This window comes from Copidosoma floridanum, unplaced genomic scaffold (genome assembly GCF_036245765.1).
Source record: "Copidosoma floridanum isolate Cflo_tuat_1 unplaced genomic scaffold, Cflo_Japanese_pri ptg000019l, whole genome shotgun sequence".
Lineage (NCBI taxonomy): Eukaryota > Metazoa > Arthropoda > Insecta > Hymenoptera > Encyrtidae > Copidosoma > Copidosoma floridanum.
Genome location: NW_028321896.1, coordinates 9263714 through 10417146, shown reverse-complemented (window position 1 = coordinate 10417146; position 1153433 = coordinate 9263714). Strand labels below are relative to the sequence as shown.

The 1153433-nt window shown below is 42.0% G+C and overlaps 35 protein-coding genes, 1 long non-coding RNA gene, 1 other non-coding gene and 1 pseudogene across 72 annotated transcripts; 19 read left to right on the top strand and 19 right to left on the bottom strand.

Moving 5' to 3' along the window:
* The first annotated feature begins 220160 nt into the window (after positions 1–220160).
* Positions 220161–247561, top strand: LOC106644650 (uncharacterized). The gene is made up of 14 exons (XM_089592597.1): positions 220161–222199; positions 228533–228605; positions 229258–229298; positions 230837–230995; positions 231880–232944; positions 233039–233160; positions 233230–233390; positions 233505–233764; positions 235314–235557; positions 240496–240690; positions 242137–242199; positions 242736–243008; positions 245186–245402; positions 246309–247561. The coding sequence occupies exons 1-14, from the start codon at positions 220273–220275 to the stop codon at positions 246615–246617; spliced, it is 5109 nt and encodes a 1702-aa protein (XP_089448723.1). The 5' UTR covers positions 220161–220272; the 3' UTR covers positions 246618–247561.
* Positions 247562–250626: 3065 nt separating this feature from the next.
* On the bottom strand, positions 250627–277195 carry LOC106644651 (uncharacterized). Of its 4 annotated transcripts, none has more exons than XM_089592792.1 (4): positions 277128–277195; positions 255311–255561; positions 252762–253054; positions 250627–251923 (listed from the first exon to the last, which is right to left on the bottom strand). In XM_089592792.1, exons 1-4 carry the CDS (start codon positions 277162–277164, stop codon positions 251884–251886), a joined length of 621 nt encoding a protein of 206 aa, XP_089448918.1. In that variant the 5' UTR covers positions 277165–277195; the 3' UTR covers positions 250627–251883. The 4 variants fall into 4 exon arrangements, with proteins under 4 accessions (XP_089448918.1, XP_014215759.2, XP_089448917.1 ...); XM_014360273.3 differs by lacking the exon at positions 277128–277195 and adding an exon at positions 272848–272932; XM_089592791.1 differs by lacking the exon at positions 277128–277195 and adding an exon at positions 261222–261504.
* Positions 277196–280105: 2910 nt separating this feature from the next.
* Vps20 (vacuolar protein sorting 20) lies at positions 280106–281548 on the bottom strand. 2 transcript variants are annotated; one of them, XM_089593027.1, is made up of 4 exons: positions 281388–281548; positions 281189–281298; positions 280669–281096; positions 280106–280623 (listed from the first exon to the last, which is right to left on the bottom strand). In XM_089593027.1, the coding sequence occupies exons 1-4, from the start codon at positions 281451–281453 to the stop codon at positions 280580–280582; spliced, it is 648 nt and encodes a 215-aa protein (XP_089449153.1). In that variant the 5' UTR covers positions 281454–281548; the 3' UTR covers positions 280106–280579. The 2 variants fall into 2 exon arrangements, with proteins under 2 accessions (XP_089449153.1, XP_014215760.2); XM_014360274.2 differs by having other exon boundaries at positions 280684–281096.
* A 12070-nt stretch (positions 281549–293618) lies between these two features.
* Positions 293619–884616, bottom strand: Rbp6 (RNA-binding protein 6). 2 transcript variants are annotated; one of them, XM_089593560.1, is made up of 15 exons: positions 884054–884616; positions 879376–879416; positions 620412–620493; positions 526207–526291; positions 504851–504892; positions 451572–451664; positions 393981–394029; positions 330306–330388; positions 329292–329376; positions 321300–321332; positions 320634–320714; positions 299169–299234; positions 296649–296947; positions 295077–295141; positions 293619–294605 (listed from the first exon to the last, which is right to left on the bottom strand). In XM_089593560.1, exons 1-14 carry the CDS (start codon positions 884119–884121, stop codon positions 295100–295102), a joined length of 1149 nt encoding a protein of 382 aa, XP_089449686.1. In that variant the 5' UTR covers positions 884122–884616; the 3' UTR covers positions 293619–294605; positions 295077–295099. The 2 variants fall into 2 exon arrangements, with proteins under 2 accessions (XP_089449686.1, XP_089449687.1); XM_089593561.1 differs by having other exon boundaries at positions 296649–296923.
* Positions 378840–380172, top strand: LOC106644653 (protein yellow-like). The gene has a single exon (XM_089593513.1). The coding sequence runs from the start codon at positions 378997–378999 to the stop codon at positions 380170–380172; it is 1176 nt and encodes a 391-aa protein (XP_089449639.1). The 5' UTR covers positions 378840–378996.
* On the bottom strand, positions 520553–521914 carry LOC149374536 (major royal jelly protein 9-like). Its single transcript, XM_089593224.1, has one exon. It carries the CDS (start codon positions 521697–521699, stop codon positions 520617–520619), a length of 1083 nt encoding a protein of 360 aa, XP_089449350.1. The 5' UTR covers positions 521700–521914; the 3' UTR covers positions 520553–520616.
* On the bottom strand, positions 604852–606110 carry LOC149374535 (dopaminechrome tautomerase-like). The gene has a single exon (XM_089593512.1). The coding sequence runs from the start codon at positions 606028–606030 to the stop codon at positions 604852–604854; it is 1179 nt and encodes a 392-aa protein (XP_089449638.1). The 5' UTR covers positions 606031–606110.
* Positions 632239–635440, top strand: LOC106644649 (uncharacterized; annotated as a pseudogene).
* Positions 719122–721130, top strand: LOC106644060 (venom acid phosphatase Acph-1-like). Its single transcript, XM_089593511.1, is given in 5 exon segments — positions 719122–719155; positions 720338–720575; positions 720577–720620; positions 720702–720907; positions 720981–721130. Coding segments are annotated over 5 exon segments (672 nt in total).
* LOC106644061 (protein yellow-like) lies at positions 794290–796056 on the top strand. Its single transcript, XM_014359408.2, has one exon. It carries the CDS (start codon positions 794522–794524, stop codon positions 795851–795853), a length of 1332 nt encoding a protein of 443 aa, XP_014214894.2. The 5' UTR covers positions 794290–794521; the 3' UTR covers positions 795854–796056.
* Positions 884617–911238: 26622 nt separating the features above from the next.
* Positions 911239–913867, bottom strand: LOC106644062 (dopaminechrome tautomerase). 2 transcript variants are annotated; one of them, XM_089593113.1, is made up of 2 exons: positions 913692–913867; positions 911239–912626 (listed from the first exon to the last, which is right to left on the bottom strand). In XM_089593113.1, the coding sequence occupies exon 2, from the start codon at positions 912587–912589 to the stop codon at positions 911405–911407; it is 1185 nt and encodes a 394-aa protein (XP_089449239.1). In that variant the 5' UTR covers positions 912590–912626; positions 913692–913867; the 3' UTR covers positions 911239–911404. The 2 variants fall into 2 exon arrangements, with proteins under 2 accessions (XP_089449239.1, XP_014214895.2); XM_014359409.2 differs by having other exon boundaries at positions 911239–912593.
* Positions 913868–914355: 488 nt separating this feature from the next.
* On the bottom strand, positions 914356–915308 carry Rpb11 (DNA-directed RNA polymerase II subunit RPB11). The gene is made up of 4 exons (XM_014359462.2): positions 915136–915308; positions 914793–914882; positions 914545–914719; positions 914356–914467 (listed from the first exon to the last, which is right to left on the bottom strand). The coding sequence occupies exons 1-4, from the start codon at positions 915186–915188 to the stop codon at positions 914432–914434; spliced, it is 354 nt and encodes a 117-aa protein (XP_014214948.1). The 5' UTR covers positions 915189–915308; the 3' UTR covers positions 914356–914431.
* Positions 915309–915498: 190 nt separating this feature from the next.
* On the top strand, positions 915499–916729 carry LOC149374534 (uncharacterized). 2 transcript variants are annotated; one of them, XR_016293086.1, is made up of 3 exons: positions 915499–915741; positions 916059–916294; positions 916397–916729. It is a non-coding gene; the product is annotated as an uncharacterized LOC149374534 (long non-coding RNA). The 2 variants fall into 2 exon arrangements; XR_016293087.1 differs by lacking the exon at positions 915499–915741 and adding an exon at positions 915748–915951.
* Positions 916730–917256: 527 nt separating this feature from the next.
* rl (Mitogen-activated protein kinase rl) lies at positions 917257–921694 on the top strand. Its single transcript, XM_014359503.2, has 8 exons — positions 917257–918034; positions 918155–918409; positions 918984–919110; positions 919191–919301; positions 919378–919629; positions 919700–919867; positions 919944–920132; positions 920214–921694. Exons 2-8 carry the CDS (start codon positions 918240–918242, stop codon positions 920337–920339), a joined length of 1143 nt encoding a protein of 380 aa, XP_014214989.1. The 5' UTR covers positions 917257–918034; positions 918155–918239; the 3' UTR covers positions 920340–921694.
* Positions 921695–924954: 3260 nt separating this feature from the next.
* On the bottom strand, positions 924955–928784 carry LOC106644115 (uncharacterized). The gene is made up of 8 exons (XM_014359501.2): positions 928133–928784; positions 927898–928052; positions 927657–927808; positions 927275–927586; positions 926701–927128; positions 926279–926602; positions 925723–926204; positions 924955–925640 (listed from the first exon to the last, which is right to left on the bottom strand). The coding sequence occupies exons 1-8, from the start codon at positions 928256–928258 to the stop codon at positions 925502–925504; spliced, it is 2118 nt and encodes a 705-aa protein (XP_014214987.2). The 5' UTR covers positions 928259–928784; the 3' UTR covers positions 924955–925501.
* Positions 928785–929856: 1072 nt separating this feature from the next.
* On the top strand, positions 929857–941643 carry Cdk12 (Cyclin-dependent kinase 12). 7 transcript variants are annotated; one of them, XM_023389985.2, is made up of 12 exons: positions 929857–930802; positions 932507–934638; positions 934802–935291; positions 935374–936171; positions 936253–936680; positions 936749–936945; positions 937017–937221; positions 937303–937571; positions 937953–938120; positions 940175–940475; positions 940850–940970; positions 941039–941643. In XM_023389985.2, the coding sequence occupies exons 2-12, from the start codon at positions 932512–932514 to the stop codon at positions 941335–941337; spliced, it is 5403 nt and encodes a 1800-aa protein (XP_023245753.2). In that variant the 5' UTR covers positions 929857–930802; positions 932507–932511; the 3' UTR covers positions 941338–941643. The 7 variants fall into 7 exon arrangements, 5 of the variants coding, with proteins under 5 accessions (XP_023245753.2, XP_014214963.2, XP_089449521.1 ...); XM_014359477.2 differs by having other exon boundaries at positions 932504–934638; XM_089593395.1 differs by lacking the exon at positions 929857–930802 and adding an exon at positions 931283–932002.
* Positions 941644–946392: 4749 nt separating this feature from the next.
* On the top strand, positions 946393–949287 carry LOC106644064 (uncharacterized). Its single transcript, XM_014359410.2, has 6 exons — positions 946393–946798; positions 947141–947219; positions 947380–948681; positions 948759–948870; positions 948955–949051; positions 949117–949287. The coding sequence occupies exons 1-6, from the start codon at positions 946612–946614 to the stop codon at positions 949167–949169; spliced, it is 1830 nt and encodes a 609-aa protein (XP_014214896.2). The 5' UTR covers positions 946393–946611; the 3' UTR covers positions 949170–949287.
* A 1996-nt stretch (positions 949288–951283) lies between these two features.
* IA-2 (tyrosine phosphatase IA-2) lies at positions 951284–970251 on the bottom strand. Its single transcript, XM_089593185.1, has 17 exons — positions 969966–970251; positions 965946–966058; positions 957045–957098; positions 956897–956957; positions 956452–956583; positions 956237–956348; positions 955817–956030; positions 955305–955742; positions 954695–954838; positions 954576–954622; positions 954335–954490; positions 954130–954256; positions 953984–954051; positions 953440–953823; positions 953152–953367; positions 952051–952469; positions 951284–951940 (listed from the first exon to the last, which is right to left on the bottom strand). The coding sequence occupies exons 2-17, from the start codon at positions 966043–966045 to the stop codon at positions 951658–951660; spliced, it is 2955 nt and encodes a 984-aa protein (XP_089449311.1). The 5' UTR covers positions 966046–966058; positions 969966–970251; the 3' UTR covers positions 951284–951657.
* A 3229-nt stretch (positions 970252–973480) lies between these two features.
* Gint3 (GDI interacting protein 3) lies at positions 973481–976664 on the top strand. 2 transcript variants are annotated; one of them, XM_089592796.1, is made up of 7 exons: positions 973481–973790; positions 973880–974400; positions 974483–974685; positions 974761–974910; positions 974987–975386; positions 975456–975751; positions 975834–976664. In XM_089592796.1, the coding sequence occupies exons 3-7, from the start codon at positions 974609–974611 to the stop codon at positions 976219–976221; spliced, it is 1311 nt and encodes a 436-aa protein (XP_089448922.1). In that variant the 5' UTR covers positions 973481–973790; positions 973880–974400; positions 974483–974608; the 3' UTR covers positions 976222–976664. The 2 variants fall into 2 exon arrangements, with proteins under 2 accessions (XP_089448922.1, XP_089448921.1); XM_089592795.1 differs by having other exon boundaries at positions 973481–973796.
* Positions 976665–978844: 2180 nt separating this feature from the next.
* On the top strand, positions 978845–989456 carry hppy (MAP4K3-like protein hppy). Of its 7 annotated transcripts, XM_089593095.1 has the most exons (21): positions 978845–979537; positions 980082–980139; positions 980260–980415; positions 980492–980724; positions 980803–981066; positions 981152–981347; positions 981417–981520; positions 981624–981691; positions 982023–982091; positions 982560–982598; positions 983330–983374; positions 983630–983700; positions 984342–984551; positions 985313–985485; positions 985581–985785; positions 985854–986037; positions 986113–986390; positions 986467–986550; positions 986627–986719; positions 986801–986927; positions 987011–989456. In XM_089593095.1, exons 1-21 carry the CDS (start codon positions 979409–979411, stop codon positions 987108–987110), a joined length of 2886 nt encoding a protein of 961 aa, XP_089449221.1. In that variant the 5' UTR covers positions 978845–979408; the 3' UTR covers positions 987111–989456. The 7 variants fall into 7 exon arrangements, with proteins under 7 accessions (XP_089449221.1, XP_089449222.1, XP_089449224.1 ...); XM_089593096.1 differs by lacking the exon at positions 982023–982091; XM_089593098.1 differs by lacking the exons at positions 982023–982091; positions 982560–982598.
* Positions 989457–991014: 1558 nt separating this feature from the next.
* Positions 991015–1052296, bottom strand: GEFmeso (Guanine nucleotide exchange factor in mesoderm). Its single transcript, XM_014359468.2, has 14 exons — positions 1051758–1052296; positions 1000122–1000515; positions 998122–998327; positions 995876–996138; positions 995227–995327; positions 995028–995144; positions 994795–994945; positions 994362–994703; positions 994060–994285; positions 993836–993960; positions 993651–993758; positions 992767–993583; positions 992164–992688; positions 991015–992085 (listed from the first exon to the last, which is right to left on the bottom strand). The coding sequence occupies exons 1-14, from the start codon at positions 1051948–1051950 to the stop codon at positions 991175–991177; spliced, it is 4479 nt and encodes a 1492-aa protein (XP_014214954.2). The 5' UTR covers positions 1051951–1052296; the 3' UTR covers positions 991015–991174.
* A 4001-nt stretch (positions 1052297–1056297) lies between these two features.
* Positions 1056298–1060345, bottom strand: LOC106644066 (serine/threonine-protein kinase VRK1). Its single transcript, XM_014359412.2, has 10 exons — positions 1060152–1060345; positions 1059063–1059257; positions 1058875–1059000; positions 1058604–1058800; positions 1058277–1058523; positions 1058002–1058199; positions 1057708–1057925; positions 1057312–1057568; positions 1057026–1057162; positions 1056298–1056954 (listed from the first exon to the last, which is right to left on the bottom strand). The coding sequence occupies exons 2-10, from the start codon at positions 1059226–1059228 to the stop codon at positions 1056878–1056880; spliced, it is 1623 nt and encodes a 540-aa protein (XP_014214898.2). The 5' UTR covers positions 1059229–1059257; positions 1060152–1060345; the 3' UTR covers positions 1056298–1056877.
* A 4587-nt stretch (positions 1060346–1064932) lies between these two features.
* Positions 1064933–1073487, top strand: LOC106644076 (RNA-binding protein 25). 3 transcript variants are annotated; one of them, XM_014359426.2, is made up of 12 exons: positions 1064933–1065513; positions 1066128–1066301; positions 1066588–1066608; positions 1066726–1067122; positions 1067242–1067436; positions 1067514–1067632; positions 1070255–1070460; positions 1070542–1071238; positions 1071327–1072026; positions 1072103–1072275; positions 1072355–1072501; positions 1072576–1073487. In XM_014359426.2, the coding sequence occupies exons 2-12, from the start codon at positions 1066173–1066175 to the stop codon at positions 1072666–1072668; spliced, it is 2877 nt and encodes a 958-aa protein (XP_014214912.2). In that variant the 5' UTR covers positions 1064933–1065513; positions 1066128–1066172; the 3' UTR covers positions 1072669–1073487. The 3 variants fall into 3 exon arrangements, with proteins under 3 accessions (XP_014214912.2, XP_014214915.2, XP_089449723.1); XM_014359429.2 differs by having other exon boundaries at positions 1064933–1065812; XM_089593597.1 differs by lacking the exon at positions 1066588–1066608 and having other exon boundaries at positions 1064933–1065812.
* Positions 1073488–1073790: 303 nt separating this feature from the next.
* Positions 1073791–1076622, top strand: Dcps (Decapping enzyme, scavenger). Its single transcript, XM_014359423.2, has 4 exons — positions 1073791–1074371; positions 1074918–1075063; positions 1075138–1075474; positions 1075559–1076622. Exons 1-4 carry the CDS (start codon positions 1073975–1073977, stop codon positions 1075738–1075740), a joined length of 1062 nt encoding a protein of 353 aa, XP_014214909.2. The 5' UTR covers positions 1073791–1073974; the 3' UTR covers positions 1075741–1076622.
* Positions 1075573–1081029, bottom strand: LOC106644073 (dyslexia-associated protein KIAA0319-like protein). The gene is made up of 13 exons (XM_089592702.1): positions 1080683–1081029; positions 1079867–1080289; positions 1079217–1079782; positions 1078921–1079146; positions 1078472–1078845; positions 1078137–1078397; positions 1077883–1078073; positions 1077725–1077824; positions 1077312–1077629; positions 1077136–1077237; positions 1076875–1077060; positions 1076652–1076801; positions 1075573–1076582 (listed from the first exon to the last, which is right to left on the bottom strand). The coding sequence occupies exons 2-12, from the start codon at positions 1080283–1080285 to the stop codon at positions 1076653–1076655; spliced, it is 2892 nt and encodes a 963-aa protein (XP_089448828.1). The 5' UTR covers positions 1080286–1080289; positions 1080683–1081029; the 3' UTR covers positions 1075573–1076582; position 1076652.
* Positions 1081030–1083364: 2335 nt separating this feature from the next.
* On the top strand, positions 1083365–1089687 carry LOC106644067 (contactin-3). Of its 4 annotated transcripts, none has more exons than XR_016293077.1 (7): positions 1083365–1083518; positions 1085688–1085978; positions 1086080–1086270; positions 1086357–1086486; positions 1086602–1086742; positions 1088482–1088953; positions 1089055–1089687. XR_016293077.1 is itself a non-coding variant. In XM_089592805.1 (7 exons), exons 1-7 carry the CDS (start codon positions 1083470–1083472, stop codon positions 1088507–1088509), a joined length of 864 nt encoding a protein of 287 aa, XP_089448931.1. In that variant the 5' UTR covers positions 1083365–1083469; the 3' UTR covers positions 1088510–1088603. The 4 variants fall into 4 exon arrangements, 3 of the variants coding, with proteins under 3 accessions (XP_089448931.1, XP_089448930.1, XP_089448932.1); XM_089592805.1 differs by lacking the exon at positions 1089055–1089687 and adding an exon at positions 1087538–1087571 and having other exon boundaries at positions 1088482–1088603; XM_089592804.1 differs by lacking the exon at positions 1089055–1089687 and having other exon boundaries at positions 1088482–1089013.
* Positions 1089688–1095450: 5763 nt separating this feature from the next.
* On the bottom strand, positions 1095451–1096551 carry Rrp40 (exosome complex component Rrp40). Its single transcript, XM_089592803.1, has 2 exons — positions 1096104–1096551; positions 1095451–1096027 (listed from the first exon to the last, which is right to left on the bottom strand). The coding sequence occupies exons 1-2, from the start codon at positions 1096289–1096291 to the stop codon at positions 1095505–1095507; spliced, it is 711 nt and encodes a 236-aa protein (XP_089448929.1). The 5' UTR covers positions 1096292–1096551; the 3' UTR covers positions 1095451–1095504.
* Positions 1096552–1101576: 5025 nt separating this feature from the next.
* On the bottom strand, positions 1101577–1102600 carry LOC106644099 (coenzyme Q-binding protein COQ10 homolog B, mitochondrial). The gene is made up of 3 exons (XM_014359463.2): positions 1102444–1102600; positions 1102260–1102379; positions 1101577–1102181 (listed from the first exon to the last, which is right to left on the bottom strand). Exons 1-3 carry the CDS (start codon positions 1102449–1102451, stop codon positions 1101737–1101739), a joined length of 573 nt encoding a protein of 190 aa, XP_014214949.1. The 5' UTR covers positions 1102452–1102600; the 3' UTR covers positions 1101577–1101736.
* Positions 1102601–1103895: 1295 nt separating this feature from the next.
* Positions 1103896–1114612, bottom strand: LOC106644078 (choline-phosphate cytidylyltransferase A). Of its 9 annotated transcripts, XM_089593037.1 has the most exons (10): positions 1110479–1110588; positions 1110319–1110373; positions 1109441–1109615; positions 1108459–1108567; positions 1108271–1108387; positions 1108037–1108188; positions 1107742–1107963; positions 1107455–1107622; positions 1106883–1107010; positions 1103896–1106215 (listed from the first exon to the last, which is right to left on the bottom strand). In XM_089593037.1, exons 3-10 carry the CDS (start codon positions 1109579–1109581, stop codon positions 1106113–1106115), a joined length of 1140 nt encoding a protein of 379 aa, XP_089449163.1. In that variant the 5' UTR covers positions 1109582–1109615; positions 1110319–1110373; positions 1110479–1110588; the 3' UTR covers positions 1103896–1106112. The 9 variants fall into 9 exon arrangements, with proteins under 9 accessions (XP_089449163.1, XP_014214917.1, XP_089449160.1 ...); XM_014359431.3 differs by lacking the exons at positions 1110319–1110373; positions 1110479–1110588 and adding an exon at positions 1114016–1114612; XM_089593034.1 differs by lacking the exons at positions 1110319–1110373; positions 1110479–1110588 and adding an exon at positions 1110696–1111129.
* A 2817-nt stretch (positions 1114613–1117429) lies between these two features.
* Positions 1117430–1126890, bottom strand: Karybeta3 (karyopherin beta 3). The gene is made up of 12 exons (XM_014359442.3): positions 1126404–1126890; positions 1124175–1124324; positions 1123868–1124094; positions 1123454–1123550; positions 1122653–1123218; positions 1122468–1122576; positions 1121870–1122169; positions 1121473–1121776; positions 1121033–1121398; positions 1120480–1120733; positions 1119660–1120400; positions 1117430–1119575 (listed from the first exon to the last, which is right to left on the bottom strand). Exons 1-12 carry the CDS (start codon positions 1126485–1126487, stop codon positions 1119480–1119482), a joined length of 3294 nt encoding a protein of 1097 aa, XP_014214928.2. The 5' UTR covers positions 1126488–1126890; the 3' UTR covers positions 1117430–1119479.
* LOC111643018 (small Cajal body-specific RNA 8) lies at positions 1123285–1123412 on the bottom strand. Its single transcript, XR_002759632.1, has one exon.
* Positions 1126891–1129773: 2883 nt separating the features above from the next.
* On the top strand, positions 1129774–1133197 carry LOC149374533 (uncharacterized). The gene is made up of 4 exons (XM_089592558.1): positions 1129774–1129920; positions 1132332–1132626; positions 1132751–1133089; positions 1133166–1133197. The coding sequence occupies exons 1-4, from the start codon at positions 1129774–1129776 to the stop codon at positions 1133195–1133197; spliced, it is 813 nt and encodes a 270-aa protein (XP_089448684.1).
* Positions 1133198–1133563: 366 nt separating this feature from the next.
* On the top strand, positions 1133564–1136209 carry LOC106644068 (V-type proton ATPase catalytic subunit A-like). The gene is made up of 7 exons (XM_089592557.1): positions 1133564–1133775; positions 1133859–1134185; positions 1134279–1134479; positions 1134563–1134741; positions 1134859–1135337; positions 1135441–1135897; positions 1136053–1136209. Exons 1-7 carry the CDS (start codon positions 1133575–1133577, stop codon positions 1136207–1136209), a joined length of 2001 nt encoding a protein of 666 aa, XP_089448683.1. The 5' UTR covers positions 1133564–1133574.
* A 638-nt stretch (positions 1136210–1136847) lies between these two features.
* On the top strand, positions 1136848–1139810 carry LysRS (Lysyl-tRNA synthetase). 2 transcript variants are annotated; one of them, XM_089593083.1, is made up of 8 exons: positions 1136848–1137027; positions 1137160–1137403; positions 1137644–1137785; positions 1137856–1138305; positions 1138380–1138625; positions 1138705–1139127; positions 1139192–1139548; positions 1139620–1139810. In XM_089593083.1, the coding sequence occupies exons 2-8, from the start codon at positions 1137267–1137269 to the stop codon at positions 1139719–1139721; spliced, it is 1857 nt and encodes a 618-aa protein (XP_089449209.1). In that variant the 5' UTR covers positions 1136848–1137027; positions 1137160–1137266; the 3' UTR covers positions 1139722–1139810. The 2 variants fall into 2 exon arrangements, with proteins under 2 accessions (XP_089449209.1, XP_014214932.2); XM_014359446.3 differs by lacking the exon at positions 1137160–1137403 and having other exon boundaries at positions 1139620–1139808.
* A 105-nt stretch (positions 1139811–1139915) lies between these two features.
* On the bottom strand, positions 1139916–1141503 carry LOC106644083 (deubiquitinase OTUD6B). Its single transcript, XM_014359447.2, has 4 exons — positions 1141119–1141503; positions 1140626–1141046; positions 1140334–1140556; positions 1139916–1140263 (listed from the first exon to the last, which is right to left on the bottom strand). The coding sequence occupies exons 1-4, from the start codon at positions 1141195–1141197 to the stop codon at positions 1140075–1140077; spliced, it is 912 nt and encodes a 303-aa protein (XP_014214933.2). The 5' UTR covers positions 1141198–1141503; the 3' UTR covers positions 1139916–1140074.
* A 2164-nt stretch (positions 1141504–1143667) lies between these two features.
* On the top strand, positions 1143668–1145720 carry U4-U6-60K (U4-U6 small nuclear riboprotein factor 60K). Its single transcript, XM_014359459.2, has one exon. It carries the CDS (start codon positions 1144046–1144048, stop codon positions 1145588–1145590), a length of 1545 nt encoding a protein of 514 aa, XP_014214945.2. The 5' UTR covers positions 1143668–1144045; the 3' UTR covers positions 1145591–1145720.
* A 293-nt stretch (positions 1145721–1146013) lies between these two features.
* Positions 1146014–1150583, top strand: LOC106644085 (protein-L-histidine N-pros-methyltransferase CARNMT1). Of its 2 annotated transcripts, XM_014359449.2 has the most exons (8): positions 1146014–1146158; positions 1146237–1146357; positions 1147270–1147495; positions 1147812–1147969; positions 1148107–1148247; positions 1148543–1148705; positions 1148843–1149076; positions 1149185–1150583. In XM_014359449.2, exons 2-8 carry the CDS (start codon positions 1146245–1146247, stop codon positions 1149359–1149361), a joined length of 1212 nt encoding a protein of 403 aa, XP_014214935.2. In that variant the 5' UTR covers positions 1146014–1146158; positions 1146237–1146244; the 3' UTR covers positions 1149362–1150583. The 2 variants fall into 2 exon arrangements, with proteins under 2 accessions (XP_014214935.2, XP_014214936.2); XM_014359450.2 differs by having other exon boundaries at positions 1146014–1146357; positions 1147270–1147477; positions 1149185–1150581.
* Positions 1150584–1150695: 112 nt separating this feature from the next.
* Positions 1150696–1151918, bottom strand: LOC106644086 (protein KTI12 homolog). Its single transcript, XM_014359451.2, has 5 exons — positions 1151652–1151918; positions 1151304–1151565; positions 1151092–1151230; positions 1150956–1151018; positions 1150696–1150893 (listed from the first exon to the last, which is right to left on the bottom strand). Exons 1-5 carry the CDS (start codon positions 1151812–1151814, stop codon positions 1150696–1150698), a joined length of 825 nt encoding a protein of 274 aa, XP_014214937.2. The 5' UTR covers positions 1151815–1151918.
* Positions 1151919–1153433: the final 1515 nt, after the last annotated feature.

Here is a 1153433-nt window from a genome sequence, read left to right as displayed (position 1 = left end):
AACACTGTAAGGACGTACTCGGCTTTTGTCCACGTTTGTTTACCACGATGAAACAGCGTGATCAGCCACCAAAACAAACAGGCTCATAAATAGTACTACCTTCCAGCGTAACTTACACGAGACCGACAACGAAAGGCATCGGCACAGAGATAGCGGTAGGGGTTTTTTTCATCAGCTTTCAGATGCATGATTTAAGCTCGTGCGAGAGTCCCACCCTCACAGCGCCTTTTCATCGAAAAGCCAACCCTTCTACTTTCCCCGTGCGCCTGTACGGGGTATCGAAAGGGTCTAGGAAAAGGCAGGCAAACAGTGCTGCGACTCTGATGACGAAGGCAGTGGAGACGGCGACGCCATGAATCATAAAATGACTGTAAAAGCGAAAGTTTCCCGTGGAACGAGCCGCTCTTGCCCGTACCCTCTGTACTCGCAGCTTCCACTCGTTCGTGGTAGTTTTCCGCGAGCTCTGCCTCTTTCTCTCGTGCAAGACTTCTAGTTGGGTTCGGTCGACTAGGCTGGCTTGCAATAGCGAAATAGCGGAGGGTTGAACGAGTCCCCTTCTCCAACTCACGTTGGCTTACGCGAAAGCGTTGGAGCCGTAGCAAATGTTTTGGTAATGAGTGGCTGTAACAGTCCAACCAACCTGTCATGAGCTAATGTTGAATTTGCTTGAATCCGTTCGTGCTTTACTTTAATGTTTAATTCATGTCACCAAATCTTGTGTGTGTATGGTAATGAATAGTCGTATATTTTTGCTTGCATATTAGGATAGGAATATAAATATTGAGAAGTACATATTTAATGTATAGACAACATCTTAAAAATTAATCGTTGCTCATGATGCGTTTCATTCAGATTTTCTGAATTTTTTTAGGTAGAATGAATTACGTTCACAAATACACAAGTGATTTGGAATTTCACACTGTCGGTGCACTCTTGTCAGTAATTTGCACGCAAATAATCATTTGGAATATTTATTGACGAAACTTTGTAGTTGACGGTTTTTTTTTTTTTTCTAATATACATATATTTTCTTGAAGTTGATAACCAATTGTATCTTAAATTAATTACTATTTACTATATATTTGACTTAACCCAGTTGACAAGCTCTAAAAGAAATAATGCATTAGTGCAATAATTTGTATTGCGTTGATCAGGAACAATCGTACTGTTAACCGTAAAAAAATCTCCTTACAATGAAATAATATTTTTTCATAGTGCTTTCAAGGTGATTTCCATAATTTTCTTCTTTCAGGATGAAAGATTTGCAAAAAAACCGTACATAGTAACAGATGAGGTAAGACTATGACGATACCAGTCCATTTGATAAATATTGACACAACTCCGTAGACGACTGAAATCCCTTGGGGATACCTTTCCTGTGCTCTATACAAGCATCCTGTCTCCGTAAGCAGCAAAGCAGGTGCTATACAGTAACACCTTTGGCGTCGATCAACAGATATAAGAAAAAAGGACAAACACGTCGAGATCTTTGCTGTGGTGTGAGGCAGGTCTGTAAAATATATACGGGTGGATGTATAAATATATGTAAATTCAAAATGGTCAGTAACCCATCGGACGACACCAATCTGTCCGAGTGGACCCCACACCTTTGCATACCCTCGTCACACTGTACGCGTTGGTCACTCCATCTGGAAAATGCTCGGGTCCAGTCCCTCGGGACAGCTGCCGCCGTGACATGGCCGATGCGCGTACAGAATGGTCGCAAATAAGACACCGGACAATGAAAGAGAGCAGGGACCCCCTGCGTCCTCACGATGTGTCGCGGTGATCAAAAGTTCGATAGCTGAGAGAGGGCTCTTCTTGAAGTGCTGTATAAATATGAGGATGCACGAACAACGCAATATTGCAATATTATTTTGACGTTTGCTTTCTTTTTATATTCTGAAGAATATTTTTCCTCCATTATAATCTACATCGATGTAACAAATACAATATGCTTTAGTTAAAACTGTAGGATAAATCCTTGATCTGTTAAAAAAAAAATCAACATTCAGACATTGGAACAACAGTCACATAGTAATCCCATCAATCCGCAAGAATGGAAAATTTGCTCGAGCTTGAAGCACTTTGTCCCAAGTAGAGCGAAAAAAGGGGAAGAAAAATACACGCGCGAATCTATAGGTACGCGTCCCTAATAAATTCCAAGAGTCGCTTAACGGCAGATATTCAGGTAACGGAAAGCTATTACAAGGCGATATCTATTGGAGTCGTCAGACGAGAGGAGCGCCTAGAGAGAAATAAAGAGCGATTGCTTCGGTAAATCAGAGCCTGCTCCCCCCCCCATCCCCGTCTCCCTCCAACCCCTGCTATTCAATGTTTTTCCTCGCAACCTTGCCCCTTTCTTATCCCCCGAATCCGCCCCTTCACGCCTCTAAATACCTAAGGCGTCGCGAGGAAAAAAAAAACCTTGTGCTGCTCGGTACCTTACACCTACTGCTACCAGCGAAAACATGAGAGTCTTCTTCTATACTTCTTCTCCCTCGTGAACGCTCGCACGCCCTGCACATACGTATTGCAGCATTAGCGGACCTTTGTCATTCGGAACGACCCACTCCGTGTTCTTATACTACACGGGGGGATTTATTATCTATTTTCGCGCTTAGGGTTTTATGGACAAAAGCATTTGTCTTTACGTGCGATTCCCTTCCTCTCTTGTATTCTTTCATTTTTTTCTGTTTTGGAAAAAAAATAACTGCCTCTTGTTTTTGAAATACAAGGTATGAAAACAGAATGTTAATGGATGCTAAAACAGTCGAATGAATTTTTACTAGGCCTGCATGGGGATTAATCAATTTGACGATGGCTCTCACGAGGATGAGCGTCATAACATAGAAATGGGTAGGTGGACTCGACCCATCCCAACAAGCGCTAATGATTTACTTTTATTGCTTATGACCTTTTTATAGCTATACAATTTTCTCTCTTTATTTGTCGATGATTTAATCGTATCACGTGTTATGAATTTCTTGTCCGTTAGCGATTTCATTAACGCCGTTAACTGGTAGTTTTCGCTGTCCCCTTATGTGACGTACGTATGTAGCGTACAGCCGGAGAGCATAAACCAAAATTAAAAACCTTCACTCTGTCGATCGCAGAGCTGCTGTTTCACAGACTGAGCCATGTCATTTGCTGATACTAATAAACTTATTGAAGCAATTGTGATTAGATAAGTAAAAAGAATTATTGTATTTTACAAGTAAGAATAAATATTTGTACTTGTTTTACAGAGCAATCATTAAAATTCTGATTAAATACCCAAACAAACGATACGTGTCTATACATTACGTAAAATAATTTTACTTCAGTCAAGTCAAAGCTTCTCCCAGTTGACGATTATAAGAAATATGTGAGAAACGCTCAGAAAATGGAGAATAAAAGGTAAGCGTAATCCGCAAATAAGCCGGCACCAGAGCCGTCAATACAGTCGTTAATTTTTATCATTGGTTCTACACCTCGAGCCTTACCTCTCTCACATGGCTACGTTATTTCCCTTTCACTGCTGTTCATGTCAATGTTATTCCATAAAAACGCACATCCCCTAGCTCGCATTGACTATAATAGTAATAGAAGCAGCAGTACTCTATTAGCATGACACACACTCGAGTACGAGAGATTATATCGCGTAGTACCGGTGGCAGTAGGGGTGGCGTTGACCATAAATAAAAGCCTTGGTACACGAGAACCGATCATGCACCCTCCCTCGATTTATCCCGGCTCAAGAGAGATGAAGAAAAAAAAGGAGCTTCTTATCTGTAGGCAAAGGCAAGAAAGAGATATGACGTATTGGGTGTTTGCTCGTGTGGGTGCGCGTACAACAGGTCGGGAGTCACGTGCCTGCACACACGGGCTACCCCGTGAGCTGCTCTTTTTTTTTTTTTTTTCCTTTTCATTCAAAGATCGAGGGGATGCAGTGGGTGGGGTTGGCTCCGCTGCCATAAATTTGTCCGATCGGCGTCGATAACAGGCCTCGGCGGAGATACCGCTGGCCCGGGACTGGACACGCTCGCCTTCTCCCGACGGCTCGATTTGTAGGGGATATTTATTGGGCACTTCTATCGTTACTCACTTATTTATGGTGCATTCTGGCAGACAAGCCCAGTTCCTTGGAAGTGCAGGGCTAGGATTTTTAGCGCCAAACGAGTTTCCAGGCAAATAAAAATTTTTTTATCGAAATATTGCTTATTTTATCGATGAAAGAAGGAAATGATCGTTATTCTCATTGAACATGAAGATAATATGTGATACACGTTTTTGCGACATCAGTGTAACACAAAAACCTTTGAGTATGATTATAAAGACTTACACCACAAGAAGTGCTTGGAAAATACATGGTACCTAATAAAAGATAGTAAAGTCTGATTCATAAAAATATTTATCAAACCATAGTGACAGCAAAGGATTTCTTGGCCTGGCTATAGTTGGGTGCTGTTGTAATGGCACGGTTGCAACGTTACTGTTGCGTCTTACAGATATTTGTCATACTAACATTAGCACGTCATAGGAAATGTTTGTGAAACACACAGATTAATAAAATAAACTTCTTTTTCATACCAATTTAAAAAAAAAAAAATTACCACCATCAAATGTCCTTATTAGGAATACTTGGTTAGGAAAAAATTTCTGCTAAAACGTGAGAAAGAGATGGGATATATCTTACCTATAGGATCGAGGAATTCAAGTGAGGCGTGTATCGCATTATTTTAAAATATACTCGTACATGTACGCAATAAGAAAAGTTAATCAATTAGTTAATCAAATGGTGTGCGCTTAAGCGAAGCAGCATATATAGACATATGTTGAAGCGAGGGGTGGGAGGCTAGTGGACGGTAGGAGATAGACAGCGTCCCTGGCTGACGGGACTCGTTTGTCATCCAAATGGCCGAGCATTAGGGCGGCCAATGGGATTTCTTGTGCTCCGTATATGCTAGCCAAACTCTTGTCCGCTGTAAGTGCGCGGACGCTGAGATGACGAATTTCTCGGATTCCGGCGCAAGTGAGCTCATTGCGCGCGCCCACGGCTAATTGAAGACAAAAACGCTGAGCTATTTGTCAATCGTCGGGGTGACCGATGGCTCGGAATATTTCTTGTTATTTACTGTATTTGCTTGTAATGCGAGTGGAGAACTTTGAAGAAAAACGCTATCATTTCCGATGAAGATGATTTTTCACACTCACAAACATGTGACTTATATTCTTTTTAACATATCATGTTCTTGAATTAACAAAATTAAAATAAGTACTTAAAAACGCTGATTACTTATTTTAGTTGACAAATCAAACTAAACCTTTAGCAGCTTTAGGGAAATAAAACACAGTCATCTGGATTGGCCGAAAATACACTAAAACACTTGAAAGACTGAAAACCAGCCCTTGATACGTCACGTTAGCAATTTTTCATGCTCATGAAGGCATATCAAATATAAAAATGTTCACCTCGAACATGCACCTGATAAAAGATCATGCTAACTGTGGAGGATTTTCGTGAACTCACCCATGTATACACAGTGCCAGCACACAAATTTCCCGTCCCTTGTCTTCGGCTGCTGCTACTTCTTACCCCCTTCAACATTGGACTCTGTCGTCCCGGCTGCTGGGCTCGGACGATATACGCTCGTACAACCAGCCTCCTTCCTTTTTCGCCTCTATCCACTAGTGAGATATTGATTTTCCTTAGCTCTCATCCGTAAAGTTTCGTTGTCGTAGTGGGCTCCTCCCTTTAACTCTCTCATTTTCTCCATAGGGGAGCCCACGAGGAACCAGTCGGCCTCCCGCATGTGTACTGTGTACCCCGATGCGTGCCTACTATACTTACTACTCCGTACTCCTCCTACTCTACTCTGCACTTTAAATCTGCCGTAGAGAAAACTCTTAATTGATTGTAAACGTTTACTAACTTGACTATTCCAAATAATTCCACTTGGAAAGTATTCACATAGTTCTTCATATTATATCATTAAATCCACGAACATCTTCCACTTGGTTAGTTGGTCGTTTTTCATCGCTGCACCATTCACCAAAAAAAAAAAACATAGTCCAAAAAGCTTATTATACTAGAACTAGAATAGTTTTGTAAAATAAATTTAGGTGGTCAGCTTTTTTAGTGTAGAAATTTTCTTAGTATTTTTAATAAAAATTTGATTTATCTTTATGTAAAGTATTACAAAAAAATCATATTTAAAAAATTATAGGATCAAATTCCCATGTCTGACTAAACATAGAGTTTTCTACTTAAATCATAAATAATTTCAAACAAGATATTTCCAACAAACTGCTTCCACTTAAAAAATATTTCAAAAAATTTGTTTACTGATAGCGTAAATATAAAAAGTGATTGACTATTAAAAAGTAAATATCTTATACGTATCACTTGGGGTACAATAAATAACATCGAGTTTTATTCCATAGCGGAACTGTTGAGCTTTTAATGTCAGGACACACGCTTACATTCTCAACTTTTGCAAGTGGAGCTTTTACTAACGGTATTGCAACATACTTGTTAAGCTAATAGCAATGTGTGTGTGAGTATGTCCATCGGTTCAGAACTTTTCATTCAAAATCGATGCGTAAGTACTAGGACGATACGTTGCTTAATTGACAATGAGAAAGTTTTAATACTATCCATTGATGAACAAAGTTTTATTTGTGCACCAGTTGCCAGGAAGTGCTCTATTACAGATTTCCAACATTGATTTTATTGTTTCGTGTTCGTGCTATGCTTGTAAGTAACTGGTGACTGTTGATGTAATGAAATCTTTTAAAGTTTGAATAACTCAAATGATTTTCAAGGACTATTGTAATAAATTAGTTATTCGAATTTGTTATCTTTGTAAATCAAATATTTTTCAGTATACGTATGCAATAAAGAATTGTGATAATTCATACAAACAATTTCAAACATCATGAATAAAAAAATTTCTGATTTTCTCGCCCTTTATCTATGTCAGGAGAACCGCACTACTTATATCTGTTACACGCGTCCTTTAGCACCAGCTCCATATACCCACGTATATCTTCTCCTTTTCCGAGTATATGGAGAGGGAAGAAGAAAAAAAAAATCTGTTCAAGGTCTGGCTAATCCAGCATTAGGCCGTGGAAAACGTGGCGTTAAAATGCCGGAAAGCCCGAGCCCTAATCCGCTTAAGGAGATTTATTTAATGCTTACGGTCGTCTGGCTCACCTCAGCCATCCTTTCTCGCTTGCTTTCACCTCCCGGGCCCATCCACCCAAGCTACTATACGTACTCTCGTGTATGCATGGCAAGCTATACCACACCTCTCGTGAGAGCCCCCCCCCCATTGGGCCATTCATTTAAACGCGCGTTTTCTTACAAATTACGATTAAATTAGCACCAGTGGGACATTACTTTATGAGCTGTTGGTCTTTCAAACTGGACTACTGGGTCAGGAATTTTTTTGACTTATTTTTTAGTGGTATGCAACAGTAATGCTAACCAAGCTTCTCTACAATTAGAATTGTCAAAGATGAACAGTAATAACTCATTAAATTAATTGTCAAATAGACACCAAAATTATTAAGTTCGATTGTCAAATAATTTAAAATGAAGAGAGAGAGAAAATAACATGATTGATTTAGTGGATGTAACTGTAATAATAAAGTAGATAAACCCTAGGGATCTTTTGTAAAAAAAACTACCAATAATAATTAGTCAAATAACCGGAATACTAGTCGAGAGAAATCAAGGTTTGAATGAATAGTTGTGAATAGTAAAAGTTGGCATTTCGGTAAAAATCAGGAGCAAGTAAGAAAACAACCCTCATCCCAAATAGACGTGCACCGACGCGGGGTGCAATACGTAGAAATAGGTACATTAACCGGCACTAGCCGTACTATAATCGAGGGTCATAAGAAAGTTCGCATCCCCTCGGTCTTCCTCGTATATACTGCTAGTTCATTGCTGCCATTACTGCGTGAAAAAGGCGAGTTTTAGATGGTTGTTACGAGCCGTACTCTCTCGAATGGACACAGGGACTGCGTATACAACTCTCGCAAAGAGTTAGCGAGCGAGAGACGAAGGGAGAAAGAGAGAGGCGAGATGGAGTATACAGGTTTTCTAGAGAGGGCTCGGTCCTTGGGGCATTGTAACGTCATAAATACGCGCCTGGGCGTAACTTTATCTACGTACCTTCGGTGAGCTGAGTAGCTCTCGTTCCGACTAGTACAGCCCGCATAACGTCCTTACCATTTTCTCCAGCACACACCACGGTGCACATGTACCCACAATACTATTGCTGCTGCTGCTATACACTTGGAACACTGACACGTGCAGAAGAAATGCACTTTTAGAGAGTGTCCAGCTACGGAAGCTCCAGCTACCCAACGACTAGGCAAGAGACCAGCGGACAGCCAATTTGTTTGTGTGAAGGTTTACGTGGTAAATGAAGCATTACTTAACCATTTTAATATTATAAAAAAAAAAACTTCAATCCAGAGCATCATTGTATATTACATGTATACTACAAACAAATGTAAAATGTAAGAAAAACAAGGAAAAGTGCACATTAATATTTACGAGAGTCAAGCAAATTATTTGTCCCTCACAAAAAATTAATCAATAAAAAATATTAACAAGAAAAGGAAGGAAAGGATTTAAAAAAAATAAGAGGGAAAAGCTACTGCAATACTTGTGGAAGCTACGCAGCCAGTTATAGGAAAGCCGAGTCCAAACTCTATTCCTCTACCTCATTCGTGCGCTTGCTTCTACGCTTATGGTGTGTGGGTACCAGTCCCGCAGGCTATTTTTGGTCTAGTGCGCAGTTTTGGTTTTAGTTTCCAGAGTAGAAGGAAGAGGTTGTATTGTACGTGAATCCACCCAACCTTTCCATCCACGTGGTGGTGAAGCAGAGGGTTGTATCGCGTGCTATTGTGGGCTCTCGTTTGCCACTGTTTCTCGGGAAAGTTAGTGGTGGACTCATGTTCCGCTGACCAAAGAATGCTCGTATACGAATGAACGGCTTGAGATTTAGTTAATGGAGATTGAATGTTACACAAAACTTTTGACTTCAATGCCAGCTGTGCGCTGTCGTTTTGCTTTACGGTAATGGTTTGATGCAAATGATCCGTATAGTGTTCTGGATCAGTGGAGCAAACTGTTTTCTCGCCAGACGGGCCGGTAAAATCAGAACTTTTGGATTAGTGTTTAGCCTATAAGAGGTAAACATTTGTGTGACTTTGGGCTCTATCAGCTCACATTGTAAATACAACATTGATAAAAAATGAATGAATTAATTTTTTTTGCGTTAATTTAAAGTTCTTTAGAGCAACGCCACCGCGCAAAACCTCTGATTATTGAGAAAGCAGAGGTGCTGTGAAAGCACCGCACTCCCTGCTCTTTCACGGCCGCAAATCGTGACCCTTTCCTCCCGAGATAATTCCTATCCCCCCCCCAATCCTTTCTCTTTTTCCCTCTTCCTTCCCGTGGCGAGAAGGTTAGCCGGCTCTTTCCCCCGAACCCTCGTGGATATCACCTATAGCTTCCGCACCCTAGCTTCCCTCGATTTTCCCTCAATATCGCAGGCGCTGCTCGCGCACCGAGCCAAAATGGAAAGGGTTTTCGAGGCGGGTGAGGGCCCATCCGGAAGGGCTGCGAGGTTATAATGAAATATAGCCTCCGTTCCGCATCGCATAAGACTGCATTAAGGAGGCTTGGGCGTTTGGTGTCGTATCTATTGAGGGACCCCTGTGGGGTACTTGTCATACAAATGATTCTTTGTAATATTTTGTTTATAATCATTTTGATTATACACATGTGTGAACAAAATAGCAATAATACGCGGAAAAGTCATTGGAAAAATCGATATTAAAAAATTTATTAGTTTTCCCGAGGTACCTTGTGTAAAGATGACGGCCCTGCCACGATAAAGCTGACAACACTGTACTCTCTTGCTCTCATCTGCTATTATATATCTATACTTGTGTTAGACTTAAATTTTCATGCTTGTATGTTTATGAATGTACAGCGCATGCGCACTTATAGTACCTGAACAAAACAATTCTCATGTTCGATGTTTTCCTCGCTATTTTCTCAAAATTTAACGTGTTGATCCTATTCTTTTTTTTACATAATAGATTCTTTACACTTTCAAGTACATGTACCAATTTAATGTGTGGACCCACAGCTTTTTATTGCGGTACGGTAGTCTGTTGGATTTCGGGTTCCGTAAGGTTGCGTGTTAAAATGACGAATTTTCACAAGCGATTTTCTCGAAAATAAATGTGTTGACCTACCTATTTTGTTTTCCTAAAAAAATCTAGCAAACTTTATCTATATAATCTCTGAATTTCAGACCTAGCCAGCATTTAATTCAAAATCGCCCAAGCCTCCTTAAGATTATACCTAACGTGCTCGCTCTGCACCCCCAAGACTTAGGGGAAAGGGATGCTCATGGTGCTCGTGGGGTCATGACATGGCTTCGTGAGCTCAGAGTTGTGTGTGTGTGTGTGTATGAGTGCTATACAGCTAAAATAAATAAAAAAGGTTGGAGCCAAGTGATCGAGAGAAGGAGAATCTCACAGGTTAATCCTTTCGATCAAAGAATTTTATTCCTCCTCACTCAGCGAAAACCCGAAGCGTCAGATATGAAAGGAAAAGCCTCGAATCCCCTAATTATGAATCTGCTTACTTTACTATTTGAGCTCGTTATAAGGTAAGAGACGGAAGATACTCGATTCTAGCTCCTCTAATGTATCACGAAGCCGAAGTCGGTAAACTACGTTGGTATTTTATACACGTATATATACATACTTATAAGAGGACGAGAGGCTAAAGGGGTACACATAGCAGCTAAAACCCTCGGGCTTGGTTCTATACATAGTATTTTAATCAAGCCGGATTTGCTGCGGCAAGTCCCATGCCCAACTTTCATTTTAGCCTCGTCCTCTTCCTTCTACGTCCCTTTTCCTCCAACTCCCCGCGCCAATGATGCGTTCGAGGTCCTATCTTCCTCTCTCCTCGCGAGACGAGATTTCGATATTTCGTTGGAGTGCTCTCACCACCCCACCCCCTTTTCTTCTCGGCAACCTGAAGCGGATAGACGATGAAATGATGACGAACGTTGTTTGAATTGCGCCCTTGACGTAAACTGTAGGCGTGTCCATCCACGTGGAAGGAAAAAAACTTTTATTTTCAGGGCTAAAATGTTTCGAAAGTTCATTTAGGGGCTATTCGTGCGTTATGCATACAACACGGTGTGTGTGGTCGGGCAGGCAGGCAGGTCAGGATCCAGTGACAATGGCCAGTTTATTTCCGGCGTCGTTGGCCAGAGCCGCGCGCAATCTGGGCACTACACAGTAATTAAATTCCCAGGGAGCAAGGAGCGCCGGTCTCTTCCTCCCTTAAACTTCGCAGCAGCACCAGAGGAGACGAAGGGGTGTAAGGGCGGCGAAGCGGGCCTGCCAGGCACTTCCGCCAAACTTTGGCATATTGCATGCGTTTGCCCGCTCGGCTGACCATCAGCACAGCGGCTTCCTTGCGCTCCACAGCTCCGAGCCTATGGAATGTCTTCTCACTCTCTCTTGGCCTCGGTCTGGAGAAAGACTGGACGCGACCACACCGAGGGGAGCTGTAAATGCTGCCATATGCCTCCGTTGACCACTTTCTACGTGTATATAGGGTACCTTCTTTGCATGTGGAGGTGCTTTCTTGGGTGGAATAAAATTATTTTCGCGATTCAAGTTGTGTGAGCGACGCGTGTGAGCACTGGGAGGGGCGTTGTTGGTATTCGAAATAACACCCGTGCCTCGTCGTCGTCGAGTTCGGAGTTTTTTCCTCCCCAAGTTTGAAGCTTTGGCTACGAGTTGGTCATACGAAATAGACCGTAGCTTTGATATTAACCTACTTTCTGCCCTGACTTTCAATGGGGTTTGTTTCCAAGGATTAGGGGGATATACCTACTTGGGGAAAACCGTGTGGACTCGCATTGTGCTGTTCATAGTTATTGGGGAAATGTTGTCCCTTCTTGAAAGTATGAAATACAATTTATTACACGACGCAACCACTTCTAACTTAAAAAGTTGCCACGTTGAAAATTGAGGTCATCCAGAGAAGGGTCTTAATGAAAAGAAAGCTATTTGCGAGAACTCGATGAATTAAATAAAGGATCAAGGGGCACCCACGTACAATTAATTCAATTAGATTGTACAAATACATCCCCTTGGACCTTGTGTGCTCCTGTAATGCGCTGGACGACGAATTTAATGTCAAATTCAATTCTTCGAAATACGTGACTGAGCTAAGAACGTGATAAACGCCCACTTATCCCCTAACCGTGTAATAGTAACGGTACTTTTTATTTAATCCTCAAAGTTTTTCAGGACAATAAAGTTTCTGTACAAATTTACTGTCACGTCAACAGAATTCTTCATCAAAAATACTCGCACGTCAACATACACAAGCTCCATATACTACGAACGAGGAGGGTAGGAAAAGAGGCCGATGTCGTCAACGGGTTGTAACAACGCAACGACGTAATCTAGACGCCATAACAATTACTTTTCGATTCCAACGCCAATGGCCTTATGGCCCATTAAAGCCGAGGGCACCACTTTCTCCCCATAAGCGTTGACGCTTAACGATCCCCGCCCACCACTATACCACTACCCATCAATTTTTCTGCTACTATCCACGCTCGTGATCTCGTTTACCCTTGGCACGCGCGTATAACCAGTAACAATTGCATTCCTCGACCAGTTGTTAGTTATTGCCCTCCTACGTGTGCCTTTATTTCCCCTGCCAGAGTAAATAGTTTGATGATACCGATACCTTGATGTCTCCTTGTCACATTCCTGAGAGACGTTTACACGTTTTTTATCCCTTATAGGGCTGTATCATAAGATAGTTGTTAGAAAGCTGGATCAGCCACTGTCGCGTCATCGTGGATGTATCAACAATAGTAGTAGTAGTAGTTGTTGTGACACAGAGATGTGTAGCTCAAATCGTAAACCTATTCTACTGTCATCACCAACGTCTCGTTCTCCTCGTCTATTGTTCACGGTATAATTACTTCCCCGTTGTAAAATAGCTCGCCTATGCACGGCTTCTGCGTCATTCCTCGCTTATCGCGTACACGCGGATCTCCGAGCTTGCGCTAATTATTCCTCTGCAGCTATTTCTCGTGGTGCACTTATACTTTACCTCTGTTTTATTCAAATTATTATAGCTTTTGGTATTTTCTGATGCTCGTTATAAGCAAGTTAACTGATGATTATAGAGATATAGCTTATACTTTGATCAAATATTTTGATAAAAAGAATGAATGGAAAATGAGTTGAAAAATACTTCTCTATTGGTTCGAGTATTCATCGTTTTAATCTATTATGAGAGGGAGAAATGAAAAGTTAAATTGGAAATTAGTTGGAAATTCAGAGAAGAGGATTACAATGCAGAGAATTCAAAGAGGATAAAACCAAAAACGTTGGAATTCCCAAACGCATGCATGATTATCATCCTCATTATTCTCTGAGAAAAACAAATATCCTCATAAATATGTAAAATTCCAGCACACACGCCCACACAAGTTAGACCGAAAATTTTCCAGCTTCTACCTTCGTGCACCCTCCTTCACCCAAAAGTACACCTCGTTGTCCTCATCTCGATTCTCCGGCATTTATCTCATTGGTGCTCTCTCTATCTTTTTCCCAACTGCTGCTGCGGTAGTCTAATCCACTCCCCGGAAATTCACACCCAAAAAGTAACCAAGTAAGTTTCCATCTCTGCCCACACTCCGCATTATCCGCAGTCTCCGGTGAAGGAGGGCAGACCGAGGAGAAGTTTCGGGCAACCGCGTGGCTGACGTCTTTATCCTTATCCGGGATCTTGGCTTGCTCTTCCCAAGAAAACCCAACTCTCTATTTCTCGTGGGCATATTAGCATACGTACGTAACCACGCATAGGAGTGTACCTATACGTCATGGCATACGACAGGATCGAGGGTGTCCCGAACTTTCGATTTATGGGTCCTTTGAGGCTGCAAGGGGAGAGGTTGCTAACACTCTGTCCTTCTTGCCACTCGGTATCGACGCTGTGGTCAGAAAGGGGGAGGGGCGAAAGTGACGGGGCGTCGGGTGATTAGGTGTGCACAATATTCCAGCAGTTTGATGCAGCACCTGCGTCTTAGGCAACACGGGCGTCCATTGATCATGACACAGTCAGTTTCGAGTGAGTTGCTACTGCTTTGGGTGTGTACGATGGAAAACAATACTCGGTAGGTTTTAACAGTTAAGATTTTGAGGAGTTCAAAGGGGCAGTAGTTTGATTTAACAAAATATAGTTGAAACCTAATTAGAAACTAACGGTAAAAGTATGTTCATATCTTATAGGGTGAGTACTTTTACATAGCAAGGGCAAAATACAATTTTTAATATGGTAATAACAGTAATATTAGAAGAAGGAGAAACTTTTAAATGAAAAAAGAACTCGAATCAATGCAAAGCAAATATATAAGGAGGATACAATTTTGCGTTCAAGTGGCAGCAGTGCAGAAGCAGAAGAACCGGAAGTAGAAAAAGGCATTATGAAAGTCTCGACGAAAACTGTGGTAGCTCGCAAACTTCCTCTTTCACGACCAAAGCCAGATAGACAGATATATAAGATGAGAGGAAGAGGGAGAAAGGGCGTTACTTACTTGTACTTAGAGGTCAAGTTTAAGGAGTTGCCTTGAACTAGCTAGACTTGTGGTGCTGGGCCAAACTTTGCGCTCAGGTTGAATGACCGAGTGTGCGAGATGCCAAATGCCAAACTCTCACTTGAGGAGTGCATACGACCTTATGCACACCAGCAGAGAGAAAAAGAGAGAGTGTTGGTGTGCAAGATCTTGAAGGTACAAACTGAACGAATGATTACGTGTAACTGAGAGATACTACCTATACTGCTAGTTACTTAGTTATTAACTTTGTTGGTCACCCTAGAAAGACAACTCTGTAAAACAGTCTATGCCTTCTTAGCACGTATCAATGCACATGTCCTGCAGGGCTTTTATGACCTTTTGGATAAAGGTAAGGGGCATTGGATTTTTCAGTAATGAATAAGGTCATTTTTTTGTAATTACTTACTAGCCAATCTTATATTATATTTTTATATTATATAAAAATGACTTATTTTTATGGTCCAATTAGCGATTCTTCTAGAGTTTTAACATATAATCATCTCAAGGTTTGCTTGAATATAGGAAAGCCTTTTGTATGAGAGGCTTGGAAAATATTGATGTCAAACAATGCTGCCTTGTAGTATTATTCAATCAGAAAACCGAATGTGACTGCAAAAGACTGGATCTGCAAATCATGTGTGTAAACAACTTAGCTAGAACTTCTATCAATAACGAGCCCCTATGCTGTTACCCCTGTATTTTTTGTTTTTGCGACTTTTTTTGAACCAGTCCTGCCACCCACATGAGACTCAAGAATATTCTCATGTGAACACGTAGGTATTTTTCCACATGATCGATGCTCCCATCCTCTTGACATGCTATATGGTGGATAGTAGTGACGTCTCTATTAAAGTTTAAGTTTTTTTCAACTTTGACTGCTTGAGCAAGGGGATTATAAATTGTGTTGTTTTTTATCTTAATCAATGAAAAATTTATACAAACTTTAGAAATCCTTTTAACGCTAGAAAAAAAATAAAACGATGAGATAAGGTTTTAATTTTGAGGAATCTATAATATTCACAAGCTATTTGGTTTCAAACATCGAGAAATTATGTAAAACAATACATCAGTGATTGAAAAATTCGATTTGTCATTCATATGGTAACTTGAATAAAGAATTTGGAAGTCCTAAGCGTAATAGGTGTGACTGGCATTGAAAAGTAGAGAGTCAGCAAAATGAGTTTCATTTTGTAGGAAAGTCAAGTTATGAAATTTTTATTACTTAACGGTATGGCTATATCCTTTTTTATGATTTAATTAGTGTTCTTTTAATCCTTAATGTCTTAATGAGTGACAGAGCAATAACACTTCTTAGATGAATGGAATAAAAATTTCTAAAGATACAAACACAGATAAGGTAAGAATCACGTGAAAAATGAAGAAAAAAAACGAAAAAATTAAGCGTAAAAAGCGAATAATGCTTTGCTATACAGTAAAGGGAAGAAGAGGAAAGGAAAAAGCATTGGATCAGCGGAAGCGCCACCGACGAAGGGCAGATCAGTACATTACAGATAAAAGAAGGTGGCTGGATGGGGGATCCCCTTCCTCGGACTTTTTTTAAGTCATAAATCCTCATGGCCGAGAAGTGTTTGCCGAACTGGTTCCTTCCTTCCTAACTCAATTGCTCCACGCTACTGCTGCTGCTGCCTCGTGATCTACGACATTCTGGGCGCCCTGGACCATCTCTTTTCTTTTCCCTTCAACTCCATCCCCCCGATTCTTTAAATCAGGGATATACACTGCAGACGTCTGCCACCGTTCTCCTGCCCCGGATTTTCTCCACAGTCCTTAGGTGCTTTGCCTGAGATTTGTTTGCCAGAGTATATCTTACCTATCACGAGATAGGAATCACCTCTTACGTTCAATAATACGCGCGACTTTATCGTACGGTCTGTTTATCGTTGGTTTTTAAATATCAAACTCACTGAGCCAATGAAAGTTAAAACAAATGGCTCTTGTCTGATTGTCTTTGGTGGAATTATTTTAATTTTACTTTTCAATGGGCTTAAGGGCTGAAACCTATTTAAAAACCGTACAAAGAAGTAAATCAGTAGCATCGGCAAACTTTGCACCGAGTGGGCTTAATTTTCGTTGAAACGAGAAAATACGACGCAGGGTAGCTCGACCCGTTTGAAAAACAATGCGATAAAATAATCTCCTTCTCTGCCGTTGCCACCCACAACTTTATTATCTCTTTCTCTCGGCGTAAATTTAGTCTATGTGTACCTGTACCCTATACTTGTACACCGAGAACCCAGTGGAGGGCAATATTCCACAAAGTTCGCAAGTTAAATACATTATGAAGCGAAGTGAGGGTGGGGGGGTGTGGCATTGTCGCGAGAAATATTGTGTCCTTTTATCTTGAACCAACTCAGCGTGGCGACCAACAACTACTCTCTGCCCCAGAGTTCAAGGAATGAAAGGAGAGAAATAAAGCAAGAGACGGACGTTGCGGTGGAAAAAGTTAAGAAGAAGGTACGGAGACAAAGGACAGGTAGGACGATTCCTTTCTACATCGTTTCGACTTGCAGGCTTGTGGTTAAACCCAGAGAAAAGGCAAGAGAATTGCACAACAGAGTATGGGGTCACATTTCTTCTTTCTCTACTTTTTAGTTGTGGTAGTGAGGTAAGAGGATTACTTGTCATTAAATTGCTCCACCAGGTACTTTACCTATTTTTGTACCATGATTTAATTGCTGTTGCTCGAAGGTTCCTGAAAACTTTTATATTATTCTAACCAATGAGCTTAGCAGCTTTTTATTCCAGAAGAAAGAAAATAATAAAAGGATACATAAACTTAATACCGGATCTCAAACGCAAGTTTCAGTTTTATTCCTGTTGTACTAGCATTTCCAGTTTTTCTGCAGCTACGCAGTTGATAAAGGCGTTTGCATGGCGCATCTATGAATACTAATGAAAAAAAGACAAAAAAAGCACCATGAAAATCCAAACTATGATGATGGAAGAGTATAGACATAAGCTTTTTCTTTCATCCAAAGCTATCTATGTGTCAGCACACAGTGCACTCATCCAAAGCTCAGCTCGAGATCTGGCTTCCTCTCCGCGTAGGACATGTAGAGAAGGAAAGCTCTCCAACCAGTGCTGCCACGGAGTCAGGAGAAGAGGGCAAAAGAGGAGAAGACATCGAGGTCAGTGCTTTTTTCCCCCTGGAGGAGCAGTGGCGGTGCGCACTGAGGACTGCGCTGTGGTAGTAGTGCACCCACGGCAAATGGAGGGGGTGAGGGTGGCTCTCGACTCTCTCTCACCGGAGAAACGAGGACGATGATTGGGCTCCACCGAGAAACGCCTGCTGCCTCCTCATACGCGCATTGGTGGTGGAGGCCACCTCCATCGGTCCTCTTTCTTTTTTTCCTCTCTTCGCGTCGTCCTTCCTTCTTTTTTCTCTTTTTCTCCTCTTCCATCCTCCCCCCCCCGCGTGTACTTCCAGCTTCCACTCCTTGCTCTCGAGCTTTTTTCGTTCTTGGTGGCATCAGGGCTTTCGCAGCTGCCTTTCTCCAACCTCTCTTCTATTCCTTTCTCGTTGCCCTTTTTTTGCTTGTCGAGTGCGGGCTTTCGTCTGCGATCTTCGACAGCCGTTCGTGAAAAGTCTCACGTCCTTTTTTCCTCTTGTGCTTTTTTTCCGCCTTTTATGATCGTTCGTATGCTGCGTATACGAAAGTAGATTCGGATCTGGTAGATATTTTCCTCTCTTTTTCTACCTTGGTACCTTGGAAAGCTTTGACTCCAAAGGACTTGTATTCAGAGGAAGCGAATTTTTCCAGCATTCGAGTGAAATATTTTTTTACTTAATTATTTTCTGGGATTACGTGCGTCAAATAGCTTTTATTGTATGAAATGATTTTACGCGGATCCTTGATTACGCCATGACTTGTAAGATACACACATACTAGTGACTGTGTTCACCTAAACTTGAGAGGGGCTATTTGGTCCGTCTGTCCAGCAAAACCTGTTAGCATCGCAACATGTACGCATGTGTATGTATGTACACGTATACGACCTCACTAGCTGGCCCCAAACCCTCTTCCAAGATCTAATTATGAAAGGCTGCGCACTCGCTAGTCACTCCCGCCCAAGCCCTCCTATATCTCTTTGGCCCATCACCAGCGTCGTTGGAGCGGTAATGCATCTCTAATCCCCCTGTTCCTTCAGAGATGCGCCAAGTGGACGCCACCGCGGTGTCCCTACGACGAAGGGCTCACTTCCTCCTCCTCGTTCTCCATGGGTTTATGTTTGGCTACGTCGCAAGACGCATTTCTCTAACTATTCCCAAGGGGGTGCGAAATTCTGGATTAATCGACGTTCAGAATTTACGCTTACATAGTTTTGGCGTTACCAAAATTGTCAACTCCCTGGCCTGTCGAATTTCATTCGAGGCTCACGAGAAGTCAAGGGTGGAGGAATTTTGCTTTGGATGCTGTTTAGATTTCGAATAATAGTAATCAACTCGGTTTTGAAGATAACTGTGCAAGAATAATAAAATACTATTTAATTGATTGAGAGGAAAATAGTTTTGTGGTGACTAAGGGATTTCAAAGGGATGGCTGAAAATTAAGCGTTTCATCACTCCAAAAAAAAAGTTCCACGTATACCAACGTCCTTTAATGTAATGAAAGTGTCAGATGACTACAAAATAATTATTACAGTCGTAAAAACCAGCTTGGGAGTCGTAATTAGCAAATTACACTCGTCGTGCTTTCGTTTTAATATATCTTTCTCCACGCGGTCCCTTGAAATTTATCACCTGCCAAATTAAGTTTTCACATTGAAAATTCGTTTGGTAAATTAACGCTCGGAAAATCGTCGATAAATCTACCCTGAAATATGAAAGACTCGTGCCGTAAAAATGTACATTTGCGTATTTCTCTTTTTTTTTTTTTCTTTTTTTTTTTCCTTGGCGACACGTGAGAGTTGCGCGGGTGAAAAATTAAGGGTCAACTCACCAAGCGATATATTTTCGCTTGTCCACTAAAATATTTTTCGTGCTTTGGACGCTCAAGAGAGCGAGCTTTTTTTCCTCCCTCCAACCCTTACCAGAGGGTCCCTAGTGGCTTGCGCCGCCTCGACCCATCCTTTACTTGCATACTCACAAATCATTTGCGGCTCTTATGCTAGAATTCCGTCTCCGAGCAATGCTTTTTTTTCACCCTCGCTTCTCTGCTCTGGTCATCCGTACTGTACGTAAATTTATTCAGTACCTACGTGCTGTATTTTATTTAAGGGCGTGTCTATTTTCAAACATATTTATCATACAAACAACCCTTTTTTTCATCTCATTCAATGTATTATCCTTTAGAAGTGCTCTTACCTCTATAATTATTTTAAAGTGATACTCAAGTCTTTTACTATGAAAACGTAATAGATTTTTTGTTACGCACGAATAGCATAAAAATTCACAATCAAAGCTCTAAAAATACAAGATATAATACGCTAGAGCATGTAAGAAATTTTTGTCTTTATTTTGTAGCCTCGTGTGTTTCAACCAAGATACGAGAAGCACCTCGGGCGAAACTTGACTCCTATCACTGTACATACCGATACATGAGAGAAATCCATATTTTATATAACCTGACGGGCAATACACTTGGGGAGGTTGCGGTGGCTTGTATGTATTATGCGATGACCCACAATGTCTGCTCCCTCTCTCTTTGCTATGTGTTGTAGATCTTACTCTCGTGGGGGCTGGACCTTTCAATAAAAGCCTGAGGCCACCTCTTAAATTTTTCTTCAGTTTCATACGTGCTTGTGACGCATCATGAATGCTCTTTCGATACATATTTTTGGCTTTTTATGAGTATGGAAATTTTTCAATAACTGGTGTATTTTTCCTTTTTTTTCGTAATTTATTTTTCTAATTAATGTATAACGTGCTGGACAAGTGAATTCTTACATTTAAAAAAAAAATATAGCATTTTATTAACAAGTAATTAAAATATTTTCAGAATTATATGACGTGTCCAGCGATACCAAGTTTTCTTATTGGTCGGATATCAGAAACTTCCTATGATATTGAAAAGCTTATCTTATGCTTCATTGATGTTGCTTCTGGACCTGGTTTTAAGAAATTGGAAGAAGCATTAAATGATTCATTTCTAATTTTGTATTATCATGCTCCTTGACAAAATAGTTTAAATAATGTGCTTTTGGAACAAAAATGGAAAAAAGACTCTATTTTACTTAAGATTTTAATCATAAGTCACGATATTTTTAAAAAGAAATCACGAATGCTAATGTGCATAAGTAAGCAATGAAAAAAAATATAGTGGCCTTACTTTGCATTACAAATAATTCAAGATTGCAATTGTTTTGACAGGCAGAACGGTACTGCTGATGAAGCTCTTCGTTTGTGTATGCGCAAATCTCAGAATGTAAAAACGAAGGAACGAAAGAAAAGAAAAAACACAGAAAGAACTCCGTCTGCATTAAATTAGCCAGTGGACTCGAAGAAAAAGCACCAAGCTCCGATGGCTTCATTAGGTATTGTAATTGGCGTTGGTTCCACTGCTTATGAAGGTAATGATATTAAGGCTTTTGGTTTGGGTGCGTAGCCCAAAGACAAAGAGACAGACAGACTCTAATTGAGAAAAGCTTTTAAGTGTTTATTTTATAATCTTGGGTACTCTGCTTTGATTTACTTCAATTTTGTTTTCTTTCGTAACTACGTTTGCGATGCAAATTAATTTTCTACATTTAAAGTATCAAAGTGAATGGGTACTGTTCAATTTAACAAGAGGACAAGCCTGATCTCCTTCCGTCGATCATCTTATAATTTATAGTAAAATAAAAAAATTGAGATGTTGATTACATTTTTTACAATGCTGTCTGATTTTTTCTTGTACATTTAGTTTATCCTCAAAAGAGACCAAAGTAATACTGACTGTGATCTTGATAGAGGCGATCCTTGGAGTTACTGAAACAATATAATTATTATTTTCAATGATAATCGAACAGGTTTTTGTACATTTCTCTGCAGGCTGGCAAGGGAAATTTTATGTTTACATTGCTCTGTATTTTTGTGCAATGTGGTTATGAATACAAATGTTAATTTTTCGTTTAGGACGAAACTTTTCATTAATGAGAGACCCATGCATGCCTTAAAGACTGCACGACTTCCGTCACTAGACACTGTTGAACAATAAAGCCTTAATTGAAACCTCGATATTACAGAACATTGTACCAAGCCTCTACACAGTCCGACCGTGTCGTCTTGTGTATCTTGGTAAGTAAACAAGCCGCTGGTCAGCTGGCAAATAAAGCGTAAATAAAATAGCCCATAGTTTCTCTTTCGACTCTTCCTCTTCCTCGTCTACCGCATTTCATTTTCTCTTGTCATGCGTCAAGTGCCCATAATTTTCTAAAAACTTCAAGTTGTTACTTTGGCAAGCGATGTCACTCTTAGTTTACTTATTCATAATTCAGGGCATCTGTTGTCAACCAGAAATTTTACCAGATTCCATTGCACATATTTAATTGATGCAACAACTTTGCGACGGTACATTGTTAAAAAATTTATCATGTCTGATCAAACTCGATTTGTTTCACTGATTTTTAATTTTTGTATTATATTGAAAGATACATGTAGAAGGATGTACAAAATCTCAAAAAATGAACAAGATCTTGTAACTATTCCATTCCTGTATCAAAAAATGATCCTGCAAATTTAAAAATTCATCTTGTCTGACTAAAATCGATCTATTTCACTGGTTTGCAACCTTTAGTTGCACCGAAAAATATACGTAGAGTCGAGTATAGTTAATCTCAAAAACTTAATAAGATTTTTGTAATTATTCCATCACTGTATCAAAAAATGATCGTACGTATTTAAAAATTCATCGTGCCTGACTAAAATTGATCTGTTTCACTAATTTACAATTTTTTGCGTCGCACCGAAAAATATACGTGAAGTCTAGTACAATTAATCTTAAAAAATTAACAAGATCTTATAACCATCCCATTCCTGTATCAAAAATTATCCTCCGTGTTTAAAAATTCATCATGTCTGATCAAACTCGATCTGTTTCACTGATTTTTTATTTTTTGTGTCACGCTAAAAAACATACTTGGAATCCTATACGGAAGCTCAAAAGATCAACAAGATCTTATAACCATCCCATCCCAGTATGAAAAAATGATCCTCCGTAATTTCGAACAGCCCCAAAAAACAAATGCTCAGCCTAGGGGACTCTACCAATCAACTTATTTCATCGTATACAAAAGCCATCCTCAGCAAATAAACGGCAACAGCTTCTCTATACGTATACTAGACACAGAGAGCCCGTATAGGTCACGTACGAGTGGTGTCTCCAAAGAAGGAGCAGCATCAAGAAGAAAAAGTGGCTGGTGTGTTTGCCCACACATCATTCGCGTCTCCTTCCTCATACACGCTCGGTCCTCTCAAGAAAAAAGGGGTTCGTGAATGCATCATATATACGCACCATTTCAGATAGGTGGCTGACTATAAGATACAGGGCGGGAATCTGAGTGTATGTGACTACCCGCACTGAAATTAACGTGGCTCCTCTCGCTCTAAAAAGAAATCGAAGGAAGGAGGATGGGAAGAGAACACATATACATACATACACGTAGATTGTACGGCAGGCAGGAATAATGTGAGCTGGAGAGAAGTGTCGCTAACTATTTTACGAAACTTCGTCGGCAGTTTGGTCCCACGCTGACCACGTACGTCCGGTACTAGCTCGCTCTGCAGTCCCACGGGACGCAGGGCCACGTGTAGCGTATAGTTTCGTTCACGTCCCAAGATATGCATACGTGACAGACGGACACGCTCGTGCACACATGCAAATGCCTCTGTGTACGTACGTGTCTTCTCTCCTCTTTCCATCTCTCTCAGGGACTTGAGTTTGCTACAGAACTGTCCTCCGTGTCTCTAGCAAAAGCACGAGGAGGGTGAGGCGAAGGCTGCGAGACCAAAATACGCTTGAGGAAAAGTAAAGTTTCCATTTCACTTCGTTTATATGCGCAGAGCTCGTGTCGTGTATTTTCATGCCAATCTAACGTCCACCCGTGTACGGGTGTTGGACATCCCTTCCTTGCGAGGGAGATCACTCTTTTGCTGCCTCTTTGTTCCCGCGTGGAAATAGCTCGAGGGAGTTGCTCGGATCGGGGTGAATGGGAATCGAAAATTAAACCGATTACCACTGTTACGGGGATTTTCGAATTTTCGATTTTCGACTACAAGCTACGGGCTTTTTTGTGTCTGGGTGGTAGGTGTGTAGTAGCAGTTGGAAATTGAACTTATGCTGTGATATGATGTTTCGAGAGATGTTTTGTGTATTTACAAAGTTAATGGAGAAAAGATTTCTAAGAGTTTTCAAGGTTTGCTGTTTTTCATTATTTTTTAATAGTAGAATCATCCTTAATTTCAGAAATTTCATGCATAGTTAAAACTAGGCAGCATAGAGACATTCACGAATGTTTCCCTCCAGAATTGCATCTTTAGTTAAAAATGTATCTCGTACTCTCGGTAGATTATACTTTCATGAAAATTCAGCGAATGTTTGAAACTTCACGACTGGTCAGCAGCAGGAGCAGTTGTTGCCTGTTCTGCTAGAATATTTTCTCTCGGTAATGATTGTTGAACGAGAGTTTGTGAAATTATTCTCATAAATTGCGCCATAATGTATCGAAAATAAACTTTACGTTCACTCTATTAGTGCATACCAGAATAAACAATTCCAGTTATTTTAGTACTATAATCGTTCGAGCTATTTCAAAACGAATTTTATTTTTAAAACTCTCGTGGTTTTTTCATTAAAATATGTAGTCCTCGTTGTATCAATGTATGTAAGCAATATTGCCTCTATGAGACATTATTACGATTCGTAGTTGTATCATATCAAATCAAATGTAGTTGTTAAAAGAAAAAAAAACTTATTTACCTCAAAGTACTTTGGTAATTGCATTGTTCAAAAACAAATCCAAGCAAAACGCGAAACTCGTGCGAATCGCTCATCGAGGTCATTTCGCGTTCCAATGAGAACGAAGGAGAGAAAAGCTTCCTGGTACACTTTTCTTCCTCAGCTGCGTCCCAACGGCACACACACGTATCCCTCCTAGCCCGTTTCATCCCCCGCCCGAGGGTAGAAGTGCGGATTTACTGCACTCTCCTGTAATTATCATCATAAAGTCGACTTTACGAGCGGTAAGGGTCTCTCGTAAAGGAATGCCGGCTTCATTTTGCCCCGATAGAAGCGGAGAGAGTCCGTTCTTGGCTGCCTAAGGACTACGCTGTTGGCAGGGAAGCTCATTTCTTTTTGGTTAGCACGTTTTTCTGGGTGAAAAGGAGAAGGAAAAAGATTTGTGGGGTTGTACTTTCGTTTGTTTTACTACTCTTAATCAGGTGTTGAATGAGCAAGTTTATTGTGATGTAAATGAACAATTTTATTGGCTGGCCTGGTTGGTACAGTAGATGATTTGAAATCAAACAAGTGCGATGACTGAGCAGTAAAAACAAGGAAAATTTAAAATAAAAAGTAATATGTTTTTATTTGAATTTTTTACTAATTTGCTACATGAAAAAAAAAAAAAACAATCATAACAAAAAATAAAAGAACAGTATGAATGAGGTGTGAGAAACGAGGAAAAAAAGCACCAATTCTAGTTTGGTTGACGTAAGTTAATTATAATGTATGAAATTGTAATTAAATACATTTCCATAGTCATAAGGATTTATTGTTCGGCATATTGTCATCTCAAAAAAAATCTCAGTGTCCGTGTAAATCACGAGAAACTTTCAAAATTCATCCTAGACATCGAAATATCCTTTGTGTCCAACGTACAGCAAAAGCTCGAGCATAATTCAAGTCTACCGATGGATACTGGAAAGGACAGCTCGAAGGAAGTAGATTGCCGAAGTAATGAAGGAGGAGTAAATCGAACGGGTATGGATGGTAGGGGGCGAACTTTTTGTTTTTCGCTCGTCCATTGTCTCTCTTTCGTTGCCAGTCACCGGTCGGTCTGCATTAAAATGAGCTGCCACCGGAGAAAAGCCAGAGGCTCTTGGTCGCTTACTAGACGAACTTGCAGGGAGGGGAAGGAGATAAAACCTTTTGTTCGATTTTCGCGCGTCTCACTGATGATTATTGCCTCGAAATTAGAAAAAAGTGATAGAAGGACAGAACTGCCCGAATCAGTACTCAATGCATATAGTACTTATACAGAGATCAGAGATTAAGGTCTGCGATATCACATTTCCATCATGTTGTTACACAAGAAAATGAGACATTACGTCTATTATTGCTAATCACTTTTAATAGAACAACTGTTTGTATTATCCAAGGTATGAGGGCATTTATTGGTCCCCACATTTTACCTAGTTTCTTTCTCAAAATTCCTACATACAGTCGTATATACACAATTAACCTTGACCCATCTACTTACCAATAGTATTGGTAAATCAATGTAATCTATATTCTCCATGAACATACTTAATCACTTATCCATAACTTTGAAAACTTTTCATTTATCAACGAAGGTATGAATTACAAGTAGTTTAAGATGAACTTACTGGAAGAAAGAAATTCATTTTACTTTAGAGGAAGCTTAGCTACATTGATTTGGATAGTGGTTCTATAAATCTCTAAATTTTTCAGAAGTCTCAAGCTTTAGCGTATAATATACATGTATACACTCACCACAATATATTGACACAGCCGCTCACGACATATCCATACTACCGAAGCAAACGCAAGTCACAACGTGTAACCTAGAGCGTTATAATTTCGAAAGTTAAACAGCCCACCAGACGAGAGTTCGGCTCTCGTGCGTCCTTTTGCATATTGTAGTGAGCTCGCGTCGGGCGCAATACCGTCCACCGCTTGAATAACTCACTGTCTCTTTCTCCCTCCTTCTCTTTACCGGGGAGCTCTGTGCTGTATACACGATAGTGAAGCAAAGAAAGAAAAAACAAGGAAGCCGCAGAGGAACAAGTCTGCGTACCTGCGTCAGAAACGTTGAAAGTCCGTGAGAGAAAAAAAAATGTTTTATACTTGTAGGAGATGAATCAGAGTGAGAAACGAGAGGGAGGAGGGGGAGAAGCGAAGGTATGTGTATCGAGGACGAAAGTTCGAGGAGGGAGTCGAGTGTGGTTGAATTGTTCAAGGAAACAATAATAAAAGTTGCATTAATTAAGAGGGCGGTACCTGTGAGGGTCCAGACCACGGAGCGCTTTCTCTCCCCCGCTTTTTTCTCTCTTACTCGTTAGGAACAGAAGTCGCTCGCACCACCACTCCCTCCTTCTACGAAGCATTATTAGGTTAGCTTTGTTTCTTTGCTCTATGTTTTTATACTTGTTTTTCTCTTGTTGCTCAGGTACCTCGATACTACGTTTTATTATTTTTAGTCTTGTGCAGACATACAAGGAAAAGTGTATGAATTACACTAGTAGCCAAGTTTCATTGCTCTATATCTTAGTAATTTCTTCAAACTAAGCTATCTTCAATGTTTCATACCATATTTTTAATACGAGATTGCTGTCGTTCCAGTAATGTACGGAATCATCAATAAGTACGTATAGGAAACTAGTTTCCTAAATTACGGTACTTTGATAACATATTGCTAAACATGGTAGATAAATGCAGTACTTAATATCTTTATTTAATAACAAAGCGTCATGATTTTCAATCAGCTTGAAAATGGCTATAATCCTAACAGAAATATTTGAGTACAGCAGAGTATCATGTCTGTTCTCACTAAAAAACCCCGTGTCTCATGAAAATATCAGCTCATAAGCTGTTTGTAAAAATCATCCTGTCTCTCCTGGCCAATTGTAAATGATATTGATTGAGAGATTTCACTATTCGGTTAATTTTAAATCTTTTCAAAAGGTGCAAGATAGTATGTGTCAGAGGGAAAAGGAGAGAATGGAGAGTGGCACACGTAATATACCTCTGCAGGCTCTTTCTTTGTAGGACCGCAGTAGTTATGGGTGCACAGAAAGAGAGTGGGAGACCAAAGGGGAGGAGAACGAATGTAGCAGCAGCTACAGGATTGTTGTCGAACATTAATTGGCGTGCAGATCTTTGTCTCGGCACGTGAATTGGTCCACTCCCATTGTCGTTCCTTTGGCTCTCTCTTCTCTCCGTTACCTTTTATCGCGTCATAGTTTGCAGCGCACATTCAGGGATTGGCCAGATAATTGTGTGCCACGAATTTGAATAGTTACAAGAAGTACAAGACTTATGTCTTCAATTAGAGACTAGTACGGTCTGATGTACTCATCTTCGGTGTCACGGTATCGGCAAATTGCTGCGGAAACACTGCCACGTACTTACTTTATCCGTATACACTCGTCCAATTCGTATACCCTATCGTCAGCGAAATTGCCAGAAACTAAAATAATTTTCAGTAGTTGTTGATACTCCTAATAAGATAGAAAGGCTAGGAACCCATTTTGGTATAGTAAAAGATTTATGAGCTTTCAAGTTCTTATCATAAATAAAGGAGATGAGATACCTACTCTGTAGACTTTTTCACCGTGAAAGAAATCTTAACAAATTTTTTTAATTTTTACTTACAAACAACTACAGTTGAATATATATATTGACTTGACTGTACTGGGAAATCACATAAAACTATTAAAATTCATCTGAACTAACAGACTTGAATGATTTGCAAGAGAAAAGTTTTGTTTCAGTAGATAAAATCAATGATTAGTCAGACAGTAATTCCTTATCAATGTCAAACAAGTCTAATGGAAAATAAAACTTATAATTTCATTACAAATAAATTTATTAGTAAAAAAATAGATTTTCACATGAGCTACACACATTATAGTGACTGGTAGACCTACCACGGATTGGCAAAAAAGGTAATGTATGAGTGGTAACGTCATCGCAAATTTGATTCTGTAAAAAGTAGAATCTCGTCACTTGTGCAGAAAAAAACTCAAATAACAAGTGGTGTACAATGATGGATGTGTAGATTCATTTGGTACCATTGATTTTGCTTTAAGTGTACGGCCATTCGCACGTATAAAAGCTTTGAAGTTGTAAACTTTGACCCAAAACTTGGGACCTGGTCTGAACAGCTGTTAGATCTTGGCTTCGTGCAAGGACCATTTCATAGCCAGCCAGTGTACACTATACCATTAGGAAAGACTTTGCAGAGGAGGAGGACACTGGTTACGATGACTTTGGTAATATTGGTAAGTACAAAAACTTGGAATTTCCCTGTGCTGTACATCGCATGCAAATATTGTAAGAGGTTATTAACGAACTGAGTTGCTAATTCATGAAGGAAGATAATTAAGGTAAAAAGCATAATTTTAATAACAAGATTGAAGACGCAAGATTAATCAACAGTGCCAGATAAGTACGAAGTAGTGCATCCAAGTAACAAAAATTACAAAAACGGTCCTACACGTGCATTCCAAATTTCAGAGAGTAAGAGACTGTCTAAAACAAGACTCTGTATAGCTGAAATCCAAATAAATCGGAGAATAATCATGTTAAACATTTGTAGGTATACATTGAAATATAATTAAATTCATCAAATTAATATTTAAAAATTTTTTTTACTCTTTAACTTAATTTGAAATTCAATTAGTACGAGTCAGTATACAGTCAACCATCTTCAAAAAACATTAATTTTTAAAAAATTATATATTAGCCGATATTTTTGGCATTTTCAAGTAGTAATGTTGTGACATAATCTGTCAATCCTTATTTAAATATGTTACACCCATGTACCAAACAATACAATTTACATATTGTTATATGTGCACAAGCTGACAATGAAATTCAGTAATCGACAACCACAAGCCTAAAGCTGATTGCGATCAAAGAGTAGCTATAGAAACAAATAATTAAAGCAAGATTATAAAGAATATTGGCTCTACGTATAATTTAGTCCTGATACAAAAAATATAAGTGACAAAAAATCGATAAGCTCCTTCAGAGTATACAAGTACTCTACAGGTTATGCGCATAAGCGAGGAACAGCTTCGCATTATAGGCGAGTCGATGGTAAAATCCAAGTAATTAACAACTTTTTGTAGCCAAGGATAATCCCTGGCCGGAAGAGTTGGCTAAGCCGTGGCCATTTGCCTCCCGACAGTCCTTCACATCCTTCTCTCCTCGTCCTTCCACTGCCATGCAGATCAGGTGCTCGAATTGTCTCGGCTTTCGCATCGAGGCTTCACGACTCTACTGCTTCTCCGTCCCCTAGTCGCTTGTCCCGCACATGAGTGAGCCTTGCCTGGTTATAATTAAAATTTTTCCTTCTGCCTTTGGGATCCTCTCCCGCATACCACTGCTCTGCTCTGATTCGTGTACTTTTCCGGAGTCCTTAGTGATTCTAATTGTCGACAAGCAGCTTCACTCCAATCTCACGTTAATGTTTGTCCTTCCTCAGTGGACTTTTTTTTCTTCCCAGCTGCCAGTATTTCCTTTTTTATAAATACTTTTTCTGATTTCGCATCAATAATCTGACTCTTACTGCAAACGCCTTGGAGATGATAAAAACTGCTTATAAGGACAATATATTTACAAGGACGAAAATAGGAAACTTTAAAATTAGGTACGTATAAGATGCAGCGAATTGTCGAATTTCAGATGACAGTAAGGGGCATATGAGTTGCCTTGTGTGAATGAGGGACGTAAAGTGATGATGTGACTCATAAGCAGATATATTGCAGATCCATTGTTGACTGGCTGTTAATGAGGTATTTAGATGCTTGGCACTTTCTACTTCAAAATAGGCGCTATAAACCTCCTTTGAGCCGTGCGACTGTACTGTAGCTTATTGTTCTTTATAGTACATGGCATCGTCTTTAAATGACGGTCGCTCCTTTGGTTGTAATGCAAGAGGAGTCCAATAAAAGTTTTTTTTCATTCCATGTCATACCTTTGACGTTACGACGATGCATATTCATATCTAGACAAGTGGTATGGGCATATAAGTGTAAATAGCAATCGGATACGAATGAATATGTTCACATTAAAGGTGTCGCAAGTATATTCAAGGAGAACATTTTGATTATAAGAGATAAATATTATAAGATCGGAGATGCTCAGATGTTTCATGGCTACTGTTATCAATAAATGAAAACAAATTGTGAAGGAGAAATCAATTAATCTTTGGAAGGGAGATATTCTGTTACAGCAATACTACACTAACTTTTTCCTCTCACTCTTTCCTTTTGCAAACAGAAAACATGAAAAAGTGGACGGGTTTATTGCGATCCCACACGTGACGTCACATGCGATGAAGGAGGCTGGGGGTGGAAAGTATGAAAGTGGTTGATTCTGGGGCAATATTTTCTGCAAACAGAGGGACAGAAATGCTTAGCTTAAAATATATGTGTAAAGTTGCGCTGACGTTAGATGGTTTTGTGTAGTGTTGACACTGTCCAACTGACCAGATCCATTTTTCAGGTTATATTTTCTTACCCTGTATTAATCAAAAGTGTTGTGGCGTTTGCTCACACCACGTTTATTAATACAGGTTTCATGTAATATAGTTAAGTGACAATACCAATAAAAAGCAAATGGCAATTGCTACTGTTTCAAAGTATTAAAAAATATTGCAATAGTGTGTAATCACTACTCACTACTTTTTTTGCTTATATTTTTTTTAAAAACATATGTCTATATGATTTGACACAAAAGGTCTATCTTAACAAACACAAAAACAATATAAATTAAATTTTTCTGTATCAGCACATGCAAATATTTTAGTCAAAAAAAAAAAAAAAGTAAATATTAAACGAATTATCTTTTAGTTTCTAATTATTGCAGCGCTAAAAAGGCTTTTTGCCTTACACTTTTTGACATTTAGAAATTCATAATACACCAGTTTAGAGTTTTCAAAACTTTAAACTCAAAATCATACGTCACTCAAGCCCCGCTGGACACAGAAATTCCCTGTCCTCTTTTCCACGTGCCCACCCAAAAAGTATAGCGAAAGAGTACGAGTCGGCGAGACGTTATTTCACGTAGCTTAAAACATTTAATCGAATCCTGACTTGATGGACGTACGTATATGCGGACGGGAAAGCAGCGTGTAAGCCACTGCCGTTTTACCTGCGAGGTGAGCACGCGTGGGTGGGAAATGGGCGCTGAAAACTTTCGTGTTGAGCTTGCGGTGGAGGTCCCGTTGTGTTGCCCCCGTATTTATCTGCAAATCCCAGAATGGAATCTGTCTTTTCCAGGCACCCATTTAGCCCACGCCGTTCCTTTTCCCTTACCTCCACTAGTTTCTGCTCTCACGCGTATACCTACGAAAAATCGACTATGTGAGACGTTTAGAGCCTGTATAAGTGTGCCTGTGTGAGCGCGTGATCGAGAACTTGCCTACGTTTTATTTTAAGTACATATGGAGCCGTCAATGCATCAGATTGACTGGGTGCTTAATTAATTACTAAACAAAAACAAAATGGAAAGCTATTTGAGAGAGTTACCAAATTACAAAAAGGAAATTTCTCTCTGGCACATTGTTTTTGAAGGAACTAGCCATGGTAATAAATAATTAAAATATTCCACATGTTTTTCTGTCGAAATCAATAATTGCTGGTTTTATCAGTTATACAATAGAAATAGCTAATTTTAGCTAGTGATATCTACGCTGTTTGGGTGATAAAAAAAATTATCCCTGAAGAATATTTATCATTCGATTAGGCTTAAAATCACTCTTTCTTAATGACATGCGTAGTACACACAAGTGTCGACCACATTACTTATGTGCAAGGTAAGGTGAAGTTTGAATTGAAGGTAATCAATTGCAATAACTCAGCTGCAGTAATATGTAATAAGTAGTAATGCAGTAATAATAATGGCTATGTAATAAGTAGTAATTTATAGTGTCGTATACTTTAATCTATCATTAAAAACTTTATTATTTAAACAAATTACAATTTTCCTTTTTGTACTTGCTTGACTCACGTTACTTTCTTCTCCTTCACGAGATACACGAAAACGAAACTTTGCATGTATCCCGATCACGTAGTCTTGCGCGATATTAGCCTCTTGCACGTACAGAAGAGGCGAGCAAGCACCACTAGCAAGTGGGCGCTTTTTGTGAAGGAAACTGGGGAAGGACTTGCCAAACAGAATTTAAGGCTTCATCGCAAAGAATAAGAATAGGCAAGTGGATGTGCATACCTATGAATTCTTTTTGCATGTACACCCCAATTTTTTTTTTTTCCTCACTCGCTTGCTTCGTTGGCTATCATCTTGCATACGATTCTGTACTCGTACGCGTACGAGAATTCCGTGACCGCACGCTCTGGCGCCTCGTATTCTTTCGCCCAAAGCAAATAAAAGAAAAAATCCCCGTACGAAAAATTGAGAGGGAGGGAGAAAACTCTTGAGAATTGGATATTGTATTCATGGTTGCGGCCTTGAATTTGATTAGGTTAACACTGAAAATTTGGTAGGTATGAGCAAGTATAACGAATGGCAATTTGGATGAAATAGAAGTGAGTATTTTATCGTGGCGTGCACGGAGCATAACATTTTTTTATGTTTTAAATCTGTTGATAGAATGGTTATATTCCAAATTTTTTCCAATAAAAGTAATGTAAAGTAAAAAAATTTTGTATATCATTAAAAATGAAGCACCAACACATACTTTGTAAATTAAAATTATCTGCTACTTAATGACCATTGCCTTTGAGAAAGTAACATAAAAACTTCTTGCACACATGTGTATGTACAACATAGTTATCAATAGGAAAGTATCAGATAGAAATCTCACTCAGAATTGGGCTTGAAATCAAGCTTATAAAGGGCATTGATTTTTTTATTACTCATCTAGTCATTTTGATAGATGTAAATTTGGACTAGCTTGGATATATGATTAAAATACATAAATATAGGAGTATGTGTTATAGGTAAAACAATTACCGTCACAACTGAGAGTCGCAGGTTTTCAATGAAAAATGCTTGTCTCAACGTTTCTTAGGATGGCCTCTCGAGATTCACTGCATTATAAATTGAAAACGTGGTCACGCTGGCGCCGGCAGTATTGTCTCTAGCTCTTTTTGTAAGCATAAAGCTGTGCATACGTGGGTGTTTTTTATGTTTGTGTCACTGCTCGTAACGGACATTTTTCAGAATTGTTTACTTCCAACAAACATGGCGTGCGATTTTTTGATTTATCTAATTCTACACGATAGAATTTGTGCATTTCATGTGTATCTTTTTCGTACTTTATGCAGCACATGAATTTGATGGAGTTATCTGGCGTAAACAACAGTAGCCCATTTTTTAATTGGAAATTATTTACGTAACCTATACATACTGTGTCACAAGGTAAAGTAATAGCTTCCAATGCCTACGTCTTATAACAACTTACAAAATTGGTTACTTCGAGTACTTATAACATCAAATATATCTTACGAAATAAAATATTATTAAATACACTAATATTATAATTATTGTCAGTACATGCTAAAATAGTCTACCACAATTATTGTAACTGTCCTTCAGAAAATGTATAACGTTACTTTACTGTCTGATATAGCTTGAGCATTACGTAAAAGGCCACTACTCCCTTCTCAAGTAATTTGAAATTACTCCAACAACAAGTGGGGCATGATATTCTCCTCAGAAGCGTTCTTCCTTGGTCAAGTCAAAACACGCCACTGGGAGCGTCTCACAAGAAACTCTGCCTCATCTCTTACCATCTGCCACGCAAATGTGAAATTCCTCTCTGGGAGCAAAGAAGGGGCATGTCGGGCTGGGGGTAGAGAACAGAACTTTGATACTTCGTAATTCCCTTGATCGCAATTAGAGAGAGTAGGGCCCTCAGAAGAAGAAGAGAGAGACAGCGTCGCTCCAGTTTGTAATTACCATGACCATTAGTGGCAGTGCCAGCTAGAACAAAAGTAAGATGACCAGCAGTGGACGGAGCAACTGCCCGAGTCGCATAAATAGTCGCGGTCGAGCTGACCGTAGTGACCACGTAACAACTCTGAGGGTCCGTTGGCGCTGCAGCTTCCATGTGTGTGTCCACTACTCGACTGGACTGGGCACACAATCAGGGAAGTTCCTTGAGGAATGCGACCGCACCGAATTTCTTAGGTGGTCAAATTAAACTCGTTCCGGCTCGCTCGGCGGTAACCTCCACAGGACATGGCTCTCGGGGCTCGCGCCTAGGACGAGTCGATGTGGCGGATGGGGTTCGGAGACGTCTCGCGGTCGGCTCGACGTGTTACACAGGCTCTTTCGCTCTCCGCCCCTGACTCGGTGGTGCACGCGACGCGGATCGTTGGGCAGCAGCATCAGCAGCCACAGGACCAAGGACTGTGGCATTTTGCGCATTAGCTGGCCTGTGTCTTTGGGGTTCCTAATTGGGTCGACCCTTTTCTTTCGGGCTGATGGCACAGATGGGACCCTGTGGTCCAAGAGCTGGACATCCTTGGAGGGGCTTGCAAATTGGAAGCAGACAAGCTTCAACTTTTTCTGTTTAAACCAACAGTGCACATCATTTTTTTTTGTACGTTTTTCAGTATGGTTTGAAACATCACTTTCATAACAACAGCATGTGGAAAAACTGAGGCTCTACATAAAAATCAAATAAAAGTCACAGCATGCTCAACTTACTTCTACCACGACAACTTGCAACTTCTAGAAGCTCATTTCGTACGTACAGTTGGTTCACCAATGCAAGCGTCGTAGCCTCCAGACCCGCACATTTTACATGAAGGAAAAGGAGAAATGCACAAAGTACGAGTAGATGTAACGAGTGTGTAGAGGCGCAATATCTGGGAGACCCGTATCTTAGATGCTGCGCAGGAGAGCATATATGTCACACACAAAAGTTGTTCAATAAGTGATACCTGTGAGGCAAGTTTCGGTTGCAATTTTCTACAAAGAAAGAGGGAGAGAGTCTCCAGAGAGTGACATGGAGGACGACATTACTGGCACACTCTATTGTGCTCCTTGGCAGAAAGAGGCAAAGATACGAATACAAGATGTACTTATGTTTCTTGTTGACTATGTAGAAGAAGTCTTGCAGAGGTGAGGGACGAAGTAAGAGAGAAAAGAGCTGTTGTTGGGGGTTGGGTGGAGGAAGACACAAGTACATGTACGTAACTGAGAGAGTAAGAGAGTAGCAGTGACGCAGAAGAGGTGAGCCTGTAATCTAGACGATCCTGTGGCAAAATGGAAGGAAGTTCGCCATATCTTGTAGAAATTTCTCAGGAAGAAATGCTAAGTTGAATTTGTCTGATGAGAACAGTGTGCGTGGAGCTTAGGCTTGTTCTCATTGCACCTAATATGTCGTGCACTTTCGGGTGAAATTGAGTTTGCAGTTGAGTCTTGATTCGATAATAATATTAGCTGCAAGCATAGAAACAAATAAAAACAATTTTTTCCAGAAATGTGGAAAAAACTATTAATTATCTAATGCAATGAAGAATGGCAGCATAAAACGTTCGGCGTATGAATTATCGTAACCCAGTGAAGTCCCTTTTTCATTGTATGTGTTAGCTTTGAGAATCGGAGGAGGGGAAGCAGAGAATTTTCTCCCCGGGAAAGATGAGTCCAGCTCGCTTCAGCAATAATTTCATTAGTCCGGAAAGCGCGAGACAAATGAGCGAGCATTTCGAGAAGCGCCGGCTGGCCGGACGATGTTGTTTGCGCTGGACGGACTTCTCGCACTCTGAGGCAAGGAACAGGAGATGTGACTTCGTATCTTCCAGAGGCATTAAGTTCGTATGCTGTAATATAATCTTTGCCACGCTTGTAAGCAATTTACTTTTTCTCAAGTGTCTAATTAGGAAATATTAATTTTTTCGATGGACAAGCGAAACTATTAGCTTTTCAACATATTATTCTTATCTTGCGGAGCACAGTGGCTATAATTTTTATATTAAGCTTTTAATATTAATTTTTTGTAAGTGTTTGCAGACGTTCAGATTGTTTTCATATTCTTATCGGAGTTGCTTTCTACACAACGTATGTAAATACTTCGATTACGCACAAATTGTCAATAAGTAGTAAGAAGCCAGTTTAGTCAGACAAACTATAAAAAAATTTTTTTATGGAGTTTAAATCACTTTCATACAACTTAGAGTCGTATTAAATTGTAGTTTTGATAAAAAATAGCTGTGCTACCGAAGTTCTCAAAATATATAAGTTTATCTTACCTGAGACAAATATACTTTATCCCTGCAATATTCAAAAGTATTTTTGGCTCTTTTCACAGAGTAGAACATACTGCGACTCTATTTGTAACTAGATATTAGCAGAGACTATAAATTACGAAAAAAACTAACAAAGAAAGACCAGGGAGTAGTAGTGGCCAGTGCAAACACTTTATATCAATAACTCTTTAAACTTTTCATGAGCAAGACTTGTTGTTTCAGCGAAAATATTACTCTTTACCCCGTACATCTTTGTTGTCTAAAAATAAAATTTGTATCTGTTTTTTGTCATGGTTCATTTCATACTCTTTCACTTTGAAAATTAATATTCTAAAGTATTAGTTATAAGCAAAAATTAGTGACTATAAATGTCGAGTAGCCATGTTACAAATCCAACGCTGAAAGTGCAAAAATATTGTCGGTATTTTGCACCAGTTTTTATCACCACAATTCCCTGGCTCTTACAAAACACTGCTTATCTCACTCGTAACATTTTTTAAATCAGAGATTAATTTTCCCTTTCCTAATATTTTGAGGAGAGGAGAATGGGAATCTCTAAAGAGAGGGACAAACTCTTTTTCTCTGACATTTTCACGCCACTGTAGAAGGGCTTTTTTCTCTTCTTTTATCTTTCCATTGGACAGGACACGCAGCTTATCGCAAATTAGCCCAATAATATTTCCTTAACAGGCCGTTCATTTGTATTTTCTCATTTGACAGGCAGACAGGTCCTGACTGTCCCGAGCTTAGCTCTCGTGGGGACTTGAACATTAAGTGGATTTACGATTTATCACGATGATTGGCTGCCACTGAAGAATCAATAATTGACGTTTTAAAGTTCTCCTTTTTTCGTCTGTCTTCCTAGATATTAATATTGAGCCAAGGGCTTGTTCTACAAATTTGAAAGTATGGTAAGAAAGCTTTTCTTATTTAGTCGAGTGTAATGAAGTTAAGAGCTTTAAAACTACTCTGTGCCAAATACTTTTTGATAATCTCAGTGGTATTATTTTTTTTATTTTGCAAGCCATGACGAGGTTTCCGATCTAGGTTCAGCTAAATTTTTCAAAAGGAACCTAAAAAATCAGAGTCAAAAATAAAAAAAAGCAAACTTAAAATGAAAAAGGATGAAAAATAGCAAATTGAGGTCGCTTAATTTGCAAATTTCTCGCGGACGAGATGAATACAAAAAATAATGAAAATTCAATTTGAAAATTGGACTAGAGAGCGACAGCACTTAAATGGAAATTCAAGGTAGAGCAGATGGAGAAAAGCTGTTTGTCCGCAGCTGCCGAGTGGCAGAAACGTTCGTCAGCTTTGAGGCAGCAGGTTATTAAAACTCGGGAGAAAGTTTAGCACCACCACCACGGACCAGATGGCGTTATTATCGACTGACTCCTTTCTCTCTTTACCCCCCAGAGTGGAATTTTTTTTTTTTTTTTTTTTTTTTTTTTCATAGGTAAAAAAGTTTCTAGCCTCTTCCTTTTTTCAGGCAAATGTTCTCATTCATCTCCCTTTATCTCTTGATCTGCTGACCAACACTTGCACAGTCATTTCAAATATTTTTCATTTCGCTTGGATTTTCATTTTAAAAGTTTTAGCGCTTGACAGTGCCTCTCTTTGTTTTAAGAATGAGATTTTTCTTTTCATTAAAATCCCATCCATAGTTAACTACTATCAGAAAAACACATTCGTACATAAAAACACGAGACTTGCTTACTGAAAAAATTAAAATTTTGCCTCATGTCAAGTTGCAGTACTGACAGGGAAAAAGTAAGTAATAATGAAATTTATAGTATTACAATGTTGGTAATTTTATCTTCGTTAGTTAAAACTTTTATCCATTCATACCAGTTGATTGAACTTGATCTTTTGCATGAATATACGTACAATGCTTTTATACGAGAGTTATTTCGTCAACTGCAATCTCATTTCTCTTGCACGTTACAAACAACAATCAGAAATCAACTAAAGAAAACCGTTGGTCATAATAACGAAGAAGTTTCACGTTTTCATCTTCAATTTGCCAAAGAAAAGCAATAAGTTTCCTAACACCGGCATCTGTAAATTTCATCATCTCAGCGACTGCGTGTACTCACAGAGCTCGAGAGTCTAGCCCTCATGGACGGAGCGAAAGGGATCCAATCGGCCACCCAAATGTCCGATCATTTAGATGACAAACGAGTCCCATCAGCTGGGGGCGCTGTCTGTCTTCGTCTTACACGCACTGCACGTCCAAGCACAGCCTCTCTTAAGCACACACCACTTAACCCACTGATTAATTTACTTTTTTCTGTGTGTACGCGAATGAGCGTGCTTGGAAATAGCGCAATGCTCACCTCGCTCCTTTCGATACGCTCAGTACAATCTCATTCCCTCGTGTTTGCTGAACTTTTTCTCTAATCAATTTTTGCGCGCCCCTAAGAGCCGCGTGTCCTTAATAAGGTCATTTGTCGATGGCAATTTTTCCGCCCTCCTCGACGAGCCTACCGGATTAGTGTCCCGAGCAGATCCAAAATCTCTCGGACGGATTTCTGTCCTGACTTATTAGAGAACTCGCTCGGCTCTCATTATCATGCAGGCTCATGTCTAGAGAGAAATTTCGTACTTGTCTTTAACACCAATTACGTATGATGTTTTTTAAATAATTAGTTTATCGAACTTTTTTTACGTTAATCTGTAAATTTTATCAAATATCAAAAAGAAATAGCGGATATGAAGGGGAAAAAGTTACGGTAAGATCATGTTTATGGTGTGTTTCGATCGTAAGGAACGATAATGTTTTGTTTGGTCATGACCCTCGACAAGTTGGCACTCGGATGTATGTATAGTGATACCGGCCGCGAGAACTTATTTACCAAAAGAATGCCAAAGTAAAAGTTAGAACAAACAAACTTTCCTTCGTTCGTTCAACGCACCGAAACCGGGTGAACTTGTTAAGTTTCGAAGAGTTTAAAAGTCACCGTAGATATTATCTCTTTCGTAACTCGACTTTTTAAATGAATTCAAAACCTATATAAACGCCAGCGTCAAAACATACTTGGACTGATGATTTACAGTGTGGAAGTAACTTTCTTCTACTACTGAATCATAAACACGCAAGGGTATTTTTCACCCCTTCATGGATTATGGTATCGTGCATCTTACGAATACTGATAAAAGTCACATTGAAGCTATGAATGTTTGTTTTATGAGTACAGTAAAAATAAAACTTGTCAACTTTTTAATTTTGATGACATTAAAACAAGTGCTATTGACCTTTTATCGATGTTTTCAGTCATAATAAGATTAGATATTGAACTCGTGAAAAAGTAAGTTACCTTACCAATAAAGTGTATTGTTATAATTAATGCAAAATGTAGATTTACTCCATTAACTAAAAGAAACAAGAATAAAAGAAGTAGTAGTAAGACTTGGAATTAATATTTCATTAACAGCTCTAATAACAAGGTTTTTTTGATTAAAAACAAAAGTCATCTGCAAAGATTACTTACACGAAATTTTTTTAAATTTGTGTTAAAACAGCATTTTGAATCACTATTTAGTGCCTGTGTATATATTTTTAAAAATCAATACAAGCACAAAAAACCATCCATAAAAATACTCACCAAAGGAACATCAAACGATCGAGGAGCACCAATAAATTAAACTGTATATAATCAAAAAGCCACACGATCCTATTTTGATGGATAAAAGTAAGTTTAACGTCGCACGTAGTAATGATTCACGATTGGTACTCCATAATTTTCGTTAAGAACACAGAATCCCATTTTTCCGCGATGCAGCACCGATACACCCCGTACGTAAAACTTGTGTATGCTTACACGTCGTTTCCGATATCCGGGAGATGTTAGGAAAAACAGTTTCCCCGCGGTCTTTTTCCTCATCTTATCTATATTACATGCGTGCGCGGTTACGTGTATCGGTTGTTTACTCGGCACTCCTATCGCCGAGGCTATACGTCAATGGCATCTTCCTCTCGCTTTGGCTCGGAAAGTTCTCCCAAGTATCGAGATGTTGTTTCCGGCTCTAGGAACCCTCTAATATGCCGCCTCTACTGCCTTCTCCTCTGCCACTCGGAAAAACGGATGTTATAAATCTCTAGTATAAATTCTTGAATTTTTACCAGAAACCTGGTACATCCATGACTTTAGATTTGCATTGCTCGAATACACGATAAATTTCGCATAAGAAAATCGTCCGGTATAAACAAGCTCGCTTTACCAATTTTCACCAGCCCCTCTTTCTCACACCCTTCACGTTGTTTATGCGAAATTTCTATTTTATAACTATTGGCATAAGTGGGTACGGAGTAATCGATATCTGCGTTTCAAGACATCATCAGTAAAACTCCTACCAAGCGAATAAGATATTTTGCCGAGGTACAAGGGAAGATCTTGGGGCAAGAAGAGCAGCGACAACAAAGAAGGTCTCGATTAAGCCATGGTAGGGGGGGGGGGTAAAGACATCATAGGCTCCTTGAGCACAATCTTATACAATGTATACATATAGGACACTTTCAAGAAAGATGTATGACTAAGCGTTACGGCCTTGCACGTGTTACCATTACGAAGGTTTGATAAATCGTTCCCTGGACCTGGTATACGCGAAGTTTCGCAGAAGAGAGTATACACGCGCGCAGCGATTATCGTCAGCTTATCCAGGTTGTTTTCGCTTGCACACGCAGTCATTCTCTGCATCGCTGGGTTCTCGTGGACTTGATCACTCGAGGGAGAGGTAGGGCGCTTCTTATGGGCAAGGACTTTTGTTAATAACTCTTGCATTGCGATAATATCTCCAGAATATTTGTCAAATATTCTTATACAGTTGGAGTATACAATAATGTTTTATTCGGTGAAAAAAAACTACGTTTCAATATAAACTATTGCTTTGCAATGTCATTGATAATTTATCAGTTTTTTAATGATCAATTTCCAAAATAGTTAAATTTTTTTATTCACCCAGTAACTTGGAAAATTGCAGATCTACGATTTCGAGGAATCAGACTTTCCTGATACCAAAACACACCATAAATAAGTGAGTAACGATAGAAGTGCCCAATAAATATCCCCTACAAATCGAGCCGTCGGGAGAAGGCGAGCGTGTCCAGTCCCGGGCCAGCGGTATCTCCGCCGAGGCCTGTTATCGACGTCGATCGGACAAATTTATGGCAGCGGAGCCAACCCCACCCACTGCATCCCCTCGATCTTTGAATGAAAAGGGAAAAAAAAAAAAGAGCAGCTCACGGGGCAGCCCGTGTGTGCAGGCACGTGACTCCCGACCTGTTGTACGCGCACCCACACGAGCAAACACCCAATACGTCATATCTCTTTCTTGCCTTTGCCTGCAGATAAGAAGCTCCTTTTTTTTTCTTCATCGCCTTTGGGCTAGGATAAAAGAAGGGAGGGTGCATAATCTCCTTCCCTGTAGGTAAATGACCAAAGATTTTATTTATGGGCACAACTCCACGCACTGCCACTTTTGCCGTATGGTATTACGCGATATTATCTCGTCTACTCGAGTTTATGTCTTTATAATGGAATACTGCTGCTTCTATAACTATTATTGCCAATGCGAGACGTGGAAAAATATGAACTTTTCTGGAATAGCATCTACTTAAGGATATACAGAGAAGAGAGTCAATGTGACTGAGAGGAAAGAAGTTGAAGCTAATCAGAGATACAATTAATAATGTGGAAATCAATTTTACAGGGAGCTGGTTTGGATGCTGTTTAATTACTTTTTGTAACGTTACTTTTCCCATCTCTACGTTTTTTTTACGTTTCTTTCACAATCACAAAAAGGACTAAATCAATTTAAATTATTCGTACGAGATTTCAATTGATTTACTTGTTTTTGTGACATTAAAACTGGCAAGTGAAATAGCTCAGTTTGTAGAGGCAAAACTCTGTAGTAAGTAGCAGTACTGATTTAAAACTGCTGCGAGTTGAATCTCGAGCCTTTACCCAAAAAATAACTAAGTCCGACTCTTATGAGCGAAAGTGACCGTAACAATGGTCACTTGATTGACGTAGGTATCTTTAATGTAAAACACGTTATCGCATCTACTAATAGCGTGGATATCACTTTTTTTTACGAATTACAGATAAAAAAAGAAATAAATAAAAAAACTGCCAATAAATATTCACAGCACGTGGCGATGTTAAATCATCGACAAACTGTTTTTCACGCACAAGAGAGCAAATTGTACAATAGAAAGGTCATAAGCAATAAAAGTAAATCATTATCTTTTATTGAGATGGGGCACGCACTCCTACACTTTTCTAACCCACGGTGTATATCCACACGTAACAGGAGCAACAAAAAAGAACCATCGTAGAAATAGATTAATCCCTCACCCCCCATGCCTATGGGCCTAGCCAAAATTCATTCCACTATTTTACTGTCCATTAATATTCTGTTTTCATAAAAACTGCTCAGTATTTCAAAAACAAGCGGCAGATGTTTTTTCTAAAAAAGATAAAACGAATGAACACAAGAGAGAAAATGAATCAAATGAAAAGACAAATGTTTTCATCCATAAAACTCTGAGTGCACAAATAGATAATAAATCCCCCCGTGTAGTATAAGAACACGGAGTGGGTCGTTCCGAATGACAAAGGTCCGCTAATGCTGCAATACGTATGTGCAGGGCGTGCGAGCGTTCACGAGGGAGAAAAAGTATAGAAGAAGACTCTCATGCTTATGCTTGTAGTAGTGGAGATAAGGTGTCTAGCATCAATAGCTTTGGATTCTCGTGATACCGAAGGTGTTTACAGGTGGATAAGGGTGGGTCGGAATAATAAACGAGAAGGAGTAGAGGGTTGGTCCTAAATTATCGAAACAAGCAGTCCTTACTTCCTTCTCGGGACTTTTCTTGCTTGACCCCTGAAATTGACATGGTCTTGTGAATAATTTGTCTTCTGAATAAGTGCTGTTGAGTGACCTTTAGAACTCATTTTTTATTTATTTAAATATTTTCCTTCTTGAATAATACCTGGTACGTGCATCAGAACATGTTTGAAGTACCTTCACATGCAATTTAATTGTTCCCAGATAATAAACATAGGAACAAGTACTTGAGTGTTGGCACACTACGTATCTCGTGATGTTAAAAAAAGGTATGTGTCACTCAAAGATAAAAATTGTATCATACACAAACAATCCCTAACCCGCCGAGAAAAGCCCTGCCTCGACCAACAAACTTTTGATCACCGCGACACATCGCGAGGACGCAGGGGGTCCCTGCTCTCTTTCATTGTCCGGTGTCTTATTTGCGACCATTCTGTATGCGCATCGGCCATGTCACGGCGGCAGCTGTCCCGAGGGACTGGACCTGAGCATTTTCCAGATGGAGTGACCAACACGTACAGGGTGACGAGGGTATGCAAAGGTGTGGGGTCCACTCGGAATGATTGCGCCGCTGCTGACCATATTTTGAATATACGTACCGTCATGTATATATGTATGTTTATTCCCACAGCGAGACGTAATCAGGACCTTGACGTGTTTGTCCTGTTTTCTCGACTCTATCGCGTTGACGTCGAGGTGTTGCTTCATATGGCACCTTTGAAGGAGGGCTGCTTGCTTAGAGCACAGTAGAGGTGTCTCCAAAAGGTTGTGGTCGTCTACAGTCATTGTAGTATAAAGTTTTCAGTAAATTGTGTGCATAACACGGGAGGTATTGATTGAATCGCGACGAAATATATTATTCACTCTTACCAGCTGTATATTTCACGTAAACACGTGCAATTTTCATGCACATTTGCCCTACTGAAATATACTTTAACTATATAAATATTCCAAATAATTTTTCATGCACGAATTATTGAGAACAGTGTAACCACTGTGAAACGAGTTCAAAGAAGAAAAACCGCATCTGAAATTCCTCGAAAGTTGCGAGCAGTCGATAAGTAGTACACGGCAGAGCTATCGTACCCTAGCCAAACGTTAGTTCTGGTGAAAACTGTTTCACGTATGTCAACGTGAGTTGTATGTAGGGGTAGGGGCTCGTTCAAACCTTTGCTATTTCATTAAATTAGCCAGTTCAGTCGACCAAACCTGCTAGACTATGCGGTTTCCCTTTGCTTACCCCCGCACCTACACATGCCCAACGTTTCATCAAACTCTTGAAGTCTTGCCTTTTGCGGAAGGAGAGAGCGAGAGGAAGAGCTAGAGCTGACGAAAAACAGCAACGAACTCGTTGGAGGTAAGCGTGTACGAGCAGCTCTTTCTGCGGGAAACTTTCGCTTTTACAGCCATTTTATAATTCATGACGTCGCCGTCGCCATCACCGTCGTAGTCGCAGCACTGCTTTCGAGCCTTGTCCCAGGCCATCTCGATATTCTGTACATGCATGTATAGAAGGGTGAAAAGGCGCTATGAGGGTGGAACCGTCGCGCTAGCTTAAATCATGCATCTCTGCTTATACGTATACTGATTGAAAGAAATCGCTCACAGTCTGTGTGTATGTTACCTTTTACCTTGCCTGTGATGGTCTCGTCGAGTTTCATCGAGGGAAAAGGTGGTGTTATTTACGAGGCTTTCCATGTATAAACATGCTGTAGACCATAGCTGGGGTTTGTTTGTTTCGTCGAACTGATCGCGCTAATTGAGTGCTGCGAAGAGTCAAATATTCTGTTACAGGATGGAGCTTTGAAAATTTTTTTTTTTTTTAGACGATTCCAGTGGCACTGTGATATTTGTATTTAGTTATCTACTTGGTTTTCGAATAATCATGGATTTACATTTATTTAATTCTATTATCCAACGTGGATTAATTTATAATATAATCACTTATTATTATCAGCTTATTATATAACTTGAAATAGAAGATTACTTGTATCTTAAAAAAAAAAAATTCAGCTTTTCTTGCTCGGACGCCAATATCTAAACCATATAAAGGTTAAGATGTCGGATCATCGCAATCCTGCGTATTCAGTTCAAGCAAGTTCACGATGAAGAGTCCATATATTTCGCGAAGGAGTTAGTAACGAAAGGATGAATCCTTGAAAGCAAAAGACCAAGCGTTGAGAAATAAGAGAAATAGCTTGTATCACTAGTTTTGTCTGGTTTGCTCATGAAAATGTCTTTTATACAGCAAGTGTACCTCCTTCTCTACCCTGTCTTCTATTTCTTCGTTCGTCGATTCTCCCTCTGGCTCTTTATCTCTTCAAGCCCAGATTTTGATATAATGTACATTATATTACTCCGTATCTGTATTTAACAGCTAAGTGCACTTAAGAATTTGGAATACAATAACAGTGATAAAAGTTAGTCAACAAAATTTTATTCGTCTTAAACATTAATCATGTACTCGAAGGCTGGATGTAATTTGATTTATTAGTCAACCAAAATGAACGAGATAAGTTTTTTCTAGGTTATTTTTCTTTTCAATACTCATTCGATGCTTTTCACAATGAAAAATAAAATTTAATCTAATTCCATTGATAAATGCGTACCTTTTCCACCTGTAATTACTTTTATTAACAATTAAAATAAAAAAGCCTTTCCGTTAGTGAACTTTGTACGTATCACACAGCCAGAGAAAAATTATACATCTCCTAATAACTCTTGTCTGTTATTTTCAAGCTGATCACACATAGGTGTAATTAATCAAAGTATTAAAACTTAAAAGTGGATACCAAGTAAAGCATAATTATATGAAGGCTTCCTAAGTAAAATGTCTTTCAGAGACTCCTAGAGATTTCGAGACCCTAAAATACTCAGAAGGACTTTAAGAGACTTTGAAACTGTTTTTCCACTGACACCCAGAGTACCTGTCATTAGTGTTGCACCACACAGCAGCCAACGAATTTCTTGTCCTGAAATAATCCATCGACGAAATGTCCTCAAACCCAAAGACTGCTTTGCTTCCTTATCATCGCTATAAGTTTCTTCCCTGACTACATGTTACAGTTTCTAAAGTAGATCGCTCACAAGTGCAAGCACTAATCGAGGTCAGACGAAAGTTCACTTCTTACACCAGAAAACAAGTTTCTTTATCAAGAGATCATGAAAGATTCGCTTAAAGGAGTTCCTCTGCGGCCACGGAGAAAGTGAGAAAGAGTTAAGAAAGCGGTGCCACTACGGGCCAAGTTGCGTTGCATAGCCAAACTTTGGGCTCTGAACTTTGTCGCTTGACGCGTTTTATTTCATTCCACAGCCAAGAAGAACAAGAAGAAGAAGAAGAAGTGGAAGGGAGAGAAGCCGGCCATTAACATACTTCGGCCACGAATTTTTCCCCAGTTTCGCCTTGTCCCGCGACCTTTGGCCAAGTCTCGTAATCTCTTCCCGTCTCCCTCGCCGTTGCCGCGAAAGTCAAAGGTCGCGGCCTCGTGGCTGACTCCTTACTACCACCACCGGTAAACTATCACCACTACCGCAGCCATTAGCTCTCGCGAGAACGGGAGTTTGCATAATTGGGCATTACGCCGGTGCAAATCGAAGTCTGCTCGTTTGTACGTGCAGTGATACCGTTGAACTTTTAGGAATCGCGAAAGTGAGATCAGCCAAGAAGCAAGACGGAGCTAGTGAGCATGTATATATGTACACAGTAGCTCCAACAAACGGTGAAAGTGATTTGTTATATCGTTGGTAAGTTACGCGGTGCCAGTGTGCCACAGCTATGAACTTGGTAACTTGGCAGCTCTCTCTGGGCCAGAAACTTGCGTCCAGGTGATTCCACGACAGATTAGGGCTGGGATGGTGGTGTGTGGTTGTTTCAGTTACGTAAGACGTAGCACCCTTCCGAAATGCAGACAGCCAAAAAAATCAGCAAGATGCAAGTTCAAGTATTTCAAGGATGTGTTAAAAACTTTACGTAATCAACGTCCCTTTGTAAAGTATCAATATGTTTTCTCGAAAATAAATACTAATTTTTGGCGAGACTATAGATTTCACTAACGCGTTGAATCAGTAAAACTTTTGGAAATAAAGAAGAGTAAAAAACTTTGTTATCAGGAGTATTTTTCATGAAAATGTCTTTTGGCCATACCAGCTGGGCTCGTCCATTTTGCTGTGAGCTTTCGGATATGCGTTTCTGACAAAAACAAAACAAAAAAGAGATATGTACGTCCCCAAAAATTGAGCAGAAAAATAATTACTTTTAGTCAAAGGACGTCCAAAAACATTAAGGCTCGCTTGAAATGAGAACAAAAAAAACCAATGACGAGAGATATGTCACGGGAAAGTATGAAACAAAACACAGAAAAGGAAAAGCTCTCAACATTTCCTCTACGCAGCTGACTCCCACTCTCCCCTACCTCTCCAGACATTTCTCCCACTCAAGTTTTCTTTTTTTCGATCTCTCAAAACTTTTTTTATCTCCGGGGCACCCAGCAGTAGAAGCAGCCATACGCCTACACCTCCTCTCCCGCTCCACTAAACGCGTGTATCTGTACATCTTTCCGCGCTATCCCACAGCATACACAACATGCACGAGGTAAAAAGGTGGCAGCAACGAGAGAGAGAAATTATACACGAGGTATACCTATACGTGGTGTACACGTATCCCACGGAGGTGGGCGTGGTGCTCGTATCTACGTGTAGGAGGAACATTCCAGCGCTTGCGCCTCACTGGCCAGTAGTCACGGACCGAGTGGGACAGACGAGTCCCACTGCTTTGGCTGATTCTACTAGAATTTTGTGCTGCTCCGCCGTCGGATCAATGGAGTGAGTAGAGAGAGAAAGAGGGTGGGGTTGGCTGCCACTGCCTCTCTGGTGGGGTGAGCTCAGATATGGATGGCGAGGAGGGGATGTTTTCTGCTCCTGCCAGACTATAAGCTTGGTGGCACTCCTCGTCGAGGTTTCGAGACGGTAACGTCGCTGATGCTGTCTTTTTGCCAGCTGTGCTCTTTGTACGTGCATGGATTTTTACATCATTAGTGGATTCAAATAATGGCGAAATGCATGGCACTTACTATTTCTTTTATAATTTTTTAGGTCTTTGACTTTTTAATGCTTCAAGGCTTTGGTGATCGATATTTTTGCTACTTTTCTTCTATTAGGAAAAATTAATTGCTCTGCTTCTGATAGCTGCTTCTTCCTCCAGATTAATTGGAAACAAATACGCCAATTGTTACGTAGGAATTTTTTTTTCACTCAATGACTAAACGACGTACAAAAAACTTCCAAGCAACTTCTGACGAGCTATGCAATCACATGAAATTGCTATTAATGATTTTTACGTATTGCAGTGTGATTGGGGGTTCGCCACGAAGAACATGTACGTGCACGTAATTGATCATTAAAACATCAGATAACCACTAACTATTTGTAACACACATATGTATGTACCCCTACAACTTTAAACTTCCACGAATGATTGATGAGAAAGAGGATAAAAAATCAAATAACAGCTGGTGAAAGGGCTGCTCGATTTTGAAAGGCAAATGATTGAGCAGGTCGATAAAGTTTAATGGAAAGAAAACTCATGGTATAAAGTTACCCGAGTGAGGCAATTTTTAGGTATATGCACTTAAAATCTCTCTACAGTTACAAAAATGTATTGTTCGATCATTAGCTTATTGATTAAAAACTTGTAGATTAATTGAAATTTACAATGTAATAGAATTGGTTTTCACATAAATTAAAAAAGTAAATCTCTCAATCACAGTTTACTAAGCATTCTACAATGTCGTGTCTTTATTTCATTTGAAAAATTATACAATGACTCGAGTTTTGAATCTCAAAAATGTCTGCAGTCACATAAAAATATCACTAAAAGATCCATGGTACTAAGAAGTACGTGCTTTCTAAATGTAGCAGCGTCACTCCTTGCATACTTTTTCCTTTGAAATATAAGCGAGGGACATGGTGCATTTTCAATTGCCTATTAATTTGGAAACAAACCACATGTCGTTTGATACAATGTTACTACCACCACCACCACGAAAAGGACGTACATCAAAGTGTACAGCGATACCTCTTGGCCCTCCCAGATGGCAGCTAATTTATGACTTTTCGCAGGACAGAGCGAGACATCAAAGTCTGAGTTCCAGGTAGTGATGGTCAGTGTACGCGTCCACTACCATTAGTGTAGCAACGATGGACTTACGGTAAGGGCACATGCAACCAACAGCAGCAGGTAACAGAGGAGTGAAGGAGGGCAAAATTGGCAGCACTGCCACCAGCTAACTGCGTTAAAACTTTTAATATTAGTTTAGTCGACGGCCACGGTAGATCGAGACGTAATTCCCAGGTAATACCTACGCCTCGTTCCTCTCCCCTCCCCCCTTTTCTTTCTTTGCTCTAATGTACAAGCTCTTTGCAAGCTCCTCATGTTGCCATTACTTGCATGGTGTACTTTTAAGATCGAGTGTACCAAAATACTCATATACCCATAGGTTTAAGCCAGATTTTAGTTTACAATGCCCTTGATCTGCATCGATTATTGATTTTGCTCTAATGTTTGAACTCGTAAAAGCTCATGGACGATGCATCAAAGCTGAGAGAACTTTCTTTACAACTTATCCGCACCTTTTACAAAAAAAATATTTTTCGACCGTTGAGGTGCAATAAGAACGTTACTCAGAGATCTTAAAGAAATTATTCGAGAAAGTAACAGTTCTATTACAAAGTGGTAAAAAAATGGTCGCAAATCCAATAAAGACGATGTCAGTGTTGGTGAATCTTTTGGCCGTATCGACACCACATTCCCCGCTTCCGTCAGGATGAAAAACAAGCCCTGGAAAATATCGCCAAGCCCCACCGGGGAAAATAATTCTGTGGTAAAGCAGAGTGTCTTTTCCTCTCCCTCTAACTCTTTCCTTCCTTCCATTATATTTTTCTCGCAAAAACTCGTCTTGCACAGTCGCGAAAATCCATACTGCAAATGTACACACACGCACACTTATAGCCAGCTACTGTAGCGCTCTATTTTTTTACCATCCAATTTCTCTCTGTATTTTCTTTCTCGCTCTAGCTTCTACGTCCCTCCATCTCGTTCTCTCTCTCTCGCAGACATAGTCGATGCGTACAGATAGGTGGTGTAGTTGTACAGGCAACGTCCAACACAGCCAAGAAAAGTTTTATACTCACCAACACTTGTGTAGGCGCTGCTCGTAAGCTCGTGAAGCTCAAGCTCTAGCGAGAGACCCTACGTACACGTGGCTGCGTCTCGACTGCTCTAATCTAACTCTCGGGAACGGAGCTGTTCTCAGCAGTGTATAGGTGAATCCATCTGTATATATGTATAAATGCACGTGTGTGCGATATGGGTACGTCTATCCTTTACGATGTATAGCTGCAATAGCATCAGTAAGGCAAGGCAGTGGTAAAGGTAAGAGAAAAAGATGTCCTGGAACTTGTGGCTCTAAATACATACAAATATATTTAGATCTAAGTCCATTTTTTTTCTCTCATGTGTTTCTTGCTTTTTTGCGTATTTGCAAGCTCCTTATGATTTTCTCTGAAGTTCAATGATAGCCTTATAGCATAAATAATATTATAATTATTACATTCGTGTGATCGTAAAGACAAAATTTATCTTATCCAGACCTATACTACACATGAAAACAAAAAAAATAGCGACAAACTATGCCTCCGCTTAAGTGGTAAATCAATTTATCCACAAAGCTGGCATGCTCGCTTCTCAAACTTGACTGCTATAGTTTACACAATATCTTGTCCCCCAGTGTTACACTCGCAGGCGCTTCATGGCCTCACTTTCCTTAGTCTGAAATTTCACCTTAACGTAGAAGTGCAAGATTTTCCGGTTCTCCGATCTTTCCTTTTCTGAGCGTTTTTCCCTGTGGCTCAATGGCTTTTAGCTTTACGATTATTGCCGGCTCGCCAGAGTATACAAGGATCGTAAAGGAGAGCACGGGCTAAAGATTAGACGAGCGGAGTCCTTGGTTTGTCAAATCTCAGCCCCAGGGCTACTGGAGAGGGTCGAATGCTTGTAATTCGGTGCCATCTCGATTCGAGCAAAGGGTTATTAGATTTGGCTGCTATCGCTTGAAAAGGATTTTTGGCGAGTCTATATCTGGTAGATTGAATGTATTTCCCTGTTATAATAAATTTAGCTCCATCTGGAATTGGAAATAAAATAAATGATTTCACTTACATGTAACACATCTGCTCAGGTTTTAAAATCTTTTTCACATGAATCGATACAGCCATATAAGATTCTATGGCTAATTAACTTTTGCTTCATACGGAGTAAGTCATCGTGTAAAGTTCAGTGCCTATAGTTCACGAAAGATTTTACTTTTTAATGAGTTGCATTACGGGGAACTTCACTTCAAGCTATGGCTCTAGTGCTACACAAGCAATAGAAATTATTTTGCATTATTGATCCAAACTTTACACATTTACAATCATAAGTACATTTGGAAGAGGCTCTTGACAAATTCAGTAGTGAAGAGTTGTACTACATGCTTTAAACAATGTCTGATAATTTATTCATGTTACATTGTTATCAACACACTTTCTCTTAACTTTCATTGATTTTCCAGCATAAAGTAGAGCTCAGTCCCATTCGATGCCCAGAAAACAAGAGTCAGATGTTCAAGACACAATCACCAGCGTTACGATTCAACACATAGTCTCCAGCACTGTCAATAATCGATTTTTGACTGCAACTTCAAGGTGAGAGAGAAGGAAGGCGTTTGCCATAACCAACTTATCTGGCTACATCTCACCAAACAGCAGCAGAGAAGTGAAACTGGGTGTTGGCGGGACCAGGAACTTTGAACTCGTTCTTACTGTTGCGAGGAGGAACTTTGGAATTTCTCGCGTTCCCCTACTCTCTTCTACTCTTTCAAGATCAACACTCCCCTTGTGCCATTGAACAAACTAGTTACTTCTTTCTTCTCGTGGTTGGCAAACTTCGTATTTATGTGCATTCGCCCAAGGTTAACGCTCGATTTCGCTTTTTTTCATACTTTATCTTTTAGTTGAAATGTTGATTTCTCAATTACGCTTTGAGATGTAGTCCGTAGTTCTTAACAGTAACCTTTGCGATGTCTCGCAAGTTTTAAAGAACGTGCCCCCAATTAAGAATTTTCAATCAGAAATCTCAACAAAATATCGACCCTACGTCTACATATGTAATTAAAAACTCTTTCGTAAATATAAGCAGTGGACAGAGCACCTAAAGTCTCGAATTTCATCATTTATAAACGAAATAATCATCGAGGTTCTCCCTCCTCAACCCCAAGTTCATCATTTTTCCTCCCTCTAAAACAAGTTTTCAGAGTAACGTTCTCATCCACTTCGTTTAGGGAAGTAAAGTTTTCGACCTCAAAACACAGTGACTCCCTGATTTCGATCCCTATTATTTCGTTCAAATTACATTGGCCGCCAAAGATCAAGTGATATAACCAAGATTCAAAAAAAATTGGTAATAATTCAACATAACTTTCGTACCAAAGTACAGCAGATGTACATATATACGTTCCATTAAATTGGAGTTACGAGGAGGCTGTGACGGGTTTAAAAAGGGACATATCGGTCCTGATGGATCGGTATATTGGAAATAGGGGTAAGTTAAGTAGGAAACAAGAAGAAAGACAGGAGACACAGAGCAAGAGAGAGTTGAAGGTCACGATGAGAATCGAAGGAACAGCTCGTGGCTTCAAGAAGTGACAGGAAAGCTCTCACGAGAGAGTTTCCACGCGTAGTAGGTATACATCAGCGTCTAGCTACTGGTATAGTTCAGTAGTAGTTTGGTAGGGGAATTGTTAGCCAAAGTTTAAACTTGGCGCCGCTGATACTGCCGCTCCCCAGCTGTTAACAAGCTCTGCCATGGGGCTGCTTCAGTTGCGGCTGGATCCGCTCGCAGTAAGCTACTCGCGCCATCCGCTGAGCGGATCAGCGATGCGTCTCGTCTGTCTGTCTAATTTTTTGTTCTTTGTGTCCAGAAGACAAAAAGTTACTTGGAATAAGCGTTATAAGTCTAGTGCTGGTAATAGGGATAGTGCAAGAGTCAAGTTGGCTTATGACGTTAGCCGTGCGACAGCTGCCGTCGGAAGGTACGAGCACGTGAGTTGCCTGTCCCGTCCGACGCTCGTCTGGCTGTGCTTGCGAGCTTTTCGCATAGTAGGATTTTCTAGATATCATGACGTTGAAGCGTTCGACAGAATGTACGCCTGTTACGTTGCGTACAGTGAATTAAAACAGAAGTCTAACGATGAATGCATTTCAAGCACGGGTCCTCAAGTGTCAGCCTGTAATTTTCATGAAAATTAATCTTCAAATTTCTCCAGACTATGGACACAAAAAAAAAATCAAACGTTTCATTTAAGGACGGGAAATTCAACCAAGTGCTTTCTGCACTTTTCTGAAAAATTTTAATGAACGCTCCAAGTTTATCAATGAAGTTGAATCGAAGTACGTGTCCATTGGGTTACAGTTTTAAGTAAAACAGTAAGTTAGTAACTGCATGCCTGTACGTAATGTTTTCTGCCTCATTATGTCGCAAATGACGTATTCCCAGTAAAAAAAAAACAGAATCACCCCAACCTCTCAGCAGTGAACATAGTCCAATTAATATTTTCTTATGTATTTGTCATCCTACTAAAAAGTAGCCACAAAATCTTCCTGCACAACATTTATGCACACTTGGAGTATTGGACAACCATGCAGTCATAGCTCAAACTCAGACTCGCAAAACCACTGCTACTCTTCACTCGTTCTATAGAAACATTTATAGGAGCCAACGTGGGTAATTAGATTTTTCCGTGAGCTCGTCATGCGACGTTACCTTCGTGCAGCTCACAATTTCCTTGCAATATTTTTTGCCCCTTTCTCGTGCACTGCTGCAAGCATCTTCGTCTCCGTGCAGTTAATTACTGACGTTTGACGCTTACACGCTTACGTGGGACAAGTAAAGAGTGACGGAAGACGTGGATCGGGTGCCGTGACTCATATTACGTGTGTACGCAAATGAGGAAAAGAAGAACAAAGGTTGGGTAAAAAAAGAAAAGAGTTGGGCTTGGAAAGGGCTCCAAAGTGACTTAGCTCAGCCTTATGTGACCACTTGTTAAGCATAATTTTACTACTTACTTGTACACTAAAGTGCCTGGGCCTTTAATTGTGCAACTTATTGTCCATTATATTTATGATACATCGAAGCTGAGTTCTAGCATCTTAACAGTTTAGATCTCTGGTTGCATCAGTGACTTTTTTTTCCTTTCTTTATGAGCTTGCAAAGTTATTAACTCCAAACTAACAAAATTTCATGTAAAATGAGAAGTTGAAATCATGTTTACATATTCTATTGAACAGAAAATTTAAAATAGCTTGTCTTTTCACTGAATGACTAACTAATTTGGTTTTTTTTTTTTTTATTAACAAAAACAAAATGTAACTACTGTATCTCAATCTAACTTTGAACACGTTTATATCTATGCAAACAGCTCATATACCATTCCCATTTTAAAGAAGCTATTAGCCTAAACAATCTTCACTAGCTTGCGATGAAAATCTTTTTTACTGAGCCTCTATTGCCTCAAAAATATAATGAGATGTCCAATCGTTCCTCATCTACTCCATGACTCAAAGTTCTTTTATAATCTTTTCAAAGCTTCTTTCTCCCTTAGGTTCCACAGCCTATGAACATGACCAAAATGGCGCAGAGTCATGACTAATCCTGCTTTTCTTGCAATCGAAAAATAAGAATAACAATATCGTGCACTGATGAGAACAAGGAGTCAAAGGTCACATAAAAGCACACGTCTACTATCACGTGTACCAAAGGAGATTAAACTCACTCGCGATGGCGTGATCCAATTTGTCGAAGAATGCGCGAGTGGGAGGGTCGATCGAAGGGCAAAGAACAGCCGAGGGATGAGGAGCGAAGGCAATTAATACAATGTCGAGACACGCTTTCATCTACGGCTCTCGATTCCCCTCAGAGGAAGGGTTAAGTCTTACATTTTTACTTCTCTTTTTTTAATCCCGAGGTTGGCCGAGGAAAAAAGGACGAAGGATGACGGCCTCTAATTAACAGGACCCCAAGGCATCTGCTCGTCCTTATCGCGTCACACAGAACTGTTGGAGCTTCAAATCTCCCATCAACTCCATGCAGGACACATGTAAAGGCTACGCATAACAGAATCAGTAGTACAGTGCCGGGGCTTGGTCAGACACGCAGAGGAAAAGGGATCCGCAGAGGAAAAGGGATCCACAGAGGTAACTCGTTACGTAATTGCAGCGAGAAATCGCTCGGTGCGCACGTAGAGCAGTCGTTAAAGGGCCCAGCCAAGCGGTAAGGAGGGAGAAAATGGCACTCGTCCTCTCCCAGGTAGAGCTGTGGCAGCCCCGAGGTAAAATAGAAAAGGAACGAGCTGAGAACGAGTAGGTGCCCTGGACCACCTTTTGGCGATGGCCTCTGGCTCGGGGAGGGGGTGAGGATAGAAAAGAGAGACGTTGCCTAGCGAGGGAGTCGAGAAAAGTGCCCGAGACTAGCCCACGCCGGGGACAGAGTGGGGCCGAAAAAGAAGACAGTGACGATGACGACGAAGAAGAAGAAGAAGGAGCCTCTCGTGCCAAGGAACAGGAGAGAGAGAGAGGACGTGGACGAGCCTCCTCGGGTGTAGGTGAGAGAAGGGGAAGGAGCAGAGTCCTCTGAGTCTGCGAGAGAGGATGCATCTCCTCCGAGCCATGGTCCAATCAGCGCCGGTGGGTTGTGTGGTGGGGGTGGGTTGAGCCCCCGCCCCACGAGTCACTCTCTGGGTGGCTGGCTCGGGGGGAGGAAGCACCATCTCTCTCCCACTTCCTCCTCCTGGTGGTAAGGTTCCTCTCCTCCCTCTCGCTCTTTTGGCAGCTGCCCAGCACCAGTGCTCGTGAGAAATATTCCCACGGCGCGAGCGCGGGTTGTTACACCCGGTGCTAGCCTCTCTTTCTCTCTCACTCCTTTTCCGTCGCTTTCTCTTCCTCTCATGGTACACTGGATTGGGCTCAAGCTTGGCCGGCTGACTACTTTTGGCCCTGGTTCCTGGTATTGCCAGGGTATTGCCGAGGGATCGCCGAATCGAACAAAATAGAGCTGAATCGCGCAAAAAACCACATCTACCGAACAAAGTGACGGAGAGAAAGAAGAAGCTGTACTATTCGTTTCTGTTTCTGTCTTTTTTTTGTTATTCAAACATATACGTGTATGAAAAATATTTTTTCTTCAAGTACTATTCTCTTGTGCAACAGTAGTAATCGTGTTTTTTTCTTAGTATACGGGCAATTCCATGTGTATTAAAAGTTTGTTCTATGTATACCATAGTGGATGCTGTACTTAAGTTCTCATGACTTGTAGTTCGACTGAAAATCGATGGAATAGGGAGTCAATTAAATAATACTTTATTAAATCATCTTACAAGGTGTGATGTTCTGACAGTGAGCTGGTGAAGTTTAGTAAAGTGATTTTATTGTATACTTACAAACAACAAGTTGTGTGGTGGTGCTGGATTTTACCAGCCTCAAGACCGCACCATAATATCGGTGGCCATATTGGACAATATGTTGACAACAGTGCGTGAGGACGCGATTGTTTAGAAGATATATTTGTGACTTAGAAGGAACTTTGGTGCTTCATATACTACCAAGTGTAACTGAACTTGTTACTTCGTGCTCCAAGAAAGTAGGTATTTTTTCTGTGTTTGATATTACTGACTACTACTGTAATTGTTTATAATTGTTGTGAAAATAGAATCCTTCAATGGATGTTATAAGTTAGAATACGTTTATTAGCAAGAGATTTTTACAGTCCTTTGATGGAAGAATTGTAAGATACTTACTAGGAACGAGTATTGATGAATTTCCAATGCTCAGTTATAAAGCTACGAATATATCTAATGTTATTTATTTATTATAGTAAGTGAAAACTCTCAGAGAGAAAGGGCTTCGAATTCTGTAAGACAAATTAATCAATCGTCAATTACTTGTCTTCACACCAATCGATAGCACCCAGACCCTACATCTTCAAATGCTATCTAGAAGAATTTAGTTCCTTCCCGTCTATTTCTCCTTTATTGTAACCCATACTCGCTCCCTCCAAAAGAAAACCGTAAATCATATCGCAACAGTTACAGAATATCGAGTGTTTTCCTTTCCCACCCCCTTTTTGGATCTCTTTGCGAGAAATCCCTTCTCCCCCACTCCTCTCAGCCATTCACTTTTTTCCTTACAACCAAAGTGGAATAATCGGTATTGTATATGCTACGCGGAAAACGCACGCTCGGCTAAACACCTGCTTCACGAAGGGTTGGCTTGCGAAGCGGTAAAGGAAAGGTATGTAAGTACATGTATAGGTTTGAGGGTTGAGGAAACTGTACGAGCACGTATATCGCTTGTACGTCAGTCGAGGCGCCGATGACTCGATCCTTTCTGACCCATTGCGCCCGATTTGCTCTGATAAAATATATTGCTGGGAAGTTGTTGCCGACAAGAGCCGAGATTTAACCCACGGATACGTATACGCGATCGAAAACAGGAGCGCGTGAAAGTGCCCTTTACTTGCTCACATAAGGAGAAACCATTGGTGGTCCAGTTATCGAAAACAGCTAACGTTTACTTTAGTAGTGGTGTAAAATAAAGTTGGTTTTTCTGTTACGTGGGGATCTTTTTTAATCAGAAATTTATATTTCTTCGTCATATAGTTGTTTGTCATCGTTAGAGTAAATTTTATACAATATCTTAACATTGAAATACCATAAAAGCAAGCTTTAACACCATACTCTATGGATATTAATTATTCCAGTGATAACAGTCAATATTATGTCAGACGTTCAATCGAATCCGTGTGATATTTCTTAGCATACAGTAAAAAATTGAATACCACTTAAATTTGTTTAATGACAATGAAAAAACTGAAACTGATATAATATTATTAAATAAATTGAGTAGTAATGGTCTTTATGTGGTCAGACAAAAGTTCAGAATATTCTGACACCTTACTTCAATATTATGAAGTAGCCAAAAACGTAACGTTAATTTAAATTGCTTGTTGTTATGCTAATCAATGAGTAATTATGAAAGTATTTAGTTCTGTTTGAATTTTATACTCTCTATAATAATATACAATTGATAATAAAATAGTTGTTTGTGCCTTCAAAAAAATGTAGTCTTATAATTTTTAAAATTTGTCCTCCAATTCTATTATTATTTTACAGCTGAATTTGTTTTTTAAGACACGTACACAACTAACTACTACATTTCCTATATTCGGACGGATAATATCAATTCAGTGATAACAGTCAATATTACGTCAGACTCACAATTATAATAATAGCACCGCTTTTTTCATACAATAAAAACATAACTGTACAATAGCTAATTTATTTCTAAATAATGAACAAGTACCAAATCGATGAAACAATAATTAATTAAGTAGTAATGGTCTTAGTATAGTCAGACATTAGTTTAAAACTTTCTTTGTACTAATTTCACCTTAAGTAGTTACTGAAAAAGTTATTTGAAAAATGTCGACAGTTTACGTCTATTGAAATGGTTCCATATAATTTTTTCGGTGATCGCTATTATGCTACATGTTTCAAACACTATGATGATAAAATAATAATTTAATTCAATGACAACCCTAAGTGGCTCTCTGAAACTCTAATATTCTTCAAATGAACTAAATATGTGTTTAATGGTTTAAAAGTAGATCCATTATTCGGTGATTGTTTCACGAGTAACTTTTTTTTTCTTTTGCCAGACTAACTCATGCTTACTGAATGATTACGAACAACTGCTCTATAAACTTTGCTGGACTTTGTCGATACAGCCATTTTATTCGCAGGAATGAAATGTCACGTATAGTAAAAAGAAAGTAAAAAGGGGGTGATACAAGATTATCTTGGCTAATAAAGCGTACCGTTAGGAATGACTGTAATTACATTGACTCGTGCGTGTTTCTTTCACTAAATTAGATGGTTGGTCATTTATTTGAGGTACAAAAGTTGCTGAGAAACTTTTAATATATCTTATGAATCTATGATGCGTATAGGAACGTTTTATTTGGAAGGTTAACATTTTTCTCTGAGTATATAGTTGTTGTTGTTCCATTCGATAGTCACTAATTTAGAACAAAAAATAAAGAAATACGTTGTTCTGCAGGTATTTGGTATAATAATTCAAGATTGAATATTTGTAATAACTGCAAATATCATCTTACACTTTACTGGTTCAGAAGTGACCCATAATTTTGATTTGCAAGTTTTCGGGGCATATTGGTAAATATTTAGTGATTCATATTTTATCGAGCAGGTTTTGTTATAGCACAACCCTTTTACTGTAACTACTCGTGACTATAGGTGCAATTACCTGTCTTCTATCGCATACGAGTGAATTTATTACCGATTCCTGGAGATGTAATATAAATTCAACACGCTAACTACGATTTTATCGGTAAAGTGAATCCATTACAGGTTCACATTTATTACTCTAGTATTATTAGCACCTGAAAATTGAATAAAAATTAATGAAGGTAAGAGCTTATGGTTAAGTAAGAATATTTTGAATGTTTATAAGTGTATACCATAGTACGTGTGGAAGTTAAATTGATGAAAAATAAATAAACATAGATTACGTTGCTTGATTATTCCATAAAAACTTTATTATTAAAAATTACTGATAAATTGGCATACATGATCATTATTCCCACGAAAGTTAAAGAAAGCTATTGCTCTATTATACTTTATTTATTTTTTATTCGACGCTAATAAATTAATCATAAAAACAGTTTAAAAGTAACCATAAACAGTCTTAGTTCAGTGATGACAGTCAAGCGCAACGTAAGTTGGGAAATCACCTAGACTTCAACACTGGACACATGTAGATACACTGTGTAAGTGCGAGGTCACGCGATAGCACATCCATAAAACACGCGATATGGTGAACCCAGGAGCTTGTAGGTATACATTCTTTATCCAATTTTTACTAGATGGTGAGCTACGTGTCTTTTTAGCTGAGAAAGGTACAATAATTATCAAATAAATTCAAGAAGCTTTGAAAAATTAATTTTTTTTTAATTTAAAAATGCGCTTGTAATATTTTTGGACTGATGTGGAACATTTAGTAAAGTTGTTTGCGACCGAATGGGTGGGGGTCAACTTTTGTTCTGACAACAAATCCTCGTTCCACCAAACTTTAAAAGTGAATCTGGCAGTTTTCAGTTGTCAAACTAAATACCCACCAGTCCCGATTCTGTGAACTTGAAAAGCTCACTGCTGTTGTTGTTTGTTGTTGTTCAGCAACTTCCAAGCGAGCGTTTACCCAAAGGCACCGAAAACTCGTTCAAACAGCAGTAAGGAGAGAACAACTTTTGTGTTCCTCACTTCCCTTGCACTCTTGGCTAAACCATAGGTCGATGAACCAAAGCTCACATGAGTCACTGATGGTGTTCTGTCATGGTCGTGTTAAACAGCCTATAATGCATTCGTGCAAAAAATTTCTTTTTGACACTACGATACATTGCAATTGAATACTCGAATCTCCAAGTTTTACTTGAAAAACAGTGAATATTCAAGTAGCTTCTCAGGTATATTGATTTTATTGCAAAGGTATATGCCAATAAAAAATCTTACGTGATATAAGCCCAAATTTTGGAGTATAACAGTAGTAGTTAAAGTTTTTTTCAATTCTTTGTCCTTTAATTAGGCGTTTGAGACTTTTGAATATCAACTAGTCGTGCACACCTGGAAAATTAGATAGCCGTTTGGAACACAAAACGCGAATTGAGGATGTTTGAAATAAAATATCATTTTTATCGGGCATAAAAAATAAACTCAGAAAAAGCCACTCCGTAGATGAGGAAGAGTCACAATAAAGCTCTCCTGATTTAAATAAAACTCGAGCGAGTTTAAAACTTCACGCCCGATCGTATAAAGCAAAATACACACCCAACGACTTTCCATAACCTCAGCCGTGGATTGGCTACATCCTCACCACGACAAGCATTTTCTCATCAGTGCCCTTGTTTTTATCATTATCGAAGCGAGGCCGGCTGTACTTTCATCCCTCGAGAAAGTAGGAAAAATCAGTCTTGGGAGGAAAACAAAAAAGGACGAGAAAGAGAAGTTAATGGAAGAAGAGAAAGCAAAAGGCAAAGGCACAGCGGGGCCGAGGAACTTTTTTTTTCCCGCGCAAAGTACCACACGGACTGGCTCGAGGTTATGAAATTCTGATGGCTCGTAAAACGCAAGAAAATTTACAGACTCCGCGGCCTCTCTGCTCCTCGCCTTTCACGCTTTCCTTTACCTCCCTCCGCTCCTTCCCTCGCTCGCCTCTACAGCCGCGAGCTCGACGGCGCGGCGGCAATGTAAAGTTTCGAAAGTTTCGCGCCAATCGATTAAGAGGGTCTCACTCGCTCTCGCAGGCACCAAGTGCGTGGAGCCCTCCTCTTCCGCCCGTGTTGGCTTTTCTCGAATTTTTTTTCCTCTCGTCTCCGTATCTCGCGAGCAAAGCCGGCTGCCGTAGCTTTCGCTTAGGGGAAACGAACTTTGTATCGGGAAGCTGCTGCTGGGATCGATCCAAGAGGGAAAAAGATGGTCACGCTTCGACGGGTATCGAGCTTTGGTTATTAATCATTATAGCGACGTAAGTAAGGCCACGCTTGGAATTTTTTTTTTCTTCTTTTTAGTAAAATTAGCGGAATTATATTTGCACTGGTGTCGCGTGCTCCATCAGGCCTGTGATTGATGTTGAAAAATGCGCTTGGGGAGACGGACTCTCTCAGCGTACACTGATGGAATAATAGAATATAACTTTTAATTAATGGGCCGCGCAGTCGAGTTTCGTCACTCGAATGGCTCTACGTGGGAGTAGAGGTGGAAAAAATGGAAAAACTTTTCATAAAACAGACATTATGATAATTTTTTGCATTTCCATTTTACGTGTACGATAATCAGTGAAAAACGTGGAATGCATTTCATGAAAATGTTCTCCAAGGTAAACTGGTGGTCCTTCCTTTGTGTACTGCGTATACATGCAGACGTGCGCCGTCAATAACGTTTAATTAATTATAAACTTCTCTCGCCCCGTTTCCTTGGAAGCGATGGTGAAAAGGGTTTCGCCTGATCGCGCGCCCTGTAAATGAATACAACTTTGATTACTGGAAATAAGGCGCCTGCAGTTTACGGACTGTGTCTGCTTCTCCTCGAGATTTTCGTTTTACTTCTTCCTTGGGCCTCGTCTCTGCTCGTAATCTGTACGTGAAATGTCGATTGCAGGCCTCGTTAGGTATTTAGTCTTTCGATTTATTTAGATCTAATTCAAATTGGAAATCGCGCAATGATGCTTACTATCTACACAAATGTCCAAACCAAATGTGTCATTCGTATCACTTAATTGTTCAGGATCAAATATTGTGCAACTGAAAAATCTTACACCCATGATTTGTATGGGCCTCTGCAGAAAAAATTACTTTTGGGATAGGATTATGGAACATATCTAGATATAGTGTACATCGTATAGCTCAGAGCGAGAAAATTCCACACCACAGGTATAACCATATCCGTGGGGAAGGAGAAGGGAAAGCATTGGGAAGGTGAATGCCATGGGTGGTGATGCAAATGACTTCGACGCCCAGCAGCACAGATGGAAGGGAGAAGACTGCTCGCCGCATCTGCAATGCACGTATAAATATTAATGAGTTGTACTTGCCTATGGGGGTGGCTGTGCTCCTCGGAAGATCGAGGAAGACGGAGAGGACCGCGATAACGATGATGGTGATGATGACGAAATTAGGGGAAGAGGCAACGACGCGCACACCTGTGCACCACAAAACTGTGGAACTTGCTTTCGAGCACGCGAGGCCGTATTATTACACGACATCCCTTGGGGCTAAGCTCTTACTTGTCCGTAGATATTTTTGATTTGAGTTATCTGGGCCTTTTGTGTGTATGACCTACACAAATATAGATGTATAATTCGCTAGCGGAGACAGTAAGATAAAGAGATTTTTTGTAAAGTTATTGCCGAGAGAGTCGTTTTCCCCTCCTGACAATGAATAATTCGAGTCTACGGCCCCACGCATGCTAGTGTCGTGGTGTACTCGTGGACGAGAGCGGAGCGGAAGTATTTTACGGCGTATACGGCTATGAGGCATTATCGTTGTTGTCGCGCTATAAATCGCCCGATACCCGCGGTCCGAGCCCACGTACGTTTACGTGCCGTTGCCACCGTAGGGTATACCTATACAACTTCTCCTTCGGAAAATATCTCCGATGTCCGAGCTACGGTCGGTGGAAGCAGCCAAACTTTTCTAATGTTTTTTCCGTACACGCCACCGGATGAAATGAGCTTTATAAATTCCGTAGCCCCCAAGGGGAGACTTTATAGCCTTTACCTAGTCTTTCTTTTTTGCTTTTGTTTTTTTCTCTTTATTTTCATTTGTGTCTCATATTTCAGAAATTTACGGTAGATATGAGACAATCGATTCCTCCTTCCCAACGTTATTAAATTATATTTACTGCTACTTTTCTCCAATACGACAAATAGTGATAGTGTGATTAATGTGATAGTCAAGACTCTAATGTTTGATTAAAATTTTCTCGACTAGCCATGTTCCTCTACTGAGTACAAATACATTCCTAAGCTTACGATGGTAGGCAAATTCTATACGAAATTGTGTGAATCTTGTGACATTTATTGAACAACATCTCTACACTACCAAGGGTTGACTACCCTACGAATAAGTAGCTACCCTTTCTCTTTCTCTCCCTTTGCCGACGGAAAATCGTTATCGTCGGCATGGCAAGTTTTGCTTGTTTGTTTGGAATTTCAAAGTGTACACCTATACATGTGTGCATATGTATTAGTACTGTACCTTCACTTCACGGCTGTTTTGTTAATTATCATTAACCTTTTTTTTTGCTACTTGATATAAAATTAAAATTTTCCACCGAGTGGAAAAAGTATAAAAAAAAGGAGTAAGTCGCAACTTTGGGTAAATTCAAATGGCACAACTGTACACAAACATTGATCGCATCGAGCGAGACGAGGAAGGTCGTGAAGGAGGTGTCGAGGAAACGAGCAGAGGCGGAAAGTATCAGAGAGTGGCTGGAGGCGGAGGCGCGAGAGACCGACTGAATTTACCGGTGAGGTACTTAATTTTGCTTTTGGAATTAAGTCGAGGAGTCGCGGAGGGGCTTGGGATGGCGCCGTTTACGCGTTGGAGCCGAGAAGAAACGCGACTCGAGTGCGATGCTTCGGGGAAGGGAAGTGGGTATACACGCAGTCGAGCGCCACACCTATCGGGGACCAGAAACGCAAGAAGCTCTGGGCAATATCATCTGGCGCTCGAGTGAGGAGTTTGCATCGACTTTCATCCCAACTGCGTCTGGAAATTAAAATATGTACTCCAAGGGGGGATTGACTTGGAATTTCCATGAATGTGGAAGGACCACGATACACTCACATTAGATTACATTGAATGTGTGCAGATATAGATTTGCTTAGTTTAGGTCGAAGTAAATTAAAGGGATTTGATACTATAAGTACTAAGAAAGTGGATTTTTGGTGGATTTCAAATTTCATTTATGTGGTATGATTTCCATACCACTTAAAAATACTATATTTCTGACGTGTCTTTCACTCAAGTTGTGCTTGAAGTACGAAGTAACGAAAATCCATAGTGACAGCCCGTCTGTTTTTATATTTTTCGTGCTTCTTGAGAAGAAGACCATACAAACTCAGGAAATCAAACAATCTAGAGTATCTCGCGATGAGGGATCGCGTGACTGCTATATTGAAATAGTCAATTATCGCGAGATTTGAGTAGTAGATATTTTTTTGACTTAAACGCTTTTTGATACAAGGATTACTGTTTCATTTTGATAAAAATATTCATACGTATATACATAAACGAGAAATATAAAATATTAAAAAGTTAGGAGAACTTTCAACAACTAATTCAATGTCGTGCTGGCACCTGTTTTTAATCCGAACTCGGGCATTCAAACCATGAAAAAAAAAAAAAAAAAAAAAAAAAATATCGGAAGCAATTAAGGCTGAGCTCCGAGCTTTATTCATTCCACTCTCAATCCGCCCATAGTACCAACTGAGAGAGAAAGAGAAGTGAGCGCGCGTTCATTTGACGAGGCAGAAAGCCAAGGGGATATTAAGCTCAGGCCGCAGACCACATCAGAGGCAAAGCAAGTAGAGAGAGAGTAAAGGTCGAGCATATTCGTCCGACTCCCGAGCTCCCGCAAAATTTCTTCTCCACCTCTCGTGCGGCATTGTACAATTAATACGAGCTTACAACCTCCAGATTCCTTTTTCCCTGTTACCCTTACCCCCGTACAGGTGCAACCTGCTTGACGTTACGTGAGAATCATAAAAATCCGAATGCTTACGTAACTGAGACTTTTATTTTTTTTATACTCACATCACTTTTCGTCTGACAAAATTTATTACCTAATTATCACCTACAATCGGGAAGTTTGTGATTACAGTTGCGAGTAAGGAGTTGGAAATTGCTTCACTGTAGTATATACAGCACAGCTCACGTGCGCATTCGTTCCGAGGCACCTCGTTCCCGTTTAACCACTTATCACGTCAGAATTAGCGGCAACATGTTACGCGAAATGAGCCCAAGGGCAGAGATTCGCGAGAGTAGAATAGGTACCGCGAGGTACAGTCTACCTGTATCCCTATACGTTCACGCGCGAGTCTACGTGGGTAAGCACCTCAATCCTTTTCCGCAGCCCTTCCGTACTCCCACACTTGTACCCACGAGTGCATTTGTTCTCGTATGTGTATGTCTAAGGTTTAAAATAAATAGGGGCAAGTCAGTGTTATTCCGCGTAATTTGGTTAATTGCGTGCACGTGTGTGCTGCGGTGAGTGGATAAATATTTTTCTTGCCCTTTTCAATGTTGTATTTTCTCTGATTGTTATCTTGGTGTTCCGATGAGGATTATAATGATATTGGAGAAAATCGCTGCATTTTGGTGTTTTTCAGCGATTGGATAAATTTTTTTCTCACACGAGTAATTTTACGATAACTTTTTGGCAAACATCAACTTGATCCAAGCATAAGTGGTTGTGCCATTTTCACACAAACGTCCAAATGGACGTGCACTTCTACTTATACACAGTGCGCCTGTGCTCGTCTTCTAAGATCTAAATGTGTGATTACGTTTGCATGCTCTATGGACATATCCAAAGGATATTAACTTGACTACCCTTCCACTCTCTCTCAAGCCTTAGCTAACCATCTTCACCATGACTCCCTCCTTCCCGTCGACTGTGTATCCACCCCATTCATGTACAGTGCATACATAACTCTGCCTTGTGTGCGAGTAAAGCTCTTAGATAGATTGAGATATGTGTGCGCTCTGTGTATCGCCTGCGAGTATTTGCCGATCCCAATTGGTTTGCCGATTGCATCAAAGTACCGCTGAACCGAGGAACTACTAGAAAAATCGGCGTTATATGCTAACGCATCGGTGCTACACTATAACCTTGTGATAAGTTGCTAAGGTGTAATGTTTGATGCTTTATTAATCATTTTTTAAGTTTTATTGTCCACTTAATGTTTCAGTTGATGGCACATTTTGCTAATTCCAAGCTTTCTTTGAGTGGTCTCGTCTTTTCCAGTACTTCTAGAAAGTTTTTTTTGCTCATTCAGAGATGAACTATTGTTAAGAATACAAGCCTTAGGGTTTTAATTTAATTACTTTGTATATTAATTTTAATTGTTTCAGTAGTTAACTGTTATATATTCTTTTAACTGCAAAGTGTATCCTTAAAGTACTGGTGATAAATGATAAATACGAAAAAATATGTACTTGCTTTCGGAGGCTTGAACAAATGCTAATACGATTAGAGGACTCCTAGGACATCCTATACAATGGACAGTAACTTGGGAGTAGGTAAAAGCGAAAAGTGATCAATTCGAAACACAGACTTATCTTAAGAATGGTATACTTCGAGTTTGGCTGTCACTAGTTAAACATCTTCAAAGACGAAAGATAAAAGTTACTCGATGCAGGATTACAAGCGAAAAATACATACATTACTATTTGTACTTATCATATGATCAGAATTTCTAAATCTTAGTAAATAATTCGTTATAAATAGTTGATGCTACCAATCATTATATCGTGAAATAACTGTAAGAAAAGAAATAAGCATTGATACTTGCAATGAGTAGTGTATTTGATAATAAATCATTGTTTACTAAAACTCTTGCAAATTTGAAACTCTCAATTCTATTCATCATATTTTATTTCCATTAAATTGACAACTGACTCCTCTCAACCATCATTTCAATTACAGTTAGGATACAACAATTCACGCTGCATGAGTTCATGTACCAATTAAGAGACTCGCATAGAGTTCGAGCAGAGCTTTTTTTCATACAACTTGCACGTAATTATTTCCTGGATGATACGTAATTCACTCGATTCACTATGCTATGGCTGTTATATCAGTAACTTTACGACGCAAATATAGATAACAAATGTGTAGTTCAGAATAGGCAGCGATTCTAATGAGTAACTTTACCACGCCACCGTCGCTTAACTGACCAGCCAAGCGTTAAACATCAGGAAGACGAAACTCCTCACACGTGAATGAACGCCAAATACATCCAACACCAGAGAAACTTTCTCGAGAGCTGACGGTAATTTTCACTCTGTCTTGTTAATAAGGGCTTTTATTCGCTGCGTGCATTCACAATTTTTTAAGGGTTTTGTTGTTCTCTTGCGATATTAGGATCCTTTGTTAATTTCATTTCGTCTGTATCTGGAAAAATACTTTTCCACAGAATATTAAGAAACTACTAAAATATACAGTATACTTTTTGGTCAGGAAATGTACTCGTATCAGTTGACTTTATCGTTGCAGGAGTCCCCAGTTAGCTATCCTTATTATTACGGCCACCAATCCCACAGTCAAAAGATTTTCGAGTATTTTTGTTTATTGTATTATCATGTATCTAAGCCCATACATCTAGTCAGGGTGGCAGCTATCTTTTTAGTTTTTGGTCTGTTTGCCCATCATTTAATCTGGTCGCGTACATTTGTAGCAATGCAAGTCAATCGTGGCTGTCAACATCAAATCCTCCAAGCGTATTTTTTTTTTTTTTTTTTTTTTTTTTTACAGCGGGCACCTGCAGAAAACGGCGGAAAAAAGGTCACAAAACCCGCAGTCAGTTAGTTAGCCAAGCAGACCCGGCTGACGTGGAAATCCGGGAAGTCAGACGAAATAACATTATTAACAAGTCACTCGGATTTGAATTATGCCCGTCGGGCTAATTACGGGCCGCGTGCGACATCTGCGTGCACATCGTCAATTCTCGCACACGGCAATAATTAATTTTCTTAATTATGCCCAGCCCCACGTCATTCCTCTCCCTTCCGTCCTCGTTGTCATCGTCCTTCTACCCACGCGGAGAGCTTCAGGTGTACGTACACACGCTGTACGTCTCCGTCAAATCTCCCTCTTTCGTGTTGTAGCTGCCCCCATCGCCCCCCTTGTATCTTTTTATCCCCCAATGCAAAATGTGCTTTTAAATTTCTCATAAAAGTGAAAAGTTTGCCTTAATCTAATGAGTACTGTTTTTTTCTCTTCCCTTTTAATTCTTTTTAGGTAGACCTCGCCTAAATACAGTCCCAACAACTAGCTACCACCGACCAATTTAACCAAGAGTAATATTTTCCATTTTATCTCACCACACCATTCACGTTATATAAAAGTATTTTTAACTTTCCATTGATTTTTCCAGTTGTAAAACATACCGCTTGCAAACAAAAACCGTGTATCGGAGTGTACATAACAATAACCCTAAAACTGAAAGAAACCCGATACGTATAAGCTTTCGTGGTTAAACAGTTTTATCTATACGTGCACATACCAATTCCAGCGTTTCTCCGACGAGCATCCAATTTAAAGCAGAGACAGTAGTACGCAGAGGGTGGATAGGTGAAGGGGGCGAGGGGGTTTGTGTTGTTTTGAGTCGACGGTGGGGCACATGCGAAAGAAGCAGTAGAGTCGATGCGTGGCGTGGACTAGCTACTTTCCCCCGACGGCCTACCTATATAGGGACAAGAGCGAGTCTTGCGTGACCTGCAGGGCCGTGCAATCGTTGCCTGGTGAAAGTACAGTATACGGGGGTAGGTACGGGAAAAGAGAAACAGCCCGACCCGTGCATGGTATGACAACTGTTATCCCCACCCCCTGCCTTTATCCCTGCATGCACGCAGCAGAAGTAAGGTACGTGTATAATTGCAGTGCAGAGCTGCAGTGTTAAACGCGTGCACGTCTGTCTCCGTTTCTTTGGGCGGGTGCATGGTATCTATGAGGAAAGTAAAACGACTGGCTGAGCTTACGGTACTGCAATACCACTGTAGCTTGAGCGCGTTTTATCTTTGTCTCTCTGTTCGAAGGGCCACGTGTCGCGCATGTCTTGCTCTGGAACTATATAATTTTCGTGCTGCGTGCAGTTGTCGTACTGTATTATTTTCATTTTTTTCTAAGATTGATTACTTTGCATTATGGTGACGTGTCGTCAAGTTGTAAAAATTTTTTTTTTCGGTAAAGGGGGAAGGGCTCATATGTTATTTTATCAAGGATTTTATTTTTTTATTTTAATTCAAGCTTATCATTTCTATCATATAAGTCCGATTAAATATAGACTTAACTACTTCGAAACTCATCTATTTTCTGTGAAAATTATAATTATATTTCAACTTGGGTTCCTAAATATATTATTATTATTATTTTTATTATTATTATTATTACTATTATTATTTATTTTTAGTTCTGCCATTACTACTCAGATGTAAATGTTAGCTAAATTAGTGCCGTATACATAATTTAAAAGCAATAAGATACTTTATTGCTGAAAATACTTGTGTCTGATTATATATTTACTTTACTACTGAAAAATGAAAAATTGACGTATTATTTCTAAAATTGGTTGGATAGAGTTTCTCAATGAAAAAATATAAATTTATTGAAGGAGTGATTTTAGTTTTATGTTTAAAAAATGTACTACCATTATTTTTAGTTTGCAACTTCACTTTGCAAATTGACAATCAAAAAGTAAACCTCTGCATCAAGACGAATTACAGCAGCTCAATAAACTTACATGCAAACGTGCTCTTTCACCCAATTCCACAAACTGTAAACTTATAGTTAGAAAAAATAGGATAAAAAATAAGCTAACTTCACACAAGAGGCCCATTGTTCCACCTGATTGACCAAATAATAAAAATGCATATCCAGTGAGCGAAATAGTAGTCATACAGCAGGGTAATTTTTTAGCTCCTTTACCCCATTAAGCCAAGTACATGCTTGACATAATAGATACTTATTTTCTTAAGCTGTGTCGGCAACAAAGATCAAACTCTTTCTTTCTCATCCTGCCCCCTGTTCCTCTCTCTGTTTTGAGCACAAGATACGTATCCAAGGACATGAATAATCTACTTTTTCGTCCTCGTCTCTCCCCAATGCTAAATATCTTTTGCAGCAGCGTGTAATTTCGGATAAGGGTAGCACAGAGAACAAGGGGGTCTTTTACCTAAGCTGCCGCAAAATTAGCCACGAAAGGATGTCATTTCTGCGTGCGCCCACCTATGAATACATACACGCGTTCGTACATATTTACGTATGGGTTCTGCTGCTGCTGCCACATGTACGTGTAATGAGAAGGCGCATCTGAAGAAAGTATACACTAGCATAATGTGAGCTCGTGTGGTGAAAGCGGGGGTGGAGTAAGTATCAAGGGAGACGCGATACTTTCCCCTCCCCCACGTGGTACGAATGTTCGTAATGCTGCACCCCTCGCATTGCCATTATGCATCATGTTCGTTGGTCTGTACTGGTTGGGTAACTGGGGAACAAAGAGAAAGTATCGGAGAGGTAAGCTTTTGTCGAATTCATAGATATTACATGTAAAGTGCAAGGGTTATTGGAGGACGAAAATATCACGGATGGAATATTCAAGGTGTAGAGGCACAAAGAGAAAGAGATGGAATTATTGATGTACGAACTCTTTTGATGTACCTAGTTTGTCGTGGTGCAACAAGCAGCTGTTAGGCAAATAGTACTTATTAATTTTTATACTTGTACACGGTGTACCCGCCCACGTACGCTTTTTCATATTGACGCTTGTCAAATTTTTATGACTGATGTAGTTCACTTACATAGTTGTCTAGGTATCTGTTATTTAGGTACATGCTAAGCTCAAGTATTTATCAGACGGAAAGAAACAAGAAAAATTTTCTTTATGATGCCTGGTTACATGAAAGAAAAGTGCAGGTATATAGACCGCAGTACTTGTCGCAATGGTTGATTTTTTTCTGTTCTTTAGCATAGTTTTAATGTTTGTCAGAATATCAAACACCTATCAGACATTATTTATATGTTAGTAAACACATTTAGTAAAACGAGTATAATTTGTTATAGCTCCTATTGTGCAGAAAGCTTACTTGTAAAATCAATCAGAATCTTCTACGATACCTGAATAACTCATCAGTCAATCCCACGGTTTATCGTCCACTGATCTTAGTGGCAACAAAAACAGCAACAATCCACAACATGGCGATTAGCTGTCTTTGGCTTACCAGCTGCGCGCCGAGGATATCACTCGAAAAGACGACGGATGTGCATAAATTTCAGCTGAGCTGTGGCCAAGATAACCGAGAGGAGGATACTCACCCGCTGGAGAAATAATTGATGACCACGGAGTGTATCGGTGGACGTGGCTCTTCTACCTCGGTTCAGCCTCATTGTTATTTCATCCCTCGAAGCGTCCGCTGGCTCTGCTGGGTTTGCTCTTTTCTACTCGCGAGTCGTATGATTAATGGCTTGGTAATCAGGGGCTCTGGCACTCGATGCTACGCCGGGACTCATTACGCGAAATGGGTCATTAAGGTCTTATGAGCTTTTCGATGCCCGTGAAGTAGGTGTAATTCTGTTGCTTGATCCACAGTTAATGACGCCGGGATGAAATTTAATTGTTTTTTTATCGGTTTCACGATGCTTTGACGTGTATATTTTTCATTGTACGTGGAAAAATTTTATGAGAGCACGAAGGATTATGGAGAATCTCAATGTCAGGAGCTGTGTAAAAGAGAGTGATTTTTTTGACAAGATATTGTTCCTGTACTTGGACGTGGTAGAGCGAGATGTTTTAAAAATGAAATAAACCATTGAGCTAAGGAGTGCAGATTTTAGGTGGTTAACAGCCCTTTGGCTATTTTTAGTAAATTTCCCAAGAGCCAATTACAAACAGGTAAATAAACGCTCCATCACAGAGATTGGACTATGTTGGCATTATTTACGGCTAGCTTAACTTCCACGGAATGGTACAATATATATACTAGGGGCATCATCAGCAGTAGCAAGTGCTTACTTGGCCATGATTTCCAGTGGCTACGCGTAGGTACTTGGTCTCTCGCTGCAACAGCAGCAGTCGAAATAGCTACTTTAGGCAGATAAACCATCCAACGGAAGAATGGGGGGGGGGGGTATAGCTCGCGAAGAGGGAAGTGTACAGCCGCGGGGAGGCCTCGAGCATCTCAGCAGGTCTGGCTCTAATTAAGTGCCCCATCCCTCCCCCATCGCCGTACCCTTGAAGAAGCACCGCGTGGAGAGGCAGCTCGGATGAGACGAGGAGCTGGTGTTATCGTGTTCCTGATTGTTGTGCCTTCCATACCTCTCACGCGCTCTCGTTTACCCCACCACACCCCGTAAGCAATGTTTATATCCTTCCCCTGCAATTTTGCAGACAACGAAGCCCCAGCCCCACCGACATCGTCGTCATCGTCCTTCTGTTTATGCAGGTAAATCGAGTACTGAACTTGGGCGTACTTTAATTTGCTTCTGCGGGTCCGCGAGAGGCTTCCACAATCGACTTCCGTATATGATGCTGCTTCTTTTTTACTCTCGCGCGAAAACGTAGGAGATTCATCTGCCGTCTTGATTAAACTCTCTGCATTTATTGTTCTGCCCGTTATTTTGTGATATCATTTTTTTTTAATTTTTTGCTGCCAAGGAAGTTATGAAGAATTCATGGTAGTATTTTTTTGCTTTGCTATCGTACTCGATTCTTAATATACTGTATCATATAACGTGCAATCACCATGTGACTGAGTACTTAAGTTAAGCTGATTGGGTGTTTAGTTTTTAGCTTAATAATAATAGCACATAATATATACTTATATGAACCAAAGGACATCTGTTTTTTGTTGTTAGTTTTTTAATTCATTCGATAAATAACTAAAGACATAATTCTACATAACCAAGTGTATACAAAATATTCAAAAAATTCATGTGTTGATTTTAAAATTAACTAAATAATTTATATAAAAATTTACGTACAAAAATTATTCATTCTTTATATTTAAGAAGTAAAAGAAAAGGAGCTGGTATTTAAAAATTGATAAATAATATTAAGCGTATGATCTTTTCAACTTAATTACATTTTTCTATGCGCAATATCCGGCGTTTATAGTCATAACAGTAATAAGTAATTTATTGTTTATTTTCTGGATGTTGATAAAAAAAAAGTAATAATAATAATACATAAAATCTATTAAATAAATCATGCAACTTACATACAAATAAAGAAAGCAATCTACCAGAAAAATTTTACAATAATCCTCTTTTCCTTGTTCAAGCACTTTCGTTATTCATTTAAAAAAAGAGACAGAAAAAAAAACATCCAAGGAACAGATAGTCATTTCAGATATGACTCAATAAGTTTGTAAGCTCAACGATATGAAACGAGTGAGTGAACAAACGAAACGAACGAACAGAAAAGCTCGTCAGGCGAAGGATCGCACGGGGGGGCTGCGGAGCAGTTAAAAAGTAGAGTGAGACGTATCTGATCTCCGCTCGCTCCTCCTACTCCACTTCCACGGCGAGCTTGCGAGGAACAAAACAATTTTCGCGCTCACGGGAGCTCAGTCCGGGTACCTAAATGTTTTTTTGGCATGTCAGGATGTATTGAATCCTCGGGGGCTGCTCCGACAGGCCACGTTGGATAAGCGCTTAATGGCTCTCTGCGAGTAGGAGACGGCACACTGGAAATAGGCTTTTGTTTTCGTGTACAGGCCTCAAATTTTCGGCCCCGTGGAGTCGTATTGCCTCCACCAAGAGATAGCACACACGTATCCTCCCTAAATGTGAGTATCTATAGCTCTACGTATATACTTGTATATATGGAGAGAGTCGCTGATATAAGGCATAGAAGGGGAGGTGGAAGAAGAGGCCTCAGGGTGGCCGTGCTTGCGGCAACATTATCTAAAATTCAAGCTGTAATTACTTTGCTGGGCGGAGGTGGTGGTGGTGGTGGTGGTGGCAGGCTCCGCTTGATTTATAGTCATCGCGCGATGCAGCTGCGTGGGTGTAAGTAATTAAAAATGTACCATCGCGTGGCCTGCGCTTACGCCCCCTCACCCCACCTTCTTCTTTTCCTTCTCTCTCGTGCACCCACCGGTCCCCGTTTCGAAGCGAGGGAGGATTACGTGGTGCTCACCCAAAACGCCGTGTCCTTGAATGAAAAAAGCCCAGTGTAAACGGGTCGCCCTCCTTGCCCCTCCACTCCCCTACTCGTCTACCTTCTGCCTCGGCAAGATAACTAGATATCAAAACCAGAAATTTCCTCTTTTCTCATTTGCGCGCTATCACTTGGCCGCCAACTTTTTAGGCCCATTTCGCGTAATCTCTCGTTCGTTCGTGTACGTTAGTATTACTTTTGTCACGACTCTTTCGATGTGCCAAATTGCAATTGGTGAATTTGAAGAATCGTTGAACATCTTAGTGTATAACCCTTGAGAATTTATAATCAAGTGAGGGACAGATGCATTTTTTGAAACAATAAATTTAGTAGAAAAATTCTTTTAGACATACGAAATAAAATATCTCAAAATTCGTTTTTTGTTCTTTGGTTTTTAACACTTTATTGCTTCTTTCTTTTCAGGTTTTAAATATAAATTAATTTTAAATGTTTTAAAACTTTTTAAAACATTTATAAACTGAAAACTGTTCGAACGTTTTCGAAAAATCAAACAACATAGATGATGCAAAAGATTTTGGATACAGCATATGCCAAAGTCCATGCAAGGCAAACATTGAACTTTACATATATATATGTATACACGTAGGCAAGTGTCGAAGCCGCAGGAGACAATTTAGGTTCGGGAAGGGAAGATCGTTTGGGTCAGTTGTCTCTCTGTCTCCAACTTGGTACGGTCCAAAGAGTCGCCTCTCGCACTTGGTCAGCGCTGCCTTTCCTAATTGGCCATTCATGGTTAATTCAGTCGTTGCTCCCAATGCGCGCCAGACTCTGCAAGACAATACCAATGGACAAACCGACGATGGGGTATCAAAGGGATGACTATGACTCGTTACTGTACCATCGGCTTCAAGACGATTTTCCAATGTACTATTATGCCTCTCGACCTTTACGTCCGACGCTTTTTTCTTTAGGCCATTGCTTTGGCGTATCTACAGTGAATGTGACAAACAATTTTAGTAAATTACGACAAAAGTAAAATCTTGAGCCCTACATTTTATGAGAAAAGTTTTGATGTGTCGAATAAGTCGAGAGACTAATGCCAGCTGTCTAAAATATGTCACCACAAAAAAAAAAAAAAAAAAATCCATTTCTACCAACTATACAAAAATTTGAAAAAACATGAAATCTTACCATTATCAACACTGCAGACAAGTGTTTGTATTTGACAACAACAATAACCCAAAAAAATAAAAAAGCCAAGACTCAATTATTATTAAGGACTAAGGACTGCTGGTTAAATAGTGATTTATTGACCCAAAGGGCATCCTTTTTAATGCGAGAGAGTGCCATGACTTCTTCAGTACACTGGAATTGATTTGTGAGGAGCTCCATACATGATGTTTAGATCTCCCATTACAATGAACTGATTACATGCATTGTTCAAGTCTACTATGGCCTCCTTGACATGCCCATAAAGAGAGAAAAAACAAGAAAAGAAGCAGCGAAAAGCCATAGTAACTCCAAGATTATTATTGAATTGAACAACATCCCAGTTAAATGTAGTATCTCCGAGTCAAGAACGACTTAGGAGTTGGGTTTCTATTCCTCGATACGCACATACACCCACGTCACGTATACCTGTTTGTCGTTCTCCGTATGCAGTCTTTTCCTACAAAGCGAATAGTGCAACAGCTCGCGGTGATTACTAATGCCAGATAACTAGGACCAAAGACTCGAGGACCTCTTCATGAAACGGACCCTCTCTTCTCCTCCTCCTCCTCCCCTCGTTATTGCATTCCAGCGTGTACGTGCACATACAAACCTTAAATATACAACACGAGTGGCCATCGGCAAGTCGACGAGGGTGTCTGGTCTTAATATATTTCTGGACTGTGTACGTACGGCTTATGAGTACTACATGTACGTGTATAGGAGATTGCATAAGCTATTCCGGGCGCGTCAGCCCAGAAACTTTGATCGTCGCTGCTTATGTATCTACTTTCAGTACGTGCGTATCTTCGTTACACACACACACACACTCTCTCTCTCTCTCTCTCATATATTAGAAAAACATGTGATATCTCTATCTAATATCTTCGCAAAGGGCAAAGTTATTAGAGTGTCAACTTGACGGATAGCGTCACTGCTTTCCTGTACTGCTACTAAATATGTATGATAAGCTGTGAGGTTATTTACACTCTCTTGGACGTGAGTTGTTGAAGAAATACCAGTGATGTAAGATTTATAAAACTTGTATGAAATTTTTACGACGCATACAAAATTTTTCTGTTATTAGAATAAATTATTTGTCATTTTACGCTAACAAATTTTCTTTTATGTACTAGTCAAGCTGATCTCAGTAAGAGCTAGTATTTCTTAAAAACTACGTTTATTGATTGCAAGATTTACACTTTACTTACCAAACTATGTCATTTCAAGTAATCTATTTTGTAAATCAGTCACACCTTCATAATAAATGGATTAATTCAAGCTTATCGTTTCTATCATCTAAGTCCGATTAAATATTGACTTAACTACTTCGAAACCCATACATTTTCTGAAAAAATTAGAATTATGTTATAACTTGGATTTCGAAATACATTATTATTTATTTTTAGTCCTGCCATTACTACTCAGATGTAAATGTAAACTGAATTCACGCCATATACATACTTTTAAAAAGTAATAAGATACTTTATGGCTGAAAATACTTATGTCTGATTATATATTGACTTTACTACTGAAAAATGAAAAATTGACGTATTATTTCTAAAATTGGTTAATACGAGTATTTTAATAATAAAAATATAAATTGAAGTGCATAAAATAATAAAAATTTTGCCCAAAAACAATGTATTTCAACAACATTAATTATCAGTATAAGATACTGGTACGAGAAACACGAGCGAACACCCGCCGTTAGGGAGAGGTATATTAAACCTTCGGTAAATTTGCATATCGTTTCAATCGAATCGCGAGCAAGAAGAGCGTCTTATTCATTTTCTCTTCCTCTCAACATTGTCGTCGTCGTCGCCGTATCTTCGCATAGCATCTCACAAGATCTCTTAATCTGGGAATCCTTTGGCAGAGTAGACATACGAAGCTGAGCCCTGTACGCCGCAGTGGCGGTGGCAGGCTTTAAATCCGTGATCTTGATGTCTTTAGGAATTCTCATTAAATCGAATACTAGAGGGATGAGACGAGCCTCAAGAGGGGAAATTGGTATAAAGAGCACGTCTGCGTGTGTATGTGCCCATACATGCATGGTTTTGCGTCACGAAGATGAGCAATGGCGAATGAAATTGAGCCATAGAAAGAGAAAGCACAGACGAGACTTTGGCAAATTTCAACCACTGCAATACGAGCACAGAGTTTCAGAGGACCAACGTTAGAACTGTGTAGCTCTACTTTATCACACTCCTGGTATCCCTATCTTTCTATTCCAAAGACCATTAGAAAGGACCAGTCCAAGAAGGAAAGATAGCACGATCTTATCGCAGTGTTATATCCTGAGCTGTTTGCGTCTTGTAAACTCTTTGACACGATAAGGGATAATGTGGTCAACTTACGATACGAGGGAGCAGATGGGCAAGTTACGCGCTCTAACCGTACATCTTGCGCCAATACGAGCGGCAACTGTCCGATAGAGGGAAGGAGATCTTAAGGGTTGGAGCAGCTTACTTGACATTCCGTGTATCGATTAAGAGGGAAACGCTCCGTAGTGGTTGACATTTTTATTGACTTGGTACCAGAGACTTTTTTCTCCTTTTGTAAGGATAATTGTCAATTAAAAAGAGGCAATGTTCATCAAAATACGTGTATGCCATTATACTCGTGAAGTGATTTTAATGTCACGTGTTTTATGAATATTAAAATGAAGGTAACATCATTACATTAACAAATCGGGCAGCTTATTTTCAAACAAAATGCTTACATAATCTATCAACAAGTTTTTTGCGTGACAAGAGGGAAAAATACATCGGGACAGCTTAACACGTCCCTGGGGAGGTTCACCCTTGAATTCAAATAAAGCGAGACTAATGCTTTTGATGAAAAATCGTCACCCATCTTTTGAGACCAAATAGTCTACGTGTGTGTCAGCCGAGAATAACAGGGGGAGATGAGAATTGAAAAAGAGAAAAATTAGTTATTCAAATTCATAGAAAAAAAAGTTGAGGAAGAAAATACATGACATTAAATCAAATTAGATCATTTTTCTACTAGTGGGTTCAAATTATGCATCGTATAATTTTTTTGTACAAAGCCGATCCATTTTTGCTATTTCTGGGATTTCCGTTACATAACATTTTTTTAAGGATATTCTTGATAAGGAGAGCCAAATTTACCGGATCATCCTGTGAGTTTCAGAGTAGTAAGATACAAGGTGCCGATGGATTTAGCATGGGTGGCTGTTTTCTCTTCCCATTACTGGATGCAAATGAGGGCGTAGTTTTAATTTCACGTGTTTTAAAAGCAGCATCGTCACGCAGCTGACGGCATGAAATATGCCGGGGCGAGATGCTGTGTACACATTCCTACGTACGGGGAGTTTAAGCTTACCTACATCTCTACACTTCCGTGTTTAAACTCTAAATCGTTTAAAATATTGACACTGACCTAGCGGTTAATTAACGATGAATCATTTTCCGTCACCCCATGTCCCCGTCTAAAGCCAACCCATTACAGACGCACAAACAGCAAGTCATTAAAAATTCGAATAAGAGAAAAGGAAGTCTGTGTGTCTCTTTCTCCATCCAACAAGAGTCATAGACATACCATAGCGATTTTCGCCCGAGCAAAGTCTCCTGCCACGATTTGCATACAGTAAGAAAACGCGTACGCACCCGACGAGAAAGCAAGCGATGGTTAGGGGGTAGCTTTTTGTTTGGGGGATGGGGTGAATAATATAAGCTCGTGGTTCAACTCGTACTATTCTACCAATGCTTTTACTGAGCGTAGACTCGGTCTTTTGGAAAATACTTTAATTGGCTGCGATCTCGCAACGAAATGACGTTTAGGTAGTTGTTCACGGCTTCCAGCCTAGCGGAATGTTTTTATTTTTTCATATGGATTTGAGTTCCTGCGGCTGTAGCTGTGTAAATAAAAATGTAAATCTGTGTTCGTTAGACGATTTACATTATTTTGTTAGACTTACTGGAATATTTATTATCTGTAAGACCGCATTAAAATTATTTTGCATAATAAATAGCCAACTAGCCAATACTTTTGAAACTTCCGAGTTTTTACATTAGTCGGTTTTCTCTTTTTGTTTCCTCTCTCAAAAAGACAAATGAAAAGCAGCGTCGCAAATAACTCTGCAACCACTGCGGACACATCAAAGCCCATCACGTACATATATTGAAAGGTAGAAAAAATACCCTACAGAGCTCCATACAAACGAAAAAAAAGGAACAATCCCAGTCAAAGGAGCACAAACGAGTGGAAAGTAATTCGAAATTCCTTTCTCTTTCCCGCTCCTCCTACCTGGTCTTGGAAGGCCAGGAGCTTCAGAAAAACTCGAGGAAGCTCTGTACTTTGAGTGATTAGCGCCATCATCGTAACAATCCTGCGGGACGTCATCTACATGTATGCAACCATCAACACATAGCTAGTCTGGCCAGTGGAAAGAGGCAGAGAGACGGTCAAGCCACTCTCCGAGCCCATAGTCAAAGAAAGCCTTCTGGAGATGGGGAAAGTTTCTGGAGTAAAAGGGATGGGTAGGGGGAAGCCCAGCGATCGTCGGAAAGTTTGTCCACGGCTTTGGCAGCTGCCGCTGCTACTACCGGGCTTCCACCTTTCCTCCCCTACGCTGCTGCAGCTGCCCGTACTCTCTGGAAACTCTCTGGTCGAGGAAGCCCAGTCAGCCCGTTCTGGCCTCTGCCCTTCCTCTCCCACCTCTGGACCATCTTTTTCCGATTCCGCGACCGACGAGGGGGTGCGATAATTACCGCTGAGGACGGCTTTTGTGTCCACCACGTGGTCACGTTGAGTTACGTGTATCTAAGGTTAGACGGAGGTTAGATGTGTATTTTTAATGTTCAATATGAGCCCAGTAGCAACGTGTACTTTAAATTCACGCTGTTACGGTAATTGATGCTCGAAGCCTGAATAATAAGAACAAAAGGTATACTTAGAAAATTTGTAGGTTTTGCTGAGAACTAGCAAGATCTCTTCAGCGAAGAGCAACGATCCGAAGACGTAATGGGCTCTTGAAGAAGAAAAAACGGTTGTGCCGGTGAGTGTAGCACTGAGCGACTTTGGCGAGAGTTTGTAGGTGTTAAAACTTGGGAGGATTGAAGAAAGAGAGAGTCAGCAAGTCGATGAAAAAGTTCAACTTCTGCTGCGTCATGCAAAGAATTTATTCTGTCGTGAATTGAAGAAAAAAGGCGATTACCGAAGAATTTCGCCAAGAGTTTGTTTTCTTACGCGTTGAACTGTTTTCACTTACCCTGTTTGCGGCAACGAGACCGTTTGGTTTACTTAGTTTTCAACAATGACAATACAAGACATACCTCAACTAATTCTTTTTACTTGAGAAATAAAATTGCTCACGTATGCTAAGAAATAAAAAATCATTTTTCATTTTCATTTTAAAAAATCAATAAAACAATAAATATAAAGTATCTCGGGCTGCAATATTATCGTTCAAGCCATCCGTTTTGCCGTACATCATGCAGTATACGGGTGTACATAAGTATTAAGAGGCAAAGCGAAAAGTAATGCTTACCACGCATCTTGCGCACATGGGTGTATGCCCAAATAAGTACACACGTGGAGATGCGGGGGTTCCCCGAATTTTATATGCACGAATATTGACGCTAGGGCTGTGCCGTTCCCTCCACTGTATCTTATAAATAAAATAGCGACGCTTTAAAAATAGGGGAATATTATTAACTCGCATTAGAGGGTGAGCTCGCCTAAGCCCTCCTTGGCTCTTTTCATCCACGTATATATACGTATACGTGGGAGCTTTTGGTGCTGTGCGACTCGATAGCACGAACGCCTTGAGTCACACAGCTGACGCCACTAGCTGCGACACTCAAACTCTCTCAACATGTTTCTGTACGGTCGTAAAGTAATCTATGAAAAGTCAGGTAGGTGTGCTGTACTATATACATCAAGCTCTGTTAATCGCTAGATATAGTGGAACATTGAGCAAAATTTCGGCACTGTACGTCTCATTGCTTTTGATGTTTATTTTTGAAGCAAGATTTTTCTTAATTTTTCTGTTTACAAAACAGTATACATTGTCACTATCTCGTACTTAGGAAAGTTTAAAGTATCGATTAATGTAATACAAAGTTGTAGGAGACTTACTACGAAGTAATGTGATTAGTCAACCACATGAACATCATTGTAACAATAGTAAAAAGTCCTATAGAAGGAACGTTGAGAGTAGATTCTCGTTAAAAGAATCGTTACTTTCTTGTGCATACGTCAACGAGCAAAGTACTTCTCTCTGCATTTGTAAAATGAAATAGGTATTGTTGCTGCAGGAGAACAATCGGGCACTGAAACAACCGATATTTACTTTTTGAAATCTTGGTATGAAAATCAAACCACTGTCTCTGACTACAAACTGCTCTTGTAGTTTTCAAAACGCTGAAAATCATAATCCCAGTGTAATCACGACAACGGCCTCTCTCTACAATCCCTCATTCTCGAGAAGCTCATCCAAGTCCATCTTCACGTCTCCTCTACCGGCCGATAGTTAAGTAGTGTCACAACAGTAGTAACAGCCACGGCTAGTAGCTAATAGCTCAAGAGGGGTACGTCACCTATAGAGCCTCTCGTGTAATTACGGGGAGAAAATTAAGCGGCGGAACCACACCTCCTCCCCCCCAACCTGGTCCATCCGTCCGCCATTGCTGTCGTGAAGCTCTAACGAGAAGCTCCTTTGCCCCTTGCAGTGGAGCAAAGGTACACGTACGTCGACGACAAAGACGCACACGAAGACCTTTGTAGTCAAGGAACGAAAGAGAATGACTGTCGGGAGTGGGTGGATGGCTTGTCTTTGAGTGGTGACGACGACGACGACTAACGCAAGTCAACCGTAGCAGCTATTCTTCTGTATGTATTTACACATTCTCAGATGTTTCTCTGACTCTTATTCTTTCATGCTGGTAATGGATCGTACCGCAAAACACTCATTAAAAGACCATATCAGCCGCTGCTCTTTGGATTATGTCCACTCCGAAAGGGTGGCTAGTCTGTGTGGAAATTCATGAGCGTTTCTCATAATTTTAACGTACATCTTTTTTTTTTTAGAAAATATAAGAAAGTACACGAAGAAAAGAATGTACTAAGGTGAACCATCAAAACAAATTTTTAATGTTGATGAAAAAATTGATACATAAACATGAATTAAACGATAATTGAAAAATAAAAAGAAGTATGTAGTGATTAAGTTACTCGGAGTACACAAACTTCCAAACGACTTCTGTGAACTAAATTCATTTACATACAAATCACAAGTCACTGTAGTTAAAAAAGGAGCTCATCGTAACATGAACTGAACAAAAAGTACAATTGCAGTTACACAAGAATATATAGGCAAAGGTAAAAACATACATATTCAAAAAGAAAAGATAGAGAAATAGAATCGGAGTATCAGAAACCCAAAGAGTAAGACTTGTAGACAGAAGCTACGTAATCACTAACAGTGACTTAGACACAAATCAAACGTTATAAAGATCAAACGACCTGTAAAGGACCTAAACCTCTTTCATCCTTCGACGACTATTTTCATGACTTTTGCAGGCTCTAATCCTTGATTGGGCTTCTCGAGAATATTTATTTTTCCACGCGCGCTTAAACACTCCAGACAGAGGTAAGGCTATGTCGTCCTGTACATTGCAGCTGACTTCATCCCGTTACACGTTATATCAGCTGTATCGCAGGCAAGCAAGCGCAGTTGGATGGTGGCATGTGGGTACAGTGTGGCGTGCTGGTTACGAGACTCGCCCGAAGAGATGTCTTCAGGCGCAGAAAGAGAGGGAGATAGGGTAGACGAGAGCAAGTGGTTGTGCGTACTCTTGCTTGGGCGTTTTCCTCTTCGGGATAATCCTCTAGGCGAGGAATGAGGGACCCGCATTTGCTCCTTGGGGTCTCTCTGATGCTGATGTTGCTACTCTGAGCCCCGGGGCAGGGCGAGAGATAGCATCGATGCGAAGCAGCAGAGTGAGGATACGTTCCGATCTTGTTTGGGTGAGACAACTCTTTTCTTTTGCTTGCATGTGTGCGACAGTTATGTTTTAAGTGATGTTGGGAGTCCAAAAGGGAGCTCCATTTTCACTTTTCCTCTTCGTGTGTGGGCCATCCGAAAATTGCCCCTCTTGTCTCTAATTATTTTCATTCTCTGTTATCGGATGCGCGATAATACGTGAATGCTACTGATGGCCCCAGTGAGTGGGTGTCATTTTGCTGACAGGTTATTTGCAGGTATGTTAATGTGACAAAAACAATACTTTTCGATTGTAAAAAACATTATACTTAGTGATCATACTGTCCTCCGATTAAAGCTTATACGAATGGTATGAAAATCCATATTAGGTCCTCGTTAACGTGTATTAAGTGAGGGTGTACTCAGAGGAAAGATCTAAAAATCCACTTGCATCCTCCTGTTCCATCTAACGTTAAATCAACGTAAGCCCAGAGTGAAGCAGAGCTAAGCAAAGCAGAGGGCTCTACTTATCTAAATATACTCTACTGCACTGCTCTGTTGGATGAAATCAACGGCAGGAACATTAACGCGACACCCGTGGGGGACTGGATGCGTTGCTGGTGGAAAACAGCTCTTGCCGGAATACCTACTCAACTCCTCCCTCCCCTTCATCTCCTCGTTGTCGTCATTCCTCATGTACACGCGTTGCTGTATACCGAATAGACATAAAATTTCGTCGCAGCAACTGCTACTCTGTACGCAGTACAAGAGCACCGAAGGGCGAGGGTATGTAATTATCTGCTCTCGCGCGTACGGCCTACTTGTGTCTACCGTAGTACCTTCACTAGAAGATATGCCGAGTGTACACTGTATACATATATAAATCCGTGGCGACGGATGTGCTCGAGAAACTAATTTATTGCGTTTTGGGGGTACAGCAGAAGTAGCGGAAGCCAAAGAAGGTAAGAGACGTGTAAAGGGGAGGGTGCAGGTGCCGAGTCATATCACCAGTCACTTGTGAAACACTTGTCGCTGCTTTACACAGCCCATAAATTTGTGTGCAAGTATATCTTTGTGTCTAAACACCCGCAAGGACACTTTACTTCTGGTCATCATCGACTTCTTCGATGATTTTTCTCTATGTGATACGCCTCAAAGTATGGATGTCTATTTACTTTGTTTACCTGTTTTTCTTGATGTAAAATTTACATTCGTTATATGTTAAAATCACTCGAAAAATTCTTTATTGCTCATGAAAGTGTGCAGGATATTATTGATTTGCACGATGTGAACGATTGGTATTTGAGGGAGAGAAGAACCGAGGGAACCGGTGTACGGGCCAATACATCCTGTTTTCTAAACGTGATTAGAGTAACCTCATTGATTAGCTTCGGTGTAAACACTCACCTCGGGCTGCTACTGGATATATTTGCTTGTTTGCTTGTAGCACACACGTACATACGTAGAAATGGGGTAGTAAATGAGGGTGAGACTTTATCGAGCGAAATAAGCCGTTTGTAGGATCAGATATGAGGATATATGTACAGTCTGATTTGACAAATGACAAACAATGACATGCATTGAAAGAACAAAATAAAAATTATCCTCCGATGTAACGTTGGGGATTCCAATTGAACCAATTTAACGATAGCTGAGCAAATTTAAGATTCACCGTCTCCATGAAACCTCAAATCATCCCTAGAGCCCATAGAATATCTTCGTTTTTTAATAGTCGACCTCCCCTTTGGAAAACGATGATTGACGGCTCCTCCTGTTCCTAGCTTTTCTTCGATGGTGAAGTACTGGCTGAGCCGACGTTGCCGCTTCGTGCCCTTGCGATGGTTCTTCCATCCTTTTCGCTTCATCCTCCCCATGGACCGGTTTAAAGCGTATTAATTAACCCTTTATTAGAGCCTGACGAAAACCGCTGGGCTCGAGCGAGTTGGGCTTGCACCAGCACGAGCACTGAGCGTCCCTCCAACCGTTCCATCTCTCGCTGCACTGTACCTCGAGGGGTGGAGGTGGTCCTGCCCCCGTTGTCGTGCAGCATTTATGAAAAGCTCCCTTTTCGATGGGCACAGGCTCGAGCCTCTTCGGTCCTCTTTTGTGTATAATATACTTTGGGTGGCATTCTCTCACTTTTGCTGTGGTTTTCGCGCTCCCTGCACCTGAGACTTATTTATCTTTTTACTAGATCTATAGTTCTAAAGTACCATTTTTATATCTTTGTAATTTTTAGATTTATAAACGTTAAACCTCAGTTTTTAATATTTTTATCCCGCAAATTAGAGATGAGTAATCAATATATAAGTTAGGTGTATAACTTTAGAATTTATATTACTACGTTACAAGTTCTGGTTCTGTAAAACTAACAAAAAAAAGATCCCTGAAACATAAAACTGCGTGAAAGTCTTAACACGTTCGTTAATAACTTCGTAAATACATTTTTTAATGCTTAGAGCGAATTTTAATGTGAACTCAGGGTTGTAACAGATAGAATTAATAGACGAGGAAGGAAAATGCTTTCTCACATAGCAAGTGCAGGTGAGAGGCGTATAGAAGAACATAGTTGAAAACATTAATTATTCCAGCTTATATGTAACTAAAGTAAGTGGCTTAATTGCTAAGGACTCGTAGCCGACGTTGTTTCGTCGAGAAACGTAAGAAGACGTGGAGGAGAAGAAGAAGCGGAGGAAAAGAGACTCGTACGGATGTACCCGTGTACGGGGGACTGCTAATACTGAGTGGGCTTTCGGGGACGGCGACGCGTTTCCTCTTCGTCAACAACAAAGTTTCTATTAAATTTCGTATTTACCCAAGGAGAGGCTGGTGCCGTGCCTCCAGGACTACTACTGACGAGAAAATCATCAAGTGTCGAGAGGCATTGAGCCCGACTTGTATAAAAGGTCTCAAGTTTCCTGCAAAAGTCTTGTAATACCATCCACACACACCGTCTAATTATAGCACACATGTCTAAACAACGTTGTGACTTAAAATTACAAAAAAGTAACTCTTAAAATGAGTCATTGCAGTAGAATTTTTGGGTAGCAACAATAGAATGAAGCTTGCTTCGACGATGTGCTTTGTTGCGATGGAAAAACGTATTATTATTGTTTGAGTTTAATTGTTTGTATTGCAATCAGTGAACTTATAATTGTTATGCTGGATTTAGAATATAATCTATAAAGTGAAAGGATAATAAATTAAGATTCAATGATTATCAGAGAGGCGTATGGTACTAGAATCTAAGTAAAAAGAGCTCACCAAATATCCTATTATTAACAGAGTGAGCAAAAATCTGTACACACACGTGTACATAGGAATGCAAAGGGCGACATCGTATACTAAATTTGAAATTTCCATGGTTGTTCTTACAGTTTGATTCTCTTAATGTCATCCTCCTCACACCTTTTTTTATAATTGGATTAGACAAAGAGAACCGGGTTGTGCACGTACTAAGTGAGTATAGTACTTTCTTTTACTGTTATAAATATTATTTAGTGAGTGTCACAGTTGTCATAAGTCTTACAATTTTAAGGATCTAAAAGCCGATTGAGCAAAAAATCTTTTGATGCAAGTGAGTGGAAAAGTGATAAAGGATCCTGTCAATGCAGTACTTGCAATTTTATTTTTAAAATTTCAACAAATTTTTAAACGATAATAAATTTTGATTTCACTAAAGCAGCGTAAAAAAAGAATTTTAGCTCCAATGTATACTTTGACATCATCCCAAGCATCAGACATTGCTGTTATGAGGATGAAAAACGAGCAAGAACTTGAACGCACCACGAAAGATACCATCGATGATCGCTTGGCTTGTAAACTTTAACGACGGAGCAGCAGCAGCGATTTAATTCTAACGGCAAGGTATACGTATATAGCGCGCGATAAAAGCAGAGACCTCGTGAGCTTTTAATTATGAAGCTGGCTGTTTGCTAAATTACGACAATGTGTGCCAGGGCCTGTGCTCCTCTGCGCTATCCGAGACGTGTACGTACCTTGTACGTATCGCTGGAAGAAAGGCGACTGCTGCTCGAGATGAAAGAGAGGGAGGGGGTTGAAAGGGGGTTATATCCGACACTGATCTCCATATCTTCGCGATGTGTACGGGCACAACGTGCACTTGATGGCTTTATCCTTAGGCGAAAACCTCGTCAAGCAGTAGCAGCTATGCCGAAGGACTTGCCGTACGTAGAGTGTGCATTCGAGGGATATGAGACCGTACCTCCACGAACTTGAAAGTTAAGACATACTAGGGGGGGAAGAGAAAAGGTTTATAAGGGCATAGGCAATATGGATATAAAAGTAAAGTATCACGTTATTTACGAAACATGACGACAAACTGTCGATATTCCAAAGAGTAACACGAGAGGTTGATGAACCCTCCGATGACTTTGTAAGCAAGCCCTCTTTTTATGCGTGTAAAGTCAGGTAGAAGACAAATGGAATGGAGTCTATGACAAAACGTTACTTACGACAAATGGTTTCTACTTGGATCGCCTAAATGTTAATACTTTCTCACAAGCAACGATAAAAGCATGTAATTGTAGCAAATCATCTGTAAGAACTATCAGAAAGAATGCAAGCTTTGTTCTTCGGCCATCCCTCTCTATTACTGACAAGACCGTAAATATTTATTCGAGAAGGGGCATAGGGGGGTTCAGGGTGGAAGAGTAAAAAAGGGAAACGCCAAAAAAAGTCTCAAGCTGGAGGGAACCGTAGCCGGGTTATGATTGCTCTGTTCCAGTAAGATTGCAGCCAAGATATCTCGTGCAAGCCGAGACAATGGCTGTATACATATAGCGTATGTAAGACACAAACAGGCCAAGAATGAGAAGAAGGAAGAAAGAAGAAGCTCTCGTTTGTCGCGTAGGAATTTTGTGATGGTTTGCACACGCGACTTGGGAAAAAAAAGTACAAGAGAGGGGGAGAGTCCAGGCAGGGAGTGGGGTACGCGAAGGCCGTGCGTAATGGAGCTCGAGCCATTCTGGAAATTTGATCGGTGAGAACAGTCAGCCATTCTTCCTTCCTACCTCTCTCTCTCTCTCTCTCTCTCTCTCTCTCTTTGTATCTTCAGCTCCCGTTCTGTGCCAGTACAGCCAAGCGTCCGCTTTCATTCCACCTCCTTTCCGTCTCATTCCACGACAGGATTCAAGCTTCCATCAACTTTGATTTGATTCCGTTTCCTTCCCCCATTCTTGCCTTGGTGCTTTCTCTCCCTTGGCTCGTTTTTTTCCTAGGCTCATCCTCTGTCTTTTTTCTTTTCAAACTACAAACTTGCCTCTCGCTTCTGTATGTATAGACAAAACCCTGATATATAGACAAATCTTACGTGGCGGAGAAAGATAGGAGGACCCTCTGATTTTAAAGAATCCTCGAGATTCGGGCTGCATTGGCAGTTTCTTAATCGATCTAGCTGGATGCGGGTGTTGGTAGGAAAGATTGTTTCTTCTTCGACTGTGCACGACATATGAATATACATCTTTGGAAAAAAAAATCAAGCGACTCATAATACGTTGGATGCACGTAGTCGTACTCAATTATATTTACTCGTCTATCCCCACTTGATTCTGGCCATTGAGTTATTCTCAAAGAAATTTAATTAAAACTAAGTGAAAATAAAAAATTTAATTCAACTATATGCGTTATTGTTGATTTTTATCAGGCAGCAAAAATTGTAATAACGTAGTACGTGGGTTTTTCCTATGCTCATATATTCCGAGTCCATTCAAAATATTTGAACTGTTTTTAGCCAGCTAGCAAAGTTAGCTAAGTTGCTCCTCCTGTCTTATACAGATAATAGTGTACGATTATTTTTCGAATTCCTCCCTTACTCGCTTACATAAACCAGAAGATATGGTTAAAATTTTAACGTTTTGCAGTATGAAGGGAAGAAAAAGTGTATTTTCTATACTAGCCTCTATGCAAGCAATCTATAGATAAAAAGCTTTTCATACACATTGTCTAGAGTCCAAGGAACAAATAAGTTCACTTGACAGTCAAAATCTTGGCTGAGACAAGGCAAGTATGATCTCAAGGATTGTGGATAAAAAAGGTCGATATTACACGATGCATCTCTATATAAATTAAGAGGTACGAGAACAAGAGGTTGCAAAGGGATATCTTGTCGTAGAATATAGGCTTGCCTTGCGTGACCATTCTTCGGTGCAACCATCATCGTTGATCCTTTCTTCTCCCCCTCTTCTTTTTTTACAAGCAACAGAGCTGTCCCCTATCATTCTACTTCTTCTATTTCTTCTCTTTGCTCCTTGCTGGGATGTCCTTTCGGAACACTGTAGTTGCAAACTGGCTAAAAAAAGGAAACACGTCATGATTTTGCATCACGTATATATCACCGTAAGATTTGTATTCAAATAAGCACCCATGAATCTGCGAGAGGTTTAGGCAAGCTTGGACAACAATCGGAAACTCTGCTGAATGAAACTGAAAATTTGGTGGAATGGAAGCAGGATACTGGTCAGCGGTTTCATTGGTTAAGGGGGGTATTGCTCAATCGCTTTAGAATTTATGTGGATACACGTCGTGGCCTCTACGATTCGAATATATTTGTCACTGGATTTTTTTCTTGGCCATTTGACTGTAAAGTTTGTCTTTTTATGGGGCAGATAGTAAAAGCCAAGAAATCGCTGAATCAATTGTTGGGGCGATAGAAACGTTTCTCTTACCGAACGTAGATGCGTACTTTGTGCCTCATACGAACTCATTTTTTGTACAGGTTGACGTGGAACACATTTGTTTAAGCACTTTTAGAACGTTTTATTGATGCAAAAACGTAGAATGATGCTAGTATAAAATCAATAAGAAAAGTCATCGAAAGTCAAGCTGCACTTGTTAAAAAAAATTATCATTCTAGAATTGTAACGAATTGCTCAAATGATTACCAGCATCTGCAAAGCGCGCAGTTGTACCAGAGATACTAGGAATAATGAGCCCTAGGGACGAAAGAGCGTTCACCGCAGAGATGAGGAAAAAGCAAACCTTCGACTTTCCAGACTACTTTGCTATACCTATTGCGGAGTTGAAGTCGAGGAAGAAGAAGAAGAAGTAGACGGAAAAGTCTGCAACACCAACAAGGAAGTAGTCGCCAGCCCCTCGAGATGACCGAGGTAGAAGAAAAAAAGAAAAGTCTCCCGGCGAAAGTTTCTTTGGCGGGTGGGAGAGGAGGTAAAGGCCTGCTTAAAATGACCATCGCTGCCAGTTATGAAAGAAAGGGTGGCTAGGCGTACCATCATTTCAGGGAGAAAAGAAAGCCATCCACGAATAATGGAGCGAAGGGACAGATACGACTCTAAGCACGTTTTCACCCTTGGTGCTGGCCACGAGGACCCTTAGTGGGGCCCTAACAAACGGATTTGTTATCTCATCTCTTTCTTTTTTTTCTCTCTATCTATGTACATATAAACGTATAAAAACGACATTTAGCTTCGTCTTGTTTCTGATCGTCCATCCGTTCAATGCCTTGTCTTTTGACGGGGGCTCTCGTTCCTTCAATAATCTTTTGTAATGGTCCAGTAAATTTGGACCAACTCACCTCTGACAGTCAAGTATATGCCAAAAAATTGATAGGAACATTTTTTCCACTCAAATACTAGTAGTGCCTTATTCGTAATTAATGGCAGATTATGTTCTATACATTCATGATGTAACGAATTCTAGTTGTCTATAGGTTGTATTTGACACGTAATCATTAGCAAAATGATAACTCGCAAGATATTTCTTTACTAATTTTAAGTAAGCGAGTAAAGAGTGTAAAGATCCAGCTTATCATCGAGACAAAGCAACATAGAGAGAGATATGAACTTGGAAATACGGGGTTATGCTAACATGGGAGTTGGTAATCGATAACCTTGCGATAAACCCTGCTTTCGTCTCTCGATTCCCGTTTGCTCAATATCACTTGAGACACGTGTTGAAACGTGTACTGTCGCGGGAAAGTACATATTGCTAATGGATACTAAGAGCAGCTATAAATATTTAATAATGTAAACGGGACGTTTCAATTTCAATGAAAAAAAGTTGCCTCCCCGATTAACTGCGCACTTTACGCATCGAGGCATCCAGCAAATCCCTCATGTAATTAACAATCTTCCCAAGAGACTGTTGCGCAAATTATCGCTGTAGTCCGATTTTCGGAGAACCACGACGCAGACGCGAGTCCAAGGAGACTTTGGACTGGAAACTTGGCTCCTCTGCCGTACTACAGGGCGGTGGTAATGGAGCAAATTACTGACACGGAAAGTGTTGCTGCTGTACCGGGGCCCCAAAGAGAGGTGGCGAGGCATAGCCAGGGAGGCTTACAACTTGAGACAAGCCACAAGGCACAGCACCTGATACCAACAAATTGCCCTGCTTCTTACCTTCCCTACTCCCTCGTTCATTCGTGTGAGCTGGTGGTGGTCGAGTTTGTCCTCGAAGATGTGCAACGACTATTACAAACGGGGGAGGGAGAGGGTAAGGGCTCAAGGAACTTTACTCTCGGTAGAGGGAGAGAGGAAAATCTCGCTCGTTACGAGGGCTCACGCTTGGATAAGAAAGCAAAGAAGGGTCAAGTACCCTGTACACTTACTCAGATTTGGCTGCAGAGACACACCAGACTACAGCGCCCACTTCTTTTACCGTATACAAGGATTACACGGGGCGTTGACTGTTGTCATTTCTTTTTCTAAGATTATTGCGTTATTCTGCGTTTAGTAAGCTCTAAGTAGAGGGTCTTGGCATTTCACAGTATTGACATTTTTTATGGCACTGTTTCACAGTAAAGTTAAGTGAGTGCAGTTGCGCTTGAAGAGAGTAACTGTTTTCAAACGAGTTTTCAGTGATGTTTATGTAATAAACTTATTAACAGTATTGGATAAAGACGAGAAGACTAGATAACCCTTACTGTCTAAGCGTTTGAATCTTCCCACTCACAAGAAAAACGACCATTCCACCTATGGTGTCTTATTGTTTTGAAGAACCTGATCAGAGCTCCTATATCCAAAAAATGTGTCCTTGAAATAAAATACCTCGGTTGCTCATCATCGTCACCATCACCCAAGGCCACATATAGAGCTTACTTTTATGTCTTCTGGGCCTGATTTATAATGAAATTTGTGAAGGATTAAGTACTGCCGCACGAACCCCCTGTATTTTACGTCCTACTTGCTTGCTCGCTCTTCCGTCAAAAAGTTGGAGCTGGACGAAAGTGTGAAGCCGTGAAAGTACAAAGCGAAAACCAGCTCTACATGCATACCGCAGGGTATATGCATATACCTCTGTACTCTCAGCCATACGAGCATGAGAAGAAAAGGCATGGTTGTATCACTAGTAGCGTTCGTGTCTAAGTAATTCGATGTAGAGGACCTTTGAGAGAGACACACCCATACGTGAACACATATACACTGACACAGGCCGGGGCAGCACGTAAGGGATATAATGCCTGGGGTAGCTGTGTGTCCTTTGTCTCTCGTTCTGGACATAACACAGAAAAGACATTAGGCGTGTTGCAGCGGCGTAGGAATATAGCGTGTTATCCAGAGAGAGACAGTACGGCGAAGAGGAAGAAAGACCTTTGGTACATATATATATATATGTGTATGTGCTCGGCGAATATCCTCGTGCAAGAGAAACCACGAAAACCATTGGCCACTAGTGGCAGAGACCAGCGTCCCGTACTCTCGCGGTTAAAGCCACATGTAACACTGCTGTGACTTTCAGCCTCAAGGTGAAAGACGAGAATCAGCTCCCACTGCTTTGGGATAATGGGGTCGAGTGTGCTGTGAATTCGAAGGAATAGTTTAGCATCATTGTGGTAAAATAGGTGTATGCGTTTTTAGTGATGGAAGTTAAGTTATCAGTGTGACATAGCTTAAAACGTTAATCGTAGAAAAAAATATGCTTTTAAGTTTCTGTTTCTAAAGAGTTATGCTTTTAATAAAATTTAGTAAAGATTTCATATTCTAATGATGCTAATAGAGCAAGCGTTTGTGTTCAAAGGACTTTTGAGCCTTTAACCGATAAGATTCCGTGATCTTTACTGAACATTCAGGTACTGCCAATGTAACCTCTTTTATCCATCCTTTAAGTTCGTCACCTGATCTTCTCAAGTTACATTGGTCTACCAGACACGCGATCGCGTTGAATCGCCTACTTTTATCTGCATCGATTGGTTCGTGTTTCGCGAATCGCGGCTATAGATAATTCGATAGAATCGGATTACCGTTCGATGTGAGCTAGAAGAGCACGTGTAATCTCATTTCGTGAAACGACAAATTGAAACTGTCTGACAATATCGTTACTCGTGGAATTCAAGATTTTTGCAGTCACTACTGAAGAAGAAGAAGAAGAAGAAGTATTTACGTATTATTTTGCTAAAGCGAATAGTTTTGAGTTGCGGTTTCGCCCAAGGAACTAATATACTTTTATACAATGATTCCTTAAATTTAATTTACTTTTTCTTTCTTGTTTGTTAAAGCATATTGAACCGTTCTTTTAATTTAGACATTTTTTATTTCAAAATAATAATTTCAACAGCATTTTCTAATCCTTTACCTCAATATGTTAGTAACTATCAAACTTTTCTTATTTCGTATGACAAATATAAAACGGTGTACTGTCCCAAGCCTGAAAAACCAATTGAGAGTATTATTTCAGATCCCAGTTCTCTTTAAACAAAGGTAGGTTTTAAAGTACATATCAACTGCTCAGCATCCACTTGCCTCATCGACCAATACAAAATCCATTATCCAACTCGAACGGGATGTAAAAACAGCTTGTAGTTCGCGCTCGAATCTCAAAGCCCTCCCGGCAATGTAAGCAAATGCCCACCCCCTCCGTACCCGAAAGTGCATAAAACACGCTCCTCCCACCAATGTCTCTTTGCTTTAAAATATTTATCCAGGGGCTTACAGAGGAATCGACAACCATAGCACGCCTACGTAGGTATATTAGGTAGCCCCGGAATCCTAAACTTTGTTAGAGCCGCTCTCCCGTTCGTTTTCGCTGGCGCCGACGTTAAAATCGCACCGAGATTTGAAAATCCGAATTTAGAATAAGCGGCGGGGCAGGAGGGGAAGGGGGAAGAGCTTTGGTCCTAATTAAACGGATAACGAGCGTACGTTGAATCCGAAGCTCTTTCGGACGGACATTCGCATTCTACACGAGCACAGGCTGATAAATAGAGAGAAGCGAAATGGTAATGTTCGTCTATGAAGAGCCGAGATTGAGAGGGAGAATATCGAGCGTGTGTGTGCGAGTATGGAGTATGCCATTATCGTGGCCGCAGAAAATCATAATCGAGAGATTGCGAGGAGACGTCCGTCAAGGGAAAATCAAACTTCCATGGTAGAGGAAAAGGTATTAAATGGTAATGAGAGAATGGACTTTGGATGTACCTGTACGAGTAGCTGAGCTGATGTTTGTATACATGCATGTGTACTAATGTTCCTTATACCTATTCGAGTATTAGCTCGTGGTCAGATAAGTAGGAAGGATGCAAATATTCTCGAGAGGAGCTAGTTTTGAGAAATATTTGAACGAAAAGCTGATCAGTTTACTGGCCAGCTTGTTAGCTCGGATGAGAAAAGCTGAGTATTTAAACTTTTTTTTTATTTTTAGTTTTACTATTACTAAATTATTATTGTACTTTTCTGCAAAACTGCATTTTAAAATATTACTAGTAAACTTGATTTAATAAATTGAATTAGGGATTAATTTTCAAAAGTCCGTCTTTACTTTATTTCATAAAATGTTACGGCTGTTTCTGTATCATGGTACCTTACTCAAATGTATAAGACAATCGTATACAATGATATACAGTGTTTATGTTGTAAGCATACGAAAATATTTTGACGTGCTCAATGACAATGGACAAATATCTACTCATCGCATATAATTAACAAAAACAATCAGTTTAAATTTAAATTTTGTAAATTACTCACGCATACATGCTATTGAACCAATCAAACGTTAAACTTACTAAAGGTGAATTATTTAAATTTAAAATGTTACTTAATAAAATATCTGAAATTTTTAATTTTTTTTTGTGTGTAATTTTGTATGCATGTAAGGTTTTGAAATTGTCTTTTCAAGTTTAAATAAACATTAAAAAACATGGTTAGAATAACTAAAAGGTTATAATTCAATAAAAGCTGAACTAAAACAAAAAAATATCTACTTTTTTCTTGAGTTGTTAAGCTCTTAATGTTTCTGATGGAATCTAATTCTAGTCCAAGGAAATGAAATGAAATTGGAAGGCCAAATAAATGGCACTTAAGAGAAGCCCAATGAAGAGTCGAGAAGGTTGAGCTGTTGTAGGTGGTTATCGGTGCGTTTCAGCGAGTTCGACTCTACTCTGCTCCTCAGATGCTGGATTAAAGAACAGCCGGCCAATTTTTGAAGGCACCCCCTCCCTCCCTGTACTACCACTAACACACTCGTGCCTCCACTCAAAGCAGGCTACAGCAGACGGGGAGGAAAAATAGGAGATATAGGGAGGTGGACTGAACTTTAAATTCTCGCTTCGCGACCCTTAATCCACGGCTTAAAGGGCTTAGAGAGAGGAAGAGAGGAGCCCGGGCATGGGCACGAATAGCTTGTCAGTGGTGCCCCACCCCCTGCCCTTCGCTAAAGTTAGAGAGTAGGTTTATTAGCGCCTGGATTTCGAAATTCTTTTCATCGCCTGGCTGCCGCTGCTCGCTCTCTTTTCTCTCCTTCGCCGTTTACATAAGCAACTTCCCCAGATTGCCTTTTTGATATGTAGATAAGGAGGTGGGGCACGCCTGCCCGCCTCCTTGCTTTTACGCCTCTCGTGTGCTCTTTTCTCTCCAGTTGCAGCGTTTCTCGCTTGCGTTAACGACTACCTGGTGTGGGGCCTTTTTACACCCTCTCGCTGTTCTCTGTACATCCACGAGCACATGGTATTTTTACCAGCCCACCTCATTCGTACGTGTGCCTACACCACGGAATAGGGTGAGAACAAGTCAACGAGTTTTATAGACTCCGAATAAGCTCTTTAAGGCTTTGCGAGTAATTTGTTGCTAATGAACTTTGAAAGAATCACTTGGTTTTCTTTATTTTATTTTGTGTGTTGATTTTAACCAAACTACAAATAGTTAAGGATTATACCATTTCTAAAACTCCCAAATAATTTTATAACATCTAGCTAATAAATGAATGATACAAATTTAGCCAATAATTAAAATCTCCAAGCATGAAAAAAAGAGGATGTCCGTGGTAGCCACCAACCCAAAGTTCTTGCATCTTTCGAAGTAAAAAAATTACTTGGCTTTTCTTTTCTCTCTTGGGTAACCTCCTATCTCGTAAATTGATGAATCGGTAAGTCAACGCAGGAAAAAAATGGACACCAACTTTGCCAAAAGCTGAGGATAAAGGTAAAGGAAGTACCTTGCTTTTTTTCTCTATCAATCTTTTCTAACGTTTGTGCAGCATTATTGGCTAGTTTCGTCTTGTTTGGATCGTCCATTTACTTCTATTATCAGCTGGGTAAACCGATTTGCTGCGCACACATTTTTCTCTCAGTGGCATCTTATACAACATACACGAGCATATAGAGAGTACGTAGTATATATGCATACGTATAGCACCACCTTGGCACTGAATAGTCAAGGCTCTTATATTTTTCTCTTCTTCCTGGTTTCTGCTCTGTGAAGCAACGTAATTACGTGGAAAACTATTTGTTAGGCGATGGTCTCGCGGGGAATGCTCGACGAGATACGATAGGAGGTGCTGCTGCTAGTGGTTGTACGGACTGCTTATTGGACCCAAGCCGAGCTGCTGCGGGAGCTCGTAGGATCAAGTCGTTTATCTATACATGTATCTTATTTAACAAGATTATTGTGCTTTTCGTTGTGATTTTTAAATCTTTTAAAACTTTTTTTAGCCAGAAAAACTCTTGTACTCATATTTACCGAATGAAGAAATAATCATTTCACTGATTAAAAGATTACACTCACGTAATTCCAATCTACCAATTTATGTATCACACAGCTTTGAACGGTTCTGGAATTAAAAAAAAAGCTACTTCCTCCGACAACAATCATTAACATATAGATGGAATTGGAAGGCGTGATAATTTTGCAATAAAACTAGTTAATGTTATTAACATTAAGAATCCAGAATAGTCAAGACAGAGCAAAGAACAGAACATGGGACATGGATCTGGCAAGGGAGGATGGGGCAGATGGATGGGATGATGGAATGACAAACGGGATGAGAATCGAGTGGAGAGGGAAGAACCACGCGACTGTATATTCGTTCACGGGTGCGTACTCAGGGTAATCACGTGACAGACAATTAAACCAATTTGGCATCCCACAGAGAGCCTAGTCGTCTGGAGAGAACTGACCAAAAGATTAAAAGAGACTCTGTGTACATATATATCTGTATCTTTGTATCTTTCTCTAGAGAATTCGCGTGACTGATTTCTTTGCAGTGTTAGATCTTCTTTTGTGATTATACGAATCTCTACAGAGCCGAGGCGTACGACAGTGTGAAATATGGATGCGGTTTAATGATTAAAAAAATTTTCCTGCTGACTCTTTACCTGTACTTATTTAGCTGTAATTTATCTTGTGATTCGAATTAACTTATTTACGTAAGAAAATTTTAAGGCTCACGATGTGATTGTTACTAGCTCATTTTTGAAAATTTTCTTAATTTGTTTAAGTAAATTTTAATTCTTACAACATAGTCCCTCAGACATTATATCAGACAAGTCCTTTCTATCACTATCACCAACTGACTTAGGGATACACGAGGATATCATCGTTATCTATATAGTAACAAAGAACTTCTCGAAACAGCTCCCTTTTGTCCATGAAAACTTTAAAGGTCCCATAAGAAAATATTGATAAGACCCATACATACACGTGCTAAAAAGATCCACTTCCAAAAACTCTTTTTGTAATTCTCATTGATTGTTTTGATTCTTGAAGTTCAGTCGTAAAGCAGTAACTCGAATCACTCTTAGTATAGTGCCAAATTTTTATTTATCCTTATTTGTATTAATAAAAACGTCATGAGACGCTCCTACACGATACCCCATGCATGAATAAGAAACTTTTCATAATTCCAAAGCCCATCCGTGTCAATTTAAGACCTCAGACCCTCAAATAAGCATTTGAACACTTGCAAACGTACGTAGTATCACATAGCTCAATGGAAAACGGAGAAAAAAGAGCAAAGCATACGCCACGCAACATCACTGGCCATTTGCACAGTACATAGGGCGCAAAGAGCCGAAACATGCGAAATTAGAAGCTCGGGTTAAAGCCGATTTTACGCGGCAGTGGAATTAGAATCACGCCAACAACGAACCGTCAAAGGGGGCTCGCGCGGTGGAAGACACGAAATTTCATCGGAAGCCGTGTATAGTAAAACGGTGGGGGCCTCTCCGTAGGGAACCAGAGGTCCGAGTTTGCGAAATTCCAAACCAAAGGGGATTGCCGTGTATTAAAGTACTTTCCGACTCGCTCCGCACTCTTTCGTCTCCCACGGCTTACTTTATGTACGGATGACTCTCAGTTTTCATCCTCCGTACACGTAAATTTGAGATCATTTTTAGCCCTCTTTCTACCTTTTTTAGACTCTCTGTCGCTCGGTCCGTCAATAGGGCGATTTGCTTGGCTTTTCCACGCACGTCTACACGATTCTTTAGAATAGGTAGTCACGTAATGAAAGATTTTTTGTTTGTTTTTCGAGCGTAGTGTTTATCAGGCGATTAGTTAGAACCTTTAGAGACTACGTTTATTAAAGTACTTTGTTTCTACAGTGAAAAGTGAGTCTAAGATCTCACACTCAGCGCAGCCCAATCAACAAGAGCTACTTGGAAGAGGTGGATAATACGACGATGACTCTCGCAGATCTAGAGAGCTGAGCTTGGCTTTGCTTTGATGGACAAGTCCCTTCTCCCTTTCTCTCTTTTGGTATAAAGCTTTTTCTGAAGTGCGTATGGTAAAAGCCGCTCCGTTATATTCCTGTGGATCCTCTTTTCCTTTGCCTTTTACCCTCTCCTCGGTTTACTTATGCTGGTACTGTAGCCATTTGAAATTTCTAATGACTCATTGCGGCTCGTTCTAAGGAAACACGTTATCCTGATTTTTATCTTGATACTTTTGCTTATTCAGATAAAAAATGGAGATCAAAGGTTTTGGAAAATCCTTTAATTGTTTCAACCCAAGGAAAATAATATAAATCCAAAACTGTAGCTGTGCTTTCGAATAATAAATCTTTCAAAACGTCATAAAAATTTTGTTCAAGATCTCAAAACTTGGAACAGCCCTTCCAAAACCTTAAAAGAAACAGTGCCGTAATCGTATTATAGCACGTCGTCACCAAAAGAAGGCTCGTCAATTCGATAATTGACAGTGGAAACGACGTTTGGATTACTCCCGTTCGACAAGAGATTTCGGGATGTCGAAGCGCACGCACACGCCCATTTTCCTTGGCCTTCCCTCCCAACCCCCAACACAGGACCATAACGTCCATGTCCAGAAGGTTAGAGCTTATCGCCACTGACGTGTGTACTCGCAAGCGCCACGGAGAACTCCATAGGTGTCTGGATGTTTTTTCCTGCACGCCAGAGCCAAAGAAGATACAGAAAAAAGCTCAGGATATTACATGCGGACGTTAGAAATGATCCGAGGGCCAGTAGGAGGGGTTGGTAGAGGGAAAAAGGGAAGACAAAAAAAGAAGTGGACCGACTAAAGGACGCTGTCATTCTTGTCAGGAATCCAATGAAGTGTGCCAGCATCCATTAGCCTCCCCTTCCCCGTTTTTACCTCCCCCCCCCCCACTCTGTCCTTCTCTCTTGGCTTACTTTGCGGGTCCCCCCGACAAATAATAAAAGTGCCGTTAGGGCTTTAATCAATTTCACATGGCGCGTGGCACTGATTTATTAATAAACGTCGACTTTTACATTCATTATCCTGATGCCTTTTTAATCTCATCGGCTACGTTAACCTCGGACAAGGCAAGTTCTCAGCCCAGCGCGGAATTTTGATGAGCCCGTATGCTTGATTGGTTTTTAAATCAAGGGTAGATATAACATTCAGTTACAAGCCTCAATGTGGTTTAGAAAAAAGAAACGATGAATCAAACCAAACGAGTTCCGATCCAAGATTACACCAAAACCACGTGGACTTTGAGCTCTTCGTCCGCTTTAACGCGCTGTACACCCCTTATCACTCGCTTAAATCGTCCGTGCTAGCTCTGCTCACGGTCTTTCCTGCAGACGCGGTACGTATTAATCCTTCATCTCCACACTGTACAGCCCCGTACGGAAAAGAAAGGCGGGAAAGACTGGATGAAAAAAAAAAAAAGAAAAGGGGAAACGAGAAAAGAAGGACTGGAACGAAAATAATTGCTCCATGATTCTCCATCTTGCAGCGATTCTCGGGCCTTTATCTCGAGCGCGTCTTTTTTTTCTTCTTCCGCTCCCCTTCCGCTGCTCAGTAGGAGAGAGAGATGGACCGACCGACAGGGGTATAAATCCCGGTGAGCGGGATCGTCGCCGAAAATAAGATAAAGTCTGCGCGAGGATGGGGAGAACGAGGCGGTCGAGGGTCAGAGCCGCGGTGTTGAAGAGGAGGAGGAAAAAAAGGCAAATTCTCGAATAAACACATCCGTGCCTTACTCCCTTTACGGGGGTGCCACTCTTTGACTCTCTCTCGTTTGCTAAGACCTGCTGTGTGCACCACGCGCATTATTAACTCAACCACCGGAAAATGTCAACGGCACCGCTAAACCTCCCCCTTACCCCCAACTACCGACATTTCTTTTATATCCAGCCATGATAACTGTTTTTTTTTTACTTTAACGCCACCAGATTTAAGCAGTCCTACTAAAGCTGTGTGCACTCCATTCCCCCTGTTCCTCTTTTCACTTGGCAATGGCATATTTTTTTCAAGCTAGGCTGCTCTACAGATACAAGCAAATTATTTATTTTTGGTGAATAAGAATTTTATTCTCCTTTTTCAAGCATGTGAGTCTAATCGTGATTTTTCGTCAATCGCTTATTGACGTACTCAAAGGCATTATCTTTTTCTCGCTTGAATAGGATTCGTAGTTCACACATGCTTGCTCATGAGTTTGCCACTTTATTTTAAGGAACCCTTTAGTTGTGTCGTTTTTTTTTCTTTTTGGAAAACTACTGAGAGCTAAAGGTTTTATGCAAGCAGAGCTGACAGACGGATCAGTCGGTAGAGTGCAAGGTTCTATAGCATTCGTTATCTAGTTGAAATCTTGTTCAAAACAAGTGTGAAAAAGCAGAACGTCCGCAATATCAATACGTCTCAATAATAAGACATAATTAACCTTATCTGAGCCTACCAATTTTTTTTCCCAAAATTTTCAATGCGAACATCAATAGACTTGAGGATGTGAAAATCATCAGATGTTTTTATCAAAATCTTCAACCTTACAAAATATTTATTAACTTGGACATAGTCGGCATAGCCATCTCTTGAAAACTCTGTGCTTAATTCCAAGTGAAAGAAAAAGGAGCCAAGAAGGAAGGTTATCACCCCGAAAGGAGTAATGTAAGAAAACTGCGTCGTCGCGCAATCACTGACAGGCCAATGCAGGAACCAGCTCACTTGGAGCAGAAAAGGGGGTGGATGAAAATAGAGGCAGATTCGGAGGGTAAAGGGTGGTGGGTGGAGGTGCTAGCGAACGAGAGAGAGAAAGGGAACTCTGGAGTCTGAGAGATAAGGTGGCTCTCTTAGATTATGGAATGGCACTTTAATTACACTAATGGGGGAACCAAATGTTAATTACAATTCGAAGTCTAAAAAAGAGACGATTCGGCGACGGAGAGTCGAGCAAGAAGAGATTTGTTGAGACGAGGGAATGAGATTTCCGCTGCGCCTTTCGAATGAGTATTATTTAATTAAAAATACCCCTCACGATCAGTCGCGTGCTCCTACTCTTCTTTTTCATCTGTAGTTTGCGCAAAAGATCCAATTTACAAAAAAAAAGGACACTCGATGCACTCAGAGTGTCCAGAGAGTGAAAATGGGCTTTTTCCCCCCGACTATTTCCCTCATCGTGTCGCATGGCTTGGCACAAGGGTGGGCGTATAAGCTGTTTTGCGCTCATTAGGTCGAAGCTTGCCAACTGACCATTACCGCTGAAAAGGGTTAAAGAGATTCTCGTACTCTTGTTTGGCTGCAGGGTATTTTAGGATCACCTGACCCCCCCGCTTTTTGTTTGGAAGGGTCTTTTCTTTTTATTCCCACAAAGTCCGAGCAAGGTTTGGTAATGAAGTCCTTTTGAGCTGATTAAATATAAAATCCTTTGCATGCACCATTATTCAACTGGACACTCACCATCGGAACTTTGATGTGAACACTATACGTTTTTTTCCCCCCTCGTACGATCAAGCTACATTATTCACAAACAGGAGAGCCACTCGCTAATTGCGCATGCAACACCTCACAGTATTTCATAGGCACTTTCCCTGTACCCTCTCTCCCGTGGATATGGGTGGCACGTGAAATTAGCTCCGTCCTGATAAATTATGTGAGCCAGCGTGAGGACGCAAAGATTACGATTTAAGTGTATCCTTCGGCTTAACGCGGACGCGGACGTGCCATCGAGACACACGCCGATGTTGTATAATATACGCCCTCCCACCCGGTGAGCTGTACACCACCAACTCGGAATCCACTTATGCGCGTCGTATAGGTATCTTCTCTGCTCACTCTGCGTTACGGCGCTGTGTAAACAAGTCATAAACGTTTTATTGCCTCCTCTCCACCCCCTCGTGCGCACCGAGTAGCGCCTGTGTGGCACACCGCATCGTAAGGGGTATTACCCGAACCTACACCTTACGCGTAGTAACTCGTCTCTTCCGCGTCTAGACCCACCTACGTGTGTACAAGCATTTGATATTATAATACATGTGGAGCGGAGGTAGCGCGAAGCCGCGAAGATGCGCGCTTTTGGGAGGAAAAAAAGGTCGAGGGATAAGAGAGACCGCATGTAGGTAGGCGTGGGGGGTGGGATGGGTGGAGAAAAGCACGAGGGGAGCAGATTTAGCAGAGAGAAGAGAATCACTCGTGCGTGCCTTATGCGGTGGATAATTCTTTTTCGAGGACGTTTTTATTGTTTTTACGGGGATCCCAGGGCACATGGAATCGGTGGGAGGGACGCGCCCTGGAATGTGATCTAAAGTGGCTCGGTGGGGTGGCGAGACGCGTAAATATTAGGCTATGGCATTGTTACTTCTGGTTGTTGACTGTGATCGTTCTACTTTATTTCTGTTTAATGGGCTTTACGGCATTTGATACTTAGCTGATTTTTCGATACTTGTTGCTTCAGTTTTAATTGCCAATATAGTATTGGTATATAGTGTACTCTGGAGGATATAAAAACGACTTTGTGGAGTATTTGAACGCATAAAACCAATGTAATTGTAACAATACTACAATAAGTTTAAATTTCTAAACCAAATGAGGTGTTGTTGTTGTTACTGGTTTGTTATTACTTAATTTACCAATAGGCTTGTCAAATAAATGGTTAAAAAATACTTATTACGTACACATAGATAATCGTACATTTTTCATGTATGTAGGGTTCTCTTGAAAGACCAATTCAATGCCGATATTTTGAGTTAATTGAAATATTTATTCATGCATATCAAATTTTTTGAAAATTTGTAACAAAAACTAAGTAAGATTTCTTTTTCAAAACAAATGGATAAGAGATTTTCCCTTGTAAAATAAAAGATGCAAAAAAAAGACCCCACCTCCGCTCTTCGGTTTCAATTTAAGTTCCGTACGAGCGATGTTGGCATTACAATGTACAATAGCGAGACCTCCTCACGCGCCACCTTCCCTCTGCCGAGCCTTTCGATTCTTCTCGTAGTAACGACAGCCACGTCCCTCCCTTTCAGGCGCTCGACGGACAAGCTCCTACAGGACGTCCAACGACGAAAAATCAGCAAGTCTGATGAGGCCTCGGAGGAGCCTTTGGTCGGCTCTGGTCCTCTCCTCCTCCTCTCGTCTAATGCCCTTCCAACATAGTCGATAGTTAGAGCCATTGTAGCAGTTGGTGGAACATCCAGGGGGCAGATACCCATGCGATTGTTGACAAATTTTCCTCAAATACTTTGAAGCTCAGCCAACCCCGATAAAAGTGCAATTACTCCTTTGTGAGCCTTTATGGTGATCCATGTATTTTGTACGTATGGCATCGTCACCTAAAAATCTATAGCTTGGAAAGCCTTTGAATTTGCCAATCTCTGTAGGATTACGTGAACAAAAGAGGTATAATCATATCAGACTCATCTTTAAAAAACTTATTAAGAAAATATCCTTAATTTACGTAAATATTTATAATCTACTTACGATATCAAAGTATTTTTTCTCTGGAAATTACTTGATACGATATTGGAAAGACATTAAAATATAATAAGAATCTTTGTAAGAATTCATACACTCATCAGATCCTTCGTACATCATCCTAACAACTATAGATTAAAGATCATTGCCTGTACATACTCAGCACGAACAAAAAAATTTCCTTTCCTACACTTCCTTTCGACAACCTCAGAGCGGACTCGCTAATGGAATTGCATGCCACAGAAATATGGTATGCTCGGTTGGTCTGAATTTCATACGTCGGACGCTGAATTACTGGCATCGGTGGCGGTGGTCTCGGTAAGATTTGAAAATCCGGGGTCAGGAGAGAAAGAGAGAGAGGCCTTGAGACTTGCCTCGAGGAGGGTGGGGTAGCCAAGGCGTGATTGATTCTGCATACGACGCAGATCGGACAGGTTTGAGAAATTGGACTGCCTGCCGGTGGCGGTGACTCTACCAGTGTTTGGACTCTGTCAGACGTGGAAGGAGCAAACGACTGCCGGCTCCCCTGCTTCGCTACCAATGTGTATGTCTTTCTCTATCTCGTTCGAGTACGTATAGTTTATTATATGTACATATGCGTATGTGTGTGAGGGCAAAAGGATATTTGTGCGCGTACGTGGATGTGGAGGCTCTCTTTTCTATCCAGTTTTCGCTCCTTTTTAAGGATATTGAAGAGGATTGGCCCGAACGCCGAGCGATTTACACGAGCTCGGGCTGGTTCTCGCGTGTGTATTTATGACTTCCACTGTGACACATTTCACACCCAATTTTTTTTTCCTCGTCGCCAGTGTGACTTCTCGGGGTTCTCTCGAGTGCGTTTTTCTCCTTCACTTGATATGTTTATTAGCACGAGTAGGCTGTCTTGAATTTATTAAGTGAGCTTGCAAGAGCTTATTTTTATGTTAAAATTGATATGGACATTTTACGTTATGATGAAATAAAAAATATCGGGTAAAAGTCTTGCAGTCAAAGGTTTATTACTTCCTTATTTGCAACGTGAGTTGTGTAATCCACAAGAATCGGCAAAACTTTTTCCAAAATGACAACAAGGACAGTGACACTTGTTGATGTGCAAAATCGTTATTCATTTTTACATCTGAATAAACTAACGAAAATTTTTATAATTGAATTCCTCATGCCTTCATTAATATCCAAAAAAACTCTTTCTAATCCGTTTTCTAAAAAGATTCGACACAAACAATGCAAGTACTAAGTTCCTCAACAACATTGACAGAAGTGACCTCAGACTCCTGAACATATACGTTGTTAGCCCCATACTCGCAAACTATCATTTGTTTTCATTTTCTTTCATCTACCTTTCCTTTGATTCGACATCAAAAAATCTCCTGAACCCCTTTTTTTGACATATATATTCCGGTCAGTGCGTCTCTTTTTCTCTTTATCTCATGGTTTGGTTATCCCGATCACGCGTTTCGTAAGTCCACGCTATCCCCTTTAATACCATCAAACGAACTCTCGAGCATCCACAGCAGGAGCTCCCCTCCAATCTCTCTCTCTCCCTCTCTTTTCGGGTGAGCACAAAATAACGGGTGCACAGACATGTGAGGGCCGCATCGTAAGAAGGAAGAAAAGACACTAGGGGGTGCGAGGGAGTCGGAGATTTTCGGTAGCACCACCAGCATGAGGGATGACGGAGCGAGGAGTCGGTTAAACGGCGTCTTCTTTCATAAATTCCGCCGTGGGTTAGAGGAAGGAGCAAAGGCTTCTCTCTTCCTTGGAGCGCCCTGGCGTGGATAATGGTTTAGAATAAATCGCTCGGCCCGTTATCCACTTGGACGTCAAGCGCTACCGTTGAGATACTCCAGGACTTCAGGAAAAGGCGACCATGAAAAATCTCGCAGCTGATGAATTTTTAAGAGGTTTAAATAAGTCATGAATGGAATATAAAGTCCCAATTGATGTAAGTTTTTAAAAATTGAACCAAGTTAGAAGATATGTAAAAAATAACTCGCCATCTTAGGCACCCATCAGCCGTAAGTATGAAAATACAGTGATCGTCTACAACTGTACCTTAAAACTGGAGAAATCAAAATATCATCGTTACAAATCCATGCTAAACAATCTTCGTATGATATATATGTTGGAAACGCATCGTTTTATGGAATGGATTTTTATCCCCATCGATCATCATGTATAACATCGTATGTAGTATACAGGATAACTGTAATACACGGGGTACCCAAAAATGAGCACAAGCATAGAGAGCATTTCAATGTAAGCGAAATCCACTGGGATTTAAGGTTTCACGGGGGTTCAAGAACATACCTACGCTGCGGGATTCGAAACAATGGCCAAAGAAAGGAAAATAGGTTCATAGGGAGTAGGCAACCTTTCAATTAGGTTCCCCATATTAGTTAGCAATAATAGGCAAAGCTAGCCCTTTATAAAGGAGAGATGGAGAGCTCGACCGTAGTCATAGAGGCTTTGGCTGGTTGCGTAGTTGAGCTTTTCAGTGCTTAGCCCTCGCTAGCTCGCCTCTTGGCGAGGCATCGAAAGGTCCGTGTGGCTTGTTTGCGCTTGACCCTCCAGCTCTTACAAAATGAAGAGTTGGCTAGGCACTAGCTCCGATCCCCATCCATTTCTTTCTCGCAAACAGAAGTGGTGAGCTCGTATATCCATCCAGCATCCATCCAGCTCATTGTGTACATTTTCTTCTTAAAAAGCAACACGCGTGGTCTATCGATTTTAGTAAAAAATCATACGTGTACGAGCAAGGGAGTGGTAAATACTTTTGTTAAAGTAGATACAGGTAAGAAAGAAAACCTGTTTCAAAAGTTTTTTTTTAAAACAACGTACTTTATTGTTTGTGGAGCACGAGTTAGAGAAATGTTATGAAACCATGACTAAATTCAGTTGATTCGCATTGATTTTTCGACTCTGAGTGGAATTAAAGTTTGTACATAATTTCGCAAAGATTTCCATGACCAGCTTTGTTCATGACAGGTTCTTAACTGCGAGGTTTTTGAGTTGTCTGACCAAACGTTGACAGTATCTACTCGAATGTTTGAATGCTCATAGTTCGTTCAAGGGATTATTTTAGTATTTAAAAACTTAAAAGTAAGTCTATATAATTATAACTAGAATAATGGTGCAAAAATTTATAGTTTGACTAACAGTGTAGCAACTTTAGACAAAAAGAATCGTTCCCAGTAGAGAAAGACATACACGTGAAATAGAATCTTTGCGTTCGTTGTGCTTTTCTCTGCTCCTGAGCATATCTTGGCAGGTTTCTGTTGCTGCTGGTGCTATGTGTACATGCACGACAAAAGCCTCTTTGACCCAAGAGGAGTTGGCGTTCATCCACCGCTTGCCGTGTGAATCTCCACTCTCACCTTTCAGCGAAACCGAGGGGTGACACCATGGACAGGGGATGGTGGGTACAAGAAGGAGAATGTAGCCTCGCGAGAGGCGACATCTTGTATTGTCAGATATACCAGCGGCGGGCGACAAATTCATAATTGCGTTAATGCGGGTGGGCACGTCTCCTCCCCCCCCCTCCCATTCGCTACCACCTTCGTCTCTTCTGTTGTACCACCGCACGTACCACAAGGCACTGCTGCCAGCAGCTGGCAAGAGGCTTGCGGAGGACCTTTCTCTTTTGGGTCTGCTCCTCCACGGGGAAAGGGAAATGGAGGAAGGGAGGCTCGTTAATCTTCGAACGGGGAAGGAGAGCTCCGTAATACTGGTTGGTGCCGTTGTGTGCTCTCCATCTCTTTCTCTCTCATCTGCTGGTGATTATTAATTAAATTCAGCTGCTGCGACGATAGGGCACTCTTTCTCTTCCTGGCTCCTGGTGGGCTTCGATTTTATTGAGCTGGTGGTGAGGCTTCTGGCTTTAAAGCGCCGAGGCAGCGATGCCTCAGTTTTCCCTCTTGGACGGCATACGAGGGGATACGAGGGGATGCTCGAAGACGACGCTTATCGGATCTCGGCTGAGGAATTTTCTCAGTAGGCACATATCTCTAGACCCACACAAGATGATGGATTTTAAAAGTGAGATTTAGGTGTCTACTGAGTTTTTTTACATGCAGTATTTGATACCAATTCTCTGATAATTATACAAATGCTCATCGATAAATATTTATCTTACATAAGGTAACATGGCAAAAGACTGTAATGGTGCTTCAAGATGATATCAAGGCCTCATACTCCTTACCAGGAGTCATAATATTAAATCATCCGGAAAATTGCTCCCCTCATACAAAAAAACATTACCTACAAATTATTCATGAACAACAGTTGCCTGAAATAATCCGTAATCGTTGGTAAATCGATTGAGCAACCCTTGGAATAGCGTATAAGAGTGTGAAGCATCGAAGAAAAGCTCGATATTGGGAAGATAAAAAAAGCATTAAAGTAGGAGGAGGTGATAAAGCCATTAAATCGAGCATCGCTTCCAGCTAAACTGTGCACACACGTTGGCCCGCGCTTTCGCGAGAGTAGAGCGCCTGGGGCAAGTATGTACCTACCCTTAATTATCATAAATGTCGACTCATGAGGAGGAAGAGAGAGACTGGCACGCGTATACGATAGCTGATGGTGGAGTGTGGCAGAGATACGAAAAGTGAGCAAAAGGAGATTTTCAGTAGATGAGAACGAGGTAATAGAGAGAAGTAGAGGCAAGTCAAAATAAAACAGCAATATCGAGGCATTTCACGCACGAGCGAGAACATTTAGCCAAATCGGCGAACGTGCCGCCACTCGGCAGCTTCTCCCTTACTCCCATGCAGCAGTGCTACTCCAGAGCCGTAGGGGCTGCGCGGCTTTTGCTCTGAAAAATACTCCTCTCGCTGACACCTGTGGCTCTCCACAGAACCCCCCGATTCTCCATGCATGGAGCCCACCCTCGTGCACCCATTTTTCTCCTCTTGCTTTTTTTCTCTGCTGTACATGGGCGGAAAGCATCGAAAAATGCGATGTCCATTCATAGACGGCTATCCGCTAGTCTCTTTTATTTTTCTCCATAACAGGGCTACTGCGTTTTATCGTTGATAAAAATCGAAATTGAGAGTGGGATGGACAGCAAACGAGAGAAATTGGTCACGTGGAAGGTGGAACTGATAGAAGGATTTATTATTGTCTGTGCAGGGATTACATGGGGGTGGATATCGGGAAAAAAAGGTGTGGACATAGGTTTATGTACTGTATCGTTGAGCACTTGAAAGCTATGGAAAAACGGAATAACGCGTTGAGGAGGAGTGATTTTGGCCAATTTGTCACTCTATGGTTTTCTCCAAAGCTGTTGCTTTTATTAATTAAAATAAATGGGCATGGGCTGAAAAGTAAGCGTGAGCTGGCACATTCACTTATTTAATATTTTACTTTGTTTGGCGGAGTGTAGCTTTTTTATTGTAACTTTTCGTCTTGAGAGACAGAAATGGGTATGTAGAAGTGAGAGCCGTTGAACTGCGGACAAAGGGAATACCACAGGGCATCGAGAGAAAGTAACACTCGTTCGTTTGTTTTACGCTAGGCTCCACAAGTGGTGGACTTTACAGGACTTAGGATTAATCCTCATAATTACCCCCAACGGCTCTTCCTATGTGGGCACCTCTGATTTTCGTTTTTGCTCCTTTTCACCTCTCCTTCTTCTTCCATTTACGCACTCACTGTCCTCGTACAGACAACAGGATTTCCACGCTTTGGCCTAACGCTTAACCATAAAGATCTTCATCAAATTTGCGGAATAGTAGTCCAGAGCCTGTTGACTTTTAGGAGGTCTTTGTTTTTCTGGAAAAATAGGTCTTAAAGGAGACCCTCAGCGTTGACAAAAAATTAATTACTTCTAATTGTGTTTTATGCGTGCGTGTCACCGATACAATAAAATTATTTTTCTTAATTTTCTATTAAGTGAGCACAATTTATAAAGAAAGGAACAATTGCCTAAGGGGTACGTTGGTCATTGGTTCTAATAGATTTTGAACACCATTTTTCCTACAGGAATAAAAACTCTTTTTTTTTACTGTCAATTTGATTTTCATAATATTGATAAAAAAAATTTTCTGCCAAAAGTTTGTTTATCTAAAATTTGAGTATGAGAACAATTGCATACACCTCGAATATCTACCAAACACTGCCACGTCCCTCACTTAACCGTATACATACACACGCACAAAATCAATATCAGCATGACGTTCCAAGCACTTGAAATGGCGATGACTTACGCGACCAGCTTCGCTGCACAATAAGAATCGATATCTTAATTAGCCGAGCGAACCAGACGGTATTGAATTGCGGCAGTAGCACCAGAGGACTCGGAACACGACGGACGGCGAGAGAAAGAGCTAGGCTGGTAGACAGGAATGGTACATCCAAGTCTGCGGAGCAGAAAGGGGGTCGCCCAGGGTGAGATCCGGTCGAGAGGGTGGCTGGCCGACGCAGCCCCAAAATAGAGGCTGGACCGGAAACGCCGAGCGAGACGTCCCGTACCGGAAGCCCCATTCACGTGGTACTCGTCATTGATACGCCACAGTGAATAAACAATGCCTCTGCTGCATGGACTCTCCACCCAAGATCTCGCCGTCACCGAAAAAAAAAACAAAAGCAGCTGTAGGTTTACTCACCACCAAAAAATGGGGGGGAACTCGTGGTGGTGAAAATGGAATGAAAAAATTCGACGGACGTGCGTCCTGTCCGGAGTTTGCTTACATTGAATCGAGCCAACCCTTCGGGGCAAACGAGATTTGGGCGGAAATTTGTTTCACAACTCGAATTTTATCCTCAAATTTCCATGGAGGACAGAAGTCACGATCTACACTATGGAGGAAGAAAAATACCTCTACCAAACCATGGAAAAAGATTAATTACACAGTATAGTAAATTCAACAATATTCAACATTATCGATTAGTTAAAAAAATATTAACAGATAGGTACACTGATTCTGAAAGAATAAATACTTCGATGAAATTTTCCAGTCAACAAAATTGCGTCAATGACCATAAAAGGCGTGAGTGAAACAATAAAACTTTACTACCAAACGAGCATTGCCTCCGAAGGATAATCCCGTCGAGACGAATCAACGAAATATTATCGAAGCCACTACAGAGGAAGGTAATAACGCAGAAGCATACAAGCTTCACTGCTGCTCCCGTCTAATCCAGCAAAGTGGCCGACCCACATGAATCCCCACGCACACACGTATATGTATATGTAATACTTGCGTTCACCCCGCCCACTTTGTAAGTGGCTGTACTCTGTATTGTTGTCCCAATAAACTCTCTAATTACGGCCAAGGCTGCCCCACGGAGATATGGCTGGATTCACTTATTACAGGCTTCCAAGTGGCGTCTTGTCGCATTAAGGATTATTTTTCTTCCTCAGTCCGACAAGTGCACTGATTGACCGTGGCGTTAATTGGCTCGTTCGTCCGGAGCGAAGAGAAAAATACTCCACTGTGGCAAGCTTATGAAATATGATGTGCCATTTGTTCATCGGTCCAAATAGACGGAATTACGAGCGGGGCAAGAGTACTCGCGCAGAAAAAATTAATCGGCTAGAGCCGTGTACTACAAATATCATATTTTACAATCGTCAGTGGGGATCGTATTTATTCATAAGTGTTTAGTCATTGCTTCTGACCTCTGACAATTATTTTTCGGAAACGCGCTCACCCGCAGAGATCAGCTACGTGACTGCCATGCACCGATTTAATAACAATTTCAGCACAAGATTTTCCCTCCTCCTTCGATCAATTCAAGCGCGTTTGTCGCTCGGGCGACGAGGTCTCCTCATCGCCATCAATCGAGTCCACAGACAGAGTCTTTCGTCTCTGGGCTTCCTCAATCGAGCCTGGCGCCCGCTGGTGCTGAATTTCACCCGCTGGACTCTATTTGCCTAAGAGCCAGAAGGAGCCAAAGGGAGGACAGCTTGACCTCCGGTTAATCACCAGAGACACCGAGGGTGGCTGCGCCGGGAAACGACAGACAGAGAGGGAAAACGAACGGACAATCTGCGCTAGTTGACCGCAGCGTTTGACTTGTGCCAAGCTGTGTGCAGGGAACACCTTTCGTCTACTCTTCCCCCCTGGCCGTGTAATATACCGAGCAAAGATGAACCGCAGATTCAATTCAAATCGAGCGGAGTGTACCCGTGCAATGAAGCTCCTAGGCTCGTTAGGCCGGCGTGCAAACTTTGCCCCGGCGCCTTCCGCCTTTCGGTACACACATAAACCCTCGGCCAAATTGGATGTATTTGTTGGTCTGCTGCCTCGTTTTTCCAACAATTTCTACACAACCCGAGTTTATTCGGGAGAATTTACAATCATTTGCAAACGTGTTTTTTTTTTTTTTTTTTTTTTTAAATCAAAATTAATCTTTCAAATAAATCTTGGTCTTGTGCAACAGTTTTACTACACATTTTTCTGTTCTAATGAGAATTATTTGTTTTATTTAACGGTTTTATTGTATCAAATTTTCAAACTATCGTTTTTTTTTTTTTAATTTTTTCATTGAATTTAAAGAAATAAATGAGTCAGCAAGAATCTTACCTCAAGGTGTGAGTCAACAGTGTGTATTTACTGTTGTCGTTCATCTTACATTTGAGACATTAAAATTTCGATTACTTGGAATATCTTAACTGCATGGGACAAATATTTAAACCTTTACACACTTGAGGAATTTGAATACTCCGGTGCAAATTCATATGAGTATATACGCCAAAGCAAACGATAGGTATTGCAGCTTCAATTTAAGCCTTCGTGCAATGTACAACAACTTTCGAGCCCATATAACTGAGCCCCAATCTCAGCGCCTGGATTTCAGATCCTTGGCCAGCAAAATCCGATTGACGAGGCTACCCGGTGAGGAGAAAGGGTCTCCTGAGCTTAAATGTTGCTGCGTATGCGTGTTCCTAAGATATCAGGAACCCACTATAGGTCCTCTACTTTAAAGCAAGATTAATCGACTTGTCAGCTAAACTATGTCCTTGCCAGCGTGTTAGGCAAAAGATAACCCCCGACCTTCTAAAATCCGGCCATTTTCGCGTGCACGACTATCAAGACGTTCGCCTTTGGACAACAGATTATTAAGCTTGGTCCCAAGACTCGTTGCATTGATGACATGTTTCATGAATCCCAGCCATGGTTACGTTTTGTATAATATCCTAAAACTAACGAAAGTTTAACAGAAATAAGTATGCAGACTTTTGAATAATTTTCTCGGGGCAGAACTATGAAAATCTGAATATTAAGTAGTACGAATGCCGAATGGTCAGCCCTTGGAGAATTCATGGCTTGTGCACGCGCATTATTCGCGACGTGAGTCAATGTATGCTTTACAATTTAGGTTAAGTTGTAGTACAATGTCAAAAAATACAAATAAATAAATTACGTACCAGAAAGACTAAAAAAAAGACGTATCGTGTATATGTCACCTATACCAATAATATCTAACGGTGACGATTCGTTAAACATCCTCATATGAGTTTTGAATACTCCAATTTTTTTTGGCACCACAGTAAACAAAAACTCTGTAGAAGCACTTTATCAATGGAAACAGAGATGAAAGTTCTCAAACACCGTTTAACGTCTAAATACTTTCCCCTACCTTTCTGAAATGAAAGGAGAAATAAGATAAGTACGCGTTTATAAAAAATCAGCCACACGCGAGAAAAAAAAAGGGAAATTGATATTCCACCGTGAGGGTCTGGTATCTACCAACGATGGCGTGCCTTAGTCTACACCTTGGACAAAGAACGAGAGAAAAGGAAGGAGGCTACATAAATAGAGGTGACGTGATTACCGAGATTAATGCGGTGCCCAGCTTCTCGGTGCAGGTGGTCTTGTATCTTACGAGCCATCGCCTCGACTACTGCCACTGCTTTAGCATCTTCCATCGCTGTGCTGTACGGAACTCCCTGTGCGCCGGAAAGTAATTTGAGAGCAGCAAAAGGGAGAAGGAGATGGTCGTGGTTTTAAATATTACTTATACCCCCGCGGTTTTCCCTCTAGCTCCAGGGATTTAAACCGGTGTCGCCCAGACGAGAATGAGATGGAGGGAGGAAAAAAAGAGGGGAAGGGGGAGGAAGAGATCCCCTAGGCAAGCATCTGCTTCTCAGGTGGTTTTGGCACGTGTCTCTGTCAAAGCACGGAGCAGTTGAATTTTTTTCAAGTGGCTCGAACTTTTTTTTGTTCCTGTTGGTTTTTTTTTTTTTTTTTTTTTACAGCTGCTTATGATTTTTTCTTATTTAAACTGTATACGAACTACATTCCATTCTATCACACGACAAATAAACTAAAAAATGATAACTACCTCAAGCTGAAAATGGATTAACACTTTAGTAATTCAATCACAAGCTCATTACACGATCAAAAAATCTTTCCAGAGAGACAAAAGTCATGGAATCTACTGGTCTACATCTTTTTTCCTCAGACTTTATTCTTCAATCCTTAATAACAATTGTAAATCGAAGCCTCAGCTAAAATGGACCCCAAGTGCTTGGTTTTATAACACACTACTTTACTCTACTCTATTATGAGACAACTTCATACTTCGATTGACAGTGGAGGGATAACATTATAATCTAATTTCTCGCTTTGGCGTTACAACACTCAGGGTAAAGAAAAAAAGCGAATGTGCCGCCCAAGAAGTCGGGAAATATAGTAGGAAGTGGACGGAGGATAAATGAAACAATAGATAAAGGAGGGAAAAAAGGAACGAGACCTTACAGGAAGGACTAAATAAAAGAAGGACTTCCTCCCTTAAAACCAAAAAACACCGACAACGACGATGACTGTGCTTTCAATCCTCTGCACCTCTCACCCCCTCACTTTTGCCTTTTTTCTCTGTCTTCGTCGCGACACTCTTCTCTTGCTCAGCTGAGAGAAACGCAGAAAACAGGGAGACACGCCACTATTCACCTCCTTGGAAAAGGACCCCTTTTCTTCCAAGGCGTTCTACTGAGATTCTTTCTTTCCCCTTACTTCCACCGCTTTTAAGACACAATGATATCGCCGGAAGTGAGGAAGAGAAAAGCCTAGCGCACTTGGCTTCGCAACTCCCAGTAGTGCCAGTGGCTCGTGGGCCCCGGCGAAATTAATATCATAAATAATATCGTAAAAATACTGCAGCAGCAGAGCAAGCCCCTTCCTCCAGCTCCGTTGTTACCGCTGCCCTGCGCTTTCTTTGCTCATTTCAAACTTTGCCTTCCCTTTCTTGGCCTTACCTTTTTCTTGCTTGCTCGCTTACCCTCTAGACTACGTGTACGGCGTAGAAGCATAATTTTTCGCCCATGTTCGTTACGCTGCTGTGGCTTCCAAGAAATTGGTGAGCGCTGGCTCTTGTACTCGCAAATTGCTCGGATAAGAAGAACAATGCTTGAGAGTATCACGCTCGCATTTAATTACTATTTTATTTTTTATTTTTTTAAAGATAAACATTCAGATAATTCTTTCAACATTTTTTGTGTACATGTTACTTACCAAGTCCAAAATTTCACATACTAGGTCACACATCCCTATATTTACAATTTCGAGCTTGATACATAGCATGTATTAGTGTTAATATTCACAATTGGAAGACCAGTGCATTTTTATTTTTATGTTTAAAGAACAGTGCAGTATATTTTAGGGAGAGTCATCATAAGTAGTGTAAGCGTATAATTAGTCAGACATATTTTTTATAGCGTATGTTTTGTATGATGTTATATACATTCAAATAAAATCAAACTGTGTAAAGGAGTATACATAAACTAATATTTTCATTGAATAGTAATAGTGAAGGTAATATAAACATAAAATGTAAAAATAGTCAGTGGAGGCGCGAAAATGCAAGAAATTGAATAAAATATATATTTTTCGTACAAACTGACTATTAATAAAACAAACATCCTTGTTGAAAGTTATTATGCTTTTATTTTAAAAAAAAGTAGTACAAACACATGATTAATCAGACCCAAATACTATAGCTATTCAATTTGCATGATACTAAATCACAGTTCAAACAAGATCTAGAAATACATGTAATCAGAGCTGGAGAAATAATCAGGCAGCAGTTGCAAGCACACCAACAGTGTAAATCTGACAAAAGCTAAAACCAACACATCTTAGCACTGAGTGGTAGGCAAGAAGACAAGTGCACACTGCTCCTTTGCCACCACACATATAATAACCCACTCTCACACACACATCCACCTTTCACCACGAGCATACTCAAGCTGCCATTATACGCCCGTTATATCTGCCCCCCTCAAGAGCGCTATTTTACGACTAGCTCTTTGCACGTGTAGCGCGTATAATGCACGGCAATATAATAATCCTGATGGCACAAAGCAAGCAGCACCACGTCTGTCAGGCGCCTGATGATACAGAGAGATGATATGGAGCAAGAACGCACGAGACGCTAATTTGCGCCATTGTCACATTAGGTCTTTGCTAGAGAATGCGCTACAAACTGACTACAGACTCCACAGGTGCGCAAAAGAGAACGAGGAGGCTTTTGTATTTCTCACGTACCAAAGCCATGTAAGTTTGTTTTGTTGCCATGAAAGTTCCGCTAATTTTTTTTACTCTTCCTGTCGCTGCAACTTCTACTTCATTTTGGAGTAATCAATAGGTTCATGGAGACGAGAAAAAAAATGTCATTCATAATTAACTCCCCATTTTACCCACAATGAACCCAATCAGAATATTCAGTTGCATAATTAAAGCGTAACCTAAGGATTCTTTTCTTATGTAAAAAAATACATTAACACACCCCTTTAGGATAGTCAAAAAGCCCTTGGATTTCCTGCATAATTTAATCAGTCAAGCCGCGGTCTGTGTTCATTTATTCAGCTGCAGTAGCAAAAGAAACGAAAATTCGGCTCACCACGAGGCTCTCCTTTTTTTTGTCTATCCTTCCATCTCTTTCCCCTCAGTCACCACTGTGCAGAGGCAATCATTAGCTTCTTGGTTGAGTGCCAGCCAGAGGAGAATCACAGAAAAAGAAAAGTACGAAATGGTGGGAAGGGAGAAAAGGGGTAAAGATCTTATCCAAGGGATGAAACCGCGTCCTCAAAGGGTTGGCTGTCGGAGCGCGTCCCGAGGCAACGGCCGAGTCACCTCAAGAAAGCAGATCACGCTGGGGACTAACTGGATGGCAAGAGAGCACTAGCTCTCTCTTTCATAGTGTACACTCGCATCGCTGGATAAAGGAGGGTTGCCTTTTGATGCAATTAAAAGTAAGCCAGGAGTAAGCGAGAGATTCGCTCTTGCTCTCTCGCGTTTATCTCGGTAAATACGCTATTACGCGGGATAAATATACTTACTCACTTTTATACCTGTGTCATCTGTACTTCAGGTTTCACTTGGAGCAGCTTCGGAAACGTTGGTGCTAAACCAGAAGGATCTCTTGAATGCGCCTCGCAAGGGATGAAAAGACCATTTTTATCGTGCTCTCCTTTAGCAAAGCCTCTCACATTTTTTTTCATTTGAGCCCCATTTCAGCAGAAGATCTGAAAAGCCTGAGCGTTTAAAGTCAACACCAGAGCTCTCATGGGGGATGATTCCACGCTGTGTTTGCCAACGTTTTTATCTTTCTCATCCTCTGTTAATTTTAAAACCATATTTACCCACTTTCACCTTTTATGATATCTTAGCTTGTAGTAGGAAAGTAGAACGTGTGAAAACTTGACGTGATTCAACACTTTGAGCATATGATTGCTTTTTTTTACCTAAGAACCTAATATTTAATTTTATAGTGCTGCAGGAATGGCTAATTCACGTTTGAATAGAAGCTTGTTTTTCTTTAATCCATGGTGATACTAAACAAATATATACATAGCTACTTTTAAATAGTTGCATAAAAACTTTTTAGAGAACCTTTATTACAGCTGTAAAATAAAAAAATTAATTTGATGCAAAATTTAATACGCTTATTCCAAAGTGAAATAAAATTTTTAATTAAGAGTTTTTAAATAACAATGGCATGCTCACAGATTTTGTTTGAATTTCAACGTACACTTACCACGAACAATTAAAACATCCACTTGACAATTTTCAGCAAAAATTCTTGATTACGAAAGTTGAAATAGCCGTAACCATCTCTGAAAATGATTATTGAATCTTGTACCTCGACTTTTACGATGTAGCACCTTCTGATCAGATCAAAAATTACATAGTAATTCAAAGTTTATTTGTCTTTTAAAACGAAAATACGAATACTCATATCTACTAAACAGTTTAAGATTACTACCCACTTCTGGCACATGTTTTGATAGACAAAAATTTTAAAGAAAACGCATCCAAACTAATTTGAGGCTATTTATAATCTATACCTAAAACTGGAAGCCGTGAGAATTGTTCGTCGTCATAGTCATCATTTACGTAAGTCTGTTCAATCGTTTGGATGAAGAGTAGACACCCCCAGCTTCTCCCTCACTGATGTTGGCTAAAAAGCTTAATTAACTAGTCTGTAAAGTTAGCGAGGGAGAGAAAGTCAGTGCAAGCCAGATGGATAGATAGACGCCAGTCAGGGGCACAACACTGATACAATTAGATGTGATCTTAACGCCATAACTCAATGCCTAATCTCGGCTCCTCCAACCTCCTTACAAGGATAAGTCCGGGGCGCTACTGCTGATACCACTACCATTACCAATACGAAGCTTTGGGCTTCCGGTCTGCCTTCCACTGTATAGAGGAACAGGAAGGGCGAGCTTGAGCTGTGGGGGATGGAGCATCTTACTTCATTATTCATACCATTCTGTGGCCCAGGACCGGTTATCGCGCGGCCAGAGAGAACATCCGGATGTAGCTGCTGCCCAGCGATCCACGAATACCTAACAAACTCTATGGTGTGAATCAGCCACCACCACCACAGAGGCGAGATATCCAGCCGATATACCAATTGCCCACTTTCTGTCTCTCTTGGATTCTAGCGCGGAAATAGGTGGCTTGAATTATTGGCTCGACTGGTCTTTCAACTCCACTGGAATTCGATTTTAGAACCGCTCATCCTCACACCCAGCTGACTTGCTGCTTGCCCGCAGTTGGCCCTCCTTTTTCCCGAATATCCGAACTTCTTCGAGCGTTCACTTGTCTGGTGATTCTTTAAAATATGCGGGGGTCGTTGGAGGCGGACGTCCGGGCGATGTTTCCTCTTCCGTTTAGATGAACAATCTATAGAGCAATCTCTTGCTTTTGCGAAATAATGTTTTTCTTATTTTTATAAGATTAAGTGTTGATTTTTTTTTAATTCTAAAACATCAATTAGTTTTATAATTAATTTATGCTTTTTTAATGTAACCACTTTCCTAATATTCGATAAGAGGATTCCAACTTTAAGTTACACCTGGATCAGATCCTATGAGTTTTCTTGTTTGAACGTTAGTACTAAGGAAAATTTGTTTTCCCATCGAAATCGCTCCGTAAGCCACATGTGAGTCATTTTATTGCGAGTCTCAGTTCCTTTGACACGATACATTTAGTTTGATGGCTTAGAAATACTTAGGAGACGGCATCATTTTCTTACCCATTTATTCAGATAGGTTTGCGTTTCCGGTAGGCGGGACAGAGTCAACAGCTAGGACTACGTTTTTTTATATCCTCTGATGAATTACAGTCATCAATGGTTTATTTTCAGCTTTTTTGTATTTTTTGTTTTTGTTTTTTTGCTTTGTTTTTTTAATTAACTGGAGCCTTAACAGAAAAGAAAGAGTGACAGACACCCTTAAACCTGGGTCACTCCTCATTCCTCTTCTTTCTGAGCACTAAAGCACCAGACCCTTGGTTTTGGTACTAGTTTATCTGTCTTCGGTGCATCAAAACAAGTAAGATGAGAGCACTCTCTCATTTCATAAGTAATTTTTTTCTACCTCAACTTTCAGATTTCATTCGCTTGGAAGATGTCATTCCAATGTGCTTGTGTATAAACTCTCTCATTCTCTTGTATTCCTCGTCTTTCATAGCTGGATTAGCTAAAATATTCCAAACACTAAATGCACAATATGCCACAAGTTTAGTTTTCTTATTGTATCTGTATTTTATTTAATAAATAAAAAATAAAAGTGTAAAAAAGCCACTTGTACTCCAAAAAACTTTAAAGTAACGGGTCCCTTATATACCCTTCTCCTTGGATCCCAAAATTGCCTTGGGCTCCAAACTACACGGTACTCCGCACTGGCTTTGCATTATACCTACGCGTTACCCTTCACGCATCCACAGCTCGAGAACGTTAGAGCAACTTTGGGGGCGCGAAGACGAGGAGCTGGCTACGGCTAAGCCAGAGAAGGACGAGCATTAGAGGGCCCGAGGATGATCACTGAGTATGAGAGTGTGTGTTTTGGTCGTGCACTAATCAAGACGCATGATTATATACCCCAAAACAGAGCCACGTTACTAGTAAAGGCTTTCAAGGATACTACTGGAATACTCCTGCAGTCCTTCTCCATAGGGTAAGAAAGTATTAGTAGAGATAATTGTCATTGTAGTGAATAGAAGGTAGTAGTCTTGAATATATATGCGTACTTGGTGTCTTTAATTTTGAGACTTTTGTTCGTAAAATATGCTCAATTACATCGAATTTACTTATTAAGAAGATTTTTAAAGAAGTATTATATGTTGGTGTTGTTAGATGCTCCTTGAAGGGCTGTTCGATGAATTTTTCTATTTAATCATTCACATAAGTAGTATAACCTGCGAACGGTCAGCCGTCAATTCGGCGAATCATTAGATTTACTCATCGAGTAGTCATTTGCCAAAGTAGTGTGGCCTACGTATGGTCAGCCATAATATCAACGAGCTATTATATTTATTATTTATAATTGTGGAGTCATCAGTATAAGTAGTATAAACTACGTTTGGTCAGACATTATTTTTAACGAGCTATTTTGATTATTCATGGATGGTCGTTCGAACAAGTAGTATAACGTAAGCAAAATCAGACGCGATTTCAATGAGTACTTAAAATTATTTATCGAGCAATCGACTACACTCGCAAAAGTGGGGAATAATTTAATATTGATGAAAATCATAGAACTGCAAAAAACACGAGGCACAGACAGGAGCGTTATGCGTATCGCTCTTGTTACCTATCCCACACGAAATCCTAAATTAGCATTCATTAGCTTGAGTCATCGCAAATTGTTCAAGAAAAGGCACGAAATTCTCGTGTGGAGGCATGCTCGACTCACTGCTGAAAGTGTCATCGATTTAGCAACGTTGCGAGAATTTCTCGGCGGTGCCTTTACACTTGGAAAATCACTCGCGACAGCACACTGCCTTTACACATTTTAACTTGGCGGAGGAAGAGGGGGTTGGGTGCCATTTGAGGTTGCGCCAAGCAAGTTAGCATAACCTCAGCGTATCACGTTAAATTATGCTCAGTGCCTGCGCGTATACGCGTGTGAGGTATCCACGTGTGTGCTTACGCAGCTGCGTTCCCTTGTTAGTTCGCAGAAAGACGCTCGAGGGGGGAATGCTCTAAGCGCTCTCCTAATCACCTACTACTACTGCTGCTGCTGCTATTCTCGCACGAGACATGAAATTGTCTCACCGCACGATCGACCATGAAGATGACAACGACGAGTGCGATTTTCCTCGTTGCTGCACACAGTAGTGATGTGTCCTGACCGCAAAATCCGTGCTGTCGCTGCAGCTAAGAAATTTAGTAAATTTATGTGGCCTCGCTTGTTTTGACATATGTCTCTCTAGTAAATTTGTTGACTGACTGATATTAATCCTTTACTCATGATATTTCGACTTTTCATAGTTTATAGAAACCACTCATCGATACAGTCATGTTTGATGTCTGCAAAATAAAAATAAATCCTTGGAAACAAAAATATAAATACACTTTCAAAGCCGTACCTCATCTCATGAAAATCTAAAAAATTTATTAACTCATGAGATAAACTTTTGACTTTTTTGTATACAATCTACATTCCCAAGATCTCGAAAATGGAGCGATCGAGCTTTCGAATCTGATCGACGATAAGATGGGAAACATTGCTCTTGAGCAAAAGAACTTGACTCCTCAAGGAGTATCAGTCGAGTCCTTGCAAGACTACAAAGGAGGAATGCCGATATCCAAGAGGAGTAGAATTGCTCGTTCGTTAATCTCGGACGCTTCGTATTCGCAATGGGAAACGAGACGACGAGCGTGCGAAAGGTTCTTTGGGACCGATCTCATCGAGGGTCAAAGGCCACTAACTTTTCAACCTCTTACTACATCCATCCAGCTCAATTTCGTAGATTTCGATACGGAGGTGACGCTGGCCCTCTCTATGCTGTAGTGGAGGAAGAGGAGAAGAGCTACTGTACTCAAGATGCAGGCAGTCTCGTCCTCGTATCAAATTTATTTTCTTGTCTTTTCATTAAACGTAGGGAGTAGTTTTCTTACACGAACGAATAAAAGCATTAAAATTATTCAACAAAGTGAGCCTTACAGGTTTAGAAATACAAAACAGTTGCAACAAGTCATCGTTAGATCAGGAAAAAACGTATTCATTACAATTTCACCAATTTGCTAACGATGAAAAGTTTTTTGAGACTTTAATTGCAAGCTCGTAGTAACCTTTGAAGTATATTCGAAGGAGAAAGAACCAGAGTAGAGTGAAAAGCCTTAGTCACACGTGATTGTGTCAACATTGAATAACATTAGAGTCTGACGTTTCCAAGAGAAATCGAATGGTAGTGCGAGAGGTAGAAGCTTCCCACGAGTTTGACAAAGTTTCCCTCACACTACAACTCGTCGTTTTCCTCTTCCAAACCTCACTCTTCCCTCTTGAAATACATTCCCGAGGCAGAAGTTCGTCTTCCTCATATCTCGGCTGCTCGCACGAAAGACGGACGCCAAAAAAAGTCGTCCTCGCAGCCGTCACGTACTAGCCTCCTGTACGCGTATTTGCTTTTATTTAAATTGTAAGTTATAGGCATTGACGAAAAGTCTGCTGACGGCCAAGTGGCTCGCTTTCTCTCACTCGTATCCCGTGCAGGGGCTTTTAGCGAATGGAAAAAATGTTTGTGCTAAATGGTTCGCTCTCATATGGAAATGAAAACTTTCATCCCCCTGCTCTTTCCCTTTGCGACTTTTTCGACTCTGATCTTTCAAAGAGGCATTCGCTTTCTCCCGTCAACCCCTCCCCCCTTCCCTCCTACGTGTGTTTGTGAAACCTTTCGCACTTTCCGTCTCATCATCAGCTGGCTCTTCTTTACTCATCCCTTCCTGTAAGCTTAAGTAACAGTACCCTTCTTCTTTTCATTCTCACTGGGCAGGTAAGGTCATTTGAATGAAATTTGCGTATGCGTGCATCATCCTATAGATTCAATAAACACATAGTGGATGAGAGCAAGAGAACACAGCCTCGCTGCTTTACATGTGTGAGTATGAGCTCTTGCGATTTGCGCGTTAGTAAATATTTTCCGTGACTTCTTCCACCCCGTAATTGCTAAATCAGCTCGTTGCGCGCTGCTCAACTCCCTTGTGGCGCATTTCCTCCCTCAAATCCCCGAGAGCACGTTCCCTCGGATTGGATTAGCGCAACTTGGAGAGAAATAAGGAAAACGGAAAAAAAGAAAGAAAGCCACTGTTGTTGATTTCTTTCGTCTTTTTTTCTCCCGCCTGCAAACTCTTTTTCTCGACTTTTCACTTATTTCCCCCGCGTCGCGTCGGAAGACCGTACCACTCCGAATTGAAGAAAAAGCCACTCGCTCCTCTGGCTTTTCTTCCCACCTCTCGAGCATCTCCTACCCCCCCCCCCCGGGGGGAGTTCGTTAATGCCAAATCTCACACGAGGATTGCATTATTTTGCTTCTAGCGTGGTTTTCTTGGTAATAGCGAGTGAGCAAGGGACACATGAAGTATAAGAATGGAAGGCACGCGTGTAACTGCGAGAGCTGGGAGTAAGGGGGTGAGTGAGGCGTACTGGAGGAGAGGAGGAAAGGTCCGCATTTGCATACTCGTCAGCTGTGTTTCCTTCAACTTTTCCGTGACACCCCGACCCTTTTACCATACCCCTTTTCTATCACTATAGTCGTCGTTACGCCTCTCCCTCTTTCTGTCCTGCTTACTCTCCAGCTAGCACCTGGAGTTACGTGCTACTGCTAATACGACCACCACCGCTCACTCGGTAAAAGCTACGACGCCGTCGTCGACGTCACCGTCGTGTGCATCCTATGTATGAAAAGAAAAGGTTACTCAGTATAGAAAGGGTGAGAGGCAAGCCTTGTATTTCCAGGCTCTAACTCATAATTTCAAATTTCCTCGACTTATTTATGCAGCCATCCTCGCACCTTTGGTACCTTTTGCTCTTTCCGTATAACTCATTCAAAGCCACTATACCTTTCCTTTCTTCCCAGTGCTCATCTGTATAGCTAATACACGTTCCTGCGTCTTTATATTACTAGAAATGCTAAAAGGCGCCAAAGCAGCAGCAGCAGACTTTGACTGAAGAGCAGAGCTCGCGAGCATAAGTTTGGCTGAGCATCGGATGGCGCAATAACCCTCAGTCACGGTGATTAAGCTCGCTGAAATTGGAATTGTGTAATTGGCCTAGCTGACTCTCTCATACCCATACAATACGTTGCCATCCTAGACTAGTGGAATTGCAAAAGTCGAAACATAATGTCAAGGGAGCTTCGATGCTTGCAGCTTGAGCTCGAGTTCAGACTTATGAGCCTTCGTACTCTGTGTTTGTTGTATCAGCTGTAACTACACCACCAGTGGAGGGTCAGTAGAGTTTATGTAAAGTATCTTCTAACTAATACATTTTCTTGACATCGTACATGAATTATCTTTGGTTTCTTGATTTCCAGTAGTACAAACAGTGTTTGGTCAGACAGCTCTATGAATGCGAATAATGATGATTCGATTATTTGTTACAGTTAAAATATTATTTATAAAAAAGTAAGTAAGGATTAATTGTAGGTGATGAATATTAGTATAAATTTAAAAATAAAATTAGGAACCAGTTTTCTTTAAAAAAAAAAAAAAAAAAAAAAAAAAAAAAAAATTCTATTGTCACATCAACTGTACTCGATAAAGCGATAAAAAATTGATACTTTTACAAGAATATTAATGATAAAGGGCAAAAAGCAACAGAGCTAGCGTCTATAAATTTTGTCTCCCAAACTTCATGAAAAAATCACAGAGATCCAACCCATATCGATAGTAGTAGAAGTAGTGTAAGCAGCAGCAGTAGCTGCTCGTGAGAAACTCATAAATAAAACCTTGGGAGAAGCGAGCGTTTTATCCCTTACTTTAGCAAAGCGCGACACATCGAGAAGAGATTAGGCTTTCCCCGCCTTGTAGACGCCCCCGTCGTACGTGCCCGTACGAGAAACGAGTGGGGGGACCCATCCTCGCTCCACCTTGTATATACCCAAGTTATGAGAATCTTTACCTCGCACGACCGTAAAATGCTCACGTGCACCAACTCCTCCTCCGTACGGAGTTATATATTTTCACTTTGGCACACCCGTCGTCGTCCTAGTCGACTTTACAGCACGGCATGTGTGAGTTGGCGTCTCGCGGGTCTTTTCTTTTATTTTTCAATACACGTACCTGCGCAAGCGATACAAAAGAACACACGCCCTCGCGAAATGGAGATACGATGATGCTTCCCGTAATGCATTATGCATATGACGACGACGTGGCTCGTGCGTCTGTATAAAAATGAAAATCGCTTATTGAAAGCCACGTGTGTGAGGAGGTCGATGAAGGAAAGGGACGTGACTTTTTAAAGGATTTAACGCAAAAGAGAAAGAGACTTTCCATATGTTGCGTGTATGTGGAGTCGGCCTATATTTTTTGGGCTGCTCTGACTTTTATGCGAAGCAAGTGTTTATTGTCAGGCCAAGCTGTTGAGAAATGTGGCGCATCAAAAAGGAATTTCGTTCTTTTTCCCTCTTCTGTACACATCGCACGCTCGAGTTGAATGATCGTCATTTTTCACGCTGATATGATATCTATTTGGCGCTGCATAATGCCGCCTACTTATCACCACCTCTTCAGCGTCGACTCTGCGAATCAATTTAAATAATATCAGCACCACACGAGTTTACGGGGCTGAAGGGAAATTGAAATTCTGCCATCAATCAAATATTTTTGTCGTGAATCAATTTTTCTCAGCAGCAAAAGCAATTGTTGTGGTCAAACTGTACTAACAACAGCAATCGCGATAGCATTTTTGTCTCTATTTGACACATATTGTCTTTAGTTCATAACTTTGTTAAGTCTCTATTTTTTCGTGTTTGTATCTCGTTTTTTTTTTTTTTTTTTTTTTTTTTTTGTAATAATGAGTATCTGCACTCACGATAATGTTTTTGTCTTTTTCATCCTGACTAGATATTTCTGTTGTATGGATTATATGTTTAGTTACTCTGTCATTTCAAATAGAATTTCGTTTTGATCTCTCTTCTTTCTTTTTTTTTTTTTATTTGTGCCATGGTCCTTCCTTCGTTTATTGTACTTTTTTATTTGTATCAATTCCCATTTATTCTTCAGTCCGTAGACTATGACACAACTATACATTTCACTTTCACAGCGAAAGATAAGGGGTGCTACTCGTATCCTCACGATGGTAAATCGCATACAATCACCAAACGTTCGTTCGCTCCTAAATTCATCTTACAATTGTCCCTAAATTTTAGTGAGGGAGACAAACTTCTGGAGGCGAGGGCACTCAATAGTCTCATAGAACAATCGTACACGTATATGTACATACATGCACCGTAACTTGGTGACCAGCATGCGAAACAAATTGGACGCGCTATCGGAAGTGATCCCGTACACATACACCTACACCCAAGAGACAGCGAAGCGCTAGCTTGCTACTTACAACGAGAGAACGAGAGCGGGTGAACTAACTTGCCAAGCGGAAAGGACCTTTCGCGAATTTCCAAATCGACTTTTGGACAATTGGGCTGATGGTTTACACATGTGTGCTCTTGTGTATCGCTCCGGCGAGTCGCTCATGCGAGAGGGGCTGAAAGTTAAGCACCGTATCTGCTGGCTAGCTGGATATCTGGCTACGAGAAACTCCTAAATGTTAGCGAATGGCTGACTAAAACTGGGATTGCTGTGCTTTTTGTTGCTGTTTCTCTACTGGTGCTGATACTACTGCGGTGGTACAAAATACGTGGCCAAAGAGTATACTTTGTAGCCTGCTTGCAAGTAGCTTTTACAATTTATTGAGGAAAATGAAAAATTGACTCCTTAAATACATACTTTTTGAGGTTTTTGTAAAACAGTTTGATTATAGTTTTGTGCCAATTTGGGGCCATTATGGTGCCATTTTGGAATAGACAGTATTTTCAAGAGATAATTTTAGTTGCATCGAAAGTTAACTAACAAAACATACCTACAACGTTATTAGCTGGTTTTCAACATATCGGCGCCACAGTTGAAAATCGCACGATAATAAATTTTCATATTCACTCCTAAACTTTTGGCTCCCCATCTCTTGTACCTTTTCTCATAGCAGCAACAGTACGTAGCAGCAGCAACAAACAGGAAGCCAACCTCGTAATCACGTTTGTTTTATGGGCCGTTACGTGGAGCCAGGATACTTTTACTAATTGTATAATTGCTTTCGAGCAAACGGGAGCAGCTTCTCCGCCACGAGCTTCGTTTTCCCTCCTTTTCTCCTCCTCGTTCTCGGGCATCGTGACGTCTCACGTCCGGCATGACTCCTGCAGCCCCAAGCAGCTCCAGCTGTCCCTTACAGACGGAGAAACAAAAAAGAGGAGAATAAGGGACGGTAAAAAGGACTTTCCTCTAGCCCTTTTTTTTTAAAGCGGCGTCCTCGTAAACACGTACCGTCGCCACACTGGTTGGACCTTCTTTTGCTCGTTCTCGCAAAGCTCAATTTGCCAGGCCGCTAATTGCGTGGCGGAGTTTTTAATTTGTGGAAAATCCGGCAGTGGTAGCCGATTAACCGGTGCTTCGTTAACTTTCTGCGGATGAAACGAACGGCTTGGATTGCTGTGGCTGAGCTAATTTTTTTTGTTACGGTGGTGACTTCTTTTTCATTATGTACATCGTTCTCGTGGTCGTCCTTTGTAGCAATAATCTCATAATCACTGGGACTGTGTTTAATTATCGTCGTGGAAAAGGATTGAGGAGGGATTGAATTGTGATGCCACTTTTGTGGTGGACTAATCTTTAATATTAAGTTTTCACGAGGGTATCGACTATGCAGTGGAGTGTGTTTATGTAAGTAGTACATCAATATTTCAGTATGAATGGTAACAAAAAATGAGTGGAAGAAGTATGATTGATATTTTTTTGGTATTGGATAGAGGTTGATTTTAATGCGAAACTAAAACTTATGAACTGTACCAGAAAAAACGAATGAAAAAATGCCATCACTCCGTGCTTAACATGCAGATTTTGAACCATTTTCGGGAGCCAAATTTAGTATATCTTTTTCAATTTAATATGAATAAGAGTAGTATCCAGTAACAGCTGTTCATAAAACGGTGTTCAGACTCGCGCTTTTCACCCCTTGAGGTCTACGCATGACGTGTAGGAAGGAAAGTAGGAGAAGGGCCACTAGCTTCGTCTAATATTTGCTCAATCACCACAAAGATATTCTGTTAACTTGGGAGTACCCACCAGCTCACTACTGTAGTTCTCTCTCCCTTTCGAGAAACTCCCTTCTTACTTGTTATAGATGTATGTGGATGGTGAATATTTGTATGGTATCCTTTTGCTCCCGGCAGTTTTTTTGATCCGGTGTCGACTTTTCCCCAGCCGATGTCATTGATTCATTTGCTGAAAGAGTTAGCCCCGATACGCAATCTCGTGAATACATTTTTTTTTTTCAGAAATAGAAAAAACAGATTGTAAAAGAAGAGGCAACAAAACTCCTGCAACCAAAAGATGCAAGTTGTAATTAGTTTCGAGATTTTTACTTCACATACAAAGCTGCATCCGTGGCATCGAGCTTACATCAATCGAATCCTTCTACCTCCCCTTAACTCTTACTCTTATCCCCCAAATGCTCCCTTTGGCCATTACTTATGCAATTAAATCACGGTCAACTAAAGAAATAGAAAAAGCAAAGAGAAGCACACGGAGTTCACTCCTCCTCCCATTCCTGTAAATCGCAATTAATTCAGGCAATATCACGGAGGAAATTCGCGCTGCTGAAAAGTATTCCTCGTCTCGAAAATTAGCTGTGGGAGAGGGAGAGCTACATCCGAGGGCCACTCGCTCGATAAAGCCTGATCCAAGAGTGAAAAAGGCAAAGTTCCGGCGAAAAGGGCAACCGAGAACGAGCCTTGGCTTAATTAGAGGAGCTTTTTTGCATCTCCTTGAAATCAGGCGACGTGGAAGGACCGTCATCAGCTGGCTTTCCTCCTCGCCAGCCAAATTAATGAAAGCTGTGTAAAGTCACCTTCTATTAAAGAAATCCGTAATCGCTTTTTACACCTCGACATTAGTGCTTCTGGGTATAGTGACTCACTTGGCTTTTTGATTTTTTTCTTCTTTGACTTTCTTGATTTTCATCGTTTTACCTTCCACTACGCAGAGAATTTAGATGTCAATGAAAATTGAAATGCCCATAAAAATATGGCTATATGCCCTGCTGCACATCATTTTACTCTTATGTATTATCCTAATCCTTTTTTGTTGCAGATATGTACAAGATAACTCGTTCTTTTTCGATAAATTCATGACTATCAAACCTAACACGTAAACTTTGATGATTAAAAAAAGTAATATATGTTGTACTAGAAAAAAAGGTACCCCTACAGCACCATTATCAAGCCCTCCTCCACATTCACGCTGGAAAACTGAAAGCAAGAAAATATGTCACAACGCAAAATACGGTATCGTCACCTATACCTTTCTCTTGGACCATTTCCCCTCGACTAGCAGCAGTTGCGCGAGATTAGTAATTCATGACCCATCGTGCCTGTCATTGCCACCCTCGAAAAGGGTTCTCTGCCTCTTATTTGTACATTTCGCTCGTGCTGTGTATGCTACAGAAATAAAGCAACATTAGAACAATAATAAAAATTAATAAAAATCGCAATGCAGCTGTGGAACACTTAACCCCCGCTATGAACGTCGATCTAGCAGCTGAGACTAGTAGCAGTAGAGGTTGCCTCTTTTGGGTTCACGTTCACGGCTCTCGCAACCTCTTTAAACGTACGCTCGTGAGCACAAAGAGTTGCTTTATTAAAGAAGTTTGGGCGCGCGCGCACGACTGTAACAAAAAGTTTCCGCCGGTATACGCTCAGGGGATGGTGGGAGGAGCGTGGGTGGGCGGGATGGGGGAGGGGTTGAGATGGAGAAAGTATGTAAAGGCAAGACAAGCTGCGCTGGATGTATAAAATGCTGGAAAAAGAATCGAGCCGAGCGCGAAAAATCTCTCTGTGGAAACTGGATGTTCGATGTTTTGTTGTGGATTCAAAAGAGAACATTGAAATGACAATTGGGTTCATCTGGTTTAACCACTCTTTCATAGATCCATTTTGTGTGTAAATGTTCAAGTTACTTAATAAAAACGGAGTTTTAACTAAGGGTTTATTAGGCAATTTCGACAGATACATTAGCTGAAGAATAAAAAAAATGAAATGAAATATTATTGAAACGTATACTTTCAATAAAATAATCATCTACTGAGGAAGGAGATATACAACGACGTCGTATAAATTATCTACTTGTGTTACTATTGATGAAAAACTCTTGTTTCATTTGATGTTTTATCTAAATCTTTAAATATTCTGCCATCGTTATTTTGTCAACAAAATACTTTTTATTTTTCCTGAAAAATATGCAAATGAATATTTGCTTACGACAAACTCAAACCATTAATATTTCCAGTCTCATCATCAGAGCGAAACTTTAAGGGTATGGAAAGAAAATCTTATTTCCACGCTGCCAGTGTCATCAATTTCCGCACCAGTTAATGGATTTTTTGGGGTACCTTGCTACGCAGCAGCAGCAGCAGCTACGTCTTTAAGAAGATTCAGAAGAACGAAAAAGGTACAGAAAAAAAAGAGCAGAGAATGAGGAGCAGGTGAAGAGCCGTCAAAACAAAAAAAAGGGGCAGGAGGAAGAAAAGAAAATAGGCTGCGAGACAGGAAATAAGGGAGCACAATTAGCATAACGACACTAATTAAAATACAAATGACGAGCCTTAGAGGCTAGTGAGGAGGAAAAGGAGGAGGGAAGGGTCAGGACGACCAACTCATTATCACCCTGGAGCCCCACTGCAAATCCGAGCGCATCTCCTCCCTGTTTCGCTGCCTCACCTTTTTTCCCTCCAAGAGACTACGGAGCAACATCAAGTCCCTTTGGCATACGAATATACTTTTTGCCAGCCCTTTCAGGGTCTAATTATCCATTTAATTTTAACGTCCGATCGCCTCTGACTTTTTCTACTGCGTCTGCTCATAATGGCTATGATCATCGTAAATTTGGACCTTCGGAGGCGTTGATTGCTTGCTAAATCAGCTGCAGATCGCTTTAAATTCCAGTCAGTAAATATATTGTTAAAGGCAGTGCCATTAAATGTAATTGATGAAAAAGAGCAGTTGATATCCTCCCCAATTTTTAAAGACAAGATACAATCAGCGAAACGTTTTTCCAAAGAAGTGATCTTTACTCGCACGGCATGAATATACATATAGGCATCAAAAGAGAAACAGCATAGTAGTGGTACGTAATGACGAAGATTAGTGTATATTTCGCGGAAAATTGGTCCACGAGCTATATACGGCTATAATGGCAGCAAACGTGCGTATATACGGAGGGAGAGGAGGATGAGCCCGAAAACACATATCCGAAGGAATCGCGTTCCATATCCACGAATACGCCGAGGCCAATGTCATAAAGTATTGTGGGTATACTGTACACTATACAATACCGCGAGTATTCGATTTGGCCGACGTAATCCCTGATTCACGTGAAATGCGACGTAACGTCGCTCACATGTGATCTTATTGCTCGCGAGTGAGGATTTCTTGTGTGTTTGCGTGGGACCACATAAATATGATTGGAGCCGAACGAAAGGAGACGTCAAGGCTTCTTCCCTCCATTGCCTCCTGCCACTACTTGCTTGGCTCCTCACTTTCTCTCCCCTTTATGGTTCAATAATCCTCTTCTCTCTGACTTGCTCTGGCTGGTTTATGCTTTTATATTTTTGAAATCCTTCCTGTTTCTTTGATTGAAGTTTGTAAGCTATTGTATTTGATGAAATTATTTCGTATTAGATCAACAGTTTCCTCATAATCATTATTTTTAATTTTAATATTCCATGATATATTTCATATTTTCAAGTCTGTACTGAAAACGTTATGTTTTTTCTTTTTTTTTTTTACTCACTAGAGTCTCTTTTTATCCACTGACAGACTGTCAACACGTTGTCACTACTTTGCGTTTCTCTTTAAGGTAATTTACTTCAGATTACGATGCGTTGTTCGAGTCTTTCTATAGATCCCCTTACGATCGTAACCAGATTCAATCGAACTTATAGTATACACGAGGGTTATCTCTTCCCTTCTTTACTCCTTCACATCTCCCTTCCTGAGCTCCTATCATGTGACTTTGCTACTGTGCTCGTAACCCCTTCCTCGTTGCGTCAGAGAGGCAAACTCGTATCGTCGATCGCAGTTTGCCGGAGAGCTTCGATGCGAGGAATTTCTGTTCCTTCAATCTAGGTATCTCATATCCTTTCTCGCTCTCTTCCTTGCTTCTTTTCTCCCAAGCACACTTTGTTTATAGTTGCACCATACGCACTATTGCACCATGACACTGCTTCCTGTGATTGCTTCTTTTTTTTTTTTTTTTTTTTGTTTTTTTTTTTTTTTTACGTAAGTATGAAATAAGTTTATTTATGATGTATTTTTTTCAGTTTAAAATTATTACACAGATACATTATAATGGGTAAAATTTAAGCATTGTGTCTTATTCTACAGGCATATACATTCAAATAAAAAATTTTTGGTAATCACAAAAGACCTTAGAATTCAATGAGGAATACTTTTATTGAAAGCACAAACTTTGTAATGACATCAGTAGAAATCAACTAATTGATAGCCGCTCCTTATCCTACACGTCATTTCTCTTTATCCTGTACCATTTTGTTCCAGTTTTTACTATTTTATCAACCTAGTGATTTAAAGTGAAGCAACGAACGGAACCGTATGCCACACTGCATCTTTACTATTCGGCATTCCATGCAGAGACATCAGCGTACATCGTCTTTTTCAAGAAAAATACCCAATCACATAGAATAATATGTCTCATATCAGTCCATTTCGGAAGAATAACACACAAGCTGGAGTCCGAGCTGTCGAGAATATCGAGCTAATTAGGTAAGACATTTACGAAAAAGGCAACATCTTCTGTCTGATATACACAGCCAGTGATGATTACCACTTGTATTGCAGGCACTGCGAGCTAAGACGTAGAAGAAGAAGAAGAAACGCCAGGAAGCAAGTAGAGGGTGTGGCTGGAGTATTAGTAGACGATGTTGTTGCTTGGCACGTAGTCCACGCGAAATCCCGTATAAACGAGTGCTCGTCGCTCGAGCAAACGAGTGTATGGGTGCTGGTGGTATCATCTTCGTCCCTTAGCCTTTGCCTCCCTTGGCTTTAGACTGCCATGCACGTAGTGCCTAATCCAAGGCACAGCTAGAATTCCCACCCCCCAATATACACGGCAACCTTGGCTCTCTTTTGGCCTCTCCCAGCACGGAGCCAAGCTCTCCTGCACCAACACTACTCTTCCGGTACTTTACAGTTTGAGCTCGATCTTAACTATACATACCTACACAATACACCCACATCTCCCTTCGCGGCTTACCCTCACTCTTTCGGTTGACACTTAATTTCCGCCATTCGTACGCGCGTCGCTGCCGTTGGAGATGCCATAGCGCTATTATTGTGTACTCTACACGACTGTCTCTCTATCTCTCCTGCTTGCACCACCCAATCGACTGGGAAGGTGACTCTGCTGGAGGGAGTAGGCAGGGTTGGTTTCACTTTGCTCTCGTTCCTTTTGCTCTTGGTTTTCGTCTCAATTTCTAAACTCACTTCTTCTCTCACTCCACTTTTTTTCATTGCGTAGATTCTTATTGGCCAAGTGGACGGATTGTCTGACTACTTTCTTGCAAATATTCAAATGATCGTGGCTGATCGGACTTTGGCGAAGAAGGCTGTTATAACGAAAACATTTTTTTTCTAAAGCAAAACTCTTGACAGCTTTGTTAATGCAAGTTCTTATTAAAGTAATAAAAAAGGAAGAAGGGAGTCCCAAATAAAATTATCACATCCCGGGAGAGTCTTTTAGATAACTCAAAGATGAACGTTAATCAAATAAAAAAATCAAAGTGACAATGGTATCCATGCGATTTATGGTGCTATTATTGATTTAACGATCCACAACACTGTCTCGTCTTCGAAATAAAGATGCGCAAAAGCCACCCCCGATCGAGTTAATTATCCCGTGGTTGGCTTTAAATTACGATTCACTGGGTATTATTTCCCTCCAGAACTACACAATAAACCAAGCAACCAGGCCACGGATAAGGAAGCGTGGACCAGGCGAGAAGAAAAATAAAATCGCGTTAAAAGAACGGCCAAAGGTCGTCAGTGTGTACGTATGTATATAGGTGCATAAAAGAAGCTCTGGGTGAGGATTACACTGTCGTAAAGTCCCTTGGCCTTAGCGCACCCCACCTCCTCTGGGGAGAAGAATTTACATGAGGAGCAATAAAATATTGATTCGGCGCATTTGAATGGCGCAAAAGGTCGCGGCGACCGGCGACGGAAAAGAAGTCTCGGCAACTTGTCTTCGCTCAAATGCTGACCCCCCATAAAATATTCCGGATTCGTATGGTATACGTTCTTCACCTTCGATATTTATGCGCGTGACCAAGACGGGGGATGATGATACGCATCTACGATGGATAACGTTATCAGTGGTGTGGTCCCCTTTTACGACGTGGTCCTGGATGTCTACACAGCCCCTCTTTCTGTTATCCGTTTGTAGGGACATGTGTGGGGTTTGGAATTTTTTACACGTGGTCGAGTTTGTATTCAATTTGCGAGATCTCATGTGGGGGGAGGGGGTGGATAAAAATTTCATTGCTCCGTTTTGTTGGCTTAAGGCTCGAAGGAAGTATAAATCGCACGTGTAAGAGTATCAATAAGGTCTTATGACTCAGAAATGGTAATCTTTATGATAACGTGTGGATTAAAATTATTTTAAATTCAACAAACTATGCATATTATTTCATAGAACTGATAAAATAATGCAAATAAATTGTTGAAAAATCATTCAAATGACAAATCGTTACAAAATTTGCGATTCTTGTATGCAAACCATCACGTTTTTATTTTAAGATGCAGGTGCCTACTGAAGTTACAATAAACAATTTCCTTGTAGATTAATCATTTTTGGTTTTGTGAACGTATCAAGATTTTCTATGGAGCAGTTGTGCCTAATAAAATAGTTCTTAGAAGTCTCTGCTTTCACAAATCATCTTGATTCTCCTTGTTTCAACACAACTAATAGTACTTGATTTCACCTAATCGCAAATTTTTTGATAATAATATCCAAAAAATCTTAAAAGCGCATACACACTTTTTTTTACGTACTCTCTGACCAGTTAAATTTTTTCCATTATCACAATGAGAGAAACAATCACCGATTTATAATTTCTTGACCATTCCCATTCACGGAATCTCGATAAGTTATACTATAGGCTTCCTACATTCAAGAGTTTCTCAGTAAAAAACCACCGTCAATTTGATAAGCTGCCAGCTGGCAATCTGCCTCGTTATATCTTTATCCTCCAACTCTCTGCACAAGCATTGGAGCAGATACATTACACACCGACAACAACTGCACGGTCTCCCTTGCGAAATATTAATTAATATGTTATTAACGCGAGCGAGAGCTATACCTTCCAACTCGTGAAGGAAAGGAGTGAGATCCTCTGCCTATTACTCTCGTGTGCCTCTGGAGGTATCGAAGGAGTTGGTTGGTGAGAAAAAAAGGCCATTATCGTAAATCATCGTTTTCCAATAACGCTGCTGCCAGGACTCTTTACCATTACTCGCTTTCTGTTCCCTCGACGAAGTGCAAAGTAGGAGGCTCTGCTCTGCTGCTGTATTTCGTCCTTTTCTCTGTTCTCCGTAACCTTCCACCCTATTTTCTTACCTTTTTTACTTTTCCTTTCTCAAGGACTGGGTCTGATTTACAACAGATGGAACAATTTACTACCGCAATTTCTCAACTGATTTTTTGGCGATGATTGAGTTATGGTTTATAGTGATTTAGTTACGCCTTGATCAATGGATATTTACTTAACCCTGACTTTGACTTATATATGGACCTGTAGATATATTCATATTATAATTTACAATTTAAAAACTTGATACTTAAGCTACTCTCAGGGGCAAATTGCTCTTTCCACATACTCCCACCACTGGAATGGCAGGTCTGGTGCTTATCGATTTACTGGACACGACGATTCAAACGGAATAAGTTTAAAAAAAATCGGTCCATCCTAACCAGAAAAAGCTATAAAAATACCCAGCAAATGATACTAACAAAGCGTAATGCTCTCGAATGTCCACCCCTTGACCCTCTCTCGTGGTGATGTGTACCTATCGGTAAGTGTATCTCTGAAAACTCGTTGGTGACGATCACGATTTTCGATCGTGTTGGTTATTATCACATTACTATTACCACTATCAACAGTAGAGGTTGTTAAATATGTGCTGTATGATTTGTGGTATACGTACCAAAATTGAAGTATTTTGTATCAAAATGTATTGATCCTAACCCCATCTGTAAAACTCCTTATCTTAACCCTTCTATTCTCTCACCTCATCTACACCCTTGATCCTTATCTTTCCAACTAACCCTGCCCCTCTTTTCTACCCAGGGTATCAAGCTAACCTTTGGGTCGCCCCATTTTTCTTCACGCATTTAAAACTTTTATAAATATCTGATACCTTCTAACATTATTACTATAGGCAGTTGAATTGAAGAATCACTCGAGACTTTTAAATGCTAAAAACAAAATGCTTTCAGGATACACTTATCAACTATTAAAAAGTAAAAAAAAAAAAAAAGTATTAATATTTTAAAATCACTCAAAGAGTTTTTAAACACTCGAATTCACAGTCCGAGGGAGGAGATGAATGTGCACCGTGAAAGAAGACTCTGCCTAGATTGGCAATCACCCTGGGGGTGGAGAGTCAGCGAGGGTAATGCCATCAGAGGTAAACAAAGTATAAAGCGAAGAGGCTCGGGGTAAATATAGGCAGGTGGATGGGTTGGCGAGAGCGCTAAGTAAGCCTCGAGGCAACTAACTGAGACCGGACTCTGGGACTAGTGGTAGTGATGCTGGTAGCGTAGTAGTTCAGGTAGTGGTGAAGAGAAAACGCTGTCCATGCGGAATACCAAAGAAGGGTCTAGCTTTGTATTCTTAACATCAAGGCTGTAAGAATATACGTACCATTTTATCGCTGGATCTGTACGTGTGTAGTGATGAAGTGTATCCACCGGCACGTGATTATAACACATACGGTACATATCATGTTGGATGTGCATAGGATTTGTACACTAGTTTTTCTTTGGCTTCCCTGTTGAGCTGCATATAAAAAAAAAAGTCCAATGTAAAAAAAAACAGCCATTAATACCGCGTTTGATAAATACCCTAATCGTTAATTGAAAAGACAAATTCTACGAGGGATCAACCTCAAGCTCCAGCGATTCCCCAGCCACTGAGCCAACACACAATGAAGCACCTTACAATCGCCGATGCAAACGAGATAAAGCTCCAACTAACCGTTTCGTAGAATCTTTAGCTTTTAAATATATATACATCTCTCCCTCTCTCTCTGTGTATTTGATCCGAAAAACAATCAGCTGGTGGCCTCGATTGTGTGGGGCATCATAATACGTGGGGAGTAGTAGTGGTAGTAAAATGCTGCAAGGGTAGCGAAAATAAGAGAACGAAAAGGATAAAATCTCGTCCTCGGAGGGAAAGGGCAAAGTGGTCGGGTGACGCCTTCGGGGGTTCTCTGTTTCTCTCTTTATTCTTCCTCTCCTGACTCCCGACGACGACGACGACGACGCCCGTAGACTGCGTCGATGGCAGCGGCTCAGCCGTCCCTCCTCCTCTTGCCTCTCCATAACTTGATTGTTTTAATTAAATTTCGCCGAGGAGTATAGCTTCACGCCGGGCACACCATGGAGAGAAAGAGAGCACGGCCGGGCGCGCGCACAATGCAAACCGTGACGTGCACCGAGTGGGTATGGGGCATCGGTGAACGAACGAGCCAAAGGGATATTTTGCTTTCTCTTTCTTCATTTTTGGAAGCAGAAAAGTTGAGGAGCGATACGTAGAAACAGGTGCCTCCTTGGCTGTTCCGAGGATTCTGTTCACTCTCTAAGTGTATCCCTTTTTTACACTGGTTGACTACTGGTATATTTTGGTCTCATGCATATTCTCACGTTCTCCCGAAAAGTTATTATTTCTGTTTATTAGCGTGAATATTGTTTAATGAAAATAAATTCAATAGCCAGAGGTGCTCTGATATTGTGCCGCATCCATTGTACCTAGATAAAACGAGTAGATGAAAACAGACGATCTCTAGATTACAACTCTAGTGATGAATTTGCTCATCAAAGCTCAATTTCGTGTCGAATAAAAAAGCAATTATGCAGAAAGGTACAGCAGCAGCGGAAGACGAGGGGGATATGGCGGCAGAAGAGCAGGAAAACCAGAGAGTGGAGGTCGGGACCGCGATTAAAAGTTGCAGCAACTGAAAGGAAAGTTTCTAATGGATATTTAGGAAATATGCCAGCAAATTCGAAAGGGAGAGAGAGACGGAGCAAAAGGTCGTGGGAAAGCTTCAGGTGAAAGGGTAAAACGGACCGGACCACCACTGCTGCTGCTGTACGTAATAAGACGGAGGTTTCGAGCGCGTAACCACGAGAGGAGGAGCACCACTACCGCTGCTGCTGCTTCGCATATTTCTGTGGATATTGGAATTTGTCGCGGTTACTTACTTCAAATTATCTTCCAGCCACGATCTCTTCTCTCCGTGCGAGCGAAGCTCCTCGAGGTGCTCTTTCTACTGTGCCTCGGCTCGTGTCTGCGTTACAGACGAGCTATCACGGGTCTGAGGTACGCGGCATGAGATATTCTTCTCCTCGAGGCTCATCCAAGAATTTACCTCAGCTAACCCGAAATTTTAATTGGGGGAAAATGCTAACCTCAGCTATTAGCCTAGGGAAGTTAATTTCAAATTTTAGGCTGGAAAGTTCGTTTCGATACTTTGCAGTTCATAAGTGGAAAAATGTTGAGGATTTTCTGAAGATCAATTTTTTTTTACACTCAATTTTGCAGTAACTAAACTTACCTAATAAAAAATCTTGAGTCAAACACACATTTGTTTAATATTTTTTAACTGCTTAACCACACGAAGACAAACAAGGTTCAGAAAAGATACTGCCTTGGTATTGAAAAATATTGGTACTTGTAAGTGTCATCTTGGTCTTGTAAGGATCTTTATGAGGTACATTCTTATTTTGGTATTGAGAAAAAAAAAGTAAATTTTGAGGTAGATGACAATTAATGATGTATGAAACCATGAATTTTCAGTTAAAACAATTATGAATTTTTGGCCTCAAATACTTAGTTAGTTAACTAACAAGTAAAAGATCAAGAGAGAAAAAATTATTACATTTTTAATGTATTGACTACATATACATGGATATTATCTATCGAATATAATTACATGTTAGTAAAGAGCCAAACTTAAATTCAAAATTACAGACTAAATTGCAATATTTTATCTATATGGGTTTTGAATCTCAGTTTTGGGTGTTGGATCCTGATTAATTTCGAGTACAATATTGTAGTGTATAGATTAAAATGAATTAAAAATCTTTTCCTACCCTTCCTAAATCCAATGTTATCTTATCCATTCAGAGAAATGAAAGAGGGCAGAAAAAAGGAGAATCAAGGAAAAAACCTTAATTGACATTCTGATGATCTTCCGTCACTAAAAAATAAAGAAAAAAAAGAGGCAAAAAAAGCTCCCAAGAGCCACATCCTTTAAAAAGTACGATTTTCTCTACGTTATTGGTTTCTAGATGGGCGAGGTATTCTTGAGAAAAGAATCGTCTCCGCTTGACTCTGACACTTGACTCTTTTTTTTTCTCTTCCGCGTTCCTAAATATAACCCAGAGGCCACTCGAGCGCTCGAATGCTCATTTTTACCAAATTAAAAAGTACCGTGCAACTGAGCAGCATCCCGGAGACCGGTGCCCCCCAAAGCGATTCTCCCACCCCTTTCTCCTCCTTCTTTGGCTCAACCCTTTTTTTGCAACGCCTGCCTCACGACTCTGCTTTTCTTCTCCTCCTCGAGCGAATTCTGCAGTGTAACCCTCTTTTTTGCCCACCGAAGATACATACACGTATACACAGCAAACCCTTCCTTTCTCCACGGTGTTTGCGCCTAATATGCCGCTATTTTTCTCTTTTCCGCTTCCACTTCCATTCAGCTTTCTTGCTTCCCTTTTTTTCTCACGTACTCGGGACTCCTCTTTTGTACCCCAACACTCGCCTACTCTCTCAGCTCACCCTTTCCACCCTTGAATTTTTCAATGGTTACGATTTTGCTGCTTCTCTTTCTGCTACTCTTACTTCCCTAATAAAGTGGAGGGTTACCTGTACACAATACTAGTGAGACTACGGTTGATGTGACAGTTTACCTTTGAGCCTTTTTGATGGGGGATGATAACAAAACTGCAACTACTATTATGGGTGCAATGGAAAACAATCGTATACATAATATGTTGATGCAAGTGTGAAGGGTAAATTCCGAATTGAGCGAAACAAATTGAAAAACTATCTTTCGGTTTAATCATTTTGTTCTACTGGACTTAAGTACTTATATATTCTGAATATAATGCACGCTGAGAACTAAAAACTAGATTATACATGGATTGCAAGAATGAGGAAAGAAGTAGTAGAGGAGATAAGGGAACCAACTTTAGGACTTCATCGAAAAGGCTGAGAAATAAGGGGTCCTTCTGTCGGATACACATGAGCGGAATGTTTTCGCGACTGACTGTGGCTCATGGGAACGCCAACCCAGTAGTTGCGTGCGTATTTAATTTCTAAAGGTACTTTCATTATTTTCAGCAAAAGCTCTTTCTCCTCGGAGCTTCTCGCTTTCTTTCTCCGCCTCTCCTACTTCCGAAATCCCCTGACTTCTTTTTTTTTCATTTATTTTCGCTCCAACGTTGCTACAGGAGAAAAAAGAACAATAATATTCCACTTGTAACAGCAAGCGGCCTGTGGTTTAAATTTGTAGGCAAATGTAATTTTTATTTGGATCTGGGGTTACTTTTAACATACTTAATGTATTGCATTTTATATGGTGTTCTCCTAATTCTGGTGCAGTGGTTTTTATTTTTCCTACTAGATGTGGCTACTCGCAAGTTTTTTAATCGTAATTTTTTACCATACTACTGTGGCGTTCAGGACTTCTTCAAAGTCTTGAACAGTTTTGTTTCTTGTGTCACAGTGCATTATTTGTAGTAGTCACTAACCTGAAAATTGAATGACCTCTTACGAACTGTAAATCAATAAGTACACGTCAAAAGGGCCCCATAGTTCATACGGCTTCTAAAGCATTGCTAGTAGAACCTTGAGCTAAAAATTGAGGTTGGTCACTTTATTAACAACCATAACAAGTGCTGAAGCTTAGTCCATGAAACAATCAATCCTATAAATATTGTTTAAATACGTACAAGTGCAAGAAAAATTTATTTTTTATGAAACATCTTTTACACCACTTGACGCTCAACGAAAAAATTCGTGCACCACCACTTTAAAGGGCTGTTACGATAAGGAGATGCATAGCGAAGAAAAGTAAAAAATGTATTAACGTAACATGAAATCGTAGATCCACGTGCCATCCTTGTGGGAAAGGAGGAATTACATTGAGATTCGCATAGATAAATGTTGACCACTGTTTTTTACACGCTACGTAGCCCCTAAGAAGTTATCAGCCTTTCAACTCTTATCTTTCTCAATCGAGTCAAAAGACGAGCATCAAAAGAATGTGACGAAAAGGCCCCAACAACCTCTCCACCACCAACAGCAGCAGCAGTAGAAGCTGGTCAGAAAGATACACGTATATATATACACCGCAAAAAGAGATACACTCGCCTGCATACACTTGAATGGAGTATATGTATAAAACAGACCATACCAGAGATGGGATAGCCAAGCAGTGACGTGGGCAGCGACCCTCTGACACCGAGTCGAGGCTTTTCCCTTGCAAATTCCCTCTTTACCACTTCCCTCTTTGGTGGAACAGTTCCTGGCTCTCTTTTAATCGCAGCAGTAGGGACGAGAAAACAGGTTTGTTTTAACAAGAACTTGACTCTAGTTGTATGTACATATATCTACATGTACACCACAGCAGCCACCGCCACTCTCTCGCGAAACTTCCACGGACGTGGTATGTCTAAACAGACCTTTATTGGTTTTTACCGCCAGCAAAGTTGTGAATTTTTTCTTTTTACTTTTGTTTTTCTCAGAGCAAGTGGTACGCTGTGCGTCCTTCTTGCAAATTTTTTTTTTAACTATGATTGAAGAAAGCACATGGTTACTACTCACCTTACACCGTTTCCTTTATTACGTTGGCAAACAGCTGAAAAATATTTAAGCAATCGTTGAATGGCGCGAAAAAGCCAATTACTTTGAATCATGCGCTTGTAAACTATTAAACATAAAATTAAGTGAAAACAATAACCAACGGCAACTCGTGATTTATTTACTATTTATGATCACTTTACATGTCATTTAAGTTGATATTGAAACAACTTTTTTTCTATGGGTGTGCACAACTTAATTTCCTTCATTAAAACACCTAAGCTCAAATGTCGTCCCATACGTTGATCTGTATCACTTGTTTGTTCTTTCAAATGAATACTGCAAGTAGAAATCTGTCTATAATTATATGTTATTTTCATTCAACTACGGGGTTAACTTTTAAACAAATCCACACAACAATGTTCAGTCTTCCACAGAAACACTTTGGTATAAACGTGGTGAACCGTGTCTACACACTCGATAAGCGAACGGAATCTTCGAGCGAAATACCGAGGCTGTCGAGATCGTGGGCACAGGCCTTTCCCCCCACGATAACGGCGGTAAAATATTTAAACCAAACATGGATGTACTCTGCTTACCAGAGCCTCTTTTTTTTCCTTTTTGGCTCGTGGGAGACGCTCCAGCAGCGTCGGCAAAGCGGAGGCTAAGCAGAGGGAGGGATCCACTGCTGTGCGATGTGCGCCTTCTCGCGTCTTCTCACGGCCTGCGAATCCCCGAGCGCAGATTAAGCTTTTGCCCCTTAAATATTCATTCCCTTGGAAAAACGATAAAAATAAGGGAAGATCCTGCGCTGCTGCTTTTGTCCAACGGGTAGCCCATCCACTGCTTGTCTTTTTCACGGCTCTCCTTCTCCTCGAACTTGACTATCTTTTTTCAGTGGTGAATACTTTTTCTTGTTATCCACTGGATAAACGCTGACTTGAGTAAGTTATTGCCTCGAGGCTTAATTAGAAATTTTGGGCTCTACTCGTTAGTTTGTCTACTTGATCGTTGACTAGTGGTTATAGCCAATACAATATGGAGATAGAGGGACTTGAGGACCTGCTGTGAAATATGATATCAACAATAGTTAAGACGGCGCCAACTGAGGCAGAAATGTATACTTATTTTAAAAGACCATTTAAATGCATATTACGTCTCGAGGCCTAACTCTTAAAGTCGAGGTTCGACAAAGATTAGGGTTTCTAAATGCAGATGAAAGGCAAGAGCCCGAGGGGGAAGAGGGAAAGGATTGTAAGCCACTTAAGTATTTTGGGAACATAAATTTTCCGCAATTTAAGCTCTTTTATGATCACCTTCCAAAAATGCATCTATTCTCATTACAAACAGCTTCCTTGATGAAAACTCCTTATCCCCTCTAGTAATATTAGGTAATGTACCCACTTTTTGACCTGCCCTTTATTTACTTCACACGTCCCCAAAATTTTTACTCGAATCAACTATTCAAATCCTGCATCCACCACGTAGTTATCATGAAAAGTCATCCATATCGGAATGAGCACTTGCAAGTAAAGAGAAGAACACAATTGTTACAGGTTGGACTTGATGGCTACTTGGCATATGCGGGTCCTTTCATAACCGTCAATTGGTGCCGGCAAAATTTCTCTTCACACCTAATTCTGCTCGAGTTCATTTTTTCGCTTCAAGCCAACTACTTCAAGAAAATTGAGACATCATCAAGCGACACTCCTCTGCCTGCTCATCCTGACCATCACCTCCCACTCCTCTAGTGGTAATACGCTTCACCTACCCTCCAACACCCTCAGCCTCTCTATCTACTGTCTTCCTCTTCTGCTTTTTTCTCCTTTGTTTCGCTTCCATGAGATTTTTACGCAGCGGGAATGAGGTTCAAGCGGCTATAGGTATATACGACCGTATCCTTTCCCCTCCCGAACGATTATTGTTTTCAAGAGGCGCTCGAGCTCTTGATTATACCCCCTTGAGTAAGAAAAAAAAAAAAAAAAAAAAAAAAGAGTAATAAAAGACATCGGCAGGAGGATATTCTCAAAGAGGTGCCAAGAAAATCGCTACGTTTAATTTCTTCCGAGCAGTCAACAGATATATGCCCAAGAAAATCAACTCAAGGACGAGGGTAGACCGGCGATCTAAGGAGCTCTGCAATATTCATTAACTCGAACACTTTGTGATCGTTGCTGCGGAAAATCTTCAGTTCACCCCTTTTTTTTCGTGCAGTTCTTCTTTTATTTTTTATACCCATGCCCACGCCTCCAGCACCTCCTTAAACGATAAAATATTAAGCAGCAGAATAGATGCAAAAAAAATGTATTACTATAGTCCCCTTTGGAAATTTTGGTGCAAAGATTCGATATTTTACTGTTTTTTCAACCAAACCTCACAGTGGTAGACACAGGTAGGTAGGGGTACCATTAAGAAATTAATTCGAAAATCGAGAAGTGACGAGAATTGGTGACCCACATGAAAATTACTCTAATTCGAGGAATTATCTAGAAACATTGAAAGATTATTAGTGTAACCGCTGATTGTGGAAGTGCAACTACTATTTCGTACCATATGCATTAAACGAGTAGCAGATGCCACGAGTAAGAGGCCAATCATGGCAGAAGAATCAAAGTACCAATTGATTCCATATTCCGAAAATATACCTCTCGATATCCGACGCCAATTGAATTTTATTCCTCTATTTCATTTGACTCCCTAATAGCAAACGTGAACGCAATATCCTTAGCCCATCATCGATACGCATCCGTTCATCCCCTCGATAAAAAAGGAAGAATCTGGAGCCACTTCACCCATAACATACACACACGCAGAAGCGCACTCGGGAGTATCGAGTGACCACAGGAAAAAGGGAGAGCAAAAAAACATGAGATCACGAGGAAACAACTGTAATCTGAAATCCCACATTTGTATCGTTTTGTTGTGTATACTTTGAGAGCCACGCGTGGCCCACAGCAGTGGTGGTATTCTAAGGCAACGCATTATTACTTTTATGGCCAATAAAAGAGGACGAGACTCATCCCAAGTACACCCCACCCCCCTCTGTACGTACCGTCCACCATAGCAAGGGGAGAGTTTTCCTTTCGAAACTTCCCCTCTGACCAATAATGTCTATTATTGCTTTGGGAAGGTGTCGCGATTGGTTTTTCCACAGAGGAACGTAGTTTGGGGACTCCCTTGTCCCTTTAACCCACCGGACACCCTCTGGGAGCTAGAAAAATTTGATCCTCTTCTAAAAAAGCAATAAAAACAATATGAAGCGTCTTTTGTTTGGAAAATAAGAAAGTCTATGGTTTCCTGTGGGAATCCAAAGATTTCTTAGCTTTTAGTTAACTAAATTCGAATACCAACTTTCGATGGGCTATGCAAGTGATGTACCTATCCACAAAGGCTCAAGAAAATTGGACACGTTGACTTTTTGTTATTAAAGCCAGTGCCACTTCAACGTAGAATCACTTATTATCTCAGGGATATTTCCCCTTTGCTTTTTTATATCAGATGCACACGATGACACTAGGTTGTAGCATTTGGGACACCCTACCCATTATCTATGAATGCATCTCACCCCCAACCCTCCCCTTTCTTTCACGCTATCCACACTCCGTCAATGTCAAGCCAGTATTCACCCACACCACAACCACCCCCAAACACAACAACTTTGGAGTAGAAGAGGTAGAATCTAGTGTGGGAGGTATAGAACTGACTGGCGAAAGAGAGAAAAGGGGAGAGAGAAAGTGGCATCCCACGAGAAAAGTAGCGTATGAACGCGCGCCAAATTCGAGGAACAAGAGCTGGTTTTGATTAACTTCGTTGCTGGATGACTGTGCACTGAGTTGGTTGCCTCTGCCTCTGATGATTCAATTCATCAGGTGATGGTGTCTGCACGCTGTGGCTCAGTTTTGGCGTCCATCGTAATTATCTCTCAGCTAGATTTTATTGAAGTGCCAAATGTTAACGAGATCCTTTTGGGCTTTCATTCATAAAATAATACACATGCAAGAATGTGCTTTGCTCCTTTAATTGGTACTTATCCTGTACTTGAATGTAATTTAATGCATCCCATACAAGATACTAACTCATTTTCAGTATTTACACACTTTCTCAGAAAATAATAAACCCAAGCAATCCTGTGAGACCCCACTCTTTCCGATAAGGTCCCTCCCCCCCTAAGGGACGAAAAAGTCCCCCTATCCTCCATTGGAACTAATATCCCTGTGAAATTAGGATCATCGGAGCGCAACATTTTTACCATCATCGACACCCTGCCCTCCTGATCGACCCCCACTCTTGTAGATATAAATCTCGAAACCGATAAATCTCGAAGATTTCGACCTCGCCATTCGTAAATCATCGACTCTCGGAGGGGCACACCTACTTATACGTATGTCCTTCGACTGTTCCACTAACCAATTGCAAAAGTCGACAGACAGACCGACAGAGGCACAGTTGTGAGTCGAGCCAGGGTGGGTTTGTCGAGGCAGCAAAAGCACACAACACACACTTGGAGAGGGAGAAATATCTCTCGAAAATCGAACGGAGCCCATGTGATTTACGCCGCCCAGGGACGATAACTTGGCCACCCCCGACACTTTCCTTTTGGGTTTATTGCAACGTGTGTGTGTGTGTGTGTGTGTGTGATGAGACGGTCCCCTCAGCTGGTCCAATTTCACACACCTAGTCCCTCTGGCCCCCGACACCCATGAATCCATCGGACGTCAAAACGCAATCTCCACCTGAAATCCGGTGCCTCCCTTTGCATACACCGAAAGGAACTGCAGAGCTCATGTGGCCACGGATCTCCTTCCAGCCTCTGGCTTCTATCAAATTCGCCCAATCTCCCACTGTATATGTATATCCTAACCAATACAGTATATGCCTTTTTTTCCGAGAACAGCATTTGGCTCACTCCGTTGCAGACATGTAAAAGAGAAAAGGGGAAAGTCTTAAATCTAAGAAGCCCACCCTTATTTGCCTTCTTGATGCAATGCAATGTTAAATGTCCACTTGGGCTCGAACGTCGTTCGTATAACCCTTGGATGGATGGGCGACTTGGATCAGGAATTAGTTTACTTATTGGGTGACATCGGTGATCTCATTCTTCTATTAAAAGCACGAGTTTGAAGAGCAACAGAATCACATTTTTATAGTTTCCTGGGTACATACTTAGCAAATCCACTACCCATTTAAACTTACAATTCATGTAAAATTGCACTCTAGTAAATGAAGCTACAATAATGGATAAAAAGCAAAAGCATCTGTGGCGATTCGATGACTCGTCCGGTTTCCATTAATAACACTCAGTGTCTTTCTCTACAACATCACATCAACAGAGTCACTTGGCAGCTTTTGGGCAATTAGCCCCGAAACGATCAAGTCCCTCTATTAAACGCTGCGACACTCGAGAGCAAAAGAAAACAAAGCGATGATGACGAGGATGATGAAGCTAAAGAAGAGGCGCAGCGGAAACGTCGACGACAGCGAAGAAGAGGCGCCAAAGGGGGCAAAAAGGAGTGCGAAAGGGAAGGGGAAAAGAAGAGTCGGAATGAGGGATGGTGCCAATGACAGAGCCAACTCCGCTACAAATGAATGCAGGCTGAGACTTTGACGCGCGATAATTCATCACCATATCCCCTTTTTCCACCTTTATCTGGGCTCTCTAAATTGTCTCTCTTTCTCTCCTCTTATATCACCACGAGCCTTTACTGGTGTAGTGCAAATGGCTTTTCTCACTAATGGTAGTTGATTCCTGCAAACGTAAATAAACCTCCACACCCAAATGTACATGTAAGACCTTCTATTCCATCTTTGTGGCTCACAACACTCGAGGGAAACGTAATCCTTGAGCTGTGCCCATAAGTCGCGTATGAGATGCGTCACTGATGAAAAATTCCTGGGTATACATACACGCCCTGGGATGCGCATTTTTCAGTTGGGATTACGACATTGCCGCAATTCAAGGGGTACAAGTTCGTGGTATGCAAAGAAGATCTGCTTGCGATGAGGATTTCGATCAGATGAGCGTATCTCGTTGAAATTTGTCAACGTGAGATTGCATGTTATTAATTGGAATGATAGCTATGAGTTATTTCTTTTGCATTCTCTAGATTTCTGGTTAGATTTATCTAAACAAATGAGTGATAAAATAAAATATTTAGATAACATGCAAATGATTCCAATATTAGTGGCAAACGAGGTAAAAAGTTTTTTAAACTTGTCTCTCAGAAAGTCCTGTGTTGAAATAGATATTTCTTATTTCGTCTTAAAATCATTACTTAAGTATTAAAAATATATAAATTAACTTCGACCAAGACAGATCAAATACAAATGACTAATATAATTTCCAGAACAAAAACTATAAAGCTCGTGCAAAACTTATTTAGAATTTCAAAATCTTTACTGTGCTGGTATTATAGTTGATATACAAATCCATTTTTGTTCAGTTACGTACTTTTCCAAGTCCACGTAGCCTGAATCATACCGTAGTTAAAATAAAACTGTATGCTAAAAATTAATTTCAAAGCGAACAGCCTGGTTTCCCTTGTAAATTATTTATTTTTACTTATTCCTTCTAAAATTCATACTAGAAACACACAGTTGGCGAATGCAACAATAAATTGTCTTGACAGTAAACAAAGCATAAAAAATACGTGCCTGAATATGGTACCCTCGTCCCCGTCGCTTCTCTCCCTCCAATCTCGTAATCCTCGTATCCCAACACAAGCCCCGGTAAAAGTTGCTCAAACTTTGTATAATCATTTTTGCGGAATGTCCCGCCTACGCTATAACGTTTTTCTCCTTTTTTTCCTCCCTTCTTTACTTAAAGCCACACTTTCCCGTCCCGCGACGTAGATGCTACTTCTTATCTTGGAAAATTCCTACTTACCACGCGGAAAATACTCTGCCCCCAATCTCGCTGTCGCCCTCTCGTTTTTCTTATTCCCTCGTTATAAAGGAGGATTTTTTTTTTCTAATTATGTGGGCCTACCTGGAGGTACGAAAGATAAAATAGTAATACATGATTATACATATAGACCTGGACATTTATTTATCTCCTCGGTGAATCTACTCTTCAAAACAAATAAATGTAAAACGACAAGATGCTGTAAGTTAAAAAAAACCAGCGGGAAGCAGGACCTAATTTCGTCCTCCCAATATTTCACAACATCCCCTACCTTCCGTATTTCTTGATCCATCCAGCGTCGATGAGCCGATTAATAATACATGAGACCCCAGCTGGAATTTATACACCGCAGTCGGCCCATTTACACTGGGCGCTATCGCAATGCCCGTTAGTTGCCACTGCGGCTGTACACAGTATGTATACACTCCAGGAGTATATTTTCGCTCGGCGAGGTGGATGGCGAGGGAAACGAGGAGAGAGGATGATTGGACGAGACAGCCGGGCCTCCGGGAGAGGAGGCTTTATTAACGATACCGCGTTGGGGGGGGGGGGAAAGGAGGCTCGATAATTGACGGTGTCGTGCGAAAAACGAGGCTCTTCTGCCTGCCTTCGTCCTTCGCTGGAGGTCCCCTTCCCCTTCGATGCCTTTCCCATCCCTTACGTCTTTCTTACCGATCGTCTTTTTTTCCCCCTTACTACCTTGGTGTCCTGCCCTCATGTATATTGTTGCACGATCGTCGTTTCTCGTGCTAAGATCGCGTGATGCGGGGTCGTACTCACTCTTGGTTTTGGGCTTATCGTTTTTCTCCATCAGCAATGTGGATTCAATTGTTCGAGTGCACGAGTATAGCTCTGACATCCTTCATATCTGATCATTTTATTTGATCATCATCTAAATCTTTGAAACGAAGTAAATACGGTTGCACAGTCCTTTCACTGGAATTTTTATCGAAAAAAGTATTTCTTTCAACTGTCGCTGAAGGAAATGTCATTCCTGACATGTAGCCTGAAAAGTGTCTTTCCTGCGCTGACCCGACGATTTGGCGTCAAGGTGTAGCTGCTGGGAAAAAAGCAAACTGTCACGCGTACCTACGTGTGGCACGAGTGTCATGACTGATACCAAAGTGCAAAAGTTTTCTTGGGAGTTTCCAGCGGAAACAGCTTGTCTTTCGAGCGCGACAAAAAGTAGCATAGGTACAAAGTGAGGCTTTATGGCGTACAAAAAATTCGTGATGTTTCATCATGGATACGTTAATCAAAACAATGTATGGCAAAAATATTTGGATCAATTTACGGAGTGAAATCGTAAAAATGGCATTGTAAACATTTTCCAACGCTCGTGGATATAATACACGGTGGATTATTACTTATGGATTTTGCCACTCGAAACTTATCCTTTTCCCGCAGCTTCGCTTCATCACCATCACAGCACGGGTGTGTGTTTGCGTTCTTTCTCGAAACGAACGAAGGATCCGTCTCTCGCGAGCGCCCGGTGCGCGACAAATATGAAATTTGCATATAAATCGGGTACTTCCATCTGTGGCCCGGCCTTACCACCACCACCACCGCTATACTCTAGTCTAAGGTGGATAGCACGGAGAAATGAAGAGCCGCAGCCAGACAAAGACGGAAGAAACTAATACTCGCAAATGTGCAAGGGCGAGAGAGACGCCTCTTATTTCCTCTTCGGTGGAAATACTAAAACCTCCGCGAGCACAGATATTATTAATAACCAGAGAGAGAAGGATGGGATCGAACTCGTCTCACCCCGTACCTACGCGTAGCTTTTGCCGCTGCCCTTCGTTTTTGCTTTCGGGCACAAGTGCACGGGACCAACAAAATCAATCCGCTCCAAGACTGAACCTGTGGCGCGAGGGAGTTTCTTTCTTTTTTTTTCTCCTTTGCTCCCACGGAAGTTTACGTTCCAGGGACTGCAACAAGGACATTTAAATTCAATTTCCACCTCGCAACCATCCAAGGGAAAGGGGAGACGGAAGGAGACAGGGATGAGTTTATCACGTTTGGGACCAATTTTAGAGGGAGGAGAGGCCCGCGCGTCCAGGCTCGATAGTGGATGCCAAACAGTCGCACACGTGCCTCGATTTTACGTGATTCCCATTTCTATTGCCGATCGAAGGATGGGAGAAGGAAGAAATGGTCATCTTGAGCGTGTCTTTTTGTTTGTCTTTTACTTCTCGGTCAGCTTTGATGGATTTTTTTTGAGGGGTCAGAGTTTTTTTTTTGGTGGATAACCATACGCAAGAGAGGAATTTATAGAGCAATTTGTAATCAACTTGAGTATATTGTATGTTTGCATTATTTCGCCAAGCGTTACAATATCATGTTCTGTGTACCTGCTTTGAAAAGACGTCACTCTACCAATAGCACTAAAAAGGTAGTAAAAAAACCCTAATCAACATGTATATTGTGAAAAACATTGTTATAGGGTAAAAAAAATAGTCTTTCAAAACAAAAATCCAGTAAGATCCTTGCCAGCAGCAATCTCCGTTAAAGACCTTAGTCACTTGAGTCAAAGCACTTTTTTTTACTCCTCGACCGGGGATCAAAATACGCCACTTCACAAGAAGTGCGAATTTGAGGAGTAAATAGGACAGCCAGTTGTTTCCCCAACTGACGGCAAGCCTGGAAGAGAAAAAAGCCGCTTTGTAACGCGATACCTCTTAGTGAGTGGCCCCGGTACCTTTAATCGGAAAGATAAATCGTTTGGTTCAATTATCGAAGCTCTTCTCTGTCTCCCTCTCGTTTGAGGCACTGGAGCCAACCTTTTGTGCACAAAAAACTCTTCCTGGTCCCCAACTTAAAAGCCACGGCTCGCGTAAGAGGCTTGAAAATGATTAAGAGCCAGCGATCGGCCACTGTTAGTTTTTATCGCCCTCCCATCTCTTCCTCTTTCAACTTTGAGTTTTTTTTATCATCTTTCGTTGTCCGTAAACATGAATTGTACGTTTGCCATCTGTTTGCAAGGGCTGAACATATATTTATAAATGAGCCACTCTTATTTATTCTGAACGACAGCAAATTTATTTATTGGAACAACTGGCACAGCTTCCTTAGAATAGCTCAACACAGATAGGCCATATAAATTTATGGAAACAGATAGCTCTAGTCTTGTGAGATTTATAATTATGTTGATCAACTGGAGTAGCAACATTGTGTTTAGAAACTAAATGAAAACGAACTTTTATTTTTCTCGGAATAATTCAACACTTGGCACTTGTTGACATTGACATTATTCTTTTTTAGTTATAAACAATCATATATTCACTCCCAATCAACCAGAAAAGTTTCTAGCCCAAATTTTCGAAAACAAAAAAACCCAAACTCTCGGTACCCAAAAGTTTTTCCAAACTCAGTGTGTGCTTATTCTGAACGACACTCGAGCGTCCAGTACAAGACGTGAAAGATCAAGCGAGTATAAACACAGAAGACACGTTGATCCTAGATTACACGCCGACTAAAGCCTCGTTTTTCCCCCCATACGAAGCTGACCCATCTTCTTCCTCCAAGGCATTAACACACCACCCTATGCGGCCATCCGCCGTTTTATTTTCCACCTATCTTCGTCCCCCTACCTCGAGTGGTAGTGTGTCATCCACCTAGCGTGCCCTGTACGTCATTACTTGTTGACAAACACCTACACCCCACCTGTCAACTACCCTCTCTTTGATGGGCTTTTCGCTGCGATTGATTTTTCTTGCATCGGTAACTATTCTGTCATCATACTTTCACCCGTGAATCAAAAGAAAAAAAAAACTACAAGTAGCCTTTTGGAGCTTCGAACTAATTGTTCGAGGCCGTACATTTGAGATATCGTTAAAAGTATCGACGGCTCTCACCCGATTACATATCACATTATGTGTTTACAAGAGGTATCAAGTATGAAAGCACTTGTTCATTTTTTCCCTCCGCAAACGTGAAATGGATTTCTATGACGTATAGAAAACTTGCTTCTGTACCACGGAAAAACAAGTGCCTCTTTTTTCGATACGACGTAGACTCGTAGCTCGAGCAGTTGTGCGGTGGTGCCTCTTAAGCTGTACAGGAGGGGAAGAAGAGTCGGTGGAAGTATATAATGTATGTCGCGGGAAGTCGAGAAAAAGAGGTAGTATAGGGAATATATACGCTCAGATTTGAGAGGAGACGGGAATACGATTATACGCGCAGTACACGGCATCTCTGCGGCGAAGGGAAGGTGGGGGGTATACGGTAACACGCGTATACAAGCAGAGAACGTCGGCTTTTTCGCGATACGCGAGTGCAGGGGGCAGAGGATTTTTGACGCCGTCGCTGGATTTATTGGCGGAAATTTATGCTATTACGACTTTACTAGACATCATTTTCCTCCCCTCCTCTTTTTTTCTTTCCTTTGCTCTCGCGAGGGATCTTCTTAAGATCTGGCGTTGTAAGTGTGCAAGTAGCTACGAAGGGGCCGTCGTGAATATACATGCATGGATGTATCTGCAAGTCGTAAGATGGAAATAAATCCACCGAGGATTGCTGGTGAATCTTTTTTTTTCATTGTTTTTACAAGCTCACAAAATCGTACAGAGTAACGAAGAGTGATTTTTTACCGAAGGAAGTGTTTTTTTTTTTTTTTTTTCTTCGATCCAATGAAGGAAGACGTTGAGGAAAAGTCTAATTATGTGGTCTTATAATCAGTTTTTAAAACGAATCCTTGGACTGTCCTTTTTACATCTACACTTTACGTCTCGATCATATAGATATTATACGAGAAGAACTACAGATAATAGTAAATTGCTTCATTTCAAGATAATAGCTTGTTTTTTACTCCAAGTACAGATTAATGTCTATTTTTGTATTCTTTGAATTCCTAAAATATATTTACCTAAAAACACGCAGTCCTAAGTAAAAAATTAAAAAATCAAAAAGAAAAATTTAGTTTATCAAAGCAGTTTCCAAAAAGGTTTTAACTAATGTACCTATATTAATCGGCAATCCGATGCATGAGGTCCAAATCTACACTTTCATAATATTCAATAAAGATCACTTGCACGTTTAAAAAAATATCCACCATAACGGCTGAATAATAATTAAGTAAAGTATCCACAGATGATCCAACTTTCTCGCGATTGCTCATTTCCAAGGCATAGGCATCACTGGTCTGTGAACGAGATTATTAACTTCCTCGGCTTTGTATTGCGCGTTTTCTCGCACCTCACCCCATTTAACGCAGTAAAGCTAAACGGTCATTATAATGATTCACGTTACACTCACCTCCGCGCCCATAATGGCCTTTCCAAGGTACAGGCTTTACGATCGATTATCACTCCCAAATCCTTTGGGGAGTCCTTCCGCGAGACATTATCGTGAGAGAGGAGAGGAAAAGCGAGGCTCCTCCACGTCCAACATAAAGAGAGAATCTCCTCGTAAAAGAATCACTACGTACTCATGGAAACTCTTCCTCTTACTATCGAGTACACCCTCTGATCGCAGCTACTTTCGGCCAAGGGAATATTTTTCACGCTTTCGCTGCTTAGCATTTCTGGGTGGCAGCCAGTCGATTATTATCTATGAGTCACGGAAGCTGTACTCCCCACTAGCGATCGCTTATGTACGGATATGCGCTCGAAATCTACAGCTTCGAGTTTTCGTTTTCTATGCACCCCGAAGCTGCTTTATGCGCTTCAAGAGGAAATATACGACGTACTCCAGGTTTCAAACATTACGAAAGGATTTACGAAACACGTGGTTTTTCGGTGGAGGAATATGTATTTTACGAGAAGCGTACAAAGTACTGCACAGCATCGATTTATCTCTCCATAATGGCTTGGAGATTTTTTTTACTGTTTTTCAAGACGAAAGACGCTCGATTTTACGAACAAAATTATCATAATTACAGTTTCCCTAAAACAGGATGAAATAGGGGAATACTCTTGCACTTTTTGGATCCTCAAAAAATTAATACGGTCGCAAAACTCTTCATCTATTTATCGGCAAAGGCTGTATCCTTGTCATTTAATTATTGATAAATTTCGACACCCATAGACGGAGTGAGACTTACAATTAGTAGGAATTCGTCCTCCCTTTCATCGCACTGCCTTTGCAACTACTAATTCATATCCCTTTGAATATTCGAAAGGCGCTGGTGCAGCCTCTTCCTCTTTCTCCTTAGGAGGAAACCCGTTGTCTTCCAGAGTTGGGTGGGCGTCGCGTGATCGGGACATTAAGACATTGTTCACATGATTTACACTTCGTAATACATTCACGTGCTGCTCGTATATCCAACATACATTGTGAGGCTAACCCTTTGCGCGCCTGACTACCTCCTGCCACGCGCTATACTCTTCTTCTCACTCACGTGACTCTTTAGCCGGATTTTGCCTCACCTTTTCTTTCTCCTTTGCTAAACTTTTACTTTTTGCTTTAATTTGTACTAACTACTTTCTCCCACTGTTTTTCTCGCGAATATCTTTCGTAAGCAAAAAACTGACATAATTTGTTAAAACATTTTAGTTTTGTACGTTTAAAACGTGTTGAACATCTTCTAATTAACAAATGGACTAGAAAAAGATGTAAAATTCAATTGAAAAATCTTAGAAATTTAATTTTGTTTTAGCGAAAATACCTCTATCCAAGTTTTATCCTTTTTTCTCATTATCTCACGTTCACCAAAAATTAAAGACAAAAAATAAAATAAATAACTATTGCTAAGAAGATTGAGCAGAGTCAGGATAATCGAGTCTTCCTCAACCTCAAGCTTAATTGGTATTCCATTAAAACGCCGTACGGCCCACGCGTGTCTCTGCACCAACTTCGTAGACACACGTTGAATGATAAACTTGAAAGTCATCGATCATCCAATTAGCTGCTCGATCAATCATTTCTTTTCTCCCACTTTCTCTTTAAGGCACATATTGTGCAATATCGACAAACACCCACTCTGAGGTGATTCGACGCGCTCGTGGTCCTAAAGCAACGAAGAAACACTCGCTCGACGTGACGTGTAAGTGAAGGGGATGTGGGCACGGAGTATCGGTCCGTCCCACGTACGTGTGTTGGACGGAACCTCCGGTAAAAGTCGCCTCTCTCTGCCTGGCATAGCTGGCTCGCCCCGACCCCATATTTGGAATCCCTAATCAACCCTTTTCAAAGCGCGTAATTTCAAGCCATCGCCTGCTGCTCTTTCCTACCCATACCTTCGGCTCTCGCGAGTCTCTTTCGATTTTACCCCCAGCCACGACGACGGAAGATGAATTATAAGTCCCCGTTTCTGTCTTGCCACCCTCTTCCCCCGAAAGACCGCAGTAATTCACAAAATCATGCGTCACACCCCAAGGAAGGGGTTGTACACAGCCATGTTGCTGCTCCGCATTTTTTTCGTAATTTGCAAATATTAGCTTTTACTCAGACTCCACCGAGAGCAATCTCGTACTTGTACCTACAGGTATACTCCCTCATTTTTTCCCTTCCCTTTTTTCGGTAGAAAATTCCTCTGTTGAAATTAAAATTCTCCCTATTCTTACCACTTGACTGTTCTTTTATCCTCATCTCGAAGTTTCATATTTTTTTCGTTGATGCAAGGCATACATCCACTGATCAAATTATATTTTGATGGTTTGGAGGAAATTCAGTAAACTCGAGTAGTGAAGTTTTGCTGTTGCTACTCTCCTTGGCTTTCAACACATTCTGATCGGCGTAGCGAAATTACGTGAAACGAAGCAGGAGAGAAATGCACGATGAGATCGCTACTGAGTGGCTGGAACTGATAGGGGCTGCAACCCTCGTTACGCGGCTCCTCAGCGGACCTACGGCTAATTTGGACGTGGACTTGCGATTCGTGCAAGAGATAGCTAATCCCTGGTGGCTCATTGAATAGTCATGCTTAAGTTAGGGGATTTCATGGATTTTTTTCGTTATGGTACATTTTTCTTCAAAAGGTCACTTTTGATATATAAATTGCTGGATAAATTGCATTGGATTGAATGTAATGAAGAGAAAATTTCCGACAAAAGTCCCAGTTTTACTGGCGATTGAGCGTAAAAGTGCCGCAGTCTGCTACCGAAGGAGGGAAGATATTTGACAAATAACTCTCGACATTGCGAGATAATAGTGCGTGATATGACGCGAAAGTTGTTAATTCGGGAGTCACGTCCGCTGCAGTCGACAAGGGCACCCTTTCCATCGCGGGATATATATATGTATGTATATATATATGGATGTATGATATCTTGATCCCCCTTTTTCTTTTCTTCCGAAGTCTTACGGCTCGATGTTTTTCCACCCGACTCGTCACGAATGGGAAAAAATTTTCCGTCCTTGGGATCTTGGTGCGGGGTGCTGTTAAAAATGGCCCTGTCTCGATGACTCTTTCGCCATTTTGGTAATATTTTTCATCAAGCTCCAGAATCAATGGACACTTGACTGTGATCTTAAATAGTGATTGAAAAGATTGGTTATTTCATCAAGGCTGAAAGGAAAAAATTTCAAACATCAAAACTCAAGTAATGATTGTTGTTATAACTGATAGATATGCTTCTAAATGAATGCTATTTTTAAATTATCCTGAATTATATAATTATCAGCCTTCCAAAGGATGACCTGATAAATATTTCGATTTACGTGTCTATTAAGTTGAACCTACGCAAATTAGACATAATACTATCCCTAAACTTAATACAGATACCGATCACAGAGTAGTTTGGACCAATACAACACTGCCACAAGCTAATTTATACACCATTGATTTTAATAAACTTAACTGGTTGAATTTTCAAAAAAAAATATCTAGATGAACTGTTACCTTCCAGTACAACTGAAAATAGATATAGCATACTGCCATTATTTATATTGCTTATTTTGGTTGAGTGCACCTCGTGTGATTTTAGATGTTTTACACTCTTATGATTTCATCTAACCCTGAAAGATCTTTGAGTACTAGATAAAATGTGGTTTAAAAAAAAAAGGAATTCTTGTTATTTGAGTATAATTTTTTCTTGCACACTTCATATAACTATTGAAATAACGTTATTGAAAAATAAAGCAATAATGACATCATTATTCGTCAAATATTTTTATATTTTTATCTTTGACTATTAATTGCAAAAAATGATAAAAGCATTTGTCGCAGCAGCATCATTAAATTTTCCTTGATTCAAAGTATAGTGTAACTAGCAGGTAACTTTCAAGTTACAGCCTCACGGCCCGTTGTGACCTTATCTGTGTCTCCTAGAAATATTCAAATGAATTTCTAATCTGCAGGAGCTCAGACCCTGAGGAGCAGTTGGCTGCTCGGAACTGGGGAAGGGAGCACTGGAAAAAAAACTGAAAATTGCCTTGGGGTACTGTGATTCCCCCAATGCACATAACAGTTTCCTCAAATGTTATTAAGTATGACACTGTATTATTTAATTTTAAACGTAGAAGTTTCAAAATTTTTTAGTACAGGTAACAATCCATGTAATTAATGAATTCATCTCTGAGATACATTATAATATTTTTGTGAAGAATATTGCAGAAAAAATTAAAAAGTTGAGACTAAGTGCATTTATCATTTTTATATAGACATTAACTGCATGAAATATCATCCCCTAAATGTAAAAATATCCTTATGAATAACGAACCATTAAATGGGATACCAAAAAAGGCACTAAATGTTTTTTTATACCATTAGCTATGACTTGATTAGATTGACCAAACGAAAAATACTGAAATCTCCTTACATCATCATCTCACGTGGATATCATTAACATACTTGCTGTCGTGCGATGGAAAAGTCCCTGAGCTCACGAGAAAATATTCGACAAGTATCTGCTTCGAGTATCGTCATGTACCAGAGCCCAGTAGCAACGGGGGGTAAGAGGGGCAGGAGCGACACAGTAAGGGCTCCCGAGACGAGCGGAAGCCTAGAAAATAATGCAAGAAGGCGGACTTTCGCTGGAGTCGGAGAGGAGAAAAACAAGGGAGAAGGAGGTGCTAAGCCGATACAGGCCGTCAGTCTATGGGGAGTAGGAGGTGAGAACGAAAACCCAAGTGTCGAGAGGAAAACGTCCCTCTAATGCTCTTAGCGCCGTTGTCGCCACCTTTTTCTCTCTTCCGGGGGCTTCGGTTCGTTCCAGCGCCTCCCCGCGGCGTCGCTTCCTGCCGGGCGGAATAAATACCTGCCAACGTCCAAATTACGCCTTTCCTCGCTTGTTCCTCGAACTGTTGGTTTACCCGTTTGTGCGGGACTCTGTTGCGCTATATCATCACCACAGATGGGGTACGAGGGACTCAAACATTTTTCCCTCAAAAGCGTCAATTTGATGAGCTTTTGCCTATTAAGGGATGATACCTTTCAACGAAAGTTATTTTTTACATAAAACAGGTGTCCAAAAAAGTAAGTCTCACGAGTGAATCTATAGCTCAAAAACTATTTCAGAAAAACATGAGAAAACCAAAAGGACTTTACACGGGGAGCTGCAGCCGAGAGATTCGTATGGGGCATCGCGTGGCAAAGCAATACCCTATCGCCGATTTCGTTGTCGCGTGGCCGTGACAGCCGACAATTAACGCTCCCCCAGTGCTGTTTTTCCGGACTTTCGGAGCAGTACGTACGACTCGGGGGTGTGAACACGCTCGGGTTGGTTAAATTATTGTCGTCGGGTTAAGACAGTAGATCTGCTGAGAAACGCTACCATCGATGGTATTGTTGTTGTTGGGCTGCTTTTGTCGGTACGATTCGTCGCCTACGCCATCAGATTCTGGCAGCCATCGATTGTCAATTCGTTAGGACTCCACTTTCTTGTCACATCATTCGCTTCTTTAATTTACACTCTTGTAGATTCTCACAAGTCTTTGTTCGTTGGATCATTTTTGCTTTTTTCGTGGTAAATGTCGAGAAAAGGATTAAAGTTAATCAGTATCTAAAATAATCATTCAGATACCCTTAAATTTGCATCAAGTGGGTGAAAACACATAAACAAAATTTCAATGAGCTTAAGCAGATAAAATTAGTTATTCGACCCTGCTAGCTCTTACAGTTTAGTACATCGAACAAAATTATGAGAAAACGATTTTCCATACTCATTAAATACTTTTTTTTTTAATTACCAAAAGCATTGTAAATTTACAAAAATGGTAGAGGTGCATAGAAATAGTGACAACAACTTCAATCAAAGAAAAGAGAATTTGTTATTCTCAAGAATGGCACAAGTCAAAATATACAACCTCACCTAAAGAAATAATAGGCACACCTGTAAGTTACACAAGTCGACTCACGAAATCAACTCCTTTCAACTTTTCTCACTCAATGTACAATTCACTTTCGACACACACTCTCCTAACTTTTTTCCCCATAAAGTAATGACTTGTATACGTATATGTACTTTCTTAACAAAAAAAAAAAACAATCGCGTGGTATTTAGACGCACAACCTCGTGCAGAAGCAGTGCAGATGCCTTGCATTGTTGTTTGGAAGTTGACTAAATATTTCAGTATTTCCCACCAGACGAGCCTCTCTCCATCTACGCCTTTTCTCTGCTAGCGTGGGTGCCTTTTTTTTTTTTTTTTTTTTTTTTTTTTTTTTTTTTTTTTTTTGGTAATAAAAACGCGTGCAAAGAGCCAGTCGTGTTGTTATTATACAGTAGCGTGGCTACCGGCGTATAGCCTTCAGGGTTGGCAGGAAGGGGCAGCAGGACTAAACAGGGGTAGGTATTATAAGCATTACAGAAATTTAAGCGGTCGAATCGGCCTCCTACATTTTTTTTTTTTTTTGTACCAGAGAATGAGAGCAAGAAAGATAGAAGGATCGGGAGGGCTTGCGGTGAGCATCTGTTATTACTGCGTATATCATTTTTAGCGTTGCTTATACCAAGTCGTGGATAACTGTACAGTAGGTGCAGTGTTTTATTAGTGAAATTTCGGAGTACATGTGAGTTCTTAAAGTTCTGAAAATGATTTATTAGTGGAGTCACGAAAATAAAACTTCATAACGTTTAAAAAAACGTGGTTAAAAAATAAAGTTCATGAATTATCTAATCTTCAAATAGTATAAACATGCATCTTAATAATTCTTGGTCATTTTTCTTAAATGGTCTGAAAAATTGACGAGTATTTGCTTATCACTTAATTGCTCTGGTCCCCCTCGCAAATTGTCGGCAAACAGATCGCAGCTCTTTAATTTCCCCTTCGTGCAAAAATGACAAACGTCAACAGACGCGATCTCAGACGTTTGCTTTTGTAAGTAAGTAAAAGGCAAGACCCAGTCCACCCAATATTCGGCTCATTAAGTACCTACCCACGACACCCCGTGGAGCGTCTCTATTACCAACGAAGGAAGCGAAAATGAAAGGAAAAAAACAAATGAGGGAAATAAAAAAGAGCTTCCTTCCCTACACAATTAAGTCAATCAAGTCGAGAGTTGCTGGGGGTATGTCTGCGTACTGGCACAGATTCATCTTGTTTATCATGTGGTACGTGGAGGTATACATGAGGGAGAGAAGACAGACGTGATCTCCAAACCTCAGAGAAAATGTTGTGCAATGCCACTCTTCCCCAATAAGAGTTAAAGAAGGTTGGACAAATGAGCCGCTTTATCTGGGCCGGTGCTTAGCGTTTCCTTTTTTTATTTGAGCTGCGATTATCTTCGCAGATGCTGGCTGTGCTGTTTGATGATTTTTTTTCCTCTTTTAAGAAAAATAGGGCTTACGGAAGGATGATACCTTGACGCTTTCTTTTCTTCCTTCTGTTTGCCAAGAGCGTCGCGCTCGCGGGTTATAAGATTGAGGTGAAACGATTTGCAAACGCTCCAGCTCCCCTTGGGAATTTTTCTCCCAGAGTGCGGGGCTCTTTTGCCCTGAAACGTTACACAAATTAGGCCGTTCAAGCAATGCTTTATGGTGGGGATGATCTTCAACTTTTTTCTTTTTTAAAATATAATTGAGTAACGCAATCGTTAAAGTATTGATGTTTGATTATCGTACGTATGAATTCATTAATTATTCAGGCGTTCAGGAGTGTAAGGGGTAGTGGTTATTTTTCTAAATAATTATCTTAACAAATAATGGGAGGAACCTTCGGTGTTGATCGTAGCAAAGTCTTTATCAAATCAACAAAAGCTCTCTGCAAATGAATCAGAGGTTGATGCTTCTCATAAACACAGCCCAGTCCTTGGTAATCGGAGAATGAGCTGAAAAAATCACTTCAAACTTTACGAATAACTTTATTTTGATTTAATTAAGGTAGCTACAGTAAGGCAAACCATTTTGCATGAGAAAAGTCCGAGAAACTTGGTGAAAAGCGGTATTAGTTAAATTTTTATGGCCAAAAGGGTACATTGATTAAGGGTACATGAAACAACAAACACATCAATTTATACATATTATCATATATACTACTAAAAAATTAATTTAGTTACTTTGTAACAATGAGTAGTACGTAGAGCTTTAGTTCGCAACTACATGTTGTCAAATTATACCGATCGTTCTGCTATATGCATGTACGTAAAACTTTCTTAGATAGAAAAGACGGTGAAGTATACGTGACCGCAATCACCGAGAAAGTTTTTTGTTACCCCTTTGTGGTAATATTGTCTTATGATTTTTTTTTTTGCATTGTCATCACCATAAAAAAACAAGTTACAATCATTGCTAAAAGTTAGAACCGCAGGGCAGACAAGAGTTCCAAGTTTTTCATTGTATACATTTCTAATAATACCATACTATGCCCCTACGAGAGATACCAACTAATAGAAAATTACGAAGAAATACGACGATCCATCGGTAAAATTAGCCTCAGCTCGCAGTTCATGCACAAATATTAAGCACATTTATTCCCGAAAGAACGTGAAATGGTATGGTAAAATTAGTTCTACATTGGATAGTTAGGTCTCTGAGGGGCAAAGGGGAAGGAAAAGACACAGCTACAGATGGTGAACGTGGCTACGCGAGAAAGTTAAGAGTTCGGAACTTCAGTCCTCCTTGACTGTTAGTTTCTAATTAGCGGACAAACACTGAGCCTTGGGTTATACTACGGGCCAACATTCACGGTTTACCTGGATATTCGCGCAAAGTGAGATCGCGCGCATGATCTTCTCTACCTCAACTCTTGTTTTTCTTCTTTTTCCCGCTAATTGCTCCATCGATCTCGCGGGGTGGCTCTGTTTACAAAGGCTAAGGCGTTGTTAGGCAATAACTAAAGCATTGGTTAAACTTTTGTACCACACAACGTACTAGCCCAACATAAAATATCTCGTATCAAAAGTTGTGAGAAGCTTAATTATATCTTGAAAAGCGACTTTGGAAGTTATCTTAAAAATTGAATCTCACCCAGCTTTGACAATACTCACAAATTGCAGCACAAAGTCAGCTTAGCAAAACCCTGGATCTCATATATGGAACGAAAAACAAAAGTGTACGATAAACACCTGTCATCGACGAGACCACCTGGAAAATAATCACTCTTTCCCTGTCCACCAACAACTCATGTGGTTGATATAAACTGCATGATATTTCTCACTACCCAATCACATGTGCCATGAACATTATAGTCTCTCCATCGCACTTTGTCAACGAGAAAGACTAGGAGTAAGGGGTCCAGATATATCGCGCCACTATTCTCTTATAGGAGACGTTGGTGGTCGCTTGCAGTGGGCTGACACACACATTCGTACACCTAAGGAACCCAACGTAGATGGTTTCGGTGGGCTTCGAAGGAGGAGTGGGAAAGAGGTTTCAATATGCTTTACCGGTAGTTACCGACCACTCCTCGTTGCTGCGGTATCGCTTGCCTTGGTTATTTAGGAAACCATATCAAAGTTTGAGTTGGCTGACTGGCTACCGCCACCACCGCTACCCTCCGCACTCTCTCCCTGTCTCTATCGTTTGTAGCGTCTATAGCTGATTTTATCCCCCCTCCTCTCTCTTTGTCGCTCTGCAGTCAGTATGAGAAGCTGGTCCGAGGTAAGTAGAACCTGCTACTGTTGCTTTTACCGATGGTCCAAGGGTTCTACGTCTTGGAGGTATGGCTTTCTCGCTAGAATCTCAGTGATAAAGGGAGTGAGGTACTTTTCCATTAGATTGTACGTATAACAGTTTACTGAAGGAGCTGGAAGCAACTAGGTTTCGTGGAGGGTCTGACAATAGGTGAGAATCAATAAATGAGCGGGGTTCTCGTATAATTGTTTATCTGGAATTTCCTAAGATTATCAAGGAATCATTGATAAAAACCGACTAGAATTGAGAACCAAGCGGATAGGGAAAAGAAGGGAATATCTTGTGCTGAATAAACTTAACTGAGAACAATAAGTTTAATTTAAAAAAATTAATGAAATGTGGTTATCTCAATGAACCAATGATGAATTGAACTGGTTTACCTTTTCTTTTCTCTTACGAAGAAGCACGTGATTTTAAGGGGATGCGAAACAACTATTACCAAGAGATTAGCGATCCTCAAGTGGACTCGACGACGTTGACTTGACAACGACGACGCCGACGAAGACTGCGAGTTTGCACGTTTCGCTATCTTACCCTTTGACCTCTCCGTCTGGCGCATTGCTTAATTAAATTTCTCAACCCTTCTCTCGAGAGCAGAGAATAGTTGCAGTCACTCGGTTGCTAGAAAACCCTGGCCACCCGTTTGTCTGGCTTATCTCGTCCTCCTGAGTAGTCCTTGGTCTCTGACGACGCCTACCGCCAAAATGGCCTTTCTCTTTATCTCTCTTCCCTTAGCAAATCTTTTTCCCTACCAAGCTAGTGGTAGGTCCATCTTGCGAGCTCGATTTTATCTTTCCGTTTTGCCCTTTTTCGGATCATTGTATTGGTGATAAGACAAGTCGTTGCGACTCGGAAGATTGTCTCGTTATTACGATCTAACCACGTCTTATCTTGTTTTCCTCTCAAGGTCTCCTTAAATCCATTCGATACTGCACCTACATTTGAAACTATAACAATTACAATCCAAATCATAGATTATTAATGCTTTCAATGAGGAAAGGCATATTACGTTCGTCCAATTGAAGGACCAGAACTACCCATGTACCATTTCCCCTTCCCCCATTTCCGAAGGTAATTTATTCGGTCCTCGTCGTCGCTCCTTTTTTTCTTTCCTTCGATTCTTTCTGCCTACAGCTCGGAGCTCCTGCTTCCCCCCTTCATCGACGAGCACAAGAAAACTATTTCAAGCTCGAGGCTGCCAAAGTTTTGAGACGCCGCGCACCCGCTCTCTCGGTATAGAACCACAAAATCCCCCTGCCACTTCTTCCTTCGTTGGTCCAACCTGCCGATGGGAATACAAAAAAGCACCGCTGGACATGGGCTGATGGTGGTTTGGAGATCGATGTATTTGCCCGTCGTTAATTCCACAAAGTCCGGAGAAACGCCATTCTGGATGGCTGATTTCACGCATCTGGTATTTAGCAGTCTGATCTAGTTCTAGAGCTAACGAGAGCAAAAGAGAGGAAGAGAGAGAGAGAGAGAGCAAAAAGAAGGGATGATGAGCGAGAGAGGAGGTGCAAGAGCGTGTGCGGCCAGTACTAGCCAGCAACGGCTGCCGTAGCTTCTATAGTTTGCCGTGATCAATATTCCTTACCCCCTTTGCCTTAACACTAGCCCCTCCGGGGTAAACCGTCCCCCTTACCATCCCACCCCCCTCGTCTTGTGCAAAACATTCTCTTCTCGTCGCTGCTGTTCAGGGAGAGAGAGGGAGAGCCCCGAGAGTCCAACAAAATTCCCGAAACCCCTCTCTCGCACCCTCGTCTTAATTAGGAATCTGAATCTGCGGCGGACACGCGTAATGGAAGCATGTAGTAGCCGTGGAGCCAGACTTTCACCGGCTGCGACGAAGCGCGTCCGAAACATTATATACAATTTTGCACACAATTGTGCAGCTGGAAATTATGTTGGTTTCATTACTACATATCGTACGAGTGTAACCTTTAAATACATGTTTGGGTATTTGTGGGTGATTTCGATCAGGTCAAAGTTCGGGATGGTCAAGTTGTATTTAAAGCTAATTGTATGTAAATCTTGTGGCATGATAAAAATATATATGTATATTTAACCAGAGTCATTTGTTGGTTTATTTATACAAAAACTTATTTTACAATCAAAATAATGATATTTTTCATATTGTTACACTTATTCCAGAGGAAACTCATTTCAGAGAAAATTTTCCCTTCAATATAACAATAAAAATATTAGAGAAGAGAAGTTATAATCTATAACTGCTTTGTATTAATAGTAATTATTTTTTTATTGGTACATGTGTTGATGAATATCCATTTCTATTATTTCAAGAAAAATAGTAATAATTGAATCCAAACAGTTGATATGGTTAACTAAACATACAAGGCTAGGTTGTACACAGGAATATATACTTACATATCAAATACACGCAAGGCAAACAGCACTTTTTTGACCAAACAAGTGCGACACACATCTGACAAGCTCCTGCAAGTGTACTTTGTACATTGACATAAACAATTTGAGCAAACAGGACACACGTACCACATACTGCTTGAGCAAACACGCGTAGCCGAGCAAATAATTGGATGATCATAACGCAATAACATCGGGTAGTCGTAATCCGGGAAAATGAAATGATGTGCCCAAGTACGTATGGCTGGCCCACGTGTCGAGCGCAGAAGGTGGTTCCTACGTACATACAGACACGTGCACGGAAAATGGGCTTATAAGTGAGGAAAAGGGGGGGCATTCTGGGAAATATCGGGTGGGATCATTCATTAGATTACGGAAATTCGGTGGTTCGCGTCGTTAGAGGGTGAAGGTGAGGGGGTGGAAAAAGGGTAAGGGCTGTATGTGTTATGTATGGGTGGTCGATCGAGAGAAAATCCACCCCATTCGGTACATTGTTACTCTTTGCCGCTGGACCCACGACGAGTGAGAAACCGCGAGAAAAGGGTTGAAAGGGACCAAAGTAGGATTATTGTTTTCTTCCACGACGACCTTGCCCAGCCGAATAAGTTGGATGAACCTTCGAGTCTCTATGCCACTTTGGCATAGAACTGGATTATATTTGTTCGAGGAAGATAGTAGTGAATGTTTCATGTAAAATATTTTTGATGCTTAATTAATCATATGAGTATCTGGAATATAGTAAAATCCCAAAAATTACACGAGATTATACAAAAATAATTAATATGTATTCGTAATTCTTGTTTGTTTCAGAGTCGTCCTCCAAAAGGCGGGACTTTCCCCGCCAAAACATGAACAAGGTAAGCTATTTTCAAGGATTTATCATATGATTGAATCTTTTACAGTGAATCTATCGTCAACCGAGTTGCAATGAAACAATAATGGCATCTTTTGTTGTCCATACCGAGATACACGAATCTATATCTACGGAATTTTTCAAGGCTCTGTATTCTTTATACTGAAAACAGTATGAAAAATGAATCCCTCTTTCTCAGGCTGCTGTACTGGTAGAGTGTGCTTATACCTTTGCACCAAAAAAAAAGCCCTCCACTCTTCCGTTGTACTTGTCATTTCGCCAGTGACATTGTAATCGGAGGTAGAGGGGACTGACAGGGGTGAAAGAGAGGAGGGTAGGTTATAGGCTTATTTGCTCAATGCACCTATATATAAAGGCGTACGAGGTACACCCACAAACTCGGGCCCGTCCATGAGCTCGAGTCTCATTTGTAGGCTCTTGGCGCCGCCGTCTGCTTTCCCTCATTATGCATTGCACATGAGAAAACTTGCTTGGGAGTCTCGGCCTCTCCTCTTCCTGAATTTACCCAACGCGCACCTATACACGGCGTCGCGAGCACCAGCTAGTTGGCTAGCGCGCGCGCAGCTTACCTTCTTTATAAACTTTTAATGACGGCAAAGCCTAATCGAGAAAACTGGCGGAAACGAGAAAGAGGAGTAGGTGGAGGAGGAGGAAAAAAGTGCTGGGAGACGCTCGGGCAGGTCGAGAGTAAATGAGCAAGCGCTCTTTCTCTCCCTCTCTCTCTCGCTTGATTTTTTTTTTCCTCCTGCGAGCTGGCGCATAAATGTACCCTCGACGAATCGCATATCGAATCTCAATATTCTCTCTACACCTTGAGGAAAATGTTGTGCGATGGTTTTTTCATCTTGCCGGGGGAGGCTTGTAGCTTCATGGGTTTAATTTTAAATTAGTTTTTGTTGAAGTGCAGCATCCATGCACATGTAGCAATATTAGAAAATGTTATTATTCATAAGGTATAATGAAAGTAAATGAATGAATGGACGTATTTATAATCATGTTTATATTTTTCATGCATTTTCTCAATTGTCGGTAACAATATTTTTCAGAGTAATTGCATACGTCTGATGTCTGTAAACGAGTATAGTGCACACAAAAAAAACTCGTTCGGGAATCTCGTGTAAACGGTATTTTTTTCTCATAATCCTTGTACACACAAAATTAATGCACACTTTTTCTTCATGATAGTTATTATTATTTAATAGCATCTATCAAAGCCAAAAAGGGTAGCTCAAAATTATCTAATTTTAAATCTTAATCTTACTATGTTGTCTACTATTTTCTTAGCTTAGTATAGGGCCCACGAACTTTTCTACCACTGTACTGTTTACATACGCGTTAAAGGAAAATAGAGAAAAAATGGCAAGACAGTAGCTATAGTAGTATGGTCTGCGAAAGAAATTGGGGCAGTAAAGATGTCCATGAGGCGTTCGAGAAGGAACCCTAAAGCAGTGTTACGTTAACGCTTACTTATTTGTTTTGCTACTCCTTGCCCTTTTCTCTCCTTCCTCTTTTTTTTCTGGCCTTCTTTTGTGATCGTAGATTACGACTCGCTGGGAAATGGACTCTGGCCAAGGGACCAAGTGCAATACGATCTTCCGTACCTACTCCACATGCTACTTCCTTCCTACCCTCTTTTGTCTCTTCGGTACTCATACAAGCTTAAGATAAGTTATTTTTTCTTATATTGCAACTGCAATCACTTAATTTACCATTTTCAAACCACCAAAATTTCTCCCAATATTAATCAACAGTGACGGAAACAAATTTTTTGAGAAGCCTTTTTTATGCTTGACAGAGGAACAGGTAGCTCGAGGCGTATTTCAGCGTAAAAGGCCCTTAATAAAAACCCCAATCCAAACAAGCTAAATTTACGTCCGCTACATAATTACTTGACCCCCCAAGTAGAGCCTACACTCTTTCTTTCGCGAGAATCAGTGCAGCCGAGAAAAAGGTACGAGGCTGGGGAGGGAATAGATGGAGAGGCCCCTGGAAACAAGGAGGTGCTCGAGGGTCTTCTGAAAAACCCAAGAGGCGTAAAGCATTAAAAGGGTTATATAACATTCATTACCGGCAGGTCAGCCTTTGTGAAATTTTCCTCGGAGGCAGCCGTGTCGCCGCGTCACACTTGCCCCTCTATCTTTTGTCTCCTTATTCTTTGCCTACAAGCAGGTACCCCCTTATTTTCTGGTATATGGCTTCACCTTCGCAATAATTTTGTGGCTCTTTCGTTTATCTTCCTTAAAAGGGAGACTGTTATGTGTAATAAAATTTCCACGAGCAAAGTATGAACAAAAAGATAGCTGTAGAGGGTGGCTTGTGTACACCAACCGACGAGATTTTTGAATAAATACTATTTTTTCTTGTCCTAGGGAGACCAAATTTTGGTACAGATGGACTTTTTCTTTTATCGTCATTGACAAGTTTAACTAAATGTGATGTAATATTTTGGTTTTTAATGAACAGTACGAACTTAACTGATGCAGAATTTCGAGAAAAAATTAGTGTCTTATCGATACAAAATTTTATTTACAAATAAAAAATGAACATTGTAAAACAGTTTTGTCTAATTATTTATGCTTTTAAAAATAAATACCATATTTATTAACTTTTATTTTACTTTCTGGCATGGATCTAAACAAAGTTAAGAGTTTTTTTACTTAGCGTTCACACAAAGATGCGATCTTCGTAAAACGACTTTGTGAAACGATCCAAAACTGCAAAGGAAAATTTATAACTGATGTTGAAAATACTACAGATTAAAACATAATAGTAACAGTGTAATTTCTTCAAAATAAAACAGATCTATAAAAACTCCGTTTATTCCACGAGGTGAGCCATTAACAACGACTAAATAAAAGCAGTGTTGGCAAGAAAAATAGCAGCTTACAAAGTAGCAAGGAAAGAAGGAAGGAAAGACACGAAGCTTAGAGAAAGGCAGAGGGGAAACGAGCAGATAGTAAAGGTAGTTTAGCGATGAAAAGGGCACGCGTATGTACGTAAGAGAGAAGGGCTGGTTCTGATGAAGATGCCACACACACCAGGGAGTAACACGTTGAGATTACCCTAGTCCGGGTGTGGTCAAGCTTAGGTGGAAATGGAAGGAAAGCACATGATAATTGCTTTATTTGACATCGGAAAATAATGGCCAAGTGAAAAGACAAAGTACAACCATCCAAGCACATTCAAGTGAAATTACGCGAGGCTGGACACTAGGACGTACAACTTTCTAGCCTTGTAATTTGAGCATTAGTGCGTTGTAGTAGGCGGAGTGACCCGCGAATTCGTGTAGTGATGTGTAATGGTCGGGAGAAAATAGAGGGTGAAAGGATGGGACCATTGTCATGGTAAGTTATGGATTCTCGTTTGGAATCGTTGAGGGGAATCAATTTATTAGTTATTGTTTGATTTTTATTTTTTTCAAAGCTCTACACTGTTATTTGATTTAAAACATGGCTGAACTCAACAATGGAAAAGTACAAATAAATCTAGTTTTTCGGTAATACAAATTGATTAGTCGAAAAAAAAAAAAATATTATTCATTAAAGAGCAAGAACTATTACATTGCTCATTAAATTTTCCCAGACCACAAAACACCGCAGGTTTATGATCTTAAAATTCATATGTTTAAATACAATGCATCTTCTTGCCATCGGTGGTTATCGAATCAAATGAAACACATATATTCCATTAGTGGGCAGATGCGCGCGTGTACAAACCACCCCAACCCCCAGCATCCATCAGGAGACATCACGTTCGAAAAAAAAAGAGATTGTCCACGCTCGCTCGCGCGGAGAATTCATAAGAGGATACTAAGTGGAAAAAAAAACAAACAGATATTAGAAACAATAACGCATGTGTCGTCCATCGGTCACTATACACGCATCCGTCCTCCCGGTCATCTTGAAATTTGTATGCCACGGCACTCGAGTCCCGTAAATTTGCGTCTTCCCTGTAGACTCCCCCCCGCTTTCGAGTCCGAGCAAGCTTGTATCACAGCCGGGGGTCGGGATAGGGGGGCACTCGCCAAGGGTGCATTTCATCTTCGAGGCGTCAGGCTGGAGACCGATCATCCGAGCCATCCGTCTTTTATCGGAACGTGTACAGCGCGCGCAACTTTCGCCATAATCGAAACAGACATTCCTCCTTTGCGCCACGTCTCTCTCGTCTTCTCCTGCCCCACCGGACCCTCTTGATCTTCCTCTGGACGTCAAAATGGAAATGTTTTATTATTCCACGCGCTCCTCCGCGCTTACAGGGCTGCCATTGCTGCCCTCGAAGTGGAATTTTATTAGTGGTATGTTTTTTCCTCTGTTAGAGCTCGTTGGAATCGCGTCGGACGCCAGGGATTCTATTTTTTCACTAGTGTATATAAATATTTGTGGGGAACGGAGATTTGAAGTGTCGTGGATGATGTTTAATCGTACATCGTTTGTTTTTGCTTTTTTTTTCAACTGTATTTCCAGTTTTCGTATACTTATAAGACATAAAATAATTATATTATTTGTTTTTCGTTCCGTAAGAATAATTGTTTCATACTTTAATCAATTAATAGCGTTTTTTTAATTATGTAAATGGACATCAGTTAGTCTGATTAAATTGAAATTAGTGTGAGAAAAGAAAACTAAATAAGTATCATTGATTTTGTCATTGTTAATTCTATGGTTCTAGCAAATCTAATTTCTTGTCTTTGTTGGATACAAAAATCCAGATAGATTAAGTTGCTTACGTACGTGACTAACATTTTATGCCTGTCGTTTTCTATTAAATAACAATAGCTTATATAATTTATAATAATTATAACTATTATAATTTAAGTCTGATGTTATTAAAACACCCTTGACTTAACTAATTTTTTGTGGTAAAGAATCTTAGTCCAAATCAATGTACAGAATTTTTTTTTTTTTACAGTAATCATCCCTATAATTTCTTTCATGCCCTTCCAGGTTCAACGATTTCGTAACCATCTAAATGGTACTTTGTGAATAAAAAATTCATAGCACTTGAACTAAAAACCGAATGCTAATTCAGTGCCCTCATGCTCACAAAAACAGTACGGTAGTCAAGTTAAGAGGGTGGAAAACCCTCCACATCCGCTTAAACCTGTAATTATCGCGTAAACCGACTCGTTTACTCCCCTGGACTCCCCCCTCCTATCGACCAATCCCACAGCATACGTAAATGGTTATCGAGCCAAAAGCGTAGTGAGCACGCACATTGTTTGTGGTCGAAAAAATTAAAGCCCTCGGCATACGCAATATTGAAAAATAAGGGAAATAAAAGAGAGCAAAAAGGGCATTGAAAGAACGGCGAGCTCTGTGTAAGAATAGGTAGCTATGCGCGCAAATGTACTTACATATAGTATATTATGTAGACGATGAAAGAAAGTAGCGATGTTGCGGTGGGATTCAGCACCAGGTATTTTTGCGGTTTGCCGTGAATAATGTAAGAGCCACGACCAATGCGCATTTCAGGGGCTGAACAAAATGGGGGGGGGGGGTGATTCGCTGCAGGTACACTGCAGCTACAACTCCAGGTTAGAAACAAAGAATTGTACTGCACACTAGGTTCGGTTCATGGTGTATTGAATTTTCTAAAAATTTAATTTGATCAAGCAAAACACGGATGTATGAATTTTAGCGAGCGAGAACAAAAGCACACGTGGGAAGAGAAATTATTGTACATAATAGGTGAGTGAAAGAAAGTGATGAAAAGACAAAAAGAGAAAGTAGCAGATGGGGGGTGGTGGGAAGAAAATTGCAGGTATAGTGAGGCCAGTGCATGCAATGGGGCTCCCTCTCCCCTGCCTACGGGGCACAAAACCGCGAAAGCGCCCTTCCCTCATCAAAACTTGATCGATGTAATACGCATATGTATCGTGTACACACGGGCAAACGCCACTTTCTCCACCGTAGGGTGCGTGTGCGAGCCCAGGGAGTAGCTACGGCAACGACAAAGCTTTCGCTCAGCCGAGAGAAAGAGGCCCTCTCCCCTCGTCATGGAAAGGGTCAGCGAAAATCGATCAACTCGCGGAATCCATTTCAACCCTTCTGTACTTATATACCCAAGCCTCTGCCGCACTTATGTGGTTACTCTCATTTTGATGCTGATGTTTTAGACGGTACGAAAAAAAGCCCTTCTTCTGTCTCTTTTGCAGCTGCATAAGCATCAGCTCGAGATTTTCCGGTGCAAGTGAACCCAAGTGGGATATTAATAATTTTGCTTGCGGTCTAAAGGATAGTAAATTATTTTGGTGGGTTCATGCCATTTGGAATTTTTTTTTTTTTTACGATACCCAATGAGACGTGTGCGATGATATGCACATCCCCTATGGATGTACGGAATCTGTAATGCGTGTCTCAATGTAGATTTTTTCCAAGAAGGAGAAACATTGTCGTACTGTTCATCCTTAAAATATACTATGTCTTAAACAAAATTATAAACTTAATATATAAAATTGTAAGATTACAAAACCTATCAATCTGTAACAATAAAAGATTCTGGGTACCTTGGGTGACGATGCTTAGAGAAAAAAAAAGCGTTGCAAGCTGAAGAAACTCCAGTCTCACGTTTCGCGTTTTAATCCACTCCTAGGATTCCTTCCGGCTTTATGCGTTGAGCAAGTACGCATAGGAAGACGTGGTCAAATATAGCGGCTATATCGCTTACGTGGGTAAACGCACACTTTTCACTTTCTCACTTTCCCTCGCGCCTTTCTACCTTTTGTTATTTAGAGACTCGGGAACCCCCATTAGCTCGACCGTGAAATTACACAAAAATAACACTTGTCCCGTGGCCTCTGGCGAGAACCTCATTCCCAGAGAGAACCTCAGCGTTGCTGCCACGTAGCAGTGTAGGATATGAGCAAGCATATAAGGGTGGGTACAACCCCCGCGTAGTTAAGTAAAATTGAGGTGAAAATTCAACTGCTGGGGATATGGATATGATACGTACGAGCTAGGACCCACTACCCCCAAGCTTCACTACCCCTTTTCCTCCTTTTTCGACCTGGTGTTACCATGATATCATACACACTCTCTCTCATTCTTCGTTATCCGCTCCGTCTCTCCTTCGTTCCCTGGTCACCACTGCCGGTGCTAAGTATTTACTTTCCAATGAATATGCAAATATAATTATTTACGCGCAATTTAGGTGTTTTTACGCGCCTCGTGGGTTCACGCGTGAAACGAGTGGACTCTTTTTCTCCCCCACGTCCACTTGCCTCTTCGGCAAACTACCCCTTCGTCGCGCGTGTACGTGTATGTAGAGAAAGGAGTGGGACGAACGAGTTGAGTTGACGTTTTAGCAGTGGGTGACCGGCTTGGCGGGACCCCTTTTTCGGACGACGGAGTGCCAAGTACCGAAATAACGAGGATTCAATTTTTATAATTAGTTTTTTCCTGCCCACGTGATGGAAGCGGGGCTACTACACCTTCCATTTCTCGTGTGGTAATTTCATTTTTTCATCAAGATTATTTTGGAAAATTAGACGAGGGTCGGTGTCGAATCCGTATTTTTTTTCTTTAAAGCTAAGCCACGTTGTTAATATGCTGGTTTAATTGATTGTCTTTTGGGAAAAAACCAAAAATCTGTTTTTCATGTCAATAGAAAAGTACATTTGTTCAAATATTGCACAAATGGCTTTCGAATAGGGTAGCAAAGGAAGTACAAAAGAGATCGTGAGGAGCATTGGAAGAAGTGGATGAAAAAAGGAACACATTTGCAGCCGAGAGTTTTAGCAATATCTGCGAGGGAACGTGTTTACCTACACAGTACGACATAAAATGCTTGTGTGTATCCAGATTCTCCCGGTGAATATAGATTCTAGAAGTACCATACAAATCGAAACAAAATAGAGACAAGTTTTTCTATTTCTCTGCGAGGAATTTCCTACATGAAAAAGAAGTACAATCATCTCATAGTGAAAAATATAAAGTTCATTAACAAGTGATTGTAAAACTGTTATACACGTTTCGATTGACTGTAATCAAGTCCATAGATGATTATCAAACTTTTCATGTTCATTAATTTATGGCAGCGAAAACCACACGAAAATTAGGAATAGCGTCTCTTCGTTGTAAGTGTGGCCACTAGGCTGAGAGAAGAAGAGGAAGGGGCTGGGGAAGAAGGGCTCAAACGAACGAAAATGTATTTCCCGAGTTTCCAATTTGCGGTCCCACTTGACGGACACAGAGAGCAGACACTCTCCGGTTATAAGCGAGAGTCGGTGGGACGGGAAATTGGGTATTGGGGGGAGGCGAGGGTCTATTATGGTAATTATATGATAAATACAATAGGCCCATGGGCGACGTGTCTTCCTTTTCTTCTTGGTCCTTTTCCTTCTGGTTCCTCTTCTTCTTTTCCATCGACACCATACAGCAGAGAACAAAAAGGACCATCTCGGTTACTTCGAAGATTAGGGTGAGATAGAGGGAGGAAAGAGGGAATCGAGCTGCTCCAACTCTATTTATTGCATTTTCACTGTCGAATTTCCTTCTCTTCGTCATTTTCTCCTTCATCTTCTTCTTAACCCTTTCGTCCGATCTCAGGGTACAAATATATCTGTACCCTAGTGGGTGAGCAGTTTACTTAAAAATATAATCTCAGGATGATGGTAAATACCTACTTATACGACAAGCAAGTGTGTCTCCCTGGACGAAATATGCAATTAATCTCACTTCGTCTATCTAACGAAGCCAACGAAATGATTTTTCCGGAAAATCGACTGCCTGTCTCCCTGAGATATTTTGACTGGAAGATGTGGCAGTAAGGAATTTTAGAGCTCAAAAATGATGACTCGTCAGGGAGATGAGATGAGCAGCGTGTGGTGCACGTCACGAACACTGTGGTGGCTTCCACCATCAGCGAGTGAGAGATGAGGAAGAGGGTTGAGAGGATACCGAGGACTTGAGGGGTACTGCGGGCTCTCCTGCTCCCTACGTATACTCACTCCTCCACCTCCGCAACGTACGTTCCATTGTGTGTTTTGAGGCAAGTCCTTCAAGTGGAACTCAAGTGCCTTCTTGAGATCCGTTCTTCCCTTAACCTCCTCAGCTCACTCTCTCTCTCTCTCTATCTTTCTTTCTTAGGGCTCGAACACGTGGATATGTGGACGTCAAGAATCCGTTTAAATGTTCCACAAATGGGTATTTGTTTTACAGTGTAAACTTTCGTCTCATGTTAGACCCCTTAATATTTTTGTGACCCCTTAACATAAGGTTTGAATTTAGCAGTACAGAAAGGACTTACAAATATTTATTCACCATCTTGTACTTGTGCAAAGATAGGCTCTATTAGACTAGTCAGATACGTGATGCGTTTGTGTTCGGCTCGAATCATCGGGTTTTTGCTCCTCGCAGGTATACGCACTGACTGTAAATATCGTAGCATAATCTCATGCGTGCACCCCTGAAAATTACGCTCGCAAAGTGGTTACCCAACTTCTACGAGAGCAAAGGATCCACGTATGATCGCTCGCGTCCCTTGTCCTCCTCCTCCTATATTTCCACCCCCTGGTTGGCCTCTCACTCGTCGAAGAAATAATCACATTAGCCACGCCATAACTTGCCTAGGCATATATAAGCATAATACCAGGAGCGCGAGGCCCCAACGTTTCCTACGTTTTACCCTTTCTCGCTGGCTCTCTTTATCCTCCTCCTCCTCCTCCTCCTTACGCGTTTTGGCTGCTGCAACCGCTGCGAGCGAGGACTAGAGGAGCCACTGCAGCGGCGCACATCCTTAATCAACGTAATTGAATTAGGCGCGCGTGCGACTCGCCGAACGCGTACGTATACGACTCCGTTGTAATTATGACTATTTATAATGATCCCACGCGCCCATCCCAACATTCACGTCTTCTCTGGGCTGCTCGACGCCCTACTACTATTGCTACTATTATGACTACGGGTTCAGTCACTGGCTGGGGGTTTCCCTGTTATCCCGGCGCTCACGCAAATTAGCAGCTCCGGAACGTATAGAAAGGACTCCAACTTGTCGACTCATGTTCTTGTTCCTTTTTGTCTCGGCTAGGTGCTAGTAGCTGTAGTAATGTCTCTTTTTAGGGCAACTCGGGAATTCAAGTTTTTGGTTTTGGTTGAATCAAATGGTAGAGTGTGTATTGAGGGATCTGCAGAAGGCTACCCTATTGTTGGTGGTAGCGATGGTGGTGGTTGGTGGGTTGCCTTTTGTGTCCATATACAACGAGACTAGCTTGTTAGTCTATTCTTACATGTATGTTTTCAACATACATCTGTTCGTAAAATTGTGGCAAAGTACTGTAAATAAATGCGATTAGGAAAACCTTACAAAAGTTACAATTGACTATAATTTTTAGTATACTTATATAATATATTAAAGTTATACAATGTTTATATTTAGTCCTTCGTTGGGTCAGTCAACAGAGTCAATTGGTTCGTTCGGTTCCAAACACAAAGCTGGTTCAACACAGAATGGTATAAAGAGATTCAGTGTTTCAATGACAAAAAAAAAAGATAAAATTAAAGAGTGCGGTGATCCATAGAGACAGTATTCTAGGTAAGGATTAATAAATTTTTTTTTGTTGAATCAAAAAATTTTTATTCAAAACACTAACAATAATTCTAAAACTAAAAAAAGAGGTAACAAAATATGTTTTCCTCAAGCGTTAGCAAAATTACATACACATTAAGAGAGAAAAAATTCAATAAAGGGATTTGTCGTAGCAGTGCAGCCGCGTACCTACAACTCTCTCTAAGGCTTTCATCCGAATAAATTAGCCAGCTGCGAGATAAGGACGAAAATCACAGCCCACGAGAGAGGAATAAAAAAATTTTGAATATGAATGGCCAATTTAGCATTTGTAACGAGGCCAGTTGGGAGTCTCCTTGGCACGGCCCCACCCTGAGATGGAACGCAAGCTGCCGAGAACATATGCAGATGAGGGACCCACCTTTTCCACTTTTTTTACTTGGGATCTAAAAATGAAAACGAAAACACGCAGATATTTTCTCTTTCTTTTTCTCTGGCATTACTTCAGCCAAGCTGGAGCAAAATTTCTTTTATTAAGCCCAATCGTCTTGAGCAGGTGACATGGCTTAATAAAAACATTACTCTACCACCACGGAGCGCGATTGCGAACAAGGAAAATTTTTTTAATTTCCTACCTTTCCAAAATTGGTAACTCAGACTTTACATAAATTATGAGGTAACGTAAGGAGCACAGTAATCACAAGTATAAATGTCACTAAGCACAAGTACCTATGAAATGTATTTTCTGGCCCAAGAAATTTGAAAGATATGTATGTTTTGAAAATTCGTGACTTTAGAAAGAAAAAACATCACTGCAAAAAATAATTTCGTAGTCGTAAAAAAATACTGCAACATTAACAAAAAATAACGAGTATGAGAGTGAGTTAAAAATACACGAGTGCTAATAATTTTTAACTAATCCTGAACCTCCTGATTTCATTTAATATTGTAAATAAAATGTCTCAAAAGACTCAAAGGGAAAAGCAATTATACAGGTCGTCAGATAATTGATTCCCCACTCACCCTTTCTCTCTTCCTTTCCTCTTTCACCCACAACTGCAATACCCCGTCGTCACAGTCGTTTTCACTAGCTTCTCGAGGAAAGCCACGTTTCCTTCAAGGAAAGACGGTGAGATATCCAGATAATTTGAATGATCGAATAAACGTCTGGCACGGAGATGGTGGTGGTGGTGGAGGTGGTGTAACCTCGCCAATATCAGAAGCCTACGAGGATCGACAATCGCTCGACGGATGAGTCCCAGAGACGAGAGGAAAGAGGGACGAGCACTAGCTAGAAGAGCACCAGTGCGTGGATATATGCGTGGAGCAGCAGAGGAAGGGAGGATCTTTCCTCCTCATGTAGTCCATCATCCCCTTCTTCCTACGCTAAACTCATTACCCGACGGTAATTCCATCGATCCTTGAACTCGGCTCTTCCTCTGTCCTTATGGAGATATATATCTTTCTCATAGAAAAGGGTGAAGATGACAGTAGTGGTGAAGCTGATCTATGCGTAAATTCTATCAGACTAAAGGTTTCTTCATGGAAGATATCGGAGCGGGTCTTTTCTTTGCGGGTCCTTTTATGCGCAGTTAATCAATCTCGTTTGTGTGCCTCATCAAAAAGCCCTCCTTATCTTACCCTTCTGGTATTTTAATGCTGCTTGTCTCCTTCAGCTTATGATTTTACTTAATTTTACAGTGGCTAGATCATTTTGAACTCTTGGGCTCAATGAAGAAAACTATTGATTGAGCTTTTCGGACGAGATGATGTTTTAGGCAAGCTTTAATGTATTTATTTACATTGTAATATTTTTTTTGTGCTCATTAATAGTAACAAGTCTATTAATAAAATATGAAACTAATAAACTTTTACCTTGTCATTCGTTACAAATGCATTACCTCACCAAAGTTCCCACGCTATCAGTACAGCCATCAAGCGATGTTGACCAAACTCATCAAGCGCCTAAATAGTCTTTTGACAAACACTGGAATTACACACTTGCCTCATACCTACTTAATTGGTTGGAATAAGCAACGATTATACATCCACTTGTGCAGCTTTGTGGCCATTGGTTTTTCCACTGAAAGGATCAAATTATACTATGGTCTAAAGAAATTATTACTGGGCACGAGATGTAATCGATGTAAAACTGGTGGTAGACAAGTAATAGGGCGGGGGGGGGGGGTTAAAAGGTCAGGAGCAGAGATAATTGAATGAGAGAAAAGTAAACCAGTAGATATTGACGCTGGTCGTAGTGGTGGTGGTGGAGAGTCCGCAATAATACCAAAGCTCGTCCGGGTGGAAACGAGCCAACCGACATTTAATACCCTCGTCGCCATCGCGTTGTTGAATATTCCGACCCCCACCCCCCGGTAGACTAGCCCCTCTTCGATATTGAATTGGCCTCCCATCTAATTGTAACTACGCCGTGCAACTCGTGTTGAATCCAAGACGATCAGGTCGAGCTTTCTATTAGCTTGTAAACTCCCTCTGCATAATTTTTACCTTGCCTGCTCTCCTTTACCTTCCATTGCTGCTGCCGCATGTAGTCGATGAAAACAACCGGACTCCGAGTTATTCTTAAGTTTCTTTCTTTCTCTGCTGAATATTACTAACTCTAATTACAATCACAACATTTAATAAATTATTTTTTATCTCCGTCTTCGTAACTTGAAAAGATGCTTGGCTTGTTACAAGAAAAAAAACGTGCAAGTAGTACAAACACGGTATAGTCAGCCAAATGCGAATTTGGGTTCCTGGCCACAAAAAAACTTATTGATGCGGGTTTTAAGACATAGCTATTTGTTAAGCACAGCCAATATTAAACGAGCAGGTAGAAGCAAGACCATTGGACAGCCAACTTCTTAATTTAAAAATGTCCTTGGCGATGTCTGAAACAAGACGAGCGAAAAAAATTATTAACCTTCCGTGGAACGAAAGACGCCGCTATGGGCAGGCACCGGTCCACTTCAAGTTAAAGGAGGAAAAGGACGAGGAGGACGACGACTGCTCGCAAAGTCCAAAGCGAGAGAAAAAAGTGAGCAGCTCAGAGTGAAAAAGTTATTACACCAATTAGCGGATCGAAGTTATCGTCAGCTGCAACGAGTTCGAGCTCAGGCAGATGGCCATATGTCTGCAGAGCCAAAACCCGAGTACTGCTGTAGAAGAGCGAGAGAACGAGTGCCGAACTTAATTACGTAACTTAAAAACTCTGGAGCTCAAGTGCTCCACCACTCGTTGGCTGCTTTTACCACTCAGTTGCACTTGAACGAAGTAGTGTAGGCAGCTCTGATGGTGCACTGAACGATCACTTTGATTACCTGTTTCGATCTCACTTTTGGTCTTTGGATTGTCATTCTTTGATTTCCTACTTTTTATTTCCATTATTAATTATATAATCTTGTTTGATCATCGCAATAATGTACAGCGATCGAGATTATTCAAAAAGACAAAACGAGTAGTGACGATTAGTAAATCCTTCCCTTGTGCCTCGGCATCAGGGATAAAAACAATTATAAAGAAATCTGCATCTTCTATGTAATCATCAGACAATATTGCACCATTTTAAAGCAGAACCTTCTCGTAGAAGCGCTGCATTCTCGAGATATGGTCTTGGCTACCCATGAGCCACATCTTTTCCGGCTTCCTCGTCTCTATATCTACACAGCGATGGGAGACAGTTGCAAGTCTCTGCTGCTACTATTATCTTTTAGCAACGACTTTGACGATAGACGACAAAGATGACATAGGAAGAGGAAGAAGGTTATCGCGGCATCGGAATATGTAATGGACGGTACGATCTTGGCTTACTAATAAGTATCGATCCTGAAGGAAGCAGATGGCGTATGCTCTATTTCTCATTTCTTTTCATAAGCAGTACATGGAGGTTGTTTGGTGCCTTTATAATGTTTACATATACTAATTCGTGCAACACTAGCTTTTCAAATTATCGTGTGAGCTCAGATAGCCAAGGCACGAAAAAACTTTTAATTTTCGTACATTAATCGATTAAAAATTTGACATGAACTTTCCAGAACAAAATATTAGCACACGTGTTTCTTGTAAAAACATTTTTTTATCGTGTTCTTCAGCTAAAGAGCTAATAAAGATTACATTAACAATTTTTCAAATTGTAGAAAACCCACTGGCGCAGGTCTTTATTCAGAAATAATGAGACTCGCTCGCATACACGTTCATCGATGTCGATTGAGAAAGGCACAATTCAAAGTGAGGCAATCACATATGATTTTGATAAACAAACGTAGCACATATAGAAAGAGGTGAAAATAGAGAATACTTATGCACTCAATTCGATATACACTTACGAGAAATTCCTTCAAACCGATGAAAATAATCGGAAGGGAGTACAGGATGAGAAAGCCCATAGCTAACTCTACGAAAAGAAACGCAACACAACGAAAAACAAAAGTGAGAACCAAGAGTCAAGCTCTGTTGACAAGGTTGATGTTAAAAAATAAGCACTTTTCCTTCCATATGAATAACTCGTTCTCTTGTGCATTGGTCCGTAGTCTTCATCTTTCTACTTTTTTTTTTTTTTACCATCGTTCGTTTTTGGCTTTGCTGTTTTTTCTTGTACATATCGTCCTGCACAAGAATAGAAAATCTGATAGATTAAATATGCAACCGTAAGTACCCAATATTGAAACGTATGAATTTATAAATTTTTTTCTAATATCTGGTCTACAGTATACCGATTACATTTTTTTGGTAACCAGAAATCGTAATTTTTAAGCTTGAATAGAATTAATATCGATTTTTAACTATTTTCATTAAATCGCGACAAGAGCATGAATTCGATAGACCAAGGAATCGAAAGGACTGTGGTTCAACAGTTCTTAAACACTATTCAGTAGTAAAATCAATATTTGGTCAGACGTTGATTTCAAACGATGTAGCTTTATTAAAGCTTTGATTACATCAGACAGATTTATCAGAAAATTTAACTGAAAAATCTTGGCAGTGAATACCAAGATTTCCATTACTTAACCCGAATATTTAACAACCCGACTATAATATTGTGTCATTGATCTGCCAACTGCACCATATCGCACTTCCTAGGAGAAATCGGTCAGTCCACCATAACTCTGTATTGCTAAGAAAAATCGCACTTGAAATTGTCCATAGTTTTTTTCCTCTAATAATCAACATATGTAAGGCAATTCCCACCAATGTCAAATGATCTTATCTCCGAACAGTAGGATAGGCACGCTGGCCTATCAGCACTGGTGTCCGGTTTTCGCACACGAAGACCCCTTGATGGATAGCCAGAGCCACGGCGGCGAGTGACCACCTGTTGAGGTGGGTACGACTCCCCTCGTTTGCTCTGGTTCATTCAATGCCTACGCCCACATGCTATTGCTGCTGCATGCACGCGAGCACTTAATCGTCGACGCGTCGCTTTGTCCGGCTAATACACACAAGTTAATCATCAGTTGACATGCATAGCCTACCTATGCATGGATGGAGGATACAGTACTAAAAAGGGAGAGAAGATGAACCTGTCTAAGTGCAGAGTGTGACATACGCTTTCGATTTCGTTTGATTTTGAGAAGATATGGATTTATGAAGTTGGGAGTATAGTAGAGTAGACAAAGCTGTTTTTGCTCTTTAAAATCATTTTTCGGCAATTGAGTTGTAGATAGCTGACTTCATCACTTTTTAATATTTTATAAGGACCTTTTTTTTAATGGTTAAATACCTATAATGATGGCTGAATTTATTGGTTGAACTTCTTATTTTGACATCTCATTACTTTTAGAATATTATCTTCTTTTTCATGTATAAGTCATAAACATTCAATTTGTATTAAAGAACACTGAACCGTGCTTTCCATATATCACTCATCTACATGCTATCGACCACGTGCACAAACCACCACTCTCCAAACTCACCTACTGTCAGTCATCTAGAGCATTCTTTCGTTCGCTTCATTGAATTCTCCCAGCAGCTCGTTCTTCTTGTACCCTTGCCACGTCTCAGGAGAAAGACAAAACAATGAGCTCGTTAATTAAGATTTCTTTTGGTCCACTCCTTCCCACCCCCACATCATCTCCCCTTTTCCGTTTTCACTCAGCGAATATAGCCACTTGCGAATGCCGCGAGCAATTCTTCTCTCCTTCAGAGAAAAAGTCAGGAGTGTTTCTTTCGCTAGTGCGGTTTTATGGGAGGTTAAGGGGAAGAAGGCGTTTCCATCTGGGTGGCGGTGGATGGTTGAAATTTTCACTGACTTGATGAGCACGTAGATGAAGGATCAGAGCACCGAATGATTATTTTATGGTGCCCCCAAGACGGAAGGGTGAAGTGAACTCTTAATGTTGGATGAGTTGAATAAAAATTATGACGTTTTTTATTTCTACTCGTTTTTTGAAATGACCATGATGAATATGCCTATTTTCGTAAATACGACACGTAAATCGCGTTCTGCGCTAAACAGCAACACTTGAATCGTCAATTCCAAGTTTATTAATGTCATATTTAATTTCCTTACAAGAACGCGCCATAGCTTAAGTGGAAGAAAGTGAAAAGGGAAGTTAAGGAAACTATTTGCAATCACCGGGACCCTCGAGAAATAAAAAAGTGCTTCCGAAGTGAATAAAAAATAACCTTGGGTAGTCCATGATCTCCCAATGTTTTTTAAAGAAACAGAATCCCTATATTTCCCATCAAATAGTCACAAATCGATATTTTCCCTTTTTCCCCTTACCTGGAGTGATTTTCATTCTTTTACTCTTTTACTCGACATCCACCTCCTTCTATCCTACCAGTCCTCTCCTGACATTTACCCCTTGCTTTTTGCCTTCTTAAGAATAGTCTACCTCACATTCCACGAGGACCATCACCTTATTGCAGAGTAATAATCAGGCGTTGCTGGACCATATATGATAAAAAGACAGATATGGGGCTAAGCAGTTCAGATTTCAGAAGGTGTCCTTGAGAGCATCCTGGAGGTGGCTCTAGCTTTCTCACACTCGTAGAAAGAGAGCAAAATAACGAGATGTGATGACTTGTAGTTAGAAAGAGAAAAAGAATACCTTTCAGAATTAAGAGACAAAAGGTGGGGGTTAGGGGGGAAGAAGAAAGAACTAGAAATGAAGGACAAAATGAGAGAAAGGAATCAGGGATTGTGGTGGTGGTAGTCATCACCGTCGTTGGCTTGGCGTGTTGGAGTGTAAGTGCTAAGATCTCGGAGTGCATTAACATGCCCCGGAGGCAGGCCTGGGCTACAACCCTTCTTACATCACTTCCAAGCTAGGGCTCCGATACGCTACAACTGGCTCTGCTTTTCTCGGTCTGAAAAGAGTAAGCAGTGGGAGAGAGAGAGAGAGGAGCGGGAGAAGGGGTTTACAAGCACTGGAAGAGGGTTACGGCACCACAGAGATTTCCACTTAATTATATTAAAAATGTCTTATCTCTTCAAGTTTCAACCCCCTCCTGAATTGTCCCTTCGAGCGCTTCTATGCTTCTTCATCTTTATTCTTGTAAAGATAGAAGAAGAATGAGTAGCTACTGGCATTACGGCAAAGATTTTGAGCTTTTATAAAATCTTTTTAAGTGCTCTAGGTCCCGGATGGCAAATGTAAAAAAGTAGGCGGTGTTCCAAGGGAAGGGGAGAGAGACACCTCTGTACTACTCAAGATTTTGATAATTTTTAGGTCTTAATCGAGCAAACAAAATTTTTGAGATAAAATTTACAGACCTCGATGATATTTTCACTCTCAAAGCTCTACAATTTGACATTACCAGTATTACATCAGTTGTAAAGAAACTGAAAACCTAAGAGATTGAATTTTGATTATACTTTGATTAACAAAATTAGCGGGAGTATCAGCTGTAATAGTAGCTTGTTTCGGATCAAGTAGTGTAGCCAAGCCAAGTGAAGGTGTCATCGCTTAGGACGACAAATGGAAGAAACGACAACGGAGGTTGAGACAAGAGCGAGAGCTAGACAGGGATTGGGAGCTACGTCAACGCAAAGGTAGACAATCGAGCGTCACGTTCGTAAGATGGTTGGGGGGAAGGGAGGGAGGAACCCAGTGACAGTGGCAGTGGTCTCGTACTCGTGGGAGCCTCTGCGGTACAGCAACGCCTTACATTATTTAAGAAGGAGCTTTTCCAGTGGGGAATGAGACAATACCACGACGAGGCTGCCAGTGGAGCCGCATGCTAATCACTCGACCCAGATTGTATAATGAATCAGCGATTCTTTCTCTTCCTTCTTGGTCCCGTCTACTGCCTACGTGACGCGTTTTTTACCACCATGGAAATAAAAAAAAAAGAGATGGAGGGCCAAATGATCAGCTTAAGAAATTTTAAGGGAACGAGAGGTTCTACTTGAATTTTATGAGGATTAGAATTTTTTCTGGTAATTTCTGAAATTAAATTTTTTTTTATATTAAATCCTATTTCAATGTATGATCAAAGAGTTGGATTTTTCTATTGGGGAAATCTGGAAGTGCAATGTAGAGCGATTGATGTGACATTGTTGATACTAGTATAAGTTGAAAATAAGTAAACTAAGTATAAAAAACAAATACCCAAAAGTATCTAAAATTATGATTTCTGCAAATTTTTGGTAAAAATTCTAATGCTCATGCCAACAAATAATTCCCACCCTTAAAGGCATACATTAAACAAAAAAAACCTACACACAAGAAAGTTTTCCTCATGAAAAAGTAACAGCAGATGCCGAGGTACCAGAGCGTAACGAAGATTCCTCTATTATTGAAGGGGCATATCCTCCATGGGCTCAAGTAAAGCCGCCTCGCTTCCTCCGAGCAGCGCCAGCCTCGTATAATTTTTATCGGAGCGTCTGTCGCAGGCACTCAGCCACGCCAAGAGCTGCTCGTACGCGTAACCGAACACCTGTCCCCGTACACGTATAACAACTACTTCCCTTTTCTCTTTTTCTCTCTCCTGCCGTGGGAGGGCAGAGTAACATTTAATGGAACGCGCCTCCTCCGACCCCGTGAAGAGGAAAAAAGGACGAAATCAGCTGGAAATCCACGGACTTGCCTCCTCTTTTGTTTCTCATCAACTTTTCGTTTCGCAGAGTCTATAGATACTACAGGATGTGACGTGCACTACAGTATATGTACATATGTATAAGCAAAAGTTTGTCAACGTATAACTACATGTAAAGGCAAACTCCTATACTTCTATGAAACTTTGTCAAAGTGTGGGTAGTTTGTTGGCAATAAGGGAGAGAAAGAGTAGACGTAAATCAAGTTTTGCTGATTGTGCTTTCACTTTCCTGCAAATTCGTGTACCGGACGAACAGTAATCCCTGGACTACCACTCCCCCGTGACGATACTGTTTTTCTTCAATTAATTTTGATCCAATTGACATTTACGCGTAAGTTCTTCTAGAGCCATTTAGCCAACCCAAACCAATGCCATTTACTTGCACTACATTTTGCCTGTTCTTTACCTTGTAAAACACCACAGATTCCTTTAAGAGGATAAGCACATTTAGTAAAGCCTCGTTCTACCATCTGAGCCATGATGCACAGGACATTAGTACAACATCCGTAGGATACTTTTTTCCTCCACTGCACTTAAACAGCAATTTGTGTGCGAATCACATCTCACCCTCACATTCTCTTCTTCTCGAGCCTCTATTTTTCGAGATTTCCAGTACATACCTACAAATAACTTGGCTATGTATCGCACCTCGCACCCCTCGATCATCTGATCGACTCCAATACAGCCACACAGCTCGTCCTACTCCATTTCCGAAGAGCCACTGCGCACTTATTTCGTCGCCACTCAACTGTTTCCATCTCCTCTGTCATTTGGAATGACTTTGTTTATGCGTTTGGAAGTGGATTAGACTTTTGTGATGAGGGAATCTTCGTTGTCGTGCAGCTATTGGACCGAGAATGTGATGGAGTTCCAAGTGGAGTGTAGATAATGTTATTTGAGAAAACGAAATCGTGGATGCCATACAATCTTTTTTGAGCAGTACAAATTCCAATGTAAGCAATAGATGGGGTAAAAGGACAATTGAAACGAAGAAGAAGAAACACGAGCGACACTGTGTGTTCCAAGATGCCAAAACAGTAGACGTGTATATAAAGACAAAATCCCAGTTGGAGGAAAGGAAGGTACGGCTATTCTTGCGTACACGGACATTTTAAGAGAAAAGGATTCTTATTATTGCTGCCAGGGGATTACCGCCCATATAGTTTGCGACGAGGCGCTCGAGCTGAAGGCAATAACTGCTGTGCCAAACTGGCGGGGCTCAGACTTTGTACGGCAGTTCTGTTTGATCGCACTAGACGCACCTACAGTAGCTACTTGAGCGAAACATGCGCACCTATACAGTTAGCCTAAATAACTCCACTTATATACCCAGTATGGATATCCTAAAAAATCGGATGACGCCACTGCGGCAAATTAGTCTCTTTTTGGACTCACTCCAAATTGTTTGTGATTACGCTGATGGAAAAATTTAAAAGACAATCATAATTATTCGTTTCACAAGGCTATAACTATTGGCACTTATTTTTTCGTTTACTTCAACTGAGATAACTTCACATTTTTATACGATGATGCCATTATCTTACTGTTTCTACGCTGAAGTAAGAAGAGTTTTTGAAAAATTCCATTGTTTAATGTAATATCTAATGACTACAAGAATTTTAACTCCTAACTTACACAATGTTATTACAAACATTTTTTTTTAAAGTAATTAACTCTTAGTGAGAATCAATGCACATCCTTTTTTGCACTTTACCCCGACCGTGTGGAAGTACATCGGAATATTAATCCCATAAATCGCAGCCCCGTCATGAGCTGTTTGCAGCCCGAATTTCCCACAATGCCACGCAAGAATAGCAAAGCCTAGCTCTGCTGCTGCTGCTTTCTCTTATTAAAGACGAGGGGGTGAGATTTAGCCGAAAACCTCGCCCTCCCCTGTACCCTGCCATCTCCAGCTCCTCGAGTCTGGCACGTCGTTGCAGCGGAAAACAAGACATTTATAAACACCCACCGCGAAATTAGATTTGTTAAGATAATGAGGCGCATGGGTTGGCACCTCCACCTCCTCCCTTCCTCTGTATCTAGCCGCAACTATCGCTCCTCTCGTACTTCCCCCACTTCCTTAGATCCACTGAAACTTCCTCAGGCGAGTCTCACGGTATCCCATTCGTCAATATCCAAATCCTTCTACTTTTCCATTTTATGCTACTTTTCATCGTGCCAGGAATACTTGATATAGGCATACTGTTAACGTGAAATTTATAATAAATTACGCCTAAGAGATTTAACCTAATTACCAAAATTTTTAAATGGTGATTCATCGACTTGTACTGGCACACTCACTGGAAACACTCGTGATTTCCAAATTATAGTCATTCGCAGTATTTATTCATTACACTACATGTGAAACTCTCAAGCATGTGTTGGAAGAGGGAAAAATGCGAGGGATGACGGCGTCGAAGAAAACATAATGAAATTTACCGGTTCGTCGGAGCTGGCCGTACATGGAGGAGCCGCGGCGATTCGGCAGAGGCAATAAATATCGAGAACAGTCAAGGCTACAAATCTCAAGATAAACAGACACTCGCGCAGTGTTATTTTTCCACCCTTGGCAAGCTCTCGCGTCTCCCGATTTTGCTCTCCGTCTCTCTCTCCTTTTGTACCCCTGTAGGGTCACCCCCTTTTTAGCGACAAGTTAGCGCTCGGTGCGGTGCTACAACAGAGAGGGAGAGAGCGAACACGACTCGTTAGTCTTCCAAGGGATACGAGAAAAAAAATTAGAATTGAAAAAACAAAATAGGCGGGAGACGGTGGGTGGAAAAAAAGGAGTGGCGGGGAGAAAGAGTCCAGGGCTGAGAGGTAACCCCTTTCGCATTCCGTCTATGAGTTATTGGGCTCAGACCGGACCTAAGGGGTAACCGCCATCGTTGGTATTTAATTTGCTGAAAATTTTGAAGCCCCTCGCTGGTCTGGCCAGCCATGGACGTAAAGTAGTGGCTTCTCGCAAAATACCGAGGGAATCCTTGGGGTGTACGGAAAATGCGTACACACGCGAGTTTGTACGCCTTTTTTATCTCGACAGTGGGTGAAAATTGAATTGTGATGGTAGGGAGAGTGAAGGGGCTATAGTTTCCCTTTGTTTTAATTTGTTTGTAAATTAATTTATAAATGTGATGCGATGGACGCTAGTTTTGTTTATTTGAGTACTCACGTGAGTATAAACAAAACATAGGAAAATACTCAATTGTTACTTAAGTATTATTTAGTGACATTACAAGTCTGATGGACAATCGTTACTAATATAATATCCTCAATCGTCTCATAATAACATATAAAGAAAGGACTAAAAACATTTTATAACCACAGGAGTTTTTAGGAATTTAAAAATATTTAATCCAAAAATCAGTAGTAATCATTGCGTATAGTCAGACGCAGCAAAACTAACTTTTTCACACGACTCAATAAGTTTCCTAAACGGAGCTCAGTTGACATAATAGGCACAACAAATTACCAGACATCATCAGAGGTCTACGTTGCTGTAGATTAATTTCTTTTTTTGTATGTTCATGTTTATCATGAAAATCGTTTCACAGAGAATGAAGAATTTAAGGGTCGGATGAAACCGATTTTGACCGGCTAATAACTGTCCGAAAACCGAAAACTTTGTTCTTCAACTGTATCGAGCTTCAGGATGACATCTGTTGAATAAATTATGTCACAGCCGTCAAAACTTTGGAAATTGACGCATCGAAAGTCTCATCCGTCCCTTTTGCTTCATGAGAATGTAATGAGCCATTAGCCTTTCTAGGTTTTCTTCGACGGTCATTTTGGGTAATAACAGCGTCGTAAAACCTCTTGCAGTACTTTTTAAATATTTATTCGACTCGAGTGCCACTACCCACGATTAAAAATATTAATGTAATCGATAGTCCATAAAAAATTTAGTAAAACGTTAACTTGAAATTTCCGTAGCCTAAAAAGTTGACAGTTCTAATCACCTAATCTCATTCCAAAATAAATTTATGCTTCAAGCCAAAAGTACCGAGGCTCCCACACCAACTTATGCGAGGTCCTTCATAAGATGTATTATGAAAGTGGTCCTCGTGAGGGTTGGGTTCAACGGATGCGATGACAATTAGGCAAGTCGATAACTTTGCGGTTATTGGAGCAAAACTGAAGGCAGCTATCGAGTCACTGATGATTTATGTGATGGAAAAATATGGGGTCACAAGGAGAGCAATCCGTCTAGGAATCGACGCCTCTGTGACACTCCCTTTTTCCTTTTTTTCCACCATTATTTATGATTCTTGATTAACGTCATAGGCGTAACACGTAAAATGTGCTCAATATTTCCCCCTTTGCACTTGAAAATGGGATTGATGAATTATATTTGATCCTTTCTTGTTCAAATTTGAATTAGATTAAGACAAACAAAATAGATATCTCATAAATTCTTTTCTCTGCTATGGTGAAAATCCTAGTTGCTGGCGAAAAAGTACTTATGTTTTTACTCAAATTTTAGCGAAAACAATGGCATTTCCTTTTCATTGTTATCTGAAAAAAAGCAGGAAGAGGGAAAAACCTCAAAAACGTGCAAAAGACTGTACCACACAGTAGTGGAGCAGTGCATAAAGAAACAGAAAACAAGACGAAAGAATCTCCTCTCTTCTCATTGCCCTGGAAAATGTTCCTCGACTGCAGAGGCCAGAAAATTTGTGCCGTCGATTCTAGGAATAGTCCTTTCTTCCTTACTTTTTGGAGGAAAACAGAAGAACGAGTCAACTATGGATTCAAGCGAGTCGTTCTGTCTCATTTTGGCGACCTGTCCTTTTTCGTCCTCCGTCTCGGAGTCAAGGGGTGCTTTTCCTCCACATTTCTGCGTGTGGGTACTGTCTTCCTTCTCCAGTCCTTTTGGCTCCTTCAAATGCTCTCTGGGTCCCTCCTCCCTCTATGTCGGGGGTACACGGCTGATTAAACGCGCAACTACGTAACGTAACGCAAATATACTGCCCACTCGCTCCTCCTTTCCCTCTCCGATCTTTTTCGGCTTTTCGCTTTTGACCCCCTCCCCCATCCCCCCACGCTTTTTGCTCTTCCTTGTTTTCTCACTGCTGCGACCTGCTCCCAGCCTTCCCTCGTGTTTTTTCCTTCTTTGTACATAAGTTTTCCACGTTATCTTCTCCCCCTGCTCTCCTGCCCGAAATCTTTGTTTTCTGGATTTCTTTGCCTGTTTTCGGTATTTAGTCTAGCTTTGGTTAAATATCTGTTCAAATATTCATGGATTTGAAAGCTTTAGATTGAAACGAGTTTTGAGTCGTATTAAACGAAACTTTATTTGTTCAGTGAAATTTATATGCATTATTTCAAACTCATTATTAAATTCAAGTATAGCTGTTTTTTTATTGTACTACTAAATTTTATTTGCCCACTTTGGTCGTCCTTCTCTTACGATCCTCCTTAAACTATTAGCTCTCTATTAAGAGATGACAGTAAAATCGAAAGAGCTCAAGCTGCTTTTATTGTACTTACTTAATCCTCTTTTATCATCTTAATTGCAAGGCCAATCACTTGACGTATGCATTTATCGTAGGAAACAATCGCTTACAGTTTAGTCTACATCGATATCGATCTTCTAGTCTCGTAGCACATACCCTGTGTACACCGAAAAGAGTAAAAGAGACACAGTACTTTTTAGATAACTGCAGAATCACATACCCAACCCCCTCCCCCATCCCTCCTTTTTTCGCTACTGCAGCTCATCCCTCTATGGCCACTATCCCGTTCGCGTCCTTTGATCCATCCCAGCTGGCCATGGGGGGCGAGAGTTGCTTCGGCACGGATTATTTGCCCTCTTAATTACATTTCGATCCCCGAGTTGATGTACATGCATCCACCCACACGAGAATACGTCTCACCACTGCCAATGTCCTGCCCTTGAATTCTACTCTGGGACATGGACACAGAGTTAAAAAAAAATAAAAGGAAGATGAGGGGCTACGTTCACAAGCTTTGCTGTACTTTTTACGCCTTTTTCGGTGCACGGGCCGTTTACCTGCAACTTTTTGGTTTCTTTTTTATTTTTTCAGCGGCACTTCTTTTTGGTCCACCTTTTCCTGCTTTTATTTTTATTCTTATTTCCATAATGAGGAGGCAGGGAGCTAATTCATGATTTTATTGAAGAAAGTTCTTTACATTTTCAAGTAGACTCTTCAGGTGGGGCAGAGTGTTTTATCAAATATGAGCATGTTACAGTGGCTACACAATTTTGAAGCTTGCCTCCCTTTGATGTAACGATACCTACATTTTTTTTTTTAATTTTTGCAAAAAAGTTTGTCAATTAGCTAGAAATCATATAAATAACCTTAAACATAAATAAAGTACCACTTGAAATTAATATGTAACCAAAGTTTATGTGTATTTCCTACCCATCCCGATGGATCACCTTTAATCAGGACTTTAAAAAAAAGTGTAATATAAGCCTTGAAAAAAAAAAAAAAAGTACAGTTGGGCCGCAGCGTATAAGGGTGTATATATATGTACAGCGGCACCCCACAAGGTTGGTCCGCATGCGCTGGCCGCAAGCAAGCGAACCTCGGCTGTGGGAGGGGGAAGGGGCAGGAACAAAGGAAGTTATCGCTGCGGAATTTTTATGTTGTCGAGGCGAAGGAATGTAAATCACGTCTCTCTCCCTTTTCTCGCTTATTTTTGCTTGTGTACGGTATCTCTGTTTTTTTTATTATTTTTTTTTTTACTTCATTTCTTCTTTTTTTTTGTTGCTCGAATCGATGTTTCAGTAGTGCAAGCTTCAAAAGCTCTGTTAATTAAGAGTTTGCATTCGAAATGACCACACGCTCGATTGCTTTGTTTGCCAATAATGAAACTGTGCTTGGAATTGAATGGGTTTCAATTTTCTCGGAGAACAATCATTACTCGGAGAAACAAAGTTTCAAAAAAAATTTGTCTGGTTAAAAAATAAATCGACGCTCTTATACGAAAAAAAAGCGAAAAAAGCAGCTATTAGTGCACAGCTGAAATGTCCAATAATGGCACTCGCGCCTATTGTTTGTCACAGTGCGAAGGAATTATGGAAGGCAATAAAATTTATACGACTCAGTGGCTCGTTAAGATTTCCCGATATTACAGTCATTTATAGAGGAGGACGATAACGACGTCCAACAAAAGGAGGTAGATCGATGTATTCTATTTTTGCGTTTAAAGTAGCTACGAAAAAAAAAAAAAAAAAAACCATTCTTTTAAGTGGGCAATCAAGAATGTTTTAATGACTTGATGGTATTCGCTGATTAGTTCACACGATTATCTAGCAACACAAATATCTAAATATGATAGGGAAACATGGCAGTATAGTAAAATAATGCAAAAAAAAGGTTGACATTAGCTGTTGGACTTTTATAATTTTCTCAGTACATACGCAAGATAAGGACTCACGTAAGTTTCCTTCACGTTTGCACTTTCTCCTTTCGATAGCCGTGCGTTCGGTAGTCGTAAAAACTTTTCGTAATAATTCAGACCGCTTTTCTCGTAAATCATCTCTCCGGAAACGCGTTTAATCCTTTGGTTCGCGCAGCCAAGACGTGCTTCAGCTACTGCAACTTTTTTTCCTCTACTTCGAGGTTTACACCAATTTTTATGGACTGCTAATAAAATTTCGTACATTTTTATTTTCAAGTTACATTTCGTACGATATTATTTTCATGCTTTTCACGGAAAAGTTGCGTAGGTTAGCGTATACATTGATGCAAAGCGTTTCTCGTCTTTAAATGAAAAAGATTTTGAAATTATATAGTAATTATTTAATAACTGTTTTTTTTACAACAAAAATTGTTACTGACTGATTATTGGTGCCAATTTTACTTTCAGGTCAACGACCGTGGAAGATCGCCCGGTACGTCACGACACTTTACGAACACATCGATCTGTGCTGCTCCACCCAGCCCCGAAGAACCAATCACGCTGTAAGTACATAAAGTATCTTTTACAAAGTTTGCCTGTCGAAACATTATGGCGTTAAATTTACAACTGTAGAAAGATAACCTGCGAAATTTCGCGTACGTCTAAACTTTCGTTGAAAAAAGTTTTGCTGACCATTTGGTTTAACTATTGAATCTCCAAAACTACAAGTACCTGTTGATGAAAAAAAAAAAAGACTACGGTCATGAGTTCCACAACCAAATCATCCAATGAATAAATCATTTTAACTTTACTAGTTAGCACACTCCAAGAGAGCACACATATACAGATGGACCATAGCAAAAAACAATGCCAGTATGTCCCTTGTTTGAACCAACCCCCGGCCCCTTACGTGCTTTACCACCTCTAGTAGAGTGAGAGAGACAAAACGAGAAGTAGAAGAAATTGGGACAAGAAATAGTAAGCAGAGGGCAACCGAGTCCTCTCCTTCCTCTGTTGTTCCGAATCTTTGCGACCCGTTTCTGCCTCCACTGCCACCCCAAAAAAGCCACTCAGACAAATTAGAGGCACACCGAGTAGGCGAGTAGTGGCATTTTGCTTGTTATTTATGCCAGTCTTTTTTATCCTGCACACCCCCAGGCAGCGATGGCAGCGAGTGCAGGGAAACGTGATGCAGCACATGGAATGGAAACAATATGTCACTGGAAAGGGGTGTCGGGGGGACGGGGGTTGCAATGTTCTTGTGCTGTACATGGCCTGGCGTTGTGCCTAACGTTAGCAGCAGGACCCTTTTGCCTTCTGTATGGCACCAAGATCCACGGAGCATTTTGATTTTTCGGGAGCAGTAAATGTTGGAGATTTCCTTCAACTTGTGCATCAGATTTAATGATAGAGTTCTGCAATTATTGTAATTTTTTTTCCTAGTGATGAAAATATATAAAAAAATTTGTTTTCGTAACAGGATATTTTTTAATTCAGAAATTATTGGGACATGATAAGGTTAATAACAGAGAAACAAAATAGCTTAATTTACTTAGTGGGGTAGGGATTTCAGGGGGAATGAATATTTTATGAACGTTTATTCCTAGAAGATAGACCGTACGAGGTGCAACCAAAATGACGAATCTTTTGCACGTGAGACGAGTGACGCGCAATTTGTACCAAAAAGAATAAATATAATCATGAAAGGACCGCATTCAACACCACCGAGTCACACGAAAACACTTAGACCAAATCGATATTTTGTTCTACTTTCGAAGTGGTGCCTCTACAACCCTTGCACCGAAAACCCCTAAATTGCACCGATGCCTACATTCCCTTGAATTTCCACGTGGCCGGTCGCGATTCAAAACGACGAAGGAACGAACGAACAAGAAAGAGCTCGCATTACGTGCTTTTCCAGAATAACGCACCGACGCCCCGCTGGAACGGCCCCATCCTTCCCTTCCACCGAAGAGATCGCCGTGGGCGAGAAAGTAACCGAAGAGGAAAGAAAGGGGATGATGCATCTCTGCTTGTGCCGAAGATAGGGGCTCCTTCTCTCGGGAGGTCCACCACCCCCTCAGACTCTGGAGTTATTTATTGGGCTGGGGTCCGAGATTATGAGTCCACGTATCACAGTGATTTTTGCTGATAAATTAATCGCTCGGCTGGGCATTGGATTTTTTTTTTGTTTTCCCGTTTTGTATGACATTCACTATGTGTAACCAGTCTTGGATAGTATGAATTATGCGTGGGGTTGGGGTGAGGCGTTAAAATAGTGGGTGTGAGGGGTAAATAAAAGTCCTGTTCGAGCTAAAAGTAAGCAAGCTGTTACCCCAATTTTTTTAATTTTTTTGATAATTAGCACATACATATAATAGTATTACTAGCAATTTACATTGAGTCAATTGTAAAGAATGAATAATTCAAGAGATTTGAAACTGTCAAAAATCCGCACAACAGATAAATTATAATTTATTGAAGCTTGTATAGTATTGAGCAATATTTATGATGCTTAACTTGAAAAAAATAAAATTGTGTCGTGAGTAAATAGCGTTTCTTACTTTTCTTAGAATCGCAATATGAATTCTAAAAAAAAAAAAATACACTTTAAGCATAAAAGTCACAAGCTAAAGAACGTAAACGCAATACAAGTGTTCTCTCTGATACCGAAAAGCACCGTAATTACTTTCCATAAGCCTGTTGTCAGTAAATACAAGAGCACAAAAGTAAACCGACAAAAGCCAACTGCAATAATAACAAAGCCACAGAGACGAGCATCAATTTAGATGAAACCAAACAAACACATCCTTCTTGAGTTGAAGCTGATAAATTTTTTTGTGCTCCAAAGTACAACGAGGCAGTTAGAACGATTCCGCCAACGAGGAACCTTGAAATCGGGACGACGATACGTGTGACGAGCTGTATAATATACGGTTCAAGTTTCTATTACAAGAAAGTTAGCGAGTGCCTCCTCCCCTTCCTGCTCTCTATAGATTGACGTGTACTTGTCAAGTGCACAAGTTTGCGTATCGATTTTCCTAACAAAGCTCCACCACAACACAAGCGTTGCACACATGCATCGCGTGCGCTTCTGTCTCTTCTGACACGCTCAAGCTGTCTTTTTTTTATCACTTTTAGTTTTTTTTCTTCTACTTCTCTTTCTTTTTTTTTTTTCATTATCCCGAGGCGTTAAGATTAGGCCAGTGCAGAGGAGACAAAAGTAGGCGGCAGCAAAAGGGCAGAGGCCATAAGTAACGGGGACCGTCTGGTGGAAGGAGCCCCACGTCTGATCCCTCCCCTCCACCCCAGCCGTGATTTAGAGAAATTAAAACTTTAATTCATGTTCAGGCTCGCAAGGCAGAGCTGTGCTCTTTACCCCCGCAACCAACTCTCTTTTTGCCTCGGGTCGTCTTGGTCGGTCTCCCTCCTCGTTTCGATCGCTGTGAAACCCATACCCAAGCCCCACTGGCGAATGCCAACTCTTGAGTAAATAGGCGAGCACATAGTGGAGAAATCGTTGTTGCACTCCATTGACATTGGTCTCTTTGTTGACTCTCTTTTTGTCTCTTTGTTGTATGCTTCTGAGACAAGATAGTTGAAAGCTGGCATGTAAAAATTTTTATAAATTATGTAAGTAAACGGTGAGTATGAGTGGCTGACGTGAGACCAACACTCGTGAATGATATGTATGTGTTATGGCTGCTTAGTATATTTGCAGAATGAAAGCGTGTCTTACGTATCGGTCTTAGGTACATATTTTTTTTTTATAAGCTGATGTGTGGTTGTGCATGATAAATTTCTTTAAGGGATTTTAACGTTGAACTTGATACGATGAAGTTAATCGTATTCATTGTTGCTGAGAAATTACATCGTAATTCAACTATACGATTTAGGGTTTCTTTGAAAGAAACGTAAAACGAATTAATTGTATAGTACAATATCTTCTTTTTTTTTCTTTAATACATGATCAGATATGGTATTAATATTTCCTTAGTTTTTTCATCAATATTTCATGAAAATGAAGGACCACACGTTTCGTTTTCAATAATATTTTTTTTTTCTTTATTTTTTCAAAACCATACGTCAGCCCGAATTTTTTTCTTCTCGCAAAGTTTCAAAGTACATAAAAATTGTATACTGAGGGTAAGAAATTTTCAAGTGTACGGTAGGTACAGCTTTAATCCAAGAGGCGAATATGAAAGAGGGGGAAGGTTAGGCCAGGCAGGAAAGGGAGGGAGGACGTCTGAGAAGCCCCAGTCGCACTTATCGACCGCTATTAATGCAGGATATGAAAGCTCGAATTTTATTACGCATCAGCCTACCTCATTTAACTTGGCCCCTCTCTTTTTCTTTGTTACCCAAAAGAATAATAATCTTGCCCCTTCCATGGGCACCTAATTTCTACCCTCTTGCTCTCTCTCTCTCTTACTCGGTGCTTTCAATGTAATTGTAAACAAAAAGAGGTCCAGGTACGAAAAAAAAATCGAGGGTTTTATGGCGTTGTAATTCGACTGACTGCAGCCTGTGTTCGGAGTACTCCATCCGTGTATCCTTAAAACAAAGGGCGAACTACTGCTGCTGCAGGTACTCGTTGTCTGAATTGGGGCTCAAGTGGGTACTCGTGAAATTTTCGGACGTGAATAATCGAATCCGGGAATGGCGAGTTGGTCCGGACAAAAAATTCATTAGCATGAGTAATTGGCAGATCTACCTTTAATCATTTTATCATCAATATCACTGTATTTCTCTTTTCTTAAGATCTTAACGTATAGATAACAAAAGCTGGTTTGTTTAAATTATTTATGATGGTTAAAATAAAAGTTAACGTAATAATAGTTATAAAAAGCTGTATGAGTAGGCAAAAATCTCTAAACAATGGACCACCAGCTGTTTCGCAGGTGAAAATACGTAAACAAGACCAAACCCATTTTTTTTCAACTGGTCGTATATTTTCTTGAGGGACACAGCAGTAGAGTATACTCGTATAATGTAGTTACGGTGGATGGAGTAGGGTCGTGCTACTTGGTGTGCGTGTTGCTACTTGACTCTAACATACGTAAGTATATATACGTGCACAACTTATAGTTGTACGTAGCTAAGTTGCTCGACGTTTGGAACCAAAATGCCATAGAGAGAGCTAAGCCATGCGGCACCCAATGGCACGGTATGTGAGGGCATCAGCATAATGGCCCCTACTTTTTCTTATGGCTTTTAGGCACCTCGTAGACTGTCACCCTAGTCTTTATAGCTTCTCTCTTTTTTCTCCGTATTTCGTTTGACTAACTGCATCATCGGAATTATATGGCACTACAATGGTACTGTGATAAACGTCAAATCGTTTGTTTTCCCAATGCTATCGAGTTTTTTTATCGAGATGCAACATCGCCTTTTTTACATCTGAAAGTCACGTACTTCTTGTTGTTACCATCGTCATGCATTAAATACACAAAATGGAAATCAACATTTTTAGAATGACTTTGCCTTTAGATGTCATAATTATTATCCATATATCAAAACTATCGTCACACACGAGACGGAATTTTTTTCTTTTTTTTTCATCAACGGCCTCGCACAAAAGTTCTGTCATCCCGTTATTCATCCAGTGTAGCGCGGACACAATCGATGTCTCAATTTAAAAGCCCGACGCACATGAATTTCAGAGCAAGAACTGACGATATGTGTTGTACGGACGCAGAGAGGAGCCAGTCAATTTGCACAGAGAACAGATAAAAATTCAGTAGCTTGAGCCAATAAAACAGGCACCCACTCTCCTTTTCCCGTATACGTTTGGTGGAGAACGGGAGCGGCTGCCCGTGTTTCGCGAATTACTTCTTCTGGCCTCGCTTTTGCGCTTCGGCTGCAATATGTGCAGTTAGCGAGCGAAATATGAACACAGAAAAAATGTCACGGAGAACGGGAGGACGAAACGGATGTGCAGAATGCAGACAAGCCCCGTGGCTACCATATGACGAATACAGACAATGGCATGCCACTCTTTCATGCTTTTCTCTGCTTCGTCGATGTTTCATTGCAGCTTTTTCTGTACTACACCACTACAGTCAAATCAATCGCTTTTATTGAAGGTAAATCATACGGGGGTATAATGTATAAAATATCTACCATTAACTCTCGTTTCGCTAGACAAAAAATAGAAACAGAAATTTTATCACACAATTGTAAAAGTAATGACTCGCATTTAAAATTTTGCACTGATATAAATAACGAGGATGCTGTACATTAAAAAAATCATTTCTCCTATACGATAATAAGATGGGAGCATGGACGACGTGAACGATCAAAGATTGTACATCATAAATTGCCTTCCATAAACTCTGACGGAGTAGGTTCATTTTTTAATTTTCGGCCTTTACTGTTCGATCCGTTTTTCAAGAATATTAATTAGTAATTTGTCGTTTATAAAACTACAATCGCCAGCAAGTACCAGGTACCATAGAAAGAAGCAAATATCATAGGTGTTGTATTATCATAATCACAAAAAATACACACAAACACACTTTGATATAAATTAAAGGGTTTCTCCTCTACCGTGACGATCACAGTTATCATCAAGGGCCGATCTACGCGGCAACACAGGCGACATCAGAAATTCGTATCCATAATTACTCGCTACTTTATCTATGGGAAAAGCGGCAAAACGATATTTACATTCCCTCTTTAGCTATCGTATGCGGTTTGCTCGTTCACCGCGTTAAGGTCTACCTTTCCTGCTCCTCTTTCTCTCCTTCCTAGAGCAAAACTCGCGCGCGCTATCTGCTCCAATAATTCACCAATTTTATGCGCAAACGCCCGCATGGGCCACAACTAATACTCCGCGGGCGCCTCCGCGCATTATAAATTATGCAAATTGGGGCGGAATCATCTATATTGAAACGAGGCGCTGAGCTATAAATTCATATTTTCGGCCGCATCTCTGGCTTTTTGACTCCCAAAACTCATCCCCCTCCCCGCCCCCAAGTGGCAACAGGACCCAAGCATTACGTCTTTTTTTTCCTCCTACTTCTCACCCCCCGAAAGTTCGGAGCTTCGGCAAGGCTATCCTTCTTCTTTCGCTTTCTTTCACTTTTACGGTGTTTTTTAGAGACGAGAAAAAAAAGAAGGTGGGACGCTGCTCGCAATCCCTACTCCCAAGATGTTTGCAGGTGTATGTATATATACACGCATATATGCTTCTACGTAGCTGGTGGGCGAAACATGGTGTAAATCATAGCGCGAGTAAGTGAATCCAAATTGAATTCAATGAGTATATATAGCTCTCTAATGGTAAAAAAGCAGTAGCAAGCGAATGAACTTGAAACGCTATAGTAGCCCTAGGCGAGAGTATACGCACATACACTGGTTGATGTGTGCACCGAACTTGGCACAGCTCTCGAGCGATCGTATGTATAAGCAATTATTCATCGATGGATCATTGATATTCAATCGATGCCTAACTTTGTCTAAAATTTTCGATTTGGTACAAGGTTGGTCTTTTCTTTCTTTCTCCCTTTTTGGCTGAAAAGATGATTCAGAAAGGCGCAGCGCTATATTGCTTTTTTGTACTTATACCCTTACCGTAGCACTGTCAACACGTTGCTAGTCAAGTGCGTAGGTGTACATTACAGCACTGTACGGTTAAACATTAAAATTAGTTCTTCCTTTGAATGCTTTTACAATGAGCTCGAACTCATAGCGTTATTGCCATTTCTACTACATAATATTATATCAATTACTCAGGAAGAATAATATTTGAAATCATACAGGTAAGTAGATCATTCATTTGTTGGGAAATATTTTGTTTAGAATTTCCAATCCAAACCTCATCTGGATTTGTTTATAGTTGTGAAAAAAATAAGCTATTGTCAATGAAACGTTCGCAATCGAAAGTACCGTGAGCCCATCAAAATAAAATAAATCTCTAGAGTACTCCAAAAAACAGCTCAGCATCCCACTTGCAAAGCCACCCTGTGTCCCGAATTAACATTCACACGCTCTCCATATGCGCACAGTAGAGGAGAAAAATCTGGCGAAGCGCAGGCACTCTGCTTCCTCCGAAATGCATAAATACATGAGGAGAGGCGGAACGAGAAGCATATGCCCACCGATGCGGGACACGAAGAGAGTCGAATGAAACGGGTCCGTGTCGTAGAGCCCGAAATAATGCGTCGGGATCTATTGCTCGTTTTGCTTTTTGCTGAACCATTGCGTAGAAAATACGAGAAGTTGACTAGCTCTCTGGTACTCCCACTGCTCGTTATTTCACATTTCGAGGGCTTGGCCAAAATAACCCGGCAGTGGAAAAGCCCATTCAAACACAAGTTTTTCGACTATTCTCCATAGTCACGTACGCGTCTCACGTTTGAATCACATATCAATTTGTGATTAGCTTTTGTGTGTATTACAAAAAAAAAAAACAATTATTTTTAGCACAGTTCAAATTTATCCTACGTTGAAAACAATTGATTTTATGAATCTTGCGTTGAAAACTCATCATTAATAACCTTCCTTATGTAACGTGTAATCCACCTCCCTCACCTCCACTTTGTTCCTAATTTTGCAGAATCTGTATCATAGTAAAGGTGGTAATGGGCCTACAGCCCTTAGCCATATAAATAAAATCTAGCTCCAACTCCAACACGTTTAACTTCCGAGGAAAGAAGGAGGGAAAACAGCGTAGAATCTGGCGTGCTCCTGTCGTCGTCCAGCCAGTCTGGTATTCCAGAGCTCGGTTGGACCGCAACGATGACCAGCCAGAAGTAATTAACCTCTGCAAGTATTTGAAATACGCCAAGAAATACGCTGACCATATTAATCTTCGCTCCCTGGACGTTGAAAGCATACCAAGGGTCGCTCTCACTCTCTCATTCTCTGTGTATACTTTCTCCTTCCTCGAGAGAAAAGGACGTGGGGTAAACTCGATACATGTACACAAGATGTCCCTTGAGAAGCGAATAGCCATTATAAACTGTAATTTACTTGAATCCCTGTTTAAATTTATTCAATAGTGCGATGTGAATTATGCGTCTACGTGTTTGCACGAATCAAGTACTAATCTTGAATATTAGTTGGAATAACTACATTTGGATTAAAGAATTCCATAATTTCATCATTAGTATGCATTCGATTTTGATGAAGGCACTCCTGTAAAGCTGTTATTTCTAAAGGAAGTTGGAAAGAAAACGAGTATTATAAAAAAATATCTTCTAAAGAACAAGAACATGTATGATCTCCTATTTTAAAAGTATCTCGCAAACAGCTATTCAAGTCAGAGAGGAGGATTCAAAACCAAAGTGGGTGAAGATCAAAAGGATGACAGACATGTACAAACAATGTACGGGTAGATTGGTAAACATATACTAATGTAAATGTGTGATTTAATTCCAAGTAGTAAAGACAAAATTAGGTCAGACCAAAAAAACTTCAAAAAAAAGGTTAGCACAAAACGTACATTGTCAGCATAAAGAAATAAAATGTTTGATTTATTTTTAAGTAGTAATGACAGATTTAGGTCAGGTAAACGACAAATAAAAAAAAAATAGCTTAGTTTGTCATAGCCATATAAACATGAAATCGTACGATTTATATTCAAGTAGTAAGGACAGATTTAAGTCGGACAGTTTTAAGAATAAAAATGATCACCACATAACCTAGGTTGTAAGCATACAAAAAAATGTACGATTATTTTCAAGCTCCATGGACAGGATTAGGTCAATCTATCGAAGACTTTAAAAATGAATTTATAAGATTCCAATAGGGCCTACGTCGTAAGCATATAAACATAAAAATGTGTGACTTTCATTTAAGTAGTGAGAACAGAATTACGTCAGACCAACTAATCCTTGTATGAAAAAAACATCAGCACTGGTTATAAGTCGTTAGCTTATAAGCACGAAAGCGTATGATTTGTTTTCAAATAGTAAGGACAGATTTAGGTCAGACCGATGGAAAATTTGAAGAAAAAAGATTTCCGCAAATAATACAATCTAAGCATATAAAAGAAAATGTATGTTTACTTTTGAAATAGTAATGGACATTCAAAACCCATCGATTAAAGTTCCAAAAAAATGAAGATTGACAAATATGTTAGTACATTACTTAATTTCAAATAGTAAGAGCCAGTCTGGGTCAGACCAGCAAAAAAAATTAAAAAATTGAAGAACATTGTTTTCAAGTAGTACGTACAGATTTAGTCAGACCAACGAAAACTTAAAAAAAAAAGATTAGCTTAGGATCTGAATTGTAAGCATATTATAAATATAAAAGCATACAACTTATTCTCAAGTAGTAAGAACATATTTAGGTCAGACCCATGGCAACTTTTAAGAATAAAGATAAATTGAATTTAAAAAATGTTTAATTCATTACACATAAAAACCCAAAAATATTAGATGGTATGTTTATAAGCGTATATAAAAAATATCAAAATTAAATTAAACTAGTAGGTCATAACGGCATGTTGAATGCATGACGGAAATCTACCATCAACTTTTTCTACTGGTCTGTAAAGCTCATTATATCGTCACCAACAATCTATTAATTAAATATAAATAAATTACGTACTTAGAAAGTGCCATACAAAAATATTTTTTGGGCTCTCAAAATTTTATCATAAACTTTTATGAATAAAAATGTTTTTCTGATTATATAGTAATATCTTATTTTGCATTGATAAATCACTCAGAACCTACATTAAAGTATGAAAAAAATATCTTATCGAATTTTCAATAGCATTCTTAAAATAAAGTTGGAAAACCATAAATTGTTTAACGGTTAATTTGCATATTTTCCACGGACCCCGTAACTTTTAAATTGCAAATAAAACGTTTTGAGAACTGAACCAAGCAACTATATTATATACACTAGACCTCCTGAAAAAAAAAAAAAAAAAAAAAAAAAAAAAAAAAAAAAAAAAAAAAAAAAAAAAAAAAAAAAAAAAAAAAAAAAAAAAAAAAAAAAAAAAAAAAAAAAAAAAAAAAACAACGCCAAGCCACATCAAAGTGGTGAAGGTGGCGTCGGCGGTGCTTAATCGACAAAACAAGTGCCGTGGCAGCGGAAGCAACGAGACGCAAAAATCAGGACTTGTGATTTAGTGTCAGGGGGATTATCAAAGGAGAAAAAGCAGCCGGAACGCCAAGGCAGCTCAGGAGAAGGAGGCGCGCGGGCATACCTGAATTACCGTCACGCGAGCAATTACGCTCCACGCGCCGACGAGCACCCGAATGGCGACGAGCGTCAGGGAAGGCGAAGCACAGGCTATACTCAAGCCTCCCTTGTCCTATCCCCATCTAGAAAAGGGTTGTGCGCTGGCAGCATGAGAGAAAGTCTGATTCCCTCTTGGAAGAAGAAGACGAGCGCCGGGCTAATAAAAGCCCGCAATTGCCTCCGGTTTGGACCATTTGTCTTGACTGGCGTCGTTTCTCGTGCCTGATATAATTCACCTCGGCAACAACACATTGCAGCCTAATGAGGTGTGAAACATTCCGAGATATCAGGACGCCTGGCAGAGCTGCTTCTTGCTGCTGACGTTCGCCTTTCCGGTGTACTCTTAAACTTTGCTTCTCCCCCTTTTGCTCCTTCGTCCTAGACTGGCCTTTGCTACGAAGCAATACACCAAAAATTACTTTGCGTTTTCAGCCCTTGGCCGGATAGGATTGTTTTTAGCTCACGAGTAGTACAAACCTAAACAGCTAGTGTCTGACACTCTACTTCTTCTACTAAGAATAGGTGATTTGTGAACTCTCAGTTCTGGGTACAATCATGGGGGCACATATTTATAAAATACAATAATCCAAAATCTTGATGAACGATATTGTCATACTCGATGATTAAAAGTACATAGATCGATTCCAACTTCGAGATTAACAAGGGAGCCATGGCACCACTAATTGTAAGTAAACAGACTCCATAGCACCGAGGCACTTTTCCTCGCCATGTCGGGATAAAGAACAAATACGAGCGGGACCTGACAGCGACAACTAGCCAAAAGCTGGCGTTCGACTTGACTCAGGGAAGATAAAGATGTAACCCAATAAGAGGCTCCCAACCTCTCTCATTCTGTTATGTGGAAGAAGCGGTAACTGTGCAAGAGCCGACACATCGAAAAAAGAGTCACGCCAGGGCTTGCTACTCCCGGAGGAATCCTCGCGAAAGAAGTGCTCGGTGATTTTTTGGTGATGAAGCTCAGCAGACAGACGCTAGCAAGTACTGACAGGAGTCGTGCACGTGTATCACGTGCCAAAGGAGCCCTTTGCTGGTCCCTTATATTCTTCTCCTTTTTTCTCTTATTCTACTTATATTCCATTTGACATAAAAGTTCATGATATATTTGTAATCGTGTTATGGAACAAAAGAGAAGGGGAGCACTCACCCCTTCCGTCACAAGTGCTTTGCCTCCTTCTGATGACGAATTATCGAGTTTCCTGTTTCCCATTGCGTATATGGCAGAAAATAGAAACTTGGCTAAGCTGAAATTAATATTATTATTGGGAAAGGGAGAAATGTAACAAGAGGAGGGGACTCCATTTTTTCTCGTGGAATGGTGACAGGTGACAGTTAGTTTGCACCTTTTTCTGCCATAATATGGCTTCTTCGCTACTGATGTGCTGTACTGTTGGAACGTCATGTCTTGGCATGCTAATAAACTCCGATAATGGAGTATCACTACGTATTTTATTTTTAATGTAAATAATACTATAAATCGTAATGACAGACATAATGTAAATCTTTTGATCACTTTGTGCTATGAAAACTCCATGCAGCACCAAAAAACGCAATGTCCTGCGCGATGGTAGATTATTTACATTTCATAAATTTTTATATTAAGTGTGTAAATTTTGTACTCAGCTAGTTTTTCCATCTCTTACTTAGACAAATAAGCTTAGAATGAAAATCAAAATGTTAGCATGTACAGAAACTACAAAAAAAAAAGACAGAGACCATTCGTACTTTTCGATGCGTACCTATACTTGATACTACAATACTATCGATCGACTTATCCAATATAGCAATATTAAAGGCATCAGAATACGAGTCCAAATCCCTTCCTTTTGGTAACCCCTATATAGGTACAGACACCTATACCTACTCTACTTTGTCGGCTCCCCTACTTCCCTCAGTTCGGATTCGCCTGTACGCTACGGGGGTAGAAATTTGTGTGTATGTGTGCACCTTCCTCACAGTTAAGGCCAGTTAAGGCTATAGCTAGTGAAGCAACCCTTTTGCTGCAAGAATATTTCAAAAAGTCGTAAGCACCACTGACTGTGATTAGCATTCATTTTGAGCTTTTAAAAGTAGCAGCAGCTTCTGGGTCAGGAATTTTCGAGTCAATACGAGAAAGACTCCTTTCGATACGGTAGCGATGGTCCTTTTTACTAATACAGTAAAATAGATTTTTGTACTGTCTTACTATCAACTAAAGAGTCCGCTACTTTCCGCAAACTGTATTTTACAACTTGCTGAATAAATTTCTGAATCCAAGTAATATTTTTTTCTTCCTCTAGGTGCTACATGCAATACAGCGAACGTAAATCTGTGGGCTAGGGTGTACGTACGTACGGCAGGCGTTTCCCTTTTGGCCCCCACCAAGTCATTTTCTTCGCATGGGCTCTCTATAAATCAGCGGGTAATTCGTTATGCGCGGCACGCAGATGGTTTTGTTATATGAAAATATGTGCCGCACGGGGATGGCAGAACAACGGCCGTACACCAGCGAAGAATGTGGTAGTCGAGAGCGTAAGATGGTTAAACACGACCCTCGCATGCGTAGACCGTCTCACTCTTATTCCCTGCTCTCCCCGTAATTCCTAGCTGGTAAAAGCCGTGGGAGTGCAACGAATGGAAAAAAGACATCCTTTCTAACTCTCGACGTACGGTCTCTTTAATTACGCGTCGACAGGAGCCTTTACCTCTCTCTGGTCCGTTTTCACCCATCGAACATGCGCTTTGACGGGAAATCGCTGTGAGCACCCGAGAAGCGGCCGAGAGTCGAGTGGAAAAAACTACTCCACGTGTATAATACGTATGTGTGTACGTGTGCGTGAAACCACGTGAAACTTTTCTAGTTACTGAAAAAGCGGAGCAGAGCCACGCGACGATCATTTTCCGCTTTAACGATGATTTTTTTCTACCGGCTTTTTCTTTTTTTTTTCCGCCATCAAAACTCCCGGGGATGGATTTTTCTTTTTTCTATTTTTGGTTGCGTTACTACGTTTAATTTGCAATTTTTTTTCTTTAGGTTTGGCCTTTTTTTGGAAAAATTTTATGCATTGTAATCTGAATATTGAATTTAAAAGTACATAAAATCCCTTAAACGTGAGAATTCCGTTTTTTCTCCGTTTTCAATTAAAACTTTGAGCCTTTGACGTATTAATTTTTGAAACTCCCGATTTAACGGACGGAAACTCTCGCAGGACTCATTTATTGGGAATTGATGTTTTTAATTAATTCGGAACTCGTTATTGCTTACAACTTTGTTCTTAATTATAACGTTAGAAAACGATTTTCGATAAAATTACATTTTAACGAGTTAAAAACTGTTTGTAATGAGTCTGTCCATCATTACGGCTGAATTTGTTCCCTTTCAATAACAATAACAATAATGCCCTATTGCGAACCTACATCTACGGAATATTGATGCTCAAAAGTACCTTTTTCGTTCCCATAAGAATTAAATTGCCATTTTGAAAATGTCATGCAGCAAAAAAATGACTTCATTGATCTGTTAGTTCACTGGAAATTACCTTTCTTTATTCACTCTCATGAATGATAATTATCATGAATTATCGTATAAACATTTAAAATGAACCAACGGATATATTGAGGTAAAATGTAACAGTACAATCAATTTGATACTTGATACTTGAATGGAATGATTGCAGCCAGTGACAGAAATTAAACCCTTACTTATTTGGTTTATAAACACTTGAACTTTGAGCGCAATAGCCAAAACTCACATTGGACACAAAAAATCAGATACTTGCCCATCGTTAAGAATTAATCGTCTCAAAGCTTCAGACGCTTGAAAATTTAAAAAGCTTGAAAAAATCGTATACAACTCCCAGCTGGTAGTGGGACAGTGAAAGGGGCTGGCGTGCAACACACGAAAGCCTTGAGCGAAAAAGCTCCGCTTAGATATGTGATCGGGACATAAGAAGCTCCTTCGAAGACAAAAACGAGGATTGGGAAGTGCCTATACCTATAGTCCGAGAGCAGCGCAGAGAAGAGACGAAAGACGAGCTGGTCAGCGCTAAATATTTGATGGGACTTGGATTGCTTCTAGAAAGGAAAATAAGAGGAGAAAAATCGAGAGTAAGTCGTGGCCTCCCGTCTCTTTGTAGATGGACGAGATGGCAGAGGGAAAAAAAGAAGAAAGGGAGCAAAAAGAGAAATCGACAAGGTGGACTCTCGGAGGGACAAGAGAAAAGGATGATCGCAAAGTACGTAGCACATAGAGACGGGCAAGCGAATAGTTAGTGGTAGTAAGACGAGCGTCGGGGGAGGGAATGGGGCGGGTATTCCCCGGAGCCAAGCGACGACTTGATGGCCAATTGGGCAGCTATCTGTTACTATGGTCGGCAATCGTTCCCTGCCTATGTACTTGCTTTCTGTCCGTTTCTATCCTCCTTCCTTGATTTTTACTACTTCTGGGCTCGTTGACGTTTCCAGCCAAGCTGTGTGCACATTTACAAGACATGGGCTTTAGAGACAGGGAATCAAGGGAAAAAAGGGCCGATGTATATACTGTCCGATGGCTGAGCTTGGGGCTACGTATTTGAAAGACATCCAACCGATAAATGAAGCCAATCACCAAATCGTTAGTACCATGGCCACGCGTACCATCTTTTTTTTTGTCTATAGGCCCTTCTCGATTGTATGAGACTTTCGCTTGATCCATTAGCACGTCGTTATTTTTTCTGTTTTTTTATTTTAAATGTTTTTCAGCACATCTACAAAGGAGAAAAAAAATCCCTTTTTCTAGGAAACAAAATAAAACCTTTAAGGTGACAAAGTTTAATAATAATTACCATAAAAATCAGATTTTTCTCATTCAAGCAAGAAATTAACTTTTTACAAGACAATGGCAAGTACAAAAATTGTAAAATGCTTGTTTGTACTCTTTTTTATCATCTATGATGCTATTCTAACGATTTAAACCATTAACTAAATTATTAACAGCTGAGAAACTCAATTTAGATCGACTTTTCTCTACAGTTATTAAATACAGGCTTATAAAACACTTTTTTTCAAACAGAGCCTTTTTATGGTATGATTAAATTTTTTTTTCTCCGGCGGTAAATGCATTAATCGATTCTTGTATGAAAAAGCGTAGTATTTCCAATGAATCGAGCTATGTGTTTTCATCTCGATTTTCTCAGAAAATTGTTATGTGACATCGAACGCATCTATATTATTAATAATTTTTCAAGCTAAAAGAGGTTTTTTTCATCACCGGAGGGCTTAAAATTTTTTCAAGTCTTCCTCACCCTTAAAATTGAACGATTTTAAAACAGGGGAACTGGCTGTTTTAAAGTTATACTTTACAATAGCCGCTTCGACAACGAGAAGTCGCGACCGCAAGCTAATGAGTCTTCCGCGAAACGATTATGAATAAAGAGAGGGTTGACATTTTTTTCAAGTCGGTGCTTTACAATTTTTCACTGAAACAATTATTATAATCGAGGAGAGTTTTTAAAACACATCACTTATGGTTTTCTCGATAACGATTTTCTCGACTCTCACCTCCTTCACTTAGTAGAATACAACGTCAACACCAGTAAAATCGATTTAAACGTTACAATAATTTTTTTTACAAAAAATGTAATACATGCGATCGGAAAAATTTTACAGTAAAATACTGCAGAGTTTAGCCTAACAGGTCGTATATCGTCGTACAGTTCAATCCAGAGATGTACAACGTTTAAATTGCAATTATAAAGGAATGCACTACATACGTATTATTATAAATAGCTCGTATAGGTATAAGTAAATTGTTAAAAATCAAAGTATCCTCTCACTTGTATCGCTAGTACACTGCATTGATCTACGTGTTACGTCGACGCCCTTCCCCCTTTCAAACCAACAGCACCCCCCGACGCTTGCGTCGCAAATGTTGGGGTGAGACTCCAAATAAAGATCACCTAGCAGTGCACAAGTAACTCCAAGCTATTAGATATTTTTTCTTATTCAAGAATGGACTTTCACTCAGGAAAAAAGAAAAATACTATTTTTGACATGAGGAAAAAATGGAACTTCCGCACGTACGTGACATGAGATGCAAGGCAAAACCGATCTACAAGTGTTTAATTTACTACTTCATACCTTTTTGATATAATTATGTCGTTTGTTGAACATGTAATTCTGCTCTCAGTTGTTTCCATGATGACTTGAGGGTCAATTACAGACTCTGTGTCTGTAACGATCGTCTTAACGATATAGACTGAACCTGATGAGGTTGGCGTTAAGACCAACGAAACGTTGCTCAAACTAACACCTGATTTTTTAGAGTTTTCATTCGTACTCCCAAAATTAGCTCTTACTGATCGTGTGCTTAGGCACTGACCCTCAAGAGTCACCTTTTTGACATATTTCAAAATATAGTATAGCATAATGTTGATAAAAAAAACCGAAGAATCCCATAAATTAAAACCAAAACAAACAGTCATTTTTCTAGCCAGACCCAAGAAATGGGCGCTCATGGCTCGGGGATAAGCTTGTACTTATAAAATAGGAGGGCGAGAAGTAACGCGTGTGCGGCAATCCACGCGGGCACAACAGCAGTGCCAAGTGGGGTGCATTAGTCGAGCTCCCATTATACACGCTCGGGAGACTCTTAAATTATCCGCGCCGCACCGGACGCCTCGCTCTGCCCACCCCTGCGACTCTGTCGGCGAGAAAAAGACGTACGAGCTGGTGTCTTGCGTTATGTACCTTTAGTTACCTCGCACTTTCTTTTCACCCACTCGGCCCCAGCGCTCCCCCTCTTTCAATCATAATTTTTTTTTCTGATTTTTTTTTTTTTCTTTGTAAATACACCTTTAGGATGGCTAGACAAGGACAAAGAGTTGAGCACGACAGGCATGCAGGTATGAATACAAATAACGCGTTGGAGTACAATTTTTTAATCAAGTAAAACTCATGCTCTTGAAACTACAATTATCTTTGTGCCATTTATTCAACTGCGTTTTAAAAGAAACTATAAGAATTTTTTCTTAAATTTTTATTATTAAGAGGTGAGTATTTTGTGTATTTGGTAAGCAATAGTTTTAAAACGATTCGTCGTTTTCTTTTTTTTTTTTTTTTTTTTTTTTTTTTTTTTTCATACTTTAACCAGGTGCCTTATAGTCTCGGGTTCTAAATAAGTAAATATAGTACAAATCGCATGCATGACTTTCGAGAAATTGACTTACGTTATTTATAGCTCTTTTTTCTTATACCACGTGTATACACATAGACTTATAATGCATAAATTCTATACTCTAAAGATGAACACAACGATCGATAATCAATGATTAAAGTACCCAAATTATTTCATTATTCACGAGGCTGTATTACTACTTGTAATTGCCGCATACAGAACATAAGTGAATTTGACTAAAGTGATATTTAGTAAGCAATAAAGCACAACCACACACACTCACACGATAATGATGATAAATCTTTTGAGCGCACCCAAAAAGACTAAACAACAGATATGTCCCTGGCAAGTAGAACAGGTCAAGATCGCGTCAGACGTCGATTCAAAAATTTAGGCTGAAAAGTGACAATAGCACGTACCTAGTAATAGCAGCAACGACAGCAGCTCGCGGGTCCAGAAATCAGGACAAGTCCGACCACTAAGAGCCGTAGAGCCGTGATCCGTCGCCGGTGGTTTATCTAATTGGAATTGTCGAGGGCCACCGCTTGCTTGGGGGTGCCGGGGAGGGGTGTAGGGTCGAGAGGTGAGGTATACGACAGACGTAAGAAAGAGAAGAGAGACGGGGAAAGGTGGTGGGGGCCGTCTCAGCCCAACTTTGGACGTATCTCCAGGTTTGCACGCAGCGGCGACGAGAGCCTCTCCAGACTTTACCGACGTGACGTAGTCGCCTAATGCTCTAATCCCTTCGTCGCCCCATCGCCTGCTGCTGCTTCTCCGTTCCTCCGCCAGCACTCGCTAATATGTATTTTCCCAGTCCACTGTGTTTCACTCTTATTCGCTAATTAATTGATGAGCCTGGATTTAATTGCAGCTCATCAGAGCATCAGACCTACTCTGTATATTATCGGTGAAGGGTGTTATACCTACATTGAATACGTATAATGTACAACTTTGGATCAAAACACGACTTTTCGTTTAGCAGTTACTCTTTGCACGTTTCGTCGTGGACTTGCTCGTTTTGGTGCCTTTTTTTATCTCTTACTTTTGAACTCAAGTAATCAGCGACAGACTCATCAAGCTATGCAAATCCATCATGGATCAACAGATGCTTCGTATAAAATCGTATTTCGTATTTGTTTATTATTGTTACTTGGACCGATTAGTTTTTTTTTTTTTTTTTTTTTCCATGCATCTTATACCATTTTATTGTATTGATTTTCAAAGTAACAAATGCACAAAGGTCATATTTATACCATCTAATTTGTTGAAAAATAAACGGGCGAAATAAAATTAAAGTCCATAAGTAAATAATATGTTAGCCAATGCATAGAATATGTATAATAACAGGTCTAGTCTCGAGTGAGGTATGTATAATGTTTATACGTTAATTATTGTATCGATAATTGCGGACCTGCTCCAGCACGGAAACACACACACACACATAAGTACAGAATATAATTGTTGACTCAGTCATGAAAATAAAAAAGAATAACAAAACACTGAATGTAATACATACACGCAACAGCTAGGAGGTCCTTCATTAATCGCATTAAAAGTATAGCACACACATAAGAGCTTTTAGTGGCTGTTTAAATGCTGTTGACACAGACCACCTTGGTATGATGGAGCTAAGCACAGCACAGCGAAAAGTAACAATTTTATTTTCAATTCTCTCTCTCTCCCCTACCTACACACCTTCCCATTATATCCAAACTTTTTTGTACCATCACTGAAGCGCCACGTGTAACTAATTAAACTTACCTCATGACTATGTCAATAGGCTCTTATAGTTCTAGTTCCAGACTCATCGTATGTAATGGCGCTACGACTACAGCCACTTTCGCTTTACCTACTGCTCTTACCTATACTATTACACTTTCGCGTTCAATACGCTCCAATTAAACGCCACCCCCAAAGCACTTGCAGCACCTATGTACGATCTAATCTCAAAACTTTGGAAAACAAAACAATCGCATAACAGCGTAAAGATGATCAATTGACAATCATAAGGAAAAGATAGCTCAACAGTATTATATCTACCACACCGATTAATGAGCCGCCGTAAATCGATTAGTTGACGCGCTGATGATATATATCTATATGCCATGTTCTTCCACTGCAAACATGGTACTGTCAACGTGTGTGCAATCGATGTGCCGGGGTCGTAAAGCTATAGCCCCTCAAACTTTAGAAACTTGAAAAGGGGAGACTGTATAGACTATTGTTATCACACTGAGCTTTACCCACGCCAACAAAGCGCTGTCGTTGCTTACGTTGGTGCTTCCCAGTTGTGAGAATAATTTTTTATTGATTTCTTTGGTAATCGTTTTTCTACAGCTAATTGACAAAGCTCTTCCTCGGAATCTTCTTGTTTCCATCAGTATATTATTGGCACATTGATTAACATTAACGGGTGATGTAGTTAACGAAAACGCAATCGCGAGAAACTTTGAACAAGAGTTAGTTATTACAAACTAGGCGCGTGTAAGTACGACGAACAGCAACAAGAGTACTAACCAACAAATGCTCACAACTGATTAGTAATTAATAGCAAAATCCATGCATGTACGTTTCTCATGAATGTGGTGCGACGAATACTGAAAAAGCATCACACGAGTCGCGAAATGATTTGTAGGTACGTCTCGGGGGGGTGGCGAGCCGCTCGAGGAATAAGAGAGAGGGAGAGAGTGGGGTGATGGAGCCATCTACGCTCCTGGCCGGGCTTGCTTTCTAATTATTCCCCACAGGCCGTAAGGGATGGCGCGTAATTGGAGGGTGGCCGAGGACGCATCGATCCTCCTCCGTCCCGAGGAAATTTCTCTCGGCTACGCGTGTGTGTACGAGAGTCGGTGGCCGAGGAGGGAGGGAAGCCGGGGGGCACCGGTGCGCAAAGAAAAGTGATAATGTCTTGAGCTGCGGGCACCATTTAACTTCTGATCCATCTATTTCTCTCCTTCCAAGGATTTGAGGGGAAACGGAAAGGAGGAGTGAAAAAAAGGAAGAGAACATCGCTGCTCTAAACTCGTAGAGATAGGACTCGCAAGCCGCGGTCGGACAACTGCGGGAGTGTGGGCCAAGCAGAGAATGAGCCGAGGGTTTAAGGATGGCCCGCCTTGAGATCTCGGGGAGCGGCAAACTAAGCGCTGGCGCTGATCCTCTGCTCTTGGCCCTCCCTCGCGCTTGGCTACGGGAGAATCTCGATACTCGGCTCATCTAATTCGAGTCCTCGGCTAGTTGAAGCATGTACCACCTGAAGATGGGTACATGGACGGGTGTTTCCCCAACTCTTTCGTTGAAATGAGAAAAAATCAATCAGGGTTCACTTTATTGGGTCAAAGGGTATTCTAATTATTGGAATGAGGTCTCGTGATGATACGAAGCATTATTCGAGCAACCTTAGCGATAACAAAATCATATAGTAATGAAGGTGGGAGGAACAAACCGAAGATTGTCAAAGACAGTCAACATCGTTAGTCCAACAACACCGGAGACGACGTTTCATCCCCATAGCCACTGCCGATTCAACCTAACATACATCCCAATATCATTGAGGAAGCACGATCGACAGCTTCTACCAGCTGCAAGTTTCCCAGAAGGAAACAACACGGAACCTCGTGCACGATTGGCGAGCTAGCCCGAAGTCGTCTTTGACACCGATATGTTGCTCACTTAGCTGTTCCGCGAATCGATAACGGCGCAACAAAACATTCATACTCCACGAAGCGCGAGCCATTTGTGCAATGCACTAGTTGTCGTTTGACACACCGCGGCCGATCGATGCCAGTCAAGGCCTTTCTCCGTTTACCTGTGTTTCCATGAATTAGCAACAACAGCAATGACAATAATTTCCATGTTAAAGCACAAATGGCCTTTTGGATGATGAGAAATAAAAACCGAATGGAGTGGGCAATGTGTGCATCGCAGCAGCCATTACGAAACATCGAACGGATCCTTTAGGAAAAGCGCTGGAGCGGGCCTGTAGGTGGCTGCACCGTTCAGACGCCGGAGAGAAAGATCGAGGGAAGGCAGTGGTATTGGACGGGGGGGGGGAGAGGGAGAAACGGTGCACTCCAGGGGGGAGATGAAGAGCAACGAGTACCGGTAGGCAGCGACGGGTGACCGCGCACTGGTGTGTGCATTCCGGGCCGTACTCTCCAGTGGAGAAAAGGCGAGCACCAGCAGGGAGGGAAGAGGTGGCCAACCTGGGCCGCTTCTCCTTACATGCCACGCGTCAAAAAGGACGAAAGAAGAGTACGGAAGGAGGAGGACGATCGAGCCCCACAGAGGGGGAGGACCAGCGAAGGGGGAGGGCAAGCAAGCCTCTCGAACGGGGGTGGACAGCGAGCAGCCGGGAGGACCGCCCCCACTTTGGCAGCCGGCGAAGCAGAGCTCGGCTGCTCGCGCACTCGTACCTGCCTCCCCCTCCAATGGTACACTCGCGCACGCTCTCGAGGCCCCGTGTGTCTCTGCACCAAAGAGCCACCCCCGCTGCTCTCGCCCTACCTCTCCCTCGGCCCCACTACCGGGACAACAGCAGCGAGCCAACCACCCCTGAAGCGCTTTCTCCCTTCGACATAGCACACGGCGCACAGTAGCTCTCGAGCGGGCGCGTTAACGACAAGGGCTAGGCTGCGCGCTTGGCGCACCTATACCAATCCATACGGCACCTATACCGCTTGCTCGTACATTTTAGGCCAGCTATATAGGTGTCTATTATTGGCTGTCACCAGCCGAGTGACGTATACAGCTGTGACATTTTTGCGCACCACCACCACCGCAACGTAACATTAAAAGTAGACTGTACCGATAACTGTCTATCTTATTGGAATAACTGGTGCGCGACGCAGATACTATACTGTGTTGTTTTTCTTGTTATCATTGTTGGTGTTGGTTTGTTTTTTCTTCATCATTTTTGTTTTTGTTTTTTGTGTGTGCGCGTAAAGACGTACCATTTATCCCTAGATGTCCGTACATTTGGGACGAAGATGATGGCGCTTGGTTGTTTGGTAAATGTGCAATCGATTTCGGGCCCTGACTATCATACAAAGTAGATACGTTTTTAAGGACACGTTTTTTGCCTTTGCTGTTGTTGTCGTTGTGATTTGTTACATTGTTTTTCTACTTTATGCTGCTACTGTTGTTTTCGTTGTTATATAGTTTGACAAGCAAAAGAAGGATAATGCGAAGGTGCTGCTTTGCCGCGAAGTGATTGTTTTGTCGAACTTTCGATCGGTTCGCTTGTACCACGTGACGGGGTGAAGCACTAGATACCCACATTACGTGTATACATCAAATTTAGTTGTTGTTGTTGTTGCACACTCTGACTATTAGAGAGCCACTTTAGTTGGTCCTGAATCGTCCCGTACCGCTGTACTGCCCAATTTAGCTTAGCTAAACGAAAAAAAAAAAAAAAAAAAAAAAAAGAAAAGAAAAAAGAAAAGAAAAGATAATCATGCAAACAATAGCACACGTGTCACGCCACGTACCTACCTAGTATATAGAAAAACAAAACAAAAAAGAGAGAGAGAGAGAGAGAAAGACCTAGTTATGCTCGCCGCTGGCTCGAGCTTGCGCCGTTGTGAGACTCGCCTGTACGATCCTCTGGAATTTTTCTGTTCCAGGGTCGAACTCACCAGCGTCCCGGGCGGCCAGAATGCGATGGCCCACCTCAAAAAGCGCAAGCTCGAAGCGGAATCGGCAGCCACGAAGTCGAAGCAGCAGCAGCTACCCCAACCGCAACAGCTCGGCAACTCGCTGGGCATGATGAAAAAGGGACCGGCCAACGACATGGAGAACGACCCGGTGATTCGACGCCGTAGGAAAAGCGTGCGCGACGACCAGAAATCATCCATGACGACGGCCATCGAGTCCGAGCTCGGCAACAACAACAAGACCAACCTCAGCCTGCCCCAAAAGAAGAGAGTCTTCTCGTCGGCCAACAACAACAATAACAACAACAACAATAACAACAACAACAACAACAACAATAACAACAATAACAACAACAACAACAACTCGGGCAGCCCGGCGAGGAAGACGAACAAGAATAATTGCGAGGAGCCAGAGGCAGACGAGAACCTCATCCGAGAGACCGAGGCGGCGCTAAAGAGTCTCTCGGGTAGCTGGGCCCCGATACCGCGAGGCTCCTTCTACCAGCGCAACAACTCGGACGAGGACTGCAGGTACGAGTCGAACTTTGAGAACCTCTTCGAGGAGAAGAAGGACGGGGCGAACAAGATGTCGCCCTCGTCGTCGATGTCGCAGTCATCGATCGCGAGCAACGAGACCGGCTGCTCGCTCAAGGACGTGATAACCCTACGGGGCCATCAGGACCCCAAGGGGCGATTTCAACACCAGTTACAGAGCAAAATGACAGACTATAGGCTGCTCAATGGGAACGCCAAGGTGAAGAAGGAGGAGCCCGACAGCAATGGCCGGTCGCTCGCCTACTCCAAGGATCGGCTGATGCACCTTACCGATCACCACCAGAGCAAGTACTTGGCCTCGCGGTACGAGCCACCGGACTTTAACGAGCTCGTCGACGAGTCCTCGAACGAGCTAGAGATCGACATGTCCGACCCGGCTGCCGAGCGCAACGAGAACGACCACTCCGAGAAGGACCGGATGTCCCTCAAGGCCGACCCGACGATCGGCAAACAGCATCACCTCTACGGCGCCTACCAGACCAGGCCCTACGACGGGCTCAAGGTCAACTCGTCGTCCCCCTCGCCGGTCGGCTCCTCCTCCTCCTTCTCCGTGACCTCGGCCTTCAGGCCCCCAAACACCGACCACACCAAGAGCAACAGCACCACCAGCTTGCGCGGCGGAATCGTCGGGTCCCCGGCGTCCACGATCCCACCGTTGGGCCCGTATCCCGCGGCAGCGACGTTCGTCGGGTACCCGACACCCGGGCCCACGATGCCTGTGCCGCAACCGGTGCCGGTCATGTCGCCGCCGATCGACGACAAGCACGGCTCGACCGTCTCCCTTCTGCAGTTGAAGTCTCCGAAAGAGGAGGCGATGCCGGCTGTGGTGCAACGCACCGACGCGATTCCCACGGCTGCCGGCACCAAGGGCTCGATCGGTAGTCCCGACGTCAACTCCAAGCAGTACACGATACTTCAGCCGGCGGGGGTTGGCTCGCGCGCGGCTACTGCCATCCAGGATATAGCCAGGGAGGGCGTCGTCAGCGTGACCGCGGTCAGCAGCTCGAACGGTGGGTCGAGTGGGAAGCCGAGCAACGGAGCGAGTAGTGCGAGTGGAGCAGCGAGCAACGACAGCAACAACAGTGGCAGCAGTGGCGCGGTGGGTGCGGGTTCGCTGTCGACGACGGCGAGCCCCTCGGAGATCGGGGACGCGGGGGCGAGCGCGATAACGAGCCAGCAGCAGGATAATAGCATTAAAATGGCCGATCGGGCTGGTCCCTTCGACGGCAGGCCCGCCATGTCGATGTCGCCCTTGAGTCTCAGCAGGGGTAAGTTTCAAAAGAAACATTTGCTTTTTCGAACGGGTGGTGCTCTTTTAAGCGAATTATCAGACTGTCGACGGTGATTCAATCAGGATGGGGTTGTTTGAAAGAGTAGCAGTGGTGGATGGAGGTTTTTTCCCGGAAATTTTGGCAAACTAGGTGAGGGGAATTGAAAAAACACAGTCGCTCTTGCACACGCGCACAATAGTATATGTAGGTCAGGAGTGCAGTGGTGGTGACGGGAGTAGTTTGCATGTTTGAAATTTCTATTTTCAAGGAGCCTTTGGAGGGGGAAAAAAAAAATTGGCGAAACATTTGGACGTGGCAGCTGGGGTGAAAACAACCCCCGGGAGCTCGAGTTTCGCAAAAGGGGGACCGTGTGGAAGGCATTCATAGACTTTGAGCTGATCTCTCTTGCGCTTTTGCTCGTGCGTTTTCTCTCCCTTTTTCCTACGGGGTTGGGGTAGCCATGGGATGGGACGGAAAATCGATAATTACGCAGCAAGGGGTGATGACTTGAGTGACAAAATCAGAAGAGCATTAGTCTCGTGTCGATTTGGTTTTGCAAAAATGTGAATAGTCTTGATTCAGCGATTTAAACATTTACATGGAATGTACTGGAACTTTTTTTGGGAAACACATTTGAAAAGACAACTAAACTGTTTCTGTCAGATAGTATTTAACTTAAAAGATAAGTGGCTCAGTGCTCAAATGAATAAAATTAATATTTTTGTACTAAATACCTAAGTTGTACATATTTTGATAACCAAAGCAATAACCATAGAATGCAACAGACACAATGTTTTAGTTAAGAAAAAAAAAAAAAATTCGGACACTATGAAAGCGTGTTAAGGTGAAGAAGAAGAAGCAAAAGGTTCCGTCGGGGGTTCATAGAGCCCCGGTGGGTACGACTAGATCACGCAGTTAGAAGGCGAGAAAAGGGGGGGTGGGTCGACAGGTGGAATCTGAGTGCATTCCCAAGATCTTAGCACCGCGGCGTGACACAACGTGGCTGCTTCCCTCCGGTAAATGCCGAAAGGGCGAGTGAGAGAAATTCAGAGGCGGGTCGAGTTGATACCAGCGAGCGTCATACGTATAAGCCGCAGCTGTCAGCGGCTGGAAACGTGACTAGCATGTCGTCCCGGCTCGAAGCCAACTTATCGCCGAGGGTCCGCGTCCCCCGCCTCTCCTCATTATCCCCTTAACGTTTCCCTTCCACCCCAGACTTTGCCAACGACGACGACGACGACAAGAGAAACAGAGAGGGTGGACCGGTTCAAAAATTCAATCTCCGCAGTCCCTTCGTTTTCCTCCTCCTACCCGTACCCCTCGAGCACAGGGAGAGCTTGTACAAACGAAAGAATTTTGGCTGGGGGTGAGGTGCGGAGTCGAGCGAACGGAAGAGAGTAGGATTGTTGCCTCAGCTGCGGTGCCAGGTCTTACTCTCCGGTGCGCCTTTGACTTGTCGAGAGGATTTTTAATGCGCCATTCCGTCGACTTGGTACAATACTAACTGTCCACAGTCTTGTACGTGCACATTTTTATCGGGTTTTTTCTACACGTTTGTCCTGCAAAATGAGCTTTAATTTTCATCCACTGCTCGCTCACATTCTCCTATTCATTGAATAAACGACGGAAGCTACCACTGACAAGTATATTTCATCAGTAGTGAGTTTTTTCATCGTGTTATCTCAAATAATTATGATAGCAAAAGTGCGCATCTGTCCTGCATACATCATAGGTATCGATCGAATAAGGATCGATGTTTTTCGCGCTACGCAAACATATCAGGTGAATAAACGGCGTTTGCTTTCATAGATATCTCATTGCCGGTGGTATTACTCGTACTTTTTCTACCTTCCTTTTTCTCCACCCTCTGATGTGTAATACGGTAGTGACCCTCGATTTCTTTCTTCTTTTGCTGGAAGCGTGTTGACATGCCATAAAACTGCCACCAGCCCCGACCCTCACCTTTTATTCGCGCGTGTGTGGACAAACACTGCGCTACGGTCTTTTCACGGCCCGTTCGGGAGCTAATAAAAAACAAACTGCCCCGTAACTCAATTTCACGCCACAACCTACATTATGTTCTTGTTTACGTGTTTGTTTGTACGAAATGCCTTTGGCTGCGGAGGCTTTCACGATGTTATTCGTATAGGGGCAACCCTACGTTCGTAGTTAACTCTTAACGTTGATTTTGTGGCACTTGATGTGATTCATTTGTCCATACCAGTAGTGCTGCTGTTTCAGGTCATTTTTAACTGTTCAAAAATCTACTGTTGTATGACGACAGATATGAAGAAAAAAAAATCATTTGACTAGTTATTTAAAGCCCCTTGACGATATGCAGGTATTATCACAGAGGCCCTCGAGGTGATACAAGACAAGTCCCTACGACTCACGAGAACATTAAATGCCACGAGGGAAGCGACGCGGTTGAGCCGACGGTAATTAAAACTGAAAAAAGAGTGGAAACAAGCTCCGGCTCGTCCTTTCCCGATAAGACAAGTGGATGAGGGTCTTACCCGTACCTCCGCATCTCCAACCCTCAGCCCCTGACGTTCCCTCATAGCAGCAGCAGACACGCGTATGAATAAAACAATCACACGCTACTTACGTTACGTACACCTCGTCATGTCAAATGTGTGTGCACAAACTCGTCCCTCCGGCCCGTGGAAATACTACGAAATAACGCAATTACACCCCCCGCCGGTGCGATGATACACCCTTTTTCCTCGACCCCTGCTTTTTTCCTCGCCAACTCTTTGCTCCTCCTCCCGCTCGGTTGGCTCCTTTCCTTGCGTCCCTCTGCGGAAAAAAAAGGTCCGCGGCTCTCCCACTCGTTACGAGTCCATTCAGACGCCCGTGTGGCGCGTGCCACGGCACCCGCACCTTCCCTTTCCCCTTTTTTTCTTCCCTCCCTTGACCGGAAGCTTATATAGCTACCGACGCGTGCCGTGCGCTCACTGACCAAAGGTAATGGCTGGTGTGTGTGTCCCACCCCCTCCTCTCACCCTCCGTGGGGCCGCTGTTTTCTTTTTTCACTCCCTTGCTCTCTTTGCATGTCCCTTTTTTAAAGCTCACGAGTAGCCACCGCTGCTTAATTAATTGACGCTGGCGAGCCGACCAGCTCCACCGAGCGTGAGCTCATAATTCGATCCCTTCCGCTTGTTTGAAGACTGAGATCTCATCTTTCTCCTGTATTTTTTTCCATCAGCGATTCTAAGCCCTAATTTTTTGGGTGTGAGTAGACGTGTCTTTGAAGTGCCGGAGAGCAGTAGTACGAGTTCCGTTTGGAAAAAGGATTTTTCTACTAATGTAATTAGCGCGTTGGGATTGTAGAAAGTGTAAGAAGAGAGTCATGCTATTTCTGGCCTGAAGCCTCAATGGTTTTTTTGCTGCGTTTTAAATGTCAGAGCATTAATAGTAGCAGAGGAACGTAGTGATTTCGTTGATTCGTACTCATTTCTAATTATTTGTTTACCATAGTAGCACACTTTACTACGCTAATGATTGACGTCTTAATTATATTGGAGCTCCATGATAATGTTTAGCATGTTTAGCGAGTGAGCCCGCAAATTTAGACTTTGAGCCATGGATCGTTCGATTCATGATTAAATACGGTTATTGGTACAAATAACTGTGGTAAATGTAAATAAGCCTCTAAAAATGAACTACGAAATTGCATCTCTAGGTCTGAAATAAATAACATGAAAATTTTTGAGCCTCTACAAATTTCAAACGCCTCAAGCTTAATTATTCTAAAACGTGCAAGTGCTAAGTTGTGAAAAAAAATATGTACAATACATTTAAAAGAAAAAAAAAAAATTTCATTTTACAAAAATATTAATTTGAAATGTAAGAAATACAATCACTTTTGGCTCGCAAACAAAAAACCCGAGAACTGACGATAAATAAAAATTACTCTGTCAATCAGTGATTATGATTGCTTTTCCTTTACAAATTCTCCAGATGAAGTAACACAAACTGACAGTTTGAAACCGGTGAATTTTATTTCATATGTCACATCAGCTAGTAAACTTGACTTACAATTAAAACCAATCTGAACGCGTATAAAAAAGCTTTGATATTGAGCAACGAAATACAAGGTAATCAACAGCTTGGCTTAAAAAACATGAAAAAAAAAAAAAGTTAAGTAGGACACAAAGTAATAGTCCCAAGAAAGTTGATTGGCGCAAGAGAGAAATAGGCGTTTGAAAGAAATGTTGAAAGGTTGCACCCACGCACTAAATAGATCGCGCCCCTAATGGCGTCACGTACCCTAATCCAATTTGCCGACGGGCCCGCTCATTTTTCGCTCTCCATCACGGCTGCGTCACGAGTCTCGAAGACAGCGCAAACCGACGGCCGGATAAAGTTTCTCCGATCGAGGCCGATGTACACGACGGGGAAGGCCGGGGTAGGATTAGCCGGGCAAAGTTTGTAAAAGTGCGCCCAGCATCCTGATTTGAAACGTATATCCCCGTCCCACTGCCTCGCCGAGACTCGTGCCCTTCCGTCGCGCTCGTAATAATCGCGAAACGCGTGACGAGCCCCGACCTGAGGGGGGTTGGGCTGAAAGAGACACGCACCAGTAACGAACTCGTGCGGAGAAACCCGTGATCTTTCGCGTGGGGCTCGACGACGTGGCTTTGGCACGAAAATTCCTCCTAATCTCCTGATTTTGCCGTGGCTTATTAGATAACTGGTGCCCTCCCTCGCTCTCGCATTTGTATGGAAATCTCGTGGGTCGAGGGACACGAGACACGAGCATATTTCCGTCTTCTCCGACATGACGAAGTTATGTAGCCCAATTCTACTAACGTGTCATAAACTAAAATATCGGATAAATGCAACAGTCACGTAAAAATAACGATTTAAATAAATTACGCGCACCTACGTATACGATGCAATTATTTTGCCATCGTGCCAGAGGCAATATCCAAAATCGGTTTCTCTACATGGCAGGCTCCACTGCACCTCATCGAGCGTAAATCACCATAAAATAAAATGAAAAAAATAACAAAAAGGCCCGCAGTAACAATAAAAACGATATCATCCTTCCTTCCGTGCTTTGGCTCAATATCGCGAGCAGCCTTTCTTTTGTCTACTTCTCTCTCGGCTCCTTCGCACTCGGTATACCTGCGGTGTATGTAATACACAATAGGTGAACACCGTCACTGCAGTACTGCGGCAAATTCGGGACCAAATGGGGGCAAAGGCCACCGCGTTCTTTGTTTTCCGTGGGATGCGGTCACGTGTCGGGCTGCCACGGACGTCGAGCTAATCTCGCGTGGCTTAGCCGCGACGCCGGGAGCAAATCCCAGGGGCCATTCGCGAATCCACGGGTGAAATCTTCCGTGGCAGACCACATGCCTGTACACACGCGAACTCTCCTTTTTGGATTCCGTCTCGCGTGTTGTACCGTTTCTCTCGTCGTTGGTCTCTCCGAGCTGGTTGGGATAGGACGATACTCTGGACTGATTAATCAATCGGGAACAATCGGTATGGCTACACATACGTATGTCATTGATAGATGTGACTTTTTTTGCTCCCTCAACAGCTAGATTCATAAAATAATGGGAATTCGGATAGATTTAATATAGATGGATAGTATAATGAACTAAGTCATGGTATTCTTTACCGGTTCAAGTCACTTATTCGTAAGGGGAAGCTTAGTACCTATACTTTTCAAGATATCAACCGTTTGTTAAAAGAAAACTTAACAACTAAGGTTTGTAATTAAATTTGAAGTTACGTATTTGATATTAATTTAGTTTCAAAGGGAAACAGTATTAATAGATGGTAAAAGCTGTTGATTGAGGTAGCACAGGATAGGGTGGAATGAGATTCAGGTGCACACTTAATGGTAATTAATGGCCACCATTGCCCAGGTCTCAATTGAGTGGATCATAAAATTAACCAACCTATGCCCTCTGAAGAGGATTCGATGGAAAATTTGTGAGACAAGCTGCATATTACACTCATTGCCTAGCTATGTACACTTTTTTTTTAATCCAACCACTCGTTACAGTCCATTAATCACTCGTACCATCGCGACCCTCGACTGGCTTTCAATTGGCGTGAACGTATATATACACATATGGAGGGCAGAAAGCTCGGGGAATCCATACGAATTGCAGCTCGTGATGGCGATTGGCGATAGGCATCGACGCACAGCACAAGCACGTGCGAACACTCGTGCAAAGTGCGTCGCCCGGTCCCTCTCTTCCTCCCGTTCACATACATATATGGAGTGGTAGAGAGGAGAATATTTGCACTTAATTGACCAGAGACAGAGAGAAGCTAACGGGGCTGTGGTGCTTTGATTTGTTGCAGAGGGCAACAAGTGCCCGACTCCCGGCTGCACGGGTATTGGTCACGTGACCGGACTCTACTCGCACCATCGTAGGTGAGTACTTAACACCTGAGAATCATCTCACCATTTGTATTTACCTGATTTTCCGATACCTTGATTAACAAACTACTTCTCGCAAATACTCCCAATTTTTTTTTTTTTTTTTTTTCATACTAAGACAATAATCAAGCACGTTTTAAAAAACAAGTAGTATTCCTCGAGTTTAGTCAGACAAACGGAAATAAAAAAACTAAATTTTCTGTTTCGTGTTAAAAAAATATCTCTTTTTTTTAAAAAAAAGTCTTTTTGCCCTTCTTTTTGTACTTTGCAATTAAGAATATAGCGCAATAAACAATAACAACATTAAAAAAAAGGGGGTGGATTTATTTTTGCACTATTTGAGTGTAAAAGTATTTTTTGAGAGTTTAAACTTGAGTTTTTCCGGTATCTGTAATTTTTTTAACTTTCATTAACCAATAAAAATTTTGATAGAGTTCTGCAATCATAAAAATCATAAACTTTGTTTAATTTTAACCAAAAAAATCATTTTGTATAGTTGTAAATTTTTTTGACGAGTAACTTTGTTCGAGTAATACCTGTTTGTTTCGAAAAATTAATGAGCAAAGTATCTTGCGAAGTACGCTGTTTTGAATGAAAAATCGTTTCTAATTACCCAGAAATTTACATCGCACTCTTTCTTTTTCAGCTTATCCGGATGTCCGAACAAAGATAAATTAACACCAGAAAGTGAGTACCAGAGCTGCTTTAATCAACCCCCACGTTGTTTCGTTACGTAGCTATAGAGTATGCATATTCTTTGTACAGAACTGTGAGGCTCTGTACTGTAAAGTCACCTTTTTTTTTTTTTTCGCTTTCAACGCCACGATCGGAAGTGAAAATAACACGTCCGCAACTCTATTACCTTCTTTTTTATCTTTTCAACTTTACCAGCCGTACGAGGCGAAAACGTGCGGTGGCATCTGAATGTCTATTATTTTCCAGAAATCGCTGTCAGCTTAACACCACTAATTAAAAAACTTATTTATTCACCAGCCAGCGAACATATGTGTTTTAATTTTCATTGGCTCACGAGTCCATGTAATGCAGCGCGAATACATTCTGACGCTTTTCATTCCCGGCGTTGAAAATAAAAAAAAAAAAAAAAAGCCTGTAAATACAATTATGTATGTATGTATGTATTTATGTTCGTTATATTTTTTTATTATTTTGTTGTTCCATAACATTATTATTTTTTATTTAGAACAACCTCTGTGCTTTGTGTTTGCGGGGTAGAGAGCTTAATTTATACTACGTTCATTTTATTTTATTTTTTACCATTTTTACTTTTTCTTTTTCATTGTAGTTTCAAATATTTTAGTAGAGAGTCTATCACTACACTTGACTTGGTTATGTTGCCGTTTTTCATAAATATGATTTTTGAAGAACTCGAGACCCGAGACACGGGAGAAGAGACTCCCGAATCTGAGTGGCGCACATCAGAATTCAATGTGAGGATATCTGTCTTCCTCTCTCTCTCCCTCTCTAGCGTGTAATATAGGGCTGTATAATTTAATAAAATTTATTTAAATTTTACCGATTGACTTTGTTTTCCGATTGAAAATAATAACTATTATGTTCATGGAGAACGAATTTTCTTTTTTTTTTTCGTTCAATTAAATGTAACTAAATACAGTTTTGTGCGTGTTTTTGTTTTGACGATACTGTACATACAAGTCACAGTATTCAATACATTTTTGTGAAATATTAGTACATAAAATAGTTAAAAATCTATAAAAACTACTTTTGTAATAAAATCTTATTAAAGAATTTTTCTTAGTTGATCCAAATTTTATCGAGTCTCATTACAAACACAGGAATTTGACATTTTTTTTCTTATTGTGTATTTTATGTTTTTTTTATTCTCTGAATTAATTATTTCTTTTATAACTTTTTCTCTCTACCCGCAAAGTATTACTGTACGTTTTTTTTTTTTTTTTAATTTGTGTTGAATTCGTGATGTTTGCGTTTTTTTTATCATTTTTTAAAAGTATTTTTATTACTTATTGTTTTATTTTTTTACCCTCGTTCTCCGTGATTCTTTCAATAATTATTAAATGTTTTATATAATTTCCATATGAAAAAAAAAAAGAAAGAAAAAAAAAACACATTGAGACGGAGAAAAACAGATTCGCCAGTAAATTTTTTTCAATAAAAAATGTTGACGTGACAACAACAAAAAATAAAAGTAACAACAAACAAAAACACACGTGTCTGGGTTCTCGCAGTTCTGGCGATGCATGAGACTATTTTGAAATGTCCGACACCTGGTTGCAACGGCCGAGGCCATGTCAGCTCCAATCGAAACACACATAGAAGCTTATCCGGCTGCCCCATTGCCGCGGCCAATAAACAGGCCGCTCGCGAGGCACGACAAAAGGCTCAAGGTAAGGCTTCTGCGCTCCACCCCATCATACGCGATTTTCTTTCTACTATATTTGATTTTATTTTATTATTTTTTTTTTTTCTGACTCCTGCTTTGGGTTTCGTGAGTGTGGATATCAAAAATGACATGAAAGCCAATACGTTTGAGTTGTCCATGTAGCACTTGCTGGAGGACACGTTCGAGGAGCTGCGCACTTTAAAGTGTCGATAAAAAGTCCAAAATCTTATCGAGACATTTTCAGATTTTCAAACACTTGAGAAGACTTTAAATTCATGAAAAGACTCACATGACTTTAAAATCTTTCAGCAAATTTTTAATAGCCTTTATGCGACTTGAAATAACTTTAAAGTCCTTTTGAGACTCTTGCAGTCCATTTCGATAACTTGAAAAGTATGCAGTCCCTCGGACACGTTATCCAATGAATCATCGTCATGTACAAATATCAAAAAGCTAAAGAACTCCCAGCCAAATTGCAAGTCATCAAGGGGCTGCGCACTCTTGAAGTCATTAAAAAAACCTCGAAAGTCATTCTAAGTCTTGCAAAGATCTCGTAAGTCGCCAAAAGACTTGAGAGTACGCAGCCCCTCGCTAGTCACGAAACGTAAATGCGATTTGCGTTGATGTACACATATACATGTATCAATTGCATTCACTTTTAATTTATTACGAATTGCTCATCACACGATCATGTACTACCAAGTTCACAAAAGCTCGCAGCTATAGACTCTGTATTACACTTAATCTGCTTTATGGTGTTTCGCTAGGAAACACAATGAGCGTGATGTATGTCGTTTGTATAAGAGGGGAAAAGTAGTGTTGGTAATTGTTGGCAAATACCAGTATGAAAAGTGACAACACATGGCACTAATGAACCAATAATCCCAGTGTCAGGCATCCCCCCGGAGTACATAAGCACGACCCTCCTGCCGCCGTCGCTGGACAGCAAGCTGTACCCCCAGTACGGCACGTCCCCGCAGCAGGACACGAAGCCCGTGGTGCCGTCGCCCACGTACGACTACTACGCAGCGACCAAGGCAGCAGGTATAAACATCAAGCCCCCAAAGACCCCCGAGGACAGCAGCCAGAGCCGCAACGCCAACAACAAAGTAGTCGCCGTCGTTCCCAAGACCGAGAACGTCCCTGCGAACAGCTGCTGCAGCTTACCCAAGGATCTCCTGGTCCCCAAGACCGAAGACTCGCCCTCTTGTCGCGTTGGCCAAAACTCCCCGGCCCCACCACCACCGCCACCCAGCGTCCGCCAAGCTTACGACTCGTACCTCAACCAGGACTCAAACTCGTCCTCCATGTCCTCGATGGAGGCGATGGCCGGTCCCCGCACCATACACCACCCGAGCCAACAACAACAACAACAGCAGCCCCAACCCCAACAGCACCACGTCCTCTCGATGCAATCGGCGGTCGCGTACCCCATGCCAGCCATGGTCGAGGACACGCGCATGAGCCACCAAATGGCCCAGCGCACGGCGTACGAGTCCTCGATGATGGCGGCCGCGGCGGGCGAGGACCTCTACTCGCACCAGAGATCGGCGGTCGAGCACGCCCGGGCCACGTACATGCAGCAACACTCGGGTGCCACGAACATAGCCCGGCCGGTGGTCACCTACTCGAACGAGATGACGGCCCGGGGCTACGTCGAGAACTCGGTCCCCGGAGGCGCCGCCAACCACCGGCCCTACGACCCGGGCACCGCCTCGGCCTACGACCGCTACGACGCGTGCACGCCCCTCCAACCCCAACAACAGCAACAGCAGCAACTCCACTCGAGGGCCGCGTCGAACATGTACTACCTCGGGGGACACCAGGTGGGGATGACGCCAGAGGAACAAGAGAGGGCCTACCACCAGGAGGCGGCTGCCGTGGCCGCGCAGCAGCAACACCAGATGGCCATGGCCGCTGCCACCGTCGCCGGCATGATGAAGACGGAGGACGGTGGGTGTCACTTGTCCATACAGGATTTTTTTGTCCAACCATACTAAGCGACAGGGTTATACGTGTACGGGGGTGGTTTTTTTTTCGGTTGCAGTCAAGTGCGTGACGGTGGCGCAGGTGCAACAGCTGCAACAGAAGCCGAACGGCCCGCCGACGTCGCCCGGGGGATCGGTCATGGATCTGTCGACGTCGAGCATCACTTCGACGAGTCCGCAGGTACGTACCTCAAATAAACAAGGCTACTTTGATCTGTGTGCGTGTGTACATGACTATGAACGCGCGCAGGCACCACCTTATGGATCCAACGGCCTGAGTCCGCAGTACGGAGGTGGGCAAACCGTCGGTGGTAGCCCTCAGGCAGCAGCGAGCCCGCATCTGACGGCGAGCCCCCAAGTGCCGAGTCCCCAAGGCCAGACCCTCGACCTCAGCGTGAACAGATTGCACAGGTAATTCCCTCCAGTACCTCTTGACTTTCCTGTAACCGAAACCACCGCGTTTCCTTGCATTGAGTATGAAACCTTTCAATCGAACAACAACAAAAATTAATGAATTTGTCACAGTGGAGCACCGAGCCCGCAGTACTCGACGGCGCACAGTGAAGGGGTGCCAGTGCCGGTGGGTCCGGGTTTCACGGCACCCCGGCCTATCGAAGAGCAAACCGAGCCAGTCGACTTTTCCACGGCCAACGAGCCGGTTAACTTCAGCGGTGGCATCAGGCCCGTGCCGGGCTTCCCTCCGGGTGTCCACGCGGCGGCCTACAGTCGCGAGAGCACGCCTGACAGCGGCTCGCACTACATGGACGCGTACAGGGATCCCACTGGTACGTCATTTTTTACACTCGTTCTATGGCAATAAGTGTCCGACGCGTGTCACAGAGTTTTTTGGTACAACAGAGAATAATATATAATATCTTTCTTGGTCAACCAATATTGAAAATGCTCGAGTCGAATCGAATAAAAAGTTTTTTATTTCCAATTTTCATCCCCTATCGTAATCTCATGAATTATTCCTTTATTTATTTTAATAAAAATAATCAACCTACAGTAGAGCTAAATTTATGATTCTGGAAGAATTGCACACGCTTGGCAGTACAATTCAATATTTCTATCACTAAAAAACAAAACAAAAAAAAACATAAAAAGATACAACACGTTAAAAAAGACGTGTATGAATAATTGAAGCCTCGAAGCGACGCGGAGTTACAATTTTTTCTCCTTCTAAACGCACGTGTGTACAGCCCAGAGCATCGACACGGGCAGACAGACGGGGTTGTAAATTTACACGAGACACGTTCCAGTCGAAACGAACACATTGTCGCGCAACGCGTGCCATTACATTGGAGCCCGGGGTAGGAAGGGAGACCCTCGTAGCGAAGAGAAAGAAAGAAAAAGAGAGAGCCCGCTGTGTATATGCACGGTCCTTGGCGCGATACATCGCGGAACAAAGAGCCGCGCGCCGCTCCTTCTCTCTTCTCCCGGAGGCGTACACACGAGCTCGGGGGCCGAATAAAAATTCGACCTGTGTCTCTGTGTACCTCGGAAAACCGGCGCGCCCCTGCTTCATCGCCCCGGTGCTCCCTTTCCGCGGTGCCGCGTACACAGTTCCCGTTAATTATCAATATTTCGCGTGCCTGCGAAAGTCCAACCGTCCCCGGCCGTCTCTGTCCGTCCGTTCGTCTTTCTCTACACGAGCGCGTACATGCAGCCCGACGCTGGGGAGCAGTTATTGAAATTGAAACATACGCGCGGTGCTACGTCGCTACGAGTTGCAATATAACGCCGACCCTCTCGTGCGACTTTTTTTTTCCTTTTTTTTATATCGCGGTGTACGCGGAATGTTTGCTCGCCCCAGCGATTCTTCCCTGACAAATACACGGCCCCGGACTTAACAACGGTTAATCAACCGCTCGGCGGACTTGTCGCACAATGAAGACTGCCTATACGCTGGTGGTGTGGCGCGCGAGTTTCACTGCCTGATGAATGAACTCTGTATGGCCACCCTAGCAGCAAAGGATTTTTTTTTTTTTTTTTTTTTTACTATCGATATGCACCAGCTACACGTGGCGCTGAAGCAAAGGGGGAATTTGTATTTGACGAGGAAGGAGTTTCTTTTTTCTCCTTCGCGTATGATTTTTTTTTTCTTTTTTTTTCGGTGAGTATTTTTTTGACTTTTAAAAATAAAACAATGCATATGGCCTCTGCCACGCCTGTTAAACGTAGTTACACTCGTAATGTTAATCCAGAGAGTATAAAATCCTGATGACAGTGCAAATTTACTGATTGAGAGCATTTTAAGTAGTAAACCTCAATTACGGTCAGACGCAAGATCATGTGTGGATGGGTATTGACTTGATCGATAATCGTCTCCAGGTTACGGCCCTATGAGCCCCCACCCGGGCTACGGAATGACGGGAGTCCAGCCAGAGTACCCTGGCAACACGTACACGCCGTATCCAACTGCGGGCTACCAGTGCGCGAGCGGCTATCCCGGCGGGCCGGTGACCTCGAGCTACCAGATACCAGCCGGCTACTCGCCGGCGCCCTGCTACAGTATGCCACCGCCCCAGCACACGATCGGCGGACCCCTCGACAAGCCCAACTGCAAGGACGACAGGTAAGCACGAGGATTGACGTTTACCCACTTGCACAGATAACAATCGCCCTTTTTTTCTTTCTTTCTTTCTTTCTTTCTTTGTCTTGCGCGAACGTGCGCCACATGCGATACATCTTTGGCCCCACCTGAGCGCCCGAGCGACTTGTTACGCGGAAGCCGAACTGGCGCTGCGTGCGCTTGGTGCATGTCACGCAAAGCTCATTATTTCCCACGGATCTCTGGTTTTCTTGTTTCACAGGGACTTGGAGGAAAGGGGGGGTGGGGGTGAAATTTCTTTTTGTTTTTAAAATCTGGTGGACACGAGTGCGATCGCATTTCTCGTGACCCGGTGGTAATTGCCCTTCTTTCGTCCTTAAATTGGCCCCAAGTGTACTAGTACGGAGTGCGTGCGGGTCGAGCTTGCGCTGTTACCTGTCACAATGTGTACGGGTGTATTTTCTGTTTTTCCCGTCCAAACGATGTGTGCGCCTGATACGTGCGATAATTACAGCTCGGAGTGTACCAGAGGTTGGAAATTGCTGTTGTTGTTTTTTTTTTTTTTTTTTTTTTTTTTTTTAATGCCAAGGAGTAAGTTGTAAAGAAAAAAGAGCAATCTCACACCACGCGTCCCAAAACTTTGCCCAAAAGTGCGCAAACGGTTCCCACACCGCGGCATTCAAGCACCGGCGCAAACACTCGAGCACGTCCGCCACCCCCTCATATTTTCACCCTCGATACGAGCACACACGCCCGCTCCGAAGCTCAACTATACCGGAATTCAGATGCGCACCAAACTCCCACCCCCTACCTTAGTATCTTCAATGCGGAAGAAGCCGGTGTACCGCCCAGAGCTATACAATACAACATCGCCACAACAGCGGCCCTAAGCGCATAGTGGCAGCCAACGTAGGTGTGTATCCTCGCTTGTGTGTATATGCAGGAGGCAATTCCGGCGTCGCGAGTCTCGCGGTTCGCGAGAGCAATCGAGGGAGAAGCGCTCCTTCTCCCGTGCATACCTCCATTTTGTTAATTAAAGTAATTACTCTTCGTAGGCGAAAGTGCCAACCTTATTCTAATTGACGTAAAACGCGGCGCTGCTGCTGCGATGCCGAAAGAACCGAGTGGATGGTGCGAGGCCAAAGTGGGGAGGGGAAGCCGCGGTGGGTCTCCTCTCGGGCAAAAGGGAGGAAGGGGGTGGAGTATAATCAGTTGCCACCACAGTGGATTACGCCAGAGCCCCCGGAACGTGCCACCTCTCGACCCTTCCTCCCTCCCTCCCTGCTCTTCCTCGTTTTGCCTCTTGTGTCGTCGCGCGGAGAGTTTGCTGGCTAGTCCTTTCCCATTGATATTCGACGGTCCGGCTGCCGCTGCCGATGATTACTCGACTTTATCTCGTTTTAGGGAAGGAAGAGGGTAAAAACGTTGTGACGCCTGTATCTCTGAAACGTTATGAAAACGCCGTTCGCGGAGAATCAAGCATTTTTCAAACGTATTGCTAGCCCCAATGGGGTAATCAATTTTACGTAAAAGCTATCCAGTGCCATCCTGCCGAGAGGTGAATCGATCGCAGGATGCAGAAGCAGCTGGTGCTGCTTTCTTCGTCTTCTACTTTAATTCGCTCATCCCTCCTCTCCCTGCCCCTACAGAGACCCCACATCCCCTTTTCGAAGCTAAACTCTCTCGTCCAAAGCTGGGAGGTCGATAGCGATACTCCAGCGTTATTAATGACCCCAGCCAATATTACTCCGCTCGTATACGCTCATACCTCGCGGTCCAGACGCTCCCGACTGCTAAACTTTTGTATCAGTCCCGACGAGGATTTCTTTTTTGTCTTTTTTATACTACTGTTGTTATCGCTACTGCTATTGTATATAGGTTCCCTTAATCGAACAATGTGGTCGGGGGATCGGACTCGAGTGTAAATCAACGTATAATTATCACCATTAGCTCAATACTTGGGCTTATTTTCATTCATTGGATAACTAGTGGATGTAAGCATGATTTAATCGATTTTAGTAGTAGTAAGCGATTTTAGTCAGCCAAACGTTTTTTTGGACATTTTCTCCTCGCGTGGCGGCAAATGCAAAGTTCATTTCGGTCCAAAAACATTCTCTGTACCATTTTCCAACTTTGACGTTCCGCGAGCTGAAACAATAACGTCGTCCACCAGCAAGTGTTGCGAAACAGTCCTCGACAACGACGAGATAGAAACTTCGAAACGAGACTTTCCTTCATAAGCGAGAATAACGAGAGAGCAAAGCAAACAGTGGTAAAACACAGATGAACACGGCACAGAGAGAGAGAGCAGGGCGGACGAGCACGTAAAAAAAAAGACCGTGAGGGTCAAACCAGGGTCGGGCGCGCACGCACATCGGAGGTGGGCCCGAAGCCACTTCTTCCCTGCAAAGCTGCCCGTGGCCTTTCTTCATAGGCCACGAAAGCGCTCAGACGCGGCCGAGCTTCGTAGGCATGGGCTCTTTGGTAGGTGGGTCGCGTGATTGCACTCAATGCCCCGGGCAATATCGCGGCCACTCAAGGGCCATCGAGACCCTCCTCCTCCGGCTGTACTCTCCTGGCAAGAACCCCGACCGTGCCCTACCGACCTCCCTCTTTCTCCTCGGCGTGGGTCTCGAGTGCACTTCCGACGTTTTTCATATGTTCCGTTAAATCAGGAAATACAATCAAACTTCCCTCGAGACCAGAGCGGCTCATGGGCGATACGTGCACTGGAGATTCCTTCAGGGGGACGCTATCTCGTCATATTTTTCGTATTCATCATACTCAATGTACACATGGCGTCGAGACGTTTCAATTTAACGAGCGATCATTACTTGTGTTTGTGTCCGTATACCCCTCCACTTGAGATGTAAATGAGACCTTTGAAAGATTGGCCTGTCTGAAAATCCATCATTGATGTTTCACGCGACTTTGGGGCTCACTTGACCGTATAAGCTCTAAAATAAAAATAACAAAAAACTGTAAAATAAAAGATCAATCGAGCTTCACATGGATCACCCGTTACGTGACCGTCCACGTGATAAATCACTCCGGTATCGAGAGTTTACACAAGTTTGATGGTCGAATAATGCAAAGGGATGAAAATAGGGAGGAGCGCAAAACTAGAGCCGAGTCTGATTGATGATGTACGACATGTTGTGAGCGCAGTGCGAGTGTGAGGAGGCAACCCTTGAATTTTGCGGGGACACCGCCAGTCCGGTCGAGCCCTCGCGGTCGCGATGGCAAGGAGCTGATACAGTGCCCCACCTCCTCCTGCGATGGCATGGGTCATGTCTCGGGGAACTACGCTACCCACAGAAGGCAAGGCAGCTCATTCACTTCTCGTTTCTTGACCTATTATATTATTGGCTCAATTTTTATTTCTTCTTTTTTTTCTTTCTTAAAAGCATCCTGTGTCCCTACCCTTTTACAATCCATTTGTTTCTCTCGATCTCTCTTTCATTGACACGAACAAGCTCTCGGGCACTCAATCTCTACCCATCGATGCAAGTTTATTGATTTCATATTTATCTCGATATCTGACAACAGTAACTAAATTTCGCTTATGTATCAGTCTTTCGGAAATTTTTTTCGACTTTCAAGTCTACCATTAATTTTATTTCAAATCCTGCCCACTTTTGCACGAGTATTGAAATTATGCTTTAAAAGGACTAATTTCTTGCACATTTTTTATTCACGAATAATTATTTTTGAACGTCAACTTTTGCCAACTTTTCAATCTACAAATCTTTTTTACGGGACTAAAAAAAAAAAAAAAAAAAAAAATACGTCATGAATGAAAACACACAACAGTATAACTTTTCTTTTCATTCATTTATTTAAATTCATGCACACGTTTATCTACCTATACTTACTGAACTCTTTGTATGCATCACGTAATTGTTAGTCTCTTTCATTCCACCTAAATTCAATAGAAATGCAATCATTCGTAAAACATGTGTAGTTGTTCCTTATGTGTAGAAAGGGGACTTCCTTCTTTCAGTAGTTGACCCGACCCCTACGAAAAAGGGATGACAAAATTGAGAAAGAGCGTATACATCATTACTCGCCTCATTTGAACAGAAATGTCCTGCAAAAGGGACATTGCTTGCGTATATTACTGCCATGCCGGCCTCTGATGGGCAGTTTTGTAGCAAACTTGGTCAATGACCGTGTCATTGCACAATCGAGCGTAAGTGGAGCGAAACTTTTTTTTGAAATGTAAAAAATTTAATTTAAAAGTATTTCATACAATCATTTATTGCGTATGAAATAATAAACAATTGGCAATCGACGAGTTTCACTGGGGTCCGGTATGAGTGTGTGTCCCTGATCTTTCTTTAATGTTTTTAGATTATTGATATTATTCAATAGCTTACTATGTACCTACACCACCATGCGCTTACTCGATCTTACGAGCGACACCTCATGAGTGATCCGAATGAAGCACGACTTTGTCGTTTGCATGTATGTATGTATGTTTATACTGCGCTCCATCCAACACATTTTTGCTCTCTTGAGTTAACTTCTAAGATAAGTCAGCCAACAAGCCATCCTTTGAAGCGTATCAGCTAAACCCAAGGGTGTCATAGCCATTATTGTAATAAAAAAAAATAGGCGTTAAGATTCGCAAACTAATTCTGAGCTGTGACGACACATGGCAACGTCACGTAATATGCATGTGATATACTGTCAATGACGATGCCATTAATGGATTTTTATGAGGTGTACGTTCGCTCAAAGCCATAAAGACGCGTGCATATCACACTACGATTTTTCTTTTAATACAAAATAAAAAATAATCCGATGGACACGTACTCGTCATGGCAAAGATACAACGAGGATCGAGACGAGGATCCCAAAAAGGTCTTCCTGATACATATACACACACGGATGCACAAATATATATTATGTTACACTCGCAATAAATGTGTTTAACGCAACGATCGCGTGTTTTTACAGCCTCTCCGGATGCCCGCGAGCCGATCGCTCGCAGATCCAGGCGCACTCGCAGGAGCTCAAGTGCCCGACCCCCGGCTGCGATGGCTCGGGCCACGTCACGGGAAATTACTCTTCCCACCGAAGCTTGTCCGGATGCCCGCGGGCCAACAAGCCGAAGAGCAAGCCCCGTGATGGCCAGGACTCCGAGCCCCTCAGGTCAGTATTTTGCCCTGTGCAACAATAAAAAATTTTCTGACCTCCAACGATCTCCCTTATGTGGGAGTAACGGGCACGTTACAATGAACGTACTAGCAAGCGTGAAGCTGTAAAATTTTTAGTGGGAAGCCGAGGACCTTACGGGTACGTAAGCGGTTATCGGGAGGAAGGAGCATGACGATTTGTTTTATCGGTCGTAGTGCGCGCGCGACGTTTAGTGGCCAAAATCACGAGTTTTGCTGATACGATCGGTTTATGGGTGGACGCTATTACGGTAGTTCTGTTTGTATATGTATTTGCCCGAAAAGTATCAAGTGATACGCACCATTGTCTGACAATAATTTTATTTACTTAAAAAACTATGTCTGACTAAATATGAATATTACTACTGAAATAGCGTAGATTTTTCGATAGAATAGCTTTGTTGGAACTTGATTCATGGGAAAATGTCTGACCAAATACCGATATTACTACTAAAATCACGTAGATTTTTCTATAGAACAACCATGTTGTAACTTTCATCGGGAGAAAATGTCTGACCAAATACCAGTATAACTACTGATATTATGCAACATTGCCTGACAGAATACCTATACTACTACTAAAATTATGGAAAATTGTCACTATTGATATTAATGGTAGTTATGAGAGCCGTAAAAAATTGCCTAACTGGATACCGATTTTACTACTAGAATCGTAAAAGTTTGTCTGACCAGATACCGATATTACTACTGAAATCGCGTAGACTTTCTGATAGAATAACAAAAATGCAACTTGAATCGTAAGAAAATGTCTGACCAAATACCGGTGCGACTACTGAAGTCATGCAACATTGCCTAACAGAATACCGACACTACTAGTATAATTGTGGAAAGTTGTCCCAATTAATATGGATGGTACTTTTGAGAGCGAAAAATTGTCTGACTGGATACCGATATTACTATTAGAACCGTACAAGTTTGTCTGACCGAATACTAATGTTGCTACTGTAATCGCAAAAAATTAATTTCCGTATACGCATCACGGCTTTTGAATCAAATACAGCTAGCCTCGTTGGTAGCGTCCGTTGCTTTCTTGTCACGCCTATTACGAGCTTGAATGCACTTGATTGCTCCAGTCGTTTACAAATCCAGTTGCACGCGAGTGTGAGATCTGTCTTGGTTTCCCTATTCGACGGAAAGGGCTTGTGCTCCGCAAAAGGGGTGAGCTCTAGCACACGTATCCCTTTTGGCCGCACCCGAGTTTGAAGCCAAGACGCTGACTAATATCTGGCGGTTTCCGCTCGTTTCACGCTCGTGCGAGTACAGCCCCCCCCCCCGTCTTTTTTGCATTCGTCACATACACGTGTATGAGTTATTACTGGTTATATAACTTTCCCCTGTCTCTCTCTCTGTATCTCTCGAAATACTTGGGACGCGCATGGATGTGACTGCGCCGCCACTGCAGATGTCCTATCCCGGGCTGCGACGGATCTGGTCATGCCACCGGCAAGTTCCTGTCGCATCGCAGGTAAAAACACCGCCCCTTTTGAACCTAAGACATCTTTTGTTGTGAACCTCACTTTTTCTCGTTTCTGTTTTGTACTTATGTTTTGTCATACATACATTTTGTTGTATACGAGTATTTTTGTCCACCTCGCCCGCATGTTCTTCCACCTATTAGTAGTATCCAAGCCTACATTCAGTACGTATAAGATCCTAGAACCCCCTGATCCTTTGTGTCAAATGAAATATCACAAAAGAATCACGGTTCACCGTCTCTATGCTCTTTAATTCGATTGCCTGGCGAAGCGTACATTCGCACATAAGTAAATTCGCTCGATACTCTCCCCGAGCGACAGTAGTACACAATTGGCGAGTTGTTCCATTCAACCAAGTAATGATCAAAGCAGCATGCACCAAGGTCCCCCACTTTGTCGGTACAATGGAGAGCCCAAGCAAAGGGACGTCATCAATCGAATTAAAGAGCCACTACGAGACGCGCACTGTATGTGTACTCGCATTGAGAGAGGAACACAGGGAGCAAACGATTGCCGATGATTACAGCGCGTCGGGCTGCCCCATCGCTAATCGCAACAAGATGAGGGTCCTCGAGTCGGGTGGTACGGTCGAGCAGCACAAGGCCGTCGTAGCAGCGGCCACGGCCATGAAGTTCGAGGGTGTGAACTGCCCGACGCCGGGCTGCGATGGCATAGGACACATCAATGGCTCCTTCTCCACCCACCGATCGCTATCGGGTTGTCCGATTGCTGGACACACGATCAAGAAGCCCAAGTTCGAGGACATGTCGGCCATGTATGGCAAGAGCCTCACAGGTGAGTTATTTTGTTACATCATTTTTTTCGAATTTGAGGGTGTTTGATGGGTGGGTGAACAGAGAAACAGTGCAGAGATTGCGTTTGTATGGTTAAACTTGTTTGACTGTACGTTGACTTTACTACTTGATTTATTGAGCGAAATGAGTATCTCGAGACGTATATTACTCTTTCTCTGTTATGCCACTACTTTTCTTTATCATTGGAAATATTTGTAACAGTTGATTAATTTTATTACCTAAAAATACTGTAAATAAAATTTTGCCATCGATATGATGAAACATCGATTTCGTATATATGTGTATGTAATTGTTATCGTTTTTCTCTTATTCGATCATTTTGCAAAATTAATAAAAAAATCGAACGTGCATTGATGAAATGACAATGCACAATAGTTGACCTCGTATTTGACTTTGTACTTCGCCACGCTCAGCTCTTAATTCTCATGCAATGATGTGCCGTCATACCAATCAGGATTTTTCCTTTTATCCCGATGCAAAAAATCTTACACATTTTTATTTTGTTTTTATTCAACTTTTTCTTTTTCATTTTGTTAAATATTACGCAATTCAACAAAATAGACACATTTATTACCAAACCCTTTGTGACTCTGATTAGCAAAATTTTTCAACTTTCACTGCTATCCTCCAGTCCATTTTGCATGCTAAAATGATTAGAGCTTTCATCAAAGTCAAATATATACAAAAAATTATTTTCAACTTTGCAGAGAATTTTTAAATGATTAATCACCTAAATGACACTGATAATATTTGATTTATGAAACTTTTTGCATAGAAGAAAAACGATAGACTAACCGCGTGAGTCACAAAGGGTAATAACAGTCAAGCTTTTGAATAACAATGAATACTTGGTAGGGCATTTTATTTTACATTCCTTTTAAAATTTACTTTGAGACTCAAAAAATTGTATCAAAAACTGTATAAAAAATGACATAAAGCACCAGTGCGATGAAAAATAACCAACTCTGATTTATTCTGGGATGGCAATCAGCTCCTTTCCTGTCATTGAGCCTTGAGGAGAACATTTACTTTTGAAGGTAAGGGACTGACGTACTCGCCACTTTTTATGTATTTCTTTTTGGTGTTACACAAACAAAAATCCTCACACACAATTATCTCTCGCGTGTTGGCTACCTCTGACGTGCACAGTCGGACAAAATGCAGGTCTGAAAAAAAAAAAAAAAAAAAAAAAAAAAAAAAACGATTGAATTAACCAGCCACTCGATGAGTGACAAGCACTTTTCACACCCTATATACCGGATTGCAAGAAAAAAAAAAAAAAGAGACCTTAGTCCTTCCCCGACTGTGCACACGTCACGCTAACAATGGAGAAGCCAACACTCGGCCCGTCACCCTTCACACTCTCTTTTTTTTTTCTCTCGAACTGTCTGGTATGATGGCACTTTACGCTATAACAACTCTAGCCGCAGTAGTAGCTTCCTCTTCCTTTTCTCTTTCTCTCTTGCCCCCACGACAATTGATATTCGACCACCGTAACAGAGCCATACATACCTTTTCTCTCTCTCTCTCTTTACCCGCACCTTCTTTCTCTCTATACCTATTGTTCCGCTTAGCGGGGGAAAACAAAAAAGGTCACGCGCGTGAAACAATGACCGGGGCAATCTACAGGTTGCGAGGGCGCGAGGATGGCGATTATAAAGTGAAATCGGAGATCGACGCCGCGACGAGTGAGGGCGGAGCCACGCTGAGGGGCTTTTAATGATTACGAGGCAAAGCGTGTGGTAAAAAAGGCCCACACGCGTGTGCCAGAGTCACGCGCGCTAAGGCGCCAAGGATCGTCTCGGATCCCCATGAATATAATACACGGACGCGGGATAACGAGCTAATGATCCTTGGCGCCCACGGAGGGGGGTCCTTTGACTTGGCAATGATTATTTCATTCCGTCTTCTCAAGCACCCCTTGTTTTCCATGCTGATTAAAACTAGATCGATTTTGAAAGCACAACCGGTCTTGTACGGAAATAAACATTGCCAAGTCAAACTCCCACCCAATCGAACCAAAAGAAAGACCGGAAGAGGTGCAAGAAAGAAAGAAAGAAAGAAAGAAAGAAAAAATGAATGGTCCTGGTCCAGGAGTAGAGACGAACGGCAGCGGCATTGGGCCATCGGTAGGTCCTCCCAGCAGCGTCGGCTTGCACAGCGTGCCCATGGGTGGTCCACCTCTGGGGAGCAGCGGGGTCGGAACCAACAGTGCCGGTGGTGGTCCAACCGGTGGTGCCAATCAACCCGAGGACCTGTACACACTGGAGGCCGAGATAACCGAGCTGCAGCGCGAGAACGCCCGGGTCGAGTCCCAGGTACTGCGTCTGCGCTCCGACATCAGCGCCATGGAGAATCAGCTCAAGCACGGGGATAAGGTGAGTACATGTAGGCTGGGAAAGCGGTGTCCGGCCGGTGCCGTAGCTCGGTCGGTACCCACTGCTGCTCCGACACATACAGATGCGTGTACCCGTTGTCGGTGCGATACGGTGCTATGATATGATGTATATATTTCGCGGCGTGTGTGGCCGTGGCTATTGGCGTGCACTGCCGTTCGAGATTATCGATGTACCAAGTGTGATTTGGGGCAAGTGCGGCACTCCGTTGCGTCGTGGGATCGGCTTGTCCTTCTTTCCTCTCTCTCTTTTGATAGGGTGACTTTCTCGCGTACTGTACGATGAAAATAGCGTGAATGACCGAGCCAACGTGCCAGACGATACATTGTCCCGATTTTTTTCAAATTTTCACCGTCCCAATTACTCGCAAACTTTTCACATGGATACACTTACACAGCTTATTCAAATGCACTTTTTGCTAACGACACTTGCTGCACGCTTTCCGACCAATATGATTTGTTTACCTGAAACTGGACTCACTGATTTCTTGTGTGATGATAATCGAATCATAATTTTAATGAAAAAGAAAACCTTGTTTTTTTTTAACAACTAATTGCACCCAACTGTTTACCGAAGGCGTTGCGATTTGAGAAGCAAAATACTCGTTTTTATTGAGTATACGCGAATAACGCTTTACATAATGACATTTTTTTCCCATTTATTCATAAAAAATGGTCTTTTTTCATCCTAACGCTGCTCACAATAAAACATTATAAAAAAAAAAACATCATAAGACATTAGCAAAAAACATGACTTAAGCTTGTTACTTTACCGATTCCTCGCTCCAGCGAGCGAAACAAGATTCACTCGATCGCACGAAAAAAAAAAAAAAAAAAAAAAAAAAATCCTTCCTAAACTGAAATGAACATTCGAACCTCGTGTCAACAGGACAACGCAGTACTGTCCCAGCGCAACAGCAACGTGAACGAGTACTACCAGTCGCTGCGCGACAACATGATGAGTCTGCTCGAGCACGTGCGGATACCGAGCGCAGGAACGGGTGGCCCCGTGGCCGTGGACAACAGCAAGCCAGGCCACCACCACCACCACCACGAGAACAACTTTGACAGCTACCTGACCAAGCTCCAGACCCTCTGCACGTCCGACGGCTATTGCGCCGACGAAGGCCAACGCCCCATCTACGAGACCGTCAAGACCGCGCTCCAGGACTTCACCGTACTCCCGACGCCCATCTGAGACCACCACCAGGGCCTCTATCGAAGGAACGACTACGCCTAGCTCGACTAGCCGATTCTTCTTGACGATCGCTGCAGGCCTCTTTTTTACAAACGATCACCTTTGTAGCCGAGACTTTTGTTTATCGATCGCCGTCACCATTCGCCGAGCGATGGTCCACTGTTGCGGGGTATCCGGAATCGAGATGGAAAAGGACGATGAACTCATCCTCGCGATGTCTCCGATCATACGAGCTCGTGTAGATTCTTATGGTTCTCGTGTCACGGTATTTCAAGTGTTCAGCTCACCCACACGGATTCGTGCGGACAGCGGAGATGACACAAGGGAACTCTCCGATGTTCGTGAAAAATCGCGTATCGACAAGATGGCACGTTCCATCCTACGATCAACTCAAACACGTATAAATGTATACCATAATGTTGTAAGTGTATAATAAACGAGCGCGTTGCGGTGAGCATCGATGTGTTAGTGTAAATGGTGTGTGGGTGTAAGCTGCGTTTTCGATTCAGTGGAGGAAGGTCCACGCGTCGACGCGTCTTTTTGTACATATGATGAAATGTCGATAAGAAAAGAGCTCGGGGCGCGCGACAATCGTCGCCCACGCGGCTCCACGAAGTATACTTGTACATACCGACATAATCGTAAGCAAGCTAATCCTAAGTCGTTTATAAATATATACATATAATATACTGTGCAGGGTGACGGAGAGACAGTAAACTGGTATGGGAGGAAAAAAATGTTGTACGGTTACCTAAATATAAGTCGTGTAAAGAAAAAAAAAAGAAAAAAACAAAAAAAAAGGGGGATACACAATCTTTAGCTTACCGTAGTTGTAATAACGACGTGAGCTCTTACTGGCGCTTACAATCTAAATAATCGCGTAAAACTCAATACCGATGACCTATTATCGTTGACACCTTCCCTTATCCACTCACGCATACTCGTTCGTATACCTACCTTCACGTGGTATATATATATATATATATACATCCCCTCACATACACCTTAACGCTGTTTATCTGTCGAGGCTACTGATGCATCTTCCGGTGCGAGGCCTGTAATTATTAATAATCATTGAATATGCACCGACGTAATAACCATTTCAACACCATTGACAACATCTTAAAGAGGGAGGCAAAAAAATGCAAACTTCTCTATAATATATAGCATGATGAATAGGGGTAAAGGTGAAAATAAAGGAGAAAAAGTAAAAAGATTGCACATGGTGCGTTGAACTGGTGAAAAAATGTGCTCAGGAGACGCCGGTGTTGATAACATGTAAATACATTAGTATACTTGTGAGGAGGAAAAATGCGAGCTTCTCTCGATGACGCGCAGTGATACGTCGCGTTGCACGATCCAGCGTCATTTTTTACCTATATAAGAAGTCAAAACGCTTTTACAATCAGTATTACAGTAGTAGATGTCATGCAACGCATGCCTCCTTTTTTTTTCATTTTTATTACAGAAATGGGAGACGAGCGTTTTTTGTTGGTAAAAAGTGACGTTGGGCCGCTACGAGAAATGAATTGGGCCAGTCGATGACTGACCAGCGATTAAAATATGTTTCGTTGGCTTGGTGTGCTAAAGCATGAGCCTATCGGCTACGATGGTGGGTATAAAAATGGTGCAATCAAAGAAATTTGCCAATGAAAATCACAAACGAGTTACCAGTGATATGTTTCGTATGGAGATTTTTGTATACTTGTTTTATTTCAAATCACAGTTTTGGTTTTTTTCTTCTTTAAATCGTTTTATTAGATTGGAGGAAAATATTGGGTATACTTTTCTGGTCGTGTCCAAAAGTTTTGCTATCATTGCGACAGTTCTCAATACGTGTACGATTTCGAGTAAAGTGTCATTGGTCTCTCGCATGTATCATTGATGTTTCATCTGGCAGAAAAAAGGGAGGAGAAGAAAAAAAAGAAAAATACGATTCTAAGTGCAATAATCGAAAAAAGTATGTCAATTGCATTGCACACGATTATTTCGCGAATAGGGTCAGTACCCCCCCTAAGTACAGTGATATTTAGAATTTATTCAACGTAATGAAATAAAAATAAGAAAAAAATAAATAAGAAAAAACTATTGAATTTTATTGTAATAGCATTTATTAGTTGATTGCGTATCGTTTTAACCTGATGCTGCGATAATTTGTTCATTGCTAAGATAAGCAGTTGGCGATATTTACACTAGTCGATAATTTGTTGTTGAAAGGACAGTTTTTATCCAAATGTTTCTTTTTCTCTACATTACGAAGGGATATTTTTCTTTTTGTTGTTGCGATAAATAATAATAATAATTATGATATTAATAATAACGATAGTATTAATGATTTTCTACAAACTACGACGAGCCGAGTTTGTCTATGTGAGGGTACGAACTTTGTTATTCCTGTATTTTTATTTATCTAAGGTATTTTAAACTCGTATGTGATCAACGTACAAGGAGAAAAGAATGAATCGATTTTAGAATCAAGTAGTTAAATTTTATTATAATGTGAATTAAAAATCGTCACTCGATACATTGATTTCTAATGCCTTAGATAAACAAAACTAATTTCTATTGGTTGGAAAAAAAAAAAAAATAAAAAAAAAAAAAGAATCATTTATATGTTTCAGCTGTTTTATTCATCTTGCACCGTGACTTATGTATTAATGTTTTTAAGATAAATAAAAATGGCAAAACCTTTTGTCACTGTATCGTTGTTGAATGAACTGAGTACGTAAATACATCATAAAAATAAATAAATAAATGCATTAAAAATATACGATACATGTTGATTATTCTTTTTCCGATGAAAAAATAAATCGACATTTTCATTATTACACATCTAGCCTACGATAAATTGTTTGATCATACTGATAAAACGCTGTTTTACGACAACTCGACGATTAAAAAACATTCATTCTTTTATTTTACTCTCACGCGATGTGAGCCGAGCAATTACTGTTATCAGGCATTTCAGCAGAAATACAACTTTTTTTTTAACCCACAATTAAATTTTTTTCCAATAAAATTTAACTTGTTTGGATTTTATTTTCTGACCAAAAACAAAGTCCATTCATAACATATTCTGACTAATGGAAAAAAAGTAAACGGCAATTCATCCAAGACAATTGGCAAAGTGAAAAACGAGAGCTAAAATAGAAAAGAATGACTTCCAAAAAAGCTTGACGATACGAATAAAAGGGAGAGTCACTGCGGGACCGAAAAATATTTCCCTTTTTCGATTTATTAATTTTCTGTGGCAGTAGGCAAGGCAAGAAGCAGAAGAATCAACATCGGCGCGCGTGTCGCGTGTGTTTCATCCTCACTGATATCCATCGATTTTCAGCAAATAAATGACGGCTCTCGCGCGGCCTTGACAGTAATTGTCACGTTCGTGAACGCGTTTTACCTTGTTGCTCGAAACTTCAGAGGACTCGCGAGAATCGCGATAAACGCTTTGTTTTCCATCCGTGCGAGAGATAATTCAATTAGAAAATTTTCTAAAGTGAGGGAAAAAAGCGAAAAACAAAAAAAAATTCCCCTGCGACACGAAACCAATGGAAGTTTCCGCGATTGATAAGAGCGAACGTGATACCGATAATGATTATGATAAGGGATTTTAAACTATTTGCACTCGGATTCGTCATAATATACTCTTTCATAAGACAAAGATTAATCGTTCGCGCACGCACGAGTGCCAATGTGGAAAAATGTTAACAAAGTAGGTTGAATAGACCCAAATTAATTTTGTTTGGAAAAAAATTTGAAAGACGTTTGCTCTAATCGTGTGCTAATTTGCAAGTACAAAAGCTCAGCTCACGTGCCATTATTATCATCACCGTTTTCACATGATAGAGATCAAAGGAGGGGTCAGGATGACAAAAATCGGTACAAATAGCTATTTATTGCAAATAATTGAGTTGGCATAAGCAGGTAGTTGTGTATAACAGGTATAGATGTTCAGTTCTCAAGTGTGATAATTGAGGGATCATAACGAAATATAGATTTCCAATGAATATTAGTGATATTCGAATTTTTTATTCATCTTCTTTTTTCTTCAAAAGTTGCTTACTGACAAATCGTAGTACATGTCTATAAAACTTACATTTAAATGCACGTCGAATCGCTGGCTATCGCAGAAATTTTTTTCTTTTTTTCTTTTTTTTTTTTATCTACAAGTATATCTCACAAGAGTGTTAATAATAATACAAAATAACGCTCATTACAAACGTAATAACGCAACGCGACAACCAATCTTCGATCAAGACTGACGATGGGAAAAAATAAAAAACAACAATATGTTCTGGATCTCACTTTGACATATGTACTCTCATCGCGTTATTGGAATAAAAAAAAAAAAATTACATCTTAAAAATAATAATAATAAAATTGTAATAAATACGAAATGTATAAACGTATAATATATATATATATCACAAGAAAATGGACAGTTGGATCGTTACAGGTGTGCATGTACACCGTTTCGTCGTCGCGTAATCGTCGAGTAAAAAAAAAAAAACAAATTAAAAGAAAATAATACAAGTAATCCAATTCCTCATCATCACTCAACACTTTTTCGAAACATCGCGATCCACCCTATTTTTTGTTTCTTCAACACAATCAGCTCAGTCCCACGTCTCTCATTCTTCGAATTGAACTCCTCCCTTTCCCGACCGCACCCTCTTGGCTGTGAATACAACCAGTGGACAAAGGCAACCCTAAGCTCGATCGGAAGGTGGAACAAAAAAAAAAAAAAAAAAAATCAGGGCAAAGGCGATGCTGGTGTGTGCTGTTCTCTCGTTAAAATTCGTCCGACCTGTCACTTCGACACGTACACGAACCTACATCGGTAAACGTCTTGACAAATGTGACGGAACGCGCGACAAAGGCCGCTCCCATCGTCGCGGTTCTCTGACTAGAGACGGGCGCACGCACCATCTTCTACACCATAGATTGTCGACGTGCACGTGCCGCTGGTACATCGATGCATGATATCTCGGCGTTGAAACGATCAAAAGTCTCTCAAACAAACACCAATGCACACTCGGTCGCGGTAGATGCTGGTGCACAGTCTTACGGAGTGGTTTTACATAGTCGTCGCTCGACCAACCCCCCCAACGCGGGGACGTAACTCCTCCGAGGGCTAATAACTGTCCGTACGTCAGAATCTCCGGGGCGACGAGCTTGCTATCCGGTTGGTTCGTCGCGTGCGCGGCTCGCGGGTACTCCCTCGGTGGACACCCGTCTTTGGCATGGGTTCTCTCATCACGTACCATCAACTCGTTCGTGGCTCGGTTGCTGGTCGGACACTTTCGCTGCAAATAATAAAAAACAAACATTACGGCTTGGATGGATCCTTTTGCAAAAAGCTCCGTATATGATATACCTATACGCGTGATTTCACCTGCAAGCACAGCGGAGACAGTCGCTCCGGTTATTACACCGTCGTTTCGATCTCTCGTTTGCGTTTATTGTACGGGTTTCGCGACTCGTTTCGTAATTGGGTCATTTTTTTTTTTTTTTACTTGTATCATTGGATGCTTTTTCAATGCAAGATGACACGTAACGAGAATGACTAGTGGCTTTTTTTTTGTTCGCGCGATGAGAAACGGGTTACATGGAAGACATTGAGATTTGCAGTGCACTTTTACGGGCTTTACAACTGTATACTAAGACCACTGGATGTCAGTTAATTGGCACGAGGGATATTTTTAACGTAACGTGTTTCCGTTTTTGTTGCAATCGAGAGCATTTGCAAGAAATTGGAGTAATAGTTGTTGAACCGGCCGAGACTCGACAAATATACCTGTTGTTTAACTGAGAGGCATAAGGTGATGCTTATCTCACTTTGGAAAATAAAAAAGGTAAACCATCAAAAAAAAGATTGCTGCATAAATATTCAAATGGAAATAGTACCATCACAAAAACAAACGAAAACAACAATTTTTGTTTTTTTTAATTATCAAGTTTATAAAATGCCCTTTAAGTCAACAATTACATCGAGAGGCAACGAGCAATGAAATTTTATACATCATCCTCTTTTGTCTTAGACGTCGAACTGCACATTTATTCCAATAGCTATTCTCGCCACCCACAAACCAAAACCCCACAACCAACCAACAATACCAATGTTTTGTTTTTGTTTCGAATTACCTCGGGTAAGGTGGCGGTGGTACGTGCGCGGGTGGCTCACTTGTTCGGGTCAGTCCGTGAACTCCCACGACGACGGCATCGGGGAACGTCGAGTGTTCGGCCGAGGCGAGGGCGGATGCACCGCAGACGCTGCTCTGTGGAGTCGACGTCGACCAAGCCAACTGGCCGGGGTTCAGCTTTATCGCGTCATCGTAGCTGGGAGGCGCGTCGGCGACTGCCTCGTAATCCGGAGGCTTTTGCCGCGAACCCGAGGATGGCTCCTCTATCGAGATCACGTGAATGGGGTCGTCGATCTGTTGACAATCATATAGTTGTTTTGACAATAGGCTCATATTGTAATGGACGTTTTCATGTTTCATCTATTTTGGTCTCCCGTAAAAGTCTCGGAATGAAAAATAGAAGGAAAAAAACCTTATTCATTCTCGATGACGCAAATCATCACAAATAGACAACCTACGTGCGCTCACATAGGACTGTACAATTATAATGGACATGGTAAAATAAGAACGAGCTATGGCGATCGCCGGTCGACGGAATGCTTATTTCCGTCCCGTGCACTTTACGATAACAGTACGCGTCATAGCGAGTTAGCGCGAGGCAGAAAGTCTATACGCGCGAGCACATGTCATGTCTACGTTTGCACACTAGGTATGGTCGAGATAGCTCCACTGGCTCACTTTTTCCGGCTCTTTCCTTTAGCTGTACACATTATTTACGACGCCCACCCCTTGCTCGTACGCCTCGGCACTATAGACGATTGCTCTTCCACGCAACTGATGGAAAAATAAGATCGGAAGCTAAAACGGGTCGTGTGTAGAGAGAGCACAGGTAAGGTTGCAGGTGCAGTATATATATATACTTGTGTGTGTACGCGAACGGCTATTATATTGTATCTATAGCCAAAAGCCGGTGTAGGTAAGAATAGCGATGAAAATAGATGCTTCCGGGTTAATATCCTCAAGTTGTACGATATGTATGACCAGGGAGTGTAGAGAACTGAATTTATTGCACAACCTCATTTTGTCGTTTTACAAATAAGTACGGGGTTAACGAAAATAAATGCTTTTTCTTTCTTTATTATTGTTATTTTTGTACGGGTGCGAGGACAGTTTTTTAATAGGTATGGTTTTTTTTAGTCGCTCATTTTTGTGTCTATAATTTTCATTCAATGCAATAATGTATTTTGTCGGTGGTTCCAACGTCTAGATGAAACTTTTGTTATTTTCGAAAGTGGAGCAACAAAAATTATAATTGACGACGCTTCTCTTGATAATGAAACTTATTTAAAGCGTACAAAAAAACATAAATACAAGTGGTTTTTATTCTTGTTAAATAACTTTAAATTTGTAAGATAATAATACACCTATTTTTAGCATATCGGTAATTGGAAATTCTCTTGTGTTTACTGCGTATATTTTAATTGAGCTGAATGTATTCCTTTATAAAATCACATCATTTATTTTTTCTCACTTCCAAAGTACCTAGGAAATTTTACAACAATACAACAAAACCCGTTAACAGAGCGACTCCACCTGCGTTTATACGTAACTGTGTGTGCATGTGACCGCGAAAGAAAGTGTACAACCCGTGGAGACCATTTTAGATTTATCAACTGCGAAAAGAAGCGTTAATAATCACGCTTGAGGGAAAATACAGTATACGTGTGTCTGAAACACGGAAAAGTCGTTGACCGTAAAATCTCGTTAAATCCTGTCTACTTGAGGTTTTTTTTACCTCTAATTTCCTAATGTACCGTTAAAAAGTAACAAAATCGCGATAAAGTAGCGAAAAAAATTTTTTGTGGAACTTGTGAAACAGGAATCACGTGAAATTCTGATTTCGTAAGTTCCAGTTTAAAAACACAGTCAAATATTGATACAATGCATTGTAAATTGAAAAAAAAAAAAAAATTCCAAATCGTTTGTTATCCAAGTTAATTTATGTTAATTTATACAAAAATCCAAGATCAAATATAGCACTAGTAACATAATGCCCAAAGTTTCTTGTTAATTTTTTTTAATCACCTAAATTATGCTCACTGATAATTTTACGAAAGCCCAATATCTGCTCGCGCAACAAGGTTAGTCGGAGTATTTCAAAAACAAACAAGTATCTCGAAGCCACTCGTTGGAAATTTTTTTTATCAAAAGCTAATGTATTAGGTTACTCAAATGAGCGATAGTGTTAATATAAACGAGCCATAAATCAAGCGAATGAAAATAAATACAATTGAAAACCCAATTTCATCACTTTCGGATGATCTTTGATTAAAACCCGATTCCACACACCACTTGTGTTTTAAATTCTAACAAGTGCCAATTCTGCTAATCGATAAGAAAAAAAAGAAAAAAAAACGTTCCATCTTTCCTCGTATCGTTCTTCGTAAGTTTTATCTAGTTTCATCCAAGCGACTTGGTACCAGAAACATCCAGATATACCAGAAAAAAGCTTCGCACTCGCGTCCAAGTATCATACGAATTTTCCCCGTCATCATCCAGATAGACCAATGGATGAAAAACAAAGAGAGTCAAAGGAAAACAGCAACATACCTGGGCAGTGATGGGATGAGCGGTGCGGTGCGTTTGGGAGATAGTCCTCGTCGGGGGCGTGTGCAGCCAGCAGCACATGGCGACGCAGATGAGGAGGGCACCGGCCACGATGCAGGTCACCCCTATGTATCGCACCGGCTCGACGTAATTTTCCGCCAAGCCCAGCCAGTTTATCACCGCCCCGACGCACAGCAGGATCATGCCGTAGCGGTACGGGCGCTGGGAGCCCCTCGTCTCCTCTATCGTCATTGCTGGAAACATTTGGGAAATTTTACGTTCTGTTGGGTGTACACGAATAAAAAAATACAAAAATACTTGTTGAAAGTAATTGAAGTTATTATAATTGTATGCCCTTCGGATCAGCTTAGGCAAAAAGAATTAGTTTAACAAAAAGTCGTTGGCGCCAACAACTACAGTCACTCTTTTTGTGAACGGCAATGAACCAGTGTCCTTTACGCACATGAAACCGCGAGGCAAATGACACATGTCACCGATAAGCGGCAAGGGGCATTAGCATTAGCCAGCTCATCGGGAGGGAAAAAAAAGCTTATTAAACGTTCGCTTTTATCGCGCTATGCATCTCGACGCCGCTCACGAGCTTATTATTTTTTCTGTGTCGGTGTGCTCAATGTACGTCAACGTGCGCAGTACTTTTTTATCGATCGTATTGACTTTATACCAATTTTTTACGTGGAAAATCGATGGCATGGGAAAAGTAAAAATAGAGCCAGTGTAGATGAGGAGAGAAATTCAACCGAACATTGTTATTTATGTTACCTCAAACTATTATACAACAAAAAAAAAAGAAAAAAAAAAAAGAAAAGATGATTACGTAAAATCAATGTAGTTGAATAATCATATCACGTGGCATTAGATTACTATTCCTTGCGAACGTCATTATTGGGAGCTCAAATCGAGCGTAATTATTACGGCGGCTTCCAGAGTTCAACGTTTCTATTATGATTCGGAACGAAATTTTCAATGCCAAGAGCAAAACATTTTCCCCGCCGCGATTTCAATTTTACACCCACACGTGTGAATCTATCATTATTTTTAGGTATATTCCTGAATGAACGTCTGGATGTACGTACTGTGCAGTGTATCCTAGTTAAAAAAAAAAAAAAAGAAAAAAAAAGAGGTCTCCTGCTAGCCTTGGCTTTGTTTGATAAAACGTAGTTCCCACCAACCTTATCAATAACTCGCTAAATTGCAAGCTTAATATTTTATGGAGTAAAACATATACGTTTATCGCTCTGAACGGAGCTATAAATAAAACCATCGATCCACCGTTCGCGCACAACTTACAAACGGCAAATGGCTAAATCATTCAAAGCTGTTCTGCTAACGTGACCCAAATTCGCGTAAAAATCGAATCTGCTAATTTTCATCGCGTCGGAATCGACGAAGCTACCCCCGAAAGAAGAACTCGACAATCAACCCCTTCGGACACTTGGTCTCGTTTGCTCATCCAACTGCTTTCCGTCCATCTTCTCCCCCCCAATTCGGTAAATCAAATTGTCCCAACTGTCGACAGAGACGGAGTAGATTCACCTCTCGCGAAAAACGTAAAAAGCCCTGCACACCTGATGGCGAATCAGGTCACTGGCTAGCCAGGGCACAACTGTCTTCTCTCAAAGAGCCCCTGCAACTTGCACTTTGTCACAAAGACAGCGCGAAATTTTCCAATGAATCTAAAAAAATTTTGTTTTTTTTTCCATAAAGACGCACCTTCGTTTGCTTTGTTCGCACGTGAGAGATGACGACGATGATTATGATGATTTTTCATGTTTAATTGTGTTCTTTTGTTTACTCGCTCTTCCGCATAGCTCTTGGCAGATCTTTATCACGCTCGCACATATACGCATGCAAACGAGGACGTGGAATAATTATTGAGCAAAACGAGCGGTACTTTTCATGAGTTGCATATACAAGGATACAAAGAGCGCGCGCGGGGAGAAATGACAAAGGGGTACATATGGGATGAAAGCTCGGAGGAGACAATTTATGCGCGACTTGTTAGCATTGGAACCCCCTGTTTTTATTGTTGTTTCTTTTTTTTCTGTTTTCATCCAAAAAGTAATAACAAAAAAACATTACTGCCGATTTCGTTGTACAAACGCAAACGTGTTGTTTCAGCGATCGGCCGCACCTTCCGTGGACAAAACACATTTTCAAGGAAACGACGCGAAAACATCTTCGGAATATCACATTTTTGTTAATTGTACAGTTAACTAGAAATCAACCTTCTTCTTTCGCACGTTTCGCGCTCGATCGCGTGCCCAAAGGACGTCTCATTGACCAATGACGTTTGTGGATATACATGATCTATATGTACACAGTCGTGCAAGCTCTACTTATTGCAAATGGCCATTGTGGAGAATATCATCTCTAGGCGGTGAATGGCGAGGAAGAAATTGGCTCAACTGGCTTTAGCAACTGGTTCAATCTGCATCGGCGACCGAAAGTCCACGGCGTAAACTGTTGTTTGTCCCGAAAGGACCATATCCTCGAGTGGCCACTGTATATACATGGCATCGTGGCATTTGTCAATATTATTGTTACCGTACCTAACAATTAAAAAGAAGAAAAAAAACATTGTTGGCTCTACAACAAAGTCCCGTAAGCCACGAAGAAGCGAATGCCTATACACGGTGTAAGGCGCATCAAGTGCTGATGGAGAAAAATGGCCCTTGGGTACACAGGAGAAGTAAGTCCACGACGATCGACGTGCGTCAGTATAGATCCACACTTCCGCGACTCGTATGGGTCTCGGGGGGGACATTAGGTCGGTCATTAGGGGGAGTGTAAACCTCGCGCTGGTAAAAGGGTGCTTCAATTACACGTTGCAAAGCATACACACGCATACCTTGTAGAAGCCCATACGATACATCGTTTGGCATCGGAGTTTAAAAATACAACAGCCTCGTAAGGGTATACATTAGCTTCGGTGTGTTGACGAGCAAGTGTTTTTCCCGGGTGCGTCAGTGTTTTCCGATGAGTCGGGGTAAAAAGGCATATATAGAGCTCGGTAATCTCGAGGAACGACATTCAACAGGGAAAATCGGCAAGATCTTTCGTTCGACACACGCACGCACTCTCACTCATAATACACTCCACAAAATGTATGATCCATGGAAAAAAATCCTGTTTTTGTCCCAAATTCCTTAAAATAATTTTTTTTAAGGCAAACCCTCGAAATCAGGCTTATTTTGTTCGCAATATCGTGTACCGTCGCGGAAAAATCATGAACAAGGTAGGTGACACCATTTACTATATTGTACATGTATCGTATATTCATAGATGTAATATACTAACATATGAATTGCGAAAAGAGGGCGTCACCTTTACTAAATCCCGTGTTCATTTCCCTCATGGTACATTACAGTCGGAGCAAAGCATGCTCCAACTCGAGGGTGTGCCTCAAAAAAAGTCAAAAAAAGATATTTTTTGTGGATTTCCTCGTGCATATATGTGCGAATGACCTCATAGGGGAACGACAAGGAGTTTGATTCAAGAAGAGCATTCAAGTCAAAGGTAAGTGCAACGAGATCCATCAATTCAAAGTGCAATACACAGGCGACAAAGGGACCCGAGAGCGCGACGATCAGTCAAGTTAAAGTGCCATATGCACATCACCAAGGCTCACCCATACCCTATAGTTCAGTACACGTGTATGCATTAGAAAATAAAATGGTAACTTTGAGAATAAGCGTCACCTACGCAAACTGTGATGAGGAGGTGGTGGAAGAGAAGAGAAGCTCGGAACTGCACCCCAAGGCCTCGGAGACATCGTCCTGTTTCTCAATGCACTAGCTTTTTTTCGTTGCACTGTTGTTTAAGGTAACCCTGTAGCTCAGGAAAATACACACGCAAGTTCCTCTTCGTTCGGGAAACAATGCGAGCACTGATATCGCGAGTGCGCGGTTAACTGGTTTCACGAGCGGTAGAGGAAAATTTCACAAGTGCGCTGCCACGGAGATAAGACGGATTAGCGATTCTTTATTTTTTTTTTTTTTTTTTTTTTATTATTACTCCTTCTCTTTTCCTCTTTGAACGCAAAAGGCGGGGCTTTTTTTTCAACAAAGTCGACACTCGTATCTCAAATCGGAAACTTTCTTTTGGTTTTTTCAAACTACTGTGTGATCGATGATTAAGGGAGTGACGTGCGTAGACGTTTGCACAAGTCGAAATTACTATTTCGAAGCTCATAATCGTTATTTAATTGATTTGACGATTTCTCGAAACGAAAGCTCGTGTTGCACATGCGCGGCAGTACCGGGTTTTCCATGAGAATGATGTCATTGGTTCCATGAACAATATTATACAGAAATGAGTAATCCACCCAAGTGAAGGTTTTCGTCGACTGAACGAAAATTCCGTTGTTCAACGCATTAAATTCAACTGTCAGCTGCAACTATTTTATTTTTCCATTTCCGTACGAAGCACGCAGCTCACCAACTGATAAGTGCACCTAAACGAGTTGACATTCCCACGCACAAAGTGCATTTTCCTGATAATGCAATCAATGCAGGGAGCGATAACTGCTCTTTTACCTGAAGAAATAGACTCTCGAAGACACTGCACGCGCGTGAATATAATCGAATGGAGTGTAAAAACGCGAGCCGGGATTGTCGTATACGCACGCGCGTTTGGGAAAAATAAGTCCCAAGGGGAGGTAAGTAGGTCTCAAAAAAGAGAACTTATGAAACACAAGTACCCCTGTTTTACCGAGTTTAAACATATGCTGCGAAATTTCCAGGATGCGAGGAAAACACGAGTGAGTCACAAGGGCTTTTCTTTCCCTCATTTTACGTTTCCGGTAAAGTAGGGAAAAACTCCCGTGCTTCTTGAGGTGATGTGTTTGTTTTTCTGTATGAAATTGGTTTTTGGTGGAATTTTATCATCAAGTATAGTGTAACTGACGAACCAATCATCCAAATGCGATTTATTCGCTTAAAATTTTAATGGGTCACAACATCATTTTTAGCTTCTTCGGTCAGAAATATATCGAAATTAAACAGATAAACGCACAAGGCTGACACTTTATCTTTATTATTATTTTTTTATTTATTATTGGATACTACGTAAAATTTCCTTCTCGAGTCTTCTCGCCTCCGCGTGAAAAATATTTGGTAGGAGGTGTTAAGCTTTTGATAAGAAATACCAAATAAAAATTATAGTGCGCTAAGCGAGGCCGTGTCGTCTTTGCTCAAGTTAAACTATATACTCATTGTACGTCAGACGACGGGAATTTTGTTTGACACTCTCATATCATGTTCAAACATTTGATGGCACAGTGTGACAAAATCGTGTGAATAAACGTGTTTCAATTCATCCAACTTTGTCACACGTATAAGAGTAGATTTATGAAGTTAATGAGAATTAATGAATAGATTGAGTTTCTAGAAAATTCCTAACCCCGAGAAAAAAATCTTACTGCACTAACACTCTAAACTAGAGGCAAATTTTTCAATTATTGCAACCTAATACTATTTATAATTTCACAGTGCACTCGTTAAAAAAATTAGTAAGTACAGTAAATATTGGGTCACATCAAGTAAAAAATCCCTGTACCCTCTGAATCAAAGAATATTACTTTACCCTCATTCGGTTAAATATTTTCGTATGAATAAAAAAATATAAGTTAATTAAAAAAAGGACTTGATAAAATTAATTTTTTTTTTTCATTTAATTATATGGAATGTTGTTTTGGTCGACCAAATGTTTTTTTTACTTAAAAGAAAACTTTTAACGAAACGAGGGTGAAGAAATTTCTTTTGATTCAAACAATTGGGGTGCTCGAGCAGTTTGCAATGACATAGTCTTCCACAGCGATGCAACTCACGTAGATTGTTACGCAAAATCGAAAAACTATGAAAAAAAAGAAAAAAATTTAATGAAAAAAGTATACCTGAAACATCACCATAAACGAGAACGGACGTCGAAAATGGAATAGGTCTATTAGCCATCGCACAATACCGTAGCACTGGACTTAGGAAAACTCACGTCCCCGTAAAATATTTCACTCACCAACAATCACAAGATAGCAATGTATATGCAAGTATAACAATTGAAAGATCCGAAACAAGCACTTAGAATTGGATATAAAATTGCACAAATGCACCGTCGTCAAGACTCCCTACGCAACAACAGTAGAATGACGTTTCGCTGCTGCGACGTACCGGTCGAGGAATTTAAGGAAAGTCTGAGCGTAGGGGATCGTCAGCTGCTATACCCGCTGCTCCGATACTTTCTGGCCCCTCCCCGTCATCGCACAACGATATCACCAATGAACGAAGGTGACGAAGAGATCGAGAGGGAGAAAGAGACAGTGCGCTCACTGTATGCTCAAGATTTCTCCAAACTCTTCAAATTGGTTTTCGATTTACAATGCATGACAAGTTTCCTCTGAATTCTCCACGTGTAGGTGTTGTGTCTCCTTTTTCCGTCGATTTTAATGAATTACTGTACGATATGGTTTCTTTTTCGCCAAATATAAAAATGGACAATTTCGTGTCACTAGCTATGTAATGGCTTATATAGCAAGAGAACTAACTGCATGTTGGTCATGGGTAATTGTACCAAAAAATCTACGACAAATCGCCTGGTCCTACTTACAATACAAGCGGGTTTTGTTTTTGGAAGGCGCTTATTGTCACAGCAACGACCCGCACATGGGCCAGAGCTTCGTGTTGACTCTCTGCTGTGCAAAGTTTTTTACGACGTCACTGGTAAACACATTCGATTTCATCGACAATCTGTATTTTTAGCGAGTGCAAAATACACTTTTACGCGTACACACTCTCGTGCAGTTATCGTCTTGCACGCGCGTTATGGTTATCATACCAAGAAAAACAAGAGTAATATCCAACAACTGTGGTTTTTACGAAAACGAATTGATTATTTGTTCATACATTATGCGAAATCTGTAGTTTGTAATGTGCGCAAGAAATTTTGACAAGTTTCATAATGAGGATCGTGCCTTATCGGTTAAGTGTTGGCTGAAACATGGATAATGATTTGACTTGATGATGAGCTTTTAGCCAAAGTTAATGAGGTAACAAGTTCCCATTTGGTGGCAGCACACTTAAGAAATACGACTTTTAGATCCAAACAATACCCTCATTATTCTGATACGTGTTAATTTTGGTATGATTATTTACTCTTTTGATGATACAAATCGACTATAAGTTTGACTGTGCTAAATTAATAAATATACACTTTAAAGAAAATTGCTGAGGTTAAGGAAATAATAGTAAATTTTGGGTGAAATATGAGCTGTTCTGAAAAAAAAAAAAAAAAAAAGTATACTATCCCGAAATTAAAACACTTTGGATGACTTTGGAGTAAGTAATGGGAAATATTAAAACTAATTTACCTATCTTTACATAAATTATGAAAAAAGTCGTGCACACGGCACAAATAGTATATATTCCATTTGTAATTTAACAACGTCTTACACATTATAACACACTTAAAATGTAATGAAAAAAAAAAAAAAAAAAAAACTGTAAATAAAAAAATTATTTCTCATTTATTTTATGAATATTAAGTTAAACAATCGCAGTTATGAATAAAATTAGCAATTACGTCATTTGAATAACTAACTCGTACTAAAGAGAAATTATATTACAAGTAATGAAAACTTTTAGAATTTAATAAACAAAGTGTTTAAATAAGTAACTGTAATTCTTTGTGTATTCAAGTTCTATGTGGTACTTGCTCAATTATTCATTGAATATTTATTTGTAGCAAATATATTAATCCCACTCGATAGATGTTAAAAAGAAACTGTTTACCACTGATTACACGTGAAATCACGTAAACGTACAATTATGTTGTACACAATTTCTAACGCGGAATACGCGTGCTGAAAAAAAAAAAAAAAAAAAAAAAGAAAAACCTTTATCCATTCAAGACCTCAGCTGAAATTATCCTCGCGAGAAAAACCAGCACAGCAGCTGGGGTCATTGAACTTTCTCGGCCGCAATTTACGCGCCGTCAGGAACGAAAGAGAAGCTGAGGGAGGAAAAACAAGGCTCTCTCCCTCTCTGGCCCCACAACCCCATTGTTACCTGCGCTTTTGCTTGCACCCCTCCGCACATATGTTCTCGCAGTGATGGATATGTTACGAGGAGAAAAAAAAAAAAAAGGAAGAAAAGAGGTGTCCTAGGGATGCCTACTGGGCTCGTTTACTTGTCCATGTGTGCATCTGAGTCAACATATACATGTTAATGCTTGACATCTGCTATAGGTAAAAGTGGTCATGGATTATTGGAGACGAGAATAACGGCGCAGAGTCGATGATATTTTTTTATCGGTGATCCCGAGACTCCATTCATCGTTTGCCGATTATTCACTGGACAGTTGTATTGAGAGAAACTAAAACACTTCAGGGGCATGATCGGCATTATCGGTGTGAGAGTTGATTAGATCTAATACATGATTATTTTATTGATAGTTTCATCAAATTTAATTATTTTTACTGAAGTGAAAACAGTACATCACACCATTACCGTTCCAATTAGAAAAAATCATAAGTAGAAAAAATCGAGAAAAAACGTGTCAAACGTCGCACCTCAAGTCATTACTGAAAAAAAAAATATGTACCAACGAACGACCTAATTACTTCCTAATAGTGTTTTCTGCGATAGCCTTATCCAATGCATATATAAAAATTATATAGATCATTAGAGCAAAATGCTGACGACAATACGTTTAGATTTCTGTTCAAAAGAGACATGTGCTCAGAGCCCATTATTTTCAGTTTTCCATTTGCACGCTTCACAAGATTAATTGGAGTTTATCATACATTTATGCATATAAACATGTCTCGTCTTTATTGCGTACCATACGGGAAAGGTATTTTAATAGTGTAAAATTAAACGCTACGCTATAACAGATTAGGACACTTTTTATCGATTCCTTGAGAGACAGAGAGTTGGACTAGTTCATTAACAAAAAAGGAGAAAAAATAGAGTTCATCTTTGTTACGAGCTTCAAATGAATACACCGTGAAGGGTCCCGTGAACTGTTTTACCCGAGAGGCGGGAAAAAAAATGACACGGCCCCGAGTGAGTACATCGCCAAGCAAACCATTTACAGCCTTACAACCAGCGAACAGTTACAAAGGTTTCCCGTGACGGCTGCTGCAAACTTTGGCTAAGCAAAAAATGGCATAGATACGTATACAGAGCACACAGCTTGCTCTTGATAGACGTAAAAAAAATGGGGGGGGGGGTAAAAAGAGAGACACGGTCAGCGCTCAATTACAAGTTCGACGTCCGCGCGCGTCGTCGCTCGATTGGATTGAAGCACAGCGGACCGTACACAAGACATCATCGCTCCATACCATCTCTCTCGAATAAAAGCGTGACGTCGCGGAATAACGCGAGTGGGACCTCTCTTCGTGTCTTTATTGCGCACTCGTGCTGCGAGCACATGCATAAAAAGTGTATGTATTTATACCCGAGAACTGTGGTGGTGCTTGTATAGCGGGAAAAAAATAGAGAGAGAGAGAGAGAAAAAAAACACAACCGTCTAATTAGAATTACTTCACACGTATTTCATTGAGCGAGGCTCTCCGTGCGTTGCTCAACATCTGTTTTGTGTGTTTACCATACGTCAGCTAAACATTTTAACTTGGCAACTGAGCGTATAATATATGTTAATGGCTCCTTGGGCGTTTGTTTGTGTCTACATGAATTATTTTAATAATAATCGACGAGGCTATCGTTCGGGCGAGGAATGCGTTACATTGTACGGGTATCGTCGCAAACAATGATTTCACTGTCATCTCGGTGGGTGTCACGTCATTTGTACTTTAATACATGATTAGTAAAGACATGTCAATTTAAACGTATTTATTCAAATCAAGCATTATTATCAGACTTGGACAAAGTCGTAGTTATTATTTAACAGAAAAGATACTATTTTTAAATAAAATAACTGTTTTATTAATTAAATTGAATTTTTTTTACAATAACGTAACAATGTTACTTGTTATGTATATATATATTCATCGTATTTAAATATAAATACATCAAAAATGCAAACGTATTTGATGTTTTTATTAAAAATAAAATAGTTTGAATACTTTGTTTTAAGTAAAAATAATAAAAATTCTTATGAACAATTTTTAATGATTAAAATATTTTATTTCCAACAAAATATTTCTTTAACTATTTTATTTAAACTATTATTTTAAATATAATGATAGATACAGTATTTATTTCAGATAATTAACTTAAATAATTATTTGGGTAACTTGGATTAAGCTGAAATAAAGGATTTCAGAGTACTTTAACTATGTCGAGTACTGCCCACCTCTGATTATTATTAGTTGCAATTAAAACAAACAACAATCTCTTTTACCATTTTATTAAAAAAAAAAAAAAAAAAAATTTCGTTTGATAATCCCGATTTACTACTAATTGGCAACAGAAAGATGGAAAAGATAATTTTTTTTTTCCACGCACGGCATGTGGAAAATAGAAAATCCTCCTCCAACCGGATACCGAGTAACGCACGTATATGTCTTATCAGTCATACAGAGGAAACTCGAGCGTGACGAAACGAGCTCTCGGGGGGTGCAACTCCAGATTATTTTGATTTTTGTGTTGCATCTTATCGAAAATCCAAACGTTGCGAACTACTCATTTTTTTTACCCCCACGTAAACAACATACGAGGCTCGAATAAAATTTTTGCAACGCGTCAATTCCGCACGAATAAAAAGCACACGCCTCAGGGATTTTTCGGTCAAGTTGCCTAATTTTTCTTCTTTTTTTTTTCCCTCACTTCTCTTTACACTCTCGTGTAGATCACTATGATCTATTTTTGACGGCCAAGCCATAGACAAACAGTAAAAGATCCACCATTGCGCAAAGACAAACATCGACACCAAAAAAAAAAAAAAAAAAAAAAAGAAGCAAAAAAAATATTTTTCCCAAAGCTCCGCAAATAAGAGCACGAAAATCTTATTCTCACAAGAGACACACCCCCGTATTGCAAAACGTCTTTCCTCCATCCATAGGCATACCGCGTCTAGAGAGATAACACACGCGCAAATGAGCCCGAGACACGCGTCCCGGCTATACATATGATGCACTAAAGTGCAGCGCCGTTTTTTACGCCACGTTACGTAAAAGACGCGTGTGTGCCCCGGTGAAACAGGTAAGTACTGTTACATCGCGCGACCGCGGTCCGTTACAGAGACTAACCTTCACCTGAATTCGGGCCACTTCGCTGCTCGCGCCGGCACCTACATACGTACGCATGTATTTATTTTCTATGACGGCTCTATTGCCCGTACCTATATACGTACACGCGTGTGTAGTGGTGATGATGATTGCAGCTATCCACCTGAGTGTTGTATGGCAGTTTTCTTTTTCTTTTTTTTTTTTTTTTTTTTCACACACGTGAGACTTAATATTCATTGTGTGTACGCAAAAAGTATCGCCAGTATGTATACGGCCACAGGTGGTGTACTATTTGCAGGTGGAGTTCGAGGTGAAGTGAGCAATTTTTCTAATTTACGCAACGAACGCACTCGTAAGATCAGAGAATGTGTCCTTTTTTTTCTGTGATTGCTTGAATAAAATTTGAAAAAAGAAAAAGTACTGCACATGCTGTACTTATTAAAAGTTTTCGTTATCTCTCATATTCACTTGGTCTACCCAAGTGTTATTTTAATGGCGATGAGCTTTTGTTTCCAAGCGATCGAGTGAATTTCTTATCGAGTGTTTTTCCAAACTGATGATTGTTACCATCTACTTTAGTTGAGCACTTTCTAGTGTCACTCGCATCATACTCTATCCATACGAGCATACACTATTATCATTACAAGTTTCAAGCTATGAAAACTGGGTTTAAGAGAAAAAGAAAGTGCCGAAAGTGAAAAATGCTTCGAGGAACTTTGCCATGCTTGAATGAACCTTTTAGTTATCATATAGGAGTGATAAAGCCATGATAGTGGTTTAAAGTCGGTGAATCACCACAAGACATAGGTATCGATGCGCGAGAAGATATTGATTTTATGAAGTCAATAACGTGAGACAGAAAAAATAAACTACTCTCTTCTTTTTATCCCTGTATTGGACGATGCTCACATTTATCTAGAGATAATGACCCACTGTGTCCTGTACACGTACGTAGGTATCTCTAACTCTTGGTCGCAACGAGGGGCAAGTCGACGATTGTGATAAAACATTGACCGAGAGCTACATGTCTAGCGAGGAACAAAAAAAAGGTAACAATTTCTCTCGGCCACTTGAAACCACACGTACCATTCAATCCCAAAACGCGGTTGCTACACCTCTACAGGGTGTATAAGTAGTCCGGTAATACACGCGCTTGTCACCGACTTTTTGTCCAATGGGTGGCTCGACGCTTCCTCAAAGTACCACTTGGAGTGTAAAAGTCGTAATGCAGGAGTAACCGAAAAAAAAAAAGAAAAAAAATCAAATCAACGACGAGCCAATGAAAGTAAAAGTCCAAGGGTCGGGGTGTCACGCAACGGAGGGGAATATAACCACACACGAGTGAACTGATTAGCCCTGGAGATAAAAAAGGACTCGAGGACTCATTGACGATTGCCATGGCCTTTGTACTGGTATACATAAATTATGATTTTCGCCCACACCATCTCTCTCTCTCTCTTTGTTAGAATCACACCACACGAACGACTGCTCGTTTCGATTATCAGCCAACGGATCTCTTGCACTGAAATTGATGCACGTATACCGTTGCTTTTGTTGCATGTATATATACAGGCGACGAGAGCATATGGCGCTGACCCACTGGTATTATCGATGAAAACGGCCGATTGCGGTTACGGTTAAGGAAGCGCGCGACACGTACATCATGCATCACACGCCCGCGCTGTCGGAAATTAGGGGGGTGACATTCCTCTGGTGACCTGGTTACCGTGTGTACCTATACACCGTATAGGTACGTCGTGGGGGTGAAAGTGACAATACGATGGTTATACCGCTGCAGTGACTCGAACCACGGGTTTGGTCGGAAGTTTTTTTTTTTTTTTTATCTCCAAATGTATAACCACGTAGTAAGTTGTTTTTTTTCTTCTCTTTTTCGAAAACTGTGTGATTTACAGTCAAACGAGGCTAACATTGTCGAATGGAATTTTTCACACCGACAGCGATAAGGCTAAGTCCTGTTTATTTTTAGTTTAACGCCTTATCTTCGCGGATTTTTAATTATTTGACGAACTTAGGGGCATTTGAGATCGAAATCTGGGTGCGCGTGATAAATCAACGCGATTATTGCTCCGTGTTTCGCAATTATCTGATGCGTGGAAAAATTTCTGAGGTAAACGTTGGTCTTGTTGGAAACGTACTCTACCAAGTACAGCTACAGAATTTATTTTTTTTCCCCAAATCGTATATTATCAAAGGCAAACAAGCACAATAATGCGATGGAAAAAAACGTACTTGGGAACCGCGTCGAAAAATAGTAACTTACCGAGTCTCACGAGGAAAACATAGTTGTAATCGTCCAATATTCGTACCAACGTCACAATGACACACCCGCTTTATCGCAGCCTCGGAATAACAATAACTCAACTACGCGTTTGATTTAACCCAAGATCCAAAGTTAGTATACCCTTTAGTCATCAAACGATTGAAGGATCCACATTTACGTAAGATTATATGACTCGAAGTAGACCAGCCTCGTAATATATTAACACCTATGAACATCGTACCCACCGCACAACTGCCAAAGGTGACTGACCATCAGCCAAATTCAAGCTAAAATAGATCAAAATGTGAGTCTCAAGGCTGGATTAAAATTTGTACGTTAGAATGTGGTCAAAGCGGAGTTTGAGCTTCGAGCCGATTCGAGGTGAAATTGAGAAATGACGAGAAATGACGTTCAATTTGGTGATAAATATACTCGCGTCGATCGATAAACAATACATTTTATCAGGCGCCATCGCCTTGACGCCCGAGAAAAATGTGCTGGAAACATCGCAATGTCCAAGGGAGCAAGATAAAGAGAGAAAGCGACTGTCTCACGGTGGAGTGATGTAACATTTTTAATGCACGAGGGTTGATAATGAGACGATAAGAAAGTTTTTTCCTTCTCAGTCGCTCTCGTCGCTCGCTCGTGTACTCGCGTCTATTCTGTAATGCTTAACGTACAAAAAATTATACCAAAGAGATAGCAAAAAAAAAAAAAAAAAAAAAAAAAAAACCTTTATCTGATTATTTTTGAATCGCTGTACGTTTCACCACATAAATGAATAAACGCGAGAGATGAGCAATTGTCGTGCAAAGTTATTCATGAGCACCACACCATACGAGGTAAATGTACGACAAACGAAATTAGCCACGTAACCAATTGAATCAAGGAGGACTCGACTTGGAGCCAAAGTAGCAGCTCAAAACGTGCTATCTCGCATAAATCCATGCAAAAGTGGAGTTGGCACAAATCACGTAACTCTATTATTGAAGCAGTGACACGCGCACGCGGTGATCAAGGGTATGTATGTAAGGTAGCTTCCATGAGTTTAACGCAAGGAATTGAGCAACGCTTGGTTAAAAAAAGTGCAATCTGTGCACGAAAACGCGCTGGGCTTTGTGTTACGAAAAGCCAAGTCGATCCGACAATCCCCGAAGAGACTATTCTACGCGTGCCGAGTCTCGCCCACACATTTATCCGTACCTATACATAAATACACATCGTAAGAACGAATGAGTTACCTCTCGCGCGTCTATTGCACATCGTGTGAATGGCGATTGGCGACACACGACTTGTGCAGCGTCTCGACACTCTACCCACCCACGGTGAGCGTATAACGAATATATACACATAGGCGAGGCAAAAGATACGCGCGCGTGTACACGTGAATGTGATACGAGCGCGTGGATGTAATGTGCGTATAGGCAAAAAAGCACACGCGCGACCTTCGCGCGCGAGAGGCGATGATAAAAGGTTGGTTGTGCGGGTTACGCGCTCAAAAGGTTTGGTTTCTCGAGGAGCAAACGAGATGAAATTTGCTCCTCTGGCGCGTGCGTGCATATAGGTGCGAAGAAACACGAGGGATAGTCACGGTCGCGTCATTGATGAGGAGCTTAGTTCAATTTTATGGGTGCTACGTTTTGTATATATGCGGGCTCCGATGAGGGTACTTTTTTTCACGACATTGAGCGAACGATGGACTATTTCTTGTACCAATAGATGGGCTTGTTGTACAACTCAAGGTTTGGTTTGAACAAAATATGAAAAAAACAATATCTAGTGTCAAAACGATGAGATAATGTAATAAGGTAATAAATATTTTTGTCACAGATTTTACACACTTGTAATCGTGTTGAATCTGTGACAGCCTAGTTCTTTTACCCCACAGTTTTCCTACATTGGTTTCTCTCATTCAAAAGTATCCAGTTTAATGGAACTGGTTAACCACTAGGTGCACCATTAATTTGGTTGTTGTACTCTTTAAACGTGTAATTTAACCCCTTTGGATGTACAGTAGAGCACCACAAAATAGTAACGAAATTGACGTTGAATCGATATTAATCTACAGTACGGCAAAGCTGCCACATGAGTGTACAATAGACTCCGATGCTCTATACAACGCGAGGAGAAGAAAAAACAGTAAATCATTCCCTACGCACTACATTGCACTCTACTGTTGTCCAGGGTTGCGTATACGAGCGCAACTCCCCCGTACAACGCAAAAAAGGACTCTCCTGCCACGACATGTATGTATGTATATATATGTTTCAAAACGAACTTGCAGCCGAGCCTCGGGCTGTTTTGACGAGGAGAATAATACAAGACGCAGCCGGTGCGTCGATTAATACCCCGCTCGAGCAACGACGCGCATGTGTACCAGAACGAGGATAAAAAGGAGAAGGCGAAGGGGAGAAAAAAAAATTCAGCGCAATGCACCCGTCACATTTATGAGAGTACGTTACTTATACCCTCATTGGGATGTGCGAGTGAGAAAATCTTATACGATGCAATTTCAAGGGGTGCTTGATTTCTCATTCGCTAATATTCCATACCCGATCCAACTATAGTTGTACTTGTAATGTCCACCGGTTTTTAAAACGTAAACAGCTACAGATGTCTTACGTTGCTTGCGACGTAGCACGCAACAATTGAGGCTGTACTGGAGACGCGTAGCATACGCACGACGGCTTTACACGGGGCTTATGTGCAGTGTGCGATAGTTGACTCGTGAATGAACAGAGGAAGGAAGAAAAAAAGAAGAGGCAAAAAAAAAGTGTGCCTACTCAACACCGCGTTCTCGCTCTCGTGTGTTGTTTTACTCGGGCGTTTGCGAAAGGCTATTGCGGAGCAATGAAAACTTGGTGGGAGCCTCCCCGATCTGTTTGACTCTCGGTATTGTTTTTGGTGCTCAAAGTGTGGGTGTACCTGTTTATTTGTTTTTTTTTTCTTTTTTTTTTTTCAATGTCATCGGGTGGAAAAACAAAAATTAGTCACGATTTCGCGAAAAACCTCGGACGGGCACGACGCGACGACGCACTCGGTGTTTTTTGTTTGTTTCCCCGTTTCCTCGGACTCGTTTTCTCCAACGTAACACTACACGCCACTTCCCGATGAATTTTACATACACTCGACGTTGCGCTGAAACAAGATGCATTATTTTCCAGCAGCAGCTGAGCACGCGGGCGTTAAATATTTTTGGTCGCGGTGCGTAAACGCGCTCTTGGAGCTGTACTGACGCGATGATATTACCACGGCGTTGGCGAGAACAGCTGCGCACTGTCAACATGTTGCAAAACTTGCACTCGAGTACAACTTTTTACGGGCCACGGTTTCAATCTTTCGTTGTATTAATCATTTTTCAACATTAAATGTTTTTCGTTAGCATTGGAAGTGAATAATCCAGCTTCCCACTCACCGGTGAGCTACACCCATTTATGCAAAACTGACGTGATATTCTCTCCCGATCGCTTGGAAACACTTTCCGCGTTGAATATCGTCATTCAACAATTTGAATTTCAAACGCCACTACCGCTCGCAAAATTAAATTTGCACGTGTTTTTTTTCCCCGTACGCCACCGAGATTGCATAGATTGATTTTAAATTACCTCCAACTGTGCAAGAGTGTGCCCATTGTCTCATTGTAAAATTTATCGTTTCGGATGAAATCGACCGAGATGCCGGATTTATCGGCGTATACATTTATCGCCGCCACTTGGGCAACGAGTGTTCAACAATGAGATCTTATTTACTAAAAAAACAAAAGGCTTGCATCACGGCTTCCAGGTGCGTTTCTCCGTACTATTGTACAATTAGCGTGTTTACGTATTGGCCAACGCTGTTGGAGTGACTCGTCGAAACGACACAAAAAGTGTATCAAGAGACGAAAAACTACGTGATCTTGAGCAACAGTCAACGCCAAACAACGCGTCTTTAGCCTTGAGGCTTTTGTCACGTGTAAAAAATGAAATGTAACGGAAGAAAACGCCCAGAGTAAATGAAAAGGATGAGCGACCAACTCCTGAATCCTAAATAATAATCGCCTTGCACGTGACTCACCAAAATCGGCAGGAGTATCGGTATCCTCGGAGGAGCTAAAAGACACGTCCTCCTTCACTTCCTCTCTGTTTCCAGACACGGAGTAAATCACTGCTTCGAAACGGCTAACGCAACAGGTACTCGAGGCAGTTGCTCTTATCAACTGCCGCAGTCGTCACTTGCTCCTCCTCGTCTTGCACGTATAAATACGTGTGTGATGTTATACACACACTCGGTGCCGCACGCAGTTTAAAACCAACTGACCGGTTCGACGCGTTTTCGCGCCTCCGCGTCTCTCCTTATCTCCCCCGCGCACCTCCCTACATGTACACCTACTTTTTCTCCGAGCAGTGATACACGTCACGCGCGCACTTCCTGGCTTCTTTTCTTACGCATGCAACATCGCCGCACTTGTTGCTCTTGCCCAATTGGTTTCCAACGAGGTGTCGATCGAGCTCTTTATTTTCCCTCCTGCTGGCACACGTGGTCGCTACGGTCCGGTAAACAATTGTTGCAATCTCGCGGTATCAGTGATAACGGCCGATTTTTCGCTACGCGCAGTAGACAGCAGCACCAACGGCTGTCTAAGCGCGACTGCGACTCGGGACTGTAATGTACTCGCTCGGCACGACTGTTGCTTTTCTCTTTCTCTCTCTCTCTCTCTCTTTCGTTCTATATACGAGCCTCCCCCTTTCCGTTCGGTCGGGTCGGCTCTTTTTTCTGTACGTACAGCTATATACGCGTACCGATTGTAAGTGGTGCGAGCTCTCCTTTTTTTTCCAAAGCGACTCTTATACACAATATACCTATGGGTATACGTATCTAATAGAAACTCTCTCTTTTTCGTGCAGCCGCTGTTCGTTTGGTACGTACAACTATAATACTGTATAGGCAAGTCTAACCGGTCGTATTGGCGCGAGGCAGTGTGAAGTATACTTACCGATCCGATTTACTTGACAAATGGCAAAAGCTCGCGAGACGCAGGAAGCTGATCTTTAATTGACTTTAGTACCATACAACAGGTGTATTTTTATATGAATCAATCGTAATATTGTATATTGATACGCGAGTAGAGATAAAAAGTCCGTGGAACAAACGTGCTCACACGCACCAAAATTATTGGCTGCCGGACGGTTGACGGTCTCCAAGGTGCTCTGAATGTGCGTAGGATGTGGCTACCATATGGATGACAAGTGGGTGTTGGGCGTATTGTGTATGGACGTGAAACATTAATCTATTCAAGGTCGTGCTTTTTTGCTTATCAGCCGGACGCTTTTGGTTTCGATGAATCGTTAGAAGCTGGTATAGAGAATTACCGATCTGATCTGCTGGTGAAGGTCGTTGTCGTGGTACTCTTTAAATGTTAAGTGGAAGTTATCCTGAAGTATCTGCTATCTATATGCCTTATCGTAGAAAGGGTTGGGTAACACTGTAAGCGATAGATAATGTGTGTACTTGAGAAACACTTTCTCTCGCACACGTGTCGCTTGAGCGAGTAAGTATGAAAAATATCGTTATTATTGTTGAAGAAAATTTTAATAACGAGTATTAGAGAAAAATCTATCTGGAACATAATGGTCATCCGTTCAATTGGGAAAAAAAGAGGGTCAAATTTCAGCCAACCGAGGTGTTTTCAGGACCAAACGATACTTTCCTTTTAAAGTAACTTTTTTTTTTTTTTTTTTTTTTCTTATCAGAAACGTTGTTTCATCATCTCTCACAGGTTTACTTCAGTGCATATTACGCACGTACAGTCATCATCACTTATACATTACGAATACGCTATATATTATATCACAAGTCAATAGTACATGACAAATGGAGTTCACGGGGATATACGTCACATTGTATGGAGAAAATACACTAGCTGTACTCAGCCGACGAAATCCCGTGAAACAAAAATCGATGATGGTGCCGAGCTTTCGACAACACACGCCAGACACTGCCTTTGAACAACAAATCAATATGTTAAATCGCGACCGCAATCGCTCCAGCCCCCCGTTCTATAAATAAAACGTGGGGGAGAAAAAGTTCATTTTAGGGCAGTAAACGCGGCCTGGGCGGTATAGTAGCTCTACAATCGACGCGCAACTTGGGTATAGATATTTTCCATGGGGCGAGCGACCCAACTCGTACGGGGCTTGGCTATACACATAAACGCAATGTACCACACTTTATCTTCACTTTTATACCTTTACCGAATATTTCTCGTATGCGCTGAATACGTAAAAATAGACACCGACCGGCATTTGATGCGACAACTCACGTCTTTTAGCGGCGCGATTTCCACCAAATTGACTATAGTTGAGTTCAACGAGAGAAGCTAAAATAAGTGCTTCTCACCGGAACACGATATCATCGATCTGCATAGCGAAAAATGTACGTAACACTCTCAATTAAAGCCCGATGAAACAAACAATCATGTTGACGCACTGAAACAACATCGGTATTATTGATGAGTCACGCTGTCGCACGCCTTTACACTTGGATTAAGCCTAAACTTCGCTATCCGGTTATTTTCAGCCGTGCGCGAACTACACAGCAAATCGTCTACGGTGGAGGTATACCCACTATGGTCCATGTATATATATATTCCATTGCTCGCTCCCGCGAGAGCCGCTCCGAAATCTACGCCCAAAGACACAACCCCCTACCTATACGGCCTCTCTAAAAACAGTCATATCGGACCAAGGTACTTATATTTCCGTGTCTGCTGCGTGTACGGATGGAGGCCCCTAAATTTGCTCCCGAGCACCGCGCGCTAGATAATTGCTCGTACATAGGGCGGTCCACTGCTCTCTTCCCGAACGCTTGCCCACGAGATTCGCGTTTCACCGAGAATCATCAAAGAAGCGCGCCGCATTCGACGTCCACGCGTATGAGTATACGGAGTGCCGAGGAAAAGATGACAGGGGGAAGCTGCGGGCTATTTTAGCCGACGTGTAATCCGCACTTTCACCTTTCCTCCTTCGCATGTATACCCCGAGGAAACGCGGATTTTCCCCGCCGCGGTCTGAATTATCGAGCGACCGGTTAAACTGATATTGTTGGCGTCGTTATGTAGGGCTGGTTTCGCAAGCCCACCGATTGCGCGAGATTCATCGAGAACTCGGGACTTGTGGGGCTGTTGTGGTCTTGTGATTCTCGGATGCATGGAACTTTGTAAGGTGTAGAGCGTGTAATTGGGGGTAGAAAATAAATACTAATCGAGCACATTGGCGGAAGTGTCTGGACAAATCGCTTATTTTTATGCATACCGATATTGGCAGTGGCACGGGTTCTTACGGTGTTTTATATACATTTTTAACTGTTGATCGATTGTTTTGCAACATTTTCCGAGCGAACCGACAATTGGAGTTTGAATTCATTTTTCCGTTTCTTTAATCGCAGCAAGCGAATCTGTAACTTGATCTTCCGATTCACCGAATCGGAACGTTTGGTTCAATGAATTTTGAATCGAGATTAAAATTCCGTAATTCAAAAATGCCTCTGGAGTAAATCAAGATTTAAAGTTGGCGATCCAAAAATACATGTAGCATCAAATTGAAAAATATTACCAAACGTAAATATAATTTTTGTACGAAAATCGGCATGTTTCAAAGCCTGAAACGGATAAGGACCATAAAAAGGGGCTTTCTAGTTTTCCAAGGTTTTTTTTTCTTTCTTTACTTTGTTAGTTGTAAAAATAATTTTCCAATATCATCGTAATAAGTTTACGAGTATACGTTACGGGCTCATGTAAAAATTGTCGTAAAATCGGGATTGTGACGCACCCTGTACTTCGGCAACCTGTAACACTGGAAAAATTTAAAAAAATTTGTACCACTATATACGTTCGGACTGATATATCCGAATATAACTCGTATAGATATTAAGAGTATTTTCCGCGGGGATATTAAATTTGTTAGATTTTGTATCTACCACTTAAACACCGTAAAACTCTTATGGAAATTCTTTTTGGTTCTCTAAAACCGATAAAAAGCAATGCCAGTATGGGTGATTTTGTGATCAAATTTTCAATGATCGAACTTGAGCAGTAAAAAGCTGTATATTATTAAAAAAATTTTCGGAGGCCAATCTTAATAAATAGTGTTTTCAGTGACTGGGCAAAGAAAAATTCCTTTTTTTTGGAAAATGACTCATAATGAGTTGTTTAATGAATTGGTAACATGTTTGTAAAGGATCCTATTTTCTTTAAAAGTATAACGTATAAATATGCATGAAATATAGGAAAATGAAGCACTGCTGTACTACGTGCGCGCATACATCAGGGGCCGACTCTAATTGTTCTCCATACCAACCTGGCGCGAACAATCCGTAAGCTACCAAGAAGCGCATTGTTGTATATTATTTCCCTTCCGCGTAAAAAAAAGCGTCGTCGACCGAAATAAAAGCACGCGCCACAATATATCCTCTTTGCACACTGCAAATTAACAAGTGTAACGATACGAGGTGTACACTGGTGTGGTCCATCGGTGCATGTGTGTGTGTACACCACGCGGTATGTAACGCGAATTCACTAATCACTCGCCAAGACTCGTGCAAACAAAACCGATCTCTCAGTGTGAACCGCGAGTGCCGTCGAAGACAACTGACTCCTCGATCGGTCCAATCGAAACATCCCGCATGTGAACCACGCGCGCGTGCACTAAACGCTGTAGTAGTAGCCGATACGCCAAATGAAATCACGCGCTCGGCCGAGCGATCGGATCGTTTGTTTGCGATCTGATGTTAAACGAAAGACTCTTGCTTCGTACTTGTATATATATATATACGTTGGTGTGCACGCGTGTACATGGGCTCTGAGGAACTCGATTTTAACAGCCGAGCGTATATGGCGTAATCGGTACACATATGTACGAGCATCCGAGAGTGCCAAAAAAGAAGAACACAAAGCTCCGGTAGGGGCCGAGTTCGTTCACTCTTTGTGGATTTTCACATCCGAAAGGAGAATCGAGAGGCTTTCCTTTCTCAACGATGTGCTAGTAGATGTGAGCGGAGATCGTTAATCTTTCGATTGGAGGCGCCCCTGACGCGGGGGACGCGTGTCACCACACAAATCGGTTGTTGTACGTATACAGGTTTTCTCATTTTTCCATGTGTATATAATATATGCCTACTCTTGCGCACGAACTAAGCGCACATGAAAAAATTCCAACTTCGCGGTTGAGCCATTATTTTGCTTTATTACTTTTGATTTTCAAGGCCGTTCTGGTTAAATATTGATTTGTCCGATGAAGATAAATGAGGTATATATATATACATGTACATTGTGTACATCGTTAATTACAAGATTCGACGTGTTTGTCAATTTCTTGCGATTCGAGGGATGCGCGGCAGGAAATTTGTTTACAGTCAACTGTGAAAATTGAATCGATAAATAATTGGTGTGTACAAGTGGTAGCGACATCGTTGCAGCTTCATCGCGGCTCTGGACGGCAAAGGTATTGTGTGGCAAGTTGTCAATAGTTCTCGTAAATACCGTGGCAATCTGTTGTGAAAAATATGAGTGAATTTATACAAGAATCAATGTGCAAAATACGATAATATTATCAATATTCAGGCGAAATTTTACGTCAATATAATACCCATAACTGCTTATACTTTGTGTGTGCGGTGTCGGCGAGACTTTTTGGCGTTGCATGAATGAAAGCTCCTCATCGATTTTCTTTTTTTATTCGTCGACGACAACGTTACTTTTGTACCGAAATCGTTAAAGATAACGCGTCTGTAGAAATATTTTTTGACCTTCACAAAAACTGGATGAGTACACGGGATTTCTCTGTCCGCGTCTATCGTCTTGAATTATTGAATACTCTTTGGGCGTCTTTTGCTTCATTTCTCGTTCGGTTCTTCGAATCGACAACACTTACTTACGATTAGTAAGCATTTTTACGTACAAAATAAATGTTATTTTACCAGCAGTACATTTTACTTGGCTTATAATTTTTTTTTTGTTTCCCCATCATTTCTTTTCGTAAAAAAAGTTGAATCACGGTGTAAAAAAAAAAAAATCCAATAAAAGAGGAAAGTTCTCGAATTTTTTTATTATTCTGATCAATGCCAGGATAAATTCTGAGCTGCAAGTAGTGAGGATTATTTATTTACCGTGATACACTTCGACGCTGTGGTATTGTTTCTTTACAATAAATGAGTGTAGTGCACATATAAACTAACATCTAATTATGATATTCTCAAAAAGTCACACCTATTTCCATTAATCAAAGCCAATTTTGTTTGCCCACAAAATTTTTCAAGTTCAAAATAAGAGTGGACGACATCAGGATCAAAAGGAACTGAGAAATTCACGTACTGCTTGTTGACTACTTTTTGCTTGAAGGGATAACTACTTGATTTATTAAAACAAAAACAAAAAAACCATCCCTTTAAGTGCCTTTTAATCCATAATTGCGGAAAGTATTCTTAGAATGGCTGTACTCGTATGATGTATCATACGTGAAAATTGTTTTTTTTTTTTTTTTTTTTTTTTTTTCAGGAAAGTGAACAAGAAGTGAAGGCCATATGTGTATATGTTCTGTGTACATTGGGCAAACAAAACGCTTTGCGTCAAAAAGCAATACTGAAGAACAAGTCAAAGCACACTCGCTGTATAGTTGTCAAATACTTAATACGATCCTCGAGGCTAAGGAAATTGAAAGACGACTATCCTTGTCTTTTCATTACTATTTGAGTAGACGGTTCTTTTTTCTCCAGCAATGCTCGATGCAGATGCAATGCAATGTTTGAATCGAAATGACTTTACAAGTAAAGTGAATATATCATTCGATTGTGTGGAAAATTTATGCTGTTTGAACAAGTGTTACTCGTGAAAAGGTGGTTGTGAGGAAAATCAAAGATTATTCGATTATATAAAAAGCAAAGATAAAGATATTTCAATTAACAAAACTTACCTAATATCTACTATGACCTTTGCGTTACTAATTCAAACTTTAAATCAACATCACTACGACTTGTATAAGATCTTTCCCAAGTAGAAAGTTTTGAGTAAAACAAGTAATCAACAGCAAATATGTTTTAAAACAATCATTGAGGAACAAGTATAACTTATAAATAATTTTAGCGTTCGTCGTTAATTTAGATACATATAAAAAATCTTATTACACTTTTGATGACAGATATTACAAATGATAACAATCAACTTACAACACTCAAATTATTTGTTATTCAAGATAAAAATAAGCATTGGTAAAAAGATATAAAATCCAAAACAAGGATTTCAGTATGGTTACAACTTTTCTCTACTGTTGAACGTCAGCTTGAACCACAATTCAACATATAAAGTTACATAAAAACCTATTTACTTTTCTGAAGAAAAATATACAAGTGGGAAATATTGTACAGATTGTGTTACTTAATAGTATGTAAAATAAACTTTAAACTGCACTTTAACTAAAATTAAATCGAATACTTAATGTATTTGTCATATCACAATAGGTTGCCTAAATGACAACTTTGCCGACCTGACAAAGGTCTACTATTACAGAGATGTAAGATACTGCACCTTAGGCATAAAGTATGCAGTGTATCAAACAAGTATTGTTCGGACGACATTTCACATTTTTAAAACAACATTTATCAAATTTTTTACATAATGGTACCTTTCTTAAAAAATTGATTTTTTTTCTTTTTTACTTACAGATTTTCAAGTCCATTTAATAAATGTGCTAAACGTTATTTGCTGTACATATATACATATAAGCCGTATAAAAACAATGGTCCTGATAATACAAAGTTAGGCCTCCAAAGCAACTGGCTCTTGCACTTTGCTTTTTATAGCTATAAAAGAAAAATATTTCAATACATGTAACATAAATACAAAACTAGGTTTTTTTGTACCTTTTTCTTTGTTTGGTTCATTTTCAGGTACATTTGGCAGCAGAATATCTTCTGGCACGTCAGGTGTGACTTTCTCCTTGACTGAATCTTGAGCCACAAGAGCATCCAGCTCAGCTTCAATTTCGTCCTCATCCTGTACACTCAGCTCACCAGACAAAAGTTCATCGATTTCTCGCTGCTTCTCAATACCCTCCTGGGTATCCTCCAAGACTTGCTCGATATCTTCGATTGATATGAGAGCGTGCAGCTTCTTAAGCGCATCGTTGCCGATCTTCAGACCGTCAATGACCTTGATTTCGACCTGGGCAAATTCGATATCTGTCACCATCCGTTCCAAACTCTCCAGCTGGCCGTCTGTCCTGACTAGAATTTGTTCTTGGAATTTCTTTTTGCGCAGCAGCAGAAGGGCTCGGCTGAAAATAAAAACGGTATGAGAAACAGATACACAGCGTTCGAGAAGAGTTAAAAAAAAAGAAAATCATTAGTCACAAGCAAAAGCACTTACTCTTTCTGATTATTTTTGATCAGCTTCTTCGCTATTTCTCTCTCTTTCTCGATTTTCTGCTCGACCCTCTTTTGGTACTGCTTTATCTTGTCCCTTGATTGCTTCAATTGCTGCGTTAATTGACAAAGAAATACACTTTGTATTATTTACACCCAAAAAAAAAAGTCAAGGTTATGTCGGATGCAGTGTTGATATTTACCAGTACGGCCTTGTCTTGATCTGTCACTCGACTAGGTGGTTTTTTCTTCGAGAATAAGATCCCCATTTTTTAATAAACTTTATTAAAAAGGGAGACGAAGAAAGTAACTACGGACAACACGACGAGCTTTAGTTACATGACAATTATCAACTCTATCAAAATTCCACCTACTGATCTCTGATTCATATACAACTGTTTATATTTTATATATGTATATGTACATGACATATCTGTCACAGATTTATGTGTATCATACGTTGATTGCCAAGGAACCTACTTTGTTGACCTGCGATAATGTGCGTGTGCTTGTACCATATGCAGGTACATAAGTAATCTACTAGTACTACTGCTCCAAATTAGCTGCCTTTTAATTTCGATATTTGTATGAAATGAATATTTGTCAGTAATGTTTTAATCTGAAATTTTATATGTAGCAAGAAATTCTAGTTTTTAGGTAAAAAAAGAATTTAAAAATTAAAAAAGAAAAACTGTGCAGCTTTAAAAATACCGGTATAAACTTGGTTTTTTATGTGGTCAAAAAATTTTTCAACTACTTTAATTCAAGATGCAAGATATAATAATTTTGGTTGACCATTGCTGTAATATCAATGCTCGAGTAATAAACTTTTTGATTATGGATACATGAGGATAAAAATGAATAACAACTTTTATCAGATTGAATTGAACAATGTCCATTATATTTTATATTTTATTCCCACATACACACGGCACATTGTGAACCTTTTCTTAAATATTAATAATAATATAATCATAATAATATTCATCACCGTCGGCATCATCATCACCACTACCGTCATCATCGCCACCACCGTCATCATCAATCATCATTATCATCACCATCATCATCATTATCATTATCAACGTCATCGTCGTCGTCATATCGTCTATGTCGTCACGATAATAATATAATAATCATAATATCAATTAAAACAATAATAAACATAATAATATGAATTCATTAGATGTATATATATATTTTTTTTTTCCTTATATGTATAGTATATTTGTATATAATAAATCATATATTAATAATTATATTATATATTTATATTTACAGAGGGGTACAATATTTTGTTGTATTAGTGTCATATGTATTTATAATCGCCATATTATATATATATATATTTCTTGTTTGTATACATACACAATTAATTAAACTTACGGACACCTCTATTCTCGGACCGTGTCGCGAGTCAGCGTCACAATTTTCTTGTTTTTTCATCATTTTTTTTTTTCCACTTTTTCTTTCGTTATTATTGTTACTCATTTGATGTAGTTTATAATACTCTCCAAGAGCCTAATGCAACGTCGTTATTTCTTTTTTTTTCTTTTTTTTTTTTTTTTTTTTTTTAACAGTTTTTATCTCACACTCACTCACTCACTCATTTTGTATTACAGTATTCTTTTTTTTCCTTACTCTCACGCAAAATTCTTTTTTTCTTTCAATGAATGTAACATCACATTCTTTTTGATTCCAATCTAGTCGATCGCCGTACAATTGGAATCCATAACCGATTTCTCGGCATAAAATAAAACAACTTGGACCGACAATAATCGTTACGTTCTCTGTCTTTCATCTTGTGCTTACAGAGTGCAAATTGTTTAATCTTTTTTATTCACTTATTTATTTATTATGATTTTTTTAACCCATCTACGATGAAAAATCGTACATTTCCAATTATTTCGGCGCACAACTAATATGCTCTGAGTCGTCATTTAATAATCACTCGGTCCGACCCAATTTAATTTTTTTTTGTTATTTTCTTTTTTCTCATTTTTTTTTGTTTTTGCTGGTTTCTTCAATATTTTACAAAACATTTATTATACGTCTGGTCTACTACATTATTTCAAAACGAGAGCCTTGTAGCGATAAAAAAACGACGCTCATAAAAAATAATGAGAAAAATCTCGAATTTTCATCATGTTTTTTTTTTTTTCGTTTTTTTTATTTAATATTTATTATTCGTTTGCTTGCATTTCTCATCATCAGCTAAATTCCAAAAAAATTTAATGTAGAATTATTAGCGAGAATTATAATCGGTGATTTAAATTTTCGCTCAACCATGATAGGATTTTTCTAGTCCCATTTATTTATGCAATCATTTTATTTTCAACTTATTCGCTTTTCTCATGTGGTAATCATGCATCGTACACATTAAAAAATACAGTGCGAAATAATAACAACTCGAAAAATATGTCGTCACCAGAGATAATTATATTAATGTAATTTCAATATGAGTAAAAGCTTCTTTTTTTTTTTTCATTGTCGTCGATCGACTCTCTTTCGGCAATCTTGTAAAAGGCAGGCCTCTTCATTAATATCCTGTACAGCGTTATATTTATTATAAATCATCATTGTATTTTATATAGTCACTTATACCTATATCATTATTATCAGTAGTGTAAAATTGAAACTTTACGTACTTAGATGTGGATTACGATTTTGCTTTTTTTTTTGTTATTTTCAGCTTGTAATTTTTTTCAGTAATATTTTGGTTAATCGTAATACACAGTTGCGTAATATTTTTTCTTTAATGTGTTCGCTATACGTACTTAACCGTTTACAATTAGTAAGAAGATGTAAAATTGGTATTTTTCTTGTTTATTTTTTCCACGTGTGTAAATTCAATTAATCTCGTTTAAGCATTCACATAATGATTTAGTATACAATGGAATTAAGAGCGGCCTATTTATTGCTTTTTATATTGAAAATATCCTCGCAGCGCTGTGTCATCGAGCACATATTTCCAATCGACATGTATTAATATATTTTTTTACCACACTCTCCTTATTCCTAAGCCTTTGTTTTTCACATCAACGTGCCATGTTATTTTATCTCAATCGACACCACATATTATTCTTTCAAGAAATAATCAGAAGAATACTCTCCTTCCTTTTTTATAATAATTACTGATGAATAATTAAATTTTTTTTTTTGTATTTTCCATACGTGTATGTATATATGCGAACAAGTTCGATAAAATAATTTCGACAAAGCTTTTTTTTAGTAAATTAGACCATTTTAGTATTGAAATGAAAAAACCCTTTTTATAAAAATCTTTACCTGTAATAACGCATTGCCATTATATCGATCACAATGAAAAAAATCTGGTCGATCGTATCCAAGGTATACAATAAACAAACACATGTAACAGAAATGCTACACTCAGCGCCCATCCATTTTTAATTAAATTATACTTCAAATTTAAAATACAAGCCATAATACTCACATATTTCACTCATTCTCTTCAATTTTTCGCCGTTTTTTCTTATTTGAATCAACAAACTTAACAAACACTGCAGTTTTCAAACGTGTATTTTTTGTACATAATATGAGTACGTTTTTTTTTCGTAATCAAATAAACAGGAACATGCGACTCATCTTGTGAAACTCTCTTCTGCAATTTGCTTGGTTTATTAAATGTTAAATAATTACGGACATCAATTGATTAAATAATCAAATTTCAACTTACGCGTTATAGAAAATTTTAGATCTTTTAGATCAATTGATATGTTAAAACTTTGAAAGCAAAGAAACTCAGGATTTCCATCGAAGAGATTATTCTTGATTATATCAATTGCGATAGAGCCAGATTTCTTGGCTTTCTCTTTCTCACTTTCTACCTTCATTCTGTCCACCGTCGATATAATTTTAATTTTATATTTAATTTTTTTTAATTGACAATGAAATTTTTGTTAGGCTTTCGAATTATCCCTCGTTTGTTTTAAAATATTATAAGAAATACGGTTCTAGGTAGTTATATTTGCTATTAACAAATGAAAAATGATTGATTACATAAAGAAATCAATACAATACTATACAATTAACGAATTGATATTGCTATGGTTTAGATATGCACGAATGGATTTCATTGACTTTGCACCTCATGTCTCTGTTGCCATTCTCACTTTAATTGGCTCAAATCAAACTTTTCTATTTTCTTCTAAAAAAATCTTTGCATTAGAAAAATTGAGTATTACAGGGAGAAATTGTTTGTTCTTATGTGTATCGGTGAACGTTAAAGTGATTAAAAAGTTGTGTAACTTTAATTAATGCAACACGCGAATGATGATGTTTTTCTGTACGATCAGCAAAATGCAGTCGATTTTTAATTTTTTTTTATCATATTTTTACAAACAATAGTTATATTGTATCAGCGTAAGCGTATATAAACCACGTAACAAGTTATATATTTTGTGTATTTTGATTGTAAAGTTGTTAATTAAAGTATGAAAAAATTCTTCGAGATTTTTACATTATATAAAAGATGAGGAAAAAGTTTGATAGAATATAACTTGGCATCATCGTTAATGAAATATAAAATATACGAGTATCGTTTCCTCCCTATACTGATTTTTGTATCTTATGAAAAGGCCCTGATCGAAGACAAGTTAATGTAATCTTTTTTTTTTTTTTTCAATCATTTAACAAATCATTGTAGTTTTGTTAAAAATTGTACTTTTATATCAAGGTTCGCACACTTTACAGTATTATATTTTTTTTTTGTTTTTTCATACTCGACGCATCATTGTAAACAAAAAAGATAAACCGTAAAAGACAGCAGCTAAACAACTTGAACATAAAATTTCATTACTGACCCTTCAAACACTTGCACTACATGTCCTATCCTTTTCTCCTTTTTTACAATTTTTTTTTTCTTGTATCCATTCCTTTACAATCGTTTCTTCCATCTTTATTTATTAATTTATTTATATATATCGCATTATCACTCTATCTATTTATTTTGCACACAACTCCCTTTTCTTCTTGCTGCATAAATTTTATTATCCACACGATAGTTATATGTACATATTGCATGACATTGTGTGTATGTCTCTGTGTAGATGTGTACATGTGTATATAATACGTTATAGATGCATATATGTATCGGCGCCTAAATAAAAAATTAGGCTGTGTTGTTTCACGTTTGAAAAAAAAAAAAACAATAAAAAAACGCAAAAACAATTATAATATTAATATTATTGATAATACGTAATAAAAAATAAAAACTGTTTTCCCCATTACCTACAACTCGTCTCAGCGTTGCTACTTTCAATTCCCAGATATTGATTCCTTTCGAGAACTGCATAGAAGCTCGCCAAAGCGTCGAGACAAGTTATTGATGCCCCGTATACCAACCAGCCGCGTATCAGAATCTATTAGTTGATTATTGACGTCTTTAAAAAATTCTGTTGCATTACAAACAGGCATAATTTTTTGGGGGGCTTTTTTATACCCTTATGAACAAACTTGGTGGCTCAACGAGTTTCGAAGCTTGATGGAAATGTTTTTCCAAACAATTGGAATAGCAATAAATAAATTTTTTTTTTTTTAAATACGAATTAATTAAAAGAGCAACGCTGATTCGTGTACTTTCGATTTTCCATTTTCTATCTCTCTTATCGTCTTTCCATTTCCTTTGTATTTATTTGTTTATTTTTGTTTTGAAAAATCTGTTGATTCTTCGATGAATTTGTGATACTATAAAAACGATTCGGAAACGTTGACAAAACGAGTGTGTAAATAATACGTCATACAAAAAAAATGTACCTTAAGTCTAGAAAATATTTTAAAATAATGACGAGATAATGACAGTTAGTACAATAAAAACGCAAAAGTAATGATAATAATAATAATAATAATAATAATAACACTAATAATAACAAAAGTAGTTGCGATGACTGCAAATGACAGACCGTGCTAATGCGCAATGATTAAAATTCGTAAAATAAGTTCATTCAATTAAATCTGTTAAAAATAGTAGTAATAATAGTCGTAGTAATAATGATTCAACAAAAATAAAACAAAATAAGATGTAACATATAGTCGTAAGGCTTAAATCCTTAAAATACAATATAATTTATATTTCTCGCGAAAAACGTATACCCGGCGCGTCTCTGTCGACGTTTGATCAACAGTTAGATCGAGGAGACAAAAGGTTATTTAATTAAAACCATATTTTCTCGAGCTATGCAAAAAGACGCACCTTGTAAATTGTCAAAAAGTACCTATCTAGCTAAGCTTCCCCGAATCCCCCCTTTTCGATTTTTTCTCCACCACAATCTTGTCCTTTCCATTCTTATTCCTTTCTATTTTCTTAAAAAACTGACTGCTATTATTATTATTATCCTTTCTAGAATCCAGTCTTGCATTCGATGAAACAACAAATAAGTAAGAACGCAATGACATATCTCACGTGACACGTCGCACATTCCCTTTTTTTCTATTTCTTCTCCAGCTTCTTTCTACCACTTTTTAAAATTATTCTTCGTTTAACTAAACTAGACGTTTCCTAGCAATTATTACATAGGACTCGATTTAAAGAGTATATACGCATTAAAATTTCATTTTTTTTATACTTTTGTGTGTAATTCATTATATTTTCTTTTTTATTTTGAGAGCGATCGACGTCGTTGGATCGATAATGTGAAAGTATATTTATATATGTTGGAATACATACGGATACATAACTATATACATACCCATACACAAAAGCCCACGCGGCGCGGAGGAATCAAACTCAAGAGGCAAGACATCGAGGTTGTTTTCTCATTTTTATACATTTTACGCACTCGTCTTGTCTTTTTACGTTAAAGTTATGCATTTTTTTCATCAAAATTCTTGTTAACTTTGTTTTCCTTTAACTGTATTATATTGACTTGATAGCGAGATTCTATTAAGAAAACGTAAACACGTTAGGCTGTCGTATCAGTGGAGACTATCACCACCATCTATATATTGCTATAGACCCATTGGTTTAGCTTTGTATTCAGGCATAACAAAGGCTTCTCAAGTTATTCATATGTACTTTTTTTTATTTATTCGATTGAACATCTATATGCGAATGCGTGACTAATACATATGACTCAAGGTTATCATCTTGTTATTAAAAGTGTTTCATTCGTTTTGTTTTTTGTTTGGTTTTTTTTTTTTTTTTTTTTTTGTGCTTTATTAACTTGAAGCATGCGTGTCGTTATACAATTTGATATCACTTTTTGCAGATGGTTTATGTTCTATCTTATACGTAGAAACTCATTTTATTTTATTAATCCAGACGGTGAACTGTTACAGTATTGCTTGACGTGCACACGGTGCGAGCATTTTTAATAGTTTCCATAATTAAATTATATATATATATTTTTTTTTTTCCTATCTTCAATATTGAGAAGAAATGTTTTATTAAAATAAATATCCTTGCACATATCATATTCCGTTTAATATTGACTGGTCGGGGATACACATATACGCAAGAATCGCATCATTGCAGTTAGTGCACAATGCATTAGTAATATTGCTTTTTCTTATTTCTTCATGAAACGTGAAAAACACCCTTACAATTTTTTTTTTCTTTTGTACACTTTAAAAAAGTTTGGAAACTCTTCTGTGCAAGACATACAAAGTTTACATATTCGTTCGTCTTAATTATTATTTATTTTCTTTTTTTTTTTGCATTGATGCTCAAAATCGCCGCGACGCTACAAATAATATATTTATTGCCCCTTGAGTTCTCATTTTATTCTAAATCGTTGAGACTTTGTTCATCTTTTCTCATTTTTTGTCTATCTTCGTAAAAGTATGGTAAAAACGTAAAAAGTGTATCATCGTGATTAAATCAAGAACGTTTTTTCATTAAATAAACGGACCACCTTTCAGGTAATCAATTTTTTTTTCTCTTTGACGATGCAGCTTGGTATTTCGATGTTATAGTAATTTCGAAAAAATGCAGCAAGATCTCAAGAAAATTAATAATCTAATTTAAATTTACTCGCACTTAATCATTTTTCGTCTGTGCGACCGCTTAACCAATCAATTTGTCCTACTTCGTTTAACGTCTATTACATGTATATTAATGACGTACGGAGTTTTTATTTATTTATACGTATATATACATATATATTTATACGGTAACATATGTATTTATATATGTATATGTTCGCATAAGGGAGAGTAGAATTCCTTGGCGAGCAGTTGATGCCGTACTTTTTTCTTTTGTATTTTTTTCTCTTAGCTTTCACTTGATTTTAATCATATTCTTTTAAAATGTATTATTTGTTAATATTAATCATGTCTTTTTCGTAAAAAACAGCCAAGTGGTAATCTATCTGCTCCATTCAACGAGTTCTACGTCCCTTTTTGCGTGTTTCCTTTGCGCCTCTTCTTTTGCACGTATTTTTACCTATATATGAGTGTCTTGTGATCCATTCGATCAAATTACGTTACAGTAGTATATTAGCATTTCAAACATCAATAATTATATACAAATGCATAAAACAATTTGTCAATATTCTCTTTCATCCGCGTAATCGTTTTTTTTTATTCGCCTTAACCATTAATTATTTATATGTATATTTTCTCCTTTCTCATCGTTTTTTTATATTCATATATTTATATGCGTATGCCTGTATTCTAGATGTAGATTATAAGATGTAGTTCAATAATTGTTTATTTTTTTGTGTTTATTTATAAAAGCGTGGACTTCAGCTATCCTCTGACACTTTTGCTGTACCTTTCTCCTTTTTTTTATAATCCCGATCTCCATCGCCGCTTCTTTTTTTTTAACTGTATTCCACGCTTCTTTATTGTAATTAGTTGATCATAATCACTCGTGAGCTTTATCTGTGTCCATATAAAATATGTGAATTATATATAACTTGCTTATTAATTTTATGTTTTTATTTCTTGGGGAGGATTTTGGACGACTGTTTCGAACGAAGACGTTTATAATAATATTTTTTACTACCGGAAGATCCATGGCTCGATTGATTTTTCATCTCTGGTCTTGTGTTATATTTTGGAGTGTTTTCAAGAATTCCTTGTATTATTTTTCCGTTTACCATATGAATATTAAATTTAACTTGACTCATTCATATTTTTCCCTTTTGAACAAGTACTTGTGCATAAGGTTTGCACAGCTAAAAAAAATCACCAAAAAATCACGTACACTTGGATTTATGTGTGCGTCACGCTCACATGTATACAAGTGTGGTAATAAAAAGAAGAAAAAAAAAAAAAAAACTAAAATTAAGACACTCGACGCTTTACGTTATTAATCTCTCTCAAGTTAATGTATATTTCACTGTTACAAATTTCCTTTGATGCCCACAATTTCTCTTTAGTCTCGTAGGATTAAAGTTTATCGAATTTTTCGCATTAAAATTTACGTTACTTCTTGCTCACCTGTATCATGGATTTTGTTATTACCGTAACAAATTTTTATTTTTAGTTGGTGTTTTGTCTTCACTTACTAGTCCGAAAGTCATTATAATTGTTTATTTAATTGTTTTTAATTTTTCTCCATCTGCACTTTTTTCTTATTTGTTAAAAAATTAATCTTGAAGTTGTGTGACTGGTAGTTTATATTGAAATATAATGATATAATTTATTGTTACAGCAATTAAATTAAATTTAAAAAGTAGAGAAATTTCATGCACCTAAAAATCAACGTTTCTTTAATGCTAACAAAATGTACTTTTGCAACCACTACTGCGTAGCCTCACGTTGGCGAGCCAATTCGAGAACTTGCACAATTTGAATGTCACGCTCGTCTCGATTCTGCTCGTTTAAAATTTAAGTTAATACTCGCGAAAAAACATTACTGGATACCACGTTTGGTCCGGTGCATATATTTACTTTTTCTTTTACATCCATTTATCTTAATTAGAGAGACGCACCGAAGAAGCTGCCACTTTGTTTTAACTTGACAAATAATTTTTTTGTTACGTTTTAACTAGTGTATCCAATAAAGCATGTTCTCGTGACACTTGGTGTAGTCAATTCGAGATCTTAGTTTAAATATACATCTACGATCCTAAAAAATTGACTTATTTTTATCTACAGATTCCACAAAAATCTCATGTGTTGCGGGAAAACAAAATGGCTGCCCTTCAATGAAACGCGCGTCTCGAAAAATTTTTTTTATTTTACCCTGTCTTCGAATACAATAATAATCATACTATAATCATACATATATTAATTCATTTATTGTAAAATGTTTTTTAATAACCCTCCGCGTTTGCATCGTCACGTCATTTTTGCCTCACGATAATAATTATAATAAACAATAATAATCGTAATAATGATAGTCGATAACCATATCATCATGTTATACATAACAAAACAAATCCAGTGACGTTCCCTCCCTACTAGCCCAATAGTATTTTCAGTTCTTTGAAAATATCCAAAATACTTAACTTGTTACGAAAAAACAATTTAACTTCCGAAAACTGAATAATAATAATGATTGCTGGATGCGGTAAAAAAGCGTTGGTGTTTTATAAATAGTCCACTGGCTGTACCATCCTCGTAAATTTGCCACCACTTGTCAGCGCAAATAAACTTTCCAGCGTTTTAGTAAAATTCTTTTATTATTGACGCAACGAGTATTAGCTCGAACACACGCGTGGCGAGAAAAAATTTATGGAAGATAAGTATCCGAGTGAATTATTTTTTGTTTTAATTCGTACATTTAGTGTCGTATTTCTCCCTTTTCCCTCTAATTTTGCTAATACACTCGTTTACACTCATACTTTTCTAAATTCGCATGAAAAAAAAAAAAAAAAAAAAAAAAAGAAAGTTTTTGCAGCCATTAGAACACAGCAAGTCAAAATTAAATAGCTCGTCCCACCCTAACATTTTGTAAAAATTTAATGCTCGATTATTGCAGTTAGAATTATTCCTCATATTGGTTAACTTATGTTTTTCCATGTTATAAATGTTGTTGTGCTCGTTGGCTTCCTGCTGAATCTTTTTCTAATGGGATGAAATTCAAACAGTACGAAATTTATACGTAAGCGTGAGTTTATAGTCATATGAAGATGACAACAATTGAGTAAAATGGTATAAAGTATTAGTTTGTAATAAAAAATAAAGTAGTACTTTAATTATAATAAGTGTAAAACGTATTGATGCATGTAACAATAGAAAATCTTCGTTCATTTGCGTAGCGTGTATGTATGAGGACTTGAGATTTAAAAAGGGTTAAAATCGAATAATTCAATTATTTTAGCTATACACAATGATTTTTGTCTTTTTTTTCTTCATTTTACGGTAATTTTTTTTTTATTATTATTATTATTATTATTTATTTTTTTTTTTTTTTACAATAATTTTAAGCCTCATCGTCAATAGGCCCTGAAATTGACTCCAAGCAACGTGCAACGGTCAAGAGTTCATTGACTTACCTAAATTTGATTTACGACACCAGACAATCGCGCGCTTCTTGTTGTTCCCTAGCAAGTCGAAGAGAAGGCTTTAAAAACGCGAATTTATATCTTTTTTTTTGTTTTTTGTTTTTTTTTATTATACTTAGCCTCTGTCACCTTGTTCGTTCTGGCTCTTAGTCCACAGTCATTGCTGTGGTATTTTTCTATTTACCTTATCCTTTTTTTTTAACGTCGATAAAAATCCAACACTATAGTCTTAATTATTATTTTTATGTTGTTCATCGGTGCGTTCATTCACTTATTTATTGAAGGTGTTTGATATTGCACAATTAATTGCACAAAAATTGAACATTTGATCTCGAATGTATACGTGCCCCTAGTCATAATTAGACGATTCCCCCAATAAAAATCGTCCTCCTCGTTTAAAACACCCTCGTTGACACAATTGTTACGATTTTTTAAAATTTTCATGCATTTTGTCTTTTTCGTTAGTGGGTTTTCTGTCATCTGCTTAGCCCCTAAGATCATACGTTATCTATAGAATATTCGATAATTATTAATAATTTTTTCCTGTCACTTTGCTTAATAATTTGTGGTTGTTGTAATATGTAAGGTGTATGCATATATATATATGTATATTCGCAAAACCCTCCCGTTACTCAATCCACAAAAATGTTTGACCTCTCGTCCAATGTGTATATGTATATATTCACACACGCATTATTATCATTTAGCCCCTTATCTATTTTTGCTTATTTTTTTCCTTTATTAGCAATTAATAATAATTGTTTAATATTAATTAAAATCATTTTTATAATATTGTTATTATTTATTTATTTTAATTATTAATGCTTGGAGAACGGGCTAGCGCCAAATCGCAGGTCCGGTCGCGGCGGAGACACCTTCTCAACCTCAAAAATCGTATCTTTGTAAGTATTTTCCAAGCGAAACTGCATGCTCAAGAATTGCCAATGTGTGTACATTATATATATATATATATATATATATATATATATATATATATATATATATATATATACACACACACATAGTTTTTTCACGACGTCTCACGCGTACAACGCTTATCATCGATCATATCGTTATAGCCTTACACTTATTACTTCATTTACTTATATTAAGGATTTTTTTTCTTTTGCGTTTAAAAACCTGTATTTATTATCTCTGCGTGTAGTAAGAAGTGTACGTGTGTATGTGTGGTACTTATTGTTCGCTCTCGACGTAACGTCCCTTGATTCCCTAAACAACTCTACGACACCCTCCCCATCGCTCCTTTCACAATATTTTTTTTTTTTTTTTTCTTCGTGGAACACACACGATTATGGCCTTACTGTTATCATTATTCCTTTTGTATGTATTTTCCCTCCTTTTTTCCCCAATTCGTAACACTTTTGTCTTGTAACTCGCACCCCCCTCGCATGCACGCATACACATCTCATTCGCGCTCAACTGACGACGATTCGCTCTCTCTTACTTCCGGGGGAGGCTTTGCCGAGTCTCTCCTCCGTAAAGAGGAAGCTTTTTTTTCCTACTTTTTTCTCCGACTCACTTGCTCAATCCGATAAAACCGATCGTCGCCTGTGCCGTTTCCTCTTCTTTCTTCGGTTCCTTAGATTTTTTTTTTTTTCTTTTTTTTTTTCATCCCTCGACAACGAAAACTCCTCGATTTTCCGCTCTCTTCCGTGTTGCGTTATCATTGTTGTTCTTACTTTTTTTTTCGTCCGTTTGCCTCATATCTTCTTGTCCCACTGCTCACGTGCGTAACGACCGTCTGCGTGCGTTGAAAACCAAGTCCCGTTGGTCGGCTCTTCACCCTCTCTTCTTTACTTTTTTTTTTTTTTTTGTGTTTTTTTTTTTTTGTATCGCGATGCATTTATATTTATATATATATATATTTATAGATTTATTTATTTATTTTTTTTTGCTTAATTAATCGCGAGCTCTTGCTGCTCTCGCGTTGCTCGAATTGTATAATGCCGTCAGTCGACCATGCTGCGCTCTGCCCACTCGTCCATCCTGCGAAATAATTACACAGTGTTTGTTTTCTTTGTTGCTTTTTATTTGCTACTTTTTTTTTCTATCTACTTCCAAAGCTACATTGTTAAACGCAGTATAGTATTGTTAACGAGTGTATGTGGATTGGGCAATTAAAACAATAACGACGGAAAAGTTTTCGTGTTGAAATAAAATTATCAAAAATTTAAACCTGAAGTGAATTATTCGTGTTGAAGGACTAAAATAAATTTTAAGTGCACCGCAGTGGATACCGCAATGAAATGAAATTCGTGAGGTATTAAAGAGTCCAGTAAAATTTTAACTGTAGTGGGAGGTGTTTATAGTGGGAAAAGGAGTGCTACGTTCGCTATTGATTTTCAATTAGGCGTATTCTGTGTTTTATGCAGCCCTAAAATTCCGGCCTCATTATGCCATCGACCTCCCACAACCATCGCGCCCGTAAAACTACAGGTTTTAACGAGAAAGACTCACCTGATGTTGTGTCGTAATAGGGCTCAATGGTAGCCGTTAGTGAATGCCGCTGGTATGAGAGGACCCTAGAAAAGTACGTTAATTGATTTGAACGCATTCTTCTGTTTTACACATGTTTGTTTAATAAAAATATAAGGAAAAAATAAATAAATAAACTTGAAATGGCAGTAATTCAAAATCTAAAATAAAGATTTTCACATTTTTTACAACCAATTTATTGAAAAAAAAAAAAAAAGAAAAAAAGAAAAAAACATCAACACTACTCAATGTTAGTAGTGTAACAAGTCAATCAAAATCGATATCAAATAAATAAACATTAATATTACTAAAAGTTGTACAAAAAGAAAGAGGTGATGTGAAATGCACTTCCAATCAGTCCCATTATTAGTAAAACAATGAAAAAATCGAAGCTCGTTTTTTTCCGATAATTGCCAAAGTGCTTTTTTTTACCATGAATTGGCGTATACTGATTGTAGCAACATATCTCAGTACCATTTGCGAGATTAAAAAAAAAAAATTTTAAAAAGAATAAAAACATTTTTGTTTTTCTCAGAGAAAAAAAAACCGGTAGAACATTGGCTATCTAAAAAGTCATTATTACAACAGCGTAGCGTGCAAGAGAAAGATATGTACGAATGGAGACCGCTAGTGACTAATGGAAAAGCAGTCCCGCTGACAGACGAATGATTCGTCGATGAAGGGTAATAGAGGAACACCGTTGCTCTTTTTCTTTCATTTTTTATTACTCTCACCATCCAGTGGTTGATTGATGATGTTTCAAAACGAGCAGGGGAATCGAGAACGCCGCATGCTGCGTTTCTGTGTAGCCAGAAATGATAAAATTTGTCTGATACATAATTATTGTTGCAATGAAAAAAAGGACTCTTAACCAAATACTATTTTAATTGCTCGACTAATCGTATCAAGCATCAAAAGTCCCAGCTGACCAAACTTGGATGCTTCTACTGCGTATCTATACAATAAGTCTCTCGATTCACCTGTCTCTATAAATTTTCTTTTATCTGATTGATTCGTTCATAAAATACTTTCAATCAAATACTGCTTTAATTGCTTGACTAATTGTATCATGCATTGGCGTCCGGTCTGATCAAACTCGGACTTTTCTACTGCATGTCTATAAAATAAGTCTCTCGTTTCATGTGTCACTGAAACTTTTCTACGTTTGTTTTATTGATTCGTTTATAAGACGCTATCAACCAAACACAGCTTTAATTGCTCGACTGCATCATGCATTTAAGTCCCGTCTGACCAAACTCGGACTTTTCAACTGTACGTCTCTACGGAACATTCTTTGATTCACCTGTCAAAATTTCTTTTCTATGTTTGTTTTATTGATTCGTTAATAAAACACTATCAACCAAACACAGCTTTAATTGCTCAACTGCATCATGCATTAAAGTCCCGTCTGACCAAACTCGAACTTTTCTACTGCCTGTCCCTACAGAACATTCCTCGATACACCTGTCGCGTTTTCTTTTCTCCATTCGTTTACTTGATTGCTTTAATAAGACACTATCAAGATGACGATAACGGCGTATTGTAAAAACTTACGGGACTGTAGTTGAGTGGAGCGCGCGACACGGCGATCGCGGGAAACGCGGTGGTGGGCGGCTGCGGGCTCGCGGCTGCCTGGACATAGCTGGCCACCGCCGAGTCTGCTGCTGCTGCGGCCGCCGCCGCCGCGGCGCTTGAACTGTACATGTCCATGGGCCCGGGCGAGTTGGCGGCGGGGAACGAGCGGCCTTGGTGTCCGCCATGGCCACCCGCTCCGTGCGGCGACGCCGGTGGAAAGCCGGCCTGCGCTGCCGCTTGGTAGTTGTTCATCACTGCAAAGCCCATACCACAGGTGCCTTCATTTTATTATCACTGCTCTCTTAGTATCTCTCCATTCAAGTTGATTATGGTGAAATTTTTGGAATATGGATGATACGATGAAATGTGTGGGAACAGTTGGGTTCAAGGTAAGGTGGTCTGTATAATATTAACTATTTTCAGTGACTTTTTTAGTTTTCATTTTGATGAAAGTAAAATTTTCAACCCTGCAAATTGAATGCATACTGTTTTTACGAGGCGTAAATTCAACATTTCCGACAACACGTTTCCACTTTCGAGTAATACTGTCACACGCGCCGTCTTACTTTACGATGTAGGATCGAGCGATAAACTGTAGGCGGTGCGCGGATATCCACTTTCGAATAAATTTTTTACGACGCCCGCACGTGAAGGTCAGCTGCATCGATGGCAGGTGGAATTTGTCGTGAAATATACAAAGCTGTCTATTGCCTTGATGTTACGTTTTTGAGCCCACAAGTTGTTCAAATATTTGGCTGACATGCGTGTACATGTCAATGTTAGTACCCAAGTCCATTTAGAAAAAAAAATATGTATCATGCAACTCAGCGAAGGTGACACGAATTTATCGATAAAAACCCAAGAGTATACATATATATACTCTCATACACATGTGTTCTTGTCCCATGCGAGCTCGTAAACACACGGGAGGGAGTAAAAACGCCAGCCCATGTTTTTTTCTTTCCATGCCATGAGAGGGAACTGGGTCAACACATCACGGAGCAATCCAGTTAATCAATGTGAGATAGAGTGCGTGTTTTTTTCCGATTTGCAACTGCATGCCACGACAGATGAGCCACGCAAGCCCTGGTATCGATTTCATACGACTGTCACAAGCGGAGTGTCGCAGAATGTACAATTCTGCTTTGTTTTTTAACGCGAACGGCATGCATTATTGAATTCAGTAATTAACCCGAATACGGTCCTTGAATAATGAGGGTGTGATTGGCCCGTCTCTCCATTATACACCTCGACTCAACTGAGAAATAAAAAATTCGTCATCCCGAGAATACTTTTACGGACTTAATTTTGCATTATCTGGACACATGAATAAGTAAACTGATATGTCCTGGTTGGCTTGTTTTTATTTTTATTGCTGTAATGAAGCTCATGCGAAAATACTTTTACCTCCCAATGAATTTCGTGTTGTTTGAGTTTCAAGAGCCTCGATTCGAGCTGGGGCACAAAAGACGAGTCAACAGGGTGAAAAAACAAAACAAAAGCGCGCGCGGTGATGGCAGCTCTGCAATCAATGGTCCGAGTCGAATGAAAACGAAAAAACGCGAGCTCTCGAGATATTCGCGATTCTAATCCCTGGCTGTAGATCCACCCTCGATGATGGTCAAGCGAAAACGTGTTGGGAAAAAAGGGAGGGGGGGGGGCGCTAGAGAATAGAAGTGGTCGATGTGTACCCGCGAGGGGACGGGGATAGGCACACACAACACGGGACAACGCAAAACGCTCGATCAATGGCAAACCGATCTTCGTCCTCGCAATCTAAAAACCCATTCGGCTTTTAAACTCTTGACAATGCCGAGGCTGGTTACAAAGTTTTCTGCCGATACGGGGGTCCCGACTGGGTGGGAGGGTCGATTCGAAAGTTTGATTTATTTGAGAGGAGTTGCGGCCGGCATGGGAAAGTCTGGGAGAGGATACGGTCGAGGGAAAGAGAGGGACGGTGGATAAGCGGCCGAAGGAGGGAGGCTTTGCCGGGAGAGCTTGTGGCGATGCCGGGGATGGCCCATATGCACGACCCGTGAAATCCGCTGCACACGCTTTTCCCTCTCGGTGACACGTTCGAAACTTGGAGTGGCTTTTTTACTCGTGCTTAGTACTCCCTGGTACGCCCCTTCGCTCGTAAATAATGCGGATGCCGGGGCGGAAATTTTTCCCCGTCGCTCGTGCGTCGGGGCATTGCTGGCGCGCTTTAAATCCGAGCCCGCCCGGGGATTAAGAAAATCAGGAGCTCTTCTTGTTTGGCTGCTTGCTCGGGAAACGGCGATACTTATTTATCGTCCATCGGAGCTTGCAAAAAATACCTACCCGGTAAAAAAGTCCGTCGCGTAAAACGAACGAAGTAAACTCGCGCTGCGATGGAAATTTCAATCGTTAACTGGATTTTTTGCTTTATTTTGGGTGATGAAGAGGTTACACAGGAACACAAATCATGAAAGACGCGTGGAAAAAGTGAAAGGTCAGTGAAGTGTAAAATATACTTACCAGAAAGCGCTTGCGTGAGCAGGGGTGTGTTGTTATTCGGGGTGAGCTGTCCATTGGTTAAATCCACTGAAACACAAGACTCTGATTACTATTGTTCTTATAGTAGGTCAAGTAGCTTACGCTTCTTTCTCTCTTTCTCTCTCATTCCCCTTAAATGATTTATCAAGTTTTACTTTTCCGCGAAAAATCATAATAATTAGTACGTTGTTGTTATCATAAAAACATAAAATAAATCATCAACTAATTAAAATACCAGTTAAATCGATCATGGATGAAATTTTGACATGAAAGGTTAGAAATCAGAAATGCAGAACCAATAATATCAAAATACATTGCATTCACGGTTATCCAATGTGTTGCAGATGAACTGAAATAAGAAAAATGTTGACCCCTACGTAGTCGCATACACATTAAAATGCCATATATTCGACTTAATTTTAGCACTGTGGAGTATGGTGTGAAAAGCCAGCACAAAGCCAAAGGTATCTCAAAGTTGTATGAGCTCGTATGACAAGCCAGGCAAATGTATTTTTTTTTTTTTAAGGGCAGTTAGTCATAAACTCTATAGTACACTACGTATGGTGTTAGACGTTACCACTGTTAAGATCTTGCATTTAGTAGAAAAGGCGTATCTGTGATACACGTGGCAAAAGAGAGGATGAGAGTTTTACGTGAACACAGTCGGGGTAGGGTTAGTCGATGATCTTGTGAGCAGAGACAAAGATAACTCGTGCTTGGTTCCCATGAAAAATGAACTTGTTTGTTTATGCCAATTTAAGTGTATATATTATGTTGTCACAGTCGTCTTCATACGTTTTTTCCGTAGCACAGTGCGCTGGGCTTGCCGTATCGGTGCTTCCGAGTATGCGTGAGTCTCGTTTCCACTCCCGTGGTAGCAGACCGTCAGTAGTCCTAAAGAATATAGTTCTAATAATAGCCTTTTGGAAATCATACTATTTAGATGATGGATGATCAACGTAGCGTTTTGTCTTCGAAAAAACAATACAAATCTAATTTTTCATTTTTACTTTTTTAATGTTTAATCAACTAAATCATATGTCAATAAAGCATAGTTTAAAAAAAAAGATAATCAACGTTACGTTAATGCTAGTTGTTAACTTAATTGTTAAGTAATCTGTAACTTGACACGTAAATTAAAGTAGCTTATTTCTGTTTCGATTTACTTTTTTAACCAAACGTAAATCATTGAATTCATCAGAAAATCTTTCCTGATACGATACGGTGGAACCCAAATGAAAATCTTCGTAGGATCTTAAGCTAATTTGTTACCATGAAACTTCAAAATTTGTAAAAACTGGAAACTGAAAAGAAACTATTTGCAACCAGAGAAGAAGTAGGTATATACACTGTATATACTATTCTAAAGGGTCCAAAACTGAAAGTATCCATCGCTACCGATATCACCATCATCACTACCATTCAAGCCTCAATCTCCCACCAACGCCAAGGATTGGGATTGAGAAATAGCTTCAAATCCATAACCTGGAATTTACGAATCGACGTGATTCGTGCCCATACTGAAATAGTAGGAGTGAAGAGTTGCACGCATGGGTGGGGTGATCGATGTATGCCTCGTCTCTTTCCTCAAATTCACGTCTATGTATCTATCTATACACCAATGGGGTGTCATCGCATACCGTTATGTCTAAGCGCTGGTACACGGGCTGACGATGACAATCGACGATAACTAGAACGTAATGCGATCCTCGAGAGGGAGACTTCTTTTACGACATCGACGTAGAGATGTTGGATGAGAGTTAGTAAGGTTATACCCAACAGTTGGATCGTAGCACTCAAAATGAAAGGTATATAGAGATTCTTGATTTATCGCGAGTTTACCTACACACTTGGTTTTTGTATGTACCTATTGGTGTATAAAGAGGCATTGTGTACGTGATAAATGTAATATGTATTACACGTTCGTGTGCACAAAAGTTAGAGGCGCAATCGATTTCGCAGTCTCTTCTTAGCTACGTCGATATAATTGCTATGAGTCAAACTTTTGGTAAACATCTACGTTTCGACTAACTTGTGAATAATTGAGAGTAGACTACATTAGCGCATCAAAATACCCTCGATTCTGGCGTGGTGTTTACGAATGTAGTATAAACACGATGAACCAACTAATGAACCGAAAAAGGAGCATTAATATTACGTTAGACCTGGAGACACCTTCGGTGTGAAATATACAATATGGAGCTTTTGCCATCTCCCACCGCGTTGTCCACGAATAGCCCGAGATCCCTATCGCGATAACACCTCGCGATTGTCACGTCAATATTAGCGCGATTATCTACGTCACGATCTCGTCCCAAATAACGAGCAACGCTTCGGTGTGTAGGTCAAGAGATGTGCACGTGGGTAAGGTATCTCGGTGCAGGTGCCCGCATCCATATGGTGTATTCTTATGTCGATTCTCATTACCTCAAGAGAAAGAAGAGCAGCATGGAGGCGCACCTCGTAACCGAGAGGCCGATGTAGGCCAAGAGTTCATCTATTTCGAGGGTAAACGGATAGGAACGGAGAAGGGTAACAGGCGAGCGTACCCTCACGACTGACGTAAAAGCGATCGAGACACCGGATAAGTACGACTCGCGTAATAGGCTATAGGCCTTCCCGCTCCCTCTCTCGCTTTCGTCTACTTTCCGTACAGCCGGAGGGAAATGCCTCCCTCCTTCCATCCTCTCTCTCTCTTGTCACAGATATTCTTGCCCGAAAATCTCTGGAGACGAGGTGGTGTCTCGTTGACTGTGCGGCTGATGGCTCCGTGGATGTGGATGGGTACGTGTGCTCCGGTTTCTCCGTCTTTCGTGTGTCTCTCTACAAAAGCTTCGCCAAATTCGCGATACCCTTGATGTTTCGAGCTTTTCTGACAAAGATCATGCGGTTCCACGCTTTTCTTTTGCGAGCTCACCCTTGAGAGCCGAATATGCGGATCAATTTTTTTATGTCATTTACTCTGCTCATTGAACGCCAGTGTTTTCAAAGAGTTGGGCGTGAAAATCGATGTGGAATGCAGACACGCTGCTTAGGCGTTTAGAAAATTCGTGAAGTGGAACGGTTTGAGAATATAAACATTTCTGGTGGATGTGGCTTTTCCTTGCAAGTAAATTGGAGGAGGTGTATGTTTAGCTAAATTAATCACAAACAATCGTGATTGCGCGTCTTGCGTCAACAGTACGAAGGGACGGGGTTGTCGAGCAATCGATGCAAACTGACGATTGGAAATAGTTTCATCAAACAACACATTGGATCAGTAATAATGTTAATTTTAGCGTACGTTATCAATAAACTATGTTTGAACGACATAATTAATCAAATAAACCAATTCGCGTTAAATGGCAATCACACTCACGCCTTAAAATGTATAAATATTTTTCAACTCAATACTAAAATTATTTTTATTTCAAAAAAGTTCTAAGCTACACGCCAAAAACAAAGATGACAATATTATACCCATTTTCTAATTCTAGTTGTGTTACTATAGCGCTAATTAACATTATAACAATGCGTAGCCTATATATAATTATTATGGTTTGATCGATCTGATCACTAAAATATATCTCAATATTGAACTATGACTATGGAATCGTCCATAACAATATAAATGATAATAAATAATAAAGAAAGAACACACAAATATAAACAGAAATCTATGAAACTTCATTGTATGTTTAGGTGCTTGAACGTACACTGATATCGAAATATCGTTATGTATGTACAATTAGTCTGGAAAAAGTACATACGACGACACAATCATAATGTAATACAAATATATTGTTCGTGTTGGAATTACGATACCGTAATAACTATTCTACGTAAATATCGTAACGATAACTATTCTACGAAAAAACAAAACATAACAGAAGTAAACATGTTAACTATATGGTTCTAAAACGCCACTATGTACGTATAGAAAAGGAAAAGCGCAGACGACGCTGCCATGGCAAAGGTCTAATTTGCATTCCATATGATACAACACCGTATACATATGGAGACTGACAGCGCCGCGAGCGGTGTTAAACTGCTATAGCGCGCCATTGCTAATGTGACGCTCTGTTGGTTACAACTACTTTCTTATTGCTAATTAGTGATTTCTATGATAGTGATAGTAAACATGACGCATACATCATAGAGATCAATGTAGTTACGAATAGAAAACACTTTACGATAAAACAATGTTGGCTCCAAATCTGCCGTATTGTCTGTAAGACGTTGGCACATTCTCTTACTATGTATTACATGGACTTTACGGATACACATCTTAGTGTACCTGTAATATACGTATTCATACATGAAATATACACTATGGTGTTGTAATGATAAGCCTAGCTTTCTCTAAAAAAAAAAGTATCAACTGCTCGTGTACACTTTTACAGTAAAAAAAAAAAATAATCAAGGATTTAGTTAGAGATATACATTGGTAATAGTAATAATTGTCATGGTGAGAACTACGGTCACTTTCTAAGATAACGACAAATGTCTATTTAGCTTTCGTAGGTTACGTAACAATAATGATAATTGACCTTCTACGCCGAAACTACGAACTTTCGTCTCACCGCAGGACGATTTAGAGACATCAAGCAAAGGTGGGGGCCAAATTTCACAGTGGATGGGAGCATACACGTATGGTTTAGGTCTACGACTGCTTTTTACTGCACACATGGTTCAGGGATTTATTGAGGCAAGGGCAGGAAAGAGATGGTAATCAAAAAGGAATTTGAATTATTATATAAGATGTTCATGTATACGTAATAGGCCAATCGAGTGCACACCAGCGTAACGACGCTTTGGGTCTTAAGGAATTTTGTTTTATACTAAGAGTACAAGTCACCGATTTTGATTAATAAATGGCTTATACCCTATGCATTTTATGGTTATTGATCGTCAGAACGAAAGAAGAAACAAAAACAGTGTTTTATGTATGCGCGAGTATTTACTTATTTAATTAGAGGCAACAGTCTGATTGGATCATTTTTGTATGTTTTTCATTTCTTTTGTGCATTTGTTAAAACCAGTTGATAATCTCGTGAAATCGTCCCGCGGATGAAACACTATATAATCTAAGTATATGTAGGTAAATAAACACAATGTACTCGGCGCTGTTTCTAAGAGACAGTAGGTTTAGGTAGATGGTAGATTACTCGCCCCAAGATGAGAGACAGCTTCTTCGTGGGGTTGTGTTTCCGTCATCCCTTCTGGTCGTTAACTTTTACTCATTCAGTCGTTTCTTCGTTGTTTACGGCTTTCAAGATGAAATTGTTTGCATTTTGTTTCGTTTAATTTAAATTCAAGGGATGTACAAAGCCCCTACAGCTTTCTCAAAATAAATTTTTTTCCAAAATTTACACCCTTGAAGAATAATTGTACAAAATAGATGTGTTTTTTAAATCAAACTGAAAATTTTAGATAAAAAAAACTGAAACTCATTCAAATAGAAACGAAAAATCCATTCAACTTTTTTTTTATTTGACTAAACTTAAACTTTCCTAAAACTAAATGTTTTTGCACAAAATAATATAGTCCTTCTGTAGTCAGTTTCAATAAATTTCGCGAATTATAATTTTGGCCACATTTGGATAATTTTAACTTCTGATTGGTTTTAGAAAATAACTAAGTAAAATAATAATTGAAAAGTTAGTAAAATTTAATTCCATTTGAACATGAACTATCTACTATGAGCTAGACAATCATTCAACATTAGTACACGTAAACGAGTACACGGGGAATAGCGAATGCACAAATTAACAGATACATCATAGCGACTTGCACATTAATTAAGATCTAAAATCCAACGCGTTACCCAGTCGCCTTTGGTAATACCAGTATTTCAGATTTTAATTGCATGACGAAACTTTTTGTTATCCATCATAATGGCTTTTAGATATCGCACAGCATTTTATCACGTTCAAAAGAAACCTAAATCTTGCAAAATTCTGGTATCTCCGTCAATTCAAACAAAGAAGCTAACGACTTAATGGTAAAGCACTTTGAGTGCTTTGTCAAGACGACTACGAGTGAATGGCTTTTCTCTGAGAAAATGAAACTGCGGCATAAAACTGGCGTCGCGGCAAGTATTACATACAAAAATCCTTTCGCCATTGGAATCGAAGAAATGGCAGGAAAAGACGATTTCACGGTCCACTCGGTGGGAAGATACGCCCGTGCCTCTCTTAGGAGAAAGAAAAAAAAAGCTTGAAAAGAATCGGAGGCTACCTCGCAGAGAAGCGTTCCCGTTTTTCTCTTCCCTTTGCGTTCGTTGTTGTGCTCGGAAGAAGAGGGGGAAATAAAGAAGTGGGTGGGGCCCTGCGGAGTAAAGGAAAAAGAGGAATGGGGGGGGGGGAGAGATGCACTAAAGGTTATTTCAGTTTCATGGGACTTAAAAACTACTATACCTTTAACATTTTTCCGCGAAGGTTGTGGATGGGAAAAAAAGGTGGGGCGCGTCATATGGAGTTGGCTCATTGTGTGACGTTTTGTTGAGCTTTCATTGGCCACCGAGTCGGGCAATGGGGAAAAAAGTCGCGCGGCAATACAGCGACCGAAGCTTCGATGCAATCGAATAAAGTTCCACGAGCCTGCGTTTTTGCAGCGATAATACAGATTAGAGCTGGAAGGACTAGAGAAAATGGAAGAAAGGAGAGAATCTTGTTGATTTTGCTGCCAAATGTTGCGTGTAATCGGGATGATGCAGGAAAGGTATATAAAAAAAAAGCATGGGAAGGGAAAATAAAGATGCTGAAGAGTATTGGTCGTTGTAAACAGTGGATGAGGATCGTTGGGAATTCCTAAGGGTAATTGATTTTACGAAAACCCATAACAAAGACGTAATTAATTTGGAAAGGAGGTGAGGCTTTTGAATGGAAGTAGCTTAAAGTAAAGTCAATGAATCGGCTCGGAAAACATGATTGGATACATTTTTATTACAGAATTTTTCGCAAAATCATTTGCAAATAACTATTAGATTACATTGCAACAAAATCTAGCACCGTTCAAGAGATGCATTTATGCTAGTTTTTTAATGTTACTCCAAAACATTCCATAACAATTTATAATAATATGTGATAAAAATTTTAAAAAATTTTTATGCTACGACTGCCAAATCTATTGGGTATATTTATTGAGGATCTAGTCGATAACGGAAAAAAAAATTGTGTATCCAGTTTAATTTTTTACAACTCGGGTTACGTTGTCACTTACATGAAGTAACTGTTAATAGTAAGATTTTTAAATAAACAAACACATAAAATAACATGAGATTATGTTACTTTGTAACGTAAAAATTACAAGATAAATTATTTCCATAAATAACCAAACTCTAAACAAAAACATGCAAATAAATTCTCGTAAACTACATGACGACTCGTGTACAACAATGTTAAATAATACCTGACTTATGTATCGTGTAATTATTTATTTACGAGTGATGATGTAAACTGGATACGTACTACCACTACAGTTACAAAATTGTCGTGACTTGACGCAAAAATCTGATCTAATAAAGTAATATTTTGGGATTAAGGCTTACCGGTACAACCCCCGTTCGGGCTGACGGACACTCGTCCCACCCTTGGTCCCACTGCGCGGTAAACGACCGCTCCTATCCCAAAATAGACCAATGAAAATCTTTTATAAAGTTATTGATAAATACATCTCACGTTACGCTGCTCCAAGTGGTGGTTAAAACTTTTTTGACACCGCCCATGGTGTACGAAGGAAAAACTTTCAAACCTTTGGGCTGTTGTCGAAAAAGTTTTAATTCAATCGCGCTCGTGTGATGCGAACGGAAAAACAACTTAGCAGAAAAATCGGTAATCGTTCGGATTAACGGAGATGAGGGAAATTGGTGCGACGATTGGAGCCAAAGAAGCAGAATGAAAAATGGATGGCAGACGAGAGGTTGTTTCTGTTGGGTTTTGTTTGGATATTTCGATGCGTATCGGTGTGCGATGCCTCGTGAAGATTGCGCGGTGCAAAGCGGTAGTGTCGAGCCAGCGAAAAATTTATCTGGAAGCGAGCCAACGAGCTCGTGCGATGCGCACAGGAGAGGCAAGCGCCGCATTGTTCATTACGCTCTCGAGTGGCCGAACTATGATAATCCGCTGCTATTGCCAGACTTTTACTACATCTTGCGATGTTACAATCGGAGCCGAATATTTTTCAAAAGTTTGCATTTTTCGAAACGTTATAACCTTGTAAGCTTCGGGATGTTTTTAAGAATACAGTTCCAACGCGAGAGTCTTTCATTTACGGGCTGAAAGACGAGCATTCGTTTTAAGTAGTAATATCGCGATGTGGTCAGCCCTATGTATTTGTGCTAATGTTGAAGTCTTGCTCATAGTATTAATTTTTTGATCAACGGTTGACTACTAATTTGAAAAAAATTTTTGTAAACAAATTGAAATAATAAAAAAGGAAAAATAATGCCATTGCAAAGAAATCATACATTGCCATTGTTAGTTTTAAGTTTTGTTGCGTGATATCGTTTATTCATTACAGACATTCAATTATTTATAATCCTTAGAATCGACAATTGGTATAGAGTCTCGGCAATTTTTATTACATTGCGCTTATAGTGCAAATGCCGTATAGCGTAATAATAACTTATGTCATTATGCGTTCCGCGACTTGAACTTTTTTTTTTAATTTCAATAATTTATTATTTATGAAGAACTTACAATAAATGGCGAAAAATTTTGTTACAAAACTTTCGCGCTTGCAGAATCACTTTTTATTTTTTTTGAAATCGTAGTCTTGTATGAAATTCTCTTTTTTTTTTTTTTTTTTTTTTTTTCGTAGTCTTGGTAGCCTCGACCGATTGAATTTTTAAAGAAAACATTTTAGTTTTAAATTTGTTTTGTCATACTTTTAAGAAGTTCAAAGTGGGCTGTAGCACAAGGTTAGAGTCACCAATGATGTTTTTAATGAAAATTGATTGAAATAAGTTAATCCAAAGACATCGGTACGAGCCTACTGAAGACTCGACAATCATAATTAGACCAGCAGGCAATCACAGCGATATAACAACAATCTTACGAATAGCAACAATTCGACCATAGCTCGATGGCGTTAACTTCATTGTGGATTGGAAATTTTTTTCCCTTAGAACGTTTAAAAGTTTTTGAAAAATTTTATGAATCATAAATTTTGTACAATCCTAAATAAAATTCAAAAAATATCTTTTCAGAACTTTCAGTTTTTAATGTATCAGTTTTCGGATGGATTATTTAATAATAAAAATAAAAATCAATGAAGTTAAGGCAAGCAAGCTATTAGTTCGCATAAAAATATCATAATATCGTCAAGCATCGTATATAATAACAATTTGAAGCTCAAGGACAGATCGGTACTTCTTACATTTGAAACCACTTTTCCACACTCAACTCTCATTTTTTTTTTTTCATTCTTCTTTTCCATAAGATATTATCAAGTGTCTTATTATTCAATCCTCAATTTCCGCAAATGAATGTAATGCTCGATGAAAATAAGTAAAGATTACCGCTGATATAGATTCGTTAATAGAAGCTTCCTCGTTTTGTAGAACTTTTTTTTTTTTTTTTTTAATTTCAATAAAGTATTATTTATTAAAACCCGGACGGACGCGCGACGTCCCTCATTTTATGCATTTACTTTTTCTTTGAAATTCATTAACTGACCGCCCGAACAGTGACACCTTCGATAATAATAACGATAATTGAGTTCTCAGCTTATTTTCTGACTTGGTATTCGATGGTGTTTATGGAAGCGACGGGCGCTTTTAACAATTTCATCAACTTTTTTTCTCAGCTCCGAGGATCACAGCTCTATCCAATGATCAAAGATAACAAATAAAAAGCTAAAACAACGTGTCGGGAACTTTGTAATTATTATGATGTATGCATAGCGATGATCACGAGGATAATCATGAAAGTTTCAATACATAATGAAACAATAACGTTTGTTTGATGAGGGGAGCTGCGGCGATGATAATGTTGCTTTTGTTTATTTATGTTTTTCTTTATCATAGATATTTATATTTACGCAGATGCTGTAGTTAAAGAAATAGCTAAACTACTCTCAAACACTCGTTATCTTTTTTTGTTTGTCTATCTATGAGGATCGAAATTATTTGATTTCTTATTCTACGGTTATTGGTTAGTATTTCCATGGATAATTAGCGCTGAGAATCGTTCGCTTCTATGAATGACCCTGACTTAAAAAACATGACCACTAAGTCATACGACAAACACAATTTATCTCGTAAAAAAATGTAGATTGTACGAAAAAAAAAAAAAAAAATTCTCAATGGAACTCCATTGTATGGTGACGAGGCATTGATTGAATTTTTCGAGGTTGATTAAAAGAACAACGAGAGAAAAAATGAAAACTCGAGAAAAAACGTGACTGACAAAATTGATCGCACATGTACGGCTAAATTAAAAAAAAAGTCCATACCCACAAGCGGTTTATATCAAATCCGCTTACAGACCTCGTACGGGTTTTACAAATCAGTGGCGGTCATAGTCAGCGTACGATCCTCCGAAACGATTGTATCGTAATTCCTATAGACCTAATACACTATATTCTTTTGATTAAAAGGTTTGCTCGTTAGCTTATAGAGGTTATATATAGTTTGCTACATTTAACGCTTTTTTTTCTTATTTTTTGTTTTCTTGTCTTTTTAACTATGAACAACGTCTACAATAGAAAGTTCCATGTATTTTAGAGACCATGAGGTTACCGAGGCTGTAAAAAGGACCTTTCAAAGGAGATTAAAAAAGGCAAGAAAAAATGTTACTGTGACAAAAAAAAATTTTAAAAAAATAATTGGAAAGGGACTTGCTTTCCTTGTTGTTATTAGTAAAAAAAGAAACTTGAGGCGGTCAAGGACAACGTGTGATTTCCCAAGGGTTAAAAACCATTGACACAATATAACTGAAGCAGTCATCAGAATACCGAAATTTTTCAAAAGTGATTGAATTGATTTGAAAGTTTTCGAGTCAAGTTATCTTATAATGTAATACAAATCATGTAGAATTTATTTTCCAGATTGTCTTTACTATTTGATAAATAAATTATAAATTCCACGGTTATGCTTCCCCACGAGTCTCTGCATACAAGGAAAAGGGCTACAATTATTACTATAGAAATCACAACTATAGATTATTTGTCGCAGCAGTTTAGTTTCCCCGATAAAGAATTTTTCAGCTTGTCGTTAGCATAGATCGTTGCCATCAGTTTGATTACAATGAGATAAATGAAAGCAGGCCTTCCCTCGGTACCAGAAATTTTGTACACATTTTTCGTAAATCATCACAATAACCATTAATTGTGCCCGAAACTCTTAACTACCGTGATTAGTGCATGTAATTATATTTAACTTGTTAAATTTTCGGTGATATACTGTACCATTGCAAACGGTTATTGGTTGTAATCTTATTTATTAAAATTAAAAAAAATCTTTAATGGAAGCATTAACATTTGTTTGATTGCTCATCTACATTGTCGTGCACTAATGCTCATGTGTACAAATTTTCTGAGGGAGAATTTTTCATTTTCACCGCTTAACCGCTTAAATAGAACCTAATGATTTTAGGTCAAGATAATAATAACGTTAATAATCAATAATACAAGTCCAAGAGTAGACTATTTTAGTAAACGATACGAAATTCGAAGTGAAACACATCTCAACAATAAAACGATTTGTTCAACTCCTTTGCAGTTTTAAAACATGTTTTTTTAAACATTTTTTAAAATATAGGACTGTGCCACCGGACTTTTGTTTCTCTTATTTGAATAGATTTATACGGACGTCTGACTTATTTTTCTTAAACATCAAGGCCCACGAAACAAAATCAACAAATATATACGTAATATACATTTAGCCTGAAATTGGCATAATCTTAACAAAGATCAATTTATACGAAAACGCATTAAAAAATATTGCATAAGAGGAAAAATATACAAGAACAACAGTTGATATCTCCATTATTAATGCGAGCACACGTTCTTATGTATCTCTGTTAGCCATATTTTTTCCCCTTCCTTTATTTTTTTTACAGTACATTCCTGCTCTCAATACTTGAGACATTTGAATCGACGAAAATTCGCAAACCACCAAATCCAATCTAGCCTCTTTTGTTTTCTGTTCGCTTTTTTTCTCACTTTTTCTCTAGCCGCAACGAATTTTCGACGCCTTGTCATTTCGGTACATTTGTTGGTTTACCTAATGGAAGGGAGGTAGAGGCAGGCGCCGTTTCGCTTGACGAAGGACCACAGAGTTAGCCAGCCATGCGTCTGTGAACATTTTTTCAATACTTCCGGTCAGGGCGTCTCTTGTATCTCAGTCAATATTATGTTGTATTGATTCATGAACTTATATTATCTCGTCTACTAATCGTGTTTACAAGATGTTTGTCGGTACTAACGTAAATAAATTTTGAAATAGTTATTTTTGGATGAATAAATAATAAATGTGTGCATCGCGATAATACACTTTATTCGAATTGTCAAAATAAACATGATAAACGTTTTTTTACTTTTTTTTTAACATTGTCAAAAAATAATTCTTGAAGCAAATGTAAGATTTCGTCCATCGTCTAGTTGCAAATAAATTTACTTTTGTCAGCTGTATTTTATTCAACTCGTTATTGGAAGAATGAATTGTGAATAATTGAGCCTTCGTAATATAATATGAGAACTTACATCAGGAAAATCAGGTATCCGTTCAGTTATGAGTCTTTTTATAAAACTTTCCTGAATAAAACTTTATTTCGATAGAAACTTGTCTATCCATGCGGAGGAATAGTAATGAGACTGATTTGGATTATCCAGAGGACCAAAAAGTTAAAGTCTTCATCTTTATGTCTATCTTTTCATTTGCATTAATTAAATAGAAGATAATAAAAAGCGTATTAAGTACAGTACAAAAATTATAATATTCAAGGGATGATCTTAGTTGAGAAATTGGTGCCACTTTCAGTAATTTTCTTACATATTCATGTCTTGAGTATGACGTGACAATATAAATTATAATTATAAAGAAATTTTCTCGATATTGTCATAAATATGGTATGTTTTATTATGTTTAATTATTCTGTTTTTTATATATACCTTCACACAAGTAATATTATCCAGTTTATCTTTGTTTATGTAATATTATATTTTTTAACCATAAATCACGAGTATTCTTAAAATTTTTAAATATTTTTTTGTTTTTTGTTTAAGTACAATCATGTACAACAAACCTCGATTAATTTTTTTGGTACTTTCGAGGTTCTTCAGTGGTTAGGGAGTAGGAAGTAATTTATTTATAAAAGATCTCATTATTTATATCTATTTATTCATACTTTTATTTATATTTTAAATATATTTAAAACTTTAAATTGTAATGTAATTCATAGTCAATAATATTAAGTTACTTAAATAGTTCATTGGATGAATAATTCAACCTGAATCATGTCAGTTGAATACAAAATAAAGCAAAATAATATACTTTTCTTGTAATTATTTTCAAATATCAAAAAATGGATTATTAAAGCGCATTCAGTAAGTAATAAATGTAATCATTACTTTTTTTAAATTCAAGCAACATTAAAAATAATTTTAAAAATTGCTTAATTCTGTAAATTGATTTATTTTTATTTTTATTTTTTTTAATAAATTTTAAATCACTTTCAGAAAAAAATCCGCGAGAACACAACATGGTTATTTTAATAATCTTTGCATGTATGTGTAATTATGTGTACAATATTTACATTAGTACATGTGGTTTGACTTTGAAAGAGATTAAATAGTTGGTTTTTTTCTGTCGATCTTTTCACTGTTAAAATCCGTAAAGTTGGCACGTGAGAAATTGAAAATCCAACGAAGTAAACAAAAATTAAGAGTAAAGATCACCACGATGAGAGAGCGAGCAAACAAAGGCAACGACAACGCGTTTGTGGGCAAAAAAAAAAAAGTCGCGAGCAAACGCGAAAATTAATCTTCGCTCGTGGTCCCGTCGATACTTTATTCGTCCGTTGATTTGTTGTTGATGCAATTCGACGAGCGAACGAAAACAAAATAAAACACAGCTGGACAGAGGAGTGTGCTCGAGTGGCTTGTATGGAATAAAAATAAAAGAAGGAACGAATTGAAGAACGGCCCCGGGTTATATTTTGCCCTGATACACGCCTACAGCCAACTGTACGCAGCAGGTTTATGTACAGCTATTCGGGCACGATTTTGACGCTGGTTCGTCTGCGTCGCACTATTCAGTCGAGAGGCTTCTGCTGTCGAAGAGGATACTGCTGCCTTTTATGTCAAAATCAAGATGTTTTTCTCCTTCTCCCTTCAGCGCTTGTAGATTCACCTACACTCGTAGCTCAGATTTTTCTATTATTGACGTACAGTGCACCTACTGTGTTTACTTTTTTGCTTTTTACCATATGCGCGTGTCTTTTAGTTATTGGACGTGAAAAAGAAAGAAAAATCCAATCGTTTCCAACAAGTAGAGTTTTGCTCTGTAACGAATTCAAACTATTGTACGGTAGGGCACGCGTATCACGAGATCGCAGTTCCATCTATCACCTCGATCTATTTTTTATAGCCAACATATCTACGATGGAGCGATTAGTGACTCTTACTGTAATGCACAAGTACCATCTGTTCAAACATCATTACCCCGATTGCCATTTCCAAAAATCCAAACTTACAACCAAAAAATTCTACATCGAATTATATCACAACCCCGTACGTATGGGGTTCAGAAAAGGAGAGCGCAAAGTAGCGCAGACAACTAGAGCAGCGCGGAGCTTGTTTGCGAGCGCCCGGCGTCACAATAAGCCCTACCTCCCCAGCCCCTAATCCCACGACCGGTTATCAACCTCCCACCCTTTCCGTCTCTCTCGCTTTCGCTTGTTCCTCGGGTAAACGCCTAGCCGACGATTTATGGAGCTGGCAAGAGAGCGCACCCGGTTTCCCTCTCTCTCTCTTTCCCTTCGCGGGTGGGTGTTTGCGCGCTGGGCTGCTGGTTTGGCACCCCGGACCGGCCAACGCGTTACGGTAATCACTGTAAAATACGGCACTTCCGAGGCAACCGCCACCGCTGCGAACTTCGATCCGTGATATTGAATTTTCCCCTCTCCCTTGCCGCGCATAGTCCAGTCCCTTCGTACGGGATCCATGAGCTTCTTGGTCTTCCTACCGCCCTCTCCAACTCTGCTGCGTTTCCCTCTTTTGTTTTTTCTTATTAATTTAATTTGAATTTTAAGGGTAATATTTAAGCTCGCCTTGATAATTTTACAACTCTTGAATCGCACATGGGCTTGATTGATTATTAATAGTTTGTTATACGGTCGAGGTGGCACGTGGTGTCATTGTATAACTGTTCTGTAATCGCGTAGGCCGATTACTTTATTGAAAATCTTAGTGCAATGTTGATAAATATCCATTCACTCGTAATTAGAATTGAATTTTACTTCTCCATCAAAAAACAGTTATAAAAAGAGTTGATAACACATGCTAAGGTTGTGTGTATGCAAAAGGCTGCTCTGTTGCAATTAAGGGAAATGAATTTTTCTTTAATATTTAAATAGTTTTTTTTTTACGGTACGCTGTTAGGGTCACACAAGACGAGCCATTGATATTATCTTCACAATAATTGTAACATCAGTTCTAGATTCCATTAAAGCAATAATTGTTTGAATTAGCAGAAGTACTCATTCATTAGTTTAGTGCATATTCATCATGTGACCGTACACGTGAATTAATCAACGCACATCTGGGTTAGTTAGTGGTAATATTAGTGAAAAGTTGGTCCATAACAATTTCTTGATTTCATAAATACGTATTTGTAATTTTTTTTATTGACATGTTTCCGACACCGACGAGCCCTAACAAACTCGTTTACGTCACACTGAACTGATTCTCCGCATTTTTCAATGACTCATGCACCACATCGACTCGACACGTTTTCAATCCCGATCTCGATCGCCATCGTCATCTTTGGCTCTCGTTCTATTCTCTCTTCTGTTCGTGCGGTGCGAGTTTCGTCTCGTGGGACTCATTGTTCGGAAATAATTCTGAACTCGGTCGCGTAGCCGTGAAGAGACGCATCTCCTGCAGTTAGGGGCGGTAGTCCCAGGGCACCTGCAAAGACCCACACCAAGCCCCCCAAGTCCCCATTATTTTTTAAAAACTTTTTCAAAGCTTTGTTATTCGTTGGTATGCTGAGAAACCTGTCGAAGCCGACTAATTAAAATCTTATAACATCATGAGCAAATTAAGCAAAAATTATACTACAGCACCAATTAGTTGAATAATTTTTTCAAATTAGGTATTGATGCAAATGAAATTATAACGTTTGAATAAAATTTAATGTAAAATTTCCCAGCGTACAAACACGTTTGCTCACAAAATGTTATATTTTTGGCTTGTGCAAGTGCAACGAACGGCAAGTACACCATTAAACAAGTTGAAACCAATTGAAAGTTTCTGCATTTGCCGTTACATTACACGTAAGTATCAACTTCAAATTTTTGCACTTTTGTAAGATACCAAAGCTACAATATATCATCATGTAATTGAAAAAAAAAAGATTAACAACTACATTGCTAGCTAAACAAAACAATCAACGAAAAATTGAAAAATCATAAGTTTAGAGCGGTGGTGCTTTTATTACGGGAAAATAAACAAGCGGTGGTATTGGGGCCAGAAAAATTTCGATCTCGAAATAATACGACTTCCATCGCGTACCGTATCCGTTTTCCCCCTGTGATGCGGGCACGTGAACATTCAATCTCCTCAAAAGAGTATTTTCGGTTCCGCTTGATCGTGACGGCTCGTCATATAAATCAAAGCGTGACCACGATAAAAATTTACGAACCCACCCCTCGCCCTTTTTTTCACTGCTAAAAAAAGAGTAAGTGTGTAAAAAAAAGCAGCACGTAGAATTCGTGTCCTTTTTCGATGAAAAAAAAAAAAAAATGTAAAGTAGTATATAAAACGAGACGATAGCGGCTCAAGCGCAATGTTTTTCGGACGCTGGGCACTGGGTGACAGAAACGTAAAAAGGTTTGGTAAACACACGCTTCTGGTATTTTTCTCCCTCTCTCTTTCTTCCGTCCAGCTGTTCTGCAGCCACGCACATGCGAAGACTCGCATGTATATACGGGCGCACACAGCTGCCTCGATTCCCTGGTCGGGAATTGAATTCCCCGCCTGCCACTTCCTGTACACACCGCGGCCATGCCTCGTGAACCACTTTCTTTTCTTTTTGTCTGTTAGTTTTTTTTTCTTTTTTTTTTCTTTTCTTTCTTTTTTACATCCTACGGTTGGTGATGCTGTTTTTTCCCTCTCCTGCTGCCTCAAGGATAATAAGAGATTAAACAAGAATGGCTGTGCAGTGAATGGAGGATTAGCCGAGGGAAATTATGAACTTATGAGGTAAAGTTGACCCGAGCGGAAAACATTGGGTAGGTTTTTTTTTTTTTTTTTTTGCACGTTCGTACAGTGAAAAGTTCGTGGCAAAAAGGCGGTCTCGAAAAGCTCGAAGCAATTTCAGAGTTTTGGAAAACTCTTCTTTTGTGGACTGATTAGTTTCGTAAAAAGAAAGAAAGAAAAAAAAACCATTTCCGCTACCTCGGATGGATTTTTTCGAAATTCCAGCGAAAACTGTGGAAAAGTCGCGGAAAATAACATAGGGAAAAGCAGTGGGAAACAACTAATACGAGTCCTCGCTTTTTCATATCCTCTTTGGCCTTTCCAGGGGGACTTTTCCTTTTTTTTTTCCTGCTCGGGTGTCACTACGAAAGGGACACAATGGAATCGTGCAGGGAGAGAAAAGGGCCACCCGAGCCAGTGTCCGAAAAACATTGTGCATTATTTATGAGCCACCCCCCGAGCGCGCGTCAATCAAGCGTGGCTTCGTCGCCATTCTCGGAGAAAACAGGCTCAATTGAGCTCTCACACCAACGATCGTACACACACGCGCAGACTGTCGCTCCACCACGTGACTGTCTCGCAATCAAATTGGACCCTTATCCCTCCGCCACCGAAATTCTCGTTTTTCTGATTTCTTTTTTGTTTTTTTTTTGTTTCGCTCGTTGTGTCTCTCAAATCACGGTATCCGTGACTCTTTGCTTTTAATTCGTTGAGCCTGTAACTCTTTGTCACCTACGTTTGCTTATTGTCTCGAAAGTTCACCAAGTAATTAGACATTGTAATAGAGAATTTATAGAGAGTTTCGTAAGCAAGACGGAAGATAGGCAAAAATACAAAAAAAAGGAAGTAGAAAAAAAAATTTGCGAATCGAAACAGAGTGGTAAGCGATGGGAAAACAAGGGGGAGAGCAAACAAAATATGAGGGAACGGAGGCAAACAGGAGACACGCAGCTGGGACAAATGGGCATTGGAGGAGTGCTCGAGTTGGAGGGAAACGGAGCTGGTCGTCAAGCTAGATTAGCAAAGCCACGGAGGAATTATTACTCGGCCCCCCCTTCCCCTCCCACCTGCCCATCCATTGTATCGTGTACACAATCGCAACCCGGCGCGCATTTGTCTTTTTGAAATAAAGGCCGACGTTAATAAAGATCGTCTTTTGGTGGCCGAATGGTGATAATAAAACAATGGTTGAAAAGAAATGGGCCAACGGTCCATGCGTACCCGTGGATATTTACGTGAGTGTTTGTTTGGACCACTCGCTGGTGGTTCGATTTGATCGCATTTTTACTTTTAAGCGAAAATACAAACTAAAATTCACGCACTCGAGCGATTAAACGAAAAAAACAACAACAAGGGCTTAACTATTAACGAAATCGTACTGCCCTTTTGTGCGTTTCGAAAAAACCACCGGTGAGAGCTTTTTTATTTGTTCTCTTTGTTTGATTTTTGGTTTTCACTGGAAAAAAAATAAACGCAGCAGCACCAGGGAGACAATGTTTTTCAAAATCGATGATTAAACGGCTAACGAGCGACGTGCAAATTTCGCCTCTGGAAAAAAAGTCCAGGGGAAAAAATAGCCAGTAGTTTACGGGTCGAAAAAAAAAAAAAAACAAGGGAAAATAGGAGACGGGGGGGGGGGTGAAAAATTCGTCGATTCATTTTTTCCCTCAGCCCAGCGAGCTTCCCATTTTTTAACGACGATTCACCAAAAAGAGTACACGGATACACACGAGCGCGAGCCAATGTTTGCCCCTTGCCCGCTGGAAATATCCATCGGCTACGGCCCATCTGCCCGAGCGCATAGCTCATCCCTCCCCCCACACTTGGCCTACACACGCCCGTCGAGCGCGTACGCGTATCTCTTCAGCTCCGGAGCTCTTGACCCGAAACGTAATTATACTCGGCGAACGAACGATCGGCCGTTATCGCTTTATCAAACCTGCCCATCCCCGATCCGCTCCCTCTTTTATAACCCCTGGCCCACTCGTTGAAGAAACATTTTGCATTAAACGTTAAGTAGATGCGAGCTGCTGCTATCGAGTGTGTACGCCGGGAGCCGTTCCGGCTCGAAAAATAAAAATTGCCAAACGATGTGTGCCCACCCCCTCTTATACTGGATTCGAGGGATCGATATCCTACTTATGGCCTCGAGAGAAGTTTTTCACGAGGAAATAAAAAAAAAATAATAAATAAAAAAAGTCGAAAGTATTAATCACGTGTGTGTGTGTGTGTGTGTGTGTGTGTGTATGTGTGTGTGTGCATATGTACAGAGACGGAACGATTGTGAAAACAAAAACCGGTAAGCTTCAAAAATCTCAAAAGTTTTGATTCTTTAATACCACACTTTTATCTTTTATTATATAATGCTGTCGTTCAGTTGCATTATTAATTATATATTTCATTTTTAATTCGTCACGCAACATCGTCTTGATTATAATTTATTTATATTACATATAGAATTAAATATTTCCACTTTTTAGCAGCCAAAAGTTAATTTGTTAATTTGATTATCATTTAGTATTATTTATGACATAATTGTTCATCTTTTACGTAGTTGATATAATTATGTTAAAGTCTTATGTACAGACGTCGATGTACATATAATTTTTTAAGTTTACAACTTTTTCATACAAATAACCAACATTAATTCTTTGTACAACGATACACGAATACCAAGTTTATCCAGGATTTTCGACTATTCACCACTGCATCATTGATTTGTTATCAAAACTTCCAGCCTTAAAACACAAAAAACACGGGGTACCGAAAAAACTAAAGTCCCTGGGTCGATTTGCAAAGCTCTGCTTTGAAACAACTCGACTCACGACAATTTTGTACAGTTTCCGGCTTCCCCTGGCCTGGAAACCCGTACAAGTGTGCTCACGTACATACGTGTGTGACAGATGATTTTTTTTCTCTTTTCTTTTTACTTACTTTTTTCCAAATCCCCTCACATCTCCCTTTACAACATCCTCTCCAGTGTATTTTCATCCCCTTCACCTCACACTTTTCCTCATTTTCCCTTTCCCTCTCCGAACGACCGTACCCTGAAAGCACAATCGAGCTTTGCTCTACCGTCGTCAGCGTCAAAAGGCTTCGTACAACAGCAGCAAAAGCATCTACGTGAGGTGACAAAGAAATCGTCGAGGATGTCTACCAAACAAGGCTAATTATCGGTAACGCGACGGAGATTCATATTTGAACATCGCTCAGCTGCGCGCACGTAACACAAGTAGGAATATTCCCGCAACCAGAGCTGCTTCGACATCAGTGCACAGTAATATTCATATTCAATGGTGTCTCCGGGCTTTTCCTGTCTTTGACACGATTGTCCACTCATTTGCTAAGTTAATCAACAAAACGGTACAGGATAGACGAGAGTAGTTGATTATGTACAGCGTGTGGACTCGTCGAGCCCTAGCTTCTAGGAGTAGTAAGGAAAAAAAAACAAAAAAAAAAACAACTTGGTCATCTTTTCATTTGTGCGCCCACTAGTCGTCTTGTTAACCATCGCAATCAAGTATGGGTTATATATATATATATGCTGGTTGTGCAGCAATATTTGTGTCCATGTACAGCAACTGCATCATTGTTATTGAAATGATGATTGTAATCACAACCAGTAGCAGCAGCAGCAGACATTGTCATAGTCAGCAATGCAGAGGAATAGTAGCGGTTGTAGTAGTATCAATGGTAGTAACAACAACAACAACAACAACAATAATCGAGAAATCGAAGAGTTAGTTCACAGAGGCATGGCGTTGTAGAGGTGGTCCAGATGGGGATGGTAAAAGAGTGCGGTGGGTGTTGTTGCATGGTGGTGGGCGGCAGCGGCAGCGGCGGCGGCGGCGGCAGCGTTGGGGTTGTGATGGGCGGCGGCCGCAGCTGCAGCTGCTGCAGCCGCCGCCGCGGCTGGCGCCTGCACGTGATTCAAGTTGAGGTTGAGGGACGCGTGGTGGTGGGCGACATGGTGAGCATGGGCTGCCGTTGTTGTATTATGGTGGTTCAGTTGGTTAAGGTGGTTAAGGCTAAGGTGGTTACCTGTTGGATAGGGTAGTCCGAAGCTCGGGTAGCCTGAGTAGCTGCGGCCCGCCGCGTATGCCGCGTACGCTGCTGGGAAACCTGCGAACAGACATTACGCGAGTACACATTAGTACAAAGTATACGTGGATCTTTTTTTTATACAATTCATCGTGAGTTCCGTACGTGGTAACCAAGTTACCAACTATGAAATATTACATTTGTAAACCAAATAGATAGTTAAGGGTTGATCTAAAGGGTTATGCTTTTCCATGACATGGGTGCCACATGTGTCTCACCAGAACTGAAAGTGGAATTACAGCATGGATCATTTTAAGTTTGCAAATGGTTTGAGTACAATACGTATCGATCTCCGTAAAATTTTGTGGGATAACGACGATTTTTTGCTGAAAGGGACAAGACCATTTTTCAAAGTTCATTAAAGAAAATTCATTGAGTTAATCTTTAAATTAAATCATATACGTCCATCAATAATCTCATGCTATTACTTTATGCATAATACTTGGACCACACTAGGTTTAGGGTCTAAATTTACTTTACACTCTTAATAATATGACTAACGAGTGATTGCACTTTTTGTTCTGGTAAAAATATATACTCTTGTAGGGCAGTCGTGACTGCAAAAAATAACTGTATCGAGATATGAAAAACAAATAGTCAACTCACCATCTGGTAATGCTCCCAGGGACCACATAAAATCTATAAGAGAAAAATCATAAAAATTAATTAGTAATTAGTTGAATTAAAAGATGTATAGTATATTATAGTATCGAATGCTCAATAGTTTTGTTTCAGAAGAGTTTTCATTATAACTGTTACACTAAAGATTTTCCGTGTAATTTTTTGATTACTATTAAGTGTAATTTCCTATCTAGGGTGTTTTGCTTCAACTCTGATCGTTTGCTACACCCTCGTTAGGAAAATTATCATTTGTGATTCGTATGTAAGTGTGTAAATAATAATTTTAAACGGAATTTTGATTCAAAGTGTGAATACATATAAACTTCAGTCTTCCGAAAAATAAACACTCTTAATTTTTTTTAAGCAACGTATAATGTGTAAAGAAAAGTTCAATGATATTGTAATGCTTGAAAAAAAAATCATGTGGGTTATTAAAGCGACTAGGTTAGAAAAATTGTGATAATGACAAAAAAATCAAAATAAGACAAAGAAGGGAAAATAGTGAAGACGGTTGCAGTAGAGACAGCGATAGTTGTAGTATAATTATTAAAGGAAGAAAGAAAAGGCATCCATGAAATTTCATAATTTGACACTAATTTATAAAGACCACACAACTAAGACTTTGACTATATCGCTCACTAGCTTATTGACTAATTTTTGTATGTAATAGGTAACTAATGTATAAACTACGCGCGGCTGATTATATAAAATATATATGTATATCTCAATCTACGACAAAAGAAACCTTCCTATCTATCTAATGTTATTATAGCCTTTAAGGTATATTAGATAATTATAAGTGAGGAATAACTTTCTAGGCTTTCTAATACAGCTTATTAGATATTAACTATGGTTGGCAATATTCCTATGAATTTACGATTTTAATGCACGTATTATCTAATCTAAAATACATTTAAATCGTAAAAAACGTGTCAAAGTATGATTCCTTAGAGGTTCTGTGTACATTTTTTTTTTTTTTTTAAGTATCAAAATAATTTTAATGCATTAGGAGTATTGCCAAACCCACTACGACATATACATTATTCGTTTATATATTGACGATACAGTATAAATAAACACCGACCACAATACTACACTACTCAGCTCATTAAACTATTCTAGATAGTCGCGTGGTGTGCGCACGCAAATATACGAGTATTGAGCATTTTTCAATAACAATAGTATTATATATTTCTATAATCAATGATATACACTGATACATATTAATAGTATTAGTGATTTCGTACCTAATTTTTCTACCGGGCTGGTTTTCGACTACTTCAAGCACACAACGTCACTTTCATTGGCTCTCTTATATCTTTTAATCCATTATTTCTTTCTCTGTGATTGTATTTAAGCAAATGGCAACAACAAACAAGACTAGAGATTTTGGTTAATTTTTCTTCTCGGATAACAACAATTTACTTTTCTTTATTTTCATGTGTATATATAAATATTTGGTATCCGTCACATAACATAAAATGTATTTATTGATAGACAAATGACTTTTGAGAAACACAAGATTAAAGATCAGTTACAATCGTTACGTCAGGTTGACGTTTACTTTGAGATCTGTTTTTTCAGTCAATTATAACTGCACGTGAACAAAATCAATAAGTATACTCTTTAGTCATTACATTAGTGACAAGATTCGAGATCACAAAAAAAAAATGTGTAATTAATAAAAATTTTTTGAAATTTCAAATATTTTCAACAAAATAAACCTCGTGGCAGCCTCGGCTTCCCAGGGTAGGGAATCTCTCCACGAGGCAGGCCAGAGAGCTGAAGAAATCCTTTTAGAATTTACACAGCTTCTCTTTCGCTGCGTCGAACGTGTATAATGCGAAGCTGCTCACTCGCTTGCACGTATACACACGTACTACAGGTGGAAAGGATGCGCCAGGCCGCGAGTGTGTGCGCGTGTTTACCGCGTGAATACCGGAGTGTTGCTTGCGCGCCCCGCCACACCAACGCAACGTGTATACATCCTGACAACGAGCTTTTCTCTTCTCTGCATACATGCATCTATATGTATGTATGTATATATATACATCCGCGAGCAAATTCATCGCTTCTTCGCCTCCGAGTTCCGATCGAACTTTCCTGCTGGGGTTCTCGAGGGCGGGTTGCATTGAATACGCAAATTTTACGTTCGCTCGGTACGTGCGGCTGCCTCCTCCGGCTCTCCCGAGCAGATTCATCGAACTCGGAAATCACGTGTTGAAAAGAAGATAAAGCTTTTACATTTCGTTTCGATTTATGAGTCGCGAATGCTTCGTTTCACTGTTTTTTTTCTTTTTTTTTTTTCAATTAATTACGTTAGCGTGTACTTTCAACGTTGACACCCCAAAAAGTTTACGTTTTGTTCAGAAAGCTGGGGGTGAAAAAAAAAAAAGATGAAAAAAAAGTTGCAATATCACCATTTCCATTGATCCAAACGGAGTTTTTTAAAGCCACGCGAAAATATACGTCCAACAGAAATATTTGTTTTAATAAAGTTTTCGTCCGAAAAAAAAGTTTTGCACGGTACAGGCGGAAAAGAGATTAACGTGGATTATCGCAGGTATAGGAGTGCATGTGTGTAGACGACCCGGGCTGGCGCATTTTCCACCAACAATTTTAATCGTATTTTATCTCGTGTGCGCTGAAATCGAATTCCGGCCCATAAAAGGTATCTAAATCTAGTGTAGAGATAATTAACAAAAATAAAAAAATAAAAAAAAAGTTTTACATAATGTTCATACAGAGTAAAACAACGAAAAAAACCTCTTAGTTAAGTTTTCTACTTACGAAACTGACAGTGTTGCTGCCTGTCTTGGCAAAGTACGTACTTTTTTTTCTAGGACACACGTCTCACGCATTAATATTAAGATAAATATATATGTAATGCTATGCAGCTTTGAAAAGTGTTAAATACTATATGACAAGTAATAGGGTGGAAACAGGTGTTAAAGGTATATATGAATAAGGTTGTACGTATTTTAGTATCTATACTCTTTAAAGGTATATAATTATTTAATTAATCAAGAACAATAATAATGATAATAATAATTACGTATACAACTAGAATAACGTAGATCTTTAAAACGTTACGTAGGTATATGTATGTATATATATATATAGTAGATATGTAGGTTTTAATACAGCCGCTCTTTTATGCATTCCCTCTGGAAGAATTTTCGCGCGTCAATTATTCCAATTACACGAAGAAAAATTGCGCCGCTTCTACTGCTTGCTCGGACGTCTAACAGCGTTGGCTGGGCGAAAGGAGTAAAAAAAAAAAATATATTAAAAATCTCGAGGAGAACTTGCTTTTTTCTCCTTCTATCTTTGGAGAGGAGGGTAATTGAAACTAAAGAAACCAAGGCAGCTGAGCCAACTTTTAACGGATCTTCGCTGATGAAGTTTACTGATTACTCGGTCGTTTGCGACAACAAAAAAATAAAAGGAAAAAAGAATGAAAGAAGTGGGAGGGAAAATAAGAAGAGTGGCTAGGTTGGACTAGCACGGCTTCTCAACCAAGTATTTACCTCGCAAACGAGCACTCCTCTAAATCACTCGGCCGGATTAATCAAGAGAAGAAAATAATGTCTCGGAAACTGAACTGCGAGGACCACCCAGTAGGAGCAGCGCAGCTTCCTTTATCTCTTTTTTTTTTGTGCAGCTTGCTCCTCCTTTTCTTTCCTAATTTTGAAAGAAAAGAAAAGGAATGGAAAAAGGGGCATTTCGTGACAGTGAACGATCAATTTTTGACATTTGCCTGCATGGCACACGTGTCTTCCAGACGAGAAGTACCTAAGACATTTCTAAAGCTAACGGCATTTATATAGATATATATTAAAAAGACTTTATTCAAAAATCTATGATTATACTCTCTAAGACTTCAATGATATTTAGGAACGTATTACTTGTTACGCAAATAAATTATATGTATTAAATATAAATGTTCTTGTCTAACTAGTTGGATCCTAGATCGCCTAGATTTATCTCTCGATATACATCATTTAAAACTAAGTTGTTTTTGTGTGTTATCTTTGTATATTATGTACTCAGAGAAATTAATTTTTAGAATTTTCTCGGCACAAAATTAACGTAGCATTTCATCTTCCCATCTGGTTTTAAGCAACTTTTGTGACTTCTTTTTATAAAAAAAAATAAAAAATAAAATAAAATAAACAAAAAAATTTTTGCCATTCATAGTAAAGTAACATAAAAAAAATAATAGTAGGATTTAATTTTGTGATTTTCTTAAGAAATATTTTTTGAGGTTTAATAAAAAAAAATTAATAATATTCTTTTCAGAAATTATATATAGTTCAATAGATTTATAAAAAAAAAAAATTAATTTTCATACCAAATAAGTTAAAAAATTACATAAGACCTCCATAATTTATTGACTTATTTTATGAAAAATTTTTACTATACGCATTTTTAGAGTTATCTTTGTGTTTATTTTCTGTTAATTAAATAATCTTTCCTCTGAGTATATAGTGTTTGACAAATAAGTGATGGTACTGCATAATCAGGTAACAAATGTTTCCTTGTGTAATGTTGATGTGTGTGTAAAGAGTATTTTGTACGTGCGTTTATATAAATATGGTAAGTAACTAACCTAAGTATCTCGATGTACGTAGAGAAAACTATTACAAAAAACTAATCATAATATAATAATGATATTGATGTTATAAAATATATTAGTTTTAATGTACAATATCAAATACTATTTTATTTGTCAGTGTAGACAGATATAAAATAGTATTATATCATCATCTAAAATAAATTTTTTGTTCACAAAGTAATATATCCATTTATACGTATACAAGTATATAATGTATAAATAAATAATTATACAAATCCAAACATTTTTTTTGGATGTACATATACATAAAAAAATCTTATGTATGCGTGTAAACATATATTTTACGTATAATACTTGTATACACGCATCGATGTATACAGATATGTATTACATTTATATAATATCTCTTTAGCATGATATGCATATAATCTTTATTAGATAAATATATATCGTTAGAATACTGTTACTCCTTCACCTCTTTAAGCCCAGTCAATGTATTTTTTTTTTTTTTTTTTTTTTTTTTGTTAATATTTTATTTTCCCGCATTGACGGGTACGTATTATGAAATTTCATGAAATTTGTATTCATCAATACATAACGTACTAGCGAAAAACATCTCAAAAGGTGAGGCGAACGAGAGAGTTACAGCTGCTCGCGCCACACTCCTTACAAGGCCCCTGGCCGCCTTTTTCGCCGTACCACCACCCGCATAATACCACTACGCAAATGCGCTCTCGTGAAAAGGGAAAACTCGAGGCTTTGGCGCTTTTCTTTTTCGGGTGCTGTTTTACTGTACCTACACCGCCATTCGTCACAGCCACCCCCGTCTGAGACTGCGTACATATTTTTCGCATCGCCTAGGAAATGTAATTCGGTTGTGTATTTTTTCCGATTTTTTACTTTTTTTATGTAGGGGTGCGTTATTATTTGTTTGTCCGTTTACATATGTGAGCAGTGCAATCAGTAACTGTAAACTTATAGTAGTCTTCAATGTATGTTGAAACCAAAAAAATTTATACAAAATTTATTTTCTGTTTAACTACACAAATTTTCAGTTTCCGATTAGTACTTGTATGGAAAATATTTCTGTTTTATAGTTGATGAAATTTTTTTACTACGTGAATTATCTGAGCATGAAAGAAATTGTTCAACATATAGTAAATAATATTTTAGGGATGCCCATGTGACCAATAATACCTACATTTTAGTATGCGTTTTTAACTTAGATGAAATTTTTGTGCGCATAAATGAAGGAAAATCTTGGCTTGTGGGCCAAATAGAAAATTAAGCTTTTTCTTTTTTTGTGCAAAATACTATATTATGCTAAGCTACACATTTGTAAATAATACGTCCATGTTTTCGCAAGCGCGTTTAAAATAAATTTACAAAAATATATATGTATAAAACGCAAAAGCATTTTACTTTTCTTCATGAGTATTTGGCTCTACGAAAAGACTAGATAAGTTCACGGTTCAACAAAATTATATCATCGCTAGAAAATTAAAACTATAATCTCATGCCAACAAAAAAATTTATATTCATAAACTTTTGGCAATCATTTGATTTTAAGCTATTCTACACTATTATTAATTCTACATCGTTATTGATTTATTTTTATTACGAACCCGACGATCTTACATTGTTTGAATTCAATAATTTGGACAAATTTTTTGGAAAGTGCATTCAATTTAGAATACAACAATAGTTGTACTTGCTTCGTGAAGGTTTCAACGATATATTTCACTTTCAAGCTACTGGTTGGATGTATCAACTAAATAAAAAATACTCGAGTACAACTGTCTCTCGACTGCATTTCATTCTTTGAACACATTTAAACTTTACTGTTAGAAATTTGGCTTCGTTTCAATACTTCATTATTGTACCACTACTTCGCGATTCTAACTACTAGGAATTTGCACTACCAGTCTTTTTAGTGATGTGTCAGTTTTCGAACGATTATTACTTTATCTCGTCTAATTATCAAAAGTTTAGGCCCCATCGGTTGACTACATGCTATGTTTCATTAACTACTCTTTGTTTAATACTACGAACGCGTTTATCTAAAATTTGGTATTATGACTATTATTTCATTAGACATTTAAATTTCTGTCTCTACGATCACAGTTTTCTGGAATCGAGAATGTCGAGCAGTCTTTTTTTTTATAGAATATCTTTTAACATCTTTTTCTTCAAATATAAGTATCTAACTACGATATGATTGCACTTTTCGATATGTCCATATCATTGTTAACTTTGAATTTGATTTCTAAATGCAATTATTCTAAGTACTAGTTCTTACACCATTCCGTTTGGTAAATAAAATTTGTACGTCAATTTCATTTAGATTAGTTGTCTTTGGCACATAATTTATTAAGAAAATTATCTCGTTCTACAACTAGTTAAACTTTTTTCAAACTGTCTATCTACTTCTACTCAAAGTGGCACATTTCCATTAAATCACAAGAAATTGAATCGTTGTACGAAATTCGTAGGCAATGCTGCGCAAGCGATAGGTAATTAATTTATTAATTATAAGCCGTCCTCCGTCTTAATAAAATAAAAATTGCTATCAACCTCGAAAATACACTCTATATTTTGAGATACCAATGTAAAATTATAACTTAAAACTCAAACTCAAAACAAATAACTTAATCCGAGCGTACTACATCAAGCTTGATACGAAGCATCAAGTAATATACCACTTATGGAAGTATATAAGTTATTTGCGTGGGAGGAAGGCAAACGAATGAATAGCAGAACATCTTACTGGCTAATAATACTTGAAAGGATGCATGCCATAATGAAATACGCAATTTCATAAGAAAAAAAGCTCAATCCCGTTTACTGGGGCCTCGACAGTTGTGTCAATAAGGTCGTCGGTCATAGCCCGATGGTGTGCCCTAGGGGATGATACATGGCGCTCATGTCAAGACTCTGAACCCCCAGCAAGTCGCTCATGGAGTAGGTAAGGCTAGCAGCCCTGGAGGCTGCTGCAGCTGCTGCGGCACCCGGGTAGGGCCTGTACGTTGCAGCAGCGGCGGCGGCGGCCAGGGCTCGTTTCATGTCGTAGACCGCCTGGGAGGCGGCGGCGGCGGCTGGCGCGTTGGCTGCCGCGGCAGCTGCAGCTGCAGCAGCGGCGTACTGGTAACTAGCAGCTGCAGCTGCCGCGGCGGAGGCCGAAGAGGCGGGTGATGGCTGGGCCGTGCTGACGAGGCTCGGGGCAGCGAGCAAGGCGGTGGTGTGGGTCGGGTGCGGGTGGTGGTTCGAGGCGGCCGCGGCCGCGGCGGCAGCGTGTGCGGCAGCGGCGGCCGCGGCCGTCGATGGAAGGGAGTACGGCGCGTAGCGGTAAGTCGCGGTGGTGCTAGCCGTAGGGGGCTGGGCGACCATCACCAACTCACCGTAAGCACCTCGGCCGGCTGCTCGCGTCTTCGCCAGGTTTGCTGGTAGCATCACCTCCTTTGGCTGCGCCTTCTTGCACTCAACCTGTAACAGAGTTACGATAAAGCGGAAGCTTTTCAATGTAATTCGTTTTCAAATGTTATTTAATGTTATTGTGTGTACAAAATTATTGTAAAATGTATCGAGTTGAGAAAAAAAACTTGAACGGCTGACTATATCTTGACACATACTACTTATTGCTAACTAGTTTTATTGATTAATAATTAGCAGTCTCATGTATTTTCTGGTAAATTACTATTGGGTTTATTGCTTAACGTTCATTAGCGGGGCAAAATGTGAATGTCTGACTATACATTGGCATTGACTACTTGTCTGAAATTATTTAATTTATGTTTCATCGGAAAGTCCTCCTGTACTTGTTAAGTAATTCAAAAGGTACTAAAGTCACCCAAAGAACAATAAAATGTCAAAAAAAAAAAAAAAAAAATGAAAATAAAAACACTGCCAATATACAGCTGGACACTTGAAATATAATTACACGCGAAGAGGATCTTGCACTTTGCACGGAGTAGTTAAAGAGCACACGTTCAAAGACGGTGGTACTCCTGCAACGTCAACTCCCCAAATTTCCGTAAGTACTTGAGCGACAGCTACGAAGGTGCAGAGAGCCCCGATCCTGCTCTTAGCTTGTGCAAGTGTATATGCTCGCGTATCTGTGTGTACACATTTTCAACGCCCCTACGCAGACGTGACGTCATGTGTACCAAGTACAAATAAGACGCCATCCCCGCGCGTTCATGCATCTGTAGGGATGGCCTTGCGCTCAATTATACGGGAAATTAATCTTAACCTTTGGATCCTTCTCTTCTACTGTCAACCCACAGGGGAGTAGACGAAGATGGACGAATCGTTGTATGTGCACACGAGAAATCGGACACGTGGATCGCTTTAGTACGCACATAATGCAAAGAGAAAAGGCGAAGAAAGAAAATGATGGGGTCGAGTTTACTCACCATTTTGTTGTTGATCTCGTGGAAATGGATTTCGCACACTTTGTCGACGACGTCTTCGCTTTGAAACGTGACGAAGCCGAAACCTGAAACAAAAGAGACGTCCAGAGGGTCAGTCCATAAGATTTGAGGAATCAATGGGAGGTGCAATTGCAGTGGAGTCGACAGCATACATCAGCTGGTTCGTTAGTGGTCAAGAAAACGGAAACAATGGCCTGGCTAATAACGCACGTGACCACCGAGTGAAACTAGATTACCGGCTATTGACTTTCACCATAGTTTTTCCAACGACGCGATGACAGTGGCATATTTGACGAAGCACAGCTTTTATTCATTGAAATACGTCTGCCATCGTCGTCATCGTTGGGTGAGCTTTCGTTTTTAATGAGCACACTGAGAAATCTAATTAAAATTATTTCTACAGACACCGAGGCATTGATTGCTTTTTACCGCTAGTTCTACTCTTTTACTGAAAATTTATTTGATCTGTAAATCTACATAACTTGTGGAAACACTAGATTCATGAAAAACAAACAAAAAAATCATTATCAAAACTAAGTTATTGCATAAGCGAGAGAACACGTGGATTTTCATTATGAAAAATTTAATATCCCTAAAAATGACTAAATTATAAATAAGGTCTTTCAAGTAGCACGTATTTTGCATAAACCGTTCGTATCGTTATTATTACAAAAATGACTTCCAACGCACTTGAATAAATTGACGCTCACATTCACGTGAAATACCCCACAGTTTCATGGTAATCAAGAATCCAGCATAGAATATTTTGACGTCAGCAGCAGCAGCAAAAGAGCGAGAATTCCGGGAGCGCAACTTAATCAAGAATCAAGAGGTTATTAAAAACCTGGGCATCGTTCTTTATTTTTTGCGAGCAGCCAAGAGCTGATTATAATCTCATTCTTCGCGGGCTGCCATCATAATTTAAGCGGGCCTTCGTGGAGTTATCTAGCTCGGGTGGGAGTTATGAATCAGTGAGCTTGGAGGTGGTGATGACGTGGTGGAGATAAAGGGGAGAGAGCGAAGGACCGAGGCCGACAACTTACATGGCGTCGTAATTAAGCGCAACTCCGACCAAGAGGACCTTTTTGTGTGTTGTGAAAGATAAACGCAACGAAATTTAAATGTTTTGCTTCGTGGGTGTTTTTTGCGGGGTATGCGTGCGCGTGCAATAATGGTTCGGTGTCAGCCAACTGTTAACTTGGATTTTTCTTTTGTGTGCATCTGGACAATTGTGTTCCAGCAAATGTGGAAGGCAACTTTTTTTTCTCCCGTGAACGGGAAATGAGATTATTTTTAATGTCTCTTTCTCTGCAATGCTGTTAATGTAATTTGAAAATACAGTTGAAGGAGATATATATTTCATAAAATAGGGATTTCTCTAATTTACTTGGTTGGTTTAAAGTGCTTAGTCGAGGTGTATTTTCAAACAAGTCTTTGAAGGTAAAAAGTTAAAAAAACATGTTAAGAAGTTATGACTCTACGAATTACTTGACATTTAAGAGGCTTTACGTTTCACATTAGTACATTAGCTGAAGTTGTTATAGCGTAACAAAAACAATAATTTGAGGAAAGCTACTCTGAATCAGCAATTCTTTGCGTTCAGTACCATAAGCAGCGGGGATACGTAGCTACGCTTCCTTGGAAGCTTCTCCAGTGGGGCTATGCTAACGCTATCACTACTTCCCCTACTATTGCCAAGATCGCCGAGGTGATCAAGTTATAAACTTGCTAAGACGTTCGTTCAAGCGGAGAGAAGGTAGCTTACTTCATTTATGTAATTTATAGTACTCTCTGCCAGGCAGCTAACTTGGTGGGCGAGCGAGAGCTGGCGTAAGCTACCAGCTACTTTCCTCCTCTCTCGAAGGACAGATGGAGGGAGAAAGAGAAGGGGAGGACGAAAGTGGGAGCGGATGAAAGAGGCGGATGAGGAGGAAGGGGAAGGTGTAACATTAAACTAGTTACTGCCGCGGTCTATTAAGCGGAGGACCATACTCGCGGTTCTGTCCGGGTTTTCCTTAACTAGTACCCTCCACGGCGCCCGGGGCCGCGTTATGGGAAATATTGCGTACCTTGTGTACTTACTGCGGAACAAAATGCGAAAGACTCGAGTCGGTATTAATTTTTATGAGGCAGCTCCTTAAAGAGCTACACTTGACTTAACTTTACGGCGGCTACTTCTTTTCCCGAACCAAAAAGTTTTCATAACGTGTTTTTTTAGTATTTTAGCTTACAGCTTGTAGATTTACAGTTTTTCTAACACTCATATTAATAATTATAAAAAATAAATTACTAGAGTACATCGCGTTTATTTTAGTTTTTTTCTCAAGTAGTACATTCTGCGTATGGTCAGCCATTATCGAATAATGCTTTACTTGGGTAATGTACAGTGCGAATGAAACTTTTAATTATCAATTGTAAAAAAAACTATACACTAACGATTATTTACCAAATCTTTGTTAAAATAAAAATAGAACTCAACGTTAGAGTACCGTTTAATGAAATTGTATACTTTCAGTAGTACAGTCTGTGTATGGTCAGCCAGCGTCGAATAATGCTTTACTTGGTTAATGCATAGAGTGCGTGAATTTTTTTAATTGTCAATTGTAAAAAAAAATTATGTACTAACGACTTTTTAAGAACCAAATCTTTATTAAAATAAAAATGGAACTCTACGTAAGAGTACCGTTTAATAAAATTGTATACTTTCAGTAGTAAAGTCTGCGTATGGTCAGCCACAACTGAAAAAATTTTTAAATAATATGTGTGGGGTAATGCATTACTTAATTTTTTTCCTTTATGTATTAAAACATACAACAATCGATCTTCCAAAAAAAAAAAAACATGTTTTGAATCCTGAAAAAATTCCTCGCCAATTCATAACTAAAAATCACAGACGACGACTGTAACCGAAATTGTAACGAAGCAACATCTGGACCAACTCTCGCGACATTAAGCCCAGCGGCAAATTCCCTTCATCATTTTTCTTCCGTTCCGTTAGCATTCCTTTTTCGCAGAGGCCAAGTTCCGCAACGATTTATCGTGCGTATCGCCGCGACGACACGAGCCAAGGTTTTACCGCCTTTCTCCCGGAAAATGACGCATGCGGCGAGGAATATAGGCGACACATCCCGCGGAATTAATGCCCCACCCGCAGCGCTCGTGCCCACGTTGTTTCCCTTCCTCACAGGAGCACCGTACAAATTACGTCGGCGCCAGACGCAAATGATATTCCGATTTTCGCACCGCTGCCACGACTCGCAGTGCAATAGTTTCAAACCGGGCTCCCAGAGAAATATATTGCACGGCCAGCCGTCGCAAGGGATATTTTGTCACGCTAACGATCTGTCGCATGTGAACTAGCCACTGTGACACTTGGACCGATTGATTTCCGATAATTATACAGCAAATTACCTCGACGACTCTTACTCGCTGATTTTTACTGTGTTCTTACTGTCTTATAGTTTTTATTTCATGCTTTTGAAGAATGTATAATCATAAGGCTTTTTTTTTAGCAATACTAAATGCTTTTATTTAATGCTTTATAATCTTTTATGATAAAATATACGTTTGGTCATGCACAAATTTAAGTGTATTGAATCCTTACGGTTTTTTTTTTGTAAAAAAAAAAAAATTAGAAATTTATGTCTTTTTTGAACACTTAACATTTTTATTTCAAAAATTGGATAATTCATACGGCAACAGGAATTAGATCCAAATATCATCCAACCAAAGAAGAATAGGAAAAGAGTGTGGGAGGAAAAGGGGTTTGAAGTACTGGCTGGGTGGGCGTTAATAAATTTCACGACTACTTCTGATCGAATTTTTATAAGGTAATACAAATATATCCTCGGCTTTGGGAAACTGATGGCGTTATTTTCACACCATACGAGCTTCCACTTGTACATGTAAATGTATGCGTGTGGATGTAAGCGCGCCGAGGACGAGAGAGAACTGCGAATTCAGCAGTTCCATTCCTTTACGAGGAGAGCGAAGCCGGATAGCAGATGTGCGCTCATTCCTAGGGCACGGTCATTCGTTTCGTCGATGCATAATATAAAGATTCGGTCGCTTCCGCCTTTTTTCCCCCCAACTGTGCGTCCATTTCCCCCCCTCCCCCAAGCGCGAAAGATTGAGAGGTCCATAAGGAGCTCCGATAAAACTGCCTTTTTAATAACAGCGCAAACGATTGGTACCCTACGACCGGAAGGAGCAAAGTGCCTCGGTAACTCACAGATGCAGCCGTTCCCCATGAAAGGCGTCGAGCGTATGGGGCGCGCGGCGAAAGACGACGTTTACTAATTTTTCTTTATAGTATGACGCCGGAAGCGAGGTATGGGCGAGAGTTTCATGATGAAAGTTAAGATTATGCGCAGGAAAAATTTATTGCTCAATTTGAGGAAGTGAATTTTTATTAGAGGAGAGAGAATGGCTGGTTTATGGATGAAAAAATTTTGATACGTCGGAAGGAAATTTTTTTAACTTTAAAATGAGTCTTACGTATTTATGTCAAACTTGTGTTATTTTATTATTATTATAATTTTTTTTTTTTAACAAAATATCCAAGTACACGAGCTTTAACAGATTTTATCAGTTCTTTTACCAGCTCGTAAATATCATGTGTGACGTACGTAGCACTTAAATTTATGACTCCCCACGATCTTACGTCGTGGTGCTAAAATTTAAAAATACATTACCAGTAAAGTTAGCTTCTGGATTTCAAAGAGCTGTCAGTTTTTCGAAAACTCATGCTTTTCCTTTTTAGTCCAATTTCTCCAACAGTTTACAAAGTTACTTACAGGTGCACTAAATGAAAATAACCAAAGCAATAAGCATTTTTTTTTAGTATGCTCTAGAAATGCCTCTTCGAAAAGCGCTGCATTTCCGTCACCTATTCTCGACACAATCTTTTTGTTTTTTTTTTGTTTTTTATTTCCACGCTGCACGCATGCCTCTCTTTCTTCTTGAGGCCTAATAGCAAGGGCACAGCCACTACTTTGCCACGTCTTTTGAGCACAAAGGGCTCAAACCTTGCATTAACATTTAAAAAGCGAGAATTTCCGCGCATACGTGTCATTGAGGGTGCGCTAAAAGGTTTGCTCTAAGAGGGGAAAGCACACGCGCGATCTGAAACCTGCAAATGTATACGACGTTTGCAGCCCTCGCGTGCAAACGGCTCTTTTGTCTCTGTTCTCTTGCCCCTTTTTTTCGGCGAGTGGGTTCAAAAACGCTCCGTAAGAGCTTAAATGTTTCTCGCAGCTGAGACAAGGGTAATTCTATAATGGTGGTGTGACTCACTTTCTTTTTGAAAGGTACGAGTTTATAGAAATATATTTTTAATACCAGTGGCTCGAAGCCTCATCATTCGTTGTACCGCAACGGCTTAAAATTAGTCAAGTCTGCACTGTTAAAAAAGTACCACAAATGCAGGACATCGGGGTGAAAAAAGTCCTCGCACGACCGAAGCTACAAAAGCGCACCATTCAGCACAAAATAAAATCATTCTAGTGGAATCTGGGCAAACTTTTCGTTTGGAAATTCGCAAAAGTTCGCCCCGATCGAAATAGCTCATAAAATCGGATTAAAATGGGAGGTGAGGCGGATCATGCAGTATCAGTGGCAGCACAGCAACCGAACTGAAAATAAAAGCCACAGTCGCAGCCTCAATTATTCGATGTTTATCGCCTTAGCATGAATTGGCAATTACTCACGATAGATACACTGTACACATCGAGAGAGAGAGAGAGAGAGAGAGAGAGAGAGAGAGAGAGAAAAAAAAGGGAGGGAATGCAAAAGCTTCACTAAATCCGCTACGTAGTGCACTTCGATAACGTGACGAGCGATACAAATACTCGAGCGCTTCCTTAATCCTCCACCTCTTTCCCTTTTTTTTATTTCTCCTGTATCCTATCCTTCTTTTTTTTACCCTCCCCAGAGTTGTGCGAAGAAAAATAAAAGGGATAAAGGGAGAGTCTCGGAGGGAAAAAAAAGCAGAGCGCGCGTGCACCGGCTCGTTCGAGGGCTAGGGAGGAGGAAAGGGAATTAAGAAGACGTGCAAGTGAAGTGGAGAGAGGGAGGGGAAAAAAAAGAGGCAAAGAGAGGGAGAAAAGCTCGCGAAGCGGGTGGGGAATTTCGAGTTCCGTTTCGCTCGAGAATAGTGCCGGATTACCGGCAAAACTGAGTCAGCGCGCGAGCGGGCCACCAGAAAAGGCAGAAAAAGAGAGAGAGAGAGAGCTAGATAATGCGGGAAAAGCTCGGCTTACTCTTCCCGGTAATTCCTCGTTAAATATCGCTCCGTAACGCACTAGCGCTACTGCGCGCGAGGAAACCCGGAAAGGGAGGGCGCATAAATGTTACTTCTCTTTCAGCCACCACCGCTGCACAACCACCACCGACACTACCATTACTAAAAGGCTGGGTTTAGAGTTTCCTCTTGTGTTTTATCTTTCGCTAGGCCACTCCGCGTGCATCCTGGAAAGACGAATTACTCGGGGAATTTTAATTTATCCACGCTCGCTCTGATAGTGCTGGGTCACGTGACGTTTCGCCTCAAAACTCTGCAGTAGCTCCACCAAGTCGATCCTCCCGTTACTTAGCGAACTAATGCCGTCAGTGGAAACGAAAAAGTATTAAAACAAGTCTTATTGAAGAAAAAAAAGTTTATGAAAATCCGTAAACTTTGTAATGGTAACGCAAATTAATCAAACGACTCCGTCAACCGGAGCAGGTATTATCCGACCAAAGTCGATGGAGAATAACACTTGGAACCACGCTATATGCCAACGCAATGAAATACATAGCTATGTATCGGAGAGCAGGGATTCAGCGGGCCATTCCGTACATCGTCTTTCCCAACTGTGGGGAGAAAAAAGGGGAGGGTGTCCCAACGACGACATCGTCAACGACAGTAGCGGCAGTAACGTGGATTCGCGTGTGTGCGCGGAACAATGAATGTACGTATACAGCGTGCAAAGCGAGAAAGAGACGGGAAAAGAAGTTTCGAGTCGTCTCGTAAAGCTCCAGTAGTAACAGTTATTATCGGTCGGACGCTGCCTCGGAGGGAAAGAGAAAAAGGAGTGGGGGAGTAAGGTGCACTTCACGATTCAGGGGAAGTTAGTGGCCAATAAACGTCCGATTGCGTTACTGCCGTCCATACCGTACTCCTCTTCAACTGCTTCTTCTCCTTTTTTATTCTCTCGTACGTGGATGTATATGTATACACATTCGATGTCGCCCACTCCATCTCTCCTGCAATCGATTAATATCTTATCTAGTACTGCACGTCCCCTTGCGACTCGACCTCCGAGGACGTATAATATTTCTTATTTTCTTATGTGCATGTCAGTAGAGGATTGCGTGTATGCATTTGACGTGCATTTTTCAGCTGTTCCACCACTCACTTTTCACGGAAGATATGTTCGACAGAGGTCATGAAAAAAAGTCGGAGGCACTCATCTTTCATTGATTACCATCGATACATGTCCACGCGTCCTTTTTGTTTTCCTTCGCTTCGAGCTCCACGAGAGCTTGATAAACTGGGGATGCCGCAGATTGGAATTCATTACGCGGAGCTCTCTCACGCCACGGGCCAAACTAATCCTCTTATTTCGCTCGCCGACCTTACACGTCTCGCGATGCTTTGAAAGCCTTATTTTCTCAATTTCTCCCCCCAACGAAGGTAGATTTATCGCTGGACAAAGTGGGTATAATTACCTTTTCACTCCTATTTTACACTGTCGCTGTTTACCCTAAGACTTATATACGTATACGCGAGTAGCCGAGATTGTGAATGCATTTGTGTTTTGGAATCTGTCGAGAGCAGGGGCTGTTTGTCCTTGGGCTAATCGGGAGACAGGCAGGAGTGGTAAGCCGATTGTTGACTGTCATAGCGAGAGACTTAATACTACTACGGCGCGATAACGGACAAGTTGACGTGTATACGAAAAAGTATGAGCACATCCCTGGTCGCCAGCGTCCTTAAACCAACTTGACCCTGCAGTAACTCCATTGTTACTCCGAGCTATCGAGGATATATTTTAACGAGAGATGCTTGTTTTTAGGTCTATAATGAATCGTGTACACTTTTCATCACAGAGAATTGGTTTTCTTTTGACCAGGAAAATCCCTATGCAGTTGGGACGTTAATTTTTATATTGCATGAGATTCGAGATGTATGAAAAATGCAAAAAACAATTACAAAAGACTTACTATTACCATTCGAGATTTACAAGTGCACGACGTTGGTGGTAGCAAAAGTATACAGAGTCGCGTCAGGTGCTGCGAGTCGAGTAGTGGCCATCAACTTGTTGATTTACTGGGACGACCACAGCTCTCGGCCATCACTACTTAATGGCTACCCTAAACCCCGAGTGTATATACATCACTCGCGCCACGTACACACGGTGCAATCACCCACACACACGGGCGTGCGCGCAGTCGGTAAAGCTTCGCATGAATAAAGCAACCGAGGCGCATTCGTTTGTCTCGTTTCCATTCGTAATTCAATGTATCCAGCTTTGTTAAATTGATACCGCAAAGCCACCACTCCAACCGGAGCTGGCATACAAAGCGCCGGGGAGATGGAATCCATTTCCCCCCACGTGGGGCTCGACTTTCGCGTACCACCCCCCCATCCCTCTTTGACCTTTTCCCTTTCGCTTGTGCTTGCTTAATGTATGCACGGACGTATTTCGAGGGAGCAGTTTTTGTCAGCTCCCATGGTACGAACGCGAGCAATTGGCAAATGACGAATGAGCTGCGACCAAAAGTTGCCACGGGCCATTGTGCTACGCGTGTACAATGTTGATTGATGCCAATATTGAACTACCCTCGCATATTAATTATGTGCATACGTGTATCGCTTCGGAAGCACACCTGTACACCGGGAATTGGAAAATCACGAGTTTTGTCGTGGCGGAACACCTCGCGCTTCTTCGACCACAGTATCCAGGGGGAGGGCCTTGATTTTCGTGGATTATTGGTTACAGGGCCCGGTTGTTAATTCGAATTTCCGATAACAGGCGGCGAGGAAGGGGTGGTGGGATAAAAAAAAAAAACGGGGATAAGTAGTTTGATCCGAGTTTGGCCCAGTTTCGAGGGAGTTTCTGTACGGAATTGCCAGGAGAACTTATCGCGTATACGTACATCTCACCCTCCATCTTTTCATTACATATACACCAAGTGTATATGTACGTTTTGGGAGACTCGAGGTCCGCATCTCCGTGCATTACTCAATATTTACCCCTTGATCGAATTCCAGCTTGGCAATAAGACGGGGATGCATGAGTGGATTATCGATCAATCTCGTATGTCAATTTCCTTCATTTAAACTTGACCGTCGAGTCGTTCGGGTGCACTTTTTCACGCGGACGGATAAGATTTCCGCTATTTCTCTCTCCATTTGGTTTAAAACGAGAATCCAACGTCAAACATATCTCTCCAGCACATTTTACTTTTCACTATCCATCAGGTGATACTTTGAAACTCAAAAAAAAAAAAGAACCTCCAAAGTACATTTGCGTAAATAATCTTACTTTGTATTTTATTTTGCAGGACTTATCTGCTACGAAAATCCCATCCATCTCTTTCTGCGCTTACTTATTAAATCCATTCCGTTTACAATGAAAAACCATCCATCCGCGTTGTGTTTTATTCAACGTGAAGTATCGATTACACCTTGGTATAGTGACGAGTGGCGTGCCGTAAAAAAGAAAAGAGCCAAAGAGCAGAGTGCTCTCATTTCCGAGCTTTCGAGAATAGAGAGATTGGGGGCAAGGGAGAAAGTGGACGGTTGCTCATCCTGGCCATTGGATCGATAACGCCCTCCGCCGCATCTCGACATCGCGAAGTTGGACGAGCACGTATTTTCACTTTAGAGGAGGAGGAGGGGCGAATAAGGGTGGAGATCGTCAACGCGCGGCTTTACGACTGAAACTTGTGGCTGGGGCGCCATCCCCCCCCTCCCAAGTTCAAATCTCCCCTTTGTGGACACACGTGCGCGCAGAAACATTCGCCGACTCACGAGGAAGACATGCACAACTGCAAACTGCACTTTGCTCGCCTTTGGCTCTCGTTTCGTATGCGGCCCTCGTCCCTGGATTCTCGTTCGTCTCCGCTGCCCTCGAGCAGCAGGACAAGAAGTAGGTACTTCATTTCTTCCCTCCCCCCCCTCTCTCACTTTCCTGTGAAGGTTAAAGTGGAAGAACCAAATCAAGGTACTCAAGTCGGCCGAGAAAGAAATTGAGGGAAAATAGAAGTGCAGGATACCCCCCCCCCTCGCTGTCTCCTTGATTTTTATGGAAAAAGCTCGTTTCGTCTTTCACGTTACAAGAGGGAAAATAAGGTGATGCGAGTTAATTAGGTCGAGACTACCAATGAATAAACAGATGCTGAAGAGCTGCTTATAGAAATGCGTATATTTTTATATTTTTCAAAGCCTCATGTCACATATTTTTTTTGTTTTATTTTCTATTGTTTGGAGTCACCAAAAAAAGTGGCTTGCTATTTCTTATCGATTCATATTTAGTCAATAAAGTCGATATCCCAAAATAAGAGTGAAAAATCAGTTTCGCAAAAGTATAAAGTACTCTCGAGAGGAAAAGCAAACGGTAATCAGAAAATCCGCAATGGCGATGATTTGAGGGGTAAACAGTATAAAAAACCGGGGCAAAAATAAGTTTCTTCGGAAAAGGAGACAAAGTAGAGTACAGTGGAGTACGAAGTTTCGCAAGAAATATCGTCGGGATGGAGTAGACACGGGAAAAGTGAGGCAGGCGACTCGAAAAAGATATGCGGCAAATCCATCGTTTCGACGTGCCAGATGCATCAAAGTCAAATATATTCAGCCGCAAATTCATTTCGAGATCTCCTTTCCCAACCCTCCTGCTGGTGACTAATGATTGGGAAATACAGAGTCGAGAGTCGCGCTCTCTCTCTCTCTTGGCAAACCTCTCGAAAGTAGAAAAAAAAAAAATCTATCTTACTCTTCTTCCTCAAGTTTTCACAACAAGACACATATTGGTACTCCAAATCGATGCAAAAAGTACAGGTAAACTAAATGATTCAATTTTCGGTAGCATCATTGAACCTTTTACATGTTTTTCCAGCGCGCAATCACTCAATTACTGCAGATCCGATGGAAAGTAAAGGTAATTTATTTGCTCCACCATCGACCGAACCCGCTGATGGGGGTAGAGGAAAAAAGCCCTGCCCTTTAATCCACTGCTATATACTTCTTAATCGAATTATTTACAATCGCGAAAGACGGTATCAGCAGCAGAAGCGGGGAAGTGGGATCACCAAGCCGTCGAGAGCGGGCGTGGGAAGAAAGCGATCCCGCGCAGTTACGGGAGGCAGAGAAATAAAGTTCCGTTCGGCGGAAAATAGCGCAACGAAGTTTCAACGAGATCCTATCCGTTTCTTCTCAGGCGTCCTTCCGCACCTCTCGACGGAGATAGAGATAAGGAGCCGAGCAAAGAGAGAGAGAGAGGCACCAACTCGGGGGGGATCGCTTAATTGCTGGAACCTAATCTAGGAGAGTGCAGGGAGATAGACGCGCGGGGGTGTATACATACGTGCGAGGACGAGCTCGAGAGGGCTCTGGTCGCGAGGCCATTTCGGTCCATTTGAAATTTCCGAATTCCCCGGCACTGCCGGCCGGATTAAACCCAGCCATGGGCTATACGCAGAGACGTGGAGAGGAATATCGGGCCACGAGCTCTCTCCGTAATGCCTATGCAAGTGCGGGGGAGCTGTGCATTTCGAGGACTCTGCCGCGCGCAGCTGCTGCTGGTTATCGGTTTTTCGTCCCATCGATCGGGCTCGAATTAAAGTACGCTCAAAAGCACTGAGGACAATATTAAACTCCTCCTCACGCCGTGTACGCACCTGTTTAATAACTCCTCGCGTCAGCTCTTTAACGCGCGAGGAGGACGAGCGAGCAGAGCTGAAACCGCGGTAAAAAAATGGCACTGGACGAAAAAGTACAAAGAAAAGATATGGGGAAAACAAAAAACCAAGTAAGAGAAGGTAAGAGGCGATAAGGGCTGTCTTATCGTCCGTTGTGGCATTTTGATTATGAGCAATAATGTTTGCGAAGCGCAATGTCTCTAGGCACCCCTCCCTTCTAGGCTGCTCCCTTAATCAGGCTAGAAGCACGAGCATCGCGGGGCATGAACCAGCCGACCGAACGTTCGTACGTATAACATGATGGCTCCCAAGGTGTGCACGGCGCACTAGCGGAGAGGAAGGGAGATACGGCACATCCGAAATAATGAGTCTCGCAATCAGCGCGCCCGGAGGAAATGTTTACGCTGCAATTACTAACTCGCTCTCTTTCTCCCTTTGCTTTTCCACCGTGCCCCCCCCCCTCGCGCAACGCTTGTCTGCGTTTTCTTCGTTTTAAAGCCTCTCCTCCTTCGCCGCTCCAATTGCGCACGCGAGCCCATCTCTCGACGTATTCTCCCTCTCCCCGTTTTTACGTGTTTACGTACGGACGCAAGCTTAGGTTCGCATTTTTTTTTTTTTTTTTTTTTTTTTTTTTTTTTTTTTTCCTACAAGCTGGGTAAATTTTGCGGAATTTGCTCAAACTTTTGTTCCCTGCACCTGCATAAGCGTATACAATGCACGCGGTCTGTTTTTCGGAAAAGCTCGCGTGGCTATGGAAATTCCAATTATTGAAGTGCCATTACACGGCGTTATTTTCACTTGATTTATTCAAAGGCACTGGTTGTTCAGTTGTCGTTGCTTTGGTGTACTCTTGACGTGTTTTAAACGAAATGGCCATATGAATAAAGTATGGTGTGTACACCCACGCAGCACCAAGTTTGCCACGTTACGAGCCGTGCTTGTTAAGCTGCGGTGATTTTGTTTGGATGAAATGAAAATTACGGTAGAAGCTCGCGTAAGGTACTACTGGTATCATTTTCAGTATACGTTTGTACTCTTTTTCGTACATATACGTGAGAATATCGGAAACCTCACAAGATCCTGAAACCCGATGTTTACCGAACGTGGGCGGAAACCCGCGGGTCCGTTGATTGAATTATCAGGACCGATGGTTTTTCTTTTCAACTCGTGAGATTAAAATCTCAGCGTTTCCCGAGGAGCTGCAAAAGCCCCGGATTTATCGAACCCAGCAGCAGCTAAGGGAGGCGAAGCCCGTAAAATTTTATTTTCACTCGGTGGGTGCACCGACAAATACGTATCCATTGAAATTTAATAGCTTCGTTTAGTTCGCCGACGAAGCCAATCGCCTCGAACCTTCGGAGGAAGGAGGTATACACACACAGTTCTGGTGTAACAACACAAGGAAAAGAAGAAGAAAAAAAACACATCCAAGCGAGTAGAAATAAAACGAGTACTTTTTGCGCCTCGTTCCGAGCATTCTCTCCCTCCGCTCTTTGAAACTTTCCGCAAAAGCTTCGTGTAACGTCCCCCCCCCTCTCCCCGCTAGCCCTTTAACCTTCTTTTCCTTGTACGCTAGTCAAGAGAAGCCCAAGAAAAAAAAAGTACAGAGGCAAAAGAAGAAAAAGCAGCACCGGTGGAACGGGAGGCGGAAACGCAGCGCAGTATCTTCCTGTCAGATTTGTAAGATCGTAAGAGCCATTTGAGAATGGCCACCCCTACTCCAGAATCAAGACTCTCTTCTGCATTTAGCCCTTTCTCTCCCGATACTCGACGCCGCCTCTCCTCCCATTACAGTTTTCGACACAAGGTTAAAAAATAAATTTCAAACATTTCTGTTTAATAAATTGCTTGATTCTGATTCTCAAGATTGGAACCGCGAACAAGGCATTATCTCATGACTCTAAAAACTTTTAAAATTATTTTTAATAAAAACAAACTTATACAATCTTACAATAGCTACAATAGTGTTAAAATAAGTCTAATCAATTACGTTAAATTTATTTATTGCCAAATTATACGATTATTACTATTACCAATTTTATTAATTATTTTGTCAATTATAATTATATGTATTCTACGAACTATTACTTTTGTCATCTTCACTGTATTCTTATTCCATTGTTATTAATTATGTTGATAATTTGTTATGTATCTTATTACTCTATTAATTATCTGTAAGTTATTTGAGAACCATACGTGGTTATACCACAAGGTTTGAATAAAGAATTAATCTAATCTAATCTAATCTAATCTATTTTCTTGTTTTGGGGAGGGGGACAACCTCGGCAAAACTTTTATTATGAAACAATAAAATACGTGCGAGCGCGGGTGGCGTGCGCTCCGGGGACCATCGACGCCTTTGATTTACCGGGCAAGTTTTCGACCGCAGTAGGTAGTCGGGGCAATTTTACATTAGAAAAAACTTTTGCCCACGCTGTGGTCTTACTTTCCTGAAAGTTGCCTGCGAATCGAACGAGAGAAGACGTCCGCGAAAAATGGCCCCATCCCAACCGCACTTTTGTTGCCTCGGGCACTGCAGTCGACACGGCGCGTATACATTACGCGATGCGACTTTCTCTCCAAGCGCTGTATTGGTTCGTGCGGATAATCGGCGTAAAGTGTATGAAAGAAAAGAGGCAGGGGCTCTCGAGAGTATCTTGGGGCTGCTGCGGAAGCTACTTGGACCACAAATGCAAAGTCATCGTTTTTCATTCCATTTCTTTTTTCTCTCTCTCTGTGTGTGTGTGTACACTTGCGTCTTGCGGTACCCGGGAAAAGTTTTTCCATCGCCATTTGCCGAGCTCTTGCATCTGTGCGTCCGTGCATACACACACAAAGGGGGTAAAAGCCGATATTGCATTTTGTATGAAACGTATATTTAGAGATGCCTCGACTCGTATTTATTTGTAGAGTCAATATTTTACCGGCCGGAAATTTCTTATCGATTTGTTTGAGCCGGTAATTATTATTGATTGCATTATCGTTGCATCCGATTCAACAACCCAAGGATACTCGACAAATAAAGCAGGTCAACGGTTTTATTGCCCACTCGGTTTGACATTTCGATATCCATTTTTTCTTTTTTTTTTCGTCCTTACATCTTCACATTGATCGGATGAATCGACTCTTAGGTGGGGAAAAAAAAAAGGAAATTAAAGATAATAAATAACGATTGATGAGTCAAGTATTGAAATGTTAAAAAATCTACGAGTTCTTTTGCGAAGCGTCTCGATCGATACTTAACTCTTACCCCCTGTTCATAGCGAAGCAAAGAATCCTTTTTTTTTCAAATATAAACTTGCCACGATATGGCTGCTAGATTGGCTGTCACAGGTATATTTATATTGTATTCGACCCGTATAAAATACAACCGTGCACTACTTCCGGTCTCTCGGCGAGTGCTTCCACTGCAACTCAGCTACCCGATAAAATACAATCATAGTTTGAGTAATTGAAAGTATCTTAGAAGGAAAAATGTATACAAGCACGTCAGTTGTACCTCGATTAGGCACAGGCGCGTGGAAATACATTCTTTATGCGAAAGGAATCCCAAGAAGAAAGAATCAAATCAACCCCGAGAAAATCGAAGTGGAGCACCCGAAACTCGTAGCCCCGCGAGGCGGTTCAATTACAAAGCGTATACTCTCACCCCCTCCCCCCTTTCCCATATTCCCGCCAAATGATAAACGAGGCGAGTGCGTGTTCCGCTCAAACGAGGATACACAGCCGTCCGAGGAGCTGTTTCGATTTTTTATTTTTCCCCGTTCCAGCGCGCATCGCAAACAAATTCCCCCCATCCCCGGGCTCTTTTCAATGTAACTTTATTCACCCGGCGTCTTTGGTTCAAAACTCAGCCGCTGGTGAAAGAGAAGAGACGCTCGAGCGCCGCGGCCCGTTAAAAAGATTAATGCGGTGTCATCAAGTTCTCCAACGTCCCGACAATTCACAAGATAAATTGCCGAGTAGATTGCCGGGCGCTTCGCGCCAAGGTTATACGAGGGTGGAGGGAGCGTAGGAGGAGAGAACCCGGGCGGATGATGAGTCTACGTCTCCGCTGGGATTTCGAAGGTAATGGGAGCCGATGTGTATACGCACTCCTTCGCGCCCTTCGCGGCGCGCAGTACACCGTGAGCTCTACACGTATACGTGCACCAATAGTTTGAATCTACGCCCCTTTTTCTTTTTCACAGCTGTAGGGGTGGTTTGAGCTCTCTCTGTTCGGTTGACCAGAGGTAGGCACTCCATTGGGGAGCTGTTTTTCCGTGAAGCGTGGAAACCAAGTCTCGCTTGTACTCTAGGACGGGGGACTTTACTTCACGAGCTCAGAGTGACGCGCTGGATTTTACTTGTCGACCTGGCACGCTGGTTCGATCGGAGGATTTTCGTGCTCTTTCGCGAGTGTAAATCCCAGCGTCGGCAAATCTTTGTCCGAGGCTTGAAAGATGCGGCGGTATGATGGATCATCGAATATACTTTGTTTTTGCGAAGAAATGGAGAATTTAATGTGCTCTCGTTGATACACTCATTGCAAGTTGTCATGACAACAGGTGGCCGATGAAGCTTTCCTGTTTGACACGACGGATAAAAATTGTACAAGCCCAAATAAACACAACTAGTCGACTTGTCCTCGCAACTTCTTCTTCCAAATGTTACTTGAAATTATTTGAATTACGCAACACACCAGCAAAGGACAAGTATCCGTCCGATTAACTTTGCAAAATTGTCCATCTCTGTCCATCACCCCCCTCTTCTACTCTACTAATCGGGCAAAACAGTATCCATTTTCCAACCTCAGTGATCAGTACCTACAGCTGGGAACAGCCAAGGGTAGCCAATGAAGATCCGATGAGTCAGACTCAGCCTCGCGTCAAAATCCATGATAATCCTAAGGGCATTGGGTCCTCGAAAGAGCTCGCGTAGCGGATGCGAGTGTCAGTCGCTCTTCCAGACGACGGCGTGAGCTCAGTTTGCACGCATTACCGCAGGAGCAAGAGCGTGTACACACAGAGGCCCGAGAACGGAGTTAGGGAGGGTTGGTAATATCAGCTATGCGCGTATCCATTTGAGCCAGACGCGGAGGGCCCGCGGCCGATGTTATCCGAGCTTAATTGCCCGCCGAATCAATGCCCGCTGCATCTACTCCCCTTACCCGGCTCCCCGACCCCCGTTTGGCTTGAATTTCCACGTAAGCATATTACCGAGCGATATCGACCTCGCCTTGGCTGCCGTTGTAACCGCACAAGGGCGCTCGAGCGTGCCAAAAATCGGAGTGGCTGCGTATACACAGGCAACGGAGCAACTGAGATAATAACGGGAAGGAGAACGATGATGTTGCACTGTTTGTATATCGAGATCGAGGAGCAGCCGATTTGCCTGTGCGTACGAGTGCTCCTGCTAACGAGGTACCGATCGGTACGATTATGGTAGATGGGCGTATCTGCATATCGCGGGAGTTGTTCCGAAAATCGGTGATTATCAAGCGTTGATCCATTCGGTCTCTACGAGCGTCTCGGCAAATCGGCCGACTAACGAGCTTGATTGATCGCCTAATTGGCGGAATATTACGGGGGGGGGGGGCAAGGAGCATCCGATTCGAGGGGTGTGTCGAGCCAAATGAGCTTTTCGAATACTTCCGCATCAAATTCAAATTAAGAAGGTGCGAGAGAGAGTCGGGAAAGGTGCCTCCGGGGCACGTGGGGCTGTCTTGAGACGAGTTCCCCGCCTTCGTCTAATGAGAAATTAGAAGGGGAGCGATATTTCGCGCCGTCCTTGAACGAACACCATCAGTCAAGTCGGGGCTGGTGCACGCGTGTGTTTGCGCGGCTCTGTCTCCCTAATGGCTCTGGGCGACGCTTGAATTAAACAGCTCTCCGTTGGACTCGAGAATCATCGAGGGAGACGTCTAATGATTGCTTTTGCGAAGTGAAACACCTTTTGGGTGGAAGATTATTTTCATCCCAACATCAAATCGGCGAGCCAGTTGAACAAGTAAAATCAATGTTTCCATCAACAAAAGGACTCCACGATTGACATCCCAAAAGCATCCTCTCTGTCAATTGATCAAAGGGTCATGCGTGAGCCGTCACGGATGGATCTAAAAATTTGATTGCCAGCCACCCTTTGTTGACGATTGATTCTTCCACTTCTCTTTTTCCGGTCGAGCTTCTCGCGTCAAAGCGTTTGCCCTTTTTTTGTTTGTTGTTTGCTACAATTAAAAACACTCGTTTGATCCCCAAAGGTGTATCCCTGGCGTGAAATCAAATCTACGCGCTCACACCAAATTGATTCAAAACAAAATAAAATTCAAAGAGGAGGTAAAAAAAAGGGGGGGGGTTCGGGGGTGAGATCCACTCCCAATCGAGTTCACATCACCTGGGCGGTGCGCGTAATTGTGGTACACGTGCATCGGGCTTTTCGATAAATCGCCCAACGCGGAGGGGCAGGAGCAACAGCGGAGCGCACAGTAGCAGCGGCCGATGCTTTATTGCGCAATTATTTCACGCGAGGCCGAGCCACGAGAGATAGCACGCCACATGCCACCGGCAGGGGCTACTCTACTCGCCATCCCTCTCCCGCCTCTCTGTCAATACCATTTGGCGGCCGGTCGACCTCCCGCTCGGCCACTCGGTGTGCCCGCCATCTCTATCTACCTCCAGCTTCGCCCCCGTCGTCCTTTCTGCCGTCAGAGGTGGAAGCGAGACGAAGCACGAGCCGATAATTAGCGACACTCGTTCGTCGGAGCGACATGTCGACTGATTACGTTGGTCCCTCCCTCTCTGCTGGGAGGTGGTATACATTCACGTGTGTGTCCGTATAAACATACGCGGCAGTGGTGTGTCGGTAGTTACGAACTGGAACGCCAAAAAAATTCTCACGGACCGGCTCGTTTGTTGGCGCATTTTTTTGTTCGTCCCCCGAGCGAGGGATGGACGCGCGCGACAGGCCCTGCACGGTCTCTAATTAATCGAGCGGGACTAGAGAGAGGGTGGGTGTCATCCGCGCGAAAGATAATCCTATTTTTGGGAGCCTGCGCTCGGTGGCGTGTGCAAATTTATGTGGCCTCTCCCGAAAGAGAATGGACAAACGAAGGCCCTAACTGAGGTGGGAATTCATGTACGATCGCTTAGAAGACGATACTGTTTTTTTTTTTTTTTCCTCCATAGGCCTCCCGAGTTGGGTGCTTATAAACTTTCGTTTTTGCAGGCGCCTCGGCGTTGCGGCCGCGAATCGAAATTTCCAAAACTTTTGATTGTATTTTGGCGAAAATAACAGTTAAGGAACTCAATTAGCCACACACATAGACACACGTGGGGAGTTTGGCGAGCGCGCGCTGATTAAATTACCGAAGGCAAACTTGAACTTTACAGCCGAGCGTTTTCGGAGAGCCAACAGCCGTAATTGTCAGGGAAAGCCACGGCTGGGGGAGCACGATATTCCGAAACTTCATGTATACGCACCGCGCGATCAGGCCCGGGGGATAAGCTTCTGTTGCATCGTCACGAAAGGGAGGTGCCGCACCCCCCGCGTAAATGCGAAATAATAACCAGCTCGCGCCTATACATGCGCTTAAAGACGATACCGTTGGTTCATTAAATGCTTTTTTTTCCTTCCGTAACAAAATTATTTGCTAAGGTTTATTTGCTTTTTAATAATCACGGTTTCATCACGGAAAAAACGAGTAAGGTGGACGAACACGCGAAGAAGGGGGAGCACTGCGAAAGTTCTCTGCAAATTAACATTTCTTTCGTAGGAGGGTAGAAATTTCCGAAGAGCTCGTTGGAAGCAAAGAGCTGGAAGACGCGGCTCTCGTCTCCAGTTGGCTGACATCCTCGCGGAGCCACTCGAGCTGCTGTTTGCGCCCAGACGAGCTGTTTTTCCCCCGTTCTCGCCAAGACCTTTTTTTCCCCCATCTCTAGAAAAATTTTACGAAGCACAAGTTCCTCCTGCGAGCCACGATAATTCCGAACATTCATTCGTGATACAAGTTGGCGCGCCCAAGGTTTACACGAGTCCTGAGCTCATTCGCAATGATTCGCCAAACGAGCCCGCGGCTGTGCACTTTTTTCTACTCGAAAAAAAAAAAAGAAAAAGGAAAACAAACAGCCGAGGCGTTCGGGTGTAAATTCTAGCGCGGCAGTGTCTCGGTGGCCCCAGCTCTTGTTCGAGGCTAGCCCATGGCTCCTCCCAACGGACTCTATACTACTTCTTGGCGAGAAATCCCGGCAAGGCAGCTGTTCCATCTTGATTAGAGTAAATCCCGCGCGGTATGATAAGCGAAAGCATTACGTCCTCCGTGTACGGCGCACCTGTGCGCCCGGACCTCGGGCACTGCATCTCGCCGGTTTAACGTCGTACGACTCGATTTTCTCCAGACACACACCAGCGCGTTCGACGTACTTCCCGATAGCGCTGCTCCCTGATCCCCAGTCGGATTAGAGCGGCACACACACACGCATCGATGTGGGGTATAAACTTACCGAGTTTACTTGTACAGCACCGACGACGATGATCGTGACGAGGGTCACCGTTGCGCTTGTGCGCGCACCCCCTCCTCCTTCGGGGGAGTGCAGGTTCGACCGACAGGTTTGCAGTGAGGTTGAATCGCCCCATACTATCGTATAGATGCAAGCTAGCGTCCACTCGCACACGCGTGCAAACTCCTGCGTCTACAAGAGATCGGGGGGGGGGGGGCGTGTGTGTGGTTGCGATGGTGCACAGGAGAAGGAGGACAAGGGTGGTCGCGGTGGCAGCGGCCAAGGTCCGATCGTGTTTCCTGACCGTGGCACTTCCAAATCCCCCGGATTATGCCAGACTGACACGAGACTGCCTTTGCTGTCATAGTCCACGGGCGCACGGGCACAGATACGTACACTCGCTACACGGGGCATTAAATCCCCTCCTCCTGCCGGGGCGAGGGGGAGGAAAGATCATTGTGCGATTCCTCGGCTCTTTCCCTCTCTGTTTTCCGTGCACAAGTGCCGTAGTTAAAGTGGCTTAAAATAAGTACGGCATTTGGCTCCTCCAGCGGGGTTAATTACTCCGTCGGACCAGGAGGAAAACAACAGCGGTAGCAACCTCTCCCTCCATGGCTCCCGTACAGAAAAAAGAAGCAAACACGCAAAGCCGGCTTTTCCATCGGAGGCTGTTTGCGTTAATGCCGCGCAAAAGTGAGAGTATAGCCAAGTTGTTAGCGAACTGGAGATGACAAAGTTGCATTAACAAAAAGAGAGGGAGGACGGGGGAGAAGCTTGTCCGTGCTGCTTCTTCTTCTTTCCCCCCCCCCGAGGGCGTTGGCGAAGTTTCTGCGAACAACGACGGTGGCAGGGGATTTCGTTTGCGCGTGATTTATACCGTCGCACGGGGTCGATCGCGCGAGTTGTGATTTTGCACGATAGGTACCGTAGATCTTTGATTTGGGATTGACAAAGCGAGCTATCGGGTGTTTTACAAATCCAAGGGACAATAGCCGTGGGGAATCACAACGCGGCTCCAAAGTTATCGCGCGTCGAGTCAACTTGGAAGGTCCTCCGTTGCGTGTTTATCCTTTGAGTTTGTTACTCCTCCTCGGGGAGCGCGAGTTGCAAACTCTGACTGATTTTGCAAGTCTCGGCTGTTTCCAACACAATCCTTTTCGCTTTTTTTACACCAAAGATGCCGCCATCGTCGTCTTATTGTATCGCGATTTGTGCTGCTTAACTCGGGCATTGTTTACCTGGTGCTCTGGAGTTAAGATGCACTTCTGTGTTTGTTTGAGACGACTTTAGGAAAGGACGGGACGGAAAGACGAGGCTCCGCGGCAGAAGAACGTACGGCGCAAAAGCCGAGAGCGCTGGAAATCTGGGTCAGTGTACACTCGAGGAAGATTGAAATACAAATCATCGCGAGCTAAAGACTTTGACTTTGGTAGGTCTCTCTAGAGCACCTTGATGTGCTTTTCCATGTGCGTCGGAGTCTATGTGCGCGCTAGTATGAGCAGCTCCATTATTTTTTTATCTTTCTCGGCTCGTCTGACTGATCGTTGAGCTATACTACTGAAAACAATCTCGCGAGATTTTCAAGTTGGGAGGAAAAAAAAAATAAATAAACAACAAAGCGTCGGATTGGCATTTCCATTACAGTTGCGCATTAGAGCACAATCTGCGGGCAAATTAAGAGACGCCACGCTTTTTACCATTTTAATTAAACGCAACCCTGAAGAAAAACCTCCTTTGCATATACCCCTTTTGAAATGCACGCGTATAATACACGCGTAGGTGAGACTCGGCCGTGGCGTTAATTTAAAATAATGCCTGCAAATCTGCATTTATTTCAAGAGCAAACGAATGACTAAGGAGAAAGAGGTTTTAAAAAAAAGAAAAATACCAACTCTACCGGGTCCTCACAGAACGGCGTAAAAACCCAAACGACGACAAAGTCGATGGGAGCGTCGCGCATGTCGTGGGTGTATACATCCTTGAATCCTATTCGGGTGGAAAGATGCCATCTGTTGCGAACTAGCTGCCACGGTTAGGGGGGGGGGGGGTGCTCGGGCGGCTATTCCATGAATGCGCAAGGTCTCACCTCCCCAGCTATCGTCTCTTTCCGCTCGACATGTACCATCGCCGTCTTCCGCTCTCGCGCGTTCGGTGCACACGTGCCGGAACACCTACACCGACGCAAGCTATACCAACGCCGCAAGCGTGCGAGGCGCATTCTGACGCGTTCCGTGCATCACCTTGTACGTTGGCACTAGCACATGCGTGTGCATGGAGCGAGAGATGCGGTGCAAGTTGCCCGATTCGACAGCAACCGTCGCGTCGTTTTGAATTCCCGTGCCCCCTGCACGCAATGTGTATAAGCGAGGAATGCGGGTGAAACGCTGCTCGGGTCCATGAAAGTTTTTAACCGTTAAAATCCGCCCGAAGGGAGAGGGGATGTTGGAAATATTGGAGGTACGATGAATAATGAAAATTAATTTCGAGCTCGGGATACTCGGTGTCCCATCGAGGTGTTGTTGCGGCACCTCGGGGGTGGGTATCTAAAAATATTTACAAATTTTCCGCGGATGCGCTTCTTTCGTTGGCAAAAAGTGTCTGTGCATTATTTCGAGGCAAATATTAGCGTTGTGTTTTTCCATCCTGGCGAAACTTGCTGCTAAATTTTAATTTTGGAGAAACAGGTCAAGCATCAGCGCCGAGTGGAAGTAATAAGTTTCAGCTTCGGGGGGGAAATTCCCGCGATAAATATTGCGGCCGCCCCCATTGTGTTTCTTCGCGCCGGTGTGCGCGTCCGTGGAAAAAGGGGGCCAACAGCACCGGGCGCGTATTCATCAGTAGTTGCAGTTTTGATTCAATTACTCTTTGTTCTTTGCGAGGAGGGATAGTTCAATTTCCGGCAGCTTTGAGTTTTCTCGCTTTTCCGAACCCCCCCTTGCCCCCTTTTTTCTTCCTTTGCTTTCGTTGTCCCGCTTCTCATCGGCGGAAGAGCTCTAATTGAAATGAATATTACGTTTTTCGAACAAAGGATGTTTCAGCTCCAGAGGACACTGTTTGGCGAGGCGAAATCCTGAAACTGGGTAAATTATTATAACTTTGTTGAAAAAACATCATCGAGCCATTTTGTTTTATTATATACGATATGCAATTGAAAACGTCATTTTGGAGTTGCTTCCGGATGACACAAGGAAATTCTATTTATAAAATAGTTGGGTACATCCAAAGTAATATTCAATTAGCAGTCGGCTCGTGCGTGCGTGTCAAAAATTATTCTTAGTCACAAATACGTGCACTCGGATGGGAAGTAACCCTCGTTGCGTGTACCTACTTACGTGTACGAGAAATTATCTGAACAAGTACAGGTCCATGTACAGCGTCTTCGGGATAAACGCCAGCCCGAATTCGGTCACTCTAGTCAATGCATCCACTCGGGATGTGTCCACTGATCGTGTATGCATGTTAGGCGCATATGTACAGCCAAACCGGAGGAAGTGGAGTGCCTATATGCGGTACAGAGAGACCCGGAATCGAGTGGATGCGTCAGCATTAGCTGGATGCAAATTGCTCTAAAGAGGGAAAAAGGGGGGGGGGCAGGAGGGATTCGCCGCGTTTGTCACTGTCAGCACGTGAGAGTCGGTGCATTTACTGCACACTCCACCATAGCTCGTCCTTCCTTGTCGCTCTCGAACTTTCTCGAATAGTTGTTAACGGCGGTACGTCGGATGTACCCTCGAATTGGACATCCCGAGAGGCTCGCTCTGCAACAGGTTTTGTGCGAGCGTCACCAGTCAGGAGGGTGACGCGGCTTGCTTCAACTTTACCGAGTTTGGTTCGGCTGATTCGGTTTTATTGCAGGTGAACTGGTTTTTGGAAACATGTTTTTACGGGAGCAAACGGAAGAAATATTGACTTTTTTGAAAAACTGAAATAAAAACAATGGTGGCCGATTTATTTTTCTCATTTCTGTATGTCTTTAGTTAATTCCTTTGAATTGTTTATTAACTATTGTATCCTTTCACCTCTCGTGGTTTTTTTTTTTTTTTTTTTTTTTTTAATGGGAGCTGTAGGTAAGTACTCTACCAAACAACAGCAGATTTTTCAACTTGTATGACTTTTTTGTCGAAAAAACTAATTTTTGAAAACTAACATGTTTGAAGTACGTTTCAAACCAACTCCAAACTTAGTAGGGATATGTTTAATCAATAAGTACTGTATGCATTCTCACTTTTAATAACAGAAGAAGCATGTCGAGTAAAAAATACGTTGGGTAGAAACAAAAAAAAAAAAAGAAAACAGCGAGAAGAGAAAATTTGAAAAGCCAAAGTTGTAAAAGGGAACCGATGATCATCTTTTCGAACCCCATAGGGGCGGGAACACGCGTCACGCTGCTGCAGCGGAAGTCCCATGATATTTTACGCTCGGCGCTCGCACACGCGTTCTCGTGTATACAGGAAGAGGGGAGAGAGCATTAGGCGAATGATTTTGCACCTGCCACAGGCAGCGCGTATATAATTTATGACCGAAACACGCGCGCACGAGGGCACGCACACGCGAGCACGCGTCAGTCAGATACGCAAGTGAAAATCAATTAATTTTAATTAATGCAGCCAATTTGCAAGAACGTGTTCTCTCGCGCGCTGGGGCACACATATTCACCCCCTACCCCAGCCCCTCGGGCTTAAGCCCAGCCACTTAATTTGCCGATATTTTGCGGGGCGAACTACTATGGGCCGTCGTTAAATACATCATAGTGTTGATTATTATTGTTATTGATGAAAGTGTTATTTTCATCAGCAGAATTGCGGGACTACGCTTCGGTTTTCACGCCAAAAGCAGCCCCGATCCGTTTGATAAACATTGGACCTGCATTTTTGATAACAGTGGGAAATCGTGTGCGGCATGGATAACACTTCCAATAATAGATACAGCAATTTCTAGCTCCACGTCCCATATAAATTTTGTTCAAATAAACTCCAAAGGTATAAATATAAACACTCGGTCATGAATGTCACAACAAAGTAAAACCACTCGACTTCTCGATCCTATCACACGAACGAAAATATACCCAGTGCATCCCCCCTCGAAACGGTGGTCATAAATCATCGACGCTCGTACGAGAGTCAACAGTAGCCGATTCCCCTACTATTTATACCACCGGCCGATATAATTGTCAGCCATGCACGCACTCCGCGCGTATACCTCGTGCGCACTATCTCTCCACGGGGAGCTTTGATTGCTCTAATGACGTCAACAAAATGCAAGGGGGGTAGCTTTTAGCGATACCCGACATCGATATTTACCGAAGCCCGGGAAAACTCGCCCCTGCGCGTTATATTTAATATCCGATGATACACTCAATACGTCGGTATCAATCATGCAAACTAGCGGCTCATCAAAAATCGAGACACATATCGATGGAATTTAATTTTGTTTGCTCGATACCTACATCACGCTGACAATACACATCTCCCAACTCGAATTGCGCTTAACGGATGCTTTCGCACTATCGATCGGAGCTCAGTTCTGCACGTTGTACGGGTAATTATTGCTTTAGAATAAACAGAGCTATTTTTGAATCGATTCACCCTTGAATCCAGTAAAAGCAGTGTTTGTAGTGAAAAACATGCCTTGCTCGCTCGCCTTCGGTACAAAGGGTTGACACAAGCAACACAAGATACACGTAGCGTACCTCTGTAGGTGCAAGGAAGCCCAGACCCGTCAAACGTTGCCTAGGTGTGCCCCATACGACACGATATAGAGCCGTGCGTATGCACACCAGTGCAGAACACCTCGAGCTCGCCAACATGGCTCTCCAACAAAAGCTGCCTCGAGCTCCGATAACACTGGCAAGGCTCGACGTGCCCCCACAGAGACCATGTACAGCTCTCTCTTTTTCCCATTTCTTTTTTTACGCTCGGAGCGACGGGGGAGTCTCGGGACTGCGGGTAAACATCCATACCGGTGCATAGCTCGTTTGCTCGGCGTACGCGACGCTCCATCGCGGGTAGAGGCGTATAATAGGATTACGTAAAGAATTACAGCTGCCTTTGGGAAGACGGCTACGACGACGTCGACGATGATGGGATCCACCGCCTCGAGCCCGTTATTGACTGCACAGGGGAAAACCAGCTGAATTACAATCACGGGTGTCGAAGCTTTTTTTTTTTTTTTTTCAAAATCTGCATACAAGGTATATCATGTATGTCGATGATTATAATTTGGCGCACTTTATCTTCATGAACCACGGCCTTCTGTAATTTAGTTGTCGAGTCGACTTTCGTCCTCCCCGCAAGGGGGTGGATGGCCCGGCTCGGGTTTCTTATCTCCCGCGTTTTGGGCGGGCATCTAATGTTTACGGAAAGACAAGGGAGAAGCGAAAAGATAAAAGCTCTTGTTAGTAATATCGTGACGGCCACGGGGGGGGGATGGGGAGAGGGTACATAACGAGAGAATAAAATCTCGAGCGGAAGAAAAGGTTGCCCGAGGGATGGAGACGTGGGGGACAGCGATGAAACGAAGATAAAGAGACGTAACGGAGCGAGAGAAATCGTGTAACATCAGCTCTTCCGGCCCGAGAGCTGAGAGGACGCGTACGTAAGTTGGGCACCTAGGCAACTCGAGAGCGGCTTTTCTCTCTCTCCCGGCCTGTTTTCCGAAATTGGACGAGGCTTCCACCCACCGCTGCAGTACACTTGAGGGGGAAAAAAAGATCACTCTCTCCGAAGAGTTGCCTGGACAGTCACCGGTGAAAGCAGCTGCGCGGAAGGATCCTCCTTTATATCCTTCTCCGAGAATGAAGTGAAAGCGAGAAGAGAAACGTAAGCTGCACGAGTAGGGAAGGGGGTGTAATCCGAAAACTTGTGAGAGCTGGAGCGCGGCGTTTTCCACTTTTATCCGAACTTTTTTGAGGAACCGCTTACGTCGGTGAAGGTCAGGGAAGGGACGGAACGAGAATTGACCGAGGGCGTGGAGACGAGAGGGTCCTGCGACTTCATCAGGGAGAAATTTTTCTTGACTCATCGCCTGTCAACGGACGACGCAGCTTTTTTGTTTCCTGGGGGAGGTCACTCGACGACGGTCAGATTTACGACACTCATCGAACTATTGTAGCTTGGAGATAGTTGTAAAAATAATATATTCGTTTTAAGGAATGGTTAAACTATAGTTTAATCAGTGCGTTCATTTGCGAAACGAAAGCTCACGCAATTAGAATGTGAAAGTTATTAGCATGGAAACGACTCACGTTATCCTCGCGTCAACAAGAGCAGATGATGTTATTACCTGAAACAGAAAAAAACAATTTTTACGTTAGTTCAAAGGTAGCTGGAAAAATAAGCGTGTATCCTAACGTGTATGCGTAATTTTTCGAGCCACAAATTTCCGTATTCGGAGCTCCCTAATTGAAACAGGCCATGACCGTAAAACTCAATTTCTTCTACCACCATCATCCCCTTAATAAATCATGAGCAGTCCCTCGAGAGCTGTTTCACCGAAAAACGTATAAACCTACAGGGTCATTGCTCGTAAGAAGCGGGAATTGGGGGATAGAGCCTATGCAGTTTGTTACAGAATATCATTGGGAAAAACCGAGAAGCATCTGCAGTGGAGAATGACGTCGCGTCTTCGAGAGTGTGCCCGTCTCTCTCTGTTCTCCCAAGGCAGGGCTCTTCCGAAATTGCCAATTAACCGGGCCGTTTTGTCCCAAAAGTCTACTCGACCGTCTCAAGAAAAAGAGAGGTGGCAGAGGGTGGGAGGGAGACAGGACAACGGGTCGTGCTTTTTGAAGCGGGATTGACAATAATGCGATATAGGCCTAGATGTCTGGTCGCGGCACTTAGTGCGATTAAATCTGACGCGAGCGTCCCGGCCATCTCGTTTCACTTTTTATCTCCCTCCCCCTTCCTAACAATCTACTCCCACTTTTAGCTCTCCTGTTTTACTTTTTTTCTCCCCCCCCCTGACTCCCACGAGCAAAGAGATATCAGCCGCACCTTACAAGTATACTTCCACCCTATTATCGCGATAGCTCGTCTTCGACGTACTACTACGGCCTTGTCCCCCCCCCCCATCACCCCCGATATCGATTTTCCATTCTGCAAGTTCACCTTTTTTAATAGTGCGTCCCTCCAACACCCGCACCCGTTCGTGGGCGCTACGCTGAGGCTCTCTCTTTTATTTATGTACGTGTGTATGAGGGGAGAGTGTTGGAGATAGGAAGATTTATGAGGAAAACGGAGAAAACGTTCGGAAACATCAGGAGGACAGGAAATCGATGCTTCTTCGTTAGTTTTTTAACGAGATTGCCATGCATGTACGTAAGACCCCAAGTATGATACTTTGTATTTTGTGGATGATGTTTATTGTGCCATAGTACAGATAAACTCGCCTGATGGTTTCACTCTCGAGTGAACGTACTTGGTACGTTAGATTGTAACAACCAAAAACATTACTTCCTTCGACACTTTGATAAAACATAGAGCGAGTGGTCCAAATCGCAAGTAAGACCAACTTTCCCAATATAATCGCGACGGAAGATAACAGCTGGATAAGCGCGTGCCAATTGCACCGTCTCTTTCTTGTAAGCGTACTCTCCGTCAAACAGATGCACTGTTTTATTAGCGACGAGTTGCGCACTTAGCCCCCAGGGAAGGCGCGTGACTCTAAGTACAGTAAGAAAAAAAAAAATCACGTGTAGCTGTTTCACGAATTACATCCGTTCGAGGGTACCGAGCACGAACTACATTAGTTCGTAATAAATTAGCAAGCGAGGAGAGGACGCATTGCCGGAGGCTTTCCCCTACTCTGAATTAATTACGTCTCCGCTGGAGCTACGGATGGCAGGGATTACACCATGAAAAGCCAAAGAGTGGAGAGGGTGGAGGGAAGGAGAACCGGCTCCTCGGCGCAAACGCAAACTCTACCGAATACGACTTCCAGACAAACGATCGGCTTTACCTTTGACGCCGGCATCCGTCACGCTCTCTCGGCTCTGCTCCTTGCACTTGACTCCCGCTGCATTCGTCCCCGTCGCGCAATCTCATCGAAAGCGCCAGTTTCCTCGACCGACTATTTCCACAGCCAAGCTCTGGTATTTTTCTTTTTTCTTTTTTTTACTCACTTTAGTCGCTCCTTGGTCTCTAATTATTATTGTTATTATCATCGTCTCCGGCAAACAGCACCCCCCCCTTCCGAGGAGATAGGCTCTTATTTAATTATACGCGCGTTTTGCTCCTTTCTCGCTGACTCTTTTTTTTTTTTTTTTGCTCTTTAATCCGAGGCTCTTTTCACGGTGGATCAAAGCGAGCGGCTGAAATCCTCCCTAAATGAATACCTCTCTTCTCGGTTTTTTTTTTTTTCACCCCGTGAAAACAATGACTGGCTCATTCGAGGGGAGAAATTGTTTTCGCTCGCGCTAATTTGCTTGGGAGCGTCTAGATTGTGTTTATCCCGTCAGGGATGATAGCGCGCATTTGAATGATGGTTTCTGTGTGGGATGCTTTCTGTAATTACGATTGCTTTCGGTGAAACGAGAGTTGATGATTCTGCGGTGGGTTGTACGTACGTTGCAGACATAATTCATTACCGACGCTCTAATGACTTCACAACTGTGCGAATGAAGGCAATTTTCCAACAGTTGTCACGAGAGCAAACGTGGTGTATTGTTTTCCAATACAGTGAATTTGCAGGTAACGACACACCGGTGCTTACACACGTAATTTTTTTTTTTACGCACAAAGACTACCTTTCAATCGTTTGCCATTAAAATGATAGTGATATCCATCACGTTTACCATTACCTTTCGCGCAGTGCGATTCAAACGGAGGTAGTGCTTCAATTTCCCTTCAATCAGTGGCCCAAAGTTCCACCACCCGCTGCCTAGAGCAAAGAAGCGAAACAGACGGGAGTGCCTTTCGGGTGTAATGAATAGGAAATTCCAAAGGCTGCGGGTGCGTCTGACTATTCGTCTGGCTCGACTACTGCCGCGAAGGGGTTACCCGTCATTTCCGAATCGATCTCGGTAATTGAATAACCAATCCAACCGAAAAAGAAGGAATTGGTCTGTATACGCGTGTACTTCCCTCCTCCCATCCCCTCCTTCATCGAGTAATTTGTGCCATTCGAGATTCAATTAAAAATTAATGACCAGTCGGAGCCGAGTGGGGCTTTCGTCGCGTGCTCGAATCGGAAAAAAAATACCTAATCTCCTCTTTTTATGTCCCTACGTGGGAGCCAGTCTGCATTTGTTGGTACGTGTGTGTTGGTGTGTGTGTGGGAAGAAAAAACGAGAGATAGAGAGAGTGTGAGGACCGCAGCAGTGGCTTTTTTTCTCAACGGTTAATGAAGACGAACGGCAGGGGGAAGTAACAGCGGCGCTTGCCAGCCCATTAGATCCTTTGCGATGAAGACTCGGGGTCGACCCTTCCCGTACACTTGTTCCACTTGAACTCTTTTCGACAAGCCAATTTCTCGTGGGCATTAAAAATTTAACGCCACCGGAGGAAAGACCGGAATTCGAGACTTTGCGGTGACTGGCAGGGGAAGCTGGCTCGTGAGAGCTGGGGTTTACTCGGCACATCTCACCAATGGAATTCAAACGGCTCCATGTCGTACCTCCCCGGTCCATTTTCATTTCTCCCATAGTTTTCTTTTTGCGTGGCAGATGTCTCCCTTGTCTGGATTACGATGCGTACAACGTACAGTAGTATAGTAGCCGAATGGTCAGACATCGATATCGTTGCATATACGAGTCCAACGAAATTTTTTTTGGCTTTCGTTCTTGTATTAATAGATAAATAAATAATCAAAAGAGATAAAGCAAAAAAAAGCGTAGCTGATTGTACTCGACTTCCAACTAAGCAGTGCCTTAATTAACAAAATATCTAATTACGAGAGAGGAGTGGGCGTTGAAACTTTTTTACCTCACCACGCGAATTAATAACAAATTTCCGTCGTCAGCGTTTTTTTTTTTCATTGTGTTGGACGAGAAAAAAAACAAAAAAAAAAACGGAAAAATAATCGTTAGCGCTAAATCTGCTTCACGCACAGAAATAAAAGAATCGCGCGGGCGCAAGCGAGAGACCCGTTAATTTGGTGGAGCGGAAAGCGAGAGAAGCCAGTGTAGGTGGGAGTTAAAAAACTGTTGCGCCAACCGGGCTTTGATAAATTACGAATGATAACGAGGTTACTCGTTATAGGGCGCGCTCTTTCGACCCCCTCTCGCACGGAATCACCCCGCGTGGCTCCCTCAGCGGGAGAATAGCTCCGCATTACTTTGTATTCGAGACTCATGACCTGGGAAAAAAAGGGAGGAAGCAAGAGAAGAGAAAGAAAAAAAAGAGCAGCGTGTCAATTAGTCAGCTGTGTAAATCAATGCGTCATAGCCAAGGTGAGAGCACCGAATCAGGAAAAAAAGGGATGGTAGGGAGGAGGGGGTTACAATAGAGAGCGGAAAAATAAACGAGCGCACGCCGGTTCCATTTGTAGGTAATCCGCTCGAAAAATACGTAAATACGAAATGGGCTCCATCGAGCATTGTGCACTCCTTTTCGCGCGTTGATTTTATTCGGTGGGATGCTGTTTTCGTTGTGCTCGCAAGAGCGTGGCTCGTTCTTGCACTGCTTGCTTCTGAGATGGGAGTCAACAAACGGCGTTTCGGCTCGAGTTTGTTTACGAGTAAAAGGTAAAAAAAAAACAGAGCTAAAAGCTTCGTGAGACTGAATTTACCAAACGACCCACAGGATTGGTTTTAAGATGTTAATGGTGTTGGAAGACTTTATCTAGTTCGATTATGAGAATATGTGTTTTGATGAATGTCAATTATCGTATCTTTGAGTAGCTCGAATAATTTCCGGGACTCTTTATTTTCAGTAGTAACTGGTGTTTTTCGGCACACGTGAAGCTTTGCTTGTACGCGTAAAGCTACGTGCTGCTCTTAGACACGCCTAGGAACCCATTACTCCACTGAAATTGAGCGTCGTTTGAAACAAGCGCCCCAAAACCATGCATTACGTGCATCGGAGTAGCGATTGAGGCGCGAGGCTCCTGAGAGAACGTACGAACGACGGTAGAGGGGGGAAAAACAAAAACCACGAAATTACCTCTCGACTCCTGACCGCTGAAACGTCCAGACCTCCATTACCTCGTCCAGCCCCGGTCGCTTTTTTTTCCCTTCGTTCCAGGGGTTTCCCGTAGGCCGCGCTCTCCGATCCGCGCGGTAATGGAATTTTCAAGATTTCCGCAGTCGCGCGGTCAAGCGCTGCGGTCTCGGGGAAAACGCCTCTTCGGCCAACGCCGGGGGTGGGTGCAAAAATATTCGAACAAGAGAGAAGGGCGCCATAGAGCGCGGGATAACGCGTTTACGGATTACTACGTGCAGAGAATTAACCTCCAAGTAACGACGGGAGGACCATGTGTGTGTGTCGTGCGTTGCGCCGGCCCGTGTAACATGTGCTTCTAATCTCTCGGTATATCAGCGCGGCGGTAATGGCTCTGGCACACCAAACTCGCTATCTTCCCTCCCCCTGGCTCTTGGGTGTACATCGAGCAATCTCGCCCTGACGCTCGAGCGAAATCTTTCCAAAAGCTCCGAGGCCATGGAAGCGCGATATTCACAGGACGCGAGCATCCACGTTGTTTATTGGGCAATATATATTGAATTAATCTGCTCTCATGGTTTATAATTAATCTTCGTTTTTGCGCCTTCGTGCATCGATGTTGCACAGATTATATAGACCATAAATATATGGTTTTTGCTGGCTATACACGGTACATATACATCCGACGCTGCATTTTAGCGCGATATCGGGAGATCGTTAATATACGACACGTGTATAAATAAGCCTATGAATGCCGAGCTATGCACCTAACGGTGCACTAAATCGACGAGGGTTTGATTTCGTAACTAGATGGAAATTCCTACAATAGAGTGGTTCGTAAAGCATTACGATGTATATATTCGAAAAGCCATTAATATGTAGCTACTGTTTGAATAATCCAACTTCATTTCCCATTAACACGAATTGATGATTGCTTGTAACCTAATACTTAGAACATTCGATTGAAGCACTCGCACAACGTGTAATATACACGACAATCGAACTGCACTCCCAATCCACGAAGCCGCGGAAGTCCGTCATTCGCGTGTAACATATTGTTGTAACACGCCACTCGAGGTTCAGTTAGTCCAGGAAGCCAGAGATGCGTCATACACACGTATTACGATTCACTTGCAGTGCGGTTTCAATGGGATGCGCACCTCCGCGTGCTCTACGTGTCAGGCGTTACATATACCACACACAACAAAGCGAGACCGACTCCTCCTTCGTGCTCTCTGCATTGTCGTTGTGTCCCTGTCGTGTTCGTCTTCTACGTGTATACAATATACACTTGACACCGCGAAAACTGGGTTAGCTACTTTTTTCCCGGTCGTCGTTGTGGTTGTACGGTTGTTACTGCTGAAGCACACACGTGCGTGTGGCTTATCTCAAGAGCCGCGAGATAACGAAGCTGCCCTTCCGTACAACAACCGAATCAAGATCGAGATACGTATACGGACTGTGCGCCCAAGGCCTCTTCCGTGGCAACTTTGCTTCTTGGAGAAACGTGGGAATTTCAAGCTGCTGCATCTTGAGACTCTTTGACGAGGTGTCTTCTCCTCCCCGTCTCCCTTCGTGGTCAACGAGTTCCGTCCCTCCGTCGATTGTTATCCGTGAATCCGTTGGACCCTGAGAACGGGATCGACCCTCTGCGAATGGGAAAAGACGGACTCTGGAGGAGCACCGCTTGCAGAGGGATAGGAACAATTGTTTTCGAGTGGGTCCGTTTGATTAAACCACCCCCTACCCCATCACACAGTATCTCTGTACTCATTGGAGGAAAAAAGTGCTTAATTGGAGGATTAATTGTTTTGTTTTATCGTTCGACTGATTAGAGGGCTCAAAGCTGATTGGATGGGCTTTGTTCGTTTTTACCGGAAGCACCGTAGATGCATTTTGTGTAAAAGTCACAAGGTCCAACGCCGGTTTGATTCGTCGCAAAAGCGTTTCAATAAATTTTTTTTGCAGCATTTTGCTGATTGAATGCTCGTCAATTGAGCAATGAACGTCTCGTATTGTAGGAGAAAATATAAGAGCGAGCCAAAATTATACTTTTGCTCGTATATTGGTGTAGATCACGTATTAAATAATACACTTGACGAGGGAATGCGCTCGTCAAAAATAAAGCAGTAATCTAGTTGGCTACGGAGTTGACGAGAAGGACGAGTAGAGTCATCCGAAACCGTGAAGCAGCGAGATAACGCGAGTGCCAAGAGTCGATATCCGTATACGAGCGACACGGACTGTAACGATCCGGTTGCTGGTGCGAACGAGCCCCGCTGTGCATGGAAATCGCGCGAGATAACGAACAGTACCGCCCATATATACACCATTACCCCCCAGACCCCTACCGTGCATATGCACAGGAGAAGTCTTGCGGCTATTCGACTCGAGCTCGGCACGGGGGTGCGTTGTGTTATTTTACGACTAGCCCCCGGCCATGGGGCGGATATCCCTTCACCTCTACCGCGTCAGCGTTGCCGTGGCCCAAAGTGCGAATGGCTGACGGATATTTACCAAACGCGGGGTAAGAATAGGCCGATCGATTTGGGTGGGGTGTAAGTGAATGCACCTGCTTCCGTATCATCGTGTTGGTGAGTACAATTCACTTTGACGCTTATGTCATGAATATCCGATTCCATCTCGCCGTTACGGCACACAGAGCTACACTATACGGAGGTGTATATTTGCACGGATCCTATCAAGGGCGTCACGTTTGACCTTCGGAATTACAAATAACTCCCTCAACGGATCATCTTTTTGATAAGTGGGGTCAAATAATGTAAACCGTTAACGAAATCGTTGCGAACTAGCGCATTGTAACGCTGGGAAGTTGGCACGCGATACCGTGCAAGTAAACGATGACGCGTGATTAAACTTACAAGCATTACACGTGCCCAGGGCAAAAAGGCTGGAATGTGGAGGAGGCCTCTGACGAATGGCCGATGTAATTGCGCGGCTCCGTCTACCCCGCCGGCTCCTTCCATCAGATATTGCGCCACGAAGTTTATACGCGGAGGCACGGCGAGGAATCCAAGATGGCGCTGGATAAGCGAGGCCGAGTTGTACGTGCGTTTTACAGGCGATCGCGTCATTAGGGCTTTGACGTGTACGAAGTGCGTTTCCTTTGTTCCGTTCTAATTTTCATGCCCCCCCCCCCCCTAAATTAATGCGACTCCTGCGTGCCCGATGATTTACAATCGGTGACATTCGGGACGAGGAAGGGCGCGTTTCTCCTTTCAAAAGGATTTCTTTTTTTTCTGGAATAATCAAGAGGAAATATAACATGGTTAAATCCAACGCGAGCTATGCTCGTTTCCACGAGAAAACACTCGAGGCCTTCTTTTGGCCGAGTACAGAGCGAGTCGCGTGTGCACATACAACGTGTTCGAGAGCACCCTTGTGTAATTAGCGCGCGACCACGCCTTCGATGGTTATTGGAAAATGGGCTAATTAGTTGACACAATAGTCAATCAAACTCAAAGCGTGGAAGGGTTGATTGGAACACGTACTGGAGTATACTTGCTACGCGAGCCTACGGTTTGTGGCTCAGTCTAATTTTTTACAGGGATGAGTTAAAACAATGAGTACCCACTTGCCTGCACTGGGTTTTGGAAGTATAGAAAATTCCACTGCTACGAGGGCTGGTCAACGTTGGAAGTATTTCAAAAGTATTAAAAGTCATTGGAGTCTAAAATTTGGAGAAACATAGAAGTGGTCGGATTCCTGGAACAACTAATTTCCCTTAGCTCATTTCAGGCTCATCCATTATAGTTCCTGCGTATCGTACTGAGAGTGCACGTTTGATTGGATAAGCAGCCTGTATTTTGTTTATCTCCAATCAGTTGGAAACATAACCAGCCAACAATTTCATGTAGTTTTAGGTATACGTTCGAGTGACCGCCAAGTCCTGGCAGACTCTTCACGCGTCCATACGCGGTGGGCGAGTTAAAGTTCATGAATACATATTGATCGTTAGAAAACGGCAACCACAGGAGCGGAATAATAATACGCGGATAGTGGCGGAGCGCTGGTTGTGGCCCACACGCGCCGTGTATACGAGGACGATGTGAGGGGGTATGGCGTGCAAGTGCCAGGAAGGACTGTTCTCTCGAAAGTTTGGCTAAGCGCAAAGTCAAACGAAAACTCACGGTGCCGTGCGCATTATAATCCCCTACCGCCGCACTATACCCCACTGTCCGCTCTTTGCCGTAGCTTCTTTCCCCCCCCCCTTCCAGTTTCCTCTGCACTGTCCTCGAGAAACTTCGTATTTGCGACCTTATCCCGGGTCTGTATGTATGGAAATCGGTGGAGGTGTGTACGTGCGGGTGAGTTAATTAATTTCGTCGGGATAATCTAATAGATGGCCTCTGGGGGAAGAGCTGAACGTTCCAAAAAGGAGGGAGTAAAAATTTTTAATGGCCCGGAAGAGACGCCTGCCGCCGCAGTGTTGGGCAACATCTGGCCCAAGTTTTATCCCGGCGAACTTTTTTGTTTTATCGTGCCACTTTGCAAAGTTGCATAATGTCCGAGTTTCTTCCTCAAAATCGTTGGATGTTCTTGTGATGAACTAAAAATAAGTGGATGAGGTAATTTCGTTGGGAGGAAAGGGAGAAAAAAAGCAGAGCTACGACGCTTGCCGAGGCTCCAAACTTTCTTCTACAGCGCTGTTTTTATCGAGATCACGTGGAAACGTAATTGAACGTGCGAAGCCGTATTAATGGTGACTGTTGAATACGCACTTGCTACGTGGCTTTCGTTACGTAAAGGTATCTGATTAAAAAATTAGATTAACAAATTATGTACTTAGAGATACAAAGGGATGGTTGTGAAGTGGTAGTATTGGGCAAAGTTGAGCGGACGAGTTGCTAATAAGGAGAGACTAATCAATCAATTAGGCGACGTATCCAAGGGTAATTCAATAGTTAGAATAGATTAAATTTTAAGAGCAGGAGAGCGAGACGGAGGGGGGGTTACGTCTAGAGGGACGCCCCTGCAAGGCTGTGCTAACTTGACTCCTACGTCTCTTGCTCGCTCTCCCGTAATGGCACGGCTCGTCCACAGCGCAAGGACTCGAGAAAGGAAGGGAGGGAAGAAGAGCGGTGATGGCTCGAAGGGGCCGATTCACTTCATTAGGGTGGATTCATGACAATTAGGAGAGAATCATATCCCCTGGGTATGCCCCTGATGCCGAAAAGACGACGAAGCCTCTCCCCCCACTTGGAACTTCCGACGCTGCCGTGACTTCCTATTTCGCAATACTCTATCCTCTTCCTCCTCGTTGTTGTCATCTTCTGGAGGCTATTACGCGTGAAAATGAGACAGCCGCGAACTAACGGGTGTTTTGCGATCGCTACAGTTTTGTTAGCCCGGGTATATGGACGGAGGAGTTGTCTTGTGTGCTTTATAAAGCGTAGGGGGTTGGTGGATGTACACAGTGGCTGGATAATGTGGTAGCCGTAGTATCGATCGAAACGAAGGGGAAGGCAAGAAGGGGGGAACAAATTGGTGCTGGAGGAGCTTCATTATGGAAGGTTCATTGTAGCTCTAGAGGGGAATCTAAATCTTCCACGGCGTAATTAAGAGTATGAATAAAATCGGGAAGGAGTGCTACGCATTCATTAGGAGCTTAAGATATTTAGAGCTTTGCGTGCGAGGCGGAGCTTACTGTAATACAACAATCGTATTTTAACATTAGTTACTGATATTGCTGAATATTTTGTCGGATATAATCCAAAATACGTTTAACATCTGTCTGACGATATTCGGGGCTTTACTACTTAAAATTGATTTTATATAGATTCTAATGATAATTCCGCTCTGTTTGTACTGTTTACTGAAAAGTACCTGGCGTAACAAAATCGCTTTTCGTGTACCTAGATAAAACCAGTGAAGCTAAAGATTAAATGAGCAATGCGTGAATAGAAACAAGAGAATTTTGTTGAGTGTGATCCATTAAAGTCTTGTTTGAATACTTTTAAGAACTGTCTGATTACGTTCGAAGCTATACTACTTGAAATCGATTTTGTGTAGATTCTAATGATACTTCTACTTTATTTGTGATATTTTTGAGTAGACATTTTTAAAATGCTGTTAAAAAACTGAATTCACTCTTAAATCAAACTAAATCAATCCTTTTGCAGAATGTAATTGATTTAGGACTCATCAAATATTTTAACAACGGCCTGACTATATTCGGAGCTGTACTACTTAAAATCGATTTCGTATGGAATCAAGAAAAAAACATACAAATAGAGAAAAAGGAGTTTCGTTGGATGTAATCGATTCAGGTCTTGTTTACGTTCAACTGTCTGACTATATTAAGAGCTGTACTACTTAAAATCGATTTTGCTTCGAATGTAACTTGCTTCTGCCTTATTTTTGCTATTTTTAACGAACTGCTTGAATTTTTAATGAAAAAAGCTCCCAAAAAACATATTCAGTTAAAAGTACACTAGAATTTTCCATCAAAAAGAGATATCAAACTCCATTTGTAGATTTTCAGCGCATCAGTATCGCGTTGTGTGTACGTATACGATAAAAGAGAAACGGAAGGCAAAGGGAGAAACGAGCAAATGGAGGATAGGGTATTAATCGTCAAACGGCCATCAGCAAAATTTGCGGTTACTTCGGCCTAGACATCGACTGAAAGGGAGAGCCAGACGTGCAGACCAGCGGGAGACAAAACCAACATAGCGAGGGCTCTACACTCATTGACTCCGGGGGAGAGAGAAGGGGGGTGTAGGGGCGATGGAGCGGGTTTGGTATGGATACGAAGTCGCGGTCGACGACAGGCAATACCTAATCGATCATGCATAATCGCGCGTAAGCGTGGCAAGGGATGCGGTAGCTGGCTGTCGACTGCTGGTGGTCCAGTATAGTCGCCGAGGGCGGCTCGCTGTCTGCGTTGCTCTGTCGTTGCGGGATCTACTAGAGCGATTGTCGCGATGACGTTGCAGATAGTTCATTTCCGTAATGTGGTAATGCAATGTAGCGACCAAGTTACGTTTTGATTCGTATTGGACGGTTTAATCATTATTGTACACTTTACATGTTTGTACTTACATCTTACTAATATATAAAGCAAAGTCGCTAAAACCGTTGCAATCGCTAACCGCGAAAACTACTGAACCGATTTTGCTGAAATTTTGCACACTGATTCATAATCTCTCCACCTTGGATCATCAAAACAACTGAGTCTGCAAAAAAAAGGTGCTTTAGACACCAACGTCTTTGACGTTATACCAGGAGACGTTAGGAAAGAGCACTACAACTAGCCCCAAAGCTTCGGACTTTGTAATTTTTTTCCCGATCAGTCTGGGTCTTCAACAGCAGGCCAGAGGAGATCACCCTGAGGTATCCAAGCAGTCACAATTGCTGTAAACTTTAGTCAAGAAAGAGTTTACTTATAAGAAGCTCACCGGTCTTTTTTAGGGCAATCGGACCTCGAACTACCTTGCCAACGAATATATTATAACGTAACAAAGTGACACGAAATAGCCGTTAGGGGTCACAAAAGTCGCAAAAGAGTGAATTGGAAGGAAAACTTTAAATGTATCTAATGAATACAATTTTAGGCCTCAAGAAACTGACGCAGAAAATTTATAGAGATTGGAACAGCATCATCAAAATCGACAAATAAAGAATCCATTACGTGAGAGATTAGCTTTTCATTTTACCCTCACAGTAATCTCTGAAATGTTTAAAAATCTTAATTCAGGTTTTTAAATAAGAAGAAGATATATTTGTACTTTTGTAGCAATAAAAAATGTAGAGATTAAGCTCCAAGACTTTGTTGCTCTGGTAATCAAGTTGTGAGACAAGAGAAAAAAAATTTTTTTAATATATATTTTTGGGAGTTTAAAATCCTAACATCTTTAAAAAATGGCCCTTTTCGTAAATTACACGGGAGAAACTGCAAATCAACCGCTCCTTACGGCCAACGATTATTTAATGGCATAAGGAACGCACGGTACTTTGCAGCATAATTGTATTGTTTTTAATTTTTACAGCTTATTATTCGCCCAAATAAACTGCATGGATTGCGAACAAATATGTTTTCAATAAGAAGATTTTTGTTCTAAGAAGTGACAGGAATAAACGTAAAATTTCTGACTGAAAACGTTTCTCATTACATGTCAACACGCTACGGTGTTCCATTTAGTTAGTCTCGGGCGAAGCCGAGACGGGGGGTTGCTAGTATTTTATACTTGTGAGTCTTAAATTTGACTTATTGTTACGTTTCTTAATTTTTTGTTCTAACAATTTTTATTTGAGTGAAGTTACCTAAGGCAGCAAGTAGGTATGTCCAAAAGATACCTAATCCGACATCCATTAAAATTTTTAATAAATATTTGAACCACTGGTTAAACATTTATTCTTTGGAATAAAAACTTTTTAGGTTACCCATGAAATGTTTGCTCCAAGCCGTCCATGGTACATTTACATTGGTAAAATTAATTTGATTACTTAGTAACTCAAATAAGACTTTTAATCGGTAGGGAAAATTTTTGTTTAGTTAGTTAATTAATTAATATCCTGAAAGTGCAGTTTAAGAAGTTTTTTTTTTTTTGCAACTATTACGTTAATTAAAAGTAGAGCATGCTGTCAACGATTGCAAAGAGCCTGCATTACTAAGCAAATTATCGGGCTTCTTTTTAAACATCCTCAATTACAATATTTTCTCTGCCAACAAGCAAACGTAAGCTTTCAAAGCAGAGACAAAAAAATTGTCACAGCAATAAACAGAAACAACAAATGCACGGCTGTGCGAGAGATGAGCAAACCAATTGTGCCTAGGGCGCGTTTCATGTAATCATTTCACCGCGCGTAATTACGAATCGCACGCAGGGAAAGACAGCCTGCCAGTGGTGCGTGCGTGTGTAACAAAAGCCCGTGGCTGCGACACCAAGTACGGCTGCACCGCCTCGTATTTACATTTTACGCGAGTCTCTCTTTCCCTCGCCGCGGACTCATCGATCGCTGCCGTTCGCTGGTAAACATCAGCCGCGCGAAAAAATTATTTCGGTTCGAGAGGCGCGCGAGCATAATTTACCCGCGTTGTGTTTAACAAAAGAGTTAACGACAACGCGGGAGCTTCGGCTGGAAAACCCCCTTCCATAAGGCATGCGTACGTTGGTTGGGCGTTGAATTTTATCACCAGAGAGACGCCAGCGTCGGAAAACGAACAAGAGCAGAATCAAAAACTCGCGTGATATTTGCATTCCCACCCCCCCCCCGCCCCGTGTGTGTTACGAACTGTTTTTCGTTGGCTGATGTAATTTGTGCCACTGAATTGATATTTTTGGGCTTTAATTGTGTTCCTATTAACGTCAAAGCTTTTGTTTATTGACATTCGAAGTTGCGGTGATAATAATTCGTGATTAACGCGCAGCAGCTTTATGTGCGTATTTTCACAACGAAACGCCCGCATGCGCAAGCGGTTGGATTTGTTTGCTCGGTAATTATCCTTGATAAGGCAGGATTTATTATTTTGAACGTACAAGGCAATTGTAATTAATTATGGTGCTTTGTTTTGTTGTTGGGAATTTAACGGGGAATTTTTCATTATTTGTTTCGTGTGTTTTTATTTCAGGCAGGTTTTGCGAAACAGAAAAATCAAGGGATTGCGTTGAGCTTCATTTATGTCAGGGGTAACTTTTTTTTCCTCGAAATTTTAGTTGTGCCGTGTATATCGACTGTTATGAGAAATCCCTGGTTTTAAAAATTGATGGACTTGACATCGAGGCGCATGTGAAGTGAACCCTCTTGCAGCCCTTAAAAGGAAAAAAAAAAAAACGTTGACACATCAGCTCAACTGAATTTGATAAAAAACAATGCACTTGGATCAGAAACTCCCCGGAATGATTTCTTTTCAAAACTTTTCCTCCAATGATGTCATACGTTGAAATTTCAAACAATAGTTCCAATTTATCTCAGAAAAAAAACTAAAGTATTAAATACCTCACAACCTGTTACCTACTCGTTGAACTACATCAAGCCTCGAACAGCAATTGAATCGTATGCTCTCTTTCATTTCCCATTTTACATGCGCCGTATACCATAGTTCGGGCAAGATATCACCGAAAGAGGAAGCACGCGCCCCGAATTAACGTCCCACCCCATCCACCCCTTGCCAGCGACATTAACGCGTACTCTCCTAATCCCGTTAAAACCAGCTAATGACGGCGCGAGCGATATTTTATCAGCGGAGACACATATTCCGACATCCGCTGGAAGCAGCCACCACCGGGGCGATGCAGGCACTGCACAAGCGCGTAATGTCGCGCTCGAGCGCAGCGTGCGGTAATTAAATCAGTGATATCTACGTCGGGGGGCCCCCTCGGGGGGAGGGTCTGAAACGGAGAGGCAGCTAACTTTCACCGGATGTCGGAAAGGGTGCAAGGGAGGAAGAGACGCCGGGGCCGGAAGTCACAGCAGCAGCAGTGAGTTTCAGCGTCTCGTATTAGCGCACCGGCAGGTACAAAGTCGCACCGAACTTTCCTCCAGCTGGTGTGAATATTTGCCGCAGCAGCACCCCGGTGCGTATACATGCGGTGTTCGCTGCGGGGAAAAAGCGACGCGTGTTACGGAGGCCGCGTCGGGGGTATTGCCGGAAAGAGCGAGATATCCAAAGAGAAATTCATTAGGATAGTTTGGCTGGAATTTTGTTATCCCACACCCCCTCTGGCGTAATCTTGGATTCATTAGACCGCGGATTTGTGACGGTCTCGCTGTCTTGAGTCTTCAGGAGGGTGGATTCGGAAATTGCACCGCCCTGAAACGCTTAAAGAGGCTGATGAAAAAAAAACCTTGGAAACCAAGCACACGTCAATGTTAACGAGAATACGGCGTCCTTTCAGCGTCACATTTTTTAAGTTTCTCTTACTCGCTGACCCGTGCCGATGAGTTAAAGGGATTTAAAATAATTGCTGAAAACTTGCAACGCGAGCAGTCCAAACACCTCGGAGCGAAAGACAGACGGACTTTTTTCGACCTCATTTGTTTCACGAGTCTCGCGCACACGCTCGGAAAACACCCGAGTTCAGCGGTATTTTTTTTTTTTTTTTACGCTGCTAACGACGTCAAAAGTGTCGCGCGACAAAACGAAGACTGGGTCTCTTTGGTCGCGAGACAGCTCCTCGGCACACGTAGCTGGAAAAGTTTAACACGCGTCGGGAAGGAGAACTCGGCACGTTAATTGCGCGCGGTCCACTGTCAGTCGCGCGATTTAAAAAAATATTCCGCTGCAATTAGCAAAAAAAAAAAAAAAAAAAAAAAAAAAGGGCAGACGAAGGATGACGTGACCCTAGCAACTCTCGTGGACGAAAATCGTTGGCAAGTTTTTCGCCAGCTCTACTCTACTGTCCTGCTGGCAAAGTGTTTAATTTGACCCCTTTTTAAGGCTCTCTGCACAGAAGCAACGAGAAATGTAAAACGCACCCCCTTGGTTAAAAAATTTTCCAGTTGGAGACAAAAAAAGGACGCAGCTCGTGTCGTTTCCCAGGCTGCCACTCCCATCGAGGCATTTGAATCCGTAACGAGCGACGTTAATGATTGAATTTCAATTGATCAGGGGTGCCCGTATCGAAGTACGCGCAGATATCGCGATATTTTATATTCAATGAGGCAATCAGCGTTTAGCTCGTGGAATGACATCGGAAAGCTGGGGGCGCTCGACGAGAAGTATGTAGGGGGAGACTCACGTAGGGATTGCAGCAATCGGAGGGAGGGAGCTTAAGCCTCGACGGAGCCAAGCGCCACGAATGGCCCGACTATTTCCCGCTGAAATATTAATCACGGCGGAATGGGATACCCCCACCGTGTCATATCACGTGATATCCATCGCGTGTCCGTCACTCGCGTGGCCGACTTCTTCCATCCGTGACATATCGATTCTTTATTGGAGCCACCACTCCATAGGTATACATATATTTCTTTTCGACTCGCCCCTTCCTTTGCTCTGCGAGACAGAAATAAGTAACTGATTCACGTTCTCAATATCCAACCGGTCGATACTGGTGTCTGTACCTACTCTACTATCTTTTTTTTTTTTTTTTTTTTTTTTTTTTTTAGTTGGTGTAATTACACACGTCCCGCTTAAATGATAATTATTTGATTGCATCTATTTGCGTAATTTCCGTTCGTTACATCGGACGGCTCGTTTTAATCGTTTAATTTTCTCTCGACACATTCCACACGACTTATACGTACAGCAAACCAAAACGGCTATTAAAAATTGTCCTGCAACAGAAATTCATCAACAAGTGAAACCAACAAGTTATAGCGCCAAATTACATTTCATTGAATGTCCCGGCTCAACGGCGAACCTGGACCGCCAACGATCGACCGAAAAAAAGGTAGGGAGTCAAGAAGAGGAAGAAAAAAAGGAGGGAGGAGAACGAGAGAGGCACGGGCACGGCTAATAAACCCGACCGAGCGACTCGAGGGTAGCGAGGGGCAGCGGCGCGGGGCGAAATTTAATTGTCGCGAAACAAGTTCGTTTCCAAATATTTACGTCTCGCGCGCAGTAGCCCCCACCCCCGTCCGAGGGAAGAGAAAGGACGACAAACCACCCGTTGTCGCGCGTAACAGCCTCTCAGCCGCGTATAGTTAGAGCTCGGCGTGCCCGTACGGTCGTGTTCCAGCAAATTGTTTTAATAAAGACCGAGATATATACAGCGATGGAGAACGAAAGAGCGAGCCTTGGGGTAGTTTCTGTATACGTACAGAGGAGGCACCCCCCTGTGGGAGGTCGAGCGCTCGAATCTGGTAATTGACTTGGAGAAACTCCTGCGCGGAAATATTTAAATTCCTTCGTTACTTGCTCAAAGAAAATCTCCAACGCTGTATAGTAGATAGAGGAGTAGCGCACGTAGGGTGCTGTTATCACTATTGCTCGTGTATTTTATTCCGGCGCTCGAGCGGGAGAAGACGAAGAAGGAGTTGAGGAAAAAGATGAAGAGGCGACAAGCAGCGTCGGCCTACTCTCCTCGGTCTTCCTTGATCCCACGGCTTTCGCCCACCCCCTCCATCCCCCATCTCGACTTCAGCCTGAATCCCAGCGTGCGCATGCGGGGGGATGAGTGGGGGTGGCTCTCGACACGTTGCAGCTACACGATGAGATGGGCCCTCGAGAAACGGGGTTATTGTAAGTACCTGCTTCATCATTCACCTGCTCGTGCTTTTCAGCCCCTCTCTCTCCCTCCCGCTTTACGCGCGCAAAGTCGAATTGTTGGCATTAATTGAATGCGAGGGCTTGTTTGCGAGTGTGCCCTTCGCGTGTATATGTGTGTTTGCGCGGAGTAGTTACGTTTGCCCTTATTTGTCTGACCATTCGTTTGCCCACGTGTAAAACACACAAACCAATAATGTACCTATTCTGGAACAGTTTCACATTAAATGCAACAAACAGTCCTGATTGGAGTTAAATGATCTTTCGATTCCTTTTCAAGATGCTAATTATTATTAATTGCGAAAAGCAAGTTGTCCGACGTAAAAACTACATTCGTGTGATCTTAATACAAGCGCTCCTTAAATCGGATATTCAGCTCAGCAATGAATTTTACAGTGATAAATATAGTTTTGAAAAAATGGACGTGCATGCATGAAAAACGAAGTATCGGGTAACTCGCCTGACCAGTAAATAAGCGTCATTATGTTCCAACACGGCAAACAGAAACACCAGAGGGAGCACAAAGTCATCAAAACGCGATACGACGAATTACCCGAGTGACAGGTAATCAGGGGCGTGTTTTCCAGGCGATTATAATTTTACGAGCTACGCGTGTCCGGTACTCGCGACATGCGAGGCCACGCCGAAGGAGCAGTTGGACGAAAAGCCAATAGCCGATAAAATCCGACGGCGCGCGACAAATGAGAGAATTAATTGAGCAAATCGGCCAGCGCCCCGCTCTGGTCCCGGTAAGCTTCCGCACTGCTATAAAAAACAGAGGACACCAGGGAAAAGAGATAAAAAAAAAAAGGGAATGTCGGTGAGCTGGCCTCTGCGACGCGTTGATGATGCAATTTAATTTTAATCACGCGAAAACGTTACATATCAGCTGGAAAACACACGAAGACGTATCTCTTTCGCTGACCTCTTTCGATTACGCCCGTCGGTTTATTTTTCCCTTTTATATCCACTCCGTGAGACTCGTATGCCCGTGTATGTGTGTGTGTGGCTGCGATCTAGATCTAAAATTAAATTCCGGGTCGCTCTTTACCCACCCAAACAGTCTTGAAACAAGTGGAGGAGGACGTGAGTGCGCGCATCACCGAGTAATTGGATTGTCGTCCTTGGGTACGCGGTTGGGCATGAAATATTCTTCCTCGTGTCCCGCATTGTTACGCAAAGCGAAGGAGTTTTGTACGAAAGGAGGAGAGAAAAAGTCAGACACACGAGTTGTCGCCGTTGATTGCGCTGCAGGTCAAACCTCCAGGGGAGGAGTAGAAGAGCACACGCGTGCACACGGTCAACGCAAAGGGCGAATTAAAGCCGATTCTCGCAATTAGCGCGGGTAATTAAATACCACGAGAGCCCCACCACCCTCAAGGGGAAATGTCCAAACTTAATTTCCGCTGGAACGCCATTGTTCGCTTGTAACGCGCACATCAGCTGGACGGAAACAATCGAGCGCGCACCCGCGATATTGATTTCCCACTGAAGTGAGCGCCATCAATTTTTCCGAACACGGGATTACCAGCCAGCCATTGTACAATCGTGGTTTTCCAAGTAAAACACTCGAGCTGAGCTCACATTTTCCGTCACCATCTAATCATGGTAATGACAAAGTAATCGCTCGAGCGAACCGAAGGGACGTCGTCGGCACCCAAACGACCACATCCCCGAGTTCATCGCGCACGTTACGACGTCCCTTAACGCGCAACAGAGCGCTCCGTATCCCTCCTCCCTGGCAACAACGCGCGGATATTGTCTGCAGACGCTCGTAAAGCTCGTAGTGGCGGCGTTTTGAGTAACGACGGGGGTGTCTCCTCCCTTTTCCTTTTGTAATTTTATCGCTCGACTCCTTGGGATGCAGAGCTTCTGGAATCATACGCGAGGAGACGTAGTTTTCGGGAGGAGCTCCCAATGTCCTCCTGGTAATATCGGCCTTTACGATGCGGGCGCTCCTTCAATTGCAGCGCCGAAAAGGATCATTGGGGATTGCCATTTAGAGGATCGGCAGAGACATCGGTACTATTTTATTCAATCCTTCGCGGGATGCTCGTTCATCTTTTGGAAAGGCTTTGTCGTTTGGTCTGATTTCCTTCGAGCGGCGCTTTTGGCTCCATTTCAACACACCCCTGGCCCCCCTTTCAATTTTTCCATCGCTACCCTTTGTCCCTCGACGCCGTACGGTGCACGAAACCTACTCCCATTCCCGTTGTTTTGTCGATCTCACGTGTGTGCTCGGGTGGGAGCGAGACTATAGCGTGCTTCCGATCAACGGAGAGACCTGTGGTATACGCGCGCAGGCATACAAACTGAGCAAAGGCGACGGAGCACGTATATAGATAGCCGGATACCGAGAGCCACTGGGTTGTCAATCACGGCGTCTATTTTGCCATTTCTAGCTGCCACAGAGACAGTACTTTTCAACACATGACTCTGCCAAAGAGCTCTTTCTCGCTACTTGCAAGCTCATGCACAATGTTGATCGTTGGGCCGAGCCTCAAGGTTGTCACGAGAGATTTTATTGATTCAAACTGTCTTTTTAGATCTTATTTTCGTGCTGCATCAAAGTCTGCGAGTGTACACCATTGGACTAGGAGAGTCTGAAGCTTCGCGTCAAAACAACTTGTTGTTGTATCGAGCTCTTACGAAACGTACGCTTGTGTTCTCTTGGCTCAGTTTTTCCCGTCCACGTAGATTAGAAGAGCTTTATCGCAGTTCCCCTCCAAAAAAGCACTCATCCGTTGCTGCTTGCGTCATATCGTTGACAAAGCACTGCTATTGCTGCGACAAATCGTTGTTTGCTCACTGTGTGATTGTCCTATGAATTTGGCTTGGGTACATTCTTCAGTGCTACACCACCACTCGCTCGTGAATAAGTTGCTGTTCTTCCTTCCATTGGACTGACGCTTTCGTACATACGTACAATATAATAAAAGTGTGGCGTGCTAAGGTACGTCTCTGAGTAATCGATAAGTGCAGTTTGATTAATCTCAATTTTTTTTTTCAAAGGAAAAATACAAGAAATGTATCTCGGATACGGAGTGTTGTTGAGTGTCTTCTACACTATAACCTTGGCTAGAGAGTCTCTCATTGTCCAATGTGATTGGGGTGACAAACTCTATACTACAGGCATAAATTACACCTGGCCCTCCTACAAAGAATACCAACAAGCAGTGGAAAACAGGTCTTTCGTGCAAGATTACAACACGTTGGAAGAAATGAAGTTTTGGAAGGACAACATGTATTTAGCTATGGACCCTTGGAGAAGCGGTGGTGTACCCGTAGCGTTGGCCATGACCCCAGTCTCGATCTTAAGTAGCACCAAAACACCACGGCTCAAGCCATACCCTAACTGGGAGATGCAGAAGGTCGGGGGTGACTGCTCGGGATTTCAGGCAATTTTGGGTATCGAGATAGACCCAATGGGCAGACTGTGGGTGCTGGACAGCGGCTATTTCTCCAACTGTGGTCCCCGTTTGTTGATCCTTGACCTCGAGGATGGTGGCAAAGTGCTCGTGAGCTACAGCATCCCATCAAAACTAATCAGTTGCGACGACCCCAGAAGAATACCAACATCGAGTGAAATCGTGCTGGATCACGAGGACGGTGGCTTCGCTTACATTAAATTTGGGCGTTGCTCCGATATAATTGTTTTTTCCCTGAAAAACCGAACCTCGTGGAAATTCAGTTACTTCAACAACTTGTTGCAACTGGCACTATCATCGGCAGATAGCGAAGGTAATCGAAAACTATACTGCATCGCAGGAACACACCCACCCAAAGTATTTGAGGTGTCCACTCGTGCACTTAAGGATAAAACCTTGCACTCAAATATCAATCAGGAGGTAAAGGAATTAGGTTGGGCACCGTCCAAGTCGAACGAGATCACTATATCCAACAAAGGAACCATGTTTGTCACTACACATAAGCCCATGTCCTTTTACAAATGGGAATTAAACAGTGTGTCGTTCAACAGAACCAGGTTCAAGTACAAAAAGGGAGAAATGTATTTTGATTTGTTTAAACCGACCTTTGACGAGAGAGGCAACCTGTGGTTCAAATCTACAAGAGGCCTTGCTCTTCTATCCATAAACCTTAAAATCGAGAAGATATATAGCTATCAATACTACGGGAACGGTAGTATGCCAAAGTTACCTGTCATCACCGATGATGCGTGGAATAACCGTACCGCACCGTAATGGTCTTTCAGCATCCACTCGTGTGTCAAAAAAATAGTCAACATTGGCTATAATTTTAATACAATGCTATAATTGCTTAGTAAAGTACTATTAATTGAATTTGATGTATTTGTACCTGTAATAATAAAAATACCAGAATAAAAGTAATGAATAATTACCAGAATCGTTGTGTTACCTGCAAATGTTTATTTTTTTAGTGACCTTCTGTTCATGAAAACTTTGGTAATATTGTAAACATATTAAACGCAATGTTTTTAATAAACTTCATCCAACTGATTAATACCACTAGTTGCAATAATTGCAATACTTGTATCGACTCGAGGATTTCCGATGTACTCACATAACTCCAGGATCGAGGAAAAAAGGAGGGATGAGGGTAGAAAAGTTTTACTTCGCCAACTTCGCTATATTAATTGCATGCAATTGCAATGAAGGTAACCGAGCGCCGGAGGGTTGCTACTTTCAGCACACCGCGAGTAAGAATCATCTCATTTTTTGTTGCCACCCTATTTTTTTTTTTTTTTTTTTTTTTTTTTCGCTCGAAACGGAGAAAACAAACGCCATGCAAATACGATGATTTACATGCAAACGCAACCAAGTGTACTTTTCCATAGTGAGGGAAAAGAAGAATAAATCAGTAAGCCATAGAGTCACAAAAGAGATAACGCAAAGCGGGAGACAAAGAAGGGACGGCGAAGCGAAATCAACTTTGAATTCGCCGGGAGACGAAAAGTCGATGATTGGAAGAACCCGAGTCGCTTTTTGCGATGGAAAGGAGGAAGAAAAAGAGAACAAAGTAGGCCACGCTGAAGGTCGGCTCTCTCGCTGTACTCGTGTGCGAGCATACGCGACTCGCTCGGCTATCCAATTCAGTGCCACGCGGAGATTCGTAAAAAAAGAAAGAGATAGGGAGGGAAAACAAGCGGGGGATAACCAAAAGTAATGGAGACGTCTCGTTACCGGATCTTCGCTTAACGAGCGCATATAGCCTACCAGCTCCACCCCCCCCCCTCCTCTGTGCATGCAACAATTGACGTAAACGGTGGTGTACGTACCCGTATGTTTCTGTACACGAAAAGAAGCGAGAGGGAGAAGGAAGGCAACAAAATATACGAATGCAAATACACAGGGTGTGTGCCGGTACTGCCACTGTTGTAACTACAGTTAGTATGCAGTCACTGGCCAAACCCCCCCAACCCTAACGTCCTTGGCTGGCCATACACTCGCGTGTGTGTGTCGACATGTCTCATGAAACTCCGAGTCGTGTAACACCGAGGGGGTATTTAATATGCAAATTGAGGGAAATGGAATCGCGGAACATGAAACGCGCCGGGCCGTACTATGTGCGGTTGTTGCTCGTGTGTGTGCATATGCATGGGCTGTTCCGTAGCAGTGCATTGGAGGGATGGGGTTGGGGGACCGAACGGAGAAAAATGAGTGATAGTTACAGCTCGTGGGAGTCGATGGAATCGGACGGGGAGAGTCGCATCGCTGCGTGCGTGTTGATGTTGAGACTGACATGTCATTTGTGTAAGTGCATACATGCGAGGGGTAGGGCATGGTATTGGGTGCACCGATGACCCTAGGGAAGGGGACCGGACGGCGGGATTGTCTTGTGCGTCAAAGCTGAGTTGGGAGGATGAGTTCAAGTGCGCGTCAACATCGTTACCACGACATTGGGAGCTTGCATTCATTTGGCTCGATAAACTGACTCACAGCTAGTTTTAATGTTCATGGAAAATAGCATCCTAGATTTTTTTTGTGCAAAGAGTCAAAGTTGAAAAAAAAATCAATGGGTTTTTTTTGATACATAAACCGAGTTCAAAATTCGTTAATTCATGTACTATCTTGGATCTGTATGTGATTGAGGATCTTGTAATACGTTTATGAAAAATCTCACTTGTCATGTTACTCAGCACTTGAATAAATGAATACATTAAGCCTCGATTAACACGAGCACCCTGGCGAGATGTAAAATAAAAAAAAAACCTATTGTAATAACAAGTCACGTTGTCATTTAGAAATGAGATAACATCTTAACAAATGAACGAACACTCGACAAGTCAATGACTTGGATCACGCATGATTTTTATTTTAGGAGGGTTTTCTATGGGCAACTTGTGAGTACTGAACTTACGAGGATCTTATACGTCAATTGAAGTAGCGTGACGCTAATGTATTTCCAAGCGTACAAAAAAAAAAAAAAAAAAAAAAACACGATGTTTTATTAATGCTCCCTGGCATTGAGCCGAACATCGAGAAATAATTTAAGCTCCTCGTCTTTAATGTCCATGCGCCTATTGGCGAGTTACGCTGATGAATTTAATATTGACCTCCTCTGCGTTGCGCAGCGGTGAATAATATTCATCACGCGAGTCAAAGATATAATTAACGCCCGCACGAGTGGCGGACCGTGTGTGTGCCTTTGGTGTGTGATTAATTTGAAATTCAGTTTCATTAACATCAAAAGAAGAGAGGAGCCGAACGAAATTCGATGAAAATCATTTTCTCATCGTCAATACATAATGTAACATATCGGAACTCGTTTGCTGCAACCGATAGTTATATACTGATTTAAGCGAACCATCAAATTATATTTAAAAGTTCACACGAAACGCCAAACAAGTACAAAGCATTAATTTGATTAATTATACGTATCACACACGCTTGGCATTTAACATAATGGATACGTATGGAACAAAAAATAATGTTTACGAATTGACGTCCAATAGTCCCTCAACCGTACTATCGCTGATTAGTCCGATCGCATCTACGAAACCCAAACGCGAGTACAACCGTATTCCTTAATCCACCAAATTTCTAGGTCCTACCCCCTTGACCCCCTCATTCGCCAAAACTTGGGCAATAAAAACAAAATTACATAAACGCGCGTTATCGGCGCTACAAGTTAAGGGAGAGAATCGCGATGAGGATTGAATTTAGCCAGTGACTGCTATACCGTTGCTGTACAAGCACAGCACCTAATGCGAGAATAATGAACAGCCAGCTGTCGCACGTAGCGCCCGGGACTCCAGACTTTTACTAAAAACCACCTACATACTCGTCTTGGCCGAAATTAGCTGGAGATCCGTGGACCGTGCGTGTAGGGGTTCACGGGAGCACCAGCCCGTAAATGATGAAATTTCAAGGGGCACCACGTGCTTTGAATTATTATTATGAACGATATGCCACCTTGATGAGACCCACCACATCGAATACTGTTTCCATTGGATGACAGCGTGATTCGCGCTTTGTACCGACCCAAAAAACCATCCAGATCGTCCAACGGCCCCTTTGAAACAGCACTAAGGAAATCGAAGCTGGAACGACTCGGGCAGACCCGTCATGCGTACCCGAGTTATCGATCTGCTGGCACGCGAGCTGGAAATGTTGTATATATGTGTGTTGGTAAAGGGTGAGGTAACAGTCACCGCGATGCATATTACTTACGCGTCGGACGAAAATACACGCGTTTCCCTGATGATGATTCCGACGCGGTGGAGGAGGGAAAATGATGGATCACGGGAATTCCATTCTGACTGCCTACAAATGCGAGTGCGTGTCTGTGCACTGCGTGTGGAGCTGCTCTTCGGATGAGTATTGGAAAAGTGGGGCTCCTGCCATAAACCCAGAATGATTGAGCTGTTGCGAATAATCCTTTGGTCTTGAAGGTAAACAATAAAATGACAATACTTGTCGGTAGTTTGGATCTTTTCGAGAGGGTTGAGGGAGACGCATCGTGACTTTTGCATTAACCGTACAGCCGAGAGAATCGCAACTTTGTAAGAGAATGGTACCGAGGTTTCAGTAAGGTGTTCTTCTGGAATAAGGAATCCCAACAGTCGATCGTCCCTGATTTCAATAATGAAGACTGTGATTGTATTACTTCTTTTTTTCATTTAAAATACGTCTATGCCAGGTGCACGTTCGAGATCAAAATCAAATTTCGCAGTGATGCTGTAGAGAATAATGTGGATGAATTGTGTCAAAAATATCTCTCGCGTTGAAATTCGTCGAAAAATTTTGTAATTTCATCGGATAGAGGTAAAATGTATAAATCCCGTATTTAATATTTAAATGAAGCGATAAATTAAAATGCAAAGCCACGGAGAAAGTGCGCATCGTGGATTTAAATAACGCTTCGGTGCTTTTTATTTTTATATTTTATTCGAAACGAAAAATGTTTTATTTTTATCGTAATGTAATTATACATGCTCCGCTGCTCCCCCTTTAATCCGTATTTGTTACATAGCTCCACACTTTTCCATGTAGTGAAAAAAAAAAAAAATTCAAAGCTCCGATTGGTCGATTTACCCAGCTTTTTCGTTGAAATCAAAGGGACCCGTGCCAGGGAGGAATAGTATACACACCCTCTTTCTCCAGTACGCACATACTCTCTTCGGTGTTTGCTCTCATTAGCTGTACTGCTCGAGAGTCAACAAGTCTCCTCCGGCTCGTCTCTGCTGTCGTCCCCGGTACCTACGTGTGAACCGATGACTTCGACCAATTTATCCTGCGACGCCTCTTTTCCCTAGCCCGTGCTCACCTTCAAACGCATTACCCACTTTCTGCTTCACCGATTTTTCTTCCCCATCGATTCTCAATTTTAGGGTCTTATTATTATTGAGTAAATGTTTACAGCTTTGTACTACACACACGCAAGTCAATAGTACAAAATCAAGTTGAAAAAAAAAAAAATAATAATAATAATAATCGTACGATCGAATTGTGGGGGTGCACATAGCGCCGTAATAAACCGCGGGCCTATAAATTCACAAAAGACACCGAACAGCGCGTTGCTAGTGTCGTAAAAAGAAGAGCAAGCTTTTAATTTCACGAGTTATTCCCTCCCCCGCAGCAGTTCGCCAACAAAATCATAAAAGAACGAAAGAGAGGGAGTATCAGATTTCTCGCGTAATTACGCCTGGTAGGAAAACAAGTGCTGCGCTTGTTTCCCCCTCCCTCTCTGTGTGTATCCCTCTTTTTCCCAAAGCGCAGTGACTGTGTGTGCTGCCGCTGTAGCGACTTCATCGAGGCGAAGCTTAACAGCCGAGATTCTCTCGGTGTACGTACTCCCCTATAACCGCCAACTCAGCCGTACACTTATAATTCTGTTTTAATCTCCGAGTTATTGCCGCGCTGGGAGTCGCGTGTGCCCGTCCCTTCCTTTTTTTTTTTTTTTTTTTTTTTTTTTTTTTTCTTTTTTCTCTCCAATGCGAGCTGGTGGAGCAGTTCACGTGTACGACGCGCATATGACTCTTCGCCGCGACAACGTAAATAATGGGCCAACTAGCGTGTTTACCTATACATTTTTCTGCCTACGTGCGGTATCTGCTGGCAATAAACTTGTCTCCTTCCCTCTCTCTCTCTTGCTCTGTCACCGCGGAATGCGTCAGCGGAAAACGCGTCGTTATTGCAAAAAGTAGACGCACACAACGTTTGACAGTCAATACGCGTGGATGTTTCGATTTCATTTTCAAGCTTTTTTTTTTTTTTTTTTTTTTTTGCACCACCTATTTTGTTTTCATTTGAGCGCTTGTTGACCTTTTTTTTTGTTTTTACAGTTGGCGATCGATGACTAACTTCATTGTTTCATTTGCAAGCCGGTTTTTCTTTTTTTTTTTTCATCCAATACATATCTACGATTTTTGGCTCTGCAACTGTTTTGTACTCAAAAAAAATGCCATCTCCAACGATAAATATGAAATAATACACAAAAACCTTATATAAAAGATAATGAATACCAGATTCGTATATAACCTTGTTGATGAATCTTATCAAACAGAGTTACGCAAAAAAGCGGTATTAATAACGTAATACAGATGGAATAACGATGGAAAAAGGAGAATACGCGAAAATTCAAACTCGTAACCTCCATCGAGGTACGCACAATAGGGGAAGGAGGAGGGCAATCGGCAAAATTTTCCTTGGAGTAGAAGCCCGCGGGGGTCGAGGGCGGTCGTTCGTTTTCCATCGGAATTGAAACGAGGGGCTCGGCTGAAAGGGATCGGGGGAAAGAGGAGCGCCACGAGAGTCGGAGAATCAAATCGCTTCAAGAGTCACTAGACGAGGCCTGGATGCAATAATACTCCCATGAGTGCATTCAATTTCCGGCGGCATAACGCCATCAGTCTGACGGGGCGAGATCAGGCAAATCCCTCGCTTCTCCCCCAATCCCACCCATACATATACTCTCTTTCTGGCTTACTACCGCCTTCGCACGGCGCTCCCACCAGACCCTTCCCTTTCTCGCTCCTTTAATCATCCATTTACACTTATCTCTATTTTCATGATACGACAGACCAATACAGCCAACAAGTACCTCAGCTGTCAAATTAAAGTCGGTCGTGCCTCGACGGATGACGGCTGCCACGTGGGATTCAATCGGTATCCTTTTATTGCGGGATCAACTAAATTAAACTAATATTCCAGTATTTCAACAGTCGTCCTAAAACTAAGCGCTATTACATGGTTAAAAATACACGCCAGCACTGTGCGCTAAGAGCAGCAATCAAACATGCATGTGCTACGTCTGACACGTGTCGGAGATTAATTCCTAAACAACCTCTCCGTACACGTAGAGAGCCTCGAGTGCTCGTGTCAATCATCATCCGGCTCGGCCTCGTTAATAGAAATGGGTGCAGCGAGACCATTAGATCGCACATTCACATCTACGGAGCTTCTTCTTCCGGCGAAACACAGTACAGTATCAAAGTAGAGCGACTCTCTCATTGTTTCTGCGCGAAATTTGTCCCTCTCGAGAAAGACTTATTCCCCGTTTCTGAAGCTCTCGCACATACTCGGATGGATGATAGCAGTTATCGCGTACACTCCGAGAGACGCAAGATCCGGTCGTTACGTCAATGATTCTCGACGCGACATCGGCTTTCCCCTCGTTAGAGCGTCCATCCAACGTATGGGTGTGCGCACACCCCCGAGACTCCACGCCAGAAATGATCTAAATTTATATCCCCGGCAGAATCTATGCTTTCCTTGGGGGATTTTTTGAAAATTCAAAATGCACTTCGCGCTAACGGAGAAAGACGGGGTCGTGGGAGCTGCTGCAAGTTGCTGCTGCATTATTGAAAGGGGGAGGTCTTACGCACTTTGAATTTCTGATTTCGAAATGGAAACTTTCTGCGTGTCGTACTCGGGAATTGACAACGTGAGTGTGAATTTGAATATTTTTTTCTTTACTCGGTAAGTAGCAAGAGTCAAATATACATTTGATTTTATACTCGGTGAAATAACTTGTATCGGTTTTGTTGGATCATCGCTAGCTTTGGTAAGTGCAAATATTGAGTTTAATTGAGTGTTTGACGGAGGCCAAAAATTTACTTTAAGTAGAATGAGTCGAGTTTAGTCAGACGAAGGTAGATTAAAACGACGCAAATTAAATTAATACCTTATATTCCATAAAATACGTACATTATCACGGGACGCTTGTCCACTCAATTACCCCTTTAGCGTCAATATAACGAGCTATAAAAACAAAAAGGTGACTCAAACAAGTCCCATGCCAATGGATTCTGAATTCCCAACCTCTCCCCCTACCTTTACTTCGATCTCCTTCTATAACCTCCTGCGTACACAGTGGGTGTGCGTGACATTGTTCGAGCCAATAATGAATATTTATTGTCCCCTAACTCAAACTTAACGATTCTTTCCGCGCTCCTGTGTATACGCACGTATGAGTGTAAGCTTCCACACTCCCGCTATTTCATCCCTTCATTCTCGCCCCTTCACTCGTGTTCGACTTATCATTTAGCTTCTCTTCTCTAGTTGTGTTTAGTTCTTTACGAATATAAGGTATTTATTACTGTGTTTTCACAACCCTTCTTTGCCGTTCCATTTAACAAAGTTTTCCCTGCAAAAGAGAGCTTCGACGTTATTTTCGCAGTACACAAAACTTGTCTCTCTCGCGCTCTGCTTTACTATTTTAATTTTTTCAGACAAGTTCTCAGGGTGAAGAAGCACGCAACTTTAGCCGTTTTTTCGTTTTTTATCTCTCTTTTGGTCACGGGTGGGGAAACTTTGCGTGTAAGTATCGTGGCATTACTCTCCGTCTCGGTTGCATGTGTCACGATTTTTGCTTCCGTTTTGCGCCGCCACTGCCGTTGAGAAATAAAACCAAATAAAACGTAAGCGTTTTGCTCAACAAGCTTCTTTGTTCCCTTATCTCATTTCCTCGGATCTTGGGTCAGGCTCGGGTTACACTGGCCTGAGATTGTTTTTCTTAAAAACTTTTTCCACTCGGAATTTCTTTTTTTTTTCTCGCATCGCGTGTCTCCCCAAAAATTATTTGTCTTGTACTTTGTGAATGGCAATCACGAGTGTGCATATCACAAACTGCAACGCAAGCGATATCTTTTGTTTGTTGAAAAAAAACAAAAAAAAAAAAAAAAAACGAAATCTTGTTACCTAAAGTTCAGAGCTGAAATTTTATTTATTCTCTGCCACCAATCTACACACGGGCGACAAAGTTGGCAGAAAAATTTTTTCTCCCAACTTTTTCCACCTGAGTCTTGCATACGATGATCTCTTTCTCCACGTCTCCGCATGAATTTCGAGCGAGAGCCCGAGGTTTACAGACAAAGAGAAAAGACAGCTCCTCTTTCAAACCATATTACACTTCCATCCACCTCGGTGCGAATTTTAAATTAAAATTTTGCTCCATCTGCATGAATAAGCCAATTACAAGCACGAGAGTACGGCAAACGCAAGGACGACATCGTCTCCTCGCTCTCCTACTTTGTTCTTGCATCTACTTGCCGCATTCTTGCAGACGGCATTTTGTATCTGCTTTATCATCTCGTCCAGCTCTTTTCTCTATTTCCCTCGGCATTTTGAATGCGTCTACAAATTTCCGCACCTCGAGAGCCTGGTGCAAGAAAGTGTGAGAGAACTACCGGTGTTACTATACAGAGTGTCGTGTTGAGAGTAAGATAAAAGTACGTTCGTGCGTGAGAGAATCGAGCGAGCAGCTGTACGGCACTCGCATGAATTAAAAACATTTTCTCTGGCAAAAGAAATTTCCAAGGGATGGGGGAGGGAAACGAGAGTGTGTTCATTAGGAGAAAATTCCATGCGTCGGGGTACGTGCTTCGTTTTTCAACCAAAAGATTTCATGAGGAACTTTGCAGCCTTGCCTTACTCATCGTGAAATATACAAGTCATCACGTATAGGGGAGAAGCTGCTTACCAAACTTGGGCACTCGTAGTTAATGGTTGTTTGCTCCGCACCACCACTCACGTACCAAATAAATGCAAACTTTAACACGTATCGGCCATGAAGTTTGTTGTTTCGAAATAATAATAATAATAATAATAATAATAATAATAATAACTACAGTAGCACTGAATCAATTCGACTATTCGATATGAATTCCACGCACGTTGAATCGATTCCCTCTGAAACAAGGGTACGCACATCGGAGGTGCAATAAATTTCATCAAGCTAATGCCTCGATTCCTCGAACGCCCGTTCTAGTCATCCTTCGTGGGTACATGACGTACACCCGTGTATGTATCTAGTGTTTGTACACGTGCGCGTGGCAGATCACACGGAGGATCGACACTTCGCGTACACCCAGTGTCGAACAGCGTCGTCATAAATTCCTACAAGTGCTCCGAGCGATTTCTCTCCTCTCCCTGGCGAATTGAACGCCACTCTACGCATCTCGTGTAGGACAAAGTCGCACCCCCTCTTCCATCGAAGTTGGTGGGGCAAAAGTGCCTTGCGAGTTTGCTCCCTCCACCTCGACTGGACCGTGCTCCATTGTCGCCGAAGAAGTATTCATGTCTTGCTGTGCTCCGATGAAAAACATAGTATGCCATGTTGGTTTATTAAATATAAAAGCGTCATTTTGGTCCTTTCAAATGCACATTTATCTTTAATTTTTTATAGCAGTACTGGTTGTTTTTCCTACTACGAATGATCGTGCCTGACTAAAGTCTCGCTGTACTACTTGGAGTATATAATCAATGTTTCAGCAAAACGTTTTCAAACACAATACACCGTTGTTTAGCTTACTGAACATGAAAATTGCATTGTTGGTCACTATGAGTATACGTTTTATATTCAATTTGGTTGAACATGGTGAGTGCTAGTGGCGTTCATTGTTTTTGCAGTCACGAATGACCATGTCTGACTATAATCTGGTTGTTCTACTTGTAGCATTATTTATCGGCATCACAGGGGAACATTGTCATTTGAATGATGACATTTGAGCATGTAGTCGTTCAACTCGTGATTTTGTTGAAAAAGGTGTTGTTTGAGCTCTGAGAATAAAAAAAATAGGAATCATATATTTAATTGTATATCTTGAGGGAAAAAAAAGCTTTCCTTTCGAAACTCAAAACCGAGATATCTACTCTGATTTTGCACCAATGTGTCAGAATAATATTGTCAAACGGAACGAATGTCTCGAAAAACTCCAAGAAAGGAATCAAGAAACACAATCAAACAAAAGAAAAAAGTCGGACAAAAAGTGGCGTGACGGGGGAAAAAAACGTAGGTTGAGCTGAAAATAAAGAAAAGACGGGGGATGGTGGCAGCTGAATAAGCAGAGTAAGAAGGAGCGAATCGAAAGATGGAAATCGAAGGAAAATACACGGGTGGAAACGAGGCAGGGAGTTGAGAAATGGCGACTGGCGGCTGACGTTACATTTCAATATTTCAAAATCTCTCTCACCGGTAGCACATTATTCCCTACACCCAGCGCTGGCGCCTCGAGCCTCCTCCGTTTTCCTTCCTCATCTTCCACCCTGTACACCTTGTACTCGAAAGGAAAGACGGAAGCTGTGCTACAACTCGTTTGTCTGGGTACACAAACATCGGTGGGTTGTAGCTGCTATATTCACGACTACTACAATTCCGGTAATGCAGGTGACAATTAAGGTGGTGTCAATGCTCCGCTCCGTCGTTTCCTCTCTCTTTCCCCATACACTCTCCAAGATTTCCATAATGGAATGAAAAGGACGTCTTCCGGTGCAGCGTGAATTTGCCTCCGTACAACGCTGCCTAGAAAGGATTACGCTATACGCACGCCTTGAGCTCAAAGTGCAGTGGTAGTGCGAGCATCGCAGTAGTTGCAGTGATGATAGTCGTCATCATCATTTCTGCTGCTATTTCGTTACTATTCTTTTTTTTTTTTTTTTTCGTTCCTTAGTGCTTTTTGGTCTTATTTTCACGAAGCTTAAAGGTAGTGATGACAAAAAGTCGTTTTTTTTTTTTTTCCAGTGGTAGGACAAAAAAGTACGCGTCTCACGTCTCACTGAAGCGCGACCCTTGACCATGCAATAAATCAACTTTAAAGCAACAGAATTAAATGGCCCTGTATTATTACTTCCCACCCAAACTGCATTTTAAGTCAAAGCTGTATCGCTGCTCTCGGGCACTCTGAACCTCCCCCACCCTTACAGAGCAACTATCAAACGAAACGGAACGAAAACACCCATCAGCGGAAACAATGACGAAACTATTTCACCCTCCCCAGTGGTACCCAGTTACTCGGTAGAAAGTATTCGACCTACAATCGACCGAACGCAAGTGGCAGAGGGACGCACGGAGGTATGAATTTTGGAAGCACGAGGCAAAGATGCATCGGACCACGAAGAGCTCGCGATATTGCATCGAGTGGAAAATTCACGTGCGCGCACAAGGGAGGACGGAAGGAAGGAGGTAGAAGCAGTAGCCCCGGGAGCAACGTATCGGGTAATCACACGAGCGATCCGCAAAGACGCTTCCGAACTTCCCAGCCGCGGGGCCAACTTTCCTGCCACGCCGGGCTATATACTTACCGCGCGCGCACACACGCCAGACCCTCTCTCTTCCTCTGTCCTCCGTCCAGGATCAAAGCTCGCACTTTCGAGTTTCGATCCCCTCCCCCCGAGGGTACCGAGCTACGTCCCTCCGTTAACCACCCCCACGTTTGAGGATCGCGTGACTGATATTTCGCGGTGGCTGCTGGAAATTAGTCGGGCTGTTTGCCGTGATCTTGGCTTTTTTGAAGCTCGTTCGAGGACCGAGACTTTATCGATGAGATTAGGCTTCAAGGAGCCAACAGTGATGGCTCAACGATTTTAAGTTACACGCTGGTAAGGACACTTTGCAAGTTGTCGTGTGGGCAACTCATAAAGATACTGTACCAAAGATCTGTCGATGGCACCTTTATTACACTTGTAAAAATGATGGAGAAAATGTACGTAGAGAGACGCAAAGAGACTAGTCACTCAACGGCTCCGAAACGATACTGTAAAAGTACAACCCTAAATCAACATTTACGCGTGGAAGGTAATAATGGCATCCTACTCAATTAGTCCTGATGGGAGAAATCATTCGCATCAAGGTGGGGGGGAAATACATTGTTCCAGCCCCGCAGCAGTACAGAGGAGCACTCGAAAGACAAGCCCGCCGATTCTCCTCGGCTTCTTGCGCAGCTCGCAGTCGTCAAGGTAATGCAACAAAGACCTCGCAAATTGCAGAGAAACTCTAGCTCTCCAAAGTCCCGATTCTCGACTCCAGTTGGCTTCTCCTCTCCTCTTTGCCCCAGTTGAATACGCAATTATAGATAAAAGCGCATAATATTATATACACCTACAAGGAAAGACGCGAGGCAGCTGCAGTACAGCGCGGTCGAGCTCGAAACTGCTCCGGTCACGGATGAGTGGTCGCATGCTCGAGCCAAAGACGCACCACGGGACAATCGGCAATCGATATAAATAATCGCATGATTCCGGGTATACCTTTGATTTTACCACTGATTGAGGTGATCTTATCTTACAAATTGAGGTGTCATACTGTTATATACGGTGTCATCCACCAGTACTGTTGGTCCGTAGCTCATTGCTTTACTTTGCGAGCACGTCGATGCGCTTAAATGTATTCGAGGAGAGGGAGCTGAGCGAGGACCGAGACGACGTAGAATCTTCCTCTGTGGATATGGCGTGGAACAGCTAGTAGTAAAGCGAGGCCAAAAGGGGGGGGGCAGGAAGCCTCGCATGGAAAGAAAAATCCTTTGGCCAGCGAAGCTTGCATAATCGCGCGCGTCGTGTGCGAACGAGCTCTTCTTCCCTGTTCTTTCTCTCTCTCTCTATATACGTATATCCCGGCAAAGGGAAGAAGACGTTTCCTTCTCCTCCTCATCCCGGGCTGGCTGCTTGTCGCTGTTGTGCTGCAGTTGCAGCGGTAGTATGGCAGCCCGTGCTCATCCGCGTGGAAATCATAGCGACCCATCGAGACTCGAAATCGTCTGGGATACCAGCCAAGCGTGTGCTCGCTGCTGTGCGCGGCGCTCGTCTCTTCTTCTTCCCTTTCTGTCTCCAGTCCTCTCATCTCTTCCCGTCTTCCCTTGCGTACATATTATACACATGCGCGGTGGACAAGTGTCGAGACTCGCCTTTCTCGCTTCTCCCGGTGGATTATTGAATTTGACTTGCCGACTGATTGGAATGGTGGGGACTCACCGTCAAGTGATCAAACAGTCATCCTTTGCTTTTCTCTCTCATCGTCACAAATGAGGGGACCAAATTTTTTAGTACATAAGAGTCTGATTGGTCAAACTGGTTGATTACCACTGTATACTGTATCACGAAAAAATTATCGACATGATCGAAATTTAAGAATTAGTGGGATAGGTATTCACCAAATCGCTTTTTCCAAGGCTTTAAAAAATGTTTTTAATGGCATGGTATTTATTTGTATCCCCGTCCTATTAATGAAACGTGTGTCTGACTAAAAATGTACGATTCTACTTGTAAGATAACTAAAACGGTTTTCTGATGTAAAAAAAGCGTTGAAAACTCACCTCTGTGCCTATTGGTCTGCTTGTCGAACATCAGCATGGCATCTTCAATCTGCAACAGCAAAGAAAGAAAAAAAATTTACATTAGTACCATCTCCAAAAAAATAACCGCCAAAAAGACTCTTTTATTTTTAGATACTCAACAGAGCTCAGCTTTGAAAACGTAAAGGTCGTAAGCACGAGGTGACACGAAAATTCAAACAGGTTGACTTTAAAGGAAATAAGCAACTCTCCCTTTTCCAACGCAATATACGTCGTTTCATAAATTCTAAGAGCTCTTCTCTACGAAAAAGTTTAAACTAGAATACGGCCAAGAGTTAAATTTCAAGGGCTACTAAAAAGCTCTCTATAGACGACCAAAAATGTTGCTCATGCACGCCCGAGGGAGTCTCAAAGACGACCAAGAGAAGTAATGCGTAATAGTGCACTCTCTGAGCCCTGCTCGCCTTTTAATTTTAGGTATCTTCCGCTTGTCGAGGCCATAAAAATTGACTCTCGAAGCTCGCACCCTCCGTGGTGTTGATACAACAGAATCGGCGCTTCGTAGGGCTCCCTCCACTCTTTTGTGTACACTTTGCTCCTGTTTTCTTTATTTTACAAATTAAAAGTTCCCGTGCACCCCCAGGGGGACGACACGAGCGAGCACACGCTCCTTCACCCCCTGATGTAATTATGTCGGGAGAGCGTGTTAACGTCACCTGATAAATCCCGTGCATTAACGCCCCCTCGAGCTCTTGTATCTCTATCCATACAATGGAGCTCAATTTGTGACACATTATCAAAATGATTGTTTGAACACGTGAAAAGCATATCTTGGCTTGAATCCTAACCATTTTTTCTTAATAAAACTACCGCTTAGTCATTGCGTTTATTTAATCGCTATGTAGAAAGGATTTCTTGTTGTTTTTTGTCAATAAAGAAAAATTCAACCCATGTTATTCCAACTCGCCGGAGATACGTATGCGGGCAGAAAAGAAAAGGATGAACGGATAGAGCAAACTTCCATCACCGAATAGAAGAGAAAAAAAAAGATAGGACTAGATAACTGGAAAGTAAAATCTACACGCGATTCCTCCATACGTTGAGCCGCGCCAGTGGTAGAGGGAGTACAGTGGGGAGGGGGAGTGCAGCTGTATCCGTACAAATCGAAGGTGAACCCACGAGGGTGGGAAGTAAGTAAAGAAAAAGGGGAGTTCCCTAGTCTTGCTCAACGGGGATATAATTTTGTCGCTAAATGGGTGGGAAAAGGAAGCCGAGAGTTTCAACTCTGTACACGTTTTGGCGTCGCTAGAAGAGTTACGCGCGAGTCATCGTGGAGCTAGTTTCACTCTGCACTTTTTCCTTCCATCGGAGGAGAGTCCGAGGACTGTAGTGGGTTGCGGGAGAATCAGAATTGAAGCTGCGGGGTTGGGACCGAGAAGGAGTGAGAGAGACTTGGGAATTTGCGAGGGAACGGTGGAATCGATGGGGATTACTGCCGTAGCCTTTTTGGGTGTGCGCGCCTACTGTCCAGCTGTCGACTTTAGGATCGACGATGGTTTGTTGCCATGCACTGACCGTGAGATACATCGCTCAGATACATGTTTGGATTTGGTAAGATTTTTTTTTTTTTTTTTAATTGTCATATTAGAAAATAATCTACAAGTAAAATTTTGATTTTTTTACTCACACACGAGTGTCATGTAGTATAAGGAATGGAAAAGTAAAAGATTTTTTTCATTTGAATAGTTGATACCAACCGCAATGTTTACAATTATCACAAAGTGTCCTGATTACAACACTTTAAAAAGATACCCGAAACAAAAAGCTGACTTTTTCTGACTTTTTCGTGCAGAGGTACAAGTACAAAAAGTACACGAAAGACGAATTTGTCGGGGTGTTTTCAGTTTTTAAAGCTAAAAGTTTCAGAGTACGGGTCCGTTTACATATCGTTAACTGTTCTCCTGGCAAGTGAGTAGTGCAGAGGGATAAAAGACCTATCAACGCTGCTCGAGACGTTTTCAAGGAGCGATAATAACTCGGACGGAAACTGCTCTTGAAAATCATAAATTTTACTCTTAGCAATTGTCCTTACTCTGCAAACCTTTGTGATATTCAATAGCATTGGTATATGTTTTTTTTTTTTTAATTTCTACTTGCAATAATAATTTCGTGTCTCGTGATGAAAAAATTAGTAGTTGAACGAAGGTACCAAAGACAAAGAGCCGTACGGACGGAAGAAAAATCAGGAGTTGATTCCTCAACCAAAGCAAACAAGCGTCTCTCCTACCTTGTGATGTAACAGCTATCCGCAGCACAGCGTAAATCACTCTCTAATGAAACCTCCAGGAGCATGAAAAAAAAAGGGGGGGAAGAATTTCCTTGTAATCTCCAGACCTCGTCGCCTTTCATCTTCCCCGATGTCGCATCAAACCCTACGTGCCTACCGCTAAAGCCAGCAGTTACCCAAATCATGAATGTTCCGTTCGTCTAATCCGAGCTTATCCAAACGCCATCGTAGGAGTTACTAACGCTTCGAGTCTCGCAATGTCTCATCATCGAGGTACACAGGATATAATATTACCCCTTTGCAATTAATTTATTCCTGGTACTCAGTATCCCATAATTGCTCACTGCACGAATGAAAATATGTACGTATACATCCGCGAGCTTGTGCTTACATCGAATCTTAAAACTTGGATGCGGCAACTTTGATTGACTCTGGTCCATGTCGTCCTTCTGCTTCGGGAGGGGATATTTAATTTTCCTCGTATTTTATTCATGAAACCGGAAAAACGAGCGAGAGGAAGGAAGTACGGAGCATCGCGGCATAATACTCCGGCTCGTGTTCTCCTGGTTTATTTTTCGAATTCACGAGCACGGGCGTGCAGAGGAGCCGGCCCGTTCCACATCCAATATATATTCACCGGGGGAACAATGAATGCTCGTACGGCTGCTGCCACACAATATATACGGCTACTCGCGCATGTACCGCCGGCGCTTGCAGCTACACGTATACCTTATTACAAGTTCGATTTCCAGAGTGTTACGACCCTCCCAGGAGTTGGCCGGTAGATTGTCTCTGACTTGCCAGACGCCCAAGACTCGATCGCGCGAGAATTGGAACTTGGAATTCACTGTTCTGTTCTGCCGTGCTAGGCTCTCGCTCGTGTACGTGTACACGGGTCATTTCGCGAAAATTTCATTGTTTCATTGAATTACGTCACATCGGAACCATTTTTCAATCTTTATTGGGAAATGAGTTTATGCACACATTTCCAGGATAAATTCATTACATTTGTGTAACGTTAAAATAAATAATAATAAAAAATTAAGATAAACAAATGTTAGTAGGGTAACACAGTTATTACGACAATTCTAATTTTAGTAGTCTATGGGTTAATTTTGTCAGTTTTACATTTTTTTTAGCTTTCGCACGTATTTACAAAAACGGATCGAGTGGCTGACACTTACAGCTCAAATAAGACTATTCTGGATTCCTTTGAAACATTACAAATTTTTTTTAGAGTATATTTCAGTAACATCATTAAGGGATGTTAAGTCAATCGTATCTATTTAATGCAGTTAGAGAATGTAAAATAAATTACATACATTTATTCTGGTAAGCTATTTATTATTTCAAACATATATTTAATTAACATTAAATTACTAAGCTAGTATATCATTGTAATGAAAGTATAGCCAAAATTAACTATTTATTTGACGCACAAGTGGATGCTTTTACAGTACTACTTACAAGTAGTTATTTAACGCATCTTCAGTGATGGCAGGTAACTTTGGTATACTACCGTTTCCATAATATTGATAGCTATATGTCTTTTCAGTTTTTAAGTTTATGGATAATAGAGTGTTGTCCCATGAAGATTTAAACCAGAGGTTACCTTTTCCGTCAAAAGTTGGTTTGTACAAAGAAAAATTCCTATCCGTCCCATTAATCTCTAGCTTCATGAAATCGTAGGACAGATTTTTTGATTCCCACTTGTAAAGCGACATAATTTCATACGTAGTGAGAAACATAGTGCCTTTGTTGGATACGGTGATCCCGTTTAACTTATATGGTGCCAAACCCAATTCCTTTACCTCCTGATTAATATTCGAGTGCAAGGTTTTATCTTTGAGTGCTCGAGTGGACACCTCAAATACTTTGGGTGGGTGTGTTCCTGCGATGCAGTATAGTTTTCGATTACCTTCGCTATCTGCCGGTGATAGTGCCAGTTGCAACAAGTTGTTGAAATAACTGAATTTCCACGAGGTTCGGTTTTTCAGGGAAAAAACAATTATGTCCAAACTATACTGAACTTTGATGTAGGCAAATCCACCATCTTCGTGATCGAGTATAATGTCGCTTAATATTGGACTATACCTCTTTTCCCTGGATGGCGTTTTGGGGTATAACCTGAGATTGGTCACTTCTGGTGGGAAGATGTAGTTCACGAGCACTTTGCCACCATCCTCGAGATCAAGGATTACCAAACGGGGTTTGCAGTTGTAAAAATTGCCACTATCGAGAACCCACATTCTACCCATGGGGTCGATCTCAATACCCCTGACGTACTGTAAGCCCGAGCAGTCACCATCTTCCTTCTGCATCTTCCAGTTAGGGTAAGGCTTGAGCAACGGTGCCTTGGTGCTGTTGAGGTTCAAAGTTGGGATTGTGGCTAGCGTAACCGGTACACCAATATGGTTTCGAGGAATGGACAGATACATGTTGCCTTTCCAGAACGTGATTCCCGCTAATCTATTGTAAAATTGTGCATAAGACCTATCCTTCAATGCTTGTTCGTATTGTTTGTAAGAGGGCCAGGTATAATTTATGCCGTTATTCCACTCAAACTGGACGTCGAGTGGCTCCAGAGCCAAAGTCAAGATGCAGAGGATACTGAACAACACACCGTATTTGAGATACATTTCTCTTACTTTTCCTTGGAAAAAATTGAGAGATCAATTAAACTGCACTTGTCGATCATTTTCGAATTTGAATCTGCAATCATATATACAGACTTACCTCAGCACGCAAACCTTGTACGATATACCACTTATGAAAACCGGTAGTCTGGCGATGAAGAAAAGAGCAGCTATGTATGGTCTATCACTAAAGAATGTACCTAAGCTGTGTGTACATTTATAGGACAATTTTATAATGAATATGCATGTGAACGATGTGTCACAAAAATAGAAATACTTTTTCAATGATATGGCGCATGAAGCTTGAATCAGTCGATAAATGTTTTTTCGGAAGAGTAATGCGATAAAACAGCTCAAATATTCTCATAATTAAGTGGTTTACAGGCGAATTACCTGTAAACCACTTAATTATGAGAATATTTGTGATGCGTGTGGAAGTTTGTACAAGTTTTTTTTGAACTTGAATCTTCTACGTACGTATAATGTGGACAATTTAACAATAAAATTTTTAACACTTTATGCTCCCGCTATTGAATGATTATGGGTATTATTATTGTAAAAAATGTTATTTTATTTTTTTTACTGTAGTGTTAGACGTTATTGATACAGGGGCCTTTTTGTGACGTAGAAAAAAAAAGGAATTTGTAATTAACTGCGGTTTTTAAATTAACTGTTATCGTTACCTTGTTCGTTTCAGTGAACATTCAAATATTTGATGAGGTGTTTTACAATGCTCATGACAGAGCCGAAAATAGAAATGCTAATTTTTTTACCTTCAAGCAAACGAAGCTCTTCATCCACCTAACAACGATATTATGAATTCACTAATAATAACGATTATCTTTTTCGACTAATAATTAAGGAATTATGATTTTATTCATGAAACTCAGGCGCTCGTAACTACATAACGTTATACATCCACAGGTTGTTGACAAAACTTTTCACTTTTTTCCAAAAAGTCTCATACCACCAAAGTATTCCACGAGGTCTTACCCTTCAAATTCTTATAAAGACTTAAAAATATTTTAATAGATTCTTAGAAGAGTCATTTGTTATCTTTAATAATACACAATCATTGAGTGAGTTAAAGTGACTTGCAAAATTATTTTTGATTATGTAGTGTATCTATTATGCCAGTATCTAATAGTTTCGTCGTGCGAAATACGCGGCAGAAAATTCATGTTTTCATAAAAACTCTCTATAAAAAAAAATCACAGTTTTACAGGAATTGTGCCTTTTGTCACGTCTTGGTTTTGCATGAGCACTCACCTTACTCCCAGATTATCCACCTATTTGAAAAAGGATCATGTTATTTTGATGCTGTATATCTAAAAATACGATGATGCTTGTACACCGGTATTTTTAATGCCACAGAACTTCCGTGACTGCACTACTGATCTTACTATTGACTGCTATGAATATTTATCCTGATCTGCTGCTGAGCACTCATGTTAAAATCCAACGGAATAGTTATGTAAAAGCTTGCTTGCACAGATATCGTACTTCTATATATGATTTTGATTGAAAATAATCGCCCTCCTAACATATATTTACACACGTCGTCTTAATGACACCCAAGTCCCGAGCTGAATATAAAATCACCAAGCTCTCCCTCTCAAGAAAAGTCCTAGCCAGCGCTTGATTAAAAATAACAAACAAATTTAAATACGAAGGAGCGGCTTTCAGCGCGCCGTTCGGCATCTTGGACGTCATTCGTGCGATTACTTCTAAAAGTAAGTACTTGCACGGAGCGAGAGAGCGAAGTAGGTCACGGTTTTTTAGACTCGCGCAAGGAGACGGCATGCGCCGGCTTTTTCGAGAGGGTCACCAGCGCTCGCCTCCCCCCCCCCCCTTCCTAAAGAGAAAAACGCTGAAAGCCACGCGCTCGCTCGCTTGTTACCCGGAAGGAAAACTTTCCTCCCGAGAGGAGCGTTTTCGTCTCGCATCGTACAAATGATGACGTCCCGTCTCCACTCTCAATCTTTTGACACGGAAACGAGGCAGATGTGTATACAGGTATGCATTTGCGCCCGCAAACTTCTCGTGTTGGGTGAAAATCGCCGATACGCAATAACGAAGGGTGAAAATCGTTGTTTGTAATAAACACGCGTAAAAGTCGAAAATAAAAGACAAACAGTCCCGAATAAACACGATGATTATTGGTGACGATACAAAACCGCGAGTCAACGCATTAATTATGTTAAACGCGACTGTATAGGTGGGCATATACACCGAGGGAGGGAGGAAAAGGAAACGCAGCTGCGATGATTGATGATAAATATAATGCGCGGCTCCGCCCGCATCTCGCGCTTAAGTATTATGACGCTATGAACGAGATTTTAATTAGCGAAGTTAAATCTGCAGGCAGCCAACGGAGGGTTGGAACGCCACGTTGTTGCCGCAGAAGCGGGCAGCGGGCTTTAATTGTTTGCGCTATCGATTTTCAGCGCGATTGTTCATAACCGAGTTTCACCCCCAACCCCCTCTCTTTCGTCCTTTTTCGCTCACCCCCTCTGTTTCGTGCACACAGCCGTGGTTGCCGTGCCATTAGACATTACAAAAGCGCTACCGATGAATAAGACCTTTCTCTCTCTCTTGCTGACTTTTTCGCTCCGAAGTTTCTGCATCTTGGCCCCCGTTCATTATCGGAGTCCTTTAATTGGGTGTAAGTACCGATTCGCCGAGTGTACCACAGGCTGGTTGTACCAGTATTGCGACCGAGGGAAATAAAATTTTGCCGGTGCGATGCGCGTATTTACGACTGAAAAGATTCGACTGAGCTCGACGCACAGGGAGTTTAATTACGCGGCAGTCGTTTCGGGGCTCCGCCTCCGTTGAAATTGTTTCCGCGTGAGTTTTGGTTTTCGCGTGGGCTAGGCAGGGCTTGAATAATTTTCGGCTTTGGGTTGGCATCAAAAAGTCATCAGGAACCAATTTTCCTTAGGGCGAGCAGAAATATCGATGTTTGATGCAAATGGAATTCGCGCTTGGATATCTTTGGTACTTTTGTTTCTTGCGCGTGATGGGAAAATCGTTGGTTTTTGACGTTTATACATTTTTTATTCGACCAATTTTCTAGTACATCAAAGAGTTTTGGCATCGAGTCAACGGTTTCACAAATCGTCCGGGACTGTGGATAATCATTTACGAGATCAAGGTAGGTTATTGCTGTAAAAAATTGGAGGTAGAGCTGATGAGTCGGATTATGAGGAAAAAATGTTTAAAAATTCAATTTCTAAAGTGCAGACTTTTGCGGAGAGTGATACACTTTTGACGTTCTTTATAAGAAGTACGATAAAAATTTAGGCAAATGTAAACAAAAAAGCTCATGTAATTATTTGAATGGAATGATACGCTGAGAAACACGTGTTGACGTTACAGTCAAGAGATATCAACAATACGTTGGACAGATAACTCTCGTCCTATTTATTCAACGCAAGATAGCAACTGTCTGTTGTCAGCTCGTTTTTTTAGATATGAATAACAAGAGTTGAAACAACCAGCACCTCTAGCTTGAGAAGAAACTATGTTTTAATTTTCAGTCATATATAAAATACACGTTCGTCTTTGTTAATTATACTAGTGAAAGATGGGGGACTGTGTTTTTTAATGTCAGTACTTTTTTGAAATAAAACGGAAAGTTTTACAAGTACAATGAGACAAAGTATTTGTTTTTATTAATTAAAGAACTGTATTGAGACACATTTTAGCAGTTAACAATATAAAGGTGCGTTTTGAAATATTACTCCCATAAATGTTTGATCTTCGTGTAAGTATTTTGTATTAAAAATAACTGCGCAGTAACCATTTGAAGGCACAGTTCAATGAAAAAATCAAAAAAATTAATAAAACTGGATGCATTGGAACAGTAATCCTGGAACAAGCTTGTAATGAAAACCTCGATCAAGGCTTGCTTTGACCTTTTTCAGCAAATGGCAAAATTTGACAAAAAGAGAGGAAGTTATCGCCTTGAACACAATCGTTGCCTTAACGACGAACGCTGATTCGACGAGTTCGATGACATCGAAAGCCGAACAAAGAAGTAAAAAATGCTACGGTGTAATTGTCCGCCTGGGGGTGACGGGAAAAAGTAGAACTTGTTATACTTTCTCGTAAGAGGACTCTTGCGTTTCCAATCCTTTTTTTTTTTTTTAGTAATTTGCGAAACGTTATTTTAAGCTTTAAAAATTTGCGTGAAATTACATTGATGTAATGCAAAAACACCTACACAAAGATATTTCATGACTATAAAAAAATTTGAGCTAGATTGACTGGTATCGTGACTAGTGATTTATTATTCTGTATTTGGAAAAAAAGTCCTCGAAATGAGTTGACGAAAAAAAGACTCCTGTTAACTGCAATGTTAACTGGTAAATCCGTAAAAAATTTCGTTCTGTTTTAGGATTGATAAAAAGTTGAAGCGATAGAGCACATGAACCAACATCCCAAATGAATCACCGTGAGCATAAAGATAGAAAAAAAAGGTCATATGCTATCTAATGCCGTGAGCAAGAGTAATAAAAGAAGCGCATCGGACCATTAATGTTTACCGTGCACCGGCCGTCAGAAGGTAAGGGAATCCCATTTCTCCAAAGATTCACTATCGCGAGGGGGCCCGGACGAGCAAGCAGCTCCTCTTTTTATACACCTAGACCCTTTGTGTGCAAAGGAACTCCAATAACGTTTGCGCCAGGTACACATACATATGGATACGTCGCGTAGTGATACAGCGGAGGGCAAAGAAGAAAAAAAAAGGAAAAAAAAACTCGGCTATCTTTCCCCTGTCGCGTCCGTGTACTCCTTCGCTTCGTGGATTTAACGGGCACACTCGCGCACGGCTCTCCCACCAAGCCGCTCTACAGAATTGAAATCGATCCTCCCTATGATTTATTGCCGATATACGTGGCTCTGCACGCTAGGATTCCTTCGGCGATCGACCTTTTTTTCCCCAATCAAAATCCAGCCGATGCTTTTGTGCACGTTTGGTTAATACATAGCAATGAATTCCGCGACTCGCGCGTGCTCTTGATAGCTTTTCCAACGTCATGTACGAATTAAAACATAAAATGCATGATATCCAAATGAAATCCTTTAACTGCAAGGACAAGATTATATACGAAAAAGTTTCAACTGTACTCTAGTTGAAGAAAAAATAAAAATTGCCCCTGAAAGCAAACAATCCCAAACCACTTGTCCACCAAAGAAGTATCGATAAGGTTGTGGGGAGTAATAGTTAAGAATTAAGAGCCAGAGGTGACGCCAAAAAAATCGATGGAAAAACAAAAGGGGTGCACAGGAGGAAGCAACGAGGGGGCCAATAAAAATCGGTTTCCCGATCCATTCCATTGTCGTTGACGTTAACGCCGGAGACACACACAGTCGGACACTCAATCTCGTTCCGCCTCGCTGTTACTTAGTTTACGATGTTTCCGGATTAGCAAAGGGTGGATCGAGCTTTTCGGTCGGCACAACACAGCAGTGTGCGGTGCCACTCGATACGGCACTGTAAAAAGTAAAGGAGAGGGGGAGGAAATAAAAGGATTCACCCCGTTGGACTCGAACGACTCGAAAAGTGCGTGAGCCTCAAAAGGTAATTTCGTGTTTCATTGGTTGTTTCGTAAAACGCAGTTTTTACAATCAAGGGAGAAAAAGGTGCAACATCCGCGATCTGGTGCGACTCTTTACGCGATCCATCCCGTAGAAATCCTTACAAGCTCAGTTGTAGCGCGTTACAAGATCGTACAGCGATCAGGCGCAGAGGAAGAGGATGGGGCTGTAAGTCGACGACGTCGAATCGGATCTGATTAGAGTAAAGCTGTGCGAGAAGCGAGAGGTTGATAGAGGGAGTATCGCTGTCTAGCGTATACGTAGAGAAAAGGGGGGGAGAGAGAGAGACAAAAGGGTTGAGGCACGCACGGCTCAGTTGGGGGGCTGCAACGCCAGGGGCTTCTTAATGCCATTATTTCTGGTCTCGGCGAGAAGAGGCCATTCTCCCCTTCTGTCTGTCTTTCGTTTCTCCAACGACGAGGCGACGATGTACTTACTCCGAGCACTCCAGAGATCTTAATTATTTTCTAGTGCCCATCCCCCCTCTCTTGCTATTTCAAGGGAATGCGCTCCCCTTTGCTGGAGCCAATGACGTTTATGATAAACTTAACGTTGAGATATCGTTTTTGAGATTCTTATCGAGCTTTCGGTAATGAAATTACACGCGTAGGCAAAAAGATGATTGGGGCTTTTAGGCGAGAAATTAAATTGTACGCTGCATTGGTTCGAGTTTGGGTAGTCTTAAGAACACTAATTTTAAACGGTTGCTTTTTCTTTACTACGTGTTACTCCACTCTGCAAAAAATTGAAACCACTCTACCTCCGATAAATTATGGGGTGATTTTAATCTTTGAACCAGCATATTAAGTACAAAGGGACCTTTAAAATTCAAACCTTAGCACGGGCCAGATCTCAAAAGTACAATCAGCCCAAAGCGAGAGGGAAACAGCGTCGTTGGTACGGCTATTTTTCTGTTTAGCGTCGCAAGCGATTCTTTATTCATCAAGCCTCTCGCGCCACTCTCGTTTCGAGGGGACCTCGTGAAAGCATAATCGTGTCCCTCGGCCGGCATCAGCTGTATACTCGCAGGCGGACGCTGTCCACGTGTATTCATCCCCGCCATGAAGTATTCAGCGCGCGGCTGAAGCTATACACGGTACGTGTATTATATACATCATCTGTGTACACACGCGACGAATCGGCCCTTCATCCCCATCAGCTCGAGTAAAGAGCAGCTGCACTGAAATCTCAGGAGCGCGTTCCCTCTCGCTCTTTCACTACCACTGTGTGCGTGTGTTTTTTTGTGTGCCGGCTGTGCGTCTGCAATGGCGAGAGGGTTAAATTGCTCGGGAATAATCAAGGAAGGCAGGGAGAGCTATTACAGTCACGAATATCGGGCTCACTCCTACCGGATGACGGCTGTAGCTTGCGTTAACTGCTGTTGCTCCCTGGCTACTGCAGCGAGTGTTTGACAATAAACGGATATGTATACATGTATATTAGGCGCTTACGCTAAGTGCGCGGTGGAAATGATACGGACTAACTGCATGGATTAGCAGAGGGTGGATTTGCAAACGCTACCGTTGCAGGGGTGAAATTATATACCTGCTGCTATTATTCTTCTATTGCTTCAACCCCAAAGCAAAAAGTCTTGGAAAAACAAAACACATTCCTTCGATTACAGGCCACAAAGTTGTGATCCGCACACTTCATTTGCGTGTAGTAAAAAAGAAAGGGGAGAAGGTAATTCTCTAAAGGGGAATAGTTACCAGAGAAATCAGGACCAGTAAAGCAAGTGAGCCACATCATGAGTACAAGCATCGGTGAAGGCTCAAGCTCGAGCCTCCAAGGCGGGATCGCGAGTAAATACCATCGCAACGCTCACGTCTGGAGAATATAACTGGGTAAGTGGGCTCCTGAGGATATTTGGCGAGTGCGTGTGTAGGGAGGAAAGAAGGAGATAGCTCTCACGTAGATCACACTGTTGTTCTCTTGCAGCATCATCCGGCGAGCCCACCTCCGCTTCTGTCACCGAGGCTTGAATTATGGTCACGTCTCCCCGATGGCGTCAAAGATGCGGGTGTACTGGCCGATCACCGGACGTAGCGGAGGAAAATAAATACTCGTTGACAAACGAAAGAAGTAAGTACTCGAGGCGAAGGCGAAAGCTCCTGGGTTGCGGCCCTCTTTGGATGAAGTTGCACAGTGGCTGAAAATCGCCCGGGGATTAATTAGCCCGAGGAGAATCCGGGTTGGTTTAACGTGGGATTTATGGGCGGTAGTCGGTCGGCCCTCGATGTTTAACTTGATTTACCCGGAGTTACGAGAAATTATGTTTCTCGCCCTCGGAGCGGCAGATAAATTTTACTTCCACTCGTTTATGCTGTTTTTCCCGCCCTTTTGTTTCCCTACATTCTCATTAGGGCATAGGTATTTCATGCTCGCAAGATCATCATTATTATTATCACCTGTTAATGAAAATTGATGGGCCAACACGATCTCCTTTATATAAATAGGCGGAAATGTTCAAATCGATGGTGTACCAGTTTCGTTTATACTGGGAGGAATTAATACTTGAAAACTGCACTCCATCAGCTCACGTCAATCAAACTCTAGTCAACTAGATTATTCATTCATAAGAGCTAAATTATAATTCACCCGTTTCATTTTTTAATTTAAGTCTTATAAATATCTAATAATCCACAATACGGCATCTTACTTACGAGATAAGTCGTATATTACATCCCACGTACGCTTCAACCATCAACCCAAAAAAAGGACTTGAAACCAAGGAAGCAACGGCACCAGCTGGTTAGCCGAGTCTGGCACCTACGACGTGAGTCGGAGAGGTAATAAGACGCATAAATAAGAAAAAGGCAATTCTTGCAATGCGTTCCCCTTGTTTTTCCAAAAAACTACCGCCAGTCGAGTTTTAAAATTCAGGGGACAATAACCCCAATGCAGGCTGTTGGCGTACTCTTACGTACAGGTGCCTCATTCCTCACGACGCGGTCGCGAAGCTGATGGGAATTTGGAAACGTGTAAGATGAAGCTCGTCTTTTAAAATTTAAATCTCATTCCTGCGCCGCGTTTTTTGCCCCCGGCGTAACTTGAGCTCCTACGCACCTCCGAGATTTAAATTCGCAGGAGCGGAGAAGGGCCGAATGGACGTACGTGCAAATAAGCCCGTGCAGCAGGTACGGTTTTGTTCGGCGGATTTTTCTCCGAGCCGACAAAAGTTTGGTCCCACCCCCCTCCGTGCACGCGGAGCCTCGATCCGGGGACTTTGAAGGGAGGCAGGGCGCCGGAAGAATTGCTCCGGGAAATAAATTCTCGTTCACGAGCGTCCAGGAGCCGGGATTGCTTTTCCCCCACCAACGAAGGGAGAAAAAGGTGACACCCTCTCGTCCGTGAGAGCGCCACCTTCTCGCCTCTCCTCCTCTTTGGCTACGCAGTGTGCATCCTGCACGGCTCTTTCTTTGCTTTTTCCTTGCTTCCTGTCGCTGCAGGAAAATATCGCAGCCCAACGGCCAAAGGACTCGAATTCACAATCGATTCGAGCCATGGCTGAAATGCATTTTGTATATTTTGCTGGGTTATTTTACATATTTGTGGCACGTACGCTCAAATCCGTTGTAAATGTTTTCAAGGGTTGCACGGTGATGGATAACTTGAGGTGGAAGACAACGAAATGAAAATAAGCAGCGAAACGAGAAAAAAAAAAAAAAAAAAGCCAAATGTTTTTTTTACCAGAGCGAAATCTCGCGTGTCAATTACCCCACTTCTCGCTCTCCTTCGTCCTCGCGTCCTCCTCTTACGCGCGTACAAACATTTTTTTTGTCCCCGAAACCCTTCCGTGCGGACACAGCTATTCCGTTTTAATTCGAGTGGATCCTCAAGTGGCGGTCCCCTCGAAAGTATATCAACCAAACGTAAAACGACACTTTGTGGCGGAGATTCACTCCGGCAGAGTGCCTCGCCCAGCAACGTGGACAAAAAGAAAGGGAGAGAGAAGAGACCAAGTGCCCACATACGTTGATTGGATAAAAAACAGAAGAAGCAGCAGTTGTTGTTGTTGTTTCCCGAGTTATGACGCCAACTTTCGAAAGTACGCGTCTTCGGTCTGGCTCATACCTGGCGCCAGTGTTCAACTTTAACAATCTTTTTAATTGCGCTGCAGAGTGTGTGTGTGTGTGCGATGTAAAAGTTTGGCATTCGTGGCTGGCCAACTTTGTTTTTCTTCGCAGCCAGGGAGAACCTTTTCTTTTCTATACTTCTGCGCTCTGCTTGTAAATTTTGTTTTAGATTTTTTTCTCTCTGTCTTGTTCCCTGCTTCGTGTGTGCACGAGCTATTCATCATCAGAAATGCCTTTTCGAAACGTCGGTGTTGGTTGGAAATTCGTTCGATTCCAATGAGATCTCGTTCTAATAATTTTAATGAACCAGCCGCGCAGCCCCACGCAATTTACATTAATGAGAAATACGCTTGACGTCAGACGGAGTTTTTTTTCCAGAGGTATTAATTTTACAAAAATCATCCTAGAAAGTGTCTGCGCGGTGGAAGTGAATTTTTCAGGTTTTAATTCCAAACATTGCAATTCCACTTGATCGGACCGCCTCGGGTGCTCCACCGCAATTTCAGGCACCGGCTCTCGCGCGTCTGTGCGTCACGAGTGGCTTTGCATTGCGCAGCAGTGCGAGAGATTCGTAAAAAAAAAAAAAAAAAAAAAAAGAGGTGCCGGAGCCGATCGATACGTGCCAAGTCTCTCTTTGCTTTCCCTCGTTGGGCGTGTGCTCGTCTGGCTCGACTCGAGTTGGGAGGAAAAAAAAACACAAGGGACAAATAGTAGGAAAAACGAAGACGTTCCTCCAACGTCCGAGCAGCTACGCAACAAAAAAGGAAAAATAAACATCTCGGGAGGGGCGCTGGTAAGACCGACGAATTTAACATATCACGGGAGGCTTCGGCAGCCCGTGCCTGTTTACCCAGGGCTATCTCGAGTTTTTTCGTTATCTTTCACGAGAAAGTTCACCATCATAAAACGAGCACGCGTGCGGTCCTCCACTGGGAATAGACTTCCCGGGCGGGAAGCTGCTTACCCACCCACGTACTTTCTCAATCTCGCGGCTAGCACGCATTGTGCTTTCATGGAGACCCTTACGCAGCGGAATCACCGACGGGGCTTGCACGAGTTATTAATTCACGCGAACAATCTCAGAACACGAAGCTTCGTTTTCACGGTTTTTCGGTGCAGTGCGTTGAACCGAGATTATTTTTTGTCCCGCTTAGCAGCAAAGAGAGGACGAAGCATTGCGCTATCCATTATATTCCAAGCTGATGGGCGTTACACGGAACACAGTCCCAAGAAAGTCATAAAAAATATACTCAAAGCCTACGGATATTCCCAAGCGGGGGCTCCCCTTTTCGCGCTTGGATTTTGATTAATTGCAGTATCCCGTGGGTATATACGCTTGACGTCTCTCGTGGGGGGCCTCGGCAGCTTTGCTCGATACATAACACTTTAGGCCCCTGGAAATCACGGCTTAGTGTGGGAGCGACGACAAGTGGGTCTATGAAGATGTGGGGCTTCCGAAGGGTAGGGGAGGATTTTTTTTTTCCTCAACTGCCGGAGGGAAGTTAGAAGAACGTTATCTACGGATGATTCATTGTTCGGAAATTACCTTCTTAAGGTCGCGTTTGCGTGCGAGATCCAAACGGCTGGTGCTCGCGTATTATTCGTGGGTTGTTTTAATTTATATGAAAAAGAACAAAGACTAACGTCAAATGGATAAATTCGACGATTCAATTGATAGTATACCATCTGTTTTTCTCTGCAAAACTCAAAGTCCAATTTATACCTAAAAATGAAAAAGTACGTCACTATACTTTTGTCAACACTACTTACCACAATTTCATTCGGTAGGGTTTAAATAAAATTTACGAAAAGTCGAAAATTCCGTTCAAACTTTTTAAAAAACTTACCCAGCAAACTTGTATAAATGTTGTCATAAGAATCGATACGAAGCAACAGCGGCAGAAAGATAAAAAAAAAAAAAAAGAAGGTATACCACATGGCGGCGCACCTAACGCTGACTCATACTACTGAGCGCCAGGGCGTCGATATCGAACGCCGCACGCACACCAGAGCATCGGTACAGCGACACCTGCAGTCCGTCGACACCTGTAGCTCAGTGTGAGGAGAACAGTAGCGCCCCAGGGGTTTCGCGCGATAAAGAGCGAGACTTGCGAAATAAAAAAGAAAAAGTAGCGACGAAGAAAGGAGAGAAAGCGATGGGTTCGAGCAGCGCGTCTCGGCGACAACGCCTTGGAAGCAGCAGGAGGAGGGAACATGGTGAATTGCGATCACGCGCGGAGAAACAACAGGATAATGGGAGAATCGGAGGATTATATACGCACGCGAACGAGTCATTCTTATACCCATCCCGATATCATATTCTTCGTATAGCTGCTAAAGTTCTTTCTCCTTCGCACCTCAAACGGCGCTTGTCCCAACCGTTCCTACAAACAGGTGTAGCCTTTCTCCATCTCCCTCTGCTCCGTGATATCGTATTACGCGATGCGCTCACCGTCGGTGTATGTTTAGGTGCTTGTTTTTCATACCTGTAATTTTTTTTCTTTCCCTCTCTCTGTTTCTCTGCCTACTGGTACCATAATAGAGTCCCCTTTTTTTTCTGATTATGCTTGGAACTTAACGCCAGTACTCTTGACTGTTTCGATCTGTTTCCGATGATGATAACGCTGACTTTTTTTTTTTAATTTAGTTTGGAAAAGTAAAAACGATAGCTGGATGGATCCAACATTTGATGGACAAGTGCAAGCTTGGTGGTGTAAAAAATAAGTAAAAATCATCACCGAACGCGGGTCCGTTGCGAAAATAAATGAAAAAAACCGAGAGAGAAAAAAAAATGGAAATGAATTTCCACTCCATCAACGAATCGTAACGACCGTTCGGCCGTTCAGCTGCGCACCGCACGAAAAGTGAAGCAGGAGCAATTAGTAACGAAAACAAAACACGAGCACTTTTTTCCAACTACCTCTTTTCCCTCGCGTGTTTTCGTTACGTATCAGTGGTCGGGAACAAAAAAAAAAAAAGTCCAATGAATATATGCCGGATAAACGCTGCTACGGTCCAGCAATGAACCAACGAGAAATCCAAGCGACCACGTATTTACGAAGCAACACGATTCCTTTGGACCACATAGGGATCATACGTCTACTTACAAGATAAAGTGCAAATTGACAGATTATAATGAGTATTGTAGAATAACCCTTCCACCCACCATTTGAAAAGTTAAAAACAGGAGGTCAAGCAAGAGCCCACTGGTTGGAAGAAAGAGAGAAAGTATCTGACAGCACGCACCCACGCTAAAAACAGGAGGACAACAAATCATACAGCCCACCAGTCGCGTAAAGGCTAGCCTCTTTCTCTCTGTGTGTGCTGTTTCTACTCTACTGCGTGCCACAGTTGCGAATCGTGGTCATCGGCCGTAACGAGCAATAGATGGCTTTTGGTCGTGTTTTGTGCGCTCACGCAGCCGCGACCCACGAGAAAAAGAGCCGGATCGTTATACGCAGTCCGGTGCCGACTGCACACGCCGGTCTCCCCGGGCACTAGCGTCGCTTTCCACCTATGGTTCGCTGCTGCACTGCTGTCTGCCAGACTCTCCCGTGGGACGGGATTCGATTACGAAACGTCATCCACCCCTGTCCTTCCCCTTTGAGTCCCAAGTTTTTCCACTCGATTCTTCTTACGCCATATATCGCTCAGCTGGACGCTGTATACGCGGTGTAGGTGTCACGGTTTTTTTTTTTTTTTTTTTTTTTTTTGTGTCTACGGACACGCTGGTCAGGGTTCAGAGGTGAAATGGAGTGTGCGGAGCATGACTTGGCAGGTGTATTGTAGCGTGTATCCCTGTAGTCCTGATCGATTCGGGGAGGAAAAGAACGAATGGGGAGAACTAGATTTGGATGTTTGAGTTTTTTTTTTCTAATTCGACGGATGAACTACTTACGTGACGGCTCGTCAGAGTAACGTATGGTGGAAACTTACCTGCAACAGAAAAAAGATACGCGTATTTAGTACAGAAATAAATTTCACAAGTGTGTAGTAAATACAACTATGATTATGTTACGTATGGAAATAATCAGTGAATAATTTACTAGCAATGTAAAAAAAAAAACCATTCAATGAATCACCCCCCCAGGTGAATTAATCACGATAGAGCCGACACAATGATGAGCATTAAAAAAACAACCAATTCTCAGTTCACGTGTGCATGAATTTCCAAGCGACAGGGTGCCGGTCGATACTTTGTCCTCCCCTGCCAAGTCAAAATTTCCAATCAGAGTTGAATCCAGCGATCGTCAGCGGAGCGAATCAATCACGAGCAGCCTTCGAAAGGCCCTAAATCTCTCCAAGTTGCGCGGACGCGTTTAGAAGGCCACGCTTATAAACCCATGCGTTTCCCCCTCGCCTCACCCCCATTCCGCCATATGCACACGTACGAGGGAGCGAATTCATCAATGCTACTGCGGGAAATCTGGATCCGCTCTCTCGCCTGTCGCGTCGACGCTTTGACTCAGTTAGCGCTTGCGGCAGCCGCTGCAACGTCGATTGCTCGTGAAGGCAGATAAACAGACACCCCCCACCAGAGTATCGATGGATGATTAATCGTTTAATTAATAACGGCATCGCCAAACAGTTGTTGCCTTTGACGAAAGTAGGTATATATACGCGCGGCTCGCGTGTACGCAAACACCCCCAAGTATTCCAGCAGTGGCGAACTTGAGCCGGCAGCGTTTCTCTTTTGCCGGGGGGCTATTAATTGCAAAGGGGGGGTCTGCAACTTGGCCTACGAAGTTTCGAGACGTACGTGCAGAGGGAGGAGAAGGGCAAAGGCAAGTTTGAAGGATCGAAAGAGCTAAGCGACGGCGAGGTCGCTTCTGATTTCCCGCTGCCTGGCCGATAATTACGGACTCGCTGCTGGAGTTGTTGGGATGTAAAATGAGCACCCACGGAGTTTGACGTTTGTTTTGTTTTTTCGCTGATGAATTGTCGCGGACTATGTGTGTCGTGCGAAAAGATAAAACTCGTCCATAAAGGTAGGATTTTGTTATTTCGAGTGGCTGGTTTGACGTTGAATTTTGTACCAGATAAACAGCAAATTTTAATCCTCTCGTCCGTGACGTGGAGCGAAGGGCGTGGGTGCTTTTTTAATTTTTGCGAGCTTGTTGCTGCATCGCACGAGTGCGCTTTGCTTGGGGAGAAACAGCTCATTTTGAAATTCTGTTTCCCTCGAATGGGGTCAACTCTAATGGCACTTTTATCAAATTTTTTTATGTGTGCTGCGTGGTTTTGTAATTTTTTACCTTAAATCTCAAAGTGAACGTGGTGTATTTTTTTTGTTTACGTACATAATAAAAGAGAAATGGTACTTTTTGATACACATGTACTGCACGTTAAACACGTGCCCCAAGCCCTTCACGAGTAATAGGGTGAAATAATAATTCGTTGCCCAATGTTTCGCGGTCCACTTATTTTTCAATCGGAACGTGTCTCCGATATCACCAAGCGAATCGGAACTAGGCAATTAAAACTGCAAAGCACGCAAAATAACGACAATCCAGGTTGAAAAAACAAGCCCGGAAAAAGCGTCTCTTTCTCCGCTCGCCCGAAAAATTTTCATTTGCGCCGTAACGCGAGCATGACGCTCAGTTCTCCGTGTGTGGGGAGGTATCGAGTGCGAAAGCGCGATTGCTTTAATAAATATTCATCGCTCGGCGGCAGAGCGTCACCAGCGTTACCCCCAACGAATGGTCTACGAGCACGCATTTACCGTATAGGAGAAAACACGAATGGTCTCGCTGTGTATAACGAGTCATCGGTTTAATATTTAATGACACCGGTTGACGTGGTATTTTCGCTGCTGTATGGAATTCATCGAAATAGAATGACGTTTCTACGGTTATATTTGCGCTCCAATTTGAATTCACGCCCTTTGTTTCGCACGAATAAACACGATACGAAAATGGGGGAGCAAACGTGTTTCCTTTGAACGGGAACAGTTTTTACGTGGTAATTTTTTTCGTACTTCACGAATTTGAGCTCCAGGTGTAAATATGCACGATGGCGCAAGGCATTTAATGCGCTGTTACTACAATGAGAGAGAAGAGCCAAGGGGAGAGATAGAGCATCAGCAGTGGAGCTCGGCAATTCAAAATCCCACTTGCGAAAATTGCTAATATATTTTTCAGCAGCCCGAGCACCGAGTCCCAAAGGATTGAGAGACCGGACGAGGGAAAGAGAGAGAGAGAGAAAAAGCTTCGTCAAGAGACTCTGAAGAGAATTCGGTGGGTAAGCCAGAGGTGGAAAGTAAAGAGAGAGAGAGAGGGGAAGGCGAACAAGGGAGAAGAGATTTCGTAGATCAAAGTCAAAGAGAAAGTTGAGCGCGCGACCTCGGCTCTTTCTGAATTTGTAATTAATATCTTTTTTTATTCACGAGAGAACGGGGTGGAAGAAAATAGAGCGCTTGTCCCGGAAAAGCGTGGCGGTGGAAAAACAATTTTTGCGGCTTCGCGGCTCGGGGTATTGAAAAATTTTCTAATACCGCTTTTGTTCTCGAAAAAGATCACAAAGCAACTTTTTCCCTTTTATTTATATATGTATATTTTTTTTTTTTCAATCGCATATCGGTATATCGGGTTATTGGTTTGCCCATCAATTGTTAAGTACACTATGCGTGTGTGCGAGCGAGTGTTGCTGGAAATATTATTTTTCTCAGAAAATATTATTTCGGACAAAGCTTTTGATGTCCACGCACAAGGATGTGCTTTCAAACCCGGGCTGGCCTTTGTTCGCTATTCTAAAATGTATTCCTCCTATTGGAAGTGGGAAAATATTTTCATGGTACCTAATAAAAGAGTGTTTGCGCGAAATTAAACAATATACCTCAAGAGTATATATTATCTATTGTTAATTAAAAATTGAGTGCAAAAACGTCCATGAAACGTCGAAATAAAAGTAGACGGACAATGATGCAAATTTTCTCTTCCCGACCCAAATAAATGGACTACGTTTTCAATCGACCTCGAATGCGCGCTTCCATCGACAAATGTATTCCAGAGTAACGTTCGTCGTTATACAAAACTTTTAATTTACCTTTCCCAGTTGATTCATTCAATTAGCATTCCCACCGCTCGAATTCACTCGATTCCCGTTTTTGTCCAATTCAAGAAAAACAATGACAAAACTTTCATTGCAACATGCATGCGTCAAACACGCCCCGCTCTCGACCATAAAGTAAATAAATGAGGAAAAGCTCACCCCTCCGACTCACCATCCAACGAACGGAACGTAAAATTCTCTAGTTCGCTGTACAGAAAACTTTAACTCGTGAATGGAAAAACGCAAAAAGGGAAGGGACGGAGGGAAAAGGCTTTAATCCAGGTCAAATCGAAAAGTAAGTCTTTCCCCCCGGCCCTGGGCCCCCCGGAATCTTTAGCGAAATAGGCGCCGTGAAAAGAGAGCAAAGTCAGTGTGCGGGGAGGGAGAAAGGGAGGCTGAAAGGGGGTCGAGATCCCGCAGAGAAAAAAAAAAGTCACTCGGAACACGAGCCGGGAATGCACATGTACGAGGTGGCCTGGAAAACGATGACGCGAACCAGAAATATGTAAAAATAGAATGAAAAAAGCGAATAATAATAATAAAAATAAAAAAAAAAAGATAGAAGAGCTACACGTTATTCGCAGTCCAGTAGTTCAGCTAAACGTAGAGTCAGCCGCGTACGCGTCGTCGTTATCGCCAATTTATATCGACGCTACAGGCAGAACTAATTCCGGTAACAAGCGCACCTACGGGAGGAGAGAAGGGCATGGACGAACGAGTTCCGACGGTCCACCGGGACTGTCTCCTCCTCTTTTTTCACCCAACTCTTTCTCGGTCTCTATTTTCCGGTTCTGTGCCAGTGCGCCCACCAACTCTCTTTCCAATCTACCGGACGAGAGCTCCGAGCTGCCAGGCCATCGAACATCGTCCAATTTTCATATTTTATTGAATTCGACCGTACCCCCATCCCCCCCATCCACTCCTTTTCGTTGACTCCATTTACTCTTTTGGGCTCCGCGAGCGTGTTTACTGAAAAAAAGGTCATGCCGCTTTTTTCGCTCCCAAGCATGGAGAGGGCATATATTTTAATCGATTTATCGGCTACTCTTTCGAAATCGAGGCTCTCGTCGTGCGACCAACTGGCACGTCGTGAGAAAATCGGGGCTCCCTTCGAAATCGAATGTTAATGAGCTGGTCTAGAAATTCAATAAGAATTAATTTCCAAACCAGCACGTGAAAATGCTACGGAAAATTTAATTTCGCTCAATTGATGCTTTGTCCTATGAGCTCAGCTTCCGGGTCACCAAATTTTCGTACGAGCAAATTGAAAATTAATTTTCTCCCTTACTCATACTCTATATATACATATATACTTGCAAAGTACTTGAATATTTGGCAATACATACGAAATGTTACTTGCCGTGATTAATAACGATGGAAGAAGTTTTTGTTTCTTTTCCAAATAAAAACTCGGTAAATGATAAAAATTTCCTTTATCGCAAAGTACAATGCCAAAACAACGAATCAATAAACAACGTACGTAAAAAGCCAAAACAATAACTCCTCTACATACGATATATACCTCAAACAAATGACTTTCATATAAAAAAAAAAAAAATAAAAAAAAATCCAATAAACCAATCAATCAATCAACCTGAAAACACAGAGATCCGCAAAACTGAAAAATTAAAAAAAGTACCCTGTGACACAGATCCGTAATTAATCCCAGCGGCATCAATCATCGAATACTCGTCAAACGTCGCGCGTCACGTGCACCCTGTCCCGCCATAATCTCGGCAGCACCGCTCGGAGAAACATCTTTCCGTGACGAGAACTGATTAATTAAACCGAGAATCACGAGCTCGCAAGAAACGTCACCTCCTCACTTTGACATTCAAGTCTCGGCACCTGGGAGAGGAGGAGGAGGAGGAGGAAGGCGAGACAAGAAGCGAGAAGAAGTTATCGCGTAGCTCTGCACGCATCGAATTAGCATCGTCTCGTTGTTGTCGTAAAGTTCTCTTCGGCAATGCCGCTCTCCCCTTTCCCCACCCACTCACCCTCTCCTCTGCTTCTCAAGAGCGCAGGTGGGTGGAGCTCTACCCGCTTATAAATTCAAGATAAGCCACGCGTGTGTGCTCGTGTCTGTGTGCGTGCTGACGCGGCAGATTAGCCGTGCCTTCGGAGAAGCAGCTACAACAAGCGGGGGAGGCCATCCCTTTCTCATGGACTACCCGCAGAACCCGCGCGTCTCGCTGCAGTCCCTCCACTCTTTTTTCTTTCGGACCCACCCTTCTTACCTACCCGAGGAATCCGGCTTTTGTATTTTAATTAAATTTTTCTTGCCTAGGCTATTTATTTGAAACTGCGTGCACAACAGCAACGGAGTTTAAATTTCTTACGTGCGCAGCTGCATATGTATACACGCTCCCCGGCAGCACCAGAGAGAGACTGACTTTTTAATAAAGTGCCTCTCTTGCGCCCGCGTATAATATCGCATCGTCGTCGAAATATGCAAGAGAGAGGGAGAGAGTTTAATAAGAGTCAAGAAGAAAAGAGCGGCCCTATATACGGGTCTGCCCCGGCGTCGCTGGTACTCGTGCACGGGATAGAGGGTGGGGAAGTTTTTTTTTTCCTTTGAGTGGAAAAAGTCCAGCCGAGCTGTTTTTTTTTTTTTTTTTTTTTCTTACGTGGCCTTTTTCTCTTATCCGTAGGTATAAAACTGCGGGCCGGCCGTCGCGGGACAGGCGAAATCTTTATATACTATTACGCGCGGTGGAAATTCACGCGAGGCTAGGCTAGATGGGTAGCTAACACTTGACTCGGCTGGAAGGAAAAGTTTTAATGGAGCGTTTTCGTTCCGCGGCGGAGCTGGCGAGGCAAGTTTCGCTATTAAAGTATCACAAACATATTAGCTGCTGCCCTGCTATATGGAGATTAAGCGGTGGCGTCATTGTTGCCAGATTAGTGCAAAGATTAACGCTCATCCCTCGTAGCCGTGTTTCATTTCCGATTCAACTCCTTGAAATATCAATGCTGTTGTATGATGCACGTGGTGTACACTTCTTGTAAAATATATCGTCTAATTACCTCGTACAATATCCGCATGATTAGCCCTGCGTGCATGAATAACCATCCTCACACTTTGCTTCTTGAGACCAAGATCACCACCGACTCCTCCACCAAACAAAGTCATGACTAGAGGTATACTGTCTCACGAGCTAAGAAAGAAGACCAGCCGGGGTTCATGTTTATATGCACACATTGGGCTCACGGCAGATGAGGAATTAATGTCCATCGACAAAAATCTGTCACAAGGCCCTGAGATGCTCTCTCTCCCTAGTGCGGACGTTCTAGTGAATAGAGCGAGGAAGAGAGCTTGCCTTGTCGGTAGATGACTACGTGATTATGGGTTAATCAGGAATAATGAAGTGCCGTGGCATGCGCCTCACGACTTCGTTACAGTGACGTGTCAAGTGCTACTCACACGCCCTTCTCTTACCCTCTATAGCTTCTGTTACTGCTAGTGTCGATGGGGAACCTTCGTGTGAGGTAGTACACGTGTCAGCTCGCGCCTGTGACCTTAAATGATATGCGGGTGCACGCTTTCCGCCTTTCTGGCTCGAGAGCCTATACGTATTCCTCTTGTCTTGACCACATTTGTGGGCTGGATAAGAGGCTACGTGAGCCTTACCCCAATAAAGCGCTGAAACGAAGGTCTGTGTATTTTTTTTACTGATGTTTTAATAAAGTTAAGTAGTAGGAGTCAATGGTATGGTCAGACATACGAGTCTGTCTTGTTAATTTTAATGGTTGGAAAAAAATTGTAGGATACAATATCAACTTAGTACACTACATACTTGTATCAGTTATGCTTAAAAACATCTTGATATTGGAGCAAGAAACACAAGTAAGTTTATTCGTAAGCGATTTTTCCAGTAACCCAACTGAAACGCTTTTTCAAGGTACGAATTTCGACTATAGTATTAAGTTTTAAATACTTTTTTTCTTTTCTTAATTCTACAATTACAATACTGAAATTTTTTTACGTTTTTTATAATTGCATTGCAACAAGAATCACTTTAAAGTACAACCACAGCAAATTAAGTAGAACAAGCCCATTTTAGTCAGCCATTGGAGTTTCAAATCCGTCAAGCAAGCAAATGCTAATATGTTTCATTTTAATCCACTGGCTTAAAATAGTTGGGTGAACAAATGTGTTAATATACATAATCTCTGCACAAAACGTATGAATCAATTAAAGAAAGTCTAAAATTTTCCCGTAAAAAGCCTCGAGCGCTTGTACCATTCTATAATATATGATTCCATACGAACCATAAATAAAAAATTTTTCATTTGTCCCCTACAAAATAGCAATTACGAAAAAGCAGCTCGGCAACAAATTTTAACGAAGCATCATCGTCGAGCACTTTTAAATTAAATTATATGATGGTACAGCGAAAGAGTTTTGAGCCGCTGCAACCCTCCCCCTACACCTCTGGCCCGTTCAGGCGTTTTATAAATGCCTCGAAATAATATCCCGACGGCTTTATGACGCGTTCCCGTTTAAACTGAAAATAATGCTCGCACATCTGTATTATTCCAGCCCAACGGCGCGGGGTTGGCTGGGGGCGAGAGGGCAATACGACCCACTAATTTATGAAAGTACGCGCAGGGCGGCCCGTCACGTCCGTCTCTGCTCGAGTTTTGCTCTTCGTCTCTCCCTGACACACGATATACAATTCAGTGCATAATACACGCACTCACTGCAAGAACAACAACAACAACGACAACGTGGTGCAATTTTTTGTTTCAACGTAATTGGACCCCACGACGTAATTAAATACAGCATTTGGCCCGAGTTACCTCGTACCTGTTTACTTTTAAATGAGCGCGACAATCATGACGGAAATTTCGTGGCTGACGATAAAATACGGAAAGGTACACACAAGTGCACGTCCAGTGAGTTTACGCGGAACATTGTCAGAGTCGTGTTCACGTCCCAAATATTTGCAGCTTCATTTAAAATACGGAAAAATACGCCCGTTTGCCCAATTTGACTACGGTACTGTGTGCAGTTGAATTTTATTTCGCAGGAAAAACAGACCAAGAAACGCGTCAATGATTGCTTTTGAATTTTAAATGTACGCTTGGCCAATAAAATGCACGCTAAAACTCACATTCAAGTACATTCGCAATTAATCCTCTTGTTGCCGAATCATGATGATGGTAGCTAACAAGGGTGAGCTTTAATCCTTTTTTTTTTCTCACAAATAAACCAGTCACTGGAATCACCCATTTCACGACTATCGATGGAATGTACGTCAAAAGTGGTAACTTGCTTCGTCTCACTAATGAACCCATTGACCATTTTAAAACAAGCAACACTTTCCGCTGACCTCGTTAGAGCCAATACAAAATTAGAATGCGCCGATCCTCGTTCCGTTAAATTCGGCTGAATCACCATTCCATTGGCAAACGCGTTTCGTGTAACCTCGCGTATAGCTCACGGGAGTATTGTGTGCTTTCAATTTTGCTGACCCAAAAAATTACGGAAGCACGTACACACGCGCACGAGCCTCTTTTAAAAGCTCAGCTCAAAGCGCGCGCCCACTTTCCCGTATAGGGCTTGCGGTCGAAGCTTGAGAGCTTTAATCTCGTCTTGTTAAATATTCATTATAAACGAAGGGCGAGAGCGACGTAGTTGGTTGTGGTGGCGGGAATAGTGGTCGGTGGGTGTAATATTGACAGGACGTAGTACATGCCAGGGTGTGAAGTTCCGGTTGGGCTTTGCGTGGCCCTCGCGTCCTAACGAGTGCACGGCCACACGGGTGTTACTAGCCCGAGCAAATTACGCCGGGCCGAACGAGCCATTCCCACCGAGACTCGAGTAAAGGGGGTCGCGCAGTGCGTATCCGCGTGGTTGCTCTGTCTCTACTCCCAGAGGATATTTGTAATCACTTCCAACAAGTGTGCAGGTACACGTACACACGCCTATATACATGCAACCCTGCCACTCCCAAGCTTGGCCCGTTATATTTGCCACTTTTTTCCGACCTCTTTGCCGTGACTCGCACACACTTTTTTCTCTTCCCCCTCTCTCTCTTATTTACGTTGTGGATTTTTCCTTCCTGGAGTGCGCGTGGCTTTTTTTACCCCTTTAATTTTTCGAGGTACCTTTTCTTCTTTCCTCCCGCTCTGGACGAGCTGACTGTCCCCGTTAGCTTGCCTCATCCCCGTCCTTTTTCTTGCCGCCCTTGCGCGCTTTTTGCACGCGCTGCCAGCATTGGATAAAAAGCGCGCCCGTTGGAGAGACGGACTTTTATTAAAGCTAACGCAAACACCGGGCTGCTGCCTCTTTTGTTTCGATTGCATAGGTGTAAGGTGGAAGAGGCGGCGCGCTTATTAACTTTGCGTTTGGTTATAAATTGCGTGTATACGAAATGGTGCCCTTTTTTGCCTGCACAGCGCTCGAAGCCATTTGAACGCGGTGTGTATAGTAGTAAAATTAACGCAATCGTTTGGCTTTAGTCGGCAGATATGTCACTTGATGCATTGTATCGGCCCTGTTCTAATTAAAAAGAATCACTGATCTAATTTCATTACCAGAAGTAATTCAATCCAACAAAGTTAAATGCCTATCTTTATCGGAGAAATGGAGCTGTCGGCTGCGATTTGTCAAAGTCTCGTCAGTAGAAGTAAGAAGAAGATGTCGTAGAGGACACAAGTCCCGTTGGCCGCGAGCCAACTCGAACAAATCCACGTACTCCACGGAGCACCAAGAAATGCAGTTGTTTCGTCTTCCTTGGCAAAGGATAACGAGGAGAAAAAGAGTAGAAAAAAGAGGGGCGGGGGACTAACAACGTCGTCGAAGAGAGGCACCTAATGAAATAAGACGCTTGAAAATGAGGGCGGCGATCTCCAGTTCGCCGCTAACGAGATGCGCCGTCGCGTGCAATGTCGCACACAGGTGTACCCCCTTAGCCGTTGTTTTCCCGTTGTTTCGCACACGTGCAGTCTCGGTGTTGCAGCTCGCACCTGTGCTTTGCCCAGCTAACATTGTCGCTCGGGTCAACCAAAGTGGCGCCTCGAGTGGCCCATCGGAGCTCCCCCCCCCTCGAGTCTGGGCGGCTGGCTCTTGCCGGTAATTGTAGTGGCGCTGCGAGGCTCCTTTCGCCCGTACCCACATACACGGAAAGAGCACGGAGTGCAGTGCGAAGCTTTTTTTTTTTTTTTTTTTTTTTTTTTTTTTTTTTTTTTCTCGTCAAAGTAGCGGGAACATCGACTCTGATGAGTGCGAGGTGTGCGACGAGCTGGCTGTTTTACCATTATTTAGCTGCATTGTTACGCGTCGAACTCGCGAGAAATGGACTGTTCGCGGAGTCGCGCTGACGACGACACGGCGCAACAACGCGATGATTTTTAACGACCAAGCCAAGCCAAGCCAAGTTATTCTTTTGTCGTTTCGAGAACGGCTCGTTGATGTTGTTTTTCGAGTTTTTGCGTCTCGTTAGAAACGTCGACGTCGGATGAGCTTTTAAAGAAACAAAAAAATGTTCAAGCGCAAAGCACACACACACACACACATTCCACCCTTGAACGTCCGAGGCGTATGCTGGTTGACATCGAATCACAAGTCGAAGCACCTTTTTGCGCCTTATCTCTCCCGGCGAACGATAACGAGAGGGGACTGGATATTAAAACACACGAGCCTACCCTCGTCACTGTCTCAGCGAGGCTTGCGAGGGCGCAGCCACTCGCGTGCGTGCTCGGAAATTTTCCTGACTCAGGGCGACGCGCTCGAGGTGGAAATCTCGTCCCCGTGTTTGGGCACGGGGTGGGTCGCACCCTTAACGCGCCCACCATCACGCGAGACCTTTTTTTTCAAGAGAGAGAGAGAGGGAAAACAGAGGTGGGGCGCGAAAACGATGAGCTCGTGATTTGAGAAATAGTACACGCGTGATTTAAAAAACGCCGAGGGAGCAGTAAAATTAATTACGAGTCGGTGTTTTTCACGCACTTTGGGGGGAGCGAAGCGGGAGTGGAGGGAAAAAAGTTGTGAGCTAGGCCTCGGCTTCGAGCTCGTCAATCAATCTTTCGGAACAAAAGTTTCTTTTTCGGCTGCGGTTCAATTCGTAATTATTCAGGGGGGGGGGGCGAAGCGAGGGTATCCACCCGCGTACACGAAATTAGAATGGGCGGTAAAGTTGTAGCACGCGAGATGAAAAGTGTAAGTCAGCGTGAATGATTAATGTCCACACACTCGTGTACGGCTGAAAACCTCTGCCCGATCGATACGGGCTCACTTCCTCGCAAGTAAACAAATTTTTTCGGAACCGTGTTCACGAAGAGGTAATTTTTTGCAAAAAGTATCGGTCCATTACGCCAGTGGGGGAAAAAAAAAAATCGGCTCGCATAACTCGTTTCCCCATCGGTTGGCGGAAGCGCGAAAAAGCGAGAATAATAGTTCGCGTGTAAGAAACGGCCTCGCGTCTATATATTTTAATAATAAATGAAAATCCGAAAGGCCGAGCAATAAATCAGTGGGAAATTCCGTCGCCGAGCACCAGGAGCGTAATCGGCACCAGAGCAACCCGTACACATATATATGTACGTAGGTACCAGCGATTTCTCGCGGGCGACGTGATTTAATATCGGATTTTCGAATATCTCTGCCCGCGAACTCACGGCCGAGGGAGAAGGAGCTTTTTTTCCCGTCCGTTTGCCGGAAAAGCGATTTGCAGCTCTTTTTTCCCCCACCCACCCCCTCTGGCCGCCGCATATACGCTCGGACTCGAGTTTTTCCTTCTCTATCACGGACCGTGCATGCACGTCGATTCCCATACAACTCGGCAAATTTGCTGCCGGGGCTCCGTTATTATGCATGCCAGCATCAGATGTAGGTACTATATATGTGCTCCCTCGTCCACTGTGTCCTTCCTTCCTTCCTTCCTACTGTGGACACGTGTACACCGTCCACACAATGCAAGCTCGACGCAGTCCAGCTCTGCTTACCATCCACATTGTACACACGCTCGCTATATGCCAACTGGTGTACGTTTCCCTAGCGACTTCAGCATCGTATTGTTAATCAGAGCCAGCGTTTCTCGGTATGGATGCTGTGCTGCTCTTCTTGGCTGCTGATCTTGCGGAATATTCCCGATGGATGTGTCCAGCGGCCTCGACCTCCTCGGTATATGTACAAAGAGGGAATAAAAAAAAAAAAAAAATGAAACTGGCAGGAAGGAAACTGTCTCTCAGCACGTAGCTTGTCCGGGACGTTTCGCTGAACGGGAACAGTACGGCCTGCGTCAACCTCGCCCCAGTTCTCTCTGGGCCGAGCTTCGGCGAGCGTGTATACCTTTGCGAGTACACGTACGTAGAGAAAGAGAGAAACGGGGGGCTCTGGGCACAATGGTCGGGGACAGTCTCGCTCTCTGAAATTTTCTTGCTTGGCGTTGTGGCTTCGACACACTGGACGACGAATTCCGCTCGGAGCCAAGGAAAATAAAACGCTGATCGCGTACGTGCACGTGAATAATAGAGCGCAAACATTACGCGCACAGCCGAGCGGGTTGTCGATGCTGCTGTTGTTGCGTTGCCCGTGCAGGCGTACGTGAAATTTTTTTTATCGAATCTTAGCGAACCCAAAGGAATTAAAAACGGGATGCGGGCTAATGGAGCAAACGCTGCCAATAATGAAACGATGGACTCACGGTAGGATCGATAATCCTCACGAGCTTGATTTATCCTTGGCTGAGCTATCATCACGCGAGCCGACAACAACAGCCAGCTCGTTGACGTTGCTACGGTGGTTTCTCCTTGGTCTTCGATCATCGATAATGGCGCGCTGACCCTCTTTTGCACGCAGCTGTTATACCTACCCTCTTGGAAAATGATTCTTGATACGTGGTGGACGGTATAATGACGAAAAGAGAGAAAGTAGTAATCAACATCGGGAAAAAAAACTCTGTGGTGATTTTTGAAAATTGGTAATCGTAGTGATGCGGTGGCAGTGGCTCTTGATCATTTGCTGATAAACAGACGTGACACACGTGCGAATCGCAGTCAGATCTTTTCCAAGGACTTTGACTGCAAGTATACGTAATCTGATTGATCTGAAAACGTTTTTGTGTTAATGACTATCCATACGAGATGTAGGGGCACTAGAAGCGTTCAAAACCGATGACAATAGGTACCCTAGTAAGTAGAGACAATTTTTTTTCACATTCCATCGACAATTCGCACGTTTCTGTTATGGGAGTACAAGCGAAACCACCGCGGATGTATAAGGATATCCATGTCATGTACTATCCGAACATGTACTTCCTACGGTAAAAACTCCAACTCGACTGCAGTGAGCCTAAAACAAAAAAGCTCAGGTAACCGACTCTCAAAGTTCTCAAACGGACCGCAGCTCGCTTAGCGCACCAGCCGCTAATTTTCCCCAGCGAAGCGAGGGCCGCGAAAAACTAGACCTGCCGCGAGATTATCTTAATTGCGCAAAGTTCCTAATCCCCTCCTCGGCCGCGCCAGCCGTGCCCCAGAACGCAGATACAAAGCTAAGCCGCAGGAGAAGAGAGGCCGAATCGCGCGCTCCGAATAATTCACGTTACCAGGGGGGCCACCGCGGCGAAACAGCCGTATCTACGTGCGAGCCCTGGCACAACTTGGCCGCGAGATTTAGGCAAGTTCATAAAGAGACGCGCGAGCGCGACTTGAATTCCTGGACGGAGCAACTAACTTCCGGTTTCCAAGTTGTAAGGTGTCTCTCTTGGTTTTTGGCTTACACGAGCCCAAGGAGCCAAGCCGGTGCTCATTGGTCGGCCACGAATTACCGCAAGCGTGACTTGTTAGTTTCATTACTCCGGCGTACTTATATATCACCTTTGGGGGAGAAAAAGTGAATTGCTTAGCCGCACCTGCCCCTTACGTGTTTGTTTGGTACTTTATTACTCTTAGTATCTCGATCTGTACGTGCCCTCGTTTTTCACGGATTTCCCCAAACATTGCATCAAAGGTAGGACACCGGCTGTTGTTGTTTACCGTTCGGTCGCTACTGTGCTTGTCCAGCTGTTGTGGGCACCGAATAAAAGCCGAACGGGGGTAAATATTGGCATTACAAAAGTCGAGCCCGTCAATTTTTCATTGCCACGCCGCGCAAAGTACACAACATAACGTATAGACTCGGCGATGGTGAACGCGATACATTCCCCCCCCCCCTCCCTGGCCTGTCAATCGCGATTGGGCCACGTCGTGTTTTTCAACCAGGCCGTGTAGTACACGATAATTCAACCCCCCGGTGGATGGGGGAGATAGCGCACAACGAGTATCCACGCCGTCCGAAAACGAGATTCGGTCGGAATGGACACCCGAGAGGAGGACCCTTTCACGATAGCGCACGGTCTCCGACGCGGGATTAGTTGGGTTCTTGTATCTACCTGCTCTCCGACTCGAGTTCCCTAATCTACTTTTCAATTTCAGTCCGACGCTTGCGGGGGGGATCGATGTCGCATATTTTGGGCGAATAAAATGTGCAACCATGGACGTGTGACTTTTTATTTTCTCCGAGCAATGACAATTAAGTTAAAAACGCCGACTGCTTTCTTTGGCCCGGATAAATAATTCCAGTCGAGCGTCGGATGCAACTTTTCTTCGCCATTTATTTAAAGTTTTCCAAAGTGGAAAAAGTCCTCGGCGCTACGTTCTCTCCCTCTTTGCCCATAAGACAAATGGCTCTTCGGGCAGCGGAGGATAACTCGATTACTATTTTTTTCTCTCTCTCTGTTACTTTCCTCGTTGGCTCGTTTATTTGGCAATTTCTTTTCAAACGTAGACCGGTATTAATTTGTTGGGCTCTAATTAATGGTTCGGCGTCGGGGGATGCGGTTTCCACTACGGATGGATGCGTACAACGAGAGGGAAGGGGATGATAGTAACGAGGAGGTAGCGGTCTGTAATGTGTGGCCCGGAGTACACCTAAGAAAGTAGTCGGGGGCGTATAGCTCGCCCCGAGAGTTCGCTAAAAGGTGGCCCTCCATTTGTCACTGTCTTGGACAGAAGTATACCGGTAGGAGGATCGATTTCTTACGTGCTATCTCTTCCCTTCGACGCAAAGGAACACGCGCGCAACCTATTACGAGCCAATGGTCCATTTTTTTTTTTTTTTTTTTTTTAAGGAAAAACTCGCTTTTCCGCTACGCTTTTCATCAAAACCACCACGACTCTGTCCGGAGATACAAAATTGCTCTGCAGTAATGCAACCCTCTGGAGAACGTGTAAAAAATAAGTCTCTCGGTAGTACACGGCTTCTTTATTCTACAAAGGGTTTTTATTTGCGTTTCATTTTTGCAAACTGGAAAACACTTTAATCCTCCAGCTTTTATTTAATCAGAAAAATATACTCCTCGAGGTCCCTGCTTTTCTCTGCCTCTGTGCATATAGTTATATATTGCACCCTCGTCGTCTTCAACGACGACCTAAAAAGGGATGAGGCGAGGGCACAAGAAGGGAAGAGGTCGATGGAATGCGGGCATGCACAGCGGGGCTTATTACTCGGATCCCATTTCATACCTTTGCCCGAAAGAAGAAGAAAAAAGAACTGGGGGAGGGTGAACTCGCGAGCGGTAGTTGTACACGTATTGCAGCAGCGGCAGTCGAAAGTATTGATTCCAAGCCCGCGGTCGATAGGCCGAGAGTTTCCGTATCTGTGTATATACGTATATAAGTGCACTGTGCGCGATAGTTGGGTGGTTTGCCTGTTTGATTGCCGTTACACCGGCAACCTTCGGCGACGGCTAATCTGGACGTGCTCGCGCTGAACTCCATTTCCTCGGCCTATCTCGTCCACCCGCGGCCTCGAACTAAAAGCTCTCTCTTCCCTTCTACGCTCCATACTACGACCCCTCCCCCCCCCCGAAAAAACATGGATAATAGAGGGGGGAGGGGGAGAGTGTGGCGAATTCAACACGTGCTCGAGCAGGATGGAAGGTGAAAGGCTAAAGTTTGCTCTTTCTCTTGGTACGTAAGCCCATTTTCCGTCGAATACAACTTGCGGTTGTACGAACTCCCGGAGCGAGCGGGTGTGCGCAGACACACAAGTACAGATGAAAAAAGAGAGAGATATATATACGGGAGGGCGAAGGGGTGGGGGCATGGAAAATAAAAGGAACGGAGAAAGTGCGCCAGAGCACGCGAGCGAGCAAACGAGAGAGAAAGGCAGACAGACTGTGGCGCTATCACGAGTTTTCCCAGAGTTTTCCAGCAGAGTTATCCGGGCGCCCGCCCCCACTGGGAGGGGGTGTTAATTACCAGACCGTTCTCTAGCTGTGCTCGTGGGGGGGGGCGAGAAGTACCCTTACAGGATGAGGAGGATAGAGTTCGACGGCAGCGGTGGAAGCACCGAGAACAAGCCAACGCGGTAGGAAAGGATGCCGGGGTGCGAGATAACATTTTCAATTACCTGCAGGATGTGACGTAGTTATGAGTTAGCTACGTAGAGTCGGGGATGTGTATAGGGGTGGAGGGAGGTAGGTGCGTCGGCGCTCGTTGGTAAGTAGAAACGTATAGCCTCGTCTCTCTCGAGAGAGAGAGTGGCTCTGCGACGATGAGGCGAGTGTGGAGCGAAAGAAGAGTGCAACGAGGGGAAATGGGAAAAAGATGGACAGAGAATGCGAAAGAAAGGGCCCCAGTGGTCCGCTAATACCGAGAGCGCGTGGCCCCGCGAGATAAACTAAACCCGATTAGGGATAGTAGTTGCTCCCTCCCCCGTTTTTTGTTTCCCCTGCTTCTCGTTTTGCAAAATTTTACGACAAAGGTGTCCTTCGCGTGTTCCATCTCTTTCCTTGTTTTGTTCCTTCCTTCGCAAAGAAAAAGCTTGTTGGTAAAAGCCGGTGTACTTATTTTCACGAAAATTTATGTAAATTAATTAATTTCAGCTAGGCGTTCGACGGGAGAAAATACCGAGAGTTGCACGTGGAGGAAAAAATGTTTGCGAGGACGCTCGGTTTTCTCCGTTTCCACGATGACTCTTGTGTTTCTTTAATTTATTACGCCGCGCGTTCTCGATTGCTATCTCCACGAAAGAAAGGAAAATGAAAGTGGGTGGAGGAGGGGGAGATTCGATCCAATTAGAGGGCGACTTCGGTGCAGGGACGAAAGGACTTTCAACGATAATCCCCCCGGGCTCTGCTGCTGCTTCCCTCCTCTTTCCTATACCCCATGGCTTTTTTCTCGTTTCGTTTATTCGAGTCTCTCTTGTGGGAGTTTCTCGCGAGATTCTTTAAAATCTACTCCATCGCCGCAGATCGGATCGCTGTCTTCATCCTGGGGGGGGGGGGGAAATGTACGAGGAGCCGAATTGATTTGAAAAATGGCTGAGTTGCGAGAATCGTTTGACGGGCGGTTGAAGGAGACTGGGTGGCACTTTTCCAAACTTGAATTGAATCAGGATTGTACTTTGTCCCTCTTTCTCCGAGCAAAGAGTAAAAACTTTTTATGACTCGTAACGTAAAATTTGTTTTGAGCAAGAAATTTTTGCTTTTTTTGAAATCTATTGGTTGGAATTAAAAGACGGAGCAACCAAACATACACAAGCATTCAAATACACTTGTACATCCCCTGTAATCTGATACACGAGTATCGAAACAAAGATACCTCCATCATGACGCGGAACCAGCATTCTGGGCTATGGCCTATATACGTAATCCCTTGCTTCGTGGTCTCCTGTCTTGTTCCATCAACCCGAAAAAAAAAAAAAAAAAAAAAAAAACGGAATCCGGAAATAGGAGTTGGCGTAATACTTACAGCACGAGGGCAAGGATAAAAAATGCAAGTTCCACGAAGAAAAAAAAAATAAAGCGTGCAATACGTAGGAGGAGTTGGACGTGGAGAGCGAGACGCAGTCAATGAGAGCTGCGAGAGAATCGTCGCGGTGCTGGTAATTTCACGGCGACTACCCTCCTAGCGGATGCATTTTCCCCGGCAGTTATAACAGCGCTCGGCTGTCGCTCGGAAGGAAATAAATCAGCTCCCTCTACGTCTCGACCTTGCTGTCAAGCCAGCGGCCCCGATCTGCGAGTTACTCGTTGGTTAAATGGCTTTCCCACACTCTATTCCCCTGGAGTTATGGCGCTGGTTTCGAGCTGATGACGATTTTCGTCGATTATTGTCAATAATTTATTTCCTCCAACGATAAAAATGCCTAAGTAGGTTTTTCGGGATTTTTTAAGTTATTTTCCCGCGGGAAGTTGACCCGATGAAGATTTGCACGGAAAAATTTTCCGTAGAAAATTCAAGTGGCCTTCGTACCTACTTTCTGCTCTGGCGCCCGTAAATTTGAGAAATTAAAAAAATTTCAGAAAAAACGATAGATCTCGGGTCTCTATGAATTATAAGAAAATGGCCCCACGTGCAATGGCGCAAAAAATAAGAGCTGCACGATATTCCAAAGGATTTATGAACTGGTAGGCGAAAATTAGATAACCACGATCGATCCGAACCCTAATGGGGGTAAAATTATGCCTCAGTTTCTTATGCGCAGCTGACAGCTGATGGTTTCACATTTCAACGTTGCGGAGGTAAGTATAGGAGATATTTGATAAAGGTGTTTATTGAATGGTTCGAGTCACTTTGAAAAAAATTTAAACAATAAGGCACGTACACCAACTCGATGGAAAAAAAATTCTTACAATCGAAGCGCGAAACCAGCGTGGCTACAGCGTCCCGCTCTACCTTTTTTATTAATCCTCGTGACAGTGAGGGCTGTGCACACCCTTCTTCCCCTCCTCAGCGCCATCCTCCTGCTTTATTTTGCCGCTGACGTCATATTTATCTCCTTAACTGCGCGATTATGGAGCTTGGGGGAGTAAAAGCATCAGAAAAAAACCAAGCACCGAGGAAGAATATCATCCCGCCTCCTTTTTTTTCTTCCCCAAACGCACACCTAACTGTATATTGATGTAGCGTAATTCGACGTGACCCGAGAGAGAATAAGGGGGTGGGGCCAAAATCTATTTATAATAACGTCGAGTACTAGTACACAATCGCATTAGAGTCTGTCATTAGCGGTAGGAAAGCCTCGGCAGACATTATCATAACGAGTACACGGGCAGACACGCGCTACGTGCGTTTGTTTCTTGCATTAGCACGATTGATGGTGGAGAATTCACAAAACAGCAGCTACACCCTGGGAATCGATAATTTCCGGCCTATAGCTGCGGAGGAGCAGAGATATGTTTCTCTTGCTTTGTATGATCAGGTGGGGATAGCGACAGTACTTTTACGCACACCGGGGGCAGATACGGGGAAATACGAGAATTTGTCTGACAAATAATAAATAGGATGTTTTACCCGCGATAAGAAGAGTTTTTACGATTTTCCTCACTACATTTTTTTTTTTTCATGCAAAGACTTGCCGTCACGGCCATTTCCTAACACGTACTGTAAACGTATCTATGTAGTAGAAGGTGCTCAGATAATAAGAGATTTCATAATCGTATTAAATTAGAATCTTAGCGACACGTTGTTGTCTAATCAAATAAATGTCTAATAAATTCAATAACTATTTGTTGATAAGGCACACAGTTTCTACAGTTTGATAAATGCGAAGTAACTGTAAAAGTTGTTTGATTTTTTTATTGAATAAAAATTGATTTGTAGTATTGATTAATTAGCAGTTGTACAGAGTAAGTTGCGTGGGACTTGTCAGTTCAGGTCAATCATCATATTTTAACATTAAAATGTGGATTTTATGGAGATCAATACTAAATCACACCACAATTAATACTAGTGAATATCGTATGAAAAAAAAAAGGAAAATCATTCGTCTACAAGTCCAATGCAACAACTCTGTTGACAATTAACGGAGGGGAAAAAAGTCATCGCCATCCATCTTTCCGACGTAACATAGCACTTGTTTACCGTGCGCGCAGTTACAAACAAAAGTTCGTCACGTAGGAAAAGTTGGAGCGCACAGCGAGAAGAGCAAAAACAGCCAGCAGCCAAAAAGTCGCTTGAAAATTCGCTCTCGCGCATTTTCACAAAACTTGAAAAAACAAGTTGCTCCTCCTCGCTTCCACTCGCTCTCGTCCCTTCTCCATTTCGGGCATCCAAGCGCGACGTAATCGACGAGGACGCGTACAAGCGAGGCCCGCAATCCGTAACAACGAAAACTTTTTTGCCTCTCCACGCGCGACTCCCGTGCATCATCTTAATCAGACAAAAAGGGTAAATTCCGAGGTTGAGGATAAAGAGAGAAGGGTTGAGGGGAAGGTCGAGTTCCGTTGGAGCAGAGCAAGAGAAAGCAGAATTGATGTACGAGGGGTGGCTCCTTTCCGTTTTCCGGCTACTCGAGTTTCGAATTACGCGAGCAGTTCGCGAACGCGCGCGCGGAAGAAAACTTTTGCGGAGCCCTCCCTCCCCCTCCTCCTCTTCCGTGCTCCCCATATCCTCCACTTCGATCCGCTCTTTCTGACATCCTTCGCCGCCGCCTGGAGGGACTCTGGCGGCGGCTGCTCTTGCAATTTATAACCTTCCTTAACTGAATTCGATGCCGCCCTATTACTTTTGCTCTCTTACGCTCCTCTCCCCCCCCCCCCCGTTCACCGCTGTAGTCTCTTTTTTCACTCGACCGTCGGCAGCCCTCGGATGCACGCGTGCACGTCCATGTGTTGGGAGGGGAAAAAAAAGAGAGAAATGTGGGATATGTACCGAGCCACGAGATGCTATTACTTTTGACGTTTCGACTTGGCAAATAGTACAACTTTATGAGAATTACTGTTGTGCCACCACGAGCGTATATATACACAGAGGCCGGAGGCCATCTTCGTACTTTTTGTTGCCAAACAGTACAGAAAAGGGGGGATTACTTTTGTCCTATTACCGCAGCGGTGCGGAAAGATGTGCCTTAAATTGATAGAGGTATGGCCATCCCTCCCGTCTCCATTTAGCGATGAAAAGTTTCAAAGCAAAGGAACTGCCGATTGCATTTTTAATGCGACGAATGGGTTCCTCAAAAATAGGGGACAGCAAATAGACAGTTGTTTCACGGTTGGCGAGAAGAACTCTTTGTGGAAGTCGGTCTCTCGAATCGGTGTACACTTTTGCGAAAGTAGCAGCACGCAATTGGCCAATAAAAAGTTCCGCTGTCCATTGTTTCGTGAACATCCAGAAGTTCCTCCAAGTGCTCTTTCGTACAATGTCAACGAAAGGTCAATTGACACCACATAATTGTCCGGGTCAATCTTCCGCATGGATTTGTTCTCGCCTGTAGGAAGCTCAGTACATACAAAGCGATTCACGCTGAAAATCAATTGGCTGCCAAGCTGTGTCCAGCAATGTTGTTGGCTCTCAAAATAATCAAGTCGAACGAAATATCCAGGTGATCAATTTTTACCTACCTAACGCTTCCGTGTGCCGATTCCCAGTGCCACCGACGCAAGTTCGTAATGGTCCTTAACAAGTTGGAAACTCGCATGGAGGTTAAAGCGGGAATAGTAGGGTAGGGAGAATTTTCCGATGCGCAACATTAGGCACGTCAGTCCGGAAACTGGTGCAAACATTTCTGGTTGGAGCTGTTGCACGCGCCGAGAATGGGAACGAGAAACGACGCCGTTTGCAAGGGTTGTGGGTTTTGGAGGATGGTAAGGGAGGTGGGGATGAATTGTGGTGCTGAACGAGCACGTGTTGGTTCGATTCGTAAAGGCTAAAATTTGAAGCCCATCTCTGTGTTTGAACAAAGTACCCTATCATTGGCTTAATAATCGCCCTGATGTCTGCTGCAAAGCTTGTGAAGAACTGGGTGTCTCTACTTTTTTATCTTTCAAGTATTGATTTCACACGAGGATTCTCGAGTCTAGTAGAATCTCATTTTTCTCATTAGTAAACGTCATTTTCTATTCGTAGTAAGTCATAAGTAATAAAAAAAATTCAAACTGTTTGAAAATTGTGACAGGTGAATTAAACACTTACGTCTATTACTTCACAATACTTTAATTCATATGTGATTGTTAAGAATACAAGCATACGATAGATGTTAATGGGAATTTCTGTGTAAATTTTGTGGATGTCACAAAACAAAAGTTTATTTATATCTGATAAATTAATAGGTGATAAGAATATTGGAACCGTTTTCTCATAATCTCTTCTAGAAACACTTATTTTCTCATTAGGTACTGTTATGCTCCGTCGACTGACAAGTTAGAATTCTTCAAGCTTCGTTAGCGATCGCGGTATAGCCGCTAGTATAACACGTATCTTTCCGTGGCTATGCAGATACTTGAGTTCGATCACATTTTTTAGTGCTAGATCGAACTTGCCTTTTCATTCTCTCGTTACATTGGATACACCAAGTGCAGTGTGCTCCTTTGTTGTGCCTAACTATATATCTCTAGGATTGAGTATTTAAATTGAAAACCAATCAATGAGGGCAGTTTTCGTGATATCTTCAAAAAATAAAAAAAAAATTTTACTCAAATGGCTAGTGTTGTGTGCACTTTCCATTTTGACCTTGGCCCAAGAGCGCCTCAATGGTCAAGTGAAATGGGACTACATAAACTATACCTGGCCAAGCTATGAAGTATACCAACAAGCTGTTGACAACAAGTTATATGTAAAAGAAGAGAGTTATATACAAAGTGTAAGATTTTGGAAGAACAACATGTATTTAGCTATAAACCCTTGGAGAAGCGAGGGTGTACCTGTAGCATTGGCCGTGACTCCAATTCCGAACCTCAACAGCACCAAGACACCGTTGCTCAAGCCATACCCCAACTGGGATATGCAGAAAATTGGTGGTGACTGCTCGGGTTTTCAAGCAATTTGGGACTTTGAGATAGACTTCATGGGTAGAATGTGGGTGGTAGACAGTGGTGGCACAATTGGCCACACCAGCAAAAAGATTGTGTGCAGACCTCGTTTGTTGATTCTTGATCTCGAGGGCGGGGGCAAGGTGCTCGTAAATCACAGATTTAAATTTTTCTTAACTGAAAACACCCGCCTCGAGGACATAGTACTGGACCACGTAGATGGAGGCTATGCCTACATGATTAACAAAGATTACGAAAATTGGTGGATAATCGGCTTTTCACTGAAGACGCTTACCTCATGGAAAGTGTCAGTTTATCAAAAAACCAATAGTCTGTCCTTGTCACCAGCGGACACCGAAGATAGTCGGATGCTTTATTTCACTAATTTAGATATGGATAAAGTGTTCAAGGTGCCCACATATGTATTAAGAGATACTTTTTTCACATCACCTGTAGAGTTGTTTAATATAGCACCAAACTGTTTTGGGATGACCGTATCCAATACGGGCATTATGTTTTTGAATGTCTTCAGCCCCAATTCTATCTATAAATGGGAATTAAATAGTCCTCCCTCTATTGTAACCAAACTGGAGATCAAACAGATAGAGGAAATACCCAAGGCGATGTTAAAACCGATTATAGATGATGAAGGCAACCTCTGGCTTATTGATCCCTATGATATGGTATTTATATCCATTAAACTTCAAGAGACCGGAATGAAAAATTATCAGTACTATAGAAACGGTAGTATACCAAATCGGTCCTTCATTCCTCGTGCAACGAAAAACTACGCCAGAACAGAGTCGCCTTTCATCACTACTAATTTTTCGATGGAGAGCTTTGCTTCCAGGTTTTCTCATTCAACGGAAAACTATGCTACCACAAAGTCGCCTTTCAACACTACTCGTTTGTCGATGGAGAATACTGTTGCAAAGCTTCGTAACAACAGTACCGAGACTAGAGGTACATTAAGAAATGTAACAAGGAAGTTATGGACTTCTAACGCTGCTGCTGCATTGAAGAGTCACCTGGCTTTACTGATAGTGGTGATTTTGCTTCTTAAGGTTTAAACTTATTTACATGATCTTTCAACACGTGTTATTTTACGAATCAATTATTTTTAAATGATCTTCACTTTCTTTAACTGCTACTAAATGTACCAAGACTTTTGGAATAATTTTGAAGGATAAAAAAATAAATTTTTTTATAACCATAAAAAATTATTGTCTCGTTATTTAAAAAATATTAATAAGCATCTCATAAATAGAAGGTGGCGACATTACATACTTTGACGTTTTACAACTACGGGTACGTCTCAAGTGGCTGTACTAGAAAAACTTCATGTCTTACAAAAAAAAAAAAATCATTTTTTTATTTACTATGATTGAATTCTCTCGACTCATTGTTCGGAATTCGTATATTAAGTAAAACTTGCAGTTCAAAAGAAAATTTTATTGTAAATAAAGTTCAGGTTTGTTTAAAAATTTTAAAATGTTTTTCGAGCAGTGGAATGTATTACTTATCATGAAATTGTTGCACGAAATTACTTTTTTTTTTTTTAATTATAGTTTTGTGTGTTTTGCATATCTCTAATTAACAGTCAGCTCATAAGGTTTTATTTTGGTTTTCAATAAAAAAAATTAGAAATTTTTATTGAAAAAACGAGAGACCCATTTGGAATGTTTTTTGGGGATTTACTCATATGGTTCTGTCACGTATTTCAGCTTTGAGTTTGCAAGATGTTATTTTCAAAACATCTTAGTCGAAACACCAAATATGTACTATGATTCAGACGAATTGAATTAAAGGAAATAAAAACACAATTTTTTTATTATAAGATTTTTGGAAGAAAAATTTAATACACAATTCCAACATATAGCGGCCTCGCTAGAAACAAGATCTGTAGTCACGATTACAGTATTCGAAGCATTTTATCGCGATCGTTTCTCCAAATAGCACTTACTTATTAACTTTGATTAACTTTGATATTTATTATCTTTAATTTCCACTGTTTTGCTTTCATAATTAACTCCCGATCTAAAATTATCTGTTGTACTAAGATTCGGTGTCAGGTGTATTTTTTTTATTTTTTTTTTTTTACTGCTGGCCTGCTGCTAATTTGAAAATACGAGGATCAGTGCAAAATAGAGGTAAGCATCAGCAAACGAGTAGAAAGTCACCCGGGCAACCAGCACACGTCCGTTTATAGTATTTTCATTTCCACCCCGAGGCTGAAACGCGGAAAATGAAAGGTGTATGGCCACACGCACTCGACCCCACTGCGATCCGTGTGTATTTAGTTGCCAGAGGCCCGGCCAACGACATGCACGATAATCACCTCTGTTCGTCTAAATTGCGATACCTCTCGTCCCCTTCGTGCACCGCCTTGTCCGTCATTCTCGCTTTCTCATCTCATCCATTGGCTTTACACTCTCTATTATACTCTCTCGGGAAGGTACGCTCGCGGCACACGTTTGACCGTCGGACTATGCTACGCGGAATACCGATCCTCGGTGAGCCAAAGCCCCGAATTTCCACTGCCTTTTGCGCCAAATACACCCTCTCCCCAATTCTCGCTTTAGCTGCAAGGTTCCGTCACTTTAGCACCTCGGCATCAATTTTGAGCTCCAATCGCTCATCATACCCAAACTTTGACGAACCTAATCGGCCAAGGTACACTTTATATCCTCGGCTATACGAATGATAGTAGAGAATTCTTTTCAACAGCGTTTATAGGTTTCTTTGGTATACACGGTAGGGTCTAGTTGTCGAGCGAAAAGAGTACCACAAGGGCACACGCCACGAATTTTATCAATGACCGCGACACTGTCCCGCTGTATACATATTCCAGTAGAGAGAAAGAGAGGGAGCGCACTAGGAAAGGGAAGCCGGTCGCCGAGATCTGCATATTTAAGCCACAAGGGTCGCGACCCGCCGACCAACCATTGGAATTGCAAAGTTGCAAATTGGACTAGTTCGCTTCCTCTTTCTCTCTCGCATCGGTTCTCTTGTCGCGGGTCGGGGGGTGGCGTGCGCGAAACACCCTCGCCCCACACACTCGAAAGTTTTCGAATCGACTCGCGGACACTCTCGAGTATTAGCGCGCGTTGGGTGGGAAAGGCGGGCCCCGCCGTCGGCGATTAATGTAAATTTCGCGGTTTGGCGGAAACTTGCGGCTCGGACGAGACGAGCTTTCGAGGGCTCTGGACGGACGGCATCGGGGATTTTGGCCCATGTTTCATCCCCGAGGAGGCAATTTTCAGGGGCACGATGGGGGATAAATGTTATGCCGCCACGGTCACGTACTACTCGCTCCCTCTTTTCCCTACCACGGGTTACAAGAGGGCGCTAAATGCGCGATTGAGGCTTGCTCGAGTGAATTATTCGACTCGCGCCCGAGTCTCTCGGAATTGTGCTCATTACTGGGTGCGAATATGGTGCCGATGTACCATAGACTCTGTCCAAGTGCGATTTCACGAGCTTGAAATGGTGTATTAACGAGAAAGCCTTTCGTCCACTGCCAGTAAATGGCAATCCATGAAAATTTCTTGCCCTACATTAGAACTCCCGCGCACTCGGTACTTTTTTTTCCGTACCTACACCTGCGTGGGTTTGCGAACCGGAAAATAAACGTTTTTTCCAAATATTACGCTGGTATGTTATATGGTTGACGAATTACGCGCAGCACCAAAGAAACTCAGACTCGGCTGAAAATTTGAGGGAAATTGGGAGAAAGAGGGACGAAAGAGCGGGTACGCCAGCGCGAAATGAATATGTATACTCCACCAGACGCCCCCTGACGAGTATAGAGAGACAGGGAGAGGAAAAAAAGGGGAAATAGACTAGATGCGAAGCAGGGGTGGGTGCATCCAGGCAAATGGAAAGTTATGCCGCAGAAAAACGAATATTGAATCGGCAGACAAGCCCCCGAGTGTGTATGTGCGTGGTCGTCGGTATGGTATTGGATGCTCGGGGGTTGGGAAGAGGACCCCGTTGACTCGATGTCAGGGAAGCGATCTCGATCCTGTCCACGTGCATACACGGCTCTAGCGAATTCGGCCCCTTTTTTTCCCATCACCGTCCATCATGTGTAACCGACCCCACGCGAGCGCTCCTTTTTTCTGCGAGAAATCGATTCGCACTCACCAGTGTCCAAAGCATCTCTTTCGGTTGCCTAACCTTGAAAGTATATACAAACCGTACCTTCAATCAAGTTCGTTTGACGCGGTATTTTATAAATTAAAAGAAAAATCGTGGGAGAGTCTCGAGCATTAGCCAGAGTATATACCCCGAACTCCCGTAAATATTTGACGAAACGAATTCGTTCGCACTTTTGACAAAAAGAGCGAAAGCAACGTTTGCAAAACAAAAATGAGGGTGGGGGGTTGGGGAGAAACAGTCCCGGGATAAATCCGTCCGGGCGACATTTCAACCCATGAGGATGGGGCGACACTCTCCCCGTCAACAAACACAAATCTTGTCCACAGAGACGTACAAACTCCACTGGACGAACCTCGACTTCCGCGACAGGAGCGCGTCTACACACCCCCGCGCAGGGCCACAATCGCGTGAATAATGGACAGGCATCGGACGAGCGGGGGAGGGACAACAGAAAGAAGAAGCAGCACTCTCTGCTCGTTCGGTTCGAAAGAGGTGGCAGTGGAGGGAATTATTTATCGACGCGAGTGGAAGGAAGGTCGGAGCTAAATAAACAACGTCCCCGCGGAAGCCGATTTACGCCCGCGCCCCTCCCTTTGTTCCTTCCTGTTCCTCCCAGCACTGCACAGCCACGTTATATACCTGCAACCACTATGGGACAGCCGATGGTGCGAAAAGTAAATACATCTCTACGCTCCACTGGGGAGAGAAAAGCCGGGAAGGTATACAGACACGCTTGTGTAAAGTGGGTGAGCTTTACCTGGCGTTTTCTCAAGTGATCCCCGAGAAGCTTTGTCTCAGCGGGCGTATTTTTGCATGTAGGTATGTGGGTCGAAGCTCGCCACGGACAAATGCAAAGTCGGAGCTTGCACGGCAACATGACTCGCGCTCAATCTACTTGCTCCGTACACTAATCGACGCCCCTCTCGTGGTGAATCATATGCGTATACGTGCTATAAATATAATATTTTGCAAGCGCAGTCGCGGGGGTGATATTTACGTTTGCCGTGACATGATTTTCGCCCAAATATCCCTTATTTATCTCCAAGACGAGCACTGCACCCAAGGATGAGGGGGTTTTCGGCAATACCCGGACTGTGTGTTGTACATGCACGCCAATAGCGGATGTGTGTATGCACGAAGGAGACGGATTACTCTGGCGTATATACCCGTAGTCAACAGCGGCAGAAGCAATAAACGCTGGAATATGAGGGCAGAAGGTACACCCACGGCAAAGACAAAGAGGATGCAGGTATATACAGAGACGCATTGTACAGGGAAAGCGAATCGATCGGATAGGGAATCTGCGACCGAGGCGCCTGGCAGCTGGTTGCTTGGGATATTTTAGAGCACCTGTGCGAAAGTAAAACGTGCATCCGATCCTCGATTTTTTGTTTCACTGCTTGCCTCGACTCTTGTCCCTCGAGCGTTGCTAATTATTCAGGATAAAGTGGGGTCATTTTCGTTTCCCATGTGTATACCTGCTGTTCTCGTTATTGACAATTTGACGAGTTCACCAGACCACGAATCGATACATGGTGTCGCACCTTTGGAATTTTATTTTTCCTGCTCTAAATATTGTATCTTCGGGGCTGAAAGGAGGTATCAATCTTTGATGCTCACAAAGGTAAGATGGAATTTGATTTCGAGGCATAATATTCAAGTCTTTTGCGCGACGAAAGTGGGTGCAATCGAGCGCTCGAGCTCGTGGGTAAAATATTCAGGACCAACTGCAGCGCGTCCATTAGGAATATTGAATTTTGAATATCGAGAACATCTCGCTGTCTGTGTACTTACACAGGTGGGAGACCGAAAATCATTACTTTAGCACTCTGGCACGTGCATGAAGATAAGCGTGAGCAACTTTTTCCTCGTCTGTATAATACCATATACGCAGGTGTAAACAAACGTGAAAACACCGAGGGAGGGATTGGCAAAGATTTTTGCGAAATTTCCCCGGAGAAGCGCGCCATCCCATCAGGCACGCGCTTACCATCCAATCGTTATCTCGAAAGAGGGACAAAAAGCACGCAACAACAAACACACGAGCACATGGACTTCCCGTTAATATTTCATTGGGGTCCAGTGGGCCAGGGCCATCTAGCTTCCGGAGGGTGGGGGGCGTCGGGCGCACCGGAAGCGAGCGGATGCGCGCCGCGACAAAGCGTCGCTGCGGAAAAATCACGGAGCGCGCGCGGATAAACAGAGACCGTACACCATCCCTTTCTCTCTCTATCTCTTTTGCTCCGTCGATCTCGATGTGTACACGAGAGCGTGGAAATGCTCACGTATGAGAGCGCCTGGTACGTCATGGCAAAGAAGAGCCAGATTTTGGGTGGGCGTCCTTTTTCGCTCTCGGCTGGCGAGGAAAAAAAAACTGATTGTTTTTGTATTCATCAGGGTAATAGTGCGTTTTTGAAAAAAAAGTTTAGAAGTCTTTAGCTGACAACTCGATGGAAACTTGTTTATTTTCGCTTCGAGTGTACAATTCGTCACAAACGACCAACTTACTGAAAGTCGAAATTCCGAGGGCCATTTCTGTAGACACGAGTAACATGTTATTGCTGTTTCCACGTTTCGAAAATTAGTTATGGATGAAAAATTTTACTCGGATAAAAAAAACAATCTTTTTTTCATCAAATCTATGCGTTGAGCCAACTCGCAAAAATGTATTGTATGCACGTGTCAGCAGGGGCTGGCCATTACATAATATATGACAACTCGAAAAGCATGCAATTGTTGGAGAAGACGAGGTCACTCTCTGATACAAGCAAGTCTGTTGGCACTTGCTCGCGGAGTCGCTGAATGTGTGCAAAGGTACACCTCTGTGAGCCCGTGAATGAACAAATATTTTTATCGCGATAAAGTGTGGCTTAATCTTCGTGACAGAATACTTTAATCGTTTGGTCACCGTTTTAATCTCTGTAGCTACGAAGTTTCATTTCAATAACTCGAGGTTGTACATATTATATTTATGAAATGAATCTTTTTACCAGAGCTGGACGCAAATTTGGTCGCTTTATACCTACATTCAGAATTTCCTGTCATAATAATCTCTTTACCGATTCCTGCATAAGCTCTAGCGCGGAAATGGGATCTCGCGATTACTCGTGATGCTCGAAAAAAATGATGATTCAAACAGCCTTCGCTGCCGACCTTGAAAGACGATGGGTTTCAGGGATACTTCTTATCTCTCACTGCAGAGGAGACACTTTCTCGAGGTGGAGTGACAAAAATGAATAATCTCTTTCCCCCTTGAATACATATTTTTCGACACCCGCGTTCAAAATCAAATAATCAGAAGCAGGAGGCTTCCGACTGGAAATTCCGTCGTGTAATTCGTGTGAAACCCTCCTCCACCCCCCTTCATCGGTGCGGCGATTAAATTTTAACCTCGTCTGTGGACGCGTCGTCGTCTTATTTCAATTTGAAACTCCGGGGCCATTTCCGCAGGGGTAATTTTTTTTTTCTTTCTCTCGTAACAACGACTCGAGGAGCGAAAGAAGAGGCGTTGCGTGTGCGTCGGGGGTACGGATGGTGCGTGAATTCGACTCGAGGGGACGCAGAGTCTGAAGATGCGCGTGGTATTTCAAGTCGAGCGGAAATTCATTTAAATTTCGATTATTGCGTTTGGGGGTGTGTATTCGAAATTTTGGGGAGGGTAACGAACGATTGCTCGGTAGACTGGTGAGGTTCCGTTGGGCAGGCAAAAATTGGCTTGGAACTCGATGAGCTTCGGTGAAGAATTATGATGTTGTCTCAATAAAGTAGAATGTTGTTTTTTTTTGGTGCTCAGTATTCAAGCAGAATATTACATGATTGGGCAAAATTGTTGTCAAGTGTTTGAAATCAAGTATTTACATACTTGATTTTAAAAACTTTTTCTTTCTTTCAAACTGCATTTGAATACAAGTTGTATTTAAAAAAAAATGTTTTCAGTGTAAAGAAAGCATTAGACTTTTAGATAAATGTTTTATTTGAAAAAAAAATTATCAAAGTATGCCCAAGTCTGATAATATTAGAATGTAGTTGTATAGAATTTATCGCACTCACGATAAAACACGTTAAAAAAAAGAGATATCGGATGAAAGTGCTGGCCTGAAACATGAAAATAAAGACCACTTGGCTCTTAATAAACGTAATCAGAATAACGTTGATAAAAATACACGTCTATACGCACACACAAACAGAAAAGAAACAAAAAATCAGCTACTACACTTGTGATACCTACTAAGTACCGTTCCCTCGTCATAATCACACGATAAATTTTTAATTACTGCGAGCGATAGAACGAAAGCGAGTCCCAAAAGACCGACATGGCACCACAGCGTGGCAGAGTAACACGCAAAAGACGACGAGCAGGGGGGGGGAGCGTATATTCCCGGGTACGGAATTTTCTGTCACGAAGCCATAAACATCCCCACCACGTGCGACTCACACTTGGGGTGGAGGCAAAGCGAAAGAGAGAGAGAGAGAAGCAGCGCGTCCCATAATCTGCGCGCGCTATAGCGTCATTTAGATAAACTCGTAATCTAATCCTCGATGCTTCCTACGCCTGAAATATTCCCCCATGGCTATACCAAAGAGGGGCTCTGCGAGCGCGCCCAACCCCTTTTTTTGAATTTCGAAGCGTCGAATTTTAAATCGGATTCCAGCTGCGCCACGTGCACTTGCTTCTGTTACGTATACACACCTAACGGTGTATATAGGCGGTGCAGCTATAGCCCCGAAGTAATTTCAGTCTGATGAAGTTTTGCATCTGCAAACACGCTCTCCTTCCCCGTTTTGTTTATCACCTCCACCCTCTTTTCGGCTACACTGTCTGGACGTGAAATCGATTGATCAACACTGGGTAATATTTTTCTCTGATTCAACGATTTTCCCATTTGACTATGCGATCAATGTAGAAATTTATGTTAATGATGGTAATGAAAAAGGGATATGAATAAAAGTTTTAAAATTTTTTTTCGCTTCTTTGACGATTAATTGATTAACAGAAGAGCCATCAAACGCGGCAAAATGGGGCGTCTGTTTTTAATGGACCCTTAAACGCTGGTAACGACGCAGTAAAATCACCATACGTCTCACTACGCGTTGGACCGGCTGAAGGGACTGGAGCACGCAACGGTATAAGGTAACTTTACCTCCTGTAACGCTCAATTGTTCGAGAAAGTGCTATCTCCGCTCAGGCCAGCTTATACGTTACAACGAATAACCCCGAAGTCACTCGAATCGTTCTAAAAATGCAATATAAAAAAAAAAAAAAAAAAAAAAAAAAAAAAAATCAAGCAGAGCACGAGTCAAAAAGGTGTAGAGCGTTACGAGAGAGATAAGGAGCGAAACGTCCCATTTCCAGTTCCATGGAGCAGCGGGGAGTTAATTACCGAATGAAATTAAACAGCGGTTAAACCCTTCGAGACCGTAGTAATTATAAGACGTTACGAGGTGCGTCCCCCTCGGCCCTCAACTTTGGTTTTCCTCGGCTCGCGTGTACCACCCGACTCCCACCTTTCTCGGCCTTTTCTTCGCGGCCTCCCCTCCCCCCTCGTGGTGGCGCGTCAGTGTATATCCCCGAGGGCTGTTAGGTGCAATCAAAGTTACCCGGAGTTATGGAGAAAACTGCGGAGCGGCAGTTAATGTTTAACGGGGCTGTTAAATGCAGGCTCTCCTTACCCCCTCCAACGCCGTCCGCGTGGGTCTTCCTTATTCTCTACTTTTCTGCCATCCACCTCTCCAACTTTCGAGGGGCCGCTGCCAGCCTACGGCTGCTCCTCCGTCTTCCTGTTTTTTTTTTTCTTCCTCGCACGAGCGTGCAAACTTTTGTGCCATTTCGAGGAAAGTAAGGGGACAAAGGGTCCGTGCTTTTTCTGCAGCACCATTTTCATCCATCCCCCGGAAACGGAGCTGACTCGAAAGACATAAAGTTGATGCTGATATGTTATATGCACTCTTTTGACATGGACACGTGTAGCTGTGTTTTTTTCACGAACAACTTTGCACTCGTTTTCAACGTGTAACGTAGCTCCGTGGGTTTTTTTTTTTTCGATCTTACCGGCGTTGGATCGTCGACTGCTTCGGTATGACACTACCAACCACTTTGGTCCTCCTGCGTCTTCTTTTACGGCAATTTCCACCAGTGCCTCCGCAAGCTCGAAGTAATTTATTAAGTCTCGAGTGTGCGCCGGAACAATGTGCCTCGCGCGCCACCCCCGGGAGAACTTTCTTCTGTCCCGAGAGCGAGAGAAGCGCAAAGTTAAAAGCAGAGGAAGAAGAAAACAAAGAAAAAGAGAGCGTACAACCAGGGAATGAGGGGACCTCGAGCTTTTTTTTGCCTCCACCTCGAGCTTGTGCGCCAAACGTGCATTTTATTTCATCCCGAGTCGCGTCGCTTTTTTTCACCCCCTCGTTTCTCTCTGTACATTCATTTGACTCTAGGAATAGGCGAGCGAGAGAGCGGGTCCTAACGATGCTTTTACCCCTAAGCTCCGAGCCCCGATGAAGCTTCGAAGAGCCCAAGCCCTCCATCGTCGCGGAATTTTCGTCAGTGATGGTGTCTATTTTATCACGATTGCAAAGGCCCGTGTGTCATTAGAACAGAAAGGGCATTGAGAAAAAAAAAATAATAATAAAGATAGGCATTGAAGCGAAGAAGAAAAAGATACCGAGTGCCGTCTTTGAAAACTAGAGCGCGAATAAGCCAAAGTAGGCCCTTTACGACACTACAGCGCGCAAGCCTCCCTGGCGTTTGCGTCACGAGCCAGCAGTAGCCCTCGAGCTGTGTATGCGTCGTCATTTTTTCCTTCCTACTCTGGCTTTTGTCACTGGCATCCTCCATCCCCCCCCCATTTTTACCCGCACACACAGCCTCTCGAGCTCGGGGACACTTATATTCTCTCTCTCTCTCGTTGTATCTGATCTTCCTTCCTTTTTTTTGTACACGCAGCTCTTTCGCGCTGCTGCTGCTTTTTCACCTCTTTTTTTGTTCCTTCCTCCCCTCGACACGGCCCGTAGGCGCGCACACCGGTGGTTTGGGGCGCTCATTACAGGGGCTGACGCTAATGACGCTTACACACCACCCGGACAAAAGGGTGCGACAAGCCCACGCAGTGCTTATACTTGTATGTACGTATACACGTGACCTGCAGCACACGTGCTACTTGTGACTGTTCCCCCGTTTCTCCTCTTCCTATACTTGGCGAGCGAGTGCGACATAGAGACGGCAGTGACAAAGTTCGCCTCCACCACCTCATCCACGAAAACCACTTTTCTCTGTCAGTGCTGTAGCATTGCGCGAGAGCTTGACCTCGCAGCGGCAGATACTGTGCCGTGTAGGGTAATCCGAAAAATGTTGCCGAGGCGCGATTCTCGTGCGTGTCGCGTGTACTTGTATACATTCCACCCTTTTATACCTTGCATCACACCAACATAAATATGTATATATACCTACAGCTCCGTCTCACTTTGATTTCATTCCAAAGCCTAGGCACCGATGATGCGATTTTTCACGGCTCACAGAATCAAAGGAGGTCCAATTAGGAGGTATCGCCCACGCAATGGCTTCTAATCAATGATCCCCACCGGAAAGGAGCCAGCGTCTTAGTTGCCCTAAAAGACCAAAGGAGAGAAGAAGGGATGGTGTCGGCTAGGGGGGGGGCAAAACACGGGGAAATTAATAAATTTCTCGAGCTTAAGTTGCGAGGGACCCTCCCCTAAGTGCCGGAATAAAGGGCTCTCATAAATTTCATTGCACACGCGACGCCCCTGCCAAAAAGCGAGACACCGAGGAACGGGGCGCGTGCCTTTTCTCACCCCGTGGCGCGTCTTGCGTGTGTATACGGAGAGCCGGTAATAGATACGTCTTCCTTTCTCTCCTTTTCTTCTCGCAGACTCTCTCCGTGCCTCTAATTTATTTCGGAGACTACCCTCGCGATGATCGGAATGCGATTTATTGCGCAGATAGGGCGCACGTCGAGGGGTAGTAAAAAAAATGAGACGGGAGGGAGTGGTGGATCTGATTTTTTGACAATACCGCCGATGTACGATGCCACGGGATTCCGAGGTACGAGTGGCGTATGAATGATAATTTGACGTGTGTACCTACTGTAGAGGTGCGGGGCCAATTACGGGCTTTGCTCATTGTCACGTATTTGTGAATTTGGTGGCTGATTATTCAAGAGGAAGTCAACGTTGCTGAGCCCCACGACGTGAAATGCTGTGTGGTACACCGATTTTGGTAGAATAATATAAATAAAACGGTGTTCTAAATCGTTGGACGGGTGATAACGAGTATCGCTAACCATATGTATACATAATACACGGTATATCCAGGTGTTTCCAAGCGCTGCCGATAAAAAAATATCATAATCAAGGGCGACACTGGAGTCAATGTAGCTGTACGAGCTCGCGTGAGTCGACTCGCCCCCGTGTAATTCGAGGATCGTAAAATTGTTACGAGCGTATTTTCGCAGATTACACGCGGCAGGTATATTGTACAGGGGCGACGTAATGAGCTCGTAAAACGAAACAGCTCGAGAGGCGCGTAGGGTGCTAATGACCTTTTTATCAGACCCCCCCAAAAAAATTATCACCCTCGTACTGCCACGGTTGACCACTCGGAAAAAGGAGGGGGGTGGGGAATTTTTGATAAAAATTTGGGAGGGATGGTAGGAAAACAAAAGCTCATGCTGACGGCGAACCCTAAAGATGACGGGACGTGTGCACGCAAAAAAGGGGTCGTGGAGAAACAACAACGAGAAGGACACGAGTATAGGTGCAAGGGTGGCCACCGTGTGTACCTTGTACTCACTGTTGCATTGTTTTAAATGGCCGTCAGATGCCCGGAATTTATCCTGTTTTGCGAGCGTGACAAGCATCGTTAAATTTATTCATTTGCCGCTCTACGAGCCCTGAGGGCTTGCTGTTGCTGACCGAGTGCAAGGGGTATTTTTTTTTCTCTTTTAACGGGAAAAAAAGAAGCCCAAGCGAGCAAGAGAGAGTGTCCGCTTTGCCGTACACGATTAAACAATAGACCGCGATGATCATCATTGTAAGGGGATTCGGGTCGCTAAGCGCGGAGATGGAAAAGTAGAGAGACCGGCGAGGAAGGGGGAATAAAGGGGAAAAAGGTCTGATGATGCATTGCAAAAATTACGACGCTGCAACTGCGCGTGGCTACCTTTGCTGTGCTATTAATTACGAGGGTATTTCACAAAACGCTGAGTAAGGTTTTTTCAGGACTTTTTATTTTTTTATTTTTTTGTTCCTTTTGTTAACATTCCATTTGAATTTTAAGGATAAAAACTTATTCAGCGTCGAAAATGTACAGCCGTGGCTTGGAAATTTTTTGAATTAACGCTTGCTCTTTTGTACTTTTGTTGATGACGTTTCTCAGGACTTTTTAAAGTTTTATTCACGATTTTGACGTAGAATTAGTTTTTCCCGCTAATGATGTGGGTTAAAAAAAGTATGTACAATCATGAATAAAATTACGAAAAGTTTAAATGTCAACGTAAGGACGTAAAAATTTTAATAGTGACCGACTTACTGGCTCTTCCATCGTTATCCTGGAATTGACCTGCTTTCCCACCACGAAGTTTATATTCAATTTAAAGTATCCTTGGCAAATAAGAAATTAACATTTACTCATTCAATTTGTTTGGTTATTCTTGTTCTTTTTTCCCCCTTAAATAACACCTTGAAATTAAAATTCAATCAATTCTAGAAACTCTTGGGTTTTACCGACCCACAACTTAGTCATGTACTCGTATGAGCATCAGAATGACTATTTGAATAATTTACGAGCAACTTGTAAACAGTGTTGTTTTATTCATAAGCTTTGAAATAAAGGTACATATTTACCATTAAAATTTCAGTGCCCCAAAGGCAAAAAAAAAAAAAAAAAAAAAAATACAGTCTGCGTGTAAGAAGCCACGATACGCATCGTCATGGCCAAGTTGTAGTGGCGCAGCACAAAGGAAGGAAAAAAGAAATAGAAGGGGAGCGAAAATAAAGAAAAGCGCGAGGAGAACAAAGAGATGACGAGCGGAGAGGGCCGATATAAGGTTACGAAGGACCTCGAATTACACGAAGGGACAGGGCCGAGGACAGGGCATATTATACGCGTAGACAATGTACTGTGTGATATAAGGAGTCGAGAAGAATCTCATTCTACGCACTGACGGAAGTGTAGTCTGTTTTTTTTTTTTTTTTTTTTTTTTTTTCAAGGTTTGAATGACGAAGAGGTTGTCGTGTAACACGAGGGAGGAGGGCGAGGCTGATGATAATGGTCGCCGATCGTATCTGCATTCATGTGCGTGCACGTGTGGCTCTCTCGGAGCTTCATTTTGGATGTGGTGCGCAGAGGGTGCGTGGAAATTTGAAACTTTTTATGCTCGCCTGGGGGAGAAGAGATACGAGAGCGAAAGGGAGATTGCGCGTGTATGTGTGTTTGACCGCGTTTTGGTGTCGGCTCTGCGTTGATTTTTTTTTTTTGTTTGTTTCCGAGAGGGGTTGTTTCGCATTTTTTAACACAAATTCCACGAATCCACTGCGTTTGCGAGTTATTGCCAATTTTTCGGGGCTCAAACTAAACAAAAGTACTCTTCAAAATTTACTTGATGCTTTAAAGAGAGTGTACAACTATACACAAGTATCTTTTTCATAGGGTGGAGCACTGTACATTGCGCGAAAACAGCGTGGCTGAGCAATAAATTAAATGCAATGAGAAATCCCTTCACAAAACAATTTAGTCACGAAATACGGTAAAACTTTCGCGGTAAATTATGATACAAAATGGCCTTCTATAGTCTCGTTACGCATTACAAAGGAGAGTTGATTACAAAGTCCTTTGTCGCATTAAAATCGAAAAGATAAGGTTGGACATAGCAAACTGGGAAATCCCATCATCATACTTTACCTTGCAAAAACTCCTTTTTTTTTTTTTTTTTTTTTTTTTCTGTAACTCTCTTTCAAACGAAAATAAACCCTATTGGGAGATGACGCGTAAGGGCTCTCATTGGCCAAAATACCTAATCGATGAACATCCTAATTGGTGCAACGCATTCGAGGTATCCACGATGCATCCTACGCTTTCCGCCTGAGCATTAATTCCCAGCCGTCGTGTACCTATACTTTTCTGGGGCGCGTTCAGTTAGTCGTGCATTCTCTTTGAAACATCAAGATATTCCAACAAAGAGCTTTCGATACTCGAGCCGTTCGTGCTAGAATTTCTCATGTTGCACGGTAGTAAGTGTGTACCGGCACTGAGAGCTACCGCAAGTTTCTTCGATAAAAAAGTTCTTTGACAGTGATCTGCCAATTATACTGAATTTGCCTTTAATCTCGCCATACTTGTTCGCGAATCGTGCAATGTAATACTATTAGTTTGCTGATGGTTAAGTAATTGAGAATATTTAGTTTAATGAAGCTTCGAACATTATTGCAATACTTAAAAAAAATACATTTTCTTCTTTGTTTTTTTTAGATTGCCTGGTTCACTATTCCATTGACCAAATATTTTTTTACGCAACATTGGATATTAATTACTTGGTATTGAGTCAAACCAAGAGACAATAGTGTACGTTTGATATTTTATTTATTTAATCACATTATACAAGTTCTCACGGGAGTTGACACAATTGTTTGTTTAAACTAATGCAATTGAAAAAGCCTTGACTGCAACATAATAATACAATTGATCGACATATAAATGGCCTAATCGTTCCATTATGTGTTATACAATTACAGTAGATGTACACAACCAAAGTTGTCAAGAGATCCCAATAACCATATATGCGGGGACTAAATATGATCGATCAGTAGGTATGGATTTACTCGAATAAACGTACACGTAGCATTGATTTCATTGCGAGTACGACACCTGTTCGTACACTTGGTAGGTAACAGATGCTACTGTGTTTGGGTGAACAATCAGAATTGGTTACAAAAACTGAGGGGAGTATCTGGTTTCGGTAGAATAATAACCATTGCGAAACAAAAATGTTGATTTTTTTTTTCCCCCAATTTAAATATAGTAGGAGAACAAAAAGGGTACTTACCGGGCCAAATTGTTCGAAGTAATTTTTGACGTCCTCCAGCGTCGTTGGCGCTGAAAGCCCGCCAACAAATATTTTCTTTGTCCTCGTCACCATCTGCAACAAAAGAAAGACAAACGTACTTTGTAACGTTAATATGTACCAATTGCCTTAGTCGAAAGTCAACACTTTCCGCGTCGAGCCAACACGGTATTCATTAGGAATCACTTAAAATTAACGCGAAAAGAGTGGTACGACCGGAAATGAAAAAAAAAAAAAAAAAAAAAAAAAAAAAAAAAAAAAAAAAAAAAAGAAAAAGACAAAAAAGCGAGGAAAGAAGAAAGTAAAGGTGATGGACGATTCCTCAACAGCACGTACTCATTAAGTCAGTGCCATTGTTAGTTGACAAAGAAGCCCTTAAGATTGCCGGAACTTTTAATCCCCTGGTTTTTTTCCCCTCCTCTTCCATTTTCCATACCTTTGACCACAAAACTCTCGCGCCATTCTCGTCTCATTAATTTTTTTTCCCTCCCTCCCCACAAAGAGACAATTCCATCGCTTAAATTCTCATGGGAGTGATTAGTAGTACCTGTATATAGCGAGAAAAAGCGATTTAAAAAGTCAACGTGGGAGCAAAGGAAAATAATTAAAAGACAACGAAGAAACCCGTCGGTCAGCTTTACCATGCGGCGAAAGGGGGAGGAAAGGGGGGACGGTCCGACTAACGATTCCCCATCTTCTTTTTACTTGCTTCCTTTCTCTTTTTCCTCCCCGGGCCACAAGTTCGCCGAGCTAAGGCGCGTAATGGCGGTACAGCGATGGACCGGAAGATCCAGCGCAAAAAAGGACACGAGCCGCGCGAAGAAATTGATAAGGAGGGTAGGATGAAATATGAACGGCACAGACGGACTCTCTTTGTCTGCTGGGACATTTTCAGATGGGATACGTGCGCGTGACATTGATGGCACTAGGAAGCCGCTGATACTGTTTATCCCTCTTGGGAAGACTCGCGCACTACGCACGAGAAACAGGCATCGGTCAAAATAAATAGTTACCTCGAGAATAGTTATTTATAATTAATAAACATACACCACGCGTTACTCTAACTGTACAATAATGAATCGTCACCATTGACGGTCGTTCACGAATTTTACTTCTAAAAATCGATTGCAATTCTACCACTCAAACGAAATATACAGACAAGGGTGTCCCTCTATCTTTGCGAGGGTAAATCTCAAATAAATGGGGGCATGATTATCTCGTGAAACCCATCAATTATCGCCGATGCTCGGCTCATTGTGTAAACTTTGTGCGCGCCACCGTCCACTTTCAGGGCGCACTTTGTTACTGTAACGCGTATACATACGCACTTTTAGGGTTGCCAAGTGTCGTATACACTTTATTCAGACGCAGCGTTTACACTCGCACCTAATCGTTCTTGACCACAATGCGAGTCCTGGCTCGGAAGAGGAAGCGAGACACGGCCACCCAAAATTTTTCTCTCTGTCTGCTTCGTTTTACAGATGCACTGGTGCACAAAACGAGAGACCAGATGCAGGGAAGGGTGAACGCCAAGAGTTTCATGTCGGAATAAATAGGCGCTACGCCGGTGAAAGACCGAGCCATAGTCGGCGATGGAGATGAAGTATGTGGGTATAAGTACGCATGCAAAAAAAAAAAAAAAAAAAAAAAAAAAAAAAAAAAAAAAACGAAAAAGACGAGGAAAGAAAGAGAATATTCTTTTACTCTCGGCTCTCACTCTGCAATCCGCTCGATTTTACGAGCGACGTAACGCACATCCACTAGGCGCTACAGTCTACTCCCCTCGAGCTGACTCTCACCCCCTTCCTCTCTTTCCCACTACTCTTTACACGCATGCATCCATTCAGTCGCAGACGTGCAGTAGCACCAACAGCGGAGAGGAATTCATTTTCAGTCGAATGAAAATGATAAAGTGGAATGATTAAATGGACGAGAGAGGGGGGCTTCCTTTCGTGACCCTAGGGGTTGTGGAGGAGGGGAGGGGGGGGGGTTGAATTCGCCGGCGTTGTTAGCTTTTTTTGTGCGCCTGTTGATCTTCCTGATGCGCTCCAGTTTCCGGGATGATGGCACGAGGGTGCACATTTAGCTAAATACGGCTCTTGTTCTCAATAAATTTTTACACCCAAAAACACTCGTAATGGAATTCGAGAACAAGCGTTGATTTCCATAGTTTTTCGTTTAATCATCGTATATTCATCAAAGTTTTGCAAAGGTAGGGTACATTGTCTCTTGTTTGAAACCGAAGCAGGAAGAAGAAGAGCGAGCAAAAAAAAAAAAAAAAAAAAAGCTGAGTCGACGGAGGTGAAGGCACATACATGGCGCTCTTGTTCCACGAGAGGAAGAAATTTCCACCCCGGTGATTTTTTTTCTTTCCCCCTCGCTGCGATCTTTAGCTGTCTCCTTCTTTCACTGGCGCGCGCTCGGTCGACGTTTTTAAGAAAGGCAGCCGCGGAGAGCTATTCGGCGATGACGGAAGGAGCGAGCGTCGTCCCTCTTCCACGTCACAAAACTTCGCTGCCGCCTGTTGGATGCGGACTCTGCTCGTTCGCACGGAATTCGTCCCGACGCTAAAAATCGGAATGACTCGAGGAACGGGAGGGGGTGAAGAAGTACAAGTTAAGGAAGGAGAATACGAGGGTAGGGGGAGAGTTTCGCGTTAAAGTTGGCGACGAAACAAAGAATTTTAAGCGGATTTGCTCGTGGCTTGCGGGGGCGCCTTGTAGCGACACACGGAGGCGTCTATTAACGGAATCCGAGAGGGTCGGAGGGAATAAAAGAGAGCCGGGAGGTGGGAAAAAAAAAGAGCGCGGAGCACTAAGTTTTAAAGTAAATTAAAGCGGCTTCTCTCGAAGGACTTTTTAAGGAGTGTGCACGCATGAAATGACAGAATTAATTGCAGGGACACCGAGACGGAGGAGAAAGGACGGAAGGAAGTGCTGCTACTTCGTTTGGAGGATGTTCGGTAATTCCGTTGAGTAATTTTTTAAATTCTTTCTTTGGGTGTCCTTATTCAAAGCTACGTTAGATCGAGTATTTGTATGCTTTTAATATGTCGTTTGGCTGATTATTCCAATGTAAGTTTTTAAAACATATCGATAAATTGGGTAGTTGTTCAGGCACTATTCGATTACTTTTTTAATACAAAGTAACGCGTATACCCAATTGAAAATATATAGCAAAGACCTATGAAAGAACATAGTGAGCGAGTACTGGGACCTATTGACCTTAGTAATTTTTGTAGCACTAGTCGACAGTGTAGCCTGATAAGAAAAAAAAAAAGTTCTCTCATATCTCGGTTAATCAGCCAAAGTTGTATTATGAAAATAAAATGCTCTCGTTCGCGTACGCGTCGCACGGATCCACTTTGTACAAGAGTGATTCTCCCAGGGATCGAGTCGAGCTGGATATCTTTCCCTCTCGTTCGTGGAGGAGTTTGCTTATTCGAATGGAGCTTTTCTGTGCAATACTCTTACGTATATATACCCCCACTCTCCCGCGGCTCCTCGAGCCACCGCGGCCCTTTCTCTCTCTTTACAAAAGCCCTCTCGGTGTCGTGTATATATATACACGGAGCTCTCGTTTCTTCCGCTCCCTCCCGAGAGAAATTGAAGCTCCTCCGATAGGCTCTTCCATCACCGATGTGTAAAAAAAAGCTGAGAACGGGGGATCAAGGACAAGGAGCTTTATCCGAGTACATTATCTCGCTTTTACCTCGACGCTGCGTTTGATGCGCCCGTTATGCTTATTCTGATTACACTTGACGAGCTTCTTCCCGGGGCAACCAAGAGCCGAAATTATGGCTTGAAGAAAAATCATGGGCGAGACCCAGTTTCGAGAGACGCGCTTCCGCGGGTTTTATTGCCCCGAAATTTCCTCGACTAATTAAATTCCACCCCCAACAGGCTCCACGTTCGGAGCACCCTCGTCACACCTGACTTATTTTGGTCTTCAACAAGCCATGACGTGCATTCGGAGAGAACAAAACGAGACAAGAAAAAAAAAAAAAAGTGACAGAGGAGTTTGTTCAAATCCACGAGGATCCTCTGTCGCGGCGTTAAAACTAATTAAAGTCTCGGCGTCGGGGTTTTGATTGTTCCTTTTTCCTTGGGTTTTACGATTCACTTGCACTTTGTCACTGGCCTATAAAAACTTGACGAGTCGCCGACGCGGACTTTTCTTCCCCGGAGTAGGTAATTACACCAGTTTAGCGTCTTCGATCGCTCGTGCAAGCCGAGCCTCCAAACCAAAATCAGGACGAAAGCAGCGAGAGTCGACACCCGTAGCTGCCCGTAGAATCAAGGTACGGAAGCGAAAGGTTTTCTCTTGTATATAAACGTAGCGAAGGTTAAAGAGCAAGCAGAACTCGTGAGGGGCTCACCGATACAATTTAGATACGAGCCCACGATCAGGATCTGTGGCCGCAGCAGCTGCTGGATTTTCTCTATCTGGCTTGGCGTAATCGTTGAGCTCGGTATCGGCGGCTTGTTGCTCGGGAGGGAAGCCAAGTGGGATTAGTTTAATTGCCATGGGAAAATTATTAGCCCGCGCTCGGAGGTGATATTCCCTGTGTCCACAAACGAGGCGCCACCTCCCAACGAGATGAGCTCGGGTACAGTTGTTCCATTAAAAGAGTGTCACTCGGATACACCAGAGCTCGCTTTTCGTCGTCTCGTAATATTATGCAAATGCCGGCGGGCCATTGTGATTTTACAACTCGGCCAGGTATACAGTTTCCGATCTCCCCGCATTTGCAAACTATTTTAATTTTTCCAAGTTGATATCACGTGGGGAGGGGGAAAGTTTTTTCCGAGCAGGGCCAAAGGGGATGGGACCTCTTCTCCGTCAATGTTATTCTTTGGAAAAGTTAATATCGAATATTCTTCCCTCTCCGGGTTGAGGGAGGGAGACTCTCTATTCGAGGTTATCAGCTAGCTGCCGACGACGACTTCGACCCCCTCGTATATATACATTGGATTGGGGAAGAACGCCCTCCTTCTCTCTTTTTCGTTCCCTTGTTATTATCCGAGCCGCGCGATCTCCTCTCTGTCCGCGCGCCACCCCGACTCCGAGGCCTGCGGGAAAATTAAAATTATTTGTGTAGATTTCGACACTGCCTCCGGTGAGCCGAGGGATGGGGAGTAGTGCACGCGCTGCATTAGCGGATTTTATATTAACAGAGCCGATGAAACAGGTGAGTCTCGATTTGGGATGCTCCGTAGATTCACGTCCAGGTACAAGTATCTTGTAACGCTTACACAGTTGTGGTGTTTATCTACGCTCGAGTTGCTTTTTTTTCCTTTCAATATTGAGCTCGAGAAATAAATAACCCCCTTAGCATTGTAGCTGGTGATAACACTCTTGGTGAAAGCACCCTTGGAAAATCCTTGCAACGGGAGGGAGGTACAGAGAAGTTCATTAACTAAATGGCGAGGAACTGCAATTTCTCGGGCTGTCTCATTTGATAAATCAATATCGATATCGAGAGCTAGAGAGGAGGAGGAGGAGTGCGCCTGCATTAAAAGCTTTCGGAAAATTACATCCCCCGGGAGCGGGACTAATTTATCCATCCCTCGGCAAAAGGATCTCTCTTGAACTATGTACGAGCGGAAGGGCAAAGGGAGGAGGGAGTTTGTGTGAATTTTCATCCCCATCGGGGCAGTGGAGCTCCGTTTCTGGAACCTGCATAGCCCACCCTTCTGCAATCAATTTGTTAATTCGGCCGGCTTAATAAGGTCACTCCTCGAATATTTAGCGTAGCTCTGTGGCACTTTGGATTAAAGTTAAGGAGAGCTGGAAAGGTGTGCCCACTTGATCGGTAGCTGCTGTGATATCACCCGTCTCCTTGCAATTAATTTCATCGACAAATGGTTCGGGGGAAGGAGGGCGAGCGTGTCGTAACTGTATCGATGGAGATGTAGGGGTTGGAAAAAGGGGGAGGGACCCCGAAACGAATCGTCAAGCGAAGTAAAACGGTTATCATCCACCGGCTTACCAGTACTTACTCCCTCTCTCGATCGATACTCCTCTTCTCCTGAACGCGCGCGAATCGTCCTTTCATCCCCCATCGACGAGACCGACTCTTTTATTGTCTTTTTTTTCCCCGCTTCTTTGTTTCCCTCTTCAGGTATTTCTTGGCATCAGCCGATTCTTATCCCGCACGAGAACGCGAAATTATTCCGCGGTGCTTTTTACCCTTCCTTCGGTGCCTCTTCCTCCCTCGATTCCGCACTGAAAACCCGTCGGTGCTCATTCGTTCGGTTGGCAAGGGCTCGTCAGCTCGTCGCGGCCCTTTTCCCAGCCACACCCCCGCGTCTATCGTCTCCCTTTCACGTCTTGATCCTTTGTTTTGATTTTTCGTGCTGCTCGTTGTGTCTTTGACACAGTATGCTCAATGAACCCGGCATCGAGAAAATGCACACGGACTTTAAGTTATTTCCGGAGAATTGACACCAAGGACTTGCGAGATATTACGCAAGGACTTGACGAAGAAGTCACAGGAATTCAAATGACCCGGAATCCGAAAATGATAAGTTAATTTGATCGCGTCGTTTTACTCTATATTTTCGTGCAAGCGTCTTAATGTATAATATTAGATTCAATTAACTCAGTGACCCAAACTTTGGGTGAAGGTCAGTGAATTGTCAGTATAGCTAGGAAAATTTGGTTTGGAAAAGAAAAAAAACCCACTTTGTACTATCTATAAAACTGACTACCGTTTTGTAAAAAGTATTAAAGTGTTTTGTAAATGATACTGTGGTGAATGATTCGGTAAAGCGATCCAACAAAAAGACTTGATACAGATATTTGAAAAGTGCAAGTATTTCAACTTGTCTACGGTTCTTCAGCACTTTGTGTGATTTTTCAAGCCATCCCTAAATACGTGTCGAAGGGGTAGGATTTTGAAGTATTTATCTACTTTTTTATCCACATCCATACCGGATTTTTCTCTACTTCCAATAAAGAATTATCTCCCATTCGGAAGCTTTCGTTATTTTGCTCTTATCCCGTGTACAAATGCGTGCCCAAATTGTCAGAGATTTTTTACTTCCCTTTACGCATGGGAAGTATCCCTCGCGAGCACTACGAACGAATCAAATGTGCGTCGTATTCCTTATTTGATTCTCTCGATTTGCCAACAAACTCTCGCCCCCTTTGTGCTTAACGTCCTCTTGGTATGGTAATATCTACTCTCAACCGATGAGGGAGAGCAAGAGAGCACCCTCTGATCGGTGTAATATGCGGGGGAGGGTAAGGGGGCGGTACGATTTTCACGGGGACAAAACATTTTCATTACCCCAAGATAAATTTACATCCCTCTCAGGAGTAAAAAAAAGAAGAAATAAAAATCGTGGGAGCTCCCCATCCGCTCTGTCTTGGCATGCGCGTGTATAACGTTACACAAGAGATCGGTTTTCATTAAATGCACGGGCTGCGTAACAATGATGGATGAGTGAGCGATGATAAAAATAAAAGTTGGAACTTGATATTATTCATGCATAGAAGGGACGGTGAGTGGTGGAATTTTTTTTTTTTCTGTAGAAAATCATTTTTGTTTGTGCTTTCCGTACTATTTATCACGGGTTTTCCTATAAAATTGATCGCATCTAATCTTTTTTTTTTTTTTTTTTTTTTTTTTTTTTACATTCCACCCGAAATAACAGGAGCATCGTGATAAAAGTAACAGTAAAGTCGAAGAAACATATAAATTGAAAGATAAATAAGGGGGTATTCACGTAAAATACGTACAGCACAACCCCACAAGGTAAAAACGGAAACTGATGTGTATCTGTACACGTCGTGGTGAGCTGTAAGTATAGCTTCGTGGGGCATTCCAGCGATTCATCTGTGCTACCCTACCAGCACAACTTTGACGTCAATTCTCCCGATCGTTTGCACCCGTTTTTTTTCGCTCGACCGTAGATACGTATACCCGAGATCACCTGTTGCTCCTCAAATTTTACCATACAATACAACCAAACCGCGAATATGATACGAAACAAAAACGCTTTTCTCCCCGAGTGGCGAGGCACAAAAAATATTTTCCGAAAATCCCCACCGATGCATACACACACGAACATATCTCCCCTCTTTGGCCATTATTCTTTTTTACCCTCGCAGCTTTCTTATCTCGCCCACGTCCTATATCTCAGCGGTTGCGCTCGCCAATCTCCAACGCCATGTCCAGCCGGCAGCAGTGGAAGAGCAGCGCTTGCAACCGTTGTAGAGGGGTGGGGAAAAAAAAGGGATGGGGCACAGAGAAAGAACTTAAGAGGGGGAGGTGGTTCCTAGCACACACACGCGCGCGCCGGAAGAGCGGAGCAGCCTTTTACCAGCTCTTGGCCCTACGCGAACCGCCATTTATTACGGCGCCGGCTAAAGCTCGCCTCCGGAGGTTGGGACGGCCGGGTTGGGGCTATTTTTCATTCCCGATACCAGCCGAAACGTTTTCGATGCTGAATTTTCGAGGAGGGAAAATTTTCACCGCCCTCAAAGATAGTAAAACAGAGAGAGATGGAAGACTGGCTGTTCCCTCCCCCCTTGCTAACGAGGATTTAGATGAAAGTGAATAGATACAGAGCCGTGAGCTCATTATTTTCGATCGGCAAAGATTCGCGGAGACGCCCGCTTTGATGATTGTTGTCGAACCATGTAGTCCCGTATTGCGCTTCAGGAGGAGAAGAAAAAAAAAAGGAATTTTCCGGTCTCAAACGCGGTGGTATAATATACGTACTTTGGCTCCGATAATCATCTCACTATTTTCGAGAGAACTGCAACGTCGCTTATTTTTGCGCAAGGTCACCCTGCCCCGCGTGTGCACGATCTACATCGACTCCGAGTGGTTGAGGTCTCAAGGACGCTGAAACAGAGTACGCGCGTTGTATACGTGTAGCTGTACGGTGTGCAACGAGAGCAAAAAATGTTGTCATCGCCAGTAGAGGACGGAGAGAGAGAGAGAGAGGGTCGGTGCGAAAATTTTTGCAGATGCTGTACGCGAAACAATGGGTATACATGTGTATGCTCGCGCGCACGAGGAACCGGTCTCTCGCTCTCTCCCCGGGCCTGGCGTCTACACTCTCGCTTTCTTCTTTACTTCTTTTGGCACTCGCAACCCTCGAGGAGCTCCTTTTTTTTTGGCCCCTCGCAATAATCTCTATGCGTCTACTCGCGAGACCGTCTCTCTCTCTCTCTCGGACGCTGGAGTGACGAGGGATTTTTTAAGGGGAAGCACGAGGGAAAAGGAGCCCAACGGCGCGTTGAAGGAGAAAAATGGTTCTTTGGGGTCGTATTAAAATGCATGGCTCCGCGACCACGAGGCACGTCCACTTGCGGAGCGGCGAGATTTTAATTTTAACAGCGGCAGCCTGGGTCTGTATGTACGTACCCGGTGAGCGCTGAGTGATGTGATTAAACGATATTAATGAGAGTAATGCGGAATCGGATAATTACATGCTTTTATTTCCATTTTTTTTTTTAATTTTGTACAATCCGTTTTTATGAGAGAGTCCTCTGCCAAAACAAAGCTTACTTATCAGAGTTTTTTAATTGCTAGGAGACAAATCAGAGATATACCGTGCATCAAGAAAAATTGCCCGTCGGAGTGCCCGAAGAGACGGTCGACGGAATCGCGGAGTGAAATTGCTGGCAAGGACATTTGGCACATTCGCGGGCGTCGCAAACAATTTTTGCCCATTTTTGGCATCCTCGCTGGCGTCCCTCTTGCCTCCTCCGTTTGAATTCAATCAAGCGACGAAGCGACGGCTACGTAATATCCACGTATTTGTATCGACTAGCGATCCAATGCCAAGACACACCGAGAATTCAATAAGTCTTGCAAATCCATGCAAGTACATTATAGATACACGCAAAGGCTTGTTTTTTTTATTTATTTATTTTTTTTTTTGTGACTTTGTATTTTTTGAGTATCGAGACGCGCACGGGTCTCGGACCCCTACTTGCAAAGCCGAGCGATTATTCGGGGAGCCCTTGAAAGGGTGCGTCTTACCTATACCTGCGTCCCTTGCTTGCCCTGTGGAGTAGGTACCGAAACTTCCATTCAATTTACAAACACTACTTGGACCCGCTTACTACGACTATCAGCCTCTCCTCTTCGGTACCAAATCCACTCCATTACGTCGTCGAATAGTGGCCCGCGGACCTTACCCCTCCCCTACATAGCAGCGCTATCTTGACTTGAACTGTTTGAGTTGCGACTTTACCGGATTACCAATAAGGAATCCAGTTTCTCGCTCGGCCGTACCTAGTCGTCAAGCCACGTGGGCTGTGTATACGCCAGACAGCTGAAATATGCCCTCGCCAAAGTCGGCTTTGTCTCGACTGCTCTTCCCATCTTAATGCCCCGCCCTCCACCGCCCAACTCTCTGCTACTCTTTGTTTCTTTAGTGGAGAAAATTTACAAATCACATTGGCACTTTCGAGTTTCGTTTAAACGTTGGCATGTCTTTGGCAAAAGCAATAAGGACAAAATAATGAGTTGAATGAAAAGTTACGTAAAAAAAAAAAACATCCGGGGATCACTCGATAAATCGATGATGGGCAAGAAAAAATTTCTCACATCAACCTGCAAAAGCACAAAGGGACGTCACTGAGTGAAAAAAAATCCCTTTACCTGGCTCGTTTGCACGTCTTTCCGATGTCGTTTATTTTTTTAATCTTCAATCTCGATATTCTGCCTTATAATTTTTCACAGCCCCGCCATACATCGCACGCCACTGTGCCCCGGGAGCGACCCTTTGGCGTTTTTTTCCCTCCCTTCCACGAGTATCCCTCGGCTCCCGTCCGAAGATCGCAATATCGATCGACCAATGTCAAACGCACACACACCCATGCACTTTTAAACTCAAAGGTGAGGGTATATATGTACATGTATATGCATGAGGCTCGCTCGCAGGCTCGCATCATCTTCTATTTTAACGCTTCCTTTGATCTGCATTATCGTCCCGGCGTGAGAGGGAAGGCTCGCTGTTCTTCATTTATGTACACATCTGAAAAAAAGCGCCTCGTTCGACTTTTAAAAGAGAAACGCTGCGCTGCCACTTTTTTTTTTTTTTTTTTTTTTTTTTTTTTTCTTTCTTCCTGCCAAGAGCTCCTCTTTGCCGCCAACGCTTTTGTCCATAATTTTTAATACAACGCACACACTCTTCCTTTTTTTCTTTATTTCATCCTTTCAACTCCCGTATGCTCGAGAGCTCAACGCGATTTTGCCTTTTTTTATTGCGATTCCCCATTTATTAAAATATTATAGCCTATTCGGCGACTTGACGAAAGTTTCGACTAAAAATTCCTGTGGCCGCTTTCTCCAAAACTCAAACAGACTAAACTGAAATAAACACCATTTAGATTGAAAATTTCACGTGAAACAACAACGAAATCATCGTACATATAAACGTACCTTGATCCCTATAAATGCCCCTCCAATGAGCCTTTCGCCGCGACATCAACTCGCACTGCACGCCCGCGAATTCTATATTTGCAAAAGCCAGACGAACGTATACCGAGGACAAAAGCGACCAAAAAAACAACCCAAGCCTGGTCCCCTCGAGGAGTCGCTATATTAGCGCTCGCTCGGATGTTTGCTTGGCAACGTTGACGACCACGGTGATGATAAAAGCTGTATCGTGTCTACTGCAAGCCTGTCGAGGGCTTTTAAACCAATCACATAATAGCAAATCTTCCTCGGAGGAGCGAAATAAAAATGCAAAATCACTCCTCGGCATGACGGCAATGTACGTGATATCTTACCCGTGAAGGCACTCGCGGCGTTTACCGGAGTTTCCCCCTTTATCGAATAAAGAAAAAAAAAAAAAAAAAAAAAAGAAACGAGAGACTCTCCCCGTCCTCGACTCGACGACGTGATTCAGTGGAACGTCCAACCATAATAGCACTAGACGATTTGGCCGCAGCACTGATTGATCGATACCATTGTCTACCAACGACCCCGAGCTTGCGTCTCTGAATGCATGTATAGATACACCTTACGCATACTTCCCCCTACCGAAGATTTTCGCGTTAGACAAACACACACCCTTGACAAATTCACGCGTACACGCGCTTCGCTGTATTATTAACGATAATATCTCGTATCACCGTCACTCGATTACAATACCATTGTAACGTGGATATTTACATACACATGGGGGTGACGCGTATCGAGCGTTGTACCCATAACCGATGGCAGGGGCGGCTCTTTCGTAATGCGAGGCGCTACCAGCATCGTTACGAGAGCACGGTATGCCGGTCTCGAGTGGGGAGTATACGTGTATACGTTGTACCCTCGGCCGTATGGTGTCTATATATATGCCGGGACAGACGAGGAGAGGCGAGGCTGCACCGAGGCTTACGAAGCCCCGAACAAGCACAAAAGGGGCGCTCTACGCTTTGGCGCGATAAGTAAACGCGCCTGTTATATACGTACAGGGCCCGTGAGATGGAACTGTTATGGTCGAGTATATGGTGTGTACACATATTACGTTCAATGTGAATAGTGGGTATGCTTATGGGTGATGCGTGTAACGGGAAGGAAGGAGATGCTTTGGTGAGCCCCCACCCCCCTGCCCAATTTTTGAGACCAATTATTTAATGTACGTATAATATTCGTTGACGCGCATCGAGGTTATTTTGGTAGCTCAAGAGTTATCGATCACTCGGTAGTATTGATGGGTTACAATGGGATCAAAAGTCGAGGACGGTTTAATTAATATTACCGAACGCTAGTCTGTGTCGAACAATGAGAAATAACATATGCACGTTGTGCATATTAGAAAACTCACAGGGGCCACTGTGTCAATTATACGTTGATCGAATGTACAAACGAGTTTCAAAATTTAATTAACAAACTCCGGCATCGCAATAATTTCAGCACATAATCATCCCGTCGATACTCGGTTACACGTTGTTCGCCAAAGACGAACCATATTCAAATAAACGCAGTTAAATATAAAAATAAATATCCCCGCAACTTTAGCTACGAAGGGTATACTCTCTATGGGGGTAATATTCACTTCTCCCTTTGAATTTACTTATCCAAAACAGTGCAAATTAATCAGCATTCGCGCACGTGACCGTCACCCGATAAACAACGCTCGGGAGCTTCCGACTCTCGAGCGTATACAGATTTATGGGGATGAGCATCAGGAGAGTCCAAACGCTTGTATCGGCTAATCTGCAAACGACGAGTGGAGGCTATAAATGCGCATCGGCTATCGGAGGGAGACGATCTGTGCGCTGGACGGCGCATGTGTATGTATACATGCATGAGCGTCAAAGGGGGTGGGGGTGGCACAGAAGATGAGCCCCGAATTTATGCGGCGTTAATAAAAGCCGAGTTTTAATTTAAAAATTATAAATATTCAAGCTCGAGGGAGGATTTGCATGAGATTGCCGTTAAAATCGACGGGGGTGTATAGGAGGGGAGGTGGTGAAAAGAGTCGCCGCTCGGCGCGATTATGAAAATTCAATCGAACGAGTTTCCGCGAGGCGATACTTTATTACAACGTCGCGTCGTTTCGTAATTTATGTTCATTCGATGCTGAAATCGGTTATCAATAGCACATCGACGCCGCTAGGGGAAGAAAGAAAAAAAAACACTCTCTACGATGTCGACACGATCCTTTTTTTTTTTTTTTTTTTTTTTTTTGTACTTCTTTCAGAAAAATTATTTTGCAATGTAGCCGACGAGACAGATAGCGTAAGTACCTCCTCCACGTGTATTTTTCACCACGATCCGCGCTCGTTTTGTCCATTACATTATATATACATATATATTTGTAATATTAATCCCGCACTTTCGCACCGAGTTAGATTTAGAACGCGATTCGTTTTTTCAACGCGCCACCGTGCATTTAAATATATACATCTGCAACAAGTATACATATTGTGACACACATTCTTCAACTAAACACAAAACATATCGGGAGGGTAATTTACGAGTAACAACATAGACAAACGTATGCTTTTGCAGCTCCACGGATACGAAGAGATTTATAAACTGTTGCGCGGGCGCTAATGTATTGAAAAGCGCGGGGGGCTGCATTTACACCGCGGATGCATAAAGACTGCGAAACCACACGGTTGGTGGGGGGGGGGGTAAAAATCTCTTCTTCATCAGGCTAAAGGGAGGACGGGGCGATTTTTGACCGAAGGGAGAAAAAAAAGGGACGAGCCGGGAATGGAAAATCCGCTGACTGGGTGCTTTTGAGAGCCAATGGAATTAACGTGATGACAAACCGGGGGGGGTAAGCTTTCTCGGGGGAAAAAGTTTTTCCTCAACCAGTAACGCGCGCGCTGTAATCTCGAACTTTTCTCCATTCGATAACCAGCCCTAATGCAGCCGTCGAGATTCCAAACTGTCATTACGTCGACTCGCGAATGGAGAAGGTAAGAAAAAGAAGAAAGGAAAAAAAACGAATGGGGAGGAGAGAGACAAAAGAAGGGCGGAGGGTTTTACGCGAGGGAGAAAAAGAGAGAGAAAGAAAAAAAAGATTGGAGGGAGGGGAACAAGTGAAATAAACTCGGGACTGGAAAGACGTGTGTGCACTCGCGCGGGGTAGGTGGGAAGGGAGCTCAGCGAAGGGCTTCCTTTTCTTTATACGAGTCTATACATACATACAGAGAGAGAGGAAAGTCGAGGGTGGCAACGAACGACGACGTCGTCGGCTGTGACTCTCGCGCGAGAGTTAACCCACTTCTATAGGTACCTCGGCCCGTTTGTCACTCTTTCGCTGGCTGTATCTTGGTGTATCTGAATTTTCCCCCGCGTTGAAATGGAGAGCGAGTTTTTCGATTTAAAGGGCAAAAAGGGGTTGGAGCACCATGACGGATTGAAAAGTGATTTCATGCAAGCAGCTGGAGAGGAGGGAAGGCAGTGGCGTCAATTCGTCGTGATGTGCGTATATTACACGCGTTTACGAGCTCACTGGTTTTGCGCTCCCGTTGTTTCCTTATGGAGATGTATACTTTTGGATTCATGGGATCATCCACGTGTGACGCTGATGTATTGGAAGAAATATTTTTATTTAAACACCGGAAATGGATTTTCAATTAGGTGGTCCATTCGTTCTCTCTTGTTTTAGTGGGTATTGTGATTTTTAGAGATTGGCATGGAAATCTTATTTATATAAAAGTACGTGCCAGCGTCTGATTTCTCAAATGAATGTATTGTATATATTACCTTCAATCAAATTTATTCTCACTAATTTTCTATCATCACTTTGGTGAGGCAACTACGAGTGTATGCATGGATGTATACGAGGAGTTGATAATTTCGGTGCGAAATAAATAAATGCCATTCAACCGGTGTAGCCAACTTTTGCCACGTTATTTCTTTAACCGTCATTCTTGTGCTATTACGTGATTAATGACGTAAATGATTATTTATGCAACCTCTAAGCCCTTGCACTCAACGAAGACACAATCTCTGGTCATGGGTTGGATTCAAGAAAAAAATCTATGAAGGACCAACGTGAAAAAAAAAAATTCTTCCTCCAACCGAAGGACATATCCGTCCCAGCCCACACGACTAGCTAAACGAAGCAATGACTCAACAAATTCAACCCTTTCCGAGAAATCGATGTGACTCCACGTATAGCAAGGCTCGTTCATTAGGCGTCAAAGACGTGCATCGAGGTGCGAAGGCGATTAGACCTCGTTAGGACACCTCTCTTTCAAAGCCAGACCCTTTTTTTTGTTCAGCACGCACTCGCACCAAAGAACTATAGGGTAGTAAATTTAGCCCAGGCAACACACAAGCCAAATTGGAAAAAAAAATGAAACTGTATCTGGGGCTCATTTCGGTACCTCTATAGGAAAATTTGCAGAGTAGATAGTTAGAGAAGAGGTGGGGTGTGCAGAAACGAGTGCAGGCGCGCTCAATTTATTTTCACGTATTAAACTTCTGACGGACGAGCTAAATTGTTATTTTTTGTTTTTCGCAACTCACGTTGTTTAACGGTTTTTTTGTTTTCCAACTTTGGTTGGCTTTTTTTGTCTCGAGCCCAATGTGCTGTTACGCCACTGCAGTTCCTCCCCCCGGAAACGGTGATTGGATATTTGCTTACGAGGCTAAAGTCGCTTTCCAAAACACTCGGTGCCGAATGACGTTGGATACGATACAAAAAACAAAGTTTCATTCTCCGCGAAAATTGAATCGAGACGCGAAAAAAAAAAGAAGGTCGAACGAAATTGCAAAGAACAGAATTGAAGCCAGCGCTGGGCGTAAACTTTTGCCTCTATCATTAACAAAAGTTAAACTACCAGACGTAACTAGCGCAACGAGCGAAAAGTAGTTTGGACAAGCCCCCTACGGAGTAGTTGAAAATTCATGATCCACAAGTAGCGCCGACTCTTTCGATTCGTGATTACAGCGAAGGACGGCGACGTGCACTTTCGGGGGAAGGTGAGCGAAATTTTCGCACGGGCTAGGGGATTGTGGAATTGAATTGGTGCATGCAAGTGCCGGGATGTATGCGTAACTCGATGCATAACTTTCAGGTGGGATTGTTTCGGCAGGAGGGCCGTCCAAGAGCTACGGTGATTTCTCCAAGGGGGAAAAAGAGGTGGAACCCAATTATAGACAAGTCCGCAAGAAACCTCGCCAGCACCGAGGAGAGAATAATGATTTTCTTCATTTTTTTGTTATTTATTCTACCTCTCTCCACCGAGGTATCAATCAAGCGTCGAAAAAGTTATGATTGCGCGAAAGAAAGGCGAGCGTTCGTGTGATTGACGTTTCACGCCTCGCATCATGCAGTAGGTATATGCGTTCGCTCAGGACTCTGTTTGCGCTTTCTATTATGAAAAATTTTCGCGTTGATGCGAAAGGATACACTTTTGGACGATTACCTCTAGCTCCAGGCGACACTCGACCATTGGGGTGGCACGTAACTAGCGAATCGCGGCAAGCTTGAAAACGTAACAACGCCGATGCTTTGCGGTGAGCTATACGGTGACATGTTTACTGTTATCTTTTTTTTTTTTCAAAGGTCAGTAAGAGACGAAAATCGGTAGCTCGGATAAAACGAAATCAAAGCCGAATTCGGGCACCGCGAGGGTAGGGGAAGGGTATTTTTTATACATGGCGTTCGTTTGTTACCCTCCTTTCGGAAGCACGTTTTCGGATGCAAATTAAACTAGCGCCCGGAGCACGGGCACAATGGTGGTGGAAGAGTCGGGCGTACGTGAACCGATTGGGAATGAGCTGAAATGGTGAAAAATAAGAAGAAAAAAAAAAAAAAGTAGTCACGCCAAAAACACATTTACGCGCGAAAGTGGTTGGTTAAACACTCGCAGCGGGTAGGCAATGGACCGTCACGTCCTGAATTGCAGAGGAACTGGAGAACGAGTGAGAAAAATAACCAAGCAAAAAAAAAAAAAAAAAAAAAAAACATCGAGAACAACAAAAACAACAGTAACACGTAACACACGGAACATATGTACATCGCACACACACACGCGCAGCTCTAACGATCCAACTCTCCCTCTTTGGGAACGGGAAGAATGGCCAGTGGTGATTGAGAGCACAAAAACGTGAGGTCTTTCCTTGCGTTGTCAAAGCTCTTCAGCTCGGCTTGCGTGGGTGCAACACACTCTCCTTTTAAACACTGACACGGAAAAACAAAAAAAGGAAGAAGACAGTGGTGCGTGCGTACCTTCCCGGGGGTGATGAGCGGCGTGATGTACGTAGTGACCGCCGTTTTGAACACTTTTGTTGGCACGTTTATGGTGAAAACTGGAACCGCGCGACTGCGGTTCTACGCGCAGATTTCGGTTCTGCGGCTACCCTCCTCCAACTCCTTTTCTTCTCCCGCGGGCAGGTCTCGCTGCTCCGAGGGGACACTCGCGCTCCACGTACACCTGTTGGTGATCCCCGCCCGGATCTTATTGCACACTGTACTTTATCCTCTCTTGGGCGCCGGCGAATTTTCCCTCGAGATAATGCACTACAACACCAAACTACTACTCGTACTTGACAATATGACTTTTTTTTCCCCCAAATGTACCGTACTCGCGACGATGACTTGTACCACAACTACTCGAAAAAACAAAACTTGCGTGCCACGTTGAATCAGCAACAATAGTAAGACCTTCGTTATCTCGACTATTTTGCTCCAAAGACACACATACTCGTACACGGCCGCGCAGAGCAGTTGTATATATTTTTAAGTTGCCCGCAAAAAGAGATGCCTCGCGGCCAAAGCTCCCCCACAGTACAGGTGACAAAACTGCCTGTGTCTGCCTCGAGGTAAAGATCGCTACTGTTGCTCTGCTGGTGTTGTCGGCGGTGCTCCTCTTCCGCCTGCGGGCTATACTACTGTACTGCTCGGCGATACGTACAGCTGCGAGTGTATTGTACGTGCGCGCGCGAGAGAAAGACCATACCAACGGAAAGGGGGAGGCGAGGGGGGAAGAAAAGGGGGCGCTCGACGAGTATGCGATATGCTGTACGCCGTGGCGCCGTGAACGGAATGGGGCGGCCGTGGAGTCCCGGGCAGTGGAGCCGCGCCGCCGAGACCGTCGCCGCTGTCTTCGGCGCTGCCAGGGCGGAGGGGGTGGCGGTGAAATCCGTAGCGGGGTGGGGGGGCCTTCCTTGCTGCGCCACCGGGTAGACGGTCGTGATCGCCGGCCAACCCTGCCACCGCCACCCCTGCCCGTTGCGGTGTACGCGAAGGGGAGTCGAGGGGCGGCCGGCGGCGCATGCGTTTGGGGGTGGTAGCGACGCCAGCGCGCCGAGGGTGTACGCTGGGGTGGCTCTGCACGGCCAGCTCTCCTCTCGCATCCCTCCTTGGCTTTTGCTCTCTCTGTCTCTCGTTGAAGCATATAGAGTCGTTCGAGGGGAGGAAAAGAGACGCAAGCCACGAACACCCTTTCAGGGATGCACATTGGCGGTAGAGAGTACAGAGTCGTTGTTGTCGTCTAACGAGGCAAGATTGAAAGACGACTGTGCGATGCATCTCTGCTCGCTACCCTCTCTGCCCATCCGCTTTGATTGTGCCCGAGCCACTGTATACGTACATCTACTCTCGTAGGCTACCGTAACTTTGTATTTGGATTTTTTCACCCTTAAAATGATGATCTTTCTTGCAGCCCATCATGCACGAGTCGTATGTATATTGAAGCTTCGAAAAAACAATTTCAGCGGCGTTTCAGTCACAATTGTCTCAAAGGGTCGATCGGGATGTTCTGAATGGTATCGAAAGAATAATTAACCCGTTGGATGTATAGCACTTCAATACCCGTACTAGGTGTAGGGCCGAAATTGAATTTCAATCGACGAGTCTGAAAATTGCTCCGACGGAATTAGTATTCGGTCCGCGACGATTTTCACTCGGCTCGTGCGGCAGATATCCCGACTCCGCTTTGAGCTGCGCGTAAATGTACATAATATATGTATATATATACATGTATGCTCGTTCGACGAACAGAGGAAACTCGGCTCCCTCCGGGGTTTTTCATGCAAAAGGCAGACTTCGATTTTTGACTCCTCGGAGGCAGGCTGGGGAGGAAGCGAATGTACGAGCATTCAAGAGCGTCGGGCGAACAAGCGACAGAGGACGCACAAAGAGAGGGACCGTCGTTTACTTTTCATTGTTGTATTTTGCGGGGCGCCCCGTCACCTCGGGTCCAGCGAGACGGAAAGCTGATAATGGGACTGAAAGTAAAGTCAAAACGAAAGTAATAAGCCATACACGCCCGAGTGATTGATAAACATTTGTACTTGTACGATTGGACGGAGGAAAAACTCAAACCGTACTTTTACAGCCGAGAAGGCGGAGGGGGGGAGAAAAAACATCCGAGCTAGCCGATGAAGATAGCGAGGGAAGATTTATGATCTGCTGCACGAACACTGAATCAGATACACGCGGTCGGCGTCTCCGACTAGTAATTTGTAGTTCGGCCGATGCGTGAAATGTGGATGGAAACCTTGTAACCTTCTCACCACAATTAAGATCCACCCGAGTGGGAAAATTAAACGTCGCCTCGCATTCGTGACATCACGAATGGAGGAGCGGGATATTGAATTTCCCGAGTCAGGAGGAAAAATCAGACGACCTACATTTAAATAACAATTTGTGTAGGACCGATACGAAGCGGAGGCATGTTCGTAAACGTCGGAGAAAGGTAAGTTAGACTCCCCGAGACCGGGTACACCAAAGTAGATCGCGATCGAACGGGTGCACAGCCTCACATGTGTATGTAATGGGGGGGAGGGGGGCGACTCTTTTGCCGTAGTTGGCGGATATCGATGCCAGCAAATATACGTAGACTTGTATATAAGTGGAGCTGCCGCGCTAGGAGGCATTCAAAGCCTTTGAAACTGTAATGACATCGGTATATATATACGGAGGAACCGTGTGGGCTCTTGGCTCATCGGGTTGTTGCGTGTGGTTGTGCCTCCTACCGGTGCCTTATGTACCACGAACGCAAATTTTATGGTGTGCCCTTTATGAGGACCCTACACTTGACATTGAATCGAACGCGATCGATTTTCCCACACGTACAAAACTAACAGAGAGAAATCGGTTCTTGAACAGTAGATCAGCAAAAGGAACGAGTCCCGTGGACCTAAAAATCAGGAATTTCTCAAGGTGCTCTTTTTTTAGACTGCACTTGTCCAGAGAAGTTGAAGAAATGTGACGTTGAATGGCTGTATGTGGATAACAACCTCATCTATAACATCGTTACTGCTCGGCAGTGAATAATATACTATGTTTCCATTATTGTTAACATTTGGAGCCAATTTGTTAATCGGAATGTTTGGTGCGGACTCAAATTTCTTAAACCGATCCTCCAATGCACACTACATCGATCCAACATTGTCCATGTGTATCCTCGCCAACTCCAGCTTACATCGAAGCGCGCACGGATGAGGTACAGTCTCGTCACCGCAAAAGCCCCGTACCCCACAAACCCCCAAAAAAAGAGGGCGTCGCGTGCCTTCGACAACTGCATCTCGTCTGTCCTCGCCCCCTTTGCTGCAGTCGGTCTTATCAGTCGGTGCGACTCGATGCGCGCCAATAGGTTGCACCAGCAGCAGTAGCATCGCTCCTATCTCTCGGGCGTTGTATACAACTCGGCGACGTCACCACGGGAGTGCACAGAGGGAGAACAGGCCAGCGAGAGAGAGAGAGCCCTGGCTGTTGGCCAGCCTTGACCATAAGCGAGAAGCGGAACAGCCTAACCCAGAAAGATTTCATTGAGCCGAGGGCTCGTCGTCGTGTCCACTGGCACCGAGCCAGGTACCTGCTCCCTGACCATTGTACGGCAGTCTCGGCTGCCCTCGGCGATCACCCCCAGCACGATCATCGTCCTCGTCATTCGGCTACCCCTCCCGCGCGTGTTCTAACAACTTGGGGGTTTTTTTTTCTTTCTTCCGTGTACAAGTATACGTGTTTATCGCTCGGATGGCGCTCAAATGTTCGTTTTGGCCGATGGGTCGAGGATATTTCAAGGCCACAAAAATCGGTGTTTGATCGATTCTCCGTACAGGGAGTCTCGAGTGATTGATTGCCTAAATAACTTGCCGGGTTGGGAGCGCGTTTCCCAAGAGGTTTGTTTATGTATGCGAACAAAACCTATGGGGAAGGATATCGGCGATGAAACCAAATCTTTTACCTACGTGTTGGGAGTACACAAACTAAAATCGCTTACTTACATCAGTGCTGCTGAATGGAACCCCGTAAACACGACCCTCGTCACTTGATTCGCGCGTAGTGGTGGAATCAGAGTTCTTTTATAGCTGGGCACAACAGCCGGGCGTCATGGTCGCCACACGCAGTTGCGCGATAAAAGCCTGCGCCCTTGAACTTTTTGTTCTTCCTAAGATAACGTTGGGTGGGGCAGAAAGGGATTTTCATGTCCATCGTGCGGTTCCCGGGATCACGTGCACCTATGAATTTTAAATAGCCCGAGACGACGATCGATTTCGAGTTGAAAACACGAAAATTGGAGAAAGAAAAAATAAAGAATCACCGATTCCAGCTTACAGAGCTTTCCCTTGCACGCGCGTATATATATACGTGTTCAAGGTCGGGCCGCAGCAGCGAAGCTTCCGTGGGATTCGCGTGGGTGCACGTATATATAGCTTCGGCCACCGGTAAATTGACTCTGTTGTAACGAAGCTACTGACGCACGCGATCTCTTTTCAGGTTCGCGCGTGCGATATTGTTTCCACATGGGAACGTTGCATGACACGCTTCGGGGCAATTATGCTGTTGGAATAAATTTTCAATTGTCGGAACGTGAGGATCGATGCTTTTTTTTCCATTGCGGAATAATGTATATACATTGTGCGCTATCGGATCAAAGGCTCCGCGTAATCCCGTGGAGAAAACAATGTGTCGGCATCGCGATGGGATCGGGGGATAAGGAATGGCTTTTATTATTTTATTGCGCAATTTTTATTTCATTTCCCGGCCGTGCTAAATTATACGAGAGTTTCGCAAGTTCAGCGCGACTTGGGTGAAAATAATGTTATGGGGCAACTTGTCAGCCGAAGGAATAAAAACGTCGGGGGATTTTTCAAAATGGCACATTGGAGGACGGAGGGAAAGACAAAAAGAGAGAGAGAGGGGAAAAAGGAATTCAAGAATTACGCTCTAAAAAAGGCATTTCTAGCGACAACGGGTCACTGGTTTCATTTGCGACGTACGTGAATTTACGCAACCTGCTCTTGAAAAATAAAAGAAGCGAGAAAGGACCATATTTACATACGCAAATGTAGTTTTTTTTTCACTTGCCCATTATAAAGAAAAAAAAGCTTTCTATAATAAGGACGCACTTTTCTTTTTTCCTTTCTATTTTCTACTTTCCTCGCATTACTTAATAACGAAGAGAAAAGAAAATCGGAATACGTTTGCATGTTGATGAAATTATAAAAAATGTCCTAAAAAAGGTGAAATAAAAATCAATAAAGTAATCGGAATGGGCATTTTGGGGACTCCGTGACGCGCTTGGTGGCCATTGTTGGTGTCATCGTCATCCGGCAGCGCGGCGTCAACAGCTTGCGCGGAAAGAAAGAGACGGAGAGGACGTACCCCGGCGTGCGTATGTGCGGTGCTCTTGGCTGGCGTCCAGAAGGGGAGAAAGGGAGGAAGACGCTCTGCATGAACTTGGCGGGAAAACCGTCGCGACTCCGATGGCGTATGAAGTGTCCTCGAGGGGGACCTGTATGAATACGTACATGTATGCGTGCACATGTGTCGCGTTGCTGCGTGCACGCAAAAGCACGTACATCCACGCGAACAAGAGGGGGGTGAGACAAATGCGTGAGAGACGAGGGGTGGAGGGAGCAAAAAGCTTGCTCGTGACTGTGATTTGTCTTAGGTTCATGTATACGAGTAAGCAAAATTTTTTTTTTTTTTTTTTTTTTTTTTTTAATCAATAATATTAACCCTGCATGATACACTTTTTTTTATGTAAAACCATAGTTACCTTAGTCAAAACTTGCACTAAACAAAACTTAAACTTGTCAAATCCATGAACTCGAGATCTTTATTAGTTGGCAAAGTTTGATTTATCTGATAAGTACCATTTCACTATTTTTATCTTGGAACACATATAACATAATATGAATAGTTTTTGGTTGCTGTAACACAGTGGCGACTTTAAATAATTGTGTCAAAATTTAGTATGTTTCTTTATTGTTTCTTATTAATGTATTTATTTTAATATAGAATATTTTCTCTAACTTTGTCGTAACCAGAGAACCAATGAGAAATCATCTACCACTAATTACAAAATTATTAAAAGCTTTTCGTGTACTTTTAAAAGAAACTCCGGTTAAAGTCAACGAAAACGTTGCAATGATCGGCTTTAAAACTTTTTTTTCTTCGTTTTTTCTTAATTTTCACCTTGAATACTAAGACTGAATTGCTAAGAGGGTGTATAGCATGGCAAAAAATTTATTAAAACTTTTTAAAGCTGCAAGCCAGTATTAAATAAGAAATGGGGTTTCAGAGTATACATCTTACCCGAAGCTCTTGCATAAGATATACATCGCTGCCTCCTCGGAATCTGACTCCTTAATCGCGTAAAACTAACCCAATTAAAAATATCCAAGTAAACGTCTGTAATTCATTGGCATAACTTCCGAGAGGGCAGCGGTTTGGCTTCTCCACCTATTTGCTACCAACATCATCTTTTAACTGCAACCAGAGCAAGCACAGATAAGTAATAATCTCCTAGTAACAGCTGCAGGGATGAAGTTTACGAAACAACGAATTAATGGACCATCAAACTCGTGATACAACGAGAACCGCCAGAGCTTATCGCAAAATCGTCTCAAAGGTGTAAAACACACAAGTTGTCGATTCAGCCCCCAGGCGCGATAAATTAAGAAGAAAAAAAAAGTTGCGTCCCCATAAAATCCAATCTCGTACTGTCGCCGAGAAATCTTGAGGTCGCACTTACCCCCTCCGTCCTCGCTCTCGCGAAAATTCTCCTCGTGCAAAATAATAAAAGAAGGAAAGTGCGCTCGCGAGCGAAAAGTGGGTTACCCTTCCCCCGAAGCGTTACTCGGGACGACGCAGGAGGAAAAAAAAGGAATAAAAGAGAGAAGGCACGCACAAGCCGATTTCCGGTAATCTTTGCGTTTTATTGAGAGGCAAGGGTCCCCTCAAGAGTGGACGGACGAGTGCGGGAAAGACCTACGGGTCTGTTTGCCCGAGCTAGCCCAACTTCGCCCATAACGGCGTGTTTTCTGTTTGCACCGAATTTACCCACCCCCTTCTTTCGCCTCCTCCTGCGGCTCGTAGCTGTATGCACATGTATATATATAGGGGGGGGGGTCCACGCGTTATTTACGAAGTCAGGCCGGGCCATAATTCTCGGCGCCATTAATGCCCCAGATTACTTTCGCTGCTGCTGCTACCACCGACAGAAAGGGAAGAAGTAGGGGGGGGGCTCCGCGTAATGGAATATGGAGAAGGGGGGGTTGGAAAAGCCGATTGACACGCCGAGCGAGAAAAGAAGAGGGGCTGGCTCTCCCGTTTTTCTCGAGATTTATTCGCCTCGAGCGCCGTTGCATCCCCCAGTCGAGAGCCCTGATAATCCTGGGCACTTCGTGATCCCTCCTCCTCCACTTGTCCACTTGTAAGCGACTCGGTTTTCGTCAACAAAGCGAAACGCGTAAATTGCAATTATCTGGAATTTCGGGGGAATCCCATCGATGTGTAAATAAATTGGGGTTTTTCGGTGGACGAGGTTTGGGATGGACACATAATCATACACGAAATTAATTTAAAATAATATCATCCCCAGCTTTATAATAATACATTTTGCAGTTGCATACGCAAATTTGACAATTCTATCTTTGTAGGCAAATTAAGTAACAGGCACACCCCTGGCATGCTAAATTTTTTCGTACGCAAACATACCGTTGAAGCCTTGTACCGTGATAATAATATTTCTATGTACACAGCATTATAGCGGTTATTGTACCAGAAAAATGACTCAATCAACTATATATCTCGAATTTGGTCTCCCTTCCGTGAGTGAATCGTGGATTTTCCGAAGCATCGAGTTCTCGCTTCGGCTCGTTCGACTGCAGTCACGACAGCTATTTTAGAAACGTACGTCAGCTCGAGTGGAGGTTTACGTTTACTCCGGAATCCATTTCATCTGAATAATTCGATAACATCGATCAATCCAAAGGATAGCATAGCGCAACTCGACGCCCAAACGCACGAAAGACGACACGAATCAGGCACACGCGTGTATTCCCCCCCGAGCCCATAACGAGCAGTCGAGCAACACTGGTGGCAACAGTAGTTACTCTAATTCGGTAATCAAAAGCGGATGGAGGGCTCACCGCTCCTCGGAGGCCAAAGGCGAGCGCGCACACACACTCGAGCGAGAACACTCCCACCGATAGGGAATTTACCTTCATATCTAGCCCACCTCCCCCCCGACGACCCTCTCACGCGTGTTTGGCTTGGCAATCAAAACGCAGCCGCTCGCTGCTCCGGCGTCAAGTGTACGCTGCGAGAAAACAAGATAATTACCTACCACCACGGCTCTGGTAAACTTACGGGGCCGCTGTTGCGCAATTTCACTTCGGGGAGGGTGCAAAGTTACCCCCCGGGGCGGTGGGGCTCCGTGTGCGTACCTCACGTACCTCAAAGAGCGCAAGAAAAAGATTTTGGAACAGTGTGTCATTGATTTTCCTCGCTTTGTGAATCAGCGCTGGATGGAATAAAAAAAAAAAAAAGAAAAACATCGGTATTAGTCACGCAAAGTTTCCCCCTCGAATTCGAGGTTGCGGGGAGAGGAGGGCTCCCTGTGGGGGTGTATTAATTTTAACGCTCGAAGGATACTCCCCTACCTACCCCCCCCCCCCCCGAGAGAGCCCGAGATTTGTTAACATCACGCAAGAGACTTGAACACGTACCACATAGTACGATGATGCCGTGCTCCAACTTGGTTTTTTTTTTTTTTTTTTTTTTTTTTTTGCCACCGAAGGCAGCTGTCAAAACTTTCAGAGGAAGGAAAGTCGGACGCAAAAGAAGCCGCGTTTCCGGCGTATCTCTCTCGATGAGGGTGACGTTTGTTTCGCTGCAGCGTTGCGACAAAACAGTAAGCTCTTTTCCTCCCCCGTCCACCCCTTCCCAGGAATCCTCTTTTGCGATCGCGAAAGGAACTCGCCACCGCAGGAGACTCGCTTTTTTGTCGACGGCTCTCGTCCTGTCTGATGTACGCGTGCAGGCTCTCTTTTATCGCTCGGATGCAATTATTTTCCTCCTTTTTTTTTCACTTGTTTTTACACATTGGTGTACGAACGGTGGCCTCAAAAGATTCTTTGAAACGCCAATAGCGACGTTTTTCAATCACACGGTGGAGTGTGCGGCTAATATATTACACGTGACTAAAAAAGTAAACACCACAACAAGGATGACGACAAGGATCTTTATGTAGGGGGACAGAGTGTAGGTGTATACGTGGCAGGAGGGGGATATTTTCTTTTGATAGTTTGTGGTAAACATTGTACGGTAGCTGCGTCACGCGACCTCGTAATTAATAGGACCCTTGCGAGAATAATAGTTGCAGGGTCACGAGGATGGGCTGCGGTCTCTCCCCACTTGCTTGACTTGGCTCTTTTTCCCTGCAGTTTGTTGTCAAACGAAATTTTCCTTCACGAGTTTTTGAAAGAAATTGTCATCCGTCCTACAGTGGCATTAGCTTTCGACCTCGATCTGTATACTACTTGGCTCTACACGTGAATATGAGAGAAAAGAGCTTTCAAGACCATAAATCTCCTTATATTAGTTGGCAGTTTTCTTCATGGCTCCGTATTTTTTTACTACAAACTACCCATTTAATAAAAACAGTTGGACACAAAACTTGCGCGGATGAAATATGCTACTGAGCTTCAAATGACGTTTACGACTCTAATAATTTCACGTAAACAACTATTAGTACCAGCTTTGGTGAAAAATCCTGCAAACAAAAAAAAGCAGGAAAAATATTGCGAGTAGAAAAAAAGAAACAACAACAAAGGGTAGAATTGTTCAATGTCAAGAAAGCATTTTCAAGACTATCTCTTGGTGGATGTAGGAAGAGCAAAGAAAAAAAGAGACGAGTAAAAGCACAGATTAGAAGCTTACAGAGTCCGTACCGGTGTCCCTTCAAAGGTTCGTCCGTCGCGACGACTTTTACACATACGTTTTATTTCCTCTTCCGTATCTTTTCACTTTTAAAAGTGAACCGTGACACGTAGGCCTATAATGGCCTTGCCCGAGCAGCCAAATGATACGGATTTGCGTCTTGTAAATTTTTTGTGTTTTAGTGTGTTTGATATTTTGTAAACTCTTGGAGCATTTTCATCAATTTCAAGAGACTCCCTAGGTACTTTTTTTCATGTCGGTCCCTCATACCCACCAATGGGTCCAAGTGGTGCATCGATCACAAACAATGAAAGTAAAGAGATCAGGCAAAGAGAAAAGAAACGAAGGAACCAAAGGAGCGAATCAAAGGAAGGAAATTAACTTTTATCGGGAGAAAGTAGCGTGGCCAAAAGTCAAAGTTCCAGAGTTATGAAACGGCCACAAACGATGTGTATACCGTGTTCCCCTGTACACACGACGAAGAGAAAAATCAAACGAAAAGGGGATTACTCCGATTCGCCAGTTGCGATTAAAACATGTTACGTTCATTTTACCCGAACCTCATAAGAACAGATTGACGAAATCCCACGTCCCAAACGAAATTCACGCGTTTGAGGCTCGGAGGAGCAATAAAATTATAACGACGGCCATGATCCATCCATCCACGCAACAACAAAAAACACGCGAGCTTTACATTTTAAATTCCATGAAATTTACAAGTTAAAGGAAACGCCGGCAACGAGAGCCAGAGAGAAGAGTCTCTCTGCCCCGAACACCCGTGAAATCCGTTTTATCAGTACAGAGGAGAAGCGCACAAAGGCGGTAACTCCTCGCTACCGCAGTCGGCATCCACGAGGAAAGAACGAGGAATTTGGACGAAAAAAAGGAAAAAAAAGGGGGCCATAGAGGTGAGCAGTAGTCGACTTGGGTACCGCAAATCTTCCTCGCCCTTTGCCTTCTGCTCGTTGTACACATACATACATATACAGCAGCAACATCAGCAGTGAAAGAAGGAGGGGGAGGAGTAGAGCCTCCTGCGACCGGAGTGATTAATGACGTTAATAAGAAATCTAGCCATCCTGGAGCCCTCGCCAGCCACCTTTTTCCCTTTTTTTTTTGTTCTCCCACCCCTGTGTATGTTCCCTCTCCCCTAATTGACGCGCATTTCCGTCGCCTAATGGCCCTCGCCTCCTTTTTTTTTTTCATTTCCTTCTGCCAGTCGGTGGCGAATAATTTTGTACATTGGGGGATAAGCAGCCCCGATGCTTCGGTGATGGATGTCAATCGATCTTCCCCCGGTCGGGGGATTAATGCGTGCGAGGGCATCCTACGTGGATATTTTAAAATCGTTGGAAATAATGAAACAAAAAAGAAGCTTTTCTGTACAGACGCGAGCCACTGCCCCCGTGGATTATTAATACGAAAACCCGCGTGCATAATTGATAGCGAGGTCTCTTTCATGTTAATCCCGAAACGCGCGGCTAAAATTCTCCCTCGCTCTCGCTGCGTAAAATACACGTGCACACAAGTTGCTGGCACTGCAAAGGGAGGTACAGAGGAAGGGGCAACTGGGCGCGTTTCTCATCAGTCAAAGGGGGAATGAAGTGTTTTCGTCGGGTCGCCCGCATACACCCCGCACGCAACGACCAACTTCTTGTCCACACCAACGAGCTGGAGTAGCGAGGGACAGGGGGCGGGGGAGGAAGAAACCACTTTCGCATCGTAATCTCGACCTTTGGTGCAAGTGCACGGCCACTACCGCCAAATCAGCAGGGCTCCCTCGGCGGGGCGTTGAGTTATAGGCGGGGCACCGACGCTCGATTTAATCGGGACTGTACACGGGGTGGCAAGAAAAGCTCCAAGGGATCCGCAAAAAGTCCCGGACAATGGAGTCGCGAGGAGCCGGTTTCTTACGCCAGATCGCGCCCAATGATCCATCATCCCCGTTCTAACTCCTATAGAAATTATACCAGACCTCGAAACTTTGGGGCCCAACGATCGTCTCGGACGGAAAAAATGCCCGCACTCGCGCGTCGAGGGAACAAAAAGGATCACGTAGGCCAGAATCGAGCAACAATGGGCCGTATCGCTTTTCGCGCTCTCGAAAGGCAACGCGAGCCGCGAGGGTATAATACGGTGTGTACAACGTAAATACACCGCGTGCAAACAGCTTGTCCGCAGAGAAGAAGAGGACGCGGCGTTCACGCGACGGTCCAAGGTTTCCCCCTTGTACGCGGGCGAGGGACCGTAATGAAACCGACTCGTAATCTTAGCCGCCCGCAGATGTGTGTGTATACGCACAAAGAGCGGCGTCTTCAATGTCCCGAAATTGATACTCCTCCCGGACTAATGCTGGCGGACGCGCGTGCGTAAGTTACAGTTTCTGGTATTACCACGTTTTCCCTCTCTCTCTCCCTCTTGTTGCAGCTTTTGAAATTCACTGCGGCGTGTCCCGTGCACCTGCGGACTCGTAAACGCTTGTGGATACGATGAATCGTGTATGGAGCAGACGCGAGGAATTTCGATCTCTGCGAGTTGAAGACCAATTGTAGACCATATATTGCCGGGTGGGTGCTCTTGTTTTAATAATAACTCAAATTGTATGGTGTGGAATTTTTCCACCCATCGGGACAGTAAGCACGTTCTTTACTTTGCAGAAAAAAAAAAAAAAAAAAAAGAGAATCAGCTCTATAGGTTATTGCGCAATGGCAATCCGATACAGCGCCCTTCGTCACGAGGCAACCAACCAAACCGCGAGAGAGCAGCTTCCGTCCTCTCTAATGACACTTTGCCACTCTGCGGGCGTGAAATATTATTTTCAGCCCCCCTAACTCCCATCTATAGACTTTCTTCGCAACGCGACACGTCAAGCCAACTTGCGGCGGCGCCTCGGAGGGAAGAGATGGAGAGATCGATACGGAGACGCGCTTCCGAGGTATCAGCGAGGCGAGCTCTCTCTACTATCTGGCCCGGCAAACTGTCAATCTCGACAGCCACTCTCGGAAAATTCGAATGTGTACGGAGCTCCGCGCGGATAAATGACGTTTAACAGATCACATCGCGCGGGGCCGCCCGACTTATTTTGCTCGGAGATTCGACTGTCCTTTATATTTTCCCGTGACTTGTTTTCGTACCTACCCGTCTCTTTTTTTTCTTTGGGAGGAAAAGGTGGCATTATCTCGGCGTCATCTGTTTCCTCGTGAAACGAAGGCGACAGCTCGCACAGTCTGTTGTACGTGTATGCAGTGGAGTCGGTGACGTTGGTTTTCTTTAATTGCCGATCTTTTTTCCCCTCCATTTAAAGATAAACACTCTATCGACTTACCGATACCGCGTTGGCTCTGGTATATTGGGGGAGGAAAATAAAACGGCACCTCTGCCCTCGTCGGAGCAGTGCTTACCTGAAACAGGAAATGAAATAAAACTCGTTAACGAGAGCTTTCGCGCTGACAGGAATGTCAAAATTGTGACGTTTCTTAAATTGGACGTGATGCTTATCGCTAATGGAACGAAATTATCGCGACGGCTAAAATAAGCCCGAGATTCCGGGCTCGTTCTCGGCTATAAATACAGCCCGGCTTGACGAAAATCGGGAATCAAAAGAGTGCCCTCGGCAGCTGGCCTACGAGAGAGGGGGGGAAAGGCACTCGTAGGATAAATCGGCTTGACTTTGTGCGCTGCACGGGTGTGCTGTATGCGTTCGGCGGCCAAAAGGTACCGAAGGAGTTTGCCAAAGCGCGGTGTAGCCTATCAATCCGCTAAACGCGCGTATTCATTCACGCGCGCGAAAAATAACGAGTAGAGTCGCGCGGGCAGGCGAGGATATATTTGGCGCCGGCGATCGGTGCCGACGGGAGGGCCGGGGAGTAGCGGTGCCGATTTATCAAACTGGAATAAAGGCCCGCGCGCCGCTGGGTGACTTTAAATATCGCGGGACATTTCTTCCGAGCGCCAGTGCTGATCGATTGTTTACTTTGAAGCGCACTTTGGCCAAACGGTGAGTTTAGCAGTTTAGGGGGATTGGGCAGAAATTAGCTGATGCGGAACAAAGTACCAAGGGGTGCCGGTTTTTGCTAATTTTCATCGATTGAGACACACTGTGTCACTTTCCCTGGTGGAATGGTTCACTGTAAATATAATTATATTCGAGTACACGTTGAAAGCGTGTAGTTGATACATTATTTTTTTTTTTTTTCAACAAAGGGCATTGCGGTTGGTTTGATGACAACAAATTTGAAGAAAAAAATCGGATCTTTGATTTACCAATTATATTTTTTACTCTTTACAGTCTCCTTGCGTTAATTTTTGAAAAAAGACAGTTGTTTACTGCAATACAAGAATCTTTATAATTCTCCCAAGAGAAATAGTTCTTGAAGCATATCGATTAGGTTTTTTTTGTAAACGTTTATCAACGCTGCTGGAATTCTTTTTACAAGAAACATGAATTACTGCCCCTTCTAGAAAAGCAATTAATTCATAGCAAGAAACAGTCGACTAATTTGTTTTTGTTTTTTTTTTCATGGTGAAAAATGAAATGAAAAAACAAATCGATACGAATGAGTTTACGATTATTAACGCCTTGGGAAGATTCGACAGTACATTCGGACGAGCGGGATAACGCAATCATATCTCCGGATATCAGCCTTATTATTTATAGATATCGCCTAGATGGCCAGTGCCATTACGCGGCACAACTGGCTAATACCCCATACAACTACGGTCCAAAATAGCCTCATCATACAAAATTTCTCTCCAGAGTGCCGTTACAGCTTGATCGCGCAGCATCGCCCACGTAGAGGCTCCCTTTCACCCAACGGCCGAAGCCTCATTGGGACACGTGTATACGCAGAGAGGACAGGAGTATAGGCGGTAGTTGGTAACAGCAACAAAAGGGGGAGGAGGCCGAGGGCCTCGTGAGATTTGTCGTCCATCCGCGTTACTATTCGAGTCGAGTATACATATGTACTCTCCGACATTATGGACGCGCACGTCAATGGAAGAGCCTTGCGGAAGCAGAGTGGTGCTGGTGGAGGTCCCGGAGGACTTCCAATCGAGCGATCAATTAATATACAGATCCCGAGAAGGTGCCCAACCGCGAGAGAGTGACTGACGTAGCTGTTGGTACGTACTGGCGCTTCCGTCGCAATCCTCAAGGTAATCCCACCTGCATTAACCTGATGAGCTTGAGCTGCTCTCTTACCTCCTCTTTCCCATGCCTCGCGGGAAGCAGCAGCCGTGTGCATTGGTATTATATAGCTCGGTGAGCCTAAATATGGGATCTCCGTGGCATCTGCTCGCGAGATACTGATTGTGGAGGGTACGGGGATACCGCGCCTCGTTCGCTCGGCACTGCTGCCGTCGTTATGTCGTGTCACTAATACGCTGAACTAGCGAGCTTGATTTGGTTTTCTTAATTTCGCGAGCACGACACGCGTGTGCTCCTTGGGTGGTGATGCAAGTGGCTCGAGCTGCGTTTATATTAACTGCGGTGTCTGTGCACGTATTGCGTATTGGCGCGGGTGCAGGGTGTACGGGAACGTGATGGGATTTAGTTCGTTAAAATGAGGAATATCATTTAATCGTTAGTATTGGGGATGAGAAAACGATGGGAAATGTTTATCTTTTGGGTAAATTGAAATGAAAATCTGCGTAAAAGTGGCACGAATAAATTTTTACCTGAAATGTGAGATCAACCCTGTGGGTACACAATCAAGTGGTAGGAGATTGGAAAAAATTGTACGAGACGTATCATTTCGTCTAAAAATGTATTGTAATTACTTGAATATCGTCCGTAAAAACTTGTCTCGTTTTACCTTACCACCTCTCGAGGCTTTGAAACATTTTTCGAAACTTCAAACAATAAATTCTCACTCTACCATCGTTATAACTAATAAAAAGTCTATGGTAGTATCGATGCTAGTGTGTGACATGTCCTTCAAGAATACTAAAGGCTTTGCCACTTGCATTGTGTACACACTGCCCTTTTTTAATGAAAAAAAAAGAACGTTAAAATTCATAAATTAATTACACCCCAAGTCTGCGTACGTACCACGTCATCAATAACTTTCTAATACCTCAAACTCGGGTGTCTAATCACCTCCCCCTCCCTAAAAAACCAGCGAAACACCTACTTTCACAGCCAAAGATCCGCAATCTCGGATCAGTCGTCAAAGAGGAAATTACCCAGGGGGCTCCCCGCGTAATTAACACCCGTGCCCTGACTAGTCGGGATCTCAAGAGAGCATCGCGGAAGCAGCGCTCGGAAGTCGTGTCTTTGGTCGCGTTATCTGCTCTAGAAGCGTCTCTCGCGCCAACCGGGTCATAACTGTATTACCCAACCGGCATTTATCTCGTTTAACTTGCGTTAGCACTGCCGCGCGAACTCGAGCCCGGCAATCGTATTAGCGGCAATATGCCGTGGCGCGCACGTGCGGCGGAACAGACCGACCGTGCTAATGCGCGCTACAGCCTCGACAAGTCGATACACGCTCGGCTAATGGTATACGTGTACGCTTCTTTCTTGCAACACCCACGTATTAATTATTCGACCAGCGCTAATGATGGCCTGTCTGTCCCTCTTGCGAATATCGCCCGACGAGATACGGCAACTAACAAAATAGAGGATGAGCTGTTGAAAAACGCTATTACCACCCCCTTCCTCCGCACAACAGTCCCAGCAGAGCACGGAAAATCTCGCCAAGCGTTTTTAATTAGCCGGATTAAGCGCGGCGTTCGCCGAGTGGAGTTTCACGTGTACCCCTCCCTTCCACGTGCCCGAGAAAAGAGCGTCTAGTGAAAAAGTTTTTGTCGGCCCAAAAGAATCACGTTAATTCGATACGCGACGCCGAGAGGGACACACGGATATCAAAGGACTTTGTCCCCCTCGGCCACTAATGCCGCGCGTCGTGTGTGTGCGTGTGCCCTTATTCTTCCTCCCCCGACCGCATGCCGCAGGTTCCCCCATGAGGTGTAGTACCAACGCGTACGTTGGACTCTGCGTATTACGTTTCATCATCTCCCAAACGGTTGCCGAGAGTGCAGCCTCCAAAGCCCCAGGTAAACTCGAGGATTTTCGCGTTTGCGCGTGTGGTATGTACAAGGATCGCCTCCTTTGTTCATCGGCATTCTTCGACTGACGCGCGTGTGGTTTCACTGATAAAATTGCACCACGAAATTTTGTAACTTGTACCAACAAGGGAGAGGACAAAGGGTTTCTTTTTTTCTTTTTTTTTTTACTTCCGCAAAAACAACTTGGTGTAGAAAACTTTATAGCATCGAAGCTAAACAATAACAGAATTCCTGGAATGTCATTCCAGCGCCATTGTTGGCACGATATTCAACGAGGAGTCGCACAACAGAGAAAGCCTTCTACCTCTCCCTCATCTCTCTCGAGTGCTCCGTTTCTAATTTTGGCTGCGCTCGGCTCACCCCCGCACACAGCACATAACGGAGAGCGACATTCCTAATCCATAGGGGAGAGGGGCTTTTGTTGTCGCTGTTTCTGCATTATACTACTACACGATACCGGCATCGGCGTCTTCGGAGGCTCGGGGGGGGGGGGTGCAGGGGGATCTAGGAATGGCAAGAGGGAAATAGTCCCGAGCCGACCTCCTTTGCGATCTCCTCCACCCCTCCCTCCCAGAAGAGGCAAGTAATGCCAAGATTATGTAAACGTCACTCTCCCGCTCCACTTGTACACGGGACGAGTATTTCCCGTGCCTCGAGTCGTGCCCCGTGCTTTCCTCCCGTGAATACGCAGCCCTCGCTCTCCGGCTCTTGTTCCGATGGATTTGGCAAATTGCAAACGGAACTGACGCTCGACTCCTGCCTCGTTCTTTACTCTTGATGTGGCTCAATTTTTAATGCCGCTGCTCCAATTTTAAAAATGCGGGGCGCAACAAAATTTCTTTCCATGAAGTTCACCCCGAAGGAGAACGGGATATAAAAATTTAATCGACGATATCTGTACGCGTCAACTCTTTTCACGGGAACTGTATTCATCATTATGTTTCTCCTCGGAGTGAAAAAAAATGAAAAGAGTGGAAAAAGAGCCGCTCCGTGAAATTGTGGAAATTTAATTTTCCGCGCGACGTAGCACCTTCGTTATTTCCACGCGTGGCCGTCGCTCTGCAAAAATGTAATTAAAGCACGCGCAATTTTGAAGCGATCCTCCCTCAAACGCGATTAAAATTTTTCACGACCCCCTCCACGCTCCAATGGTTATTACGGGCGTTCATACATATTGAAACGAAAAATCTTGAGTGGGCACCTGTAATGCTTTTGCCGAGCGATGCTAAAAAATCATAAATGAACTGGACCCCATCGTCGATCGAAAGTTCATCAAGCCGACGTTATTTGGAGCGGTCTCGGCAACAACCGGTGACCCAATTCGACGGGGCCAATGCATATTCGGCACATCTGGCGCGGAAGGCCCGGAATCGCGGCTGCTTATTCCCACGCGTCCCGACAACTCGAAGAAATCGAAACTTGCCTGCAGGCATCAGATGCCCACGACTTATATCTAACGTCGTTAGTTTGGAGGAACTCTGGTGCGAAGAAGTACACGTAGCTACTGTTGGGACGGGCTAAGGAGCAGCTGCTCGAGGAGTTTGCTCGATTCCACGCTTGAGGTCTTTGGCAATGCGCATACAGGAAGTCAGAACCGGCATTGTTTCGCACGAGATGACTACGATGCACTTCTCGAACTGTTGGGATGATTCTTTCCTTCGAGCCGTAGTTTTGGGCTTAGTCGGAAGTTTCCGGCTCGGGGATATAATTAATGCAGGCTCGAATGCTCGAGAGATCCTTGAATAATTTATGGTTACCCGGACACGGTTTGTCTCAAACTATCGAGTTTGATAAGCATGAGGCAGCTATATTATTCATTTACGCTGCAACGTCTTGAGATTTTTTACTCGGATAATTTTAAGTGGAACAGATCAAGTTTAGTCAGACGGTGAGACGTTTGGACTTTGTAATAAGGTTTAAATTAGATACATCCATGAAACCAGCTGTACTTTGCAAAAGGCTAGTTTTATTCATCCTGTACGGCTACATTGGTGATGAAAAAATAAAAAATTCCATTTTTATACGATTGTAGAAAATTTTAAGTAGAACAGATCGAGTTTAGTCAGACGTTGTGACACTTAGACTTTGTGATGAGATTTAACTTGTGCACATCCATGAAACCAGTAGTACTTTGCACAATACTTGTTTAATTTATCCTTTATGGCTACTTTGGTGATGAAAAAAAAAATCTCATTTTCATTGTATGACGGTTATACAAAATTTTAAGTGAAATAGATCGGGTTTAGTCAGACGGTATGACACTTGGACTTTACAATAAGATTTATTTAAATTAGATACGTCCATGAAATCAGCTGTACTCTGCAAAAGGCTAGTTTTATTCATCTGTACGGCTACTTTGATGATGAAAAAATAAAAAATTTGATTTTTATTGTATACCTAACGACTGTATTAACTCAGTGAAACAACGGAAGATGCAAATAACTACTGTCTGGAAAACAGTCGGTTTCTTTTGATGGTAGCATCCTAACCTACCCAAGGTAATTATAATAATTTGATCCACAGCTTTTTCGAGTACACCTTAGCCCAAGAGAAAAACAAGTTTTCCGCGAATGAACGACCTTACTGCCTGCACGCGTAGACTTGGTATCGAATTTCAGCTCCAAGGCAGCACCAACCAAGTCTCAGTTTCTAGCGCACGGGTACTCTCGTATCCTTCGTAAATAATATTCCACGCACCAGCCGCGCCGTACGTCTACCTACTCCACACTCCACTGCTCTAGCGCGTCAGAGGCCCTCGGTTCTCCCAGGCAGAGCCGACGGGCAACTTTTCCTTTATCCGCTCTCTTGTCCCGCGCCACGTCTTATACCTCCTGTACTCTTCTGGCGCTGCTATTACTGCTCGGCGAGACGTCGACTACAACCACGACGGCACTGACAATGAATGGATGTCAAAAACGCAGCAATTAATTCAACCCCACTGAAGAGGGGAACAAAGCCACGTAAGAATACCGAGCGCCGCGGATACTCCAGAACTTCTTGTGTTACTCCTCTCCTACGTTTTCCCTTCCACAGGGCGGTGGTGGTCGGCAACGCACTTCAACCGGCGAGAAAGAGGGTTTCAAGGAAGAGAACGTAGGCACGGCAGGCAACACGAGTGCCCCGGAACAATGCACACTACAAAGACTATGGGAGGCTTATCTTCGCCCCTCGCTCCTCCTTAGTCTCTTTCTCTGCCTCGTGGTATAAACGCACTGTAATTTAATTTCACGTTGATTCAGTTTGTTCACTTTTTCGCTTTTTACCGCTCGGATCCACGTACGCGTTGCCGAGTACACGCAAGTTTTTGGAAAATCCCCCCCTAAACTTGAGACTTGAAGGGGAAACGGATGCGAGTGGTTTTGACGGCTGCTCCATAGCCTCGGCAGCATCTGTTTCGTCAGTGGGCTAAGTACACGTAAACTCGGTAGACGGATCCGCCACCGCGTAAATTTGGCAGACGGCGTATCTATCTCTTCCGAGTTTGTGATTTCCCCCTTCCGCGTTTCGGGGCATCGGAGGGCAGCTTTCGAAGAGGAAGCGTCAAGTGTACGATTAAAACCGGCTCGTCCTCAGCTCCGCTTTCCTCCTCGAGCGACGAATATCGTCTCTCGGCAAGCAAGGTAAACAGGACGCGAGCGGGAGCAATATCTTCACGACGTAATCAGGTGTGGGACCGTTCGGATGCCGTGCTACAGAGGGGTAAATACCGCCGGCATGTTTGCGCAGCCGGCTATCACCGGGGCTCTTCCACCTCCAGCCTCGATCTGGCTAAACATGCCGACTTTGATTGCACGTAATGCCATGCTTGTGTTGTAAATTTTGATGCATTATTGTTGCCGCTGGGTTGGATAAACCACCGGGGTGTGATTGTCATGCCCCATGAAAAACTGAGTTTATTTTTTTATAATGCCATTATATACTCTGGGAAGTATACCCTCGTTCATCCTTGACACTCGACACTACAGAGCCATCCGATCAGAAAGCCAGTGCACCATCGCCACGTGCACCCACAACATGTATAGTTCCCATACAAGAGGGGCAGCGAAGCGTGATCCTTTTTGAGGTCCCTTCCACCTTGGCCTCTAATCTTCGGCAACGGATTATCTAGGCGTCACACTCCGATCAACAATGACGCGCCAAGATATCCCCACTCATTGCACACGGCCGCACGCTAATGAGCCGGCTTATCGCTGGAATTTCGCGCGTACAATGATGGCCCGCACGGCTCGCTCGATTGGTTTGCTTGCGAGAGAGTATTGTCCCTGTCTCGCTGGTGCGGAACGCGGACGTTGGTCATTTTTTTTCCCCCTTGTCCTTTGTTATTTTTGAGTAAACAGAATTTATCGTTGGCGATGAACTGCGATGTACAGCGGGTAAGATGGAGACAATTGATCTCTTTTCCGATTTAGCGTTGGGAGAGAGCGGTGTTTCGAGGGAGAAGAGGGGGGGGGAAGTATCGAACCGCAGTAAATAATATTACGACGACGACGAAGAAGCGGTCATGGCACGAATTTATGATGGCCGAAGGGCACGTGTAAGCGCGATGTGAGATAGCGCACAGAGCCGGGACCGTAAAAGTGACCCGTGGGCCAGGGAGAGGGGCATTCTTTTCTTTATCGTCTGCTTTACTGCCAGGGGCAGGAGGGGCGAGGAAGAGCTTTTTTACGCGTGTACCTGGAACTTGGTGGGGAACTCGCGATTGACTTATCACGTTTCAAAGTCCCCAGATGGTCTCGGTGCCCCTCACCCCCCCTGCCCGAGATGCCCCGGAGGGCTACCACGAAAGGGTGAGAAAGAAAAATACTACTTTATTGTACCTTTTCTTGATAAGCAGGAGCTCGTGTGTTTTTGTTTTTTCATACACAGCTCTGGTTTTGTGAATTTTAACGAACGTGAAACTTTTTTACGATTTTTGTTATTCTTTTTTTACGATTCGATGAAAAAAGGGGGAGCTCAAAGGCTCGTACAAACCGGGATTGTGAGTTTTATTGGATTCAGCGGGGCGATTAAACTGTCAAAGCAGATTTTTGGGCTCGATACCGAATGTGGGTCGACGAAAAATTGACACATTGTCCACCGAGAAGAAAAAAAGCGCAGTTTGGTTGTTTCACGCTGCAGCGATAAACTTAAGGCAACGCACTCTCTTGATGCGGCGGTATTTGTCATTTTCATTAGGAGCGGGTCCGAGGCTGAGAAAACGTGCGAAGGAATGCCCCAATAAGGGAGAGGAAGGAGTGGAGCGGACAGTGAAGGATTGTGCTGTTTTCACTTTGGCAGTCTCTCTCCCATCCCATGGTCTCCTCTCCGTTTGTCTGTTCTCGTTGTCTTGCCGAGCAGCTCGTTACGCGTTCCAGCCTGGATCGATCGAAAATTGTCCTTCAAGGAGAATCCGTCGCACCCACCTACCACCCTGAACAAAGGACCCTGGAGATGTGCCTCGAATATTATGTTATGCAACATTGAGAAATTTTCAACGAAGAATGTCATCCTGTGCCCCAGTTTCGTACTTTTTACGTAAAAGGCTCGGAGCTTAGTTTTTCCACGCTGCGCCTTCGTCGCCCCTGGGTGCTGGGAACTCGATTTTTCATCTTTGAGCTCGTCGATGCATCTTCTCACACTCACACGAGCTGAAACCTTCGCTCGTGCCTTTGACGCTACACCCGATACACGTTTTCCCCCTTTCTCCCGTTCTGACACCTTTGCTGAATCACACAGTCGACTCCTACATCGTCCTTTGACAAACGACGATTTCAAATTTCAATTTTTTTTTCCTTTTTTTAAATACTATTTTACCATGTACAATTATACTCTGAAAAAAAATGGAAAAGATCGTATAGGAATGATTTGTCTCAGTGAAATTTGCCTAAAACCGAGCTTCGAATGCAAGGAGCGCTCGTCCCCACTTCAGATCTCCCACGAAAAAAAAAGTCCACACACAGACGGAAGGTCCATCAGAGACGGTATATACCTGTCCACCTAATCTCCGAGACTTTTGCTCCAGATCCGTCGCGAGAATTTCGTATGTGAGCACACGGCAGATGAGAGGAGCCCGTTCGGTGCACGCCCTCCATCTTTATTCCTCGCTCTCGAATGTAGGGGAGGAAAATGATAAAGAAACAGGGGTGGGGCCATCCGCACCTCCGTGCCGTTTCGATTACATTCTATTATTCCGACCGTATCTCATTACTCCGGAGCTCCACGGATTATCCACCCGTTTTTCCCGCACAACCCCCTCGTCCTCTTGTATAATTGCACTTAATGAGGCCCGATACTTTCGGTGATGATCCCCGCAAAGTTGCGCGATGAATTATAAATTACTTGAAAGCATCAAAAATTCAAGCCTACGCGTACATGAAACAAAGTCGTCCCTGTGTACTAGCCCCTACGTACACGCGGGCAAACCAGCGAGCCTGTATACACGTGAACCCGTGGATTAGTTATCCTCGATCCTCACGGGAAATTCCGGCGAGCGCTCCAATTAATATCCCGGAATCGAAATCTTATTTCTCGCCCAGCGAGTGGTTTCTCCGACTGGAGTATTCGGGGCTCCCCGGAAATCACAAATGAATACGTAATGCGGCCGGGCTTTGGGAGCGTTTTCCGCCTGGCAAGCTTGTTATCCTCCCCCTCCCAACCCTGCCAAGTGCCTTTTTACCGTCCGGTGCACCAGCCGTGGAACAACTCGTCCCTCGGGGGTTGGCGCACCAGTGGCGTTTTCTCCTTTTCGCTCTTACTCCTCCAAAGTGAAACGTAACGCTGTTGCCTGGCTCTTGCGGCTGTCTTGTGGCGAAGGTATTAGCGTCGCCCGACGACTATATGAATCCATTGATATACATCATGAATCAACGGTGTGCCGTGAAATATTTTAGTTGCAGCTTTTTTGGATGAGGTTACTTAAAGGAGCTTGTTTTTTTGGCAAATCTGGCTGCAGATCTCTCTCGCGTGCGTCGAACCAAGTGGGTCGAATGAAATTTACCCCCGAGCGATCCTTGGCAATAAGAACCTGCGAGTTTCCTACAGAAGTATAAAATACATGTACATTGCGGGGAGGAGGAGCCGAAAGGGGGCACTTTTCGCTTTCGACTTAAACGCCGTGAGAATGGGGTCGGCTGAAGTCTGTCACTCTCGAGGCCCGAGAGGTATGTGTCTACATATATGTGTGTGCGTTGGCGCGATTTTCCCCCGAGTTTGCAAGAAATAGAAAGTGGAGGGGATCGAAAACGTCAGGAGCCAAAAAGTACTTGTCTCTCAGCGGGTTCGAGTGCTTGCCGAAGACTTCGCGTCTGCTCGTGCATAAGTAAAAGCGCGCGCCCGAGAGAGAGAGAGAGAGAGAGCACATCACTCTTTCCCTTTCTTCGCTAAGCCCCTCGATACCTGCTCTGTCTCTCTTTCTCGTCTCCTGCCGCCACTTTTGCTCTTTTTCTCACTTTGCTCGCACATGCGCCTTCTTGAAAGTGTATTTCCACCCCTCCCTCTCTTTCGCTGTGCCCCGTACATATACCTGTACACCCACGTTTCCCGAGCACAATGGAACTATACGCAACCCAATCACATTTTGTATTCGTCGGCCTGTGCGAGCCAACTCCGGGGTGTGGTGGTACAGGTATATCAGATTCGGTGGCTGGTTGGTACCGCCTCCGCGCACCTCCTTTGCCCCCTTAGATTTTTATAAAGCGGCTTAATTTGCTCTACCGCTGTAGCCCTCTGGCTTCGTCGTGCGCACTAGTAATCTTTGGTGCTTGTACGTATACATAAAGTACGAGAGAAAAAAAAAAAGAGAGAATAGTAGACGGAAAATTGAATGAAATAGAAAAATAGAAATAAATTGTGCGAATCGATGCGTTCTTAAATTAAATCGTCACTTGATTGAACCTATTCGAGCCGATCATTTGTGCATTTAGCACTTTACAACGGTAAGGTATGTGGATCACAATTCCTCTTCTCTTTTGCGGTGTACAGTTGAACGATGATACCTGATACGTGAAATGCAATCCAGTCCATAAAACGCACTCGATGTCCACCGTCACACAAAGCACTTTGAAAGCTCGACTGAAATTTTGCTACACAGGACCACGAAAAGCTTAATACTCCAAAGGTCAGTTGTACCGGTAGCTTGTTTTCGCTAATTCAAAAGCTCGGTTCCATCATCCGCAATCGTACACATGTTTGAAGAAGAAAATTTCATATTTACTTTTATGCGCTCGATACGAGGGGGGAAAAGGGAGGAAGACGATGCCACTGAGAAAAGAGAGAGGGGGAGCAAAGAACAAAAGTCGTGAAAGGTCGCGTGTGAAATTGCAACCAGTTGGGTGAGTGCGTTACCTACACGCGGGCGGTGGAGCGAGTGCATATGTATATAATGTACCCGCTCTACATGTGCTGCACAGCTGTGGAGGACGAGCAAAAGGATGAAAGGGGACGAGGGAAATAAAGTAGGGCGTATAACGCATAGAAGGGATGAGGCTAGGAAAAATTACCATCGGAGAATTCATCTCGAGCTGGCCGGAATTATTGCTCTCGTTACACCAACGAGCGAACACGTGTTTTATACGAGTGTCTGCATTCCAGGGGGTGAAATAGAGAGAGAGAGAGAGGGAATCTTGCCCGCGACCCCGCCGGAAAAATAATTAGCCCGGGAGCTAACTGGACGATGAATGGAAAGGAGAGAGGGAGTACATTTCGTGCATGGTTATGCGCTGCTTCTTCTTGCCCCGCTAGCTTTAGCCAAGGGAAATTATCATCTTCTCCGGTCTCGCGAGAAAAGTGGAATGCTACGAGCTCTACGTGGCGTCATTGTCGTCGTTCCAAGGGATTTAGGTTTCTCGCTCCACGATGATAAAACAGCTCGTTGAGTGGAAATGATGTAGTGTTTTTTTTTTTTTTTCACTTTCACAGCGAGCAATCGTACATTTTTTCGACTAGCTTTTTATTTCCAAGTATCATTGGACGGGTTTGCTGTTTGTGGGTAGATATTTTGGACCCAAAATTACAGTGTTCGTCTCGTGAATAGTACACACGCGAGTGAATGCAACGTTATACCCGGCATGTGAAAACGAGAAAATGTACAAGCGAAAGAATCCACTTTCTCGACCAGTGAAAAACATGCATTTTTCTCTTATACACGTAGAGCCGACCTATACCGCATATCCATATATAAAATAAATGTGTACACTATACTGGTACAAAAAGTATCTTTTGTGAAAGAGATACACCCGAGTCGAGAATAAAGAGGAGCAGGATTGAAAGGAGGCTCGGTTCTGCTTGTATAAAGGTGCCCTTAAAAAAAAAAAAAAAAAAAAAAAAGACGACATACATTCGGCACTGAATGTACAACGTTATTATTTGGCTTTTCGGAAAACCCGAGCTCGAGAGAGAGAGGGAAGCTCACGTCAATGCGCGATGAAATTCTAGTACACCGAGGCGCATCGTGTGTCAAGAGAGCACGGCAACTCCAGCCTCTAGTCCGTATAGCTCTCGCAACAAGTGAGCACGCGTTCCACCAGGTAATCGTATTTCCGCGTAATTGCTGGATATACAAACCGACCCTGAAACTCTGAAAAAAAAAAAAAAGAACATCATCTTTCTCTGCAATGATCCACGCACGCCCAGCAGCCAAATTTCGTCTCTTTATTTTCCTCCCACGGAAGCCAATGCACCTCCCTTTTCCTCGAATGTACGCGAGGTGTACAGAGTGCCTTGCGGTGTTTCGGGTTCTCCCGAGGCACACGGCTGCCGCAGCTGCACCGGCGTTCGGTAGTCGTGGTTTTTGAAAGCTCCTCCGCATGGGAAGGAGAAACGGAAAGCAGGAGGGGTTGGCACTTGGAGCAGCCAAGGGAGGAAAAAAAGAGAGACAGGACTGCGGTTGCAAGACCGCAAGCTGTTGCAGACCTACGCAAGCTCCAACACGTGTGTGCGCCTGTGAGTTGATAACGAGCTTATACTTCTTATAATATTACCCAAAGCTCTGGTTGAGCTTGCAAAGCCACGAGAATTAATTCGTGCTCTCAATGACGTGTGCTCGACAGGGGCAATATGGTAGCGACACGAGAGTGGGCGAGCTTGAAACGCATTTTACAAGTTGGAGGGTATCTCCGGCGCACGGGAGAAAAAGCTCGACGAGCCACGATTGGCTAATGGCATTGTGCGTGCCGGGGCTTGATCTCGCTCGTGTAGGTGCTCGCATTCTTGGAAGAAAAAGCTGGAGTCGTTTAAAGAACGTCGAACAATGGGGCTGGCGCGGGAGGAGGAAAGGGGAGGGAGAAAGATGCGCTGTCTGGCGCGGAAGGGGACACTGTGCGAAGGGCCAAAGTACCATAGGGATGAAAGTCGAGGAAAAAAGAAAAAAAAAAGAAAAGGCGAGTGCTGGTAGCAGAGACGGGTGGGAAAGACGGAAGGGAAGAAGAGAGGGAGAGATTAGAACTGCTTGCCTCTGCCAAGCAGGGGCGCAATCGAGTGGGATTAAACCTTCCCGATTACTTCCAACTTCACGCGTGCGGGCTCTTCTTGAGGGACGACTGCGAGGAGGACGATGAAAGGACGAGCACTGCTGGCTACTCTCCACTGGATTTCCCAGGACTGCCGTGGTTGCTCTCTTTTTCTCCCCCGTCTCTTTCGTTCCCTCCCTTTCTTGGGGTTAATTGGACATTTTTTATTGTCAATTTGTGATTGAGATCGCAAGCTCGCGGCGACGGTAGCTTTTGTTGCTGGCACAAGGACGCGCCGGATGACCGGCTGGAAAAGGAGATCAGCCGGAATGAGGTGCTTTGTTGTCGGACGCTAAGGGAGGGGGGCGAGAGGGCAAGAGCGGCGGAGAAGACATTAGAGAATTTCCTCTCTCTGCAAGCTCTTATCAACGCTAATGCAGCTACGCTCTCTTTCTTTTCTTTTTTTTTCCTCCCTTTCTCTCGCTTGGTTTCACCTTTTTTTTTTTTTTTTTTTTTTTTTCTTTTTTTTTCTACTGCTGATCCAACGCTAGCTAGAGGATGAGGTTTTAAGAAAGGCCGATGGGAATCCTGCGATTGCGAGCATCAAATTGAGTTTTAAGTGAATCGACCATGGAAAATTATTCATGCGCAACCTGGGGTTCTGTGCCATTGGAAAACAATTTAGGACCAAGACTGATTTTCAAGGAACTGATACGTCTGATTAAAATCGATTTCTACTACTTACGCATAGATTTTTCGTTTAATTGGAACGTGTTACGCATCGCTGCTTATGATTGAATCTGTAGCTATATAACATATGCATGGAAAAATGAATCTTTTGCAGTTGATGCGCATCATCTGAATAAATGAACGATTGTTGCTTGCCCAGAAAAATTGAGTAACCTTGAAGTACAAAATATTTGTACCACTTTGGATCGCGAGTATAAATAATATGATGAAAGTATAGTTTCAAAGTTTTTAACTGTGGTATAGTTGAACGCAGGTGATATAAAATCAGTACCTCGAAAAATCAAAGCGTACCCTAACGCAAGGATAAAACATCCTACCCACTCGAGCGAACGTTGACAAATGCCATTGGGGGCCAAGAAAGAGACTCGCATTCGCGAGCACGTCAGTCGTGCGCGGCCAAGTGCACGAGAGAAGAAAGGCAAAAAGGACCAGGTACAAAGGAAGGAAATCTCTCTTAAGCCCTTCCTGAGAAAAGAGAAAAGTTTCCACTTACTAAGATGGCACGCACACCAACACGCTTCTCATCCCTGCTCGTTCACCTTGTATGATACACATGCACAGAGGTAAAAAGGAGGGTAAGAGCGAGGTCGAATTGAAAAAAAGAGGAGAAAAGGTAGTCGCCGAGAGGAGGGAAGAGCCGAAAAAGCTCACCCCTTGCGCGTGTGTCCCACCACTACGTACGGGAACGCCAAATCGCGGAGATTTTTATACACTTAGAAGGCAAGAGCTCTGAAATATTAAACGCGCAATTACCAGGCCCATTCAACGACGATGTACCACCGAGACGTGAATGCACGCAGGCACTGCAGATGGACGGAGGGGCAGCGACGAGGGGGTGGCCAAAGAAGGACACACGAAGGCGTACGGAGACGAGAAAGGGGAGAGATTAGCTTGCAAGCTCGACGACGCGCGTGACACGCAGCAGCGGCGCATGCACGTCCCCTCGGATGGGTGTAGCGTCATAGCGAACGCAATGACAAAAAAGCTCATATGCAAGAGATGAAAAGCTTTTAAGAGACGGTCGAGCGCGCAGGTGCACGGACCGGCTATGGAATCGCAAAAAAAATAGCACGAGAATAGAGACGGAGCTGCTCGCTCATTGTTTTTAGCGCTGTGCAAGCACGACTTTGTCACCCGCGCGTTGTTGCGCGACTCTCTTTCTTTTGCAGCGACGGGCCGAGCTTTTCTAAATATAGACGGGGAAAAAGAGCGGCCCTTTCTCTTTCGTCCTCTGTTTTCCCGCGCGTACTTCTGCCGCGACGCGAGGCACGTCGTGGCGTGCTTTTTAAAAGCTCTCGTGTCTGGGCGTCGAAGAGCGCTGTGTCGCGAATAAGTACAGCCGCGCAACGGGGAGCAAAGACAGCTTTGCGAAATTCCCCCGTTTTTATCAACTTTGGATGCTCGTGGGAGGGGGAAAAAGCTCGTCAGCCGAGAAGAGAATTTGGATTTTTAGAAAAGAAAAAGCGACGGAGCCGAGGCAAAAATTGTTTTTCGATAGCTTCGTTATCACCGCCCGGAAACACCCGTGAATTTACGTTCACCGAGCTCTATATCGATGTACTCGCACCGCTCCACCAAAATAATCCATGTTCGAAAACTTTGAATAAAACCAACACACACCCGGCTTCGAGAGATAAATTAACAAGTTTTTCCCTCGAGATGATAAGAGGACGGTTTTCATACTCTCCTGGGCCAACAACGGGGGGGGGGGGGTGAGCCATAAAAGGGACGAAAGAAAAATCAACTGCGAACACTTAAGGAAGAGAGGAGTCTCCGATATCGACGTCATGAAAAATTCGCAGTCTCACGGCGGAGCCCCGCGGCAGCTAGCTTATATCGTAAAACTCTTATACAGCGCGTTAGCGCAAGCTCGGGGGAAAAAAAGCTCCCCTGGCAGCGCGAGAACGGAGGGCGAGGACAATGTCGTTCGGTCCGTATAGACGGCTCGTACATTATCCAGCAGCCATTTCGGGGAGTAACAACTTGCAGGTGGGTTGCAGCCGCGAGATGCACCGGTGTGTATATGTTGTGCTTTACGGCTCGCTCTCAATGATGGACGCTCTCTCTCACTGCTGGAGCTTTGGCCTTATCTCGACGGGCTCTATCTGCTCCTCTCCGAGGACTTCCGTCTTCTCTCGGGCGAGCTATACACCCCGGGAAGCAGGAGGAGAGGACTAATTCGACGGTCAAACGACCCTCGAGCGCCGCGAGCTCGTTAACCGATTCCGAAAGTTAGCTTCGAAGATTAGCCCGGGATTTATGGCGAGCTTGCGAGGCGATAAATTTCTCCCGCGTGATAGGCGCGCGTCCCCCTTCCTTGCATCTCGAGGCTCATCTGCGCCAGACTCCCAAGTATATCGACTGCGGACAGCGTGTGCACGTGCACCCTCTCCGAGAGGCGACGTTCGACGCCAGCCTTGCTGTGTTATCGTTGATAAACTGTATATTTGCTCTTGATTTACGCGTGGGCTGGTATTTGGTTGCATCTTATCGAGCATGACTCTCGAAGCAATCATGTAAACGAAGATGGAGCTGGAGAAAAACAAACAACACATTCATACGACAGTTGAGTTGGATGTGTATAAGCAAGGGCTGGGGGAGGAAATATAATGGAGTTTCACGGAGTCGTTGGCACAAAAGTTGGCGTAACAAGAGCCGAAGGGTCAAGCATCCCCGGTTGTATCCCAAAGGACGACGAGCGGAGGGGCTGATCTGGCCCTTTACGGGATTTTTCCCAACTTTCTAAGACTTTTTTTTCCGGAAAGCTATCCCACGAGACGTCCACTTCCGAGGTGAACCTCGACGCAACGTGATTCGGGACGCGATAGCCGAAGCGTAACCTCGCTTTGCGTGCAATAATTTTTCACGGTACGTATAGGGTGATGGCGCTTTAAATAGATAAAATAAAAAAATTAAAATGTTTTTTGCGTATTTTCATAATCTGCACTACAACCAGTCGCACCCAAAGGTGTGGGGTATAGTCATAACGTTGGAAAATGACTGATCAAACCACGCGGATTGAGACACCTTGTTAGTGTGCCACTACCGCGAAAGGAAAACAAAAAGCTATGCATTGTCGCGAGGCTAAGGAGAAACAAATTTTTCCAACAAAAGACCCATCGCGCTTGAGCCGTCGAGGTTTAAGAGCAGAAATCCTGGCGCACGCAGGGGGGGGGCTACCGGACGCGGCCACTCAAGCTATGCAAACAGTCGCGCCCGAGAGCGAGAGAAAGCCGAGATAGTGCGGGGCTCACCATCAACAGCTCCCTCGGTCCCCTGTCTTGCGAACAAAAAGCTTAAAGCTCTGCACACTCTCCGGCTTTTCTCCCCCTTCCCACTCGAGCATCCGCCGATGTGACCACGGGAAAAGGACGGATCGAAGGACACCGCAAGTGTACGGCCGCGCGCAAGAGGTCTCCCGGCGACTGCGACAAAACACAACGACAGCGTAAGAGAGTCATATTATGTACTGCGCCGTACGAGCGGACGTATACACGTGTACACGGGAGGGCTCAGTCGGGCTTATGTCCACAAAAGTGGCCGTGCCGCGGGGAAGCAGGGACCCCGTTTGAGCACACCCACACAGGAGCGCTACACAACACATATACGTGTACACATTCAGTACACACTGCAGCTATGACGAGGAGGGTATTATAGCCCGGTGAATGAGCTCCCCGGCTTGTTATAAAATGCATGGGATTTTGCTTTAGCACCGGACGCCGTCGAGTTTGCTCGCGGCCGGGCGTATTTAGCCCGTCCCCCTTCTACCGCTGCCACTCCACTTTATTTTTTTTTTTTTTTTTAGGCTACCCCCTTCCTTCCTCGCTTTTCCTCCCCCCGCCCCCGATTAGCCCCTAGCGAGAGCGCGCTGTACTTGATACCAAGATGAATGCAACAGGCTTCGCTCTCTTTGGCCACCGTACGGGAAAGTAACGAGGTCGACGTGACGTGGATGTTTGCCGTTTGTTGGGCCAAACGGATGATACGCGGTGGCCGTAGCTTGGGCTCAACTATGATTTACTCGCAATCATTTCAAGGGAATACACGTTGCGAGTATATACATATTTCCCGGGTTTAATGAACGGTATGGGCAAACGGGGCGTTGCTGAGCTCTCAACAGCTACATGTGTACTTTTTTGCCAGAAAAATGAAGGATATGCAAATTAAAGAAAATCCAACCAATGACATTTCTGTTGATTGCTGGTAAGAGAAGGTGGTGTTGAAGGAAAAGAAGAATCTGACCAAAGGAGGGTTGAAATCTCAATTCCAGGATAGGAGCGGAAGCCAAATGAAAACGAATCATGGAGCAACGCGTGCGCATACCTCGAGGAAATCCAATTTCGATGGACCATGGCTGCGGAAGGATGGTACTTACCTCTGCTCTGTCTTGGGTCAGAGGATAAGTGCGGAAAAACAAAGCGATTCCAGGGTAGGATGGGACGTGATGTAAGGGTTGGGGGGCTCCTGCGAGTGGAGCCAAACACCTTGGAGAGGTGCTCCTGTTTATCGTTCCAGCCTCCTTTGTCTCGATTTCCCATGGCATTGATAGCATCTCGCGGAACTCGAGGGTCTGGTGTGTTCATGAAACACGTCACTGTTGGCGATGATCGCGGAGAAGCGCGGAGAGTTTGATGGTGCCAAAGACTAAATGATAGAGCTCGATCGTGGGACGTATATACGTGTTCCTTCCACGTTCGCCTTTGCGACATTGATTAACACGAAGCGAGAGTATATTTATGTACCTCGGCAGCCAAGTCAGCAGGCAGATGGAAACTTTTTTTTTTCTTGTATTTATACATATACATCCCGCGAATGTAAATTAGTTCACGAGTTTGGTTACTTTGGAAACTTGGCCGAATTTTTTTCCGCGGAGGCAGGCGGTGTTTAACTTGTGCGACTCGCAGTTTGGGTGTTGGTTTAACCGAAAAGTACACACACGAATGCTCGACTGGATGAACGACTCGACGCGCGTATGGAGAGAAAGAGAGATTTCTTCGAAATTACAAAGTGAAAAATGTGGACTTTCCGGGGAGACGCGGGAAAAACAGGATCGCGTCAAGGACCAAAATGACGAGACATACGTCCGCGTCGGGGGCACGCAAATCAAGCCAAAGTGCACGGTCCCGGTTTACCATAACCCATTCGTCTCGGGGTTTTGCAAGTGAGCAAACTCCGGCAATATCCTCGGAGTACTCTCTTCATTTGCCACGCACTGCATATCATGTAAGCCCGTGCGCGGGCGAAAAATCATAGACAGCAGCAGCAGGTCCTAGACGAAACACTTACGGTGAGAGCGAAGCGGACAGCGAGAAATGGCGGGAATAAAAATCTTTCTCGCACCACGCCGGCAGTGCAAATACGCGCTGTTATCTGCCGGATGGCAAATAGCCTTTTATGTATGCTCGCGTTATATATGTCAACGTGCAAGCTTGTCGCTCGGCGCCAAGTGATTCCAAGCTGCTCTGGTCGTAGGAAAAAAAAATAAATAAATTGAGAGACTCGAGAGAGCTATAAGACGCGGGCGTTTGTTTGTAGCTGACATACTTTGACATTGTTTGAGTATGAGTTATGACTGCATGTTATTGCGTGGCTGAGCTAGTCGAGACAATTTCAGCTTGTTTTTACGTCTGAGCTTTTTATTGTGGCGTCCAAATGGATCATCTTACACCCAAACATCGAGTAGATTGCAAGAGTAGTGGACCAATGATTAAGAAAAGTTGATTTTTCAATGGTTTCCAAATTTTTAAAGTAATCATAATCTTAGTTCTGCGAGCGAATCGAGTCTCGAACAAAAGCGAAAAAAGAAAGCACGAAAAGTTGATTTTAATCCGTTTCAACAATACTATTAATATTATTCGTTATTAATATTAATTCGTTGCCGTATATGAAATTTCTGTAAAAAAAAGAGGAAGGGCATGGAAAATGATAGTAATAACTTGATGTATTGGCTCCATATACAGTGAGCACTGCTGCTTTTCTGCTCATGATTTGTACAAAAGTATAGGACTTTATTTCGACCCAATCATAGTTAGATTGCGCTAGCCTCCCACACCATACCGACTCAACTTAGCCACTTAAAACTACGGAAAGGCAAAACTTTCGATTAGTCCAATAGGTGTATTCATACTTTAATTGTAGAGAATTGTTATTTTTCTTTGCTATTTATATATATTTTTGTACTCATTTTTTTATGTTGAAATATATAAATTTAATCGAGTGTACACGCATCATGGCATGCGCGGAAATTCCGCCCACATTCTCTCAAGTCAATAAAATTCGAGTACATGGTATAAAATCACATAAACCCTTGATAAATTTTCCGATGGTGAATTCGTGCTAGTGTTCCTGCACGAAAAGAGAGAACTAGCAAAAAAGGTGCACGGAGGAAATAAAATATGTAATTGCACGAGGCGTTGGGTATACGGAAGCTGAGCACCCAGGCCGAGTTCCATTGTTACCGAACGTCGAACGTACCAATCAGTAAAAAAAAGGCAACAAAGAAAGAAAAAAAAAAAAAAAAAAAAAAAAAACTGGGAGGGAGGAGTGAAAATTCGAGCGTACAAAGCAATTTGCTAAAAGTAAAAACGTCGCTCGCAGCAGGTAACTGAGAAATCAGAGGTCACGCCGCTTGAAAAGAATTGCCAAGGCAACTCGTACGCGTGTGTGCATGTGTGTGGGGGGAGGGTGACTGAAAGGGGAGTACGAAGCGAGAGGAGGTCGCACCAAGGGTATAGGGCAAAAAGAAGCGAAAGGGTACAATTAAAATTAGCGCAATTCAGTCACTCGCCGGTAATTCGCGTGCCTGGCATTTATATTATTAAGCCGCGTAAATTTTCCCCGGCCTTTTGCCACCCCCCCCCTCCTCGTTTTCTCTTCTTTTCTTCTACCATACAGCTGCTCTGCATCTACTTCGCTTTTCACTCGCCCTCTCTTTCTCGCCTCTTTTTGCCCCCTTTTTCACGCGCTCTTTCCACGCTCGTTCTTGCGCGAGGACCACACCAACGAGGAACGGCAACGCGGACAAGGGAGTGGGGGGTGCTGGGACTCTTTACTCGAGCGCGCGAGCCGGGACAAAGAAATAATTTTGGGTTTTGACAGTAAATTAGACGTAATTACACGTGTTGGCAGAGGACGAAAAGCGCCTCATTATTCACTCTTGTGCGCCCCTCCGTCCCACCATCACCTCATTTCTACCACTTATCCCTCCCTCGATGCGCGCGACTCCTTTCATACCTTAAGCTTTTTGAGGGCGAGCTTTTGCCGCGATGATTTGTTATTTGTCTACAAGCGAAGAAAAAAAATGTACATTACTGTACAAAGTAATCACATCGTATTGTTCAATTTTTTTTTTTCCTAATACTGCTATTATTAAAAATTGCGAATGGTTGGTTATTCGTATTCTTACCTTTGGATGTGTCCTCCTGGGAAACGCAACTTTCGGGTCGATCTGAAACAGAGAAAAACAATCGTAAGTCACAATTACGGGCACTCGAAGTATCAATATCTCCTAATATACATTTTTCAGATCCCTTTTCCCCCGTTTAAAATCCCCTCCCCCTCCTAGCTTAGCACAGCCAATTCCTATGCAGTTGCAAACGAGCGCGCTCGCTCGAATACGTTCGATGCAGTAGCGCACAAAGTTACAGACACGCCGATTCGACGCACCGCGTTGCAAGCTCCAATTGGCAGGAGCAGTGTACGTATATATGTTCAGCACACGGGCTTTGACCAGCCAACGAATCGAGCAACAACAAGCTGCAGCTCGTGCAATTCGGAATTCAACCGCGGTGTCCTCCCCCCCCCCCCCCGATAGGGCGAGGGATCAGAGCCCATTTATGCTGATTAACGCGCATTGCTTTTGCCGCTTCCTCGATGCTCGGTTTGTTTATTAGCCCGACCGAGCGACGAAGTGCAACACAGCATCAGAATCAGGAGAAGCTGCACGTGACGCAGCAACCCCCCACCGGCCGCAATCACCGAGTGGACTGGGGGTACGGGTCCGCGCCCCGGTGATCGAGTCGTTGGCTTTTCGTGCGCGAGGTGCGGGGGAAAGCTAGCTTTGGCACATTAGTCCGACGCGCTCAACAAATACATCGTACACGGGACTGTGTCCTTCCTGCGGTCGTTCGCGCGGGATGTAAATAACGGGGCTTCGCTTCGATGGGGAAAGGTTGCGAGATAATGAATTAAACGTGTTGCTTTGCCCGTTGGTCCGGGGGACTTTCGAGGGTTATATTTTCATCGGGGGATTTGGCGACGCGCACTTTTTGACCCAGTGGGGATTCTGAAGAGCGTAGGGGTGTTCGAGTCGAAAGATCCGTTGCTTCCATTACTTGGATATGCCACCACTGCCGAGTCGATGCGAGTTTGCTTCCGTTTTTTATTTTTACTTTTTTATTGGTAGTACGTAACAGTTTTAGGGGATTTGGCCTTCGAATGGCGAGATGTTGTCAGCAGAGTTGAGGGCTTTGTTGCGTAGTTACGTTTCCGATGGCCCTTTCGTGTACCGCTGCACTTTGTCATAACCATTTCGGTGATGGTCGTAATGCGAAGTATAACGATGCTACATGCCGTTGAATGTAAAATTTTTACACTCCTCAGCTATGTATGAGTAAATAAAAAAAAAAAAAAAATAGTCAAAGATCGGGAAAAAAAAAACTTTGTGGCATTTCTTTGGGACAACCACATATCTCCGTTTGTATAATAAATTTTTGGCGATCCTTTGAGAATTATCCATTTACAAAACTGTAGAAAATATACAAATTACTTTGAATTTTTCACTCATTTTACCACCTCGAAATTCAAAAACTGAGGATGGCAAAATACATTAAAAGTTCATTGGAAGAAAATATTAAAAAACTTTTTTAAAACTTGAAAAAAGTCAGTATACCAATACGTATGTTTACGAGTTAAAATGTATTACGGGTACGTCTCAGGAAAAATTTTTTACTTTTCGGACTTCCAACTACACTTTTTTCGTCATTTTTGATCCTCAAAGTTCTGTCAAAGTCGTCCCCAACCATCAAATCAAGCTACAGACTCAAAATCACAAATTTTCTAAAGTAATTCATTCATGTTTATCGCCACTCTTTCTGATCTAAAGGAAAAAAAAGACATAAATACATACTCTGCCAAGCTGAGCCATGTGTAACGAAGACCAATAACAATTACGCGAAAATGATCGCTACTCAGGAGCTGCTGTTTCAGGCGTTTGACCGCCTTTGTATATTTACACAGTCTCCCACATTTTTTTTCTCCCCCAACTGCCTCGGTAGCCCCTTTCATCCCTCCTTTTCCTCATCGTCTAACGAGCTCTCGCCTTGGAAAAAAAAGAAACCCACAGCTATGTACCCACTTTCCTTTCTTCTCCCTCCCTTACACACGTATACCTCTTAATGACCGCCGAGATATCGAAGGGAACAGGTCCGCGAGAAAAGAGATTCATCGCGGGGCGTTAATGGCTTTTTTAAAGGCAATTTAGCTGCAGCGCTCGCAGGTGTGTTTTTATGTTAAACTGATGAAAAAGCAATTGAATTTCTTCGCTCGACGTATATATATACGTATAACCACGACGAAATCGAGGAGGTCGCTTTCATGTATACTCTTGCTCGGCGACTCCGAGTGTCATTATTATTATCAGACGCGCTTCTCGATCCATTATTGAAAACAAACTTTTTCCAGATACCTCGGCCGGAAGACAAAAAAAAAAGAAGAGACGATGAATCGAGCAAACAAACGAACGAACCCACTCGCAATCGATATTTTTTTTTACACGTATACATTATTTTGCGAAAAAAAACTCGACCAAATTACAAAGTTACACCCAATCGTACAGTACCGCGGTTCCTCTGACCTTCGACTTCTTTTCGCAGTGCGTGTTGCAAGTTTGCTGCCCAAAGAGCCGCTCCGTTTCGCCGGTTGGAGATGAGATATGCCAGTCGATGAGCCGAAAGTTGGGAGGAAACCGAGGGAGGGCAAAAGTTTTGGGCACGTGCTCTTTGGATGCCAAACTCCGGGCTTTCGCTCGCACATTTTACTAACACAGCCCCAACTTTGCTTTCGAGGATCTTCTTAATAGAGGCGAGTACTGTTGGGCGTATGTACGTTCGGTCGGTTGCAATTTGTGTTTGTGGATGCTCGGAATGTGATACGGTTGAACCGAGGCAAAAAGGAAAAAGCAAGAAATGATTGAAAAGAAACGACAGCCGGCGAGAAATAAGTTTTGTGAAAAATAGTGTGTACGTATACTTGGGTAGGACGGGAAGAAGAAACAATCGAGTTCGGCCGAGCGGAATGGGGTCAGGAGCGAAACAAAAAGACGTTCCCGGGGGGAGATTGGGAGGCAAAAAAGGCAAAACGTTCTCCCTCGAAACTATTTCCCCAAACATAAGCCAGTTACGGCGGCCGCATCTCGCGAAATGATCGGCGAGGAGGCAGTGGTCGTCGTGGCGATAGCTCCGGGGCATCACCGATCGAAGATCTAGGTGTGGCGTGCCTGGGAACTGCACCGTCCTATAGGCTTATTTTTCCGTCGGGCTTCGGAAAACGGAAGAAACTTCCTCCTATTCCGAGAAAAAGGTAATTTCTCCGAGTTATTCCTTGCTCCCTGGCTGCTTTTGCTTCCACCAAAGTGCCCCAATAATACTACCGAATACCCAGTTGGATCGCGAAAATTGGCACCTTCGGAGTTGAGTGAAGAAAAGAGAGAGACCGAGCAAAGTCTTTGTTATTGGGGCTTTTATCTTCCACCCAAATGACAAAATATTCGTAGAAATTCGTTCAATTAACCGATACGCGCCGATCTCGTCGTGGAATCGGTGAATGGAAGCAAGAAACACACCAAGTGTTATTTTAAAATACGTCGTCACATCGAAGTGCCAGCATCATTCGAGTGGATACATTTTTCATTAAATCTCGCTCTTCGGGCCATTCGCTGTATCAACACAACCATTTCTGAAAGTAAAAATGTCCCGAGCGCTCTGCTGGCACGGAATAAGTGCACCCGATACGCGGAAAGAAGAAATGACACGGATCGTCTCCATCGGGAGTATATGTCTAGCGTGGGGTGTATGCCGTCTGCTCTCTCGTGACACTTTCATCGTTTCTCCATCAACGTGTATCTACGGCTTCTCGTGTATTTCCCCTTTCAATGGTACATAGCGGTAAGGCAGCTGTCGAAGCAATTTATTCCTCGAATGCACAGTACTTGCGATCGGAGAAAGTGGCAAAAGCTCGATTTTGATTGACTAGGCTACAGACAAAGTTGCAAGCGACAACGAGATAAAAAGCTATCGATGAATTCGGACTTTTCTCGATTTCCTTACTGCGTGCCAGTCTTGTTTCTGTGTGGAAAAGCCCCAGCGTCGCTTAAGATTTATCCGACGTGTTTAAAGATCCGAGTAAACATCTCGGGGAGAGGAGCAGCAGCTACAAGTGGGAGATCTTCTCTCCCCTCGCGATCTTAAATTTGAATTCTTTGATATAAAATCTATAAAAGCAACAAAATATTTAAATTATTTGATACTGATTGGTCAGTTATATGATTTCATTTACTTTATACGTAAATCTTATATGAACGTACATATTAAATTTAGTTTTCATTTCATCTTTTGAGACATGTAAATTGTATTATAATGCGTTTAATTTTAAATCATTCTACACTAGTATGATTTTATTGGTACATAGGTGGCTCAAAGATGCTCGACATAAATAACATTTTATAAATTATGTGAGTAGTTATTAGTAACTCATTAATTTTATTTTATCTTACATAAATTTGTACCTGTTATCAATTTTATTTTATTATACCTATGCTCATTAATCATGTGATCTTTAATACTTATTTATTGGTAATCCTCTGAACATTAGTATTAAGCCTGAATCTTAGCTCATGAGAAATTGTTGTATTTGTATTGTATTTATATTCTAATCGAATACTTATTATAATTGTACATTTGTGAGAGCTGTACGTGGTTCTACCACAAGGTTTTAATAAATTGATTATTCTATTCTATTCTATTCTATTCTACCCCGATTTCCCACGTCCCTCTGTTCTTTAGGTTGTTTAAGTACATATTAATCGAGTATACGTTGGTATTCGACTTTAAATGGTCAATTTATCACGCTGATTTTGCACTGCTTTTTTATGTCAGAAATTACATTCGTAACGTATATCGTCAAATCACCCTTATTATATTGTGCGACGGCTGTATTGGGCCACAAAGTTCTTTGTTGGCAAATAAATATCGATTCAATGTCATTCACGTGCTTTAGCATCGTATCCGATCACTGATGCATATTTTTTTTTTTTAATTTTCTGGCACCTTTACTTATAAATCTACCCATCGCCGATACGCATTAGCTTGTCGTTGAATTTTCATTCGCGAGGCCAAGGATAATTTAAAAAAAATTTTTCATCGCCGAATCCATCGCGAATGTAATTTTAATGAATTTTAATGAGCCGACAGGCAACACAATGTAATCCGTACAATCGCACTCGCTTGGTGCACCAGAGCGACTCTACACGCTCAAACGAGCAAAATTAAAAGGATTAAAAACCTTTGTTTGACGCGCGCACGAGAAGCGAAAGGAGAAAAAAAAAAAAACAAAACGAGATGAAAAAAAGCCTGTACGGTACACCAAAAAATTGAAACTAGCATTTTTCAGCAAACTCGGAGACGGTGTTGTTTTATAATAAGCCGCGGAATAAAGCCCATTGGGCACAGCCTCCCGGGAGCGCGACCCGTAATTTTTAATCAACTTCCGCAAACAAGTGCTCGAAAATACACGTCTCTGTGTGTGTGCAGGTGTGCGACGGTGTCGCGAGCGAAGCCAGTATATATATTATATACGCGGCAGCGCGAAAGCTCGGATGGAAATCGTATTCCGGTGATTTTAGCCGTGGCGCTTTTAATGGGAAAAATGTGCAGACGCCGCGTGACGGTGTTATAATTAAATTATACTCGTATAATTAGATTATCGGGGCTACGTGGACGGGGAAGGAGGATAAATACGCCGACAGCTATACATATTGCTACCGCCGTGCCGCTCGATTCAATCAGCAATACGCGCAATAATCGCTCATTGATACGGGTTTACGTGCTTGCTATCGCGCGGCTCTCGATTGACACCCCCCCCCCCTTTGCTACCCTTGTCGGCACAACGTTATTACGGTACGTCTCACGGTGAGCCACTACTGCTTCTATTACTGGATTCTCCTCTCATAAGCTCGTCACTACATAGGTATACGTACGCTCGAGCTGCTGCGAATGTATAGCTGCGCTAATTGAAGGTAAACTCGCGAACCTCGCGGTGGTTTCACATTTGTTGAGCTTATTATTTTCCCATCCCAGGAAGCTTGATGGGGGTTTGCCGTGGTATGATTTTAGAATAGTCAAATTAATTTATTTAAACAATAAGTTCATACAAGGGGTAACCAAATGCTCCCAGACACTTGCGTAAGGGGGATCATTGGGTTTTAGTCGGATTCTACGTAGCAAGTTTATTTTCAGCCTCTGCAAATTTATTACAACAAAGCGGTTTTGGGCATGACACTCACACTTTCCATTGATTTAATCTGATCTTTGACATAGTTGACCAGTACAAAGGGGTAGTTTGATCGTTCGAACGATGTTTGCCGTAAGCCGATTTGTAACAAGTAAGTAGTAGTTTTTTCGTACCTTCAGATTTTTCTGTTCATCAGTTGAAGAGGGTAATTTTTTCACAAGGATTTACATACTGAATAATCCCAAGTTAATAAATACAGTAATTTTAACGCAAGCCTTGCTAAAGTCATTTTTTCATAACTTGGACTCTTTGTGACATTTGTGGCAACGTTTTTGTATTTTTATAAATTTGTGTAAAAGTATTTACTACATATTTTTTTAAATGTGTAAAATTTACTTTATTTTGAATTCGAAGCCAAACGTAAGCTTCAACTCTATGGCCCAAATATACCCTATCAGTATCGATATATGTATCAATATCGATACTCTGTTGCGTAATGGCTTTTGAAATTGCTGTTTGATTCATTAGAGCCTACCAAAATGATACATCGCAATGCGAGCTCATATCAATATGTTAATAAATGTCTCTTGAAAATGACTCTATCGATCAAATGATGTCAGAACATAGTAATGCTCTTAGCAACGCATTCGCATTAATTTATTTTGCAATTGTTTGATTGATGATGCAAGATTAGCATAAAATTTTGTGAAAAATATTACTTTCGTAGAATTTGATGTACCAAGTAATACATATAATTTTTGGCTGAAAAATAGCATTTCGCACAAGCATAAAACTAAGTTGGTGTAAAAGGTTAAACTGGAATATTTTTTTCCAAGCAGAATCTTGACAAACATTTTTAAAGTGCCCCTATTATTTTCTCCTCTCGGTTGCCCAACAGAGCCACTCCATTCACTCTCACCAACTTTTTCAACATACGAGAACATTTGTGGACTTTTGCGGTGACGTCGAGCATCATTAAAAACTTCATGGCTTCCTCGGCTTAACTGAATTATACCGCAGCTACCAGAGACCTTTGACCAGTAGAAAGAGATTAACATATTTTATTTGGTATAAAATTCCGGAGAAACCACGAAATCCCTTTTTTACTTTTCTTAACTATGAAAAGAGATTAAAAAAAAGAAAAAAGGAAAAAAAGTGGTTTTTTTACATTCGAGTCACTGGCCTTTGATTCGAAAAAGACCTCACTTATTTTCTCCTTTTTTTTACTAGACAAATATTTAATTAGGCTAATACACGAGATTGGAGAAGCAGTTGGATTAAAATTCCCTTCAATCTTCAAAATTGAAAAGGCAATTACGTGACGTACAGCTTCGTCGCTTGGTGCTCTATAAAAAATTGTCAATTCGCCGAGACGAAAGGTAATCATAAATTATAATTAACATACAATTCATCATCGGATCGCTCTCAACCTCCCTGCCAATTGTCCCTTTAAATGATTTTATCTGCAGATGCGTCACTTCACGAATACTGAGGAACAAATAGACACCAAATAGAGCGAAATGAGTTGCTACTGTTGCAAAGAGACAGTGGAGTAGTCACTCGACGATTTAATAAAGTCGCATCGGATGCAGGCGGCCGAGTCGACTCTCTTCCCAGCAGCGGTACCACCATGTACCAACACCCCCCTGTATATATCCGTATTCGGTGCAGTCATCTCGACTCGTCGGCCTTTTTTTTTGTCCTCCTCTGTTGTGTCAGCAGATGCCGGCTGTCGCTTAAACGCCGGGACCTGCTGTAATATTGTCTGGCGCCAAATGCCGGTGACGCTTTCGAAAACTCCCCGCCTGACAGGCAGTGTTATTAAAAAATTTTTCCACCGTCACCCACTCCTTTGTCCCCCTCGCTCGCTGTGGGTTTCCGATCGATGACGTACCTGTATCATTTTTCAGGGCAAGCTTGATTGCTAATTGCTACACACACTCTCTCTCTCTCTTTTCTTCTGGTGCTTGACTGGTGATGGATTTTTTTTCTTCTTTTCATCATTTCTGAAAAATTGTAGTTTCGCGGTATTTGTCCAAGCAGAACAAAAGAGAAGCGCAGAATGCACTTTGCATGAATTTCCATGCAAATTTTCCGGCTCAAGCTTTCAACGTCGAAAAATGAAAAACCAGCCATCGGAGCGCTGCGCGTTATCGATCACGAAAGTTGGACGCAAGTTGGAAGGGGAAAAGAAAATCTCATCTCCGCGTTTCTCCGCGATGAGTTTCAAAACTACAAGTACTCGATGGACTCTTGATTAAACGCAGCCGACCAACGAGATATCCCTCGACCTATTAATTATTCTCAAGCTGCAATTTAGATGCCACGACGACACGTTGTCCCGCAAACTTAGAAACAACAATATATAATATACCAACCACGAGATTCCGAGGAAACGATATAGTATACATACATCGGGGCGATATTAGCAAAGCAAAGCGACGGCATTACGACAATGACAAAACAATTAGACAACTCATAACTGTCTCGCGCAGGTCCCTCCACTGGCGAATTCACGTTAAAGTGCCAGAGACAGCGACGCCACAGCAGAGCTACGAAATCACACCGTTCAGCGATTCGCTGCGTATACAGTAGTGGGCACCGAAATCGTCATCCCTCCCCTTCCGGTTGAAACCTTTTTTTTTTTTTTTTTTTTTTTTTTTTACCTAAAAATCGATGAAAATATTTACACGACTGCACGGCGTATCCATGCCGACGGGGAAATAAATCTCCCGAGCCTGGATTTTTTTTTCTATCGTGGCTTTACATTCGTTCTCGTGCAATACACACTGTCATGGTTGTCACGGGCGAGCTATTTTTTTTTTTTTTTTTAATTTATTTTTATTTCCCAAAAACTAGAAATAACTCTGGTGGAAAGTGCGCTTCGCGCGCCGCAGTAAATATGCAGCCAAACGATGCTAAATCGCGGAGTGTTTTCAACGTTACAGAAAATATCTGAAAAATCGAGCTTCCCCTACAAATTAAAAAGCGTCGCTTTGAAAACGGAAAGCCACCCAAAAAATTTCGAAATTGATAACGCCCGCCGTGCTCTAGAAAAACAGATCAATTTACTCACTGTTGAACTTCGTTCTCAGCAAATGCATCGCTCGAATCAAAGAGGTGAAAGCTTTTTTTTCCAACTCAGTCCCCCTTTTGGAAATCCTTTTTTTACAGCAATATTTTTTATTTCATCAAACAAAATTTCACTCTTTAAATCACGATACTTTTGAAAAAATGAAACGAAATATTTTCACACCTCAAATAATTTAATTTGAAATATCCACACTAGCTTCGTATTTTTCATTTAACTTGATCGCGCCGTCGTCACGTTCCTCTTCCTTCATCGATGTATATAGAAAAACTCTCATTGACGGTACATGCACGTTCGATACTTTCCTGCAGGGACTGCGCGTATAGTATGTTTTTCTTGTCAGGTGCTGACAGCTATTTCGCAGCACAAGCGCAGCCAATCAGATGACAATGGCTCGTAAATTCCGACCAATGAGACAGAAGACCCCGTTGGTGTGACCACCGCGACAACTCCTCTGCTTATGAATTATTTAAAGGGATCGATTCTGTTTGCAAACACACCCGATGATTATGCCTTTTCAGTGATAAAAAAAAAAAAAAAAAGAAAGAAAAAAGAAAAAACCAGCACTATACACAATTTCTTTTGTTATACGTGTGCGCTCGTGTGCCAGCCAATTGAAAATTCAACACTCATCGAAGCTTTATTTTCGTTCGGTGCGTTATTTATTGGCCACGAGCTTTTTGTTTGGGCTTTCGAGCGATAATTAATGCAACTGGACGATGGAGGAAAAGAAAGGAACAAAAATGGGTCACTTCGATTATGATGTAAAACGATCGAGGCAGCAACACCGTTTTATTTCCCGAGGCTGAATTTTCCAAACATTTTTCGTCCTCCATACGCGTAAAACTAGCATCGGTGCAAATAAATTTATTCTCTTGGGTGTCCTGCGTTTATAAATTGAAAAAAATAAAGCGATTAAGTACAAGGTTACAGTATAGAAAGAAAAAAAAAAAGAAAGGGTATCCTACCTTCCGAGGGATTTTTGAAAATTTCCACCCGACATCCCGATCCAAATCCAATACGCTGGTACGATAAATCCTCGAGGAACAATCCTCCCCCCCATCGTAATACGTGCCGAGATAAATAATATAGCTCCATCTGTATTTTTTTTTTTCTTTTTTTTTTTTTTTTTCAAATAACTGCATTTGCCGTGTAGTTCCGCGCGTGTGTGCACGAAACTATTCCCAGGTGCCCTTTGTCCGGGGCCAAAACTACCGTCCACCCACGTGCAGCTGGAAAATTTCGCCCTCCTTCTAACGATTTTGGGTGGCCCCTCTCAATTTCACTCCGAACACGTAATCCGCGTTTGGCAAAAGAGGAGAGGCCGCGTGCAACCCCTTGCGCTCTACGCCCCAAGGGGTGCTCCATTTGCCGGGCGGCGACCTTGGCCCCCATATTGTCTCCCCCCTTTTTCGGAACGAGGGACGTTTTTCGAGAACGCGAATCCAGCTGAGGTGTACCCCAGTTCTATTTGTCAACTTTTCCGAGGATAAAGAGGGACGGATGCTTCTCGCATTGTCGAGGGGCGACCTTGGCCCGCGCGCAAGCGTCTAAACCTTCCCTGTCGATGATTTGAAAAACTTTTATATTTACGACTCTTGGATACAGTGGGAAGAAAAAAATAGAAAATTTCGTCCCTCCTCTGGACTTGTGTAGCTGGAAAATTCCAACTTCTCACTTGGAATAGCTCGTAGTGCCGGATTTACATCGAAATTCCGCATCGACGTGTCGTCATTTCGAGGAGTTAGCGAGACTCTGTTGTTTGTATTCCACAAAAAAATGTCCATGAATAAACACAGTTCGTCCCGGCTTTGAAGAACCGAAACAAGTTTCATCCGAAAAATAAACTCTGGCTTTCGATTATACGATGCAAAGCTTGGGGGAAATATCGTCGCGGGTACGTCGTATCGCTTGAAAGCCCGTTTTTCGGGAAGAGGTCTCGTGATCGCATAATACGCGCCGGCCAAAAAAAAAAAAAAAAAAAAAAAAAACACGTAAAAAAGATCGCGGATATGATTTTTACACAGATGTTGAACAGGAAAACTCGGGCCCGAGCGGGGCAAACTTTTCCACGGAGCAGGAGACGGCGGACCCGAAGGAGGAGGGGCCATGATTTCCGCGCACCGCGCAAGGATAAGAGGCTGAATAAAACATTTAGTTTCCAGCGGAGTTAAAATATCGCGTTCGAAAGTCCTTTCCTCCTCGCACAGGCGGAGAAAAGCAGCGAGAGACCAGGGGGAGCGGGGCCGAGCACGCGCCATTGGAATGTCAACTCCATGGAAAGTTTCCTTAATCCCCGCTACTTACCATCCGTGAGAATACTACTCTCCTCGCAAAAGGCTCTTCCCTCCCCCTCCTTTTGCGAGGATCAAAACGTAAGTTCGAAGTTTACGATAATATCTTCTCCGCGAGCAAAGGCTGCAGCGGGGCCTCCTGGAATTTCTTCCGATGCGTATGTGCGAGGGGGGAAAAAGTTCGGCCAGGCTATCGGTTCGCGGAGCGTTAGTCGCGGCACATGCGATGCACACTCCGTCAGAGCTGGCGGGTGGAAAAAACGTTTCGCCGATATATCGTGAGCTGGAGCTGTTCTTTTGGGGGGATGTATTTTTATGGGAGAGTCCACCGATTACAACGAAATGGAATGTAGTCGATGGGAATGAAGGTTTCTTTGTCTCCTCTCGATTTCAATTATAACCCCAGCTCGATCGGAATGTGAGGTCTTGGTTCGCTCGAGACGTCGGAGGGCTTTGACATGTCTTTCTCGGTGGTTCGGGGACGATCAAGTGCTCTATTGGTCCCGATGTGATGTTATGCAGCTGGAGACGTTGAATAAATTGTTTTAAAAAATCTGTAGAGCTATGTAGCCTTACATGTTTTGAGATGGGTCAGACGTAAAATGATTATACATGGTTAAAGTTTGAGAATTGAAGTTTTGTAAACGTGGCCAGGCTTTTATAAAGAGGATTGACGTTGTGAAAGAGAGCTTGAAAAAGCTTATAAGTATGTGATTCTGGACGGACTGGCATCTCGAAAGACGTATGTTGATGCTCTTGAAAAGATGTCGACAAAATTACGGATGTACCTACATCGCCGTAGGCAAATCTAATGAAACCAAACGCAACGACACAAAATAATTTGTAGAATCTTTTTTCTAGAACACTCTGATAAAGAATTTTACGCCGGCACTTAAATTCATCATGCAACCATCACCGCGTAAACCAACATAATGTTGAGACTTTCAACAAAAATCCCTTCAACTTTAGAGTAAGTCGTGAACCTGCACGTAACAGGTCTTAGCTTATTGATACGCTTAAAGTTTCTCATCGAAGCTATATAACAACAAATCCCACACAGCCACTTCATTGGCTTAGCCAGGAACTTACAAACCAAGCTACGCCCCGATGAAACCATAATAAGTTCCCGAGCCCAAGGCACACGCACAATCCAAACTTCCCCTGTGGGCGTTCGAGCTCCTCAACCCCCGCTCGCTTTCTATAGGTGAAGTAGCAGAGCGAAACTTGTACTAATACGCGCGCGCAAGTGTAAACGCGCCAACTTGTAAGCGTACGCGTGAATGTAGAAGAGAAGAAGGTGCCTGTACATCACCAAGAATGAAGTGCACGTAGCCTGGGTTTTTTTTAATATGGAAATGGAACTCGCGCATCTGCGGATAAAAACGAATGCGGAAATTAATCCTTAGATCTGCGCTTGACTTGCAGCATCAAGGAGGTGGGGATTATTTGCCGTGGATAAAAATCGACTGATCATAACTTCCTCCTGTAGTGTGTCTATTGTAAAAACGTAGAAATTTGCTCGAGCTGCGGAAAATGCGAATGGATTATGTTGAAAATTTTCAATAACTCACTAGTGAGCTCTTAGGTAACTTATTTCGGAATAATCCAATACTACGGATCAATCTCTGTGATGGTAAGTTACGACAAATTTTTATTTCTTAGAGATTTTCGATTTAATTTTGATTATTTGGTAACCTGTTTATGGTTTGATTAATTTTGCATTTTTATGAATTCCGTATTTCTCTATTTCTGATCATGAATTTAAAAAAGGTATAGAAAAACTTACTTATTCCATACCTATTTATTGCACTGTGGTGTAAATCTTCTTTCATCAGATTGAAAAAACCTTTTTTGAATCAAGAGAAACGAGGAAAAAAAATCAAATTTTAGCACTAGAAGACAAATTTTACCTAACGATTCAAGTATCAGAGTAAAAGCAGCATTTGATAAAAAAACTGGAGCAGTGAGTACTTAGCAGTAGATGTTGTATTTTTTTAAGATGGGATAAGAATAAAACAGCTTAAATATTCTTATCGACTATTGCTTCAAGTATAATATTGTGATCCAACTGATGACAAAACTACGATAAAAATACTTTTGTTTTTAAGCTTGCATTTATGTGTCATATTTGTATACTACTACTTACCATCGTTTTACGTTAAACGCAATTATACTGCTACACTTTTGTAATTTAAATATTAGTTAATTTACTTTCGTTATCGTTTGCTTACAAGGTAAAAGAAACATAAAATCTTTAAACCTTTATTTATCCTGGGTTATCAGTATTTTAAAGATGTATGCAGTATCCGAAATATTTTTCTTATAAAAATAGTGTAGCCATTGTGACAAATTAAACTAAATAGTAAAATTTTGAAAAATTGTATTATTATGCGTGTTTAAATATTATATTATCAATTTTATTAGAAATTTTTCCGCTTAAGATAATAAAAAAATTAACCAACGTTACAAAAAAAATATTCAAAGTCAACACGTACCTTTCTATTACTGTTATCTCAAGGCCGTCCACAGTATTTTTTTTATTAATTATTTAATTTTCTATAGTACGACACAACGATAAGCCTGCCTAGCTTTCTGTATTAGCTCATCATACTCATAAAATGATTAAAATAATCTGAAATTCGAATACCAAAGATAGATAATTTCACTATTAGTTTGTTGAGTTTCTCTAATGACTTTATTTATAGCCAAAAAAAGTGATAAGCACCGAGTTTTTTTGAAATACTAGTCAACTTTAAAGTAATTTACTTTAAAGTACTTTAAAGTAATTTCAAGTTACAAAAGATGAAATAGAACGTTATATTGTATACAGTAGCTAGAGGTAGAATGAATAATAAGTCCTTATGTCTTTATATGTATCCTGTGCAAAAATTTTCAACGGAATTAGTGCTGTTGCTAAGTAAAAGTTGTTCACAATTTATGCTACAAATGATTTAACGATAATAGTTTACATATTTATTGATCATTTGAAAGTATACATACTTTGGAGCTAATCGAAAAAAACTCGATGACAGCAGGTATTTTTGTTGTACAAAAATTCGATGTTTGTCACCATTGTGTTTAGTTTATCGTTCAAAAACAGGAAACCCGATATTTGCTTGCACGTATTCAGCATCATTATCCTCTTCGTTGTGGCTTTTTTAAATGTATTTATAATCGAAACCTAATCACATCGGTATGAGCGTGGTAAAAAAACATGTGATATGATATCTCTGCACGCTACATCAAACCACCGAGCACTCGATTTCATCGTGAACTGTTCTAATTATAGACGTGAAATTATTCGCTTGATCGAGGCATTCCAATGATAAATTTTAAACATCAGATTATTGAAGGACTCGAAGGTACAAAATTTTCGTTCCGTTCTCAACGATATGGGTACAACAACACTTACCATCAATAGATTTTCCAAGCACCTGCACACACAATGCAGAGTCGAGTCAAGACCACACGAGGCTCTTATAAGCATGTATCTTGTTAATTATTATTATTTTCCACGTGCGTCCTCATAACGGCACGTCCGCAGCAGCGCTTTAGCCGCCAGCCTAATAAGGTCCGTCCCTCTCGTGGTGTTGCGTCGGAGCGGTCCTTCCACAGGCTTGTCTCCATCACCCTTTTTCCTCTCAGCCGCTGTAGCAACAACCAGGCGTCACTCTTGCTTTGTGGCTCGACGTCTCGTTACAGCAGAGGGCGAGCGAGCGAGAGAGGACTTCTTCAACGCGTCTGCCTCATTAGTGGCCTCAAGATGCAGGGCGCTTGGGATTTTACGCGTAAATAACGGAGAGAGCCGGCAGAGCGTGGCCTTGCACTCCAGCGCGATGCCTTGAGCCCCGGGAATATATACCCTCTTGCTCGTCGTCCTTTTGCAATAATGATAACAATATTACGTATACGGGGGGGACCAAAGGAAAAAGGCTTTCAGGATTGCGGATGATTGCTGAGATTCGCTTGCTTGTCTTCGGGAAGGAAATGTTACCGGTGTTCCGGCTAATACGTGAATAAGATAGGATACATTGTTAAAATAAAGACTGACTTTTTTTTTATTGCGGTAGATAATATTTATACGGTTACATACAGTTGATTTACATTATGAAAGTCTTGGTACATTATAGAGTATTTTATCGATATTATTACATTATTGACTAGTTATGTTGTGAAAATCTTTTAAACAATGCTTTTCAATGGGTGATGGGCATAAAGTAACTCGATTGATGAAAATTGCTTGGATCAAATCGTGGTAACAGTATTTAAGTTTTTCTCGGTCAATTAAAATTTAAGCCATGTTTTTTATATTTTTTAACCCATACCACTGCACCAATGATCACCACAGAAGTAATTGTAAGCAAAGTAATAACTGTAATTAAAATTGGATGGCCGTTTCCCTTGTTGGAAGGCAACTCCGTCACATTCAGATTTCGTAACGTACCATTTGTGATGGAAGGCAAATTCACCTCATCAAGATTTGGCGACGTACCATTTAGTAAGTACTGATAGTTTTTTATTCCAGTCTTCAAGAATTTAAAGAATTGAATATTCAATCTTTCGTTAGATAAAAACCAGAGTCTTCCTTCTTCATCAATAGTTGGGTTAGATAACAATGCCACTGATTCATTTGCCCCGTTGATTTTCAATTTGGTTGTACTTGAGTTGGATCTTGTTACATTCCACTCATGGACAGATAGAGGGCTATTCTGACTAAGAAACATAACTCCAGTATTAGAAATAGTCATACCCTGCCAATCGCCTGGGGTTATGGTAATCTCCTGGGCCTTTTCAAACACGTCCAACTGCAAACTTTTGTTCCTCAGCACGCTAGTAGGCAGTGCCAATAAATTTCCGTACCCACTTGACTCCATGCAGTAGAGCATCCGAGTACCTTTACTAACTGCTGGTGACAGTGACATCATGTTACAGCTTGTACTTGGTGTGATCTTCCACGAGGTGTAGTTCTGTAGTGAGAAGACAATTATGCTTTTACCGTCATTTTCACTGATATAGGCAAAACCGCCATCTTCGGGGTCTAAAACAATGCCATCGAGACAAGATGTCTTGGGATTAGCTACATCATGCGGAAACTCATATGTCATGAGCACCTTTCCTCCATCCTCAAGATCAAGGATTACCAAACGGGCTGGGCATAAGACCCCTGTGTTCGTAATATTCGTTAAACCATTGTCCAGTAGCCACATTCTGCCTATAGGGTCTATCTCGATACCCCAAACCGACTGTAATCCCGAGCAATTACCCCCATTTATCTGCATGTTCCAGTTGGGGTACGGCTCAAGAAATGGTGCTGTTGTGTTTTCCATTGATGAGGCTGGGATCATGGCCAATGTCACTGGCATGTTTTCCAAATATCGAGGTATGGTCAGATATAAATTATCCCTCCAGTATCTGATATTCCACAGTGATTCGTATTGTCCTTGTACGAAGGACTCATTACCATCATCTGGATAACTCTCGTTAGAAAAACGCACGAATTTTAAATTGTCCTTCCACTCCCATAGGACATGAAGTTCGGCATCGAATGGTAGGTTAACACTTTCTTGGGCTACGATCATAACGTAGAACACACTGAACAGTGACCCAAATTTGAGTAACATTTTTTTTTTTTTTTTTTTTTCGATAACTAGTCAAAAAAGAAATTGAACTGCAGCTATTATTGATTTTGAAACTTGAAAATGATTGTAATCCAACTGATAGATGTACAAAGACGGAGCAAACTACACTTGGTGTAGTATATAAAAAGCACGCACAAAAGTACAAGTCCCGTCGTATGATAATGAAGAGAAAAGTGGCTACCCACTATCGAACGAGCGTCAGCTCAGCGCTATAAAATGCAACTGAAGACTAGTTTTACTCAACGGTGTAAGTATCGCAGCAAAAGTAGCTATATTTGATTTTTTATCAGGAGCCGTAGGCAGCAGTAGATATGCGTTTTTTCAAGAGGGGATTCTAATGAAACAGCTTTGGTAATCTTATCAATTATTTCTTCGAATATAATACAATGACCTGATTAGTGACAAAGATAGGAGTTTTTATGAAAATGTTTAAAAAAAATTTTTTTTTTTTTTTTTGAAGTTATTTTTTTAGGTTTTTCATGCATGTGTTACATACGTACACCCCTACTCATCACCAAAATTTGACATTTAACATTATTAAACGTAAACATTACTACACTCGTACATTAAATCCTTAAAACCTAATAGATCCTGTATATTAATTTTTTGTAAAACTTACGCTGTATGAAAATAATTTTTTTTTCTACTTTGGGCGTTTTTTTACCTTTTGATGTTTATTAGATCCTTAGTAAGAAAAATAGAGTTTGAACCTGGTGCAGGTTTAACCAGGGCAAGCAAGCAAGGAGTCCCTTGGGCCTGGTGCTTGCTCCGGCGACATGTACTGCTAGATAAAAAAACCACTAATTTTTAAGGTATTAAACGTGTTTAAATATTACTTTAACAGACTTATTCGAAACTTTTCCACTTTAGATGCTACAATAATTAACCAACTTCAAAAATATTAAGTTAAAACCAACACTATTATTATCGTCTCAAGGTTTTACACAGTTTTTTTTAACCATCTAATTTTTTGTAATGCACCTTGCTAAGCTTGCCTAGTTTTCTTAATTAGCCCAATATACTTTTAAGGCGAGAGAGAGAGAGAGAGAGATTTAGAAACCAAAGATTATTTTTCATTTAGTTAAGTGATTTTTTTTTTAGAGCTTATTTATCAGTAAAGAAAAGTGATAAGCAACACATTTTTATAGAATACTAGCCAATCTGAAAGTAAATCAAAGTTACCCAAGTTAAAATGAAATTTTTTGTTGTAGTCCATATGTCTTCAATAAAATTGATGAAAAGTCCGTATGTAACGAATGGTAGTGGAAAATAATCCCCTAAAGAGAAAAATTATTTTTTAATATGTGCTTAAGTAATAATATTTTTTTATATTATGTGTAATGAATCCATTCCATCTTAACTGCAATATTTACTACAACAAAAAATTCACGAACAAGAAAACTATAAAAAAGAGCTAAAATTTTCTTATTAAATTTTTTTTTCAATAATTATACGAGAACAGTTGCGAAAGGATCGCTCTTACCGTTAGTACTTATAGAACCGATAAAATGTATAAGGATCATTGTGCTTTACCTTCCTTTACCTTATGCAATGATTTTTAATAATATTCGTACTATTACAAAGTAAAAGTTATTTAAATTTTATAATATTGTAAGCATCACTACGTATTATTAGATGGCAACAGTTTGAATATTATTTATGAATTTGGTGATATTTAAAATTATTTTTAACTTATTTTTTCAGAATTTTTTCCATTGCAATGTGGATGCTTTTCAGAAAACCATTAAAAAATTTTGATGTGCTATCGTTATCTCCGGAAATTTCTAATGGAAGTTATTTAAAAAATGATGACTTTGGCAGTGACGCTATCCGATTTTTTTGCAATATGTCTACTCGCCAAGCACATTCAACAATAGCGTTTATTTAGACATACATATTTTACGCAATTATAAAAAAATTGGACTCACTTTAAAGGTGTGTGTACGTATTGCAGAAAAATTCCATGGCATTACCTTCATAATTATCTGTTTTTTAGTACAATACATTTAGTCTTTTCGAAGATAATACAAAACTTTTCTAGAAGTTGTTGGTTATCTAAGTAAAACAAAAAAATGAATTATTTTTAATATTACCGTCTTTTGCTTGAACTCCACAATAGCTCAATTGTCATGAATATTTTGCGTACGAGATATGTATGGTCGTCAGGATTGTATGGATTTAAGCTGCCACGTCAAAACTGACAAAAAGTATAAGTATCCTTAAATTGGTAATACATTAGTAACTCTTTGATTGACAAATCCTAGTACGTATCAGTCATTTTCTAGGTGAGTAAGTACGTCAATTAAATCATGATAATCTAAAATTCAATAAATAAAAATTACAAAATGATAAGTTTGTTGATTCTAATTTCCAACCGAAAGCTAAAATATCAATTAAAATAATAATGACTTTTTATAATTTTGTGTGGCATAATGGATGACTGATTATCTTTATCGTAGTACGATAAAATCCACAACTACCAAGAGTTAAGCAATAAAACGTTTTAAAACTTTTTATACTTTCCTCTGAAATGTAATTTTACTTTCATAGGTAAATTGAATAAAATTTCTCCCTCTAGATGCTTACGTCCTTACCTAATACTTATATTTTGGTTTCTGCAACAGATTAATTTGTACTCGAAGCTAAGTCAAAAATTTTGATGTCTTGGAACACCTTCATATAATGTTTTATAATAATTAATTTTGTGATTCTATTAAAAATTTTTGGACTTGGTTTGGTTTTTTGGAAGTTTTTCGTAGTAAGAAAAATAGGCTTCTCATTTTCTCGACACGCAAAGATCTGAAGAATGCAATCATCGGAAGCATAAAGCACATTTGAATTTTAATAAGCTTACTCTTGTGACTTTTGTTTTTTGGCCTATCTCGCCGTACACGCCTACCGAAGAGGATACTAAAAGCCACTTTATAACTAAACGGCAAGTCAAAACTCCGATTCATACATCCTCCCGACATTTTATATCGTCTCAGCCATTAGAGGAGATGTACTTTTAATAATCCTAAAAGCCTCTCCGTTACTTTCAATCGAAATTTTTTTTCATCTCTCAACGTTATCAATAGAACCAGCTCATGTATATGATCGCTTGATGTGAACGTGCTACGCGAAACTAGGACACGTTGAAACTCACGCGACATTATCTTTTTTTTTTTTTTTTTTTTTTTTTCTCAAACGGAGACAGAAAGTCACTATAATTCAACAAAACGAATGACAGACTGGCGAAATCACGACCGCACGCTATTTAAGGCTTATTTAACGCAGTCAAAACGATCAAAGATCGTAACATATATGCGCTCATCTATGCTAAACGCGTCGCACATTGAAGTTCATCTTGGCCTGTTTACACGGCGCGTTATTCAATGTGAAAGCCGAGCTGCGCAAAAGTAAGCACTACCTTTCTAGCAAACTCTAGAAAATCATCCGTGGACTCTCGTCTCTCCTTTTTGAAAACAATATCCGTCGTGCATTGTACAGCTGCACGGGCTCTTGAAGCTAAGCGCGTACATTTCAGCGGGTATTTATTTCAAAAGCCACTTAACTTTAATCCACGCAAAATGCGTATGTATATGATGAGACAAAAGGTTTACGTATGTATACCAGCAACGGCAGAGAGCAGCGAAGACTCGAGGGCTGCGGTGGTGTTTTACGTACACGCGTGTTACGCGCGAGGGTAATTTAACGTAACGAAGGCGAAAGGTGCGGTCTCCACAGCTCGCATTAGGACAAGTAGAGCGAAATTTATGTCGGCCGATGTGAGGGCTTGCGATATTTCGTACTCGGAGGGACTACTTTACTCGCCCTCTCTCTCTTGTGGCTGCTCTGTAGCGCAACGGCTGCACACTCGCGCGGACAGCTAATGCCTGCATCCATTTGCGCGGGGCCGAGCTATCTAAAACCAAGCTTTCTCCCTGGTGAGATGTAATGCGTCGCCTTTATGCGTCCCCCCCCCTCTTCCTTTTGAGAGAGACTGCAGCTTTGCCTTTTTTATCTTGATTTTATTTTATCTAATCACAACCCTCATTTTTCCCTGCACCTGATAAAGAGGCGTTGCTCCATGGAAAAAGTAGTTTGTGTTATTTTGGTTTTTAGGAATTTTTGAGATAAATTTTGGGTAGTAACGATTGAATTGGTCTCATTTCAGTCGCAACTTTGAAAATGAAAAAAAAAAAAAAAAAACATGGTGTATTAAACAGAAAAATAAAAATAGTATACTCACTTTTTTGCCGTCTAATTCGTGAGTGCCCTGGGCTAAAACTTTGTCTACGCTCGATGGATCTGCAAATGTGATGAATCCGAAGCCCCTGGAACAGAAAGGGAATTGTAATTCAACAAAACTTCAGTGTACTATTACAAAGTGCACCAGAACAGTTTGGTAGCTTGCGTTTATAGAAACAGTAGCTTTTTTTTAATTAAAATTTTTTTTCTGGGGAAACAGTCAAAAAATAGGATGTTTAAATAAAAATTATTTAATGTGCTCGTGTAAGAAATTCGAATATGCGATTGAAAAATTATAGGGCTTCGATATGCAATTAAAACAGTCGATCTCAATTAAAATAAACTGTTATTCAAGAAAAAAGGTAATGCAATTTGTTTAAGTTTAAACGTTTGACTGTAGAAACAACTATAAGCAAAAAAATCACAAATAAACTAAGGGGAGAAAAATTTTTTTTCAAACGCATCAAACATTTATGATTGTTTTATGTGTATTGCTGTTTACGAAAATGAATAATATTTAATAAAACTACTTTATTTACCAAACTGTTCTGGTCTACGTAACACGTTTGTATAAATTTTAAATCACATAATGAGCAAAACATAAATACATTTAATCAGATATCGCATGTACTCTTGCTCACGTAGGCTAACTTCAGAAGTAAAGAAATACAATTAAATTTATTACATGGTACACGTACAACAACAACAAGAACGTGCTCTTGAGGAAAAATAACAATATCATACTCATAACAGTAAGTCATAAGAATGTAAGAATCGCGAAAAGAAAATTTCATTTTCCTGCAGCAGCAGCGGCAGCTACATCCAAGTGCGGAGCGCCTGAAATAATGCTAAACTGCCGCATCTAGCTAGCTTATTTTCCATATCTCGTGGCCCCTCGGAGAAATTTAATGCCGAAAACACAGCAACAGTGCATTTGAAATTTCGGCACTAATTCCGGCTTTCTTGAAAGCTAATCTAGCCACCTTAGGGTGTCGCGCCCATAAATGTCACCCGTTTTGCAACGTCTTTATGCCGCACTTGGGTCTTTAATTTAAACGGGGCAAGGATATACAACGCAAGAACAGGGGCCCACTTCATTTCATCAAAGTAATAGCGTACGTAACGCTTGTATTACTTATTTAAATCCAACTAAATTCTCAGTATTTATTAAAAATAGCGATGTCAGTAAGTCCGTGAGACGCATAATGGATGTGTCTGACCACAGGCGGACCTATACTACTTGTCGAGGCATTAAAGACATTAAAGATGCCATAGCATGTGAAAAACATACGGGACATGGTCTGTATAAAGTGAGCATGTGGAACAGGAGTAGATATCACCAAGGTATCTGGATCAATGTTAATGCAAAACGGTGTTTTTCCGTCTCTATAGGCTGCTTTAAAAATATCACGAAGCGAGTCGGGGGGTAGCGAATTTTTCATAAGCCCAAAAATAGAAAGGCGCACACCTGCAACTCCATCCCAGTAAGAATACCTCATGTATCTTTTACGACTACCCAGAGCGTCGGTGCGCCTCCCTCAGGCCTCGCTTCTTCCGAGTAAAACAAATATCGGTGGAGGCCCGTGCCCAGCTGCCATAAATTCGAGAGCGCAGCCCCTCCGGTGCAGGCAATTTAAACGCGCTGCTTATTAAAAGATAATTTTATCGGGGATCTCGCGCATAAAGTGACTTTCATATTTTAAAGAGAACAGCAGCATGAATCCAGGAAATCTGTCGCAGAAAGTGGTTTGTGTTTTGCGGAACTATAGTATTCCATATTATTTGAAGCTTTGAATGGAACACATGCTATGTGCGACAGATATTTTCTACAATTGTGTAATTCATAAAATGTGCAACTCTGTGGTGCCTGCGTTATCGTTATATGGCTTGTGTGGTGAGTTTGAAATGGAGACTAATAGGTTGCGCGTAAAAATAATTTTGGTTGATTTGATCAGTGCAAAAATACAAGAAATATGATCAAACACCTCGTTTCGTTGTTCAGATTGGATTTTCGTTAAAGTAACTAAATAAATAATCTCTTAATGATTGTTGTACTTTTTAAAATATTTTAAAGTGATTAAAGACTGATTGAAAGGATTTCCACTAATATTTTCACTGCAGTTGAGGAAACCGAACAATTTTTTCCCGCGTATCAGTCCAGGAAACGCCCGTCTTTCCCAGTCGTGCTGCCTCCCTCGTCTCAGCGATTTCCATTAACAATTCAAAAAGCGTGGAAAAAACAATAAGTATCTGAGATACGAAACTGCAATATCCCACCATAAATATACGTTTACCCTCGGCGCAGGAAAGCTTAAAATCACGCAGCAGCACGGCGTACAAATCCAATTTTTATAAAAAAGAAGGAGAAGGCAAGAGTCGAGGGAAAATACTTTAGTATGCCAGTGCTCTACTGAACCTGATAAATTTGGCGTTTCCGTGGGTCCGCTTCATTGCGCAGGAATAGATCAATACCGCGAAAGCTTTTAAAAATTCATTAACATTTTTTTACGCTCGAAAAAACCATTCCCTCGAGAAACTCTGACGCAAAAGACACATACAGATACCTAAAGCCATGCTCTAAAACTCATGCACGAATAAGCCGTCGGCGATTATCTCCTGCCAAAATTACACGTTTGATAGAGGTATGCAAATACGAATTATTTAGAGTGGAGAATATCGCATTACAAACTACTTCATTACATATGCAATTAATAATTATAATGCGGTGCTATGAAGTATTATAATTTTAGCCAGCAAAGGGCCATGTGGAGGATGCATTTTCGCTTCGAGTTTGTAATATGCATGCGAATAAAGCTGAATTTTAATAACGATGATGGAGGGTATCGAAGTAATTTTACCATTGAGCAACAACCCACGCACAAGCCCAGCATCGTGATTTCCGTGGCACGATAAATACACCACGACATGTGCAGCAGCCTGATGGGTTGGGTGCATGCATGCGTTTATTTATAATAAAGCTTTATCTGTGAAAAAGCATGGAAATAGTGCGTGGTGTGCGTGTGTAGAGCGCATCATTTATGTTCCAGCGAGCAGCAAAGGCGAGACGACCAAGAAGGAAAATATTGAGCTTTTTGATGTACAAAAATGGACAAGCATGAAAATATACAATTTGCATGATAAAAGGGTTTTAGCCGATTAAATTGGCAAATTGAAAAAAAAAAAAAAAACACAAAAATTCACGAGATACAATTTAAAAATAAACCACAATATCCACCGATCCAAAGTAAAAAAAACCCGTTTGTATGAAAGTTACCCTGTTAACGAACAATGATTAAAATTTTCATGTACCAGAATGCACCCAGAGTCAAGTTTCTCGGTAACTTTCCCTCTACTCAATTATTGCCGACTCTGTGAATTAATTTTAAAACGAACATTCAATGCTTAATGCCAAAATCTTTTCTCGTGCTGCAGTTTCAGCCAGCGAATGTTCAACAAAGGTAAGTCCAAATCGAAATATGTTTGAGGAACACAATGCTCGTATACGTCGTCTTTAAAGGATACATTACACGAGAGCATGAAAATATTTTCAAACGAATAATACACGCGTACAAAGACACAGACATTGAGAGCTGGACAAATATAGAGACAGACAGGTTTACAATAACAACACGACGATTGAGAAATAAACAGAAAAAGAGAGAGAGAGAGAGAAAGAGAAAAAGAAAAAAAAGTTAACCGGCGTCTAACGTACCTTGGTGTGTACATGCAGCCAGTACTGTCCACCACATACGATGAGGCGGGCTCACCGCTGCTGAAATTAACACACAGAGGCCATATTCACTTTTACACTTTTTATCGCTATTGTATGCGCCACATCCCCTGCACCACCACCACCACCATCATCATCATCATCATCATTACAAATTCTGTCTTTTTCTCTACATTTACACATAAATACACAAATACACCTACACATTTATTATTATTGCATCCTCGCACATTTACGCACATGTACATGTTCACCGTTCACGCACACCTACGATACATTTGGCGAATGGCCAGTCAATTCCATAGAGCATTGCGTTTTGACTGCTGCTTCTGTTGCCACCGACGGCCACTATATCGCAGGTATACACTTGATTACCCGAGCTTGCGGGTGCTCTTTTTAATAAAGCTTTTATATGCACGCGCCTAGTGCGTCGTAAAGTTTGAAATTGCCGTAGCTAATTTGGGAGGCACTTTGACATTCCAAAATCTGGCCCCCTATCTTTTTATTCTTGTTTTTCAAGAGGAAGAAAAAAATATGTGCACAGTCAAGCTGAAGCTTTCATTGGAACGGTGAGTCTACTGAGCTAGTTGAAGTGCCAGAAGCCAGTGTGAAATGAAAACTAAAAATATTGCTAAGCAAAAAAAAAGCTTTGTAGGACTACTGTTCCAACCGAATGCTCTATGAAACATCATCCAATCGCGAGTCTCTGGCATTCACGAGTACCCACGCATCATCTAATTGTGGCAACGGGGTAAGGGGCGTGGATATTTCGTGGACAACAGCCGAGTGGGCCGTGCGTTGCGCTTCTGTTCGCTTCGTGACCCTGCCATTGTCACCGTGGCAATTTCCGCGCGTGAAAAAAGAAACTCGATTTTAGCGCGTTCGTCAATCGCGGGTTTTTGAAAATTGCATCAATTTTGGCTTTGACAATGGCGTGGCCACGGCAATTTGCATGAATTCCGTTAAAAGCGAACTAGCGAATACAGGTATTGGCACGAGCGCGTCCGATGATGCGTCAATGGAATGAAAAAAAAATGTAGGAAATTCACGAGCAATGTAATTTTGCTTTACCAAAACGAAAAATAAATTTCGAGGATCATTAATCGTACGACGAACCAACAGAAACGTCCCGCACCGCATCGGCAGTTGTCCAATCAACATGTAAAAAACAAACACAAAATTGTAACAGTACGACACCAAGGACAACAACATGACATTAACTACACATTTAGATTAAAAGTAAAAAAAAAAAGAAAATGCATTTCCACGCATATGTACGTATGTATGTTTATGTGTGCAGGCGAGTCTTCCCGCGCATGACTAAATAAGGCTTCTTGTGCGTCATTATTATGTGCATATTTGGAGAGGCATATACTCTCTCGATACATTAACATTAATTTTTTTCAAGGCATGGGCCTTTTTCGCATTACGCGTGCAACAACCATTAGAGCCTTGTATGATTACAATATCAACGTACACTCTTGTGGCTTCATTTTTTTTTTTCAAAAATAGCGCAAGTATTGGTTTTTTATTTTAAATGCTTTGCAAAACTGTACATTTGTCAGTGATTAATAATGATTTGTGTTGATCAACCACATAATAATAAAAAAAAAAAGAAAAGCCCCACTTCAAGTATCGGAATGATGGACTGAATTTGGTATGCCTCTTTTTCAAATCAACTTAGTATGTTTTCACCATGTTCTTAACATTTATTAATACTCCTAATTATTTGAATCTTTATTAGGTTTGAGCACCTTCAACTTGTTTTGCTGAACCAACTGTGATGTGCGTTTTGATGGTGTAGTTGCTATTAATTAAAAAACACATTAATCTATTTCGAGTGTAATGTCTAACTAAAAAGCGGTGTAAGAAAAATCTTCTACATGCTTGAATTCTTTTTTCTCACATCTCTCGGTTAGTTTCCCTGCACTTCCGTTCCTACAACTTTCGTACTTCTCGCCCGGACCCCATACGTGAATAATCTACAAAAAGCTGAGCGTGAAAAGCAAAAAAAAAAAAAAAGGAGGGGGGGGGGGGAAATAGAAGAAAGGAAGAAAAAGAGAGACAACAAGGAGTCGAAGGAAGAAAAGTAGGGGGTCTGGGCTGGTTGACTCGTCGTCCCCTGTCTACTTGAGCACGGCGGCTCTCGCGAGATCCTTTGCTCTCTATTCTTCTGCCTTTTTACCCTTCGCGCTGATCTCCCTCCAACCACACCCTCGTCCTCGACAGCGTCGTATCTCATCTACCTGCGTCATGCACCATCTCTCTGACTCTTTTTTTTTCTCTTTTTTTTTTTTTTTATTCCGTAAAATTCAGTGCAAGATAAGAAGCGAGGAAGGGACAGTAAGAGCCAAGACTACTGTACAGCCTGCACAGTGATGTGACGCGTAAACATACATGTATATACTTGAAGTACTACGCAACGTGACTTTAGCACCGCAGAGCCTACCTCAAAGGGAGGGTTGCGTATAGTACATGCAGATAGCAGATAAGCCTTGCTACAGCCGAGCTCGAGTGAGGCCTTCACACGCGAGAAGGTGCGAAAGGGTTGTAGTACCCCAGGGCCCTTCATCGATTCTCCAGCGTCCCCAAAGGGCGAGGGAAGCTGCTCGAACGCGTAATTGATTTGCTTGGACAAGGACGTTGATCAAGTCTCCTCGGGTACAGGGATCGGAGGAGCGTGACGGTCTCCGATCGAGGGAGTGAATTTCCAGGAATGTCAATGGTTCTCCAATACTACGGTGAAGTTTCTCTCGAGAGATGAGGAAAATTAAAGCGAAAACTTGGTTTCATTTTTTAAAATTAAATTTCATTAATAGTACACCAGATTATCCGTACACCAACAGCCATAGCTCGTATTTCCTTGTACAAAGACGCGCTTCCATAGTAGTCAGCTTACGCAGCCGCGTTTGAATATTAAAAGCCAGAAAGCTGTCTTTGAACCTCTTGAAGCTCCCCTCTCTCGGAGATAAAATTACACAATAATATGCAGTTCAAGTTATTACAGTATTTGAGCTTGTACAAGAAGGAACAAAATGAGCTTTGGACATTCACGAAAGATAATAGTGGCGGATTAAAGTTTGAAACCTTCCCTCCGAGAGGGAGGGAGCTGTAAATTTGGCTTGGGATTGTTTTGAAAAATGATCCTAATCAATGGCCCAAGTCAAAACTAATCAGTTGTCGCTGGGTAACGAGCACACTGCTTTTGCAAATATTCGAGAAAAAAAAAGGAAAGAAACCAATCGCAGTTGCAAAGAGCCAACGAAAGTACCCCTCGATCTCCAATAAGTCCGCGCAGTCAATGGCCGAGGAGGTTCTCGAGGGGCACCAGAGCAGGAGAGTCGTTAATAAATTCCATCATCATAACCGATAACTTCTAACGAGCGTAATGAATAGCAAATCCTCATTAGGGGTCGCGAGCACGCTTCCCTCGTTCCCCCCCCCCCCTCCTCCCCCAACCTTCGAGCTCTTCTGCGGAAAGCGGAGCGAGGCTGTGCAAAGCTATAGGTAAAAAAGCGCTCGGTGCGCTGAGGCTCGAGGAGAGAGTACCACCGACGGCGTTGCCCACGAGAGACTCGTCCAGAAATTCACCGCACACGCGCATCTTGAAACCCCGACTTCTCTCCCTTTCTTGCTTACGCTGCCTCGCTCCTTCCCTACAGCATCGTGGCTTTATTTCCCGCTCATGCCCCGTCTATTTACCAGAGCAGTTTGCTAACTACTTTGTACTCGTGGCAATACGTCCGTAAATTTCGGAATATCATTGGACTCTCACCCACTGACGGTATATGTATATTATGGAGGGATAAGTGCGAGAACACCACATTGTACATTCCATTATCTGCGGTGAAATACGATTTCTTTGTACTTCCCTGGTCCTCCTCTCGGGCCAACAATACGTGCGCAAGGACCACGCGACGACGGGTCGTTAAGTAGAGCCGTATCGGTGGCATTTGTGCAGGCGGAGTGGGGTGTGTGTACCTACGATGCAAGCGAAACTTAACGCAAGTACCGGCAGTTACTTAGCTCGGCGGTTTCTGCTGTCGGGGCAGTACAACGTCTTGGGCTCGCGTATGAATACGTCGCTCGTTGGGGGGGGGGAACCCCCGTAGCTTTGCTCTCTCCACAGGATAAGGACGATCCAGGGAAGGGAAAGCGAGATAAAGGGTGCGTTTACCGCTTACGTATACCCCTTTTCATTCCTTCTCGTTACAGTATAACGATCGCCGTTTTGGCTTTTTTGATGAGCTTGCAAAAAACTACAGTCGGGAGTGTTTGTAATTTCCTGGACTTTTGACGACACGACAATGATTAAGGCGTCATCAGTAGTGGAGGAGGAAGACAACTGTCAGCTTGCTTGAAACTACGGTGTCACGGAGAAGACGGTCAAGAAGAAGATTCACAGAGCAAAACAGCTCACGAGCACTCCTCACGATTGGCAGCGGGGTAGGAAAAAAAAAAAATAATAAAAGCAGAGAGAGAAACAAAGAGCCGAGAGCTCGTCCGGTTTCCTCCCCGTGGCTATTTTTTCTCTTTTTTTTCCCTCGTTGGGAGGGAGGTAAAAAAAAAAAAAAAAAAAAAAAAAAAAAGACCACGAGCAGATAGATGCGCGCATTCAGTCGTGCGCGGCTCTCTATCTCCACCGTAAAAACACGCCGAGCGTCCGTTCGATAATTATTCGTCTCTTTCAACGTCGAGAGCAGTTCGGTCGTGCTAGTAGCGGACGCCATTACCATGAAAGCCGACCTAACGATACCCCCACCTTCGTCGTCCCGCACATTGGGTATAAACACACGTGTTGCTAAGCACAGTCCATAACCCCGTGCGCCCCGTCCGGCATGAGGACGTATCTTTCTCCATTTTTCTCGTTCCCTTTGGCTTCGGAATATTCGGAATCGTTGAATTTTGCGAGCCCAGGGGGAAGGTGGGGTAAGCTCCTGGTCGGAATTGCCGGATCAGCGCTAATCAGCCAAATCACGGGCGATCGGAGGCTTTACCACTGCGATTCCGCTCGAAAATTCCCTCCTCGTCAAAAGGGATGGGCAGCGATGACGCTTCCCCTAGTGGGTTTTGTAGGTTGAACGAGATTGAAAAAAAAAGTCTCGTCATCAAGTGACTAATGGTTCGGCTGGATATTTATAGAGCAAAGTTTGATGCCAAGGTGACTGTGGGGCAAGTTTATTCCTCAAGTTTGCAGCTGCGGACAACGGCGGACCTTACACGCGTGAACGAGCTACGCGCTCCGTGGACTTTCATTGTAATTGCCTTGTTCGTCTCTCCCGGCTCTCCACCTCCTCGGCGATGGCCAATGTAGAGGTGAGCCTCGGCCTGAATCGTATTATGCAAATCGCAGTCTTGCCATAGTCGTTTTCGTCGTCGTATAGTTTGGCCCCGCTTGTTCTCGTTCGCCGAGAGTGGCTGCAAGGACCAAGGCAGATGGGCTCGTTTTGAATACCTGTTATTACTTTTTGTTGGGCACTGCTTCGAGCACTGGTAAAAATACAAAAGTGTGTTCTAGCGCTTCCTTGGAGGACCAACCTGCTGCTTTTATTTTATTTTTTTTTTTTTTCTATAAAATATCTATTAAAAACAGTTGTGCGTAGCGCGAAAAAATTCTACCCGCGAGGAGCGTGATTTTATTACACGTTTCCCACGAGCCGAGGGTAAACATTTTCGTACATGCGTAAGAGCAGCGAAAAGATGAAAAAATAGAACAAGGGGGAAGAAAAAGGAAAAGCACAGCACCGGCGCGCGATATGAATATTCATGGAGCGTTTAGGCCGGGCCGTAACTCAATTAGCGGCAGAATAATTGCTCGGCTGTCCGAGAGGGAAGAGCGAAAGGGATAATAAAAACCGCACGGGATACACGGCTGCTTACAACAGCTGGACAGCCTGTAGGGGGTAGAAAAGGACGAAGAAAAAAGGGGGGAGAACTCCCGTGAGAAGTGCGGCGAGTCTTATCCGATTTGCCGGTAAACTTTGCTGCGGATGTCGACACTTTAAGAGATTCGTACCCGGCCAGCCCTTGCTTTTTCGTGTCACCGATGGACAACCCTCTTGTTTGTATCTGTCCCTCTTTCTTTTTGGATATTCTCATCCCTCGATTCTACCCGAAAAGGCCTTGTCTTTCAGCTACGCGCGAATTCCACTCTGCTCCAGGGAACTTTCGACATCCGTGAGTCGGGTGTGCCTATTTTGCATAAGACGTCCATATTCATCGCAGGGAGGGGGAGGAGAAGAGGCTATTGTGCGCGAGATTAGCAATCCCCTTTAAAACAAACGCCGCTTAATAAAATGACAGGACGGGCTTGAATTTTGATGAAATTCGGGAAATCCGAGGGAGCGTCTTATTCGTTAGAGAAAGTGGAAATTTTAACACTCGAACGTGGTAGCCCGGCAAACTTTAAGTGGAGACATCCGCATGAATACACACCACTCCGAAACTGCGACAGACCAATATTGGTATTGCCAAACAAACGTGACCTTGAACTTCTCGCGGTCCAACTAGCTGGCTGTATCGATTTCCTTGACCGAAGCAAGTTAGGGGTTGAAATTAATTTTAGCCATGAAGCGCTGGTACGTGTTCCACAGATTTCTTTCTCGTCGCGTCTTCCTATCGGGGATCCATGGCGTCCCTTTAATATTCATAGTCGTGGCAGGGATACCATCGCCTCCGAACTTTCAGTGTCCCCTCCAACTCGACCCTTACCTATCCATTTCGCTTTCCATAATTTACTTGTTTTCCTTTTTTCCTTATCGATCAGTGCCTAGTAGCTACTAGGGTACTACTAGGATACTACCTAGGTTGTTTTTGTCCCGTTCTTACTCGCTAACCATTACGTTTTATCACTTGAAAACCCTTGGTCCTCTTGAGCTTTGGATTAAAAGTCGATTGGTGCTGCTGGGGAATGGTTTCCTCTGTCCCTCCGCTGTATCAATTAGAGGAAAATTTAATCTGCCATTCCCGTCGTGCTTTTCTTTCTTGGGTGGGTGTTTCAACGATCGACGTAATGAGGCAATCGAGGCTCGGATTTTCCAAGACTTTCTTCTACGTTACTGTTGTTTCGTTTTTACAACATCACTCAAAAAATTTCCCGTAGTGATTGATGGAAAAGTTCGTAAAGAGTATGATTTAAGCTAATATAAAAATTGTGAAAATGATCGAGTAGACGACATGCTACTTTTTAATATGATAAAGATACACCAGGGCAAGATTGTCCAAACATTGAATACCCAGTAAAAAAAGTTATTGTCTACTAATTTCACATCCCTTGACACGTATTTAATTGTATTCATGTCGTGTACTAATTTAATTGCCACGCGAATCAACTGTAGTGCAGTAAAAATTTCTCAAACAGTTGTATACGAAAGAAAGTAGTACACGCCTAAAAAAAGAAGAACTGAAATTAGGCCACCTGTTGATGCATTACCGCGGGCATCTAGCAACAAGTGTATTATATTTCACAAAGAGGATACCATTTATTTTAAATACACAGCACCAGGGTTGTGCAATTAACGCTGTACAAGGGGATTACAATCTTTTATTACCTCCCAATTAAAGGAAAAAAAAGAAAGTACCCTATTTTAGCTGAAGGTAAAAACAAAAGGGAAGATAATGTTGATCCACTTAGTGGCTTCGAATAATAACCAAATTACAGACTATTTTCCGCGTCTCGAAACACGTAACCACAAAAAAAATTGATAATCCAGTTGTAAGGGAAGTGGCTATTCAGTTTTTTTTTTTTTTTTTTTTTTTAGTCACAGACGCAAGTGGAGTCACAAAAGGAACCAAAGTGCCAACGCAGCGATCCTACGAGAACCTGTAGATCCCAGAGTGACGCACGCTCTCAAGAGCAAAAGACGAGAGAATAGGTAGGGATTGGCTGTAAGTGTGTAGAGCCGAAAAAAAAAGAAGAGAATCACTTGACGCGGAGGGGGAGCCCGGCGGGGACGCGTCCCGTTGCCGTGGCAACTCGTCGTGCCGGCATTAGTCGACCGTTCTCCCGTACAGAGAGAGAAAAAAAGCCCAAGTGGGTCCAGAAGCGGCAAATCTCTTGTAATACGCACAATAATCCGACGGCGCTTACTCCACCGACGCCAATAGATGCCATTTTCCAACCCCCGTCGAGCCTTGCTTGGTGCCTTGCGCTCATCTCGAAAAGTCGACGTCGCGTCTTTCTCTCCTTGTTCTGGTGCGTTTTGCCTCGAGAGCGACGGGATTTGTCGCCCAAAGAGACAAAGTCGCGTGAACGCTATCAAATCTCCTCGCTACTGAATTAACTTCATATTTTACAGCGGAGGAGATATGGGAGTAGCTTTACAAGCTGGGAATGCTTTTACACGCTAGCAACGTCTACCGTATTTTTATATGAAACAGCGTACGCGTTTCCCTTGCGAAATAAAAACTGCATTTGCCTACTTCGTTTCTGAAAAATACGAGCTTGCGAGTGAGAAAATTTTTTGCGAGACGCTAGCTGCGCGTGGTATAAAACAACACGAAGAAATTGGTGAAATCCTTCCCTGGTCACGTCTTTTTGTGCTTTAGGGTGAATGACAGCTTTTATTTACTCCAAACGAGTCCTTTGCCACTGAGAAAAAAATGAACCTATGACCTCGCAACAGCTCACCTGATATTTAGCTTTAACATACTGTGTCGGTCATTATTGTCGTCTCGGCATACTTTCTCTCGCCCAAGTTGTACCTACGCGTTTCGTTCAGTTTTACAATAGAGCTTGAACAATGGAGGCAGTAGATAAGTAAAAGCAATACCTTTACCATCCGTACCATTTGGACAGATGGTGATGTAAGAGTTATTAAGTATTAAATTGCCCGAGATTCACATAAAAAAGTACATTTAATTCCTAACAGAATAGCTAATGACCTTGCAGTTAGTGCGTGCATTTTAATCTCTTTGTGTTTATGCACTGAGAGTAGTTAAATTTTCCACGTGCGATTAAAATGTGGAGCTCTGAAAGGGGAGCGCTTAGGTGCGTTAAATTAAAAGCCCAATAAAAGGGCAACTCCTGCGTTCTCTCGAAAATTAAAATTTCCCCTTAATAACTCGAGAAAACAACACGATATCCCAACGCACGCGAGGAGAGAAAACTAAAGCACACATGCAAGCGAGTGACGTACGCGGGCGTTGAAATTTAATAGTTAATTAAGTTGAAGAGTAGAGCGCCGGAGGAGCCGTAGCTCAGGGCTCCCGCGCGCCGTATACCTTCGACCCGGAATGCAATTTTCAAATTCTGAAAGCGCCACTCGCCCCCCCCGTGTGTTTGCGCATACGTGCCCGCGTAGGATCCGAACGAGGAGTCGCCTTCTCGCCGAGGCGTCCCTTGCTAGTCGGCGGGTTAACTCGAAGGGAGAGGAGCTACGAGCTGCATTAGTGCATACGTGAGCGCAACTCTCCCTGACTGCTGCTGCTGGCATTCTTGTGTCCTGGCCATTTAAATTTCTCTCGTTTCGCGTAAGGAAAATTACGACCCTAGAGGTAACTTTCCCCTATTTCTCTGGGGGACCTTGTTTGCAAAGTCGACTAAATCCCCGGTTGGGGTGTCCTCGAGCAGGAAATTTGAGAGACATTTTTACTATGGAGACTCTTTAAATTTTTTAAATCATACATACATTTTTTGTCCCCTCGTGGCAATTTCATCGTTTTTTACCTTTCTAGGAACACGTTTAAAATTTAGGAATATTTTACACCTTCTTGAACTGGGATTTATCGAATTTAACGCGCAGAAGGTCAGAAACGAAGAATAAATAAAGAAGGAAAAGAAGAGCTTGAAATCCGTGTCTTCTTTTCAGGGTATGTGCAGTTGCGCCGTTCGATTTCGAGGAGTCGACACGTGACGATAACGTGACGCGACTGCACAGAGAACGCGAGTATACGCTACGTCTGGCACTTTCGTGCGCAAGTTGCACGAAAAAAAGCGGAAGAATGGAAAGAAGCGAGGAGGCGCTGCAGGTGGGGCAGCAGCTGCTTATACGTGTGTGTACGTGGGGCTCGCGTGCACGGAACGCATTTATAACGACATGCTTCGTCCGCGTTTTCCGTAATCCCTCCATCAACCCCTCGCCCCTGCCCGACTGCTTTGCTTTTTCCCTCCTCGTTTCGTGAATTTCCCCCCCCCCCTGCCCACTGGCTTCTCGTGTTTGCGGCCCCTTTTGCCGCTGCTGTTGCTCCAACCACCATCAGCGTTGATCTGCGTCGTTAGATCTTTACGCACGTGAGTGCGTGATTTGTGGGCACGGCGATATCGATCTACAGATAAGCCGGCAGAAAATTACGTGACTGCCCGAGCAACAGGTCTTAATTAAATCTTTAATTAATTTATATATTCCGCCGTGCGCTCGTACAGCTAGGCGCGATAAGGAACGGCCACATTAATTTTGTTGTAATTATTAAAGTTGCGGGTATGGCACGTGGTGGATAATATATATATATATATATATATATATATATATATATGTGGCTACAGTTTTGTATGTTTCGGAGAAACTTTGTTGTACGTTGAATTCAACCGATAAAATTCGTGGGAAATTACAGTATCCGTATGAACTAACTTGGATGAGAGTTGAGCTGAGCTCACTTTTTTTCCTTAACAGGATGTATTTAAATTAACAGGGAATACTTAAATTATCAAGTTGAAAAAACTCTCGTCGCAGTTGAGCATCTTTGCCGATATTTGTAATGATGTACCGATTACGTGTGCTCTTGGAAATTCCAAGGCTTGACCCCTCCTCGGCGAACTTTTACATCGCAAGTAGTAAGAGTCAATGTGTCGTCAGACATTCGTTTTAAACGTCGCTTTGCCCGGACAAAAATCACGTTAGTCCGATATAAGCTCACTGCGTACAAAAAAAAAAAAAGAATAGCCACGGTATATACATGGCAGTTTTGTCAACTTTGACTCTTGGATCGAGTTGCTCTTTAATTATGACGCGAGCCAAGCCCTGCGGTGGCAATCTCAATTACGTTCGCACGAGTCCAGTGCCGGAGAGGAAAATTGAGGGGCAAGGAAGGGCGGGACGTGCGCCTCGCGCAGAGGCTATTTGCATTTTATTGTTTAATATGAGTTTATGTCCCGGCTGTGGCGGCTGGTCCCCCCTACTGCTGCTGGCACGCCAGGAAGACTCTCAAGCGCGAAGCAACATCGTTCACTTGCACCACCGCGGATTTTCCACTCACGTGCGGGGCTTTTGGGACCTGGTACAGTGGAACGGCGTTTTTCGTCCCAGCCCCCTCTAAGTGGTTGAGCTCTGCATCGAGAGCCTGAGCTTCCGGTCATTTTCATTAATGAACCAAAACTTTTTTAAATTGAAAATAACTGAGCGCTCTTTGGTGCATTTCGTGCGTAAATTCAAGAGAGAAAAAAGGCTAGGTGGCTCAGTCGAGATGACAAAAGCCGCGACGCGACGATGACGCTTCCTTCACAGTGAATTAGACGCGAAAGAGCCACGGGAAAAATTTCAGCTCCGCTGCAGCGACTGCGACAACGAGGAGTGAGAGGGTGGGGGGTCGGGGGGGAAGATGATGGTGACGAGATCGCGGCTTAAGCGCTTCTCCAGGCCGAGGAAGCACTTTTGCGCGCCCGAGCGAGGAGCTGAAAAGCTGCCGGGGAGAACGCGAGGCGCCCACAATGGGGCTAAAAGCGTAGCCGGCACCTTCTTTCGCCTTCCGAGTGCTGCTGCAGCCGTCCGTCTACTCTGTGTGCGTGTCGTCTGGAGGAGGGTGCACGCGGATGCAAATACGTTTCTACGTAGTCGCACGCTTTTTTTTTTCTCTCTCTCTCTCTCTTCTTCTTTTTGGTGCTACTCTTGCCTTGACACGGCGCACCTCGAACAAAAGGACGGGACACCCCGACTTGTTGCTCGAGTGGAGGAGGCGAATCATTCAAAACGCCGTGTTGCTCCGGACTGTATCATCGCTCGAAAAGTCGTACGAGCTCGATTTTCCAAGATCAAAGTCCCCTCCGGTTGCACTTTCCACCTCGTGAATCTCCCGCGCGACGCAGCCCAAAGAAATTGGCGGGAAATTCAAATCGAGATAAGTCGGGACTTGTTAACTCCGCTCGCTCCATTTTGTCAGGCTTCCGTGGAGTATCGTTGTATTATCATACCAGAGCAGTAGCGCGTCCAATACAGAAGCACAGTGCAGAGGTCTCTAGTTACTGCTAAGGGGAGAGCCGGGAGTATTGCTCTCGGCAGGGAATGTAAATGGGCACCTTATCGCACGGGGCTCGTTAGACCTCTGCTTTTCTCCTGCTGTGCTGCGATATCCTCTTTCGCCGTTTGCGCGATGCTGCGTCGCCGATCAAATTGCCGAGACGGCAGCCAAGAAGGTTCCAACAGCCCCGGCGCTAATATCCCCCAAAAAGGTGCGCGATACTTTTCTTGACTATCGTGAGCCCCTCCTTTTGAATTTCCGGGATTGCGAGTGGCGAATTTCCGGCGTTGAGCTATAGCCGGTGAAATGTGTCAGCTTGACCATTTGTCAGGGGGATTCTAAAGGGCCTCCCGAGCGCAAAGATACCCATACGTTTTTTTTTCTTTTTTTTTCTACAAGCGTGTGATGAATCGCTTGCGGGTCGGCTGATGTGCAGTGCTTCGATTGTGCATGGAATACAATTCTCGGTGTACAATTTTTTTAAATTTTTTTTACTATAATCACGACTCGACCGATACTTCTGAGAACGAATCATGTAAAAAATTATTTTTAGAAACACAATGAAATTGTAACTTTGGCAAAGTCGTCTTTTCCTAATCGTACAACCTCGGAGCGCCTTTTTTAAACAGCTATTACCATATTCAAGAAAAAACGTCATAGGAATCTCGAGTGCCTCCTATTTTGTTATTCCCAATGTAGCCCCCTCCTCGCACACCTTACACCGTTCGTGAATACGTTACGCCAAGAGAGGGGGGAAATCTCAAAATTCAGTTCGCACAAACTTTTCCAATTTCTTTAATATTATGCGCGTGTATGCTCCATACAAGCGCCATCCCGGAAAACGCTGCGGCAACCGCAACGCACGCACCGCGTGCACCCAGTCGTTTCTCGATTTTCAGCGGAACTGCGGATAAGCTGGATTTTCCGAAATAGTATGCCGAAACGCCAGCCGCATGCCGAATGGGAGACGTTGGGTGTCTCGATATTCCAACGTCGAGCTCCATCTCGGAAAAATTGATTCTCCCGCAAAGATCAGGGGAGCGAGGAGACGAGCCTCGTCGGGGCAACTTGAGCATTGCGTTTGACGTGTCTTTGATGTTACTTTCGATGACACGAGACAAAAGTCACGATCGCGCATGAACTAGGTGATGCATAGTCGTACTTATTACAAGACGCACTTTTTTTCGTTTTATGATACGCCACTTGCAGACTTGGACATCCATGGCATACGAATTCTCGATGAAGTGGAAAAACTTTACGGTTGGAAGTGAATTTTATTTCTTTGAAATCCAATATCGCTACCCAAACGAATATGGTTGGAAAGTTGAGACAACTATTACACTTTTTCATCACATCAGTTTCAGAATCTGAAATCCGATGTACGAGTGCATGTAAATAAAACTTGGTCCTCTAACGTCTCTAATGTTGTTACATCGTCGAATAAGTACTGGTGAGTTAAACGTGACTACAATTGAAGAGTATAGGCAACACTGCACGAATATGTGTCTCGTTTCAATGGTAATTTCTTCATGAGATGGATTGACAACTAGTGAAAAAAATGTGGATATATCCAGTCGAGTGTAACTGGACATGAATCAACGATCAGTGAAATAATGAACTCCAGACACAACTTGGCGCGCCATAACTCCACTTTTGCATTAAGTTAAATTCATTTTGGCCAGACTCTAAATTCAGATATGGGCGGAGGGTGGCAGAGGAGGACGACCCGTACGCAGCCGGCATCTCAAAAAGTTATTCATTGGCCTTTAACTCGCTTCCTCGGCCATTACGTGCCGAAACTACTGCGCAGCGAGTTAACAGCCACCCGTAGCCCGGGCTAATTTTTTCTCGTATACATATGTATACGCAGACGATGCGCGCGTTGAATAAAGAGACGAGGGGCGCTTGCATTTCCCGACTCGGGAGAAAAATGAGAATCAAAGGGGAGTGCCGGTGCGAAAACGATTTCGGAGTCGTAAAGTCTCGCCCGACGAAATGTCAGCGCCTTGAGAAGCGGAGCGCGTTCTTGAGTGTCGCGTGGTTTTACGGTCGGAAGCAAGTGCCCGTCAACCCGAGGCAGTTACGCCTGGGTTATTAGCTCGAACGCTCAGCCAGTGATTGCTTTCTGATAACTCCTCTTCTCGCATTTTAAGCACTGCTTTAGGTAAATGCTCGCGACGAGTGTGAATCATTCGATTTTTTTTTTTTTTTTTTTGTCTCCCCCCAACCCTCGGAAAGCTCCCACTTACAACTTTTCCGTAACAATTTTTTTCTCGCCGTGAATCCCCAACGCGGCCAACAAGCCCGGAATCACCCCCAACAATGCGCGCTCATAAAACAAACACGCTCAGCCTGCGCCCGACGCCACCCTCGCCCCCCAAGATTAATGGCTCGAGCTCGCTTCCTCGCCCCACCCGCAAAACACTCGATTTCAATATGAAAACAAGCGGGTAAACTCATCCCGCACTTCCAAAGTGCACGCCGAGGGAAGCCGAAACTGCAGCCAACAGGGGCCATTCGCAAAAGTGCGTTTACCAAAACAGTTTACGGGATAATACGGGGAGCGTCGCGTTGTTGGCGCAGCCGAGGAGTGGACCTTGCCGTAAACGAGCTCGAGCTCAGCTGGGCTCGGGGCATAAAGCTCGCCGACGCGTCTTGCGGCTTGTAGCCGAGAAACACGTGTGTGTGTACAAACGACGCCCCGTACTCGTAAAACGGTCGGGATGGGCGCTATCGCGTGTGACGGCTCGAGCATCGCCGAGAGGAAAGGCAAAGCTGCCGAGGAGGATGTGGTGCTCGTCCATCCCGCGAAATGATCGTGAAGCCGCGGGACTCGCGTGTATGGGTGGGAATGTAGCGGCCGCTCCCTGGGAAGTTATCGCCGAGGGCACGCGCGTTTGGGTAAAAGCTCGGGCGAGTTGATATTGTGCTGATAGGTGAGAGGGAGGGGGTTGGGAGGTCACGGAAAGCGCCGAGAGTCGTAACTGTGCGGTCGCGACGTGGGGATGCGAATTACAGAAGTTCGTCGGGGAGGAGCCGGGCTGTACGAGTGAAAACTTGGGGACGAATGGCAAATGACTTTGAGGACGTGACTGGAGTCCAAGTAGGGGAAATTTGTTGCTCCCTTTTTTTTGTTGTTTCGGTTGAAAACTTGTTGATTTTTCCGGTGCACAATTATATGGAATACTACATCATGGGCAGTGATCACTCAATAATCGTTACCAACGCGTTCATTACGAAAAAAAAAAAAGCTCAAAGGCAAAAATGTGCTTATAAAAACGCACGATTACTTTTTAATATCCCGACCGTGGGTGCGCAAGAGGCCAGCACATACGCGTGTCGAGGTGGAATTTAATTTAAAAAAATCCAGGTCGAGGTACAACATAGCCAAGGCGAACAGCTCATGGCAGCATTTCTGCGTGCTCGCCCTCATCTCCCTTCATTTGTCAAGTTGCACGAGGACGCTCGCTCGGCTCGTTGATTAGGAAGCCAGGGGATACTCGCTTCCCCCCTTCTCGAGAGAGAAGTAGGGTTGAACTGCAGCTGCAGCAACTGGACAACCAGTGCTGACCGTAGGAGAACCAGCACACACGAGCCAGGGAGTGTCGAGCCATTAATCACACGGGAATAATTAACAGAAGACAGGGTGCTAATTAGAAAGTTATCGCTCCTGATGATGTCTCGGGCCTATGGTTCGACGCAGATATAATATACACAATGCGCTGATGCCGCAGAGTAGATCGTGCCGTGCCTTCCTGGCGAATTCGATATGCTTCCTCGCGGTGATTTCCACCAATTTTTAACTTTTATCGATTCTACGGGCTTTTCTGTACGACGATGGACATTTGTACCTAAACTATATAAGCCATTGGTGAGAATCTCATGTAAAACGAGAGTAAAAAGAAAAAAAAATGACAAACGAAATTACGTATACCCATTCAACTGAGCTCCCAAGTAAAAAAAGGTCACGTACTGGGCACTGCTACCACCACCAGCAGCGCGTCAGGCGATTCGTCGCTGTCGGGGAGAATAGTAGGGGCTAACAGCAACGGCAGCAGCCCGTAATAGCCGTGCAATTACAAGTGCGCAACGCAATAGCCGGTGATCAGCGAGCCGCGTAAGGTGGCTTAAGTACGTAATGACCCGGTACAGCTCAAGTGCCACCTCGTCGGCCATCTGTGCTATACATGTATACTTACGTATAGAGGTACGTATACATACAGTAAGCGTGGGTATACATACAGATCTCAGTGGAAATCGATTCCCTTGCCGACTCGATCGACGCCTTGTCCGGTGTCTCAAGCGCTCGGGTGTGCCCTTGGTATCTTGTACAGGAGGGGGAATGTACCAGGCATCACCCAAGCGAATCCACGAGGAGACGGCAAGGGGGTACACGGCCATTGGAGGTAATTAGCGAGTCGCCTAAATCACAGCTGCACGAAACTACACGGGGCACCGCCTGGGGTCACTTGCTGCTCGTGTATAGGTATACCGTGATCGGCCACTCGTTGTACACCTCCGCCTCACCCTCTCGATCCCCCCAACCCAAAGAGGACGAGCCAAGAGTCTCGGCTCAATGTGCATTGATTGGACAATGCCCGGTATTCAGCGAGCGCGCCGCTACGTTTCCGTGGATCCATCCTCTCCCCCGGGAATACACGTACACACTATCCCCAGCTACGGTCGCTTCTCCCGTGGAGCCCCGGCACGTCCTGATTTTCTCTTGGCTCGACGGGTTCTGGAGACGAGAGCCGCCGCCTCGAGAATGCGGGTCTACCAGGGTGCGTCCCTCTCTGCAACGTGTTTTCGTACATGGTTAATAAACGAGGGCGCACCTATACACTCTCCCCTCTGCGATCCCCACGGTTGCGCGTCTCTTATCAAACACGTGAAATCTCTTTTATTTCTTCTAGTCCAGTGCAAAGTTGGAACTTGTACAGTACATAGTGTGTATGAGAAAAAAAAGCTCACGAGGGTAGCTGGGAGTTGTTATTTTCGGGTGTTCCATGTTATCAATTTCGCGCAAGTTTTGTCATCCCCTCCTGGGTATATATATACACTTATGTACTTACTTTATACTCTATTGTCAAAGTTATTGTTGCTGTTGTTGTCGTTCCCCGCGGCTAGAGAGTATTTACGCGCGAACGGCACACACATCCGCGGCTGAAAAAAAACACGAGGAGCGAAGGGGACCAATAAAAAAACCAAACATAGAGAAAGCTCGAGAATGGTAAACAACGCTAAGAAAACGTTTCTCCGTCCCATCTCGACTTTTCAAAGACTTTGCTCCGGCTGGTGAGCGCAATACCGTGCACGTATACATACATAAAGTTGCCCTCTCGCGTAGAGTCAATAAATCCGCGGTGGAAGGTCGTCGCTAGACCGCACGCGGGGAGAAACTGCGTGTATATATCCACACAGCAGCCCTTCCCGTATATTATATACATTTATACTCTACGGCTGCGGCAACAATGGATAAATCAAGTTTTATAGCTCGGCTCGCCTCGGTTGTTGTGCGGCTCGATATTTTCTTTTGGCGACGGGGATGCAACGATGGTTTAACTATATTCACGCTCTCGGTGCGCGTACACAATTTGCAAGGAAAAGCTGATGATTCGGGAGTCGTTCGAGGAGCGACCAACTGCAACTCGGAGCAAAGTAATTAAGAGGGTTAAATGGAGCCAAGTCGCGGAGTCCCTCGGAGTTGGTGATGGGGGAGGGATTCCAACTTCTTTTCCCCGTCAACGGGGCAGATCGAAGGCCGATGAGACGCTTGAAAAGTCCCTGAAAAGGGGGGGGGGAGAAACCGCGCTCGGCTAACGAGCAAGTCAGTGGGGACGGTCGCGGACTCGCGCGCGTTTGATTACGCGGCTATTGCTCGTTATCGGACGAATTCAAACTACCAGGGCACGCCTACCGGCTCCTGCACGTAGCTGTACGAGCTTGCACACGGAAAAGGAACTTTAGCTCATAGATTCAAAGGCCGGGTCTTGCCGATCTCTGATCGCGAATCGTGACCGAGAACGCGGTTGGAGGAATTAAGGGGGCACATGTACGAGTTGCACGTATACCGTGTGGAGTGCAAATAAAAAGATGCGCCGTTTCCAAGAAAATCAATCCTCCGCTTCCAGATGTACGATGAATCAAAACCAGCCACAAGCTCGCAAATACAATGTGTACGTAGTGGGACAGGGGTGGAGAGTGGAAATGGCTAAAAGACGAGGGGACATCTGGCGCACGGCTCTCGGCCAAGACACGCCTTCCCCTCTCTCTCTACACGAGCTCACGTACACCGAGAGATCTGTCCACGGCTCTCGCGTCTTAATAGCCACTCGCTCGATCTTATCGAGGGTATATGTATGTACGCGGTGGGCGTTGCACAGGCTCTTTCGAGCTCGATTGCTCTTTACCCGCGTCGATTTGAATCATCGCAGCGATTTGTAGACTCGGTTTTATTGAATTCCTTATTTTGACAGCTACTGGTTTAGTCCCTTCGATCGAACGATTGAGTCTAGTGCTCGAGGAGCGAAAACAATGACTTTTAATTTTTACAGCAAAATCATGATGTTTATTGGAAATTCCGAGTAAATTACAAAAACAATAGAGAAAACCTGAACGAAGGAGATCACTGTTTATTCATGAGTGGGAGAGGATGGAGCGAAATTGAAGGAAGGAGGCAACCGAGCGTGGCGCTGCGAGACTTTCGAGATTTGAAAACGAGCTGCTCAAAAATTCGATTACGCGCTGGCTGTACGTGTGTTATAGGTACACGCGAGTGCAGAAACGGCCACGAGCCTCCGAGAGGAAACGAGGGCGCGTCTTCTGATTGGTCGGAGCCCCGTGTCTCTGGAAATCGCCTAGAAATTGGTTATTATTACCTCCCCGAGGATGGCAGTGTACGGAGGGGAGAGGCTGACGACGACTCGGGTGTCCGGCACTCGCCAATCAGCCCTTCGTTATGCGAGAAAGCCCTCTCCGTCCGATTCGTTTGCTCGCTCGTTCGTTCGTTTGCTCGGCGAAAATCAGATACGCGTCGTCTCGCCGATTGGACTTGCGCCGAGCTTAAAGAGAAGCGCGCTTTAAAGTGGATCGCTCGCGTTACAATTCGTTATTGCTCGGTGGACTCTGTTGATTGTACGTACGTGGCTCGATTTTGTAACTACATTTCCACTGTGGACTCGAAATTCTGGACGATTATCTCACTCGATTCTGATACTTGAAATTTTGATCAAGAAGGAGCTTTTCTCGGAATACCGAATGAAATCGAAAACAAAAAAAAAAAAAAATGAGGAAGCTAATGAAAAGAGTCGTAAGGTAAAACTTTGCTCTTCAAAAGCGAAACCGGGGACAAAGCCGGTCTCCGTAAAAAGGATGATTATTTTTTTGCTAACGATTCAGCTCCGAAAATCGCGAGAGCGGGGATTTTAATTCATAATGAAGTGCTTCGTTAACTCGAGCAGCTGGAAACGCAATTCTCATTCTCCTCTATAGCTCCGACGAGCCGACGGCGTCTACTGCCATTACTCGTAAGAACCGTCATTATCGTCCACGTTAGGGGGGAAAGACAAAGAAAAATTTCACTCTTATACAGTGACATCCCTGTCCTAGTCGCTAAATTTATCCAGGCTCCGGGTAAATGTTTTATTAACGCGCTGCAGCACAATTGAAAGGTGAGCCACATCGGAAATGCATCCCCTTCGTGAGAAATTCAATGAGTCCCCAAGTATACGTGTTCAGCGACACGGCAAAAGCATCTCGCACCCTCGAAATGGAGCGCTAAATGGAAGAGGCCCCTGCGACCAGTGAAAAATAAAAGCTCGTTTTCGGGGGGGCCACCTCTCTCCAGCGCATAAAAAATTTATCTACCCCCGCGCGTTACCTCGTTCCGTGCGGCAGTAGATGTACATTTCGAAGCGCGCGAAAAATAGAGGAGGCAAAAATCGAGCGCGCGGCAAGTACAGCGGAAAGAGTCTGGAGTAAAGCTCTTTGGGCAGGAAAAAAAAGGGGGGGGGGCCGAGCAGATAGGCGAGCGGAAGTGGCGCGAGCAGCGAAGGTGACGCGACGGCAGCCGCGTAATAAATTGAAATATGCGCTTTCCCGGTGAAAAAGAAGCTGCGAGCTCTCGCGAGCCTCCACCGCGGAAGCGCCGTGCTGGTTATCTCTACGTGCATATGTGGTCGGGCGAATGCTGCTCCGGACGGCCGCCCCTGGTGCGCACAGATAAGGGACGACATGGTAATCCTCTGGGCAATATAAGTTAACGCGCACCCCCAGACTGGTATGTATATATACTACCTACTGCTGCTACTGCTGTGCCTCCTGTGGTGTGGTCGATGCGACGACTTGCCGGGGAAATCGTTTGAACGTCACTCTTGTAGAATTAGCCATAAACCCACGCAGATACCAAGCTTCTCTCGAGGAAATACTATTCTTGAGAGCATTAACTTCTCTTTTTTTTTTTTTTTTTTTTTTTTTTTTTTTTTTTTTTTTTTTTTTTTTTTTTTTTTTTTTTTTCGTTGGTTTTTCCCACGAGGACTATTTGGGTTATTTTTTTCATACTAGGAGCAATCCCTGTGTTTAAACATTAAGCTTCTCCGTCCCTCCAAATATTTTCATGTAAAGCAACCGCAGCAGTCACCATAGTTTAAACTACCACATGGTTGTTCATTCATGTCCACCAATGCACGTGAAAGGTGACTCTTTTCTTTCGAGTTGGGCTGTCCCTTCAGTCCCAGGATGATAATGAGAGTGCACTCATGATCAAAGTACCGTCACACCCGCGGCTAATTAGTTTCGCGAGGCTTTAGCAACAAGCAGCGTCTCACCTCGTAGTCGTACTCCCGCGCTAGCATATGATTTCAGCGTCTTTTCCGAAAGTTGCACCTTCGAATTTGGCGTGCCGTCGACGTTAACATGCGTCTGGGTGAGCGCCTAGCTTCCAGCTAACAGCTGACGGCTTCACCCTCGATATCGACGACAGGTTGACGAGTAAGCATTTACTCATCCTCCTGTGACACCCAGTCGAGTGAGTGTATAGCCTTTTTACGCCGTTAAAGTCAAAAAACGAAAAGTTGAGTACAGCATCATCGACAAAGATAAAGGTATATACATATAGCTCGATCGGGTCGATGTGGGTCGTAAAAACAATTTGCCTTGGTGTGGTGTAGTACTCCACAGTCATCGAACTTTTACGGCGCACATCAAGTTTAACTTCAACGCGAAAATTCAAGGCGATCATTCAGAATTACATTAGAGTCCTCCTGCGTACGCGAATCAAACGGGCACAATTGAGTCAACGAGAGGGAATAAAAATAGAGGCTGGGGGGGGGGGGGGAAGGTATACTTTACACGGCTAATTGTCAAAACGAAAGCTAGGGCTCTCTATTTTTCCAAGCTGCGAGAATCCGGCCGGAAATGGGAGTAATTACAGCTGGAACGACCCGATTCATCAATGAAACCGGGTGCTCGTAAAACACCCCTGCCGCGAGTCGCGATCCGTCTTCGTCGTTCGCCTATATACGTGTGCAACCTACACTTTGCAAACGGCCTTATTCCGAGGGAGGAGGAGGAGGAGTCCAAGTATACGGTCGATCGAAGAGCAGCGGGCGATAATCGAAAAGTCCCTTTGGAGCACTGCTGCGCTCTCTGAAAAGTTTCCAGCGAGCACCCTCTTCCACCCCTTCCGCGCTGTGCTTGCGGGAGAAGACGTTCGGCAGCCAAGTTCTGGCCGTTTCGGACCCTCCCGCGCCCCCTTCTCCGGAGTCATCCGTTGTACCGGTGTCCGATTAATTCACCTCTTGGAAGTTTCAACGTTTGGTAAGGACCTCGCAACACCACAGTGACCCTCGATGTTTAATTATTGATCATGACGTCGCTGCATGCGTATCCTATAGCTCCCTCTCTGTCCGCGCCGTTGAATCGGTACTGTGAAATGGAGTGCGTGCGGAGCATAGATTCCCATCGCTGATTTTATCGGATTATCGAGCTTACGGCGCGTCGAACGCTCGTGACGAAAAAAAAAAAAAAAAGAAAAGAAAAGAAATAACAATAAAAGCCAAGCGATTAACATAGAGAACTCGGAGCGACATTACCATATTATAATAACGATGAATCACCCGAAATGGCTATTTTACCTCGTAACGGGTGAACGCCGAGTGCACGTGCTCTCACGGCATACGTGCATCGCTTAATCGATGCGCCCCAACCACCCCCCCGACCTTTCCTGAGCATTCGCGATTCATCATGAATAGAGAGGCGAATTAGGAGGACTGTATAGCTACCCAGAAAAGCGAAAATCGAGCTGAAGGAGGGAGGGATGAAAAAAAAAACACAACACACATACGGAATCCACATAAGCGTGGAATCGAGGCCAACTGTACGTGTATACACTGCTGCTGTGCGTGTTTTACGTGCACGGCAATCGCGAATTGCTTCCGTGCAGGTAATTCTCTATTATTCAAACCGCAAAACGATATGGTCGTTTGCCCTTCCACGTACGTGTGTGTATATTTACACACGTACGTAGTCGTACGTATCAAATCACACAGTTGTAAGGGTGAAAAAGCGGAGGCTCGTGAACTCAAATAGCCAATAAATAGTCGATGCGTGGCGTGGTTGTACAGTTGGATTTTCAAATTCATCGAGAGTCTCGTTAATCATTGCCGATGCTATCTGCACACTGTATACTCCAACGGTGGTTCTTCGCTCTTTATCGCCTATGCACTTGTGATACTTTGCCGATGAACTTGTGATACTTCTTCGTGCCTATACGAGCTTTTCGTATTAGACTTGCGTTACTGGCGCGTTTGCCAATTTTCTTGGCTCGCCTGTGCGTCGATGGTTTTCAACAGTAACGAGTCGAGAGGTGCGCTATCATCTTTGAACGCTTGATTTATCGCGGTGCTATCGAGCGAGCCAGCTGGTACATGGAAGTGGGAGCTTTATTGTTTCTTTTTTTTGATAACGGTTGATTAAATTTCAACAATAGACTTGCGGTACTCGAGATAATGCTTTAACACGCGTGGCGTGGAAACAATGAGCTTTTTTTTGGCCATGAAAAGTTTTTTTTACTGTCAAAGCAATAGAAGAAAAAAAACAGGTTACAAATAAGATAACAAACCGGGGGATGTAACGTAAAAATCTTACGGGTGAAGGCTCCACTTCCATAAATGTAAAATCAAGAGCTGCCGGTGAACGCACCAGCCGAGCATTGTAAACCAGACCAGCCGAGAGTCGTTTTCCGAGTGGCTTCTGTGTTTTTAATTACACCGCTACTCCCGAGCACCACAGAGCAAGCAAAAAGCAGCGAAAAAGCAATTTCGCAATAATATCCGACTCTGGGATGCGTTATATGCTCACCCACAGGAAGCGAGCTGTGGAAGAAACCTAACAAGGAAAATACAAACGAGAGAGAGAGAGAGAGAAGCGGTTCGCGTGTAATCGGCGAGGAACCCGCGAAGGAAGGTAGCTCGGGATGAATCTTGGAATTTAATATCCTTCAAGGAGGTATGTAATATCGGCCAAAAGCGCCAAAAAGAGCGAGCCCCGTCTCGTTTATATACGGCAGCGGTGACGGTAAGACTGGCTCATGGGTATACGAGTGCACGTACTTTTCCACGCGGCGAGTCAAAAATTCGGAAGCGTAAAAAACAAGCGGAAGAGGGGAGCCGTATCGCGCCTACCGAAAAGCGTCCTGGCAAATTATTGACGAGCCAACGACGGATGTAAGGGAGGAGAGCCCCGGGCGCGCCAGCGTAATCGCCAGAAATAACGCGTTTTTTGGATTGCTGCTGTATACCGCTGATACTCCCGACGAGAGCCGATCCATCATCGTCCAACGCGGACAGCTCGACAGCAGGCTGCGTATGGTATATACCATGGGCGGAAAAATGCAAATGTCACCGTTTTTCCCTCGAGCTGCGAGGTGCTTTTCATTTGCGTCACGTGTTGCTCTTTCATAGCTCTTTGGCGTCGAGTATCGGAGTTGACAAAAGTACAAAGGCGAGAGACTATACACGACGTTTTGTTGGAGTGATTTGATAATTTATTATCGAGCGACAACTTGCTTGACAAATTTATTTTACGCACTATACATTCCGAAGGGACGAGAAAGTGTCACCAATTTAAAGATTCACAAACAGAGCTATGCCTAGAGGAACACTTTTTGTCGATCTAAGGCAATAAGTTATGTTTTTGGCGATTGCAAAGGAAAAAAGGTGTGGTGTACATTGAAACAAACGATCTTTGAGAGAGGGTGAGAAAATACGTATTTTAACAGGAAGGCAAAGTCGATCTAAGGTTGTGTAAATACCCACGTGAGATAGGTACAGGCGCGGAAGAAAAACAGAAAGAGCGAACGAGAGCCAGAAAAGATAAGGGGCAAAGGTGCAGCGCATGAGAAGAAGAAGAAGAAGGAGGAGGTAGCTCGTAAAAGGAAAAAGGAAGAGAAGAGGCGCCCAAGTGTGGGAGGAGAAAAAGAAAAGGGAATAAAAGAGGGTCGGGGGGGAAAGTCAGCGGGGCGAGATTACTCGTCGACTTTTGAGGCGAGTCTGGAGGGCGGCGGAGGAAAGCAAAAGAAGGAGAGAGCGGATGAAGCTGACTGCTCGGAGTGGAAGAGCAGGAAAGATAGATCGAAAAAGTGGGGAAGCCAGCGCGCGCTGTGGGGCGCGACGAGCGCCGAGATTGCAACAAGGTGGTAAATAACACGTCACCCGCCACTCCGTTTACTTTGCACCACCGAGCGGTCCTTCCCTCCTCCTTCCCCTTCTTCTGGCTTTTTCCTCCTCCTTCTTTCAGACTTTACCCACCAGCTAAGAATCTTCTTCGGACAGAACCGACGACGGAGCCGAGCGGGAGGGAAAAATTAAACATGGAACGGGATACGCACTGCCGTGGCTGCTGCTGCACCGCTGTTGGGGAGCGTCTGCAATTTCGACAGATTACACTGCCACGAAATGAGAAAGTTGGCTTTCGGATTGTGAAATACTTTAATTAGCGTCTCCCTATAGTCCCTACTGATGAATCATTATTAAAATCCGAAAATGCAAATTCACCCGCTATACATACACCCCATTATTACCGTGCTTCGATATTACGAAAGTTTCACAATTGCGATGTTTTTTCGTTTCGTCAAAAGCAATATTGACCCAAGCAATTTTATTCATCCTAGTTGCCATACCCTCGCGAATGGGTGAAAGCCCAAAACAAAACCATCGAAATAAAACTTAAAAGCCCTGGAAATTTCTGGCTGCTACCACCGTGGCAATATCCGATTTTTCTTCCGAAACGCGGGACCAACGTACCCCACCTGTACCAAATCTGTAAATTAATGGTGATTTCAGCGTGCCATAAAGTATGCACGAGTCGAATGAAAAACGAAAAATCTGGCCAATCCCTGCCCTCGAAAAAGAGACGAAGGGAGGGAACGGCCGATAAAAGCAGCGGACGGTTATTGTTGTGTGCCACCGAGCGTTAAAGTTTAGCGGCAATATCGAGCGGCATCCATGCGCGGTAATAATAGCGGCGATGGTTAAAGAGCCGGGGTATTGCAGGTGCGGGGCCCCCCACGTGAATGGGGATCGATTTTATTGCGCGTCACGAATCCCACCGATTTCCACGCGCGCACCTGCTCCAAAGGGCGTCCAAGCGGATGTCAGTCTAGGCCGGAAGAAGGTGAGAGAGAGAGAGAGAGAGGTACGTACCTATACGAAAGGGGAGCCCGAGCATTTCTTTATCGATCCAAAGGAGGTGGGGAAGGTATTCCGCTCCGGCGGTTCCCTTGTGTTTTATTTTCCGTAGCGGGTCTCCTTCGCTCCTCCTCGTCTGCTTGTACTTATTCTTTTGGCGCTCACCTCGTAATCGACCAACGACAAGGTAGTGGCAAACTATTAAAAATAATGGCTCGCGAATGCAAACGCTGTTACGGACTGAGTTTTCTTGCTTTTGTTTCAGTTCTGTGCGCAACTGGCGACCGGTTTATACAATGGCTGAAATTCACCGCGAAAATTTAATGCCCTTCCGATGAATCCAACGAATGTTGTTTCAAACTTTACGACATCGTGCTTTTTCCAAACGCCAAACAACGGCTTTACACCTTCACCCTCTCCAGTCTAACACATCCACGTCTAATTCAACACCTCGTGTGTGTGTATGTGTGTACTTATCCGATGGTAGTTGGCGAAATTACGGGTCTACATGCCGCAATTATTTCAACATTGGGAAATATAGTCTCCCCTCTCGGGTGATTACACGCGGGAAAGAGGGCAGAAAGTAAGGAAGGAGCCAGTAGCAGTGGCTGGAGGAAAAAAAAAGGCCCAGAAAAGAAGAAGAAGAAGAAGAAGAGTATACGAAAGATTTACAACCCCTAAATCACGTGCAGGGAAGACCGCCACGAGTGGGCCGTACCACTTTTCTTCCTGCAATTTTCCTTTCCGCTCCTTCTTCTCTGCCGCGCTCCGACTCACCTATCCCACCAAACTCACATTTAGCGCAGTTTACAGTTACAAATATTAATTCCCCGGAGAGCCCTCGGGGCCATGCATCGGGCGTTTATCACCTTCCTCTTTTTTTTTTCCCCACCTCCTACTTGCAGGTACGAAGAGCTTCTCTTATACACACGGGCGCGTATATAACTCAGGACGATTAATGCCGAGGTGTGCGTGACCGAGGAACCTCGAAAACTCAGCGTGGGGAGGTGGTCCTGATGCTTGAATCGCCCCTGAGTTATTTACAGCGTGGGGTAGGTATTAGGCGGGGCCTCGGAAACCCGACGCGCATCGACGATACAGAAATTACAGAGTCGGTGGCTTTGTACGTTTTTGGAGGCCTTTTTCTTCATCAGATCGGGTGATTTCTGTGATTTTTATCGCGACCTCGTTCCTAGTGCTTTTGCTGGAAGACTGAATGGATCAGCAAATAAAGCGTACGCTCGAAAAACTTTGTTCCTTTTTAGTCGTGGTATACGCGTGATATTAGTGGTCACGAGTAATTTACATGTGTATCTATATCTGAAATCTTCTCGTTCAAGTGTATGCACGCGCTTCTCGATTCTAGAACGTAATAAGAGATTCAAGGGGCAAGAGCTATGTATATAGCCGAAAATTGATCGATAGGCAAATTCGTGTGATACATTGCCAATAAATTGTTTTTGAACGGAGCAAAGTGGTCAAGCGCGCAAAGTAATTCATTTTGAAATATCGTGTACACACACGAGCGTCTAATGGGACCCTCGGCTCGAGCCTGTGATCAAAAGTCAGATACACCAACATTTTTGACACTTGGAAAGTACCGAGTACATCCCAGTGCCAAATATCGCGCGGAAGGTATATCAACTTGTTGCGGCCGTGCCACGGCTACGTTAGCAACTCCCCTGTACAACCTGTTTGAGCACGACCGGAATTTTGCATACGCCCGCTCGCCGGAGTAATTTCAGAAACTCATGCATCACGGCCTTGTTACGGTTATTAAGCTTCTGAAGTTTATTTATGGCCTCCCCACCTGCGAGCCTCCCGCTGCTTTCTCTGGCTTAATTCTTACCCGAGTCTGTGCGTTCTTTTTTTTAAATATAATTTTTAAAAATTCAAATCAGTATTAAAAATGCTTTAATTTAAACGGTATGTGAATGTGATTAGAAATTTAGTACTTGTGCCCATAGAACCACTACCGATTTCGTGGGCCAGATGGAGGGTGGAATCATGCATGGAACTAGCAGAGTTTCCTCGTCGATATAGAAAGCACACCAACACGTACGTTTTTGTTTGCACAAGCCTCGGCAAGCGGAAAACAGTTGTTTACACATTGGCGTATTAAGCTCGGGAGTGTATATATATATATATATATGTACGCCTCTGCTTCTCACCAGCTTTTCCATCACCACAATGTGGATGAACGCGTGCCTCTGGTATTTGCTTATTGCATAAGCAATTTCCGTACATCGAAAGCGACGCAGACAGTTTCCTATAATAACCCACTTACTCGTTGGCGTCTGCTCCTCCTCCTCTTCCACCTCCGGTTTCCTCACCACCCTCCCTCGTCGACATGACGATGAAGTATGCATTGTCACCGTGTATGAATAATGCGCCTCCGCATCGATTCGACCACCACAATGGGTACGCGCGAATATTAGCAGACGGAATATCATCGCTCTGGATATAATATGTGTGTGTGTGTGTGTGTTATACGTCCTCTGAAATTTTGATTGCTCCCGCGTGTATCGCATACACCCCGAAGAAGGTAATTAAAAGCAAGTACACGTGATTGATTTAAAATTAACATAAAATCATCCATCACATTATACGTCACATTTGATATTATTACCATGAAATCAAAGGGAGAGGTGATCTTCAATTATCATCAATGATTTTCATCAGCCGGGAGCTTAGTCGGAAATTGCGGGTGGTAATTAAGCTGGACGTGCCCCTTTTGATTAATCACATCGTCAAAGCCCTTGGTGAATTTCGAGCGCTAATAGACGTCTGAATAATTTTCAGTCAAAGCCCGACAGTGTGCATGGCCATGCGTACATTTTCCAGAGCTTTTAATTTTAAATTCGGTCCCCAAATCATTTCTCTTTCGGCTCATCTATACCCTTCTCCATTCGCTCTGCACAATCTCGAACTCATCCCACCACTATAGATACGGATAACTCATCGATACGTGGCATACGCTTACCGTCAAATAAATTCACAGTGGTAATATCCCGCGTGGCATATTTTGGTGGAAAAAAAAAAAAAAAATCCATCTCGCACGATTGTCATCAGATGCCTCCGAAGCCATCAGTAGCACGGCGAAATCCCCCTATTACTCAGACCGAGGTACCAACCCCAATGTCAAGCGATTTCCCAAATGACACGGGCTGCACCGACTGACGTCGTCTAATGCGCCGGGGCTGCACAGCAAGGCATAACGGAGCAGCAGTCTCGAGATACATCCACGTAGATATATGTGATATATATATGTATGTATATACATATATGTATACATACATAACAGAGAGCCTCTCTTGATATTGCGGTATTATGCTTATTACGCGTGGCGGCTCTCCCTGGACAGTCAGCGATGCATACGAATAGCGGTCGCTGATCAAAGCCTCGCGTCGCGGCCCCTCCCCGGCGGTATATGCTAATTTGGCTTTGTTCGTCCAATGCCTCCCTTTCTCCTAGCCAGGACATTAGGGGTTGCGTCCGTGCTCGGGAATAGAGGAGCCAAGGGAAGCACCGAGCTCCAGACGAAGGCGAGCTAGGAGGGCGTCTGGTCCTTGCAGGGACGCAATTAATTATAGACGCCTGCCTATCTCGCTGTGATCGGCCGATCGCGCGGTTCGATTGCCATCGACGCGCCTGAGACTGTCTTGCGAATCAATTCCGGCTTCGGGATGACGCGAGAGTGCCACCAGCAGTGCCGGATTTAAGGTTCACTGAGCCGAAACGAGTTGAGCGAGCATAACCGTCCAATCGGGTAGACGAGCGGGCTTTCCGGTACCCCCCCCCCTCTCTCTCTCTCTCTCTCTCGATATATTGAAAGGCTACATATATACAGAGTGATTTGGTTCGGTTTCGCTGATTAAATTTTTGATTGACTCGGTTTTCAGCGACAGTAGAAGCGAGGGTACCAAGTTCGTGGTACAACCTTCAAGAAAGAGACGATCGCCACACCCATTTTAAGGACGTCTACTTTACAGTAGTGTGATTCAACGAGCTTTTCGACAAGAGGGGAAAAAATATTACTTGACGTACCAACGACTAAGGGATGGACACTTACGTAATTTGCTCGTCTCGCAATGGCGTTCACATGGCGAAAACCTGCTTCTTGAAATTCCAAGGGAGACAGAAGCAACTGGTATATAACTTTGCGGAGGCAGGGGAAGGGAGCGAGAGGCTGAAGGTTGCAAGACTGTAGATGAGAGATTGTCAGAAAAAAAAGGAAACAAAAAATAAAAGATGCCATGAAGAGCAAGCGTGGAGGGAAGGATAAAGGGGCGCAAGTAAAAGAAAAAACGCGCGAGTCTCGGGGTGATGAAAGGAGACGGGAAAGCGAGAGAGGAGCCGAGGTGGAAACAAAAAGGAAACAACTTTCCGCGTCGCTTGCCAACAGCAGAAGTAGTAGACTAGAGTCACGGACCCAAACACAAGGGAAAGGGAGATAGGTTGTAAGGGCAGAGAGGGATGCAAAGATGACGGAAATGAAGGGCCATTCATCGCACCCGCTCGTGCAACTTTGTTCGGAGGTATTTGAATTTTTAATTAAGGTAATACGAGGAGAGCCTTAATAATTATTAACTCTGCGACGGGCCGACAACTACTGCTGGCAGTGCAGTGCTGCCGCTGATGATGATGATGATGATGATGATGGTGGTGATGGTGTATGCCTGTGTATGGAGGCCTGGGATCGCACCTAGAGACGACAATGTGGCACCGGCGCGACAGCGTCGGCCTGGCTTGGTCGTTCAGTCATTACCGGCTAATTGAAAATGATGGAGACGAACTGAGACGGGAACTGTATCGAGGGGATATGCCCCGTAATGGAGTGAAAGAAGTGATGAGGAGAGTTTGTACACCTAATACTGAGTTTGAACGGTAAGTCGAGTGCTCGTCGAAAATCGAGGAATCTCGTCAATTTTTCGTTTTTTTGCTCTTTTTTTCTTAAAATTATACTACCTGTAACTTACATCATGTTAAAAATTTTTATTTAGCTAACAGGTAGGATGTCAACTTAAAAGTATAGACAAAGATGTCTGTACATAGTTACGAGTTGGCAAATGTTTCAATACTTTTTAAATGGATAAAGCCAAAAGTTTAGTTGAATTGTGTTAACATTGCGTTCACCGATATACAGGATGTTATCTTCATGAAGAATTAACGAAATATAGTACCATAAGTAGTATAAATAGATAATAGTCAGGCAAAACCATAAGTTCGTGTTTTATAGTGGGTTACAGAAAAAATATTTGATCAACTGGTAACTTATAATTACATAACTTTGACACTATGAACAATGTACTAGTATACAAGTCTTATAAAGTGTAAATAGGCATAAGATTCTATTTGTGACCATATTTAATACAAAAGTTACCATAAAAATGAACAAGTGATAATCAAAAGATTTAAACACTATACACAATACACCAGAATATAAGTGATAGAAAGTAGAAATAAGCAGCCAATGCCGTTTGTACAGGTATTTGTTACAAAAAAATTCCAACATCTAGGAACCTAGAATTTCGGCATTGTATGCATTCCATCACAATATTAGTAGTATATAGTGAAAATAATCAGCCATGGCCATTAATTGGTATAATTTTGAGATAAAAAAATCTTACATTAATCAAGCAATAATTAATTATTTAGATACTACATGAAATACTAAAATATCAGTAGTGTAAAGTTAGAATAGTCAGACATTACCATTTGCAGACGTATCTGTTTTTGAAAAAATGCAATAGCCTTCAATCTACAATTGTATAATTTCGACTAATATATACACGACATTAAGATTCAAGTAGTATAAAGTGAAAATGGTCAGCCATTGCCATTTGCAGACGTATCTGTTTTTGAAAAAAATATAATAGCTAGCAATTTACAATTATATAATTTCGAAAAATATAGACTATACACAAAGTATCAAGATTTAAGTAGTATAAAGTGAAAATAGTCAGACATTGCCATTTATCGACGTATCTGTTTTTGAAAAAAATGTAATAGACAGCAATTTATAATTATATAATTTCGACAAATATGTACACGACGTATCAAGATTTAAGTAGTGTAAAGTTAGAATAGTCAGACATTACCATTTATCGACGTATCTACTTTTGAAAAAAATAAAATAGCCAGAAATCTACAATTGTATAATTTCGACAAATGTATACACGACGTATCAATATTTAAAAAGTGTAAAGTAAAATTAGTCAGACATTGCCATTTATCAAAGTATCTGTTTTTGAAAAAACTGCAATAGCCAGCAATTTATAATTATATAATTTTGAAAATGATGTACACGACGTATCAAGATTTAAGTAGTGTAAATTAAAAATAGTCAGACACCAGCATTTGTGGGTGAATTTGTGATAAAAAGTATTATGTAAGCTTTTGACAATATATAGTATGTAATAATATAAATGATTCATCAGAAATCAGAAGATAAGTAGCATAGCATAAAACCAGTCCAACACTGCCAGTCATGGTTGTAACTGTTACTAATGCAAAAAAAATCAATGACTAGAAATCTACCATCATACAATTTTGACAATACGTGCTTGTGTATAATTTATAAGATCCATCAGAATATAAGTAGTAAGAAATTAAAATAGTCGGACACCCTTATTTTATGACGCATTTGTTAGAAAACGATATTTTAACAGACATCAAGCTAAGTATAAATAAATTAGATCAACTCTTTGTACGGTATAATCTCAGAGCGCAAGTAGTAAAATATAAAAATTGTCAGACATCGGTATAACACATGTGGTAGTATTCGTCGCAAAAACAAAAATATTCCAACAGCAGCCAACCCTAATCCGCAACATCAACTAAACTTTCTGTAATCCAGCAAAAATCGTGAGCTATCTCCTAACCCATTAGATTTTACGATAAGCGCTCATATCCCACCAACACTCCGGTTCGCACGATTCCAACAAAGGCACAGATAAACCTCAAAGTCCGACTGAAGGAGCACAACGGCTGGACGTCCAACAGAGTCCAAGTACTAAAATAACCATTGCCCGTACTTAGGTGCATTAAAAAGCTCTGGGCACAGTTTAAATATGCCCCACTGGCAAGAACGTAAACACGAGCAAACGTATCTCTCCCGTTCATAACGATACAAAGGATCTATTTGCTTGTAAAAACACAAGAAAAACATGAAGAGAGCGTGTAAGAGAGAAAGAGAGGCACGTAAGTATATATGTATTATACCTGGTGTAGTGCTAGCTCAGCCGCATGAATAATCTCTCTCTTTCTCCTACTGGCTGCCTCCCGGCTGAGACTCCTCACGGGGTAAGAGCCGGCGAACGAGCTCCTAAATAAGCCGCTTCGCGCTCGCTTTGGATTAGAAGGACCTTATATCCCCGTCGCCATGGATGCTCTCTCCCGAAATGCACTGCAGGGAACGCAACGCCGAGCCCATGTATTATTCACATCTTACGTCCTCGGAACTCTGCTCTCCAGTCGCGCGCGGCACTTTGGCTCTCCAAAAGGTCCCGGACACGCTCTAAACGTTGCGCTCTGATTTACAAAAGTTGCCGAGCGAGCGAGCGATGTACCCCTTTGGAAACTCTCGGCCGTTAGCGCTAATCCGGCTTTCACGCTCGAGCAAGTCTCCAGTCCTTTCCTCGAGGAATTTTCCAGGGTAAAGAGGAGAGCTCTTCTGCTTTATTTACACCGATTTACCAAGTCAAATCTTTGACGCTCACAATTTTGGATGAAGAGATCGCACTGGTGGTGCGAGGGACAGAGCCGGCCATTCTTTTGGAATTAAATACTCGTTCTACAAATCGATTGTTATTCCGTGCAGTTTTCTCTCGCGTAGATTTTCAACGCAAAAAGTCAAAAGTGCATCATATTTTTTTTTTCTACCTGAATTTTTTTTCGAAAAATTGTTTTCTTTGGGTACTTCTGGCAGCTTTTTTTGAAAAGGTTTCGTTTTTAATTGGATCACTCTTAATTTTCACCAGAGGGGTTCGCGTGCGTTGAAAATGCGACATGAATCCGCCCTGGAGTGCTGCCTCTTTGGAAATTCACTTTCCCGAATGTACAAAATATCAAAATCTGCGTTGAAAAGTATACACGTAACTTGGCTCGTGCCAAGGGAATTACTCGTGTAATTTGAAATATCCAGCAAAACAGGCGCACCGAATGGCATCGAAAATGAGGGACGGGAGGTGGAAGAAAACTCGGGGCACCGTATTTTTGTCGGCGAATTCTCATAAAGGACTCTATTTAATTCCTCCGGCTTGATTTAAATAAAGATGAAATCATTTGCATTTCATGAAAAAAACATCGCTCGACCTATACTGCCTCCCTGAAAAGAGAACTCGTAATAGAAAAAAAGCCTCCACACTTGTGCGGGAGAGGGACTTAGAAAAAAAAAAAAAAAAAAAAAAGGCAACGGCGGAGCAAAGTTATTTTGCGACAGAGGCAGCGCGAAGCCGAAAAAAGAGCGAGTCCGAAGACCCAAGTGAGCTCGTTGAGAGTAGATCGCGGCGGTCAGAGAGCGAGCGAGAAAGCTCTGGGAGTTGAAAGAAAGAAAATAAAAGAGAGAAGAGGGGAGATTGAGAGGGTCCATAGTCAGAAGGGGAAAGAGGAGAAGCACTGGCGAGGGTTAGACAGTTCGTGCTCTGTCAATAACATGGCCCACGGCCGTGATAGATTGGCCTCACCATCCGGCTACCATTTATCTACTTTTTATTCCTCGCTCTTCTCTCTCGTTTCCCGACTCTCGTGCGCCGGCTCGAAAGTGTTTACTGTCCCAAGCTACCCCTGTTTAAGGGATGACCTGCCAAGAAAAAAAAAAAACTTCACGCCAGATATGCATTTTCTTCTCTTATTTTGAGCTTTCTTTGGCCCTTTTTTTTTTTTTACTTCTCGATGGGAGAAATGCTTTATCGCCCTTGTTGCTGAATAAGGACATCCTCTCTGCTTCCCTTTTTTTCTGTATGATAAAACAGAGAATAATCAACTCAACTCATTTAAATTGAAAATTGTAATTTCAAGTGGTACGTGATGAAATGAAATCCAATACAAAACGTAACTATGAACCGTTCGCAGTGATAAGCAGAGTAAGTAGTTGAAAAGTAAGTGGCACAAAACTTTAATTGCGAAAGTTGTTGATTTTTTTTTTTCATTTTATTTTATGTATTTTACGTCAAATGAACTGAGCTGGCAAAAAGTAAAGGAAAAAAAAAAAAAAAAAATGTTTTCAATTTCATTATTCATTAAAAGAAATGAGTTGTCAAAACGAAGAAAGGAACAAAAGTATAAAGATAATATTTGACAAGAAAAGGAGGAGTTCCATTTCACAATTTCGTTAATAAGAAAATTAAAAAGTTTCTTCGTATCTCTTGGAAAGATTTTCAGCTTTGTTAGTACTTTTTATACATAAAAACAATTTGAAGATGATATATTAAGCTACTATCAACATTGTAGCGAGGTTATTTTTTAATTAAACCTTAGAATGCTTTCTCAAATCCACGACACATCTTTTTCGAAGAAATACTATAACTTTTTGATGAAACAAGTAAGTACGTTACAAGATAGGAACTGCCGATTAAAATATTGACAGCTGGTAATGTGCAAAATAGTTTTTTTGGCTCAGCCACCATGACTGAAGTTGCGTAGCAATCTATTAGCACCAAAAGAAATAACGAGTACCAGCAGGCATTAAATTTAACTCGTACATGGATAAAAAGTATTTGAATTTTCAAAAATCTTTTCGATGATTGTCAATATAAATCCGTCAAGGGAACAATGCGACGAACAAGGTACCAACTAGGTGGATGAGCGAGTAATTAAACGTTGTTTCTCAAAAAGTTCTCCCTCGAATAGCCGCTGTCGTCAAGAAAGGTCATTTCCGGATCAACCAATTACGTCCAGATTATCATCCTGCTCCTCTTCGCCTCTGCCCCGGATGCTACCTCTATACGTATACGTAAGCACGCCACAACTGTCCTGACAAAGCGCGCGCCCATTGTGCAATGAAAACTTTAGTGAAACGGAACTGCAGAGGATGTTGGGTCGAGTAGCCGTGTGAATTAATTTTAAACTACGGGCTTGACCTAATTTTATTCGCCCCGAGCTCTTTGCTCTATGTCATCTTTTTTCTCTCCAAGACTCTTGTACAGTGAAAATCCTTTTTCTTTTCTTCTTTCCTTTTCGATTGTTTTATTTTATACATTACTTTATTTATTGTCATAAAATACTATATGATGTTGCAAATTGTCATTGAAATTCATAAAAGGGACTTTGTAATTGTAAAAAAAAAAAAAAATTGTCAAAGGAATAAAATTTTTCATTTAATTACGAGAAAGCCCGAGCTTTTTGGCGCATAACTTAGTCAAGGACGAGAAAAATTTACTAGTTCAAACGACAGAGGGAAGATTAGTGGGGAAGAAATTCTCCTCATTGCTTAAATCCTCTTGAAAGTTCACAAAATGTGGGTTTACTCGAGAGTTCCAACCTAAAAAAAGTTTTCTGTTTTTTTTCTTCTTCCTTTTTTTCTTTTTTTTTTTTTTTTTTTTTTTTTTATTTTTTTGGTTACTTTGCAAAAAAGGGTGTCAAAGGAAGTACTTTTCCAACTCTGAAACTGTCTTTAGAACACCAGCAGCAACGCATTACAACATTTTTTCCGGGAATTACCATGGCTTTAAAAATATTTTTCTTCAATTTCCAAGTCCTAAAAACACACCTCCGCAATGACTTTTATTTAACACGTGCCATCTTGTAAATTACTTGCTTAGATGTAAGCGCGTATACGCAAAGAGGTGTACCGTTTCACGATAACAATTTCAAAGGGCTCACCCAAAGAGCCATTCATAACAGATACATTGACGTGCGCTCTTTTGTCCCAACTGGCTTGGCCTGAAGAGAGATTAGATAGCGGGAGATTCATCGAGCCGGTGTACACAGCTAATCGATGGAAGAATACAGATGAATTGTTGGCTGCGTATTTCATGATCTCTTTGTTCAAAAAAAAAAAAAAAAAAAAAAATAGAAGAGTGATTGGTCGAGATATTTTTGTTCGAGTTAACCACGTGTGCGTATTGTTCTGGAAAAAAAGGTTTTGTGATTCAACAAAATCGGTTATGAAAGAAAAAAAATAATAACGATGATACAAGAAATAATATGAGCGTCTAATGCTAAAGTCTTTTATTCGATTGAGTCTTCTTTGAACACAATTATAAGATCGTGAGAAAAATAAGTATTAATTTTTGTACTGATGTTAAAAGAATCGTGGCAGTTACTAGAGTAGTTGAAATGAATGTTGATACGTGTACCAACTATTTGTTTAAGTGACATTAGTGACGAAATAGGACTCGCCAGAAGACGATCCTTGCATCTTTACTATTCTCATAAATCAGAGTAAATGGCAAGTTTTTTTATTGTCATTAGTTTAATACAGTAAGAAAAAGTTCAATTATTTCAGAAAAAAAAATTATTTTCATAGTAAGTGTACACCTATGAAAATATATTTATAAACCAATACATTATTTCCTACTCTTAGTTTTAACATGTAACACTAGTCTAATTTCTTAAATTTTTGTTAAAAAAAACAGTTTTTATTGGTCTATTTAGTACGATTTCCTGGAAACTATCCCTGAGGAATTTACGGTCTCTCCTACATCTCAACAACGTCAGTAGCACAGCTACGACATCATCCTTATTCAGCTACAATCTTGCAGACCTGCATTTGCTATTCAATTTACGACGTTGCGTACCCTAACACTAAGCAAGATCAATGGCCACCGCAGTTACATACACACAAATGCACATACATCTACATGCAGGCACGACTTATGAGTATATTACCGGGACGATTTCTGCGTTTTGAGTGTATTCGGGCGTGTGGTGCGATAAAAATATTGCTTTAGCGTTTATATCATAGTGAAATACTGCTGTTTTCTATTTTGTGTATAATGCAAAAGTTGCGAAAAAAAAAAAAAAAAATTAGTTTTAGTATAATGTGTCTCGTTTAACGTGCTGTCCTAGCAAACGATTTAATACAAAACTAGAAAATTAAAGAAAACCAATCGCTACAGAAGTAAGTCCCTATAAGACACTTGCGTACTAATGTCTACCAACGACACATCATGCAGCTCAACTAGTTTTTTATGATAATTTAAAAAATAATTTAGAAAATACTTGCAACAGCGTCGCATTTGAACCAAACTTTTATCACGTACCTGAAACAGAAAATGAGCAAACAATATTTTTACTGATTAAAATTCACAGTTTGAAAAAAGATTTGTATTGATAATAATAATTCATCATTACATTTATATGAAGTATCGATTTCAGAACTTCAATTTTTCAGAATATAATATGTGAATGGATTAAAATTTTAATCATTAAATAATTAGTCAGCGGGAGGACCTTTTTTTTTTTAATCAAAAATGGCACAACGAATGAGCGCTCGAAAAAAAGGCAATGGCATTTTTTTTTTTTTTTTTTTTTCAAACAACGAGAGCCCATCGGAGCGCTCGGAAATTGCTCGATTTATCATCGGCGTCCATCCTCATTAGGCCCCTTGGCGCGTTGATTAACGGAAAATTACTAAAATTATTTTTGCCCCTCTCCCTCACACTCCTATCCGAAAAGAGAGCCAAACACAAGCTGCGGATGAAAATCGTCGCGATTAATAATTTTTCCAAATTAATTACCATCAGCCGTGTAGCTACAACGTGCAACGTCCTGCGCAACCCATACGCGCTGATGTGCGTAGCTGACCAGCCAGCCCATGCATGTAAACCCTAAGCGAGTGCGAGATTAATGGCGCTCCATTATAAATCGCGCCCTCGCTATAAAATTAATCACCAGTCAGCAGTGAGCGCGCGAGTGTGTATACGCGACGCGCGTCCGAGAGAAGCAACGATGAATACGTGTTTTCGAGAGGCTCCACGCGTTACACGCTTTCGCGGCCACTGCTGATGCTTTTTTTTTTTTTTTTTTGCCGTGCAATGTACCCAGCGTGTGTACTGGTATGCGTATGGTTGAGTGAGATTTTTTTTTTAGTACAGAAAAGAGGTACGCGTTGAGCGAGGAGTGCATACAAATTTGATGGGCTTGTAGCCGGGACAAGCGCAAAAAGCGGCATTAACGCGTCGGAGTTTGTTAAAAAGGTATTGTTTTTTTTTTTTTTCTTTTTTCAAGTGTCGGCATGATGGCTCAGCTGGGGGGGTTTTTGCGGAACAAGCTTGCACTCGAAACGCGAAACAAGGCGAGCTTTACCGTATAATGTTATATAAAAGAGGAGAGAGTACGCTATTGCAACGCTCTGGTTTACGATTTTTGTAGCCCCTGCCATACTGCGACAGCGGTGGTGTTGAATGGAGTGTGATTTTACTTCGGACAACAACCGAGGCAACCCCCGGTCGGATCGACAATAGTTAAAGCGCGCAACGGCCGGTGGTATTTCGGCCTCACTCGAGAGCATACATAATTCATTGGCCGCCGGGCATTTCACCCGCAGGTGTTTCGCCAAAAAATTATTTCGCGCGCATTTATCACCTGCCCACCCCCCACGCACGTCCCGAGAATTCAAAACCACCGCGTGCACCCCCCCGAGCACCGATGAAGAGTGTATCTTTTCAAAATACAATATCCAGAGGCTTGAATTTACAATCTCCGATATCTGACCCCCCCCCCTGCGTTATCCGAACGTATATGTGTATCTACGTGTATGTGTGTGAGGGTGGGTGGGGTGTGCGCTGCTCGTTTCGGGTCGCAACGTCCCTCGAGGGAAAAGAAATGAATGGGATTCGCGCCGGCGGTGCGGGCTTTGCGCCGATATAGTTGCGTGAATATTGCAACCTGTCGGTCAAATGTAGCGTTTTCGTTGTTGTTGTTGTTGTGAAAGTTTTATACGAATCGATCATCCGTTGGGGGTTTTTGTTTCGAAATAAAATAAAAAACGCGACGTCTGTGTTTTGTCAAAGCGATGTACGTGTATAGGCTCGTTTGACGAGATCAACGAAAATTTGAACGTGACATCGGTCGAGGCGGTGAAAACGTCGATGCCCGAAATTATCACCGTAATCGCGATTCGGAACAAAAGGCAGCCCCGCGAGCCTGCAGAGAAATGGTTTTTGCAGCCGTGAGAGCGTAAAATTGCCTAACCGCCGCGCAGCATGTCCCGCAGGTGGGGGTACGTGTATACACATACCTACGGTCGCTTTGGCGCGCGGATTCATCCCAAACGGCCGAGCTATTTGTTGGTCGTGGTTAGCCTCGATCAGATTGCCTCTGCTCGTATTTTGCTGCTCATAAAAGCCCCACGCGCTGGCGCACTTTGTACTTTACGCGCGTGCCTATGTACACAAAGGTCCTGTTGGTCCGTGTATTTTTTCGTGACGATGACTGTGATGGCAGCGTTGATGCGACGCGTTGGGGTGGTGAACGAAAGCAAAGTAGAGGAAAAACGCATGTGCATCAAGGTAAAAGAAATTAAGAGAGAAATTCTGGATAATCCAGAGGACGAATTTGTTACACCTTGTCTCTCTTGTACGAATTGTTTGATCCTTCTTTTTTGTTTACTACCATCGTCCTGCAGTAGTGGACCAAATGATCAAAACAAGACCAAGTCATACATAAATTCTTTTCAGGCTACGCGTGAATAAATAAGAGGCTATAGAACGTACTCTTGGAAATATGGACTACGGGAAAGGAGGAAGCTGCAGAGTCCTTGGTGTTACTTGGCCATGACCTCGTTTTTACGCGAGGATTAGCATGTGGTTATTATATAATTGTTCAATTGAGTTTTTGACTCCATCTCCCTTTTGTGGCGTACTTTTGGTCTAATATGTACGACTAAAAACTGACTTTTACCACTGATTTATGTTTTTTTTTTTTTTTTTTTTTTTTTTTTTTTTTTTTTTTTTTTTTTTTTTTTTTTCAGTGCAAACCTCTTTGTGTACTATACTCGAGTAAGCTATGGCTTATTTATTGACTAGAGTAATTACGACATTAACAACATAAAAGTTTTTCTAGCTCACATTAATATTTACTGCGATTTTGATACATTATGGTCATACGATATTCTCAATGTGCCACTAAGGGCCCTGTGTTTTTTACCTAAATGTAACTTTACTCTGAGTCAAGGAAGCAGAGTATAAACGGATTTGGAGAAAAACGGAAAAATTCCTAATTTATATTACTTGCTAACCTCTATCACAACCTCAAATGATTTTTAGCAATCATTATGGGTAAATAACACAAAGAAATCATATCCAATACCATTTGTCCCTCCTTTGCAATTATTACACGTAAAAAACAATACATTGGAAAATTAGCTAATACGGTCGTGCATTGGTCAGTTGTGCAAGCGACTACCACACATATGAGGCTAGTCCCGCACGACTTTACTAGTATCATCAGCCTCGAAATTCTACAGGAGCAGTGGAAAGCCTCAATTCACCGGAGACTCTTTTTTTTCCCAACCACATTCATAGCGTGACCTCCCTTATTACCGCAGAGCTGCGAAAAACCGTCCACAGTCGTTCCCTTTGGAAAGGGCTGAGGGGAGTACAGCGCGAGGGTAATTGTAACCACGCTCTGCGGCCTCGTTTCCCCAAAAACGTAGCTCTAATGCAGCCCTAGCGACCACCCCTCCCTTCTCCCACCTAACCAATCACTGCTGTACCCGACACATCCTCCAAAAAAAAAAAAAACAAAAAAAAAAAAAATGGAATGGAAAATGTGCGGTTCACCCACAGCACCACGTGTACCTCCAACGTACGACTATGGCATGCACTTCTCGAGAAAGGAGTATACAGAAGGGACGGTCGATGGTAACCCCCTTAGCCCCCGGTGCATAGAGAGGCACTCATGTTTCCCTAATGCAGCCCCGATAAATATTTAAGCGTAACGTAATCGCCCCCGGGATTATCCGAGGCGGAGAGCACGGCGCACGTGCGAGCGTGTGTATAACAACAACAACGCGTGCGCCGAGGGGTGGGGGGAGAACGACGCATCTTTCGTAATCCCGCTCTCGGTCGATTATACGCCGCGATATATATGTGCACGCGGACCGGGAGAAGGAGACGCCGCGTGCATGCAAGGGCTCGGATGGGAGGAGCTGGATGCCGAGTTACGGCTCCACCGTCCTTAAGGGTTACGACGCAACTCTCCCTCTGCGTGTGCCGCCAAGGAGATTGCACGAGTGCGTCGTACGCGTTTATCGGTATTATAGGTTCGCTGTCGCCCGATTAGCTATATGTGAGCTATTATACTTTCGCCATACTCTTTGCTGTGGGGAAGGTAATTTGGGCCCTGTCGATTCATCAGCCCCAGCTGAATATGACAAACGGCGTTGCTCTCCTTGGAAATTGAAATGATGAAACCTGCAGGGGTAGCTTTTATAGCATTCATTGGACACCGAGAACAGTTATCATACAAACTACTAAACGCGCGGGCGAAACAATTTCAAAGAGCAAGCGCGTTTTGTGCTGTTGTAGTAGCGTGCGCGTGTGTTGGCCCGACAGTGACTGTCTTTCACGTCACGTCGTACCGACGCGTGTGTGTCCATGAACTAATTTAGGCCGCGAGCCGCGCTTGTTTGAATGCAAAGAGCCGACGTAATTAATTAGTCCGTCAATTCGCACGGACGCGCGATTCGTTTTGCGGGGGGATATACACGCGTAGCGCCGTGCAGTGGCTATTGATTCGATTTGATGCGTAATTGTAGCGCTCGGCAAGTTCTTTGATGATTTTTGTTAACGCGTTTGACGTAGGGATTTTGTGCGTTTCAAACTAGCCCAATGAGTTGACTCCGGATGTTTGTCGTTTTAATTTGGCACAAAGTGCCATCTTTACCAGTTCATTGGCGTCGACTGGATCGCGGTGAAGTAAGTTATCATCGATAATCTAAAGCCGACGAGAAACGGGCACAATGGCCGTGTACTGCCCACCATTTACCCCCAATTACGGCATTTTTCCGCGAGGATATAGGTAGAAGGGAAAAAAAACGCAGCTCGTTCGCGTGTACGTTCCAAGGGGGAGACTTGGTTGAAGGTGTCCCAAACGGGTGTCGCGTTAGGCGCGATTATCGCTCTAATCTAACGCGCTGATACCAATAATTAAGCTCTGCGGGGGTGGAAAAAACAAGCGACTTCCGACATCTCCCGCGATCTGCTTCCTCTTTCTCTCTCTCTCCGACCCTAATCGCCAGTTTCGTGCAAACAAACGGCCCCTTGGCCTGCACCGAAAGGGGGAACAAAGAAAATAAGCCCAAAGTGGAAGAAGGCGGTATAGGTATAGATACAGAGTAAAGCGCGGGGAGAATCTCGGCCCGGCGCGCGCCAATGGCCGAGCAAAGAGAGAGAGAGATACGATCTCGTGTAATTCTAAGAGGCGCACTGTGTAATTGTACGGTTAAAAGCGAGAGAGAAGCGGAAGGGAGAAACCGAGCGTGCAAGAGAGCAAAGAGAGTAGGTGTATATGTGTATGTATATATATATATACATGGTCAGATGGACGGAGATAGAGGGGAGGATTAATAGATGAGCGCGCGAGCGAAGGGCCGGGAGTTATCGGGCCCTCCTCCTCCTCGCGGATAAATAGACCTACTCGGCACGAATTCGCGCGAGGACAAAGAGCGCTTTCTTGGGGATACGTATATATACATATACACTTGCCACGCGGTCTTTGACGGGGTGTCTCGAAGCTCCTTTGAAAATACGTTCCACGACGGACGGGGTAACAAGCGCACCCGTGTATGTGCGATGTATATAATACGCGCAAGTGGAGCGTGGGTATAAAAACGAGTCCAGTCTCTCGCAGCGCGAGCACACACGAGCTTCGGCCGTATTTATGTATGTTTCACGAGTGGAGCTGCGCATCCCCTTTTTTCCCGTGGATTAGCATGAGAAAGAGCTGCCTCTGCTCCATCCGGCCTCGCGCGCTTGCTAAAATACTCCGCTTCTTTCTCACCCCCGCGTGACTGCGCCGACCCGGGCGCTCATTCGCTCTCGACGAAATGTCTTTTATTCTTTCTTTTTTTTTTTTTTTTTTTTTCTGTCCCCCTCTCGAGCTCGTACAGCCCAACGACTGTCGCGGAGCGCTGCTGATGCGAAAAGTCAGCCCGCGCTCTTCTCGGCTGCTTTTGTGATCTCGCTACTCGTGTGAGTTTGTGTGCTCTGGCGTGTGTGTACGGCGTTGCAATGTCGCCACGTCTTGTCGAATGAGTGAAATTAACGCACCTGATGGGAATAGCTTTTTTTTTCACTTCGCAAGAAGAGTTTGGATCATCTCAATCATGCTGTACTTTGATGTGAACTACGGAAATTTAAGTAATATACATATCGAGTATCAACTGGTAGGATTAGCTTTACAAAGTTGGAAAAAATGACCCAAGGTGACTGCAGACGAGAGAATACTTTTTTCACGGGTTTGACGAGCTCGTGAGAGATATTTTACAATATTCAGTTTAATGAAAGGACGTTTATTGTTAAGGAAAAAATTACACAAGGCTACTGATACATTTTCACTACATTGTCCTGTATTATTTGGGACTTTCATCACTACTGTTTTTTTGCCCATCAAAGTGCCATTAAACTATTTTGCCACTGGCATTGGGAATTTACGTATGCTCCAATATACGTGGATATTGAATCAATTCATCGTCTATTTAACTATAATTTGGCAGCCTCGATCAAATATCATGTACATACATATGTGTATAGGTGGAAATTGCAGCTGATGCAGTTTTGACCTATAAATTACAGTGCGTTTTAATCGATTATTATTATTTCCTCATCAACTGGTGATTGATGATTCGCAAATTTATTTAATCACAAATATATAACCACCACCAACACGAGCATTGATCAAACATCACGTGGGAGCAACAGATCTAACGTTTGTAACTGCGTTCGTAGCTTACGTAGTCCGCAAAACATCCACACAGTAAAATTAGATTAGCACGAGTTTTAATTTTGTTCTTACCTCGACAAACACACACACACACACGTTTAATTTCAGGTAATCGTATTAATTTTCCGCACAGTACACATCCTCTATTCAAAACAGCATCGAACAAACACCGAGTGATAAAAGAAGAAAAGCCCCTTATGGACGGGGAGCGCAGTCGTAATGTGGTATATACGCACTTTCAGAAAATAAAAAGAGAGAATCAAGATCGAGTGCTGAGAGAGAGAAAGAGAGAGGTACACGCCCCGCACCGTGTATATAAATCGCGGCGTGCACGCGGGTATACACACCGAGAGCGCAAACGCGCGTTACGCGAACGCGAACATAAATTAGAGCCGGCGAGCGCATTCAGCGAGCCTCCCCCGTTACTTTTATCCACTCGCTGTTTCTTTTTTTTTTTTTTTTTTTTTTTCGGGCGCTCCAGCGAAACAGTTATGGGAAGCCGTGCCGCGTCTCCATTGTGCGTGCGGGTAGGTACATAAATACGTGCGCTCGTGCACGGCTGTCGGCGACGTTCCCTCTCGGCCTCTTCGCGGGGCTCGAGTAATAGAAATATCGTGCGTCGATGGGAGAGAGAGAGAGAGAATAAAAAGGGAGGACGGCAAGCAGGTAGGCGTCATTGTGCGGACCCGGTGATATGTGACTGCGGAGATGACTCGATTTGCGACGCGCGCCCATTCTATACGGGGATATGTCTCTCTTCTCCAGACTTTTTTTTTATTACTTCTTCATTCGCTTCGGCTGCAGGGGAGAAAAACAAAAGGAAAGACCGACTCGTGAACTTGATGGAAGGTTTTTGATTGTGTTTGGCTCTACATGGTTTTCGACGCGTGGTACACGATTACAAGATGGTAAAGTGCCATTGAACGAGAAAAAGGAAAAAAAGGATACATTCTTGCAGGATACTCGACTTCATGCAATTTTCTTTCGAGTCACGGAAACGGGGCATTGTTGTCATATCTGTTTTGGCTCAGTGATTAAATGTAGTTCCCAAACCACATAACACACCCACTAGTTCTAGTCCAATGGATAAAACCACTATGACCATGTAGTAGACTAAACCACTTACACCAGTCAAAATTGGTGAGTTCATTTAAGTTGGTACCGATGCAAAAATGAAAATTAAAAAAAGTAGATTGCTAGATTCGAGAGAAAAGTTAAGTTGATTGAAAATGAATTTCCAGCAGTACTAGATTGTAATTGAAAAAGCGAGAGTTTTTCCCTCAAACCACAATACATAGTTTCCACCGTTTATTATTTTTAAAACCACCGAGGCAGAACCCATTAATCGCGCCACCGTTTTTAATGTGCCGAGAGAAAAACAAAGCTTGTATACGGGGCGCAAAAAACTCATGCACACGAGCAACACGTGCAATTTCACAGAGGGACGATGAGCCGTCATCAATTACAACCGTCTCGTCTTATGCAGACCAGCTCACGCTAAGAGACACAATCGGCCGGTGGAGCCGAAAAAAGGATGAGACGCAGGACCGCGAGCCAAGGACCTGCTCCGACTCGTTTTTTTTTTTTTTTTTTTCTTTCTTCACGGCCTTGTCCTCACTCTCGTATGGTTAACAACAGCGGTAAGAAGGAAGGCATGCGACGAGTGACGAAGAGCGACCGCTCTGACGTCGAAGAGCGAGCGACAGCTATAAATCGTCCCTTTGCTCTCGCCCCCCTTCTCCCCCTTCTATGCACGAGTTAAATTCCCAGAGTCGCAGTTGGGGGGGCTCTCGGGTCCCGCGGTTGCGTTGCATAAGCGAGCTGCTGTGCAAAAAAAAATGGTAAATAAAGAGGAGCAGGCGATAAAGACGCGCGAGCAGATCTGGAGGTGCAGGTGCGAGAAAGTAACCTACGTGTACGTGTGAACGCGAGGCAGAGAGAGGAGCTTAGGCGTTTCACATGGAAATCCTCTCATGAATATATCCTCTAAAGAATTGCCCTCCCGCTAGCTCTTTGTATCACTTTTCCCGAGGGCTCGTGCGAGCCTTTTCTTTTTCCCTCTCCTCGGCGTCGCCGTAATGGGAGAAAATTTACGCGGCAAAGGGCACTTTGCTCAAGATTTGTATTTAATTTTCAGACTCCATGGCCGCTTCAACTCGTGTATTATATTGTTTAGGTGTATCGCACATAGGAGTCGAAATTGCGTTAACTTTCCTGCAAAGTTTCAGTTTTGTTGTTTTCCCGTGCAGTGGGTAAAGATTCAAGGACTTTGAGAGGTATCTCGCAGTTATACGCGTGTAGGAGGAAAAGGATGTGGCTGTATGTATACTATACTACCATGGCTGGGCGGATGGGTAACTGCTTTTCGACGGCGTAAACTTACTTTGCGCAATTTACATAGACAAAGGGAAAATGTATTCTATTAGTTGCACGTGCACGCGATGTACGTATACGTTATGCACCCGCAGGTATGTTGTTTGTGAAGGAAAATTTTGTTCGTAGCTAGTTGTATCATGAATTTGAGATAATTTTGGAAATGCATCGAAAACATATACTGATACAATTAGAAGAAAATCCTCTTTTTTTTTTCAAATGGTAGAATATTGGTATATTCACCGCAAATAGAGAACTCCCATTTAACCCGTAGGTTAGTAGTTAATTTTTAATCTAAAAGAAAAAAGATTTCATTTTTTGATTGAACATTATCGGTCAATCATGATCGGTTAGAGAAAGTCACATCAACAAATTAGTTGAATTGCTCAATTCGACCCTATACTATTGTACATCCCTCCAAACAATGAAATACTCAACCATCGATTAATCAATTCGGAAAATAAAAGAAAAGTAAGTGCACCATTCCTCAGGTTAGCCAAACTCGGTGGTCGCAAAAAGACCCTTACGTACCACTAGCCCACTTCCGGCCTGGCCATTCCCCGCAGTCCTCCCAACCCTGGAAAGTAATCAAACTTGGCTTCTTTTTTTTCCTTTTCCCCCCGTTCCACAGCTTCATCTTCTCCCGCTCGGTGCTTCTCTCTGTCGGCATTCCTCGGCCACCTGGAAGTAGGGGTAGGGGGCACAAATCGAACCATCGAAGGGGCCAATCGGCCAGGAAAGCGAACGAGCGAGAGTCAAGGGGCGGGGGGTAGAAAGGGGCAGACAATGAGCGGGTAAGTCAGCTTCGGACTCGCCTAATGCATATTAATAAGCCAAGGTAGGTTCTCGCCTCCCCCGACGGCAGATAGCTTTGCGTGGCTTGTGCAGCTAGGCCAAGCTTCTGTTGCCGGCGATCGATCCACACAGAAGCCCAGGGGCACGAACGTCTACGAGCCAGAGGTGAGTGCACATGCGTGCGTGGATATTGATTAACTGGATCGAGGTATTGACACAAGTCCGGCCCGGCTGTGTATATACCTACACTCCGTAAAATAATACGACAGAGTTCATTTGGAGAGAGAGGAAGAGACCATTTTTGCCCCTTTACGGGAAGAACAAAGAAAGAAAAAAAAAACTCGTCCATATTCCGTTTCAGCTCTGATTCCATGCAAGTGACAGGCGTGTGTCTGCGCTTATTAAATTCACTTGCGAAAACAAAACGGAAAAGGTAACAAGCGGTAACATAAAAAAAAAAAAAAAAAAAAAAAAAAAAAAAAAAAAAAAAAAGAAAAGAGGATAGACTCCTCGAGAATAGGGAGCTCGGTGGCACTTTGGGTGGGAAGAGCGAGAGACAAGTGAAAGCGGCGCGCAAATAACACAAGAAATGGAGCAAAGTGGGGAAAAGGACGAGACTTATCCAATTTCAAAGTGCGCCGGCGTTGCAGCGCGTGGGTCCCCGTTCATATTCCGGGCAAAAGGAGGAGAGTCGCTTCAAGCGTCCTGCAAATCATATCAAGAGAGGACTATATCAGGGCAATCGCCCAGACACGAGAGCTCCTGAATTTCTGGCACCAGCCAGCAGGAAAAGGTCCACGAGTGAGGAGAAAAATGTAATAGGACTCGGGGTAAAACGAAGGCGAAGACGAGAGAAAAATATCCATGTGTATATGTACAAGAGCCGGGGACATTTATATATACGTGAGCCAGCTAGGGCAAATTGAAAAGTGCTCGAGCTCTTCCCGACGTTGTGGGGGGGGGGGAAGTGACGCGAGCCGGGCCATTTTCACGAGTACGTGTAATATAGTGCCATATAACACAGGAGTACACACGTTGGTGCGCATAAATCTCTCGAAATTTTCCGTGCAATCGATGACTCTTATCTGGAGCCGGCGTATAGCTTTACGGCGCGGTAATAGGCGGGAATGGGGGCTAAATTGTTTTGCTAAGCTCTGCCACGTTGCTGTTGTGTACGCGCGTGTGTGCACTTTGCTTGGAGCGTTACACCAAATTGCAGGGCGGTGTTTTGCTTTAATTGGATCAAAAGAGGCCACGCGGAACGAAGGAAGCTTGTCCGCCGGAGGAGCGGTCGGATATTGTTTGCCGTGGCTCAACATCACGTGTCGATGTTCACGATAACCAAGGCAATAAGTACCGCGTGTATAACGGACCGATCGGACTTGTTTTTAAGAATAAAATGAAGGAGGGAAAAAAAAAAGTTGGACGTCCGACTTGCAGTGGATTTGACATGTGTTGAGCGCAACTTTGTACCCACGTACTTCGCGTATGTATACACAGTACGAGAAACCGTACGTTTCTCAAATAATCTCTTATATATACGTACACGATGGGCAGAGCCCGTGTGGATTAGAGTGCAGTGCACCCTCGTCTTCATCTCCTGCTCGTTGGGCTCTCATCTCCCCGAGCGAATACCGGAGGTATACAGATATATACTCGGCTTCAGCATATTTTTCCCGGCGCAGAGGTTGATAAATTGATCGGTTCCTGTGGGAAAAGCCAAAGGTGGCCGGCATGTACCTACCACGGGAAGATGAAGGGATGATGCGCCACGTATAGGGTCAACGCGAAATGTTGTTGTGGCTGTGTGTGATGTATACAGCAGATTCCGATGGTTTAATCTGCCCCTGGAAAGATGGAGTGGGGGACGCGTATATGCGCTTCGGAGAGACAAAGGGCGGAAAAGGATGGTTGGGGGAGGAGGAGGAGGAGGGGCGCGGGAAAAAGGTGGGAGATAAATGGCAGAACGGAATGCACGCGAAAATAGTGATTTAGATTTGGCTTTAGATTCGGATAATTTATTTAACGCCCGGGTGCCGCCTTCGTTCGCGAAATAGTCGGGTGGAAATTCAAAGTGAAAATGTGGGCGAGAGGGTATAGACGCCTACAAGTATACATGTAACATCGTGAACAGAGATATTGATTTGCGTGGAGGACGCCTGTGAAATGTTGGCGTGTTTTTCAAAGAATTCTTACCCTTTTTTTCCTATCTATATATACTCTTGTTACATCCATAGCTTTTTCATACAATCGTCACATGTATTTATGTTGACCTCGTAGGAATTGTCATTGGTACTAAGTACTAAACACAGTATACTATTCCGAGAGGCTATTATTTACTCGAAGTAAGTTGAAAACTTTTGAAAGTCTCCGAGAGATTTGATTCATCTGGATTTTTGATGACTTTATAGTCTCCCCCAAAAAGTATTTAAAAGACTGCAACAAAATCGTGATATTTGTTATTCCAATCATGAGCAAATAGGTAGGCAAAAAAATTGAAAAAAACCCGATCTTAGAGAAATGTTTCCGAGACGCATGAGCTTTTCACATCAGAAACTCACCGGTCCACTTTCGTGCGTCGGACACACGTGCGAGGGTAGTCTCCGGATCTTCAGAGGCAAAAATTTTCTCCGCTGCTCGCCGAGTGACTGGCAGAACGGGCGCAAGTTCGCGGCAGCGCGTCACGCAAGACCGAGCAAGAAAGAGAGAAAAGCTAGTAGTAGTAGTGAGGTAGTGGTCCAGAAAGCGTCCTAACAATGCGCCAGAGTGGGGAAGAGGAGGAGGTGTGAAAGGCCCGCATTACCAAGTGGACTTGACGACGAGGCAACGTGTCTCCGGGCCATCGCCACCGTCGACGTCTTCGCGTCCCGGGAGAGCGCTTCGCCTGGAATACGGGACGTAATGGTGTCGAGTCTCCGTGCGACGTTGGGAGTAGGTGGAGGGCCAAGGAGCAGCTGGGGTGAGCGGACGGGAAATAAGAGAGAGAGAGAGAATAGTCCCTGGCAAGCTGCCCGGACATGCAGGACTCTCTTCCCTTTCGCGACGAGCTTGTTAAACTTGTCGAAGGCGTCAAATTAGAAAAGAATCAGGTCCAGCCCCTTTCGTTTTTCTATTTCTCTTGGCTCAAAGCGTTGGTGCATCCTTTCGAGAAAAGTTTTGGGCGTCCAGGTAATGAAAAAAAAAAAGGAAAAAACTTTTCCCGAATTGTTGGCTCAATGAACTCACGTGACATGTACACATCCAAAGACAGATGGCAACATCGAGACGAGATCACGTGCCAAATTCATTGGTTTTTCGAAACCTGGCATGAAGTATAGTACCAGCAAGGGACGAGCAAAATGAATCCAGAGTTGAATCGTGGAGAGAGAGGGAAGGAACAAGCTGGGCTGGCAGACTCGGGAAACCAAATGAGATCACGAGCACCGTGCCGTGAGAGAAGGGTAATTTGTTAATGCTCGCAATCACCATTAATATCGCGCCGCAAAATGGGTGCATCATCGGTATCTTGAGTTCATTTCACGTGTTCACTTGATGGGGGCTATTTATATATTCGTTGTGATGAAAAAAAACTACTAGTGCACGCATCAAGTCCAGTATACGTGTATAGTAAGATGCCAACGGGGGGTATCGAATTTTCCATCTGCCCGGTTACATGTACGTTCGGCCCCGTAGTCTTTGTTATTTTTCCGTCACAATTCTCGCCTCCGTGGGTGAAATGGGATTCTATGGGGCGTGTATCGGCAAGGATCGGCAAGAAGAAGAAAAAAAAGCAATGCGCAAGACGTGGTATCCTTCGTATATAAAAAATCCAGACGTTCGCGCGCACGCACTAGTTACCGCTCGGTCGGGGCTGTCGGGCGAGATGATATACGAGTGAAAGCCGGGGGTCTATACCTGTGCGCGACGCGTCTCGAGAACGAAGAAAAGGAAAAGGAGGAAAAACCCGCGTGGGAAACTTGGACGTCCAAATGATGGGTAGAGCTACGGATATACCTGCATACACCTGTTATTATTAATATAAATCACGACCACTGGAATCCGATTCCAAAGTGGAGATGATTACTGGGCGTGTGTACATGGACTCACTCGTTAGGAGTTGCCTTTCTTGCCTTGAATCATAATTTCGGTAAAAATTGTCAATGAATTACAAGCTCCGAGACCGTGAAAATTAAAAGTTACGCACAGGAGGTAAATCAACGACGAGCCCGACGAAGGGTACTTTCTCGAGGAGGATTTCATTTCCCCGACCGAGGGACGCGAGTAACGAGGTAAAAAGATGCATCGTGATTTTCTCGAACTGATTCCGACGTGCAACCGTACTGCGCGCCAAGGGAGTATTACCGATTGGAAAAAATCGATCGGGTCGTCGTTTAAAGGACCTCGAGCTGATGAGATCTCGCTACATCCGCACCACGGCGTTTTATTGTCAAAGACAATGAAAATCGATAAAACAAACGCACGAGAGCCATTGAAATTGAAAACGTGAAACGCGGGTACGCAATCGACGCGCTCGCGTCTCAATTTCACCGGAGCGTCTTAATCAAGGCTCTCCCTCCGGACTTGATTACTTTCCACCCGGTTCCCACCCCCTAGCGCCGAGTCACACGTACGTATATATATAGAGACACGAGAGAGGGAGAGGGAGCTTCGTTAAAAATTAAGCCAGAGCGCGTATACACCTCTCGGATTCTCGCCACCCGATGAACCATTAATTCGGATAAACCTCCTCTATTTATTTTCCGCGGAATGAAATATCGCCGCCAAAGTACGCGCGGCCCCCCGGTCTCTTCACCCGTGAAATTGATGATATAAAATAAAGTGGCGCAGAAAAATGCAAGGCCACCCAAAAAAAAAAAAAAAAAAAAAAAAGCCTCGGTGACAAAAGATGGAAGCACGATGGGGGGTGGGGGAGAAATCAATTATTGTCATTACGCTCTACTGCCACGGTGGTGGGGGGGGGTGGTCCCGGGCATATTCCCGTTTCCATAGGAGGAGAGCTCGAAATACCGCTGCATCGGGAGCCGGCAATTTGTCACTGGCGCAGTGCTTATTAGGCAATTCCCGGGCGCTTCGGGGGTGAAAGGGGGGAAAACAAAACGTTCGGAACGGCGTGTTGCACACGGCCTCGGTCATCCTATTGACGCGTCGGCGATCCCGTGAATTTCATTAGAATACCGGCAAGATATTGTAGCCGGGCGCTGTGCTCTTAGGAACGCCGGCTGTCCTTTGCTCGCCCTGTATAGCTCTTTCTCCCTTCGCGAACGGAAGGTCTGCACCGAGAGGGTGATACCTACGGTATACAGAAACGGGGCTGGCGAACGGGGGAATTGTTCTTGTCCCGTAATGGCTCTGGAATATTATAGATTGTAACTGCATTCTTTTCAGGTGGCTGGTCGAGAATAATTCGCGATTCTGGAATTCGAGCGGAGCATTGTTTATTGGGGGGTTGGGGGGTTGGAGGAAGGGAGAGCTATATCATCCTGCAGCCGGTGAGGAAGAATAGGGGGAGGGTAATCGATTGCGATATGCTCGAAACCCGGATGCTTCTTGCGAATTGTTAGCACGATTTAATAAAGTTCCTTTGTGCGCCGGTTCTTGCGAGGGATTGCTGTTGCTTGGCGCGAAAAAATACCCCCCCACCCCTGACTTGGAGGATACTCGGTGTTAGGACGATGTACATACATATCTGGAGAATGAAAGTTATGGCCTCATTTTTTTGCTACAATAAATTGGACTTTTGGAACACCTTTGAGATGAACAGCGATTATAATCATACATACAAATAAGCATATACGTGCCACTAGCTTTAAAAATCAGAAAAATAACGTCACAGCACTCGAACTTGTCTTGGTTGGCCATACCATAGGCTACTTTTCCAAAATGTACATTTCTTAAATCCAAAAGTCATAATAATAATATTTAAATACAAGTAACTCTAACGACGGAGCCTTCACGTGTGTACCGTTACCAACGACAAAAAAAAAAAAAAACCCACGACCAGCATCAGCAGTACCGGCAGTGGAGACCGTCACGTGCATACATCGGACAAATAGTCGTCGTCCCCAAACAACCGGACAACGAGGGGCACAGCGGTAGGTCCGTCTCCAAGCTCTCGCAAACGACACTACTCGCGATGGACGTACACCTCGTTACCTGGCTTTGCCCGGCACAATCGGCCCTCTCTCTTTCTCCTGGCGATCGCCAACCTCCGACGTCCAGCTACGACGACGCAAATTGCCTTCTCCCCCTCCGCCGCCGAGTCCTAGAGCGCAAGGAAGCCCGCACACGCTGGTCACGCGCCGCTCGTCCTCGAGACGAGATCAAAGATTGCGAGGGACACGCCGAGTCCTGGAATCATGAACTTTGACTTGCTCTCTGTGGAGTACATGCACACGTGCCTGTATGCATACAGCATACACCAGCATAGCTGCGAGACACGAAAGGATGGGCGTTATAGGTGTGTGTATTTGTGTGTGTATATCGAGTGTGTGCTCTGGTAAACAGCTCGAGAGGAGCCGGTTTGCCAATAATCACGTTAATAGGGAACATAAGGAGGGAGCCGGTGGAGGAGGACTGGCCCACTTGTAACACGAGACGGCTCCTCTCCTCCCATAGAGACTACGCGATTATCTTCATTAGCATGCTACATGTATATATAAGTATGATCGATATTACCTGTCAAGCATTATTGTGTACCTACGTACCTGATGGCTCAATGTGCACGGGGAAAAAAGATTGTCGATCGTATTTTTCTTGTGATACGTAAATAGCTCACTTAAGGGTCGGGCAATCGCGTGGTTTGCTATTACGAGACAGGGCGAATCACGATCACGTGACGGTTGTTAGCCACGTGAGTCCCTAACAACAATCAAATGTAAGCTAGTATCTCCCAATCGTTAAAAAAAAAAAAAAAATTTCACGAGGACATCACCCACTTCCTGGATAATCCTTCCCGTCGCTCTTTCCCAGTCAAAATAAAAAAAAAGGGCAGAGAGCAATATCCCGGCCAAAGTTCCATGCCCGCCTTTAAAAAAAAAACCCATCGGTTGGGCGGAAAAATTGCGTGCCATTGATACACAGGCCACAGACACGAGTGCACGTGGATTTGTATGGAAAACGTAACGGTATAGGGGAGGGATCGTTGAGTAAAGTCGGTAGCTTGCGATTCCGACACCCATAGCGCTCGTTTCCAATGTGTGTATAGGAAGAGGGAGCCAGACACGCGTAGCGGGGCACAAGCAGCAGCGGCAGATGTAAGAGAAGGATTACTTCAGCGCCGGAGCTTTGAATCTGATAGCGATTGCTGGTCAAAGAGGACGAAGGAGGAGGGGGCTTTTAAGGTATTGGTCCCCCAGGGGCAATTCACGAGCTGGTAGCCGCGGCTTACACGGGGCGAAGGTTCCATTTGCCCACGGCCCTCGTGCGTGAGGATATTATAAGCTCGAGATGAGCGATCGCTCTAGGTGCTGTGTGTCTGTATATACGTGTGTGACCTCATCAGCGATTGCGAGTGCGAGGGACCTCAATAAAGTGTTGCTCCCCCTCGGAGACTCTTGTGCGCTCGTCCTCTCTTCCTTTTTCTTACCTCCGATCTTTGCCTCTTTTTTTTTTTTTTTTTTTTTTTTTTTTTGTCTAGGCTCTTATGTTGCCCCGATATCTTGACTTCTTTTTTATGATTTCCCCTCCTCCTTCTCCTTTTGTTATCGACAGCCCTTGTATCTACCGAGGCCGCGAGAGTATTCCTTATTTATTGAATGGATTTGTAGCCAGATACATAGGTGCGCTGTTATCGTGAAATATTGTTCCAAGTGGTTTTTCATTTCTAAAGGAAATTTATTTTTAGAATAAATAAGTGTGAGGGTACTATTTCGACCAATGGGGTTTTTCCAATTAAAATGACGAAGGACAAAAATCATCAAGCGCAAATTGATGCGAAAATAGATACGTGGCAGTTGAGTGGAAAGTACGGCGCGGGTGAAAACTCACATTGTGGGGCTCCAAGGTGTTCTGGCGTATAAATACTTACGCCTCGTTTACTGGACGCCCCTCTGGCCGGAGTAGTCCGGAAAGTCATAGAATCGCTTTGATTCCTCCTTTCAACGCAAAAATACCATGAATAAAAAAGAAAAATTTGACAATTTTAATAAAAAAAAAAAAAAGTGTGGATCGCTTTCAACGCGATTAAAAGGATTAGCCGGCAAATCTGATGTTCGGGGGTATGGGGGGCAAACGCGGAAGTCGTTACGGCATGCGCATTATTGCGCATCATCGCCAAGACGCGCGTCTCCCTTTTTTCCCTCCCCTCGGTGCCTTTGCCTCGTTCTCGTCTTCAAGCATCCGTAAAGCAGATTACCAAAGTGAGTGGAGGATGAGGAGAGAGGGAGGGGGGTTGGGAGACACTTTATCGAGGGCTCATCAATCACCGTGAAAATAAATAAATTTTCTTCCGTCTTGAGCCGAAAGAGGATATTTGCTCCTTCGCTTTCAGCACTGCTTGTGGGTGTACAAGTGTGTGCGCCGTCGGTTGTCTGCTGGTTATCGATCGCGCTTGGAATGATGCTACACTGCTACGTAGTAACTAAAGCGAAATTTTTCTTTTTTAATGCTCGGTAAAAGAGGTCGTGAAATGCTTTCGTTTTTTTCTTTTTTTTCTTTTTTTTTTTTTCAAGTTAGCGCTAGAGTTAGTTTGAGTATAGTTACCTTCACGAGGTTGGATGATTGTCCGAGTTCTTTTTTGTTAATATGTAAATTCAAGTACATCATTACGCGAGTTGGGGCGGGCGTGAAGTAAATGGGGCACGTATATTATCCGAGTAGTCTGTGCATGTATATATCCTACGTACGCGCGCACATGCCACGGGTAAATCCAAAATGAGCGCCCAGGAGGTTCCCATTAATTGTAACGAAAGGCTTACGCTATAACGTATTGAAGCAATTTTCGTGCAGGTACGTTGCACGAGGGTGCGGGGCATGCTGCAGTTCTCTTACCTGGAACAGAAAATAGAAAAAAGAAAATTGTAGTTGAAACTCTCTTGTCATAACATTTTCAAAATATTTATGTCACAATGATAAATTATAATGATCGTCCACGTGTGGCCGATGGTATAGAGATAAAATTTTTTGAGTATACCAGTACATGATCACTTAAAAACACAGAGAGACGACTTTATATACAACTTACGATGAATAATGAGTTGAACAAATACAAAATATGATTTTTTTTTTGGTTATTACTGTCCTATAAGTACCAAACGTAAGTGTTCACTTTACGGGAAATATGGCACTCGCGTTTTTGTAGGAGGGGGGGGGGTGTCAAAAAAACATCGATTTTCTCTTCTGATCTCTTTGTTATCTCCACCAGATCTCCATATGACCGAACAATACCCATATTTTGAGACAAAATGAGGCTGGTTTCGATGAAAAAACATCAAGGTAAAATGAAACGTTTAAAAAATTGTCGACCCAAAGACTTTTAAAAACGATATCCAAAATTTTTGGACCAAGATGAAAAGTCCCGTAACATTTCTCGGTATACATCGCATACACCTAGACCCCAATAATCCAGATACGAATAGCGCCTTGGTACTCCTTCGATTTGTCCTGGTTTGTCCTTATCTCTTGCTCCCATTCATACTATTACATTCTTTGGTGGCTCGCAATCATTCGTCCCGCTCCCTTCTCTTCCCCAACAACCCCTTCCACCACCCACAGCCAAAGTCACCCTCTCTCAAAGGAAGAACCCCGAAAGATACGCTGCACGCACGGGATTCCCCAACTCCGTACCCGTACACACGAACTCTCTCCCGGAAATTGCATCTTGCACGCCTGAGCCGTGCCCTATACCCTTCTGGCTTCTCCGGTAAACGCAACCCCAGCGTCTCTCAAAGCTACCACGCCTATGTGGACGTAATACATTACGGGTGCTAGATACACGAGATACGAATGGACGACCGTACTTTGGGCACACGTTGAATAGAAAGACGCTGGGTCCTTCAGATCAACTTTCCTGCCGTACAAAACGCACCGCGTGTACCTTCCACCCGCGAGGATTACAACACAGGTATATACTCAAACGCGTACGTAATGGCTCATGAATAATCCGTTGCCACGGCGTAGTTTCGAAGGCCTTCATGAATATTGAGGCGCCAAAGACTTGCCGCTGCACTCAAGCTCTGCGCCCAGGTCTTTCGGGCACCATATATTCTTTTTGAATTCTAATCGGCGTTTCGGCACTCAACCAAAGCGGCTTTGCTTATATGTGCCCCGCTTGGATTTGCCCGATCCTTTTTTCTCTTTACGGGCTTTGTACCCCATCCCCCCCGTGGACTGGGCGAAATCGCGCGAGCTCAGCTCTTTTCGACTTTTACGCTTGTAGAGAGGCAGTGTGTGCATCGCAAGTGACGGGGAACTAAGAGGGTGTGACGATACATAGGGGACGGGTGACAAAAGGAAGAGTCGAAGAAGGCTCCTTGTAAGTTGGAAATCATCACTGTTGTGTCGATGAGTCGCATTACAGCATGTGTCCGATTTTTCTTTTTCTCTTTCCTCTTTCCGTCTTGCAAAGTCGTGGGACTGTGTTTATTGGAGTCGATAACAATTCCAATCCACGTACAACACTTGACGATAAGGCCATCGTAAAGGAACTTGATTGCCCTTCTCTTGTGCGACATGCTTTAATAGCACCCGCGTAAATGGACTAATTATGGTGTAGTTCCTACGTCTGATGAATTATGGTAATTAAAATAACACGAAAAAATAAATCCAACGGGCTGTAGTCGAGTCAACTAAAAACGCGCAAATCGCAATCCTACGTTTCGTCTAATCAAGGAACAATGCAGCGGTGCAAATAATTAATATTACGTGGAAATCAATAACGCCCCAAAAGTGGTGTATTCAAACTATCCAGAGATAAATACGTAAAAATGGGTACTCTTTGATCTCCGTGGCAACCAAAAGTAAGAAAGTCCGTGCAAATACCATCGAAGATGATTCCTGTCAAGCACGAGGTTGGCTAACGATAGAACGATAGTTATCAAGTCACCTCGTATACGGTGAGAAACAGGAGCAAAAGATGACCGCAGATTTGAGACCGAGTGACGCGTGACAGGAATCATCTCGGTGCACAACTTTGCGCGTTATTCTTGTTGTCAGCTAAAGCGTAGGGTCCATCAATTTGATCCGCTGCAGCGGTGCTCCGTGGGGTGGATAGGGGTGTTACTAGGTTTTCGGTCTACCCCGGAGGGTTAGGCATGATGATGACTGATGGTGCGTCTGTCGATAGCGCTAATGGCGCCAAATATGGCCTCTCTGCTGTTTTTCTTCCTCGAGTGCTCGACTAGTGTTTGCTAGACGCGTCGAGATTAGAAAAACTACTACCCCGACAAATATTTACCACCGGGGGAGCAAAAGTATTTTTTTCCACCGTCAAACCCTGACTTTGTACCCAAATATTTGCTGCTCCGCGTATCGCGCGCGATCGGGACAACTTGGACGAATCGTCACGTCCTTGAGGAAGGAAACAAAAGATGATGAATCGACGTAGATCCCACCACAGCAGCGACGCATCGCGTTGTCAATCACCCGAAAGGGACGACCGAAAATCAATCGTCTCAGATCCGTACGTGTCGAGTAAACAAGTCTCGTGTCCTGCGTGTGGGGTAGTCCGAAAAAAAGGAGGAACCTCCCCCTGCGCCAAAGGACTCGGCTGTAAGTAAAACACGCCCCCAAAGTCGAGTGCGAAAGCCACCCAGTGCAGAGCGAGACCAAGCGAGCCGAAGGAAAACAGCGTCCGTGTGATTATTTCGGGAGGAGTAAGGGACGGCCAGCGGCACGACTCGGTGGGAGGCCACTTTGCACTATTCATGAGACTGCCACTGTCGCTACGTAGGTGTATCAAAGACCACAGCCGTGATAGCGCGAGTCCCTCGTGAGTCTCCTGTCGTTCCGCGCGTGTTTGCGGCCAACCTTAAACAATCGATCAACTTAGGTGTATAGCCCGGCTGCACCCACGCGGGGGCTTACCATGGCTAATCGATACCGCGTCGCGAAGACAGGAAGGACGTGTATACGCCGAGACTCCCCAGCCATCCTCGAGCTCGACACCTACACCGTTCTTCCCTGATTAATTGCATTTCAATAAGCGAGTTTGTCAGCTCCGCGGTAGTCCTGGCTAAGTATACCAACCGGTATCATCAGCCGCGGGTTATCACGTCACGTTACCGAAGCCTGGCTTTGATTAATCGCATATCCAAGTACCGATCCAATTTATTCATAACGTAAGGATAAGAGACAGTGGCTTTGCGTGTACAGATCGTGCACGTGTGCGTACAATTTCATACACACGTATATATACACGTACATACGCATACATACATAGATATATATATTAAGCGGGTCCAAAGAGTACCTCTGCTTTCCCTCCGCGACCCGGGAATACATATAAATGCAAATCTTGATTCAATTACGTTTCTTAGTTGGGCGTTGATTCTCTTACCCCGGGAATGGATGGCGCCGCTCGAGATGGAGAAAGCGGAGTTTCGTGATCTATTGAAATAGCCCTTCCTCCTTTGCCGGTCCTGCAGCCGAAATAATATTAAACCAACCGAGGGGGATGGAGGACGAAATTGGGAGGGAAGTATTGTTCAAGTATTTTTGGGGTGATTAAAGTTGGGTAAATTGGTAGTTGAATGGTGGGGATCGCGTGTTTGATCAGGTGCGAATTAAACATTACAACCATAAATTGGGCCGTATAAGACATGGTTTCGGCTTCTCGAGTCGGTAGGGGTAAAGCTGCATGTGCAGGCTGAGGGAAGATGGTCGGAACATGGAGGAAGCGACGAGATGGTAAAGGTGAAAGTGTCAGAGCTAATGGCTTGAGAGCTGACGACGAGGTTTCATTATAGCTTGCTCCACCTCTTCGTCTCCCTTCCCCCCTCTTTGTCGTCGGAGCACCTTAGGGGCTGAGAAATTCAATAGACGTTTGGCGTTGCTATGCTGTTGCGCGATCCCTCCCTCCTCCCGACATTTGCTTTCTTTTTGCACGGTTTTACCTCAGCCTTGGGATGGCAGGTGAAATTTTTCCCGAGTTTCGTCATGTTGCGACGAAAATCACATCAGACCATGTCATACAAAAAAATCAAGTTTTCTCCTACTTTTTCGTTTTGTTTAATCTTGTTTGTATTTTTTTTTTAGCGGTTAATTTACAGGTGTACGTCTCAAATACACAAGTACAAGGTAACAATTTAATGCAATTTATCTTGATAAGTAAAACAGATCAGTTGGCAAAGCACTGAGTATGCAACCACTATCACCTACAGTTGAAAAGTATGAGTTTGAGATCTTATTCTTCAGAAGAAATACAGTGAGATCAAAACCTATGATTGTCTCAAAACATATAAAATAAACTATGATGGTAAACAAAACACGAATCTTTTTGAAGACCATTTTTTTATGTCCATGAAAACATGAACATTTCATGAAAACTCATGCATGGACTAATAATATAGTTTGTCTGACTAAACCCGAGTTTTTCTACTGAAAATTAAATTTTGTTCGCCCGAGAAAAATTTTAAAAGAAATCTCTTCGAATTTAGTACTCATTTGAATATTGACTTGAAACCATTTATAGTGCCTCTTGCAACAAAGAAGTAATAATCGAGAAATGTCAGAACTCGTTTTATCTGTCCGACCAACATTGAGCTCGACTACTGAAGAAAAAAAAAAAAAAAAAAAAAAAAAAAACTTTCAGCAGAGGAACGAAGGGTCGTGACACGAAACTGGACATACAGAGAGCTTACCATGTACGCGAATGAATGAGCAAAAAAAATTCGTACACAAGATAGAGTACCTCGCCAACCCTCCTACGTACCACGAACCACCTCAAGCCCTAATCCGGCATGTATCGCTCCACTGTATGGCGTCCTCGCTCTCTCTCCTCCTTGTTTACAGAGGACATTTTTACAACAAACTCGACGACGCTCTACATATCGACTCTGTATCGTTTTTCGCCCACCCATCTGCGTTCGTTTCCGGCCGCAAAATTGGAAAGCCCGTCGAGAGGCGCGCAGAGGGTGAGTGATGAATCCCAGCCCTGGGTATACATTCGCTCGTCCATTTTCGTTTTCCATTTGGAGATCGGAAAGGGAGATTTGATTTTCACTTTCGTTACTGCTCTTGTTTCGTCATACACCCGCACCCTCTCATCGAAATATACCATCAGAACGCCCATCCTTCCGTTACCATTTGTTTCGCGATAATACGTGTATAATATTACGCTTGCAGTTGTAGTGAATCGGTGGTTCCCTGGATGGCAAAAATAACTCCTGGATGCAGGAGAGCGTACGAAACCCACACCAGCCCCGGAAGTTACTGCCCCGAAAAAAAGTGCAGTTGGTAATTCCCGCGCTCGATATTTTTGCCGGTAACGAGCATCGATTTTTACTGCCGGCCGGAGCTCGTAAACCGGTCGTGTAAAATAAAATTGGCATTTTAAATACGAAAACTCTCCCCGGAGCCCGTTACGCTCGAACCGCTGCAAGAGCCGTAACGTATTTCAACTGCGGGATTCTTGGGCGAAATAATTTCGTGTGTACCATCGGGGCAAGGGAAGAGGGGAGGGGAGAAACTTTTTGGCTTTCTCAACAAGTTGAAATAAAATTTGAAAAGTTTGGTGCTCCCGAGCCAGCGTTCCCGGAGCAAACACACGTGGCAAAAGTACTCGACATTTTTACGGATCATTAGACACGCCGAGGGACCGTATAGATCGCGCCATCGTTTCGCGGAATATTTTTTCTCGCTCGTCGAAAACGCGAGGAAAAAGGATTATCGTAATGGGTCGAGTGCATAGGTGGGGGGGAGTTGGGTAGAGTCGATTTTCGATGCTCGGGCAACTGGTAAACACATTAGCGCGAGATCTATTAGCAGAGCCGGCATCGAACGCTCACTCGAAATCGTAAAATTTCCGTAAAGTGATGTTAATTTTCCCCTCGCTCGGTTATCGGGGCGAGCTTGCGCAATGTCAATAACTTACACCCGAGTGCGAGGGCTCTCTCTCTCTCTCTCTCTCTTGCTTCGCCCGTAAAACAGATATACAGAGTACAGCTTAGGGAGATGGGAAAAAAGCTCCCCAACGAAGGGAGGGGGAGTTTATTTTTTTGTTGTTGCGTGATTCGGTCCACTTTTTTTTATCGACCATTTAAATTTTGTCGAAATTGGTAACACGAGTGTTGTTAGATTCAGCCAACTTTAGCGTTGGATGTACAAAAAAAAAGAAAAATGAAATAAGTCAAGAAAAAAAAGTAAAATCACGTAGCAGGACTAGGCCATGAAAAAACGAGTAAGGAACGAGGGGTAATCAGTCCACTCGAGTCGTTTAGTGCGGCATAAAAGCAGATACATCTTCATGACGAAGCAATAGCGATCCTTGTACACAGGGAAGGTCTCGGTTTTAGAGGTAGGACTCAAGGTTAGGATGGTGGGAGATATAGTGTGGCATACAGAGTACACAGGAAGGAGGAGGCGAGCGCCAGTGGAGAGGAGAGTCTCGTAGAGAGGGTTGAATATTCATTCGCGTTACATATGGATCAGCCCTGAGCTGGAGAGCCGAGAGTAAGAGCCACGGGGGGTACGGGGAAGATGGTAGAGGGTAAAGGAGCTGTGGCTGTGTGGCGTACGCGTGTGTGTGCGTGCACACAGGGGTGAAGGGGGTGAAGGTTTTGGTAGCGCGATATTGGGTCGCATCGCCCCGTTGCACGAAAGCTTCGTGGTCTCCCTTTCCCCGTACTCCTGGGTTTTCCTTCAAGACGAGCTTTTCTCTTTCGGAGATGAGAGAGAGATGGGAGGTTTCGAGTAATAAAATGAAATGCCGCAACGTCAAAGGACTGTTACGCCCGAGTTATGGTCAAAGTTATTCAAAATTCACTCCCGATGAAATTATAACTGTGCAGTTGATATTGCGACGTAGTTTATACGGCTTTTAATAAGACGTTAATTTTGTGGGTGTATTTTACATTTGAGCACAAGACACAAGGACGTACAAGTTTTATCTTGCCATTTGTTTATTTATTTGTTGACGTTTCTTACTTAATTTAAAATTTTATTTCCGAAAGCGGGAAAAAAGACATTGTGTTCTGATTATTATTTGAAAAGGTTCTAGTTGCATTGAAGGGTATTTTTGTTTTCTTTCAAGGTGGAAAAAAATGTCGAAGATGTGAATATTCAAATTAAACAATTGTGTTGCTATCGGTACGGGAAAAGTAAATGATTTTGTGTCGTCCAGTGTGTGAGTTACTTCAAACTGAGGAAAAACTATTTCGCAGACCTTTTTCAACAAAATATCCGTACGGTTACCATCTTTCCTGCAATCATCGATATCGTAACTTAAAGTCACGAGTCTAGGGGGTTTTTAAAAAAAACTCAAAAAGAAATAAGAATAAAAGAAGAAAAACTCATCAGCTCAAGTAAGTAAAGAAAAAATGAGAGACACGTCCAGCCATTGACTCTTGTCCCCGGAAGGGCAGCAGCCTCGATCAAAGAAAGGAACCCCTTTTCGCTCATTTCCGGTCGCCGAGTGGAGGAGAGAGATCCATTTGCCGCTTCCTCCCCCCCCCCCTCTTTGCCCCAACGACTCCTCCCCTTTCCTCCCTTCTGGACTCCACGGAAGCCGCCTTTCCCGCAAAGCCGTCGTACCCCATTGTAGCCAGCACGGACTTGCCCTGCCATCCCTCGGTTTACATTATTCGTTGTCGTTGGATAGAAGAACGGGGAGGAGGGGTTGACTTCTCGTATTTAAAAGGCCGGCCATTACGCGCCGCGCCGCAATTATCGCTTTTCGATTTCAATTTGACCCGCTCGCGCGGCAGCTGCCCTTCGCCGTCTTCATCTTTACTCGAGGAAAGTCGGGAGGTCCTCACCAGGGAGGAGGGAGGAGGGTGTCTTGGCTGTTTTAAAAGGACTCGACGGAGTGGCGTGTATGGAGATGGGCCATAGCGTAAAAAGGCATTTTTCTTCCAAAGTGCTGAACGAGCTTTGGGATGGATAGTGAAAAGCTTGAGGAGGATAACGCGGACTGACGCGAAGGCTCCGAAGAACAAAGGTAATGGGTTTTGATTATCCTTCAGGATATAGCTATACCGGTTTTTTTAAAACTTTGTTTGTGTTTCTTGTTGCATTCCGTGTGGTCTCTAGCTGAACAGATGGTAAAGCACTAACTTGTCATTGCAGAGGCACTGAATTCAAGTGTGGGTCTGTATCCCGGCTGGATACAAGAAGTGTATGTGCAACGTGATAGCTGTCTCCATACAAATAATGATTTTAAACATATCTTTCTCAAGAAAAACAGTAATATTCGTGCTTATACATGTATTTTTTTTTTTTTTTTTTTTCATTTAGACCATCAATCAATCGAATGGCTAAAGTCCAAAAATCTCGCGTGCAAGCCATATGGTTTTCTTGATAAATTCAAATATAGTATCAAGCACCATGCCCCCATGAGTATCCAATTTGTTTATACATTCAGTACATTTTCAATCAGGTAATGAATGAGTTAAAAATTTGGTGACTATAGATCAAGTATGATTCTAGTTCTTTGACATAAATCATGGTGTAAATGAAGATCGAGCATCAAGTAAAAGTTTCACTCTGCACTTTTGCAAATCAAAATTACGCAAAAGCGGTACGAATTTCGAGCTGTGGCCGTTAGAAAAAAAAAAAAAAAAAAAAAGAAATCATAAACTTGCTTCATTAGCCACTATAAACAGCTTTAATTCTCGCACAATTTGTCGTGGGAGCAAAGAGAGAGATAGAGGGACGTTCAGCAGCATCTAACGCACACCAGTGGCAGCACCCCGTGGGAGTAGTAGATACCTACCCAGAGCGCGCGTACGTAAGCCGGTCTACACAGCTGTTCTAACGAATTTCAGCTTCGTTAATGTGACACAATAAAGTGGATAAACCATAGATAAATTTTATCGTTCCCGACGCGCAGATTGCAATGAAATTTATAACCCACCTACGAGGACTCCCGAGGCCGGCTTGCAAGCCCACACCGTTGGAGCAGAAGCGACCCACTAAATCTCCGCGATTATCGCTAAGATTCTCGGACTCGGTGCTGGCCGATAGTAATGCTAGAGTACCAAGGGGTTTACCTCTTCCCTCCCCTCTCCTCCTCCTTCTGGGCCCCAACGGTACTCGCAGCAGTTCCAACTGGAATGCTCTCTCCGTCTGGAAACCGTGTTATGATACGACACTACTGCCCCACCTGGGGGGTTGCGGGTTTCCAAGACTAAAGAAATCAAGGGTGAGAAAAAAATTTCCTTAGATTTGCCCATAAGTTTGAAACTTTTGAAAAATCGAGCGTGATTTCGTAGGTTGTCCAATGGCTTTTCTGAAAGGGCGCTTGCATACCGTATCTCCGAGCAAACTGTTGCGTTGAATCTGCCTCTTTGAGAAAAAAAAAAAAAAAAAAAAATGTTGCCATAGAATAAGTTGTGCAATTTTATGTTTTGCGTAAGTTGTTTCAACTGGTATCTTAGGCGACGTAATAAAATTTAATATTCATCGAACCAAAAGAAATGGAATTCTTCAAGTAAGCAATTTCAAATTCATGGCAGCGACAGATATTTGGAACCTTAAGCTGTTAGATAACAAGATCGTGAGTATTTGTGCCATCACTTCCATCGATACGGTTTCATCGTTTTAAGATTTAGTGAAAAAAAAGTTATCCAATTCGGAAAAATAGTCTTAGTTTTTGAGAATCGTGAATCCCCTTGACTTAAATAATGAGTCAGTGAGGGTACAAAGTAGGTGCGGACCAGAAGGAGGAGAAAGAGCCGCGTGCAAGCCCGAAATGCATCCCAAAGTCGTGCAGTCCGAGAGAGCCGATTTGGCAGTACCGAGTGAAGCCGTTACGGCTAACACTTCCTGTTTCTACACTTTCCTGGCACGCTGCTGCCCATCTCTTTTCCCCAAATCGTCGTGAAAATCCATCACTGCGGCAAAAAGTCAGCCGAAATGGAAGGCACGACCATTTTTTTTTTTTTTTAATCATCAGAGATGGCCAAGATTCAAATTGGCTGGGTTACAAAAATAAAAGTTGCCCACCGTGAGGGGGAGGCTTTGATATGATGTTGCATGAAACAAGGGATGTGTTTGTCCTCGTAACGCGCAAAGACGACCACGGAAACACAAACAGATATTTAAAGGTGATGGATCGTTATTGCGCGCGAATTGAAAAGACAATGGGTCGAGGGACGATCACTCACGCAAGGCTGTTTCGGAAATTTATCGCTCGTTTTGAAGCATGCCAGAAAATCTGGCGAGGTTACGATACAATAGTCGATCATGGTATTTTTTTCTCACTTATTTCTTTTGAAACTTAAAAAAATAATTGATTGTAGTACAAATACTAGTAAAAACTCCGATCGATACTTCATGATCAAATTTTTCTTTATTTATTTTTTTTTGTTCAATTTTAATAATTACCGATTGAATAATAAAATATCTTCAGAAATACCTAATGTCAATAGTTACCTTGATGCAAAGTATGCAGGAGTAAGTAAACGATAGTGGCGACGCGACAAAAAAGGGGTACGACGTAACGTTCGGTAGTTCATACCGTCTCTCGCCCGATGGCAGCACGAGCCTGTTTAAGCTCGTGAGCCTGAGCTTTCGCGTTTAAATTTGAACAGGCCATGAGTAGGTACACGTTGCAACACTCGCGTTTTTTATGCGTTCGATTATCAAAAATTATGCGATACAACCGATTAACTTTTATAAATGCCTTTGCAAATACCATCACAACCGATTGTCCGATAAAAAAGTTGGGTGAAAAAACAACTCGTCAAGACAGTGATAACTATTTATTAGCAAGAGCTCGATGTTCTTCCAAAAAGCTCAGTTTTTCCGAAACCCAAACCCTCGGGTCGTAAAAATCGAAACATGGAAAAAAAACTTGAGGGGTGAGTGCAGCAGTCAAGATCACAAAAACCGACAGAGCCGAAGTTTTCCTCGGGATGATGCGAGCGGGAGATTTTCGAGCCAGTAGTCGCACCGCACAATAACGCTCGACTGATCTCCGCGGCGTATGCGTCTCCGACCCCGTCTTCGCAACGCTTCGTCGGGCGTGATAATCGTAAATCATCTGGCTGGAATAATTTCGGGGCAAACTGATCGAACGCGAGGTGCAACTTTTGCGGGATGCGGGGGACGCAGGAGGGAAAAGGATGGAGGGGGTAGACAAAAGGAAGAGCGGCAGCGACGATAAATAAAGGAGGAGGAGGAGAGATATGGAATTATTGATCTACGACTGTTTGGGCGATTTACGAGCTCGGGCGCAGTGCATTCGGGATGCGTTTAACGGCGCGTCAGGGACCTTCCGCGACGGCTTTATTTAGTGGAGCGTCGCCGCGTGCAGACACAGTCGTGGAACGGCGTAGCTTTTTGGGAAAAAGTTTTCCCGATATCTTTTGCGGGAAAAAGAGAGAGATGAGTCAGGCTTACCTTTAATCCCCGGGACGGGTTTACCTCCTTGGCTCCGGAAAGTCTGGCTGCACGCTAGACCGAACTGATTAGTGCAAGTTGGAGGTGCAGCTGGATAAAAGAGTCGCTCGCGAATCGTGGGGATTGGAAATTCCGATTTGTTGCTCGAGTCTTGACGTGTCTTGTTTCGTTTTGTTTTACGAACCTTGTTTTTCCAAGGATTTCTGGTTATACTCGTTGCTTTTGGCATAACAAAGCTCACCAGTTGACCAAAAATATTGAAAAAGCAAATTGTAAATCACGAGGACGAAAGTGAGGTAAGTATCGTCCACTCGTTTCTATCTGGATTGGAAGTGGATATGATGAACTGCGGACGGGCGATAGGGTCGAAAATAAACCTCGACGAGGGAGGTAAAAATCCATCAGAAAGGGAGGGACTGGGTCAGCAGTTTTCCGAGTCACTTTGTAGGCCAAACCTCGATACAATGCAATCCCGAGGGAGGAGGAGGGAAGGGGGCACGGAGCGATAAAAAAGACGATCCATTGGATGGGCTTTAGGGGTGGAGGAGGAGGGGGGGCAAAGGAATCCTGTGTGAAACGGCGTCACTAGAAAACAATCGCCGTTTTCTCTCCTCTACTCCTCTTTTTTCCCAAAGCGTATGTGCTAGCCTCGCAATCGAGGAGAGCTGAGATTCACGCGTTTCCCTGGTTGCCTCGGATACCACACACACACACACATATACACGGAGCCATCGAGAGAACTCGGGCGGAATTCTCGGGGTGCTCCTTCGCGAATTTCGCGGAAAAGGCAAGGAGCAGAGGAGGAGGAAAAAAGAAGCAAGTGAATTCCGTCGCTCGTAAAGGGCTTCGTCTCTATGAGGGATAAGTCGGCGGATCCTTCTTCCGTAGCCGGCGAGGCTGGAAAGGCAAGGGGTGCACAGCCGAAGCAATGAAGAGGAAGGAAAAGAAAGGGGGAGCCGCTGGAAGATGAAACGACGACGCCGGGGGATCCCGAGGAAAATTGAAAGGGGAGGGTACACGCTGAAAAATTCTGCCGTCTTTCTCTCTCTCTCTCTCTCTCTCTTCAGGTGAATCATTCCGCCTCTCGGCGGCTTATTTCGGTTGAAATAAATAATTTTGGAAAATAAAATTTCCCGATTCGCCACTCGCAGGTGCGACGCAAAACTTATCTCATCGAGGGATTATACATCCTATACCCTTTCGAAAAGACAAAATGTTACACGGCAATCATTTAGCTTTACGCATTTTATGCACGCCTAATGCACACTTCCACAATTGTATATACTACCAAAAGCCACGTTACTGTATATATACCATGTGGAGAAAGTAGAGCAAAGGGCTCGAATTTCCACTCCAACGTTCACTCCAATCCAAACAGGGAGAGAGAGGGAGAAGCTCCCCCGGCGACAACTACGATCGACGATGCCATTCAATTGGAGGGAGGTCCAACCACGAGCCACGCCGTTACCATACACATGAGACCTCGGTGGAGTTATGCTTACGATATAATGCAAGCACATGTGAATGCTTACATACACCACAAGTCAGGGCACCCATACAGACCCGCCCAGTATATACCTTACAGCCACGACACACGAGCTGATATCAAGGGGTTCCCGGTGGCAGTGGCTTGATTCACGGCGCGTCGTGCGCCTGCATGCGTGCACTATTCAGCTGCAGACTACGACGACGTTAATGGTGGCGAGAGATTCGCGAGTCGCCCTGGGCGAGCGCTTGGCTCATGGGGTAGCAAAAGGGAAGGGGGGGGGGGTCAAGTGCCATCGCACGTACGAGGAGCGTGTATATGTACGTATATCGCTGGGAGCGGCGGTAAATAGGATTATCTCGGCTAATGAAAGCGCAGGCAGTGGCGAGTCCAAGTCTCTGGATGTACTTACTTGTTATACTGCTGCCTCGAGGCTACGGGTCGGCTTTGGCCGCTGACTTTTCTTTCTCTGCTTGTTGCTTGATTGCTTTAAAAATTCGCTGCGGGTTTTCTTTAGAAATTTTCCTTCGGAGGTCTGGAGTTGAACAAACGGTCATAATCAATGAAATACGATCGAAATAACTGCATCTTTTCGGCATATCGGTGCACGTGTAGTAAGGAAACTAGTCAATCTATTCGCTGCACTTTATCATTTTTCTCCTCTGCAATATTCGTACACGTGCAACCATCCGCGTCACTCTTATTTACGGCTTCTCGCACATATGCTTTTTTTATACCTCTCGCCTCTTTCCCCGCATATCATCCTCTCATCCCTACGTATTCGCGCGAGCGAAGCCATTTGGGATCCGGAAGCTCCTGCACTCGATGGAGCGCTGCTTCTTGGAAATTATTATGCTAATTCCATCGATATGGGAAAAATTTTTCCAGACTGCACGTGGAGGATATTTCTCGGGTATTGTTGACGGCTCCCGGAATCGACTCGCGAATTTCACTTGCGATCGATGAATTTCGTCGATTGCAAAAGTTTGCCGAGTTTCACCGATGTATGGTGTACTTTTCAAGATTTTCCGGGGACTCAATAACATCCCGTAATGGGAAATAAAATTGAAAAGGAAAAAAAACTTTTATAGTTGGGAACATATCGCGAAATTGCCAAGTATGGAGCACAAGTTTTCCCGAAAGTGTAATGTGATATGCGAAGTATCCAATGAAACTAAGAAGAAAAAAAAAAAAAAACTGGGAGTCTCGCAAATTCCCTGTATACCTCCGCAGATTAAATTCCCCCCCCCCCCCCGTATCACGTTACGAAAGTTAAAGCGCGCGTTTCCATCCGTTGCGTCGTAGCAAGACAAAAGTACACAAAGTAAAAGTGTAGCCGCTCCCGTAAACATCATAAAGAAGATTGTCCCAAGGAACAGGACGCCTCGCAACTTGGGCGCGCACCGCGACAATATAAATCCCAAAGTTTCGAATTTTGCCGCAAATCGAATCGACGCGCACACGCGGGGGAAAAATTCTCGCGAAAAGATAGCACGCCACGAGGGTATATGGAGCCGCACGCAGCGGAGGTATATATACAGAGAAAAGAAAAATAACGCGCGAGTGGGCGCAATGCGCCTAAATTCCAAAAGCCACCGTTGCACACTCCGTACATGGGCGGAAAAGTTTCCTCCGCACCAACTTCCCCCCTTTGGCACACGAGTACAGGGTTTTCGCGCGCGTCCTTCTGTTTTAAACAAATTCAAATCCTATATCTGATGTACGAAAGTTGCCAAAGCGAGTACGTACGGCTGACGCGACGGAATTGCCGAAGCCAATCGGATAAGTGTATTTCCCGTAGTTGCCCCCCGTCCAATCAGATACAGCGGCTAGCCGCAGGGCGCCTTTGACGTTTCTCATGCCTCGTCGAGCTATCTCCCCCCCTTTCGGCCTCGCTCCCTTCGCAAAACGAGTCCGCAGCCGTCTCTCACGTATACAGTGTGGTATATATATATATAACTACGCGCGATATCTTTGCATAAAATGAGGAAGGAGAGGAGCAGCTCCGAGGAAATTAATCAAACGCCCCGACGTTTCAATTATCTCCCGCGAGTCACGGGAGAAACAAAGAGAGAGAGAGATAGAGAAAAGAGTCCGCACGACAGGGCGCATTGTCGTCCCTTCTTCTTCTTCTCCTCCTCCTGTACCTACACTGTTGCTCTCTCGTTTTATCCTTTCGTGCCTTCGAAGCGTCTTTGCATCCTTTACTTGGCGTCGTCTACTGTCCTTAGTTACATGCCCAGGGAAAGAGAGCGAAGAATCAATCGGTCGCCTTGGTTTTAATTAACGTCCCTGGCTCCCGTTTCCAGGAGCACGACTCCCCCCTTCTCCTGCCATTTTCAACTTGACCGTCATTCCGCGGCACGTGCAACTCATTATTATTCCAAGGGATTGCAGACCGTGAATTAAGGCTTGTCCGTATATACCCGGAGCTTTCAGCTTTTGGTCTTTTGTGCGCGGGTCTGTAAGTCACATTTTTGCCAGTGGTGAGAAGAAAAATGGAGATGGGAGTTATAACGAAACAGCGGCTCGTGTTTGAAACTCCAATTGAGTTGGGGCTGAAGTTCCGTTCGCGCGATGTCGATTGTTCAGTAGATGCAGCCAAGACGAGGCAAGACATGGCTTGTCTTAACGTAAAATCCCAGTCCAACGAAGAGCAATTATATCGACTAAGCGCAACGGCAATGGCCTGCGGTTTTTCAAATTAACGTCATATAGCTGTTGGCTGGTATGACCTGATTCTGACGTCTCGCCTTATGCACCGCTCCAATCGCTCGTCACCTGTGCGTCTGCTCGTTAACGCGGCTGCTCATTACAGCCAACGAGCTGGACTCGGTTCGGCCTAATCCCATATTGGATTGTGCATACGCCTCGTGCTCTATGCTAATGCGCGGCACCCCACTCTCGTGTGTGCGTGTGTACGCGTCGATAGAGCCACTCTGGAAATTCGATGGTCCATCTTTTCATATCCAACGGAACAACAATGTTTTTTACATTTTTATTGCCGAAATTTCGGCGCCGTGAATCTTTTAATCAACAAATGGAGAGCGAAAAAAACAAGTTCACCTTTCAATTATTGGAAAAAGGCCATTGGGTATACCTTTGCGCGTTGCGGTGCAAACGTATAACTACCCTATACCGTATGATGCGAAAGATAAATTAAAAAAAGAAAAAAAAAAAACTCCGGCTACACTTTGTCCGCTTGGAAAAGTTCAAAGGATAAATATAACGCAGCTGACAAACAGAAAAACGTGCGGTGCGAGAGAGGAAGAAAAAAGAGCGCTGGGGGGGGGGGATCGAAAACTTCAGGAATCCAGAGCTGCCATAAATTCCACGCGGCGCGTATATCGCCGAAAAAAAAGGAAGGGCCGCCGCTCGGACCACCGGCCACTTTGCGAATTTTTCAAATGGCATTTTACGATACTCGCGCGAGCTGGGGAACGCCGTAAACGAGGGACTGGTGGAAAAAAAAAAAAAATACAAAAGTAAAAGCTTTCAGAGCGGGTGTGTAAAACGGAAGGGGCGTGGGCGGGGTAACGATTGCACTTTGGTCCCCGGGATTGTTTAGCTCATCGGCGACAAAGACCGAATTCGAGCTCGTGCACGCGCACGCGTTCCACGAAAGTTTTGTCTCGCACTCCCTCGATGTCAGCCGCGCGTTAGCGGGTCGCGCGTTGTTTAGCGTGATATACGATTTGCGCATAGCTTTACTTGGCAAATCCCCACCCCCTACCTCACTTCTGTATACAGGTATGTTCCCCTTTTATTCCAACAAGTGTATTGCCATGATAATAATCCCCTGGGCGATTCATTTTTACGGTGTTGGTATATTTTTATTTGTTTATTTATTTATTTTCACCCTTTTCATCCCCGACACTATACTGTCGCTTTCTCTGACGCGTGAGCTTGTTTTTTGTGTACACCACTTTTTGTGTATACCAGTTAAAAAAGTGCAAACTCTCTCTGTGGCTGTGCGTTTACAAACAAACACGCATTTAAATTCGAGTTGGTTCATTTTTTTCCCTTCCTCTTTTCAAGTTGGTTTTTTTTGTCCCACTAAAAAATTGGTCAATGTTTTGCTTTTCGATTAACCCCCTCGAGACGAATACTGCGACAGTGTTTACCGGTAGGTCCACAAGATGTACAGAGGGAGGGGTTGGAAAGTAAATTCCTACTGTATTTTTCGTACCACCGTTTCTTCATTTACTCTTTAAAAATGTACAAGTTTTGTTTTTATGATGTTACTCAGTGTAAATTAGTTTTTAACCAATCAAAAATGATTTACATCGTTGTCCGCGTTATATCATAGATATATACATCATAGAAAAATTCGTAGTATACAAAAAAAACAATTTTCGTACTTAGCACACTGTTATAGAATGCCAGTCCTTCCTTTATTAGCCTAAAAACGATTTTTCAAATATTTTTTTTAAATTGAATTTCACAAAATGAAATTGTTGTTTTTTTTCTGTCTGAAAAATATGAATCAGTTTGAGCGAAACCAAAATATAACAGTTGTAATTAATAAGTACGATGAAAATATCGTAATGATATTAGTAGGCACTCACAGGCTTGTTGATATGCTGTTGGTTATTGGCGCAGTTATTGGTAAACCAACGTGAAGTGTATTTTTAAAGTACAGCTCAAGCAGCTGATAGAAGTTTTTTCTTATCATAAAAATTCCAGTGTTATCTAATATTTCTTATCTTTCCATTATCACATTTCGATGTCATATATAATTAAAATAAACATTTAAAACTTACTACTGCTGTTGTAAAAGTTGAATAAAATTAAGAAAAATATTTTTTTCTAATAAAAATATTTATTTATCTCTACAGTAAAACAGCGTACAAAGTTGTATATAATAGTACATTGAATGTTAGTTTAAAGTCTTAAAAATTAGGAGATTTTTTTCGAGACTGTGAGACAAACCGCAAATCGATCTTAATAGGTCTCCCAATGTCTGTCGAACAGGCCTAGCAGGTACCGTTTTTCAAGGCACCATAAGTGATAAAAGACTTACAACATACCACTATTCTTTGACACATCATCATTGATGAAACGTAATTTTAGTGGAGTACCGTACCTCAACATGTCAGTAGTATTGAAAGACAACTTTGGCACAGTAGCATTCACAGACGCACCACCAGCAGCGATCGTGGACAATGACGAAACAGTGCCATTTTTCAAAGCACCAAACGTAATCGAAGGCAACTCTGGCATACTGCCATTCTCGCAGTACTGGTAGTTTTGCATCTTAATCTCTGAGCTCAGTCTAATGACTCGAACATTCCAATCGGTGTAGCAGACGAGCAAGAGGTTACCTTTGCCATCAAAGACCGGCGAGCTGTAGAACCGCGTCGATGAATTTACCGTCCACTCCTTCTTCAGCTCAGCTGCATCGAAGGAAGGACTACTCAGTTTCCACGAATAGACAGAGTTGGTATCCGATTCTGTGAGATACATCGTGCCATTGCTGGAAATGGCCATCCCGTGCCATTGGCGAGGGGTTTCGCTCAATTCATTGGCCTCTTGGTGGATCTGATCCTTGAGCACGTGGGTAGGCAGCGTAAATATCTTTTGCGAATCCAGTGTAGTGTAGTAGAGCAGCCGGTTACCTTCCCCACGTGCTGGTGCCAGTGCCAACCTGTCGATTCGGTCGTTCTGTTTGACCTTCCACGAGGCGACCTTCCGCAGTGAAAAGACGATTATGTCTTTGTTGTGGTCATCGTGGATGTCTAAGTTGCTGATGTAGGCAAAGCCGCCATCCTCGTGGTCCAGGACGATGTCGCTTAGCAAGGCGCTTCCAGGTCTGGCCACACTTGGTGGAAAGGTGTAGTTCAACAACACCTTACCCCCGCCCTTGAGATCAAGGATCACCAAACGGGGTGGGCACACAATTTTTTTGGTGGTATTAAAAGGGAGTAACACGTACGTGCCGCTGTCCAAGACCCACATTCTACCCATTGGGTCGATCTCGATGCTCATAACTGACTGAAAACCGGAGCAGCTGCCGGTGGCATTCTGTGACTTCCAATTGGGATATGGTTTGAGTAGTGGTGATTGATCCATGGGCGAGGCTTGGGCAACGGCTAGTGTCACTGGCACACCGCCCTTAACGCGGGGTATGGCCAAATATATACTGCCGTTCCAAAACTTGATGTGCCCTAACTTGCTACTATGTATCACATAAGTCATACCCCTAGGCGCTTGTAGGTATGCGTAGTCCCACTCAAATTGGACCTCAAGTGGCTCTTCGGCCAAGATCAGGATACAGAGTGCACTGAACAATACCCCGTAGGGCAACAACATTTTTTATTTCCGTTATTACAAAATACAAAGGAGCTACTTGTTCTCCAAACGAGCAACAGAGTTATACTAGAAGCTTTAACAAAAGCCAAGTTTTTAACAACACGGTAAAATGATTTGAAAAGTCAGGTATGTATCGTTTCAGCGATAACAGCATTAAGTAAATGATAAGGTGAGTTAAGTGGCAGTAGATAAGAGTTATTCTAATGTAGGAGTGGCAAAAAAATGGCTGATAGAAAGCATTGCGATTGGCTTATCCCAGACCCCTGACTTACATTGTCTTTCACCACCACTATAACAATGTATACGTGAACATTGCGTATCGTGGATACTTGTGTGTACCATATAAATTGTATAGACTATACAGCTTTACAACTTTATACGTTGGCAGATGATCTATACATATACACAATGCACTACTTAGGTATATAATTGCTCTCTGCTACACCACTAAATGCCTATACAGTACTCGCGTATAGACAATACACAAGTACACTGTATCGTTAATGAGGTAGACTAGTGGGGGTACGTAATGAGATACGTAATACAAAGAGCAATTTAAGCACTAGCGCAACTGAACTTAAATTGAGAAAAAGTGTGTGTGACGGTTGTTGATATAAAATTATAATGTGCATAATTTATAATTTAATAAAGATTGACTGATAATCCAAATTAGACGTATGATTTTTAATATGAAAAAAAAAAACAACACATATTCACGTACATAAACACAGTGTAGTATATTACTGTTATTAGACTAATTCTTTGTATAAGTTTTACAGCCCAAATATTGACTTTATGCCTTACCTTTTTCATTCTTACGAAAATATAAGGCGAATGCTCCTGTGAAACTGTCATTCATGACTTTAAATGTACAACAAGAAGGAAAAAAAGACAAATAATTAAAGTACACTTTGAAATACCGCAAGGTGACTAAATTGGATGGATCAGATATGAATTTTCTATGATCCTCGATTAGTATGCAACGTGGAGTAAGCAGTGAATTTATTGCCAGGACGCGGTACACTCGAACTTTTTACAACTCCAATAAAGTTTCGAGGGGTCCCATCGATATTTCGGTGCCGCGTTAGAAGCTAATCGATAAATGCAAAGGATATACAAGGGGGAAGAGGCAAACCGGGGGGGGGGTAGGTATAACACACTTTGTAACTTTGGTCACCGCAGCCAAAGGCCGTGTAATTTATACACCTAATTGTTTTATCGTCGTTAAAGATAACCGCACGTATAGCGGTGGCCGCGAGTACTCGGTCTTCCCCCGCGTATTAGCAGGGGTATTATTAACACACAACCCAGCCGTTTCTACCTTTATATTCTACACCTGCATCACACCATCTGCTCGTAACTCCTGGCCCTCGACTACCCATTCTAATCGTCCGCAGATTTTAACCGATAATCTACTATGAAACCAAGTGGCTCTTGCTTACTCCGGAAATAAAAAGTAAGCTGAACCTCGTTTTGACTACACCTAACGAATACCAACCACATCCACGCACAACCACTCTTGTTGAGCACATAATAAATATACACAAGTACATCATCAGCTCCGAGTATGAACAAATCCAAGTGCGAGAGCTATGAAAAAGGAGCTTGCCAGTGCACATTAATTCTCGAGGACCTACATGAAAACATGAATTAACAACGGACACCTTTGATGAACCTCAGTACTTGAGTAAGGGCCTTCCAGTTCAAAAGAATTTTTCCTCCGTTTTCATTTGATTAGCGAAAGTGTACCATCTGTCGGACAAATCGACTGAACGACACCGATGGGTCAGCAACAATTGCATAGGCATTGACATTGCGTTGCTGTTGCGGGAGAGGGTGGAGCAGGGCCGATTTGTCCTTGTGCTGTTTACGAGGCGTGTCGGAAATAGTTGCGAGCTTTCGCGTGTACGAGCGCAGGCCCGCATCGCTTTTGTATAGTCGAACTGCAGGGAACTCCGCTCGGGCGAAGGAAAGATAAAAAGAGAAAGGGAGGAGGGGCTAGAGGGATGAGCCGGGCAGATTTTTTGGGCTGATTTATTACGTTTTAATTAAAACTTTTGCCGGATCCTGAATTGCGCGGAGAACGGGGCTGAGATTAGTTTACCTCGTCAACTCTGGAGAGCTTAGGGAAGCCTGGCTTTATGGGGGAGTAGAGAGGCAGGAAATAATCCTCCTCCTGCTCGCCTTTATGCAGTAGAACGGACTCGGTGAATGCAAAGTTATTTATTCACGCTCCATTTTTTTCTTTTTTTTTTTTTCAAATTATAACTTGGCTCACGATTAACTATATTGATTGTTGTGACGCTGACTCTGTAATGATACTTTTTCATGTTGGTGCAACGTCTCTGCTGCATAAAGCTCGAGAGGGTATATTATATAGATGTCCAAGTTTGGTACACAAGTAATGAACAATATGTTTGTTAACAGGGGTACAAAAAATACTACGAGGTGCAAATATGTACAGCGATAAGACAGCATAACAAAACATCCATTAGATCCGTACGTAAGTATGGTACATTGTTATTGTGGAAAAATCTGTTAAGCAACTAAAACCAATGCAGAAATTATTTTTTTCCCTATCGGACGCAAAAGTGAGAGCCAAAGTACGTTTTATGCTTGCCTAGTGGGACATTTCTACCCTATAATGTAATGTAGTAAAAAAAATTTTTTTGCATCAACATAAAAATCATCCACAGTGCATTTAATGAAGAATAAATTAGCTATTTCTCACCTTAGGCTTTTTGTAAGCACAATAGTCACTTTAAAAAATAACTATGTTTTAATTTTAATTTTTAAGTTACCAGAAAAGACTCAAGTTAATTGCTGTTCTTGGATCCGTTATTATTGAAATTATTGAATTTTTACAACTAAAGAACAAGTTTTTTATAAACACTTGCTTGCAAAACTAAACAGTTTTCGTTATCCAAGAATAAATAACTGTATAAAATGTAATTATTTATATTTTAAATTTTTTCTCTCACAATTATCATAAAATTTAAAATGTATCTATTGCTCATTTTTATTTACTATTTTTTTAATTCAAAAGAAATTTATTTATTTTTTTTAAAGATCTATCATTTGATTCTTATACTGTCGGAGAGGGTCGTAACTCCTCACCTGGACGCGGCACAACTTTTCTTGCAATTCATAAACGTAGTTCACTTTAATCATGGAAGAAACACTTATTACGTATATTTACTATGCATGTATAGAACAGTTGGTCTATGTATGTATATTATATGGATTATGCAAGATTTAAGAATAATATTACTTTTGAAATATTACAGGACCTTGAAAAGTATTTTTTCATAAAGTCATATTTATGCTGCTACCCGTGCGGAACACACTTAAAAATCCAGAGAAAAAACAAAGTTAAAAAATAAGTACAGAGTGGAAAGCTAATTTTTAAAATTTTCATAGAAACGTATGCTTTTTTTTCAGATATCAGAGTACAAGCGAAAGTCGTGAAAATTATCCCGTAGCAACTACCAACGCCTCGAAAAGAGAGGGATAAAAAAAAATCAGGATGGACCCATGTCGTGTTGATCCCTCTCGTCTCCAGCCACATCCTCGGACGCGCCAATCCGGGTTACTGCAGCACCCTCGGTACCCGTAATTAAAATGTTAAGCCGCTTCTCGGTGGGCAGGATGCTCTTGGCAGCTGGCAACTAATTTTCGAGCGAGAAGCCGTGAAATTTATGGTGCCAAGCTCACTTTTTTCCCAATGCGTATTATATGGACAGTCGCAGCCACACGTGTGTGCACACGTCCATCGCCATACACCTGAACTACGCGTACACGCAAATCCCCGTAAATTCGACTTCCTCTCACCGAACTGTACGGCAGTTCTGCACGTGGCACGGTGTGTAGGCTCGAATTTTACAAGCCCGGGATTTATTGGCCGACAATGAAAAGATCGTTCGTTACGCGCCCCCGCGAGCTTTTGCCACTTTATCGCGCTAGAGCGTGTAGTTTATTTTTCGAGGACTTGCAAATTGTTCTGGCAGTTTGCGGTTGCCGGAGCGTCAGGGAATTAATTAGGCTTCGATGAGCGCGCGATAACTGAATTTGGCCTGGCATTATCACGAGGTCTGGCGGGGGATTTGCACATTTTGCATCGAATCGATGGAGCGGTCCAAGTTATGGAAAGTTTGCGCAAAAAGGGATTATTCTAATCGCTTTAATTACATTTTCAATGCAATTTTGGTTTCAAAAAAGGAAGTATTGGTTTTTATTACTCCCCATGGAGCTTTTTTCGTTACGAAAAAATGGCTCTGCTAGAAAAAAAGCCATACTTTGAGTTGACATGTTTGTCCTATAGCAAGGCCATCTTAAAAAAAAACATGTATATATATACATCAGAAATCCACGATTGGGTGGTACGAGCAGAAAATATCACACCTCAGTCTCAATTACGGTGACAAAAGAGGGCCATTACAAGAGTCATCAACAGCAACAGCAGTCCAATAAAGCCCTCGCTCCTCGAACACGCCCAATGTACGCGAAAACGCTCCCACGGGAGTCGTGCTCGCACTCAGCCTTTTAGTCCCCCTATTCTGCTCGTTGCGTGTTACGCGCACGCATTTATCCAATTGACCTACCGCAGCCTGTGCCCTTCGGTATCGAAAAGTGACGTAGGAACCGCTGTAGGTGGGGACCAAAAATTTTCCCAATCTTTTGCCAAGACCACGCGAAATTTTTACAGACGCTCTTCGAGCTCTTTGCAGCCTCGTGAAACTTGCATCGCGAGACCATCTCGCGGTATTTATAGGAGCGCGCCTTCTATTTTCGACTAGCCAAGAGGGACGCATTGATAGCACACTGCGGTATGGCAACAGAAGCGCGAATCGCGGTCACGCGGACGACGACTGCGGCTGCGATGGGCAAGAAAGAGCGTCCGGTTCTTACTACGTGTCACTTGTTTGCTTGCAAAGTGCTTCTGTTTGGAAGAAAGTGGAATTTAATTGATGACAGCCTGCGCAGGATCGAACAAAAAGGGAGCTTTTAGAGTTGCGAAATTTTAAGTGACGGGCGACAAAAGAGATGACGCATTTGGCTCTTTTGCTAATTATTAATGCCGTTTCACTTATAAAACTGCGACTTTTAGTATTATGTGTATTTTCCACTAACATTTTTGTTGTCGAGGAATTACATGGATTATAAACAATATCAAGTTACCAAGGAATTCTTGTAAAAAAAAAACCGATCAAAACCATTATTATACTCGACATCATATGCACAAATGACTAATAATTTCACTAATAAGCTTTGGCAGCAAAAATTTTTACGGTACATCAAGTAATTCACAAAGCTTCGTCTTGTAGCTAAACACGACAGAACTTAATGGGCATGAAATCGCGACTGGGACGTGGCTATGCCCGCAAGCTCGAACGTATTTTGGCTCGAAAGCTCGCTTCCTGTCACCAAGAAGAAACAAATAGAAATTTCGCAGGTCACACTAATTTGATTAGTTATTCCTACTTTGTTTCCCGGTGGTCCGAGTGCTTGCCAAATGTCGCTCATTTTATTGCCTTCGGATGCCACTACTCTTTATGAGACATTTATAACGGGTGCTAAAAAACAATGTACCGTTCATTGGCAAGTATTGGCCAGTGTAGTTGTATCCAAGTGACATTCAATTTTATCCATACGGTTTAGTTTTTCCTACGAAACATTGAAAAATAACAATTATTTATATTTGGATTCCAATGGGTTTTTTCATTTTATATCTCAAGAATTTCGCACGGCCATGTTACTCCGTAAAGAAACAATAGCCTTTTATCCAGCAAACAAAGTCCCTTCGGTAAGTATGTCACATTTTGTTTTCTCTTTCCATGCAGACACTATTTTTTTATTATTAATATCAAGTACAATTGCTTACGATTTGCATAAACTCGCAGGACCCTGTACCTTCGTTCTAAACACGCGTACGACAAAAGCTGTGAGTATCGATAACTTTGCTTCCCCACAAACACGTATTGCCGGCACTGCTTATCTGCCACACGCTGCCCGTGGGCCAAAATTACACGTCACTCCTTCATAAAGGTGACAAATAGACGTCATCGCGGACGAGGAGCGTCCCATCGATCAACCCGAGCTTCGCTCGATCATCCCCAAGCGTCGCTATTCATAGACCAACCGCGCGATCGTTATCCCAACCAGCGGAGCAGGGCCGAAAGCTTTACGCCTTATTCTCCCGAGAAAATAAAGCGCCCTCGGCGCAGCGAGAGAGACTCGTTGACGAGGGTATGGACGAGTTAGGCCGCACTTTCACGGCTCGAGCCGTATCGTAAAGTATACTACCACGCAATGTGTATACAGTCGAGCCAGGGCCTCTACTGCCTCGTGAACGTTTTTCCAGGCTTACCTTGGGGAGGAAAAAAAAAGCTTTATATCCTCTGGTGTCGTTTTATATGTGTATAGAAATAAGGCGCTGCTCACTTTTTAGGTTCTTCTTCTTGTTTTATCATCGAAACACTGCAACTACGATACCATTGTTTGTGTGTTTTCGCTATACAATCGTAGAATAATAAAACGGCAATCTTCGTTTAATTGACGAGACTCTTATCGAGCGTTTATTCAATACTTGGAAAGTTTAATGACTGCACCTCGCGAACAGTAGTAAAAGTTGAATGGATAATCAAATTAATGGTCCTTTGGTTGCGTCACCAGCTCCACTGAGCCTAACAATTTTCTTACAACAATAGACATAAACAGATCATATTATACAGGAAACAAAACATCGATGCCGCAGATTAAAAGCATTAGACAATGGATATTTGATGTCTCCTGGACTAAGTATTTTTTTTTTTTATTCTTAAAAATTGTGCAATTGTTACTTGGAGAATCAGAGTAATGAGAGGGATGTTGTAATAAAAAGGAAAAGAAAGAGATGGGACGAGGGAAGGAAAGAGAGAAAAAGAAAGGTCAGCTGCAGGGTGGGGTTAATAATGCGCGTTCGGGTGTGTATACCGGAGCCGAGAGTGCGACGAGCAAAGCAAAGGCCATTTGGAGGCGTGCTTCGCGTTTACGAGAATGTCCCACGCGTCATTAAATCTCACACTACACGAGTACCTATACGTATAGATGAGCGCGGCGTATCTCGCACGTGTACGCACTGGTTGGTACAGGTCTACATCCCGGGCTATGATACGATGTATGTATATATTATACACTGGTGCGAGAAAGTCAGAGCCGAGCGTCACGGTAATTGCACTCTAGACGCTAACGAAATATATTCCATCGGCGCGTATCAGAAGCGAGGACGGTAATCGACTTAGCCTTTAGGGAGAGTAAGAGGAGGAGGAGAGTACCTCGCACCTATTTTTCAGCCCTCCGGGGACTGGGGGGTACGGTAAAGGAGTTTCACACGATTATCGGACTCATAAATAGACGACGACGGCAACGAGGAATTTTCGATATCGCCGCGCGGCTGCCATGGTAGCGGAGCGAACTCTATGCGATTTTCACGCAGACTGGATTAAGTGTCGTGTACACGGGAGGATAGAGCAAGAACGCGTGCTGTATTGAATTACTCGCGGGATTTTATCTTAATGCACCGACGATCCGTAGTTACTTTTACGGAGCTCGCGATTGCGTGTTGTATGGCGATGTGTTTGGTCTTAGGGTGTAAGCCTATAGCTTATACCTAACGTGATATCTCACCTATGATGAAGAAATTTTATATCTTTGGTGCCTTTTTTTTTCCTACTCATTATTGAGCTCAAAGTATAAGTAAAGAATAATGAAAACTAAAAGAAAAAATAATAAGAGATTTTAAATGCAATGGGACGATGACTGAGTATTTTTAAAGGATGGGGAAAAAAATTTCGTCCTGCGATGTGCATTGTCACTATTTTTTTTATTAAGTTTTCATCAATAGTTATATGGACTGTAACTAACCTCTTATTCAATTTATTGTGAAATAATACCATTTACAAACAGTTGAAGATGCTTATAATTTAAAATAAAAAATATTATACTTGGAGTTTACTATTCAACAAAAAAATGTGCTAATTATTCCCGTATTCGTACGTGTATTTTTTTTATTAACATAGTTATTATTGTATGCGACATACATGTGTCCTTTAATCAAGTTAACCTTGCCATGAAGGATACAAAAATTAAAAAAAAATTTTCGAAAAAATATGAGGGACAAATTTAACAATCCAAATTTAAAATACGATAAAGACTGTATGTGTTACAAGCATGAGTTTATAGCTTGTATTTGTGTCAATTGATACAATGTTCAACGTACGATAAAAGTAAGGTCAAGGTCCGTATATTTAATTAGGATACATGTACCCCAGCTTCAGAATATCTAACGTCTACAAAAGTTACAGCCACAGAATATAAATTTATTTTAAAAGATGAAAAGTTTTAATAAAAAAAGTAATATAATCATGATAAAACTTTCCAAATGCAATGGTTACTTCTTATAGGACCCCAATGATACTCGAGCCAGGAGTTTATCCTTGACATCGAGATTTTCACTGTACTTACCATTGGACTCACAAAAGCACATTAATACACACAGAGTACCAAAAGTACCAAACTCAATGAAAGAAAGAAAAATCAAACCTATCTACAGTCTTCAAGAGAAAGAGGAGATTTCCGATGGAAAATTACCAACACCTCGTGCACGTGTGTATACGCTATATCCTAATGGCACTCGTCACCTAAGCACCCCCGTTCGACTTGAAAACCATAAGAGCTCTCCCATGGACACAGATAACACATGGCCGGTCGCCGAAAGCAACGCTCGCTAATCGAAGAATAAGTAAAGCCCGCCCGTAATGCACATGGGCGGAAATCGCATAGGGAAAGAATTACGTCTGTGGAAGGTACACGGTACGAGGAACTCCCGCTGCGCGAGGTAAGTACATAGATCGCGGGGGCGGGAGTTTTAACGTGGAAATCGCGTGCGCGGAGTAGCTAGGCACAGCGAGGCGCTCCGATTGATAGTGACACATCGTTCCCACAGTTTTTCTGACCAGCTGAACCACATATACCTATATTGTATCTCACGTACCTTGGACATACCTGTTTCTCGCCACTGGAACTTTCACGTGTCCAAAAAGAAAAAAACAAGGTTGGTGCACATACTTACGAAGGTGCATTGGAAAGTACCGCATAATCGTAATGGTATCGGTGATCCGTATAGAAATGTCGAGGTGAACTACTTACACGTACAGGTATATACATACAAGAAACAGTTCAAAGACGAGCGATTAAATTCACGGGTGTATGGAAGCGGTGAGCGCTTCGTAGGCCAGTAGCCGAGATTTCCCGACCTCCCGGCCAGCAACCAGATACACACACACACATGGGTGTACGAGGGGCAATTTCTTGAAATTGACCGTAGCGTGCTGCGGCTCCTACTTACCCGTACTATCTCAGGTAACTAGCACCCCCGAGCAATATCGCCTTCGGCTACCCCCTGAGGCTCCGCCGCTGATAAGGAATATCATCGACCTCCACGCATCCTATACACCACGGAAGACGAGCGCCCGTGTATGCGCGCGTGTGTACGCGTATAACACGCGAGAGTACAGTCACGTATATAGGTGTGCGTCTATAGACCAGTGTACGGCGTGATAAATTACTCAGCGACGCGCTCGCTTTGTCGGGCCTCGGGGCTGCGCGAGAGGCTTTCTCGCTCTGGTGCGCGTGTAACAGCACAAGTGCAACCCTTTGGCAGTATGAAGCTGCATTCTTGCTATGGAAAAAAAAAAAAAAAAAAAAAAAAAAAATATGTAGTAATAGGGATAGGTTTGGGCGGCGAGGGGCAAGGGTTGAGATTGAAATTGATGCCGGCTGCTTCTACGTGGAGTATCGAGGATACGAGGCCGAATGTGCGTGTTGAGGGAGTAATTTAATATCTGGAAAGGAGAGAGATAGAGAGGGAGGAGAAAATGAGCGTGTTATCCGGATGATAATTAATTCGTTGATGTGATTGATTAATGGCTCACGGAGAACCGATGCTTGCGTGCGCCGGATATTAAACGCTTGTTTTGCTGTGGGATGTAAATTCGCGACCGAGTTTGCTTTTTTTTCTTATAACCATGCGAACTAGATGCATAGGAATGAAGAATGTGGTTGGCAAACTTTGACTATCGTTTATTTTTTCGAGACGATTTGCCAAAACTTTTATTGGTGATAAATATATGGGTACAACCATCAATTTTTGGTGTATGGTTTTTTTTTTTCCCGTTTGCATACTTCGAACGATAAATTAAACTCGACGAGCAAAACAATGAATAATCGATTAACCGGAGAGGATTTAACGCGCACAAAAGTGCGTATAATAAAGCATCAAGATGATCGGGGGGTCCCCGTGCCCGGGACACCGTACGCCAGGGAATTTATGGTGCACAAATAACTCGGGCAATTATATTCCATTTGAGCCGTCAATTTCAGGAATGCCGATAAAGAATGACGACCAAGAGCCGGTACGCGTACATACATAGGTAACTTGAAAAGCTTATCGCTCGATAAATTCTACTTCCAAGGAACGAGGTACCTATCCCACTCTCCTCGGTCTTATCGCTCCTCCTCCTTCGTCCTTTCGTAGGATAGGTATTACTCCTTACTTTTTGTCCCGCTCGACGCGCCATAGACCTCTGGTAATTATTACCCACCGCGTTCCAGCTGAATTTTCTCCTGACCGGAATTGACGATCGGATCAACAAATTGCAATTCACTGAAACTTGTATCCTCTTGGATCATCGAGACTTGTGCAACGTTAGATACATTTTAAACTCGAAAAATAATACTCCTGAACTACCGCGAGGGAAAAATATTCCAAGGACCTCTTTGGTCCAGAGCTTTCCTCCCTCCCTCGACCCCAAATAAAATGGACGAGGCAAAAAAAGTGCACTGGGAGCCAGTGTAAAGTGGGTATAGTTATAGAAACGAGAAATAAGACATGATGATTTCTTGTTCCCGTTATTATTGCGTTGGGCAAGGATTTTCCAGAAGAAGAAGATTATAGTTATAAGGGGCAATAATATTGATAATTCACGTTGCAATTTAAATTGAAACGCAGATAAGTACTTTCTTCTCCACTGAAGCTACAGTATAGAGTCGCCGTTCCCGATCCTCCCTATACACGACCGCTGGTACGCACACGAGCACGCATGCACACGCGCACTGGCCATAGATCAAGCAAGCAAGAGACCTTTAGCCCAAGACCAACCCCCCATGCCACACACGGGCTAACCATTAATTTACAACCCGCAGAGTCACCACCACCACCACCACCAAGAAAGACGGGGAAGAGGAACAAGGGTGCCAGTGGGTATTCCGTGCCGCGCCCAGGATTCTCGGCGCGTCCGCATCCCTTTGCGGTGCCGAGATATGAGCTACGAGGAGGAGAACTGCTGCGTAGTAAAAGCGGGGAGAGGTAGGACCAACACGTGTCACTTACACGCGAGCGTTCGTGTGTGCTTGCGTTGGCTGGCTTGCATTTTCTTGATTCATCCATCGCGCTAAGCAACCCCCTCCTTTCACCCCTGACCACCGTTCATCTTTTATCCATACGCACGTATCTTAGCACAACCCTGTGTGTAGGTATACTGCTTTCACGGTGGAGAGCTTAGTTTCACGGGACGCGGTCGTTTCGGTCCTGCGCGATGAAAGGCTTGTATCGGCCAAGGGAGGATCAGAAAAACGTGGAGGAGGAAAACTTGATGGGGGTGGAATGTCTTTGAGCTAAAGAGGGTTTTGCATCGCGTTTATTCGTTACTGCGGGAGAGGTAATTGAGCTGGAAATTACGTTTTTGTGCCCAGAGTTGTAGGTTACCTTTTTTTTTGACAGTTCTAGTAATATTGTTTTTCTCGGTGCCATGTAGAGTCTTGGTGGGGTCCAAGTGGTTTTTAAATACGCTAGTGCAATATCACACATACAGCGTTTGAATGACAGGGGATTGGGTACAATGGTACTACTATATCTTAAAAAAAAGCTCGAGGAGTCTAGGCTTTACTTTAATCTCCTCCTCAGTACCCATGGTACATTTCTTCAATTTTTGTTAAAGTTGTTAATGGTAGTAAAAAAAAAAATAAAACAGGTATTAAAGCTCTTCAATGCTCGCTCTCGTTGAAAACTACTAATGCTATGAAACGTACTCAGAGGGTAGCTTTCAAAGTGTAAATCTGTAATAAGCGACAGGGTGATTAAGTGCAATCAAACCAGCACATAAAGAAACGGTTTGTCCGTAATGGTTGATGTACATAAGCGAATGAGAGGTTTCGGTGAGTGTATGTAAATTGGCGGAACCCAGCCGGAGATGCATTTGCGCGCTGCCGTAGTAAGTATAGTTCCCTAATGAGATTTACGAAGCTTATTGGGCGAGGAACGCGAGATGGTAATACATTCTCGATTTCAATGGCCGTGCTTTTTCGCGCGCTCAAGGGTAATTTGAATTTCAAATCCGAACACCATGACGTAGATATTTTTGAGAAAAAAAAAAAAAAAGAGTTGAAATTCGCGTAGCTGTAAATCCGCGCGATAAATCCGTATTACAATATGTTTCATCGTATGGAACTGATTTAAGTACTCGAGGATAGAAAGAGAAGCGGAGCTCGTAATTGTCGAAGGAATCCGAGGAACGGAAGGAAAAGAGGATAACACGGATACACTTAGGTGTAGGGACTTTGAAGCTACGCTGCTTTCATTTTCGCTTAATAAGCGTAGACGCGAGGGATGGGGCCACCACTGCGGCTTCATAACTCCGAGGGACGGAAGCAAGTTGTCTTACGTCTCGCTCTATTCTCGTCTGACAACTTTCGACTGCCCCCCCTTGGATATAGTTAAGACGCTCGTCAAACTTGGAGTCAAGGACGAGGATGGGGCTGGAGAAATCCCGTAACTTGACATGGGTACTTTTGATTTTCCACGGACCCTTGATCTGGTGAGTTTTCAGAGCTTTTGTAACAGGTGTTCCATGAGACGAACTCTTGTCTTGTTTTTAATGCCAGGAAAGTGTTTTTTCTCATCATATGTCTTGTGTAAATATCTACTTGAAGGTATTTAAACATTCGTGCTCGAAATACGTTATTAAAAATAAACCTAAGAAATTTCTTGGTGCGTCAATCATCGCTAGTCACGTTATTGTATCAAACATCACTCGGAGCGAGTAGGGGGAAACAACGTGGAATAGACGGAAATAAAAATAAAAAAAATAAAAAAATCAAACGAAATGTCGTTACAAATAGTACATGTACAAGTGTCCGTGGAACCATCAACTTCTGTGTCTCCACTCTGTGGTACACGTGTTTTAAAATAGATTTTCTTTCACTCAGTCCGAATTTGTGGTCATTCGATCGCTTGTCGTGCCGTAAGCCTAGCCGTTTTAGCTGAAAAATGTCAAACTGCGGAGCAGAGGGAGAACGAGATGAATAATGGAGCGAACCTTGATCCGGGCGAAATTATTTTGCTGAAATTTTAAAATTGAACCGGGCGGTCACGTGCATAAATAAAAGGGCAGCTTCGCGCGTTCGCGTTCGTACTTCAATTAAAATGTTCAATTAAACAAAAACGGGGCACGTGGATGAAAAAAAAAAAAAAAAAAACAGCTGAGCCGGTGCACTGTTTCAATCAAATGGTCATTTAAATTCAGGGGGTAAATGAAAAGCAGCGCATCAGCGCGTGGGAAAAAAAAAAAAGTATTTCGGAAAAGTGGAATAGCTGACTTTGTACCTTTTTTTTCAATCAAAGTGCATAAATCACTCGACAACGACCGGGTATCACGTTAATTCGGATTTAAATTCTTGACAAAGCGACAGTTTGCATCAACACTAATGGTAGGATGTTAAAATTTAACGATACAAATCCTGTTTAAATTCAGGGACCTTGATGATAAAAAAATTTTGGTCGAGAAAAATTGGGGTGGTTGTACTTTAACCGTCACCTTTAGAGTGACCCTAGATGAACGTGACATTGCGATAAAATGAGGACTCTATCGATAATTGCATCATCCATCGATAATCGAAGGCACTAAAAATCCTCACAATCGGAAGATTTTCCTGTTGGAATAGACAACGGTGTGGTTCTCGCAGATTATGGTCATTGTCTTTCGCTTATAAGACGGCATGAATTAATCGTAACGAGTCGCTAGTACAAACAACTACGGTACGAGAGCAAAGTATACCGGCAACGACGTCCCGGAGCCAGAGATCCTTTTTCAAGCAAACGAGCTCCAGAGCTCCGGGCCGCTCGGCTCGTAATTGCACTCGTTAAGGAGCCACGATAGTCAAGGGACACTCACCTTGATCGTCGCGTGGTGGGGTCTTTCATGACCATGACCTCTGTGATGTCGCCGAACTTGGTGAAGTACTCCCTCAGGCTCTCTGCAACAGAGACAGAACACGTGGCTCTTCGTTACATTGATCTTTACACATGGAAATTATTTTAAAATCATGCATTTCGTGAATACAAATGGTACCATCTCGTATTGAATATATATTGGATTGGAACATTCGTTTGTAAATTATGGTAAAAAGAATATAGGTATCGGGGATCCAGGAAGATTAACTTTTATTACCCGTGACATCTTGCAGAATGAAAAATCGCGGAATCGAGTGCAGCTATAAAAATACACAAACGCAGGAGGGGGGAAACGGTTTTGCTTTTTTTCCTTCTCGAGCTGTTTGTCGTTACTCGCGAGAATTGACCGTTAAAAGTACGGTACGAGTGGCCGAAATTTATGGACAAATCAAACCCTCGGATGAGTCGTTAAATTGCTGTGGCCTATTAATTGTTTCCATTTGCAGTCGTTCTCTTTCACCCCCTCGTGCTATCTCTAGGCTTCATTATTACGGGTATGAGCGTACACGTATTTGAACTGAATTGTTGATGTTTTTCCAGTGCACTGTGAGATCTTTGACGATTATTCTTAGAAAATAATTTTATTTTCAATCTGGCGTAATAGGAGGGCACAACTCGGCATTTTTTACAGGTTAGTTTTTGCGAGACGTTTGATGTTGGCAAACCAAAGATAAGAATGGCACTGTTGTAGTGATCAAACATTTTTAATTAAAATGAACCACACGTGCCTTTACATTATTCGGTTTTTGACAGTGAAGATGTAGGTATGTGCAGTCGAGAACAGTTGTCAATTGGACCTTGAAAAATACAAATTATTTGGTATAAAATAAATAAAATTAAAAAAAAAAAAAAGTTACGAGATGTATCGATATTACAATTGTACTTTTTTACTCTAGTTAAAATTATCGTGGCCACGTCTTAAACTCGATTAAATTCGGAGTGTAGTTTCTTTTGAATTTAATCACTTCCTCTCCATTGCTTACCTAACCACGAATTTTCTTCATTAACTATTAACGAATTCGTCAGTGTCACGTCATAGACCTATATAAAGTCAAATTGCACAAAAATAGGAGTTAGCACCGCTGCACTCTAGATTATAGGTCACATTTGAAGGGTAAATTACGCTACTTTTTTAGACGTACAAGTACCTCACGAAAATAGGACCTTGCACGGTATCGAATTCCATGCAAAATTCATTAATATGAAATGCAAGTTGAAACGCACACAATGGTAAAGCAACAATAAAGTATTAAATTCTCCAATTTGCCCACCAAGAGTCAGGAAAATTCACCGAAAGCACGAATTTAATTATCCAGATATCAAATTCAAACTGTGCCACCACCCCAGCTAGTGGGGAGCACCTCATTTTTCCCGCTCTCAATTCTAAAGCACGCCCCCCCCCCGACTGCACATCGAAAGCTTCCCTCCCACCCACACCCGGCGTCCACTAGCGGTCTATGCATACTCGCCTCCTCCAATTACCAAAACTTTCGTAATTGCAGCCAGCTCCTCCAAGTCGGTCTGAGCTCTGTTTAAGACTGAATTTAAACTTTGATTTTTCGCCAGCTGCAGTGTATATAGTGGGCGAGTATACCCTGCAAAGATAATTGGACTCATCTGTATCACGTACCTCATATATACACACACATACACAGTAGGGCACGAGCTCTTTCTCGTTTTCTCGTTTTCTCGACTTTGCACGAGCCCGCTCCCTCGATCACGCGATAACCAACCGAAAAAGCCTTTATTGAATAATTTTCGAAAATTCCATTAAAACTTAAACGTTGGAGCGTGACGCTTTCGATGACTTGAGTTTTTTAATTCTCGAGCCTCACCCCACACTCGCTCGATACTAAAATAAACTGAAAACTGTGATGCAGTACGTGTACACCATTGGGGACGTTTCTAGCGTTTTACATAATGCAACATCCCCCCCCGGTGGATGCAAAATCGAGTAAAATACCCCCGCACAGTCGTCCAGTGCTGAAAACAAACCGCGTCAAAGTCGTTAATTTGAAACAAAAACGGCGTGTTTTCGGGTGCTGAAAATTTACAGGCTTATAAGCGTTAATAAATTTCAAAACGGAGCAGCGTCGCCATCGCCCCTACCGTACAGGCACCATGTATATATACCACAGCGTGCTTTTACAAGCAGACCGGCAAAAACGACAAAAGCTTATCGCGCGCGCACTCTTATTCGCAGATTTCGCCGGCCAGGGCGATAATTCAGCGGCCGAGAGTCCACGAACCCGTGCGCTGGCTATAGTATGGATATATATGTATACGTATATATGTGCTTGCACTGACAAGGCTCATTTATACGAACGTGTACTTTAAAGCTGCGCGTGCGCGTATAACGTTTAGCGAGTACGCCGAGAGCACTGTAACAGATGCGAATTGTCTTTTGTCCCCGTACTTACCTCGTGTATAATATATACTTATATTTTACGTGAGCGTAAGCCCATGGACTGTGTGTGGATGTACGCGTGGGGTACACAAAGAGTGAGACAGACGGACGGTGCAACGCTATCTCTCGACTCGGTTCGTGTATGGGTGTGTACGAGTATATGGTGGACGGGGTGCCGGCTGGCAAGTGGCCAACGTGGCCGAGATCCAAATATGTCTTACACCCCGTCTAATTATACGCTGTTTTATCCAGCGACCTTTCCTAAGGGCTTCCTCTCCCTCTCTCTCTCGTGTAGCCCCACGCGAGTACTTACTTTTGCCCCTTCCCACTCTTGCTTTGGTCTCCATATCTCCCTCTCTCTCTTCCCATGGCTTCGATAAACCGGGCACACATCCCCTTGCGGGCGCAAAAAAAAACGGACCAATTCCCTTCCAAATTACTGTCTCGCGGCCAAATCGCTCCCTGCCTACTTTATTCTCCTCTCGTACCTAATGGTTACCTTTACACTTGTCGTGCACGGTGACTTAATTTCGTACGGGCATCGTTTCCTTACAAACACTTGGCAGAACTTTTTCACCGTAATGTAAAAGTAAATCAAATACTTTTATCACAACTGTTGTGATTAAAAGTATTGTTATTAAAATACGAGCTAGCACAAGTTTCTTTTTCTTTTTTAATTAAACGCAATTTCAAAAGTGGCGAGCTGCTAACCGCACAAGAGAATTTTTAATAAGCGTCAAAGCGAAACCACGAGTCGTGATGAATTGGGCAGTGAAACGAAAAGAGGCTCGTTGTCTCGTAGTAAAATTGTCAAAGGAATATTCAATACTTTTCACCATCGGATATTGTAATTAAAAGCATTAGTCGGCCGATCGGAGAAGCCGGGAGCGTTGATTAGCGCTTACATGAAATGGTACTCACGAATTAATGGAATATCAGATCGATGGCTATCTAATCCGCGCTTGGGCGAACGCTTGCGATGGTTCAATTGATGCTCCGGCTGTTTCAACGACACCCGGCCCTTTTGACTCTGTTCGTGCATTTGCGATTGCATTAGTAATAAAAGCTTTGTTTTGCCATGTATCAAAATGTCCGCGAGTGGCGGTGCGAGTGAAATTCAATTAGCTCACGTATAAACCTCGTGAGCAATTAGGAATACAATTTACACTGGAACTTTTTGATTGTCGAAGCGTGAAGTATCAAGCCAATTTATTCGACCAAATGTTTGCGGTTGGTTTTCCTGGCGGCACTCGAAACGTTTGATTTGCAACGCGTAACAGTAATTACAAGCTTTTTCGATTGGGTTAACCACGAGTCAATTAAAATCGCGATTTATGTTCCATATGGGCTGCAGTATGATTCACTGTTGCGTGTACCAATGATGAAAATGGTATTTTTATTTTAGTATATAAATGACGTATAAAAGGTATTGTTATGTATATACTTGCTTGTACACGAAGCAAAGTTGGGACTGCAGAAGAGGCAAATGATCCTGAAATCACCACCGATGGTTCTTTAATTTGTTTTGCATCAGATTGATGGAAGCAATTTCGTCGTTTCTCGGGTTCTTTTAAAACGTCCTATGCCAGAATTTACGAGTGTCATTTCCTAGATTGTACTTTGTCCGACGGAGGAAAGAAGCACTTGCGCGGTCTCGAAAGTGTTTTACATAACGAAGAAATAAATTCAACCGAGAGCTCCGGTCTTACGGTTAAAAGGTACAATTGTTTCATACGTTAAGTGGAATAACACGGTTTATTTTATTACCGAACTCTATCACGATTTTTATGGCACTATCACGCAATGTATTTTTTTAATTTGGTGCAACGATTGTTAACAAAAACTTCAGTTTATCTCGTCATTTTTAGGTATTGGATTTTTAGAGTCTACTTGTCAATTTCAAACGCAAAGTATTTTTAACATACATATATAGAGTTGTCTATTCGCATAAGTAAGATGGTACAGTGAAATGGATTGGACCTTCGGCAACACCTATGACAGGTATTAAATCTCAATCTTCATAAAGGATCGATATCTCGTAATGACGACAAAAAAAAACAAAGATAAAATTTATGATTTTTCTCTTAAAACTCTTATTTAGTGATTGCGTGTAAAAAAAATCCGAATAAACTAATTGCAATCATGTTAGGGGGAGTACGTAAATTAGAATCATCCCCAAGCATAAAGACGTACGCATTGCTCCGCGCAATGAAATATCACGCCACGCGACCCAAATAGCCACAAAGGAGATAAACACCGCAAGCCCAAACATTCCATTGAAAATTTCAAAGCAAGGACTATCGCCCTTCCGAATCTCCCTCTTACCCTTCCATCGCTACAGTATCGCGTTTCCTCTCTCTTTCGTAAACACACACCCTACATCGCACCGGCAGCTCTGTTATCCATACATTGCCCACACGCAAATAAATAAGCCTCGGCATGTGAGCAATTATTTTATTAGCAGCAGCAGCAGCGGCAGGACGACCACCGTGACACGCAATAGAGTCAGCCGAGCGCGATATAATCGCTGAATCGCGACCTCCCATCTACTCGTTGACTCTACTCGATTACCGCCTCTATAGCGTCCCGACGATTCTGGCACGAATCTCAAACTCGCGCGAATTTTCGCTCACACCCCTCCAACACGCGAATTCAGTGTGTACACGTAACTTCCGCGTCCCCTGGCACAACACGTATGTGCAGCGAAGAGAAATAATAAAAGGAAGAGGAGGGAGGTATAGAGGGCCGAGGTAAGAGATGTCGGAGCGAGTCGCGCGCAAAAATTCGCAGCCACTGTCGCCCCTCCCTTTCCGTATACGGCAGAGCCGGTTCGTGCCAGCGCCTAAAGTATACGGAAGCTACTTCCGTGGCGCGTTACCTCTTTCAACCCCCAACCCCCTCCCCCTCCCCCATCCCTTTCCTTCCGAGCGTGAACGTTTAATGTTCGCCTCGCGTGTAAGGACGCGAGAGAGCGGCGACTTTCTCGTCCTCGGAAGGAATTAGTTTTCTCCCAGCCCCCCCCCAACCCTCCTTCCTTCGTCTCACTGTGCGGTATTTAGCAAAGAAGGGTTGGTGTTTGTTCGGTTCGGCCGTATATAGTCGCAGGCGAGCTAGTCGATAAAGTCGGGCGCTTGACAGCCGTTTCTCAGGTTTGCGTTTTCGACCACCCCTTTTCTGGCTGGCCAGCGGTGGCAGCAGCTCCCTGCACCCCCTTTTTATTTTTATCGCTCGTCCGCGCTCTAACGAATCTCCCTTGTTTTCGCAGCGTGAAAAAAAAAAAAAAAAAAGAACGACGTTGTCGCCGCTGAGTTAACGAGTCTCAACTGCACCGCGTGATTAACTCGGGTGTCGAGCTGGACGCTGCTCTGGTGTAATTTACAGTTTTTGCGACTAATTTGGATCACACGGTGAATCTAATTTTTGAGCTTTCGTCAAGTAAACTGTTACCTGAGGTATCCAAGGTAATGTTCCGATGCTATATTTTAATTCAATAAACGACGCAGGCCAACCAGTCAGAGGTAGAAATTTAAAGCTTGTAAAGTAGTTCACAGCATTGTCTGAAGAGAAAAATTGAATTTGTTGGATAAAAGCACGGCACGAGTCTTTGGTACCTCTAGTGTCGAGATACTCCTTTCCTCGCGTCTGTATATCCCCTGTCGTAGGAAAAGTTTAAGACCTAGATTTCCAATCCAGTCGAACACATTGAGCCCTAGTGGTTGCTCTCGTAGTCTATGGGTTTCATTTAAGTGAGATTCTCTCCGGAGACGAGATATACACGCGCCACCGAATGGAGAGGGGGGAAAAAAATCAGCAGCTGCTTGCAGTGAAGAAAGAGGGAAGGAATAGCTTCCACTAGCCGGTTCTCACTCTGTTTTTCTATTCAGCGACCGGAGCCCGTATAAAGTTCTACGTGCTATTGGCGAAAGCGAGCGCCTTACCCTTTTTCTTCCGCCACCGGCAGCTCGTTCCATCTTATTTCGCGACTATGAGCGCCGGCCCGGGGATTCCCCCAGATGTGTGGAAACGGAGCGCCGAGAGGAGGGGGGGGGGGGGTAGGAGAAGAAAAGAGGGCCACAGTGTGGGAGCAGCTTGCCTCCGCCATCCGTTCATTGAAACGAATGGTTTTCTCGGTCGTCTCGCTTCCCCCTTCTTTCCCCCAAAAGAGCGGAAAACGGGCTAAGGAGGCTCTATGTGCGCCAACACCCTCCCTCGCTATTTTCTAGAGCTTCTTAGCTACACCCCGTTTTTTTGGCCAGTCGTGTGTAGGACGAGCATGAGGTTCTCTAAGGCATCGTTTGCATAAACGCAGAGTTACGATTTCGGCTTGGCGACGAAGCTGAGCTGTTTGCGCTGGTAAGGACCAAGGAGTGAGAGAGGGGCTTCACGAGCTGGAGGGAACGACGACGGGGTAACAATATTAATGACCAATAGGTGAACAGCAATGATGACAACGACGGCGATGTAGGAGGAGGCGGTTGGGAGCTTGGATAGCAAACGTAGGGCAGCACTGTTTATAGTAATGGGATGCGATGAGCGCGAGGTTGGGGTGTGAGCTGTTTGTCGTTTGAGATTTTTCCGTTTAGCGCCAGGTACCCGAATGGGAGACTTAAGTAATAGCTTTCTTAGCCCCTTGGGGATTTGTTCGGAAACAACTTTGAGGGTAGAGTTGTAGAGTCATGTTCTTACAAAATGCGTAGCAACGATATTTATATACTTAGCCAACCCTATTGTATATGAGTGTTGTATCTTTATAATTGGATTGATTTTTACTCCACGGTCTTTACGTGCTTTTTACGCAATGGGAAAAAATTACGCGTAGAAAAAGCGACAAAGTTAAGTAGTAATAGACAAATATAGTCAGCCACGCGATGTGTATTTTCTTACTCAACCACGTCACTAATTAATTTTCAATAGAGTCCATCTGTATGATAATTTACGAGCCAAACGAAAGCAAACTTCAGGGAAGTGGACTCCCGTGAAATCACCGTCGTTATAAATCTCCCATCAAGCCGGCGGATGACAAAACACACGGTAAATTGTGCGCGTCCGGCACGACGAGCGCTTCGCTCAAAGTTCAAGACCCATGTATAAGTACGTTCACGTGCATCGCGCGCTACACGCGCTTGCACACACAGGATTTCTCTCGGTGCTCTTGTTCGCATGCCGCAGCCGGTCTATTTCGACGGTGTCGCGACAGCAAGGCAAAACGAAGAAGAAAAAAAGCTCGCGTGGAGCTTTTATGCGAGCCGTTAACCAGAGCGAGAATGACGGAAAGGGAGCCCTTGCGTTTACGTGTGTCAGAGGTTACTTAAACTCGAGACGCGAGTCACGGGGCTTTGAGCATGTTTTTGTTGGTCCTTCGTTTCGTTGAAGGGCCATTTTCGCGTTGGTACACGGAAGCTTTTTCGGGTAAGGCGCAGCAGCTGCCTGTTCCCGGCAATGAAACCGTAACCTCCGAAATCCGATGCAGGAACGTTCTCGTGCTGAAGTTTTGTTGGACTGGTTTAGTCGTGGTATAGCTACGTCACGTCTCGCGCTGGACGTGCCCTCCCTTAACTTTGTTTTTGCTCTTCCGGGTCGTTGAAAAGTTTGCAGTTGAAGTTAGATAAATGCACGGCTCGTGATGCATCGCGCCATTATAATTTCGCCAACTACTTGACGTTGTTTTACCCGTGACGAGAAAAACAGTATTTCATATTGTACCCCGCGAATGGGTGCAGCTTTCACTCGAGCTTTCAGCACTACCTAATTATGAATCCAATTATAAGTAGATTCGAGCAAAAGGGTAAAAAGAAAAATCACAAACGAGCTTTCAAACTTTGTTATTTCGTACTTTTAATAAAATCATTCATCGTGTCGGTAAATTTTTTGTCTACGAATACGGGGGTAAAAATAGTTCCGCAGTATGTATATAGTGTCTCCCCGGCATTCTTTGTTCGCGTATAGAGTGCAAGCGCGCGTACGTGTCGCGCAATATACTCCACTGGAAGTAAGCAGCTCCAGCAACAGCACAGGTAGATCGTAGTGGGGGGGGGGTTGATTTGGTATAGGCGTATGTAGCAGCTGTAGGCAAAGGTGGGAGAGGGTGACAGGAGTCGAAGCCTACCCCTGGCCAAGTGCCAGAAGCGATGCCTACGTGCAGGTATCGCCTGCGGTACGTATGCATGTACGGACCGATGAGCGCCGCCGCTCTCTCGCCCTCGTATAATGTGTGCACTAGAGAAATAGGTGGAGGGAAGAGCGAGAGCCTTTTTGAAAGAAGAAAGCAGGGGAGGTGCGACGCGACGTAGGGCAATGGCTGCTGTTCTGTGTGGCGCATGGACGCCCGCATTGCAGTTATGGCCCACCATCCCTCTAATGATGACACCACCGGGGCACGAGGAGTTCATCCGGCCGTCGTCGCCGTGCTCGCCTACCTTTCATCATTTTATTCATTTTTAACGAAACACGAAATACATGTATGCACTTGAAGAATAGAGTTTTTTTTCTGTCTTAGCTTTGTCAACAACTGTAGGAGAGTTTACTCAATCAACTGTAATTATATCAAGACTTTCGTTCGCTCGATCTACGAAAAATTATTCACGAAAAAAAAAAAAGGTAAAAAAACTTCAGTTGCTCGACCATCAGAGCCACATTATCTGATTGTTCGAATACTGGATCAAGTGACCAAAGTTACTTATCTTCTTATCGAAAGATCTATAAGCTTGGACGCAAAGCAAACTTGGCAAGATCGATCGTGCTCATCTAAATGGCGCACACAAAAATGCAGATCGTGAAAAAAAGGAAAGCGAATCTTCCAATCTAAATCTACGAGCGAGTAAATACACTTTCGGCTCTTGGTAGCAGCTTTCCCTGGTCAATTTCCCTCACCGCTTTTTTCGTGATTTTTCCCAGCATCGATCTCGCCACACCATACCAAAGTCGAGATAATCGCTGCAAATTGTCGTATCCTCGATATTATTCCTCTGTGTTACTCTCTCTGTACCCGCACCTCGACTCTCCCTAGCAATATACCTGCAGCCATGCAAGTGGAAAAGAGAACAAGAGGCTGGTGCCTTTGTAAGCTGCCTCGAGCGCTCGTCTCGCGACTAACCCACTTTCGGGCCTATTCGTCTCTTCCGATCGATGCTGTGCTCCAAGAGTCGGATACCACCCGGGAAAACTCGATGGCCTTGCAACTTCGTTACGCGAAAAAGGAAAATTTCCAATCTCAAGTCTCTCTTGACTTGACAAACAACGTTGTCCCTGCAATTATATCCATATCGCGCTGCTTCGATCTTACGTGGCAGACATCCAGATAGGGAGAGAGAGAGAAAAAAAAGATAAGTTTAATCCCGCTAGGAAAAATTCCAGAGTTGTCCGAGGGATTTTTGATTTAGAGCTGCCACGGGCTCGCGAAAATTGAACCTTGATTTAGGGCCACGGGTCCCCACTGTCGACGCTGGAGTCTGCTGTTGCTGCTTTTTCTCCTCGCTGGCAAACACAATTTTATCCAGTTCGAAGGGACCCGACACGGGAATCGATTCAGCTCTGGGGACACGCGACTAGACTTGTTTTGAATTGAAAATCAAAGGTTTGGGATAGAGAGAAGTCGCTGGGGCTGCTGTTTTTGAGAGCCATCCCTGCTGTCGTACGAAATTGATGGATTGTCTTTGCAAGGAAAAATATTGAAGTCGTGTGGCACGTTTACTGCACATTTTGTGGTGTAGTCTAACATAAGCACTATTTTGAAACGAATGCTCGTCAAAGTCTATGTTTGGACAAATTTTGCCCATGAGACTTTTCCCCATTTTGATCCCATACTGCTCCTACTGCAGGCGAAATGTGAAAAAGTTTGACAAAATTAAGAAATTTCAGACGGGATAGGTTTTTTGTAGGAAAAAAATAAACAGTTTCGTCCGGAGGCCGCCAATCGTCCAACTGAAGGATTTCTCCAACTGGGGCACATCCAAAGTGGGGGTCGTCAGAGGTATTTCGCGATTTGCATAACCATTCGCAGGATTGTTTGTCCACTCGAAAACAAAACAGCCAGCCAGTCGGGCATCAAGCAGTACCTATACATGGCTCAAGGGATAGAGGCAATAAGGTAATGGGCACAAGAAGAAATTTTCATTCCATTGCGAGCCACGACGTCTTGTGGGAAGTTTGTCACGCAGAGCTCCACGTTGTTCTCGGACATGGACCAATTTCTCACGCTCTGTTCATCCAATATTTTCCACACCTCCCGGAGTTATGCATTCAGCTGTGAGAGATTGCTGATTTCCTTACCACAGGAGTGTAAATAATATTAAAGTAACAGGATATAAAACTGCTTGATAGGTGATACCTAAAGAGCAATAGCCAGCGAGGTTAATTTGATTTGTAATGAGGAGAAAAGAGCCGATTGGTTGGGGGTATTTCGCGAAGTTGGTGGCACGATGGGGATGGGGTAAAAAAAGGGGGTGAAAAAGATATCCAACAGCAGTTACGGAAGGGAGGGATCTGTTTCTGCTACTCTCCCGGCGACATCTTTAATTCATTGAATGCGGATTGCGGACTGAATCCCTGATGAAGCCCATCCCCGCGTTTTCGCTCTCGAACTATTGGAACCCTGCGATGAGAAAAGAAGACGATGGAGAACTAAGGGAGGATAGAGAGGGAGAGAACGATGTGTATTCCCAAGCGATATAACACCCACTCCTCCTCTTTAAACTTTTCCCTTTCTCAAGACGCTTTTCAATATACCCGCCCTTCTTCTCGTCTTCCCGGCAGCCCCGATTTTTCACTTCGTGGATGAGACCTCCCTCGTCCCACGCCTCATGGCCGATTTGTCATACTCCCACGTGCGAATCACTTGAGCGGCCTTCCCAAGATCTCAATCGACGCGCGCGCCATTCTCGCTCTCTTTAATCCTTTTTCTCCATCCTCCTGACCGCACCCCTAGAAATCTCGGCCAATCCTATTTCGCCTTCCTCGCGGGAAATTGAGCGAAAAACAAGTCGGTCGAGATCTCTCTCCCTCTTTTTTTTTTTACTCCCTCGCGATCTCTCGTGGACTTTTCTTTTTTCAATTTGTCCGCGCGCCAGTCTGAGATATCGATGTGATGTCCTTCCGCCTCGACTGTTAGCTAATTCAATGAGAGAGCAATTTTGTCTCTTCCTCTTCGGGTGCAATTAAATTGTAATTTCCTGCTGTGATTCGCGAGAGTGAAGGTATCAAAGTGGAGCGCCAAACTATGGCATTGCTTCTTGTACTGATGTTATCTGGCATAACTGAACCGTTCAGCTTTAATAGATCGCGAGCTCAATCTGAGCAAAAGAAAACAAAAATAGTTGTCGAGTCTAAACATCGCATGTACTCGCATCAAATTGGTGTTTGGAAAATGGTTACAATACCATTAGAAAGGTGCCACGTGGATGTAGCGACGAAAAATGAATTTCAGAGGTTTAAGGATGAGTGGGGACATTGCATGTGTCAAATAGTCATGTCCACCGCGATCGGACGACGCGACGGTCAGTCCAAATAAACGATGCAACAGATGCCGATTGTATCGCCATTGGTCCACGTATACGTTTGTACAGTCATATTTAGACTCTATAGCGCAGCTGATGGGGAAAGTTTCGACTGTCTAGACGACTGAATGTCAATGTGCTATTTCTAGACTCACGTACGAGCCTTGAAATTCACGGGCACGGGCTGTAACGCACGCGTCTTCTCTCGTCTTGAAGATAATTTCTCGATTCGTTTCATTGAAAGTGAGAGCAGGTATATACAATCTGCATTGCAGAGCTCGTTGTTAGCTCAATGATTGGCGTGCTAGCCTCGGAAATAATACAGCTGAAAGGGTCGTAAGTTTGATTTCTGGTCAAGGCACCAGGATCCCTCTTTTTTTCTGAGGATTCTTGCCGAGAACTATATCCTCCACACCAACTGTATAGAATAAGATTTACTTTCAAGAATAGTTTACATAATTAACATAATCGTTGATACTTATGTGGGGATAACACGTGCTTGTTTCACTGTATATGCTGCTCGATTTCAACACACTTTATTTTAAAAACGCGTCGTCACCTTGACTTCCAATGTCGTTGTTGAGAGAGACAGAAGGACATAGACGAAGATATCTGAGCACGCACCGACGGCGATCGACATTTCACGGTCTCATCGATCGTTTGTTCGAATAATTTAGTACCCGTGCAGTCAAATCTCCTCAGTAGCAGAGTATCCATACAAGTGCAACTCGATATTCCGAGTGATTCCGTGTCTTGGGATAGGTAGAAGTGAGCGTTTGTGTGCCTACACTTCATGGCAAACGAGTAATTTTCAAGACTTTCGACGTTTGTTGCATCGACTACTTGATGGTTTTCATTCATCTTGTTTCAGATTTTTCAATGATGTTTCCTTTCTAAAAATAATAACTCAATTTATATCAAACATCGGTTCAAAAAAGAAAACCTACCAAAGCTCCTGTAGCGAATCATACCTACTTTTCTAAAGTATAGGGTGGGGGGTGGGTAATGAAGTTCTTCTGTTACAATCATTGATCTGGTAAAGCCAACCGTCCACAACATCAAGTCCGTACAACGTACGAAGAAGTGGGAAAGAGAGAGAGAAGGGCAAAAGCTCAGCACACCTTCGATGCCAGCGTGCATCAACGGTGATCCAAACATAGGTCACGTATAATTAGAGTCTCAGCCTCGCGTGTGCCAAACTTGATGTTGAAAAATTCGAGGTCCCCACAACACTCTGCTAACTGTAACGACAGTCGAATTGCGAAGAGGTGGCGAGCAAGAGCACTAAAGCGAGAGACAGTAATAGGCGAGAAGCGCCTCCGTTTAAGGAGCTGGAACGTAAAGGTCAAAGACCTCCTTCTCCTCGCTCTCTCCACGAATTCCTTATTTACTTTGCTTTTAGCTTGTTATCGTTAGCTCGCTAACGCAAATTCTAGCTTGTGCATGGTCCTCGTACAAATACATTGAGAATATTCTCCTGTTTTGCGGGTCTCCCTGTCTCATTCGAGGTGTAATTTATTCGTCTGTATTGGCGATTTGTGGGCGTTTTTAGAGAGCACTGTGGGTAAAAGACTCGTTGCTAAGACATTTGACGTGTTGCATTAGTGATTATGCAAAAAAAAAAAAAATCAAGAACAAATGAGGGTACCACCCACTATATAATTATTGTTTTCGACTCAATACAACTGTTTAAACATGAATATTTAAGGACGAACTTTTATTGGAAACGAAAATAACGTGATGCTATTAAAACACACTAACAAGCTTACTTGGGGTTCTACTGATTATTAATATAGCAACGTCAGGTTTGTCTAGTATCATTGAATTTGATACCACACATTTTATAGTTAATTAAATTTATTATTATAAATTAGTCCTTACTATAGTCTGTGTGGAAATTTTTGGCTGTTAATACAGTTTGTACAATCCAAGTTTTTTGTTTTTTTTTCCAAGACAAGAAAATATGCTGCTCGAATGTGGAGTACTCTTAAGTGCGCTCTGCACCCTGACCTCGGCCCACTACCGCGAATTCGATGCCCAAGTTAATGACCTTTAAAAATGGAAGGGTGGCATAAACTACGCCTGGCTCTCCTACGAAGTGTACAAACAAGCAATCAAGGATAAATCTTTGGTGCAAGGGATTAACGCATTGGAGCACATGCAGTTCTGGAAGGACAACATATATTTCATTGCGAACACGGTGTGCCAGTGACACTGGCCGTAATTTCAGCCGGAGAATGGTAGCAGATTGCCGTTACTGAAGCCATATCCTAACTGGGATATGTAGAAAAATTCTGACAACTGCTCCACTTTCCAACGAGTTTTGGATTTCAATATCGATCCAAACGGTAGGATGTGGACACTCGACAGTGGTACTGAAATGTTTAGTAAGACGATCAATAAAGATCAGTGCCCTCCCCGTTTGGTGATCTTAGATCTCGAGGATGGTGGTAAGATCCTCACGAACTAAATCTTCCCGTCAACCGTGATCGATGTAAATTTAATTAGACCCTCACTCACCACCTTATGTTGGACCACGACGATGGTGACTTTGCCTACTTTACGGATAACCTAAATATGGCCATGGTTGTCTTTTCGCTCAAAAATCTTACTTCATGGAAATTTAATAATGTTAATTTTATTAACAGCCTGGCACTGTCACCGGTGAACAGCAAAGGAGATCGGGTTTTATACTCCGTGGCACTGTTCTCCGATAAAGTATCAGAGATTTCCACTGACGTACTAAAAAGTCAAAGCTTGAGCCCAAAGATCAGTCAGTGGGTCAGAGAGCTTGATATAAAAATATTTGGTATACAGGCCGAGATACTTGTCTCCAATACCGGCATTATGTATATCAAGTCGGGCCCTATCTCTTGGGAACCAATGTTAAATATACCTCCTTTATTCTATGAAACTAGGCCAAATATCATGCAAATTAAGAGGTTGAAGGTACGAAATAATCGTCTGATCTTTGACCAGGAAGGTAACCTTTGCTTCATCAATCGCTTCAGCTCAAAAATTCAAACCATCAAACTAAAGCTAGAAGAATCGAGCGAGTATTACTGGGATTAAAAAACGATAAAGCGCCAGAGTTGGCTGAAATTTTTTATGATATTATGTATACTCTATAATTTATAATTTGGACGGAATTTTAAAAATTATGTATTGTTTAAATGGACAATGTTTTAATATTATTGGAAATACTTTTTTTATTGTTTATTTTTTCCAATTCTGTAGTAAAAATAAATTAATATTTTGCAAAAAAAAAAAATCACGGTTAATTATTTTTATTTAACTTTAATTGTGGTCAGTATTTGACGCTGATATTGAATATACACGTACGCCACCTCAAGCTTGACGTCATTGTGATTTTTACAAAGAAAAACATTATCAGGTCTGTGTGTTGCCTGAACTGTTGATACAATAAGAGGTATCAGGTCCAAGATATCGTTCATGAAACATTAATATTGTTTTGTGAGGCACAAGAAAACTAACTATGAAAACATAACTCATTGGTTTCGCTTTGCTATAAAAATTCAGTCTCATTAGAATGAATAAATAGCAACAAAAATTGTAAATCAATGTAGAAAAAAAAAAAGATAACATATATGTACTTCATAATAAGCAAAAGGGAAACAACACACACACCTTCATGAAAATCTGTTTCGAAATTCAACGTCACATCAGTGGCGTGAGTCACGAAACAGGTGTCATTTATTTTTCAAGTAAGAAATACTGCAACATTAATTTTTATTAATCGGAAAAAACGAGCTTCGTGCAACTCACAAGGACTCAAAATTACTACCCGAATTCCTTGAAAAAATGTAAATCACGGCCTTACATTTTACGAGTATATTCCATTTGGAAAATCCACGGCGGACAGTTGGAAACGATTCATCCGGTGATTCTTGTCAGCGCTGGCTTTTTATCCCCAGTTTTTGTAATTACAAAAGGGGGTAGCCCAGAATATTCTCGTACTGGAGTGTAGTTCTAAATCAACCCTCGGCCAAGACCAGGATTGGGTCAAATTCTGGCCGACATTTAATTCATGCCCCAACCGCCACCCATCAGCTGTATACACACCGCGGTATCGTCCTCCGAGTCTTTTATTACGCGAGAAAAATAAAAGGGAGGGAAAAAATGAACAAATCAGTGTCGCGAGGGCGCGCGCTCGGGAAATAATAAATGCCAGAGAGGGAGCCCCGTGCCAGATAAGCTTCTTTAAATTACGAAACTGAAGGCCATCAGCGCCCGGGTTTTTGTATCCTTCTCCTGCAGCTTCTTCCGAAAGCCTTTATCACTTTGATTCATAGTATCGTTAGCGGACAAAGTTACATCATGTGCTAAGCGCGTACGTCATGCGGAGCGCCTCTCCCTCTCTCTTGTATTTACGACAATAGGCAAAATTTACGCGGCGATAGTGCGTTCAGCGAGGACTGTACGTATACGGGGAAGGGAAGGCGAGACAGCGGAAAAAGCGCTCGCGGAAGGAGAACAAAAAATCCCGCGCAGGATGACAAATATTTCTCTTTCGTTCCGCGCGACGATGTCGAGATAAACGTTTACGGGGTGAATTTTCTTACTTTGTTTCGGCAATGAATTTAAGGTGGCTTGGCGGTAAAATGAGGGCTCGTTCTGGGGAAAAAAAATTTAAAAAATAACCAAGATTAAACGAGAAGGAGTACGTATATGTTTCACGTGCTGGAAAAAGAAAACTATCTTTTGATGTATTCACTATTCTGCACAATTGGGAGACGCCGATTGCATTGTTTTACTTCTCGAATGATTTTAATTTTTCATCAACAATATATACATCATTTATTATCAAATAGTTCCAAATACATCACACCTTTACGAGAGGGATACACCATGCGGCAGAGGTGGTAAAGCAAGAAAAATAAATTCAAAATTTTCCTGTAGTGTATACCTGCATCATCCACAGTCGGGTGTAGCATCCTATGAAATTTACGAAACCTGAATATCAAATGGGCAATCAAATGTAGAGCCTCAAAAAAATCACGGGCAAATTGTTCGAGGTACAGCATCGCAGAGAAAAGAAGCAGCCCAAAGCACATAACCACAGGATTATATGAGCCTATTAACATATCATCAAATGTATCATTATTAATCCGACTCGACGTAAATATTCAAAGTCCGTGTCCACCGTAGGTATGCCTGATTTCCACCCTATTTGTGCAACCCCGCGTTCGAGATACACAGCGTAACTGCGCAACCGCTAGACCCGATAAAAAGCAGAGATAAGAAAAGTAATTTGCTCGAAAGCAGCGGCATACTGGAAAAAAGAGCAAACGAAACGTACGAAGAAGAAGAAGAAGAAGAGCCAGGGGTACAACAGCAGCACTCGCGGCGTGTAGCCAAGGTATGTATACACGTATACGTAGGTAAATAAGGAGCGAGGCGAGTAAATTTTTCTCGGATAATCGGCCGATCCGAGCTGATGCATGTCCCGATTAAAAAAAAACCCACGGAAGCACGGGACACGCAAACACTCGCTGCTCCTCTTTGCAAAGTCAAGGTGGTGTTTTATTCAGATGCACAGTGCTACCCTATATTACGGGGATAATGGTGGTAACCATCAGTTTATCACGCCTACTGCAGGCATGTAACAAACGAGGGTTGGTAGAAAAATAACAAATTGTTATTTTTTTTTCTTTCCCCAACATGCCAAGCTACATACATCACTCGTCACTTCAAGTTCAGCGAAATCTCGCGCCTCGCAAAAAACTATAGACCCACCAAGCAAACCTTTACACACGAGATTTGACGACATTTTCGCGTCTGGCAAAAAGTTTGCCTGAAAATCAGTCCCTCGGTTTTTCCTCCCCTCGGGCTCGCTTCAGAGAAGAAGAGAGACACTTTAAACACGGCAGCACTGCACGGTGAGTTACAAATGCGTGTCATACATCATTCCACGGCGAGCGCTCCGTTTCTTCTCCCCCTCTGTCGTCCGACGGGCTCCGCATGATGTTCCAGAGCGACGTTTATCCGCACGTAGATTCTGCGCAACACGTGGACCCCCCGAGCGAGCTCGCCCGGCACAAAGACGTATACGTTAGGTACAGGTCGAGGGGACGGGGAATCATAAGTATAGCCTCGACGGCACACTCCCAGCGGCCTAGTCTAAATAAGGGCTGGCTCGCGAGCTGGCCTCTCAACGCAAGCGGGCGATGACCAATGCGTTTGGTCAACTTGATACTCGAGAGAATACTTACACGTGGTATATTGAATGGGCTTTGAGGGTGGGAGCTGTCATTCGTGTCATTTGGACTCGATTTCATCGCGATAAGGGGTGTGATGAATAGCTGGTAGCATGGTCTTTGTCACTTTTTTTTTTTTTTTTTTTTTTCATACAACCCTAGAGAGACGTACATCACGTTTTGGGGACCCAACGACTGCAGATACCGTAGTTAACTAAAATTAGAATTTTTGCGGGCCTCGTGATTTTTTTTTTTTTTTTTTTTATCAACAGTATACATAAATGTAAGAGTTTCAACCCCCCTTTAACTATACAAAGAAGAAAAAATGCTCTCGAGGAGCCACAAGAAAGGAGAACAAAAAAAAGGGGGGGGGAAACATATTCTGGGGAAAAATGAAGCGAGTAACGGCAACGAAGCACGCGAGATCCGGCTATTTTCAGTGTTCCCCATCGGTTTATCGGTTCACAGTAGCACCCACGCGCGTTAGAGACAGCTCCTTCGGAAACGCGGTTTCTAGCTACTTCTTTCGGCCGTTTGGCAAGAAAACACGGAAATTGTGTTAACATGACGAGAGCAAAACTAAGTTGGCCAGTCGTCGCGAATGAGAATGGTGGTAATAGTAGTAGTAGTAGCATTAGTGGATGACCAGACGACAAGGGACAGAGTGACTTTTGCAAGTGAATGAGAAAAAGAGCAAGAGGGAAACGAGGTGGACAAGAAAGTGGAGGAGAAAGAAGGGGCCACCCCGGTGTCGTTCTCTTCTATACCCATACCCTCTCTCTCTCTGCACACGAGTCTCGAGAATGCACGCGAGCAACTCTCGGTCTTTCCGCTCTCTCCCTCGCTCTCTTCGACTCTCGACGACAGGGACAACGATGCATAAATTGAAAGTGCGCGCAAGCCCCCTCCACTTCTCGCATCGTGTTATTCACTGCCACGGGCGACCAAGAAACGCTAAATTCGTCGAATAACTTTCCGAGGGCCTGCTCCACCTCCTCCTTCTCATCTTCCACTCCCGGTACTCCTGCTTCTTCCACATCGCTCGTCGTCTTTGTCCCTTTTCCATGCAGGCCGACGACTACACGACAGAAAGGCTTTTGTTCCCGTGAGATAGTCTTTCTCTCTTCGTAAAGCAAAAGCCGAAGGAGAAAGGGATGAGAGTCAAGAGCCAGCGAGAGAGTATGTACCGGGCCTCGAGGACGATTCCTCGGCGACGACGTATTTAAAGACTTGGAGCGCGACTCGTTTCCCCGTGAAAGCTCTTCCGAGGGAAGGGAAAACTTGACTTACCTTCCATCGCCCAGTCGGTCAACAAATTGTCCCGCTCGACGCGCGCAACTCGCATCCGAGATTTCGGCTTGTCCTGGACTGGGTTACTCTCACCGGGATTACCTCGCTCTTTCTCACTTGGCCCCATTTCGTTACTACCACTACTCTACTCGAGCAAAGCAACGGTGTCTGATGCATCTTTAAATAAAATCAATTTTTCTTTTTTTTTTTTTTTTTTCATTTCAATGTCCGTCCCTCGATATAGATCGTTTTAGGGTATGAGTGATTCCGCGTCAATCGGCGCACCCTCGACAGAACTATCATTATCCGTCCTATGTCGGACGTTTTGAAATTTTAATCACGCCTGAAAGCTTTTCCAGATACCCGAGGCTATAAAAAAAAAGCCAAGGCAACACCAAAGAGAGGTTCAACCTTTCGTGGTCTCGTGGTTTTTCGAAAAACCGCCACAAAGCTTTTCTCGATCGAGCGTTTTTTTGTTCCCCCACCCGCTGCTAAGCTCGTTGTCGCCGCAAGTTCCAAAGCCGTGGTTTCGGAATAATGCAACAATCGTGTATCGCTCCCTTTCCTGCGAGGAATAATTCCCGTATGACCTCCGCGACTAACGAGCGGTGTCTTCCGTGCAGACATCTGTCGTTACGAGATCCCCTTCTACATCTCTTGAAAGATCCATGCATGCATCATTCTCACGGAGCCTCGTCAAAGGTGAGAGAAGAGCTGTCCTCTTCATTTGCCCGTCTGACCCTTGAACGACAAGTGAAGAGAGAATCACCATGCGATGCTTCCCCGCATTCCCGCATCAAACGACTCGACCCAAACTACTAACAGGTACTAGTTATGTACCGGTAGAGGAGAGCCCGTGATAACGATGGCTCCGTCCCTCCTTTGAGACGCGTGTGTGTCAGGGGTCAGAGCTTCCGCTCGGTATTCTTGACTTGTAAATTCGTGGCTACGTCGTTAGCTTTCGTCCTCGGGGCTGGTGGTGGGACGACCGCGAGAATTTCTTCGTTTCTGCGACTGCTTTGGTTAATCGAGTCTTGGAAAATGAGTGCTGGATCGTTGGAGTTCACGTGCCGCGTGAAAAATCGCGCTCTGTTTCTGATGTAGCAATTAGCGAGGATGGAGACTGGAGTGTTTGCATCATGGGAGAATTTGCATCGGGTTATTGTTACTATGTTTATCAAACCACAGTTTTAAGTTTACTTACGGATACTGCTATACGAGTAGTGATTGGTTGAAATGTGTTTTTTTTAGTCGTTTGCACTCACCTGTAACAAAAAGGTATTTTATAAATTAATCTCAGTTATAAAGCTTCATCGTTATGGTTTTTGAGAGACATAGGTTTTGTTTTATTTTTTCGTAAAACGTAATGAATTAACGTTTTAATTTTGTAATTTTATTGAAACGATGTGAATGCCAAGCGAATTTTTCCACTCGCTTGATCCCGAAACTGAAAGCCACCGAAGCTAGAATAAACGAGACCTCGTAAATTTTCCAACCGGACAATGCGACTCGAGAGAGTTAGTGTACAGAAGCAAAAGCGACAAAAAAAAAACAGCCCCAGCCTGCACGGTAATTTTTACCGAGTCACGCAACGCGCACGGTAATGCAGAAAAAGAAAAAGGGAAACGAGAATCAAAGGGAAAAATTAGAGTGGAAAGCTAAAGTACAAAAAGAGCCGGTTACTCCAGCTGCCATCGTACGGTGTTTCCTTTTTTACTCTCGTTTTCGCGAATGTGCTACCGACGGAGAGCACATACATATATATATAAAACGTACGTGTACGTATAAGCATCCAACTCTCTGGTCCTTGCTGGAAAAGTTTTTAAAAACTTTTGCAGTCCATACTCTGTTTTGTACTGTTGTGTACGAAGGAATTTTCCAGCGACATAGAAACGGCAAAAACATTTGCGAGCAGCGACAAACTCCTCCGTTAAGCGACAAACACGGAGTAATGTGCTTACCAGGAATTTTCTACCCTTTGAATGATAGTGTACAACTTTGATTAATAGCTTCGTAATGCTTTCGTGCGAACAAAAGCTTGTTTGCTGTGCAGTATAGAGAAAAAAAAGGGCGTTTAATCAACGTCACTGCTCTTACTATGAGTATACAGTCAAAGCTCTTTTTTACCGTTCATTGATGGTAAGAATCGCCGTAGCGATGTAAATAGGTAGATTTAAAATGTTTGAAAAATAAACGAGTAGCCTAATATGTAACTTTGTAGTTTGCAAGTGCGTTACAAAGCTGATTTGAAAATTAAACTTTCTGCATGCAGTGAGGAGCCTTTGTTGTTTGCCTGTATTGTTAGCTTTCGGCTCAGAATTCCCGACAAGTTTGTTCGTGTGTTGGTGACACGTAGACAAATATTTACGAGAAGGGTTTCTCTCCAACAGAGAGATTACTTTCACGTGGCTTCATCAGGATTTTACTTAATAAGAAATTTTACCAACTCCCTTTTTATGAAAGTCATTGCTATTCATGTGGCCAAGTTTTGACGTGTTGTTTTATTAGATTACAAAATATAGAGGTTCTCTTGCCCTTCATATTAGGTACACCAGTAAGGAAAAATTCCGATGCACAAAATTTGCATTCTTATTCCTTTTTTGTCCCAAAAAATCGAGATAACACGTTATACTTATCGATACAAAATACTTATTCATTTAATTTTCCTTGCTCTACAACAAGGTCTGACAGTTCAGAAGTTGGTGGCAATAATGGCTGATGGTGGTTGATGGCAGAAGGAGTGAGCAATATTGATTGTCATCAACTCAAAACATTTTTTTTTTTTTTTTTACAAATATTTGTTAAACAAAACTGTAAGGTGGTCCCACCACCTAAACTCGAACTTTACTAAAGATACACAGTTGTTTTCTTAACTGCCTCGACGTAATAATACGTAAAAAAACACAATTCATTTTACAGTAAAATTGAAAACACGCCCCCAAATGTGTATCCACACGGGAAAAGAGACGAAAAGATCAACAGAGACAACACGGGACATAAGCAGCGAATAAAAGCTCATCATTTGTTAACCCGCATCCCCCGCATATTATGTACTTCCCGACCGCGATCACGTTCTCCCTATAAGTACAGCTGAGAGAATTGAGCGGTCCATTCCCCCCCTCCTCCTCAAAGCTCTTATTTTAAGCAGATAGACGCTCGAGAGTGGCAACGGAAAGAGATAAAGACGGATCCCGGCATCCCTCGGCTCGTGAACGCTCGAATTCAACCGTACGGGGCACGAGGGGGGAGGGAGGCCCTCGCTCACCCCCTCGAGTGCCGAAGATATCGAGCTGCGAGATGAAAGCGCGAAACGGCCCCATTTGTCACGCCGAATAACTTACTCCCAAACACTTTTCCATCCCCCGAACGAGATCTCTTTCACCTGCTATTTTGCCCCTGTTTTTTTATACAAGCTCGCCGGACGTATGGAGATATAAATTACAACCCCAAACGCACGGTTGATTCATGGGAACGAGAACAATCATCATCATCATCCTTGCAATCGTATTTTCAATCGAAGCATTCGCCGAAGCGCCAGATTGCCAGCCAATGCGTCAAACTCACGTGTACCTACGCGAGAAATGTAAATATACGCAATACACGCAAAATCGAATGACCAAGGGGGCATGGGGTGGGTGGGATCGAAGGACATTTATCATACGTACATATACGCGAGCCGCAAGCACGTGCGCGCACTCGGAAAAGCAGCTCCAAAAGCCCGTGCTTCTAAAAACGAGAACTGCTCTCAACGCGGTGCACGAGTGTGCGCCCCTCGCGTGAGTTTCCATTTACACGTACGTATATACCGAAGGGGGATGATTGGCCTGTACGTGTATATATATGGAAGTGGCGTGTCGACGCGGTGTGGCATAACTGGTAGTTTCGCCGATGTTTCCCCAAGTGCCAATTGCCGAGCTTTTTAGTCGGAAGCGTTTACGGGTAGTAGCTGCGACTTTGAGTTCGGCCTCAAAACTGTAAATGCAAGGTTTACGGATGAGTCGATACAGGTCCACCTATGCGCGAAACTCGAGTGCCACGTAGAGTGAACAAATGGACTTGGTGGTATATACGCGAAATGCCGAGAACACATCTGGCTCACAGTACATGCACACTATGTGTGTTTCACTATATACACTTTAGCGACAATGGGCATTGTTCCCTTTTACAAATGTACGATGCTCTCGTTTTAACAGTTTGTACGGTTCAGAAAAAAATGTTATTGGTCCATCACGTCTCGTAAGAAACGTATTCAAACTGGTATAGGTGCACGTGTAGGGAAATTCGGTCGAGCTACGACAAACACGGGTGGGGTGTAGCGGTAGACCATCAATCTCGATAAATTATACATGTATGGTGGAGCTGAGTCGGGAGCTAATGACATTTTTGCTCACCTATGGGTGTATCGGTCGTTATACGCGAAACGCAAGACCGATGTATCGGAAAAGGGCGGAGGAGGAAAAAAAAAGGGATGGAAAATTGTCGTCGAGGACAGCAAGACTAATCGACGGTGATCCAATCAAGAGGAGCCGTGGAGGAGCAGAGGGTTGGGACCCCTCTATCGACCTAATCCCGTCCTTCTCACTCCTCCCATTCTCCGACAAACGAGAAGAGAGCTTCGGCGCAAGCTGTGTCGAATTTATTTCCATCCTGCGCGCCCCTTTAGTCCAACTTTATGGCTCCGGGGTGGTGAGAGAATGAACAGAAGGTACATAACATGTGGGATGGCTCAAGCTGATGGTAGTAGCCTCTTGTCTCTCGAAGACACATCTGCAAGGATGACAAAGGCAGACGACGATGATTATTTGCCGTGTCTCCTGCGGACGACAGACGGAGGAAAATGCAGTCAATCATTTGGGACAGTCTTCATCTTCATCTTCTCCCTACGATGGTCATTTTCCGTGATACAGTGGTGGTGGTTGTGGTGGAGGGATGGGTACTTTTATTCCATGTACTGGAGGACCAACGAGGAGTATCGTGAAAATAAGGTGATTGGAGATCGAACGCTCTATCGAAAATATAATACTTGGGATGGAAAGTAATTTTATATCTCCCCCGCTGGAAACAACTTGGTATGAAAACGAAACTGAGCCACTCCACCGGAGGAGGATGGGAAAAAAAGAGGGGTGGGGACGTGACAAAGCGGAGGAAACAAAAAAAAGGAAGCGGAAGTGGGGACGGAAGGGAGGAGGAGCGCGTACACACCATCCTTGAAGAGGAGCACTGTTGGCGGAGAGAGTGCGTGCAACGCCGAGTGGAGATGGTACACCGGCACACGTGCGCCGAATCCCTGAGAACAGGAGGATCATGTCACGCGTTCGAGGGACGAAATTTACAAAAGCACCCCTACGTGCCCTGTCTACCTCCCTCGAAACACTTTACGCGAGAGCGCACGTGTTTTACTTATTTTTTTCTTTTTTTTTTTTTGCTCTCGATGCTGAAGCGTCATTTGCAGTCGTTTTGTCAGGAGAGAGAAAGCTGGCTCATAAGACGCGACGTGAATCTGTGACGGGAGCGCGTAAAAAAATGGACGAGGAGAGGGGCTTTTTGTCGAGTGGGGGTGGGGCGGATGGAACTGGTGCTTGGCGAGTCGAAAAAAGAGGGAGGAGCATTTCACGCTCGCTCAAACTCGTCAGCTGTTGCGAGCGTGTACACCCCCACGAGACTCGTGTGCGCCACATTAACTTGTACATTTCGCCCTGTTTGCTCGGATTTTTATTAAAATGTACGCGTGACTCGATATTCCATCGCACAATCACTCTGCTATCCTAAAACCAATGTCTTATCAGGTCGGGCCGATCGATTTGACGAGCACACCAACTTCCGTGGGCGAGAGGACAAATTTGGAGTGACAAAACCCACCTGCACGTGGATGTGTATTTTATGGTTGGCATATCACAGTCCCCAAAGGATGTTTTTACGAGGGATCGGTTGTACAACGTACGACGCATCACGTGCATATTCCCTCCATAAATCTCGAGAGGCTCTTTCCTCATGTTAATAGAATGGATTTTAGAAACCACCTCACTCACCGCTCCTTCTCCTCCTCCTCCTCCACGGTATCCTCTTCACCTTTATAATCCCCTAAAACTCTCGGGAAGCGCGCATCTGTATACATATATACACTCACAATTACGCAATTTACCGGGGTATTAAAATGATCCTCAATCTGCTCAACTCTGACAGTTTGCATATTATGTCGGTGGTGGAAGGTTTACTCGTCTCTCTCTTTCTCTCTGCTGGAGCTGTTGCTTTTCTACCACCATCAGCTCTCCACCTGTTTTCGCTCTCGCCTCTCGGCACCACTGTACCCGTACCCACCTTTCTCGTACCGGGAATTTGAGAGCGTATTTCTTGCGCGCCTCCTTGTTACTCTCGGGCTTCGAGAGCACACGAAATCCACCCAAAGTGCCTATCCACTCTTGGGTACATTCAAATAACGCGCAGAAAGACTTATCCGAGTCGACCAGGGGTTTTTTTATTACTTGGGGTACGCTTATGGCAAGATCAACTGGTTTTTCTTTTCATGCATGTATGGATTTCATTATTCCAGAGATGACATTACTATAGATGTCACGATATTCGTAGATAAAGCTTCCCAATTGAAGGAAAAGGAATGAAAAGAACGGCACCACTTTGTACCACGTATATATTTTTCCAATTACCCAGCATCTATTGGGGTAACATGAGAGAGAGAAACGTAACAATAGTAGAGTGGTATACAATGGCAACTCTCGAGAATCTCGGCTGCGTGTGTTATCGACTCGAAAGCTTCCGCAGGTGTGCTTTCGTCGATGGCACTTGGCTGTTCCCTTGTACGACTGACTTTACCTACAGGTTTTTCAATGAATCGCACTACAAAATTCGCTAGGGCACGAGTTTTCCTGCGCGTACATGGGTTATTGTTTCGAGCAAGAAAACGCCAACTAATTTCCTATGTTGATAGCGATGGCGTGGAAAGTGGGTTGATGGGATGCCCGATGTACATGCTCCTGTTGAGGTATTTGATCGTCTATACGTGTTCGTTTGATACATCAAGTGCGCCCATCCGTGTGTTCAGCAGAGTATGACTTTTACCACTGACGCAAATAAGCTTTGTACTGGAAAAAAAAAAAAAAAAAAAAAGAAAGAAAGAAAGAAAAGAAAAAAAATTCATTCCGAATTACTCTTTGCTCCCAGGTATTTCGAAAAGTCTCATCCAGCGCGTCAACCTCTCCGACTGGACGGTGTACACCGGGTGGCCGGCAGCTCGGCGTTCCAAGCTTTCCCTGCTAAATTATCGTCCCCCCCCCTTTCCTCTCTCTCCAGTGCCCGATGCACGAGCGCAAAAAGCAGCGGCAGCCAGCAAGGCTATCTCTTTGGCGAATCTGCAAATTTATTGCCCGAAGCCGCGAATGAAGCGTAATTATGGCTCTTTACGATATCTCGGCGCTCGCATCTCCCCCCCAGAGACGTCACCCGGGAGCATTTGATCGTGCACGGGCTGGGATGGGGTACAAAAAAAAAGGGGGGGGGGTGCCCGTTCGACGTAACTCGACGCACGATCCGATATCGGCAGCATTGCGCTTTAAGAAACAAAAAAGCTCGTGTGCGCGGCATCTCCGGGTGAAAAACAACAATTGACGAAACGGCCCCCGTGAGCTGCTGGATTACTCGGGAGGAAATCTGAGCGCGTGGGAGAAGCACCCGAAGGGAAAATTAACGCTACGCTCGAATGTTCGCGTAGTACGAACGTGTACGCGCTGCTGAGGTAAAAAAAAGGCTACATATATAGCTACACACCCCTGAGAAAGGCCATTAAGCAAAATATGTATATGGGGCTCTCGGAGCCTCCTCGCTTGTGTGTATGGAAAACGCTGTCCTCAAAGGGAACGTTGGCAAGGAGGGTGGGGGAGAAAAAATTCAAGTACAACGCCGGTAACAACGTTCTCCAGAGGAGGAGGGAGCCTCGACGACAAAACGAAGCGAATAAGGAACGGTATACGTGGAGGAAAAAAAAAAACCTCGAGAAACACGGCGAGCGAGAAAGAGAGAAATTCGAGGGGCGGCGAGGGGGAAGGGCGATGATGGAGGAGGAGGAGGAGGAGGAGGCTGCGAAACGACCTTATTCTCTTATTCGCGCGATTCGGCAAATATTTACGAACGCCGCGCATTCCCGGAGCGTGTTCTCGGAATACCCGGCGATTTTCCCTCGGCTAAATGCCTCGTGTGTATATGTATATGTACACGTATTGTGGCTCTCCCCTCGCATATATACCCTTCTAGTCTTGTTCTCTCTCTCTCTTGCTCTGTCTTATTCTTCTTTTGTACGCGCATGCATCGAGTCCTATATTTATACGTGTGTACGTATACCTACCTATGCTCTCTGCGAGTAATAAAACCAATTAGGCATGGCTGCAGCGACGCCGGCCAAGAAAAAGAAGAGGAAAACTAAGAAGAGAGAAAAAGCACGGGTCCCTCCCCTCCGCCCCCTTTGGTATTGAACTTATTTAAAGGATCGGCTGTATATATGTACATACACATATATATATATATGTACGCAAAGGAACAAAAAAAGAAGAAAGAGAGAAATCGCTCGGCCATTGGCGGGGCTCCAAATCAATTTAAAAGTTCGCGACGAAGCTCTACCAATGCCTCGCTCGAGAAAGTAACCGCCACGAATCCATAAGTCGTTGTATGCTTTTCACTTTTCCTTGTCATTATCATTACTCGAACGTTTCCTTTTTCTTATTTACTTTTCTTTGTCCAGCGATTAACTTCAACCTTTCCTTGCACAGGGTAACCTGGGCTTTATTCTTTTAAAAATGACGCAAGAGGGATACGTCGAATCTTATACCATTGGCAATGTATTTCATTGAAAAAATTGAGCTCGTGCTTTTCGACCTTATGGGCGTGCCTATTTGTATAAAAATAGATCGATAAGTCTAATCGTGCCAATAACATACAGATATGCATTCGCAAGCATATTGTGTGAATTACTTTTGCACATTCGTGCTCTCAGGTGTAATTTGCTTTAATTACATTATTACATTTTTTTTTTTTTTTTTTTAATGCAACGTATAATAAATCATACACTGTCGCTTATTCGATCGTAAGCATAAATGTAGTGAATATAAACGCGTAAGTATCCCCCGATCTGGGAGCATATTCAAATATCCCAGTAATTTCTACCAGCAACAATAGAAACAGGTGACACCGAACTTCACGGCTTCCTCGGTGTCAGTCGAAGTTGGCCTCCTTTCGCCCACCCTGTAGCTTTTAGCTCTCACTCTCTATTTTTCTCCTAAGGTCGCCAACCTTCGGGGGCTTTCGTTTCGTTGGCCCTCAAGAGCAACTTGGCAATTACACCGTTTCCGAAGCCCCGTGGCAATGCATCTTTTGTGAAGTAGAGCTTGGTAACGTGTTACGTCGCTCACCTATATTGTATACATGCACGTACAAGCTACTTCGCATGCCAAGAGAATTAACACGAAGCCAACACGAAAGTACCCACCTATATATAAGTGAAGCGTGGTGACTTCAATCGCGGTCAAAACCTGTTGATGCAACCACTCATACTATACACCGTATACACGTACGTGCTTTATACTTCGCTTGTGTGATGTTTGCCTTCTTCCACTTGGCTATTGTGTTTAACACTGTTGCGCGAAGTCAAAGTTATGTATACACCCACCTTCAAGTTGACCTCGGGGCTCTTGGTTGTGCTACGAGCACTGCAGTTACGTAAAGGAAGTAAGTAAATCGTCTATAATTTGGGATTAAGACATTGACATTGCGTTTCATTGTGATTTCATTAGCGTTTTTCTTTGAGGTAAACGATCAGTTCCATCAGAGTCTCTAGTTTACGATGCAGCGAGCGAGTCTGTTTTCACAAGAGCAAAAGGTGGGAACGGACGGCAAGACCGCCGGAATGAGTAAACAGGTTAACCAGCTTGACAACTAGTTGGCCAGCCACCGGGGGGAGGGGGTCTTATGCGACATTGCCGCGACATTTGCAAGAAGCCAAGTTTACTTTGGAAACTTTGGACAACAAAGTCCCAGCAGGTCAGTGTAGGCGTGTTGGTCTTTATTGCACGCTGCGACTTTCGCAAACACGGGGGTGCAGCTATCTATGTATAGTTTGTTTTTCCAAAAAAAAAAAAATAAAAAAATACAACAAACAACAACAAAAAGTAAAGTCGTGAAATGTAATTTGTGAGGATTTTTTAGTTTCGTAATTGCCTTTTTTTTTTATCTACCCCGCAAAGTTGGACCGAACTTGTACCGTGTACCCATATAGTTTCCAAGAAGTATAAGGGGTCATCTAATGAAAAGTATCCGTTCGGAGAAAACGAGTTGCCGATGTCACGATAAAGTTTGTTCATTGTCAACTTTGATGGTTAATTGCGCCCTACGAAGCTGTAATTCAACTTGTTTAACGGTATAAAGTACAATCCAAGTTATTGATGAATCAAAGCTGCCGATTACTTTGACCACAATATAATCACTCCGCGTAAGAAACAAATAAATTAATTTCTAAGTTATAAAAATGTACTCCTGATGAAGAAAGAGGCGTTGCGGTGTACACGACGTGTACTTTTATGGAGTAATTACGAGGATCGAGTGCGTGTGTAAAACCTACAACAGGATTACCGCCTACGGTGAACTGCGAGAGCCAACGAGCCGCGTAGTGTAATCAACTTCTCATGAGCGTTAATTAAAATTCAACTCTTACCCTGTAGGAATCCCGTGGGCGAATCAAAGCCCTACAATTTAGCCCAACAAAAAAAAAAAAAAAAAAAAAAAAAAAAAAATCTCGGGCGTTGATAACTCGCTGGCGATTCTTCTTATCGCGATCGCATGCACGAGCCTCGGCGCGTTGGGGGGTGAAAAAAAAAAAAGGGGAAGTTGGTAGAAAAGAGGCCATAGCTCGGACTTTCCTGTCTTTTCTTGCTTGCGAGGGGGAGCCGAGGAAAAAAGTTGCACGGCGCGAACTTCGCACCTCCCCCCCCACCCCCGTTCTTCCGGCAGTCTTTTAACGCGAGATTAATATCTCTCGTCGTCCCGACTCGCGACCCCGGCATTAGCCATTTTTCCATTCCTCCCCCCATCACGGCGGAGGGAAGATGAATTCCGCCCGAGATACATCTAGATCGAATTCGCGGCAAAACTTTACGCGGCCTTCTCACGAAACGGGGGGTGCACTATACATACACACATGTATGTATATAAGCCGATGTGGTGCACGTGGTGCGCTTTTAATGCGCCCGCACTACTCCGAGCGAAGTTTAATGCCCCAGATGAAACGGCGCGATCCTCTCCTCCTCCGCGTTATCTCGGCTTTTCTTCCTTCGACTTTAACCTGCAGCCTCGTCGAACGTCCTTTTTCTTTGATTTTATTTTATTTTTTTCCTTCCGCGCGCGGGAACATTAAAGTCCCCTCGGGCCGCTCGTCTGCATATACACGGGGCACGCCGATGAAACGAGAGAAAGACAGGACACCGCGAAGGCGGAACGGAGCACACGGACATGGGGAGCAACTCTCGTTGTTGTTGATAGCAACGAGAAACAAACACCATGGGAGATTATACATTACATCCGTGGCCGCGTGAACAAAAAAAAAGTTCATAATATGAACAATGGGCCCGTAAATAAGTATCGTATCGCAATTCGTCATGGTATACATGATACGTGCACATCGCGTTGATGTACATGCAGCTGCTTTTGTAATTCAGCGATAATTGTAATTTCAACGTATACGTAAAAAAAATGTCGATCGAGCGGAAGCAGCATATACATACAAGTACGTACATCCAGGCGGCCGCTCGTCAAACAATACAGGCGTGCCAAACGCGTGGGTACACATATTACGAACAAATACACGAGCCGACGCAAAATATCCCGTGGGCATATACCGTCCCTCACACGTAGAGAGAGGAAGGGAGTAATGCAAAGAGTGTATAAGCAAAGCGAGGGTGCATGGAGGAGATGGAGGTAAGGAAGGCACTGTGCATCAGGACACACGCACACACACATATATAATGTACATAGATACAACGCCGTGGGTAGCCCAAGGAACAAGGCAATAAACTTTATTGCGGTAATGCATTTAGATCGAATGTGCACGTTTGAGGCGCTTGGCTCTCTCCCATCCCCCTATGGCTCGCTCGTTCGCCCTTCGGCCCGCGTGACCTCGCTCAGCTTATAATACACTCGTAGCGCCTCGGGAAACGTTGATGAAACGCCACACGCGCGTTTCACGGTGTTTATTTTGTTTAATCACTCCTTCTTCTTCTTCTTCTTCTTCTTCCTCTTTGAATGAAAATATGATCGATCGAGCTGTGCTTAATGACGAGGTTACCGAGAGTCGGGGTGATTTATAAATTGCCGCCTAATCCATTAGACGCGGACATGAAATTAGGTAAAAAGTACCATCAAGGTTCCGTATACATTCGAAATGTGAGGCAAGAGCTGCAGGACCCACATCACTGCTCCTACTAACTCGGCGCTTTCAAAAATAAGCTGGGCTGACTCTGGTGCAATTTCGTTGATGTTTTCATTTCCTCGGCAGTGTATGTACAAGTATGGACTACTGCAGCAATACCACCGCAGCGCTAATACCGTACATTACATCCGACCCCGTCCGAGATTTTCACCCTATGAGACGAATACTCCTGCAACCCCTTCCCTTTCCAGGGGTGCAGGTGCTGATTTTGGGGATGAACCTTCTTTCACCCCTACAGACTACGGTGCACCGATAAAAAATGGTCCCAATGCGATGTACCTGGAATGCCTTTTTACCCTCGGATCAAGTTGTTTGACACTGAGAGTTGGGCATGCTAAGGGCAATAATAAATGTGGCATACCTATACCATTGTGGAAAAATCTCAGTGTACGCGGTGAGAAAAGAATAGAAGAGAACAAAAAAAAATAGCGCCTCGAGGCAGGAGATGGGGAGACTCGATGGGAAAACAAAGTAAGTAACTTTGGTAAAAGAACAGAGCACGTATACACGCGTTGAGGTAGGCCATGAAGCCTGCGCGTGTAGCTCGAGAGGGGGAGAAAAAACAAGGCGTAAGCCAAAAGAGAGTCGCTGCGTGTGTATGTGTACTTGTATTTGGTACACTCCGTGGCGTAATAGAATACACAGCGGATGGGGGGAGGGGGACTAAATGTCAGGTGGGAAGAAGAAGAAGAGGAGGCTACGCTTCTATCTGGCGTATAAACGCTATTTACGGGTGCGCGGGAGCCGCAGCCTTGCGTCAACCAAACTCCCCCGCCCCCGAGGTCTGGCTCTTATTTTTCGTTCCAACGCCACCGCGGAAGGAGAGACAACGACACTGATTTGCATGAGACGCGTTCCTGTACATATATATAGGGAGGCACGTATCCGTGTGTATACGCAAATCCACTTTGCTCGAATTTCAGTCTATTCGCGGACATGATGAGGACGCGCCCCGTGCTATAATACATTGATCGAATGTATTCGATTTTCGTAGCTGTACCTATACGCGTATAGCTGTGTATGCGTCAGCTCTTTCATTTTCCATCCGCGACTGTACATAGACGGGCTGCGCGCATTTTTTCGCGTCTCCGGTACCTATATACATGCGACTCTACTTTTTCCTCTTTCCCTGCCTGTCGTCTGCGCTTTGACTATAAATTTCGAGATTTATTGAACAGCCTGCCGCGTTTCCAAAACAATGGGAAAGAAAAGATTTCTCTCCTATCGCCGCAGTTGACTGTGCTTCTCTTCCTTTTTTTTTTTTTTTTTTTTTTTTTTTTCCTTTACGGTACGCTGTACAGTTGTCAGGAAACAAAAAAAACCCCTCTCTGAAGTAGTTCTACATGGTAAATTACACTTTAACTTTGAAGGTTTCTTTCTTGCTTTTTTACATTATTTTGCTCCCTTCGTTGTCGTCATCAAGCGTGAAATTCATTACCACAATTTGTTACGTTTTTTATTAGCACAGCACATTATGATCGAAGGCCATTCGAAATATAAGCATTTGCTAAATAAACATGTGAGTTAATCCTACAAATCGATCATATTAAGGTCACTCCTAAAAGTATCATCATCAGCAGCATCATCAGTTTGAACTGCGTTTTCTCGAATAACTAAAAGTAAGGTAAGAAAAATGGTTTAATTCCCTAAAAGAGAAAAAAAAGCTAGCTCTTTAGGTGTGAGGTGTACGAGTGAGCGAGCTAGTAAAAGAGAGAGCGTACAGGCAAGGCTATACATCTATCGTGGTAATAATTACACTTGCAAACATTAACGATGGACTATACGTGGTAGGATCTACCAGCCGCATAAAGGTCGATAAGTCAATGGCACGTGTGCTTGGATATATACATGCACGTATCCCTCGCGTAAAAGTCCCGAAGACTGGCAGTTTAATTCTCTATTATCGTCCCTGCGTTGAGCCTCGCGCTAGAGTTGCGAGGCAAGAGAAAGAGAGAGAAAGAGGTAAGGCCGCACAGGGTGGATAGCGAAGAATCGGGCTCGTCACGCGACTCGTAGGTGGGTGTACAGAGCCACGTGCATCAATCTATCTTGCCGACTCGCGGGAGTCCGACAACCATTTCAAATTATGCATTCAGCCCCGCTGTGTATACGTACACGAAGCCCAGCTTTATCACCACGTTGTCCGACAACCAAGGCCGTACATCATCCCGTGTATGGAATGATGGGTGTGCATATTATAACTAGTTGAGAGAGAAATAACAAGCCAAAAAATTAGAGCACGAGAAAACGTAAAGTTTATTTGGTGATATCGCTCTACCCTCCTGTAGCCTGAACATCGTATTGATGACGAAGAAAGTGCAAAATAACCGAAAAATATCTTTAGTGGACAAGATCAGCGGATTTCTCTTCCCGAGTGGACCAAGCGCTCAACTCCTCTCCTCGCGCGCAAAGACTCAATTATTCAAGTGTCGACTCTATCACGGCCAGTCGGATATTTAAGGTCCCCGAAAAGACGTATTAGAGTATAGGTGCAGCAAAAGGATCAAGGTGGAGGGAGAGAGAGAAGGGTTATTACGGCACTTTGAAGGACCCAGCACTCAACACGGCACAACGGCGAGGCCATTAACGGCTCTCTCTCTCTCTTGGGAGGAGAGGGCTCCCGATGTATGCAGTACGGAGAGGTGATCCAACGTCATTACAATGTCTAATTAGCCCTCTCGCTAGCATGGATTTGCGCTCCTCCGGTACACCAGGCTCCGGTTGGAGTGAGGCGGAAGGGGGTGGATCCGAAGACGCTGGGGGTCGGGTTTTAATTTACGCTTGCACCACGTGCGTCGAATTGATTACCCCCGGGAGACACGCCCACTACTACTCGACTTCGATGTGTATATAAATGATGGTCGGGTGTTGCGGCTTCGTGCGCTCGGCACCTTTTTTTTCGCAATCAATTAACCGGTGAAGGGGTTCGTGAAGAGTATATTTTTAGATAATCCATCGCGGTATCGATCGATTGAAACAATTCACGTGTGTTCATCCGTGCAGCTGAGAGAATGTGCAACTTACCTGAAGGAAACGGAAAAAAAAAAAACTATTCGTCAGTGATGCTTTCGTAAGCTATTTTGTTTTTCATACATTATAAAAATGTATAGATTCTTTTTCGTTTGCTTGAGTTACAAAAAAAAATTCCAAACCATCCGCCACACAACTTTGTTTTCCGTTACTCGGAGCCGAGAATCTTTGTAAAACTTGCTCGAAAGTTAATAAGTTACAGCGCAGAAGAAAAAGAAAAAGCGTCCGATGGAAACGGTATACGTATGGGAGCTGCGTGGAGTTGGATTTAGAAGGGTGGCCTTCTCGTGGTAACCGCGCACTGCTAAACATTTATTACGCTGCCACACGTGCGAAACTTTTTCGAAAGCCTACAACATTTCCTATGCGTTTTGTGGGACCTGTACGCGAAACTTTGCTGGGTACGTACGTGGGGCCGATGCTCCATCAAACATTTCAAAAGTCGTGATACAATAATATATCGAATTAATTATTTCGTTGCTAAAGAAGCATAAATATTTCTGGGCACATTAACGCTGAGAAGAAACTTGTTATACAGAACCAAGCTACCATGGTTGGACCATCGTTTTCAATAAGAAATTTCTTCAAACCCTGGCTAAAGCACGCTCCGAAGCCTCTAGACCAAACTTTTCTCGGTCTTTTATTTTTCCTAAATTCCCCTCCCTTCTCTGATCTGCCCTTTCTCATTATCTCCTCCCCTTAAATTTTCTCAATTGACGCGCGCTATTTTTTTCTCCGGTATCGGCCAAACTCTTTCCCGGCTCTATAACTGTTCCGCGGGAGCCAGTCCTTTGGAATCGATGCGGAGCCAGCTAAGCTTCCCCGGGGCCCTTCGTGGCTGCATATTTTTCGCGAGGGCTTATCAGCCACTGCAGCAGTTGCTTTTTTACAAACTCAGCTCCAAACGGGGAGCTAGCGCTTTTTTCCAACTTTCCATCTCATTGGGCTTGTTTTTCCTCTTCCGCTTTTATCGCCTTTGCGGGCAAATTAAGCAGCATAAATTAATGACTTTGAATTAGCATGCTAATTTTTGCAACCGACCCATCTATTTTTTTTCTTTTTTTTTTTAACGCCCTAGACTGTTTTCGCTATCCAACAATCACCCCTGCGAAACTGCAGAGAGACTCCATTTCTTGGACCGTAAGACAACAATGATTTCCTTTAACGGTGTAGCGCTCGAACCACTATCTAGGGGTGCGATTGTCAACCGTCCCGTTTCCTATTGGTTCGCATTGGTTTGTTTTTTCGCGCAGGCAAACAAGAAAAGAGCAGGAAAAGGCCAAGAAAGGAGATGCTTCTTTTTTTTTTTTTTTCTCGAGATGGAAAAAAAAGTTAAAAGGGCAGTGGCCGTAAATATATATAGTAATCAGAATCTTGTTATCAGGGGTGTTATACGACGGAATAATTTTTAGCAACGTATCATCCGATCAATTGAGTCAAGGTCGCGTACAAGTGCCGTATTTGCTCTCGAGAGACTATTACAGGTGCTTCAGGACGAGCATCTTCCGTACACCGACTGAATTGGAGAAAGGGGCAAAAATGGCACATAGCAAGCGCATACATCATGGCGGTGGGAGAAAGGGAAAGGAGGAAAAACGTCGAAATAACCAGTAAAGTTGGTGCACGATATACAAGAGCGCAGCCATGCAGCGGACCTTTACGGAAACAGAAGCTAATCCCGGACACGAGCGTGACTCGAATACACACGGCGAGGGAGTCCTGAAGGAACAGTTCCACTGGCGAATCGGCTCTTAAAACTTTATACTCCCTGTCTCTCCTTCTCTCGCGATATTATTGTCTCGGATATACAATACCACCACCGCCGTGGCGTTCAGCAGCCGACGCCCATAAATCCGAGATTGGCAGGTGCATTAAAAAAAAGTATGGCCTTCATCCATCATAAGTTGCCGTCTCTGTTACGGCGATCCCGCGATATCTCGCCTTCCCCGGCATCAGCAAAATACTCGCAGAGTAATTTAAGTTTGCCGCCCGCGGCTCCACCGGACATTCGATGAGGCAAGTTTTTGTTTTTATACGACCGACCAGACGGAGTTTAACACTGGGGTTTATCGGATTATCACGTAAACGTAAATAGTTGGTGGATGTGTTTCGAAATGTGTGCCATTTTTTGTCGCAAATACGGGTGACAACACAGATGACGCACAAAAGTGTAAATAAAATATTTACGTCCAACGCTAACCGAATGAGAGAGAAAGAGCGTATAGGGTATGGAAAAAAGACCGAAGCATAAGTGAGGAACGCGAACGAGGGAGAGAGTAGCCGCGGCGGTACTTGGCTCTGGACCAATCTTCCCGATTCGTCCCGGGCGACCCGCGAGTTACGAGCGAGGAGACGCGCCCAACTTCCTGGTGGGTTATTCTAGACGTCACTCGTCACTTCCGGGACTCAATTTCGCCAGTTAGCTCCCGCCGGCCCAATGTCGTTAATTGGCCAGCCAACCGGTACTCGTGACTTTTTTTTCATTCTTCTCTTTATAATATCTTTTTGCTTCTGAGCAAACTCTGTTAGTTCAAGGTGCACGATCAGTTCGATAACGCCAAGAGATTTTTCTACAGTTCGTACGACCTCTGTCACGGCTGTAGGATTGATGATGCTGGGGTAACCCGTGAAATCTGGGATTATCCGTGCGAGTGGTCTCGCAAAGAATGGCCAGCGTAAAAAAATCATTGTTGGACGCGATTGTCACGTAGATCTTCGACTAGAATGTAAGTATTTTCGATCAAAGATGGATATTTTTGTCAACAATGTGATGCTTGTAACAGATAGTTAATCTATAGTACAAAACGATACTGTATAGGTGTCCTCTCGAGTTACGATGACGCGTAACGCCACCAGATATCACCAGCCATTGGGTGTATGGTATTTGTCATTGAATCATTTCAGCGCTCGGCAATTCAAGATAATTGGCACTCCCATAATCCGCGATTCTCGTTATTCCCTCAAACTCTAACGAGGCACGAGTCCATGGCTATGCCCTACAGCCCGTCTCCTTCCTCGTCTTCCACTCGTTAATATTCCCACTTGCCCCGATCGATGTAATATCGTCGGCCACAAGCACCACGGCAACAGCAGCGTTCGGTATCGAAAAAACACGGAGTGAAAAAAGAAGAGTCCAAGAGAAGGCACGGTCAGTACGTGCAGCCACCACCTACATGGTACCTGTCAGGCGAGAAAAAGCTGCTCGCTGATGGTCGATCCACGAGAGAAAACACCCGGCGCGACGCCCCGATGAGCCAACACTGGAGATGAAGAAGAGGGTGAACTAGGTGACGGTATATTTATATGTGTGACGACGAGCTGCAGGCGAGAGAGATAGAGACGGGGAGGGCCTTTTAATTCGATATTGAAACTCGGACGCTGCTGCTAAAGTATACGAGTCAGCCAACTCTCTCTGGTCGTCCTTCCTTTCCAGGCTCGCTCATCTGTATTACCTCCTCTCCGTTCCCATTTTTTTGCTCGCCTGACGCCGCGTCTTCCCTCCTGCGCTATCGTCGCGGGGGATACATCAATTTATTTGTTTTCGTGGCGCGGACCCCGAGTTAATTGGATTTATTTCGCGACGCCGGGTTATTTTTGTCTCCTCGCTTGCTAGCTCTTTTTCCTTCGACTCCCGATTTCCTTTTTTTTTTTTTTTTTTTTTTTTTTTTTTATTCCACATCGGTGACTGTACGCTTGCACCATATTTCTCATGCGAAAATCGTTTCCTCGCGTTTTGCTCGATCGATCAGTCGTTACCGCCCATCCTATACGTGTGCACTTGGAGCCCGCATGGGCGGTCCCGCATTGAATTTAGCACTTGGGAAATTTTTAGAAAAAGATCGGATTTTCGAGTGGGCAAAATTTATGGGCAAGTCCGGAGTTATTTGTTGCTTTGGAGGAAACATTCGGCGATTTGATTTCAATTTTATCTCCATGTGAAGTGTTTGGACCATTCGATCGAGCAGTGAATCAGGGCAGCAACGGTCGATAGGGCTGCATATTTTGGTTTGGGACCCAATCCCTTTTTCTGTACCTACGTATTATAGTTTCACAAATGCATCCGAATGTTAGTATGTACAATCCAGAAAATACCTAATAAAATTATAATTATTTATCAATCAAAGGTCCATTCGAAATGTTATCCATCAATATAAAACTTTGAGGATGAAATTCGTCGTGGACCATCAAGTTTTCAACTACTCATGCCCAGTACGTTTACTACAGTGGACTACATGATTGAAACAGGAGACAGAAGAATCTCTACCTATATAGTCATCAATTTGTCGTACTCGAAATACGTGTGAGATCAAAGTAAATGTCCCGGAGACGGTGCATGATGTTAGTAATACACAAAAGAAAAGAATATATCTATTTCGCGATAATCATTATGAAGGCTCACTTTTTTATTTTTTTATTTTTTTTGTGGGACGAATCACGTGCAATCTGATTGTGAGTGGTTCAACGAACGGCAAGGACGATCAGAAGGACGGCTCCCCGTCTCTATATCTTCCTCGTTAGAATCGAGGCCATTCACTTCTACGCCCCTGTAAACCGTTGACGTACCACATACACATGTATCCACGTATTATCGCATATACATGTTGTATACACTCGCTTCTCACGTGCACGCGCCCGAGAGCCCGAAAGGCACGTGTATATCCTCATTTGTTCAGCCATACGGTCCAGCGGTGTGAGTACATAATCCACGGGAAATACGGTCACGTTGGAGGGAAAATTAAAATAATCGAGCTACGCGCAGGGGAGCTTCGATCTCCGATCCTCATCCACGGCGAGGAAAATGGAGCGCCGTTACACCGCTACGACCAAGCGATCTCGCGTCCTCGGACCGATGTAAAGGAAAAGCGTCGCTGAATTCTAATGCCAACCCCCCCGCTGAGTCTACGATTGCACTCCCGAGTTACAAAATGTAATGCCATTATTTAAATTGCAGCATTTATGCACAAAGTTTTCCCCCTGCACTTTCCTCCTTCCCTCGTTGCACGCGGGCCGAAACGATTTTACATCTATCTAACGGCAGAGATAAAGAGCGAGCCAGAAGTTGGGGATGGCTGTGCGGGTCCGTGAAAAATACGGAAGAGCCGAGGAATGAGGAAGAACGAACCGGCGCACGCAAATGTAAATTATCCAATTAAGGTGACCTATTGTCTCGGCTGCCAGCGCCTCCCCTCTCTCTCTCTCTTCCTTCCGAGTATACTGTGAGTTTCGAGGGAATCGATAATGGATTAGATAGAAACGGGGGGAGGGAAGGAAAAAAGGTGGGCCGAAGAGGCGCGCTCCTCAATTTCCTCGCTTCCCGAGAGAAACGAGCAGCGACGCACGTATATCAATCAATCAATCACAATAAAGCTGTTATCGACTTTGGCTCCGCGACTGCGTACCTCCTTTCGCTCGAAAGCACTCTAATCGCGTTTGAAAACTTGGCTGTTTTCGCAACAATGAGCCCCTCGACTCCTTTTCAGAGGACCCTGTTCAGGGCGCATCCAGCCATCGGGCAAAAGTAAAAGCTCGGGCGCATATACATACATACACGCAAAGCCGAACATATAGACCCCGTCCTCCCTCACGGTTAAAAGAATGCTACGTTCTATATACCCGGGCGCGCGATTGCCAATTGAAAACAATGCCTCCTTTCCTTCCTCTTTCCCTCCGTGCCAACGGAGGTGGGGAAGTTTCTTGGGTGCCAAGAAGAGGAACTTTTTAAGAATCCAGCCGGAAATAGCATCGCGTCTCCCGAGCCAGACCGGCCAGCCCTTCCTCCCCCCTCCACCACCAGACTTCCAATTAACGGGGATGGAGAACTAACTCAAGAAGGGGGATGGTTAAGAAGGTTAAGGTATTGCACCCTCCACCCGCTGATCCTGGAACAATCGCGCCTCTGGTGCCGATTATACAGCGGGAGATCGGTATATGGCTGTACCGCGAGGAGGCTGCAGGGACGCGTTTACTCTGCCCAGAGCTGGAATCTCCCCCGTAACCTTACCCGGAAGTTCAAACTAATTAAATCTCCGTAATTTCATATCTGCCTTCCGCACACGTGACTGCACCCCCCGCCGCTGAGCTCCGCAAGTTTTGATCTTGCGAGCACCCCCTCTAGACGCACCCCTACTGCTGATGTTCTCGCAATTTGTTGGTGCAAATAAGTATACGTGTCTATATGTATATAACAAGGAGGGGTGGAAGTAGGGTTTGGTGATGCTTGCTCGCACCTCATCTCGAGGAGTAGCGCGAAATGGTCTGGGCTTCGCGGGATTAGTCGGAGGCTATGGGAAGGGGGTGGGAGGGCTTCGTTACATTGGAATCGAATTGTATACTCGAGCTTTTATTTGGACGTATTTCGTGGATTGAGATGAGATGGCGCGGGGGAAATCTTTGCCAGCAGAGTGAGTAAATGAAAAGTGGTTTTTCCCCACTCGCTTCGAGAGCACAGGATATTCTGTCTTATCGACTTGTTTCGTGGGAAATTTACACAACAAAAGATGTATGTGTGGAGGTGATTTTAGCAAATGTTATTGTATTATATTGATTGTCTTTCCCCCTTTAATTACACCCTTTTGTGAGATATTTTGGGAAATGAAAAGAGCCGAGCATACCAGAATTTTTTGGTTTTAGAAAAACGCGAGCATCAAAATCAGTGCCAAGGGGGGTGTGCTCGCGCATTATAGACCTCTGTTTATGACGGGTCGTGGAGCCCGCACATATATTTCTCCACGAAGCATTTGACGTGATACTTTTATTTTTGGGATCCCGAAATTCTCGAGGTCACCCCGTGTACTTAACGCACCAACTCCCGTTGCGAGCGCGCACGCACGCACAATAAAAAGAACAGCGGCGTAAAAAGAGCTGCGCGTGGCAGTTTCGGCGCTACGATACGACCCCTCGCTCACTCCAGTCGTTGCAGATAATTTAGCCAAGCATAACCCGGGAGTCCCCCGTGTTTTATTACTGTAACGCCAAACTCCCCGGGTTGCGTGGAATAAAAGGGAAAAATTCCCCCGCACGCGCAGCTTTTGTGTCGTCTCCCTTCGCCTGAGCCGTGAGATATTATTGCACAATGGATCCTCCCGTGGGCCAACCAACCGGGCAATCTATGCGTAGCTGGTTATTTGGACTTTGAGTCGTAATTCAATTCTTCGCTGCTGTCTCCGAAACCAGTCGGCCGGAGATCATTCAATGAAAAAATCCCTGATAAAGTGATACATTGTTGTCACGTGACCCCCAACATTATCTATATCGGGACGAAACAGCTTATCAATGTGCGTTTGAAATTTATTGTAATTATATGTACCATTTATGGTACAATCATATCGAAGCTCTAAAGAAATGTAGGTATGCATTCGACAAATAAAAGCGTTGTTGCCATTGGTGATCTAAATTAATGGGTATTGTAATGAAACGAGTACAATTTTAGAGAAGCCAAAGGACTAAGAGCGCGCGACAAAAATAAATTCATTCGAGCCACTGGGAAGACGTTTGAGATAGAGCCGGATTTCAAAAGACTCTGGTCCAAGTCCACCGTAATCCGCAAATACGTGCACCCATAACCATGTAGACCCACACCGTGGATGAACTTACGGCATCATTAATTTCCTTTAGAGCGAAATTTATCGTCCCGAGCAAATCACGCGCACTCACTGGCAAAGGGGGGAGGGGAGGGAGCAATACAACGAAGCCATTACAATGGCACACGCGCGTTTGTTAGCGCAAGAGTCCTTCTCAACCTCGGCCTAAAATTAAACCCTCCGACAAATCTCGGCCCCTACATAAATACATATAAATATATACGTGTACACGTGCGTCCTATTAATATTTTTGGAAAACCAGATCTTTTAGGTACATCGTGGCCATTAAGCAAAGCCTCCGTTTTCCTTTATCATCCCGTACCACAGGAATAATTGTCCGGCCAATCCGAAAATCAACCCGGAAAGCAGTACACACGCACACATACTGGCTACTACTCCGTGGCAAATGAATTCACTTAGCGCGAAATCTGTCCGACCCATCGGCGACAGCTCCGGTGCTTGCGTATCTAGTGCTACTCGCTCTCGCGTCTGGTGCTCTTTAAATACCTCCGAAATCTCTCTCACAGCCGAGGAGACGGGGACAAAAAGTCGGCCGCATCGTGACTACACGTATACCCCCTTAACTTTTCGGGCCGGCCATTCTTGAGTTCTATAAATACTTTGTGAACGGACAGAATGGCCCTCGGGATGAGAAAAGCCGCAAAAAGTCGAAAAGGGAGAGCACACCTGGACGCGCCAATCAACTCATTGAGCAGGGCAGCTGCTTCGGTCAATGAAGTCGAGAGAGTGGAACATCCGTAATACATACGACTGCCTCACTCGATTGCTCGGACTGTTACAAACGAGCTCTGCTCCCCAAAATTGTTATTTAACCCCTTCGTGCGTGCGTGTGGTACATCTCGGTTTGTACCCAGCATGTATAATATATACCCTATACCAAGATGAATCGGTAACTTTGGCTTCTCGATTTCGAGGCTCTGTTGGGCATTAATTTGAAAGCCCAAGACGGGGCTACTGATCGGTAATATGGTTGAATTGTACCGATGGTCCATTCGTTATCTGCTACTTAACGTCGGGGCTTCTAATTATACTCGTGAAATCCACACGATAATCATCCCCTGATGTTCTATTTTTGATACCAATCAGAATGGTCGGGCTGTAAGGTTTGTCGTGAATTTACAAAGTGCAAATATCATCGATTTACAGTTTTCCATCAATATACCGTACAAAGTCCACGTGGGACTCTGACGAAGTGAGCTTGTAGAGCTGCGAATACTCTTTTGTTAAAAATAAAAAAAAATAATAATAAATGATCACGAAATGTGACCGTGTATCGATCAGCGTTACCCGCGAAAGCGAAAAATGTTTTCTATGTGTGCAAACGAAATTTACGACTGTCGGGTATACGTACCTGAGCTGTCTGGTGCGTGTTTCCAATATTACCCATCGGAATTGGTGAATTTACGACTCTGGAGACTACAGGCGACCGAGCCAAGGTTGCAAGCGCGTCAAACGAGGGTGCAACGCGAAAAATACAAGTGTCAAGGTGTGCACCGATGTCGATGACGCGTGCGTGTACACGCAGTAAAAAGTAGAGGGTATGTGTATAGGTGCGATAAATATTTCCTGAAACACACCAGAGCCATGTAGAGCAGGTAGTATTTCCTTCGTGCGACAACACAACGTCACGGGCAAAATTATTCCGACCTGCTGACGTCGGTGCAGTGGCCGGCAGTATTGTACTTCTGCATATAGGTAGAGCTTGGACGACAAAGGGGACGCGTTGTATAGGCGAACAATGGTTTGGGTCCAAGTTTACTGGGCCAACTTGGCCTGCTTCACTGCCTCGCATACATACGTGGGTGCGCCAAGTTGGACATCTTCCCTTCTCGAGTGCATGTGTATATGTATACGTGCTGTACCGCTGAAGCCCCTACCCACCACCGCTGGTCAGAGTTCAATTGGGCCAATAGCGCAGGGGCTTCACAATGGTCCGGGGCCAAGCATTGATTACACACACACGGCTTGTCAATAATCTCAACTGTGGAGTATAGGCGCGTAGTGCGTGGAGCAAGATGCTCTGGAGATTGCGTTGTTGCGAAGCCGCTTATTTAAACTGCATGGATTTTCGTGAATGATGTATAGTCAACAATGTTAACTTTGCTCGCTGTAAGTTGATCAACGTCGCGTTATCTCAAACTACATACTTATATCTCGAACGATTTTGTCGCAGAAAGGAACGAGGAATTTTCGTCCGAAGCGAAGCCACGCCGTTAGCGCGAGTGAAACGGTGCCAAATGAGACTAGTCTAAACGTGCACGTCATAGTGAAACTTCACGGAAAAACGGTCGACAGCGGAAAGTACGCGCTCCTCTCTGAAGTTCAAGTCGAGCGAAGCGACGATGCGTGTGTATATGCACACCCTTAGCCCGTTTTACAGCGAAGTATACTTGTGCCCCTTGCGTACGACGTCACTGAAAACCGAGGGGGAAAAAAAAAGGAAAGTTGAGAAAAGGTTAGCGCGTACAATATTCGAGGTAGGTGCTTGTCGGTTGTCGTCGACGCCACCGCGCCTCTGATCCATATTAGGTATTCACACTCGCCCGGCACCTTGTGCCCACAATTGCCCCGGGAAATCAAGGGAAATTCGCTCACAACGACCACCCCGGTCTTTTATATAATTGAACAGTAGGTAGGGGAGGCGGTACACCTATACGTACATCTTTTTTGTCTTCTCGTTTGATTCGTGCGAGGCGCCTAGCCTAGTTTCACCTCTTCACGCTTGCACGTTATATAATCACAGGGACGGAGAGCTGCCTGTCGCGGAGCGAGTACTCGTCGCGTTATAATCCGACGCGGACTCTTGTCGGAGAGACAGCGACGACTCTTGTAAGACTTCGGTTCTTTTCGGAGAAGGAAAAGAAAGAAGAAAAAAAAAAGGGGCCGAAGCCAAACCCATCGCTTGGCACACATATACGTAGGGTGTGGGGGTTGGTTTTTTTTTTTCTTTTCTCGCGCGCAGTTTTATCGATCACCCGTGTGCTTTTTCATGCCCAACCGAGGAGGAGGAGGAGGAGGCGTCTATTAAGTGGCGTGAGTCGTGACGCGCTTTTAGGAGGCTGGCGCTTATACGTATACATTCCGGAGCGCCCCACTTCCGCATCACCGGGGAATTTCGTATGCATGGATTGTAAATTTAAAAGTTTCCCGAAGCACCAGCCGGGAAGGTGCTTACCTAAGCCCCGAGACCCATCGGGTTTATCCTCGGGAAAAGTGGTTCGAAAAGTGTTTGGTAAGAGAGATCCCCGTATATACTTTTGTGCCCCGCGCCGATTACTCCATCCATACCTCCTCACCCGGTAGGTGTTTCCTTGGGTAAATAAAGAGTGTTGTTTCAATCAGCGGGGCGGGTGTGTACATGATACAGGCGCGTGCGGCGAGTATTGAAATTCCGCGCGTGTCCCCTCGATTAATCGCGCCCAATAAACAAATGTCCAGGCTGGTGTTAACACGCTGTAATTACGAATGTGTCAGCGGCTCGAGGAGGCGGGCTTACATGAGCAATCCCACGGGGGGAGGGGGGGGCTAATTGAGCCGTCGCGACGTGATTAAGCATTAAGCGCCGATCAGCGTTTCCTCGGAGGGGGGAGCCGGATTTTATAAGCGACGCCTGTCCGGACCTCAAAGACTGGAAGCTGAGAACTGGTTCCCCCAACCGGCTGGTTATTCTCCTTTTGCCTTCCTCTCCTTCGTTCTCGGTGGACGTGCGTGTCGAGTGTGGATATACATATTACAGAGTGGCGGCCGGGTTATGGGCAATACTTGTCACGTTTTATCATTGGCACGCATCTTTGGCTCCTCTGATCGCGCGAGGGGGACGAATCAGGCACGTGTAATCGCCCGGTTATTATCTTGTTACGCGTTAAGAGTGTCCGTCTTTATTATGTATCCGAATTTTCGAGCTGCTTTGAGATGGGCATCGAAAGAAGGTGGATGAGAGCAAACGAGCGATTTGCCAGGTGATCAAACGAAACGTAAGTTTGATTATTCAATAGAAATCGAGATGGTGATAAAATAAAAAATAAATCATTGCATCGCGGTTCGGTGTTTGGATGAAATTGCCGACAACCAACAAACACTCGAGAGCCGGGGATGATAAGCACAAAAATCAATTTGAGCAAAAAAATTGCCTCCGCTTTCTCGCGCGAAATTGCAAAAGTTTTATATTACTCGAGAGAGAGAAGGATACGTATATACTCGCTCGGGAAGTTTTTAATAATCTGATAAAAATTTCCGCAGTAAAGTCTCCTCCTCTCGAACGTATATAGGCACGTAAGAGCCGGCTCGACTTTTAAAGACGCTATTTTAAATTTCCCTCATATATATACATATACATGGCTGCGCCACGCACACAACCGAAAAACACGCGTACACCATCCGCTGGAACGCGCCGCGAAAATCTTCTCCGACATATTTTCTCTCTTCGTTAACGCGCGGTCGCGATAATCGATTCTAATTACCTTCCGACGCGTATGTTTCCATTAAGGAGCACCGAGCGCTAAGCGGCAAAGACCATACATCCTTCGAAGCTACCGTGACTCTCGGGTAGCTCGAGAGTTCCTCCTTTTGCTCGCAATTCCAATTCGTTCAAACTTATTAGCAAAGGGGCCTCACTTCGTGTGTTAATTGAGCTTCACTTACGCGGCAAAGGTATTCACCATCTATACCAACGCACCTGCACGCTAATTCGTTTCAACTTTGCACTCGAGTGTGGACAAACATTTTTTTTTTTCCCATAGATATCGGTCTTTGCTTCGTAATCAATTGGTGATCCCTACACGCAAGAGAAAAGTACCGATATCGACGGAGCCATTGATAGCTGTGCGAGGCTTCAGTGATCAATGCCGAGTACGTGCGGAAAATGTTCACGAGTTTACCTACGTATTTGTTCATTTACGAGCTCCAAGCGTCTTGAAGTGTGTGGCGGTATATGGTTTTCTTTTTTATGAGCGCGAGTTGACACAAATCACGTGCGAGTACATCGGGTTTATCTTGCTGGAAATAATTACAAGCGACGCTAACCAACGATGCGAATTACCATGACTAAATATTCAAATGAACGTAACACGAGAACAGGTTTTGTTGGAGTGATTATGTCTGTGTCAAAGAGTTGCAATACCTGTGAAATACCTACATGCGATGAGAAAGTAAAATATTGACTTGGGAAAAATAAATTGAATCCTTATATCTCTTTTTCACGTGATCACATCAATTAGGCGAAATAACCATAGTTTATCACCACGTTAGCTTTTTACATAGAATTATCTTCTCTACACCGAGTTACCTATATCGATTATTCGTAAAACCGTGCTTGCGGGCTTTCAAGCTCTTCGATCTAATTTTAACCATTGATTTTTCGCGATGACATTAAAGCGATACAACCTAATGGCTCGCCTGAGTATGTCACCACTCGCATGTAAACGGAGATGTAGAATATTTCATGGGTTAGCTGGAAACGAAGGAGTAGAATGTTGGCGGCTGTTATTGTCGTGTACATCGACTGCGCGCTATTATGCGACTCTTAGTGGGTACATCAATGTATGGTAGAAACGATCTATGGATGACGAGTGTACAATCGACTTGTTGCGCGTGCAAAAAAGATCGTGTCTTCTTAAGTGTAGCGTATGTGTTCAACAGAGTATTTTCTCGAGTACTTTACGTGCATTGTCACAAGAAATAGATGAAAAGGTGAGTAAAAAATGTTCGTAGGCTGAACAACAATAAAAAAAAAGTCGCCATTGTCAAGAAAGGTAATTATCACGATTCATCCGACAGCTTTAAACTTTTTTAATTATACCAAAGCAAAAAGAGAGAGAAAGAAAAAAAAGTGAGGCTTCGTGGGTTGTGAATGAAAAAAAAAAGAAACTGTTTAAAAACTTCTGTTTGTGATGATCCGGTAGCCGTGAAGACGTTCACGTCCCAAAACCATCATCTTCCCCTTAAGTCTCGCTTCAATCAAGGAGCGCTCCTGCACTCCCTCGCTTATCCACCGGCGCGTTAATGCAAGCCCATCACCGTGGAGCACAAAATTTCTCCTCAACTCGCTGCCACCAGAATTCGTGCGCCTCCTCCTCCCTCTTCTTACCTACTACCCCCGCAACTCTGCTCGGCGTCCTTCGCCGAGAGACGAAACGAGCCACGCGAAACGATGCCACACAGTAATTAAAAGCGGCTACAACCCCCCCTCGCCCGAGTCTATACCTCTCCGCTCAACGGGTTTTTAATTGAAAAAATTTTCGAGGGCAACTTTTCGCCCTCCCCCATTGGAATCAGGGGGAAAAAAAAAGAGAGGGTGGATCCGTCTCGTCCTTCCCTGGGCCCTCATTTTGTTCTCGAGTATTTAATTCGAATGCACGTCGTTTAGCGCAGGATATAATGCGGAGCTCCTTGCTCCGGGAAAATATTTGCATTTGATGAGAGAGAGGGGGTTGTGAAAACGAGGAAATTACCTTTTCCGTCCAACAATTAAACAATTCGACGGTTGGAGGACAAAGCAATTGTTTGGAAGTTCTTCATACGTAAAGGTGACACGGGAGACCAGGAAAAATTGCCCAAATGAGGGATTCTGCAAAGTTGGGATGACTTTGATTGAAAAGCGGTAAGGCCCGCTGTAGTCGTCGAACAAAGTCCTGAAACTGAAAAAGGACGAACGAGAAGAGAAAGAAAAAAAAGGGAAGCAACGCAGGGGCTGGAAACGCGCTGGAGGCAATCGCCCTTGTAAACATGTGCGTATGTATGCTGACAGCAGAGGTAAAACACGCACGAGCCCGGAAGCGTGTACGACGACAATCGTTTTTTTTTATTCTGCTACTACTGTTGCCGTGCGACACTATGTGGGTGTATGTGTTTATGCGCATGCCTCGTTTGCTTTTTCATTACTTCTCTGTGGGGTATCATCATGTACATTCCTTGCACTCTATAATGTATTTTTCTCGTGGAATTTCGGATTTGCGTAAAATTTATTTATAGATTGGCGATGTAAGCAATGTAGTTGAAGAATACAAAGTACAGCTAATTTATCCATGCACATGCAAAATATACGCATCAACGATATTAAACTTGAACGGCAAGTGAAAGTACGAATCCTCCCTCTCACCCAAACAGCATACCACCACACGCCACAATGCACACGAAGCAATGATCTTTTATTTCAACCCTCGCAACTATACGTTGGACCCGCATCGTGTTTGTATTCTGCTGCCAGCCAAATTACCGATGCACCGCTTGTATTTGTCAAAATGAAATAAAATGAGCGCAAAAGTAGGCCGCCAAGACGCTACAGTGATCCAAGCCAATACACAAATCGACGGGACCCGAAAAAAAGTAAGGAACAAGGGAAGAAAGGCCGAGTCCGCGCCAAAAACTCGTCGTTTGGCGGAGGCTCGTGCAATATAAAATACCTCAAAGCTCGAGGAGAAACAGAACCAGCAGGAAGAGAAGGAGACGAGGCTTTGCCGGGGGCGACCTCGCGATAAGCCCCTCGTCCGGGGGGGTGGAATAATATTTCCAATCGCTGTCTCGGGAAGGCGCAGCTCGTCTCTCGCAAGTTGGCCGACGAGACGCGGAAAGGAACCATATATTCTCGGGACTACGCGAGCCATCGACGTTTTTTTGTTTCCTGTGTCAATGTGCACCGATGTGCGTAAACGGAGAGAAAAAGGGAAATTCGTCGGCCTGCCAACGGGGAGGGACTCTGCACGCGATTGATTTTAAATATTACAGTTCCCTTGTAATCGAGCAATCAAGCAAGAAAAAAATATCACACGTGCATCTTAAACGTGCACATACAGCACAAAAACACATCAACAACAATCATACAAGTGCTGAATGGCATCATGTGACGTTTAGAGTCATTTTTCACGTGATTTTACGATTGATTGGTGAGTGAACTCTCATACACTTTCGGCTTGTGGGCCCATGACTGTACCATTCGACCTGTACAGTTGGATTCTAAAAGCAACTATCCATTGAAGGTAGTAATAAATTTAATTAAAACTTGCGGGTGTTAGAGCGAAGCAAGAGCTCGCGGTTGCGTTATCCTCCGCTTGACACCCATATTCGCGCAATCACGAAACGGCGAATCGTGTATACATACGTACAAGCACCACAACTGCTGCTGCCACTGCCGTCGGCCCGTCGCGCTTGCCGAATTAGATAAATTCGAAAGCTCGTTACGTCGAGGCGTTTAGTGCTTCCGCGACAAAGTTTCGCTGTCGAGTTACACCGATGGAAGGGCATGAGAGAGAACACATGCGGGCCTAGGCGAAAAAGAGAGAAGGAGGCGGCAAATTGCATTTTCTGCTCTACACATCTCAGTAATGCAAGTGCGGGCCCGTGTACACGTTGTACGTACATAGTACATTGTATACTTATATGGGGAACTAATTCAACCAGCCCGCACGCTTCTGACGCTCCCTATATCACAGTAGCGGCCTCGTTCGGTCTGTCTTTCGCACCTCCTCGTGCTTTGACTTCAATCTATATAATACTTACCCGTCGAAGAGAGAACTTGGTGGGGGCACGCTTACACATGATCGCGCATTACACACAACGAGCGTGACGGATGTCGTATCGTTAAATGAAACTGTATATGCCATTAGGAAACATTAACAGTGCTAAGTGAAAAAAACGAGAGAAAATTACAAAGTCGCGTTAAACAAGGCATTATCTCGCGCTTATGCGAGCAACCTACGCAGGAACTTACGGGTGAGTATTACGAGGGCACACACACACATATGTACCTACGTGGTATAATAATATACTCGCGGGAATAAAAGAGCGCGTAATCCGGCCGGTTGCTCGGAATTAATGCTCGCGTGGGCTCAGTCGCGATTTCCGGCTGGGCATCAGAAAAAGACAAAGAGGGAGAAAGAGGAGGAGGAGGAGGACAAGGCCGTCGACTTTTGCTGTGGAGGACGTCGGGTATCCGCTGTACTTGTGCGTGTGTGTATGCACATACATGTAGAGCTTATCGGCGGTCCAAGCCTTGTTGCACTACATTTTTTTTTTGTGTACGAATTTTATCTCGAGATTATAGGGCAACGTATGTCTACTTAAGCATTTATGTTTTTCGGTTGAAGAACAATAATTACAATAATTTAAGATGTATTATCCAATTTGTGTTACTTCCTAATCGGGGCAAGGATTCTATATCCAAAGGTGATTAGACCATGTAGCTGAAATTGCTTTTTTTTGTAAAATTCGTTACAGTAGTGGTGATGAAAATTTTAAGGATAACCAAGTCTATGGTGTGCCAAGCACTTATTTAACCAGTTCTGCTAAACTGAACGCTTTTGAACGAGAAAAACTAACGTAGAGTGAAAAAACTTGGCTGCCGCAGATTTGACACGCCCATAAGTGTATTAAATCGGTGACAGAAATATTTCATTCCCTGTAGCCTCATTATAAATTTCATAACTATAAATTTTAAATTTGTACATTAACGTACTTGATGGATTACCAGTGATTTCAGGGAAATTAGAAAATGAAATTTTCGGTTTGAAATAGCTGTGGAAAAGCCGAGTGATTCGAAAATTCGCTTGGCAAAGCAACAGCAGCAGAGGTATATTTGATTTTCCAACGAACGTATCGACTTTTAAATTTCCAAGCGAGCTGCACTGCTCGTCCATGAATACACGTATATAGGCAGCTATGGTGGTCGATGTTTGCGGCGTCGTTAGATAAAAAGAAAGATTGTATAGGTGTGCGCGCTCTCTCGATCCCCAATAGCCAGGAGTGGTCGAGGGGAGAGCGCGAGGTTCATTGTTTCGGAATTGATTCGTATAGTCGAACCGGCTGCGGATGAGTAATCGAATTCATGGGATGAGCTTATTGAAGTGGCGCGGTTGTTGTGCTTGAAAAGTTTTGTGGTTTGTTTTTTTCGAAACTTTATTGCTTTCATCGAGCAGTTGTCAAATCGAAGCTTTTCCGCTGATTTTGCCATACTTTTTTTTTCTCTCTCAATCGTAAAATCACTCGATTTTCAAAACTAGATTCAATCATTTGTTGGCTGGTAATGTTAACCAAAAGTACGTTTTAGTAGGTAAATAGAAAGAAATTAAACGCCCGGACAGAAACAAGATTTGTCACCAAAGCCTAATTTTCACACCTCTTATGCAAATTACTACTTATTATATTATCTATGAGGAAAGAATAATCCGAGTCTTGCCACACAGCTACCACGACGACTACGGCCTCGTCGGTGTATCGCTGCAGTTGGCGACGCGCTTCTAAGATTCTTTAATTTGAGGCGCGAGCGCGTGACGTTAAATGCCGATATGAAATTACAGACGTCGCTTTATGGGTAAGTTCGTATACAGATACCCTTACGACTATGTACGTACCCACAAGGCTCGACATTTACTCGATCGCATCGTCTCCGGTTGCTACGGCATTTACTCGTCTTACAACCTGCCCCAGCCACGAACGTAACGATATAACATAAGCAGAGGGAGGCTCAAGGGGCAGAAGGACACTGATGCTATATAACAACAGGAGGCGACAGGAAGTCTTGAGTTTTTTTTTTTTTTTTTCTCAACAAATTTGCTCCTTCTTTCTTTTCCCCTTTGTACTGTTACATGCTCATTGCCATGTCCCAATTTTTTAAATTGATCAAGCTACTACAACCACACTCATTACCAAATACAATTGAAACGTTATTAATTTATACTAAGTGGTCAAACAGTCGTGCCTAAAGGTAAGACTACGCGCGTTGAATGAAATAAACCATCACGAGCTCTCCTTCGTAAAAGTCACATTGCAAACTTCAACTTCTCCAGTGACAGTATACATGTAGAAGCACGACCGGATCGAGGTCACCGGGACTTTATTGATATTTCGAGGGGCACGCTTAATCGATTTGGTTATACCAAACTCGTTCGTTTACCTCAGCACCTCTCTCGTCTGCAATGATTAGCGACCGTACGTAAACATAATATTATCTTCGCAAGCGGAAAGGAGTGGTCTCCAAACCAAGCCGAGCGTGCTAATAATGTTTATCTCGCGGAGGTAGTGATGGCAACGGGAAAAGTAGAGTTTTGATCGATAACATCTACCGTCGTTTATACGGGAAGAGGAGGGAGAGAGAGAGAGAGAGCTGTCGCCGACCGGGAGACCACCATCGACGCTACGCCAGGGAACGTTAGGCGTGTATACACTTACTCAAACTCGAGGGAGAGAAATAGTTTTGCGCAGCTACAGTTTCTAAGCACTTGTAATAACCAAACTTTGAAACTATTACCCACACCGAGTAAATTATAATGGCAATTTAGTTTGATAAAAATAATCTTACGTACTTACCCATATCCACCATTAGTGGTTGTACCGTACTATGTTTGCCCGCGCGATATTATATATACTTACTGAGCGCGGGTGCGAGAAAGAGCCGAACAAGAGACGCGCACCTGTGCGTGGGTGGCTGTAAAACGCCGTGCGCCTTCGATTTATGCTCGTTTCGCGGCCATTTCGATACGGCGTTAGCTCAAGCGCTTTTTGCTAATACTATCGTAATTTGGGACATTATGGGGCCTTCTATGCCATCGGACTCTTGGGCTTTTTTTCTCATATTTATCCCAAAGTGGCGTGGAATTTGCAATTTTCGTGCTTACACGTACAGTACTGTCATCATTTAATAACTCCCGCGAGCCGTGTATTTTCGAGCAATGAGCCACAGAAACTATTACATGGAATCTAAAAGCCATGAATATTAATTTCGAGCCGAGTAACTGTTGTTCCGTATTCACCTGCGTGTACATGGGGTTTCAATATTACCCACAAAGTTAATCCGAGCCCCTTGAGGGTCTCGAGCGAGAACGACGATTAACAGCGCCGTAAATCGCAGCGGTTACTTTGATCAGCGAGGCGAATTTAATCAAAGCTACCACTAAATTTCCACAATTGCGATTTTACGTGAAAAACCTGGCTTCTCTCCCTTTCCTGTAACTTTTCGCATGTAGAAAACAGCCCGTGCTGAATTGATCAAATTAATTCGCTCTTCGCTGTCCACTCAATTGTACATGCGCGACGTACTGTCGTTGAAATTTCAATCGACACCCGTGTGCGTATTAAGGTCTGAGTGTTTGTGTCGAGCACAATTTTTTGTCGTTCGAAACAACGTTGAGCGGCAGCTCTATTGTGGCGTTTATAATTTTCCGCAGTTACAGGCGTCTGTATAATCCACCACCCTCTCGTTCGCGGTCCTTCTCCCGCGTCTGTTTTGTGTTTTCTGACTCGTTGTATTCAAGCGGAATGGGGTTGTTTTGGCAGGGTCTAGATGGGGAGGGAGAGAAAATTGAATGAAATCCAATTAAATTTACCATCGCGCTTTGTTGATTTGTCGATTTCAGTTTCACCGCCTAATAACATTGGTTTCGAGTAAAATGGGAAACGTGTATTAGACACTTATTTGTACATCACTACAGATAAAATAGTTCCTTCGGGATGATGAAATTAAAAAATTAAATTAAATCTAAAATAAGAACTTTATTGCGAAATGGGGTTGTGAGCACTTTCCGTTTTGACCTTGGCCCAAGAGGTATTTTTTTGTAAACTCAGAAAAAAAGTTCACTATTACAATGTTACTTTGATTATCTATTAAAAACCATGAATTACTTTGAGTATATCTTGATCACTTGGAAATTCAATTTGTATGAAGAGTAGATTTTGCTAGATGAATTTTTAATATTTGGTGACAATTATCATCGATTGCCAACTTATTGTAACTTAGAAATTTTGTAAAAAATAATATTGTTTTTCATTCCAACATAATCTTCTAACATGTGTTATTTTACTTTTTACATGAATTATTTATTCCTAATATATATTCTAAAAATACGATTACAAATTTTTTTTGAGCCAAGTTACATTGAACTGTTAGTAAAAGTACGAAAACGTTTAGAATAAATTCAAGAGATGAAGAAATAAAATATTACGAAACTGTAGTCTATTAATTTTTAAATTTCTATTACAAATTTGTTTGAAATAATTCACTTTAAATACAATTTTATTTTAAATTTTTTCTGCTAAATACTTGATCAAATATGGTTTTTCTCTACGGTACCCATTTGTTGTGGTGCGTCTCTTAAGCTGCATGTTCATTCCTAAACGCAATCAATAACTGCATGTTCGATGTTAATTCAAAGACTAATTGCTCAGAATCGTACATAAAAAATTAAAGTGCAAGACGGAGGTAAGCATCAGCAAACGAGTAGAAATTCGGGCGTATAGAATTTCCATGGCCTCACAGAGGTATAGCACCCCGAGGCTGCAATGCGGAAAATAAAAGGTGCGTATCCGCACACGCTTAACCCCACTGTACTTGGAGTTCATTTAGTTACCAGGAGCCCGGCTAACGACATGCACTAACTACGAAATGAAAAAGGAGGAAAAATTGAAAGTAAACATTTCCCAGAAAGTGGAGTAAAATCTTGTATGTACAGAGGAAAAAAAAAAAAAAAAAAAAAAAAAACGTGAGAATTTAAGGTAAGGGTGAGAAATCGTGAATAAACGTTGTATACCCCAAGCAAAGCATCGATTTACCGACGGGCGCGTCTTGTTTGAGTACCCGGATGATTCCACTTTGAGTTTTAATGGAGAGTCACGCGCGAGGGTGGGTGGGGGCGGCTACACGTACACCCCGATGTTTACCCGTGGGATTTCGCGAGCGAGAGAAGCGAAATAGAGCGTTATCTTGGACGCTCCGGAGAGAGAGAGAAGGAGGGGAGGGAGACTCGAGAGAAAGAGACCTTATTTATGTGGGAAGTCTTGCGGGGTAAACGAGGCGATTATTAATCGCCCGTACAGAGAGAAAATGAATCTCATCTTTGGGTCGAGGGAGAATGGGAGCCTCTGTAGACTCTGATGTTTTAATATAACTCCGGGGAATACTAAGACTTGTCGTGGGTGCGTTTTTCTTCGCGTATGTGTGAGCTGCAGGTAGACCGAAACCCTGAATGGGCTTTTGATGCGATCGTTTTGAACGTTTTATGAAGCTCACTTCTATATAACCTTCGTTGTTTACGCCCGAGTCTCCACAAGTACATAAATACACGCTGTGGAAGGCTGCACGTCTCGCGAAATGATGTATAAATACGCACGCGATACGAATTTCATCGTGTATTATTTATCGTATGTTGTAAAATTATGCACAGGAACGTAAAATGCATCATTTGCATTTGGCATGGATAAAATTTGCATCAGCCATGGAGATATATATGGGCCGTGTGCACATGCAGGTTCGCCGTAATCGTTGTCATCTTCGTCGTCGGAAGTGGTAGTTGTCGGGGTCAAGTATATAAAATAAGGATGGTCGGAAAATACGTCAAGGCATCTTAAAAAATGACGGCCCTTGTATCAATTTACGAGCAAGACTCACATCTCGAGCTGATCTGATGCCGACGAACCGTACCCCCTTTTGTCGAGGATACAGTTCCACTTAATTCGCAAAATATCTGATATTTTGCTACTTACTTATTTGTTTACGTTTCTTTAGATATGACACTTGAGATTCAAGTTTGATCGACCCTGAATTCTCAACCGGTTTTCGTAGATTATGATGGCAATAAAACGGGATCAAGTGAGACGTTTCGAAAATATCTAGACTTACATGATATTTACGTATCGATGCGATTTTATGGCGTCGTAAAGGCTTACCTGCAACAGAAAAAAGAAACGTTCAAAGTTAATATTTTTTAGCTTCTATTACAAGCTACAATAAAAATATATTTGAATTAAAAATAGAGCTTTTACCGCACTACGGATAGTATTTTTCACACAATTTTCTTCTAAAATACCAAAAAGTGTAGTTTCGCACGCTATAAACAGAGAAGTAAGTAACCATTCATCGCATGGTATTACACATAATTTTATTTTTGATATAGTGATGATTGCGCGTTATTGTCTAAAATCCTAATACATTAAATAGCAAAATTATGACAACGGAACGACTTGAGCCAACATATGCTGGAAGATTCAAAAAATATCAATCTAAAAAACCCCTACTGATATATTCAAATGAACTCGGAAAACATGTTTATATATCAAGCCACAAGAAAAACCCTTATTCGGGTTGAACGAAAATGGAAAAATCATTCGTATGTACATATTTACCCCCCGGGGGGAAAATCGCCAAGAGCTGAGAATATACGTTTAAGCTCTCGGTTCGGAGCGAATTCGCGGCAGAAAGACGCTCGCAATTTCCCGAAGTTTCTGGTTTCCCTCCGCACGCGGGGAAAGTGCTTTGCTAAGTCTGTGTCTCTATCGAGGCACGGCAGCGTCGTCTTTGGGTGCTCTTCCGCAAATATAATATACACACGCAAAAGTAGCAGCCTGGGGGTGCTGTGTATCCGCTAAACGCGGTGGAGGCGGTGCGCAAAGCCACAGCCCAATAACCCGGGCCACGCGACGTTCACATCGAGGTATCGATAAATACGAGGAGCGCTGGTACACCGAGAGCTACACACGTATAGGTTGCACTTCCGTACCATTATCTCTCTCGGCCACACACGTGCAGGTGCAGGTTTACAACAGACTCTCGTGGGTGTGCGTATGTGTGTCACCTGCGGGCTGGATGAATTCCTGGCCGCGGTCCAGCGCGCACACATGGACCGCCCTCCTCTTTCGCACAGCCTCCTGCTCTATATTTCCACCGCCATCTCTTTAATCTTTATCTGCGCCCCTTTTTTTCGATTCTCCCTCCCCCTTTCTTCTTGGCCTTTTTTTATTAAACGCTTTTTTCTGCGGAATAGCTTCCATCCCTACATCGAGAAAATTCGAGTTCTTCTTTTTGGCCGGTACTTACTCTTATAATCGGCGCGCTTGCAAATGTCACGCGTATGATCACCTGATGAGCAGTCAAGTGAGTAAGACCAAAGAAAAAAAAAGTCCCCCCGAGTTACTTGCCTGTTTGTCGATAGGAAAAACTGATGCGTGGAGGGTCAGGTTGATGATTTATACATATTTTGTGATAACTAGCTGCTATGCGCTGTGATGGCATTTGCCAGTTTGGTCTCCGAAGAACTTCAGGAGGCATAGAACGTTTTTAAATCGTAAAATTTGCATGAAAGCAACATACAAGTCCAAATATCGTCCATCGAGTATAGTCATGGTCTCACCGGAGCACAAGCGATTAAAAACATGCCTCGAAAGCAATCTAACGAAGCTGCAGTGAGAGTTTCGTCCGACTCGTAATAGATATCGAGTACCCACCCCTGCAGCCACCGAAGCGGACTCAGGAAACTGACGGTGCAGATTCATTAGGTAAATTTATCCATTATCCCGATCTAACGCTGTGCATTTCGGTTTCCCATTTCCGAGGCAAGCAGCCGTTGTTTCGGTCCAAGGAGCGTCCGTACGAATGAAGGGCCACTAATAGGAGCCGCGCGAAACTGCAAAACTACGTCGACCGACAAGCTGCAAGCCCCTAACACTACGCGAACTTTGCCGGGGACTATTGTGCATATGGATGGAATAGGCGAGAGAGGGAGGGGAGGACAAATAACAGTTGCCATTAGCAGAATGAGAGTTGATTTGTCAAGGATTCTTCCTCCTCTCCTTCTTGCACTTCCCAGCCAATGCTATATATTCTCCCCTCAGCTGCCTGGAGGGTACACAGCTGTTGTAAATACCCATACTCAAGGATGCGAACGCTTTAGTGGCGAGTTATATGGCTCCTCGGTAGCGCGTGCGACTAGATTGCGCTCATCTTGGCTCGTAAACTGGCATCATCATACAGTGGGACGACTTTTTTTTACCCCATAATGATTTATCCGGAGGCTTGCGAGCTTTTGAGGTAGATTGCCTACTACGTGGTAGTTGGAAGCTGGATATTCGTAGGTTTGAAAAATTTCGTTGGTGAAAATTGATTATCCTTTGAGTTCTTTAGTTCCCTTGGTACGGGTACTTTTTAAAAAAGGTGAAATTTACAAAAGAGCTTTCAAATGAACGTCACTTAATTAATTTTTTCTCGGAAAAACGTACCCATACCATTATCGTTCTCCTGGGCAGCCCTTAACTTTTCGTGGGACCATAGATCACAAAAAATGGGCGAATTTCGTACGAGGGAAGTATCAACGTATCAAGCCAAATGAGTTTATTAAAATGTTCCAAAAGAGAAGCAAAATAAGGAGCAAGAACCTCTCGCTCGCGGGCACATAAATGAATCACGTCACACAAGCCCGTAAGAGCCGAGCAATCCGTGACATTTAAGTATACACACACAAGCAAAACAAAAAATTTCTTCACCCCCCCCCACCCAGGGGGGTATATATCTTCCGAATGCCAGCAGTGCTAAGCGGATTTACGAAGACGCTGAAACGCAGCTGAATTAATGGCTCGGCACCGCGAGAGGTGTACATACGTAATATAAGTGGTAGCGGGACCCTATATATATATATATATATATATATATATATATATATATATATATATATATATATATATATATGCACACAGTAAGAACGATACCTCGGCAATGCATCCTTGTAACTATTAATGGACTCCGCGAGAGAGAGCACGTGCACATACACCCTAACCGATATCCCCCATATCATGCACGGCTCGCGCATTCGCCTGCATCCCGAAAATTATGGCTCTCTAGCGTAACGGCGATACACACTTGCCCCTCTCCTCGAGCTGGCCACGATGCGTCGGGATGGAGAAATCAAAAGGCTTGCTCGGCCGTGCATACACAAATCGTGTACATAAATCTGCAAAAACGCGGCGCGGAACGAGCGTGCGGGCTTGTCAAGTAGTCGGATGAAAAGGATAGGAGGCTGTGCCCTCGCGGACCACTTTTTTCGAGGATTTATCAGAGATGAGTTGGTACACACACACAAATAGAGAGAGCACTGGCTTCGACGTCGAGCGAGAACGACCGCCCCGAGCGCCGCCACCGTGGCCTGCCAATGATCTATTATTCCGGGGGGGGGGGGGCTTTTTTGCGCGAGCTGTGCTAAAAGTGCATTACCCCCCCCCCCCTTCCCTGTGACGCCGGGGCGATATTTCTTCTTAATCGCGCGAGATTACGTCAGCTCCGGGAACGCGACGCGGCTGATTTCTTTTTTTTCTTTGTTTATCGACGCTGCTGGGGCAATTTCAGGCATCTCGAGCGATCGCGCGTTTTCCAGCTGACTCTCGTTTTGAAAATGATAATGGGAAGCGGTCCGGGAAAAATAAATACCTCACGGCAGCGTGGCCGGATTAATTCCGAGACACCGGCGCCGGGTAAAACAAATTTAACCTTCTTGCTCGAGCATTAGTTCTAATGAGAACTCGAGATGGACGAGGAAAAGGCAGCGGCCAGACATGCCCCCGCCTCTCTCTTTTTCCTCCGTAGCAATTATTCAAAGATTTTCTCGGAGGGAGAGCTGCAGTACGGCATCTCATTCTCCGCAGCTGCGACTGCAGTGTAGCAGTGCAGGTGTGCACGGGGTCTGAACAAAAAAAAAAAAAAAGAAAGAAATCCTCGGGTATAACCGGCAGAGCCGATGGAAAATTCATGCTGTGGACGGAAGGGGGGAACGTGGGGTTGCACTGCAGCACGACGACGGCGCTGACTGTGTTTGCCCTGGCAGCTGAGGCGACCAGCCCTGTACTGCACCTCGAATTAATTCAACACCAGCGGACTTGCATATCTCGGCAGTGCTCATCCCTCGCTGCTGCTGAAGCTCTCGTCATTATCTTCATCTCCCTCTCTCTCTTTTTCGCCGTGTCTGCGCAACAGATGAACACACAGCCGAATACGGACACTTGCCCCGGCACCCAACGACAGACGAGCTAACCCAGCGAGTTTGTAACCTCAGCGGTCGTCTTGTTGAAAGATAAAAGGATCATATCCGTATGCGCATGGTGCAGAGGTTTGAGTAAAGGACTTCATCCCTGGTCTGAGGCTCGAGTGCGTAACTAAAACAACATACAGCCCCGTGAAAGTATCAAGAGGCTTGGATGTCTTGGTTAGATCTATTGAATTCACGTTTCGTACAATTAGTGAGTGACTGCGAAAGGACACTCAACGAGTGCTCTGCCACTGTTTTTTTTTTGCGAGAGTAACGACATACTTTGGGTGATGATGACGCTGCTGTTGGTTTATTTTAGATTTAATTTTATTTCTTTACGGTAACTTTGAGTGAAACAGTTACCTTAGGTCACTGCACGTGATACTGTCAACTTGATTTATTACCAAAGGGTAAATAACTTTCACTAGTAAACTCAGAAAACGAGAGTCTATAATCGTATTAAACGCACGGACCACCACTTGGCTTGTCTGATTGCAAAATGGTCCAGACCAAATGGGGCAATGATAATCTGCTTGCACCATTTGATTCCCGCACGGATTGAAGGAAAAAATACCAAGGAACCATCAGACAACAAGCATATCGCGTAACATCCAATTCGAGCCCACTTCCTTCCCCAATTATACCCGTGCTCAGTGCGTACAAGCGTACAGACATCAAGATTAGGATCGACTAAACATCAGAGCGTATCGAATTCCGAGTGGAATGGCTCGGAAGCGTATATAGAGAGCATAGAGTGGAGGGAAGGGGTCCCGTGACGGATATCAGTCGTCGACTATCTTCAAGCGGCGCGATTTCCCATATATACCTGTACCCTCGCGCGCACACACACCAATCGACGCACAATTGGCGGTGGTATCATCGCCTTTCTGGGCGATTGGTTGCTTGGAAATCGCGGACGTTGATGATGATAATAATAATGACCGTGCGAGGACGACGCCACCACCGCCTGATGCAGGATGCGATGAGCGGGCGATAAGAAAGCTCTTCGCACGAGTAGACACGATCAACAATCAATTGCGGAGCGCGAGTTCCCCCTTAACCGCATGACTCGACTATGCACGAGGGTATATATATATATATGACTCCGAGTCCCTTCGAGTGGAAGAGGGGGCGAAGGCTATGATAGACACGGCTGTATGAGTTGGATGGTTACGGCGTCGGTATTGGAAATTGTATGATTAGATCGGGGAAAGAGACGCTTGTGAGTGGTTGGAGTGTATTGAAACGATTGGAGTGCCGTTTAAATTCTTTTTTATTAATTTTCTTTGCAACTAGTTGTTTCATTATAAAAGAAAAGTTGCAAGCGCAGTTTTAAAGGGGGAGTAAGGAAATTTTTTTTTTTTCTTTTGACACTACATTTTTGATCGAGCTCAACATTGGTTTAGATTGGTTAGACTGGATTGGTTAATAATAGATTATTCTACCATAAATGTTGAATTTGGGTGAAAATACCTTAACGTGTTGTCGTATTACGCTAAATTCCTTTTTTTTATTCCTAGTTTTTGTAAGTACAAAAATTACAGGCATTTAATAAAGATAAGACTTGTCTTACCAAACATGTCTGTTTCTACTTAATTTTTTAGTAGACAAAATTATGGACGCAATACAAAATATTAATTTGTAAGAAAATGTAGATTATTTTGTTTGATTATGAATAAAAGTAATAAACAAAAAGCAAATAATAGATGTATAAAAAAAATTTCATGGTTATTTAAACTTTTGTTAATTATAAAAATTTTTTCTTAAGTGCGCAACTTGGATGCTTTGCTTCTTTTTTTTTCTTCTTGATATTTTACATCTCTTTCGACAAACTGTGCATATAATTGCTCCAAACTGCGCTTTCTTTCACGTTGAGTTTAAATAAAACATATACACATGTATATTCGATAGTGATTAATTAATATATTTGCTGTAACTGGTTAAATGAATTTGAACAGCCTTACAATAAAAGTTATCTTTGATATAAATTGTACACAAGCAACTTTTGTGATGCTCTGAGCATGCCAAGTTTAATAAAAATCCATTAGTAGTTTTCTAGTGATGCACGAAAATTCCTCAGATTTTGACTGTGGTACACCCATAAATTAATTTTCTTTTCATTAACTTGCTTTGCTTATTCGAGCATGATCGACGATAAAAAGAGTCATCAAACCGAAACGACCGTATACAATGTCGCTCCGGCGTACAAAGCGAGTTCAATGTTACAAAGGGGGATTAGAGGACGGAGCCCTTCTGAAAAATCTACGCGCCATTAAGCCTGGCTGCCCTTATCTCCGTAGCAAAAACAACACATCCAACTTCAGCTCTTTGAGCTATCAAGTTTCCCACGTGCGAGTAGTATTTCACTTTCAGCTCTGCGATACTCTCTCGACCAGAATCGCTCTCGGGAAGGGAAAAGGGAAGGATTTTTCCATCTAGGGGCGTGCGTACGTGTATAAGCACAAACTAAATTCCCTCACGGCGGAAAAGGAAAGCTCCCTATGACCCAGTGATGATGGAGCATCACCAGCTGCTAAGAGTTGAGATAGCCAGACGAGATGGACATTTTTTACAGTGCCGAAGCACATACATAGACGGAGCCCGTTTTTGCTAGCAAATTACTCTTCGTTTTTAGGTGCACTTTAGGTTCACGTGCGCGAATTATATCTCTCGTTTCATACACCTACACACTCATCGAGTTACGAGAGCGCCGAATTGCAGAGAAACCCTTTTTGTCCGGACGAGTGAACGGAAGGTGCGTCGAGAGTGCAGTGGAAAGATATAATTATTTTTAAATTGAGCGAGAAAATAATTTTGATGCGCGTATTTTCCGGCATTCGAGTCTTTTCAAAGTACACGCGAAGCGCGAATAATAATTTCAAAGCTTCCCAGGACAAAAGCCCCTTCGTTTGAATAATTAATCATCGGCCATTGTCTCGATCTTTTTTCTGTTTTTTTTTACAGTACGAGCCGAAACAATTCGTTCAACTTTAAAAAGTCCGAGGAAGCGTTTTTCAAAACAAAAATGTTTAAACATCCAGCCTGTGTGTACATGTATAGGAGCGAGTGACGCTCTAAATAAAAAGCGCGCTATCAAACTTTTACCCGAAGCGCGCGGCTGCTATTTTTTGCAATACAAAGCTGCTGCTGGTGCGATTGGTCCTTTTCACGGAGAGCTGCTATATCGTCGTCGCAGGACGAAAATAAAAGACCTCCCGAGTGGTGCCGGTATCGCAGCCACCACCGCGAGAGAAAATCGACTGCAGGTGTGGGGGAGGTTTCCGTCCGATTTTTTTTTTTTTTTTTTTTTTTGTCCAGCTCAGCCCACGTCATCCGGAAGGAAAATAAAAGAACAGGGGCGCGAAAACCGGTTAAAATTGTAAAACGCGCGACACGCCACCCTCCCACTTTTTCTCTGTCCGCGTGCACGCGAGGGGAGGGGGAGAAAAAGGCTGACGCGGTCGTGGAAAAAAATGCCCGGTGCAAACGAGAAACTCGTTTCGGGGAGATGTACTCTGGAAATAAAAAATTCTATAGATTCGAGGGTACAGCAGAAGAAGAATGCGGATACGCGGTATACCAGCGTGGAAGATTACAGGGGTAGAGGTAAAGAAAGAAAAAAACAACATTGCCTGTGCGACGATTTTTGAGCTTTTATTTTTTGCGAGAAATCGTACAGCTCCCACGCAGTATATGTAGGTAGCTGCAGCAAAGTAATTCAATTTACCAGTGTGGAAAAGCGGAGGCGCGAAAAGTTTTACTCCCCCCTGGCGGCGTAATAAGAAAATTCGATCAGCGAGCGAAATTAAAGTTATTCTCGAAATAATACTCGCCATTACTCCAGCCAGGGGAAAATTCCCGCGGATTACGTAACTCCCCGGCGCGTCCTGGCAGACCTTTTTCACCCGAGCCCTTTTCTCCGACACTGTGCGCCGGACGCGCTCACCATTCCGTAGCAGCAATCGAGACTTTCCTCCAAAGCCCTTCGCGCATTCTGCCCTCGTAGCTTACCCCCCCCTCCCGCCCCCTGGTAAACCCTCCCTTTTTCTTACTTTTCTTCTTCTCGAGCGCCAAAAGCTTTGCCGTGAATGCACGATCGTAAAAAAAGCAACGCACATTCACACGTACGGCACGTGAGGGCTGTGTGTTGCAACAAAAACCGCGGGTCCGAAGAGCTTGGGAGAAAGAAACTGGCAATCTTCGGGTGTAGTGGCCCTTTTCCGAGTCGCCCCGAAAGGAAGTTGTACACCGACTACAGCCAATGGGGGAAATGACTTTGCAGAGTGTGAAGTTGTATGGGAGGCGTACAAAGTCCCTTTTATCAATCACTGAATGGGCAGTGCGACGAAAATGAGGAGTAAACAGGAGGTGGATACGTATACTATCATATCTCTATTGAACCACAAGGAACAAGTGAGTATACATTGGTATGTGCTCCATACATCCTTTTCCCACTCTATACACTTTCATCACCTGGCCCAAACACAATGGTGAAAAAGAAAGAGATAAAGTGACATGCCGTTGCCTACCCGTAGAGCAAGGCTTTGGTGCAAGCAGTAAAGGGAGAGACAGAAGGAGGCAACACAATGGCTTTTAAGCAAAGTTGGCGTTCGAAGACGCCGAGGAGAGAAGAGAGCTCTCCCGAGAAAAGTGGCTCCCTCCCTGTACGTCTTGAAAGGAAGCGAAAGAAAGAGCGGGCGTTTCCGGAGACCCCGTGGAGAGTATAGCTTCTTGTGTAAGGGCGCTCTATTTGGACAGTGATTTGACGCGAAGGCTAAAAAATTTGACATCTCTGTCAATTTTGTCTGCCCGACCGTCCTGGGCACTACGGCTGAACGCCAGCTTATTCTGGACAACCGCACAGCTGCGCTTGGGGCTGTTCGCCACTAGTGTCTGAGTACATCCCCTGGGACACGTGGCGTGTATTGCCAAACAGGTGCTGGAGAAGCGTTTTAGACGATTGCGAAATGATTGGGCTCACTCGTTTCCAACAGTTGATGTCCAATGTACTCACGTACGGATGAGCGACGAGCTTTGTGCGTGTGTTTTTTACGAGGATGACTCGAAGCAGCAGATGCTCCGTCATCTCTACATCGTAAATCTTCCTTAAAGCGGTTTCTAGACCATGTCTTGTGATTGGTTGATGGTTAAAAAGTCACATCCCACCAGGCCTGATATATAGAAACGACAAAATTACGATCAGAAGCGAGGGAAAATCAATAGTGGGTGTCACGACGACCAATTTCAATGATGCACCTGTAGAACGTCTTCCATTTTTCCTTATCTCTCGCCCTATCCCGAGAGCAGACGTATTCCAACGATCGTTCGAGCAAAATCAGTTTTGTATTTATGGCCAGAGAGAGAGAAGTAAATAAAGGGTCCGTCCGATTCCCAAGTGGCGTTATTATCTGTAAAGATTTTTCTCGGCCATCATCAACAACGACTCGGCCTCGATAAACGTCTATTTTTCCCTGATCTACTGCTTTACGTTGTCCGAGAGATTGGAGGGCCGAAAGAAATATTGACTCATACCTCGATAAACTCTCATTACGCTTGTTTTTTTCTTCCACCTTGCAATAAATGTCGCACTCGACCCAAGTATTGATTTATAAATTAATAACCACGTACCCATTTGATTATTTAGTTACGCAAAAAAAAAAAAAAAAAAAAAAAAAAAAAAAAATAGTAATATCAACCACCTTTGCCCTTTGAAGGAACTGTACATCGTTTCCTACCCGGTAACAACAACAGCGGTGGCAAAAAGCAGGGGATCCCCGGGAGCACAGCTACAGGAGTGCATAGCCTTGCAAAACAATCAATTATCGAAGAAAGTTTGCAAACTGCGCGCAAGCCCTCCTCCACCCCCGGAACCAGCAAGCGATTCTTACGATCGGTTTCGTTCGCAGCAGCAACCACCGCGACAAACTTCTCCTCACCCCCCCAACCCCGCCCCTTTGGCCTTGTGAAAAGAGATGCTCGCGAGAGCCGGCCATTTACTCGCCGGGAGCGAAGAATTGATTCGCCTTCCGTACTTTGCGCGATCACCGCCGCAGCTCTCTCGAGTATAAATCGATGGATATGCGCGAGTGGGAGTGAGTGGGGGTATAGAAGGAGAGGAAATATCGGTACTAACGTGCACGCGTTTTCTGTTGCGGGGGGGGCGGGCCGGGGTCGTGGCTCGGCGACGTTTCACCAAGTATTTTAAGTACTTATCCTCCTCGATGCTCTCTCTCGGGATTCTTGGCTTTCTGGTTAGCTTTTACGGGTGTGTTTACGTGTACTGTGTCCATGCACACGCTAGCTCATGGTAGTCGACCAGTGTACAACCCATTGGCTGGATGTAGGTACGTATAGCCATGGTATTTTATTGTGAGGCCACGAAGTGAGGGAGCGCGTATTGCACAACTGTAGATTTTATTTCTGTTTTGATTGGGTGAGGGGGTGGGCTCGATTGATTTATACTCTCCGTCCCTATTTTGCTATCCTTTTGCTCTATTCTTTTGATTTCATCAAGATAAGTCATCGATTCGAGAAGTCTATGGTGCATTTTTGTCGTATCGTCATTGCTTACTGCTACTCTGTTCTATTTGTGTTGTTTTTGCCTTGAACCACGCATTAACAGTGTCTTACATTTGCACTACTTTCTGATCAATGAGGATCCTTCTGTGAACATCACTTACCTACGTCTGGCCCAACAAATCGATGAGCTCGTGAAGAGGCTGTAATTGCTCGAGCCAAACAAAGAGCAACACTGCGATCGTCATCAATATTTTCCTCCTCTCAGCAGTTTAATTTATACATTATTCGAGCGCTAACAATAAAATTGTGTATAGACTCTCGGCTGCTGCTGTGACGACAATCGCCCTTCGTGCATTGATGATCGTACATTAAGATGATTAAACTTCAAGACGCAGTTTCCATCGTAAAGCCAATGAGTCCTCCATTGTTGAGAGACGGAAAAAGCTCAAGTAGCCACCACACGTATCACAAGTACCAGTAAGCCGCTGAATTTATCTAGGCAATACTTATTATAATCATTAATGATATCCGTGATATCTCATGGTATTACTTCATTGGCCGACTCAGCGTGTGCACCTGCAATTACTTTCTTTGTGTACATATTGTATAAGTAAAAACTACTGAAGTCCCGGAATTTAAACGGTGCGTGTACTTAACGGATCTGCGCATCGTCAGCAACGTCTCGCGATCTCGAGCTTCGGTGTTTATGGTGCACGTCATGCGTACACACACACACACACACATACGTGAATTGCTGCAACACCGAGCGAAAGCTAGGCGTCGCTCAATTAGTCACCAAGTTCTTATTTAAATATAGCTAATTGAGAGCTATTTTCAAAAATAGACGCGAAAGCTTATTTACTTTGCACGCGACGTCTCGCGCGACGACCCATCAGCTGCTTTAATACAACATATTATAAATAAGTGCGCTGATTCACTCGTTTCGTTCATCATTTGGCAACTTTCAAGAGACGACAGTATCATACCCGCGAGTGCGAAATCAAGAGACCAACCAGACGCATAACTACTGCAAGGAGAGGGCACAAGTCAGGCCGATACGAGAGCCACAATTACCACACCTCGTCCACGTGGTCCGGAACCCCATACACAACTACCCTCCCCCACACCCCTCACTTTGGAGTAACAAACATCGCACATCGCGCATAAAGAGCAGATCGTGCGCGTTTGCAAACGAGCAAACACACACACGTTCATGGGCGTGCACATATGTATTTAGGAACAGCAGCATATGGCGTGCTATCGCCGAGAGAGATACGAGAACGTACAGAGCCGAGGTGCGAAGGTACGGGTGTCGTGGATCGTACACACGCTCCGGAGGTGCCAAACGATCCAACCCGAGACTGGTGGTGTAATTAACACTAAACCAGTCGGAGTAGAGCCGCGGGCACGTGAGCGCAGGTCATACGTATGGCGCGTAATTACAGAAACGCGGATAGAGGAGTATGTATAGGTGTAGTGGTGCGAAGGAGGGGCCAGGGCGTCGAGAACGCGCTAACGGCCGAACAAACAGCACCGACAGTACAGTCGGCGTTAAATACCGATCCTGGCAACGCTGGGCCGTGTATACGCGAGTGGGAGGGAGCCGGGTTTTTGGCTCCACGGGGTAATTAGACGGCTCGTTGTGCACTTTGAGAGACTTTGAATTTTGGCGCCTCGAAGCGTTTCTATACGGGAGAGGGAGCGGAAGCTTTTTGGCTCACTGCGCTGGCTATGGTTGCGAGGGAGAGGGCGATGTATGGGATGGTGGCGCGTATTTTTGCGGGGGACACGGCGATTAGCTCGTTGTCGTCGGCAGGAGCTCCCCCCTCGTCCCCCGCCAACTGGACGTAAATGGCTTCATAGCTCGTTGACTTTGCCGTTATATGCTCTGTGTTTGCCTTCTTACTGGGAGTATTTTTTTCATGCTTCTACGATGTAACATGCCGCGGGAAAAAACAAAACTTGAGAGCCTCGGTATTTCATGGATTTTTGAAGTGTAAGTAGAACAAGCGTGTTTTGGTCAGACGTAAGTTGGAACCAAGAGATCTTCGGTACGATTGGCTAGAGAGTTTTGTACTTATTTCCACCAATGGGATATCATCTTTATGTAACATGCCGGGGGAAAAAACCGAACTCGAGTGCCTCGGTATTTCGTGGACCTTTGAAGTGTAAGTAGAACAAGCGTGTTTTGGTCAGACGTAAGTTGGAACCAAGAGACCTTCGGTACGATTGGCTAGATAGTTTTGTACTTATTTCCACCAATGGGATATCATCTTTAATCTAGTGACGGGTGAAAACAAAAAAATTAACAAACAGCTCACGCGAATGGTTAAGCAAATAAATAAATAAATAAACAACAGCCGTCTGCAGCAAAGGCAAACAAGCAAAACCGCCAATGTATGCACAACGGGAGATATTAATCAAGTCGAAAACAAACGCGTCACACCCATGTCCCATGTAGTACCGTAGACAAAAGCTCTGGCAATAAATCCTTTTCCCGATACGTATGGACGGAAGAAAAAGAGAATTCCTCGCGACCCAGGCGTGCAACGGAACAACTCTTTCGGCCGCAAGTGTATACGTGTGTGCACTGTGCACCGATGAGTTCAGTCGCTAAACCAAACCCTCGAAGAATCCGGATCCCAGAGCTATCCACATACGCAGGGGATAGAGAGAGCGGGAGTCTGCTGGCTATATAAGAGCAATAAGCGCGATGAGGGTATGCCAGGCATTCTCTGGCTCCGCTGCGGCGCGGGTTCGGGGTACAATGGGAAGTACGAAATCCTAGGTAAGTGGCACCGCGAATCCAAAGGAAATACCTTAGGGAAGAGTAGATGAGACGCGTTTAATATGCAAGGACCAGAGGAGCCACGGGGGTGCTCGGGCCCCTCCTAGTCGTCATCCACGAGCTCTCCTAATATATGCGATTGCGGTTCCTACCATTGTTTCCTCACAATGACTCGTTCGCAGCTACTGTAAGCTCTCCCCCGATGTGTATGTACGACCCGACACCCCATGTCTCTCTCACTGAAGCTTCCCCCTTCAGTGTGTATAATACACACGTGCTGTATTTCCCGTGGACTTCCGTATACGTGTATAGAGCCCCAGGCACGAAGGGGATGTTATTGATCGGTCACCAGCGTTTGGATGGAATTATATCCCCTCTGACGCCTGATTAGCCGCGTTCCATCGCTCCGAGGAGTTTTTCGGGCTATTGTCGCCTGCTGTGATTACACGGTTAATGCCTAACAAGTGCGGAAGGGTGAGGGGTGTGTACGAACGTGTTGTTTCGGATGGGAATATTGTGTGGCTTTGAATTTTAAACGCACGGATTTCTTGTTTCACGTGCGGCTATGAATCAATTTCTCGAATCACGGGTACAGCTTCGCCATTGGAATTGCGTTTTTTATTTTATTCTTAATCAAATAATTAAAATTAATTTTATAAGAGCTAAAGGTTACACACATGTAACAGTCCAACCAGTAGCAGCTGAATTTCGTAGATTCATTATATTTAGCTAATTTTTATGAGTGACCAAAGATAGAAAAAAAAAGTAATAGTAATGGCAATAGACAATAAATGTGTAAATTATGCAACAGATTGTGGTAGTTAAACATATGATAGTTCAAGGTATCGCATTTTTCAATAAAAAGTAGTAGTAAAACACAACTTGGGTCAAAAAATTTTGGCACAATTTATATTAACGAGTGAAAAAACAAAACATACATGCATGTATATTGTCGATTGAAATGTTCTCTAGGTAGAAACCCGGAAAATCTTTGCCCACATAAAGCAAAAACTCTATTGAGTACCTCTAGAGAGCGATGGCGCAAAATAAGTGCGCCAGTTTAAACGAGTCGCGCCGAAGTGCAAAAACACGTGCACGTGAAAGATGCTCGATTGGGGGGCTGTTATACTTTATCAGCTGAAAAAGAGCCGGGAAAACTTTCGACGCGAACTCGGGAAAATTTCAAGTCCCGAAAACTGTCGGCTGCTCGAATCATTTCTCACTTTGCGAACGAGGGGGCGTAAATTATCGAAAGATTCTCTCCCACCCGACCGGCGGTGGCATCTGCACCACGTACAGTGGAGGAGCTCTTTCAAAAGTAGAGCAAAAGAGGGAGTAGAGGAGGGGGGGATCGCACACTGGTTCATCAATTTCGATTCGAAGGGTACGGCTGAGAGGGGGAAATCCTTCCGCCGCGAGGAAATTTGAAAACTTTGTCTAGAGAGAAGGGGGGAAGGGAAGCTGGTCTTGGGATAGCAGGCTGAATCGACTGGAGGGGGTGACACGGATTCTCGCCTCGTTAGCGCGGAGGAGTTGGCTGTTGCTTCTTGCTGGTGCGCTGCGATGATCTCCCGATGAAAGCAGGCGCGGACGGGGCACCACCGATTAACGCGCCCTAAAACTTTAAAGGTCGCTGCTGCTGCACTCACGAATGAATTGAAGTCAAGAGAGATGTTGGAGGGGGGCTTTTTGTACTCTGCTGTTGGAGTCTCAATCGGGGACTCAGCGTTGTAATTTGGAGTCCAGTTCGGGGGACAATTTCATCACCGGACAAGTTTCGTTTGAGAGTCCTTGGTAACAATGGTCGAGACGTACATAGGACTGTTGTTCGATTGATCATGATTTTGGATTTTGCTTTAATGGCATTGGGAACCCTAGGACCATTTTTGGGGGAATAAAAACTGAGCAATTTAGATTTTTGGTATCTATTAGACAGTCAAAAGAAAGAATTTTGAATCGGTTTCTTGTACTGCGAGCAAGTTAAAAGATTAGATATTATTTTTCTTCTTTTTTTTTTTTTTTTTTTTTAGTCTGTAAACAAATAGCAGTAGTGATGTTATAATATTAAAAAAAAGAAAAAATCCAAGTTCGCCATCAATATTCTGTTTACGCTACTATACAGACAAGGGTAAGTGTAAAAGAGACAGAGAAAAACAGTAAGAACTGAGTGTAAAAATAAGCTCAATCTGTCTGAGTGAAATAGCTGCCAAATGTAATGCGTTTCGACTTCTGTGTCGGCCTCGATGCAGCCGTAGTGCTCCTTTTTTTCCTCCACCCACGTCCGATAGGTATACATATTTTCGCTCTTCATATTGGCTGGATTAGCAGCGACGCTTTTGCCGCGTGGCCAAAACACACACGAAGAAACCAAAGGCGAGGGGGGTAATTCAACAAAAAAGGGAGAAAAAGAAGAAAAAACACCTGAATAACATAGCAAGGTAAAAATATTTCATTTCCAAGCGTGGGAGAAATGCACACGCACGCGTTTTTCCTCTCACACGAACGAGCTTGCCCTTCCTCTTTGGGCTGTCTGGCACGTGTATTTTTTTTTTTTTTTTTTTTTTTTTTTTCAACACTGCGGGGGAAAAAGCACCGAGCGCACACTCGATTCGCAGCCTACAAGTGAGCTGGAACGATACCAATGTGGCTGCCGTAAAAAGTAAAGATAAAGCAAAAGAGAAGCAGGAGGAGGATGAGGCCAAACCAAAGAGGCTATTCGTGGGAATGTAGGTGAGTTTGGCCGAGCTACTGCACCGTAAGCCCTTTTGACATACAAAAGTGTTTTTCTCCCGATTTTTTTTTCGCGTCCACTGGTCACGAGTACGTTGGCTGTGGATAGCTGTAGTATACAAAAAAAATAATAATAATAAAAGGGTATTTCGATCTTCGCTTACGTGTTGGCTGTAGGTGTGTTAGATTTTACGGTATAAATGCAGCTTAGCACCCTCTTTTTCTTTATTTACGCACCCAACGTGTTCGACGCATAGGCTGTATTTGTGGGGTTTTAAAATTTCTTTGCAATAATGATTTTTTTAACATTGAAAACTGTTTCTATCTGAAACAAATACCAAATATTGCTTGTGGTAACTGAACGATGTGCCATTCAATAAATTGTGATATTTTGTATCATAAATTTATAAAATAAACAGGTTTGATGAAACGATAATTTTTAAAAAGCAATCGGAATATTATTTTACGTACGTCAGCTGTCAATTTGACGCGATTTAATCCCCAATAGCTTTATAAATTAATTTAACGTCCATGAGGTCGTTGACTATAAACTGATTTCAAAATAAATGTCCAACCACGTACCTAAGTGGTACGAATTTAAAATAAAAATTAATTTAATCGACAGAGTATCGCTTGCAAACCCAACAAGTGCATTCACGGGCTTGAGAAAGGATTTCTTTATTATTTATACAGTCGATCGACGGCGATACCTTGTACGTACTGCACGATACTGGTTTCTTGGTATCTGTGCCACTTGATTCAATCGATGCGAGAATAACTGTTGCCGAGAAAAATTTTGCAGTTTGTTATCAAGTGATGGAAATCATTTTTTTTTAATTTTCATTCCAACAGATTTTTCACTCTGTTTCTTTTCAAATTCAATTAAACTGTGATTTGAAAACTGTGCCACGAGAAGCAAAATTTGTTACAAAACTCCAGATAAATCTACGTAAAAAAATTAATTGTTGCTCGAAAACTTAGTCTCAATTAACAAAAGATTAATCTCGAGTTGAAAAACTTCTCAGTAATTTTTGCTCAGCGAAGAAAACAACTTTACAACAATACAACAGGGAATAAAAAAAAATGAAAAAAAGAAAGCCGAAATAAGTTGGATAGCGCTTCTAAGCCGAAAGCGACGAAGCAAACGAAACAAGAAAGGCAAGGATTTAATTCCCGTTACTCTGGCTTAGATTGAATGAGTCCGAGCGCAGGAGACGGGGCTTTCACGTACTCTCAAGCCTTTTTTTTTTTGCGACGGGACACCAACAAAGCCACGAAAAATCCGATACCCACTCCTCTGTCTTCCCCTCACTGCTTTCTATTTTCGAGTTGAAAGCTCGCCCGGAAATGAAGCCTGGAAAAGGGAGTATTCTCATCGACTGCTTAAACTTTAACGCTTTGCTTCTCGCCATTTATCCAGATAAGAGTACACGTGACACGGGTCGTACAGTAGAGCAAAGCAATCTAGTGCAAACTGAGAGTTAATCTAATCGAAATAATTAAGCAACCCCTGAAACCCCCTTTTTCCCACTTTACTCCCAATAGAATCTGTTAATCAAACACGTGGACAACCGATCACTCATCTATACTTCATTTATTTTTGTCAATATCATGAAAAATGGAGACATCAAATGATGAGTAGGCACGTGCAACAATTATGTGCAAGCCAGAAAAAACTAGAGACAAATGATAACACCGCCACAACGCAATTGCCACAAGCCATATGATATACAGTAGCTGTAATAACGTCGAGTCCGATTGATTATTCAGCCAAAGAGGCAATCAAGACAACGAGAAACAAAATGTATAAGTTAAAAAACAAGGGCCATGTGAGACCCCACTGAGTTATTAACTTGATGTTTTAAATCTTTTTAAAAAAATGAGTTATGAAACGGCGTCACTTGGACCTAGTTTGGGTTGGCTACCAAACTTGCCAATGAACATACAGGCTTGGGGGAAAATGGGGCACGAAAAAGATTCTTTTCCAACAAAAACCAAAAATGATCAATAAGTACCATCCACTGAACGTCAGTCGCAACAAGCTGCACTGCACTCGCGGCATCAGGGGCATTGCCCTGTTCAAGTATTCAAATGCACCCTGCTCAAGCCGAACATCAGCGTTCACGGCTCCAAATGCCCCTCCTTTCTCACCCTTTCTACGGTAGTGTGTACCCTCGCTAAGAAGCTCCACACTGTGTACCGCATTGGTATACACATACACACCTATGTACGGTACAGCACTTTGGCTGCAACAGATTGCAGCCGTGGTAAGGGATGACGGAGGCTAAGCCGGAAGTGGAGCAAGTCTTCTGCTCATCGCTGTGTACGGATGTTTCCCCCGTTCGCGAGAGGGAAAGCTGCCGAGGTGCGCTATCTCAGTTGGACCAGGCACAAGAAGCGGAAGACCACCCTCTGTGTGCTCCATCACTATAGCCCTCTCTCTCTCTCTCTCTCTGCTCCGTGTCTCTGTTGGCCCGGTAAGACGGGAGTCAGACCCGACGCTTCATTTGCTCGTATTGTAGGCCAGTGCACCTACCACGTCGACGTATTTCACGAGCTAAACTCGCGCTAATACTCATGGCTTTGCCTTATTCCCTCCCCCTTCCGTCTGCACCATGTTGATGCGTGTGTGTCGTGCATCACGCGCGTCAATGCGCCCGATAATTGCTGCGCTATTGATTTTGAGATGTACATTCACCCCGTGAAAGTGCAGCTCGCGTGGGATGATTTGCTATCTGTTGCTTGGCTCGACATTTGTCCTCCTATAGACAGACGTGTACCTATACTACTGATAGGGCTTTTACAAAACTTGTAAATACTGAGGTATCAAGAAATAGGGAAGCTAAGTGAAGCATCGATGTATATTATAAAGTAGCGAAAAGCAAAGATCTGAATTAACGATGATAATTGTTGCGAGTAGGTACAGAAATAGAATATGTATGAGCGGGTGTATAGGCTCAATCGTAGGCACCGTTGGATTCAGTAGAGAGAATCATTGATACATCAGGAGGTTACAGTAAATACATTGTAGGGTCACGAAAGGTAATTAAATCGAAGTCAAAACTTAACATATTCGAATGGTTTTTGGGTGCCCAACGAAGAGAAAAAGAAAAAGAAAAAAAAAAAAAGAAGAAGAAACAAATTAATCCAGACAGTTTGCAGTGGGTATATATATAGTAACTGCAGTAGTAGTAGTAGGTAGTTGGGTAGGTACTTACAAAGTAGGTATAGTAAGCAGAAGGAGCGTCTGCAAGCCATAAATAATCGGCATTAGAAGGCTCGCATTTTCTCCCCGAGAGCCGGTGCGCGTGCCCGTAAGGTTTCCTCATAACGTACCGTAGAAATGCATAATATCCATTCGGAACATATCCGATGTGGTACACACGCGAGAGTCGCATTTTATTAGGTTACGGCCGTCCACTGTTATTTGCGATAGCCCTGCGCCTCTCTGCATACACACACACTGCCCCGTACGAGCGCTGCAACTTCCTAGGGCAGGGGGCCATTGTACGTACAAGTCCGCCTTCATAGTGCCCGCAGCCGAGCAAAGCCCGATCGAACCGCAAGACCTCGGCATCGCGAGAAAATTGAATTCAAAGCGGTTGTACGGAGAAATGTCGAAAAAACGGAGGAGGAGTACAGGGGGTACCAATTAATATTAATCGATGCGTGCAATGTCCGCGGCACGCGAGAGCCAACGGCGAGCCCGATTAGTTTTCCAGAAGGTATGCAACAAAAGTGCGGGACACGCGATCAACCCCCGCCCCTCCCTACTCTCGAATATACTTAGTGCTACAGGCTTCTCGTCTATTTTTTTTTTTTTTCTTTTTTTTACTGCGTCATTTTGCCGCGATAAATCATTAACAAGTTTTGACCGGCGTCGCAGCTTTTATTTCCTGCTTTTTGGCCTTTTTCTCTCGTTATCTTCCACGTTTACTCTCTCCCCGACCATGTCTGCATAATGCACCCACCTAACGATAAAAACAGTCGTATGTTACAACAGGTGTTTCCGGATATTTCTACACCCTCCCTTCGCGCCATATGCGCCTTCGCGAAGTTAACGTATGCGGCGGAATGAGGAAAAAAACAAGATTACGAAATTAAAATGGTTTTTGAAAGTGCAAAACCGCAAAGTGCACGGTGTGGGGAGGGTAAAGGTATACAGTCGCCGCTTCACGTGTCCGAGCGAGAAGACTTACAAGGAGCGCTGCAAATGGGTGATGTGAAAAAAAAGCTCTTCGAGTGCACCGAGGGGTTGGTGCACGCGGCTGCCGATGAAGACGAGCTTCCATAGAAAGTCTTTTTGTGCCTTTCGTTGGGTTTTTCAATGTGCGGGGCTGTAGGTTTGTTGGAAGCACATATATATATACACACTTGGTTGGTTCCAATTTGCAAAACGACCGAATCAATCGCGAACGCCCCGGCAGACGGGTGGTTTTGCGCAAATGAACTCGTGAAATTCAATTGGAGCCGGCCAATAAAACACGTGCCGGGGGATAAAGTTAATTGCACGAGCGCGTCGAGTTATCATGAGCGAAACGACTCGCCGATATCCCGCTGGAATACCGAAAACGACGGCGACGAGGGTGCTCGTGTAATTATACGCATTGGCGCTACAACCACTAATATTGCCGATAGCCGTACACACTGAAACAGCCAAGTAAATGATCAAAGTTACAAAATGTGCAACGTGTATATGTATTTGTCATCAGTTGAGTGATTCATATTTTCGATGTTTACTTTTGAACTGCGTTTCCCCTCTCGGCACGCATATATATACAACAGCGCCCATCGCGATACCATAATAAGGCTTTCATTGTAAGTTGCTCCCTGAAAGCCGATATCCACCTCCTTTGTCCAGGTGTATGTACAATGTACCTGCAAGCGGGAGCTCTTTCTCCCCCTGCTTGTGTATATATAACGCGTGTGTGTTCAATTATACCCGCGGGTAACCACGGCGATGTGTTAAATATAGATGTCTACGCGAATAAAAAATTGATACTTATACAGGCACACGCTGCAGTTGTTTATTTATGGACGCGGTAAGTATATGTATCGGTGCTGCTATAACCACAGTCGGTTGACTTATATGGAAAATATGGGCTGTAGTTTGTTTGAACGCCGATCGCCCTCGAGTTGTTGGCACAACTTGATCGAACTTTCCTTCCGAAACGCGTAACATTCGAGGGAGTTATCGTTAAAAAAACAATAATTGCCGTGTTGAGGATAATTAAGAGGCTTTCATGGTATTATTTTAACTTTCTTTGGTTGGAAGGTAATTAATAATGCGATTGTTGTTCCAGCAAACATCCAAGCCGAGTACACAGTTTTCATGTAATTAGCATCAAGTGTGTATCAGTTGTGAAAAAAATTCATGATACAAGTTTTTTTTTTTTTTTTTTATATTGCGTAACCGATGACAACTGTACGGTGCTTCAACAACTGACAAGTCCAACGCAACCTAATCGAGATAGCATCGAGTTTCTCTCGCGGTGCATAATTAGAGATTCAATCGGTTCCGGCAACTCGTGATACATAAGTATATCACGAGTCATTGGCTTCCCAATATAGGCGAGGCGAGCCCGGCAAACAGGTGGCGGTGCTCGATAACGCCGGCAGGTAAACGTGCGAGTATAGCTATACCTCGTAGCGAACACAAAGCCGGCATTGTGCATACCAGTCGTCGAACGTTGTCATGGTCGTTTTTGTTGCTATTACTAGTATTATTATTCCGATACGCTGGTTCTGCCATGTATATCTTTTAGCCGATCGGACAACAAGATAACCATGCAGGGTGTATACGAAAGACTCGACCATGTATACCTACACATGGGTTCATGTACATTAAGAGTCGGGCAATCAAATTGACATTACGAATAAGCGTTTGGACCTGCATTGTGCGTTACTGCGAGGAAACGGGTCTTTTAAATATGCATTTACAACGATTTTACAGAGTGACCAATACATGTTTGGACACTAGCTTTTATTGACACGGGTTAGGAGCGATATTTTATGCTTGTGCTATTTTTCACTGGTGATGCGTAAAATAAAATGTCTTGCATTCACCTGTTGTCGACTTTGTACAACTATATACGTTAAACAAGATCTTTAATGTTCTTCCCCATGGGTCAAATGGTGGAAAGTCAGGCTTTTGATCCAAAAGAATTTAGGACGCGCAAGTCTCTGTCTTCATTACACTACGTGCATATACGTATAGAGCTACAATAATGTCTCTGGCTGTTGACTAAATAATAAATGAACGGAACATCAAATTTGCTACTGCAATCACGTATTTATTGCAAAAAAAAAAAATATATATATATATACGTTTGTAAAATTTTTGTCAATTTCAATACCCTCACTTGTTTTGTCTTAAATAAAGTTTATAATGAGAAATGACTTCGTTACCTCGTTCGTAACTGTTCGCCAGTTGCGTCAAAGATGAAAAGTTCAAATAAATTAATGAAAATGTTATCGCGCAATGAGGTAAAGCTCATCAAAAATCAAAATTACGCAATGTAAGTAATCACCATTGAACCTGGTGCAGCTGAGTTTAGAGCCAGGCAACAGAGTGGCGGGAAGCGTCGAAAAGTGAAGACATGGATTTAACGATGCAATAAAAGACGAAGCTCTTATTCAATGAGGAAAAGCCTTCCGATTGCGCAGTGACACTCTTTGTGCCCTCGTTTTCTTCACCTCCATATAAATATATTCACATGCGTCTGCCCACGAGTATAACGCCAGAGAAAGCGAGAGAAACATTCATCCAACCCTTCGTCACGCTCTCTCTCTCTCTCTCTCCATCCTCCCGTGAGATTATATGCCTTGTAAATCTACGCGGGGGGAGGCCCATATCCGCCGAGACGGCGAAAGATGCAACGGTGTAGTGCTCTCTGCCGTGTGGGGTTTATTAACGTTTTACTGCCAACTTTACTGCCGATTTACGCGCCCACCACGCCATACTGCACGCGCGAGCGCACTTTCGGTTGCCTTCGCGATCGTGGCCTCGTCGGCGACGCAGTCAAGTCGCATATGCTTCGTCTTGCTATGTTTTTTTTTTTTTTTCAATTCCTATTTTCTTTCGCAAAGGGTTTTTCCCACAACATATATATACACTACCTTGCATAACTTCTATAGTCGTTATTATAACTTTTTTTTTTTGCCAACTAAAAAAGATAAGATACATGATGTACCTTTACATATCCATCAACTGTTAAAAATTCAGATTTGTCTCATCCTTGCTTTCTCACCCAAATATAGTTGAACAAAAATATTTTTCAATTGAACAATGACAGGAAATCGTTGGAAAAAATATTCATCCTACAAACACGTACTCGAGATTCCGTATTCACGGCTGTACGTCGCAATTGAAATCTTATTAGGAGTGTATGCATACACACCGAGGCGCTCGTAAAACACGAAGAGGAAAGAAAAGCCATTCGGAGAATCTGAAAAGTGCAGTCGGCGCGACGGCTAATTAGTAATGGATTTCGATTTCAAAGTCAGTCGCCGATATTGGTCGTTACCGCGGCTACCGATTGATTTTTGCCGACGCCGCGACACAATGAGTGCCCTGTTCGTACGCGAATGGTATAACGAAAACTGCTGATCATATTCGAGCCGTGCGCGTGTAGTCTTTTTTATGCAACAAGTGCACGTGCGCGACAGATACGGAGAACCGGAGGTACGGTTACTACCATACGAGGAACCGGTTTATTGGTTGTCCAGCCGGGGATCGAAAGGAAAACAAACACGATGAAGAAGATAGGAGAAAAGAGGTTGTAGATACTATCTTCCTCCAGGAGGAGGATAAAAAAAAGTGTCACGCTCGCGCGTGTACGGGGAGTGGGACGGTGATGATTTGATTACACGAGCGAGTAACGTGGCTGTGTACGAGGTGGCCGCCCCGCCTATGATTTATTAAGTACACGTATACTTATGTACGCTCGGTGAAATCATATTTTCCGAGCTGTAATGTAGGCACGATTTATCTTCGGAGCGAGGGAATACTGGCCATTACGAGTGGAGCTAATTACTTTTTGATTAAAATGTCAATCCGCGCGGCTATTGAAACGTCCCGGGGAATCGATCCAACCGGGGGAGAAAGAGAGAGAGAGAGAGATTGCGGAATTTGCTCGAATCACTTGCAGAATGTGGATTTACGGGGGTCTGCACCTGCAGCGTTTAAACTTCAATATTTGTTTTGAAGAATATCCGCGCGCCTTTACATCATTGTTTTATCAAGTAGGATTTCAAAGTGGCAAGTCGATAATTATGTCCTTTGAGAATAATCGCTCATTTGTGCAAAAGTTGTGTGATTTGTTAAAAAGTTTAATTTTTTGATTACGTTCAAAATTTGTTCACCATGATAATTCAAATGTCTATAACCACCGACAAACCTCTCATTGTAAACTCATGTTTCTTCAACGATGCACATCAAGGAAACAGCTGCCCTCTTTATCTGAATCAAGAAATTTGCAATGATTCGTAGTAAATATTTAATAATTGAAAATTAAAAATCAGGTGATTGCCAATTGATTATTAGGCACTAGGAAAATTCAATGAAAACCTAGGTGAAAATCTGTACCTATTTTACTTGTAATTCAATGATTGTTCACAAATAGATGAGTGCACCAAATTAGTATATCATTGATTTAGGATGAGAATTAGTGCTCAGTGGATTTATGAATAGTTTTGCATTAAAAAGATGTACCTATATGTAAACAATAAAACTTTAAACTTTAAATTCCAAATACTATACGTCACTGTAACGCCAAGAATGTGACACTAAGCTCTTCCAATGAGGGGCACCAAGAGCTGTAAAACACCCGAAAGCTGAGCCCACATTTTTCCACTCATACCCCGCACGCGTATACGAGCGAATTCAATCTCGGTACGAGCTGATGAGCGAATTTACGGTGAATGCGAAATGACAGCTGAATATGTGGGCGCTCTCGCAACGCTGTACGCCCTGGCGCTTCGCTACTCGCCCTCCCGCCGTCATCCGACCTCTTTCACTCCCCCCCACACCTGCACACCGCTGCAGGGTATTGTATGAAAACCTACACAGTTTGGGGCTCTGAAATTGATACGCCGAATTACGTAAAGACAATTGCGTATAATCCACGCGTATGTAGTCCCCCCACCCCACCCCTCGTGGGGGCGTATCCACCTCACGCGAGAGCTTTATTTATACAGAGTTACACGGTTGGTGCAGGCGTATTGGAAGCTTTTTAGCATGAATATCACAAGTGCGACGTGCGGTCGTTGTGCTGGATAAATGGAATTTCCGAGGACTGTGTACAGCTCGCGCGTTGTTAATGCGCCCAACAGTCGTTTATTTGACGTTATTGGTCGAGTTTGATTTTGATTTTTTTCTTTTTTTATTTATTGAGGGAGTGTTTTATGAAAATGAGTTTCAACCGATTACGCCGATCAGCGTATGGTTCAGCTGGCAGAGGAAAAGTCTCTTACTATCAAATCAAAATTTGGAAGAAAAATCAGCAAGTACTACCCTTTAACTGACGTTAGTTATATTTAAAAAAATAAAGGAATTCGTGGCGGTATCGACAATCACACTCGACACTATTTTTTTACCCCAATATTCTGCCACTACCCACGATGGATGAATTTCGTAGGATAAATAAATGTTTTGCCAAACGAAAAAGCCACCTCGTCACAATCGAATTTCCAAGACAAAAGGTCGATCCACCGGCGCACTGTGCCTTTTCTTCAGCATCATCGACAGCGACTCTCGAGCTTTTATTAACGCATAGCCGAGCTAGCGACCGCCGGAGCAGGTGTCTTTTTTTTTTTTTTTTTTTTCTTTTCCTCAGCACACCCCCGTCTCTCTGATCACATCCCTCTTCAGTCGTGCATCCACTCCAGGCTTTGTGCCCGGCTGCGCGTGCGACCGACCCTCTTCTCCGCAGCAGCTCGCGAGAAGGCATGTGCAGAGAATGGACGCGAATACCCAGTTTGAGCACGAAGCCCTTACGCTGTACACACGTGTAAAAAGGTCGTACAGGCAAGCCAACTCGCAAAGTTCACGAGAAGGAAGAAGAGATGCTGCAGGCGTGTGCCGAGGCGCTGATTAGAAGCGCCTCGAGTGCTGCAGTAGACTCCCCCCCCCCCCATTTTTTTCCCCTCAGTGACAGCAGTAGCTCGGGGATTAGACAAAGACTAACAATGGGCCGCGCTAAATATGCAAAAACTGCAGAACAACACCGAGGAGGGGAGCAAGTACACAGTGGAGGGTGGCACGAGCTGCCTTGTTATAGCGCAGACGCGACGGGCAAACGATAAAAGACGAGCGCGTGCGCGAGGGACGACATGGTCTTCTATTCTCTCCGTTCGGGCGTTTAACAAAGCGCCCGAGTGCCTCGCTCCCTAAAACTTCTCGTTGGCTGAAAAAGTTCGCCAGCGATAAGGCAGAGAGAGAGCAGCCACTCTCACTCCGGCTCACGCGGGGCTTATCAGTTGTCCTGTTAATTAAGGCTTTTTATTTCGAGCTCCCGGCGCCTCGGATTAAGAGGAACTTGCTAATAATCGCGAGAGTCGCGACGCCGAGGCTAATGATTACCGTCGTTTGTTACAGGGTGGGTACATCACTCGCCGACTTTTTAACTGATGTGGTTTATTACTCACTTTGGGATGACGGTCATTCGAGTCGAGTTGTCGAGAATATTAATTGCTCACCTGAAACAGAAAAATTTACGAGTGTTAATTTTATTTCCAAGAATTACCATTGCTGATTATTTAATGCGCCAAATATAAACTAAACAACAAGTATCGCCTAAAAGAGGTGTACGTAAGGGGACAAGTATAAGGCAGTCGACGACTTGGCGCAAGGATTAGGGCCGATCTGGGATCGTTGCGCTGTAATTCTAATTATCACTCGGTTTGCGGGAAAAAGAAGTCTCCTGTGGGACAAACTCTATTTCTCGTGATTACTTTTCTTACTAGTGCTTGTAGGGTAACGGGGTAAGAGAGCGCAGGCTCTATTCTGCAAAAGGACGAAGGTAGATTGGCAGAAAATAGAATAGAGGGTGAGAGTGTGTTGTTGCGGAAGGAGAAAGAAGAATTGAGGTGAAGAAAAAACTGAGGGAAAAAGGAGGTGTCCAAAGATTTATCGCTTGATAGCTCACGACTGAGTGCGATGGCTGTGGTCACTTGTAAAGGCTAGTCTTACTGTATTATTGGTGTACATGTCTCGTAGTTGACAAAAGCGTTGGAAAATTAACCAATTAAGGTATATGTCTCGAGCAAACCAAAGGGACTCACAAGGGATGCCCTTTTTATAATAAAGTGGTACACATGTTATGAAAAGTGGAGATCTAATACACGTACCACAGCATAACATAATTCAAATTATCTTTTTCCAAAAGGGTAATTGACTTTCTTTTTTTTTTAAATCACTCTGCAAATAATACCGTCAGCATCTAAATATCCATCCCCCCTTTTACGTAGAAAACAAGAGAGAAGCAAAGGATAAAGAAAGACTGGCCTAAAAGTATGGAGCTCGAAAGAAAGGGCATGGGGAGAAAAATTCAAGTGGATCACTTCCGTAAATCGAAGCTGGGCTCGAGAGGACAGGAAACGAGTATCCCAGCAGACTCTCTATTTCCACCCCACTCTCGTGCTCCCGTATCACTGGGAAAAGGACAAGTCACGTAAGATCCATTGGTGAGACGTCCACACCCTCGGGGGGATCTCTAGGTCTTTCTGTATCCCAACCTCGGTATGGGCCAATGTCTCTACTTCACCGTGCAGCGTGTTTTTCGTCAATTTTTCTTCCGTGCAAATGACTCGCAAACTAACAAGGAAAATATTCTGCTTTTCGGAAAACAACGCAGAAGGATCGTTATCCCACAGATGCCCTCGGTGTAAGCAAAAAAAATTAGCCAGAGCCCTTGAGCGCCCCAACTTTATCCTCGGAACAAATTAATTCCCCAACTTTTCGCGTAACTGCGGCCACTAACGCCCCCCCCCCACCCAAACCCCGGTGGTCCACATAATTTTTGGGAATTAAACTTTTCACCGCCCTCCCTTTTTTCTCCCGCGCCTGCTCCCAACTTTTTCAGCCCCATCCGGGTCTTATCCCGTCCTTCCATCCCTTAAACACTTACACTCCACTCGCTGCGGGACAGATCTATACTCCGAACCAAGCCAGGGAAGATAAGGGAAAGAGAGAGGGGGGCAGACGGTAGGCATCTGTGCAGCAGGGAGCTCTCGAATCTCACTGGGTAATCCCCGCGAAACGACGAGGATGGCGCGCAAGATGATGGAAATTGGACGTGTAACGATCTGCCCCGGCGAAACGCCCGAGCGGAAGTCGATGGAGTTCTTTTAACGCCATTAGAGCCCTGCTCCTCCCCCCCTCCCCCCGTTTCATCGACTACCCGCAGCTTTAGGCTCTGGTGTAGCCTTCGGGAGCTGAGCTTCGCGAAATTTTACGGTTCGTCCTTTTTGTCTTTCTTTTATCCTTTTTTATACGTTATTAGCGACGGTAATCGAAGACACTGGGGGAGAGACGTCTTTGGATTTTCTTCGCGAGGACCGAAGAGTGATTGGTGTAAACCGAGAGGTTTTCTCTCTTTTTTTTTTTTTTTTTTTTTTTTAGCTCGCTTCGTTTCGTAAATTGAAAAGAAAGCTATTGACGTTTATTTGCCTCGTGGTGAGTATATAATATGTATCCACAATTGGTAGAGCATTAATCTTCGATATTGAATGTGAAAGAAAAGCCTTTGCATGATGAATGAAGCACTAAAACATATTAAGTAAAGCAATGCCATGTATCACACACCTAATTGGTGTCTTACCACACTCGACTTTTTCTACTTAAATTTGTATACAAATGTATACAGGGATGTGTGCAAGCTATAAATAGATGTAAATGCACCACATCATCTGCAAACTCGCTCTATCACTCCGTTACACTGCCTATCGACTCCTTACTTAGAATTTCAAAAAATATCATCAACAACAAAAAATGGTAAACCAACATTGATACATATACTTTTAGAGACGTACGTTACGTGTCTATGCGTATAATACGTAACGCGGACGACATATCCATTACAAGAGACAAGAGGGAGGGCATCGACGAACACGTCTCTGTGGGAGAGGCTGATCTCTTATTACTCGTAAAAAACGCAACGGACTCGCAAATTACCACCTCGAAGCGTCTCTCTCTATATGTACATATTTCGTTTTTCAAATTTTTTTTTTATTTTCAGCCGACACACTCGTAGTTTCTTTTTCGTACTCGAGTCGTGTCACGTGTATGCTATTTATTTGGAAATACCAGATTAAAAAAAAAAAAAAAATTTATCACTGGCAATATTAGTGTACCACTACGTGTTTTTGAATTATCATCATACAACCACGATGGCTGGTCTCGAAAAAACACTTGATAAATGAACATTTCATCGATCGAGTAGTGCATCCATGAAGGAACTCTGCAAAATGAAAAATCCATCGAGAGCCCGTGGAAAGGTGGAAAAAAAAAAAAAAGGTAAACGACTACGCACACGTGCAAGGGAGCCGAGAAGAAAAAAGCCGAGGCCCGCAGCTGAGAGCGATCAGGAAAAGGGAGAAGACGGAGCTGCACACTATTTATACTTCCATCAGAGCTCCGTTCGCGCGAAACAAAATCAACCTGGCGCTCCGAGCGTTAAAAATAAGGAGCCTCTCCTCTCCTCTGATCTCCGATTTCCTTCCGAGTCTCCCCCTCGCGCGGAGGAGCTTTCGCGGTCTCGCAGCACACACTCGGCGCCGGCTATAGATTGATTCTCACCCTTGGGGAAGGCTGTCGTCTTCTCTTCGATGTATTGTATATACATGTAGCCCCCACACACCCACACTCCTGTAATGGATCGTCGCCGGGAGAATTGAAAATCGACGATATCGGCAGGCACTCGAGAGTACGCGATCCCGCGAGCGATTATCGTCGCGAAAATCTTTATCCTCTTCCTTCTCCTTGGCCGTGCACTGTATGGTACGTATTGCCAGACGCCGCATGCACTGCAGCGTAGTCGCACGGTAGTATAACGTAGCTCGCAGATCCTATCTCTGTCCATTGGAGCAGTTTCTCCGTCCTACTCCCCCTCGAAAACCTCCTCCTTCTCTGTACCCCACAACGTGCACGGAGCACCGATGTTTCTCCCGTCACCAATGCCCACCGCGTCGCTGCAGTATACAACCCCACAGTCAACCCTACAGATGAATCACGAATCGGATCACCTGCTTTTCAGCTCCTCTCTCTTGCGGGGAAAACCGGTTCGACTCGATCGAAAAAAACAAAAAACAAAAAGTAAGGGTCGGTGGGGGTGGAGACGCGGAATTCAATAGTACATCTTATTTTTACTGGTACGCTTCATACAGGCGCACAATGACTGCGCGTGTATGCCCTTCGTTATTGCGGCTCGATTCGAAAACACTAGCACCGAGTGCACGTGAGTTATGGCGCGAGATAAAATATACATTAGATATGCAAACTCGGGGGGAATCATTAAATGAATTACACCCCATAAATCTCGCGAGAGGAGTTTATTGAGGCGCTTTGGATGTACGCGTGGATACTCTTTATCCAAATGTCCGGATATATATTTTTAAGTAACAGTTTGTATGGCAAAACACGAAACATTTTTGATAAAAGGGATGACGACCCTTTGAGTCATTTACCTCGATAGAAAATCAAGCACGAGAGGGAGGGGAGGGGAAGAAAAATAAATAGTGCAGAGAAGCCCCAAGGCTCGCCGTAAAGCCCAAGAGGAGCGACGGTGTACGCGAGAAGGTCGATAAAGAGAGCTCTGCTGCACGCACGGGTGTCAGAAAAGAAGAGAGAGAGAGAGAGAGGAAGGCAGCCGATGGTGCAGCAACGGAGCTTATATTATGCAAAGCATGTGTTGGCCCGGGCTGGATTTATGGTGACCGTTTCGCTACTGCCGCGCACCCGTCGCACCTATATATAACAATTTATACATCTCTTACCTGTACAGGTATACGTATATATTCTTACGTTCTCTCGCGGAGGCGCCGACTTTTTTGACCCCCGTAACCCCTCGTGTTTTCTACTTTTCCTACCGCTCGTGCGGTACACACCTCCGCGTGTAGCTTCGGACGTGCGGTGAGATTTTTCACGAGCGGCTCCACGCGAGACCGCGTTTAGAGAAAGGAGCTTTCTTACGTATGCAGAGGGAGGAGCCGGGAATCTCGAGGGCGCTCTCCGCGGTTTTGGGTTAGCGAGAAAGCGGTGCATTATTTTCGCCGAGTCGTGAAATATTCATTCGGCGGATATGCCGCCGGGAGGGGGGACGAGATGGAGCGAGCAGCTTAATTCTTCAAGGGCGGACGTTTGATGCAAAAGCCCCCGTCTGAATCTTTCTCCCGCGAAGGTTTTTTCTCGGGAAGACAAATTAGGCTGCTTTCTGATTTTATTATTAAATTCTTGTTTTTTTTTTTGTTTTTTTTTCTTCGGAGTACGATAGATTTTATGGAACATCACTCGAGTGCACTAGTCGTTGGATTGACGATGCGCATTGGAGGGCTACGTATTGTGAAAAAAAAAAAAATACACCCACATACACTCTGGATAAAGAGAGTAGGTCGAGCCTTTCGGAAGAAGTGAAAAGAGGCAGATAAAAAAAAAAAAAAAAAAAAAAAAAAAAAAAGAAAAAAAAAGTTACAAAGAATAGGGTGGGGCTCACAGAACAAGAATCGAAAGAGAAAGGGGTGTAGTAACCGAGAGGAGGTGGCGAGGGGTGAGAATGAAAAGCCCGTCGCAGTGTCGGTTTACCCAAAAGCCAAAGCAACCAACTCGAGAGGGGGGGAGGAAGAGGACAAGGATGAGTGTATAGGCCACGCGTCGTGGCGCGCATTACCATTGTGTCCCGGGCTTGGCTCGTAATTAGGCTGAATAGGTACGCGCGCGCGCTTTTCATGGTAACTTGATGTCGCGGTGGCACAACCAATGATAATGGCAGTGGTTTTCGTTTTGAGGATTTATGCACGCACGCTCGAACCTCTTGTGTTGGATATCGTTACGATCAAGGCGTTGTTTTTCTTGAACAAAGAAATTATTAATTTTCATACACCGTTTAAAAAATATTTATCAACACTTTGTATAATTTTAATTAATCGCACGATATACCTATACCATTTGAGCTTTTTTTTTAATTAACGACCACATTTGTAAAGTTTTCAAAGAAGATGCACAAAGACACAATCGGTCCCGCCTCCCCTCGTAAAAAGCAGCAAGCAATTACCGCGTAGGTATACACATAATACACACAAAAGGCATGTAAAGTGAGTTTAATCGAAATGCAATTATAGATATATGTTTCAGTGCTGCGTTTTTTGCCCCGCCTTTTTTCCGCATTACGTCGCAGTAGCTCTGGCTCGTGGCCTCCTCGATGCTTATCGCCAACTTGGCGACAGTAATGGGATTAGAGACTGAAAAAAAAAAAATAAAATAGAGGAAAGAGAGAGAGAGAGAGTAAGAAGAATAAGCGCAAAAATAGCAACGGCAGCGTGTTCGGAGTATCCGGCGGCCAGAGATAAAATCAAGCCTATGCCCTCCCTTTATTTTAACCCCTACGGCTCGCAAGTCTCCTCCAGAGGGGCCCGGCCGAGGGAAAAGCCGAGCGGCGTGCGCGCAAGTATAAGTATAAATTCATTTAAACGACTGCGCGGCCGGTTTAGGTGACAATAAATCCGAGCCGAATGGCCAGAGGTATTTCGGGGTCGTTGCAAATTATGCCCGAGTGATTTATCCGAGAACCCGTTGAACCTTTTCTGCCCGCGCTCGTGGGCCCCGTCTTTCTTCTCACTGTACTATTGCCACACACCAGCGAGGCGCATTACACCGATGGCCCTCGTTAACCCCGTGGGCGCCTAACTGCTTCGGCGAATATTAATACTCTTAAATAATCACGGCGAACAATGGGCTTGTCGGGCCACCGTGACGGTGGGAGTAGCGATTTGACGGAAAACTCGATTAAGGCGGCTCGGGATAGTCACTGGCGTTGGTTTTTCCCCGTGGCCAATGACGATCGGAGGAGGGACTATTTAGCTCTGGAACGGGTTATTTTACCATCCCCCGATGATGGCTTTGCTTCATTTCCGTTTCGCCGAAAGTTTCGATAGCTCGTACAACACTCGGTTTTTGCGAAAGCTGGGAATACTTGATCCTTTTCGCTCAGCTTGGCACTGTAATTAAATAAGCTCGAACGGATAACTCCGAGTCTGACATAACGATGAAAAGCGCACATCCGAGAGTGATGAGTTGAAAAAAAACTGCACCTCGTGCTCACTTTTAACGAACGAATGTTTTACTCATTTATGTTACACGTTACATATATGGTTTCGCATCATCTTTTTTTTTTTTTTTTTTCTAGAGCAATTAAAATGGCAGTAGTGTACAGTTGTTGTTTGCTGCTGTAGCAAACTAAAGGAAAAAAAGCTCGAAACTCCATTACTACTCGGTGTGGCGAAAGAAGAGCTCGAGTCTGCGGTGTAAAGAGACATGGTGCATGACTGAAAAAAAAAACCCACACAAAAAGCCGAGGGCATACTCACGTGGCCTGGTACGTTTATGCATGAAAAAAAAAAAAACTTATGTAGCACTGTAAAAAAAAAAAAGAGAGAGAGAGGAAAGAGAACGGGAGAAAAAAAAAGGAAGAACAAACTCGTGAGAGTCAGCGGTACATACGCGAGAGCCGCGAAGATGGCATCTTTAACGTGACCCCACGAAACTTCCTCCTCTTCTCCCGCGAGCGTCGGAGAAAGAAAAAGAAAGGGAGAAAGATCACGATGTGGTGTGTATAGATGCGGACCAAATATTTCCATTCGCATATTTTAAAGATGAGCTGGTAATTTATGGGCTCGGCTCTACGCCACACGCTTTCTTCGGCTTCTCCGGCTCTTTTCTTATTTGTTGCACATATCCCACGGAGCGAGTACACACGAGGGCCGCGCATTAATTTATTTATCACATTTAGCAGCCAGTCAGCGAGACCTCGGCTTGTAACGTACGAGCCACGTACGGACGTGGATTTCGGACCGCACCACTTCCGCAGCGTCAGTTCCGGCTCGAGTTGATAAATTCGCCAGGGCGCCCAAACGAGAGACCCCGTCTGAGCTTCTCCCCCCGCTCATGTTTATGCACGTGTACAGTAGGTGGGAGAACCGCGTGAAAGAGAAAATGGAAAAGGCAGAGGGAATCCCGCGGAGCTTGCACTCTGGCATACGACAACATCCAGCAGCAAAGGGACGCGGTCCAATGTGGCGCGGTAATTAATGGCAGTGCTTGCGGATGCGATATTTCTGGGTGACAGAGTCGCGGATTTTGAATGACCATGGGCGCGCGCGAACTTTTTGATTTAAGGCTTGGTTTATGCAAACGGCGGTGGGGGAAGAAAAAAGCTTCGGCACCGCCACCACTACCTACTCGAGCCACTGCTGTACAGGGGGTTTCCAAATTCTGGTGCTCGAGGGTAGTTTCTTTTTTTCGTCTGGACGAAATTTTGGAGAAAATTGCTGCCACCGCGCGAGCGTGCAGCCAAAAAATTTTCGGGAGCGCGTTTTGCATAAGCTCTTTCTTTATGCCCCGTCTTCTTTTGCGAGAAAGTTACGTCCGCGCAACTGCACGAGCCAACCAGCCGAATGCTTCCGCCTCGAGTTTCGGGAAATTTATCGTTCCTCCTTTTTTTTCCGAAAAATCTCCGTTTGCCCTTTTATTTCGTACCCCCGAACATTTGTCTTGCTTAAATTTCAATTTTCAAACGACCGACCGAACCTCGCGTGCACACTTTATTGTTTCGAATTTCCCGAGCGCCAAACGCGAACTTATGTGCCACGACAAATAAAATCCACCACCCAATCTGGCAAATCTTTTTTTTTTTTTTTTTTTACCAGACTATACAAAGACAAATATACTACACAATTTTTTTACTCATCAACAAAATTTAATTGAATCAATGACAATGTTGTTGTTTCCGAACCACACGTCATTACAAGACAAGGCAAACTTTATTATCAGACTCTATTGTTGTTGAAATGAAATTTACTCAAGAGCGAACCCAAAACACACCCCTCGAAACCTAAAAATTCCTTTGAAAAAAACTCGCACGATATCAACCCCAACTCGCGATCAATCCGATTCAATGAGCTATGGCAAAACAGCCGGAGGGGAGAGCTTTACGTTACCCCCTGGCAAGGTCCATCAGCTCGAGAGTCCGCGCGGCGAAAACCCCCTGGTAAAACAATTGGCGACGGGTGAGCGATTTACTGGCTTAACATATTTTTCGTCATTCAACACAGTCGTGCGCCCCCAACCGCACTCGATATATACTTACTCCGTCGTTAGTCGCAGGTGACGTCGACTATCGATTCACCGAACGCGCACCGGCTACCAGCTTTTTTCGTCTCATTAACCCGATTTTTTAATATTTTTTCCCTCTCCAGATTTTTTTTCCATTCACCCTCTTGATCCTGCTCTCCCCTGCCAGTGCGTATTTTTCACTCGAACGCGTTAGCACGATTGCTCTCCCCCGTCCGCGACACAAAACTAAAACTATACTCCGCCAGAGTTTCCACACATACACAGAGCCGAACGAGAACGCTTTTTCTCCCCCGGAAAGTCGCGGGAGTTTAATCAACGCGTCGTTCGCATTGGCATCCCAATAAATGGCGTGCTTTTATTTAGAAAAAACTTTGAAAGCCCCCAGACATCGTGAAACATCAAGCAGCCCCGAGAGAAAAATCATCACCACCCTCTTGGAGCTAAACAGTGGAGGCTCTTAGCGAGTGACCCAACACTACGCGACGTAACAATAAAAAGGACGTAAAATAGCCACTATCTTCCGGGAAAAAAAATGCAACCGCGGGCCAGGAGGGCTTAAGGTCAAAGGGGGAAGGAAAAAATGGATGAGGAGGAGGAGGAGGGAACAGAGATAAGGCACTCGTCCACGCTGCCGGGAAGAATAAGAAGAAACGGAGAGGTCGCATAAAAAAGCGCACACGCAGCGTTTTTTATCTCGCGGGAGAGGATGAGCCAGAGAGAAATAAAGGAAGAGGAGGGCGTAGGATGGATAAACGAAAGTAGGTATGTTACGTAACGAGGGGAGAAGGAAAGAATGGCAGCCCGTATGTAACGTACATACGCGAGCATCGCGAGAAGAGACGGAGGGGGCAACATGTGGGCCGGGAGAAGAGGTACGTGCGGCAATGCGTGTCCGTTGAATGCTAATGCCTCCTCCTCCTCCTCCTCGTCCACACGGACTCTGCGTTGTGTGTGTGTGTGGTAGCTTGCAACTCCTCGGGCGGGACACGTGTATTACATCGCGTTGTACTACGTGCGATGCACGGCTTCTCGGACCGCGCGTAATGTACACACGCGCGTGTGTCCGTTGGGCTGCGAGAGACCGCACGTCATAATTTCGGGCTGCGCGCAGTATGTACACACACACACACACCGGGCGCTTACGCAACCGCAGCATACCTACCTCCGCACGACGGAATATTTGCCAGCTGCACTTTTTACTTTTTTTTTTTTTTTTTTTCATACCATGGAGGATTCTTTTCCTCCTCGCACAGTGTTTGCGGATTCTTGCGCGCGTGCATTATCATCCGGGCCCTCTTCAGCAGCGACGAGTGTTTATTTGACACGAATACATTCGCAACCTAGTATCGTTACAACATTTCTCTAGTACGTTTGAGAAAAACGCGAGTTTTTCATTTGTTCAATGTAAAAGTCGTCGAGGGCTCGTAAAGTATCAGAGAGGCGTGTATTATGTGCAAGTAACGCGGGTCGCATTAAAAAATAAAGTCGACAGGAAGAGGAGCATCACCTCGGGGATTGCGGTTGTACGAGGCCGTGATCGGAAGCGACAGCGAAACCTTGTCGGTGTGCGTCCGGCGACGACCCCAACGGGAACTATATTGTGTACGCGTATACTGTAACTTTTGCGTACACACGTGACGGGCGACGCGAGTAACTTGCTCTCTTCCACCCCCAGCGACAAACTTCACGTGCAGTTAAGTCGGGGCGCGCTGTGCGACACGTGCGTGTGGGTCTGCAGAACTTTCATTCAATTATTGCAGTCTTACTCGGTCCAAAGACGAGGGAATAAGGCATCTTTCGCCGACGGGCTGCTAAGTTAGCATCTCCCTGTCGGCTGTTATAAAGTTCAATTTGTGGCTGACAAGCGCTGGATCATTGGCGGGGCGTCGTTATACGGAAGTTTGGGGTGTTTTAGATGTATTCGGAGCTGCTTGTGGTTTCCTTGGAAGTAAAGGAATTTGTTTCAGTGCGCGTGGATTTATCCAGAGAGAGAGAAGCGCTGACCTGGACGTGAATATCCCGTCATTGGAAAAATGTATACAGTACCGTGAGAAACTAATGTATTACGATCACCCTCGTGGATTTTAATGTATATGTGGGTCGATGATTATTCGAATTCGGCATGGAAGGTTTCGGGGACGCGTGATCTTTCGAGCGGAAGGTTATAATGATCCCGACGTTGAGAGCTTGCGATTTTCATCGGAACGAGCGTAACGAAATGTTACATATATTATGCTCTGATTGAAATGGTTTTCACACGTGTTATATGTAGTCGGATCATTTGACCAAAATCGAGAAAAATATCATTTAAATGACTACAGACTGATACTACGATCTGGTTTTTCAGAAATATTTTTTTTTTCCTCTTGAAAACACTCTTGTAATATTCGTCCCAAAAAACAATATCACTACACAGTAAAAAAATGTGCGTAATTTACTGAATTGCGTGTGTCTTCTCATTTAAAGTGATATTTTCTTTAATACAATAAATACGCAAAATTAGTGCATGATAATAGTTAGCATAGAGCTGAAGTATACAAAACTTGTGTATTTTTAACGAGACATTTGTATAAATGTAACTTACACAAACCACCTGTAACCTGTTCAATTTTAAGCACAATTTTTCTGTTTGAAATCGAACAGATTTTAAGAAGAGACTAAAAATCGCAAGGTCGGACGTAATTTACGTTGTCCTAATTACCTTTTGATAAATACTCGAGCTGCAGCTGGTATATAAATGTGCAAATAAAGAAAAATAAAATGTTCACGCAACAACGGGTAAAAAGGTTGCATGGCTGTGGATAAAAAATCGTATTTCAAGTTCTCGATTTTTTTCATTCATCCACAGACCAGCTTCGATTAAAGAATAATTGGAGATTCATCAAACGGATTCTCTATATGCTCGTGGAAAAATAATATACGTAAAGCCCGAGTAAGAGGATTCCGCTTTTTTTAAGCTGATAAAATCGGATAAATGGAAATGTCCAGGTTGAATCATTGGAGTGCGACGAGACAACGTTATTATTGGAAATTCGGGGTAATCAACGATCGCATCGTCACACGGAATGTACAATATGTCTCTTGCATAATTATTACCCCCTCGCAATGATAACAGTACAGATTGGATGTTGCACCGTAACACATGCATACAAACGGACGTGCGTAGAAATGTAGCTTTTTTGAACACATCGCACAGTACAGCAGAGTCTATTGGTTTATTGCTCTAAAGCTTTTTTTCAAACTATCCGCATGAATGGACCATCAATAAAAGTTTCAAGTACCAGAGCACAACTCCTTTCTCGGGTGTTTACGTCGAGTCGATGGTTTAGCTTCACTAAAGTGTCCCGATACATTCATTCCTGCAAAAAACCCAACTGCTAGCAAAATAAGTTCTTTTTTTTTTTTTTTTTTTTCTAAAAAGGTGGTAAGTACGTGTTTTTTAATAGTTTGGGCACATAATTTCAAGTAAACATGGTTTACTTTTACCGAAACTCATAATACATCAACTTATCGTTCCAAAGCATTTGTAATACATGAAAGTCCCCTCCAAGTCACATTTCCTATTAACATGGCCAAAGTTCCGAGGGTAGTTAGCCCAAAAAAAAGAAAAAAAAAGTTTCTGCATAGCAATGGAAAAGCAACGACCAACCTCTTGAACGAGAAAAACGGAGTCACCGGGAATTTTCATCGAAAGCAGTGCGATTTCGCCTCATCTCGACTCCGTACAATACCTCTTCCCTCCACCTTCCCGTATCTCCTCCACACACGCTCTCTGCCTGTGGCCTCTTACTGCACCCCACTCGGCTCGGTCCCAGCTGCACCTCAGCCTTCCCCTTTGCTCAAAACTTTACGGAAAATCGGGAATCCCAGATGTACGTGGGCAAGGACAGAAAGAAGCCGAGCCCCGGCGTCGCCCAACGACGGCAGTCTATATTCGCGAAAAGAGTCTGGAAAGAACGGCAAGAGGGAGCCTCGCTTGGACCCGAGCCAACCACGCCTTAGAGCGGCGTGCGACCGTCAGCACACAGCTCACTCCCTCCCGCGCTCGGCCACTCTCCTACAAAACCCCATCCTCGATACCAATTGCCGTCGCGAAGCGGCAAGTCGAAGGGACGTTCAATTTAATAAAGGTAATAACGTTAAAGGTATTTTCGTTCTTTTCTAGCTGCTCTCTCTCTCTCTCTTTCTCCCCTCGCAAGTGTGTCGGCCCACGTACGTGTGTTTACACCCGGGGAGGAGCTGGTTCATGTGTGTGAGTGCGTTGGAAGCGAGAGGGACCCGAGGGTGAAAAGTGGGGCGGCGATTGGGAAGACATCCAAAAGATCCTCACGCTGTACGGACTAAGGTATATAAAGTACGTTTCGGCCGTAGCTCGGTACACTCTTTTTTTGTTGTAAGGGTAGCAGGGAGGGTGCACAACGAAGCGTCGTCGAGTTCCTCGAGCACCGATCCGCGCGGAACGTACAGCGAAAAGAGAATGAGGAAGACCGTGTGTCGATTCATAAATCCCAAGCTGCGCACTACCGCATTGCGGTCTTCGGGGGTGTCGATCAAGCGCCGCCGCTCTCCCTGGCTTCTTTCGTACTTCGACCCCACCCCCACCCGAGGACCTCTGCTTCAATTTTCTTTCCGTTTTCTTTGCGCCGCTCGATGAAGTTTTTACCGTACAAGTGAAATTTCGCTGCTCCCCCTTGGGACCCGAAAGTTGGAGAAACTTTGTGCACGGCAACAAGAAGCCAACTTATAGCTACCTGTTGGAAGGGTGGTTTTTTTTCCCCACCTGTACAAATTAACAAACGAGAAGCTGATTGCTGGGGTGCAAAACAGTGTGATTACTGGTTGCTTCCGCGGTTCAAATGATGACGAATAAACGACGCAAGTGATGGTTTAGTGTTTATGAAACAAAAAAAGTCTCACGACACATCACATTTTATTTTTATACAGGTTTGTACTTGACCAATGAAGATAGCGATTGGATGAAACGCATTGATGCACAAAGGTACAACTCAGTACTAAGCTATCGAGTTTCGTTGTACACAGAATTGACACTCAAGGCCATACAAGCTGGTTATGCAAAAAAAAATGTTTAAACAATTTTATACCAAAGTCAATCGCTTTCTTATTTTTGTTTGTATTTTGTATCCATTTCACGAATGTATGGTACTCAATATTGCAGGGTAAAGTCTGGATGAAGTCAATGTCACACCATCCACATTGTCGTAGCTCATCTACTTGCTAGCAGTGAGCATCTTGACCATATAAGCACTCGATTAAATGGTACATAAGTAACAATTACCTTAATTTTTTTCAATAAAACTATTCCACTACGTAACGGAGTCGTCATTAAAACGTAAAACAAAAAAGTAATTAATAAAATTTTAGTTGTTTATCCATTGCTTTATTTTTCTTGATGAAATTTTACTCATTACTGGACAGTCCAATGCTTGGGTTCCGAATAGCGTTTCCCAACTTGATGCAGAGGTTCACGCTCTGCCAATAAAGCTATCGAATCCCTCACGCAAGAGACTAGTAAAAATAAAAGCTATTTGAGGGCTATGTTGATATGGATGAAAGAGTACACAGTAGTTGCATGATATTCTTTCGATAGTAACGTACACAAGTTTCACGATAGCCACGGCATCAAGCTTCTTCACCTCCTTAACGGACAAAGACACACTTTTGCGACCGACAACCAAAACACCGTCGTCGTTGTCCCATTATACATTGTGTTTCCGGATAACGAGAAAACTTTACGCGGTGGCAGGAGTCCAAAATTATTTTCCGCTAAAGTCTCGCGCCTATACCATGGCTCCTCCTCTCTTGGATGATACGAGGGCGGCACGTATATATACACGCGCTAGACTATTTGCACGAGTCTGCGGTGTCGCTTTCGTTTCTCCTTTTTGTTGCGAGAGACCGAGCGAGGACTCGGAATCCTAATGAGATGGGCTCGAGTTGATGTGTGCGACGCGCGAAAGATAATGAGGCCGGAGTGGAGCGAGGGAGCATTGGGAGGTGAGCTGGCGTTGCTGCCATCGCCCCTTTTTTTTACGGGGGTAGCTTATACTACACCCTAGTCGACGAGAGTTGATGCACTGCTCCAAGGATTTTAAGCGCTGCGATGAAAATTTTTATTAGAAAAAACAAAAAATCATGCGCAATAAATGACCGTGCCCACAAATATTATTTTGATTCTGTCCGAGAGTATATAAGCTCTTTCGCACTAGTTAAAAGCAGGTAGAGTATAAAATAAAAAAAAAAGTTATCTCGAGCAAGTTTACTTTATTGTCAGCTTTCTTCCTTCATTCATGTAAACTAGAGAGAGCTCTTTCGTGAAAGGAGCCGTACGGCTGCTCGGGGAAAAAAAGTGGCAGTGACTTAAAAACCAAGTATAGAAATAATAAACGCGTTACAGAACAATTTGCGAGCCGCTGGTTGTCATCGCCGTCGTCGCGAGAATAAGCCCTACCTCCCTCGTGCCTCTATAGATTTGGGAGACCTGAAAGCGCTCCTTCGAGTGGAAATCGTTCTGGTGTATAATATACGTATACGCGTGCCCGAGCTGCGAGGGCGAGCAAATTTCTCAAGCCCTCGAGTAGACGACTCCCGTGAGATTTCGAGTGAGAGGGAAAAAGAAGCCAGAAGAAGAAGAAGAAGCGGTCGCGCAGCCAAAGGAAGAGAAAGTAACCGCGTAAAGGGAGCTAAATGGGGGTGGGGAAGGGGAGTGGAAAAAGGAGCTTCCAGAAAATTCTCGAGTTTTCTCCGAACCTCGAGACCCGCGGAAGAGAAAAAAAAGAGAGAGAGAGAGATGGGAAACGAGCGAACCCGCGGAGTGGAAGTTCGCAATGAATAATTGAGCCCTCGGGTGCACGCGGGCGCGCGCAAGCCAAGACAAACCGAAGCTGTCGGTGGACCCTCCCCCCCTTGCCTTGCCGCCGTCGACTAGTGTTACGACTTAAGACGGTTTTATTTCCTTTACCGGCTTTTTTTTTCGTTCCGTACTCTCTTGGGGGTTTATCTCCTCGCTAATTATTTGAATTGAAAGTTTACTGTGTCCTAATTGAAATGAGCTTACACGCGTAATGATCAAACCACTGGCAGACTTTGTTTGCTTTTTTTTTTTTTGTAGTGTTAAGCGTATGTATTTTTGTCATTAGATTTAATGGAATTTATATTATACTATTTGATAATTTTTAGATAACAAAACAGAACTGAACAGAGTAAAAAGTACACCCGAATTTAAAAAACAAGTATCTAGATTTCACGATTTTATGGTCGAGTTATCGAGCTTTACGGGACTAAACATAGCCAGCACGAGTCAAATTAGCGGACTGTACAGCACATTGTTGGTGGAGACGAGACAGAATTTAACACTCCCGGATTGGACGAAACCATACTTTCCAGATAGACTTATTACGGAGGCCACTCTGTTTGATCAAGACCGTGAACTATATTAGCATTTTAAAAAGACTAAATGAAGGTGGTCCTCTCATTTGTATGAGCTTGCAAGAGCACAAAAATCTTTATAAAAACGTTACTTGATGCCGATTTTTTGATGTAGGCATGATTCTTCCAAAAATCATCAACGATATGAATGCCATCAAACAAAAGAAGAAGAACGTACCAAAAGTTTATTCGTACAGCGCACATGGACTTAATTTAATTTCACTCTTATCCACCTTGGGTTTGTGGAGCTCGGAGATGCCTGATTATTCGAGTGCTATCATTTTTTAGCTGTGGGAAGATAATACAAGTTACGACGTCAAGGTGAGAAAAAATTGTATCTATACTTGGATAATTTATCAGTAAATGATGAATTTTTGTACAAATGTAATTTCAGGTGGTTTATTACGAAGGTGTTCCACCACAACATGAAATCAAAAAGATTCCAGTATGTTCCGAATTGTGTCCTCTTGAAAAGTTCATCAAATTGTTGACCAAAGTACTTCCTCTCGATTACGAAGAGTGTTATGAAAGTAGATATGGATGATAAAAAGATGTAAGCAAATATAAAATTACTTGCTGAATGATCATATTAGAAAAAGTATAATTTGTATTTCCCATGAAAGATACAGTGTATAAGTCAAGGTATCTCTTCCAACGGGTATTGAAGTAAACTAACGTGACTCAGGAAAACAAACACTTTTTTGCAAAGAAACTCGACAAATACCGGGCTTAAAATGTTTGGTTGAGAAAAACAAAAAAATGAAAATCAAAAGAAAATTGGTGGCCCCAGAAATAGAGGGAGAATGAGCCTATTTCACGAGAGAGAGAGAGAGAGAGAAGATTGCCAAAGACGGGAAAGAGGCGCAGAAAGTACGACTGGACCCGGGCCAGATCCGCCCACTTGTCCCGTCGAATTTGAGATTACTTGGGGCATTTCACGTAGGCGTACATATATAGACATAAACACGCCAGGCGCACTACTTCCGAATTCCCAGGATATTTTTGCAAAAGGGAGAAAGAAAGAAAAGATAAAACGAGTCACGACCAAAATGATTTAGGAAGAGAGCTCCAAAACTACCTCTCTCTCTGTTTCTCTCTCTCTCTCTCTCTCCCCTTCTCCCTGTACTAAAAGTGAAGTGCGCCTTGCAACGTTGAGAGCGAGGCGCACGTTTATTTCAGCTTCGTTCTCATTCGCTGCATCCATCCTTTTTTTTCGTTTGGCTTTTATTTATGTTGGCAGCGGCTAGAGGACTGCGTAAAAAAATCGTGGACCGATTGTACACGAGCGCTCTCTGTTCTGGTTTTTGTCACTTGGATGACGCTGATTGGACACGAATTTTCGAGCGGAATAAGCGGAATTTCAATTTCATTTTCGAAACTTTTTCCTTGGACAAATATTTCCCCGTACAATGGCCCAAATGGAACGCAATGTATTATCGCCCGAGAGAGCCGCGAGACTATATAGTTACTTTGTTTGCTCGTTGCCACGGTGTACGCGTAAGATTAAACGCACCAACGGAGAAGAGGACGAAAATGGAATTCCCGTGCGGCGGACGCGCAAAAGTTATCGCCGGAATCCCGGGAACGACGTGATTTTTCATTATTACGTATAGATTATCGATAATGTATTTTACTGTCGAGCTTCCATTTGGAGCGCTCCTCGATATTTACGACAAAGAAAATTCCCTTCCCACGCGGATGCGAGGAGAGCCCCTCTTATTCTTCTTCTTCTTCTACTTCGGCTTACAAAGCGTCAAATCCAATATCACTTAAGTGCCGAATAACTTAGATCCGCTGGATACATTTGCCGCGTTTTATCATCCCCTGCCTACTGCTTACCCCCTGCGATTTTTGATATTTCGTGGTATCGGGAATCGATGCAACCCCGGAAGGCACTTTTCCGGTCCGCCAACCTAATTTAGTTTTCATCCCGAATCCACCGAAACAGACTCAAGGTACATACCACTCAATTGAAATTAAAACCAACGCCAAGCATGAAGAATAAAAGAACAGCCCATTCGCGCTACACTTTATGAAGCAAAATCACACCCACACATAAGCCGAGCAAAAGAGAGAATGGCTGAGAATTATTTTCATGCACGTGCTCTCGCTAAAAGTAACGGGAGGAAGAGAGACTTAACGACGGCAAGGGGAGCAGCAGGCGCGAGTCCCTCGTCGTCGTCGCCAGCGGAAGCACTTAACGTATCACTCCCTCCGTCTCGTCTTCCCTAGAGCCGCGCTCTCTCTTTCTCGTCTCTCGCATTACGCGGCGATCGAGGATCCATTCGCCTCGCGAATCCCTTGGAAATCTTCATCCCTCCGTTCCTATCAAATAGAGCAGCAAATTGCGCGCGCGAGCCACTACATCCAAGGAGCCAGAGATTTGCCACGTGGTTATATATATATATATGATAAACACTGCTCTCTTTCCTGCGAATAATTTGTGAAAATGGCGCGTTTATTTTCGCAAGCTCCACCGCTCGAGATTGATCCTCCTTTCTTTCTTGGTGGGTATCCATTCGATCAACTCTAAGCCTCTCTCGAGATCACTCGTATATATATGCACGACTATAGGTGAGCCCCGGAATCCGAAGCGTGTGCTGATTCACTGCACTAGCTGTACAGTTATACTTATATATACACGTAAGAAAGGGGGGAGAAAAAAAGAGTAGCCCCGGAATAAATGAGAAGGTGGTATAGGTGTAAATAAATTCCTGCAGCCGATAGCTATTCGGCGTTTGTTCGGAGTGTATACACCCGGGAGTCTCGAACGATTCGCTAAATAAAACGCGACAATACGCGCGTGCGAGCCTCGAAAAAAAAAAAAAAAAAAAAAAAAAAAACCCAGTGAAATTCCGCGCGAGCAACTATTCTTTCGCTAAAGGATATCTGCTGTCTCGAGCTCACCTGCAGCGGTGATAGCGCACTGTTCCTCGCAAGTGGCGGGCGCTTGCTGTACACGAGCAAGGACGAAGAGGCACTCGCGCCGTAAAACGAGAGCCGGAGGAGCGTCGGGCCGAATTTATGGGGCATAAATTCAGTCTGCCGTTGTTGCAGGCGCACTCGCGTGCTGTATCGCCTAAATGGTGATCGCCTCCTCGCTCTCTCACCTGTCCTTATGGCCTTTGGGGCTCGGCGTGCGCGTGTGTGTGTGCCTCGTACGAGCCTCGGCTCGCGGGAATTCCGCGAAAATCGATCTCTTTCGCTTCGCTCTCGCGAGCTTTTGCGGTGCCTCGATCTCGCGCTTCCACCTCTTTCGTGATGTGTTGGGGGGGGGGGGCCGATGCAGCTTTCCTACAATCCACGGGATAAGAAAGGAGTGGCGGGGGGAAGAGCAATCGCGTTGGCTGGTGGGTTTTGTTACTTCGAAGCAGTTGCACCTCCATTATTCGGGAAAGATGCGTGTGGCAGAGGAATAGAGGTAACAAAAAGCCGAAGTGCGTGTTTTAAACACAAGAAAAAAAGTTAAAGGCAATGGTCAAAAACTTATCAAGCCTTGACATGGAATAGACAATTTGCTAATCATTTTTGCGTTATCATACATATATATGTGTGTAATGTGTACTGTATATTTGTGTATGATTGGAATCGTTAGTGGATTGGTTTTCCAGTCACATGGCTTTTTACTTTTTATAAGACAAATTGCTTCGTAATCATTCAGATACATTTTGTACACGATACAAAAATGAAAAGGATTGCATTACTATACGAAATTTCAGTTTCATACTCGACATTATACCCGATGCCAGATTATTTATAAAGTAAAAATAATAACAAACCTCACCGCTATTTATCTTAGTAATAATAATAACCCAGCGTTTCAACGAAAAACATCGAGCCAAACGCCGAACCATCGACATCAGACACCTCATCCGCGCGCACTGTTCGGCCCGTTTCCCTCAGCGTCTCGCAAAGAGAGCGACTTTTTCCGCTCCTGTGTTTCCTGTGCAGCCGGGGAAAAAACTGATCCAAAGACACAATAAACAGCAACTTTGAGGGCAATCCGTTTCAAAGGGAGAAAACTCGGGCTCGCAAGCTGTCCCTGTGTATGTGTCCAGCGACGCCGGGGCGCCGGCAAAGTTTCGCCGCGAATAAGCAAAGTTTCGAGTCATCGAAGCCGAGTTGGACAGCGAAAAGACAAAGGCGACGCGCCACCCACTGGCGGATTAACGCGAGGGCACTCATCAGCCTAGAAGGGAAAACTTGCCCGCGAGACGGAAAAAGAGACGCGGCGACGGCCAAGCCAAGAAATATCATGGGAGACGCGTGAAGAAAGGAAAAACGGAACCCACGAATTCTAGCACAAACAAATGAATTTAACGCCAGAACGAGGGGACTTTGCTTTTCCGCTCGCCGATAATTAGATTGGACTCCGTTTATACGCCGCGCGATGGAAAATAAACTTCGAACCCGGCCATTTGCTCTCCAACTCCAATGCTCCCCGAGCAGAGTTAGCTCAACTATTGTTCTAATTATCCTCCAATCCGCCTCCCAGTTATGTCGTACCTTTTTCCCTTCGTTGCACTGCTTTATCGCTCCGCGACTGTCATCTTTTGGCTGCGAACTTTTTCAATTAGAATAAAATTTTTCCCAACGATCGAATAAGATTTCAAGACTGCGTGCGGCATCGATTCGCGCATTTTATTACCTTTTCTCCGAGGCAAGTTTTATCGGACGGCCGCACGGGCTGCCAGGTGGAACAAAAGAGGGGAACGGGAACGGCCGGGGAATACGTGAGTACGGGAGGTAAAGGGAGGCCCGACGTCACGTGTTTTATTGCTTTTTGACTCGCAGGACGGACGGACGGGGACGGAGGAAGTCGCGACAGCAGACGAACAAAAAGGGCCTCCAGCGAGCCGTGTAATGGGTAATCAGTTGATTAACTCGTAATCAAGGTAATTGCAGAAAATTAACCCTTTTCCCTGTACCGACTCGTTACCGTTGTATTCGCGGGGGTACAAGCCCACCTCCGTTGGGCTCTCCGACGCGAAGTTCCGTTTGTTTCCGCTCCAAGTGAAAAATGTACTTTCGGACGGACAGCCGAGTAAATTGCGAGTCTTTGAGGGACCCGAGAGATGATTGATCGAGCAAGTGCTTGTAAATATATTATTCCGCACCACGGCCGCCCATTGTATTCAAATTACTCCGAGGTACGACTCTCTCTCTCTCTCTCTTTCTCGATTTTCACATTCATCCATTTCTCTTTTCATTTTTAATTTGCGATTCTTGACGGCAGTGACAAAAAAAAAGTCACCTCTGACACATCATCCGAATGAAATGACGCGCCACGCGATCGACCGTCCAATACGACTGATGCGGTGCAAAATTTTACGCTCTCTCTGCCCCGGAACGAGCGCGGACATAAAAGGCAAATCGTTAAACTCATACTTTTTTTCCCCCAAATAGCACGTGTGGGCATTTAATTAGTGCCCTTTTTTCCTCCAGCCATACACGTGTACATGCACCCGAGAGAGCATCGGTTTTTATTAATTACGCGCTCGGATGCGTTTAATCAACCATTTGGATGCAACAACGCCAGCAGCAGCGTTGGTCCGGTCAGTCGCACCCGCGTCTATAATTCAGGGAAGTGATTAAAACTCGCGGTGTCGCGTCTCGTTTGATAATTAACGAAATCACTGGAACTCCGACGCGAGAGTCGGTCCCTTTCATCGACGCGCGACGATCAATCGAAGCGAAACTTTGTCTGCAAATTCCAGACTGGAAGCTGAGCTTGGCCTATACATGGCTACTTTTACCTCACAGACAAGGGATGAAAGTGCACGATGCGTTTACTGTAAGTACATATTTAATGCAAATAATGTACGTCCGAGCATACATGTCATTCACGATGTAATCTCATTTATGTACGCGACGAAGAGGAGATTGAAACTTTTTCCAAGTAGTACTGGGTCGAACGTGGTCGGACCACCGTCCAACCAAAACACCATTGTGTACTTACACGTTTGAACATACACATTTTGATACCGGGCACAAAAAGCTTGTGTTGATTTTTATCTTAAATGGCGTTAATTCACCACCGCACTTTATTACGGGGACACCGATGCACTCCACGTCCCTTTTATTTCCGAGGAAAGTTAGTTAGCTGCAGCCGTCGCCGCCGTCGTCGCGGTCCCGCTGCACTATATACCAGAAAGACTCTCAACAGGCGAGCATAAATAATCGCGAGAGACGTGCGCCCATGATTTGTCGTCGCTTTCGCGCCACAGTATCGTGTTTGTTTTGCGGGTGTGTGTAGGTGTGCGCGCGCGTAATATAATGCGCGCACAATGCTGTCCAACAACGGCATCAGGAAAGGGGTGGGAAAGAGCAGAGGAGCCCCAAGTAATTAATGAGACGAGGCGAGAGAGCCGACGTGGGTGTAATAAGCGTCGTTAGCGGTGGCGCTTGCCTCACGTTGCTTTCCCCTTTTTTTTTTTTTTTTTTTTTTTTTTTTTTTTTTTTTTTTTTTTTGTATGTGTAAACACGACAAAGACCACTGGAGAGAACTACCTCTCTCTCTCTCTCTCATGTAGGATTATTCTCTCTCAGCAGTGGGACGATAAATTCACTAATCGAGCTGACCCCTCAGTCTGCATTGAATTTTCGTCCAATTGCGGGGTTGTTTGACTTTTTTTTCTATGCTTTTGGTGATGGACTTTGGGTAATTTCTCTTGATATGCACGAGATTCACTCTGATTTTCCCTTATGTATTTTATCCATGCTTCCAAACAATCGATTGTTTATTTTGTCACTCATTTTTAGTGTTCAATGGTCTGCTCGGAATTGTGAAAATGGTTTTTTATCGTCAAATTAAAATCTTCGCTCATCCGTCTGACACGATCACTTGATTATAAAATCGAAAATAAAATAATTACAGTTTGCTTGGGGATCGAGTAAAATTTTTATCAAGACTTCTCCCATTTCCCACGGGAGCATAAAATAGAGCTCGATTTCGAAGAGGAAAAGTATTCCCACTCGAGTACGTCATCGCACAACGCGAGGCAATCTCCTCTTCCTATGCTTCTCCATTTTCCGCGATCCGTCATTTCTATGCTAAATCTGACGAGCAGCTGCAGAGCAATAAGTTTATTTGCGGTGTGTACACGAGCACACATCTCCCTCCATTCGTATAGGTATTGCACTCGGAATATCGCGTTCCAGGGATCATGTGACGTGCGAGGAAATAGGATTTTTCGATTGCGCGTGTTACGGTACTGCTGACACGAGTGGATACGCCTTTGTCGTAAAAAGGCGAGAAATTTGCGCTAGAATCCGTTTATACTCGGTACAGCCGTCCTTTACTGAACATGAGTTATTTATTTATATGAATATTTCGATAAGCACACCCATCCTACGTTAGCACATGCGGAAAGTTCCAGGGCACTTTTCGCTCTGTTTTTGTGATTCTGATTCTTTCACTAGTATACTTTCACTAGTAAATAACCACAAAAATCGGTAGCTTGAAAATAAAGGCGCATTCATTAAAGGGTTCCACGACATTTGTTCCAGGTTGTTATTTATCTAAAATAACTCACCACTGGATATGCGTGCGTTTACCATGTTCTTCGTGGCGGAGAGGCAGTATTTTAGGCGATTCTTAAAACCAAAGGGAAAATCGATGTGGAGCAAAGTGACTCACTAGACTTCCGTACGCGTGCATTTCTCGAGGAACACTACGAAAGAGGTTCTTAACACGAATGGTCGAGCTGACATTTTATTGAATGCGTGGCGACGACAATACGACCTCCAATAACAATACTTGCGAGAAATTATTGGATCTGCAGCGTTTTAACAACTTTGCGTGCAATCAAAAAGATGGCTTACAATCGCCATGAGGAGCAACTAACTGACCCCACTGTACTGTAGACGAGATCGCGAGTGAATTGAAAAAAGTTGAGACCATTTTTTCCTTCAAAAAATTACTTACAAGGATATTATGGTAACGTAAAAAAAAAAGTTTCACGCACAAATCCGGAGCAAGGGCGTACATGTATGTTAATAAGTACATTATGCATTCTACAGGCCAGAATTCACTCGAGAACCTTTGTACATGCAGTTGCCCTTTCCCACTTCCATCATATGCATGAGAGTATCTCTTTTTTTCGAGACTTGGGCATACAGATACGTTTTCAATTTTTTTGCAGTGTAATTTTTTGATAACAATGTAATACATTATTTGTGCTAAAAAAAATTCTATTATTAATATACTCGTAATACAGTGCTCGCACAAAATTTTTTTCAGAGCAAAAACAATCAACTGTTAGAATTTGAAAGAAAATCAAAGTATTTAAAAACGTATTTAAATAATTCATTTTTCATACTTTTACAGTTTGAAAATGTGTAATCTACTGAATTACTTCTATCTCTTATTTAAATTAGTACTTTGTGTATTTTCTTACATGAAATGTTACGGGGTGCTGCCGATGCGGAATAACGAGGCGGAACTGGCAACCTCGACCGGGCCTGTGTTGCCCGGGTACCCTCAGCGACACCTCCAATAAACTTTATACGCGGGTCGCGCTCTCCGAGACACCGCAGGGGACAAATATCGCGGCGACCTTGAACGTCGTCGCCTCTCGCGACGACTTTAAGTGAGGTCAGTAGGCGTCCCTACTGGCAGCGTTCGAAGGCCGAGATCGACGGTATCGGCCTTGGTGACCCTGAGTCCGGCGTCGCCTACTATCCCAGCAGGATCCGGACACTCAGCACCAAGCACTGTACCGGGGACAGCTCAAGCACAGCCGCCATAACAACAATCGCAGGAATGGGAACACTCCAGAGGACGCGTCTCACGTCCCCCAAAACAGAATTCGCTTCTCGCGGGGAAATCGCCTTGGGGAGATTGCTTCTCGCAACCCCCAACAAAAACTCGCTTCACGCGCGTTCGCTGGCCCAAGCTAATCTAATCCCTTTTCGGCTTTCTCTTCCTTTTCCCTCTTTTCCTAACTGTCCTCTATACGTTTTTCCCTTTTTCTTCTTTCCCTATCGGTCCTAGCCTACCGATGATGGCTCGACGGTATCTCACCGTCACAGAAAAAATACGCAAAAATTAGTGTAATAGTTATAGCCTACTCAATTTTAAACATAATTTTTTTGGTTGAAATTAAACAGATTTTGAACACTATTGCGCTAAACTTTAACCGATCGAAATAAATTTTCAAATAAACATTTTGATAAACCGCCAGTCGCAAAAGCAAGTATACCTACACGTGTGATATAGATGCATTGCAGCAGAAGCATACAATCGCGGGAAAATACGCAGAGTCAGACAAAGAACAGCAACACTGCATGCACTTGTGCCTGTAGAAAAAGAGAGAGAGAGAGAGAGAACGAAAGAAAGAAAAGCTGAACGCGATGTGTAACGGAAGTAAGTGCAGCCCCCGATACGAGGATTTAGGGCATAAAAGAGCTCTTCCGGACGCTTAATGTACTCGAAGTAACGAGATTTTTATACGATCGGCCGTGGAATTCGAGGAACTCACTCTCCTCCCTGCCCCTCTGTTGCGCATAGTATTGCATATAGCAGATACAGAATTCAGTTACAGTTGAAGCTGCTGAAATGCCACGGTTTCTCTGAATGCGTTTTTTGGATTTTTTTCTACCTTTCCTCCTTTGGAAAGTATACTGCACACATTTTGTGACATGAAACTGTTTTTTTTTTTTTTCAATTGTATATCTCAAATAAAAGTTATTTTTTTAGCAACCGAAACGTGCCTTATTTATGGAACACCAATGGAAAATGAATAAATGTAAGAAAGCATTAAACTTGCCCTTTTTTGGCCATGATACATAAAATACGAGTGGAAACAATATCATGAAATCATGACGTGAAACATCATTTTTGTGGTTAAAAAAATAAACTTTGAACTGGGGAAAAAATATATCGAAGATACATAAAAAAAAAAAAAAAGATATCGAACATGGATAAAAGTATATAAAACAGAAAACGACGAGTTGCGGATGAAAGATATGATTTTTCTCGATAATCCCGATATCTCCTATCGTAAAAAAAAAATAATAAAACAAATAAAAGGAAATAAAGAATCAAGAGAAAAAACGTAGGTTGGTACGAGGAGTTGAAACTCACTTTGCGCTCGTAACTGTTATACGCGAGAAATAAAAGCAGAGACGCTGGCCTGATTTTACCGAGGTCGTGGGTCAACCATTTCTCTCTCGCTCTCTCTCTTTCTCTCTTGGTTACACTGTTGAGGTAGATGATCCTCAGAACTGGTTCTTGAGTTCCGCTTTCGAGATGAAATAAATGGAGATGCACACCTCTTGCATATGCTGTTCGCGAGCCATTTTACAGTGTAATGGCTCTTTTTACTTGGAACGTACTTGCAGAATTGCCTGAGATAATGTATATATTTATTTTAAGCAAAGTTGATTATACAGTTGTACCAGGAATCATCTGATTTATATATTATATTCGAGTAAGTTGTATTACACCTATTTACTTGAAGTGTACTTACACTGTTCAATCAGTGATCAAGTAAATTTGGTAGATTATTAGAAATAATAGAACGTATGTCTTCAAGTGACGGATAAGGAACATGAGTTAGTACTAAAAACTTGTTAGTCGTAGGTTTAAAATTTAATGAATTTTTTCACCATAAAAACTCCAAGTGCACATCTGTGTAGAAAGTAAAGTAAAGATCTCTTACACCTCGTAAAAATGAATCTTTATAACCAGACTGTTACTATTTTACATACCTAAAAGCACTAGAAATACTATTGTAGGAATCAAGTGCTCATCAAACCAAGAGAGAGAGAGAGAGAGAGAGAGACCCTCAATTTATTGCTTCCACGTTTCCCTCGTTACTATAAAATTCGCCCTCACGCGATATTTTCCTTCCGTGCACCCTCAGCTTTCATCTCTCGTTCTCATATTTTCCATTCATTTCGTTACTTTTCCAATTATCCGAATCATCCGCTTAGGTATATAGCTACACTCCTCCCATCCACCCTCCCCCACCGGCAACTCTTACAATTCTACATCGTCGATCTCTGAGGGAAGCTTTTTTTGTCCGTCCTAGTTATCCCGTTTCATCTTATGTACCCTATTCCCCCCCTGCCCCCACTGTTCTTTTACTCCGCTATTGATTCCTCTGTATACATCTTTCTTTCCAAAATGTTCCGGGCAATTTTTCTTTCCGGCCGCGGTGCTCGTACTATTGCGCATAGCACTTTCAGATTAGAGTCTGATAGGAAAAATGACGGCTATAAATGTCAAACGAAAGTTTGTCAAAAAAAAGGGGCAGCTATCGTCACTGTATTTGGGAATGACATATAATATGTACGTAATCTTGGAACGCGACGAAAATCGTATGCATTTATATAATGTGAATGGCAAAACTACTGATTTCAGACTGAATATATATATATACCTCCGACATATGTAGCACATATAACACACACGCTCGGTCGTCGTAAATTCACTCGCTGACAAATTGCGAGTACATAAAATTCACACTCAGCGAGGAGGAGTGCATTAACGCTCGGTAATATTGTATACACATACATGTGCACGGTCAACAAAAAGAAGGAAAAAAAAAAGAAAAAACAGAATCGCGAGCACAGTTTAAGGGCTCGCACGGACATTTTCAACCTGATTATGCATTCCTCGGAGGTACATGGTATATGCAGAAATAAATTTAACGATCGCCCGTAAGTACTGACACTACCTCTCTCTCTCTCTCTCTCTCTCTCTCTCTCTCTCTCTCTCTCTCTCTCTCTCTATACTCGGCCTGCGCTGTATACGCTAAAGTAGATGCGAAATAAAGATTGGTGTTTCACCGGCGTAAATTTACGGAAGCACGCGTTGATGATGACGATGATAGAAATCCACGTGCAAATGGTCAAAGACGCGAAGATATGGAATTGCTGAAAGTGCCCAAGGGGTGTGTATATATATATGTATGCCGTAATAACTGTAATTGTTGCGAAAACGTGATGCGAATGTACAGCCAAGGTAGGGCTGTGGCGGTGGTGGCGCGCAGGTGAAGGTGGAGTGCCGCAAAACCGCAGAGGCTTAATGCAAGGGAAGGGAAGAGAGAGAGAGAGAGAGAGAGGAAGAAGCTTATTCTTTGCCTTCTGGCGCGCGCGTTCCTTTTGTGAGCGCCCACTCCTCTCGTGGGATTCGCTCATTAGCGTCTTTATTAAGATTTGATTCCGTGCCCTCCACCCAACCCCCTTATACCTTCTACTCGTCGTCTTGTATAAGTATTCCCTTCGTCCTCGCTCTCTTTTATGCCACGCGGTACGGAGAACACTGGCCGGCGAATTAAACGCCCGAGCCAGACGATGGATCTGCTCTGTCCTCGCGGCTGCGGGTACGAGGATGCATATTTTAACCGGCTCTTTTCCAACCCGCTGCTTTTGCGGACCGTCTCGTGGTTTTGGGCGCTTCTATTAGCGTTATTGTCTCTCGACGCGATGCCTCCGAGTGCTTTTTTCGTCTCTCGGGAAGTGGTGAGATATCCTGTTTGGACGAGATTCTTTTTTTTTTTTTTTTTTTTTTTATACTAGGCACCTATACACATCGAAGCCGGTTTTTCATGGTGTCGGTATATATGTACACGTTTTGCACGGCAAGTTAATTAACTTATTTTATTATTCATTTGTTTATTTTTACCCCAGTATGTACTTGATTTTTTTCCCCCTCCAAAATAAAACGTAATGAATTGATCGTCTTCCATTGCAATAGGTGGTTATTTTTACTCGATTGAATTTTAAATATTTATATTATGGTATATGAAAAAAAGAGAGGAGTTTTTTTTTTACCGAAAAGGATTATTCATTGTATTATTGCTAATTCACCAGTAGCTAAATGGTTAACTCAAAGACAGTAGGGAAAAAGGATAAATGGTTTCTTATAAACAATAATAATAAAGTCTCAAATGTTCGGGGAAAAAAAATTTCAATAAAAATTCAATTAACGAAATAAAAATTAACTTGCACACTCTCACCTCAAAGTGTAGGATGCATTAATTATACAAAAATATAATTGCTGGCTATACACCTGCTAAACAATATTTCCTGGGCTGTTCAATTCCTCCTACACTCATTAATAACACCTACGAGGGATAACGTAAATGATCATTACTACTCGCGTATCGTCAAGAAAAATAAAATACGAGCGCGGCGGATATCCGGATTTTCGTGCCTAACATACAAATTTACACAGATTAAGATCTCACTCGCATTTGAATATTCCACGAGTAGGTATATTTCTGCTTCTTTACGCGTTAAACGTATGCAACTGCACAATAATAATGATAAGAAGAAGATGGTCAGGCTACGGTGCAATAAGTTGGGAAACCAAACGATGCGCACGAGTATCTTTTTAAAAATTTGTTTTTGTAAAAAGAAAGGTTGCAATAAAATTTCCATACTTAGACGCGTGTACGAGCGCAGAAAAAGTTTGCATTAGACACTGCGTAGCCCCCCCTCCCCTCCAGCGAGCACTTTCAAGTTTTTTCAGCGCCACGCTGCTGCACTGCGTTTTACATGGCTTCTCTTCTGGTTGTAATTGGTGCTCCTCCCGTGGACTGACTTTCTTACTTTACAAGTATGTTCTGCAATAAAACTCCACTCGCGTTTCATTGACCTACACGTGCGTGTATACGGCAGCAGTAACTACTCTAGCGCTCGTTTTCCCCGTGTTTTTTTTTTTTTTTTTTTTTTCTTTTTTTCTTTTTTTTCGGTGGAAAAAAAGGGAAAGAGAAGAGAAGCGTGTACATTCTCCAGTACAATCGGATGTACGCGTCATTAGGAGCTGCACGAGTCGAGTTGCACGAAAAAGAAATTGACACGCGGAATTATTTTACGGGGTGCAATTGCTGGGTTAGAATACATTTTGAGCTTTATTACGGAAGGGATAAAAAATTTACGACGCAGCACCGGATACAATGTGTATATATTTATAATGTAGTTATGTCGTGTTGTCGACTTTTTTCTTGACAATTGTTTCTTCCAGTGTTCAAACGCGTTTAAAGTTATAAATAATACGCGTTTGAGAAATAAAAAATTGATTGCTTGAGCATTTTGTAAAAAAAATCAATTGTGGGATAAAAAAAGTCTGATACCTCCTAACAATATATCTTTTTTTTATTTTATAGTCAATGTCTCGAAGGTCGCAACCCTTGGCAATTGTAAAAGAGCTTCTCGTTCATAGTAAGGCAGGGTCTGGAATCTAATTGAGAACAAGTTTCAAGGCACTTCTGCATAACTTGTGACCCTTCCCATAGAGCTATATCAATGGATTAGAGAGTTGTAGAAAAATTTACAGTCCAACTTGTCGCAGCAGATTCCGATCGAACAACAACACAACACAGCTCCAACCCAACGTCCAATAAAGATCAGCGTGTCCCATCCAAAAGACATACATCAAGTCACTTAATTTATCGATACAAAAATGTAGTGAATTAATGTTATTATTTTCTCGTCAAACTGACGCACCAATGTCATTCTCCAACTCTTGAGTGCATGTATGAGTATATACTCATGCACTCTGAAACTTTAAGAAGCAAGAGTTCCCCATCGTGACATTATAAGCCCACACGCGCTTTACGTCCCCCCACCCCTCATATAGAGTACCTCTCATAATCCAAATGAACTTTTCGGAGTGGGAAGTAAAATATCCAGGCCGGCACACGCGCATCCTCATCCCGTCCTTTGCCAGGCCTCAAACTACACGCGTATGTATAGATATTTTATGCGCTCGCGTAGGCGTGTGCCGGCACGCGCGGGAGTAGGCCGTTTATGCTGTGGCCTTTAAATTTTATGGAAGCCCATTTCGTGCTGACCGGACAGCGGTAGGAAGGCAATAAAGCTACAGTGGGTATATATTATATCCACGCACGGACAGCGCAACCTTTTCACTCTCTCTCTCTCTCTCTCCTCCACCTTCTGCTGTACACACTCCTTCGAAGTGTTACTCCGACTATTACCCCCCCCCCCCTTGAAAGCGTGCGTGCCATCTTTTTCCTTGCAGCTCTGCGCTGACCAATGACGCGGGCTCTCTCTCGTTGATTGTGCAGTTGTGGTAGTTGTGATGACCATCCCAAAAGCCCTTAAAAGCTGTATTTCTATGTATGGTATAACGACATCGAGATTATACGGCCCCTTCGGCACTTCATAAATTAACGACGCGCGCCGGGTGTTACGCGTTCTCGATTTGATAAATCGCCTATAAGAACTTTTTGATGCTCGCGTGTCAAACTTGTGCAACGTATACTTTTGATTGATCCTTGCATAGTGTCCTTCTGTTCAAAAACTTACTCCGATGAACTTGCATCGATTGCAGATGCCCAGGCTCGTTTGTGTGGATGGCACTTACCCGAAACACAAAAATATCAATGCATGATTAATTGAAAATATAGCGTCATTGTCAATTTATCATATAAAGTATGTATACAAATGGTTTAATTACAATATAGTACGTCAATTGCATTATTATTAAAAAAAAAAAAAAAAAAAAAAAAAAAGAACGACAAAACGTGAAAGCACATCTATTTTTCCTCTTTGTTTTGGCAGAGCATCGCAAGCCTCTTTTTTCGACGCGTCAGCTCTCACTCTCTTAAACGAACTTGGCAAAAAATCATCGAGGAAGCTCCTCCGCTCTCCCATTGTCTCCCCTGTGATTCCAGCGTCCCGCGGAGCCGATCAAAGTCCTCTCGCCTCACTCCCACTTCTCTCGTTTAGATCGTGCGTCTCCAGCAGCAAGCTTTTTCTTTAGCCTGCGATGGATGTGTAGACGCGTGAACGTGGACGCGTATCACCTATGTGTAAATCTGCGAGGGAAGCTAAGAAACAAGAGAGAGCCTAGCACGACAGGAGCCGGGAGCCGTGGCACGTGGAAGACAAAGTAGCGCCACGTCGAAGAGAGAGAGACAGCGAACTGTCCGTTAGTATACCATATCGAAGTAGCAGTGGATGAATAGGAAGAAAACGAGACAAGAGGAGCATGAGGATGGGAAGAGACGAGATTCCAGTAACGGAGATTCTCCCACAATGCACCGAGCTCGACTGGACGTACCCCATAGTTTTCTCTGGATATGCTGGAGGTCCACGTATGAAATAAAGTAATTGATTCTCAATAGAAGAAACAATTTAGGGGTTTTCAGAAAGTTTTAAATGTACAATTTAATAGTAGTTGTGATGATGCGAGGAGATAGTTCCCCGCCTCGATCCCAGTCTTCACCCACCCAATGACGCTCCGACTCTTTCGCTATTTCACTCTACAACCAGCCAGTTTCCACTCCCCTCTTACAGCCCATCAATTTTATATAGTGCACTTGAGGGAAAAAGATCGAAAATTCGTGGTTAATAAATTTTTTTCATCGATGTGGGAAGGTCGTGTGATCAAAAAGGCGTGATTCATTTTCATCCGGTACTCTGGTGAAAAAAGCCATGTATACCAAATAGGGCAAGTACATATATATATTTGTCATGTCGTCGAATAGTAAAACGATAGTAGCTCTTACTAGATTAGAGATCGTAAACATAATTTTGAAGAACACGTGCGCGTAAATATTACCTACGCTGTGAATTATTTGCGTCTTGTCTTACTACAACCCGACTGTTACTACTCAATTTATGACTACCTATGTGGTCTGGCCTCAACTCGACTGTTTTCGAAGCGTAATATTTCCGCAATTCAAAACTCCATGGCTTTGAAATTTATTCACCTTGCGCTCGTTTGTCGATGGGTGCATAAAAAAATATGTATGCAATGCATTTCGAGAAATTTCACGGGAAATAAATAACAATCTCCGCCCGGATGTTTTGATATTTCAGCCGGTGTCGAGGAAAATGAGAAAAAAAAAAAATGCGGAGAATCTTCTGATTTCAAATGCGTATGGAAACAGCCCCAGCCGCACCGTCATCCCTTCCTCTTGGCTCTTTCAATTCATCTCTTCATCCTCACACGGCTCCTTTGACCGTCCGCTTTTTTTTGCAACACTACCTTCGACGGTTCTACGGAAGAACGAGCGAAGGAAAAGCTTCTCGTTTTTTTTTTATTTTATTTTAATTTTTTTTATGTTGTTCGCGGTATTTTCGAAATGCCGAGAGAAGCAGGCGCCTCGTACCTATGCTCTGTAAGCCTCTGCGCTGTAAGATTTTGCTTTGTGAAAGGAGGCAAAGAGAACGTGATTTCTTTCTGCTTTTTCATATTAATCTTTCATTCCACGAGGAGCAGTCGTGCGTCATTGAATGCAAATGCGACGGGAGGGTTCGAGCACACCACCACCACTGCCTGGAAATCTCAAGTGGGAAAAACTTTTTAGACTTTGTGGAGTCGTTACTCACGAGCGAGGAATATACATGTATTTCATCAGCGCTTGTGCAGGTGAAACGTGAGTCTTGTAGCTTTTTTTTTTTTATTGCAAGTGTCAACATTTCTTGTAACTCCGCTAAAATTAGTCCTTATATATTTTCTTAGGTCTCGTGTGAAACTTGACAAAAAAACCATTGAGCCGCCGTGGGCAACCAGAAAATCGACAAATGTCAAGGTTACAAAAGTTGAAACTTTTTTGTGGGTTAGAAGAGACAGATATGTCAGCTTGAGCTTCTCAAGAAGAAGTAAACGAGGAGAGCACGTACAAATTTTTCAGCTTATTTTTTTTTAAAGACTGAGTATAGCTTCAGACAAAATCAACGGGCCTAACATACTCGACTGTTTCTACTAATCCACAAAATATTGTTCGACGACATTCATCACGAGTAAATTAGTTTTTGTTAAACATCAGACTTAACTTTAGTATCAATTTTTTGAGTTTGATACACTTTCAGGTTCCAAAAACTAATGTACAGATACACTGTGAGAAAAATATAATAAAAATTACTGTGCTGGAGTGGTAATCTGGTGTCATTCCGCCACCTAGGGACTTTTTACTTTTGCCAATCAAATCTTTATCATTTCATTGCTGGACAGTAATTTCTATTGTAATCACTATACTTACAACAAAAATTACTGTTCTAAACACTCAAAATTATTGTTCCAATAGTAAAAAGTCTCTAGACGACATTCTAGCACAGTAATTTTTATCATATTTTTCTCTCAGTGTATTACATTGTGCTAAGGAAAAAAAAAAGAAAAGCTCTTAAAAAGTTTAACCAAAGGACTTCCCCATCCAAAGGAACAAAAAGCCGTGAGTCCAAGTGTAACTTTCCTGTTCTTTCTTACAAGAAACGAAAACAAAAAAAAAGAAATAAAGAAAGAAAGAAATAGCCACTTTGAGGCAGGCCACTCCCTGCAAACGACTCGCAAATAAGAATGACAAGCATTCTCTGCCCTACCACCCACACACACCGTATAGACCTGTTGCGGTGAAAGTGACTCGTCGACTACATAACCTTCCCCCCTTATTTTCCACCCTTGCTCCTGCCCAGCTGACATACAACGCCACGCGGTAAACATGTATACACGCGTACCTGCGACTCAGTGCTCCGTGGTACATATAGCTATGAAAAGGGGGAGCTGACGTGAAAGAGCGAAAATCACCCCCTCCCCCAGAATGTGCGATACGGATTTCCCACCCTACGGCTGCTTCTGCTACCTTTACTATATGCTCTGCTGTACCCTTGGGGAGTTGCTTGCGCGTACGTAACTATATATATATACACACCGTCTGAGGTTATTCAAAAGGAACTTTGAAGCTTTTCCTTTACTCTGTATTGCGAACAAAAGATGGAAAATCGTGAACTACATCCTACGTTATGTTTAACATTTGTTATCTTTTTCAGATGCAATTTTACATGAAAATTGGCACCCTTTTGAGTTACACCTGGGACGAATCTGTACACTTTATCCCAACTAAAAGCATAATCATCATCATCATCAATTCATCACTCCACTTTCAAAAAAATCCCGTCACGGCCACGCTTTTGACGCACTTTCGCGCATAAACATCGTGCGACGAAGCAAGCAGTCCAAGCCCCCTACAGCATCACCGTAACCCCCCTACAGGCAGATACACGCAGCCAGCGCGTGGTCACAGATAATTATGGCAGCGCGGTATGCACGGGGTGTATATATGATATACCTACTCGGACGGAGTGTAAAACCGGAGGCTGCACATACCGCGACCCGCGAGCATTCTAAAAATGGCCCAACTAAAAAGGGAAGCACTGCACTCCGAGTCACTGTGTAGGCACCGCTCTCGGGAGGACGACACAAAGGGAAAGAACGCCGGGAGGTGCATGGAGGAGGGATCGACGAGTGACGAGGAAGATCGAAGATAAGAACCAAGGGGGGGGATGAGAGGGGGTCACAGGGAAGCAAGTCCCCCATAGCACCTATATTCCATTGGTAAGCGCGTAATTACTTTTGGCATCCTGTTCGGGGCTTCCATCCGGCGCTTATTGCTATTTCGAGAGCCTAGTCGGAGCCTCCAGGCGCTGGGCGATTATATGACGATTTTCCTACCTTACTGTATACGACTCACCGACAAGCGCGTACGTAATGTTGCTTATACATTTCGGAGCTTGATGGCGAGATTTTTTTGGCAATTTGTCAGTTCTGATCGAATACTTACAGTGTATGTGGCAAGGAAAATGGAGTATCGCAAAAAAGAGTAAAAGTAGATCTCTCCGACGATCCCTTGGCGGCGACACCAACGCGTCATATAATTATAGCACTAGTGCGATGTGTGTACATACATATATGTTATCTTTTGTACGGTATAGGTATAAAATACGATTTAAGAGATCCCTCTGCACGTGAACTTGCGATCGGTCGGCTGCGGTCCCAATTTAGCCCGCTTCGCGTCCATCGGCGCTTTGATGTATAAAATACAAGGTAAGTGAACGCGCGGCAAGTAAGCGAGCCGATAAAATAAAGTAAACAAGCGGTGATCCACGCATCTAGTTTTGCGCAAGAATAACCGAGGTAAATGAGGTCGCGTATATGAATTATCGGAGGGACGATTCGCGTTGATTTGATTTTATATATGCCATAGATGTTACGTCCACAATGGAGGATGGTCTTTTTCAAGCGAGAAGAAAACCAGTCTCTGTCTTGAGATCCTTGTCTCTAGAGCAAATAAACCACGCACTTGGAGCGGTGCATGTATAGGACGGAGAGCTTGCCGATGTAAAATCAGATCCACGCGCTAATGGCCCCTTGGACAAACACGCCGAGGCATCCTTCCCTCGTGCTTGGATCATATTTGCTCATAAGGAGGTAAAACGTATGGATGTATATACGTATACTCTCAAGAGCCAGCTCCTTCGAGGAAACTCGATGGGATGTTTGAGAAAGCCAAAGATTTGTGTGCGATGTGTATATATACGTGTACGACGAGCCGATGATTACCATCGCTCGCGCGTGTGTCGGGAGAGTTGCGGGTACGTGTATATATATATATATATGTGTATGTATAGGTACGTGGGTTTATTAGGAGATGCGGGAATGATTTCGTGCTTAGTTGCAACTTGGAGCGTAGTTCGCTCCTCCAATGTTCCGAAAGGGGAAAGGGGAGAGGAAAGCTAGGCCTCGGGTAACGTATATTACGCAGTTGTTGGTAGACCATGAGTATCTACCGTCTGTTTCGTAGAGGTTTCATGAAGCCTTGGATCGCAAAATTCAAAGCGATGACACGAACCGAGAGCTCATGTACGTAATTGCGTTGTTTACGTGCATTTACCAAAGTCTAAAATTTATTTTATTGAAAAAAAAATACCATGCCATGTTGTGATAAGTTATCCAAGAGAAAATCGGCAGAAATGAGTATTCAAAAAAATAAAGAAAATAAATAAAAAATGAAAAATTTTACAATCCTAGCCTTTAGGTAGAAGTCCCAAACAAACAGTTGATTGTCGAGTCTTTCCAGCGTAATTGTTGCTCTTGCAGTGATATAAAAGAAACTTGGATGGTACAAGAATACCCCTCGCAACTGCAATCACGCTATACATGGAGAGAAAAAAAGGGGCCAGTCGGTGCAGTGAAAATAGTAATAAAAACCAAGGGGCCACAGCTAGCCTTCGGCTCCAATTTAATATAATAAAAATTGATTTCCAGCTTATCACGCGACGTTACACCGGCAGGTACACGAGAAGAGCCCGCGCGCGAGACGGGAGACTACACGTGCACCAGGGATATAACGGTACGGACACGAAGGTGCCATAATAGTGGTAGCAAGGGACGGGGAGGGCAATATAAAGCCAATAAAGCCAACGAAGCACGTAAAGCGCTCATGCAGATGTACATGTGTCGCGTATAAGCATCGCACCCAGTGACGAGTTTTTTCTTTTTTTTTTACTCCATGCGCGCTTGGAAGTCTGTCTGTCTGATGTTTAAGAACGCGTATGAACGTTCCCGCAGTAGGGACTCGCGTAATTTTATATCCCTCGATTTTCATAGTTTCTCTCCTTCCGATGTCCCGATAAATAATTCATACGCCAGCCTTACGGGTATTATCATATAAGTACTACTCCTGCATTTCAGGCTCAACTGCAGTCGTCCCCATATGTATATTATAAGCTCCTCCTGTTACATTGCTACCATTAGCTCTCATCGTGTCATTAACAACCAAGATTCTTTTGCATTTTAAATTACGTGCAGTTATACTCTCGCCACTACTATTGTTTCAAAAGCTCAGCTGAGTATATTCTTTGATAGAAGATGGCTCGTTATTGTCACGGTTCTCCTTTCGAGGCAAAAAAAGTTGCTGCCCCCCGGCAAAAATCAAAACGAATTAAAAACCCACACACAAACACGTATGAGCACAAAGAGAGAGAGAGAGAGAGAGAGAGAGAGAGAGATCGGGGGCACAAAACACTGGCGACAATGGCATCATCGTCAACTCGGAAAGGACAAGGAGCTGCACGGAAGTTGGTGTCCGGCTGTGGAAACACAGCAGCAGTTTTTTGCCCCGCACAGCTTTCCACTCGGCGTGTCACTCGGCGGCGCTCGTCACGTTTTGCTTTTTGCCCCTTCCCCCCCCCCCCTGATACCTCGTGCACAGGCGCGCATCTCCGTGGGAGCAGAGGAGAGCGGAGCGTAAAAAGAGAAGCGCATCCCTCGATGCTACGCGAGCGATAATTTATATGGGAGGAGGCCCCGTACCGATGTTATTTGTGGTTTCGCTCTGACGTCTTTATGGATCCGCACAACGAATGTACTCCCCCCCCCCCTCTCTCTCTTTTACTCTTGTGCTTGTTAACGGAGCTGCTCCTTGCGAGTAATACACACGCAGCTTCGACATCTCCGCTGTGCAGTGATCAGAGATCGCGCCAAGGAAAAAAAAAAATATCCTCCGACGCCCCGAGACACCGTTTCACGGCAGCCCCCTTTGGCCGAGGATTCTATATCTCGTGGATACCACCCCCTACATTCCGGAAGATGCGATTCGCAGATACCGCAGAAATTATAAGAGGCCCCTTAATTAAATCCTTCGCGCCGATCTTAGCTCTGGTGACTCCTTAATTGGGAATCATAAAAGTCTGTTCTCTTCTTTGGTCTCGATGAGCACCTTGTTTACTGAGAAAGCTACCCGTGTCCCAACGAGCTTACACACGTGCCACCGTTTTCTATACGTTATTTATATAAACTTATGCACGTGCCAATGTTCGATTGAAAATTAAAAAGCCGGGGATACGAAGCGCCTCTTCCCTTTACGTGCTGGGGAAAGAAAAGAGCACGTACGTAGCCACGTATACGAACAGGAGTATACAAGAAGCACCTACGGCCTGGAAAATAAGGCTCTTTGGCGCGTCGCTGGGGCGCCAAGAAGTTGGCCAAGCTCTTTCTCAACAGGTTTTCTCTCTCTCTCTCTTATTCTCTCGTTAACTCGGATAACGATCGAAGCCAACTAGTTTCGACTTTCCGTAGTGGCTACTATTATGTATACGCTGGTGCACCACTGCACAGGTGAGGTAGCCTAGGTACACCCCTGTAGACACACACATAGTCTCTCGAGTGCGCTCTCGGACATGTATACGTACTCTCGAGACTTCCATGACGAGCTGAATCGGCCTTCCTGTACGGACGGTACAACCACCCTCATTCCTTTCCTCCTCCGGATGAAGATTAATTCGGCTCCATATACCGAGAGGGAGATTTTCGAGTTCTCTCCCCCTGCACGTGCGTTCTTCATAAAGTTCGGATCTGATTTTTTGCCGAGGTCAAGAATCGCTAACATCTACGAGATGGAAGGGAATGGAAATGAAAGCAGAAGAAGCAGAAATATATTTGCGGACGTGGGATACCTACATCGTTCCTCGACCATCTCAAACGCAAGTTGAAACAAGTGATGGCATAAAAGTGAAGGGAGTTGTCGCTGTGTAAAGAGAGAAATAAGGAAAGTCACAATGACTCGGGAGTGGGTTCACGTGTGGCATGCAAATACCTCTCGTTAGGGACAGATTTGTGCAGCAGCAAATGGGAAATGTTGTGAACAAGGGACGGTGAAGAGCCTGGGCAGTCTTGTGAAAGAAAAAAAAAGAAGGGGTAGTGTATGTGCTTCGCGAGATGGCTCCCGCGCAACTCGGGCCGATCGTCATCTCCCGAGGCGTTCGAGGTAATCGGAGATCGGCGAGGAGCTCGTGTCCGCGCCCACACGGGCCATCTATATTTCCGTGTCGTGTTCCCGAGTCGGTCACGTGCGGAGAGAGAAACTCTTGTGCGACGACGTGCCGCTGTTATCTCGGTCTCTTCCCGCGAACACTTGGGTAACGGCCATCAGATTTTCAGCTCGAGCTCTCGGGTTTAGTGCCACCGAGGACGTGGTCGCCTGGGATGAAAATTATCTCACGCGTTGCGTCTGTGTTTACAGGGATGGGTGCTCGTGGCTCGAAACGTGACGGATTAGCCACCAAAGTATTACTTTTTTTCCAAAGGCTTCCCACCAAATCAGAGGGCGGAACTTACGTTGCGCCTATTTTTACGCGTTGCGCCAAAGAAAGCTTCTGAACCAATGGACCCAGAACCTATGACACAAAGTATCGTCTGATGCTCCGCAGTTAATGTTGCGTTACAAAAGTGAAGATCGTGCTGTAGTTAAAAAAGATTGTAAGAAAAACGCTCCAGTGTCCTGTATAAACAAGGATTGGGGGTGCACATGGACGGGCTGTGTGTGTTTATTTCAACAATGCGATGAACAGTGTCTTTTACATCGATTTCAAGAAATTCACGGTGAAACAACCGAATTTTAAAACAGAGATTCCACCACAACCCATCACGACTTACTTGTCTAATAATCGTACATCTTAGTCATTAATTCAAATAAATTAGGCGATGGTTACCAAAAAATCAACACAAGATCAGAAAAAAAACAGGATCGCGTGTATCGCTGAACTAATGAACCAAGATGTCAATGAACGCAGTAACGTCGTTACTACATCGTATACCTCCGCAATGTCACAAGAGAGCAAAAAGTCATACATTGATACTCGAGATTCCGTGAATGGAATGGCAAACGAGGAATCCGCATATCAGTACGTTTGCTCACGTAAGCCCAGTAAAAAAAAAAAAAAAAAAATCTCGACATGGAAGCAGTAGCGAGTCCCTACAATACCATATAACAATGAATAAGCAGGAGAGGGAGACAGAAAAAGAGAGGGGGTTCATTATGTAATTGCCGGCGAATGTAGGCTAAACGTACATTTGAGCCAATTGACGGCTTCGCCTCGGCCCTCGGCAGCTCTGTGCGTGTGCTGTCGACTTACAGAGTCAAAAGAGAGACGCAGCGGCAACCTTGGCCTCAAGGCTGCGGGGAAAATTGAGAACTGACCGATGACAACTGCCGGTGATGAACTAACTGTTGATCTGTTTTTTTATTTATTTATTTTATTTTTTTTTTTTTTTCATTGGGTGAATGGTTGTTAAAACCCACTTAAGACTGTAACTTTTTTATTTTCAGAGCCGTTCATTGGGGCGATCTATATCGCACGGAAAAAAACTAGGAAAGACAATTAATCGGCTCCATATGGCTAAACGTCCCGAGATATCCAATTAGTTCTCACGATGAAAAAAAAAGCGTGCAGATGCTGCTGAAGTCAAAGACGCAACTGTAGTAAAATTTTCTATTGTAAAAGTCACTCACAGTCAATTTTTGCAATTACTATGCACACTTAAAAATTAAAACGTAGAAAAATCGATTATGCATGGCAACAGGTATCAGACTCCCTTTCCTTTTTTTCCGATGGTAAATAAATCCCGGAGAAAAACATGTGAGTCGATGGCGGTTGGAGGCTTTTAACCGTTGGCGCTGAAAGGGATGCGTTTCTCTCGAAGCTGTATAAATACGCGAAAACCCGCACTCGTAGGCTCTAATCGCTCGGTCGGGTGATCAAGCGACCACCCATCGTATACGACGCGTTGATTTGCCGATACATTTGCCACGGAATTTTCTCTTTTCCTCGAAAAATCGTAAGGTTTGCACTCCATTGGAGCGATCCACTAAAGGTACTGCAACCATCATCACTATCATCGCCGTGTCGGAAAAACGGACACAGACAGGCACCCTTGGAATAACACGTTCTACCGCCAGCGGAGAAGCAACCGGATATATGTGTATATATGCAGTTAGAGATAACACGGGGGATGCTCGTCTGATGTTGCAGTCGTGATAATGGCGTAATGCTCAAGTCAGCCGATGGCAAGCCAAGTTGCCAATATACCCACGTTTGCCCTCCACGGGTTGTTTCTAGTGTGAGTGTACCTTATAATTTGCCGATTGCGCAATAAGTACTTTTTTCCCCCTTGTCTTTTGGTCTTCATTTTCGCGGAAGAGAGGCCGAGCAGGCCCTGTGCGGGTAATCTTTTTTAACTTTTTTTTTTTTTTTTTTTTTTTTTTAAGTGCAAGCTGTGTGTGTACGGGACTGCTGTTGGGATGGGAAAATATTTCCTCGGTGATGCAGCTGCCAGTCGGACGACGATGATTGCTCCGTGATTGCCGATTACGGCTTGTGGGTTATGTTGAACGCGCAATTGATAATTTTAAATTACGGTGACTGTGGTGCTCGAAAGAGGAAACAACCTTCAAGGCGTAACTGTACGCGAACAAGGTATAAGGGGCTTATCTCTGTGACGATGGATTTTTTTTTTTTAATCCCCTATTTACTGATTTGTTACTATTCGCTGTTTTATTCGTTAAAATTGAGCAAATGAGCAACTTTGGTGATGCTGTACAGCCTTAAAAAAGAAAATTGAATATTCATCATTGGGCAAAGTTAATTTGAACTCAACAACTCAGAGCGATCCCAAACAACTGTTTCATACGTTTCACTTCATAAAATTGAACTTTCAATTAAAATGTTCAGTTGGAATTATTTATCATTTGATAAAAAGTAGGTAGTTTGACCACTTCCGACACTAAGAATAGTAAACTAAAAAGCAAAACTAAATCGCTAAAGATTAGTGGCCATTCTCGTGCGAAAGGAACAGTCAACATGACAAAATAAAGTATGGATACTTTGACTCTAGTACCGGCAGTAGAAACGATGGAAATCGACATTAATTGATTCAACTCGACTTATCCGCTAATCTTGTTTCACGAAAATCCGGCTGCAATCGTATCGAGAACCCTTCAAACGGAAACTAAAAAAATTGTTGAACGGAACCGACGGAAGCATCCAAGTAAAAAACCGACAAGTGCCAAAGAGCGGCAAACTCAACTTTAGATTCTTTCGACTCGATCAACGTTAAAGACTTTCTTTTTTCGTTTCTATTGACAAAAGCCAACGAAATTAATTTTTTAAAAATTAGCCAAGGTACGAATATACACTTTTGCAGGAGCTCCCGTACCCCAAAGCTAATTACGTTACCGAATGACTCATCAGCCTCCCTCAGCGGAGTCTCACATTATTTCATCCCCCGGTCACAATTTCCCTCTCCCCCTCATACTTCATCCCCATATTCCTGCCCCTCTATTATCCTCCTTCTTTTCCGCGTTGGATCCCACCTCCACCCGCGACTCGCTTTTCTTCTCCGAGGCTGGAATATAAAGCAGCGCCGCGACTCCCCGGCCCAGCCATTTTATCCGCCCAAGGGCTTATCCGTCCTTTTTTTTCTATTGGCCCGCGCAGGGTCTCGCTTATACGCGGGACGTTGAATGATGGATGCGATAAAACGAACGAGGATTCCTTTGAATCGTATTATCGATGGAAAGAGGCGGAGGGCTCTTCTCCCATCGCTGATGATTTCGCGAAGAAATCAAACAAAATCCGACCAACCCCCTAAAACCAATGACGATGTCCAATGTGATCTCCTCCGCTGGAAATTTGGTACAAAATCGATCAATTGCCCTGTCAATCGCACCAAAAGAGTCTGACCTCTCGCGACGATTTCTCCTTCCTGCTTTAACTTTCCAAGGTGTTTCAATGTCGCAAGTTGCAAGGCTGACCACCTCCTCGTGTTTATTCTCCATACGTACAGGTACCAATTCTCGGTCGAGCTGTTATTATAGACACCGATGCATCGCTTCGAGCAAATAAACCAAGCGACATCTGCACTCTCATCGATTTACACTGTTCGCGTCTGTACAGTATCCTGAGCGACAGGTCACGTATACGAATGCAAGCAAGTGCATATATAAATTATTAAGCCATCGTGATGGATTTTCCCTCGATTTTAGTTTGCTGTATATGCTCCGTTGGCGATGTGAAATTCAGCGACAAATAATACGATACCTCGATTACAACAAAACGCCCGTTACGTCAAGCGCAGCATTGTTGTATTTATATAATGTACAAATTAAGGAGGCTTGGGCGTTTGGTGTCGTATCTATTGAAGGGACCCTGAGGGGTACTTGTCATACAAATGATTCTTTGTAATATTTTTTTTATAATCATTTTGATTATACACATGTGTGAACAAAATAGCAATAATACGCGGAAAAGTCATTGGGAAAACCGATATTAAAAAATTTATTAGTTTTCCCGAGGTACCTTGTGTAAAGACGACGGCCCTGCCACGATAAAGCTGACAACACTGTACTCTCTTGCTCTCATCTGCTATTATATACCTATACTTGTGTTAGACTTAAATTTTCATGCTTGTATGTTTATGAATGTACAGCGCATGCGCACTTACAGTATCTGAACAAAACAATTCTCATGTTCGATGTTTTCCTCGCTATTTTCTCAAAATTTAACGTGTTGATCCTATTCTTTTTTTTAAATAATAGATTCTTTATACTTTCAAGTACATGTACCAATATAATGTGTGGGCCCACAGCTTTTTATTGCGGTACGGTAGTCTATTGAATTTCGGGTTCCGTAAGGTTGCGTGTTAAAATGACGAATTTTCACAAGCGATTTTCTCGAAAATAAATGTGTTGACCTACCTATTTTGTTTTCCTAAAAAAATCTAGCAAACTTTATCTATATAATCTCTGAATTTCAGACCTAGCCAACATTTAATTCAAAATCGCCCAAGCCTCCTTAAGCGTATATAATCACATCTGCATCACGTACGTACGGCAAACGTCGCGTTGCGCAGAAAAAACATAATGACACGACCAATGTCGAGTATTCAATATACGATGCCACAGCTCAACACGAGAGCTCTGCTCCCATTGTTGCGTGTACCGTACCGTCATTCGGACGCTGGTGCAAAGTCACGCAGCAGCCAAGAGAGAGAGAGAGAGAGAGAAAGGGTGGTTTACCGAACGTTTTATCCGTCTCTCGCGCGATTAACCGTATAATATACGGACGACGGCAACGACACGCGATCGGGGAGAGGAGGAGGGACCATTTTAATCGGCTCGCGAGCGTCATCGGGGCACTCGATCATCCGAGGGAGGGGCCGATCGGAGAGCAGCCGTTTCGCCGTCTGCTAATGACGCACTTTATTACGGCCGTCGTCGTCGTCGTCGTGTCTGTCGGCGACAGGTTCGCGAGGGAGGGAACGGCACGGCTTTTAATTATTAAACAAACGTCACAACAGTGCCCCCGGCGTGTAATTAAAGCGACCGTGGGTCCGGTTCCACTTTGGACGCGGCCAACGTAGTTTTTCGGTGCTCGCCGATGCGAGGGTGTATCGGTATCGCTCGCGATACGCGTGGGGTTCGATGAATACATAAATGTATGTATATACGACATTTGATGGGTATTTGCTGTTTCGTTGTTATATACCTGATGATGGTATTTTTACAGATATTTTTTGCCATTCCTCGCGTAGTTCCTTACCTGCAACAGAAAACAAAAAGTGTTTTTTTAGTATACAAGTATACCTAGTTTCCAAAAAAAAAAAAAAAAAAATCTTATACGTAACTATCACAAAGTTAATCATTTTCAAACTTATCGGATAATCTGCGCTATTATAGAGATCGCTCGGTGGATATGTACATAACTATGGGATGGGGCAAGGTTTTCCGAGTTTTAATTAACAGCAATAAAATGTGTAGGCTCGTTCCGGGTAATATTAATCCCTTCCATCGTCATAATGATTTTCCGAGCCGGCGATGGTAAATTTCTTCGATTAACCCGATGGCTGTACATATATACACGCGATACGATCGAATCAATAAGCACGTGTGAGAACCGCTTCGCGAGGGCTATTCAATTACCCCATCAGCCACGCCCGCAGATATATACATGCGCCTACTCAACTTCGATAATATACACGGAGTCATCAAATCAACGTGCGCACGGGTGTATACATGGTCCCGTACGAGAACTCGGTACATCCATCCCAGCCACTTTGGGATAATGACTATCGCTTCTTCTTCCTGGTTGAATTATTTTTGCGTATTTCACTGCTAAAAAACAGTAAGCTCTCGACAACATGTTTAAACTTTAGGTCAATTAATATTTCTCGTATTCCTCCATCCCTGTTGGACGAAACTACAACTTTTTTTTAAATTTTATAACGATAGTACGTAAAATTCAACAAACGTGTTTCCTACATTGTACAAAAATCTTGTATCGAGAGTGATTGCGGTAAAAGAAACTTTTATTTCCTGTAGAACCACCTGATCCCATCTCCCCCACTGTCTAACATGCACAATGTCAAATCGAGCTCGATGTAATAAATTAATATCCCATTTCAAACGTACCTGATGAAAAAAAAAAACTTTGCAATCCATTAAACTGAGAGGAGCCAGCTTGAAAAAGCGCACAACTAAATCCGACACCTCTCGAGCACGTCAGTACATATATAGTCATATACCTCGCGTATACGCACCTCAGCCTTGGCTCCGAGTAAACATCAGAGGCCCAGCAGGAAGATGAGGTGTGGGCTATCGGTCCCCGTCGACTCCCCGTCACATTAAGCCTCTCGCAATAACAACCGCGTCGACGCACATTCCTCCCCCCCTTGACCAAGCTGTATGATCCCATGACTGGTTCATTTCTCGCATTGATTCCTTCCCCATCCTCGTCCTCTTGACCCTTTGTTCAATAAGAATTCCAAGCGTATGCTCTCCCCTTTTTTTCCTCCGAGTCCTGTTTCGGAGTTACACGTGGGCTCAAAAAGTTTGACGGGATACCAAAGGGAGTCGCGGGCAATTGAATGACGCACGGAGTTGTTCACCGATTACATTGCGATCAAAGGGGGTAAAATGATTTCTCATTTGGCTATAAATCGACGAGATCGGAATACGTGAGAATCCATTAAACTTCATGCGAATAGTCGAAATTCCCCTGATGGAGCACAAAAGATGAGCCCGGCATTGTACAGTGATGTAGGTAAGAGCACCAAGAGTCACACAACCTCTGACAAATTGTGCCCCTTACCTATCTCACGCTATATACACGCACAATGCCCAAGTATATATGTACATATATATTTCACCGCGGACTCTCTTCCTTTGTTCGATGCAGATAAAGGCTTGTTTATCTAAAATTCACGACCAAGACGGCGCACAATGGCACAGCTAACCGAGGCGATTTCTATATGCTTGAGTATCCGCAAGCGAATGCCTATACGAGTCCAAAGAAAATTCAAGCACTTGTGTGTATAGCTCCTGCCAGTCGATCACGCGCTCGCGAACGGATACACGCAAATCGCATTACACGCTCGTTTTGGCGTGTTAAATGGCTCAATCGGGTCCAAGGATTCCCTCTCCCCCCCCCTTTTCTCGTCGTTTTTGCGATGGCACAGAGCTATACATACACGTGGTGTGCCTACGAGAATAATGACGATCTTTATCCTCGAGCGGCTGCGAGCATCCATTCTTGTAGCTCCTGCATCATATACACTGCAGGTTACAGACTCTGCAGTAGGTGTATAGGTGTATGTATGCACATATATGGGAGGGCAAACACGCGTAAAAAGAACAACACACTGTGGGTACACAAGTGCATAATATATACTCGAGAGAGGAAAGAACACGGGCTGCACGACGGGGGAGGGAATGTACATATATATGCATATGCACGAGCACACGCTACAAGATGTACGTACGCGAGCGCCTCCGAAACTGAAAAATCAAGTGCCGATCTCGTATATTTTTTTTCCCTAGCTGCCTACGTACAGTGATGCAGCCATGCGAAGCTAGTGCGCGTGTATACCTATGACAAACAGAGGAATATGAAGACCAACAGCTAAGAGTGGAGTGAGCACATAATGTTCATGTATACGCTTTCAGGGTCCCCTTTTTTGCCTCCTCATCTCGCCTAAGCAAACGACGTCCTTTTTCTTTCCTTCCCGATGCCGTTTGCTCGAACGGACGCGCAATCTGACGAATAGCAGCGTCATTACTGCCGATTTGTTTGCACACATACCTACCACGCCCCGGTAGCCGATGCGAGGAGCGGCACTATTTTGTGTTGGTGGATTTTCACCCTTTATCCGTGTATAACGTATATTTGTACGCATTTCTTGCGTGTACGTCGACTGGATTATTATTTCGCGAGAAATGTATGATTTCAGCGAATTTAAAACGCGTACAAGCGGCCTTTTCGAGTTGATTTACAAACGACGATGCGCGCATACACAAACACACACATATACATCAATATATATGCTCGTGCAATGGAAATAAATGGAAGACGAAGAAGAATATTTGGCTGGCGAGCGTATTTTCCATGATGGTCCGCGTGTGCGCGGGGGTGATTTACGAGGGTCGGGCAAAAACGAGAACACAACAGCGAGAAAATTACCGAAACATCGAAGCGAAACGCAACCAACCCCGGCGCATCTCCGTAACTTGGTGTCCCCCGGATAACTCGACGACAAATAAAACGCGGATTCGCGGAGTTTATTGCAAAACCTCGAGCTTACCTATATATACATGTACGTGCACGAGACGCGGAGCACAGCGGTGCTTTTTGCTTTGAAGTTAATAGTCGCCGCCTATACGAGCGTGGGACGTGTATATAGGAAGCGAGGATAGAAAGACAGAGGAGGGAAAAAAAGCTCGCGCGCGAGAGACTATTTATTATTTTTACGAGTATATGGCGTAATGAAATAACAAGTGAGGGGGGGGGGAAGCGGTAGCCGGGTGAGGGAGTCGGGTGAAAAATGCCGAGAGCTTTTTAAACGGCCGACCGAGCGTGATAAATTACGCGTTGATCGACCAACTTTACCGGCTGTCTGCGTAGCGCTCGTTCCTCGAGAAGAGCTCTTGGGGGAAAAAAAAGTCGGGCCGAGAGAGAATGCTTCTCGGGGAAGAAGTACATACGTATAGGTACCATAGTTCGAGATTCGGAGGGACGAGCTTGCGCGCAAGTTGCGGAAAACCACGTCGTTGCTGCAAAATTGCATGTATTATATATACCTACAAAAGAAGAAAAAAAAAAAAGCCTTTTATCTCCGGTCACCTCGCGAAGCTCCTTGCAAGTCGAGATGCGAAATTAAGATTTCTCCCCCGAGTCCCTTTTCTCTCTCGCTTGGTGTTTTTAATAGATTGTTCGACCCGATTCCCTTGGATGAAAGAAAAAAGTGCAGGACGCCACCGGCGATTGGAACTGAAATTCCGCGGCCAAGTTGAATGCCGAGAGTTGGCGGAGCTTCCTCTTCTTCTTTCCCAAAGGTCAAACACGCTGGTCTCTTTTCATTCAACTAGGAAGATTGAGACGAGTTAGTTTTAATGCAAATCAAGCCTCGCGCGGATTCTTTGCTCGAGAGCTGAATACCCGTGGTTTCATTCTTTTCTCCTTTTTTTTTTTTTTTTTTCAACCACATTTGAATGATAAAAGCTGAATGGTAAGAGAAAAGCAAAGCTCGACGCAAATAAGCGTTTTAACTGCAAGGACTTGGGTGCGGAGAGAAAAAAAGCCAAAATTGCCCACAGCCCCCTTAACCGCGCCTACATCTCCCCTGGATTCTCGCTGTTGGACAAGCGCACCCCCCTCGTGCCACGCGTCAACGTTCTTCGGGTATTAATTTAATGTGCTCCACCCCCCTGCCAACTGCACCTCAGCGCTGGCGCATCGAGAGCCTCGTAAAAGGGGGACGCAAACGGGATACGACGCGGCCCTTTTCGCACGACCGGCAGCTATGGAATATAACCATCGCTGACAAACATTTGGCAGTCAAATTCCCGATATTTTTCGAGACCCGGAGATCGCTTTGGCCTCTTCCTCAAAAAGTGGCAATTAACTTACAGTTTTCCAACGTATACCCAATTGTGGTACAAGTCATCCAAGGATCAACCCAAAACGCACGACAATAATACCCTACTCCCTTACACGTGTAAGTCCCTCCGCGTGAATCTCACATCAAGGATCATTAGCATTTGCACGAAGCATCACCTAATAAGCTTTGGCATACGGTTCACGGCGCGGCCCCGAGAAACAGCTTTGGGCGCCTATATACCCTGCAAAGGAGAGACACAACGGGGGAAGGAAGGAAGAGACTCTCCGGATTGTTTACGCGTAACGCGTCCAAGACAGAGAAAGCCCATTAAGTGCAGGCTTCCCACCCTCCCGATATCTGCTCGCAGTCCGATTCTCCTTGCAGCTGACTATCTCTCCAAAGACTCGGTCGGGTATGTTTATACATATACATATATATATAAACACTTATAACTGTATACGAGGACAACGCCGCCTCCGCTTCATCAGCTGCTGTTATTGCCACAATACGACCTCGAGGAGGATAAGTACACGGCAAAGGAGGGAGGCTTTCGCGGCGTGATCGAGTGCCGAAGTTTCGGGGTTTTTCGAATTTCCTCTCTCTCTCCCCCATCTATATTCCGCGGAGCCGAGCAGCTTTTCATTTTTGCCGTACGCTGTGGCACACGAAGTGACGAATCGAGGGAGCAAACTTGCCGAGGCGTTTTCTAAAACAAGTCCAGTCCAATCGTCACCGAGACACTTGGTCTGATAAACAGCCAGACGGGCGTCCGCGGTTAAGCGGCTGCTCGCAACGGAAACTTTTTCCCGAGGGAGCCGGCTAATAGGCAAGTTAAAGTGCGGGAAGAAAGAAAAACACGACCAGAATCTATACGGTAAGTATGTACAACAAAGTTTCGGCTAGGGGAGAGCGAGGAGGAAAAATGAAAAGAACCAGAGGATCCCGGCGCCGAATTTGAACCTCGGAATCGTGCCCTAGCAAAACACACACACGCATACACGTATAAATATACACAGCCCAAGCGTATAATAGTCTTGTAGTTGGCTCGTGGAGTTTTAACAAAGCGCCGGTGCAGCAGTGGTGATGTTAATCGCGGGAGTAGCACCTGCACCGCGAGCCAAAACTTTTGGTGGGCCATCTGTCCTCCTGTATCCATCACCCTGGCGGATCTTGTTTTTCGATATACCAGCCACGGGGCCTCCCGATTCACGTGCCGTTGGGTCATTAAAAGCATCAGGTCTGTTGCGTTTTCCTTTGCGCTTATAGGATAGCTGCACGCAAAGATGGCTTTCATCCCGGGAGTATGTGGGTGCACTTGCTGTAACCACGTCTACGTGTACCTGGTTGGTTTTCCGTGCATTGCAACAATGAAAATCCTGATGGATTCGAGCACTGGATTCAGGATGTTATCAGTTATTCTTTTAGATTTGACCATGTGAATAAATGGTATGTATTAACCCATTGGTGTTTGTACAAAAAAGGGACAGCATTTTCATGTAATGGATATCTTGTATGGGGAAGACCAGTCAACTGAGTTGTTGAAAGTATAAAAATGTTGTTTGGTTTTTTTGACCAACTAAAGTCAACAAAATTTACTGTCTCTTGGAAAACATGCTGTCCTTAAGTTGCTTTGAACATAACGAACATACCAAATCACATCAAATAATCCAACTGTTGTACGAAATCCTCTACTAAAAATATTTTTGTTTTACGTATTGTCTTAAACAGAAAACGTCATCACAACGGATTATTTCGCGATGTTTTCTTTCACTCGTAAATCCACAGTGTTTGTTATTATTATTTCAAAACCAACGAATTACCGCTCCTCTCTTGACACTCATTTTTTTTATCAGTACTTTGGATGAAAATAAAAAAAAATCATCCAGTACATTATGACTGTAATTTACAAGGACTAATCAATCCTTCCAGCATCGATCTGCATTAATCAAACACGAGATGCTATGCATCAGGTCGGGGCCTCTGCTGCTAATGGCCTACCGATTCAATTACGCGGCTTCTTCGACGGTAGCTGCTACATTTTTTTTCCCCATGTTGAACAGCAACAGCCGACGGACCGACCCTTTCCCCCGACATCGTCGCTAGGATACGCCATTTAGGGCGTTAAGTTGAGAATGATTGAACGTGCGAGTGCACTTTTTTTTCTAGTAGTAGTCGTCTGCACCGAAATGGCCTTCCGCTATTGGATGCTCGCAAAAACCTGCGCCTGGGCGCGTACGGTGGAGTAACTTTTTGAGATTATTTTTTTGCATCAAGTCGGGCAGAAGAGGTGTCTGCTGGAACTTTTGAAGTGAAACCACTTCGGGCACGCCTTGGCATTACTTTTGGTTAATAAAAGACCGAGAATTTTGTGCTCAATATTATGGACTTGGAAATTCTCATACTTTCTAACTTTCTAATTCCACTTTAAACGGAGTATGTTAATTGCAGTGCATGAGAAACAAAAGGACAAACGCATTGTTTGAAACTTTGAAAGTGTAAACTTTTGAGAATAACAAATTTCATATTTGTTATTAAAGCTTTATGAGACATTTATTTAATAATAAAGAAGGTAACATTATCATTCGCCATTTAAACTTTTCCTGCATTTGATCATCTTATGAATAGTTTCCTTCAAGTAAAAGAAAGTTGTAAGTAAATGTGAATCCACACACAAATAGTGATAACAATGATTCTAGTATTGACGCACAAGAGATTAAAAATAAAATATATAATCATAAATCCGAGTCTTAATTGATTGTTGATGACTTTAAATGTTTATAAATGCTTATTATTTTTTATTGTTTATTCATTAACTTTTTTTATTCGCTTATGTCTTATGAGCTTGAGGTCTTTATTCTTTAATACGCCATTTAAAAATTAAAAATATTATTGGAGTATTCTGCTCAATATGAATAATTTATTAACATTGGCTGACATGCCAGAGATGATCTGTACAGTTCAATACTAAAGGTAATTCGATCCACGACTCAAGCTATTTTGAAAATATGTACAAAGAGCCAACGATGTTACCAGAATGCTATCAGAATTTGACTAATACATGTTGTTGTTGTTATGAGTTATAGTATAATGCAACAGTTTGTTTTTTTGATGGACATTAAAAACTAATTATTCGTTATCATCATAGATAGGGGACGACTAAAAACAAAACAACACCAGAGGTATTTCAAAATTGTAGAAATTTGTATCAGTTCGTTAGTAACGTTACAATATTTCTCATCGCAACACACAAGTTTGAAAGAATTATATTTTTTTAAAGATTTTGCGCTAATACTCTTCTGTTAACAACTTTTAATATGTAAAAAGTACATGCTCCTTCTACTAAGTTTTCAAGATATTATCAAGAGAAATTAACTTTTCTTACATCTAGCTCTTATTATTAATATTTTAAAAGCTTATGCGTAGTTGTACGATACTATTTGCTTGAAATTTAAATTTAGTATTAACTTTACTTTAAACATAATGTAAAAAGCTTTTTATCAAACTAGCTTTACTTAGAAATATCACTAAAAAAACTGCCCGACATTACACGTGCCCACACAAATACTCACCAATACATTACTAACGGTATCACTTTAATGACACTTTCAGGAATCATATCTATTATAAATTCCTTAACTTTCCGAGCTTTCGACGGATCACAGTTGTTCAGTTATCTGCATGACAAGTGGATTGTAAAATTTGTTCTTCTTGAGTTACGATTATAGATAAAACTAACATCAAAATATATTTTTAAATAGTGAAAGTGTAAGACAACGCTAACTATTTAACGATCAAGATCAGGATAAAGCGATAAATTTTAGTTCCAAGTGCTCGAACAGTAGAACTACTTCGGACTTCATTGTTAGAAATCTAGAGACGAAAAGGTAAGTTTTTATTTTAATATAATTAAGCTGGCTGTTTAAGTCGGTCAGGTGGTAAAAACTAAGAACAGAAGCTGAACTTTAGCGCAGATTTTGGGCCCCGAACATGCTGTGTGTTTCAAATCTATAGGGTGGATAAAACCCATAAACCATGACTAAAAAATAAACCAAAATCGTTATAAGCAATCCAACTCCAATTTGATCTGTAATGGCAATTTTAAATCATCAAAATATACTTTTATTTTAGATCTGGAAACCTATTTTTTATATCAACTTGTTAGAAAAAATTTTTTTGTCATTGAGTACCTAAAATTGCTAATTAAAAAAATTTTGTATATTGGTATGCCAATTTCTAAGCAAAACTAAAAGTTTATTAACTATAAATAACTAATTCAGAGTAGCAATATAGTTTTTTTTAACATAGTTTAAAGAATAGACACTTATTAGTTTTCAATAGTTTTATCAATTAAAAGTTTTTTATCAAATCTGACTTAATAAAAAGATTCCCCTATCAGTATCATTTAGTAGAGAACTTTTTTTAAATTTCATTTCTGTATATTCAATCCTCATATTATTTATAACATGGTAATAATAAATTTTATAACACGGGAAATTCTTTACTATCAATCTGTAAAAAGTAAAAAAAAATAAATTAAAAAAATGGAAAAACGCTGTAAACGTCAAGTCATAAAATAGTAAAAAAAATATTTATTAAAAATTAGATTACTTATCTACCACAAGCATGAAAAAAATTCTTTCTGTTATTTTCATAAAGAAAAAACATGATGTCCGAGTAAACATTCTTATCAAATCCAGCAAACTATAATGAGCAAAACAAATTCTTGATTAAACAATGAACATTTTTTTTCTTTGTTAACAGAAAAACAACTGCTCGAGTGAAGCGCTGAACCTTACTATTGACCAACTCAAAAAAGTATTCATCACAACTACTATACTAACCTCATAGAATTGGAATCAGCTTGAAATCTCTACAACATTTGGTTAAAAAATATGAACGACCATTACAAAAAGTACTTCAGCTACAGTATCAAAAAAATTTTCAACATAATTCAACATGCTTCCAGCACATCTTCGAATAATCTCACCATGCGAAAATCTAGTTACCCTATCAAGCGACCCTTCCCGTGCTCCGTGTGTTTACAAACATTCGAACGATGCGAAGATCTTGTTAAGCACGTGCGCAATCAGCACTGCTTCCGCTGCACCACTTGTGCAGAAATCTTCAGCCGATCCGACACTCTGGCGAAGCACATGCGAGTCCACGTGGTGGAAGGGTCCTTCCCTTGCTCCGTGTGTTCAAAAAGTTTCAAGGGATGCGACGACCTCGTGATGCACCTGCGCGACCAGCACTGCTTCCGCTGCTCCATGTGCACAAAAATTTTCAGCCATACCAACAGTTTGTCAAATCACATGCGCGGCCAGCATTTCTTTCACTGCTCCCTGTGTTCGCAAACTTTTTTCCGAAGCGGTGATCTCGCCAATCACCTCTGCACCCAAACATCTCCTCGCGATGCCAACTCAAGGAGGCGTGGAACACGCGGTAAGGAAACAGATTCGTCGCCGCTGAAAGCGTGGTGTTTTCGTCTCCGTCATGTCACTAGGGTTATACGTATGTCCACGAAAAGGACTCATAAAGCTCGTTAATGACAAAAGCTAAATGAAAAGGGTTTTATTTAAGATTTAAATAACGCTTAATTTTAACTTTTGCTCAAAAAAATTTTTAGTTTATAATTCATTCAGGTATATGCACAATACTTCGATGTAAAAGAATCTTTTGTCAATTGTTTTGATTAGAAATTTAGCGATTGTAAAATATGATTTTTTTTTTCAAACGTTTATGTATTACTTGATGTATGTATTACTCAATGAATTGACTCACAAGTATATTTGAATGCAATTCAGTAACATTTAATAAACGCGTGTTATGGTGCTAATAGCGTGACATTTGATTATTATTGTAACCCTCATCCCTGTAAACCCTGTAAATTTGATTTTTTTTTTTTTTCATTATATGTTAATTTAATGGTAAGTATTTTATTTACTTGAAAAAAAAAAAAAAAAAAAAAAAAAACAAAATTCCTTTTATCGTTGTTTGTCACTACGAAAGTTATGTTATCGCTGTAACGATCGTGTCTTGTAATTACTAACGGCGAGGCTTCGGCTTCATACGAGTCATTATTATTATTATTATCTTTTTCTAACGACAAACATACTTTTTAGACGACACAGTGGCCTGATCTGTCGGTGAAAACAAGAAATTGCCCCGCCTACAACAAGAAAATCGTTCAACAAAGAAAAATGAATCCAACATTCCAAGGCATTGCCAACCCACCCTGGAAAGACAATAGTAATTAGTACACAACTGCAGGCAGTATAGCCGTGAGATTTATGGTAGTTGGAAAAATGGCCAAAAGAGCCAGTGCCTTGGAGACACAATAGCTAATTAAAGAGGGCGGTCCGATAAAACAGTAGTCCCCTTCCCCGGAAAAGGCAAGCAGCGCCCGCCACAACCACCGGAGCACCACTGCAAGTGGTTATTACGACCGTGGGGAAGGGGTGGGGGGTAAAGGTCGAGAGCAAACTGATAATTCATAAAGAGGTCGTTACCAGTGGCTTTCGGCACTTAATTTCAGACGCAAATTGCCAAATTTATCACTCGCACAATTGAGCAGACGCTCCACCATTTCCCCCCCCCTCAGCCCCATGGCCCGCAAGCTCGTTTCGCAAGCTCTCTCTCTGCGCGACTACCGTCTCATGGACGCTCCATAATACACCAACCATACGGGAGCAAGGTGATCGTCCGTCGATGTGTTAGCCGCAGCCTCCGGACACCCACACGCGGCCGCGATAACTACCCACCCACTCGGGAGGTCCCGCTTAGCTGCGAGCATCGCGAAGGCCATACGCGGCAGAGGTTATTTCAGGCAATTATCGTAGCGACGTTTAATCTTTCGTGCTCCGCCGGCACTACCTACACTTGGCAGTTAGCGCCAAGGTGCATGCCAAAAGAGCCTCTCCCTCTCTCTCTCCCTTTGCCATGACCAGCTATATACAGTATAGAGCGGACGGGGCACGCACACCAGCGAGCGCTCAGATATCCGGGCTACCGGAGCGTACGTCCTTTGCTCTCTTTGTGTCGGTCCCGTGCAACGGCTCCATGCTCCAACATCCCCGCACCTTCTATAACTTCCGACCACCCCCTCTCCCCCCCCCGAACCTTTTATCGCCGTGCATTGTACGTATACAACACGTAGCTTAAACGTCGAGTCCTAATTCGGGGAGCGTTTATACGTGCGACACACTCGGTCTTTCTCCTCGTCCCTTTGGGAAGCGTAAGCTCGGCTGCAGTGGCTCTTTTGGCGAGATTCCCCTCGGTGTGGCGTAGAGAGCGTTGCGCACGAGTGCGAAGAGCCGCGTTTATTTTTATGTCACCTTCCGGCGCGTTCGAGAGCAGCAGAGGGGGAGATAGTGTTATATGTACACCCGGGCTGGCTCCGATCGTATCTAGCCCTTATATTCGCTGCCCGCCCTTTTATCGCTTTTATTTCATCTCTCGGCTACCGTCCTCCTACTCCTCCTCGGCATCGTTTCACCCTCTATTTCTCCGATATCGCACGTACGTATACACTGCCGCTTGTATGGAGTGTTTATTATGTTTTTCCGATGCTCGTGCTCCGCTTGTTGTCTGGATTTCTCTCTCTCTCTCTTTTTTTTCCCTACCTACAATAATACGCTTTGCTTGTTTGTACTTTTTTGTAACGCTGATTTTTTGCGCAGCGCACTTGTTTTTCAATACATACAATGGATTTGCATGAGTATATGTACAAAGCGCGCGTATAGGGATGAGTCGAAGGGCATTCCATTCTTTCTCAAAATTGTACTTGTATACCAGTATTACGATTTCTCCCTGTATCTATTCGTGTATCATTATTTAAACAAAAAAAAAAGAAAAATTGTCAACTTGATACTTCTTCAACGACATTTTTAAGCATTGCTTTTTTTTTCACAAGCAACAAGAGTGATTCATCAAGTACAGGGATGAAAGTGATCTTGTTACTTCACTCTTCGCCTGCCACTTCGAATATTACTTTTGCTACGTCGAGGCCCACCAATCCAGTATAAAGTAATTAGCAAAGAAGACGTCGAGAGAGCCCAACCAGAGAACTCGAGTAGCTGTTTCGAACTGAATAAATCATTCCAACGTCCCTTTCGAACCAAACGAATCGAGATTCGAGTCAAGCCGTCGACCCCATTTCCCAAAGCGTAAAGCCAATCCTCGTATTATAAGCCCTCGTATGTTACATGCACCAGTAGCCATCCAAGTCTATATGCAAAGATCCATCGCGAGTCCACCGCGGAGCCCAGAGACGCGTGACAGCATCCGATTTCCCCGCTCGCGCGCGCAGCTTGACGTTAATTCACGACAGCTTCTCATTTGTCTGGCGTGTATCGTCTCGCAGAAATCCGTTCCGCGCGACGCCACGGAGAAGGGGAAGAAGAAGAAAAAAAACAACCAACACTCGCGCAGTGACGCGACAAAGAAGAGCAGGAGGAGGAGGTCGATGTCACGCACCGGGCGTTACACGGCCGGTGCGCACGATGCGCTCGTTGACTTGTCAGCGCACTGTGTGTGCTCACACATTATATATATATATATACAGGCGCGCCTTTTCCTCCCCTTGCCGCTGTGATTTCAGGCCCGACGCCGTAGTTGCGTGCACACGACTTTATTGCCGAGTTTTCGCTGAATTTCGTAATTTCACAGCTGGCCTTGAAAAGTGCCTCTTCCGCGTCGTGTTTATTCAGCTGCGCAGTGCTTCTCTCCCTTCCCCTTTGTTTTTTTCCTAAGCCACTCGTGCATCCATACCCCATCGAGACGCACTGTTTGCCCGTTGACTTCGACCTCCAAAGAAAATAAATGTAAACGCAAGTGCCTACGTCTTACCGAAAACCGGCTGTTTCTACTGATTTCCGCTCAAGTTATAATTGTCGTTTCAATGGAAGCTCTAATGGACGAGGTGGCGACGGGCGAATCATTTCGGCGATCCAAAGAAAGGACGGGGGTCCACATTGTGTATCTAAACGTTTCAGCAGAGCGACGATCACAAAAGCCGCTCGAGGGCGCCTGCGGTATGATACATGTATAGCTCTTGAAAAGCTCCCCCTTGGGCGCTGTATCAAAGCGAAAGAGCAGCCGGGCCCGGCTCGTTTAAATCACTCTTCATTTGATCTCCATTCGTCACTTGGCTACGCCGTAATGCCGCTGAAACAAAACTTTTCCCGTACAACGTGCCCCCCCCCCCGGATTCTCCCTCCTTCTCTTGTCGCGAATCGCGCTATTTTACCTCTTCGCTGCAGCAAGGGAGGAAGGGGGGAGAAGGAAGAGGAGGCGAGGTCGCGAAACCTACCTACTCCGCGGTGCTTCTTGGAACTTTGGCGGAACTGGTAAAGGAAGAGAAAGAGAATATCCATCCACCGCTCGACCCGCGGCTTTTCCCGCTTCGCCTAGTCTTTAATTAATATTCTCGGAAAGGCGATAATAGCGCGCTGCCCTGCCGTGCACTTATTGCAGGCTCTCTCTCTCTCTCTCTCTCTCTCTGCTGCTAGTCACTTTTATCCTGTTTCTCGCTTGTTCTCCATCTCCGATGTTCACGATTGTACCGGTAATTTTTGCGCTGATGCTTTGTTTTTCAATTAACCCTTTTCAATTGTTTTCTTCCACCCTCCGATTTTCTCTCTCTTCAAGTGTCGTTTTTTCTTTTTTTTTTCTCTATAAGTAAGTAGTCGCACGATTGTACAAAACTATCATTATTAATCAAAGCTGGAATATCGTTGCCCGTCCAACTAAAATGTTTACTTTAACTTGAAATAGAAAATTGATTAACCACTACAACATTTATTTTTATCCGTATGAGATGTACATCACATACATTTTCTAAATGCACACACACCTATATAATAAAAGACTTAGTAAATGCGTTGGGGACGTATTCTGCGTAAAATTAATAGTGCAAAATAACTTTTTTAATAATAAAAAAAAAAAAACGAGGTGAAGGAGCCTCAATTGAATACTTTACATTCATATATATATTATCGTCATGTACGGATAACTGAAGAAACTTTGAATCAAAGATTAGGATTCGAGCAGTTGATTGATTATCTATCATAGTATATGTCATTCACGGCTCTCTACCACCTGACCTATATTGCCGTACGACATAGAAGAAAATTTTAACTCTGAGGTGCAAATGAACTCAAGTATTAAAACTCAGGAGTATTAAAACCAGACTAAAAAAATTATTTATCTAAAAAACCCGTGGTACCTGAGAATTCCATTTATCAAACACAAAATCACTTGTTCATCGCATACTTTTGTTAACGCAGTCACATTTTTTTCCTCCAAAAATATTACTGATGACATACATGTATTATAAACTACACCCAAGGCCCAGTCCATCACACCCTCTGGCCAACGATTATTGCATATTAGCCAGGAGGCAGAGAAAATTCTCCTATGCAGCATCTTATATTCTCCACAAAAAAGAGAGGGAAGGTAAGTACAAAAACAAAGGAAAAAAAAAGCTCATCGGAGAAAGGACCGTTGGCTTGTAAAGAGAAGTTCGTCGCGGTAGGGGCTCCGTTACCCGAGAAGCCTCCACGAGGAGAGAAAAGGAAAGCAGAGGCACGGTAGGTACCCACGACCAGGAGTGAGGGGGGAGGCACAGGAAATACGGTTAATAAGAGCGCAGAGCCGCGTTATCGCTTAATCTCGAGGGCGAAGGAGGAGGAGAGTTATGGAAGGCCGATTCGATCTGGTTACTTATTCGAAGGCGCGCCGGATAAATTTTCCGCGCGAGTCTTAATAGACTTTAAGAGGGGGGGAGGGCATGCACTAACCGCTGGAGGAGATAAGTGAGTGTCGATTTTGTTTATTGTCCGGAACGATCGCGCGGTAACGAGTTTGTACGCACGGTTTTTCGGAGATGCTTTCTCGCGCCACGCCGGCCGCGGGAGGAGTGCGTGTGGCTTCGGGCCTCCTCGAGATTAAGTTTGATTACGTCGTTACGAGGTAACGTAAATATAAGCTGTGATGGCCACGATAATATATACGTAGACTGGACGCGGTAAGACTTTTTTTGGGCTTCACACGATGGTCAGATTTTGCGACCGATGTTGTAACTTTGAAAACTCACGTATATTCGTCGGTCCATCAGCTACGTCAAGCTGGAACCGAATCAACTTTTCGTCCAAAGCGTACAATGAACATTAATAAATTCAATCATCGGTGTGGATCTCATGTGTTTTCACCATTCAATGGCATTACCACTCCCAGGCATGGAACTAAAACTACTCTACACTGTAAAAAATGCTGTAGTAAAATGACTATGCTCAGCATAGGTAAAGTAAAGACCTATGTTCAGTATAGGGATTTTACTACCGGTTCGTAAAATTAAATGTCAAGATAGTAATTTTCAGCAAAGCCGAAATCTTCAGAAATTTTTTGCGATCGCGTAGTAATTTTCGAGGTAATTTTACTATCCCAAGCGTAAAAGTCATATCTTGGATATGAGAAGCACTATCGTACTGTTCATAGTTCCATTTTCACTAAAAGGGTTATGTTATTATTTCTTCACATTGCAGACACATCTTCGCACACAATTGAGAAACGTGATGATTTTTAGAGATCCGAAATATTCAGCTATTGGTCTACTAAGGTGTATACCCACGATGTCATGAAATGATACATAACCTGAAAAGACTTTACTTTCCAGAATGCTTTCGCTATATAAACAATATACCTAATACTTACTGATTACGAATTTGTAAGAGTACTGATGATAAATTTACTTGTAATCCTTATCACAATTATTGATTATAGTGCGAGAGCGCGAAGCAAGAACCGTTAATTAGGTAGAAATATACATGTACAATAATGTAGTCCATTCGAGATTCCCTTACCCCCATCAAGAGTAATAGCTGCATGTAACTTTAATACTAGATATTACTTTTACTATCTCGTATAATTTGGATCAATGTACTTTTACCATCGAAGCGTAATATTACTATCATCTCGTATTTTTCCGAGGGATGTTAAACGTATTTTAACTATCGGAACGTAGAATCTCCATTGTCTTGTAATTTTAATAGCCGACTGTTTTTATCATGCAGCTAGTAAAATTGATACGCTGAGCATAGGTCTCACTATTACCTATGCTGAGCATATTAATTTTAATAGCGGATAGTAATATCAATACATTGCTAGTGAAATTACGATGCTCAAGACATAGTTTTCGCTATCAGATATCATAATCACTGTGCTCAGGATTATAGTAAAAAAAGTTACTATCCGCTAGTGATTTTACTACAGCATTTTTTACAGTGTAGCACACAAAGTAACATTTACACGCGAGCAACACATCGCGGTGCAGTAATTAATCACGACGTATCGTTATACGAGCGGGCTAGCGTATGATGGATGGTGCTAAAACGGGGGAGCATTAAATAAAGCGATCGGGGAAAAAACGCCGCGTAACTCCAACCGGTAATATTTACCGACTATAGTCCCCCCCCTCTCGTATGTACGATGTTACAAGTAACCATAATACACGTAACCCGTTCCAGCTAATATAGAACGATGTATCCGAGCCAGTTTGAAGTGAGTCATTGATCGACATGATTGCCCGCTATTTAAAGCACTTTATACCGAGTCTCTTTCTCCGCGCGGCTCCTTATTAAAATGCCCGGCAGTTTTTCAACAGTCATGATGTAATGAGGCAATTGACTGGAAAACCCTTAATGAACGAGCCTCTGGGAAGCGAGTGGTATACCCATACGCTATAGCTGTGTACGTCACGTATGTATAGAGAGGAGGTAATACGTATGGGCTTGTTCCTATCGTCCGGCAATTCGATCGCGCTGGAAACACTGTGCATTTTTTGCATCGCGAAGAGATGCGTGGATGTAATTAAATTTACATTTAGATTTTTATCTCCGCGGACTTTGCTACTTCTGATTGGCAACAACTGTTTAACAGCTGCTACTGTCTGCGGTCATTTTTTTTTTTTCTAACTTGAAACCAGGATGAACCTCTGGTGTTTCTACGTACACCGTTTCCCATGAGAATTTTCGTGCTCGCGAAGCAAATAAAAATGTAACAACTATAACAGGTACGGGAATAACATACGTATCCACTTTATTCGGACTTTCATAGCCATACCAAATCACTCTATATAAATAAGAGGTCTTTTGCAAACCGCATCGGAAAATAACTTGGCAAACTCGTGCACACCGTACACTCGAACTTCTTCGCGAGTATATATATATACCAACTTAATCTAATGATTTTGATTCTCTATCCTGTGCAGTATACGAAACGCATCCTACTAGGGATGGCAGATCGCTGCTTGAAGAAAAAAAAAGTGTTTCCTCCTGACACAGTGGCACCTCTCGCTCCGTCCGGATTATTCAAACCCCGGGTATCAGGAGAGTGACAACTGCAGCATCAATCTGTTTTTTTTTTTTTAAATCTTCCAGATGCCCAAATCAAGGAGATGAGAGTTCCAAGTTGTGACTGAGCACCACTGCGCCGAAGCGGAACCAGCGGCGCTGGCCGAGATGTGCACTTTCCTCCTACCACACTGTACATAGGAGGAGGCAGCCTTCTCGCTCGGTCCAGACGCCCTTGAGTCTGATTATATACGCTGCAGCCTCCCCCTCTTTCCGCCGGCTATGCACATCCGCGGCTCGCTCGCTGGCCTCTCTCTCTCTCGTGCGCGAAATAGTAATACCTCGTGTATATAATACACCCTGCACCGTATAGGTGAGCCAGCGAGGGCAGATTAAACTTGAAAATTAAATGGAGAAGAAGACAATGGGAGGAAGATGTCACCTAGAGAATACGGGGGTTGACATGATTAGCTGTTCCAATGAGGTCATTTTCGAGACGAGAAAAGTGATGCAGATTGGGGCACGTGGGAGACGGTTGCTGGACCGCACACGCCTCTATCGAACAATAACTCGTGGCACTTGATGATACGACGAAAGTGTTAAATAAGTACATTACGCTCGGGCGTCCTCGTAACTCGGAAAAGGACAACAAAAAAAAAAAAAAAAAAAAAAAAAAAATACCTTCTAGGGGGGGGCTGTATGTGTAAATAAGGTATACATACTGCGCCGCAAATGACCGCATAATATGAAGTCCGTGTGTTATGGATTCAATAAAATTCTATATTAACAGTCTTTGCGATACAGAGTGGATTTTTTTCTTTTACCAAACGCATAGAAACTTGTTTCTCGCATATCATGTACGTATGTATACCTACAAGTTGTAACGAGGGCAACAAATAACTCGAATGGCGTATATATAAAGCGCTCCTAGACGAGGGTAAAGAGTAACAAGAACAACGAGGAGTTGAAGGGATGAGGGGTACGAATGGGAGAATTAGAAGGAGGAATTCGTCGGAGCCGAGCGCAGAGAGGAGAGCCCTTTGAGGCTGGCGTGTTCGTCACGCCTCGTGATCGCTTGGATCGCAAAGCGAATGACCGAGGGGGGTGTGTGTGTGTGTATGTACTGGTCCATGGGCGCAAGAGATATCATGTATACGTATAAAGAGTATATATGTAGTGCACAACGACCAGATGAGAAAAAAGAGAGAGCAAAGACCAGAGTGCATGTATATATTATATACGGACACAAAAGCAGCAGCAGCTCCGGGGGCTCCGACTCCCGATTGACGTGTGCGAGCAACGAGAGACGTTCCCTCTCGTATTTTCTCTTAATTAGAACCAGTTTGGAAGAGCCGAGTCATCGTTATACTCTCTCTCTCTCCCGCTCGCTCGATGAAGACGCTGCTGCCTTCGATTGATACGTATATGTTGTATACCTATACCTCTGTTATACCTTTGTCAGCTCGTCTGTCATGCGATGTATAAATACGTGCGATTGATTGTACAGAAATGGCCGGGTAGAATAAATACATCCGTACGTTGAAACGTTTGGCCATTGTCGCGGTGTTTTTCACCTCGTGGGCGCTCATGTGTATCGGTGCCGTTACATAAAAAAAAAAAAAAAACAAAACAAAACTTTTGACTCTGGAATTTTTTCCAAGTAAAAAAGGGACCATAGCATATACACAGTGCCCGTACACAAATGTGGGTAAAAAGATGCAGGGTGGAGGGGGGCAATATCGAGATTTCGCCCGCAGTGCCAAGGTTCACTGCTCCTCGCTCTCTTCCTCTCCTTTTATTTTTTCTTCTCCTGCAGCACGAGCTCTCTCTCTCTCTGTTGGGGGAGTTTGCTAGATTATAATCTCGTTAAAATACACCTCCTGCCGAATTTTCTTTCCACTCGGCGGTAAGAGAGAGCGTGCACACACACACACTTTGCAGTGGGAAGGACCCTCGTTTACATTGTTCTCCCTGCCGTTGGTTTGTACACCATTGGTCTCCCGTTGTTTATTGAAACACGTACTACGTATACTTCCAATTATCCACCGATCTCTAAATTTTCACCATCCAGTATACACAATTAAGCTTTACCGCGAAATCCCATTTTCCCATGGAAAACGTCCACCAAATGCCCTATCGCCGAGATCAATCCAAGGAGGGGCGCTCCCATCTCATTTGAGCCCATAAAATGGGCTCGATCGGCCGGCAAGAGATACCACGTAGCATCATCGGCATAAATCCATACGTACGTCCTTCTTCTTCTTCTTTCCTCCGGTCAACTACTCTCGTGATGCATGCGTGCGATATTTCAAAATAACACGCTGAGCGCGAGAGTTGCATGAAGTATCCGTGATGGCGGTGGTGCCGCGGTGATGATTCCCGTTGGCGACGCGGAGGCGCCGGCGCCCAGACGCGCCCAACAGGCGGCCCGCCGTCGCGGACCGGCCTCCCGGCGTATCGTGGCATTGTAATACCACACGCGCAAGTCCTTCTCCTCCTCTGGAAAAACCAAGCCGTGCTCGCAATTACAGGAGAGCGGCCGCGAAAGAAAAATGTATACCGCGAGAGCGTGGGCTTGCCTCGCGTGGAGCAATTTTCCAGGCGTGGTGGTGATTCAAAGGGAGATCTTCTCGAGCAGTGCGCGCATATATGCATCTCGCCATCGCCCACCGAGTGAATCATACACGGACGAGACGACTCGCGGGTACACAAATATGTGCATCGATATATCGAGCTATGCCCATTGGGTGCATTTCATATACGATCTTGGGGCTGTTCGATCGTTCGAGGGGTTGAAAAGAATGTGATGATTGTTCAATACAGAGGACCGCTGTATATTGACCCGAAATTTCTCACATAAAATCCACGTACAAGGACTGCCGTTTGGTTCGTTTCGGATATGGCGAAGAAGCTGCGGGGGAGGAGGGAAAACAAAAAAATAAATCGGATTGGAGTCCATCCTCCGCCAAAAGCAGTAAAAAAAAAAAGGGAAAACGGGGAAGAGGAAAAATTTACACCAAGTACGTATGGTCTCGCGAAAAGTCACGGGGTGGAGAGAAGGACGGCCACGCATAGCTGTCACGGATGCAAATCCGAGCTCACGGGAGAGAGGGAACAAAAAAAAACAGAAGTTTACATGTATGTGTGTGTGTGTGTGTACGTATGAAAGAGAGATTTGCAGGAACACAAATACGCAGACGGAAGTGGCAGTGCTGGTGGCAGTCGTCGCAGTGCCACCCCGTGGGATTCAAATGAGGATAAATATTTATAAAAGAGCGAGCGAGGAGAGAAGAGTTTCCGAGAGAGGGTCGCCGTGCAGTAGTCCTTTGGGACGTACTCAAGGATGCGCCGAGCGCTAACCTGGTGGAGCTCCGTGCATACGTACTCGCTCTCGCGGCATTATTTATCCGAGGAGGTTGGAGGGAAAAAGTGGTTTTTCAATTTCGCCGCTCGCGCGCCAACATACGCTCGTAACTTGTTTGCGACCTTTTTTTTCCGTATGAATGGTTTTCCGTCCTCTTCCCCCCTCGGAGTACGGGGCTGAGCATCACTTTTAGAGGATTAAATGCGAGCAAAAGTGTGTCACCTATTTTTAAGTTGATAAAACGTCTACTCGAGATTAATCAAAAGATATTACACATGTGTATTTCGGTGTCGACGAAATTGCACGTTTTTATGCCTACTAAATTATACTCTATTCAACTATACAGATTTTACCAAAAGAGATATATACATATATGTATATAAAAAGTGTGTTTACACTATGAATGGATCAAAAATTAAATTACAGCTTGCGCCAAACGTGCAATTATACATACATATGCACGAGTGTATAATGTATAGTGTGCGGGGAATATTTGTACAGAATAAACCGATGTCCATACATAGCATCGAGTACCCGAGCGCAAACACATTACTTATTCATGCGTCTCCGTGGCAGTGGCTATACAAACTTTTTCGCGAATAACTTTGTAAAAGGACGTATAGATATGTATAGCCGGTGTATTGATTTCACCCGCCAACAAAGTTGTTACGGCCTCACGTCGACATTGTGCATGCTTGGCATTTAGTGCGAGGTAACGATGTTAGTGCAGATATGAGTTTGTCGTAATTTAATTGTTACCCATATGATTATTTATTTACACTAATCGCTGACAAATTTGTCACCGTCTACTCTTGGTATATCGGAAAAACATTGTAAGCATCCTCGTACGGGTACGAGTGTATAAATTTCACACGAAGATTCCCTTGCGTTTCGAAAACGCGGAAAAAGAAAGATGGTATGTACAAAACACATTCCAGCACGTATCATCGGCAAGAAAAATTTTCTTATCTCCAACTAATAGCATCTTTTAAATGCATGGCAATGTTCCGAGGGATTTTGCATGCAACGAACCCCCCCGCGAATAAATACGCGTATACACAAACGTGTAGACGGCAAGGAAGGAAGGGGGAAAAAAAATTGAATAAGAAGATACATCACGGAGCGCGCGATTCGGTATATATGCACGCGTGCGTCGAATATAATCTCGAGATCCAATCGGCGATCCTGGGCACTGTTAACATATATTTTTAAGCGGCCGCTTAAGCGCTGCTGCCGGACACCGAGAAATCCGGCACGAGAAGGGGAGATAAAGAGGGGGTCGGACGCTGATTTGGGAATCAATTGCTATAGCATCGGCAAGAGGCGAGAGAAGTAAAGCAGTGCACGAGACCTGCGTGAATATACATCTACGCTTACTCCTTTCGGGGGGAAGGAAGCGAGTGCGCGTAATCGTGTGAATGCAAGACTGCAACGCGAACAAAAGGCATAATTTTTGATAATATATCCTCCTTTTCGATAAATCGACATTATTTTAATAAAGCATAAGGTATTTCAAGAGTTTTGAGATCTTATCACTGTGGACCATTTGAAAATAAACAAAAAATGTTTAAACTGCAACAGTCTGCAACGATGAATGGTATATTTATGGCACAGTTTTAGTACTGATAGTTTGGCATATCGGTACCTGGAAATATCGGGTTATCCAAAACCATTATAGTTTGATGTGTGAAATATCAATTTTCCGTTGATTGCACACATATGAATTACGGGGCCATTTCCTACAAAAACCTATATGGACCATAGATATCCTGTTCCTCTCCTGTTCCTCTCAATCACTTTACTACTAATCATTACAAGGTATCTTAGTGCTCATGTCTCAGTAATTGCGTTGTTTATGTGGATTAATCAGGCAAGAAAAGTTTTCTTTCAAAAACAAAAAGTTAGGACAAAATGTTAGCCGTACATGGTAACGTGATTCTGGCAGTAAGTATACACCGATTGTCTCTGCAACCGAACGAAAAATCTCTTCAACCCGCCTCCCCTAAAACCATTTCAAAGGAAGTTTATTATCGATCCCGTTTGCATCCTATCTATGTGTTCTATAGACTCTCTCAAGTTACCATTAAGCGGTAGCCGCGATCATTTTGTACGTATACCGTATACGTGCGTGCGCGAGACTTTGTACGGTTCGGGCAGATTAAACAGCGTCGTTTCCGTCCCCCTAACTACAGTGCTCGGCAAAAGTCGTTCCGCAAGGAGAGGAAGAGAAGTGCGAGTGACGTTAACGGCAGCTAAATAATTTCCCTTTATTGTTCCGCGTCTGGGCGGATACGCTCAGCTGCCTCTGCACACACACGTATATACCCCGCCGATCGTAAGACTCGTCCAGTCTGCGACCGAAAAAAAACTTTTGTCCCAAGTGTCGTAAAATTATCGGGAAAGAAGAGAGGCGCGTGCTGAGCTTTTTTTCTTCTTTGGCCCTGCATCCGGTTGCGCCTTTTTGGGGGGAGGCGATGGTTTTAGCATTAGAAGGCAAGCAAAGTTCTCGCATCGGAAATAATCATTCCAACTTTTCGGCGGACGGGATTTTTGGGAGAGTTACGGTAAGGCCCCCTCTCTCTCTCGAGAGAGAGTCAACAGAAAACCGAGCGCGAAGATTTGCTTAGTAACTTTTTTTTTTTTTTTTTTTTTTTTCAGGCCAAAACTACCATCGCTAGACTTTGGATGGAGGGTACACTTTACTTTCCTCTGCTGATGCGCTTTGGAACGTGGACACGGGGACTCAACGTTATCCCCTTTCACGCGCACGAGAGGAGAAACGCATTAAAAATGGAGCAAGTAGATAAAGAGAAACCCTTTACGGAGACTATACGCCGAGGGACGAAGTATCCCTAACTCCGCGCAATGACGTTTCGCGTCGGTCGATTCGCAGAAGCTGTACACTCCGCCAACAGGAGGGAAGTGAATAAAAACCTTAAAAACTCCATCAGAGAAGGAGGAGGAGAGTGGAGAGGCACTCGGGCCGGGGTAATCGGCCAAAAAAATCTCTGGCCGCGTACTCTATCCGCGCGCGGAATCTCCTCCCGGTGTACCACGTACGCGAAATAAACAAAGAAAACAAATGACTCATCAGTCAACTCGAATTTCACGCAGCTACCCGTCCTCCTCTTCCCCATTCAATGGTGCAATTTGGCTGTAGTCGGGGGGAGGGGGGGGGGCTCCTGCGCAGGAGCGTGGGAAAGCACAGCCACGCGGACGACGAGAGATAGGTGTTGTTTGCGCATTTTGAGAATTTATACACGGGGGACGAAGCGTAAATTTCCCCGGGCGTTTTGCGCGCCGAATGAAATCAAAACGGGGAATACACCTGTATATATACGTTACAGTGCAGGGGCGCGAGGGCGAGGACGTACATGGAGGAGCGATAAATACACACGCGCAGCGTCCGAGAGAGAAATTAATCTTATTATAAAACGCGGACGAGGGTTTTTCACGGGTAATTTGTACCCGATGCAGCTGAATAACGTTCAACATCAGGGGTACGCGTACATATATGTAATACCTGGGGGGCAGCACGGTATACATAATACATTTTGGGGGATGCTTTAATAAGACGATTATTGCAGCCGTGAAAATTCATTACGCGCGCGCAAACGCAATAAAAGGACGGGAGAGCGATTATTTCAATTCCGCGTGTTGTTTTGTTTGTTCCTTTCGGGCAAATTATGCTCTCGCTTTCGGGATTTACTGCCTCGGCGAGCCTCTCGCGACGAGGGTATAATGAAAGTTTTGCGCGCCGGTGTACCGCGAGGGGCGCACAGTTTTGTCGTTCGTTATGCAGAGTTGGAGAACAAAGCTACAAGGGGGGGAGGCCGAGTACGGTCCTCTCCCTGTTATACGGTAATTGAGGACTCGTATCGTATCATCAGCGCACTGTCAACATCGTTATCCGAACACGACAACGCGTGACCCATTTAATATCGACGACGAAGGCTTGTTCCCCAGGATACGCTCTGGGACTCTGGAGAATCCCGTGCACTGGTAAGGGTATTGCGGATAATTGCTCTGACCTAAAAAAAAAAAAGAACCCGAAAGAGGTGTATCTCGACAAAGAGATCGGCCGAGGATGGCTCGTGTATACGGGACACCATTGGTAGTAGTTGTATACACTTGCGTCGCAGTGCTCGAGAAGAAAGTAAGAGACGATCGAAAAGCCCTTCCAACTTCGGTGGTTTTTGGTTACTTACTGACAGCCCGGCCTCCTCAACATGTTCTTCTCCCGCGTTGAGATTAATTCACCGATTATTGACGATTTCTTTTGTTTTGTTGATTATACCACAATTGATTTTGCTAAATCCAGAGTATAGTTTGGTGATCAAGTATAGTGGGCATTCATTAGCGAAATCCGATGATCAAAGCCCAATTGGTCAGCCAGTGATATTACCGCGGAACATGGGATCAAGTCGTCCGAATGAAACATGAAAGGGATGGATTACAAGCAACGTATGCGCACGATAAAATCGGATGATCGGAGATCCAAGTGGCCGACTAATGTGCCCGGCAGTGCGTATACACACGTGTACAAGTACGGCCTAACGATAATCATACCCCGACCACTGGTGGAAAATCAATTTCATATGCAATACGCCTATATAGACCATACACGGAACGGTGTTGAATTAATGCCTGTTATCGTCCGATGGGGTAAGATCGATACATCCGAGTGGCCTACAAGTATATACCGATCCTTTCGTATCACGCAAATCGTCCAATTCGACGTAATGGCAGGCTATACTTACCAACTGACAATATTTGCACAGTCAACGTCTACGTCTATGAATAATCACGACAGAATAAACAACAACGTACCGTCATTTCGTAGGTAATGATGATACTACCTCCAGAGTGCCTATATATATATATAAATGTAAGAAGAGGGATATCAATATCCATGTATACATGTATATAGGGACTGTCAGCCGATGCTACAGCTGCAGTTAGCTAAACGAAAGAGGAAACGGGATGGCAAAAAAAAAAAAGAAGGCATCGGGAAGAACGATTCGCGTAAAAGGTCTCAGCAGCACGGCAGCCGGGGAGCATAATGGAGCCGCGCACGGGAAAGGAGGAGGAGGACCCGCGTCTTTGAAAATTGCGGCGGCAAGTGTATATAACCCCCCTCGCGTCCCGGTGTTTGTCTCGGGGACTGCGCCTCTCCCGGAGACCCATTTCGCGGCTCTGCTCTCGCTCTGTAATTTAGCCGCTCGCCAATCTCCGAGTGGGTCGCTCTCTCTCTCTTTTTCCCGGCACTAGCGCTTTTCCCTTTTGCTCGGGCCTTCCGTGATGGCTTGATGGGAGCTGCGGCCCGGTGTGACTGTGACCTCTCATCCGATGGACTTTGCACAACCACTTCGGCTCTAGTTTTAATTATTCGTCCTGATGGCGATTGACCTGTGTGTACGAGAACACGAATCTTGGGCGCACGGGGGTGCGTTTAAAATTTTAACTGGGGTAACAAGAGCAATTGTCTCTTATGCAACGAGAAAATATATATATATGTGTTTACAGGGTATCTGTGGTGTGCAGGACAAGCGAGTACCAACCTAACACCTTTACGTGAATCTTAAGGGTTATTGGTACGATATCCTACTTACTGCTGCACTTATCGAGATTGTGTATTTTTCAAGTATGCGTAAAATAATGAAAATTACTGTGCTAAAATGGACCTTGTTCCTTTGGGCAACCGGATGTTTACCATTTCATTGCTGGATAGCAATTTATTAGTAAAAGTCGCTGTATGCTTTCTATACTGAAAACGACTGCTCGTAAAAATAGCATGTATTAATAATAAAAGTATAGTCTCTACGCGACGAAGTGGTACATAAAATTAAGCACGGTAATTTTTAAAAAGCTTTTTTTTGTTCTTTCGTTGTAGCATATAGTTAACAGGGACGATTATAGAAACACCACGAGCCAAAAACAGTCCAACCGTTCAATATTTCACGCGCATTTGTATTTTTGTACCCACCAAGTGATTCCGGCATGTATACATATACGTTATGTATTATGATCTGCCGTCACGCAAAATGGAGCACACGCGTGTCCTGGGTTGGCTCATACATCCATCCCGATGCCCAATAAAAGTCAAACCGGGCGCAGGCCCCGATTCAATTAAGCACTCAGCTCAGCTGTACCACACGTATGCATATATATAGAGAGATAGAGGGACGACCGGTATATGAGGAGTATATTATATAGAGGCCGGTATCGGCGTGCCGCCTTTACTGCCATTTATCGTCCGCGCACGCAGCTCGGACTCGTATCGCTCGCCGTTAAAAGGAACAAAGAAAGGCAGTGCCGTTGTTGTGGCTGCACTCTCGTGGACACGGCGAGTCCAACCTGAGTAAGTATATACTAAGCATTGGGCACTTGAATGACGAGTGCGTGCGAGCGTACGTTACGAGCTGGGTCTTGTGTGTGTGTGTATTTTTTCTTGCGCATATATTATGGTCACGCTCGGCCGAAACGACCGAGACGATGCTCCGATGAAACGACCCCGGCGAGTTCACGGGCGTGAAAAGGTAAAAATGAAAATCGAGGCGGAGCGTTACGCGCGGAGAGGATACATATATATATATTTCGAGCCTCGAGGGATCGAGAGATGGTCGAGGGCGATAGCAGCCTCTCCCCCATACATGCATGTAACCGATGCACATAATAAACCTGATGTACATATATTATTGTGCGTGGTAGGTATGTGTGTATTATATATGCGTCGTCATCTTTTATTCAGCGGCTGGCCACTCCGAGCAGCTTCGATCTCTAATGGATTTTAGATAACGACTCGTGCGTTGAACTCGTTTTTCGAATGGTAAACAAGTATAAGTATCTTGTATGGTGCAATATACGAGATGCGTCGTTTTTAATGGTTTATTATTTCCATCTCTCTTGTTTTTCAAAACATTATAAATGTGTTGCGTGTATTTAATTTCACTGTTTTGATCAAAAAATACTTATGTTTACTGCCATTATGTGTTGCGATGAGGAAAAAAGAGGCAAATTGAAAAGGGAAAAACTTCAATTACCGCCAATCATCGCATATACAGTAATGGTTTACTGAGGCGACTTGTAACTTTTCTTCACCCACTAACTAGTTGAAAACATGAGTTTTTTTAAGAAAACCCTACCTACTTTCTTGTTACTTATCGCCAAATGAGCGCGAAAAGCCAGAAAATTCCCAAAGATCCGCGCGGAAGTGCCATTTTAGATAGGCCGACAAGAGAGAAACAAAAAAAAAACTTAAAGAGTAGCTTGTTTATTGCTTCTCTGCTCCAATCTCGCGTTACATGAAGAAAATACCAACGGACCAGCATACATATACACAGACACGAGAATAACAATTTGTCACTCGGTGGACGCGTTAGCATTAGCATGCTATGCCGAGCTCGCGATGATGCTTTTCATTGCATACAGGTATATAAATAGCCTTTCAGTCCACGTAATGTACCATAAAGGACTTCCTTCATAACATATCTGTCCTCGCGCTTCCCGTAAACTTTTCCCACCTCCTCGTCTCCCGTGTATAATGTAGGTGCACGAGTCGGAGCTGTCGCAAGCACGTCATCTCCATTCGTTAACAACGCGCGAGCATACGTATATGCTAATTGCTTTTTTTCTTTGGCTCCCTCGCGCTGTAACGTAACGTCATCGCGACGATGTGTAGTACGTGTGCCCATACGTATCTATATACCGTTGTACCGTTGCGAGTAGGATATTGTGTGTACCCGAGTGCGCTGCTAAAAGAACCGAGATCGTTGTTTATTTTTTACTCTTTTCGCATTGTTTGCCTTACTTAAACATTATTGACGATAAGTTGGTATGCAAATTTGGAAAACTCGTTCGAGTGTATGCGCAGGCTGGTGAATAGCTCACTCTCTCGACTCGTTGGGAAACAACGTGGGCTTGGAAAATGCGGCTCGAATGAATATTCGATTCAAACAACTCGTATACACAGAGAGAGAGAGAGATTGTCGTAAAATAAACGCCGGGATTTTTCAAAGTAGATAAAAACAGGATCGATATAACCCTCGTATAATTATCTCTCGAGCTTAGAGGACACGGGACGGGGGCAAGTAGCCGAGCAATAACAATCGCCATGAGGGTTGGATGACTTGCACGTGCTGTGTTTTTTGGGTATACATGTATTTGCCGACCACACTTGTCCTCGACAGAGACTGCGAGATGTTGCAAGAACCACCAAAACTACAGGGTAGTCTCTTCGTCCTATGTGGTACAATAAGCTCAAGCAACCCCCAGCTGAATCGTCGTAGGAACGGGCCAACGTGATTTCCAACGCGAAAATATGTCCATCGAGGCGTCCCTTGAGGAAGACCGCATTTGCGGAAGGGTAGGTAAGGGGTATGCATTCGTTGAACGTACAAGAAATTACCCAGAGTCTGTACCGACTCTATATTATGTATTGTATAATAGACGTGTTCGTTTACATTGCAACCCCTCAACTACTTTTCACTTTTGTACTTCATTGATGTTGTCCTAGGTTCCTTAGATTCAAATTTGAGGTGACAAAATGTTTATAAACTTACGAAGCGTGTGCAAATTCAGACCATACAATAGAGTAGCTTACCTGTAACAAAAAAAAACAAAAACAAAAGAGCAATTAGTTTATCATTTCAACCGATACATTGATGTATAAGTAATATTTTGTAATCAAGCATATGTTATCTGGTTTCATCGCTATTTCGTCTTTCGGAAAAAAATTCGATGGCTTCACGAATGGTACATTATATTGTACCGTTTGAAGGACTCGTATGGACACTTTGCATATCCTAGTATTATCGTCACCTCGTTAAAATCACACTATACAGGCCAAATGAGGGAAAGAAAAATCCCAAACGGCATCGGTGGAGCAGAGTGTATACTACTGCCTTCTTCCCTGCACAGTAGCAGACAGATCGATCGGTCCCCGATACTTGCGTCAGCGCCACGCTCGCGTACACTCTTTTTTCCTCGCGTACCCCCTGGACACCGACGCGCGACATCGTCACCTTGAACGCCGATAAATCTCGCGCACTGCCACCGGCTCGTCGTCGGCAGCCTCGACTCCCATTAATCGCACCTGTACCAGCACCGGCATCGAGACTGCAGGCGTGCGTTAAACCTCGGCCGCGGAATCGTTGGACCTCCCCGAGTCTATCTTACACACATACGCGAGCCTGTCTCCTCGGGCATTTAGGATATGGATGCATGGGTATCGGCTTCTTTCACCGGGCGTATTACGGTATGAAGGGGATAGGGATCAGGGTGACCCCCCCTCGGGAGTACACTGGTATACGAGGGACGAATAGATGCTGGCTGGTACACTAGCCTGTAGGCAATATATCATGCATTAGGTGAGCGTCTGTGAAGTGCTCGTCACTTTTATATGTAGCTCGCAGACTTTGATGAAATATGCTCGAGGTGATTATTTTTGGACGACTACGGTTTCAATTGATCGTTACTACGATAGCCTTTGACTTTTGTTTCGTTACTCTGCGATTGGGGTACAGGCTCTACGCATAAATTTTAATGCGATGTTAATTTACATTTCGTGTATCTCGAGTTTTCAAAAAAAGCCTTGCAATTTACGCTGTCAATGTCTTCGATATCTTGTCAAAGGATCAACAAGTTCTGTGACGATTGGTTTGTCACTGCAGTCAATACTACGTTCGGGGATATCGATTGAGTGTATCGAGGCGATGGACGAGATGAAGAAAAAAAAAAATCACTGCATGCAAGCTCACCTCTTTTGTATAATAATAAAGTGAGTATGTGAACACGCGCATATATAAACTTGCACACAGAGGTATATTGTACATCCGCGTAGTCATGAGCACGTCGTTCAATTATCCACTTACACGCCCGGCAGGTGTTACGTCTACATAATATATATATGCTCGGCTACGTTGCACCTTTGCGCACCCATACGTGCATGCTCTGGTGCCGCTCTTTTTTGCACAAAAGCCAGCGAAACGTACATATTTTATTGAATCTGCCGCTTTTCTTCTTATCTCCAGATTTACACGTTCGAACCTCCACAGGACGAGTAGCTTCCGTTAAGAGTGTCATTTGTCAGAAGCCCACGAGATATCTCGTAACGTGACATAGAATTTTCATCCACCAAGTGAGGCCGCTTCGACAAGTTGACTATTTTAAAAGTCCATTTTAAGTTATCTCGATCGAAGCTCTTGATTGGCTTCTAGAAAAATAGGATTAATCAAGCGATGGATATTTTTCAAGATCTTTGTCTTCGTGTTCCAATAATCATTATTATACCTGCTGACAGAGAGATAAAACTTGGATTCCTCGTAAAATGTCATAGTAATTTTTACTAAAATAAAAGTAATAACAAAGTATATGGGTCTCAAATGATAGCGTCATTAAAACTCAAAGCCAGGAAGGAAGGAAGGACGAAAAAGGAACGAACTTTGATACATCGGGAGGAGGAATCCCGGACGCATCGTAGCTTCCCTGGTTTTTCCCCAAGAACGGTTCGAGTAATCTAGAAGCACGTTGACGGCCATACCTATATACCTACAACAGCTCGGTGGGTGTATGAATGAACGAACGACGGAAGCAGCCATTCAGCCAGCTCGCTCGTCCGCGCTTCCGCGCGCTAGTACACATGCATGTGTGTGTGTGTGTGTGTGGCTCCTGAAGTGCACGTGAGTGTGCACGCGTACATTATGTATTACGTTATGTATACCTGTGTACCTGCGAGAGCAAAAGCGGAATATATATACACGTATCCTTTTGTGAGCCCATTACCGGTGAAGGACACGAACTGCAGAGCGGATGTCAAGGATCCTCGAAAGTTCACCGAATGGAGACTCCTTTTCCGAGGACTCGGCGAGGGGACGGATAGTTTGTTTCTGCTGGATGTGGGTAACTTTACGAGAAACGCGTGCAAGTGCCATGGTTGGTCGGGTGATCAGACTACCCGAGAGTCCTTTTAATTGTACCTACATGGTGGTCGATTGGGGTTTCTTTCTTTTCTCCTTTTCTTTGATTGTCCGTTTGCAACGATATGCGATTGCATTACGTGCCACGGAGTGTAATCTAAATGGCTTTTTGAGTATAAACTCACCGAGCCATACCTATCGCGCATATGGAATTTTTAATTTTGCAAAGTACTTTTCGATGTACCTGCGTAATATATTTCAGATAGACGAGAAGGAAGAATTTTCGAATTTTTTTTTCCCTCGGTTTATCAAATTTTACGGGAGTGCAGTTTACATTGCACTGGAAAATGTTACCACTGTGTGTGTGTGCGCGCGAATGACTTTGATATTTTTCGAAAATTCGTATCACAGTAATGTATATTTTTTGCACAAAAACTTGGTGGATATTCGTTTCAAGAAAGTATCCATACTTTTTTAGCGAATAAAAAATTTTGTACTTATATATATACAAAAAGAAGATATTGATACCGAGAGATGGACTTTTATCGCCAAAGTGAGTCAAGTTTGCTCTGTTGTATCCGAGGAAATAGTTTTCGGGTAACAAAAACGGCTCGTCTCCTGGAAATTTCTGCGGATGATGCTTCTCCTTTTTCCTTTTTTTTTTTTTTTTTTTTTTCTCTTTCTTCAATCAAACCATTTCTCGGGTGAAACTTCTTGCGACTCCAAAAAGAACACAGCTGCGAGCTGCTAGTGCACTGCGAAACGAAAGCTACTCCCAGCAAACAAGACAGCAAAGTTTTTACGAACTTTGGCTCGAAAATATTTACGCGAATTGTTGTAGAGTTATTTAAAAGGTTGCATGTACATAGCAAACAAATGCTCGAAAAGAGAAAACCTCACAAACAGAGAGAAATTCCAAACGATGGGGGTGGAAAAATACGGGGGGTTCCTCGTCGGGACTAAGCTCCCCCTCGGCAAGAACAGCACTTCCCTGTTGTACCTACCACCGGCTCTACTCGCTGATTTGCCGTATAAAAAAAAGGGAGGCACGTTGATTCGATGACCTTTTCCTTCTTCTCCTACACCTTCACGATTCCACTCTGGAGACGCTCGGATAGTAACAATTTAGAGCAACTTGAACACAATATATCCAAAAGAAGGATCGCGTGACAGCCGTGGGACAAACGAGACTTGGCCATACGCATTCGGTTTGCAAAATATTTTCCAAAGCGCGTTCGCACACCCGATGAATATCAGACGAAGTAAATTGAAATAACAGAGTTAATCGACGCCCCGATTAATACAACACCGGGCAAGTCCCGCTTGTTTGCACAGGATACATATATATATTAAATAGTTACACAGCAGGTACATATACGCAAACATAAACAGCAATTAACGTGCAGATTCTCACTCGTGCGCGCGGCTTATCTCAAACTCATTACAATAACAAAAGCTAATTCGCAGCTGCGCTCGGTACGCGCCTCTCAAGTTACAAGTGCCCCGCCGTTGTCGCAAAGTTGGGTGGAGGGAGGGGGGTGAAACTTACCCTACCCGGCATGCAGTTTCTGAATAAACATCGGAAATTTTCGGAGGTGCTCGCGTGTGGATGTGCGTATACAGTACCAACGAGGAGCCCGAAATTCCCATCCCGTGCAGTCGTAACGATACCCCGCGCCGTTACGGTTCGGGTTGCCCGAAGCTAGCCATTGCTGTACATCCACCGAGAGGAGGTTTGACCCCTCGCTTTCACTGGAGTACCACCTATTTAAAAATATTATACGTACGCTTTAAAGCAAACAATCAGTGTTTTTTGTCAATAGAGAATGGGCACTGATGGCAAGTTTAAGTACAAAGTGCTCTTTATAGAGCCAACATTCGTAGCGGGGCAACATGGGATTTAAAATCTTTTCATCTTTTATATGCCACAAGGTTTTATCGTCCCGTTGGATTCGGGATGAGTCAAGATGTCCTCTCCGATGTCGTAAAATCGTCGGGCTAATCAAATTAAACTCGAACCATCAACGGAACTTTCGTAGTTGTATGTCAGCGCCTCGAATCGCTTCCGATCAAAAGCCACTCGGGATTGAATTCTCCATGCACCTCTCACCCCCTCATCCACCGAACAATCCGATCTATTCAATCGCGCCGTCGTAAAATCAGTTTTATGCCCGACGCACGCGCGCTCGATCGACCCACGCTGAACAGAGAAAAGTGCAAAAAAAAGCATATCGGTAGCAGCAGCGGAACGAGAGGTACACCCGAGCCCTTGTCCTCGTTATTAATTTGTCATCGTCTCCTCCCCAAAATCATCAATTATCGCGCGGCTCCCGGCATTCCGTGCGCCACCAACACCACCGCGTTGTCGCTCCCGTTATCTTTTTTTCTTTCCTCCCAGACGCCTCTTTGCCCGCCAATTACGCGGCACCGCAAACCGGCAATTTCTTCCCGGCCCCTCCACCTACACTCCCATGATCGAGCTCATCCCCGTGGCCCACCTTCGACGCCTCCCCACACCAACCCTCCTGAGGGTGTCGTAAAAATAGAAAGCGACCCGAAAAGGGGGCAATTCGAGTATACCCCGGTGCAGGAGTCACGGTCACCCGTATACCTACGTTCAGAAAGTGGGAATACGAGGGCGCGGCCGACTCGCGTGGGGTTTGACAGCCACACGCGGTTAAAGCAACGATGGGTGTTGGATTGAAATTAACTCCATGATTCTCCACCCTCTCTCTCTGTAATATCCATAGGTACTCCTCTATTCTGCAATGTCCGCTGATTATTCATTGCAACTGTCGAATAAATTTTCCTCTATGAGTAAGTAAAGCTAATCGCAAGAATTCGGGGGAAAAAGAAAAACAAATATAAGAGGGGTTGTACACGTAATTTTGCAAAGTAAGCCCATCAGAATGTAACATCCAGGGCCGCATATCCTTGCAAGGCTTTTTCCGATACGTGCAACACGCGCTATCCTTTCAATTAGCTAAATCGCTTCGCGTATGTACTCTCTCTCTCTCGCTCGCGTGAATACATCAGGGCTCAACGGACACGTATGTATACACATTATACGCGCATTTCCTCGCCTCTTTTCCCCCGGTATCGATATGCCACACGGCTCAACGTTACTCATTCCCTGTATCATCGCACTAGCGAACTGCGCTTCATCTCTGAACTGCGAGCCGAGAAAAAAAAAGTGGGGCTGCTCTCCGGAAAAATTTGTCAAAGTTTGGCAAAAAACAAAAAAAGGAAGGAAGGAAGGAAGGAAGGGTCGACCAGCCAATATCCCGATTGCTCGAGAAAAAGGGAGGCTCGCCCGGAAAAAGCCTCTCGGGGGAAGATTGAGACGCCGGCGATTTTTCGCGGCGGACGTGTGGCGCCTGCACCCGTCAGACGCTCAACTCAACTATGTACGGGGGAGAGGGGGGGGAGGGATATGACCGCGACAGCGACACGCAGCAGCTCGTGTAGTAGCCCGGGCGTATATACATATACATACGAATACGTGGTGTGCGACAGACGTGCACGTGGTTCCCCGGTATCCGTAACTCGGCGGTAGCCGCGGAAACATGACCCGAGGGACGCGCCCGACACGGCCTGCTGTGCACGCCACATGTAGCTCTATACGGTCCCATATACGAACGGGCGTACGTGCAGCGCAGACGTATGTATAGGTGTATATGCACGAGGAGAGGGTAATGGGGTGCGGTTTCCCTCCGAGGAAGAGGAGCGAAACCAGAGGGGCCTGTCAATCTTCCATCAATCAGGACTCTCGGGAGTGTAAAAAGACCCTGCCAGGGGGAACGGGAGGCTAACGAGCCTCGCTCGCTCTTTAGCGTCCTCCTTCCCGTCGATCGCCACATGCACGCGCCTGTATACCTATACCCCGTGTCTTTTATTTTTAATGAGCCCCGAAATACCCATCAATTTCCGCAAACACGTGAGCCGAATTTCGTCCCATCTCCCTCTCTCTGATGCTGCTCTTCGACGCATCTCTCCTTGTTTTTTTTTTTTTTTTCCCTCGAGAGAACCTGTTAAAGCTCGTCAATTTCGCGCGCCCCGTATCGCTGATTTATAATTGACCCGCTCTCGTGCGTGCGTGCCGTGAAAAATTTATTGCCCCCTACACCGCTCAGGTACACACGACGAGATCAGCTTACAAGTCGCGCGTGATGAGGGCCCACTTTTTTGTTTTTTTTTTTACCCCTTCCCTGTTTCGCACCGCTACGCTATTATAATAATAATCAATGTACGCGCGATATTCAACGAAAACTCGCCGATGGATGATTAATTTCGTCGGGGGGAAAAATACAAAGGCGCCCTGCTCGCGTTTTATCAATCAATTGATTTTATTGGCCCGTGCGCACGGATGGATTTTCGGTTCCCGCGACACAAAAAGAAAATACAGTTGGCAGAGGTAAGCATCCGTGTAAAGGGCACTCGGGAAATTTCGCGGCCATTGTTCTTTTCGATGAAGAATGATATATAGCGACGCGCCACCGATAATATAGATCCTCCCCATACACACACTGGTACTACCGATATTCCGGACTGCTGGTTATACGCTATACCCATAAATGTAAGACACGGCTTATATCATACGAGAGAGGAGTCGAGTTACAGCGCACGCGAAAAGGCATAATAATTTATGAGAGTTCGTTTGCCAATGCATCACAGCTGCAGCCACACGGGAAGGTACTCTTTCGAGAGAGAAAAGAAAAGAAAAAACTCCCGTCGAAACGTTTTTGCCGAGAAAACAGAAAGAGCCGCGTAGCTATAAGCGAGGACCAAGAGGGTGCGAAATCATTTAAAATCGCACGCACGCGCTAGTAAGAAGGATCGCTGCAAACAAACGATCTGCAGTCCAAACGTCGCCAAAGTATTATATATTGTACGAGGGTAACCGAGAGAGGATCTATACCTCGGACGTGGTAATACGTACATGTGCGCCTCTGCGTCTCGCTCTATGGTTTTTTTTTTTTTTTTTTTTTCCCCCTTCTTCCTTCTGATCTTGCAGCCAGTGGTGAAAAAAACACTCCAAATTCATTCGCGTCCGCGCAGTAAATTCACGTGAGCGAGCCCTCTTTGCTTGCTGTACCCACGCATACATGTGTACATACGAGCTGCTCGACATAGTTATCTCCCTCTCTCTCTCTGCGTTCCCATTAATCGCTCGATTCTACGAGCAATACGTATATTATGGGCAAGCCGAGCAGGAGGCGTACAAAAGGCGAATTAATTCTCGAAAATTTATCGCGTCGCATTGAGTGCCGAGACTCTAGACGCTCGTTCCTCTCTACCTATATGCGTTATGCATCTCGATCCCAAGAGAGGGACAATGTTCGAGTTAGATTTAACACCTTACACTACACCAGAGTCTGTTTGTGTACGCGAGGGTGAGTTTGAGCTTTGACAAAAAATTATGTATTTCATGATTTAGCATCATTCCTGCGATTTTTATTGATAGGTCAGCTAGAGATGCTAAAGGCGCTCTATTTGCGAGTAGTCGTGGTCTGATGGTTGTGGTTTGTTGCTGTTGGCAACCAATACCATATTTTTGCTCAAAGTCCAGTACCTATACACCCCTGAACTGATAATCACGAAGCCCTTGTCAATATAAAAGAGTACCATATGCGATCTGTATTGGCGAGCTAATCGACTTTTGGAACTGGCAGGATATATTTTTTTTGCTCTGCATTTTGGACAGTTAAGTACAGTCTCTTTGAAATTAGGGGATTTTCCCATTAGAGGAACAAAAGTGGAAGATAAAAAAAAAAGTTGGGTCAACAGGCACAACGCCTTTCAAACCCCCTAAATGAATCTCAATTTTTCATGTGCACGGTAAAACTGTACCGTTACAACACGTGACTAAAAAAAAAACGATCAAAGCAACGAAATCAAAAGCTCCCTGGACCCACTATATACCACTTTCCGTGTAATTGCATGTACTCCGTGCCACTGCAAAGTTGACGGGGAGTAAAAGAAACTACTACCACCACTGTACACATGTGCATGCATATACGTACGAACTTACGGACACACGCGTCGAGGCGTGCGAAAGTCAAGGATGAAAAACAGAGACGCACATACACACCCAGGAGGCGAGGAGGTATACATGTATATTTATATCTGGCGTTCGCTTCACGACTTCCAGGAATCATTATGCCACGCTCTGTCGACCCGCGGTGGTGTACGGTACATACACACGGTGTAAGTGCAGCGCGTATACAAGAGGGGGTGAGGGGAAACGGACGCGCTGGGAGACGCGCACGTATTTATGCTACACGACGTTATGACCGGATGATTGCAAATCGTGGACTGCACCGAAAACGCGGCTCCCCCTTGGCAGCAGGGCCGCGTGTAATTACCATAAATCACCGAGTCGCGCGGACTTTGTCACCATTGGCTGCTGTGTTATAAGCATATATTTATATACTGACGCTCGCTCAAGTAAAGTCATAATCCGAGTGGGGACAAGGTCGCGCGTTACCTTTTGGCGCGACGACTTTTGTCGCTCCGGGTAAGCTAACACTTAACGACCGATCATCCATTTGGACAATTTCCCGTCAAAGACACGGGGAACTCAGCTTTAAATTTCGTTGATTAACATCCTCTCCCTATGAGACCCTCGTAGGATTCGGCAGATTTGTGTCACGTAACACGGTACGCTCGCGTAACGCACGAATAATCTCCGTATCGCACGAGGAGCCAGAGACGAAGTGGGTGCGAATAAGAGAGAGAGAGAGAGAGGATATTATATGGAGCTGAATTTTAATTAAATGCGCGGGCCGCGGCACAAACAAGACGCAGCGTGTATATATAATAAAGGCGTACTCTCGCTCTTGGTGTATAATTCTCGTTCGCACAGCCACGGCAGCGCTACCAAGCATTAATCTTGATTAAAGCCACCACCAGCTACGGGGTTATTATAGAAATAGTTAGCTCCGCGGATGCGTCCCTCCCTCTCTCGAAAACGTCGCCGTGCAAATTTTCCCATCCAACCAAAACAAAAGCTGAAAAGACGGGAAAAAAATATATAGAGAGCGAGTACCCTGCCGCTTAATCGCGGTACACGCCAAAAGAGTAAGAGAGAGATAAAGCTCTCCTCATCTCCGCGGAGGCACTTTACGAGCTCGGTTATTTATGCGCGCGTGTGAGAGAGAGCGTGTGGAGCAAAGCAAAACTAGAGAGAGTCGCAATAAGAGGGACGAAAAAAAAAAATACACACTTCCGGTCTGAATTGTTCACTTGATAAATATCAAAGGGTTGCTTCGTAACTGGCGCGTGCATGGAGAAAGAAAAGGAGAAAAAAAAAAAATGTTCCCTGGCGCTGCATGTGCGCGGGTGTGTGTGTACATACGGGAGAACCCGAGAGTGAATTTGCATTTATCGCAACTGGAATATTCATTCGTTTCCATCGTTAAAAGGGATATTATATCGTGTAGGGAGGGACACTCGAAGGGCCAAAGACAAACGGGATACGCTTTTTCCACCTCCTCCTCGTCCACCACCACTTCATCGTTACTTTGTTTGGTTTTTCACGCGTTTCGCAGCGGATGTTTATTACCATCCAAGATGCGAGGAGGGGCTCTTTGGTACATGTGTATAGGTATAGCCAACGATTCAAAATATATACGGAAATAAAAGCATCATCCAAGTAGGTATCGGTTGTTCGAGTGCGTTAAATCATACGATGAATGTCTCTTGGGCGTTAATCACGCGTCATATACGTGGATGAGACAAAACTGTGACTCGTGCGTGCGAGGCCATAAAACATCGTCCATCAAATAATCAAAGCCAACGCCCCAAACTTATACCGTCCGGCAAGTCTATTATTCGGAAGCAAGTATATAGCATCAGTGCCATTTAAAGACAACGTCACATAAATTCTCGCTCGAGCTCTCGGCGACACCGCGAACTGACGACCAGCAGAATCGGAAGAGAGGCTGTAAGTACAGCAAAAGAAAGTACAAGAGGTACAGGGTACACGGAGACCGAGAGCCATCGGAGACCGCTGCATACGTGCAACTGAACGCAAAAGTAAAGGACATCCCGTATGTGCATACATATGGATTGTATGAAATGCATAAAACGCACACGTGTCCGGCCATTGTCAATTATGCGCTCGGTTACGCAACTCTCGTGCACTGCACTGGCGTCGCTCTCTCTCTCACACACACACATGCACACCCATGCATATATATATATTACACGTATATCTGTGCGACCAACGCCCAATACTAGCCGGCCACTTGGTAACGACACCCGCTTAATTCGATCTCCTGCTCTTCTATAGCTCATCGTCCCTCCGCTGTGCGACCGTGTATACCTATGTGTACTTCCACCGTATACCATTGTAGCGCGTATGTACACCGTTGCATCTATAGCGTGATTCTCACGCATCCACTGCTATGCTGTGTATATATTCGCTCCACCCCGTTCGCCCGACTCGATCTTTTCTTCGGGAAAATTATCGCGCCATGAAAATTGGATCGTGATTTCTCCTGGAAATGTTTTTTCCCCTTCTGCTTTTCCGTGCGGAGGGAATTTAATGTATGAACGATGTATCGCGGGACGGGGTATCGGGGCCCTCTGTACCTCTTGGATTTCGCGTTGATACCACGGAAGAATCGGTCCCGTTTTGTTGCCTTCGCAGTCTCGGGTCTGTATACACTCATTATGGAACGATTCTACTGCTCCAGATTGTCTTTGAGGGTATATTAATTTTAGCAACGCATTGTTCTTCTATTTTCCATGTGCCATACGATACGTTATTTCAGATGGTGAGCCTCTATTGTAATAGGATATGATTAATGATTGAGACGTATTTTTTTTTTTTTTTTTTGTTCAGCCGATAAATAAATGTTTCGTGCCGTAACAGCGAGCGAAGGAAAAAAAGGAGAGGGAGGAAATAAATTGCCCAGGTTGTGTAATACATTACATTGGTATAACGAACACTGATTATTTTCCGGAATGCTGAGTTACATAAATATACCGATTGTCACACGCGCAACGTCAACTGGTATGTATATATATAAATTAACGTCCATCCCCGTCACTGTCACAGACACGCACACACACACATCGTGGGTAATATGTATGCATCTCTAGCCATACGCGTGCACGCAAAGCGGGGGAAGAGGAGTCAGTGTCGCGACCTTGTCTTGTTTTTCCCATAGGTCGAGGTGCAGCCAGATGATGCCCGAGTAACAAGAACCAGCCACTGTTTTCCCTCGTTAGCTTTCGTCCCTCCTATTCCCCCCCCCCTGCTATCCGGTTATCAACATCTGCCTGAAAGATACTCTCGGCAGTGCAGTATAGGTCAATCACATATGGGTTTCTCGGGTTTACTACTGCGTCGCATTATGACGATGTAAGCGTATAGTTGTACATATATTACTATTTTTGTAAATTTTTTTTTATTTTTTAAATTATTACTTCCATTGACATTTAATATGCATTTCTAGTGCTCGTGCGTGAGCCTAGCCAGCCGCAGTATCCACTTGTAGGACCATGAATTTGTTATTAAGCTCAACTTTCTACACAAGAGCGTCATTTAGATTTCATGCGTTGTAGGTATGGTCTCCCCAACTAAAGTCAGTTCGATTAGATAGCGATACGCTACGGGCTACACCAAACTCTTCGGTTTGTACATTGTCTCGAATATCGTGTACTTAAATTTCAAATATTATTAATTGTACAGCACAATAAATAAAATATGCGTTGTATGGTATTCTCGCAATCAAAACCGACATCATCACTCCGTGTTGTACCTCTAAGCACATATTATGTATTTATTTCTCATGTAACACACGTAGAGGTGGGGTATGCATATGCACCTGGCACGTGACAATGGGTCGTATGTACCACGGCAACATGCACGTAGGTACATATTAACGCAGTTTCCGGCACGACGACGGGTCCAACTGCCGACACCAGCACGACCTGTCATCGTCGGCTATGCTGACTCGTACACCTCGCGCAATTACAATACCTGGTATATGTGGCCGTACCAAAGAGTACTTCCCTCCTTTTGTAACGGAGCGATGCACAGGCACGCTTTATTAGGGAAATATTTATAGTGATGAGCCTATAGGCGTATATAATATATTATATAGGGGAGAACACGCGCGCGCGGCGCTTTTGCTTATATATACCATATGAATTACGAGGAGAAGCCGGGAGTGCTCGCGTAAACATAGGAATTACAGAGTTAATGTATTTTACGATGCCTAGAGGTGACTGTGAGGGTTGGTTTGCGTGCACCGGTATATATTGGCTTTTGCCCGCAGTTTTTACCGCGGACGAGAGGGGGTATTGCGTGTCCGCGTGCGGCTGTCGAGGGCAAAAGTGGCGAGTTATTGATAACTTGACAGGTGGAAAATTAAAAGGGTATGCAGATGGGTGCGTTGAGAGTTAACGTCGACATGGTGTGATGCTTCGTGTGCTATTGACGAGGAATTTTTCCAGAGGGCATTGTTTGCTTGGCATATCAGATATTTGCTTTTACTTATATTTTACGGAAGCATTGCAATAACCCGAAAAACCATGGAATTTCATTACAACCAGACAATTCATTTGACCACGTTTTATACCTGGCAAGCATTGAAAAAAATTTACGACCAAATTTATCATGTAGTGGTTTTTTTTTTTTTTTTTTTTTTCGTAACACAGCCTGGACTTGTAAGTATGCAATGCCCTCAAATGGCCCCTATACGTTCTTCCTAAACGTCACATATGATTTCAACGAGCAACAAAGAGAGTACAGGTATAGGTACACGTCCTCTCCGACATGTTCGTCGAAGTTGTCGTCGTTCCCACCTCAACTATAGAAATCTACAAGAAGAAGAGGAGGAGGAGGAGGAGAAGAGACAATGGACGGCGTATACAACGGGAGAGAGGCAGAGTAACAGTGAATGTAAGCCCTTGCACGCTCCTCCGTACTCCTTTCTTCCTCGTGGTGTTCCTCTGTTGTGTTGCCACCACCGGCAGGGCCTTACAGCCGGGCAAAAGCGCGAACAGGCGCGGCGAGGGAACCGGTTCTAACGTAAGTTATGGCGCGGTTACATAAAACACCGGGACGCGCATGCATATCCGCGAAAGAAAAAAACAAGAGAGAAAAGGAGAGCGTCGAGGCTGATAAAAGAGGTGGTGATCAGCGGAGTTGGTGGCTCCCTCGCGAATCCCACTTCGCGCGCCGTGTCAATCCCGCCCGTTTTGGCTCGACTGCAGCGCAGGTTTTCCCGGGAGCGAAAGGAAAGTCCGTACGATTGCGATCGTGTGTACGGCGTATCGCGCGAGGCATTGAAACTTGATATTTGTGTTGCGTAGATAAACGAAAGCCCCACGCGGAGTTGGTTAAATGAACGTCTAGTTGATAACGAGCGGAGGAATATTATTTTAGCGCCAAAGTAAATGCACCGGGAGGGGGGGCCTTGCTCCGATCCCAAAAGAGGGGGGGTGGGAAGGACTGGGCGTGTAAATGTACTTTTATGTGATGGCCTTTGAGGTGAATTCGCGCGTACGAAGCTAACAAATAAACAAAACGCCGTGGCGTTGACGGAGGTTTGAAACAACTCTGTCGAATTGAAACACAATAGCGAGAGGAAAATCCATCGGTTCGACTTGTGTAAGGGACTATGTACGCTGTTAGAGCGAGGAAAGGGCTTGTGCAAGGATTACGAGAAATAAAAAAATAAAAAAATCCAAGAGTTGAGTGGGAGCTGTAGTGTACTGATATATGGGAAAAGAGTTTTTAAGGTTTTTGTTTTTTTTTATTAAAATTGAACTCCTGTTAGGGTTTTTAATGTACAAAAATGAGATTTCAGCTTACTATTTATTTCTGCAGTGTGCAAGAGCGACCTGGTTACACAGTAGATTATCAGTTAAAATCTACAATTGCGTATATTTGTAGGGAGATTCGTACAGATGATTAGAATGGATAGTCGAAGGCCAGGAGTTATGGGCAAAGTCGTTTCGAGAATCGATAAGTAGCGATCGTGTGCAAGTATAGAATGAATGTAGATATAGAAAGATAGTAATGGTAGTAATAGTAATATGACTCTCTTATCATCCATGATCGGCTATTATAATTAGTATACTGGAGTTAACATAATTCTACGACTGATCGGCCAACGAGTTTGATGTGCAGTACTTTTGTCATGGATGCACATACCGGATGTGCTTGTTGCTAGTTTACTTTCACACAATGCGGAAAGTGCAGAATCACGTCAAAAACACACCTATTGAGAAAAAAAAATTTAGCTTTCATATTTTGGGACCCTTGGCTACTTGGCACCTAGAACGAGCTTTCCACACGCTCTAACCTTAAGGTGTGTACTATAACGATAAAATTATTGTGATATACTTTTTCTTAAAAACAAGTACACATAACAAAATAAAAATTATCCAGCTATCTTCAGTCTCAATTAGTGGGACTCTTATCTACTATTACTTAAAGTATCTTAACCTTGTACTAAACGCTCATTTCACTGAAACACGTGTCTAACTTTTTCAAATATACATTGTTATCTATCTTTTGTATAGTATAGTTTGTATGTTTGTTTGTATCCTTTACATATTTAACTCAGATTAAAAATTAAGAACGACCTCTGACGTTGTAGAATTGTTCTATTACGGTGTTCGGAGCCTAGTGAGTAAACACCGGGTCTCGAAATCGTGAGAAAGTGTTACCTAGTCCCCGAGCTATAAGAAGCGCAGTCCAAAACACTATGCTATCGTGACCGCTACATTGTATTTAGTTCAACGCAAAATCAATTGATCTAGGCAGTTTAAGATATTCTTATTTTGTTTCGTTAAAAAAAAAATAAATAAAAAAAAATGTTGTTTCTCTACGGGATACTGTTTAGTGCACTCTGCATCCTGATCTTGGCCCAAGAGCCACTTGAGGTCCAATTCGAGTGGGACTACGCATACCTACAAGCGCCTAGAGGTATGACTTATGTGATACATAGTGGCAAGTTAGGGCACATCAAGTTTTGGAACGGCAGTATATATTTGGCCATACCCCGCGTTAAGGGCGATGTGCCAGTGACACTAGCCGTTGCCCAAGCCTCGCCCATGGATCAATCACCACTACTCAAACCATATCCCAATTGGAAGTCACAGAATGCCACCGGCAGCTGCTCCGGTTTTCAGTCAGTTATGAGCATCGAGATCGACCCAATGGGTAGAATGTGGGTCTTGGACAGCGGCACGTACGTGTTACTCCCTTTTAATACCACCAAAAAAATTGTGTGCCCACCCCGTTTGGTGATCCTTGATCTCAAGGGCGGGGGTAAGGTGTTGTTGAACTACACCTTTCCACCAAGTGTGGCCAGACCTGGAAGCGCCTTGCTAAGCGACATCGTCCTGGACCACGAGGATGGCGGCTTTGCCTACATCAGCAACTTAGACATCCACGATGACAACGACAAAGACATAATCATCTTTTCACTGCGGAGGCTCGCCTCGTGGAAGGTCAAACAAAACGACCGAATCGACAGGTTGGCACTGACACCAACACGTGGGGAAGGTAACCGGCTGCTCTACTACACTACACTGGATTCGCAAAAGATATTTACACTGTCTACCCACGTGCTCAAGGATCAGATCCGCCAAGAGGCCAATGAATTGAGCGAAACCCCTCGCCAATGGCACGGGATGGCCATTTCCAGCAATGGCACGATGTATCTCACAGAATCGGATACCAACTCTGTCTATTCGTGGAAACTGAGTAGTCCTTCCTTCGATGCTGCTGAGCTGAAGAAGGAGTGGACGGTAAATTCATCGACGCGGTTCTACAGCTCGCCGGTCTTTGATGGCAAAGGTAACCTCTTGCTCGTCTGCTACACCGATTGGAATGTTCGAGTCATTAGACTGAGCTCAGAGATTAAGATGCAAAACTACCAGTACTGCGAGAACGGCAGTATTCCAGAGTTGCCTTCGATTACGTTTGGTGCTTTGAAAAATGGCACTGTTTCGTCATTGTCCACGATCGCTGCTGGTGGTGCGTCAGTGAATGCTACTGTGCCAAAGTTGTCTTTCAATACTACTGACATGTTGAGAAACGGTACTCCACTAAAACTACATTCCATCAATGATGATTGTCTAAGAACAGTACTGTGCTGTTATTTTTTACTATTTTGTCTTTGGTTTCTCGCGGTGCGTTGAAGAACAGTACCAGCTATAGGCCTGTACAACACCTACTTCAAAACAAGACGAGACAATCTCAATAAAAAAGACTCCTGACGAGACTTACTCAGGTCAAGTCGCAATGTCGTCTCGAAGTCTCGAAAAAAATTTCCGAATTTTGGAAACTATAATGTTACGAAATATACTATTTTATGGAATGTTGTACTTATTTCTACTTTAAAGATGAATAAATATTTTTTTTAGAATAAGTTAGTGTCCTTGATTTTAGTTGACTTTAACTTCGGCTGCAGTAAGTATTAAATGTTTATTTTGAATAATGTAGGCATAAATGACGTCAAAATGTTGCAACAAAAAAATGAATAATACCCAATATTGTTTGAATTTTCATGATAGGAAATAAGTACTATTAGTTTCTTGAGCTGTAGGTATTTTAAATAAACTCAAGGTTGTTTTATCAATAACGATTAATATATCAGCAAAGCCCGTTAGTGTCTACAAATATTATTACGATATTTTCATCACACTTATAAATTACAACTGCTGGACATTGGCTTCGCTAAATTTAATTCATATTTGTTAGGTTAAAACTAAAAATTTTATTGAGTAAAGTAACGCCACTGATCTTAGACGTTACATATTTAAAACCTTGTTGTCGCAACGACTTTACAGAGAAAAAAATGACAAACTATTTAAGCAGCTATGTCAACATTTTGTGAAACCGTGTCAACCGGAAAAAATAAAAAGGCAATATCGACGAACAAACAAATCACGGCCTCCGCCCATTAATTAGCGTAACTGGTTTTACCTCGTACTATTTTTCTCTTCAAATAAAAAAAAAAAAAAAAAAAACATAGAATCACTAGATTGCTAAAGAACAATTGATCAGCGAATAACAAAACTGAACGAATCGTTAATGTTAATTGGTTTAAAATAACACACCAGGAACTGTCGAGCTACACCGTGGTATTAGATTGCCTCGAATTTTTCCAAATGTCCACCACATCAGACACCACTTCTACAGTTGTTGCGATAAGCTCCAAGTTGCCGAAGAAATGAAGTTTTTTCAAGCCATAATTGCTGTTCTGTGAGTCAAGCTAGTACGTATAGTATAATATAACGAGTAAATCACGCTGCAAATTAGAAGGGTGTACAGAGCAAACCTGACCAATCAACCCCGCCAAACCCGGGATACGTGTGCCGAAAATTCGCTGTTCACTTCAAACTATCAGTCCCAAAGCAACACAGAAAAGAAGAAGCTCGTTTGTTGCGCAAGTAGGTATACTTGTACGGAGGTGCACACGCCAACCGCAGAGAACAGCGAAAGAGCCGAGCGCGAGAACGGCAGGACATGCAGGAGGAAGAGGTCCTTCCCCGATGCAACATCGCAAAGGAGGGCTAAGTTTAAGGCCGGCTCGCCCGCGTAAGGTATAATACAGGCTGCAGCGAGCAAGGGAGAGAGAGAGGGAATTTTATCTCGATGCCGAGAGCGTCATAGGGGAAGAGCAGTAGCCGTCTGGAGATCGCGCTGGCCCGATAGGTATACGTACGAGCGAGAGGGGAGGGCCCTGTGTGCCTGTCTATACCCCACCGGTGCCCGGGTTACACAATGGCCGAGAGAGCCAACACCAATTACCCGGTGCAAAAAAAAAAAAAAAAAAAAAAAACACTGGCTGCTTCTTCTTGCCACCGGGACTTTGCTCCCTCCTCCTCCTCTTAGCTCCTTCTTCGTCGTCGACGTGCGGTGGTGTCGTTGTCCCCTTTTTCGCGGAGGAGGCCACTGCAAGTGCGCGTGAGCCGTGCTGCGCGCTTCAACGCTGGATTTTTGGTGAAGAGTGTTCGCACAGGTACCCCACACACGTGTGTACTGCACACAGAAAGGAGAGCTTTTTTTTCTTTTTTTTTCTTTTTTTTACACCGTGCACCGTCGGGTTTGCCGTGGGAATCGAGTGATTAATCATCGCTCGGGGTGAATGTCCCCGGAAAACGACAAAATGACCATTTGTCGGGATTTCTGCAGCTTTACTTCGTACAAAAGTACATGTACGTGTAAGCTTTTTCATCGATCGCAACGTCATCAGCGGTCGATCGCTCATATCCCATTTTGCAGCATGTGTATAAAAGTATAGTATAGAGGTGGATGTGGAGAGCTGCAAGTAATTTCTGGGGGGGTGGGGCTTTTGATGCAGCGCCAGCTTCACTCGCGACGCGAACGATCCCGACAGCCAAGGGGCTTCGGTAAAGATGAAAGCACGCGCTCGTCCACTTCGCGTGTGCCCCGCGAGTCGGAACGAAGTACAAAACTCGGAGAAATCATGTAAAGAAAAAAAAAAAAAAAAAAAAAAAAAAATTACCCGGTGACCGCGAAACGTTGACGGGATATCGTATAAAGTGGCTGATGAGGGAAGGACTCGTACAGCGAGCGTGTAACGTTGGTACCGAGGGAATAACGAAGATACGCGAGCGAGGAGAGGAGTCATGCGAACCGCGCATGGTGAGGTGGCCCCGAAGTTATTGAAGTTACAGTCGTTTGATCGCAATGCACGCACTCGATGGTACATGTGCCACAACGCAGACGCACATGGTTACCTAGACAGCGTTTCGAGAGCGACATAAGACAAAAAATAGGGGAAAATAAACAAGACGATGGGAAGACCTTCCTACTTTTTGGGGGTACACGCACTGGTATTCTGTACCGACCAAACAAACGGACCATCTGACAAGGTTCTAAAGTAACCCAAGCCAGTGGGACGAGGAAAACGGAGCAAAAAATCGTGGTGCCGCTGCGAGCGTGTGACACACGAACGACGGTCGTAATGATGATTGTAAGGAGGAACGAAAGAGACGGAGAACGGACGTGGGTAGGTGTACATGTATATATATATATATATTTGCGTGTGCATACGTGGAAGCGAGAGGAGGAAGATGGGCGGACGAGTGGTGTCGTAGCGAGACTAATGACAAGGTGTTGGGCTTACGTGACGACAATGATACTGGCTCTCTTATACTCTGCGGTGCATCATCGTGCCTAGGCATGATATTGTCGGATCATTGAAAAATTTTTTTTTTCTTTTGTATTACATTGATGGGCAAAGAATAAAAAACAATCAAACGATGTTAATACTTTATCAGCCCCAAAAATGCCATTGATAAACATGTATTATCATAATTGTATGTAAACTCACAAAGTGCGTGTAATTAATTATATTACGTGTGTAATTGTACGAAAATTGGCTCACGCAACACGTAGGTACACATACGTAAAATTAATATGCTTAGAACAAACAAAATTTCACGTCCACGTATAATATATTACGTATATTTACGAGGTTACTTGGAAATTGATAATGTAATTCAAATATCAAGTATAAAATGTTAATTAATTAATCATCGCATAACCATCGTCGAACGTTTCATTTCATAAGCAAACATAATCGTTGTATATTATGCTAGTGCCTATAACCAGAATCAACTAACGATTAAATGAAATTTGATGCGTCGTTGCATCGGCATCGGTTTCTCATACTCGCAAAAATCCCACACAACAATAACAATATCAGCCTCATCGTTCTCACGAACGCCGCGTAATCTCCGTCCATTAGCAAAAAGTACCAGCTAAACAGCGTGTATTTATGCGCGAACATCGAGTTTCCCCCTCTACTGATCCCCCTCGAGCCAGGGGCAGCACAAATCGGGCGCAAATCAAGGCGTTTTGCCGTCGAGCGTGTCGATAGACGCATCGGGACCAGTTTGAACGAGGCTCTCGCGTGTGTGCACCCGGCAGGATTTTAATTGCTAATTTAATTAAACGAGCCAAAGAGAGAGAGAGAGAGTGGAGGCCGGCAGCAGCGATTCTCGACTGGCCCTGAGAGCAATTAAGACGATATCGGCGTGGGCATTATTACTTCATATGTACATATCGAGCCGATGCTGTTGCTGCTATACACCTCGTGGTGTGTTTTCCAGTAGCCGATTGGCTGCACGTGCGTGCCCGCGACACTTTATTACCTTACCCGCCCGTGTGCGAGCACATACCTATGAGCCTTCCTTCTCTCCTTTTTTTTTTTTTTTCTTTTTCATCAAGAGCACACGTGTAGATGTGCACTGCATGCATTTTGTTATTCTGCTCATTACTTCGTTAATTAAAAAAAGTATTTTATTTTTTCAACAAATTCTCGGGTACTTGACGTAAAAGATAATTTAATCGAAAATATGGAAGGGCACGCGAATTCAAAGTATACCAAGAGCTTTGTATGTATTTTGTAGTGTAAAAAAGGGGTAATGCGATCAAAAGATGAAAAATGCAGTAGTTCAAATGTGGGATGAAAAAATTATAACTGCAAAACTCGTTTGGTTTTACGTTACTGTCTATCATATAAGTATAGTAGGTCTCGTTAATTTTATCACGATGTATCTTTCGCGAAACAAAACAATAAAATGAGAATAATAATAACAATACTTAAAGCTCACAAGATTGATTTATCATATACGTACAGTTATCAAGTTTACAAGTTTACACTAACAATGCCATATTTTTAACCGGCAATTGCAGTTTCACTTTTTTATTTCACTTTCAGATTTTTATTTTTTATTGATTGATGTTTTTTCCTCAGCCTCGCATAGATAAATTTTATTAGGATAAATTTCTTTGACACCGCTGCTTCCTTATCGCAGCTTCAGACTGACTGTTTTTCTTTTACCAAAAATCGTCGATTTGTACTAATAAAGAATTGATAAAATTCTTAAAAACATAATGAAAAATAAAAAAAATAAAAAACACTATCAATGTAAGAGTAACAATATTCGACACTGCTGCTAACGCAAATTTATTTGAATCCCCGACGCGCACCAGAATACGAAATGATAACAATTCTCGGAAAAGGATAAATCGGCCTCCGTCAATTTGGCGCTTCCTTCCATTAGGAATAAACAAGCATACAAAATTAAAAGCGATTCCAGCGGCGAAAATAGCCGTCTCGTGTACCAATATAATACATATACACTTGTATTTTCCCGGAACACCATCAGCCAACGTATGGTATACAAATGACCTGTCAATAAGTCTGAATTTTCTCGATGCACACGAAGATAGAAAACGACGCCCCAGGGGGGGGTAACACGATGCATGTAAAGCGGAAACAGCCCGCCCGCGAAAGTATCTCCTCGAGGATCGTCGTTAGACTAATGGTGATTGGGAGTCACTGGCTCTTGTTTGCGAGACGGTGAGTAAGTACGGCGTCGTTCGTCAAAAACCGGACTGTGGGAGAGAGAGAGAGTTGCACAAAGCTGGCTAACATCGCGTATTTTTCTATATCGCGTATACACACTTGTGCCACATATACAGTAAAAGCTTGAATTGGTTCTTAGAGTTTGTGAAGATGTGCAAAGTGGTTCGGTCTTGTTTCCCCCGTTGTATACAGGGTAAATTTGCAAACGGAGTACGGCGCATCAACACTTTGGACGGCGAAATTGGCCCCGGGGGGGAAAAAAAAGTACTTCCGTACACGGAAGCAAAGTGAAGGAAATTTGGCTCGAGAAACGAGAGGGGCCCTTTTTTTTCAATTTCAAAGGGTGGAGAAGGTTGAAGAAGAATTGGCAACGCTCTTGGACGGCGCTTTTATTGCACAACAGTCGAAACGGACGCGAGAGGGGAAGTTTAAATGCGTTTTTCCGCGAACGAAGTCGCCTTTCGAATCGGCCGAGCGGAAAACCAGCGGAGCCATCCGCTCGAGGTTTAGAAAAGGAGCTCACCCTTGTCATTTTTTTCTCCTCCCCCAAAACCTTGGGCACTTGAAAGTCTTTTGAAAAAAATGGTCCCAGATACGAAACAACGCGACTCGCAACCATAACAACCATATATTTATATATTGAAAGCAAAAAAGAAAAAAAAATGAATTAGCCGTAGAGGCGCAATATATATATACCCCGAAACGGCGTAATTAATTGCGCGCTCAGCGAGCCGACCGTATGAACATCGAGTCCGAGGCGCATGAAGGATCATCGGCCCTTTGACTGCCAGGAGATCTTTTGCTTGTTCATCTCCATTCGGCACGGCACGTGGGATGGTATATATGGGCACGGATCGAAGATCCGTAAACGGAAAGAGAGACGTAACGGTGCGGGAGCAAAGGGAACGAGATACGAGGTATATATAGGTACACACCCTCCTTTACCCACGCACGACGCGACTGCTGCACCGAAAGCTTCAAAGAAGAAACGAAAGATGACGAATGGCCGAGCAAAGGTATTTATATTCGTGGCTCTCACACACACGTGCGCGTCCAGCGCGCCAAGTGTATAACACACGAGGCATCACGATCGAGAAGAGATCGGCGCGGCCACTCTCTCATTACGTCCGGCTAATTAGACGTGAATCGGTTCGATATCCCGCAATTACCGAGCGCTGCACGAGCATCATCTCCCAGCTATGATACACACACATGTACACGTTTGTACGCCCCCGTCATCCATCTCTTTCTCGTTTATGTCTTTTTCCCCCCGTGGTTCATTCCAAAGGCTCTCTCGTGCACGAATTTTAGCTGTTTAAGCGAGTGAGCCTCGTACGACATGTGTATCGTTCACAACTCTGGCCTCTTTTTTTTTATTCAATTAATGTATGGTAAAACTGATTTCACGCAAAGTAGCGACTCGTAACTTTTTTGCATCCCAATCTAAACACGGAAGATCCCCTTGGCGTGTCCCTCTTTGTCCCCCTTTTCTCCCCGAGCTGTCCCCCTCTGGGTTCGCGAAATCACTGGCTCGCGCACTCGATGCATGACCGGTTTACGAAGAACAATTAGCATCAATTGAAGGAACAGTGGCTTATTTACTCACACACACACAGACAGCAACAAGAAGCAGGAGGGTATACAAGGCGAACGAGAGGAGCCCACAGCTCGTGAGATCCCGGAGTGGGCTCGATCCCATTAGGAATTGATCAGCTACTTAGCCGTTGGTAGACTGCAGACGGTCGGCTTAGCTGCTTATATTATGTAGTGTATAGGTACACCGTGCCTATGGGGGATGAAGCTGGTGCCGATGCTGTACCGATGTTGCGCCAGAGAGCGGGACAATTAGTGCCTTGGCTCGTAACGTTAGGGACGTTGTTGTACACAAGAGCCAGCCGAGACCGGCGTCTATGCATAATGAAGCGCGTACACGTATCTGCCGCGGTGAAGGGTCCGCTGGAAGCTTCGAGAGCAGAGTCTCTGCCACTGCTGCTGATGATGATGATGACCTCGTTACGGAGGCGTGTAACGCCCATAGGTATACGTGTATATGTGAGCCAAACGAGGGGTTGCGTTGCGCAAGAGAGGGTGCACGTACGAGCCTTAACTACGCCTTCTGTACGTAAGTATTTGTGTGTGCATGTGATTGAGAATGCGCGGGTGGTAAGAGAGGTCGCTCGCTTACCCTGTGTATACCCACTCATCAACCAGTAGCAGGGATTGTCTGGTGCTTTTAGAGGAAAATTACTCATGGGTAAAGAGGAACGACGCGTGCAGTGCCGATAAAACACAGCTCTGCGAGGGGGCTGTTTTTTTGGCAAGTATTGTTTTTTTTTTTTTTTTTCTGAAAGGAAGAAGATACCAATTCTGAGTTTATTTCAACCGCGTGTGTTTTTTCACGAAGAATTAACTCGTCGAAAAATGTTGAATAGAGCGAGTATTGTGTAAAATCTTGGGTAAAAATACTATAATAGGCCACTCCCTTAGAAAATCCCGCATTAAAAACAAACGTAATTTCAAAGGGGAGGGATTCGAAGAGCTTCCCCAAGGTGCCTTGCTCGCTGCCATCGGACTGCTCTTTTCAGGTGAAGCAAAAGCCAAAGCCATCCAATCGAGTTCCTCGTCCCGGATCGCTTCGCCGAGCAATCTCCTTTCGATCCACATCGGAGGACCCTCGTTTCTCTCGACACACGCGCATCCACCTTGTGTATACGTACCGCGGAAAGTGGACCTCCAATGGAGAAAAAAAAAAAAAAGACAAGGGGAGAGGGTCGTAAAAGGGATCAGCCACTACTACGAGAAAAACTCTCTGGGGGTGAGGAAAAATGAAAGGGAGGAAAAGACATGCATTTTTATTTGCGATACGAGGCAAAAGAGGGAAAAAAGGCCGCGTACTTATCTTGCTGCTGTTGGTCAGTACAGTGTAAAAGAACATGTGTAGGGAGAACATAACGAGTCACGGAATGATCACGGATTATCTCGAGCACGAATAAATTTAAAATAAAATACTCGCGAACCAACATATTATTTTGCTTCCTTGAAATCATCACGACTTAACGCCACCCTATACGAGTAGAGAATAACAAATGGACGAGGTGGTGCCTCATCGGACCTAAGGCTGCATCGAGTAACTTACAAAGAACCGATGAGAACTAGATTGTTAGTTATCGCTGGTAAAAAGGGGTAATTGCCTAATCCATTTCATTCCACGTGTAGAGCCTCGGATGGGCAAACGGCACACTTTTGGCTGCTCCGCTCAAAAAAAGGAAGATAGACGAGCCACCCGAGCTCGCGGAAAACTCGAAATTCCAATAAGAAAACAAGTAAAAAGCCCCGGCTCTCGCGGGAGGCGCAATAAACATCCTTGATTAATGCCGTGCGGGCCGAGATGTGGCCCTGAGATACACAGACACCCGGCACACGGAAAAGACGGAGAGCCCCAGCTGTGTGTGTGTATATATATGTATAGGAGGGGGGAAGAGGGCAAGCGCTGGCTCTCAAAGGCCGCTTTCGTGCGAATCCTCCTTGTCCGGCTTGCCCCATCGCCCCCCTCCTTGAAAATCATCGGCGGGAAAGGTCGATATCCGCGCGCAGCCGGAAATCGTTGTCGCGGCTGGCCGTGCAAGGGCTTCCATCGGAGCGACAGATAAGAGAGAGAGGAATCGCTGGCTGCACGCGGGCCCCGTAAACTTTGCCACGGCAACGCCACGACCCTCCGAGCGCTCATCCCCCTCTCTTTCCCATCACTCGAGCCAGTCTCGCTTGCTCCCTTCTCTTTTCCCCGACTTTGTTCCTCTCCTGTTTTTTTTTTTTTTTTTTGCTCGTTACTCCGGTACGTACAACTGTAAATTGCAATAATAATCGTACCCTGGGCTGTCGAGGAAACACGCGGGCAGTTTGTCGTTTATCGACTTAATCGAAATTTATGTACTCGTGGCTGCGCTTAGCGTGAAACAAGGGGGTGTGCAAAAACTTGACGCGAGAGAACCAAACAAAACAAAAGTTGTCTCCCCTCCTTCTTGCTGGCGATTACTGTTTTGCAAGAAAAGAAAAAAAAAAAAAAAAAAATCAGAGCCCTCGAGAGGTCGAATTACACTGCCCCCGGAACCCATTTTCTCTCGTTTGGAGTATCGTCTTTCTCTTTGTTTTCCTGCATCCTTGTTCGTACGTATGTATACATGTATGGCTCTGATCCGGCTCTCGGGTTGGTATACTCTCGGAGGATGAGCTGGGATTCACGATCGTTTATAGCTGGTAGTGCTGTCGTGTCAGTGGGTTATCGTACGGAGATCATCGTGAGACCGAGTGGGTACCGGGAGAGGAGAACAGCGCTTATATACCTACACACCACGTGCATCGGCAACTCGCTCTCCTTACTTTTGCACCAGAGGCTACGTACCGGCCTGGCTCTCGAGGGTACGGCTCCTCTGGTGTACTTTGTGCGCCAACGGCATCGTAATGGAGCCGAGTCGGGTGTAAGAGTGTATCAAACGTGCGCGCCGCTCTTCGAATCACCATCGGCCTATGCGGCGCGATCGACGTAGAGAAGCGAATCCATCCGCCTGATGCCTCCTCTTTCTCCTCTCAGGCTTGTGTTTTGCGGCCAAACCGCGATGCGCAGATGTTGATAAACAAACTTTGTACACCTCCTCCTCCCCAACCCCCCAAACTTCTCTCTTACTCCGTACGCGCGACCGATAAAACTGCTATCTTTACTCTGCCCATACGGACGTGGATGTATGTATATCTATGGAGCGTCGAGAAATTGAATCAAGGCGAAGCAGCGGCTGGTGTCTTTACACGCTTGTGCCATACCGGTCTCCGAGGACTTTGATGTGAAAATTGATTTATACAACCCCACTTGTATTCATTACGTCAAAGATGATAGATCTGGAATATTGAATGTTACTAATCAAGGATTACAATTTATTTATTTATTTTCAACATAGACTATTTGGATAACACTCGATGGATTATTATTGGAGATGTGTCTTACTGTATTCGACCTGATCTACTGATATATACCGGTACCGTACGATTCTCGGGCCTTTGAGTACTTTGATTTCTGACGATTAATTGTGTAAAATAAAATACTAATCGAAAAAATTGTTTGTTCATTTATTTTTCATTTTTTGGACATCATGCTGATGGATTACTATTAGAGATGTGTCTTACTGTATTCGACCTGTTCTACTGATATATACCGGCCCTGTACGATCTTCGGGTTTTTGGGTACTTTGATTTCTGACGATTAATTGCGTAAAATAAGATACTAATCAAGTAATATTGTTTGTTCATTTATTTTTTATTTTTTGGATAACACTCGATGGATTATTATTGGAGATGTGTCTTACTGTATTCGACCTGATCTACTGATATACACCGGTACCGTACGATTCTCGGGCCTTTGAATACTTTGATTTCTGACGATTGACTGCATAAAATAAAATACTAATCAAGTAAAATTGTTTGTTCATTTACTTTTTATTTTTTGGATAACACTCGATGGATTATTATTGGAGGTGTGTCTTACTGTATTCGATCTGATCTACTGATATATACCGGCCCTGTACGATCTTCGGGTTTTTGGGTACTTTGATTTCTGAGGATTTATTGCGTAAGAGAAAATAAATTACGCTCGTTTCATTTTTAGGTAGTATCCAGTGATGTGCGAGTGAAAGAAAAATAACTGAATAAACAAATACGGAGGTGAAAAAACGAAACGCGTTGATAGCCAGCAATCAAGTGAGTACTAGATGCAAAGTGTCTTTACGACGCGGGTGTAATAAAGTCAAACGACCTCACACTGCAAGTACAATATATGCACGTAAGTGGATACGCACACTTACTATTCTAGATCTGTGGGAAAACGCGTCTACTTCCTTCGTAGAGTTCATCAAACTTCTTCAAACAAATGTGTCTTGTACCCAGGGAGGATGATTAAATAAACGCACGTGTGTGTGCACGTGCAAAAAAGGCTTGGCTCCCCTTCCACATTCCTTCTTTTTCTCAGCTCAAACTCTCCCGACTACCGGGACTTTGGTGCAGTTGTTCGTTAGTTTCTGTATAACTTACAACAATCGCATACCTGGCATGTTATGGCCCCACGAGCGTTTATTCAACTGCATGCGCGTTACACTTGAACGAATTTATGATGCATTATTTTTTTACCATGAGCAATTGGAGACTTTTTTTTCATTCAAAATTTACTAAACATGAGTAAAATTTTTTAAGCATTTATAGAGCACAAATATAGAGTACAAATTAACGAAGGAAACGAGCATATATTCAAATAATAGAAATAAAGTAAATTTGCGATATTATTGACGCCTCTTTAATTATTATTCGGCAATTTATGATTGTGAGTTTTTCCTACCTTGAGTGCTTTTTTTGTCTGCATGATAAGAAAAGCAGACTATCATAAAGATCTAGTGACAGTACTAGAAGCGTTGAGTACCAGTGACGAAATTTACCATACTTTAACCTAATATTCCGAGTATTTGGGGTACTTGAATATCAAACGCCATTGCTTTTTCAGAAAAATATCAGGCGTACAGATAAATCCATCAAAGCCACACAATGGTGTTGACTAAAAATCCCAGGTTGAACTCACGAGAATCACCGGGTTCCAAACCCCCACACCATAAAGACGTACTCCCGGTGTAGGCATACACGTCATTGCACGCAGGGACAGAACGCGCTCGTAAATTCATGATAAATCTCGGCAAGGCTTATTTATACACGTGTTACCCGCGCGCTCGCTTCCTTTTCCATCATCCTTGGTACATCAACACCTGCGAGTCTGCGGGGTTCAGACGATAATGCATGTAACGCCATAAAGCACACGTGAAAACGCCGCAGCGCGCCCGACCGAGCCATAAACGTCTCACGTCAGACCCTCTCGGCGGTGGAGTAGGATTAGTTTCGCAGACGCCCTTCCTCCCGTGCATCCTTCCTTTATTCGCTCTTCTCCCTTCCTTTTTTCCGAACCTCTTGTGCCGTATCCGTTTGAGATTTCGCACACTGGAAAAAAAAAAAAAAGACGGATGAAAAGGGATTACACGGAGACGACGACGAGTACAACGACGGTGTCGAGGTTTACGGAATCGCCGTAATACGATGCTTAGGTGCATGAAAAGGGATTACGGTTTATACGATCCGTTTCCTTTGGGAACGACCGATCGTATTGCGCGCGCAAGAGGCAAGGCTGCGTGAGTCCTTTCTTTTTCCTCTCTCTCTCTCTCTCTCTCTCTCTCTCCGTTGAGCTGAAGATTTTCGGGCTCGAGTTGTAGGTCTTACACTCTGTTTGCGTCATCTTGTAATTAAATTAACAGCAAGAGTCGAGAAGGGGGGGAGGAAGTGACAATTAATAGCCTTAACGAGTGAATTCCGCAAGTGCTAATTACTTGATGTACTGAGCCGAGGGTAAAAAGGGAGCATAGCACAGTGCGCCAGATAAGCGTGAGAGAGAGTCGAACGAAAGGAGGGAGAGGGAGCCCGAGGGGATTTTGGATACACTCGAACGACTTTGGTTAATAAACTGCGGCAAATTGCGGGAAAACGTGGTAGATCAAAGGACCCTTTGGAGTCACCCGGTCGGACCGAAAGAGAACGAGAGTGTGTACCCAGAAAAGGGTTGAAAGGAAGAGAAGCGCGAAGAAAATGAAAAGAGAAAGTGCCACACCCATGTACATTGATGCCGGGTACGATATACCTCGTCGGAGTTGGTACAAAGCGAGGCATTGGTACCATTTGGCGAATCTAGGCGCGGGCGTATCTTTAAACAAATCGTGACCGACACCCTAATGGATTTGCGTAAGTCGTGCACCTCCTTTGCCGCCCAACGACGACTGGGTTCCCGTTACTCATGATATTTATGAACTCAAAACGGTGCCGTAGGTTCACTTCAAACAAACAACAGAGAGCGAGGCGATGTAAGACACGTTTCATCTGCAAGTACCCACATGCACTTCATCCACGTATCCAAGTAATCGTATGTACTTGATCAGTCAACTCGTTATCGAATTTTCAGCTCTTACATATAGTACAGCCAAAGACGGAGAAGGAAGTGGTGCGTCCAAGCTCGAGCTTGCAATGAAGACTCAGGTGATCAGGGAGAGACCATAGTTGCAAGCACGGGATATAAACTTTGCCAAACGAGTTGGGAGAGCCTAAGCTCCGTTACTTAATGCACTTGCCCCATAACTCATGACGGATTTGCGCGAGTAGCTTCTTAACGCGCCCGCTTCGGCTGTATAAATAAAACTTTAAAATTACACCCCGCGCTAACCGATCCTCTCTCGCCAAGGAATCCACGAGGGTGATAAATCCATTGATAACTCGGCGTGTGGAGCATATGTAAGCGCGTGCACTTTGCCGTAAATAATGCTTTGAAGGGATGCGAAATGAAAGCTCTATTTAGCCGAGTCTGATTTATGCGTAAAAAATAGTCCATCCGAGGAGGAATCGTATCGAGCACGCCCTCTACGGAAAGGAGCAACAAAAATCCCACAGGCAGGGGGCGAAGGATGTGCGGGCGCAGGAGGCAGTGGTCATGAGAAATAAAGGAAAACAGCTTGATGCCGAATGAACGGTCGGGAATTACATGGGACGCAAAGTGCACGTTTGTCTCGGCTACCCTCCTCCTCCTCCCCCTTTTCTTTTGCTGTAGAGAGGAGAAAAAGCTCCTCGGGTCCCCGGGAAGGAGCAGCACTGATCTTCCGGGCGCGTTCCATACCGAAAGTAACTTTTTAAACCCATTCGGAGGGCTTGCTCTTTCGGCTGTAACCCCTTCCTCCCTGCACGTGTGGATGTACCACTGACGTGTGGCACACGAGCCCCGAAGAGCAAGAGAAAAAAGATACCGAAACAAGGAAGCAGGGAATAAGAGTCGAGTACTCGGCGGTGAAATCGTCGGCTATACATACACCCGGACCGCAAGCGGATTACCGAGTCCTTTTCCGCGACATTAACTCCACCGTTGTTGGTGATACAGTATGTACACCCGCTGTGTACATGTGCATCACACAGATATATATATATATATATACCTACCTCGCGTCGCTAATGTTCTGTCTCCCCCTCGCTGGCGTTGCTGCGAAATTTATCGAACCTAAACAAAATACAACTCACGTACTCGCTCTGCTCCGCTCTCCTCTCACACACAAAATATATACGTATAGGTGGTACAAGGACTCGTGTGTGAGCACGTTGCACGTGAACTCGCGTATGTACATATATATATATATATATATATATATATATATATATATATATATATATACCTGCGTACGCGTATATATACCTATAATGGAGAGGATAAAAGTGACGAAGGACGAGAGAAGAGGGGGCGAAGTACATATATATACAGAGCTGGGATGTGGAGTACCGGATCTTGCGGCTGCTGTAACCCATGAGCGCAACTACGGCGCCTCTCTACAACACGTACACGCACACACGAGTGCGCTCTGGCTTTATCTCGGGCTAAAGTGAGCGAGTGACGAAGAGGGCCGGAGACACGAAAGAGAGAGAAACAAAGAGGAGTTTATGGAATAGGGGTTCCGTATATGTGTACCTATACGTATATACATATACGAGATGGTTGCACAAGAAGAACCGAGAAAAAAAGTGTTGGGTAATAATACCCGGTGTGACGATGAGGGGTTGGTACTTTTTCGAGGGATGTGTATACGTACCACTTCGTTCGCCGGATACGATTAATCCGAATTATGATATCGAATTGCAGAGCATTGATTCTTTTTATTCCTTTGAAATATAAATTTGCCAACAGTCAAAGGTAGCGGTTTAACAAAAACAATAAATTGACGATCGAATTGTCGATCGCCTAATTCAGATTTGCTGAATAATTTATCTTGCAGTTTTTAATGCACCCAAAGCTGTAGGGCTCGCTTTATAACTTTGACAACATTATGATGGATAACCACGAGCTTTTTTAACCAAATGGTCGTACATTGTAAGCTTATACAGAAAGGGAACTGAAAAATCCACTTGTGAGCTTTCAATCAACCAGATCTCATGAGTATTATTTCTAATAGTATCGATCTCCGTTTGAATACTCGAGAGGCTGCACACTTGAAAGTTTTGATGACAAGTCCAAAATCCGAAAAAATCTTTTTGATACTTTTACAGTCTTTGAAAAGGCTTTTAGAGATGTAACGTACGGTAGTATAGGTGAGACTCTACGCTCCCTCTCCTCAAACCTCATAACGAGGGGCCCTAGAGCCAAGGGAAGGGAAGTGCGAGCAAGGAGAGTCTATTCGGGGGGTACGCGACGAGCCTTTGAAGGGAACACACGCTCTATCTTGCCTATGATTACGGTATGTTGAATAAAGGTCCTTGAAGTAATAATCGTTGATCATTCTCGTGAAGCACCTCCTTACCAATATCTTCCCTACGTAACAGAGACTTGAATGTCGTCAAAATGGTGCTGGAATCTTTCAGAGACTTTCAAAGGTATCTGCGTGTCCTCAAATGACTTATTGCAATATTTTTCAATGACTTGCAGAGTACACAACACTTTTGTCATGTGAAATTTTTAGTAATACCTTCTATTAAGGAAAATTTTGCAGATTATATAGTATACGAAAAAACATTTTAGGATAACTTGTGGAAAACAAAAAGACCAAACAAAGTAATGGGGGTGATTCCAAAACATTAGAGTGAGATTCAAAAAATAACACAACTGTACATATTATAGTAAGAATATACTACCTACGACAGGGTAAAGCTGCCACATTGTATATTTTAACTACCACCTAATCCCGAATATACATGGTGACGCGTCGAGTTTTACGGGCGCTTTATTCACTGCACTGGGTACTACTCGTTACCCAATAAATTCACTCTCTCTCTCTCTCTCTCTTCCCCACACAGCAAAGTGTACGATACCCACGGAGCCTTGGGAGAAGAGGAGGGAAGCAAAAAAAAAAAAAAGGACAAAAAATCAACAAGTCGAGTTGTAGGGAAGGAGAGAGAAAGAGAAAAAACACCGGCCTGCGGCGCTGGACAGCTTGGGCTATATCGGGGGGGGGCTTAGGTGGGTACAGGTATATAGCCGCTCCCGCACTGCTTCCGCTCTTACGTTTTTTTTTTTTTTTTTTTTTTTTTGCCGGCCTTCGCACTCATCACTGCGCCAAAGAAGTACAAAGGAGAGCCATGGAAATTACAGGTGATTCAATATAAGACAACTTTACACGCGTCCTTTGTTTTACAATTTACAAAGTAACTCGTCAATTTTTGTTACTGCTAATGATGTGTGTACAATTTAATAAAAGTTTGCTTCCTTTTTTTGTACAGCCACATTCTGAGCCATTAAAAAAAAAATCATTTTAATCTACTACTCAAACAACAAAAATGTTGCGTAATTAAAATCATTACATGACTCGGGCTAATCGATCGTTGGGTGTATTTTAATCTTATAAAATACACGGGTCCGGAAACTCCAATGATTTGATACATTTCAATATAATTTGAGATAAGTAAAGGAGAAAAGGAGAACTTAATGATCAATGATTAAGTATAGAAATGAGTCCATCGGAAAAGTAGAAGTAGATTTTTCTGAAATAAAAAATTGCATTTCGAAGTAGATTTAGGCACCTCTCGATATCAGATAAAACAGTGGATTATGATGAATTTTGTGCGAGTTAAGGTAATTGAAAACCGAAATTAATCCAAGTAACAATAACGTAAGAAATTACTGCTCCGTGAAAACAACTCGATCGTTGGATCGCACACGCGCGCAGATAACTGCAAACCGGCTTGAATAGCGACATTTATAAAAAAAAATCAAAAGCTGCAAAATGTGCAAACATCATTGTACCTATGACAAAAACAAAGCAAAAACAAAACTCATGGAGAGAGAAAAAATACGAAGAAAAAAAATACCAAGGGCACCCGTGTTGTGTTATTATAATATACGTAGGCCATTAGGCATTTGCAACTCAGATCCCGGAGAACACGAGTCGGGTCTCTCCCACTCTCGCCGTAGCCTCAATTAAAAGTCGACACGTGCTCGAATGTGTGTATTCGATAACAAGCAGCAGCCCCCCCCCCTCCGCCATGGTAAGGTAATCGATAAATCGCGGCGGATTATTCTTGCGGCGTGCGACGAAAAAGGAGCGAATGCTCGCGAGAAAGAAAAAGACAAACAGATGCGGAAAAAGAGAGAAACGCGTATGTTTATTTACGTGTATCCAGCGGCCCTGCAGCGAGTGGTAAATTCCTCGTGACGCGAGTGTGCTGTTAATCTGCCGGTGGCGTTATTAGTCATCGTTATCGGGTTATGCAACGCGATACTCGAAAAAACAAAAAAACAAACACTCGTGGGTGGGATCTCGTTGTTATGTGTGTACAAAACGTGGCTGCGTGTGTATTACAAACGAATGTAAACAGCTTTGGGTTTGTCAATAAAATTGGTTAGAGATTTTCATCTCACTCCATGACGTGACCAATGGTTACCAATGTCTTTTTTTATTTTATGGAGTTGAGAAAAAAAGATAATTAAATAATTTAAAATAATCAAATAAAAGCCCGTCGCGATAGTAAATAGAGTCCAGCACAAAGAGAGAGCGAGAGACGGGAAACGAGCAGCAGCAGAAGCGAGGCCGACCGAGGTGGCAGAAAGGGGTGGAGATCGGTGCTAATAAGCGCACCCATAGCGACTTGGTCGTCACCGGCGTTAGAGAAGATCAGGAGAGCGAAGAAGACCGCGAGGTGGAACCAGTTACTCTTCCTTTTGAGAGCACCGCTGCTCTCTGGTGCGTACACACATATACACGTACAGTGCAAACGAGGGGGGGGGGGAGGAGCCGCTCCGATGACGAACGAGGCCTGCACTGGCCCGTGTCGCTGGTGTACCCGGGTGGTCTTCCCCTTTCTCTCCGTCTCATCCCGCGAAACGAGAGACGCCCGGGCTCCCTTTGCCCCTCGATTATTCTTCCCGGACCTACTCTATGCTCGAATAACTCAATCGACGATTTTTAGGTGCCCTCTCTCGTATTATTTATGCGCCCCCCCCCTCTCCCTACCTCAGATTAGTTGTATAATGGTTGGCCGTTGGCCTTCGGTTAATTTACGACTGTATTGAGTGATGCTGCCCACCGCTGTATCTTTCATATCTTTCGGAAATTAATTTCACCAAACGGAGCTCCGACGAGTTTTGTTATTGATGTATGTATGCGTTTGAAATATCCAGAGGAGCAATTTTTCATCGTCTCGAGTCATTAATTGCGTTGTTTTTTTTTTTTTTTTTTTTTTTTTTTTTTCTTTCGAATCGTTTTTCAAGCGAAAAGTCACGGGGCAAAGTCCAAATGCAATTTAACGAGAATTTAAAGCAATGCCGGTTAATGCCCGATGGGAATTTAATCGAGTGACAATATTTACGGGAGTTATACCCTCTGCGAGCGGGTACCGCAAATGCTGTTGTATACACTCGGAAACGTAATTAAAACGAAATTTTAGCCGTACGGACAACCAATACGATACAGTTGCGACAAGTATTATCCACATGCTATGTAATTTTCTTTTTTATTCTCTTATGACCAATTTTAGAATAGCGCCCTTATCGTGACATTTGAGAACCTTTGGCCTTACAGCATATCAGTATGTCGAAACTACTACTACTGGATGTACTGAGATTATGCTCGGAGGCTACGATGAGGGTGCTATTACAAAAAAATGCAAAACTTTTTTAATGAACAAGTATATACTCTGAAACAGGTAAAAAATGTATGGCATCGAGGGAAAAGCGGTGAAAATACAAGTTGAATAATGCTCTTGCAAACCTCATTTTTCAGTCACGTAAAGAAAATGTGATCAAAATCTATTAAGTAGAGCAATTTTACGTTATCCTCCAAACAGCTCGAGTTTCCTTTGCAGCTGTAAGATGCATATTTTCCCCGCAATTTTTTGTTTTATCATCCCAATGAAAACTTTGGCACCCTCGAAAAATATAAGACACGTAAAACCATCAATAAAGCGTTATTGCCTACGAAGCACGTGCACAATTATAATGAGATAGTTTAAACGCAAAAAATACGCACACACGGCGGTATATTTATAATGGCCTGCGATAATAACATGCCCAAAAAAAGTCGTATCCCACGATAAGCGTCACCACCAAACTTATGTATATACGTATCGATAGAAAATTCAGTCATCAAGGCTATGCGGATGAGGACGAGTTTTTGCAGCGTTTACATGCACATGTAGGGTAGGAGGAGGAGGGGAGCGTAATTGCGCTCGCCCCCGTTATCCCATATACATACCTATATACGGCACAACAGAGCCTGCCATATACACCGCCAGCCTGAATCTAAAGCGAAAGAGACACAGGGAGGGAGCAATAGAACTACAGCATCCCATGAGAATCAAGCGGGTCCCGTGTTAAGTTCTCATCTCGGCGGTGGTGTGTGTGTACACTCTTTGCAAATATCGACACAACAACGAGAACGCGCGCTTGCACCGTTCTTTTCCTGCATGTGCCGCGAGACGACGACGACGGGCTTTTCGAGAAGAGACGGACGACGAGCGGAGAATAGAAATGAGAGCGTGCGCAAGGTATATATACAGATGCAGCTCTCCCTCGTTCCGTCTCTTTGTTCTTGACTCTTGATTACGCCGCGCTGCTTATTTAACCAGTCCAAGGGCCAGAGAGGGTTGATGGAGCCTTTTCCTATAACCGTATAATGTACGTGCACGCAGGGGGGCTGCTGCTGGTGGACGTCGATTAATACTTTTACGACTCGGGAATAAAACGGGGGTCGCTTTTTTCATTGGCTCGATAGAAATCATCGCTGCTTATCCGATTGTAAATTTATGCGCGTTCTCGAGCTTGAACGCACCCGGTTTCCCAATTAAGCTCATGTTTGCTTGCAGGTACCTACACTCGAATGTATTTTTCATTTGAAAAATCTAAATTCTTATTGGATGAAAAAAAAAATAAAGTTTCGGAGTCCTCCAACGCCATGATTGTGTAACTTGCAACAAGCGCCTTAACGTCATTATTACAGGTGGTGTGGTGGTATATATTATATATATGTGCACGCAGAGGTGTCTAACCCCGAAGTCATTGAATTAGTTCCCGCAAATATTAATAGACTTTGAAGGACTTTGGGAGGTGAGCGGTCAATCCCTATACCCCGAGAACAGTTCGAGGGTCGAGCAAGCGCGGTAAATCCAAAAGCCCAAACTCTTCCTTCGCCAGTATCCCATTAGCTAAATGATACATATATATATATATACATATATGTATGTGTGTGTATGGGTGTGGAGGCGCCAGCGCCAACAAGCGGTAGCACCACCAGCAGTAGCTGAAAGGCGTGTCGGTAAGCACCGCCGGACATCGTTATTAAGCGCGTATAAATTAGCATATAAATTGTCCGGTATAACCGCGTCGCCGGCTGCAGAACTCGCCCGCTCTCCCGACTCTCTCACGGACACGGGGCACAGGTATAGCGAGAGAATATATACCCATACCCCGTGCATCTCTTCAGGATCGTTTTACATAATCTGACTCTACCTCCTCCTCGTCCTCTGTCTCCTCCCAACGATTCGCGGGCCAGCACGTCCAGCAGAGAGAGTACTATATGTATGGTTGGTGCGCCGTCTCTTTCGAATCGCACTTTGGAAAACAAGCCAACTTCATTTTCCCTTCGGCCCCGGGGCTCAATATCGCGCCAAGAGTCCGCGATTCGTGATTACAAAGTCTCGCAAAGTCGTTTTCGCGATTACGAAAAGCGTCTCTTCGTCCTGGCGCTCGTGAATTTTTACACTCCTAGGTACTATACTGCTGAGAAAGGAGATACTCGTCGAGCTCGGATCAATTGATTTTTCGAGCACTGCACCGAACGCGTTCTACTTTGGGTTATTTCGAGGGGCTATGCAACGTGATATATAGTCCAGAGGGTCGGGGAAGGGGGCATGCATAATTCGAGGATCCGGAGAGAAATAGATTTTATAGTTTCGGGAGAATCAGAGCAAATTTCACGGCTTGGTTGCTGTAGGTCAGTTTGCGTGCATATCTCGACCGAGGCGAGAGTGCGGCACTAAAAATTTCCGAAATGCGGATGAACGCCCGCAGTCAGAAAGGGAATGGGAGAAAAAAAGCGATGTTCGGATAATTTTTGCTCCGCTGCAGTTCTTCCGTTCCCTCTTTTTCATTCGGGAGGCTAGACTAGCGTAAAATACATGTATAGGCGAAGGTGGAGGGGATCTGGTGCAGAGCCGACATAGAGAGACAGACAATGGCGACTATTACCGGCACGGTGATTTTCCCTCGACGACCCAAAGAAGAAGCGGTGGAGGAGGAGTGGGCTGCCGACTGCATGGCTTTCTCGCACTCCAGCTCCAGCCGTATACGTGTACAGTTATTCGGAACGACGAATTTCATTGTGCCCTTTCTTATATGATCTCGTCTTCTATTTTTGGACTCTTTTTTATCCCGTCGCATTTGTAATACAGGCTTCGACAGATGAGTTTTACAACTGCGTGTCGTTTACGAGTTGGCGGTGGTGCGGCATTGTGGGATGGTTCTAGTTAGACCTTTACGATCATTCACACGTATTCGATGATCTTGATTTTTTTTTCTTTTTCATTCCTAAGTTCTCTTACTCACCGATGACGGTCGTTGTAACTTATCGTTACGACTAACTATAGTGACTCACAAATCGTATTATCATTGAAAATGAGGTACCCAAAGTTTATACAATATAGCTGACTAGTTATGTAGCGGATGATGTTTCAAACAAATAAAGAAATACTATTTTCCAATACGAATAAACAAAAAAAAAAAAATCCGTAAGAGCACGGTATTTACAGTCCCGTCGCTCTGTTCGGAAAATTAGCCATCTCCGAAACCACGCGTGATCGTACACATCCTCGACGAGGCTCGACGATCGAGATTAAAGAGTATAGTGGAGGGACGAGGAGGTATATTGCTCTCGGGCGCGCAATCGCGGGACGAACTCCCTTCAAGTGCCTACTTGGAAAGTCGCAAACTCGCGCACACACGTCAAGGTACATACATACATATATATACCTCCGCGCGAGTTTCCCTGCCGATGCATACGTCAGCGCGCAAGTAAGAGCCGAGAGAGGAGAGAAATTTCGCAGCGTCGAGACATCGGGGCGTGCAAATTTCGGTTCAACTTTGCTGATGGCTCACCCTAGGGGCCGGGGGTGAAGGGGGAAGGAACGCAACATACAGATCCGATGGAGCTCTTGATACCTTCTTTCGGTGAGTGGGTACGCGAGCGGTGGGCGACGGGAATATGGAAAAAGCAATTCGCCCGAAGAAAAGTAATTTAGACGGAGTCTGGGGGGAAAGTAACGCCATAAAGTAAAATTAAATAGAGTAGACGGGATGACAGGTGATAAAAAACAATGGGAAGGTCAGCGCGTCGTTTGTTAAAACGTAAACAGCCGGGAGAAGTAGAAAGGGTGTTTGGATAAACTCAGCGGAGGGGAGTTGACGTTGAGAAATAGGGAGCATGAAGCGGAAGGATTATACGTACAGCCCTGCAGTCGAGGGAGAGACGGGGCGCGAGAAGGATGGAGAACAAGAGGAGAAGTGAATAGATAAGAAATTAAGATGGGAAACTCGACGATGAGTTATAAGAGCACAATTTAAAAGTTGGTTGCAGGGCGAACGAGAGAGAAACCGGTGCTCCACCCCCAACCGCTTGTATACGTATATATGTGTATGCATGTACGTACTAGTTGGTATCGCGACTGGCGATAAGCTCGCGGATAATTATTTATCTCCCGATCAAACTTTTATAATCCCGCAGCAGCCGCGGGACCTACTATGGCATGGCTCCCGCTCATTTCCAAGTTTTTAACAAGTTCGCGAATGTCATAAATGATCTCGGCAGCCATCCTGCCTCTCTCTCTCTCTCTCTCTCTCTTTCTTGCGCACGCGGTTCGAGTTTGGAGGGGAGGAAAAAGGAGGTTTGGCTGCGCGGGACGTTTAATGTCTTTATCGGTGTAAAACGTGTCGGTGCGGACGTGAAACGACGCAGGATTGAGCGCTAAGGAAAAGTTAAGCGTCGTTTTGTCTCCTTACTTGTGCTCATGCATTATACTTTCAATGCGTTATTTGGAGGACATCCACACAATACCGCGACTCATATAACGCTGGAATACGCGTTAGTACAAATGTACGGTACCCACGTTTTTATCCGCAATGTCCGAGCGCGAGATAACAAAAGTTTTAGTTCCCCGAAAGGTACGCATTAATTTTTCGGGACGAAAAAAAAGAGCGGATCGTTATTTCCCTGGAACAAAAAATCGGGGGAAAAAATTTGCATCCCCTTTCGGGCGAGCCGAACCTGCTCGCGCGTAATAACTCACGAGTCTCGTATTACACGAGCGATAAAAAAAAAGCTCTCTCTTTTTCCGCGCTACCGTATAAAAAGCCTCCGAGGTGCCTGCGAGCGCACCGGTACCGTTTCTTCGTTTTTCTTCCTCCTCTCGAAGAAAATAAGATAAAGATGCCGGTCTCACGGCTGATGGCTGAATACGTGTGTACCGTGGAAGGTTACTGAGCGGCGTCCGCGCGTCATCGCGCCTGGGTTATTTCGTGCGCCCGTGTGTATATATGTGTGCGTGGCACTTTAAAATGCAAAGTGGCACGGCGGCTTATACCGCGACTCGTCTAAATCACGGCTGCTGGTACCGCTGCGAGGCTTTTCCCACTTTTCTGCATATGGCGCTTGTACGGGCGCGGGCAAAAATTTCGAAGGGGCGCCTGTCACGGCCTATTTTCCACAAAAGGAACTTGCATCCCACCTCAATCATTATTCGTTGCTCTTTCCTTGCGCTGCAGAAGCTCTCTTTATTTCCTTTTTTTTTTTTTTTTTTTAGCGTCGACTTGCAATTAGTGCGCGAGCTCGTACGGGTCGTCTTTGGCTTCGTATAGGTGTCCATACGTTTTATGGCGACGTATTTTACTCTATGCTGTTAAGGTGAGCTGGGAAGGAATTATTACGGCGATGAGAGAGCTGCTGCGGACCGCAGGCGATATCAACCGAGCCACGTACGTGTCGGAATCTATGAAAAATCACCAAGTCGATGGTATTTAAATTGGAAACAAGGGTTTTTGCGTGGCACACCTTTACGACTATTGATAACTTGGTTTGGCTCATAAGGTTAGCTCTACGACAAGTTCGTCACTTTCATCCTATAAAAGGTACGGTAAGAAAAGAGGTGGAATAAAAAACCAGCAGTCTTACCTGTGACTGAGTTGAAAATATATATATATTGGTTGACACTTTTCTGGTTGGTATTGTTGCTTCAACATCATCCGATTAGTTATAATCAAAAAGCAAAATTATACCTTCATATACATTTTTTTTCAAACTATTACTGTTTTAAGAATATATTTATCACAAAATGAAAACAAAGAATGTATCACAAGGCAAAGTGGGTGGGTCGGACCAAGCCGAATTCCAGTTATCTCTAACTTACGATTTTTCATAGGCTTCGGCATGTACATGGTATTGGATACTAGCTGGGATACCTTACTGCTCGAGATGGGGAGGAGGAACGTTAAAGGTGCGGATAGCTTCTGCAGGTGGTACGAAATGTCCGTGAGGTGGAAGTGACATTGATTTTTTTATAATTGTCAAGCTGCGAAATTGGATTTGCGCTAAGATTTCAAGTGCCGTGATTATACGAAGGTAAATTGCGAGGAGGCAAAAGTTAATTAAACCAGTCATGAGGTTAATACTGTAGCAAATTTCTCCTCAATTCATCTAGTTTACTTTTACCTTAACGCTTATCAGGTTTCGAAGAAAATTACTTCTACCTACAGGAAGTTCGAGTTTTTAATAAAAATGTCCACCCTTCGATTTTCAACATATTATACAGCAATTATAGCTTTTCAACGAGAGTTTGTTACATGAATTGTAATTTGATTGTAAAACCAATGCTTATTTGATAAGGTTGGATAGGTAAAATCTCAAAAAATTAAAAATGGAAAGAAAAAAAAATTGTACGATCGAGGACGGTATTCGCGATACTTGGCGCACCGAAGATTGACATCTTCGTCGCAGCAGCTGGCGCGAAAAATACGACTCGCTCGTTCGCCAACGTCTGGATCCGAAACGACGACTACGAGGACGGAAGAAACTGCTGGAAAAGGAAGCCGAGAAAGGCGGAAAAAGAAGAGAGAAACAGAGAAAAAAAAAAGCTCAACTTGCAGAAAAAGAAAAATCCCCCTTTGTACGCAGCCCAGGGGTATACACAAAACGTCGAACGTGACAGCCGAGTACTCGCGCGAGCCGACAATTAAAGCGTTTACGAAAGGAAGGAGTCGCAAAGGGAGGGGGGGGGTGGAAAAGAGTGAAAACTGCGGGATACGAGCGGCCGAGCGTCTACTGCTCGATTTATAAAGAGCTTTTGTATTTCCCCCGAGGGGCGCGTAATTAAATTCAAGCCCACGGAAAGCGAGGCAAGCCCCCCCTGATGTGGCGTTCGTAATTTTCGACGCGAGCTCGTTGTACACGAAACGCCGCCCTTTAACCCACTCAAAAGTTAATGTATCTTTAATCTTTTCTGCTGATGCTTCAACGAGTACGCGATAAAAAGGATGATGGGACAGCGATACCAAGGAGCAACGGAAAGGGAACTCGAAATGCTTTCTGGAGCTTTTTTGAAGCGCGCTTCAATTTCGTGGCTCGGAAAACGTGGCAATCCACTATTTCACGGATGAGCCGATATTTGTCTATCCGCCAGTGAAAAAAAAAAAAAAAAAAAAAAAAAAAAAAAAAGGTTGCAAGTAAAAATCTGATAAAAAAGTAAACGAGTTAAAATTCACAGCCCCTTCGGAAAAAGCAGGAGCGCAAAGTTGAAAGGAAACATTCGCAATATCGGGGCTGTGCTTCTCGGGCGTTAATCAAGTTGACGTTTGACAATTCCGAAACTTTTGCGCCAACCGGCTTCGCCCGCGCGGGGAAGTAATTGCGGTGTATTCGTAGCGCAAACGCTGTTTGAAAAAAAAAAAAAAAAAAAAAAAAAAAAAAAAAAAAAAAGCGAAAGAGGAGAAACAATTGTCGAGAAAACTTTTACTGTTCCTCGCAAAGGGTAAGTGTATATATAAGAAATGCGAGGGAGCGGAAGTTTGCGCGAGCTCAAAAACTTGAGATTCGAAAATACGAATCTCCCTCTATCGCTATTGTGTTTTTATGACCTTGCAAGTTGGGGCATTACAGCGTATTGTTTAAAGATGTAGAAATCATTTGCTGGGCTGCAAAGAAGCGCGAACCAACAGTGAAACTCTTGATATAATATATCAGGGCATCATCCTCGAAAGAATAGGTATATGCTTCCTAATCTGCAGCTATACAGTGTCGATCTCGCGATGATCGCCCGATCAATCAATTGACACGTGGCTCACTCGGTAATCCTCTGAATATGCTGCAACGCGTTCTTGGTCCGAGACGACGAGAGGGAGATTCTCCGTGAACACTTGCAGAGCTCGTGGCGTGTATATTATACGGTCTTTGATCGACGGGACATTATGGCCATTGAATCGCAGGGAAGGGACGTACAACGGTAGAATTACTGCGGCCATCCCGTAAGCATCGGGCAATTGTGTCGCTGATTAGTGGATCGGGAATGAGCTCGTAGAGCTCTTCGATCTTCGTCTTGCGATCCATTGCACGTGATCAAGCTTCTGTATCGTTAATTCTGCAAATTAATTTTCAAATCAAATACGTGGATGTCCCGATGCATAAATATAAAATTTATAAACATCCGATGAACATTTTTTTCATGTCGTGATATTCGACGAGATCCTTGTCGAGAAACGAAAATTTTTTTTAAAAATTACAAATAACCCATGCGTTGGACCATTATGACATGACAGAGGAAATAATGCTCCAAGGAGACTCGTCGCTCACAAAAACCTGACAATAGGAAAAGAGGAATTGAGATGGGTATAGAGAGAAAGAGGGAAGATATGCGATGGAATTTAGGAAACCGGACAGTACGATGTTCCGGGAGTCAGTGGTACATGTTTACTTGGATATACGTACGGACACATATACCATGTATCTCTCTGAGTAATGGGTGTACATAAACAAAAGTTACGTTGTGAATGGGGGAGCGGTCCAAGTTTCCATTATCATGCTCGCCGCGTAATGAAAAGCTGAACTTTGCTGACCAGCAATTTATGGAGAGAATATTCGATAATCTTCCGACGTTTGAAGTTTGAAATGTAATTTTTGTTTTCCATCATGAGGACAATATGTTTAAAAACATCAACTACTGTTATAATATACCTATAGCATCTGCCACCTATGTCACCCACTAAATCCCCAGCATTTACCTACTTTCCACAGACGTTTATATAATTTACAAACTGCGTAAGTATATCTCATTGCTCTAAAAGTAAAGGAAAGTAGTCGCTCAATAAAAACATGAGCGCGCAACAAAAGACGTAGCAGCGGCGAGACTCGCTTGGAAGGCAGGAGATATTGCGCTTACAGAGATAAGAGAATCCCCGAGCACCTCACGGATGAGGCTGTACGAGAGTACATTTGGCTGTACCTATTATATGTATACGTGAGGAATGGAAAAAAAGGGGATAAGAAGGACGAAATCCTCTGTTTAGTTCCTCGGAGGACGCTTATCGCCGGCTTACTTACGCAACGAAACGTAAAATCGTCCCCGAGTGTATGCGCGGTAATCGCCGAGGGTTTACGCAACAGCCGAGTCCCTTGACGCGTTGTTTACCGGAGGCGTGAGGACATGATGAATGTGTACGCAAACTGAAATATAATGGTACGCGCAAAAGCCCCTGGTACTTACGGGGCGAACCATTTCATCCAAGACCTTTGAAATGGAAAAAATTGACACGTATACATGTACAAGCGATACAAGAAAAATTCGAGGTCACGGCTCTCTTTTCCTCCGCAACTGCACTCACGTTGCATGCACGTCTACGTTTGTATAGTTTTGGAAAGTCCATTGGGATGCGCGGCTGGTAGCAACTGTTATACACCCCTAGGCCCTTCTGGTACACCTTACATACACCTACTATTACGCGAAGCGCATGCAGAGGTGGCCATAAACCTATATATTCGTGAGCCTGGAGGGGGGGGGACAAGTGTTGCTTCGAAATGAAATTTTGGGTTTTTCCATAGTATAGCAACAGCAGCACCAAATTGCATTCTTCTTATGGCTTGTACTCTTATTCGTGCCACTGACGTTGTTTTAAATTTCCATAGAATGAAAAAAAAAAAAAAAAACAATACAGCCGTTCAACCCATCTAGTGGAACATTGTGGAGGGTAAAGAGTACGCGAAATTGGTGGAATCATCCACCGAATCCGAAACGATGAAAACTCACGTGAATCCAAAAATCAAGCACTCGACGAAAACGCGTATAGAAACAAAGAAAAACGGCACCCTCTCCACCACCCACTCTATGCGTGCACGTGTGTACGAACGGTAATACAAATCCAACGCAGCCGTCAGCAGCTCGTCTCTCGCGGGGAGAAAACTATTTCAACACTTTTTACCCCCCATACATATGTATATATACATTCCACGCGCGTGAGCGCGCTCTCACATGTGCAGTCGCGCAGACACGCGTATACGTGTGTATGTATACGGCCTGCGGCTCAGCGAGCATATGTATACATGCGACTCGGTGATGCTCGTCGAGAAGAGACCGCACGGATGCGCGAGAGATGGAGAGAAGAACGTGGGAATATATACATCTGGATATATGACGCCGGGTTGCGAGCGAGTATATTTACTATGTACGTATATGCTCTGTTGCTGCGCGGGATATACAGCAACGGAGGAGATGGATATGTAAGGAGGAGAGAAATTACTTGACGAATGAGGATTAATAATATGAGTAAGGGGGCACGAGCCTTACCACCCCGCGTATGCGATGTGTCTCGTTTATGAGATCGAGGCTGTTTTAACCATTTTACGAGACGTGTGCTTTTGGGTGCAATAGTTTCGCGTGTGGCATTTTGTTGGTTGAACAAATCCATTCCATGTTTTATTGTTCCCAAAAATCGTGTGTTATCGTGCGGCAGAGCTACAACAAAAGCCCACATAATATACCCGTACAAGCAAGGGAGGGGTGGCACACCGAGTCGCCGAGTAAGTGAAATATAATATACAAGACGAGTGGGTTGTACAGGGTCTTCTGATTCTCGAGGGAGATACCGATCCTTCTCCCTCCCTATGACTGCTCGACTCGGTTGGCCGAGGGTGTACACGGCACGAATCTCGCCGACGAAGCCCGAAATAAGTGGAAGCCTCCCTGCAACCTGCTGCCTCGTGCATGGAAATCTCACGCCTCGGGGTGGATGAGGCAAGCAGGCGATGAAGACTTGGGCAGCGTCCAACTAATAGTCAACATCTTGACATCTATATTTGTGTCGGCTTGCAATTCTGTTTCGATGTACAACCCCCTAGTCCCTGCAGCCCTCCCCCCTTCCGACGTGACACGCGAATCTTCGAGATCCAACCCTCTTGCTCTTTTTACGTCACTTTTCTCTCACTTTTACTTTACTGCTTTACTCAAGTGTATTGTCATTTCATTCAAAAGACTTTGCGAATAGATTCGTATCTATTGATAAAATGTGAGGGTGGGGTTTCGAAATCTCCACGAATGAGTCAGGGGTTTGTGTCTGATGGTCGATCATGTGTTTTTAAAAAAATCAAGTTTGACGTCGATACTCTGGTACCTGTCAGTAAAATGTCACTTTCATCGAAAGAGAAGTACATGGGGACAACTGCAGGACAGGCATTGAGGTAGCAATTCCGGATCAAAATATTTCACAGCGTATGTGATTTCTGCAACCGTCTAAATTACATGTCGATCAATGAGAGAAAAAAAATGTATACATTTCAATCTTGATGAACATCCTTACTTGTTGTGGACAGTATTGCTTATCAGTTGTTCATCAATGTGGGCAATACTGAATTTCGTATAACTTTGTAATACTATAAAAATGATAAAATATAAAAGTAAGAAAATTCTCGTACGAATATACAATATACGAGGTCGAGGGCGACTGTTATTTCGTTCCAGCATCAAAAGCCATATCACAGCTCGTACGGCAATAACGATGATAATAATAACAACAACAACAACAACAACACACCGAGACACGTAGTTGGGCGTACAAGTGACCGGGACTCGTTATTCGATAATTGTTGTGTCATAGGCAGTTGCCGATTCACTCGTACACGCGCGCTCGACAGCAGCCTCTCGCGCGGCACCGAAGAAACGAGTTCTCCAACGCAATGCGCCAGTGGAACGACGGTGGGCAGCAAAAAAGCCGCAGTTCGGTCGTAAAAGAGGCTTACACTTTCGACGAGAGGAGAGAAAAAAAAAAAAAAAAAAAAAAAGAAAAGAAATGGTTTATACATCGTTACGCGCGCACGTAGACACTGTCTGTTTTTGTACTCACGTGTGGGATGCATAGTGTATGTACGTGCTCGCGTACAAAGGTGCACGTGCAGGGGACTCGTTTCTTCTTCCTTTTTTTTTTTTTTTTTTTTCTTTTTCTTTCATCCTCGAGTGCGCCGAGAAAATCCGAGCGGCCGAAAGCCGCCAGTGCCGGAGAAATAAAGCAATCGCGTTGTTTTATTCGCTCCTTCTCGCCACCGAGTTCCAGAAAACGCTTGCCCTCTCAATCCCATACATGCACATACCTCTCCCTTCTCCCTGCAATTAGGCCGTGGTGATCACTTACCTGAAACAGAAAAACAAAACGGGCCATCAACGCTACTACCCCATGGCAACGTGTGATACTATTTGACGTCTACATTTCCATCACACATAAATTGTTTGAAAATATACGCCCATACATCGATAAATGCCTATACATATTCATTTGATCGGTGGATCGTTATTGAATACAGTATGCGCCATGAATTTGGCTATTATCCATCAGTGCACCACGAGATATTCCTCGGGCGAAAACAATACCTTTCCCGAGCAAACGAAATCTCGAGTCGAATAAATGTTTAAGCGCCCGCGAACGTACCGCGAGACAAGGGGGCGATATTTCATCGAATCTTCAGCCAGGCTTGTATATGTATACACACACCCTCGCTCCCTTCTTTTCTCTTCTTCTTCTTATGCTCCACTCAATTTTCGGGGTGCACTTTCCATCCCCGGCTCGCTCTCCTCCGTCCGTCTTTCTGCCGTAACAGCCGCTATCTTCCTTGGCATTAGAAACAAAGGTATACCCGTTCACTGGGAGATTTTTCACTGGCATTGCCCAACGACTCGCACGGTGGAAACAATTGCCTCGTTTGCATCAAACGGATAAGAACAACCAACGAACTTATGCATGAAAAAAAAAGTAGGCAAAAAAGGGACTCATAATAGAGACGAAGGAGAGATGAGATGGGTGTCTAATGCCGCATGCAAGGCTGACCCACATACGTGGTGGGTGGGCCCCTCGATCGCGCGCTTACATACGTAGTACCTATATACCACAGGAGTGCCTTCTCCTCTTACTTACCCCGTGCGCTCCTCTCGTCGTTATCGACGCACTCTGCGTGCAGTTGGAGGGAGATAGACCACCGCCACCGCGAGCACGACCGAATGAGTGGGTAGTGCGTGACCGGAGAGCCAAGCGGACGAGGTATAATATGTCCCTGGCTGACGCACCAAGCACGCCAAAGTGTCCCGCAAAAGGCGGAATCAGCTGGTCTTGTGTTGCCTACGCGTTGGGGAAGTGGATAAACGTATGCATACGGGAACGGCGGACGGGGAGGATGTTACATTACTTACCTATACCTGTGCATCGGTATACCCGCGGAGCGCGAGTCTCACTCTCGAAATCATGATTTTTGAATGTATAGCCCTTTGCACCGCGCACTTTGGAATTTCAAATGTTGCCAAAAAAAGGGGACGTATTCATTCCCGTGCTGGCCGTACGTCGTGGTTGTGAGGTTCTTTTGGGAAACATTTTCTCGGCAGCGCAGTATACTTGGGTACATAGCTGGAATTTAAAAAATTTCTACTCGCAGTTTGCCAGGGAGGTGTGCAATCTGCGGCAAATTAACTTTATTGTTGCGACTCGCGGAATATCCCCCTCCAAAACACGACACTCGACCGTTCTCCGAATGAGAGAATATTTTGAAATCCAGACACGTGCATGTACACCTTGTACCAGCGGCTGCTGACGACTAGCGAAATCTAAACTATGTGTTTGATTACAGTTTGTTTTCGAACTATTTTAATCCAACGCGAGGAGCCGCGGAGTACAGGGGGGGTACATGATGCCACGCGTAGTTGTTCTCGTTATTAATTAAACTTGAATTAGTTGTGGAAACTCGAACAAATAAAATGATTCGATTTCTTCTTTAGAAATAGTTGCATGGCTGAACCAAACGAAAACTACATTAGATGCCAATCGGCAATGGTAATGGCTGAATTAATCATTGCCAGATCAATAAGTCTCGTGACTTGACCGTTACAACGGGTTGAGAATTCATTCGGTTCACTCGTCATGCACCGAGAAGGACAGAACACAACGAGAGGGACAGTCCGAAGCACGAAATTGCGATGCAAAAGTGCATCTCCACGTAACAACATCACTACGTAGCGATGGAAAAATGATGGATAACCTGGAATCTCCAATTGCGAATCAAATCGGTGAAAGCTCACCTATACCATTCGCGCACATCCACATCTCGTGTTTGTACGGAGATTACATAGGTATGCGCAGCAAAGGAGCGCCACGCAGGCCGATGGGAAGGAAAGGAAGAAGCTCTGCAACAGCTGAAGGATTTTCCAAAGAGAGAAAGGCAATCATCGGTCTGTTTAATCGAACCGGTAATTGAAAGCTACGGAGGGGGGGGGGAGAGAAAGAGGCTTCAGTGGACGCGATTAAATCGCTCGATTTGCCTGACGTGTGTGTGCGTCCGCCAATGCCTCTTCCGCGTATATCGACCGTAGAAGGAAAAGCGACGACGACGACGACGTTGCATCAAGAGGACGCGCTTGAGTGCGACCGTATGTACGGCGAACGGTGCAGTTTCAATTATGATTTCAATTACGTTTCTAATTCGTTCGCGCTTGCTGGTCCCCATCGGGAAGGAGAACGAGGGCGAAAGATTCGCGGAAATGACTCGATCGAAAGAGGAGCAAGAGGATTTTCCAATTTTCGCGCACACGTGCATGCTTCTGCTGGTTCGTACATATACATATATGTGCAGTATAGTTGGCTGCATGAAAAATACTGGGACGGCATTGGATCTTTTATTTCTTTTACGGTTATTCGGACGTGGGAGGAGAAGAGTTTGAAATTTTCATTTTTATCATCATTTCATACGCTGATTTGAAAAAAACAAAAAAGTTACTGTGCTAGAATGGTAATCTGGTACTGTTTGACCATTTATAGAGACTTTTCACTATTTGAATAATCAATTTTAATGTTTACAACAGTAATTTTTATCGTCAGCACTATAGTTTTTACTGTTTGTAGAATAGAAATTACTGTCCAGCAATGAAATGTTAAAGATTTTATTGGCAAAAGTAAAAAACCCCTAGAGGCCGGAATGACACTAAATTACCATTCTAGCACAGTAATTTTCTTTTTCTCTCAGTGTAAGAAAATTTAAAAAAAAAATAGCTTACAGAAATTGGGGAAATACGTAACAGAGAGTGGTTGTGTGAAATCATATTTAGGCTCATAAGCGACTAACCGAGTCCCCTTACTTCTGTATGTACTTTTAGAAACGGGTAAAAAACAGAAGCTCTAAAGCACCTGAAAAATCCCCCCCTCCCCCCGTCCTGGACCCTCTCGACGAATTCTCCCTTCGATTAAACCGTTTGTTAATCTCAAGCTGGAAGAGAGCCGCCCCTATACCAGCGCAGCCTTGCACAATTTCTCTCCGGCGTCCCTTTCATCGCGGAAGGGGAGGCTTACTGCAGCACTCGGCAAGTCCTCCGCGAGTCCGAGAGATTCTCGCCTTCGGGAGCCGATGACCCACCCCCCTCCGTCTCTGGCGATCGCTGCTCGCTCCTCGGGGACCTCTCGAGAGCCGCTCCTGCACTCCGCGCCGGGAGACAAGGGACTCCCGTCGCGCGACGACACTTACAATGCCCCAAGTTGGAGAAACGCTTCGAGTGCCGTTGCTGCTCCGTTGGAGCTACCGGATGAGCGGATACACGTGATTCCGGTTAATGGAGTGGCTCCTCGTTGGCGGATCGTTGTCTCTGACGCAAGAGAGGGACTAGGGGAGGAAGGATCTTGTGGGGCGATTTCAATCGTACATTACGGCATCGGGGCGCAATTAGAGGGCCGCATTGATAAACGGGGCTACCTTGCAGTGTATACATTTGTAATCCATACCCACCAACCCACGAGATCACATGGATATTTTCAATTTTCGTGTTGACGGGAACGGCAGATATTACTTTGGTTATTATTTTTCCTAAGCGAAAAACGAAAAAAAAAATCATCTTACCGTCTTGCGATAAAAAGGCACAAAAGTGCGTGGTATAAATGCGTGTGGATGTTTTTATAATTATTAGCTATTGGCTATTTTTTTGTTTTTTGTTTTTTTTTTTTAATAGTACCAAGGTGCACATGTGTGTTACAGCCAAGTTCGCCACCAGATCGAAAAGGTCACCTTGAGTTTAATACGTGTAACCCATACAGTGTCCGGACTCCCCCGCAGCATGTAAGGCCACTGCGCTGTTCGGCTCATCCCGATTTTCTCTGCACCGCGATAGGCGATAAAAGCGGATTACACCACGATCAATCTCGCGGTTGCGCGAGAACCTTTTAGAGCCCGGATACCCGCTCGCGCCGAGAAATCACACTCCGAGCGACCTTCCCTCGCCATCCTGGATTTTACGAGCTGTATTATATATAGGTGCAGAGGGATTTTTTTCGAAAAAAAAAAAAAAAAAGAAACCAAAAGCCCGACTAAAAAGCTATTGAAACTCGCGTTTTTATTATCCTGCGGAACCCAAATGGAGGATTCATGAGTCCGCGCTAGGAGGGTCGATCGAGGGTGGTTATTGCCGTTTACCGTGTTTGCGAAAAAGGCAAAGACAACGACTACGACACGGCGGAATTTATTAAAACGCGGTAACTGAATTTTGATGAAAGTTGCTGCAGTAGGGAAGGAGGAAAAAGCAAACCGTGAGTATACATACGTACGGAGTGTAGATGTTGTTTTTTTTTTTTTTTTTTTTTTTTCAGTCGGGCAGACACGACGAGCGTAATACGTCGAAAAAGTATGACTAACGCGCCGAACGGAATAAATCTGTTCTGCATGCTTACTTTTGGCAAACTTCCCGATACAAGGGCTCCGCGGGCTGGCGGTGCAAGGAAGGGGAATCGCCGATGGAGAAAATACCGTTTCACGGCCGTTTGAATTATTTGCTTGACCTGTCATTGTAACGCGTGCGTCACGCCACGCCGTGGAAAGTTTGAATTGCATTTTTATCCGGCCTGGGCTGCTCATCCTCTCTACAGTCTTGTAAAAGTTTATTTAAATTATACTCGTTATTCTTTGCGACGTACTTAATTTAAAAATCCCGCTTCGCTGGGGCACGGTGGTACTTGACTATTCTTTTTTTTTTTTTTTTCTTTACTGGAAAAAAAAAAAACGGCGCATCGTTAAGCCGCTGCGGGTTCGTTCATGAATTTTCAAAATACCGCATCGTCATTCTTTTATAAATTGTATCCTTTTCTTCGTTATTAACAAACCGCCTTCCGCGTACGCGCTTAAAAATAATACTTTTACGCGTTACACGTTTTTTAATTAATTTTCTTTTATGAAAGCGCCCACGTTGCGTAAGTATCTCGTATACATGGCGTTAAATCTAAAACCACGTGCTAAACGAAAAATTTAATTACATTCAAAACAGCTTCTATATACACGATGTACATGTACGTGACCACACGTATGAAATATTTCGAAAAGCCCAACTTTCAGTTACTGAGGTGGAAATTTTCGAATTTGTACGAAACAAAGCTGTCCGTGGAGGTGCGATAATAAGCAACTTCCTCGGCATTTTGCAGACCCTCGCAACACCAAAAACTTCCACCACCCCCCCCCCCCGTACCCATATATTTATATTATCTGCAAAGTGTAAACGAAAATTCCGTACGTTTATATACGCCACTGGTTGTGGTGTCCAACGACGCGCTTGAAAAGCGCATTTCGGCATCGTGCAAGTTTCGAGTATGCGTGGGTGTAAGTGATGCGCTTCGTTTTGCAACCGGCCGAAGCAACGAGAAACACGCACGACGCACCCGAATAATTCCCCAAGAATTCATGGCATCTGGCTATGGGTATATACGGGGCGTTTAAACGAACTTGCAATTGCCACGGGGACGCGTGATTTGCCAATTGAATTTCAATGGTGGGACGTGAAAACGGCCCTTGTTGTTTTGTCAAACATATATACCTACTTCCCTCCGACGTAGGGGTGATTTCAGGATGAAATTTTCGTGTCCGCGCTCAATCGGTGGCACATCTGCACTTTAGCTCGCAGTCGGACCCGTAACTATGTGTAATGTGCACGAGCTCTCGTTACGTGAAACACGAGTACGAAATTCACTCGGACTACCCGCAACGTTTTAATGAGTCCAACGAACTCGGGTCTCTCGGGTCAAGCGAGCCAGTAGCAGATAATAAAAGACATTCGGAAAACAATATGACGAAGAGCGCCGGCTGTTGCGAGAGTTAGTGTATGCACTTACGTGTTGTACTTGCGTTGGGCAACCACGAAATTACAAGAGTCAAAGTGTGCAGCGATGCTTTTACGATCCTCTTACGGTTCTTGTAATCCGGCCGCGGTAAATACAGTTGTTGTCGAAGGCACCGCGTTTGCGGATGCGTGTGTGCCTAATGGGACACGCGCCTCCGCTGTTTCGCTCGTTTCTCCTTCTTGTACTTATTGTGTACAACGGAAAGGCCTTTCAACTTGTACTGCGTTGCGAGAGTCATCGCTGGAGTGTGGAAGAGTGACTGCATGGGGAGTATTTGTTGATTTGAGGATTAAAGGAGAATTTGATAATATCGAGGTTGGCCACGTTAACTTCATACGCATAACTCTTTAGGTATGAAATGTCACGAAAGTACAATGGAGCACAAAACTGAACTAGGCGAACTCGGATGTTCGTGTAACTTGAAACTTCCAACTGGTCCCTTTAATTTTACTGTACAAGTATACCTTTAGCGTATAGGAGTAACGTTACACAACTGATCCCTTTGATCAAGGAATCATGAGTTTCCTCAGAAATAGGTAATCGATTTGTTCCGTAAAAACATTTCCTCACGGGTGGGGCCTCATCTCGCGCACCACCTTATCATTTGTAAAAGCTCCACGTAATTAACGAAAGGTCGTAACGCCGGTAATGAAAACACAAGCCAGAGGGGGATGGTATGGCTGCCTGACATTAAAAACCTTGACTTGGCTTGAGACGTCCGAATTATTTGCTCATTGTTTCGAGTGTCTTCATGGATATTCTCCTCGGCGCAAGTCTTACTAATCGAGTACAAAGTTTATTATCTAACGGTCCGCCGTACAGGTGTCACGTACCTACATACCATGAAGAAATTAGTTTTACGTATGTACATAACCGATATGTGTACGGTTGTAAAAATCACACATCGTATTCGTTTGTACGTTTTGAAGACAATGGGTTTCTCAGCGTACCGCCTTTGGAGTTAGAGAACGACAATATTGTTGGTTTATTCGCAGCTACCGTATGCTATTTACGAGCGAATGTTTGATAAACAGTGCAAGTGTTGTTGCATCGTGTATGTACAGATATGTATATTGACACGCTATTGGGGTGAAGTATAGAGTCATACCCGAGTCAATAGATGCACAGACAGAAGGAGACTTTGGCGTTTACTAGCAGAGACGTTTACGGACCGACAGGGGATCAGCGACGATATTGTCCAAGATCCACGTGAGGACATTATGGTTATTGCGTATATAGTATGGATTTTTAATTTTTTTTTTTTTTTTTTCAAGGTATAATAGACCTATACTACGGTGGAAATAGAAAAACTCGCTCGCAGGCACTACGCATGGTGTCTGAAAATCGAAGGGATTAAAATTTTATTTTTTTCGAATCGATCAAATTGCTTTTTCACAGACAAATTAATTCCACCCAATACTCGGCGCTCTCCTTTCGCGGATTAAATTCCGAAACGCGAGTGAGCGCAAAGTTGGACGAACAACTTGTTGATACTGCGATGGGGTTGGAAAAAAACAACATGTATACACTGACTCGAAAAACCATCGCTCGACTCGTGTTGAAGAAAAAAAAAGACAGCACATCAAGTTGTTCAATCTATGTACACTCGGATTGCTAATAAAAATTATTTTGACGCACAACGATCGGACGTGAAATTAGAAATAAAAAAAAATAAAGCCTATCGTACTTTCATTGTTTCGATTAAATGCAACAAAGTACACCTCGAATGGAAAACTCTGACCCTCGGCAAGTCTACCATTCGCGAAACGGAAGCGCATCAATTTGGACCAGCAATGAGCTCCTGTCCTTTTCACGAGCACCATCAGCAGCAGTTGGCCGAGCCCTTTAATTTCAATTTACTGCATACGCGTCACACAAAATTAATCATTACACAGCGATGGCAGAGTGGCACAGTGGCCGGGCATTGCGAGTGGCAGCGCGGAAATTAATTGAACCCGATCAAAAGTTGATATGCAAGCCTGTTGTAGGTACCTACACGCATCAGTTTTAATTTGGTGGATGTAGGTGTTTTGTCTCTCCGTATATACACGAGAGGAGGCCATCAGAGGGATGTCGCGATTACGCCAAGCGTCTGTGTACGAATGAAACAGATGCACGCCCTTGGCTTGTAAAAGCAGGCCGGGTTTTCCGATCGTGTTTTACGAGGGAAATCCGCTCTTCGCTGGCTCGCGTGACTTTCTATCTCGACTCGGCCGCGTTTGTTGCGGTTCGAGCATTTTTGTGCCACTGCGAGGACATGGCGTTTGTAGTTGCGTCGAGTTCATTATGCTCACATCACGTAACTATACGTTTTCCCATTAGTCGCTACTGTAGGGTTGGAAAGTTCAGGGTAATGCTATGTGGCCGAAGCCGATGGGATTATATCTATCAGCAGATTTTTCAAGAGCCATTACATCGTATAGCCTTTGATCTGTATGGATCCAATAATTGTTTTCAACTTTATCAATGACATTTTATTGGTTTTCTGATTCTGTCAGTGCACCACAGATGCGAAGTGTGGTTTTGAACAAAATCAACCATTCGCTTTTCCCAATTTGAAAAATGAAATTTCACGCTCACCGAATCAGTGGAAAAGCCGTCTCGACAGCCCCTCCTGGTGGAGCCGATGCAGGCGAGACTTGGTTGCAGCGCGTTAAGTATAGCAGGGCAGCGTCGAACTCGGGCGCGGGGCTCTTGGTTGGACTAGCGCCGGGGTTGCCAGCCTCGAGAGCGAATGTATGTGTAGAGGTGAGTTTCCGGGTCGTCGTCGCCGTCGCTGGTTGCGAATCGGAGGGAGAGGGAACGCGAGTGTGAATGAGAGAGGGAGGGAGGGAGGCGAGGAGTCTCTGCCGGGAAAAATCAATAGCGACTCACCAGCCGTTGCTCAGCCGGAGAGAGGAACCCAACCCACCTCGGCCCTCTTTTGCTCTTTCGTTCCCTCCTTTCTTCCTTTTTTTTCCCATTTTGTCTCTCTCTCTCTCTTCCTCTCCTCCCACCCAATTTTTTTCTGTTTTATTTTTCATATGCGTCTGGCTTATCTTGGTGTCGCGCGATTTTCCTTTCTCAACTCGAGTGTTTTGTGGATTTTCGGTGTGACAAAAATAAAAAAGGATACAATTGCTGAGATTTCGATCGATCGGATGGCCATTTTTTTTTTTTTTTTTTTTTTTTTCACTGAGATGTCAGTGGCAAGAGTTGGGAGGATTTTCGAGACAAACGCTGCAAGTGAGTCATCGGCGCGCATTAGTTTCCATTTGTACCCCATCAGAGTCAATTGATCGGAGCCTCGGCTGCCTTACTACGACGATGCTTGGATGCGGTTTATCGTTACGTACGAAATATTTCACGACGTTTGAAAACGAAAGTTGAACTGTACGAAGAAAATTTCCTTTTTTTCATCTGTTTATTTAAAGAGTGTTATCATAAAAAGTAAATTACCCGCGAGAAGTTCGCTAATGGAATTTCAAACGAAGCTTTTTTGCCCCTTACATCAAAAGTTGGGTGGTGAAAAGTATCCTTGGGTGCGGTTTTGTCAAAAAAAAAGCTGCAATTGCATAAAGATTTTCACGGATTATACGGTGCAGTGCAGGTTGCATTTCCATGGGAACCGCGTGTAAGATTATCAGAAACGAAATATTATAATGCATGAGGTCAAGGGTGAGGTCGTAATTTATGTCGGTGAAAAAAAAAAAAAAAAAAAAACCAGTGTTCCCGCATCAGCGTAATGTAAGAGCGAAAATATGCCTGGCGAAAATTTATTGCCACACCGAGTTTTTTTTTTTCTTCTTTTTTTTTTTTTTTATTCTCGTGCGATAAACTTAAATTTTAATGTTAGCAGTTTTGGAGCTTATGCGTCGCGTATGATAAAATCTTTCGATTAAAAAATGCAGTGAGTCCGCAAACGGGTTGACTCTGTAATTAAAATTGGTGCTCGAATGTATACTCGATGGTGTACCAAAAATTAATTAGAGCACAAAATATCCATTTCCTACCACAACATTTATTTAAGTGTACATAGGTACTCTAATGCGAAAAGCCGTGGGAAAAACTGTGCGTTTGCAGAAGACAGATTGACGGAGGACAATAAATAGTATATCGGTTTACCGATGTTTACATTGCTTTTTTTCTGTGATAAGTTATTTATCGAGCGAGACTTGCTCAAGGCGATCGTTTGCGTTTTCATGCAAAACTTTAACACGCAGTAAGATTAATGTTACGATTAAAAAAACGTTTTTATTACTTTGTTAGCGGCATGCACGATAATTTATGTTGAACCAGAGGGAGAATCCACGCAACATTGTAAAGGGAGAGAAAGAGAGACAATTCAATCTCGGTACAAAGCTTGTGAATGCATTTTGTATCGCCGCTCGGGTAATGACGATCGTCGCAATTAATATCAAAGTAATGAGCGATAATTTGTTGGAAATTATCGGCATACGTGTACACATTTGCTTTGTACGTGAATTGATGAATCGTGCGTAATTTGTAAAGAAAGTACAGTGAGAGAAGTAAATAAAATTACTGTTGTAGAATGATAAGCTGCTTACTGTGGAAACGATCAAAATTACTTTGACGATAAATTAGTAAATTACTATTTGGAGCAGAAAAAAAATATTGTGTAAAATGAAAAAACTAGTTCAAGAAAAAAAAAACAATGAAAACTCTATTTATACGTGACTTGGGTGTGTCTTGATTCGTTTTGATTAAACTGAGATCTATTACTTGTCTTGCAGCGTAATAAAAAAAATACACATTTACAGCCTTTGATGATGATCACCTAAAATCAGTCCTCCAGAATTTTTTTATTATTAAATTTGTTGTCCGTACCCTGTACAGTCGTCTCCGATGTTTCAAGTGCAAATATATCCCATACCCCTTCGAAGGTCAAGCTATATGGATGTGTTTGGTAAGTACCGAAAAACAATAAATCGACAAGGCTGCAAAAGCAACAATAGCACAATGCAAACGCCGCAGGGATCATAAGTACTCTCCCGAGAAAGGATTGTACCTACACAGGTCCTACAAGTGTTTGCCGACGCGGCACACCGCAGCCCCGAGAATTTGAATACAATGAGCTGTTTTGAATTTTTATCGGGCCGCGATTGAGGAGAAAAGAAACGGAGGCGGGAAGAAAACCTCGCGCTCGCGGATGCAAATTTCCACGTCAATTAAGCCCCAACTTCTCCACAGCCCGAACCCCGTATACCTATACATGCCCCCACCCGACTCCTTCGCGGTGCGTGAATTTTTCGCTACACGTACTCCGCGCACTGTATCGTACCACCGAAGAATAACGTGCGGTTTTTACCACCCATTTGGTTGCGTCGATCAGTTCTAGAAATTCTGACGAAAAATAACAAACGATCGCACGACATGGCCAAGCGAATAACAGTATCTTCATTTCGAGCTTCCACAAAAAAGGGACCACCGGCTCAAATTTCACTGCGCCATGAAAGCCTCATCAGCACTTATTCTATGACAGGTGCTGCGGGGTTGGATTTAACTCGATTGCCCTGGATTTCCTACATTCCGTTGTAAAATAACAATAGTCCGCGAACGAGATTTCTTTTTTGCGCACGACTCACGGGAAATTTACGACTCGTGGTCTCCCAAGTTTTCGGTATAAGAGGGGGTGAAAATTTATCATCTCCGTCCTCCTGGTGTGCGTATACTTGAACTTGGAGCTCCTCGTCATCGCGCACGGTACACGCATATATTTGATTTACGCGTGAGATAATCGAGCCGAGGTGTCAAAGAATTTTTCACGCCTTCGAAGAAGAGGAAGAAAAAAACAAAACCGGGTGCGACGAGGGTTGGGCGCATCGTGAAAAATTTTCGCGATCGGGGCATGAATTTTTACGCGACCGCGGGGCTGAAAAGTTAATGCGCGGCGGCAGTCACGTCGAAGCCCAAAGGAGCCAACCGTGTCCGAACGGCTTCGTCCAAAGTGCGCCAGAAAAGCCGCAGCGCAGCAGGTGAGCTCCCACAGAGGGTACAGCGAGCCGAGGGTATAAAATAGGAAAGACGATTTTCTCACCAAACACTGGACTCCAACCGCTGTAGTAAAGTGCCACATTTAGCTGCACTCCCACGTGTAAACTCGTCGCCGCGTATACGAGATCATCTCAAGTAAGCAAGGGATTCTCCCGTAGATTTGTAAACGACAGCTTGGTATGCGAGGGGGTGATTTCGAGCGCGTCGTCCACGCGCGTGATTAACGAGAGCTCATGTTTTTGGATACTATTTTCACGTGACTTTGGACGATCGAGTGGGTATGTATACCCCACGTGTAGGGTACACATGATATTTTCTGCATGACATATTCTATATTTAGGTGAAAAGTGGGAGAGGCAAGCCGCGAGTGTAATTTCGCGCAGTTGTGAATTATTGTTGGCTCGATACTATACCTCAGCGTTTATTCAATCAAGTATAATTGCTATACGGTCGGAAACTCGTGCGGAGCTTCTGTGATTGAACGGTGTATAATTAGTATAATATTATATTGCGTGATTATAATAATGAATGGCGTATTACTTTAGTGGTTGATAATATATGGCAATAACTCATCGTAGTTTGCTCGTTAAAATCAACATCGCGTACACGTGTATTGTGTCATGTGGTATATGCATGCGGAGCACATAAGTAAAGTAGAAACTCACCTGAAACAAAACCATATGGTGTCGTGCATGAGTATACACATCATAGACACAATAAACAAGTTTTTTCATCATGTATTGTAAATATATGAAAAAAAAAAAAAAAAAAAAAATTGAGTTAGAATTCACGTTTAGCTTCTTTTGAGAACACCATCGACTATACATAGGTATAAAGCTACAAACAATTAATCATCAAACAAACAAGCAAACAGAGACATGCAATAAATTTATCTCCTAACGAGTCGTACTTAATTTACCGACGATACATCAATACAACGACAACGAACCGAACGCAAATGATAATTAGGTAGACGCTACCCGAGGACGGAGAGCCTTGAGAGACAGGCGCGAAAACTCTCAGGTATACATGTATATATAATAGCTGTGGATACATCTCGAGACTCAACGTGCGACGCTCCGTGCGAGAGGAAACAGTGGCGTGACGGATGAAAATTTATTTATCCGCGCGGACTCCCCGCGAGTTGAATACGTCATCCGTGCACCTTACATCTATACTTTGTATATGTATATATTTAAAATCAGAGGGGATGCGAAAAAGGAAAAAAATTGGGAGTGTATATAGGTTTGACGGTGCTGTGAAAACTCACGCAACCACCAACAACAGCAATTGCGCTATGCTAATCTTCCTCGTCTGCTTGTTTTTTTTTTTTTTTTTTTTTCTCTCGCGCTCGCCTCTGGAGATTGTAGAACTGATGAGACGGACAGCGACGGGCAGCAGAGCGCAGCAAGCGCTGATAATGAAAAGGTAATTTATGTCGAGAGCCCGGGCTCGAGCGTGTTTGGGCGATAAGGCCCAATGCGGCGTATACCTGTTTGTATATATAGGGTACAGCTGCAGCAATCCTATACTACATTTGCTCGTACGTATGTGTAGGGCAACACCGATAGACATCGGCTGCGCAGCTCCTTTGACGATGAGTCCTCTCGGGAGACCACCGTATCCTGCTACCTACTATTCCTACGCTATACGTGTGGTCTGCGTTTAGGTGTACAGATGTTTTCTCGCTCTGTCGTTTATATATCGTGTGCCGCGTATCGGTGGCGGTACGTATATATATGTACGCCTGTCACGCGGTTCTCGCACTCGTATCGCGAGCGAGAGAGCGTACATATAGTCCTGTCGTCGTCGAGGGACTGCAGCCTTTTTTTTTGCGGAGTAATGAGGTGCGACTGGTTTTGCCACTCTAGTACTGCTGTTGCCGCCGCCGACGAGGATCTTGAGTGATTTACCTACTGCCTGATGGATGATTGGATTTTTTTTTTTTTTTTTTTTTACTTTCATTTTTACACTCGAGAGAGAGAGTAACACCGTTCCGATTGAAATGTGCTTTTTTTTCTACCAGGGCGCGTTTTAATATCGTAATAAATCAATTTGTCGTTTAGACCTTTTTCGTCGAGTTTCGCGATGCGTATCGACTTTGCGTCAATCGCCGTAGTCTATAAATTTATGAAATTATTTCGCAAGATCTCCTCGCTCCGGTTTTTATTATTAAAAAAAAAAAATTCTTGCCGCTCCCGATATGTTTTTTTATTTAATGAAGATTTATGTTCGGGCGCAAATCCACGCGCAGGACGGTTGCAATACATATACGCCGGGGAATCCCCCGAGGAATTTTAGAATTTCATAACTTTCATATATGTCAGCGGGTGGGTTGTTGCAGGATGCTATTTTCAACCCTTTCGCAATGGAGTTAGTGAAACCAAAAAAAAAAGAAAGAAAATTGATAACGGTTTTTGAGTTTCCGTTGAGAGATGCGAGTTAGAGGGCTCTCGGTAAGTATATTGCAAATACACGAGAAATGACCAGATATATCGAAATATTAATAACAAATGCTTTGAGAGCCGTAGAAGACTTTAAAAGTTGTACGTGCAGTATTTAAAGTAAAATAGCAAAGCTTGTGTGGGGATAAATTTTTGCAGGAAAGTAGAAGAATTGTGAAAAATTGTACTTGAGACGAGAAACAATCCAAGCCATCAATCTCGGACAATTGTATATGTCGTTAAAGTTTAATCTCTAATGGACAACCTCAGTTACACCAAAAATGCTATCACAAGGTTCCTTTTAAACGACAACGAAACCTAATAAGCTAAAAAAAAAAAACGAGTATGTCGTAAGGAAATACGAAAATCCACGTTTACCAGCAACTTGACATCGCACCACCACTATCACACGTTACAATAATAGACAGTGCGTTAAAGCGCACGCACGCCCGCACGTGCTATACGACGACGCCTTTGCCTATTTTCCGTTGGATAACATTAGCTCTCGCGATTAAACGTTCCGTAACCACGTAACGCTCACGTGCTCCATATCGTGCATAGGTGGGGTATACGTTTCGTTAATACAACTCCGTAATTAAATCCGGCAGAGCGCGCTCCATTCGCCGTAACGGCGTACACGCGCGATTAGATTAAACCTTGCATACATATATATACATCCGAATGCACACGTAATGTGCACCAAAGGGGAGTGCAAGAGAGGGGATCCTTTTAAGAATAATTAGTTGCATTCAGGTTCAATGGCGACAAGGACGACGAGGACGACGGCTGAGGATAACCGCGCGTGCATCGGGGGAGTCGCGTGGGCCAGCGCGAGCCTTCGAGCTGCTGCTGTTTAGGACCGTGTTTTGCGTACATATAACGATAGATATTGGAAAAAGCGTATTCCTATATATATGAAGGTCGACTTGTTCCGTATGGTGCATATATTTTTTGTTTTATTATTTTATCTCGTATACCTGCAATACGTATACGTACTCTACGATCTTTTGGGTCCATCGTATATATACCTGGCGATTCGAGTGGTTTACTTTAAAAACTCCACGCGCACATCCCTTGAATTGAAAATGCGTGTTTTTCGCACAGCTCGAGGTACATCGTACTCCACTTTCCATGGACGTGGAAAATGAAAACCGATCGGTTTTATATAATACGGCACTTACGGTGTTGATTGGAAAAAAAAAAAAAAAAAAAAAAAAAAAAAAGATAAAAATGAAAATCAAAAACTCGAGCGAAAATTTCCATCACCCGCGAAGCGAAGCGAAATCCCACGACGTCAGGCAGCACGAGAGAGATTATTTTGTCAAATTTGCGAGAAACATCGCCGGGGAGGGAAAATCGATGGGGGTGCGGGGAAGGGGGGGGAGGAATCACGGAAGGCGAGGCGGTACATTAGCGCGAGTGCGCGGAGATTCGGCGGGGCGTGACGAGCGCCTGACAACGACGACGACGACGGAGCTGCAGCGTTAGCAGAAAGTGACGCTCCACTGGCGAGATAAATTCAGGCAAAAGGCAACGGCGGGGATTCCGTGACACTCGTGTCACTGTCTCTCACCCCCCGCGGGTGTGCTTCGAGCGTATTTTGAGCAAAGTTGAAGTCCATACGAACGAAGACGGAGGATATATATATATATATATAACATGCACATTCATATGGGAGGCTAACTTCGACGTTTGTCGATGAGGGGGGAAGGCGAAATTAAAGTCTCATCATCGCGATTGGATAACGCGCATCGTAATGTATATAGAAGCCCGAGGCGTACACACTTTGTAAACAGTACCGTATAACAATGCATCATTTGGACTTAAAATAATGGCTCGCATACACCCCCGTTAATCGCGATGTATGGCCTATTAATTTGCATTTAAAGTCGATACTCCCGATGATAAGTACCCTCCCTCCGTTGAGCTTCAGGGCGTGCCGTGTACACCTGTCGAAGTGAGCGATCATCGTTCAAGAAAAAAAAATAAAAGACACCCGCACACAATGGAGAGTAAAAAAAGGAAAAGGATTAAATAAATGAGCGAAAACACCGTAATGAGCCGCAGCAGCACTTGCCCCTCGGGTATTATTATTGTTTGGGGTGAATTTATCTTGCCCCGTATGTACCTACGCAACATTAAATACCTCAACGGGAGAGTGTACGTACACGTAAGTGCCTTAACGGGGCAGATCGATCTCCCCCGGTCATGTGTACGATACTTCTTTCGGAGTTTCACGAGCCACGTGGTGCAGCCGCGATGCGTATCGTGTGCACTGCGCACATAACATCGGTAGTACAGCTCGCCCTCCCTTCTCTGTTTCCCGGTCTTTCCCCCCCCCGTGATTTTATTTATAACCCGGTGGCCAGTTGGAATTTCGTTAGCCTCGAGATCGCGGGCAACATCATCGCGGAAACGATGCCGCACATGTGTGTGCGAACCTCTCGTTTCCGGTGTCCGTGAACGTATATGCAGGTACAGCTGAAACGAATCCGCCACGGGCAACTTTTTTATCGTATACATGGATTTGGTGAATAATTAAAGTGTTTGTTTCTTGGTACGAAGCTAATAAGACGACGTGGCGATACACCGACAACAAAACTCGCACGGGTTAAATAGCGATAAATTGCTGCAAATTGTGAGAAAAAGGAAAAATTGGTTTTTTTCCCCCCCACGGGAAAATGCTCTTGAATACGCAATAACCAAGTGACCTCTGTATCGCTTTAATCCTCGGCAAAGCTTCCCCCGCTGGGTTAATTTAATTTTCAAGAGGAGGAGAGAAGGAAAAATAAAACAGTTTTAGCTTTTTTTTCCTTGAAAACGTCTCGCGAATCCTTTGTTCGGAAGGGAGCAAAAAATAATTCAAATCCCCTTACCCCTTGTTCAGGAGCCCAACGTTACAACGACAAAAATGAATAGTCAGAGCTTAATTTTTACCCAGAGAAAGAGAGACAAAAACTACACGTGCACAGAGTCAGTACTCGAGAGAAACAAAAGGGGGGGGGGCAAACATTTGCCTCTCTGGATTTTGAGCTTTTCCTCCTCCTCCTCCCCGGTCGCGCGACGCTCATTAAATATACACGCAGCGCATTCGTACCCATACGTACACGGTACACACGTACAAATGTACTGCGATGCATGCGCATAAGACGCAGTTTACTCTACCTCCCTTCCTCCGTTCTAGGTTTGGCTGGACGACGACAAGAGCACCAAGAGTCGGGGTCACGGTATAGTATACACATACGAGCAGGCCGCGTTTAATTTTGCATCTTTACGGTGGCGTCCGACATTCCGGGTGACATTGCGCGTCTGCCCAGCGCTTCGAGATTGACGCAGTACGGCTGCATTTGCGAGCCCTTGAGAGCCCCCATGACTCGCCCGGCGTGTGTAATACGGCGACGCTGCAGATGCACGTTACGTTGTAACTCTGATACGTATAACAAGTGCGGCAGTTGGGCTATGCATATACGCATACGTATACACACAAGGGACAATATGGAGCGCAAGTACATCCTGACAGAGGCCATTGTATTAGCAACCCGACGACGATGTCAAAGTGTATATATATGTGTGTGGTTTCACTTGGCGCGTGTACATACGTATAGAGACTCTTTCTCTAAATAGCTGCACGTGTATAGGTGCACAGCCTCACCGTGTGCGGCTAAGCGCGCTAATAGCTGTACGCAAGAATAACTATTGCAAATTGACTATGACCTGAATTAAGCGCGATTGAATAAATGATCTTGTCCGACCCCCTCCCACCGACGCGTTCGATTTTTTGATTTGTTGCTCTGGAATTTATATTTTCAACCAAATTCGCAAATGAGCTTTTATTTTTTATGCTCCTTTTCTGTAGCATTCTTTTTACGTTTAATATTACGCTTTATGTTCAAAATAAAAAAAAAAATTGGCAAAAACGTTGACTTTCCATGATCGACGAAAACATAAAAAATAAGAAGAAAGAAACTCCCCTTCCCCCACCAATGCTCTCTTTTACCTCTGTTATTTCTCTCTTTTCCGGCCCATCAAGTAGCGAAACCCCAGGAAAATATTTCACGGGGTGAAGGCGCGCGGTTTTCCACAGACGCGCGTGTTCGCGTACGGCACACGGCGCTCCATTGAAAACACATTGCGAGTAGATGAAGCGGGAGCGCAAGAAAAAGGAGAAAGAATTTCGCTCGTATATGGGCAAAGGCCTCCTCCTTCCGACAAAAGTCAAATGTGTATATACGCGAGTGTGTTGATGCGCGCACGGGGAAAAATCGCGGAGGGTATGCTGACGCTTTCCCGCGAATCTCGCCTTTCCAACTATACATATGAATAAATGGGGGGGGGAGGCCGTGCCTACGTGTTTGCGTATACGCGGGAATGGTGCGGCGTACCACCGCCACGCGCTGGGATGTTCTTTTGCGTGTATACCTACAACGAAGAGCGAGAACGTATAGGGAAAATGAGGTTGGCTGGATGTTTTTTCGATTGCCTTTGCCTGATGTTTACTTTGTTGTGATGTGCTGAATCACTGCACGTTAAACGGAAATGATAACGTGTCGTCGACGATGATTGAGATACCTATACTTGTTTTCTGTACTTTAAATGAATGCCAATGAAAGCACTAACTCAAAATCGCCTTCAAAAAAGAAGATACCTAAATAATATCTAATTGGTCCTAAAATGAAGTACAAAGCTCGAAATATTTGTCTGTTGGATGTGTTTATACCTATACGAGCAAGTGCACGAGTAATTTACAGATAATTTAGTTGGATTGTAAGTGTAAAACCAACAAAACCACTGAGTCCCACACATACACTGATGAGGCGACTGAAAATTTTTTTTTGCCGATCCCTGGTGCAAACGGGGGGATGAGGGAGGATTTTCAATTTAGCTCCCCACTCTGCAGACAAGTACCGGCGCTCCATACGATACTCGGATAACATAATTTAATCAATTCTCGGAGCACTCGGGGATCCACCTCGACTGATAACCCATCAATTATTCTCGCGTGCTAGACCCCCTGCTCCCTATCCACACTCTCCTAACTCCGATCCTCATTTTCCGCGAGTCGCGACGTTTTTTCCGTCAGACATCCGACTCGTTGGACTCACGAGCAAAAAAAAAATAAAATAAAAAAAGGATCATCTCCCGTAGATTTCCCCGGAGCGTTTTCTCGACTCACACACTCGCGCGCAAATATCCAATATGTAGCCCTCCGAAGTGCTCACCGGCGCGGATTAAGTTCGAAATCAGCAGAGACCAAACGTGGATTATACTCGCTCGTCTATTAATTTGTCGTCAGCCGGTGCAGCATCATCGCGCTCTATGTTCCAAACTTGAGCCGTGATGGTCCGCGAGCGACGTCAAATCTACCCACCCCCCCCCCTTCCATCTATCCGAGCGGTAGCTCGCGCCGAGAAAGGGAAATTCCAGCGAAGCGCGCGATGATTGCAGTCATCTATCACGGCCCTGGCTGGCGTATACGCACGTATATATATGAACGTGGCGCCCGTCAAACTTCGTCCCTATCTCCCGCTTCACGGGGATGAAATGATAGATACGTACTCGAGCAGAGGGGACCAATCGGAGAGGCTATAGCTCCTCCTTTTTCTCTACATGTGGGTGGACCCCGTGGCTTGTTATGATCATCATCATCACTATAGCGACGATCGAGCTATGGGTCTGTTCGACAATTTGTCGAGATGACTTTTGTTTGCGCCCGAACGCGCCTGCAGAAGTTGTGGAAAAAAGTTTCACGGGAAAAGTTGGCCTCTCCGGCGTGGATTGGACATCAAATAAATGTGTTTTCCATCAACCTGCGGGGCCTGCGAGTGTAGGGGGATCTGTCGATTGAATCATTCATCCAATTCGTACATGGACGTGGATGGCGGTACTACACGTGCACGAGGTACATTTGAAGAGGGGGAGGGGGGGGAAAGAAAAAACAAAGCTAGGTCACGTATACGAATAATATGTCCAAAGAGGAACATCATTATCGGGAGATTCATCCACAGTAGGAGTCGTCATCGTCGTCTCTTGAGTGTTCGCGAAAGCGGGAGAGCTCGTGTCCTCTCAACCCGAATGAGCTCGCGTGTCAAGTTGAGGAGAGGGAGCACGGTATTGATTTTCATTGAAATGTACCAAGTGGCTCTTTCGAGCATCATATATTCGCGATACACTAGTTTTTTTTTTTTTTTTTTTATTATTATATTTGAAGAGAAAAAGAAAATCGGTGCAAAAGAGATGAGTGGCGCATAGGGGTGAAAATCGAGTCATGTAAAGAGGGGGTCAAGAAACTCCCGGGTATAGCCTAACTAGAGCGAAAAGGTTCGAGGGATAGGGGGATAGTGAAAAAGAGGCACTCGTACGTACACAGGAGGTTGGGTGTAAAAACGCTTCTGCTGCTTCACACTCGCAGCCCAAACACCCATACACGTACACACACTGTCGCGGATCGAGGGATGAGGAACGAGGGGGGCGAATGGAGGAGGAGGACTGGGTGACGCGAAAAGGGTGCAGTGCAACCTGTTACTTTGACGCTCGTGACTCGGGCGTTGACGAGCCCGACGACAAATCGATTCGCCGTCGGAGTCGGTCGGCTGAGGCATAGGTGTGTATATATATATATATATGTATGCGTATGTGTTACTCGAGCCGAGCTACATTTTCCCCCTCGCTCCCTATACGTATACGGATGCGTCGTTGCGCGACTGCTTCCTCCTTTTTACTCTCTCCCCCACACCCCTGTGCCGACTTTGCTGGTATACTTGTACAATAATATGTATATATACATATACTACCTAGTACGGCAAGGGATCGAGAAAGAGACGTGTCGGATGAGCGCGCGTAGTCCGTTTGGCTGCACCATGACGCGCGATACAAAAGTCCTTTTTTACGTGTGGGCAAAAAAAAAAAAAAGTCCTTTCCTTAAACCTCGGCGAACAAAGGATAATTAGATATACACGTATGTACCTACACCTACATAGTTTGGATATAAAGGAGCTTATAGTGAACCGATTAACCGCACCCCTCTCTCGAGCTGCACAAACCGTATACGCTCGTGATTTTTAATAAGCCATCGCAAGCTGTACCGTCCGTACGTGCATATATTATACACGTGGCCCACATTTCAGTCCCACCCCTTTGGTTTACGTGTGTATATGCATCTTACAGCTCGTATGTATACGCGAGCGAATACCTCTTAATTAACCAAATTAAATGGCAGACGAAGCTTTTAATCCTCCCTCCTTCCCTGTCGGGGCCGATGCCAAAACGCTCGTGCATTATTCAATCGCGTGATCCCTCCTTCCCCCCTGGCCCGTGTGATGCAGCGTTAAAAAATAGAAAAGTACGGCTTGCCCATCGCAACCGTTATCGAGCAAACAACTGCAGGGCGAAACAAATCCAGCCCCCCCCCCCTCTAGCGAGTTTTTACCGAGTCTCCGCTACTTGGCTGTGCGTTAATCATCCACACGGGCCCGAGATGACTTTGGCCGCGAAAGTATGGGTAAGATGCAACCCTCTGTGGCGCCTAATTCAAGACGTATAGTGTACACATTAATTTGGCAGCTCGCGTCCCCTTGGTGCCACGGCTTCTTGGCCCGAGGATTTAAGCCCCTCGTTTTGGTGCCCACACGCAACTCCCCCTCGCGGTCTGAAAAATAAGCTTACGGGGATCCTTGGCTCGTGCACCGCACTCGAAGACGACGGTGCCGTGAGAAGGGGGGGGGGGTGGTCGTGTAATACCCTCCATCAGGGACTGCTCGAGAGTCCGTGTGTTGTTTTTTCATTCGAGTCGCCGGTGGAGCCCCGGGGGTAATTAAAACATAAATTTCGAGCGACTCAGTTAACGCCGCCGCTTTTCTCGTTTACGCTGGCTCTCCGTTGCCTTACTTCTACTGTAGAGGAAAAAAGGGTGTTTACCAGAGGAGAAACACCCGATGGAAAGTTTGTTTTGTTTGCGTTAATTTGCGCTTTTTTTTTTTCTTTTTTTTTTTTTCATCCCCTCGCTGAAATTTATTTTTGACGCAAAGGAAAATCGATATTCCGTTGGGAGGGCGCGTATCGGATTGGTTGGTGGTTACTTGCGCGCGGAAGTACACATAAATAGGCTCCGTTGTTGTCCGCGAGTTGATTTCGCACGGAAAAACAATGCACAGCGTATCGATCCAAGTATATACAGAATGGAATGCAAATGTATAAATCCCAAAGTCTCGTATCGGGAAACGAGAATTTCTATGTAAATTTCCATCGGAAACAAAAAAGAAAAGAAAAAGCGAACGGATAGTTTTTCCCATATTTTTTCCGACTCCTGATTATCGGGCCCCCTGCGATATGCGCGAGGGAAAAATTACTATTCTGACCTTTCCCGAGAAATATCGGCGCTCACGAAAAAAAAAAAAAAAAAAAAGTATCCAACTGCATTTTTTATATTCCCTTTTCTTTCTGTACAATCTAACGTCGATTCCCATCGGCGGACAATATACATTTACGGTCGCTGCGGCGAGGAGAAAAAAAAAACAACAACTCCCAAACAATCGCCGCGGCCTTTGTCGCGGCCAAATAGATCGTTTCGCATTTCTAGTCCAAAGACTTTTTTTTTTCCACCCAAACGAGAGAGATCCATATGCACCCGCTATAAATAAACCCCCGCGGCGGCGGTAGAATTTAAGACCGGATATCGAGCCCCCGGATCAATAGCATATATATATTCTCTCGTAGAAAAGCCGATGAACTTTCCGATTTTCTCATGTGCATATACCGTACACCTACACACCCCACGGAAAGGCTCTAATATACCATCGATATTTTGTAATCTAAAACAATGACCTGACCCGAAAGGGGGGGAAAAAAAGCAAACCACGTACACCCAAGCGTTTATAGCGAGCAGGAGCGCAACCGCACACAAAGAGAGAGCCGTCCATGGGAGATGAGAGCGATCGGCATTGGAATACGACGAATTTTGCGGGAAGCAATCGAGCACGACTAACGCACCGGCAGGGGACAAGGGGGCGCCCGTTGCTATCACCGCCCTCGCCTACGCGCTGGCTCTCAGGAAGTGCGGATCGGCGCGTTTCCACCTGGCCGAGTTTTTCGAGCCAACGACGCCGGCACATCACCACACGTGTATCGGCAGTGTGTAAATGTACATATGTGTAGGCTATGCGATGCATTTAGATGCGTTACGTGCATCGATGTATACACACATACACGCATCTCTTCGATTGCGCTCGATTAATGAAAGAGGTCAATTGGAAATCGAAGCGACGCACACGCGCGTTATTGTATCGCGATGGTGACGCTCTACCGGACGGAATGAAATGTATATACATGTATATGTGTACAAAAACGGCGCTCCCCGCTGGATAGGCTGCGGCGATCGACGATCTCCCGATAGGTTTGGAGGTCTCGGTGAATGCGATGGAATGGAGCCACGGGATTCCAATGCAGGGCAAAAAAAAAAAAAAAATACTTAAGGACTGTTGTTATAAAAAAAAAAAGGCAATAATACCCTAGCTTCGCGTGTGGTCTATATAATTATCAGCATTTGTCATCCAGCATGAATGAAAGGTCTTTGTGCCTCGGTGATTGGACACGAGTCGATGGCCACTGTATATAATACCTATGTGTGCGGCTTACGTAATGACACCGACCGAATGTAAATGCCGATATATCGTCGAAAAGCCGCGTGCATTGTCATTCCGTCCTCGTGTATGGATGAGGAAAAAGCTATGCAGTGTCTGGTGGCTGGTGTGCGTGTGGTGTGTTGGAAGACCAAACGGTGAAGCTCGAGCTCCTTTCAACCGCGTGAATGCTGTGCCACAAACAACCACACTTTTTCCTTGGATTTCATTGATTCCTGATCGCATGACTCGAGCAAAACGAAGACGAGAGAAGTAAAAGAAAAAAAAAAAAAAAAAAAAACCGCCGCATTAGTAATGGAGCAACGCGGGATGATGAATGAGTGCGCGCGAGCTCGAGAACAGAGAATTGCGAAGCGAGCGAGCGAGGCGATGAGCGCGTTAATCGAGTTATTCCGGCTTGTTCGGCGTTATTAATGATTTAAGATTATCCGCAAGCCAAAAATCTCTCGCCGGTTCAACTGCCCTGATAAATCATGCACCCCCGCTTTTCCCTGCCGGGCGCGCAACTCGCTTTTTATATGATTGCAGCGGTTTATGCTCGATCCAAGGGGGGAGGGGGAGGAGAGAAAAAAATCTAGGACGACGTTTAAAATACTCGTCCCGAGAGTGATTCATTCGAGTAATAGAAACAACGACAACCCGGCCATCATGCAAATTTCGTGTGTTTTTTTGCAATTGTATATACTTACATACTGTATACGTGGCTTTTATCCGCCGACTCTGTGTTTCATAATTAAAATCGCGGTAAAAACGCCGCGCGTATATACATGTCTTACGAGCTGCAGTTACATTGAAATAAAAATAAAAAAAAGGTATATGAAACAGAGAGTTCCATCCACGAGGACGGCGGCACCGAAGGAAAACGAGAAAAAAAAAAATAAAAAAAAAATAACGAGTAGACGGCAAAAAGCGCGTTTATGTGACGGCCCGAGGATTGAGAGAGCTTACGCTTCTCAGCGCGTGTCTTCTCAATCCTCCTCAACGCGGAGCTTGCAGAGGAGCAGCTGCGCTTTGTACAGCCGCTCGGCATATTCCGTCATGTGTGTATGCTGTACATAATATGTATATATAGTATTGCGTTATATGGGTACCATATATACATGTATAACAACAATTACATATGATGCTCGCGTATTGCACACACGTGACGTGACTCCCATTGCTCGCGTATATATATACACCACGCACGCACAGTCAACGGCCACATATGTATTGATTTGGTCCCATCCTCTATAAATATATACCTCCGTCTCTCTTGCTCGCGTGTGCGTATGTACCGATACACATGTACACGTAGCCGGGAATGCCGGGGCGACACATCACGTTGCGTAATGTCATTTGCACGCTGGTTTCGCACGAGCACGTTTGCGAGAGCATCACTGCTATATATACATATACGTATATGATATATATTACATGCACTGTCCCATACCCGCAATTTTGTCGCCTTTGCTCCACATGGATCGCATGTGTATACACACAGCAGTCATCGTATGCACAAATTTATAGATATTTACATAGATGTGAACTCGCAAAATTTATGAGTTATCGTATGAATGGTAAAAGTTGCGTGTTTTTTAAACCATTCGAGAGAAATCTCAGTACTTTGTTTCAACCCTCACTTTAGTGGGTGATTTTCTGTAACACTTTTAACCAAGTACTCACTTTCATCCACGCAATTGGAAAGCTTTGTAATACTACACCACATTAAATTTTTACGTCGAGTGTTAAAGAGTACTGTCCACCTTACCTATTATATAGTGGACTGAAAATAAAGCATCTAAATAACCCCTATGCACTCCATGCGTGGGGGCAGCAGAGGAGATGAGATGCGAAATCGGACCGTGTGCCGAAAAGGCTACTGAGGAATATAAGCGAAACCGTTGGTCGGATGTACATGACATTTACAGCACGGGGAGCGGGATTTCTCACTCACCGAAATCATTTCAAAGGAATCCAGATGGAGTATAGGCATATATATATATACATCGTAGGAAAACGCCCTGCTCCAGCGGTGATGGCAAAAAGGAGTAGAGAGCTGTGCATTTTCTCTTTTTTTTTCCCCCCGTACCAACTGCAATGTATGTGCAAGCTCTGCACTAGTGATGTGTGCGCAGTTTGAAACCCATTTGCCTCGCTCAAAGTAAAGCTACGTAGGTACAGCTGGTCGATTTTACGCCCACCGAGTTCGCAAAGATGCGACTGTACCATACTCTTCGTTGCCGAAAGTAATTCGAATCGCAAAAGACATTAATTAAATTAACAGTTGCAGCTGTGGAACTGCGAGCGTGTTAAAAAGAAAAGGAAAGAAAAGTTAGAGTTGAGATTTATTTTCCACCCGTTCCAGAGAGGGTCTAAATAAAAGTGCCGCTCGTGCATGATACTATACGAGGATTAATCCTCGCGTGTAGAATGTTATGATAATATTCGTCTCTTAGTTACCCACTGCGAACTGAAGCGCCGAGTCCTATATAAACGTATATACTTTTAACAATGGAAAAATTCAAAGCGCTCCGTTTTAAATACCAACATTGCTGCTGTTGCATGAAAACTCCCCAAAGTAACAAGTTGCGCGTGAATCGTGCCTTTTTATGCGTCGGATGGAGCCTACAGACAAGCCAGACTTTCCGTTTTCTGGATTTATTTTTTATTTTTCGCATTATTTACTTTCGGGACATGTCATGCTCTCGAATAGGGACAAAACCCACTCGCAGCAGATGCGATGCTTATTACTATTAATACTTTTTTTTTTTTTCCACCCAAACTGCAACGACCAAAAAAACAAGTTAAGTATACACACTGTCTCTTTATGCTTGCAGGTATGTATATCAATTGGCTGCCACGCAATAAATCCTCACACGCGGGAGTCAATCAGAGAGACATTGATTCTTTGAAAGCTACCCCAATGTTACTCTTTATTTTTCAATCATCAAATATACAACGCGCGTGTATTATCTCATACATTGTGTGGGTGCACGTACCAAAAATTTAACGGGGCATACACATTATACGGTTTGACAACATTGTACGTCATGTATATGGGATACGTGTGCCACAAATCCATGCTCGGTTATGTGGATTAACTTTATATAGTGAGGGTGTATTTCTCGCGCTTGGCGCGTTAAAAGAGGGCGGAGCCGCCGTGTGCTTTTCACAAGGATCACACACATGAGCTCGTTAATCATTAGACGGGGGATATTAATTACCATAGGAATCCAACCTAAATGTTCGTTTGTACGGCTCTCGTGTGCATTGTGTTGTGGCCCGTGTGGTGTTTATTTATTTATTTATTTATGTTGTCCAAATCATTCCCAGCGTATGCACGCCTGTGTAGTTCTATTGTACGACCCGAGTCAATGCGGTGCCATAGTTGATTTAGTTTTCTTTTTTTTTTTCTTTTTTTTTTTTTTTCCCAAGACGGACAGAGGAACCGATGGAGAGGCTGTGTAAGTATAAACTTTGAAACGCGCTGGACAAGCTTGCGTTTGACAGAAGCAATTCTCCCGCCGGACAAGTATATAAAAACAACTGGAGGCCCCCGGCACGTGATTTATGCCCTCTTTCTTTTCCCGGTGTGCTAGCGTGTGTTGTGTCGCCGGACAAAGGGTGGCAGGTATATATATTATACAGGCTTGTCACCGGGATCCAGCACCATTATTTCACGCATTTCGAAACGAAATTGAGGAGTGTGTGTGTGTGTGTGTGCATGCAGGACTTTTCACGAGTTTGGAGGAACAAAAAAAAATTCAGACCACCCCCACCCCCCCCCGTGTGTGTGTGTCACATCCCCCTTTTAGAGGTACAGTAATCGATGAATATCTTAATGGAGACGTCATTTGGACACGTTATAGTTGAGGAACGGAACTGTGACAAAGGATATAGGCCAACATTTTGGGGATAACCAAAACAAAAGCCAAAAGAGTAATATCAGCAGCATCGTGGCGTTTATTTTTTTTTTTTTTTTATTTTTTTTTTTTTTTTTGTACACATCTACATCTGGTCTTAGCCATACGCCTGCAAAACACAATTGCGAGTCAATATACCGAACTTGACAGCAGTCGCTAATTATTCGCGAGAAAATCGAAGCCAAAAGCCCAACTGCGAGCCTTTTTAAGTACAGCGCACGACGTGGGCATTCAATGCGGGGGAATATCGTTGCGTGCGAGCTTGCGCGCACAAGCACGTGATGCTTTTGGCCGAACGGGCTAAAAATATACTCAATGCACGCTTCGACTATTCTCGCTTACAGTCGGCGCCTTGACGTGTATATATGCCTACTCTATCGAGTACAGAGCAGAGTGAGAGGCTATACAGTGCATATGAGCTTCGTTCGAGCGAATGTAATACAAAAGTGCAAGTTGAGTGTTTTACGCGTACGCGCTTCGTTGAGAAGAGTTGCATCATGCTTATATTTACGGGACAGCAAGAGGAGCTTCCAATTTTCGCGAGTGACGAGCCACTGCTCTGTGTTCGTCAAATAATGAATCATTGCATTCGTCCACCGAAAAGCTCATCTTAATTTTTAGCTAAAATCTAATCAACCGAACCTACGTGCATACGAAAGAAAAAAATAAATGTAATCGTCAACCTTTGAGGATTATTTCGTGAAATGAACTAGACCATTAGAACTCTCGACTATGTACGAAACACCGCATGCTCAATACGTATATACAATTTCAATTCTGCACGCATGTGTGTGTACATACGCGCAAGAAAAGCGAGAGCAGCCAACGCGTAACGTCGCATGTATACGTGCAGGCATCTGTATACCCTGAAATTGCGTCTGATAAGCATATGTATACGCTCTACTCAGTCAGGGTCGGTGAGATAAAACGCCAAACGCTCGCGTCACCGCTCCCGTAAATATTGTGCACGGGTGACTCTCGAGTTTCTCGTAGTGATTCAGCACTGCTAAGATTTATTTTTATTTTTTATCTTTCTTTCATTAAAATCGACATCCACGCACCCCTTTATTTTTCCTCCAACACAATAATCGCGAGAGCAGAGGAATTCAATTTTCCAGCTCACAGTTTTACAAGCTTTGCCGCGTTTATTTCGTCGTAATGCGAAATCGTAAAAAACATAATACAAACGCAGTGTCAACAAAGGCGACGCCCTTACGTGAAGCTTGCAACGCGCGTTCATTATTCGAGCGCTCCTGTCTCACTCGTATGTACAGTGGTGTGGGTGTACAGCGTCACATGGTATACATCTCCCAACTCGTACAACTATACGACACACCTGCACCACCACCACCCACGCGCAAACTTGTAAATGGAAACAAACGCGTCAACTTTAAATTACGAGGATGGTACAACTGCAGCACGAAATATATATATATACATATATATTTTTACGAGCTGCACTCCTTCTTTATGCTTTTCCGTGTACTGTAGACGAGATGGCGCAGATTACACTGATAGTCGTTGCGAAGTGGATTTAACCAAAGTTCGTCGTCACGGATGGGGGTGCGATAACCCTCGCCTCGACACGTCACGGAGGCGCTAAACTCATCAGACGCGGTAAACTACGTAATTTTACTCTTGGTTAAGTCGATGATGAACCAACGCGCCATTATGTGCGTGCACAAGTAAGTACTTACTAGTGAGTATAGTTGGTGGAATTTACGGTCCTGCACATCGACAGATATATAATTGTGGGAAAGTCATATTATGCTGGTGTGTTTCGACCCGACGATCATATCCATTGAGATCGACTCGCGAAGCTTTTTAGTGTTACCTCCTGGCTCGCATAAAATTCAATGGACGGAAGATTCCGCGGGAAAAGTGGCGAAACGGGAGTGGCGCCTCGTAAAATCCAAAGATAGAACGTATATGCGGTTGCGCATATATACACCTCGAGCGCTAAAAACAATAATTGTCGTACAAATACGAGAAGAGAAAAATCGCCCGTCGCTCCCTCGATCCTCCGAAGAGAAACATAATACCGAGATTCTCGCCAAAGGCACGCGCTTGCACGGATATCGTGGCTAAAGCACTATATATGTACTGCAGAGACGAAATCCCCCCCCCCCGACTTTATCTCCTTATCGTCTCTCTTGACCCACCCCCCTTTGTTTCGCTCTGTATGTATATGTGTAAAAGCTCCTTCTTCCCCTCTCCCCCCGAAGAGCTAAGTAGATTTCTCTCTCAACAAGTGGCATCCCCCTCGGATGAGAGACAGTAACAGTTTTAGCGCCGACGATACCGGCAAAGTCGTCGCGAGTGAGTTTCGCGAGCCCGAATCGAAGCCCCGAATCCGTATACTCCGTCTTGACATATATATATGTTGCACGAGCGCGAATCCGCGCAGCTGAATAAATAACGAGGCAACGACGGAGGAAGGAGGATGCTGTATCATCCATCTGGCTTATATTGACCGTATACGCTGTATAGTAATAATCGTACATATAGGGGCCGATTCACCGTGGTCTTTGTACGTATACGCTCCGGTGCAATCGATGGTGCTGATTAATTTCTTGAATCAGGGGCGATTAATCTATCTGTAGAGTATGACGGAATCGTTCGAGTTTTCACCTTTTCGGGTCACCATGTGACACGTGAAATTGTGATCGAGAAAGCACTTTTTTCGTAATTTTTCGGTACAAATGATTACGAACGAACGTGAGTCCTTTTCTCCGACGAGTGGTGGTGGCATACATATATAGGCCCCATGCGTGCACCACTTACATCCCCCTAGCGATGACGGAAAGTGGTTAAGGGGCAGGGGGGCGAGAGGGATTGTACTCGCCCGTGTAGAATTTCGAGTAGGTGGAGATGCGACTAGGAGGAAATAGGGGAGAGAAAAAGTTATCGCAATGGAAAATACTCAAGAAGAATCAGCCGGTTACATCGATTCCAGTGTGGGTGAAGCTTTTCCCGCTGATCGACATTCGTCGAGCTTTCCTTTTTTTTTTCGTGAGGCGCATTGTACCTTGAGCCGTTTAACGATAAATACGTCATTAAGCCGGGCGAGCTCGTCCCTCGCGGATTTGCCTCGGCTTTTATTTATCCCTGATGCACCGACGACAAGGACAACCAGTTTCGGGAAATGCGTGCTCTAATGCGCGGCTGCTCATCGATCGATCCTCTGTAATTAGGAGCTTCTTTTTTTTTCCTTTGTTTGATCAATACGTGCTGTATAGATTTTGCCAAAGCAGACATATACCTACCTGACAGAACAAGCGCGCTCTGCAGGTACACTCAAAAGTTCAAAACTGGAATATCACGTAATGGCAAATGTAGAACAATAAATGAACGACACGTTAAAAAAATTACCCAGTATTTGTAAAAGTTAAAAATTAAAAAACGGTGGGTAAAATTTACCATCGGCACGACGGCACGTCCACAAACACGCACGTCCACCAGCAGCGAGCAGCGTTAGCGGATCGCTATCTCTCAATCGCTTCAAATCAAACACGATCGGTTTGCCCGACCACTTTGTCGCCCTCGCAAAGCGCCCCCCCCCCTCTTCCACACACTCACACCCGAACAAGCTGTTAAAATTTTCTGAAAAACAAAAAGATTGACAAAGGCTTTCCGGGGCCGAGCAAACAGAAGTCGGGATTAACCAGCGTCCCCCCCTTCACACGCGCTCACTTCTGTTCCATTCGGCTCTCTAATCGGGTATACGAGTGCGAAATCTCCCACTCACTCGAATCGGTAAATATATAGTATATAGTAGCATAGGTATACCTAACGTGTACAGGTATATTGGGGATACACCCATGCCGAGATAGCTGTTTCGCCATGCCACTGTATGGCTGCTGCCTGCAGATCGCTATCAGCATCCGCGCACCACCACTGCACGACGTACATATATGTATGTATACGTATACGCCCACGAGCGAGTGTGCGGCATTGTCAGCGCGTGGTTAAGCGTCCCTATCTAAATTAGAATCGGTGACAACGGCAAATATAGCCGTGTATGCATAAACGTACCATCACTGGCGCTGCATCGCCGTCGACTTCGTATATATACATAAATATTGTACTTGAGTACGTGTTGGGTGTACGCGTATGGTTTACTTCACACACGTCGTCGCCTCCGTCGATTAGATTGGCATAAACGCTCAAACGTCACACTTTGGAGCTGTAGACGCCAAAAGGTGTATGTATTTATGTACGTGTTCCGCTTCGATCGTGATTGGTGATCGATGAGCGAAACGTCCGATTCCCTTTCCTCCCACTTTATTGGTTCCTCTAGTTTTAGTACATCGCTTTTCGGACTCTTTGAGAGCTTGCCACGGTTTTTTTTTTTTTGTTTTTTTTTTTTTTTCACAGATAAAATAAATGTCCTCTCGTCAGTAATTCGGTAGATTTGCCGCGTAGACGTTCACGGATATGACGGGGTCTATTTTCGCGTATATATATAAAAGCGCGTGAATCGAGTGATGGACTTTGAACGACGTAATATACGATCCATATAGAATAAACATATAGTATAGAAAGTATTCTTAATTCTTGAAAAAAAAAAAAAAAAAATCTACTGTTTGTTTTCCTTTATTTTTGACTCGTTATCTCTGAGATACGACGCGCACGGCCATAAAAGTATGACAATTTGATTAGTTTTATTTCCCTCGTTTCACGTATGCGTCATCTCGCGTCGTGATTATCATCAGAGAAAAAGTGTCAACGCGAGATAGAGACACAGACAATGAAAATTCTCGTCTTTCGATACGATTTGCTAAATAAAGCGACGAGAAAACGAATGGGAATAAACAATGAACCGAGAGGCACCTATTGCGCCCGGAGATCCAAAATTTAATCGCAACATATTAAACTACACATTAGATCCGGTAGTTGTACCTACACGTAAGTACATATATATATAATCGAGCATGTGTTGCAGCATCCTGCACAGTGATGATTAATATGTATATGCAAATTTCCCGAAGATTATAATCTTAGAAGCAGCAGTGGTGCGCGTCGATAAGTACATAATAATACTACTACTCTCGAGATTCACCCGCGATTGCTTCGCATCCTTACATGTATGAACGCCGCTACCGTGGTTTTAAAGTTACACGTACTTATACAGTGGGAAGTATAACGCCTCTCTTGTGGGACTTGTGGCTGATGCGCGGCTCTATACGTTCAACATTTGCGTGTATATACAGTACATTTGCTCCACTAGTAAAAACACACGGTGAACTTTGCTAAAATGGACGGAGGAGAAGTGAGTTGGGGGTGAATTTTGCAAAGTACCAATGTACTGTTCTTTCGTAAAAAAAAAAAAAGGCATCACAAAAATAGCCAAAAAGCCAACAATGAGTTGGCGAAATCGAACAAACAAACGAATTCCCACAGCGAAGAGAAAGAGGGAGCTGAGAGATAATACTTTGCAGTACTTGGTTGGAATTCCTCGGGCGAAACAATGATAAACTTCCGCGGGAGTACCTCCATATCCGTAAAATAAGAAGACAAAAGACGACTCGAGCGCAGTGGTCCGTACGTATGTATGTTGGGGGGGGGATGAGGTCGCGGGGGAGGAGGGCCGTAATGGCGCGATGCGCGTTACAAAAGTTAAGAGACGGCGGCCGCGTAAGTATACATCCCTGCGTGATGCAATGCGGATGGAACACCAACAGGGCAGGGGGGGGGATATACTTACAAGAAAGAGAGAGAGTCCAAGAAAGTTTGCCCCCAGTTCGTGGTGTGCTTAACGTGGCTCATCAAATATAGGCAGGGAAAAGTAAGGAAGCACCCGCGTGCAGGTGTCGAAAAATCCAAATGGTGCTCCCGAGAGGCGAGTATGCAAATTCACGGGCAAACACTTTGGGCGAGCGTAACGCGAAAACTTGTAAGGTAAACAGAAAGGCGTCAACTCTTCGGTTTGAGTAACATCACAAAAGAAAAAAAAAGAAACACGCGTGTATGCTCGCCCCGTGAAATCGTCGAGTTTCATCTGATAATTGAGTAACAAGACGCGAGTGCATCGTTTTCTTTTTTTTTTTTTTTTTTTTTTACATGTACACTTCGTAACTTTATATCGCGTGCCGATAACTCGCACGAGTTTCTTTATTTATTTTCATTTTATTTTTATTTTTTTCTACAAATAAATTTTACGATGGTACAGGTAATTTTGTTCCTCGTGTAGGTCGGCATTGTTGCGGAGATGCGTGTGCGCGTGTATTTTGCGTGCCCGTCCCAAGGACTATCAAATAGCATTGTTATATATCCAGGTCAGGGGGTCGAAATGAGAAATTAGCCTCGGACGATTGGTATGGAATTACCTGCTTACTACTCTTTTTTTAACATATATTGACCGCAGTTGTTAAGAACTTTCAGTGTCATGTATGCTTTTTACCGTTTAAGTGGGGTACAGTATAATTAATTTTTCGGTTGTACTGTAAATAAAATTTTAAAAAATGCGATGCGTCGTGCTACATGGACAAATGCATAACATGACAATTTTTGTCTTTTCACAATCCATTCACAGTTTTTATCTATAGTTTATTCGTTGCATTGCATCTTTTTTACTCGATTTAAATGAACTCATTACCTACATGATTAGTAAAAAACAAAAGCAGCCCTTTTAACACGTTATATGTACGTCGATTCAATTCAGACTCTGGAACTGCGTTGATTATGCGGTTGCAGTCACTGATGCCGCATGGATGCAGCTCTGCAGAACAGTTGTACTTATAGGTACATACATAATATAATACATAGTGCAGAGCAAGGGGGTATACACGATCCCTTTCGGGACAGCTCATCCCTCGAAGCGGAGTTTCCCATTAAACGTCGCTGATGGTCCAATTCTCTCTCTCTCTCTTTGTAATACATATAGTGTTGTAACAGCAAAGTCCGTTTTGCCAAACTATATATATCTGTATGCCTGTTATACCGAGAGATATGAAGAGTGTACACGTTACATTGATGGAAATGGAAATTTACCCCAAGAGAGAGAGAGAGAGTTAGGGCCTGCAGTTGATAATCCACACACGCGAGGGGTACAGATACAATTGCCAGAACGGGGATGTATATAAACATGTTTGTACAAATTATACCTATACATGGGGAATCGTTGCTTCGGGAAATAAAGGACAAACATATGAGTAAAGACGTGCGTGATTAATTATTTCTCGATTCGACCGAACGAAATAATTTTACCTGAGAGCAATACCGCGAGTCGATCAATCATCCGGCAAATCGTCGACGAAACCACGGAGGTCTACAGGTATATATACATACAGGTAGGTATAAATATATTGTCTACGGGACGAGTGTGGAAGATAACAACAACAGTAACAGACGAGATTGTATGGAGGAGGAGCTCATACAGTGTATAAAACAGACATCGAGCTATCAACGGCTACAATTAATTCGAGCCACCGGCGGCGGGCTCTTTTCATCGTCAAACGGTACCTATATACATATGTACCATAAAAACAAGAAGACAGCCTCACACGTATACATACGACGCACATCGAGAGATCCCACGCGCGCGAAAGAGGGAGGGAGGATTACGTAATCCTAAATCTTGTCCGACAAGCGTGTGTTTATAAAAGCAGATAGATGCGTGTAATAGGTATACATGGGTATATGTGGGGAGGGAGGGGGAGGGGGAGACTCGAGGTGATGATGATAATTCAAGCTATCATCGGTGGCAATAAACATTTGTGCTCGGCGCATCGAGACCGATCCATCTTTCGCGCCTCCTTCCCCCCCCCCACAGTCGACTTTCTTCCTCTCCCCCTGCTCTTCTTCTTGTTATTCGCGTTGTTGTACATACCGTGTGTGAGTATATTGTGCAGCGGAGGCTGATGCTGTACACGGGAGCCCCCGAGCGAACACGTGTTAAGAGAGGAGGTGGAGGCGCACTGCAGTCGAAAGGAAGAAGAAGAAGAAGAAGAAGACGAGCATCTGGCGCGAACACAAGCCGGTGACACGCGGAGAGATAGTGTGTATAGGAGGGGGGGACGAGAAAAAAAAAAAAAAAAGGTGAGTAGGTATGCGAGGAGAAACGAAAAATAACAAAAAATGAGCCGGGCGATGGGGTGAAGAACCTTTAGTGTAGTCCAATACCGATGCGTTTGATGCTCCTCGCTCTCTATGATGCGTGTGGTGTGTGTGCCTATAATTATATTGGGATGGTTGAAGCAGCTATATTTGGGAGCCGACCGATTCTTTGCTATATGGACGCGGTAACGCGTTTGGTGATGATAATTATTGTACAAGTGTCCCTGGTTTCAGCGCTTTGATGATGAACTGTATGAACTGCATCCTCTTTTCTCTTCTAATTAAGATAACGAGATTCATAAGCATCGTTTTCGTTTGGTTGTCGATTCGTGTCTGCTGCCAATTGTAATAGAGGCGAAAAAGGATTTTCAGACTAGATACAATAATATGCATGATTATACATAGGTATAGGTCTGGATCCCATCGAGACACTACAATAACCCCCTGCTTCACATATATATATTTCTATACTGGTCCAGTAGAGCTACAATTTCCTCCCTTCCCGTTTGACAAGAGCCGTGGCTCGTATCTCGCGGTGCCAGGACTCTCCGTTACATGGTACAACGAAAGCTGACCGATGTCCCCTTTTGCTGCTCCCGGTCTCGAGATGCGCAGCTTCCGGCCGGGATCGAGCTGTACCTCCGGAGGACCAACTCCTTCTCCGGGGAATTTCTCTCCCCGTTATCGTCTCGCCAGCCTTTTTTTTTTCTCCTCTCGGCTTTTCTACCAGGGGTTTAACCACATCCTCTACCAGAATGCACTTTCTTTGCAGATACATGTATATCTGTTGCTGCTCGAGCACGCAGATGGATCGTTTTGAACTTTACAATTAGAGAAAAAAAAGGAACTCAATTTATGAACAACATATGCGTACATGAATCATAATTCATCGATCGGTTTGTCTTTTTACCCCAGACCAGTATCAAGGAGCGCACCAACTCTCATCTCTCGTCCTTTCATACACAAATCCATATAGACGCAGATATATTATATAGGTATACCAAAAGCCGGTCTACGCCGTATGTCAATCGTACCGCGCGTCGCAGAAGACGCGACAGATCAAAGCGCGATGAGCCGCGCAATCGTTGCACTAATATTTATATATATACGTATGTATACATACGTGTGTGTACTTATGTATGTGTATGCCTATCGGACATACTTATGTTGATATAGAAACGAGCGAGTGGAATAAAAAATTGCTTGATCGAGCGCTTGCAAAATTGCAGTATACACATATCTAATGTGTATCTATATATGTGCATATATGTAAATAAAATGTAAAAAATAGAAATAGACTCGCGTTGCGTATGTTACGTTTATGGGATGTGTGTGTATATAATAATTGTATATGTATATGTATATACACGCGTGTGCCCGTATCTTATCTCGGACGTATGTAGTTCCATTAGTTGGCGTTCGACGCACGCACGTCTGTCTGTGCTATATAAGTATTATATAGGTATACAACCCAGAATATGGCACGAGTCGCCGGCAAAAGCAGCTGCTTTCCTTTTGAGGGTATCCTCCTCTTCTCCGTGTACCGGCATCGCGAACGACAACAAACATGAATCCACCAGAAGGGACGGGAGGACCGAGAGGAAGATAAGAGGAGGCGTTTACGCAACGATTGCGTATACACGCGAGAAGGAGATAAGGACTCGGCTTGTGTTTATAAAGAGGCTACAAGGTGGCCTCTGTCCGGATGAATCACGCCAGACACGCGCCTCCACCTCCTCGCGAATTTGTTGGCCCGATAAGCCGCTGCGTGTACCTGTTTCGTACTTTATATGTATTAGGTATACATATGCAGGAAGGAGATTTTTTTTTTTTTTTCTTTGGTTGCCGTATAGCGCGGTTTAATATCAAAGAGGGTAATATTCGCTTGACTTTTTCAATCGGGGATGTGCGTGCAGGGTGTACTTGGACGCGGGTGATTGGATGCTGAAGCCGCGCTCGAAAGTTCAATATGAAAAGGTATTGCCGGGTATCGGTAAGCGACATGTGGAGTACTTGATAATTGCGCGATACCCGCGCATCCGTATGTATAATATTTTACCCATGTATTACATATATGTGTGTGTGTGTTTTAACTTTGGATCTCGTATTGTCGAGTGTCGAGTGCTTTTTCACGGAAGCGAGATTGTACGACGTGCCGCTGTACACTTATCTTCGAGTAGAGAAAAATCTGGACAAGGGCGGGGGGAGTTAAGCTCTCGGGCTTGTGTGTACACGTATACATCAGAGGACGGAGACGTTTGCTAGGGAGATAAGAGGCACTTCGAGGACTGGTGAGAGATGAATTTCTTTGTCGTAAGCTGTTTTTTTTTTTTTTTTTTTTTTTTCTTTTCTTTTCTCTTCTTTTTAGAAGAGCACACGCTGTTTTCGTTAGAATAGAGCTCGGGCGTAATTTCGAGGAGTAAATTTAATTTGAGAACATTGCCGTCGCTAAGTAGGCTGGATATAGTTATATACAAGAACGGTAGGGTATTTCTCTCTCTCTTTCGAGAGAGAGAGGGAGAGCCAGAAACACATATACCAGTTTTTACTAGTTGCTCTCTCGTGGTTGGCGCTGTAGTGGTCGTTAAGCTGGTTAACGCACAAACAAATTTCTACTGGTAAGTATATACTTGCGCGGGGAGCAAAGTGAGCCAGCAACGACGAGAGAGGCAGGGCTCAGCTTTTCACGCAGGGACGACAATTAACCTTTAATTATAATTTTCAAGCTTTAGCTTATGCGTGTTACCATTGTTGTTTTTGTTAATTCAATTATTTCGAAATTATGACGTTTCTTGCACGAGAGTACATTTTACACCTACATCCTCTTTTCTGTTTACGTATATTATATGTTCAATAACGGATTCAATGATTACTCGTTTGTTGTTCGATTCGCCAGCGAAAATAATACCCATAGTAATTTTGTTGTATACTGCTCTGGTAGTAGAGTTTTGGGGAAATTACTAGAAACGTCATTTCCACTCGATTTGAAGTATCCGTGCAAGTGGGTACTACTTATTAAATTGTATTTATTTGCATGTGTATATAATCTGCACTGCCGTTTAAGCATATAGCTGCCAAGTACAATGAGACACCTGCAGTTATTTCAATACTTGGTCGGGTATCATTAAATAATTAAAAATTAAATAAATAAGTACTTGAATTTATGGAAAAGAAAAAAAATCATGCTGTATATCAATCACCAGTGCTGAACACGAGTTTTTGGCCATTTAAAAGAGGATTTCATCGTTTATAGGGATTCTAGGGATTTTAGGGATTCTAGAGATTGTCCCATAGTGATTTTTCGCACCTAATGGTATATAATACACAAACACTATATTGACAGTAATGGAAAACGACGCTGCGGTGTACTGCATGCAGTGTAAAAACAGGCCGGCAAAGAAGAAAAAGAGTCACGCGAATTACGCTAGTGGCACACCACCGCTCAAGAAAGAAAAGAGACTGAGTCGTTGACCCCCTCGTCGGTTCCATTGTATTATACGCATAACTATGCGCTACCGCCTCTACTATACCTACTTACTAGGCACTGCCTTATGTTACAACAACAAAAATAATATCGGCTAACAAGCAGCAGCACTACGTATACTACTCGCCTACCTTACAAAAGTACCTACACTCATACACACACATATATATATATATGCGGTACGTACGGCGTCGCAGATAAATTAGGCGCCCCTTTCGACCTAGTTGCGTAATTAAAGCTCCCCCTCTCGCGATGGAGCTTGCATGTTATACACGTAGAGGCGTGCGGGCGTACATGTACTGTAATAGGTATGTACTGACCGTCAGGGAGCGGAGATGAACGGAGCTAATCAAGGACGAGAAACGATTGTAGCGGACTCCTCGTCATCGCAGTCGGAGGCTACAAGTGGACCGGCACGTTGTGCCCGTGGAGCTCAAAGCGCCACCAGGAGCTCGAAGTATCCATGTAAACATTCATACTGACGTTATGTTGATAATATCGTCGAGAGGAGCCTGTATATTATATCATCTTGTATTTTACATTTGTGTACAGTCGCTCTCTGATAAGACATGGGCAAAAGATCCACACGTGTACTTATAAATCTATATGTTGTTACTTGCACGGTGGGAAATTTATATTTTCTGTGTATGCACTCGGTAAGTACCAACTTGGTATGTTCTTCTAGTACGTGAATAAATGGGAACGAGACCCATGTATAGGAAAAACGGGGAGGGGAAGATGCACCAGCAGTGGCCGAAGTATTCAAATTTGTATACCGAGAGATTCTCGTGGCTAAACGAATCGCGAGAGTAGTCCCTCTTATCCTCCACCACTAGCCCAATAATGATTTCCAGAGCGTGGTCTCACAGACGTGAATAATGTATAACATGTAAATTCTAAATGCACAGTAGTATGTACCTGCAGTGGTCTAAGCCCCCCGAGAGAGTTTTTTTCTTTACCCCCCTTTCTTTCTCGCTGCCTCGTGCATCAGAGCAGAGGATATAATATCATACGTGTATAGGTACACGGTCTCTGCTTCCGATAAGAGGAAAATATAGGTACACGAGCAATAAAGTGTATAGGTACATCATATACACCGGGATTATTTCGCTCGTAGTGTGAGTACGGATTTTCACGCGACGCCTATACGCAATTACAGGTTGTTACCCGCAGCTATCTTCTCGCAATCGGTGTTGAATACATATGTTTTCGACTGTACATTAATTTTTTTTTTTTTTTTTTCTTCTTTTTCCGTATATGTACAATGAATTTTTACAAAACGTACGGTATTTTGTACGGCAAAGACGAGCACACGTTGTACACACCGACAGGCAGCGACGAGCATGCCCTGTTTGAATATTTACTCGGCAATTTGTAACATGTATACATCAGCGTCCTACATTTTTCCCCGCGCACGCACGCGTCACCGTAATTGCCCCCAGAGAGCTTATCCTTGCGATGATTTTCATGATCTCAATTACACGACCGCCGTGACAACGTGACACCTCTCGCGAGGAGCTTCTTTTATTTTTTTATTTTTATTTTTCAAACTCAGCCTGGAATAAAAAAAATGAAAAAAAATGACCCAAACGACTCGGGTAGTGCCCGGAGGCAGCGGTTGCCGCTCGAAAATAGCAACGCGTCCGGGGAGCGGATAGAACAGCCTGTGCCGGCAGTTGCGCTGAATTGCATCAGACTCCGAAGCGAGCGGAGAGAGCACAGTACCTACTCTCATTCGCTCCCTAATCACCCGAATCATCGCTTGATTCGACGCTGCAACTAGCTTGGAAACTTTTTTTTTTTTTTTTTTTTTTCACGTTATATTCGAACAGGCGCTGTAAAGGAGGATTCGTCCAAGTAGAAAAAAAAAGAGTGCAGTTTCGTTTTAACGCGCACAATAAAGGTGATCAGTGAACGAAGGAGAAAAGAAAATCTATCCCTCCACATTGCATTATTCGGGCTTCCGTTCCTCCCTTCCGCGACACCGTCACCTTTTTTTTCGGACCGCACGAAGAAGAGTCTGAGTGGGATGATGCAGCGCGAGCTCTCTTCGATTCGGGAGACAGTGACACTGCAGAGCGCGTTGGAGGGGGGCATGCATAATTCATGGCCTGCGACCAGAAAGCGGATGATGAGTCGGGCGAAAAAAAAGAGAGGCGAAAATGAAGAAGACGCGGGGGGATCGCAGTATATATACTTATAGAGCTTCCTCTTTCTCTCTGGAAAAAATCCCGGGATGAAAATTCTACCTGTTGTCTACTTCCGGCTCCCTCCTTTTCTTCTTTCCACCCCTTGTATAGACGCGCATTAAGTGTGGTGGTGCCTCTGTTGTCGCGAGTCGTATAAATAGTGGTCCATTGCTACTCGTTTGGGGGGAAATTGAGTAGCAAAGTGCCAGGAGCTCGACGATTTATCATAATCACGAGACCGAAGGATAATGTCATTCGTGATGTGCGTCCAAAGGTTTTTGTTTTTTTTCTAACCGATCGAAGTTTATTGCCACCAAAGTGTCCTACTCCCGCGACAACCACTATGCCCGTGCATGGCTTTGGTAATTAGCTCTGAAATCCATTATACCCGAAATGTGATTTCTAAATAACGGTATTACGAAAATTAGAAATAGAAACTGTTGGTGAATGGTCGTGCACGTGAGATGAGTCAAATTGACGTGTATTTTTAGCGAGGGTTAAGTGCATGACTGCGTTTACGAGCGATCAGCGCTACCAATAAAAATAATCCCTCCCCAATAACAACGCTCTGAGCGCGTGTTAAATACTTGCCGTTAATACGTCCGTATAATAAATACACACCCCCCAAGCCAAGCTAATTGCCGGTATTATTTAAACATTAGCTCGTCGGGAGCGCGTGTAATATATAGTATATACATTATCGGGGGGAAGAGGGTAGGTGGCTATTTTAGCGCGTAATAACGGATGGCGCGGGGTAATACCATCGGTTTATGTTTGTCGTGGTAATAACTGTTATTGATAGCTGTTGAATTTACGGGGCTATTGAATTTCCCTGAAAATAGGTGTACATTCTAATTGGAGCGGTGTCGGATTTCGTGCGGCGCGCACGCGTCATTTGGAATTTAATCCATACAATTTTGAGTGCGTTATCAACGATTATAACTATTTTACGAAAGGATATACACATGCTGTTTAAAAGCGGGAAAAAATAAATAAACAGTTTACATCAGCATGAAATCCAAGGAATTAAGTATAACTATCGATAGTTTTGTACGGCACTTTGCGATCGATGGAGCTTTAAAAATTACTTGCAGCTTTATAAATCGGCTTACGTAAATCGAGTCTACTTGAACGAGTGGCACTTTTTAAAATATAAATGAGGAGGTTGGAAGAATATACGCTCGTAAAATATGTATAAGCGTATAGTTTGGGGTGGGGGGGGGTGCTAGTGTGTACCAAGTAAAGCACAACTTTATTCAGCAAGTGAGAAGTTTATAGCTTTAGGGGCGGGGGTAAAATCGATGAGTCCTTACAGAGTCCAATCGCATAACTATTATACTCGTCCGGAATGTGTATATTTCTATGTGTATTTTGTCGCACCGCCGCGCTATTATGCGGATGTACGGGTACACGTGATCGTTATATTTACGCAACTTTGAATCCTATATAGATAAGCTGATGCTCAAAAATCACAAAGTGTGTTTGTACATAACATGCGTACGTATAGATACGTACAATGGCTTGGAGAATGGAATATAATGTAAGACCTGTTGCGTGATATTGCGCACGTCAAAATAAATTCGGATGATGATAAAACATACCGATTTTTTTTTACCCATTGTTAAGTTGGAATATTGCTACTATACTATGGAGCAATCAATCGGCCTTTTGAACAAACGAGAATTTACAAAAGCGAGGCACATTAGATCGTGCAACGAACCGTACAGACAGTATTATTTTTCATCGTATACTACCGATCGCAGCACCATGGGATTAATTTATCTGTAACAACGATGGTAAACCAGAATAACCATCGTAAACGAGTGCCACTTTTATCTGACACTTGGAGAAAAAAAAAAAAAAAAAGCGTTACAAACAAAAAAGAAGAAAAAGAATGATGTTGGACACTCGAGTCGAGACTCGATTGGCAAGCGCAGTGTCAACGATCGGTAACACCATCGGCAGAAGCAACGAGAAAAAGAAACTGTATTCCCCATCACATCAATAAGATGTAATTTTATAGCCACGCGCGGCAGAGAGCTGAGCTCGCGGAAAGAGGACATTCGCACGTTGTACACGTATATATATACATGTATTATTCAGGAGATATAGATCGGCATGTAGGAGATCGATTGACGTGTACGGCTCGACTATGTAGTGCGACGGCAGTGCATCAGTTCCCATCAGCAGTAGCAGGTCATCCTCTCAATGTGGGTCTATACGGAATCAGCTAGAAACAGAGGCTACGTATACATACACGTAGTATTTATACGTAAAGTACAATAAAAAAATTTTAAAAAATAAAGTAGAGCTAGCACAACGTCGACGACGTACTGTATAACGCTGTCGATAGTCTAGGTATACACATACACACGGACGATCTAAAGCCTAGAGCTTGCAGTGTTCTGTACCGTTGTTGTATAATAGTGACAATTTTATCGCCGGCGTGTATATGGTACAGAGCGCGCAAGAACGCGTGTACATACACAGCATGTAGAAGATGTTACACATACGGTATACGAGTGACGTCGTCGAGAGAGGCACATGAATGCAGCATCAGCTGGAGAGAGAGAGAGAAAGAGAAGAGAAGAGGCGGAGCGAGAGAGGCTGCTGCACGCGACCTCGTTTAATCTTTGACAATGGGAACGTTGTAAAGCTATTGCTGCTGTTACTGCAGTATATGTGTACAATATATATTTATATATATATATAATATATATATGTATTTACACAAGCGCTTCCTCTCCAATTCGAGTACGCGTGCGATATATACAATCGTGTGTGTCGCGCTGCATGTGTGTAGGTATACATACATATATTTCGATTAACAGACCCGATCGATTTCGATGCGTCGCGCAGCCGATTTTTTTTTGCGGAGCGGCCAATTAAATGCGTTCCGAAGGAGATGAAATCCCGTGACTGGGCGTTTTCTCTCTCTTGCGTTGTATCGACGAGCTACAGAAATCGAAGGGAGAATCTATGTAATGCGTACATAATAGGATCGGATCGGCAGACGTGGAGGAAGCGGCTGCTCTCTCGTTATCGCGTCAGAAAAGGAGAGTTGGAAGGCCCCTGACGGCAATATAAATATATTTATACATATATATATTCTCTCGAGGGAAGTATAGAGGCCAATAAATAATGCACCGATACCGCGCGTCTATGTAAGTATATCGCGGGAATGAAGCTATACGTGTCCCAAGGCTCGGCTCGCGTAACACGCGCGCCTGCGTGCCGAGGTGCATTTGCGTATTATACATATATGTATATATGCGTAGGCGATAAATTGGTGCCAATATCTGTACACACATATGTACGTATGCGTGTGTGCAGTAAAATATAATTGCGCGTACGGCTTGGATGAACTTGACGTCGACGCCGGCGTATATGGAAGAGAGCGATATGTGTTTGATGATCGGTTCTTTTATAACTGTTGATTGGATGTACAAGGTTTCTGATCGGAGTATTGGTTGGCTGTGATGGTTGAAGCAGGGGAATTTCAGGACTTTGCGAACTAATCCAACCACATTTCAAATATATTATATAATACATCATGGGTCATTAGATTGTATACCAAAAGTTGATTAAATTGTGCAAATTTTTAATAACAGAACTAAATATCATTTGTGAATTCGTCGAGAATTTTTTTTTTTCCTACAGGCGAAGATGAACATCAGCTTCCGAAATTTGGTCCGATTCCCGTATACGATTACAGCGATGTTTCGGGACGCCGGTATCTTTACTACCGGGAAAGGCCGATATGTTATTAGGAACGAACAATATACACGAGCACTGCAATAAATCGGTTTGTTTTATTTCAAGTTGCTCTCTTACGTAATCATCAGAGTAGACGATATAATGACACGTGTAGAGATAGTTTCTGTCTATTGCTCCGTTGCCGATCGCTACTCACAATTTTTCTTTTATCGTTGTACATGTAATCTGCGTATTGGCGTCCGCGGCTCGTTTTATGTCATTGCACGTGCACTTGATTAAAAATTTTTGTGCAAAGTGTACCATGCTACACATATTGGCGAAATTATAAAAAAATTTTCACAGGTATTTTTTTACTTAAAATAGTTGTACGAAATACGAGATATTTTTGTGCACGACACATCAACGTGCATGGGACTTAAAATTACGTAAGACTCGTATAAAATATTATGATCGACTCAAATTGTGTGCAATCTGTTTTTAAAATGTACAGGTAAAAGAGGCTCGTTGAGAAAATCGAGGAGATTCATGCGGTTCGACGCTACAGTGCAAGCGATACCAAAGTTGGTAAATTACAATTGAGGTTGCTGCTTTTCTCCTCTTTTATCTCAAATAGTGGATCAATCAGACGGGCGTGAAACAAAAAACATACATACTTCAAACACTGTGGATGCGTTACGGCTCTACAAACATCAATACAGAAGCTCGCTCTACGACATAAATATATGTTCACTCTCAGACAAAACATTCAACTGATTTCCATGTCAATTGACTTTTACGGAGAAGCAAGTTTTTTTTTTTCTTCTCGCAATAGAAGAAGAGAGAGGGAAAAATATATTTACATACACATAATTGTCATAAGCGATGCAAGTTTCACTTAATGGCACGTTATGGCACACACAACATATATACGCAACGCCCAAGGAAATATCACGTGTGTGTTTGTGTTCGTGACCTGCACAAATCGCGCGCAACAATTTCTCAACAAATATACCCAACTCGTCCGTGTTTCCGTGCTTCCAAGCGAAACTAGATCGCGTACAATATATAATTTTCATGCAAACGCCGTACACGTGAACGTAAAAAAAAAAGAAAAAAAAAAGAAAAAAAAACATTACAAACGCAAAAGAAGACAAAGTCTCGCTCTTTCCCTCCCAGTTACGTATACGTAGGCACCCAAGAGGAACAGCAAGGCCGATGGGACAACAATAACACGAGTCATCGTCGTCATCGTGTAGTCGAAAAGGAAAAAAAAAAAAAAAAAAAAAAAAAAAAAAAAAAAAAAAAAAAAGAGACGTCAATCATTCAAAAACACTCAGCGCCTACGTCAAAAGGGGATCCAAGGCGCTATTTAAAACACTCGAGAATCGCGCCGGCACGCGCCCCGCGCATAAATGACGTATCCTCGTTTAATATCCATCCGAACGTTAACAGGGGACTGTTTGGCTCGTTTCTAATTTCTCTAAACACCTCGCAGCAACAAGCGTATATTCACGCACAGGAACGAGGGTTGGGGGAAAGAAGAAAATCTCGGGCGAAAGAGAGAGACAAGGTCGGCAGCAGAAAGAGACACGAGAGTGTCGGAAGGGTTAGGGGGGGGGGGGTCAGGCTGGGAAGCGAAAAAAGAGAGAGAAATGGAGCAAATGCGGGTATAGGCACGGATACAGCGACGCTCTGCAGTACAGAAGAGAGCGTGTACAACGTGTAGACGAGTTATTGTGGAGCAGCGAGCGAAGAGGAGGGGGATGACTTATGTAACGATAGCAAATAAACGCTAATGAGCGCGTACACTTTACTCGCGTGTGTATTCCCTTCCTCCGCGCTTCATTTATACAACACTGACTTGCCATGTACAGTAGGTATACACCCGTTATGTATGTGCCAAGAGCTGCAATGCACTATTTTTTTTTTCTTGCACTTATTCTTCTCACGGACGCGGGCGTCTGGCAGCCGTATTGGTATGATAAAACGAGCGGCGCTCGGCCGAGGCGAAGAACCCTGAACGCCATTTGATAGCCGCTCGCTAATACGCCAAGCACTTTGCTGCTCTCTTTATCTGTCCTTTGATCTATTTGTTGCCCCCACCGATTATTGTTGATTATTACCTATATATACTAGAGTGCATCGGGGGATTGAAATTGGGCGCAACAATATTGTTTGACTCTGCTCTGCAACTGCAAAATTACCTCGGTGATGGGACCTTTTTTTTTCTCAAAGCATGTAACATTAGTCCACTATTTTGTTAGTGAGACCGTACAATTTAAAAAGTTGTTGTACACTTTGACTGTCTAACGCCAAAAACCAGGTGCTACAGATACGCGTGTGCATCTGGGAGGGGGGATTCGTGTGCAATTCAGTAGTAAAAGCAATATAGCGGCCAGACAGAAACAGGCGGACGTAGACAGACACAATCGCGAAAACACGTATGGTATAGCCTGTACGGTGCACCTATCAGTGGCACACGTGTGCACCTGTTCGTGTGCCGGGCAGAGCTCACGCGGTTAATTGATCGCGTGTGGCGTTTGCGCGAAAAATATTCGCCATGCTTGTGTACATATATATATATATATATATATATATATATATATATATATATATATATATAAATGTAGAGGGAAGAGGGAGAAGTTTAAAAAGAGCTTCCGTGGATGCATAATGAAATTCTGGGGAAAATTTATTTTTCCCCGACCCTCCTTTTCTATTTTTCCATATCATTTACCAACTTCTTCCTTTTTATTTTAAATGGACGAGAAAAACAACATATACAACACTCTGTGCGCTTTTAGTGTAGGTATGAATGGGTTTGATAAATATATACCTGTACTTACAAATGGCAATCAAGCATTGATTTTCACATGCTATTTCTGCTATCTATTTTTGCGTGCGGTTGATTCGAGCCAACAGCAAGCAGGTATGGCCTTTCGAGTGACGCTCCCCAATGGATCTTAAAACAGTGAATGGTCACGACACGTAGGTACCTATTCATGTTTAAAAATAATACACATTACTGAAGGGGGGACTATTTCGTAAGGGGCAAAACACAGCTGCTCCGTAAGAGTACATTTTTTAACACTTTTTATTTTTTTTGTTTTTCAAGACAACACGGACTTTTTTAGTTGTACCAAAAAAAAGCATACATTAACTCTTCACCTATTGAGTCGCTTTCAAAATAACCGTGTGTTGACGATACAAAAGTCACGGAATGTAAAAACAATATATTCTTCAAGGCACGCTACTTTTCCGATCCTTCCTACCGTTGATTCATCCAAAATTACTTGCACTAGCGGAGCATAAAGTGACATCGACATATATTTCCACCCTCCGAATGAGCAAACGCACGAGTGCAGGCCTATCTCTCAAAGTCCATGGGCTATACTGGCACATGCATGTATATGTATACACATGCAATAGTTATCTCTCCCCCCCCCGCGGAAGATGGACTCGCGGGACAGGGGCGCGGGGACGGATGACAAGTCGGAAAACGTGTCAGTGTGCACGAATGGAGCGACCCAAGCGGGAACATATACAGGTATATATATTTAGATGCACGAGGCCAATCGATCTTTCCGGCGGACTATAGCTGCCCATCACCCCCACTTTTATCCATAGCCACGTAACATATTTATTATATGCCATTACGTAGGTATACGTGTGTACATGACGCGGGCACAACAATTACTGTATATTATAATATACGTACTAACCGATGCAGCGTGCCTATATGGGTATGAAGGATAATTACGTGTATATATATATATATATATATATATACTTGCTGAATTTGACTTATTCTTTGCGGATTGTTTGTACACACGTGTGTGTGGTCGATGTTATATATAATGTGCAACGGAGCCGCGGTTTTTTTTTCCCGCTTGACGGTCTCGTTTCCGCGTAATGGAGAAACATATATCACGCACATGTCATACACGGTGCCTGTATGTATAATATTGTATACTTACGCGGGGAGAAAAAAAAAAAAAAAAAAAAAGGAAACGTGATTGCGTGAAAGTATTGCCAGCACGCACCGGTACTTTTTACAGTGTTCTTTCATTTCACCAGGGCAATTGTGGCCACACACGCCTATACTCGCTCTTTGTCTTTTTTTTGCTCAAGATTGTGTGCCATTTTTTTGTGGTTCCATGCGAAGATGTAGTGTTTGCGTAGGTAATGAAAAGAAATGAAGAAATTGCTCATTACAATACCTCGTTTTACTTCAAAAACAATCGAGAGCTGGCTGTTTGTTAAAAATATTAGATTTAAAAAAAAAAGTAAACAAACGCTTGGTGTATATCTCGTGGGTTGGGGCTCGTCACCAGTATCTTATTAGTTATTCACTCGGTGGTTGGGTTAAAATTGCACTCTTGATATTAATTATAAATACGGATAAATGTGCGCCAGGCTGTCTAGGTGCAGACTAATATAGCCACTGTCCGTATCATAAGTGAGCGGTAGAACTATTGTTCTTTAAACTCGTAAACAAAAAACAATTTATTTCCATTGTATTAGAGGACAGAGTGTGGGTAAAAATGGATGTCCCATTCGGTTTATCGAAGGATCGTACTAAGAATATTGCGTTTGTTTGAAAAAAAAAAATAATAATAATTAGAGTATAATTTTTATAGAGCCCTCGTGTGCAATATACCACTACGTTAGATGCACCTACACACAGATGGATAGACAGACAGAAACGGTCTTTGATCGTGTATAATAATATATACCCAAGGCCAAAGCCGGACGACGACGCTGCTGTGTATATATAGCCGATGATGTCGCCGCCTCTGCAGCCGCGAGCCATTGCAGGCTTGGCGGCCATTCAAGCACGATAATCGGTTACCCAAGCGCAACCTAAATTTTCGCTATATGTGTAACGGCCCGAGAACGAACGAGCGAGAAAGAAAAAGAAGAAGCTCATCTTCTCGCTGGTGGTGTCGTGCCCCGCTGTCACCTCGTAGGTACCGCCGCTCACCTACATCCCGCTCCCCGAGCAGCCGAGGAAGCTAAAGAAGTGCCCGTATGGCTCGTGCACACGAAGGGGACACTCTCTTTGCTTTGCTTCCGCTCCTATTTTCTCTCGCACGTTGAACCAGCTCGTTGTAAATGATAAATTTTTACTCAAACGATCACAACTCGAGCTCGATGACCCTATTTTTTGTTAACAACGACATAGCGACTGGATGCAGAGAGATAAGAGAAAAAACACGCATCAGGTATAAAATTTTGGACATCGCGTCCCTTAAACTCTCGATTATTCAGCAGTTTCATCAGCACCGCCGCTACATTGGCGCGGCAGCATCTCGCGAACTATGTCAAGACTCCTCGGAATTTATTTATACCGAAATTAATAATGAATTTGGCACTAAGTGCAGAAGCAGAGGAGTAGAGGGACAGCCCCGAGATGATAATGGATTCGAGGTCGCGTCTACCCCTCGATTAATCACGTTTGAATCACGCTCCGCGGCTCGAGGGAGCCCGTACATAATAATCATGCGTGTTTATTCGTTCGTATACAGGCAAAACCATGCTGGTATATTATATACACAAAATGTAAAGGAGGATAATGTATATATACAGGTACAGGCAGGTATGTTGTGTATAGATGAAAGATAAAAATAACATTACGCAACTCGTAAAGTAACGCAACCGCTCTCTCGTCTACCGTAATCGACCTTGACGCGCCGTGTCTCTCTCGGCAAGATTTCCCGCGCGCGAAGCTAATTTAAAGGTACATAATGCGTATACGCGGGCTCCCCCACCGCCCCTCGGTTTTCTCTCTTTCCTGTCCCGTTCATGGTTTCCGTCGTTGTCCGTCGTCGAGCGCTCGCTCGCAAGAGAGTGTCATTAGCGCTCATCAACCCACTGCATGTACACCTATACTGTATTATATATATTATTATCAAGTCCCCAGCGACTCGGGAGGGAGCAAACATTTTTGGAGCTCAATTAAGTAGTGCTTTATTGCGTATGCTTCAATTTTTTTTTTTTTTTTTTTTTTTGGTGCAAGTGAAAAAAACATCTCATACGTTCTGCTGTGTGTGAAATGCTCATTTATGCATTTCCGACAAAGCGAGTTGATCGTTGAGGCGGCTAAGCCAGAGGAGCTCTTTTATCTCTCGTCCTTGTGACTTTTTTTTTTACATATTTAGATCACGTGGTTTGTGCTCGAGTAAACATAAATACAACCTGCCTCTGTCCCTCGTATCTCGCGTGGAGGTATTTTTCACAACTTCCCGTCCAAGTGCTCTACTGTATAGCTTTGGTTCTCGCTTTCTCTTGAAAGGTGTTTTTTTTTTTATGCTTAAGCAGTCAGATATCAGCAATCATTTTGTGTTTTGCGCATCGCCGAGAGCTCGTCAACTTTTATCTCCACCGGAGCAAACATTTTCGTTTTATCATCATATTACACTTTTTTTTTTTTCTTTCACTGTCAATACGAAGTATAAAATAAATCCCAAAGAAAGTGAAAAAAAAGAGGGAATTGGGGCTCGACGCCAATATTTTTAGCCCGCGGCGAGAGAAGAGCATCGATCTACATCGGGGTGGCGTTAGCGATCTTTGTCCCCCTCTCCCCAGGAGACTCGACTGCAGAAAGGCGGTCGAACGTGCAAGAAGCGGGGGAGACGCAGAAAAAGAGAAGAAGAAAAAGAGCGCCGTGCAATCAGCCGAATCGAGAATGGGTACCGGTGCTGTTGAGACGCGCATCGGGGGAAAATGAGACTTTTTGGGACCAAGAAACACAAACGGCTTTATTTTACAATTCACAGCGCTTTTTTGGGCCGTGGAGACAGAACTCGCGTTGCTTCCGGTATACAAAACAATAACACAAGCTTGCTTCCTCTTTTCCGTTCCACATTTGTACCCGATCGTATGTTTGAAAATAAAAATCGAGATTTCCGTCCGCAAGGGAAAACCTCACCCCTCACCGTATCGAGACGCTCTCACCTCCTTACTTACATTGTAAACAAAAAGAAACAAGCTTTACATAGTAATTTTGATAACTTTTACATGCGGCTTACTAATAGATTAGAATTTAATCGGTAACAGGTATGTTGGTGTAGGTGTGCATGTACCTATCAGACTTACACTCAAAAGTGCAGGTGACAAAGTGAAATGATATTTTGGTGAAATGTGCTCCTTTCTTTTCTTTCTCCACTTACCTGGACTAGTCTGCCAAGACAATCCCCCGATGAACATTTTCCTGAAACAGAGAAAAAAAACCCAATCAGCATCCTTTTCATTAACGAGTTGGTCCCACCACCAACTTTCGACGCTTCGTCAAAGGAAATCATGCATCCGAGCGATATCACTTCGCTTGGCTATATTTTTGCGAGTCAACGCCTGTTTTGTCGTGTATTCAACGGAAGCGCGTACGTGTAAAAGGGCACCGAGCACGCGATATTTCGTCAAATTATCGATTACGAGTATCACATCAGGGAGATCCTACCAGATCGCACAGTCCCGGTGACAAGTGCAACTCTGCTCTCCTCGTTCTCCGGTGTAGGTCCAAGGTGTACGTGCATATACATCACCTCTGGCCCTTGGGGGTAGTAGGATTCAGGGGAGGAAGAACAGGAGAGCGCGGAGAGACAGGGTGAGAACCATCAGCCATCAACCCAGAAGGGACGAACCACTTAAAACTTTGGCAACTTCATTTCCCGCGACCTACTGCCTGGTGGTGGTGGTGTATATCTTTACGACGGGGAAGGGGGGGGTAATAATGTCACCTTGGCTTTCTTTGGTATACAACGTCATAAAAAAAACGTGAGCTCGAGTCGATATTTGACTTAGGACGTGGACGGTTCCAAGACAATAATTGTTTTCACACCACATGATTGTGAACCGACACGAAGTGAAACGAAATCTTTTTTAAAACGAAACAAAAAAAAAAAAAAAAAAACCCCAACCCAACTATGGAGACTGGGCGAATTTTGACAAACGAGACATTTTAAAATTCATTTTTCAACACAAATATTTGTTTCGTGAAAATGTACCGCTTGGGTATAAAAAACTCCGAGGATCGGAACAAAAACAAAACTGACTCTGGGTTAAAAAAAAAAAAAAAAAAAAAACCTTGCGAGAGACCTTTTCTGTCTCAAATTAAACAGAGAGACAATCCAAAAGAATAAAATTAATTTTCGCTGTAATAAAAAAATCACAACAACGATTATTCTCCAGATCTGATGAAAAGTATTTATACACGCGTAGTCACGGCCCCGCAAACACAAAAGTTCACAGCATTGAAAACAAAAAAACAAAAAAACAAAAAAAAATGAACCAAAAGTAAGTACATCACACGATGCCTATTGCTACGAGGTGTTTTCATACATAAATATACAGTGGTTCGATTCCCGGCCAGTGCGACTTTTTCGGGCAAGTACCTCTTGTGATTTTTCACATGTGCTTTTTCACCACGCAATGCTCCTCGAGGAGGGTTTAGGCGACCTTCTCGCAGCAAAAATTGCCTAATTTCCCCCTACCCCCCTTCCAGTAATGGGAGGCCTCCCATCCCTTTCCTTGTCCCTTTTCCAAGTGCTAAGTGCCCATAGTAGTGCCCTTATCAAAGGAGCCGGACGTAGAGCACTATGATATAATATATATATATATATATATATATATATATACAGTGCGAGTACGTCGCTTTACAATGTAATACAGAATAGAGCACTAGCGCGAAGCTTCGCGCTTCCGCATACTCGAGATAACTTCGCACCCGTAAGTATGCGCTGTAAACTATATCCACCGTCGACATACGCAGCGTCACGGCGCAAGTTCGTACGGTCGAACGGGGGATGGTTCATAGTGAAGGTGGATCCACCCACACCCACACACACACACACACACACACACACACACACACACACACACACACACACACTAAGCTGGTAACGCGATGCACGCATGGGCTGGGAGGCGCTGCTGGAAATATGCATGGGCACAGACAGATACGTATCAACCAGCAGCATAAACGTAACTCTTTTTCGGCGATAACGCGAGGCGAGCTGCACCGCATCACGATTCTTGCACGGTTAACGCGCGAGACTCTCGCACTCTTACACGTACGCGTACACCCCACACACGCACACACACATGTATGGACTCATTGGAGGGATGAACGAGTCGGACACACGCTGTGCATGACAGGCACCTGTACGTATTATACCTATATATAAGGTACTGCGTGCCACTGCACGGGCCGGCTGTGCCTATATGACAGTTATAGCAGCATAAAGTGGTAGTATATGTGTGCTAGGAGAGCGACTGCAGCGAGCATCGATTTTCCAAAGTAAAGCAAAACGTTATGTACCTACGCAAGATACGTTATATACGTATATACCCACACCCATGCTATATACGCCCGCGATGTTTAACCATACTCGGCTGTATCTACTGTCCGACCGTTGTTGCTGCTACTCTACTTTGCTCTACGCCTATACTAGTTGTTTGAGGACTGTGGCGTGTTATACGTACGTATATATATATGTATATATATATACACATGTACAACGCCTGGCCCGCTCACTCGTACACAACACGGTACGTTATACCAACACACCCTAGAGTTCTACTGCTGATGTGCAGAGCTTGCTGGTACTTCTCCCTTGGCAGCCAATTTCCCCTCGAGTGAGATATGGAGATGGAGATGCGGTTCTTGCGCGATGGGGGGAGGGAAAGACGTCTCAATTTTCTCTAAGAAGGAGTAGGAGGCGAGGGGGGGAAGGCCGCGCGGAGATTCTGTTATTGTTGTGGAATTTCGTGTGTCGCGCGCGGGGATGTACCGGAGGGATGAGGCTTTAGTTCGTAGCCAGATCGATCGGTGCACATTGGAATTTCAGGGATATGGCCGGAGGTGACGTGCACGCGTCTGCGGTTCGATTAAAGTTTGAGCTACCCGCGGTCGTGCGGTTATATTTATTAGGAGGTAGACCAGGGCAAGCTGGACCCTCCCTCCCTCTCTATATGTTTTTTCTGCCCCTTTGTCGGGCGGGTTTTGCATACGTTAAGATTACGGACGTTAAACGGAGATATTAGGTTACCGGGAACAGCCCCCCTCCGACGAGGCGAAACAATATTTATGCTGGACTAACTATCGGTGGAAGCTGCTTCAAAGGGGTCAGTTTAACGAAACTTTTGGCTCGAGGAGGTGGAATATACATGTATATATACTTGGTGGTATGTTTATTTGATGGAAAATATGTCAGTGTCGGTTCATTGAACCTAACGATGGTTCGGAAATAAATTACTGAGACCAACAAGAGTTTATACATCCAAAAAGTAGCAACAAAAATTCAAGTGATCACATCAACACAATTACTCGTGACGTAAAAGGAGCATTGATTAAAGCATAACGACTGCAGTCATCCTTAGAGTTTAATTAGGTAACGGCTGTAATACAATGGCGCACGGTTGCACCTATAGGCCCGAAATTCCTCCCGCGCGACGGAGCTATTCCAATTACCCAGGCGGGTCCCTGAATAGGCTCGCCCGAACCCTGTACCTCTTTGGAGGGGGGGGAGGTTGTTCCTCCCAATAACCCTTCCATCGATGCGTGGTACGAAGCCTTCGAAAGGGAATAAGACACACAGAGAGAGAGGTGAGGTGAAGCACGCGCGTGATGACAGAAAGAAAAAAAAGAGGGAGGGAGGGAGGGGAGAGAAGACATCTCCGGCGTCACAGCCACGTGTTCCAGCATCGTAATTTAGCGGCTACCCCCTCGGCATCAACGGCAGCAACATCCCACGGGCGTATATACATACAATACCGACACACAGACGCAAGGGAGCTACGTTTACACACACCGTACCAGCTGTATAGACCACCATCCCTCCCTCGCACACACACACCGTCCGAATGCATCCTCCTCTCGGCGCCGCTTCCCTCCCCCCGCCTACGCCCTTCGCGAGATGGCGCGCGCGCGCGCAACCCGTCCGCTTATCGACCACGTGCAGGAGACTGCTCTCTCGCCCCCCCCACCCTCTCTTCCACCGATGCGCGCTTATACGTTGTATGTGTAGAGTACCAGCGCCGTGCCCGTATATGCTGCGTGTGCAGAAAAAAAAAGGGTTGACGCGAGAGACCGACGCACACTGTGTGATGGAACGGGAGAAAAAAAGCTAGGGTATACTCGTGGTCCCCAATGTCCGCATTCCAATGCTGGCCGCCGTCCGGAAAATCTCATCCCTCGCGCGGTGTCGTCTCGAGCTCGACCTACAATACACACTTATGCCGCAAAGGGATGCCACCACAGTTATACGTATATACATTCGAACTCTCGGAGCTTGAAAGCATCACGTCCATCAACTGGTCGATTCAATCGTACGCAAAGTAGACATACAGGAGGAGGACATGTCGGAGGTCTGATGAAGGACCACATACAGGGGGGTGGAATGGGTAGTTGGACAAGGGGGTGGGAAATACCAGGGAGAACCACGTGAGAACCTCGTGGATTTGTACATATACATGCAACCGCTGTGCGAGTTGTGCTTTCGTTTTTTCGCCGTACACTGCGACACCTCTGCGATAAGATTCTTTTTTTTTTCCGAGCATCTCGATTTTTTTCGTCGTCGTCGCGCTCGATCGGTGCCGAGGCAATAAAACGGTGAGAAAGACACACGCACTGCTTTACTGCGAAATTCAACTACCAAAGTTTTCCGGACATTGTTTCACGAGCAATATAGCACAAGTTTTTTTTACTTCCTCCCCCACCCCCCTACACCCAGGGTAGGCACTGCGCACAGATTTTCATTGACGAAGCGTCGCACCACTGATCAACCAAACAAGGGGTGAGATATGTAAAATTGGCGCATAATATTATAGAACAACACCACAAGTACAAACCCTGGATCGTTGGGGACCTCGGCCGGCGATCCACTCGCCACGACGAGCTCTTGACTCTGCGGCTCCATGTCGTCTCTGCCAAAGCACTTTTTTTTTTTTTTTTTTTTTTTTATCCTACTTCTCTCCTCTCGCTTATCACTGCACGCCACAAGTAGGCACTTGTGCGTACGATGTCAACTTATCCTCCTTCCGCGCGTACCAACTACTGTTGCTGCGATATGCGTGTGCGATGGCGTACACGGGGGTTGGTTCGAACGGCGTGAGCTGCACGTGCGTCGCCGCGGCGTGTGTGTACAATCAAGTATACCCAAACTGGCGATAACCGCGTCTCTGTGTTCCTATGTACGTTAAACTACTATTATTTATTACTTGCTACACCAAAGACACTGTGACACACATACACTATTCTCCTTCACTTGGACAAGTTAAACTGCACCACAGCGCGCCACGGATCGTTCCCTCCCGACGGTTCGAGCGAGTTTGAGATTCGCCCCCGTGTATTATAGTCGGCTCGCGGTGTTTCGACGAGCCGTCGTTGACGTTTTCTTTCTTTTTTTTTTTTTTTTCTTTTTTTTCAACAACCGATCGCTCGCTCGTCGGCGGGAAAAACCACACGCGATCTATTTCCACTACAGCACTCGGTTACGATTCACCCGCGTCGTCGATGATGTATTCCCGTGTATTTTTACAACCACGCGCAACGCGATGAAAAACAAAAACGTAGCACAAACAACTGACACTCGGGATGCGTATGTATTATTTTTTATCACGTGTAAATGCTATAGCGTAACCATGTGAAACTTGTATCTTGGTTGCACCAGCCCTATAAACTACCGGTTGCGAAAATTCAAATGCACGTTGGCATTCGGAAACAATCGGGTGAGCGAAAAGACCCAAAAAAAGGTCAGGCACGTGATCTCCGGGTGTCTCTCTCTCTCTCCGCTACGGCAGCCGTTACGGATGGAGGAGCAATTCAACAGCAGCAGAGTCGTGTTCTACTTCTACGAGGTGGTGGATGAATAAGTACGTTTTGGGGCTGCAGCGGCCAGTAGTGTCAGACGGGACGCTCGGACGGACAGGACGAGCCAAACGACGACGGTGCAGGGGGGCTCATGTCTCCCCCTAACCTACGACACCACTGCCGGCTTGGCAGACGAAAACAAGGGACGAAAGAGGTATACAGGGCCGAGGAGGAGGAGGCGAAGAAAGAGCGTGTGCGGGAAGGGAGGCTCGCCCCGGTCGATGATATCAGAGAGGAGTAGGAGGAGGCCGGTGTGTCGCGTTGCGCGTCCACTGGGTAAAGTCCGACCGGACTGGGGTGGCAGTGTTTTTCCGTGCCAATGACGATTTGTTCCGCTGCTGCTACGGCAAAAGTGTCACGGCGACAGGGCGGCGTTGCCCTCCGCACTCGTGTGTACAGGTATATTGTAACAACACACTCGCCGTGTCAGTAGATACAGACAAGTCGGCCCGTTCGGTCAGACGGACCTCGCGACCGTTGCCTGTCTGTCCGTTTGAATGTCGAAACAACAACAACAACGGCAGCGCACAACGGGCGGCGGCATACAACCAACAACAACAACAAAAACAACAACGTGCGACGCGCTCAACTAGAAGTTCGACGCGACACTGCGCCCCGCTTGCGCGTATATGTGCATCACGGCGCGGTGCTTCTGCTACGGCGCTGTGGCGGCGGCGGCGGCGGCTCGCCGGGCGGCCGAGGGGAGTGCGCAAGCGCGATCTGCACTCTTCCGCGGTCGGCCGGTCGCGCTCCTCTTCTCTCTGGGTGTGCGTATATTATACCCTATATATATTGCAGCAGCCAAAGAGGAGAGATCGGTTGTATATACATACGAAGAAGATGCAGCGGAGAAAAAGGAGAAGCGGCTCCAAGACAAAAGCCGGGGCGATTCTATATGCATATATATGCAGGCTCTGCAGTGGCAACTTCACCCATGAGGAATATATTCGCTTCGTTGCAGTTCGGTTAGGCATATAGGATACCGCTGCTGGCTATGTAAAGACCGACTGATGTATTGTACTTGTCGCAGAGCCGTATATATATATACAACGACTTGGCGGCTGTGCTTGCGCTTCGAATTTGATGTACAACCCCCGATGCGTATGAGCTAACGAGCATTAATCTAACGTATATAAATATGCTTTGTTGGAAGCGAACGATTTATTCGGAGGTGTTGGAGATCGGTGCATGAGGAAGTGCCTCGTTTTTGTTTTTTTTTGTTTTTTTTTCATTTTCCAAAGGGTCAATTACACGGGCGAGATAAGTGACGCATCTTATCCGGATTGTACATGCAAATACACAAATGATACACTGATAACAACCAATTTATTTGCCGTGAGCTATGATAAAAATGTTGTCATGAAAACGATATATATATATACGCGTTTACGTAACGTCGTAGTCGTATAATGCACGATTAATTGCGCACCGATAAGATAACTCGCGTTGTACGATAGGGCAATAATAAAGCGAAGGAAAGAGAGAGAAATGTAATCCGTATAATATATATGTATACTCTCTTTGCGCATCGACGCGCAGTATAAGTATACATACTTATTATATAGGCGCATCGTAAAGGGTATTTATGTATATTGTGTACCTACTCTGCAACTGCGCGTAAGTATATATATTATCGATTTAATTGAATTGTTAAAAGTACCCTTCGATAAGGAAGTACAGCGCTGTCAGTTGGTAGCTTAGCGATGAAGCTTTTTTTTTTATAAATACACCTAAACGAGCCATATAAGATCCCAAGTGCCATTACTGGGTACCCTGTAAATATACGATCTTCCCTTTCTCGGCCGATTCATGCAAATCGGATTGCGATCACAGGAAATCGGAAAATCGAGCCTACTTATCTCCCGTGCGCGATCAATGCAGAAAAAACGCGTTTCAATGTTTTTACCGCTGCGTGAACTGTTTGTGTGTGTTTATACCAACGAAGGTGTAATGGTGTACAACTCGAACCGCGCGTGTTCATAAATATTCAAAAGATCGTCAACCGACAAAAAACCGAGTCGCCCGCGTACATTATAACGGTGTACGTTGTCACCAACCGGTGGATCGTAGAGTGCACTTGATACGAATAAACTTGCCAACCACGCGTCAGACCCGTGGCGATCAAGGGCCGAATCGCCAGTCTACAATAGAGGCCCACATAGCGCGTGCATGGACGAAAAAAAAAACAAAAAACAAAGATTTGAAAAGTAAGTATATAGGCACGCGCGGGCTCGCAATCAATGAATGAGTCATTCATGGGCGCTCTAATGTCGCTTTGATGGAGCGAGTTCGTTGTAAGTGTGTATCGCGTGTATACGTATCGTTTTACATTTACGTATGGTTTTTTTTTTACGAACGCGCGGCGCGGCACATGCAGTTGTATCGTATATACGAATATTGCGTAACGCGCGACAACAACGAATGTGGTGCGTCTGCAATGTAACGTATATATGTGGTCATTCGCGCATGATGTTGTGGATGGGTTTTGGAATGCAGATTATTTTTCACTTGTGCATATAGGTACGTGTGTAGGTAATGTGTAGACGATATTGTGTTTGTTTTTTTTTTGGAATTTCTACGGTATGAAATTGTGCTTACAGCTTACCCGTGTCTTTTAGATGTGCCATTTACGAGAATAGCCATGAAAAATGGTCCTTGATGCCTTGGGCCCCGAATGTCCATTAAAATTTCTCGAAAAACGTGCCTTTATAGGGAAACTCTCAGTCAATAACCCAATAGAAACGCTCCGGTTGAACTCAAAAACAGTTAACGACAATAGAGAAAGAAAAACGCGATCTATTGACTTGAGTCCTTATAAAGACTAACAAAGCCAAGACACCCCCAGTATTGAGTCCAAAAAGCTCACGTTGGAGCAAAATGCGGTGCAGTGACGAACAGTATACACCCATTAATCGGCGAGGCACCTCTCCCACGCATCAAGGCGCATTTGCGGGTAAAAACAACAACGAAACACGAAAAGACTCTCGGCACCTGTTTAAATATTCCGTTGTACCCATACCACAAGCTCCGCGCTACAAAGAGAAAGAGACACCAGAGTATCATTACATACACACTTACGGCAGCTGTCCGCGAAACACTCGTGACGACAAACTCGCATCTATCTCGCTGCATCCTCATAACTCCTCCTCTTCTTCTCTCGCTCTATTGGGTGTATATTTATACCCGACTTATCCGCGCGTGCGAGAACATTCGTATTTATATATAACTAAGTAACTGAGGTAACCGCTGAAAAAACGCGAGTATGTATTGAATAAACGGGTAGAGACTGCAGAAGCCGTATGATCTAGTCCCGTACGTCCACTTAAACGCGTATTCCCAATGTACGAAATGATTTGTAATTTTACACGGAAGCGGGAAATATACACCCCACGGATAGTAATGATACTTACGCGGGGGTGGGTACATATACGTAAACTGCTTGTCCAAACCAAAGCAGCATCGAGTCGTACGGTGAAGGAAAGAGAAAAAAAAAAAAAAAAAAAAAGAAAAGAGTAGCCCCTGTGAACTTTAACCGCTGAGCAAAACACCGAAAACGACTGCTCGCATGCGATCGCGTATTGATACTTACTTCCGTATAATATAATATACGCTCTCTCTCTGCTGGCGTACGTATATAAGTTCTCTACATGTATAACTTGCGCATTCGCGTGCGCTACAATTGCACGGGGAAATAGTATAGTACAACCGTAAAAGCGGAATCCGCGCTTCTTAGCTCCCACGATATCTTCTCGCCATACGTATACGTGTATATATACATACGTGCACCCGAGATATCGTAGCTTGGGGGGCCAAAATGGTGCAAAAATGCGCTCTCTTCTGCGGGAAAAAAAAAAAAACCAAAGAGAGGTGAGAGCAATGCGTACATTACGTATACACACATAGATACGTGTACATAAGCGATAGAGCTGCAGTATTATCCTTTTGTACGGTGTGTATATAGGAATCACGGCTTATGTAGTACGCGATGAAAAAAGAAGCCGAGTATAATAGCCGTCTCGTGCGCTTACGTATATATCCCTGTACACCTGGATAGCACCACAATGTGATGGCACCGACACGTCAGCCTATAGTGGGCAATTATTCGGCTGTAGCCTTTTTCTTTTTTGGCTCCCTTCGAAATTCTGTTTCTCGGAAACCCGAGATATATGTGTATATAGGTATATAGGCACGGGGGCATAATGCACCACGTGTATACGTACATCACGACGGTCACGAAGGCGCAATACGGGCTTTGATTGCGCTCAATAGCGTCTAATGATATTTGCATGCGCGGATCGATTAGAGGCCACCGTGCCGATGCCACTCGTAAACGTTATACGACCGCTTCTCCGTGTACACACATATAGCGCACAATTTATTTCGAGTGTATACCCGATATGTTATAGGTATACCTTATTGTGCACGTGAAGCTTGGTATTGCTTTGGCCGCGATGACCCGCGGTGTCTGTCGTAAAACAAAAAAAACGCGGTGTGTCCCATTATGCGGTTCAGGGTGTATACTTATTTTGGCACCTTGGCGTGGATATTTTCATAGTTTTTGCGATAAGAGTTACGAGAGAATGCCTGAGTAGGTATTTCCCAAAGTTGAAAAGAAAAAATCATGACCATTCATACATTGCCATGCTATGTCGATACGTGGTGTATGTACCTACACGTTGCATATCGGACGGTGAACAAGAAACTCCAGTTGAGGAAGCGCTTGGGGGAGAGACGTGGAGCTTATAATTCCAAATGAGCCTCCCTTGGGGGGTGTATCGGGAATCTGTCGGCTCCCGGCTTACTTTGCCCCTGTGCGAACGACACTTTCCAAAGTACGCGGACGCGGGGCTGTTAAGTGAGGGGCGATTGATTGCTGTTCCACAATAGCAGACACGGGATTTTTCTTCTTTTTCTTTAGTATTTTATTTTTCATAAGAGCAATCGGATGGATCAATCGTTACGTACGTATTCTCCGTTGAAATCAAACTTCTTTAAAAAAAAAAAAGAATAACAATAATAATAGTGATAAAACCAAAAACTCATCCAATAGTTAACATCAACCGCGTGTAGACCGGCAGGGCGCACAATCGCCTCCTCAAGCACGTGGAGCAAACAAACTTCGCGTCACCATACAGAGTTCGTTGGAGGAAGACTCACGCGCTCCGGGATACAGAGAAGGGGGATTCCCCGCGTCATTCGCGTTTACATGGACCGTTTGGAGCTCCTATCTATGGCTTATCTGACACGATTATCGCACGCCTCCTCCTCCTCTTGATGTTACCGCGTCTGCGCTTTGTGTCCATCGAAGCTTCCGAAATAAAATTTAAAAAACAGCTAACAGTCGCGCGCATGGGAGTCTTTCGATGACTGTATTTTACGAGTTTGGGAGGAGTAGTTTTCCGCTGCACCTAAATGGTAAAAATCCCACAATTATTTACCGCTCTCGCGCGTCTTTGCGAACCGTACCTATACCCATTGTGGTACACGGGGGGGTATATTGCGTGTATGCAGCCGTTGTAAGTTTAGCCTCTTTTCACGTATGCATTGTGTACAATAGGCACGGAGATAAGATAAAATCCAGATAGGGAAAAAAGACGCTCAAAGTGTTTGCGGGAGACTGTCGGCATTGTTAGGCTCACGCGCTTGTCTATCTATACTTGTACGATACGCAAGGCGGAGGAGTTTGTACGTCGCGTAGTTTTGGTATACTTTTAGAGCGCGTTTTGGTGCTTTTTACAACGAGTCTCGAGATATAAAATGGCCCCTGCGTTTTCTGTACATACGTCTTGTTTGCAATTTTTCTCCTTTAGCACGTGAACGTGACGAGCAGTGGAAGCAACAGTGTAGCCAAGAGTTTGCGAAAAAATTTCCTCTAGCAGAGGAGGAGGCAATTACCACGGGGTGTGGTATATACACGTTTGCACTTGGAGCGCGAGAGGGAGGTGTACAGGAGGACTACTCTGTACAGCTTCCGACTCACCTCTTTATACCTGTCCGTTTCTCAATCTCGCTTCATCTCTTGGACAATTTCAACCTCTTTTTTCAAAAGGTCCGAGTCCCTTTTCTCCTACCTCATTATTTTGCGCATGATTTTTTTTTTTTTTTCCTTTTTTTGACCCTTCGGGTCCACGAATTGGAGGGGGGGATCTGTATCTAGTACTGGATAAAAGTTATTTCACCCAAAAAAAACTCGCTTTGTACCTTTGAAACGAGGACGTTAATGTGTGAGTCTTCATTTCAGTACTTCAGTATCCATCACGTTTTTAAATTCGATAAAAAAAATTTTTTCCAGATAAAGCCCGCCGTGTATAAATTCGTACACGCATCTCTCCCTCCTCCACTTAGTAACACTAAACCCAGCCCGTTCGCATCGTTCCGACCGTGTATATCTTTGCATCTCGGGGCTTCCGTGTACTCTCTCTCTCTCCCTGTAGGTATACGTACAATACACCTCGCAGTTTACTGCTGGCTGATGCATATCAGCGTCAATCTCTCTCGCGCCTCTTCCTCCCCCTCCTCCTTTCCCGGCTCCCGCGACTGAAAAATAATTTCATTCTCTTTTTCGCGCGCATAAGCTTCGCGCCGTGTTTGCCTTCCTCCCGTCCGAAACTTGACAGCCTCGTTTCTCCAACTGCACCTCTCTCTCTCTCCCGCCCTTTTGTTCCACCCCGACGCTTTTTTTGCTTATTATTTTTTATCTCTCCGGCTGCTTATGTAACTCCCTCCTCCCCCCGTCCGATTTGATTCATCTTTTCTTTTTTTTTTTTTTTTTTCTTTTTTTTTATACTTTTTTCCTTCTGGTCCGACTGTATCTTTTTCTTCTTCATCCGAGAGGGTCGCGTATTTTTTTTTTTCCTCCTCCCTTTTGCTCTTTCCGAAAATCAACGTCAGCGTCTTCGGCACCAGTCGGATGGCACCCGGTAATTGATCACGCAGTTTTTACTTATCGGTATGGGCTCACTCCCACCTCTCCTCTCCTGTACCTTTTTTCATCCAAGCAGGGTAAGCTTGTCCGATTTCTGCAGATGTGTACGCGATGCTCGAGGATACGCGTTTACGTTTCATTTTGAGGGTTTTTCGCGCGAGGGAGTAATCAGTGTGTACCTATACGTCCTTTGATGGAAAAATAAAAATAATCCCTCGTGACTGTTATTCAATTGCTCGCTCGATGTACATAGATTGATAAAAATCTGGGAAATCATCTTCGTAGGGGTTGATTTTTGTTTTTTTTTTTGACCAACATTTAGGATTATTCAACGACACAAACAAACAAAGTGTGGATGTATAAGCAACAAATGTCGTCATTCTCATGAAAAAATACTTTTAAAAAAATGACGCACGATAGGGGAAAGATGCCCATCACCAAAAGCACTGCAGGGAGGTGGGGGGGGGGCAAAAGAGCATCGACAACTTTGACGCCTTGTATTATTTCTCGTGCACCCTTCGCGCTCTCCTACACAAACGTAAACAAACGTGCACACCCTTAATGCCTATATACCCACACTTTCCTCCTAATACACGCACACCCACGCACGTATATACATAAGCGGTGGCAGGCCAATCAGTTAATTGGGTTGATCGATGGATTTCGTTGGCCGCTGCAGCTAAAGGACCAACGGGATGAAGATACGGTCGATCAGAGAGAGAGAGAGATGGGGTGGGTGCACGAGGCGCTGCTTTGGTCTGATTGCGAGTATCACCGCCGCATCAGCACAAAGAGAGGAACGAGGCAAACGTGCCGCCATCTGATTTGATAACTCACGCCCCGCTCTGTATACACGGCGTCGGTTGGACGGAAGCTCGTACACCAGCCGGTCAAAGTGCCAACGTCATACGTACACGGGGGGGGGGTAGACACACAGGATCAAGCTTGACGTTAAAATGCCTGTACACGCGTATGCCGCAAGCTCCGCTCGCAATGTCACTTATATCACTTATGCACAGCCGTGACCGAGTGCCGATGCGTCCGGTGGAAATAGGGCCAGGATAATCCGAGTAAATCGTCCCTGATTGTACGAAAAAAGAAAAAAGAAAAAAAAAAAAAAAAACTACCCTCGCGTCGTGATAAATATAATCACGAAGAGGCGGTGTTCTAAAAATGGCTACAATTTTCCAACAGATGCCCTCTCTCCGCACTTTGGTGGTTATTTACATATCGCGCGAACGGGTATAATTTCGCAACAATGCTCATCCTCGTGCCTCCCCTCTCGCGGGAATTTATTCGCCCCCGCGACCGCCGGGCAATAAATAATCCGACAACTCGGCCCGTGAATTTATACAAGCGACGAATCTCTCCCGTTCCCCCCCCCTCCCCTATACTCATTCTTTTGCGCTGCAGTGCTTTACGTGTATAGATATACCGTGGCCGTTCCACATACGTGCTGGCCCGGTGTAATGCAATTCGGTAAGGGGATGAAGAAGGGCGGTTAGGAGGGGGGAAACCTCAAGACCTAAGCGACGGGCGAGGCTCTGCGCGCTGTATATATACGGCAAAGACGACGCGAGGATGATAAAGGGGAGCCCACCAACTCGGCTATGGCTGTATATGTATATACGTACACCCACGTGGTGGGTTGAAGCATCGCGAGTTTCGAGTGATGTGAAAGGTGTTCCTGAAGTGGAGAGGGATTGAAATGTATATACCATAAAGATCTCGAGTGTGCAGGCTTGAGGTGTGCTATCGCGACGAGGGATTTAGATTTTTATGTTTGTTCGTTTTGTCCATTGGTGTGGCAGTATTGTTGTTATAATGGATAATGTATGTACGGCTGGTCGTGCTTTTTTTTTTTTGCTCTTTTTTTTTTTGGCGAATTTCGCGTTGAGCTATCGTCACGTTTCATCGGAACACTGTTGGTCGAGTATACGCGATATCTCTTTACGAAGACGAAGAAGCAGATCCATCAAATTCAACCGAACGACAACGGACGAAAGCTCGCGAGTCGTAGCGAGAAAAAGTCGTGCGAAACGTGCATCACCATCAGATATAGGTAAGTATCCCTCGTGTACGTATTGTTTAGCATCTCACGGGTGAGCACGTTCCCAGCATCAGCAGACCTTAATCGCCTCGAGGTGGCGGCCAGGGGGTACACGCACGTATATTTATACAAGATTCAAAAGGGAAACAGCAAATGGTTTTTTTTTTTTTTTTTTTTTTTCTGTATCGATACGTATGGTGGAAATGTTCTCGTGTCTGACGTTCGAAAGAGCCCGCGAGCGAGTCCTCCCTCTGCTAAGTGTATACGTTATCGATAATTGATGCCGGCTGATGACTTGGCTTGTCATTCTTGGTTCTGAAAACGAGCTGTTGCTACAAAAAGTCATGAACATTGTACAATTGAATGACAACACGTTTATCGGTGAAATTACTCGCGCCATGTATATTTACTCGAACCGTAGATTATAGATTGCACGATGACTATTTTTTTTTTTTCATACAATTTTTCCAACGTTGAGTGTATTTTCATTTTTCCATGCAACATTAATTAATTTTTCTTTTTCTTTTCTTTTCTTTTCAACGATTATTTTTCGTGTGAACTTTCATTGTTTCTTCATACGATTCAATCATCATGCGTTGAGCGCCCATCCTGCACTCTATTCCAAGCTGCTGGCACAATCTATCTTACGAACTGCCGTACTTTTCTCTATTTTTCAAATGGACAAAAACCGTTGCTCAACTTGATTGTATTTCATTATTTCAAAGTTTGTAATAATCAACGATTTCAACAAAAAATAAATAAATAAGATAAAATAAACAGAATTTCATTCGTTGTATAAATAGTGGTAAAAAGACGCGAAAAAATTTCAACAGATTATATATACGCTTTGCAAATGATTTTCCAACACGCGAGAGAGAAAGGGAGAGACCCGACTTGCACCTTCCCGACAACGCCCGTGTACGAGTGTGGCGAGAGAATAAATCGACGTTTAAACGCACCTCGGCAATACAGCTGTGTATACACGTACACGAAGAGCCACGCGACGAAAAACGTCCCCCCGGCAGCAACGAAGCGTAAGAAATTGTTGCATATTCACCGTCTTCGCCATCATCGAGTCCCGCAGCATGAATAATTCAATAACCCTCGGAGGACCCGAGATTCGCGCGAAACGTGCGTTTTATTGCGTCATTCGCTCGCAAGCGCGCGCCAACGCGATATTGTGTATATATTGTATACTTACCAAGGGATATACAAATCATCGAACCCGACCCGAGCCCAATATTTCGAGACCGGCAAGCGGAGAGAACACGACAAATAGCTGACGATGAGCTTCTCTCTCTCTCTCTGTCACTCGAAAGATAAGTGGATCTCCTACATATATATATATATGCACACATCAGGGGGTGAAAACAGCATCCCGATACCTTCTCTTGATCAAATCAATCTGACGCTCTAGTCTTGCTTCTTTCTGTCGTTTCATCGCGATCATCCAAATATATACGTACATGAATGCTACACACGCATATTGCAATAGTGGTAGGTACCTATGCTATAGCTACATGATTTTTTACTCCCTTACCCTTTCGTCGATGGTCTCGATCATCGAAGCTACTTATTTTATCTAGGTGTACGTGGATTTGGGTTGAGTGGCAAAAAAAGAAGAAAAAAAAATTTGGTTCGCAAAACAAAGAGTCCAAGTAAGGGTGGTGGGGAGGAGGGGTTATACACGCACGACAATAAGCAATATAATCTCCCCCGTGATATTGCGATGGCGAAAGAAGAAAAAAAAAGAAAAGAAAAAAAATCGACGGATGGTCGATTCCGCAAGCTCGTATAATATTTCAAAGATAAGGGCCGCCAGTAGTGGTGGTATACCGGGTAGTAGCGTCACCGTCAACTGTGGGATACGCGAGGGGGTGGCATTAACCCCTCCACCCCTCGCGGGAAGGCCGGTGAAATTGTCTTATCTCGACGTTTTCGGTCCAGTGGGCCGGAAATGCGTAATAGACGAAGAAAAGAACAAGACGACTGTACAGCCTTTTCTTCCTTACCTGCCGGTGTATATACATATACATATACATGGACGTGTCTGTACCTGCAACGTCCGGATGCCAAAGGAATTAATTTAAAGTTACATCCTCGGACCAACTGATACAAAAATTGGTGCTCGTGTCTTGGTTGTACAGTATACCTATAAGTAGAGTTTACACGTGGAATTCATCATTCGCTGTGTAGGCATAATTTGTATTTTGACGTTTTTATGCGTGATTGTAAATACATGAATGTTAAAAAAGGACTCGAACGAGTGGGGAAGGGAGATATATTGGAAATTCCAGAAGAAAAGAGATTACAGAAGCGCCTGTATCCACTTAGACTCATTTCGGGGGAGAAAATATAGCAAAGGCAGCATAAATGTAGCCGATGTGCCCCGTGAGCTTTCTTTTTTCTTTCAGTGACACGAATTGTCCATAGGGCCGATCGCGGCACTGCGACTGCATGCGCCTATACTCTACTTTTTCTTTTTTTTTTTCTTTCTTCTCCTTGTATATATACATCCTCTCTTTCCCTCCCCCCCCCCCTCTTGCCAGCTCTCGTGAGCCGCGTCGCCGTGCCAAAAGCTGACTAACGGGGCCGTGCCGCGAATTTACCGGCGCCTCCGAGCGCTTACGTGTGTGCTCGGCTCACACCGAAGGGTGTATATAATACACACACACTCCAGGGGACGGGCGATCGTACAGCACACCACCGTCGCCTTGCACTAGAGTACAGCCGTGTTCTTGCTACGAAGTGGAGGTGTATACGCGTGTACGGGTGCCTGTACACACGAAGAGAAGAACAGGTCGAGGGGGTAGGAGAATGGAGGGGGGTGGGTAGGTAAGAAATTTGCGAGCCTTTTGGCGGAGTTTCAAGAAGGGTCTCGTTGCCCGCCCCCTCGTCTGGCTGTTTCTCGGTGGGCCGCGAGCGAGAAACACTAGCCTTTTTTTTTTTTTTCCCTTTTTCCCTGTTGCGCCCGACTTTTCTACTAGATTTTGTCGACCAACAACAACGGCTCGTTCGGCTTGTGTCTTCGTCTTGTTGCAGCTTCCCTCTCTTTTTCCTTCTTTGCTGTCCACTCGATTGGGATGTAGATTTGTTTTTTTTTGTTTTGTTTTGTTTTGTTTAATCCCAACTAATAACACAATAAGACTTGACGGTCACGCTCGGGAAAATCCAAAGCAACAGCGCAAGCTCGTTAAAGAGGGGTTATTTCTGATATGTGAACCCTTGCAGATGTATACGGAGTCCCGTAAAATGTGCTGTCGAGCTTGCGGGGAAAAGAGTCCGCCGTGTGTATGAATAACAAAGCTCTCTCTCTCTCTCTTGGGGAAAGAAAAAAAAAAACTTACTCGGGGCCAAAGGGAGAGAGAGAGGAGACGTCGTCGATGCATCGGATAGTTTACAGCCTCGGCTTCTCTCTCTCTCGCTCCTGATGCTGACGTCGAACCGCACCGGCAACAAAGAGAGAGAGAGAGCGACGCAAGTGTGCTGCATAAGCTTATTAAAGCTCGGCCCGTGCCTCCACAATATATACTGCAACGGGTGCAGAGCTCGTGTCTCCTTCTTCTTCTTCTTTGCGTCGAGCCCTGCAGGCGAGATCGGCCTACTGCCGGGCGCTGCCCTTCTCCCGCTCTCTTATTTGTCGGGTGATATACACACGGGCTCCGAAAAGACGGGAGAGACGAAGATGGGCGGAAGAAAAAGGGGCGAGGTATAGCGCCGAGCTCTCTCGAGAGACAATGAGGCCGCTCGCGAGTGTCGCCACGAGTGGGCGCAGCTCTTCACTATTGCCAACTCAGGCCCTTCAGCCCCGCACTGCTGCGGTATACATATATATACACGTAGCCCTGTTTTATATACATTCCTGCCCCTACACCCCCCACCTCCTTTGCTCCCATATTCGCGCCTATCTGGCTCTTTTTTCACCCCCTCCACTCTATTGTACACCCCCTTGCGTGTCTGTACAAGCACACGTAAGTCGATCCATACTCGTATACGTGTGTAGGTGTACCTTGTAGGACTCTTTTTTTTTTTTTATACATATAGGTACAGGTAGCTAAGGTGGCAGGGATCAGATTCTCCTGTGCGTGGCTTTGTTTCGTCAAAGTAACGACCCTTTTTTTATTTTTCACGTTCATGGAGTATAATGATGGAAAATGAAAATAAAAAAAAAAAGCGCAGGAGTGTCGAAAAAGTCTGGTCGATCTCTAAAATGATGGTGTGTTGGTAGATATGATTGTGTCTCGACGAGGTAAAGTGAGCGTCTTCAAAAAAAAAAAAAAAAAAAAAGTGCATTCATCAGCTTCCTATCACGACTCGGTTAAAAATTAGTGCGACCGTCATTGCATTTGAAAGCGTGCGCTCGTCTCGCGACACTTCCCCCCCCCCACCCGCGTTAATGACATTGAACAAGTCGTAATTAGCTTACCTTTGGCTCTTCTTTTCGGATTTCAGGACATTCGTGCGGTAAAAAACTTTCGATAAGATTCTTGATGTTTCAAAGGATCTCGCTAGACGTTGTAAAATGAAAAAAAAAAAAAAAAAAAAATTTTCTCTCGTGACTGGTATACGTATCCGTCTAGCGGGCAACTTTGTCTCAAAGACTCCAATTGGCCGATGCCAAAGAGCGAGGAATAACTCTCGAAACTTCGTGCATAAGCGTCGGTCTCTCGAATTTTTTTTTTTTTTTTTTTCCTCCCGAGAAAAAAAGTCCGTATCACGTCCCAGATGTACCTAGTAGGTTTAGGTGTGGAGTTTTTTTTTTTTTTTTTTTTTTTTTTTTTCGGAGGCAAAAAAAACATAAAAGTGCGGGGGTGGTGAAGTAGCGCAGGTTGTAAAATAAGGAGAAGAAGAAGAGTTCGCGTGTCGGCGAAGTATAACAAGAAAAGTGAAGACCGATAGGGGGTGAATGAAGAGAAAGAGAGAGAGAGAGTGCACGTAGGATGGGTGACAAAAGAAAGTCAGGCCATAAGAAGACCAAGAGACGAGGAGGGGGGGGGGGGCTGTGCAGCATACATATAGGCAAACGGGGTTGGCCCGAATAAAGAGGGATATCTTGAAAATTCGCATAGTTGGCGCGAAGTTTGCCTTCACACGTTCTCATATGCATGTATGTGTGTGGGTGTGGGTGAGTACGTGTATACACACGAGAGCCTCTTGGGCCTCTTTTCTTATACTTCTTCCGTCTTTTTTTTTTTCATGACGCCTCCCTCCCTCCCTCCCTCCCTCCATCTCATTGACTCTCGGTGTGGTCTCTTTATACTTTGCGAAAGCATCACGAGACTCCGACGTATTACCTGTTTACTTACTTCTGCTCTCCCACCAAGTAAGTATTCTGCGCAAAAAGGGGTAGTTTTTTGGGGCCGAGGGGAGAAGAGGGCTCACTTCTGTACCGTACTTTTTTTTCTATCAAAGCTGGAAAGTAAAATTGTTACAGAGATATGCTTCTTTAAAAAAAAAAAAATGTACACACCACCGTTTCTGGACTCGGAAGTTTTTTTTTTTTTTTTTTTTTTCTTTGCAAAATCCCTCATTTATACTTATACTGCTCGGCAAAAAGAGAGGCAGGAAAACCGCGAAAGACGTGCTATTTATCGTCATTTCCCCCTCGTTTAAAGTATTTTCGCACAGATTCATCATTTCGTGAACACTATACCGAGAACGAAATTGACCTCAATGATACCGACTTGGCGAGGTGCAATTAACACGGTAAAGCGCCATGCACCTCCAAAAACAACGTACAACAGATGGCCATGTCTCGTCAACGATTTGAAGAAAAAGAAAAAAATAGATTCATGAAAAAGATGACTCCCCAGCCCTCCCAATGGTACACATACAGGATTTCCTCGGCGTGCACCCATGTATGGGTATACGTATAGCGCATATCCTATCACTTTTTGCCGGATCGTCGAGGTCGTCGCAGCGGACGTTTCAGGAAAATCCTTCGTCGGACTCAAACTGAAAAGGAAGAAGGGGGGGGGAAAAAAAAAGAAAAATAAGAGTGAAGAGCAAAGACGGAAGCATCCTTCCAGCCATACGTGTCACGTAGTCCGGTGGTACAGCGCGTGTGTGCATGTGTTGCTCGCTCGACGAGCGTTCGTTCGTGAAACTTTTCTCAAAACTTGTCGCTTGCGATATTTATAACCAGCCCAGTGTGAGCCACACCCCCACACACGCGGGCGCATCATCAGAGTCGTACAACATCCGTATAGGCACGTGTAAAACTGCAAGCTCCGCGAAGCTGCTGCAATCCGTCGGATCGACACAATACAATTGCTCCAGTTCTTTGTACCACGATGTGCACGCACTTATACACGTGTACCTTATTGCCCCGGCTCTTCGTTTACATTTTAGCGGGTGGCTGGCTTTTTTTTTCTCCCCCAATGCTGAAGCTACACGTGGAGCCGGATAACGAAGACCCGACCCTTGACAGCTGAGCTTTCGGCTTTTCACTGCTATACGGTGTATACGTATATATACTTGTTGTCGCGGTTGTTTACTCGATCGGGTACATTGTTCACTTGATTTATCGGACAACGCGGGGTTGTTGTTGAAACGCCAAGGAAAAGTAAAATAAGAGTAGGTACATAGAATCCCCGTGTTTGGAATTGTGATGATTTTGCTGATTTTCACTTACACGTTAAAATAATTGCCGAGCTCGGTATAAATTTATCAGCACCATCCTTTGCGTGTATATATGCTCGCTTCTTGTGATCTATGTTTTATAATCACCTACACTTCACAATCAGCCTAAAAATATTATATATATATATATCAAAATTTCAAATGCATGCATCACGTGTACATTTCCTTGTCGGTCGAGACAATGCTGCACTTCGATCTTTGGGGCCCAACTCACGTGACCATGTGGTTACGTTTAACAACTCGTGTGATATTGTTCATTAATTTTTACCAAATACTCGTCAGACACTAAACAATATACATAACGTACGTCCAGTCCACTTGTATATTTAAAAAACTCCAAAACCTCACCGAGACACTTGGAACGACAAATAATTTTTCCGGCACCACTAGCCAATAGGAAGCTCATTCATTCCTCGAGCCCCCCCTGTACAGTAAGCCCCCGATAAATTAATCGCACCTCGCTGGAATCCCCCGAGCATCCAGTCCACCCGCTGCTCGATGATAACAATAGTAATGATGATGCTCGCGACCATAAATTAAGCCTTGCGACCCGATCCACCGTGTCAGGCCCCGACACCCGCGCAAAGGACAAAGGATGACGCCGAAACGTGAGGAGGATCTCTATTAAGACGTTATCCCAACGCGGCGTCTGATAAAACAGCGGCTTATCAGATCGAGATTGGGGAGAGAGAGAGAGAGGGACACTGGATTACCCGAGCTTTGCACCGATCATTCGACGGATTAGCGTGTGTATCTCTTCCTCCCTCGGCTCGGCGGGTAAGCCGCTTGAAAATGCAGGGGCGCGAGGGATTTTGGTTTCAGGCCCAAGTGAGTGTAGGTGCGTACACCCTTACCCCCCCCCCCTGCCTCTGATGGGGTTGGTGTTTGTCGCGGTCTTATCGCACCCGTGTAATTTTGGCGAGGGAAAACAAGAAAATTAACTGCTTGTCCGAAATATTTATTCTTCGACTTGCTCGCAAGTGTCTCAACTCCTTTTCTTATTCCATGACTTATGCGTCAAAGAGGGGCTTTTCATCTACATGCCGGGACACCCGATGGTTTCCACGCGCCAGACTAGCAAGAACTATAAAGTCACGGTTCGCTGGTCATTTTTTAAGTTGCCAAAGAGGTTCCCAATATATTTATACTGACAGACTTTGGGCGTGGATACTTTCAATTTTTTTTAAACATTGCTTAATGATTTTATTTTTTTTTCAACTGTAACAAATGTATTACAGTCTAAAAAAAAATGTAAAAAATGTGTACTTGCTTCGAGTAGTGATGAATAAAAAAATTTCTCACCAAAAAAACAAAATTCTTAGTAGTGAGTAGATGTCTTTTTCTTTTTTGCAGAGTAGCTAATCTGTAAATGTTTCTGTTGGTCAGCATTTTGGGGTACGTTTTAAAGGTAAACCAACAACTTTCATTAGAATTTTATTTCAATACTTTCTTTTTTTTTGAAAATTGTTCTGTAAATTATGTTGTTGGTTACTGTAAATCATTATTGCTACAGAAGCTGCTGTAAGGTAACGTAATATCGAAACTAGAAAATTAAAAACAGTCGCGTGTGTTGAATTTGTTTGTACCAGAAATTACAGTGCGATTTAAAATTTATATAAATTTTCGAAACAAAATTTTTCACACCACGAACGCCTCTAAAAATTCTTAGTATACATCACAATTAAGCCCGACACTGCTCCTCTGCGCCGTAGTTGCGGGGCAGTCGTGACTTATCGCAATCTTCGTTTTCCCCGTTAATTGGGACCCTTTGTTCCCCCACCGATTCTCAATAAAGTAAAGCCAGAGCAGACTTTTATAATTCATTGCACGTCTAGACTTGGAAAATTTTTCAACTAAAACGTCGCGCCGTATACATCCGTTACATATACTTTTGATGGATGAAAAAAATTTTTTCGGCCCCTCATCTATTTTCTTTCGCTTCCTATTCTCAAAAGTCTACCGTGAAATCGTCTCTCCTGACCCGGCAACTCACCCGAATCTTCGCGGATTTTAGTCTCGCGACACTACTATATTCGACGAAACTTTGTAAAAGATGAGCCATTAAAAATCCGCACTTAGCACGACATTGTGACTCTCGTCGCAGCTTCTTTCCATTATCGGTCCTCGAGTGGGAGTCTCGGAGCAAAAGCGCGCCCGACGAGAAAATGATGGCCACGGCCCTTCGACCAATCAGCGGCCCTTGTTTTTCGCCCTCGACTATAATGTGTACAGCCAAGAGAAGCGAAAAAAAAAAAAAAAAAAAAAAAAAAGCCAGACTTTAGACCCGATGCTTCTTTCGGAAAGTATTTTCCAAGAAAGAAACCTCCGGCAAAGGGAGTAGCGACTCAGAAAGGAGGGGCGAGGAGAGCGCGCAATCAACATTCATTAGGAGAAAGACGCTTACCCCCCTTTCCCAGCTCCTCTTTTGCGAAAGTAACGATCGTCCAGCGGCTGATATATATATATGTGTGTGTGTGTGTGTGTATGAATCCCCAAAGCCTCGGTGCACTCGTGCGCTTTTTTGATTAATCGAGTCTCTAGCGGTGATTGATGCCCCGTGCCAATTTCGCCCGAGGGCCGGTGCCATTTTTTTCGATAAAAATTTTTCCCTCCTCCGCACCGGTGGTTTGGCTAGCGTGTCTCCTCTCCCCACACATCTGCCGTCGGCTCTGATTAGTCGGCGTCTTTTTTAGCGGCAGCTGCTGCAGAGGCGCATCGCAGTTTGATCGATAAACCACACTTATTTTAATATTCGCGATTGGGGCGGGCAAAAGGGAGGGAAAAGAGTCGACTTTGATCTGTTGCCGGCTTGTTTTCTTCCCTCCCTTTTATCGTGCACTCGTCGTCTCGGACTTTGGTTTTCATTTTTCTCTTTGATTTAATTTCAGATGGAAAGTCGGATGAACCCCTGTGTCTCAGTTTTTCTGTTGGTCATCTTGTTAATAGACAAAGGTGTTTTTTTTTTTTTTACAGAAAAATATGAAAGTGGAGAAAAAAAAAATTAAAATTCACACTGCTCATCTATTGGCAAGCTTCATCGACCGAGGTGTACTTGGTTGGGGTAAGGAAAATGATAAAGGAATACAAGGGCGATATTGGAACCCCTTTTAAAATATTATTGAGATCAACACCTTGTGTACGGAAAGGGTTGGGAATTACCGTAATGACAAGAGGAAAGAAATCGGTAATAAAAACGAAAAAAAATGTTCTTTTCATCGAGGGTGCGGCATACATTTTGTAAAGCTTTTTGCGAGTTGTATAATATCGTTCGATACCAACGTCTAGTAAGAGCCACATATTGTACGCGTACGCCTGCAGCAACATGAGGACAAGAAAATTTGAAACAGATTCCTATCTGTTCATCTGCAAGCCGCTTCCCTAAAAAAACGGGGATTTGACAAAGTCGCCAAGACCCCACGACCAGTTGAAGTATCAGCTCTTCGTGCCCTGCCTCTCTTACACCCCCGGCAGCGCTCCACGTCCTGTTTCCGCAGGTCCCGCGCTATTTTTTGTTCACCTTCCATCCAGACGCCCTTCCATTCTGCGCTAGCCGCGCGGGGGTGTTGGCTTGATTGTCCGTCTCTTTTTTTTTTTTTTTTTTTTTTTTTTTTTGCACCAGCTTGCAAAGTAATCATCGAATCGCCAAGGAAGCTGCTGCACGACGATGGTGGGCATGTGCTTTCGATGCGCAGGCTTTTAGAGAGGGAACGGAGAAGATGAGGAATGAGAATGGTGGCGGTAGAAAAAAAGAGAAGGGACTGAATACGACAAGGAAGAAATGACGTTTTTTAATCCCTTTTTTTTTTTTTTTATTTCATGTGTGATGGTGAGAAAATTTGGCCATTGTGGAAGTTTGATGAGGGGGAAAAAAAAAGTTGTCTTATTTCAAAACAAGACTCTGCGAAAAAGCGTACAACACGAGAGAGGGGGAAAGAGAGGGTCGGGAAGCACACGTCGATCCGATTAGATGATATTCTTCCTTTGAAAAAGAAAAGAAAAAAAAGCTCCGTGCCGTGGCCGAGCTTGCGGGCGAGAGAGAGAGAGCCAACTTTGTTACCGCGCTACATCGGACGCTGTCTCGTTACGTTGGATTAATGCTTGTTCGTAACAATAGGATTTTGTCTACGTGCATCCAGAGGGTTGTGCCGTAGTTGTTGTTCTTTGCCGATGCGCCGGAAGGTATCTATATAAATTTGACATCTGACCTAATTACGAGGAGCTTTTTTTTTTCCTTTTGTACGTTTCAGTCGGATAAACTATCGTTGGCTCGCGTTGAAACAAGTGCGTTCATTTATCTCATCGATCGGTTCCCAGCACTTTTGTGCCAACTTGGGTCTCGTTGTTTTCTTCCATGAGTGTATTGTATATACATGTACTCCGGTAGTTCCACGTTATTTATAGGGCAAAGTCGCTATCGCGGAACAAAAAAAAGAGAGAGAGAGAGAGAGAGAGAGACAAAAAAGGTATAAAGAATAGAAGTTTCTTGTATTTAACTTTGGATCTTCGTTTCGGCTCGAACTTCGATTCCAAAAGAAACAAACAAACAAACGAATCGAGAGGGTCTTTGCAAATGCACATCGTCTTCGGAAAGCCTTTGCTACTCGATTATACATATAATACATATAATAGAGTAGCAAAGGCTTTCCGAAGACGATGTGCATTTGCAAAGACCCTCTCGATTCGTTTGTTTGTTTGTTTCTTTTGGAATCGAAGTTCGAGCCGAAACGAAGATCCAAAGTTAAATACAAGAAACTTCTATTCTTTATACCTTTTTTGTCTCTCTCTCTCTCTCTCTTTTTTTTGTTCCGCGATTGGCCCTATAAAAATGCATTAAAAGTTTTAAAGCGCATGTGCCTATACTTTGAGAAAATAAAAGGTACGTTGTTCATCGTGCAGTATCGAAGCTGCCGGTGTACAGGATAAAGTTACCGGAGGCGATGAAAAAATCAAAAAGTCCATTTTTATCGAATGCCCCTTCCCTCTCTATTTCGGCATTTCCATCTTAACAACGCTTTTTTGTTGTCTTACGCGCTGTTTGGGTAAAGACAACGGTTCGGAAGAATACAACTTGATTGGAATTTCACGATTCTTGGCTAAAAGTTATACCTGTTAATCAACCCTCTGTCGCTCATCGGCGACTTTGTACATAATAGGAGTGACAAATTAAGCCATCCGCATTGCGTATATATTATCCCTCTCACGTGTGTGTTATCCAACGACACAAAGTTTTTTTTTTTTTTTTTTTCAACTCACCACTTTTCGCATGAGCGACGGGTTTAAATACCTGTGTTATCCATACGTTACGTCACGCAACAAACAATAAATTAATATAGTGGACGGTTAACAGGGGGCGCGTCACTTTGAAGCGCCAAAAGCTGCCGTGGGCGCGGGCCAAAAGGCTCGTTGGATACGGGCCATCGGCTCGAGGGAAAAATCGCTGTCCCGTGAAGGCTTCCGCATAAAGTAGGCTCACGTACCCGTGCAACGGAAAAGACGAAATTGCAGCAGTGCCCGGTAAATGGAGGGAAAATCGAAGGAAAAAAGAAAAATGGTGATTTTCCATTGTGTTCTTTTTTTTCCTCTCTTTGATGCCTTTGTGCCTGCTTACGTGTAAAATCGGAGTAGAGGTATGGGAAAGAGTTATCTCTGCATGGCCGGTGAAAGGGAGACAGTAGCAGGCGCGGGTCAAAGGGTTGTCCATGCAACGATTGACCGACAATCCAGCGAAGATCGAGTCGTCGAGGCTGGTTTGTTGATTTAAAAAAAGGAAAAAATATAAAAAAAAAAAAAAAAAAAAGCACACGAGCCGGTATATTCTTACCTCGAATTTGGGTTTCGCGAATTGGGGGTTGGGAAAAAGGTCCCCGGCGCTCGCTCGAATGAAACTTTAATCCAACTCCGTCTCGTACCCTTCGCCACTTCAAATTTATTTATCTCCCACGTCTACCCGGAGGCGCACAAAGAGGCTCCCATATCTCCCGCGACCGCAGTGCGGAGCTTTTGCAAAGTCCACACGTATATATATGTACGTTTACACATGTATATTTATCATTTCACGTGTGTATAACACGCTTACTGGGGACTCTCGGAACTTCCGCTCATAGAGAGCCATAATTAAAAGTTAATTTAGCCAACGGCGCGGGGGGGGGGGAGGCACCATACTTCATCCATTATAACATGTACATACGAGAGGGTACGTGTAGTAATCGAGGCATTATTTTCCGATTAAAGTCAATGGAGACGTAGAGTCTACTCAATATATGTGTGTGTCGTTTGAGGAGTTGATGTGTACGGGTGTGGGTGTAGATGCAGTGGCGAGAAAAAGAGGTGAACACGGAGGGGAGGGAAGGGTGTGGCTCGTGATGGGATTTAAATTAGCGCGACGCGACATCTGTCGCCTTCTCCCATTAAATGTCACTCTCCGAGGCCCGAGAACTACGACGGCGTTGCTGACGCTTCGCGTTTCTCTACAACAGACGTGTATACATATAATATACATACACGTATAATCTAAAAGATACAGCTTACGTATCTATATAACGCAGTAACAGTTGGGGGTGGGGAGGGGGGGTGAGGGGGCAAGAAAGAGAAAAGTTTTTTTTCGTTTGTTTGTTGGGTGGTTTTCTCCCTTTGTTAAAAATTGCTCGAAACGTATTGTCTTTTGATTGCTCAAACGTTGTTTTGTACAATGTGCAAAGCTAAAACTTCCTCTTTCCATACAATATGTACTAAACCGACGTATGCATAAACTACGGTATAGACACGTATGTATACGCGTGTACCACATTTGGCCTGTAGGTTCCTTCCCCTTTGAATTGTGCAGCCCACAGGTATAACAGTGTATGTATAGGCACAATGGAAGGGGAGGTCCTGCTGCGAGGGAAAACTATTATTAAATTGGATTCCTCGGCTATAGATGCTTCCGCGCGCTCGAGCCTCTCCCTCTCTCTGTATATATAATATACATATATAGGTATACATGGAATATCAGAGCTTTTGTTAACGGGAAATTGTCTGACACAGCAGTTACGAGGACAAAGAAAAGCCTCCACGTACGCGCAGTTGAACGTGTGTCAAAATGCATGATCCGCGGATAGGAAGAGACACAGAGGGTGTTCTTTTCAAAGGAGCAAATGATCGCACGACCCTTGAATCCGTGCGAAATTTAAGTACGAAACCACCCGAGATCGACACTTTGTAAAATGGACTAAAAAATTTAAATTTGTTTACGTACGCGCAAAGTAAAGGTATACGCGCGTATGAGGGAAAGAATGTACCGTTGCGGGAAGGAAGAAGGAAAGCACGGAAGCCCAACGGCATAGCGCATGTACAAAGCGAAAGAGACGAGTGGGAATCCGCGTGGGACAATCTGGGATGGAAAAATGAGCAGCCACGTATATATTATATGCAGACGTACACGTATACCGATAGAAGCGACGAGAAAAGGAAAACCCATCGGCATCTATGAAAGTGCTCGTGCATATACATCCACGGCTTGTGTTGGCTGGTGACACCACGACTACCTCCTTTGAATGGATTTCAATGCACGTATTTTTTTATTTGCGATATATCGATGATGATTGTGGACTGAATTTTTCGCTAGGTGTAATTATTATTTTTTTTTTTTTTTTTACAAAGCCAATTGCTTGATAGTAATAATAACAATGGGCAGCCACTCAATTTGAGAGCTTTAATGGCGCGCCTTTAAAACTTCTATCAACGTCACTGGTGAAAAATATATGTATGCTTATACATATAAAGCCGATGCTATCATATTATCCGGTGGTACGTATTTTTATCCTGATATCCCGAAAGTAAACCACGCGAAAGTCCTCATAAATATCACGAAAAATCGGATAGGTGAAAATATACGAGTGCATTTTCGTGTTCGGCTAACTTGATCCCAGTCAGCGATCGACAGGCGAACCCGTTCCGGAAACCCGATTTTCGCCCAGCAGCGTGCACATCCTCATCCCCTTCCATCATTTCCTTGACAAAATAAATTCATCGGATCAGCTATGTATATGTGTATACATATATGCGTACAAATCCACCAACTTCCGCGCACCGATCCATTCTCGGTGAAAGCCCACTTTGCTCTCTCGCGGGTGAGAGTCAACACTGGTCAAACGGGCGTGTACGTGGTTTGTTTTCGGTATAATGTGTGGCTTTTACCGCGCAAAGGTAATCAAGTGCATACACATGCACGAGCGCAACTTTGGTTCGCTCAATCTCACGAGGTCGCCGAGCCAAGTTCTTAAGCCTTCTTAGCCCGCTGCTTCAAACTTGATGATTAAAATACTCGGAAACTCGGTGCTTGTCTCCGTGCCGAGCAGTTACTTTTTTTTTTTTTTTTTTTTTTTTTTTTTTTTTTTTTTTTATACTCATTTCGAGAAATTTAATCAGCGCTGGAAATTAATAGTGGGCAAAGTTAATACATATACGGGTGGAAGGTAAAAACACCGATCGTTAATTGAGAGATTGCTGCGCGCTACCGGTGCGATCGATATACTCGCGAATGCAGCTCGACTTCTACCCCCGCCCTCCCCTTTACCATAGTTGGCGTCTTTAATTAATTGAATCTCCCCTCGTTCGAGGATGAGACGGGATTATCGTGGAATCTCCGGGTTTCAAACGCATACATGTAGTATTTTCAAGTTATGATGTCAAGGGAGGGAAAAATTCAAGAGTCGAAAGATGAAGAGATGCTTACCTCGGGGAGGCGGGTACATGCTCCGCGAGGAAAATGAAAAAACTGTTTTTCTCGCTCCCGAGGATTTTTGGCACCCAGCTTCGACGGACGAGTATTGTTTACCCAAAAATATTTCACCCGCCGAGCGATCGGGTAAAAACAAGTTTTTGCGGGCACCCCCCTACCCCCTCTTATATATATATATATCGCGCGCGCCCCACTTTTGCAAAGTTTAGGGCGGAACACGCCCCCTTGGCATAAATGTTACTTCGACCACCGAACATAAGTATATACACACGAGCACTGCGGCGCGTCTGACCTGACGTTGACTCGTACTACTGGCAAAAATGTAAGCTTCGGAAACACGCGCTTCTCCATTACAATTTTACGAGGATGTCTTAGGCTTGTTCATGCAAATCGGACCGTAAAATTATATAGGCTCTTGCTTTGCAGTATAACATTGTATATCTTTAAAAAAACACATACCCTCACGTCATGCCAAGAGGAGAAAAAGAGATTCCTGCAGGGAAAGTCGGCCCCTACGACTCCACAGGACACACGCGTGGAGAAAAGCCAGTCGGCAGTACGGGGATATCGCTCATCGGCCGTTCCTCACTCGCTCGCCTCATATGCGCTATACCTTATATATATATGTTGTCTCTCTCTCCTCTGGTTCTTGCGCTCAAACATTTTTCAGATGCAGATACCACTTCGGACAGTTGCTCACGTATGTTATGTATAGGCACTGTGGTGAAACTATTCCGATGGACTCGTTCGTGTGGCACCTGATTCGATTTCGCGATCGCGCGCTGATAAATTTATACATCCGCGTTCGTCCGCGTGTATAAAAGTCATGCGCGTGTTCGCGTCGCCTTTGGAGGATTTTCGGTGAGGATACGCAGGTGCGGCGCGTGCATAAATCAGTCAAAAGTTCACGGCTCCGCTGTACGGTGCCGGAGGGACGGGGGTGGGGTGTTTTTTGTTTGCTCTCCTCACCCGAGGAGGTATTTCGAAGGGGCCATTTTCGAAGGATGACGCGAGCCGAGATTGTTTTCGAAGCTTGACTCTTATGGTGCTTGCGAAGGGCTAAAATGGCCTTTTTAATTACAATTGGATGAACACTACATGGGAAATAACACTCGAGGCTTACAGTTGTAAAAATAAAGTAACGGGCGATCGGATCAACAAAGCGTTTAAATTCTTTTTTACTAATTAATCTGAATTGTTGAGCTTTTTTTCTCAAACGATTTTGCGCAACAGATCTTTTTTCTTTGTAGCATAGGCAAATGGCTGGAAAATTCGTTTTCTCGGATTAAACGTCTTTCTTTGAAAAATATAAAACTATACTAGGTAGTGTTGACAAGAAACTATATTTTCTTACATTTAGCTCATCATTATTAGACTAGGGCGTTATTAATGCTTTTTTTTTAATTTTTTGAAAAATAATAATGCGCGATTTATAATAATTACCACTTGTAACATGGTACCTACACAAATTTTCTAGTAGTAATGATCCATTACAATTTGAAAAATAATTTAGACGGAATGAACGTGTCAAGGTATTTGAAATAGTATTTAATTACAATGTATTGCACGTATCTGCTAGTAAAAGTATTTTTCTTAATTTCTCCGGCTTCGTTACGAATTAATCTTTTATCTGCTCACATTTGGACAATCACCCAGCAGACTTGACAGTAACAGTACAGGTGTATCATCGAGTTTTTCCTCATAAAGATTAAAGACTTACTAACGTCTTACGACAAGACAGAAGCGCATACGAATTAAAAATTGGCGTTCGATTATATTCGTAGTCGAAGGTAAAGTAAAATAAAATGAATCAGGACGGTTTTGTGTCTGGTAGAAAGTATTTATTGATTTTCACAACAGAGTCGAGTAAATAACGTCCAATTGTAGGTATTTCAAACAGATCGTCATGAGGAAACAACGTGGAACGAACGACGCAATCAGTTGGAAATCCGTAACGAAAAATACCAAGCAATTTCGTCACGAATAAAAAGAAACTAAAACGAATCAGGATGGTTTCGGTTCCACAACTTTGGCACAGTGCCGTTCTTGTAGTACTGATAATTTTTCATGCCGATCTTCAAAAACGTGATGCCTCGATTGTTGGAGCGAAAGTTGTCGATGATCCACAAATCGCCATTCTCATCGAAAGCCGGAGTACGAGTCGGAAAAGTTACATGTATCTTTGGCCAACCGAACGTTTTGGCCGTTGTATCAAAGTACTGGCTCTTGGACGATTCCCACTTGTGGAGCAAAATCCCGTCTCCATCGTCTGACCTCGCGACGAGAAACATCGTGCCCTTGTTTGACATCGTCATCCCGACCATGCGGTGCAAAAGTGGCGTGAAGCCCAACTCCTCGCTCTCCAGCTGCCTCATCTTCGAGGTCAAACTCTTGTCCAGGAGCACGCGGGTGGGCACCTGGAATACTTTGGACGGGTAAATTGTCGTGTAGTACAGAACGCGATCGGCTCCTTCGGTGTCGGCTGGTGACAGCAACAGACTGTAGATACTCGAACCGAAGTCGAGCCTCCACGAGGTGAGGTTTTGCAACGAGAAGACGATCACACCGGTGTTGTCGACTCCGCTGATGTAGGCAAGTCCACCGTTTTCGTGGTCCAGCACGATTTGACTGAGCAAGATGTTACCGGGGTCGGCCACGTTTGTCGGGAATACGTGGCTCGCGACTACCTTACCCCCAGCCTCGAGGTCAAGGATGACCAAACGAGCCGGACACCGGACCTTCTTCGTCGTCCTGTCGAAACGACCGCTGTCCAGCACCCACAATCTGCCCGTGGGGTCGATTTCAATGGCCCAGACGAGCTGTAAGCCCGAGCAGTCGGCGTCCTCCTTCTGCATCTCCCAGTTTGGGTACGGCTCGAGCAACGGTGCTTTGGTGGTCCGGTTCATCGGGGAGACCTGGGTTACGGCCAGCGTAACTGGCACGCCCATGTCGACGCGGGGTATCGTCAGGTAGACGTTTTCCTTCCAAAATCTGGCGTTGATCAATCTGTTGTTCCCTTTGACGTACAAATTGTTCTCGACCGCTCGTTGGTACGCCTCGTAGGAGGGCCAAGTGTAGTTTATGCCGTCCCTCCACTCGAAGGGAACGTCGACGCGCTTCTTCAGGGCCAAGCTCAGGGCGCAGAGGGCGGTTAACGCCACCCCGTACTTGAGCAGCATTTTCCTGTCCAGGTGGAAATGGTTTTGGTGAATGACTCTGGTGATTGGTATTAAAAATTAATCGGGTCCAGATTTGAGACTGGGAGTAATATTTTATCACTGCTATCGTGAGATATATACCAATTTTTTTTTTTTCTTTTTGTCCTAAATGAAACTACGATCATAAAATAATGATTGGAAAGAAAAAATATTACAGCTAATTGAAACTCATGAATGATAACATGCATATGCATATATATTTTCTCTACGTTTCGCGATCATGTTTTATAATTATGATGTTAAAAGTTAATTAAGTGCATATTTGAGATTGGGAATACAATTTAATCGCTGTTCTCGTGAGATAACAAATTTTTTTTTTTTTCTTTTTCTCCTAAATGTAATTTTATAAAATAATTTGAAAAAATAAAATAAAAAAAAGTAATAATAAATTATGTGAATTATGTATAGCTCATTGAAACTTATAGGCGATGAGTACATTTTTTTTATATTTCACGATCTCGGTTTAAAACACGCATCTGAGAGATTAGTTTTGCCGTGGTGCGAGCCAATTATAATTGGATTATAATTGGATCTATAGACTTGGGTGGGCACGTGTGAAGAAGCCCTCGAGCTATACACGATATACGCTGCGGTCCAATGAACTGGGCTCAATCAGTGGTGAACCGAAAACAATTATTCGCCCCCAATTTTTTGTGCTTGTTCGAAATGTAGTTCGTACTTTGCCACCCAGGAATAGGGTCAGGTATTGTTTAAACAGTTGGTTTTTTGTTCCAAAGAATCTGAAAATATTTTTTTTTTCAAATCAAAAAAACAACTTTGAGGAAATTATTTGTAAAAAAATTGCTTAAACGATAACTGACCACATTCTTTGGTGGCAAGATATGAACTACATTTTGAACAAGAAAGCACAAAAAATTGGGGGCGAACAGTTTTTTCCGGTTCATCACTGATTGACTGTGCTACCACGACCGTGGGATGATATAATATTATAATATTGATTATTGGTTATTTATTATAATAACGCGTTTTCAGCATTACAACTTGATGCATTAATTGATTTTATTTTGATTTGAATGTGCAGAGTCTGAGCTGCAATACATACCTGAAAATGTGTATCACCCAGTACTCTTTGTACACTGTATATTTTACTGTATGTGCCACGTACGCGTGTATATGGTTGCACAAATAAGCGATGCGAATAAGGCAGCAGTCCAGCACTAAAGAAAGTGTCCGAAGCGCAGTCAATTCACTTATAAGACAGTACCATAAGTAATTAGAGCCACGAAGAAAGCTTGCGCGGTCAGAAAGGAAATAGAAGCGTTATCAGTAGTAGATAAGTTTTTTTTTTTGAGAGGGGGACTACGATGTAATCTAATTATTAATATTACACGAACTGATTCTAAATTGAGAATGTGTATTTTGGATACGAATTTATAATCCACCGGAAAAATGTTATCATCTTTTTTGAGGCGTGTTGAAAGAAGTACTAATTTGCTATTAAATAAAATAAAATTCGCAGAATTGCGCTCACGCCTTACCATTTTTTTTTTTTTTTTTTTCACTTCTGTAAAACCTGTTTTATACATTCCTTATTTATTTCTTAGTTATTAAAACATTTCTACATGGAGAGTAGTATAGCGCAATTAATGAATGTAATTAATGAGGGAAAAATCAATTTTAGACAACAAATAGAATGTAGAATTTTGAGAACAACCATAAAGGCACAACGAAATTTAAAAAATTTTACACTTTTTCATTTTTGAAAATTGTATGTATTCAAGTAGCACTTAATCCTTATAATTATCTTGTTATTTACATTATTATTTTAAAAATAAGATAATCTTAATCTAAACCTTCTTTTTTCTCTTTTATTGCCTCCTGTAAATACAAGAAATGAAAGATGTTTATAATATTCAATCACAGACGGATAAAAAGTTAAAATTTACAATAGATACCTTAAACCTCTCCTCAAACAGCGACAACTCAGCAATGAGATCTGTGATAGCATGCATGAAAGCCTCATGTGGGGTATAATCAGAAGTAGTCTGAATTCTGATGACAAATTTATGCTCCAGAGGATGAGGTATTTTATAACCTGCAAATAAAACTTGTGGATCCTTCAAAAGTTGACTAAAACAAAAAAAATGGTGTCATATCATCCTGTGTCCTATTAAGATGATTGTTTTTGGAAGTGTAAACTCACTTTCTGATCATATTTCCAAGGGTGTGATCTTCTTTGTTGACCGTGAATATCGCAGCATTGGGAACTTTTGTGTCTTGTTCCTTGATTATTCTGAAAATCCATTGAATATCATGAAAAACAATGCATACATTACAGATAATATAACCTTAAAAAATTCGTTTTCTCCATATGCTAAACTATTAAAACACAAGGCAAACAAGTAAACATACAAGTAATCAAATGCATGAAAAACTTCTTACTATTCAATACAAATGAATCTTCTTAAAGTCATTAAGAAACAAAATTTCAAACGAAATTAAGTATACATGTACAGGTTAAAATTCTCGCATAAAGCGGTACTCACTTCTTTTCTCCCTCGTACAACAAAAATGATTCGAAGGTTGGCGGTGCGTTCATTTTGAAATTAGTCCAGCATCCAAGAAAAATCAAGTACGAGAAAAATCTTTCAAAAATGTCAAAACAACAGAGCAAACTGCACTAACAACAACCGTATATATACGTATAAGAGTAAAAGTCGTCTGCTGAGTCTGCTCTAGCTCTTTCCAGCCGCTAGCGCCAGGACTTGGGGCCGTGGCGAACGAGCGAACTAAACACTTCTCGGGCATGCGCGCTAAGGATTTGAAAAATTGATTGAAAATGAAATTAACAGAGTACCTAGGTATGTGTAAGCTTCGTCGGTGGCGCGACACAACAATTGTGCTTTCGAAATTGCCTTGATGGCACAAGGTCACCATTAGGCTTATACATTACTCTGTTGCTCTTTTATCAGACAGGGCGCACCTGAAAATGAAGACTTGGACGATAACGAGGTAAAGCTTCGAGGAAAAAAAAGGAAAAAACAGAGAGCTCGGGATCTAGTGGATGATTACACGAGATGTTGTTATACTTGGAAAATGCATCATCGTCACTATAAATATATTCACTGTAACGTAATATATCCCTCGTGCGAGTGAGTAACCCCAGTAAATAGTGTACGTTTGAACGCAGACGCGCTTGAATCATCTGTTATTATTTTATTTCGATCAACAGCGATGGTTCAACGATTACGTTGCATCGATCGCTCAATTCAATTTTGCTGAGAGACCGTTGAACAAGTGATTCAAGTACGTGAGCGCGTGTGTAAAAAGACGAAACTTTTCGAGGAGGAATATACAATGATGTAAAAAAAAAACGCACAAAGCCCTCATGCACTTTTGCGTATATATAGCTATATACTTAATACATCATCTTAATGGTCCCGCATTTACGTGTAAGATTTTTTTTCAGACAACTCCAAGCAGATCGGATGACAAGTACAGGTACAGTCCGCACTACGAAACGTCGCCTCTTTTGCGTTTTGTCTTCATCACGCGCCTCGTTCGAATCATCTGCACGTGCAGTATTTACTTTAACTGCCAGTATATGTATGTATGTTACATACTTAAGTATATAGTATATATACTTTGCTGGTGACGCTGCCAGATAATTATAGATTAGATATGCGGCTCGAAACACCCGTGAAGGTAGGTATATTTTGTGCAAACATAATATATACATTATTATATGTATGTTGTATACATATTCGCCTGTAGTATCTACGCAGCTAACTTCTCATATTATTCTAGGTATATTTATTAGGAACTGAAAATTGAAATTGAAAAAATGGATTTCTACAAGTTTTAGCAGCTTGTATGTATTTTTGAAGTTGTGTTTTTGCAATTTCGTTGGAGCAATTTATTTAACTTCCTACAATTTCAAATATTCGCTTAATGTAACGGTAAAGAGAGAACAACTGTTTTACAAGGACAACGACGAGCTAAAAACGCCTTGAAACGTGACCGCGCCTCTTGATTAAAAAAATAAATGAGATGTGCCACTTTACGTGCACTATAAGTAAGTACATGTCGGGTTTTGAGAAAGTGCGCAAACTAACGAATTTGGATCTGTGCTGTGTAAAAAAAAAAAGCTCCAATTTTTTAAATAATAGTACGATTAAATTAATAACTACTCAAAAACGTGGATCAACTTTTGCGTGTAATTTATTTAACTTCATCCCGTGAAAATCCTTACTCTGTTTGTCATTAACTTAAGCAGTTGCATATCATTCGACGCAATTAAAAAAATTTACTTTACCCATGAGAGCATACTCATAACGGCGCGGCGTCCCTGATAAAAAAAAAAACCCCTTAGGTATCCTTGAAGTGAAACAAAATATCGTCGCTGTCGCGTGTAGAGTATATGCGGCGCGGGTGGAGAGCAATAAGCATTACTTGAGGATTGGATATTGGAAGAGAAGGGATATAACGGAGCAGAGCCATAGTAGGTATAGGTACAACAATGCTTTTAGACTGCTTTTAGAGAGGAGACCTTCGTCAGAGGCGTAAATTATTTCCTCCGGCTTCTGCTCTGTTGCAGATGTGATGTATAATACCCTAGTTGCGCACGCGTGCGCGAACAGCTCTGAAGCTCTCACTCCGAGAAAAAAAAAATAACGGTGCTCCCTCTTTTCCCTTCACCCTTCACCCTCGCAGAAGTGTATGTTTTTCGGAGTTTCGGAGCAGCAAGTGTCAGTCAGACCTTGGACTTGGGGTGGCGAGCGAACGACATTGCAGTAACGCGCACAGTATACCTATTTATCTACTTCACGCACATTTTAGTACGTAGAATTAGAACAGTGATGCAGATATTGCAGAGACTATATCCTACTAAGCGTACACGTATGAATTCATAGATGTCTCATCTCGATAATAATTATTAATTACGCGCAGAAACAAGCAAATGTGTAATATTATTGTGGTTCTCTTGCTTTTGCGTTCTACCTATTATACAAACAAATACTCGCAGAGATAGTTGTGTGATACGTGTGTGCGTGTACGCGTAAGTATACGAGAGTGTAATCTATGGATTAGATATTATTACTATCGCCACTATCAGTGCTGGTAGACACAGGTATATGAGGACAAAAGATAATCAGATAATACAATATTAAGTATATATATATAAAGAAAAAAAGAGAGGTGTGATCGTCGAATCGTCGTCTGACGCGCGTGCGTGGGTGGTTAGTGCAAATATATATACGTGTATACAGATATATATGGTGCGGGACTTTCTATCTCTTGATCCCTGTCTACAAGCCTTCGTCCCTCTCTCTTTCTTCCTGATGCCATCTCTGCCATGTTTATCTTGGATGTGAACGTCTCTCGGTAGGTTGGACAGTGGACACCATCACCTAAATAATCGTAGCGCAACGCAACAACGCGCTGGTAAATATTTTTTGTTTCGGAGCAATTGGGGTAATCGGAGCATCATCCAACGCTTTTTTTCACCCTCCCTATACTCTCCTGGCCTGGCTGGACTCTCCTGGCTATAAGTGTACTTTGTAGTGCAAAGTTGGCACCACCAGCAGACAGAGGTGTGTCGTCGTCGTGTATAGTACCCGTCGTTGTTGTTTCTCTGCATCAGTTGAAAATGGCAAGCCAAACGGCCTCGGCGGGAACTGGTGCAGCTGCAGCTGCTGATGGTGCAGCGGCGGCTGGTCCGCTGCCCAACGCAGAAATTGTGCGCGGCCAGGTGTTCGAGGTCGGACCTCGATATACAAATCTTGCGTACATGGGCGAGGGTGCCTACGGCATGGTGGTGTAAGTGGACCTTTTTTTTTTTTTTTTTTTTTTTTTGCTATCCAATGTTTCCCTGTTTCGGGCTTGTTTTTTTTTGTTTACATTTAAAGTACACTCTGGACTCATTCGTTATGAATATTCATCCTTTCTATTTTTCATCTGCAAGTACTTGGGTCGTATTTTATTGAGTGTAAGGGCCGAGCCTACTTTTTTTACCTTTTCACATCATACCCAGTCTTATTTTAGTTACTTAATACTTATTTTAATTTTCTTTCGTAAAATACTTACCTTGAAATGATAATAATACGTAGATGCAAGTTTCGGGCTCTGTTTGTTTGACAATTATTTCGTTACCTTGGGATCACGAAACAAACGTTCATTTATCTAACTTCTTTTTTCAGCTCGTTTTACGTCCAATGCTCGTCGCTTTTTCAGATCATTTATTCCGCACATTTATTTTTATGATTTTTTTTTTTTTTTCCTTCAAAGTAATTAACTTGAAGCGTGTTTTAATGTCCAGTTCCGGGAAAACCTTAATAAATTATTTACCAAACGCACAGTTTTAAACTTACTGACCTGAGTTGGCTTCTTTCAGCTCTGCATATGACAATGTTACAAATACAAAAGTAGCCATCAAAAAGATTTCTCCATTCGAACATCAAACTTACAGCCAAAGGACACTAAGAGAAATTAAAATCTTAACAAGGTTCAATCATGAAAATGTAAATTTTTAATTTTTTGCCAGTAAATCATAAAATATAATTAGTTCTCTATTTTACTCATAAAATTTTTACTGTTTCAGATCATAGACATAAGGGATATATTGAGAGCTCCTACAATAGACCAGATGAAAGATGTATATATTGTTCAGTGTCTAATGGAAACTGATCTTTATAAACTACTTAAAACTCAGGTAAATGGTTTACTGAAAACTTGATCAATTTACATTTACATAATTATTGAAGACAATAATTATACGTAATTTTCAGGCTATTGGAAATGATCACATATGTTATTTTCTGTATCAAATCCTCCGTGGACTGAAGTATATTCACTCGGCAAATGTTTTACACAGAGATCTCAAACCTAGTAATTTACTTTTAAACACCACATGTGACCTTAAAATTTGTGATTTTGGTCTGGCTAGAGTAGCTGATCCTGATCATAATCACGCTGGTTTTCTCACAGAATATGTGGCCACTAGGTGGTACAGAGCACCTGAAATTATGTTGAATTCCAAGGTTAGTCTAAACTCAACTGATGATTAAATTATAAAAATGGATACTAATTGAAAACTCGTTGCATTTTTAGGGCTACACAAAGTCCATAGATATTTGGTCGGTAGGCTGCATCCTTGCTGAAATGCTGTCTAGAAGGGCTATTTTTCCAGGCAAACATTATTTAGATCAACTTAATCATATCCTTGGTATTCTTGGTTCACCTTCCCCCGAAGACCTTGACTGTATTATTAACGAAAAGGTATAGGTCGTTTCTTTTCCGTACATCACTCCCTCAAAGTTGCTTTTAACTAATGAACTGATATCTTCAAATTCAGGCGCGCAGTTATTTACAATCTTTACCATACAAACCAAAGGTTCCATGGACCAGTTTATTTCCCAATGCAGATCCTAAAGCACTTGATTTGTTAGACAAAATGTTAACTTTTAACCCTAACCAACGTATTGAAGTTGAAGAGGCATTGGCCCATCCGTATTTGGAACAGTATTATGATCCCGCTGATGAAGTACATATGCATATTTATTTATTTACAACGAACAAACTAATATTGGTCACAGTAATGTTAAATTTGTAATTTTCTTTCCAGCCTGTGGCAGAGGAGCCATTTAAATTTGATATGGAACTAGATGATCTTCCAAAAGAGATATTGAAAGAGTACATCTTTGAAGAGACCTTACTCTTCCAAAGAACTCGCAAAGAGAATGCCATTTAATAACAATTTTGAAATAACCACAATTTCAAAAGTTTTAAGGAATGAAAGCATTTCTTATTCATCAACAATAAATATTCGGACGACAGAAAGAAACGCAAAGCAGGTAATTAAATTGAATGATAATTCACCCGTGGAACAACACCTGTGCACTGTCAAAGTAAAAGAAAAAAAAAAAAAAAGTAGAAAATAAAATTGTCAAATAAATAGTACAAGCCTGAGAGGAACGACTATCCTTCTGCGACTGTGAACGATTAAGTCCACTAAAATTGGGTGATTTTTAATTATTTAATAAATTCGCGCTTCAATATGTAAACAATTGATATTTTTATTTGTAAAATACTTGATAAAAATATTAATTTTGTAGTATATATTGAGAAATAAATTTCGGATGCTGTCATGCATCATCTGTGATTTAATGAACTGAGTAATGAAACACAATTGTGTACTATGTTTTGCCGGTTTTCAATTTTCCATAGCCCTATGTCATTATACAATAAAGTAAAGATAGTATCATAAGCATAAAGCATAAGACAAATATCTATAGAGATTTCTTGATATTTAAAAAAGTTATGATCTCCACATGTTTGAATAGTTGCTTTATGCTTCAATAGTCTTTCAAAATCGAATGACAGAAAAAATCCATAGTTACGTTAAACTTTTTCAAATACTCAAAATCTATTTTCTACATATTACGAGACATGATCATGCCAAAATAAAATAGATTTGTCAATTTACACTTGATAGGTTTTTCTTTTAGAGAAAAATTTGTCCTATGTAAATCTATGTACAGTAATTAAATAATATTATTTATGTTGATATTTGTAAAATGATTGTTATGAAAAACAATTTATAAATATATATGCTTAGGTTTTACAATAAATTTTCTCTAAAAGAACAAATACTAATTAATTCAATATTAAAGTGCACAGTACAAAAACTAATTGACTTTACGGTCTGTATTGTTCAAAACTAAAAAATATATTGAATTTGTGGAATGGAAGTAAAATATTTTTGGTTAATTTATAATGTTAAATTAATGTTGTTGAATATCATTATTCATTGTATATAATTCCAGTAATAGCATTTACTAATATTGTCAATTAATTTTTATTTGAAACTTACTTTCAAGAAAATAGGCTACTTTAAGCCAGATAAAGTCTTGCATGCATAATAGCTATTTAATATTTTTGGAATTATAGTTGTAGCGTGCATACAAGCTCTTTAGCCTTAACTTATTTATTCAGTAATTTGGTGAAAGTATCAGAGTTAAAGAGGCTTAAATAAACGAATGAATACTAAAAAAAAGTAGAGTTCTATGAAAAAAATCAAGAGAACTACTAAAAAAAAAAAAAAAAAAAAAAGGTTTGTTAATATTTCACTGATACTGCCATCGTTCTGCATTGAATGCACATAATTAGGTTTGAAACATAATGTATAACATTAATTTTGTGTTTGCGAAAATTTATCGTACGTTTCAAACATTTGCCTAAAAATTAACGTGTATATAAATGCGCATATGGTATTAAGCATTAATGATTTGATATTTGTCGATGTATCTATAATAGATCGATTTTTTTGCTACATCGAAATAATTTACGAATAAAAAGTTTGTATAAATATTATGTTTGTGATTCTTACGTGAATTGTACACAAGTCTTTTTTTTCTATTTACTGAATCAGTGAATTAAAAAAACATTTAAAAATTTAGTTTCCCATTACTTCTGCTTATTTACAAATTTTTTTGTTTACATCTAATATGATTGTATTATTTTAAAATCTCAGACAAACGTGGCAAGCTGTTGTTGTTGTTGTTGTTGTTTAAAGACAACATGAATAATAATAATAATTGCGCAACATCACATTGATTACATTCGGTATCAGTCTTCCTCTTATATATATATATTTTGTCTTTTCTCGTGTCTAGTCAAATTTTTATCATATCACAGCATTTTTTTAGACTACTTAAAAACGTTACGCAATTTTTTTGAAGTCTTGTAAAGGACGAAGCAAAAAAAACGAATTAATAAAATTGTGAATAAATTGTTCACTAATCCACTTGATAATTGATTTTTTTTCTTACACACAAATAATTGTATGTTTATTGAATTGTAAGTGGTGCATGTAAAAAAAAAAAAAAAATTAAATCAAGATACTGAAAAATATGTGGTGTTAAAAATGAGGATTCCTAATAAATGTGTTTGATTAAATGATCGTGGTGTTATGAAAAATCAAGAGTGGTCATATGGCATCATAAACTTTTATTATATTTATTAATGTAGTATTCTGTTAATTATTACAATTTTAGTTCTTGTACTATAAACTTTGTTGTTCGTAATGCACATTAAATGAAAGATCGTTTAAGTACGGCAATGCTAACAACGAACATTTTGTGTGTTTAAGGCCAACACACGAGAGTTGTGAGTAAATAATGAATTGATTTTTTTTTTTTTTTTTTGTAGTACAGTTGATGAAATACGCCACCTTGATGAAAATACGTTGTATCGACTGTATCGTATGAAATTTGTTGTTGTCTTGTCGAAGCGTTGTCGTTTTTAACTTTTCATGTCAATTTGGAGTTTTAATCTATGAATGTACATATATTTACATGTAGAATTTGTTAATTTTTCTATTTTTCAAAGTGTTTGTATATGACGTAAATTTTTGCCCAAGTCAATTGGTTTTCTAATAATTTTAATGAAAATATTTGTAACTTGAAACAATTATTGCAGGAAACTCTAAATTTGTACAAGCATGAGAAATACCGCTTTTTACCTTTATTGCAAAGATTACTTTAATCATGAGATTTTAAATAAAGATAATAGAACGATAAAACATCTGTTGTTACAATCGTTCCTGCATACTAGCCAAACGTTTGATGCATCGATTGAAATTTTTAATCAAATGTTCAATCAATTTGAATCGTAGCTCGCACTTTAATGATAACACAATCAGGCCTAATATACTTAATGTAAGTTAGATATGTGTATCAATTATTGTTACCGATTCTTTATGAAGTCTTTGAATATTTGAAGTATTTAAACTATTTTGTCTGTCGATTTCAATATTATGATGTACAATGTTACGAGATGGAAATAATCGGAGAAAAATAAATTCAACATTACATTACGGTATAGATGTTATATAAATATCACTAATCAATTTTTCAGCTTTTTTGAAATCCGAAATGTAAAGGAAAAAAAAAAATTACAAAAATATTATGAAATTAAGGATTAAATAATATTGAGTTTTTGACGGACAAGACTGATTTGAATTTTCTTGCGTTTTGTTTGATTCCACGATGAGATATGTTAATTACGGTAAAGAAAGAGTAAAAAATCGTGAGAAAGAACTAAACTATTGTAGTAAAATTAGAGAGTACGTCTCTACGTAGTTTTCGAAGAAATCTGGACATAACGACTATTGTACGTAAAAAAATTGTAGACGAAAAACGCAGTTGATTTATATAAAATTTTGATCATGTAACAAAATGATAATTTTAAAGCTTTGGCAAAAAAAAATGCCTTAAAAAAAATGAATTGGCTTGGAAAATACAAAAAGTCGTAAATGAGAATTAAATGCAACAGCATTGCCTTTCCCCTTCGATGATCAAAATTAAAAAACACAAAAAAAAAAATTTCTCGACAAAGATATTGATTAAAAATTTATGAAATGTGAGAGGCAGGTACACGCGTTTTATCAAGACTAAACCAACGTGTTGCCTTAATAACAAAAAAAAAAAAGAGACATTTTCTGTGTAGTGATTTGCAAAATAAAAACGTGGTACCACTCAAGTTCAGATTGACGATGTTAATTAGTTTGTTTTTCGTGCAAACACATGTTGAAAGGTAGCTTCAAAAAGTTACATATACTTATATTATTATAAACGCCGGCGCTCGACCGCGGCGTTTACTTTTAAAATGTCTGTCGATTAAATTAAAAAAAAAAAAAAAAAAAAAAAATTTGGCTTCTTTCTATACACATGATGTAGACAAAAAAATGTATTATCAATATTCTAAGAAAATGAGGAAAGTTTTAGATGTGCGTAATATAAAAATGTTGTGACAATTATGCCAATTAACATCACTGTTGATGTTTTCAATCACAAATGCCAATATTCATTAGGTTTACTTAAAGTTGCTTGAATTAGATATATTCTGTGCAAAACGTCGCATTGTTTTTATCAAGCGATTGCGGTAATTTAAAGGACATTCAAGTTCATATTTTAAGATCATGTTTGATATTTCACCAAAGCATGAATTTTATGAAAATCAATCAATAAAATACGTATTTAAAACCGAAACGTTGGATTTCTTAAATAAATAAATAATGTCTGTGAAACTTTCAAAAAATTTTTAATAAAAAATGCCAGATTAAAAAATATTTATGTACATATTATTTTAAATGAATGGTAACTTTTGATTTTTCAAATGTAAAGTCTTTGAAAATACCTTACTCAAAATTAAATGAAAATGACACTAAAATATCAAAGTGTTATTATCAAAGTCTTTACTTTATTGTTGAATCCACACAGAACTGTAGCTGTAGATACAAATAGAAAAGAAATAAAATAACGTAAGTTTACAATGATTCAAATTTACAAGACGCAATACGCATTTATTTTTTACATTAATATATATGTATATATGTACATACACTATGCTTCTACTACATCTTTAGTAGTATCTCTCAAAAAAACAATTAAATTATATTGTTGAGTATCATTGATATAAAACCAGTCAAGTGAACGTCTTGAAATTCGTTAAAACAATTACTATTTTCATCAGTTCACATCAAATATACATGTACATCACTTAGTCTAAAGATACCAGCAGTAATTGCAATCTTTATGCGTTTCCTTAAAATTTTACTTCATGTGTTTAATTGACTTGTATGCGTGTTAATATATCCTGTTACCAATTTTTTATTGTTATTGTACCAGACGCTCCACATGACGTAATAAAGCATTGAAAAAATTAATCTAAACTTAAATAAATATTTATTTTTACTACTTCTCACAAAATTTTTGTTCAATATTGGCTATTCAAGATCATGTACAAATAAGTAAAAAAAAGGCAATAACAGCCTTTTTGTAAGTCGATTTCATCATAAAATCAAACTATTTTTTTCAACAATTGATATTGTTTGCTTCTCTCTAATCAGATTTACTCTCGTCTGCCCGCATATTTATCATTCCTTAGTTCTATTCTCAGTGGTGACCGCCCTCTAATGTGATTTTTACCGATGCGCGATCTTAAATCAGTTTTTTTCAATGTCTGCCTTAAATCTGCCTTAGAATGATATCTGCGGAAAAAAATGGAAAATAAATAAAATTAAAAAAAAAAATTCTGCTAAGGTTAAAAAAATTAAATGAATAAGAACTTACTTTTTTGCTAAAGTTTTATCATCATCATCGTAGTTGTCATCGTCATCGTCATCGTCATTGTTGTCGTCGTCATCGTCATCGCGTCGATTATTTTTGGAAGTTTTCAATCGTGACCACACCGTTGTAACCGTTGATTGTAATTTTGGTTTGCGGGGTACCACCTTGATCACACTTCCTCTAGGACCTTGCACTTCTTTTTCTGAAATACTACTACTATCGCTAGTCTCAGTATCTGTATCTGATTCTATTTCAATCCTTTCTTCTTCATCGTCATGATCTTCTAATTCTTCTTCCAATTCTTCTGGATCTTCTTCTACCTCTTCATCTTCTTCTACTTCTTCTTCCTCTTCATATTCTACTTTGCTATCACTATCAGAATCATCAATGATTTCTCCTTCTTCTTCTTCATCATCATCATCATCATCATCATCCGTTGGCAAAATTATTTTAGAAGGTCTGTCATTGTCATTTTCGTATTCATCCTGCATAAAGTAAATCGATACGTTTTTAATTCAAGATTTAATTATATTGTTATTTTTAGGTTTATGAAACATACCTCTGTCACATCAAGATTGCTGAAATTGTTTTTTAGTGCTTTAGGATTTGTAAGAACAACTTGAATATCAGGTTCTAGTTTTGGATATGGTTTTGCCGGTAATTTTCTTCTTGCTGTTAACATTCTGTGTTCTACTATTGGTTGTGGTTGTGGTGGTAATCTTCTCTTAGCAATTAACCTTTTCCTTAAGTCATTACCATCACCGTAATCATTGTCTCTCAAATCACTTCTCCTAAAATCATCAACCTCGTCCACATCATCAATTATTTCATAATCATCATGTTCTCTGAAATTGTTGCTAGCATTTCTCGCTCTGTTATGCGCCTGTTGACAATTTTAAACGAAACTTGGTCACCAACTTACTCATCACTTCAAATTATAAATTAATATTCTTTTTCATGATGGATTTATTGTTTACTTACCAAACTTCTGATTTTCCCTTTGCGTTTTTCTAGCTTTTCTTCTTCATCGTCTGCATGCATACGCATCCTTGGTAATTTGCTTCTTCTACACCAGTCATCCTCTTCATGAGAGCTTTCTTCTTCTGCACTATCTTCTTGAACAATAACACTGTCGTCTGAAAGTTCAATTACCGCAGATTCTTCATCCAACAAATCATTATTGTCCCTAGATCTGAAGCCTAATCTTTCTCTAACACCGTGAAGTGGTTCTACAGGTTTTTTCGGCAAATAATCATCCTCAACAAAATCAGCGACGCCCCAATTTTTTGAAAGACTTCCCCAAGGATTTTTTGCAGCTATACCATTTGTACTCGCGCTTATTGGAGGAGGTGTAGGTTCTCTCTGTTTGTAAGCGCGTTTTCTTGAATTTGTTAATATTCCTTTCAATGCTGAAGCATAGTAAATAATTATTTTATCTATTATTTGTAATTATTTAATAAACCGAAAAGCAGTATGCCTCATATAATATTAATTTACAAAAATATTCAATAATAATGCATGTTATAAAGATATAATTTATATTTAAACTATTCACCTGGTTTCTCTGCTAAGTACTGTCTTTTATCCATTATGGTAGCAAACCTCAAGAATATATCTCTTGTATCTTTGTAATCACGTCCTTTTCTCCAAATACCAGGGGGTAGTGGACATCTAATGTCCTTAACATGTATGGCATTTTCTTCTTTTATATTATCACCATTTATAATAACATCATCGTCAGAATCGTCTTCTGTATTATCATCAGAATGTAATTTACGCTTTGAGTTTTGTTTATAACCTGTGATTTTTTTTGATAAGCCTAATATGGCTCTAGCAGCCGATATTTTATCCAACCACACAACATTACCTAAAATTGGCAGTAAAATTATTCAAAATAGCATTTTAATTTTTAATGAATTTCTACACTCTCAACCTACAAGATAATTCGTTGATCCACTCAATCGAAGCAGGAGCATAGTCTTCAAAGTATTTAAATATATCCTTTGTGGTCATTTTCTGAGTGCCTCTCATATGAATAACATTCAATCGATAATCTTGTGCGCTGTCTGTGCCCTCAACAATACCGAAACTACAAAAATAAAAAAAAAATAAAAATTTTTAAGCAAGTAACTCTAAACTTTAACAATGACGTAAATATTTTATAAATTATAAGCACACCTTTGGTACAACGTTTCCGCATCTTTTAAAAAAGCTTTTTCATCCTCTTTTTTAATACCAAAACGTTTGGCACGTTCCTGAAGTTTCTCCTGAGTGTTTTTACTAAATATATCCACACCTGTCACCAAAGTTTTAACCTTGATAGGCTCCGGTATCTGCAGGAACAAGTATAAGAACATGAGTCATTAACAACGTCAAAATTGTCAACATGAAACAAACCATCATCAATACTTACCACTTCATCGAGAGCTATTGGTTTTCGATAAATGCGATTGTTTTCCTCGTAGTCACCTAATTCGCCTTCCTCGAGTAAATCTTCGAATTCCCTGCTGTCAACGTCCATAGGCTCCAAAGAATCCATAACGTTGTTGATGAAATAAAAATAATAAACAACCACAAAAGCACAGGCCAGAAGGTCAAAGATCACCACATTAGTTTGGCCAACAGAACGTTGTGTTATGGTTCTTGCTTTGCTCCGAAAAACTCAAATCCGAAACAACTAGAGGTCCGAGGGTTATGCGAGGCTTTTAATGTTGAGGTTCGTCCGTGAACACACGCGAAAAAACTTATTTTCTTCAATTAGCACGGCACGCAAAGCAACTGTAGGAGAACATGCAATAATTGGCGTGAAATGTTTAGTTATATTGTAAACTGAAAGTCGAAATTCTGTTTGTCAAGTGCGCATTACGAACGATTTAACAACGTCGTCGTCGTGACACAATATCCAACACCATCCAGGCATTCGGACCTCGGGTCTTTCCACACTTTCCGTACCCTTGTGTGTACTTACTTTCGGAACTGATCACTGTTTTTGGAGCAAGCCTCGCTATGCGAAATCTGCGAATATATTTATATCACCTTAAATTTATACACAATTTATACGATGCATGATATAAAAACAACTACAAAAGTATAATTTTGGGTTGTGCTCTAAGTTATCGTCAAGTCGGTAAGTCAACTACCTTGAATTTACTGGAGCTCTGTTCCGTAATTAATCTGGCCAGTGCAGACCAGTAAGAGGCCGCACGGTCGCAGCCGCATAGTCCGACTGCGTCCGTATTCACGCGTTTGACGTCCGTCAGAATTGTGCCTAGTTCTTCACTACCAACGTGCAAACCTTAAAAAAACTGCAAAAAAGTGTGAATATACACGGGATGTGTTCGGGAGTTAGTTCACTTGAAGTTGTCAGCAAAGAACTAGGCACGGATTGTCACGGACGTCAACGTCGGAATGCGCGCATTGCGGAAAACATCTATCGCGATAATATTGAAGGTTGCTATGTTGCCGACTGATAACCGAATACAATTCATCGATGGACGGTAAAATGAAACTGAATGAACGAGTCGTATAAAACGACTAGGATTTTTGGGATTAAAGTATAATTGATTATTAATTTAACACATCCAGTTTTTATAAACATGTAAATATTGAATTGTTAAATAGAATTGAAATGAGAGTTCTACTCAGTCAATAAAAGCAGTAAAGTAAATTTCTTGCTAGAATTCAAATTGTACAAAAAACACATAACACATCATCACCGTGACATTACCGTGAATTGGAATCAACAACTTAAGCCCTTTGTACTCGTAAATTTATTATTTGTAAGTAAAAAAGTAAATAAAAAAAAAGCTTTTTTGTGCATGAAAAGAAAACAGAGAGTTTGTAGATATAGATAAATTTATAAATTCTAATTCTGACGTCTTCTGACACTGACGAATCACATAAACAGTCAACACAAACTCGAAATTTTATCGAAATGACGACTTCCGTATATATTAAGCTGCAATTGGTCGAATGGTCGGTCGCTCTTATCCTCTCTTTTGCATTGATATTGTTGAGGAAAGAAAGAGAGCAGAAGCAGAAGAGAAGGACGCGCAATTGGCCAAGTCGAGTCGCCTCCTCGGCTATACGGCGGCTCGCTCCTCGCTCCTCGCTCATCGCTCGTCATTCCGCGTTACGTCACGGCCTCGATCGCGACGAAATAGGACGCTTTTTATCGCATCTTTAAACTTTCAATTTTTGGGGGAGAGTCGAGATCCGTAACATTTTGAGATCTCATTCTCACGCGACTACATCTTTCTGTAGCTCTTTTAATTGAAATCAAAAACATATTAAATCTTCGTGCCTCCTCGTTTTGCAGAGGATAATATCTAGAGCACACGCACACATACATATTTTTACGCATTTGCGCATCAGAGCACATATATTTTTTCTCTCCGCTGCGGTGTATACGCCTCTAAAAGTCCAAATGGCCGCTGCTGCGGCAGCACGGCCGTCCATATTGCCACATCTGCACGTATCGCCAGCGCGCTCGATGCACACGAACATTGATCTCTCGTTCTCGCTACCCGAGACATTCCAACAAATTAATAATTAAACGCCCTGCGTTGACGATACATACAACAAATAACAATGAGGACATGATGCGTCGATAATTGAAAAAGACAAAGCGAGAGAGAAGGAAAATAAGGAAGACAACCGCATGGGCGACGAGAAAACAGGGCGCCATTAAAGCTACACCACGACGTTCGCTCTTCTCGTAGCTATTTCTCTTCCTTGACCGCGTGCTTCGAGGCCACGACGTTGCAATAACCTTGTCTCCGTGTGGACTTCTTTGGAGGAAAAAAAAACAACTCCGGACCGCGGACGTGTGTTGTGCAAAAGTAGTGCGCGCGTGTCAAGACGTGTATAGGAAGAAAAAAAAAAATTTACATTAAAAAAACTCCTAGAAGTAAGGGGTATTCCCCGGGGACACAATAGAAAAAAAACATCGTTGGAAGGCCACAACTACCCAGACTATCGAGAGGATCCTGAGGCGCGCGTCTGCTCCCAGGAGGACCAGCAGTTCGATGCCAAGTCACAGGCCCTGGAACAGCGCCGCGTCATCACCGATTGAGCGTTGCACGTAAGTCCCGGCTACTGTTTCTGTCTTTACTTTTCTGACTGCTTATTCCTCTCTCTCCCTCTGCTTTGTAACCTCATAAATGCACCGGTGCAAGCTTCCTCGGCGATGATCTGATTTCGGGTTTCGTGGTACGCGAGAGTGCAGCAATGGCGGTCGCAACTCGCTCCGATGTCGATGCGGACGTTCAGCGATGCTCCGAACAAATTCCTATACAGCTCTGAGCGCCGCGAGAGGCCTACCTCCTCCGGATTGTTTGATCCTGTCGCCGTGATCCGTGATGATCTCGAGGAAGTTACGAAAACGATCGATCTTGATGCTGCTGCTGCATACGTGGTGGAACTCCGAAAAACGATGAATGTCCGCTCTCCCACCCTTCTCCCCGTAGTCCAGTCCTCCTTCTTGCTCTTTTTCTCTCCGATGTATTCGCTTGTGCATGGTATACGTACTTGTGCATATATAGGTTAAAAATGTGTGTTCGACTGTGATGAGCATGCAGTGCAAAATGCTGTTCTGCTTAGTGCTATCATCTACTGATGTGCTGCGTTGGTTATAAATGAAAAAGAAAGAAAGGGATGAGGGTACATGGCTGGCACAGTGTGTATTGAAAGGAACAGAGCATATGTAATTTTTTTGGAGCAACGACGACGACAAGGCGGTATCTGGAACTCTGCGCATCACCAGTTGTAGACTGGTAGAGTCGAGAATCAAGCCGACAGGGTCGTAATGTACCTTAGCACACCTATGCGTGATAAGTACATGCGCTCGTCTCGCGTGCGGTTATCTCCCACGGGGTGATTACCTGGACGATTGTTAATTGTTAGTTGCCTGCACAGCACGCCGATTCCAGTGTCCGAGAAGTTGCAGCAGCTAAGGCGCAAACTGTGTCGAGAGAGAGCTTATGCTTGACGTGCTGTGCCGACCCCATACTGATATGGGTTCTCCGATTTAGGTTACTCGCAATGTGTGGGCCAAGTGCAGGTCCAATGTGCTTTTGCCCTGCAGACGTGCAGACTTTACTTACCTGTGCGTTAACTTTGAAAATTAAATTTCATACGTAGTGCTGGAAACGCTTGTGTGGTGACTTTTCGAAATAAGACTCGAGTGTCGATGTTTTTGTTGTTGCTTAGTTGCAAATTTTCCAGCCCAGAAGTTGCATGCACGATTTCATTTTTTACTCACCACCATAGCACTTACAATGAGGTAAATTTGTTAAATTGGAACTGTATCCAGCAATTTATAAGTACTACAACATTACTCATAACTCATTACATTACCATTACTTCCAAGTAGACGTACTAATCAAGCTCTTCTGCAATAGTATTAGAGTAGAGTTTGTGCATAAGTACGGCACAATAACCATATTAAGTATAAATACTTTATCCATGGTTAATTAGTCAATTTAACCGTTTACAGACATAGTAATTGGTCAATTTTGCCCTTTTTTCGTTTAAACATTTAAATTTTACGCATGATTCCGAGTAATATTGCGAACAAAAAATTCCCTGAAAGAATCTAATAACGCTAATAGCTAAAAAGAAAGAAAAGAAAATGCTGGATATCTAATAGCTCATGCAAGTTAGAATTCTATCTCTATAAATTTCAAAACAATTGAACACATTAGAGTAGAATGCATAAGAAGCACATATTGCACCAGATCATAAGCAATCAAACTAATTGTTTGATTTTTCATCTGTTTGTCAGTAGGTGACATGCCTAGCAGTCGTGATATCGAGCGAGCGGAACGCAACGGTCGCTACAAGTCCTCGCGAAGGAAAGACAGCACCAGCCTCGGCGGTAGTGAGCTGTTATCCCTTGGCATCAGTGCTCCTAGTGGCAGCTCCAGCCGGAGCTACGAAGTAGCCGCGGCTGCGGCAGTCGTAGCTCAAAGTGTCGAGTCCGTAGTAGGGGGAGGCTCAAGCCTGAGCTTGGGTAGACATCGCCGGCACCATCGCCGGGCCGGTGGTAGCAAGAAAAAGAAGAAGCGTTTGCGAGACAGCCGCTCGGGCATCGGACACCACCAGTCCCTGACCAAAAAGCCCCTCGTCGAGTACTCGGACGTCAGCAGTGAGGACCTTTCAGAACCAGAGGCTGGTGAGATCCAATCAGAAGACAGTCGCGGAGGCCACAGCTACACGGACGGCGAGGTGCCCGAATCACTGCTAAGGCCCCGGTACTATGGGGGGACTGCTGCTGATCCCCAACTTACCCGTGGACTCGACACATCGCCCATCAGTCTATCGCCCCCGCCACCTGTACACACGCGTCTATCCAAAAAGTCGCAGCAGCAGCACTACGGCGCCCCTACGTCTCCCGCGCTCCTGCGCTCGGTTGAGGTCGCCATGGCCGGTAACTACGTGGACGAAGAGCAGCGTCGCGTTCGCCGCAAAGAGAAAAAGCACAAACGCGACAAGAAAAAAGCTCGGGTCAGCCTCAGTCCGGGCTCCAGTGTGTCCAGCAGCAAGAAAAAGAAAAAACGCAAGTCGAAGCGCGCCTCTCGTAGCGTCAGCCCCACAGGTATGATGGTCGCGGGCGGCGAGCTGCTGCACTCCCAAGCGCTGACCAGTTGGCGGCTCCAGCAACAGCATCAGTCCGGCCACTCGCCGCCCCGCATGAGCCACAAGGCGAGCACTTCGCCAATCTCACCTGCCACGCCACCTGAGCGGCGCTCACCCAGCGACATGGACCTCGAGTCACCACCCTCACGGCAGCACATGACAACGCCCCCGCAGTCTGCGTCCATACACGCGTCCATGCTGCACCAGCAGCAGGTCGTCGGCAGGCACATCGAGTCACCGCACACTCCGTTACTACCGCCCCATCGAGCCATCACGCCCGATAACCATCACCACTCGAGCAAGTCCAAGCAAGGTGGTGGTGGCGGTGGCGGTAGTGGTCACCCGCATAGCCCAGACTCACGACACAAGTCCTCTCTGGCTCACCTAAGCCCGAACCACGTCAGCTCGAGTCGACGGAGGCCTCACAGTCCGACCAGTCCGCCGCCGTCTTCGTCTTCGAGTAAACGGCGCAGGGAGCACAGTCCGACCTCGGGAAGCAGGCGTCGGGACTACAGTCCCTCGAATCACAGCTCGATGCACAGGATAAGCAGCAGGCACAGCCTGAGTCCGAGCTCGCATCGAAAGAGCCGGGCCGACGACTTGCTTATCAACAGGTCGTCGCCCTCGTCATCCAGCCGAAAGAGAAGAAGAGAAGACTCCTCCTCGAGGCGGCACAGGCATCACGAGAAAGACAGGAGGGACAAGAGAAAATTAGCGAGGAGCCCAGTAGGCTCGTCCTCCTCGAGGGCGCACCAGTCTCGCTCGAGGTCACGCAGCCCACACCGTAGCTGGCGCAAGTCGCGCTCGCGTTCTCGCTCCCGACGGCGCAGCCGTACCCCCAAAAAGTCTCACTCGCCGAGCAAGTCGCACAAATCGTCGCGCAAGCGCCGCTCGAGGAGTCCACGGATCTCGCGCATACCCTCGCCGGTTCACCGTCGCAAGTCACCGAATAGCCTCCTGAAACATAAGCTCCAGGTCGCGGAAAAGGTCCAACAGACCAGCTTGTTCGCCGAACTGGTCAAGGATCGCAATATGCGGGAACTCGCGCTCAAAAGGCTACAAGCAGCCAAAGAGAAGGCTAGTCAGGACGATGTGCAAATAATTGAAGGCTCGGACGACAAGGACAACAGTAACGGCTCCTCGTCAACGACGACCATCGAGAGGAACAACGATAAGTCCTCAACAGCTGCTACGACACCTCTTACGAATGTAGACTTGACCGTCGACGTTCTTGATATACCCGTTCCTCAAACGAACATTCTACCGCCTACGTTGCCAGAGGTACGTACAGTTTGCTCAACAACTGATATTAGACATTCGCTGTTGTTTTTATCTTGTATCAATTTATTTTCTAAAGTATATGCGTACTTCTTGATTGCTTACATTCTTTACCATAAATAGTACATTGTTTGAAGTGAATAGCACCCTTAATCCTTCTGTTCAGGCACAGACTCCGCAAATAGAGATACAAACGTCGACACAGACACAGGTGCAGGCGCAGACGCCGATACTGCAGACACAGGTGCAGTCGCTAGCACCAGTGCAAGTGGCAACGGAGACATTGGTTCCAGCCGTGCCAGGCACCGTCCTGATTGGTGTCCCGCTCGCTGTGGATGATTCTATGACCGATGCTCCTACACCGGTAGTTCTCATTCCTAATGCTACCACCTTGGACACGTCAACGCAAAATGACACGCCTGTGGCTCCTAAGACACCTCCGTTGCCGGTGGCACCTGTCTTACCAGCCGTTGTATCAATGTTCACGCAACAGCAGCAGCAACAACAGCCACAACCAAAGCTGGAGATTTCTGCATCTACAGCGGCGTTGCAGGTTGGAGCAGCCATTGCAGCTCAGGCCGCACATGTATATAATAATTCTCCTGCTCCGGGTAACGACGCACCCATTGCAAGTATTCCGGGAGTATCGATAACAGGTACGATTATTTTGCTGGATATCTCGAATGAAAATTTTTTTATAAGTACAAAAAAAGTTGCTGAAAAAAAAATTTATTTTAGCAACAGCTGTTCAGAATTTGCCAGCTGTAACACAACACATGCCACAGCAAAAGCCACAAGTAGTTCAGCCGGTACAATTACAGCCTCAGTTGCAACAGCTTCAACAGCAACTCCAGCAACATTTGCAGCAGCAGCAGCAGCAGCATCCGCCACATCATGCTCATCATCCAGACGTTAATCCAGTTATTCCCATATCATCAGGTCTACCTCAAGTGCCTGTCCCAGTGCCTCTACCCGTACCAGCACCTCCTCCTTCGGCAGTCGTCGCTCGTGTTCCGACTCCCACTCCTACTTCTATCCCTACTCCAGTCCCAATTCCAACACCAGTCCCAACCCCAGCTCTAATTCCAACCCCTGCTCCTATCCTAACCCCAACCCCAACACCTGCTTCCGCACCTGCTGTGTCGATGATTACCGCACATCCACCCGTACTCCCTCCTATGATACATAATGCCCCTCCCGTTGGGCCACCTCCTGTGACCACATCTGCTTTCCCTACTACCTCGGCTATTGCCAAATTATTCAGTACCCCCGATAACCTTGTACCAGTTCCTATAAAATCTGTTGATACGCCAAAGCAGCCAGTTCTTTCATTCAAAACTAGTATCCTCAATAAGCTGCCGATGCCTCCTGGCCCATATCAAAACGATCTAGAGAGCATAGACTCCCCGCCAAGTCGTTCTCCTACACCACCTCCAACTAAGCCAATGGTAAAGTTGACTCCGATTATCGGTAGCACTACACCTGTCACTCCAAAGCCGAAAAAACCTGGTATCAAAGACCTACCCATGCCACCTGGTAAGAAACCTCTTGCTACTTAATTCAGTATTAGATCAGTAAAATATTTTTTTTAACTTGTTTATGGTTTTTTTTTTTCAGTCGTTGCTGGTACGGAAGATCTTAGTGGTGATGATGACGCGGTATCGACTCCACCGCGGAACAAAATCGAACGGATACCTCCAAAACCAAAGCTGAAAAGACCAAAAATATTGAAAAAGAAGGGTTTACGAAACAATAACATACCTATGTCGGCTTCTGGTGGCAGAGATTGGGGAGAAAGGTGTGTCGATGTGTTTCAAGTCCTTGATCAAATCGGTGAGGGTACTTATGGTCAGGTGTACAAAGCGCAAGACAAAAGGGCTAGTGTTATTGTTGCTCTGAAAAAGGTACGATTAGAAAATGAAAAAGATGGATTCCCGATCACGGCTGTGCGAGAAATCAAAATCCTGCGACAGCTTAATCATAAAAATGTTGTCAATCTGAGGGAAATCGTTACTGATAAACAAGACGCTCTTGATTTCCGAAAAGTAAAAATTCTCGCAACATATGCATTTCATTGAAAATCTTGTATGCTTATTTTTTATTTACTTTATAGGACAAGGGATCTTTTTACTTGGTTTTTGAGTACATGGATCACGACTTGATGGGTTTGTTAGAGTCTGGATTAGTCGAATTTAATGAGATGAATAACTCCAGCATAATGAAGCAGTTACTCGATGGCTTGAACTATTGTCACAGCAAAAACTTTCTACACCGTGATATTAAATGTTCCAATATTCTTATGAACAACAAGTAAGTTTTTTTAATGTTCATAAAATCATCTTGCATCGATTATATAATGAACAATATCTTCTTCTTTAAAGGGGCGAAGTCAAGTTAGCTGATTTTGGTTTGGCTAGGCTGTACAATGCAGAGGATAGGCAACGTCCTTACACGAACAAAGTAATCACTTTATGGTACAGGCCACCGGAACTATTGTTGGGAGAAGAACGTTATGGTCCTGCAATCGACGTGTGGAGTTGTGGATGTATTTTAGGAGAATTATTTTTAAAGAAACCATTATTTCCTGTAATTTAATGCTTTTTCACCTTCTGAAAGATAAATTAAATATTTTACCGTGGTCATGAATTTTTTCATTTTTTTTTTCAGGGAAACACGGAAATGATGCAACTGGATTATATATCCAAAGTTTGTGGAACACCAACGCCAGCAGTATGGCCAACTGTGATAAAATTACCTCTATGGCATACTTTGAAACCGAAAAAAACACACAGACGAAGGCTTCGAGAAGACTTTAATTTCATGCCAGGTACTGCGTTAGAATTATTGGATAAAATGCTGGAGTTGGATCCGGACAAGCGCATAACAGCTGCTGACGCTCTGAAGAGCCCATGGCTTAAACATGTGAATCCAGAACAGTAAGTTCAATTACACATACTTCACAAATCATAGAGGATAAGTTAAAGAGAGATACTATAGACCAAAAAAATGCATTAAATATATTTTTATAAAAAAAAGTAAAAAATTTCCTACAACTGTATGTACATTGTTATGAATATGTGGAATCTAATACCTTTTTTTACTTGCACTCGTTATTAGTATATACCATTTTTTTGTTCTGAAGCAGAAAAATAATTATTTAACTGACTAAGAATATAGAGACATTCTTCAGCAGCAAATCAATTGTGCCATTCCTACAATTGTCATCTGTGACAAAAGCTTCGAAATCAAGGCACATGCAATCTATGATCTTCTAGCAAAACTATTCCTTTATTACATGCAAATATATATGATTACAGAATGCCGATACCTAAATTGCCAACGTGGCAAGATTGTCACGAGCTGTGGAGTAAGAATAAAAGACGACAGTTGAGAAAACAACAAGAAATACAAGGCGGAATTCCATTGATGTCCGTATCAAATAGAGACGGCATGCAAAAAATTATCGAGGATCTCGACGTTGGGGGGTGAGTAATAGTAGACAACTGACGAAACGATCAGTCATAATTCCAGCAGATGTGTTGAAGGACTGCGCCCGTGCGTGGTTATAATTTAAACACAACTTTGTACATTATTTATATTTTACCCTACCTAAAGAGCTTTAGACGATTATAAATTGTAATAAATGAACCTGATTCCTATTTGTACAGAAAAAGTTGATATCTGTAAAACATAACTTTTAGAATGGTTATCAGTTTTTATTTTGAAACATATTTTTTCGTCTATTGAATAATGTATAAAGAAAAAAAAGAAAAAAAAAAAAATACCAAAAAGCATGAAAAAATATTACAAATAATGATGCAATGATGCCAACATAATAGGTCTACAAACTTTTGTAAGGAAAATCTTTTGTGTAAATAAAACATGGATTCAAAGGATTGCTTGGCTGCTTAACAATGTTGTCCAGACAAACCATATGAAGAACTCGCATTATGATGGGATGTTACAGAAGATTGTTGATTAATAATAAGCATATTTCATACGCTTATTATTCTAAACTATTTTTATGTTAGCCATGAATTTTGGAGTGTTAAAATTTTTTATGCATCAGAAGTCATCTTCATTTTCCTTTTATCTAACGGCTGTTTTGACCTGTTATTTTTATGTAATAAATGAAACACTTTTTGCTTTACGGTTGAAACAAATTATAAATATATTATTATTTAAGACAATCTTTACGTGTTAAGATTTTTAACTAAACAAAAATAAAATAATGAAATTAAGAAAATTTGTTATTGTTATATTATGAAGCAAAAACAAAAGTAATGATAGATTTAATTCAGAAGTTGACTGCCTTACTTTTGTTAATTTTTAATAATTTCTTAGCAGTAATATTTTCCTTTTGCAGCCTTGCAATAAAAATCATTGAAAACAATATTGACAGTTCCAATACAGAGTACACACTGGGAACCTATAAAAAAATGTAAAATTACATGATCATACTTGAAAAATAGAAAGTTTATTCATTCATATGAAGCATCATGAAAAAAAAAATTTAAAAAATTTTTAATGACTGCCAGTAATGTAGCAACTTATTTACGATTATGTGGTTCCACATCGCATGCATTTGAGTATTACTTATTATTTAAGTAATTTTATGTTTATAATGTACAATACCTAGAAATAATGATAATAAACTTTCAATTTTTTTTCCAAATTTACTTTTTATTTATTTCTATTTTGATGTAAAAAAATGATGTAAAATGTTTTTGAATTCGGTTTAAAAAAAAAATTTCTCTCAAGTTTTAATTTTTAGAAGTATTTTTAATAATTTCAGAGGATACTTTCATCATTTTTTTGCAATGTAAATTCCTTAATATTTTAACTTATCAAATCTCATATATGTATATTTATGTGGAATTTAAAATCGTGGATAAGTAAAATTATTAAGCTGATCTTAAATAAACTTGTCAAAAAACTTAACAAAGTGAAAAAAAACTTGTGTTTCAGGAAATAAAAATGTAGTGGCCAATTGTGATAAAGGAATTTTGTGTAGAGCTTTTATGAATAATGTAGGTAATGATTTTTCCCCAATACCTTAATCTTAAATTAATAAGATGTGTTTATCATTTTGGGCTTCATACAAAAATAACCATCCATCAAATATTTTCCTACTAAAACAATTAACATGTTTTTCCGTAACTTCAATCAATAATTCACTGTACTGTGGTTCATAAACAAACATATGTCATGGTTCCCTGTGTGTTATTAATCAGACATTAACTACATAAATTCATCATTAGATCATAATATTCTGATGCTTAATGTGAAAATAATGGTAGAAAGATAATTGCTTGATTTAAAAAAATTAATTCTGACTGTAATGTACTCAACGAATGTGTTGCATAATAAAATTAAGTAAGCATTAAATTTTTTCCAATCATTGTGATTTTTAATGTGAAATAAGTAAATTTGTTTGAACGGAAAGTTGGAAGTGAAATCGAGCAATTTTCTGTTGGATTAGTAGCTTGTTGCTAATTGTCATGAGAATAACCAATGGAAACTATATTGTTGATTTCAGGTCATCTAAAAGATTAAAAATGGAGGCAGGTTATGGTTCAGTCCTGCGATATGGTTCAGAACCACACGTGATGGGTGGCGATGGAATGTTTAGCCAAAGTGCTCCATTCGCCTCTTCACCATACAGTTATAACAGTCCACCACCAGTGAAACCCAGAAGTAATATCAGAGATGGATCTCACTTTCCAGAATATACAACGGAAGACAGTCTTGCTCGTAAATTAACTAGTCTTACAGGAGCCCTAAATCAAGGAAAACCTATCAGCGTTGATGATCTTATGTCCCTTAAAACAGATAATGAGGTAGAAACTCACTTTCAATGAATTGATTTATTAATAACCCTTATTTTTATAAGAATGACTAATACGTTATTATTTTGTCTGTTTAAAAACTAAATAAATTTATTATCTAGAATTGTCATTTTCTATTACGCCATGATCACTTTTTTTTCTTATAAAATTAATTCCAGGTTTTATTTATCAAAGAAATGCATCTACAAGTAAAATTTTAAATACCGCACATTTGTTATGATTAAAACTAACCTAGCACATTTGACAACGCTCTACATTCTACTTTTGATGTTGACAAATTTAATTTTATCGATATTTCCTTAAGTACTGAGAAATTAGATATTTTGATTCAACAAATAAAAACTAATGCTGTAATTGTTTGTCAGACTGATCCAAAAGCAGCACAATTATTAGCCGAACTGCACACAGAGCTTCGCTTGGCCAGCAACGTAAAGCAGAGCGGATCAGTGGATCCTCGTCAACCTGTCCTAAATCCACCAATGCTAGGTTAGTAGATATCTGGACAATTAATTAAAAGCCACGAAGGACTTTTTAAAAATATAATAATGTTTCAGATTCTCCTTTCCCAGTAAATAAAAGTCAAAAGAGCTCTTTCGACGCGCACGCTGTTTACGCTGGTGATGATGCAGTAAGTTCGGGTAGCCGATGGTCACAAATCGCTACTGTCGGCGTTAGGACCGCATTGTCCGCTTTGATGTCACGTTATGGTTTGGAGACATGCCCAAGCAGCCCAAGTGCCTCCAGTGTCTCCATTAGTGCAGGTCGACCAATAATTAAATCCGTTTCTTCAGTTAGCCTGCCAAAAAACGTTTTTCTACCCTCCACGTCTTCTCGATCTACGTTTAGTCCATAAAATTTAACATTTTATGTATAAAATGTACATAATGTAAGTACAGACAACTTGTCTCGCTTGTGATATTGTAGACTAAAAAATTAAAAAAAAGATGATTCCTAGAAAAGTTTTGAATGATTATTGTAAATAATGTACGTAACTTTTCATAGATTGTAAAATGTATAATTTCGTGAAGATTAACTTAATTTTAAGACAAGAGTAGTTGCACTACTGCTTATTTCATCAGTCTTACTTTTGCTGACAGAGTAGTTTCTCAAGTATGGCAGAATTTTGTGTAATAAATGACATTTATCCAGTGTTATAATTCTAGACTTATAACATTACTTGTTGGTTAATTGCATTAACTATAAAGCAAAACGAATTGTGTTTATGGTAAAAAAAAAAAACGAATTATTTATACTAAAAATGTCTGAAGTTGTACATAAAGCGTATTTCTTTATCAAGTAGAATATTTTGCAGATTATCTGCTCTCATTGTATATTTGAAACATTTATGTAAATACCAAAAAACCAATCGTTAATAAAAAAACAAAACCACAATATTTTGTTTTATAATGAATTTAATTAATGTAAATCCCAGATATTCCAAGCAAATGAAAAAATTTTATTAGTACAAAATTCTGAAACTAGGATTTTTTCTATCATAAAAAATCTCTTTGAAAATTATCGAAAATATTTATCATCTTGCGTATGGTCCTTACCACGCGGCGTTACAACGACCTACGTAACTTAACTGCTGGCAGCATCTGCAGAATAAGTACAGCCTCTGATTTTATCATTTTGGTAAAGAGAGCACGGTGTAAGATATAGTACGTGAAGTTATGTGTAGTAATTATAGTAATCACTACTAAGTAGTGCCTTATGGTCGATTTTATTAATTAACCATATGAATATCTACTTTTGGAGGTAGATTTTCGGGTAAAAGATAGATTGTACACTTGCCGCAAATAACACAAACCACGTCAACTTTTTATATTATGTCATTAACATTAGTTGCGGCTGGTTTATAATTGATTAAATGGCTCTACTGTAAGTAGTAATAATTATTTGGATCAGTGCCATCTAGCGGTCTTTATTTTTTGGCCAAAAGTGGCCTCTAAAATTCTCAATCAGAGCAATCAGGATTAGAGCTATTTAGTCAATTATAAACCAGCCGTAACTCATGATGAAGCTATAAAATGAAAAAATAACGATACGTGTGTTTTTGGCGGCAAGTTAACAATCTATTTTCTACCAAAAAATCGACCTCCTGTGTATTTATACTTTTGAACATAAAATTTTGGCAAAAGATAGATTGTTAACTTGCCGCCAAAAACACATGTATCGTTATTTTTTCATTTTATAGCTTCATCATGAGTTGCGGCTGGTTTATTATTGATTAAATGGCTCTAATCCTGATTGCTCTGATTCAGAATTTTGGGAGCCACTTTTGGCCAAAAAATAAAGACCGCTAGATGGCGCTGATCCAAATAATTAATACCTAGCTATTACTATTTACAGAAAAGTCATTTTAATAATTGTAAACCAGCCGCAACTAATTTAATAGATAGACAATAAAAAGATAAAATTTTCTCTGCTGTTTGCGGCAAGTTTACAATTTATCTTTTATCTAAAAATTGACAAAAATTTACCTCCCATACATCTGTACTTTTGGAGATCGATTTTCGGGTAAAATATGAATTGTTAGTTGCGGCTAATACTGTAAATATAAAACACATAGTTAACGCTGTCTGAGCTAGTTGCGGCATGTTTACAATTTATATTTTACCCGAAAATCGATCTCCAAAAGTACAGATGTATGGGAGGTAAATTTTTGTCATTTTTTAGATAAAAGATAAATTGTAAACTTGCCGCAAACAGCAGAGAAAATTTTATCTTTTTATTGTCTATCCATTAAATTAGTTGCGGCTGGTTTACAATTATTAAAATGACTTTTCTGTAAATAGTAATAGCTAGGTATTAATTATTTGGATCAGCGCCATCTAGCGGTCTTTATTTTTTGGCCAAAAGTGGCTCCCAAAATTCTGAATCAGAGCAATCAGGATTAGAGCCATTTAGTCAATAATAAACCAGCCGCAACTCATGATGAAGCTATAAAATGAAAAAATAACGATACATGTGTTTTTGGCGGCAAGTTAACAATCTATCTTTTGCCAAAATTTTATGTTCAAAAGTATAAATACATAGGAGTTTGATTTTTTGGTAAAAAATAGACTGTTAACTTGCCGCCAAAAACACACGTATCGTTATTTTTTCATTTTATAGCTTCATCATGAGTTGCGGCTGGTTTATGATTGACTAAATAGCTCTAATCCTGATTGCTCTGATTGAGAATTTTAGAGGCCACTTTTGGCTAAAAAATGAAGACCGCTAGATGGCGCTGATCCAAATAATTATTGCTTTTTACAGTAAAGTCATTTTATTAATTATAAACCAGCCGCAAATAATTTTATAAATAGACAATAATTAGTTGACATTTATTATGCTACTTGCGGCTAGTTGACAATTTTTTTTACCCGTAAATCTACCTCCAAAAGCATAGATATTCATATGGTTAATTAATAAAATCGACCATATGGCGATATGGCACTACTTAGTAGTGATTACTACTTAGAGAATATATACATTCTATATATGTATATATTCTCTAAGGATTACTATAATTACTACACATAACTTTACGTATATCTTACACCGTGCTTTCTTTACCAGGGGCCCTATCCTCTAAGCGTGTCCTGCGTGTCGGTCAGTGAGATAATATACACAGACTAACACGTAACACAGCAGCAACAAATGTTTTGTGCGCATGCGCACCACAATGTTTTCTTACATGGTAGTAGTTATTTATAATTGGTACTTCAGAAAAAAGGTGCCTTTTTTTTATATTGCTCGAGACATTACCAATACAATAGGTATGTCGTATGTCTCAATACCGAATTCTATATCGAGTTATTGACACATTTCATTTTTATATTTTCTGTACATGCATTAGTCATAACACCGTACATTGCAATTTCTAATTTGTATATCAATAATTATTAATTAACTATTTTAATGAAAAAATTTTGTTGTACTTTTACAAGGCTGTTTTAATTTTAAATAGAATTTGATGAAAAGTTCTTGAAATATTTTATTATGATAAACTTATTGCAAGAGTTCGTGAGTTCACAAATTTATCTCCGAGTTACTATTAATATTAATTATCTGATCAAATGAGATGTTGAATTATAACAATTTTTTAAGGTACTTGGTTCTGTATTTAATGATCGAATAGTAGTAATAAATACATTTGAGTCAGTTTGACAGATAATATAACATTTGGCTGCATATGTAAATAAGATATGAATTTAAAAAATATTCACAATGCATAATGCCATGCAAAAAAATTATAAGATAGTTACAATATTCTGTAATATCATACACTGTGTTGGTGATTGAATTGTTAAATTTTGAAACAGAAATCAGCCTTATCCACAAAATATTATTTTTTAGTGTAATAGTACTATTAATATATTATTTTAGTAAAAATAACAAAACAAAAATATTAAGGTCTAATCTATCGTCTGGTAAGTTTCTGATCCATAACCTTAACTATACAGTTTTTATATGCACATAGTTTTAATGACAATTTTCAATGTTTATTTTTCCATGCTTTATTAGCTATTTTCTGTTATGATTATTGTTTATATTTTCGTGCATTAATAAGTACTTAACAGAAAAGATTCACATTTGTTAGAAGCATACTGTATAATTGCAAACGATGGATACATAGGAAATAATACACTTTGTAATGGTTAATTTTGAGTTTTTTAAAATATACGTATGAATTCGTAATCACTAATTAAATTAACCCGCTGTTACCTGCTACTTAAGGGGGCTTGGGCGTTTGGTGTCGTATCTATTGAGGGGCCCCTGTGGGGTACTTGTCATACAAATGATTCTTTGTAATATTTTTTTTATAATCATTTTGATTATACACATGTGTGAACAAAATAGCAATAATACGCGGAAAAGTCATTGAGAAAATCGATATTAAAAAATTTATTAGTTTTCCCGAGGTACCTTGTGTAAAGATGACGGCCCTGTCACGATAAAGCTGACAACACTGTACTCTCTTGCTCTCATCTGCTATTATATACCTATACTTGTGTAAGACTTCTATTTTCATGCTTGTATGTTTATGAATGTACAGCGCATGCGCACTTAAAGTACCTGAACAAAACAATTCTGATGTTCGATGTTTTCCTCGCTATTTTCTCAAAATTTAACGTGTTGATCCTATTCTTTTTTTTAAATAATAGATTCTTTATACTTTTAAGTTCATGTACCAATTTAATGTGTGGGCCCACAGCTTTTTATTGCGGTACGGTAGTCTATTGAATTTCGGGTTCCGTAAGGTTGCGTGTTAAAATGACGAATTTTCACAAGCGGTTTTCTCGAAAATAAATGTGTTGACCTACCTATTTTGTTTTCCTAAAAAAATCTAGCAAACTTTATCTATATAATCTCTGAATTTCAGACCTAGCCAGCATTTAATTCAAAATCGCCCAAGCCTCCTTAATTGTGGCTCTGTTCGGAAATGATACTTTGGTTAAGTATTAAGTTGGTACCTACCCCCACCCTGGCTTAACTAACTGACCGTGCGTTCGCACATGTAAACAATAGTTAATCAGCTGATCACGTTTTGGCGCACTTTAAGCGCTTTTAAGGTTAAAAAGAGGACTTGAAAGCGCTCAAAGTGCGCCAATGGGCTTGTTGCAGTGTATTTTTGGAAAAGATAGTACACTTTGTATGTGTTTTCGTTTTCTATATCACGATATCTCTGTGTTATGCTGACACGCTTAGAGGATAGGGCCCCAGAATGATAAAATCAGAGGCTGTACTTATTCCGCAAATGCTGCCAGCACCAGCAGTTTAAGTTACCCGCTGGTGAAATATCAGATGTGGTTAGTACTTAAGATGGGGATGAAAAAACCAAAAAAATATCGTAATATCTTAATATCTTTGTACAGGTTGGCGCTAGCGCCAATATAGTATATATAATTTGATTAGGACCATTTTTGGACTATTTTGAGTCATCAACTCTGATATATAGATCACTGTCAAATGTGTGATAGGATAGGTACACTAATTAGGTATTGTATTGTCTTGATAACGTCTCCAACTCAAGAATAAAACAATAATATATTATCAACGTTGAGTGGGATAATCGGACTAGGATCGGACTTAAGTGAACACTGAGATTTTGTGAGAAACAACAAGTATCACATGGAAAATGGGATCCACTGTCCTCAAAAAAACAATGGATTGGCGCCCGGTTTTGATAGAACCCAACCTCCAACTCGCGTCAGAGTTATTGGACGACGAATTGAAACAGAAATATTATGATCAGAATGAAGAAACTAATTTATCTTTGGAAAATTTTACTCATCAACTAGAAGATGTTTTTCTATTCTGTCACAGTAAGTGTAATTGTTAGTGTTTTCAAAATTACGGGTCAATCGCTTCATTTACGTTCTTTTAATGAATGCAAATAAAATAGAAATTATGATATTAATACTATAAGAACTGTATGTAGTTATAAAATGTTTTCACAAAAGTTGATGATTTATTGCGTTAATTAAAAATAAAAGGTTTAATTACGTTTAATCCAACTTCCATAATACATTAATTTATAAAGTTTTTAACATGCCTTTTTTAATAAAATACAATTAATTTTTGGAAAAACTTTATTTTCTTGATTTAGTTAATAAGAATAACTTTAATTATTCTTTTCATTTATAAATATTAATTAATGTTTGTAGAACTAGCAGAAGAAAGAAATAGGTATTATGTGCTTGCTGAACGATGCATGAAGTACCACTGTAAGAGCCATCAACAAAAGTAAGTTATATTAAAAAATGGTTGAGTCACATCATTTAAATACATAGAGATATTCGGTGTTCATTTACTTGCTGAAAACTTTTTTTTAATTTTAATGTCTTTGTAGATGTTCTTAAAATTCTCTCTCGATTTTAATTCTATTATTTTTTTACCTATTTAGACAAGATAGGCATGGTAAGTCTGAAGTGATCCCAACCAATGTAACAAGTAATCTTGAAGTCACACCACCTAGAAACTATACTGTTGATAAAAAAGCTGGTGATAATGTTGGCGTGAAAAATTTTTTTGCTCAAAAAGAAGATATTTGTGACATTGTTCCAATATACACTGAAGACTTTAACTCAGATGTTGAAGAAGGTAGTTTTAATGAACATAAATCCCCGCCTAGACCTGCAGCAAACAATTCAAACAAGTTACACAAAAGTCCAATTTTGAGTAAATCTCGAAGGTGCAGTTCAAAGAAAAATAATAATGATTTATCAGTATCAAATACGTCCATCACTTCAAGCAATGATGGCAAAATTAGTTGTCCAAATACCCCAATTAATCTGGAAAAGAGCGGTGGTAATAAAATAGATGATGATAAGTTTGACAGAGAGCCTTTACATGAAATTGAAAACAATGTATGTTCTACACCAAAAAGCCAAAACAAAAATGATATAATATTAGGCCTTTCAAAAATTAATTATGGCAAAACTGAATTCACCGAAAAATGTAAAAAGCTGAGACAATCCAAGTTGACTTTGAGAAAAATAATTCCAGTGATAGACATCAGTAAAAATGATGCAGATGAAAATAAGAATAGTCAAAGTAAAGAGTGCAATAGTAGTTGGAGTGAAACATTTTTTAATAATGATTATGCAAGTAAGAGTAATGATAACAAAAAAGAAACTAATTTTAAAATAAATGTGAGCAGTACTTGTGTTAATAAGGAACCTGCATTAAAAGATGATTCAGCGAGTTGGATAGCTAAAAGTAACGTAACAAATAAAAGTGCATGTGAAGATGAATTGGTAGAAAAAAGTCCGTCTCACAGTGAAACATCAAAATTGAGAAATAAGCTCAGTATGAAAATGCCTGATACTAACAAGTCAAAATCAAGACATACCACTGAAAGCAGTGATAACGTGACAAACTTAAAAAATTCTAAACTTTTGACAAATGAATGTAAAACTAATACAACCAATCAACGTCGGCACGATTCAAAAAACAACTATAATGTATTTTCCAAACCAACTACTTCAAATCAAGCTAATGAACTTGGTAGAATATTAATGGGAGAAAAGAGAAAGTCATTTGAATGCGAAAAGACTCTCAGTGATGAAACTTTCTTTTCACCTGCTGAAATAACTGACCATAGAAATCGTAATGCAGATTTTCAGGAAAATGTTACTGATTTTGAAAATAAAAAAAAAAGTGCATCTCCACCAACAAAAAAAATGCTCATGTCCAACTTTGATGTGTACGTATTTTTTGCTTTATTAGTATTTAAACTAATCTAGAATAAAGGGTGTAACTAAACGCAATTTTTCTTTTCAGAGTACCCAAACAAAAAGACAAAAGTCCTAAATTTGCTTATAAAGAAGCACCTGTAAGAAAAAAAGCTGAAAGAGCTTTATTACCAGGCTGGTCTTGTAGAGATTGTGAAAAGGTAAAATCGAGCTTCTGAAATTTTCGAAAATTTTTATAAATAATTTATAAATACTGACTAATTAATGATTGATGGCATCTTCAGTGGTATGATGATTTACCAGAAAATGAGAAGAGAATACGTCAGAATGAATGCTCACGGCATAGAGGGAAATATAAAGCGCATAATTTGACCCCAGATAGTAAGTAACTTTTTATTAACATTGCCGAGCAACAGTGCATACAACTTGATTGATTTTTCTTTTAGGTTTCTGGAATCCTGAATTTGAAGACGATGGATATAATTATTCTTTTGATTAATAATATTAATTTGTAGGTGTATAAAGTACTTGCTGATGGTCAAACACCATAAAAATAATTTGTTAATTATATTGTTGATAAAGAATTAAGCAGTGTAAGTATTAAAATCACACAAAAAAAGTTTATGACATTAGTACTCATTAATTGTTGGTATTTGAAAAATATGTTCGATAAAACTTATATTTTTTATACTTGTAAAACTATAAATATATATATTAAAAAACTACATTTTTGAACATAGATTGATTTATTATTTTTAACATATTCTCCAGTAACATAGAATATAGATTTTTTTTATATAGGTACATTATTGGTTTACACAAAAATATAGAATCTATTTCGCAAGTCGATGTTAAAAGAAGTCAAGCAATTCAATTGTAATATTCTCCTTTGCATTCATCTTCAAGATATTTAAGATCCATCATAAGGATACTTAATCGCTGATAAATAAATACATACCTTTTGTTAAAATTGTATCACAAAATTTTCAGGAAGGAAGGACTAGCCATTTTATTACAATCTTTAAGTTTTTTCAAAAGCTTGCAGACAATAGTAACAAAAAAGTTTTGAGAAGAAATTTATCGACGTTTTCCCACAATCATTTCATATATTCGTGTATGTGTGTGTGTTTTTAACATGCAGTAAGAAATGTATGTAGTAGTTGCAATGAAGTTTTATTTTTTTTTTCTTTTTTTTTTCCAACGACTAAGACACTTTCTTAATGTAACGATGAATTAAAAATTAATTGATTTCCTTTTCTAAAATCAGTCATAGCTGATCATTCTGCACAATAATCTACAAGTTTTACCTTTGTTACATAAAAAGCAAGACAGTCAAGTGGAAGGCTGTCACCACAAGGCTGACATTCGTTTGTATCATCCGACGTCTCATATAAGTAAGTCTTTCAGCTTTAGTTTTTTTTCTTTTTTTTTTTTTTAATTTTTTTATAACTCTTTATTTCTCGCACATGAATAAATTACATCAGTCAGACGCATTTGTCTATAATTTATGTTAGGAATATGGACCATGATTTAAACTGTCACAAATATAATACATTTAAATTCAACACAAAAATATATAGTTACTCTTAATATACTTATAATAATTTAATTTTACGAGATAACTTGAGTGTCTCAAAAAATATAAAAAATTCATACAATTGTACTGTAACTATATAAAAAAAGAAATAAGCTGAGGACACTACTGATTGAAAAATTCGTATCGTAGAAAGGTATAGTTGTTACATGTCTCATGGTCCTCTCGCTTATAGATTATATACACTTATGCATGGACACATTATACACCATTGTATGTTGTTACATATTATTATTGTTTATCAATAATAGATCAATGAAATAATGACTTGGAATACTTTCAGCACATGATACACAGTTTATATAGTTTTAAAGTTTACCTCCGTTCTAATTCTCCCAAACGTACAAGTAACGGGAAAAAATAGTAAATCTCTGCTCTTACGAAGGAAAAAAATAGGAAATAGTACCGTACACTCTTACGTGATTAATAATTGCACCGAGTATAGTACACACATACGCATATTACATAAGTTGTGCAGCGTGATCATGATCCTCGTTACTCGGAGTACATAAGTAATATATCCTTTAAACGTGTTTAGCCAAAAATCGATGAATTCTCTTGCAAGTTCGTCAATTAAACGTCTAGGCATTCTTTGTTTTATGTCTCATTCAGTAACATGTTGTTTTCGATGAGTCTGGTTTCTCTTTCTTTATTTTTCTCACAGTAAAAAATAAATCGTGAATTAATCGATAGGATGCAATAATCAGAGCGAATAAAAGTACGTGAATTTCAGCGTATAGGTATAATGATTTTCTAATGCGCAAAAAGTTGCGAGTCTCGATCTTGTCGATTCCTTAATTTTTTTATATATGTTCTTACAATTATAGGCCGACATGCAAGTAGTGTACACACACAGAGAGATGATGTGCATCACTGACATCAATTTTACACGATAAATTACTGTATACCTCCATTTTATACATTCATCGATGAAAATTAAAAATCGCTTTGACGCACGCACCAAGCGTGCAAATAAAAATAATAATAGAGAAAAAAAAACGTATTCATATTCTTTTTTTCCTTTTTTACGTACATTTTTGAATGTTTATCGACCGAATGACTTGTACACATTTTGCCTCGTCACCACAAGATATACATATACATATAAAATACATGTACACATGATAAAATATATGCGTCCTCCCATGCAAAAAGTCAAGCAAAAGCCTATACTCATACCCCGTACTAAAACAGTCTATGATAGTTCCATAAATTGTTTGAGATCGGTCAGTCCTATCTCGTCGATACAATGGGCGTACGGAGTCGAAATAATAGCCAACCGAGTTTGAGGTATACGCGTTACATCCGATAATTCAAGGGACAACAAAAAAAAAAAAAAAAAAAAAAAAAAAAAGTAAGAGAACGGTGAATTGGTTTACATAGGGAAGGAAAGTTACTTATCGGACTTGGTGGGCTGTTTGTCAGTAGCAGCAGCAGCAGCGGTTGATTTGTCGTCAGCAGCGGCTACGGCGGGCAAGGTTTTCAGGATGGCGTGCACCTCTTCGGCCACCGCCATGAGGACGAACTCAAACTGCTGCTTGGTGGCGACCATCCCCGGCCGCTGGTCGCGTATGTGCTCGAGAGTCGTGGCCAAGTCGATGTCCTTGGCTCCTTTGGACATGCGGTTGAGCAGCATGTCGATCAGACAATAGGTGCCGGTACGACCCGCTCCGTCGCTGTGAATGACATTTATTTTATTTTATTTTGATTGGGAGGGTGCCTCTAGAAGTAGTACAAATCGAGTTTGGTCAGCCGTGAGTAGAGAAAAATCGGTACGAGCAGTTACCTGCAGTGGACAATGATGGGACAGGACCTGCCACGGTATGACTTGTTGACTTTGCGCCTGAACTCGAGGAGAGTCTTGGTGGACTTGGGCACGCTGTTGTTGGGCCAGGAGAGGAAGTGGAACTGGGTGACGGTGCGGGTCTCGCTGGTGCGCAGATTCTTGAGATAGAACGAGCGCACGAGGTAGTCGTCGCACCAGATGTGCTCGGAGACTATGTGGATCTCGTAGATGTGGTAGATCTCGGAACCCTCGTCAGGCCAGTAGCGGTGGCACATGGCCTGGCCCTCCTCGGTCAGTCGGCTCAGCATCACTATGACTACGCTACCCTGCTCCCAAACCAGTTGCCAAAAATCGGCCGTCGTCTGGGGCAATGGGCCTTGCGTTGCTATGTAGGCCGGGTTGCGCGGGTCGTGGTCGGTCTGGGGACACACGTCATATTTCTAGATTAGCGTACACGGGTCATATCTATTGAGTTTGAACTAATTAATTATTTCGAGAGTTACTGTCTGTTTTTTTTTTTTTTTTTTTCTTTTTACGAGCTAATATGCTACACTTTGAGCTTCATATTTATACTTAACCAAAAAAACTGCAAAGCTTGCCGCAAATTATGAAAAATACAAACATTACGTATTACATGCTGGTTCTGGCATAATTATATCGAGTATCAAAATAACACACTACTGAACTGTATAGTCATATGATTCATCAACGATATACAGAGCAATTACATTCGGGAAGCTGATAAATAATAAAAATCTACTGCTCAATTGTAAATTCAATACATCCTCTACGTTGATGGAAAATTGTAGGCGTGTAAGCTTGAGTCGTGTCAAAACTTACCGGTTTCTGTAATCGCGGGGCAGCATCCAAAAGAACCAACAAAGAGTTATACTTTATTTCAACAAACTCGTCTAATAATGTTTCATTGCGATTTTCGTTTTTTTTTTTTTTTTTTGTTTTTTTTTACTTTCCACGAGATTCCAGATTCTCAATATGATTCGAAACATCGCGTACACTCGAATATTCCACTGTTCATCAGTTGGAACATAATGTTCAACGAGAAAAATTAGTAATTTACGACGCGATCGCTCGTAAACTTACGATGGTCGAAGCGTTGATGTAGTCGGAGCTCTTGAGGTTCGCCAAATCGTTGAGTACGACCCTGGAGTGGTCGTAGGGAAGCGCCGCACCCACCCTGTTGCGATCCGCGTTGCCTTCGGCCACAGCCGTCGAACACGGCTCGGGCTCGTACGCGACAAGCGCCGCCCACTCCTCGTCCAGCCTCTCCTGGTTCTTCAGGTGCTCCTCCATGTAGCTCTAAACCCCAATCGCACCAAGTTAGAAAAATATATATATATATATATCCAACGTCATCAAATGAATACTAACGAGCACGAGATGGCCCGTGGCAACGTCGATGTTGGTGGTGGGTGGCTCCTCGCTCCACGAGGAGGTGCTCGAGCGGCTGTCGCTCCTACCGGATTCGATGAGCCGGCCAAAGTCGAAGCCCTTGGGCGAGTCACTCGGCTTGTCCGGCTGTTTAGCAGCCATCCGAGCCCTGCACAGCTCCTGGTAGTCCTTGGACGCCTCGGGATCCGGAGTGCGCAGCCCGGCCAGCTTGGCCCGCGACTTGGCGTGCCGCCACGCTATGAACAGTATCACCACGGCCGCGGCGCACGCGGCTGCCACACTGGCCCCAACCAAGGCGCCGAACATGCTGGGAGCCACCTCGGGCCTCGCGCTCGACACGTCCAGCATTGCCGGCAGCTTTGTCTATGCCCGCGCGCGTGTGTGCAATTGGCAAGGGGCAAAGCATGTAATTAATTACGTTTGTTCAAGATACATATTAGACCTGCAAGGGCCTGAGTATAATGGATCTACTGCTGTGCAACAAAAATGTCAGGGTGGATCTTTCAAGTGTTAAACATATTACCTTGTCACCGATGCCCGCGCGGATCACGTCCACCTGGAGTTGTTTCTTCAAATCGCCTCGGATGCCATCTGTTGCAAACACAAAAGGTGGATATGTACTTATGTGAGAGCTTGAATTATTCGCGTGACTTTGACGCGCTGGCTTACCGATCATGCGAACAACGTCCGTGGCGTTGTAGCCTTTGCTGTTCTTGGACACTTTGAACGTCACCTCGGCTCGTCCCACGCGTATCCCGTTCAATTCGCTCGGCTTCAACCCGATGAGCTCGCCCACCTGCAACGAAAACGTGTATATACATGCATTATATCAACTTAATATATTATATAGGTGTGATGGGTTTCGCGAGCTAACCGATTGGACAATTTTGTTTCCCTCGGGCCAGGAATTGATGTCCTGCTTGAATTGTACATACACGTGGTCCAGATCCACGTTCTCGTAGGACGTCGATATCGAACTTTCCAGTTTGTTCTTTACCTCCTTTTTCACCGGCGAGTACATCACTTGATTCTGTAATTCAAAACATTTTTCCTTTTTTCTTTTTTTTTTTCGCCCCACCAATCGAATATGATGATTAAAACCCAATTTAACTCACAACATCTTGACCGTCGTCGCCGGCGTCGTTGCTCTCGAGATGGGAAGCTATAATCAATAATAGTTGGTGTATATAGTACCATATGGTGTATAATGGCGGAAAAACAGATTGAAACTCACTTGGTGGGGCCTGAGTTTTGAATGCAAAGTTGTTGGTCGAGAACAGTGGACCCGGTTTCTTCACGTCCAGGCGCTCCCTCCTCTTGAAACCTTTCGAGTCGCGGCCCCACAAAAAGTCCTCGAAGGAAAAATCTGCGTAGTCTTCTGTCGACAATTGATTCGTACCCGGTCACACGAGTACATACCATCAGTTTTAAAAATCACTTACGAGTTACAGGAAAAAGGATCGACGTCAGAGCGCGCGCGCGCGTCCTTTCCCATCTGTAAAGGCTACGTTGGCGCTCCAACGTCATCAATCGCTGATTCATTTAAAAATCCATTCGAGCTCGAAAAATTGAAAATGAATTCAATGGCGATGTAGTTTTCTCGTGTCTTACACCCTAACGATGTTAAATTCCCGGTCGATCGATAAAAGGGACAAGAAAAAGGGGTGGGGGGAGAATCACGAGTGGACTCGTTATCTATCCCGTTGCGCACCCCATCGTCATCCAGCGTGAAAAAAAGCCATTTACATCACAGGAGCTCGATCGATTATTTCCACACGCGGAGTGCCGAAAAACAACAGGTCACGAGTGTGAAATCGATACGCATAGCCCAAACAAACACTTACTCGATTGCTGCCGTCGCCCGCTCCCCAACGGCTTGGAATAACCCACCGGCTCGCCAATATGGCCTTCGTCGTAATCCTTGACGTCGTCCTCCTCCTCCTCGTCATCGTCGTCCTGATCGCTCGTGTCGGCTCTGGGACCGAGAAAGTCACTGGGTTGCTTGTACTTCCTGGAGAAGGCCTTCTCGTAGTTCTCCTCCTCCTCTCCGTCGTCGTCGTCGTCGTTATTTAAGCTCGAGAGGGGCTTCTTGTCGTTCACTGGTATGAACTCCAGGTCGTCCGGTTCTCCGTCACCGCTCGTGGTCCTGGTCTCCAGGTAGTCGCGCAGCGCGTCCACGTACTCCCGGGGGATCGGGTAGTTCTCCTTCGAGTAGACCTCGGCTTGCACCATTTGGCCCAGGCTCGGCTTCCTCAAGGACCTCGAGTCTCGCCGGTAGGCCGCTTCAACGTGACGACGACTCGAATTATTGCCAATCAAGTCAAGCCCCATTTCCTCCCAATTAACCCACACCTACCTGCGGCCACGGGATCACCAGGCGCGTTTAATTTGCCAAAGTAGCCCGATACCGGCTTGTCGTAATCGTTGTAGCCCACTGCCGCCTCTTTTCGCCTCCTCTCCTCGGCCATTCGCTGCCCGACTTCCGACGGGTAGTAAAACTCATCGGCGTAGTCCCCGTGCGGTTCCATCCGACTCGGGGTGAACTTTACCACCGCCTGTGGCTCCTCGACCTATACAAACAGGAATATATTGTGGTGCGCCTCTCTCTCTACTTTCGTCTCGCTGTTTGACTCTTTGTCAAAGATGCAGCAAAACCTTTAATGTTTTATTTGGAAGAAGGGGAAAAAAAGAAACAGGTGCCAATTTTAAGAAATATCGCGGCAGAAAAGGTACAGGGATTGCAAAGCAGGGATTGGAAAAAAGCCGCAATCATCACCGTTAGACCGCCGGTGTTGTCGCTGATGTCGACGAGCTGGTTTTCCTCGTCGTACGGAACGTCGCCTCGCAGCCTGAGGTCACTGCACAACTCCTCGACGTCGCTGTTGGTCCTGAAAGCCCAGAGCACAACACAATATACACATGTATAACATATATCCCAACAGCGGATCGACTCAAGCCAACAATCGTCTCGGTGATGAATTATATCCATACCTGTAACGCACGTCGTCGAGGAGCACCTGCATGGCGCACTGGGTGTAGTCGTCGGACCACTTGTAGCCGAGGTACTCGAGCCTCTCGAGCTCCACGCGAAGCAGGTCCAGCTCCTCCGGTGTCATCTCGTATCTGTTAATCATAACGTGCATGTATGCTCACGTATTAATGGTGATGATGATGATGATGATGTTATATAGTGGGGCGCAATATCCGCAAGCTCTCTCGTGCGGGTGATTGGGTTGCGTGGAATGCCATACAGGCACGCGAGAGAGACAGACTCGAGTGTCGTGTGAGATGGATGAGCTTTGTGGCTTTGCTTATTTTGCCATGTCTGTGTATATGTTGGTAAGGATGTGGTTTGGATCTTTGACAATAAGTGCAAAAGTGTATTATACATATTATGGTGACAAAAGAGAAAGGATGATATATATGGTATACTGACTGGTACGAGTCTTTCTCCGACAGGTCCTCGTCGAGCCTCAAGCATCTTCCGAACGCGTTGTCTGAAAGTAAGAAGGGTATTGATCGTTCAATTATGTTCCAAGCGAGGGCAAAGTTTTTTTTTCTCTCTTTTTTCGATGGATTCTTACCGTCGTAGCAGACTTCGATATCCGGCTTGCACACCGTTTTACTGAATACACAACCTGTACAGACAAAATCGTCATGCATTTTTTATTTATACCATCATATAACTTTTGTAAACTATTTTTTTTTTTTTTTTTTTTTTTTTTTATCACGTTTTAGCGTGGGAGTTGTATAATTTTCCATCAACCGTACGACGATGCTATCGTTTGATAGAAATCTCGAGTCTAGAGCTGTTTTGCTCTCCGACCAAACCGCGAAACCCAGCGATTTAAATTCCAGTTAACGAGGTGCAATAAAATTCACCATAAATCGCACTCTCTCTCTCTCTTTCTCTTTCTGTTTTAAATTATTTCAGCTTCGCGAAACAAAATGTGATTATACACAACGCAAAACGAATAACGAGATTCTACACTCTATACTCGCTCTCGTTTCAAATTTTTTTTTTTTTTTTTTTCATACGGTTGAGTGTTTTCACCGTGTTGTTAAAAAAAAAGTTTCTTCTCTAAACAATGTTATACATTCGTCGGATAAAAAAAAAGGAAAAAATGAGTAAGCTAATGCTTTTAAGAAGAAACTTTTGCGCGAGAGTAAGGCATAAAGTTTCATAATTGCTCGTTATTAAAATGTGCTCCGACGGCTTGTCAAGTGAAAATTTTGCGAGTCGTTGTCCATTACTCAGTCGCGACTACTTGACAAATTAAACCATCCGTACGGAGGATGAAAATCAAAACCTTGCATCTTCGAAGCTTTATCATTTGGGTGGAAAAAAGCTCTCTGTAATCAAACAACAAAAACAAAAAAGGTGCAAAGAAAAGAAAATAATCTTTTTGATGAAATCCTACAAGTCAATCCATTAGAGTCATCTTGATTAAAAAGAGAAACAGGAGGAAAACAGATCGAAAATCAGGGAAAAATATTTCGATGGTCTTAATGGGAACTCGTTGGTATACACGCGCGTGTGTAAAGTATCCTTTTTTTTATTTAGTGCACCTGTAGTACATAAATACGTACGCGTGCAATATATACGATTATGGGACGCATACATACATATGATGGAGCTTCTTAAGTGGAATTCGGTGTTTGGCGCGAGAAAACAAAAGCAAATAATGCGCCACGCGTCAACCGATGCACGTAGGTATACACCTATAGACCTTCTTTCTTTTTTCGTTTGCGTATAATACCTCGAGCGATATGCTCCTTTCTCTCACAAGCCTCGGAGCTCCAGTTCCACAGGGTAGGTAAATATTCGCGTATCCCATAAGCGCGCGAGGTCGGATTTTTTTTGGTTCCATCGGAGCGAAGGGGGTATATATATATATATATAAGGGGAAGATTAAACCAAGTAGAATAAAAAGGAGCAAATTTTATCCAGGAGTGGTCAGGGTTTCCGAGTGGATATGCGCAAACTCGCGCACAACGGGTACACCTCGAGCGATTCTATTCGAGTGGGTGGAGTATCGTAGTTTTAAAAAGTGACAAAAAAAAAAAAAAAAAAAAAAAAAAAGAGGGAGCATAAAAGAAAGCGCATAGCTCTCGGAAGGAGCTGCCGGAGGCATTCACATGCACGCTTTCGCCAAGTGGATGCGTGAGAGTTTCTCGATATCTCGAGCTAAAAATTGCGCAACTTTCGCGCGACGTGATATGAGAAAAGAAAATGTTCTCGAGCGAGGAAGCCGTATAAACTTGATGAATTTAAAAAAAATTTTATTTCCATGTACCATCGATTGCGGATAAAATAGATGGTTTAACCGTCGTAACGTAAATTCATCCGAACGTAAGTAGCATCAAATACTCGCGTTCAAACTTTGAGCCTGAATCGCTTGGAGCCCGGTAACTTTGCGATGGCCCGTCGCCCGGGAATAACGTCACTCGACTCGATCCCAACGGCCACGTATATACCGATGGAAACGAGAGAACATTCGCATCAATAATGTAACGCCACAGCGAATGTGCGCGCAAAGGGATTTTCTCGGTTGACCGCCGAGGCTGGGCGGAAAATTAGTTTGCAAATATACCTTGGTGTACGGAAGTGCACCGGTGCACACGGGCGTCAGTGTCAAAATCACCGTACACGTGCACAGAGAGCATATGGGGCTGGGAAATAATATATTACGTGGCATTTCGATGTAAGCGCTCAATGGGCGTTTTAATCAGACGGATGGACGCGAGGAGGGTACAAATATAAATGTACGAGTTAATGAGTCTGACGTTTACGTAATGGTGAGGTGTGTGCGTCATTGTTCGACTGATGGTGTGAAAAATTACCATGGTTGCTTTACTTTGGCTTTTAATCTATTTTTTACTGGATCTATTGAACAAAATCTGGTTTTGCTCGATATTTCACAAAATTTCGACAATCAACAATATGCATGGTGTACACGTAACTTTTATTGAATGTCATTCATATTTAAAAAAGTATCTAATACTTTTGCTGCCATAATTAAACTGACACCTGCCCTAATTTCACTAAAATATAATATCTACCTCTTTTGGATCAAAAATTCTACGTAGTCTTGTTACGTGTAGATTGTAGATGTATACTTGAACACGACCGAAGTGCGTGAAAAAGAAACACCCCACCTTGACAGTGATGATAACCAAACCGATCGAGAGGATTCGTAGGGGGTGGATGGTTTTTTATCAAGGATTTTCGGGCTCTCCCGCACGCGCCAAGTAGTACGAGTCCGTGTGCGGTCAGCCACCGGGTAAATAAGTACTTTCGGGTATCTTCTTCGAGTGAATCTTTGATAAAACGATTACAGCTTCATCTGAAAAAGTCCGAGGAAGTTTTCCCATTTTCTTGCACCAAAAGCTTATGCATACGAAAGCGAAGGGACTGGAAATTTAAAGAGCCACTACACAAGGCTCTCCTGCTACCGAGTCGAGCCTTGGATGTTATTATGTATGCTTCATCCCGTCGCAAGGCTTGTGCACGTAGATTTGAAACCAATTTATTCTCTTTCAGGGAAAAGAAATACAAAATGCGCTGTGGAGTCCGGCAACAAAAGCAACGGCGAAAGTTACATCGTAGCTAGATATGTATTTGCATGGATGTTAGCTCGAACAAAAGGGTATACACATTTCCGGAGTACAAAGCTCTCTGCACAGCTCGAATGACGATGAATTTGTTTCAAACGGCTATCGTACCTCTAGCGCCGATATAATATATACATATAATTATATGCATACCTGTATACACCCGAGAGATATTAATGGGTAAAACCGTCCCGTTTCCGCTGAGATGATCGACGTCCCGGTGATTGATCCCAGCTCGCGACGACGGGTAATTTTGCTTGAATTTTAATACCTTCCATGAACATATACATATATATTTCACGGTGATTCATACAGCCTAATTAGTTTCGGGTGGGGAAATTCGAGCACTTTAATTATGACGACGACGATGTGGATAGTTATCGATTTAGCGCGCGCGTCTACGATCGAATTCACGAAGCGCGTTAATTTATTATTTATCGACAACTGGAGCGACTCCGGCCGAATTTTTATTTTTCAGCATCGAGTTTTGCGCAGCTGTGGAAAACGCCATACACCGGGATTTTATTGATTTCCACTTTGAGCCCCTGCGTTGAGATTAATTTCTTCCACCCGCTTGATTTGTGAGAATAACTTTTTTCCTCCCCCAACCCACAAAAATGTCTCGACACGTTTTCCTCATATCTGCGCGTGTACACACAAGTTTCATTTCCATCCGTTCGAATACACATTTTACGCAGAAAGTTCTTATCATCTGCTTCGATAAGTTGCAGACGCGCAATACTTTTTAAACCGTCCCGGCGCTTGTTTTGTTCTCACATAAACACTGGTCGTATTTTTCATCCTCATTGCTTACCTTTGCTCCTCACCCCATTTTCATCGCGATATTACATATTAATAGAGTATTCCAAACGGAATATTCGAGGTTGGCCTCAAAACACGCAGTGGCGCGTGGCAAGTCGACTCGTCACTTTTGCAATGACATCATTCATTATATACGGGCAAGGAGTTTGGATCGAAGCCAGTGTGCAAGTAAAACCGAATCGTGCTTTCGTACATTTGTACATACATTTTTTTCAGCTCTAAGATCATGCGTGAAAAGGAGGTACGTTTATATTTCTTGGGAGCACCACGTACACATTTTTCCACAAAAGCTCTTGCTCTGAGTAATGGTGGTTCTTTCAGTTAAAGTAGCGAACATTTTCATCGACTTGGCTCGAAACGGAAATAAATAACCCGGAAAAACTGTTCTCTCTGGATACAAATGGTATGCCAAATCGAATTTTTTGGAAAAAAAAGAGACAGTTAGCATAGTCTGTCGGTTAAGCCGCAATTCTTGAAGGACCTTCGAAACAGGTAATGAATTTCCGACCTTTTATTGTACACGTACAGCAACAGGTGAAACAAGCCATTCGGTTCTAATTTTATAAAGCGTTGACTTGTTGATGCAATTCAGAGTCTTTCAAAGGCACAAAAAAAGTATCGAATCGATGAATGCTCGAGTTTGTAAGCTTATAAAAAAAAATGAAAAAAAAGCTCACCGCTCGTAATCACCTCAAATGTTGTTAATAATAATCACGGAGTAAGAAAAACCTCGCTGTGTATAGGTGGTGGGTACATTTAATAGGTAACAGGTGTTTCTGCGTGAACCTAAACATAAGTGCCCACGTGTCAACAAAGTGCACTCAATGTCACGGGAACGCGATGCCATTTCTCAAGCGTCCCTCTCGGATCTGCTGTACTTTTGTACGAAAGAGTGAGAGACGAAAAAAGATGGAACACGTACACGTACCGAGAGTAGAAAAAATGTAAGTGGAGGGGGGGGCGATTCATCACGAACCGGACGTTGAAAGAAAGGGAGAGCCGTAAGAGCCGGGAATAAACGAGAAACGTGAGCTTTCTCTCGTAAGGATCGGTACAGGTTCATCTTGTGTCCGTCTTGCAATGATTAAGCGGACCATGACCATAGTACGGGAAATGGACAACAAGTTGTTACACAAATAAATATTTTTTCTGGCCGAAACTGTTCCCAGGCTTGAGGTGAAATTATTAAAATTCTTGCAAAAATGAAATAGAAAATAACAGTCAAGGTAAGAGATGAATGAAATTTCGTATTTAAAAGTATAGCTTCAGGTGAATGTACGTGTATCCACCAAGGGGGTGAAATATAATCATGTACTGGCAATAAGCCAGTGAAACGCGCGTGAGACGTAACAGAGGGCGTTTTCTGCAATTATAGCCTGGGAAGACACAAAAAAAAAAAAAAAAAAAAAAAAAAAAAACAATTTAAACCAAGGAAGGATACACGAATGTTGGGGAAAAAAAAAGCTTGAACGCGACGAGAGACCTATTAAAGAGGATCCGGGACGATAGAGTAGCCGGATCGGCTGAGCTCGGGGTAGACGTATAACGTAAAAAGCTCTGTGGGATAAGCGGTATACGCGTACCGGAGGAATAAATGAAGAGAGAAAGTGTATACGTGTGGATGAAAAAAAGGAGAAAAAGATAAAGTCGGATGGAGATGGGTGAGCTGGGGTGAAGTTTGCGAAGGCGGCGGCAGAGCGATGGTGGTGGTGGTGGTGGTGGCGTGGGACGCGCAAGCTCGGGATGTACACCTATATACAACTGTCGGGCGAGCGTGGGCGCGAGCTTTCTCGCACCCCCTCTCATCGACCAGAGTTGCGTCTACCGCGCGCATAGGTATAATATTTACGTCTACGTGTTGTATACACGTATAGACAATGATGCTCGACCGAGTGATGTGTTGTACAATTATTACATGAGGTTTATGGATATTGCGTTGGTTTCAATTCTCCTTTATAGCTGCGTCCAATACCCGCACCAGCCTGGGTTGAAAGCTCTGCACTCCGCTATACTTACGCCATCCGTGTACACACGCGACCCACACTTTTCTCCTCGATATATACTTTTAGTTATACATGATACGTATATAAGAGTACGACTCTATATTTCGGTTTTCTCGCTGGCATACCAAAGAGCCGCGTATATTATATCGTGCTTGGGTACATGGATGTGCACGAGGGTAATATGGAGCGAGAGATCAAACACGTATAGCTTCGGTATACATTACGTGTTCCATTCATTCAGCAGTAAGGGCTCCCGAGTTACACAAAAACTTTGAGCAGAGTTTGCTCTGCGTGATGGATGTTGTTTCATACTCTCCAATTGAGGTGCGATTTAATGATTGACGTCATAGATCTGCGAGAAATAGGTACACTTATTTATACATGTGGTGTATAACACGTTTTTTTATTATTATTATTGCTATTGTTTTATTTGTTCGGAGTACAGGAGTTTTTTTTTTTTTTTTGTTTGGCTGGAGGTTGGATAAGTATCTGTTTTCTTTTATTCGGTGGACGGTTGAATAGTCTCGTGTAAATTGTTACAAGCAAAAAATAACACGAGGCTTTTTACATTTGTAATTAAAAATTTTTTAAAACTAAAAATATCGAATGAAACGTCAAAAGCACGGGTATAAGTAGCAAAAGAAAAAAAAAAAAAAATTGAAGATTTATAACACGAGAAAACGTACCATTGATAAATCCCATTCTTCATGAATTCAGGTAATACAAGGGTGTAATTATTCACCGTCTTTCTCCCACCGAAGGGTGTAGTATGGGGGAAAATTGTTTTAATACGCGTGAAAAATGCTTCAGCGTCGATAAAACACTTGTCTCCGCTTTCGTCTCTTCCCATTTTACGCGCGTATCCATCATTCTCACTTTCGAAAAGCTGCATGAATAAACGCGGATAACTCCTCTGATGTCAAAGTATACCCGCGCGTCAAAAAAGTTCCAATCAAAATACCGTTGCGTTGAACTTTGGGAAAAATCATTGTTCAGCGGACACAAAAGCGACACGGAAGACAAATACGCGCGAGGTACGCGCGTATAAATTCCTCGGGATTGTCAAACCAAATGCATACTGGCAGACAGAAAGAGGATTAGTGGGGGTAGGGAGGCGTAAGCGGAGCGTACAATTAATTTAATCCACCGCTTCGTGTACGTATGCGTGGCGCTGGAGCAGATAAACCCTTTGCGCTACGGGCGATGTATTGTCGTGCAGCGTTGTATTTCGTAATATAAACATACAAATCACCCGAAACTCGCGAAATAAGCATCCCTCAATTAATTTATGTAATTCCTGCACAAAGTTATTTTAATAAGTTGATATGTTGCTCCATCGAGTGCCGCCTACATCGTTAGCAGTTCTCTACGGATACGGACTTTGTGTTGCGTAATACTTACAACTTGGATTTGGCGTCGAGTGGGAGGGATAAAGGTAACAGAGGCGCGTTGTGCATCACGTTTCGCCGATACTCTTTATTATGTAACAAATTTCTACGCCAATTGGGCGTATTGTTAATGAAAACGTGTAAGTATATACTCTTTTGTTGCCAAGTTTATTTTACATCGTTTTGTTTCAGTTGAAGAGACGCCGTCGTTACTGTGGATATTTCGTTTGATGGGATTACCTACACATTTTTTATTTTCATACTTGGGTGTCATGATATTTCGCTATAGGAATAAATATACATTTTCAATTCAAAATTTTTGTTTTCACGTGAATACCTAAGTAACGATTCGAGCGATTGTTACTCTTTTTGATAAATACAAGATGTAAAGAGTAAAATCTACGTTAAAGTCACTATTTTTTTTTGTTTTTTGTTTTTTCAACTCGACAAATGAAATTGAAGTAAACACAAGTGAAATAAATTAATGTAAGAACAAACTGTTAACGCATTGACGAGCAGTGTTGCACACGTAAGTGAGCCATTTATATGTATCTGCTGTTTTATTCTTTCCACGTCGAGTTCAATTTTGGTCTGGGGCAGCAACAGACTCCGTGTATAATAGCTACTATACGGATAATTTCGGCTACTTTTCATTCCAGCGGTGCCGTCCCCCGAACACATTACCATCAAGGAAATTGAAATTGTGCAGCGGCACGAGCACCCACTCGCCGAACCAAGTGCTCTCGTTTTTCTTTTTTTTTTTGTCCTTCGTATGGAAATTATACACTTGAGCCACGTACGGTTGGACCGAGTCAAGTGGAAGGTGCTCGGAACTAAAGCTCAAGCGCCGCGAATTCAAGAACGTGTCGGGGTGTATAATCGCCGGAGAGCTTGTCGCGGAACAACTTTTCCCGATGCCCGCGTGGATTTTTTTTTTGTCGGGAAAAAAGCCCTCGTAACTCGAAAAGGCACCTAAAAGCTCTCCAGTTGCTCCTGAAAACTCACACACGTGTGGGAAAGCACAAAAAAGTCCGTTCCGTTGATTCGAGGATAAAAGCGGAAAGCTTGACGGATAACGACGTGTGCACGCGCACACGAGCGTTAAAAATAACTCGCTCATTAGAACGAAAGTACGCGCTCAAAGGAAAGTCACGTGTAGTGGAAACGACGAAAAAACACGGCGAGGGAATATTCCACCAAACGCATGAAACGTACGAAAGAAGAAAAAAAGATAAGGGAAATGTTTTGTTCATTGCCAATAAGGATTCGCTTAGGGGTCCAAAGGGGATAGTTTTGTACAGTATATGTTATATTGGCGTTTCCAGTTTCACGTGAAATACTCTTTTTTTAAACAACTGAAACGGAATGGAGGGAGGGAAAAATGGCGAAACACGATCGGAAAAAAGAAAAAACGAGGGGACGGGCGTTGTGTACGTGATTTGCGTGAGCACTGCAGCACAACCGAGTGGAAAAACATCCAGGAGCGGCAGCAGCTATATACGGAGAGAGAGAGAGAGCTTAGTCGTGCACATCTTCTGACGAATGGCTCGGTTCCCTCCGCGAAAGATGCTCTCCTCTGACACGTTATACGCGCGTCAGCGAGTAAAAGGTAGCGGAGGGTAAAAAAAAAACTCGCGGCTCGAGGGGAAGCACTTACCGACTTTCCTGTAACCGCTGGTGACACCGAGGAAGAGGAGCAGCAGCAGCAGGGACGGCGATGCCGGACCCCCCGGTCCGCCCCGTCTTTTACGGACCATGGATGAACGGTCCCTGGAAAAAAAAAGGAAATTTTTGTAAAATAATGTACACCTTTGATTCCTTTTTCCGTTCATTTGGGATTGGCGAGGTGATGTTTTTTTTTTTTTTTTTAACGAATTTATGTTCGATTGCCGAATACAGTCGGTGCTCGTGGGCGGACTTGCATTGGGACCAATTTTATTTGCATGGCAGAGTGCAATTGATGTCTGATTCTGATGTATCGAGTCCGTTAGTTCAAGTTTACAGTGGGTGTTTTTCAAACTTGAGCTTCTCGACAGTCTCTTTGAATATTTTTTTTACTTTATACACGAGAGTTATCTTCTGCATCTCAGGTTACGAACACTGTCAACTGAGGGAAAAGAGAGTTACATTTTTTTTTTCAACCGAATAAAAATAAAACTTAAATAATATGTTTTCAAATGAAAATAATGATAAACTGACTTTTTCTAATGATAAAAAACATAAACAGCATTACTTTAGTCAATCTAACTCAAACCACTGAAATGTAACTCCATTAAATGATGTAAATACTACAATAGGATCCGAATTTTCCATTTTCATAAAAAAGAAAAAAAAATTACTTAAGCAATATCCCTCTTTGCTGTGGGATTTCTCTTTTTCTAGTGACCCGGATTTCATCCAATCACCGCAATCTAATCCCTCAATTATACCACTCAAGTCCTTACTTGCATAAGAATTTTCAGATTACGCATTTATTTGTACACCTACTTATTATCAAATTTACAAATTTACCTTTATATATATATATTTGTTCTCCTTCAACCCCATCCAATGTTATAAAAATACACGAATGTTTGGAAAGTTTTGTCGAGTTTACCGAAGGCTTGAAAAAAAGTTCGCAACCCACTGATAAATCAGAGATAGCTTGATAGGCTGGATCACCAAGTTCCGATCGAACCAACTATATATTCACCATTTTGTAGTTAATTTACGGGCGCGTCAACAGCAAAGGATTTGTCCAGAAAACGTGGCTTTAATAACCCCCCCTTTTTTTTTGCTCTTCGATTGGATCGGCCATTACCGCGTCCATTGGACTTTTTTTCCCACCCCTCGCGCAATAAAGTTATCGCTTGGTTCGTTTTTAAAGGAAACCGTAAGCTCCTAGCGACAGCTAAGCAAACGCTTCGTGTGATTTACTGAAGTTTAATTTACGTGCGGGATCATATACGAAACTCCGCGATCGTGCTATACCGTGGCGTTGTTTCGAGAGAGAAAAGGTGTTTCATAATTTACTACGTTAGAGGTGTACGTATTGTGGAAGTTTTGATTAAATTTTCCCTCAAACGGGAAAGATATGCGCGTCAATTTAATACCAGCCGAGTGTTTATCGCACGAAAATAAAAGCCAGAAACTATACCCGAACATCAAAGTAGATAAGAGATTACCCGATAACAATGACGCGATAAAACGCGTTGCGTTCAGAAAATAACAATATGATACGTTTTCTTGCACATATTTCATTTTATTTCCGTAAACACGTGTGCATACCAATTTCGCTGGTTAGGAATACCAAACAGTATCGATCTTATGAATATTCGATCACACGGGATATTGCACTACGATGGGACGAGTATTGTGTAATCCAATGTTAAAATTTGAAATTAAATTCAAACAAGCATTTGATAAAATTAAATGTTAAACTGAAACGGAATAAAATTGTTGATTTAAGCGCGCATTAAAGGTCATTCAACTATTTTATATGTTACACGTAAATAAATATGTGAAAAAATATAACGTATGCAAATATATGTAACATATTCTCTGTGGCATCAGTGATGGAGTCCAAGGCGACGTACTTCTAGCATTTTCGTGGGTTTGATGAGGTCGATTAATCCGATGGAACGTCATACCGTGTAAAAACACGAGAAAACAGTTGTTCCAATGAAACTTAGTGTCATTAAATTACTCATACGTTATTTTAGACAGTTGGTTAATTTTTTTCAAGGCCAAGGAAACAGGAACTCTTGGTAAAGTTCAAATGAAAAGACCAATCATTCACGGGGCCTTCGATAAGACTTTTTGGTATTTCCCAAAAGCTATGACGATTTGATTGCACGTATAAATAATAATACACATGTTTCAAATGTCACTATTATTTCAGAGCCAATAAAAGCTTCAATCTTGTTTTATCATGTTGCAAAATTTAATTGTTCCCCTTTTTTTGTCAAGGCAACGAAAAACGAGTAAGTATTTCAGGCTATTCGCGCATGAAACGGATAACCTAAGCACGCGCGAAACATGAAAATTGAAAAGTGACAAATATATACATGTAATATCCGTTCCTTCGCGACTAGTGGCTCCCAAAGGATTAAACTTGACTGTATCGCAAAAACGCCCACGCAAAGAGTATAGGTACCGACGGTACCGCCTTCCACACTTGCTGTATATATAATATTATATACTCTTATCTCTTCTTACTCTTTCCACAGCGACGACCCCCCAACGAAACAATTAATCAAGTTTCTTTTATTTGCGCTTCTCTCGCGAGTCGGTGTGCGAGCGCGACCTTTTTTTCAGACGCACGCTCTTTTTAGGTCACAGAAACGCAACGTACTCACTGCAGTCGGACACGCTCGTAATTTCTCACAGTTGTACAGCTTAAATGGAAAAAAAAAAAAAAAAAAAAAAAAAAAAAAAAAAAAAACAAGATATACACACACACACACACACATGAGTTGAGGATATAAAACAAAATGTGTCTACAAGCTTGAAAGTACTACCATATGTTAGCAAACTCCGTTCGTCGGCGCGCATCAGGTTGTCGCTTTGTCATGGCTTCGACCGCCTGTATAACAAATGTATACCTGTATGTATGTGCGTACTGTTGCGCGACCCCCATCCCCCTATGTATACGTGGCTGTGTTGCACTTCACGCGCGTGTATAGATGTATCGGCAGATGTTCGAGGTAATTATACGCGTGCGTATATGTGTACACGACACCGCCACCCACACCTATGTACGTATATATTTATGCATATACGTTTGTATCAAAAGCAATTCCTATGTATATTGTATACGTGGGCGTGTTTGAGTAGTACACACTCAACGCTATGGTCAGACGCGACACGCGTATAAACGCATGTATAGGTGGCACGGCTCGAAAGAGTGGGCGAGAGGATACATAAATATATACGTATGTGTATACATGCACATCGGGGCTCCGGCTCTCGACAATGGAATGTAACTCTCGCGCAAACGCTTGATGAAATTCAATGCAATACCAATGATGACGTACACACACACACACACACACACACACACACACACACACACGGTATAAATTGATATTCCGAAGCGAGTGTTATTTATCCATCGGCATCGCGATAGCAGGAGGTACAGCTTACGAAAGAGAGAGCGAGTGTGTGTAACTTGTTGCTCCCTCTCTCTCTCTCTCCCTCACTTGCAATCTATAAAACTCTTGCTTACCGGATGGAATGTAAAAGTAGGGGGCAAAGTTGCCCTTTGAAGGGCAAAGCATATATATGTATATACGTACACGTTCAATCGTAAAAATCAAAAATAAAAAGTTTCACAAATTCACACCACCATACGTAATGTGTGTAGGTAGGCGGATTGGTGTGATGTTGACTCTACATCTTCGAAGCCGATGAAAAACAAACGCGTGGAGCTCGCGCGAGCAAACAACGCGAAAATCAAAAGCTAACGCGGCTCCTGTTCTGCGCCCGCCCCCGTTCTGCCTTCTCATTGCGGTACGCCCACGCGAGCGAGTCACACACACACACACTGGCTAAAACTGGAAGAAGAAAAAAAATCTCCCCCCCCCCATCCGACGTTTCGGGCGTTTCGAGCATCGGAAAAGTTATAAAATAATCCAGTCGAGTGAGATGCCTAAGATGCAAAAGGGCCACAAACAAACAACAGAGTCGTATGTCTTACCTGGGCGTGACTTTTGGCCTCACTGGTGTCTCATGTTACACGCTCGGCCGGGCGCTCCTGCACTGCGCCGAGTCCCAACGTGATACAACCTCCTCCTCCTCTTTTATGAGTCGATGGAAAAAAAAAAGGAAAAAAGAAAAAAAAAGTCAGAAAGTCCTCTGTCGCTCTCGAGACTACACTTTCGCGACAACAGCTGTGTGTTCCCTCAGAGGTGCATGTCAGGCGTCGTCCCTAGTCCCATGGAAACGCGAGCGACGAGGACCTCGTGCAGCCCGAGCTCGACGAAGCTGTGGCACCAACTGTCGCCGCGAGCCGATACCTCCCCCCCACCACCACCACCACCTCCCAGTACAGAGAGGGTGGTCGGATAGAGTGTATAGGTATATACACGGGGTGGCTGCTGATGATGATGGCGCTGGGGTGGCAGCTATATACACGGGGAAGGGCAAACGCGTTGGATTTCAAATCGATCGGCCGCTCTGTGTGCGCTACTCCCTTCCTCCCTCCCCCCCCTCTCTCTCTCACTCTCTTCACGGCGTACAGGAACATATACATATATATATATACACTCACAGCCGGATAGTGCTACATATATACGGCTACTGGGGGTATAAGAATAAGGCACGTGTACACAATGCGTAATTGCGCTGTTTCCTTTCTCCCTCTGCCATTTTTTTTCTTTGTACCTAGGCCTTCGGCGCCACCCCTTGCACCCCTGGCTGCCTTTTTACTCGTGCCTTTCCGTGCTTTACCTTTTCTTTTTTTTTTTTTTTTTTTTTTTTTTTTTTTTTTTTTCCCTGAGCTCTGGTATAAATATAGAAGATCGAGGACTTGAGTTTTCATCAATTGCGGCGCTTAGGAGATAGAGAGGAGAGGGGAGATAACGAAGCCAGATGAGATGGGGGATAATATCGAATGCGTGCTTTTTCTTTCGTTTGCGCTTCGATCTCTTGTACATACGTGGGTTACACACGGGCTATTTGATTTTCTTTTTTCTTTTTTTTTTTTTTTTTTTTTTTTCTATCTCCGTTCGACAGTAGAATCTTGATTGTTGACTTTTACGTAAAAACATTTCGGTACTTCTCGATCCGTTTAGAGGTGACGTATATATATATTTGTGTGTACATTCCATTGTGGTCGGATATTCGTTTTTTTTTTCTTTTTCGTTCCTAAAGGAAAGTTAAGGACATATTTGTTTTGGGGCCTCGTTGAAAAAAGTGCTTTAGACGATATATGGCAAAAGGGATTAGCAGTAGTAAAAGCAAAATACAGACAGACAGAACAACGGAAGGTAGGATTTCTCGAAAGTCCTTCGAATCAATTCTGCGATGAATGGGCGTAGGTTCCGAAAGACGCGCGTATGAGTATATTTTCACACAGCCCAAGATCTTACGCCAAAGGGAAAGGGCGGGCGTTACAATATTGTACAGGCATGGCTCATCGCCTGTCTGACTATACTCGACTCGTTCTACTTGTTTTGGCGAATTCATCTCTCCCCCTTCTGTATTTAAGATTTTTTCTGTTTTTTCTTCTCTTTTCAACTCGGTGCACAATCACATCGGATGTTGTACGAATTAACATCGTAAAAGGGCTTTTTTGTCCATAAATTATCTTTTTCCGAAAAATGTATGTTTCAAGTTTTACAACGAAGATTCCCACCTGTGGGGTGTGGCCGTAATGAAACTAAGTTAACTAAAAGTATTGTTCATTCGTTACGTTTTTTTTATGTTATTTTAAGTTAAGTATTCAATAACTTGATACTGACAAGGTAGATCTTTAAAAAGCATATAAATAAATCCACACGTAAATATGTGGTTCGTAATGTGATAATGAAAAATTCAAAAATTCACCGCCACTGCCACTTTTCACACCAATAAACGTGTGAAAATCTAAAACATCCCTATAATGCACTCGAAAATGCATATATACATAAATGTGTGAAGGGAGCAAAGCCATCGCAGAGCGGGCGAGCTGAATGAAAATACCCCTCCCGTTCGATACACGTAGTTTATATACATCATACGTATGACGTGCACTAGGTCGCGCGCATATACATTGTACAGTATTAGTAACTGATGTGTATGCTGTAAGTGTACGGTTGACGTTAGCTTGACCTTTCGTATACGAAAGTTGTGACGTTGGAGCGGCTAAAAAATAAAAAAATAAAGGGCACACCGAATTGTCATTAGAAGCTGTATACGATACAATATGTATTCATATTACGTGTGATGTGTCCCGCATGAATGCCCTTTCAAGAGTTGGTGATGTATGTTGTTGGCTTAATTTTGTAATTCATTCTTACTTAATGTTGAATTTGAGGCCAACATCTATAAAAACTAAACTAAAAATATAGTATCAACCATATGAGTTGTAAAAACTGGTTTTATTTTTTAACTTGTTTGGAAAAATTATTATTTAATTTGATTAATAATCATATCCACTGTGTCCTCGTCAAGAGGTGTCACTGACTCCAACTACTTCTTTTTCGGTAGCCTCTGTAGTTTGTTTATTATTATTATTGTTTTTTTTTTTTTTTTTTTTTTTTTCAATTGCCCTCGTCACTATATGGACCGTTTTTCGCTTATTGTCAATTGTAATTTGTACCCATTTGCCTCTAGGAAATTCTAAGCTTTTTTTCATGAAGGATCGATTTTCCTCGCTAAATTCGATTCGTAAGACATTGATTTATTATTAATAATTCGATTTTTGAAAAAAAAAACATTTGAAGGTAGTGAAAGAGGATGCAAAAATTGCTTTAATAAAAGATTTGAAAACAAACCGATAAAAAAGCAAAAATTTTGAAAATCTTCCTATAACGAAGAAAAAAAAATTAGATCATCGCCTTCTAGTAATATTTTTCTTCTCAACTTTTTTCAAAAAGTTGGCCCCAATTCCCAAACCCAATAAATTCTTTGCTTGGACAGTCGATAAGGGTGCTTTGTATAGAGCGCGCGCGCGTTTATTACAATCGATATGGTAGAGATCACGTTTACCTATTGTAGACAGTTGGTAATACAGATTTCGGTTATCGGCGGTAGTCGGTATGACAGAACCTGTGTTACCGACATAGTAGGCACACATATTGGTTTGGTTTGTTTAGGGCCGACTTTTTGAAAAAAGTTGAGAAGAAAAATATCACTAATTTTTTTTTTTCTTCGTTGTGGCATTTCGTAATCACATTTTATATACCGTACTGATGGCATGATGGTAGAGTTTTGCGGAATAGGAAGAATAATTTGTTTGTAAGTTCATTTCAAGTTGCATGGCAGCAAAGGTTAAACGCGTGCGGACGCGGTCGGACGTGTCTATGTGGCCGCGGCCTTATTCTCTAGCTTTTACCGAGTTGAAACCCACAACAATTGTTGTAGTTTTTCCCTGCCATATAGCTTATTTACTTATTTACCTTGATGCCAGCCCAGCAGTTAAGTTACGTAAGTTAAGTTGTGGTAACGCCTCATGATATCGAGCGGCGCTACTGTCAACTCAACACCTGGGGTGGTATTCCGTAACTTATTTTCACCGTGTGAGCTTATGTTGTAGCATATAGGCTGATGTTGTACAGCAAACTAGTTACGGAATACCACTCCTGTAACTGATAAACTAATTAGATTGTTGGTGGGTTCCGCTTGTCATTGTCAACAACAAACTCCGAAATATCGGTTGTGTCATGGGAGCCAACACAGCAAAAAATATCGAAGTTGGTTGACATGAGACATGTCGAACCAAACCCACTAGCGCCGCGCCCGAGTGACCATACCACCATACGTAAACAAAAAACAACCTATACGTAACTTAACTGCCGACAGCATTTTCGGAATACAGCCTGTAATAGTAGGAGTGAATTAAATGATTATAATTTATTCTTATTTAGTTTAATCATCGTATCATCGAATAAGACGTTGTGTTTTTGTTAGCATGCAAATTAAATAGAGAAGAACCAATGGTGATAAGAAAGTCAAGGACAGCTGGGTATCTCGTAGTGCAAAAGACATAGAGATATGCAAAAGAGGCCTGGAATAAGTGATGAACAGCCTACTGGAGGTAGCTAATACGTGGTTCGGCACACTTGTCGAAGCATTCGTCACCCTTACCTCCGAAGTCGCTAATGTTATCATCTGGAGCTTGAGTTTGACTCCAAACACGAGTCTCAGTAGCAGTACGCCACCCTTGGATACAAGCACTGGTGCCGACGCTGTCGTAGAGAGTAGAGAACCCACCGTTTCCTCTACCGCGAGTCCCATCACTTCTGAGAGCGTCTTGACTGACTATCCTCAGTTCATCCAGGATATCGCAGTTTATTTCGTCTTTGACGACTTCCAGTACCTGCTATTCAAGATTTTTATTGGCATACTTGTTGGTAATATTTGTCTTATTTGTTTAGTTTGGCAAATTTACGGCGAGAGAATTTCTGAGTTTTTTATGTCCGACACACCAAGTGAGTAAGAATTTTTTGTCTATTGATTGAGCTGCTCTTTATTTTAAAACTCAATGGTTTCGTTTCCTTTGCATTTTTTTAGATATTCCACCGGAAGAACTTCAAAGAAGAATTATTGAACTCGATCTGCCCAGGGTACACTCTCAGAGATACTAAACAAAACTACCTTATTTGATAAGAATAAATAGGAGATACAGTGGTAAAAAGCATGGCAGAAAAGATCAAGTCATTCTTCCAAAAGAAAATCAAGGATGAAAAATTCAAACATGCTGGAAAGGGACAAAAGTAAGTTCAATCAGATGTGTTTTGATGGCTATTGATCTTCAAAGTAACTTGGTAAATGTATTGCTCTTCGTTTAGACTCAACGAGCCCAGTAGTTCTGCACCCAGCTCATCAAAACCAGCTAATATACCAAAGAGACATGAGCCAACTGAAGAAGCTAGAGTTGCTGGTAAAGCCACCTTAGCAAGATTAGAAGGGCAGAAAACAAGTGCTCCCAAATTAAATACGTAAATAATGCATTTTAATACAAATACAAAAATGACATTGGAGAAAAAGAATCGGTAAAAATCAAATTATTTGCAGATCTTATGCAGCTATTCAAGCTCGAGTCAAAAAAGAGCTTGAACAGGAAAAACTTGCTCTTGAAAATGAAATGGCTCTAGGTCAAGAGAAAACTACAAAACAGGAAGACCCAGAACCTCATATATTGGCTGTGAGTGGGGTTTATTATCAATGTCCAATGATATCTGATGAAGTTTTAGATAAGAAAAAATGGTTTGATAGAATCGAAGAATTTCTGACTGCACAACTGGTAGATGATGAAGCAGGACTGTCCGCCTGTCTAGTCATTCGTAGTTGTAACGATGGTATTGAGAAAATTAATATCTGTGTAGATACGCTTTGTAAGTACTTAGATAACATTAGAAATGATCCTAGTGAAGCGAAATATTGGAAAATTCGAATGTCAAATAAAATATTCCAGGTAGATAGATAAATTAAAAAATAGTACCTCATTGATAGATCATAATAAAAAAAAATTTACCATTTTTAGGAGAAAGTTAAACCATTTAAGGGATCCATGGAATTGCTAAAAGCAGCTGGTTTTGTCCCAAAAGTACTAATGCACCAAGATAAGGAAGAAGATTTTTTGGTGTGGGATCCTGATAGATCAACTGTTGAGAATTTAACAACATTAATAGATGCTCTGAAGTCTTCAGAATCTGTACAGTTACAGCTAGACAGAAATGTACACGTTTTATTACCAAGTCAAGCTGCAGTTAGGAGCGAATTGCCATCTCAATTTTTCGTTTTGTCAGCAGAAGATATAAAACGGGAACAAACCGAAAAGTATAACGACAATAATCACTTTTAATCCCATACTTAAATTTTCTCCATAGTGATTTTTGTTATTACTTAATTTTTTTTACAGATCGAAGGCTGTGGAGAGAAATCAAATGTTAATGACTCAGGCTATGAGAGAGAAATTAATGAAAGATAAAGAAAGAAAGTACAAATTTACTTTGGTAAGGATAAGGTTTCCAGATAACATTATTCTTCAAGGGACGTTTGCAGTCTCGGAAAATTACCAAGAAGTAGTACAATTTGTGCAACAACATTTATCAAACGACAAATTTCCATTCTATTTAATTACTGCGACAAGAGAAAAACTTACCGAAGCAGATTTTGAAAAATCTTTAGAAACCTTGAATCTAGTACCAGCTGTTGTTCTTACATTTTTCTGGGACACAAACTCCAACACAGAAGCTCCATCACAATATTTAAAAGAAGAAACGCTAAATCTTCTACAGTCAATGTAAATACTCTGTCGCGGGCGATTAATGATATTTACGAATTTTACCAAGTTTTGCTGTTGACAGCTAGACTTCAATGCTTAATTGTTCATAGTTGTCATGCATTTTAAAGCCTTTTTTTATGAACTCACCAAATAAATTAAAAATCACGCAGTTTTAATTGTAATCGATGAAATTACAAATAATCAAGATATTTTTTTAATTGCAAAAATTAAAAGTAACATCAAAAATGATCAATTTCAGAGATTCAATGATGTCTTGACAGTCAATCATGTTTTTACCATCACATTTTACTCTCATACTTATGTAAAATATATTAATACAGTCTATGTTTTTACTGTCCATAATATATATAAACGGAGTATTTTATTCATAATAAATCTTTCATTTCTGGCATAATATGTATATGAATAAAAAAAAATACATAATAAAGTAAGTCACTTAGCAAAATCTCTCACCTAAATCTTTTTTATATGGTATCAATCTTAGAGCTGTGAGAATATTATGAAAATCCAGTGAATTTACCAACATAGCTTTCAATATCTGAATTTAATAAATGTTTGAAAAAACTTTTTAGTTGTAAATAAACATTACTAATCTTATCATTATTATTATTATTATTATTATTATTATTATTATAATTATTATTTGTGATGGAAAATGATCATAGCTCTGTTGCATTTATTTTTTTCGAGCTTTTATGCCCTTCGTCTTGGTGGAATAGTTACTTTTTTTTCAGTAATTAACATTAATAAAAGTTAAATTTCATAGAACTGCTATATTGGTAAAAAATCGATTACTGCTCGATTAAGTAGTGTACATCGTTGCAGCTATCTAAAAATAAAATTACAGATAAGCTACCGTAGTGTAATCCAACACATAAATATCCTTGTTTTTCTAGTAAATCTTTCCCAAGAGCGCCGAGTGCCAAAACAGCAAGTTTTTTTCCTCAAATTAAAACTTGAAATGATATTTTGAGATATTCTCCACGTAAGTATGTATACGAGAAAAAATAAAACGAGCGATGTATGCTATCGACGTACGATCGATCAAGCTTAACTGAAATTGGATTTTGTTACATTACATATGTCAAACAAAATTATACATACTCAAGAAGCAGCTGACACTTGAGATATATGATTTTTCTTTAAAATTAAAATTAGATTTAACGGTAAATTTGTTAAAAATAATTAACAAATCACAGACGAACTTTGAATGTTATCAATAACACATAATACCTCTATACTTACGAAATTTGGAAAAATTGTGTAATCGATCAAGGTAAACCGTTTTATCGGTTTTTCAAATCCTGTGATTCACGTAAAAATTTGCGATTACGCAGGAAGATAGATATCAATACTTGATTTTATGAAAAAAAAGTCAGACAAACGTTCGGTAAGTAACCAAAAGATAAAAGAAGAAGAAGAAAGAGATTTTAAAACTTAAATGAAAAAGACGAATATATTACACTGATTAGTTATATTATGTTTCGTATTAATTAATATAAGGATGCGTCAATAAGATGTAAATGCCAAATGGATCATTTACAAACCGAACATATTTTTTATTTGGCTGTAAAATTATAAGGATACTATTGTATGGGAAAAAAATCCTAGACCACGTATCTCTTTTTTTCTTTCGATATATTGAACCCGTAAAAAAAAGAAGATTTTATAACTAAATCAAAAATGCATTAAGATTTTGTTGAATTGCCTGTCCTGATTTGGAAAAGAACGACCTATATTCATCATTTTTTACCCTCTCTGGGGCCATAATTATAGTAATCACTTCTTCTAAGTAGTGCCATATGGTCGATTTTATTAAACTATGTAAATAGAATATCTATACTTTTGGAGGTCGATTTTCGGAGAAAAGACAAATTGTAAGCTTACCGCAAATAGCACAGACAATGTCAACTTTTTTTTTGTATCTACAATATTAGTTGCGGCTGGTTTATATGTGATTATATGGCTCTACTGTAAGTAATTAGTAATAATAATTAATTAAATCAGCGCCTTCTAGCGTTGCGGATTTCTGAACTAAAAAGTGGCCCTAACCCTAAAATTCTGAAGGAGAGCTTTATATATTTAAGATAAGTTGCAAGCTTGCCGCAAATAAAACAAACAATGTAAAATTTTTATTTTATATCTATAAAATTAGTTGCGGCTGGTTTATAATTGACTAAATGGCTCTAGGGCCTAAACTGCCTAAAGCTCTCCTTCAGAATTTTTGGAGCCACTTTTCGCGAAAAGGCGAAAAAATGAAGACCGCTAGATGGCGCTGATCTACATAATTATTACTACTTTTATAAATGGCTGTATATTAACTTTTATGCCAATAAAAATACACTATACTACTAAGTACTACTACTTTTATAATAGAGCCACGTAATTTGAGCGAAAGCGAGAAAGATGTATCATGCATACTGGAAACTGGAAGTGCAACAAGGACATTACGGTGCTCTCTCTCTCTCTCTCTCGCGACTCCATCGCGGATCGCGGCAAGTATTTGATAAGTGTATAGTGTGTGTATATACCTATAGATATGGTATATTATATGAAAAAAATATGTATGTGCTATGTAGTACAACACGAGGAGGGGGTAAATATGGCGCTCTGTGAAATCTGCTGCAGTATTGAAACGACGGTCCCCGTGGAATGCAAAAGTCGTGGAAGAAGCTCGTCGACCTGAATAAAACGTCGTACTTAGTTGTTCATCCTCATGTAATGTACTGATGGATTAATAAAAACCTCTGAAACCCCGTGGCATTCAACGATAACAAGTACAATAAAAATAAGTCGTGCAACACCACAGAAGAAGAGAATAGGTATTCGGTGCGTGTGTGCTGTGCTGCTGGTTTTTTTTTTCCCCCCATGCAGAGCGTAAAGTGATATACCCAGTGCGTGACAGAGTTCTTCATTACATCGTCGACGGGAAAGTTAATTCATCATAGTGTTTCTGCAGTGTAGAATAGAAGAAAAATAATTAAAAAACAGGGTTAACTTAAACCAAACAGACAAACGGCTGTTGCTCCTCAGCCCAGGGCGCGTCGTGATGATAGTTGTTGACTGGTCCTCTCGCCTGCATGACGAGAGAAGCGGGCTTCAAGAGCAGCACGTTAATTGCCTGCTGCTAGTAAATTAACCCTCTCTGTTGGGTTCGAACATCTTCGTCGAGAACAGCAGACGAGACAATGGCTGTTAACGCCACAGTGGCTGCAAACGCGAACGCCCTGTCTAGCGACATCAGCAGGCGCAATCCCCAGGACGAGTACGAGCTCATACAGAGGATCGGCAGTGGGACCTACGGCGATGTTTACAAAGTGAGATCATCCAGAGATAATTATGATACACACCTCACTTTGTCTACACCTGCGTTGTACACTATATGATTTTTTTTTTTTTTTTCAACTACTCATTTTTTTGTAGTCTTCGGGTTATCAAATGCATGCGCAATTTCGTTCACGTGCTCTGATGTGAAATTTTATTCATTTAAGAAGGGATAAAAAAAGAGTGCAGGAAAACGACGTACGTCCTCATCTTTGTTGTTTGTTTACGCGTGCAGTTAGCAAGAGAGGTTTAATGTCACGTGATATATCAGGAAGCTGCGATATTACTCTATGTGTTGCTTGGATGGAGTTAAACGAGTCCAGTTAGCTTCGAACACGATCTGATTTTTTTTTTCTGTCTTGCAAACAAGATGTACAATTCAAGAACTGTTATTTTTTTATAATTGCATTTTTTTCTTTCTGCACTACTTTTCCCGGCAGTTCACAGTGGGAAAGTTTTAGATTTAGAGCCATTAAGAGCTGCTTTGTGCTAGTAAAGGAGGTTGGAGTTAATTGTTCTTGTATACTTTGTTCCCAGGCCAAGAGACTCTCCATGAATGATTTGGCTGCCATCAAGGTCATTAAACTTGAGCCTGGTAAGTGGCTTGGTAAACTTTTTTTTACCGCACAATATAACACTATTTCTTTTCTTTGTGTTTTTGTGCCGTTTAGCGATTTATTTTTAAATTCTGCATTGTTCTCTGTCTTTTTCACAGGAGATGATTTTGCTATAATACAGCAAGAAATTCTCATGATGAAGGACTGCAGGCATCCAAATATCATAGCTTATTATGGCAGTTATCTCAGAAGGGATAAATTATGGATATGCATGGAGTATTGTGGTGGTGGATCACTACAGGACATCTATCACAGTATGAGAATTTTTTTTTTTTTTTTTATATTACCCAACAAGTTTCTACAATTACCAACTTTATTTTGTGTTTCTAGTTACTGGCCCGCTGTCAGAAATCCAAATATCTTACATGTGTAGAGAAACGTTACTTGGGCTGGCGTATCTGCATGGCATGGGCAAAATGCACCGAGATATAAAAGGTGCAAATATTTTGCTCACAGAAGCTGGTGACGTGAAACTTGCCGATTTCGGTGTGTCAGCACAAATAACAGCAACAATAAACAAAAGAAGAAGTTTTATTGGCACACCTTATTGGATGGCTCCAGAGGTACCTTATTACTTACTTTTCTGTGCTCCAAATTTTTTTCTTTCAACAGTAAATCATAGTTTTATTTTTTATATTTAGGTTGCAGCAGTTGAAAGGAAAGGAGGTTACAACCAGTTATGTGATATTTGGGCCATAGGCATAACAGCAATAGAATTAGCAGAACTGCAGCCTCCTATGTTTGATCTCCATCCAATGAGAGCGTTGTTTCTCATGTCGAAATCTGGATTTAAGCCGCCAACATTGAAAGAACGTGACAAATGGAGTCAAACGTTTCACAATTTCGTGAAAGTTGCTCTCACAAAAAATCCAAAAAAGAGGCCAACAGCTGAAAAGCTTTTGCAGGTACATATAGTTCATTTGATCTAAAAAATTATTCACTTTTTAATGTTTACTTTAAACAAAAGTACATCATATTTTGGTTTTTCAGCATGCATTTTTTCAAAGTGAAATGAGCAAACGACTTGCTTTAGAATTGCTGCAAAAGGTTTCAAATCCTAGCACTACGTACGCCGATATGGAGCCAGACGAGGATGGTGCCGTGCCAAACGTACCACAGCGCATCGCTTCAAGGCACACAGCAAAACAAAGACCAAAGAGTCCCGTTTCACAATTAGACAGCGAGGGTAGGTTTTGATCGATTAAATTTCAAGTGACGAATAAATCCCCAGTGTTAAAACATTGTACTTTTTCAGATCGGTTTAATTTAGATGAAGGAACGCTTCAGAGGGATTCAACATCACCTTCAGTTGATAATAACCCAGCGTGGGATATTATAGACATTATGAATAACGTTAAGGTCAGAAATGGTTTTTTTTTTTTTTTTTTTTTTCTTCAAATTTTTGTTCATGCAAGTGTCAAAGTATTGTTTGACTTGTAAACGGTTTTGTTTTTAATTTCAGACTGTTCATAACTGTGATGTGCATCCAGATTGCGGGATCGGCTCTGTTTTCGAGGATGGCCAAGAAAAGTAAGTTGATATTACGAATTTTCATTTATCTACCAAAAAAAATGCCATTGCAGAAACAGTAATGGTTTCTTTGGGAAAGGGCTGAGGCTTCTCACGTTCGACTTTAACCTTTTGCTGTAATTTATATTCGTGATATCTCGACATCTACCAAATCTTACAATCACGCTTCTATCATTCGTCACTTTTAATTGGAATTCATCCATCATACCAATCATTTGCCAACCAAATTTTGCCTTGAATCTGACAAATGATATTCTATTTGGTCTTACTGTTGATTGATCTAGTAAACGGTGTCGGTTTCAAGAAAAATCTATCTTTGTGAACTTTATAGCATTGACGCAGATAGTAAAGTCAAACACAGAAGCAAAACCGGCACGGAGATCTTTCGTATGAGCCTCAGGTAAAAACATCAATGACAGAGGAAAGTTTGGAGAATTTGATAACACAAATTTGATGGTCTAATTTTGATGCAAAATTTTTACACGAAAGATTTGACTCGTGCTGTATGCTGAATACTCTATTAGTAATGCCCAAAATTACCTGAATTTTCTTTAATTTTGCACAATTCCTTATTTAATACTTTTGCATGGCAGTTTAGCATGACGATTTGTTGATTTGTTTCCTTTTGTATTTTTTATTGATTTTGTAGTTACTGTAGCGTAAATTTAAGTTTGTATTTTTTATTTGTGGTATAATTTGATTTAAAAGTAAGTATTTTGTGACTTTTAGAATTGTTTTATTGTGTTTAAACTATTATAATTTTATACTTTTATTATTTACACACATTTTATTTTATTTTGATTTCTGCTCCATTACCAGTGTTAATTATTAGTATGTAATTTGTAATTCTCATGATTTCTCCCAACAGGAGTCTATTGCAGTACATTGATGAGGAGTTGTTGCTAAGGTATTGGCAGGTAACCTTTCCCTCCCCTCCCCCCCGCACTTGCAATCGCGTCAGTCTAAGATTAACATCCTACTGCGTCACGCTTTGTTTATATGTTACTCATTGAAGTTAATTTTCATTGTCATATTTACTTTTGTTTAAGAAAATGAATTGATTTTTTTTTCACAGCATAACATTTCACTATTTATTTTACAGTATCATAATTAGTTAATGCATGAATTTGCAATGCGTGCTTTTTTCCAAATTTTCGTCTATTTCATTTTACTGTCACAATGGAAGCTTCAGCCTTAGCATTGTTCTAATGTAATGTAAGTGTCCAAAATTTTCACTAACTGTGTGAATATTTTTTTTTTTTTCTGTACACTGCCCCTAATATACCAAAATTAATAATAACAAAATTGTAGTTCTTATCGAGCTTCGGTATTTGAGAAAATAATGACTAATGTTGTATCAGTACAGTATAGTTTTAACAAGAATTTATGTAAAGACTAAAAAATATTAGTAGTATACAGTAAGTCATATTAGATACATTTATAAATGAATTTAAAAAAAATCCAATAACCTAGTGTTGGCGTCACTACACTTTTAACTGAATTTCTTGATGTACTTATGAATAATCAGAAAGGCATAAAGTATCAGATAGACACTAAAAAAAAAGTATTAGAAACCTAATGCAAGAAGAATAATGTTAAGCAGCAATAGAGTAAAAATAGATACTTTCGTATGTTCAGGGGAAATGCGATTGCCGGGCATTGTGACCAGCTGTATTCGTTGCAGTAAGTAGAAAAACAATAGCGAACTCTTGATAAAATTGTATCAAACGAAGCTCGAAACGCTTTAGATACGTAGCTTTTATTTAATCGTCTTCTACCTATCCCACTCTAACATTTTTTTATTTCTCGTTTATTTTGAAAGCACATGATTTCCTAACTAATTTTAGTTTTATTTATTAAAGATATCGTTGTTTTATAATTGAAAAAAGGTAAACTTTTTCTTTTCCTTTTTACTGATATTTTATTGTCTGTTTTCAGAGCAACGCTGCCTTTAGGAGAGACGTCCAACGATTGCGAGGCACATAGAAGATTCTACGAAAATCTGTCAGGTACGGCCCATTCTCACGTAATTTATGTTTGCGCTGAAAGCTTGTAGAGTCTCTAGAGTTATCCGTGTAGCTAAGTAACTTGAAACTCATTGTCTGTACATACGTGTCTCGTTTGGTTTTTAGATTACAAATGTTAATGGGATCCCAAGTTGTTTAAAAGGGCTGTATTTAATTTTTTTTTTTTTTTTTTTTTCAAAAGCTTTGTTGTCTTGGTTTTCGAGCTTGTACAGTAAAAGTAAAAATAGTTGAGTGTTGTACATATGTACGTAACTAAAAAGCTCGCGGCCTTCTTTGAACTTGTCCAGTGAAGCTGTACATGTATCAATCGGGCTTGAAGTTTCATTCGGATTTTTTATTTAAACACTTTAAGTACTAAGCAAAACTCCAAAAAAGCTCTCATATCACTGGACACCAGTTTCAAGAGATAGCCTGTGCAGCTCGTATTGTGAATGAAAAGAAAAAAACAAAAAAAAAAAAAAGAGAATAAATGAGGTATCGCTTGCTCAAACGAGCAAGAATCGCGGAGTGTGACAGGAGAGGCACGACGTATGTATGAGAGATTTAGTCATCTCCCTCGACACTTGAGCGTGTAAAATTGGTATAAGCTGGATGCGGGTGTCGGCATGCACATGATGACGCAGGGTCGCAGACGATGAGTCCCCGGCGGTTGCACAGCAGCTCGATGGAGGAGTTGACAAGTTCCTGCGCTCGAGGTCAGATAGCTGCAGGGAATGCACCACTTGCGTCGGCCTCGACTGCCGACAGGCTGCTGCACCATGTGGCATCCGGGCAACGCCAGCGCTCGTTGTCTGACAGCACTTGCCGTCGGGATCTGGTGCCTCAGTCCAACGGTAAACCATCTCATCTGCACCCACCTGTGTGTGCTGCTGCTGCTACGAGCACTCTTACTATCATTCATTAATTGTTGTTGATGTTGGTGATACACTGCACACTTTTTGTCGCATGAGCTGTGGATATGCTTGCGTTGCTCGACTTTATTTTTTTTCGACCCATGTTTTCGTACGTGTCCAATGGTTGGATGGATATTTACGCGCGCGCCTTGTGCGTCCTAATGAGAAAATGTTTGTGTGTTTGCTGGTTGGTGTTCCCTCTGTTCATTGCCGTTGCTACAATTTTTTTTTCTTTTCCGTTTTGCTTTTTATTCGCTTCGTTGAGCTAATATCATGTAAGCTGCTGGGCGTGGGTAGTACATATCTTTTTTTTACACGCTCACTGCGTCGTAATGCACTGGAACTATAGAGGGATCAGTTCTTGGCCGGTATTGATGATTGAGACTTATTAAATTATAAATAAACGCTTGACTAACAAACTGGAAGTTAAAAATACTTAAACGCGTGATATTTTGTTGTTGGGTTTGGTAATTAGCTTCTCACAATTTTGTTTATTAACAGTAACCACATAGGATTTATTATCTCGTAATTTTTCGAAATTGAATAGAATAGCATCTTTGAATTTGAGAAGAATTTACGAATGAAAAAATCAAGCATGGAACCGAGAGATATTTACAGTTCAATCAAAATACCGAATGACAAGGAAGAAGAGTTGACACACAAATAACGTAGAAATTTATGCATCGATGAATAACTTGCAGGAGAGAACGAGAGGCCGAAGAACGGTGAGGACGGCGTAGGACCAGACTTACTCTCGGACACGCCGCCAGTGCCACCGAGAAGGAGGGACAGAAAGCGACACACGCCTCCCAGGCCAATCAGCAATGGATTGCCGCCTACGCCGAAAGTTCACATGGGAGCGTGTTTCTCAAAGGTTGTTGATCTCTCCTCGCAGCCTCGTATCCTCTCTCTCTTATATTTGCGAGGGAGTGTCTCGTTTTAAAACTGTTTTTATTATGCACGATTTAGGTGTTTAACGGTTGTCCTCTGAGAATACACTGCACGGCGAGTTGGATACATCCGGAAACGAGGGACCAGCATCTCCTCATAGCGGCCGAAGAGGGGATTTACAATCTGAATTTGAACGAATTGCATGAGACGGCGATAGATCAGCTCTATCCGAGGCGAACTATTTGGATGTATGTCATCAAGGGTGTATTAATGTCGCTGTCAGGTAATTAATGATTTATTTCAGTTGGAAGCTTGAGAACGAGTATATTTAAATGCGTTGCTCATTGACAGGAAAAACGCCACAGCTGTACAGACACGACTTATTGGCTATGCAAAGCAAGCAGTCGCACAGGTTTTCGCTCCACATGAACAAAATACCAGAGAGATTAGTCCCCAGGAAATTTGCGCTTACGACTCGAGTGCCTGATACGAAAGGTTGCACCAAGTGTTGCGTGGGAAGAAATCCTTATAACGGGTACGTATAAAGACCGATTGACAAATTTTTCCACTTGAGAGATTTCCAAGTGATATTTAAATTTGTTTACGACAGATATAAATATTTGTGTGGAGCAATGCCTGCAGGAATTTTCTTGATGCAGTGGTACGACCCGTTGAATAAGTTTATGTTATTGAAATATTTTGAGTGTCCACTGCCCTCGCCGTTAAACGTCTTCGAGATGATTATCACACCAGAGATCGAATATCCGATGGTGTGTGTTTCTGTTAAGCAAGCTTATCATCAAAACAAATTGAAGCTTGATCTTATCAATATGAATTTCGGAGCTAGTTGGTTTCACAGCGACGAATTAGAAGAGATGGACGGTTCTGGTAATTTTTTATTTTCAACCGATCGTTTCCTCGTGGTTCTTATGAAATTCTCATTTATTGTCGTATTCATTTTCAGCGACAGTCATTCCACGAAGAGAAACTCTTCAAGTAGTTAGTGTAGCGCAGCTTGAAAAAGATGCCATTCTTGTTTGTTGTGACAGTGAGTTAAATTTTACATTTTGCTATTTTGATTATCATTCGATTGATCATCGATAATCTTCATGTTTGCGTTTTAGATTCGGTTAAAATAGTCACGTTGAGTGGAAAACTACGGATTAGTAAGAAACAAATATCAGAACTGCAATTCAATTTCAAAATTGAATCGATAAGTAAGTATTCAAAAAATCTTGCATAAAATTCATTGATTACTATTTGCAGTACAAAAAAAAAAAAAAAAACATTTATTTCAGTTGTTTTACCGGATAGCGTTCTTGCCTTTCATAAAAACGGAATGCAAGGCCGTAGTTTCAAAAATGGTGAAATTACACAAGAGATCAGCGATCCTAGTCGGACGTACAGATTATTGGGTTCGGATAAGTAAGTATACAATTCAAAAACTCATCAAACTCTGAATCGGCATATTATTGTTCTATCTCACGCAATGTTTAAAAAAATTTTAGAGTCGTTATGCTGGAGAGTCATTTAGTACATACTGGCACGTTGAACGAGAGCGAAGGCGCCGATCTCTACATCCTCGCGGGCCACGAAGCGAGTTATTAGAGAAGTTGCGTCATTGAGCTTTTTCATTTCGGTTTCCGCAAAGATTTTAAAGTTAATAAAATCTCAGCAGACTGCAATAAGTAGACTGTATTTTAAAAAAAGACAAGAAAAGTAAAAAAATTAATTACTGCTGTACGCGACAGCAGTTAGTGTAAGTATTGCCGATTTCGCGGAGCTTTGAGTTAGCGAAATCGCATCAGCAAATTAAAATACTCTATTACAAGCCGTATTCGTTAAAATACAGCTTTAAGATGATGATCGATAAGTATATATATTTGCATTCCTCGAAACTGAATTTGTTTATTTTCTTTATTCAACGACATGACGAAGCGCCGAAGTTTGAATGATCCATGGAAAAATTTACATTATGCAATTATTGGATTAGCAAAAGTGTTACAAAAAATATGTTTTTAATCTATAGGAATGATACTGTGAATACTGAATTTGTTGGACGATTAGGGAAATGCGAGTCATTATAAAAAAAAAGTTTTAAATGTCCAAACGGTAAAAATCTGTCTTCCCCTTTCTTGTAAAAAGATTTTAAAAACTCAACTTTATATTACTTTATTGCCTAGTACCCGACATATCGACGAAAAGTGCAACTTTTTAAGTTTTATCACCAAGCCTTTAATTTCGCACTGAATTGTTAATAAAGGGATATAAAACAGTGGACAATAAGACAAGGTTCAACGTAACAAAGATTAGTTTTTCAGAATAGTAAGCCAGAGATATAAAGAATATAATTTTTAAATAACAATTGGTAACTTTAACAAAATATATTACCAAAAATAAATAATTAACGCATGGTAGTTCACTGCGAAATTAAAGTTTAAAGGCTTTAACAATATTTTAAAAAATAGCTCTACGACTAGATAAGTCTGTTATAGGATTGAAGAGTTGTTTAAGCCAAAAAAAATTTACGCAAGTAAAGCGACAGATGACGAAAACAATGAAAATTTAAAATTATAATAATCTATATGTGAAGTAAATAGACTAGCACAGAGATCAAAAGTACCTGTCAGCATCGACCACAAAATACAAAAAATACAAAAAAAAAAAAAAAAAAAGAAGTAAATACATAAAGAAAATAACGCAGGGCTCTGCCTTTGCACAATCATGTACCAAATGATATTTTATTACACGGGCAAGGAGTCAAGTGCCCCCTGAACTTGGAAATAAACAGTTGAAAAAGATTTGTTATCTCGAAAACACTTGAGAGTTCTTGCCAAGTCAAATTAGAAAAAGGTATTTAATCGTAGAGGAAGCTTTTGAGTGTTTTTGAGATGACAATTGAGCTTAGACACATATGGAGACTCGTTTTTCCAAGTAGTAGAAATAAAAGTCAAGTCGTGTAGATCAGAAAAGGAAATAACTGACACAAATGTATATTCAGCAACGCTCGGATGAAGTTGAATTTCAATTCCAAAACTAATATTACATTTCCAAAAATTATGCTATTTATAAACCTTTTAATCGTAGCTGTGTACAAATTACATTTCAATCAATTGCGTTGTTTTTCGACAATCTTATGACAAAGCCGTTAATAATCAAAGTTTCCTTGACACATATTTTTCGAGAAAGTTCAATTACAATGCAATTAGTAAAGAAAAGACAAAACAGTGGAAAAGTGTAGTGTAGTCCTCGAATTTCTTGGATATGCATGTGTCCCTTGAATCTTGAAAATTCAACGACGTAAAGTTTCCGAGCACTGGTATGTAGAAAAGAGGTATGTTACAATCTTTGTAAATGCATGAAGTCGCGAATCAACTTTTGTCGTATTTTGTCGGGAAAGAGAAAATGTTGCAATGGAAAGTGAGGATGAAAAGCAAACGGAAAACATATAAAGTCAAGAGATTAGCAATGTACTTAGGTTTAGTGGACAGAAAATTGATAAAAGACGTCTAGACTTGCTAATAGAGATGGAAATGTTTTACGAGAATGATTCTTCAAATCAAGTAGAAGAAAAAAATAACATTGCTAGCGAAGTTGTAAATACGCTGCTTTTGGTTCTTCGACTATCTTGTCTGTTTTTAATTTTTTAAATTATTTTTACCGTATCATTTCTTTTTTCTTGTCTTTGTCATTTATTGTAAATCCCTCACGTAGTAGGTCCTTTTTTTTTACTTTGAAGAATCAAGAAAAAAAATATATTGTAATAGAAATTTATTGACTGTAGGGCAGTATTGAATCTATTTATATTATCGTGATTTATTTTATCGTATTAAAGAAAAATCGTCGCATTTTAATGAATCATATCATTTTGCTTACATGTGTAAAAGCGACTAGCTGGTGTTTCTGTACATAAAGAAACTTACGTAATAAAATTTGTTTCGTAAAAATCACTCATCTGTATGGATTGGTTTTTTACCTTCTTCCAATTGTCCTCTTATCTGTAACTTTTTTTTAAATTTACGAGGGAAATGACACAAGTGAGTGTGAAATATTTTGAAAAAAAGTACATTTATTTATTGTAGTTAATTATAACTCGATACGAGCCTTTTTAATATAAATTCTTAGAAATATACATAAATCTACGTATATAAATCAATTTGAAATCGGATGGAGATCTTGGAGGTTCGAAATCCAGTGTGCGTGTTTCAAGAAAGACTCGATTCATCATGGCAGCAAAGCCTTATGTCTCATTAACAATTCGTATAATTATAAAATACTTGTACTTTGCTTTAGGCAAGTTAGACTATAACACAGTTTTAACAATATATATATAAAAAAGACTCGAAACTCATTTACATTAAGATTAAAGCTACAGTAAAGTAGTACTAAAAAAACTGCAAAGTTTTAAAAAAAATTTGTTTATCGCACGATATTATGGCCAACTTGTCTCTTTACTTTCTTTCTCTTTCCTAAATAATTGGATATTAACTGCATTTGTTGTTTTTCTCATATTTTTTGCACCGTTGTGAAAATGCAATGCGAATAATCAGCCTTATTTTCGGTGCACTGTCATCTCGAGTTTTGATATATATGACTCTCAATGTTTTTTGAATTACTTAAATACTTGAACTATTTTAATATTTTTTTGTTCATAAATCTTTTTAGGATCATTTGGACGAATTTTTTGGTTACTTTATCGATCGTTCGCGATCTACAGACGTCAATGTATATTATAAAAGTTTTTCCAACACGTTTTGTGGAATTTTGATTAGTGAACTTTTTAACTAGTTATTTTGATTATTAATAAAAAGTTTTTTTCTTTTATCGCTAGGACAGAATTTTTTGACTTTCTTCTCGTTTCTTTTGTTTATCTGTTAACTGTCTTTTATTTTTATTAAAAAGTTTGGAACAAACATTGATGAATGATGAATAATTGAGTATGCAAAAGCGTTTATATAGTTGAATAATATATTTCCAAACGACTTTTTCCAGTTTGTGATATGTTACTGTAATATTAATATTGTCAATTACAAACATCAACATTTTCTTACACAAAAGATGAAAAATATTTTTTTTACAAAAAATCCTCAAATACTTTGAAAAGTGTCAAGTATAAAATTAAGCGAAACTAGTACAAATTCGTATCACAAGTTATTAATTTTATAAACAAATACACAGTCCCTCAAAACATGACTCATTGTTATCGAATAATTTAAATTTTTATAAGTTTGTTCGTTTGACCACCGTTACATCAAACAACATTGCTCAACCAACTCACAACTTTGCATAATCGCAAAAAAGGTCAGTGAAAAACGAGAACAGGTGAATCCTACTTAGAAAACTAAATCCTGTATGAAACGTTTCATTAATTTTTATCAAAAATTTGACTATAAATTAAATAACACTATTCTTGCGAGACTATGGTTAACGATTCTTCAACAACAGGACAATCACAATTCCTCAACGCTCTGTAAATAATTTAACGGAGTACTTCACATGTCAATGTAAAAAAAAAAAAAAAAAAAACCACAATCGACCATAGTAGCCCAAAAACGTGCAAATACTGCAATCGATGAAACATTTCAGACAGAAAAACTGGAGAGAAAGCAATGTGCAGCCCAATCTCTCGGAAGAATAAAAATTATCTCGCCAAAAGGAGATCCGCACACCCATCAAGCATCAACTTGAGCCTGCAGCTGTCCAACCATCCTCTTGACCCAACCCACTTGGTTCTGACCAGCCGAGACGTCGTCGTTTTTCTTGGTATCCTCGGACTCGTTTGACTTTTCCCTGTCTGTCATCGTCGTCGCGTCTGTGCTCTTCGGCACGATCCTAGGCCCCCGGCACTTGACGATTCTCGCGTGCAGTTTTAAGTGCGCTGGCTTCTGAGTAATCGCAGGCTTCTCGCCAACAACGACAGTGTTCCGCTTGATCTTTTTTTTCGTAGGCACAGGCAATATAACTTTCGTTGAACTGACAGCCGTCACAGTCTCGTTAAGCTTGATACTGGAGTCATCGGCATCGCTAAATATTGCACTGTCTCGGAAGACTTCCTCCGACTCCGCATCCACGTAATTCTCGATAGTCTCAAAGGAGCGCTCGTAAAAGCTGTCACTCTCGTGTGCCTCTACACCCTCCTCCACGATGTCGAACACTTCATCCTCTTCTGCTTGCTTGGCTTCTGCTGCTGCAGCAGCCGCGGCAGCCTGGCTTTCCCTCGCTGCCAGGTTTCTGCGGCTCTCGGAGAAAAGTATCGTCGGATCTGCGTAGTCCGCCTGCGCTATCCGAGCTCCCAAGCTTGGACTGCCCTGCTTGTGATAGGGAATTGGTTCGAAACGCGACCTTGCCGAGACACAGCCCACTATCTCGTCGACGTCAGAGATGGACTTGTTCGTTTGTTGCTTGTTTTTGTTACGTTGCCTGAACGAGCGGAAGTAGCCCACGCGCTCTACTTCTTCGCTGCTGCACTCGAGCATTTCCGTGCTTCGACTCGACCTCAGACCCTGCAACCGACTGCCGGCTTTCGATAGGACGCTTCGCAAACTCGAACTCGATAAATTCGAAGTCGTTCCATTACTCGTTTCTGCAATCCATCAAATTCAATCTTAATTATAAAAAGATAAACTCCTCGTAACATCAACTACAACGTTTGAAAACGTACCTTTACTCATTGTTCCGTTGGCTCGATAGATCTTGTGGTCCGGATGCACGTGAGTGCTCGTGGACAGCGAGGCTGGTCTCGACGACAGGGTGTCTGCGTCTGTGAACGATGCGTCATCCAGTGAGCAGAAGAACGTGGAAGACGAGGTCGACGAACCGTGATTGGCTCCACTGCCACCGGTAATCGGAAACTTGGCTATCCTCGCGGAACCCTGGCAACTCGAGGCGTAACGCTCCATGTCCTCAAGATTGATCTCGGCTGGCTTGTCCGAGGCGATGGTGAACGGTCGCTCGGTCATCGACTTGCCGTCGCGCTGCAAAAACCTCGACTTGGACAGCTGGCTCGCGTCCGTGGGATTCATCATTTGGAAGCTACGCGGCAGCGAGCCGCACTTTTGTGGCTGGTCGGGCAAACCTTCGCAGAGTTTGGTGAGCCACACTGCCGTCTTCGTTGGGCAGTCGTGTACGTTTCTGTCGTCGGTTTCCAGACAGCCGTCCCACGTGTGCTGCAAGTCACCGTAGTTACCTGTTGAAAAATAATGAAATCATCAGTTAATACACGTCAGGAATGAATCGAACACTTCAGCTCAAACGTTAACCCTACCTTTACTGTTCTTATCCTCCGCAGGCTCCTCATTCTTCTTTACGATCGTAGGCGTCTCATAAATGGGCTCCTCTTTCTCCGAGTCGCAATTTTCGCGTAGGCGCAGGGCCGTCTTAATAACTTTGCTCTCAGTTACGATATTTGGTTTTTTCATATTTTCAGGCGGCGATCGTCTCTCGTTAGCCGGGCACCGAGTCGAGGTTCTCGTCGTCGGGCTCGAGTGTTGGCGCTGATGGTGCGCGTGAAGAAGCAAAGATTCGGCATCGAGATTACGGAAACTATCGTATTGCGAACGAAAGCTACGCTGGTTGTACGCATTAACCGCTCGAACGAAGCACTGTTCGCGTCGCGAAAATCGGGGACGCGATCGACCGGCATCGACGCCGTTCTTTCCGTCGTTGTCGCTGTCGTCCTCCTCCGAGCTCTCGATCGACGCAGCAGCTGACTTGGTGAATCTCTGATTGTGCTTGAGAGCGCCGTTGTGCGAGCAGATTTTGTTGCGCTGTTTCTCCAGGCGTTGCTGTAATTCCTGGCTCATGAGGATATTGCTGACGATCTCCTCGACGCTTCGCTGCTGCACCTCGAGCTTGTCTTTGCAGTCGCCGTTCTCGTGGCAACCGTTCTCTTTGGTTCTCGTTGGCTCGACGGCCTCCTCGGACTCGGTTTGCGTCTCGCTGTCCTTGCTCGTGAGCTCTTGAGTTGGGGTGGCGCTGCCGTTGAGGCTGTCGGTCGCGTTTTCCTCGGGATCCGACGCGTGCAAGTCTATGTAGGACTGAAAACCTGGCTCGGATTTCCTTCGCCAATTCGTGAAGCGATCCTGTAGAATCGAAAATTTTTTTATTTTCGTTCCCGCTGAAACAATTATTTTTCAAAGTTGTACCGACCTTTATTTTTGACCCACGAACTTCAGAGCTTCGATTGAGATTTTCGTCCTTCGAGTAGTAGTGACTGGGTTCGCCCGGTTGATTCTTTCGAGGACACATTGGCGAATTCTTGAAAAAATAATTCGCACGTTTAAATAAAAGTATAACATTTATTGATAAATTTGAAGAAATAAACGACCAAGTACCTCTGCCGTGGAGACATCGCTCTTTCTGCCCTTCTTCAGTCTTTGCTTGAGCCCAGTTTCCGACCTTCGCCTTTCTCTGGCTGACTTTCTACCGTGATAGTCCGAATCTGTCGCGTAACTTTGTTCTGGGGTAGAAAAAAAAAAAAAAAAAAAAAAACAACAGTTGGAAATGATTTTTTTCTAAACTCACTACACCAGCAAGAGCGAAATTTGTAGAAATGTACCTTCCGACTTGTTTTGGCCAATTTGAAGCACAAGCTGACGCGCGTGCGTAGGTATCACCGCGTTGTAATTTTCCAAAATCACCCTCTTTATTTGCAGCGTCCACTCGCGTTTCTGCTCGAGATTTCGGGCCTGCAGCTTGTACTGGATTTGCGAATTGTCGAAGGGTATCACGTGAAAGCAGAGCGGCTCCCCGGGAATACTCTCCATTAACGTTAAATTTGAACACTAAGAAGAAACGTGAGAAATTTAAAATTGATGTAATCAATGACACGTATAATTAGCCAAATAAACAAACAATCACCAATATATGAGCCTTGTAGACGAGCAGGCCGTCCTCTCGCTTCTTGGTGAGCAACAGCATCCGATCGAAGAGAAAAGCGTGCCTAGGTGCCTTGGCGCCCCTCATCCTGAAGCTACCCTCGGCTATGAGCTCGCCACCCGTAGTGAGGTCAGGTCCCGGCCAGCCGTACAAGAGCGACTGGATCTCCTGGACGCGCACCGCGTGCTCGTGCTTGCGCTTCATCTCGTTGATGTGCGTGGCTATGCCTGCCATTGCCTTAAGAGCGCCCTCGATCGCCGCCTTGCCCTCCTCGGCGCTGCTGTCGTCCGCGACGGCGTGCGCCTCAAACTCCTTCGACAGGTTCTATGGAAAAGGGAGGGATTGTAGTTATGGTGAGAGAAAAAAAAAAAAAAAAAAAAAAAGAACCGAATGGCAAGATTGTTAGATCGCTCACCTGGAGGAGCAGGTGGTACTTGAGAATCCGTTGGACCGGCTTCAGGAGGAACGAGCCCAGCGGGAGATCGTGACCGAGGGCCGCCTGACGCTCCCTAAAAGCCCTGGCGGTCTCCTCTTGGCCCATCAGGTTCGTCAATATCGAGACGGTCCTTCGAATCAATATACCGATGAACCACACGTATCGAGTATGCAAAAAACAATAATTATAAAACTAAAAGCCGGCGTTCTCACCTCGGGTAATTCGTGCAGTACTCCGTGTAGACTTCGAAGCCGGCATTGTGCTCGATGAACGTATTGGCCACCCTGATCGGATCCAATCCGGTATTGTCCAACGCTGACAAAAAATTACTACAAAAAAAAAAAAAAAATTACGCACCCGCAAAAGAGACTGCTCAAGTAAAAAGAAGTAAAGAAAGATGAGTCAACGTACCGATTGAACTCGAAAATGTCCTCTATGTTGCTGAACAAGCCGCCAAGCTCGCAGTCCCTGATCAACGAGCTGGGATCTTCCCTCCAGCAAACCAAGTAGCCCTGCCGAACGAAGAAAAACAGAAAAATGTACCAACCGTATCAACTAAAGAGAAAAAGAAAAGAGAGGGCAAACACACTCGTGGTCGCGAAACCGCGCGATCTATATGGATTTCCGGCTGATCGATCAAAGCTACAGTCTATCGATTCGCCTCATTACACGATCATAACGATCAATCTCCCTCCCGCTCGTGACGTTGCTTTTCCCCCGACACCTCGGCAAAAATCGGCCAAAACGACGACGGCCCTCCTCCTCCATCTTGGTCGTCTTACGCACAAACGAGTCCGAGAAAGTCCCCCCACCTCCCTGCCATACTCGTATAGCGCGAAATAAAAGCAAAAGCTCCATGAGAAATCGAGCGCGCGATCCATCGATCCTCCTCCTAATAGACGACGAGAGTAACAAAAAGAAAAGTCCCCGCGACGAGAAAACCGGCTCCTCGGGAAAACTCGTCTCGCACACCGCTGCAGCTCTCAATACATGTATATATGATAAAAGTATATGGTATATATGAGCTCCGAGGGGAGAAAAAAGGGTCGTTGATACCGACCTGAATGACTTGTCGTAGATGCTCGACGTAAACGGCCTCGGTGTCGACTATCTCGAGGAGGACCCTCTCCACGGGGGTCCTGTGGGGGTCGCAGTACCGCGGCCTCCTCTCGTCGAAGTAACGAGCCGCCGTCGCCTTGTCCACGTCCGACAGGCGGATCTTACCGCCCGGCCGGTTGCCGCCGACTCCGTTGCCGATGACGCTGCTGCAGCCACCGCCGCCGCTCGACTCGGATATCGTCACCACCCCGCTGTCACCCGAACCTGACGTTGCCAAACCATCATCACCATCATTATTACCGTCATATATTTTTGTTTATCTTCGTCGACACGCTTTATTACTTGTTTACACAATAGGAATTCCCTACATAATAATAATAATGACTGTTGGTATTATATTGCACACAAAACAAGCCACGGCATTTCATTTGCTCTGCCATTTTTGTATTTTATACCCATGAATGATTTTATGTCGTATAGGTATAGACTTGCGCGGCGCATCAAAGACCGTTTTAATAAAATGTTGAAATCGGTTCGGAGATATCGAGTCTTTCGTGTGATTTTAATCGACGCGAGCGATCGTTGAGGGAGGAGAGGTCACTTTTGTTACGAGATAGCCCAACAATCGCGGGGGTTTATATATGAAACAAAGTTACGGTACGTTGATGATGTTATTGCAAGCGCGCCAAGAGAGAGAGAGAGAGAGAGAGAGAGAGAGAGAGAGTTTGCACGCAAATCGACTGCGGTGCAGTTTATAAGCCCGTGAAAAACGAGCCTCGCGCAAATTCCCACTCTATAAGATACTTATACCTTGTATACGTATGCACGCGTTATACTTGCACTCTCTCTCTCTCTCTCTCTCTTTTAAAAACTTTTGCGTCTCGTTCGATCGCGCTATACGTGCTCGCGGTATAAATCTCTCTCTCACGCGCCAGCATAGGCGCTGCAGGTATATACCTTGTACACCCGAGGGTAATCACGTTATCGCGGCCGCGCGCGCAAATTATATAAGAGCGCACACCACCAAGTGCGGGGGAAGCAAGGAGAGATAAGAGGAGCGCGAGACGCGTGCGACCAATTAGTTCAACACACACAGGGGGTAGGTGGTTGGGAGAGGCGATGAGGATTCGGGGACCGGTGTGAGGCTACGCGGGATCAAATACCCATACTTACGCGCGTGTAAACGTGCCAAATTGATGAGGATGGAAATCGAAATCGTGAATAATGGGCGTACATACACTGCCGTCCGATTTCCATCCCAATAATCGTGAGTATAATCCGCGCAAGAGGGGGTTGCCGTATATGAAATTTCATGCGGGCACGTGATTACACACGGGAAATTTCTCCGAGGCGCGCGTTTCGTGTTTACACGATTGTTGTTATACTGTGGTGCACGTTGCCGCGAAATTTTCCTTGTACCAGTGCCAACTTATCTGTTTGTTATACTTGCAAAAAAAACAGTACCGATTATTTGGGTTGTTAATACAGAGTTTCGCAGGAATCGGCACGACCGCGAGAGTGAAAGTAATCGCGGGAGGACGAGCACGTGCGCGCATGTATATTTAATGAACTGTAATGCGCGAACTTGACAATTTTATGGATGTACCCACGTGCGGCTTCGTCCGTGGCGGCTGTGCACCGATTTTTACCTTACGCAATCGGTACACACCATGGATACCGTGGCGAAACACCGAAGGGGGATCAACTTGAGATGTTTTCTTTTTTTTTTTTTTTTCCTTAACGATCACGTCCGCGCGTGGTGTTACGAAAATGTTACTTTACACGCGAAGACTATAATCATCATCATCGCGAGGTGAGAATTAAAATACACTTTTTGTCGCCTTTACGTAACCGATCTTTCTTTCTTTCTTTCTTCCTTTTTTTTTATTTTTATTTTTTTAATATCATCGGTATTTGTTTGGCCATGTGAATTTCAAAACATTCATCCAAATTACAGGTTTAGTCGCATTCTCGCGTCTATGGGTATACAATAAATATACAGCTTACTGAAATACACCTCGATCAACAACCATCGATCGCACAATATCCCCGTCTATACATATATTATATCCAAAGTCTCTTCACACCGATTGATCTGCGTCCCTCGATTTCGTTAGAAAACACACCCACAAAAAATAAAGCTCGCGTGCTCGTTACGAGCGAGTCCTCATGAATATATACACCGTGTTACCCATCGTGTATACGTACATGATAAAAGTATAAGCGAGCCTTCCTTCTTCGACTTACCTTGAGAACTGGCGCAAGTATCGGCGAGCGACTCGACCGAGGCCAAATATGGATTCGTCGCGTGGTGGTGGTGGTGGTGATGGCCACCCGGGCCGTCTTGGTTGCTACATCCGCTCGACGAGGTGCTCGAGGCTATCGAGCTTCCCGACACCGGCCTACTGCCCGGCTGCTGATTTTGCTGCGATCGACACCAGCGACCGACGTACCTAAGGTTCGATTCAATAACACATGATTATATACACCTACACGAGCACATTATGATTGGCCGAGTTTCACTCCACGTGTATATATGTATGATGTGTAACGCCGATGTGATCGAGGGAAAGTCGAGCTTCGTAGCGCGGGTGAACGAAAACGAGCCGCTCTGATCGGTAATTGCGCGGGTTACGCATCGAGATCGCCCTCCGATCGTTGTACATATTATACTTTTTTTTTAATTTTTCTTGCGGTATATGTGTTTTACGTGTACCTATACATACTGCTCTTTTACGTTCACGCGAAACGAAACAGTATAGTACTCGTATATTGCAAGGACGACGCGCATATACATGTATCGTGGCGTGCATATGGAATTTGAAAAATTTCCGGGAGAAAAGAAATGGTCGATCTTTGGGGTGAGCGTGCACGCATCACGCAGATTCCTTGGGATTAACGGTGCTGAGAGAAGGATGTACAATATAATATATATACTCATGAGTAATACTTAGTAAGTATAAGCAAAGCCGAGACGAGAGGGGCGCCAAAGGTATGCGCGCGCGCGTGCACTAATGTACCTACCCGAGAGTGTAGGTATTATATACATCACTGTAATCTATGAAGGTTGAAAATTCCACGCGCGTCAAAAGTTGTACGTTTGTACGTGTGCCTCCGGATCCATCCGTACTCGAAAGAATGCACGCACGCACGAGCCGATCGAACATTGCGCGCGGAGTGAAAATTCTTCGCCAGTGAATCACCGTCTCTTTTCATTTTTATTCCTCGCTATCGTTGACAACAAACGCGATAGACTTTTATCAACAGTTTGCACGTAATTTGCTTTGTACACCCTCGATGTTGTAAGTGTTACTCATAAATTGTGGAGGAGTGTACCGAAACGACCACGAAAGGGAAAAAGAAAAAAAAAAAAAGGTTCCTCGCGAGCAATCAGGACCAATTCCATTAAAATAACACTACTTATCACGAGAGCAACACTCTATCCAACGAAATTACAGAGCAAAGCACGAAACTCTCTCTCCGTCGAATCGGCAGCGGCGGCCACCACCGCGTACATTTGTATATGTAATATGTATGTGGGAAACCCGCGAAAAAACAAGCCGTGTGTACTATGTATTATGTATGGGTATAGTTGCGCGCCCGAAATTGCCGAGAAAGCCCGGCAGAGTAAGCAGAGCTGCACGTTCAAGGCCCCCCGCAATTACGGTGTATATATACACGTCACATCACGGCGCGCAACAACACAACCGAGTGTATATAACGTATATACGTGTATGTATACGTCATCGGAGGAGGGCCCCCATAAAGAGCGTAGAGAGAAAGAGAGAGAGTCAAGAGGAGGAGGCGAGTTAGAGAGGAGAAGCGAAAAAGAGGAACGTGGGAGTCTCTCGCACCTCTTTTTTTTTTTCCTTTTCATCCCGGATGCTGCGGAAAGACGCCTCCGCGAATTAAATCGAGTTTTCTCTCTTGCCCCGCGCGAGTTGCGACCGGGAGTGGTTTCTCTCCGGACAAACGAAAACGAGCGCGTCGTGTGTAAATACGTACATATACCTGGGCATCAGAGCACGTTAATACGAATTGTGTGTTGGGGGGTAAACTTGTACATAACATAAAAAAAAAAAAAAAAAGAAAAAAAAAGAAAAAAAAAGATACACCAAATAATATTGTTTTTGCATCTCGCGGCAAGTGAAATTTTCACCGCTTTTGCTTGGGAGAGGTAAAAAAGAATAGCTTTTGTCACGTATGTAGGTACAAATAAGTAACGAAAAATGTGTGAAAACTCTCACCTGAGCGGGGTTAGCGAGCCATGCTGGTTCCTTCCGAGCCTAGGGCTGGATTTGTCCTCGACGAGGATGGTCGGCGTGCCGGAGGTCGGCGAGGACTCGGAGCAGCACGAGGACGAGGATAACTCGTTGGCGCCAAAGTTCGGCTCGTCCCGGTGAGTGACGACGTCTTCGGGCGCCGGTGCCATGTCGAGGTACGACGTCGAGACGATTCGCGATCTTCGCTGCTGTTGTTTCTGGTGGACGAGGCTCAGTTGTTTCTTGAGATCGGCCGAGCTGTACAGCGCATGGCGATGCAGATCCCGCGGTGTCGGGCTCGAGCAATTCTTGTCAACGCCGGCTCGCGCTATCTCGTCGAACATCCCCAGCAGCTGCGGCACGAGGTCCGTCGTCGTACCTGATGCCCACGGACAAACAACATTCATTTATTGCTCCTCCATACGGAAAGTCACTTTTTTGTTTCAACACTGATGTGCTTTCAAATTTTTAGGGGAATTATTATCATTATTGCCTGAGAAAATTTTTCAGTGGGGGTGTAATTTTGCGTAGTCATACGAATGTACGTGTATATAAATGGGAAAGGCATTAACGCGTGAGTAGCTCCTTAATACGGATAAACGATCATTACTCACGATACGCAGATATTTACAAGCTACACAAATAAATCGGTTGAATGTACATGCCAATGTGTACCAAGGGTTTGATTAACGGCCTTCTTCCTCCTCTCGCGCACAATCGGAGTTGATTTTGCAAAACTACCGCGCGTTACGGCAGCTTCGAATGCGAAATACCTAAATTACCGCTCGAGAAAAACTGGTAAGTCAGCGTGTACTCGTTAAAGGGGAGAAAACTACATACCGCTGAGCAATGCATTATTTTTTTATTAGAAATATATCTCGGCGTGTTAAGCTCCTCATCGACCGACAAACAGATATGTTGCATATATATATCTGCTGGGGGAGATGTAATGTGTATAATCTTGCGCAAATCGGTGCGGGAAAAATTGCGAAAGGATGAAAAAAAAAAAAAAAAAAGAGAGAGTCTTTCGGAGGACTCTTGGAATATAAATCGAGCAAATGAGCTTGCACTTGTGCGCCGTGTGTACGTACACATTGGCGCCGATTCACTCGGCAGCTGGACAGATTTATAGCCTTGAAAATCGGCGCATCGACGTCGTTTATATACATGTATTTTTACCTCGATCAAAGTTTTTATTACTCGTACGACGAGCAAACAAAAACAACGAAGAAAAGAAAACCAGAGCACATACATGTATATATACGCGCGCGCGCAGGGACCTTGTGCCGATTTATATACACGTATTTTGCAGCCGCAATTAGTTGATACATAGGCTCTGGGCTTTTCAAGCGCACCGTGTATCTTATCGACTCGGCATCGACGCGAATTACTTTCCAGACGCGCGTCTGGCACCTGTTTTTTCTCTCTCTCTCTCTCTCTCCGCTCATTGGTCAGTTTTGCCGATGAAATTAATTACATTATTTAGGCATGGAAAGTGCCGAAGCGGCGCGACACGAAACTCTCGCGTGCAAACAACCCGGGTCCCGTTATATACTTTACATAAGCCGACTGATTATATATTATATGCTCACGCGGCGCGTGCACATTATACGTACCAAATCCATCGATTCTTATTACGTAAAACGGCGCGCGCGGAAAAGCTAACGGCGGTGCAAAGCGCGAACGTACACTGCGAGATGTGTGTGGTGTGTGTTTTTTTTTTTCCACGCTGCCGGCTGGCGCCGAGGAAATCAATCGCTCGCCCGATCCTTCTGATCTTTTATATAAATAGGCGCCTTGTACACCTCTTGCACGCGCGCGCCTTCGGAGCAATACTTTTCGCGATCCGACACCATAAATATATGTATGCACGTGTGCGGGGAGGAGTCATCGCGAACTTGGGGATTGTCGTAAAGCGCGCATTGAAAACCAAATCGTCCCTCCCTCTCTTGTGCACGAGTTTGCTCGCGATCGGACGAATAATCAATATCACTGAGCAACCCAATTCTTAGAATCAAAGAAAATTTCTTTATCCTCATTCTATTAAATATTTTCTTTGAATTGAAACAAATTTAGTCGATCCAAAAAAATATTTCATACAATTAAATGAGAAATTCGTCATTAAAAAAAGAAAATTTCAATTTAATAAAATATTATTTTTAATTAACTTATATTTTTTTACTCATAAGAAAATATTTCACGGAATGAGTGTAAAGAAATTTTCTTTGATTCTAAGAATTGGGTTGCTCAGTGATACGCGCGCGTATCTTATTATAAGAGCGAGACTTTAAGTATACTCGCGTTCAAGATATTATACCCGGAGATGTAAATTTATGGTCTCGTCGATTGCGTTACGCAACAACAGCTGGAGTCATGGAACCAAAAAAAAAAAAAAAAAAAGGAAAAAAGCTCATTTTTGGGTGTACTTGTGTAGTGGAGAAAAAATAAAATCCCTACCTACGGCGACGTATCCTCCGACCGGCGATGCTCAAAGTACCGGGGGTGAAAAAAAGGTTGTCCCATCGGAGCTATATGTAGGCTGTGACAAAATTGATGTACCGCATCGCATATAAAACAAAACCACACGCGTATAGGTATATATATTCGATTAGATGTGGGAGTTTCGGCATCGAGTCTCCTTCCCTCGCGCGAGTAAACTAAGTGGGCAAGCCAGCGTCTTTCCCTCCGAAAGGCACGTTGTAGGTATACACGGATAAACTCGCGCGCGCGCGCCCCAAGAGAGAGAGAGAGATCTATATTTACGCGAGCTGCATTCGGGAAAATCCACCGCACAAAAATATACCACTCGCGGCCTGAAATCTCATAGGTGCACCTATAGAGACCCGATACACCAAAGACGCGGCTGCAGTGCCATATTTTGTCATATTAATAGGCTCTCGTCAAGCGTACACATTATAGTATTTGTACAAAACGGTTTAAAAACGGGTGATCGCTTGGGTTTGTCCCCCCCCCCCTTTTCAAAAGAGCCGAGGGGTGTCGATTAGAGAGGCGCGCTTTTTACTAAGTACAGGGAGATTTATATTTCCGAGAGAGAGAGAGAGAGAAGCGCTCGTGTCACGGAAGGGAGGGATACCTTTATTATCTTTTTTATTTATAAAATTTCGGGTGCTTCCCCTCTCCTTTCTCATATACGTATGTATATATTACGTGGTGGACGCGCCCACCGATTACTTAAGCACCTCGACTTAGTGATAGATCGGGGGGTTTTTTTTACACGCGCGAGATGATGTAATTGAGATGGTGCTGTAAGCTCTTATTTTTTTTTTCCCATTATTTTATATATTATTTCCTCCGATGCGGTGTGAAAACCAAACATAAGTAGCCACGAAAATGTATGGGTCTATCGGAAGATGTGAATCTCCGAAAGTTGAAATATAATATGGAATACCATTAGTCAATGGTACTGGTACATGACCGTAAATACACGTATGTAGGCTTCGATGGTTCAAAGTTTTTATTTCTCACAAAAATCCAACCTCGAAACAAGAGAGAGAGAAGTAAGAAAACAACAAGCTTTCCCCATCACACGTATGCACACACCCAATCATGTATTATATATATATAATTATACCTGTACCCAACTAAACACAGATTCCTGTGTGTAGCCGTACATGTACAAGCGACCATTAAAAAAAAAAAAAAAAAAAAAAATCTAGTCCCAACCAACATATTATAAGGGGAGGCTATCGTATAATACATCTTCCCCTCCCTCATTACGCGGCAATTCCAACAAATGAGAAAGAACACTCTCTCGCTCGATTAAACGACCTGTGCTCTTTCGGCGCCGCCCTGCTTTTATACACACGACTGCAGTGGTCGCACAGAGAAACTTTCTACGGATAGTATAGTATAACACCGACACTGCCTAAGTATATAAATATAATATATATACATACCACCGAATATAATAATAATAATAATAATAATAAAATTCACTACAAGGCTGTATACGTACAAATATATGCACTGTACAATATATTATCTTCCCACAAGTTCGGCCGCGTTCACTCACGCACAAAGTTTTCTATTTCCACGGGTATTAATAATATTAAAAGGCGCAAGCACATAATATCCGAGATATTATTAGATGATATAGACTGTGGACGTGAAGTAAATAATTATAGTGGCGGTAGATTTCTCGCGTCCTCGATAAAAAGTAGGGTACAATCCTTGGCGCAGATATAGGTATGTATATAATTCCCATTCAAACTCATATCGCGTTTAACTTGTAAGTGAAAATAGGATGAGACAAATTACGTGTCAAAGGATCGACGGATGCGCGCGTGCGTAATAATAAATAAAAAAAAAAACCAAAAAATTTATGCGGGAGGCGGATGTTTGTATTATACAGAGATTCTTCTTCTTCTTCTTCTCTTTTATGTAAGCCCGGATATGGACGTATGTACAGAGCGAGTTTTTTTGCAACAACCTAACACGTGTGAGCTGCTTGGCATCAGTATATATGCGGATGTGAGCACGCGAGCTTTTCTCAGCTACTCTCATCTGTATATCTCGAGAGTGTGTATGTAGAGCCTTTTTTGGTCGGTTTTATCAACTATACCTACATACAATATATACGTGCCAGAGGTTGCTCTTTGATTTTGCCAGATGATGGAAGTTTGATTGTTGATTTTGGGTGCAGTACCCGGTGTCCCGGTGCTGACGCAAGATACATCGAGAGGTGATGGAATTTTCGGGCTACCCGGGGCTGTCGTTTTTTTCTTTTTCGCTGTACTGCGTATTACCAAAATACTTAACAATAATACGAACGGTACGGTCGTTTCTTCTCATTTTTAAATTTCATTTCTTATATTACAAAACAAATGGTGGTATATTTCTTCGAAAAGAGACGTCTATAAACAATTATTTGCTACAATCGTCAGAGTAGATGTACCTATACTTACAAAAAAACAGAAAACAAAGCGACATATTTTTACACTCGCGCACTCATGCAGGGATATATTATGATACATATACTTTTCGCGTGTTACGTATATTTACGTCAGATACTCGAAATGCCACGGATTTTTCCGTGACGTGTCACGGCACTGATACACTGCATCCATCTAACAAATTCTCGAACATAACAAGGATACATCGTAACTATATACTATACAATACCTAAAACGGTTTCACAATGACTTTGGAATTCACTTATAATATACGCTATGTATAACAATATATACCTCTATTGAATCGTGTCATTTGACATTTTTAGAATTTTATAAGGACATAGTCGAACGATCGGCGATCAATCTCTCTCTTTCGTATATCCACGTGTTTGGATGAAAAAAAAAAAAAAAAATTAAAAATATACCCAGTCATCGGTTACGCCCGTAAATGTAAGGAGACAAATTAGAGCACGCGAAGGCAAGCGATAAGTCATCATCAAGACATTTATTATACGTACATACCGTATAAAAAAGGACTATGGGCCAATCCCAGAAGCATGTATGCACGCGTTATCACAACCGAGTAAAAAAAAAAAAAATTCGAGTAGCTAGATATAAAACTAGTAATAGACTACAGAGTATATCTGGTTACGCCTTTGGGACAGCAGTGAGCAGCTGCATGGCCGTACAAAACCAAAGAAACACTTTTTTTTTTTTTTTTTCGAAACAAGCGAGTATCAAGTGCACGAGAGTATAGTCACAACAACGCCCCCCCCCCCTATTAACAGAACTATAAAAAAACACAAATAGACCAGCACTCATCCCCTGCCCCCAATAAACCTCGTCTCCCCGATATCTCTATATAGACGCGCGGGGCACGCGTACCTATACTTCATATTATATTGTATCCCAGATGTGTCGTTAAGTTCCGAAACAATATATTATATGCCCATCGGCACAAGAACCATTGGTCACGCGCGTATAGCATTTACAACAACAGCTCCTCCGAATTTCCGAAAATAGAGACGGGCCCCTGATCGGGCAAGTGAATAATAGCCCCCATCGCCGCTGTATAAATACCTATACCTGAGAGAGCGGATTATCAGAGAGAAACCGAAGCTGAAGAGTCGGGGGAGAGAGAGAACATAGACACGCGGTGATTCACGCCGAATAAAACCATAGTGCGAACGGGGGCACCCCCCCCCCCCAAAGCAACTTCTCTTTTTCCTTCTCTCTTTCTTTCTTTCTCCATCTTCCTTTTATTATTTCGCACACTGCGGCGAGTTCGCACTCTCTTATATTATCGCATATATGCATTCACCAAGTGCAGCGTGTGACTCACTCTTATACGAGAGTCAAAAAAAAAAATCCCCTGGGCGTGCGCGCGTATATTTTATGTACCAATACACTTTTGCAGGCAGTTTATGCTCCCCAGCTGGTGATTTTTCCCGTGCCAAATTGCAGGGGTTGTATACCCTACCCTTCTTCCTCGCCGCACCAATGTGCATAATACATTTATACACGAGCGAGGTCCTGCAGCGGTGTATAGTACCCATATACATATACAAACACGCTTCAAGGAGAAGCAGGAGCTGCTTCTATTTGTCCAAGTGCGTAAACCGAGTGGGTATATAATTGCGACGCGATCGGTCTCTACCGCCCCATGGTGAAGGGTAGATATACATATATATATACAATATGCAACCCCCTGCGAGTAACGAGGAGTCGAGAGGTCGTGTCTCTCCCGTTCTCTCTTGAGGGGACGACTCGTTTGTTACGAGCAAACGCGAAGGAGCTCGTTTATTTTACAATTAATCGGTATATCAAAGACACGCGTTTGCGTATAATATATATACTATGTATAAATGTAGCCTCGGGGGAGGAGGTTGCGAGGACGGCAAAAAAAAAAAAAAAAAAAAAAAAACAGACGGGGAGCTGTGAAGCGTGTTAAATGTGCGATGTATCTATAGTATTCGTAACAGTCCGAGCGGAACGAAAGGGAAAACTGAGCCTCGTTAGTTGCTAAAGTGTCGACGGTGTATACACAATGCTTATATAAATTGTAGCGCCAGGAAATCCATGAATTTTTCGTGCAGAAGCTTCCCCTGTGCAGGTGCACGTGTTATCACTTGAATAATTAAAGTTGCGTGTGCTTAATCGTGAAAAAAAAAAAAAAAAAAAAAAAAAAAAAAAGGATTTACTAACAAGTACTCAAAGGTCAGACTTTCACGGCTCAATTTTCCAAGAGAGAGTGAGTCGGAGGGAGAAGGAAGAAGGAAAATCGAGAGTGCACGTGAGAGACGCACATGTAAGATATAGGGCAGAAACCAGAAACATATATACTTTATACACACGCGTTGATAAAATCACACGAAACCCAAACTCGATTTTTCGGGTGTCTCGCGTAGCTTAGATATAAATCAAGTATCAGAGAGCCCCATACGGACAACACTAGCGCCAATGTATAATACCTATAGGTACTTGCATGCGGACCGATAAAATTAATTTCGCCTTTTAAACGCTACGACGTCATATATATCATCCAGAGTGGCCCGCGCCACGCGACAGACGGACGGGCAGAAAGAATATGAAAAAGAGATAGGGTGCAAGCTGCCGCCCCAGCACGTTTTATATCGCCCCCCGTATTTCTTGCCCGTGTGAATGGAATTGTCAGTGATATCTTCGCGGAGAGATCTTGGCAGCTCTTTCGCGGTACACGCCACCACCAAATCTTCGATAATTATATCTCATCGATGCACACCCTACGGGGAACAGTAGGCCTGTGTTCCGCCTCTCCCTCTCTCTCTCTGCGTTTGCGTGTTTCTAAGCTGTGGGCTACGATTATACCCTTCTCTTATATACGTATATATATTATATGAAATCGAGAGTGCATTATATTTTGTTATTGCAATGCGGTGCGATATGTGCCCGTCATATCGTACGTTAATATACATATATCCCCACGCGCACGAGAAACTATATAATATATGTTCACGAAGGACGTTTATTTTCTTTCCTTTATTTCATACATAAATACAATAAACTATAGTAGTTTTCCATAATTTTCAATGTTTATGTATATTATGTAGTAGAAATGTGTTTATATGTAATTCCTTTTTTTTTTTTTTTGGTAAATACATGGTCGACGTCTCCGCTTGGAAAATGTTTACTTGGTCGTGCAATGGAAAAACGAAACTATAAATATATATTCATCTGCCTCCGAATAAAGTAATTTTTGCACCGTCGAGTCGACAATTTGAAATCACGCTCCTCAAATGTAAACGTCAATCTCGCGTGGGAAGAAAAAGAATAGAAGATCTTGAAGAAAAACTGAGGGAAACAGCAAAAACAAAGAAAGCTTCCGTGCATTGTACGCGTATGTATGTAATATATACGAGGAAAAAAGAAAAAATCCAGCAGCTATAACATTCTACCGGAGCGCCGTGTACTTGGGGTCCGCTAAACTCTACACCGCACGTCAATTTGCCGTAATGCCATGCATAAGCCACCGTTTTCTCTTAAAAAAAAAAAAAAAAAACAACAACAACAGCAACGACGACGATAAGTCACATGACCGAGTCTTGTGTTTTGTTTCGTTCGCGGAGCAGCGCACGCGAGTCACGAAAAACGTGCCCATGACGACTGCTACCACTACGTCAATCGTCCCTCGCTTTATGATTCCTTATCTCGTTCACGTTTCTTTTTTTTTTTCCCATCCTCCTACCTCCTCACTCTCGATTTTTCCTCCCTCGAGGGAAAAAGAGAGGAAAATGACGACGGAAAATTGCACGATGCGCTCTCGCGATCGTAGAGCTTATTTAATTTAGATCGGGGAAAAAGTGTGTAACATATATATATGCCGTGCAGCATATAGAGTCGAATCCGGATGAGTCAAGCCCGAAGCGTTACAGCAAAACTAGCGTTAGGAACGCATTCTCGTAACTGTCACTCGTAAATTGCCATACACGCGATCGTTTGTACCGTTTTACCATTATCAGCTACATAAAGAGCCGAGCCGACAACGAGTCTCTCATAATAATCATCGTCTCTCGTAAACGCGCCGTTCCGATTTTTCTTTCATTAGATACCCTTTTTTTCTGTCCTATACCAAGTATGGTATATAGGGTTGTGGAGGTGTACTTGTATTTAGCGACGGGTCAGGTGAGCAATCGAAAGTGTTAACGTTGTTATACGCGTGGGCTTTATGGCTGCACCACATAGATTATCATCGTGCCATTATTATTATTACTATTACACGTAAAAGGTATACGCACTTGTCGCTCATGCGCGTACATTTCTTATCTTATCGCTCTCTCCGTAAGGTGTACTGAAATACCTGTGTATATATATATACAAATAACGTGCTATTGAACCAAGTATATATATAAATCACAATTTTTATCATACACAACGCACAATTAAAACCCAATTTTCAAAATATGACGTTTCGCTGAAACACTCGTGTACGTGACTTGACGCTCGTGAATGCATATTGCTCCTAAAAAGGGGTTTCTTTTTTTTTCTCCACCACGTACAAATAAAAATAATAACTCAACAAAAGAGTAGTTTCAGCGTAAAAAATAATAATAATAATAATAATAAAAGTATCGTATAATACGTATGACACACGCGTCTTGTCTTATCAAAGTGTATCCCCCTTCTCTTGCTCGCGACGCAAAAAATCTGCGTTATCGGTATATGTCCTCTCGTCGCCCACTCGCCTGACCTGGATATACACTTTTAGAATTCCTCCCGATAAGGATCCCACATCGATCAATGTTTGCATGCGTCCTTATATTCGCACGGCATACATCGAATCTATATATATATAACATATAATACACAAGTACCCCACATATACAATGTCAATTTGACACACCAAACATGTCACGCATCATTGTGTACGCACTGATGTCGAATATTATCAGCTGTCAATTAAAAGTGATTTCATTGTGTATACGGCGTCGAGGAGGCGAATAATTTTTGCGGAGCCCATAATATAATATGTATAGAGAAGAAGGTACGTATACACTACAGCCGAAGTGGGCCCAAAGTGTCAACTAATCAATAACTCGTTACTCCCTCACAAAACTCTTGGGACTCCTTATATATACGTATGTATACATAATAGAAAAGATTAAAGCGGATGTATCATAATGCTTTGTGAGATAATTTCACAGCACGTCAGGTATACATGGTCACCAACATTCACATTCCATCGAGTCATCCACAAGCTCGAATTCGGACGGTACGAGTTTCGAGCACAGCTCACTGATGCATATACATACCATACACAGTGATATACAACAATTATGTATTGGGTAGGTATCATAACTCGAGATATATCAGAGCCGAATGAATAAGTGTACGCGCATAATAGGTATCATGTATGAATATGCATTGTTTAGACGGTAGAGATAAGATTCGCGCTGTATGGATATACATACGACATACCTATAAATATAGCGCGCGGGGAGAGGGTGTGTAGTACAGGAGAAAATAAATTTCATCGAGCGATTGTCTTGTTGCTGTTATTTTTATAAATACCTATGCGATATTGTGTATCGATTTCACGCGATCGCTATACGAGCGTATAATATATATATATATACTATCGCGGAGGGATGGATTTTTAATGACGAGAAATTGCAGATGTTGTACCTATACACAATACACGTATACGTTATTCTCAACTGCTGCTGCTGCCACGGTCGTTTGATTGATTTATGCCCCTCGAATTCGTACGTATCCACGGTATGAAATGTATACACGTGTGTGTAAGTGGTGTTTTTTTTATTTCCCTGTGGTACAATAACGTAACTTTAGACACGAGGCGCCATTTTTTCCGCGTTACGTGCGCGACTCGGTATTTTATCGATTGGCCGATTCATAATATTATATATACATCACCTATTCGCTCGAGAGATTTCCGATGAATAAATTACAAAGGTGAAATAATCAGCGACACGGAGTGGAAAAAAAAAACAAAGAAAGGCGAGCGCGAGATAACTCGAACACGGGGTGTATAATCATTATCGCGGTTAATTATTTTTGCCAAATTAGTGGGTATATATGTATGTATGTATGTATTGGCGCGACGGTGCACGAGAGAGTGATTAGGTAACGCACACGGCGGGTTGGTTGCTATCGCTGTACACGCAGTGAAGCGATGTATATCGGAAATGGAGAATAATTGCACTGCTGTCGCACCTTTCGTCTGTGTGTATGTACTCGTGGACGTGGAAAATAATTGAAATTTCGTTGGTAACGAAAACGACTTTTGGACCGTTTTCGTGGAAAATTGGCACTTTTCAGCTTATACGCTCTAGTGTATATTTGTACGCGGGGCGCCAATTGCTTTTAATTAACGCATACGGTGTCCGAGATTCGTTTGGCTGATGCGAGTGTGAAAATGAATTTTAGACATTCAAAGTGTTCCCTTAAACGCTGATCAGTTTTTTTTTCCACGATTGCGTTCCACGGATTTATCAACCGAGTTAATTTGTTTTTATTGAAACTGTGGGTAAATTATTATTTTTTTTTTTCAATTGTCATAGGTACCCGTTGGTACCATATGGTTAAAAAGATACTGTTTCGCCAAAAGATTGTTTACCTATATATTATGTACTGAAATAAATATACGTGCAGCATAATAAACAATATCCAATCCACATAAAGTTGAAATTTGTCTTGGATGATAAAGTATGAAATTCGACAGTAGAGGTATAAAAAAGTTTTATTCCCAATCATCCCTGCGTATACCATTTTAGAGATACAAATTTCATTTACGAGCTCAAATGCGTATTATACTATCGCTCAGAGAGATAGAAAGCGAACTTAATTCGTGCTAAATACGAAAGGTGCAATGAGCACAGCATCGTTGCGCATACCACCCACATAACTACACGTATACAAGTAGAAATCTCCAAAAAAGTGTACAGTGGCACCATGAGATCAGCAAATGCGACTAGATGCGAATGATGATGATGATTATACATCCACGGAACATGATAGGTATTATTACCAATAGGTATTTCAACCCGAGCACTTGCTCATTCATCTGCACGCATGCAATCAATACATATATATATATTCGACGCACCTCACGTGCGAAAAAAGAAAAATCGCGTATAACTCCGCACACATGCGCACACAAACAGTCCCCAAGTCCGGGTCGGCGTTGAAATTTTCTCTAATCGGCTCGTCCAGAGCGCTGCACGCACTTACTTGCATTATAATATATGTAACGCGCGCGACGACCGATTTCCCGCATATTATGCACACCACACCATCTCTTTCACTTAAATACATACATCCGCGTTGTAAAATGAAAAATGAAAAAAAAAAAAAATAAATATTATATGTATGGTGTAAAATTGTACGAGTATTTTTGCACTCTATTTCTTGGTCTGAGAAGAAAGTGAGCGGATTTTCGCGAGAATCCCTGGAATTTTCATCCATATAACTTGTTCTACACGTATAATAACACTGTAGGTATAGGCATCGACCGCGTAAGCATAATAAATTCTTTGTTTTATTATAAAAGCCGAGCACGAGCGCCTCCACCTCAACCCTGAAATCCTTGGCTCTAATATCTCCAGCGATCTCTCTTATGCTTGTGTACAATGTATATACGTACATAGGTAATGAACCAGCTCGTCCTACGCAAGAGACTATGACTATCCATTGTCGAGGAGGAAAACGCGCGTCCCGGTTTCGTTGTTGTCGCGTTTTGTTACGTCTACAGAATATATATTATGTACGCTGTAAGTGCATCATCTATCGTGGGGACATAGTGATCGTTGGTGACGTCAACTATTATGTATATAGAAAGAGAGTTGTACGCTCGGATGGACTCTCGAAAGTGCAACTACGATGTTTCCTCATTACAGTTGTTATTCTCTCTTCGCTACAAGTACGTGCGGTCAATCGGTGTCTTCGTTGGAAGTGCGCCAACGAGATACGCACATTATACTTTTCTTCTTTGGTTGCACTACCTACATAGCGTTGCACAATTTGTTGGGAAATAATATGTATTTTTTTTTTTTAACGTACATGACATAAAGGAGATCCCGAAAAATCGTTAAAGTATGACAAAACGATTCATCGAGGTAGCGTAAAAACACCAACGAGCGCAATCACCGTGTAATGGTGAAATTAGATTTTAATGAAAGTTGCAGCGGTATCGCGCAGGCAACGTCAAAGGAGGCGCGTTTCAAACGCGAATAAATTACAAAAATCATTAAAAAAAGGCATCGCAACGTACTCGAAGCGAACAAGTCCGATGGTACATACACGTAGAAACCGTGTAGAGCAAGATGAGGTTTGAGGTAGATACGTTACTGCACCCAACTCCTACGCAGGTTCACGTGAGCGGAGAGCAAAAAAAAAAAGATCCGCGCGTCTGCAGTTCCGTAATGAAACGCAACGTTTAATCTTCTACGAGTGTTGTTGCCGAGGTTGATTAAAACGCTATAAAATACGTATATGTGTATATATATATATACGAGCGGTCAACGAAAATGAGTAAGTGCTTCAATCGGATTGCGCAAAATGAATTTTTCTCGACTCTTCAAGTTAATTGCGCGTACATTGGAGCTTGTTTTATTATCATGATTATTATTGGGTTTTTTTTTTTTTTTTTTTTTTTCATTTATAATAAATAAATGCTATACGTAACTGTATTTTATTTAGCAAAATAAGAAATGATGATAAATAAAGTTACTTAAATTATTGTTATACGGGATAAGTTAAATGTTGCAATGTTTAGTTTATTACTCAAATGATAGGTATTACATCATACCTATAACTTTTATCAGTTGCACGTATAAATAACAAATAGGGGATAGGTGCGCTTGGAAGCGCCTAATCATTTCATCGGGAAAATTTTCGTTTCCCACTACCGCTCGACGCATGATTCACTCGATCTGTGCAACCCAACTACTTATATACTTTCAATACAATGTGTGCTACACGTACGATCGGTACGAGTTTTCTTTTTTTTTTTTTTTTATCTACGGTAGCCCCGAGATTAGCCTAATTAACCCACATCAAATAAGTGAGTTCAGGTTTGTTTACGTACGTTTATGAAGGAAAAGAAAAAAAAAGAACCTACTCGACTATAAAAGTATACGATACACAACACAGCAAAGAGAACGGAGAGCCCACATTCGTGAATCGATGCGTCATACCCCGACTACGTAACGATCACACCAGTTTTGCACATTGCAGGCGCGTGCAAAATCGTTTAATACACATATTTTTCTCAAACGCGCTTAAAATATTTATAAAAATAGTACTTTGGTATGTACGGATACGTGTACTCACTTGACTCCGATCTCCATGTGAGTCGATTCCAACAAACAAACGAGAGTAATCCACAAAAAGCACTGCGACCACAAATTTACAAAAAAAAAAAAAAAAAAAAAATCTAACGGCAGAGGAAAAGAGCGCTCGGTAAGTATAGAGAGGAGCGCTCTGTCAAGGTATCACCGCAATTGAGAAAAAAACGCACATACATTTATGTGAGAGCACAACGCGCGCTTTGAGCCTTTACCGTGCGAGCAACAGGTAGACACTACCGCCGGGTACCCGAGCAACGAGCCAGCGAAGCTTCCTCTCCTCCGAGTCAGCTACACAACAGGTGAATTGAGATTGTGTACGTGCGTGCACACGCGAGAGAGCAGCTCCATCCATGGAAACTTGCCGATGGCGGGGATTCCACCGCCGAGAGAGTGTCTTCTCTCTCCTCGCCAACAACCACTACTTCTAAGCGACTTTCGGAGTCAGACTATACTCGGGGTCCATCGGACCCGACACTGCCGGTCTTTTCTACATCTATGGTAGATACGCTCCTTTGACCGATGATGCCCGCGCGCCGATCTCTTTTTTTTTCCCCCTTTCCTTTTCCTCTTTTCTTCCCATCGCTTTTTTTTACAACCAATGAGTCGCACGAGGCGAGTGGATGGCGGCTCGGATGCCTTTTGAGGCCCAAACGGAGGTGCAGCACCGATCGCTGGAAAGAGATAATACAAAATATACGTGCATCCCTGCATACATATATATTATATTGTGCAGATATGGAAGAGCTGACAAATAATCTTCCCGCGACGAACCGGAAACTGCGAACGCGCTTTTAATTGGGAGAGATGATGAGTAACAGTGCCGAGGAGTGGATTTTTTTTTCTCTCCCTACCGCGACGCAACGCGCGTGTACTTGCGCGCTTTTTTTGTTCCTTTCTTCCTTCGATTCGCTATAAACGTTGCATAGAGTTTGCTCTTCCTGTTACTCTCTGCCGATGCTGTACTCACATATATATCTGTACAAGCTCGTAAATCTCGTATTAACGGTGCTATCTCCCACGTTGTAGGTGCGCGAGTGAGTTTAGATGTATATATATAGGTAAGAGTGCGTGTAGCGGTGAAACTCAATCCGGTGGTGGTGCGCTGGGGGCGAGTGTTGAAAAATCGGTACGCGCGCGCCCCAGCTCGGTTAACATGTCGATGGAGAAGGAGGAGGTGAGCACTTTATAGTACATGTGCGTATATTATATAGTATGTTTCCGTGAAAGGCCGAGTGTGAGACAAAGGGGCAACATAGTTTATAACAATGTTTACTGCGGAGACGAAGAAGACGACTCTATTATTATTTTATTGTACCCTGTAGGAAAAAAATATTGTACCGACGAGCGAGCGAGTGCGCTCAAGTTTTATTATATGCTTCGAGTACGAATATAAAACCTAATGTAGGTGGAACGTGCCAACCCGCGAAAGGGGAGAGAAAGTGTTGCGGCTGCGACGAGGGGGAAGTTTTTTTTTTTTTTTTTTTCCCTCGTTTCGCGGATTATTCAAAGCGAGACCGGTGTACCAAAACGCGTTCTCGACTGATCGTGGAGGATGAGCTGTGACGAGTTTCTGCGCTCGAAGACGTACATTCCAAATGTACCAATCTGTACGAGGGATGAGCCATTGTTTCCCTTTTTTTTTTAATCATATACATCGCCTTGAAATTTCTCAAATTTCCCTCTCACTCGATCGCATTTTACATTTGTCTACTTTAACAGGTGAAATTTCACGCGCTCATTCATCTAGGTTTTTACTTTCTTTTGCCGAGTTTTCATTGATGGGTAATTTTCTTGCACGCCACTATCTATCACGCTTCGTTACGTGTACGGTTTCCGATCGAAGTATAGAGAACATCTCCTCAAATTAGATTCCTCGAACCGTTGGCGGGATCTATGTTACGAAAATAGTACAAGCACGACTGTTTTTCGTGCACTTATCCGTGGAAATTGTAGTTGGACGCCATTGAGGGAAAAAAAGCTAAAACAATACGCATAATCGCGAGTTGAAGCATTTCACATATATACGCGCGTAAAATGAAAGAGGCGCCAACGTAGCCCATTAAAAATTTTATATTTATATACATACACGTATAAAAGTTGTGCACTTACAAGTACGACACGCCATAAAGAGCTGGGATTGTTGTATTTTTGTATCCCGTACACAATGTGTAAGGTATAGCACGCACGACATTAGCTACATACATGCTTCAATTCAAAGGGACTCCAAAGAAATTGGTCCACCGTGTGTAGAGCGGGCATGTAACGCACAAAAAGCTAGACGATGACGACAAAGACTTCGTAATTTTACGCGGTCATAATTGTCCCAATGAGCAACATCATCACAATCAGCCCACCCGAAAACACACATTCCATTCTATACACGGGCGCGGGGACAAAAAGAACGAGGAAATCGGTTAACCGATCACTGGGTCGCAAGGCCCCCCTGGCGCCGAGAGAAAAACTGTCGGCAAACATCAACCCGGCTCCCCCTCTCTCTGTGTGTACTTATACCTATATATATTGTAGGGTATGGGACCACCAGCAACTGTGCTCGTTTTGACCCCCTGCGACTTTTGGAATTTCCCGGGGCGTGCGAACAACATATTTACTTTCAGTTCGGAATGTGTCAAAGAATAAGACTCATCGACGCAATGTGTGAGTCTCCTCTTTCTTTGGGGCGGCGGTCAGATCAGAGAGAGAGAGAGAGGTAAAGAATTGTTGCGCGAAACGTGCTTGCGTGTGTGGCTGAAGCAGCGGGTCTTACATATTATTATATATACTCTATATGTACTCACAGGTGGGCGGCCAACGGTGTAATACATCTACTATATGTATATATATCTTTGTCACACCCGCTCCGTTTGCTGCATAATGGCCCTTCTCTCCTTGTGGTCCCTGACGCAGGTAAGTAAGAGTCGGGAGAGCACTTACATATATTTATGCGCTCTTTGTAAAGAGAGAGAGAGAGAGAATGTTTCTTGTGCGCCTATAAACGTATACCTTATATATACGTGCCGGCTGTACAGAGATCCTGTACGCCCTACAAGTGCGAGGACCGACAGGGACACGGGTGGCTTCTTTTTCTTTTCCTCATTCGCGTTGTAAGGTATAATATATACACTGGGGGGGAGGGGAGCCGAAGGGCGACACACAATATAAGCACCTACGGAGCTTGCGTTGGTTTGTCTCTCTGTACGCGGTAATGGCCAGGTTATCGTATTGCTCTCTATCGCTCTCCTCCCCATACTATACATGTATATGTACCGTGCCTCCTCGTCGATGCTCTCCTTTTCTCTCTACTCACATTACTCTAGTCTCCTTGCTCGCGTCTTCGTTTGTTTCTTCTTTTCGCGTACATCGTTCGGGCCGAGAGTGTGTATACCTTGTGGTGATTTAAGAAGCCATAAGTTGGGGTATACACACACGTGTAGTGGAGAAAACAAAGAGAGCAAGTCAAGAGAAAAGAATGCGTGTACGCGTGGGGTAACAAATTTATATATACACAAAGAATGCTGTGCTTGCACCCATCACGATGATGATGCCTCAATAAGTCATTTGTTCCTACCCCCCCCCCCTAACCCCTGTTATCCGACAACGCTCTGCACCAAAGACCTTCTCTCGTTTTTTCGCGCGACCTGTACAAGCACACGGGCTTTTTGTTGTTTTATTTATACCTTCGTCTCCCTTTTGGAGCGAGGTGTACCGTAATTCATTCCATTCGCTCCTTCCTTGCGAGCATGAATTTGTTCGAGAAGTTGTCGCGGGTCTGCGTGTTTTATTTCCCGTAGCTGCAGGTACAATTGTCGTATCAAGTGCAACAGCGGCAAGATATACGTGTAATATGCACAGTTGCTCATCCAATAGTCAGATCGTCGATAAAATTGAGTCTGTATATGGTTCATCGAAATTGTCTTTTTTTTTTTTTTTTTTTTTTTTTTAATTATTTGTGTTTACTTAACATTCGGTAACAATGACGTGGGACTCAGGAACAAAGCCTTGGATCAGGTTGTAGGAAAGTGTGCCTCTACTGACTATATGGTATATGTATAATAACCAAAAAGTCGGAGTGAAAATAGCCAACGAAACGCGAGTGTTTTGAAAATACATCGGCGTTCGCACGCGTGGGGCATCCGTGTCAATCGCGATAAAGGGGAGAGAGAATGTATTTTTCTCGTTACCAAAAACATTTTTCACCAGTACTCGAAGGGAAAACAAATATTTCCCGAGGCAACGCGTCCTCGCGTATACGTTTCGCCGAAAGGAGGAAAAAGAAAAAAAAACACACACAAGCACTCCAAAATGGGATGACCAACAACAGGAGCGGAGGTCACGCAAACCACCGCAAATAAGTAATCAAACCCATCCCAAAGCGGAACATCGGATTCAGCAGCCATACTGCTGCGATGAGCTTCGCCAACAAGAACAACAATCATCCAAATGAAGCGACAAATTCTCGTTTTATACTTTCCATATATATATACAAATCAGCATCGATTTATCTCCTACGAAGCAAATTCACACGGAGGAGCAGTTCGGCGCCATCAGCGAAGGACACCGTTACAGCTATTCCCTCGCGCGCTTTGGAACACATTGCAAGCGATGCACGACGAATGAAAGTACGAAAGAGTCCATTATATATAGGTATACGCGCCCATTCGTCCGCCTCCGCCGACGTTGCTGGAATTCATGTATTATAATTATGCGCGATCGACTTTCCGGAGAGCGTGCTTTTTTAGCGTTTCCCCGCACCGTCAGCTAAATATAAATGTAATAATAACAATCCTCGCTACGACGACGCCTCCTCCTTTTCTTTCCTCTCTCGTTCGTTCATTCAACGAACCCCTGCACGTTTACCTCCTGCATATATAAGTATGAAAAATAATATCCTCCCTGATGTGGCTAACACACAATTATTTGCAAACAGTTTCTTCTCTTTAATGTTTTAAAAGTACAGGTAGGGGGGGTAACTCTGTTTATCGATTTTTCCATATTTTTTGTAATCAATCATATCAACCATTACCAGATATATGTGTATGTAAGTACAGCGTTTCATTATTATACGCGGTGCAGCCAATGTCTCTTTTTCGTTGTACCAGCGCGTGCGATACTATACAAAAAATGTTAATTCACGTGACAAGGCCTCGCGAGTGACGCAACGATCGTGTATTGCAGAGACACACGGCAGCCACCGATCACGTCTTTCTTTCTTTCGTTCTACGTCTTTCAATTACTCATTTCTCTCCTCACTCGAGCGTGCACTCGAGCTTTCGAGCACACGTCACGTATATAATATATGCTTGCCGATTGTCTGTATCGGTCTGTATACGTATATATGTATGCTTAGGTACCTACCGATTTATCGAGAGCACGGGGCACGACTGGCACAGAGGACCTTGTTCTTCCTGGATCCCACACTGGTGCGACCACGACGCGACAACGGGAGCGTCTCGTGCACACACACACACACACACACACACACACACACACACACCACACCACCACACCTATACTTGTCTCATAAAACAATTATCGTCGCTCATTTTCCCAACCACGCGCACGTATAATAAATATGCCGTATCTATTTATCACTTGCGCTTGCACTCTCGCGCCGGTATGTCACTTTATTTTTCGTTATTTTTCCACCAGCTGCGCGGCCTTGGCGTATATAACCTATCCCCTCGGCTCCGCGGACAATAGGTCGTTCTCAAGTGTACAATGTATAAGGCCCACGCAGTTCGCGGAAAAACACGGGGGTCGCAGCGACACACGATCGAGATAGTGGCCCATCAGCTACTGCTGTGCGTGCACTGCACACCAGCTGCTCGTACGAACCGCGGCTGTACTGCCCGTCGCATTGTACACACACACTCCAGAGAAGAGATGAGGCGAGCTATCAGCGGGGACTGATGTATCATCGTATCATCACCGACGCCGCCCCCGACGAAAAAACAAGATACGCGCAGTTTCGTACCAGTATGGATGACGTGTTCCGAAGAAAAAGGGGAATTCATACGGAGTGAAAACAATTTCTTTTCTTTTTTTTTTTTTTTTTTAATCAAACAACGTCGAGATATTTATTATATATATTTTAGGGGAAGAGAAAATAATATATGTGTGTGATGCAGTATCAGCTGCCGCGGATGTGCTTGGGACGTATTGATAAATAACGCGGTTGGCTATACTAAGTACAGAGCCAGAGGTTTACTGTATACCGAGAACATCGCGGTCACGATATTACGTAAGGGAGACCGGGGTAATCGTGGCCACCTGGGTAAACAGGCCACTGGATATATTCAACCATTTAATTGAGATAAAAATGTAATATATTTTTTTTTTTATTGAAATATATCTCTACTTACATGCCGTCAATAAAATAAAACCATAGAATTACTTTTTGTTAAATTTTTAAATAATTAAATTTGATAGTTAAAAAATTTGGAGGAACAGCTACATTATTAAACTTGCCTGAAGCGGAAAATACATCAAATCGATTCAAAATTGATACAAATTGAAAGTTTGAACCTCAATCTACAATCTGCTTTTTTTTATTTTACCAAATATTATTTAGAAATATAATTATAAGCAATTTAAAATAGTCCTATTTTGGGGTGTGGTGGCCATCTCTCCGGGGTACAGTGGCCATCGAGTTTGTTGTTTACGTCAATACTGAGTCAGTCTGCTAATCTGCGGATCCTAACCTAAACTTTTTAATCGTACTTATAGCCAAAACAAAACAAACAGTGTCAGGTGAAAGTTATGTAGTACTTAAGTAATTAGTCATATTTTAAGTCAATTCGGTATTAAAGGTGCAATAAAAATAAGTCATGGTGCGTAAGTATAAGAGAAAAACTGTGGATAAAGGCTGGAATGAATTCCAATTGCAGTTACGATATACCGAAAAATATATATTTCTCTTTATTCTATGTGTATACTGACAGAAAAATATTTATGTCGATATACATATTTATTTATCAATCTGTTATGTGAGTAATTATTAATTTACATAAATTTTCAATTTTTAGACGTAAGTTTAGTAGCAACATTTAAAATAACAACCTTTTAAATCGATGGCCACTGTACCCCGGGGTATGGCCACCTCTACCCCGGCCCTGGGTAAAATGGTCAGTTTGAGACGCATTCACTTTTTCATATTTAAACTACATCTATTATAAATAAATAACTCAACAAATTGGATACTATTTCTACACATCCGGCCCCTTTTATTTGCGTTTTTTAAATTATTCTACAATCAAGTAGTCGTTCATAACAACGTGATAAAGTTAGGGTGGCCAGACTACCCCGGTCTCCCTTACGTGTACTCCTTCTCTCTCTCTCTCTGCAACGCGAAAAGAGGCGGGAGAGAAACAATTCACGGTGGGGGAGGTCAATCATCGTCGTCGTCGTACCAAGAGTATATATGTAATATAGTGTACGTGCAGTATAACTATATGTACTCTGTAGGCAGGGGCCCCGATGAATTACAATGAGAAAGAGAGAGACGGAGATAGGCCAATCATCAGTTACTTAGTCAGGCGGTCGGTCGCGGGGAGCGCGGATGGGATGACTCACGCGCGGAGCTCGCGCCCGACCCGATCTTTCACGTACGTTAATACACGTGTGCACAATACATGTATGTGCTTGTACACATGTGTACCCAGTCTCGCGGAGACGAAGGCGAGATTATAAGATGCACGACGACGAGGAGTCATGGGAGCTCGGCTTCGCCCCGTCGGACACTCGGTACTGCTTACTTACCTGTATGCTCTGTTCTCCTATATTTCTATTACGAGATGCCCTTTTATAATTTTCCAAACTCGCGGGGGAGATTTTACACACATATATATATATACAGCAGTGACCCGCACCAGAAGAAGAAGGAGCACTGACATTTCGAGCACGTCTGCACCACGTCTGTCATGTCTGCATGTATGTCCGTTTGTTTGTATCTCTTGGCTTGTACTAGCTGCGGGAAGCCTTTTTACACCGCGCGCCTATATTTACACTGTGTGCTTACTTTACTCCGTATACATATAAGTACAACACTTGGGAGCGAGACACGAATTTGCTCGACGTGATCTTTTTTCGCGACTTTATTGTGTGTTTTTTTCTTTGGTACGGGAAGTTCAATCTTCCTATTATAAGATATGTATTGGATGCCCGTACTCTCGCAGATTTGTAAAAATCGTGGGGGTCGGGGTTGCTCGAAAAGATTTTTCTTATATTTTGCCGTCACCGAAGAACTTTCGTTGTATCAATCCGATGTCTAATTGCAAGCTCGACAATCCTCATGTATAGTTGTCGGTCGAACGAACTTTACAATTTTTTTTTGTTTTCCCAACATGAAAGGTTATAAGCATGTATTGTATAAATGCGTTCATGACGAATCCGTTGCTTATTGTTTTCGCGAACTTCAATGAAAAGCTATGGATGGAAACTCGTGTTTCCAAGCCAAACTCTGATAACAAATTTAAAAAAAATCTTGAACTTTCGTATTTGCCTTTTTTTTTTAGGTGGGAGCACATTGCACATTTGTACTTGTTCCACTCATCTCCAACTGCGCGTTTCTCTTTGCGAAATTTCTCGGCGCACGGCAACAAGAAGAATCAACTTTCAAATGTATCGGGACGCCGATGGCACACGCAGTACTTAAATAATAAATATGAGAGATGACCCTCAAGTCGCCGCGAGATAAGACCTTTATACCACGCGCGTTGCTCGTCGTCGTCGCCGTATACAGCAGAGCCGATCATCGTTTTTATTTCTGCCCTTTTTTTTGCTCATATGGTGGATTTTTTCGGATAGAGAAGAGGATGCGTTTTCTTCTGGGCTCGTGCTTGTATTCGTCCGAGATTGGAAAACGGAGATCCGAGCTGCCGCGTTCCCACCGTCCTTTTTTTTTTTTTTTATTCGCGTCTCAACGTTAACATATTATATATACAAATCATCGGCTCGTAGATCGATCATACTTTTACTCGCATGAACCGAACGACAGAATTTAACTCGAGTTTAAAGTAATCATCGCAACAGCGCCAAGAACGACTCTTGAGACAAAAATCTGAGTATTTTCTTTTTTATCTCGACTTTAATGTGATCCATGCCATCTGGCTGTGTCTTTAAAATAGGACCCATTCATCTTTCATATCGATACACGTTACCCAAACTGAAGATCAAGCCAAAGAGTGCGTGACGATGATGGTTAGTCGCAATTGAAGAGTAACAAAATACACACAAGCGGGCGCCCACGAGAAAAGGGTATATTTATAGGTATACTAAGTACGTATAGCTGTGTGGGATATGCTATTTTATAAAGGTTCCAAAGCTCCCAATCGGTGGACCACACATGGTGATTTGATTGAATTAGATGGAGTTGATTTTTATTCCCTTTTCTTTTGAAAACACTTACGTGATGAAAGGCAAGAAATGAGACCCAAAAATAGGTGGACAACAGCAACTCACCTGAAACATAAAAAAAAAAAAAAAGAAAAATTAAATATGGTGGCAAAAGTTTTACGCAGAAAAAAAAAATAAAGAGAAGGAGAGTAGAGTAGAGTAGTTTTATGAGGCTAAGGACCAACGGTCCAAAGTAGCCTTGCAATGTATACATAACTGTTTCAGACAGCTTACAGAGGTTTAATAAGGAGCGAGTCCTATTACATTGTATTAAGCAAGTAATATCGCATACAAATGAGTAAATTGTTAGTTAGATAATAAATAATAATAATAGTACTTAATAATAAGACAAATATAATGGAAACTATACGTCGTAGATGCTGAATTAATACTGAATATTAAAATTTGAGCTAGGCTTATGAATAATTGATGTGGATGAATTAAAACTAAAAGAAAAATTAGTTTTTGGTCCAGGTGAGCGGTGGGCGGCGTAGAGAAGGAGGGCAGGGCGTTCCACTCTCTAGTAGCTCCAATGGTAAAAGAGTGGTTGTAGATGTCTAAATTGACTGGTGACACTTGCAGCTCCAGAGAATCGGTGTTGCGAAGGGCAATGGCGTTGGATGATCTAGTCTTAGATCTAGAGAGAGAGAGAGAAAAAACGAAGAGCCCCGTGAAACAAATCAAACTTCCTCTCTCCTCGACGTCAAATATAGCGTATGTGTTACTCGATCCTCTCGAAAACGTTACAATCTGCCCGCATCTATCTACCGATCGATCACCATAAATCCAACCGATCCGCAAACCCCCGAAAGCAAAAAAAACGAAGGAAAAAAAAAAAAAAAAAAACCACCAACCACCAAAACTTTGATCCATACGGCACGCTGTGCTCTCTCGCATGCTACGGGCAAATATTAAATCACGATCGGCGAGCTTTCGCCGCGTACCCGACTCCTATATACACGTACAATCACATTAGTTTGCTCCGTGTTCAAGTTCTCGAACATGCATCTCCTCTCTGCCCGCACATAATATATAGGCTTCGATGTTAGAGGAGCAAGGCCTCGGGTACTCTCGAGGCCACTTGTATATATGCATATACACGTGCAGATAAAGAGGGGTTGACTGCAGGAGCTGCTCCGTGTAAGCGATTACTGCACCATATACCGGGACGTTATCGGTATCGGAGCTGCCTCTAAACAATGAAGCGAATCCCGATCGGCAAAAGAGACCAGCAAAGGAAAAAAGTACAAAATTTACCAATAAGAGCAGAGGAACAGTATAATGTATTATATACTACGTGGGATCTTGAGTATGTGTGCATGTGCTCTTATTAGCTCTTGCGGGGAATAGCTTCGGGTCTCTTACGTATCTGCCGGGAGGACCCAATTTTTCCTTAAAAAAAGGTAAAAATCATTGGAGAGAATTGGGGTGGTTTCTGATACATACCTATAAATGATTTTTGTGCGTAATTATATACCGCATCAAATCAACACGTAGAGGGTCCAGTGAGATGTACCGAAAAGTTTTCATTATAGGTAAACAACAACAACAACAAAAACAACACTTGGGTTCAAAAGTGTTGTAATTCGAGGGTACGATTACTTTGGGAGCCTCCGAGCGACCCTGTGCTCGACCCTGTGTCCCTGTCGATTGACTTTTTCCACGTGAGCCGAGTTCGTGAGGTCCGGCTGGGAAACAAAGGCCACCACCACCACACAACCGCTGCCATGCATGGGAGCGAGGAGTATTACTTTAGGTATAGATACTAAGTATATCCTCCCGGCTGCTGCTGCATCACGATTCTGCAAGCCAATGGAACTGGTATCTATATAGAGGGTATACGCGACGATGATAATATATATACATATATAAGTACAAGCTTCACAGGATATACACACAGCATGGCTATGTAAATACTGCATCGTTGTCGATGGGATGGGTCATCGTCCTCATGCTCGTTTTGTTCGTTGTTATCTTGCGTCGCTCTTTTGAAATTGCGCATATCCCAGGGCAGGGACAGCCAAACGAGAGGGAAAGGGATGTACTCGTATACCATACGAGCGTATTTATCAAATTTGCCGCATATATAATATGTGTGTGTCGTTCTCCAATCCTCCTCGCTGTACTGCTGTCGTTGTTATTTTTGTCATTGCGTTTTTATTGTCCGACTGTTCGTTTCCGTTTTCCTTCCAGGCTCTTCTCCCCCCACCCTCGCCCCTTTAGTTGTGCGATTGCACTTTTACGTGTGTTTATATATCATGTTATGTGTAATGCTCGGCTGCAGCGCTATACTTACTTTATCATCGCGGGAGAGGAAGAGGAGCAATTTTTTTTTATGAGGGAAAACAATGAAATTGCGTTGTGATAAGATGATTTGGGTGTGTGCTCGATATATCTACTTATTGTTTGGGTATATATTTATACGAATGATATTTTGCGAAGCTTTAATTTGATGTTTGACGACGCCACTGTTCGTTTATTATGGATTTGGCGAGGCTCTCTCTCTCTGGACATTTGTATAAATAAACCAACGCCTAGTGGTCGGCAAAATGAAGGGACCACGCAATTACTGGTTACACGGTTATTTCCTACCGATTTCAAGGTTACGCGTTAAATGTCTTTTCCCTTAGGAGCACCATTATACTTAAAAGACTATATATATAATATCTCGTAACAGCTTTTGCACATTAGCTTGAAGGGTAATTAAAGTAAAAAAAAGAAAAAAGGGATAAAATACGACAACAGCGATCAAAAATCGTGCAGATCGATGTCTCCGGTGTAAGAAAAGAAAATCGATCGATCATGATAGCGTATGCTAATTTTATAAGGACTAATAAGGACACATTTGTGGACCAACGAGGGCCAAAGAAGAAGATGATACCGTGATCTCGTTCGCTGCCGCCACACCCGTCTATACGGTGAGAGGTATAGAGCAGAACAGAGATGAAAAAAAAGAAGAAAAAGTGTACCTACGAGGGTCTAATGAGGATTGCTCATTTCTGATCGACACCACCCTTCTTATGACACGTGTAGGTACATTATGATTGAAAAATACTGAAAAAAACAAAAAAAAATGCAATGTATTGTACAAGCGATTCGGTGTATTATATACATGTATTTCAAAAACCACGAGGTTAATCTGCATACAATATAGGAGTAGTAGCAGTGCACATAAATATATTATGCTACATATATAATATTGTATATACCTACTCACAGAAGGTACAGAGAGAGAGAGAGAGAGCCTCTCCCTCGTATGTATATCAACATATGTGTGCCTAAACTCGCTTATTCTTCGAGACTGAATTAATTGAGCCTCCCCAGCCCCAGTATAGGTATATATATACACACAGAGACATACCTGTATATAATATGCACAGATTGCAGCGTGGCACGAAACTTCCAACATATACGTATAAGTATAGGTATACATTGTAATAAGCATCAAGCACATCAGGCTTTTCGCTCTCTCTCCTTCCTCTCTTTCTAAGCGCACAACAACATATACACGTGTAAGTGTACGTATAGGATATATGCTTGCAAGTATATAACGCGGCTGCTGCAGCGGAGCGACGACGGCGACGACTCCGCGGCCTAATTAACATAATATCAGATATGCGGGGGAGAGAGCGCATCAGACGGTATACACATACATATACACACAAGCTGTATACATACACTGCGATCGATTCCCGGGTGGCCTCGTCTCTTCTATTACAGTATAAGAGGTAGGTAAGTACACCTTATACATAATATGAGGAGGAGGCGGACCATACCTTTATACATACATACGTGTATTTAAAGGTATAAGTGTAGATAATGTACGTGTGAAGGAAAGGGCTGGACCGCTCGCCATTTCTCTTGCTCTCGTTATTTGTATAACAGAGGGGGTACACAATGTACCTATTTCCTATTGGGGGTGGGGGAGGGTGGAAAGGCAGAAGAAGAAGGCGCAATAATTCACATTCCATAATACATCCGCTGGCTTGCTCCCTCGTCCTCTCAACTCCTTATTCGTCTCTCCCTTTTACCGCGCATTTCTTCTTCCTCCTCCTCCTCCTCCTCGTTCATCTCCTATTCTTTTCAGTGCGCGTATACGTGGAGGGCAATGCGTTACACAATGGACCTCCTCGAATCTCCCTCGGCAACTCCCTCCTGTATACCCTCTATATATATACACACACACTCACCCTATCCTTTTCGCTCGCGGCTGCTGCTGACTCAGAGCTCGCGCGCTCGCAGAAAACGATACCGAGAACCAGAAAGCCATTTTAATAGAGTTATTTTATGCGCCTCTCATATCTGCGAATTTAATTAGGGACATCGGACGGGGGCCCCTGGGAGATAATATATATATATATAATATCAAGAGAGAGAAAGAATAGTATAATGATTAAGCTCGGGATGATAATACGTTATCGAGGTATATTGTACAACCCACCCAACTCCACCCCCTTTAGTTCATGTGTATACTCGCATATGTGGGACGCGCGGCTTGTCTCAGTATATACGCACCCAATTACAAATCAGGTACGACACGTGTGAATTTTTTATTTGGCCGCAATGTGCTGCCGATGAATATTTATACGTATATCTCGAGGCACGCGCGACCGAGCGACAGTGGAATCAGAGTTGAGGCAGTAACACATGCACCATACTGACAGAGTCCACGACAAATGTATGGAGCATGTGTCGCAACATTGATAATGTTAAGGTAAAATAAAAATATTTTGACATTGTACGTATACCTGAATCGGTATCGATATACAATACAATAGTGCGACAATGATGATGATGATGATGATATTGCTCGAGGGGGACGCAAGGGGGGGGTGGAGAGCAAGATGACAACATCGCTGTATTACACACGGGTGGGTATAAATGAAGAATGAATACATACTGCGAGGGTGTTTCGTATATAAACAATACCTACCTACAAATATGCCCTTGGGATACTTTATGTATGTATATGAGAGTTGCGAAACGCGTCGCTATTAACATTACAATGAGAAACAAATGTGCGATTATTATTACATTGGGGGAGTCCGCGGGGTTTATATGTATATGCATACATCACAAAACGCATGAGAAAACCGAAACGCCGATGTGGGTACCTATATTAGTCCGGGAGCCAGGGTACTTTTCGTAGCCGATGGAGGTCTATGGTTGCACCAAAGTTTTTTTTATGTATTTTGATGCGCTGAATCCGATTTTCGAAGGTGCTTGGCTGTAAAGTTGGCCGATTAATTGTTATAAACATTTTTTATAAACAAATAAGAAATTTTCATTTTTTTGACATAAAAAAATTTTTTTTAGATTCTTTGGCCAATTTTAAGACAAAAAGTATTCTTGTCATTTTTTCGTAAAACCCTTTGTTTACGAGTAAAAAATTCACGAAGTTTCGAAAAACAGGGTTTTTCACGAAATTCGACCATACGTTGCACATTCATTAATGCATATTTTTTAATCCAACACGGCTTAAAACTTTCGTATAATATAGTACTACAATAATATGGAATGAGCAATGTATGATTTGAATTGGATTTTTATCTAGCAATGCCTCATCGTTAGGTCTATTGCGCGCTTACGCGGTAAGTATGTACTGGAGACCACGCATGAGAGTTCATTATGTTTATTTATAAAGAGCTGCATTTAAACTTTCTTCCGATATTTTCACTCCTTATTTAAATGTTTAAGGATGCACATCATAAAAATTGTTAGGTAGCATATTGTTAAACAATTTGTTTAAACAAAAATTTTTTTTTATTTTAAAAAAAAAAATTTTTTTATTTATCTATCATGTTTTTAGCAACAAGAATCTAATAAATGCATAAATAATTCCCAATAACCCAAATATCTGCGTTATCTACAATTTGTACATTTTACAACATGAAGCATTTAGGTGACATATTAACTTAAATTAACTGAATTCTTAGTCTCAGTTTATCATTTCCATTGCATAAACTTATTTTACTACTTACCCTTTTTCCTTTTTACAGTAGAATATCGGAAGAAAGTTTAAATGCAGCTCTTTATAAATAAACATAATGAACTCTGATGCGTGGTCTCCAGTACATACTTACCGCGTAAGCGCGCAATAGACCTAACGATGAGGCATTGCTAGATAAAAATCCAATTCAAATCATACATTGCTCATTCCATATTATTGTAGTACTATATTATACGAAAGTTTTAAGCCGTGTTGGATTAAAAAATATGCATTAATGAATGTGCAACGTATGGTCGAATTTCGTGAAAAACCCTGTTTTTCGAAACTTCGTGAATTTTTTACTCGTAAACAAAGGGTTTTACGAAAAAATGACAAGAATACTTTTTGTCTTAAAATTGGCCAAAGAATCTAAAAAAAATTTTTTTATGTCAAAAAAATGAAAATTTCTTATTTGTTTATAAAAAATGTTTATAACAATTAATCGGCCAACTTTACAGCCAAGCACCTTCGAAAATCGGATTCAGCGCATCAAAATACATAAAAAAAACTTTGGTGCAACCATAGACCTCCATCGGCTACGAAAAGTACCCTGGCTCCCGGACTATATACTATGGCGATGATTTTCATTCCCTCCCCGACTCCTCCCCCCAACTGTGTATGTATATGTAGATACAGTACCGTCTTGAAGTATACAGGTATACTTACTGCGTAGGCAAAGAAAAGCTTTTATATAATTATGCATCTCTTGCGATGATGCCCCCAACTCCCCTTGTCAGATTAACCGTAGGCGCCTCCACCCTCCGCATAGATCATTAAAATATACCCATGCACGTGTGTAATATTATGTATACGATATGCTTCATTACTGTGTGTGCACGTATATGCCCGAAAAATTGTTTGCCCCACATTTTGCACATGTAAATATTGTAATGTACCCTCTGGTGCTCGATATAATGTACAAAGTGCCGGTGGTGGACCGTTTCGTGCACACAAATTATTTTCCCATGGCGATGTTATAAAATATATACCGTACGTGCATCATCATCGAGAATAAGATCTCTCGTATTGATTATGACGAAGGCACGATCTCTCGTGTATGTATACCTATCTTGTACCCACTGTGACCATAAAAGCCATTTTCCGACAAATTGAACGAAACGACGTGCATTAGGGCGCGTTACAATCAACATCGACCGTAAATACGGTTGTTACCGATGCACGAAAATTATATATTTACGTATTCTTATATCACGTGCACACGACGTTAAAATAATATAATGATCCCAACGAGAAAAATGCACGTATGATGTGTGTCACGACGTCGAGAGCCACGTATAAACGACCGCGTAACTATATCCGTGGGAGGGGAGAAGAGGAGTGACATCTGCGAAAGTACGCGGGTCGCGAAAGCTCTCTCTCTCTCTCTCTGGCACTGCAAAGGAGAGGAGGCGCCAGCACGGCAGCACAGCGCGCATTCCGTTCCCTCCTCGTCCTTTTCCTTTTGGCCGCGAGAGTTTCGCGCTCCTTTCCAGCGGCGCATTGCCCCCCCTTTGGTGACGATATTGCGACTCGGCCGTCGTTTTTCGCCAAGGAGATAACGAGCCATTGGCCGCTACACACGATTAAAACGAGGCAGAGAGCTATAGGGAGGACGCGATCTACACCCACTCGAGAGCGCCAGTATAAGTTAGTGTGTCCGAGTATACCAGCGCCATGGAGAATAATGGGCGTGAGAAGCAGTACTTATATACTATGCGGCTCTTATACTTATATTGGGAGGAGACTAATAGACGATACTGACGCTGACACACCGCGGTATTTGTATAATTTTGTTGGAAAATACGTATGTTGAGTAAGTGACGCAGCCTCTAGCGAGGTTCACGACCTATTTTCTCGCTACACACGTATCGACAAAAATTCTTTACCACCTCACGATATCCGGGCACTCTTGAGAGGCTTTTATTTATTTTCCCCCCGATCAGCTTATGTATGTTTCAGCAGCGCGACACAAAGAGCCGAATTCCAATGGGCGGCCGTGTTGTACCTATACACGCATACAATTTGTACGAGGTGTTCACTCGGGGATATATAAATTTATCACAAGTGCACGTGGGGGGGCGCTAAGATAGATATTACACGTAATACGCAGCTTTTCGCTCCAAGCTTGTGTAATGGTACGTGCGCACCTACGTGTACTTACGGATGTGAAAATGAAAAACCAAGGCGTGCCTGAACAGCGCTCGAATCAATTATATTGCATTATGTTCGGCGATTTTTACCTCCTTCCTGACAAAGTGATGGATTTAATCGGCTTGGGCAAGCTGAGAGAGAGAGATTAATGAGGAGGGATGGAGTCGCGCGTCGATGAAAAACTGCGCCTCGTCTATTGTTGGCCCCGGGTCCCCTTTGTTGATTAATCAATCGGTGACGCTCAATTACGCGGACTAATTGGAAAAGTTGGAACGAGGAATTGACGAATTGGAAAAAGAAGAAATTTTTGACGTATCGTCGTCTCGAGCATAACTGTGCCGAGGAGGAGCGTGAAAATTTAATTGAACATCGTTGCAGAGCCAAACTTTACCTATATATTTACACATCCCCGGTGTATGTATGACGTACCATTTGGTGTGTAGCGCAAATACAACGTAAGTATACGGAGCCGGATAACGGAGCGAAATTTTACGTTTCAGCCCAGTATACGTATATGTATGTATACTAACGTGTAGCAGTTGATCGCGAATTTATGTCCTCCTCAAAGAATTTCGCCGGTCGCGCCGACTCTCGGGGAGGAGGACTTTCTTACACTTTAAGCGCCGGAGTTTACGACTTTCTATATCGGAACCCTCTCCTTTTTTTTTTTTTTTTTTCCTTTTTGCAGCCAACCGATTCGCGCGCGCGCGACTCTTTTATCCGTACCGCCGCGCGTGAACATGTATACGTGTACACACATGCATAATAAATGAATCATCTTAAAGCTTGTTGACCGCATCCGCCGCCACTGACTACCTATATGGTACGCTATGACGAATACACTGCACGTATCTAATGGTTTTTTTTTTTCCATCCAGTACCCAGAAGGAGGTCGTCTTTCTTTTCATTTTTCTTTATTCGACCAACTCTGCCCGAGAGGCGCTTTTATCGGTGTTTGATGATAGTTATTGAATGAAGGCGATGGCTTGCACGCACGTGGATCGGTGACTATACAAGTATCGGCTGAAACGTCACATTTTTGCGAAACCTATTCCAACTAAGCTACCTTTCTTTGTTCCTGTTTTGAGTGTCTGATTATATACGTGCGTTGTATATGTTTTTACTATGCAATTCATCGACGACGGTGATTTATCACTGGTTTGTTGTACGTACACCTATATACCTTTTGTGCTCAAACAAATTGCTTTTATTTACCAATATGACCCATACCCGCGACAGAGAAAATATTGATTGTACACACTGTTGCAGATTGTATATATGTATATACTATCGATCCAAGGGTATTCATACCTATACAAAACGGAACGTTGCAACACTAAGAGAATAATTCGATAAGCGCGTCAAGTAAACCGATTTACCCGTTAGGTATATCAAAGCTGTTTGATCAACTCCATCGAATCAAAGATGCTTGAACTGTACATGGAATATAAAAAGAATTTATTATTAACACATCATCATCTTGTAACAAATTGAACACGTTTGAAAAATTGTTCAGTAGAGAGCTCGTGAAATAGTTGACGAACCATCGAATTGATCATTTTCATACTTCAAGATCGCGCTTGGATTCACAATGTGTATTTTTTACATCGTGGCAATGGAAATTGCCCCCCAAAGTGTAAAAATAATCTTCAACCATAAAATTTTAACGTCACCAGCGTCGGGGGAATAAAAGTGGAAAGAAAAAAAAAAATCCTCAAATTATCTATGAAGGTTTATGGAGTATGCAAACAACCGTGCGTGTAAAAAGATTTCATAAGAGATGTATACCAAACGCACACACACACGTCTTGGGTAAACAATATAACCGATCTCTACACACATACATATATGTATATAGGAGGTATAAAACTGAGAGATCGCGGCGAGGAAAGTTTCTGTTATTTGATTTCTGATGTATATATACTTACTTGCAATGTGCCAACCGACTATTTTCTCTCTCTCTGATATGGACATACGCGCGGACGGATTTATCCATATTATGGCGAAGAGAAAATTGTGTTGCTGTAAATATTGTTCCACCACTCGGAGAACATAATTATTATGAACAATGAAACGTTGATTTCGATGATAACATTGGAATTGGATGTCAAAAAAGAGAGATGTTTCTCAAAAACAAATTGAACCTTTACGCTATATATGAAAAAGGTAGATCTGGTAGAGATAGATAGTTCAAGCGCAAGCGCGAGGGAGAAAAAGAGAAAATTCTCGCGTATACATAATATACGCTCAGGTATATACGGGTATATACGTACACGCCTGCAAGCATGAAAAAATTTGACCGGATAATGCGGTGTGGCATATGTACACGTACTCCCAACAAACATGCCCGAGTATATGTACACATACGCGCGTATATATATACATGGTAAGACTGTAATGTGATGATTTTTCTTTATAGAACAATTGCTGATTAACGCTCGTGTACGAGGGGGCGTGAGAGAGTAACTGCCTCGCGGCGGTACGCGCAATGGGCCCGGAGGTGTACACTGTATGCGTGACCCTATTATTGTTATCACTATATTTATGATGTTGGTCTTTTTGGTCTTTGTTTTTTTTCCCCCCATCGATGCATGGCTACATATACATATTACATCTATTGCTTTCGCTTTTGATGAAACAATTTTGGATCTTTTGGGTGATTTTAACTTTATAACACTTGTGTTATGTCGTCAGATTTGTTTTATTTTTTTCTTCAGAATTCAAGAAATCCATTGTTTGCAATATGTCGCATTATTATTTTATCATACGTAAAAAGATGGAATAAAAGGTTAAAACATCGAGTTCTCGAAAACAAATTGCTTATCAGGGAGGGTACGGGGGTATATAAAACAATTGTGTCGAATAAGCATAAATACACAGAACCAGAAAACAAAAATTGTTAACCACATCAGGATGTGCTCTCTATATGAATGAAAAATCTCGCATTGACGCAAGCTTGAGACTCTATTTCATCGAAACGATGACGATAAATGGTTCGGAAGCAGTGCGGGAAAAAAAAATAGGGGCGACTGTATAGAAAAAACCCAAGATGAAAAGGAAGCAGAAAAAGAGTCAGGGGTGGTATATAGGAAGAAAAAAAATAAGAGCACGCGGCGATGGCAGCAGCCGTGAAAAATCGCGTTTACTTGAGTCGATGCGGGTTTTGGCTGACCAAATAATCTCACCCATAATACTTACAATATAAATATACCTACCGCTGCTGTTTGGTCCACCGCGAGAGTCATTTATGTACAGTATTGGGTATATCTCTATAAAAAACGTGTATATCTGCTGCTGACTCTCCTCGGACCACGTACATCCCGCAAGGCAGAGCGCCACGTGTATGTGTGTGGCATTATAATAATAATAATAATAATAATACGCGAGTATAGTAGTAGAAGAGAGGCTGCAGAAACCGCGGGACTTTTCTAAGCTCACTCGTATCGCGGAAAAACCGGTCTACCTCACTCTCTCGCTGGCTTTCGCGGTCTTTGGTGTATGTGTTATACGTGTAGGTGTACGTATAGTTAAAATTATCATCATTATACAGTTGGCGGCAATGAGAGAGCCGCCGCGCAGAGGAGGGAGAGCTGTTTGTGTGTGCATCGAGGGTATATTAATGTATGCGTACTCCATACTCTTATGGGCGAGGAGGGTGTCGTGGATCAGCAGCTGATTCCTCCCACAAGTATATTTATAACATGATCGCTTTATAGGTGATGGACAGGAAGCGGCCGATCGAACGTCGCTCGTATAATGTGTGCGCGCGAGAGAAGCAGTTAGGGCTGATGGACACTGGACACGCACGGGTATTACTTTTCGCCCCTACGTTACTTATTACACGGCCTGTGCCTTTTATTACAGAGCGCCGTTTTTTTTTTTTTTTTTTTTTTTTTTTTTTTTTTTTTTTTTTTTGTTCGCACTGCCATGGAGCCTTCTAGTTTGCATCAGGTATATAAGTTTAGGGGAGCGAGCGGTGGATGGATTTAAATGGAATTTTTTTCGCTAGAGAGGGGGAGATAAATTTTAATGTTACTCGTTCGTGGCTCGTGCTCGATTGATTTTACAATGCTCGTTTGGAATTCAAATTTATTGGATGGAAAATTCAACCTTTCGAGGAGGAGTGTTTCGGTCAATCTGCGTACTCAACTACACATATTATGAACAATGCCGAGGGAGAGAGAGAGATCTATTGCTCCTTGCATATATATCGTAACGAAATTGGAAAATTATAGAAAAACTATGAATATTACATTTAGTCTCACGGATCGTTCTGATGCAAGAAAATTAGGTCGACCCATTCATACATCGGGAGTTGCAAGCATCGTTTGCGTAAGTGTATACTTACTGCTTTGATTTCGAGATTCCGATTTTAAAAAGTGTAATTTATATCCAAAGATTACGAATACTATGGTTTTTTCTGTATTTTCTTGACCTCGTTAAGAGCCTCTCTTTGAGACTAAATAATGTATCGTTGGCTTTTTATCAACGTGACGCAAATTAAAGACATTTCTCACGAAAAAACATAAGTATATGAATCGCTTGAAAAAAAGTAAAAAAATTTTATACTTCCTTCTTAATGTGTGTATAGATGGTAAAGTAAAGCTGACATTGACACGAACATCTCCTCAGGCCACGATTTTCCAAGAGCTAACGTCGTCGTCGTCGTCGTGTTTCAACTAGGCGCATATTAGATGACTTTAAAAAAAAAAAGCTTACGATTTAATATTCAAAAATCCAGAGCTTCGGAGTCGCTACGAAAACCTTTGAAAATTCCATAGGACATGTTTGCTCATTACAAAAAATGACACTAGAGTACTTTTTAAATTAATAAAATTTACGCACATGCAGAGTATAAAAACTCTTTTTCTCAAATACACAGTAATAAATCTAGTCTACTTAAATTTTCAACAGAATCATAAACACGGTGAAATAAGCGTGATTATTTGTTTTCTCTCCTACTCTCCCGCTGTCTTTTATGTTATATTCTATGCTACAAATATTTCTATACTTGAAACTAATTATTCACGTCATCGCGTCTCTCGGCGCCGCTCTGGTGCTATATTTTCCCCACCCATTGGGGGGAAAAAAAAAAGGTCTCTTGGTAGCAACAGCCACCGTGTGGAGATGCATATACGTAGGTTTTCGTGACTAATCTTGTTGACTTTTTTTTTTTTTTTTCGTTCCCTCAACATAATTTTTTCAAAACCTGTGTTGCGCGCGTGTGCTGGACTGGCCGCTGGCACCCCGCCTACTTTCTTCCCAGAGTTGGTTTTAGCATAATAATCTTCATATTTCACCTCGGGAGATTAGAGCGAGCCTTACACGCTCCCTATATATACCTCCATCTCTCTTTCCCCCCGGGAGCACGCGCGATCGAGTGCCCGATACAAATAATTTTGTTGTTGTTGCGTAATAATAATCCATTTGTTTATCGGGCGTGAAAAAACAAACTCTGTATCTCTTATGCGAGAGGATTGATTGCTAAACGGTTGTTACGCGAGACCTGTGATTTTCTGTATATATTATCATCCATGGTTTTTTATACGTTTCTTCTTGGCATATACCTATATACTTACGTATATATACTGTTAATTGAAAGTCTGCTTTATGGTCAAGTAAATTTATATCACGAGCTTAATTGACCGAGCAGTTTTGGCAATAGTCGTAAAACTATAGTGGTCAATTTTATTAACTCATTTTTGTTTTTTTTGTTTTTGTTTTTTTCTATTATTTTTCAAATAAATTTGTCGAAACGAGGACAAAAGATAACTAGATTCTTGTCAATTTGTCTTTCCTCCATTGCAATGATAAAAAAAACTATAATAACAATACTCGGTTTAAATAATTTTCAAAATAAACTCTCCCAGCACGTAAAACTGCGTACACATGTATACTGGTAAATTGAAATTTTAAAGCGCAATAAATTCGCAAATGACGCAAGAAATCCAACAAAAAAAAAAAAAAAAACTGAAAATTTCCCTCTAAAGTCTTGATATAATTTGAAAATTTAAAGCGCAATAAATTCGCAAATGACGCAAGAAATCCAACAAAAAAAAAAAAAAAAAAAAAAAAAACTTAAAATTTCCCTCTAAAGTCTTGATATTCGAGGCACGTGATCCAACTCGCCACACGTAAAGTGTATGCATGTATACTCGTGCAAACTTATTGCTCATTCAAAACGAGTAAACTGCAGCTCTTAAACTTTATTATTACGTGCCTTTTTTTCTTTTTGGCCTTACACTGCATACTTTTTGCTTTCAGTGTAAGGCTGATTTTGTCACTAGTGGTTTACAGGGTAGCCATGCAGTTAAGTAGACATAACATAAGCTCAACGAAATTATTATGTTTTTATAAATAAACACGTAGGCAGTGACACGCAAATTACTCGATATAACACTACGAAGGGGCCTACACAAACAATTTTTCGCGAAAAAAAAAAAAAAAATGAAACTGCGCGAAAGACGAGAGTAATATAAGAAACAAACGAAACGAAAAAAAGCGCAAGCAAGAGCCGCGAGCGCAACTAAGAAAGAGAGTAAAAAAAAAAAGAAAAAGGCTCGAGTGCCTCGGAGCTTGTGACTTTTCTCTCGGTCCACCCACACCCACGCGTATATTATATTATGAGAGAGCCATACGCAGCCAGCCTCCTCCTCCTCTTTTCTTTCGCTCTGTACCCTACCCTGCACACTCCTATACATGCCTCCGCGGTCACACATACGGATGAGAGGCGCGACACCTTATATATATATAACACGTGGGCACACGAGAGCTGTTGCATATACATGTATATTTACATTTATATGTGTGGAGCACGGAAATACTGGGTGACCCAAAAAAGAGAGAGCACCTCTCATCTCTGTACACTGCAAGCTTATCTCTCTCGAGCAGGCACCGCCGGCTAAACGATAATATGCTTCATGAGTACTGCAAAGGGAGCGAGAGGGCCGGGATTTTTCGTTATTGGTTCCGGAAAACGGGGACGATCGAGAGTGCGAATAACAGTTTTTCTCATATTTGAGAAAGACAAGAGAAAAAAAAAAAACAACAACAACTTGACAATGATAAGCTGCCGTTATATTGCTGTACACGTTGTGTAATCTCAGTAGCGGACGGGCGAGCGAGTGAAATTTGCGAGGAGGAAAAAAACAAAAAAAAACAAAAAAAAAAAAAAAAAAAAAAAAAAAAAAAAACCCTCGAGCGGACAACGGTTGTTGTTACCGCTGCCGCGTAGCATAGGTATAACATGACATTGCGTTTGTACACGCGACTCGTGCACTCACGGCCTTGAGGGTAAGAAGTGTATATGGAAGTGACCGCTGGTGCCGTGACTTTTTTTTTTCTCGCGCTGATGAACGAGAGATAAGAGAGAGAAGTAATGTGCGCAGACTCGCGGCGTTTCCAGATTTTTGCGGACGCGATGATCGTTATGATTACACACATGACCGGTACGTACGTATACATATACGTGCAGGGATGGTGAAACGCGCGGAAGTTGGGATTTTTTCGCACGAGGTGAAACTTTGTACTGCCACAGATATATACGTACGGTTATATCGGTGCGATGCTCCATGCGCCATTAGGTATATACACACATACCGCGGTGATTAGGCCTCGAATATTATTTTCGGAATTTAAGTGCCTACTCGATTGGAATGACCTTGATGAATATCTATGTAGAACTGCAATGAATCAGTGAAAATCGGGTCACTGTGATATGTTTAGGTTGCGATATTGGTAAAGTCACTAAGCTGTTCAATGCCAAATTAGTTAATTTAAAAAAAAAATAAATTAAAATAGTTGAGTCTTTAAGGTATAAGTGTGCAATTATGTAGAGAGTAGGTATATTCATGATAATCTGTCCTAATACGAACGTATAGGGTACATAAAGTAGTAACGTTCACGATAAAACAAAAATAGATTAATTCCAGTTGCCGCGCACCGCGACAAAGAGCAACCGAGAAAAGAAAATTAGGAGGTAAGTATATGGGGACAAAGAGACGCATGCACCGCTAACAACTTTCGCAGGCTGTGTACAATTATATATATAGGCTCGTTGTGGCAGCGGAGGTTGGTGGTGGTCCGACGACACTTTAACAACGCGCGAAACTTTGTTTCGACCTTCTTCACTTTGTGCGGATTTCTTGAGGGGAGGGGGGGAGTTAATCCAACGCTCGTTTGTCTTTTGTGGGTGAGTTGAGTGAACACCTTCGGTTAAAACTGCAGCGGTACTCGGCACGGAGAGACAAGGAAACGAGAAAACAGCAGTATGTGCGTAAGTGTTTTTTTTTTTTTTTTTTTTTTTTTCTCAGAGGGGGATTATAAAAGCTGCGAAGGGTGATGATGACGCTCGGTTAGTGTCTCGGTGAACATCAAGAGCAAAGAAGAACTTTCGAGGAGAGTTCAGTTTTATTTAATCTCTCGCGTAAAAATTAACAGTTTGACGGTACACGAAGAAGATAGCATCGTTTGATGGCGCGTCAATTTTGTTACGTAAGCTCGAAAATTTTGCGAAAGAGAAGAGAAAAAAAGGTACGGTCTTTCTATTTTATATACACACAGCATATAATCCCATTTCCTCTCTCGTTTCGCCGAAAACGCGACGCGTTACGTGACGTGTCTATGTGTACAAAGTAGGTGTAGGAGAAGGGGGTGGGGGTTGGATCAGCGACTACAGGAGGAGGAGGAGGAGGCGCGAAAATTTATGTTTCCAAAATGCAAATCTACCTACACGCCACCTTCGCGATCCCAGCGTGAAAATTACACCGGACTTTCACGCCGCCAACACACACACACACCCGACCTATTCTACCACCTATGTAATGTATAGATATGTATATGTTGTTTTTTTTTTCTACCAGCACACCTCGTAATCTCGTTTTGCCCATACGTATAACTACTACACGGATAGACCGCTCCTTCCGCGAAAGCCTCGAAAATCAGCATAAAAATCGCGACATTTCCACACTATTGGCGGGCCGGCAAGTTCCCAGAGAGCGCGGCTAGAGATAACAAACTTGAAAGATCCGTCGAGCTCCGCGGCTTATCCTTAGCGTGAAGAAATAAAACACGCTCGTGTACATATATATATATATATATATATATATATATATATATATATATATATATATATATATATATATATATATATACACTTATACAAATAAGTAACGAGTTAAATCGCTCGATCGACGTCTATAAGGACAATGTACCCTATATTATAACCTTTGCATGTATATATGTATTATTATTGTCGGTCGATTGCTAATCACCGCACGTGACGTATATGTATATGGATTTGTGGGGATTTTCTATATAACTACCCTGTACCTATACGTGCTGCGGCAGCGAATCCGAAACTGGGCCGCGGCGTGCGACTTTTTGAGATCTGTTGCATACATACATGTATATATTATATACCTACAGCGAAATAACGAGGCCACGCGTCTATTACTCCTCTCGTCGTCTCTGCGTATCGGCTTTTAGCATCTCTCTCTCTCTCTCTCTCTTCCGAGCTTACATATGAGCTTACTTATAAGTGGATCTCCACACATACACGCAATTTGTGCACACATAGGCGCCATGAGCCGCAGATAAATTCAATTTGAATTCCAGGGGAGAAATTTTTCGACTTGGCGTAACCGACTCTCGATGAGCCGCGAAAAAGGTGATGGGTGTGCTAAATTTTTATATGTAAGTATACATACTTCCATAACGAATGTCGTATACATACTGATATGATGGTATACACACACAACATTTGCATGTACGAATTTTTGAATTGGCGATTGGCTCTTTCTCTTCTGGTGGCGATGCGAAATTTCCATCCAGTATAACTGTGGCTTCGTGATTATCGTTTTCTCCTGTTACAAGTGGATGAGGGTTCATAGACGTATACTATATACATAATATATTGTAACGCGGTTCATACGAGGAGAGCGCGCTGATAGATAGTATACGGCGTATGCCTTTGCGCGATTATGGGTGTACTTATCGGAGAGGGAAATTAAACGATTTCGCATTTTTTTCTTCTGATTTTTCAGGCGAGGGAAGGAAGAAAAAAAAAAAAAAACAAACGACATGCACGGCCAATATTCGCGCACTCCGGTCATTTTATTTGTATGAATTATTAAAAACTCAAAACCCGGCGCACGTGAGAGAGAAAAAAAAAGTCTGTCTTTTCTCCTCTCGTATACACACACATGTATATATAGGATAATCCAAGAGAGGATCAGAGGAGGCGCTATGTAGCTCGCGGTCGCGCGCAAAGAAGAAGACGCACTCGAGTGAGAGAGAGGGAACACCCAAGAGAGAAGGGAAGAAAGAAAGAAAGAGTCCCGCAAGACGTATAAGTATATATCTCTAGAGGCAGCGATGGACTAAGCTCACGTCCACTATCCCATAAATATATGTACACGCGTATACACGCACATTATTATATCCGCACTGGATTAATGCGAAGAGCAAAAATGGCGCGGAAAGCCGGCTCTGCGGAGGGATGAGAAAAACGATAGCTGCTGTTGATATACTTACTGCTCTGCAACCGATGTGCAGTGCAAAGGGTCGCCAGGATGCACTCGAGACGGTAAAAAATCAGAGATTGACACGAGAGCGAGTGGTTGCGGTGGTGTGAGACACGAGGAAGCAGGATAATTTCGCACTCTCGATTTGATAAGAACGAACGAGAGAAAAAGTGTGTACGCGTGGGCTGTTATATGGCACTAAGCAACGTGTGAATGAAAAAAAATAAACAATAATAATAATAGTAAATGTGCTGAAATTTGCGATCCTTGATTTTTCTTTCTTTTTTTTTTTTTTCTTCGTTTGCGTGCTTTTTTGAGGACGATGATTCCGTATGCGCGAACGGTACCGCGTGCACGCGCGTATAATATGCAACTCCGCTTGTATATATACATATAATATGTATTATATACACACCGGTTGGGTTATTTTTGGATAAACGCACGCGTGTATGTCCTGGAACGGGGAAAGGGAGAAGGAGGACACGCGCAAAGGCGTCAGCTTTTAAAACTTTCGGGCAGCTTTTCTTTTTCTCTCGTTTGTTTTTTAATGCATCGATTTTCGTGTGGTGAAAGTAGGAGGGAGAGAGAAGTGTTAACTTTGTTTCGATGGGACATGGAGCTTGAAAGATATGCTTTTAGGGTTTCCGTGAAGCTTTTCATTTTTTTTTTTTTTTTTTTTTTCTGTCACTCCAACCTCGCTCCAACCATATTATTTTTGGTAAGCACAGTTTAGAGTCTCTAAAACATCATTCGGTGCGTGTGTACCTACACTCTACCCCATTCAGATGGAGCTTTTTTTTTTAAAGCTGTAGCACCGGTCACAATATGTATACGAGCCCATGGGGCTAATTAAATCAAAAGCGAAACTGTTTATGTATGTATACATACCCAATAACTCCTGCACACACCAGAAAAGCTCATGAAAAAGCTCCTTGTGAGAAACCGAGGGAAAGAGCAATCAATGACGAGGAAACACAAAAAATTGCTCACAGCGACTGTACCCAAACGATCTGTATATATCCAAACGATCTGCAGTATATAGGCGCGGAGAACGATAGTTCCGAGTATTGTACGTATACACGGGGCGCCAGGATGTGTTTTTCTCTTCTCTCTCTTTCTCGGTCCGCAGCGATGGGGCCCTGAAAATCGCGAGCCACCCATCTATATATCTCTCCCACGTACCCTCGCGTACCGAGAGCTCCCATGCATGCTTTATGTATAAAAAAAAAAAAAAAAAAAAAAAAAAAAGGGCAAACGCATGCACGCGCGCGTGGCTCTTCTTTTCTCGTATAATGTACCTATACAGTACAATCTAGCGTACACATTAGCTCCGGCTTCGTGGAAGCTCTTCTCTTGGCTTTTTTTTTTTCTTTTTTCTCTCTTGCTCGCTCTCCCATCAGCGTATAAGTTTGGCGCGACCACGACGGGTTGCCTTATAAGCGTATATACCCACAACCCCAAGCACTCGACGAGGGGAGATCAGCCTCGTGCATGTATGTGTGCACTTCAGATACCGATCGGGACGCGCCCCGGACTCGATCGCGCTCGTGATGCTGTTGTATCGGAACTGCTTTTTTTTTTAAATCTTCAATTTTTCATTGTTATACGAAGTGTTGGTTTTACGAGAGATATTATGACGTACGTCTATATATACATATTGTGTCGCCTGATGGAGCTTTTTTTGCAATTGTACGAATAACCACGGGAGCAGCGTAAATTATAATATTTCGATCAATAATTGTGCGAAAACAATAATATTACAGCCAATCAGCGAGAGAGCAAAATTTATTGTGCACATTATGGAAATGTGTATGTACCTACCTATTATTTTACACACGCGCGGGCGCGTCGACTCGTGATTTTCATGCATACGTGCCATACAATGTTTTTCATCTGTAACAATCAAGTGAGGCATATGCACGCAACAAACAAACGTCCTACATGTACACCCACTTTGATCTCGAACAATAATTAATCATCACTTATATATATATATACACAGTTGTGCATTTTACGCTAACGCGTATCGTATAATGTGGGTGCAGAGAGCAAGTACATTGTGTTACAGGCAGTACAGTTATTGTTGTTTTTCATTTTCTAATTGCATCGTGAGCTAAACGTGGGTTTGTGTGTATGTACATTGCCTTTACAGGTATATACTACAAGGATATACACTTACGGTTAAACCAATCAGCAGCTAAAACATTATGGTCTTGGGAACAATTCCCGCACTCTCTTTCTCTCTTGCAATATTGTGTATTTATGAAATGTGATCGGTTCTACGCGTCCGCTAGCTCGGTTTACTATATATGTAAATATACGTACATGTCGAGCTGTTTCAACAACGACGGCATCGTCATTCGAGCTTTCACGAGTTGCGTGTCACAAAATGTGATGAAGAAAAATTAATCAATTAATTAGACGATGATGGACTGCATGTATATCAAATAGAGTGGCTAATGTGTTTTTTTTTTTTTTCCCCAATACAAGTGTACAATTTACAGAATGAGAAAAAGCTCGTGCATGAAACAAACGTACCTATATATTATAACAGGAGTTAAGATTCGAGCATCTCAGATTTCGAGTATCAAGCGTATATAAATATACATACATATCATATACAAACACGTGTATAAATATGATAGCTACTGTGTTGTGGCTACAGTAATAATAATAATACCTAGTGATCGTCAGTCACGAGTGTTGTACGAAACAATTGCACACTCGTGTACCGAGCTCCCTTGTTCGGAGAAAAAAAAAAAAAAAACAAAGCTTGGCACCCGTGATGAACTCGGCTCATATATATTAGTTTCTCTCTGCACTTTGGGCACACCAAAAGACCCAAGTCTACACACCTCCGTAACCCTCTTATCTGTATAGGGAAGGGAGACCGGAGGAGGGAAAAAAAGTAGGTACAGAGAGAGAGAGAGAGAGAGAGAGAGAAGCAGTTGTGCAACAATCAAGTGCATCATACTTTGCTCTGGTCGCCCTGCACATCACAATATACATACAGCTTGGTCATAGTTAGTATACCTATACCTCGGAGCACATTTGTACACACGCGACCGCCACACGCGGATGCACTTGCTTTACCATAAGCACATATTACACCTAGCACGTACTTAACACCATCCCCCCCCCCTCTCACACCCAATAACAAACGAAAACGACCCTATGGGCAAACAAGGGAAGGAATAAAAATAGACAAAACTATATAATATATACGCGTAGGTATATAGGTACAATAGAGTTAGCTTCAGATATCCCCTGCTTCTTTTTTTTTTTTTTGTCATCGTCCCACTGTACGCACGCGCCTCGCACTTATCTCCCCTCCGGTGGAGGGAAAAAAGTAAGTAGAAGAGCTCTCCCTTCTTCCGTATTCATCCTTTTGTGACACAGAACCCACGTGTGTATACATCAGCGCGTGCATATACTTACTACGTACGTGATAATGATAAAAATAAGAGAGAGAGAGAGAGCACACAAGTGCAGCGCGCATATATAATATCAGTATAGGTACGAGATGCGCACACACGCCGTTAGGGCTGCGTCCATGTGTACAATACATGTACATAATACATAGATTTGCTTATCTTATTTCCTCCTACGTTTCCACATAAATATATTCACGTTGTGCATTTTGTATATGTATATATAATATATATAGACGTTGTATTCGCGAAGGTCAATGAACCGCTTGGCTGCCGGCTCGCGTGGGCGCGACCAATCAGAATGCGACTCTCGGCGGCCCAGTAGTCCACGGCTCTTTCTTCCTCCTCCTCCTCCTCCTCGCTGTGTGCATGAATGCAGTTATACCTATATACCTATATATATTTTTTGTACCTTAGGTGAGCAAGAAGAAGAAGGAAGAATAGTGATAAAGGACGGGAAGAAGAAAGAGAAAATATGATGACGATGAGGGAGAGAGAGCACGGCCGCGCCGAGAGAGTAAGTACTTATATAGCTGGTGGTTAGGTGCAGACGGTGACGACGACGATATTATGGCGCCTCCTCCTATCCCTCTCTCTGTGCTTTTATATATATATATATAGGTACACACGTATAATATAATATGTGTATATCCTGCAATGTAAACAAAAGCTCCCGAGTTCGTACATAATTTACTACTACGACGGCGCGCCTAAAGGAAGCTTGCGACGTGTGCATGGGTTTATAAGGAGAAGGGAGAATCACTTGGGAGGCCGTTGTCCCTCTCTCCCTCTCTCTCTCTCTCTCTTTCATGTACCAAAGACACTTTTATTTGCATTGGCTGCTTTTGCATGTACCTACTATACTCAATACCAATGGGACATATGGCGAGAAAATTGGAGCTTTTGCTTGTACCGTATACGTATCTGGTGTGGGCGTGAGAATACCTATATGTATATTATACTCTCAGTCGTTTGGTGAGTGAAAGCATGTGTAATGTAAGAAATTGATGCGGTATACGTGAAAAAAGATATCGAGCTCAGGAGTGAGCATGAAAAACAAAAAGGCCGATGATTTCATGAGAAAACTCGCAAGGAAAACCATCATCTACCGCAACTTCAATGAGAGGTCCACTTGGGGACAAATGCAGGAGATCTACGACGAATATTGTGAAAAGCGCAAAATTTCACCAGGTGTATATATACCGACACGCGCTTTGTCATTGTACGTGTGTGTAGGTGTACGCGTATACAAACCGTAAAGAGGACGCAGTCGGCGGTATTGAAGGAAGAAATTAACCGCGAGGCGTTGGGGTGAGACGCGTCTTTTTTTATCTCTCGCGCGAGGAAAAGAAGCGCACGCGGATAGAGCGAGTTGGCGGGGAAAAAGACGATGCTTTTCCCGGGCACTTGAATACACGTGCAGATGAGTGAGAGCAAAAGAGCAGAGGTGCTGGAAAAGAAAAAAAAAAAAAAAAAAAAAAAAGCTCAAGGCGCCGCTTGTTGGTGTACTTACTTTATATATACCGGCGATGACGATGCCGACGTCGTTTAGTGGATAGAATACATAAGTACTTTTATACATAGTATACACACGCAACAACCCTTCAGGCATCTATTTTTGTTAGCGGGTGTATACATACCAAAGTTCCGAGGTTCATGCACCAGAGAAAGAACAAAGAGTCTACACTTGTATGGAGAAATTCGTTTCACTAGCATTGGAATGAAAAAAAAAAAAAAAAAAAAAAAAAAAACTTTAGCACACCACAGTCCTAAACCCCAGAAGCAATCAATTGGGCGGATCATCGAATAAACGACCAAAATCGCATCGAAGCGCGAAAAAATTCGCCGTACAATAATCACTGTACATTTTGAGGGGTATTTTTTTTTTAATTTTGGGTATAGCATTGAATAGGTATTGCTTTTGTCGCGCGTGAGTCGTACGTCCGCTTTGTACGAGCTTTGATTGAGAAATTTGTTTCGTGTGTACACGAAACAGGTTTGGGTTATTTGGGTCGTCGTGAACACTGCGGCGATACTTGATGTGTAGACAAACAGGGCCAGCCAAATTGAAAAAAAACTTGCGCGCTGTTTTCTTCGTATTTTCACTCGGAAGAAAAAGAAAAAACAAAAAACAAGAATCGCGGATTATTTATTTTCACGACTTTGGGAATGCGAGGCTTATGAAACGCATACAAACACCGACGTACATATTATTGACTTATCGCTATTCTTATCATCGCCGTATTCTTATCCACCGCGAAGGAAAGTGTCTTTCGAAAGTGACGGAAGATTTTTTCCCTTTTTTTTTTTGTTGTAAAACATTCGTATCTGTAATTCATAAACACAGTTGCACACCACCGCACGGCTAAAAATGAAATAGCGTTTTCTCGATTGAGCAACAGCAACAGAGACTGATTATTTTAGTATGAGACTAAAATGTGGATGCGAGGGAAAAAAGAAAAAAAAAATGACTGCAGCAAAGTGATTGGGAGTGAAACAAGCCACACCGTGCGCGCATTATAAAATATTCATGAACGGAGACTCTCGGTTCTCCGAGGCGCCCACAATGACAGGAAGTGCACGCAGGCCCTACCGCACTTTGGAAACGGTCTCTGTGTACACACACGCGCACCCAAAGACTTTGGCGGATTACTAAATAAAAAGAAGGAAAAAAAAAAAAAAGTACGTCTCTTTCTCTTCTTCAAAGAGTCGTCGGAGGACTTAATTTCGTCGGTCTTCCGGTTATACGAACAATCTCAAAGGAACTCTATAATGTATATGTAAGCGAAGAGGCGAGGGACACGTTCAAAACAAAAAAAACGCATAGGAGACGTACTGCACGTGTCAGCGCCCACTTTCATTGTATACGCGCATGCTGTTGCGTCGAATTATTTTTATCATCACTATTATTACGAATAAATACAGTGTCCGTGTTGTTTTGGCTGTTAATGAAAGGCCCATTTCCCTGCACGATGATGTAGCGTCGCGTTGATTGCAATTATTGTTTCCTTGTCTGTCCGTTGGACGTAGAGGTGTCTCGTCTACAATTATTGTTTCGGGCGTCAAAATTAGTACCTATACTCGTTACGACCGGAGTCTAAAGATAATTAAATAAGACGTTGATTCGAGGAGAGACAGTACCCAAGTCTACTGTATGTTACACATTTTTCATTAAATGTTATTTTGCGACAATCACTCGTGATTATTGATCGTTTCGGTGATGCTTATCACCGCACCGCATAAAAAAAGCACAGGATATTGATTCCGATTATCATCGGTCGACTGATAAATACATTTTTTTCATCGCCACACACTGATATATATAGATACGCGTTGAAAGAAAAAGAAACGAGATACTATAAAAATACATATTAACTTTTTCTATCCAATCGCAAAGATCTCAAAGCGTACAATAGCTATATGTAATATCGCACAAGTCACGCGTATACGTCTTTCTTCGTCACCTATAGCTACACACACACGACTACTTGCACAGACCGCTTGATCAAATTACAGGCTTTCATTCCCTCGGATCTATATTTTTCAGGGGTGCAATGAAAGAGGGAGGCCAACCCCCACCCCCTCCAACCCCAATCTCATTCTTCATTATAATAGCGTAACGCGTGCACTTACACATATTATGAATATTGATTTTATTATTATATATATGTATGTATGCACGTGCGGATCTATAATGTGTAGATGGAGGAGAGTGCGGTATACGGTGTGCAGTGTATATACATTATAAGTATACTGCACCAGACCAGCCCCATCGGTCGCTGACCCACTCTCTCCCTCTCTCGCGTATGTATCTCGCTCGCAGAACTAGTTACATCTGCTAGCCGAGTCCCATATAAATATACAGCATCCCCCTACTTATGTGGCATGTGTATACATGTATATAGGTATTTCCCCTCGTATAATATTACCGCGTGCATTGCTGTATATAAGTTTAGAGAGTCGGTTGTGGTTGTCGAAAAAAAAATTAATAATAATAATAATAATAATAGTATACATCATACGTATGACGTGTGACGATCTAAAAGTTAGTTTTTTCTAGGAAAAAAAGTATGCCCTTAATCATGCGATTTGCCAAACATCGCGGTACAATATATGCGTGTGTATTGTACAGGGAGTATAGAGGGGTCGTGCAGGGGGGTAGTTGTAGCTCGACTCTTGGGCACGCGGGGTCACGACAAAATAATATGAGATGTAAGTAGGTACCGCAGCGGCGAGTCCAAGTCATGGAGCGGCAGACACAATTGCACGCCTGACCTTTTGAACCATAGCTGCTACAGGGCTAGTAATAGCTAGAGGGTATAATATATATATACTTACACTGCAGGCAGTATAATAGAGCTCGACATAAGGGCGCTCTTTTTTTTTTTTTTTTTTTTTTTTTTTTTCTTTTTCGGTTGGATAAATTTGGCTCGGGATTCAACTGCACGTATCTTGGCCTCGACTTGTAGAATATAAAGACCTTGCTTTGTCATGCCAAGTGTATTATGTACCGATATGTACTTTGTTTTATCATTTCTTTTGATTTTTCATCGGTTCTTTCATTTGAATTTTTTAGCGAAAGAAGGAACACGACAAACTGTTAGTTTAGCGAATTTTGCCATCAGCTATATAAACATGTGTATTTTCAAAAGACAATCGATAGTACTTGCAAATAAAGAAAAGGAAAAAATGATTTTCAAGGCTAGTGATATTTACTTCGCAAACAGAGTATACGTCTCTTCCAGTCCCTTTACATGCGAAACTCGTTTTCACGTACAATTTTGCACAAGCACATTATATACCGCGTATACACGTACGTAAATGTAGGTAAGAACAAGTTTTGTATGAATATTGTCTGTATGTTGATAAGTAGATAATACTACTTCACTCTTCTCTCTCCTAAGTAGTATATGTAAAGACAGAATGAAATAATATAACACTGGAATTTACAAAAGCTGGTTATTACCATGACGGTTTAATGACCTCAACCACAGTGAAGAAAAAGGACAACACATACTATAATGTATATTTTTTCTCACCTCATCCTTGTGCATGCAAGTAAGGAACATGTAAAAAAAAAAAAAAAAAAATATGTTATCGATACTTTGGTGACGGTAGTGCGTGTATGAATGTGGAATCAGTTATGGGATGCAAGTGCTTATTAAAAAATTTTTGATAAAAAATCACGTTGACGTCGACAAAACTTTGCGTAATTACTTTCCAAAAACTGTCAACTCTCACTTCCGCCATGTATATGGCCCTCCAACCGTGCGGTCGCGGTCTTGATTAACGCACGCGGAGCCGGAGCATATAATATTAAAAAAAAACACGCACCTGTACCTACATAAGTAGGTGTACTAAAAAAAGAAAACAAATGACAAGCGGTTATTGCGTATACTTCACCCCCGAGTATTTTACTCATATTTAAAGGTGTATCGCTACATGGATAAATAATTTCATGCATCTCTGATGAAAATATAATGACCGATAAGGTTACAATGCAAACTACTATGCACTGTACATCGTTCCTGTGTAATATGTTATCAGCGTTTGGTACTTGTATAAGTATATATATACCTACTTGGTAAACAAAAGTTGTATCAAGTTGTGTGTGACGCGTCCTGAGGAGGACAAACAAAACAAACACGCTTGACACATAAAAGCAGTATACTCTGGTGATGCCTTCCTATCGCAGCGCGAGATAACGATAACAACACACTTGGGCACAACAGTGCTTTTATACATGCACACTGCAGAAGAAAGAAACGTAAACGTGTAAACAAATAGAAGGCAAGAGTCGACTGAAGGTTTACCACCTATTAGTACGATGTGTAGGTACACGAAAGATCAATAATATTACAAAATGCCAAAAGGACTCACCGATAAAGTCCTCCCAGCTGATGGAACCGTCCGAGTCGACGGCAGCCTCGCTCATCCTCGCCTCGTCGTCCTCGCTCTTTTTCCTGCCCCGGCAAGGAGGCAGCTCGGGCAGACGATGATGGTGTACAGCACCACCATCGGCTCGCTCCAGCCGGCTGCTGCAGCTGAGCTGGTGCTGCTGCTCATCTCTCATCTTCTCTCCCGCTCATGCCCCCTTTTTTCTCTCCTCCTCGACGCTGTTTATCCCGTATAAGCGGTATTATAGGTAGGTAGGCTCTATATACTATACTGAGGAGGTAATAATTTTTGCACACGTTTGGTTTGTTGTCACTTGTTGTATACTTGTTCACTTTTCTTTGTGCAAGTGGATATGTTATATACTTTATCACGTACCACTTATGAGTTGACGCGCGCGTGCTCGTAAGTAATTAAATCCTTATTGTCAGAAATGGAAAACAACAACGAGAGCCCTAGTAGTTCCCGTAAAAAAAAAAACACGAGACTCCGCCGCTCACGTCGACCGGAACGCACTGCATACACACATGGACTGGGCTCGACTGCTCTGCTGTGGCGGGCGGCGGGCGGCGATCGAGCTTGCCGGCTGGTTACTGTGGTGTGGTGTGGCTGGGTGTTACCCCCACCATCGCCCATCTCCAAAGCTCTGCTCCCGTTTTCGCCGAATGGATACTTATTTATAAATATATCTAAGTAGGGAAAAAATGTTATTATTCAGTAAGTATTGTGTATTCAAGGGTAGACTTCATAATTTTGTTTAAAACAGTAGGTCATCAAAGTAGACAACAGTTGCACATCTCAAAAGTTTGAGGAATTTTGTTGTTTGAATTGTTTATTGACTCAACAAGACTCATCGAATAATTCAGTTGTGTTTTGTTATTAAATATTTTACACTCGCGTAACTCTGCCTAAAGAAGTTTGAAATCGACCAAAGTTGTAATTTTCCTTCAAATATGAATAAAACAAAAAAATGATAAATAACGGATGAAAAATTCCTCATAACTTGATCATCCGTGTTTACGCAGCTTTTTGTCCGAATATAATTATATTGTTATATCCAACTCAACAAGTCTCATATGAAATGTCTTTTAATGCAATTCATTCTATTTACATATGTGTTTTCGACTTCTTACCAGCTTCTACAGAAAATTTGTATTGACAACTTTTTCAAACGACCCTCATCGCCCCCTATAAATTGTTGTTTTCACTCATACCAAGAAAATAATCAAAGACGCGTTAAAAAAAAAAAAAAGTATTTTAATGTATATTTTTAAACCACCTGCGACGTATAAATTTTCGTAAAATTGTGTATATATATATATTCGTACCGACTGTCCAGTGATGGTCAAGCAGCAACGTACGTTTTCGAGCAGCGAGGGAACAAAAACTCGGATGCGCTCGACGCTCCCGCCACTTGTCACTCGATATACCAACCAAATACACACGTATACACCTATATGTATGCGATATAATAATCGCGTATACGTTACACCTGATGCTGGTTTATTTTTTCTTCTTTTTCTACCTTGCAACCATTACTCGGGTGTTTGTTTTTTTAATTGTTCGGATCGCGTTTCCTTCCTGCATAATGCCAAGGGATATACATATACACCCGTGTCCACTCCGTGGATTTGTTGCGGTAATTGGTACAGTATGTATATGGACAAAAAAGAAAATCAACTTACAGGTAAGTACTTACTTTGAGAAATATCAATGGTAAAAAAAAAAAAAAGCGAAAGCGTGAGAAAAAAAATTTTTTTACTCCCTCCTGAAATCGCGCGCACGAAAGTCATGCAAAGTGGGGATTATTTTGATTTCAATTTCGGAAAGGATGATGGAGGTGGTGTGCGAGATTTATACCCACCGATAAACAAATCGTGCACCTAGTGTATACACTTACGTTTTAACGCGTAACTACTAACTATATGATAATGATAATGTACGCGCGTGTACGTGTACATATACATAAATCACACCAACTGCTTATAATGATACGTTCAAGTATACATACGCACATCTCTCTCGTCTTTTGAGTATATTGGCTCGATTATATTTTTTGGGTGTAATGAAGGGAAAGTGATTTACTCACGGCCGCGTCAGGTGAGTGTGAGAATATTGACCAACTGTAAACGTTAATAGCGTATAGGTATATAAATAGGTATGTACCAGTATTATTTACGTATATTTATACAGGCTATCAGGAGCATTGTATGGACTTTTTGCGTGCACACCACAGTTATGCGGTAAAGTGAGCTCCAAAGTCCGGTAATACTAAACTGCACTGGTTTTTTGGCCAATAAAAGTATATATACGTATACCTATATACACCTCTTTTTCTCTCTCAAGGGTATACATAGTATTGTACTTACTGGAATTTCAGTTGATTTCGCCATTTTTTTTTTTTTTTTTTCAATTCATTAGGGTAAGTATAGTACAAAGAGCGGATGATGGTCGTTTCGTGGCAGACGCTGTAGTTTTTTAAAACACGTTTTCTGGTTTATAAGATATATGTAAAATAGGTTATAATTAATGTAGATCGATGTAAATATTAATATCTCACTGTACACTTGCGGAAAAGAAGTTTTATTGCATGCAATTTCATCTTTTACAAGTGAGTACTTACTGTTCATGAATTTAAACTTGAGTCTCCCCAAAGTCAGAGAGCAGTAGTAATTTGTGGGATACGCAAAATTAAAGTAATATTGGGTCCTCTGAAAAAAAAAAAAAAAAAAAAAGGTTTCCCAATATATATGTTGGTATAACGCGTAATATGAGCTTGTACATATTTATATTTACGGTCCTGTGTGAACGAGAACGCAATGAATGAACGAACGTGTAGTATAAAAGCGAATGAATGACTCTTCTATGTGTGTCGTGAGCGCGTGTTGATTTCACGACGTTTGAGGATAGCATATATTATACATATATGTATATATGGGGAGGGACACACACGCGTTGGTGCGGAGTTTCGGAGCAAGTGCTTTTTTTCGCTTCAACGAAGCGCCTGATATTTATTACATCGCGCGCATGTAACGCGTACAACCGAAGCACCGTAAATATATATACAATCAAAGATTTTTCTTCAAAGTTACATCGATGGTTAAAGCATACACAAATTTAACATCTTACTTGGGTACGGAGCCAACCATCGGTGAATCCAAACGGGAAAAAATTAAATCGCCCCCCTGCACTATACAATTGTATCCCGTATGTATATACCCCTTTATCCGCACGAGCATCGATCCGGGGGCCCCATCCTAATTTTCATATGATAAAACGAGCCATAAATTTCGTCGCGCTCTCCGACTCCCAAGCATATAATTCGCGTTTCCGGTGCGAGGGACACGTACACTTGTCTGGCAGAAATTTTTAAACGAAAAAAATAAAAAATAAATAAAGGAAGGGCGCGGTGTCGCATGCGAAACGTACGTGGGGGAGCTGCAGCCTCTGCTGGCGGGCTTCCAATGTTATTATTATTATTATTATCGTCCGACGCGGAGAAATGAATGGAGACATACAGACACCAACACTCTCTCGGCATCGACACTTTTCAAGAATACATAAAAGTATATGGGTACAATATTACAGAAGGCCATCTCGCTCCCTTCCTCTCTCGGGCATTTTTTTTTTTCTTCAAATCGGCGAGCACACAATTTATTGTTGAAGTGTCTTTAACATGTACAGAGTTTTTAATTTTCAAGCTTCGTTCTTCGTTGCATCGTAGCGTGCTGTCTTTTGGGTATTTCGTTTTTCTGTCGGCTCGGACTTTCATAGTCGAATGATTTTGATGATAGATCGCTGTTCGTACAATTACAATGTACCTAGTTGTGGAATGAAAACTGAAAATTACCGTTGGCACGACTACGGAGGCGTGTATCGGTTCATGTGTGGGGTAAAAGGTAAAGGAGGATAACGACGACGGCGAGTGGGTAAAATGAAGAAAGACTAGTTTTACTTTAAATGCACATCGTGAGTCTATATTTTTGTAGTACAATATGGACATGTTACATTTTATATAAGCGATTAAGATTGAAATGTACAAAAGAACCCTACAACTTTTACGATATTAGTCTTCATTATCAAATATTTTTATCTAATCAATAAACAAAGATCTATAATAATTTTTCTATATACCATGATTTTTTTTTTTTTCCACGCCTTTCACATTAAAAGCGATTATTCTCTCGTTAAAAACTCAAGATTGATTATTTATTTGCACAGTAAGCGTCGGCTCCTTGGCGACTTTCATACTTACTTTTCATATTTTTATATAAACGTGTCAGTGGCACAGGTACGCTCAACTTAACGATTAATATATTATTATCACAAATTAATCGTGAAAAAACTTTGCAACTATTCACTTCTTATTTACAATTAACCTTCGTTTGCTCAAAGAAAACGTTGAAACCTTTGCACTTAAATACGAAGAATTTGACGGTTTCACCGAGACTTAGGATAGTTGATTTTTCAATATCGGATAAATTTTTATAAACAGTGGCTTATAATGTAATACATATATAAAAAAAAAAAAAAAAAAAAATTCTAAGTAATAGTGGCCGTGCTATTATTATATTATTCTCGACTCTATGACTATGACCTCTTGCCATATCAATACGCATATACAAAGTTTTAACAAAATATTAAAAATCTAAATGACATCGAAAAAAAGGAATTAAAAGTATAAGATAAAAATTGATTCCGTCTTAGCAAGATTAGCTTTTAATTTAAACATGAGCCAAGTGTAATTAATTAAAAAAAATGATAATGAAAAGATTTAGAGAAAATAAGTATGTAAAAATTAGAATAATAGTGAAGTAATAGATGGTCGATCGAGGAGATGTTTTAATTACCAAAGCTACATAACTAGTAGCGTTGGCAAAGGCAGTCTTACGAAAAAGTGGCGAGAATTACGCGAGTCTTATATTGTCCTCTCGCAGGAACGTCAAAAGTCTAACCTAATCTTTAATAATACTTATATTATTTGATTCCACATACGAAAAATTCACGATTTTTTTTTTACGAACGTTCGATATTTTTTTTTTTTTTTTTTTTTTTTTTTTTTTTTTTCTTTTGTAATTATAAATTGCTTACTGAAAATTGCTATCTTAATGTAAAATTTTTCGTTTTTTAGGATTAGAAATATTTTTCGACTCTTGTTGTTTACCACTACTAGGTCTCTTTCCTAAAACAAAAATAATAGTTGAAATTGCGTTTGAATAAAAATTAAAAATAATTTATTAAACTAATACATACGTTTAAGCTGCGCAACACGAGAACGCGTAAGTCTTTTGGTTTCATTGACATTATTGTCAAGCTGCTCCTGATTCTTTTTTCGTAACAGAGCTACCTCTTCCATAGCTGGTGTCATCCACTTTGCTTTAAGTTCATTACTATGACCGTAACAAAAAAAAACAAAAAAAAAACAAAGGGAAATTCACATGATTATATTATTCGTATGTTTGAATTCCATTCTCGCAAGCAAAACGATAAAGAAAACCCATGTTAGAGAGGAGGAGATAAAAAGAAAGACAACACTCACTCGGAAGACTTGGAGTTCGTTCGCTGTCTCACCAAACCAGTTTGTCGCTCCTTCATTCGCTGCAATACGGCGAGCATGGCGTAGGTGGGGAGTGTCGGGGGCGGCGGCGACGGCGGCGGAGTGAGCGGTGACGAGGGTGGCTGTGCACTGATCTTTGCCAGCCTGTCTGGGTGACGGGCCAACACCTCCTCCCATCTAAAGTCATCGATCTCCTTGTCCTGTTCAACTGACGACGGAGTATTTCGCGTGATTCGAATCTAAAAGGACACAAACAACTTTTATTTATGCTTTCATGATTGGATCATAGTAAATGATGATTCTATAGGACAGATGTATAATTTACACTTGATGAATTTCTCTATGATTACCAATCACATGAGCAAAACATATACGTACTTCACGATTTAGGGGTCTACAGGGTTTTCGCTCTCGTAGATTAGGTCTGTTATTTCTTTTCTCGATAGCTGCGGAATTTTCATTTGCAAAAGACTTTCTTTTACCGAAAAGACTTTCAAAACTCATATCTTGTCTGAACAAGCTTCGCAGATACGCATAGTCTGGTTCAGATTCGAATTTAAGATTGGTAATGTATTTCATGTAATTCGTTATATTTTCTGTAATAAAAACACCAGGGTTTTAAAATACGAGTGTAAAAAAAATTTACGATTGAGTCAGGTGCAATATTATTACCTGGTGGCTTTTTGTCCTGGAAACATGCTTTCATGAAAGAATCTACATCCAATAAGTAGTTTTCTTTCTTGTCATGAATTTCATCTGGGTTTGCGGATGGAGATAGTCCCCCATTGTCATCTTCCCATGGTAGCTTTCCACATAACCATTGAAGTAGATTATACCCTAATGTTTCCAAGTCTCCTCTTCTTGAGTGTGCTAAAAACGAGAAAAGTTGTGATCAATTTTAGATAAAAATACAATTACTCAGTTTTATTTGAATCGCTACTACTTACTGCCGTGATGAGCGTCACGAGATGTAAACTCCAATGTTCCCTCGTGAGCTCGTCTTTCATCGTGAAAAAATGGTTTGTGTGCACCATTACTGGTGCGGAATCTGTAAGCTAAACCATAATCAACGAGGAATGCTCTTGTTTTTTCAAGTTCAGAGCTATAATCGTAATTTTTTTTCAACAAAATATTTGATCCTTTCACATCAGAATGAGCATAACCTTTACTATGAATGTACTCCAATGCATACAACTAAAAAATAAAAAAGGTTGACAATTAATACAAAGCTCATTTATATTTTCAATTCAGTTAGACACTAAATTATTGCTTACCATTTGAACAGCTAAACTATTGATAAGCTTTTTAGATAATTTTCGGCCGTTTGAAATAAACAGTTTTCCTACATCTTGTCCATAACGGGGTATAACTAAAAATCGATACCGTTCATTCTTATAGATATGAGAACCTGATCCTTCGTAACTTGGTATGCCTACTTGACGCAAATTTTGTATTTTACACCATTCGTCAACTGTAAATAAATTCAAATTTTGTTTATTACTCCCATGTATATTGATTAAACTTTTTGTCCAAACAAAGACTTACTCATTTGTTTTCTTGCGGCTCTGATGTAAAAATTCATTTCAACAAATAATGGTCCATTATTATGTGGCTCAATTTTAATGACATATTTAGTATTTTGACCAACTGGTTTATGAATATCATTTGATGCTAGAATAGTTTAAAAAATAATTAACCTGTTGTCCAAAACCATAACATCTAATTGTACTTACCAAGATAAACATCTCCAAAACCTCCACAACCTATTGAATTACCTAATCTCCATAAGTTTCCTGTTATATCTGTTAAAATTTCTCCCGCTGGAAGACGGGATGGCAAACGACAGCCTAATGCCGCAACTCTCTTCAGAGGGAACTCCTCAGCTCTTCTTGGTGCCATATTATATCTTTTTGGTTACAATAAATTATCTGCAACAACAATTTAGATTGGGATATTAATTTAACTGTAAGAATAATATTTACTGGACAAATCCAACAGAAAATAAGTTTACCAAAATAATATGAATAAATATGCATTTACAAAAGTATTAATGCGGAGTGCATGTATTTTTAGACGTGATTCATTAATAGAAACATTCATGAGATAAAAACACTAATGACTCTCAGTGCTGCAATGTACGTTTTTTGTAAAAAAGTTTACCTGATGCCGTTATATCAAAAATAAAAACTGCTATAAAACAACGTTAAAAAATGTTTAAACTAATCAAAACAAATTCTGACCAAGTCAGATTTCGGCCAACCTATGGATGCACATAAAAATAAAACAAAAAGCAGACGATCAACGTATAATTGCCTGTATATCAAATCTTCATAAATTGTGTATGTATATATACAAATATGTATCTATGTATATACAAACACTGCATGACCAAATGACAAATTTCACTTGGCTCTGCAACAATTAACAAATAACTCAACCATCACAAGCAGTATCTCGTCGGAATCATCGAGAACCTGTGAACTTTTTTGTCGGACGGACACCGCCTGCAGAGTCATAAACTCAGTTTACTGGCTTTCACAAGTGGTGGACAGAAAAAGGTGTGCGACAACTCGGCCTCGAGGGTAGACTCTTTCATTGCTCCAAAATACAAAAAATACGTAAATTCTAGCATCAAAATCGTCCTCAAGCAAATACCACGCGTAGCAGAGCCAAAATAATCCCACTCGCTCAGACACGAGCACGAATATCTCGAACGAGTTAGTAAGAATTTGGAGCAAAGAGCCAAGTACTCAGTACTTTCTTGGCACACCAGCCAAAACGGTTGCCCTTGAAAATAAGAAAATTTCAATCAATTGACTTACCTTAATGAAAAATCACAAACATAACTTTATCACCGTTCAACCAAATTTTTTCCAACAACTCGGGTACTGTACTCGCACTGAAATTTCTGGCTAAAGTTGGAGCTCCTTCCTTGACACGGCCAACTTGCTTTCTGCCATTTTCTCTCGCATGTCTTTATTATACGTGTATAGTGTATTATACGTATGCTTAATGCTTACATTGCTTACAGCTTATATACATACACACATATAATATGTAGGTAAGGTAAGGTATTCTTCTCGCAGTCTCCCTTCTCGTTCTCAGGTTCTCGTTCTCACTTCTCACTTCTCACTTTTCGATATTGGTGTAAAACATACACTGCAAACTTGCCGCAAGTAGCTCAAACATCGTTAATTATTTATTTTGTATCTATTTCAATAGTTGCGGCTGGTTTATAAGTGATTAAACGGCTCTAGGGCTAAGCTGCCTAAAGCTCTCCATCAGAATTTCAGAAGCAATTTTTGGCCAAAAAAATCACGACCGCTAGATGGCGCTGATCCAAATGATTATTACTATACTTATACTAGAGCCATTTAATTATTTATAAACCTGCCGCAATTAATTTGATAGATACAAAATGAAAATTCAACATTTTCTGTGCTGTTTGCGGCAAGTTTACAATTTATCTATTACTCGAAAGTATAAATATATAGGAGGTCAATATTCGTATAAAACATACACTGCAAACTTGCCGCAAGTAGCACAAACATCGTTAATTATTTATTTTGTATCTATTTCAAGAGTTGCGGCTGGTTTATAAGTGACTAAATGGCTCTAGGGCTAAGCTGCCTAAAGCTCTCCTTCAGAATTTCAGAAGCAATTTTTGGCCAAAAAAATCACGACCGCTAGATGGCGCTGATCCTAATGATTATAACTACTAATAGTAGAGCCATTTAATCAATTATAAACCAGCCGCAACTAATTTCGTAGATACAAAATAAATAGTTAAAGATAATTGTGCTACTTGCGGCAAATTTGCAGTGTATGTTTTATACGAATATCAACCTCATATATATTTATACTTTTGGGTAAAAAATGAATTGTAAACTTGACGCAAACAGCACAAACATCGTTAATTATTTATTTTGTATCTATTTCAAAAGTTGCGGCTGGTTTATAAGTAATTAAATGGCTCTAGGGCTAAACTGCCTAAATCTCTCCTTCAGAATTTCAGAAGCAATTTTTGGCCAAAAAAATCACGACCGCTAGATGGCGCTGATCCAAATGATTATTACTACTTGTAGTAGAGCCATTTGATCAATTATAAACCAGCCGCAACTGATTTTGTAAATACAAAATAAAAAGTAAACATTGTTTGTGCTGTTTGCGGCAAGTTTACAATGCATTTTTTACACGAATATTGACTTCCTATATATTTATACTTTCGGGTGAAAGATAAATTCTAAACTTGCCGCCAATAGTGCGAACAATGTTCACTTTTTATTTTGTATTTATCAAATTAATTGCGGCTGGTTTATAAATAATTAAATGGCTCTGGTATAAGTATAGTAATAATCATTTGGATCAGCGCCATCTAGCGGTAGTGATTTTTTTGGCCAAAAATTGCTTCTGAAATTCTGATGGAGAGCTTAAGGCAGCTTAGCCCTAGAGCCGTTTAATCACTTATAAACCAGCCGCAACTATTGAAATAGATACAAAATGAATAATTAACGATGTTTGTGCTGTTTGCGGCAAGTTTACAATTTATCTATTACCCAAAAGTGTAAATATAAGGGAGGTCGATATTGGTGTAAAACATACACTGCAAACTTGCCGCAAGAATAGATACAAAATAAATAATTAACGATGTTTGAGCTACTTGCGGCAAGTTTACAATTTATCTATTACCCAAAAGTGTAAATATAAGGGAGGTCGATATTGGTGTAAAACATACACTGCAAACTTGCCGCAAGTAGCTCAAACATCGTTAATTATTTATTTTGTATCTATTTCAATAGTTGCGGCTGGTTTATAAAAGATTAAACGGCTCTAGGGCTAAGCTGCCTAAAGCTCTCCATCAGAATTTCAGAAGCAATTTTTGGCCAAAAAAATCACTACCGCTAGATGGCGCTGATCCAAATGATTATTACTATACTTATACCAGAGCCATTTAATTATTTATAAACCAGCCGCAATTAATTTGATAAATACAAAATAAAAAGTGAACATTGTTCGCACTATTGGCGGCAAGTTTAGAATTTATCTTTCACCCGAAAGTATAAATATATAGGAAGTCAATATTCGTGTAAAAAATGCATTGTAAACTTGCCGCAAACAGCACAAACAATGTTTACTTTTTATTTTGTATTTACAAAATCAGTTGCGGCTGGTTTATAATTGATCAAATGGCTCTACTACAAGTAGTAATAATCATTTGGATCAGCGCCATCTAGCGGTCGTGATTTTTTTGGCCAAAAATTGCTTCTGAAATTCTGAAGGAGAGATTTAGGCAGTTTAGCCCTAGAGCCATTTAATTACTTATAAACCAGCCGCAACTTTTGAAATAGATACAAAATAAATAATTAACGATGTTTGTGCTGTTTGCGTCAAGTTTACAATTCATTTATTACCCAAAAGTATAAATATATATGAGGTTGATATTCGTATAAAACATACACTGCAAACTTGCCGCAAGTAGCACAATTATCTTTAACTATTTATTTTGTATCTACGAAATTAGTTGCGGCTGGTTTATAATTGATTAAATGGCTCTACTATTAGTAGTTATAATCATTAGGATCAGCGCCATCTAGCGGTCGTGATTTTTTTGGCCAAAAATTGCTTCTGAAATTCTGAAGGAGAGCTTTAGGCAGCTTAGCCCTAGAGCCATTTAGTCACTTATAAACCAGCCGCAACTCTTGAAATAGATACAAAATAAATAATTAACGATGTTTGTGCTACTTGCGGCAAGTTTGCAGTGTATGTTTTATACGAATATTGACCTCCTATATATTTATACTTTCGAGTAATAGATAAATTGTAAACTTGCCGCAAACAGCACAGAAAATGTTGAATTTTCATTTTGTATCTGTCAAATAAGTTGCGGCTGGTTTATAATTGACAACATGGCTCTAGGGCCTAAAATATCTAAAGCTTTCCTTCAGAATTTTAGGGCCACTTTTTAGTTTAGAAATCTGAAACGCTAAAACCAGCCGCAACTAGTTGTGTAGATAGAAAATAAAAAGTTGACATTGGCTGTGCTGTTTACGGCAAGTTTACAAATAATCTTTTGCCTGAAAATCGACCTCCTATAAGAATATTAATACTTTTGTATGAATAATAATTTATCAATTGCATTGTAAAATTACGTGTCAAATGAAGAGTTAAAAGTAAAGTTTGAAATTATGTCATTGTTTACTGTCATTGAACATTTCGCATGTGTGCAATAAATTGATACAGGATTATACAGATACCTATTATTTTGCTGGGTGAGAAAGACGGATATTTGGTTTTGTTAGCATATTCCAGCGGTAATAATGCATATTTGGAATCTATGTTATATATTTATACAGCTTAAAATGTTTAAATATTAATCATGTGTGCCTATATTTACCAACTTATTTGTATAAATTGAACTTTATACAAAAACTCATGATACAATCATTGATTGTCTCAATCATTATTCTAAACGTTAGTGAAAAAGGCGGTTAAGGACGTATACTTAGCCTGCGGATTATGGGTGTATTCCGCAAATGCTGCCAGCAGTTAAGTTACGTAGGTCGTGGTAACGCCGCATGGTCGGGTGGCGCTAGCGTCAACCTGTACTAACTGTCGGTGGGTTCCGCATGTCAACAAACTCCGAAATATCAGATGGCATGGGAGCGAAAACAGTAAAAAATATCAAAGTTTGTTGACATGCGGAACCCACCGACAGTTAGTACAGGTTGACGCTAGCGCTGCCCGACCATGCGGCGTTACCACGACCTACGTAACTTAACTGCTGGCAGCATTTGCGGAATACACCCTATATGGTCGCAACCTGGTCGCAACTATGTTGACTGACAGAGAACACAGTATAGGTCTTTTCAGTCTGTTCACTCAATTTGAGTTTAGCGGAAAAGTGGAACCCCCTTTTCAATATGAACGTTCACATTGAAATAAGCAAAATGTCTATGTGAATACCTTTATCGCGTGAATAAAATTGGACAAGTTTTTTGAATGATAACGTAACTATCCGTCCATGAAAAAATATTTTTTTTACATTTGTACACGAATGAATTTGAAAATTTATTCCGTGAGAGAAAAAAATTTTTCAAATTCAATTAAGTATATAAAAAATGTTTATATTTAATTTATCTTCCGATTTCGACCAAACCTTATGACAATTTGTACTTTAAGGGTGCGATCACATGGTATGAAAGAGAGATTTTGAAGCCCTAATTCGTAAAATGTGGCCCGATGAAACTTACTTATTTGGTGAATTAAAACAAATCATATTTTTCAAATAATTATAATTTTGAAACACCATAACTTGAAACGGTAATATTAATTGGGGTAAAATCACAGTAATTCATTCAGATATATTACAATGTATGTTGTAGGTCGATTTTCGAAAGAATATAATCCCTATTGTTTGGCAATAACGGAAAGAAATTTCGTGAATCGGTCCATATTATAAAGATGTGTATTTTAATGTTTAAGAATAAAAAGTTTCGCTGTCAAAAATTGAAGAACCAAAAAACATTTGAAATCGAGCGCAGAAACAACGAGCCGGCAGTGGACAATAATTTTTCTCTGAAGCGACACGGCGGCAGCACTGTCTTGAATAAATACATTTTTGTCCTTCAATTTTTTAATTTTCACTACTTACTTAGTAATATCATGAGTGAGTGTAGCGGCGTCTTATGAGTTTAGTATACAGTACGCTGTAGTGCTGTACGCTTTTGTAAAAAAAAGTGTCTGTAATTTCCTTATATTGCGCCTAAAGTCGTATAGGTACATAGCAGACAAAAAGTCGCCATCGTATTACGAAGCTGCAGTGTGCAAGAAGAGAAACCATCTGCGAGACCAGCTGTCCACCACACCTAAAATTATGGTGCACACAAGAAATTCGTCTTGATTGAAGATTAACTATAGCAACTCGTTGTGATAATTAACAAGAGAGAAGGTGGATAACAAACAAGAAAAGAATAATATGTGCGAATGTGCGTGACGTGTTAGACAAGGATAAAATCACATCGCACACGCAATCACGCATCGTATATAATATATATAGCTGCGAGCGGTGCAAGCCTGGTCGTCTGCCTGCCCCCCCTATAAAAACTCAACCCCTCGTCCACACATCACATACACACTCTGCTTAGCCATGGCTAAAGTTCCTTGATCCGTGCTAACGAAAGCAGAGTAAGTGTTTTATAAAGATCCATAGTGTACAAAAGATGCTGTAAAAAAGAAAAAATCGCGGCACAAGCAAGCCCAAATGTGTTAGTTATATTTTACGGACGCGATAATGCCATTTACACGCGAGTGCTCATTCTCTAGAGTCAAGAGGTTTTGGTGGTTAGGTTCCGTGTGATTTTGATTTGCGTGCCTCGAAAGTGCCTCTTCTTCCTCCTCAAGCAATAATACAACAGTGAAAAAATTTCCAATCCTTAGGATCTTTGGTTTTTTGGCATTGCTTGGCACCCACATTCATTTTGCAGGTTATTCGTTTATATCGTTTTTCTACTAAGTACCATAAAAGTCGGAGCAACGAGCACACGCCGTCTACTCCCCCTCTCGGGATGGCTTGTTTTTTTTTGCACTTATTTTTTCTACTTTTTTATATATTCTAGTTGATCAAATCGTTGCTTACCCACTCTGCCCACTTATTGGTATTATAATCATTGTTGTTATCGTGAATCAGCTTGTGTATATGACACATCTGTTTCTTTTCTCTCTTACAGCCAGTTTGTTTGTCTGCGATGAATGACTTCACAGGCTGGGTCAACCAAATTTAAGTTACGTATTATTTTCAGGTGGACATTTTCAGTTGGATCCAGTCAAAGTGTGTATCTAGCAAAATGTCGTACCCTGGACAGACCCCGTTGATTCCCCGTGAGATTCCCCGTGAGATTCCAAGTATGCCGCTCATGCCATATATGATGGGTGCTCCACCACCCATGTTGGGAGGCATGATGCCAATGCCTCATGTGAGTCCAATCTTGATTTTATTACTAAAAATGTTTAAGCAACAAATTGTATTTATATATTATTTTTTACTACTCAACCAAGAAATTATATTTCAGAATTGTATCATTAGATTTTATTTATGTGTTCATTTATGTTAATCATGTGCTGTATACAATAATTTAGGCCTTTTTGTTTGAGATTCTTTTATTTCGTATTGATACGTCTTACTGACCAACAACTGTAAATTATCACCATTGATCAAATAGTACGACCACTAAAAGTTATTTTATTTTCATATTACGATAGTTTCCTCATGTATTTGAAAACGTAAGTTCTACAAATATTTTTATTAATACTTAATTATTACAGTTATCTGTAACTGTAATTGATACTGCATAGATTGATGACATTTGAAAATCTATTGGTGCCCTATTTCATTTTTAGATGGTACCCACACCAGTATCGGCAATGCAAACTTCTGCACCAGCTGTTAGATACAACAACCAGAAACCCCCACCACAGCCACAACTACCACCCCAACCACCAAAGACAGAACCACCAAAGCCTGTAGTGAAGAGAGAAAGAGAGACAGGTCCACCAGTCACTGTTTTTGTTGGTAATATTATGGATCGTGCTCCTGATAATATGATCAGGCAAATACTTGGTGCTTGTGGTCATGTTATGAATTGGAAAAGAGTGCAAGCTTTTGGATTTTGTGAATATGCTGGCCCAGATGCAGGCTTGCGAGCTATCCGAATATTGCATGACATGGAAATTGGGAATAAAAAACTAGTAGTCAAAGTTGATGCAAAAACAAAAGTTATATTGGATCAGTTCAAAGGTATGTACCAGATTTATTTCACAATTTCACGACTTATTTGGTAATTAATATTACGCAATCAAACAAACGATGAACAATTTTAATGTCACCTAAACCTCATTGAATAACAACTTTGTCAGCTGAAAAAAGAAAAAAACTGAAAGGAGGATCATCTCCTTTGCAAGATGAGACACAAAGTGAGCCTGCTGAGTCTGATGATAATGATGATTATATGGATGATACAATGAAAGCCATAGATAATGAAGCAGTCACGCGAATCCAGCTAATCGTAAGTGAACACCTAACTGGCCTAGAAACAATTACGAACAATGCAGGTTTGTCTTTCAAAACGTAAAAATACTGAAATGCTGAAATAAATCGAAATCATTAACAAAATCATATGAATCGTCAGATGAGCCTGTAAAAACAGTGGTGATGCCTAAAATGCTGAACTTGGATGACGCCGAGATCGAAGAAAGTAAGCGTGACCTTATCACTCGGGAAATCGGAAAGTTTCGAGAAGTAATGAAGGTAATGATTGTTTACAATGCCTTAATATAAGCTCTTGCATCAAAATTTCGAATCGGTGGTTGATAACTGGGTAGTTGGAATGTTAGGCAGGGGTGGGAGGGACAAGTTGCTTGTTCTATTTTACGATAAAGCTACGGAAATCAACGAGAATCCAGCCGAGAGGAGGGACGCTCAAACTCGCTTCGTTTGTTTTTATTTCGTTTTAAGAATCGCTCTAAGGAGGTAGTCAAAATAGTCGCACTACCAAAAGGTAGAGCTCTGTTTGACTAAAATTTTTCAGCTGCGTTAATGGTTAATCATCTATTAATTATTTGTAAGCTTGAAAATGGCATGTATTACTTATATGTACAAAAATGGATAGTATAAGAAGCAAGAGAGCCTCACTAGGCAAACACACAAACTTTTACTTCTTCTTATCAACGACACGGAGAGCGTTCAGTTTTTCTTTATTTTGTGTAAACAGCCAGTGTTGCTCGGCCTTCTCACACGATCAGACATGTACGTAGTACCATAGGTGCTTTCATCCAGCGCCCCTCGGCACTGCCAGCAGCCCACGTGATACCGTGAGTAAAAATCACCAAAATGAACAAAAAATTGATGAACAATGAACAACAAAACCGGCAAAGCAAAGCCAATGAAAAAAAAAAAAAAAGTTTCTCGTGTAAAGGCTGCCCATTCATTTTGTTGCATTAAGAAACTTTTGTCCTATCTCCACTTAAGAGATGCACACAGCACATTTCTAAATACTTGCATTTCTGTGAACATTTTATTTCTATATAACCTAATGAATCTTAATGATTAATATTTGTTCAGTTTACTACTTTACACTTTATATTTTTTTTTATTTTTTTTGCATTGAATTTTTAGATGAAAGAATATTGTACTGTTAAATTGGTTGTTTTAAGAAAATAAAATTCCAAAAACCAAAAATTTGTAATTAACTTGAGCAAACAATAGAAAAAAAAGGTATTCTTTTACGTGAATTTCTGGTTTTAAGAATGATTTGTTAAGGTATTTCAGTTTTCCAATGTTGAGCCATATTGAATGAAGCATTACAATATTTTTCCAACCATGTTAAAGCAAATTTTAAATTAAATGTTCGTGCCTGCATGTTGAGACATTTCATCTGTTTTAACTCCCTTAGACTTGCTCGACAATTTTCAGTTGCCATATAATTCTCTAGTTTAATTCAGTGCTGAATATAAAAGAAAAAAAAAAAAAAAAAAAAAAAAAAAAAAAAAAAAAATTGAAAAAAGAGGAAGTAGAAAAGGACTTTAAACATTTAGAGATTGGTTGAGGTTTGTGAAGTTTATTAAGGAAACTCGTCGTTCAAACAGAGAGAAAATTGTGCTTTTGATATTCAACAGCTGTCGCTGGTTTTTGGCTGAGATCAAAACACAAGCTGCGGGAAACAATCTCGCACACAAGCTGAGAGAGAGAAAAAGTATCAATCAGGAAGAAAAAGAGAGAAAGTGAAAAGTGAGAGATTGTGCGGGTTTGTCTTGTGCACTCGCACTTGAAAAAAAAAAATTGTTTAAAAATGTGGAGTGCAACGAGATCTATCTGTCTATTGGAGAACCATGACCAAACAAATTCGACTGTGCGTGACGACTTCGTCCTGCAATAAATATCGGTATATTAACGAAACACTTCATACTAATATACTACTTATCGATTATAATTATATTATCTGATATAAATAATAGGCTTAGACGAAAGTTATTATTTTATAGTTTGTAAGATTACATTACGCGTTCAATGTGTGTGAGACGACGGGGCATAAGAGGTGCGTTCGCGTGTTGTGAGTACATGCGTGCAGCCCAACGCCCACGTCGCTCTCCTCATGTTTACTTTTCTATTTACATACAGTACTCATAGTCTGTAGCAATTTTTACATTTCTCTTATTTTGTATATAATTGCTTTAGATCATAAGTCTTAGATGTAAGTTTTAGTTATTATTTTTAAAAAAACAATAAAACCACCTTTTGAGGAAATCTTGTTTCTCTTTCTTCCTCTCGTTCTATATAAAGGCTCCCAGAGTACCCTGAACAACGGCCAACCTATATATCGACAGGTTCTTCAAAGTTGTGAGTAAGAAAATGAAGACTGCGAAAACGAAGATATTATTTATATATAAAATATACACATATATTTATTCACATATTATGCTCAATATGAATTTTTTCAAGTCAGTAGTTTTAACACAATAGAGAGAAAAAAAATACAAAATTAACTGTTAAAGATGCATACAATTCCATACGAGGTATCTTTCAATTTCTTACTTTAATTAGCAAAATCATCTCGTATGGAATAGTTTGGCACCATTTATGACTGCTGACTGGAAATACTGACATAGATCACTGGATGCCTTTTTTCCAATTTATTGGCATTTAACTGTATGCTATAATTTTTTTTTTTTTTTTTTTTTTTTTTTTTTTCCTAAATTGAAAAGATAAAATTAAATTGAATTCATTTTACGTTTTTCTATCTTTTTTTTTTTTTAATTTGTCTTCTCTGTCGTTTTTTACAAACAGCAAGCTCGATCTTATGTACCATTGAAAAAAAAAAAAACTCGTTAAAAAAAATAATTAAAATTTTGTCTTCATTTTTGTATTTTTTAGAAACAAGAAGAGGAGAAGGCCCAGGTGAAAAAGAAGCGAGAGAAAGAAGAGGAGGAGCGCGAAAAGCGAGAAAAAGAACGCAGAGATCGCAACAAGGACGATGATGCCAAACACGATGATGCAGACGGTGAAATTTCCAGTCCGCATCGAAGTAGAGGCGACAGCACCGACAGCAGTCGTAGGCACAGGCGCCGAAGCAAGTCAAGGTTGGTTGTCTCTTAGAGGACCGTCGTATCGATACATGTTACAATAATAATTAACGCTTGTTTCGCTTAAATTGAATCCAGATCCCGAGAAAGGGATCGAGACAGGGATCGTAGGGAGAGGAGCGAGCGAGGCGAGTCGCGACACCGGGATCGAGATCGGGATCGGGATCGAGAGCGTGAGCGGGAGCGCGATCGAGCCGAGCGGGAGCGCAGCGAGCGTGAAAAGGAGCGAGAACGAGAGCGCGAAAGAGAACGCGAACGAGAACGTGAACGGGACAGAGAGCGAGAGCGAGAACGAGAGATTCGTGAGCGCGAACGTGAAAGAGAGCGGGAACGGGAGCGCGAAGAAGCACGCAAATCTGACCGCGAGGTCTTGCGCGAGCTCGAGGAGGAGGAGGAATCCAAGGAGAGAAAGAAGAACGAGAGGCGGGCCCGCGAAAAGGATGCTGCCTACCAGGAACGGCTAAGAGCTTGGGAAGCTCGCGAGCGACGCAAGCAAAAGGAATACGAAAAGGAGAATGACAAGAAACGAGCGAAGCGCGAGGCCAAGGAGCGTGAAGCCAAGAGACTCAAGGAGTTCCTCGAGGATTACGACGATGAGCGTGACGATGCCAAGTTTTACAAGGGCAAGGAGCTTGCGCGTAGACTCGAGGAACGAGCCGTCGAGGCCGAAGCTGACTCTAGAGACCGGTGTGCCGAACGCCAGGAGCTCCAGAGACTCAGAGAGAAGCTTTACGCTGATTCGAGTTATGCCGATCCCGCTGCTGAATTTGAAAGGGTGAGTTTTATCGTTGTCCACGTTTTTTACGTCGAAAGATTTGGAATGACTAATGAATCCTGTAAAAAAAAATTTTTTTCTTGTGCAGCTAAAGGCGGAGCGAGAAGAACAGTACAAACCAAAACCGGTGATAACGATCATCGACGAGGAAGACGATAAACCAGTGTCGCGGCACAAGGAAAAGATCGTGCAGGAGATGCCGCCGATCGAAACCGAGCCAATTGACAGTGATAGCGACGATGGGGTGCACTACGATAATGGAGTTGTGGCGGCGCCACCGCCACCGCCTTTGGAGATCTCCCGGACGCCGCCACGGCCCCATCATCACCATCATCGTAGACATCACCGGCACCATCACCGCGAGCCTGTAGAAGAGCTGGCACCGGATAATATTCAGCACATCGATCTTGAGCGTGAGAGTCTCGTAAAGGAAAAAATAAGGAATGTCTCGCCGCCGATGATCAGGTCGACCACACCTCCGCCAGCGCCTCACATGCAGCAACACCACATCCAACCTTTGCACCACGATGAGGACTCGAGAACCTCGCTCGTTAGTGAGCCCGACAAAGTTAGTGGTAGCAACTTTGTGCCATTTGCTATGGCTCTCGGTAGCTCGAGAGATCATGCGGTTGGTAACAAGACTCCAGCGAGTCCCAGTACGATACCAAACGCTCAGAATCCGAGCCAAACCAAAAAAAAGAATCGCATTGATGTCAAAGACGTTTTCAATAACGATGACGATGATGATAGCACGAGTAATTCTAAAAAGCGAAAACTTGTACCTATTGGTAAGTCTTGCATTGAATACGTTATCTTTAAACAAAGTAATAAAAGTAATTGATTTATCGAAATAATTATTTACAGATTATGGGGAGGAAAAGAAGAAAAAATCTGAAGAATCCTCTAAGAATTCTAAAGAGGAAAATTCGAAATCGCAAGAAGAAAAGAAAAAACACATTAAATCTCTCATTGACAAAATTCCGACCGATAAAAATGCGCTCTTTGGATATCAGTTGGATTGGGCTATTATTGACAATGTGAGGGTCTTTTAACTTTTAAGTAAAATTTAAATTTTCACGTGATCAAGAAATTATTTCTTTTATTTGTTATTTTTAGTCCTTAATGGAAAAGAGAATACGTCCTTGGATAAATAAAAAGATTATTGAATATATTGGTGAACCAGAGCCAACGCTTGTAGATTTTATTTGTAGTAAAGTAATGGCTGGAAGTTCGCCTCAAGGCATCCTCGACGATGTACAAATGGTAAGTGATTTTTATTATTAATCTTACATTATTTATGATAAAAACTAAGCAAATTTTTTATTTCTGAATTTTAGGTTCTTGATGAGGAAGCCGAAGTATTTGTTGTGAAAATGTGGAGGTTACTCATTTATGAAGTTGAAGCAAAGAAAATGGGTTTAGTGAAGTGAGCAATTGAACTTTCTATTAAGGACTCAAATAAATTAAGGTTGAAATCATGACTAATTTCAAAGACAATCTCTTTGAAGGTTTCTTCTCTTTCTTTGAGTCATACACTTAGGTATTTTGTTTAAGTTTAAAACATACGATACTATATAGTAAATCCGAAATTGTAATGATAAAAGACGTGTGAAAGACATTTACAAGCTAGAGCTAACAAGCATGTGAATGATGCAAAGAACAATTTTTAAAATTGTCACCTTATACAAAGTAAGATTCTTGTTGATTTGTAATTTGTACCAAAAATACAAGATACTTGGAATGAAATTTTTGGTAACTACCAATTAGAAAATAAAACGCGCCTGCAAACATTATGGTTTTGTTATAGCAAATGAATCAATGACGAATTATTCCCTCGGTTTTATCCTTTTATTTTCAATTAAATCACGTTTGTTCATCATGTTTAGTTTTCTCCTCCCTCAATGTGTACATTTAATAATGTTTATTATTATTGTACAATAAGTAAATCTACTTTTATGCACCCTAGTTTTTGATATTGAGAAATGACTAATCAACATTGTAATTGACCCATGGTGGCTTCAACTCGAATTAATTGAGGAATTGTTTACTCGTACGTATGAAATAATTCAATCGATTTTTTATTGAAAAGTGAGTATAACAGCTTTATGGCTAATCTCTTCATTTTTAATAAAAATTTCATTAAATGTACATTAAATTATATATGTTAATATCAAATCGCTATAAAAATATTGTTCATATTGCAGTAAATATAATGAAAAAAAAATACAATAAACATTTTATTAAAAATATTGAGAGTTTATCAATCTAAACCTTATTTCATTTGACAATTGTTTCAACAACGTACAAAAATAATTCTAAAAAAAGATGTCTTCTAAATGTTGAATGTGTTTTTACAAGAATTGACAGTTGACCACATGACAAAAATACACCCCTTATAATGTTACATACGGGGATACGGGCGAGAGAGAGTGACACACAAGCGTGAAAAAAAAAGAGGAGTAAAGAGTAATATTGTAATATATAAAGGGGATGAGACCATGAGACTCATGAGAGAAAGAGAGAGAGAGAGGCAGAGCCAGTAGGCCAGACAGTATACACCACCAACCGAACAGTTTACTCGCTGGCTCTCTCGCAAGAGTCGCACGTACTCTCGGTTCTCGGCTCGGACGCCGGCTGTAGTTCTGTACCTATATAACCGCTAAACTAAACACACGCGGACAGGCGGACATACCCGCCGCTTTCTCACATAAGTATAAGTATATCAGTTAGGAAAAAATGGCGGATTCAGCAAGCGTAGTCGCCGGTACGCCCGAAACGAGTCCGATGAAAAAGACGAAGCTCAACCTCCAGGAAAATGACAACAACGGCAGCTCGGCTATCGAGGCCGGCAAACTCCAGGAGGACAGCGTCCACATGACCAAGCAACTCAGCTTGTCGAACTTCAAGATGACCCGCGTACTCAATGTCAACAGTATGCGCAAGCAAATATTCGTCGAGGGTCGGTTCACGAGCTATGAGAGTCCCGCCGTAGTCATCCTCGAAAAAAAAATCTTCCCCGAGGACGAGATATTCCTCAATCGAGGCTTCTTCAACGAAGGCACGATCGTAAGGAAGACCTTCAGTAACGACGTCTACGGCAACTACGAGTGCTTTCCCACGCGAGAACACAATGGTATTTTAGTTTAATTTTAATTATATTAAAAATTATATCTCATTACTTATGCTGTATTTTGTGTCATTGGGACTTACGTCCAGAACTCCAAAACTTTCGGAGCTTGTCGTTCTATTCTTCTTTTGTTGTTTTCTTTTCTACATTTGGTGATGTGAGATGTGAGCCACACACTTGCCGCGCGTTTCTTACTTACTTGGTTTTCATAAAATGTTGAGAAACAAGCAATTTTGTACTCAAATTGTTTTTTCGTAGTTCAGTTAGCAGAAAAAGCAATCGTCAAAAGTAAGATTTTGGTGGTTTTTAATTTTTTCTTTTATGTGTTTGATTTTAACACTATGACCATCAAGAAGTATATTATCTTTTTTTTGTCTCTAGTGAACAAAAGTTAGTGCCATTACATCGAGTTATTCATTGGTTCAAGCTTTTCATGTTAAAATATTTATCTCTAAATTATGCTGATCAGTTCTTCACTTTTCCAAGACATTATCTCCATAGTGGGTCTGTAATGTTTATTTTGAGATTCTACCTGATTGTTTTGTTGCGTAGGTCTCAACATCACCATTATCCATCCAGCAACTCAAAAACACATCGATAAGTTTATTAGAAAAGAATTGTACATGGTTAATGAAACTTATGAAACTTATGAAAATATCACCAAACCTTTTTTGGAGGCTAACAACTTCTCCCTACAGGTATAGATACCATGTTTTATTTTTAATTTTATAATTCATACTTTGATGATGTGTACAAAATACTTTTGTTTTAGTGGGTGGATAACATCCTAGCCCACAAGGCAGAGTTTGAAAAAATTATTTACGAAGACAGTGATCCAGACAATGGTTTTATAATGTTGCCAGATTTGAAGTGGGACGGTTCTGTACCTACTTTAAGTATATTAGTACTAGCACGAAAAAGAATCAAATCCCTCAGAGAATTGAATGACACTCACCTACCACTTTTAAAGAATATTCGAGACTCTGGAGCTGATATCATTTTCAACAAATACAAACTTCCATCTTCTCAGTTGAGGATGTATCTCCATTACCAACCATCGTACTATCATTTACATGTGCATTTCTCATATTTAATGTTTGAAGCAGCAGGTTTGTTCATACCACCTTTTATTTATAAATAGTGATATTTTCAGTAAAACATTTTAATTCACTGTCCAATTTATTTTTTTAAAGGTATTTATTGCGAAAAAGCTCATTTACTTTCATCTGTCATTAGTAATATAGAAATGGTACCAGACTACTATCAAAAGGCTGTATTATCTTTCATTGTCAAGGAAGACGATCCATTGTGTAAAGAGTATCAAGAAAAAGGTGTGTTAACTGTGATTGAAAGTAAAAAAGGGCAAATAAATTGAAAAAAAAACTTGTACATTAGGAAAAATATTTTTATCTTTAAATTAACTAAAATTTTGCATTGACGAAAGGCTCTTCTGTTTTATATTACATACCAAATACATTGTAATGAGAACAAGTTTTTTCATACTAACAAAATCATTTGAGACGTTTCAACTTATTACAATACTTAATGTATATTGTAAAATTTATTAAACAATGAAATGTTCAATTTTTGGACAAATGTATTTAATAAATTGTTCAATTTACAAAACACCTTAGTCAAAAGTATTGACAATCACAGTCTTGTAGCATAGCTGTACCTTCTATGCCAAAATTGTGCACTTGATTAAATTTTCGTCAAAGCCTTAATATTTTAAAAACACAAAGTTTTATAAAGCATTCAAAAAAAATACTTGATTAAAAATTGTTGCGATTCACAAAGTAGGCATGTCATACACAGTACATCACACAAAATCATTACGTTGCATTTATCAATATTTAATTAAAATTAATATGATTATACTCTCACTTTATGCGATTGTGTGCTGTATATACTTTTATAAAATATGTAATATTAGTTATAAATGAATCGATGGATTAAAGTAAAAAATAGTTATCAAACTATACCGAACGATTGTACAACCACACTATTAAAATACAAGGAACGCTTGAAGTCGTCGTAATATAGACAATACTAGAATCACTGCAATATCTTACACACTGGACTTTTCAGTCGCTTTCGTTTCTTGTGTTATTTGACTTGAGGTACATGTATACTCATCTTTTTAGAGACAGCCCTTTAAATGACTAGTTGATTTTTTTTTAACAGGATTGACGCTCATGCGTTGCCGTTATTTTGTATCTATACGATTCAATAATAAAAATTACAAAAAGTTTATCAAGTTCATTGTACAAAATGACAGTTACTTACCTCATGTTTTTACTTTAGTACTGGATTTTGCAAATCCGTTTCGTGCTTTCATACTTCTCGGATGACTGTTACTTCTTCCTTTGAATTTATCAAACATCACGTCATCAGAGTCGGAATCCGATTCTGACAAAACCATTTTGTGCCTTGAAACTATGAAAAAATACATATTTAAAAACTTCTATTACTAAATTCATGCATGCAGAGTAATTAAAGCAATATTTACATGCAGTTGTACTTTCATCAGGTTCTGGCTGTAACAAAGAGTAACGAGCCGGTTTCTTTTTTGGCCGCAAGATCCGACGTTTTCCGTAGCATATTCTTTTACAAAAGCAAATCAGCCCCCAAATAAGTCCGATCCAACAAATAGCCAATGAAAGTAGGGCTATGATCACGTATAAAATACTCCAGTCTGTAGAATTATAGTTGTTTAGTTCTTGCCATGAGACAAATGTTCCGAAAAATTTCTAATGTAATAACTACATACCGCAGTTGGATTCGCCGTCTCTCAAGTAAACCTGTATAAGATTTTGCATCCAAAAAACTTCACACAAACATTGTCTCGTTTCCTGATCACACGTGCCATGTCCTATTTACCAAAAGCACAAGTGATAAAAATGATATTAGTAGCAACAATGAGAAAAATAGTAAACGAAAAATTACCTGAACAATTGTTTTGACAGACAACTGTTTCGACATTTGTTACCGACAACTGCAATAAACCAGAATCTTGTCTGAGCTTTTCTTTCAATTTACTGACTACTTCCGGTCCTGGCATGGACTTCCCATCTTTCAGCTTAACAAAAAATGTCAAAATGACTTTGCCAGAATGGGCGTCTGCTCTTAAATTGCGGATAACAATCAAACTTTCTTCTCTAATTAACATTTGCAACTTAACAATCAACGAATTTTTTTGCGACTCTCTTAATAAATGAGCGTCGATATTCAATTTTAGTTCAACTAAATTGTATAACTGCGCATCTGAAAACGGTAAAATTGAGTTTGATTTTTTTTTTTTTTTTTTTTTTTTTTTTTTTCAAAATTCATATTAAAAAAAGTAATTGGAAGACTTTTACCAGGCTTGACGATTATAGACACAGAGTCTTCGCTACTCAATCCCTGATCATCGCTAACTTTTAATTTGAAAATGTAACGACCCGGAATAACATTCGAAACCTGAATAAATACATCTTGTTATTGAAGATTTAACAAAACTTTCAATTGCGATTTTTACCATAAGAATTGGTGATTTGTCAGTTTTTTCGATAATATTTCCAATCGCTAGGCTCATTGGATCCCTGCTCCATTGCCACTCTTTGATTTTCAAATCATCCGTCGATTTTGAGCCATTTATAATAAGAGCATTAAACGGCATGAAAATCGTGAAGTCTCCGCCGGCATTTGCAACAGGGGGAGCATTTTTGTCTGTAAAATTAATTGCAAGTAGTTTATTTCCTATCTCTCTAATGAATTGAGCGCGGATCTTACTTTGAGTAACTTTGAGCTGAACAGTGTCGGAATTTTTATTGCCGCTATCATCGATTACAGTCAACTTGAATAAATAATCTCCTTTCGTTAATTTTGTAACGTTAGTGATGGATGCGTTTGAAACTGCGATTACTGCTTTGTTGGGGCCTTTTATTTGTTCCCAGTGATAAGAAACAATTTTAATGTCATCCTTGCTTTTAGAGCCATCGAGTACAGCCTGAGTTTCTGGCAAAGCAATTGTTACATTGTCCCCAGCATTGGCTGCATTCGTAATTTACGTGTTTTATTTTTTTTCTTTGTAGGTGTTAATTTTACGAATAACAACGCTTTTTTACCTTTTGGTGGCTTATTTGTCGGCGGCTTAACGAAAACGTGTACCTCCGAGGTTGAAGACTGATCCGAATCGTCGGTAACTTTAAGCACAAAAGTATATATGCCTTCCTCCAAATTCGACAGCTGCAGATACGGTGTTCTCGTGTTTTGCATGTCGACTGCCTTGTTTTCGTCGGACGGACTCTTTGTCCATTCCCAGCTAGAGATGCCTCTGTCATCGGTGCTCAGGTTGCCATTCAGAGTGAGGGTGTTTTTCGGCAAATAGAGTATCACATCCTGACCAGCATTGGCACTGGGAGGGTAATCGGTAATTTTTAGAACCGTTATGTTGGCGGTTGTAAAGTTCGTTACGTGGTCGGAATCTTCGACAGTCAATCTATGGAAATATGCATATGGAAGAAAAAATTATTAGAGATGCAATTTTAAATCAGAGTTTTTTGCAAATACGTACTTGAAAGTATAGTTTCCGGCTATAAGATTGTCTAACTGTAGAGTAGGGGTATCAACAAGGCTTGGCTGATAACCGATCGGTCCCTGCTGCAATTCCCAGTGGTAAGACATTATTTTGTCGTCGTCTTTGCTAGCCGAGCCATCCAAAACCGCTCCAGTGTTTGGTAACTTGACAATTTGGGATGCTGGTGATATTATTGGTATTGGGGCTTGATTTATCCTCTTAGCTGTGCACAGGTAAAGATAAAAATGAAAAAATTGAGCATCAAAATGGGAAAAAAAGACGACAAAACTCACGGGGCAGAACGGTAACGTTTGCATAGGCTTCTCCATAACTGTGAGGACCTGTGACGGTGACTTTGAATTTATACAGGCCCTCCGAGAGATTGCTTAACTTGACTGTCATCTGATTTTGATCTGTCATGGTTCCCGTGTGGGCCTCAGGCTGGCTCAGTAAAGTCCAAGCATACTTGTAATGGCCGTCCATTTGCTCCTCCGATGGCACACTAAAAGCAGACAATGATACTTCGTTCTCTGGTAAACGCACTTCCTTGGATGCCGTTTTAATGAATATCTGCTTGACTGTTGGCTTGTCAGGCGTGCGCGAATCTTTCAAGAGCCTGGGCTTGATGATCTCTGGGGCTGAAGCCAAATCGAGGTCCCGTAGATCCTCGTAAGTGCCGCAAGTCCCGGCATAATTTCTTCTGTAACGCAACGTGCATTTGCATACTCCGATGTTGGAGTTTTTGCTTTTCTTAACGCAGACTTCGTTCTCGGCGCAGTCTTCCGTGGTAGAACAGCTGAGTTCGTTGCTCGCGCCGAACAACGACAGCTCAGGCTCAGTACCGTCCGGCAACTCGGAGCTGAAAACAAAAAAAAAAAAAACGATCTCAATGAGTACATTTGCATTTAGGATTTTCTAAATAAAATAAATAGGGACTGCTTACCCAGCCAAGTCACCGTCCCCGTCCAATAGAAAATCGGTCCAAGCTTCGTCCTCTTCAACAGGTTTGACGAGCACCATACTCGGGGGATTCTTGTGCACCCTGTCCGGCCTGTAAAACGGAACACACAGCTTCGAGGAGACGCACTGGATATGGTAGCAAGAGGAGTTGTACATAAAGGCCACGTTGCAGGCTGACGGCTGGTTGCAGCAGGTGGCCAAGCAGTGGCCCATGTCGGAGACTCGCGTTTGCTTTGTGTACTTTCCTCCGGTCAGGTTGCCCACCAGGGTATAGCTAGTGAATATTTTCGGGTACATGGCCGGACACAGTGTCTGCCACTTGCTCCCCAACTCTGTGTAAATACCGCAGCAACAGTTCCCAAGGAAAAGCAAGAGGAAGCCATAGCAGCTGATTTTAAACATTTTACTGAAACAATGGTGAACAACTACTTATGTATTACTGATTTGGAATTCAATCTGAATTATTTCACACTGGTTATAATTGAAGCTTGAAAAAAAAAACAACTTCGTGTATACATTCGCGTTTCTTTCGCTTCGACCGAAAGGCAACAGACACGCTGTGAAAGTATAGACAGTGTCGTTTACAACCTCGTTATTTCGCGGATGTTAACTCAAAAGAAACTGACATCCCAAAAATGATGACTTCAGCTATGTGTAAAAAAAAATTCGTATACGTGTAGAATTATGTAGGTATGTAAGTTGGGGCTTATCAGCGGCTCTATACTCACGAGCACGCTTCCTGCCCCCGCATGTACGTCATGTATTATTGTAACGATTACATTTTATCAATATTACTCACGCTTTCTCCCAATTAAAATTCCAACTAAGTACAACTCCAGGCGGAAGTCGAGCTTTTGAGTATCTCCTCCTCGAATTCAGCTGTAGCACTTTTTATTTGGACGAGTTATTGTTCTCCCTTCGTAGGTATGATTGATTGTTTTGACGTGTATTCATCACTTCTGGTTCGACACAACAACAAGACCTATTTGGGAAGATTTCGGAGTGTTTTCTCTTTTTTCGACTTTTTGGGGGAACAATGTCAATGACGCTGGCGATCAAACCAATCATTTATGTGATGAATTTTCCTAGTTTTCCGGAATAATTATCTATTTTTACAAAACAACGCTCTCTGTTCCACACTTTATACGAAAGATTTTGCTGTGATATAGATTGTATATATATACTTACTCTGTGATTCGTCTGCTATCTCAATTCTCTCTTTCTCTCTCTCTCTTGCGCCCGCAACAAAAACACTGTTCTGCTATATTCTGAAAGCTCGAAGCTTGCACAAATTTATATTTTTTAAATCCATTCAAGTATAGCTGTATTCTTGCAATAATTATTCCTACGTTTATATAATTGAAGTTTTGTCAATCAAAAATTGTTTATTTAAGTTAAAATGTTTTCTAATGGAAATTAATAATTGATCTATCACTACTTTATATTACATAATTATATATTATAAAAGTAAAGGAAATTAATAATTGATCTATTACTACTTTATATTACATGTATATTGTACAAGTAAAGTCCCTTTTCCAATTTAATGAAAAATACACTACACCTTTAACAATCCAAGTTAAATTAACGGCGGCTTAATTAAGAAAGACCCAATTTTGGTCCAATGTAGCGCTAATTGAGGCTCAAAATGGATTAAGAGCCGTCGCGCGGAATTTTTTCTCTCGTATCTCGTAAAAAAAAAGATGACCTTTCTGGTCGTTCTTTTTTATTCGAATGTCAAGTACTTATCATAGCATTTTACTAGTCCGTCTTAAAATAAAATTCTTGACTAAACATTGTCTATGAAGTTGTCGAAACGACCCTACGATATATCTACTGTTTGCAAGCTTCGATGAAATTGATTTTTAATACCTTTAAAAAATAAAAGTATACTTTTTCAGCAATTACAAGCTCATTGTTTGGAAAAAAAAAATGGGCTTTGATCCACAATTTAAAATATTCAACGAAACCGAGGGAAAACAAGAAAAAAAAAAAAAAATGTCCCACTGCTGTGTATACAATATAGTAACCGCGAACGGCAAAACAACGGCGCTGCGTTTACTTACGTATACAATTGCCAACAAAACCAAAGCTAAAGACCGAAAAACCGGACGACAAGTTAATTATCGCACAGGAGTGACAAAGAGTCCTAATTATTATTCCGAGGCTGCGAGTCGTATAGAAAAGATAAAAATCTTTCAGCTATTAGTGTTGTATGGATGTGGTCTGGTGGCCCACAAAAAAAAAAAAAAAAAAAAAAAAAAAAAAAAAAAAAAAAAAAAAAAAAAAAGCACAAAAGAGGAGAACAAAGTAGATTTTATACAGAATTTTACACGTGCGAATAATAATAATAAGGGGTATGAGCGCGTGTGCGGGTGTAAAGAGCACGTATGTAGCATGTACGCGGAGGAGAAAATAAAAAAGCTCTACGAGGATGAGAGGTCAAAGGGAGGGGGGTGGAGAGATAACCTCGAAGATAAGGACCGCGAAAAAAGCTGTGTGCATCTTGACACCTACGCTCTCGTACAGGCACTCACACACATACGTACTCTCTCACTGAATCCTTCGTTGCTTTCGCGAGTACGAGAGCTGTTCCGCGAAAAAAGCACCCGTCACCATGTTTTTTTTTTTTTTTTTTTTTTTTGTTTTTTTTTTTGGAACTCTTTTTTGGAGACAAAGAGTCGATCAGGGGTGTTTTTTCAAAAATCCTTGAAATGAGACTTGTTGAGCCAAAGCAAAAACAAAGTACATATACAACGGGACGAATCAAGTATTCGCTCGGTGACCAAAATCAAGGGTATACGTAACGTTTGACCAAACGAAAGCTCTTTTTGCGCAATCGTAAATTTTTCTCGTCGATTTAAATCAATGACTTTCGAGGAGTAAGCGTATAATGAATACACCCCACACGAGAGACCTTCCGAATCGTTATTTTCATGGAATCGCTCGTTCGTACACCATGTCAGGGATACGTCTCCCCCTTCGCTCCTGCCCTGGCCGCCCCGCACAAGAGAGTAAAAGGTACCCGCTGGTGGCGCTATTGCAGCAAACTCAATAAAATTACCGTCCCAGCCCCCTTGTAGCCGTGTATATGTGTGTGTACAGATAGCGTGTCTGTGGAACTGCAGGGGGAAAGGAATAGGTGTATCAGGTGGGCGCGGGACACCCGCCAACGGAGCTTTGACAGCTCTGCCCCCCCGCGACCATTACAACGAAGACAGGGAGAGGAGGAACAGAGAGTGTATACAACTTATAGCGCGTGGTGGACAACACACGCGAGCAGAGACTGATGAGAGTGTACCTATAGGTCAGTATTCGCGTTAAAGCTGCGCGAAAAAAAAATCGCACTCTCCGCCTATATACTATCGTGTACACGCAGGAGAGCGGAGGGACGAAGGTAGGAGTAGGAGGAAAGAGCTGAAATGCAACGGAGGAGGCGCGGGTGCAAGCTAACGCTGCTCGGCTAGTTCGGCTCGTGGAGGCGGCCGCCACGTATCTCCGTGTTCTCCCAAAACTCGACGCCGTCGTCGTGCCAGAGGAGGAGACGAGGCGCGGGAGAGAGAACTCTCTCGCCTAATATGGGAGAATGTCGGCTCGCGCGGCTACTGCGTGGCTGCTGCTCTTCCTCGTGTCAGGTACTTCTTACTTCAACATTATTGTTATCATCATTATTTTTCATCCCAACACAAATGCATACCTATATAAACTCGTGTGATGACACATGTGCACATCCCCACATCGTGTCGTATGTTATCGCATGTCGCGTGTCTTCCATACATTGTACCTGTTTGGGACACATTTATATATATTATCGTGCGTGTACGTTATTTGCCCGTTTAATTATGGTCAATGCCTTTTTTTTCTCGTATACCTACATAGACACAACATACGCACGTACAACGGTGCAATATATCGATTCGTTCGCTTCAGCCGACAACTAAAACCACCCCTGCAGGTTGCGTCGCGTGTCCTTCCTTTTCCCACCCCCTACTGCACGTCTTTGATACACTTGGAATTTCGCGAGGGAAACCTTTTTTTTTTTTTTTTTATTTTTTTTTATTGTTCGGTTCCAAATTTATACATATATATATTATTATTTCGTCCATCGCGAGTATCAAGCCAAAGTGATGGCTCCTAAAGTGTTTGATGGCTCGAGCGCGTAGATACACACACGCACACATTGGACACGCTAACAGCTATGTATTACAGAGATTATGCAATATCCCCTTGTTTTTCGTATACGATGAATTATTCGAGTATTGCAGAAGAGCGTCCGTGTCCAGCAGGGCACGTCGAAGCTCGCGTGAAAAACATAGAGAAAAGAGTTTTGGTATCTCCGCGCCCCGATCTCCGCTATCGCTAAGTGGTTCTGATTTTTTTTTTTTTTTTTTTTTTCTTTCGGTCGACCGAAGGAGGTAGAGGAGGGGGCAGAGCTTGCAAGCTACTTGGCGCGCGCGGTGCGGCCTGTCAATCATGTGCGCGGCGCCTCGCTCGCTTCTCCTTCTCTTTCGTATGGCCTTTATACAGCTGCTGCTCTGCTCATAAGTAGCACCTTCTTTTTTTTTTTTAATTTTCATTCGTGGATTTTAAAGCTCTCGCTTAGCTACACCGCACGCTTTGGTACGATTGATACACGTCACGATGCTTCTATATATACGTGTACATATTACGTTAATGGCCATCAAGCGATCCTCGTGCAGCACATAAATATACTGTATTGGCTTTTCTCGATGTGCTCCCGTTCCCTTTACAGAATATATATACCCATCACGGGTGCATGGTTGTATACGTGGTGGGCTTATTCCCTCGCTTCGCTGGAGCTTGCGATCGAAGTGCGGGAGCTTTCGAAAGTAAATGGACCTTTTTTGTTTTTTTTTTTTTCATCGGCAAACTCCGCCGATTGTTCCATCCTTTTAATCAAAACTCCTTCTCTTTTTTCGCTTTCGACGTCGTTGAAAGGATTTTACCTGGACAATCGAGACTTTTCTTTTTCTTTTCTTTCCTTGGTAAAATATACATTTCAAAGCGTCGAAGAGAGACATATAGGTACCATTACGTTTTATTTGTGACCCGTGTGTATAATTAAACGAAATTTCTTTGTACGATAATTCGCGTTGGTCCAATACACTTTAATAATGATACATGTGATTACCATACAATCGAGCCGAGGCATGAAATTTTAAACACTTCATCGTACTCATTGTTACTCGTGTTTTATATATATATACGTCCCTTGGACCCTACGTAGTCCTCATAGAAACGATGAAGCCGTTTGCTTCCTTCTTCTCTACCCCTCCTGCATTTTTAGCCTGCGAAATCAGTAAATATTTACAACCACGTCAATATATATATACACACACTGCACAACTTTGATTACAAATGTAAATACCCATGATTCTTGTTTTGAATGACACATACGAGAGCTTGATTTTTAGCGTATTCGTTTCGCGTGGCAGTCGCATGTTTTTTCGCATTTCCACGACCGTTTGATGAAACTTTGGTGAGCCGCGGTGAGTATAATTAGAGGGGCTATCATTACGATGTAACTTACAATAAATATTGTACGTAGATGTGACGTTTGCCGGTGTAAAGCCAAAAACACTGCGATTTTTTTTCTCCCCACCTCTCTGCTCGTAATTTGCATGGATTATCGTGTATATACAACTGCATTACACAACTGCACTCGTGTTCAATTTACCCCGAAAAACGTATTTCGTTACGTTCCACGTACGTCCGTTGAATAACAACAAAAAAAATTCAGTTCAGATCCCACGTGTATGAAAATATATGTGTGTGATTGACAGTATTGCGGAGCTCACTAGCACAGGTCGCGATACCGGTGCGCAACGTCAGCGTGGACATTGGGGACAATGTGACCGTGCCCTGTACCAACGGTACCCAAAACCTCGATGAGACCAACAGGGTGATCACGTGGATAAGGGAGGGACGAGAGGACGGCCAGATAAAGAGGCTCAGGGTCGAGTCCAACGGGGTGCTCAAGCTTATAAACGTCAGTAGGTTCGACACCGGGTTTTACTACTGCACCGTGGACAACGATGGGGTTGCCAGGGATCGGATATACGTCAAAATTCGAAGTGAGAATAATATATAAAAATACCTGAGCGTATACTTATATATATATATGTATATGTATTGGTTTTGCACGTATATTGTCATGTATCGTTGGGTTTTTCAGCACCACCTCCGGCTTTGCACAATGTCTGGGTCAAGCCGTCGACGATACTAGCGAACATCATTTGGGAGGTGGCGGGCACGGGTGGCTACCCCATCATAGATTTCACCGCTGAGTACAGGTTGAAGCCGGTCCACGGGGAAGAGCCGGAAGCTTGGAAGCCCATCATCCCCACGCACATTCCTCCGAACGCCGTGAGTGTCGGATATTTTTTCGTGCTGCTTGCGGATACTTAATTATGTTACCCGCCGATAAATTGTACCGTTAATTGATTTTACAGAGAACAGTCGATGTGTATCATTTAGAGCCAAACACGACGTATATTTTTCGAGTATGGGCCACCAACCAGTTGGGCAGGGGAGAGATCGTAGAAGTCGAGGGACACACGCATTACAGCGTCGAGGAATTAGGTACGATCGTACAATATATCGGTTCATGTGCGTTCGAATGATCATGCATATTTTACTTATTTTTACTTGAAAATTCTTTTTTTTTTTTTTCATAATACTTTAATAATTTTTCTAGAATTGGAAAGGCACTTTCTGGCAGGAGTAGAAAATTTTGATACGCGAGTATGGGTTGCTGCTGTGGGAGTTGTTATGGGAACTCTGGTGTTTCTAGGGTTAGGTACATGCTACCTGTTGTATCGGGAGTGCAAGGCACCCTGTAAGCATCTTCTTCGTTATATTTTGAAACAATATAAGCTTACGCTTCTACTCTATCTCTTTGATAACTTATCATGTTGTTTCTGCTACTGCTAAAGATTATGGTAAATGTCACTGTCTTTTGCATTCACTGTACTAACTCTATTAACAAATTTATAAAAATAAAAAAATTTTTTAAAAATTAACAATAAAAGTCAGTAGCAGGAACAAAAGACTTGCTGGCCTCTGAACTTGTCTACAGCCCTAATCTCTATAGCTTCACTTGAAAATGAGTAATTTTTTTTTACAATTTGTTTTTTGTGCCTTATTTTAATCGCTATTTATATTCTGTCGCGGTGCCATTTCGTTATATCTTTCTCGGCTGCAATCGCTTAGCTGAACGTTTAGACTTTGAATACATTTTTTACAATCTAATCAATTTTTTAAAACTTTTTTTGTACTATCTCGATACTTGTGCACTTGATTGACCTATATACTTTTTCAATAATATGGCACTGAGACTAACGATTAATCGATTATCTATAACTAAATTTTGCACTTTTGAAATACTTTACATGTACTAAACTTTTTTTTCTATAAATATAATTATAATTGGACCTTTTTTTTTAACCACCAAACTTATTCGAAGAGATGGACCATATCAATATACATTCACGTCATGCATTAACTATATTACTTAATGAGTCGTAGAGATTAAATACCATCTCATAATCAACAACACCTGTAAATATAAACATATATATCACACAGAAAATTTCTGTATCGTTAATAATTCACGATTTTATGCTATTTCAAGGTTTATCTTACCGATGCTACGTACTAAAGTTAAGGTAATAAGTTTTGGTGGTTTATTTACTAGTATTCTTTTTTTTTTTTTTTTTTTTACTATGCTCCTAACATTGTAACTACCTATACATAAATAGTGCATCAAACAGTGCTAGGAAATTTTAATATTTTAGTATGTAGAGCATCGTGATTTTAACTCAGATACATAAGTATGAAACCTCTAGAAAATTCGGGCCACGTAGATGTAGTTCAATCCGTAGCGAATGCATTTGGAGATAGGTAAATTAGTTCATAATGACTCACATAAATCTCACGATATTACTGAAAGCAATGAATAATTTTTAGTATCGCATCATCACCATCAATCATTCACGAATAATATAGCTAATATAGCATTTCCTCACTAATTTTTATATTTATTAATTTTTTTTTTTCTTCTTAACTACCTGTAGTTTATCTTTTAGAATAAATTTTACATAGTTATATTAACCATGTCGATTTAATAATTTTATCTGATATAGATTTGCAGTGAATCGTCTAAATATATATTTACGTATTGTTTAAACTTCATACGTATTTGTAAAAGTAAGGTAAAGCTTTTAATCAGGATGTGATGTAACGTGAATCTCAAAAAATATTGATCGAGTACCATTTTTAATGCTCATTTAAATGTTTTACTAATGGTTTGTTGCTTGTATACTAATTTTATACATGTTCTTTTGATTATGATTATTGTTTATGTGTTTTTAAAAATTTTTGTAAAGAAAAAAAAAAAAAAAAAAAGCCAAAGGAGTCATTATGTTCTGAATGAAAAAAAAAAAAAAAAAAATTCGACTAACCAGAGAGAGCGAGAAAGCTCGAGAGTTGACCACACTTAGTCAAGGAGAGAGGGTAGAAGCTAATATGACTCGTGGACCGGGCCAATGAAAATTAATCTCCGCTCCGAAATTGCAGCGCAGCTGGAGGAGCAGGAGGTGATTGAGCTCGTGCCGAACATCATACTTAATCCGGGTTTCTTCGACGAGCGCACGGAACGCGTACCCCACGACGAAAACTGCAACAATCAAACGACCACGCGCCTCAACAACAACACCATTGTGCAGCCAAGACGACTTTAGCGACTGACATTGATTTTACTCCTTATTTTAACGGCCGAAACGTGGGAACACACCCCATACTACTAGTACTACACTCTAATCATCATTTGTTCATGATGATGATGATGATGATATTCCTCCTATGCACACACATTCAGGAGAGCGTTTCACGGCCGTGTATTTGTGTGTACACGTAAAAATATTAGGTTTTAACGAGATCGGGCATACGTCATGTGTGCATAACTATACACGTGAGAGGATGTCACGCGAAAAGAATGGATGAAGAATGGAGAGGAGGAAGAAACAGAGAGAAGGCGAACTTTTTAAAAGTAAGTAAACTCACAGACTGTTCACTAGCAATCCATCTTGTTTGCGGGTGAAACAAAAAAAAAAAAAAAAAAAAAAAAACCTTAGGATTTAAAATGCGAAGTTATTATAGTACAGAAATCGAAGCGAATACCTAATCTGGGCTTTTGGTGGTGAAGAAAGGAAGCGAGTCCGGCGAGAGACTAAAAGGCAATCGATGAAGAGACGTAAACTCTATTGTTTGAATTTTTTTTATATATAGAACAAAAAAAAATTTGTGGAAGCGAAAGGTTCCATTGTTTGTTCACACGCGTATACATAATTGTGTAGTCCGTAGTCAAGTGTTCAAAAGGATAATAACGCAAACTACAAGACTAAGATTTATAGGTTTTCCAGAGCGAACAGTTAGACTTTTTTAAAGGAAACTTAATTAAAAATTTAAAAAATAAATAAATAAAAAAACATGAACATGCGTTTGCCGTTCGTGTGTGCCTCGACGCAGTCTTTTAGTGAATTATTATTAAAAAAATTATGTGAATCGCTGGTGCTCAACGACCGAGCTTATTAATAAACGAAACTTCCACGAACTTTTGATCGAGCGGAACGAAATAAATGGAAAACATGTTGTTAGTAAGACTGTAATAAAAAGTAATAACCGTGAGCTCGTAATCGCCGAGATGTATAAACGCGAAATATATACTGATATGATGCTCCCATGACACGAAAAAAAAAAAAAAAAAAAAAAAAAAAAAAGAAAGGCATTACGAGTTGTCTTCTCAGTTTCTGCATGAATATGATTCAGCTCTCTTTATTGTTGTTCCTTTTTTTACTTTTAATTGTGATTTAACAGTAGAGTTGGGCACTTGTTGATTAATGTTTTTAATTAGTGGTGATAGATTTCTGCATACCAATTATTTTTAAATTTACCTTTATCTAGATTTGCATTTGTATAAAGTTCAAGTATTTATTCTATTTTTTAGTTAAGCTTAAGTATTTTTCACAGTATTTTAATATCATATACGTACGACGCCATGCAGAAAGTGAGACTTTTTTGTACTTTTGTCGGGGAAAAAAAAAAAAAAAATTAAAATAAAAATGAAAAATACAACTAATGGCATATTGTGCCGCTTCGTCCCCATGAAACAATGGGAGGCTTGATTGTCGTCGCCCTTAACAATAAAATCAATGCAGTTTGCTAAAGTTATTTTTACTGCCGTTTTATGGTGTAAAGGTGGTCTTGCGATATATTTAGTAAAAACAAGATTATAATTAAAGTTTGCACCGAATTTCAAAACAAATAAATAATTATTAAAAAAAAAACAATATAAAAAAAAAAACAATGGATGGCTGTACGTAGAATAATGGAATTTTTTTACCGAGAAATAAATAACAAAATTGCACTTAATGTATATTATGATCGACGTTTTAACGAAGAAACAAAAATATCAATGTAACACGTGTCAGTTGAAATTTACGCGTTCCTTCCGCCCGGCGAAGAAAAAATCGGATGCGAAATCTCTTCCGGAAGCTGCTTGTTAGTTAGCCTGAGAGCAGATTCGTCGAAACGATTAGAAAATTACGTGAAGCACGTGTAGTGTTCTTGAAAATAATGTTAGTTGAAATTTGGATTTTATTTCTTTACTCATTGGATGGACGATACGTGGGAAACTCACAATTTTTCGCAAGACGTGGATTTACAATAATTATTACTATTACACAAATATGTCAACAAAGCAATGAATAACTCATTATTGAGCATTTTCATAATTTACTTCAATTCACGTCCAAAAAAATTGTGATTTCAAGGAAAGTCTCATTAATCTTTCTCTACATACCCACCTAAACATGTACATTCATACCATCTGCGCGCATATCATTTTCAAACAAACTATTCACACATTCCACTAAATAATGCCATTCCATCAAAATTAAAATCAAAGCACGAAATGAAGCTTGAAAAAGCTTACTACCTTAGTACATAGACTAGCCAAATGATGTTTAACTAATAGCCAGTTTGACAAAGGCAGCTGCTGTCTTTCACTATTTCCTGTGCAATTAGAATTGATAAAGCGTTAAAAACTACACTGACTTCCAAAAACGGAAAAAAAAAATTCATTCACCTAAATATAGGCACTTATTATGATCGAAGAGAAAAAAAAAAGCTTTATCTTGGGTAAAATTTTGAACGGAAACAATCGTACGGTTTGAACTCTCAGTGACAGGTTTGAGTCTTTACGTGCTCGTACATTTATAAAAATGTGGATACCTAATAATGTACCGGTTAAAAGGGACTAGACTTTAACGATGAAAGTAATAGCGAATTTAATTTTCATACACCCGAGAGTAACACTCGACTCTGTTCATATTGGTGGAGCAGGTACATGAACGGAAGGAGAACATTCAATGAATACTTTATTCCACCAAACAATAGCTGCCACGTCATAGGCTGCGTAATACGAATTCCACTGTTCAGAAAGTTAGTTATGTTATTCGCTTTTGAGTGAAAGATGATTCAAAGTTTCGTTTCTTAATTCGATGCAAACGTTTCTTCTTAAACGACGATTAGATAGCTGGGGGAAAAATACTAGTTAATAAATTTAATTGACACTTATTTTGAATTAAATCAGCTATACGTAAAAATTTTTACAAGCGCTGTTCTGCTCAATAATTTATAAACTATTTAGTCTTCGTAGCACGACATGAGCACAAACTTGAGTGAACATATGCATCTTTCATTTACCCGAGCACTTTATAATGGTTTTATCGTTCCAGATTTAAATATTGTTACAAAGTTTTTTGAAAAATTTATGAATTGTGTATATCTTATTAGCAAAAAATTTTACGATGATTTTTATAAAGGATATACTTTGTTGTTATTAATTTTCGTATGAAAAATCATGTTTAATTCGAAACGAAGTAATTTAATTCAACAATATTCGCCATCGAATCGGTTGCATTATGTTGGTGAACTGCCACTAAAACCAGTACTAATCGTCACATGATAGAAAAAAAAAAAAAAAAAAAAAATACATAATAAGTGATATTTATGTAAAACAGTTCCACTCGTTGGGTTGTACACTCTTACATTAGACTCGCTTTTGTCAAAAAAAGTTTCGTAAACAATATCAAATTACGTAAAGAAAAAAAAAAAAACGAAACGAAACTACGACATTTTGGTGCACATAGATAAACACTCACATATATAGGTTGTATAAATGATCGGTTGTGCGTTCAACATTGCATACGTAAGAAGCTTCTCGCAGTTTATTTCCTCCTTTTGTAATGTTTTGTAATACGTTCAGTTACAAAAGCTTACAATGAGGACGAACAAGTTCGGTAAACAGCTTCGTACTATGCACTCTGTGTTGTGAATGGTTATTCATATTTATATATTAATATAATAAAAATATACACGCTGAATATGATGATGTAAAAAAATAATTATAAAAATAATAATGAATGATGAAAACGATGGAAGGAAAACAATAACAATAACGATGACATAAAATTTAATACATATATATTTATATAGCCAAGGCATCGTAATATTTTAGCTATCAATAAGCAAAGACAATTTTTTATACGCATATATATGGACAAAAGAAAAAAATAAAATAAAAATAATGACAGTGGTAAAAAACGAGAAAAGCAAATAAAAACCGCGAAGGTAAATTATTTACCTAAATATATTCCGTATAGATAGTGGAAAAATTTTATCCTTTGCTACAGAGTGCTTCGAGAGACTAGTCAAAATTACGTCACTGTATTTAATATCATTTTTTTTTCGACATTAATTTTTTATAGTATATAAGTGTATCCCAAAGGCAATGCCTGAAATTTATTACAAAAATTTAGTGTTAATATTTAATACTGAGTTCACTGTTTTGGTATGGAGTTTTTATAGGTTTATTTCGCTTCAGTTGCTTGTGCATATATTTTTTTATTTTCTTAGATAGTATATTGTGTATGAGCGAGGAATAACGGATTAATTTTAAATGGTATAACATTGACAAAGTAAATTGTAATAACTGACAAAGGAAAAGAAAAATTATTCTTGTAATTATGGAACCAAGGGTCGGAGTAATAGTGAGTAGATTTTTTAGATACACCTCATTACGACAAACACCAATATCTGTCATTACTAGAATCACTTATTTCGCTCAATTTATTTGTATAGACACACTTAAACAATTCATCAATATTCTTAGTTTTTATTGACTGTAAATAGGAAGAAAATAGTCATCGTTGAAAAAAATTTTATTCACGTCGCTAGAATTTAAAAAAATGACAGATATTCTCATCCATATCATCATGCTAGTCTCGAATACCTATCAACTTACCTGAAAAAAAAGCTAAAATATTCATAAAATTTTTCTACCTTATTATTTTCGATCAGATGTCTTCTCTCGTTCTCTATGGATGTCTGATGTTCAACTTGTAAGATAGAGAACTTGTAAGCTGCGATAAAGATATAAATATATATACGCGAAAAATCTGGGCTTAGTAACAAAATAGTAATAATTATAATATAACAATGAAGAATGCACTTTTGTAGTTAGATTTAATGTCTAAAATAACGCGCTACGACATGTTGAAGGAACAACGTACGGTAGTACATTAATAGATTAAAGTGTTATGGTTGCTGGCAAAACCATTATTTCCGACATTTCTTCATTGCTATCTACGTTAAACATGACAATTTGATCATTGTAATAACTAAAGATTTCGTTTAAAACTAGCCAGTTTTTTTTATACTACGTACGTTGTCAGTATTTTAATAAGTTTAAAAAATTGTTTATTATGTTGTCACGTCGCAGTATTATTTTCAAACATTCTTATGAATTAAATTAAAGCGTAAAATGTTTGTTGTAGACTGTTAAGATAAAGAAATGACTCGATTTGTCAAAAATTGTTGGTGAACCAAAAATTAATTAACAAAAAACTCCTCCGCTGCACAGCTGATATGTGACGTTGAGTCAGTGATTATTGATGGTTGACAGTAATTATTTATCTTATTGATATTATAAATGTAATTAATATTTTGTTTGAGTGAAAAGTGGATAAGTAGCTAACGTATTTGCAAGTGATGTTCGAAACACAAGGAAACGAATGAATGAATACTTGCAAACAAGTCAGCGTCATTTCTATTGGACCTAAGAAAAAAAGTTAATGAATCTCGTAATAACTGTGAATCGCTAATCTCTTGTAAAATTTTCCGTGAGAAAATTTACAATGTAGACAGAATGATAGCCTTTGTAAAACAAATATAAATATATACATAAATATATTTTATTTACACGTGCATATGTTATAAATATCTGAAAATCCTTGGTACTGATATAATAATATTGGTGTACATATTAAACTAGACTATAGAAATTGATTGTTCTAATTGTTGATATAATCGGAGTTAATATTATACATTATTGAGAATATTATCGCCTTTCATTTTTAATTAGCCATTGATTTTCAGATGAATATATTTTACTTTAGTGAGGTGCAAGATATTTCACATTCCATTATCTGAGTAAAAAGTGAACTGTGTACTTTTTCCTGAACCATTGGAATGCAATCATTTTAATATTGTATTTTAGTTGATACATAGATATAAGTTTATGTGATTGACAAAGAGAGGAAAAAAAGGTTAATGTTCAAGTAATGAATTGCTAAGGCTGTGTACCTTAGAAATTCTTAAATTCTAAAGGTTGTGCACAAACAATTCTGTCATTGCCATAAAAATAGAAACCCAAGAAGTAGAAATTGCAAACCGCTGTGCTTTGAGAGCGAGTATTAGGCACATATCAGACGAAACAAATATTCTTGTATCATAAAAACGATCAATCATCATTTTAAACGATCATCTCATGTTCCATACGCAAAAATGCATAATGTTTTGTGCAATAAAGTTATAATATTGAATTTTAAAACTAAATTTGTATATTTTGTAAGCAAGTTGCAGTTGTAGTTTGTAGTACTATTTGAAAGTCTGAGAAATTATTTAAAAATTTTTTCATTTGTTTTTTATGCAATTGTTATGAGTCTAATTTATTTCGAATTCGATAATTCCCACTATTGATTCAAGAATTAAATTTCTACTGAATTCTATAAATTTTTCATTTATTCAGGTTTACATGCATATAGTACTGCAAACTCGTTCAAAGAAAATTCTTTGTTGATATAGAATTACAGCTGCTCTTAAACAACAAGTTTCTTCTGCATTATAAATGCTGTAACTTGATATCATAAAATAATGTACCTATGTGAAAAACATTATAAAAGTTATAAAAGTAATTTTAATAGATAAACTTTAATGTATCGCTTACAGTGACTCTGCTTTCATGATGTTAGTATAGCCAATCATCTCGCATTTTTCAATAAAAAGCACCCAACACGCTAAAAAAAATCTTTCCATCGTACATAATGTCACTAAGATCGATTCTGTATTCATACTTTATGAACATATATTATGAAAACTGTGAAGATTTATTTACAAAACAAATTCATTACAAATATTGGTACAATAAATATAAAGTCGTTCATAAACTTAATGTTCTTATTACCAATTTTCTTTATTTTACTTTAATTGAGCTAATGATTTAACCACTGAAATACACAAAGCTTGCAAATCACTTGGTGCTGTGTACTCTGCTGCTAGAATTGCGTTGGCAACTGCAACGGTGTTTTCAACACTGGCCTTAGACTGTATCCATATCCTACCATTCATTCCAACTGCAAGCTCGTACTTTAACTCTTCAGATAGCAAACGTAACAGTGGACAGTTTTTGTTAAGAATCTTCCTCACAAGGTTCAAGGAACATGTGAAATACATGCCAGTTGGATTTAAAATGCCAAGCTTGCCTTTTTTGCCAAATGAATCAACACACACCAATTCTGGCTCCATATCTTTACTGGCCACCAAAAGTTTTGCATAAACAATATCTCCTACTTGCACATCAGGCCTATTTCTTTTACTGGCGCCTTCAAAAGCAATATACGATAGAGATGCTGTTTCACTTGCACCAATGTCAACTTTAAGAATGTCTCCGGCCTTTTGTGTGACAATACCAACAACATTTTCACCTTGGCTAGGAACATACCTACAAGTAAAAAATTATTAAATTAATATCGAAAAGAAAAAAAACAAATGAGGCATTTTATTGAAATTATGATTACCTTTTCTGATGACTGTCTACGTAATAGACGGCCATGCGTTTTTTCAAGATTCCCGCTTTGCACGCGTACACCTTTTCACCATCAGTTCGTAAACCTGGACCTAATATGATTTTTTGTTGGTTATCTTTTGAATCAACATCTTTCACCCTATCTCCGGGCATCACTACATCACCCACTGACAGTTCCATTTTAGAAATATTTTATTTACATTTAAAAAGACCGAAGCAAACAACCTTCTGACACTTTTTTAAGAGGTTAGGTAAACATCAACAACTTTGTGAGGGCATGCGTGAGCTTTGCACTCCTTCAGCATTTATTCCTAAATTCCTATCATTAATTCAATTTAAATCAATTCAATATTTCGCAGTTCTACAGCAGCCCGGTTATGACATCTGCATAAAGATAAAAGAACAAGCTAAGTGCACAAAAACACGTTCGAGTGCACGAAAGCGCGCAGACAACAAGTTTCAAAGCAGACAAAAAAAAAAATATATATATATATATGTATGTATATACTTTATACGTATATTAACTTTGGATTTTATCATTCTGGTAAAGAGAGCACGTGAAGTTATGTGTAGTAATTATAGTAATCACTACTGTGCCATATGGTCGATTTTATTAATTAACCATTTGAATATCTATACTTTTGGAGGTAGATTTGCGGGTAAAAAATAAATTGTCAACTTGCCGCAAATAGCCCAAAAAATGTTATCTTTTTATTGTCTATTTGTAAGATTAGTTGTCAACCTGTACTAACTGTCGGTGGGTTCCGCATGTCAACAAACTTTGATATTTTTTACTGTTTTCGCTCCCATGCCATCTGATATTTCGGAGTTTGTTGACATGCGGAACCCACCGACAGTTAGTACAGGTTGACGCTAGCGCTACCCGACCATGCGGCGTTACCACGACCTACGTAACTTAACTGCTGGCAGCATTTGCGGAATACACCCATGGTCCGCAGGCTAAGTATACGTCCTTAACCGCCTTTTTCACTAACGTTTAGAATAATGATTGAGACAATCAATGATTGTATCATGAGTTTTTGTATAAAGTTCAATTTATACAAATAAGTTGGTAAATATAGGCACACATGATTAATATTTAAACATTTTAAGCTGTATAAATATATAACATAGATTCCAAATATGCATTATTACCGCTGGAATATGCTAACAAAACCAAATATCCGTCTTTCTCACCCAGCAAAATAATAGGTATCTGTATAATCCTGTATCAATTTATTGCACACATGCGAAATGTTCAATGACAGTAAACAATGACATAATTTTAAACTTTACTTTTAACTCTTCATTTGACACGTAATTTTACAATGCAATTGATAAATTATTATTCATACAAAAGTATTAATATTCTTATAGGAGGTCGATTTTCAGGCAAAAGATTATTTGTAAACTTGCCGTAAACAGCACAGCCAATGTCAACTTTTTATTTTCTATCTACACAACTAGTTGCGGCTGGTTTTAGCGTTTCAGATTTCTAAACTAAAAAGTGGCCCTAAAATTCTGAAGGAAAGCTTTAGATATTTTAGGCCCTAGAGCCATGTTGTCAATTATAAACCAGCCGCAACTTATTTGACAGATACAAAATAAAAATTTAACATTTTCTGTGCTGTTTGCGGCAAGTTTACAATTTATCTATTACTCGAAAGTATAAATATATAGGAGGTCAATATTCGTATAAAACATACACTGCAAACTTGCCGCAAGTAGCACAAACATCGTTAATTATTTATTTTGTATCTATTTCAAGAGTTGCGGCTGGTTTATAAGTGACTAAAAGGCTCTAGGGCTAAGCTGCCTAAAGCTCTCCTTCAGAATTTCAGAAGCAATTTTTGGCCAAAAAAATCACTACCGCTAGATGGCGCTGATCCAAATGATTATTACTACTTGTAGTAGAGCCATTTGATCAATTATAAACCAGCCGCAACTGATTTGATAAATACAAAATGAAAAGTTAACATTGTTTGTGCTGTTTGCGGCAAGTTTACAATGCATTTTTTACACGAATATTGACTTCCTATATATTTATACTTTCGGGTGAAAGATAAATTGTAAACTTGCCGCCAATAGTGCGAACAATGTTCACTTTTTATTTTGTATTTATCAAATTAGTTGCGGCTGGTTTATAAATAATTAAATGGCTCTAGTATAAGTATAGTAATAATCATTTGGATCAGCGCCATCTAGCGGTAGTGATTTTTTTGGCCAAAAATTGCTTCTGAAATTCTGATGGAGAGCTTTAGGCAGCTTAGCCCTGGAGCCGTTTAATCACTTATAAACCAGCCGCAACTTTTGAAATAGATACAAAATAAATAATTAACGATGTTTGAGCTACTTGCGGCAAGTTTGCAGTGTATGTTTAACACCAATATTGACCTCCCTTATATTTACACTTTAAGGTAATAGATAAATTGTAAACTTGCCGCCAATAGTGCGAACAATGTTCACTTTTTATTTTGTATTTATCAAATTAGTTGCGGCTGGTTTATAAATAATTAAATGGCTCTAGGATAAGTATAGTAATAATCATTTGGATCAGCGCCATCTAGCGGTAGTGATTTTTTTGGCCAAAAATTGCTTCTGAAATTCTGATGGAGAGCTTTAGGCAGCTTAGCCCTAGAGCCGTTTAATCATTTATAAACCAGCCGCAACTATTGAAATAAATACAAAATAAATAGTTGACGATGTTTGTGCTGTTTGCGGCAAGTTTACAATTTATCTATTACCTTAAAGTGTAAATATAAGGGAGGTCAATATTGGTGTTAAACATACACTGCAAACTTGCCGCAAGTAGCTCAAACATCGTTAATTATTTATTTTGTATCTATTTCAAAAGTTGCGGCTGGTTTATAAGTGATTAAACGGCTCCAGGGCTAAGCTGCCTAAAGCTCTCCATCAGAATTTCAGAAGCAATTTTTGGCCAAAAAAATCACTACCGCTAGATGGCGCTGATCCAAATGATTATTACTATACTTATCCTAGAGCCATTTTATCATTTACAAATCAGCCGCAACTAATTTGATAAATACAAAATAAAAAGTGAACATTGTTCGCACTGTTGGCGGCAAGTTTACAATTTATCTATTACCTGAAAGTGTAAATATAGGGGAGGTCGATATTCGTATAAAACATACACTGCAAATTAGCCGCAAGTAGCACAATTATCTTTAACTATTTATTTTGTATCTACGAAATTAGTTGCGGCTGGTTTATAATTGATTACATGGCTCTAGTATAAGTATAGTAATAATCATTTGGATCAGCGCCATCTAGCGGTAGTGATTTTTTTGGCCAAAAATTGCTTCTGAAATTCTGATGGAGAGCTTTAGGCAGCTTAGCCCTGGAGCCGTTTAATCACTTATAAACCAGCCGCAACTTTTGAAATAGATACAAAATAAATAATTAACGATGTTTGAGCTACTTGCGGCAAGTTTGCAGTGTATGTTTAACACCAATATTGACCTCCCTTATATTTACACTTTAAGGTAATAGATAAATTGTAAACTTGCCGCCAATAGTGCGAACAATGTTCACTTTTTATTTTGTATTTATCAAATTAGTTGCGGCTGGTTTATAAATAATTAAATGGCTCTAGGATAAGTATAGTAATAATCATTTGGATCAGCGCCATCTAGCGGTAGTGATTTTTTTGGCCAAAAATTGCTTCTGAAATTCTGATGGAGAGCTTTAGGCAGCTTAGCCCTAGAGCCGTTTAATCATTTATAAACCAGCCGCAACTATTGAAATAAATACAAAATAAATAGTTGACGATGTTTGTGCTGTTTGCGGCAAGTTTACAATTTATCTATTACCTTAAAGTGTAAATATAAGGGAGGTCAATATTGGTGTTAAACATACACTGCAAACTTGCCGCAAGTAGCTCAAACATCGTTAATTATTTATTTTGTATCTATTTCAAAAGTTGCGGCTGGTTTATAAGTGATTAAACGGCTCCAGGGCTAAGCTGCCTAAAGCTCTCCATCAGAATTTCAGAAGCAATTTTTGGCCAAAAAAATCACTACCGCTAGATGGCGCTGATCCAAATGATTATTACTATACTTATCCTAGAGCCATTTTATCATTTATAAATCAGCCGCAACTAATTTGATAAATACAAAATAAAAAGTGAACATTGTTCGCACTGTTGGCGGCAAGTTTACAATTTATCTATTACCTGAAAGTGTAAATATAGGGGAGGTCGATATTCGTATAAAACATACACTGCAAATTAGCCGCAAGTAGCACAATTATCTTTAACTATTTATTTTGTATCTACGAAATTAGTTGCGGCTGGTTTATAATTGATTACATGGCTCTACTATAAGTAGTTATAATCATTAGGATCAGCGCCATCTAGCGGTCTTTATTTTTTGGCCAAAAGTGGCTCCTAAAATTCTCAGTCAGAGCAATCAGGATTAGAGCGGTTTAGTCAATTATAAACCAGCCGCAACTCATGATGAAGCTATAAAATGAAAAAATAACGATACATACGTTTTTGGCGGCAAGTTAACAGTCTATTTTCTACCAAAAAATCAAACTCCTATGTATTTATACTTTTGAAGATAAAATTTCGGCAAAAGATAGATTGTTAACTTGCCGCCAAAAACACACGTATCGTTATTTTTTTATTTTACAGCTTTACCATGAGTTGCGGCTGGTTTATAACTGACTAATCGGCTCTCAGCCCTAATGCTCTGTTTTAGAATTTTAGAGGCCACTTTTGGCTAAAAAATGAAGACCGCTAGACGGCGCTGATCTAAATAATTATTACTACTTACAGTAGAGCTATTTAAGTAATTATAAACCAGCCGCAACTAATCTTAAAAATAGACAATAAAAAGATAACATTTTTTAGGCTATTTGCGGCAAGTTGACAATTTATTTTTTACCCGCAAATCTACCTCCAAAAGTATAGATATTCAAATGGTTAATTATAATAAAATCGACCATATGGCACAGTAGTGATTACTATAATTACTACACATAACTTCACGTACATATTACACCGTGCTCTCTTTACCTGAATGATAAAATTAGAGGCTGCGTAAAGTTACGTAGGTCGTGGTGGTAACGCCGCTTGGGATGTTTTCCGCAATCATCGTCACCATGAGTTGACTTACTGACCTGATGGTAACGTAGAGCGCAAATTTAAATTACTTGCTGATATATTGTTTTATGGCATATACATATGTAAGAAAATACAAAGCCAACAAACTAACTTAAACTTTATTATTTCAATTTTTTTTCTTTATTTGTCATTGTAAACAAAAATATCTGTCTTAATTAGTGGCAGCGTTTGCAGAACATAATACTTACCCTTACCACTTGTTTGGAGTTCAAAAAATCTTAACACAGAACAGTTTCAAGTGTTAATTATATGAATTTTGCTGGGATGGTTAAATAAAAAAATGGCAACATTTCAAATTTAAATTTTGTATATTTACAGTACTGTACAAATAATTTATTACAAAATGTAGTTGTCAACAAAGTTAAAACATCTCTCATGGGAAGCACATACCTTGCCACGACATTAATATTTAATATAAATATATATCACAAAATAAATAACAGAGTACATAGTAAAACTTCATGCTAATTCTTAGATAGTCATCCTTTCAATCTCACAGTTTTTATGCAAGGTTTGCCAAATCTTCTGTGAGCTTCGTCAAGAAATGCATTTTCCATTTGTCTCACAATTTCATTGAAGAATAGATTTGATAGATGAGAGTGTATCCATGATTTAAATTTAAAAGATAGTGAAAAATCTATGACACAAGTTTGTGGATTGTTTTTTAATCCAGGTGAAAATATCCACAGAGTGTTCAGGTGATCAAATAGCTTTCCCTCCGTACATTCTGCCTTCACAAGTTGAGGGTGTATCATTGTAACGTTGGATACATAGCTTTCCTTCAGTGGTGGAAATCCAATGGTTAAATTGGCCTTTAGAAAATCGGGTTTCTTAAGTATTACGTCCGATTGTTTGCAAAATGGCACAAAATACTTGTAATTAGCCACATCAGAGACAACACTGTATATCTCTTCCATAGAAAATCTACAAAACACACAAGCAGGTTATAAAGCAAAGCCAAGCTCTGAATCTTCAATGTTCTGAAAATAAAAAAATACATACCCAATAAGTTTTCTCCCTTCGTACTCCTTGGTTCGACTTTTGTCTAGAGCTGTGTAAAATTGCCTGACATTATTTCTGTCTCTTACATGGTAAATAAATTTTTCGACAATAGGAGCAGACCTTGAAAACAATACAGTATTGAATTACTATATAAAACGTCACATTGATATTTTCAATTATTCACCTGTGCATTTTGCAAAACCGTTAGGAGATTTGGAAACTCTGTGCCTGCAAGCAATTTTTATCATTCTATGTTATACTGACGACTAAACTATAAACTAAACGATGTGAATAACAAACACAAGTGACACGCGCGCATGATGACTATTGATGCACATAGCAATGCAACTTGCATTGCACTGAGCTTTTTGACAGAGACAGAAGATTCGTTCACCTTACAATCCAGGGACGGTCGGGGACGGTGTGAGCGAGTCGGAGACGAAAGTGAACAAGTGCTCTTCTCCGATCGTCCGCGATCGTCCCTGACCGTACGCGATGCGCAGTTGTACACGTTAGGTTAGATTAATGCTGTATGTAAACAATAGTTTGTAAATAAAGAAGTGCAAATACAAACAAGTTTGTTTACTTTTTGCATTAATCTAACCTAACGTGTACAACTGCGCATCGCGTACGGTCAGGGACGATCAGGGACGATCGGAGAAGAGCACTTGTTCACTTTCGTCTCCGACTCGCTCACACCGTCCCCGACCGTCCCTGGATTGTAAGGTGAACGAATCTAGAGTTGTACAACCTACATATATACACAACTACATATAGAACAATAGAACCTATATTTCCCCTTCCCCCGAATTTTCAAAGATTTTACACACCACCAGACAATTGCGATGAGTTCAGTGTCCGAATTTCAATATTTCGATTTTCAATGCCATGCTTGTTATTATTACTGACAACACTCTCAATTAAAAAAAAAATTAAAAAATAAATAAATAAATGAAATGTATAAATTTTACACAATATTTCAATAATGGTTGTGTTAAATATCTATGTCTAGGTTGAGAAGTTTTAAAACATTTTTTAATAATTGTTTAATAATGAAGAAAACTTTGAGCTATCAACAATGTTCTATAAAATAATTTTATATGTTTCGAAAAAAGTTGTATACGTACCTTACACATAAAAATGAATAAACCATTGCTAAGCTCATATAGTTGTCTGATTGCACAAACAATAATGTCGACTTGAGCACAGTCATAATTTACTTACGTACTAGATAAGTATATTTTTATCTATTTAAAAAAGGTGCACGTGCAGTGTAATTATAGATGTTCAGTAAGTATAGGACACATAAAATATTTGTTGGCATCGCCACAAATCTTTAATTGTAAATCTCCTTTGTTCTACGTTTTACGCGATAGGTGCACGATTTATTAAGTAGGCAAAAATTAAAAAAAAAATATATATACTTATGGGGAGTCACTACTTATACGCGTGAAAGAAGAAAATAACGCTTGTAGATCATCAGAACAATTTAATTTGTTTGAAACAAAAATAACTGTGTTAAGTAAAAATTTGTTGTAAAATTTCATTTTACAAGTGTTTGAAACAAGTCCAAAAATGTATAGAAAATACCAAATTTTCTTGTACTTGATCAAAGGGATAGTGAAAGAAACACAAGTTCATGACAATAATCGATCGCTTTTTATTTTTTATCTCGGACTCATCATTTTACAATTTATGCAGAAGCCTCGGAATCATTCGCTGAATGAGAAAAAAAAAAAAAAAAAAAAAAATACTCAAGTCAATAAATGTACTATAATAGCAATCATCCCAATCACAAGAGGCACCATTGGCTTTATCCTTAGTGAATAAAGAAACTAGGGTGCAAAAGTCACTTTGTCACATCCACGCAGATTCCTCTTTTTTTTCTTCACCAATTTTTCAAACATCATACACGGCGAACATTCCTCTCTCGACTCGCGCTACAGATCTCATTTTAATTTATCTATTAGCTCATTCCTTTTTTTATTTTTACAAAATTTTCAAGGTAATCATCCTTGAAGGTTCAAAGGCAACATCTTTTCTATACATTTGCAAGTTGCATTCGTTAAAATAAATTTCTTGAAAAAACTATTGGTATCTAAAACAGTTGCTTGTGAGAAAGTTGTTCACACATCATTGCCCTCGGTTCAATAAAACAAAAAAACCAAGTATAATTCAAACAACTACAAAAGAGAAAAGAAGACGTGCTGCTGGCACTCTTTTTATAACACAGTTATATGCATCACTACAGTCAATCTTTCTTTTCTATATTTTTTGCTTAAACATATATGTAATGGTATCGTGTTTGCAATGTACACGTAGCACCACCTTTGCAGAACGCTTCATACCACTTTCCCTGCAAGTTCCATTGCTTTCAGGATTTGGCATTAAAATTTATCTATTTATTGTGTGTTTAATGAACGTTTGGTATAATTGTAAGTATTACATATTTTCAAATTACTATTAAAACCCACAAGTTAATAGAAAAATTATCCTTGATGAGCTAATACATTTCAATTAGGGTGTTTTAATGGGTAATATCCTTATTTTTTAACAGTTTCTTAATTGTATGTATGCTATTGTCAATTTTTCTCTACAAAATAGCAGTGGCCATTGCGTTGGTGTATCGACATACGCTAGTCAAGAATATTATCCTAAACGTACTTAATATTTGATTTTTTTTTCGTTCATTTATTTGCAATAAATAGTATTTTCTGTTGTTATCTGCAATTAACACTCTCTTGCTGTCACTCTCTCTCTCTCTCACTCATAAAAAAGAGATTCAATCTGGTTTTCTTTTACTCTTTCATTATAGACTATATTAGCGATTACTTCATTTAAATTTTAAAAATAACAAATTTCTTTCAGCTCTCCCATCGTAAGACATTGCAAATGTCTCATGCATGGAAAAATTTATTCATATGTAACATCTGACCAATGAGATCATTGATCGCTAAGATAATTATCGTCATTGTCAATTACGACTGTCAATGATACATGCTTGTTCCGCATTCATGCTCACCCATTGTTTATAATTTTTGTATGAAATATGGTTTTATCTTCTTTGTGTGAAATGTTGTTTTTTTTTTAACATTACATTTAATATCTATTCTGAAAATCACTCTTTATAAAACATCCATATAAAATAGCAAACAAGTCAAAAAATTACAACTACAATTGCGACCTTCATTATTTTATTAATAATAAAAAAAGATAACAAAAATCATTACTTTACTTTATTTGCTCTCGGTTTCGTTATTCTTTTTACTCTTATCAAAGTGACAAATTTTTTTTTTCAATGTTCAATGTACAAAATAATAGCTATCTACAGATAAATATATTCAAGACACGAACATTCACTCAAGTTATATAAGTAGTTTTGTAGTAGTATGAGCTGTGTACCGTATCATTTTTTACATTGTTACAGCAAACGCTGTAAACAGAAGAAAACTTAAATAAAAAATGTAATTATTACGTTATTTTTCTTTAGTCTAATGCAGCAACAGATTTTGTTGAAGCCGTTCAACGCTTCCAATGACATAGAGCACAACTCTTCAATGTTATTTCGAAAATTTAAATTGTACTTTTCTTAAGTATATGTTGTTCTCATTTATATATTACTGTGACTCGTTTGAAATCCTGAAAAAAGGAAAAATTATGCCCGAAAGGTGTCAGTAGGAATAATTGATGTGTTCGAAGAACAACGTTTTTATCGTAAAATTTCATTATTGTAAATTTTCAACAACGACGAAGATTTAAATAGTTGTGCTACACATGTTGGTCAGAGTTAATTATTTGTTTTCAAAAAAAAGGAGATTTGAAAGACAAAGCTTTAGGCCTCTGCTGATGCAGTTCACTTGGAGAACTTTTGGATATCGTCCTCGTCGCTGTAATCATCGCTGAGGTAATGATTACCGTGCGAGAATTCATAGCGCCCAGCCTTTTTCGGTGGTGGACTGAAATGAGAAACAAAGTTTTCTTTTTTTCAATTAAAATACTTTGAATAGATTCGAGCAATACAAGAATCCTAAGGTTCATACGGACGATGAGTAGGATGTGATTTGTTGATCAGGATAGGATTCCTCTTGGTCTGGATGGTGGAACAAGTTGTGCAATCACAAGGTACGAGAAATACATTCTATCATCCGTATAATACAAGTAGTCGTTCTCATGATTGCTTGTCTCAATAAATAATCATGTCTATTGTGTTTAAATTGTTAGAAAAAATTGACAAGAAAGCCTAAAATCGATTAAATTCTTTTTTAAAAACGTTTTAATTTTTTCTATGTAAAAGCAACAATTTTATTCGATTCAAAAAATAGAAAATAAAATTTGTAAATCTGATAAAAACATTACAAGTTCTAAAATTAACTTCTGGTTCACTTAATAGATATGTAAGATATATAATTATAAAATGGAAGTTTGTTTTAAATTCAGCTAAGTAAAACCAAAAAATGTCGAATTAACAACGGCCAAATAAAAATCTTGCCTACATACTAGAAATAGACCCTTGTAAAAAAAGCATGAAAGTCTTTTAAGACTAGAGTACTACGGGTTTTTCAATGAAAAGCTTTAGCAAAGATCACTGAGATCTACTCAATGGAGTTGGGTGCTGAGATGTACCTTGTGTTGTCATCTTCATGGTGATGGCTGTTGCTACTGCTGCTGTTAGGACTGCCATCCCTCTTTGGGCTGGCAGGAGGCGAAAGAGCTTGCATCAATCGACCCTTGCCCTCATTCCATATCGTGGACTGTAAAAGTAAGTAGAAATGAGCAAACACGGTTGATAACGTGTAATTATTAATGACTTTATTTTATCTGACATACTACTTTCTTTCTTAAATGCTCATTTATTATGCGTTTGTAGAAAAAAAAAAACACAACACAACACAACACAACATCACATCAAAAGTGTTGAATTATTCAATAAGTATTTTTTTCTACTATTCAAAACAACGAGTCAAAGACAGAGTTTGTACTGTACTCAAAAGTGTAAATTTTTATTGTAGAAAAACAACCATACATTTATACAAAGATTTTTTTTGGAATGTGTATACTTATTCAGCGGAAAATAAAGCTAAATAAACTAAAGCACTAGATGGATTCCAAAAAGACTAAAATCTTAGTTGACGTATAAAAAGATAAAAAGCAAGCATAAAAGCTAACACCATTCCATACATTCCATAAATACGCACCAGTCGCCCCTCTCGTCCAAAAAGTAAAAGGAATGCGTCGATAAAGTCTCTTGACTTTTCTTCCCATTTACTTATCATGTCGATTCGCTTCTCACCAATATTTTCCATAACTTTTTTTCCTTTGTCTTTTAAATCGTCAAATTTGTTTTGTAATCTAAACTTTTTTTCCTAGAGAAATATGTATATCATTACTTCGAATTCAATGACTTTGGTAAAAAATTTACTTATCTTTAAAATACATTGGATTTGTATTTTATTAAAAATAATAATGTTAAATTATTACTTACGTTCAGGAACGAGACATTTAGCTCTTTGGCACTGTAACCTCGTGCAAGATTCCTTCTAACGTAAACATCGTAGTCTTTGACGATTCTTGCAACAATATCAGACGTCGACACACCTTCAGTTCTCTGTGTCGCGACAAACATGCCTCTCTCCTTTAGGCTCGCATAAACATCAGAGCCATCATCGGACATGTACGGTATGTCGTCGTGTGCGACAAAATCAATCTAATCAAAGTAAACAGAATAAAATATTTATTCTGTATTTAGAAACTGTAAAACTGATTCTTATGGAAATTACTTTGTGCCTTTCAATGTATTCATCATCTAGTTCCCATGGCGCGTCTCGGACAACTTCATCAACGTATCGGCAATGTCGCACGGCATCGTACCTTTCCGCGTCTGTCATGACAGTGCGGCCCTTTTTGCTATGTGTCAATTCATCGTTGCATACTACAACAATCAAAATTTGTAATTAATTTTAAATTAACCACTCCTTCATCATTCGTTAAACATCGGCTGATTATAAAATTACCTCCAACGATCAGATATACGTTAGGAAAGAGATTTTTCGCTTGCATGAGTTGTCTCGCGTGACCTTGGTGAAAAAGATCATAAATTCCATCGGCATAAACTCGTACTCTGCGTGGAGCTAAAAACCATTGATATGACGAATTATTTATGCTTTTAAACATTTTCAATGGATTTTACAAATTTACATACATTTCCCCGACTTTGCCTCTTTAAGTGATATTTTTATACTGTAATCACACGCGTTGGCTTCTGAAATGGCATCTGCTTCATCGCTGAAGGGCGCTTCTTTACATATGGACTGCAATCAGATGCATGGTTAATTGATACCATTGAGATATTTATTTTTTTTATAACTATTCAGTGTCACAGTCACCAATCACTCACAGCAAACGTATAATTAATGCATGGATTCCTAAACTGTTGATAATATTTTATTTCATCCTGACTCTCGATGTTGTCACATAATTTTATGTTTCCATATGTCATCTTAACTTAGTGTTTTGAAAAATATTTAACAAAAGTAAGGTTTAAATCATAATAAAAGGTTTAAAAATGTATACAACTGTCAGTGACAAAGTAAATTAGATTACACTTTCTTTAAAATTTGAACAAGACTTCTTTAACGTAATTTTCCTATGGCTGTTGCTTCTTGGCTGAATGAATCAACACTACTCTAGCTCTGCCAAGACATATACTTGATTCTCAGAAGAAGCTGGATCACCAGTCTTGTCACACCACTTTATATTATCAGTAAAAATACTGAGCATCATTCATGTGCTCACATTTAGATAAGAAGCCTACATCTACCTTCAATCGTATTAAACAATCATTTACATTTGAGAAGTCAGAAAAGTACACAAATATTAGCAACAGATAAGATTATTTCGGTAAATTTAGTCTAAAATTTATCTCATCACCTTTTTAAATGTTTTTAAGCTTAGCTACATTTTTTCAACATTTAATGAATGTCTCAAAATTAAGTATCAATTTTTTTTTTAATTTATGAGTTGAAAGAATTAAAACAAACAAATAAAGAGAAATTTATTATCACTTGACCTAAGATGGGACCTACCATGACTCAATAGATAAAATATGAATTTGTTTGCAATCAGAAGGAAGTCACTTGCGTCAATTTATTGTAATTTAATGATTGAAAAGAATAACAACTTACAGCGAATATTGGTGGTGTATTTTCCCGTGAAACAGTGGTATTTTCCGTTGAAAACAAAGTAATTTTCCCTTGATGATCATCTGTCCCATTTTCATGTAAGGATTCCATTATTGTTTCACTGTGTCTTTTTCTCCCTGACATGTTAATAACTCTCCTTTGTATAATTTTTACTTCTCTGAAATAGGAAATATAAGTATTTGTTATGAAAAAACTTTTTAATACATCTGACATTATTGTGTATTAATATACCATAAAAAAATGCTATAAAATCGTGAAACAGTGTAATAAAAATTAAAATGATGTAAGATTGAATAGTGTTAGTTTCAAGTTGAATTTTTTATTTTTTTTTTTTTTTGGTGCTTTATGCTGAAGTTTTTAAAAACATTTGAGGACGAGTTGATTCGGTTGTCAAGGTTAAATAAAGAAATCAACTATGGCTCACTTCAGGTAATTAAATTCAAACAAAATTGCAGCAGCAAAGTACTTATTTGAGAAGTCAATTTTTTTTACAAGTGACATAAAAATATTATTGGGCAATAGATTATTAAAAAAAAAAAAAAAGAAATAAACTCAATTCTTGCAATAGTGTTTATCAATGTAGTATAAATACCAAGTTAAAAGCTGTTTTGTAATTGATATACTTAAATATGTTGTGTAATGATATCTACAAGTGTATTGATGGAAATAAAAACGCAAATCGGGGCACTGGCTGTAATCAATAAATTGCGTATGAAAACAAATGTGTATCAAAATAAAATTGAACCCAAAAGGATTTACATGAGAATGCAGGCATGAGAAAAAAATAAAAGTGACATTAGTTGTATACACAAAACTAAACTGAGCCACATAGCATGAGGCAAGAAAGTATGCATACATACACTGGTTAGTTGGGAGGAAGTTAAAAACTTGCTGACCCAGTAAGCCATTGTATCACTTTAAATATTGTTGTTAGAATTACAATGGTAATATTAAAAATTATTATTGTTATTTATATTGTCTTTATCAACGAGAAACTTTGTTGAAAAAAAGCTCTCTTACTGTAAGAGCACTCGGTGCCTTTGAGAAATAAGTATCTTATCATGGAATAAAAATTGTACACGTCTACAAATGCAACTAAGCCAGCACACGGTGAATCACAACAATCACGTTAATGAAGTACCCATAAAGTGTTCAGTAACTTGGAGAGAGTTTATTTCGGAGAATTCGATATCAAAGGATTATGGAAAAGCTGTGTCGTGTCACGAGTCGAGTATACCTATACAACCTTTGATAATCCACGCCACACAACTCTGCTTTCCATGTGAATCCGGAGCAACAAAAATAACGCTAACTTAACTCAACAACAATAATCACACACACCTATATATTGTATTTGCACCCTATGGTTACACTGGTAACACATCACTCACTGCAAAGATCACTAAATTATTAAATGAACAACCGAAGAAGAGAGACATACGGACGACTTGATCACCCAAACATGCAGAGTCCGCTCACGTTCAGCAACGTTCTCGTGTTCTCTCGTTATATATTTCGTCAGTTGTAGAGCGTTGGTTAATGTAGGTGTGAGAGTATTTTTCGTAATGACATGAAAGTTTCAGCACTGCTTTACTTAATTAAGTCAGATTATTTAATCGACACGGCCAATTATATTTCCATTTCTTTACGACGGCGCGACGAGCGACAAGTCTGTTCGGCTAACGGCCTCCTGTATTGCCAGATCATCAGCTGATGGTGGGTGCGCCTCTCCCACCTCCCACCCCATCACGTTCCTTTTATTATCAGAAAATACATTATATATATATATATATATATATATATATATATATATATATATGTACATACAGTGTGTTGTGTATATATGTTGTAATTTCCCCTCCTTCCCCTACTACAGACTACTCTGTGACACGAGTGCAATAAAATACAACCGGTAGACAATCGGGCAGATTTTTATTTATAAAATTATATATAGTTTGAAAATTGCGAAGAAGTGAGTACACCTCTATAAAACCGAAGAAACAACAGTGTCAAGTATTTATCAATGTTGGTAGAATTTTTTTTGAAGTAAGTGTGCACAAAATCTCAATGAATCAAGAAAAATCAACTAACACGCGGTTCTTTTTGTTGTTTTGAATACCTAGAGTTATAGCAAAGATGAAAATGTTACATCACTATGGATGAAACTTTGTCGTCTCACCGGGAATTTCGCTTGGCGTCGAATAATGTAAGCCCGAGACCTTAAACCTATAATTAAAAGCTCTATTAAGAGTGTATTTTGAAATTGAAGTAAATTTTACGGCAGAGGCTTTTTACCGTTTGTAAATGACTTTCGGAATTTCCGGCGAATAAAGATTTCGGACAGTGTTTGGGTTGAAAAAAAAAAAAAAAAAAAAAGAATCTCAGGAAGATCAAGTTTTTCAACGCAATGTCACAAGAGTCAAATAAAGTTTGCTAATTTTTCAGAAGGAAAAAAAACGTGTATGCAGTAAGATGGAACTTTGTTATAACAAAAAATTAATAAGCATGCAGCAGTCTACGGTTGAAATTACACTTTTTTTTATCTTTTTCGTCGCTTCTTTTCTCGAAATACGTGAAACACATTCATGACGCGAACAAGAAAAAATCTCGCGTCACTCGTACAAGATATATACATCATTACCTACCTTCCCATACGTATAGCGATTTCGTATTTCGGGGTAAGTGACGTGTGTGTGACAAGAGAAAATTATACTCTATAATGTGTACAACTGAACAGTGACAAGCTTAGACATCTCGACCGTCTATTTCTTGCTATTTATTGAAAAAAAGAAATAAATAAATAAAAAAGTTTTTATCTACATTAAACAAAAGACTATGGACGCGTGGTGTACCGATTGTATTTTAGCCTTCGATTACTTTTGCTTTTTGTTTTTTTTCTAGTTTTTCCAGTTACTTGTCTCGCGATAGCAAGACAGAGTATAAGTATATAGTATTTGTTTTTTCCAATTAAAAATGAAAGTTTGGTTTGTTTTTTATTCATGCAAAATAAGTGGACAAGCACGCAATAGTTTTGGTAGTAAAATGTTTTTTTTTAACGGATATTCTAGGTGTTTAACACTGACTTTTGTTAGTTTTATTCAACAATATATTGCTGTTATATTGCTGTACTTTATAGTCTTAATAGAAGAAAAAAAAGTTAATGTTATAATCAATTTCATTGCACGAATAAATTCCGAGATACGCAGATTGAGCAAGAATGTCGCGTAAATATTCTGTCAAGCGTAGAAAAACAACGAGTACTAGTTCATTTGTCGATTTGAAAACTTTTTCGTCCGTTTTTGCTACAACTGTTAATTACTGTCATAAATTTACTCCAAATTCAACTTTTTCACTGTAACGTGTCATAAAACTTTCATTGTGTCCAAAATGAGTACCTAAGGGTACAATGCCAAGAAAGCCAAGAATACCAATAAAAACAAAAGGTTTATATCGTCAACTAAATCGTGTGGTCGATGAATGAACCTCAACCAACAACGATAAATAAGAAATTTACCAAAAATCGTTTGTTAGTTTTTCTTTCAATTAAAATTTTATACATGGCAACAACGACTACGAGGACCAGACGATCGAAAGTACAAACACATATGAGCCGTTCTCTTTATAACCATCGTCGTACAGCAGCGCAAACGATGCGTTTAATTAACAACATCTCACGTACTTGCAACGTGCATATTCGTTCGTGTCAAAAGAATCATGCATATTATACATACATGCAATATAAGGCAGACGAATCTCGCGCAACGATGATGACGATAACAATAATAATAATAATAATAATAATAATAATAATAATGTACGATCACGCGACTTTGTACATGTTCGCCGGTGATGAGCCGATTTTTTTTATCCTCGAGAGATTTACACATGTATTTTGTCAGGTCTGATAAGTTTCCGTCTCTATACGGCTGCGCATTTACACGTTTTAATAGTAGGTCAAGTTTTCGAGATTACATTTAATCTCTGAAGTAAATTTTGTCTACGCACACGATTCAAGTAATATAGCGTTGGGTATTTTCTTGAGATAACGCTGTCGCAACACCTATAAAATAACGGGTAGCAGGGAATCACTTGTGCATCACTTGATATATTTCAATTATCGAGTTTTTTTATTTTTTTATTTCCATACTTTGATCGTAATTTTGTCATCTTACAAGTTTCACTTTATTATTAATTGCTCCTTTAAAATATGTAATTCCCATTACCAGTCATTAATAATGGAAATTTGAACAAATAATTCCCATTTCAAAAATTGTTGAATTTTTACGTACCGAGTCTTAACGTAACAATCTGAAACCTATCAGAGATTTGAAACTGATACCATACCGTCAGGCAATTTTTATTTACTCAGCAAAACATTTACGAGTGTATCTAATCGTTACATCGTCATTTCCAACTGCTACCGGTAATTTCAAAGATATAATCGTCAATTTATTGTAAATATATACTTTAAGTAAACAAACAACAAAAATACATACACCAAGTCGCATGAAGGGCTTTTGTTTTGGGAAAAAAAAAAAAATTCTAACAACTTCTTACCTTTTGTATATTACAGTAACGACAGACGACCTTGGATTTTATTGCCGATCGGTGCAGCTTTTCCGGCTTAATTTTGTTTTTTTTTTCCTCGCCTTATCCGCACTTACGGCCTCCGCGGTCACGTACCTTACAGCCAGTAAGTTTTTGCAAAAAACTCTGCGCGAGAGCGGGTATCGATTTTTATACATCGGCAACTCGCCAGCTCATCTCGTTATGACTGATACACACACACACACACGCACTGATACGATTTTCACTGTAATATATTCAATTAAAATTTTTCGGCGCGCACTGACGTTTAACGATAACGATGTGAAACAAGATACAAAAAAAGAAAAAATGAAACTTTTATTTTTACCGATCGCTCACCACCTGTACAACAACTCGAATAGAAGTTGACCACTCTAATCCAGTCGAAGCCGACTTATTAACGATTTTTACCGTAAAGTTTATACATTTTTTAAAAAATATGACAGTACGAGTTTAATTAATTGACTTTACGAAGCTTCGGTAAAAGTATACTTACGAAGAAGAACGAGTATAAGGTGAGCCCGCGACTCTACGAGTGTGGAGAGTGAAGATTCGAAAGCTGCATGCATACGAGCGAAGAGTTAAAGGGAAGCGGGCCGAGGTAGGGATGAAAAGCTGAATACAGATAAGTAGAGATGGGTGGGGGTATAGGGCGATACGACAATATTGTGTATTGTGTTTTTTGTTGTCGGTGTGTATATGACGCAAGATCGGATGATCGTGAGGGGCGCGTTCGCGTTGGCGCAGCTGTGCCCGCACTTATACACGTGGTGCACTGAGATAAGATACAAGAGAGCTTTTACTTGGTGGGATTTTTCCGGCAATGACGACGCGACCCGTTACATTCTTACGAGATCCCGTGTTGCTTTTTGATACCACGAGGTACTTATTTCATCATAAAATTCTTGTGAGTGCATCAATTAGCGGTCGTATGTTTTAATTTTAATTTATTATTCAGGCGATTTCTGCAATCTTATGGGAATTATGGACCATTTTTAAAATTTTTCATTCTTCAAACTTGGATTATTATTATTATTTTATTTTATTTTTTTTCAAATAATACGGTATTAAAATTTTTATTGTCCAAGTATTTGTGTACCCTTTGATGTAGGGGTTTCAATGAGAAAAGCATGTTGGTAGCAATGAAGTACTAAGTATACACGCAGAATATTTTAATACCACGCTTACATTGAGTCACTGTACGATACCTACTGAAGCGGCGTGTGGATACAATGGAATTTTTTTTAAGTAGAATAAAGTTTATTAACAACTAAGTAGAAAATACAAATCACACACCATATGTACTACAGAATTGAAATAATGGTGAGTAAAAGAAATAAAATGCATTAACAAAAGTGAAATGAAGAGGTAAAAAAAAAGTACGTCTCTTAAAAATTTATTTGAAAGTTGTTAGACGGACCTAGAATGCGATATGGATGACGGGATACGTTTAAAAAGTGTTAACTAAAAATACTACGCTATTGAATTTCAGCTGGAGCATAACACTTTATGAAAGAAGCTATTTTTAAAACAACAATATATCTTGGTACATTGATAAAAGAGTTTTTTTTTTTTTTTGTATAAACACGACGAACGACAAGTGTTAACAGAGAAAAATCAATGCACGTTGCTAAAAACTAACAAGTACACCCTCCCAAAATTCGTTCGGTCAGGATAAAGTAAATTAAATTTATTTGAATTTCGAATGGAAGAAAAAAAAATCGGATATCGGTCAATTAATTTTGTAATTAAATTTAACGTGTATTTGTGTGCGTATGTACTTGCAAAAGCCGTATGGGCAATGGAAAATAACACTGAATTATAGTCGCGTTTCTAACAATTGTGAATTAAGGCGGTTTCATCCGGCGACCGATGGCGTCGATGAGTCACATAATTATCGCGATGGAAGGTTGCAAAGATGATGTATGCTTCGTCATTTAAACTCTAGGCCCAACGATGTCGACGTTATATTCCCATATTTTATTATTTTAAACGATAACTTGGAATTATTTTGCGATGGTAAACATGGAAGTAATCACGATAAGTATCGACTGATGCAAAAAAACATTGGAATGTTAACGTTTCTTCCAAATAATAAGGCGAAATAAAACTTTGGTGTGTATGCATGTATCATCTACTTTGACGTGCAATTTAGATAATGTGCGTTGTTTACTATCAGCCGACAACGTTTACTATTGCGTTTCAATAAGGAATATTGGCGCTTATCGTGCCGCAACCGAAAAAAAATTCAACACAATTCCCCGAGACAGTTGTTTTTACGTTTGCTGGGGATGTGCTCCGAGGTGCATAATTTCGTGTAACTAAAGATGCCTTGTGTCCGATTATGTGTTTCTGCAATCACAATTTCCTGTGAAAGAATCTCATTGCCTGTGCAACCTTATGTGATTCCATGGTTGATCCTGAAAAATATAATCCTGATATTTTTGAGCTACTTGAGCTCACCATTATTTTGTACAGCTGTTAACTCTACTTGGTTTTTAAAAAATATTTCTGTTATGAGGTACCCGGCACATATAGGTATCGAGACTAGTGAATTCCAAGCGGAGCGCGTTACGCGCGTGAGAATCGCATACTTACATGGGTTCAATGCTGATAATGTCATTGACCGCCAAGTTATGGGAACCGTTAGTTACTGCACACACAGCGAACGAATGACATTACCTTCACAAAAGGAATTATTTTTCATTAACAGTTACTTGTTGTGCTTCGATCAAGTAACGCGAATCCACGTCAAAGATTTTCCGTGCCACTAGTTTTTAATTGTTTGCGAGATGAAAAAAACATTTTTTTTTTCATTAGAAATAATTACATGTTCTTCTGTGTTTTTCAAGTGTACTTACACTCAACTCAAGCACGAGTGTGGAATGTGAAGTATACTTACAACTTTAAATTGTATAAAATTGGTATTAAAAAAAAAATTTTCACTTTTTAAATGAAAAAAAAATAAATAAAAAAGCTTTGAACATTGAATTTTTATAATACAAATTAATTTTATTTATATATGATCACTTAAAATATATAAATGTAACTATTTCTAAAATGCGTAAAATGACACTGCGGAGAATAATAAAAAATTAAAAAACAAAAATTTAACATGAAAAAAAAAGGTTTAACCAAAAGAGTTTTTTTCGGGAACAAGTGTTATATTCGTCTCGTATCAGTCGAACTGGCGAGAATTAAAGAAATCACTTGATTTTTGTCCATATATCAATTAAAAAAAGTAATTCATGATTTTGCCAACACACATAACAATGACACGACTCAAGTTTTGTAATTAAAAAAAATAAATAAGTATGTGTTATTCTAAAATACAAAATATTTGAACATTTAGTAAATTTTTCAATAAAAATGAAACCACAACTCTTTACAAAGCTTGAGATTTATTTGATTGGATAACGTTTAAAATAATCTCTATACATAGTTCTTAATTCGACTATCTGTTTATATCGATTCAATTGTATCATTTTTCTTATTGCGACGATTTTCGCTGTCGCTTTCAATCGACTGCTTATCTCTCCATTTTTTTTTTTTAAATGAATCATGCCGTTCCGACAATCCGATGGGTATCTTTTGATCCCAATTTCATTTTTTCTTAAAAAGTGTTTAAAACTGTGAAAGAAAAATTGCACTGCTAAAGGAGGAACACCGTGAGATTTACCGAAAGCGAACATTTTACATCCGACTTTGGTGCATCTATGTGATATCTTTTGATTTTTAATGGCTTATGTATAATCAGCACTTTTTTTCTTTTAGAAATTTTATCTTTCCTATAAAAAAAAAAAAAAAAAAAAAAAATCGGAGGTTTGAAACTACAGCAGCATTCAGACGTTCTATTGAATCAAATTCGCTTCAGCACCTGATCATTTCATTTCCACTTGCACTAATTTATATTTAATTTCTCGATTTATTATTTTATGTACAGAGAATTTTTTTTTCAATTTTTCTTGAGTGAGATAAAAATATACAGACAAAAGTGCTATCGTCGAAGAATAACGTTGTTTCACACACGCATCCTTTTCGAAGTCAATCCGTATGCTTATCGAGTTAGTTTCTTTTTTTTTCCACAAGGGTTGTTAAGTTCATGCAGTTTAGATATTACTTAACAACTGTGTATAAATAAATAAAGAGACAATGTGTAGCGGATATACGCTGTGATTTGCAAATTTTCTCTTGTTTGCTCTCAACAATAACGTGTTGGTTCCTTTAGAACACTATATGCAAAATCGTAGAGTATTTATCAGTGCGCAGCACCAAAGAACATCGTTACAAACGGTGATTGTATAGGGGAAAGGAAATTGTTACTCTTTTATTTCGATGAGATTAACTTTCAAACGGTGTAATAGATGTCTAGATTGCATAATTGAAAGATTTTTTAATTAAAAAAAAGAAGAAAAAAAAATTATTTTCATAATATCGGTGGCGCCTTACGACGCGACGATCCGCCAACATTCCACGTAATAACACTGCAATCTATCGTTATTATATCATTAAATAACATTAATTGTACCTAAATTTAATAATAAAATATCTAAATCACAATGTCATGCCGTCATCAGAGCGATGGCAATGAAGTTGATGGCTTCCAGTCTATTTTATTTTCTCGCATATTTTTTTGTTTATTGTTTATTATTATTTCACGGGAGCAATTGCAGCAGAGAAGGTGTATGCATACACAACTTTACGTTTGTCTTACACTTGCGAGAAATTGATAAGCCCGCATTGACGAATCACGTCTATAAAATTGTTCAGCTTAAAAAAAAAAAAAAAAAAAAATTGGCATTTACATTCTCGGAAGAGTAAGCCACAACTTGATTAAAATGTTATAAAGCATTATGTAGATTTCTCATATACCTTATAAGTTTGTATACGAGAACGTAAGAAATATTTCTGATATACATTTATTAATGATTTTACCATCGTTTTTTTTTCTCGTATTTATAAGTAAAATTTTTTTTAGAAAATTATATATTTCATAGAGAAAATTACAAAAATAGTCATTTCGTCATTGCGAACTTATTTACGACAAATAAGAATTTTTCATTGTACGTATACAAAGTATAACTTAAAATTTCCTTTTCACGAAATAATGAAATTCATTATTTATTGCTAATGCGACAAATTTTGAGGTCTGTATTTGTGTCGCACAGTGGAGACAAAAAAATATCCCATCAACAATAACAGTGATTAGCAAAACAGACAATTACACCTATGTGTCCTTTTTTTCTCTCCGAATGCTAACTAGTTAGGCTGTAAAGTGAGGCGTAAGATTCAGTTTGCTTGTTAGGTAGGTAAGGCATCTAAATAACCTACGCAGCATCGATTATTTTCCCAGTTATTGAAATTTGGAAAAACGCAGATATTTTTGTTATAATTTTTTTTTATTGCGTTGAAATCGAATCGGCTCAATGGCGTCTTATATTGTGGGTTGCACGCTAAGGGCATCGTGGAGTGCTATTTTTTGTTCCGGCGTCAAAACGGACATACACATTTGAAACATGGAATCGTTACTCTGAAAGAAAACAGTTTTTTTGTTATAAGCTACGTGTATTCGAATACATCATAATTAAAATAAGGATGAATTGTATTTATTTACCTGAACTTGTCGAATTATACCAAGTATTCTAGGTAGAACTTCACTATCGGAAGGTATGACATCTTTACTGAAGGCTTCCGCAAATATTGAGATGAGCTTTTGCAAATTTGAATTATTTGGACCTAGAACTATTGGATTGTTCGTTTCAATCAAGTCGCACAAGTATCCGTAAACATGTGGGGCCTCATCGTCATCCTCTACAACTGGTAGCCAACTTAACCAGTGTGGAAGAATTTCGTCAACGTTGATTGCTGTACTGTTGTATTTAAGGATTTTCGTTACAGCTGAAATGGCATTCTCTGTAGGATTTACTTTTTCGATGCTTCTCGAGTCAGGCTCATTAATGACTTCTAAAAGTCTGGGTAAGGCTTGGGCGCAGGCCTGTGCAAAAGCTTCGCCGCCGAATTGGGCAAGAACTCCACAGCCATAAGCCGCAGCTTGCCTGACTTCTGCTGATTTGTCTGTGACATACTGAATGAGAGGAAGAAGGAAATGTTTCTCGTATTTGACGCATTCAGGACCTCCGTATTCAATCACGTCGTCAAAGACGCATAGAGCCCATTGGTGATCAGACCATGGCCTATCGGGGGCCAACAATTTTACAAAGTGTTGCACGATTTGATCAAAGTAGATGAAGAAGGCCGATTTGTGGGTAATAAAAAGCGCGTGGAAAATGTCACTTATCCTACTCAATGTATGAAGATCTTCGTTGTCTTCGTCGGCAAGCTGTTCTTCAACGACCTGAAAAAAAAAAAAATTTTTTTTGTTATTTCAACATATCCAACACAATTCAATTACGTTCTGTATTTGTTCTTCATACATCATCGTAATCTTCATCTTTTCTTTTTTCCAATCTAGCTACGGCCTTTTCGAAGTGTTCATTCAACAGTTTGTTGAGAATGCGTAATAATTCCTCCATTGACTGTGGTGTAAGACAACCAGCACCCAAAGTTTCAATGCATCTTGCCAGAGAATACATCAACTCCAACATTACATCAGGCTCGGGTTCAGTGTCAATGGCTTTTAAAAGATCTGGACAAATGTAATTCCACATACCTTCCAAATACTGTGGACCTGTCAATGAAAATAATAATATATTATGTAAACTTCGACATGTAGGATACAAAAAACCTTACTGAATAAATTAAAATGTAAATTCCAAAACTATGACTGCTAAATAATATTGACAGTCAACTCTCAGGAATTTCTCGTGAGTAGATCTAGACTCGATTCATTAAAACAACAAAAAGAGAAGAGACTAATCCACTAGTTTCTCTCCCACAGATGTAACACTATCAAATTCGTAGAAAAAATCTGATTGTTGACTTTCTGTGGCTTTCAACTTATAAAGTTAACTTTTAGAAGATTCTTACCCTTAATTTTCGCACAATCCAGCAAAAAAGGTAAACTCTCCGCCGCAGCTGTCCGTACTCCGTCATGGAAATAGAATTTAAGCATAGGAACCATGAGTTTAACGACTTCTTCAGCATAATTAGCGAAACCATCTTTCAGCTCACGTGCGTAACACACAAGCATGTCACAGGCTGAGGATTTGTCTTCGAGTCCGGCAGTTTTAATGCCGAAATTCTGTTGTTCTCCAAATGAAACAAACTGCCAATCGACATCACTTTCAATACCCTCCATATCGTCATTGTCCAGCAGTGCCACTTCCGGTTTCATGGCTGCTGTCTGCATAACAGTAGGCATGACCAAAGGTAAGTACTGCTCAAAATCTTTTCCTATATAAAAATTACCCGTGTAAATAAACCTATTCTAAATATAATAGTGAAGTTAAAATAAAAATTATAATCACCAAGAATTTTGCAAAGTCTTGACCAGGCAGAAATCAAATAGCTGAGTTGTGGGTCATCTTCGGGCAAATCCCCTTGTGTTTTTAGCAACATGGCCATAACGTCTTTGGCATCTGCTAAAAACTTGTCACGTCCAACAGCCAAGCCGATAAGACTGACGCATTCAATTGCTTTGCCACGCAGCAGTTTGTGCTCTGTCTTGGTTGCATTCTCAATAATAAACTTCAGACATGGTATAAGTCTATCATAATACTTTTCAAATTGTTCCTCGCATGTATCAGCAACGCTGGCTATCGTCGTAACAATCTTTTAATCATGAGAAAATAGAAAAAAAAATTAATTCAAACTAGATATGAGATTTATTGAATGAATAAGAGAATTCTATTTTAAAAAACAAACCTGTTCCAACACTAGTTTTGTTCCTTTGGCGACCAATTCTTGGAATTTGGCATTCAATATTAACTCTAGTTTATTCATAATACAATCCAAGTATGGCATCAGAATATTCTTAGGACAATCCTCGCTAAAATTGACGAGAGCTGCCCCAGCATGAGCTTGAACTCGGGGATTTTCATTATCATCCAAAACGTGAAATAATCCTGGGATTACTACATCATGAAATTTCTTTTGGAAGGTCGGTGCAAAGTCAGTCGACATCTGTCCAACAGCATTGCAAGCAGCATATCTGACTCTAGGGTGCTGTAATTGATTAATCGGTTTATTTAAATAGTTAAAATCACGTAATTGAATTTGATGTTATTTCAATTGATTGTATGTTTCAATACTATGGCTATTGCATATTGGCAGCAGCCAACTCTCAGAAACATCCACTGAAAGAACTATTATCTATTTGTCAAAACGACAAATGAGAATAAAGAACTCTCAATAGAGTTAATTTGCCACAGACGTAACGCCTTCATGTTCTGTAGGTGAAATGACTGCTGACTCTGTCCGTGGCATGTAGAAAAAATCTTATTTGAATCTATCGAAAACTTACCACATCTTGCAAGTATCGCATAATACCATCCATAATCTGTGGTAGTATTTGTTCCATTTGTTTATGACACCCTTCTCCTGCTGCAGATATTGCCATGAGTGCAGCATGTCTATTTAAATATTTAAATAGTGATTTTCTAGTATAATTATAATAATAAGTTTATAGTGATATCTGTATTGAACTACCTGTACTTCCAGTCGGGACTTTCCAACATCGAAGGAATATTCTGTACAATTTGTGGTAATATGGTTTTACCGCCAAGGCCACATGCTAGTCTATCAAGGGCACTCTCAGCTACCACATTATTGGTATCATTATCATCCTCGCTAACTTCGTCAGCTAAGCTCCAGTTTTCTTCATCGTCGATGTCGGCCATCATTTTCAAAACTAATGGTACTAGCGCAGCGATATATTTTTCGCCGACCTTGCGGACCATTGCTGGAGCATTTTCTGCGAGTGACACAATGACTTCGAGAGACAATTGTCTCCAAGAATCTTCCATCTCTTCATTGGAGAAAACTTTCATACACATTTCCATAATTGATTCCAGCTGAGGTCGAAGAAATTTCGGCGTCGACTCGGCTAATTCAATTAGGACTTTTAGGAGAGCGTCGTCATCCTGTTTGTCAATTGAATCGGCTATGACGAGTACCAATGGATGTAACAACTCAGAAAAGTGCTTGTGGATATTGGTTTCTTTCTCATGAAGTATAATGAATGCTCCGATTGCTCTGACCGCTTGGAATCGTACCTAATAGTGAAATTTTGAATAAAAATATATTTAACAACGAATGGCAACATTTTTCTTGAAAGATAATACTGTAAGCTCCGTATCTGTCTGTAAATTAGAACTTGACAAGTTACAGTCATCAGAAAGCTGTTACTTTACGGAGACTTCGTGGCGACATGTGATTAGAAATATCACATTTGCGTATCTATCTCCACACAGACAGGAAACTTATTATTATTTGTTATGTAATAGTTACCTCATAATTGGCTGCATCACTAACAGACAATTGTAACATTTGCTTGATAAGGTCAAGATAATTTGCTTGCTGATTGCCAAAAACGCTTGGGACACATCTAAAAAAAAAAAAAAATAAATAAAATAAAATGAATCAAAAATAAGTGACGTTATATATTAATCGAAAAACTCGCAAGCTTCATACGTGAACAAAAAATTAAAGTGATGTTCAATTTCAAATTGCAGTAGAGTGAATAGATTCTAGGAATATTGCCAAAATATTTTGTAATATAATTTGAATTGAGTTAGATTGAATTTTTCTCCATTAACTTTTGTTTAATTATTGTAACGGTAAAGATTTCATTTTTTCTGTTTCTATTAACGCATCTATCAGTATTAAAATCAACATTGCACTTCCACACGAACTTTAACTTACGTAAACATTTGCAGAGCACTCTCTCTAAGACCTGGTACTGGTCCATTTGCACACTGGAATAGAAACTGCAAGAATTCCGGCCATTGGTTGTTACCGTCGTCGTCAATTAAATTTCTAACAACTTCAGCTGCTACGTCACACATTCGGCGCCTGGTTTTGGAAGACTGCTCATTTTGAATTGCCAATAAAATTTGCTCTTTCAACTGAGCTTGCCCTTCTGGTGGAATCTTACGTGAAAGTAATAAATTAACATTTGCTTTTAATATTTATTCAATTGAGCATATTTTTTTCATACGATTTTACAAACCTTTGGATAAAAGTCCATAAATTCTTGAGTAAACACCCTACGTAACAATACGGCTGCCGAATTTCGTACGTCTTCATTTAGATTTGTGTCACACAGAACACTTAGGAGTAAGTGAACTTTGTTTTCCAATGGTAAATTTTTGTACACCTCCTAAAAATCATGACAAAAAAGTAAATAAATAGGAAACGTTTGAAAGAATTGTAGTTTGATTTAAAATTTATGTTAAAATATTCAGTGAGTAAGGGAGGTTAAGTGATCGTTAGTTACATTTATCTCAGTTTTTCAGCTAAAAAAGAATTTACGGACCCCTTTAATTACATCATCACCTATTCTTATCATTTGTGTGCTCGAGCTTATACAGTTCTTACTTAATACGAATTTACATTCTATTATTTCAAAATAATTTTTTTTTAGCTCACAGATTTCATATCAAAAAAGTTATAGTAACAATACAACAGCTGTATATGCTAATATTCATAAAAACAGTAGGTATACCGTCCGAGTAACCTTTTTTTTTTTTAATACACACCATAAAAGTGCGAGGTAATAAAAACAATAATAAATGGTAAAGTCACGCTATGAAATAGAATTATAAAAATGCGCAGAGATATATTTTCCGGTGGGATCAATAAAAATCGGATTCATAAGTATAATAAATACACAGAACGACAGAATTTAGCGCAACCAGTCACGGCAGACACCAGGAATGATAATAATGTGAGCGAGAAAACGCTTTTTCATGTACATTATATTTATATCCACATGTATGAGATACAATTCAACAGAGTAACCCTTTAATGATGACTCAGGCTCGCGTCAGTATGTGCAATAAAAGGCCCAATTAAAGCGTAGAAATTGGACTTGTCTTCTCAGAGACCGAATTTCTCAATCATCAAGATATAGGCTAAGTATATCGAAATCTTGTTTCGAAAAAGAAAACTCCGTACCCATACGAAATAGATATATAAGTAAATAGAGCCACCCACTCGTCAGGGCAGCGTTGAATTATTGCAGGTCATGAGGCGAGAGAGCGTGAGTTGCTAAGTAATACAACGTTGCGTGCCCCGTCGCCGACGTCGGTGTGCGAATTAAAAATTCACGAGGCAACTCTCGCGCGCCGGTGAAATAAAAAACACCAGAGCACGGCTGCACCATCCGCTCCCGCTTCCTTCTTCCTCCCAAGAGACCGCGACAGTACAGGAGGTAAATATACATATTCAGCGTGGCTAACTTGTGGTGTATAGTACGATATAAATAATATAAATAAATATAAGTACAGCGATACCCGTATCAACCCATGTAAAAAAAGAAACCTTTGATCATGTTTTACGACGATAAAGAAAGCCGAAAATCGGGAAAAAACGAGGAGACAGAAGAATTGGACCAGCGCAACGCGCCGACACACACACATGAATTAATTTTGGAGCGAAATCTTGAGCGACGAACGAACAAGAGCAAAGGGAAGGAAGAAGCAAGAAAGACACGTTGAACATTGGAGGTTATGTGAGGAGCGCGTGGCAAAAGGGAAATTAGCGAGCATTCTCTAATCCTCCAAGTGCCTTCTTGAGCGGGCAGAGTAACAATAAATAAAAAAGTAGAGAGCGCGTCATGCGCTGGCTCGCGTTTGTGATGTCTGTCGCGGAAACCTTGCGGAAAAGCAAGTGCCGCAGCAGCTGCTATGCTCTCACTGTGATATAGGAAAAATAAGTGTCTGCCAAATATTTTGGGCCACCCAAAGACTCAAAGATGGAAATTTCTCAATGTACTCGTGTAGACGAGCTTTTTCTGTCCATCATCCTGGTCTTTTTTTTTTAAGCATATGTATATATACCACCAAAAGGCATCGAGACTTCTCTGCCGTGGCGAGAAATCATGCTTTCTGCTATTAACGTAAATAAACAAATAAATGATGTGCATGAAAAAATAAGCGAGTAATTAAAATACAGCCAGACTATCGGAGCACGAACCAGGGGGAGGCTTTACAGATTTGGACGACGAGTTTTTAAGTAAACACGGCATTAACAGAGGTAAAGGTGCACCACGACCAAATTGATCGTTCGCTGGAGCTAAGCGAGCTCCTCCCAAAATATCGCGTCAATGGGGTTCTTTATCATCTTCTGGTTGAGTTTAGCAACACCGAGCGCCTAACCTCTCGGTGCCGCGCTCACACGCCAACAACGTGCTCAGAGTGAGGGAGCGAGTAAGTAGTTATTTAGGAATGGAACATACCTCGGCTTGCGAGCGGACTTCGTTGTCAGTGCTGTGGAGGAGGGTGCTCAGGAGTTGCTGGAACTGCTCAAGATCTGCCGCCATTGTCACTTGTCGTCTTGGTCAGGAGCAGTCCGCGAAGAAGAGGTGCTGGCCACTGGCAGGAGCAGTAGGCAGCGCGGGCTGTCCCCTCGTCTTGTCGTCGTGAGTCGCGCGCGCGCGCGTGTGTGTAATATGCGCGCGAGAACAAGCTCCTTCTCTCTCCTTCTTCTTCCTCAGTTGCAATGTATATATTGCGGCTCTGCTACTTTACTTAGCTTGAAGCTGAAGCGTGCATGCTCAATGGCTCAAATGTTTAAAAACCTCTTGTCTCCGAAAGTTAAACCAGCTCCTCAGGTGACGCGCGTGATATGCTTTGCCTGGAATCTGGATGCACTATGGTACAGTACTTCTAACACGCCCGTATTCTAGCACCGCACCACGCACCACCGAAGACCGAGCGCAGACACTGTAGTGGACCACCTGGTAGTAATATATATATAAGTACCTAATTTTATTACCACCCAAGTGATGGAACCATGGAACCCGCAAGTACCCAAGTTAGGTTGGGTGGAAAAATATTTTTGCCGCCACCGGGCCACCACCGCTGTCGGTACTTACAAGATACTAAAAAGACTTAGATCGAAACTTGATACGCTTTAGTGCAAAACACGTTCCTTCAGACGCATGCACGGACACTGCGGATAAGTAACAGCTTTGAGAACTCGTAAGAAGATGATGGTCTCCCTGGATGATTCGCAAGATGTTTTTTTCACCCGGTTTATTCTCGTCTCCTTTTTTTTGCGCAGAGTGTTTGCAGGAGTACGGGAGAGTACGATAAATCCCCCAGTGATGCCTGCACCGCCAAAGGCTTGAAATTTGCAATTTCAGGTAATTTTACTCCTCTACGAGTATCTTCTCTCTAAAAACAATTATTAGTTTAGATCAGTCATTGTCTCATCAACAAATTGCGCGTGAAGAGCAATTGTAAGCGCAAAAAGTAATACATCATACCTCGATTGAATATGAAGTGCAAAACAAACCTCGAAAAATAAGTAAGTATGCTTGAGTATTGATTACTGAAAATGATAAGTTTACAAGTTTTAAGTATAAGTAGGGTCGCTCATAAATTCAACTTTACTCTCTTGGGAGTAGGGAGCAATGACTTCCAGCTCAAAGGTTTCGTGAATAATGCGATGCCCGCTTTGCTTGACGATGAGGCGGACGAAGGGTATAGGTATCTCTTTGCCTTTCGCTCTTCTCGCGCCAAAAAATACACGCAGGACGAGCTGGCTAGCGCGCGCTCAATTCACGTACTACGTCCTACCGGTCCGAGGGTCCAAGGTGGTGCGCAGCGTTCATTGAGACGTTGAGCGGTTAAAAATTTTGTATTTTCGTTTGATTTGGGATGTAATGAACAAAAACGTCGACTTTATTGACGTGAGCGGCAGTCGTTGTTGGTGTTTTTGGCGCTACAGCTGATTGTCCTTTTTTTTTTCTTTTTTGAATTTTTATACGATTCGAATTGTCGATCGGACGGTGTGTTTTTGTGCCGCATTTTCTCTCGAAAACCTATATTGGAGCGCGTCATTGGCTAAACTCCGAATTGAAATGACCAATGGGAAAAGATTATAGTCGAACGGGACTATGTCGGTTTGAACGTTTTTTTGGCGCGTCTAAATACTTGGGGAATACTTGTCGATTTATTATCTTTGGACTGTAGATGAAATAAATGTTATAAATTTCTTTGCATAATTTTGAAAGGAAGGTATTTTTTTTGTGTAGAGTTGGAATATTTCACGAAAGAAGGACCAAATATCTTATACTTATAAGAAAAAAAAATGTAGTTATGCATCACGGAGCTTGAAAAATCGGTCGGACCCTCCAAGTTTTGTAGTCGAATCATGCCAACGAAAGCTCCAAATAAGGTATATTGTACACACTTTAGTAAACGCTGGCAAGCATTAAGTACCTACATTTATATATGTTTGATTATCGATGGATTTCAAGCTCAAAAAATGAAATCGTCAAAGTAAGCGATGCAGAGAAACAGAGAGAAAGAGAGAGAGGTGGATTGTATAGGGTATAACATTACGTGACCTCGCGCATTAAGCAATTCGAGGTCTCTAATGAGTCGCTGCCAGCAATGCATCCTATTCCCATGTTCAATTGTTGGTCTTTTTTACTCGAGCATTCGGTATAGGACGAGGCGGCACGCGAACCTCATAATTGTTCGTTTCTGCTGTAATTTTCTTTCGACTGCCGTGGCACAGTTCTCTCATCTTAATGATACCCTGTGAAATTATTTTTTTACCGTCACTGGCAGGTACTCACACATTATTTCATCATAAGTAACAATTCTTTCACTTACATCTATTTATTTACGTACAAATGAGTGTTTTTTAAGCCTACCTCCCGTGGAACACATATCTTTTTAAAACATATCTATTGTTTTTGCTTGTGACGTATCGTGTATAACTATGAGTACTGAAAAGAACAATCAAACAGATCTACTAGTTTTATTTTATATAAATATTTGACACGTCTTACAATTCTCTTGTTACACCTATATATTTTGAATAAAAATTGTTCAGTTCAGTACAGTTGGTGCAATAGATCTCATTGCTTCCAAAGTGCTTCATCATAGAAATAACAATAATGCATTGCATACCGTATGTAACCAACGCACAAGTAACTTTGAAATGTTCTAACATACTTATGTATACTTAAGCCAAACATCAAACCCAATCACGCAAACTGAACTTCCCCTGTAGGCAATACATTGGCAAAGGTATATAGGGAACAAAAGCCCTCGAGGTTGTTTGATCAGGTAAAGAGCAAATAATGATAACAACAACGATGACGATAACCGGTCGCGGAGCATGTCGCGTTCAGGGTCTGCTGCATGAAAAAGCGCAGACACGCAATTTCCGAGTCGAGGAGGAGTCACCGGCTCGCGAGCCTCTTCTTTTCGCATACGTACAGGTATATACCACGTTGTGCAGGTTGTTGCAGTACAGTGCAAAAAAAAAAGTATATATATATATATCTTTCCCGACGACAAGTTTGATCGGCGTATACCTACACATGTATATTAGGGGATCGGAGGAAACGGAAGGGCAGAAGGAAAGGGGAAAAAAAGAAAACGAACGTATCGGGTGGCAGTGCACTGAGGGACATGAGGAGCGAGCTTGCACATTTGTACGCGAGACACGTTACGAGAGGCGAACTTCGACTTCTCCGTGCTTTTCGACGTTCCGATCGGAGAGTCGAGAGTTTTTAGGCTGTTAATTGCCTTTACTGCACGTGTCGTTGATTTTTTTTTTTTTTTTTTTTTTAAGACCAAGAGAGTATGGTTGGCAGTAAAAAGAGCAACTCTAGAAGCAGAAGAGGCATCAGCTTGAAATCGGTAGCGGTTGAAACGAAAATACTCATCGACGAGGCTACGAATCATTTGAACAGCGGTATTCACGAAAAGGCTCTGGTACTCTATACGAAGGTATGTGTGTTACATTTTTATACAAATTCAACCCGAATTTTCACTAATTTTACTTTAGCGCTTCACTATTTACCACGACACTTATCGAGCACGAGCTTTTTCACAATACTATTTTTTTTGTACAATTATATCGTCTTACGCGAATGGCAAGTATTTTGAAATACGAATAAGCTGTACATCTGCCCCTCCTGAGATGACGAAAACTAAATCGAATTTGTCCAGTGCAATATTATTTACAAGATTAATTGTAGCGTGATTTCGAAAAATTATTTTATACCCCCAAAGGGAAAAAGGCAGCTGTTACAAAGTTGTAATGAGTAGGTACATACCTTGTATTATTGACAAAGTCAAATAATCTAAATATTGTGTGAAATGACTAGTACATACCTAAACTATAGAACATCATTTCTTGTATTCTGTTGCTGTAACATCTGATTCTATAGAAGGTACGACATAGTGTTAAGCACAGAAATTTTGAGTTTCGAGAAACTGCACTTTTAGCCGATAAATAAAAAATTTTTTTATTTTCACGGAAAAGAAAAATTGTTCCAAAATGAATTTAATTAAAAATATAATTGTAGAACAAGTTTTTATATTTCTGATGCTACGTCTGCCTTTGATAGCTTCAGCACACAAAGATCTGCGTATTAACTTTGATGCGAGGGACTGCGTGAAACGAGAGGCTACGTGAAAACGTTTTATTGTCAATAAGCGAGTTTGGAAGCCGTACAGTCGGTTTTTGTTAATATGATGCACTTTCAAAGTAGCTGGTAATTATAAAACGTTGCGTTTCGTACAGAATAATTAAAATTTATAAATAACAAAGAAAATTTCTGCCAAGTTATTGATTACAATGACGCGATTCTATGAATTCTTTGTATATGCATGAGATATGCAACAACAGCGGCATCAATGACAAGCATGTATATACCAATTGATTTCTTGTCACGGAATGTCATGCTGAAGTAGTTCCTTTTTTCAACGAATGAGATATTATAACATCCGTTAACAGCAACAATTATCAACATACAGACGCCTCGGTCAAAGAAAGCGCTGACTCGCATTCAATTCAAATCTGAGTTTGCGCTATTTTTTTTTTTACCAAGGCGTCAAGTATTATATTTTGTCACGGCAAAAATCATATACCATATCTCTCTTTTTTTGTTCTCAAACTGTAACATTAAGTAATTAGGTGTGTGTGCATACAACAACCGGCAATCCTAGCTCTGTCGCAAGTTACACATCATTTAAATTCAAAAGTGTGAAAGCCCTCATACCGCGCGCAGCACCAAAGGTGGTAGATTTGACGCGTTGTTGGTGGTTTCTAAGGTAACCCTCGAATCCACTTGGCCGAGGTGTCGATATCCACACTTGGCCACTGTGTGTCGCGTACAATGTACCCACCGATTCGTCCATTTTCTCAAGTTCAAAGTACCAAAAAGTAATACATTAAAAAAAAAAAAAACATCTTGAAATGACGGAAACGCTGGAAACCCCCCACGTGGGAGTTACTAACGAAGTTACCATACCGGTAGTTCAGGTATTCTCGGATATTTTGAAGCCGACGCTTCAAGACAACGATTTCCTGCAAAGTTTCGTCCGCATCGGCATCGACGAAGGATCCATCGAGGACAGACGCGTCAGAAGGTACAAATTCAACCAAAGAAAACACACTTGGGGGGGGAGGGGGGAGCTGTGCAGTTTTGATCAACCAAAAAAAAATAAAATCATTTAATATTAAAAAAAAAAAAAAAAAAAAAAAAAAAAAGAAACGACTCCTTCGCCGGGGGCAAGCACCACCACCAGCTCAAGCTGAGCTTCCAAGAGCCCAGCCCGGAGGCGGCCCGAGGCGCATCATCGGCTTCCCGGCCGCGCTCCTCCCTCGTCCGCAGCAACAAAAGCGTCCAGGAGCTCCTGCAGGAGGAAAAGCTGCGCAAGTCGCGGAAGCGCAGGCGCCGGAAGAGCGACGCCCACCGCCAGGAGGAGGTGTACACGGACAAGGACAGAGCCGCGGCCGTGAACATGGGCAGCCGGGACATCAAGCAGTCGCTCAAGCTCAAGCGCAAGCAGGACCGAAGCTTGGCCCTGCAGCTGCCCGACGAGGCCGAGCCCGGCTCCATGCTCGACCTGGGCGTCCGGGAACTCAGGTGCGGCAACCTCGCCGTAGCCCTCAGCTGCATCAACAAGGTCGACCACCCGCACAACTATACATCCATTTGACGGACCATGCAAAACCTAAAATAAACAACAACATTCATTACTCAATCCCAATGGACATGTTTTCGTATGCTTTTAAACGCACCGAATTAGCATGCACGTAGTAGCTGTAAAGTTGGAACACGCGCTGTATAATATATACATCACCTCAATGTAATACTTACTTATAAAAAAAAAAAAAAAAAAATCATCAGGCCCTAGAACTGAGTCCACGGGACAAAAAAGCGCTGATAGCTCGGAGCAGGTGCCACCTGTTGCTCGGCGAGCCGCAGAAGGCGCTAGAAGACGCGGAGGCGGCGCTGCGCGGTCGCTCGAGGAAGCCCCACAGCGCCAGGGCGTTGTTCGCCAAAGCCGAGGCGCTCTATCACCTGGGCGACTTTGAGCTGAGCCTCGTTTTTTACTACCGTGGCATGAAGATCCGGCCCGAGTTCGATCAGTTCAGGCTCGGCGTGCAGAAAGCCAAGGAGGCCATACAGAACATACTCGGAGGTAACAGTTACAGAAAAGACACGACATTTTATCCTCAATCCTATATATTCTTATTCTTATACGCTGATTCAAGATGTATATGTACGTGATGCATGAGATGTGTACAATTGTATTTAAATGACAGGTGCTTCCGCGGTGCCTCTGGCGAAAAAACCGAGTTCGCGCAACACAAGCCGGAGCCTGCGAGCTCAGGATGAGGAATCATCGGTTTCGGCTCGACCGGTGACTTGCAGTCCCACCACGGTTTTGGGCTCGGAGAGATCGACCGATACCAAGTCCACCCTCAAGCTCGGGGACACTTGCCGCGATAACGATACGGTTACGCCTGTGAAAACCACTTCGACGTTCACGAGCAAAAGACGACGGTCGCGCACGGCGAAGAGGACGGGCGGCCAGGAGCTGCACCTGCTGCGGCAATTGAACGTTGATAAAAAGTACCTGCAGAGCCTTCTGAAACGACCAGGTAAAGAATTTTCTTTTTTTTTTGTATCGTTTAAATCATTATAATTTTACGTATGTATGATAATAACTCACGTAAGGGAGTTGCTCGATCGAGTGCCGCAGTGCGTAAATTTTTTAAACATGTCACTGTTTTCGCCATCACCACCTACATCCTAGTCTCCATCCAGGGTGTCTCGCGAACCCTGCGAGTATGAAAATATTATAGTATTAAATTTACTTGAAAAGTAACAAAATTCAAGGACTCGCATGCCAATGGTAAAAGTAAAAATAAAGTGTTTATCTTACCCGCTCTCGTACTTCGAACATTTATTAAAAAAAAAAAAAAAAAGAAAAGAAAAGAAAAAAAAGAAGGTAGAAAGTAACCTCAATCACAGACCACAGACACAGACAGATAAGATATACAGTTCAAAGTGCATATACCGAATGAAGTGATACCAACTCTGGTAGCCTCTGTCCATCACTGAAGAGTAAAAAGGGTAAAAAAAAATGCCAAAGGTAAAATCAAAAGACAAGAATCCAGAACGAACGATGAAGGAGTCGGAGCACGGTTACGTGCACGCGGTCTCGGGGCCAGTCATCGTGGCCAACAACATGCTGGGCGGCGCAATGTACGAGATAGTCAAAGTCGGGCACCAGCAGCTCCTCGGCGAAGTCATTCGACTCAACGGGGACACGGCTACCGTACAAGTACACATATCCTATCAAATAATATACGGTAGTCACAACATGACGTACGTGCAACGAAATCAGCCGAACCTTGATCTATCAAGGTATACGAGAACACGAGCGGTCTCACGGTCGGCGATCCAGTGTTGCGCACGGGCAAACCCCTCTCAGTGGAACTAGCTCCGGGCCTCCTGGGTGGGATCTACGACGGCATCCAGCGGCCCCTCCGAGACATCCAACAGAACACCGGCTCCGTGTACATTCCCAGGGGCATCGGGCTGCCGGCCATCTCGAGGACGACGCTCTGGGAATTCCAACCGGTCAAGTTGAAGGGTTGCACGTGCCTGACCGGCGGTGACATCATCGGCCACGTCTACGAAAACAAATTGGTCAGGCATCGGGTCATGGTGCCGCCAAACGGCCGAGGAAAGGTGCGCGGATGACGCAAACCCACGTGGGCACTTTGTCATGAGAAAGAAAGAAAAAAATAAATAAAGTCATACAGTATACGACACGGTTCGCAGTTGACGTACCTGGCGACGTCGGGCTGTTACAGCGTGACCGAGCCGATAGCGCAGCTCGAATTCGAGGGCGCGACGAGCAGCGTCGCTATGTTGCAAACCTGGCCGGTACGCCAGCCACGACCTTACGCCGATAAGCTGCGACTGGAGCGACCGCTGCTGACCGGCCGGCGGATCTTGGACGCGTTGTTTCCGTGCGCCCAGGTTAAATTGGACACTTGAGAGTTGTACCTATATCGTATAAAATTTTATGTATAGGAGTGTACCTTAATGGTGTATCCCCTCAGGGAGCCAATACCGCACTTCCCGGTGCGTTTGGCTGCGGGAAAACTGTCATAGCCCAGTCGCTCTCCAAGTACTCGAATTCGGACGTTATCGTGTACGTTGGTTGCGGCGAGCGCGGCAACGAGATGGCCGAAGTGCTCAAGGACTTTTCCGAGCTCATGCTGCAGTTTGACGACTTTAGGTGATATAAAAAGGTCTTTACGTGTACCAGAGATGCACGAGGAGAAGCGGAGACGGAGGGAAAATATCTAAAAAAAATTGCATTCATCCTCCACCACGACTACGGCAACAACAGCAGAGAATCAGTGATGAAGCGCACGATGCTGGTGGCAAACGCGTCCAACATGCCGGTGGCGGCGCGCGAAGCCTCGGTCTACACGGGCATCACGCTGGCCGAGTACTTCCGCGACCAGGGCTACAACGTCTCGATGATGGCGGACTCGACCTCGCGCTGGGCCGAGGCTCTCCGCGAGATCGGAGCCCGGCTGGGCGAGATGCCGGCGGATTCGGGCTACCCGGCTTACCTGTCGGCCAGACTCGCCGCGTTCTACGAGCGAGCCGGGAGGGTCGATTGCCTCGGCAACCCGAGACGCGAGGGCTCGCTGAGCTTGATCGGGGCGGTCTCACCGCCCGCGGGTGACCTCTCGGACCCGGTGACCAGCGCCACCCTGGGCGTCGTGCAGGCCTTCTGGGCGCTGGACAAGAGACTCGCCGAGCGAAAGCACTTCCCTGCGGTCAACTGGCTGACGAGCTACACACGCTGCCTCGCACCTCTAGGTATACCAATTATCATAAGCTTCATTTGTTTCTACAACCACTAATGTGTAACTGTGTATGTTGGAAGGGAATCGGTAGGTGTATGTGTGTATAATACTTACAGGCGATTACTACGAGTCGCGGTTCCCGGGTTTCCTGGACCTTCGCGCGAGGGCCTTGGCGATGTTGCAGCAGCACCAGGAGCTGAGCGAGCTGATGCAGCTGGTCGGCCGAGGATCCTTGTCCGAGCCCGACAGGGTCTTGCTGGACGTCGCCAAGCTGCTGATAGACGATTTTCTCCAGCAAAACGATTTCTCGGCCCACGATCGGTTCTGCCCCTTTTACAAGACCCACGCGATGCTGCGCAACATTATTGGCTTTTACGAGCTCGCCAGCAAAGCCGTCATCGGGGGTGGGTGCCGAAAGGAGATCACCTGGGACGCTTTGAGGGAGAGGATGAGAAATATCCTGCACAGACTGAGCATTATGAAGTTCCTTTGTCCGAGGCGGGACGGCGAGAAGCTCATTAGAAAGGAGCTCGATGATTTGTACGCGGATTGCAAGAGTGCTTTCGAAGAATTGTAGCACATTATATTATATAATGTACCTTATTGTGCGTGTATACGCGATTTTTTCGCCCTTCGTTTATTTGAATATACTTAAAGTATGAAATCTCATGAAATTTACTAGTGATTTAATTGGAAAGCTGTGAGCTGCGTTGATCCGTGCATATTAGAGAAGAAAAAATAATTTCTTTTTTCATAATTTCAGACGTTAAGGCAGCTCATCAGGATTCGGCTCAACACATTACCGTACATGCCGAGGAAGGTATCAACTTTCTCAAGTCCCGACAAGAGTTTTGGAGGCAGCAGCAGGTGAATACAAAGGTGTAACATACATTACACGCTAATTGTTGTTTTGATCCATACATGTATAGTATCAATTTATCTTATTATTGTATATTATATATTTAATTCATAGTTTACGTAAAGTTGAAAGAGAAAAATAATAATAAATAAGCAAATGAACAAACTAACGATAACACTATGTGTTGAGTATTGATGTTATTGTATAACCTCGTGTAGCACACTATTGTTATTTAAAAACTCTCTGAATAGGTAGCTTTTTTTTCCTTTAATATATTTTAAGCTTGTCTTACTGCACACTTCCACGAAGTATATTATCATCAAAATATTGATGCATCATAAAACTTTCAACATAACACGACTGAAATAATAATAACAATAACAATAATAAAAATAATAGTAATAAAAATTCATTTTTCAATACTTTTCCTACAAACATTAAGATTTATATTTTAAAACAACCAAATCAAAAAAAAAAAATCGGTATCTTTTAAATGCATATGCACATTTTTTACACGTGCGTGGGTGCATAGCAGACGAATTTCGATGCCGGCGCTCTTTTCCTCGCACCCCTCCAGGAATCCCCACCACGGAACGCAATGCTCTTTTTTCCGATCCATCCTTGGTGGTGATGCCTTGATGGTGCTCTTCTTTAGTAAGTACTTAGGTATTTACTGCAGCAGTAGAGTAGAGAATTAGATATCAGTCAGTAACAGTATTGCATCAGCAACAGCCTCCTGTAGAGGAGTGTAGAGTGCTATAAACTTCTGTGTAAACTACTGTGAATTAAAAAGAAAGAGAAAAGCTATGGCTGACGGGGCACCGGTAGAAAAGCTGTCCAAAAAGTGAGTAGCTACAAACACGTGCAACAGCTGCTGAATCCGAGATGATTTTGGTACAGCAATGCTCGTGAAAGACTAAAAATTAACCTCAAATACAATATTACCGATGAAGTACACAATTTACTTGTTCTTTAGCTATTGCATTTTTTTTACTTTCTATAAATACTACCCAATATTCGCGACAATGTGCTAAGAAAGGTTTATCCGGAACTTGATGCACCCATAAAAAAATATCACAAGTAATGCTAGGCATAGTTGGGAGAGCCTTGCTGAAACGTGGCGGCGGTGCCTCGACGAAGACGTTGCTCAGCGCGGCCTCCTCGTGCGAGGCGCGAGCCAACCAATTACGTCAAATTTCCGTCTGCCAGCCCTCTAAAAAGTGCGTAGAATCATGACTTTTACGTTCCCTCTTTTTTTAAATTACATTAAGCCATTTTTATTTGTATTATTTTGGGCGGAAGTAAGTACTTGTATCATGTTTTATAGAGGAGCACTTTTTCGCGTATTTTTGAATTCCATCGTACTTGTAGCCACGTCGTTTTTTCTCTTAATTTTTCATTCCAACTAAAAAGGGTAATGAAGTATAGTTTTCGTTGCTAAAAAACAAAATAATTTTCAGTGAACTGAAAAGGAAATTAAAAGCAGAACAAAAATTGAAGGAAAAATTAGAAAAGGAGTCGAAAAAACAAGAGGAAGAGAAAGTTAAAGAGAATTCTAGTGGTCCATCGAATAAATTATCAGAAGAAAACATTAGCCCCAATGTATGTTGATTGAGTTACTTTCTTATAGCTATGTTGGATTTCTGGTAATGCCTTACATTCAATCTTACAGGATTACTTCAAAATCAGAAGTCAAGCCCTTGAAAAACTCAAGGCTGCGGGTGACCATCCATATCCCCATAAGTTCCATGTGTCAATTTCCCTGCAGAATTTCATTGAACAGTACAGTGACAAGTTGAAAGATGGGGAGGCACTGGAAAATGAAGTAGTCAGTATTGCTGGTAGAGTGCATTCTATCAGAGGAGCCGGTGCTAAGCTGATATTTTACGATTTGAGAGGAGAAGGTGTGAAAGTTCAGGTGATGGCTAATGCTAGAAAATACGAAGATGAAGAAAAGTTTACTATAGACACAGATAAAATTGGGCGTGGTGACATAATCGGTGTTGAGGGTTACCCATGCAAAAGTAAGAAAGGAGAGTTCTCGATTTTGCCAAAAAATATAAAACTTCTTAGTCCTTGTTTGCACATGCTTCCCCACTTGCATTACGGATTAAAAGATAAGGTAACTTGAAGAACTTATTACCATACATGGGATGTAGCCTAATTCATCATGTAAATTTTGTATGTCTTTCTTAGGAAACCAGATATCGGCAGAGATACCTAGATCTCATTATAAATGACAAAGTAAGGCAAAAGTTTCATACAAGGGCTAAAATCATTTCTTACATTAGAAAATTCCTTGATGAGCTAGGTTTTTTGGAAATCGAGACTCCAATGATGAACATGATTGCTGGAGGAGCAACTGCAAAGCCCTTTGTAACACATCATAATGATCTTAATATGGACTTGTTCATGAGGATCGCACCTGAGCTGTATCACAAAGTATGTCACTTGAATTAACATGTCTTCCAATATATTTAAATATACTTGAAGTTAAGTCAATTTGTCAATTACTATTTAGATGTTAGTGGTAGGTGGAATCGACCGAGTCTATGAAATTGGACGACAATTCAGGAATGAAGGCATTGACTTGACTCACAATCCAGAATTCACGACATGCGAGTTTTACATGGCTTATGCAGATTACAAAGACCTTATGACTATCACGGAAGCTATGGTCTCGGGTATGGTTAAGACTATTCATGGGACATACAAGATCCAGTATCATCCCGATGGTGAAGATTCCGAGCCCTTAGAGATAGATTTTACGCCTCCATTCAAACGTGTTTCAATGATCAAAACTCTCGAAGAAGTTTTGAATGTTAAGTTTCCCAATGCAACAGAATTGAATAGTCCTGAAGCCAACAAATTCCTTAGTGAGCTGTGTGTAAAACATGAGGTCGATTGCCCAGCACCTAGAACCACTGCTAGGCTACTGGACAAGGTAGAAATCGAATTATTTGTTTTAGTTATTCTCGGTATCATTACTTGGATTTTATCGATTTCAGCTCGTTGGTGAATTTATCGAAGAAACGTGTGTCAATCCAACCTTCATTATTGAACACCCACAAATTATGTCTCCACTTGCCAAATGGCATCGTTCCGAAGCTGGTCTTACAGAGCGTTTTGAGCTTTTCGTTATGAAAAAGGAAGTGTGCAATGCTTACACCGAATTGAACGATCCTTTTGTTCAAAGAGAAAGATTTGAGCAACAAGCTAAGGATAAGGCAGCTGGTGATGATGAAGCTCAACTAGTTGATGAAAACTTTTGTACTGCCCTTGAATATGGACTGCCCCCTACAGCAGGTTGGGGTATGGGTATAGACAGAATGACTATGTTCCTTACTGACTCAAATAACATAAAGGTAAATTTGTTTAAAATTCATTTTTATGACCTCCACAATATGAAAATACCTAATCGAAAAACTTCTTTTAGGAGGTGCTGTTTTTCCCCGCTATGAAACCTGATGATCCAAATAGGAATAAAGAAATTGTTGAAGAAAATGCGGAGGCCAGCACTCAAGGACAACAGAAATGAAAAGGAGTTTTTTTTTAATTTGAATAAAAATAACTTATTGAATATTTACCGTTTTTTTATTTTCTGGTCAATTCTGAGAGTTAAAAAAATTAAAATTCGAACACACGTATGTTTAATAATTATAAAAATACTTCATGAAATAAATTATTTTTCAATAATCAACACAAAAAAAGTAAGTTTATGACATTAATAAGTTGTGAAACACCAACGTCAAAAATAATTTGGAAGCAGCATGAAAACATATCAATTCGGATAAATTTCGTGATCCAAAAGTCATTCACAGATATTAAAATTAATCATCAAGTTCAATCGCATTAGCTAATATCATTTAAAAGTAACAACTGACAGTTAAATCAGCTGTCTTCCGTATTTGGTACATATTTTGTCACAGAATTGTAATGTGCTCCCAATTGATACATGTGTCTGTAATAAGTAAGAATAAGTTTTCTCGTTGGTTCAAATTCGGTGCCAACTTCGTACGGAGCACCTATGGCTTGAATTACTTCAATAGGGCATTTGAGAACACTTGATAATACTTGAAGCTAAAAATAGGTCAATATAATTTAGTGTGAAATCAATAAATTTTACAAATTAAAGCTTCAGTTTACATACCTCCACAGCTCCACCCCAAGCACTCGTTTGCGCTACGTTATCACAATATTTTTCGTATTGTTCAACCGTCATAAGTTCATCAGTTGAATTAGAATTTTCAATGAATGGTAAAAAACTATCTATATTTTCCCTTAAATGATTGGCGGTTTTTTTTCTAAGGTCGTTATAGTCTACAGGTAAATCACCTATTAATTTCAATTGGTGTGCAACAGCATTATAGAGGCTAAATCAATATGCATAAGTTAGTAAAATTTTGTTAAAAATTTTAATGTACCCATAAATAATTACTAACCAGTGTCCGTCACTAGGTATCTCGTGGACCATAAGGTTTCGTTTCGTAAGTATAGTTTTAATAGCTTGTATCTCAAGATTCCTTTGGCCAAACTCATTAAGTGCTTCTTGTTCAATAATTCTCTCGTTTCTTTCTTTCTCTGCGGTCTCCTTTTTTTCTCTTCTCTTTTGGGCTTTTGATACTCTGGCAGGCTTAGAATTGCCCTGGTCACTAATTTCAGTAGAAATGTCATTGCTCACAGTTTCATCGTCCTTTTCATTTTCACTCACACTTAAATTCATTTGTGATAACTTTAATTCTGCTAGATCATCGTTTTGTTTTTTCTCCAGTTCAGACTCCAATTTTACTATTTCCTCTGTTATTTCTTTTTTCTTTTTTTTGTCTCCTTTACATATCGACTTCTTCAAACATTGAATTTTCGCTGAACACAAGTAAGTAATGACAGATGATATGAAAAATTTAATTTATTAGGCAAATACAGATACTTTTTTACCTTGAAGGTCTTTTCGCTCCTTTTTGTGTACAGCAATTAGCTCCTGCTCTTTAAGTGATTGTTCGGACTCGTCAGACATTATTTAACAAACAAAATATGGATTGTTTTAATTATGACAACACAATCTTTCGTTCTTCACACCCAAGAGCTGAGGCCCGAGGGCTGCCGAGGATGGTCAAAAAATCTAAACTAGCCGCCACTCTCAACACTCTCCCCAGAATTGAGAAACCTCACATAGGTTTGCTCATTTATCCGTCTCGGAGCGCTCTGTGTACGCTAAACAGTCCATAGTTCATCTGTCCATTGTTGGGTGTTTTCCGCAATCGTCACCAGCAAGTAATTGAAGGTTGCGCTCTACGCTACCATCAGGTCGGTAAGTCAACTACCTTGAATTAACTGGTGCTCTGTTCCGTAATCTGGCCAGTTAAAATAGCAGTCGACAGTCAACAGCGATGAAATCTTCACTTTTTTCTTGACTTTCACGTCGTTTGCTGTTTTAACTGGCCAGATTACGAAAAATAGCCCCAGTTTAATTCAAGGTAGTTGACTAACTGACCTGACAGTAACTTAGAGTGCAAATTTAAATTACTTGGTGGTGACGACGATTGCGGAAAACACCCCAAGCGGCGTTACCACCACGACCTACGTAACTTTACAGCCTCTGATTTGATCATTCTGGTAAAGAGAGCACGGTGTAAGATGTACGTGAAGTAATTAAAGAAATTACTACCGAAATGCCATGTGGTCGATTTTATTAAACTATGTGAATATCTCCATTTTTAGAGGTCGACTTTTGAGTAAAAAATAGATTGTAAACTTGCCGCAAACAGCACGAGCTACTTAAACTTTTTATTATCTATCGGTAAAATTAGTTGCGGCTGGTTTGTAATTATCAAAGTGACTTTGCTGTAAATAGCAATAGTTATTTGGATCAGCGCCATCTAGCGGTCTTTATTTTTTGGCCAAAAGTGGCTCCTAAAATTCTCAATCAGAGCATTTAGGATTAGAGCCATTTAGTCAATCATAAACCAGCCGCAACTCATGATGAAGCTATAAAATGAAAAAATAACGATATGTGTGTTCTTGGCGGCAAGTTAACAATCTATCTTATGCTTGAAAATTTATCTTGAAAAGTACAAACACATAGGAGGTCGATTTTTTGGTAAAAGATAAATTGTTAACTTGCCGCCAAGAACACACATATCGTTATTTTTTCATTTTATAGCTTCATCATGAGTTGCGGCTGGTTTATAATTGACTAAATGGCTCTAATCCTGAATGCTCTGATTGAGAATTTTAGGAGCCACTTTTGGCCAAAAAATAAAGACCGCTAGATGGCGCTGATCCAAATAACTATTGCTATTTACAGCAAAGTCACTTTGATAATTACAAACCAGCCGCAACTAATTTTACCGATAGATAATAAAAAGTTTAAGTAGCTCGTGCTGTTTGCGGCAAGTTTACAATCTATTTTTTACTCAAAAGTCGACCTCTAAAAATGGAGATATTCACATAGTTTAATAAAATCGACCACATGGCATTTCGGTAGTAATTTCTTTAATTACTTCACGTACATCTTACACCGTGCTCTCTTTACCAGAATGATCAAATCAGAGGCTGTAAAGTTACGTAGGTCGTGGTGGTAACGCCGCTTGGGGTGTTTTCCGCAATCGTCGTCACCACCAAGTAATTTAAATTTGCACTCTAAGTTACTGTCAGGTCAGTTAGTCAACTACCTTGAATTAAACTGGGGCTATTTTTCGTAATCTGGCCAGTTAAAACAGCAAACGACGTGAAAGTCAAGAAAAAAGTGAAGATTTCATCGCTGTTGACTGTCGTCTGCTATTTTTACTGGCCAGATTACGGAACAGAGCGCCAGTTAATTCAAGGTAGTTGACTTACCGACCTGATGGTAGAGTAGAGCGCAACCTTCAATTACTTGCTGGTGACGATTGCGGAAAACACCCATAACCTATTAGGGCACTTCGGTAATATAGGTATATTTTTGGATAGAAGGAAAAGTCTAATATTGCCGCAAGTGCCATTTTTCAAATAAAATTTTTATTTTCTATCTGTTGGTTTAAGTTGCAGCTGGTTTATAAAATTGACTGCATGGCAATGCTATAATTACCACATTACTCTTAACTGATAAACTGATATGAAATATAACAAAATAACTTCTGATCTCTACGAATCATGAAGTTACTCAATTCTGGTGAGAGTGGCGGCTGGTTAAAATTTTGACCATCCATCGGCCTCAACTCTTGGACTGTTAGTTCTGTAACCATGTAAAGAAATTTCAAAATTTCCGTACTTAATTCGAGCATAACAACTTTCACCGATTAAGTATTTCGGAGCAATAAACATTAAAACATCAAAGTTTTGGGGCCAACTTTTCGCAAAAAACCGAGAAAATTAATACCGCTAGATGGCGCGGACTGTAAAATAAATAATTATATATAGACATAAGTAAGTATACCGATAGTAAAAGCACATTTATTATTAAGTATAGATGCTTGTAGACTTCTAATGCCCATCTAACCATGTAATAAAAACAGCTTGTAAAATTCCCTAAAGTGTCATTCACATGAACATTTTTTGAAGACGAATGTTGATAACACACAAAATACAAGTTGTCGAGATCGTTCCTGCGGAAAAGAAAAATCTGTCTGCTATTGTTTTGTCTTGGTATATAATACATATAGTATATAGTATATATATACCTCTGGTCTGGTGTGCATTTTGGTTTAAACTCGCTCTCGGTGCCTCGGTGGTTTGTGTATTTCTTTTGTATTTAACTCTCCTAAATCTTAACGCGAGGTTAGAGTATATGTACCGGTGTTTTCGTCGTGCTCAAGCTTATTGTATTCCACGCGAGAGAGTACAATAATACACAAGAGCTCACATCTTGTATACTGCAAACAAGCATGTCAGACGACGAGGACGTGCCCTACGTCAAGAAGACGACAAAAACCGTGCACTATGGCTCGCTGGAGGAGGCGGAGCGGATGCGCCTGTCGTCCGGAGTCCTCGATAGCAATGGTGATAGCGATGCTTTCCCGACTCCGGTCAATGTCCACATCTCAAATGAGTACATGGAACTCGAGAATGACATGTCCAAGGATCGACAGGCCCTGTTGGAAGAGTTCGAGAGACGTAAGAAGGCAAGACAGATCAACGTTTCTACGGATGATTCAGAAGTGAAAAAGAACCTGAGGCACCTGGAAGAGCCAATCTGTTTGTTCGGTGAGGGCCCCGCAGACAGGAGAAACAGGTTGAGAGAACTGCTGGCGAGTTTGGGCGAGGACGCTATCAAAAGGAAGGACGTAGAGGAGAAGTTCGTGCAGCCAGAAAAAGATCCAGAAAGCACTTGGTACCATGAAGGACCTGATTCTTTGAGGAAGGCTAGGCTATGGATTTCTGCTTATTCCGTTAAGCGAGCAAAATTTAGGCTGGAAAAAGCAAGGAAAGATTTAGAGGTATCCGCTGCTACTAAAACTGCCAAGAGGCAAGAGTTGCTAAAGAAACTCCAGAATTTGAGCACTTACTGCTCAGAAGTCGGAGATGCAAGACCCATTTCTTACTGTCAGTTCAGTCCAAATTCAAAGGTACTGGCAACAGCTTCATGGTCAGGGTTGTGCAAGCTCTGGTCTGTTCCTGATTGTACTCTATTAAGAACGTTAAAAGGCCACGAATGCATTGTAGGGTGCATCGTGTTTCATCCAAAGGCAACCATTGCTGAGGACATGTTTGCAGACAGGGTGTCTAGGATTTGTGTATTGGCAAGCTGTGCTAGCGACGGTTCGGTAAAGCTCTGGGGTGGTGGAAAGAGTGAAAAGCCTCTGGCAGAAGTTGAAGGCCACGAGCCTCACAGAGTATCCAGATTAGCGTTCCACCCATCTGGTAGATTTTTAGGTACCTGCTGTTATGACTCCTCATGGCGTTTGTGGGACTTGGAGCAGCAGGCAGAAGTTTTGCATCAGGAGGGTCACACTAGGCCCGTTCATTGCATGAGTTTCCAGTGTGATGGATCAGTCGTAGCAACTGGTGGGCAAGACTCCTTTGGGAGAGTCTGGGATCTCAGAACTGGAAGGTGCATCATGTTCATGGAAGGACATTTAAAATCAATATTTGGAATTGATTTTTCGCCAAATGGTTATCACATAGCAACTGGTTCAGAGGATAACTCTTGCAAAATTTGGGATCTCAGAAAAAGATCTTGCTTATACACGATACCAGCTCATTTAAATCTCATAGCAGACGTAAAGTATCAAAAGGAAGAAGGACAATACTTGGTAACTGCTTCTTACGACAACAGTGCAAAAATATGGTCAAACAATACTTGGCAGCCACTCAAGACTTTGTCCGGTCACGATGGAAAAGTCATGTGTGTTGACATATCTCCAGATCAAAAATACATAGCAACAACTTCTTATGATAGAACGTTTAAACTATGGGCCCCAGAAGTATAATACTATTAAATACAATTAAAATTATATGTATTTTTCGACTCAGACTTGGTTTGTAAAAAATAAAAGTACCTGTAATTATTAGTTGTGAGATATAAAAATTGTAAATAATGTTTTTTATGAATTACAATAAATAAATATCGCAAAAATGTACACCTTTTTTACTGTTTTTTTTTTCAAGCCATGAAAAATTAAATTTAAAATAACGTCTAAAAATTTAACACTCTTTTTGTTACGTCATATACTTACAGTTCAATAGTAAATATGTAATAATCTCCAATAGCATAGAGAAAAAAACGTAGAATTTTCCCGCTCAAAACGACATATAGTTCCAGCCAATCAGCAGCTCTGTATGCCTCTAGCCTAGCAGCAGTGGCAAAGCAAAGTAGGTAAAGTTATATATATATCTCTTTCTGAAGAGCAGCGCGTTGAGTCGAGATCGAGAGAGTCAGGACGTCAGGAGAGAGAATCTATCTCTCGGCGGATTATAGCACGAGGAGAGGGACGTACCTGCCGAAGAACAAAAGAAAAAAATCCGCTTCGTTTTTTGGCTCCATCGTTAATTATTCTGGTGAGGATAACAAAAATTCAAGAGAAGTTTGCACTTAGTGCACGTACATTTTTCTATAAGCTAAGCTCTTGAAAGTAGGATCGACCATGGACGTTGAGACAAACGCCTACTCCAAGCCGAAGAGCAAAAACAGCACGTACGAAGACGAAGAGGAGAAGAAACATTTCCAGCGCATTGTCTCCGCTTTTAAATATTACAAGTAGGTAGCCTATACCCATCTGCCAGTACTTATTGATTTCTTTTTTTTGTTTTATTCTTTTTTGAGTTCTTGAGAGCTGAAAATTGTTGGGTATAACCTCTGAGTTGGTGGGGTGTTGATGGATGCACCAATGAACGCGCACAGCAGTAGGACGATGCGTAGAGACCTGATTTTTATCTGATCATTGCTTTCCGTAACGGATACCTAATTTCCTCTTTAAGATTGCGTTCTCGTGTTTCATTATAGAACGATGTTTCGGATGATTTATCGGGAAAGGAAAAATAATTGGGGCACATTAACCGGCCGGTATTTATATTTCTGGGAGTAGTTGAGCGACGAGGGCGTTCGTTACTTTTTTCCTCTTCCAATGTTTGTTTTCTATCGGAACGTTAATGATTTTTCGTACCTGTACACGTATACCATGGCAAACGGTGTTTTTAACGTATTCTCAAAATTCGTTTTGTATACAATTACATTATGCCATTAATTTCCAAGAATAATGTATCGACTTATTCTTCAAATATTCTTGTAAATGCACATTACTTATTACATGGTAATACTGCGTGTTTTGCAAACGTTACACATAGAAAGAACTAGATACTTTGCTGACAAAAATAAATAAGCCACTGATGATATAATTGCGACTTGAGTCATGCACATGCCTATGTTCCTTTAAATTTGTTTTTTAAGATTTACTTATGATACTTCGTTATCAGTTATCGGAAGTTTTTTGTTTTCGCGAGTATTCAATACTCTTTGATGACATTAAACCAAAGCATTGTAGTTAAATTTATCACTTACCAATACGGCAATCTTCACTCTCAATTTTTGATCAAGCGTTATTACCAATTTTTATGTGTAAATCTTAATGTGTAGACAACTAGTATAATTTATTTGTTTCTGATTTTTCAGACCTCATTCTTTACAAAGAGTAAAAAAAACCGAGAAGTATCTGTTAAGTCTTCCAGCCCATCATCAAAAACTATTAAGTAATTATAAAGATCACTTGAATCAAGTCAAACAATGCATAGAAAATAATGATGAAATAATTAAGTTAATAATAAAGGATGTGGCACACATATTTGAAAACGTTAGCCCAGCTAGTTCTACAACGGATAATGTAAGATCAAGTTCTATGGTGTGTAGCATGTTTTTGTGTTGTCCTTATTGTTATATCCATTTTGAGTATTTTTTTTTTTTTTTTTTTTACTTTTATTTTGTATTTTCAATCATATTAAAAATCTATTAAATGAATTTCTTACATTTCATTTCGTATTTACAATATGTTTGACAAATTTTAGAGTTGCATGCTGTTTTTGTAATTAAAGAAAATTCACTCGTCTTATTATAATTAATGAAAAATATATTTTTTTCGTAAGTTTTGTCATGTATTATGTACAACAGTGAATAATGAAAATGCAAGAATAAGGTTTACAAAGCTTAACAATTCACAGACTCTGACCCATCGTCCAATAATGGCTGATCAGGAAAAAGTTCAAGCCACAATAAAGCAACTAGTAAGGGATTGGAGCACAGAAGGGATAGAGGAACGGAGGACCTGCTACCAACCCATAATTGATGAAATCATGAACCAATATCCTGTAGATGAATGGTATGTGATGCACCGCCCTGTTAGTTTTAATCTTTCATCTTTCTCACGCTCTATATCCATACTTTATTCACCTTTCACATATTCTGTCATAATACGTTAGATTACTTCTGAAAGAATAAGTGGAGATAAATTTCCAGTACACCGGCAGAAATCCGAATCCTTGTGCCTGGAGCGGGACTTGGCAGACTTGCCTATGAGATTGCAAGGAGAGGCTATACATGCCAAGGAAACGAGTTTTCGTTATTTATGCTATTTGCTTCACACTTTGTGCTGAACAAGTAAGCTTACCCCTCTAATAGACGTTACTTTAATAAATTCATAAGAAATTTTTAAAGTTCATCTAAATACAACTAGCTTTGTTATTAGTATTACATAATTTATTTTAGACAAACTTTCGTTTTACAAGAAAAGGTTATAAATTGTATTTATTACTGGTGTAAACAAACGTCTGACTTGCAAGCCTACTTCTTTTGTCAAATTTTTCAATTGTAACTACGCGGAGATTATTCAAATGTACTTCTACATATGATCAACAATTCGAAAAATAATTTTACTCTACCACTTTACTTTCAGATGCCGAGGGGTCAACTCGTACAAAGTTCACCCTTGGGTTCACCAGTACATGAACAATTTACGACCAGAGCATCAAACTCAAGCAGTTTACTTTCCTGACGTGAATCCGAGTGATCGTCCAGAAAACGCGCAATTTTCCATGGCAGCTGGTGATTTTCTTGAGGTAATTTATTGTCTGTTGCAGCAAACAAGTGAAAACATCTTTTGAATAAAATGATAGTTTTAAGGGGGAAAAATTAAAAATGTGATAGTTAACACATCTTGCAATCAAATCATAACGTATTTAATTGACTAAAAAAGGTATACACGGAAGAAGAACACTGGGATTGCGTGGCCACATGCTTTTTCATTGACTGTGCCAACAACATAGTGCAATTCATCGAAACCATTTACAAAATATTGAAGCCAGGCGGGACATGGATCAATTTGGGCCCACTTTTATATCACTTTAGTGATATGCCAATGGAAGATTCTATTGAGCCAAGTCATAGCGACGTCCTTGATGTAATCAAAGGCTTTGGATTTCAAATAGAAGTTTGTATTATTAAGCTTTTGTGCTATGTACACATATATATCTTTATGTGTACATATAGACGTTTATTGCTCGTGAAATATGTTTTAAAAACACTTATTGTATTGCAGAAAGAAGAGACACACGTGAAAACTAGATACGCCCAAAATGTTAACAGTATGCTACAGTACGAGTACAACAGCGTGTATTTTGTTTGTAAAAAGCCTCAGAGGCTAGATGGTGAACCTATGAGCCAAAATGGCGTAGAAACTAACGGAATTTGTAGAGAGGAGCAAGATTCTAACTAAACGCTCGGTTACATGTATATTTGTTAAAAAAATTTGACGGATATGCGTCTCTTACTTTTCGACATTACAACTTTGATAGTATGACTGCGTCCTTTTTGGTCCAATTTACTTTGATAACTATTATTATTATTTAACTCTTTGTCAGTCACTTGAGTCCTCTGTGATATTTTCAATTGATTCCGCTGGTAATTAATTTCAGTAGAAAAATATCTATTGAAGAATGTTGAACAGGTTTTTAAGTGAGTTTCATTATGTAATTGGAAAAAAATGTATGCATATAAAAGACTCGAGTTATTAAAATTTAACGGAAATTGTTAAATGAAAACAGTTACATATTGTTTAAGAAATCTCATTTTCTCAAATTATCATCTCTCAATACGTGATTCAACGTAGAAATCGTCTAAAGTACAAATTGAACTAAAAAAATCAGCGCTTGATATTTTCCTTGAGCCCGACATGTGATTTAGCTTAATCATTGTTTTTAACATCTGCATTATCGATCCAAAAAAATAAAACTACGTTAGATGCCCAATGCAGCGTTCATAAAAACTTAATCAAAGTATTCATATGTGGTTAAACAAAAAGAACTAAACATATCCGCGCTTAAGCGAGATATAGATATATGCTGATTGAAAAAGTATTTATAACGAATGAAAAAATGCGATAAGTATGCAAGTCAATTATGAATTCAAAGTATAAACTAAGATCTTATCAGATATGGATTCCTCGAAAAACCGAAATACATGAACTTGAGTATTTCCAATAATTAGAGGATGAGTTTAAAAAATTTTGGATTTGTGATCGATGATGCATTTTTGTAAGTAGTGCCTTTTTATATGTTCCCACTTTTGCAAATATTTTTTTCACCTCTGTCAGTAGGAAAAAAATATTTGTTCTGTTTACAATTCTGCATAAGAAAAATGTAATTTGAAACAGTTATGTGAGGGTTAATTACAACGGCTGTTATAGTTGAGTCGAACTGCGGTATTAAAACGAAATTAAAAAGAGTAGCTTTTCACATATGTTTTGGATGTTAAATCGAAATGCTTTTTTTCATTAAAAAGTGGAAAGGTAATCATGTTGAGCTTTTGATGAAAAGTTTTAAATGATCGAGTAGGATCTGCAGTTTGCGCGCAATAATTAGTTTGGTATATTGATAAATTACTTAGAATAGTAGAATAGTTATAACAGGATAATATAATTTTATATTCAAAATTATGAAAGCTTTTTATTCATACCCACCTATTTTTTTTTTTTTTTTTTTTATTTTTTTTATTTTTTTTTTTAAGGTTGAATAAAAATATCAGTGACGCTGTGGTTCTTATAAATGTATTTTATAAACTTTTATTTAGATACTGTATAAATAGCGAAGGTATTTTATCAGTCTCCGTTTGTTGCATCTTACTATAAGTTAAAAACTGTCTCCTTAATCTCGTTAACTCAGATATACCTCCTGAACTTTCGAGCACAACATTAAATTTTGGAATTTTTATGTTACTTTCGATTCCCAACTGTTTGGCTGATACTATTTCCTGTCAAATTAGAGTTGTTAGTTTTTCATGAAAGTCGGTAGTTATTGATTTTTAAAACTTACATTAACGATTTCTTGAGTTATCCTATCCATGTCATATAAATAATTTGAAGCTGATAATCGTTGCTGAAAAATAATTCGATTAAAAAGGTACAGTAAAGGATCTATTAGTATAATTCAGTGTATTAAATTAACTTACAGACTGTGTGCTCATGTTTGGCTTTGGAGCTTTAACTTTGTACAGAGAAGCGTAAATTTCTTCGTATTGCAATTCATCTTCTGGATTGACAATGAACAATGGCGAATCCCAACGATTTTGACCATTTGGAGCTTCATACCTGTTATCAACACGTAACCAAAACACTCAAGTACTTAAAATTTCTTAAAATGCTTCTGATTCATGACATTTACCTGAGAACCAGACCATCAAATATTTCTCTGGAATATTGTTCACAATCAGGCCTTTTCTCGTTGCACAACCAAGCGTATTCTACAGGCGAGTCACATTGCACCGTGCACTGGGTTATTTTATACTGTTTGCTCGTGCAGTAAAGTTCATACCTGTAACCCTTTATGTAATTACTACCGTCAATGATCAAAATATCAGTTGGAGATATAAGTCTCTGAACGTTAGATTTGATGTCACCACGAATCAATTTTTCTTTTACTGAATCTGTGAATGGTAAAATCATTAAAAAATTTAACAAAAATGTATCAACGCTTCCTCGAGGTTTGTTGAAGAATAGCCAACAGACTTGCCCGCAAAATAGCTATTTTTATCGAACATTGCTTTTTTTATCATTTCTTCTTCGTCGATAATTTCCACTTTTTTACCCTTTTTGGTTTCGAAAAATTCTCTCAGCTCCTTCGTTCTCGTTGTTTTTCCACTGCTCGGTATTCCAGTCATTATTATCAACGGCATGCTGTTAATATTGTAAGTTAAACAGATAGGCACTTTTATTTAATAACAAATCTAAAAAATTAATCCTCTCTCCTGCTCTGACAAATAACCTCAAAACAAACGCTCTCGATGCCGTGCATCAAGAAACTATGTTTACATCAATGGGCGCAGACATATTGAACAATAGCAGACAGCCTCTTTGTGCAAATTTGCGCGCGAAACAAGTGTGTGGATTTCAAATGGTACGAATGATTGTGTAATTATATAATCGTTCTCCTTGTTCATTTCCCGATGTATATGTAAATTTGTTAAAAAAGCTTGATATTTGTTCAATATTTCAATCAAATTCAATTTCACGAATTCACGAAAACTTCCGCAATTCTATCAAAATTACTAGTCGTTGATACGAAACTACGATAGGCGTAAAGGTGAAAAAAAAAAAAGTCACAAAACTGTCAATACAACTGCATACTTCAAATAAACCAGCACACGCATCATCTGTTATAATTTGGAGCTGCTTGAAAGAAAAAAAAAGGGCTTCATCGATCTTCTACGATTTCAGAGACGCGCGCTCGGCCATACGCCCGGTACTTTATAAATATAACAGCTGGCATAGCGAGCTCCTATATACGCGCTTCATCTCGCAATGTAAGTATCGTCTCTCATGCGTTAACTCAAGTACTTACTTTTGAATTTTCTATTTTCAACTTGACAGCGTGTATATACCAACGAGTAAACCCGTAGCCCAATTAGTGAGTGGGAGATAGGAGCTCTATTATTTCAATGTAAGTCGAATGAACTGCATATTATATTATGTTCGCTTTCGTTTATTTATTTGTAATAACGAAGGATCGGTGGTCGGTGATTTGCTTGTATAAGGTATACGCGTCCATGTATCAAAAGCCGAATTAATCGATTTTACTGTACCACACACGACCAATGAACTTACCTCTATGTATTTTTACTATTGAGAGTAAAAAGATATAAATGACTGTACCTATTCAATGGTAAGTTCGTTCACTCGATTCTCTCTCTAAGCGTCTCGAAAAGTGAAAGTAAGCAAGCAAGTATAAGTACATACATATTTGAGGTGAACTCCTTCTTTTTTCGGCCGACCCAATAACAATTCCAACAAAGCTTGAGATGACTTTCTACTCCGATTCGCCGCAAAAGCGTGATTTGCTTGCTTCACGTGCACCCCGATTGCGACAACAATTTACTTACTCAAGTGTGTGTGTATATGTATTATATTACTTTGGTAACTTTTTTTTTTTTTTTAATTTTCTTCAGGACTATCTATTCCATGGAAATTACGTGTAAGAAAATTTTGCTAAAATGTGTTTTACGGTGGAAAATATTCCCTTGATTCGATGCAACGATTCGAGGCTTCAAGTTTTTTTTTTTTTGTTTTTGTTTTCCAAGAGCAGCTGATTTCGTGTATAAGCAATATCTACGCGGTTTCCTTTGATTTTCGTGATTATTTTCATACATACAGCCATAACATAAAAAAAAACCCGGATTTTCCTCTCAGACCAGAATTTCTTGAATCCATCAAATTCCTCATGAAAAAACCTTTCATTTTATACCTTACACTATTAAAATCGGTTAATTTGCATTCGAATTACGGAGAGAGAAAAAAA

What these genes read in the sequence shown, in the direction of transcription:
- LOC106644067 (XM_089592804.1), top strand. Translation starts at nt 1,083,470, where the DNA reads ATGTCGGCTCGCGCGGCTACTGCGTGGCTGCTGCTCTTCCTCGTGTCA. An exon ending in CGCACATTCCTCCGAACGCC is followed by an intron (nt 1,086,271 to 1,086,356) that starts GTGAGTGTCGGA and finishes TTGATTTTACAG; the next exon opens with AGAACAGTCGATGTGTATCA. An exon ending in TCGGGAGTGCAAGGCACCCT is followed by an intron (nt 1,086,743 to 1,088,481) that starts GTAAGCATCTTC and finishes CCGAAATTGCAG; the next exon opens with CGCAGCTGGAGGAGCAGGAG.
- LOC106644064 (XM_014359410.2), top strand. Translation starts at nt 946,612, where the DNA reads ATGGGATCCACTGTCCTCAAAAAAACAATGGATTGGCGCCCGGTTTTG. An exon ending in TGTTTTTCTATTCTGTCACA is followed by an intron (nt 946,799 to 947,140) that starts GTAAGTGTAATT and finishes TAATGTTTGTAG; the next exon opens with AACTAGCAGAAGAAAGAAAT. An exon ending in GCATAATTTGACCCCAGATA is followed by an intron (nt 949,052 to 949,116) that starts GTAAGTAACTTT and finishes TTTTTCTTTTAG; the next exon opens with GTTTCTGGAATCCTGAATTT.
- LOC106644078 (XM_014359431.3), bottom strand. Translation starts at nt 1,109,581, where the DNA reads ATGTCAGGGAGAAAAAGACACAGTGAAACAATAATGGAATCCTTACAT. An exon ending in AGAGGCAAAGTCGGGGAAAT is followed by an intron (nt 1,108,388 to 1,108,458) that starts GTATGTAAATTT and finishes AATGGTTTTTAG; the next exon opens with CTCCACGCAGAGTACGAGTT. An exon ending in CGTATATCTGATCGTTGGAG is followed by an intron (nt 1,108,189 to 1,108,270) that starts GTAATTTTATAA and finishes TGATTGTTGTAG; the next exon opens with TATGCAACGATGAATTGACA.
- LOC149374533 (XM_089592558.1), top strand. Translation starts at nt 1,129,774, where the DNA reads ATGGTTGGCAGTAAAAAGAGCAACTCTAGAAGCAGAAGAGGCATCAGC. An exon ending in CTCTGGTACTCTATACGAAG is followed by an intron (nt 1,129,921 to 1,132,331) that starts GTATGTGTGTTA and finishes AAAAATCATCAG; the next exon opens with GCCCTAGAACTGAGTCCACG. An exon ending in CATACAGAACATACTCGGAG is followed by an intron (nt 1,132,627 to 1,132,750) that starts GTAACAGTTACA and finishes TTTAAATGACAG; the next exon opens with GTGCTTCCGCGGTGCCTCTG.
- Rpb11 (XM_014359462.2), bottom strand. Translation starts at nt 915,188, where the DNA reads ATGAACGCACCGCCAACCTTCGAATCATTTTTGTTGTACGAGGGAGAA. An exon ending in TTGTACGAGGGAGAAAAGAA is followed by an intron (nt 914,883 to 915,135) that starts GTGAGTACCGCT and finishes ATGGATTTTCAG; the next exon opens with AATAATCAAGGAACAAGACA. An exon ending in CTTGGAAATATGATCAGAAA is followed by an intron (nt 914,720 to 914,792) that starts GTGAGTTTACAC and finishes TTTTTGTTTTAG; the next exon opens with TCAACTTTTGAAGGATCCAC.
- LOC106644083 (XM_014359447.2), bottom strand. Translation starts at nt 1,141,197, where the DNA reads ATGTCTGACGAGTCCGAACAATCACTTAAAGAGCAGGAGCTAATTGCT. An exon ending in ATACCTAGTGACGGACACTG is followed by an intron (nt 1,140,557 to 1,140,625) that starts GTTAGTAATTAT and finishes ATATTGATTTAG; the next exon opens with CCTCTATAATGCTGTTGCAC. An exon ending in CTTGGGGTGGAGCTGTGGAG is followed by an intron (nt 1,140,264 to 1,140,333) that starts GTATGTAAACTG and finishes ACCTATTTTTAG; the next exon opens with CTTCAAGTATTATCAAGTGT.
- Rbp6 (XM_089593560.1), bottom strand. Translation starts at nt 884,121, where the DNA reads ATGGAGCCGCAGAGTCAAGAGCTCGTCGTGGCGAGTGGATCGCCGGCC. An exon ending in ACTTCGAACAATTTGGCCCG is followed by an intron (nt 394,030 to 451,571) that starts GTAAGTACCCTT and finishes TTGCTGTTGCAG; the next exon opens with ATTGAAGATGCCATGCTGAT. An exon ending in GCAGACCAATAGGCACAGAG is followed by an intron (nt 330,389 to 393,980) that starts GTGAGTTTTCAA and finishes CTTTTGTTTCAG; the next exon opens with GTTTCGGCTTCGTCACGTTT.
- LOC106644653 (XM_089593513.1), top strand. Translation starts at nt 378,997, where the DNA reads ATGTATCTCGGATACGGAGTGTTGTTGAGTGTCTTCTACACTATAACC.
- hppy (XM_089593095.1), top strand. Translation starts at nt 979,409, where the DNA reads ATGGCTGTTAACGCCACAGTGGCTGCAAACGCGAACGCCCTGTCTAGC. An exon ending in GGTCATTAAACTTGAGCCTG is followed by an intron (nt 980,140 to 980,259) that starts GTAAGTGGCTTG and finishes TCTTTTTCACAG; the next exon opens with GAGATGATTTTGCTATAATA. An exon ending in GATGAGGAGTTGTTGCTAAG is followed by an intron (nt 982,599 to 983,329) that starts GTATTGGCAGGT and finishes TCGTATGTTCAG; the next exon opens with GGGAAATGCGATTGCCGGGC.
- LOC106644099 (XM_014359463.2), bottom strand. An exon ending in GAAGGGAGAAAACTTATTGG is followed by an intron (nt 1,102,182 to 1,102,259) that starts GTATGTATTTTT and finishes TGTGTTTTGTAG; the next exon opens with ATTTTCTATGGAAGAGATAT.
- LOC106644073 (XM_089592702.1), bottom strand. Translation starts at nt 1,080,285, where the DNA reads ATGTTTAAAATCAGCTGCTATGGCTTCCTCTTGCTTTTCCTTGGGAAC. An exon ending in AAACGTTACCGTTCTGCCCC is followed by an intron (nt 1,079,147 to 1,079,216) that starts GTGAGTTTTGTC and finishes ACCTGTGCACAG; the next exon opens with CTAAGAGGATAAATCAAGCC. An exon ending in TGATGAAAGTACAACTGCAT is followed by an intron (nt 1,076,802 to 1,076,874) that starts GTAAATATTGCT and finishes ATTTTTTCATAG; the next exon opens with TTTCAAGGCACAAAATGGTT.
- IA-2 (XM_089593185.1), bottom strand. Translation starts at nt 966,045, where the DNA reads ATGGTCCGTAAAAGACGGGGCGGACCGGGGGGTCCGGCATCGCCGTCC. An exon ending in TCGGAGAAAGACTCGTACCA is followed by an intron (nt 956,584 to 956,896) that starts GTCAGTATACCA and finishes TATGATTAACAG; the next exon opens with ATACGAGATGACACCGGAGG. An exon ending in GCGCGGGCATCGGTGACAAG is followed by an intron (nt 953,824 to 953,983) that starts GTAATATGTTTA and finishes GCGCGGGCATAG; the next exon opens with ACAAAGCTGCCGGCAATGCT.
- Gint3 (XM_089592796.1), top strand. Translation starts at nt 974,609, where the DNA reads ATGGCAGAAAAGATCAAGTCATTCTTCCAAAAGAAAATCAAGGATGAA. An exon ending in AGTGCTCCCAAATTAAATAC is followed by an intron (nt 974,911 to 974,986) that starts GTAAATAATGCA and finishes AATTATTTGCAG; the next exon opens with ATCTTATGCAGCTATTCAAG. An exon ending in TGTCAAATAAAATATTCCAG is followed by an intron (nt 975,387 to 975,455) that starts GTAGATAGATAA and finishes TACCATTTTTAG; the next exon opens with GAGAAAGTTAAACCATTTAA.
- LOC149374536 (XM_089593224.1), bottom strand. Translation starts at nt 521,699, where the DNA reads ATGCCAGTGACATTGGCCATGATCCCAGCCTCATCAATGGAAAACACA.
- LOC106644076 (XM_014359426.2), top strand. Translation starts at nt 1,066,173, where the DNA reads ATGTCGTACCCTGGACAGACCCCGTTGATTCCCCGTGAGATTCCCCGT. An exon ending in ATTGGGCTATTATTGACAAT is followed by an intron (nt 1,072,276 to 1,072,354) that starts GTGAGGGTCTTT and finishes TGTTATTTTTAG; the next exon opens with TCCTTAATGGAAAAGAGAAT. An exon ending in TCCTCGACGATGTACAAATG is followed by an intron (nt 1,072,502 to 1,072,575) that starts GTAAGTGATTTT and finishes TCTGAATTTTAG; the next exon opens with GTTCTTGATGAGGAAGCCGA.
- U4-U6-60K (XM_014359459.2), top strand. Translation starts at nt 1,144,046, where the DNA reads ATGTCAGACGACGAGGACGTGCCCTACGTCAAGAAGACGACAAAAACC.
- LOC106644066 (XM_014359412.2), bottom strand. Translation starts at nt 1,059,228, where the DNA reads ATGGCACCAAGAAGAGCTGAGGAGTTCCCTCTGAAGAGAGTTGCGGCA. An exon ending in CCAGGACAAAAAGCCACCAG is followed by an intron (nt 1,057,926 to 1,058,001) that starts GTAATAATATTG and finishes TTTTTATTACAG; the next exon opens with AAAATATAACGAATTACATG. An exon ending in TCGTGTTGCGCAGCTTAAAC is followed by an intron (nt 1,056,955 to 1,057,025) that starts GTATGTATTAGT and finishes TTTTTGTTTTAG; the next exon opens with GAAAGAGACCTAGTAGTGGT.
- LOC106644086 (XM_014359451.2), bottom strand. Translation starts at nt 1,151,814, where the DNA reads ATGCCGTTGATAATAATGACTGGAATACCGAGCAGTGGAAAAACAACG. An exon ending in TTTGATGGTCTGGTTCTCAG is followed by an intron (nt 1,151,231 to 1,151,303) that starts GTAAATGTCATG and finishes TGTTGATAACAG; the next exon opens with GTATGAAGCTCCAAATGGTC. An exon ending in CAAACATGAGCACACAGTCT is followed by an intron (nt 1,151,019 to 1,151,091) that starts GTAAGTTAATTT and finishes ATTATTTTTCAG; the next exon opens with CAACGATTATCAGCTTCAAA.
- LOC106644061 (XM_014359408.2), top strand. Translation starts at nt 794,522, where the DNA reads ATGTTGTTTCTCTACGGGATACTGTTTAGTGCACTCTGCATCCTGATC.
- LOC106644650 (XM_089592597.1), top strand. Translation starts at nt 220,273, where the DNA reads ATGCTCGCCGCTGGCTCGAGCTTGCGCCGTTGTGAGACTCGCCTGTAC. An exon ending in CATGATGAAGACGGAGGACG is followed by an intron (nt 232,945 to 233,038) that starts GTGGGTGTCACT and finishes TTTCGGTTGCAG; the next exon opens with TCAAGTGCGTGACGGTGGCG. An exon ending in TCACTTCGACGAGTCCGCAG is followed by an intron (nt 233,161 to 233,229) that starts GTACGTACCTCA and finishes GAACGCGCGCAG; the next exon opens with GCACCACCTTATGGATCCAA.
- LOC106644085 (XM_014359449.2), top strand. Translation starts at nt 1,146,245, where the DNA reads ATGGACGTTGAGACAAACGCCTACTCCAAGCCGAAGAGCAAAAACAGC. An exon ending in ATGTAAGATCAAGTTCTATG is followed by an intron (nt 1,147,496 to 1,147,811) that starts GTGTGTAGCATG and finishes AACAATTCACAG; the next exon opens with ACTCTGACCCATCGTCCAAT. An exon ending in CAGCTGGTGATTTTCTTGAG is followed by an intron (nt 1,148,706 to 1,148,842) that starts GTAATTTATTGT and finishes TGACTAAAAAAG; the next exon opens with GTATACACGGAAGAAGAACA.
- LOC106644068 (XM_089592557.1), top strand. Translation starts at nt 1,133,575, where the DNA reads ATGCCAAAGGTAAAATCAAAAGACAAGAATCCAGAACGAACGATGAAG. An exon ending in CGTTGTTTCCGTGCGCCCAG is followed by an intron (nt 1,134,480 to 1,134,562) that starts GTTAAATTGGAC and finishes GTATCCCCTCAG; the next exon opens with GGAGCCAATACCGCACTTCC. An exon ending in AAGAGTGCTTTCGAAGAATT is followed by an intron (nt 1,135,898 to 1,136,052) that starts GTAGCACATTAT and finishes CGTGCATATTAG; the next exon opens with AGAAGAAAAAATAATTTCTT.
- Dcps (XM_014359423.2), top strand. Translation starts at nt 1,073,975, where the DNA reads ATGGCGGATTCAGCAAGCGTAGTCGCCGGTACGCCCGAAACGAGTCCG. An exon ending in CTAACAACTTCTCCCTACAG is followed by an intron (nt 1,075,064 to 1,075,137) that starts GTATAGATACCA and finishes CTTTTGTTTTAG; the next exon opens with TGGGTGGATAACATCCTAGC. An exon ending in TTTAATGTTTGAAGCAGCAG is followed by an intron (nt 1,075,475 to 1,075,558) that starts GTTTGTTCATAC and finishes ATTTTTTTAAAG; the next exon opens with GTATTTATTGCGAAAAAGCT.
- LOC106644651 (XM_014360271.3), bottom strand. Translation starts at nt 259,100, where the DNA reads ATGTCTCCGAGGCCTTGGGGTGCAGTTCCGAGCTTCTCTTCTCTTCCA. An exon ending in ACCTCCTCATCACAGTTTGC is followed by an intron (nt 255,562 to 259,030) that starts GTAGGTGACGCT and finishes AAATGTTTCCAG; the next exon opens with CAATGACGATAGAGGAGACG. An exon ending in CCACCGCCACCTTACCCGAG is followed by an intron (nt 251,924 to 252,761) that starts GTAATTCGAAAC and finishes TATTATTTGCAG; the next exon opens with CGAAAGTGTCCGACCAGCAA.
- LOC106644115 (XM_014359501.2), bottom strand. Translation starts at nt 928,258, where the DNA reads ATGGATTCTTTGGAGCCTATGGACGTTGACAGCAGGGAATTCGAAGAT. An exon ending in GTGGATCAACGAATTATCTT is followed by an intron (nt 927,587 to 927,656) that starts GTAGGTTGAGAG and finishes TGCCAATTTTAG; the next exon opens with GTAATGTTGTGTGGTTGGAT. An exon ending in GCAATCTTGATGTGACAGAG is followed by an intron (nt 926,205 to 926,278) that starts GTATGTTTCATA and finishes TACTTTATGCAG; the next exon opens with GATGAATACGAAAATGACAA.
- Cdk12 (XM_023389985.2), top strand. Translation starts at nt 932,512, where the DNA reads ATGCCTAGCAGTCGTGATATCGAGCGAGCGGAACGCAACGGTCGCTAC. An exon ending in TACCGCCTACGTTGCCAGAG is followed by an intron (nt 934,639 to 934,801) that starts GTACGTACAGTT and finishes CCTTCTGTTCAG; the next exon opens with GCACAGACTCCGCAAATAGA. An exon ending in TCCGGGAGTATCGATAACAG is followed by an intron (nt 935,292 to 935,373) that starts GTACGATTATTT and finishes AATTTATTTTAG; the next exon opens with CAACAGCTGTTCAGAATTTG.
- Karybeta3 (XM_014359442.3), bottom strand. Translation starts at nt 1,126,487, where the DNA reads ATGGCGGCAGATCTTGAGCAGTTCCAGCAACTCCTGAGCACCCTCCTC. An exon ending in TGCGATACTTGCAAGATGTG is followed by an intron (nt 1,122,170 to 1,122,467) that starts GTAAGTTTTCGA and finishes AATCAATTACAG; the next exon opens with CACCCTAGAGTCAGATATGC. An exon ending in CAAAACTAGTGTTGGAACAG is followed by an intron (nt 1,121,777 to 1,121,869) that starts GTTTGTTTTTTA and finishes CATGATTAAAAG; the next exon opens with ATTGTTACGACGATAGCCAG.
- GEFmeso (XM_014359468.2), bottom strand. Translation starts at nt 1,051,950, where the DNA reads ATGAGAGATGAGCAGCAGCACCAGCTCAGCTGCAGCAGCCGGCTGGAG. An exon ending in AGTACCACCTGCTCCTCCAG is followed by an intron (nt 994,704 to 994,794) that starts GTGAGCGATCTA and finishes CCTTTTCCATAG; the next exon opens with AACCTGTCGAAGGAGTTTGA. An exon ending in GGAGGATAAGAACAGTAAAG is followed by an intron (nt 992,689 to 992,766) that starts GTAGGGTTAACG and finishes ATTTTTCAACAG; the next exon opens with GTAACTACGGTGACTTGCAG.
- LysRS (XM_089593083.1), top strand. Translation starts at nt 1,137,267, where the DNA reads ATGCTAGGCATAGTTGGGAGAGCCTTGCTGAAACGTGGCGGCGGTGCC. An exon ending in CACCTGAGCTGTATCACAAA is followed by an intron (nt 1,138,626 to 1,138,704) that starts GTATGTCACTTG and finishes ATTACTATTTAG; the next exon opens with ATGTTAGTGGTAGGTGGAAT. An exon ending in CTGCTAGGCTACTGGACAAG is followed by an intron (nt 1,139,128 to 1,139,191) that starts GTAGAAATCGAA and finishes TATCGATTTCAG; the next exon opens with CTCGTTGGTGAATTTATCGA.
- rl (XM_014359503.2), top strand. Translation starts at nt 918,240, where the DNA reads ATGGCAAGCCAAACGGCCTCGGCGGGAACTGGTGCAGCTGCAGCTGCT. An exon ending in ATAAACTACTTAAAACTCAG is followed by an intron (nt 919,302 to 919,377) that starts GTAAATGGTTTA and finishes CGTAATTTTCAG; the next exon opens with GCTATTGGAAATGATCACAT. An exon ending in AAATTATGTTGAATTCCAAG is followed by an intron (nt 919,630 to 919,699) that starts GTTAGTCTAAAC and finishes TTGCATTTTTAG; the next exon opens with GGCTACACAAAGTCCATAGA.
- LOC149374535 (XM_089593512.1), bottom strand. Translation starts at nt 606,030, where the DNA reads ATGACTTATGTGATACATAGTAGCAAGTTAGGGCACATCAAGTTTTGG.
- Rrp40 (XM_089592803.1), bottom strand. Translation starts at nt 1,096,291, where the DNA reads ATGGAACTGTCAGTGGGTGATGTAGTGATGCCCGGAGATAGGGTGAAA. An exon ending in GTAGACAGTCATCAGAAAAG is followed by an intron (nt 1,096,028 to 1,096,103) that starts GTAATCATAATT and finishes TTTTACTTGTAG; the next exon opens with GTATGTTCCTAGCCAAGGTG.
- Vps20 (XM_089593027.1), bottom strand. Translation starts at nt 281,453, where the DNA reads ATGGGGATCTTATTCTCGAAGAAAAAACCACCTAGTCGAGTGACAGAT. An exon ending in ATCAAGACAAGGCCGTACTG is followed by an intron (nt 281,299 to 281,387) that starts GTAAATATCAAC and finishes CAATTAACGCAG; the next exon opens with CAATTGAAGCAATCAAGGGA. An exon ending in ATCAAAAATAATCAGAAAGA is followed by an intron (nt 281,097 to 281,188) that starts GTAAGTGCTTTT and finishes TTTTATTTTCAG; the next exon opens with CCGAGCCCTTCTGCTGCTGC.
- LOC106644062 (XM_089593113.1), bottom strand. Translation starts at nt 912,589, where the DNA reads ATGCTGCTCAAGTACGGGGTGGCGTTAACCGCCCTCTGCGCCCTGAGC.